Consider the following 1,153,433-nt stretch of genomic DNA (forward strand, 5'->3'; position numbering starts at 1 on the left):
GATAGAAGGCAAATAAGCGTTCCATGGCTTTATTTCGCTTAGTTGCTTACTCTTGAGTAGAACTGCATATTCACTCCAGGAATAAGCACCTTTGTAAAATGAGTCAAATTGAAGCAGAACACATTGTTGGAGTGTCAGAATGCATAGATAGAAGACAAATAAGCGTTCTATGGCTTTATTTCGCTTAGTTGCTTACTCTTGAGTAGAACTGCATGTTCACTCCAAAATAAGCATCTTTGTAAAATGAGCCAAATTGAAGCAGAATACATTGTTGGAGTGTCAGAATGCATAGATAGAAGGCAAATAAGCGTTCCATGGCTTTGTTTCGCTTAGTTGCTTACTCTTGAGGAGAACTGCATGTTCACTCCAGGAATAAGCACCTTTGTAAAATGAGTCAAATTGAAGCAGAACACATTGTTGGAGTGTCAGAATGCATAGATAGAAGGCAAATAAGCGTTCCATGGCTTTATTTCGCTTAGTTGCTTACTCTTGAGTAGAACTGCATGTTCACTCCAGAAATAAGCATCTTTGTAAAATGAGCCAAATTGAAGCAGAACACATTGTTGGAGTGTCAGAATGCATAGATAGGAGGCAAATAAGCGTTCTATGGCTTTATTTCGCTGACTTGCTTACTCTTGCGTAGAAATGCATCTGCCCCCCCCTCAATAAGCACCTTTGTAAAATGAGCCAAATTGAAGCAGAACACATTGTTGGAGTGTCAGAATGCATAGATAGGAGGCAAATAAGCGTTCTATGGCTTTATTTCGCTGAGTTGCTTACTCTTGAGTAGAACTGCATCTGCTCTCCAGAAATGATAACGTTTGTAAAATGAGCCAAATGGAAGCAGAACACATTGTTGGAGTGTCAGAATGCATAGATAGAAGGCAAATAAGCGTTCCATGGCTTCATTTCGTTTGTTGCTTACTCTTGAGTAGAACTGCATGTTCACTCCAGGAATAAGCACCTTTGTAAAATGAGTCAAATTGAAGCAGAACACATTGTTGGAGTCTCAGAATGCATAGATAGAAGGCAAATAAGCGTTCCATGGCTTTATTTCGCTTAGTTGCTTACTCTTGAGTAGAACTGCATGTTCACTCCAGGAATAAGCACCTTTGGAAAATGACCCACATTGAAGCAGAACACATTGTTGGAGTGTCAGAATACATAGATAGAAGGCAAATAAGCGTTCTATAGCTTTATTTCACTTAGTTGCTTACTCTTGAATAGAACTGCATATTCACTCCAGGAATAAGCACCTTTGTAAAATGAGTCAAATTGAAGGAGAACACATTGTTGGAGTGTCAGAATGCATAGATAGAAGGCAAATAAGCGTTCCATGGCTTTATTTCGCTTAGATGCTTACTCTTGAGTAGAACTGCATGTTCACTCCAGAAATAAGCATCTTTGTAAAATGAGCCAAATTGAAGCAGAACACATTATTGGAGTGTCAGTATGCATAGATAGAAGGCAAATAAGCGTTCCATGGCTTTATTTCGCTTAGTTGCTTACTCTTGAGTAGAACTGCATATTCACTCCAGGAATAAGCACCTTTGTAAAATGAGTCAAATTGAAGCAGAACACATTGTTGGAGTGTCAGAATGCATAGATAGAAGGCAAATAAGCGTTCTATGGCTTTATTTTGCTTAGTTGCTTACTCTTGAGTAGAACTGCATGTTCACTCCAGGAATAAGCACCTTTGTAAAATGAGTCAAATTGAAGCAGAAAACATTGTTGGAGTGTCAGAATGCATAGATAGAAGGCAAATAAGCATTCTATGGCTTTATTTCGCTGAGTTGCTTACTCTTGAGTAGAACTGCATATTCACTCCAGCAATAAGCACCTTTATAAAATGAGCCAAATGGAAGCAGAACACATTGTTGGAGTGTCAGAATGCATAGATAGAAGGCAAATAAGCGTTCTATGGCTTTATTTCACTGAGTTCCTTACTCTTGCGTAGAAATGCATCTGCCCCCCCCCCTCAATAAGCACCTTTGTAAAATGAGCCAAATTGAAGCAGAACACATTGTTGGAGTGTCAGAATGCATAGATAGGAGGCAAATAAGCGTTCTATGGCTTTATTTCGCTGAGTTGCTTACTCTTGAGTAGAACTGCATCTACTCTCCAGAAATGATCACGTTTGTAAAATGAGCCAAATGGAAGCAGAACACATTGTTGGAGTGTCAGAATGCATAGATAGAAGGCAAATAAGCGTTCTATGTTCTTTATTTGGCTGAGTTGCTTACTCTTGCGTAGAAATGCATCTGCTCACCAGCAATAAGCACCTTTGTAAAATGAACCAAATTGAAGCAGAACACATTGTTGGAGTGTCAGAATGCATAGATAGAAGGCAAATAAACGTTCCATGGCTTTATTTCGCTTAGTTGCTTACTCTTGAGTAGAACTGCATTTTCACTCCAGGAATAAGCACCTTTGTAAAATGAGTCAAATTGAAGCAGAACACATTGTTGGAGTGTCAGAATGCATAGATAGAATGCAAATAAGCATTCCATGGCTTTATTTCGCTTAGATGCTTACTCTTGAGTAGAACTGCATGTTCACTCCAGCAATAAGCATCTTTGTAAAATGAGCCAAATTGAAGCAGAACACATTGTTGGAGTGTCAGAATGCATAGATAGAAGGCAAATAAGCGTTCCATGGCTTTATTTCGCTTAGTTGCTTACTCTTGAGTAGAACTGCATGTTCACTCCAGGAATAAGCACCTTTGTAAAATGACCCACATTGAAGCAGAACACATTGTTGGAGTGTCAGAATACATAGATAGAAGGCAAATAAGCGTTCTATAGCTTTATTTCACTTAGTTGCTTACTCTTGAGTAGAACTGCATATTCACTCCAGGAATAAGCACCTTTGTAAAATGAGTCAAATTGAAGCAGAACACATTGTTGGAGTGTCAGAATGCATAGATAGAAGGCAAATAAGGGTTCCATGGCTTTATTTCGCTTAGTTGCTTACTCTTGAGTAGAACTGCATGTTCACTCCAGGAATAAGCACCTTTGTAAAATGAGTCAAATTGAAGCAGAAAGCATTGTTGGAGTGTCAGAATGCATAGATAGAAGGCAAATAAGCGTTCTATGGCTTTATTTCGCTGAGTTGCTTACTCTTGAGTAGAACTGCATCTGCTCTCCAGAAATGATCACGTTTGTAAAATGAGCCAAATGGAAGCAGAACACATTGTTGGAGTGTCAGAATGCATAGATAGAAGGCAAATAAGCGTTCTATGTTCTTTATTTCGCTGAGTTGCTTACTCTTGCGTAGAAATGCATCTGCTCACCAGCAATAAGCACCTTTGTAAAATGAACCAAATTGAAGCAGAACACATTGTTGGAGTGTCAGAATGCATAGATAGAAGGCAAATAAGTGTTCCATGGCTTTATTTCGCTTAGTTGCTTACTCTTCAGTAGAACTGCATGTTCACTCCAGAAATAAGCATCTTTGTAAAATGAGCCAAATTGAAGCAGAACACATTATCGGAGTGTCAGTATGCATAGATAGAAGGCAAATAAGCGTTCCATGGCTTTATTTCGCTTAGTTGCTTACTCTTGAGTAGAAATGCATATTCACTCCAGCAATAAGCACCTTTATAAAATGAGCCAAATTGAAGCAGAACACATTGTTGGAGTGTCAGAATGCATAGATAGGAGGCAAATAAGCGTTCTATGGCTTTATTTCGCTGAGTTGCTTACTCTTGACTAGAACTGCATATTCACTCCAGCAATAAGCACCTTTGTAAAATGAACCAAATTGAAGCAGAACACATTGTTGGAGTGTCAGAATGCATAGATAGAAGGCCAATAAGCGTTCTATGGCTTTATTTCGCGGAGTTGCTTAATCTGGAGTAGAACTGCATATTCACTCCAGCAATAAGTACCTTTGTAAAATGAGCCAAATTGAAGCAGTACACATTGTTGGAGTGTCAGAATGCATAGATAGGAGGCAAGTAAGCGTTCTATGGCCTTATTTCGCTTAGTTGCTTACTCTTGAGTAGAACTGCATATTCACTCCAGCAATAAGCACCTTTGTAAAATGAACCAAATTGAAGCAGAACACATTGTTGGAGTGTCAGAATGCATAGATAGAAGGCAAATAAGCGTTCCATGGCTTTATTTGGCTTAGTTGCTTCCTTTTGAGTAGAACTGCATGTTCACTACAGCAATAAGCACCTTTGTAAAATGAGTCAAATTGAAGCAGAACACATTGTTGGAGTGTCAGAATGCATAGATAGAAGGCAAATAAGCGTCCCATGGCTTTATTTCGCTTAGATGCTTACTCTTGAGTAGAACTGCATGTTCACTCCAGAAATAAGCATCTTTGTAAAATGAGCCAAATTGAAGCAGAACACATTATTGGACTGTCAGTATGCATAGATAGAAGGCAAATAAGCGTTCCATGGCTTTATTTCGCTTAGTTGCTTACTCTTGAGTAGAACTGCATATTCACTCCAGGAATAAGCACCTTTGTAAAATGAGTCAAATTGAAGCAGAACACATTGTTGGAGTGTCAGAATGCATAGATAGAAGGCAAATAAGCTTCCATGGCTTTATTTCGCTTAGTTGCTTACTCTTGAGGAGAACTGCATGTTCACTCCAGGAATAAGCACCTTTGTAAAATGAGTCAAATTGAAGCAGAACACATTGTTGGAGTGTCAGAATGCATAGATAGAAGGCAAATAAGCGTTCCATGGCTTTATTTCGCTTAGTTGCTTACTCTTGAGTAGAACTGCATGTTCACTCCAGGAATAAGCACCATTGTAAAATGAGCCAGATTGAAGCAGAACACATTGTTGGAGTGTCAGAATGCATAGATAGAAGGCAAATAAGCGTTCTATGGCTTTATTTCGCTGAGTTGCTTACTCTTGAGTAGAACTGCATCTGCTCTCCAGAAATGATCACGTTTGTAAAATGAGCCAAATGGAAGCAGAACACATTGTTGGAGTGTCAGAATGCATAGATAGAAGGCAAATAAGCGTTCTATGTTCTTTATTTGGCTGAGTTGCTTACTCTTGCGTAGAAATGCATCTGCTCACCAGCAATAAGCACCTTTGTAAAATGAACCAAATTGAAGCAGAACACATTGTTGGAGTGTCAGAATGCATAGATAGAAGGCAGATAAGCGTTCTATGGCTTTATTTCGCGGAGTTGCTTAATCTGGAGTAGAACTGCATATTGACTCCAGCAATAAGCACCTTTGTAAAATGACCCACATTGAAGCAGAACACATTGTTGGAGTGTCAGAATGCATAGATAGAAGGCAAATAAGCGTTCCATGGCTTTATTTCACTTAGTTGCTTACTCTTGAGTAGAACTGCATATTCACTCCAGGAATAAGCATCTTTGAAAAATGAGCCAAATTAAAGAAGAACACATTGTTGGAGTTTCAGAATGCATAGATAGAAGGCAAATGAGCGTTCCATGGCTTTATTTCGCTTAGTTGCTTACTCTTGAGTAGAACTGCATGTTCACTCCAGGAATAAGCATCTTTGTAAAATGAGCCAAATTGAAGCAGAACACATTATTGGAGTGTCAGTATGCATAGATAGAAGGCAAATAAGCGTTCCATGTCTTTATTTCGCTTAGTTGCTTACTCTTGTGTAGAACTGCATATTCACTCCAGGAATAAGCACCTTTGTAAAATGAGTCAAATTGAAGCAGAACACATTGTTGGAGTGTCAGAATGCATAGATAGAAGGCAAATAAGCGTTCTATGGCTTTATTTCGCTTAGTTGCTTACTCTTGAGTAGAACTGCATGTTCACTCCAGAAATAAGCATCTTTGTAAAATGAGGCAAATTGAAGCAGAACACATTATTGGAGTGTCAGTATGCATAGATAGAAGGCAAATAAGCGTTCCATGTCTTTATTTCGCTTAGTTGCTTACTCTTGAGTAGAACTGCATATTCACTCCAGGAATAAGCACCTTTGTAAAATGAGTCAAATTGAAGCAGAACACATTGTTGGAGTGTCAGAATGCATAGATAGAAGGCAAATAAGCGTTCTATGGCTTTATTTCGCTTAGTTGCTTACTCTTGAGTAGAACTGCATATTCACTCCAGGAATAAGCACCTTTGTAAAATGAGTCAAATTGAAGCAGAACACATTGTTGGAGTGTCAGAATGCATAGATAGAAGGCAAATAAGCGTTCTATGTTCTTTATTTCGCTGAGTTGCTTACTCTTGTGTAGAACTGCATAGTCACTCCAGCAATAAGCACCTTTGTAAAATGAACCAAATTGAAGCAGAACACATTGTTGGAGTGTCAGAATGCATAGATAGGAGGCAAGTAAGCGTTCTATGGCTTTATTTCGCTGAGTTGCTTACTCTTGTGTAGAACTGCATAGTCACTCCAGCAATAAGCACCTTTGGAAAATGAACCAAATTGAAGCAGAACACATTGTTGGAGTGTCAGAATGCATAGATAGAAGGCAAATAAGCGTTCTATGGCTTTATTTCGCTTAGTTGCTTACTCTTGAGTAGAACTGCATGTTCACTCCAGAAATAAGCATCTTTGTAAAATGAGGCAAATTGAAGCAGAACACATTATTGGAGTGTCAGTATGCATAGATAGAAGGCAAATAAGCGTTCCATGGCTTTATTTCGCTTAGTTGCTTACTCTTGAGTAGAACTGCATCTGCTCTCCAGAAATGATCACGTTTGTAAAATGAGTCAAATTGAAGCAGAACACATTGTTGGAGTGTCAGAATGCATAGATAGAAGGCAAATAAGCGTTCTATGGCTGTATTTCGCTTAGTTGCTTACTCTTGAGTAGAACTGCATGTTCACTCCAGGAATAAGCACCTTTGTAAAATGAGCCAAATTGAAGCAGAACACATTGTTGGAGTGTCAGAATGCATAGATAGAAAGCAAATAAGCGTTCTATGGCTTTATTTCGCTGAGTTGCTTACTCTTGCGTAGAAATGCATCTGCCCCCCCCCCCCTCAATAAGCACCTTTGTAAAATGAGCCAAATTGAAGCAAAACACATTGTTGGAGTGTCAGAATGCATAGATAGAAGGCAAATAAGCGTTCTATGGCTTTATTTCGCTGAGTTGCTTACTCTTGAGTAGAACTGCATGTTCACTCCAGGAATAAGCACCTTTGTAAAATGAGCCAAATTGAAGCAGAACACATTGTTGGAGTGTCAGAATGCATAGATAGAAAGCAAATAAGCGTTCCATGGCTTTATTTCGCTTAGATGCTTACTCTTGAGTAGAACTGCATGTTCACTCCAGAAATAAGCATCTTTGTAAAATGAGCCAAATTGAAGCAGAACACATTGTTGGAGTGTCAGAATGCATAGATAGAAGGCAAATAAGCGTTCTATGTTCTTTATTTGGCTGAGTTGCTTACTCTTGTGTAGAAATGCATCTGCTCACCAGCAATAAGCACCTTTGTAAAATGAGCCAAATTGAAGCAGAACACATTGTTGGAGTGTCAGATTGCATAGATAGGAGGCAAGTAAGCGTTCTATGGCTTTATTTCGCTTAGTTGCTTACTCTTGAGTAGAACTGCATATTCACTCCAGCAATAAGCACCTTTGTAAAATGAACCAAATTGAAGCAGAACACATTGTTGGAGTGTCCGAATGCATAGATAGAAGGCAAATAAGCGTTCCATGGCTTTTTTTCGCTTAGTTGCTTACTCTTGAGTAGAACTGCATATTCACTCCAGGAATAAGTATCTTTGAAAAATGAGCCAAATTGAAGCAGAACACATTGTTGGAGTGTCAGAATGCATAGATAGAATGCAAATAAGCGTTCCATGGCTTTATTTCGCTTAGTTGCTTACTCTTGAGTAGAACTGCATATTCACTCCAGCAATAAGCACCTTTGTAAAATGAACCAAATTGAAGCAGAACACATTGTTGGAGTGTCAGAATCCATAGATAGAAGGCAAATAAGCGTTCTATGGCTTTATTTCGCTTAGTTGCTTACTCTTGAGTAGAACTGCATATTCACTCCAGGAATAAGCATCTTTGAAAAATGAGCCAAACTGAAGCAGAACACATTGTTGGAGTTTCAGAATGCATAGATAGAAGGCAAATAAGCGTTCCATGGCTTTATTTCGCTTAGTTGCTTACTCTTGAGTAGAACTGCATGTTCACTCCAGGAATAAGCACCTTTGTAAAATGAACCAAATTGAAGCAGAACACATTGTTGGAGTGTCAGAATGCATAGATAGAAAGCAAATAAGCGTTCCATGGCTTTATTTCGCTTAGATGCTTACTCTTGAGTAGAACTGCATGTTCACTCCAGAAATAAGCATCTTTGTAAAATGAGCCAAATTGAAGCAGAACACATTGTTGGAGTGTCAGAATGCATAGATAGAAGGCAAATAAGCGTTCTATGTTCTTTATTTGGCTGAGTTGCTTACTCTTGCGTAGAAATGCATCTGCTCACCAGCAATAAGCACCTTTGTAAAATGAACCAAATTGAAGCAGAACACATTGTTGGAGTGTCAGAATGCATAGATAGAAGGCAAATAAGCGTTCTATGGCTTTATTTCGCGGAGTTGCTTAATCTGGAGTAGAACTGCATGTTCACTCCAGGAATAAGCACCTTTGTAAAATGAGCCAAATTGAAGCAGAACACATTGTTGGAGTGTCAGAATGCATAGATAGGAGGCAAGTAAGCGTTCTATGGCTTTATTTCGCTTAGTTGCTTACTCTTTAGTAGAACTGCATATTCACTCCAGCAATAAGCACCTTTGTAAAATGAACCAAATTGAAGCAGAACACATTGTTGGAGTGTCAGAATGCATAGATAGAAGGCAAATAAGCGTTCCATGGCTTTATTTCGCTTACATGCTTACTCTTGAGTAGAACTGCATGTTCACTCCAGAAATAAGCATCTTTGTAAAATGAGCCAAATTGAAGCAGAACACATTGTTGGAGTGTCAGAATGCATAGATAGAAGGCAAATAAGCGTTCCATGGCTTCATTTCGCTTAGTTGCTTACTCTTGAGTAGAACTGCATATTCACTCCAGCAATAAGGACCTTTGTAAAATGAGCCCAATCGAAGCAGAACACATTGTTGGAGTCTCAGAATGCATAGATAGAAGGCAAATAAGCGTTCCATGGCTTTATTTCGCTTAGTTGCTTACTCTTGAGTAGAACTGCATGTTCACTCCAGGAATAAGCACCTTTGTAAAATGACCCACATTGAAGCAGAACCTTTGTAAAATGAGTCAAATTGAAGCAGAACACATTGTTGGAGTGTCAGAATGCATAGATAGAAGGCAAATAAGCGTTCTATGGCTTTATTTTGCTTAGTTGCTTACTCTTGAGTAGAACTGCATGTTCACTCCAGGAATAAGCACCTTTGTAAAATGAGTCAAATTGAAGCAGAAAACATTGTTGGAGTGTCAGAATGCATAGATAGCAGGCAAATAAGCGTTCCATGGCTTTATTTCGCTTAGTTGCTTACTCTTGAGTAGAACCGCATGTTCACTCCAGGAATAAGCAGCTTTGTAAAATGACCCACATTGAAGCAGAACACATTATTGGAGTGTCAGTATGCATAGATAGAAGGCAAATAAGCGTTCCATGGCTTTATTTCGCTTAGTTGCTTACTCTTGAGTAGAACTGCATATTCACTCCAGCAATAAGCACCTTTATTAAATGAGCCAAATTGAAGCAGAACACATTGTTGGAGTATCACAATGCATAGATAGAAGGCAAATAAGCGTTCTATGTTCTTTATTTCGCTGAGTTGCTTACTCTTGCGTAGAAATGCATCTGCTCACCAGCAATAAGCACCTTTATAAAATGAGCCAAATTGAAGCAGAACACATTGTTGGAGTGTCACAATGCATAGATAGAAGGCAAATAAGCGTTCTATGGCTTTATTTCGCTGAGTTGCTTACTCTTGAGTAGAACTGCATATTCACTCCAGCAATAAGCACCTTTATTAAATGAGCCAAATTGAAGCAGAACACATTGTTGGAGTGTCAGAATGCATAGATAGGAGGCAAATAAGCGTTCCATGGCTTTATTTCGCTTAGTTGCTTACTCTTTAGTAGAACTGCCTATTCACTCCAGCAATAAGCACCTTTGTAAAATGAACCAAATTGAAGCAGAACACATTGTTGGAGTGTCAGAATGCATAGATAGAAGGCAAATAAGCGTTCCATGGCTTTATTTCGCTTAGTTGCTTACTCTTGAGTAGAACTGCATATTCACTCCAGGAATAAGCATCTTTGAAAAATGAGCCAAATTGAAGCAGAACACATTGTTGGAGTGTCAGAATGCATAGATAGAAGGCAAATAAACGTTCCATGGCTTTATTTCGCTTAGTTGCTTACTCTTGAGTAGAACTGCATGTTCACTCCAGGAATAAGCACCTTTGTAAAATGAGTCAAATTGAAGCAGAACACATTGTTGGAGTGTCAGAATTCATAGATAGAAAGCAAATAAGCGTTCCATGGCTTTATTTCGCTTAGATGCTTACTCTTGAGTAGAACTGCATGTTCACTCCAGAAATAAGCATCTTTGTAAAATGAGCCAAATTGAAGCAGAACACATTGTTGGAGTGTCAGAATGCATAGATAGAAGGCAAATAAGCGTTCCATGGCTTTATTTCGCTTAGATGCTTACTCTTGAGTAGAACTGCATGTTCACTCCAGAAATAAGCATGTTTGTAAAATGAGCCAAATTGAAGCTGAACACATTATTGGAGTGTCAGTATGCATAGATAGAAGGCAAATAAGCGTTCCATGGCTTTATTTCGCTTAGTTACTTACTCTTGAGTAGAACTGCATATTCACTCCAGGAATAAGCATCTTTGTAAAATGAGCCAAATTGAAGCAGAACACATTATTGGAGTGTCAGTATGCATAGATAGAAGGCAAATAAGCGTTCCATGGCTTTATTTCGCTTAGTTGCTTACTCTTGAGTAGAACTGCATATTCACTCCAGCAATAAGCACCTTTATTAAATGAGCCAAATTGAAGCAGAACACATTGTTGGAGTGTCACAATGCATAGATAGAAGGCAAATAAGCGTTCTATGTTCTTTATTTCGCTGAGTTGCTTACTCTTGCGTAGAAATGCATCTGCTCACCAGCAATAAGCACCTTTATAAAATGAGCCAAATTGAAGCAGAACACATTGTTGGAGTGTCACAATGCATAGATAGAAGGCAAATAAGCGTTCTATGGCTTTATTTCGCTGAGTTGCTTACTCTTGAGTAGAACTGCATATTCACTCCAGCAATAAGCACCTTTATTAAATGAGCCAAATTGAAGCAGAACACATTGTTGGAGTGTCAGAATGCATAGATAGGAGGCAAATAAGCGTTCCATGGCTTTATTTCGCTTAGTTGCTTACTCTTTAGTAGAACTGCCTATTCACTCCAGCAATAAGCACCTTTGTAAAATGAACCAAATTGAAGCAGAACACATTGTTGGAGTGTCAGAATGCATAGATAGAAGGCAAATAAGCGTTCCATGGCTTTATTTCGCTTAGTTGCTTACTCTTGAGTAGAACTGCATATTCACTCCACGAATAAGCATCTTTGAAAAATGAGCCAAATTGAAGCAGAACACATTGTTGGAGTGTCAGAATGCATAGATAGAAGGCAAATAAACGTTCCATGGCTTTATTTCGCTTAGTTGCTTACTCTTGAGTAGAACTGCATGTTCACTCCAGGAATAAGCACCTTTGTAAAATGAGTCAAATTGAAGCAGAACACATTGTTGGAGTGTCAGAATTCATAGATAGAAAGCAAATAAGCGTTCCATGGCTTTATTTCGCTTAGATGCTTACTCTTGAGTAGAACTGCATGTTCACTCCAGAAATAAGCATCTTTGTAAAATGAGCCAAATTGAAGCAGAACACATTGTTGGAGTGTCAGAATGCATAGATAGAAGGCAAATAAGCGTTCCATGGCTTTATTTCGCTTAGTTGCTTACTATTGAGTAGAACTGCATGTTCACTCCAGGAATAAGCATCTTTGAAAAATGAGCCAAATTGAAGCAGAACACATTGTTGGAGTGTCAGAATGCATAGATAGAAGGCAAATAAACGTTCCATGGCTTTATTTCGCTTAGTTGCTTACTCTTGAGTAGAACTGCATGTTCACTCCAGGAATAAGCACCTTTGTAAAATGAGTCAAATTGAAGCAGAACACATTGTTGGAGTGTCAGAATTCATAGATAGAAAGCAAATAAGCGTTCCATGGCTTTATTTCGCTTAGTTGCTTACTCTTGAGTAGAACTGCATGTTCACTCCAGGAATAAGCACCTTTGTAAAATGAGTCAAATTGAAGCAGAAAACATTGTTTGAGTCTCAGAATGCATAGATAGAAGGCAAATAAGCGTTCCATGGCTTTATTTCGCTTAGTTGCTTACTCTTGAGTAGAACTGCATGTTCACTCCACGAATAAGCACCTTTGTAAAATGACCCACATTGAAGCAGAAAACATTGTTGGAGTGTCAGAATGCATAGATAGAAGGCAAATAAGCGTTCTATGGCTTTATTTCGCTTAGTTGCTTACTCTTGAGTAGAACTGCATATTCACTCCAGCAATAAGCACCTTTATAAAATGAGCCAAATTGAAGCAGAACACATTGTTGGAGTGTCAGAATGCATAGATAGGAGGCAAATAAGCGTTCTATGTTCTTTATTTCGCTGAGTTGCTTACTCTTGCGTAGAAATGCATCTGCTCAACAGCAATAAGCACCTTTGTAAAATGAACCAAATTGAAGCAGAACACATTGTTGGAGTGTCAGAATGCATAGATAGGAGGCAAGTAAGCGTTCTATGGCTTTATTTCGCTGAGTTGCTTACTCTTGAGTAGAACTGCATATTCACTCCAGCAATAAGCACCTTCGTAAAATGAACCAAATTCAAGCAGAACACATTGTTGGAGTGTCAGAATGCATAGATAGAAGGCAAATAAGCGTTCCATGGCTTTATTTCACTTAGTTGCTTACTCTTGAGTAGAACTGCATGTTCACTCCAGAAATAAGCATGTTTGTAAAATGAGCCAAATTGAAGCTGAACACATTATTGGAGTGTCAGTATGCATAGATAGAAGGCAAATAAGCGTTCCATGGCTTTATTTCGCTTAGTTACTTACTCTTGAGTAGAACTGCATATTCACTCCAGGAATAAGCATCTTTGTAAAATGAGCCAAATTGAAGCAGAACACATTATTGGAGTGTCAGTATGCATAGATAGAAGGCAAATAAGCGTTCCATGGCTTTATTTCGCTTAGTTGCTTACTCTTGAGTAGAACTGCATATTCACTCCAGCAATAAGCACCTTTATTAAATGAGCCAAATTGAAGCAGAACACATTGTTGGAGTGTCACAATGCATAGATAGAAGGCAAATAAGCGTTCTATGTTCTTTATTTCGCTGAGTTGCTTACTCTTGCGTAGAAATGCATCTGCTCACCAGCAATAAGCACCTTTATAAAATGAGCCAAATTGAAGCAGAACACATTGTTGGAGTGTCACAATGCATAGATAGAAGGCAAATAAGCGTTCTATGGCTTTATTTCGCTGAGTTGCTTACTCTTGAGTAGAACTGCATATTCACTCCAGCAATAAGCACCTTTATTAAATGAGCCAAATTGAAGCAGAACACATTGTTGGAGTGTCAGAATGCATAGATAGGAGGCAAATAAGCGTTCCATGGCTTTATTTCGCTTAGTTGCTTACTCTTTAGTAGAACTGCCTATTCACTCCAGCAATAAGCACCTTTGTAAAATGAACCAAATTGAAGCAGAACACATTGTTGGAGTGTCAGAATGCATAGATAGAAGGCAAATAAGCGTTCCATGGCTTTATTTCGCTTAGTTGCTTACTCTTGAGTAGAACTGCATATTCACTCCAGGAATAAGCATCTTTGAAAAATGAGCCAAATTGAAGCAGAACACATTGTTGGAGTGTCAGAATGCATAGATAGAAGGCAAATAAACGTTCCATGGCTTTATTTCGCTTAGTTGCTTACTCTTGAGTAGAACTGCATGTTCACTCCAGGAATAAGCACCTTTGTAAAATGAGTCAAATTGAAGCAGAACACATTGTTGGAGTGTCAGAATTCATAGATAGAAAGCAAATAAGCGTTCCATGGCTTTATTTCGCCTAGATGCTTACTCTTGAGTAGAACTGCATGTTCACTCCAGAAATAAGCATCTTTGTAAAATGAGCCAAATTGAAGCAGAACACATTGTTGGAGTGTCAGAATGCATAGATAGAAGGCAAATAAGCGTTCCATGGCTTTATTTCGCTTAGTTGCTTACTATTGAGTAGAACTGCATGTTCACTCCAGGAATAAGCATCTTTGAAAAATGAGCCAAATTGAAGCAGAACACATTGTTGGAGTGTCAGAATGCATAGATAGAAGGCAAATAAACGTTCCATGGCTTTATTTCGCTTAGTTGCTTACTCTTGAGTAGAACTGCATGTTCACTCCAGGAATAAGCACCTTTGTAAAATGAGTCAAATTGAAGCAGAACACATTGTTGGAGTGTCAGAATTCATAGATAGAAAGCAAATAAGCGTTCCATGGCTTTATTTCGCTTAGTTGCTTACTCTTGAGTAGAACTGCATGTTCACTCCAGGAATAAGCACCTTTGTAAAATGAGTCAAATTGAAGCAGAAAACATTGTTTGAGTCTCAGAATGCATAGATAGAAGGCAAATAAGCGTTCCATGGCTTTATTTCGCTTAGTTGCTTACTCTTGAGTAGAACTGCATGTTCACTCCACGAATAAGCACCTTTGTAAAATGACCCACATTGAAGCAGAAAACATTGTTGGAGTGTCAGAATGCATAGATAGAAGGCAAATAAGCGTTCTATGGCTTTATTTCGCTTAGTTGCTTACTCTTGAGTAGAACTGCATATTCACTCCAGCAATAAGCACCTTTATAAAATGAGCCAAATTGAAGCAGAACACATTGTTGGAGTGTCAGAATGCATAGATAGGAGGCAAATAAGCGTTCTATGTTCTTTATTTCGCTGAGTTGCTTACTCTTGCGTAGAAATGCATCTGCTCAACAGCAATAAGCACCTTTGTAAAATGAACCAAATTGAAGCAGAACACATTGTTGGAGTGTCAGAATGCATAGATAGGAGGCAAGTAAGCGTTCTATGGCTTTATTTCGCTGAGTTGCTTACTCTTGAGTAGAACTGCATATTCACTCCAGCAATAAGCACCTTCGTAAAATGAACCAAATTCAAGCAGAACACATTGTTGGAGTGTCAGAATGCATAGATAGAAGGCAAATAAGCGTTCCATGGCTTTATTTCACTTAGTTGCTTACTCTTGAGTAGAACTGCATGTTCACTCCAGAAATAAGCATCTTTGTAAAATGAGCCAAATTGAAGCAGAACACATTATTGGAGTGTCAGTATGCATAGATAGAAGGCAAATAAGCGTTCCATGGCTTTATTTCGCTTAGTTGCTTACTCTTGAGTAGAACTGCATATTCACTCCAGCAATAAGCACCTTTGTAAAATGAACCAAATTGAAGCAGAACACATTGTTGGAGTGTCAGAATGCATAGATAGAAGGCAAATAAGCGTTCCATGGCTTTATTTCGCTTAGTTGCTTACTCTTGAGTAGAACTGCATATTCACTCCAGGAATAAGCACCTTTGAAAAATGAGCCAAATTAAAGAAGAACACATTGTTGGAGTGTCAGAATGCATAGATAGAAAGCAAATAAGCGTTCCATGGCTTTATTTCGCTTAGATGCTTACTCTTGAGTAGAACTGCATGTTCACTCCAGCAATAAGCACCTTTGTAAAATGAGCCAAATTGAAGCAGAACACATTGTTGGAGTGTCAGAATTCATAGATAGAAGGTAAATAAGCGTTCCATGGCTTTATTTCACTTAGATGCTTACTCTTGAGTAGAACTGCATGTTCACTCCAGAAATAAGCATCTTTGTAAAATGAGCCAAATTGAAGCAGAACACATTGTTGGAGTGTCAGTATGCATAGATAGAAGGCAAATAAGCGTTCCATGGCTTTATTTCGCTTAGTTGCTTACTCTTGAGTAGAACTGCATATTCACTCCAGGAATAAGCACTTTTGTAAAATGAGTCAAATTGAAGCAGAACACATTGTTGGAGTGTCAGAATGCATAGATAGAAGGCAAATAAGCGTTCTATGTTCTTTATTTCACTGAGTTGCTTACTCTTGCGTAGAAATGCATCTGCTCACCAGCAATAAGCACCTTTGTAAAATGAACCAAATTGAAGCAGAACACATTGTTGGAATGTCAGAATGCATAGATACCCTGTTTCTCATATTTTAAGACATACCCATAAAATAAGCCATAGCAGGATTTTTAAGCATTCAAGGAATATAAGCCATACCCCGAAAATAAGACATAGTGATAGGCACAGCAGCAATGCCGGCCGCGGCAGGAGGAGGAGGAAAAAAATAAGACATCCCTTGAAAATAAGCCATAGTGTGTTTTTTTGAGGAAAAAATAAATATAAGACATGTCTTATAATATGAGAAATACGGTAGGAGGCAAGTAAGCGTTCTATGGCTTTATTTCGCTGAGTTACTTACTCTTGAGTAGAACTGCATATTCACTCCAGCAATAAGCACCTTTGTAAAATGAACTAAATTGAAGCAGAACACATTGTTGGAGTGTCAGAATGCATAGATAGAAGGCAAATAAGCGTTCTATGGCTTTATTTCGCGGAGTTGCTTAATCTGGAGTAGAACTGCATATTCACTCCAGCAATAAGCACCTTTGTAAAATGAGCCAAATTGAAGCAGAACACATTGTTGGAGTGTCAGAATGCATAGATAGGAGGCAAGTAAGCGTTCTATGGCTTTATTTCGCTTAGGTGCTTACTCTTGAGTAGAACTGCATATTTACTCTAGCAATAAGCACCTTTGTAAAATGAACCAAATTGAAGCAGAACACATTGTTGGAGTGTCAGAATGCATAGATAGAAGGCAAATAAGCGTTCCATGGCTTTATTTCGCTTAGTTGCTTACTCTTGAGTAGAACTGCATATTCACTCCAGGAATAAGCACTTTTGTAAAATGAGTCAAATTGAAGCAGAACACATTGTTGGAGTGTCAGAATGCATAGATAGAAGGCAAATAAGCGTTCTATGTTCTTTATTTCACTGAGTTGCTTACTCTTGCGTAGAAATGCATCTGCTCACCAGCAATAAGCACCTTTGTAAAATGAACCAAATTGAAGCAGAACACATTGTTGGAATGTCAGAATGCATAGATACCGGTAGGAGGCAAGTAAGCGTTTTATGGCTTTATTTCGCTGAGTTACTTACTCTTGAGTAGAACTGCATATTCACTCCAGCAATAAGCACCTTTGTAAAATGAACCAAATTGAAGCAGAACACATTGATGGAGTGTCAGAATGCATAGATAGAAGGCAAATAAGCGTTCTATGGCTTTATTTCGCGGAGTTGCTTAATCTGGAGTAGAACTGCATATTCACTCCAGCAATAAGCACCTTTGTAAAATGAGCCAAATTGAAGCAGAACACATTGTTGGAGTGTCAGAATGCATAGATAGGAGGCAAATAAGCGTTCTATGGCTTTATTTCGCTGAGTTGCTTACTCTTGAGTAGAACTGCATATTCACTCCAGCAATAAGCACCTTTGTAAAATGAACCAAATTGAAGCAGAACACATTGTTGGAGTGTCAGAATGCATAGATAGAAGGCAAATAAGCGTTCTATGGCTTTATTTCGCGGAGTTGCTTAATCTGGAGTAGAACTGCATATTCACTCCAGCAATAAGCACCTTTGTAAAATGAACCAAATTGAAGCAGAACACATTGTTGGAGTGTCAGAATGCATAGATAGGAGGCACGTAAGCGTTCTATGGCTTTATTTCGCTTAGGTGCTTACTCTTGAGTAGAACTGCATATTTACTCTAGCAATAAGCACCTTTGTAAAATGAACCAAATTGAAGCAGAACACATTGTTGGAGTGTCAGAATGCATAGATAGAAGGCAAATAAGCGTTCTATGGCTTTATTTCGCGGAGTTGCTTAATCTGGAGTAGAACTGCATATTCACTCCAGCAATAAGCACCTTTGTAAAATGAGCCAAATTGAAGCAGAACACATTGTTGGAGTGTCAGAATGCATAGATAGGAGGCACGTAAGCGTTCCATGGCTTTATTCCGCTTAGTTGCTTACTCTTGAGTAGAACTGCATATTCACTCCAGCAATAAGCACCTTTGTAAAATGAACCAAATTGAAGCAGAACACATTGTTGGAGTGTCAGAATGCATAGATAGAAGGCAAATAAGCGTTCTATGGCTTTATTTCGCGGAGTTGCTTAATCTGGAGTAGAACTGCATATTCACTCCAGCAATAAGCACCTTTGTAAAATGAGCCAAATTGAAGCAGAACACATTGTTGGAGTGTCAGAATGCATAGATAGGAGGCAAGTAAGCGTTCTATGGCTTTATTTCGCTTAGGTGCTTACTCTTGAGTAGAACTGCATATTTACTCTAGCAATAAGCACCTTTGTAAAATGAACCAAATTGAAGCAGAACACATTGTTGGAGTGTCAGTATGCATAGATAGAAGGCAAATAAGCGTTCCATGGCTTTATTTCGCTTAGTTGCTTACTCTTGAGTAGAACTGCATATTCACTCCAGGAATAAGCACTTTTGTAAAATGAGTCAAATTGAAGCAGAACACATTGTTGGAGTGTCAGAATGCATAGATAGAAGGCAAATAAGCGTTCTATGTTCTTTATTTCACTGAGTTGCTTACTCTTGCGTAGAAATGCATCTGCTCACCAGCAATAAGCACCTTTGTAAAATGAACCAAATTGAAGCAGAACACATTGTTGGAATGTCAGAATGCATAGATACCCTGTTTCTCATATTTTAAGACATACCCATAAAATAAGCCATAGCAGGATTTTTAAGCATTCAAGGAATATAAGCCATACCCCGAAAATAAGACATAGTGATAGGCACAGCAGCAATGCCGGCCGCGGCAGGAGGAGGAGGAAAAAAATAAGACATCCCTTGAAAATAAGCCATAGTGTGTTTTTTTGAGGAAAAAATAAATATAAGACATGTCTTATAATATGAGAAACACGGTAGGAGGCAAGTAAGCGTTTTATGGCTTTATTTCGCTGAGTTACTTACTCTTGAGTAGAACTGCATATTCACTCCAGCAATAAGCACCTTTGTAAAATGAACCAAATTGAAGCAGAACACATTGTTGGAGTGTCAGAATGCATAGATAGAAGGCAAATAAGCGTTCTATGGCTTTATTTCGCGGAGTTGCTTAATCTGGAGTAGAACTGCATATTCACTCCAGCAATAAGCACCTTTGTAAAATGAGCCAAATTGAAGCAGAACACATTGTTGGAGTGTCAGAATGCATAGATAGGAGGCAAGTAAGCGTTCTATGGCTTTATTTCGCTTAGGTGCTTACTCTTGAGTAGAACTGCATATTTACTCTAGCAATAAGCACCTTTGTAAAATGAACCAAATTGAAGCAGAACACATTGTTGGAGTGTCAGAATGCATAGATAGAAGGCAAATAAGCGTTCCATGGCTTTATTCCGCTTAGTTGCTTACTCTTGAGTAGAACTGCATATTCACTCCAGCAATAAGCACCTTTGTAAAATGAACCAAATTGAAGCAGAACACATTGTTGGAGTGTCAGAATGCATAGATAGAAGGCAAATAAGCGTTCTATGGCTTTATTTCGCGGAGTTGCTTAATCTGGAGTAGAACTGCATATTCACTCCAGCAATAAGCACCTTTGTAAAATGAGCCAAATTGAAGCAGAACACATTGTTGGAGTGTCAGAATGCATAGATAGGAGGCAAGTAAGCGTTCTATGGCTTTATTTCGCTTAGGTGCTTACTCTTGAGTAGAACTGCATATTTACTCTAGCAATAAGCACCTTTGTAAAATGAACCAAATTGAAGCAGAACACATTGTTGGAGTGTCAGAATGCATAGATAGAAGGCAAATAAGCGTTCCATGGCTTTATTTCGCTTAGTTGCTTACTCTTGAGTAGAACTGCATGTTCACTCCAGGAATAAGCACCTTTGTAAAATGAGCCAAATTGAAGCAGAACACATTGTTGGAGTGTCAGAATGCATAGATAGGAGGCAAGTAAGCGTTCTATGGCTTTATTTCGCTGAGTTGCTTACTCTTGAGTAGAACTGCATATTCACTCCAGCAATAAGCACCTTTGTAAAATGAACCAAATTCAAGCAGAACACATTGTTGGAGTGTCAGAATGCATAGATAGAAGGCAAATAAGCGTTCCATGGCTTTATTTCACTTAGTTGCTTACTCTTGAGTAGAACTGCATGTTCACTCCAGAAATAAGCATCTTTGTAAAATGAGCCAAATTGAAGCAGAACACATTATTGGAGTGTCAGTATGCATAGATAGAAGGCAAATAAGCATTCCATGGCTTTATTTCGCTTAGTTGCTTACTCTTGAGTAGAACTGCATATTCACTCCAGCAATAAGCACCTTTGTAAAATGAACCAAATTGAAGCAGAACACATTGTTGGAGTGTCAGAATGCATAGATAGAAGGCAAATAAGCGTTCCATGGCTTTATTTCGCTTAGTTGCTTACTCTTGAGTAGAACTGCATATTCACTCCAGGAATAAGCATCTTTGAAAAATGAGCCAAATTAAAGAAGAACACATTGTTGGAGTGTCAGAATGCATAGATAGAAAGCAAATAAGCGTTCCATGGCTTTATTTCGCTTAGATGCTTACTCTTGAGTAGAACTGCATGTTCACTCCAGAAATAAGCACCTTTGTAAAATGAGTCAAATTGAAGCAGAAAACATTGTTGGAGTGTCAGAATGCATAGATAGAAGGCAAATAAGCGTTCCATGGGTTTATTTCGCTTAGATGCTTACTCTTGAGTAGAACTGCATATTCACTCCAGCAATAAGCACCTTTATAAAATGAGCCAAATTGAAGCAGAACACATTGTTGGAGTGTCAGAATGCATAGATAGGAGGCAAATAAGCGTTCTATGGCTTTATTTTGCTGAGTTGCTTACTCTTGAGTAGAACTGCATCTGCTCTCCAGAAATGATCACGTTTGTAAAATGAGCCAAATGAAAGCAGAACACATTGTTGGAGTGTCAGAATGCATAGATAGAAGGCAAATAAGCGTTCTATGTTCTTTATTTCACTGAGTTGCTTACTCTTGCGTAGAAATGCATCTGCTCACCAGCAATAAGCACCTTTGTAAAATGAACCAAATTGAAGCAGAACACATTGTTGGAGTGTCAGAATGCATAGATAGAAGGCAAATAAGCGTTCTATGGCTTTATTTCGCGGAGTTGCTTAATCTGGAGTAGAACTGCATATTCACTCCAGGAATAAGCACCTTTGTACAATGAACCACATTGAAGCAGAACACATTGTTGGAGTGTCAGAATGCATAGATAGAAGGCAAATAAGCGTTCCATGGCTTTATTTCGCTTAGTTGCTTACTCTTGAGTAGAACTGCATATTCACTCCAGGAATAAGCACCTCTGTAAAATGAGTCAAATTGAAGCAGAACACATTGTTGGAGTGTCAGAATTCATAGATAGAAGGTAAATAAGCGTTCCATGGCTTTATTTCACTTAGATGCTTACTCTTGAGTAGAACTGCATGTTCACGCCAGAAATAAGCATCTTTGTAAAATGAGCCAAATTGAAGCAGAACACATTGTTGGAGTGTCAGTATGCATAGATAGAAGGCAAATAAGCGTTCCATGGCTTTATTTCGCTTAGTTGCTTACTCTTGAGTAGAACTGCATATTCACTCCAGGAATAAGCACTTTTGTAAAATGAGTCAAATTGAAGCAGAACACATTGTTGGAGTGTCAGAATGCATAGATAGAAGGCAAATAAGCGTTCTATGTTCTTTATTTCACTGAGTTGCTTACTCTTGCGTAGAAATGCATCTGCTCACCAGCAATAAGCACCTTTGTAAAATGAACCAAATTGAAGCAGAACACATTGTTGGAATGTCAGAATGCATAGATACCCTGTTTCTCATATTTTAAGACATACCCATAAAATAAGCCATAGCAGGATTTTTAAGCATTCAAGGAATATAAGCCATACCCCGAAAATAAGACATAGTGATAGGCACAGCAGCAATGCCGGCCGCGGCAGGAGGAGGAGGAAAAAAATAAGACATCCCTTGAAAATAAGCCATAGTGTGTTTTTTTGAGGAAAAAATAAATATAAGACATGTCTTATAATATGAGAAACACGGTAGGAGGCAAGTAAGCGTTTTATGGCTTTATTTCGCTGAGTTACTTACTCTTGAGTAGAACTGCATATTCACTCCAGCAATAAGCACCTTTGTAAAATGAACCAAATTGAAGCAGAACACATTGTTGGAGTGTCAGAATGCATAGATAGAAGGCAAATAAGCGTTCTATGGCTTTATTTCGCGGAGTTGCTTAATCTGGAGTAGACCTGCATATTCACTCCAGAAATGATCACGTTTGTAAAATGAGCCAAATGGAAGCAGAACACATTGTTGGAGTGTCAGAATGCATAGATAGAAGGCAAATAAGCGTTCTATGTTCTTTATTTGGCTGAGTTGCTTACTCTTGCGTAGAAATGCATCTGCTCACCAGCAATAAGCACCTTTGTAAAATGAGTCAAATTGAAGCAGAACACATTGTTGGAGTGTCAGAATGCATAGATAGAAAGCAAATAAGCGTTCCATGGCTTTATTTCGCTTAGATGCTTACTCTTGAGTAGAACTACATGTTCACTCCAGAAATAAGCATCTTTGTAAAATGAGCCAAATTGAAGCAGAACACATTGTTGGAGTGTCAGAATGCAGAGATAGAAGGCAAATAAGCGTTCCATGGCTTCATTTCGTTTGTTGCTTACTCTTGAGTAGAACTGCATGTTCACTCCAGGAATAAGCACCTTTGTAAAATGAGTCAAATTGAAGCAGAACACATTGTTGGAGTGTCAGAATGCATAGATAGGAGGCAAGTAAGCGTTCTATGGCTTTATTTCGCTTAGGTGCTTACTCTTGAGTAGAACTGCATATTTACTCTAGCAATAAGCACCTTTGTAAAATGAACCAAATTGAAGCAGAACACATTGTTGGAGTGTCAGAATGCATAGATAGGAGGCAAGTAAGCGTTCTATGGCTTTATTTCGCTTAGGTGCTTACTCTTGAGTAGAACTGCATATTTACTCTAGCAATAAGCACCTTTGTAAAATGAACCAAATTGAAGCAGAACACATTGTTGGAGTGTCAGAATGCATAGATAGAAGGCAAATAAGCGTTCCATGGCTTTATTCCGCTTAGTTGCTTACTCTTGAGTAGAACTGCATATTCACTCCAGCAATAAGCACCTTTGTAAAATGAACCAAATTGAAGCAGAACACATTGTTGGAGTGTCAGAATGCATAGATAGAAGGCAAATAAGCGTTCTATGGCTTTATTTCGCGGAGTTGCTTAATCTGGAGTAGAACTGCATATTCACTCCAGCAATAAGCACCTTTGTAAAATGAGCCAAATTGAAGCAGAACACATTGTTGGAGTGTCAGAATGCATAGATAGGAGGCAAGTAAGCGTTCTATGGCTTTATTTCGCTTAGGTGCTTACTCTTGAGTAGAACTGCATATTTACTCTAGCAATAAGCACCTTTGTAAAATGAACCAAATTGAAGCAGAACACATTGTTGGAGTGTCAGAATGCATAGATAGAAGGCAAATAAGCGTTCCATGGCTTTATTCCGCTTAGTTGCTTACTCTTGAGTAGAACTGCATGTTCACTCCAGGAATAAGCACCTTTGTAAAATGACCCACATTGATGCAGAACACATTGTTGGAGTGTCAGAATACATAGATAGAAGGCAAATAAGCGTTCCATGGCTTTATTTCACTTAGATGCTTACTCTTGAGTAGAACTGCATGTTCACTCCAGAAATAAGCATCTTTGTAAAATGAGCCAAATTGAAGCAGAACACATTGTTGGAGTGTCAGTATGCATAGATAGAAGGCAAATAAGCGTTCCATGGCTTTATTTCGCTTAGTTGCTTACTCTTGAGTAGAACTGCATGTTCACTCCAGGAATAAGCACCTTTGTAAAATGAGCCAAATTGAAGCAGAACACATTGTTGGAGTGTCAGAATGCATAGATAGGAGGCAAATAAGCGTTCTATGGCTTTATTTCGCTGAGTTGCTTACTCTTGAGTAGAACTGCATCTGCTCTCCAGAAATGATCACGTTTGTAAAATGAGCCAAATGGAAGCAGAACACATTGTTGGAGTGTCAGAATGCATAGATAGAAGGCAAATAAGCGTTCTATGTTCTTTATTTGGCTGAGTTGCTTACTCTTGCGTAGAAATGCATCTGCTCACCAGCAATAAGCACCTTTGTAAAATGAGTCAAATTGAAGCAGAACACATTGTTGGAGTGTCAGAATGCATAGATAGAAAGCAAATAAGCGTTCCATGGCTTTATTTCGCTTAGATGCTTACTCTTGAGTAGAACTACATGTTCACTCCAGAAATAAGCATCTTTGTAAAATGAGCCAAATTGAAGCAGAACACATTGTTGGAGTGTCAGAATGCATAGATAGGAGGCAAGTAAGCGTTCCATGGCTTTATTTCGCTTAGTTGCTTACTCTTGAGTAGAACTGCATGTTCACTCCAGGAATAAGCACCTTTGTAAAATGAGTCAAATTGAAGCAGAACACATTGTTGGAGTGTCAGAATTCATAGATAGAAAGCAAATAAGCGTTCCATGGCTTTATTTCGCTTAGATGCTTACTCTTGAGTAGAACTGCATGTTCACTCCAGAAATAAGCATCTTTGTAAAATGAGCCAAATTGAAGCAGAACACATTGTTGGAGTGTCAGAATGCATAGATAGAAGGCAAGTAAGCGTTCCATGGCTTTATTTCGCTTAGTTGCTTACTCTTGAGTAGAACTGCATATTCACTCCAGGAATAAGCATCTTTGAAAAATGAGCCAAATTGAAGCAGAACACATTGTTGGAGTGTCAGAATGCATAGATAGAAGGCAAATAAGCGTTCCATGGCTTTATTTCGCTTAGATGCTTACTCTTGAGTAGAACTGCATGTTCACTCCAGAAATAAGCATCTTTGTAAAATGAGCCAAATTGAAGCACAACACATTGTTGGAGTGTCAGAATGCATAGATAGAAGGCAAATAAGCGTTCCATGGCTTCATTTCGTTTGTTGCTTACTCTTGAGTAGAACTGCATGTTCACTCCAGGAATAAGCACCTTTGGAAAATGACCCACATTGAAGCAGAACACATTGTTGGAGTGTCAGAATACATAGATAGAAGGCAAATAAGCGTTCTATAGCTTTATTTCACTTAGTTGCTTACTCTTGAGTAGAACTGCATATTCACTCCAGGAATAAGCACCCTTGTAAAATGAGTCAAATTGAAGCAGAACACATTGTTGGAGTGTCAGAATGCATAGATAGAAGGCAAATAAGCGTTCCATGGCTTTATTTCGCTTAGATGCTTACTGTTGAGTAGAACTGCATGTTCACTCCAGGAATAAGCACCTTCGTAAAATGAGTCAAATTGAAGCAGAACACATTGTTGGAGTGTCAGAATGCATAGATAGGAGGCAAGTAAGCGTTCCATGGCTTTATTTCGCTTAGTTGCTTACTCTTGAGTAGAACTGCATATTCACTCCAGGAATAAGCATCTTGGAAAAATGAGCCAAATTGAAGCAGAACACACTGTTGGAGTGTCAGAATGCATAGATAGAAGGCAAATAAGCGTTCTATGGCTTTATTTCGCTGAGTTGCTTACTCTTGAGTAGAACTGCATATTCACTCCAGCAATAAGCACCTTTATAAAATGAGCCAAATTGAAGCAGAACACATTGTTGGAGTGTCAGATTGCATAGATAGGAGGCAAGTAAGCGTTCTATGGCTTTATTTCGCTTAGTTGCTTACTCTTGAGTAGAACTGCATGTTCACTCCAGGAATAAGCACCTTTGTAAAATGAGTCAAATTGAAGCAGAACACATTGTTGGAGTGTCAGAATGCATAGATAGAAAGCAAATAAGCGTTCCATGGCTTTATTTCGCTTAGATGCTTACTCTTGAGTAGAACTGCATGTTCACTCCAGAAATAAGCATCTTTGTAAAATGAGCCAAATTGAAGCACAACACATTGTTGGAGTGTCAGAATGCATAGATAGAAGGCAAATAAGCGTTCCATGGCTTCATTTCGTTTGTTGCTTACTCTTGAGTAGAACTGCATGTTCACTCCAGGAATAAGCACCTTTGTAAAATGAGTCAAATTGAAGCAGAACACATTGTTGGAGTCTCAGAATGCATAGATAGAAGGCAAATAAGCGTTCCATGGCTTTATTTCGCTTAGTTGCTTACTCTTGAGTAGAACTGCATGTTCATTCCAGGAATAAGCACCTTTGGAAAATGACCCACATTGAAGCAGAACACATTGTTGGAGTGTCAGAATACATAGATAGAAGGCAAATAAGCGTTCTATAGCTTTATTTCACTTAGTTGCTTACTCTTGAGTAGAACTGCATATTCACTCCAGGAATAAGCATCTTTGAAAAATGAGCCAAATTGAAGCAGAACACATTGTTGGAGTGTCAGAATGCATAGATAGAAGGCAAATAAACGTTCCATGGCTTTATTTCGCTTAGTTGCTTACTCTTGAGTAGAACTGCATGTTCACTCCAGGAATAAGCAGCTTTGTAAAATGAGTCAAATTGAAGCAGAACACATTGTTGGAGTGTCAGAATGCATAGATAGAAAGCAAATAAGCGTTCCATGGCTTTATTTCGATTAGATGCTTACTCTTGAGTAGAACTGCATGTTCACTCCAGAAATAAGCATCTTTGTAAAATGAGCCAAATTGAAGCACAACACATTGTTGGAGTGTCAGAATGCATAGATAGAAGGCAAATAAGCGTTCCATGGCTTCATTTCGTTTGTTGCTTACTCTTGAGTAGAACTGCATGTTCACTCCAGGAATAAGCACCTTTGTAAAATGAGTCAAATTGAAGCAGAACACATTGTTGGAGTCTCAGAATGCATAGATAGAAGGCAAATAAGCGTTCCATGGCTTTATTTCGCTTAGTTGCTTACTCTTGAGTAGAACTGCATGTTCACTCCAGGAATAAGCACCTTTGGAAAATGACCCACATTGAAGCAGAACACATTGTTGGAGTGTCAGAATACATAGATAGAAGGCAAATAAGCGTTCTATAGCTTTATTTCACTTAGTTGCTTACTCTTGAGTAGAACTGCATATTCACTCCAGGAATAAGCACCTTTGTAAAATGAGTCAAATTGAAGCAGAACACATTGTTGGAGTGTCAGAATGCATAGATAGAAGGCAAATAAGCGTTCCATGGCTTTATTTCGCTTAGTTGCTTACTCTTGAGTAGAACTGCATGTTCACTCCAGGAATAAGCACCTTTGTAAAATGAGCCAAATTGAAGCAGAACACATTGTTGGAGTGTCAGAATGCATAGATAGGAGGCAAATAAGCGTTCTATGGCTTTATTTCGCTGAGTTGCTTACTCTTGAGTAGAACTGCATCTGCTCTCCAGAAATGATCACGTTTGTAAAATGAGCCAAATGGAAGCAGAACACATTGTTGGAGTGTCAGAATGCATAGATAGAAGGCAAATAAGCGTTCTATGTTCTTTATTTGGCTGAGTTGCTTACTCTTGCGTAGGAATGCATCTGCTCACCAGCAATAAGCACCTTTGTAAAATGAACCAAATTGAAGCAGAACACATTGTTGGAGTGTCAGAATGCATAGATAGAAGGCAAATAAGCGTTCCATGGCTTTATTTCGCTTAGTTGCTTACTCTTGAGTAGAACTACATGTTCACTCCAGAAATAAGCATCTTTGTAAAATGAGCCAAATTGAAGCAGAACACATTGTTGGAGTGTCAGAATGCATAGATAGAAGGCAAATAAGCGTTCCATGGCTTCATTTCGTTTGTTGCTTACTCTTGAGTAGAACTGCATGTTCACTCCAGGAATAAGCACCTTTGTAAAATGAGTCAAATTGAAGCAGAACACATTGTTGGAGTGTCAGAATGCATAGATAGGAGGCAAGTAAGCGTTCTATGGCTTTATTTCGTTTAGTTGCTTACTCTTGAGTAGAACTGCATGTTCACTCCAGGAATAAGCACCTTTGTAAAATGAGTCAAATTGAAGCAGAACACATTGTTGGAGTGTCAGAATGCATAGATAGGAGGCAAGTAAGCGTTCTATGGCTTTATTTCGCTTAGTTGCTTACTCTTTAGTAGAACTGCATATTCACTCCAGCAATAAGCACCTTTGTAAAATGAACCAAATTGAAGCAGAACACATTGTTGGAGTGTCAGAATGCATAGATAGAAGGCAAATAAGCGTTCCATGGCTTTATTTCGCTTAGTTGCTTACTCTTGAGTAGAACTGCATATTCACTCCAGGAATAAGCATCTTTGAAAAATGAGCCAAATTGAAGCAGAACACATTGTTGGAGTGTCAGAATGCATAGATAGAAGGCAAATAAGCGTTCCATGGCTTTATTTCGCTTAGTTGCTTACTCTTGAGTAGAACTGCATGTTCACTCCAGGAATAAGCACCTTTGTAAAATGAGTCAAATTGAAGCAGAACACATTGTTGGAGTGTCAGAATGCATAGATAGAAAGCAAATAAGCGTTCCATGGCTTTGTTTCGCTTAGATGCTTACTCTTGAGTAGAACTGCATGTTCACTCCAGAAATAAGCATCTTTGTAAAATGAGCCAAATTGAAGCAGAACACATTGTTGGAGTGTCAGAATGCATAGATAGAAGGCAAATAAGCGTTCCATGGCTTCATTTCGTTTGTTGCTTACTCTTGAGTAGAACTGCATGTTCACTCCAGGAATAAGCACCTTTGTAAAATGAGTCAAATTGAAGCAGAACACATTGTTGGAGTGTCAGAATGCATAGATAGGAGGCAAGTAGGCGTTCCATGGCTTTATTTCGCTTAGTTGCTTACTCTTGAGTAGAACTGCATATTCACTCCAGGAATAAGCATCTTTGAAAAATGAGCCAAATTGAAGCAGAACACATTGTTGGAGTGTCAGAATGCATAGATAGAAGGCAAATAAACGTTCCATGGCTTTATTTCGCTTAGTTGCTTACTCTTGAGTAGAACTGCATGTTCACTCCAGGAATAAGCACCTTTGTAAAATGAGTCAAATTGAAGCAGAACACATTGTTGGAGTGTCAGAATGCATAGATAGAAAGCAAATAAGCGTTCCATGGCTTTATTTCGCTTAGATGCTTACTCTTGAGTAGAACTGCATGTTCACTCCAGAAATAAGCATCTTTGTAAAATGAGCCAAATTGAAGCACAACACATTGTTGGAGTGTCAGAATGCATAGATAGAAGGCAAATAAGCGTTCCATGGCTTTATTTCGCTTAGTTGCTTACTCTTGAGTAGAACTGCATGTTCACTCCAGGAATAAGCACCTTTGGAAAATGACCCACATTGAAGCAGAACACATTGTTGGAGTGTCAGAATACATAGATAGAAGGCAAATAAGCGTTCTATAGCTTTATTTCACTTAGTTGCTTACTCTTGAGTAGAACTGCATATTCACTCCAGGAATAAGCATCTTTGAAAAATGAGCCAAATTGAAGCAGAACACATTGTTGGAGTGTAAGAATGCATAGATAGAAGGCAAATAAACGTTCCATGGCTTTATTTCGCTTAGTTGCTTACTCTTGAGTAGAACTGCATGTTCACTCCAGGAATAAGCACCTTTGTAAAATGAGTCAAATTGAAGCAGAACACATTGTTGGAGTGTCAGAATGCATAGATAGAAAGCAAATAAGCGTTCCATGGCTTTATTTCGCTTAGATGCTTACTCTTGAGTAGAACTGCATGTTCACTCCAGAAATAAGCATCTTTGTAAAATGAGCCAAATTGAAGCACAACACATTGTTGGAGTGTCAGAATGCATAGATAGAAGGCAAATAAGCGTTCCATGGCTTCATTTCGTTTGTTGCTTACTCTTGAGTAGAACTGCATGTTCACTCCAGGAATAAGCACCTTTGTAAAATGAGTCAAATTGAAGCAGAACACATTGTTGGAGTGTCAGAATACATAGATAGAAGGCAAATAAGCGTTCCATGGCTTTATTTCGCTTAGTTGCTTACTCTTGAGTAGAACTGCATGTTCACTCCAGGAATAAGCACCTTTGGAAAATGACCCACATTGAAGCAGAACACATTGTTGGAGTGTCAGAATACATAGATAGAAGGCAAATAAGCGTTCTATAGCTTTATTTCACTTAGTTGCTTACTCTTGAGTAGAACTGCATATTCACTCCAGGAATAAGCATCTTTGAAAAATGAGCCAAATTGAAGCAGAACACATTGTTGGAGTGTCAGAATGCATAGATAGAAGGCAAATAAACGTTCCATGGCTTTATTTCGCTTAGTTGCTTACTCTTGAGTAGAACTGCATGTTCACTCCAGGAATAAGCAGCTTTGTAAAATGAGTCAAATTGAAGCAGAACACATTGTTGGAGTGTCAGAATGCATAGATAGAAAGCAAATAAGCGTTCCATGGCTTTATTTCGATTAGATGCTTACTCTTGAGTAGAACTGCATGTTCACTCCAGAAATAAGCATCTTTGTAAAATGAGCCAAATTGAAGCACAACACATTGTTGGAGTGTCAGAATGCATAGATAGAAGGCAAATAAGCGTTCCATGGCTTCATTTCGTTTGTTGCTTACTCTTGAGTAGAACTGCATGTTCACTCCAGGAATAAGCACCTTTGTAAAATGAGTCAAATTGAAGCAGAACACATTGTTGGAGTCTCAGAATGCATAGATAGAAGGCAAATAAGCGTTCCATGGCTTTATTTCGCTTAGTTGCTTACTCTTGAGTAGAACTGCATGTTCACTCCAGGAATAAGCACCTTTGGAAAATGACCCACATTGAAGCAGAACACATTGTTGGAGTGTCAGAATACATAGATAGAAGGCAAATAAGCGTTCTATAGCTTTATTTCACTTAGTTGCTTACTCTTGAGTAGAACTGCATATTCACTCCAGGAATAAGCACCTTTGTAAAATGAGTCAAATTGAAGCAGAACACATTGTTGGAGTGTCAGAATGCATAGATAGAAGGCAAATAAGCGTTCCATGGCTTTATTTCGCTTAGTTGCTTACTCTTGAGTAGAACTGCATGTTCACTCCAGGAATAAGCACCTTTGTAAAATGAGCCAAATTGAAGCAGAACACATTGTTGGAGTGTCAGAATGCATAGATAGGAGGCAAATAAGCGTTCTATGGCTTTATTTCGCTGAGTTGCTTACTCTTGAGTAGAACTGCATCTGCTCTCCAGAAATGATCACGTTTGTAAAATGAGCCAAATGGAAGCAGAACACATTGTTGGAGTGTCAGAATGCATAGATAGAAGGCAAATAAGCGTTCTATGTTCTTTATTTGGCTGAGTTGCTTACTCTTGCGTAGGAATGCATCTGCTCACCAGCAATAAGCACCTTTGTAAAATGAACCAAATTGAAGCAGAACACATTGTTGGAGTGTCAGAATGCATAGATAGAAGGCAAATAAGCGTTCCATGGCTTTATTTCGCTTAGTTGCTTACTCTTGAGTAGAACTACATGTTCACTCCAGAAATAAGCATCTTTGTAAAATGAGCCAAATTGAAGCAGAACACATTGTTGGAGTGTCAGAATGCATAGATAGAAGGCAAATAAGCGTTCCATGGCTTCATTTCGTTTGTTGCTTACTCTTGAGTAGAACTGCATGTTCACTCCAGGAATAAGCACCTTTGTAAAATGAGTCAAATTGAAGCAGAACACATTGTTGGAGTGTCAGAATGCATAGATAGGAGGCAAGTAAGCGTTCTATGGCTTTATTTCGTTTAGTTGCTTACTCTTGAGTAGAACTGCATGTTCACTCCAGGAATAAGCACCTTTGTAAAATGAGTCAAATTGAAGCAGAACACATTGTTGGAGTGTCAGAATGCATAGATAGGAGGCAAGTAAGCGTTCTATGGCTTTATTTCGCTTAGTTGCTTACTCTTTAGTAGAACTGCATATTCACTCCAGCAATAAGCACCTTTGTAAAATGAACCAAATTGAAGCAGAACACATTGTTGGAGTGTCAGAATGCATAGATAGAAGGCAAATAAGCGTTCCATGGCTTTATTTCGCTTAGTTGCTTACTCTTGAGTAGAACTGCATATTCACTCCAGGAATAAGCATCTTTGAAAAATGAGCCAAATTGAAGCAGAACACATTGTTGGAGTGTCAGAATGCATAGATAGAAGGCAAATAAGCGTTCCATGGCTTTATTTCGCTTAGTTGCTTACTCTTGAGTAGAACTGCATGTTCACTCCAGGAATAAGCACCTTTGTAAAATGAGTCAAATTGAAGCAGAACACATTGTTGGAGTGTCAGAATGCATAGATAGAAAGCAAATAAGCGTTCCATGGCTTTGTTTCGCTTAGATGCTTACTCTTGAGTAGAACTGCATGTTCACTCCAGAAATAAGCATCTTTGTAAAATGAGCCAAATTGAAGCAGAACACATTGTTGGAGTGTCAGAATGCATAGATAGAAGGCAAATAAGCGTTCCATGGCTTCATTTCGTTTGTTGCTTACTCTTGAGTAGAACTGCATGTTCACTCCAGGAATAAGCACCTTTGTAAAATGAGTCAAATTGAAGCAGAACACATTGTTGGAGTGTCAGAATGCATAGATAGGAGGCAAGTAAGCGTTCTATGGCTTTATTTCGCTTAGTTGCTTACTCTTTAGTAGAACTGCATATTCACTCCAGCAATAAGCACCTTTGTAAAATGAACCAAATTGAAGCAGAACACATTGTTGGAGTGTCAGAATGCATAGATAGGAGGCAAGTAGGCGTTCCATGGCTTTATTTCGCTTAGTTGCTTACTCTTGAGTAGAACTGCATATTCACTCCAGGAATAAGCATCTTTGAAAAATGAGCCAAATTGAAGCAGAACACATTGTTGGAGTGTCAGAATGCATAGATAGAAGGCAAATAAACGTTCCATGGCTTTATTTCGCTTAGTTGCTTACTCTTGAGTAGAACTGCATGTTCACTCCAGGAATAAGCACCTTTGTAAAATGAGTCAAATTGAAGCAGAACACATTGTTGGAGTGTCAGAATGCATAGATAGAAAGCAAATAAGCGTTCCATGGCTTTATTTCGCTTAGATGCTTACTCTTGAGTAGAACTGCATGTTCACTCCAGAAATAAGCATCTTTGTAAAATGAGCCAAATTGAAGCACAACACATTGTTGGAGTGTCAGAATGCATAGATAGAAGGCAAATAACCGTTCCATGGCTTTATTTCGCTTAGTTGCTTACTCTTGAGTAGAACTGCATGTTCACTCCAGGAATAAGCACCTTTGGAAAATGACCCACATTGAAGCAGAACACATTGTTGGAGTGTCAGAATACATAGATAGAAGGCAAATAAGCGTTCTATAGCTTTATTTCACTTAGTTGCTTACTCTTGAGTAGAACTGCATATTCACTCCAGGAATAAGCATCTTTGAAAAATGAGCCAAATTGAAGCAGAACACATTGTTGGAGTGTAAGAATGCATAGATAGAAGGCAAATAAACGTTCCATGGCTTTATTTCGCTTAGTTGCTTACTCTTGAGTAGAACTGCATGTTCACTCCAGGAATAAGCACCTTTGTAAAATGAGTCAAATTGAAGCAGAACACATTGTTGGAGTGTCAGAATGCATAGATAGAAAGCAAATAAGCGTTCCATGGCTTTATTTCGCTTAGATGCTTACTCTTGAGTAGAACTGCATGTTCACTCCAGAAATAAGCATCTTTGTAAAATGAGCCAAATTGAAGCACAACACATTGTTGGAGTGTCAGAATGCATAGATAGAAGGCAAATAAGCGTTCCATGGCTTCATTTCGTTTGTTGCTTACTCTTGAGTAGAACTGCATGTTCACTCCAGGAATAAGCACCTTTGTAAAATGAGTCAAATTGAAGCAGAACACATTGTTGGAGTGTCAGAATACATAGATAGAAGGCAAATAAGCGTTCCATGGCTTTATTTCGCTTAGTTGCTTACTCTTGAGTAGAACTGCATGTTCACTCCAGGAATAAGCACCTTTGGAAAATGACCCACATTGAAGCAGAACACATTGTTGGAGTGTCAGAATACATAGATAGAAGGCAAATAAGCGTTCTATAGCTTTATTTCACTTAGTTGCTTACTCTTGAGTAGAACTGCATATTCACTCCAGGAATAAGCACCTTTGTAAAATGAGTCAAATTGAAGCAGAACACATTGTTGGAGTGTCAGAATGCATAGATAGAAGGCAAATAAGCGTTCCATGGCTTTATTTCGCTTAGATGCTTACTGTTGAGTAGAACTGCATGTTCACTCCAGGAATAAGCACCTTCGTAAAATGAGTCAAATTGAAGCAGAACACATTGTTGGAGTGTCAGAATGCATAGATAGGAGGCAAGTAAGCGTTCCATGGCTTTATTTCGCTTAGTTGCTTACTCTTGAGTAGAACTGCATATTCATTCCAGGAATAAGCATCTTGGAAAAATGAGCCAAATTGAAGCAGAACACATTGTTGGAGTGTCAGAATGCATAGATAGAAGGCAAATAAACGTTCCATGGCTTTATTTCGCTTAGTTGCTTACTCTTGAGTAGAACTGCATGTTCACTCCAGGAATAAGCACCTTTGGAAAATGACCCACATTGAAGCAGAAAACATTGTTGGAGTGTCAGAATGCATAGATAGAAGGCAAATAAGCGTTCTATGGCTTTATTTCGCTGAGTTGCTTACTCTTGAGTAGAACTGCATATTCACTCCAGCAATAAGCACCTTTATAAAATGAGCCAAATTGAAGCAGAACACATTGTTGGAGTGTCAGATTGCATAGATAGGAGGCAAGTAAGCGTTCTATGGCTTTATTTCGCTTAGTTGCTTACTCTTGAGTAGAACTGCATGTTCACTCCAGGAATAAGCACCTTTGTAAAATGAGTCAAATTGAAGCAGAACACATTGTTGGAGTGTCAGAATGCATAGATAGAAAGCAAATAAGCGTTCCATGGCTTTATTTCGCTTAGATGCTTACTCTTGAGTAGAACTGCATGTTCACTCCAGAAATAAGCATCTTTGTAAAATGAGCCAAATTGAAGCACAACACATTGTTGGAGTGTCAGAATGCATAGATAGAAGGCAAATAAACGTTCCATGGCTTCATTTCGTTTGTTGCTTACTCTTGAGTAGAACTGCATGTTCACTCCAGGAATAAGCACCTTTGTAAAATGAGTCAAATTGAAGCAGAACACATTGTTGGAGTGTCAGAATACATAGATAGAAGGCAAATAAGCGTTCTATAGCTTTATTTCACTTAGTTGCTTACTCTTGAGTAGAACTGCATATTCACTCCAGGAATAAGCACCTTTGTAAAATGAGTCAAATTGAAGCAGAACACATTGTTGGAGTGTCAGAATGCATAGATAGAAGGCAAATAAGCGTTATATGGCTTTATTTCGCTTAGATGCTTACTCTTGAGTAGAACTGCATGTTCACTCCAGAAATAAGCATCTTTGTAAAATGAGCCAAATTGAAGCAGAACACATTATTGGAGTGTCAGTATGCATAGATAGAAGGCAAATAAGCGTTCCATGGCTTTATTTCGCTTAGTTGCTTACTCTTGAGTAGAACTGCATATTCACTCCAGGAATAAGCATCTTTGAAAAATGAGCCAAATTGAAGCAGAACACATTGTTGGAGTGTCAGAATGCATAGATAGAAGGCAAATAAACGTTCCATGGCTTTATTTCGCTTAGTTGCTTACTCTTGAGTAGAACTGCATGTTCACTCCAGGAATAAGCACCTTTGTAAAATGAGTCAAATTGAAGCAGAACACATTGTTGGAGTGTCAGAATGCATAGATAGAAAGCAAATAAGCGTTCCATGGCTTTATTTCGCTTAGATGCTTACTCTTGAGTAGAACTGCATGTTCACTCCAGAAATAAGCATCTTTGTAAAATGAGCCAAATTGAAGCAGAACACATTGTTGGAGTGTCAGAATGCATAGATAGAAGGCAAATAAGCGTTCCATGGCTTCATTTCGTTTGTTGCTTACTCTTGAGTAGAACTGCATGTTCACTCCAGGAATAAGCACCTTTGTAAAATGAGTCAAATTGAAGCAGAACACATTGTTGGAGTGTCAGAATGCATAGATAGGAGGCAAGTAAGCGTTCCATGGCTTTATTTCGCTTAGTTGCTTACTCTTGAGTAGAACTGCATACTCACTCCAGCAATAAGCACCTTTGTAAAATGAACCAAATTGAAGCAGAACACATTGTTGGAGTGTCAGAATGCATAGATAGGAGGCAAGTAAGCGTTCCATGGCTTTATTTCGCTTAGTTGCTTACTCTTGAGTAGAACTGCATATTCACTCCAGGAATAAGCATCTTTGAAAAATGAGCCAAATTGAAGCAGAACACATTGTTGGAGTGTCAGAATGCATAGATAGAAGGCAAATAAACGTTCCATGGCTTTATTTCGCTTAGTTGCTTACTCTTGAGTAGAACTGCATGTTCACTCCAGGAATAAGCACCTTTGTAAAATGAGTCAAATTGAAGCAGAACACATTGTTGGAGTGTCAGAATGCATAGATAGAAAGCAAATAAGCGTTCCATGGCTTTATTTCGCTTAGATGCTTACTCTTGAGTAGAACTGCATGTTCACTCCAGAAATAAGCATCTTTGTAAAATGAGCCAAATTGAAGCACAACACATTGTTGGAGTGTCAGAATGCATAGATAGAAGGCAAATAAGCGTTCCATGGCTTTATTTCGCTTAGTTGCTTACTCTTGAGTAGAACTGCATGTTCACTCCAGGAATAAGCACCTTTGGAAAATGACCCACATTGAAGCAGAACACATTGTTGGAGTGTCAGAATACATAGATAGAAGGCAAATAAGCGTTCTATAGCTTTATTTCACTTAGTTGCTTACTCTTGAGTAGAACTGCATATTCACTCCAGGAATAAGCATCTTTGAAAAATGAGCCAAATTGAAGCAGAACACATTGTTGGAGTGTCAGAATGCATAGATAGAAGGCAAATAAACGTTCCATGGCTTTATTTCGCTTAGATGCTTACTCTTGAGTAGAACTGCATGTTCACTCCAGAAATAAGCATCTTTGTAAAATGAGCCAAATTGAAGCACAACACATTGTTGGAGTGTCAGAATGCATAGATAGAAGGCAAATAAGCGTTCCATGGCTTCATTTCGTTTGTTGCTTACTCTTGAGTAGAACTGCATGTTCACTCCAGGAATAAGCACCTTTGTAAAATGAGTCAAATTGAAGCAGAACACATTGTTGGAGTCTCAGAATGCATAGATAGAAGGCAAATAAGCGTTCCATGGCTTTATTTCGCTTAGTTGCTTACTCTTGAGTAGAACTGCATGTTCACTCCAGGAATAAGCACCTTTGGAAAATGACCCACATTGAAGCAGAACACATTGTTGGAGTGTCAGAATACATAGATAGAAGGCAAATAAGCGTTCTATAGCTTTATTTCACTTAGTTGCTTACTCTTGAGTAGAACTGCATATTCACTCCAGGAATAAGCACCTTTGTAAAATGAGTCAAATTGAAGCAGAACACATTGTTGGAGTGTCAGAATGCATAGATAGAAGGCAAATAAGCGTTCCATGGCTTTATTTCGCTTATGCTTACTGTTGAGTAGAACCGCATGTTCACTCCAGGAATAAGCACCTTCGTAAAATGAGTCAAATTGAAGCAGAACACATTGTTGGATTGTCAGAATGCATAGATAGGAGGCAAGTAAGCGTTCCATGGCTTTATTTCGCTTAGTTGCTTACTCTTGAGTAGAACTGCATATTCACTCCAGGAATAAGCATCTTGGAAAAATGAGCCAAATTGAAGCAGAACACATTGTTGGAGTGTCAGAATGCATAGATAGAAGGCAAATAAACGTTCCATGGCTTTATTTCGCTTAGTTGCTTACTCTTGAGTAGAACTGCATGTTCACTCCAGGAATAAGCACCTTTGGAAAATGACCCACATTGAAGCAGAAAACATTGTTGGAGTGTCAGAATGCATAGATAGAAGGCAAATAAGCGTTCTATGGCTTTATTTCGCTGAGTTGCTTACTCTTGAGTAGAACTGCATATTCACTCCAGCAATAAGCACCTTTATAAAATGAGCCAAATTGAAGCAGAACACATTGTTGGAGTGTCAGATTGCATAGATAGGAGGCAAGTAAGCGTTCTATGGCTTTATTTCGCTTAGTTGCTTACTCTTGAGTAGAACTGCATGTTCACTCCAGGAATAAGCACCTTTGTAAAATGAGTCAAATACAAGCAGAACACATTGTTGGAGTGTCAGAATGCATAGATAGAAAGCAAATAAGCGTTCCATGGCTTTATTTCGCTTAGATGCTTACTCTTGAGTAGAACTGCATGTTCACTCCAGAAATAAGCATCTTTGTAAAATGAGCCAAATTGAAGCACAACACATTGTTGGAGTGTCAGAATGCATAGATAGAAGGCAAATAAGCGTTCCATGGCTTCATTTCGTTTGTTGCTTACTCTTGAGTAGAACTGCATGTTCACTCCAGGAATAAGCACCTTTGTAAAATGAGTCAAATTGAAGCAGAACACATTGTTGGAGTCTCAGAATGCATAGATAGAAGGCAAATAAGCGTTCCATGGCTTTATTTCGCTTAGTTGCTTACTCTTGAGTAGAACTGCAAGTTCATTCCAGGAATAAGCACCTTTGGAAAATGACCCACATTGAAGCAGAACACATTGTTGGAGTGTCAGAATACATAGATAGAAGGCAAATAAGCGTTCTATAGCTTTATTTCACTTAGTTGCTTACTCTTGAGTAGAACTGCATATTCACTCCAGGAATAAGCATCTTTGAAAAATGAGCCAAATTGAAGCAGAACACATTGTTGGAGTGTCAGAATGCATAGATAGAAGGCAAATAAGCGTTCCATGGCTTCATTTCGTTTGTTGCTTACTCTTGAGTAGAACTGCATGTTCACTCCAGGAATAAGCACCTTTGTAAAATGAGTCAAATTGAAGCAGAACACATTGTTGGAGTGTCAGAATACATAGATAGAAGGCAAATAAGCGTTCTATAGCTTTATTTCACTTAGTTGCTTACTCTTGAGTAGAACTGCATATTCACTCCAGGAATAAGCACCTTTGTAAAATGAGTCAAATTGAAGCAGAACACATTGTTGGAGTGTCAGAATGCATAGATAGAAGGCAAATAAGCGTTATATGGCTTTATTTCGCTTAGATGCTTACTCTTGAGTAGAACTGCATGTTCACTCCAGAAATAAGCATCTTTGTAAAATGAGCCAAATTGAAGCAGAACACATTGTTGGAGTGTCAGAATGCATAGATAGAAGGCAAATAAGCGTTCTATGGCTTTATTTTAATTAGTTGCTTACTCTTGAGTAGAACTGCATGTTCACTCCAGGAATAAGCACCTTTGTAAAATGAGTCAAATTGAAGCAGAAAACATTGTTGGAGTGTCAGAATGCATAGATAGAAGGCAAATAAGCGTTCTATGGCTTTATTTCGCTGAGTTGCTTACTCTTGAGTAGAACTGCATATTCACTCCAGCAATAAGCACCTTTATAAAATGAGCCAAATTGATGCAGAACACATTGTTGGAGTGTCAGAATTCATAGATAGAAAGCAAATAAGCGTTCCATGGCTTTATTTCGCTTAGATGCTTACTCTTGAGTAGAACTGCATGTTCACTCCAGAAATAAGCATCTTTGTAAAATGAGCCAAATTGAAGCAGAACACATTGTTGGAGTGTCAGAATGCATAGAGAGAAGGCAAATAAGCGTTCCATGGCTTCATTTCGCTTAGTTGCTTACTCTTGAGTAGAAATGCATATTCACTCCAGCAATAAGCACCTTTGTAAAATGAGCCAAATTGAAGCAGAACACATTGTTGGAGTCTCAGAATGCATAGATAGAAGGCAAATAAGCGTTCTATGGCTTTATTTCGCTTAGTTGCTTACTCTTGAGTAGAACTGCATGTTCACTCCAGGAATAAGCACCTTTGTAAAATGACCCACATTGAAGCAGAACCTTTGTAAAATGAGTCAAATTGAAGCAGAACACATTGTTGGAGTGTCAGAATGCATAGATAGAAGGCAAATAAGCATTCTATGGCTTTATTTTGCTTAGTTGCTTACTCTTGAGTAGAACTGCATATTCACTCCAGGAATAAGCACCTTTGTAAAATGAGTCAAATTGAAGCAGAACACATTGTTGGAGTGTCAGAATGCATAGATAGAAGGCAAATAAGCGTTCCATGGCTTTATTTCGCTTAGTTGCTTACTCTTGAGTAGAACTGCATGTTCACTCCAGGAATAAGCACCTTTGTAAAATGACCCACATTGAAGCAGAACCTTTGTAAAATGAGTCAAATTGAAGCAGAACACATTGTTGGAGTGTCAGAATGCATAGATAGAAGGCAAATAAGCGTTCTATGGCTTTATTTTGCTTAGTTGCTTACTCTTGAGTAGAACTGCATATTCACTCCAGGAATAAGCGCCTTTGTAAAATGAGTCAAATTGAAGCAGAAAACATTGTTGGAGTGTCAGAATGCATAGATAGAAGGCAAATAAGCGTTCTATGGCTTTATTTCGCTGAGTTGCTTACTCTTGAGTAGAACTGCATGTTCACTCCAGAAATAAGCATCTTCGTAAAATGAGCCAAATTGAAGCAGAACACATTGTTGGAGTCTCAGAATGCATAGATAGAAGGCAAATAAGCGTTCCATGGCTTTATTTCGCTTAGTTGCTTACTCTTGAGTAGAACTGCATGTTCACTCCAGGAATAAGCACCTTTGTAAAATGACCCACATTGAAGCAGAACCTTTGTAAAATGAGTCAAATTGAAGCAGAACACATTGTTGGAGTGTCAGAATGCATAGATAGAAGGCAAATAAGCGTTCTATGGCTTTATTTTGCTTAGTTGCTTACTCTTGAGTAGAACTGCATGTTCACTCCAGGAATAAGCACCTTTGTAAAATGAGTCAAATTGAAGCAGAACACATTGTTGGAGTGTCAGAATGCATAGATAGAAGGCAAATAAGCGTTCTATGTTCTTTATTTCGCTGAGTTGCTTACTCTTGCGTAGAAATGCATCTGCTCAACAGCAATAAGCACCTTTGTAAAATGAACCAAATTGAAGCAGAACACATTGTTGGAGTGTCAGAATGCATAGATAGGAGGCAAATAAGCGTTCTATGGCTTTATTTCGCTGAGTTGCTTACTCTTGAGTAGAACTGCATATTCACTCCAGCAATAAGCACCTTTGTAAAATGAACCAAATTGAAGCAGAACACATTGTTGGAGTGTCAGAATGCATAGATAGGAGGCAAATAAGCGTTCTATGGCTTTATTTCGCTTAGTTGCTTACTCTTGAGTAGAACTGCATGTTCACTCCAGGAATAAGCACCTTTGTAAAATGAGTCAAATTGAAGCAGAACACATTGTTGGAGTGTCAGAATGCATAGATAGAAGGCAAATAAGCGTTCTATGTTCTTTATTTCGCTGAGTTGCTTACTCTTGCGTAGAAATGCATCTGCTCAACAGCAATAAGCACCTTTGTAAAATGAACCAAATTGAAGCAGAACACATTGTTGGAGTGTCAGAATGCATAGATAGGAGGCAAGTAAGCGTTCTATGGCTTTATTTCGCTGAGTTGCTTACTCTTGAGTAGAACTGCATATTCACTCCAGCAATAAGCACCTTTGTAAAATGAACCAAATTGAAGCAGAACACATTGTTGGAGTGTCAGAATGCATAGATAGGAGGCAAATAAGCGTTCTATGGCTTTATTTTTGCTTAGTTGCTTACTCTTGAGTAGAACTGCATGTTCACTCCAGGAATAAGCACCTTTGTAAAATGAGTCAAATTGAAGCAGAACACATTGTTGGAGTGTCAGAATGCATAGATAGAAAGCAAATAAGCGTTCCATGGCTTTATTTCGCTTAGATGCTTACTCTTGAGTAGAACTGCATGTTCACTCCAGAAATAAGCACCTTTGTAAAATGAGTCAAATTGAAGCAGAACAAATTGTTGGAGTGTCAGAATGCATAGATAGGAGGCAAGTAAGCGTTTTATGGCTTTATTTCGCTGAGTTGCTTACTCTTGAGTAGAACTGCATATTCACTCCAGCAATAAGCACCTTTATAAAATGAGCCAAATTGAAGCAGAACACATTGTTGGAGTGTCAGAATGCATAGATAGAAGGCAAATAAGCGTTCTATGTTCTTTATTTCGCTGAGTTGCTTACTCTTGCGTAGAAATGCATCTGCTCACCAGCAATAAGCACCTTTGTAAAATGAACCAAATTGAAGCAGAACACATTGTTGGAGTGTCAGAATGCATAGATAGAAGGCAAGTAAGCGTTCCATGGCTTTATTTTGCTTAGTTGCTTACTCTTGAGTAGAACTGCATGTTCACTCCAGAAATAAGCATCTTTGTAAAATGAGCCAAATTGAAGCAGAACACATTGTTGGAGTGTCAGAATGCATAGATAGAAGGCAAATAAGCGTTCCATGGCTTTATTTCGCTTAGTTGCTTACTCTTGAGTAGAACTCCATGTTCACTCCAGGAATAAGCACCTTTGTAAAATGAGCCAAATTGAAGCAGAACACATTGGTGGAGTGTCAGAATGCATAGATAGATGGCAAATAAGCGTTTTATGGCTTTATTTCGCTGAGTTGCTTACTCTTGAGTAGAACTGCATATTCACTCCAGCAATAAGCACCTTTGTAAAATGAACCAAATTGAAGCAGAACACATTGTTGGAGTGTCAGAATGCATAGATAGAAGGCAAATAAGCGTTCTATGGCTTTATTTCGCGGAGTTGCTTAATCTGGAGTAGAAGTGCATATTCACTCCAGCAATAAGCACCTTTGTAAAATGAGCCAAATTGAAGCAGAACACATTGTTGGAGTGTCAGAATGCATAGATAGGAGGCAAGTAAGCGTTCTATGGCTTTATTTCGCTTAGGTGCTTACTCTTGAGTAGAACTGCATATTTACTCTAGCAATAAGCACCTTTGTAAAATGACCCACATTGAAGCAGAACACATTGTTGGAGTGTCAGTATGCATAGATAGAAGGCAAATAAGTGTTCCATGGCTTTATTTCGCTTAGTTGCTTACTCTTGAGTAGAACTGCATGTTCACTCCAGAAATAAGCATCTTTGTAAAATGAGCCAAATTAAAGCAGAACACATTGTTGGAGTGTCAGAATGCATAGATAGAAGGCAAATAACCGTTCCATGGCTTTATTTCGCTTAGTTGCTTACTCTTGAGGAGAACTGCATGTTCACTCCAGAAATAAGCACCTTTGTAAAATGAGTCAAATTGAAGCAGAACACATTGTTGGAGTGTCAGAATGCATAGATAGAAGGCAAATATGCGTTCTATGGCTTTATTTAGCTGAGTTGCTTACTCTTGCGTAGAAATGCATGTGCTCACCAGCAATAAGCACCTTTGTAAAATGAACCAAATTGAAGCAGAACACATTGTTGGAGTGTCAGAATGCATAGATAGAAAGCAAATAAGCGTTCTATGTTCTTTATTTGGCTGAGTTGCTTACTCTTGCGTAGAAATGCATCTGCTCACCAGCAATAAGCACCTTTGTAAAATGAACCAAATTGAAGCAGAACACATTGTTGGAGTGTCAGAATGCATAGATAGAAGGCAAATAAGCGTTCCATGGCTTCATTTCGTTTGTTGCTTACTCTTGAGTAGAACTGCATGTTCACTCCAGGAATAAGCACCTTTGTAAAATGAGTCAAATTGAAGCAGAACACATTGTTGGAGTCTCAGAATGCATAGATAGAAGGCAAATAAGCGTTCCCTGGCTTTATTTCGCTTAGTTGCTTACTCTTGAGTAGAACTGCATGTTCACTCCAGGAATAAGCACCTTTGGAAAATGACCCACATTGAAGCAGAAAACATTGTTGGAGTGTCAGAATACATAGATAGAAGGCAAATAAGCGTTCTATAGCTTTATTTCACTTAGTTGCTTACTCTTGAGTAGAACTGCATATTCACTCCAGGAATAAGCACCTTTGTAAAATGAGTCAAATTGAAGCAGAACACATTGTTGGAGTGTCAGAATGCATAGATAGAAGGCAAATAAGCGTTCCATGGGTTTATTTCGCTTAGATGCTTACTCTTGAGTAGAACTGCATATTCACTCCAGGAATAAGCACCTTTGTAAAATGAGTCAAATTGAAGCAGAACACATTGTTGGAGTGTCAGAATGCATAGATAGAAGGCAAATAAGCGTTCTATGGCTTTATTTTGCTTAGTTGCTTACTCTTGAGTAGAACTGCATGTTCACTCCAGGAATAAGCACCTTTGTAAAATGAGTCAAATTGAAGCAGAAAACATTCTTGGAGTGTCAGAATGCATAGATAGAAGGCAAATAAGCGTTCTATGGCTTTATTTCGCTGAGTTGCTTACTCTTGAGTAGAACAGCATATTCACTCCAGCAATAAGCACCTTTATAAAATGAGCCAAATTGAAGCAGAACACATTGTTGGAGTGTCAGAATGCATACATAGAAGGCAAATAAGCGTTCTATGGCTTTATTTTGCTTAGTTGCTTACTCTTGAGTAGAACTGCATGTTCACTCCAGGAATAAGCACCTTTGTAAAATGAGTCAAATTGAAGCAGAAAACATTGTTGGAGTGTCAGAATGCATAGATAGGAGGCAAATAAGCGTTCTATGGCTTTATTTCGCTGAGTTGCTTACTCTTGAGTAGAACTGCATATTCACTCCAGGAATAAGCACCTTTGTAAAATGAGTCAAATTGAAGCAGAACACATTGTTGGAGTGTCAGAATGCATAGATAGAAGGCAAATAAGCGTTCTATGGCTTTATTTCGCTGAGTTGCTTACTCTTGAGTAGAACTGCATGTTCACTCCAGGAATAAGCACCTTTATAAAATGAGCCAAATTGAAGCAGAACACATTGTTGGAGTGTCAGAATGCATAGATAGGAGGCAAATAAGCGTTCTATGGCTTTATTTCACTGAGTTGCTTACTCTTGAGTAGAACTGCATCTGCTCTCCAGAAATGATCACGTCTGTAAAATGAGCCAAATGGAAGCAGAACACATTGTTGGAGTGTCAGAATGCATAGATAGAAGAAAAATAAGCGTTCTATGTTCTTTATTTCGCTGAGTTGCTTACTCTTGCGTTGAAATGCATCTGATCAACAGCAATGAGCATCTTTGTCAAATGAGCCAAATTGAAGCAGAACACATTATTGGAGTGTCAGTATGCATAGATAGAAGGCAAATAAGCGTTCCATGGCTTTATTTCGCTTAGTTGCTTACTCTTGAGTAGAACTGCATATTCACTCCAGGAATAAGCACCTTTGTAAAATGAGTCAAATTGAAGCAGAACACATTGTTGGAGTGTCAGAATGCATAGATAGATGGCAAATAAGCGTTCTATGGCTTTATTTTGCTTAGTTGCTTACTCTTGAGTAGAACTGCATGTTCACTCCAGCAATAAGCATCTTTGTCAAATGAGCCAAATTGAAGCAGAACACATTGTTGGAGTGTCAGAATGCATAGATAGATGGCAAATAAGCGTTTTATGGCTTTATTTCGCTGAGTTGCTTACTCTTGAGTAGAACTGCATATTCACTCCAGCAATAAGCACCTTTGTAAAATGAACCAAATTGAAGCAGAACACATTGTTGGAGTGTCAGAATGCATAGATAGAAGGCAAATAAGCGTTCTATGGCTTTATTTCGCGGAGTTGCTTAATCTGGAGTAGAAGTGCATATTCACTCCAGCAATAAGCACCTTTGTAAAATGAGCCAAATTGAAGCAGAACACATTGTTGGAGTGTCAGAATGCATAGATAGGAGGCAAGTAAGCGTTCTATGGCTTTATTTCGCTTAGGTGCTTACTCTTGAGTAGAACTGCATATTTACTCTAGCAATAAGCACCTTTGTAAAATGACCCACATTGAAGCAGAACACATTGTTGGAGTGTCAGTATGCATAGATAGAAGGCAAATAAGTGTTCCATGGCTTTATTTCGCTTAGTTGCTTACTCTTGAGTAGAACTGCATGTTCACTCCAGAAATAAGCATCTTTGTAAAATGAGCCAAATTGAAGCAGAACACATTGTTGGAGTGTCAGAATGCATAGATAGAAGGCAAATAACCGTTCCATGGCTTTATTTCGCTTAGTTGCTTACTCTTGAGGAGAACTGCATGTTCACTCCAGAAATAAGCACCTTTGTAAAATGAGTCAAATTGAAGCAGAACACATTGTTGGAGTGTCAGAATGCATAGATAGAAGGCAAATATGCGTTCTATGGCTTTATTTAGCTGAGTTGCTTACTCTTGCGTAGAAATGCATGTGCTCACCAGCAATAAGCACCTTTGTAAAATGAACCAAATTGAAGCAGAACACATTGTTGGAGTGTCAGAATGCATAGATAGAAAGCAAATAAGCGTTCTATGTTCTTTATTTGGCTGAGTTGCTTACTCTTGCGTAGAAATGCATCTGCTCACCAGCAATAAGCACCTTTGTAAAATGAACCAAATTGAAGCAGAACACATTGTTGGAGTGTCAGAATGCATAGATAGAAGGCAAATAAGCGTTCCATGGCTTCATTTCGTTTGTTGCTTACTCTTGAGTAGAACTGCATGTTCACTCCAGGAATAAGCACCTTTGTAAAATGAGTCAAATTGAAGCAGAACACATTGTTGGAGTCTCAGAATGCATAGATAGAAGGCAAATAAGCGTTCCCTGGCTTTATTTCGCTTAGTTGCTTACTCTTGAGTAGAACTGCATATTCACTCCAGGAATAAGCACCTTTGTAAAATGAGTCAAATCGAAGCAGAACACATTGTTGGAGTGTCAGAATGCATAGATAGATGGCAAATAAGCGTTCTATGGCTTTATTTTGCTTAGTTGCTTACTCTTGAGTAGAACTGCATGTTCACTCCAGGAATAAGCACCTTTGTAAAATGAGTCAAATTGAAGCAGAAAACATTGTTGGAGTGTCAGAATGCATAGATAGGAGGCAAATAAGCGTTCTATGGCTTTATTTTGCTTAGTTGCTTACTCTTGAGTAGAACTGCATGTTCACTCCAGGAATAAGCACCTTTGTAAAATGAGTCAAATTGAAGCAGAAAACATTGTTGGAGTGTCAGAATGCATAGATAGGAGGCAAATAAGCGTTCTATGGCTTTCTTTCGCTGAGTTGCTTACTCTTGAGTAGAACTGCATATTCACTCCAGCAATAAGCACCTTTATAATATGAGCCAAATTGAAGCAGAACACATTGTGGGAGTGTCAGAATGCATAGATAGGAGGCAAATAAGCGTTCTATGGCTTCATTTCGTTTGTTGCTTACTCTTGAGTAGAACTGCATGTTCACTCCAGGAATAAGCACCTTTGTAAAATGAGTCAAATTGAAGCAGAACACATTGTTGGAGTCTCAGAATGCATAGATAGAAGGCAAATAAGCGTTCCCTGGCTTTATTTCGCTTAGTTGCTTACTCTTGAGTAGAACTGCATGTTCACTCCAGGAATAAGCACCTTTGGAAAATGACCCACATTGAAGCAGAAAACATTGTTGGAGTGTCAGAATACATAGATAGAAGGCAAATAAGCGTTCTATAGCTTTATTTCACTTAGTTGCTTACTCTTGAGTAGAACTGCATATTCACTCCAGGAATAAGCACCTTTGTAAAATGAGTCAAATTGAAGCAGAACACATTGTTGGAGTGTCAGAATGCATAGATAGAAGGCAAATAAGCGTTCCATGGGTTTATTTCGCTTAGATGCTTACTCTTGAGTAGAACTGCATATTCACTCCAGGAATAAGCACCTTTGTAAAATGAGTCAAATTGAAGCAGAACACATTGTTGGAGTGTCAGAATGCATAGATAGAAGGCAAATAAGCGTTCTATGGCTTTATTTTGCTTAGTTGCTTACTCTTGAGTAGAACTGCATGTTCACTCCAGGAATAAGCACCTTTGTAAAATGAGTCAAATTGAAGCAGAAAACATTCTTGGAGTGTCAGAATGCATAGATAGAAGGCAAATAAGCGTTCTATGGCTTTATTTCGCTGAGTTGCTTACTCTTGAGTAGAACAGCATATTCACTCCAGCAATAAGCACCTTTATAAAATGAGCCAAATTGAAGCAGAACACATTGTTGGAGTGTCAGAATGCATACATAGAAGGCAAATAAGCGTTCTATGGCTTTATTTTGCTTAGTTGCTTACTCTTGAGTAGAACTGCATGTTCACTCCAGGAATAAGCACCTTTGTAAAATGAGTCAAATTGAAGCAGAAAACATTGTTGGAGTGTCAGAATGCATAGATAGGAGGCAAATAAGCGTTCTATGGCTTTATTTCGCTGAGTTGCTTACTCTTGAGTAGAACTGCATATTCACTCCAGGAATAAGCACCTTTGTAAAATGAGTCAAATTGAAGCAGAACACATTGTTGGAGTGTCAGAATGCATAGATAGAAGGCAAATAAGCGTTCTATGGCTTTATTTCGCTGAGTTGCTTACTCTTGAGTAGAACTGCATGTTCACTCCAGGAATAAGCACCTTTATAAAATGAGCCAAATTGAAGCAGAACACATTGTTGGAGTGTCAGAATGCATAGATAGGAGGCAAATAAGCGTTCTATGGCTTTATTTCACTGAGTTGCTTACTCTTGAGTAGAACTGCATCTGCTCTCCAGAAATGATCACGTCTGTAAAATGAGCCAAATGGAAGCAGAACACATTGTTGGAGTGTCAGAATGCATAGATAGAAGAAAAATAAGCGTTCTATGTTCTTTATTTCGCTGAGTTGCTTACTCTTGCGTTGAAATGCATCTGATCAACAGCAATGAGCATCTTTGTCAAATGAGCCAAATTGAAGCAGAACACATTATTGGAGTGTCAGTATGCATAGATAGAAGGCAAATAAGCGTTCCATGGCTTTATTTCGCTTAGTTGCTTACTCTTGAGTAGAACTGCATATTCACTCCAGGAATAAGCACCTTTGTGAAATGAGTCAAATTGAAGCAGAACACATTGTTGGAGTGTCAGAATGCATAGATAGATGGCAAATAAGCGTTCTATGGCTTTATTTTGCTTAGTTGCTTACTCTTGAGTAGAACTGCATGTTCACTCCAGGAATAAGCACCTTTGTAAAATGAGTCAAATTGAAGCAGAAAACATTGTTGGAGTGTCAGAATGCATAGATAGGAGGCAAATAAGCGTTCTATGGCTTTCTTTCGCTGAGTTGCTTACTCTTGAGTAGAACTGCATATTCACTCCAGCAATAAGCACCTTTATAATATGAGCCAAATTGAAGCAGAACACATTGTTGGAGTGTCAGAATGCATAGATAGGAGGCAAATAAGCGTTCTATGGCTTTATTTCACTGAGTTGCTTACTCTTGAGTAGAACTGCATCTGCTCTCCAGAAATGATCACGTTTGTAAAATGAGCCAAATGGAAGCAGAACACATTGTTGGAGTGTCAGAATGCATAGATAGAAGAAAAATAAGCGTTCTATGTTCTTTATTTCACTGAGTTGCTTACTCTTGCGTAGAAATGCATCTGCTCTCCAGAAATGATCACGTTTGTAAAATGAGCCAAATGGAAGCAGAACACATTGTTGGAGTGTCAGAATGCATAGATAGAAGAAAAATAAGCGTTCTATGTTCTTTATTTCGCTGAGTTGCTTACTCTTGCGTTGAAATGCATCTGCTCAACAGCAATAAGCATCTTTGTCAAATGAGCCAAATTGAAGCAGAACACATTATTGGAGTGTCAGTATGCATAGATAGAAGGCAAATAAGCGTTCCATGGCTTTATTTCGCTTAGTTGCTTACTCTTGAGTAGAACTGCATATTCACTCCAGGAATAAGCACCTTTGTAAAATGAGTCAAATTGAAGCAGAACACATTGTTGGAGTGTCAGAATGCATAGATAGATGGCAAATAAGCGTTCTATGGCTTTATTTTGCTTAGTTGCTTACTCTTGAGTAGAACTGCATGTTCACTCCAGGAATAAGCACCTTTGTAAAATGAGTCAAATTGAAGCAGAAAACATTGTTGGAGTGTCAGAATGCATAGATAGGAGGCAAATAAGCGTTCTATGGCTTTATTTTGCTTAGTTGCTTACTCTTGAGTAGAACTGCATGTTCACTCCAGGAATAAGCACCTTTGTAAAATGAGTCAAATTGAAGCAGAAAACATTGTTGGAGTGTCAGAATGCATAGATAGGAGGCAAATAAGCGTTCTATGGCTTTCTTTCGCTGAGTTGCTTACTCTTGAGTAGAACTGCATATTCACTCCAGCAATAAGCACCTTTATAATATGAGCCAAATTGAAGCAGAACACATTGTGGGAGTGTCAGAATGCATAGATAGGAGGCAAATAAGCGTTCTATGGCTTTATTTCACTGAGTTGCTTACTCTTGAGTAGAACTGCATCTGCTCTCCAGAAATGATCACGTTTGTAAAATGAGCCAAATGGAAGCAGAACACATTGTTGGAGTGTCAGAATGCATAGATAGAAGAAAAATAAGCGTTCTATGTTCTTTATTTCACTGAGTTGCTTACTCTTGCGTAGAAATGCATCTGCTCAACAGCAATAAGCACCTTTGTAAAATGAACCAAATTGAAGCAGAACACATTGTTGGAGTGTCAGAATGCATAGATAGGAGGCAAGTAAGCGTTCTATGGCTTTATTTCACTGAGTTGCTTACTCTTGAGTAGAACTGCATATTCACTCCAGCAATAAGCACCTTTGTAAAATGAACCAAATTGAAGCAGAACACATTGTTGGAGTGTCAGAATGCATAGATAGAAGGCAAATAAGCGTTCCATGGCTTTATTTCGCTTAGTTGCTTACTCTTGAGTAGAACTGCATGTTCACTCCAGAAATAAGCATCTTTGTAAAATGAGCCAAATTGAAGCAGAACACATTATTGGAGTGTCAGTATGCATAGATAGAAGGCAAATAAGCGTTCCATGGCTTTATTTCGCTTAGTTGCTTACTCTTGAGTAGAACTGCATATTCACTCCAGGAATAAGCACCTTTGTAAAATGAGTCAAATTGAAGCAGAACACATTGTTGGATTGTCAGTATGCATAGATAGAAGGCAAATAAGCGTTCCATGGCTTTATTTCGCTTAGTTGCTTACTCTTGAGTAGAACTGCATGTTCACTCCAGGAATAAGCACCTTTGTAAAATGACCCACATTGAAGCAGAACCTTTGTAAAATGAGTGAAATTGAAGCAGAACACATTGTTGGAGTGTCAGAATGCATAGATAGAAGGCAAATAAGCGTTCTATGGCTTTATTTTGCTTAGTTGCTTACTCTTGAGTAGAACTGCATGTTCACTCCAGGAATAAGCACCTTTGTAAAATGAGTCAAATTGAAGCAGAAAACATTGTTGGAGTGTCAGAATGCATAGATAGAAGGCAAATAAGCGTTCTATGGCTTTATTTCGCTGAGTTGCTTACTCTTGAGTAGAACTGCATATTCACTCCAGCAATAAGCACCTTTATAAAATGAGCCAAATTGAAGCAGAACACATTGTTGGAGTGTCAGAATGCATAGATAGGAGGCAAATAAGCGTTCTATGGCTTTATTTCGCTGAGTTGCTTACTCTTGAGTAGAACTGCATATTCACTCCAGCAATAAGCACCTTTGTAAAATGAACCAAATTGAAGCAGAACACATTGTTGGAGTGTCAGAATGCATAGATAGGAGGCAAATAAGCGTTCTATGGCTTTATTTCGCTTAGTTGCTTACTCTTGAGTAGAACTGCATGTTCACTCCAGGAATAAGCACCTTTGTAAAATGAGTCAAATTGAAGCAGAACACATTGTTGGAGTGTCAGAATGCATAGATAGAAGGCAAATAAGCGTTCTATGTTCTTTATTTCGCAGAGTTGCTTACTCTTGCGTAGAAATGCATCTGCTCAACAGCAATAAGTACCTTTGTAAAATGAACCAAATTGAAGCAGAACACATTGTTGGAGTGTCAGAATGCATAGATAGGAGGCAAATAAGCGTTCTATGGCTTTATTTCGCTGAGTTGCTTACTCTTGCGTAGAAATGCATCTGCTCACCAGCAATAAGCACCTTTGTAAAATGAACCAAATTGAAGCAGAACACATTGTTGGAGTGTCAGAATGCATAGATAGAAAGCAAATAAGCGTTCTATGTTCTTTATTTGGCTGAGTTGCTTACTCTTGCGTAGAAATGCATCTGCTCACCAGCAATAAGCACCTTTGTAAAATGAACCAAATTGAAGCAGAACACATTGTTGGAGTGTCAGAATGCATAGATAGAAGGCAAATAAGCGTTCCATGGCTTCATTTCGTTTGTTGCTTACTCTTGAGTAGAACTGCATGTTCACTCCAGGAATAAGCACCTTTGTAAAATGAGTCAAATTGAAGCAGAACACATTGTTGGAGTCTCAGAATGCATAGATAGAAGGCAAATAAGCGTTCTATAGCTTTATTTCACTTAGTTGCTTACTCTTGAGTAGAACTGCATATTCACTCCAGGAATAAGCACCTTTGTAAAATGAGTCAAATTGAAGCAGAACACATTGTTGGAGTGTCAGAATGCATAGATAGAAGGCAAATAAGCGTTCCATGGGTTTATTTCGCTTAGATGCTTACTCTTGAGTAGAACTGCATATTCACTCCAGGAATAAGCACCTTTGTAAAATGAGTCAAATTGAAGCAGAACACATTGTTGGAGTGTCAGAATGCATAGATAGAAGGCAAATAAGCGTTCTATGGCTTTATTTTGCTTAGTTGCTTACTCTTGAGTAGAACTGCATGTTCACTCCAGGAATAAGCACCTTTGTAAAATGAGTCAAATTGAAGCAGAAAACATTCTTGGAGTGTCAGAATGCATAGATAGAAGGCAAATAAGCGTTCTATGGCTTTATTTCGCTGAGTTGCTTACTCTTGAGTAGAACTGCATATTCACTCCAGCAATAAGCACCTTTATAAAATGAGCCAAATTGAAGCAGAACACATTGTTGGAGTGTCAGAATGCATACATAGAAGGCAAATAAGCGTTCTATGGCTTTATTTTGCTTAGTTGCTTACTCTTGAGTAGAACTGCATGTTCACTCCAGGAATAAGCACCTTTGTAAAATGAGTCAAATTGAAGCAGAAAACATTGTTGGAGTGTCAGAATGCATAGATAGGAGGCAAATAAGCGTTCTATGGCTTTATTTCGCTGAGTTGCTTACTCTTGAGTAGAACTGCATATTCACTCCAGGAATAAGCACCTTTGTAAAATGAGTCAAATTGAAGCAGAACACATTCTTGGAGTGTCAGAATGCATAGATAGAAGGCAAATAAGCGTTCTATGGCTTTATTTTGCTTAGTTGCTTACTCTTGAGTAGAACTGCATGTTCACTCCAGGAATAAGCACCTTTATAAAATGAGCCAAATTGAAGCAGAACACATTGTTGGAGTGTCAGAATGCATAGATAGGAGGCAAATAAGCGTTCTATGGCTTTATTTCACTGAGTTGCTTACTCTTGAGTAGAACTGCATCTGCTCTCCAGAAATGATCACGTCTGTAAAATGAGCCAAATGGAAGCAGAACACATTGTTGGAGTGTCAGAATGCATAGATAGAAGGCAAATAAGCGTTCTATGTTCTTTATTTCGCTGAGTTGCTTACTCTTGCGTTGAAATGCATCTGCTCAACAGCAATAAGCACCTTTGTAAAATGAACCAAATTGAAGCAGAACACATTGTTGGAGTGTCAGAATGCATAGATAGGAGGCAAGTAAGCGTTCTATGGCTTTATTTCGCTGAGTTGCTTACTCTTGAGTAGAACTGCATATTCACTCCAGCAATAAGCATCTTTGTCAAATGAGCCAAATTGAAGCAGAACACATTATTGGAGTGTCAGTATGCATAGATAGAAGGCAAATAAGCGTTCCATGGCTTTATTTCGCTTAGTTGCTTACTCTTGAGTAGAACTGCATATTCACTCCAGGAATAAGCACCTTTGTAAAATGAGTCAAATTGAAGCAGAACACATTGTTGGAGTGTCAGAATGCATAGATAGATGGCAAATAAGCGTTCTATGGCTTAATTTTGCTTAGTTGCTTACTCTTGAGTAGAACTGCATGTTCACTCCAGGAATAAGCACCTTTGTAAAATGAGTCAAATTGAAGCAGAAAACATTGTTGGAGTGTCAGAATGCATAGATAGAAGAAAAATAAGCGTTCTATGTTCTTTATTTCACTGAGTTGCTTACTCTTGCGTAGAAATGCATCTGCTCAACAGCAATAAGCACCTTTGTAAAATGAACCAAATTGAAGCAGAACACATTATTGGAGTGTCAGAATGCATAGATAGGAGGCAAGTAAGCGTTCTATGGCTTTATTTCACTGAGTTGCTTACTCTTGAGTAGAACTGCATATTCACTCCAGCAATAAGCACCTTTGTAAAATGAACCAAATTGAAGCAGAACACATTGTTGGAGTGTCAGAATGCATAGATAGAAGGCAAATAAGCGTTCCATGGCTTTATTTCGCTTAGTTGCTTACTCTTGAGTAGAACTGCATGTTCACTCCAGAAATAAGCATCTTTGTAAAATGAGCCAAATTGAAGCAGAACACATTATTGGAGTGTCAGTATGCATAGATAGAAGGCAAATAAGCGTTCCATGGCTTTATTTCGCTTAGTTGCTTACTCTTGAGTAGAACTGCATATTCACTCCAGGAATAAGCACCTTTGTAAAATGAGTCAAATTGAAGCAGAACACATTGTTGGATTGTCAGTATGCATAGATAGAAGGCAAATAAGCGTTCTATGGCTTTATTTCGCTTAGTTGCTTACTCTTGAGTAGAACTGCATGTTCACTCCAGAAATAAGCATCTTTGTAAAATGAGCCAAATTGAAGCAGAACACATTATTGGAGTGTCAGTATGCTTAGATAGAAGGCAAATAAGCGTTCCATGGCTTTATTTCGCTTAGTTGCTTACTCTTGAGTAGAACTGCATGTTCACTCCAGGAATAAGCACCTTTGTAAAATGACCCACATTGAAGCAGAACCTTTGTAAAATGAGTCAAATTGAAGCAGAACACATTGTTGGAGTGTCAGAATGCATAGATAGAAGGCAAATAAGCGTTCTATGGCTTTATTTTGCTTAGTTGCTTACTCTTGAGTAGAACTGCATGTTCACTCCAGGAATAAGCACCTTTGTAAAATGAGTCAAATTGAAGCAGAAAACATTGTTGGAGTGTCAGAATGCATAGATAGAAGGCAAATAAGCGTTCTATGGCTTTATTTCGCTGAGTTGCTTACTCTTGAGTAGAACTGCATATTCACTCCAGCAATAAGCACCTTTATAAAATGAGCCAAATTGAAGCAGAACACATTGTTGGAGTGTCAGAATGCATAGATAGAAGGCAAATAAGCGTTCTATGTCTTTATTTCGCTGAGTTGCTTACTCTTGAGTAGAACTGCATATTCACTCCAGCAATAAGCACCTTTATAAAATGAGCCAAATTGAAGCAGAACACATTGTTGGAGTGTCAGAATGCATAGATAGAAAGCAAATAAGCGTTCCATGGCTTTATTTCGCTTAGATGCTTACTCTTGAGTAGAACTGCATGTTCACTCCAGAAATAAGCATCTTTGTAAAATGTGCCAAATTGAAGCAGAACACATTGTTGGAGTGTCAGAATGCATAGATAGAAGGCAAATAAGCCTTCTATGTTCTTTATTTCGCTGAGTTGCTTACTCCTGCGTAGAAATGCATCTGCTCACCAGCAATAAGCACCTTTGTAAAATGAACCAAATTGAAGCAGAACAGATTGTTGGAGTGTCAGAATGCATAGATAGGAGGCAAGTAAGCGTTTTATGGCTTTATTTCGCTGAGTTGCTTACTCTTGAGTAGAACTGCATATTCACTCCAGCAATAAGCACCTTTGTAAAATGAACCAAATTGAAGCAGAACACATTGTTGGAGTGTCAGAATGCATAGATAGAAGGCAAATAAGCGTTCTATGGCTTTATTTCGCGGAGTTGCTTAATCTGGAGTAGAACTGCATATTCACTCCAGCAATAAGCACCTTTGTAAAATGAGCCAAATTGAAGCAGAACACATTGTTGGAGTGTCAGAATGCATAGATAGGAGGCAAGTAAGCGTTCTATGGCTTTATTTCGCTTAGGTGCTTACTCTTGAGTAGAACTGCATATTTACTCTAGCAATAAGCACCTTTGTAAAATGACCCACATTGAAGCAGAACACATTGTTGGAGTGTCAGTATGCATAGATAGAAGGCAAATAAGTGTTCCATGGCTTTATTTCGCTTAGTTGCTTACTCTTGAGTAGAACTGCATATTCACTCCAGGAATAAGCACCTTTGTAAAATGAGTCAAATTGAAGCAGAACACATTGTTGGAGTGTCAGAATGCATAGATAGAAGGCAAATAAGCGTTCTATGGCTTTATTTCGCTTAGTTGCTTACTCTTGAGTAGAACTGCATGTTCACTCCAGAAATAAGCATCTTTGTAAAATGAGCCAAATTGAAGCAGAACACATTGTTGGAGTGTCAGAATGCATAGATAGAAGGCAAATAAGCGTTCTATGTCTTTATTTCGCTGAGTTGCTTACTCTTGAGTAGAACTGCATATTCACTCCAGCAATAAGCACCTTTATAAAATGAGCCAAATTGAAGCAGAACACATTGTTGGAGTCTCAGAATGCATAGATAGAAGGCAAATAAGCGTTCCCTGGCTTTATTTCGCTTAGTTGCTTACTCTTGAGTAGAACTGCATGTTCACTCCAGGAATAAGCACCTTTGGAAAATGACCCACATTGAAGCAGAAAACATTGTTGGAGTGTCAGAATACATAGATAGAAGGCAAATAAGCGTTCTATAGCTTTATTTCACTTAGTTGCTTACTCTTGAGTAGAACTGCATATTCACTCCAGGAATAAGCAACTTTGTAAAATGAGTCAAATTGAAGCAGAACACATTGTTGGAGTGTCAGAATGCATAGATAGAAGGCAAATAAGCGTTCCATGGGTTTATTTCGCTTAGATGCTTACTCTTGAGTAGAACTGCATATTCACTCCAGGAATAAGCACCTTTGTAAAATGAGTCAAATTGAAGCAGAACACATTGTTGGAGTGTCAGAATGCATAGATAGACGGCAAATAAGCGTTCTATGGCTTTATTTTGCTTAGTTGCTTACTCTTGAGTAGAACTGCATGTTCACTCCAGGAATAAGCACCTTTGTAAAATGAGTCAAATTGAAGCAGAAAACATTCTTGGAGTGTCAGAATGCATAGATAGAAGGCAAATAAGCGTTCTATGGCTTTATTTCGCTGAGTTGCTTACTCTTGAGTAGAACTGCATATTCACTCCAGCAATAAGCACCTTCATAAAAAGATCCAAATTGAAGCATAACACATTGTTGGAGTGTCAGAATGCATAGATAGGAGGCAAATAAGCGTTCTATGGCTTTATTTTGCTTAGTTGCTTACTCTTGAGTAGAACTGCATGTTCACTCCAGGAATAAGCACCTTTGTAAAATGAGTCAAATTGAAGCAGAAAACATTGTTGGAGTGTCAGAATGCATAGATAGGAGGCAAATAAGCGTTCTATGGCTTTATTTCGCTGAGTTGCTTACTCTTGAGTAGAACTGCATGTTCACTCCAGGAATAAGCACCTTTGTAAAATGAGTCAAATTGAAGCAGAACACATTGTTGGAGTGTCAGAATGCATAGATAGAAGGCAAATAAGCGTTCTATGGCTTTATTTTGCTTAGTTGCTTACTCTTGAGTAGAACTGCATGTTCACTCCAGGAATAAGCACCTTTGTAAAATGAGTCAAATTGAAGCAGAAAACATTCTTGGAGTGTCAGAATGCATAGATAGAAGGCAAATAAGCGTTCTATGGCTTTATTTCGCTGAGTTGCTTACTCTCGAGTAGAACTGCATCTTCACTCCAGCAATAAGCACCTTTATAAAATGAGCCAAATTGAAGCAGAACACATTGTTGGAGTGTCAGAATGCATAGATAGAAGGCAAATAAGCGTTCTATGGCTTTATTTTGCTTAGTTGCTTACTCTTGAGTAGAACTGCATGTTCACTCCAGGAATAAGCACCTTTATAAAATGAGCCAAATTGAAGCAGAACACATTGTTGGAGTGTCAGAATGCATAGATAGGAGGCAAATAAGCGTTCTATGGCTTTATTTCACTGAGTTGCTTACTCTTGAGTAGAACTGCATCTGCTCTCCAGAAATGATCACGTCTGTAAAATGAGCCAAATGGAAGCAGAACACATTGTTGGAGTGTCAGAATGCATAGATAGAAGGCAAATAAGCGTTCTATGTTCTTTATTTCGCTGAGTTGCTTACTCTTGCGTTGAAATGCATCTGCTCAACAGCAATAAGCACCTTTGTAAAATGAACCAAATTGAAGCAGAACACATTGTTGGAGTGTCAGAATGCATAGATAGGAGGCAAATAAGCGTTCTATGGCTTTATTTCGCTGAGTTGCTTACTCTTGAGTCGAACTGCATATTCACTCCAGGAATAAGCACCTTTGTAAAATGAGTCACATTGAAGCAGAACACATTGTTGGAGTGTCAGAATGCATAGATAGATGGCAAATAAGCGTTCTATGGCTTTATTTTGCTTAGTTGCTTACTCTTGAGTAGAACTGCATGTTCACTCCAGGAATAAGCACCTTTGTAAAATGAGTCAAATTGAAGCAGAAAACATTCTTGGAGTGTCAGAATGCATAGATAGAAGGCAAATAAGCGTTCTATGGCTTTATTTCGCTGAGTTGCTTACTCTCGAGTAGAACTGCATCTTCACTCCAGCAATAAGCACCTTTATAAAATGAGCCAAATTGAAGCAGAACACATTGTTGGAGTGTCAGAATGCATAGATAGAAGGCAAATAAGCGTTCTATGGCTTTATTTTGCTTAGTTGCTTACTCTTGAGTAGAACTGCATGTTCACTCCAGGAATAAGCACCTTTGTAAAATGAGTCAAATTGAAGCAGAAAACATTCTTGGAGTGTCAGAATGCATAGATAGAAGGCAAATAAGCGTTCTATGGCTTTATTTCGCTGAGTTGCTTACTCTTGAGTAGAACTGCATATTCACTCCAGCAATAAGCACCTTTATAAAATGAGCCAAATTGAAGCAGAACACATTGTTGGAGTGTCAGAATGCATACATAGAAGGCAAATAAGCGTTCTATGGCTTTATTTTGCTTAGTTGCTTACTCTTGAGTAGAACTGCATGTTCACTCCAGGAATAAGCACCTTTGTAAAATGAGTCAAATTGAAGCAGAAAACATTGTTGGAGTGTCAGAATGCATAGATAGGAGGCAAATAAGCGTTCTATGGCTTTATTTCGCTGAGTTGCTTACTCTCGAGTAGAACTGCATCTTCACTCCAGCAATAAGCACCTTTATAAAATGAGCCAAATTGAAGCAGAACACATTGTTGGAGTGTCAGAATGCATAGATAGAAGGCAAATAAGCGTTCTATGGCTTTATTTTGCTTAGTTGCTTACTCTTGAGTAGAACTGCATGTTCACTCCAGGAATAGGCACCTTTATAAAATGAGCCAAATTGAAGCAGAACACATTGTTGGAGTGTCAGAATGCATAGATAGGAGGCAAATAAGCGTTCTATGGCTTTATTTCACTGAGTTGCTTACTCTTGAGTAGAACTGCATCTGCTCTCCAGAAATGATCACGTCTGTAAAATGAGCCAAATGGAAGCAGAACACATTGTTGGAGTGTCAGAATGCATAGATAGAAGGCAAATAAGCGTTCTATGTTCTTTATTTCGCTGAGTTGCTTACTCTTGCGTTGAAATGCATCTGCTCAACAGCAATAAGCACCTTTGTAAAATGAACCAAATTGAAGCAGAACACATTGTTGGAGTGTCAGAATGCATAGATAGGAGGCAAGTAAGCGTTCTATGGCTTTATTTCGCTGAGTTGCTTACTCTTGAGTAGAACAGAATATTCACTCCAGCAATAAGCATCTTTGTCAAATGAGCCAAATTGAAGCAGAACACATTATTGGAGTGTCAGTATGCATAGATAGAAGGCAAATAAGCGTTCCATGGCTTTATTTCGCTTAGTTGCTTACTCTTGAGTAGAACTGCATGTTCACTCCAGGAATAAGCACCTTTGTAAAATGAGTCAAATTGAAGCAGAAAACATTCTTGGAGTGTCAGAATGCATAGATAGAAGGCAAATAAGCGTTCTATGGCTTTATTTCGCTGAGTTGCTTACTCTTGAGTAGAACTGCATATTCACTCCAGCAATAAGCACCTTTATAAAATGAGCCAAATTGAAGCAGAACACATTGTTGGAGTGTCAGAATGCATAGATAGAAGGCAAATAAGCGTTCTATGGCTTTATTTTGCTTAGTTGCTTACTCTTGAGTAGAACTGCATGTTCACTCCAGGAATAAGCACCTTTGTAAAATGAGTCAAATTGAAGCAGAAAACATTGTTGGAGTGTCAGAATGCATAGATAGGAGGCAAATAAGCGTTCTATGGCTTTATTTCGCTGAGTTGCTTACTCTTGAGTAGAACTGCATATTCACTCCAGCAATAAGCACCTTTATAATATGAGCCAAATTCAAGCAGAACACATTGTTGGAGTGTCAGAATGCATAGATAGGAGGCAAATAAGCGTTCTATGGCTTTATTTCACTGAGTTGCTTACTCTTGAGTAGAACTGCATCTGCTCTCCAGAAATGATCACGTCTGTAAAATGAGCCAAATGGAAGCAGAACACATTGTTGGAGTGTCAGAATGCATAGATAGAAGGCAAATAAGCGTTCTATGTTCTTTATTTCGCTGAGTTGCTTACTCTTGCGTTGAAATGCATCTGCTCAACAGCAATAAGCACCTTTGTAAAATGAACCAAATTGAAGCAGAACACATTGTTGGAGTGTCAGAATGCATAGATAGGAGGCAAGTAAGCGTTCTATGGCTTTATTTCGCTGAGTTGCTTACTCTTGAGTAGAACTGCATATTCACTCCAGGAATAAGCACCTTTGTAAAATGAGTCAAATTGAAGCAGAACACATTGTTGGAGTGTCAGAATGCATAGATAGAAGGCAAATAAGCGTTCCAGGGGTTTATTTCGCTTAGATGCTTACTCTTGAGTAGAACTGCATATTCACTCCAGGAATAAGCACCTTTGTAAAATGAGTCAAATTGAAGCAGAACACATTGTTGGAGTGTCAGAATGCATAGATAGAAGGCAAATAAGCGTTCTATGGCTTTATTTTGCTTAGTTGCTTACTCTTGAGTAGAACTGCATGTTCACTCCAGGAATAAGCACCTTTGTAAAATGAGTCAAATTGAAGCAGAAAACATTCTTGGAGTGTCAGAATGCATAGATAGAAGGCAAATAAGCGTTCTATGGCTTTATTTCGCTGAGTTGCTTACTCTTGAGTAGAACTGCATATTCACTCCAGCAATAAGCACCTTTATAAAATGAGCCAAATTGAAGCAGAACACATTGTTGGAGTGTCAGAATGCATAGATAGAAGGCAAATAAGCGTTCTATGGCTTTATTTTGCTTAGTTGCTTACTCTTGAGTAGAACTGCATGTTCACTCCAGGAATAAGCACCTTTATAAAATGAGCCAAATTGAAGCAGAACACATTGTTGGAGTGTCAGAATGCATAGATAGGAGGCAAATAAGCGTTCTATGGCTTTATATCACTGAGTTGCTTACTCTTGAGTAGAACTGCATCTGCTCTCCAGAAATGATCACGTCTGTAAAATGAGCCAAATGGAAGCAGAACACATTGTTGGAGTGTCAGAATGCATAGATAGAAGGCAAATAAGCGTTCTATGTTCTTTATTTCGCTGAGTTGCTTACTCTTGCGTTGAAATGCATCTGCTCAACAGCAATAAGCACCTTTGTAAAATGAACCAAATTGAAGCAGAACACATTGTTGGAGTGTCAGAATGCATAGATAGGAGGCAAGTAAGCGTTCTATGGCTTTATTTCGCTGAGTTGCTTACTCTTGAGTAGAACTGAATATTCACTCCAGCAATAAGCATCTTTGTCAAATGAGCCAAATTGAAGCAGAACACATTATTGGAGTGTCAGTATGCATAGATAGAAGGCAAATAAGCGTTCCATGGCTTTATTTCGCTTAGTTGCTTACTCTTGAGTAGAACTGCATATTCACTCCAGGAATAAGCACCTTTGTAAAATGAGTCACATTGAAGCAGAACACATTGTTGGAGTGTCAGAATGCATAGATAGATGGCAAATAAGCGTTCTATGGCTTTATTTTGCTTAGTTGCTTACTCTTGAGTAGAACTGCATGTTCACTCCAGGAATAAGCACCTTTGTAAAATGAGTCAAATTGAAGCAGAAAACATTCTTGGAGTGTCAGAATGCATAGATAGAAGGCAAATAAGCGTTCTATGGCTTTATTTCGCTGAGTTGCTTACTCTCGAGTAGAACTGCATCTTCACTCCAGCAATAAGCACCTTTATAAAATGAGCCAAATTGAAGCAGAACACATTGTTGGAGTGTCAGAATGCATAGATAGAAGGCAAATAAGCGTTCTATGGCTTTATTTTGCTTAGTTGCTTACTCTTGAGTAGAACTGCATGTTCACTCCAGGAATAAGCACCTTTGTAAAATGAGTCAAATTGAAGCAGAAAACATTCTTGGAGTGTCAGAATGCATAGATAGAAGGCAAATAAGCGTTCTATGGCTTTATTTCGCTGAGTTGCTTACTCTTGAGTAGAACTGCATATTCACTCCAGCAATAAGCACCTTTATAAAATGAGCCAAATTGAAGCAGAACACATTGTTGGAGTGTCAGAATGCATACATAGAAGGCAAATAAGCGTTCTATGGCTTTATTTTGCTTAGTTGCTTACTCTTGAGTAGAACTGCATGTTCACTCCAGGAATAAGCACCTTTGTAAAATGAGTCAAATTGAAGCAGAAAACATTGTTGGAGTGTCAGAATGCATAGATAGGAGGCAAATAAGCGTTCTATGGCTTTATTTCGCTGAGTTGCTTACTCTTGAGTAGAACTGCATATTCACTCCAGGAATAAGCACCTTTGTAAAATGAGTCAAATTGAAGCAGAACACATTGTTGGAGTGTCAGAATGCATAGATAGAAGGCAAATAAGCGTTCTATGGCTTTATTTTGCTTAGTTGCTTACTCTTGAGTAGAACTGCATGTTCACTCCAGGAATAAGCACCTTTGTAAAATGAGTCAAATTGAAGCAGAAAACATTCTTGGAGTGTCAGAATGCATAGATAGAAGGCAAATAAGCGTTCTATGGCTTTATTTCGCTGAGTTGCTTACTCTCGAGTAGAACTGCATCTTCACTCCAGCAATAAGCACCTTTATAAAATGAGCCAAATTGAAGCAGAACACATTGTTGGAGTGTCAGAATGCATAGATAGAAGGCAAATAAGCGTTCTATGGCTTTATTTTGCTTAGTTGCTTACTCTTGAGTAGAACTGCATGTTCACTCCAGGAATAGGCACCTTTATAAAATGAGCCAAATTGAAGCAGAACACATTGTTGGAGTGTCAGAATGCATAGATAGGAGGCAAATAAGCGTTCTATGGCTTTATTTCACTGAGTTGCTTACTCTTGAGTAGAACTGCATCTGCTCTCCAGAAATGATCACGTCTGTAAAATGAGCCAAATGGAAGCAGAACACATTGTTGGAGTGTCAGAATGCATAGATAGAAGGCAAATAAGCGTTCTATGTTCTTTATTTCGCTGAGTTGCTTACTCTTGCGTTGAAATGCATCTGCTCAACAGCAATAAGCACCTTTGTAAAATGAACCAAATTGAAGCAGAACACATTGTTGGAGTGTCAGAATGCATAGATAGGAGGCAAGTAAGCGTTCTATGGCTTTATTTCGCTGAGTTGCTTACTCTTGAGTAGAACAGAATATTCACTCCAGCAATAAGCATCTTTGTCAAATGAGCCAAATTGAAGCAGAACACATTATTGGAGTGTCAGTATGCATAGATAGAAGGCAAATAAGCGTTCCATGGCTTTATTTCGCTTAGTTGCTTACTCTTGAGTAGAACTGCATGTTCACTCCAGGAATAAGCACCTTTGTAAAATGAGTCAAATTGAAGCAGAAAACATTCTTGGAGTGTCAGAATGCATAGATAGAAGGCAAATAAGCGTTCTATGGCTTTATTTCGCTGAGTTGCTTACTCTTGAGTAGAACTGCATATTCACTCCAGCAATAAGCACCTTTATAAAATGAGCCAAATTGAAGCAGAACACATTGTTGGAGTGTCAGAATGCATAGATAGAAGGCAAATAAGCGTTCTATGGCTTTATTTTGCTTAGTTGCTTACTCTTGAGTAGAACTGCATGTTCACTCCAGGAATAAGCACCTTTGTAAAATGAGTCAAATTGAAGCAGAAAACATTGTTGGAGTGTCAGAATGCATAGATAGGAGGCAAATAAGCGTTCTATGGCTTTATTTCGCTGAGTTGCTTACTCTTGAGTAGAACTGCATATTCACTCCAGCAATAAGCACCTTTATAATATGAGCCAAATTCAAGCAGAACACATTGTTGGAGTGTCAGAATGCATAGATAGGAGGCAAATAAGCGTTCTATGGCTTTATTTCACTGAGTTGCTTACTCTTGAGTAGAACTGCATCTGCTCTCCAGAAATGATCACGTCTGTAAAATGAGCCAAATGGAAGCAGAACACATTGTTGGAGTGTCAGAATGCATAGATAGAAGGCAAATAAGCGTTCTATGTTCTTTATTTCGCTGAGTTGCTTACTCTTGCGTTGAAATGCATCTGCTCAACAGCAATAAGCACCTTTGTAAAATGAACCAAATTGAAGCAGAACACATTGTTGGAGTGTCAGAATGCATAGATAGGAGGCAAGTAAGCGTTCTATGGCTTTATTTCGCTGAGTTGCTTACTCTTGAGTAGAACTGCATATTCACTCCAGGAATAAGCACCTTTGTAAAATGAGTCAAATTGAAGCAGAACACATTGTTGGAGTGTCAGAATGCATAGATAGAAGGCAAATAAGCGTTCCAGGGGTTTATTTCGCTTAGATGCTTACTCTTGAGTAGAACTGCATATTCACTCCAGGAATAAGCACCTTTGTAAAATGAGTCAAATTGAAGCAGAACACATTGTTGGAGTGTCAGAATGCATAGATAGAAGGCAAATAAGCGTTCTATGGCTTTATTTTGCTTAGTTGCTTACTCTTGAGTAGAACTGCATGTTCACTCCAGGAATAAGCACCTTTGTAAAATGAGTCAAATTGAAGCAGAAAACATTCTTGGAGTGTCAGAATGCATAGATAGAAGGCAAATAAGCGTTCTATGGCTTTATTTCGCTGAGTTGCTTACTCTTGAGTAGAACTGCATATTCACTCCAGCAATAAGCACCTTTATAAAATGAGCCAAATTGAAGCAGAACACATTGTTGGAGTGTCAGAATGCATAGATAGAAGGCAAATAAGCGTTCTATGGCTTTATTTTGCTTAGTTGCTTACTCTTGAGTAGAACTGCATGTTCACTCCAGGAATAAGCACCTTTATAAAATGAGCCAAATTGAAGCAGAACACATTGTTGGAGTGTCAGAATGCATAGATAGGAGGCAAATAAGCGTTCTATGGCTTTATATCACTGAGTTGCTTACTCTTGAGTAGAACTGCATCTGCTCTCCAGAAATGATCACGTCTGTAAAATGAGCCAAATGGAAGCAGAACACATTGTTGGAGTGTCAGAATGCATAGATAGAAGGCAAATAAGCGTTCTATGTTCTTTATTTCGCTGAGTTGCTTACTCTTGCGTTGAAATGCATCTGCTCAACAGCAATAAGCACCTTTGTAAAATGAACCAAATTGAAGCAGAACACATTGTTGGAGTGTCAGAATGCATAGATAGGAGGCAAGTAAGCGTTCTATGGCTTTATTTCGCTGAGTTGCTTACTCTTGAGTAGAACTGAATATTCACTCCAGCAATAAGCATCTTTGTCAAATGAGCCAAATTGAAGCAGAACACATTATTGGAGTGTCAGTATGCATAGATAGAAGGCAAATAAGCGTTCCATGGCTTTATTTCGCTTAGTTGCTTACTCTTGAGTAGAACTGCATATTCACTCCAGGAATAAGCACCTTTGTAAAATGAGTCACATTGAAGCAGAACACATTGTTGGAGTGTCAGAATGCATAGATAGATGGCAAATAAGCGTTCTATGGCTTTATTTTGCTTAGTTGCTTACTCTTGAGTAGAACTGCATGTTCACTCCAGGAATAAGCACCTTTGTAAAATGAGTCAAATTGAAGCAGAAAACATTCTTGGAGTGTCAGAATGCATAGATAGAAGGCAAATAAGCGTTCTATGGCTTTATTTCGCTGAGTTGCTTACTCTCGAGTAGAACTGCATCTTCACTCCAGCAATAAGCACCTTTATAAAATGAGCCAAATTGAAGCAGAACACATTGTTGGAGTGTCAGAATGCATAGATAGAAGGCAAATAAGCGTTCTATGGCTTTATTTTGCTTAGTTGCTTACTCTTGAGTAGAACTGCATGTTCACTCCAGGAATAAGCACCTTTGTAAAATGAGTCAAATTGAAGCAGAAAACATTCTTGGAGTGTCAGAATGCATAGATAGAAGGCAAATAAGCATTCTATGGCTTTATTTCGCTGAGTTGCTTACTCTTGAGTAGAACTGCATATTCACTCCAGCAATAAGCACCTTTATAAAATGAGCCAAATTGAAGCAGAACACATTGTTGGAGTGTCAGAATGCATACATAGAAGGCAAATAAGCGTTCTATGGCTTTATTTTGCTTAGTTGCTTACTCTTGAGTAGAACTGCATGTTCACTCCAGGAATAAGCACCTTTGTAAAATGAGTCAAATTGAAGCAGAAAACATTGTTGGAGTGTCAGAATGCATAGATAGGAGGCAAATAAGCGTTCTATGGCTTTATTTCGCTGAGTTGCTTACTCTTGAGTAGAACTGCATATTCACTCCAGGAATAAGCACCTTTGTAAAATGAGTCAAATTGAAGCAGAACACATTGTTGGAGTGTCAGAATGCATAGATAGAAGGCAAATAAGCGTTCTATGGCTTTATTTTGCTTAGTTGCTTACTCTTGAGTAGAACTGCATGTTCACTTCAGGAATAAGCACCTTTATAAAATGAGCCAAATTGAAGCAGAACACATTGTTGGAGTGTCAGAATGCATAGATAGGAGGCAAATAAGCGTTCTATGGCTTTATTTCACTGAGTTGCTTACTCTTGAGTAGAACTGCATCTGCTCTCCAGAAATGATCACGTCTGTAAAATGAGCCAAATGGAAGCAGAACACATTGTTGGAGTGTCAGAATGCATAGATAGAAGGCAAATAAGCGTTCTATGTTCTTTATTTCGCTGAGTTGCTTACTCTTGCGTTGAAATGCATCTGCTCAACAGCAATAAGCACCTTTGTAAAATGAACCAAATTGAAGCAGAACACATTGTTGGAGTGTCAGAATGCATAGATAGGAGGCAAGTAAGCGTTCTATGGCTTTATTTCGCTGAGTTGCTTACTCTTGAGTAGAACTGCATATTCACTCCAGCAATAAGCACCTTTATAAAATGAGCCAAATTGAAGCAGAACACATTGTTGGAGTGTCAGAATGCATACATAGAAGGCAAATAAGCGTTCTATGGCTTTATTTTGCTTAGTTGCTTACTCTTGAGTAGAACTGCATGTTCACTCCAGGAATAAGCACCTTTGTAAAATGAGTCAAATTGAAGCAGAAAACATTGTTGGAGTGTCAGAATGCATAGATAGAAGGCAAATAAGCGTTCTATGGCTTTATTTCGCTGAGTTGCTTACTCTCGAGTAGAACTGCATCTTCACTCCAGCAATAAGCACCTTTATAAAATGAGCCAAATTGAAGCAGAACACATTGTTGGAGTGTCAGAATGCATAGATAGAAGGCAAATAAGCGTTCTATGGCTTTATTTTGCTTAGTTGCTTACTCTTGAGTAGAACTGCATGTTCACTCCAGGAATAAGCACCTTCATAAAATGAGCCAAATTGAAGCAGAACACATTGTTGGAGTGTCAGAATGCATAGATAGGAGGCAAATAAGCGTTCTATGGCTTTATTTCACTGAGTTGCTTACTCTTGAGTAGAACTGCATCTGCTCTCCAGAAATGATCACGTCTGTAAAATGAGCCAAATGGAAGCAGAACACATTGTTGGAGTGTCAGAATGCATAGATAGAAGGCAAATAAGCGTTCTATGTTCTTTATTTCGCTGAGTTGCTTACTCTTGCGTTGAAATGCATCTGCTCAACAGCAATAAGCACCTTTGTAAAATGAACCAAATTGAAGCAGAACACATTGTTGGAGTGTCAGAATGCATAGATAGGAGGCAAGTAAGCGTTCTATGGCTTTATTTCGCTGAGTTGCTTACTCTTGAGTAGAACTGAATATTCACTCCAGCAATAAGCATCTTTGTCAAATGAGCCAAATTGAAGCAGAACACATTATTGGAGTGTCAGTATGCATAGATAGAAGGCAAATAAGCGTTCCATGGCTTTATTTCGCTTAGTTGCTTACTCTTGAGTAGAACTGCATATTCACTCCAGGAATAAGCACCTTTGTAAAATGAGTCACATTGAAGCAGAACACATTGTTGGAGTGTCAGAATGCATAGATAGATGGCAAATAAGCGTTCTATGGCTTTATTTTGCTTAGTTGCTTACTCTTGAGTAGAACTGCATGTTCACTCCAGGAATAAGCACCTTTGTAAAATGAGTCAAATTGAAGCAGAAAACATTCTTGGAGTGTCAGAATGCATAGATAGAAGGCAAATAAGCGTTCTATGGCTTTATTTCGCTGAGTTGCTTACTCTCGAGTAGAACTGCATCTTCACTCCAGCAATAAGCACCTTTATAAAATGAGCCAAATTGAAGCAGAACACATTGTTGGAGTGTCAGAATGCATAGATAGAAGGCAAATAAGCGTTCTATGGCTTTATTTTGCTTAGTTGCTTACTCTTGAGTAGAACTGCATGTTCACTCCAGGAATAAGCACCTTTGTAAAATGAGTCAAATTGAAGCAGAAAACATTCTTGGAGTGTCAGAATGCATAGATAGAAGGCAAATAAGCGTTCTATGGCTTTATTTCGCTGAGTTGCTTACTCTTGAGTAGAACTGCATATTCACTCCAGCAATAAGCACCTTTATAAAATGAGCCAAATTGAAGCAGAACACATTGTTGGAGTGTCAGAATGCATACATAGAAGGCAAATAAGCGTTCTATGGCTTTATTTTGCTTAGTTGCTTACTCTTGAGTAGAACTGCATGTTCACTCCAGGAATAAGCACCTTTGTAAAATGAGTCAAATTGAAGCAGAAAACATTGTTGGAGTGTCAGAATGCATAGATAGGAGGCAAATAAGCGTTCTATGGCTTTATTTCGCTGAGTTGCTTACTCTTGAGTAGAACTGCATATTCACTCCAGGAATAAGCACCTTTGTAAAATGAGTCAAATTGAAGCAGAACACATTGTTGGAGTGTCAGAATGCATAGATAGAAGGCAAATAAGCGTTCTATGGCTTTATTTTGCTTAGTTGCTTACTCTTGAGTAGAACTGCATGTTCACTTCAGGAATAAGCACCTTTATAAAATGAGCCAAATTGAAGCAGAACACATTGTTGGAGTGTCAGAATGCATAGATAGGAGGCAAATAAGCGTTCTATGGCTTTATTTCACTGAGTTGCTTACTCTTGAGTAGAACTGCATCTGCTCTCCAGAAATGATCACGTCTGTAAAATGAGCCAAATGGAAGCAGAACACATTGTTGGAGTGTCAGAATGCATAGATAGAAGGCAAATAAGCGTTCTATGTTCTTTATTTCGCTGAGTTGCTTACTCTTGCGTTGAAATGCATCTGCTCAACAGCAATAAGCACCTTTGTAAAATGAACCAAATTGAAGCAGAACACATTGTTGGAGTGTCAGAATGCATAGATAGGAGGCAAGTAAGCGTTCTATGGCTTTATTTCGCTGAGTTGCTTACTCTTGAGTAGAACTGAATATTCACTCCAGCAATAAGCATCTTTGTCAAATGAGCCAAATTGAAGCAGAACACATTATTGGAGTGTCAGTATGCATAGATAGAAGGCAAATAAGCGTTCCATGGCTTTATTTCGCTTAGTTGCTTACTCTTGAGTAGAACTGCATGTTCACTCCAGGAATAAGCACCTTTGTAAAATGAGTCAAATTGAAGCAGAAAACATTCTTGGAGTGTCAGAATGCATAGATAGAAGGCAAATAAGCGTTCTATGGCTTTATTTCGCTGAGTTGCTTACTCTCGAGTAGAACTGCATCTTCACTCCAGCAATAAGCACCTTTATAAAATGAGCCAAATTGAAGCAGAACACATTGTTGGAGTGTCAGAATGCATAGATAGAAGGCAAATAAGCGTTCTATGGCTTTATTTTGCTTAGTTGCTTACTCTTGAGTAGAACTGCATGTTCACTCCAGGAATAAGCACCTTTGTAAAATGAGTCAAATTGAAGCAGAAAACATTCTTGGAGTGTCAGAATGCATAGATAGAAGGCAAATAAGCGTTCTATGGCTTTATTTCGCTGAGTTGCTTACTCTTGAGTAGAACTGCATGTTCACTCCAGGAATAAGCACCTTTGTAAAATGAGTCAAATTGAAGCAGAAAACATTGTTGGAGTGTCAGAATGCATAGATAGGAGGCAAATAAGCGTTCTATGGCTTTATTTCGCTGAGTTGCTTACTCTTGAGTAGAACTGCATATTCACTCCAGGAATAAGCACCTTTGTAAAATGAGTCAAATTGAAGCAGAACACATTGTTGGAGTGTCAGAATGCATAGATAGAAGGCAAATAAGCGTTCTATGGCTTTATTTTGCTTAGTTGCTTACTCTTGAGTAGAACTGCATGTTCACTCCAGGAATAAGCACCTTTGTAAAATGAGTCAAATTGAAGCAGAAAACATTCTTGGAGTTTCAGAATGCATAGATAGAAGGCAAATAAGCGTTCTATGGCTTTATTTCGCTGAGTTGCTTACTCTCGAGTAGAACTGCATCTTCACTCCAGCAATAAGCACCTTTATAAAATGAGCCAAATGGAAGCAGAACACATTGTTGGAGTGTCAGAATGCATAGATAGAAGGCAAATAAGCGTTCTATGGCTTTATTTTGCTTAGTTGCTTACTCTTGAGTAGAACTGCATGTTCACTCCAGGAATAAGCACCTTTATAAAATGAGCCAAATTGAAGCAGAACACATTGTTGGAGTGTCAGAATGCATAGATAGGAGGCAAATAAGCGTTCTATGGCTTTATTTCACTGAGTTGCTTACTCTTGAGTAGAACTGCATCTGCTCTCCAGAAATGATCACGTCTGTAAAATGAGCCAAATGGAAGCAGAACACATTGTTGGAGTGTCAGAATGCATAGATAGAAGGCAAATAAGCGTTCTATGTTCTTTATTTCGCTGAGTTGCTTACTCTTGCGTTGAAATGCATCTGCTCAACAGCAATAAGCACCTTTGTAAAATGAACCAAATTGAAGCAGAACACATTGTTGGAGTGTCAGAATGCATAGATAGGAGGCAAGTAAGCGTTCTATGGCTTTATTTCGCTGAGTTGCTTACTCTTGAGTAGAACTGAATATTCACTCCAGCAATAAGCATCTTTGTCAAATGAGCCAAATTGAAGCAGAACACATTATTGGAGTGTCAGTATGCATAGATAGAAGGCAAATAAGCGTTCCATGGCTTTATTTCGCTTAGTTGCTTACTCTTGAGTAGAACTGCATATTAACTCCAGGAATAAGCACCTTTGTAAAATGAGTCACATTGAAGCAGAACACATTGTTGGAGTGTCAGAATGCATAGATAGATGGCAAATAAGCGTTCTATGGCTTTATTTTGCTTAGTTGCTTACTCTTGAGTAGAACTGCATGTTCACTCCAGGAATAAGCACCTTTGTAAAATGAGTCAAATTGAAGCAGAAAACATTCTTGGAGTGTCAGAATGCATAGATAGAAGGCAAATAAGCGTTCTATGGCTTTATTTCGCTGAGTTGCTTACTCTCGAGTAGAACTGCATCTTCACTCCAGCAATAAGCACCTTCATAAAATGAGCCAAATTGAAGCAGAACACATTGTTGGAGTGTCAGAATGCATAGATAGAAGGCAAATAAGCGTTCTATGGCTTTATTTTGCTTAGTTGCTTACTCTTGAGTAGAACTGCATGTTCACTCCAGGAATAAGCACCTTTGTAAAATGAGTCAAATTGAAGCAGAAAACATTCTTGTAGTGTCAGAATGCATAGATAGAAGGCAAATAAGCGTTCTATGGCTTTATTTCGCTGAGTTGCTTACTCTTGAGTAGAACTGCATATTCACTCCAGCAATAAGCACCTTTATAAAATGAGCCAAATTGAAGCAGAACACATTGTTGGAGTGTCAGAATGCATACATAGAAGGCAAATAAGCGTTCTATGGCTTTATTTTGCTTAGTTGCTTACTCTTGAGTAGAACTGCATGTTCACTCCAGGAATAAGCACCTTTGTAAAATGAGTCAAATTGAAGCAGAAAACATTGTTGGAGTGTCAGAATGCATAGATAGGAGGCAAATAAGCGTTCTAAGGCTTTATTTCGCTGAGTTGCTTACTCTTGAGTAGAACTGCATATTCACTCCAGCAATAAGCACCTTTATAAAATGAGCCAAATTGAAGCAGAACACATTGTTGGAGTGTCAGAATGCATACATAGAAGGCAAATAAGCGTTCTATGGCTTTATTTTGCTTAGTTGCTTACTCTTGAGTAGAACTGCATGTTCACTCCAGGAATAAGCACCTTTGTAAAATGAGTCAAATTGAAGCAGAAAACATTGTTGGAGTGTCAGAATGCATAGATAGGAGGCAAATAAGCGTTCTATGGCTTTATTTCGCTGAGTTGCTTACTCTTGAGTAGAACTGCATGTTCACTCCAGGAATAAGCACCTTTGTAAAATGAGTCAAATTGAAGCAGAAAACATTCTTGGAGTGTCAGAATGCATAGATAGAAGGCAAATAAGCGTTCTATGGCTTTATTTCGCTGAGTTGCTTACTCTCGAGTAGAACTACATCTTCACTCCAGCAATAAGCACCTTTATAAAATGAGCCAAATTGAAGCAGAACACATTGTTGGAGTGTCAGAATGCATAGATAGGAGGCAAATAAGCGTTCTATGGCTTTATTTCACTGAGTTGCTTACTCTTGAGTAGAACTGCATCTGCTCTCCAGAAATGATCACGTCTGTAAAATGAGCCAAATGGAAGCAGAACACATTGTTGGAGTGTCAGAATGCATAGATAGAAGAAAAATAAGCGTTCTATGTTCTTTATTTCACTGAGTTGCTTACTCTTGCGTTGAAATGCATCTGCTCAACAGCAATAAGCACCTTTGTAAAATGAACCAAATTGAAGCAGAACACATTGTTGGAGTGTCAGAATGCATAGATAGGAGGCAAGTAAGCGTTCTATGGCTTTATTTCGCTGAGTTGCTTACTCTTGAGTAGAACTGAATATTCACTCCAGCAATAAGCATCTTTGTCAAATGAGCCAAATTGAAGCAGAACACATTATTGGAGTGTCAGTATGCATAGATAGAAGGCAAATAAGCGTTCCATGGCTTTATTTCGCTTAGTTGCTTACTCTTGAGTAGAACTGCATATTCACTCCAGGAATAAGCACCTTTGTAAAATGAGTCAAATTGAAGCAGAACACATTGTTGGAGTGTCAGAATGCATAGATAGATGGCAAATAAGCGTTCTATGGCTTTATTTTGCTTAGTTGCTTACTCTTGAGTAGAACTGCATGTTCACTCCAGGAATAAGCACCTTTGTAAAATGAGTCAAATTGAAGCAGAAAACATTGTTGGAGTGTCAGAATGCATAGATAGAAGGCAAATAAGCGTTCTATGGCTTTATTTCGCTGAGTTGCTTACTCTTGAGTAGAACTGCATATTCACTCCAGCAATAAGCACCTTTATAAAATGAGCCAAATTGAAGCAGAACACATTGTTGGAGTGTCAGAATGCATAGATAGAAGGCAAATAAGCGTTCTATGGCTTTATTTCGCTGAGTTGCTTACTCTTGCGTAGAAATGCATCTGCCCCCCCCCTCAATAAGCACCTTTGTAAAATGAGTCAAATTGAAGCAGAACACATTGTTGGAGTGTCAGAATGCATAGATAGAAGGCAAATAAGCGTTCTATGGCTTTATTTTGCTTAGTTGCTTACTCTTGAGTAGAACTGCATGTTCACTCCAGGAATAAGCACCTTTGTAAAATGAGTCAAATTGAAGCAGAAAACATTGTTGGAGTGTCAGAATGCATAGATAGGAGGCAAATAAGCGTTCTATGGCTTTATTTCGCTGAGTTGCTTACTCTTGAGTAGAACTGCATATTCACTCCAGCAATAAGCACCTTTATAATATGAGCCAAATTGAAGCAGAACACATTGTTGGAGTGCCAGAATGCATAGATAGGAGGCAAATAAGCGTTCTATGGCTTTATTTCACTGAGTTGCTTACTCTTGAGTAGAACTGCATCTGCTCTCCAGAAATGATCACGTTTGTAAAATGAGCCAAATGGAAGCAGAACACATTGTTGGAGTGTCAGAATGCATAGATAGAAGAAAAATAAGCGTTCTATGTTCTTTATTTCACTGAGTTGCTTACTCTTGCGTAGAAATGCATCTGCTCAACAGCAATAAGCACCTTTGTAAAATGAACCAAATTGAAGCAGAACACATTGTTGGAGTGTCAGAATGCATAGATAGGAGGCAAGTAAGCGTTCTATGGCTTTATTTCACTGAGTTGCTTACTCTTGAGTAGAACTGCATATTCACTCCAGCAATAAGCACCTTTGTAAAATGAACCAAATTGAAGCAGAACACATTGTTGGAGTGTCAGAATGCATAGATAGAAGGCAAATGAGCGTTCCATGGCTTTATTTCGCTTAGTTGCTTACTCTTGAGTAGAACTGCATGTTCACTCCAGAAATAAGCATCTTTGTAAAATGAGCCAAATTGAAGCAGAACACATTATTGGAGTGTCAGTATGCATAGATAGAAGGCAAATAAGCGTTCCATGGCTTTATTTCGCTTAGTTGCTTACTCTTGAGTAGAACTGCATATTCACTCCAGGAATAAGCACCTTTGTAAAATGAGTCAAATTGAAGCAGAACACATTGTTGGATTGTCAGTATGCATAGATAGAAGGCAAATAAGCGTTCCATGGCTTTATTTCGCTTAGTTGCTTACTCTTGAGTAGAACTGCATGTTCACTCCAGAAATAAGCATCTTTGTAAAATGAGCCAAATTGAAGCAGAACACATTGTTGGAGTGTCAGAATGCATAGATAGAAGGCAAATAAGCGTTCTATGGCTTTATTTCACTGAGTTGCTTACTCTTGAGTAGAACTGCATCTGCTCTCCAGAAATGATCACGTTTGTAAAATGAGCCAAATGGAAGCAGAACACATTGTTGGAGTGTCAGAATGCATAGATAGAAGAAAAATAAGCGTTCTATGTTCTTTATTTCACTGAGTTGCTTACTCTTGCGTAGAAATGCATCTGCTCAACAGCAATAAGCACCTTTGTAAAATGAACCAAATTGAAGCAGAACACATTGTTGGAGTGTCAGAATGCATAGATAGAAGGCAAATAAGCGTTCCATGGCTTTATTTCGCTTAGTTGCTTACTCTTGAGTAGAACTGCATGTTCACTCCAGAAATAAGCATCTTTGTAAAATGAGCCAAATTGAAGCAGAACACATTATTGGAGTGTCAGTATGCATAGATAGAAGGCAAATAAACGTTCCATGGCTTTATTTCGCTTAGTTGCTTACTCTTGAGTAGAACTGCATATTCACTCCAGGAATAAGCACCTTTGTAAAATGAGTCAAATTGAAGCAGAACACATTATTGGATTGTCAGTATGCATAGATAGAAGGCAAATAAGCGTTCCATGGCTTTATTTCGCTTAGTTGCTTACTCTTGAGTAGAACTGCATGTTCACTCCAGAAATAAGCATCTTTGTAAAATGAGCCAAATTGAAGCAGAACACATTGTTGGAGTGTCAGAATGCATAGATAGAAGGCAAATAAGCGTTCCATGGCTTTATTTCGCTTAGTTACTTACTCTTGAGTAGAACTGCATGTTAACTCCAGGAATAAGCACCTTTGTAAAATGAGCCAAATTGAAGCAGAACACATTGTTGGAGTGTCAGAATGCATAGATAGAAGGCAAATAAGCGTTCTATGGCTTTATTTCACTGAGTTGCTTACTCTTGCGTAGAAATGCATCTGCCCCCCCCCCCTCAATAAGCACCTTTGTAAAATGAGCCAAATTGAAGCAGAACACATTGTTGGAGTGTCAGAATGCATAGATAGGAGGCAAATAAGCGTTCTATGGCTTTATTTCGCTGAGTTGCTTACTCTTGAGTAGAACTGCATCTGCTCTCCAGAAATGATCACGTTTGTAAAATGAGCCAAATGGAAGCAGAACATATTGTTGGAGTGTCAGATTGCATAGATAGGAGGCAAGTAAGCGTTCTATGGCTTTGTTTCGCTTAGTTGCTTACTCTTGAGTAGAACTGCATATTCACTCTAGCAATAAGCACCTTTGTAAAATGAACCAAATTGAAGCAGAACACATTGTTGGAGTGTCAGAATGCATAGATAGAAGGCAAATAAGCGTTCTATGGCTTTATTTCACTGAGTTGCTTACTCTTGCGTAGAAATGCATCTGCCCCCCCCCTCAATAAGCACCTTTGTAAAATGAGCCAAATTGAAGCAGAACACATTGTTGGAGTGTCAGAATGCATAGATAGAAGGCAAATAAGCATTCTATGGCTTTATTTCGCTTAGTTGCTTACTCTTGAGTAGAACTGCATATTCACTCCAGCAATAAGCACCTTTGTAAAATGAACCAAATTGAAGCAGAACACATTGTTGGAGTGTCAGAATCCAAAGATAGAAGGCAAATAAGCGTTCCATGGCTTTATTTCGCTTAGTTGCTTACTCTTGAGTAGAACTGCATATTCAGGAATAAGCATCTTTGAAAAATGAGCCAAATTGAAGCAGAACACATTGTTGGAGTGTCAGAATGCATAGATAGAAGGCTAATAAGGGTTCCATGGCTTTATTTCACTTAGTTGCTTACTCTTGAGTAGAACTGCATATTCACTCCAGAAATAAGCATCTTTGTAAAATGAGCCAAATTGAAGCAGAACACATTGTTGGAGTGTCAGAATGCATAGATAGAAAGCAAATAAGCGTTCCATGGCTTTATTTCGCTTAGATGCTTACTCTTGAGTAGAACTGCATGTTCACTCCAGAAATAAGCATCTTTGTAAAATGAGCCAAATTGAAGCAGAACACATTGTTGGAGTGTCTGAATGCATAGATAGAAGGCAAATAAGCGTTCTATGTTCTTTATTTGGCTGAGTTGCTTACTCTTGCGTAGAAATGCATCTGCTCACCAGCAATAAGCACCTTTGTAAAATGAACCAAATTGAAGCAGAACACATTGTTGGAGTGTCAGAATGCATAGATAGAAGGCACATAAGCGTTCTATGTTCTTTATTTGGCTGAGTTGCTTACTCTTGCGTAGAAATACATCTGCTCACCAGCAATAAGCACCTTTGTAAAATGAGCCAAATTGAAGCAGAACACATTGTTGGAGTGTCAGAATGCATAGATAGAAGGCAAATAAGCGTTCTATGGCTTTATTTCACTGAGTTGCTTACTCTTGCGTAGAAATGCATCTGCCCCCCCCCTCAATAAGCACCTTTGTAAAATGAGCCAAATTGAAGCAGAACACATTGTTGGAGTGTCAGAATGCATAGATAGGAGGCAAATAAGCGTTCTATGGCTTTATTTCGCTGAGTTGCTTACTCTTGAGTAGAACTGCATCTGCTCTCCAGAAATGATCACGTTTGTAAAATGAGCCAAATGGAAGCAGAACACATTGTTGGAGTGTCAGAATGCATAGATAGAAGGCAAATAAGCGTTCTATGTTCTTTATTTGGCTGAGTTGCTTACTCTTGCGTAGAAATGCATCTGCTCACCAGCAATAAGCACCTTTGTAAAATGAGCCAAATTGAAGCAGAACATATTGTTGGAGTGTCAGAATGCATAGATAGAAGGCAAGTAAGCGTTCTATGGCTTTATTTCGCGGAGTTGCTTAATCTGGAGTAGAACTGCATATTCACTCCAGCAATAAGCACCTTTGAAAAATGAGCCAAATTGAAGCAGAACACATTGTTGGAGTGTCAGAATGCATAGATAGAAGGCAAATAAGCATTCTATGGCTTTATTTCGCTTAGTTGCTTACTCTTGAGTAGAACTGCATATTCACTCCAGCAATAAGCACCTTTGTAAAATGAACCAAATTGAAGCAGAACACATTGTTGGAGTGTCAGAATCCATAGATAGAAGGCAAATAAGCGTTCCATGGCTTTATTTCGCTTAGTTGCTTACTCTTGAGTAGAACTGCATATTCAGGAATAAGCATCTTTGAAAAATGAGCCAAATTGAAGCAGAACACATTGTTGGAGTGTCAGAATGCATAGATAGAAGGCTAATAAGGGTTCCATGGCTTTATTTCGCTTAGTTGCTTACTCTTGAGTAGAACTGCATGTTCACTCCAGGAATAAGAACCTTTGTAAAATGAATCAAATTGAAGCAGAACACATTGTTGGAGTGTCAGAATGCATAGATAGAAAGCAAATCAGCGTTCCATGGCTTTATTTCGCTTAGATGCTTACTCTTGAGTAGAACTGCATATTCACTCCAGAAATAAGCATCTTTGTAAAATGAGCCAAATTGAAGCAGAACACATTGTTGGAGTGTCAGAATGCATAGATAGAAAGCAAATAAGCGTTCCATGGCTTTATTTCGCTTAGATGCTTACTCTTGAGTAGAACTGCATGTTCACTCCAGAAATAAGCATCTTTGTAAAATGAGCCAAATTGAAGCATAACACATTGTTGGAGTGTCTGAATGCATAGATAGAAGGCAAATAAGCGTTCTATGTTCTTTATTTGGCTGAGTTGCTTACTCTTGCGTAGAAATGCATCTGCTCACCAGCAATAAGCACCTTTGTAAAATGAACCAAATTGAAGCAGAACACATTGTTGGAGTGTCAGAATGCATAGATAGAAGGCACATAAGCGTTCTATGTTCTTTATTTGGCTGAGTTGCTTACTCTTGCGTAGAAATACATCTGCTCACCAGCAATAAGCACCTTTGTAAAATGAACCAAATTGAAGCAGAACACATTGTTGGAGTGTCAGAATGCATAGATAGAAGGCAAATAAGCGTTCTATGGCTTTATTTTGCTTAGTTGCTTACTCTTGAATAGAACTGCATATTCACTCCAGGAATAAGCATCTTTGAAAAATGAGCCAAATTGAAGCAGAACACATTGTTGGAGTGTCAGAATGCATAGATAGAAGGCAAATAAGCGTTCCATGGCTTTATTTCGCTTAGTTGCTTACTCTTGAGTAGAACTGCATGTTCACTACAGAAATAAGCATCTTTGTAAAATGAGCCAAATTGAAGCAGAACACATTGTTGGAGTGTCAGAATGCATAGATAGAAGGCAAATAAGCGTTCCATGGCTTCATTTCGCTTAGTTGCTTACTCTTGAGTAGAACTGCATGTTCACTCCAGGAATAAGCACCTTTGTAAAATGAGTCAAATTGAAGCAGAACACATTGTTGGAGTCTCAGAATGCATAGATAGAAGGCAAATAGGCGTTCCATGGCTTTATTTCGCTTAGTTGCTTACTCTTGAGTAGAACTGCATGTTCACTCCAGGAATAAGCACCTTTGGAAAATGACCCACATTGAAGCAGAACACATTGTTGGAGTGTCAGAATACATAGATAGAAGGCAAATAAGCGTTCTATAGCTTTATTTCACTTAGTTGCTTACTCTTGAGTAGAACTGCATATTCACTCCAGGAATAAGCACCTTTGTAAAATGAGTCAAATTGAAGCAGAACACATTGTTGGAGTGTCAGAATGCATAGATAGAAGGCAAATAAGCGTTCCATGGCTTTATTTCGCTTAGATGCTTACTCTTGAGTAGAACTGCATGTTCACTCCAGAAATAAGCATCTTTGTAAAATGAGCCAAATTGAAGCAGAACACATTATTGGAGTGTCAGTATGCATAGATAGAAGGCAAATAAGCGTTCCATGGCTTTATTTCGCTTAGTTGCTTACTCTTGAGTAGAACTGCATATTCACTCCAGGAATAAGCACCTTTGTAAAATGAGTCAAATTGAAGCAGAACACATTGTTGGAGTGTCAGAATGCATAGATAGAAGGCAAATAAGCGTTCTATGGCTTTATTTTGCTTAGTTGCTTACTCTTGAGTAGAACTGCATGTTCACTCCAGGAATAAGCACCTTTGTAAAATGAGTCAAATTGAAGCAGAAAACATTGTTGGAGTGTCAGAATGCATAGATAGAAGGCAAAAAAGCGTTCCATGGCTTTATTTCGCTGAGTTGTTTACTCTTGAGTAGAACTGCATATTCACTCCAGCAATAAGCACCTTTGTAAAATGAGTCAAATTGAAGCAGAACACATTGTTGGAGTGTCAGAATGCATAGATAGAAGGCAAATAAGCGTTCTATGGCTTTATTTCGCTGAGTTGCTTACTCTTGCGTAGAAATGCATCTGCCCCCCCCCTCAATAAGCATCTTTGTAAAATGAGTCAAATTGAAGCAGAACACATTGTTGGAGTGTCAGAATGCATAGATAGGAGGCAAATAAGCGTTCTATGGCTTTATTTCGCTGAGTTGCTTACTCTTGAGTAGAACTGCATCTGCTCTCCAGAAATGATCACGTTTGTAAAATGAGCCAAATGGAAGCAGAACACATTGTTGGAGTGTCAGAATGCATAGATAGAAGGCAAATAAGCGTTCTATGGCTTTTTTTCGCGGAGTTGCTTAATCTGGAGTAGAACTGCATATTCACTCCAGCAATAAGCACCCTTGTAAAATGAGCCAAATTGAAGCAGAACACATTGTTGGAGTGTCAGAATGCATAGATAGAAGGCAAATAAGCGTTCCATGGCTTTATTTCGCTTAGTTGCTTACTCTTGAGTAGAACTGCATGTTCACTCCAGAAATAAGCATCTTTGTAAAATGAGCCAAATTGAAGCAGAACACATTGTTGGAGTGTCAGAATGCATAGATAGAAGGCAAATAGGCGTTCCATGGCTTTATTTCGCTTAGTTGCTTACTCTTGAGTAGAACTGCATGTTCACTCCAGGAATAAGCACCTTTGTAAAATGAGTCAAATTGGAGCAGAACACATTGTTGGAGTGTCAGAACGCATAGATAGAAGGCAAATAAGCGTTCCATGGCTTTATTTCGCTTAGTTGCTTACTCTTGAGTAGAACTGCATATTCACTCCAGGAATAAGCACCTTTGTAAAATGAGTCAAATTGAAGCAGAACACATTGTTGGAGTGTCAGAATGCATAGATAGAAGGCAAATAAGCGTTCTATGGCTTTATTTTGCTTAGTTGCTTACTCTTGAGTAGAACTGCATGTTCACTCCAGGAATAAGCACCTTTGTAAAATGAGTCAAATTGAAGCAGAAAACATTGTTGGAGTGTCAGAATGCATAGATAGAAGGCAAATAAGCGTTCTATGGCTTTATTTCGCTGAGTTGCTTACTCTTGCGTAGAAATGCCTCTGCTCACCAGCAATAAGCACCTTTGTAAAATGAGCCAAATTGAAGCAGAACACATTGTTGGAGTGTCAGAATGCATAGATAGGAGGCAAGTAAGCGTTCTATGGCTTTATTTCGCTGAGTTGCTTACTCTTGAGTAGAACTGCATATTCACTCCAGCAATAAGCACCTTTGTAAAATGAACCAAATTGAAGCAGAACACATTGTTGGAGTGTCAGAATGCATAGATAGAAGGCAAATAAGCGTTCCATGGCTTTATTTCGCTTAGTTGCTTACTCTTGAGTAGAACTGCATGTTCACTCCAGAAATAAGCATCTTTGTAAAATGAGCCAAATTGAAGCAGAACACATTATTGGAGTGTCAGTATGCATAGATAGAAGGCAAATAAGCGTTCCATGGCTTTATTTCGCTTAGTTGCTTACTCTTGAGTAGAACTGCATATTCACTCTAGGAATAAGCACCTTTGTAAAATGAGTCAAATTGAAGCAGAACACATTGTTGGAGTGTCAGAATGCATAGATAGAAGGCAAATAAGCGTTCTATGGCTTTATTTCGCGGAGTTGCTTAATCTGGAGTAGAACTGCATATTCACTCCAGCAATAAGCACCTTTGTAAAATGAGCCAAATCGAAGCAGAACACATTGTTGGAGTGTCAGAATGCATAGATAGAAGGCAAATAAGCGTTCCATGGCTTTATTTCGCTTAGTTGCTTACTCTTGAGTAGAACTGCATGTTCACTCCAGAAATAAGCACCTTTGTAAAATGAGCCAAATCGAAGCAGAACACATTGTTGGAGTGTCAGAATGCATAGATAGAAGGCAAGTAAGCGTTCTATGGCTTTATTTCGCTTAGTTGCTTACTCTTGAGTAGAACTGCATATTCACTCCAGGAATAAGCACCTTTGTAAAATGAGTCAAATTGAAGCAGAACACATTGTTGGAGTGTCAGAATGCATAGATAGAAGGCAAATTAGCGTTCTATGGCTTTATTTTGCTTAGTTGCTTACTCTTGAGTAGAACTGCATATTCACTCTAGGAATAAGCACCTTTGTAAAATGAGTCAAATTGAAGCAGAACACATTGTTGGAGTGTCAGAATGCATAGATAGAAGGCAAATAAGCGTTCTATGGCTTTATTTCGCGGAGTTGCTTAATCTGGAGTAGAACTGCATATTCACTCCAGCAATAAGCACCTTTGTAAAATGAGCCAAATCGAAGCAGAACACATTGTTGGAGTGTCAGAATGCATAGATAGGAGGCAAGTAAGCGTTCTATGGCTTTATTTCGCTTAGTTGCTTACTCTTGAGTAGAACTGCATATTCACTCCAGCAATAAGCACCTTTGTAAAATGAGCCAAATCGAAGCAGAACACATTGTTGGAGTGTCAGAATGCATAGATAGGAGGCAAGTAAGCGTTCTATGGCTTTATTTCGCTTAGTTGCTTACTCTTGAGTAGAACTGCATATTCACTCCAGGAATAAGCATCTTTGAAAAATGAGCCAAATTGAAGCAGAACACATTGTTGGAGTGTCAGAATGCATAGATAGAAGGCAAATAAACGTTCCATGGCTTTATTTCGCTTAGTTGCTTACTCTTGAGTAGAACTGCATGTTCACTCCAGGAATAAGCACCTTTGTAAAATGAGTCAAACTGAAGCAGAACACATTGTTGGAGTGTCAGAATGCATAGATAGAAAGCAAATAAGCGTTCCATGGCTTTATTTCGCTTAGTTGCTTACTCTTGAGTAGAACTGCATGTTCACTCCAGGAATAAGCACCTTTGTAAAATGAGTCAAACTGAAGCAGAACACATTGTTGGAGTGTCAGAATGCATAGATAGAAAGCAAATAAGCGTTCCATGGCTTTATTTCGCTTAGTTGCTTACTCTTGAGTAGAACTGCATGTTCACTCCAGGAATAAGCACCTTTGTAAAATGAGCCAAATTGAAGCAGAACACATTGTTGGAGTGTCAGAATGCATAGATAGAAGGCAAATAAGCGTTCCATGGCTTTATTTCGCTTAGTTGCTTACTCTTGAGTAGAACTGCATATTCACTCCAGCAATAAGCACCTTTGTAAAATGAGCCAAATGGAAGCAGAACACATTGTTGGAGTGTCAGAATGCATAGATAGAAGGCAAGTAAGCGTTCTATGGCTTTATTTCGCTTAGTTGCTTACTCTTGAGTAGAACTGCATATTCACTCCAGCAATAAGCACCTTTGTAAAATGAACCAAATTGAAGCAGAACACATTGTTGGAGTGTCAGAATGCATAGATAGAAGGCAAATAAGCGTTCCATGGCTTCATTTCGCTTAGTTGCTTACTCTTGAGTAGAACTGAATGTTCACTCCAGAAATAAGCATCTTTGTAAAATGAGCCAAATTGAAGCAGAACACATTGTTGGAGTGTCAGAATGCATAGATAGAAGGCAAATAAGCGTTCTATGGCTTTATTTCGCTGAGTTGCTTACTCTTGCGTAGAAATGCATCTGCCCCCCCCCTCAATAAGCACCTTTGTAAAATGAGCCAAATTGAAGCAGAACACATTGTTGGAGTGTCAGAATGCATAGATAGGAGGCAAATAAGCGTTCTATGGCTTTATTTCGCTGAGTTGCTTACTCTTGAGTAGAACTGCATCTGCTCTCCAGAAATGATCACGTTTGTAAAATGAGCCAAATGGAAGCAGAACACATTGTTGGAGTGTCAGAATGCATAGATAGAAGGCAAATAAGCGTTCTATGTTCTTTATTTGGCTGAGTTGCTTACTCTTGCGTAGAAATGCCTCTGCTCACCAGCAATAAGCACCTTTGTAAAATGAGCCAAATTGAAGCAGAACACATTGTTGGAGTGTCAGATTGCATAGATAGGAGGCAAGTAAGCGTTCTATGGCTTTATTTCGCTTAGTTGCTTACTCTTGAGTAGAACTGCATATTCACTCCAGGAATAAGCACCTTTGTAAAATGAGTCAAATTGAAGCAGAACACATTGTTGGAGTGTCAGAATGCATAGATAGAAGGCAAATAAGCGTTCCATGGCTTTATTTCGCTTAGTTGCTTACTTTTGAGTAGAACTGCATGTTCACTGCAGGAATAAGCACCTTTGTAAAATGAGCCAAATTGAAGCAGAACACATTGTTGGAGTGTCAGAATGCATAGATAGAAGGCAAATAAGCGTTCTATGGCTTTATTTCGCTGAGTTGCTTACTCTTGCGTAGAAATGCATCTGCCCCCCCCCTCAATAAGCACCTTTGTAAAATGAGCCAAATTGAAGCAGAACACATTGTTGGAGTGTCAGAATGCATAGATAGGAGGCAAATAAGCGTTCTATGGCTTTATTTCGCTGAGTTGCTTACTCTTGAGTAGAACTGCATCTGCTCTCCAGAAATGATCACGTTTGTAAAATGAGCCAAATGGAAGCAGAACACATTGTTGGAGTGTCAGAATGCATAGATAGAAGGCAAATAAGCGTTCTATGTTCTTTATTTGGCTGAGTTGCTTACTCTTGCGTAGAAATGCCTCTGCTCACCAGCAATAAGCACCTTTGTAAAATGAGCCAAATTGAAGCAGAACACATTGTTGGAGTGTCAGAATGCATAGATAGAAGGCAAATAAGCGTTCTATGGCTTTTTTTCGCGGAGTTGCTTAATCTGGAGTAGAACTGCATATTCACTCCAGCAATAAGCACCTTTGTAAAATGAGCCAAATTGAAGCAGAACACATTGTTGGAGTGTCAGAATGCATAGATAGAAGGCAAATAAGCGTTCCATGGCTTTATTTCGCTTAGTTGCTTACTCTTGAGTAGAACTGCACATTCACTCCAGCAATAAGCACCTTCGTAAAATGAACCAAATTGAAGCAGAACACATTGTTGGAGTGTCAGAATGCATAGATAGAAGGCAAATAAGCGTTCCATGGCTTTATTTCGCTTAGTTGCTTACTCTTGAGTAGAACTGCATATTCACTTCAGGAATAAGCATCTTTGAAAAATGAGCCAAATTGAAGCAGAACACATTGTTGGAGTGTCAGAATGCATAGATAGAAGGCAAATAAGCGTTCCATGGCTTTATTTCGCTTAGTTGCTTACTCTTGAGTAGAACTGCATATTCACTCCAGGAATAAGCATCTTTGAAAAATGAGCCAAATTGAAGCAGAACACATTGTTGGAGTTTCAGAATGCATAGATAGAAGGCAAATAAGCGTTCCATGGCTTTATTTCGCTTAGTTGCTTACTCTTGAGTAGAACTGCATGTTCACTCCAGAAATAAGCATCTTTGTAAAATGAGCCAAATTGAAGCAGAACACATTGTTGGAGTGTCAGAATGCATAGATAGAAGGCAAATAAGCGTTCCATGGCTTCATTTCGCTTAGTTGCTTACTCTTGAGTAGAACTGCATGTTCACTCCAGGAATAAGCACCTTTGTAAAATGAGTCAAATTGAAGCAGAACACATTGTTGGAGTGTCAGTATGCATAGATAGAAGGCAAATAAGCGTTCTATGGCTTTATTTTGCTTAGTTGCTTACTCTTGAGAAGAACTGCATGTTCACTCCAGGAATAAGCACCTTTGTAAAATGAGTCAAATTGAAGCAGAACACATTGTTGGAGTGTCAGAATGCATAGATAGAAGGCAAATAAGCGTTCTATGGCTTTATTTTGCTTAGTTGCTTACTCTTGAGTAGAACTGCATGTTCACTCCAGGAATAAGCACCTTTGTAAAATGAGTCAAATTGAAGCAGAAAACATTGTTGGAGTGTCAGAATGCATAGATAGAAGGCAAATAAGCGTTCTATGGCTTTATTTCGCTGAGTTGCTTACTCTTGAGTAGAACTGCATATTCACTCCAGCAATAAGCACCTTTATAAAATGAGCCAAATTGAAGCAGAACACATTGTTGGAGTGTCAGAATGCATAGATAGGAGGCAAATAAGCGTTCTATGGCTTTATTTCACTGAGTTGCTTACTCTTGAGTAGAACTGCATCTGCTCTCCAGAAATGATCACGTTTGTAAAATGAGCCAAATGGAAGCAGAACACATTGTTGGAGTGTCAGAATGCATAGATAGAAGGCAAATAAGCGTTCTATGGCTTTATTTTGCTTAGTTGCTTACTCTTGAGTAGAACTGCATGTTCACTCCAGGAATAAGCACCTTTGTAAAATGAGTCAAATTGAAGCAGAAAACATTGTTGGAGTGTCAGAATGCATAGATAGAAGGCAAATAAGCGTTCTATGGCTTTATTTCGCTGAGTTGCTTACTCTTGAGTAGAACTGCATATTCACTCCAGCAATAAGCACCTTTATAAAATGGGCCAAATTGAAGCAGAACACATTGTTGGAGTGTCAGAATGCATAGATAGGAGGCAAATAAGCGTTCTATGGCTTTATTTCACTGAGTTGCTTACTCTTGAGTAGAACTGCATCTGCTCTCCAGAAATGATCACGTTTGTAAAATGAGCCAAATGGAAGCAGAACACATTGTTGGAGTGTCAGAATGCATAGATAGAAGGCAAATAAGCGTTCTATGTTCTTTATTTCGCTGAGTTGCTTACTCTTGCGTAGAAATGCCTCTGCTCACCAGCAATAAGCACCTTTGTAAAATGAGCCAAATTGAAGCAGAACACATTGTTGGAGTGTCAGAATGCATAGATAGGAGGCAAGTAAGCATTCTATGGCTTTATTTCGCTGAGTTGCTTACTCTTGAGTAGAACTGCATATTCACTCCAGCAATAAGCACCTTTGTAAAATGAACCAAATTGAAGCAGAACACATTGTTGGAGTGTCAGAATGCATAGATAGAAGGCAAATAAGCGTTCCATGGCTTTATTTCGCTTAGTTGCTTACTCTTGAGTAGAACTGCATGTTCACTCCAGAAATAAGCATCTTTGTAAAATGAGCCAAATTGAAGCAGAACACATTATTGGAGTGTCAGTATGCATAGATAGAAGGCAAATAAGCGTTCCATGGCTTTATTTCGCTTAGTTGCTTACTCTTGAGTAGAACTGCATATTCACTCTAGGAATAAGCACCTTTGTAAAATGAGTCAAATTGAAGCAGAACACATTGTTGGAGTGTCAGAATGCATAGATAGAAGGCAAATAAGCGTTCTATGGCTTTATTTCGCGGAGTTGCTTAATCTGGAGTAGAACTGCATATTCACTCCAGCAATAAGCACCTTTGTAAAATGAGCCAAATCGAAGCAGAACACATTGTTGGAGTGTCAGAATGCATAGATAGGAGGCAAGTAAGCGTTCTATGGCTTTATTTCGCTTAGTTGCTTACTCTTGAGTAGAACTGCATATTCACTCCAGCAATAAGCACCTTTGTAAAATGAGCCAAATCGAAGCAGAACACATTGTTGGAGTGTCAGAATGCATAGATAGGAGGCAAGTAAGCGTTCTATGGCTTTATTTCGCTTAGTTGCTTACTCTTGAGTAGAACTGCATATTCACTCCAGGAATAAGCATCTTTGAAAAATGAGCCAAATTGAAGCAGAACACATTGTTGGAGTGTCAGAATGCATAGATAGAAGGCAAATAAACGTTCCATGGCTTTATTTCGCTTAGTTGCTTACTCTTGAGTAGAACTGCATGTTCACTCCAGGAATAAGCACCTTTGTAAAATGAGTCAAACTGAAGCAGAACACATTGTTGGAGTGTCAGAATGCATAGATAGAAAGCAAATAAGCGTTCCATGGCTTTATTTCGCTTAGTTGCTTACTCTTGAGTAGAACTGCATGTTCACTCCAGGAATAAGCACCTTTGTAAAATGAGTCAAACTGAAGCAGAACACATTGTTGGAGTGTCAGAATGCATAGATAGAAAGCAAATAAGCGTTCCATGGCTTTATTTCGCTTAGTTGCTTACTCTTGAGTAGAACTGCATGTTCACTCCAGGAATAAGCACCTTTGTAAAATGAGCCAAATTGAAGCAGAACACATTGTTGGAGTGTCAGAATGCATAGATAGAAGGCAAATAAGCGTTCCATGGCTTTATTTCGCTTAGTTGCTTACTCTTGAGTAGAACTGCATATTCACTCCAGCAATAAGCACCTTTGTAAAATGAGCCAAATGGAAGCAGAACACATTGTTGGAGTGTCAGAATGCATAGATAGAAGGCAAGTAAGCGTTCTATGGCTTTATTTCGCTTAGTTGCTTACTCTTGAGTAGAACTGCATATTCACTCCAGCAATAAGCACCTTTGTAAAATGAACCAAATTGAAGCAGAACACATTGTTGGAGTGTCAGAATGCATAGATAGAAGGCAAATAAGCGTTCCATGGCTTCATTTCGCTTAGTTGCTTACTCTTGAGTAGAACTGAATGTTCACTCCAGAAATAAGCATCTTTGTAAAATGAGCCAAATTGAAGCAGAACACATTGTTGGAGTGTCAGAATGCATAGATAGAAGGCAAATAAGCGTTCTATGGCTTTGTTTCGCTGAGTTGCTTACTCTTGCGTAGAAATGCATCTGCCCCCCCCCTCAATAAGCACCTTTGTAAAATGAGCCAAATTGAAGCAGAACACATTGTTGGAGTGTCAGAATGCATAGATAGGAGGCAAATAAGCGTTCTATGGCTTTATTTCGCTGAGTTGCTTACTCTTGAGTAGAACTGCATCTGCTCTCCAGAAATGATCACGTTTGTAAAATGAGCCAAATGGAAGCAGAACACATTGTTGGAGTGTCAGAATGCATAGATAGAAGGCAAATAAGCGTTCTATGTTCTTTATTTGGCTGAGTTGCTTACTCTTGCGTAGAAATGCCTCTGCTCACCAGCAATAAGCACCTTTGTAAAATGAGCCAAATTGAAGCAGAACACATTGTTGGAGTGTCAGATTGCATAGATAGGAGGCAAGTAAGCGTTCTATGGCTTTATTTCGCTTAGTTGCTTACTCTTGAGTAGAACTGCATATTCACTCCAGGAATAAGCACCTTTGTAAAATGAGTCAAATTGAAGCAGAACACATTGTTGGAGTGTCAGAATGCATAGATAGAAGGCAAATAAGCGTTCCATGGCTTTATTTCGCTTAGTTGCTTACTTTTGAGTAGAACTGCATGTTCACTGCAGGAATAAGCACCTTTGTAAAATGAGCCAAATTGAAGCAGAACACATTGTTGGAGTGTCAGAATGCATAGATAGAAGGCAAATAAGCGTTCTATGGCTTTATTTCGCTGAGTTGCTTACTCTTGCGTAGAAATGCATCTGCCCCCCCCCTCAATAAGCACCTTTGTAAAATGAGCCAAATTGAAGCAGAACACATTGTTGGAGTGTCAGAATGCATAGATAGGAGGCAAATAAGCGTTCTATGGCTTTATTTCGCTGAGTTGCTTACTCTTGAGTAGAACTGCATCTGCTCTCCAGAAATGATCACGTTTGTAAAATGAGCCAAATGGAAGCAGAACACATTGTTGGAGTGTCAGAATGCATAGATAGAAGGCAAATAAGCGTTCTATGTTCTTTATTTGGCTGAGTTGCTTACTCTTGCGTAGAAATGCCTCTGCTCACCAGCAATAAGCACCTTTGTAAAATGAGCCAAATTGAAGCAGAACACATTGTTGGAGTGTCAGAATGCATAGATAGAAGGCAAATAAGCGTTCTATGGCTTTTTTTCGCGGAGTTGCTTAATCTGGAGTAGAACTGCATATTCACTCCAGCAATAAGCACCTTTGTAAAATGAGCCAAATTGAAGCAGAACACATTGTTGGAGTGTCAGAATGCATAGATAGAAGGCAAATAAGCGTTCCATGGCTTTATTTCGCTTAGTTGCTTACTCTTGAGTAGAACTGCACATTCACTCCAGCAATAAGCACCTTCGTAAAATGAACCAAATTGAAGCAGAACACATTGTTGGAGTGTCAGAATGCATAGATAGAAGGCAAATAAGCGTTCCATGGCTTTATTTCGCTTAGTTGCTTACTCTTGAGTAGAACTGCATATTCACTTCAGGAATAAGCATCTTTGAAAAATGAGCCAAATTGAAGCAGAACACATTGTTGGAGTGTCAGAATGCATAGATAGAAGGCAAATAAGCGTTCCATGGCTTTATTTCGCTTGGTTGCTTACTCTTGAGTAGAACTGCATATTCACTCCAGGAATAAGCATCTTTGAAAAATGAGCCAAATTGAAGCAGAACACATTGTTGGAGTGTCAGAATGCATAGATAGAAGGCAAATAAGCGTTCCATGGCTTTATTTCGCTTAGTTGCTTACTCTTGAGTAGAACTGCATGTTCACTCCAGAAATAAGCATCTTTGTAAAATGAGCCAAATTGAAGCAGAACACATTGTTGGAGTGTCAGAATGCATAGATAGAAGGCAAATAAGCGTTCCATGGCTTCATTTCGCTTAGTTGCTTACTCTTGAGTAGAACTGCATGTTCACTCCAGGAATAAGCACCTTTGTAAAATGAGTCAAATTGAAGCAGAACACATTGTTGGAGTGTCAGTATGCATAGATAGAAGGCAAATAAGCGTTCTATGGCTTTATTTTGCTTAGTTGCTTACTCTTGAGAAGAACTGCATGTTCACTCCAGGAATAAGCACCTTTGTAAAATGAGTCAAATTGAAGCAGAACACATTGTTGGAGTGTCAGAATGCATAGATAGAAGGCAAATAAGCGTTCTATGGCTTTATTTTGCTTAGTTGCTTACTCTTGAGTAGAACTGCATGTTCACTCCAGGAATAAGCACCTTTGTAAAATGAGTCAAATTGAAGCAGAAAACATTGTTGGAGTGTCAGAATGCATAGATAGAAGGCAAATAAGCGTTCTATGGCTTTATTTCGCTGAGTTGCTTACTCTTGAGTAGAACTGCATATTCACTCCAGCAATAAGCACCTTTATAAAATGAGCCAAATTGAAGCAGAACACATTGTTGGAGTGTCAGAATGCATAGATAGGAGGCAAATAAGCGTTCTATGGCTTTATTTCACTGAGTTGCTTACTCTTGAGTAGAACTGCATCTGCTCTCCAGAAATGATCACGTTTGTAAAATGAGCCAAATGGAAGCAGAACACATTGTTGGAGTGTCAGAATGCATAGATAGAAGGCAAATAAGCGTTCTATGTTCTTTATTTCGCTGAGTTCCTTACTCTTGCGTAGAAATGCATCTGCTCAACAGCAATAAGCACCTTTGTAAAATGAACCAAATTGAAGCAGAACACATTGTTGGAGTGTCAGAATGCATAGATAGGAGGCAAGTAAGCGTTCTATGGCTTTATTTCGCTGAGTTGCTTACTCTTGAGTAGAACTGCATATTCACTCCAGCAATAAGCACGTTTGTAAAATGAACCAAATTGAAGCAGAACACATTGTTGGAGTGTCAGAATGCATAGATAGAAGGCAAATAAGCGTTCCATGGCTTTATTTCGCTTAGTTGCTTACTCTTGAGTAGAACTGCATGTTCACTCCAGAAATAAGCATCTTTGTAAAATGAGCCAAATTGAAGCAGAACACATTATTGGAGTGTCAGTATGCATAGATAGAAGGCAAATAAGCGTTCCATGGCTTTATTTCGCTTAGTTGCTTACTCTTGAGTAGAACTGCATATTCACTCCAGGAATAAGCACCTTTGTAAAATGAGTCAAATTGAAGCAGAACACATTGTTGGAGTGTCAGAATGCATAGATAGAAGGCAAATAAGCGTTCTATGGCTTTATTTTGCTTAGTTGCTTACTCTTGAGTAGAACTGCATGTTCACTCCAGAAATAAGCATCTTTGTAAAATGAGCCAAATTGAAGCAGAACACATTGTTGGAGTGTCAGAATGCATAGATAGAAGGCAAATAAGCGTTCCATGGCTTTATTTTGCTTAGTTGCTTACTCTTGAGTAGAACTGCATGTTCACTCCAGAAATAAGCATCTTAGTAAAATGAGCCAAATTGAAGCAGAACACATTGTTGGAGTGTCAGAATGCATAGATAGAAGGCAAATAAGCGTTCCATGGCTTTATTTCGCTTAGTTGCTTACTCTTGAGTAGAACTCCATGTTCACTCCAGGAATAAGCACCTTTGTAAAATGAGCCAAATTGAAGCAGAACACATTGTTGGAGTGTCAGAATGCATAGATAGGAGGCAAATAAGCGTTCTATGGCTTTATTTCGCTGAGTTGCTAACTCTTGCGTAGAAATGCATCTGCTCACCAGCAATAAGCACCTTTGTAAAATGAACCAAATTGAAGCAGAACACATTGTTGGAGTGTCAGAATGCATAGATAGAAGGCAAATAAGCGTTCTATGGCTTTATTTCGCGGAGTTGCTTAATCTGGAGTAGAACTGCATATTCACTCCAGCAATAAGCACCTTTGTAAAATGAGCCAAATTGAAGCAGAACACATTGTTGGAGTGTCAGAATGCATAGATAGGAGGCAAGTAAGCGTTCTATGGCTTTATTTCGCTTAGTTGCTTACTCTTTAGTAGAACTGCATATTCACTCCAGCAATAAGCACCTTTGTAAAATGAACCAAATTGAAGCAGAACACATTGTTGGAGTGTCAGAATGCATAGATAGAAGGCAAATAAACGTTCCATGGCTTTATTTCGCTTAGTTGCTTACTCTTGAGTAGAACTGCATGTTCACTCCAGGAATAAGCACCTTTGTAAAATGAGTCAAATTGAAGCAGAACACATTGTTGGAGTGTCAGAATGCATAGATAGAAAGCAAATAAGCGTTCCATGGCTTTATTTCGCTTAGTTGCTTACTCTTGAGTAGAACTGCATGTTCACTCCAGGAATAAGCACCTTTGTAAAATGAGCCAAATTGAAGCAGAACACATTGTTGGAGTGTCAGAATGCATAGATAGAAGGCAAATAAGCGTTCCATGGCTTCATTTCGCTTAGTTTCTTACTCTTGAGTAGAACTGCATGTTCACTTCAGGAATAAGCACCTTTGTAAAATGACCCACATTGAAGCAGAACACATTGTTGGAGTGTCAGAATACATAGATAGAAGGCAAATAAGCGTTCTATAGCTTTATTTCACGTAGTTGCTTACTCTTGAGTAGAACTGCATATTCACTCCAGGAATAAGCACCTTTGTAAAATGAGTCAAATTGAAGCAGAACACATTGTTGGAGTGTCAGAATGCATAGATAGAAGGCAAATAAGCGTTCCATGGCTTTATTTCGCTTAGATGCTTACTCTTGAGTAGAACTGCATGTTCACTCCAGAAATAAGCATCTTTGTAAAATGAGCCAAATTGAAGCAGAACACATTATTGGAGTGTCAGTATGCATAGATAGAAGGCAAATAAGCGTTCCATGGCTTTATTTCGCTTAGTTGCTTACTCTTGAGTAGAACTGCATATTCACTCCAGGAATAAGCACCTTTGTAAAATGAGTCAAATTGAAGCAGAACACATTGTTGGAGTGTCAGAATGCATAGATAGAAGGCAAATAAGCGTTCTATGGCTTTATTTTGCTTAGTTGCTTACTCTTGAGTAGAACTGCATGTTCACTCCAGGAATAAGCACCTTTGTAAAATGAGTCAAATTGAAGCAGAAAACATTGTTGGAGTGTCAGAATGCATAGATAGAAGGCAAATAAGCGTTCTATGGCTTTATTTCGCTGAGTTGCTTACTCTTGAGTAGAACTGCATATTCACTCCAGCAATAAGCACCTTTATAAAATGATCCAAATTGAAGCATAACACTTTGTTGGAGTGTCAGAATGCATAGATAGGAGGCAAATAAGCGTTCTATGGCTTTATTTCGCTGAGTTGCTTACTCTTGAGTAGAACTGCATCTGCTCTCCAGAAATGATCACGTTTGTAAAATGAGCCAAATGGAAGCAGAACACATTGTTGGAGTGTCAGAATGCATAGATAGAAGGCAAATAAGCGTTCTATGTTCTTTATTTCGCTGAGTTGCTTACTCTTGCGTAGAAATGCATCTGCACACCAGCAATAAGCACCTTTGTAAAATGAACCAAATTGAAGCAGAACACATTGTTGGAGTGTCAGAATGCATAGATAGGAGGCAAGTAAGCGTTCTATGGCTTTATTTCGCTTAGTTGCTTACTCTTGAGTAGAACTGCATATTCACTCCAGGAATAAGCATCTTTGAAAAATGAGCCAAATTGAAGCAGAACACATTGTTGGAGTGTCAGAATGCATAGATAGAAGGCAAATAAACGTTCCATGGCTTTATTTCGCTTAGTTGCTTACTCTTGAGTAGAACTGCATGTTCACTCCAGGAATAAGCACCTTTGTAAAATGAGTCAAACTGAAGCAGAACACATTGTTGGAGTGTCAGAATGCATAGATAGAAAGCAAATAAGCGTTCCATGGCTTTATTTCGCTTAGTTGCTTACTCTTGAGTAGAACTGCATGTTCACTCCAGGAATAAGCACCTTTGTAAAATGAGTCAAACTGAAGCAGAACACATTGTTGGAGTGTCAGAATGCATAGATAGAAAGCAAATAAGCGTTCCATGGCTTTATTTCGCTTAGTTGCTTACTCTTGAGTAGAACTCCATGTTCACTCCAGGAATAAGCACCTTTGTAAAATGAGCCAAATTGAAGCAGAACACATTGTTGGAGTGTCAGAATGCATAGATAGGAGGCAAATAAGCGTTCTATGGCTTTATTTCGCTGAGTTGCTAACTCTTGCGTAGAAATGCATCTGCTCACCAGCAATAAGCACCTTTGTAAAATGAACCAAATTGAAGCAGAACACATTGTTGGAGTGTCAGAATGCATAGATAGAAGGCAAATAAGCGTTCTATGGCTTTATTTCGCGGAGTTGCTTAATCTGGAGTAGAACTGCATATTCACTCCAGCAATAAGCACCTTTGTAAAATGAGCCAAATTGAAGCAGAACACATTGTTGGAGTGTCAGAATGCATAGATAGGAGGCAAGTAAGCGTTCTATGGCTTTATTTCGCTTAGTTGCTTACTCTTTAGTAGAACTGCATATTCACTCCAGCAATAAGCACCTTTGTAAAATGAACCAAATTGAAGCAGAACACATTGTTGGAGTGTCAGAATGCATAGATAGAAGGCAAATAAACGTTCCATGGCTTTATTTCGCTTAGTTGCTTACTCTTGAGTAGAACTGCATGTTCACTCCAGGAATAAGCACCTTTGTAAAATGAGTCAAATTGAAGCAGAACACATTGTTGGAGTGTCAGAATGCATAGATAGAAAGCAAATAAGCGTTCCATGGCTTTATTTCGCTTAGTTGCTTACTCTTGAGTAGAACTGCATGTTCACTTCAGGAATAAGCACCTTTGTAAAATGAGTCAAATTGAAGCAGAAAACATTGTTGGAGTGTCAGAATGCATAGATAGAAGGCAAATAAGCGTTCTATGGCTTTATTTCGCTGAGTTGCTTACTCTTGAGTAGAACTGCATATTCACTCCAGGAATAAGCACCTTTGTAAAATGAGTCAAATTGAAGCAGAACACATTGTTGGAGTGTCAGAATGCATAGATAGAAGGCAAATAAGCGTTCTATGGCTTTATTTTGCTTAGTTGCTTACTCTTGAGTAGAACTGCATGTTCACTCCAGGAATAAGCACCTTTGTAAAATGAGTCAAATTGAAGCAGAAAACATTGTTGGAGTGTCAGAATGCATAGATAGAAGGCAAATAAGCGTTCTATGGCTTTATTTCGCTGAGTTGCTTACTCTTGAGTAGAACTGCATATTCACTCCAGCAATAAGCACCTTTATAAAATGATCCAAATTGAAGCATAACACTTTGTTGGAGTGTCAGAATGCATAGATAGGAGGCAAATAAGCGTTCTATGGCTTTATTTCGCTGAGTTGCTTACTCTTGAGTAGAACTGCATCTGCTCTCCAGAAATGATCACGTTTGTAAAATGAGCCAAATGGAAGCAGAACACATTGTTGGAGTGTCAGAATGCATAGATAGAAGGCAAATAAGCGTTCTATGTTCTTTATTTCGCTGAGTTGCTTACTCTTGCGTAGAAATGCATCTGCACACCAGCAATAAGCACCTTTGTAAAATGAACCAAATTGAAGCAGAACACATTGTTGGAGTGTCAGAATGCATAGATAGGAGGCAAGTAAGCGTTCTATGGCTTTATTTCGCTTAGTTGCTTACTCTTGAGTAGAACTGCATATTCACTCCAGGAATAAGCATCTTTGAAAAATGAGCCAAATTGAAGCAGAACACATTGTTGGAGTGTCAGAATGCATAGATAGAAGGCAAATAAACGTTCCATGGCTTTATTTCGCTTAGTTGCTTACTCTTGAGTAGAACTGCATGTTCACTCCAGGAATAAGCACCTTTGTAAAATGAGTCAAACTGAAGCAGAACACATTGTTGGAGTGTCAGAATGCATAGATAGAAAGCAAATAAGCGTTCCATGGCTTTATTTCGCTTAGTTGCTTACTCTTGAGTAGAACTGCATGTTCACTCCAGGAATAAGCACCTTTGTAAAATGAGTCAAACTGAAGCAGAACACATTGTTGGAGTGTCAGAATGCATAGATAGAAAGCAAATAAGCGTTCCATGGCTTTATTTCGCTTAGTTGCTTACTCTTGAGTAGAACTCCATGTTCACTCCAGGAATAAGCACCTTTGTAAAATGAGCCAAATTGAAGCAGAACACATTGTTGGAGTGTCAGAATGCATAGATAGGAGGCAAATAAGCGTTCTATGGCTTTATTTCGCTGAGTTGCTAACTCTTGCGTAGAAATGCATCTGCTCACCAGCAATAAGCACCTTTGTAAAATGAACCAAATTGAAGCAGAACACATTGTTGGAGTGTCAGAATGCATAGATAGAAGGCAAATAAGCGTTCTATGGCTTTATTTCGCGGAGTTGCTTAATCTGGAGTAGAACTGCATATTCACTCCAGCAATAAGCACCTTTGTAAAATGAGCCAAATTGAAGCAGAACACATTGTTGGAGTGTCAGAATGCATAGATAGGAGGCAAGTAAGCGTTCTATGGCTTTATTTCGCTTAGTTGCTTACTCTTTAGTAGAACTGCATATTCACTCCAGCAATAAGCACCTTTGTAAAATGAACCAAATTGAAGCAGAACACATTGTTGGAGTGTCAGAATGCATAGATAGAAGGCAAATAAACGTTCCATGGCTTTATTTCGCTTAGTTGCTTACTCTTGAGTAGAACTGCATGTTCACTCCAGGAATAAGCACCTTTGTAAAATGAGTCAAATTGAAGCAGAACACATTGTTGGAGTGTCAGAATGCATAGATAGAAAGCAAATAAGCGTTCCATGGCTTTATTTCGCTTAGTTGCTTACTCTTGAGTAGAACTGCATGTTCACTCCAGGAATAAGCACCTTTGTAAAATGAGCCAAATTGAAGCAGAACACATTGTTGGAGTGTCAGAATGCATAGATAGAAGGCAAATAAGCGTTCCATGGCTTCATTTCGCTTAGTTTCTTACTCTTGAGTAGAACTGCATGTTCACTTCAGGAATAAGCACCTTTGTAAAATGACCCACATTGAAGCAGAACACATTGTTGGAGTGTCAGAATACATAGATAGAAGGCAAATAAGCGTTCTATAGCTTTATTTCACGTAGTTGCTTACTCTTGAGTAGAACTGCATATTCACTCCAGGAATAAGCACCTTTGTAAAATGAGTCAAATTGAAGCAGAACACATTGTTGGAGTGTCAGAATGCATAGATAGAAGGCAAATAAGCGTTCCATGGCTTTATTTCGCTTAGATGCTTACTCTTGAGTAGAACTGCATGTTCACTCCAGAAATAAGCATCTTTGTAAAATGAGCCAAATTGAAGCAGAACACATTATTGGAGTGTCAGTATGCATAGATAGAAGGCAAATAAGCGTTCCATGGCTTTATTTCGCTTAGTTGCTTACTCTTGAGTAGAACTGCATATTCACTCCAGGAATAAGCACCTTTGTAAAATGAGTCAAATTGAAGCAGAACACATTGTTGGAGTGTCAGAATGCATAGATAGAAGGCAAATAAGCGTTCTATGGCTTTATTTTGCTTAGTTGCTTACTCTTGAGTAGAACTGCATGTTCACTCCAGGAATAAGCACCTTTGTAAAATGAGTCAAATTGAAGCAGAAAACATTGTTGGAGTGTCAGAATGCATAGATAGAAGGCAAATAAGCGTTCTATGGCTTTATTTCGCTGAGTTGCTTACTCTTGAGTAGAACTGCATATTCACTCCAGCAATAAGCACCTTTATAAAATGATCCAAATTGAAGCATAACACTTTGTTGGAGTGTCAGAATGCATAGATAGGAGGCAAATAAGCGTTCTATGGCTTTATTTCGCTGAGTTGCTTACTCTTGAGTAGAACTGCATCTGCTCTCCAGAAATGATCACGTTTGTAAAATGAGCCAAATGGAAGCAGAACACATTGTTGGAGTGTCAGAATGCATAGATAGAAGGCAAATAAGCGTTCTATGTTCTTTATTTCGCTGAGTTGCTTACTCTTGCGTAGAAATGCATCTGCACACCAGCAATAAGCACCTTTGTAAAATGAACCAAATTGAAGCAGAACACATTGTTGGAGTGTCAGAATGCATAGATAGGAGGCAAGTAAGCGTTCTATGGCTTTATTTCGCTTAGTTGCTTACTCTTGAGTAGAACTGCATATTCACTCCAGGAATAAGCATCTTTGAAAAATGAGCCAAATTGAAGCAGAACACATTGTTGGAGTGTCAGAATGCATAGATAGAAGGCAAATAAACGTTCCATGGCTTTATTTCGCTTAGTTGCTTACTCTTGAGTAGAACTGCATGTTCACTCCAGGAATAAGCACCTTTGTAAAATGAGTCAAACTGAAGCAGAACACATTGTTGGAGTGTCAGAATGCATAGATAGAAAGCAAATAAGCGTTCCATGGCTTTATTTCGCTTAGTTGCTTACTCTTGAGTAGAACTGCATGTTCACTCCAGGAATAAGCACCTTTGTAAAATGAGCCAAATTGAAGCAGAACACATTGTTGGAGTGTCAGAATGCATAGATAGAAGGCAAATAAGCGTTCCATGGCTTTATTTCGCTTAGTTGCTTACTCTTGAGTAGAACTGCATATTCACTCCAGCAATAAGCACCTTTGTAAAATGAGCCAAATGGAAGCAGAACACATTGTTGGAGTGTCAGAATGCATAGATAGAAGGCAAGTAAGCGTTCTATGGCTTTATTTCGCTTAGTTGCTTACTCTTGAGTAGAACTGCATATTCACTCCAGCAATAAGCACCTTTGTAAAATGAACCAAATTGAAGCAGAACACATTGTTGGAGTGTCAGAATGCATAGATAGAAGGCAAATAAGCGTTCCATGGCTTCATTTCGCTTAGTTGCTTACTCTTGAGTAGAACTGAATGTTCACTCCAGAAATAAGCATCTTTGTAAAATGAGCCAAATTGAAGCAGAACACATTGTTGGAGTGTCAGAATGCATAGATAGAAGGCAAATAAGCGTTCTATGGCTTTATTTCGCTGAGTTGCTTACTCTTGCGTAGAAATGCATCTGCCCCCCCCCCCTCAATAAGCACCTTTGTAAAATGAGCCAAATTGAAGCAGAACACATTGTTGGAGTGTCAGAATGCATAGATAGAAGGCAAATAAGCGTTCTATGGCTTTATTTTGCTTAGTTGCTTACTCTTGAGTAGAACTGCATGTTCACTCCAGGAATAAGCACCTTTGTAAAATGAGTCAAATTGAAGCAGAAAACATTGTTGGAGTGTCAGAATGCATAGATAGAAGGCAAATAAGCGTTCTAAGGCTTTATTTCGCTGAGTTGCTTACTCTTGAGTAGAACTGCATATTCACTCCAGCAATAAGCACCTTTGTAAAATGAACCAAATTGAAGCAGAACACATTGTTGGAGTGTCAGTATGCATAGATAGAAGGCAAATAAGCGTTCTAAGGCTTTATTTCGCTGAGTTGCTTACTCTTGAGTAGAACTGCATATTCACTCCAGCAATAAGCACCTTTGTAAAATGAGTCAAATTGAAGCAGAACACATTGTTGGAGTGTCAGTATGCATAGATAGAAGGCAAATAAGCGTTCCATGGCTTTATTTCGCTTAGTTGCTTACTCTTGAGTAGAACTGCATATTCACTCCAGGAATAAGCACCTTTGTAAAATGAGTCAAATTGAAGCAGAACACATTGTTGGAGTGTCAGAATGCATAGATAGAAAGCAAATAAGCGTTCCATGGCTTTATTTCGCTTAGTTGCTTACTCTTGAGTAGAACTGCATGTTCACTCCAGGAATAAGCACCTTTGTAAAATGAGCCAAATTGAAGCAGAACACATTGTTGGAGTGTCAGAATGCATAGATAGAAGGCAAATAAGCGTTCCATGGCTTCATTTCGCTTAGTTTCTTACTCTTGAGTAGAACTGCATGTTCACTTCAGGAATAAGCACCTTTGTAAAATGACCCACATTGAAGCAGAACACATTGTTGGAGTGTCAGAATACATAGATAGAAGGCAAATAAGCGTTCTATAGCTTTATTTCACGTAGTTGCTTACTCTTGAGTAGAACTGCATATTCACTCCAGGAATAAGCACCTTTGTAAAATGAGTCAAATTGAAGCAGAACACATTGTTGGAGTGTCAGAATGCATAGATAGAAGGCAAATAAGCGTTCCATGGCTTTATTTCGCTTAGATGCTTACTCTTGAGTAGAACTGCATGTTCACTCCAGAAATAAGCATCTTTGTAAAATGAGCCAAATTGAAGCAGAACACATTATTGGAGTGTCAGTATGCATAGATAGAAGGCAAATAAGCGTTCCATGGCTTTATTTCGCTTAGTTGCTTACTCTTGAGTAGAACTGCATATTCACTCCAGGAATAAGCACCTTTGTAAAATGAGTCAAATTGAAGCAGAACACATTGTTGGAGTGTCAGAATGCATAGATAGAAGGCAAATAAGCGTTCTATGGCTTTATTTCGCTGAGTTGCTTACTCTTGAGTAGAACTGCATATTCACTCCAGCAATAAGCACCTTTATAAAATGATCCAAATTGAAGCATAACACTTTGTTGGAGTGTCAGAATGCATAGATAGGAGGCAAATAAGCGTTCTATGGCTTTATTTCGCTGAGTTGCTTACTCTTGAGTAGAACTGCATCTGCTCTCCAGAAATGATCACGTTTGTAAAATGAGCCAAATGGAAGCAGAACACATTGTTGGAGTGTCAGAATGCATAGATAGAAGGCAAATAAGCGTTCTATGTTCTTTATTTCGCTGAGTTGCTTACTCTTGCGTAGAAATGCATCTGCACACCAGCAATAAGCACCTTTGTAAAATGAACCAAATTGAAGCAGAACACATTGTTGGAGTGTCAGAATGCATAGATAGAAGGCAAATAAGCGTTCCATGGCTTTGTTTCGCTTAGTTGCTTACTCATGAGGAGAACTGCATGTTCACTCCAGGAATAAGCACCTTTGTAAAATGAGTCAAATTGAAGCAGAACACATTGTTGGAGTGTCAGTATGCATAGATAGAAGGCAAATAAGCGTTCCATGGCTTTATTTCGCTTACTTGCTTACTCTTGAGTAGAACTGCATATTCACTCCAGGAATAAGCACCTTTGTAAAATGAGTCAAATTGAAGCAGAACACATTGTTGGAGTGTCAGAATGCATAGATAGAAGGCAAATAAGCGTTCTATGGCTTTATTTTGCTTAGTTGCTTACTCTTGAGTAGAACTGCATGTTCACTCCAGGAATAAGCACCTTTGTAAAATGAGTCAAATTGAAGCAGAAAACATTGTTGGAGTGTCAGAATGCATAGATAGAAGGCAAATAAGCGTTCTATGGCTTTATTTCGCTGAGTTGCTTACTCTTGAGTAGAACTGCATATTCACTCCAGCAATAAGCACCTTTATAAAATGAGCCAAATTGAAGCAGAACACATTGTTGGAGTGTCAGAATGCATAGATAGGAGGCAAATAAGCGTTCTATGGCTTTATTTCACTGAGTTGCTTACTCTTGAGTAGAACTGCATCTGCTCTCCAGAAATGATCACGTTTGTAAAATGAGCCAAATGGAAGCAGAACACATTGTTGGAGTGTCAGAATGCATAGATAGAAGGCAAATAAGCGTTCTATGTTCTTTATTTCGCTGAGTTCCTTACTCTTGCGTAGAAATGCATCTGCTCAACAGCAATAAGCACCTTTGTAAAATGAACCAAATTGAAGCAGAACACATTGTTGGAGTGTCAGAATGCATAGATAGGAGGCAAGTAAGCGTTCTAAGGCTTTATTTCGCTGAGTTGCTTACTCTTGAGTAGAACTGCATATTCACTCCAGCAATAAGCACCTTTGTAAAATGAAACAAATTGAAGCAGAACACATTGTTGGAGTGTCAGAATGCATAGATAGAAGGCAAATAAGCGTTCCATGGCTTTGTTTCGCTTAGTTGCTTACTCTTGAGGAGAACTGCATGTTCACTCCAGGAATAAGCACCTTTGTAAAATGAGTCAAATTGAAGCAGAAAACATTGTTGGAGTGTCAGAATGCATAGATAGAAGGCAAATAAGCGTTCTAAGGCTTTATTTCGCTGAGTTGCTTACTCTTGAGTAGAACTGCATATTCACTCCAGCAATAAGCACCTTTGTAAAATGAACCAAATTGAAGCAGAACACATTGTTGGAGTGTCAGTATGCATAGATAGAAGGCAAATAAGCGTTCTAAGGCTTTATTTCGCTGAGTTGCTTACTCTTGAGTAGAACTGCATATTCACTCCAGCAATAAGCACCTTTGTAAAATGAGTCAAATTGAAGCAGAACACATTGTTGGAGTGTCAGTATGCATAGATAGAAGGCAAATAAGCGTTCCATGGCTTTATTTCGCTTAGTTGCTTACTCTTGAGTAGAACTGCATATTCACTCCAGGAATAAGCACCTTTGTAAAATGAGTCAAATTGAAGCAGAACACATTGTTGGAGTGTCAGAATGCATAGATAGAAGGCAAATAAGCGTTCCATGGCTTTATTTCGCTTAGTTTCTTACTCTTGAGTAGAACTGCATGTTCACTTCAGGAATAAGCACCTTTGTAAAATGACCCACATTGAAGCAGAACACATTGTTGGAGTGTCAGAATACATAGATAGAAGGCAAATAAGCGTTCTATAGCTTTATTTCACGTAGTTGCTTACTCTTGAGTAGAACTGCATATTCACTCCAGGAATAAGCACCTTTGTAAAATGAGTCAAATTGAAGCAGAACACATTGTTGGAGTGTCAGAATGCATAGATAGAAGGCAAATAAGCGTTCCATGGCTTTATTTCGCTTAGATGCTTACTCTTGAGTAGAACTGCATGTTCACTCCAGAAATAAGCATCTTTGTAAAATGAGCCAAATTGAAGCAGAACACATTATTGGAGTGTCAGTATGCATAGATAGAAGGCAAATAAGCGTTCCATGGCTTTATTTCGCTTAGTTGCTTACTCTTGAGTAGAACTGCATATTCACTCCAGGAATAAGCACCTTTGTAAAATGAGTCAAATTGAAGCAGAACACATTGTTGGAGTGTCAGAATGCATAGATAGAAGGCAAATAAGCGTTCTATGGCTTTATTTCGCTGAGTTGCTTACTCTTGAGTAGAACTGCATATTCACTCCAGCAATAAGCACCTTTATAAAATGATCCAAATTGAAGCATAACACTTTGTTGGAGTGTCAGAATGCATAGATAGGAGGCAAATAAGCGTTCTATGGCTTTATTTCGCTGAGTTGCTTACTCTTGAGTAGAACTGCATCTGCTCTCCAGAAATGATCACGTTTGTAAAATGAGCCAAATGGAAGCAGAACACATTGTTGGAGTGTCAGAATGCATAGATAGAAGGCAGATAAGCGTTCTATGTTCTTTATTTCGCTGAGTTGCTTACTCTTGCGTAGAAATGCATCTGCACACCAGCAATAAGCACCTTTGTAAAATGAACCAAATTGAAGCAGAACACATTGTTGGAGTGTCAGAATGCATAGATAGAAGGCAAATAAGCGTTCCATGGCTTTGTTTCGCTTAGTTGCTTACTCTTGAGGAGAACTGCATGTTCACTCCAGGAATAAGCACCTTTGTAAAATGAGTCAAATTGAAGCAGAAAACATTGTTGGAGTGTCAGAATGCATAGATAGAAGGCAAATAAGCGTTCTAAGGCTTTATTTCGCTGAGTTGCTTACTCTTGAGTAGAACTGCATATTCACTCCAGCAATAAGCACCTTTGTAAAATGAACCAAATTGAAGCAGAACACATTGTTGGAGTGTCAGTATGCATAGATAGAAGGCAAATAAGCGTTCTAAGGCTTTATTTCGCTGAGTTGCTTACTCTTGAGTAGAACTGCATATTCACTCCAGCAATAAGCACCTTTGTAAAATGAGTCAAATTGAAGCAGAACACATTGTTGGAGTGTCAGTATGCATAGATAGAAGGCAAATAAGCGTTCCATGGCTTTATTTCGCTTAGTTGCTTACTCTTGAGTAGAACTGCATATTCACTCCAGGAATAAGCACCTTTGTAAAATGAGTCAAATTGAAGCAGAACACATTGTTGGAGTGTCAGAATGCATAGATAGAAGGCAAATAAGCGTTCCATGGCTTTATTTCGCTTAGTTTCTTACTCTTGAGTAGAACTGCATGTTCACTTCAGGAATAAGCACCTTTGTAAAATGACCCACATTGAAGCAGAACACATTGTTGGAGTGTCAGAATACATAGATAGAAGGCAAATAAGCGTTCTATAGCTTTATTTCACGTAGTTGCTTACTCTTGAGTAGAACTGCATATTCACTCCAGGAATAAGCACCTTTGTAAAATGAGTCAAATTGAAGCAGAACACATTGTTGGAGTGTCAGAATGCATAGATAGAAGGCAAATAAGCGTTCCATGGCTTTATTTCGCTTAGATGCTTACTCTTGAGTAGAACTGCATGTTCACTCCAGAAATAAGCATCTTTGTAAAATGAGCCAAATTGAAGCAGAACACATTATTGGAGTGTCAGTATGCATAGATAGAAGGCAAATAAGCGTTCCATGGCTTTATTTCGCTTAGTTGCTTACTCTTGAGTAGAACTGCATATTCACTCCAGGAATAAGCACCTTTGTAAAATGAGTCAAATTGAAGCAGAACACATTGTTGGAGTGTCAGAATGCATAGATAGAAGGCAAATAAGCGTTCTATGGCTTTATTTCGCTGAGTTGCTTACTCTTGAGTAGAACTGCATATTCACTCCAGCAATAAGCACCTTTATAAAATGATCCAAATTGAAGCATAACACTTTGTTGGAGTGTCAGAATGCATAGATAGGAGGCAAATAAGCGTTCTATGGCTTTATTTCGCTGAGTTGCTTACTCTTGAGTAGAACTGCATCTGCTCTCCAGAAATGATCACGTTTGTAAAATGAGCCAAATGGAAGCAGAACACATTGTTGGAGTGTCAGAATGCATAGATAGAAGGCAGATAAGCGTTCTATGTTCTTTATTTCGCTGAGTTGCTTACTCTTGCGTAGAAATGCATCTGCACACCAGCAATAAGCACCTTTGTAAAATGAACCAAATTGAAGCAGAACACATTGTTGGAGTGTCAGAATGCATAGATAGAAGGCAAATAAGCGTTCCATGGCTTTGTTTCGCTTAGTTGCTTACTCATGAGGAGAACTGCATGTTCACTCCAGGAATAAGCACCTTTGTAAAATGAGTCAAATTGAAGCAGAACACATTGTTGGAGTGTCAGTATGCATAGATAGAAGGCAAATAAGCGTTCCATGGCTTTATTTCGCTTAGTTGCTTACTCTTGAGTAGAACTGCATATTCACTCCAGGAATAAGCACCTTTGTAAAATGAGTCAAATTGAAGCAGAACACATTGTTGGAGTGTCAGAATGCATAGATAGAAGGCAAATAAGCGTTCTATGGCTTTATTTTGCTTAGTTGCTTACTCTTGAGTAGAACTGCATGTTCACTCCAGGAATAAGCACCTTTGTAAAATGAGTCAAATTGAAGCAGAAAACATTGTTGGAGTGTCAGAATGCATAGATAGAAGGCAAATAAGCGTTCTATGGCTTTATTTCGCTGAGTTGCTTACTCTTGAGTAGAACTGCATATTCACTCCAGCAATAAGCACCTTTATAAAATGAGCCAAATTGAAGCAGAACACATTGTTGGAGTGTCAGAATGCATAGATAGGAGGCAAATAAGCGTTCTATGGCTTTATTTCACTGAGTTGCTTACTCTTGAGTAGAACTGCATCTGCTCTCCAGAAATGATCACGTTTGTAAAATGAGCCAAATGGAAGCAGAACACATTGTTGGAGTGTCAGAATGCATAGATAGAAGGCAAATAAGCGTTCTATGTTCTTTATTTCGCTGAGTTCCTTACTCTTGCGTAGAAATGCATCTGCTCAACAGCAATAAGCACCTTTGTAAAATGAACCAAATTGAAGCAGAACACATTGTTGGAGTGTCAGAATGCATAGATAGGAGGCAAGTAAGCGTTCTAAGGCTTTATTTCGCTGAGTTGCTTACTCTTGAGTAGAACTGCATATTCACTCCAGCAATAAGCACCTTTGTAAAATGAACCAAATTGAAGCAGAACACATTGTTGGAGTGTCAGAATGCATAGATAGAAGGCAAATAAGCGTTCCATGGCTTTGTTTCGCTTAGTTGCTTACTCTTGAGGAGAACTGCATGTTCACTCCAGGAATAAGCACCTTTGTAAAATGAGTCAAATTGAAGCAGAACACATTGTTGGAGTGTCAGTATGCATAGATAGAAGGCAAATAAGCGTTCCATGGCTTTATTTCGCTTAGTTGCTTACTCTTGAGTAGAACTGCATATTCACTCCAGGAATAAGCACCTTTGTAAAATGAGTCAAATTGAAGCAGAACACATTGTTGGAGTGTCAGAATGCATAGATAGAAAGCAAATAAGCGTTCCATGGCTTTATTTCGCTTAGTTGCTTACTCTTGAGTAGAACTGCATGTTCACTCCAGGAATAAGCACCTTTGTAAAATGAGCCAAATTGAAGCAGAACACATTGTTGGAGTGTCAGAATGCATAGATAGAAGGCAAATAAGCGTTCCATGGCTTCATTTCGCTTAGTTTCTTACTCTTGAGTAGAACTGCATGTTCACTTCAGGAATAAGCACCTTTGTAAAATGACCCACATTGAAGCAGAACACATTGTTGGAGTGTCAGAATACATAGATAGAAGGCAAATAAGCGTTCTATAGCTTTATTTCACGTAGTTGCTTACTCTTGAGTAGAACTGCATATTCACTCCAGGAATAAGCACCTTTGTAAAATGAGTCAAATTGAAGCAGAACACATTGTTGGAGTGTCAGAATGCATAGATAGAAGGCAAATAAGCGTTCCATGGCTTTATTTCGCTTAGATGCTTACTCTTGAGTAGAACTGCATGTTCACTCCAGAAATAAGCATCTTTGTAAAATGAGCCAAATTGAAGCAGAACACATTATTGGAGTGTCAGTATGCATAGATAGAAGGCAAATAAGCGTTCCATGGCTTTATTTCGCTTAGTTGCTTACTCTTGAGTAGAACTGCATATTCACTCCAGGAATAAGCACCTTTGTAAAATGAGTCAAATTGAAGCAGAACACATTGTTGGAGTGTCAGAATGCATAGATAGAAGGCAAATAAGCGTTCTATGGCTTTATTTTGCTTAGTTGCTTACTCTTGAGAAGAACTGCATGTTCACTCCAGGAATAAGCACCTTTGTAAAATGAGTCAAATTGAAGCAGAAAACATTGTTGGAGTGTCAGAATGCATAGATAGAAGGCAAATAAGCGTTCTATGGCTTTATTTCGCTGAGTTGCTTACTCTTGAGTAGAACTGCATATTCACTCCAGCAATAAGCACCTTTATAAAATGATCCAAATTGAAGCATAACACTTTGTTGGAGTGTCAGAATGCATAGATAGGAGGCAAATAAGCGTTCTATGGCTTTATTTCGCTGAGTTGCTTACTCTTGAGTAGAACTGCATATTCACTCCAGCAATAAGCACCTTTATAAAATGATCCAAATTGAAGCATAACACTTTGTTGGAGTGTCAGAATGCATAGATAGGAGGCAAATAAGCGTTCTATGGCTTTATTTCGCTGAGTTGCTTACTCTTGAGTAGAACTGCATCTGCTCTCCAGAAATGATCACGTTTGTAAAATGAGCCAAATGGAAGCAGAACACATTGTTGGAGTGTCAGAATGCATAGATAGAAGGCAAATAAGCGTTCTATGTTCTTTATTTCGCTGAGTTGCTTACTCTTGCGTAGAAATGCATCTGCACACCAGCAATAAGCACCTTTGTAAAATGAACCAAATTGAAGCAGAACACATTGTTGGAGTGTCAGAATGCATAGATAGAAGGCAAATAAGCGTTCCATGGCTTTGTTTCGCTTAGTTGCTTACTCATGAGGAGAACTGCATGTTCACTCCAGGAATAAGCACCTTTGTAAAATGAGTCAAATTGAAGCAGAACACATTGTTGGAGTGTCAGTATGCATAGATAGAAGGCAAATAAGCGTTCCATGGCTTTATTTCGCTTAGTTGCTTACTCTTGAGTAGAACTGCATATTCACTCCAGGAATAAGCACCTTTGTAAAATGAGTCAAATTGAAGCAGAAAACATTGTTGGAGTGTCAGAATGCATAGATAGAAGGCAAATAAGCGTTCTATGGCTTTATTTCGCTGAGTTGCTTACTCTTGAGTAGAACTGCATATTCACTCCAGCAATAAGCACCTTTATAAAATGATCCAAATTGAAGCATAACACTTTGTTGGAGTGTCAGAATGCATAGATAGGAGGCAAATAAGCGTTCTATGGCTTTATTTCGCTGAGTTGCTTACTCTTGAGTAGAACTGCATATTCACTCCAGCAATAAGCACCTTTATAAAATGATCCAAATTGAAGCATAACACTTTGTTGGAGTGTCAGAATGCATAGATAGGAGGCAAATAAGCGTTCTATGGCTTTATTTCGCTGAGTTGCTTACTCTTGAGTAGAACTGCATCTGCTCTCCAGAAATGATCACGTTTGTAAAATGAGCCAAATGGAAGCAGAACACATTGTTGGAGTGTCAGAATGCATAGATAGAAGGCAAATAAGCGTTCTATGTTCTTTATTTCGCTGAGTTGCTTACTCTTGCGTAGAAATGCATCTGCACACCAGCAATAAGCACCTTTGTAAAATGAACCAAATTGAAGCAGAACACATTGTTGGAGTGTCAGAATGCATAGATAGAAGGCAAATAAGCGTTCCATGGCTTTGTTTCGCTTAGTTGCTTACTCATGAGGAGAACTGCATGTTCACTCCAGGAATAAGCACCTTTGTAAAATGAGTCAAATTGAAGCAGAACACATTGTTGGAGTGTCAGTATGCATAGATAGAAGGCAAATAAGCGTTCCATGGCTTTATTTCGCTTAGTTGCTTACTCTTGAGTAGAACTGCATATTCACTCCAGGAATAAGCACCTTTGTAAAATGAGTCAAATTGAAGCAGAACACATTGTTGGAGTGTCAGAATGCATAGATAGAAGGCAAATAAGCGTTCTATGGCTTTATTTTGCTTAGTTGCTTACTCTTGAGTAGAACTGCATGTTCACTCCAGGAATAAGCACCTTTGTAAAATGAGTCAAATTGAAGCAGAAAACATTGTTGGAGTGTCAGAATGCATAGATAGAAGGCAAATAAGCGTTCTATGGCTTTATTTCGCTGAGTTGCTTACTCTTGAGTAGAACTGCATATTCACTCCAGCAATAAGCACCTTTATAAAATGAGCCAAATTGAAGCAGAACACATTGTTGGAGTGTCAGAATGCATAGATAGGAGGCAAATAAGCGTTCTATGGCTTTATTTCACTGAGTTGCTTACTCTTGAGTAGAACTGCATCTGCTCTCCAGAAATGATCACGTTTGTAAAATGAGCCAAATGGAAGCAGAACACATTGTTGGAGTGTCAGAATGCATAGATAGAAGGCAAATAAGCGTTCTATGTTCTTTATTTCGCTGAGTTCCTTACTCTTGCGTAGAAATGCATCTGCTCAACAGCAATAAGCACCTTTGTAAAATGAACCAAATTGAAGCAGAACACATTGTTGGAGTGTCAGAATGCATAGATAGGAGGCAAGTAAGCGTTCTAAGGCTTTATTTCGCTGAGTTGCTTACTCTTGAGTAGAACTGCATATTCACTCCAGCAATAAGCACCTTTGTAAAATGAACCAAATTGAAGCAGAACACATTGTTGGAGTGTCAGAATGCATAGATAGAAGGCAAATAAGCGTTCCATGGCTTTATTTCGCTTAGTTGCTTACTCTTGAGTAGAACTGCATGTTCACTCCAGAAATAAGCATCTTTGTAAAATGAGCCAAATTGAAGCAGAACACATTATTGGAGTGTCAGTATGCATAGATAGAAGGCAAATAAGCGTTCCATGGCTTTATTTCGCATAGTTGCTTACTCTTGAGTAGAACTGCATGTTCACTCCAGGAATAAGCACCTTTGTAAAATGAGTCAAATTGAAGCAGAACACATTGTTGGAGTGTCAGAATGCATAGATAGAAGGCAAATAAGCGTTCTATTGCTTTATTTCGCTTAGTTGCTTACTCTTGAGTAGAACTGCATGTTCACTCCAGAAATAAGCATCTTTGTAAAATGAGCCAAATTGAAGCAGAACACATTGTTGGAGTGTCAGAATGCATAGTTAGAAGGCAAATAAGCGTTCCATGGCTTTATTTCGCTTAGTTGCTTACTCTTGAGTAGAACTCCATGTTCACTCCAGGAATAAGCACCTTTGTAAAATGAGCCAAATTGAAGCAGAACACATTGTTGGAGTGTCAGAATGCATAGATAGGAGGCAAATAAGCGTTCTATGGCTTTATTTCGCTGAGTTGCTTACTCTTGAGTAGAACTGCATCTGCTCTCCAGAAATGATCACGTTTGAAAATTAGCCAAATGGAAGCAGAACACATTGTTGGAGTGTCAGAATGCATAGATAGAAGGCAAATAAGTGTTCTATGTTCTTTATTTGGCTGAGTTGCTTACTCTTGCGTAGAAATGCATCTGCTCACCAGCAATAAGCACCTTTGTAAAATGAACCAAATTGAAGCAGAACACATTGTTGGAGTGTCAGAATGCATAGATAGAAGGCAAATAAGCGTTCTATAGCTTTATTTCACTTAGTTGTTTACTCTTGAGTAGAACTGCATATTCACTCCAGGAATAAGCACCTTTGTAAAATGAGTCAAATTGAAGCAGAACACATTGTTGGAGTGTCAGAATGCATAGATAGAAGGCAAATAAGCGTTCCATGGCTTTATTTCGCTTAGATGCTTACTCTTGAGTAGAACTGCATGTTCACTCCAGAAATAAGCATCTTTGTAAAATGAGCCTAATTGAAGCAGAACACATTATTGGAGTGTCAGTATGCATAGATAGAAGGCAAATAAGCGTTCCATGGCTTTATTTCGCTTAGTTGCTTACTCTTGAGTAGAACTGCATATTCACTCCAGGAATAAGCACCTTTGTAAAATGAGTCAAATTGAAGCAGAACACATTGTTGGAGTGTCAGAATGCATAGATAGAAGGCAAATAAGCGTTCTATGGCTTTATTTTGCTTAGTTGCTTACTCTTGAGTAGAACTGCATGTTCACTCCAGGAATAAGCACCTTTGTAAAATGAGTCAAATTGAAGCAGAAAACATTGTTGGAGTGTCAGAATGCATAGATAGAAGGCAAATAAGCGTTCTATGGCTTTATTTCGCTGAGTTGCTTACTCTTGAGTAGAACTGCATATTCACTCCAGCAATAAGCACCTTTATAAAATGATCCAAATTGAAGCATAACACTTTGTTGGAGTGTCAGAATGCATAGATAGGAGGCAAATAAGCGTTCTATGGCTTTATTTTGCTGAGTTGCTTACTCTTGAGTAGAACTGCATCTGCTCTCCAGAAATGATCACGTTTGTAAAATGAGCCAAATGGAAGCAGAACACATTGTTGGAGTGTCAGAATGCATAGATAGAAGGCAAATAAGCGTTCTATGTTCTTTATTTCGCTGAGTTCCTTACTCTTGCGTAGAAATGCATCTGCACACCAGCAATAAGCACCTTTGTAAAATGAACCAAATTGAAGCAGAACACATTGTTGGAGTGTCAGAATGCATAGATAGAAGGCAAATAAGCGTTCCATGGCTTTGTTTCGCTTAGTTGCTTACTCTTGAGGAGAACTGCATGTTCACTCCAGGAATAAGCACCTTTGTAAAATGAGTCAAATTGAAGCAGAACACATTGTTGGAGTGTCAGTATGCATAGATAGAAGGCAAATAAGCGTTCCATGGCTTTATTTCGCTTAGTTGCTTACTCTTGAGTAGAACTGCATATTCACTCCAGGAATAAGCACCTTTGTAAAATGAGTCAAATTGAAGCAGAACACATTGTTGGAGTGTCAGAATGCATAGATAGAAGGCAAATAAGCGTTCTATGGCTTTATTTTGCTTAGTTGCTTACTCTTGAGAAGAACTGCATGTTCACTCCAGGAATAAGCACCTTTGTAAAATGAGTCAAATTGAAGCAGAAAACATTGTTGGAGTGTCAGAATGCATAGATAGAAGGCAAATAAGCGTTCTATGGCTTTATTTCGCTGAGTTGCTTAATCTGGAGTAGAACTGCATATTCACTCCAGCAATAAGCACCTTTATAAAATGAGCCAAATTGAAGCAGAACACATTGTTGGAGTGTCAGAATGCATAGATAGAAGGCAAATAAGCGTTCTATGTTCTTTATTTCGCTGAGTTGCTTACTCTTGCGTAGAAATGCATCTGCACACCAGCAATAAGCACCTTTGTAAAATGAACCAAATTGAAGCAGAACACATTGTTGGAGTGTCAGAATGCATAGATAGAAGGCAAATAAGCGTTCCATGGCTTTGTTTCGCTTAGTTGCTTACTCTTGAGTAGAACTGCATATTCACTCCAGGAATAAGCACCTTTGTAAAATGAGTCAAATTGAAGCAGAACACATTGTTGGAGTGTCAGAATGCATAGATAGAAAGCAAATAAGCGTTCCATGGCTTTATTTCGCTTAGTTGCTTACTCTTGAGTAGAACTGCATGTTCACTCCAGGAATAAGCACCTTTGTAAAATGAGCCAAATTGAAGCAGAACACATTGTTGGAGTGTCAGAATGCATAGATAGAAGGCAAATAAGCGTTCCATGGCTTCATTTCGCTTAGTTTCTTACTCTTGAGTAGAACTGCATGTTCACTTCAGGAATAAGCACCTTTGTAAAATGACCCACATTGAAGCAGAACACATTGTTGGAGTGTCAGAATACATAGATAGAAGGCAAATAAGCGTTCTATAGCTTTATTTCACGTAGTTGCTTACTCTTGAGTAGAACTGCATATTAACTCCAGGAATAAGCACCTTTGTAAAATGAGTCAAATTGAAGCAGAACACATTGTTGGAGTGTCAGAATGCATAGATAGAAGGCAAATAAGCGTTCCATGGCTTTATTTCGCTTAGATGCTTACTCTTGAGTAGAACTGCATGTTCACTCCAGAAATAAGCATCTTCGTAAAATGAGCCAAATTGAAGCAGAACACATTATTGGAGTGTCAGTATGCATAGATAGAAGGCAAATAAGCGTTCCATGGCTTTATTTCGCTTAGTTGCTTACTCTTGAGTAGAACTGCATATTCACTCCAGGAATAAGCACCTTTGTAAAATGAGTCAAATTGAAGCAGAACACATTGTTGGAGTGTCAGAATGCATAGATAGAAGGCAAATAAGCGTTCTATGGCTTTATTTTGCTTAGTTGCTTACTCTTGAGTAGAACTGCATGTTCACTCCAGGAATAAGCACCTTTGTAAAATGAGTCAAATTGAAGCAGAAAACATTGTTGGAGTGTCAGAATGCATAGATAGAAGGCAAATAAGCGTTCTATGGCTTTATTTCGCTGAGTTGCTTACTCTTGAGTAGAACTGCATATTCACTCCAGCAATAAGCACCTTTATAAAATGATCCAAATTGAAGCATAACACTTTGTTGGAGTGTCAGAATGCATAGATAGGAGGCAAATAAGCGTTCTATGGCTTTATTTCGCTGAGTTGCTTACTCTTGAGTAGAACTGCATCTGCTCTCCAGAAATGATCACGTTTGTAAAATGAGCCAAATGGAAGCAGAACACATTGTTGGAGTGTCAGAATGCATAGATAGAAGGCAAATAAGCGTTCTATGTTCTTTATTTCGCTGAGTTGCTTACTCTTGCGTAGAAATGCATCTGCACACCAGCACTAAGCACCTTTGTAAAATGAACCAAATTGAAGCAGAACACATTGTTGGAGTGTCAGAATGCATAGATAGAAGGCAAATAAGCGTTCCATGGCTTTGTTTCGCTTAGTTGCTTACTCATGAGGAGAACTGCATGTTCACTCCAGGAATAAGCACCTTTGTAAAATGAGTCAAATTGAAGCAGAACACATTGTTGGAGTGTCAGTATGCATAGATAGAAGGCAAATAAGCGTTCCATGGCTTTATTTCGCTTAGTTGCTTACTCTTGAGTAGAACTGCATATTCACTCCAGGAATAAGCACCTTTGTAAAATGAGTCAAATTGAAGCAGAACACATTGTTGGAGTGTCAGAATGCATAGATAGAAGGCAAATAAGCGTTCTATGGCTTTATTTTGCTTAGTTGCTTACTCTTGAGTAGAACTGCATGTTCACTCCAGGAATAAGCACCTTTGTAAAATGAGTCAAATTGAAGCAGAAAACATTGTTGGAGTGTCAGAATGCATAGATAGAAGGCAAATAAGCGTTCTATGGCTTTATTTCGCTGAGTTGCTTACTCTTGAGTAGAACTGCATATTCACTCCAGCAATAAGCACCTTTATAAAATGAGCCAAATTGAAGCAGAACACATTGTTGGAGTGTCAGAATGCATAGATAGGAGGCAAATAAGCGTTCTATGGCTTTATTTCACTGAGTTGCTTACTCTTGAGTAGAACTGCATCTGCTCTCCAGAAATGATCACGTTTGTAAAATGAGCCAAATGGAAGCAGAACACATTGTTGGAGTGTCAGAATGCATAGATAGAAGGCAAATAAGCGTTCTATGTTCTTTATTTCGCTGAGTTCCTTACTCTTGCGTAGAAATGCATCTGCTCAACAGCAATAAGCACCTTTGTAAAATGAACCAAATTGAAGCAGAACACATTGTTGGAGTGTCAGAATGCATAGATAGAAGGCAAATAAGCGTTCCATGGCTTTATTTCGCTTAGTTGCTTACTCTTGAGTAGAACTGCATGTTCACTCCAGAAATAAGCATCTTTGTAAAATGAGCCAAATTGAAGCAGAACACATTATTGGAGTGTCAGTATGCATAGATAGAAGGCAAATAAGCGTTCCATGGCTTTATTTCGCATAGTTGCTTACTCTTGAGTAGAACTCCATGTTCACTCCAGGAATAAGCACCTTTGTAAAATGAGTCAAATTGAAGCAGAACACATTGTTGGAGTGTCAGAATGCATAGATAGGAGGCAAATAAGCGTTCTATGGCTTTATTTCGCTGAGTTGCTTACTCTTGAGTAGAACTGCATATTCACTCCAGCAATAAGCACCTTTATAAAATGATCCAAATTGAAGCATAACACTTTGTTGGAGTGTCAGAATGCATAGATAGGAGGCAAATAAGCGTTCTATGGCTTTATTTTGCTGAGTTGCTTACTCTTGAGTAGAACTGCATCTGCTCTCCAGAAATGATCACGTTTGTAAAATGAGCCAAATGGAAGCAGAACACATTGTTGGAGTGTCAGAATGCATAGATAGAAGGCAAATAAGCGTTCTATGTTCTTTATTTCGCTGAGTTCCTTACTCTTGCGTAGAAATGCATCTGCACACCAGCAATAAGCACCTTTGTAAAATGAACCAAATTGAAGCAGAACACATTGTTGGAGTGTCAGAATGCATAGATAGAAGGCAAATAAGCGTTCCATGGCTTTGTTTCGCTTAGTTGCTTACTCTTGAGGAGAACTGCATGTTCACTCCAGGAATAAGCACCTTTGTAAAATGAGTCAAATTGAAGCAGAACACATTGTTGGAGTGTCAGTATGCATAGATAGAAGGCAAATAAGCGTTCCATGGCTTTATTTCGCTTAGTTGCTTACTCTTGAGTAGAACTGCATATTCACTCCAGGAATAAGCACCTTTGTAAAATGAGTCAAATTGAAGCAGAACACATTGTTGGAGTGTCAGAATGCATAGATAGAAGGCAAATAAGCGTTCTATGGCTTTATTTTGCTTAGTTGCTTACTCTTGAGAAGAACTGCATGTTCACTCCAGGAATAAGCACCTTTGTAAAATGAGTCAAATTGAAGCAGAAAACATTGTTGGAGTGTCAGAATGCATAGATAGAAGGCAAATAAGCGTTCTATGGCTTTATTTCGCTGAGTTGCTTAATCTGGAGTAGAACTGCATATTCACTCCAGCAATAAGCACCTTTATAAAATGAGCCAAATTGAAGCAGAACACATTGTTGGAGTGTCAGAATGCATAGATAGAAGGCAAATAAGCGTTCTATGTTCTTTATTTCGCTGAGTTGCTTACTCTTGCGTAGAAATGCATCTGCACACCAGCAATAAGCACCTTTGTAAAATGAACCAAATTGAAGCAGAACACATTGTTGGAGTGTCAGAATGCATAGATAGAAGGCAAATAAGCGTTCCATGGCTTTGTTTCGCTTAGTTGCTTACTCTTGAGGAGAACTGCATGTTCACTCCAGGAATAAGCACCTTTGTAAAATGAGTCAAATTGAAGCAGAACACATTGTTGGAGTGTCAGTATGCATAGATAGAAGGCAAATAAGCGTTCCATGGCTTTATTTCGCTTAGTTGCTTACTCTTGAGTAGAACTGCATATTCACTCCAGGAATAAGCACCTTTGTAAAATGAGTCAAATTGAAGCAGAACACATTGTTGGAGTGTCAGAATGCATAGATAGAAAGCAAATAAGCGTTCCATGGCTTTATTTCGCTTAGTTGCTTACTCTTGAGTAGAACTGCATGTTCACTCCAGGAATAAGCACCTTTGTAAAATGAGCCAAATTGAAGCAGAACACATTGTTGGAGTGTCAGAATGCATAGATAGAAGGCAAATAAGCGTTCCATGGCTTCATTTCGCTTAGTTTCTTACTCTTGAGTAGAACTGCATGTTCACTTCAGGAATAAGCACCTTTGTAAAATGACCCACATTGAAGCAGAACACATTGTTGGAGTGTCAGAATACATAGATAGAAGGCAAATAAGCGTTCTATAGCTTTATTTCACGTAGTTGCTTACTCTTGAGTAGAACTGCATATTCACTCCAGGAATAAGCACCTTTGTAAAATGAGTCAAATTGAAGCAGAACACATTGTTGGAGTGTCAGAATGCATAGATAGAAGGCAAATAAGCGTTCCATGGCTTTATTTCGCTTAGATGCTTACTCTTGAGTAGAACTGCATGTTCACTCCAGAAATAAGCATCTTTGTAAAATGAGCCAAATTGAAGCAGAACACATTATTGGAGTGTCAGTATGCATAGATAGAAGGCAAATAAGCGTTCCATGGCTTTATTTCGCTTAGTTGCTTACTCTTGAGTAGAACTGCATATTCACTCCAGGAATAAGCACCTTTGTAAAATGAGTCAAATTGAAGCAGAACACATTGTTGGAGTGTCAGAATGCATAGATAGAAGGCAAATAAGCGTTCTATGGCTTTATTTTGCTTAGTTGCTTACTCTTGAGTAGAACTGCATGTTCACTCCAGGAATAAGCACCTTTGTAAAATGAGTCAAATTGAAGCAGAAAACATTGTTGGAGTGTCAGAATGCATAGATAGAAGGCAAATAAGCGTTCTATGGCTTTATTTCGCTGAGTTGCTTACTCTTGAGTAGAACTGCATATTCACTCCAGCAATAAGCACCTTTATAAAATGATCCAAATTGAAGCATAACACTTTGTTGGAGTGTCAGAATGCATAGATAGGAGGCAAATAAGCGTTCCATGGCTTTGTTTCGCTTAGTTGCTTACTCATGAGCAGAACTGCATGTTCACTCCAGGAATAAGCACCTTTGTAAAATGAGTCAAATTGAAGCAGAACACATTGTTGGAGTGTCAGTATGCATAGATAGAAGGCAAATAAGCGTTCCATGGCTTTATTTCGCTTAGTTGCTTACTCTTGAGTAGAACTGCATATTCACTCCAGGAATAAGCACCTTTGTAAAATGAGTCAAATTGAAGCAGAACACATTGATGGAGTGTCAGAATGCATAGATAGAAGGCAAATAAACGTTCTATGGCTTTATTTTGCTTAGTTGCTTACTCTTGAGTAGAACTGCATGTTCACTCCAGGAATAAGCACCTTTGTAAAATGAGTCAAATTGAAGCAGAAAACATTGTTGGAGTGTCAGAATGCATAGATAGAAGGCAAATAAGCGTTCTATGGCTTTATTTCGCTGAGTTGCTTACTCTTGAGTAGAACTGCATATTCACTCCAGCAATAAGCACCTTTATAAAATGAGCCAAATTGAAGCAGAACACATTGTTGGAGTGTCAGAATGCATAGATAGGAGGCAAATAAGCGTTCTATGGCTTTATTTCACTGAGTTGCTTACTCTTGAGTAGAACTGCATCTGCTCTCCAGAAATGATCACGTTTGTAAAATGAGCCAAATGGAAGCAGAACACATTGTTGGAGTGTCAGAATGCATAGATAGAAGGCAAATAAGCGTTCTATGTTCTTTATTTCGCTGAGTTCCTTACTCTTGCGTAGAAATGCATCTGCTCAACAGCAATAAGCACCTTTGTAAAATGAACCAAATTGAAGCAGAACACATTGTTGGAGTGTCAGAATGCATAGATAGGAGGCAAGTAAGCGTTCTAAGGCTTTATTTCGCTGAGTTGCTTACTCTTGAGTAGAACTGCATATTCACTCCAGCAATAAGCACCTTTGTAAAATGAACCAAATTGAAGCAGAACACATTGTTGGAGTGTCAGAATGCATAGATAGAAGGCAAATAAGCGTTCCATGGCTTTATTTCGCTTAGTTGCTTACTCTTGAGTAGAACTGCATGTTCACTCCAGAAATAAGCATCTTTGTAAAATGAGCCAAATTGAAGCAGAACACATTATTGGAGTGTCAGTATGCATAGATAGAAGGCAAATAAGCGTTCCATGGCTTTATTTCGCATAGTTGCTTACTCTTGAGTAGAACTCCATGTTCACTCCAGGAATAAGCACCTTTGTAAAATGAGCCAAATTGAAGCAGAACACATTGTTGGAGTGTCAGAATGCATAGATAGGAGGCAAATAAGCGTTCTATGGCTTTATTTCGCTGAGTTGCTTACTCTTGAGTAGAACTGCATCTGCTCTCCAGAAATGATCACGTTTGTAAAATGAGCCAAATGGAAGCAGAACACATTGTTGGAGTGTCAGAATGCATAGATAGAAGGCAAATAAGTGTTCTATGTTCTTTATTTGGCTGAGTTGCTTACTCTTGCGTAGAAATGCATCTGCTCACCAGCAATAAGCACCTTTGTAAAATGAACCAAATTGAAGCAGAACACATTGTTGGAGTGTCAGAATGCATAGATAGAAGGCAAATAAGCGTTCTATAGCTTTATTTCACTTAGTTGCTTACTCTTGAGTAGAACTGCATATTCACTCCAGGAATAAGCACCTTTGTAAAATGAGTCAAATTGAAGCAGAACACATTGTTGGAGTGTCAGAATGCATAGATAGAAGGCAAATAAGCGTTCCATGGCTTTATTTCGCTTAGATGCTTACTCTTGAGTAGAACTGCATGTTCACTCCAGAAATAAGCATCTTTGTAAAATGAGCCTAATTGAAGCAGAACACATTATTGGAGTGTCAGTATGCATAGATAGAAGGCAAATAAGCGTTCCATGGCTTTATTTCGCTTAGTTGCTTACTCTTGAGTAGAACTGCATATTCACTCCAGGAATAAGCACCTTTGTAAAATGAGTCAAATTGAAGCAGAACACATTGTTGGAGTGTCAGAATGCATAGATAGAAGGCAAATAAGCGTTCTATGGCTTTATTTTGCTTAGTTGCTTACTCTTGAGTAGAACTGCATGTTCACTCCAGGAATAAGCACCTTTGTAAAATGAGTCAAATTGAAGCAGAAAACATTGTTGGAGTGTCAGAATGCATAGATAGAAGGCAAATAAGCGTTCTATGGCTTTATTTCGCTGAGTTGCTTACTCTTGAGTAGAACTGCATATTCACTCCAGCAATAAGCACCTTTATAAAATGATCCAAATTGAAGCATAACACTTTGTTGGAGTGTCAGAATGCATAGATAGGAGGCAAATAAGCGTTCTATGGCTTTATTTCGCTGAGTTGCTTACTCTTGAGTAGAACTGCATCTGCTCTCCAGAAATGATCACGTTTGTAAAATGAGCCAAATTGAAGCAGAACACATTGTTGGAGTGTCAGAATGCATAGATAGAAGGCAAATAAGCGTTCTATGTTCTTTATTTCGCTGAGTTGCTTACTCTTGCGTAGAAATGCATCTGCACACCAGCAATAAGCACCTTTGTAAAATGAACCAAATTGAAGCAGAACACATTGTTGGAGTGTCAGAATGCATAGATAGAAGGCAAATAAGCGTTCCATGGCTTTGTTTCGCTTAGTTGCTTACTCTTGAGGAGAACTGCATGTTCACTCCAGGAATAAGCACCTTTGTAAAATGAGTCAAATTGAAGCAGAACACATTGTTGGAGTGTCAGTATGCATAGATAGAAGGCAAATAAGCGTTCCATGGCTTTATTTCGCTTAGTTGCTTACTCTTGAGTAGAACTGCATATTCACTCCAGGAATAAGCACCTTTGTAAAATGAGTCAAATTGAAGCAGAACACATTGTTGGAGTGTCAGAATGCATAGATAGAAGGCAAATAAGCGTTCTATGGCTTTATTTTGCTTAGTTGCTTACTCTTGAGAAGAACTGCATGTTCACTCCAGGAATAAGCACCTTTGTAAAATGAGTCAAATTGAAGCAGAAAACATTGTTGGAGTGTCAGAATGCATAGATAGAAGGCAAATAAGCGTTCTATGGCTTTATTTCGCTGAGTTGCTTAATCTGGAGTAGAACTGCATATTCACTCCAGCAATAAGCACCTTTATAAAATGAGCCAAATTGAAGCAGAACACATTGTTGGAGTGTCAGAATGCATAGATAGAAGGCAAATAAGCGTTCTATGTTCTTTATTTCGCTGAGTTGCTTACTCTTGCGTAGAAATGCATCTGCACACCAGCAATAAGCACCTTTGTAAAATGAACCAAATTGAAGCAGAACACATTGTTGGAGTGTCAGAATGCATAGATAGAAGGCAAATAAGCGTTCCATGGCTTTGTTTCGCTTAGTTGCTTACTCTTGAGGAGAACTGCATGTTCACTCCAGGAATAAGCACCTTTGTAAAATGAGTCAAATTGAAGCAGAACACATTGTTGGAGTGTCAGTATGCATAGATAGAAGGCAAATAAGCGTTCCATGGCTTTATTTCGCTTAGTTGCTTACTCTTGAGTAGAACTGCATATTCACTCCAGGAATAAGCACCTTTGTAAAATGAGTCAAATTGAAGCAGAACACATTGTTGGAGTGTCAGAATGCATAGATAGAAGGCAAATAAGCGTTCTATGGCTTTATTTTGCTTAGTTGCTTACTCTTGAGAAGAACTGCATGTTCACTCCAGGAATAAGCACCTTTGTAAAATGAGTCAAATTGAAGCAGAAAACATTGTTGGAGTGTCAGAATGCATAGATAGGAGGCAAATAAGCGTTCTATGGCTTTATTTCACTGAGTTGCTTACTCTTGAGTAGAACTGCATCTGCTCTCCAGAAATGATCACGTTTGTAAAATGAGCCAAATGGAAGCAGAACACATTGTTGGAGTGTCAGAATGCATAGATAGAAGGCAAATAAGCGTTCTATGTTCTTTATTTCGCTGAGTTCCTTACTCTTGCGTAGAAATGCATCTGCTCAACAGCAATAAGCACCTTTGTAAAATGAACCAAATTGAAGCAGAACACATTGTTGGAGTGTCAGAATGCATAGATAGGAGGCAAGTAAGCGTTCTATGGCTTTATTTCGCTGAGTTGCTTACTCTTGAGTAGAACTGCATATTCACTCCAGCAATAAGCACCTTTGTAAAATGAACCAAATTGAAGCAGAACACATTGTTGGAGTGTCAGAATGCATAGCTAGAAGGCAAATAAGCGTTCCATGGCTTTATTTCGCTTAGTTGCTTACTCTTGAGTAGAACTGCATGTTCACTCCAGAAATAAGCATCTTTGTAAAATGAGCCAAATTGAAGCAGAACACATTATTGGAGTGTCAGTATGCATAGATAGAAGGCAAATAAGCGTTCCATGGCTTTATTTCGCTTAGTTGCTTACTCTTGAGTAGAACTGCATCTGCTCTCCAGAAATGATCACGTTTGTAAAATGAGCCAAATGGAAGCAGAACACATTGTTGGAGTGTCAGAATGCATAGATAGAAAGCAAATAAGCGTTCCATGGCTTTATTTCGCTTAGTTGCTTACTCTTGAGTAGAACTGCATGTTCACTCCAGGAATAAGCACCTTTGTAAAATGAGCCAAATTGAAGCAGAACACATTGTTGGAGTGTCAGAATGCATAGATAGAAGGCAAATAAGCGTTCCATGGCTTCATTTCGCTTAGTTTCTTACTCTTGAGTAGAACTGCATGTTCACTCCAGGAATAAGCACCTTTGTAAAATGACCCACATTGAAGCAGAACACATTGTTGGAGTGTCAGAATACATAGATAGAAGGCAAATAAGCGTTCTATAGCTTTATTTCACTTAGTTGCTTACTCTTGAGTAGAACTGCATATTCACTCCAGGAATAAGCACCTTTGTAAAATGAGTCAAATTGAAGCAGAACACATTGTTGGAGTGTCAGAATGCATAGATAGAAGGCAAATAAGCGTTCCATGGCTTTATTTCGCTTAGTTGCTTACTCTTGAGTAGAACTGCATGTTCACTCCAGAAATAAGCATCTTTGTAAAATGAGCCAAATTGAAGCAGAACACATTATTGGAGTGTCAGTATGCATAGATAGAAGGCAAATAAGCGTTCCATGGCTTTATTTCGCTTAGTTGCTTACTCTTGAGTAGAACTGCATATTCACTCCAGGAATAAGCACCTTTGTAAAATGAGTCAAATTGAAGCAGAACACATTGTTGGAGTGTCAGAATGCATAGATAGAAGGCAAATAAGCGTTCTATGGCTTTATTTTGCTTAGTTGCTTACTCTTGAGTAGAACTGCATGTTCACTCCAGGAATAAGCACCTTTGTAAAATGATCCAAATTGAAGCATAACACTTTGTTGGAGTGTCAGAATGCATAGATAGGAGGCAAATAAGCGTTCTATGGCTTTATTTCGCTGAGTTGCTTACTCTTGAGTAGAACTGCATCTGCTCTCCAGAAATGATCACGTTTGTAAAATGAGCCAAATGGAAGCAGAACACATTGTTGGAGTGTCAGAATGCATAGATAGGAGGCAAGTAAGCGTTCTATGGCTTTATTTCGCTTAGTTGCTTACTCTTTAGTAGAACTGCATATTCACTCCAGCAATAAGCACCTTTGTAAAATGAACCAAATTGAAGCAGAACACATTGTTGGAGTGTCAGAATGCATAGATAGAAGGCAAATAAGCGTTCCATGGCTTTATTTCGCTTAGTTGCTTACTCTTGAGTAGAACTGCATATTCACTCCAGGAATAAGCATCTTTGAAAAATGAGCCACATTGAAGCAGAACACATTGTTGGAGTGTCAGAATGCATAGATAGAAGGCAAATAAACGTTCCATGGCTTTATTTCGCTTAGTTGCTTACTCTTGAGTAGAACTGCATGTTCACTCCAGGAATAAGCACCTTTGTAAAATGAGTCAAATTGAAGCAGAACACATTGTTGGAGTGTCAGAATGCATAGATAGAAAGCAAATAAGCGTTCCATGGCTTTATTTCGCTTAGTTGCTTACTCTTGAGTAGAACTGCATGTTCACTCCAGGAATAAGCACCTTTGTAAAATGAGCCAAATTGAAGCAGAACACATTGTTGGAGTGTCAGAATGCATAGATTGAAGGCAAATAAGCGTTCCATGGCTTCATTTCGCTTAGTTTCTTACTCTTGAGTAGAACTGCATGTTCACTCCAGGAATAAGCACCTTTGTAAAATGACCCACATTGAAGCAGAACACATTGTTGGAGTGTCAGAATACATAGATAGAAGGCAAATAAGCGTTCTATAGCTTTATTTCACTTAGTTGCTTACTTTTGAGTAGAACTGCATATTCACTCCAGGAATAAGCACCTTTGTAAAATGAGTCAAATTGAAGCAGAACACATTGTTGGAGTGTCAGAATGCATAGATAGAAGGCAAATAAGCGTTCTATGGCTTTATTTTGCTTAGTTGCTTATTCTTGAGTAGAACTGCATGTTCACTCCAGGAATAAGCACCTTTGTAAAATGAGTCAAATTGAAGCAGAAAACATTGTTGGAGTGTCAGAATGCATAGATAGAAGGCAAATAAGCGTTCTATGGCTTTATTTCGCTGAGTTGCTTACTCTTGAGTAGAACTGCATATTCACTCCAGCAATAAGCACCTTTATAAAATGATCCAAATTGAAGCATAACACTTTGTTGGAGTGTCAGAATGCATAGATAGGAGGCAAATAAGCGTTCTATGGCTTTATTTCGCTGAGTTGCTTACTCTTGAGTAGAACTGCATCTGCTCTCCAGAAATGATCACGTTTGTAAAATGAGCCAAATGGAAGCAGAACACATTGTTGGAGTGTCAGAATGCATAGATAGAAGGCAAATAAGCGTTCTATGTTCTTTATTTCGCTGAGTTGCTTACTCTTGCGTAGAAATGCATCTGCACACCAGCAATAAGCACCTTTGTAAAATGAACCAAATTGAAGCAGAACACATTGTTGGAGTGTCAGAATGCATAGATAGAAGGCAAATAAGCGTTCCATGGCTTTGTTTCGCTTAGTTGCTTACTCATGAGGAGAACTGCATGTTCACTCCAGGAATAAGCACCTTTGTAAAATGAGTCAAATTGAAGCAGAACACATTGTTGGAGTGTCAGTATGCATAGATAGAAGGCAAATAAGCGTTCCATGGCTTTATTTCGCTTAGTTGCTTACTCTTGAGTAGAACTGCATATTCACTCCAGGAATAAGCACCTTTGTAAAATGAGTCAAATTGAAGCAGAACACATTGTTGGAGTGTCAGAATGCATAGATAGAAGGCAAATAAGCGTTCTATGGCTTTATTTTGCTTAGTTGCTTACTCTTGAGTAGAACTGCATGTTCACTCCAGGAATAAGCACCTTTGTAAAATGAGTCAAATTGAAGCAGAAAACATTGTTGGAGTGTCAGAATGCATAGATAGAAGGCAAATAAGCGTTCTATGGCTTTATTTCGCTGAGTTGCTTACTCTTGAGTAGAACTGCATATTCACTCCAGCAATAAGCACCTTTATAAAATGAGCCAAATTGAAGCAGAACACATTGTTGGAGTGTCAGAATGCATAGATAGGAGGCAAATAAGCGTTCTATGGCTTTATTTCACTGAGTTGCTTACTCTTGAGTAGAACTGCATCTGCTCTCCAGAAATGATCACGTTTGTAAAATGAGCCAAATGGAAGCAGAACACATTGTTGGAGTGTCAGAATGCATAGATAGAAGGCAAATAAGCATTCTATGTTCTTTATTTCACTGAGTTCCTTACTCTTGCGTAGAAATGCATCTGCTCAACAGCAATAAGCACCTTTGTAAAATGAACCAAATTGAAGCAGAACACATTGTTGGAGTGTCAGAATGCATAGATAGGAGGCAAGTAAGCGTTCTAAGGCTTTATTTCGCTGAGTTGCTTACTCTTGAGTAGAACTGCATATTCACTCCAGGAATAAGCACCTTTGTAAAATGAGTCAAATTGAAGCAGAACACATTGTTGGAGTGTCAGAATGCATAGATAGAAGGCAAATAAGCGTTCTATTGCTTTATTTCGCTTAGTTGCTTACTCTTGAGTAGAACTGCATGTTCACTCCAGAAATAAGCATCTTTGTAAAATGAGCCAAATTGAAGCAGAACACATTGTTGGAGTGTCAGAATGCATAGTTAGAAGGCAAATAAGCGTTCCATGGCTTTATTTCGCTTAGTTGCTTACTCTTGAGTAGAACTGCATGTTCACTCCAGGAATAAGCACCTTTGTAAAATGAGCCAAATTGAAGCAGAACACATTGTTGGAGTGTCAGAATGCATAGATAGGAGGCAAATAAGCGTTCTATGGCTTTATTTCGCTGAGTTGCTTACTCTTGAGTAGAACTGCATATTCACTCCAGCAATAAGCACCTTTATAAAATGAGCCAAATTGAAGCAGAACACATTGTTGGAGTGTCAGAATGCATAGATAGGAGGCAAATAAGCGTTCTATGGCTTTATTTCACTGAGTTGCTTACTCTTGAGTAGAACTGCATCTGCTCTCCAGAAATGATCACGTTTGTAAAATGAGCCAAATGGAAGCAGAACACATTGTTGGAGTGTCAGAATGCATAGATAGAAGGCAAATAAGCGTTCTATGTTCTTTATTTCACTGAGTTCCTTACTCTTGCGTAGAAATGCATCTGCACACCAGCAATAAGCACCTTTGTAAAATGAACCAAATTGAAGCAGAACACATTGTTGGAGTGTCAGAATGCATAGATAGAAGGCAAATAAGCGTTCCATGGCTTTGTTTCGCTTAGTTGCTTACTCTTGAGGAGAACTGCATGTTCACTCCAGGAATAAGCACCTTTGTAAAATGAGTCAAATTGAAGCAGAACACATTGTTGGAGTGTCAGTATGCATAGATAGAAGGCAAATAAGCGTTCCATGGCTTTATTTCGCTTAGTTGCTTACTCTTGAGTAGAACTGCATATTCACTCCAGGAATAAGCACCTTTGTAAAATGAGTCAAATTGAAGCAGAACACATTGTTGGAGTGTCAGAATGCATAGATAGAAGGCAAATAAGCGTTCTATGGCTTTATTTTGCTTAGTTGCTTACTCTTGAGTAGAACTGCATGTTCACTCCAGGAATAAGCACCTTTGTAAAATGAGTCAAATTGAAGCAGAAAACATTGTTGGAGTGTCAGAATGCATAGATAGAAGGCAAATAAGCGTTCTATGGCTTTATTTCGCTGAGTTGCTTACTCTTGAGTAGAACTGCATATTCACTCCAGCAATAAGCACCTTTATAAAATGAGCCAAATTGAAGCAGAACACATTGTTGGAGTGTCAGAATGCATAGATAGGAGGCAAATAAGCGTTCTATGGCTTTATTTCACTGAGTTGCTTACTCTTGAGTAGAACTGCATCTGCTCTCCAGAAATGATCACGTTTGTAAAATGAGCCAAATGGAAGCAGAACACATTGTTGGAGTGTCAGAATGCATAGATAGAAGGCAAATAAGCATTCTATGTTCTTTATTTCACTGAGTTCCTTACTCTTGCGTAGAAATGCATCTGCTCAACAGCAATAAGCACCTTTGTAAAATGAACCAAATTGAAGCAGAACACATTGTTGGAGTGTCAGAATGCATAGATAGGAGGCAAGTAAGCGTTCTAAGGCTTTATTTCGCTGAGTTGCTTACTCTTGAGTAGAACTGCATATTCACTCCAGCAATAAGCACCTTTATAAAATGAGCCAAATTGAAGCAGAACACATTGTTGGAGTGTCAGAATGCATAGATAGGAGGCAAATAAGCGTTCTATGGCTTTATTTCACTGAGTTGCTTACTCTTGAGTAGAACTGCATCTGCTCTCCAGAAATGATCACGTTTGTAAAATGAGCCAAATGGAAGCAGAACACATTGTTGGAGTGTCAGAATGCATAGATAGAAGGCAAATAAGCATTCTATGTTCTTTATTTCACTGAGTTCCTTACTCTTGCGTAGAAATGCATCTGCTCAACAGCAATAAGCACCTTTGTAAAATGAACCAAATTGAAGCAGAACACATTGTTGGAGTGTCAGAATGCATAGATAGGAGGCAAGTAAGCGTTCTAAGGCTTTATTTCGCTGAGTTGCTTACTCTTGAGTAGAACTGCATATTCACTCCAGGAATAAGCACCTTTGTAAAATGAGTCAAATTGAAGCAGAACACATTGTTGGAGTGTCAGAATGCATAGATAGAAGGCAAATAAGCGTTCTATTGCTTTATTTCGCTTAGTTGCTTACTCTTGAGTAGAACTGCATGTTCACTCCAGAAATAAGCATCTTTGTAAAATGAGCCAAATTGAAGCAGAACACATTGTTGGAGTGTCAGAATGCATAGTTAGAAGGCAAATAAGCGTTCCATGGCTTTATTTCGCTTAGTTGCTTACTCTTGAGTAGAACTGCATGTTCACTCCAGGAATAAGCACCTTTGTAAAATGAGCCAAATTGAAGCAGAACACATTGTTGGAGTGTCAGAATGCATAGATAGGAGGCAAATAAGCGTTCTATGGCTTTATTTCGCTGAGTTGCTTACTCTTGAGTAGAACTGCATATTCACTCCAGCAATAAGCACCTTTATAAAATGAGCCAAATTGAAGCAGAACACATTGTTGGAGTGTCAGAATGCATAGATAGGAGGCAAATAAGCGTTCTATGGCTTTATTTCACTGAGTTGCTTACTCTTGAGTAGAACTGCATCTGCTCTCCAGAAATGATCACGTTTGTAAAATGAGCCAAATGGAAGCAGAACACATTGTTGGAGTGTCAGAATGCATAGATAGAAGGCAAATAAGCGTTCTATGTTCTTTATTTCACTGAGTTCCTTACTCTTGCGTAGAAATGCATCTGCACACCAGCAATAAGCACCTTTGTAAAATGAACCAAATTGAAGCAGAACACATTGTTGGAGTGTCAGAATGCATAGATAGAAGGCAAATAAGCGTTCCATGGCTTTGTTTCGCTTAGTTGCTTACTCTTGAGGAGAACTGCATGTTCACTCCAGGAATAAGCACCTTTGTAAAATGAGTCAAATTGAAGCAGAACACATTGTTGGAGTGTCAGTATGCATAGATAGAAGGCAAATAAGCGTTCCATGGCTTTATTTCGCTTAGTTGCTTACTCTTGAGTAGAACTGCATATTCACTCCAGGAATAAGCACCTTTGTAAAATGAGTCAAATTGAAGCAGAACACATTGTTGGAGTGTCAGAATGCATAGATAGAAGGCAAATAAGCGTTCTATGGCTTTATTTTGCTTAGTTGCTTACTCTTGAGTAGAACTGCATGTTCACTCCAGGAATAAGCACCTTTGTAAAATGAGTCAAATTGAAGCAGAAAACATTGTTGGAGTGTCAGAATGCATAGATAGAAGGCAAATAAGCGTTCTATGGCTTTATTTCGCTGAGTTGCTTACTCTTGAGTAGAACTGCATATTCACTCCAGCAATAAGCACCTTTATAAAATGAGCCAAATTGAAGCAGAACACATTGTTGGAGTGTCAGAATGCATAGATAGGAGGCAAATAAGCGTTCTATGGCTTTATTTCACTGAGTTGCTTACTCTTGAGTAGAACTGCATCTGCTCTCCAGAAATGATCACGTTTGTAAAATGAGCCAAATGGAAGCAGAACACATTGTTGGAGTGTCAGAATGCATAGATAGAAGGCAAATAAGCGTTCTATGTTCTTTATTTCACTGAGTTCCTTACTCTTGCGTAGAAATGCATCTGCACACCAGCAATAAGCACCTTTGTAAAATGAACCAAATTGAAGCAGAACACATTGTTGGAGTGTCAGAATGCATAGATAGAAGGCAAATAAGCGTTCCATGGCTTTGTTTCGCTTAGTTGCTTACTCTTGAGGAGAACTGCATGTTCACTCCAGGAATAAGCACCTTTGTAAAATGAGTCAAATTGAAGCAGAACACATTGTTGGAGTGTCAGTATGCATAGATAGAAGGCAAATAAGCGTTCCATGGCTTTATTTCGCTTAGTTGCTTACTCTTGAGTAGAACTGCATATTCACTCCAGGAATAAGCACCTTTGTAAAATGAGTCAAATTGAAGCAGAACACATTGTTGGAGTGTCAGAATGCATAGATAGAAGGCAAATAAGCGTTCTATGGCTTTATTTTGCTTAGTTGCTTACTCTTGAGAAGAACTGCATGTTCACTCCAGGAATAAGCACCTTTGTAAAATGAGTCAAATTGAAGCAGAAAACATTGTTGGAGTGTCAGAATGCATAGATAGAAGGCAAATAAGCGTTCTATGGCTTTATTTCGCTGAGTTGCTTAATCTGGAGTAGAACTGCATATTCACTCCAGCAATAAGCACCTTTATAAAATGAGCCAAATTGAAGCAGAACACATTGTTGGAGTGTCAGAATGCATAGATAGAAGGCAAATAAGCGTTCTATGTTCTTTATTTCGCTGAGTTGCTTACTCTTGCGTAGAAATGCATCTGCACACCAGCAATAAGCACCTTTGTAAAATGAACCAAATTGAAGCAGAACACATTGTTGGAGTGTCAGAATGCATAGATAGAAGGCAAATAAGCGTTCCATGGCTTTGTTTCGCTTAGTTGCTTACTCTTGAGGAGAACTGCATGTTCACTCCAGGAATAAGCACCTTTGTAAAATGAGTCAAATTGAAGCAGAACACATTGTTGGAGTGTCAGTATGCATAGATAGAAGGCAAATAAGCGTTCCATGGCTTTATTTCGCTTAGTTGCTTACTCTTGAGTAGAACTGCATATTCACTCCAGGAATAAGCACCTTTGTAAAATGAGTCAAATTGAAGCAGAACACATTGTTGGAGTGTCAGAATGCATAGATAGAAGGCAAATAAGCGTTCTATGGCTTTATTTTGCTTAGTTGCTTACTCTTGAGAAGAACTGCATGTTCACTCCAGGAATAAGCACCTTTGTAAAATGAGTCAAATTGAAGCAGAAAACATTGTTGGAGTGTCAGAATGCATAGATAGGAGGCAAATAAGCGTTCTATGGCTTTATTTCACTGAGTTGCTTACTCTTGAGTAGAACTGCATCTGCTCTCCAGAAATGATCACGTTTGTAAAATGAGCCAAATGGAAGCAGAACACATTGTTGGAGTGTCAGAATGCATAGATAGAAGGCAAATAAGCGTTCTATGTTCTTTATTTCGCTGAGTTCCTTACTCTTGCGTAGAAATGCATCTGCTCAACAGCAATAAGCACCTTTGTAAAATGAACCAAATTGAAGCAGAACACATTGTTGGAGTGTCAGAATGCATAGATAGGAGGCAAGTAAGCGTTCTATGGCTTTATTTCGCTGAGTTGCTTACTCTTGAGTAGAACTGCATATTCACTCCAGCAATAAGCACCTTTGTAAAATGAACCAAATTGAAGCAGAACACATTGTTGGAGTGTCAGAATGCATAGCTAGAAGGCAAATAAGCGTTCCATGGCTTTATTTCGCTTAGTTGCTTACTCTTGAGTAGAACTGCATGTTCACTCCAGAAATAAGCATCTTTGTAAAATGAGCCAAATTGAAGCAGAACACATTATTGGAGTGTCAGTATGCATAGATAGAAGGCAAATAAGCGTTCCATGGCTTTATTTCGCTTAGTTGCTTACTCTTGAGTAGAACTGCATCTGCTCTCCAGAAATGATCACGTTTGTAAAATGAGCCAAATGGAAGCAGAACACATTGTTGGAGTGTCAGAATGCATAGATAGAAAGCAAATAAGCGTTCCATGGCTTTATTTCGCTTAGTTGCTTACTCTTGAGTAGAACTGCATGTTCACTCCAGGAATAAGCACCTTTGTAAAATGAGCCAAATTGAAGCAGAACACATTGTTGGAGTGTCAGAATGCATAGATAGAAGGCAAATAAGCGTTCCATGGCTTCATTTCGCTTAGTTTCTTACTCTTGAGTAGAACTGCATGTTCACTCCAGGAATAAGCACCTTTGTAAAATGACCCACATTGAAGCAGAACACATTGTTGGAGTGTCAGAATACATAGATAGAAGGCAAATAAGCGTTCTATAGCTTTATTTCACTTAGTTGCTTACTCTTGAGTAGAACTGCATATTCACTCCAGGAATAAGCACCTTTGTAAAATGAGTCAAATTGAAGCAGAACACATTGTTGGAGTGTCAGAATGCATAGATAGAAGGCAAATAAGCGTTCCATGGCTTTATTTCGCTTAGTTGCTTACTCTTGAGTAGAACTGCATGTTCACTCCAGAAATAAGCATCTTTGTAAAATGAGCCAAATTGAAGCAGAACACATTATTGGAGTGTCAGTATGCATAGATAGAAGGCAAATAAGCGTTCCATGGCTTTATTTCGCTTAGTTGCTTACTCTTGAGTAGAACTGCATATTCACTCCAGGAATAAGCACCTTTGTAAAATGAGTCAAATTGAAGCAGAACACATTGTTGGAGTGTCAGAATGCATAGATAGAAGGCAAATAAGCGTTCTATGGCTTTATTTTGCTTAGTTGCTTACTCTTGAGTAGAACTGCATGTTCACTCCAGGAATAAGCACCTTTGTAAAATGATCCAAATTGAAGCATAACACTTTGTTGGAGTGTCAGAATGCATAGATAGGAGGCAAATAAGCGTTCTATGGCTTTATTTCGCTGAGTTGCTTACTCTTGAGTAGAACTGCATCTGCTCTCCAGAAATGATCACGTTTGTAAAATGAGCCAAATGGAAGCAGAACACATTGTTGGAGTGTCAGAATGCATAGATAGGAGGCAAGTAAGCGTTCTATGGCTTTATTTCGCTTAGTTGCTTACTCTTTAGTAGAACTGCATATTCACTCCAGCAATAAGCACCTTTGTAAAATGAACCAAATTGAAGCAGAACACATTGTTGGAGTGTCAGAATGCATAGATAGAAGGCAAATAAGCGTTCCATGGCTTTATTTCGCTTAGTTGCTTACTCTTGAGTAGAACTGCATATTCACTCCAGGAATAAGCATCTTTGAAAAATGAGCCACATTGAAGCAGAACACATTGTTGGAGTGTCAGAATGCATAGATAGAAGGCAAATAAACGTTCCATGGCTTTATTTCGCTTAGTTGCTTACTCTTGAGTAGAACTGCATGTTCACTCCAGGAATAAGCACCTTTGTAAAATGAGTCAAATTGAAGCAGAACACATTGTTGGAGTGTCAGAATGCATAGATAGAAAGCAAATAAGCGTTCCATGGCTTTATTTCGCTTAGTTGCTTACTCTTGAGTAGAACTGCATGTTCACTCCAGGAATAAGCACCTTTGTAAAATGAGCCAAATTGAAGCAGAACACATTGTTGGAGTGTCAGAATGCATAGATTGAAGGCAAATAAGCGTTCCATGGCTTCATTTCGCTTAGTTTCTTACTCTTGAGTAGAACTGCATGTTCACTCCAGGAATAAGCACCTTTGTAAAATGACCCACATTGAAGCAGAACACATTGTTGGAGTGTCAGAATACATAGATAGAAGGCAAATAAGCGTTCTATAGCTTTATTTCACTTAGTTGCTTACTTTTGAGTAGAACTGCATATTCACTCCAGGAATAAGCACCTTTGTAAAATGAGTCAAATTGAAGCAGAACACATTGTTGGAGTGTCAGAATGCATAGATAGAAGGCAAATAAGCGTTCTATGGCTTTATTTTGCTTAGTTGCTTATTCTTGAGTAGAACTGCATGTTCACTCCAGGAATAAGCACCTTTGTAAAATGAGTCAAATTGAAGCAGAACACATTGTTGGAGTGTCAGAATGCATAGATAGAAGGCAAATAAGCGTTCTATGGCTTTATTTCGCTGAGTTGCTTACTCTTGAGTAGAACTGCATATTCACTCCAGCAATAAGCACCTTTATAAAATGATCCAAATTGAAGCATAACACTTTGTTGGAGTGTCAGAATGCATAGATAGGAGGCAAATAAGCGTTCTATGGCTTTATTTCGCTGAGTTGCTTACTCTTGAGTAGAACTGCATCTGCTCTCCAGAAATGATCACGTTTGTAAAATGAGCCAAATGGAAGCAGAACACATTGTTGGAGTGTCAGAATGCATAGATAGAAGGCAAATAAGCGTTCTATGTTCTTTATTTCGCTGAGTTGCTTACTCTTGCGTAGAAATGCATCTGCACACCAGCAATAAGCACCTTTGTAAAATGAACCAAATTGAAGCAGAACACATTGTTGGAGTGTCAGAATGCATAGATAGAAGGCAAATAAGCGTTCCATGGCTTTGTTTCGCTTAGTTGCTTACTCATGAGGAGAACTGCATGTTCACTCCAGGAATAAGCACCTTTGTAAAATGAGTCAAATTGAAGCAGAACACATTGTTGGAGTGTCAGTATGCATAGATAGAAGGCAAATAAGCGTTCCATGGCTTTATTTCGCTTAGTTGCTTACTCTTGAGTAGAACTGCATATTCACTCCAGGAATAAGCACCTTTGTAAAATGAGTCAAATTGAAGCAGAACACATTGTTGGAGTGTCAGAATGCATAGATAGAAGGCAAATAAGCGTTCTATGGCTTTATTTTGCTTAGTTGCTTACTCTTGAGTAGAACTGCATGTTCACTCCAGGAATAAGCACCTTTGTAAAATGAGTCAAATTGAAGCAGAAAACATTGTTGGAGTGTCAGAATGCATAGATAGAAGGCAAATAAGCGTTCTATGGCTTTATTTCGCTGAGTTGCTTACTCTTGAGTAGAACTGCATATTCACTCCAGCAATAAGCACCTTTATAAAATGAGCCAAATTGAAGCAGAACACATTGTTGGAGTGTCAGAATGCATAGATAGGAGGCAAATAAGCGTTCTATGGCTTTATTTCACTGAGTTGCTTACTCTTGAGTAGAACTGCATCTGCTCTCCAGAAATGATCACGTTTGTAAAATGAGCCAAATGGAAGCAGAACACATTGTTGGAGTGTCAGAATGCATAGATAGAAGGCAAATAAGCATTCTATGTTCTTTATTTCACTGAGTTCCTTACTCTTGCGTAGAAATGCATCTGCTCAACAGCAATAAGCACCTTTGTAAAATGAACCAAATTGAAGCAGAACACATTGTTGGAGTGTCAGAATGCATAGATAGAAAGCAAATAAGCGTTCCATGGCTTTATTTCGCTTAGATGCTTACTCTTGAGTAGAACTGCATGTTCACTCCAGAAATAAGCATCTTAGTAAAATGAGCCAAATTGAAGCAGAACACATTGTTGGAGTATCAGAATGCATAGATAGAAGGCAAATAAGCGTTCTATGTTCTTTATTTGGCTGAGTTGCTTACTCTTGCGTAGAAATGCATCTGCTCACCAGCAATAAGCACCTTTGTAAAATGAACCAAATTGAAGCAGAACACATTGTTGGAGTGTCAGAATGCATAGATAGAAGGCAAATAAGCGTTCTATTGCTTTATTTCGCTTAGTTGCTTACTCTTGAGTAGAACTGCATGTTCACTCCAGAAATAAGCATCTTTGTAAAATGAGCCAAATTGAAGCAGAACACATTGTTGGAGTGTCAGAATGCATAGTTAGAAGGCAAATAAGCGTTCCATGGCTTTATTTCGCTTAGTTGCTTACTCTTGAGTAGAACTCCATGTTCACTCCAGGAATAAGCACCTTTGTAAAATGAGCCAAATTGAAGCAGAACACATTGTTGGAGTGTCAGAATGCATAGATAGGAGGCAAATAAGCGTTCTATGGCTTTATTTCGCTGAGTTGCTTACTCTTGAGTAGAACTGCATCTGCTCTCCAGAAATGATCACGTTTGTAAAATGAGCCAAATGGAAGCAGAACACATTGTTGGAGTGTCAGAATGCATAGATAGAAGGCAAATAAGTGTTCTATGTTCTTTATTTGGCTGAGTTGCTTACTCTTGCGTAGAAATGCATCTGCTCACCAGCAATAAGCACCTTTGTAAAATGAACCAAATTGAAGCAGAACACATTGTTGGAGTGTCAGAATGCATAGATAGAAGGCAAATAAGCGTTCTATGGCTTTATTTTGCTTAGTTGCTTACTCTTGAGTAGAACTGCATGTTCACTCCAGGAATAAGCACCTTTGTAAAATGAGTCAAATTGAAGCAGAAAACATTGTTGGAGTGTCAGAATGCATAGATAGAAGGCAAATAAGCGTTCTATGGCTTTATTTCGCTGAGTTGCTTACTCTTGAGTAGAACTGCATATTCACTCCAGCAATAAGCACCTTTATAAAATGAGCCAAATTGAAGCAGAACACATTGTTGGAGTGTCAGAATGCATAGATAGGAGGCAAATAAGCGTTCTATGGCTTTATTTCACTGAGTTGCTTACTCTTGAGTAGAACTGCATCTGCTCTCCAGAAATGATCACGTTTGTAAAATGAGCCAAATGGAAGCAGAACACATTGTTGGAGTGTCAGAATGCATAGATAGAAGGCAAATAAGCGTTCTATGTTCTTTATTTCACTGAGTTCCTTACTCTTGCGTAGAAATGCATCTGCTCAACAGCAATAAGCACCTTTGTAAAATGAACCAAATTGAAGCAGAACACATTGTTGGAGTGTCAGAATGCATAGATAGGAGGCAAGTAAGCGTTCTAAGGCTTTATTTCGCTGAGTTGCTTACTCTTGAGTAGAACTGCATATTCACTCCAGCAATAAGCACCTTTGTAAAATGAACCAAATTGAAGCAGAACACATTGTTGGAGTGTCAGAATGCATAGATAGAAGGCAAATAAGCGTTCCATGGCTTTATTTCGCTTAGTTGCTTACTCTTGAGTAGAACTGCATGTTCACTCCAGAAATAAGCATCTTTGTAAAATGAGCCAAATTGAAGCAGAACACATTATTGGAGTGTCAGTATGCATAGATAGAAGGCAAATAAGCGTTCCATGGCTTTATTTCGCATAGTTGCTTACTCTTGAGTAGAACTGCATATTCACTCCAGGAATAAGCACCTTTGTAAAATGAGTCAAATTGAAGCAGAACACATTGTTGGAGTGTCAGAATGCATAGATAGAAGGCAAATAAGCGTTCTATTGCTTTATTTCGCTTAGTTGCTTACTCTTGAGTAGAACTGCATGTTCACTCCAGAAATAAGCATCTTTGTAAAATGAGCCAAATTGAAGCAGAACACATTGTTGGAGTGTCAGAATGCATAGTTAGAAGGCAAATAAGCGTTCCATGGCTTTATTTCGCTTAGTTGCTTACTCTTGAGTAGAACTCCATGTTCACTCCAGGAATAAGCACCTTTGTAAAATGAGCCAAATTGAAGCAGAACACATTGTTGGAGTGTCAGAATGCATAGATAGGAGGCAAATAAGCGTTCTATGGCTTTATTTCGCTGAGTTGCTTACTCTTGAGTAGAACTGCATCTACTCTCCAGAAATGATCACGTTTGTAAAATGAGCCAAATGGAAGCAGAACACATTGTTGGAGTGTCAGAATGCATAGATAGAAGGCAAATAAGTGTTCTATGTTCTTTATTTGGCTGAGTTGCTTACTCTTGCGTAGAAATGCATCTGCTCACCAGCAATAAGCACCTTTGTAAAATGAACCAAATTGAAGCAGAACACATTGTTGGAGTGTCAGAATGCATAGATAGAAGGCAAATAAGCGTTCTATAGCTTTATTTCACTTAGTTGCTTACTCTTGAGTAGAACTGCATATTCACTCCAGGAATAAGCACCTTTGTAAAATGAGTCAAATTGAAGTAGAACACATTGTTGGAGTGTCAGAATGCATAGATAGAAGGCAAATAAGCGTTCCATGGCTTTATTTCGCTTAGATGCTTACTCTTGAGTAGAACTGCATGTTCACTCCAGAAATAAGCATCTTTGTAAAATGAGCCTAATTGAAGCAGAACACATTATTGGAGTGTCAGTATGCATAGATAGAAGGCAAATAAGCGTTCCATGGCTTTATTTCGCTTAGTTGCTTACTCTTGAGTAGAACTGCATATTCACTCCAGGAATAAGCACCTTTGTAAAATGAGTCAAATTGAAGCAGAACACATTGTTGGAGTGTCAGAATGCATAGATAGAAGGCAAATAAGCGTTCTATGGCTTTATTTTGCTTAGTTGCTTACTCTTGAGTAGAACTGCATGTTCACTCCAGGAATAAGCACCTTTGTAAAATGAGTCAAATTGAAGCAGAAAACATTGTTGGAGTGTCAGAATGCATAGATAGAAGGCAAATAAGCGTTCTATGGCTTTATTTCGCTGAGTTGCTTACTCTTGAGTAGAACTGCATATTCACTCCAGCAATAAGCACCTTTATAAAATGATCCAAATTGAAGCATAACACTTTGTTGGAGTGTCAGAATGCATAGATAGGAGGCAAATAAGCGTTCTATGGCTTTATTTCGCTGAGTTGCTTACTCTTGAGTAGAACTGCATCTGCTCTCCAGAAATGATCACGTTTGTAAAATGAGCCAAATGGAAGCAGAACACATTGTTGGAGTGTCAGAATGCATAGATAGAAGGCAAATAAGCGTTCTATGTTCTTTATTTCGCTGAGTTGCTTACTCTTGCGTAGAAATGCATCTGCACACCAGCAATAAGCACCTTTGTAAAATGAACCAAATTGAAGCAGAACACATTGTTGGAGTGTCAGAATGCATAGATAGAAGGCAAATAAGCGTTCCATGGCTTTGTTTCGCTTAGTTGCTTACTCTTGAGGAGAACTGCATGTTCACTCCAGGAATAAGCACCTTTGTAAAATGAGTCAAATTGAAGCAGAACACATTGTTGGAGTGTCAGTATGCATAGATAGAAGGCAAATAAGCGTTCCATGGCTTTATTTCGCTTAGTTGCTTACTCTTGAGTAGAACTGCATGTTCACTCCAGAAATAAGCATCTTTGTAAAATGAGCCAAATTGAAGCAGAACACATTGTTGGAGTGTCAGAATGCATAGTTAGAAGGCAAATAAGCGTTCCATGGCTTTATTTCGCTTAGTTGCTTACTCTTGAGTAGAACTCCATGTTCACTCCAGGAATAAGCACCTTTGTAAAATTAGCCAAATTGAAGCAGAACACATTGTTGGAGTGTCAGAATGCATAGATAGGAGGCAAATAAGCGTTCTATGGCTTTATTTCGCTGAGTTGCTTACTCTTGAGTAGAACTGCATCTGCTCTCCAGAAATGATCACGTTTGTAAAATGAGCCAAATGGAAGCAGAACACATTGTTGGAGTGTCAGAATGCATAGATAGAAGGCAAATAAGTGTTCTATGTTCTTTATTTGGCTGAGTTGCTTACTCTTGCGTAGAAATGCATCTGCTCACCAGCAATAAGCACCTTTGTAAAATGAACCAAATTGAAGCAGAACACATTGTTGGAGTGTCAGAATGCATAGATAGAAGGCAAATAAGCGTTCTATAGCTTTATTTCACTTAGTTGCTTACTCTTGAGTAGAACTGCATATTCACTCCAGGAATAAGCACCTTTGTAAAATGAGTCAAATTGAAGTAGAACACATTGTTGGAGTGTCAGAATGCATAGATAGAAGGCAAATAAGCGTTCCATGGCTTTATTTCGCTTAGATGCTTACTCTTGAGTAGAACTGCATGTTCACTCCAGAAATAAGCATCTTTGTAAAATGAGCCTAATTGAAGCAGAACACATTATTGGAGTGTCAGTATGCATAGATAGAAGGCAAATAAGCGTTCCATGGCTTTATTTCGCTTAGTTGCTTACTCTTGAGTAGAACTGCATATTCACTCCAGGAATAAGCACCTTTGTAAAATGAGTCAAATTGAAGCAGAAAACATTGTTGGAGTGTCAGAATGCATAGATAGAAGGCAAATAAGCGTTCTATGGCTTTATTTCGCTGAGTTGCTTACTCTTGAGTAGAACTGCATATTCACTCCAGCAATAAGCACCTTTATAAAATGATCCAAATTGAAGCATAACACTTTGTTGGAGTGTCAGAATGCATAGATAGGAGGCAAATAAGCGTTCTATGGCTTTATTTCGCTGAGTTGCTTACTCTTGAGTAGAACTGCATCTGCTCTCCAGAAATGATCACGTTTGTAAAATGAGCCAAATGGAAGCAGAACACATTGTTGGAGTGTCAGAATGCATAGATAGAAGGCAAATAAGCGTTCTATGTTCTTTATTTCGCTGAGTTGCTTACTCTTGCGTAGAAATGCATCTGCACACCAGCAATAAGCACCTTTGTAAAATGAACCAAATTGAAGCAGAACACATTGTTGGAGTGTCAGAATGCATAGATAGAAGGCAAATAAGCGTTCCATGGCTTTGTTTCGCTTAGTTGCTTACTCTTGAGGAGAACTGCATGTTCACTCCAGGAATAAGCACCTTTGTAAAATGAGTCAAATTGAAGCAGAACACATTGTTGGAGTGTCAGTATGCATAGATAGAAGGCAAATAAGCGTTCCATGGCTTTATTTCGCTTAGTTGCTTACTCTTGAGAAGAACTGCATGTTCACTCCAGGAATAAGCACCTTTGTAAAATGAGTCAAATTGAAGCAGAAAACATTGTTGGAGTGTCAGAATGCATAGATAGAAGGCAAATAAGCGTTCTATGGCTTTATTTTGCTTAGTTGCTTACTCTTGAGAAGAACTGCATGTTCACTCCAGGAATAAGCACCTTTGTAAAATGAGTCAAATTGAAGCAGAAAACATTGTTGGAGTGTCAGAATGCATAGATAGAAGGCAAATAAGCGTTCTATGGCTTTATTTCGCTGAGTTGCTTACTCTTGAGTAGAACTGCATATTCACTCCAGCAATAAGCACCTTCATAAAATGAGCCAAATTGAAGCATAACACTTTGTTGGAGTGTCAGAATGCATAGATAGGAGGCAAATAAGCGTTCTATGGCTTTATTTCGCTGAGTTGCTTACTCTTGAGTAGAACTGCATCTGCTCTCCAGAAATGATCACGTTTGTAAAATGAGCCAAATGGAAGCAGAACACATTGTTGGAGTGTCAGAATGCATAGATAGAAGGCAAATAAGCGTTCTATGTTCTTTATTTCGCTGAGTTGCTTACTCTTGCGTAGAAATGCATCTGCACACCAGCAATAAGCACCTTTGTAAAATGAACCAAATTGAAGCAGAACACATTGTTGGAGTGTCAGAATGCATAGATAGAAGGCAAATAAGCGTTCCATGGCTTTGTTTCGCTTAGTTGCTTACTCTTGAGGAGAACTGCATGTTCACTCCAGGAATAAGCATCTTTGTAAAATGAGCCAAATTGAAGCAGAACACATTGTTGGAGTGTCAGTATGCATAGATAGAAGGCAAATAAGCGTTCCATGGCTTTATTTCGCTTAGTTGCTTACTCTTGAGTAGAACTTCATGTTCACTCCAGAAATAAGCATCTTTGTAAAATGAGCCAAATTGAAGCAGAACACATTATTGGAGTGTCAGTATGCATAGAGCATAAAATGCATCTGCTCACCAGCAATAAGCACCTTTGTAAAATGAGCCAAATTGAAGCAGAACACTTTGTTGGAGTGTCAGAATGCATAGATAGAAGGCAAATAAGCGTTCTATGGCTTTATTTCGCGGAGTTGCTTAATCTGGAGTAGAACTGCATATTCACTACAGCAATAAGCACCTTTGTAAAATGAGCCAAATTGAAGCAGAACACATTGTTGGAGTGTCAGAATGCATAGATAGAAGGCAAATAAGCGTTCCATGGCTTTATTTCGCTTAGTTGCTTACTCTTGAGTAGAACTGCATATTCACTCCAGCAATAAGCACCTTTGTAAAATGAACCAAATTGAAGCAGAACACATTGTTGGAGTGTCAGATTGCATAGATAGGAGGCAAGTAAGCGTTCTATCTGCTCTCCAGAAATGATCACGTTTGTAAAATGAGCCAAATGGAAGCAGAACACATTGTTGGAGTGTCAGAATGCATAGATAGAAGGCAAATAAGCGTTCTATGTTCTTTATTTGGCTGAGTTACTTACTCTTGCGTAGAAATGCATCTGCTCACCAGCAATAAGCACCTTTGTAAAATGAGCCAAATTGAAGCAGAACACATTGTTGGAGTGTCAGATTGCATAGATAGGAGGCAAGTAAGCGTTCTATGGCTTTATTTCGCTTAGTTGCTTACTCTTGAGTAGAACTGCATATTCACTCCAGCAATAAGCACCTTTGTAAAATGAACCAAATTGAAGCAGAACACATTGTTGGAGTGTCAGAATCCATAGATAGAAGGCAAATAAGCGTTCCATGGCTTTATTTCGCTTAGTTGCTTACTCTTGAGTAGAACTGCATATTCACTCCAGGAATAAGCATCTTTGAAAAATGAGCCAAATTGAAGCAGAACACATTGTTGGAGTGTCAGAATGCATAGATAGAAGGCAAATAAGCGTTCTATGGCTTTATTTCGCTGAGTTGCTTACTCTTGCGTAGTAATGCATCTGCCCCCCCCCCTCAATAAGCACCTTTGTAAAATGAGCCAAATTGAAGCAGAACACATTGTTGGAGTGTCAGAATGCATAGATAGGAGGCAAATAAGCGTTCTATGGCTTTATTTCGCTGAGTTGCTTACTCTTGAGTAGAACTGCATCTGCTCTCCAGAAATGATCACGTTTGTAAAATGAGCCAAATAGAAGCAGAACACATTGTTGGAGTGTCAGAATGCATAGATAGAAGGCAAATAAGCGTTCTATGGCTTTATTTCGCTGAGTTGCTTACTCTTGCGTAGAAATGCATCTGCCCCCCCCCCTCAATAAGCACCTTTGTAAAATGAGCCAAATTGAAGCAGAACACATTGTTGGAGTGTCAGAATCCATAGATAGAAGGCAAATAAGCGTTCCATGGCTTTATTTCGCTTAGTTGCTTACTCTTGAGTAGAACTGCATATTCACTCCAGGAATAAGCATCTTTGAAAAATGAGCCAAATTGAAGCAGAACACATTGTTGGAGTGTCAGAATGCATAGATAGAAGGCAAATAAGCGTTCTATGGCTTTATTTGGCTGAGTTGCTTACTCTTGCGTAGAAATGCATCTGCTCACCAGCAATAAGCACCTTTGTAAAATGAGCCAAATTGAAGCAGAACACATTGTTGGAGTGTCAGATTGCATAGATAGGAGGCAAGTAAGCGTTCTATGGCTTTATTTCGCTTAGTTGCTTACTCTTGAGTAGAACTGCATATTCACTCCAGCAATAAGCACCTTTGTAAAATGAACCAAATTGAAGCAGAACACATTGTTGGAGTGTCAGAATCCATAGATAGAAGGCAAATAAGCGTTCCATGGCTTTATTTCGCTTAGTTGCTTACTCTTGAGTAGAACTGCATATTCACTCCAGGAATAAGCATCTTTGAAAAATGAGCCAAATTGAAGCAGAACACATTGTTGGAGTGTCAGAATGCATAGATAGAAGGCAAATAAGCGTTCTATGGCTTTATTTCGCTGAGTTGCTTACTCTTGCGTAGAAATGCATCTGCCCCCCCCCTCAATAAGCACCTTTGTAAAATGAGCCAAATTGAAGCAGAACACATTGTTGGAGTGTCAGAATGCATAGATAGGAGGCAAATGAGCGTTCTATGGCTTTATTTCGCTGAGTTGCTTACTCTTGAGTAGAACTGCATCTGCTCTCCAGAAATGATCACGTTTGTAAAATGAGCCAAATGGAAGCAGAACACATTGTTGGAGTGTCAGAATCCATAGATAGAAGGCAAATAAGCGTTCCATGGCTTTATTTCGCTTAGTTGCTTACTCTTGAGTAGAACTGCATATTCACTCCAGGAATAAGCATCTTTGAAAAATGAGCCAAATTGAAGCAGAACACATTGTTGGAGTGTCAGAATGCATAGATAGAAGGCAAATAAGGGTTCCATGGCTTTATTTCGCTTAGTTGCTTACTCTTGAGTAGAACTGCATGTTCACTCCAGGAATAAGCACCTTTGTAGAATGAATCAAATTGAAGCAGAACACATTGTTGGAGTGTCAGAATGCATAGATAGAAGGCAAATAAGGGTTCCATGGCTTTATTTCGCTTAGTTGCTTACTCTTGAGTAGAACTGCATGTTCACTCCAGGAATAAGCACCTTTGTAAAATGAATCAAATTGAAGCAGAACACATTGTTGGAGTGTCAGAATGCATAGATAGAAAGCAAATAAGCGTTCCATGGCTTTATTTCGCTTAGATGCTTACTCTTGAGTAGAACTGCATGTTCACTCCAGAAATAAGCATCTTTGTAAAATGAGCCAAATTGAAGCAGAACACATAGTTGGAGTGTCAGAATGCATAGATAGAAGGCAAATAAGCGTTCTATGTTCTTTATTTGGCTGAGTTGCTTACTCTTGCGTAGAAATGCATCTGCTCACCAGCAATAAGCACCTTTGTAAAATGAACCAAATTGAAGCAGAACACATTGTTGAAGTGTCAGAATGCATAGATAGAAGGCAAATAAGCGTTCTATGGCTTTATTTCGCGGAGTTGCTTAATCTGGAGTAGAACTGCATATTCACTCCAGCAATAAGCACCTTTGTAAAATGAGCCAAATTGAAGCAGAACACATTGTTGGAGTGTCAGAATGCATAGATAGGAGGCAAGTAAGCGTTCTATGGCTTTATTTCGCTTAGTTGCTTACTCTTGAGTAGAACTGCATATTCACTCCAGCAATAAGCACCTTTGTAAAATGAACCAAATTGAAGCAGAACACATTGTTGGAGTGTCAGAATGCATAGATAGAAGGCAAATAAACGTTCCATGGCTTTATTTCGCTTAGTTGCTTACTCTTGAGTAGAACTGCATGTTCACTCCAGGAATAAGCACCTTTGTAAAATGAGTCAAATTGAAGCAGAACACATTGTTGGAGTGTCAGAATGCATAGATAGGAGGCAAATAAGCGTTCTATGGCTTTATTTCGCTGAGTTGCTTACTCTTGAGTAGAACTGCATCTGCTCTCCAGAAATGATCACGTTTGTAAAATGAGCCAAATGGAAGCAGAACACATTGTTGGAGTGTCAGAATGCATAGATAGAAGGCAAATAAGCGTTCTATGTTCTTTATTTCGCTTAGTTGCTTACTCTTGCGTAGAAATGCATCTGCTCACCAGCAATAAGCACCTTTGTAAAATGAACCAAATTGAAGCAGAACACATTGTTGGAGTGTCAGAATGCATAGATAGAAGGCAAATAAGCGTTCCATGGCTTTATTTCGCTTAGTTGCTTACTCTTGAGTAGAACTGCATATTCACTCCAGGAATAAGCATCTTTGAAAAATGAGCCACATTGAAGCAGAACACATTGTTGGAGTGTCAGAATGCATAGATAGAAGGCAAATAAACGTTCCATGGCTTTATTTCGCTTAGTTGCTTACTCTTGAGTAGAACTGCATGTTCACTCCAGGAATAAGCACCTTTGTAAAATGAGTCAAATTGAAGCAGAACACATTGTTGGAGTGTCAGAATGCATAGATAGAAAGCAAATAAGCGTTCCATGGCTTTATTTCGCTTAGTTGCTTACTCTTGAGTAGAACTGCATGTTCACTCCAGGAATAAGCACCTTTGTAAAATGAGCCAAATTGAAGCAGAACACATTGTTGGAGTGTCAGAATGCATAGATAGAAGGCAAATAAGCGTTCCATGGCTTCATTTCGCTTAGTTTCTTACTCTTGAGTAGAACTGCATGTTCACTCCAGGAATAAGCACCTTTGTAAAATGACCCACATTGAAGCAGAACACATTGTTGGAGTGTCAGAATACATAGATAGAAGGCAAATAAGCGTTCTATAGCTTTATTTCACTTAGTTGCTTACTCTTGAGTAGAACTGCATATTCACTCCAGGAATAAGCACCTTTGTAAAATGAGTCAAATTGAAGCTGAACACATTGTTGGAGTGTCAGTATGCATAGATAGAAGGCAAATAAGCGTTCCATGGCTTTATTTCGCTTAGATGCTTACTCTTGAGTAGAACTGCATGTTCACTCCAGAAATAAGCATCTTTGTAAAATGAGCCAAATTGAAGCAGAACACATTATTGGAGTGTCAGTATGCATAGATAGAAGGCAAATAAGCGTTCCATGGCTTTATTTCGCTTAGTTGCTTACTCTTGAGTAGAACTGCATATTCACTCCAGGAATAAGCACCTTTGTAAAATGAGTCAAATTGAAGCAGAACACATTGTTGGAGTGTCAGAATGCATAGATAGAAGGCAAATAAGCGTTCTATGGCTTTATTTTGCTTAGTTGCTTACTCTTGAGTAGAACTGCATGTTCACTCCAGGAATAAGCACCTTTGTAAAATGAGTCAAATTGAAGCAGAAAACATTGTTGGAGTGTCAGAATGCATAGATAGAAGGCAAATAAGCGTTCTATGGCTTTATTTCGCTGAGTTGCTTACTCTTGAGTAGAACTGCATATTCACTCCAGCAATAAGCACCTTTATAAAATGATCCAAATTGAAGCATAACACTTTGTTGGAGTGTCAGAATGCATAGATAGGAGGCAAATAAGCGTTCTATGGCTTTATTTCGCTGAGTTGCTTACTCTTGAGTAGAACTGCATCTGCTCTCCAGAAATGATCACGTTTGTAAAATGAGCCAAATGGAAGCAGAACACATTGTTGGAGTGTCAGAATGCATAGATAGAAGGCAAATAAGCGTTCTATGTTCTTTATTTCGCTGAGTTGCTTACTCTTGCGTAGAAATGCATCTGCACACCAGCAATAAGCACCTTTGTAAAATGAACCAAATTGAAGCAGAACACATTGTTGGAGTGTCAGAATGCATAGATAGAAGGCAAATAAGCGTTCCATTGCTTTGTTTCGCTTAGTTGCTTACTCTTGAGGAGAACTGCATGTTCACTCCAGGAATAAGCACCTTTGTAAAATGAGTCAAATTGAAGCAGAACACATTGTTGGAGTGTCAGAATGCATAGATAGAAGGCAAATAAGCGTTCCATGGCTTTATTTCGCTTAGTTGCTTACTCTTGAGTAGAACTGCATGTTCACTCCAGAAATAAGCATCTTTGTAAAATGAGCCAAATTGAAGCAGAACACATTGTTGGAGTGTCAGAATGCATAGATAGGAGGCAAATAAGCGTTCTATGTTCTTTATTTGGCTGAGTTGCTTACTCTTGCGTAGAAATGCATCTGCTCACCAGCAATAAGCACCTTTGTAAAATGAGCCAAATTGAAGCAGAACACATTGTTGGAGTGTCAGATTGCATAGATAGAAGGCAAATAAGCGTTCTATGGCTTTATTTCGCGGAGTTGCTTACTCTTGAGTAGAACTGCATGTTCACTCCAGAAATAAGCATCTTTGTAAAATGAGCCAAATTGAAGCAGAACACATTGTTGGAGTGTCAGAATGCATAGATAGGAGGCAAATAAGCGTTCTATGTTCTTTATTTGGCTGAGTTGCTTACTCTTGCGTAGAAATGCATCTGCTCACCAGCAATAAGCACCTTTGTAAAATGAGCCAAATTGAAGCAGAACACATTGTTGGAGTGTCAGATTGCATAGATAGAAGGCAAATAAGCGTTCTATGGCTTTATTTCGCGGAGTTGCTTAATCTGGAGTAGAACTGCATATTCACTACAGCAATAAGCACCTTTGTAAAATGAACCAAATTGAAGCAGAACACTTTGTTGGAGTGTCAGAATGCATAGATAGAAGGCAAATAAGCGTTCTATGGCTTTATTTCGCGGAGTTGCTTAATCTGGAGTAGAACTGCATATTCACTACAGCAATAAGCACCTTTGTAAAATGAGCCAAATTGAAGCAGAACACATTGTTGGAGTGTCAGAATGCATAGATAGAAGGCAAATAAGCGTTCCATGGCTTTATTTCGCTTAGTTGCTTACTCTTGAGTAGAAGTGCATATTCACTCCAGCAATAAGCACCTTTGTAAAATGAGCCAAATTGAAGCAGAACACATTGTTGGAGTGTCAGAATGCATAGATAGGAGGCAAGTAAGCGTTCTATGGCTTTATTTCGCTTAGTTGCTTACTCTTTAGTAGAACTGCATATTCACTCCAGCAATAAGCACCTTTGTAAAATGAACCAAATTGAAGCAGAACACATTGTTGGAGTGTCAGAATGCATAGATAGAAGGCAAATAAGCGTTCTATGTTCTTTATTTGGCTGAGTTGCTTACTCTTGCGTAGAAATGCATCTGCTCACCAGCAATAAGCACCTTTGTAAAATGAACCAAATTGAAGCAGAACACATTGTTGGAGTGTCAGAATGCATAGATAGAAAGCAAATAAGCGTTCCATGACTTTATTTCGCTTAGATGCTTACTCTTGAGTAGAACTGCATGTTCACTCCAGGAATAAGCACCTTTGTAAAATGACCCACATTGAAGCAGAACACATTGTTGGAGTGTCAGAATACATAGATAGAAGGCAAATAAGCGTTCTATAGCTTTATTTCACTTAGTTGCTTACTCTTGAGTAGAACTGCATATTCACTCCAGGAATAAGCACCTTTGTAAAATGAGTCAAATTGAAGCAGAACACATTGTTGGAGTGTCCGAATGCATAGATAGAAGGCAAATAAGCATTTAAGGCTTTATTTCGCTTAGATGCTTACTCTTGAGTAGAACTGCATGTTCACTCCAGAAATAAGCATCTTTGTAAAATGAGCCAAATTGAAGCAGAACACATTATTGGAGTGTCAGTATGCATAGATAGAAGGCAAATAAGCGTTCCATGGCTTTATTTCGCTTAGTTGCTTACTCTTGAGTAGAACTGCATATTCACTCCAGGAATAAGCACCTTTGTAAAATGAGTCAAATTGAAGCAGAACACATTGTTGGAGTGTCAGAATGCATAGATAGAAGGCAAATAAGCGTTCTATGGCTTTATTTTGCTTAGTTGCTTACTCTTGAGTAGAACTGCATGTTCACTCCAGGAATAAGCACCTTTGTAAAATGAGTCAAATTGAAGCAGAAAACATTGTTGGAGTGTCAGAATGCATAGATAGAAGGCAAATAAGCGTTCTATGGCTTTATTTCGCTGAGTTGCTTACTCTTGAGTAGAACTGCATATTCACTCCAGCAATAAGCACCTTTATAAAATGATCCAAATTGAAGCATAACACTTTGTTGGAGTGTCAGAATGCATAGATAGGAGGCAAATAAGCGTTCTATGGCTTTATTTCGCTGAGTTGCTTACTCTTGAGTAGAACTGCATCTGCTCTCCAGAAATGATCACGTTTGTAAAATGAGCCAAATGGAAGCAGAACACATTGTTGGAGTGTCAGAATGCATAGATAGAAGGCAAATAAGCGTTCTATGTTCTTTATTTCGCTGAGTTGCTTACTCTTGCGTAGAAATGCATCTGCACACCAGCAATAAGCACCTTTGTAAAATGAACCAAATTGAAGCAGAACACATTGTTGGAGTGTCAGAATGCATAGATAGAAGGCAAATAAGCGTTCCATGGCTTTGTTTCGCTTAGTTGCTTACTCTTGAGGAGAACTGCATGTTCACTCCAGGAATAAGCACCTTTGTAAAATGAGTCAAATTGAAGCAGAACACATTGTTGGAGTGTCAGAATGCATAGATAGAAGGCAAATAAGCGTTCCATGGCTTTATTTCGCATAGTTGCTTACTCTTGAGTAGAACTGCATGTTCACTCCAGGAATAAGCACCTTTGTAAAATGAGCCAAATTGAAGCAGAACACATTGTTGGAGTGTCAGAATGCATAGATAGGAGGCAAATAAGCGTTCTATGGCTTTATTTCGCTGAGTTGCTTACTCTTGAGTAGAACTGCATCTGCTCTCCAGAAATGATCACGTTTGTAAAATTAGCCAAATGGAAGCAGAACACATTGTTGGAGTGTCAGAATGCATAGATAGAAAGCAAATAAGCGTTCCATGGCTTTATTTCGCTTAGATGCTTACTCTTGAGTAGAACTGCATGTTCACTCCAGAAATAAGCATCTTTGTAAAATGAGCCAAATTGAAGCAGAACACATTGTTGGAGTGTCAGAATGCATAGATAGGAGGCAAATAAGCGTTCTATGTTCTTTATTTGGCTGAGTTGCTTACTCTTGCGTAGAAATGCATCTGCTCACCAGCAATAAGCACCTTTGTAAAATGAGCCAAATTGAAGCAGAACACATTGTTGGAGTGTCAGATTGCATAGATAGGAGGCAAGTAAGCGTTCTATGGCTTTATTTCGCTTAGTTGCTTACTCTTGAGTAGAACTGCATATTCACTCCAGCAATAAGCACCTTTGTAAAATGAACCAAATTGAAGCAGAACACTTTGTTGGAGTTTCAGAATGCATAGATAGAAGGCAAATAAGCGTTCTATGGCTTTATTTCGCGGAGTTGCTTAATCTGGAGTAGAACTGCATATTCACTACAGCAATAAGCACCTTTGTAAAATGAGCCAAATTGAAGCAGAACACATTGTTGGAGTGTCAGAATGCATAGATAGGAGGCAAGTAAGCGTTCTATGGCTTTATTTCGCTTAGTTGCTTACTCTTGAGTAGAACTGCATATTCACTCCAGCAATAAGCACCTTTGTAAAATGAACCAAATTGAAGCAGAACACATTGTTGGAGTGTCAGAATGCATAGATAGAAGGCAAATAAGCGTTCTATGTTCTTTATTTGGCTGAGTTGCTTACTCTTGCGTAGAAATGCATCTGCTCACCAGCAATAAGCACCTTTGTAAAATGAGCCAAATTGAAGCAGAACACATTGTTGGAGTGTCAGAATGCATAGATAGAAGGCAAATAAGCGTTCTATGGCTTTATTTCGCTGAGTTGCTTACTCTTGCGTAGAAATGCATCTGCCCCCCCCCCTCAATAAGCACCTTTGTAAAATGAGCCAAATTGAAGCAGAACACATTGTTGGAGTGTCAGAATGCATAGATAGGAGGCAAATAAGCGTTCTATGGCTTTATTTCGCTGAGTTCCTTACTCTTGAGTAGAACTGCATCTGCTCTCCAGAAATGATCACGTTTGTAAAATGAGCCAAATGGAAGCAGAACACATTGTTGGAGTGTCAGAATGCATAGATAGAAGGCAAATAAGCGTTCTATGTTCTTTATTTGGCTGAGTTGCTTACTCTTGCGTAGAAATGCATCTGCTCACCAGCAATAAGCACCTTTGTAAAATGAGCCAAATTGAAGCAGAACACATTGTTGGAGTGTCAGATTGCATAGATAGGAGGCAAGTAAGCGTTCTATGGCTTTATTTCGCTTAGTTGCTTACTCTTGAGTAGAACTGCATATTCACTCCAGCAATAAGCACCTTTGTAAAATGAACCAAATTGAAGCAGAACACATTGTTGGAGTGTCAGAATCCATAGATAGAAGGCAAATAAGCGTTCCATGGCTTTATTTCGCTTAGTTGCTTACTCTTGAGTAGAACTGCATATTCACTCCAGGAATAAGCACCTTTGTAAAATGAGCCAAATTGAAGCAGAACACATTGTTGGAGTGTCAGAATGCATAGATAGAAGGCAAATAAGCGTTCTATGGCTTTATTTCGCTGAGTTGCTTACTCTTGAGTAGAACTGCATCTGCTCTCCAGAAATGATCACGTTTGTAAAATTAGCCAAATGGAAGCAGAACACATTGTTGGAGTGTCAGAATGCATAGATAGAAAGCAAATAAGCGTTCCATGGCTTTATTTCGCTTAGATGCTTACTCTTGAGTAGAACTGCATGTTCACTCCAGAAATAAGCATCTTTGTAAAATGAGCCAAATTGAAGCAGAACACATTGTTGGAGTGTCAGAATGCATAGATAGGAGGCAAATAAGCGTTCTATGTTCTTTATTTGGCTGAGTTGCTTACTCTTGCGTAGAAATGCATCTGCTCACCAGCAATAAGCACCTTTGTAAAATGAGCCAAATTGAAGCAGAACACATTGTTGGAGTGTCAGATTGCATAGATAGGAGGCAAGTAAGCGTTCTATGGCTTTATTTCGCTTAGTTGCTTACTCTTGAGTAGAACTGCATATTCACTCCAGCAATAAGCACCTTTGTAAAATGAGCCAAATTGAAGCAGAACACATTGTTGGAGTGTCAGAATGCATAGATAGAAGGCAAATAAGCGTTCTATGGCTTTATTTCGCTGAGTTGCTTACTCTTGAGTAGAACTGCATCTGCTCTCCAGAAATGATCACGTTTGTAAAATGAGCCAAATGGAAGCAGAACACATTGTTGGAGTGTCAGAATCCATAGATAGAAGGCAAATAAGCGTTCCATGGCTTTATTTCGCTTAGTTGCTTACTCTTGAGTAGAACTGCATATTCACTCCAGGAATAAGCATCTTTGAAAAATGAGCCAAATTGAAGCAGAACACATTGTTGGAGTGTCAGAATGCATAGATAGAAGGCAAATAAGGGTTCCATGGCTTTATTTCGCTTAGTTGCTTACTCTTGAGTAGAACTGCATGTTCACTCCAGGAATAAGCACCTTTGTAAAATGAATCAAATTGAAGCAGAACACATTGTTGGAGTGTCAGAATGCATAGATAGAAGGCAAATAAGGGTTCCATGGCTTTATTTCGCTTAGTTGCTTACTCTTGAGTAGAACTGCATGTTCACTCCAGGAATAAGCACCTTTGTAAAATGAATCAAATTGAAGCAGAACACATTGTTGGAGTGTCAGAATGCATAGATAGAAAGCAAATAAGCGTTCCATGGCTTTATTTCGCTTAGATGCTTACTCTTGAGTAGAACTGCATGTTCACTCCAGAAATAAGCATCTTTGTAAAATGAGCCAAATTGAAGCAGAACACATGGTTGGAGTGTCAGAATGCATAGATAGAAGGCAAATAAGCGTTCTATGTTCTTTATTTGGCTGAGTTGCTTACTCTTGCGTAGAAATGCATCTGCTCACCAGCAATAAGCACCTTTGTAAAATGAACCAAATTGAAGCAGAACACATTGTTGAAGTGTCAGAATGCATAGATAGAAGGCAAATAAGCGTTCTATGGCTTTATTTCGCGGAGTTGCTTAATCTGGAGTAGAACTGCATATTCACTCCAGCAATAAGCACCTTTGTAAAATGAGCCAAATTGAAGCAGAACACATTGTTGGAGTGTCAGAATGCATAGATAGGAGGCAAGTAAGCGTTCTATGGCTTTATTTCGCTTAGTTGCTTACTCTTTAGTAGAACTGCATATTCACTCCAGCAATAAGCACCTTTGTAAAATGAACCAAATTGAAGCAGAACACATTGTTGGAGTGTCAGAATGCATAGATAGAAGGCAAATAAACGTTCCATGGCTTTATTTCGCTTAGTTGCTTACTCTTGAGTAGAACTGCATGTTCACTCCAGGAATAAGCACCTTTGTAAAATGAGTCAAATTGAAGCAGAACACATTGTTGGAGTGTCAGAATGCATAGATAGGAGGCAAATAAGCGTTCTATGGCTTTATTTCGCTGAGTTGCTTACTCTTGAGTAGAACTGCATCTGCTCTCCAGAAATGATCACGTTTGTAAAATGAGCCAAATGGAAGCAGAACACATTGTTGGAGTGTCAGAATGCATAGATAGAAGGCAAATAAGCGTTCTATGTTCTTTATTTCGCTTAGTTGCTTACTCTTGCGTAGAAATGCATCTGCTCACCAGCAATAAGCACCTTTGTAAAATGAGCCAAATTGAAGCAGAACCCATTGTTGGAGTGTCAGAATGCATAGATAGAAGGCAAATAAGCGTTCTATGGCTTTATTTCGCGGAGTTGCTTAATCTGGAGTAGAACTGCATATTCACTCCAGCAATAAGCACCTTTGTAAAATGAGCCAAATTGAAGCAGAACACATTGTTGGAGTGTCAGAATGCATAGATAGGAGGCAAATAAGCGTTCTATGGCTTTATTTCGCGGAGTTGCTTAATCTGGAGTAGAACTGCATATTCACTACAGCAATAAGCACCTTTGTAAAATGAGCCAAATTGAAGCAGAACACATTGTTGGAGTGTCAGAATGCATAGATAGGAGGCAAGTAAGCGTTCTATGGCTTTATTTCGCTTAGTTGCTTACTCTTGAGTAGAACTGCATATTCACTCCAGCAATAAGCACCTTTGTAAAATGAACCAAATTGAAGCAGAACACATTGTTGGAGTGTCCGAATGCATAGATAGAAGGCAAATAAGCGTTCCATGGCTTTATTTCGATTAGTTGCTTACTCTTGAGTAGAACTGCATATTCACTCCAGGAATAAGCATCTTTGAAAAATGAGCCAAATTGAAGCAGAACACATTGTTGGAGTGTCAGAATGCATAGATAGAAGGCAAATAAGCATTCCATGGCTTTATTTCGCTTAGTTGCTTACTCTTGAGTAGAACTGCATATTCACTCCAGCAATAAGCACCTTTGTAAAATGAACCAAATTGAAGCAGAACACATTGTTGGAGTGTCAGAATGCATAGATAGGAGGCAAATAAGCGTTCCATGGCTTTATTTCGCTTAGTTGCTTACTCTTGAGTAGAACTGCATATTCACTCCAGGAATAAGCATCTTTGAAAAATGAGCCAAATTGAAGCAGAACACATTGTTGGAGTGTCAGAATGCATAGATAGAAGGCAAATAAGGGTTCCATGGCTTTATTTCGCTTAGTTGCTTACTCTTGAGTAGAACTGCATGTTCACTCCAGGAATAAGCACCTTTGTAAAATGAATCAAATTGAAGCAGAACACATTGTTGGAGTGTCCGAATGCATAGATAGAAAGCAAATAAGCGTTCCATGGCTTTATTTCGCTTAGATGCTTACTCTTGAGTAGAACTGCATGTTCACTCCAGAAATAAGCATCTTTGTAAAATGAGCCAAATTGAAGCAGAACACATTGTTGGAGTATCAGAATGCATAGATAGAAGGCAAATAAGCGTTCTATGTTCTTTATTTGGCTGAGTTGCTTACTCTTGCGTAGAAATGCATCTGCTCACCAGCAATAAGCACCTTTGTAAAATGAACCAAATTGAAGCAGAACACATTGTTGGAGTGTCAGAATGCATAGATAGAAGGCAAATAAGCGTTCTATGGCTTTATTTCGCGGAGTTGCTTAATCTGGAGTAGAACTGCAAATTCACTCCAGCAATAAGCACCTTTGTAAAATGAGCCAAATTGAAGCAGAACACATTGTTGGAGTGTCAGAATGCATAGATAGGAGGCAAATAAGCGTTCTATGTTCTTTATTTGGCTGAGTTGCTTACTCTTGCGTAGAAATGCATCTGCTCACCAGCAATAAGCACCTTTGTAAAATGAACCAAATTGAAGCAGAACACATTGTTGGAGTGTCAGAATGCATAGATAGAAAGCAAATAAGCCTTCCATGACTTTATTTCGCTTAGATGCTTACTCTTGAGTAGAACTGCATGTTCACTCCAGAAATAAGCATCTTTGTAAAATGAGCCAAATTGAAGCAGAACACATGGTTGGAGTGTCAGAATGCATAGATAGAAGGCAAATAAGCGTTCTATGTTCTTTATTTGGCTGAGTTGCTTACTCTTGCGTAGAAATGCATCTGCTCACCAGCAATAAGCACCTTTGTAAAATGAACCAAATTGAAGCAGAACACATTGTTGGAGTGTCAGAATGCATAGATAGAAAGCAAATAAGCGTTCCATGGCTTTATTTTGCTTAGATGCTTACTCTTGAGTAGAACTGCATTTTCACTCCAGAAATAAGCATCTTTGTAAAATGAGCCAAATTGAAGCAGAACACATTGTTGGAGTGTCAGAATGCATAGATAGAAGGCAAATAAGCGTTCTATGTTCTTTATTTGGCTGAGTTGCTTACTCTTGCGTAGAAATGCATCTGCTCACCAGCAATAAGCACCTTTGTAAAATGAACCAAATTGAAGCAGAACACATTGTTGGAGTGTCAGAATGCATAGATAGAAGGCAAATAAGCGTTCTATGGCTTTATTTCGCGGAGTTGCTTAATCTGGAGTAGAACTGCATATTCACTCCAGCAATAAGCACCTTTGTAAAATGAGCCAAATTGAAGCAGAACACATTGTTGGAGTGTCAGAATGCATAGATAGGAGGCAAGTAAGCGTTCTATGGCTTTATTTCGCTTAGTTGCTTACTCTTTAGTAGAACTGCATATTCACTCCAGCAATAAGCACCTTTGTAAAATGAACCAAATTGAAGCAGAACACATTGTTGGAGTGTCAGAATGCATAGATAGAAGGCAAATAAGCGTTCCATGGCTTTATTTCGCTTAGTTGCTTACTCTTGAGTAGAACTGCATGTTCACTCCAGGAATAAGCACCTTTGTAAAATGAGTCAAATTGAAGCAGAACACATTGTTGGAGTGTCAGAATGCATAGATAGCAGGCAAATAAGCGTTCTATGGCTTTATTTCGCTGAGTTGCTTACTCTTGAGCAGAACTGCATCTGCTCTCCAGAAATGATCACGTTTGTAAAATGAGCCAAATGGAAGCAGAACACATTGTTGGAGTGTCAGAATGCATAGATAGAAGGCAAATAAGCGTTCTATGTTCTTTATTTGGCTGAGTTGCTTACTCTTGCGTAGAAATGCAACTGCTCACCAGCAATAAGCACCTTTGTAAAATGAGCCAAATTGAAGCAGAACCCATTGTTGGAGTGTCAGATTGCATAGATAGGAGGCAAGTAAGCGTTCTATGGCTTTATTTCGCTTAGTTGCTTACTCTTGAGTAGAACTGCATATTCACTCCAGCAATAAGCACCTTTGTAAAATGAACCAAATTGAAGCAGAACACATTGTTGGAGTGTCAGAATGCATAGATAGAAGGCAAATAAGCGTTCTATGGCTTTATTTCGCGGAGTTGCTTAATCTGGAGTAGAACTGCATATTCACTCCAGCAATAAGACCTTTGTAAAATGAGCCAAATTGAAGCAGAACACATTGTTGGAGTGTCAGAATGCATAGATAGGAGGCAAGTAAGCGTTCTATGGCTTTATTTCGCTTAGTTGCTTACTCTTGAGTAGAACTGCATATTCACTCCAGCAATAAGCACCTTTGTAAAATGAACCAAATTGAAGCAGAACACATTGTTGGAGTGTCAGAATCCATAGATAGAAGGCAAATAAGCGTTCCATGGCTTTATTTCGCTTAGTTGCTTACTCTTGAGTAGAACTGCATATTCACTCCAGGAATAAGCATCTTTGAAAAATGAGCCAAATTGAAGCAGAACACATTGTTGGAGTGTCAGAATGCATAGATAGAAGGCAAATAAGGGTTCCATGGCTTTATTTCGCTTAGTTGCTTACTCTTGAGTAGAACTGCATATTCACTCCAGGAATAAGCATCTTTGAAAAATGAGCCAAATTGAAGCAGAACACATTGTTGGAGTGTCAGAATGCATAGATAGAAGGCAAATAAGCATTCCATGGCTTTATTTCGCTTAGTTGCTTACTCTTGAGTAGAACTGCATATTCACTCCAGCAATAAGCACCTTTGTAAAATGAACCAAATTGAAGCAGAACACATTGTTGGAGTGTCAGAATCCATAGATAGAAGGCAAATAAGCGTTCCATGGCTTTATTTCGCTTAGTTGCTTACTCTTGAGTAGAACTGCATATTCACTCCAGGAATAAGCATCTTTGAAAAATGAGCCAAATTGAAGCAGAACACATTGTTGGAGTGTCAGAATGCATAGATAGAAGGCAAATAAGGGTTCCATGGCTTTATTTCGCTTAGTTGCTTACTCTTGAGTAGAACTGCATGTTCACTCCAGGAATAAGCACCTTTGTAAAATGAATCAAATTGAAGCAGAACACATTGTTGGAGTGTCCGAATGCATAGATAGAAAGCAAATAAGCGTTCCATGGCTTTATTTCGCTTAGATGCTTACTCTTGAGTAGAACTGCATGTTCACTCCAGAAATAAGCATCTTTGTAAAATGAGCCAAATTGAAGCAGAACACATTGTTGGAGTATCAGAATGCATAGATAGAAGGCAAATAAGCGTTCTATGTTCTTTATTTGGCTGAGTTGCTTACTCTTGCGTAGAAATGCATCTGCTCACCAGCAATAAGCACCTTTGTAAAATGAACCAAATTGAAGCAGAACACATTGTTGGAGTGTCAGAATGCATAGATAGAAGGCAAATAAGCGTTCTATGTTCTTTATTTGGCTGAGTTGCTTACTCTTGCGTAGAAATGCATCTGCTCACCAGCAATAAGCACCTTTGTAAAATGAACCAAATTGAAGCAGAACACATTGTTGGAGTGTCAGAATGCATAGATAGAAAGCAAATAAGCGTTCCATGGCTTTATTTCGCTTAGATGCTTACTCTTGAGTAGAACTGCATGTTCATTCCAGGAATAAGCACCTTTGTAAAATGAATCAAATTGAAGCAGAAGACATTGTTGGAGTGTCCGAATGCATAGATAGAAAGCAAATAAGCGTTCCATGGCTTTATTTCGCTTAGATGCTTACTCTTGAGTAGAACTGCATGTTCACTCCAGAAATAAGCACCTTTGTAAAATGAGTCAAATTGAAGCAGAACACATTGTTGGAGTATCAGAATGCATAGATAGAAGGCAAATAAGCGTTCTATGTTCTTTATTTGGCTGAGTTGCTTACTCTTGCGTAGAAATGCATCTGCTCACCAGCAATAAGCACCTTTGTAAAATGAACCAAATTGAAGCAGAACACATTGTTGGAGTGTCAGAATGCATAGATAGAAGGCAAATAAGCGTTCTATGTTCTTTATTTGGCTGAGTTGCTTACTCTTGCGTAGAAATGCATCTGCTCACCAGCAATAAGCACCTTTGTAAAATGAACCAAATTGAAGCAGAACACATTGTTGGAGTGTCAGAATGCATAGATAGAAAGCAAATAAGCGTTCCATGGCTTTATTTCGCTTAGATGCTTACTCTTGAGTAGAACTGCATGTTCACTCCAGAAATAAGCATCTTTGTAAAATGAGCCAAATTGAAGCAGAACACATTGTTGGAGTATCAGAATGCATAGATAGAAGGCAAATAAGCGTTCTATGTTCTTTATTTGGCTGAGTTGCTTACTCTTGCGTAGAAATGCATCTGCTCACCAGCAATAAGCACCTTTGTAAAATGAACCAAATTGAAGCAGAACACATTGTTGGAGTGTCAGAATGCATAGATAGAAAGCAAATAAGCGTTCCATGGCTTTATTTCGCTTAGATGCTTACTCTTGAGTAGAACTGCATGTTCACTCCAGAAATAAGCATCTTTGTAAAATGAGCCAAATTGAAGCAGAACACATTGTTGGAGTGTCAGAATGCATAGATAGAAGGCAAATATGCGTTCTATGTTCTTTATTTGGCTGAGTTGCTTACTCTTGCGTAGAAATGCATCTGCTCACCAAGCAATAAGCACCTTTGTAAAATGAACCAAATTGAAGCAGAACACATTGTTGGAGTGTCAGAATGCATAGATAGAAGGCACATAAGCGTTCTATGGCTTTATTTCGCTTAGTTGCTTACTCTTTAGTAGAACTGCATATTCACTCCAGCAATAAGCACCTTTGTAAAATGAACCAAATTGAAGCAGAACACATTGTTGGAGTGTCAGAATGCATAGATAGGAGGCAAATAAGCGTTCCATGGCTTTATTTCGCTTAGTTGCTTACTCTTGAGTAGAACTGCATATTCACTCCAGGAATAAGCATCTTTGAAAAATGAGCCAAATTGAAGCAGAACACATTGTTGGAGTGTCAGAATGCATACATAGAAGGCAAATAAACGTTCCATGGCTTTATTTCGCTTAGTTGCTTACTCTTGAGTAGAACTGCATGTTCACTCCAGGAATAAGCACCTTTGTAAAATGAGTCAAATTGAAGCAGAACACATTGTTGGAGTGTCAGAATGCATAGATAGGAGGCAAATAAGCGTTCTATGGCTTTATTTCGCTGAGTTGCTTACTCTTGAGTAGAACTGCATCTGCTCTCCAGAAATGATCACGTTTGTAAAATGAGCCAAATGGAAGCAGAACACATTGTTGGAGTGTCAGAATGCATAGATAGAAGGCAAATAAGCGTTCTATGTTCTTTATTTGGCTGAGTTGCTTACTCTTGCGTAGAAATGCATCTGCTCACCAGCAATAAGCACCTTTGTAAAATGAGCCAAATTGAAGCAGAACCCATTGTTGGAGTGTCAGATTGCATAGATAGGAGGCAAGTAAGCGTTCTATGGCTTTATTTCGCTTAGTTGCTTACTCTTGAGTAGAACTGCATATTCACTCCAGCAATAAGCACCTTTGTAAAATGAACCAAATTGAAGCAGAACACATTGTTGGAGTGTCAGAATGCATAGATAGAAGGCAAATAAGCGTTTTATGGCTTTATTTCGCGGAGTTGCTTAATCTGGAGTAGAACTGCATATTCACTCCAGCAATAAGCACCTTTGTAAAATGAGCCAAATTGAAGCAGAACACATTGTTGGAGTGTCAGAATGCATAGATAGGAGGCAAGTAAGCGTTCTATGGCTTTATTTCGCTTAGTTGCTTACTCTTGAGTAGAACTGCATATTCACTCCAGCAATAAGCACCTTTGTAAAATGAACCAAATTGAAGCAGAACACATTGTTGGAGTGTCAGAATCCATAGATAGAAGGCAAATAAGCGTTCCATGGCTTTATTTCGCTTAGTTGCTTACTCTTGAGTAGAACTGCATATTCACTCCAGGAATAAGCATCTTTGAAAAATGAGCCAAATTGAAGCAGAACACATTGTTGGAGTGTCAGAATGCATAGATAGAAGGCAAATAAGGGTTCCATGGCTTTATTTCGCTTAGTTGCTTACTCTTGAGTAGAACTGCATATTCACTCCAGGAATAAGCATCTTTGAAAAATGAGCCAAATTGAAGCAGAACACATTGTTGGAGTATCCGAATGCATAGATAGAAGGCAAATAAGCGTTCCATGGCTTTATTTCGATTAGTTGCTTACTCTTGAGTAGAACTGCATATTCACTCCAGGAATAAGCATCTTTGAAAAATGAGCCAAATTGAAGCAGAACACATTGTTGGAGTGTCAGAATGCATAGATAGAAGGCAAATAAGCATTCCATGGCTTTATTTCGCTTAGTTGCTTACTCTTGAGTAGAACTGCATATTCACTCCAGCAATAAGCACCTTTGTAAAATGAACCAAATTGAAGCAGAACACATTGTTGGAGTGTCAGAATCCATAGATAGAAGGCAAATAAGCGTTCCATGGCTTTATTTCGCTTAGTTGCTTACTCTTGAGTAGAACTGCATATTCACTCCAGGAATAAGCATCTTTGAAAAATGAGCCAAATTGAAGCAGAACACATTGTTGGAGTGTCAGAATGCATAGATAGAAGGCAAATAAGGGTTCCATGGCTTTATTTCGATTAGTTGCTTACTCTTGAGTAGAACTGCATGTTCACTCCAGGAATAAGCACCTTTGTAAAATGAATCAAATTGAAGCAGAACACATTGTTGGAGTGTCCGAATGCATAGATAGAAAGCAAATAAGCGTTCCATGGCTTTATTTCGCTTAGATGCTTACTCTTGAGTAGAACTGCATGTTCACTCCAGAAATAAGCATCTTTGTAAAATGAGCCAAATTGAAGCAGAACACATTGTTGGAGTATCAGAATGCATAGATAGAAGGCAAATAAGCGTTCTATGTTCTTTATTTGGCTGAGTTGCTTACTCTTGCGTAGAAATGCATCTGCTCACCAGCAATAAGCACCTTTGTAAAATGAACCAAATTGAAGCAGAACACATTGTTGGAGTGTCAGAATGCATAGATAGAAGGCAAATAAGCGTTCTATGTTCTTTATTTGGCTGAGTTGCTTACTCTTGCGTAGAAATGCATCTGCTCACCAGCAATAAGCACCTTTGTAAAATGAACCAAATTGAAGCAGAACACATTGTTGGAGTGTCAGAATGCATAGATAGAAAGCAAATAAGCGTTCCATGGCTTTATTTCGCTTAGATGCTTACTCTTGAGTAGAACTGCATGTTCACTCCAGGAATAAGCACCTTTGTAAAATGAATCAAATTGAAGCAGAACACATTGTTGGAGTGTTCGAATGCATAGATAGAAAGCAAATAAGCGTTCCATGGCTTTATTTCGCTTAGATGCTTACTCTTGAGTAGAACTGCATGTTCACTCCAGAAATAAGCATCTTTGTAAAATGAGCCAAATTGAAGCAGAACACATTGTTGGAGTATCAGAATGCATAGATAGAAGGCAAATAAGCGTTCTATGTTCTTTATTTGGCTGAGTTGCTTACTCTTGCGTAGAAATGCATCTGCTCACCAGCAATAAGCACCTTTGTAAAATGAACCAAATTGAAGCAGAACACATTGTTGGAGTGTCAGAATGCATAGATAGAAGGCAAATAAGCGTTCTATGTTCTTTATTTGGCTGAGTTGCTTACTCTTGCGTAGAAATGCATCTGCTCACCAGCAATAAGCACCTTTGTAAAATGAACCAAATTGAAGCAGAACACATTGTTGGAGTGTCAGAATGCATAGATAGAAAGCAAATAAGCGTTCCATGGCTTTATTTCGCTTAGATGCTTACTCTTGAGTAGAACTGCATGTTCACTCCAGAAATAAGCATCTTAGTAAAATGAGCCAAATTGAAGCAGAACACATTGTTGGAGTATCAGAATGCATAGATAGAAGGCAAATAAGCGTTCTATGTTCTTTATTTGGCTGAGTTGCTTACTCTTGCGTAGAAATGCATCTGCTCACCAGCAATAAGCACCTTTGTAAAATGAACCAAATTGAAGCAGAACACATTGTTGGAGTGTCAGAATGCATAGATAGAAATCAAATAAGCGTTCCATGGCTTTATTTCGCTTAGATGCTTACTCTTGAGTAGAACTGCATGTTCACTCCAGAAATAAGCATCTTTGTAAAATGAGCCAAATTGAAGCAGAACACATTGTTGGAGTGTCAGAATGCATAGATAGAAGGCAAATAAGCGTTCTATGTTCTTTATTTGGCTGAGTTGCTTACTCTTGCGTAGAAATGCATCTGCTCACCAAGCAATAAGCACCTTTGTAAAATGAACCAAATTGAAGCAGAACACATTGTTGCAGTGTCAGAATGCATAGATAGAAGGCAAATAAGCGTTCTATGGCTTTATTTCGCTTAGTTGCTTACTCTTTAGTAGAACTGCATATTCACTCCAGCAATAAGCACCTTTGTAAAATGAACCAAATTGAAGCAGAACACATTGTTGGAGTGTCAGAATGCATAGATAGGAGGCAAATAAGCGTTCCATGGCTTTATTTCGCTTAGTTGCTTACTCTTGAGTAGAACTGCATATTCACTCCAGGAATAAGCATCTTTGAAAAATGAGCCAAATTGAAGCAGAACACATTGTTGGAGTGTCAGAATGCATAGATAGAAGGCAAATAAACGTTCCATGGCTTTATTTCGCTTAGTTGCTTACTCTTGAGTAGAACTGCATGTTCACTCCAGGAATAAGCACCTTTGTAAAATGAGTCAAATTGAAGCAGAACACATTGTTGGAGTGTCAGAATGCATAGATAGAAGGCAAATAAGCGTTCTATGGCTTTATTTCGCTGAGTTGCTTACTCTTGCGTAGAAATTCATCTGCCCCCCCCTCAATAAGCACCTTTGTAAAATGAGCCAAATTGAAGCAGAACACATTGTTGGAGTGTCAGAATGCATAGATAGGAGGCAAATAAGCGTTCTATGGCTTTATTTCGCTGAGTTGCTTACTCTTGAGTAGAACTGCATCTGCTCTCCAGAAATGATCACGTTTGTAAAATGAGCCAAATGGAAGCAGAACACATTGTTGGAGTGTCAGAAGTCATAGATAGAAGGCAAATAAGCGTTCTATGTTCTTTATTTGGCTGAGTTGCTTACTCTTGCGTAGAAATGCATCTGCTCACCAGCAATAAGCACCTTTGTAAAATGAGCCAAATTAAAGCAGAACACATTGTTGGAGTGTCAGAATGCATAGATAGAAGGCAAATAAGCGTTCTATGGCTTTATTTCGCGGAGTTGCTTACTCTTGCGTAGAAATGCATCTGCTCACCAAGCAATAAGCACCTTTGTAAAATGAGCCAAATTGAAGCAGAACACATTGTTGGAGTGTCAGAATGCATAGATAGGAGGCAAGTAAGCGTTCTATGGCTTTATTTCGCTTAGTTGCTTACTCTTGAGTAGAACTGCATATTCACTCCAGCAATAAGCATCTTTGTAAAATGAGCCAAATTGAAGCAGAACACATTGTTGGAGTGTCAGAATGCATAGATAGAAGGCAAATAAGCGTTCTGTGTTCTTTATTTGGCTGAGTTGCTTACTCTTGCGTAGAAATGCATCTGCTCACCAGCAATAAGCACCTTTGTAAAATGAACCAAATTGAAGCAGAACACATTGTTGGAGTGTCAGAATGCATAGATAGAAAGCAAATAAGCGTTCCATGGCTTTATTTCGCTTAGATGCTTACTCTTGAGTAGAACTGCATGTTCACTCCAGAAATAAGCATCTTTGTAAAATGAGCCAAATTGAAGCAGAACACATGGTTGGAGTGTCAGAATGCATAGATAGAAGGCAAATAAGCGTTCTATGTTCTTTATTTGGCTGAGTTGCTTACTCTTGCGTAGAAATGCATCTGCTCACCAGCAATAAGCACCTTTGTAAAATGAACCAAATTGAAGCAGAACACATTGTTGGAGTGTCAGAATGCATAGATAGAAAGCAAAAAAGCGTTCCATGGCTTTATTTCGCTTAGATGCTTACTCTTGAGTAGAACTGCATTTTCACTCCAGAAATAAGCATCTTTGTAAAATGAGCCAAATTGAAGCAGAACACATTGTTGGAGTGTCAGAATGCATAGATAGAAGGCAAATAAGCGTTCTATGGCTTTATTTCGCGGAGTTGCTTACTCTTGCGTAGAAATGCATCTGCTCACCAAGCAATAAGCACCTTTGTAAAATGAGCCAAATTGAAGCAGAACACATTGTTGGAGTGTCAGAATGCATAGATAGGAGGCAAGTAAGCGTTCTATGGCTTTATTTCGCTTAGTTGCTTACTCTTGAGTAGAACTGCATATTCACTCCAGCAATAAGCATCTTTGTAAAATGAGCCAAATTGAAGCAGAACACATTGTTGGAGTGTCAGAATGCATAGATAGAAGGCAAATAAGCGTTCTGTGTTCTTTATTTGGCTGAGTTGCTTACTCTTGCGTAGAAATGCATCTGCTCACCAGCAATAAGCACCTTTGTAAAATGAACCAAATTGAAGCAGAACACATTGTTGGAGTGTCAGAATGCATAGATAGAAAGCAAATAAGCGTTCCATGGCTTTATTTCGCTTAGATGCTTACTCTTGAGTAGAACTGCATGTTCACTCCAGAAATAAGCATCTTTGTAAAATGAGCCAAATTGAAGCAGAACACATGGTTGGAGTGTCAGAATGCATAGATAGAAGGCAAATAAGCGTTCTATGTTCTTTATTTGGCTGAGTTGCTTACTCTTGCGTAGAAATGCATCTGCTCACCAGCAATAAGCACCTTTGTAAAATGAACCAAATTGAAGCAGAACACATTGTTGGAGTGTCAGAATGCATAGATAGAAAGCAAAAAAGCGTTCCATGGCTTTATTTCGCTTAGATGCTTACTCTTGAGTAGAACTGCATTTTCACTCCAGAAATAAGCATCTTTGTAAAATGAGCCAAATTGAAGCAGAACACATTGTTGGAGTGTCAGAATGCATAGATAGGAGGCAAGTAAGCGTTCTATGGCTTTATTTCGCTTAGTTGCTTACTCTTGAGTAGAACTGCATATTCACTCCAGCAATAAGCATCTTTGTAAAATGAGCCAAATTGAAGCAGAACACATTGTTGGAGTGTCAGAATGCATAGATAGAAGGCAAATAAGCGTTCTGTGTTCTTTATTTGGCTGAGTTGCTTACTCTTGCGTAGAAATGCATCTGCTCACCAGCAATAAGCACCTTTGTAAAATGAACCAAATTGAAGCAGAACACATTGTTGGAGTGTCAGAATGCATAGATAGAAAGCAAATAAGCGTTCCATGGCTTTATTTCGCTTAGATGCTTACTCTTGAGTAGAACTGCATGTTCACTCCAGGAATAAGCACCTTTGTAAAATGAATCAAATTGAAGCAGAACACATTGTTGGAGTGTTCGAATGCATAGATAGAAAGCAAATAAGCGTTCCATGGCTTTATTTCGCTTAGATGCTTACTCTTGAGTAGAACTGCATGTTCACTCCAGAAATAAGCATCTTTGTAAAATGAGCCAAATTGAAGCAGAACACATTGTTGGAGTATCAGAATGCATAGATAGAAGGCAAATAAGCGTTCTATGTTCTTTATTTGGCTGAGTTGCTTACTCTTGCGTAGAAATGCATCTGCTCACCAGCAATAAGCACCTTTGTAAAATGAACCAAATTGAAGCAGAACACATTGTTGGAGTGTCAGAATGCATAGATAGAAGGCAAATAAGCGTTCTATGTTCTTTATTTGGCTGAGTTGCTTACTCTTGCGTAGAAATGCATCTGCTCACCAGCAATAAGCACCTTTGTAAAATGAACCAAATTGAAGCAGAACACATTGTTGGAGTGTCAGAATGCATAGATAGAAAGCAAATAAGCGTTCCATGGCTTTATTTCGCTTAGATGCTTACTCTTGAGTAGAACTGCATGTTCACTCCAGAAATAAGCATCTTAGTAAAATGAGCCAAATTGAAGCAGAACACATTGTTGGAGTATCAGAATGCATAGATAGAAGGCAAATAAGCGTTCTATGTTCTTTATTTGGCTGAGTTGCTTACTCTTGCGTAGAAATGCATCTGCTCACCAGCAATAAGCACCTTTGTAAAATGAACCAAATTGAAGCAGAACACATTGTTGGAGTGTCAGAATGCATAGATAGAAATCAAATAAGCGTTCCATGGCTTTATTTCGCTTAGATGCTTACTCTTGAGTAGAACTGCATGTTCACTCCAGAAATAAGCATCTTTGTAAAATGAGCCAAATTGAAGCAGAACACATTGTTGGAGTGTCAGAATGCATAGATAGAAGGCAAATAAGCGTTCTATGTTCTTTATTTGGCTGAGTTGCTTACTCTTGCGTAGAAATGCATCTGCTCACCAAGCAATAAGCACCTTTGTAAAATGAACCAAATTGAAGCAGAACACATTGTTGCAGTGTCAGAATGCATAGATAGAAGGCAAATAAGCGTTCTATGGCTTTATTTCGCTTAGTTGCTTACTCTTTAGTAGAACTGCATATTCACTCCAGCAATAAGCACCTTTGTAAAATGAACCAAATTGAAGCAGAACACATTGTTGGAGTGTCAGAATGCATAGATAGGAGGCAAATAAGCGTTCCATGGCTTTATTTCGCTTAGTTGCTTACTCTTGAGTAGAACTGCATATTCACTCCAGGAATAAGCATCTTTGAAAAATGAGCCAAATTGAAGCAGAACACATTGTTGGAGTGTCAGAATGCATAGATAGAAGGCAAATAAACGTTCCATGGCTTTATTTCGCTTAGTTGCTTACTCTTGAGTAGAACTGCATGTTCACTCCAGGAATAAGCACCTTTGTAAAATGAGTCAAATTGAAGCAGAACACATTGTTGGAGTGTCAGAATGCATAGATAGAAGGCAAATAAGCGTTCTATGGCTTTATTTCGCTGAGTTGCTTACTCTTGCGTAGAAATTCATCTGCCCCCCCCTCAATAAGCACCTTTGTAAAATGAGCCAAATTGAAGCAGAACACATTGTTGGAGTGTCAGAATGCATAGATAGGAGGCAAATAAGCGTTCTATGGCTTTATTTCGCTGAGTTGCTTACTCTTGAGTAGAACTGCATCTGCTCTCCAGAAATGATCACGTTTGTAAAATGAGCCAAATGGAAGCAGAACACATTGTTGGAGTGTCAGAAGTCATAGATAGAAGGCAAATAAGCGTTCTATGTTCTTTATTTGGCTGAGTTGCTTACTCTTGCGTAGAAATGCATCTGCTCACCAGCAATAAGCACCTTTGTAAAATGAGCCAAATTAAAGCAGAACACATTGTTGGAGTGTCAGAATGCATAGATAGAAGGCAAATAAGCGTTCTATGGCTTTATTTCGCGGAGTTGCTTACTCTTGCGTAGAAATGCATCTGCTCACCAAGCAATAAGCACCTTTGTAAAATGAGCCAAATTGAAGCAGAACACATTGTTGGAGTGTCAGAATGCATAGATAGGAGGCAAGTAAGCGTTCTATGGCTTTATTTCGCTTAGTTGCTTACTCTTGAGTAGAACTGCATATTCACTCCAGCAATAAGCATCTTTGTAAAATGAGCCAAATTGAAGCAGAACACATTGTTGGAGTGTCAGAATGCATAGATAGAAGGCAAATAAGCGTTCTGTGTTCTTTATTTGGCTGAGTTGCTTACTCTTGCGTAGAAATGCATCTGCTCACCAGCAATAAGCACCTTTGTAAAATGAACCAAATTGAAGCAGAACACATTGTTGGAGTGTCAGAATGCATAGATAGAAAGCAAATAAGCGTTCCATGGCTTTATTTCGCTTAGATGCTTACTCTTGAGTAGAACTGCATGTTCACTCCAGAAATAAGCATCTTTGTAAAATGAGCCAAATTGAAGCAGAACACATGGTTGGAGTGTCAGAATGCATAGATAGAAGGCAAATAAGCGTTCTATGTTCTTTATTTGGCTGAGTTGCTTACTCTTGCGTAGAAATGCATCTGCTCACCAGCAATAAGCACCTTTGTAAAATGAACCAAATTGAAGCAGAACACATTGTTGGAGTGTCAGAATGCATAGATAGAAAGCAAAAAAGCGTTCCATGGCTTTATTTCGCTTAGATGCTTACTCTTGAGTAGAACTGCATTTTCACTCCAGAAATAAGCATCTTTGTAAAATGAGCCAAATTGAAGCAGAACACATTGTTGGAGTGTCAGAATGCATAGATAGGAGGCAAGTAAGCGTTCTATGGCTTTATTTCGCTTAGTTGCTTACTCTTGAGTAGAACTGCATATTCACTCCAGCAATAAGCATCTTTGTAAAATGAGCCAAATTGAAGCAGAACACATTGTTGGAGTGTCAGAATGCATAGATAGAAGGCAAATAAGCGTTCTGTGTTCTTTATTTGGCTGAGTTGCTTACTCTTGCGTAGAAATGCATCTGCTCACCAGCAATAAGCACCTTTGTAAAATGAACCAAATTGAAGCAGAACACATTGTTGGAGTGTCAGAATGCATAGATAGAAAGCAAATAAGCGTTCCATGGCTTTATTTCGCTTAGATGCTTACTCTTGAGTAGAACTGCATGTTCACTCCAGAAATAAGCATCTTTGTAAAATGAGCCAAATTGAAGCAGAACACATGGTTGGAGTGTCAGAATGCATAGATAGAAGGCAAATAAGCGTTCTATGTTCTTTATTTGGCTGAGTTGCTTACTCTTGCGTAGAAATGCATCTGCTCACCAGCAATAAGCACCTTTGTAAAATGAACCAAATTGAAGCAGAACACATTGTTGGAGTGTCAGAATGCATAGATAGAAGGCAAATAAGCGTTCTATGGCTTTATTTCGCGGAGTTGCTTAATCTGGAGTAGAACTGCATGTTCACTCCAGAAATAAGCATCTTTGTAAAATGAGCCAAATTGAAGCAGAACACATTGTTGGAGTGTCAGAATGCATAGATAGGAGGCAAGTAAGCGTTCTATGGCTTTATTTCGCTTAGTTGCTTACTCTTGAGTAGAACTGCATATTCACTCCAGCAATAAGCATCTTTGTAAAATGAGCCAAATTGAAGCAGAACACATTGTTGGAGTGTCAGAATGCATAGATAGAAGGCAAATAAGCGTTCTGTGTTCTTTATTTGGCTGAGTTGCTTACTCTTGCGTAGAAATGCATCTGCTCACCAGCAATAAGCACCTTTGTAAAATGAACCAAATTGAAGCAGAACACATTGTTGGAGTGTCAGAATGCATAGATAGAAAGCAAATAAGCGTTCCATGGCTTTATTTCGCTTAGATGCTTACTCTTGAGTAGAACTGCATGTTCACTCCAGAAATAAGCATCTTTGTAAAATGAGCCAAATTGAAGCAGAACACATGGTTGGAGTGTCAGAATGCATAGATAGAAGGCAAATAAGCGTTCTATGTTCTTTATTTGGCTGAGTTGCTTACTCTTGCGTAGAAATGCATCTGCTCACCAGCAATAAGCACCTTTGTAAAATGAACCAAATTGAAGCAGAACACATTGTTGGAGTGTCAGAATGCATAGATAGAAGGCAAATAAGCGTTCTATGGCTTTATTTCGCGGAGTTGCTTAATCTGGAGTAGAACTGCATGTTCACTCCAGAAATAAGCATCTTTGTAAAATGAGCCAAATTGAAGCAGAACACATTGTTGGAGTGTCAGAATGCATAGATAGAAGGCAAATAAACGTTCCATGGCTTTATTTCGCTTAGTTGCTTACTCTTGAGTAGAACTGCATGTTCACTCCAGGAATAAGCACCTTTGTAAAATGAGTCAAATTGAAGCAGAACACATTGTTGGAGTGTCAGAATGCATAGATAGGAGGCAAATAAGCGTTCTATGGCTTTATTTCGCTGAGTTGCTTACTCTTGAGTAGAACTGCATCTGCTCTCCAGAAATGATCACGTTTGTGTTAAATGAGCCAAATGGAAGCAGAACACATTGTTGGAGTGTCAGAATGCATAGATAGAAGGCAAATAAGCGTTCTATGTTCTTTATTTGGCTGAGTTGCTTACTCTTGCGTAGAAATGCATCTGCTCACCAGCAATAAGCACCTTTGTAAAATGAGCCAAATTGAAGCAGAACACATTGTTGGAGTGTCAGATTGCATAGATAGGAGGCAAGTAAGCGTTCTATGGCTTTATTTCGCTTAGTTGCTTACTCTTGAGTAGAACTGCATATTCACTCCAGCAATAAGCACCTTTGTAAAATGAACCAAATTGAAGCAGAACACATTGTTGGAGTGTCAGAATGCATAGATAGAAGGCAAATAAGCGTTCTATGGCTTTATTTCGCGGAGTTGCTTAATCTGGAGTAGAACTGCATATTCACTCCAGCAATAAGCACCTTTGTAAAATGAGCCAAATTGAAGCAGAACACATTGTTGGAGTGTCAGAATGCATAGATAGGAGGCAAGTAAGCGTTCTATGGCTTTATTTCGCTTAGTTGCTTACTCTTGAGTAGAACTGCATATTCACTCCAGCAATAAGCACCTTTGTAAAATGAACCAAATTGAAGCAGAACACATTGTTGGAGTGTCAGAATCCATAGATAGAAGGCAAATAAGCGTTCCATGGCTTTATTTCGCTTAGTTGCTTACTCTTGAGTAGAACTGCATATTCACTCCAGGAATAAGCATCTTTGAAAAATGAGCCAAATTGAAGCAGAACACATTGTTGGAGTGTCAGAATGCATAGATAGAAGGCAAATAAGGGTTCCATGGCTTTATTTCGCTTAGTTGCTTACTCTTGAGTAGAACTGCATATTCACTCCAGGAATAAGCATCTTTGAAAAATTAGCCAAATTGAAGCAGAACACATTGTTGGAGTGTCCGAATGCATAGATAGAAGGCAAATAAGCGTTCCATGGCTTTATTTCGATTAGTTGCTTACTCTTGAGTAGAACTGCATATTCACTCCAGGAATAAGCATCTTTGAAAAATGAGCCAAATTGAAGCAGAACACATTGTATGAGTGTCAGAATGCATAGATAGAAGGCAAATAAGCATTCCATGGCTTTATTTCGCTTAGTTGCTTACTCTTGAGTAGAACTGCATATTCACTCCAGCAATAAGCACCTTTGTAAAATGAACCAAATTGAAGCAGAACACATTGTTGGAGTGTCAGAATCCATAGATAGAAGGCAAATAAGCGTTCCATGGCTTTATTTCGCTTAGTTGCTTACTCTTGAGTAGAACTGCATATTCACTCCAGGAATAAGCATCTTTGAAAAATGAGCCAAATTGAAGCAGAACACATTGTTGGAGTGTCAGAATGCATAGATAGAAGGCAAACAAGGGTTCCATGGCTTTATTTCGCTTAGTTGCTTACTCTTGAGTAGAACTGCATGTTCACTCCAGGAATAAGCACCTTTGGAAAATGAATCAAATTGAAGCAGAACACATTGTTGGAGTGTCCGAATGCATAGATAGAAAGCAAATAAGCGTTCCATGGCTTTATTTCGCTTAGATGCTTACTCTTGAGTAGAACTGCATGTTCACTCCAGAAATAAGCATCTTTGTAAAATGAGCCAAATTGAAGCAGAACACATTGTTGGAGTATCAGAATGCATAGATAGAAGGCAAATAAGCGTTCTATGTTCTTTATTTGGCTGAGTTGCTTACTCTTGCGTAGAAATGCATCTGCTCACCAGCAATAAGCACCTTTGTAAAATGAACCAAATTGAAGCAGAACACATTGTTGGAGTGTCAGAATGCATAGATAGAAGGCAAATAAGCGTTCTATGTTCTTTATTTGGCTGAGTTGCTTACTCTTGCGTAGAAATGCATCTGCTCACCAGCAATAAGCACCTTTGTAAAATGAACCAAATTGAAGCAGAACACATTGTTGGAGTGTCAGAATGCATAGATAGAAAGCAAATAAGCGTTCCATGGCTTTATTTCGCTTAGATGCTTACTCTTGAGTAGAACTGCATGTTCACTCCAGAAATAAGCATCTTTGTAAAATGAGCCAAATTGAAGCAGAACACATTGTTGGAGTGTCAGAATGCATAGATAGAAGGCAAATAAGCGTTCTATGTTCTTTATTTGGCTGAGTTGCTTACTCTTGCGTAGAAATGCATCTGCTCACCAAGCAATAAGCACCTTTGTAAAATGAACCAAATTGAAGCAGAACACATTGTTGGAGTGTCAGAATGCATAGATAGGAGGCAAATAAGCGTTCCATGGCTTTATTTCGCTTAGTTGCTTACTCTTGAGTAGAACTGCATATTCACTCCAGGAATAAGGATCTTTGAAAAATGAGCCAAATTGAAGCAGAACACATTGTTGGAGTGTCAGAATGCATAGATAGAAGGCAAATAAGCGTTCTATGGCTTTATTTCGCTGAGTTGCTTACTCTTGCGTAGAAATGCATCTGCCCCCCCTCAATAAGCACCTTTGTAAAATGAGCCAAATTGAAGCAGAACACATTGTTGGAGTGTCAGAATGCATAGATAGGAGGCAAATAAGCGTTCTATGGCGTTATTTCGCTGAGTTGCTTACTCTTGAGTAGAACTGCATCTGCTCTCCAGAAATGATCACGTTTGTAAAATGAGCCAAATGGAAGCAGAACACATTGTTGGAGTGTCAGAATGCATAGATAGAAGGCAAATAAGCGTTCTATGTTCTTTATTTGGCTGAGTTGCTTACTCTTGCGTAGAAATGCATCTGCTCACCAGCAATAAGCACCTTTGTAAAATGAGCTAAATTGAAGCAGAACCCATTGTTGGAGTGTCAGATTGCATAGATAGGAGGCAAGTAAGCGTTCTATGGCTTTATTTCGCTTAGTTGCTTACTCTTGAGTAGAACTGCATATTCACTCCAGCAATAAGCACCTTTGTAAAATGAACCAAATTGAAGCAGAACACATTGTTGGAGTGTCAGAATGCATAGATAGAAAGCAAATAAGTGTTCCATGGCTTTATTTCGCTTAGATGCTTACTCTTGAGTAGAACTGCATGTTCACTCCAGGAATAAGCATCTTTGTAAAATGAGCCAAATTGAAGCAGAACACATTGTTGGAGTATCAGAATGCATAGATAGAAGGCAAATAAGCGTTCTATGTTCTTTATTTGGCTGAGTTGCTTACTCTTGCGTAGAAATGCATCTGCTCACCAGCAATAAGCACCTTTGTAAAATGAACCAAATTGAAGCAGAACACATTGTTGGAGTGTCAGAATGCATAGATAGAAAGCAAATAAGCGTTCCATGGCTTTATTTCGCTTAGATGCTTACTCTTGAGTAGAACTGCATGTTCACTCCAGAAATAAGCATCTTTGTAAAATGAGCCAAATTGAAGCAGAACAGATTGTTGGAGTGTCAGAATGCATAGATAGAAGGCAAATAAGCGTTCTATGGCTTTATTTCGCTGAGTTGCTTACTCTTGCGTAGAAATGCATCTGCCCCCCCTCAATAAGCACCTTTGTAAAATGAGCCAAATTGAAGCAGAACACATTGTTGGAGTGTCAGAATGCATAGATAGGAGGCAAATAAGCGTTCTATGGCTTTATTTCGCTGAGTTGCTTACTCTTGAGTAGAACTGCATCTGCTCTCCAGAAATGATCACGTTTGTAAAATGAGCCAAATGGAAGCAGAACACATTGTTGGAGTGTCAGAATGCATAGATAGAAGGCAAATAAGCGTTCTATGTTCTTTATTTGGCTGAGTTGCTTACTCTTGCGTAGAAATGCATCTGCTCACCAGCAATAAGCACCTTTGTAAAATGAGCCAAATTGAAGCAGAACCCATTGTTGGAGTGTCAGATTGCATAGATAGGAGGCAAGTAAGCGTTCTATGGCTTTATTTCGCTTAGTTGCTTACTCTTGAGTAGAACTGCATATTCACTCCAGCAATAAGCACCTTTGTAAAATGAACCAAATTGAAGCAGAACACATTGTTGGAGTGTCCGAATGCATAGATAGAAGGCAAATAAGCGTTCCATGGCTTTATTTCGCTTAGATGCTTACTCTTGAGTAAAACTGCATGTTCACTCCAGAAATAAGCATCTTTGTAAAATGAGCCAAATTGAAGCAGAACACATTGTTGGAGTGTCAGAATGCATAGATAGAAGGCAAATAAGCGTTCTATGTTCTTTATTTGGCTGAGTTGCTTACTCTTGCGTAGAAATGCATCTGCTCACCAGCAATAAGCACCTTTGTAAAGTGAACCAAATTGAAGCAGAACACATTGTTGGAGTGTCAGAATGCATAGATAGAAGGCAAATAAGCGTTCTATGGCTTTATTTCGCGGAGTTGCTTAATCTGGAGTAGAACTGCATATTCACTCCAGCAATAAGCACCTTTGTAAAATGAACCAAATTGAAGCAGAACACATTGTTGGAGTGTCAGAATGCATAGATAGGAGGCAAATAATCGTTCTATGGCTTTATTTTGCTTAGTTGCTTACTCTTGAGTAGAACTGCATGTTCACTCCAGGAATAAGCACCTTTGTAAAATGAGTCAAATTGAAGCAGAAAACATTGTTGGAGTGTCAGAATGCATAGATAGGAGGCAAATAAGCGTTCTATGGCTTTATTTCGCTGAGTTGCTTACTCTTGAGTAGAACTGCATATTCACTCCAGCAATAAGCACCTTTATAAAAAGATCCAAATTGAAGCATAACACATTGTTGGAGTGTCAGAATGCATAGATAGGAGGCAAATAAGCGTTCTATGGCTTTATTTCGCTGAGTTGCTTACTCTTGAGTAGAACTGCATCTGCTCCGCAGAAATGATCACGTTTGTAAAATGAGCCAAATGGAAGCAGAACACATTGTTGGAGTGTCAGAATGCATAGATAGGAGGCAAGTAAGCGTTCCATGGCTTTATTTCGCTTAGTTGCTTACTCTTGAGTAGAACTGCATGTTCACTCCAGAAATAAGCATCTTTGTAAAATGAACCAAATTGAAGCAGAACACATTGTTGGAGTGTCAGAATGCATAGATAGAAGGCAAATAAGCGTTCTATGGCTTTATTTCGCTTAGTTGCTTACTCTTGAGTAGAACTGCATGTTCACTCCAGAAATAAGCATCTTTGTAAAATGAGCCAAATTGAAGCAGAACACATTGTTGGAGTGTCAGAATGCATAGATAGAAGGCAAATAAGCGTTCCATGGCTTTATTTCGCTTAGTTGCTTACTCTTGAGGAGAACTGCATGTTCACTCCAGGAATAAGCACCTTTGTAAAATGAGTCAAATTGAAGCAGAACACATTGTTGGAGTGTCAGAATGCATAGATAGAAGGCAAATAACCGTTCCATGGCTTTATTTCGCTTAGTTGCTTACTCTTGAGTAGAACTGCATGTTCACTCCAGGAATAAGCACCTTTGTAAAATGAGCCAAATTGAAGCAGAACACATTGTTGGAGTGTCAGAATCCATAGATAGAAGGCAAATAAGCGTTCTATGGCTTTATTTCGCGGAGTTGCTTAATCTGGAGTAGAACTGCATATTCACTCCAGCAATAAGCACCTTTGTAAAATGAGCCAAATTGAAGCAGAACACATTGTTGGAGTGTCAGAATGCATAGATAGGAGGCAAGTAAGCGTTCTATGGCTTTATTTCGCTTAGTTGCTTACTCTTTAGTAGAACTGCATATTCACTCCAGCAATAAGCACCTTTGTAAAATGAACCAAATTGAAGCAGAACACATTGTTGGAGTGTCAGAATGCATAGATAGAAGGCAAATAAACGTTCCATGGCTTTATTTCGCTTAGTTGCTTACTCTTGAGTAGAACTGCATGTTCACTCCAGGAATAAGCACCTTTGTAAAATGAGTCAAATTGAAGCAGAACACATTGTTGGAGTGTCAGAATGCATAGATAGGAGGCAAATAAGCGTTCTATGGCTTTATTTCGCTGAGTTGCTTACTCTTGAGTAGAACTGCATCTGCTCTCCAGAAATGATCACGTTTGTAAAATGAGCCAAATGGAAGCAGAACACATTGTTGGAGTGTCAGAATGCATAGATAGAAGGCAAATAAGCGTTCTATGTTCTTTATTTGGCTGAGTTGCTTACTCTTGCGTAGAAATGCATCTGCTCACCAGCAATAAGCACCTTTGTAAAATGAGCCAAATTGAAGCAGAACCCATTGTTGGAGTGTCAGATTGCATAGATAGGAGGCAAGTAAGCGTTCTATGGCTTTATTTCGCTTAGTTGCTTACTCTTGAGTAGAACTGCGTATTCACTCCAGCAATAAGCACCTTTGTAAAATGAACCAAATTGAAGCAGAACACATTGTTGGAGTGTCAGAATGCATAGATAGAAGGCAAATAAGCGTTCTATGGCTTTATTTCGCGGAGTTGCTTAATCTGGAGTAGAACTGCATATTCACTCCAGCAATAAGCACCTTTGTAAAATGAGCCAAATTGAAGCAGAACACATTGTTGGAGTGTCAGAATGCATAGATAGGAGGCAAGTAAGCGTTCTATGGCTTTATTTCGCTTAGTTGCTTACTCTTGAGTAGAACTGCATATTCACTCCAGCAATAAGCACCTTTGTAAAATGAACCAAATTGAAGCAGAACACATTGTTGGAGTGTCCGAATGCATAGATAGAAGGCAAATAAGCATTCCATGGCTTTATTTCGATTAGTTGCTTACTCTTGAGTAGAACTGCATATTCACTCCAGGAATAAGCATCTTTGAAAAATGAGCCAAATTGAAGCAGAACACATAGTTGGAGTGTCAGAATGCATAGATAGAAGGCAAATAAGCATTCCATGGCTTTATTTCGCTTAGTTGCTTACTCTTGAGTAGAACTGCATATTCACTCCAGCAATAAGCACCTTTGTAAAATGAACCAAATTGAAGCAGAACACATTGTTGGAGTGTCAGAATCCATAGATAGAAGGCAAATAAGCGTTCCATGGCTTTATTTCGCTTAGTTGCTTACTCTTGAGTAGAACTGCATATTCACTCCAGGAATAAGCATCTTTGAAAAATGAGCCAAATTGAAGCAGAACACATTGTTGGAGTGTCAGAATGCATAGATAGAAGGCAAATAAGGGTTCCATGGCTTTATTTCGCTTAGTTGCTTACTCTTGAGTAGAACTGCATGTTCACTCCAGGAATAAGCACCTTTGTAAAATGAATCAAATTGAAGCAGAACACATTGTTGGAGTGTCCGAATGCATAGATAGAAAGCAAATAAGCGTTCCATGGCTTTATTTCGCTTAGATGCTTACTCTTGAGTAGAACTGCATGTTCACTCCAGAAATAAGCATCTTTGTAAAATGAGCCAAATTGAAGCAGAACACATTGTTGGAGTATCAGAATGCATAGATAGAAGGCAAATAAGCGTTCTATGTTCTTTATTTGGCTGAGTTGCTTACTCTTGCGTAGAAATGCATCTGCTCACCAGCAATAAGCACCTTTGTAAAATGAACCAAATTGAAGCAGAACACATTGTTGGAGTGTCAGAATGCATAGATAGAAGGCAAATAAGCGTTCTATGTTCTTTATTTGGCTGAGTTGCTTACTCTTGCGTAGAAATGCATCTGCTCACCAGCAATAAGCACCTTTGTAAAATGAACCAAATTGAAGCAGAACACATTGTTGGAGTGTCAGAATGCATAGATAGAAAGCAAATAAGCGTTCCATGGCTTTATTTCGCTTAGATGCTTACCCTTGAGTAGAACTGCATGTTCACTCCAGAAATAAGCATCTTTGTAAAATGAGCCAAATTGAAGCAGAACACATTGTTGGAGTGTCAGAATGCATAGATAGAAGGCAAATAAGCGTTCTATGTTCTTTATTTGGCTGAGTTGCTTACTCTTGCGTAGAAATGCATCTGCTCACCAAGCAATAAGCACCTTTGTAAAATGAACCAAATTGAAGCAGAACACATTGTTGGAGTGTCAGAATGCATAGATAGAAGGCAAATAAGCGTTCTATGGCTTTATTTCGCTTAGTTGCTTACTCTTTAGTAGAAGTGCATATTCACTCCAGCAATAAGCACCTTTGTAAAATGAACCAAATTGAAGCAGAACACATTGTTGGAGTGTCAGAATTTATAGATAGGAGGCAAATAAGCGTTCCATGGCTTTATTTCGCTTAGTTGCTTACTCTTGAGTAGAACTGCATATTCACTCCAGGAATAAGCATCTTTGAAAAATGAGCCAAATTGAAGCAGAACACATTGTTGGAGTGTCAGAATGCATAGATAGAAGGCAAATAAACGTTCCATGGCTTTATTTCGCTTAGTTGCTTACTCTTGAGTAGAACTGCATATTCACTCCAGGAATAAGCATCTTTGAAAAATGAACCAAATTGAAGCAGAACACATTGTTGGAGTGTCAAAATCCATAGATAGAAGGCAAATAAACGTTCCATGGCTTTATTTCGCTTAGTTGCTTACTCTTGAGTAGAACTGCATGTTCACTCCAGGAATAAGCACCTTTGTAAAATGAGTCAAATTGAAGCAGAACACATTGTTGGAGTGTCAGAATGCATAGATAGAAGGCAAATAAGCGTTCTATGGCTTTATTTCGCTGAGTTGCTTACTCTTGCGTAGAAATGCATCTGCCCCCCCTCAATAAGCACCTTTGTAAAATGAGCCAAATTGAAGCAGAACACATTGTTGGAGTGTCAGAATGCATAGATAGGAGGCAAATAAGCGTTCTATGGCTTTATTTCGCTGAGTTGCTTACTCTTGAGTAGAACTGCATCTGCTCTCCAGAAATGATCACGTTTGTAAAATGAGCCAAATGGAAGCAGAACACATTGTTGGAGTGTCAGAATGCATAGATAGAAGGCAAATAAGCGTTCTATGTTCTTTATTTGGCTGAGTTGCTTACTCTTGCGTAGAAATGCATCTGCTCACCAGCAATAAGCACCTTTGTAAAATGAGCCAAATTGAAGCAGAACCCATTGTTGGAGTGTCAGATTGCATAGATAGGAGGCAAGTAAGCGTTCTATGGCTTTATTTCGCTTAGTTGCTTACTCTTGAGTAGAACTGCATATTCACTCCAGCAATAAGCACCTTTGTAAAATGAACCAAATTGAAGCAGAACACATTGTTGGAGTGTCAGAATGCATAGATAGAAGGCAAATAAGCGTTCTATGGCTTTATTTCGCGGAGTTGCTTAATCTGGAGTAGAACTGCATATTCACTCCAGCAATAAGCACCTTTGTAAAATGAGCCAAATTGAAGCAGAACACATTGTTGGAGTGTCAGAATGCATAGATAGGAGGCAAGTAAGCGTTCTATGGCTTTATTTCGCTTAGTTGCTTACTCTTGAGTAGAACTGCATATTCACTCCAGCAATAAGCACCTTTGTAAAATGAACCAAATTGAAGCAGAACACATTGTTGGAGTGTCCGAATGCATAGATAGAAGGCAAATAAGCGTTCCATGGCTTTATTTCGCTTAGATGCTTACTCTTGAGTAGAACTGCATGTTCACTCCAGAAATAAGCATCTTTGTAAAATGAGCCAAATTGAAGCAGAACACATTGTTGGAGTGTCAGAATGCATAGATAGAAGGCAAATAAGCGTTCTATGTTCTTTATTTGGCTGAGTTGCTTACTCTTGCTTAGAAATGCATCTGCTCACCAGCAATAAGCACCTTTGTAAAATGAACCAAATTGAAGCAGAACACATTGTTGGAGTGTCAGAATGCATAGATAGAAAGCAAATAAGCGTTCCATGGCTTTATTTCGCTTAGATGCTTACTCTTGAGTAGAACTGCATGTTCACTCTAGAAATAAACATCTTTGTAAAATGAGCCAAATTGAAGCAGAACACATTGTTGGAGTGTCAGAATGCATAGATAGAAGGCAAATAAGCGTTCTATGTTCTTTATTTGGCTGAGTTGCTTACTCTTGCGTAGAAATGCATCTGCTCACCAGCAATAAGCACCTTTGTAAAATGAACCAAATTGAAGCAGAACACATTGTTGGAGTGTCAGAATGCATAGATAGAAGGCAAATAAGCGTTCTATGGCTTTATTTCGCGGAGTTGCTTAATCTGGAGTAGAACTGCATATTCACTCCAGCAATAAGCACCTTTGTAAAATGAGCCAAATTGAAGCAGAACACATTGTTGGAGTGTCAGAATGCATAGATAGGAGGCAAATAAGCGTTCTATGGCTTTATTTTGCTTAGTTGCTTACTCTTGAGTAGAACTGCATGTTCACTCCAGGAATAAGCACCTTTGTAAAATGAGTCAAATTGAAGCAGAAAACATTGTTGGAGTGTCAGAATGCATAGATAGAAGGCAAATAAGCGTTCTATGGCTTTATTTCGCTGAGTTGCTTACTCTTGAGTAGAACTGCATGTTCACTCCAGCAATAAGCACCTTTATAAAAAGATCCAAATTGAAGCATAACACATTGTTGGAGTGTCAGAATGCATAGATAGGAGGCAAATAAGCGTTCTATGGCTTTATTTCGCTGAGTTGCTTACTCTTGAGTAGAACTGCATCTGCTCCCCAGAAATGATCACGTTTGTAAAATGAGCCAAATGGAAGCAGAACACATTGTTGGAGTGTCAGAATGCATAGATAGGAGGCAAGTAAGCGTTCCGTGGCTTTATTTCGCTTAGTTGCTTACTCTTGAGTAGAACTGCATGTTCACTCCAGAAATAAGCATCTTTGTAAAATGAGCCAAATTGAAGCAGAACACATTATTGGAGTGTCAGTATGCATAGATAGAAGGCAAATAAGCGTTCCATGGCTTTATTTCGCTTAGTTGCTTACTCTTGAGTAGAACTGCATATTCACTCCAGGAATAAGCACCTTTGTAAAATGAGTCAAATTGAAGCAGAACACATTGTTGGAGTGTCAGAATGCATAGATAGAAGGCAAATAAGCGTTCTATGGCTTTATTTCGCTTAGTTGCTTACTCTTGAGTAGAACTGCATGTTCACTCCAGGAATAAGCACCTTTGTAAAATGAGCCAAATTGAAGCAGAACACATTGTTGGAGTGTCAGAATGCATAGATAGAAGGCAAATAAGCGTTCTATGGCTTTATTTCGCTGAGTTGCTTACTCTTGCGTAGAAATGCATCTGCCCCCCCCCTCAATAAGCACCTTTGTAAAATGAGCCAAATTGAAGCAGAACACATTGTTGGAGTGTCAGAATGCATAGATAGGAGGCAAATAAGCGTTCTATGGCTTTATTTCGCTGAGTTGCTTACTCTTGAGTAGAACTGCATCTGCTCTCCAGAAATGATCACGTTTGTAAAATGAGCCAAATGGAAGCAGAACACTTTGTTGGAGTGTCAGAATGCATAGATAGAAGGCAAATAAGCGTTCTATGTTCTTTATTTGGCTGAGTTGCTTACTCTTGCGTAGAAATGCATCTGCTCACCAGCAATAAGCACCTTTGTAAAATGAGCCAAATTGAAGCAGAACCCATTGTTGGAGTGTCAGAATGCATAGATAGAAGGCAAATAAGCGTTCTATGGCTTTATTTCGCGGAGTTGCTTAATCTGGAGTAGAACTGCATATTCACTCCAGCAATAAGCACCTTTGTAAAATGAGCCAAATTGAAGCAGAACACATTGTTGGAGTGTCAGAATGCATAGATAGGAGGCAAGTAAGCGTTCTATGGCTTTATTTCGCTTAGTTGCTTACTCTTGAGTAGAACTGCATATTCACTCCAGCAATAAGCACCTTTGTAAAATGAACCAAATTGAAGCAGAACACATTGTTGGAGTGTCCGAATGCATAGATAGAAGGCAAATAAGCGTTCCATGGCTTTATTTCGCTGAGTTGCTTACTCTTGAGTAGAACTGCATATTCACTCCAGGAATAAGCATCTTTGAAAAATGAGCCAAATTGAAGCAGAACACATTGTTGGAGTGTCCGAATGCATAGATAGAAGGCAAATAAGCGTTCCATGGCTTTATTTCGCTTAGTTGCTTACTCTTGAGTAGAACTGCATATTCACTCCATCAATAAGCACCTTTGTAAAATGAACCAAATTGAAGCAGAACACATTGTTGGAGTGTCAGAATGCATAGATAGAAGGCAAATAAGGGTTCCATGGCTTTATTTCGCTTAGTTGCTTACTCTTGAGTAGAACTGCATGTTCACTCCAGGAATAAGCACCTTTGTAAAATGAATCAAATTGAAGCAGAACACATTGTTGGAGTGTCAGAATGCATAGATAGAAAGCAAATAAGCGTTCCATGGCTTTATTTCGCTTAGATGCTTACTCTTGAGTAGAACTGCATGTTCACTCCAGAAATAAGCATCTTTGTGAAATGAGCCAAATTGAAGCAGAACACATTGTTGGAGTGTCAGAATGCATAGATAGAAGGCAAATAAGCGTTCTATGTTCTTTATTTGGCTGAGTTGCTTACTCTTGCGTAGAAATGCATCTGCTCACCAGCAATAAGCACCTTTGTAAAATGAACCAAATTGAAGCAGAACACATTGTTGGAGTGTCAGAATGCATAGATAGAAAGCAAATAAGCCTTCCATGGCTTTATTTCGCTTAGATGCTTACTCTTGAGTAGAACTGCATGTTCACTCCAGAAATAAGCATCTTTGTAAAATGAGCCAAATTGAAGCAGAACACATTGTTGGAGTGTCAGAATGCATAGATAGAAGGCAAATAAGCGTTCTATGTTCTTTATTTGGCTGAGTTGCTTACTCTTGCGTAGAAATGCATCTGCTCACCAGCAATAAGCACCTTTGTAAAATGAACCAAATTGAAGCAGAACACATTGTTGGAGTGTCAGAATGCATAGATAGAAGGCAAATAAGCGTTCTATGGCTTTATTTCGCGGAGTTGCTTAATCTGGAGTAGAACTGCATATTCACTCCAGCAATAAGCACCTTTGTAAAATGAGCCAAATTGAAGCAGAACACATTGTTGGAGTGTCAGAATGCATAGATAGGAGGCAAGTAAGCGTTCTATGGCTTTATTTCGCTTAGTTGCTTACTCTTTAGTAGAACTGCATATTCACTCCAGCAATAAGCACCTTTGTAAAATGAACCAAATTGAAGCAGAACACATTGTTGGAGTGTCCGAATGCATAGATAGAAGGCAAATAAGCGTTCCATGGCTTTATTTCGCTGAGTTGCTTACTCTTGAGTAGAACTGCATATTCACTCCAGGAATAAGCATCTTTGAAAAATGAGCCAAATTGAAGCAGAACACATTGTTGGAGTGTCCGAATGCATAGATAGAAGGCAAATAAGCATTCCATGGCTTTATTTCGCTTAGTTGCTTACTCTTGAGTAGAACTGCATATTCACTCCATCAATAAGCACCTTTGTAAAATGAACCAAATTGAAGCAGAACACATTGTTGGAGTGTCAGAATGCATAGATAGAAGGCAAATAAGGGTTCCATGGCTTTATTTCGCTTAGTTGCTTACTCTTGAGTAGAACTGCATGTTCACTCCAGGAATAAGCACCTTTGTAAAATGAATCAAATTGAAGCAGAACACATTGTTGGAGTGTCAGAATGCATAGATAGAAAGCAAATAAGCGTTCCATGGCTTTATTTCGCTTAGATGCTTACTCTTGAGTAGAACTGCATGTTCACTCCAGAAATAAGCATCTTTGTGAAATGAGCCAAATTGAAGCAGAACACATTGTTGGAGTGTCAGAATGCATAGATAGAAGGCAAATAAGCGTTCTATGTTCTTTATTTGGCTGAGTTGCTTACTCTTGCGTAGAAATGCATCTGCTCACCAGCAATAAGCACCTTTGTAAAATGAACCAAATTGAAGCAGAACACATTGTTGGAGTGTCAGAATGCATAGATAGAAAGCAAATAAGCCTTCCATGGCTTTATTTCGCTTAGATGCTTACTCTTGAGTAGAACTGCATGTTCACTCCAGAAATAAGCATCTTTGTAAAATGAGCCAAATTGAAGCAGAACACATTGTTGGAGTGTCAGAATGCATAGATAGAAGGCAAATAAGCGTTCTATGTTCTTTATTTGGCTGAGTTGCTTACTCTTGCGTAGAAATGCATCTGCTCACCAGCAATAAGCACCTTTGTAAAATGAACCAAATTGAAGCAGAACACATTGTTGGAGTGTCAGAATGCATAGATAGAAGGCAAATAAGCGTTCTATGGCTTTATTTCGCGGAGTTGCTTAATCTGGAGTAGAACTGCATATTCACTCCAGCAATAAGCACCTTTGTAAAATGAGCCAAATTGAAGCAGAACACATTGTTGGAGTGTCAGAATGCATAGATAGAAGGCAAATAAGCGTTCTATGGCTTTATTTCGCGGAGTTGCTTAATCTGGAGTAGAACTGCATATTAACTCCAGGAATAAGCATCTTTGAAAAATGAGTCAAATTGAAGCAGAACACATTGTTGGAGTGTCAGAATGCATAGATAGAAGGCAAATAAGCGTTCTATGGCTTTATTTCGCTGAGTTGCTTACTCTTGCGTAGAAATGCATCTGCCCCCCCCTCAAAAAGCACCTTTGTAAAATGAGCCAAATTGAAGCAGAACACATTGTTGGAGTGTCAGAATGCATAGATAGGAGGCAAATAAGCGTTCTATGGCTTTATTTCGCTGAGTTGCTTACTCTTGAGTAGAACTGCATCTGCTCTCCAGAAATGATCACGTTTGTAAAATGAGCCAAATGGAAGCAGAACACATTGTTGGAGTGTCAGAATGCATAGATAGAAGGCAAATAAGCGTTCTATGTTCTTTATTTGGCTGAGTTGCTTACTCTTGCGTAGAAATGCATCTGCTCACCAGCAATAAGCACCTTTGTAAAATGAGCCAAATTGAAGCAGAACACATTGTTGGAGTATCAGATTGCATAGATAGGAGGCAAGTAAGCGTTCTATGGCTTTATTTCGCTTAGTTGCTTACTCTTGAGTAGAACTGCATATTCACTCCAGCAATAAGCACCTTTGTAAAATGAACCAAATTGAAGCAGAACACATTGTTGGAGTGTCAGAATGCATAGATAGAAGGCAAATAAGCGTTCTATGGCTTTATTTCGCGGAGTTGCTTAATCTGGAGTAGAACTGCATATTCACTCCAGCAATAAGCACCTTTGTAAAATGAGCCAAATTGAAGCAGAACACATTGTTGGAGTGTCAGAATGCATAGATAGGAGGCAAGTAAGCGTTCTATGGCTTTATTTCGCTTAGTTGCTTACTCTTGAGTAGAACTGCATATTCACTCCAGCAATAAGCACCTTTGTAAAATGAACCAAATTGAAGCAGAACACATTGTTGGAGTGTCCGAATGCATAGATAGAAGGAAAATAAGCGTTCCATGGCTTTATTTCGCTTAGTTGCTTACTCTTGAGTAGAACTGCATATTCACTCCAGGAATAAGCATCTTTGAAAAATGAGCCAAATTGAAGCAGAACACATTGTTGGAGTGTCAGAATGCATAGATAGAAGGCAAATAAGCATTCCATGGCTTTATTTCGCTTAGTTGCTTACTCTTGAGTAGAACTGCATACTCACTCCAGCAATAAGCACCTTTGTAAAATGAACCAAATTGAAGCAGAACACATTGTTGGAGTGTCAGAATCCATAGATAGAAGGCAAATAAGCGTTCCATGGCTTTATTTCGCTTAGTTGCTTACTCTTGAGTAGAACTGCATATTCACTCCAGGAATAAGCATCTTTGAAAAATGAGCCAAATTGAAGCAGAACACATTGTTGGAGTGTCAGAATGCATAGATAGAAGGCAAATAAGGGTTCCATGGCTTTATTTCGCTTAGTTGCTTACTCTTGAGTAGAACTGCATGTTCACTCCAGAAATAAGCATCTTTGTGAAATGAGCCAAATTGAAGCAGAACACATTGTTGGAGTGTCAGAATGCATAGATAGAAGGCAAATAAGCGTTCTATGTTCTTTATTTGGCTGAGTTGCTTACTCTTGCGTAGAAATGCATCTGCTCACCAGCAATAAGCACCTTTGTAAAATGAACCAAATTGAAGCAGAACACATTGTTGGAGTGTCAGAATGCATAGATAGAAAGCAAATAAGCGTTCCATGGCTTTATTTCGCTTAGATGCTTACTCTTGAGTAGAACTGCATGTTCACTCCAGAAATAAGCATCTTTGTAAAATGAGCCAAATTGAAGCAGAACACATTGTTGGAGTGTCAGAATGCATAGATAGAAGGCAAATAAGCGTTCTATGTTCTTTATTTGGCTGAGTTGCTTACTCTTGCGTAGAAATGCACCTGCTCACCAGCAATAAGCACCTTTGTAAAATGAACCAAATTGAAGCAGAACACATTGTTGGAGTGTCAGAATGCATAGATAGAAGGCAAATAAGCGTTCTATGGCTTTATTTCGCGGAGTTGCTTAATCTGGAGTAGAACTGCATATTCACTCCAGCAATAAGCACCTTTGTAAAATGAGCCAAATTGAAGCAGAACACATTGTTGGAGTTTCAGAATGCATAGATAGGAGGCAAGTAAGCGTTCTATGGCTTTATTTCGCTTAGTTGCTTACTCTTGAGTAGAACTGCATATTCACTCCAGCAATAAGCACCTTTGTAAAATGAACCAAATTGAAGCAGAACACATTGTTGGAGTGTCAGAATCCATAGATAGAAGGCAAATAAGCGTTCCATGGCTTTATTTCGCTTAGTTGCTTACTCTTGAGTAGAACTGCATATTCACTCCAGGAATAAGCATCTTTGAAAAATGAGCCAAATTGAAGCAGAACACATTGTTGGAGTGTCAGAATGCATAGATAGAAGGCAAATAAGCGTTCCATGGCTTTATTTCGCTTACTTGCTTACTCTTGAGTAGAACTGCATGTTCACTCCAGAAAAAAGCATCTTTGTAAAATGAGCCAAATTGAAGCAGAACACATTGTTGGAGTGTCAGAATGCATAGATAGAAGGCAAATAAGGGTTCCATGGCTTTATTTCGCTTAGTTGCTTACTCTTGAGTAGAACTGCATGTTCACTCCAGAAATAAGCATCTTTGTAAAATGAGCCAAATTGAAGCAGAACACATTGTTGGAGTGTCAGAATGCATAGATAGGAGGCAAATAAGCGTTCTATGGCTTTATTTCGCGGAGTTGCTTAATCTGGAGTAGAACTGCATATTCACTCCAGCAATAAGCACCTTTGTAAAATGAGCCAAATTGAAGCAGAACACATTGTTGGAGTGTCAGAATGCATAGATAGGAGGCAAGTAAGCGTTCTATGGCTTTATTTCGCTTAGTTGCTTACTCTTCAGTAGAACTGCATATTCACTCCAGCAATAAGCACCTTTGTAAAATGAACCAAATTGAAGCAGAATACATTGTTGGAGTGTCAGAATGCATAGATAGAAGGCAAATAAGCGTTCCATGGCTTTATTTCGCTTAGTTGCTTACTCTTGAGTAGAACTGCATATTCACTCCAGGAATAAGCATCTTTGAAAAATGAGCCAAATTGAAGCAGAACACATTGTTGGAGTGTCAGAATGCATAGATAGAAGGCAAATAAACGTTCCATGGCTTTATTTCGCTTAGTTGCTTACTCTTGAGTAGAGCTGCATGTTCACTCCAGGAATAAGCACCTTTGTAAAATGAGTCAAATTGAAGCAGAACACATTGTTGGAGTGTCAGAATGCATAGATAGAAGGCAAATAAGCGTTCTATGGCTTTATTTCGCTGAGTTGCTTACTCTTGCGTAGAAATGCATCTGCCCCCCCCTCAATAAGCACCTTTGTAAAATGAGCCAAATTGAAGCAGAACACATTGTTGGAGTGTCAGAATGCATAGATAGGAGGCAAATAAGCGTTCTATGGCTTTATTTCGCTGAGTTGCTTACTCTTGAGTAGAACTGCATCTGCTCTCCAGAAATGATCACGTTTGTAAAATGAGCCAAATGGAAGCAGAACACATTGTTGGAGTGTCAGAATGCATAGATAGGAGGCAAATAAGCGTTCTATGTTCTTTATTTGGCTGAGTTGCTTACTCTTGCGTAGAAATGCATCTGCTCACCAGCAATAAGCACCTTTGTAAAATGAGCCAAATTGAAGCAGAACACATTGTTGGAGTATCAGATTGCATAGATAGGAGGCAAGTAAGCGTTCTATGGCTTTATTTCACGGAGTTGCTTAATCTGGAGTAGAACTGCATATTCACTCCAGCAATAAGCACCTTTGTAAAATGAGCCAAATTGAAGCAGAACACATTGTTGGAGTGTCAGAATGCATAGATAGAAGGCAAGTAAGCGTTCTATGGCTTTATTTCGCTTAGTTGCTTACTCTTGAGTAGAACTGCATATTCACTCCAGCAATAAGCACCTTTGTAAAATGAGCCAAATTGAAGCAGAACACATTGTTGGAGTGTCAGAATGCATAGATAGGAGGCAAGTAAGCGTTCTATGGCTTTATTTCGCTTAGTTGCTTACTCTTGAGTAGAACTGCATATTCACTCCAGCAATAAGCACCTTTGTAAAATGAACCAAATTGAAGCAGAACACATTGTTGGAGTGTCCGAATGCATAGATAGAAGGCAAATAAGCGTTCCATGGCTTTATTTCGCTTAGTTGCTTACTCTTGAGTAGAACTGCATATTCACTCCAGGAATAAGCATCTTTGAAAAATGAGCCAAATTGAAGCAGAACACATTGTTGGAGTGTCAGAATGCATAGATAGAAGGCAAATAAGCATTCCATGGCTTTATTTCGCTTAGTTGCTTACTCTTGAGTAGAACTGCATATTCACTCCAGCAATAAGCACCTTTGTAAAATGAACCAAATTGAAGCAGAACACATTGTTGGAGTGTCAGAATCCATAGATAGAAGGCAAATAAGCGTTCCATGGCTTTATTTCGCTTAGTTGCTTACTCTTGAGTAGAACTGCATATTCACTCCAGGAATAAGCATCTTTGAAAAATGAGCCAAATTGAAGCAGAACACATTGTTGGAGTGTCAGAATGCATAGATAGAAGGCAAATAAGGGTTCCATGGCTTTATTTCGCTTAGTTGCTTACTCTTGAGTAGAACTGCATGTTCACTCCAGGAATAAGCACCTTTGTAAAATGAATCAAATTGAAGCAGAACACATTGTTGGAGTGTCAGAATGCATAGATAGAAAGCAAATAAGCGTTCCATGGCTTTATTTCGCTTAGACGCTTACTCTTGAGTAGAACTGCATGTTCACTCCAGAAATAAGCATCTTTGTAAAATGAGCCAAATTGAAGCAGAACACATTGTTGGAGTGTCAGAATGCATAGATAGAAGGCAAATAAGCGTTCTATGTTCTTTATTTGGCTGAGTTGCTTACTCTTGCGTAGAAATGCATCTGCTCACCATCAATAAGCACCTTTGTAAAATGAACCAAATTGAAGCAGAACACATTGTTGGAGTGTCAGAATGCATAGATAGAAGGCAAATAAGCGTTCCATGGCTTTATTTCGCGGAGTTGCTTAATCTGGAGTAGAACTGCATATTCACTCCAGCAATAAGCACCTTTGTAAAATGAGCCAAATTGAAGCAGAACACATTGTTGGAGTGTCAGAATGCATAGATAGGAGGCAAGTAAGCGTTCTATGGCTTTATTTCGCTTAGTTGCTTACTCTTTAGTAGAACTGCATATTCACTCCAGGAATAAGCATCTTTGAAAAATGAGCCAAATTGAAGCAGAACACATTGTTGGAGTGTCAGAATGCATAGATAGAAGGCAAATAAACGTTCCATGGCTTTATTTCGCTTAGTTGCTTACTCTTGAGTAGAACTGCATATTCACTCCAGGAATAAGCATCTTTGAAAAATGAGCCAAATTGAAGCAGAACACATTGTTGGAGTGTCAGAATGCATAGATAGAAGGCAAATAAACGTTCCATGGCTTTATTTCGCTTAGTTGCTTACTCTTGAGTAGAACTGCGTGTTCACTCCAGGAATAAGCACCTTTGTAAAATGAGTCAAATTGAAGCAGAACACATTGTTGGAGTGTCAGAATGCATAGATAGAAGGCAAATAAGCGTTCTATGGCTTTATTTCGCTGAGTTGCTTACTCTTGCGTAGAAATGCATCTGCCCCCCCCCTCAATAAGCACCTTTGTAAAATGAGCCAAATTGAAGCAGAACACATTGTTGGAGTGTCAGAATGCATAGATAGAAGGCAAATAAGCGTTCTATGGCTTTATTTCGCTGAGTTGCTTACTCTTGCGTAGAAATGCATCTGCCCCCCCCCTCAATAAGCATCTTTGTAAAATGAGCCAAATTGGAGCAGAACACATTGTTAGAGTGTCAGAATGCATAGATAGGAGGCAAATAAGCGTTCTATGTTCTTTATTTGGCTGAGTTGCTTACTCTTGCGTAGAAATGCATCTGCTCACCAGCAATAAGCACCTTTGTAAAATGAGCCAAATTGAAGCAGAACACATTGTTGGAGTGTCAGATTGCATAGATAGGAGGCAAGTAAGCGTTCTATGGCTTTATTTCGCTTAGTTGCTTACTCTTGAGTAGAACTGCATATTCACTCCAGCAATAAGCACCTTTGTAAAATGAACCAAATTGAAGCAGAACACATTGTTGGAGTGTCAGAATGCATAGATAGAAGGCAAATAAGCGTTCTATGGCTTTATTTCGCGGAGTTGCTTAATCTGGAGTAGAACTGCATATTCACTCCAGCAATAAGCACCTTTGTAAAATGAGCCAAATTGAAGCAGAACACATTGTTGGAGTGTCAGAATGCATAGATAGGAGGCAAGTAAGCGTTCTATGGCTTTATTTCGCTTAGTTGCTTACTCTTGAGTAGAACTGCATATTCACTCCAGCAATAAGCACCTTTGTAAAATGAACCAAATTGAAGCAGAACACATTGTTGGAGTGTCCGAATGCATAGATAGAAGGCAAATAAGCGTTCCATGGCTTTATTTCGCTTAGTTGCTTACTCTTGAGTAGAACTGCATATTCACTCCAGGAATAAGCATCTTTGAAAAATGAGCCAAATTGAAGCAGAACACATTGTTGGAGTGTCAGAATGCATAGATAGAAGGCAAATAAGCATTCCATGGCTTTATTTCGCTTAGTTGCTTACTCTTGAGTAGAACTGCATATTCACTCCAGCAATAAGCACCTTTGTAAAATGAACCAAATTGAAGCAGAACACATTGTTGGAGTGTCAGAATCCATAGATAGAAGGCAAATAAGCGTTCCATGGCTTTATTTCGCTTAGTTGCTTACTCTTGAGTAGAACTGCATATTCACTCCAGGAATAAGCATCTTTGAAAAATGAGCCAAATTGAAGCAGAACACATTGTTGGAGTGTCAGAATGCATAGATAGGAGGCAAATAAGCGTTCTATGGCTTTATTTCGCTTAGTTGCTTACTCTTGAGTAGAACTGCATGTTCACTCCAGGAATAAGCACCTTTGTAAAATGAATCAAATTGAAGCAGAACACATTGTTGGAGTGTCAGAATGCATAGATAGAAAGCAAATAAGCGTTCCATGGCTTTATTTCGCTTAGATGCTTACTCTTGAGTAGAACTGCATGTTCACTCCAGAAATAAGCATCTTTGTAAAATGAGCCAAATTGAAGCAGAACACATTGTTGGAGTGTCAGAATGCATAGATAGAAGGCAAATAAGCGTTCTATGTTCTTTATTTGGCTGAGTTGCTTACTCTTGCGTAGAAATGCATCTGCTCACCAGCAATAAGCACCTTTGTAAAATGAACCAAATTGAAGCAGAACACATTGTTGGAGTGTCAGAATGCATAGATAGAAAGCAAATAAGCGTTCCATGGCTTTATTTCGCTTAGATGCTTACTCTTGAGTAGAACTGCATGTTCACTCCACAAATAAGCATCTTTGTAAAATGAGCCAAATTGAAGCAGAACACATTGTTGGAGTGTCAGAATGCATAGATAGAAGGCAAATAAGCGTTCTATGGCTTTATTTCGCTTAGATGCTTACTCTTGAGTAGAACTGCATATTCACTCCAGGAATAAGCACCTTTATAAAATGAGCCAAATTGAAGCAGAACACATTGTTGGAGTGTCAGAATGCATAGATAGGAGGCAAATAAGCGTTCTATGGCTTTATTTCGCTTAGATGCTTACTCTTGAGTAGAACTGCATATTCACTCCAGGAATAAGCACCTTTATAAAATGAGCCAAATTGAAGCAGAACACATTGTTGGAGTGTCAGAATGCATAGATAGGAGGCAAATAAGCGTTCTATGGCTTTATTTCGCTTAGTTGCTTACTCTTGAGTAGAACTGCATATTCACTCCAGCAATAAGCACCTTTGTAAAATGAACCAAATTGAAGCAGAACACATTGTTGGAGTGTCAGAATCCATAGATAGAAGGCAAATAAGCGTTCCATGGCTTTATTTCGCTGAGTTGCTTACTCTTGAGTAGAACTGTATCTGCTCTCCAGAAATGATCCCGTTTGTAAAATGAGCCAAATGGAAGCAGAACACATTGTTGGAGTGTCAGAATGCATAGATAGAAGGCAAATAAGCGTTCTATGTTCTTTATTTCGCTGAGTTGCTTACTCTTGCGTAGAAATGCATCTGCTCACCAGCAATAAGCACCTTTGTAAAATGAACCAAATTGAAGCAGAACACATTGTTGGAGTGTCAGAATGCATAGATAGGAGGCAAGTAAGCGTTCTATGGCTTTATTTCGCTGAGTTGCTTACTCTTGAGTAGAACTGCATATTCACTCCAGCAATAAGCACCTTTGTAAAATGAACCAAATTGAAGCAGAACACATTGTTGGAGTGTCAGAATGCATAGATAGAAGGCAAATAAGCGTTCCATGGCTTTATTTCGCTTAGTTGCTTACTCTTGAGTAGAACTGCATGTTCACTCCAGAAATAAGCATCTTTGTAAAATGAGCCAAATTGAAGCAGAACACATTGTTGGAGTGTCAGAATGCATAGATAGAAGGCAAATAAGCGTTCCATGGCTTTATTTCGCTTAGTTGCTTACTCTTGAGGAGAACTGCATGTTCACTCCAGGAATAAGCACCTTTGTAAAATGAGCCAAATTGAAGCAGAACACATTGTTGGAGTGTCAGAATGCATAGATAGAAGGCAAATAAGCGTTCTATGGCTTTATTTCGCTGAGTTGCTTACTCTTGCGTAGAAATGCATCTGCCCCCCCCTCAATAAGCACCTTTGTAAAATGAGCCAAATTGAAGCAGAACACATTGTTGGAGTGTCAGAATGCATAGATAGGAGACAAATAAGCGTTCCATGGCTTTATTTCGCTGAGTTGCTTACTCTTGAGTAGAACTGCATCTGCTCTCCAGAAATGATCACGTTTGTAAAATAAGCCAAATGGAAGCAGAACACATTGTTGGAGTGTCAGATTGCATAGATAGGAGGCAAGTAAGCGTTCTATGGCTTTATTTCGCTTAGTTGCTTACTCTTGAGTAGAACTGCATATTCACTCCAGTAATAAGCACCTTTGTAAAATGAACCAAATTGAAGCAGAACACATTGTTGGAGTGTCAGAATGCATGGATAGAAGGCAAATAAGCGTTCCATGGCTTTATTTCGCTTAGTTGCTTACTCTTGAGTAGAACTGCATGTTCACTCCAGGAATAAGCACCTTTGTAAAATGACCCACATTGAAGCAGAACACATTGTTGGAGTGTCAGAATACATAGATAGAAGGCAAATAAGCGTTCTATAGCTTTATTTCACTTAGTTGCTTACTCTTGAGTAGAACTGCATGTTCACTCCAGGAATAAGCACCTTTGTAAAATGAGTCAAATTGAAGCAGAACACATTGTTGGAGTGTCAGAATGCATAGATAGAAAGCAAATAAGCGTTCCATGGCTTTATTTCGCTTAGATGCTTACTCTTGAGTAGAACTGCATGTTCACTCCAGAAATAAGCATCTTTGTAAAATGAGCCAAATTGAAGCAGAAGACATTGTTGGAGTGTCAGAATGCATAGAAAGAAGGCAAATAAGCGTTCTATGTTCTTTATTTGGCTGAGTTGCTTACTCTTGCGTAGAAATGCATCTGCTTACCAGCAATAAGCACCTTTGTAAAATGAACCAAATTGAAGCAGAACACATTGTTGGAGTGTCAGAATGCATAGATAGAAGGCAAATAAGCGTTCTATTGCTTTATTTCGCGGAGTTGCTTAATCTGGAGTAGAACTGCATATTCACTCCAGCAATAAGCACCTTTGTAAAATGAGCCAAATTGAAGCAGAACACATTGTTGGAGTGTCAGAATGCATAGATAGGAGGCAAGTAAGCGTTCTATGGCTTTATTTCGCTTAGTTGCTTACTCTTTAGTAGAACTGCATATTCACTCCAGCAATAAGCACCTTTGTAAAATAAACCAAATTGAAGCAGAACACATTGTTGGAGTGTCAGAATGCATAGATAGAAGGCAAATAAGCGTTCCATGGCTTTATTTCGCTTAGTTGCTTACTCTTGAGTAGAACTGCATATTCACTCCAGGAATAAGCATCTTTGAAAAATGAGCCAAATTGAAGCAGAACACATTGTTGGAGTGTCAGAATGCATAGATAGAAGACAAATAAACGTTCCATGGCTTTATTTCGCATAGTTGCTTACTCCTGAGTAGAACTGCATGTTCACTCCAGGAATAAGCACCTTTGTCAAATTGAAGCAGAACACATTGTTGGAGTGTCAGAATGCATAGATAGAAAGCAAATAAGCGTTCCATGGCTTTATTTCGCTTAGATGCTTACTCTTGAGTAGAACTGCATGTTCACTCCAGGAATAAGCAGCTTTGTAAAATGAGCCAAATTGAAGCAGAACACATTGTTGGAGTGTCAGAATGCATAGATAGAAGGCAAATAAGCGTTCCATGGCTTTATTTCGCTTAGTTGCTTACTCTTGAGTAGAACTGCATATTCACTCCAGGAATAAGCATCTTTGAAAAATGAGCCAAATTGAAGCAGAACACATTGTTGGAGTGTCAGAATGCATAGATAGAAGGCAAATAAGGGTTCCATGGCTTTATTTCGCTTAGTTGCTTACTCTTGAGTAGAACTGCATGTTCACTCCAGAAATAAGCATCTTTGTAAAATGAGCCAAATTGAAGCAGAACACATTGTTGGAGTGTCAGAATGCATAGATAGAAGGCAAATAAGCGTTCCATGGCTTTATTTCGCTTAGTTGCTTGCTCTTGAGGAGAACTGCATGTTCACTCCAGGAATAAGCACCTTTGTAAAATGAGTCAAATTGAAGCAGAACACATTGTTGGAGTGTCAGAATGCATAGATAGAAGGCAAATAAGCGTTCTATGTTCTTTATTTGGCTGAGTTGCTTACTCTTGCGTAGAAATGCATCTGCTCACCAGCAATAAGCACCTTTGTAAAATGAGCCAAATTGAAGCAGAACACATTGTTGGAGTGTCAGAATGCATGGATAGAAGGCAAATAAGCGTTCCATGGCTTTATTTCGCTTAGTTGCTTACTCTTGAGTAGAACTGCATGTTCACTCCAGGAATAAGCACCTTTGTAAAATGACCCACATTGAAGCAGAACACATTGTTGGAGTGTCAGAATGCATAGATAGAAGGCAAATAAGCGTTCTATGGCTTTATTTCGCTGAGTTGCTTACTCTTGCGTAGAAATGCATCTGCCCCCCCCTCAATAAGCACCTTTGTAAAATGAGCCAAATTGAAGCAGAACACATTGTTGGAGTGTCAGAATGCATAGATAGGAGGCAAATAAGCGTTCTATGGCTTTATTTCGCTGAGTTGCTTACTCTTGAGTAGAACTGCATCTGCTCTCCAGAAATGATCACGTTTGTAAAATGAGCCAAATGGAAGCAGAACACATTGTTGGAGTGTCAGAATGCATAGATAGGAGGCAAATAAGCGTTCTATGTTCTTTATTTGGCTGAGTTGCTTACTCTTGCGTAGAAATGCATGTTCACTCCAGGAATAAGCACCTTTGTAAAATGAGTCAAATTGAAGCAGAACACATTGTTGGAGTGTCAGAATGCATAGATAGAAAGCAAATAAGCGTTCCATGGCTTTATTTCGCGGAGTTGCTTAATCTGGAGTAGAACTGCATATTCACTCCAGCAATAAGCACCTTTGTAAAATGAGCCAAATTGAAGCAGAACACATTGTTGGAGTGTCAGAATGCATAGATAGAAGGCAAGTAAGCGTTCTATGGCTTTATTTCGCTTACTTGCTTACTCTTGAGTAGAACTGCATGTTCACTCCAGAAATAAGCACCTTTGTAAAATGAACCAAATTGAAGCAGAACACATTGTTGGAGTGTCAGAATGCATAGATAGAAGGCAAATAAGCGTTCTATGGCTTTATTTCGCGGAGTTGCTTAATCTGGAGTAGAACTGCATATTCACTCCAGCAATAAGCACCTTTGTAAAATGAGCCAAATTGAAGCAGAACACATTGTTGGAGTGTCAGAATGCATAGATAGGAGGCAAGTAAGCGTTCTATGGCTTTATTTCGCTTAGTTGCTTACTCTTGAGTAGAACTGCATATTCACTCCAGCAATAAGCACCTTTGTAAAATGAACCAAATTGAAGCAGAACACATTGTTGGAGTGTCCGAATGCATAGATAGAAGGCAAATAAGCGTTCCATGGCTTTATTTCGCTTAGTTGCTTACTCTTGAGTAGAACTGCATATTCACTCCAGGAATAAGCATCTTTGAAAAATGAGCCAAATTGAAGCAGAACACATTGTTGGAGTGTCAGAATGCATAGATAGAAGGCAAATAAGCATTCCATGGCTTTATTTCGCTTAGTTGCTTACTCTTGAGTAGAACTGCATATTCACTCCAGCAATAAGCACCTTTGTAAAATGAACCAAATTGAAGCAGAACACTTTGTTGGAGTGTCAGAATGCATAGATAGAAGGCAAATAAGCGTTCCATGGCTTTATTTCGCTTAGACGCTTACTCTTGAGTAGAACTGCATGTTCACTCCAGAAATAAGCATCTTTGTAAAATGAGCCAAATTGAAGCAGAACACATTGTTGGAGTGTCAGAATGCATAGATAGAAGGCAAATAAGCGTTCTATGTTCTTTATTTGGCTGAGTTGCTTACTCTTGCGTAGAAATGCATCTGCTCACCATCAATAAGCACCTTTGTAAAATGAACCAAATTGAAGCAGAAAACATTGTTGGAGTGTCAGAATGCATAGATAGGAGGCAAGTAAGCGTTCTATGGCTTTATTTCGCTTAGTTGCTTACTCTTGAGTAGAACTGCATATTCACTCCAGCAATAAGCACCTTTGTAAAATGAACCAAATTGAAGCAGAACACATTGTTGGAGTGTCCGAATGCATAGATAGAAGGCAAATAAGCGTTCCATGGCTTTATTTCGCTTAGTTGCTTACTCTTGAGTAGAACTGCATATTCACTCCAGGAATAAGCATCTTTGAAAAATGAGCCAAATTGAAGCAGAACACATTGTTGGAGTGTCAGAATGCATAGATAGAAGGCAAATAAGCATTCCATGGCTTTATTTCGCTTAGTTGCTTACTCTTGAGTAGAACTGCATATTCACTCCAGCAATAAGCACCTTTGTAAAATGAACCAAATTGAAGCAGAACACATTGTTGGAGTGTCAGAATGCATAGATAGAAGGCAAATAAGCGTTCCATGGCTTTATTTCGCTTAGACGCTTACTCTTGAGTAGAACTGCATGTTCACTCCAGAAATAAGCATCTTTGTAAAATGAGCCAAATTGAAGCAGAACACATTGTTGGAGTGTCAGAATGCATAGATAGAAGGCAAATAAGCGTTCTATGTTCTTTATTTGGCTGAGTTGCTTACTCTTGCGTAGAAATGCATCTGCTCACCATCAATAAGCACCTTTGTAAAATGAACCAAATTGAAGCAGAACACATTGTTGGAGTGTCAGAATGCATAGATAGAAGGCAAATAAGCGTTCCATGGCTTTATTTCGCGGAGTTGCTTAATCTGGAGTAGAACTGCATATTCACTCCAGCAATAAGCACCTTTGTAAAATGAGCCAAATTGAAGCAGAACACATTGTTGGAGTGTCAGAATGCATAGATAGGAGGCAAGTAAGCGTTCTATGGCTTTATTTCGCTTAGTTGCTTACTCTTTAGTAGAACTGCATATTCACTCCAGGAATAAGCATCTTTGAAAAATGAGCCAAATTGAAGCAGAACACATTGTTGGAGTGTCAGAATGCATAGATAGAAGGCAAATAAACGTTCCATGGCTTTATTTCGCTTAGTTGCTTACTCTTGAGTAGAACTGCATATTCACTCCAGGAATAAGCATCTTTGAAAAATGAGCCAAATTGAAGCAGAACACATTGTTGGAGTGTCAGAATGCATAGATAGAAGGCAAATAAACGTTCCATGGTGTCACAGTGGCCGGAGTGGACTACTTCAGAGTAACGACGCTACGCAGCTCTGCATTTTATTCTTTTATTGGTGCTGCGTATTTACAGTGCTCAAGTCATTGCTATTTACACGGAGCGATGTTGTCAGTCGGTTTCAGAACCTCCTAATGGCTTTTGGCGCGTCTTTCTCCAACACAAAAGCTTTGGCAGACCCATCCTCTTGCCCCTCCTCTTCCTGCGTAATTCTGGAGTTGGGGGGATGGGTCTTCCCCCCTTACTTGCCCCTTCCTGTCCCACCTGGGACCCTGGCTCCTCTACCTTGCCTGAGCCTCGGACACGACTTCCTGCTTCCCCACTGGAATCGGAACTCTCCCTGCTTTCCCCTTTGCTCGGGGACGGGCTTGAACTCAGGAGGGGAGGGACTTCGCGATATCCCCTGTCCCTCACATCCACCCCCCTCCCAAGCTCTCCTTCACCCCTCCCCAGGCCCCCCCCATGTGTCGGTGACGACTGGAAGCCTAAAAACTCGGTGCTCTCCGAGCCCGTTGGTGTGAACACCTCCCCCCAGTCCTGCGAGCCCCCCCCTTCCGCCTGGGAGGACGGGAATCCCAAAAAGTCCGTGGCGTCAGAGCTGGTGGGGGTAAAAATGTTTTGCCAATCTGCTCCTTCCTCTGACTGGGTGGATCTTGGCGACACCCATACCTCATCCTCTGGTTCCTCAAACTCCGCTTCCCAGCGCCATGGTGAGCTGTTCTCCCGTGCCTCCTCCTCCTCCCCCTCCCTTTCCATGTGCCAGGGCTTGGGTCTGTGGGGAAAGAGGGCGTGAAATTCTTCCACCAAGAATTCCTCCTGTATCTGAGTGGCGGGAACCCATTCATTCTGGGACGGTGGAGCATCCTCCCATGCCATGAGGTACTCCAGGCCCCCCACCCCCCACCTTGAATCCAGGATGGCCGTGGCCTCATTGAGTTGCTCCCTGCTTTCCCTCTCCCCCCCTCCCTCGGGGGTTTGTTCGCTGTCTCTGAGCCTGCTGCTTTCCCTGTACGGCGACAGCAGCGATCTATGAAACACTGGATGCACCCTCATGTCCTCTGGCAGTGCCAGCCTGTATGCCACCGGGTTGACCTGTTGCGTGACCGTGAAGGGGCCCAGCCATTTGGGTGCCAGCTTTTTGCACCTCCCTCTGGTGGGAAGGCCCTCCGAGGACAACCACACCTTGTCCCCCACCCTGATGACCTCCCCTTGTCGCCTGTGGCGATCTGCCCCCTTTTTGTACGCTTCCTTGGCCCTCTCCAAGTGTTCTCTGAGCTGCTGGTGCACCGTCTCCAGTTCCTCTGCCCAATCCTCAGCCTGTGGGCCCTCCTCCTCCTCCTCCCTCTCCCTCTCTGGGAAAGATCTGAGGTCGCGCCCGTAATTGGCCTTAAAGGGCGACACCCCTGTGGAGACGTGCACTGCATTGTTGTAGGCAAATTCTGCTAGTGGCAAGCGATCCACCCAGTCCGTTTGCCGCTGGCTGACGTAGCATCTCAGGTACTGCTGCAGAATGGCGTTGACCCTCTCCGCTTGTCCGTTGGTCTGCGGGTGTCTAGCCGTCGACAAGCTGACCTCCACCTGCAGGAGGTTCATGAGCCGCCGCCAGAACCTGGAAACAAATTGGCGGCCACGATCCGAAATAACCCTTAAAGGTAATCCATGCAGTCTGAAAATGTGATCAACAAACAGTTTGGCTGTCTCTTCTGCCGAGACTGCCCTGGCACACGGTATAAAGTGACACATTTTGGACATGAGGTCCACCACCACCAACACTGCAGTCTTACCCCTGGACGAAGGCAGATCTGTGATGAAGTCCATGGACACCACTTCCCACGGCCTGTGTGGTGTGGCTAAGGGCTCCAGCAACCCTGGTGGCGCTGCTCTGACCACCTTCGCCCGCTGGCAGGTGGTACAGCCCCTTACATAGTCTCGAACATCTTCCCTCACCCCTGGCCACCAGAAGTGTCTCATGACTAGGTGAGTGGTCTTGTCCCTTCCAAAATGCCCCGCTGTAGGGTTGTCGTGCATCTGCTTGAGGACCGTACGTCGAAGCTGGGTGGTGGGTAGGTACAGCGCACCCTTGTAGAAAAGCAGCCCTCTGCGTTCTGCAAAGTCTTTTGCCTGCTCCCTCCCCCCTCTCAGTTCTCTGAAGATGCGGTTGGCAAATTCATCCGCTGCCGTCAGTGCTGTGAGTTCTGCCTCGCTCACCACTGCTGCTCCGCAGGACCATGCCGACGGGGGGAAAATGTGCCTTGGGGCTGGTGGCGCCTCCTCCTCCATGTACTCTGGCTTGCGGGAGAGGGCATCCGCCCTGACATTCTGCTCTCCTGGGATGTAGTGTATGGAGAAGTTGAAGTTCGAGAAGAACTCCGCCCACCGTATCTGCCGCTGGTTGAGCACCCTGGCAGTTCTCCAGAACTCCAGGTTCTTGTGGTCTGTGCACACCTGGATGGGGTGCTTGGCGCCCACCAGGAAGTGTCTCCAGTGCTGGAACGCCGCGTGGATCGCAAGAAGTTCCCGATCAAAAACTGTGTAGTTTCGCTCGGGCTGGGTCAACTTCCTGGAGAAGAAGGCACAGGGTCTCCACTCTCTGTTGGCGTCCAGTTGCAACAAAATGGCGCCCACAGCCTTATCAGAAGCATCTGTTTCAATGCGTAGGGGCGCGTCCTGAACCACGTGGAACAGGTTCTGGTCTGAGGCGAACACCCTCTTGAGGCTTTCGAACGCTGCTTGCGCCTCTGGTGTCCACCTGAACTTCTGCTTGCCTCTCAGGCAGTCAGTGATGGGAGCCGTAACTCGAGAGAAGTTCTTGATGAACTTCCTGTAGAAGTTGGCAAAGCCTAGTAGGCGTTGGGCATCTTTGCGCGTCCTGGGGCTGTGCCAGTCCAGGATGGTCTGCACCTTGTCCTTGTCCATTGCCAGCCCCTTGTCTGACAGCTTGTAGCCCAGGAAGTCCACCTCCTTGGTGTGAAACTTGCACTTCTCCAGCTTCACATACAGGTGGTTCTCCTTCAGGCGCTGTAACACCTCCCTGACGTCCTTCACGTGCTGCACTGGGTCGTTGGAGTAAATAAGGATGTCATCCAGAAAGACCAAGCATTTCCTGAAGAGTAGGGACCCCAGGACGTGGTGCATGAAGGCCTGGAAGCATGCTGAGCCCCCTTGCAACCCGAAGGGCATCACCAGATATTCAAAAGAGCCCAGAGGCGTGAACATCGTGGTTTTCCACTCATCGCCTTCCCGGATCCTGATCAAGTTGTACGCCCCCCTCAGGTCTAGCTTGGTGAAAATCTTGCCTCTGCGTGCCGCTGTCAGGAGATCATCCACTCTGGGCATGGGGAAAGCCACTGGCTCTGTCACCGAATTCAGCCGTCTAAAATCCACCACAAGACGGCGCTGTTGCGTGTCTTTCTTGTCCACCCAGAAGACCGGGCTGCCCCCTGCTGCCTTGCTTTCTCTGATGAACCCCCGCTTGAGGTTCTTGTCGATAAAAGCGCGCAGATCCTCCAGTTCCTGGTCTGACATGGCGTACAGCTTGGCTGGGGGTATAGTTGCCCCAGGCACCAGGTTGATCTGGCAGTCAAAAGGCCTGTGTGGGGGCAGGTGGTCGGACTCCGCTTCACTGAAGACCTCCTGCAGGTCCCAGTATGGTTTGGGTATCGCCTCACCCCCTTTGACGTGCATGGTGGCCACCGTGGCTATCGGAGGCCCCTCCCCTGGTTGGTGCTGCATGCAATGTTCCAGGCAAAAGTCCGATCCAAAAGTGATGCATCTCTGATGCCAACTTATGGAGGGGTCGTGGCGCGCCAGCCAGCTCATGCCCAAAACGATTGGGGGGTCTGAGATGGTGGTGACGTTGAATGCCAGTGTCTCTGAGTGCCTTCCAACCGTCATTCTCATGGGGGGGGTTTGATGAGTGATGGCCCCTCCCAGCAGCTCTCTGCCGTCAATGGTTGCCACGTGCAGAGGAAAATCCAGCTGCAGAAGCTGGATCTGGTGCTCTTCTGCAAAGTTTCTCGAGAAGAAGTTGGCTGAGGCACCACTGTCAATTAGGGCGAGGACCGTCAATGGATAGCCATTTGGGAGCGTGAGCGTCACTTCTAGAACCACTCCTGCTCTGGGAGGGGTGGGCTGGCTCTGCTCCTCTCTGTGCGGGTGGGTGGGCTGGGGCTGTTGTCTGCTGACTGTGCCTGGCTGCCGCCCCTTGTCTCCTGCAGCCAGGCTTTCCCGTTTCCCTGCTGTGGTGCTGCGTCAGTGGGGGAGGGCACAACCGTTCCCGCCTTTCCTTGCCACTCCCTGCGATGTGGGCAGTCTCTGACGAGATGCTGGGGGGAGTTGCAGAGAAAGCAATTCCCACCCCTTCCCTCCTTGCGTCTTGGCGCCGCTGGGGTTTGAAAAGCCCGCGCGCGCGCGCTATCAATCTGCATGGGTTCCTGGTCCTGACTGGCCCCAGGCGTGGCTTGAAAGGGTTGTTGAGGGAGTGGCTTCTCCTGCGACCGTGGGAACCAAGCCCGCTTTGCGCGCGTTGCTTGCTTGTCGCTCCATCTGGATTCCTGCCTCACCCCCACCGCCAGAGCCGCTTTGCTCAGTTGATCCATATTACTGGGCTTTGGACCTCTCGAGAGCTCATCCTTCACCTCCTCATGCAACCCCAAGTAAAACGCCGCTTGCATTGGGGCAGACTCCAGATCCCACCCCAATCTGTGCACCAGCATGGTGAATTTCGCCCAATACGCGCGAACTGTCATATTTCCTTGGCGTAAATTATGAAGTTCCTCCTTAGTCTGGTCCATATGACTATCGGACGAATACATCGTTTTCAAACCTTCTAGAAATAGTTTGACATTCTTCATGCAAGGATTCCTTGTTGCAATTAACGGTCTTAGCCACTCCCTGGCCGCCCCTGTAAGGTGCTCCACAATAAACGCTACTCTGTGCTCATCATCAGGGAACTCATCGTGGTGCAGCTCAAGAGCATACACAATCTCAGTCTCAAAGCCCTGAAACTCCTTCGGGTCTCCATTGAACTTGCTTACTAGGGTCCCGGCTCTCCTTCCTGGCAGCACTTGGACTTGGGGTGCCCCTCCCGCCTTGTTTTTCTCTGCATCCAGCTTGTTTTGGAGGTCTACCGCCACCGCCCTTAAATGCTGCTCTTTTTCCTGGAGCTCTCTCACCTGTTCCGCAAGTTGTAGCCGGTCGTCCTGGACCTTCTTAGTCTCCTCTTTAGCTGCCTTCAATTCTCCCTGCGCCTGCAGCGACAGCTGTTGCAGTTCTAGCTGGGCTTGCTCAGCGATCTGCCGCCACTTCTCCGCCTCTGACACGCTCATCCCGGCAACTCCAAAGTAGCCCAAAAATGATTAGGAGGTTGCTGTCACAGTGGCCGGAGTGGACTACTTCAGAGTAACGACGCTACGCAGCTCTGCATTTTATTCTTTTATTGGTGCTGCGTATTTACAGTGCTCAAGTCATTGCTATTTACACGGAGCGATGTTGTCAGTCGGTTTCAGAACCTCCTAATGGCTTTTGGCGCGTCTTTCTCCAACACAAAAGCTTTGGCAGACCCATCCTCTTGCCCCTCCTCTTCCTGCGTAATTCTGGAGTTGGGGGGATGGGTCTTCCCCCCTTACTTGCCCCTTCCTGTCCCACCTGGGACCCTGGCTCCTCTACCTTGCCTGAGCCTCGGACACGACTTCCTGCTTCCCCACTGGAATCGGAACTCTCCCTGCTTTCCCCTTTGCTCGGGGACGGGCTTGAACTCAGGAGGGGAGGGACTTCGCGATATCCCCTGTCCCTCACACATGGCTTTATTTCGCTTAGTTGCTTACTCTTGAGTAGAACTGCGTATTCACTCCAGGAATAAGCACCTTTGTAAAATGAGTCAAATTGAAGCAGAACACATTGTTGGAGTGTCAGAATGCATAGATAGAAGGCAAATAAGCGTTCTATGGCTTTATTTCGCTGAGTTGCTTACTCTTGCGTAGAAATGCATCTGCCCCCCCCCCTCAATAAGCACCTTTGTAAAATGAGCCAAATTGAAGCAGAACACATTGTTGGAGTGTCAGAATGCATAGATAGAAGGCAAATAAGCGTTCTATGGCTTTATTTCGCTGAGTTGCTTACTCTTGCGTAGAAATGCATCTGCCCCCCCCTCAATAAGCATCTTTGTAAAATGAGCCAAATTGGAGCAGAACACATTGTTAGAGTGTCAGAATGCATAGATAGGAGGCAAATAAGCGTTCTATGTTCTTTATTTGGCTGAGTTGCTTACTCTTGCGTAGAAATGCATCTGCTCACCAGCAATAAGCACCTTTGTAAAATGAGCCAAATTGAAGCAGAACACATTGTTGGAGTGTCAGATTGCATAGATAGGAGGCAAGTAAGCGTTCTATGGCTTTATTTCGCTTAGTTGCTTACTCTTGAGTAGAACTGCATATTCACTCCAGCAATAAGCACCTTTGTAAAATGAACCAAATTGAAGCAGAACACATTGTTGGAGTGTCAGAATGCATAGATAGAAGGCAAATAAGCGTTCTATGGCTTTATTTCGCGGAGTTGCTTAATCTGGAGTAGAACTGCATATTCACTCCAGCAATAAGCACCTTTGTAAAATGAGCCAAATTGAAGCAGAACACATTGTTGGAGTGTCAGAATGCATAGATAGGAGGCAAGTAAGCGTTCTATGGCTTTATTTCGCTTAGTTGCTTACTCTTGAGTAGAACTGCATATTCACTCCAGCAATAAGCACCTTTGTAAAATGAACCAAATTGAAGCAGAACACATTGTTGGAGTGTCCGAATGCATAGATAGAAGGCAAATAAGCGTTCCATGGCTTTATTTCGCTTAGTTGCTTACTCTTGAGTAGAACTGCATATTCACTCCAGGAATAAGCATCTTTGAAAAATGAGCCAAATTGAAGCAGAACACATTGTTGGAGTGTCAGAATGCATAGATAGAAGGCAAATAAGCATTCCATGGCTTTATTTCGCTTAGTTGCTTACTCTTGAGTAGAACTGCATATTCACTCCAGCAATAAGCACCTTTGTAAAATGAACCAAATTGAAGCAGAACACATTGTTGGAGTGTCAGAATCCATAGATAGAAGGCAAATAAGCGTTCCATGGCTTTATTTCGCTTAGTTGCTTACTCTTGAGTAGAACTGCATATTCACTCCAGGAATAAGCATCTTTGAAAAATGAGCCAAATTGAAGCAGAACACATTGTTGGAGTGTCAGAATGCATAGATAGAAGGCAAATAAGGGTTCCATGGCTTTATTTCGCTTAGTTGCTTACTCTTGAGTAGAACTGCATGTTCACTCCAGGAATAAGCACCTTTGTAAAATGAATCAAATTGAAGCAGAACACATTGTTGGAGTGTCAGAATGCATAGATAGAAAGCAAATAAGCGTTCCATGGCTTTATTTCGCTTAGATGCTTACTCTTGAGTAGAACTGCATGTTCACTCCAGAAATAAGCATCTTTGTAAAATGAGCCAAATTGAAGCAGAACACATTGTTGGAGTGTCAGAATGCATAGATAGAAGGCAAATAAGCGTTCTATTGCTTTATTTCGCTTAGATGCTTACTCTTGAGTAGAACTGCATATTCACTCCAGGAATAAGCACCTTTATAAAATGAGCCAAATTGAAGCAGAACACATTGTTGGAGTGTCAGAATGCATAGATAGGAGGCAAATAAGCGTTCTATGGCTTTATTTCGCTTAGATGCTTACTCTTGAGTAGAACTGCATATTCACTCCAGGAATAAGCACCTTTATAAAATGAGCCAAATTGAAGCAGAACACATTGTTGGAGTGTCAGAATGCATAGATAGGAGGCAAATAAGCGTTCTATGGCTTTATTTCGCTTAGTTGCTTACTCTTGAGTAGAACTGCATATTCACTCCAGCAATAAGCACCTTTGTAAAATGAACCAAATTGAAGCAGAACACATTGTTGGAGTGTCAGAATCCATAGATAGAAGGCAAATAAGCGTTCCATGGCTTTATTTCGCTGAGTTGCTTACTCTTGAGTAGAACTGTATCTGCTCTCCAGAAATGATCCCGTTTGTAAAATGAGCCAAATGGAAGCAGAACACATTGTTGGAGTGTCAGAATGCATAGATAGAAGGCAAATAAGCGTTCTATGTTCTTTATTTCGCTGAGTTGCTTACTCTTGCGTAGAAATGCATCTGCTCACCAGCAATAAGCACCTTTGTAAAATGAACCAAATTGAAGCAGAACACATTGTTGGAGTGTCAGAATGCATAGATAGGAGGCAAGTAAGCGTTCTATGGCTTTATTTCGCTGAGTTGCTTACTCTTGAGTAGAACTGCATATTCACTCCAGCAATAAGCACCTTTGTAAAATGAACCAAATTGAAGCAGAACACATTGTTGGAGTGTCAGAATGCATAGATAGAAGGCAAATAAGCGTTCCATGGCTTTATTTCGCTTAGTTGCTTACTCTTGAGTAGAACTGCATATTCACTCCAGGAATAAGCACCTTTGTAAAATGAGTCAAATTGAAGCAGAACACATTGTTGGAGTGTCAGAATGCATAGATAGAAGGCAAATAAGCGTTCTATGGCTTTATTTCGCTTAGTTGCTTACTCTTGAGTAGAACTGCATGTTCACTCCAGAAATAAGCATCTTTGTAAAATGAGCCAAATTGAAGCAGAACACATTGTTGGAGTGTCAGAATGCATAGATAGAAGGCAAATAAGCGTTCCATGGCTTTATTTCGCTTAGTTGCTTACTCTTGAGGAGAACTGCATGTTCACTCCAGGAATAAGCACCTTTGTAAAATGAGCCAAATTGAAGCAGAACACATTGTTGGAGTGTCAGAATGCATAGATAGAAGGCAAATAAGCGTTCTATGGCTTTATTTCGCTGAGTTGCTTACTCTTGCGTAGAAATGCATCTGCCCCCCCCTCAATAAGCACCTTTGTAAAATGAGCCAAATTGAAGCAGAACACATTGTTGGAGTGTCAGAATGCATAGATAGGAGACAAATAAGCGTTCCATGGCTTTATTTCGCTGAGTTGCTTACTCTTGAGTAGAACTGCATCTGCTCTCCAGAAATGATCACGTTTGTAAAATAAGCCAAATGGAAGCAGAACACATTGTTGGAGTGTCAGATTGCATAGATAGGAGGCAAGTAAGCGTTCTATGGCTTTATTTCGCTTAGTTGCTTACTCTTGAGTAGAACTGCATATTCACTCCAGTAATAAGCACCTTTGTAAAATGAACCAAATTGAAGCAGAACACATTGTTGGAGTGTCAGAATGCATGGATAGAAGGCAAATAAGCGTTCCATGGCTTTATTTCGCTTAGTTGCTTACTCTTGAGTAGAACTGCATGTTCACTCCAGGAATAAGCACCTTTGTAAAATGACCCACATTGAAGCAGAACACATTGTTGGAGTGTCAGAATACATAGATAGAAGGCAAATAAGCGTTCTATAGCTTTATTTCACTTAGTTGCTTACTCTTGAGTAGAACTGCATGTTCACTCCAGGAATAAGCACCTTTGTAAAATGAGTCAAATTGAAGCAGAACACATTGTTGGAGTGTCAGAATGCATAGATAGAAAGCAAATAAGCGTTCCATGGCTTTATTTCGCTTAGATGCTTACTCTTGAGTAGAACTGCATGTTCACTCCAGAAATAAGCATCTTTGTAAAATGAGCCAAATTGAAGAAGAAGACATTGTTGGAGTGTCATAATGCATAGAAAGAAGGCAAATAAGCGTTCTATGTTCTTTATTTGGCTGAGTTGCTTACTCTTGCGTAGAAATGCATCTGCTTACCAGCAATAAGCACCTTTGTAAAATGAACCAAATTGAAGCAGAACACATTGTTGGAGTGTCAGAATGCATAGATAGAAGGCAAATAAGCGTTCTATTGCTTTATTTCGCGGAGTTGCTTAATCTGGAGTAGAACTGCATATTCACTCCAGCAATAAGCACCTTTGTAAAATGAGCCAAATTGAAGCAGAACACATTGTTGGAGTGTCAGAATGCATAGATAGGAGGCAAGTAAGCGTTCTATGGCTTTATTTCGCTTAGTTGCTTACTCTTTAGTAGAACTGCATATTCACTCCAGCAATAAGCACCTTTGTAAAATGAACCAAATTGAAGCAGAACACATTGTTGGAGTGTCAGAATGCATAGATAGAAGGCAAATAAGCGTTCCATGGCTTTATTTCGCTTAGTTGCTTACTCTTGAGTAGAACTGCATATTCACTCCAGGAATAAGCATCTTTGAAAAATGAGCCAAATTGAAGCAGAACACATTGTTGGAGTGTCAGAATGCATAGATAGAAGACAAATAAACGTTCCATGGCTTTATTTCGCATAGTTGCTTACTCCTGAGTAGAACTGCATGTTCACTCCAGGAATAAGCACCTTTGTCAAATTGAAGCAGAACACATTGTTGGAGTGTCAGAATGCATAGATAGAAAGCAAATAAGCGTTCCATGGCTTTATTTCGCTTAGATGCTTACTCTTGAGTAGAACTGCATGTTCACTCCAGGAATAAGCAGCTTTGTAAAATGAGCCAAATTGAAGCAGAACACATTGTTGGAGTGTCAGAATGCATAGATAGAAGGCAAATAAGCGTTCCATGGCTTCATTTCGCTTAGTTCCTTACTCTTGAGTAGAACTGCATGTTCACTCCAGGAATAAGCACCTTTGTAAAATGACCCACATTGAAGCAGAACACATTGTTGGAGTGTCAGAATACATAGATAGAAGGCAAATAAGCGTTCTATAGTTTTATTTCACTTAGTTGCTTACTCTTGAGTAGAACTGCATATTCACTCCAGGAATAAGCACCTTTGTAAAATGAGTCAAATTGAAGCAGAACACATTGTTGGAGTGTCAGAATGCATAGATAGAAGGCAAATAAGCGTTCTATGGCTTTATTTTGCTTAGTTGCTTACTCTTGAGTAGAACTGCATGTTCACTCCAGGAATAAGCACCTTTGTAAAATGAGTCAAATTGAAGCAGAACACATTGTTGGATTGTCAGAATGCATAGATAGAAGGCAAATAAGCGTTCTATGGCTTTATTTCGCTGAGTTGCTTACTCTTGAGTAGAACTGCATCTGCTCTCCAGAAATGATCACGTTTGTAAAATGAGCCAAATGGAAGCAGAACACATTGTTGGAGTGTCAGAATGCATAGATAGAAGGCAAATAAGCGTTCTATGTTCTTTATTTCGCTGAGTTGCTTACTCTTGCGTAGAAATGCATCTGCTCACCAGCAATAAGCACCTTTGTAAAATGAACCAAATTGAAGCAGAACACATTGTTGGAGTGTCAGAATGCATAGATAGGAGGCAAGTAAGCGTTCTATGGCTTTATTTCGCTGAGTTGCTTACTCTTGAGTAGAACTGCATATTCACTCCAGCAATAAGCACCTTTGTAAAATGAACCAAATTGAAGCAGAACACATTGTTGGAGTGTCAGAATGCATAGATAGAAGGCAAATAAACGTTCCATGGCTTTATTTCGCTTAGTTGCTTACTCTTGAGTAGAACTGCATGTTCACTCCAGAAATAAGCATCATTGTAAAATGAGCCAAATTGAAGCAGAACACATTATTGGAGTGTCAGTATGCATAGATAGAAGGCAAATAAGCGTTCCATGGCTTTATTTCGCTTAGTTGCTTACTCTTGAGTAGAACTGCATATTCACTCCAGGAATAAGCACCTTTGTAAAATGAACCAAATTGAAGCAGAACACATTGTTGGAGTGTCAGAATCCATAGATAGAAGGCAAATAAGCGTTCCATGGCTTTATTTCGCTTAGTTGCTTACTCTTGAGTAGAACTGCATATTCACTCCAGGAATAAGCATCTTTGAAAAATGAGCCAAATTGAAGCAGAACACATTGTTGGAGTGTCAGAATGCATAGATAGAAGGCAAATAAGGGTTCCATGGCTTTATTTCGCTTAGTTGCTTACTCTTGAGTAGAACTGCATGTTCACTCCAGGAATAAGCACCTTTGTAAAATGAATCAAATTGAAGCAGAACACATTGTTGGAGTGTCAGAATGCATAGATAGAAAGCAAATAAGCGTTCCATGGCTTTATTTCGCTTAGATGCTTACTCTTGAGTAGAAGTGCATGTTCACTCCAGAAATAAGCATCTTTGTAAAATGAGCCAAATTGAAGCAGAACACATTGTTGGAGTGTCAGAATGCATAGATAGAAGGCAAATAAGCGTTCTATGTTCTTTATTTGGCTGAGTTGCTTACTCTTGCGTAGAAATGCATCTGCTCACCAGCAATAAGCACCTTTGTAAAATGAGCCAAATTGAAGCAGAACACATTGTTGGAGTGTCAGAATGCATAGATAGAAGGCAAATAAGCGTTCTATGGCTTTATTTCGCGGAGTTGCTTAATCTGGAGTAGAACTGCATATTCACTCCAGCAATAAGCACCTTTGTAAAATGAGCCAAATTGAAGCAGAACACATTGTTGGAGTGTCAGAATGCATAGATAGGAGGCAAGTAAGCGTTCTATGGCTTTATTTCGCTTAGTTGCTTACTCTTCAGTAGAACTGCATATTCACTCCAGCAATAAGCACCTTTGTAAAATGAACCAAATTGAAGCAGAATACATTGTTGGAGTGTCAGAATGCATAGATAGAAGGCAAATAAGCGTTCCATGGCTTTATTTCGCTTAGTTGCTTACTCTTGAGTAGAACTGCATATTCACTCCAGGAATAAGCATCTTTGTAAAATGAGTCAAATTGAAGCAGAACACATTGTTGGAGTGTCAGAATGCATAGATAGAAGGCAAATAAGCGTTCTATGGCTTTATTTCGCTGAGTTGCTTACTCTTGCGTAGAAATGCATCTGCCCCCCCCTCAATAAGCACCTTTGTAAAATGAGCCAAATTGAAGCAGAACACATTGTTGGAGTGTCAGAATGCATAGATAGGAGGCAAATAAGCGTTCTATGGCTTTATTTCGCTTAGATGCTTACTCTTGCGTAGAAATGCATCTGCTCACCAGCAATAAGCACCTTTGTAAAATGAACCAAATTGAAGCAGAACACATTGTTGGAGTGTCAGAATGCATAGATAGAAAGCAAATAAGCGTTCCATGGCTTTATTTCGCTTAGATGCTTACTCTTGCGTAGAAATGCATCTGCTCACCAGCAATAAGCACCTTTGTAAAATGAACCAAATTGAAGCAGAACACATTGTTGGAGTGTCAGAATGCATAGATAGAAGGCAAATAAGCGTTCTATGGCTTTATTTCGCGGAGTTGCTTAATCTGGAGTAGAACTGCATATTCACTCCAGCAATAAGCACCTTTGTAAAATGAGCCAAATTGAAGCAGAACACATTGTTGGAGTGTCAGAATGCATAGATAGGAGGCAAGTAAGCGTTCTATGGCTTTATTTCGCTTAGTTGCTTACTCTTCAGTAGAACTGCATATTCACTCCAGCAATAAGCACCTTTGTAAAATGAACCAAATTGAAGCAGAATACATTGTTGGAGTGTCAGAATGCATAGATAGAAGGCAAATAAGCGTTCCATGGCTTTATTTCGCTTAGTTGCTTACTCTTGAGTAGAACTGCATATTCACTCCAGGAATAAGCATCTTTGTAAAATGAGTCAAATTGAAGCAGAACACATTGTTGGAGTGTCAGAATGCATAGATAGAAGGCAAATAAGCGTTCTATGGCTTTATTTCGCTGAGTTGCTTACTCTTGCGTAGAAATGCATCTGCCCCCCCCTCAATAAGCACCTTTGTAAAATGAGCCAAATTGAAGCAGAACACATTGTTGGAGTGTCAGAATGCATAGATAGGAGGCAAATAAGCGTTCTATGGCTTTATTTCGCTGAGTTGCTTACTCTTGAGTAGAACTGCATCTGCTCTCCAGAAATGATCACGTTTGTAAAATGAGCCAAATGGAAGCAGAACACATTGTTGGAGTGTCAGAATGCATAGATAGGAGGCAAGTAAGCGTTCTATGGCTTTATTTCGCTTACTTGCTTACTCTTGAGTAGAACTGCATGTTCACTCCAGAAATAAGCACCTTTGTAAAATGAACCAAATTGAAGCAGAACACATTGTTGGAGTGTCAGAATGCATAGATAGAAGGCAAATAAGCGTTCTATGGCTTTATTTCGCGGAGTTGCTTAATCTGGAGTAGAACTGCATATTCACTCCAGCAATAAGCACCTTTGTAAAATGAGCCAAATTGAAGCAGAACACATTGTTGGAGTGTCAGAATGCATAGATAGGAGGCAAGTAAGCGTTCTATGGCTTTATTTCGCTTAGTTGCTTACTCTTGAGTAGAACTGCATATTCACTCCAGCAATAAGCACCTTTGTAAAATGAACCAAATTGAAGCAGAACACATTGTTGGAGTGTCCGAATGCATAGATAGAAGGCAAATAAGCGTTCCATGGCTTTATTTCGCTTAGTTGCTTACTCTTGAGTAGAACTGCATATTCACTCCAGGAATAAGCATCTTTGAAAAATGAGCCAAATTGAAGCAGAACACATTGTTGGAGTGTCAGAATGCATAGATAGAAGGCAAATAAGCATTCCATGGCTTTATTTCGCTTAGTTGCTTACTCTTGAGTAGAACTGCATATTCACTCCAGCAATAAGCACCTTTGTAAAATGAACCAAATTGAAGCAGAACACATTGTTGGAGTGTCAGAATGCATAGATAGAAGGCAAATAAGCGTTCCATGGCTTTATTTCGCTTAGTTGCTTACTCTTGAGTAGAACTGCATATTCACTCCAGGAATAAGCATCTTTGAAAAATGAGCCAAATTGAAGCAGAACACATTGTTGGAGTGTCAGAATGCATAGATAGAAGGCAAATAAGGGTTCCATGGCTTTATTTCGCTTAGTTGCTTACTCTTGAGTAGAACTGCATGTTCACTCCAGGAATAAGCACCTTTGTAAAATGAATCAAATTGAAGCAGAACACATTGTTGGAGTGTCAGAATGCATAGATAGAAAGCAAATACGCGTTCCATGGCTTTATTTCGCTTAGACGCTTACTCTTGAGTAGAACTGCATGTTCACTCCAGAAATAAGCATCTTTGTAAAATGAGCCAAATTGAAGCAGAACACATTGTTGGAGTGTCAGAATGCATAGATAGAAGGCAAATAAGCGTTCTATGTTCTTTATTTGGCTGAGTTGCTTACTCTTGCGTAGAAATGCATCTGCTCACCATCAATAAGCACCTTTGTAAAATGAACCAAATTGAAGCAGAACACATTGTTGGAGTGTCAGAATGCATAGATAGAAGGCAAATAAGCGTTCCATGGCTTTATTTCGCGGAGTTGCTTAATCTGGAGTAGAACTGCATATTCACTCCAGCAATAAGCACCTTTGTAAAATGAGCCAAATTGAAGCAGAACACATTGTTGGAGTGTCAGAATGCATAGATAGGAGGCAAGTAAGCGTTCTATGGCTTTATTTCGCTTAGTTGCTTACTCTTTAGTAGAACTGCATATTCACTCCAGGAATAAGCATCTTTGAAAAATGAGCCAAATTGAAGCAGAACACATTGTTGGAGTGTCAGAATGCATAGATAGAAGGCAAATAAACGTTCCATGGCTTTATTTCGCTTAGTTGCTTACTCTTGAGTAGAACTGCATATTCACTCCAGGAATAAGCATCTTTGAAAAATGAGCCAAATTGAAGCAGAACACATTGTTGGAGTGTCAGAATGCATAGATAGAAGGCAAATAAGCGTTCCATGGCTTTATTTCGCTTAGTTGCTTACTCTTGAGTAGAACTGCGTATTCACTCCAGGAATAAGCACCTTTGTAAAATGAGTCAAATTGAAGCAGAACACATTGTTGGAGTGTCAGAATGCATAGATAGAAGGCAAATAAGCGTTCTATGGCTTTATTTCGCTGAGTTGCTTACTCTTGCGTAGAAATGCATCTGCCCCCCCCCCTCAATAAGCACCTTTGTAAAATGAGCCAAATTGAAGCAGAACACATTGTTGGAGTGTCAGAATGCATAGATAGAAGGCAAATAAGCGTTCTATGGCTTTATTTCGCTGAGTTGCTTACTCTTGCGTAGAAATGCATCTGCCCCCCCCTCAATAAGCATCTTTGTAAAATGAGCCAAATTGGAGCAGAACACATTGTTAGAGTGTCAGAATGCATAGATAGGAGGCAAATAAGCGTTCTATGTTCTTTATTTGGCTGAGTTGCTTACTCTTGCGTAGAAATGCATCTGCTCACCAGCAATAAGCACCTTTGTAAAATGAGCCAAATTGAAGCAGAACACATTGTTGGAGTGTCAGATTGCATAGATAGGAGGCAAGTAAGCGTTCTATGGCTTTATTTCGCTTAGTTGCTTACTCTTGAGTAGAACTGCATATTCACTCCAGCAATAAGCACCTTTGTAAAATGAACCAAATTGAAGCAGAACACATTGTTGGAGTGTCAGAATGCATAGATAGAAGGCAAATAAGCGTTCTATGGCTTTATTTCGCGGAGTTGCTTAATCTGGAGTAGAACTGCATATTCACTCCAGCAATAAGCACCTTTGTAAAATGAGCCAAATTGAAGCAGAACACATTGTTGGAGTGTCAGAATGCATAGATAGGAGGCAAGTAAGCGTTCTATGGCTTTATTTCGCTTAGTTGCTTACTCTTGAGTAGAACTGCATATTCACTCCAGCAATAAGCACCTTTGTAAAATGAACCAAATTGAAGCAGAACACATTGTTGGAGTGTCCGAATGCATAGATAGAAGGCAAATAAGCGTTCCATGGCTTTATTTCGCTTAGTTGCTTACTCTTGAGTAGAACTGCATATTCACTCCAGGAATAAGCATCTTTGAAAAATGAGCCAAATTGAAGCAGAACACATTGTTGGAGTGTCAGAATGCATAGATAGAAGGCAAATAAGCATTCCATGGCTTTATTTCGCTTAGTTGCTTACTCTTGAGTAGAACTGCATATTCACTCCAGCAATAAGCACCTTTGTAAAATGAACCAAATTGAAGCAGAACACATTGTTGGAGTGTCAGAATCCATAGATAGAAGGCAAATAAGCGTTCCATGGCTTTATTTCGCTTAGTTGCTTACTCTTGAGTAGAACTGCATATTCACTCCAGGAATAAGCATCTTTGAAAAATGAGCCAAATTGAAGCAGAACACATTGTTGGAGTGTCAGAATGCATAGATAGAAGGCAAATAAGGGTTCCATGGCTTTATTTCGCTTAGTTGCTTACTCTTGAGTAGAACTGCATGTTCACTCCAGGAATAAGCACCTTTGTAAAATGAATCAAATTGAAGCAGAACACATTGTTGGAGTGTCAGAATGCATAGATAGAAAGCAAATAAGCGTTCCATGGCTTTATTTCGCTTAGATGCTTACTCTTGAGTAGAACTGCATGTTCACTCCAGAAATAAGCATCTTTGTAAAATGAGCCAAATTGAAGCAGAACACATTGTTGGAGTGTCAGAATGCATAGATAGAAGGCAAATAAGCGTTCTATGTTCTTTATTTGGCTGAGTTGCTTACTCTTGCGTAGAAATGCATCTGCTCACCAGCAATAAGCACCTTTGTAAAATGAACCAAATTGAAGCAGAACACATTGTTGGAGTGTCAGAATGCATAGATAGAAAGCAAATAAGCGTTCCATGGCTTTATTTCGCTTAGATGCTTACTCTTGAGTAGAACTGCATGTTCACTCCAGAAATAAGCATCTTTGTAAAATGAGCCAAATTGAAGCAGAACACATTGTTGGAGTGTCAGAATGCATAGATAGAAGGCAAATAAGCGTTCTATGGCTTTATTTCGCTTAGATGCTTACTCTTGAGTAGAACTGCATATTCACTCCAGGAATAAGCACCTTTATAAAATGAGCCAAATTGAAGCAGAACACATTGTTGGAGTGTCAGAATGCATAGATAGGAGGCAAATAAGCGTTCTATGGCTTTATTTCGCTTAGATGCTTACTCTTGAGTAGAACTGCATATTCACTCCAGGAATAAGCACCTTTATAAAATGAGCCAAATTGAAGCAGAACACATTGTTGGAGTGTCAGAATGCATAGATAGGAGGCAAATAAGCGTTCTATGGCTTTATTTCGCTTAGTTGCTTACTCTTGAGTAGAACTGCATATTCACTCCAGCAATAAGCACCTTTGTAAAATGAACCAAATTGAAGCAGAACACATTGTTGGAGTGTCAGAATCCATAGATAGAAGGCAAATAAGCGTTCCATGGCTTTATTTCGCTGAGTTGCTTACTCTTGAGTAGAACTGTATCTGCTCTCCAGAAATGATCCCGTTTGTAAAATGAGCCAAATGGAAGCAGAACACATTGTTGGAGTGTCAGAATGCATAGATAGAAGGCAAATAAGCGTTCTATGTTCTTTATTTCGCTGAGTTGCTTACTCTTGCGTAGAAATGCATCTGCTCACCAGCAATAAGCACCTTTGTAAAATGAACCAAATTGAAGCAGAACACATTGTTGGAGTGTCAGAATGCATAGATAGGAGGCAAGTAAGCGTTCTATGGCTTTATTTCGCTGAGTTGCTTACTCTTGAGTAGAACTGCATATTCACTCCAGCAATAAGCACCTTTGTAAAATGAACCAAATTGAAGCAGAACACATTGTTGGAGTGTCAGAATGCATAGATAGAAGGCAAATAAGCGTTCCATGGCTTTATTTCGCTTAGTTGCTTACTCTTGAGTAGAACTGCATATTCACTCCAGGAATAAGCACCTTTGTAAAATGAGTCAAATTGAAGCAGAACACATTGTTGGAGTGTCAGAATGCATAGATAGAAGGCAAATAAGCGTTCTATGGCTTTATTTCGCTTAGTTGCTTACTCTTGAGTAGAACTGCATGTTCACTCCAGAAATAAGCATCTTTGTAAAATGAGCCAAATTGAAGCAGAACACATTGTTGGAGTGTCAGAATGCATAGATAGAAGGCAAATAAGCGTTCCATGGCTTTATTTCGCTAAGTTGCTTACTCTTGAGGAGAACTGCATGTTCACTCCAGGAATAAGCACCTTTGTAAAATGAGCCAAATTGAAGCAGAACACATTGTTGGAGTGTCAGAATGCATAGATAGAAGGCAAATAAGCGTTCTATGGCTTTATTTCGCTGAGTTGCTTACTCTTGCGTAGAAATGCATCTGCCCCCCCCTCAATAAGCACCTTTGTAAAATGAGCCAAATTGAAGCAGAACACATTGTTGGAGTGTCAGAATGCATAGATAGGAGACAAATAAGCGTTCCATGGCTTTATTTCGCTGAGTTGCTTACTCTTGAGTAGAACTGCATCTGCTCTCCAGAAATGATCACGTTTGTAAAATAAGCCAAATGGAAGCAGAACACATTGTTGGAGTGTCAGATTGCATAGATAGGAGGCAAGTAAGCGTTCTATGGCTTTATTTCGCTTAGTTGCTTACTCTTGAGTAGAACTGCATATTCACTCCAGTAATAAGCACCTTTGTAAAATGAACCAAATTGAAGCAGAACACATTGTTGGAGTGTCAGAATGCATGGATAGAAGGCAAATAAGCGTTCCATGGCTTTATTTCGCTTAGTTGCTTACTCTTGAGTAGAACTGCATGTTCACTCCAGGAATAAGCACCTTTGGAAAATGACCCACATTGAAGCAGAACACATTGTTGGAGTGTCAGAATACATAGATAGAAGGCAAATAAGCGTTCTATAGCTTTATTTCACTTAGTTGCTTACTCTTGAGTAGAACTGCATGTTCACTCCAGGAATAAGCACCTTTGTAAAATGAGTCAAATTGAAGCAGAACACATTGTTGGAGTGTCAGAATGCATAGATAGAAAGCAAATAAGCGTTCCATGGCTTTATTTCGCTTAGATGCTTACTCTTGAGTAGAACTGCATGTTCACTCCAGAAATAAGCATCTTTGTAAAATGAGCCAAATTGAAGCAGAAGACATTGTTGGAGTGTCAGAATGCATAGAAAGAAGGCAAATAAGCGTTCTATGTTCTTTATTTGGCTGAGTTGCTTACTCTTGCGTAGAAATGCATCTGCTTACCAGCAATAAGCACCTTTGTAAAATGAACCAAATTGAAGCAGAACACATTGTTGGAGTGTCAGAATGCATAGATAGAAGGCAAATAAGCGTTCTATTGCTTTATTTCGCGGAGTTGCTTAATCTGGAGTAGAACTGCATATTCACTCCAGCAATAAGCACCTTTGTAAAATGAGCCAAATTGAAGCAGAACACATTGTTGGAGTGTCAGAATGCATAGATAGGAGGCAAGTAAGCGTTCTATGGCTTTATTTCGCTTAGTTGCTTACTCTTTAGTAGAACTGCATATTCACTCCAGCAATAAGCACCTTTGTAAAATGAACCAAATTGAAGCAGAACACATTGTTGGAGTGTCAGAATGCATAGATAGAAGGCAAATAAGCGTTCCATGGCTTTATTTCGCTTAGTTGCTTACTCTTGAGTAGAACTGCATATTCACTCCAGGAATAAGCATCTTTGAAAAATGAGCCAAATTGAAGCAGAACACATTGTTGGAGTGTCAGAATGCATAGATAGAAGACAAATAAACGTTCCATGGCTTTATTTCGCATAGTTGCTTACTCCTGAGTAGAACTGCATGTTCACTCCAGGAATAAGCACCTTTGTCAAATTGAAGCAGAACACATTGTTGGAGTGTCAGAATGCATAGATAGAAAGCAAATAAGCGTTCCATGGCTTTATTTCGCTTAGATGCTTACTCTTGAGTAGAACTGCATGTTCACTCCAGGAATAAGCAGCTTTGTAAAATGAGCCAAATTGAAGCAGAACACATTGTTGGAGTGTCAGAATGCATAGATAGAAGGCAAATAAGCGTTCCATGGCTTCATTTCGCTTAGTTGCTTACTCTTGAGTAGAACTGCATGTTCACTCCAGGAATAAGCACCTTTGTAAAATGACCCACATTGAAGCAGAACACATTGTTGGAGTGTCAGAATACATAGATAGAAGGCAAATAAGCGTTCTATAGTTTTATTTCACTTAGTTGCTTACTCTTGAGTAGAACTGCATATTCACTCCAGGAATAAGCACCTTTGTAAAATGAGTCAAATTGAAGCAGAACACATTGTTGGAGTGTCAGAATGCATAGATAGAAGGCAAATAAGCGTTCTATGGCTTTATTTTGCTTAGTTGCTTACTCTTGAGTAGAACTGCATGTTCACTCCAGGAATAAGCACCTTTGTAAAATGAGTCAAATTGAAGCAGAACACATTGTTGGATTGTCAGAATGCATAGATAGAAGGCAAATAAGCGTTCTATGGCTTTATTTCGCTGAGTTGCTTACTCTTGAGTAGAACTGCATCTGCTCTCCAGAAATGATCACGTTTGTAAAATGAGCCAAATGGAAGCAGAACACATTGTTGGAGTGTCAGAATACATAGATAGAAGGCAAATAAGCGTTCTATGTTCTTTATTTCGCTGAGTTGCTTACTCTTGCGTAGAAATGCATCTGCTCACCAGCAATAAGCACCTTTGTAAAATGAACCAAATTGAAGCAGAACACATTGTTGGAGTGTCAGAATGCATAGATAGGAGGCAAGTAAGCGTTCTATGGCTTTATTTCGCTGAGTTGCTTACTCTTGAGTAGAACTGCATATTCACTCCAGCAATAAGCACCTTTGTAAAATGAACCAAATTGAAGCAGAACACATTGTTGGAGTGTCAGAATGCATAGATAGAAGGCAAATAAGCGTTCCATGGCTTTATTTCGCTTAGTTGCTTACTCTTGAGTAGAACTGCATGTTCACTCCAGAAATAAGCATCATTGTAAAATGAGCCAAATTGAAGCAGAACACATTATTGGAGTGTCAGTATGCATAGATAGAAGGCAAATAAGCGTTCCATGGCTTTATTTCGCTTAGTTACTTACTCTTGAGTAGAACTGCATATTCACTCCAGGAATAAGCACCTTTGTAAAATGAACCAAATTGAAGCAGAACACATTGTTGGAGTGTCAGAATCCATAGATAGAAGGCAAATAAGCGTTCCATGGCTTTATTTCGCTTAGTTGCTTACTCTTGAGTAGAACTGCATATTCACTCCAGGAATAAGCATCTTTGAAAAATGAGCCAAATTGAAGCAGAACACATTGTTGGAGTGTCAGAATGCATAGATAGAAGGCAAATAAGGGTTCCATGGCTTTATTTCGCTTAGTTGCTTACTCTTGAGTAGAACTGCATGTTCACTCCAGGAATAAGCACCTTTGTAAAATGAATCAAATTGAAGCAGAACACATTGTTGGAGTGTCAGAATGCATAGATAGAAAGCAAATAAGCGTTCCATGGCTTTATTTCGCTTAGATGCTTACTCTTGAGTAGAAGTGCATGTTCACTCCAGAAATAAGCATCTTTGTAAAATGAGCCAAATTGAAGCAGAACACATTGTTGGAGTGTCAGAATGCATAGATAGAAGGCAAATAAGCGTTCTATGTTCTTTATTTGGCTGAGTTGCTTACTCTTGCGTAGAAATGCATCTGCTCACCAGCAATAAGCACCTTTGTAAAATGAACCAAATTGAAGCAGAACACATTGTTGGAGTGTCAGAATGCATAGATAGAAAGCAAATAAGCGTTCCATGGCTTTATTTCGCTTAGATGCTTACTCTTGAGTAGAACGGCATGTTCACTCCAGAAATAAGCATCTTTGTAAAATGAGCCAAATTGAAGCAGAATACATTGTTGGAGTGTCAGAATGCATAGATAGAAGGCAAATAAGCGTTCCATGGCTTTATTTCGCTTAGTTGCTTACTCTTGAGTAGAACTGCATATTCACTCCAGGAATAAGCACCTTTGTAAAATGAGTCAAATTGAAGCAGAACACATTGTTGGAGTGTCAGAATGCATAGATAGGAGGCAAATAAGCGTTCTATGGCTTTATTTCGCTGAGTTGCTTACTCTTGAGTAGAACTGCATATTCACTCCAGCAATAAGCACCTTTATAAAATGAGCCAAATTGAAGCAGAACACATTGTTGGAGTGTCAGAATGCATAGATAGGAGGCAAATAAGCGTTCTATGGCTTTATTTCGCTGAGTTGCTTACTCTTGAGTAGAACTGCATATTCACTCCAGCAATAAGCACCTTAATAAAATGAGCCAAATTGAAGCAGAACACATTGTTGGAGTGTCAGAATGCATAGATAGGAGGCAAATAAGCGTTCTATGGCTTTATTTCGCTGAGTTGCTTACTCTTGAGTAGAACTGTATCTGCTCTCCAGAAATGATCACGTTTGTAAAATGAGCCAAATGGAAGCAGAACACATTGTTGGAGTGTCAGAATGCATAGATAGAAAGCAAATAAGCGTTCCATGGCTTTATTTCGCTTAGATGCTTACTCTTGAGTAGAACTGCATGTTCACTCCAGAAATAAGCATCTTTGTAAAATGAGCCAAATTGAAGCAGAACACATTGTTGGAGTGTCAGAATGCATAGATAGAAGGCAAATAAGCGTTCTATGGCTTTATTTCGCTTAGATGCTTACTCTTGAGTAGAACTGCATATTCACTCCAGGAATAAGCACCTTTATAAAATGAGCCAAATTGAAGCAGAACACATTGTTGGAGTGTCAGAATGCATAGATAGGAGGCAAATAAGCGTTCTATGGCTTTATTTCGCTGAGTTGCTTACTCTTGAGTAGAACTGCATATTCACTCCAGGAATAAGCACCTTCATAAAATGAGCCAAATTGAAAACAGCCCCCTTGACAGCGGAAGGCCACCGGAACCGCAGCCGCTGCAGCGCGGGAGCCCAGTGGTCCCGAAGGATCACCCGGAGAGCCGCCGACACCCCTCCCCGGCGACCACGCCGGATCGGCGCTGGGGAAACCCGACCATCGGCGGAGCAAAGCTCCGCGAAGCTCCGTGGCCCTGAGACTTAAGGAGGGCTGCCCTGCGAAGCGCCGACGCTCTGGCAGAGACGAAGAGCCCCCAAGCGCGCTGAAGCCTGCGTCTCGGAGCGCCGACGCTCCGGTGACGGGAGAGAGCCCCCGAGCGCGCAGCCGTTGCCGCCACCACTCTCTCCCCCCTGGGACATAGGGAGGAGAGAGAACGTGACAAAGGAGAGGGGGAGCCGAGCCCCCGAGTGCGCTGCCGCGGCCGCGGCTGCAGCCGCTCTCTCCCCCACTGAGAGGAAGAAAAAAGAGGGGGGAAAGAGAAAGAACCCGCTGAGGGAGAAAGAACCCCATCGTCCCCACCATCGCAACCGAGCCTAGCAGCCCTGCCGAAGGACCACCGTCATTAACGAGGCTGAAGAGGCGAGGTAGGAGGACAAAGGCCGTGGGGGAAACACGAGGCCAAAACCAGGCCCAAGCCCACCTCTCAACCCCACCAACGAGGCCCGTTGAAAAAGACATCGCTTTCACAATTTTTTGAAATTTTTAAAATAATTTTCATCTAATTTTTTTTTAATATTATTATTATTGCTATTATTTTATTTTTTCTATTTTTTCTATATATATATTTTTTTCTCTTTCTATTTCCCCCTTTCTTATTTTCATTTTTTTGTTTTTGTTTCTTTCTCTTTTTCTTTCTTTCTTTTTTTTTTACATATATACATATACTGTACTACTTGCTGCTCTGAACGGGCGAGATCCAGAGAGAGGCAACGCGAGGGAGGACTCCTGACGCTGCTTGAGATCACCTAAAGGAGATCTCTGTTTATTTTTTGACTTTGTTTTTGTCTTGTATTGCTTCTCCTATTTTTATCTTTTCATCCCTTCAATTTTTATATTACTTTCATTTTTCAATCCCTATTGTTATTATTAGGCCCCCCCCCCGCACCCTCCAGTCCTTCTAATTTGGAAAACAAAATAAAAACAGGAAAGGCCTCCCCCCCCAATTTCCCCCTTCCTTTTTCTTTCCTTTTTTCCTTTTTTTTTTTCCTTCTCTTTTTCTTCTTTTTTCTTTTTGAACATCTCCCTTTTTAAGGGGGGGCGCTGCCATTGTAGCCACCTCCTCCACACAATTTTGCTTTTTACACCTCATTTTTGACTCTATCTCGTGTGTGTGTGTGTGTGTGTGTGTGTGTGTGTGTGTATGCGTATACACATATATCAATCACCTATACCTCTATCCCCATATCCCCATCTTACTTTTTAAGCCCCCTTTGCTCTTCTCCCCCCCACCAGCATCTTTACACCACCAATAACATCCCACTCCCACCCTTAACATACAGAACCCCCCTTAGTTACTAACACCCAACCCCCCTTTTTTACGCATCTCCCTCTCACTACCCTACCCACCCCATTTCCCGCCCCCCATGCTTGTTTGACCACCTTACTTTATTCTATTTCTTAAATCCACCACATACCTAATCCCAGCATCTCTCTGTCCAAAAGGGGACCACTGTTGCTGCAGTCATCCCTACTTTGATTTACTGCTAATACCCCCATCCCTCACTGTTCCAAATACACTGTTCTCCACCCCAGCCCCAGCCCCCAATTTATACCTCACTTTAAGTTTGTCAGTTCCCTGCTCCCTCCCCCCCTTAACCCCTAAAACTACATACCTATACCCCCCACTTTCATCAACAACCCCCCCACATCAAACTTAAAAGCACCAATACAATATACCATCACTGCTGCTACTTTCCTTCCTTCCTTCCTTCCTTCCTTCCTTCCTTCCTTCCTTCCTTCCTTCCTTCCTTCCTTCCTTCCTTCCTTCCTTCCTTCCCCCCTTCCTCCCTTCCTTCCTCTCTCTCTCTCTATCTCCCTCTCTCTCTACCTCCCTTTCACTCCTTCCTTCCCCCCTCTCCCCCCTCACTCCCCTCCTTCCCTCCAACTCCCATTTACTTTCCAATCTCCCATCCTTCCCTCCTCCCCCCTTTTCCCCCTCCTCCTAACCCCCCTCTCCCCCCTCTTTCCCACCCTCTGACACTATACAGTTCTGCTTAAATCTACCTGAAAACAACCCTGCCAAACTTAAATCCTTTTACTACCTGTTGTGGATCCACAACCCCACCTTCCACCCCCAACTGGACCCTAACACACACACCCTGAACGCACTGAGGAGAACGCGAGAATTCCAGAAAAGCCTGCAAAGCACAACTCAGAGGGCACATAAATGACCGCCTAATTCAAACGCTCTGAATAGCCACCAATCAACAAAGCCTGATCTACCCAACAACCTAACAACACGACTTCCAACCACACACTCTACTCCAAGAAGTCACCAAACAGACCCCAAACCAAAAACCCCAGGGAAATCACGACAACACCAACCAGGAAAATGGCACACAGTGCTGAGAACGCAACGCCTCTTCAAGAAGACGACTACCCGATGACCAAAAGAGATCAGAGGGACCTGGAAACAAGACTAATAGAGAAAATAACAAAAGAACTAACAAGACAATTCACAAAACAACTGGAGGACACAGTAGCCCCCCTACAGGCACAAATCAATGAACTAACATCCAAACTGGTAACTCTGGAGAATGAAAACCAAACACAAAAAAGGACAATAGAGCAACACCAGGAGGAAAACACACATATAAGAAAGAAACTGAACGAATTGGAAACAGAGAATGAAGAACTGAAAATCAAGCAAGCGGACCTAGAAGATCGGAACAGACGTTGCAACATCCGCTTCCGCAACTTTCCGGAAAAAGCGGAAGAGAAAAGCCCAGCAAACCTAATAGTAAGCTGGCTAAGGGACACAGTGCCAAACCTGAAAATCGAGATAGACGACCTGGAGCGGGCGCACAGAGCTCTAAGACCCATGCCAAAACCCGGCGACCCCCCAAGGGACATCATCGTGTGCTTCGCACGCTACAAAAAGAAAGAAGAAATTTGGAACTACCTTAGAAATTCGACCAACCTTCAATACAAAAACAACCACATACTGGCCTTACAAGATCTGTCCCAAGATACCCTAAACCGGAGGAAAATCTTACGCCCATGCACCCGAAGTCTCCAAGAAACAGGGATCAATTACCGATGGGGCTTCCCCTTCCGCCTCATTGCAACAAATAACGCAAAACAATACACAGCTACCAACAAAACGGAAGCCAAGCAACTACTGAAGGACCTTGGACTCAGCATCCCACCGGAATGGCTTCAAGACGACCCACCAAGCAACAGCCAAGACCAAGACAACGAAACAGAAACAACAGCAAATGGCTGGACGAAAGTCCAGAACAACAAGAAGAAAAAGGCAAAGAATCAAGAGAAACACAAAGCACGCCAATACAACCAGACAACACCATCACACACGAAACCATCCGGCCGACCATACGACACAAGAAGCCTGACCAAGACCGACGAAACCAACACAGCACAGAGGAACGACCTTACTGCAACAACAACCACAGCAAAATGAAGCAGCCGGGAAACATCGCAAGCTGAAGGACTGGTGACTCTCCCCCCTCCCCCCTCCCCTCTCCCCCCTAGGCTATGAACAAAACTAACACCAGCAACATCCCCCCCCCGCCCCACATCCCCACAGAAACCGCCACTCCAACACCAGTCCAAACAACCACATCCCACATCCCCCATAACCCAACAACTCACAACACACACCCTCAACACACACACACCCCGAATCCACTCTAAGGAAAAATAACAAACGCAACCCACACACCCCAACCTACGATCAGGCTAAAAGATATTACCTAATTAGCACAATGGTGGCACCAGAGAGCGCACCAACACTCACACCTACACCCCAACACAAAAATGATGTTGCTATTAATACTGGCAACATTGTTCCCAAACCTTAAACCCGACATCCATGTCGCAAGGACGCTTTACATTGTCTCGCTGATCACCCCCCATCGTAAACGACAAGGGGGAAGGCCTGTCCCTGAACACGGCTCTCCACATCAGCTGAGACCCAGGGCCAACCGGCCAAGGGCCGGACGGCCCAAAATACCCCAAATGAACACCTATAAGACTACACATAGGAAACTCTATACAACTTACTCCCTACTCTCTAACCCAAATCTAACTCTAACCCCACTAGCCCCCTACCCACCACACCCTAGGTCAGCGAAACCCCAATGGTTCAGTAAACAACACATAGTGAGAGACACAGGACAACCTGGACGGGTTGGCAAGGAATCGCCTTACACAACAGATAGACGTGATGGCTAGCTTAAAAGCGATTACACTAAATGTGAGGGGGTTGGGAAACCCCATTAAAAGAAAACGCATTACCTCATACATAAACACCATGAAACCACACATCACCTTCCTACAAGAAGTACACAACCCCCCCAAAGGGAACAAACTTCTGAGCGACCCCCGCTTCAGTCAACAATGGGTGGCACAAGGCTCAGGAAAGGCCCGCGGAGTAGCTGTAATACTTAATAAAGACCTAAACTTCAAAGCCACAACAGTCCTGAAGGACAAAAAGGGCAGATTCATTTTCATCAAAGGAACACTAGATGGCAAAATTAAACTGACAATCGGCTCTATATATGCCCCAAATTCAAAACAACTAGAATTCTTCCAGAAGACACTGAACAAACTTCTCTCCTTCATGGAAGGGGAAGCAATCCTAGGAGGCGACCTCAACCTAAACATGAAAGGCATATCCCTAAAAAACATCCAATCTACAACCCCATGGGCAACTTTCCTTCGTGGAAAACCCCCAATAACTAGGGACTCTTACAAGTTAATAAAACTGCTAAAAGACAGGGGTCTCTACGACATTTGGAGTGAACAAAACCCGGGAGACACTACCCACACATTCCAATCTGGACGGCATGGCACAACGTCCAGATTGGACAGCATTCTGCTCACACAGAGTCTAATCCCTTGGGTAGAATCATCAAACATAGGCAACATTAAAATCACAGACCATGCCCCAGTAGAAGTCACTATTAAAATAGGAGAGAGAACACATAATACCCCATCATGGTCCTTTAACCCCATCCTAACCACAAACAAACAAATTAGAGAAAGCCTCACAAAAACCCTCCAAAATTACTTCAAAGAAAATGATGTAGACAACATAACAACCCCCCTCCTATGGGACGCAATGAAAGCAGTCACCAGAGGAGCTTGCATAAAAGAGAAAACACTCCTTAAAAAACAAACCACCACAAAGATTAGTAAACTGGAACAAGAAATTACAACCCTCTCATCACGCTACAAACAAACAGGATCCAAAAAACTTCTTAAACTTATAGAACAAAAGAGAAGAGAAATAGATTCCCTAGAAATTAATAAAACAATGATCAACATTCTATATTCTAAACAACGCTTCTACGAATATGGAGGGAAGAACTCCAGACTATTAGCGAATAGATGCAGGAAAAGAACACTCAAAACAAGAATACACTGTATCACCAAAAAAGACGGCAACACAACATTCTCCCCCAAAGAAATAACTTCAGAATTTGCAGAATTTTACTCTAGTCTATACACATCCCACAACCCACCTGAGAAGGGAATAAAAGAATTCATAGCAGGACTGACCATGCCTACCTTAACAGATGAAGAACAGGAATACATGGACAGGCCCATCACCCCAGAGGAAATAGACATGGTCCTAAAAAACCTGAAACCACACAAAGCCCCAGGCCCAGACGGCTTCACAGCAGAATTCTATAAGAAATTCAAAGAACCCCTAATGCCACACATGACTCGCCTATTTAACGACATCATGAAAGGGGGGCCCATCCCCCAAACCTGGACCCACTCCAAAATAGTCTCCATCCCAAAACCACTGAAGGACAATCTCAAAGTCGAATCATATCGCCCAATCTCATTAATAAACCAAGACTACAAGATATTCACATCAATCCTGGCCAACCGCTTAAAAAACTTCTTATGCAATTTAGTAGCCCCAGATCAGACTGGCTTCGTCCCTGGTCGCAATATCACAGACCCCATCAGGAAACTGCTGAACCTAATCGAACACAGCAAGGCAACCAAAACCCCACTGACAATCATGTCTCTAGACATCCTCAAGGCCTTTGATTGCCTAGAATGGAAATACCTGTTAGCAGTATTAACTAGCATGAAATTTGGCCCAAACTTTCTACAAGTCCTCAAACAAATATACTCCCAAGCCTCAGCAAAATGCAGAATCAACAACATAGACTCCAATAGCATAAAAATCCAAAGGGGCACAAAACAAGGATGCCCACTATCCCCCTTCCTATTTATACTGGCCCTAGAACCACTAGCAATCCGAATCCGTGCAGCCACAGACATCAGAGGAGTGGAAATAAAAGGCAGAACATATAAAATAGGGCTCTTTGCAGATGACCTAATGGTCACAACATCAGACCCCTTAAACACAGCAATCTCCCTAACCAGAGAACTCAACACATTCGCAACGGTGTCAGGCCTGCGAGTAAACTTTGCAAAATCAGAAGCCATGTGCTTCAACACTCCTCCCCACACCCAGAAAGAACTCACTAATATCACCAAAATAAAACTCTGCCACACCAAGTTCAGATACCTAGGGGTACAAATAACCAAAAATCTCAACAAATTATACCTACACAACTATAAACCCTTGTGGCGACAAATAAACAAAGACCTGAAGAGATGGGACAACATGAATTTCACCCTCTCAGATAAAATGGCAATGATCAAAATGATCATCCTCCCAAAATTAACCTACTTATTCCAAACCCTCCCAGTCTGGATCCCCCCAATTCAACTCCGCAGATGGCAGAGAAAACTGCACTCCTTCATCTTCTCACATAAAAAACCAAGAATAAGCACCAAATACCTGCACCTCCCCACCTCACAAGGAGGATGGGGAATCCCTAACATAGAAACATATTACAGGGCCAATCAAATACGACATATAATCCCGTATATACTGGAAGATGAGACAAAACAATGGATACACTTAGAGAGAGACACAATTGAGAATATCAGCACCACAGCATACCCATTCCTCCCAAACAAACTAAGAAGGATCCCCACAACACTTAATAGGTACACACAAACCATGTTCAAAGCATGGAAAACAGAAACGGACAAACTAACCCCAACCACATCCCCACTACTCCCCCTGGTCTACCATCCATTATTCCACCAGGCAGCACAAAACATCCAAACTAAAACTTGGCAAACCAAAGGCCTATATCGCCTAACAGACTTCTATAAAAATAACATACCTCTGACAACACGAGAAATACAGGATAAACTAGAAGACACCCAAATACCCTGGTTAGCACAACACCAATTACATGCCCTCTTAAACAAGCCAGTAATAAAATCAGCAGCAACAAGACCCCTGACACCTTTTGAAAACCTCCTTCTAACGACAAAGGGTCACGGCAAAGGGATGGTATCTGCAATATATAAAATACTGCTCCAAAATTCCACAAACTCCCCAGACGCAATAAAAAAACAATGGGAAGAAGATATAGGCTATGAAATCAACCCCACTCAATGGACCAGAATGTGGTCTAAACCCCCATTTAAATCCATATCAGCAAAAAGGAAAGAACTCACTCTGAAAACCATCTACAGGTGGTACCTAACACCACGGAAACTAGCACTAATACGCCCAGGAACCTCATCAAAATGCTGGAGAGGATGCACATCAACAGGCACATATTTCCACATGTGGTGGGAATGCCCCAAAGCCCAACAATTCTGGAGAACAACCGTAAGAGAAGTAGGTAAAATAACCCAACAAACATTAGAACTTACCCCAGAACTGGCCTTGCTAAACATCTTCCAGGACAATAATGCCCACCTACATCACAAAGAACTCATAACCCACTTACTCTCAGCTACCAGAAACACCATAACCAGACACTGGAAAGACCTGGCAGGAGTAAACATGGACCAATGGTACCAGACGGTATGGGAAATAGCCCTATTAGAAAAATTAACCAATAAGTTGAAATTGACACGGGGTCAAATAGAAGAAGACGGCTTCACCCCAGTATGGTTCCCCTTTATCACATACACAGCGCAACAAGACAACGACAGAAATCCACCAACAGCATACAAATCAATATGGCTAACCTGACCCGCCCACCCTACTCACATAAAACAGACCACCACAGCCAACCACAAAAGAAAACTATATCCTAGGCCAACCCCAACAACTCTCACCATCGAAGGAAAACAAATGCACAACAAAGAACCTGCACAACCGATGCTGACAACCCCCCCCCCCAACACACTTTAAGTAAACTAGAAACATTGTCACACTACCCCCACCCCCTTCCCTTACCTACCGCTCTCCCCCTTTTCCTCCCCAATGTCTCAACAATTGAAACTGATCTGTAAAAATGCTATGAGAGACACTGCCCATGTCTTTGTAAACTGAGAAAACCTTTAATAAAAATAATTTTAAAAAAATAAATAAAATGAGCCAAATTGAAACAGAACACATTGTTGGAGTGTCAGAATGCATAGATAGGAGGCAAATAAGCGTTCTATGGCTTTATTTCGCTGAGTTGCTTACTCTTGAGTAGAACTGTATCTGCTCTCCAGAAATGATCCCGTTTGTAAAATGAGCCAAATGGAAGCAGAACACATTGTTGGAGTGTCAGAATGCATAGATAGAAGGCAAATAAGCGTTCTATGTTCTTTATTTCGCTGAGTTGCTTACTCTTGCGTAGAAATGCATCTGCTCACCAGCAATAAGCACCTTTGTAAAATGAACCAAATGGAAGCAGAACACATTGTTGGAGTGTCAGAATGCATAGATAGAAGGCAAATAAGCGTTCCATGGCTTTATTTCGCTTAGTTGCTTACTCTTGAGGAGAACTGCATGTTCACTCCAGGAATAAGCACCTTTGTAAAATGAGTCAAATTGAAGCAGAACACATTGTTGGAGTGTCAGAATGCATAGATAGAAGGCAAATAAGCGTTCCATGGCTTTATTTCGCTTAGTTGCTTACTCTTGAGTAGAACTGCATGTTCACTCCAGGAATAAGCACCTTTGTAAAATGAGCCAAATTGAAGCAGAACACATTGTTGGAGTGTCAGAATGCATAGATAGAAGGCAAATAAGCGTTCTATGGCTTTATTTCGCTGAGTTGCTTACTCTTGCGTAGAAATGCATCTGCCCCCCCCCTCAATAAGCACCTTTGTAAAATGAGCCAAATTGAAGCAGAACACATTGTTGGAGTGTCAGAATGCATAGATAGGAGGCAAATAAGCGTTCTATGGCTTTATTTCGCTGAGTTGCTTACTCTTGAGTAGAACTGCATCTGCTCTCCAGAAATGATCACGTTTGTAAAATAAGCCAAATGGAAGCAGAACACATTGTTGGAGTGTCAGATTGCATAGATAGGAGGCAAGTAAGCGTTCTATGGCTTTATTTCGCTTAGTTGCTTACTCTTGAGTAGAACTGCATATTCACTCCAGTAATAAGCACCTTTGTAAAATGAACCAAATTGAAGCAGAACACATTGTTGGAGTGTCAGAATGCATAGATAGAAGGCAAATAAGCGTTCTATGGCTTTATTTCGCTTAGTTGCTTACTCTTGAGTAGAACTGCATGTTCACTCCAGAAATAAGCATCTTTGTAAAATGAGCCAAATTGAAGCAGAACACATTGTTGGAGTGTCAGAATGCATAGATAGAAGGCAAATAAGCGTTCCATGGCTTTATTTCGCTTAGTTGCTTACTCTTGAGGAGAACTGCATGTTCACTCCAGGAATAAGCACCTTTGTAAAATGAGTCAAATTGAAGCAGAACACATTGTTGGAGTGTCAGAATGGATAGATAGAAGGCAAATAAACGTTCCATGGCTTTATTTCGCTTAGTTGCTTACTCTTGAGTAGAACTGCATATTCACTCCAGCAATAAGCACCTTTATAAAATGAGCCAAATTGAAGCAGAACACATTGTTGGAGTGTCAGAATGCATAGATAGGAGGCAAATAAGCGTTCTATGGCTTTATTTCACAGAGTTGCTTACTCTTGAGTAGAACTGCATCTGCTCTCCAGAAATGATCACGTTTGTAAAATGAGCCAAATGGAAGCAGAACACATTGTTGGGTTGTCAGAATGCATAGATAGAAGGTAAATAAGCGTTCTATGTTCTTTATTTCGCTGAGTTGCTTACTCTTGCGTAGAAATGCATCTGCTCAACTGCAATAAGCACCTTTGTAAAATGAACCAAATTGAAGCAGAACACATTGTTGGAGTGTCAGAATGCATAGATAGGAGGCAAGTAAGCGTTCTATGGCTTTATTTCGCTTAGTTGCTTACTCTTGAGTAGAACTGCATATTCACTCCAGCAATAAGCACCTTTGTAAAATGAATCAAATTGAAGCAGAACACATTGTTGGAGTGTCAGAATGCATAGATAGAAGGCAAATAAGCGTTCCATGGCTTTATTTCGCTTAGTTGCTTACTCTTTAGTAGAACTGCATATTCACTCCAGCAATAAGCACCTTTGTAAAATGAACCAAATTGAAGCAGAACACATTGTTGGAGTGTCAGAATGCATAGATAGAAGGCAAATAAGCGTTCCATGGCTTTATTTCGCTTAGTTGCTTACTCTTGAGTAGAACTGCATATTCACTCCAGGAATAAGCATCTTTGAAAAATGAGCCAAATTGAAGCAGAACACATTGTTGGAGTGTCAGAATGGATAGATAGAAGGCAAATAAACGTTCCATGGCTTTATTTCGCTTAGTTGCTTACTCTTGAGTAGAACTGCATATTCACTCCAGCAATAAGCACCTTTATAAAATGAGCCAAATTGAAGCAGAACACATTGTTGAAGTGTCAGAATGCATAGATAGGAGGCAAATAAGCGTTCTATGGCTTTATTTCACTGAGTTGCTTACTCTTGAGTAGAACTGCATCTGCTCTCCAGAAATGATCACGTTTGTAAAATGAGCCAAATGGAAGCAGAACACATTGTTGGAGTGTCAGAATGCATAGATAGAAGGCAAATAAGCGTTCTATGTTCTTTATTTCGCTGAGTTGCTTACTCTTGCGTAGAAATGCATCTGCTCAACTGCAATAAGCACCTTTGTAAAATGAACCAAATTGAAGCAGAACACATTGTTGGAGTGTCAGAATGCATAGATAGGAGGCAAATAAGCGTTCCATGGCTTTATTTCGCTTAGTTGCTTACTCTTGAGTAGAACTGCATGTTCACTCCAGAAATAAGCATCTTTGTAAAATGAGGCAAATTGAAGCAGAACACATTGTTGGAGTGTCAGAATGCATAGATAGAAGGCAAATAAGCGTTCCATAGCTTTATTTCGCTTAGTTGCTTACTCTTGAGGAGAACTGCATGTTCACTCCAGGAATAAGCACCTTTGTAAAATGAGTCAAATTGAAGCAGAACACATTGTTGGAGTGTCAGAATGCATACATAGAAGGCAAATAAACGTTCCATGGCTTTATTTCGCTTAGTTGCTTACTCTTGAGTAGAACTGCATGTTCACTCCAGGAATAAGCACCTTTGTAAAATGAGCCAAATTGAAGCAGAACACATTGTTGGAGTGTCAGAATGCATAGATAGAAGGCAAATAAGCGTTCTATGGCTTTATTTCGCTGAGTTGCTTACTCTTGAGTAGAAATGCATCTGCCCCCCCCCTCAATAAGCACCTTTGTAAAATGAGCCAAATTGAAGCAGAACACATTGTTGGAGTGTCAGAATGCATAGATAGAAGGCAAATAAGCGTTCCATAGCTTTATTTCGCTTAGTTGCTTACTCTTGAGGAGAACTGCATGTTCACTCCAGGAATAAGCACCTTTGTAAAATGAGTCAAATTGAAGCAGAACACATTGTTGGAGTGTCAGAATGCATACATAGAAGGCAAATAAACGTTCCATGGCTTTATTTCGCTTAGTTGCTTACTCTTGAGTAGAACTGCATGTTCACTCCAGGAATAAGCACCTTTGTAAAATGAGCCAAATTGAAGCAGAACACATTGTTGGAGTGTCAGAATGCATAGATAGAAGGCAAATAAGCGTTCTATGGCTTTATTTCGCTGAGTTGCTTACTCTTGCGTAGAAATGCATCTGCCCCCCCCTCAATAAGCACCTTTGTAAAATGAGCCAAATTGAAGCAGAACACATTGTTGGAGTGTCAGAATGCATAGATAGGAGGCAAATAAGCGTTCTATGGCTTTATTTCGCTGAGTTGCTTACTCTTGAGTAGAACTGCATCGGCTCTCCAGAAATGATCACGTTTGTAAAATGAGCCAAATGGAAGCAGAACACATTGTTGGAGTGTCAGAATGCATAGATAGAAGGCAAATAAGCGTTCTATGTTCTTTATTTGGCTGAGTTGCTTACTCTTGCGTAGAAATGCATCTGCTCACCAGCAATAAGCACCTTTGTAAAATGAGCCAAATTGAAGCAGAACACATTGTTGGAGTGTCAGATTGCATAGATAGGAGGCAAGTAAGCCTTCTATGGCTTTATTTCGCGTAGTTGCTTACTCTTGAGTAGAACTGCATATTCACTCCAGCAATAAGCACCTTTGTAAAATGAACCAAATTGAAGCAGAACACATTGTTGGAGTGTCAGAATGCATAGATAGAAGGCAAATAAGCGTTCTATGGCTTTATTTCGCGGAGTTGCTTAATCTGGAGTAGAACTGCATTTTCACTCCAGCAATAAGCACCTTTGTAAAATGAGCCAAATTGAAGCAGAACACATTGTTGGAGTGTCAGAATGCATAGATAGGAGGCAAGTAAGCGTTCTATGGCTTTATTTCGCTTAGTTGCTTACTCTTGAGTAGAACTGCATATTCACTCCAGCAATAAGCACCTTTGTAAAATGAACCAAATTGAAGCAGAACACATTGTTGGAGTGTCCGAATGCATAGATAGAAGGCAAATAAGCGTTCCATGGCTTTATTTCGCTTAGTTGCTTACTCTTGAGTAGAACTGCATATTCACTCCAGGAATAAGCATCTTTGAAAAATGAGCCAAATTGAAGCAGAACACATTGTTGGAGTGTCAGAATGCATAGATAGAAGGCAAATAAGCGTTCCATGGCTTTATTTCGCTTAGTTGCTTACTCCTGAGTAGAACTGCATATTCACTCCAGCAATAAGCACCTTGGTAAAATGAACCAAATTGAAGCAGAACACATTGTTGGAGTGTCAGAATGCATAGATAGAAGGCAAATAAGCGTTCTATGGCTTTATTTCGCGGAGTTGCTTAATCTGGAGTAGAACTGCATATTCACTCCAGCAATAAGCACCTTTGTAAAATGAGCCAAATTGAAGCAGAACACATTGTTGGAGTGTCAGAATGCATAGATAGGAGGCAAGTAAGCGTTCTATGGCTTTATTTCGCTTAGTTGCTTACTCTTGAGTAGAACTGCATATTCACTCCAGCAATAAGCACCTTTGTAAAATGAACCAAATTGAAGCAGAACACATTGTTGGAGTGTCCGAATGCATAGATAGAAGGCAAATAAGCGTTCCATGGCTTTATTTCGCTTAGATGCTTACTCTTGAGTAGAACTGCATGTTCACTCCAGAAATAAGCATCTTTGTAAAATGAACCAAATTGAAGCAGAACACATTGTTGGAGTGTCAGAATGCATAGATAGAAGGCAAATAAGCGTTCTATGTTCTTTATTTGCCTGAGTTGCTTACTCTTGCGTAGAAATGCATCTGCTCACCAGCAATAAGCACCTTTGTAAAATGAACCAAATTGAAGCAGAACACATTGTTGGAGTGTCAGAATGCATAGATAGAAAGCAAATAAGCGTTCCATGGCTTTATTTCGCTTAGATGCTTACTCTTGAGTAGAACTGCATGTTCACTCCAGGAATAAGCACCTTTGTAAAATGAATCAAATTGAAGCAGAACACATTGTTGTAGTGTCAGAATGCATAGATAGAAAGCAAATAAGCGTTCCATGGCTTTATTTCGCTTAGATGCTTACTCTTGAGTAGAACTGCATGTTCACTCCAGAAATAAGCATCTTTGTAAAATGAGCCAAATTGAAGCAGAACACATTGTTGGAGTGTCAGAATGCATAGATAGAAGGCAAATAAGCGTTCTATGGCTTTATTTCGCGGAGTTGCTTAATCTGGAGTAGAACTGCATATTCACTCCAGCAATAAGCACCTTTGTAAAATGAGCCAAATTGAAGCAAAACACATTGTTGGAGTGTCAGAATGCATAGATAGGAGGCAAATAAGCGTTCTATGGCTTTATTTCGCTTAGTTGCTTACTCTTGAGTAGAACTGCATATTCACTCCAGCAATAAGCACCTTTGTAAAATGAACCAAATTGAAGCAGAACACATTGTTGGAGTGTCCGAATGCATAGATAGAAGGCAAATAAGCGTTCTATGTTCTTTATTTGGCTGAGTTGCTTACTCTTGCGTCGAAATGCATCTGCTCACCAGCAATAAGCACCTTTGTAAAATGAACCAAATTGAAGCAGAACACATTGTTGGAGTGTCAGAATGCATAGATAGAAGACAAATAAGCGATCTATAGGTTTTTTTCGCTTAGTTGCTTACTCTTGAGTAGAACTGCATGTTCACTCCAGGAATAAGCACCTTTGTAAAATGAGTCAAATTGAAGCAGAAAACATTGTTGGAGTGTCAGAATGCATAGATAGAAGGCAAATAAGCGTTCTATGGCTTTATTTCGCTGAGTTGCTTACTCTTGAGTAGAACTGCATATTCACTCCAGCAATAAGCACCTTTATAAAAAGATCCAAATTGAAGCATAACACATTGTTGGAGTGTCAGAATGCATAGATAGGAGGCAAATAAGCGTTCTATGGCTTTATTTCGCTGAGTTGCTTACTCTTGAGTAGAACTGCATCTGCTCTCCAGAAATGATCACGTTTGTAAAATGAGCCAAATGGAAGCAGAACACATTGTTGGAGTGTCAGAATGCATAGATAGAAGGCAAATAAGCGTTCTATGTTCTTTATTTAGCTGAGTTGCTTACTCTTGCGTAGAAATGCATCTGCTCACCAGCAATAAGCACCTTTGTAAAATGAGCCAAATTGAAGCAGAACACATTGTTGGAGTGTCAGATTGCATAGATAGGAGGCAAATAAGCGTTCTATGTTCTTTATTTCGCTTAGTTGCTTACTCTTGAGTAGAACTGCATATTCACTCCAGCAATAAGCACCTTTATAAAATGAACCAAATTGAAGCAGAACACATTGTTGGAGTGTCAGAATGCATAGACAGAAGGCAAATAAGCGTTCTATGGCTTTATTTCGCGGAGTTGCTTAATCTGGAGTAGAACTGCATATTCACTCCAGCAATAAGCACCTTTGTAAAATGAGCCAAATTGAAGCAGAACACATTGTTGGAGTGTCAGAATGCATAGATAGAAGGCAAATAAGCGTTCCATGGCTTTATTTCGCTTAGTTGCTTACTCTTGAGTAGAACTGCATATTCACTCCAGCAATAAGCACCTTTGTAAAATGAACCAAATTGAAGCAGAACACATTGTTGGAGTGTCCGAATGCATAGATAAAAGGCAAATAAGCGTTCCATGGCTTTATTTCGCTTAGTTGCTTACTCGTGAGTAGAACTGCATATTCACTCCAGGAATAAGCATCTTTGAAAAATGAGCCAAATTGAAGCAGAACACATTGTTGGAGTGTCAGAATGCATAGATAGAAGGCAAATAAGCGTTCTATGTTCTTTATTTGGCTGAGTTGCTTACTCTTGCGTAGAACTGCATGTTCACTCCAGAAATAAGCATCTTTGTAAAATGAGCCAAATTGAAGCAGAACACATTGTTGGAGTGTCAGAATGCATAGATAGAAGGCAAATAAGCGTTCCATAGCTTTATTTCGCTTAGTTGCTTACTCTTGAGGAGAACTGCATGTTCACTCCAGGAATAAGCACCTTTGTAAAATGAGTCAAATTGAAGCAGAACACATTGTTGGAGTGTCAGAATGCATACATAGAAGGCAAATAAACGTTCCATGGCTTTATTTCGCTTAGTTGCTTACTCTTGAGTAGAACTGCATGTTCACTCCAGGAATAAGCACCTTTGTAAAATGAGCCAAATTGAAGCAGAACACATTGTTGGAGTGTCAGAATGCATAGATAGAAGGCAAATAAGCGTTCTATGGCTTTATTTCGCTGAGTTGCTTACTCTTGCGTAGAAATGCATCTGCCCCCCCCCTCAATAAGCACCTTTGTAAAATGAGCCAAATTGAAGCAGAACACATTGTTGGAGTGTCAGAATGCATAGATAGGAGGCAAATAAGCGTTCTATGGCTTTATTTCGCTGAGTTGCTTACTCTTGAGTAGAACTGCATCGGCTCTCCAGAAATGATCACGTTTGTAAAATGAGCCAAATGGAAGCAGAACACATTGTTGGAGTGTCAGAATGCATAGATAGAAGGCAAATAAGCGTTCCATGGCTTTATTTCGCTTAGTTGCTTACTCTTGAGTAGAACTGCATGTTCACTCCAGAAATAAGCATCTTTGTAAAATGAGCCAAATTGAAGCAGAACACATTGTTGGAGTGTCAGAATGCATAGATAGGAGGCAAATAAGCGTTCTATGTTCTTTATTTGGCTGAGTTGCTTACTCTTGCGTAGAAATGCATCTGCTCACCAGCAATAAGCACCTTTGTAAAATGAGCCAAATTGAAGCAGAACACATTGTTGGAGTGTCAGATTGCATAGATAGGAGGCAAGTAAGCCTTCTATGGCTTTATTTCGCGTAGTTGCTTACTCTTGAGTAGAACTGCATATTCACTCCAGCAATAAGCACCTTTGTAAAATGAACCAAATTGAAGCAGAACACATTGTTGGAGTGTCAGAATGCATAGATAGAAGGCAAATAAGCGTTCTATGGCTTTATTTCGCGGAGTTGCTTAATCTGGAGTAGAACTGCATTTTCACTCCAGCAATAAGCACCTTTGTAAAATGAGCCAAATTGAAGCAGAACACATTGTTGGAGTGTCAGAATGCATAGATAGGAGGCAAGTAAGCGTTCTATGGCTTTATTTCGCTTAGTTGCTTACTCTTGAGTAGAACTGCATATTCACTCCAGCAATAAGCACCTTTGTAAAATGAACCAAATTGAAGCAGAACACATTGTTGGAGTGTCCGAATGCATAGATAGAAGGCAAATAAGCGTTCCATGGCTTTATTTCGCTTAGTTGCTTACTCTTGAGTAGAACTGCATATTCACTCCAGGAATAAGCATCTTTGAAAAATGAGCCAAATTGAAGCAGAACACATTGTTGGAGTGTCAGAATGCATAGATAGAAGGCAAATAAGCGTTCCATGGCTTTATTTCGCTTAGTTGCTTACTCCTGAGTAGAACTGCATATTCACTCCAGCAATAAGCACCTTGGTAAAATGAACCAAATTGAAGCAGAACACATTGTTGGAGTGTCAGAATGCATAGATAGAAGGCAAATAAGCGTTCTATGGCTTTATTTCACGGAGTTGCTTAATCTGGAGTAGAACTGCATATTCACTCCAGCAATAAGCACCTTTGTAAAATGAGCCAAATTGAAGCAGAACACATTGTTGGAGTGTCAGAATGCATAGATAGGAGGCAAGTAAGCGTTCCATGGCTTTATTTCGCTTAGTTGCTTACTCTTGAGTAGAACTGCATATTCACTCCAGCAATAAGCACCTTTGTAAAATGAACCAAATTGAAGCAGAACACATTGTTGGAGTGTCAGAATGCATAGATAGAAGGCAAATAAGCGTTCCATGGCTTTATTTCGCTTAGTTGCTTACTCTTGAGTAGAACTGCATATTCACTCCAGCAATAAGCACCTTTGTAAAATGAACCAAATTGAAGCAGAACACATTGTTGGAGTGTCAGAATGCATAGATAGAAGGCAAATAAGCGTTCTATGGCTTTATTTCGCGGAGTTGCTTAATCTGGAGTAGAACTGCATATTCACTCCAGCAATAAGCACCTTTGTAAAATGAGCCAAATTGAAGCAGAACACATTGTTGGAGTGTCAGAATGCATAGATAGGAGGCAAGTAAGCGTTCTATGGCTTTATTTCGCTTAGATGCTTACTCTTGAGTAGAACTGCATGTTCACTCCAGAAATAAGCATCTTTGTAAAATGAACCAAATTGAAGCAGAACACATTGTTGGAGTGTCAGAATGCATAGATAGAAGGCAAATAAGCGTTCTATGTTCTTTATTTGCCTGAGTTGCTTACTCTTGCGTAGAAATGCATCTGCTCACCAGCAATAAGCACCTTTGTAAAATGAACCAAATTGAAGCAGAACACATTGTTGGAGTGTCAGAATGCATAGATAGAAAGCAAATAAGCGTTCCATGGCTTTATTTCGCTTAGATGCTTACTCTTGAGTAGAACTGCATGTTCACTCCAGGAATAAGCACCTTTGTAAAATGAATCAAATTGAAGCAGAACACATTGTTGTAGTGTCAGAATGCATAGATAGAAAGCAAATAAGCGTTCCATGGCTTTATTTCGCTTAGATGCTTACTCTTGAGTAGAACTGCATGTTCACTCCAGAAATAAGCATCTTTGTAAAATGAGCCAAATTGAAGCAGAACACATTGTTGGAGTGTCAGAATGCATAGATAGAAGGCAAATAAGCGTTCTATGGCTTTATTTCGCGGAGTTGCTTAATCTGGAGTAGAACTGCATATTCACTCCAGCAATAAGCACCTTTGTAAAATGAGCCAAATTGAAGCAAAACACATTGTTGGAGTGTCAGAATGCATAGATAGGAGGCAAATAAGCGTTCTATGGCTTTATTTCGCTTAGTTGCTTACTCTTGAGTAGAACTGCATATTCACTCCAGCAATAAGCACCTTTGTAAAATGAACCAAATTGAAGCAGAACACATTGTTGGAGTGTCCGAATGCATAGATAGAAGGCAAATAAGCGTTCTATGTTCTTTATTTGGCTGAGTTGCTTACTCTTGCGTCGAAATGCATCTGCTCACCAGCAATAAGCACCTTTGTAAAATGAACCAAATTGAAGCAGAACACATTGTTGGAGTGTCAGAATGCATAGATAGAAGACAAATAAGCGATCTATAGGTTTTTTTCGCTTAGTTGCTTACTCTTGAGTAGAACTGCATGTTCACTCCAGGAATAAGCACCTTTGTAAAATGAGTCAAATTGAAGCAGAAAACATTGTTGGAGTGTCAGAATGCATAGATAGAAGGCAAATAAGCGTTCTATGGCTTTATTTCGCTGAGTTGCTTACTCTTGAGTAGAACTGCATATTCACTCCAGCAATAAGCACCTTTATAAAAAGATCCAAATTGAAGCATAACACATTGTTGGAGTGTCAGAATGCATAGATAGGAGGCAAATAAGCGTTCTATGGCTTTATTTCGCTGAGTTGCTTACTCTTGAGTAGAACTGCATCTGCTCTCCAGAAATGATCACGTTTGTAAAATGAGCCAAATGGAAGCAGAACACATTGTTGGAGTGTCAGAATGCATAGATAGAAGGCAAATAAGCGTTCTATGTTCTTTATTTAGCTGAGTTGCTTACTCTTGCGTAGAAATGCATCTGCTCACCAGCAATAAGCACCTTTGTAAAATGAGCCAAATTGAAGCAGAACACATTGTTGGAGTGTCAGATTGCATAGATAGGAGGCAAGTAAGCGTTCTATGGCTTTATTTCGCTTAGTTGCTTACTCTTGAGTAGAACTGCATATTCACTCCAGCAATAAGCACCTTTATAAAATGAACCAAATTGAAGCAGAACACATTGTTGGAGTGTCAGAATGCATAGATAGAAGGCAAATAAGCGTTCCATAGCTTTATTTCGCTTAGTTGCTTACTCTTGAGGAGAACTGCATGTTCACTCCAGGAATAAGCACCTTTGTAAAATGAGTCAAATTGAAGCAGAACACATTGTTGGAGTGTCAGAATGCATACATAGAAGGCAAATAAACGTTCCATGGCTTTATTTCGCTTAGTTGCTTACTCTTGAGTAGAACTGCATGTTCACTCCAGGAATAAGCACCTTTGTAAAATGAGCCAAATTGAAGCAGAACACATTGTTGGAGTGTCAGAATGCATAGATAGAAGGCAAATAAGCGTTCTATGGCTTTATTTCGCTGAGTTGCTTACTCTTGCGTAGAAATGCATCTGCCCCCCCCCCCTCAATAAGCACCTTTGTAAAATGAGCCAAATTGAAGCAGAACACATTGTTGGAGTGTCAGAATGCATAGATAGGAGGCAAATAAGCGTTCTATGGCTTTATTTCGCTGAGTTGCTTACTCTTGAGTAGAACTGCATCGGCTCTCCAGAAATGATCACGTTTGTAAAATGAGCCAAATGGAAGCAGAACACATTGTTGGAGTGTCAGAATGCATAGATAGAAGGCAAATAAGCGTTCCATGGCTTTATTTCGCTTAGTTGCTTACTCTTGAGTAGAACTGCATGTTCACTCCAGAAATAAGCATCTTTGTAAAATGAGCCAAATTGAAGCAGAACACATTGTTGGAGTGTCAGAATGCATAGATAGGAGGCAAATAAGCGTTCTATGTTCTTTATTTGGCTGAGTTGCTTACTCTTGCGTAGAAATGCATCTGCTCACCAGCAATAAGCACCTTTGTAAAATGAGCCAAATTGAAGCAGAACACATTGTTGGAGTGTCAGATTGCATAGATAGGAGGCAAGTAAGCCTTCTATGGCTTTATTTCGCGTAGTTGCTTACTCTTGAGTAGAACTGCATATTCACTCCAGCAATAAGCACCTTTGTAAAATGAACCAAATTGAAGCAGAACACATTGTTGGAGTGTCAGAATGCATAGATAGAAGGCAAATAAGCGTTCTATGGCTTTATTTCGCGGAGTTGCTTAATCTGGAGTAGAACTGCATTTTCACTCCAGCAATAAGCACCTTTGTAAAATGAGCCAAATTGAAGCAGAACACATTGTTGGAGTGTCAGAATGCATAGATAGGAGGCAAGTAAGCGTTCTATGGCTTTATTTCGCTTAGTTGCTTACTCTTGAGTAGAACTGCATATTCACTCCAGCAATAAGCACCTTTGTAAAATGAACCAAATTGAAGCAGAACACATTGTTGGAGTGTCCGAATGCATAGATAGAAGGCAAATAAGCGTTCCATGGCTTTATTTCGCTTAGTTGCTTACTCTTGAGTAGAACTGCATATTCACTCCAGGAATAAGCATCTTTGAAAAATGAGCCAAATTGAAGCAGAACACATTGTTGGAGTGTCAGAATGCATAGATAGAAGGCAAATAAGCGTTCCATGGCTTTATTTCGCTTAGTTGCTTACTCCTGAGTAGAACTGCATATTCACTCCAGCAATAAGCACCTTGGTAAAATGAACCAAATTGAAGCAGAACACATTGTTGGAGTGTCAGAATGCATAGATAGAAGGCAAATAAGCGTTCTATGGCTTTATTTCGCGGAGTTGCTTAATCTGGAGTAGAACTGCATATTCACTCCAGCAATAAGCACCTTTGTAAAATGAGCCAAATTGAAGCAGAACACATTGTTGGAGTGTCAGAATGCATAGATAGGAGGCAAGTAAGCGTTCCATGGCTTTATTTCGCTTAGTTGCTTACTCTTGAGTAGAACTGCATATTCACTCCAGCAATAAGCACCTTTGTAAAATGAACCAAATTGAAGCAGAACACATTGTTGGAGTGTCAGAATGCATAGATAGAAGGCAAATAAGCGTTCCATGGCTTTATTTCGCTTAGTTGCTTACTCTTGAGTAGAACTGCATATTCACTCCAGCAATAAGCACCTTGGTAAAATGAACCAAATTGAAGCAGAACACATTGTTGGAGTGTCAGAATGCATAGATAGAAGGCAAATAAGCGTTCTATGGCTTTATTTCGCGGAGTTGCTTAATCTGGAGTAGAACTGCATATTCACTCCAGCAATAAGCACCTTTGTAAAATGAGCCAAATTGAAGCAGAACACATTGTTGGAGTGTCAGAATGCATAGATAGGAGGCAAGTAAGCGTTCTATGGCTTTATTTCGCTTAGATGCTTACTCTTGAGTAGAACTGCATGTTCACTCCAGAAATAAGCATCTTTGTAAAATGAACCAAATTGAAGCAGAACACATTGTTGGAGTGTCAGAATGCATAGATAGAAGGCAAATAAGCGTTCTATGTTCTTTATTTGCCTGAGTTGCTTACTCTTGCGTAGAAATGCATCTGCTCACCAGCAATAAGCACCTTTGTAAAATGAACCAAATTGAAGCAGAACACATTGTTGGAGTGTCAGAATGCATAGATAGAAAGCAAATAAGCGTTCCATGGCTTTATTTCGCTTAGATGCTTACTCTTGAGTAGAACTGCATGTTCACTCCAGGAATAAGCACCTTTGTAAAATGAATCAAATTGAAGCAGAACACATTGTTGTAGTGTCAGAATGCATAGATAGAAAGCAAATAAGCGTTCCATGGCTTTATTTCGCTTAGATGCTTACTCTTGAGTAGAACTGCATGTTCACTCCAGAAATAAGCATCTTTGTAAAATGAGCCAAATTGAAGCAGAACACATTGTTGGAGTGTCAGAATGCATAGATAGAAGGCAAATAAGCGTTCTATGGCTTTATTTCGCGGAGTTGCTTAATCTGGAGTAGAACTGCATATTCACTCCAGCAATAAGCACCTTTGTAAAATGAGCCAAATTGAAGCAAAACACATTGTTGGAGTGTCAGAATGCATAGATAGGAGGCAAATAAGCGTTCTATGGCTTTATTTCGCTTAGTTGCTTACTCTTGAGTAGAACTGCATATTCACTCCAGCAATAAGCACCTTTGTAAAATGAACCAAATTGAAGCAGAACACATTGTTGGAGTGTCCGAATGCATAGATAGAAGGCAAATAAGCGTTCTATGTTCTTTATTTGGCTGAGTTGCTTACTCTTGCGTCGAAATGCATCTGCTCACCAGCAATAAGCACCTTTGTAAAATGAACCAAATTGAAGCAGAACACATTGTTGGAGTGTCAGAATGCATAGATAGAAGACAAATAAGCGATCTATAGGTTTTTTTCGCTTAGTTGCTTACTCTTGAGTAGAACTGCATGTTCACTCCAGGAATAAGCACCTTTGTAAAATGAGTCAAATTGAAGCAGAAAACATTGTTGGAGTGTCAGAATGCATAGATAGAAGGCAAATAAGCGTTCTATGGCTTTATTTCGCTGAGTTGCTTACTCTTGAGTAGAACTGCATATTCACTCCAGCAATAAGCACCTTTATAAAAAGATCCAAATTGAAGCATAACACATTGTTGGAGTGTCAGAATGCATAGATAGGAGGCAAATAAGCGTTCTATGGCTTTATTTCGCTGAGTTGCTTACTCTTGAGTAGAACTGCATCTGCTCTCCAGAAATGATCACGTTTGTAAAATGAGCCAAATGGAAGCAGAACACATTGTTGGAGTGTCAGAATGCATAGATAGAAGGCAAATAAGCGTTCTATGTTCTTTATTTAGCTGAGTTGCTTACTCTTGAGTAGAACTGCATATTCACTCCAGCAATAAGCACCTTTATAAAATGAACCAAATTGAAGCAGAACACATTGTTGGAGTGTCAGAATGCATAGACAGAAGGCAAATAAGCGTTCTATGGCTTTATTTCGCGGAGTTGCTTAATCTGGAGTAGAACTGCATATTCACTCCAGCAATAAGCACCTTTGTAAAATGAGCCAAATTGAAGCAGAACACATTGTTGGAGTGTCAGAATGCATAGATAGAAGGCAAATAAGCGTTCCATGGCTTTATTTCGCTTAGTTGCTCACTCTTGAGTAGAACTGCATATTCACTCCAGCAATAAGCACCTTTGTAAAATGAACCAAATTGAAGCAGAACACATTGTTGGAGTGTCCGAATGCATAGATAAAAGGCAAATAAGCGTTCCATGGCTTTATTTCGCTTAGTTGCTTACTCGTGAGTAGAACTGCATATTCACTCCAGGAATAAGCATCTTTGAAAAATGAGCCAAATTGAAGCAGAACACATTGTTGGAGTGTCAGAATGCATAGATAGAAGGCAAATAAGCGTTCTATGTTCTTTATTTGGCTGAGTTGCTTACTCTTGCGTAGAAATGCATCTGCTCACCAGCAATAAGCACCTTTGTAAAATGAACCAAATTGAAGCAGAACACATTGTTGGAGTGTCAGAATGCATAGATAGAAAGCAAATAAGCGTTCCATGGCTTTATTTCGCTTAGATGCTTACTCTTGAGTAGAACTGCATGTTCACTCCAGGAATAAGCACCTTTGTAAAATGTATCAAATTGAAGCAGAACACATTGTTGGAGTGTCAGAATGCATAGATAGAAAGCAAATAAGCGTTCCATTTCTTTATTTCGCTTAGATGCTTACTCTTGAGTAGAACTGCATGTTCACTCCAGAAATAAGCATCTTTGTAAAATGAGCCAAATTGAAGCAGAACACATTGTTGGAGTGTCAGAATGCATAGATAGAAGGCAAATAAGCGTTCTATGTTCTTTATTTGGCTGAGTTGCTTACTCTTGCGTAGAAATGCATCTGCTCACCAGCAATAAGCACCTTTGTAAAATGAGCCAAATTGAAGCAGAACCCATTGTTGGAGTGTCAGAATGCATAGATAGAAGGCAAATAAGCGTTCTATGGCTTTATTTCACGGAGTTGCTTAATCTGGAGTAGAACTGCATATTCACTCCAGCAATAAGCACCTTTGTAAAATGAGCCAAATTGAAGCAAAACACATTGTTGGAGTGTCAGAATGCATAGATAGGAGGCAAGTAAGCGTTCTATGGCTTTATTTCGCTTAGTTGCTTACTCTTGAGTAGAACTGCATATTCACTCCAGCAATAAGCACCTTTGTAAAATGAACCAAATTGAAGCAGAACACATTGTTGGAGTGTCCGAATGCATAGATAGAAGGCAAATAAGCGTTCTATGTTCTTTATTTGGCTGAGTTGCTTACTCTTGCGTAGAAATGCATCTGCTCACCAGCAATAAGCACCTTTGTAAAATGAACCAAATTGAAGCAGAACACATTGTTGGAGTGTCAGAATGCATAGATAGGAGGCAAATAAGCGTTCTATGGCTTTATTTTCCTTAGTTGCTTACTCTTGAGTAGAACTGCATGTTCACTCCAGGAATAAGCACCTTTGTAAAATGAGTCAAATTGAAGCAGAAAACATTGTTGGAGTGTCAGAATGCATAGATAGAAGGCAAATAAGCGTTCTATGGCTTTATTTCGCTGAGTTGCTTACTCTTGAGTAGAACTGCATATTCACTCCAGCAATAAGCACCTTTATAAAAAGATCCAAATTGAAGCATAACACATTGTTGGAGTGTCAGAATGCATAGATTGGAGGCAAATAAGCGTTCTATGGCTTTATTTCGCTGAGTTGCTTACACTTGAGTAGAACTGCATCTGCTCCCCAGAAATGATCACGTTTGTAAAATGAGCCAAATGGAAGCAGAACACATTGTTGGAGTGTCAGAATGCATAGATAGAAGGCAAGTAAGCGTTCCATGGCTTTATTTCGCTTAGTTGCTTACTCTTGAGTAGAACTGCATGTTCACTCCAGAAATAAGCATCTTTGTAAAATGAGCCAAATTGAAGCAGAACACATTATTGGAGTGTCAGTATGCATAGATAGAAGGCAAATAAGCGTTCCATGGCTTTATTTCGCTTAGTTGCTTACTCTTGAGTAGAACTGCATATTCACTCCAGGAATAAGCACCTTTGTAAAATGAGTCAAATTGAAGCAGAACACATTGTTGGAGTGTCAGAATGCATAGATAGAAGGCAAATAAGCGTTCCATGGCTTTATTTCGCTTAGTTGCTTACTCTTGAGTAGAACTGCATATTCACTCCAGGAATAAGCATCTTTGAAAAATGAGCCAAATTGAAGCAGAACACATTGTTGGAGTGTCAGAATGCATAGATAGAAGGCAAATAAGCGTTCCATGGCTTTATTTCGCTTAGTTGCTTACTCTTGAGTAGAACTGCATATTCACTCCAGCAATAAGCACCTTGGTAAAATGAACCAAATTGAAGCAGAACACATTGTTGGAGTGTCCGAATGCATAGATAGAAGGCAAATAAGCGTTCCATGGCTTTATTTCGCTTAGATGCTTACTCTTGAGTAGAACTGCATGTTCACTCCAGAAATAAGCATCTTTGTAAAATGAACCAAATTGAAGCAGAACACATTGTTGGAGTGTCAGAATGCATAGATAGAAGGCAAATAAGCGTTCTATGTTCTTTATTTGGCTGAGTTGCTTACTCTTGCGTAGAAATGCATCTGCTCACCAGCAATAAGCACCTTTGTAAAATGAACCAAATTGAAGCAGAACACATTGTTGGAGTGTCAGAATGCATAGATAGAAAGCAAATAAGCGTTCCATGGCTTTATTTCGCTTAGATGCTTACTCTTGAGTAGAACTGCATGTTCACTCCAGGAATAAGCACCTTTGTAAAATGAATCAAATTGAAGCAGAACACATTGTTGGAGTGTCAGAATGCATAGATAGAAAGCAAATAAGCGTTCCATGGCTTTATTTCGCTTAGATGCTTACTCTTGAGTAGAACTGCATGTTCACTCCAGAAATAAGCATCTTTGTAAAATGAGCCAAATTGAAGCAGAACACATTGTTGGAGTGTCAGAATGCATTGATAGAAGGCAAATAAGCGTTCTATGTTCTTTATTTGGCTGAGTTGCTTACTCTTGCGTAGAAATGCATCTGCTCACCAGCAATAAGCACCTTTGTAAAATGAGCCAAATTGAAGCAGAACCCATTGTTGGAGTGTCAGAATGCATAGATAGAAGGCAAATAAGCGTTCTATGGCTTTATTTCGCGGAGTTGCTTAATCTGGAGTAGAACTGCATATTCACTCCAGCAATAAGCACCTTTGTAAAATGAGCCAAATTGAAGCAAAACACATTGTTGGAGTGTCAGAATGCATAGATAGGAGGCAAGTAAGCGTTCTATGGCTTTATTTCGCTTAGTTGCTTACTCTTGAGTAGAACTGCATATTCACTCCAGCAATAAGCACCTTTGTAAAATGAACCAAATTGAAGCAGAACACATTGTTGGAGTGTCCGAATGCATAGATAGAAGGCAAATAAGCGTTCTATGTTCTTTATTTGGCTGAGTTGCTTACTCTTGCGTAGAAATGCATCTGCTCACCAGCAATAAGCACCTTTGTAAAATGAACCAAATTGAAGCAGAACACATTGTTGGAGTGTCAGAATGCATAGATAGAAGGCAAATAAGCATTCTATGGCTTTATTTCGCGGATTTGCTTAATCTGGAGTAGAACTGCATATTCACTCCAGCAATAAGCACCTTTGTAAAATGAGCCAAATTGAAGCAGAACACATTGTTGGAGTGTCAGAATGCATAGATAGGAGGCAAATAAGCGTTCTATGGCTTTATTTTGCTTAGTTGCTTACTCTTGAGTAGAACTGCATGTTCACTCCAGGAATAAGCACCTTTGTAAAATGAGTCAAATTGAAGCAGAAAACATTGTTGGAGTGTCAGAATGCATAGATAGAAGGCAAATAAGCGTTCTATGGCTTTATTTCGCTGAGTTGCTTACTCTTGAGTAGAACTGCATATTCACTCCAGCAATAAGCACCTTTATAAAAAGATCCAAATTGAAGCATAACACATTGTTGGAGTGTCAGAATGCATAGATAGGAGGCAAATAAGCGTTCTATGGCTTTATTTCGCTGAGTTGCTTACACTTGAGTAGAACTGCATCTGCTCCCCAGAAATGATCACGTTTGTAAAATGAGCCAAATGGAAGCAGAACACATTGTTGGAGTGTCAGTATGCATAGATAGAAGGCAAATAAGCGTTCCATGGCTTTATTTCGCTTAGTTGCTTACTCTTGAGTAGAACTGCATATTCACTCCAGGAATAAGCACCTTTATAAAATGAGCCAAATTGAAGCAGAACACATTGTTGGAGTGTCAGAATGCATAGATAGAAGGCAAATAAGCGTTCCATGGCTTTATTTCGCTTAGTTGCTTACTCTTGAGGAGAACTGCATGTTCACTCCAGGAATAAGCACCTTTGTAAAATGAGTCAAATTGAAGCAGAACACATTGTTGGAGTGTCAGAATGCATAGATAGAAGGCAAATAACCGTTCCATGGCTTTATTTCGCTTAGTTGCTTACTCTTGAGTAGAACTGCATGTTCACTCCAGGAATAAGCACCTTTGTAAAATGAGCCAAATTGAAGCAGAACACATTGTTGGAGTGTCAGAATCCATAGATAGAAGGCAAATAAGCGTTCTATGGCTTTATTTCGCTGAGTTGCTTACTCTTGCGTAGAAATGCATCTGCCCCCCCCCCTCAATAAGTACCTTTGTAATATGAGCCAAATTGAAGCAGAACACATTGTTGGAGTGTCAGAATGCATAGATAGGAGGCAAATAAGCGTTCTATGGCTTTATTTCGCTGAGTTGCTTACTCTTGCGTAGAAATGCATCTGCCCCCCCCCTCAATAAGCACCTTTGTAAAATGAGCCAAATTGAAGCAGAACACATTGTTGGAGTGTCAGAATGCATAGATAGGAGGCAAATAAGCGTTCTATGGCTTTATTTCGCTGAGTTGCTTACTCTTGAGTAGAACTGCATCTGCTCTCCAGAAATGATCACGTTTGTAAAATGAGCCAAATGGAAGCAGAACACATTGTTGGAGTGTCAGAATGCATAGATAGAAGGCAAATAAGCGTTCTATGTTCTTTATTTGGCTGAGTTGCTTACTCTTGCGTAGAAATGCATCTGCTCACCAGCAATAAGCACCTTTGTAAAATGAGCCAAATTGAAGCAGAACCCATTGTTGGAGTGTCAGAATGCATAGATAGAAGGCAAATAAGCGTTCTATGGCTTTATTTCGCGGAGTTGCTTAATCTGGAGTAGAACTGCATATTCACTCCAGCAATAAGCACCTTTGTAAAATGAGCCAAATTGAAGCAGAACACATTGTTGGAGTGTCAGAATGCATAGATAGGAGGCAAGTAAGCGTTCTATGGCTTTATTTCGCTTAGTTGCTTACTCTTGAGTAGAACTGCATATTCACTCCAGGAATAAGCATCTTTGAAAAATGAGCCAAATTGAAGCAGAACACATTGTTGGAGTGTCAGAATGCATAGATAGGAGGCAAGTAAGCGTTCTATGGCTTTATTTCGCTTAGTTGCTTACTCTTGAGTAGAACTGCATATTCACTCCAGGAATAAGCATCTTTGAAAAATGAGCCAAATTGAAGCAGAACACATTGTTGGAGTGTCAGAATGCATAGATAGAAAGCAAATAAGCGTTCCATGGCTTTATTTCGCTTAGATGCTTACTCTTGAGTAGAACTGCATATTCACTCCAGCAATAAGCACCTTTATAAAAAGATCCAAATTGAAGCATAACACATTGTTGGAGTGTCAGAATGCATAGATAGGAGGCAAATAAGCGTTCTATGGCTTTATTTCGCTGAGTTGCTTACACTTGAGTAGAACTGCATCTGCTCCCCAGAAATGATCACGTTTGTAAAATGAGCCAAATGGAAGCAGAACACATTGTTGGAGTGTCAGAATGCATAGATAGGAGGCAAGTAAGCGTTCCATGGCTTTATTTCGCTTAGTTGCTTACTCTTGAGTAGAACTGCATGTTCACTCCAGAAATAAGCATCTTTGTAAAATGAGCCAAATTGAAGCAGAACACATTATTGGAGTGTCAGTATGCATAGATAGAAGGCAAATAAGCGTTCCATGGCTTTATTTCGCTTAGTTGCTTACTCTTGAGTAGAACTGCATATTCACTCCAGGAATAAGCACCTTTGTAAAATGAGTCAAATTGAAGCAGAACACATTGTTGGAGTGTCAGAATGCATAGATAGAAGGCAAATAAGCGTTCCATGGCTTTATTTCGCTTAGTTGCTTACTCTTGAGTAGAACTGCATATTCACTCCAGGAATAAGCATCTTTGAAAAATGAGCCAAATTGAAGCAGAACACATTGTTGGAGTGTCAGAATGCATAGATAGAAGGCAAATAAGCGTTCCATGGCTTTATTTCGCTTAGTTGCTTACTCTTGAGTAGAACTGCATATTCACTCCAGCAATAAGCACCTTGGTAAAATGAACCAAATTGAAGCAGAACACATTGTTGGAGTGTCCGAATGCATAGATAGAAGGCAAATAAGCGTTCCATGGCTTTATTTCGCTTAGATGCTTACTCTTGAGTAGAACTGCATGTTCACTCCAGAAATAAGCATCTTTGTAAAATGAACCAAATTGAAGCAGAACACATTGTTGGAGTGTCAGAATGCATAGATAGAAGGCAAATAAGCGTTCTATGTTCTTTATTTGGCTGAGTTGCTTACTCTTGCGTAGAAATGCATCTGCTCACCAGCAATAAGCACCTTTGTAAAATGAACCAAATTGAAGCAGAACACATTGTTGGAGTGTCAGAATGCATAGATAGAAAGCAAATAAGCGTTCCATGGCTTTATTTCGCTTAGATGCTTACTCTTGAGTAGAACTGCATGTTCACTCCAGGAATAAGCACCTTTGTAAAATGAATCAAATTGAAGCAGAACACATTGTTGGAGTGTCAGAATGCATAGATAGAAAGCAAATAAGCGTTCCATGGCTTTATTTCGCTTAGATGCTTACTCTTGAGTAGAACTGCATGTTCACTCCAGAAATAAGCATCTTTGTAAAATGAGCCAAATTGAAGCAGAACACATTGTTGGAGTGTCAGAATGCATTGATAGAAGGCAAATAAGCGTTCTATGTTCTTTATTTGGCTGAGTTGCTTACTCTTGCGTAGAAATGCATCTGCTCACCAGCAATAAGCACCTTTGTAAAATGAGCCAAATTGAAGCAGAACCCATTGTTGGAGTGTCAGAATGCATAGATAGAAGGCAAATAAGCGTTCTATGGCTTTATTTCGCTGAGTTGCTTACTCTTGCGTAGAAATGCATCTGCCCCCCCCCTCAATAAGCACCTTTGTAAAATGAGCCAAATTGAAGCAGAACACATTGTTGGAGTGTCAGAATGCATAGATAGGAGGCAAATAAGCGTTCTATGGCTTTATTTCGCTGAGTTGCTTACTCTTGAGTAGAACTGCATCTGCTCTCCAGAAATGATCACGTTTGTAAAATGAGCCAAATGGAAGCAGAACACATTGTTGGAGTGTCAGAATGCATAGATAGAAGGCAAATAAGCGTTCTATGTTCTTTATTTGGCTGAGTTGCTTACTCTTGCGTAGAAATGCATCTGCTCACCAGCAATAAGCACCTTTGTAAAATGAGCCAAATTGAAGCAGAACCCATTGTTGGAGTGTCAGAATGCATAGATAGAAGGCAAATAAGCGTTCTATGGCTTTATTTCGCGGAGTTGCTTAATCTGGAGTAGAACTGCATATTCACTCCAGCAATAAGCACCTTTGTAAAATGAGCCAAATTGAAGCAGAACACATTGTTGGAGTGTCAGAATGCATAGATAGGAGGCAAGTAAGCGTTCTATGGCTTTATTTCGCTTAGTTGCTTACTCTTGAGTAGAACTGCATATTCACTCCAGGAATAAGCATCTTTGAAAAATGAGCCAAATTGAAGCAGAACACATTGTTGGAGTGTCAGAATGCATAGATAGGAGGCAAGTAAGCGTTCTATGGCTTTATTTCGCTTAGTTGCTTACTCTTGAGTAGAACTGCATATTCACTCCAGGAATAAGCATCTTTGAAAAATGAGCCAAATTGAAGCAGAACACATTGTTGGAGTGTCAGAATGCATAGATAGAAAGCAAATAAGCGTTCCATGGCTTTATTTCGCTTAGATGCTTACTCTTGAGTAGAACTGCATATTCACTCCAGCAATAAGCACCTTTATAAAAAGATCCAAATTGAAGCATAACACATTGTTGGAGTGTCAGAATGCATAGATAGGAGGCAAATAAGCGTTCTATGGCTTTATTTCGCTGAGTTGCTTACACTTGAGTAGAACTGCATCTGCTCCCCAGAAATGATCACGTTTGTAAAATGAGCCAAATGGAAGCAGAACACATTGTTGGAGTGTCAGAATGCATAGATAGGAGGCAAGTAAGCGTTCCATGGCTTTATTTCGCTTAGTTGCTTACTCTTGAGTAGAACTGCATGTTCACTCCAGAAATAAGCATCTTTGTAAAATGAGCCAAATTGAAGCAGAACACATTATTGGAGTGTCAGTATGCATAGATAGAAGGCAAATAAGCGTTCCATGGCTTTATTTCGCTTAGTTGCTTACTCTTGAGTAGAACTGCATATTCACTCCAGGAATAAGCACCTTTGTAAAATGAGTCAAATTGAAGCAGAACACATTGTTGGAGTGTCAGAATGCATAGATAGAAGGCAAATAAGCGTTCCATGGCTTTATTTCGCTTAGTTGCTTACTCTTGAGTAGAACTGCATATTCACTCCAGGAATAAGCATCTTTGAAAAATGAGCCAAATTGAAGCAGAACACATTGTTGGAGTGTCAGAATGCATAGATAGAAGGCAAATAAGCGTTCCATGGCTTTATTTCGCTTAGTTGCTTACTCTTGAGTAGAACTGCATATTCACTCCAGCAATAAGCACCTTGGTAAAATGAACCAAATTGAAGCAGAACACATTGTTGGAGTGTCCGAATGCATAGATAGAAGGCAAATAAGCGTTCCATGGCTTTATTTCGCTTAGATGCTTACTCTTGAGTAGAACTGCATGTTCACTCCAGAAATAAGCATCTTTGTAAAATGAACCAAATTGAAGCAGAACACATTGTTGGAGTGTCAGAATGCATAGATAGAAGGCAAATAAGCGTTCTATGTTCTTTATTTGGCTGAGTTGCTTACTCTTGCGTAGAAATGCATCTGCTCACCAGCAATAAGCACCTTTGTAAAATGAACCAAATTGAAGCAGAACACATTGTTGGAGTGTCAGAATGCATAGATAGAAAGCAAATAAGCGTTCCATGGCTTTATTTCGCTTAGATGCTTACTCTTGAGTAGAACTGCATGTTCACTCCAGGAATAAGCACCTTTGTAAAATGAATCAAATTGAAGCAGAACACATTGTTGGAGTGTCAGAATGCATAGATAGAAAGCAAATAAGCGTTCCATGGCTTTATTTCGCTTAGATGCTTACTCTTGAGTAGAACTGCATGTTCACTCCAGAAATAAGCATCTTTGTAAAATGAGCCAAATTGAAGCAGAACACATTGTTGGAGTGTCAGAATGCATTGATAGAAGGCAAATAAGCGTTCTATGTTCTTTATTTGGCTGAGTTGCTTACTCTTGCGTAGAAATGCATCTGCTCACCAGCAATAAGCACCTTTGTAAAATGAGCCAAATTGAAGCAGAACCCATTGTTGGAGTGTCAGAATGCATAGATAGAAGGCAAATAAGCGTTCTATGGCTTTATTTCGCGGAGTTGCTTAATCTGGAGTAGAACTGCATATTCACTCCAGCAATAAGCACCTTTGTAAAATGAGCCAAATTGAAGCAAAACACATTGTTGGAGTGTCAGAATGCATAGATAGGAGGCAAGTAAGCGTTCTATGGCTTTATTTCGCTTAGTTGCTTACTCTTGAGTAGAACTGCATATTCACTCCAGCAATAAGCACCTTTGTAAAATGAACCAAATTGAAGCAGAACACATTGTTGGAGTGTCCGAATGCATAGATAGAAGGCAAATAAGCGTTCTATGTTCTTTATTTGGCTGAGTTGCTTACTCTTGCGTAGAAATGCATCTGCTCACCAGCAATAAGCACCTTTGTAAAATGAACCAAATTGAAGCAGAACACATTGTTGGAGTGTCAGAATGCATAGATAGAAGGCAAATAAGCATTCTATGGCTTTATTTCGCGGATTTGCTTAATCTGGAGTAGAACTGCATATTCACTCCAGCAATAAGCACCTTTGTAAAATGAGCCAAATTGAAGCAGAACACATTGTTGGAGTGTCAGAATGCATAGATAGGAGGCAAATAAGCGTTCTATGGCTTTATTTTGCTTAGTTGCTTACTCTTGAGTAGAACTGCATGTTCACTCCAGGAATAAGCACCTTTGTAAAATGAGTCAAATTGAAGCAGAAAACATTGTTGGAGTGTCAGAATGCATAGATAGAAGGCAAATAAGCGTTCTATGGCTTTATTTCGCTGAGTTGCTTACTCTTGAGTAGAACTGCATATTCACTCCAGCAATAAGCACCTTTATAAAAAGATCCAAATTGAAGCATAACACATTGTTGGAGTGTCAGAATGCATAGATAGGAGGCAAATAAGCGTTCTATGGCTTTATTTCGCTGAGTTGCTTACACTTGAGTAGAACTGCATCTGCTCCCCAGAAATGATCACGTTTGTAAAATGAGCCAAATGGAAGCAGAACACATTGTTGGAGTGTCAGAATGCATAGATAGGAGGCAAGTAAGCGTTCCATGGCTTTATTTCGCTTAGTTGCTTACTCTTGAGTAGAACTGCATGTTCACTCCAGAAATAAGCATCTTTGTAAAATGAGCCAAATTGAAGCAGAACACATTATTGGAGTGTCAGTATGCATAGATAGAAGGCAAATAAGCGTTCCATGGCTTTATTTCGCTTAGTTGCTTACTCTTGAGTAGAACTGCATATTCACTCCAGGAATAAGCACCTTTGTAAAATGAGTCAAATTGAAGCAGAACACATTGTTGGAGTGTCAGAATGCATAGATAGAAGGCAAATAAGCGTTCTATGGCTTTATTTCGCTTAGTTGCTTACTCTTGAGTAGAACTGCATATTCACTCCAGGAATAAGCACCTTTATAAAATGAGCCAAATTGAAGCAGAACACATTGTTGGAGTGTCAGAATGCATAGATAGAAGGCAAATAAGCGTTCCATGGCTTTATTTCGCTTAGTTGCTTACTCTTGAGGAGAACTGCATGTTCACTCCAGGAATAAGCACCTTTGTAAAATGAGTCAAATTGAAGCAGAACACATTGTTGGAGTGTCAGAATGCATAGATAGAAGGCAAATAACCGTTCCATGGCTTTATTTCGCTTAGTTGCTTACTCTTGAGTAGAACTGCATGTTCACTCCAGGAATAAGCACCTTTGTAAAATGAGCCAAATTGAAGCAGAACACATTGTTGGAGTGTCAGAATCCATAGATAGAAGGCAAATAAGCGTTCTATGGCTTTATTTCGCTGAGTTGCTTACTCTTGCGTAGAAATGCATCTGCCCCCCCCCTCAATAAGCACCTTTGTAATATGAGCCAAATTGAAGCAGAACACATTGTTGGAGTGTCAGAATGCATAGATAGGAGGCAAATAAGCGTTCTATGGCTTTATTTCGCTGAGTTGCTTACTCTTGCGTAGAAATGCATCTGCCCCCCCCCCTCAATAAGCACCTTTGTAAAATGAGCCAAATTGAAGCAGAACACATTGTTGGAGTGTCAGAATGCATAGATAGGAGGCAAATAAGCGTTCTATGGCTTTATTTCGCTGAGTTGCTTACTCTTGAGTAGAACTGCATCTGCTCTCCAGAAATGATCACGTTTGTAAAATGAGCCAAATGGAAGCAGAACACATTGTTGGAGTGTCAGAATGCATAGATAGAAGGCAAATAAGCGTTCTATGTTCTTTATTTGGCTGAGTTGCTTACTCTTGCGTAGAAATGCATCTGCTCACCAGCAATAAGCACCTTTGTAAAATGAGCCAAATTGAAGCAGAACCCATTGTTGGAGTGTCAGAATGCATAGATAGAAGGCAAATAAGCGTTCTATGGCTTTATTTCGCGGAGTTGCTTAATCTGGAGTAGAACTGCATATTCACTCCAGCAATAAGCACCTTTGTAAAATGAGCCAAATTGAAGCAGAACACATTGTTGGAGTGTCAGAATGCATAGATAGGAGGCAAGTAAGCGTTCTATGGCTTTATTTCGCTTAGTTGCTTACTCTTGAGTAGAACTGCATATTCACTCCAGGAATAAGCATCTTTGAAAAATGAGCCAAATTGAAGCAGAACACATTGTTGGAGTGTCAGAATGCATAGATAGGAGGCAAGTAAGCGTTCTATGGCTTTATTTCGCTTAGTTGCTTACTCTTGAGTAGAACTGCATATTCACTCCAGGAATAAGCATCTTTGAAAAATGAGCCAAATTGAAGCAGAACACATTGTTGGAGTGTCAGAATGCATAGATAGAAAGCAAATAAGCGTTCCATGGCTTTATTTCGCTTAGATGCTTACTCTTGAGTAGAACTGCATGTTCACTCCAGAAATAAGCATCTTTGTGAAATGAGCCAAATTGAAGCAGAACACATTGTTGGAGTGTCAGAATGCATAGATAGGAGGCAAATAAGCGTTCTATGGCTTTATTTCGCGGAGTTGCTTAATCTGGAGTAGAACTGCATATTCACTCCAGCAATAAGCACCTTTGTAAAATGAGCCAAATTGAAGCAGAACACATTGTTGGAGTGTCAGAATGCATAGATAGGAGGCAAGTAAGCGTTCTATGGCTTTATTTCGCTTAGTTGCTTACTCTTTAGTAGAACTGCATATTCACTCCAGCAATAAGCACCTTTGTAAAATGAACCAAATTGAAGCAGAACACATTGTTGGAGTGTCAGAATGCATAGATAGAAGGCAAATAAGCGTTCCATGGCTTTATTTCGCTTAGTTGCTTACTCTTGAGTAGAACTGCATATTCACTCCAGGAATAAGCATCTTTGAAAAATGAGCCAAATTGAAGCAGAACACATTGTTGGAGTGTCAGAATGCACAGATAGAAGGCAAATAAACGTTCCATGGCTTTATTTCGCTTAGTTGCTTACTCTTGAGTAGAACTGCATGTTCACTCCAGGAATAAGCACCTTTGTAAAATGAGCCAAATTGAAGCAGAACACATTGTTGGAGTGTCAGAATGCATAGATAGGAGGCAAATAAGCGTTCTATGGCTTTATTTCGCTGAGTTGCTTACTCTTGAGTAGAACTGCATCTGCTCTCCAGAAATGATCACGTTCGTAAAATGAGCCAAATGGAAGCAGAACACATTGTTGGAGTGTCAGAATGCATAGATAGAAGGCAAATAAGCGTTCTATGTTCTTTATTTGGCTGAGTTGCTTACTCTTGCGTAGAAATGCATCTGCTCACCAGCAATAAGCACCTTTGTAAAATGAGCCAAATTGAAGCAGAACACATTGTTGGAGTATCAGATTGCATAGATAGGAGGCAAGTAAGCGTTCTATGGCTTTATTTCTATCTATGCATTCTGACACTCCAACAATGTGTTCTGCTTCAATTTGGTTCATTTTACAAAGGTGCTTATTGCTTGGTGAGCAGATGCATTTCTACGCAAGAGTAAGCAACTCAGCCAAATAAAGAACATAGAACGCTTATTTGCCTTCTATCTATGCATTCTGACACTCCAACAATGTGTTCTGTTTCAATGTGGGTCATTTTACAAAGGTGCTTATTCCTGGAGTGAACATGCAGTTCTACTCAAGAGTAAGCAACTAAGCGAAATAAAGCCATGGAACGCTCATTTGCCTTCTATCTATGTATTCTGACACTCCAACAATGTGTTCTGCTTCAATTTGACTCATTTTACAAAGATGCTTATTCCTGGAGTGAATATGCAGTTCTACTCAAGAGTAAGCAACTAAGCGAAATAAAGCCATGGAACGCTTATTTGCCTTCTATCTATGCATTCTGACACTCCAACAATGTGTTCTGCTTCAATTTGGTTCATTTTACAAAGGTGCTTATTGCTGGAGTGAATATGCAGTTCTACTAAAGAGTAAGCAACTAAGCGAAATAAAGCCATAGAACGCTTACTTGCCTCCTATCTATGCATTCTGACACTCCAACAATGTGTTCTGCTTCAATTTGGCTCATTTTACAAAGGTGCTTATTGCTGGAGTGAATATGCAGTTCTACTCCAGATTAAGCAACTCCGCGAAATAAAGCCATAGAACGCTTATTTGCCTTCTATCTATGCATTCTGACACTCCAACAATGTGTTCTGCTTCAATTTGGTTCATTTTACAAAGGTGCTTATTGCTGGTGAGCAGATGCATTTCTACGCAAGAGTAAGCAACTCAGCCAAATAAAGAACATAGAACGCTTATTTGCCTCCTATCTATGCATTCTGACACTCCAACAATGTGTTCTGCTTCAATTTGGCTCATTTTACAAAGATGCTTATTTCTGGAGTGAACATGCAGTTCTACTCAAGAGTAAGCATCTAAGCGAAATAAAGCCATGGAACGCTTATTTGCTTTCTATCTATGCATTCTGACACTCCAACAATGTGTTCTGCTTCAATTTGGTTCATTTTACAAAGGTGCTTATTGCTGGTGAGCAGATGCATTTCTACGCAAGAGTAAGCAACTCAGTCAAATAAAGAACATAGAACGCTTATTTGCTTTCAATCTATGCATTCTGACACTCCAACAATGTGTTCTGCTTCAATTTGATTCATTTTACAAAGGTGCTTATTCCTGGAGTGAACATGCAGTTCTACTCAAGAGTAAGCAACTAAGCGAAATAAAGCCATGGAACCTTTATTTGCCTTCTATCTATGCATTCTGACACTCCAACAATGTGTTCTGCTTCAATTTGGCTCATTTTTCAAAGATGCTTATTCCTGGAGTGAATATGCAGTTCTACTCAAGAGTAAGCAACTAAGCGAAATAAAGCCATGGAACGCTTATTTGCCTTCTATCTATGCATTCTGACACTCCAACAATGTGTTCTGCTTCAATTTGGTTCATTTTACCAAGGTGCTTATTGCTGGAGTGAATATGCAGTTCTACTCAAGAGTAAGCAACTAAGCGAAATAAAGCCATGGAACGCTTATTTGCCTTCTATCTATGCATTCTGACACTCCAACAATGTGTTTTGCTTCAATTTGGCTCATTTTTCAAAGATGCTTATTGCTGGAGTGAATATGCAGTTCTACTCAAGAGTAAGCAACTAAGCGAAATAAAGCCATGGAACGCTTATTTGCCTCCTATCTATGCATTCTGACACTCCAACAATGTGTTCTGCTTCAATTTGGCTCATTTTACAAAGGTGCTTATTGCTGGAGTGAATATGCAGTTCTACTCCAGATTAAGCAACTCCGCGAAATAAAGCCATAGAACGCTTATTTGCCTTCTATCTATGCATTCTGACACTCCAACAATGTGTTCTGCTTCAATTTGGTTCATTTTACAAAGGTGCTTATTGCTGGAGTGAATATGCAGTTCTACTCAAGAGTAAGCAACTAAGCGAAATAAAGCCATAGAACGCTTACTTGCCTCCTATCTATGCAATCTGACACTCCAACAATGTGTTCTGCTTCAATTTGGCTCATTTTATAAAGGTGCTTATTGCTGGTGAGCAGATGCATTTCTACGCAAGAGTAAGCAACTCAGCCAAATAAAGAACATAGAACGCTTATTTGCCTTCTATCTATGCATTCTGACACTCCAACAATGTGTTCTGCTTCCATTTGGCTCATTTTACAAACGTGATCATTTCTGGAGAGCAGATGCAGTTCTACTCAAGAGTAAGCAACTCAGCGAAATAAAGCCATAGAACGCTTATTTGCCTCCTATCTATGCATTCTGACACTCCAACAATGTGTTCTGCTTCAATTTGGCTCATTTTACAAAGGTGCTTATTGAGGGGGGGGGCAGATGCATTTCTACGCAAGAGTAAGCAACTCAGCGAAATAAAGCCATAGAACGCTTATTTGCCTTCTATCTATGCATTCTGACACTCCAACAATGTGTTCTGCTTCAATTTGGCTCATTTTACAAAGGTGCTTATTCCTGGAGTGAACATGCAGTTCTACTCAAGAGTAAGCAACTAAGCGAAATAAAGCCATGGAACGTTTATTTGCCTTCTATCTATGCATTCTGACACTCCAACAATGTGTTCTGCTTCCATTTGCCTCATTTTACAAAGGTGCTTATTCCTGGAGTGAACATGCAGTTCTCCTCAAGAGTAAGCAACTAAGCGAAATAAAGCCATGGGACGCTTATTTGCCTTCTAGCTATGCATTCTGACACTCCAACAATGTGTTCTGCTTCAATTTGCCTCATTTTACAAAGATGCTTATTTCTGGAGTGAACATGCAGTTCTACTCAAGAGTAAGCAACTAAGCGAAATAAAGCCATGGAACGCTTATTTGCCTTCTATCTATGCATTCTGACACTCCAACAATGTGTTCTGCTTCCATTTGGCTCATTTTACAAACGTGATCATTTCTGGAGAGCAGATGCAGTTCTACTCAAGAGTAAGCAACTCAGTGAAATAAAGCCATAGAACGCTTATTTGCCTCCTATCTATGCATTCTGACACTCCAACAATGTGTTCTGCTTCAATTTGGCTCATTTTATAAAGGTGCTTATTGCTGGAGTGAATATGCAGTTCTACTCAAGAGTAAGCAACTAAGCGAAATAAAGCCATGGAACGTTTATTTGCCTTCTATCTATCCATTCTGACACTCCAACAATGTGTTCTGCTTCAATTTGGCTCATTTTTCAAAGATGCTTATTCCTGGAGTGAATATGCAGTTCTACTCAAGAGTAAGCAACTAAGCGAAATAAAGCCATGGAACGCTTATTTGCCTTCTATCTATGCATTCTGACACTCCAACAATGTGTTCTGCTTCAATTTGGTTCATTTTACAAAGGTGCTTATTGCTGGAGTGAATATGCAGTTCTACTAAAGAGTAAGCAACTAAGCGAAATAAAGCCATGGAACGCTTATTTGCCTTCTATCTATGCATTCTGACACTCCAACAATGTGTTCTGCTTCAATTTGATTCATTTTACAAAGGTGCTTATTGCTGGAGTGAATATGCAGTTCTACTCAAGAGTAAGCAACTCAGCGAAATAAAGCCATAGAACGCTTACTTGCCTCCTATCTATGCATTCTGACACTCCAACAATGTGTTCTGCTTCAATTTGGTTCATTTTACAAAGGTGCTTATTGCAGTTGAGCAGATGCATTTCTACGCAAGAGTAAGCAACTCAGCGAAATAAAGAACATAGAACGCTTATTTGCCTTCTATCTATGCATTCTGACACTCCAACAATGTGTTCTGCTTCCATTTGCCTCATTTTACAAACGTGATCATTTCTGGAGAGCAGATGCAGTTCTACTCAAGAGTAAGCAACTAAGCGAAATAAAGCCATGGAACGTTTATTTGCCTTCTATCTATCCATTCTGACACTCCAACAATGTGTTCTGCTTCAATTTGGCTCATTTTTCAAAGATGCTTATTCCTGGAGTGAATATGCAGTCCTACTCAAGAGTAAGCAACTAAGCGAAATAAAGCCATGGAACGCTTATTTGCCTTCTATCTATGCATTCTGACACTCCAACAATGTGTTCTGCTTCAATTTGGTTCATTTTACAAAGGTGCTTATTGCTGGAGTGAATATGCAGTTCTACTAAAGAGTAAGCAACTAAGCGAAATAAAGCCATAGAACGCTTACTTGCCTTCTATCTATGCATTCTGACACTCCAACAATGTGTTCTGCTTCAATTTGGCTCATTTTACAAAGGTGCTTATTGAGGGGGGGGGCAGATGCATTTCTACGCAAGAGTAAGCAACTCAGCGAAATAAAGCCATAGAACGCTTATTTGCCTTCTATCTATGCATTCTGACACTCCAACAATGTGTTCTGCTTCAATTTGACTCATTTTACAAAGGTGCTTATTCCTGGAGTGAACATGCAGTTCTCCTCAAGAGTAAGCAACTAAGCGAAATAAAGCCATGGAACGTTTATTTGCCTTCTATCTATGCATTCTGACACTCCAACAATGTGTTCTGCTTCAATTTGACTCATTTTACAAAGGTGCTTATTCCTGGAGTGAACATGCAGTTCTCCTCAAGAGTAAGCAACTAAGCGAAATAAAGCCATGGGACGCTTATTTGCCTTCTATCTATGCATTCTGACACTCCAACAATGTGTTCTGCTTCAATTTGATTCATTTTACAAAGGTGCTTATTGCTGGAGTGAATATGCAGTTCTACTCAAGAGTAAGCAACTAAGCGAAATAAAGCCATGGAACGCTTATTTGCCTTCTATCTATGCATTCTGACACTCCAACAATGTGTTCTGCTTCAATTTGATTCATTTTACAAAGGTGCTTATTGCTGGAGTGAATATGCAGTTCTACTCAAGAGTAAGCAACTAAGCGAAATAAAGCCATGGAACGCTTATTTGCCTTCTATCTATGCATTCTGACACTCCAACAATGTGTTCTGCTTCAATTTGCCTCACTTTACAAAGGTGCTTATTTCTGGAGTGAACATGCAGTTCTACTCAAGAGTAAGCAACTAAGCGAAATAAAGCCATGGAACGCTTATTTGCCTCCTATCTATGCATTCTGACACTCCAACAATGTGTTCTGCTTCAATTTGGCTCATTTTATAAAGGTGCTTATTGCTGGAGTGAATATGCAGTTCTACTGAAGAGTAAGCAACTAAGCGAAATAAAGCCATGGAACGCTTATTTGCCTTCTATCTATGCATTCTGACACTCCAACAATGTGTTCTGCTTCAATTTGGCTCATTTTAAAAAGATGCGTATTCCTGGAGTGAATATGCAGTTCTACTCAAGAGTAAGCAACTAAGGGAAATAAAGCCATGGAACGCTTATTTGCCTTCTATCTATTGCATTCTGACACTCCAACAATGTGTTCTGCTTCAATTTGGCTCATTTTACAAAGGTGCTTATTGCTGGAGTGAATATGCAGTTCTACTCCAGATTAAGCAAATCCGCGAAATAAAGCCATAGAACGCTTATTTGCCTTCTATCTATGCATTCTGACACTCCAACAATGTGTTCTGCTTCAATTTGGTTCATTTTACAAAGGTGCTTATTGCTGGAGTGAATATGCAGTTCTACTAAAGAGTAAGCAACTAAGCGAAATAAAGCCATGGAACGCTTATTTGCCTTCTATCTATGCATTCTGACACTCCAACAATGTGTTCTGCTTCAATTTGATTCATTTTACAAAGGTGCTTATTGCTGGAGTGAACATGCAGTTCTACTCAAGAGTAAGCAACTCAGCGAAATAAAGCCATAGAACGCTTATTTGCCTTCTATCTATGCATTCTGACACTCCAAAAATGTGTTCTGCTTCAATTTGACTCATTTTACAAAGGTGCTTATTCCTGGAGTGAACATGCAGTTCTACTCAAGAGTAAGCAACTCAGCGAAATAAAGCCAGGGAACGCTTATTTGCCTTCCAACTATGCATTCTGACACTCCAAAAATGTGTTCTGCTTCAATTTGACTCATTTTACAAAGGTGCTTATTCCTGGAGTGAACATGCAGTTCTACTCAAGAGTAAGCAACTAAGCGAAATAAAGCCAGGGAACGCTTATTTGCCTTCCAACTATGCATTCTGACACTCCAACAATGTGTTCTGCTTCAATTTGGTTCATTTGACAAAGGTGCTTATTGCAGTTGAGCAGATGCATTTCTACGCAAGAGTAAGCAACTCAGCGAAATAAAGAACATAGAACGCTTATTTGCCTTCTGTCTATGCATTCTGACACTCCAACAATGTGTTCTGCTTCCATTTGGCTCATTTTACAAACGTGATCATTTCTGGAGAGCAGATGCAGTTCTACTCAAGAGTAAGCAACTCAGTGAAATAAAGCCATAGAACGCTTATTTGCCTCCTATCTATGCATTCTGACACTCCAACAATGTGTTCTGCTTCAATTTGGCTCATTTTATAAAGGTGCTTATTGCTGGAGTGAATATGCAGTTCTACTCAAGAGTAAGCAACTAAGCGAAATAAAGCCATGGAACGTTTATTTGCCTTCTATCTATCCATTCTGACACTCCAACAATGTGTTCTGCTTCAATTTGGCTCATTTTTCAAAGATGCTTATTCCTGGAGTGAATATGCAGTTCTACTCAAGAGTAAGCAACTAAGCGAAATAAAGCCATGGAACGCTTATTTGCCTTCTATCTATGCATTCTGACACTCCAACAATGTGTTCTGCTTCAATTTGGTTCATTTTACAAAGGTGCTTATTGCTGGAGTGAATATGCAGTTCTACTAAAGAGTAAGCAACTAAGCGAAATAAAGCCATGGAACGCTTATTTGCCTTCTATCTATGCATTCTGACACTCCAACAATGTGTTCTGCTTCAATTTGATTCATTTTACAAAGGTGCTTATTGCTGGAGTGAATATGCAGTTCTACTCAAGAGTAAGCAACTCAGCGAAATAAAGCCATGGAACGCTTATTTGCCTTCTATCTATGCATTCTGACACTCCAACAATGTGTTCTGCTTCAATTTGATTCATTTTACAAAGGTGCTTATTGCTGGAGTGAATATGCAGTTCTACTCAAGAGTAAGCAACTCAGCGAAATAAAGCCATAGAACGCTTACTTGCCTCCTATCTATGCATTCTGACACTCCAACAATGTGTTCTGCTTCAATTTGGTTCATTTTACAAAGGTGCTTATTGCAGTTGAGCAGATGCATTTCTACGCAAGAGTAAGCAACTCAGCGAAATAAAGAACATAGAACGCTTATTTGCCTTCTATCTATGCATTCTGACACTCCAACAATGTGTTCTGCTTCCATTTGCCTCATTTTACAAACGTGATCATTTCTGGAGAGCAGATGCAGTTCTACTCAAGAGTAAGCAACTCAGTGAAATAAAGCCATAGAACGCTTATTTGCCTCCTATCTATGCATTCTGACACTCCAACAATGTGTTCTGCTTCAATTTGGCTCATTTTATAAAGGTGCTTATTGCTGGAGTGAATATGCAGTTCTACTCAAGAGTAAGCAACTAAGCGAAATAAAGCCATGGAACGTTTATTTGCCTTCTATCTATCCATTCTGACACTCCAACAATGTGTTCTGCTTCAATTTGGCTCATTTTTCAAAGATGCTTATTCCTGGAGTGAATATGCAGTTCTACTCAAGAGTAAGCAACTAAGCGAAATAAAGCCATGGAACGCTTATTTGCCTTCTATCTATGCATTCTGACACTCCAACAATGTGTTCTGCTTCAATTTGGTTCATTTTACAAAGGTGCTTATTGCTGGAGTGAATATGCAGTTCTACTAAAGAGTAAGCAACTAAGCGAAATAAAGCCATAGAACGCTTACTTGCCTCCTATCTATGCATTCTGACACTCCAACAATGTGTTCTGCTTCAATTTGGCTCATTTTACAAAGGTGCTTATTGCTGGAGTGAATAAGCAACTCCGCGAAATAAAGCCATAGAACGCTTATTTGCCTTCTATCTATGCATTCTGACACTCCAACAATGTGTTCTGCTTCAATTTGGCTCATTTTACAAAGATGCTTATTTCTGGAGTGAACATGCAGTTCTACTCAAGAGTAAGCATCTACGCGAAATAAAGCCATGGAACGCTTATTTGCTTTCTATCTATGCATTCTGACACTCCAACAATGTGTTCTGCTTCAATTTGGTTCATTTTACAAAGGTGCTTATTGCTGGTGAGCAGATGCATTTCTACGCAAGAGTAAGCAACTCAGTCAAATAAAGAACATAGAACGCTTATTTGCCTTCTATCTATGCATTCTGACACTCCAACAATGTGTTCTGCTTCAATTTGGTTCATTTTACAAAGGTGCTTATTGCTGGTGAGCAGATGCATTTCTACGCAAGAGTAAGCAACTCAGTCAAATAAAGAACATAGAACGCTTATTTGCTTTCTATCTATGCATTCTGACTCTCCAACAATGTGTTCTGCTTCAATTTGATTCATTTTACAAAGGTGCTTATTCCTGGAGTGAACATGCAGTTCTACTCAAGAGTAAGCAACTAAGCGAAATAAAGAACATAGAACGCTTATTTGCCTTCTATCTATGCATTCTGACACTCCAACAATGTGTTCTGCTTCAATTTTGCTCATTTTTCAAAGATGCTTATTCCTGGAGTGAATATGCAGTTCTACGCAAGAGTAAGCAACTCAGTCAAATAAAGAACATAGAACGCTTATTTGCTTTCTATCTATGCATTCTGACACTCCAACAATGTGTTCTGCTTCAATTTGGCTCATTTTTCAAAGATGCTTATTCCTGGAGTGAATATGCAGTTCTACTCAAGAGTAAGCAACTAAGCGAAATAAAGCCATGGAACGCTTATTTGCCTTCTATCTATGCATTAGGACACTCCAACAATGTGTTCTGCTTCAATTTGGTTAATTTTACAAAGGTGCTTATTGCTGGAGTGAATATGCAGTTCTACTCAAGAGTAAGCAACTAAGCGAAATAAAGCCATAGAACGCTTACTTGCCTCCTATCTATGCATTCTGACACTCCAACAATGTGTTCTGCTTCAATTTGGCTCATTTTACAAAGGTGCTTATTGCTGGAGTGAATATGCAGTTCTATTCCAGATTAAGCAACTCCGTGAAATAAAGCCATAGAACGCTTATTTGCCTTCTATCTATGCATTCTGACTTTCCAACAATGTGTTCTGCTTCAATTTGGTTCATTTTACAAAGGTGCTTATTGCTGGAGTGAATATGCAGTTCTACTCAAGAGTAAGCAACTAAGCGAAATAAAGCCATAGAACGCTTACTTGCCTCCTATCTATGCAATCTGACACTCCAACAATGTGTTCTGCTTCAATTTGGCTCATTTTACAAAGGTGCTGATTGCTGGTGAGCAGATGCATTTCTACGCAAGAGTAAGCAACTCAGCCAAATAAAGAACATAGAACGCTTATTTGCCTTTTATCTATGCATACTGACACTCCAACAATGTGTTCTGCTTCCATTTGGCTCATTTTACAAACGTGATCATTTCTGGAGAGCAGATGCAGTTCTACGCAAGAGTAAGCAACTCAGCGAAATAAAGCCATAGAACGCTTATTTGCCTCCTATCTATGCATTCTGACACTCCAACAATGTGTTCTGCTCCAATTTGGCTCATTTTACAAAGGTGCTTATTGAGGGGGGGGGCAGATGCATTTCTAAACAAGAGTAAGCAACTCAGCGAAATAAAGCCATAGAACGCTTATTTGCCTTCTATCTATGCATTCTGACACTCCAACAATGTGTTCTGCTTCAATTTGACTCATTTTACAAAGGTGCTTATTCCTGGAGTGAACATGCAGTTCTACTCAAGAGTAAGCAACTCAGCGAAATAAAGCCATAGAACGCTTATTTGCCTCCTATCTATGCATTCTGACACTCCAACAATGTTTTCTGCTTCAATTTGGCTCATTTTACAAAGATGCTTATTTCTGGCGTGAACATGCAATTCTACTCAAGAGTAAGCAACTAAGCGAAATAAAGCCATGGAACGCTTATTTGCCTTCTATCTATGCATTCTGACACTCCAACAATGTGTTCTGCTTCAATTTGGCTCATTTTACAAAGATTCTTATTTCTGGAGTGAACATGCAGTTCTACTCAAGAGTAAGCATCTAAGCGAAATAAAGCCATGGAACGCTTATTTGCTTTCTATCTATGCATTCTGACACTCCAACAATGTGTTCTGCTTCAATTTGGTTCATTTTACAAAGGTGCTTATTGCTGGTGAGCAGATGCATTTCTACGCAAGAGTAAGCAACTCAGCCAAATAAAGAACATAGAACGCTTATTTGCCTTCTATCTATGCATTCTGACACTCCAACAATGTGTTCTGCTTCAATTTGGCTCATTTTACAAAGATGCTTATTTCTGGAGTGAACATGCAGTTCTACTCAAGAGTAAGCATCTAAGCGAAATAAAGCCATGGAACGCTTATTTGCTTTCTATCTATGCATTCTGACACTCCAACAATGTGTTCTGCTTCAATTTGATTCATTTTACAAAGGTGCTTATTCCTGGAGTGAACATGCAGTTCTACTCAAGAGTAAGCAACTAAGCGAAATAAAGCCATGGAACCCTTATTTGCCTTCTATCTAGGCATTCTGACAGTCCAACAATGTGTTCTGCTTCAATTTGGCTCATTTTTCAAAGATGCTTATTCCTGGAGTGAATATGCAGTTCTACTCAAGAGTAAGCAATTAAGCGAAATAAAGCCATGGAACGCTTATTTGCCTTCTATCTATGGATTCTGACACTCCAACAATGTGTTCTGCTTCAATTTGGTTCATTTTACAAAGGTGCTTATTGCTGGAGTGAATATGCAGTTCTACTCAAGAGTAAGCAATTAAGCGAAATAAAGCCATGGAACGCTTATTTGCCTTCTATCTATGGATTCTGACACTCCAACAATGTGTTCTGCTTCAATTTGGTTCATTTTACAAAGGTGCTTATTGCTGGAGTGAATATGCAGTTCTACTCAAGAGTAAGCAACTAAGCGAAATAAAGCCATGGAACGCTTATTTGCTTTCTATCTATGCATTCTGACACTCCAACAATGTGTTCTGCTTCAATTTGACTCATTTTACAAAGGTGCTTATTCCTGGAGTGAACATGCAGTTCTACTCAAGAGTAAGCAACTAAGTGAAATAAAGCTATAGAACGCTTATTTGCCTTCTATCTATGTATTCTGACACTCCAACAATGTGTTCTGCTTCAATGTGGGTCATTTTACAAAGGTGCTTATTCCTGGAGTGAACATGCAGTTCTACTCAAGAGTAAGCAACTAAGCGAAATAAAGCCATGGAACGCTTATTTGCCTTCTATCTATGCATTCTGACACTCCAACAATGTGTTCTGCTTCAATTTGGCTCATTTTACAAAGATGCTTATTTCTGGAGTGAACATGCAGTTCTACTCAAGAGTAAGCATCTTAGCGAAATAAAGCCATGGAACGCTTATTTGCTTCCTATCTATGCATTCTGACACTCCAACAATGTGTTCTGCTTCAATTTGATTCATTTTACCAACGTGATCATTTCTGGAGAGCAGATGCAGTTCTACTCAAGAGTAAGCAACTCAGCGAAATAAAGCCATAGAACGCTTATTTGCCTCCTATCTATGCATTCTGACACTCCAACAATGTGTTCTGCTTCAATTTGGCTCATTTTACAAAGGTGCTTATTGAGGGGGGGGGCAGATGCATTTCTACGCAAGAGTAAGCAACTCAGCGAAATAAAGCCATAGAACGCTTATTTGCCTTCTATCTATGCATTCTGACACTCCAACAATGTGTTCTGCTTCAATTTGGCTCATTTTACAAAGGTGCTTATTCCTGGAGTGAACATGCAGTTCTACTCAAGAGTAAGCAACTAAGCGAAATAAAGCCATAGAACGCTTATTTGCCTTCTATCTATGCATTCTGACACTCCAACAATGTGTTCTGCTTCAATTTGACTCATTTTACAAAGGTGCTTATTCCTGGAGTGAATATGCAGTTCTACTCAAGAGTAAGCAACTAAGCGAAATAAAGCCATGGAACGCTTATTTGCCTTCTATCTATGCATTCTGACACTCCAACAATGTGTTCTGCTTCCATTTGGCTCATTTTACAAACGTGATCATTTCTGGAGAGCAGATACAGTTCTACTCAAGAGTAAGCAACTCAGCGAAATAAAGCCATAGAACGCTTATTTGCCTCCTATCTATGCATTCTGACACTCCAACAATGTGTTCTGCTTCAATTTGGCTCATTTTATAAAGGTGCTTATTGCTGGAGTGAATATGCAGTTCTACTCAAGAGTAAGCAACTCAGCGAAATAAAGCCATAGAACGCTTATTTGCCTTCTATCTATGCATTCTGACACTCCAACAATGTTTTCTGCTTCAATTTGACTCATTTTACAAAGGTGCTTATTGCTGGAGTGAATATGCAGTTCTACTCCAGATTAAGCAACTCCGCGAAATAAAGCCATAGAATGCTTATTTGCCTTCTATCTATGCATTCTGACACTCCAACAATGTGTTCTGCTTCAATTTGACTCATTTTACAAAGGTGCTTATTCCTGGAGTGAATATGCAGTTCTACTCAAGAGTAAGCAACTAAGCGAAATAAAGCCATGGAACGCTTATTTGCCTTCTATCTATGCATACTGACACTCCAATAATGTGTTCTGCTTCAATTTGGCTCATTTTACAAAGATGCTTATTTCTGGAGTGAACATGCTGTTCTACTCAAGAGTAAGCATCTAAGCGAAATAAAGCCATGGAACGCTTATTTGCTTTCTATCTATGCATTCTGACACTCCAACAATGTGTTCTGCTTCAATTTGGTTCATTTTACAAAGGTGCTTATTGCTGGTGAGCAGATGCATTTCTACGCAAGAGTAAGCAACTCAGCCAAATAAAGAACATAGAACGCTTATTTGCCTTCTATCTATGCATTCTGACAGTCCAACAATGTGTTCTGCTTCAATTTGGCTCATTTTTCAAAGATGCTTATTCCTGGAGTGAATATGGAGTTCTACTCAAGAGTAAGCAACTAAGCGAAATAAAGCCATGGAACGCTTATTTGCCTTCTATCTATGCATTCGGACACTCCAACAATGTGTTCTGCTTCAATTTGGTTCATTTTACAAAAGTGCTTATTGCTGGAGTGAATATGCAGTTCTACTCAAGAGTAAGCAACTAAGCGAAATAAAGCCATAGAACGCTTACTTGCCTCCTATCTATGCATTCTGACACTCCAACAATGTGTTCTGCTTCAATTTGGCTCATTTTACAAAGGTGCTTATTGCTGGAGTGAATATGCAGTTCTATTCCAGATTAAGCAACTCCGTGAAATAAAGCCATAGAACGCTTATTTGCCTTCTATCTATGCATTCTGACTTTCCAACAATGTGTTCTGCTTCAATTTGGTTCATTTTACAAAGGTGCTTATTGCTGGAGTGAATATGCAGTTCTACTCAAGAGTAAGCAACTAAGCGAAATAAAGCCATAGAACGCTTACTTGCCTCCTATCTATGCAATCTGACACTCCAACAATGTGTTCTGCTTCGATTTGGCTCATTTTACAAAGGTGCTTATTGCTGGTGAGCAGATGCATTTCTACGCAAGAGTAAGCAACTCAGCCAAATAAAGAACATAGAACGCTTATTTGCCTTTTATCTATGCATTCTGACACTCCAACAATGTGTTCTGCTTCCATTTGGCTCATTTTACAAACGTGATCATTTCTGGAGAGCAGATGCAGTTCTATGCAAGAGTAAGCAACTAAGCGAAATAAAGCCATGGAACGCTTATTTGCCTCCTATCTATGCATTCTGACACTCCAACAATGTGTTCTGCTTCAATTTGGCTCATTTTATAAAGGTGCTTATTGCTGGAGTGAATATGCAGTTCTACTCAAGAGTAAGCAACTCAGCGAAATAAAGCCATAGAACGCTTATTTGCCTTCTATCTATGCATTCTGACACTCCAACAATGTTTTCTGCTTCAATTTGACTCATTTTACAAAGGTGCTTATTGCTGGAGTGAATATGCAGTTCTACTCCAGATTAAGCAACTCCGCGAAATAAAGCCATAGAATGCTTATTTGCCTTCTATCTATGCATTCTGACACTCCAACAATGTGTTCTGCTTCAATTTGACTCATTTTACAAAGGTGCTTATTCCTGGAGTGAATATGCAGTTCTACTCAAGAGTAAGCAACTAAGCGAAATAAAGCCATGGAACGCTTATTTGCCTTCTATCTATGCATACTGACACTCCAATAATGTGTTCTGCTTCAATTTGGCTCATTTTACAAAGATGCTTATTTCCGGAGTGAACATGCAGTTCTACTCAAGAGTAAGCATCTAAGCGAAATAAAGCCATGGAACGCTTATTTGCTTTCTATCTATGCATTCTGACACTCCAACAATGTGTTCTGCTTCAATTTGGTTCATTTTACAAAGGTGCTTATTGCTGGTGAGCAGATGCATTTCTACGCAAGAGTAAGCAACTCAGCCAAATAAAGAACATAGAACGCTTATTTGCCTTCTATCTATGCATTCTGACACTCCAACAATGTGTTCTGCTTCAATTTGGCTCATTTTACAAAGATGCTTATTTCTGGAGTGAACATGCAGTTCTACTCAAGAGTAAGCATCTGAGCGAAATAAAGCCATGGAACGCTTATTTGCTTCCTATCTATGCATTCTGACACTCCAACAATGTGTTCTGCTTCAATTTGATTAATTTTACAAAGGTGCTTATTCCTGGAGTGAACATGCAGTTCTACTCAAGTGTAAGCAACTAAGCGAAATAAAGCCATGGAACCCTTATTTGCCTTCTATCTATGCATTCTGACAGTCCAACAATGTGTTCTGCTTCAATTTGGCTCATTTTTCAAAGATGCTTATTCCTGGAGTGAATATGGAGTTCTACTCAAGAGTAAGCAACTAAGCGAAATAAAGCCATGGAACGCTTATTTGCCTTCTATCTATGCATTCGGACACTCCAACAATGTGTTCTGCTTCAATTTGGTTCATTTTACAAAAGTGCTTATTGCTGGAGTGAATATGCAGTTCTACTCAAGAGTAAGCAACTAAGCGAAATAAAGCCATAGAACGCTTACTTGCCTCCTATCTATGCATTCTGACACTCCAACAATGTGTTCTGCTTCAATTTGGCTCATTTTACAAAGGTGCTTATTGCTGGAGTGAATATGCAGTTCTATTCCAGATTAAGCAACTCCGTGAAATAAAGCCATAGAACGCTTATTTGCCTTCTATCTATGCATTCTGACTTTCCAACAATGTGTTCTGCTTCAATTTGGTTCATTTTACAAAGGTGCTTATTGCTGGAGTGAATATGCAGTTCTACTCAAGAGTAAGCAACTAAGCGAAATAAAGCCATAGAACGCTTACTTGCCTCCTATCTATGCAATCTGACACTCCAACAATGTGTTCTGCTTCAATTTGGCTCATTTTACAAAGGTGCTTATTGCTGGTGAGCAGATGCATTTCTACGCAAGAGTAAGCAACTCAGCCAAATAAAGAACATAGAACGCTTATTTGCCTTTTATCTATGCATTCTGACACTCCAACAATGTGTTCTGCTTCCATTTGGCTCATTTTACAAACGTGATCATTTCTGGAGAGCAGATGCAGTTCTACGCAAGAGTAAGCAACTCAGCGAAATAAAGCCATAGAACGCTTATTTGCCTCCTATCTATGCATTCTGACACTCCAACAATGTGTTCTGCTCCAATTTGGCTCATTTTATAAAGGTGCTTATTGCTGGAGTGAATATGCAGTTCTACTCAAGAGTAAGCAACTCAGCGAAATAAAGCCATAGAACGCTTATTTGCCTTCTATCTATGCATTCTGACAATCCAACAATGTTTTCTGCTTCAATTTGACTCATATTACAAAGGTGCTTATTCCTGGAGTGAACATGCAGTTCTACTCAAGAGTAAGCAACTAAGCAAAATAAAGCCATAGAACGCTTATTTGCCTTCTATCTATGCATTCTGACACTCCAACAATGTGTTCTGCTTCAATTTGGCTCATTTTACAAAGATGCTTATTTCTGGAGTGAACATGCAGTTCTACTCAAGAGTAAGCATCTAAGCGAAATAAAGCCATGGAACGCTTATTTGCCTTCTATCTATGCATTCTGACACTCCTACAATGTGTTCTGCTTCAATTTGACTCATTTTACAAAGGTGCTTATTCCTGGAGTGAATATGCAGTTCTACTCAAGAGTAAGCAACTAAGTGAAATAAAGCTATAGAACGCTTATTTGCCTTCTATCTATGTATTCTGACACTCCAACAATGTGTTCTGCTTCAATTTGACTCATTTTACAAAGGTGCTTATTCCTGGAGTGAACATGCAGTTCTACTCAAGAGTAAGCAACTAAGCGAAATGAAGCCATGGAACGCTTATTTGCCTTCTATCTATGCATTCTGACACTCCAACAATGTGTTCTGCTTCAATTTGGCTCATTTTACAAAGCTGCTTATTCCTGGAGTGAACATGCAGTTCTACTCAAGAGTAAGCATCTAAGCGAAATAAAGCCATGGAATGCTTATTTGCTTTCTATCTATGCATTCTGACACTCCAACAATGTGTTCTGCTTCAATTTGACTCATTTTACAAAGGTGCTTATTCCTGGAGTGAACATGCAGTTCTACTCAAGAGTAAGCAACTAAGCGAAATAAAGCCATGGAACGTTTATTTGCCTTCTATCTATGCATTCTGACACTCCAACAATGTGTTCTGCTTCAATTTGGCTCATTTTACAAAGCTGCTTATTCCTGGAGTGAACATGCAGTTCTACTCAAGAGTAAGCATCTAAGCGAAATAAAGCCATGGAACGCTTATTTGCTTTCTATCTATGCATTCTGACACTCCAACAATGTGTTCTGCTTCAATTTGGCTCATTTTACGAAGGTGCTTATTGCTGGAGTGAATATGCAGTTCTACTCCAGATTAAGCAACTCCGCGAAATAAAGCCATAGAACGCTTACTTGCCTCCTATCTATGCATTCTGACACTCCAACAATGTGTTCTGCTTCAATTTGGCTCATTTTACGAAGGTGCTTATTGCTGGAGTGAATATGCAGTTCTACTCCAGATTAAGCAACTCCGCGAAATAAAGCCATAGAACGCTTACTTGCCTCCTATCTATGCATTCTGACACTCCAACAATGTTTTCTGCTTCAATTTGACTCATTTTACAAAGGTGCTTATTGCTGGAGTGAATATGCAGTTCTACTCCAGATTAAGCAACTCCGCGAAATAAAGCCATAGAATGCTTATTTGCCTTCTATCTATGCATTCTGACACTCCAACAATGTGTTCTGCTTCAATTTGACTCATTTTACAAAGGTGCTTATTCCTGGAGTGAATATGCAGTTCTACTCAAGAGTAAGCAACTAAGCGAAATAAAGCCATGGAACGCTTATTTGCCTTCTATCTATGCATACTGACACTCCAATAATGTGTTCTGCTTCAATTTGGCTCATTTTACAAAGATGCTTATTTCTGGAGTGAACATGCAGTTCTACTCAAGAGTAAGCATCTAAGCGAAATAAAGCCATGGAACGCTTATTTGCTTTCTATCTATGCATTCTGACACTCCAACAATGTGTTCTGCTTCAATTTGGTTCATTTTACAAAGGTGCTTATTGCTGGTGAGCAGATGCATTTCTACGCAAGAGTAAGCAACTCAGCCAAATAAAGAACATAGAACGCTTATTTGCCTTCTATCTATGCATTCTGACACTCCAACAATGTGTTCTGCTTCAATTTGGCTCATTTTACAAAGATGCTTATTTCTGGAGTGAACATGCAGTTCTACTCAAGAGTAAGCATCTAAGCGAAATAAAGACATGGAACGCTTATTTGCTTTCTATCTATGCATTCTGACACTCCAACAATGTGTTCTGCTTCAATTTGGTTCATTTTACAAAGATGCTTATTTCTGGAGTGAACATGCAGTTCTACGCAAGAGTAAGCAACTCAGCCAAATAAAGAACATAGAACGCTTATTTGCTTTCTATCTATGCATTCTGACACTCCAACAATGTGTTCTGCTTCCATTTGGCTCATTTTACAAACGTGATCATTTCTGGAGAGCAGATGCAGTTCTACGCAAGAGTAAGCAACTCAGCGAAATAAAGCCATAGAACGCTTATTTGCCTCCTATCTATGCATTCTGACACTCCAACAATGTGTTCTGCTCCAATTTGGCTCATTTTATAAAGGTGCTTATTGCTGGAGTGAATATGCAGTTCTACTCAAGAGTAAGCAACTCAGCGAAATAAAGCCATAGAACGCTTATTTGCCTTCTATCTATGCATTCTGACAATCCAACAATGTTTTCTGCTTCAATTTGACTCATTTTACAAAGGTGCTTATTCCTGGAGTGAACATGCAGTTCTACTCAAGAGTAAGCAACTAAGCAAAATAAAGCCATAGAACGCTTATTTGCCTTCTATCTATGCATTCTGACACTCCAACAATGTGTTCTGCTTCAATTTGGCTCATTTTACAAAGATGCTTATTTCTGGAGTGAACATGCAGTTCTACTCAAGAGTAAGCATCTAAGCGAAATAAAGCCATGGAACGCTTATTTGCCTTCTATCTATGCATTCTGACACTCCAACAATGTGTTCTGCTTCAATTTGACTCATTTTACAAAGGTGCTTATTCCTGGAGTGAATATGCAGTTCTACTCAAGAGTAAGCAACTAAGTGAAATAAAGCTATAGAACGCTTATTTGCCTTCTATCTATGTATTCTGACACTCCAACAATGTGTTCTGCTTCAATTTGACTCATTTTACAAAGGTGCTTATTCCTGGAGTGAACATGCAGTTCTACTCAAGAGTAAGCAACTAAGCGAAATGAAGCCATGGAACGCTTATTTGCCTTCTATCTATGCATTCTGACACTCCAACAATGTGTTCTGCTTCAATTTGGCTCATTTTACAAAGCTGCTTATTCCTGGAGTGAACATGCAGTTCTACTCAAGAGTAAGCATCTAAGCGAAATAAAGCCATGGAACGCTTATTTGCTTTCTATCTATGCATTCTGACACTCCAACAATGTGTTCTGCTTCAATTTGACTCATTTTACAAAGGTGCTTATTCCTGGAGTGAACATGCAGTTCTACTCAAGAGTAAGCAACTAAGCGAAATAAAGCCATGGAACGTTTATTTGCCTTCTATCTATGCATTCTGACACTCCAACAATGTGTTCTGCTTCAATTTGGCTCATTTTTCAAAGATGCTTATTCCTGGAGTGAATATGCAGTTCTACTCAAGAGTAAGCAACTAAGCGAAATAAAGCCATGGAACGCTTATTTGCCTTCTATCTATGCATTCTGACACTCCAACAATGTGTTCTGCTTCAATTTGGTTCATTTTACAAAGGTGCTTATTGCTGGAGTGAATATGCAGTTCTACTAAAGAGTAAGCAACTAAGCGAAATAAAGCCATAGAACGCTTACTTGCCTCCTATCTATGCATTCTGACACTCCAACAATGTGTTCTGCTTCAATTTGGCTCATTTTACGAAGGTGCTTATTGCTGGAGTGAATATGCAGTTCTACTCCAGATTAAGCAACTCCGCGAAATAAAGCCATAGAACGCTTACTTGCCTCCTATCTATGCATTCTGACACTCCAACAATGTGTTCTGCTTCAATTTGGCTCATTTTACGAAGGTGCTTATTGCTGGAGTGAATATGCAGTTCTACTCCAGATTAAGCAACTCCGCGAAATAAAGCCATAGAACGCTTACTTGCCTCCTATCTATGCATTCTGACACTCCAACAATGTTTTCTGCTTCAATTTGACTCATTTTACAAAGGTGCTTATTGCTGGAGTGAATATGCAGTTCTACTCCAGATTAAGCAACTCCGCGAAATAAAGCCATAGAATGCTTATTTGCCTTCTATCTATGCATTCTGACACTCCAACAATGTGTTCTGCTTCAATTTGACTCATTTTACAAAGGTGCTTATTCCTGGAGTGAATATGCAGTTCTACTCAAGAGTAAGCAACTAAGCGAAATAAAGCCATGGAACGCTTATTTGCCTTCTATCTATGCATACTGACACTCCAATAATGTGTTCTGCTTCAATTTGGCTCATTTTACAAAGATGCTTATTTCTGGAGTGAACATGCAGTTCTACTCAAGAGTAAGCATCTAAGCGAAATAAAGCCATGGAACGCTTATTTGCTTTCTATCTATGCATTCTGACACTCCAACAATGTGTTCTGCTTCAATTTGGTTCATTTTACAAAGGTGCTTATTGCTGGTGAGCAGATGCATTTCTACGCAAGAGTAAGCAACTCAGCCAAATAAAGAACATAGAACGCTTATTTGCCTTCTATCTATGCATTCTGACACTCCAACAATGTGTTCTGCTTCAATTTGGCTCATTTTACAAAGATGCTTATTTCTGGAGTGAACATGCAGTTCTACTCAAGAGTAAGCATCTAAGCGAAATAAAGACATGGAACGCTTATTTGCTTTCTATCTATGCATTCTGACACTCCAACAATGTGTTCTGCTTCAATTTGGTTCATTTTACAAAGATGCTTATTTCTGGAGTGAACATGCAGTTCTACTCAAGAGTAAGCATCTAAGCGAAATAAAGCCATGGAACGCTTATTTGCTTTCTATCTATGCATTCTGACACTCCAACAATGTGTTCTGCTTCAATTTGATTCATTTTACAAAGGTGCTTATTCCTGGAGTGAACATGCAGTTCTACTCAAGAGTAAGCAACTAAGCGAAATAAAGCCATAGAACGCTTACTTGCCTCCTATCTATGCAATCTGACACTCCAACAATGTGTTCTGCTTCAATTTGGCTCATTTTACAAAGGTGCTTATTGCTGGTGAGCAGATGCATTTCTACGCAAGAGTAAGCAACTCATCCAAATAAAGAACATAGAACGCTTATTTGCCTTCTATCTATGCATTCTGACACTCCAACAATGTGTTCTGCTTCCATTTGGCTTATTTTACAAACATGATCATTTCTGGAGAGCAGATGCAGTTCTACTCAAGAGTAAGCAACTAAGCGAAATAAAGCCATAGAACGCTTATTTGCCTTCTATCTATGCATTCTGACACTCCAACAATGTGTTCTGCTTCATTTTGGCTCATTTTACAAAGATGCTTATTTCTGGAGTGAACATGCAGTTCTACTCAAGAGTAAGCAACTAAGCGAAATAAAGCCATAGAACGCTTATTTGCCTTCTATCTATGCATTCTGACACTCCAACAATGTGTTCTGCTTCAATTTGACTCATTTTACAAAGGTGCTTATTCCTGGAGTGAATATGCAGTTCTACTCAAGAGTAAGCAACTAAGCGAAATAAAGCCATGGAACGCTTATTTGCCTTCTATCTATGCATACTGACACTCCAATAATGTGTTCTGCTTCAATTTGGCTCATTTTACAATGATGCTTATTCCTGGAGTGAATATGCAGTTCTACTCAAGAGTAAGCAACTAAGCGAAATAAAGCCATGGAACGCTTATTTGCCTTCTATCTATGCATTCTGACACTCCAACAATGTGTTCTGCTTCAATTTGGTTCATTTTACAAAGGTGCTTATTGCTGGAGTGAATATGCAGTTCTACTAAAGAGTAAGCAACTAAGCGAAATAAAGCCATAGAACGCTTACTTGCCTCCTATCTATGCATTCTGACACTCCAACAATGTGTTCTGCTTCAATTTGGCTCATTTTACGAAGGTGCTTATTGCTGGAGTGAATATGCAGTTCTACTCCAGATTAAGCAACTCCGCGAAATAAAGCCATAGAACGCTTACTTGCCTCCTATCTATGCATTCTGACACTCCAACAATGTGTTCTGCTTCAATTTGGCTCATTTTACGAAGGTGCTTATTGCTGGAGTGAATATGCAGTTCTACTCCAGATTAAGCAACTCCGCGAAATAAAGCCATAGAACGCTTACTTGCCTCCTATCTATGCATTCTGACACTCCAACAATGTTTTCTGCTTCAATTTGACTCATTTTACAAAGGTGCTTATTGCTGGAGTGAATATGCAGTTCTACTCCAGATTAAGCAACTCCGCGAAATAAAGCCATAGAATGCTTATTTGCCTTCTATCTATGCATTCTGACACTCCAACAATGTGTTCTGCTTCAATTTGACTCATTTTACAAAGGTGCTTATTCCTGGAGTGAATATGCAGTTCTACTCAAGAGTAAGCAACTAAGCGAAATAAAGCCATGGAACGCTTATTTGCCTTCTATCTATGCATACTGACACTCCAATAATGTGTTCTGCTTCAATTTGGCTCATTTTACAAAGATGCTTATTTCTGGAGTGAACATGCAGTTCTACTCAAGAGTAAGCATCTAAGCGAAATAAAGCCATGGAACGCTTATTTGCTTTCTATCTATGCATTCTGACACTCCAACAATGTGTTCTGCTTCAATTTGGTTCATTTTACAAAGGTGCTTATTGCTGGTGAGCAGATGCATTTCTACGCAAGAGTAAGCAACTCAGCCAAATAAAGAACATAGAACGCTTATTTGCCTTCTATCTATGCATTCTGACACTCCAACAATGTGTTCTGCTTCAATTTGGCTCATTTTACAAAGATGCTTATTTCTGGAGTGAACATGCAGTTCTACTCAAGAGTAAGCATCTAAGCGAAATAAAGACATGGAACGCTTATTTGCTTTCTATCTATGCATTCTGACACTCCAACAATGTGTTCTGCTTCAATTTGGTTCATTTTACAAAGATGCTTATTTCTGGAGTGAACATGCAGTTCTACTCAAGAGTAAGCATCTAAGCGAAATAAAGCCATGGAACGCTTATTTGCTTTCTATCTATGCATTCTGACACTCCAACAATGTGTTCTGCTTCAATTTGATTCATTTTACAAAGGTGCTTATTCCTGGAGTGAACATGCAGTTCTACTCAAGAGTAAGCAACTAAGCGAAATAAAGCCATGGAACGCTTATTTGCCTTCTATCTATGCATTCTGACACTCCAACAATGTGTTCTGCTTCAATTTGGTTCATTTTACAAAGGTGCTTATTGCTGGAGTGAATATGCAGTTCTACTCAAGAGTAAGCAACTCAGCGAAATAAAGCCATAGAACGCTTACTTGCCTCCTATCTATGCAATCTGACACTCCAACAATGTGTTCTGCTTCAATTTGGCTCATTTTACAAAGGTGCTTATTGCTGGTGAGCAGATGCATTTCTACGCAAGAGTAAGCAACTCATCCAAATAAAGAACATAGAACGCTTATTTGCCTTCTATCTATGCATTCTGACACTCCAACAATGTGTTCTGCTTCCATTTGGCTTATTTTACAAACGTGATCATTTCTGGAGAGCAGATGCAGTTCTACTCAAGAGTAAGCAACTAAGCGAAATAAAGCCATAGAACGCTTATTTGCCTTCTATCTATGCATTCTGACACTCCAACAATGTGTTCTGCTTCATTTTGGCTCATTTTACAAAGATGCTTATTTCTGGAGTGAACATGCAGTTCTACTCAAGAGTAAGCAACTAAGCGAAATAAAGCCATAGAACGCTTATTTGCCTTCTATCTATGCATTCTGACACTCCAACAATGTGTTCTGCTTCAATTTGACTCATTTTACAAAGGTGCTTATTCCTGGAGTGAATATGCAGTTCTACTCAAGAGTAAGCAACTAAGCGAAATAAAGCCATGGAACGCTTATTTGCCTTCTATCTATGCATACTGACACTCCAATAATGTGTTCTGCTTCAATTTGGCTCATTTTACAATGATGCTTATTTCTGGAGTGAACATGCAGTTCTACTCAATAGTAAGCAACTAAGCGAAATAAAGCCATGGAACGCTTATTTGCCTTCTATCTATGCATTCTGACACTCCAACAATGTGTTCTGCTTCAATTTGGTTCATTTTACAAAGGTGCTTATTGCTGGAGTGAATATGCAGTTCTACTCAAGAGTAAGCAACTCAGCGAAATAAAGCCATAGAACGCTTACTTGCCTCCTATCTATGCATTCTGACACTCCAACAATGTGTTCTGCTTCAATTTGACTCATTTTACAAAGGTGCTTATTCCTGGAGTGAATATGCAGTTCTACTCAAGACTAAGCAACTAAGCGAAATAAAGCCATGGAATGCTTATTTGCCTTCTATCTATGCATACTGACACTCCAATAATGTGTTCTGCTTCAATTTGACTCATTTTACAAAGGTGCTTATTCCTGGAGTGAATATGCAGTTCTACTCAAGAGTAAGCAACTAAGTGAAATAAAGCTATAGAACGCTTATTTGCCTTCTATCTATGTATTCTGACACTCCAACAATGTGTTCTGCTTCAATTTGGCTCATTTTACAAAGATGCTTATTTCTGGAGTGAACATGCAGTTCTACTCAAGAGTAAGCATCTAAGCGAAATAAAGCCATGGAACGCTTATTTGCTTTCTATCTATGCATTCTGACACTCCAACAATGTGTTCTGCTTCAATTTGATTCATTTTACAAAGGTGCTTATTCCTGGAGTGAACATGCAGTTCTACTCAAGAGTAAGCAACTAAGCGAAATAAAGCCATGGAACGCTTATTTGCCTTCTATCTATGCATTCTGACACTCCAACAATGTGTTCTGCTTCAATTTGGTTCATTTTACAAAGGTGCTTATTGCTGGAGTGAATATGCAGTTCTACTCAAGAGTAAGCAACTCAGCGAAATAAAGCCATAGAACGCTTACTTGCCTCCTATCTATGCAATCTGACACTCCAACAATGTGTTCTGCTTCAATTTGGCTCATTTTACAAAAGTGCTTATTGCTGGTGAGCAGATGCATTTCTACGCAAGAGTAAGCAACTCAGCCAAATAAAGAACATAGAACGCTTATTTGCCTTCTATCTATGCATTCTGACACTCCAACAATGTGTTCTGCTTCCATTTGGCTCATTTTACAAACGTGATCATTTCTGGAGAGCAGATGCAGTTCTACTCAAGAGTAAGCAACTCAGCGAAATAAAGCCATAGAACGCTTATTTGCCTTCTATCTATGCATTCTGACACTCCAACAATGTGTTCTGCTTCAATTTGGCTCATTTTACAAAGGTGCTTATTCCTGGAGTGAACATGCAGTTCTACTCAAGAGTAAGCAACTAAGCGAAATAAAGCCATGGAACGCTTATTTGCCTTCTATCTATGCATTCTGACACTCCAACAATGTGTTCTGCTTCAATTTGACTCATTTTACAAAGGTGCTTATTCCTGGAGTGAACATGCAGTTCTCCTCAAGAGCAAGCAACTAAGCGAAATAAAGCCATAGAACGCTTATTTGCCTTCTATCTATGCATTCTGACACTCCAACAATGTGTTCTGCTTCAATTTGGCTCATTTTACAAAGATGCTTATTTCTGGAGTGAACATGCAGTTCTACTCAAGAGTAAGCAACTAAGCGAAATAAAGCCATAGAACGCTTATTTGCCTTCTATCTATGCATTCTGACACTCCAACAATGTGTTCTGCTTCAATTTGACTCATTTTACAAAGGTGCTTATTCCTGGAGTGAATATGCAGTTCTACTCAAGAGTAAGCAACTAAGCGAAATAAAGCCATGGAACGCTTATTTGCCTTCTATCTATGCATACTGACACTCCAATAATGTGTTCTGCTTCAATTTGGCTCATTTTACAATGATGCTTATTTCTGGAGTGAACATGCAGTTCTACTCAATAGTAAGCAACTAAGCGAAATAAAGCCATGGAACGCTTATTTGCCTTCTATCTATGCATTCTGACACTCCAACAATGTGTTCTGCTTCAATTTGGTTCATTTTACAAAGGTGCTTATTGCTGGTGAGCAGATGCATTTCTACGCAAGTGTAAGCAACTCAGCCAAATAAAGAACATAGAACGCTTATTTGCCTTCTATCTATGCATTCTGACACTCCAACAATGTGTTCTGCTTCCATTTGGCTCATTTTACAAACGTGATCATTTCTGGAGAGCAGATGCAGTTCTACTCAAGAGTAAGCAACTCAGCGAAATAAAGCCATAGAACGCTTATTTGCCTCCTATCTATGCATTCTGACACTCCAACAATGTGTTCTGCTTCAATTTGGCTCATTTTATAAAGGTGCTTATTGCTGGAGTGAATATGCAGTTCTACTCAAGAGTAAGCAACTCAGCGAAATAAAGCCATAGAACCCTTATTTGCCTTCTATCTATGCATTCTGACAATCCAACAATGTGTTCTGCTTCAATTTGACTCATTTTACAAAGGTGCTTATTCCTGGAGTGAACATGCAGTTCTACTCAAGAGTAAGCAACTAAGCAAAATAAAGCCATAGAACGCTCATTTGCCTTCTATCTATGCATTCTGACACTCCAACAATGTGTTCTGCTTCAATTTGACTCATTTTACAAAGGTGCTTATTCCTGGAGTGAATATGCAGTTCTACTCAAGAGTAAGCAACTAAGCGAAATAAAGCCATGGAATGCTTATTTGCCTTCTATCTATGCATACTGACACTCCAATAATGTGTTCTGCTTTAATTTGACTCATTTTACAAAGGTGCTTATTCCTGGAGTGAATATGCAGTTCTACTCAAGAGTAAGCAACTAAGTGAAATAAAGCTATAGAACGCTTATTTGCCTTCTATCTATGTATTCTGACACTCCAACAATGTGTTCTGCTTCAATGTGGGTCATTTTACAAAGGTGCTTATTCCTGGAGTGAACATACAGTTCTACTCAAGAGTAAGCAACTAAGCGAAATGAAGCCATGGAACGCTTATTTGCCTTCTATCTATGCATTCTGACACTCCAACAATGTGTTCTGCTTCAATTTGGTTCATTTTACAAAGGTGCTTATTGCTGGAGTGAATATGCAGTTCTACTAAAGAGTAAGCAACTAAGCGAAATAAAGCCATAGAACGCTTACTTGCCTCCTATCTATGCATTCTGACACTCCAACAATGTGTTCTGCTTCAATTTGGCTCATTTTACAAAGGTGCTTATTGCTGGAGTGAATATGCAGTTCTACTCCAGATTAAGCAACTCCGCGAAATAAAGCCATAGAACGCTTATTTGCCTTCTATCTATGCATTCTGACACTCCAACAATGTGTTCTGCTTCAATGTGGGTCATTTTACAAAGGTGCTTATTCCTGGAGTGAACATGCAGTTCTACTCAAGAGTAAGCAACTAAGCGAAATAAAGCCATGGAACGCTTATTTGCCTTCTATCTATGCATTCTGACACTCCAACAATGTGTTCTGCTTCAATTTGGCTCATTTTACAAAGATGCTTATTTCTGGAGTGAACATGCAGTTCTACTCAAGAGTAAGCATCTAAGCGAAATAAAGCCATGGAACGCTTATTTGCTTCCTATCTATGCATTCTGACACTCCAACAATGTGTTCTGCTTCAATTTGACTCATTTTACAAAGGTGCTTATTCCTGGAGTGAACATGCAGTTCTACTCAAGAGTAAGCAACTAAGCGAAATGAAGCCATGGAACGCTTATTTGCCTTCTATCTATGCATTCTGACACTCCAACAATGTGTTCTGCTTCAATTTGGCTCATTTTACAAAGATGCTTATTTCTGGAGTGAACATGCAGTTCTACTCAAGAGTAAGCAACTAAGCGAAATAAAGCCATGGAACGCTTATTTGCCTTCTATCTATGCATTCGGACACTCCAACAATGTGTTCTGCTTCAATTTGGTTCATTTTACAAAGGTGCTTATTGCTGGAGAGCAGATGCAGTTCTACTCAAGAGTAAGCAACTCAGCGAAATAAAGCCATGGAACGCTTATTTGCCTCCTATCTATGCATTCTGACACTCCAACAATGTGTTCTGCTTCAATTTGGCTCATTTTACAAAGGTGCTTATTGAGGGGGGGGGCAGATGCATTTCTACGCAAGAGTAAGCAACTCAGCGAAATAAAGCCATAGAACGCTTATTTGCCTTCTATCTATGCATTCTGACACTCCAACAATGTGTTCTGCTTCAATTTGGCTCATTTTACAAAGGTGCTTATTCCTGGAGTGAACATGCAGTTCTACTCAAGAGTAAGCAACTAAGCGAAATAAAGCCATAGAACGCTTATTTGCCTTCTATCTATGCATTCTGACACTCCAACAATGTGTTCTGCTTCAATTTGACTCATTTTACAAAGGTGCTTATTCCTGGAGTGAATATGCAGTTCTACTCAAGAGTAAGCAACTAAGCGAAATAAAGCCATGGAACGCTTATTTGCCTTCTATCTATGCATACTGACACTCCAATAATGTGTTCTGCTTCAATTTGGCTTATTTTACAAAGATGCTTATTTCTGGAGTGAACATGCAGTTCTACTCAAGAGTAAGCAACTAAGCGAAATAAAGCCATGGAACGCTTATTTGCCTTCTATCTATGCATTCTGACACTCCAACAATGTGTTCTGCTTCAATTTGGTTCATTTTACAAAGGTGCTTATTGCTGGTGAGCAGATGCATTTCTACGCAAGAGTAAGCAACTCAGCGAAATAAAGAACATAGAACGCTTATTTGCCTTCTATCTATGCATTCTGACACTCCAACAATGTGTTCTGCTTCCATTTGGCTCATTTTACAAACGTGATCATTTCTGGAGAGCAGATACAGTTCTACTCAAGAGTAAGCAACTCAGCGAAATAAAGCCATAGAACGCTTATTTGCCTCCTATCTATGCATTCTGACATTACAACAATGTGTTCTGCTTCAATTTGGTTCATTTTACAAAGGTGCTTATTGCTGGAGTGAATATGCAGTTCTACTAAAGAGTAAGCAACTAAGCGAAATAAAGCCATAGAACGCTTACTTGCCTCCTATCTATGCATTCTGACACTCCAACAATGTGTTCTGCTTCAATTTGGCTCATTTTACAAAGGTGCTTATTCCTGGAGTGAATATGCAGTTCTACTCAAGAGTAAGCAACTAAGCGAAATAAAGCCATGGAACGCTTATTTGCCTTCTATCTATGCATTCTGACACTCCAACAATGTGTTCTGCTTCAATTTGGTTCATTTTACAAAGGTGCTTATTGCTGGAGTGAATATGCAGTTCTACTCAAGAGTAAGCAACTAAGCGAAATAAAGCCATAGAACGCTTACTTGCCTCCTATCTATGCAATCTGACACTCCAACAATGTGTTCTGCTTCAATTTGGCTCATTTTACAAAGGTGCTTATTGCTGGTGAGCAGATGCATTTCTACGAAAGAGTAAGCAACTCAGCGAAATAAAGCCATAGAACGCTTATTTGCCTTCTATCTATGCATTCTGACACTCCAACAATGTGTTCTGCTTCAATTTGACTCATTTTACAAAGGTGCTTATTCCTGGAGTGAACATGCAGTTCTACTCAAGAGTAAGCAACTAAGCGAAATAAAGCCATGGAACGTTTATTTGCCTTCTATCTATGCATTCTGACACTCCAACAATGTGTTCTGCTTCAATTTGGTTCATTTTACAAAGGTGCTTATTGCTGGAGTGAATATGCAGTTCTACTAAAGAGTAAGCAACTAAGCGAAATAAAGCCATAGAACGCTTACTTGCCTCCTATCTATGCATTCTGACACTCCAACAATGTGTTCTGCTTCAATTTGGCTCATTTTACAAAGGTGCTTATTGCTGGAGTGAACATGCAGTTCTACTCCAGATTAAGCAACTCCGCGAAATAAAGCCATAGAACGCTTATTTGCCTTCTATCTATGCATTCTGACACTCCAACAATGTGTTCTGCTTCAATTTGGTTCATTTTACAAAGGTGCTTATTGCTGGTGAGCAGATGCATTTCTACTCAAGAGTAAGCAACTCAGCCAAATAAAGAACATAGAACGCTTATTTGCCTTCTATCTATGCATTCTGACACTCCAACAATGTGTTCTGCTTCAATTTGGCTCATTTCACAAAGATGCTTATTTCTGGAGTGAACATGCAGTTCTACTCAAGAGTAAGCATCTAAGCGAAATAAAGCCATGGAACGCTTATTTGCTTTCTATCTATGCATTCTGACACTCCAACAATGTGTTCTGCTTCAATTTGATTCATTTTACAAAGGTGCTTATTCCTGGAGTGAACATGCAGTTCTACTCAAGAGTAAGCAACTAAGCGAAATAAAGCCATGGAACGCTTATTTGCCTTCTATCTATGCATTCTGACACTCCAACAATGTGTTCTGCTTCAATTTGGTTCATTTTACAAAGGTGCTTATTGCTGGAGTGAATATGCAGTTCTACTCAAGAGTAAGCAACTAAGCGAAATAAAGCCATGGAACGCTTATTTGCCTTCTATCTATGCATTCTGACACTCCAACAATGTGTTCTGCTTCAATTTGGCTCATTTTTCAAAGATGCTTATTCATGGAGTGAATATGCAGTTCTACTCAAGAGTAAGCAACTCAGCGAAATAATGCCATGGAACGCTTATTTGCCTTCTATCTATGCATTCGGACACTCCAACAATGTGTTCTGCTTCAATTTGGTTCATTTTACAAAGGTGCTTATTGCTGGAGTGAATATGCAGTTCTACTCAAGAGTAAGCAACTCAGCGAAATAAAGCCATAGAACGCTTATTTGCCTTCTATCTATGCATTCTGACACTCCAACAATGTGTTCTGCTTCAATTTGCCTCATTTTACAAAGATGCTTATTTCTGGAGTGAACATGCAGTTCTACTCAAGAGTAAGCAACTCAGCCAAATAAAGAACATAGAACGCTTATTTGCCTTCTATCTATGCATTCTGACACTCCAACAATGTGTTCTGCTTCCATTTGGCTCATTTTACAAACGTGATCATTTCTGGAGAGCAGATGCAGTTCTACTCAAGAGTAAGCAACTCAGCGAAATAAAGCCATAGAACGCTTATTTGCCTCCTATCTATGCATTCTGACACTCCAACAATGTGTTCTGCTTCAATTTGGCTAATTTTACAAAGGTGCTTATTGAGGGGGGGGGGCAGATGCTTTTCTACGCAAGAGTAAGCAACTCAGCGAAATAAAGCCATAGAACGCTTATTTGCCTTCTATCTATGGATTCTGACACTCCAACAATGTGTTCTGCTTCAATTTGGCTCATTTTACAAAGGTGTTTATTCCTGGAGTGAACATGCAGTTCTACTCAAGAGTAAGCAACTAAGCGAAATAAAGCCATGGAACGGTTATTTGCCTTCTATCTATGCATTCTGACACTCCAACAATGTGTTCTGCTTCAATTTGACTCATTTTACAAAGGTGCTTATTCCTGGAGTGAACATGCAGTTCTCCTCAAGAGTAAGCAACTAAGCGAAATAAAGCCATGGAACGCTTATTTGCCTTCTATCTATGCATTCTGACACTCCAACAATGTGTTCTGCTTCAATTTGGCTCATTTTACAAAGATGCTTATTTCTGGAGTGAACATGCAGTTCTACTCAAGAGTAAGCAACTAAGCGAAATAAAGCCATAGAACGCTTATTTGCCTTCTATCTATGCATTCTGACACTCCAACAATGTGTTCTGCTTCCATTTGGCTCATTTTACAAAGGTGATTATTTCTGGAGTGAACATGCAGTTCTACTCAAGAGTAAGCAACTAAGCGAAATAAAGCCATAGAACGCTTCCTTGCCTTCTATCTATGCATTCTGACACTCCAACAATGTGTTCTGCTTCAATTTGGATCATTTTACAAAGATGCTTATTGCTGGAGTGAATATGCAGTTCTACTCAAGAGTAAGCAACTAAGCGAAATAAAGCCATGGAACGCTTACTTGCCTTCTATCTATGCATACTGACACTCCAATAATGTGTTCTGCTTCAATTTGGCTCATTTTACAAAGATGCTTATTTCTGGAGTGAACATGCAGTTCTACTCAAGAGTAAGCAACTAAGCGAAATAAAGCCATGGAACGCTTACTTGCCTCCTATCTATGCATTCTGACACTCCAACAATGTGTTCTGCTTCCATTTGGCTCATTTTACAAACGTGATCATTTCTGGGGAGCAGATGCAGTTCTACTCAAGAGTAAGCAACTCAGCGAAATAAAGCCATAGAACGCTTATTTGCCTCCTATCTATGCATTCTGACACTCCAACAATGTGTTATGCTTCAATTTGGATCTTTTTATAAAGGTGCTTATTGCTGGAGTGAATATGCAGTTCTACTCAAGAGTAAGCAACTCAGCGAAATAAAGCCATAGAACGCTTATTTGCCTTCTATCTATGCATTCTGACACTCCAACAATGTTTTCTGCTTCAATTTGACTCATTTTACAAAGGTGCTTATTCCTGGAGTGAACATGCAGTTCTACTCAAGAGTAAGCAACTAAGCAAAATAAAGCCATAGAACGCTTATTTGCCTCCTATCTATGCATTCTGACACTCCAACAATGTGTTCTGCTTCAATTTGGCTCATTTTACAAAGGTGCTTATTGCTGGAGTGAATATGCAGTTCTACTCCAGATTAAGCAAATCCGCGAAATAAAGCCATAGAACGCTTATTTGCCTTCTATCTATGCATTCTGACACTCCAACAATGTGTTCTGCTTCAATTTGGTTCATTTTACAAAGGTGCTTATTGCTGTTGAGCAGATGCATTTCTACGCAAGAGTAAGCAACTCAGCCAAATAAAGAACATAGAACGCTTATTTGCCTTCTATCTATGCATTCGGACACTCCAACAATGTGTTCTGCTTCAATTTGGTTCATTTTACAAAGGTGCTTATTGCTGGAGTGAATATGCAGTTCTACTCAAGAGTAAGCAACTAAGCGAAATAAAGCCATAGAACGCTTACTTGCCTCCTATCTATGCATTCTGACACTCCAACAATGTGTTCTGCTTCAATTTGGCTCATTTTACAAAGGTGCTTATTGAGGGGGGGGGCAGATGCATTTCTACGCAAGAGTAAGCAACTCAGCCAAATAAAGAACATAGAACGCTTATTTGCCTTCTATCTATGCATTCTGACACTCCAACAATGTGTTCTGCTTCAATTTGGCTCATTTTACAAAGATGCTTATTTCAGGAGTGAACATGCAGTTCTACTCAAGAGTAAGCATCTAAGCGAAATAAAGCCATGGAACGCTTATTTGCTTTCTATCTATGCATTCTGACACTCCAACAATGTGTTCTGCTTCAATTTGGTTCATTTTACAAAGGTGCTTATTGCTGGAGTGAATATGCAGTTCTACTCAAGAGTAAGCAACTCAGCGAAATAATGCCATGGAACGCTTATTTGCCTTCTATCTATGCATTCGGACACTCCAACAATGTGTTCTGCTTCAATTTGGCTCATTTTTCAAAGATGCTTATTCCTTGAGTGAATATGCAGTTCTACTCAAGAGTAAGCAACTCAGCGAAATAAAGCCATAGAACGCTTATTTGCCTTCTATCTATGCATTCTGACACTCCAACAATGTGTTCTGCTTCAATTTGCCTCATTTTACAAAGATGCTTATTTCTGGAGTGAACATGCAGTTCTACTCAAGAGTAAGCAACTCAGCGAAATAAAGCCATAGAACGCTTATTTGCCTCCTATCTATGCATTCTGACACTCCAACAATGTGTTATGCTTCAATTTGGATCTTTTTATAAAGGTGCTTATTGCTGGAGTGAATATGCAGTTCTACTCAAGAGTAAGCAACTCAGCGAAATAAAGCCATAGAACGCTTATTTGCCTTCTATCTATGCATTCTGACACTCCAACAATGTTTTCTGCTTCAAATTGACTCATTTTACAAAGGTGCTTATTCCTGGAGTGAACATGCAGTTCTACTCAAGAGTAAGCAACTAAGCAAAATAAAGCCATAGAACGCTTATTTGCCTCCTATCTATGCATTCTGACACTCCAACAATGTGTTCTGCTTCAATTTGGCTCATTTTACAAAGGTGCTTATTGCTGGAGTGAATATGCAGTTCTACTCCAGATTAAGCAAATCCGCGAAATAAAGCCATAGAACGCTTATTTGCCTTCTATCTATGCATTCTGACACTCCAACAATGTGTTCTGCTTCAATTTGGTTCATTTTACAAAGGTGCTTATTGCTGGTGAGCAGATGCATTTCTACGCAAGAGTAAGCAACTCAGCCAAATAAAGAACATAGAACGCTTATTTGCCTTCTATCTATGCATTCGGACATTCCAACAATGTGTTCTGCTTCAATTTGGTTCATTTTACAAAGGTGCTTATTGCTGGAGTGAATATGCAGTTCTACTCAAGAGTAAGCAACTAAGCGAAATAAAGCCATAGAACGCTTACTTGCCTCCTATCTATGCATTCTGACACTCCAACAATGTGTTCTGCTTCAATTTGGCTCATTTTACAAAGGTGCTTATTGAGGGGGGGGGGCAGATGCATTTCTACGCAAGAGTAAGCAACTCAGCCAAATAAAGAACATAGAACGCTTATTTGCCTTCTATCTATGCATTCTGACACTCCAACAATGTGTTCTGCTTCAATTTGGCTCATTTTACAAAGATGCTTATTTCTGGAGTGAATATGCAGTTCTACTCAAGAGTAAGCATCTAAGCGAAATAAAGCCATGGAACGCTTATTTGCTTTCTATCTATGCATTCTGACACTCCAACAATGTGTTCTGCTTCAATTTGGCTCATTTTTCAAAGATGCTTATTCATGGAGTGAATATGCAGTTCTACTCAAGAGTAAGCAACTCAGCGAAATAATGCCATGGAACGCTTATTTGCCTTCTATCTATGCATTCGGACACTCCAACAATGTGTTCTGCTTCAATTTGGTTCATTTTACAAAGGTGCTTATTGCTGGAGTGAATATGCAGTTCTACTCAAGAGTAAGCAACTCAGCGAAATAAAGCCATAGAACGCTTATTTGCCTTCTATCTATGCATTCTGACACTCCAACAATGTGTTCTGCTTCAATTTGCCTCATTTTACAAAGATGCTTATTTCTGGAGTGAACATGCAGTTCTACTCAAGAGTAAGCAACTCAGCCAAATAAAGAACATAGAACGCTTATTTGCCTTCTATCTATGCATTCTGACACTCCAACAATGTGTTCTGCTTCCATTTGGCTCATTTTACAAACGTGATCATTTCTGGAGAGCAGATGCAGTTCTACTCAAGAGTAAGCAACTCAGCGAAATAAAGCCATAGAACGCTTATTTGCCTCCTATCTATGCATTCTGACACTCCAACAATGTGTTCTGCTTCAATTTGGCTAATTTTACAAAGGTGCTTATTGAGGGGGGGGGCAGATGCTTTTCTACGCAAGAGTAAGCAACTCAGCGAAATAAAGCCATAGAACGCTTATTTGCCTTCTATCTATGGATTCTGACACTCCAACAATGTGTTCTGCTTCAATTTGGCTCATTTTACAAAGGTGTTTATTCCTGGAGTGAACATGCAGTTCTACTCAAGAGTAAGCAACTAAGCGAAATAAAGCCATGGAACGGTTATTTGCCTTCTATCTATGCATTCTGACACTCCAACAATGTGTTCTGCTTCAATTTGACTCATTTTACAAAGGTGCTTATTCCTGGAGTGAACATGCAGTTCTCCTCAAGAGTAAGCAACTAAGCGAAATAAAGCCATGGAACGCTTATTTGCCTTCTATCTATGCATTCTGACACTCCAACAATGTGTTCTGCTTCAATTTGGCTCATTTTACAAAGATGCTTATTTCTGGAGTGAACATGCCGTTCTACTCAAGAGTAAGCAACTAAGCGAAATAAAGCCATAGAACGCTTATTTGCCTTCTATCTATGCATTCTGACACTCCAACAATGTGTTCTGCTTCCATTTGGCTCATTTTACAAAGGTGATTATTTCTGGAGTGAACATGCAGTTCTACTCAAGAGTAAGCAACTAAGCGAAATAAAGCCATAGAACGCTTCCTTGCCTTCTATCTATGCATTCTGACACTCCAACAATGTGTTCTGCTTCAATTTGGATCATTTTACAAAGATGCTTATTGCTGGAGTGAATATGCAGTTCTACTCAAGAGTAAGCAACTAAGCGAAATAAAGCCATGGAACGCTTACTTGCCTTCTATCTATGCATACTGACACTCCAATAATGTGTTCTGCTTCAATTTGGCTCATTTTACAAAGATGCTTATTTCTGGAGTGAACATGCAGTTCTACTCAAGAGTAAGCAACTAAGCGAAATAAAGCCATGGAACGCTTACTTGCCTCCTATCTATGCATTCTGACACTCCAACAATGTGTTCTGCTTCCATTTGGCTCATTTTACAAACGTGATCATTTCTGGGGAGCAGATGCAGTTCTACTCAAGAGTAAGCAACTCAGCGAAATAAAGCCATAGAACGCTTATTTGCCTCCTATCTATGCATTCTGACACTCCAACAATGTGTTATGCTTCAATTTGGATCTTTTTATAAAGGTGCTTATTGCTGGAGTGAATATGCAGTTCTACTCAAGAGTAAGCAACTCAGCGAAATAAAGCCATAGAACGCTTATTTGCCTTCTATCTATGCATTCTGACACTCCAACAATGTTTTCTGCTTCAATTTGACTCATTTTACAAAGGTGCTTATTCCTGGAGTGAACATGCAGTTCTACTCAAGAGTAAGCAACTAAGCAAAATAAAGCCATAGAACGCTTATTTGCCTCCTATCTATGCATTCTGACACTCCAACAATGTGTTCTGCTTCAATTTGGCTCATTTTACAAAGGTGCTTATTGCTGGAGTGAATATGCAGTTCTACTCCAGATTAAGCAAATCCGCGAAATAAAGCCATAGAACGCTTATTTGCCTTCTATCTATGCATTCTGACACTCCAACAATGTGTTCTGCTTCAATTTGGTTCATTTTACAAAGGTGCTTATTGCTGGTGAGCAGATGCATTTCTACGCAAGAGTAAGCAACTCAGCCAAATAAAGAACATAGAACGCTTATTTGCCTTCTATCTATGCATTCGGACACTCCAACAATGTGTTCTGCTTCAATTTGGTTCATTTTACAAAGGTGCTTATTGCTGGAGTGAATATGCAGTTCTACTCAAGAGTAAGCAACTAAGCGAAATAAAGCCATAGAACGCTTACTTGCCTCCTATCTATGCATTCTGACACTCCAACAATGTGTTCTGCTTCAATTTGGCTCATTTTACAAAGGTGCTTATTGAGGGGGGGGGCAGATGCATTTCTACGCAAGAGTAAGCAACTCAGCCAAATAAAGAACATAGAACGCTTATTTGCCTTCTATCTATGCATTCTGACACTCCAACAATGTGTTCTGCTTCAATTTGGCTCATTTTACAAAGATGCTTATTTCTGGAGTGAACATGCAGTTCTACTCAAGAGTAAGCATCTAAGCGAAATAAAGCCATGGAACGCTTATTTGCTTTCTATCTATGCATTCTGACACTCCAACAATGTGTTCTGCTTCAATTTGGTTCATTTTACAAAGGTGCTTATTGCTGGAGTGAATATGCAGTTCTACTCAAGAGTAAGCAACTCAGCGAAATAATGCCATGGAACGCTTATTTGCCTTCTATCTATGCATTCGGACACTCCAACAATGTGTTCTGCTTCAATTTGGCTCATTTTTCAAAGATGCTTATTCCTTGAGTGAATATGCAGTTCTACTCAAGAGTAAGCAACTCAGCGAAATAAAGCCATAGAACGCTTATTTGCCTTCTATCTATGCATTCTGACACTCCAACAATGTGTTCTGCTTCAATTTGCCTCATTTTACAAAGATGCTTATTTCTGGAGTGAACATGCAGTTCTACTCAAGAGTAAGCAACTCAGCGAAATAAAGCCATAGAACGCTTATTTGCCTCCTATCTATGCATTCTGACACTCCAACAATGTGTTATGCTTCAATTTGGATCTTTTTATAAAGGTGCTTATTGCTGGAGTGAATATGCAGTTCTACTCAAGAGTAAGCAACTCAGCGAAATAAAGCCATAGAACGCTTATTTGCCTTCTATCTATGCATTCTGACACTCCAACAATGTTTTCTGCTTCAATTTGACTCATTTTACAAAGGTGCTTATTCCTGGAGTGAACATGCAGTTCTACTCAAGAGTAAGCAACTAAGCAAAATAAAGCCATAGAACGCTTATTTGCCTCCTATCTATGCATTCTGACACTCCAACAATGTGTTCTGCTTCAATTTGGCTCATTTTACAAAGGTGCTTATTGCTGGAGTGAATATGCAGTTCTACTCCAGATTAAGCAAATCCGCGAAATAAAGCCATAGAACGCTTATTTGCCTTCTATCTATGCATTCTGACACTCCAACAATGTGTTCTGCTTCAATTTGGTTCATTTTACAAAGGTGCTTATTGCTGGTGAGCAGATGCATTTCTACGCAAGAGTAAGCAACTCAGCCAAATAAAGAACATAGAACGCTTATTTGCCTTCTATCTATGCATTCGGACACTCCAACAATGTGTTCTGCTTCAATTTGGTTCATTTTACAAAGGTGCTTATTGCTGGAGTGAATCTGCAGTTCTACTCAAGAGTAAGCAACTAAGCGAAATAAAGCCATAGAACGCTTACTTGCCTCCTATCTATGCATTCTGACACTCCAACAATGTGTTCTGCTTCAATTTGGCTCATTTTACAAAGGTGCTTATTGAGGGGGGGGGGGCAGATGCATTTCTACGCAAGAGTAAGCAACTCAGCCAAATAAAGAACATAGAACGCTTATTTGCCTTCTATCTATGCATTCTGACACTCCAACAATGTGTTCTGCTTCAATTTGGCTCATTTTACAAAGATGCTTATTTCTGGAGTGAACATGCAGTTCTACTCAAGAGTAAGCATCTAAGCGAAATAAAGCCATGGAACGCTTATTTGCTTTCTATCTATGCATTCTGACACTCCAACAATGTGTTCTGCTTCAATTTGGTTCATTTTACAAAGGTGCTTATTGCTGGAGTGAATATGCAGTTCTACTCAAGAGTAAGCAACTCAGCGAAATAATGCCATGGAACGCTTATTTGCCTTCTATCTATGCATTCTGACACTCCAACAATGTGTTCTGCTTCAATTTGCCTCATTTTACAAAGATGCTTATTTCTGGAGTGAACATGCAGTTCTACTCAAGAGTAAGCAACTCAGCCAAATAAAGAACATAGAACGCTTATTTGCCTTCTATCTATGCATTCTGACACTCCAACAATGCGTTCTGCTTCCATTTGGCTCATTTTACAAACGTGATCATTTCTCGAGAGCAGATGCAGTTCTACTCAAGAGTAAGCAACTCAGCGAAATAAAGCCATAGAACGCTTATTTGCCTCCTATCTATGCATTCTGACACTCCAACAATGTGTTCTGCTTCAATTTGGCTAATTTTACAAAGGTGCTTATTGAGGGGGGGGGCAGATGCATTTCTACGCAAGAGTAAGCAACTCAGCGAAATAAAGCCATAGAACGCTTATTTGCCTTCTATCTATGGATTCTGACACTCCAACAATGTGTTCTGCTTCAATTTGGCTCATTTTACAAAGGTGCTTATTCCTGGAGTGAACATGCAGTTCTACTCAAGAGTAAGCAACTAAGCGAAATAAAGCCATGGAACGGTTATTTGCCTTCTATCTATGCATTCTGACACTCCAACAATGTGTTCTGCTTCAATTTGACTCATTTTACAAAGGTGCTTATTCCTGGAGTGAACATGCAGTTCTCCTCAAGAGTAAGCAACTAAGCGAAATAAAGCCATGGAACGCTTATTTGCCTTCTATCTATGCATTCTGACACTCCAACAATGTGTTCTGCTTCAATTTGGCTCATTTTACAAAGATGCTTATTTCTGGAGTGAACATGCAGTTCTACTCAAGAGTAAGCAACTAAGTGAAATAAAGCCATGGAACGCTTATTTGCCTTCTATCTATGCATTCTGACACTCCAACAATGTGTTCTGCTTCAATTTGACTCATTTTACAAAGGTGCTTATTCCTGGAGTGAATATGCAGTTCTACTCAAGAGTAAGCATCTAAGCGAAATAAAGCCATGGAACGCTTATTTGCCTTCTATCTATGCATACTGACACTCCAATAATGTGTTCTGCTTCAATTTGGCTCATTTTACAAAGATGCTTATTTCTGGAGTGAACATGCAGTTCTACTCAAGAGTAAGCAACTAAGCGAAATAAAGCCATGGAACGCTTACTTGCCTCCTATCTATGCATTCTGACACTCCAACAATGTGTTCTGCTTCCATTTGGCTCATTTTACAAACGTGATCATTTCTGGGGAGCAGATGCAGTTCTACTCAAGAGTAAGCAACTCAGCGAAATAAAGCCATAGAACGCTTATTTGCCTCCTATCTATGCATTCTGACACTCCAACAATGTGTTATGCTTCAATTTGGATCTTTTTATAAAGGTGCTTATTGCTGGAGTGAATATGCAGTTCTACTCAAGAGTAAGCAACTCAGCGAAATAAAGCCATAGAACGCTTATTTGCCTTCTATCTATGCATTCTGACACTCCAACAATGTTTTCTGCTTCAATTTGACTCATTTTACAAAGGTGCTTATTCCTGGAGTGAACATGCAGTTCTACTCAAGAGTAAGCAACTAAGCAAAATAAAGCCATAGAACGCTTATTGGCCTCCTATCTATGCATTCTGACACTCCAACAATGTGTTCTGCTTCAATTTGGCTCATTTTACAAAGGTGCTTATTGCTGGAGTGAATATGCAGTTCTACTCCAGATTAAGCAAATCCGCGAAATAAAGCCATAGAACGCTTATTTGCCTTCTATCTATGCATTCTGACACTCCAACAATGTGTTCTGCTTCAATTTGGTTCATTTTACAAAGGTGCTTATTGCTGGTGAGCAGATGCATTTCTACGCAAGAGTAAGCAACTCAGCCAAATAAAGAACATAGAACGCTTATTTGCCTTCTATCTATGCATTCGGACACTCCAACAATGTGTTCTGCTTCAATTTGGTTCATTTTACAAAGGTGCTTATTGCTGGAGTGAATATGCAGTTCTACTCAAGAGTAAGCAACTAAGCGAAATAAAGCCATAGAACGCTTACTTGCCTCCTATCTATGCATTCTGACACTCCAACAATGTGTTCTGCTTCAATTTGGCTCATTTTACAAAGGTGCTTATTGAGGGGGGGGCAGATGCATTTCTACGCAAGAGTAAGCAACTCAGCCAAATAAAGAACATAGAACGCTTATTTGCCTTCTATCTATGCATTCTGACACTCCAACAATGTGTTCTGCTTCAATTTGGCTCATTTTACAAAGGTGCTTATTGAGGGGGGGCAGATGCATTTCTACTCAAGAGTAAGCAACTCAGCGAAATAAAGCCATAGAACGCTTATTTGCCTCCTATCTATGCATTCTGACACTCCAACAATGTGTTCTGCTTCAATTTGGCTCATTTTACAAAGGTGCTTATTGAGGGGGGGCAGATGCATTTCTACGCAAGAGTAAGCAACTCAGCGAAATAAAGCCATAGAACGCTTATTTGCCTTCTATCTATGCATTCTGACACTCCAACAATGTGTTCTGCTTCAATTTGACTCATTTTACAAAGGTGCTTATTCCTGGAGTGAACATGCAGTTCTACTCAAGAGTAAGCAACTAAGCGAAATAAAGCCATGGAACGTTTATTTGCCTTCTATCTATGCATTCTGACACTCCAACAATGTGTTCTGCTTCAATTTGGCTCATTTTTCAAAGATGCTTATTCCTGGAGTGAATATGCAGTTCTACTCAAGAGTAAGCAACTAAGCGAAATAAAGCCATGGAACGCTTATTTGCCTCCTATCTATGCATTCTGACACTCCAACAATGTGTTCTGCTTCAATTTGGTTCATTTTACAAAGGTGCTTATTGCTGGAGTGAATATGCAGTTCTACTAAAGAGTAAGCAACTAAGCGAAATAAAGCCATAGAACGCTTATTTGCCTTCTATCTATGCATTCTGACACTCCAACAATGTGTTCTGCTTCAATTTGTTTCATTTTACAAAGGTGCTTATTGCTGGTGAGCAGATGCATTTCTACGCAAGAGTAAGCAACTCAGCCAAATAAAGAACATAGAACGCTTATTTGCCTTCTATCTATGCATTCTGACACTCCAACAATGTGTTCTGCTTCAATTTGGCTCATTTTACAAAGATGCTTATTTCTGGAGTGAACATGCAGTTCTACTCAAGAGTAAGCATCTAAGCGAAATAAAGCCATGGAACGCGTATTTGCTTTCTATCTATGCATTCCAAAAACTCCAACAATGTGTTCTGCTTCAATTTGGTTCATTTTACAAAGGTGCTTATTGCTGGTGAGCAAATGCATTTCTACGCAAGAGTAAGCAACTCAGCCAAATAAAGAACATAGAACGCTTATTTGCCTTCTATCTATGCATTCTGATACTCCAACAATGTGTTCTGCTTCAATTTGGCTCATTTTACAAAGATGCTTATTTCTGGAGTGAACATGCAGTTCTACTCAAGAGTAAGCATCTAAGCGAAATAAAGCCATGGAACGCTTATTTGCTTTCTATCTATGCATTCTGACACTCCAACAATGTGTTCTGCTTCAATTTGGTTCATTTTACAAAGGTGCTTATTGCTGGTGAGCAGATGCATTTCTACGCAAGAGTAAGCAACTCAGCCAAATAAAGAACATAGAACGCTTATTTGCCTTCTATCTATGCATTCTGACACTCCAACAATGTGTTCTGCTTCAATTTGGCTCATTTTACAAACGTGATTATTTCTGGAGAGCAGATGCATTTCTACTCAAGAGTAAGCAACTAAGCGAAATAAAGCCATAGAACGCTTATTGGCCTCCTATCTATGCATTCTGACACTCCAACAATGTGTTCTGCTTCAATTTGGCTCATTTTACAAAGGTGCTTATTGCTGGAGTGAATATGCAGTTCTACTCCAGATTAAGCAAATCCGCGAAATAAAGCCATAGAACGCTTATTTGCCTTCTATCTATGCATTCTGACACTCCAACAATGTGTTCTGCTTCAATTTGGTTCATTTTACAAAGGTGCTTATTGCTGGTGAGCAGATGCATTTCTACGCAAGAGTAAGCAACTCAGCCAAATAAAGAACATAGAACGCTTATTTGCCTTCTATCTATGCATTCGGACACTCCAACAATGTGTTCTGCTTCAATTTGGTTCATTTTACAAAGGTGCTTATTGCTGGAGTGAATATGCAGTTCTACTCAAGAGTAAGCAACTAAGCGAAATAAAGCCATAGAACGCTTACTTGCCTCCTATCTATGCATTCTGACACTCCAACAATGTGTTCTGCTTCAATTTGGCTCATTTTACAAAGGTGCTTATTGAGGGGGGGGCAGATGCATTTCTACGCAAGAGTAAGCAACTCAGCCAAATAAAGAACATAGAACGCTTATTTGCCTTCTATCTATGCATTCTGACACTCCAACAATGTGTTCTGCTTCAATTTGGCTCATTTTACAAAGGTGCTTATTGAGGGGGGGCAGATGCATTTCTACTCAAGAGTAAGCAACTCAGCGAAATAAAGCCATAGAACGCTTATTTGCCTCCTATCTATGCATTCTGACACTCCAACAATGTGTTCTGCTTCAATTTGGCTCATTTTACAAAGGTGCTTATTGAGGGGGGGCAGATGCATTTCTACGCAAGAGTAAGCAACTCAGCGAAATAAAGCCATAGAACGCTTATTTGCCTTCTATCTATGCATTCTGACACTCCAACAATGTGTTCTGCTTCAATTTGACTCATTTTACAAAGGTGCTTATTCCTGGAGTGAACATGCAGTTCTACTCAAGAGTAAGCAACTAAGCGAAATAAAGCCATGGAACGTTTATTTGCCTTCTATCTATGCATTCTGACACTCCAACAATGTGTTCTGCTTCAATTTGGCTCATTTTTCAAAGATGCTTATTCCTGGAGTGAATATGCAGTTCTACTCAAGAGTAAGCAACTAAGCGAAATAAAGCCATGGAACGCTTATTTGCCTCCTATCTATGCATTCTGACACTCCAACAATGTGTTCTGCTTCAATTTGGTTCATTTTACAAAGGTGCTTATTGCTGGAGTGAATATGCAGTTCTACTAAAGAGTAAGCAACTAAGCGAAATAAAGCCATAGAACGCTTATTTGCCTTCTATCTATGCATTCTGACACTCCAACAATGTGTTCTGCTTCAATTTGTTTCATTTTACAAAGGTGCTTATTGCTGGTGAGCAGATGCATTTCTACGCAAGAGTAAGCAACTCAGCCAAATAAAGAACATAGAACGCTTATTTGCCTTCTATCTATGCATTCTGACACTCCAACAATGTGTTCTGCTTCAATTTGGCTCATTTTACAAAGATGCTTATTTCTGGAGTGAACATGCAGTTCTACTCAAGAGTAAGCATCTAAGCGAAATAAAGCCATGGAACGCGTATTTGCTTTCTATCTATGCATTCCAAAAACTCCAACAATGTGTTCTGCTTCAATTTGGTTCATTTTACAAAGGTGCTTATTGCTGGTGAGCAAATGCATTTCTACGCAAGAGTAAGCAACTCAGCCAAATAAAGAACATAGAACGCTTATTTGCCTTCTATCTATGCATTCTGATACTCCAACAATGTGTTCTGCTTCAATTTGGCTCATTTTACAAAGATGCTTATTTCTGGAGTGAACATGCAGTTCTACTCAAGAGTAAGCATCTAAGCGAAATAAAGCCATGGAACGCTTATTTGCTTTCTATCTATGCATTCTGACACTCCAACAATGTGTTCTGCTTCAATTTGGTTCATTTTACAAAGGTGCTTATTGCTGGTGAGCAGATGCATTTCTACGCAAGAGTAAGCAACTCAGCCAAATAAAGAACATAGAACGCTTATTTGCCTTCTATCTATGCATTCTGACACTCCAACAATGTGTTCTGCTTCAATTTGGCTCATTTTACAAACGTGATTATTTCTGGAGAGCAGATGCATTTCTACTCAAGAGTAAGCAACTAAGCGAAATAAAGCCATAGAACGCTTATTTGCCTTCTATCTATGCATTCTGACACTCCAACAATGTGTTCTGCTTCCATTTGGCTCATTTTACAAAGGTGATTATTTCTGGAGTGAACATGCAGTTCTACTCAAGAGTAAGCAACTAAGCGAAATAAAGCCATAGAACGCTTCCTTGCCTTCTATCTATGCATTCTGACACTCCAACAATGTGTTCTGCTTCAATTTGGATCATTTTACAAAGATGCTTATTGCTGGAGTGAATATGCAGTTCTACTCAAGAGTAAGCAACTAAGCGAAATAAAGCCATAGAACGCTTATTTGCCTTCTATCTATGCATTCTGACACTCCAACAATGTGTTCTGCTTCAATTTGGGTCATTTTACAAAGGTGCTTATTGCTGGAGTGAATATGCAGTTCTACTCAAGAGTAAGCAACTAAGCGAAATAAAGCCATAGAACGCTTATTTGCCTTCTATCTATGCATTCTGACACTCCAACAATGTGTTCTGCTTCAATTTGTTTCATTTTACAAAGGTGCTTATTGCTGGTGAGCAGATGCATTTCTACGCAAGAGTAAGCAACTCAGCCAAATAAAGAACATAGAACGCTTATTTGCCTTCTATCTATGCATTCTGACACTCCAACAATGTGTTCTGCTTCAATTTGGCTCATTTTACAAAGATGCTTATTGCTGGTGAGCAAATGCATTTCTACGCATGAGTAAGCAACTCAGCCAAATAAAGAACATAGAACGCTTATTTGCCTTCTATCTATGCATTCTGATACTCCAACAATGTGTTCTGCTTCAATTTGGCTCATTTTACAAAGATGCTTATTTCTGGAGTGAACATGCAGTTCTACTCAAGAGTAAGCATCTAAGCGAAATAAAGCCATGGAACGCTTATTTGCTTTCTATCTATGCATTCTGACACTCCAACAATGTGTTCTGCTTCAATTTGGTTCATTTTACAAAGGTGCTTATTGCTGGTGAGCAAATGCATTTCTACGCATGAGTAAGCAACTCAGCCAAATAAAGAACATAGAACGCTTATTTGCCTTCTATCTATGCATTCTGATACTCCAACAATGTGTTCTGCTTCAATTTGGCTCATTTTACAAAGATGCTTATTTCTGGAGTGAACATGCAGTTCTACTCAAGAGTAAGCATCTAAGCGAAATAAAGCCATGGAACGCTTATTTGCTTTCTATCTATGCATTCTGACACTCCAACAATGTGTTCTGCTTCAATTTGGTTCATTTTACAAAGGTGCTTATTGCTGGTGAGCAGATGCATTTCTACGCAAGAGTAAGCAACTCAGCCAAATAAAGAACATAGAACGCTTATTTGCCTTCTATCTATGCATTCTGACACTCCAACAATGTGTTCTGCTTCAATTTGGCTCATTTTACAAACGTGATTATTTCTGGAGAGCAGATGCATTTCTACTCAAGAGTAAGCAACTAAGCGAAATAAAGCCATAGAACGCTTATTTGCCTTCTATCTATGCATTCTGACACTCCAGCAATGTGTTCTGCTTCCATTTGGCTCATTTTACAAAGGTGATTATTTCTGGAGTGAACATGCAGTTCTACTCAAGAGTAAGCAAGTAAGCGAAATAAAGCCATAGAACGCTTATTTGCCTTCTATCTATGCATTCTGACACTCCAACAATGTGTTCTGCTTCAATTTGGCTCATTTTACAAAGGTGATTATTTCTGGAAATGAGCATATGGCTCATTTTACAAAGGTGCTTATTGCTGGTGTGAATATGCAGTTCTACTCAAGAGTAAGCAACTCAGCGAAATAAAGCCATAGAACGCTTATTTGCCTTCTATCTATGCATTCTGACACTCCAACAATGTGTTCTGCTTCAATTTGACTCATTTTACAAAGGTGCTTATTGCTGGAGTGAACATGCAGTTCTACTCAAGAGTAAGCAACTCAGCGAAATAAAGCCATAGAACGCTTATTTGCCTTCTATCTATGCATTCTGACACTCCAACAATGTGTTCTGCTTCAATTTGGCTCATTTTACAAAGGTGCTTATTGCTGGAATGAATATGCAGTTCTACTCAAGAGTAAGCAACTAAGCGAAATAAAGCCATAGAACGCTTATTTGCCTTCTATCTATGCATTCTGACACTCCAACAATGTGTTCTGCTTCAATTTGGCTCATTTTACAAAGGTGCTTATTTCTGGAGAGCAGATGCATTTCTACTCAAGAGTAAGCAACTAAGCGAAATAAAGCCATAGAACGCTTATTTGCCTTCTATCTATGCATTCTGACACTCCAACAATGTGTTCTGCTTCAATTTGGCTCATTTTACAAAGGTGCTTATTGCTGGAGTGAATATGCAGTTCTACTCAAGAGTAAGCAACTCAGCGAAATAAAGCCATAGAACGCTTATTTGCCTTCTATCTATGCATTCTGACACTCCAACAATGTGTTCTGCTTCCATTTGGCTCATTTTACAAACGTGATCATTTCTGGAGAGCAGATGCAGTTCTACTCAAGAGTAAGCAACTAAGCGAAATAAAGCCATAGAACGCTTACTTGCCTTCTATCTATGCATTCTGACACTCCAACAATGTGTTCTGCTTCAATTTGGCTTATTTTACAAAGGTGCTTATTGCTGGAGTGAATATGCAGTTCTACTCAAGAGTAAGCAACTAAGCGAAATAAAGCCATAGAACGCTTATTTGCCTTCTATCTATGCATTCTGACACTCCAACAATGTGTTCTGCTTCAATTTGACTCATTTTACAAAGGTGCTTATTGCTGGAGTGAACATGCAGTTCTACTCAAGAGTAAGCAACTAAGCGAAATAAAGCCATAGAACGCTTATTTGCCTTCTATCTATGCATTCTGACACTCCAACAATGTGTTCTGCTTCAATTTGGCTCATTTTATAAAGGTGCTCATTGCTGGAGTTCACATGCATATCTACTCAAGAGTAACCAACTAAGCGAAATAAAGCCATAGAACGCTTATTTGCCTTCTATCTATGCATTCTGACACTCCAACAATGTGTTCTGCTTCAATTTGGCTCATTTTACAAAGGTGCTTATTTCTGGAGAGCAGATGCAGTTCTACCCAAGAGTAAGCAAATAAGCGAAATAAAGCCATAGAACGCTTACTTGCCTTCTATCTATGCATTCTGACACTCCAACAATGTGTTCTGCTTCAATTTGGCTCATTTTATAAAGGTGCTCTTTGCTGGAGTTCACATGCATATCTACTCAAGAGTAAGCAACTAAGCGAAATAAAGCCATAGAACGCTTATTTGCCTTCTATCTATGCATTCTGACACTCCAACAATGTGTTCTGCTTCAATTTGGCTCATTTTACAAAGGTGCTTATTTCTGGAGAGCAGATGCAGTTCTACTCAAGAGTAAGCAAATAAGCGAAATAAAGCCATAGAACGCTTACTTGCCTTCTATCTATGCATTCTGACACTCCAACAATGTGTTCTGCTTCAATTTGGGTCATTTTACAAAGGTGCTTATTGCTGGAGTGAATATGCAGTTCTACTCAAGAGTAAGCAACTAAGCGAAATAAAGCCATAGAACGCTTATTTGCCTTCTATCTATGCATTCTGACACTCCAACAATGTGTTCTGCTTCAATTTGTTTCATTTTACAAAGGTGCTTATTGCTGGTGAGCAGATGCATTTCTACGCAAGAGTAAGCAACTCAGCCAAATAAAGAACATAGAACGCTTATTTGCCTTCTATCTATGCATTCTGACACTCCAACAATGTGTTCTGCTTCAATTTGGCTCATTTTACAAAGATGCTTATTTCTGGAGTGAACATGCAGTTCTACTCAAGAGTAAGCATCTAAGCGAAATAAAGCCATGGAACGCTTATTTGCTTTCTATCTATGCATTCTGACACTCCAACAATGTGTTCTGCTTCAATTTGGTTCATTTTACAAAGGTGCTTATTGCTGGTGAGCAAATGCATTTCTACGCATGAGTAAGCAACTCAGCCAAATAAAGAACATAGAACGCTTATTTGCCTTCTATCTATGCATTCTGATACTCCAACAATGTGTTCTGCTTCAATTTGGCTCATTTTACAAAGATGCTTATTTCTGGAGTGAACATGCAGTTCTACTCAAGAGTAAGCATCTAAGCGAAATAAAGCCATGGAACGCTTATTTGCTTTCTATCTATGCATTCTGACACTCCAACAATGTGTTCTGCTTCAATTTGGTTCATTTTACAAAGGTGCTTATTGCTGGTGAGCAGATGCATTTCTACGCAAGAGTAAGCAACTCAGCCAAATAAAGAACATAGAACGCTTATTTGCCTTCTATCTATGCATTCTGACACTCCAACAATGTGTTCTGCTTCAATTTGGCTCATTTTACAAACGTGATTATTTCTGGAGAGCAGATGCATTTCTACTCAAGAGTAAGCAACTAAGCGAAATAAAGCCATAGAACGCTTATTTGCCTTCTATCTATGCATTCTGACACTCCAGCAATGTGTTCTGCTTCCATTTGGCTCATTTTACAAAGGTGATTATTTCTGGAGTGAACATGCAGTTCTACTCAAGAGTAAGCAAGTAAGCGAAATAAAGCCATAGAACGCTTATTTGCCTTCTATCTATGCATTCTGACACTCCAACAATGTGTTCTGCTTCCATTTGGCTCATTTTACAAAGGTGATTATTTCTGGAGTGAACATGCAGTTCTACTCAAGAGTAAGCAAGTAAGCGAAATAAAGCCATAGAACGCTTATTTGCCTTCTATCTATGCATTCTGACACTCCAACAATGTGTTCTGCTTCAATTTGGCTCATTTTACAAAGGTGATTATTTCTGGAAATGAGCATATGGCTCATTTTACAAAGGTGCTTATTGCTGGTGTGAATATGCAGTTCTACTCAAGAGTAAGCAACTCAGCGAAATAAAGCCATAGAACGCTTATTTGCCTTCTATCTATGCATTCTGACACTCCAACAATGTGTTCTGCTTCAATTTGACTCATTTTACAAAGGTGCTTATTGCTGGAGTGAACATGCAGTTCTACTCAAGAGTAAGCAACTCAGCGAAATAAAGCCATAGAACGCTTATTTGCCTTCTATCTATGCATTCTGACACTCCAACAATGTGTTCTGCTTCAATTTGGCTCATTTTACAAAGGTGCTTATTGCTGGAATGAATATGCAGTTCTACTCAAGAGTAAGCAACTAAGCGAAATAAAGCCATAGAACGCTTATTTGCCTTCTATCTATGCATTCTGACACTCCAACAATGTGTTCTGCTTCAATTTGGCTCATTTTACAAAGGTGCTTATTTCTGGAGAGCAGATGCATTTCTACTCAAGAGTAAGCAACTAAGCGAAATAAAGCCATAGAACGCTTATTTGCCTTCTATCTATGCATTCTGACACTCCAACAATGTGTTCTGCTTCAATTTGGCTCATTTTACAAAGGTGCTTATTGCTGGAGTGAATATGCAGTTCTACTCAAGAGTAAGCAACTCAGCGAAATAAAGCCATAGAACGCTTATTTGCCTTCTATCTATGCATTCTGACACTCCAACAATGTGTTCTGCTTCCATTTGGCTCATTTTACAAACGTGATCATTTCTGGAGAGCAGATGCAGTTCTACTCAAGAGTAAGCAACTAAGCGAAATAAAGCCATAGAACGCTTACTTGCCTTCTATCTATGCATTCTGACACTCCAACAATGTGTTCTGCTTCAATTTGGCTTATTTTACAAAGGTGCTTATTGCTGGAGTGAATATGCAGTTCTACTCAAGAGTAAGCAACTAAGCGAAATAAAGCCATAGAACGCTTATTTGCCTTCTATCTATGCATTCTGACACTCCAACAATGTGTTCTGCTTCAATTTGACTCATTTTACAAAGGTGCTTATTGCTGGAGTGAACATGCAGTTCTACTCAAGAGTAAGCAACTAAGCGAAATAAAGCCATAGAACGCTTATTTGCCTTCTATCTATGCATTCTGACACTCCAACAATGTGTTCTGCTTCAATTTGGCTCATTTTATAAAGGTGCTCATTGCTGGAGTTCACATGCATATCTACTCAAGAGTAACCAACTAAGCGAAATAAAGCCATAGAACGCTTATTTGCCTTCTATCTATGCATTCTGACACTCCAACAATGTGTTCTGCTTCAATTTGGCTCATTTTACAAAGGTGCTTATTTCTGGAGAGCAGATGCAGTTCTACCCAAGAGTAAGCAAATAAGCGAAATAAAGCCATAGAACGCTTACTTGCCTTCTATCTATGCATTCTGACACTCCAACAATGTGTTCTGCTTCAATTTGGCTCATTTTATAAAGGTGCTCTTTGCTGGAGTTCACATGCATATCTACTCAAGAGTAAGCAACTAAGCGAAATAAAGCCATAGAACGCTTATTTGCCTTCTATCTATGCATTCTGACACTCCAACAATGTGTTCTGCTTCAATTTGGCTCATTTTACAAAGGTGCTTATTTCTGGAGAGCAGATGCAGTTCTACTCAAGAGTAAGCAAATAAGCGAAATAAAGCCATAGAACGCTTACTTGCCTTCTATCTATGCATTCTGACACTCCAACAATGTGTTCTGTTTCAATTTGGCTCATTTTACAAAGGTGCTTATTGCTGGAGTGAATATGCAGTTCTACTCCAGAGTAAGCAACTCAGCGAAATAAAGCCATAGAACGCTTATTTGCCTTCTATCTATGCATTCTGACACTCCAACAATGCGTTCTGCTTCAATTTGGCTCATTTTACAAACGTGATTATTTCTGGAGAGCAGATGCATTTCTACTCAAGAGTAAGCAACTAAGCGAAATAAAGCCATAGAACGCTTACTTGCCTTCTATCTATGCATTCTGACACTCCAACAATGTGTTCTGCTTCAATTTGGCTCATTTTACAAAGGTGCTTATTGCTGGAGTGAATATGCAGTTCTACTCAAGAGTAAGCAACTAAGCGAAATAAAGCCATAGAACGCTTATTTGCCTTCTATCTATGCATTCTGACACTCCAACAATGTGTTCTGCTTCAATTTGGGTCATTTTACAAAGGTGCTTATTGCTGGAGTGAATATGCAGTTCTACTCAAGAGTAAGCAACTAAGCGAAATAAAGCCATAGTACGCTTATTTGCCTTCTATCTATGCATTCTGACACTCCAACAATGTGTTCTGCTTCAATTTGACTCATTTTACAAAGGTGCTTATTGCTGGAGTGAACATGCAGTTCTACTCAAGAGTAAGCAACTAAGCGAAATAAAGCCATAGAACGCTTATTTGCCTTCTATCTATGCATTCTGACACTCCAACAATGTGTTCTGCTTCAATTTGGCTCATTTTATAAAGGTGCTCATTGCTGGAGTTCACATGCATATCTACTCAAGAGTAACCAACTAAGCGAAATAAAGCCATAGAACGCTTATTTGCCTTCTATCTATGCATTCTGACACTCCAACAATGTGTTCTGCTTCAATTTGGCTCATTTTACAAAGGTGCTTATTTCTGGAGAGCAGATGCAGTTCTACTCAAGAGTAAGCAAATAAGCGAAATAAAGCCATAGAACGCTTACTTGCCTTCTATCTATGCATTCTGACACTCCAACAATGTGTTCTGTTTCAATTTGGCTCATTTTACAAAGGTGCTTATTGCTGGAGTGAATATGCAGTTCTACTCAAGAGTAAGCAACTAAGCGAAATAAAGCCATAGAACGCTTATTTGCCTTCTTTCTATGCATTCTGACACTCCAACAATGTGTTCTGCTTCAATTTGGGTCATTTTACAAAGGTGCTTATTGCTGGAGTGAATATGCAGTTCTACTCAAGAGTAAGCAACTAAGCGAAATAAAGCCATAGAACGCTTATTTGCCTTCTATCTATGCATTCTGACACTCCACCAATGTGTTCTGCTTCAATTTGACTCATTTTACAAAGGTGCTTATTGCTGGAGTGAACATGCAGTTCTACTCAAGAGTAAGCAACTAAGCGAAATAAAGCCATAGAACGCTTATTTGCCTTCTATCTATGCATTCTGACACTCCAACAATGTGTTCTGCTTCAATTTGGCTCATTTTATAAAGGTGCTCATTGCTGGAGTTCACATGCATATCTACTCAAGAGTAACCAACTAAGCGAAATAAAGCCATAGAACGCTTATTTGCCTTCTATCTATGCATTCTGACACTCCAACAATGTGTTCTGCTTCAATTTGGCTCATTTTCCAAAGGTGCTTATTTCTGGAGAGCAGATGCATTTCTACTCAAGAGTAAGCAACTAAGCGAAATAAAGCCATAGAACGCTTATTTGCCTTCTATCTATGCATTCTGACACTCCAGCAATGTGTTCTGCTTCAATTGGGCTCATTTTACAAAGGTGCTTATTTCTGGAGAGCAGATGCAGTTCTACTCAAGAGTAAGCAGATAAGCGAAATAAAGCCATAGAACGCTTACTTGCCTTCTATCTATGCATTCTGACACTCCAACAATGTGTTCTGCTTCAATTTGGCTCATTTTACAAAGGTGCTTATTTCTGGAGAGCAGATGCAGTTCTACTCAAGAGTAAGCAAATAAGCGAAATAAAGCCATAGAACGCTTACTTGCCTTCTATCTATGCATTCTGACACTCCAACAATGTGTTCTGTTTCAATTTGGCTCATTTTACAAAGGTGCTTATTGCTGGAGTGAATATGCAGTTCTACTCAAGAGTAAGCAACTAAGCGAAATAAAGCCATAGAACGCTTATTTGCCTTCTATCTATGCATTCTGACACTCCAACAATGTGTTCTGCTTCAATTTGGGTCATTTTACAAAGGTGCTTATTGCTGGAGTGAATATGCAGTTCTACTCAAGAGTAAGCAACTAAGCGAAATAAAGCCATAGTACGCTTATTTGCCTTCTATCTATGCATTCTGACACTCCAACAATGTGTTCTGCTTCAATTTGACTCATTTTACAAAGGTGCTTATTGCTGGAGTGAACATGCAGTTCTACTCAAGAGTAAGCAACTAAGCGAAATAAAGCCATAGAACGCTTATTTGCCTTCTATCTATGCATTCTGACACTCCAACAATGTGTTCTGCTTCAATTTGGCTCATTTTATAAAGGTGCTCATTGCTGGAGTTCACATGCATATCTACTCAAGAGTAACCAACTAAGCGAAATAAAGCCATAGAACGCTTATTTGCCTTCTATCTATGCATTCTGACACTCCAACAATGTGTTCTGCTTCAATTTGGCTCATTTTACAAAGGTGCTTATTTCTGGAGAGCAGATGCAGTTCTACTCAAGAGTAAGCAAATAAGCGAAATAAAGCCATAGAACGCTTACTTGCCTTCTATCTATGCATTCTGACACTCCAACAATGTGTTCTGCTTCAATTTGGCTCATTTTACAAAGGTGCTTATTTCTGGAGAGCAGATGCAGTTCTACTCAAGAGTAAGCAAATGAGCGAAATAAAGCCATAGAACGCTTACTTGCCTTCTATCTATGCATTCTGACACTCCAACAATGTGTTCTGTTTCAATTTGGCTCATTTTACAAAGGTGCTTATTGCTGGAGTGAATATGCAGTTCTACTCCAGAGTAAGCAACTCAGCGAAATATAGCCATAGAACGCTTATTTGCCTTCTATCTATGCATTCTGACACTCCAACAATGTGTTCTGCTTCAATTTGGCTCATTTTACAAAGGTGCTTATTGCTGGAGTGAATATGCAGTTCTACTCAAGAGTAAGCAACTCAGCGAAATAAAGCCATAGAACGCTTATTTGCCTTCTATCTATGCATTCTGATACTCCAAATATGTGTTCTGCTTCAATTTGGCTCATTTTACAAAGGTGCTTATTTCTGGAGAGCAGATGCAGTTCTACTCAAGAGTAAGCAACTCAGCGAAATAAAGCCATAGAACGCTTATTTGCCTTCTATCTATGCATTCTGACACTCCAACAATGTGTTCTTCTTCAATTTGGCTCATTTTACAAAGGTGCTTATTGCTGGAGTGAATGTGCAGTTCTACTCAAGAGTAAGCAACTAAGCGAAATAAAGCCATGGAACGCTTATTTGCCTTCTATCTATGCATTCTGACACTCCAACTATGTGTTCTGCTTCCATTTGGCTCATTTTACAAAGGTGATTATTTCTGGAGTGAACATGCAGTTCTACTCAAGAGTAAGCAAGTAAGCGAAATAAAGCCATAGAACGCTTATTTGCCTTCTATCTATGCATTCTGACACTCCAACAATGTGTTCTGCTTCAATTTGGCTCATTTTACAAAGGTGCTTATTGCTGGAGTGAATATGCAGTTCTACTCAAGAGTAAGCAACTCAGCGAAATAAAGCCATAGAACGCTTATTTGCCTTCTATCTATGCATTCTGACACTCCAACAATGTGTTCTGCTTCAATTTGGCTCATTTTACAAAGGTGATTATTTCTGGAGAGAATATGCAGTTCTACTCAAGAGTAAGCAACTAAGCGAAATAAAGCCATAGAACGCTTATTTGCCTTCTATCTATGCATTCTGACACTCCAACAATGTGTTCTGCTTCAATTTGGCTCATTTTACAAAGGTGATTATTTCTGGAGTGAACATGCAGTTCTACTCAAGAGTAAGCAAGTAAGCGAAATAAAGCCATAGAACGCTTATTTGCCTTCTATCTATGCATACTGACACTCCAACAATGTGTTCTGCTTCAATTTGGCTGATTTTACAAAGGTGCTTATTGCTGGAGTGAATATGCAGTTCTACTCAAGAGTAAGCAAGTAAGCGAAATAAAGCCATAGAACGCTTACTTGCCTTCTATCTATGCATTCTGACACTCCAACAATGTGTTCTGCTTCAATTTGGCTCATTTTACAAAGGTGCTTATTGGTGGAGTGAATATGCAGTTCTACTCCAGATTAAGCAACTCAGCGAAATAAAGCCATAGAACGCTTATTTGCCTTCTATCTATGCATTCTGACACTCCAACAATGTGTTCTGCTTCAATTTGGCTCATTTTACAAAGGTGCTTATTGCTGGAGTGAATATGCAGTTCTACTCAAGAGTAAGCAACTAAGCGAAATAAAGCCATGGAACGCTTATTTGCCTTCTATCTATGCATTCTGACACTCCACCAATGTGTTCTGCTTCAATTTGACTCATTTTACAAAGGTGCTTATTGCTGGAGTGAACATGCAGTTCTACTCAAGAGTAAGCAAGTAAGCGAAATAAAGCCATGGAACGCTTATTTGCCTTCTATCTATGCATTCTGACACTCCAACAATGTTTTCTGCTTCAATTTGGGTCATTTCACAAAGGTGCTCATTTCTTGAGTGAATATGCAGTTCTACTCAAGAGTAAGCAACTAAGCGAAATAAAGCCATGGAACGCTTATTTGCCTTCTATCTATGCATTCTGACACTCCACCAATGTTTTCTGCTTCAATTTGGCTCATTTTACAAAGATGCTTATTTCTGGCGTGAATATGCAGTTCTACTCAAGAGTAAGCAACTAAGCGAAATAAAGCCATGGAACGCTTATTTGCCTTCTATCTATGCATTCTGACACTCCAACAATGTTTTCTGCTTCAATTTGGCTCATTTAACAAAGGTGCTCATTTCTTGAGTGAATATGCAGTTCTACTCAAGAGTAAGCAACTAAGCAAAATAAAGCCATAGAACGCTTATTTGCCTTCTATCTATGCATTCTGACACTCCAACAATGTGTTCTGCTTCAATTTGACTCATTTTACAAAGATGCTTATTTCTGGAGTGAACATGCAGTTCTACTCAAGAGTAAGCAAGTAAGCGAAATAAAGCCATGGAACGCTTATTTGCCTTCTATCTATGCATTCTGACACTCCAACAATGTTTTCTGCTTCAATTTGGGTCATTTCACAAAGGTGCTCATTTCTTGAGTGAATATGCAGTTCTACTCAAGAGTAAGCAACTAAGCGAAATAAAGCCATGGAACGCTTATTTGCCTTCTATCTATGCATTCTGACACACCACCAATGTTTTCTGCTTCATTTTGGCTAATTTTACAAAGATGCTTATTTCTGGCATGAACATGCAGTTCTACTCAAGAGTAAGCAACTAAGCGAAATAAAGCCATAGAACGTTTTTTTGCCTTCTATCTATGCATTCTGACACTCCAACAATGTTTTCTGCTTCATTCTGGCTCATTTTACAAAGATGCTTATTTCTGGCGTGAACATGCAGTTCTACTCAAGAGTAAGCAACTAAGCGAAATAAAGCCATAGAACGCTTATTTGCCTTCTATCTATGCATTATGACACTCCACCAATGTGTTCTGCTTCCATTTGACTCATTTTACAAAGATGCTTTTTTCTGGAGTGAACATGCAGTTCTACTCAAGAGTAAGCAACTAAGCGAAATAAAGCCATGGAACGCTTATTTGCCTTCTATCTATGCATTCCGACACTCCAACAATGTTTTCTGCTTCAATTTGGGTCATTTCACAAAGGTGCTCATTTCTTGAGTGAATATGCAGTTCTACTCAAGAGTAAGCAACTAAGCGAAATAAAGCCATGGAACGCTTATTTGCCTTCTATCTATGCATTCTGACACTCCAACAATGTTTTCTGCTTCAATTTGGGTCATTTCACAAAGGTGCTCATTTCTTGAGTGAATATGCAGTTCTACTCAAGAGTAAGCAACTAAGCGAAATAAAGCCATGGAACGCTTATTTGCCTTCTATCTATGCATTCTGACACTCCACCAATGTTTTCTGCTTCAATTTGGCTCATTTTACAAAGATGCTTATTTCTGGCATGAACATGCAGTTCTACTCAAGAGTAAGCAACTAAGCGAAATAAAGCCATAGAACGCTTATTTGCCTTCTATCTATGCATTCTGACACTCCAACAATGTTGTATGCTTCAATTTGGGTCATTTCACAAAGGTGCTCATTTCTTGAGTGAATATGCAGTTCTACTCAAGAATAAGCAACTAAGCGAAATAAAGCCATGGAACGCTTATTTGCCTTCGATCTATGCATTCTGACACTCCAACAATGTGTTCTGCTTCAATTTGACTCATTTTACAAAGATGCTCATTTCTTGAGTGAATATGCAGTTCTACTCAAGAGTAAGCAACTAAGCGAAATAAAGCCATGGAACGCTTATTTGCCTTCTATCTATGCATTCTGACACTCCAACAATGTTTTCTGCTTCATTTTGGCTCATTTTACAAAGATACTTATTTCTGGCGTGAACATCCAGTTCTACTCAAGAGTAAGCAACTAAGCGAAATAAAGCCACAGAACGCTTATTTGCCTTCTATCTATGCATTCTGACACACCACCAATGTTTTCTGCTTCATTTTGGCTAATTTTACAAAGATGCTTATTTCTGGCGTGAACATGCAGTTCTACTCAAGAGTAAGCAACTAAGCGAAATAAAGCCATAGAACGTTTTTTTGCCTTCTATCTATGCATTCTGACACTCCAACAATGTTTTCTGCTTCAATTTGGCTCATTTTACAAAGATGCTTATTTCTGGCGTGAACATGCAGTTCTACTCAAGAGTAAGCAACTAAGCGAAATAAAGCCATGGAATGCTTATTTGCCTTCGATCAATGCATTCTGACACTCCAACAATGTGTTCTGCTTCAATTTGACTCATTTTACAAAGATGCTTATTTCTGGAGTGAACATGCAGTTCTACTCAAGAGTAAGCAACTAAGCGAAATAAAGCCATGGAATGCTTATTTGCCTTCTATCTATGCATTCTGACACTCCACCAAGGTGTTCTGCTTCCATTTGACTCATTTTACAAAGATGCTCATTTCTTGAGTGAATATGCAGTTCTACTCAAGAGTAAGCAACTAAGCGAAATAAAGCCATGGAACGTTTATTTGCCTTCTATCTATGCATTCTGACACTCCAACAATGTTTTCTGCTTCAATTTGGCTCATTTCACAAAGGTGCTCATTTCTGGCGTGAACATGCAGTTCTACTCAAGAGTAAGCAACTAAGCGAAATAAAGCCATAGAACGCTTATTTGCCTTCTATCTATGCATTCTGACACTCCAACAATGTGTTCTGCTTCAATTTGACTCATTTTACAAAGATGCTTATTTCTGGGGTGAACATGCAGTTCTACTCAGGAGTAAGCAACTAAGCGAAATAAAGCCATGGAACGCTTATTTGCCTTCTATCTATGCATTCTGACCCTCCACCAATGTGTTCTGCTTCCATTTGACTCATTTTACAAAGATGCTTTTTTCTTGAGTGTACATGCAGTTCTACTCAAGAGTAAGCAAGTAAGCGAAATAAAGCCATGGAACGCTTATTTGCCTTCTATCTATGCATTCTGACACTCCAACAATGTTTTCTGCTTCATTCTGGTTCATTTTACAAAGATGCTTATTTCTGGCGTGAACATGCAGTTCTACTCAAGAGTAAGCAACTAGGCGAAATAAAGCCATAGAACGCTTATTTGCCTTCTATCTATGCATTCTGACACTCCAACAATGTTTTATGCTTCAATTTGGCTCATTTTACAAAGATGCTTATTTCTGGAGTGAACATGCAGTTCTACTCAAGAGTAAGCAACTAAGCGAAATAAAGCCATGGAAGGCTTATTTGCCTTCTATCTATGCATTCTGACACTCCAACAATGTTTTCTGCTCCAATTTGGCTCATTTCACAAAGGTGCTCATTTCTTGAGTGAATATGCAGTTCTACTCAAGAGTAAGCAACTAAGCGAAATAAAGCCATGGAACGCTTATTTGCCTTCTAGCTATGCATTTTGACACACCACCAATGTTTTCTGCTTCATTTTGGCTAATTTTACAAAGATGCTTATTTCTGGCGTGAACATGCAGTTCTACTCAAGAGTAAGCAACTAAGCGAAATAAAGCCATAGAACGTTTTTTTGCCTTCTATCTATGCATTCTGACACTCCAACAATGTTTTCTGCTTCATTCTGGCTCATTTTACAAAGATGCTTATTTCTGGCGTGAACATGCAGTTCTACTCAAGAGTAAGCAACTAAGCGAAATAAAGCCATGGAACGCTTATTTGCCTTCTATCTATGCATTCTGACCCTCCACCAATGTGTTCTGCTTCCATTTGACTCATTTTACAAAGATGCTCATTTCTTGAGTGAATATGCAGTTCTACTCAAGAGTAAGCAACTAAGCGAAATAATGCCATGGAACGTTTATTTGCCTTCTATCTATGCATTCTGACACTCCAACAATGTTTTCTGCTTCAATTTGGCTCATTTCACAAAGGTGCTCATTTCTGGCGTGAACATGCAGTTCTACTCAAGAGTAAGCAACTAAGCGAAATAAAGCCATAGAACGCTTATTTGCCTTCTATCTATGCATTCTGACACTCCAACAATGTGTTCTGCTTCAATTTGACTCATTTTACAAAGATGCTTATTTCTGGGGTGAACATGCAGTTCTACTCAGGAGTAAGCAACTAAGCGAAATAAAGCCATGGAACGCTTATTTGCCTTCTATCTATGAATTCTGACACTCCACCAATGTGTTCTGCTTCAATTTGACTCATTTTACAAAGATGCTTATTTCTGGAGTGAACATGCATTTCTTCTCAAGAGTAAGCAACTAAGCGAAATAAAGCCATGGAACGCTTATTTGCCTTCTATCTATGCATTCTGACACTCCAACAATGTTTTATGCTTCAATTTGGGTCATTTCACAAAGGTGCTCATTTCTTGAGTGAATATGCAGTTCTACTCAAGAGTAAGCAACTAAGCGAAATAAAGCCATGGAACGCTTATTTGCCTTCTATCTATGCATTCTGACACTCCAACAATGTTTTCTGCTTCAATTTGGGTCATTTCACAAAGGTGCTCATTTCTTGAGTGAATATGCAGTTCTACTCAAGAGTAAGCAACTAAGCGAAATAAAGCCATGGAACGCTTATTTGCCTTCTATCTATGCATTCTGACACACCACCAATGTTTTCTGCTTCATTTTGGCTAATTTTACAAAGATGCTTATTTCTGGCGTGAACATGCAGTTCTACTCAAGAGTAAGCAACTAAGCGAAATAAAGCCATAGAACGTTTTTTTGCCTTCTATCTATGCATTCTGACACTCCAACAATGTTTTCTGCTTCATTCTGGCTCATTTTACAAAGATGCTTATTTCTGGCGTGAACATGCAGTTCTACTCAAGAGTAAGCAACTAAGCGAAATAAAGCCATGGAACGCTTATTTGCCTTCTATCTATGCATTCTGACCCTCCACCAATGTGTTCTGCTTCCATTTGACTCATTTTACAAAGATCCTTTTTTCTGGAGTGAACATGCAGTTCTACTCAAGAGTAAGCAACTAAGCGAAATAAAGCCATGGAACGCTTATTTGCCTTCTATCTATGCATTCTGACACTCCAACAATGTTTTCTGCTTCAATTTGGGTCATTTCACAAAGGTGCTCATTTCTTGAGTGAATATGCAGTTCTACTCAAGAGTAAGCAACTCAGCGAAATAAAGCCATAGAACGCTTATTTGCCTTCTATCTATGCATTCTGACACACCACCAATGTTTTCTGCTTCATTTTGGCTAATTTTACAAAGATGCTCATTTCTTGAGTGAACATGCAGTTCTACTCAAGAGTAAGCAACTAAGCGAAATAAAGCCATAGAACGTTTTTTTGCCTTCTATCTATGCATTCTGACACTCCAACAATGTTTTCTGCTTCAATTTGGCTCATTTCACAAAGGTACTCATTTCTGGCGTGAACATGCAGTTCTACTCAAGAGTAAGCAACTAAGCGAAATAAAGCCATAGAACGCTTATTTGCCTTCTATCTATGCATTCTGACACTCCAACAATGTGTTCTGCTTCAATTTGACTCATTTTACAAAGATGCTTATTTCTGGGGTGAACATGCAGTTCTACTCAGGAGTAAGCAACTAAGCGAAATAAAGCCATGGAACGCTTATTTGCCTTCTATCTATGAATTCTGACACTCCACCAATGTGTTCTGCTTCAATTTGACTCATTTTACAAAGATGCTTATTTCTGGAGTGAACATGCAGTTCTACTCAAGAGTAAGCAACTAAGCGAAATAAAGCCATGGAACGCTTATTTGCCTTCTATCTATGCATTCTGACACTCCAACAATGTTTTATGCTTCAATTTGGGTCATTTCACAAAGGTGCTCATTTCTGGCGTGAACATGCAGTTCTACTCAAGAGTAAGCAACTAAGCGAAATAAAGCCATAGAACGCTTATTTGCCTTCTATCTATGCATTCTGACACTCCAACAATGTGTTCTGCTTCAATTTGACTCATTTTACAAAGATGCTTATTTCTGGGGTGAACATGCAGTTCTACTCAAGAGTAAGCAACTAAGCGAAATAAAGCCATAGAACGTTTTTTTGCCTTCTATCTATGCATTCTGACACTCCAACAATGTTTTCTGCTTCAATTTGGCTCATTTTACAAAGATGCTTATTTCTGGCGTGAACATGCAGTTCTACTCAAGAGTAAGCAACTAAGCGAAATAAAGCCATGGAATGCTTATTTGCCTTCGATCAATGCATTCTGACACTCCAACAATGTGTTCTGCTTCAATTTGACTCATTTTACAAAGATGCTTATTTCTGGAGTGAACATGCAGTTCTACTCAAGAGTAAGCAACTAAGCGAAATAAAGCCATGGAACGCTTATTTGCCTTCTATCTATGCATTCTGACACTCCAACAATGTTTTCTGCTTCAATTTGGCTCATTTCACAAAGGTGCTCATTTCTGGCGTGAACATGCAGTTCTACTCAAGAGTAAGCAACTAAGCGAAATAAAGCCATAGAACGCTTTTTTGCCTTCTATCTATGCATTCTGACACTCCAACAATGTGTTCTGCTTCAATTTGACTCATTTTACAAAGATGCTTATTTCTGGGGTGAACATGCAGTTCTACTCAGGAGTAAGCAACTAAGCGAAATAAAGCCATGGAATGCTTATTTGCCTTCGATCAATGCATTCTGACACTCCACCAATGTGTTCTGCTTCCATTTGACTCATTTTACAAAGATGCTCATTTCTTGAGTGAATATGCAGTTCTACTCAAGAGTAAGCAACTAAGCGAAATAAAGCCATGGAACGTTTATTTGCCTTCTATCTATGCATTCTGACACTCCAACAATGTTTTCTGCTTCAATTTGGCTCATTTCACAAAGGTGCTCATTTCTGGCGTGAACATGCAGTTCTACTCAAGAGTAAGCAAGTAAGCGAAATAAAGCCATGGAACGCTTATTTGCCTTCTATCTATGCATTCTGACACTCCAACAATGTTTTCTGCTTCATTCTGGTTCATTTTACAAAGATGCTTATTTCTGGCGTGAACATGCAGTTCTACTCAAGAGTAAGCAACTAGGCGAAATAAAGCCATAGAACGCTTATTTGCCTTCTATCTATGCATTCTGACACTCCAACAATGTTTTATGCTTCAATTTGGCTCATTTTACAAAGATGCTTATTTCTGGAGTGAACATGCAGTTCTACTCAAGAGTAAGCAACTAAGCGAAATAAAGCCATGGAAGGCTTATTTGCCTTCTATCTATGCATTCTGACACTCCAACAATGTTTTCTGCTCCAATTTGGCTCATTTCACAAAGGTGCTCATTTCTTGAGTGAATATGCAGTTCTACTCAAGAGTAAGCAACTAAGCGAAATAAAGCCATGGAACGCTTATTTGCCTTCTAGCTATGCATTCTGACACACCACCAATGTTTTCTGCTTCATTTTGGCTAATTTTACAAAGATGCTTATTTCTGGCGTGAACATGCAGTTCTACTCAAGAGTAAGCAACTAAGCGAAATAAAGCCATAGAACGTTTTTTTGCCTTCTATCTATGCATTCTGACACTCCAACAATGTTTTCTGCTTCAATTTGGCTCATTTTACAAAGATGCTTATTTCTGGCGTGAACATGCAGTTCTACTCAAGAGTAAGCAACTAAGCGAAATAAAGCCATAGAACGCTTATTTGCCTTCTATCTATGCATTCTGACCCTCCACCAATGTGTTCTGCTTCCATTTGACTCATTTTACAAAGATGCTCATTTCTTGAGTGAATATGCAGTTCTACTCAAGAGTAAGCAACTAAGCGAAATAATGCCATGGAAGGCTTATTTGCCTTCTATCTATGCATTCTGACACTCCAACAATGTTTTATGCTTCAATTTGGGTCATTTCACAAAGGTGCTCATTTCTGGCGTGAACATGCAGTTCTACTCAAGAGTAAGCAACTAAGCGAAATAAAGCCATAGAACGCTTATTTGCCTTCTATCTATGCATTCTGACACTCCAACAATGTGTTCTGCTTCAATTTGACTCATTTTACAAAGATGCTTATTTCTGGGGTGAACATGCAGTTCTACTCAAGAGTAAGCAACTAAGCGAAATAAAGCCATAGAACGTTTTTTTGCCTTCTATCTATGCATTCTGACACTCCAACAATGTTTTCTGCTTCAATTTGGCTCATTTTACAAAGATGCTTATTTCTGGCGTGAACATGCAGTTCTACTCAAGAGTAAGCAACTAAGCGAAATAAAGCCATAGAACGCTTATTTGCCTTCTATCTATGCATTCTGACACTCCAACAATGTTTTATGCTTCAATTTGGCTCATTTTACAAAGATGCTTATTTCTGGAGTGAACATGCAGTTCTACTCAAGAGTAAGCAACTAAGCGAAATAAAGCCATGGAAGGCTTATTTGCCTTCTATCTATGCATTCTGACACTCCAACAATGTTTTCTGCTCCAATTTGGCTCATTTCACAAAGGTGCTCATTTCTTGAGTGAATATGCAGTTCTACTCAAGAGTAAGCAACTAAGCGAAATAAAGCCATGGAACGCTTATTTGCCTTCTAGCTATGCATTCTGACACACCACCAATGTTTTCTGCTTCATTTTGGCTAATTTTACAAAGATGCTTATTTCTGGCGTGAACATGCAGTTCTACTCAAGAGTAAGCAACTAAGCGAAATAAAGCCATAGAACGTTTTTTTGCCTTCTATCTATGCATTCTGACACTCCAACAATGTTTTCTGCTTCATTCTGGCTCATTTTACAAAGATGCTTATTTCTGGCGTGAACATGCAGTTCTACTCAAGAGTAAGCAACTAAGCGAAATAAAGCCATGGAACGCTTATTTGCCTTCTATCTATGCATTCTGACCCTCCACCAATGTGTTCTGCTTCCATTTGACTCATTTTACAAAGATGCTTATTTCTGGAGTGAACATGCAGTTCTACTCAAGAGTAAGCAACTAAGCGAAATAAAGCCATGGAACGCTTATTTGCCTTCTATCTATGCATTCTGACACTCCAACAATGTTTTCTGCTTCAATTTGGCTCATTTCACAAAGGTGCTCATTTCTGGCGTGAACATGCAGTTCTACTCAAGAGTAAGCAAGTAAGCGAAATAAAGCCATGGAACGCTTATTTGCCTTCTATCTATGCATTCTGACACTCCAACAATGTTTTCTGCTTCATTCTGGTTCATTTTACAAAGATGCTTATTTCTGGCGTGAACATGCAGTTCTACTCAAGAGTAAGCAACTAGGCGAAATAAAGCCATAGAACGCTTATTTGCCTTCTATCTATGCATTCTGACACTCCAACAATGTTTTATGCTTCAATTTGGCTCATTTTACAAAGATGCTTATTTCTGGAGTGAACATGCAGTTCTACTCAAGAGTAAGCAACTAAGCGAAATAAAGCCATGGAAGGCTTATTTGCCTTCTATCTATGCATTCTGACACTCCAACAATGTTTTCTGCTCCAATTTGGCTCATTTCACAAAGGTGCTCATTTCTTGAGTGAATATGCAGTTCTACTCAAGAGTAAGCAACTAAGCGAAATAAAGCCATGGAACGCTTATTTGCCTTCTAGCTATGCATTCTGACACACCACCAATGTTTTCTGCTTCATTTTGGCTAATTTTACAAAGATGCTTATTTCTGGCGTGAACATGCAGTTCTACTCAAGAGTAAGCAACTAAGCGAAATAAAGCCATAGAACGTTTTTTTGCCTTCTATCTATGCATTCTGACACTCCAACAATGTTTTCTGCTTCATTCTGGCTCATTTTACAAAGATGCTTATTTCTGGCGTGAACATGCAGTTCTACTCAAGAGTAAGCAACTAAGCGAAATAAAGCCATGGAACGCTTATTTGCCTTCTATCTATGCATTCTGACCCTCCACCAATGTGTTCTGCTTCCATTTGACTCATTTTACAAAGATGCTCATTTCTTGAGTGAATATGCAGTTCTACTCAAGAGTAAGCAACTAAGCGAAATAATGCCATGGAAGGCTTATTTGCCTTCTATCTATGCATTCTGACACTCCAACAATGTTTTATGCTTCAATTTGGGTCATTTCACAAAGGTGCTCATTTCTGGCGTGAACATGCAGTTCTACTCAAGAGTAAGCAACTAAGCGAAATAAAGCCATAGAACGCTTATTTGCCTTCTATCTATGCATTCTGACACTCCAACAATGTGTTCTGCTTCAATTTGACTCATTTTACAAAGATGCTTATTTCTGGGGTGAACATGCAGTTCTACTCAAGAGTAAGCAACTAAGCGAAATAAAGCCGTAGAACGTTTTTTTGCCTTCTATCTATGCATTCTGACACTCCAACAATGTTTTCTGCTTCAATTTGGCTCATTTTACAAAGATGCTTATTTCTGGCGTGAACATGCAGTTCTACTCAAGAGTAAGCAACTAAGCGAAATAAAGCCATGGAATGCTTATTTGCCTTCGATCAATGCATTCTGACACTCCAACAATGTGTTCTGCTTCAATTTGACTCATTTTACAAAGATGCTTATTTCTGGAGTGAACATGCAGTTCTACTCAAGAGTAAGCAACTAAGCGAAATAAAGCCATGGAACGCTTATTTGCCTTCTATCTATGCATTCTGACACTCCACCAATGTGTTCTGCTTCCATTTGACTCATTTTACAAAGATGCTCATTTCTTGAGTGAATATGCAGTTCTACTCAAGAGTAAGCAACTAAGCGAAATAAAGCCATGGAACGTTTATTTGCCTTCTATCTATGCATTCTGACACTCCAACAATGTTTTCTGCTTCAATTTGGCTCATTTCACAAAGGTGCTCATTTCTGGCGTGAACATGCAGTTCTACTCAAGAGTAAGCAACTAAGCGAAATAAAGCCATAGAACGCTTATTTGCCTTCTATCTATGCATTCTGACACTCCAACAATGTGTTCTGCTTCAATTTGACTCATTTTACAAAGATGCTTATTTCTGGGGTGAACATGCAGTTCTACTCAGGAGTAAGCAACTAAGCGAAATAAAGCCATGGAACGCTTATTTGCCTTCTATCTATGCATTCTGACCCTCCACCAATGTGTTCTGCTTCCATTTGACTCATTTTACAAAGATGCTTTTTTCTTGAGTGTACATGCAGTTCTACTCAAGAGTAAGCAAGTAAGCGAAATAAAGCCATGGAACGCTTATTTGCCTTCTATCTATGCATTCTGACACTCCAACAATGTTTTATGCTTCAATTTGGCTCATTTTACAAAGATGCTTATTTCTGGAGTGAACATGCAGTTCTACTCAAGAGTAAGCAACTAAGCGAAATAAAGCCATGGAAGGCTTATTTGCCTTCTATCTATGCATTCTGACACTCCAACAATGTTTTCTGCTCCAATTTGGCTCATTTCACAAAGGTGCTCATTTCTTGAGTGAATATGCAGTTCTACTCAAGAGTAAGCAACTAAGCGAAATAAAGCCATGGAACGCTTATTTGCCTTCTAGCTATGCATTTTGACACACCACCAATGTTTTCTGCTTCATTTTGGCTAATTTTACAAAGATGCTTATTTCTGGCGTGAACATGCAGTTCTACTCAAGAGTAAGCAACTAAGCGAAATAAAGCCATAGAACGTTTTTTTGCCTTCTATCTATGCATTCTGACACTCCAACAATGTTTTCTGCTTCATTCTGGCTCATTTTACAAAGATGCTTATTTCTGGCGTGAACATGCAGTTCTACTCAAGAGTAAGCAACTAAGCGAAATAAAGCCATGGAACGCTTATTTGCCTTCTATCTATGCATTCTGACCCTCCACCAATGTGTTCTGCTTCCATTTGACTCATTTTACAAAGATGCTCATTTCTTGAGTGAATATGCAGTTCTACTCAAGAGTAAGCAACTAAGCGAAATAATGCCATGGAACGTTTATTTGCCTTCTATCTATGCATTCTGACACTCCAACAATGTTTTCTGCTTCAATTTGGCTCATTTCACAAAGGTGCTCATTTCTGGCGTGAACATGCAGTTCTACTCAAGAGTAAGCAACTAAGCGAAATAAAGCCATAGAACGCTTATTTGCCTTCTATCTATGCATTCTGACACTCCAACAATGTGTTCTGCTTCAATTTGACTCATTTTACAAAGATGCTTATTTCTGGGGTGAACATGCAGTTCTACTCAGGAGTAAGCAACTAAGCGAAATAAAGCCATGGAACGCTTATTTGCCTTCTATCTATGAATTCTGACACTCCACCAATGTGTTCTGCTTCAATTTGACTCATTTTACAAAGATGCTTATTTCTGGAGTGAACATGCATTTCTTCTCAAGAGTAAGCAACTAAGCGAAATAAAGCCATGGAACGCTTATTTGCCTTCTATCTATGCATTCTGACACTCCAACAATGTTTTATGCTTCAATTTGGGTCATTTCACAAAGGTGCTCATTTCTTGAGTGAATATGCAGTTCTACTCAAGAGTAAGCAACTAAGCGAAATAAAGCCATGGAACGCTTATTTGCCTTCTATCTATGCATTCTGACACTCCAACAATGTTTTCTGCTTCAATTTGGGTCATTTCACAAAGGTGCTCATTTCTTGAGTGAATATGCAGTTCTACTCAAGAGTAAGCAACTAAGCGAAATAAAGCCATGGAACGCTTATTTGCCTTCTATCTATGCATTCTGACACACCACCAATGTTTTCTGCTTCATTTTGGCTAATTTTACAAAGATGCTTATTTCTGGCGTGAACATGCAGTTCTACTCAAGAGTAAGCAACTAAGCGAAATAAAGCCATAGAACGTTTTTTTGCCTTCTATCTATGCATTCTGACACTCCAACAATGTTTTCTGCTTCATTCTGGCTCATTTTACAAAGATGCTTATTTCTGGCGTGAACATGCAGTTCTACTCAAGAGTAAGCAACTAAGCGAAATAAAGCCATGGAACGCTTATTTGCCTTCTATCTATGCATTCTGACCCTCCACCAATGTGTTCTGCTTCCATTTGACTCATTTTACAAAGATGCTTTTTTCTGGAGTGAACATGCAGTTCTACTCAAGAGTAAGCAACTAAGCGAAATAAAGCCATGGAACGCTTATTTGCCTTCTATCTATGCATTCTGACACTCCAACAATGTTTTCTGCTTCAATTTGGGTCATTTCACAAAGGTGCTCATTTCTTGAGTGAATATGCAGTTCTACTCAAGAGTAAGCAACTCAGCGAAATAAAGCCATAGAACGCTTATTTGCCTTCTATCTATGCATTCTGACACACCACCAATGTTTTCTGCTTCATTTTGGCTAATTTTACAAAGATGCTCATTTCTTGCGTGAACATGCAGTTCTACTCAAGAGTAAGCAACTAAGCGAAATAAAGCCATAGAACGCTTATTTGCCTTCTATCTATGCATTCTGACACTCCAACAATGTGTTCTGCTTCAATTTGACTCATTTTACAAAGATGCTTATTTCTGGGGTGAACATGCAGTTCTACTCAGGAGTAAGCAACTAAGCGAAATAAAGCCATGGAACGCTTATTTGCCTTCTATCTATGAATTCTGACACTCCACCAATGTGTTCTGCTTCAATTTGACTCATTTTACAAAGATGCTTATTTCTGGAGTGAACATGCAGTTCTACTCAAGAGTAAGCAACTAAGCGAAATAAAGCCATGGAACGCTTATTTGCCTTCTATCTATGCATTCTGACACTCCAACAATGTTTTATGCTTCAATTTGGGTCATTTCACAAAGGTGCTCATTTCTGGCGTGAACATGCAGTTCTACTCAAGAGTAAGCAACTAAGCGAAATAAAGCCATAGAACGCTTATTTGCCTTCTATCTATGCATTCTGACACTCCAACAATGTGTTCTGCTTCAATTTGACTCATTTTACAAAGATGCTTATTTCTGGGGTGAACATGCAGTTCTACTCAAGAGTAAGCAACTAAGCGAAATAAAGCCATAGAACGTTTTTTTGCCTTCTATCTATGCATTCTGACACTCCAACAATGTTTTCTGCTTCAATTTGGCTCATTTTACAAAGATGCTTATTTCTGGCGTGAACATGCAGTTCTACTCAAGAGTAAGCAACTAAGCGAAATAAAGCCATGGAATGCTTATTTGCCTTCGATCAATGCATTCTGACACTCCAACAATGTGTTCTGCTTCAATTTGACTCATTTTACAAAGATGCTTATTTCTGGAGTGAACATGCAGTTCTACTCAAGAGTAAGCAACTAAGCGAAATAAAGCCATGGAACGCTTATTTGCCTTCTATCTATGCATTCTGACACTCCAACAATGTTTTCTGCTTCAATTTGGCTCATTTCACAAAGGTGCTCATTTCTGGCGTGAACATGCAGTTCTACTCAAGAGTAAGCAACTAAGCGAAATAAAGCCATAGAACGCTTATTTGCCTTCTATCTATGCATTCTGACACTCCAACAATGTGTTCTGCTTCAATTTGACTCATTTTACAAAGATGCTTATTTCTGGGGTGAACATGCAGTTCTACTCAGGAGTAAGCAACTAAGCGAAATAAAGCCATGGAATGCTTATTTGCCTTCGATCAATGCATTCTGACACTCCACCAATGTGTTCTGCTTCCATTTGACTCATTTTACAAAGATGCTCATTTCTTGAGTGAATATGCAGTTCTACTCAAGAGTAAGCAACTAAGCGAAATAAAGCCATGGAACGTTTATTTGCCTTCTATCTATGCATTCTGACACTCCAACAATGTTTTCTGCTTCAATTTGGCTCATTTCACAAAGGTGCTCATTTCTGGCGTGAACATGCAGTTCTACTCAAGAGTAAGCAAGTAAGCGAAATAAAGCCATGGAACGCTTATTTGCCTTCTATCTATGCATTCTGACACTCCAACAATGTTTTCTGCTTCATTCTGGTTCATTTTACAAAGATGCTTATTTCTGGCGTGAACATGCAGTTCTACTCAAGAGTAAGCAACTAGGCGAAATAAAGCCATAGAACGCTTATTTGCCTTCTATCTATGCATTCTGACACTCCAACAATGTTTTATGCTTCAATTTGGCTCATTTTACAAAGATGCTTATTTCTGGAGTGAACATGCAGTTCTACTCAAGAGTAAGCAACTAAGCGAAATAAAGCCATGGAAGGCTTATTTGCCTTCTATCTATGCATTCTGACACTCCAACAATGTTTTCTGCTCCAATTTGGCTCATTTCACAAAGGTGCTCATTTCTTGAGTGAATATGCAGTTCTACTCAAGAGTAAGCAACTAAGCGAAATAAAGCCATGGAACGCTTATTTGCCTTCTAGCTATGCATTCTGACACACCACCAATGTTTTCTGCTTCATTTTGGCTAATTTTACAAAGATGCTTATTTCTGGCGTGAACATGCAGTTCTACTCAAGAGTAAGCAACTAAGCGAAATAAAGCCATAGAACGTTTTTTTGCCTTCTATCTATGCATTCTGACACTCCAACAATGTTTTCTGCTTCATTCTGGCTCATTTTACAAAGATGCTTATTTCTGGCGTGAACATGCAGTTCTACTCAAGAGTAAGCAACTAAGCGAAATAAAGCCATGGAACGCTTATTTGCCTTCTATCTATGCATTCTGACCCTCCACCAATGTGTTCTGCTTCCATTTGACTCATTTTACAAAGATGCTCATTTCTTGAGTGAATATGCAGTTCTACTCAAGAGTAAGCAACTAAGCGAAATAATGCCATGGAAGGCTTATTTGCCTTCTATCTATGCATTCTGACACTCCAACAATGTTTTATGCTTCAATTTGGGTCATTTCACAAAGGTGCTCATTTCTGGCGTGAACATGCAGTTCTACTCAAGAGTAAGCAACTAAGCGAAATAAAGCCATAGAACGCTTATTTGCCTTCTATCTATGCATTCTGACACTCCAACAATGTGTTCTGCTTCAATTTGACTCATTTTACAAAGATGCTTATTTCTGGGGTGAACATGCAGTTCTACTCAAGAGTAAGCAACTAAGCGAAATAAAGCCATAGAACGTTTTTTTGCCTTCTATCTATGCATTCTGACACTCCAACAATGTTTTCTGCTTCAATTTGGCTCATTTTACAAAGATGCTTATTTCTGGCGTGAACATGCAGTTCTACTCAAGAGTAAGCAACTAAGCGAAATAAAGCCATGGAATGCTTATTTGCCTTCGATCAATGCATTCTGACACTCCAACAATGTGTTCTGCTTCAATTTGACTCATTTTACAAAGATGCTTATTTCTGGAGTGAACATGCAGTTCTACTCAAGAGTAAGCAACTAAGCGAAATAAAGCCATGGAACGCTTATTTGCCTTCTATCTATGCATTCTGACACTCCACCAATGTGTTCTGCTTCCATTTGACTCATTTTACAAAGATGCTCATTTCTTGAGTGAATATGCAGTTCTACTCAAGAGTAAGCAACTAAGCGAAATAAAGCCATGGAACGTTTATTTGCCTTCTATCTATGCATTCTGACACTCCAACAATGTTTTCTGCTTCAATTTGGCTCATTTCACAAAGGTGCTCATTTCTGGCGTGAACATGCAGTTCTACTCAAGAGTAAGCAACTAAGCGAAATAAAGCCATGGAATGCTTATTTGCCTTCGATCAATGCATTCTGACACTCCAACAATGTGTTCTGCTTCAATTTGACTCATTTTACAAAGATGCTTATTTCTGGAGTGAACATGCAGTTCTACTCAAGAGTAAGCAACTAAGCGAAATAAAGCCATGGAACGCTTATTTGCCTTCTATCTATGCATTCTGACACTCCACCAATGTGTTCTGCTTCCATTTGACTCATTTTACAAAGATGCTCATTTCTTGAGTGAATATGCAGTTCTACTCAAGAGTAAGCAACTAAGCGAAATAAAGCCATGGAACGTTTATTTGCCTTCTATCTATGCATTCTGACACTCCAACAATGTTTTCTGCTTCAATTTGGCTCATTTCACAAAGGTGCTCATTTCTGGCGTGAACATGCAGTTCTACTCAAGAGTAAGCAACTAAGCGAAATAAAGCCATAGAACGCTTATTTGCCTTCTATCTATGCATTCTGACACTCCAACAATGTGTTCTGCTTCAATTTGACTCATTTTACAAAGATGCTTATTTCTGGGGTGAACATGCAGTTCTACTCAGGAGTAAGCAACTAAGCGAAATAAAGCCATGGAACGCTTATTTGCCTTCTATCTATGCATTCTGACCCTCCACCAATGTGTTCTGCTTCCATTTGACTCATTTTACAAAGATGCTTTTTTCTTGAGTGTACATGCAGTTCTACTCAAGAGTAAGCAAGTAAGCGAAATAAAGCCATGGAACGCTTATTTGCCTTCTATCTATGCATTCTGACACTCCAACAATGTTTTCTGCTTCAATTTGACTCATTTTACAAAGATGCTTATTTCTGGGGTGAACATGCAGTTCTACTCAGGAGTAAGCAACTAAGCGAAATAAAGCCATGGAACGCTTATTTGCCTTCTATCTATGAATTCTGACACTCCACCAATGTGTTCTGCTTCAATTTGACTCATTTTACAAAGATGCTTATTTCTGGAGTGAACATGCAGTTCTACTCAAGAGTAAGCAACTAAGCGAAATAAAGCCATGGAACGCTTATTTGCCTTCTATCTATGCATTCTGACACTCCAACAATGTTTTATGCTTCAATTTGGGTCATTTCACAAAGGTGCTCATTTCTGGCGTGAACATGCAGTTCTACTCAAGAGTAAGCAACTAAGCGAAATAAAGCCATAGAACGCTTATTTGCCTTCTATCTATGCATTCTGACACTCCAACAATGTGTTCTGCTTCAATTTGACTCATTTTACAAAGATGCTTATTTCTGGGGTGAACATGCAGTTCTACTCAAGAGTAAGCAACTAAGCGAAATAAAGCCATAGAACGTTTTTTTGCCTTCTATCTATGCATTCTGACACTCCAACAATGTTTTCTGCTTCAATTTGGCTCATTTTACAAAGATGCTTATTTCTGGCGTGAACATGCAGTTCTACTCAAGAGTAAGCAACTAAGCGAAATAAAGCCATGGAATGCTTATTTGCCTTCGATCAATGCATTCTGACACTCCAACAATGTGTTCTGCTTCAATTTGACTCATTTTACAAAGATGCTTATTTCTGGAGTGAACATGCAGTTCTACTCAAGAGTAAGTAACTAAGCGAAATAAAGCCATGGAACGCTTATTTGCCTTCTATCTATGCATTCTGACACTCCAACAATGTTTTCTGCTTCAATTTGGCTCATTTCACAAAGGTGCTCATTTCTGGCGTGAACATGCAGTTCTACTCAAGAGTAAGCAACTAAGCGAAATAAAGCCATAGAACGCTTATTTGCCTTCTATCTATGCATTCTGACACTCCAACAATGTGTTCTGCTTCAATTTGGCTCATTTTACAAAGATGCTTATTTCTGGGGTGAACATGCAGTTCTACTCAGGAGTAAGCAACTAAGCGAAATAAAGCCATGGAATGCTTATTTGCCTTCGATCAATGCATTCTGACACTCCACCAATGTGTTCTGCTTCCATTTGACTCATTTTACAAAGATGCTCATTTCTTGAGTGAATATGCAGTTCTACTCAAGAGTAAGCAACTAAGCGAAATAAAGCCATGGAACGTTTATTTGCCTTCTATCTATGCATTCTGACACTCCAACAATGTTTTCTGCTTCAATTTGGCTCATTTCACAAAAGTGCTCATTTCTGGCGTGAACATGCAGTTCTACTCAAGAGTAAGCAACTAAGCGAAATAAAGCCATAGAACGCTTATTTGCCTTCTATCTATGCATTCTGACACTCCAACAATGTGTTCTGCTTCAATTTGACTCATTTTACAAAGATGCTTATTTCTGGGGTGAACATGCAGTTCTACTCAGGAGTAAGCAACTAAGCGAAATAAAGCCATGGAACGCTTATTTGCCTTCTATCTATGCATTCTGACCCTCCACCAATGTGTTCTGCTTCCATTTGACTCATTTTACAAAGATGCTTATTTCTGGGGTGAACATGCAGTTCTACTCAGGAGTAAGCAACTAAGCGAAATAAAGCCATGGAATGCTTATTTGCCTTCGATCAATGCATTCTGACACTCCAACAATGTGTTCTGCTTCAATTTGACTCATTTTACAAAGATGCTTATTTCTGGAGTGAACATGCAGTTCTACTCAAGAGTAAGCAACTAAGCGAAATAAAGCCATGGAACGCTTATTTGCCTTCTATCTATGCATTCTGACACTCCAACAATGTTTTCTGCTTCAATTTGGCTCATTTCACAAAGGTGCTCATTTCTGGCGTGAACATGCAGTTCTACTCAAGAGTAAGCAACTAAGCGAAATAAAGCCATAGAACGCTTATTTGCCTTCTATCTATGCATTCTGACACTCCAACAATGTGTTCTGCTTCAATTTGGCTCATTTTACAAAGATGCTTATTTCTGGGGTGAACATGCAGTTCTACTCAGGAGTAAGCAACTAAGCGAAATAAAGCCATGGAATGCTTATTTGCCTTCGATCAATGCATTCTGACACTCCACCAATGTGTTCTGCTTCCATTTGACTCATTTTACAAAGATGCTCATTTCTTGAGTGAATATGCAGTTCTACTCAAGAGTAAGCAACTAAGCGAAATAAAGCCATGGAACGTTTATTTGCCTTCTATCTATGCATTCTGACCCTCCACCAATGTGTTCTGCTTCCATTTGACTCATTTTACAAAGATGCTTTTTTCTTGAGTGTACATGCAGTTCTACTCAAGAGTAAGCAAGTAAGCGAAATAAAGCCATGGAACGCTTATTTGCCTTCTATCTATGCATTCTGACACTCCAACAATGTTTTCTGCTTCAATTTGGCTCATTTCACAAAGGTGCTCATTTCTGGCGTGAACATGCAGTTCTACTCAAGAGTAAGCAACTAAGCGAAATAAAGCCATGGAACGCTTATTTGCCTTCTATCTATGCATTCTGACCCTCCACCAATGTGTTCTGCTTCCATTTGACTCATTTTACAAAGATGCTTTTTTCTTGAGTGTACATGCAGTTCTACTCAAGAGTAAGCAAGTAAGCGAAATAAAGCCATGGAACGCTTATTTGCCTTCTATCTATGCATTCTGACACTCCAACAATGTTTTCTGCTTCATTCTGGTTCATTTTACAAAGATGCTTATTTCTGGCGTAAACATGCAGTTCTACTCAAGAGTAAGCAACTAGGCGAAATAAAGCCATAGAACGCTTATTTGCCTTCTATCTATGCATTCTGACACTCCAACAATGTTTTATGCTTCAATTTGGCTCATTTTACAAAGATGCTTATTTCTGGAGTGAACATGCAGTTCTACTCAAGAGTAAGCAACTAAGCGAAATAAAGCCATGGAAGGCTTATTTGCCTTCTATCTATGCATTCTGACACTCCAACAATGTTTTCTGCTCCAATTTGGCTCATTTCACAAAGGTGCTCATTTCTTGAGTGAATATGCAGTTCTACTCAAGAGTAAGCAACTAAGCGAAATAAAGCCATGGAACGCTTATTTGCCTTCTAGCTATGCATTCTGACACACCACCAATGTTTTCTGCTTCATTTTGGCTAATTTTACAAAGATGCTTATTTCTGGCGTGAACATGCAGTTCTACTCAAGAGTAAGCAACTAAGCGAAATAAAGCCATAGAACGTTTTTTTGCCTTCTATCTATGCATTCTGACACTCCAACAATGTTTTCTGCTTCATTCTGGCTCATTTTACAAAGATGCTTATTTCTGGCGTGAACATGCAGTTCTACTCAAGAGTAAGCAACTAAGCGAAATAAAGCCATGGAACGCTTATTTGCCTTCTATCTATGCATTCTGACCCTCCACCAATGTGTTCTGCTTCCATTTGACTCATTTTACAAAGATGCTCATTTCTTGAGTGAATATGCAGTTCTACTCAAGAGTAAGCAACTAAGCGAAATAATGCAATGGAAGGCTTATTTGCCTTCTATCTATGCATTCTGACACTCCAACAATGTTTTATGCTTCAATTTGGGTCATTTCACAAAGGTGCTCATTTCTGGCGTGAACATGCAGTTCTACTCAAGAGTAAGCAACTAAGCGAAATAAAGCCATAGAACGCTTATTTGCCTTCTATCTATGCATTCTGACACTCCAACAATGTGTTCTGCTTCAATTTGACTCATTTTACAAAGATGCTTATTTCTGGGGTGAACATGCAGTTCTACTCAAGAGTAAGCAACTAAGCGAAATAAAGCCATAGAACGTTTTTTTGCCTTCTATCTATGCATTCTGACACTCCAACAATGTTTTCTGCTTCAATTTGGCTCATTTCACAAAGGTGCTCATTTCTGGCGTGAACATGCAGTTCTACTCAAGAGTAAGCAACTAAGCGAAATAAAGCCATGGAACGCTTATTTGCCTTCTATCTATGCATTCTGACACTCCAACAATGTTTTCTGCTTCAATTTGGGTCATTTCACAAAGGTGCTCATTTCTTGAGTGAATATGCAGTTCTACTCAAGAGTAAGCAACTAAGCGAAATAATGCCATGGAACGTTTATTTGCCTTCTATCTATGCATTCTGACACTCCAACAATGTTTTATGCTTCAATTTGGGTCATTTCACAAAGGTGCTCATTTCTTGAGTGAATATGCAGTTCTACTCAAGAGTAAGCAACTAAGCGAAATAAAGCCATGGAACGCTTATTTGCCTTCTATCTATGCATTCTGACACTCCAACAATGTTTTCTGCTTCAATTTGGGTCATTTCACAAAGGTGCTCATTTCTTGAGTGAATATGCAGTTCTACTCAAGAGTAAGCAACTAAGCGAAATAAAGCCATGGAACGCTTATTTGCCTTCTATCTATGCATTCTGACACACCACCAATGTTTTCTGCTTCATTTTGGCTAATTTTACAAAGATGCTTATTTCTGGAGTGAACATGCAGTTCTACTCAAGAGTAAGCAAGTAAGCGAAATAAAGCCATGGAACGCTTATTTGCCTTCTATCTATGCATTCTGACACTCCAACAATGTTTTCTGCTTCATTCTGGTTCATTTTACAAAGATGCTTATTTCTGGCGTGAACATGCAGTTCTACTCAAGAGTAAGCAACTAGGCGAAATAAAGCCATAGAACGCTTATTTGCCTTCTATCTATGCATTCTGACACTCCACCAATGTTTTCTGCTTCAATTTGGCTCATTTTACAAAGATGCTTATTTCTGGAGTGAACATGCAGTTCTACTCAAGAGTAAGCAACTAAGCGACATAAAGCCATAGAACGTTTTTTTGCCTTCTATCTATGCATTCTGACACTCCAACAATGTTTTCTGCTTCATTCTGGCTCATTTTACAAAGATGCTTATTTCTGGCGTGAACATGCAGTTCTACTCAAGAGTAAGCAACTAAGCGAAATAAAGCCATGGAACGCTTATTTGCCTTCTATCTATGCATTCTGACACTCCAACAATGTTTTCTGCTTCAATTTGGGTCATTTCACAAAGGTGCTCATTCCTTGAGTGAATATGCAGTTCTACTCAAGAGTAAGCAACTAAGCAAAATAAAGCCATGGAACGCTTATTTGCCTTCTATCTATGCATTCTGACACACCACCAATGTTTTCTGCTTCATTTTGGCTAATTTTACAAAGATGCTTATTTCTGGCGTGAACATGCAGTTCTACTCAAGAGTAAGCAACTAAGCAAAATAAAGCCATGGAACGCTTATTTGCCTTCTATCTATGCATTCTGACACTCCACCAATGTGTTCTGCTTCATTTTGGCTAATTTTACAAAGATGCTTATTTCTGGCGTGAACATGCAGTTCTACTCAGGAGTAAGCAACTAAGCGAAATAAAGCCATGGAACGCTTATTTGCCTTCTATCTATGAATTCTGACACTCCACCAATGTGTTCTGCTTCAATTTGACTCATTTTACAAAGATGCTTATTTCTGGAGTGAACATGCAGTTCTACTCAAGAGTAAGCAACTAAGCGAAATAAAGCCATGGAACGCTTATTTGCCTTCTATCTATGCATTCTGACACTCCAACAATGTTTTATGCTTCAATTTGGGTCATTTCACAAAGGTGCTCATTTCTTGAGTGAATATGCAGTTCTACTCAAGAGTAAGCAACTAAGCGAAATAAAGCCATGGAACGCTTATTTGCCTTCTATCTATGCATTCTGACACTCCAACAATGTTTTCTGCTTCAATTTGGGTCATTTCACAAAGGTGCTCATTTCTTGAGTGAATATGCAGTTCTACTCAAGAGTAAGCAACTAAGCGAAATAAAGCCATGGAACGCTTATTTGCCTTCTATCTATGCATTCTGACACACCACCAATGTTTTCTGCTTCATTTTGGCTAATTTTACAAAGATGCTTATTTCTGGCGTGAACATGCAGTTCTACTCAAGAGTAAGCAACTAAGTGAAATAAAGCCATGGAACGCTTATTTGCCTTCTATCTATGCATTCTGACACACCACCAATGTGTTCTGCTTCCATTTGACTCATTTTACAAAGATGCTTTTTTCTGGAGTGAACATGCAGTTCTACTCAAGAGTAAGCAACTAAGCGAAATAAAGCCATGGAACGCTTATTTGCCTTCTATCTATGCATTCTGACACTCCAACAATGTTTTCTGCTTCATTCTGGTTCATTTTACAAAGATGCTTATTTCTGGCGTGAACATGCAGTTCTACTCAAGAGTAAGCAACTAGGCGAAATAAAGCCATAGAACGCTTATTTGCCTTCTATCTATGCATACTGACACTCCACCAATGTTTTCTGCTTCAATATGGCTCATTTTACAAAGATGCTTATTTCTGGAGTGAACATGCAGTTCTACTCAAGAGTAAGCAACTAAGCGACATAAAGCCATAGAACGCTTATTTGCCTTCTATCTATGCATTCTGACACTCCAACAATGTTTTCTGCTTCATTCTGGCTCATTTTACAAAGATGCTCATTCCTTGAGTGAATATGCAGTTCTACTCAAGAGTAAGCAACTAAGCAAAATAAAGCCATGGAACGCTTATTTGCCTTCTATCTATGCATTCTGACACACCACCAATGTTTTCTGCTTCATTTTGGCTAATTTTACAAAGATTCTTATTTCTGGCGTGAACATGCAGTTCTACTCAAGAGTAAGCAACTAAGCGAAATAAAGCCATAGAACGTTTTTTTGCCTTCTATCTATGCATTCTGACACTCCAACAATGTTTTCTGCTTCATTCTGGCTCATTTTACAAAGATGCTTATTTCTGGCGTGAACATGCAGTTCTACTCAAGAGTAAGCAACTAAGCGAAATAAAGCCATGGAACGCTTATTTGCCTTCTATCTATGCATTCTGACACTCCAACAATGTTTTCTGCTTCATTCTGGTTCATTTTACAAAGATGCTTATTTCTGGCGTGAACATGCAGTTCTACTCAAGAGTAAGCAACTAGGCGAAATAAAGCCATAGAACGCTTATTTGCCTTCTATCTATGCATACTGACACTCCACCAATGTTTTCTGCTTCAATATGGCTCATTTTACAAAGATGCTTATTTCTGGAGTGAACATGCAGTTCTACTCAAGAGTAAGCAACTAAGCGACATAAAGCCATGGAACGCTTATTTGCCTTCTATCTATGCATTCTGACACTCCACCAATGTGTTCTGCTTCCATTTGACTCATTTTACAAAGATGCTTTTTTCTGGAGTGAACATGCAGTTCTACTCAAGAGTTAGCAAGTAAGCGAAATAAAGCCATAGAACGCTTATTTGCCTTCTATCTATGCATTCTGACACTCCAACAATGTTTTCTGCTTCATTCTGGTTCATTTTACAAAGATGCTTATTTCTGGCGTGAACATGCAGTTCTACTCAAGAGTAAGCAACTAGGCGAAATAAAGCCATAGAAAGCATATTTGCCTTCTATCTATGCATTCTGACACTCCACCAATGTTTTCTGCTTCAATTTGGGTCATTTCACAAAGGTGCTCATTCCTTGAGTGAATATGCAGTTCTACTCAAGAGTAAGCAACTAAGCAAAATAAAGCCATGGAACGCTTATTTGCCTTCTATCTATGCATTCTGACACACCACCAATGTTTTCTGCTTCATTTTGGCTAATTTTACAAAGATGCTTATTTCTGGCGTGAACATGCAGTTCTACTCAAGAGTAAGCAACTAAGCGAAATAAAGCCATAGAACGTTTTTTTGCCTTCTATCTATGCATTCTGACACTCCAACAATGTTTTCTGCTTCATTCTGGCTCATTTTACAAAGATGCTTATTTCTGGCGTGAACATGCAGTTCTACTCAAGAGTAAGCAACTAAGCGAAATAAAGCCATGGAACGCTTATTTGCCTTCTATCTATGCATTCTGACACTCCAACAATGTTTTCTGCTTCATTCTGGTTCATTTTACAAAGATGCTTATTTCTGGCGTGAACATGCAGTTCTACTCAAGAGTAAGCAACTAGGCGAAATCAAGCCATAGAACGCTTATTTGCCTTCTATCTATGCATTCTGACACTCCGCCAATGTTTTCTGCTTCAATTTGGCTCATTTTACAAAGATGCTTATTTCTGGCGTGAACATGCAGTTCTACTCAAGAGTAAGCAACTAAGCGAAATAAAGCCATGGAACGCTTATTTGCCTTCTATCTATGCATTCTGACACTCCAACAATGTTTTCTGCTTCATTCTGGTTCATTTTACAAAGATGCTTATTTCTGGCGTGAACATGCAGTTCTACTCAAGAGTAAGCAACTAGGCGAAATAAAGCCATGGAACGCTTATTTGCCTTCTATCTATGCATTCTGACACTCCAACAATGTTTTCTGCTTCAATTTGGCTCATTTTACAAAGATGCTTATTTCTGGAGTGAACATGCAGTTCTACTCAAGAGTAAGCAACTAAGCGAAATAAAGCCATGGAACGCTTATTTGCCTTCTATCTATGCATTCTGACACTCCAACAATGTTTTCTGCTTCAATTTGGCTCATTTTACAAAGGTGCTTATTCCTGGAGTGAATATGCAGTTCTACTCTAGAATAAGCAACTAAGCGAAATAAAGCCATGGAACGCTTATTTGCCTTCTATCTATGCATTCTGACACTCCAACAATGTTTTCTGCTTCTATTTGGGTCATTTCACAAAGGTGCTCATTTCTTGAGTGAATATGCAGTTCTACTCAAGAGTAAGCAACTAAGCGAAATAAAGCCATGGAACGCTTATTTGCCTTCTATCTATGCATTCTGAAACACCACCAATGTTTTCTGCTTCATTTTGGCTAATTTTACAAAGATGCTTATTTCTGGCGTGAACATGCAGTTCTACTCAAGAGTAAGCAACTAAGCAAAATAAAGCCATAGAACGTTTTTTTGCCTTCGATCTATGCATTATGACACTCCAACAATGTTTTCTGCTTCATTCTGGCTCATTTTACAAAGATGCTTATTTCTGGCGTGAACATGCAGTTCTACTCAAGAGTAAGGTACTAAGCGAAATAAAGCCATGGAACTCTTATTTGCCTTCTATCTATGCATTCTGACACTCCACCAATGTGTTCTGCTTCCATTTGACTCATTTTACAAAGATGCTTATTTCTGGAGTGAACATGCAGTTCTACTCAAGAGTAAGCAACTAAGCGAAATAAAGCCATGGAACGCTTATTTGCCTTCCATCTATGCATTCTGACACTCCACCAATGTTTTCTGCTTCAATTTGGCTCATTTTACAAAGATGCTTATTTCTGGAGTGAACATGCAGTTCTACTCAAGGGTAAGCAACTAAGCGAAATAAAGCCATAGAACGTTTTTTTGCCTTCTATCTATGCATTCTGACACTCCAACAATGTTTTCTGCTTCATTCTGGCTCATTTTACAAAGATGCTTATTTCTGGCGTGAACATGCAGTTCTACTCAAGAGTAAGCAACTAAGCGAAATAAAGCCATGGAACGCTTATTTGCCTTCTATCTATGCATTCTGACACTCCACCAATGTTTTCTGCTTCATTTTGGCTAATATACAAAGATGCTTATTTCTGGCGTGAACATGCAGTTCTACTCAAGAGTAAGCAACTAAGCGAAATAAAGCCATGGAACTCTTATTTGCCTTCTATCTATGCATTCTGACACTCCACCAATGTGTTCTGCTTCCATTTGACTCATTTTACAAAGATGCTTATTTCTGGAGTGAACATGCAGTTCTACTCAAGAGTAAGCAACTAAGCGAAATAAAGCCATGGAACGCTTATTTGCCTTCCATCTATGCATTCTGACACTCCACCAATGTTTTCTGCTTCAATTTGGCTCATTTTACAAAGATGCTTATTTCTGGAGTGAACATGCAGTTCTACTCAAGGGTAAGCAACTAAGCGAAATAAAGCCATAGAACGTTTTTTTGCCTTCTATCTATGCATTCTGACACTCCAACAATGTTTTCTGCTTCATTCTGGCTCATTTTACAAAGATGCTTATTTCTGGCGTGAACATGCAGTTCTACTCAAGAGTAAGCAACTAAGCGAAATAAAGCCATGGAACGCTTATTTGCCTTCTATCTATGCATTCTGACACTCCACCAATGTTTTCTGCTTCATTTTGGCTAATATACAAAGATGCTTATTTCTGGCGTGAACATGCAGTTCTACTCAAGAGTAAGCAACTAAGCGAAATAAAGCCATAGAACGTTTTTTTGCCTTCTATCTATGCATTCTGACACTCCAACAATGTTTTCTGCTTCATTCTGGCTCATTTTACAAAGATGCTTATTTCTGGCGTGAACATGCAGTTCTACTCAAGAGTAAGGTACTAAGCGAAATAAAGCCATGGAACTCTTATTTGCCTTCTATCTATGCATTCTGACACTCCACCAATGTGTTCTGCTTCCATTTGACTCATTTTACAAAGATGCTTTTTTCTGGAGTGAACATGCAGTTCTACTCAACAGTTAGCAAGTAAGCGAAATAAAGCCATGGAACGCTTATTTGCCTTCTATCTATGCATTCTGACACTCCAACAATGTTTTCTGCTTCATTCTGGTTCATTTTACAAAGATGCTTATTTCTGGCGTGAACATGCAGTTCTACTCAAGAGTAAGCAACTAGGCGAAATAAAGCCATAGAACGCTTATTTGCCTTCTATCTATGCATTCTGACACTCCACCAATGTTTTCTGCTTCAATTTGGCTCATTTTACAAAGATGCTTATTTCTGGAGTGAACATGCAGTTCTACTCAAGAGTAAGCAACTAAGCGAAATAAAGCCATGGAACGCTTATTTGCCTTCTATCTATGCATTCTGACACTCCAACAATGTTTTCTGCTTCATTCTGGTTCATTTTACAAAGATGCTTATTTCTGGCGTGAACATGCAGTTCTACTCAAGAGTAAGCAACTAGGCGAAATAAAGCCATAGAACGCTTATTTGCCTTCTATCTATGCATTCTGACACTCCACCAATGTTTTTTGCTTCAATTTGGCTCATTTTACAAAGATGCTTATTTCTGGAGTGAACATGCAGTTCTACTCAAGAGTAAGCAACTAAGCGAAATAAAGCCATGGAACGCTTATTTGCCTTCTATCTATGCATTCTGACACTCCAACAATGTTTTCTGCTTCAATTTGGCTCATTTTACAAAGGTGCTTATTCCTGGAGTGAATATGCAGTTCTACTCTAGAATAAGCAACTAAGCGAAATAAAGCCATGGAACGCTTATTTGCCTTCTATCTATGCATTCTGACACTCCAACAATGTTTTCTGCTTCTATTTGGGTCATTTCACAAAGGTGCTCATTTCTTGAGTGAATATGCAGTTCTACTCAAGAGTAAGCAACTAAGCGAAATAAAGCCATGGAACGCTTATTTGCCTTCTATCTATGCATTCTGAAACACCACCAATGTTTTCTGCTTCATTTTGGCTAATTTTACAAAGATGCTTATTTCTGGCGTGAACATGCAGTTCTACTCAAGAGTAAGCAACTAAGCAAAATAAAGCCATAGAACGTTTTTTTGCCTTCGATCTATGCATTATGACACTCCAACAATGTTTTCTGCTTCATTCTGGCTCATTTTACAAAGATGCTTATTTCTGGCGTGAACATGCAGTTCTACTCAAGAGTAAGGTACTAAGCGAAATAAAGCCATGGAACTCTTATTTGCCTTCTATCTATGCATTCTGACACTCCACCAATGTGTTCTGCTTCCATTTGACTCATTTTACAAAGATGCTTATTTCTGGAGTGAACATGCAGTTCTACTCAAGAGTAAGCAACTAAGCGAAATAAAGCCATGGAACGCTTATTTGCCTTCCATCTATGCATTCTGACACTCCACCAATGTTTTCTGCTTCAATTTGGCTCATTTTACAAAGATGCTTATTTCTGGAGTGAACATGCAGTTCTACTCAAGGGTAAGCAACTAAGCGAAATAAAGCCATAGAACGTTTTTTTGCCTTCTATCTATGCATTCTGACACTCCAACAATGTTTTCTGCTTCATTCTGGCTCATTTTACAAAGATGCTTATTTCTGGCGTGAACATGCAGTTCTACTCAAGAGTAAGCAACTAAGCGAAATAAAGCCATGGAACGCTTATTTGCCTTCTATCTATGCATTCTGACACTCCACCAATGTTTTCTGCTTCATTTTGGCTAATATACAAAGATGCTTATTTCTGGCGTGAACATGCAGTTCTACTCAAGAGTAAGCAACTAAGCGAAATAAAGCCATAGAACGTTTTTTTGCCTTCTATCTATGCATTCTGACACTCCAACAATGTTTTCTGCTTCATTCTGGCTCATTTTACAAAGATGCTTATTTCTGGCGTGAACATGCAGTTCTACTCAAGAGTAAGGTACTAAGCGAAATAAAGCCATGGAACTCTTATTTGCCTTCTATCTATGCATTCTGACACTCCACCAATGTGTTCTGCTTCCATTTGACTCATTTTACAAAGATGCTTTTTTCTGGAGTGAACATGCAGTTCTACTCAACAGTTAGCAAGTAAGCGAAATAAAGCCATGGAACGCTTATTTGCCTTCTATCTATGCATTCTGACACTCCAACAATGTTTTCTGCTTCATTCTGGTTCATTTTACAAAGATGCTTATTTCTGGCGTGAACATGCAGTTCTACTCAAGAGTAAGCAACTAGGCGAAATAAAGCCATAGAACGCTTATTTGCCTTCTATCTATGCATTCTGACACTCCACCAATGTTTTCTGCTTCAATTTGGCTCATTTTACAAAGATGCTTATTTCTGGAGTGAACATGCAGTTCTACTCAAGAGTAAGCAACTAAGCGAAATAAAGCCATGGAACGCTTATTTGCCTTCTATCTATGCATTCTGACACTCCAACAATGTTTTCTGCTTCATTCTGGTTCATTTTACAAAGATGCTTATTTCTGGCGTGAACATGCAGTTCTACTCAAGAGTAAGCAACTAGGCGAAATAAAGCCATAGAACGCTTATTTGCCTTCTATCTATGCATTCTGACACTCCACCAATGTTTTTTGCTTCAATTTGGCTCATTTTACAAAGATGCTTATTTCTGGCGTGAACATGCAGTTCTACTCAAGAGTAAGCAACTAAGCGAAATAAAGCCATGGAACGCTTATTTGCCTTCTATCTATGCATTCTGACACTCCACCAATGTTTTCTGCTTCATTTTGGCTAATATACAAAGATGCTTATTTCTGGCGTGAACATGCAGTTCTACTCAAGAGTAAGCAACTAAGCGAAATAAAGCCATAGAACGTTTTTTTGCCTTCTATCTATGCATTCTGACACTCCAACAATGTTTTCTGCTTCATTCTGGCTCATTTTACAAAGATGCTTATTTCTGGCGTGAACATGCAGTTCTACTCAAGAGTAAGGTACTAAGCGAAATAAAGCCATGGAACTCTTATTTGCCTTCTATCTATGCATTCTGACACTCCACCAATGTGTTCTGCTTCCATTTGACTCATTTTACAAAGATGCTTTTTTCTGGAGTGAACATGCAGTTCTACTCAACAGTTAGCAAGTAAGCGAAATAAAGCCATGGAACGCTTATTTGCCTTCTATCTATGCATTCTGACACTCCAACAATGTTTTCTGCTTCATTCTGGTTCATTTTACAAAGATGCTTATTTCTGGCGTGAACATGCAGTTCTACTCAAGAGTAAGCAACTAGGCGAAATAAAGCCATAGAACGCTTATTTGCCTTCTATCTATGCATTCTGACACTCCACCAATGTTTTCTGCTTCAATTTGGCTCATTTTACAAAGATGCTTATTTCTGGAGTGAACATGCAGTTCTACTCAAGAGTAAGCAACTAAGCGAAATAAAGCCATGGAACGCTTATTTGCCTTCTATCTATGCATTCTGACACTCCAACAATGTTTTCTGCTTCATTCTGGTTCATTTTACAAAGATGCTTATTTCTGGCGTGAACATGCAGTTCTACTCAAGAGTAAGCAACTAGGCGAAATAAAGCCATAGAACGCTTATTTGCCTTCTATCTATGCATTCTGACACTCCACCAATGTTTTTTGCTTCAATTTGGCTCATTTTACAAAGATGCTTATTTCTGGAGTGAACATGCAGTTCTACTCAAGAGTAAGCAACTAAGCGAAATAAAGCCATGGAACGCTTATTTGCCTTCTATCTATGCATTCTGACACTCCAACAATGTTTTCTGCTTCAATTTGGCTCATTTTACAAAGGTGCTTATTCCTGGAGTGAATATGCAGTTCTACTCTAGAATAAGCAACTAAGCGAAATAAAGCCATGGAACGCTTATTTGCCTTCTATCTATGCATTCTGACACTCCAACAATGTTTTCTGCTTCTATTTGGGTCATTTCACAAAGGTGCTCATTTCTTGAGTGAATATGCAGTTCTACTCAAGAGTAAGCAACTAAGCGAAATAAAGCCATGGAACGCTTATTTGCCTTCTATCTATGCATTCTGAAACACCACCAATGTTTTCTGCTTCATTTTGGCTAATTTTACAAAGATGCTTATTTCTGGCGTGAACATGCAGTTCTACTCAAGAGTAAGCAACTAAGCAAAATAAAGCCATAGAACGTTTTTTTGCCTTCGATCTATGCATTATGACACTCCAACAATGTTTTCTGCTTCATTCTGGCTCATTTTACAAAGATGCTTATTTCTGGCGTGATCATGCAGTTCTACTCAAGAGTAAGCAACTAAGCGAAATAAAGCCATGGAACGCTTATTTGCCTTCCATCTATGCATTCTGACACTCCACCAATGTTTTCTGCTTCAATTTGGCTCATTTTACAAAGATGCTTATTTCTGGAGTGAACATGCAGTTCTACTCAAGGGTAAGCAACTAAGCGAAATAAAGCCATAGAACGTTTTTTTGCCTTCTATCTATGCATTCTGACACTCCAACAATGTTTTCTGCTTCATTCTGGCTCATTTTACAAAGATGCTTATTTCTGGCGTGAACATGCAGTTCTACTCAAGAGTAAGGTACTAAGCGAAATAAAGCCATGGAACTCTTATTTGCCTTCTATCTATGCATTCTGACACTCCACCAATGTGTTCTGCTTCCATTTGACTCATTTTACAAAGATGCTTTTTTCTGGAGTGAACATGCAGTTCTACTCAACAGTTAGCAAGTAAGCGAAATAAAGCCATGGAACGCTTATTTGCCTTCTATCTATGCATTATGACACTCCAACAATGTTTTCTGCTTCATTCTGGTTCATTTTACAAATATGCTTATTTCTGGCGTGAACATGCAGTTCTACTCAAGAGTAAGCAACTAGGCGAAATAAAGCCATAGAACGCTTATTTGCCTTCTATCTATGCATTCTGACACTCCACCAATGTTTTCTGCTTCAATTTGGCTCATTTTACAAAGATGCTTATTTCTGGAGTGAACATGCAGTTCTACTCAAGAGTAAGCAAGTAAGCGAAATAAAGCCATGGAACGCTTATTTGCCTTCCATCTATGCATTCTGACACTCCAACAATGTGTTCTGCTTCAATTTGGCTCATTTTACAAAGGTGCTTATTGCTGGAGTGAATATGCAGTTCTACTCAAGAGTAAGCAACTAAGCGAAATAAAGCCATGGAACGCTTATTTGCCTTCTATCTATGCATTCTGACACTCCACCAATGTGTTCTGCTTCAATTTGACTCATTTTACAAAGATGCTTATTTCTGGAGTGAACATGCAGTTCTACTCAAGAGTAAGCAAGTAAGCGAAATAAAGCCATGGAACGCTTATTTGCCTTCTATCTATGCATTCTGACACTCCAACAATGTTTTCTGCTTCAATTTGGGTCATTTCACAAAGGTGCTCATTTCTTGAGTGAATATGCAGTTCTACTCAAGAGTAAGCAACTAAGCGAAAAAAAGCCATGGAACGCTTATTTGCCTTCTATCTATGCATTCTGACACTCCAACAATGTTTTCTGCTTCAATTTGGCTCATTTCACAAAGGTGCTCATTTCTTGAATGAATATGCAGTTCTACTCAAGAGTAAGCAACTAAGCAAAATAAAGCCATGGAACGCTTATTTGCCTTCTATCTATGCATTCTGACACACCACCAATGTTTTCTGCTTCATTTTGGCTAATTTTACAAAGATGCTTATTTCTGGCGTGAACATACAGTTCTACTCAAGAGTAAGCAACTAAGCGAAATAAAGCCATAGAACGTTTTTTTGCCTTCTATCTATGCATTCTGACACTCCAACAATGTTTTCTGCTTCATTCTGGCTCATTTTACAAAGATGCTTATTTCTGGCGTGAACATGCAGTTCTACTCAAGAGTAAGCAACTAAGCGAAATAAAGCCATGGAACGCTTATTTGCCTTCTATCTATGCATTCTGACACTCCACCAATGTGTTCTGCTTCCATTTGACTCATTTTACAAAGATGCTTTTTTCTGGAGTGAACATGCAGTTCTACTCAAGAGTTAGCAAGTAAGCGAAATAAAGCCATGGAACGCTTATTTGCCTTCTATCTATGCATTCTGACACTCCAACAATGTTTTCTGCTTCATTCTGGTTCATTTTACAAAGATGCTTATTTCTGGCGTGAACATGCAGTTCTACTCAAGAGTAAGCAACTAGGCGAAATAAAGCCATAGAACGCTTACTTGCCTTCTATCTATGCATTCTGACACTGCACCAATGTTTTCTGCTTCAATTTGGCTCATTTTACAAAGATGCTTATTTCTGGAGTGAACATGCAGTTCTACTCAAGAGTAAGCAACTAAGCGAAATAAAGCCATGGAACGCTTATTTGCCTTCTATCTATGCATTCTGACACTCCAACAATGTTTTCTGCTTCAATTTGGGTCATTTCACAAAGGTGCTCATTCCTTGAGTGAATATGCAGTTCTACTCAAGAGTAAGCAACTAAGCAAAATAAAGCCATGGAACGCTTATTTGCCTTCTATCTATGCATTCTGACACACCACCAATGTTTTCTGCTTCATTTTGGCTAATTTTACAAAGATGCTTATTTCTGGCGTGAACATGCAGTTCTACTCAAGAGTAAGCAACTAAGCGAAATAAAGCCATGGAACGCTTATTTGCCTTCTATCTATGCATTCTGAAACACCACCAATGTTTTCTGCTTCATTTTGGCTAATTTTACAAAGATGCTTATTTCTGGCGTGAACATGCAGTTCTACTCAAGAGTAAGCAACTAAGCAAAATAAAGCCATAGAACGTTTTTTTGCCTTCGATCTATGCATTATGACACTCCAACAATGTTTTCTGCTTCATTCTGGCTCATTTTACAAAGATGCTTATTTCTGGCGTGAACATGCAGTTCTACTCAAGAGTAAGGTACTAAGCGAAATAAAGCCATGGAACTCTTATTTGCCTTCTATCTATGCATTCTGACACTCCACCAATGTGTTCTGCTTCCATTTGACTCATTTTACAAAGATGCTTATTTCTGGAGTGAACATGCAGTTCTACTCAAGAGTAAGCAACTAAGCGAAATAAAGCCATGGAACGCTTATTTGCCTTCCATCTATGCATTCTGACACTCCACCAATGTTTTCTGCTTCAATTTGGCTCATTTTACAAAGATGCTTATTTCTGGAGTGAACATGCAGTTCTACTCAAGGGTAAGCAACTAAGCGAAATAAAGCCATAGAACGTTTTTTTGCCTTCTATCTATGCATTCTGACACTCCAACAATGTTTTCTGCTTCATTCTGGCTCATTTTACAAAGATGCTTATTTCTGGCGTGAACATGCAGTTCTACTCAAGAGTAAGCAACTAAGCGAAATAAAGCCATGGAACGCTTATTTGCCTTCTATCTATGCATTCTGACACTCCACCAATGTTTTCTGCTTCATTTTGGCTAATATACAAAGATGCTTATTTCTGGCGTGAACATGCAGTTCTACTCAAGAGTAAGCAACTAAGCGAAATAAAGCCATAGAACGTTTTTTTGCCTTCTATCTATGCATTCTGACACTCCAACAATGTTTTCTGCTTCATTCTGGCTCATTTTACAAAGATGCTTATTTCTGGCGTGAACATGCAGTTCTACTCAAGAGTAAGGTACTAAGCGAAATAAAGCCATGGAACTCTTATTTGCCTTCTATCTATGCATTCTGACACTCCACCAATGTGTTCTGCTTCCATTTGACTCATTTTACAAAGATGCTTTTTTCTGGAGTGAACATGCAGTTCTACTCAACAGTTAGCAAGTAAGCGAAATAAAGCCATGGAACGCTTATTTGCCTTCTATCTATGCATTCTGACACTCCAACAATGTTTTCTGCTTCATTCTGGTTCATTTTACAAAGATGCTTATTTCTGGCGTGAACATGCAGTTCTACTCAAGAGTAAGCAACTAGGCGAAATAAAGCCATAGAACGCTTATTTGCCTTCTATCTATGCATTCTGACACTCCACCAATGTTTTCTGCTTCAATTTGGCTCATTTTACAAAGATGCTTATTTCTGGAGTGAACATGCAGTTCTACTCAAGAGTAAGCAACTAAGCGAAATAAAGCCATGGAACGCTTATTTGCCTTCTATCTATGCATTCTGACACTCCAACAATGTTTTCTGCTTCATTCTGGTTCATTTTACAAAGATGCTTATTTCTGGCGTGAACATGCAGTTCTACTCAAGAGTAAGCAACTAGGCGAAATAAAGCCATAGAACGCTTATTTGCCTTCTATCTATGCATTCTGACACTCCACCAATGTTTTTTGCTTCAATTTGGCTCATTTTACAAAGATGCTTATTTCTGGCGTGAACATGCAGTTCTACTCAAGAGTAAGCAACTAAGCGAAATAAAGCCATGGAACGCTTATTTGCCTTCTATCTATGCATTCTGACACTCCACCAATGTTTTCTGCTTCATTTTGGCTAATATACAAAGATGCTTATTTCTGGCGTGAACATGCAGTTCTACTCAAGAGTAAGCAACTAAGCGAAATAAAGCCATAGAACGTTTTTTTGCCTTCTATCTATGCATTCTGACACTCCAACAATGTTTTCTGCTTCATTCTGGCTCATTTTACAAAGATGCTTATTTCTGGCGTGAACATGCAGTTCTACTCAAGAGTAAGGTACTAAGCGAAATAAAGCCATGGAACTCTTATTTGCCTTCTATCTATGCATTCTGACACTCCACCAATGTGTTCTGCTTCCATTTGACTCATTTTACAAAGATGCTTTTTTCTGGAGTGAACATGCAGTTCTACTCAACAGTTAGCAAGTAAGCGAAATAAAGCCATGGAACGCTTATTTGCCTTCTATCTATGCATTCTGACACTCCAACAATGTTTTCTGCTTCATTCTGGTTCATTTTACAAAGATGCTTATTTCTGGCGTGAACATGCAGTTCTACTCAAGAGTAAGCAACTAGGCGAAATAAAGCCATAGAACGCTTATTTGCCTTCTATCTATGCATTCTGACACTCCACCAATGTTTTCTGCTTCAATTTGGCTCATTTTACAAAGATGCTTATTTCTGGAGTGAACATGCAGTTCTACTCAAGAGTAAGCAACTAAGCGAAATAAAGCCATGGAACGCTTATTTGCCTTCTATCTATGCATTCTGACACTCCAACAATGTTTTCTGCTTCATTCTGGTTCATTTTACAAAGATGCTTATTTCTGGCGTGAACATGCAGTTCTACTCAAGAGTAAGCAACTAGGCGAAATAAAGCCATAGAACGCTTATTTGCCTTCTATCTATGCATTCTGACACTCCACCAATGTTTTTTGCTTCAATTTGGCTCATTTTACAAAGATGCTTATTTCTGGAGTGAACATGCAGTTCTACTCAAGAGTAAGCAACTAAGCGAAATAAAGCCATGGAACGCTTATTTGCCTTCTATCTATGCATTCTGACACTCCAACAATGTTTTCTGCTTCAATTTGGCTCATTTTACAAAGGTGCTTATTCCTGGAGTGAATATGCAGTTCTACTCTAGAATAAGCAACTAAGCGAAATAAAGCCATGGAACGCTTATTTGCCTTCTATCTATGCATTCTGACACTCCAACAATGTTTTCTGCTTCTATTTGGGTCATTTCACAAAGGTGCTCATTTCTTGAGTGAATATGCAGTTCTACTCAAGAGTAAGCAACTAAGCGAAATAAAGCCATGGAACGCTTATTTGCCTTCTATCTATGCATTCTGAAACACCACCAATGTTTTCTGCTTCATTTTGGCTAATTTTACAAAGATGCTTATTTCTGGCGTGAACATGCAGTTCTACTCAAGAGTAAGCAACTAAGCAAAATAAAGCCATAGAACGTTTTTTTGCCTTCGATCTATGCATTATGACACTCCAACAATGTTTTCTGCTTCATTCTGGCTCATTTTACAAAGATGCTTATTTCTGGCGTGATCATGCAGTTCTACTCAAGAGTAAGCAACTAAGCGAAATAAAGCCATGGAACGCTTATTTGCCTTCCATCTATGCATTCTGACACTCCACCAATGTTTTCTGCTTCAATTTGGCTCATTTTACAAAGATGCTTATTTCTGGAGTGAACATGCAGTTCTACTCAAGGGTAAGCAACTAAGCGAAATAAAGCCATAGAACGTTTTTTTGCCTTCTATCTATGCATTCTGACACTCCAACAATGTTTTCTGCTTCATTCTGGCTCATTTTACAAAGATGCTTATTTCTGGCGTGAACATGCAGTTCTACTCAAGAGTAAGGTACTAAGCGAAATAAAGCCATGGAACTCTTATTTGCCTTCTATCTATGCATTCTGACACTCCACCAATGTGTTCTGCTTCCATTTGACTCATTTTACAAAGATGCTTTTTTCTGGAGTGAACATGCAGTTCTACTCAACAGTTAGCAAGTAAGCGAAATAAAGCCATGGAACGCTTATTTGCCTTCTATCTATGCATTATGACACTCCAACAATGTTTTCTGCTTCATTCTGGTTCATTTTACAAATATGCTTATTTCTGGCGTGAACATGCAGTTCTACTCAAGAGTAAGCAACTAGGCGAAATAAAGCCATAGAACGCTTATTTGCCTTCTATCTATGCATTCTGACACTCCACCAATGTTTTCTGCTTCAATTTGGCTCATTTTACAAAGATGCTTATTTCTGGAGTGAACATGCAGTTCTACTCAAGAGTAAGCAAGTAAGCGAAATAAAGCCATGGAACGCTTATTTGCCTTCTATCTATGCATTCTGACACTCCAACAATGTGTTCTGCTTCAATTTGGCTCATTTTACAAAGGTGCTTATTGCTGGAGTGAATATGCAGTTCTACTCAAGAGTAAGCAACTAAGCGAAATAAAGCCATGGAACGCTTATTTGCCTTCTATCTATGCATTCTGACACTCCACCAATGTGTTCTGCTTCAATTTGACTCATTTTACAAAGATGCTTATTTCTGGAGTGAACATGCAGTTCTACTCAAGAGTAAGCAAGTAAGCGAAATAAAGCCATGGAACGCTTATTTGCCTTCTATCTATGCATTCTGACACTCCAACAATGTTTTCTGCTTCAATTTGGGTCATTTCACAAAGGTGCTCATTTCTTGAGTGAATATGCAGTTCTACTCAAGAGTAAGCAACTAAGCGAAAAAAAGCCATGGAACGCTTATTTGCCTTCTATCTATGCATTCTGACACTCCAACAATGTTTTCTGCTTCAATTTGGCTCATTTCACAAAGGTGCTCATTTCTTGAATGAATATGCAGTTCTACTCAAGAGTAAGCAACTAAGCAAAATAAAGCCATGGAACGCTTATTTGCCTTCTATCTATGCATTCTGACACACCACCAATGTTTTCTGCTTCATTTTGGCTAATTTTACAAAGATGCTTATTTCTGGCGTGAACATACAGTTCTACTCAAGAGTAAGCAACTAAGCGAAATAAAGCCATAGAACGTTTTTTTGCCTTCTATCTATGCATTCTGACACTCCAACAATGTTTTCTGCTTCATTCTGGCTCATTTTACAAAGATGCTTATTTCTGGCGTGAACATGCAGTTCTACTCAAGAGTAAGCAACTAAGCGAAATAAAGCCATGGAACGCTTATTTGCCTTCTATCTATGCATTCTGACACTCCACCAATGTGTTCTGCTTCCATTTGACTCATTTTACAAAGATGCTTTTTTCTGGAGTGAACATGCAGTTCTACTCAAGAGTTAGCAAGTAAGCGAAATAAAGCCATGGAACGCTTATTTGCCTTCTATCTATGCATTCTGACACTCCAACAATGTTTTCTGCTTCATTCTGGTTCATTTTACAAAGATGCTTATTTCTGGTGTGAACATGCAGTTCTACTCAAGAGTAAGCAACTAGGCGAAATAAAGCCATAGAACGCTTACTTGCCTTCTATCTATGCATTCTGACACTGCACCAATGTTTTCTGCTTCAATTTGGCTCATTTTACAAAGATGCTTATTTCTGGAGTGAACATGCAGTTCTACTCAAGAGTAAGCAACTAAGCGAAATAAAGCCATGGAACGCTTATTTGCCTTCTATCTATGCATTCTGACACTCCAACAATGTTTTCTGCTTCAATTTGGGTCATTTCACAAAGGTGCTCATTCCTTGAGTGAATATGCAGTTCTACTCAAGAGTAAGCAACTAAGCAAAATAAAGCCATGGAACGCTTATTTGCCTTCTATCTATGCATTCTGACACACCACCAATGTTTTCTGCTTCATTTTGGCTAATTTTACAAAGATGCTTATTTCTGGCGTGAACATGCAGTTCTACTCAAGAGTAAGCAACTAAGCGAAATAAAGCCATAGAACGTTTTTTTGCCTTCTATCTATGCATTCTGACACTCCAACAATGTTTTCTGCTTCATTCTGGCTCATTTTACAAAGATGCTTATTTCTGGCGTGAACATGCAGTTCTACTCAAGAGTAACCAACTAAGCGAAATAAAGCCATGGAACGCTTATTTGCCTTCTATCTATGCATTCTGACACTCCACCAATGTGTTCTGCTTCCATTTGACTCATTTTACAAAGATGCTTTTTTCTGGAGTGAACATGCAGTTCTACTCAAGAGTAAGCAAGTAAGCGAAATAAAGCCATGGAACGCTTATTTGCCTTCTATCTATGCATTCCGACACTCCACCAATGTTTTTTGCTTCAATTTGGCTCATTTTACAAAGATGCTTATTTCTGGAGTGAACATGCAGTTCTACTCAAGAGTAAGCAACTAAGCGAAATAAAGCCATGGAACGCTTATTTGCCTTCTATCTATGCATTCTGACACTCCAACAATGTTTTCTGCTTCAATTTGGGTCATTTCACAAAGGTGCTCATTTCTTGAGTGAATATGCAGTTCTACTCAAGAGTAAGCAACTAAGCGAAATAAAGCCATGGAACGCTTATTTGCCTTCTATCTATGCATTCTGACACACCACCAATGTTTTCTGCTTCATTTTGGCTAATTTTACAAAGATGCTTATTTCTGGCGTGAACATGCAGTTCTACTCAAGAGTAAGCAACTAAGCGAAATAAAGCCATAGAACGTTTTTTTGCCTTCTATCTATGCATTCTGACACTCCAACAATGTTTTCTGCTTCATTCTGGCTCATTTTACAAAGATGCTTATTTCTGGCGTGAACATGCAGTTCTACTCAAGAGTAAGCAACTAAGCGAAATAAAGCCATGGAACGCTTATTTGCCTTCTATCTATGCATTCTGACCCTCCACCAATGTGTTCTGCTTCCATTTGACTCATTTTACAAAGATGCTTTTTTCTGGAGTGAACATGCAGTTCTACTCAAGAGTAAGCAACTAAGCGAAATAAAGCCATGGAACGCTTATTTGCCTTCTATCTATGCATTCTGACACTCCAACAATGTTTTCTGCTTCAATTTGGGTCATTTCACAAAGGTGCTCATTTCTTGAGTGAATATGCAGTTCTACTCAAGAGTAAGCAACGAAGCAAAATAAAGCCATGGAACGCTTATTTGCCTTCTATCTATGCATTCTGACACACCACCAATGTTTTCTGCTTCATTTTGGCTAATTTTACAAAGATGCTCATTTCTTGAGTGAACATGCAGTTCTACTCAAGAGTAAGCAACTAAGCGAAATAAAGCCATAGAACGTTTTTTTGCCTTCTATCTATGCATTCTGACACTCCAACAATGTTTTCTGCTTCAATTTGGCTCATTTCACAAAGGTGCTCATTTCTGGCGTGAACATGCAGTTCTACTCAAGAGTAAGCAACTAAGCGAAATAAAGCCATAGAACGCTTATTTGCCTTCTATCTATGCATTCTGACACTCCAACAATGTGTTCTGCTTCAATTTGACTCATTTTACAAAGATGCTTATTTCTGGGGTGAACATGCAGTTCTACTCAGGAGTAAGCAACTAAGCGAAATAAAGCCATGGAACGCTTATTTGCCTTCTATCTATGAATTCTGACACTCCACCAATGTGTTCTGCTTCAATTTGACTCATTTTACAAAGATGCTTATTTCTGGAGTGAACATGCAGTTCTACTCAAGAGTAAGCAACTAAGCGAAATAAAGCCATGGAACGCTTATTTGCCTTCTATCTATGCATTCTGACACTCCAACAATGTTTTATGCTTCAATTTGGGTCATTTCACAAAGGTGCTCATTTCTTGAGTGAATATGCAGTTCTACTCAAGAGTAAGCAACTAAGCGAAATAAAGCCATGGAACGCTTATTTGCCTTCTATCTATGCATTCTGACACACCACCAATGTTTTCTGCTTTATTTTGGCTAATTTTACAAAGATGCTAATTTCTGGCGTGAACATGCAGTTCTACTCAAGAGTAAGCAACTAAGCGAAATAAAGCCATAGAACGTTTTTTGCCTTCTATCTATGCATTCTGACACTCCAACAATGTTTTCTGCTTCATTCTGGCTCATTTTACAAAGATGCTTATTTCTGGCGTGAACATGCAGTTCTACTCAAGAGTAAGCAACTAAGCGAAATAAAGCCATGGAACGCTTATTTGCCTTCTATCTATGCATTCTGACCCTCCACCAATGTGTTCTGCTTCCATTTGACTCATTTTACAAGGATGCTTTTTTCTGGAGTGAACATGCAGTTCTACTCAAGAGTAAGCAAGTAAGCGAAATAAAGCCATGGAACGCTTATTTGCCTTCTATCTATGCATTCTGACACTCCAACAATGTTTTCTGCTTCATTCTGGTTCATTTTACAAAGATGCTTATTTCTGGCGTGAACATGCAGTTCTACTCAAGAGTAAGCAACTAGGCGAAATAAAGCCATAGAACGCTTATTTGCCTTCTATCTATGCATTCTGACACTCCACCAATGTTTTCTGCTTCATTCTGGTTCATTTTACAAAGATGCTTATTTCTGGCGTGAACATGCAGTTCTACTCAAGAGTAAGCAACTAGGCGAAATAAAGCCATAGAACGCTTATTTGCCTTCTATCTATGCATTCTGACACTCCACCAATGTTTTCTGCTTCAATTTGGCTCATTTTACAAAGATGCTTATTTCTGGCGTGAACATGCAGTTCTACTCAAGAGTAAGCAACTAAGCGAAATAAAGCCATAGAACGTTTTTTTGCCTTCTATCTATGCATTCTGACACTCCAACAATGTTTTCTGCTTCATTCTGGCTCATTTTACAAAGATGCTTATTTCTGGCGTGAACATGCAGTTCTACTCAAGAGTAAGCAACTAAGCGAAATAAAGCCATGGAACGCTTATTTGCCTTCTATCTATGCATTCTGACACTCCACCAATGTGTTCTGCTTCCATTTGACTCATTTTACAAAGATGCTTTTTTCTGGAGTGAACATGCAGTTCTACTCAAGAGTAAGCAAGTAAGCGAAATAAAGCCATGGAACGCTTATTTGCCTTCTATCTATGCATTCTGACACTCCAACAATGTTTTCTGCTTCATTCTGGTTCATTTTACAAAGATGCTTATTTCTGGCGTGAACATGCAGTTCTACTCAAGAGTAAGCAACTAGGCGAAATAAAGCCATGGAACGCTTATTTGCCTTCTATCTATGCATTCTGACCCTCCACCAATGTGTTCTGCTTCCATTTGACTCATTTTACAAAGATGCTTTTTTCTGGAGTGAACATGCAGTTCTACTCAAGAGTAAGCAAGTAAGCGAAATAAAGCCATAGAACGTTTTTTGCCTTCTATCTATGCATTCTGACACTCCAACAATGTTTTCTGCTTGATTCTGGCTCATTTTACAAAGATGCTTATTTCTGGCGTGAACATGCAGTTCTACTCAAGAGTAAGCAACTAAGCGAAATAAAGCCATGGAACGCTTATTTGCCTTCTATCTATGCATTCTGACCCTCCACCAATGTGTTCTGCTTCCATTTGACTCATTTTACAAAGATGCTTTTTTCTGGAGTGAACATGCAGTTCTACTCAAGAGTAAGCAAGTAAGCGAAATAAAGCCATGGAACGCTTATTTGCCTTCTATCTATGCATTCTGACACTCCAACAATGTTTTCTGCTTCATTCTGGTTCATTTTACAAAGATGCTTATTTCTGGCGTGAACATGCAGTTCTACTCAAGAGTAAGCAACTAGGCGAAATAAAGCCATAGAACGCTTATTTGCCTTCTATCTATGCATTCTGACACTCCAACAATGTTTTCTGCTTCATTCTGGTTCATTTTACAAAGATGCTTATTTCTGGCGTGAACATGCAGTTCTACTCAAGAGTAAGCAACTAGGCGAAATAAAGCCATAGAACGCTTATTTGCCTTCTATCTATGCATTCTGACACTCCACCAATGTTTTCTGCTTCAATTTGGCTCATTTTACAAAGATGCTTATTTCTGGCGTGAACATGCAGTTCTACTCAAGAGTAAGCAACTAAGCGAAATAAAGCCATAGAACGTTTTTTTGCCTTCTATCTGTGCATTCTGACACTCCAACAATGTTTTCTGCTTCATTCTGGCTCATTTTACAAAGATGCTTATTTCTGGCGTGAACATGCAGTTCTACTCAAGAGTAAGCAACTAAGCGAAATAAAGCCATGGAACGCTTATTTGCCTTCTATATATGCATTCTGACACTCCACCAATGTGTTCTGCTTCCATTTGACTCATTTTACAAAGATGCTTTTTTCTGGAGTGAACATGCAGTTCTACTCAAGAGTAAGCAAGTAAGCGAAATAAAGCCATGGAACGCTTATTTGCCTTCTATCTATGCATTCCGACACTCCACCAATGTTTTTTGCTTCAATTTGGCTCATTTTACAAAGATGCTTATTTCTGGAGTGAACATGCAGTTCTACTCAAGAGTAAGCAACTAAGCGAAATAAAGCCATGGAACGCTTATTTGCCTTCTATCTATGCATTCTGACACTCCAACAATGTTTTCTGCTTCAATTTGGGTCATTTCACAAAGGTGCTCATTTCTTGAGTGAATATGCAGTTCTACTCAAGAGTAAGCAACTAAGCGAAATAAAGCCATGGAACGCTTATTTGCCTTCTATCTATGCATTCTGACACACCACCAATGTTTTCTGCTTCATTTTGGCTAATTTTACAAAGATGCTTATTTCTGGCGTGAACATGCAGTTCTACTCAAGAGTAAGCAACTAAGCGAAATAAAGCCATAGAACGTTTTTTTGCCTTCTATCTATGCATTCTGACACTCCAACAATGTTTTCTGCTTCATTCTGGCTCATTTTACAAAGATGCTTATTTCTGGCGTGAACATGCAGTTCTACTCAAGAGTAAGCAACTAAGCGAAATAAAGCCATGGAACGCTTATTTGCCTTCTATCTATGCATTCTGACCCTCCACCAATGTGTTCTGCTTCCATTTGACTCATTTTACAAAGATGCTTTTTTCTGGAGTGAACATGCAGTTCTACTCAAGAGTAAGCAACTAAGCGAAATAAAGCCATGGAACGCTTATTTGCCTTCTATCTATGCATTCTGACACTCCAACAATGTTTTCTGCTTCAATTTGGGTCATTTCACAAAGGTGCTCATTTCTTGAGTGAATATGCAGTTCTACTCAAGAGTAAGCAACGAAGCAAAATAAAGCCATGGAACGCTTATTTGCCTTCTATCTATGCATTCTGACACACCACCAATGTTTTCTGCTTCATTTTGGCTAATTTTACAAAGATGCTCATTTCTTGAGTGAACATGCAGTTCTACTCAAGAGTAAGCAACTAAGCGAAATAAAGCCATAGAACGTTTTTTTGCCTTCTATCTATGCATTCTGACACTCCAACAATGTTTTCTGCTTCAATTTGGCTCATTTCACAAAGGTGCTCATTTCTGGCGTGAACATGCAGTTCTACTCAAGAGTAAGCAACTAAGCGAAATAAAGCCATAGAACGCTTATTTGCCTTCTATCTATGCATTCTGACACTCCAACAATGTGTTCTGCTTCAATTTGACTCATTTTACAAAGATGCTTATTTCTGGGGTGAACATGCAGTTCTACTCAGGAGTAAGCAACTAAGCGAAATAAAGCCATGGAACGCTTATTTGCCTTCTATCTATGAATTCTGACACTCCACCAATGTGTTCTGCTTCAATTTGACTCATTTTACAAAGATGCTTATTTCTGGAGTGAAAATGCAGTTCTACTCAAGAGTAAGCAACTAAGCGAAATAAAGCCATGGAACGCTTATTTGCCTTCTATCTATGCATTCTGACACTCCAACAATGTTTTATGCTTCAATTTGGGTCATTTCACAAAGGTGCTCATTTCTTGAGTGAATATGCAGTTCTACTCAAGAGTAAGCAACTAAGCGAAATAAAGCCATGGAACGCTTATTTGCCTTCTATCTATGCATTCTGACACACCACCAATGTTTTCTGCTTTATTTTGGCTAATTTTACAAAGATGCTAATTTCTGGCGTGAACATGCAGTTCTACTCAAGAGTAAGCAACTAGGCGAAATAAAGCCATAGAACGCTTATTTGCCTTCTATCTATGCATTCTGACACTCCACCAATGTTTTCTGCTTCATTCTGGTTCATTTTACAAAGATGCTTATTTCTGGCGTGAACATGCAGTTCTACTCAAGAGTAAGCAACTAGGCGAAATAAAGCCATAGAACGCTTATTTGCCTTCTATCTATGCATTCTGACACTCCACCAATGTTTTCTGCTTCAATTTGGCTCATTTTACAAAGATGCTTATTTCTGGCGTGAACATGCAGTTCTACTCAAGAGTAAGCAACTAAGCGAAATAAAGCCATAGAACGTTTTTTTGCCTTCTATCTATGCATTCTGACACTCCAACAATGTTTTCTGCTTCATTCTGGCTCATTTTACAAAGATGCTTATTTCTGGCGTGAACATGCAGTTCTACTCAAGAGTAAGCAACTAAGCGAAATAAAGCCATGGAACGCTTATTTGCCTTCTATCTATGCATTCTGACCCTCCACCAATGTGTTCTGCTTCCATTTGACTCATTTTACAAAGATGCTTTTTTCTGGAGTGAACATGCAGTTCTACTCAAGAGTAAGCAAGTAAGCGAAATAAAGCCATGGAACGCTTATTTGCCTTCTATCTATGCATTCTGACACTCCAACAATGTTTTCTGCTTCATTCTGGTTCATTTTACAAAGATGCTTATTTCTGGCGTGAACATGCAGTTCTACTCAAGAGTAAGCAACTAGGCGAAATAAAGCCATGGAACGCTTATTTGCCTTCTATCTATGCATTCTGACCCTCCACCAATGTGTTCTGCTTCCATTTGACTCATTTTACAAAGATGCTTTTTTCTGGAGTGAACATGCAGTTCTACTCAAGAGTAAGCAAGTAAGCGAAATAAAGCCATAGAACGTTTTTTGCCTTCTATCTATGCATTCTGACACTCCAACAATGTTTTCTGCTTGATTCTGGCTCATTTTACAAAGATGCTTATTTCTGGCGTGAACATGCAGTTCTACTCAAGAGTAAGCAACTAAGCGAAATAAAGCCATGGAACGCTTATTTGCCTTCTATCTATGCATTCTGACCCTCCACCAATGTGTTCTGCTTCCATTTGACTCATTTTACAAAGATGCTTTTTTCTGGAGTGAACATGCAGTTCTACTCAAGAGTAAGCAAGTAAGCGAAATAAAGCCATGGAACGCTTATTTGCCTTCTATCTATGCATTCTGACACTCCAACAATGTTTTCTGCTTCATTCTGGTTCATTTTACAAAGATGCTTATTTCTGGCGTGAACATGCAGTTCTACTCAAGAGTAAGCAACTAGGCGAAATAAAGCCATAGAACGCTTATTTGCCTTCTATCTATGCATTCTGACACTCCAACAATGTTTTCTGCTTCATTCTGGTTCATTTTACAAAGATGCTTATTTCTGGCGTGAACATGCAGTTCTACTCAAGAGTAAGCAACTAGGCGAAATAAAGCCATAGAACGCTTATTTGCCTTCTATCTATGCATTCTGACACTCCACCAATGTTTTCTGCTTCAATTTGGCTCATTTTACAAAGATGCTTATTTCTGGCGTGAACATGCAGTTCTACTCAAGAGTAAGCAACTAAGCGAAATAAAGCCATAGAACGTTTTTTTGCCTTCTATCTGTGCATTCTGACACTCCAACAATGTTTTCTGCTTCATTCTGGCTCATTTTACAAAGATGCTTATTTCTGGCGTGAACATGCAGTTCTACTCAAGAGTAAGCAACTAAGCGAAATAAAGCCATGGAACGCTTATTTGCCTTCTATCTATGCATTCTGACACTCCACCAATGTGTTCTGCTTCCATTTGACTCATTTTACAAAGATGCTTTTTTCTGGAGTGAACATGCAGTTCTACTCAAGAGTAAGCAAGTAAGCGAAATAAAGCCATGGAACGCTTATTTGCCTTCTATCTATGCATTCCGACACTCCACCAATGTTTTTTGCTTCAATTTGGCTCATTTTACAAAGATGCTTATTTCTGGAGTGAACATGCAGTTCTACTCAAGAGTAAGCAACTAAGCGAAATAAAGCCATGGAACGCTTATTTGCCTTCTATCTATGCATTCTGACACTCCAACAATGTTTTCTGCTTCAATTTGGGTCATTTCACAAAGGTGCTCATTTCTTGAGTGAATATGCAGTTCTACTCAAGAGTAAGCAACTAAGCGAAATAAAGCCATGGAACGCTTATTTGCCTTCTATCTATGCATTCTGACACACCACCAATGTTTTCTGCTTCATTTTGGCTAATTTTACAAAGATGCTTATTTCTGGCGTGAACATGCAGTTCTACTCAAGAGTAAGCAACTAAGCGAAATAAAGCCATAGAACGTTTTTTTGCCTTCTATCTATGCATTCTGACACTCCAACAATGTTTTCTGCTTGATTCTGGCTCATTTTACAAAGATGCTTATTTCTGGCGTGAACATGCAGTTCTACTCAAGAGTAAGCAACTAAGCGAAATAAAGCCATGGAACGCTTATTTGCCTTCTATCTATGCATTCTGACCCTCCACCAATGTGTTCTGCTTCCATTTGACTCATTTTACAAAGATGCTTTTTTCTGGAGTGAACATGCAGTTCTACTCAAGAGTAAGCAACTAAGCGAAATAAAGCCATGGAACGCTTATTTGCCTTCTATCTATGCATTCTGACACTCCAACAATGTTTTCTGCTTCAATTTGGGTCATTTCACAAAGGTGCTCATTTCTTGAGTGAATATGCAGTTCTACTCAAGAGTAAGCAACGAAGCAAAATAAAGCCATGGAACGCTTATTTGCCTTCTATCTATGCATTCTGACACACCACCAATGTTTTCTGCTTCATTTTGGCTAATTTTACAAAGATGCTCATTTCTTGAGTGAACATGCAGTTCTACTCAAGAGTAAGCAACTAAGCGAAATAAAGCCATAGAACGTTTTTTTGCCTTCTATCTATGCATTCTGACACACCAACAATGTTTTCTGCTTCAATTTGGCTCATTTCACAAAGGTGCTCATTTCTGGCGTGAACATGCAGTTCTACTCAAGAGTAAGCAACTAAGCGAAATAAAGCCATAGAACGCTTATTTGCCTTCTATCTATGCATTCTGACACTCCAACAATGTGTTCTGCTTCAATTTGACTCATTTTACAAAGATGCTTATTTCTGGGGTGAACATGCAGTTCTACTCAGGAGTAAGCAACTAAGCGAAATAAAGCCATGGAAAGCTTATTTGCCTTCTATCTATGAATTCTGACACTCCACCAATGTGTTCTGCTTCAAATTGACTCATTTTACAAAGATGCTTATTTCTGGCGTGAACATGCAGTTCTACTCAAGAGTAAGCAACTAAGCGAAATAAAGCCATGGAACGCTTATTTGCCTTCTATCTATGCATTCTGACACTCCAACAATGTTTTATGCTTCAATTTGGGTCATTTCACAAAGGTGCTCATTTCTTGAGTGAATATGCAGTTCTACTCAAGAGTAAGCAACTAAGCGAAATAAAGCCATGGAACGCTTATTTGCCTTCTATCTATGCATTCTGACACACCACCAATGTTTTCTGCTTTATTTTGGCTAATTTTACAAAGATGCTAATTTCTGGCGTGAACATGCAGTTCTACTCAAGAGTAAGCAACTAAGCGAAATAAAGCCATAGAACGTTTTTTGCCTTCTATCTATGCATTCTGACACTCCAACAATGTTTTCTGCTTCATTCTGGCTCATTTTACAAAGATGCTTATTTCTGGCGTGAACATGCAGTTCTACTCAAGAGTAAGCAACTAAGCGAAATAAAGCCATGGAACGCTTATTTGCCTTCTATCTATGCATTCTGACCCTCCACCAATGTGTTCTGCTTCCATTTGACTCATTTTACAAAGATGCTTTTTTCTGGAGTGAACATGCAGTTCTACTCAAGAGTAAGCAAGTAAGCGAAATAAAGCCATGGAACACTTATTTGCCTTCTATCTATGCATTCTGACACTCCAACAATGTTTTCTGCTTCATTCTGGTTCATTTTACAAAGATGCTTATTTCTGGCGTGAACATGCAGTTCTACTCAAGAGTAAGCAACTAGGCGAAATAAAGCCATAGAACGCTTATTTGCCTTCTATCTATGCATTCTGACACTCCACCAATGTTTTCTGCTTCAATTTGGCTCATTTTACAAAGATGCTTATTTCTGGAGTGAACATGCAGTTCTACTCAAGAGTAAGCAACTAAGCGAAATAAAGCCATGGAACGCTTATTTGCCTTCTTTCTATGCATTCTGACACTCCACCAATGTGTTCTGCTTCCATTTGACTCATTTTACAAAGATGCTTTTTTCTGGAGTGAACATGCAGTTCTACTCAACAGTTAGCAAGTAAGCGAAATAAAGCCATGGAACGCTTATTTGCCTTCTATCTATGCATTCTGACACTCCAACAATGTTTTCTGCTTCATTCTGGTTCATTTTACAAAGATGCTTATTTCTGGCGTGAACATGCAGTTCTACTCAAGAGTAAGCAACTAGGCGAAATAAAGCCATAGAACGCTTATTTGCCTTCTATCTATGCATTCTGACACTCCACCAATGTTTTCTGCTTCAATTTGGCTCATTTTACAAAGATGCTTATTTCTGGAGTGAACATGCAGTTCTACTCAAGAGTAAGCAACTAAGCGAAATAAAGCCATGGAACGCTTATTTGCCTTCTAGCTATGCATTCTGACACTCCACCAATGTTTTCTGCTTCAATTTGGCTCATTTTACAAAGATGCTTATTTCTGGAGTGAACATGCAGTTCTACTCAAGAGTAAGCAACTAAGCGAAAAAAAGCCATGGAACGCTTATTTGCCTTCTATCTATGCATTCTGACACTCCAACAATGTTTTCTGCTTCAATTTGGCTCATTTCACAAAGGTGCTCATTTCTTGAGTGAATATGCAGTTCTACTCAAGAGTAAGCAACTAAGCGAAATAAAGCCATGGAACGCTTATTTGCCTTCTATCTATGCATTCTGACACACCACCAATGTTTTCTGCTTCATTTTGGCTAATTTTACAAAGATGCTTATTTCTGGCGTGAACATGCAGTTCTACTCAAGAGTAAGCAACTAAGCGAAATAAAGCCATAGAACGTTTTTTTGCCTTCTATCTATGCATTCTGACACTCCAACAATGTTTTCTGCTTCATTCTGGCTCATTTTACAAAGATGCTTATTTCTGGCGTGAACATGCAGTTCTACTCAAGAGTAAGCAACTAAGCGAAATAAAGCCATGGAACGCTTATTTGCCTTCTATCTATGCATTCTGACACTCCAACAATGTTTTCTGCTTCATTCTGGTTCATTTTACAAAGATGCTTATTTCTGGTGTGAACATGCAGTTCTACTCAAGAGTAAGCAACTAGGCGAAATAAAGCCATAGAACGCTTACTTGCCTTCTATCTATGCATTCTGACACTGCACCAATGTTTTCTGCTTCAATTTGGCTCATTTTACAAAGATGCTTATTTCTGGAGTGAACATGCAGTTCTACTCAAGAGTAAGCAACTAAGCGAAATAAAGCCATGGAACGCTTATTTGCCTTCTATCTATGCATTCTGACACTCCAACAATGTTTTCTGCTTCAATTTGGGTCATTTCACAAAGGTGCTCATTCCTTGAGTGAATATGCAGTTCTACTCAAGAGTAAGCAACTAAGCAAAATAAAGCCATGGAACGCTTATTTGCCTTCTATCTATGCATTCTGACACACCACCAATGTTTTCTGCTTCATTTTGGCTAATTTTACAAAGATGCTTATTTCTGGCGTGAACATGCAGTTCTACTCAAGAGTAAGCAACTAAGCGAAATAAAGCCATAGAACGTTTTTTTGCCTTCTATCTATGCATTCTGACACTCCAACAATGTTTTCTGCTTCATTCAGGCTCATTTTACAAAGATGCTTATTTCTGGCGTGAACATGCAGTTCTACTCAAGAGTAACCAACTAAGCGAAATAAAGCCATGGAACGCTTATTTGCCTTCTATCTATGCATTCTGACACTCCACCAATGTGTTCTGCTTCCATTTGACTCATTTTACAAAGATGCTTTTTTCTGGAGTGAACATGCAGTTCTACTCAAGAGTAAGCAAGTAAGCGAAATAAAGCCATGGAACGCGTATTTGCCTTCTATCTATGCATTCTGACACTCCAACAATGTTTTCTGCTTCATTCTGGTTCATTTTACAAAGATGCTTATTTCTGGCGTGAACATGCAGTTCTACTCAAGAGTAAGCAACTAGGCGAAATAAAGCCATAGAACGCTTATTTGCCTTCTATCTATGCATTCTGACACTCCACCAATGTTTTCTGCTTCAATTTGGCTCATTTTACAAAGATGCTTATTTCTGGCGTGAACATGCAGTTCTACTCAAGAGTAAGCAACTAAGCGAAATAAAGCCATAGAACGTTTTTTTGCCTTCTATCTATGCATTCTGACACTCCAACAATGTTTTCTGCTTCATTCTGGCTCATTTTACAAAGATGCTTATTTCTGGCGTGAACATGCAGTTCTACTCAAGAGTAAGCAACTAAGCGAAATAAAGCCATGGAACGCTTATTTGCCTTCTATCTATGCATTCTGACACTCCACCAATGTGTTCTGCTTCCATTTGACTCATTTTACAAAGATGCTTTTTTCTGGAGTGAACATGCAGTTCTACTCAAGAGTAAGCAAGTAAGCGAAATAAAGCCATGGAACGCTTATTTGCCTTCTATCTATGCATTCTGACACTCCACCAATGTTTTCTGCTTCAATTTGGCTCATTTTACAAAGATGCTTATTTCTGGAGTGAACATGCAGTTCTACTCAAGAGTAAGCAACTAAGCGAAATAAAGCCATGGAACGCTTATTTGCCTTCTTTCTATGCATTCTGACACTCCACCAATGTGTTCTGCTTCCATTTGACTCATTTTACAAAGATGCTTTTTTCTGGAGTGAACATGCAGTTCTACTCAAGAGTAAGCAAGTAAGCGAAATAAAGCCATGGAACGCTTATTTGCCTTCTATCTATGCATTGTGACACTCCAACAATGTTTTCCGCTTCATTCTGGTTCATTTTACAAAGATGCTTATTTCTGGCGTGAACATGCAGTTCTACTCAGGAGTAAGCAACTAGGCGAAATAAAGCCATAGAACGCTTATTTGCCTTCTATCTATGCATTCTGACACTCCACCAATGTTGTCTGCTTCAATTTGGCTCATTTTACAAAGATGCTTATTTCTGGCGTGAACATGCAGTTCTACTCAAGAGTAAGCAACTAAGCGAAATAAAGCCATAGAACGTTTTTTTGCCTTCTATCTATGCATTCTGACACTCCAACAATGTTTTCTGCTTCATTCTGGCTCATTTTACAAAGATGCTTATTTCTGGCGTGAACATGCAGTTCTACTCAAGAGTAAGCAACTAAGCGAAATAAAGCCATGGAACGCTTATTTGCCTTCTATCTATGCATTCTGACACTCCAACAATGTTTTCTGCTTCATTCTGGTTCATTTTACAAAGATGCTTATTTCTGGCGTGAACATGCAGTTCTACTCAAGAGTAAGCAACTAGGCGAAATAAAGCCATAGAACGCTTATTTGCCTTCTATCTATGCATTCTGACACTCCAACAATGTTTTCTGCTTCATTCTGGTTCATTTTACAAAGATGCTTATTTCTGGCGTGAACATGCAGTTCTACTCAAGAGTAAGCAACTAGGCGAAATAAAGCCATAGAACGCTTATTTGCCTTCTATCTATGCATTCTGACACACCACCAATGTTTTCTGCTTCATTTTGGCTAATTTTACAAAGATGCTTATTTCTGGCGTGAACATGCAGTTCTACTCAAGAGTAAGCAACTAAGCGAAATAAAGCCATAGAACGTTTTTTTGCCTTCTATCTATGCATTCTGACACTCCAACAATGTTTTCTGCTTCACTCTGGCTCATTTTACAAAGATGCTTATTTCTGGCGTGAACATGCAGTTCTACTCAAGAGTAAGCAACTAAGCGAAATAAAGCCATGGAACGCTTATTTGCCTTCTATCTATGCATTCTGACACTCCACCAATGTGTTCTGCTTCCATTTGACTCATTTTACAAAGATGCTTTTTTCTGGAGTGAACATGCAGTTCTACTCAAGAGTAAGCAAGTAAGCGAAATAAAGCCATGGAACGCTTATTTGCCTTCTATCTATGCATTCTGACACTCCAACAATGTTTTCTGCTTCATTCTGGTTCATTTTACAAAGATGCTTATTTCTGGCGTGAACATGCAGTTCTACTCAAGAGTAAGCAACTAGGCGAAATAAAGCCATAGAACGCTTATTTGCCTTCTATCTATGCATTCTGACACTCCACCAATGTTTTCTGCTTCAATTTGGCTCATTTTACAAAGATGCTTATTTCTGGCGTGAACATGCAGTTCTACTCAAGAGTAAGCAACTAAGCGAAATAAAGCCATAGAACGTTTTTTTGCCTTCTATCTATGCATTCTGACACTCCAACAATGTTTTCTGCTTCATTCTGGCTCATTTTACAAAGATGCTTATTTCTGGCGTGAACATGCAGTTCTACTCAAGAGTAAGCAACTAAGCGAAATAAAGCCATGGAACGCTTATTTGCCTTCTATCTATGCATTCTGACACTCCACCAATGTGTTCTGCTTCCATTTGACTCATTTTACAAAGATGCTTTTTTCTGGAGTGAACATGCAGTTCTACTCAAGAGTAAGCAAGTAAGCGAAATACAGCCATGGAACGCTTATTTGCCTTCTATCTATGCATTCTGACACTCCAACAATGTTTTCTGCTTCATTCTGGTTCATTTTACAAAGATGCTTATTTCTGGCGTGAACATGCAGTTCTACTCAAGAGTAAGCAACTAGGCGAAATAAAGCCATAGAACGCTTATTTGCCTTCTATCTATGCATTCTGACACACCACCAATGTTTTCTGCTTCATTTTGGCTAATTTTACAAAGATGCTTATTTCTGGCGTGAACATGCAGTTCTACTCAAGAGTAAGCAACTAAGCGAAATAAAGCCATAGAACGTTTTTTTGCCTTCTATCTATGCATTCTGACACTCCAACAATGTTTTCTGCTTCATTTTGGCTAATTTTACAAAGATGCTTATTTCTGGCGTGAACATGCAGTTCTACTCAAGAGTAAGCAACTAAGCGAAATAAAGCCATAGAACGCTTATTTGCCTTCTATCTATGCATTCTGACCCTCCACCAATGTGTTCTGCTTCAATTTGACTCATTTTACAAAGATGCTTTTTTCTGGAGTGAACATGCAGTTCTACTCAAGAGTAAGCAAGTAAGCGAAATAAAGCCATGGAACGCTTATTTGCCTTCTATCTATGCATTCTGACACTCCAACAATGTTTTCTGCTTCTTTCTGGTTCATTTTACAAAGATGCTTATTTCTGGCGTGAACATGCAGTTCTACTCAAGAGTAAGCAACTAGGCGAAATAAAGCCATAGAACGCTTATTTGCCTTCTATCTATGCATTCTGACACTCCACCAATGTTTTCTGCTTCAATTTGGCTCATTTTACAAAGATGCTTATTTCTGGAGTGAACATGCAGTTCTACTCAAGAGTAAGCAACTAAGCGAAATAAAGCCATAGAACGTTTTTTTGCCTTCTATCTATGCATTCTGACACTCCAACAATGTTTTCTGCTTCATTCTGGCTCATTTTACAAAGATGCTTATTTCTGGCGTGAACATGCAGTTCTACTCAAGAGTAAGCAACTAAGCGAAATAAAGCCATGGAACGCTTATTTGCCTTCTATCTATGCATTCTGACACTCCACCAATGTGTTCTGCTTCCATTTGACTCATTTTACAAAGATGCTTTTTTCTGGAGTGAACATGCAGTTCTACTCAAGAGTTAGCAAGTAAGCGAAATAAAGCCATGGAACGCTTATTTGCCTTCTATCTATGCATTCTGACACTCCAACAATGTTTTATGCTTCAATTTGGGTCATTTCACAAAGGTGCTCATTTCTTGAGTGAATATGCAGTTCTACTCAAGAGTAAGCAAGTAAGCGAAATAAAGCCATGGAACGCTTATTTGCCTTCTATCTATGCATTCTGACACTCCACCAATGTTTTCTGCTTCAATTTGGCTCATTTTACAAAGATGCTTATTTCTGGAGTGAACATGCAGTTCTACTCAAGAGTAAGCAACTAAGCGAAATAAAGCCATAGAACGTTTTTTTGCCTTCTATCTATGCATTCTGACACTCCAACAATGTTTTCTGCTTCATTCTGGCTCATTTTACAAAGATGCTTATTTCTGGCGTGAACATGCAGTTCTACTCAAGAGTAAGCAACTAAGCGAAATAAAGCCATGGAACGCTTATTTGCCTTCTATCTATGCATTCTGACACTCCACCAATGTGTTCTGCTTCCATTTGACTCATTTTACAAAGATGCTTTTTTCTGGAGTGAACATGCAGTTCTACTCAAGAGTTAGCAAGTAAGCGAAATAAAGCCATGGAACGCTTATTTGCCTTCTATCTATGCATTCTGACACTCCAACAATGTTTTCTGCTTCAATTTGGCTCATTTCACAAAGGTGCTCATTTCTGGCGTGAACATGCAGTTCTACTCAAGAGTAAGCAACTAAGCGAAATAAAGCCATAGAACGCTTATTTGCCTTCTATCTATGCATTCTGACACTGCAACAATGTGTTCTGCTTCAATTTGACTCATTTTACAAAGATGCTTATTTCTGGGGTGAACATGCAGTTCTACTCAGGAGTAAGCAACTAAGCGAAATAAAGCCATGGAACGCTTATTTGCCTTCTATCTATGAATTCTGACACTCCACCAATGTGTTCTGCTTCAATTTGACTCATTTTACAAAGATGCTTATTTCTGGAGTGAACATGCAGTTCTACTCAAGAGTAAGCAACTAAGCGAAATAAAGCCATGGAACGCTTATTTGCCTTCTATCTATGCATTCTGACACTCCAACAATGTTTTATGCTTCAATTTGGGTCATTTCACAAAGGTGCTCATTTCTTGAGTGAACATGCAGTTCTACTCAAGAGTAAGCAACTAAGCGAAATAAAGCCATGGAACGCTTATTTGCCTTCTATCTATGCATTCTGACACTCCAACAATGTTTTCTGCTTCAATTTGGGTCATTTCACAAAGGTGCTCATTTCTGGCGTGAACATGCAGTTCTACTCAAGAGTAAGCAACTAGGCGAAATAAAGCCATAGAACGCTTATTTGCCTTCTATCTATGCATTCTGACACTCCACCAATGTTTTCTGCTTCAATTTGGGTCATTTTACAAAGATGCTTATTTCTGGAGTGAACATGCAGTTCTACTCAAGAGTAAGCAACTAAGCGAAATAAAGCCATAGAACGTTTTTTTGCCTTCTATCTATGCATTCTGACACTCCAACAATGTTTTCTGCTTCATTCTGGCTCATTTTACAAAGATGCTTATTTCTGGCGTGAACATGCAGTTCTACTCAAGAGTAAGCAACTAAGCGAAATAAAGCCATGGAACGCTTATTTGCCTTCTATCTATGCATTCTGACACTCCACCAATGTGTTCTACTTCCATTTGACTCATTTTACAAAGATGCTTTTTTCTGGAGTGAACATGCAGTTCTACTCAAGAGTTAGCAAGTAAGCGAAATAAAGCCATGGAACGCTTATTTGCCTTCTATCTATGCATTCTGACACACCACCAATGTTTTCTGCTTCATTTTGGCTAATTTTACAAAGATGCTTATTTCTGGAGTGAACATGCAGTTCTACTCAAGAGTAAGCAACTAAGCGAAATAAAGCCATAGAACGTTTTTTTGCCTTCTATCTATGCATTCTGACACTCCAACAATGTTTTCTGCTTCATTCTGGCTCATTTTACAAAGATGCTTATTTCTGGCGTGAACATGCAGTTCTACTCAAGAGTAAGCAACTAAGCGAAATAAAGCCATGGAACGCTTATTTGCCTTCTATCTATGCATTCTGACCCTCCACCAATGTGTTCTGCTTCCATTTGACTCATTTTACAAAGATGCTTTTTTCTGGAGTGAACATGCAGTTCTACTCAAGAGTAAGCAAGTAAGCGAAATAAAGCCATGGAACGCTTATTTGCCTTCTATCTATGCATTCTGACACTCCAACAATGTTTTCTGCTTCTTTCTGGTTCATTTTACAAAGATGCTTATTTCTGGCGTGAACATGCAGTTCTACTCAAGAGTAGGCAACTAGGCGAAATAAAGCCATAGAACGCTTATTTGCCTTCTATCTATGCATTCTGACACTCCACCAATGTTTTCTGCTTCAATTTGGCTCATTTTACAAAGATGCTTATTTCTGGAGTGAACATGCAGTTCTACTCAAGAGTAAGCAACTAAGCGAAATAAAGCCATAGAACGTTTTTTTGCCTTCTATCTATGCATTCTGACACTCCAACAATGTTTTCTGCTTCATTCTGGCTCATTTTACAAAGATGCTTATTTCTGGCGTGAACATGCAGTTCTACTCAAGAGTAAGCAACTAAGCGAAATAAAGCCATGGAACGCTTATTTGCCTTCTATCTATGCATTCTGACACTCCACCAATGTGTTCTGCTTCCATTTGACTCATTTTACAAAGATGCTTTTTTCTTGAGTGAACATGCAGTTCTACTCAAGAGTTAGCAAGTAAGCGAAATAAAGCCATGGAACGCTTATTTGCCTTCTATCTATGCATTCTGACACTCCAACAATGTTTTATGCTTCAATTTGGGTCATTTCACAAAGGTGCTCATTTCTTGAGTGAATATGCAGTTCTACTCAAGAGTAAGCAAGTAAGCGAAATAAAGCCATGGAACGCTTATTTGCCTTCTATCTATGCATTCTGACACTCCACCAATGTTTTCTGCTTCAATTTGGCTCATTTTACAAAGATGCTTATTTCTGGAGTGAACATGCAGTTCTACTCAAGAGTAAGCAACTAAGCGAAATAAAGCCATAGAACGTTTTTTTGCCTTCTATCTATGCATTCTGACACTCCAACAATGTTTTCTGCTTCATTCTGGCTCATTTTACAAAGATGCTTATTTCTGGCGTGAACATGCAGTTCTACTCAAGAGTAAGCAACTAAGCGAAATAAAGCCATGGAACGCTTATTTGCCTTCTATCTATGCATTCTGACACTCCACCAATGTGTTCTGCTTCCATTTGACTCATTTTACAAAGATGCTTTTTTCTGGAGTGAACATGCAGTTCTACTCAAGAGTTAGCAAGTAAGCGAAATAAAGCCATGGAACGCTTATTTGCCTTCTATCTATGCATTCTGACACTCCAACAATGTTTTCTGCTTCAATTTGGCTCATTTCACAAAGGTGCTCATTTCGGGCGTGAACATGCAGTTCTACTCAAGAGTAAGCAACTAAGCGAAATAAAGCCATGGAACGCTTATTTGCCTTCTATCTATGCATTCTGACACTCCACCAATGTGTTCTGCTTCCATTTGACTCATTTTACAAAGATGCTTTTTTCTGGAGTGAACATGCAGTTCTACTCAAGAGTTAGCAAGTAAGCGAAATAAAGCCATGGAACGCTTATTTGCCTTCTATCTATGCATTCTGACACTCCAACAATGTTTTCTGCTTCAATTTGGCTCATTTCACAAAGGTGCTCATTTCGGGCGTGAACATGCAGTTCTACTCAAGAGTAAGCAACTAAGCGAAATAAAGCCATGGAACGCTTATTTGCCTTCTATCTATGAATTCTGACACTCCACCAATGTGTTCTGCTTCAATTTGACTCATTTTACAAAGATGCTTATTTCTGGAGTGAACATGCAGTTCTACTCAAGAGTAAGCAACTAAGCGAAATAAAGCCATGGAACGCTTATTTGCCTTCTATCTATGCATTCTGACACTCCAACAATGTTTTATGCTTCAATTTGGGTCATTTCACAAAGGTGCTCATTTCTTGAGTGAATATGCAGTTCTACTCAAGAGTAAGCAACTAAGCGAAATAAAGCCATGGAACGCTTATTTGCCTTCTATCTATGCATTCTGACACTCCAACAATGTTTTCTGCTTCAATTTGGGTCATTTCACAAAGGTGCTCATTTCTTGAGTGAATATGCAGTTCTACTCAAGAGTAAGCAACTAAGCGAAATAAAGCCATGGAACGCTTATTTGCCTTCTATCTATGCATTCTGACACACCACCAATTTTTTCTGCTTCATTTTGGCTAATTTTACAAAGATGCTCATTTCTTGAGTGAACATGCAGTTCTACTCAAGAGTAAGCAACTAAGCGAAATAAAGCCATAGAACGTTTTTTTGCCTTCTATCTATGCATTCTGACACTCCAACAATGTTTTCTGCTTCAATTTGGCTCATTTCACAAAGGTGCTCATTTCTGGCGTGAACATGCAGTTCTACTCAAGAGTAAGCAACTAAGCGAAATAAAGCCATAGAACGCTTATTTGCCTTCTATCTATGCATTCTGACACTCCAACAATGTGTTCTGCTTCAATTTGACTCATTTTACAAAGATGCTTATTTCTGGAGTGAACATGCAGTTCTACTCAAGAGTAAGCAACTAAGCGAAATAAAGCCATGGAACGCTTATTTGCCTTCTATCTATGAATTCTGACGCTCCACCAATGTGTTCTGCTTCAATTTGACTCATTTTACAAAGATGCTTATTTCTGGAGTGAACATGCAGTTCTACTCAAGAGTAAGCAACTAAGCGAAATAAAGCCATGGAACGCTTATTTGCCTTCTATCTATGCATTCTGACACTCCAACAATGTTTTATGCTTCAATTTGGGTCATTTCACAAAGGTGCTCATTTCTAGAGTGAATATGCAGTTCTACTCAAGAGTAAGCAACTAAGCGAAATAAAGCCATGGAACGCTTATTTGCCTTCTATCTATGCATTCTGACACTCCAACAATGTTTTCTGCTTCAATTTGGGTCATTTCACAAAGGTGCTCATTTCTTGAGTGAATATGCAGTTCTACTCAAGAGTAAGAAACTAAGCGAAATAAAGCCATGGAACGCTTATTTGCCTTCTATCTATGCATTCTGACACACCACCAATGTTTTCTGCTTCATTTTGGCTAATTTTACAAAGATGCTTATTTCTGGCGTGAACATGCAGTTCTACACAAGAGTAAGCAACTAAGCGAAATAAAGCCATAAAACGTTTTTTTGCCTTCTATCTATGCATTCTGACACTCCAACAATGTTTTCTGCTTCATTCTGGCTCATTTTACAAAGATGCTTATTTCTGGCGTGAACATGCAGTTCTACTCAAGAGTAAGCAACTAAGCGAAATAAAGCCATGGAACGCTTATTTGCCTTCTATCTATGCATTCTGACCCTCCACCAATGTGTTCTGCTTCCATTTGACTCATTTTACAAATATGCTTTTTTCTGGAGTGAACATGCAGTTCTACTCAAGAGTAAGCAAGTAAGCGAAATAAAGCCATGGAACGCTTATTTGCCTTCTATCTATGCATTCTGACACTCCAACAATGTTTTCTGCTTCAATTCGGCTCATTTTACAAAGATGCTTATTTCTGGAGTGAACATGCAGTTCTACTCAAGAGTAAGCAACTAAGCGAAATAAAGCCATAGAACGTTTTTTTTGCCTTCTATCTATGCATTCTGACACTCCAACAATGTTTTCTGCTTCATTCTGGCTCATTTTACAAAGATGCTTATTTCTGGCGTGAACATGCAGTTCTACTCAAGAGTAAGCAACTAAGCGAAATAAAGCCATGGAACGCTTATTTGCCTTCTATCTATGCATTCTGACACTCCAACAATGTTTTCTGCTTCATTCTGGCTCATTTTACAAAGATGCTTATTTCTGGCGTGAACATGCAGTTCTACTCAAGAGTAAGCAACTAGGCGAAATAAAGCCATAGAACGCTTATTTGCCTTCTATCTATGCATTCTGACACTCCACCAATGTTTTCTGCTTCAATTTGGGTCATTTTACAAAGATGCTTTTTTCTGGAGTGAACATGCAGTTCTACTCAAGAGTTAGCAAGTAAGCGAAATAAAGCCATGGAACGCTTATTTGCCTTCTATCTATGCATTCTGACACACCACCAATGTTTTCTGCTTCATTTTGGCTAATTTTACAAAGATGCTAATTTCTGGCGTGAACATGCAGTTCTACTCAAGAGTAAGCAACTAAGCGAAATAAAGCCATAGAACGTTTTTTTGCCTTCTATCTATGCATTCTGACACTCCAACAATGTTTTCTGCTTGATTCTGGCTCATTTTACAAAGATGCTTATTTCTGGCGTGAACATGCAGTTCTACTCAAGAGTAAGCAACTAAGCGAAATAAAGCCATGGAACGCTTATTTGCCTTCTATCTATGCATTCTGACCCTCCACCAATGTGTTCTGCTTCCATTTGACTCATTTTACAAAGATGCTTTTTTCTGGAGTGAACATGCAGTTCTACTCAAGAGTAAGCAAGTAAGCGAAATAAAGCCATGGAACGCTTATTTGCCTTCTATCTATGCATTCTGACACTCCAACAATGTTTTCTGCTTCTTTCTGGTTCATTTTACAAAGATGCTTATTTCTGGCGTGAACATGCAGTTCTACTCAAGAGTAAGCAACTAGGCGAAATAAAGCCATAGAACGCTTATTTGCCTTCTATCTATGCATTCTGACACTCCACCAATGTTTTCTGCTTCAATTTGGCTCATTTTACAAAGATGCTTATTTCTGGAGTGAACATGCAGTTCTACTCAAGAGTAAGCAACTAAGCGAAATAAAGCCATAGAACGTTTTTTTGCCTTCTATCTATGCATTCTGACACTCCAACAATGTTCTCTGCTTCATTCTGGCTCATTTTACAAAGATGCTTATTTCTGGCGTGAACATGCAGTTCTACTCAAGAGTAAGCAACTAAGCGAAATAAAGCCATGGAACGCTTATTTGCCTTCTATCTATGCATTCTGACACTCCACCAATGTGTTCTGCTTCCATTTGACTCATTTTACAAAGATGCTTTTTTCTGGAGTGAACATGCAGTTCTACTCAAGAGTTAGCAAGTAAGCGAAATAAAGCCATGGAACGCTTATTTGCCTTCTATCTATGCATTCTGACACTCCAACAATGTTTTATGCTTCAATTTGGGTCATTTCACAAAGGTGCTCATTTCTTGAGTGAATATGCAGTTCTACTCAAGAGTAAGCAAGTAAGCGAAATAAAGCCATGGAACGCTTATTTGCCTTCTATCTATGCATTCTGACACTCCACCAATGTTTTCTGCTTCAATTTGGCTCATTTTACAAAGATGCTTATTTCTGGAGTGAACATGCAGTTCTACTCAAGAGTAAGCAACTAAGCGAAATAAAGCCATAGAACGTTTTTTTGCCTTCTATCTATGCATTCTGACACTCCAACAATGTTTTCTGCTTCATTCTGGCTCATTTTACAAAGATGCTTATCTCTGGCGTGAACATGCAGTTCTACTCAAGAGTAAGCAACTAAGCGAAATAAAGCCATGGAACGCTTATTTGCCTTCTATCTATGCATTCTGACACTCCAACAATGTTTTCTGCTTCATTCTGGCTCATTTTACAAAGATGCTTATTTCTGGCGTGAACATGCAGTTCTACTCAAGAGTAAGCAACTAGGCGAAATAAAGCCATAGAACGCTTATTTGCCTTCTATCTATGCATTCTGACACTCCACCAATGTTTTCTGCTTCAATTTGGGTCATTTTACAAAGATGCTTTTTTCTGGAGTGAACATGCAGTTCTACTCAAGAGTTAGCAAGTAAGCGAAATAAAGCCATGGAACGCTTATTTGCCTTCTATCTATGCATTCTGACACACCACCAATGTTTTCTGCTTCATTTTGGCTAATTTTACAAAGATGCTAATTTCTGGCGTGAACATGCAGTTCTACTCAAGAGTAAGCAACTAAGCGAAATAAAGCCATAGAACGTTTTTTTGCCTTCTATCTATGCATTCTGACACTCCAACAATGTTTTCTGCTTGATTCTGGCTCATTTTACAAAGATGCTTATTTCTGGCGTGAACATGCAGTTCTACTCAAGAGTAAGCAACTAAGCGAAATAAAGCCATGGAACGCTTATTTGCCTTCTATCTATGCATTCTGACCCTCCACCAATGTGTTCTGCTTCCATTTGACTCATTTTACAAAGATGCTTTTTTCTGGAGTGAACATGCAGTTCTACTCAAGAGTAAGCAAGTAAGCGAAATAAAGCCATGGAACGCTTATTTGCCTTCTATCTATGCATTCTGACACTCCAACAATGTTTTCTGCTTCTTTCTGGTTCATTTTACAAAGATGCTTATTTCTGGCGTGAACATGCAGTTCTACTCAAGAGTAAGCAACTAGGCGAAATAAAGCCATAGAACGCTTATTTGCCTTCTATCTATGCATTCTGACACTCCACCAATGTTTTCTGCTTCAATTTGGCTCATTTTACAAAGATGCTTATTTCTGGAGTGAACATGCAGTTCTACTCAAGAGTAAGCAACTAAGCGAAATAAAGCCATAGAACGTTTTTTTGCCTTCTATCTATGCATTCTGACACTCCAACAATGTTCTCTGCTTCATTCTGGCTCATTTTACAAAGATGCTTATTTCTGGCGTGAACATGCAGTTCTACTCAAGAGTAAGCAACTAAGCGAAATAAAGCCATGGAACGCTTATTTGCCTTCTATCTATGCATTCTGACACTCCACCAATGTGTTCTGCTTCCATTTGACTCATTTTACAAAGATGCTTTTTTCTGGAGTGAACATGCAGTTCTACTCAAGAGTTAGCAAGTAAGCGAAATAAAGCCATGGAACGCTTATTTGCCTTCTATCTATGCATTCTGACACTCCAACAATGTTTTATGCTTCAATTTGGGTCATTTCACAAAGGTGCTCATTTCTTGAGTGAATATGCAGTTCTACTCAAGAGTAAGCAAGTAAGCGAAATAAAGCCATGGAACGCTTATTTGCCTTCTATCTATGCATTCTGACACTCCACCAATGTTTTCTGCTTCAATTTGGCTCATTTTACAAAGATGCTTATTTCTGGAGTGAACATGCAGTTCTACTCAAGAGTAAGCAACTAAGCGAAATAAAGCCATAGAACGTTTTTTTGCCTTCTATCTATGCATTCTGACACTCCAACAATGTTTTCTGCTTCATTCTGGTTCATTTTACAAAGATGCTTATTTCTGGCGTGAACATGCAGTTCTACTCAAGAGTAAGCAACTAAGCGAAATAAAGCCATGGAACGCTTATTTGCCTTCTATCTATGCATTCTGACACTCCACCAATGTGTTCTGCTTCCATTTGACTCATTTTACAAAGATGCTTTTTTCTGGAGTGAACATGCAGTTCTACTCAAGAGTTAGCAAGTAAGCGAAATAAAGCCATGGAACGCTTATTTGCCTTCTATCTATGCATTCTGACACTCCAACAATGTTTTCTGCTTCAATTTGGCTCATTTCACAAAGGTGCTCATTTCTGGCGTGAACATGCAGTTCTACTCAAGAGTAAGCAACTAAGCGAAATAAAGCCATAGAACGCTTATTTTCCTTCTATCTATGCATTCTGACACTCCAACAATGTGTTCTGCTTCAATTTGACTCATTTTACAAAGATGCTTATTTCTGGGGTGAACATGCAGTTCTACTCAGGAGTAAGCAACTAAGCGAAATAAAGCCATGGAACGCTTATTTGCCTTCTATCTATGAATTCTGACACTCCACCAATGTGTTCTGCTTCAATTTGACTCATTTTACAAAGATGCTTATTTCTGGAGTGAACATGCAGTTCTACTCAAGAGTAAGCAACTAAGCGAAATAAAGCCATGGAACGCTTATTTGCCTTCTATCTATGCATTCTGACACTCCCACAATGTTTTATGCTTCAATTTGGGTCATTTCACAAAGGTGCTCATTTCTTGAGTGAATATGCAGTTCTACTCAAGAGTAAGCAACTAAGCGAAATAAAGCCATGGAACGCTTATTTGCCTTCTATCTATGCATTCTGACACTCCAACAATGTTTTCTGCTTCAATTTGGGTCATTTCACAAAGGTGCTCATTTCTTGAGTGAATATGCAGTTCTACTCAAGAGTAAGCAACTAAGCGAAATAAAGCCATGGAACGCTTATTTGCCTTCTATCTATGCATTCTGACACACCACCAATGTTTTCTGCTTCATTTTGGCTAATTTTACAAAGATGCTCATTTCTTGAGTGAACATGCAGTTCTACTCAAGAGTAAGCAACTAAGCGAAATAAAGCCATAGAACGTTTTTTTGCCTTCTATCTATGCATTCTGACACTCCAACAATGTTTTCTGCTTCAATTTGGCTCATTTCACAAAGGTGCTCATTTCTGGCGTGAACATGCAGTTCTACTCAAGAGTAAGCAACTAAGCGAAATAAAGCCATAGAACGCTTATTTGCCTTCTATCTATGCATTCTGACACTCCAACAATGTGTTCTGCTTCAATTTGACTCATTTTACAAAGATGCTTATTTCTGGAGTGAACATGCAGTTCTACTCAAGAGTAAGCAACTAAGCGAAATAAAGCCATGGAACGCTTATTTGCCTTCTATCTATGAATTCTGACACTCCACCAATGTGTTCTGCTTCAATTTGACTCATTTTACAAAGATGCTTATTTCTGGAGTGAACATGCAGTTCTACTCAAGAGTAAGCAACTAAGCGAAATAAAGCCATGGAACGCTTATTTGCCTTCTATCTATGCATTCTGACACTCCACCAATGTTTTATGCTTCAATTTGGGTCATTTCACAAAGGTGCTCATTTCTAGAGTGAATATGCAGTTCTACTCAAGAGAAAGCAACTAAGCGAAATAAAGCCATGGAACGCTTATTTGCCTTCTATCTATGCATTCTGACACTCCAACAATGTTTTCTGCTTCAATTTGGGCCATTTCACAAAGGTGCTCATTTCTTGAGTGAATATGCAGTTCTACTCAAGAGTAAGCAACTAAGCGAAATAAAGCCATGGAACGCTTATTTGCCTTCTATCTATGCATTCTGACACACCACCAATGTTTTCTGCTTCATTTTGGCTAATTTTACAAAGATGCTTATTTCTGGCGTGAACATGCAGTTCTACTCAAGAGTAAGCAACTAAGCGAAATAAAGCCATGGAACGCTTATTTGCCTTCTATCTATGCATTCTGACCCTCCACCAATGTGTTCTGCTTCCATTTGACTCATTTTACAAATATGCTTTTTTCTGGAGTGAACATGCAGTTCTACTCAAGAGTAAGCAAGTAAGCGAAATAAAGCCATGGAACGCTTATTTGCCTTCTATCTATGCATTCTGACACTCCAACAATGTTTTCTGCTTCATTCTGGTTCATTTTACAAAGATGCTTATTTCTGGCGTGAACATGCAGTTCTACTCAAGAGTAAGCAACTAGGCGAAATAAAGCCATAGAACGCTTATTTGCCTTCTATCTATGCATTCTGACACTCCACCAATGTTTTCTGCTTCAATTTGGCTCATTTTACAAAGATGCTTATTTCTGGCGTGAACATGCAGTTCTACTCAAGAGTAAGAAAGTAAGCGAAATAAAGCCATGGAACGCTTATTTGCCTTCTATCTATGCATTCTGACACACCACCAATGTTTTCTGCTTCATTTTGGCTAATTTTACAAAGATGCTAATTTCTGGCGTGAACATGCAGTTCTACTAAAGAGTAAGCAACTAAGCGAAATAAAGCCATAGAACGTTTTTTTGCCTTCTATCTATGCATTCTGACACTCCAACAATGTTTTCTGCTTCATTCTGGCTCATTTTACAAAGATGCTTATTTCTGGCGTGAACATGCAGTTCTACTCAAGAGTAAGCAACTAAGCGAAATAAAGCCATGGAACGCTTATTTGCCTTCTATCTATGCATTCTGACCCTCCACCAATGTGTTCTGCTTCCATTTGACTCATTTTACAAAGATGCTTTTTTCTGGAGTGAACATGCAGTTCTACTCAAGAGTAAGCAAGTAAGCGAAATAAAGCCATGGAACGCTTATTTGCCTTCTATCTATGCATTCTGACACTCCAACAATGTTTTCTGCTTCATTCTGGTTCATTTTACAAAGATGCTTATTTCTGGCGTGAACATGCAGTTCTACTCAAGAGTAAGCAACTAGGCGAAATAAAGCCATAGAACGCTTATTTGCCTTCTATCTATGCATTCTGACACTCCACCAATGTTTTCTGCTTCAATTTGGCTCATTTTACAAAGATGCTTATTTCTGGAGTGAACATGCAGTTCTACTCAAGAGTAAGCAACTAAGCGAAATAAAGCCATAGAACGTTTTTTTTGCCTTCTATCTATGCATTCTGACACTCCAACAATGTTTTCTGCTTCATTCTGGCTCATTTTACAAAGATGCTTATTTCTGGCGTGAACATGCAGTTCTACTCAAGAGTAAGCAACTAAGCGAAATAAAGCCATGGAACGCTTATTTGCCTTCTATCTATGCATTCTGACACTCCACCAATGTGTTCTGCTTCCATTTGACTCATTTTACAAAGATGCTTTTTTCTGGAGTGAACATGCAGTTCTACTCAAGAGTTAGCAAGTAAGCAAAATAAAGCCATGGAACGCTTATTTGCCTTCTATCTATGCATTCTGACACTCCAACAATGTTTTCTGCTTCAATTTGGGTCATTTCACAAAGGTGCTCATTCCTTGAGTGAATATGCAGTTCTACTCAAGAGTAAGCAACTAAGCAAAATAAAGCCATGGAACGCTTATTTGCCTTCTATCTATGCATTCTGACACACCACCAATGTTTTCTGCTTCATTCTGGTTCATTTTACAAAGATGCTTATTTCTGGCGTGAACATGCAGTTCTACTCAAGAGTAAGCAACTAGGCGAAATAAAGCCATAGAACGCTTATTTGCCTTCTATCTATGCATTCTGACACTCCACCAATGTTTTCTGCTTCAATTTGGCTCATTTTACAAAGATGCTTATTTCTGGAGTGAACATGCAGTTCTACTCAAGAGTAAGCAACTAAGCGAAATAAAGCCATGGAACGCTTATTTGCCTTCTATCTATGCATTCTGACACTCCAACAATGTTTTCTGCTTCAATTTGGGTCATTTCACAAAGGTGCTCATTCCTTGAGTGAATATGCAGTTCTACTCAAGAGTAAGCAACTAAGCAAAATAAAGCCATGGAACGCTTATTTGCCTTCTATCTATGCATTCTGACACACCACCAATGTTTTCTGCTTCATTTTGGCTAATTTTACAAAGATGCTTATTTCTGGCGTGAACATGCAGTTCTACTCAAGAGTAAGCAACTAAGCGAAATAAAGCCATAGAACGTTTTTTTGCCTTCTATCTATGCATTCTGACACTCCAACAATGTTTTCTGCTTCATTCTGGCTCATTTTACAAAGATGCTTATTTCTGGCGTGAACATGCATTTCTGCTCAAGAGTAAGCAAATAAGCGAAATAAAGGCATGGAACGCTTATTTGCCTTCTATCTATGCATTCTGAAACTCCACCAATGTGTTCTGCTTCCATTTGATTCATTTTACAAAGATGCTTTTTTCTGGAGTGAACATGCAGTTCTACTCAAGAGTAAGCAAGTAAGCGAAATAAAGCCATGGAACGCTTATTTGCCTTCTATCTATGCATTCTGACACTCCAACAATGTTTTCTGCTTCATTCTGGTTCATTTTACAAAGATGCTTATTTCTGGCGTGAACATGCAATTCTACTCAAGAGTAAGCAACTAGGCGAAATAAAGCCATAGAACGCTTATTTGCCTTCTATCTATGCATTCTGACACTCCACCAATGTTTTCTGCTTCAATTTGGCTCATTTTACAAAGATGCTTATTTCTGGCGTGAACATGCAGTTCTACTCAAGAGTAAGCAACTAAGCGAAATAAAGCCATAGAACGCTTATTTGCCTTCTATCTATGCATTCCGACACTCCAACAATGTTTTCTGCTTCATTCTGGTTCATTTTACAAAGATGCTTATTTCTGGCGTGAACATGCAGTTCTAATCAAGAGTAAGCAACTAGGCGAAATAAAGCCATAGAACGCTTATTTGCCTTCTATCTATGCATTCTGACACACCACCAATGTTTTCTGCTTCATTTTGGCTAATTTTACAAAGATGCTTATTTCTGGCGTGAACATGCAGTTCTACTCAAGAGTAAGCAACTAAGCGAAATAAAGCCATAGAACGTTTTTTTGCCTTCTATCTATGCATTCTGACACTCCAACAATGTTTTCTGCTTCATTCTGGCTCATTTTACAAAGATGCTTATTTCTGGCGTGAACATGCAGTTCTACTCAAGAGTAAGCAACTAAGCGAAATAAAGCCATGGAACGCTTATTTGCCTTCTATATATGCATTCTGACCCTCCACCAATGTGTTCTGCTTCCATTTGACTCATTTTACAAATATGCTTTTTTCTGGAGTGAACATGCAGTTCTACTCAAGAGTAAGCAAGTAAGCGAAATAAAGCCATGGAACGCTTATTTGCCTTCTATCTATGCATTCTGACACTCCAACAATGTTTTCTGCTTCATTCTGGTTCATTTTACAAAGATGCTTATTTCTGGCGTGAACATGCAGTTCTACTCAAGAGTAAGCAACTAGGCGAAATAAAGCCATAGAACTCTTATTTGCCTTCTATCTATGCATTCTGACACTCCACCAATGTTTTCTGCTTCAATTTGGCTCATTTTACAAAGATGCTTATTTCTGGCGTGAACATGCAGTTCTACTCAAGAGTAAGCAAGTAAGCGAAATAAAGCCATGGAACGCTTATTTGCCTTCTATCTATGCATTCTGACACACCACCAATGTTTTCTGCTTCATTTTGGCTAATTTTACAAAGATGCTTATTTCTGGCGTGAACATGCAGTTCTACTCAAGAGTAAGCAAATAAGCGAAATAAAGCCATGGAACGCTTATTTGCCTTCTATCTATGCATTCTGACACTCCACCAATGTTTTCTGCTTCATTCTGGTTCATTTTACAAAGATGCTTATTTCTGGCGTGAACATGCAGTTCTACTCAAGAGTAAGCAACTAGGCGAAATAAAGCCATAGAACGCTTATTTGCCTTCTATCTATGCATTCTGACACTCCACCAATGTTTTCTGCTTCAATTTGGCTCATTTTACAAAGATGCTTATTTCTGGCGTGAACATGCAGTTCTACTCAAGAGTAAGCAACTAAGCGAAATAAAGCCATAGAACGTTTTTTTGCCTTCTATCTATGCATTCTGACACTCCAACAATGTTTTCTGCTTCATTCTGGCTCATTTTACAAAGATGCTTATTTCTGGCGTGAACATGCAGTTCTACTCAAGAGTAAGCAAGTAAGCGAAATAAAGCCATGGAACGCTTATTTGCCTTCTATCTATGCATTCTGACACTCCACCAATGTGTTCTGCTTCCATTTGACTCATTTTACAAAGATGCTTTTTTCTGGAGTGAACATGCAGTTCTACTCAAGAGTAAGCAAGTAAGCGAAATAAAGCCATGGAACGCTTATTTGCCTTCTATCTATGCATTCTGACACTCCAACAATGTTTTCTGCTTCATTCTGGTTCATTTTACAAAGATGCTTATTTCTGGCGTGAACATGCAGTTCTACTCAAGAGTAAGCAACTAGGCGAAATAAAGCCATAGAACGCTTATTTGCCTTCTATCTATTCATTCTGACACTCCACCAATGTTTTTTGCTTCAATTTGGCTCATTTTACAAAGATGCTTATTTCTGGAGTGAACATGCAGTTCTACTCAAGAGTAAGCAACTAAGCGAAATAAAGCCATGGAACGCTTATTTGCCTTCTATCTATGCATTCTGACCCTCCACCAATGTGTTCTGCTTCCATTTGACTCATTTTACAAAGATGCTTTTTTCTGGAGTGAACATGCAGTTCTACTCAAGAGTAAGCAACTAGGCGAAATAAAGCCATAGAACGCTTATTTGCCTTCTATCTATGCATTCTGACACTCCAACAATGTTTTCTGCTTCATTCTGGTTCATTTTACAAAGATGCTTATTTCTGGCGTGAACATGCAGTTCTACTCAAGAGTAAGCAACTAGGCGAAATAAAGCCATAGAACGCTTATTTGCCTTCTATCTATGCATTCTGACACACCACCAATGTTTTCTGCTTCATTTTGGCTAATTTTACAAAGATGCTTATTTCTGGCGTGAACATGCAGTTCTACTCAAGAGTAAGCAACTAAGCGAAATAAAGCCATAGAACGTTTTTTTGCCTTCTATCTATGCATTCTGACACTCCAACAATGTTTTCTGCTTCATTCTGGCTCATTTTACAAAGATGCTTATTTCTGGCGTGAACATGCAGTTCTACTCAAGAGTAAGCAACTAAGCGAAATAAAGCCATGGAACGCTTATTTGCCTTCTATCTATGCATTCTGACACTCCAACAATGTTTTCTGCTTCATTCTGGTTCATTTTACAAAGATGCTTATTTCTGGCGTGAACATGCAGTTCTACTCAAGAGTAAGCAACTAGGCGAAATAAAGCCATAGAACGCTTATTTGCCTTCTATCTATGCATTCTGACACTCCACCAATGTGTTCTGCTTCCATTTGACTCATTTTACAAAGATGCTTTTTTCTGGAGTGAACATGCAGTTCTACTCAAGAGTAAGCAAGTAAGCGAAATAAAGCCATGGAACGCTTATTTGCCTTCTAGCTATGCATTCTGACTCTCCAACAATGTTTTCTGCTTCATTCTGGTTTATTTTACAAAGATGCTTATTTCTGGCGTGAACATGCAGTTCTACTCAAGAGTAAGCAACTAGGCGAAATAAAGCCATAGAACGCTTATTTGCCTTCTATCTATGCATTCTGACACTCCACCAATGTTTTCTGCTTCAATTTGGCTCATTTTACAAAGATGCTTATTTCTGGCGTGAACATGCAGTTCTACTCAAGAGTAAGCAACTAAGCGAAATAAAGCCATAGAACGCTTATTTGCCTTCTATCTGTGCATTCTGACACTCCAACAATGTTTTCTGCTTCATTCTGGTTCATTTTACAAAGATGCTTATTTCTGGCGTGAACATGCAGTTCTACTCAAGAGTAAGCAACTAGGCGAAATAAAGCCATAGAACGCTTATTTGCCTTCTATCTATGCATTCTGACACACCACCAATGTTTTCTGCTTCAATTTGGCTCATTTTACATAGATGCTTATTTCTGAAGTGAACATGCAGTTCTACTCAAGAGTAAGCAACTAAGCGAAATAAACCCATAGAACGTTTTTTTGCCTTCTATCTATGCATTCTGACACTCCAACAATGTTTTCTGCTTCATTCTGGCTCATTTTACAAAGATGCTTATTTCTGGCGTGAACATGCAGTTCTACTCAAGAGTAAGCAACTAAGCGAAATAAAGCCATGGAACGCTTATTTGCCTTCTATCTATGCATTCTGACACTCCACTAATGTTTTCTGCTTCAATTTGGCTCATTTTACAAAGATGCTTATTTCTGGAGTGAACATGCAGTTCTACTCAAGAGTAAACAACTAAGCGAAATAAAGCCATGGAACGCTTTTTTGCCTTCTATCTATGCATTCTGACACTCCAACAATGTTTTCTGCTTCAATTTGGGTCATTTCACAAAGGTGCTCATTCCTTGAGTGAATATGCAGTTCTACTCAAGAGTAAGCAACTAAGCAAAATAAAGCCATGGAACGCTTATTTGCCTTCTATCTATGCATTCTGACACACCACCAATGTTTTCTGCTTCATTTTGGCTAATTTTACAAAGATGCTTATTTCTGGCGTGAACATGCAGTTCTACTCAAGAGTAAGCAACTAAGCGAAATAAAGCCATAGAACGTTTTTTTGCCTTCTATCTATGCATTCTGACACTCCAACAATGTTTTCTGCTTCATTCTGGCTCATTTTACAAAGATGCTTATTTCTGGCGTGAAGATGCAGTTCTACTCAAGAGTAAGCAACTAAGCGAAATAAAGCCATGGAACGCTTATTTGCCTTCTATCTATGCATTCTGACACTCCACCAATGTGTTCTGCTTCCATTTGACTCATTTTACAAAGATGCTTTTTTCTGGAGTGAACATGCAGTTCTACTCAAGAGTAAGCAAGTAAGCGAAATAAAGCCATGGAACGCTTATTTGCCTTCTATCTATGCATTCTGACACTCCAACAATGTTTTCTGCTTCATTCTGGTTCATTTTACAAAGATGCTTATTTCTGGCGTGAACATGCAGTTCTACTCAAGAGTAAGCAACTAGGCGAAATAAAGCCATAGAACGCTTATTTGCCTTCTATCTATGCATTCTGACACTCCACCAATGTTTTCTGCTTCAATTTGGCTCATTTTACAAAGATGCTTATTTCTGGCGTGAACATGCAGTTCTACTCAAGAGTAAGCAACTAAGCGAAATAAAGCCATAGAACGTTTTTTTGCCTTCTATCTATGCATTCTGACACTCCAACAATGTTTTCTGCTTCATTCTGGCTCATTTTACAAAGATGCTTATTTCTGGCGTGAACATGCAGTTCTACTCAAGAGTAAGCAACTAAGCGAAATAAAGCCATGGAACGCTTATTTGCCTTCTATCTATGCACTCTGACACTCCAACAATGTTTTCTGCTTCATTCTGGTTCATTTTACAAAGATGCTTATTTCTGGCGTGAACATGCAGTTCTACTCAAGAGTAAGCAACTAGGCGAAATAAAGCCATAGAACGCTTATTTGCCTTCTATCTATGCATTCTGACACTCCACCAATGTTTTTTGCTTCAATTTGGCTCATTTTACAAAGATGCTTATTTCTGGAGTGAACATGCAGTTCTACTCAAGAGTAAGCAACTAAGCGAAATAAAGCCATGGAACGCTTATTTGCCTTCTATCTATGCATTCTGACACTCCAACAATGTTTTCTGCTTCAATTTGGCTCATTTCACAAAGGTGCTCATTTCTTGAGTGAATATGCAGTTCTACTCAAGAGTAAGCAACTAAGCGAAATAAAGCCATGGAACGCTTATTTGCCTTCTATCTATGCATTCTGACCCTCCACCAATGTGTTCTGCTTCCATTTGACTCATTTTACAAAGATGCTTTTTTCTGGAGTGAACATGCAGTTCTACTCAAGAGTTAGCAAGTAAGCGAAATAAAGCCATGGAACGCTTATTTGCCTTCTATCTATGCATTCTGACACTCCAACAATGTTTTCTGCTTCAATTTGGGTCATTTCACAAAGGTGCTCATTCCTTGAGTGAATATGCAGTTCTACTCAAGAGTAAGCAACTAAGCAAAATAAAGCCATGGAACGCTTATTTGCCTTCTATCTATGCATTCTGACACACCACCAATGTTTTCTGCTTCATTTTGGCTAATTTTACAAAGATGCTTATTTCTGGCGTGAACATGCAGTTCTACTCAAGAGTAGGCAACTAAGCGAAATAAAGCCATGGAACGCTAATTTGCCTTCTATCTATGCATTCTGACACTCCACCAATGTTTTCTGCTTCAATTTGGGTCATTTTACAAAGATGCTTATTTCTGGAGTGAACATGCAGTTCTACTCAAGAGTAAGCAACTAAGCGAAATAAAGCCATGGAACGCTTATTTGCCTTCTATCTATGCACTCTGACACTCCAACAATGTTTTCTGCTTCATTCTGGTTCATTTTACAAAGATGCTTATTTCTGGCGTGAACATGCAGTTCTACTCAAGAGTAAGCAACTAAGCGAAATAAAGCCATGGAACGCTTATTTGCCTTCTATCTATGCATTCTGACACTCCAACAATGTTTTCTGCTTCAATTTGGCTCATTTCACAAAGGTGCTCATTTCTTGAGTGAATATGCAGTTCTACTCAAGAGTAAGCAACTAAGCGAAATAAAGCCATGGAACGCTTATTTGCCTTCTATCTATGCATTCTGACCCTCCACCAATGTGTTCTGCTTCCATTTGACTCATTTTACAAAGATGCTTTTTTCTGGAGTGAACATGCAGTTCTACTCAAGAGTTAGCAAGTAAGCGAAATAAAGCCATGGAACGCTTATTTGCCTTCTATCTATGCATTCTGACACTCCAACAATGTTTTCTGCTTCAATTTGGGTCATTTCACAAAGGTGCTCATTCCTTGAGTGAATATGCAGTTCTACTCAAGAGTAAGCAACTAAGCAAAATAAAGCCATGGAACGCTTATTTGCCTTCTATCTATGCATTCTGACACACCACCAATGTTTTCTGCTTCATTTTGGCTAATTTTACAAAGATGCTTATTTCTGGCGTGAACATGCAGTTCTACTCAAGAGTAGGCAACTAAGCGAAATAAAGCCATGGAACGCTAATTTGCCTTCTATCTATGCATTCTGACACTCCACCAATGTTTTCTGCTTCAATTTGGGTCATTTTACAAAGATGCTTATTTCTGGAGTGAACATGCAGTTCTACTCAAGAGTAAGCAACTAAGCGAAATAAAGCCATGGAACGCTTATTTGCCTTCTATCTATGCATTCTGACACTCCAACAATGTTTTCTGCTTCAATTTGGGTCATTTTACAAAGATGCTTATTTCTGGAGTGAACATGCAGTTCTACTCAAGAGTAAGCAACTAAGCGAAATAAAGCCATGGAACGCTTATTTGCCTTCTATCTATGCATTCTGACACTCCACCAATGTTTTCTGCTTCAATTTGGGTCATTTTACAAAGATGCTTATTTCTGGAGTGAACATGCAGTTCTACTCAAGAGTAAGCAACTAAGCGAAATAAAGCCATGGAACGCTTATTTGCCTTCTATCTATGCATTCTGACACTCCAACAATGTTTTCTGCTTCAATTTGGGTCATTTCACAAAGGTGCTCATTCCTTGAGTGAATATGCAGTTCTACTCAAGAGTAAGCAACTAAGCAAAATAAAGCCATGGAACGCTTATTTGCCTTCTATCTATGCATTCTGACACTCCACCAATGTTTTCTGCTTCATTTTGGCTAATTTTACAAAGATGCTTATTTCTGGCGTGAACATGCAGTTCTACTCAAGAGTAGGCAACTAAGCGAAATAAAGCCATAGAACGTTTTTTTGCCTTCTATCTATGCATTCTGACACTCCAACAATGTTTTCTGCTTCATTCTGGCTCATTTTACAAAGATGCTTATTTCTGGCGTGAACATGCAGTTCTACTCAAGAGTAAGCAACTAAGCGAAATAAAGCCATGGAACGCTTATTTGCCTTCTATCTATGCATTCTGACACTCCACCAATGTGTTCTGCTTCCATTTGACTCATTTTACAAAGATGCTTTTTTCTGGAGTGAACATGCAGTTCTACTCAAGAGTAAGCAAGTAAGCAAAATAAAGCCATGGAACGCTTATTTGCCTTTTATCTATGCATTCTGACACTCCAACAATGTTTTCTGCTTCATTCTGGTTCATTTTACAAAGATGCTTATTTCTGGCGTGAACATGCAGTTCTACTCAAGAGTAAGCAACTAGGCGAAATAAAGCCATAGAACGCTTATTTGCCTTCTATCTATGCATTCTGACACTCCGCCAATGTTTTCTGCTTCAATTTGGCTCATTTCACAAAGGTGCTCATTTCTGGCGTGAACATGCAGTTCTACTCAAGAGTAAGCAACTAAGCGAAATAAAGCCATAGAACGCTTATTTGCCTTCTATCTATGCATTCTGACACTCCAACAATGTGTTCTGCTTCAATTTGACTCATTTTACAAAGATGCTTATTTCTGGGGTGAACATGCAGTTCTACTCAGGAGTAAGCAACTAAGCGAAATAAAGCCATGGAACGCTTATTTGCCTTCTATCTATGAATTCTGACACTCCACCAATGTGTTCTGCTTCAATTTGACTCATTTTACAAAGATGCTTATTTCTGGAGTGAACATGCAGTTCTACTCAAGAGTAAGCAACTAAGCGAAATAAAGCCATGGAACGCTTATTTGCCTTCTATCTATGCATTCTAACACTCCAACAATGTTTTATGCTTCAATTTGGGTCATTTCACAAAGGTGCTCATTTCTTGAGTGAATATGCAGTTCTACTCAAGAGTAAGCAACTAAGCGAAATAAAGCCATGGAACGCTTATTTGCCTTCTATCTATGCATTCTGACACTCCAACAATGTTTTCTGCTTCAATTTGGGTCATTTCACAAAGGTGCTCATTTCTTGAGTGAATATGCAGTTCTACTCAAGAGTAAGCAACTAAGCGAAATAAAGCCATGGAACGCTTATTTGCCTTCTATCTATGCATTCTGACACACCACCAATGTTTTCTGCTTCATTTTGGCTAATTTTACAAAGATGCTCATTTCTTGAGTGAACATGCAGTTCTACTCAAGAGTAAGCAACTAAGCGAAATAAAGCCATAGAACGTTTTTTTGCCTTCTATCTATGCATTCTGACACTCCAACAATGTTTTCTGCTTCAATTTGGCTCATTTCACAAAGGTGCTCATTTCTGGCGTGAACATGCAGTTCTACTCAAGAGTAAGCAACTAAGCGAAATAAAGCCATAGAACGCTTATTTGCCTTCTATCTATGCATTCTGACACTCCAACAATGTGTTCTGCTTCAATTTGACTCATTTTACAAAGATGCTTATTTCTGGAGTGAACATGCAGTTCTACTCAAGAGTAAGCAAGTAAGCGAAATAAAGCCATGGAACGCTTATTTGCCTTCTATCTATGAATTCTGACACTCCACCAATGTTTTCTGCTTCAATTTGGGTCATTTCACAAAGGTGCTCATTTCTTGAGTGAATATGCAGTTCTACTCAAGAGTAAGCAACTAAGCGAAATAAAGCCATGGAACGCTTATTTGCCTTCTATCTATGCATTCTGACACTCCAACAATGTTTTATGCTTCAATTTGGGTCATTTCACAAAGGTGCTCATTTCTTGAGTGAACATGCAGTTCTACTCAAGAGTAAGCAACTAAGCGAAATAAAGCCATAGAACGCTTATTTGCCTTCTATCTATGCATTCTGACACTCCAACAATGTGTTCTGCTTCAATTTGACTCATTTTACAAAGATGCTTATTTCTGGGGTGAACATGCAGTTCTACTCAGGAGTAAGCAACTAAGCGAAATAAAGCCATGGAACGCTTATTTGCCTTCTATCTATGAATTCTGACACTCCACCAATGTGTTCTGCTTCAATTTGACTCATTTTACAAAGATGCTTATTTCTGGAGTGAACATGCAGTTCTACTCAAGAGTAAGCAACTAAGCGAAATAAAGCCATGGAACGCTTATTTGCCTTCTATCTATGCATTCTAACACTCCAACAATGTTTTATGCTTCAATTTGGGTCATTTCACAAAGGTGCTCATTTCTTGAGTGAATATGCAGTTCTACTCAAGAGTAAGCAACTAAGCGAAATAAAGCCATGGAACGCTTATTTGCCTTCTATCTATGCATTCTGACACTCCAACAATGTTTTCTGCTTCAATTTGGGTCATTTCACAAAGGTGCTCATTTCTTGAGTGAATATGCAGTTCTACTCAAGAGTAAGCAACTAAGCGAAATAAAGCCATGGAACGCTTATTTGCCTTCTATCTATGCATTCTGACACACCACCAATGTTTTCTGCTTCATTTTGGCTAATTTTACAAAGATGCTCATTTCTTGAGTGAACATGCAGTTCTACTCAAGAGTAAGCAACTAAGCGAAATAAAGCCATAGAACGTTTTTTTGCCTTCTATCTATGCATTCTGACACTCCAACAATGTTTTCTGCTTCAATTTGGCTCATTTCACAAAGGTGCTTATTTCTGGGGTGAACATGCAGTTCTACTCAGGAGTAAGCAACTAAGCGAAATAAAGCCATGGAACGCTTATTTGCCTTCTATCTATGAATTCTGACACTCCACCAATGTGTTCTGCTTCAATTTGACTCATTTTACAAAGATGCTTATTTCTGGAGTGAACATGCAGTTCTACTCAAGAGTAAGCAACTAAGCGAAATAAAGCCATGGAACGCTTATTTGCCTTCTATCTATGCATTCTAACACTCCAACAATGTTTTATGCTTCAATTTGGGTCATTTCACAAAGGTGCTCATTTCTTGAGTGAATATGCAGTTCTACTCAAGAGTAAGCAACTAAGTGAAATAAAGCCATGGAACGCTTATTTGCCTTCTATCTATGCATTCTGACACTCCAACAATGTTTTCTGCTTCAATTTGGGTCATTTCACAAAGGTGCTCATTTCTTGAGTGAATATGCAGTTCTACTCAAGAGTAAGCAACTAAGCGAAATAAAGCCATGGAACGCTTATTTGCCTTCTATCTATGCATTCTGACACACCACCAATGTTTTCTGCTTCATTTTGGCTAATTTTACAAAGATGCTCATTTCTTGAGTGAACATGCAGTTCTACTCAAGAGTAAGCAACTAAGCGAAATAAAGCCATAGAACGTTTTTTTGCCTTCTATCTATGCATTCTGACACTCCAACAATGTTTTCTGCTTCAATTTGGCTCATTTCACAAAGGTGCTCATTTCTGGCGTGAACATGCAGTTCTACTCAAGAGTAAGCAACTAAGCGAAATAAAGCCATAGAACGCTTATTTGCCTTCTATCTATGCATTCTGACACTCCAACAATGTGTTCTGCTTCAATTTGACTCATTTTACAAAGATGCTTATTTCTGGAGTGAACATGCAGTTCTACTCAAGAGTAAGCAAGTAAGCGAAATAAAGCCATGGAACGCTTATTTGCCTTCTATCTATGAATTCTGACACTCCACCAATGTTTTCTGCTTCAATTTGGGTCATTTCACAAAGGTGCTCATTTCTTGAGTGAATATGCAGTTCTACTCAAGAGTAAGCAACTAAGCGAAATAAAGCCATGGAACGCTTATTTGCCTTCTATCTATGCATTCTGACACTCCAACAATGTTTTATGCTTCAATTTGGGTCATTTCACAAAGGTGCTCATTTCTTGAGTGAACATGCAGTTCTACTCAAGAGTAAGCAACTAAGCGAAATAAAGCCATAGAACGTTTTTTTGCCTTCTATCTATGCATTCTGACACTCCAACAATGTTTTCTGCTTCAATTTGGCTCATTTCACAAAGGTGCTCATTTCTGGCGTGAACATGCAGTTCTACTCAAGAGTAAGCAACTAAGCGAAATAAAGCCATGGAACGCTTATTTGCCTTCTATCTATGCATTCTGACACACCACCAATGTTTTCTGCTTCATTTTGGCTATTTTTACAAAGATGCTTATTTCTGGCGTGAACATGCAGTTCTACTCTAGAGTAAGCAACTAAGCGAAATAAAGCCATAGAACGTTTTTTTGCCTTCTATCTAAGCATTCTGACACTCCAACAATGTTTTCTGCTTCATTCTGGCTCATTTTACAAAGATGCTTATTTCTGGCGTGAACATGCAGTTCTACTCAAGAGTAAACAACTAAGCGAAATAAAGCCATGGAACGCTTATTTGCCTTCTATCTATGCATTCTGACCCTCCACCAATGTGTTCTGCTTCCATTTGACTCATTTTACAAAGATGCTTTTTTCTGGAGTGAACATGCAGTTCTACTCAAGAGTAAGCAACTAAGCGAAATAAAGCCATAGAACGTTTTTTTGCCTTCTATCTATGCATTCTGACACTCCAACAATGTTTTCTGCTTCATTCTGGCTCATTTTACAAAGATGCTTATTTCTGGCGTGAACATGCAGTTCTACTCAAGAGTAAGCAACTAAGCGAAATAAAGCCATGGAACGCTTATTTGCCTTCTATCTATGCATTCTGACACTCCACCAATGTTTTCTGCTTCAATTTGGCTCATTTTACAAAGATGCTTATTTCTGGAGTGAACATGCAGTTCTACTCAAGAGTAAACAACTAAGCGAAATAAAGCCATGGAACGCTTATTTGCCTTCTATCTATGCATTCTGACACTCCAACAATGTTTTCTGCTTCAATTTGGGTCATTTCACAAAGGTGCTCATTCCTTGAGTGAATATGCAGTTCTACTCAAGAGTAAGCAACTAAGCAAAATAAAGCCATGGAACGCTTATTTGCCTTCTATCTATGCATTCTGACACACCACCAATGTTTTCTGCTTCATTTTGGCTAATTTTACAAAGATGCTTATTTCTGGCGTGAACATGCAGTTCTACTCAAGAGTAAGCAACTAAGCGAAATAAAGCCATAGAACGTTTTTTTGCCTTCTATCTATGCATTCTGACACTCCAACAATGTTTTCTGCTTCATTCTGGCTCATTTTACAAAGATGCTTATTTCTGGCGTGAAGATGCAGTTCTACTCAAGAGTAAGCAACTAAGCGAAATAAAGCCATGGAACGCTTATTTGCCTTCTATCTATGCATTCTGACACTCCACCAATGTGTTCTGCTTCCATTTGACTCATTTTACAAAGATGCTTTTTTCTGGAGTGAACATGCAGTTCTACTCAAGAGTAAGCAACTAAGCGAAATAAAGCCATGGAACGCTTATTTGCCTTCTATCTATGCACTCTGACACTCCACCAATGTTTTTTGCTTCAATTTGGCTCATTTTACAAAGATGCTTATTTCTGGAGTGAACATGCAGTTCTACTCAAGAGTAAGCAACTAAGCGAAATAAAGCCATGGAACGCTTATTTGCCTTCTATCTATGCATTCTGACACTCCAACAATGTTTTCTGCTTCAATTTGGCTCATTTCACAAAGGTGCTCATTTCTTGAGTGAATATGCAGTTCTACTCAAGAATAAGCAACTAAGCGAAATAAAGCCATGGAACGCTTATTTGCCTTCTATCTATGCATTCTGACACTCCAACAATGTTTTCTGCTTCAATTTGGGTCATTTCACAAAGGTGCTCATTTCTTGAGTGAATATGCAGTTCTACTCAAGAGTAAGCAACTAAGCGAAATAAAGCCATGGAACGCTTATTTGCCTTCTATCTATGCATTCTGACCCTCCACCAATGTGTTCTGCTTCCATTTGACTCATTTTACAAAGATGCTTTTTTCTGGAGTGAACATGCAGTTCTACTCAAGAGTAAGCAAGTAAGCGAAATAAAGCCATGGAACGCTTATTTGCCTTCTATCTATGCATTCTGACACTCCAACAATGTTTTCTGCTTCATTCTGGTTCATTTTACAAAGATGCTTATTTCTGGCGTGAACATGCAGTTCTACTCAAGAGTAAGCAACTAGGCGAAATAAAGCCATAGAACGCTTATTTGCCTTCTATCTATGCATTCTGACACTCCACCAATGTTTTCTGCTTCAATTTGGCTCATTTTACAAAGATGCTTATTTCTGGAGTGAACATGCAGTTCTACTCAAGAGTAAGCAACTAAGCGAAATAAAGCCATAGAACGTTTTTTTGCCTTCTATCTATGCATTCTGACACTCCAACAATGTTTTCTGCTTCATTCTGGCTCATTTTACAAAGATGCTTATTTCTGGCGTGAACATGCAGTTCTACTCAAGAGTAAGCAACTAAGCGAAATAAAGCCATGGAACGCTTATTTGCCTTCTATCTATGCATTCTGACACTCCACCAATGTGTTCTGCTTCCATTTGACTCATTTTACAAAGATTCTTTTTTCTGGAGTGAACATGCAGTTCTACTCAAGAGTTAGCAAGTAAGCGAAATAAAGCCATGGAACGCTTATTTGCCTTCTATCTATGCATTCTGACACTCCAACAATGTTTTCTGCTTCATTCTGGTTCATTTTACAAAGATGCTTATTTCTGGCGTGAACATGCAGTTCTACTCAAGAGTAAGCAACTAAGCGAAATAAAGCCATGGAACGCTTATTTGCCTTCTATCTATGCATTCTGACACTCCACCAATGTGTTCTGCTTCCATTTGGCTCATTTTACAAAGATGCTTATTTCTGGAGTGAACATGCAGTTCTACTCAAGAGTAAGCAACTAAGCGAAATAAAGCCATAGAACGTTTTTTTGCCTTCTATCTATGCATTCTGACACTCCAACAATGTTTTCTGCTTCATTCTGGCTCATTTTACAAAGATGCTTATTTCTGGAGTGAACATGCAGTTCTACTCAAGAGTAAACAACTAAGCGAAATAAAGCCATGGAACGCTTATTTGCCTTCTATCTATGCATTCTGACACTCCAACAATGTTTTCTGCTTCAATTTGGGTCATTTCACAAAGGTGCTCATTCCTTGAGTGAATATGCAGTTCTACTCAAGAGTAAGCAACTAAGCAAAATAAAGCCATGGAACGCTTATTTGCCTTCTATCTATGCATTCTGACACACCACCAATGTTTTCTGCTTCATTTTGGCTAATTTTACAAAGATGCTTATTTCTGGCATGAACATGCAGTTCTACTCAAGAGTAAGCAACTAAGCGAAATAAAGCCATAGAACGTTTTTTTGCCTTCTATCTATGCATTCTGACACTCCAACAATGTTTTCTGCTTCATTCTGGCTCATTTTACAAAGATGCTTATTTCTGGCGTGAAGATGCAGTTCTACTCAAGAGTAAGCAACTAAGCGAAATAAAGCCATGGAACGCTTATTTGCCTTCTATCTATGCATTCTGACACTCCACCAATGTGTTCTGCTTCCATTTGACTCATTTTACAAAGATGCTTTTTTCTGGAGTGAACATGCAGTTCTACTCAAGAGTAAACAACTAAGCGAAATAAAGCCATGGAACGCTTATTTGCCTTCTATCTATGCATTCTGACACTCCAACAATGTTTTCTGCTTCAATTTGGGTCATTTCACAAAGGTGCTCATTCCTTGAGTGAATATGCAGTTCTACTCAAGAGTAAGCAACTAAGCAAAATAAAGCCATGGAACGCTTATTTGCCTTCTATCTATGCATTCTGACACACCACCAATGTTTTCTGCTTCATTTTGGCTAATTTTACAAAGATGCTTATTTCTGGCATGAACATGCAGTTCTACTCAAGAGTAAGCAACTAAGCGAAATAAAGCCATAGAACGTTTTTTTGCCTTCTATCTATGCATTCTGACACTCCAACAATGTTTTCTGCTTCATTCTGGCTCATTTTACAAAGATGCTTATTTCTGGCGTGAAGATGCAGTTCTATTCAAGAGTAAGCAACTAAGCGAAATAAAGGCATGGAACGCTTATTTGCCTTCTATCTATGCATTCTGACACTCCACCAATGTGTTCTGCTTCCATTTGACTCATTTTACAAAGATGCTTTTTTCTGGAGTGAACATGCAGTTCTACTCAAGAGTAAACAACTAAGCGAAATAAAGCCATGGAACGCTTATTTCCTTCTATCTATGCATTCTGACACTCCACCAATGTTTTTTGCTTCAATTTGGCTCATTTTACAAAGATGCTTATTTCTGGAGTGAACATGCAGTTCTACTCAAGAGTAAGCAACTAAGCGAAATAAAGCCATGGAACGCTTATTTGCCTTCTATCTATGCATTCTGACACTCCAACAATGTTTTCTGCTTCAATTTGGCTCATTTCACAAAGGTGCTCATTTCTTGAGTGAATATGCAGTTCTACTCAAGAATAAGCAACTAAGCGAAATAAAGCCATGGAACGCTTATTTGCCTTCTATCTATGCATTCTGACACTCCAACAATGTTTTCTGCTTCAATTTGGGTCATTTCACAAAGGTGCTCATTTCTTGAGTGAATATGCAGTTCTACTCAAGAGTAAGCAACTAAGCGAAATAAAGCCATGGAACGCTTATTTGCCTTCTATCTATGCATTCTGACCCTCCACCAATGTGTTCTGCTTCCATTTGACTCATTTTACAAAGATGCTTTTTTCTGGAGTGAACATGCAGTTCTACTCAAGAGTAAGCAAGTAAGCGAAATAAAGCCATGGAACGCTTATTTGCCTTCTATCTATGCATTCTGACACTCCAACAATGTTTTCTGCTTCATTCTGGTTCATTTTACAAAGATGCTTATTTCTGGCGTGAACATGCAGTTCTACTCAAGAGTAAGCAACTAGGCGAAATAAAGCCATAGAACGCTTATTTGCCTTCTATCTATGCATTCTGACACTCCACCAATGTTTTCTGCTTCAATTTGGCTCATTTTACAAAGATGCTTATTTCTGGAGTGAACATGCAGTTCTACTCAAGAGTAAGCAACTAAGCGAAATAAAGCCATAGAACGTTTTTTTGCCTTCTATCTATGCATTCTGACACTCCAACAATGTTTTCTGCTTCATTCTGGCTCATTTTACAAAGATGCTTATTTCTGGCGTGAACATGCAGTTCTACTCAAGAGTAAGCAACTAAGCGAAATAAAGCCATGGAACGCTTATTTGCCTTCTATCTATGCATTCTGACACTCCACCAATGTGTTCTGCTTCCATTTGACTCATTTTACAAAGATGCTTTTTTCTGGAGTGAACATGCAGTTCTACTCAAGAGTAAGCAAGTAAGCGAAATAAAGCCATGGAACGCTTATTTGCCTTCTATCTATGCATTCTGACACTCCAACAATGTTTTCTGCTTCATTCTGGTTCATTTTACAAAGATGCTTATTTCTGGCGTGAACATGCAGTTCTACTCAAGAGTAAGCAACTCGGCGAAATAAAGCCATAGAACGCTTATTTGCCTTCTATCTATGCATTCTGACACTCCACCAATGTTTTCTGCTTCAATTTGGCTCATTTTACAAAGATGCTTATTTCTGGAGTGAACATGCAGTTCTACTCAAGAGTAAGCAACTAAGCGAAATAAAGCCATAGAACGTTTTTTTGCCTTCTATCTATGCATTCTGACACTCCAACAATGTTTTCTGCTTCATTCTGGCTCATTTTACAAAGATGCTTATTTCTGGAGTGAACATGCAGTTCTACTCAAGAGTAAACAACTAAGCGAAATAAAGCCATGGAACGCTTATTTGCCTTCTATCTATGCATTCTGACACTCCAACAATGTTTTCTGCTTCAATTTGGGTCATTTCACAAAGGTGCTCATTCCTTGAGTGAATATGCAGTTCTACTCAAGAGTAAGCAACTAAGCAAAATAAAGCCATGGAACGCTTATTTGCCTTCTATCTATGCATTCTGACACACCACCAATGTTTTCTGCTTCATTTTGGCTAATTTTACAAAGATGCTTATTTCTGGCATGAACATGCAGTTCTACTCAAGAGTAAGCAACTAAGCGAAATAAAGCCATAGAACGTTTTTTTGCCTTCTATCTATGCATTCTGACACTCCAACAATGTTTTCTGCTTCATTCTGGCTCATTTTACAAAGATGCTTATTTCTGGAGTGAACATGCAGTTCTACTCAAGAGTAAACAACTAAGCGAAATAAAGCCATGGAACGCTTATTTGCCTTCTATCTATGCATTCTGACACTCCAACAATGTTTTCTGCTTCAATTTGGGTCATTTCACAAAGGTGCTCATTCCTTGAGTGAATATGCAGTTCTACTCAAGAGTAAGCAACTAAGCAAAATAAAGCCATGGAACGCTTATTTGCCTTCTATCTATGCATTCTGACACACCACCAATGTTTTCTGCTTCATTTTGGCTAATTTTACAAAGATGCTTATTTCTGGCATGAACATGCAGTTCTACTCAAGAGTAAGCAACTAAGCGAAATAAAGCCATAGAACGTTTTTTTGCCTTCTATCTATGCATTCTGACACTCCAACAATGTTTTCTGCTTCATTCTGGCTCATTTTACAAAGATGCTTATTTCTGGCGTGAAGATGCAGTTCTACTCAAGAGTAAGCAACTAAGCGAAATAAAGCCATGGAACGCTTATTTGCCTTCTATCTATGCATTCTGACACTCCACCAATGTGTTCTGCTTCCATTTGACTCATTTTACAAAGATGCTTTTTTCTGGAGTGAACATGCAGTTCTACTCAAGAGTAAGCAAGTAAGCGAAATAAAGCCATGGAACGCTTATTTGCCTTCTATCTATGCATTCTGACACTCCAACAATGTTTTCTGCTTCATTCTGGTTCATTTTACAAAGATGCTTATTCCTGGCGTGAACATGCAGTTCTACTCAAGAGTAAGCAACTAGGCGAAATAAAGCCATAGAACGCTTATTTGCCTTCTATCTATGCATTCTGACACTCCACCAATGTTTTCTGCTTCAATTTGGCTCATTTTACAAAGATGCTTATTTCTGGCGTGAACATGCAGTTCTACTCAAGAGTAAGCAACTAAGCGAAATAAAGCCATAGAACGTTTTTTTGCCTTCTATCTATGCATTCTGACACTCCAACAATGTTTTCTGCTTCATTCTGGCTCATTTTACAAAGATGCTTATTTCTGGCGTGAACATGCAGTTCTACTCAAGAGTAAGCAACTAAGCGAAATAAAGCCATGGAACGCTTATTTGCCTTCTATCTATGCACTCTGACACTCCAACAATGTTTTCTGCTTCATTCTGGTTCATTTTACAAAGATGCTTATTTCTGGCGTGAACATGCAGTTCTACTCAAGAGTAAGCAACTAGGCGAAATAAAGCCATAGAACGCTTATTTGCCTTCTATCTATGCATTCTGACACTCCACCAATGTTTTCTGCTTCATTCTGGTTCATTTTACAAAGATGCTTATTTCTGGCGTGAACATGCAGTTCTACTCAAGAGTAAGCAACTAGGCGAAATAAAGCCATAGAACGTTTTTTTGCCTTCTATCTATGCATTCTGACACTCCAACAATGTTTTCTGCTTCATTCTGGTTCATTTTACAAAGATGCTTATTTCTGGCGTGAACATGCAATTCTACTCAAGAGTAAGCAACTAGGCGAAATAAAGCCATAGAACGCTTATTTGCCTTCTATCTATGCATTCTGACACTCCACCAATTTTTTCTGCTTCAATTTGGCTCATTTTACAAAGATGCTTATTTCTGGAGTGAACATGCAGTTCTACTCAAGAGTAAGCAAATAAGCGAAATAAAGCCATGGAACGCTTATTTGCCTTCTATCTATGCATTCTGACACTCCACCAATGTATTCTGCTTCCATTTGACTCATTTTACAAAGATGCTTTTTTCTGGAGTGAACATGCAGTTCTACTCAAGAGTAAGCAAGTAAGCGATATAAAGCCATGGAACGCTTATTTGCCTTCTATCTATGCATTCTGACACTCCAACAATGTTTTCTGCTTCATTCTGGTTCATTTTACAAAGATGCTTATTTCTGGCGTGAACATGCAGTTCTACTCAAGAGTAAGCAACTCGGCGAAATAAAGCCATAGAACGCTTATTTGCCTTCTATCTATGCATTCTGACACTCCACCAATGTTTTCTGCTTCAATTTGGCTCATTTTACAAAGATGCTTATTTCTGGAGTGAACATGCAGTTCTACTCAAGAGTAAGCAACTAAGCGAAATAAAGCCATAGAACGTTTTTTTGCCTTCTATCTATGCATTCTGACACTCCAACAATGTTTTCTGCTTCATTCTGGCTCATTTTACAAAGATGCTTATTTCTGGAGTGAACATGCAGTTCTACTCAAGAGTAAACAACTAAGCGAAATAAAGCCATGGAACGCTTATTTGCCTTCTATCTATGCATTCTGACACACCACCAATGTTTTCTGCTTCATTCTGGCTCATTTTACAAAGATGCTTATTTCTGGCGTGAAGATGCAGTTCTACTCAAGAGTAAGCAACTAAGCGAAATAAAGCCATGGAACGCTTATTTGCCTTCTATCTATGCATTCTGACACTCCACCAATGTGTTCTGCTTCCATTTGACTCATTTTACCAAGATGCTCATTTCTGGAGTGAATATGCAGTTCTACTCAAGAGTAAGCAAGTAAGCGAAATAAAGCCATGGAACGCTTATTTGCCTTCTATCTATGCATTCTGACACTCCAACAATGTTTTCTGCTTCATTCTGGTTCATTTTACAAACATGCTTTTTTCTGGAGTGAACATGCAGTTCTACTCAAGAGTAAGCAACTAGGCGAAATAAAGCCATAGAACGCTTATTTGCCTTCTATCTATGCATTCTGACACTCCACCAATGTTTTCTGCTTCAATTTGGCTCATTTTAAAAAGATGCTTATTTCTGGCGTGAACATGCAGTTCTACTCAAGAGTAAGCAACTAGGCGAAATAAAGCCATAGAACGCTTATTTGCCTTCTATCTATGCATTCTGACACTCCACCAATGTTTTCTGCTTCAATTTGGCTCATTTTACAAAGATGCTTATTTCTGGAGTGAACATGCAGTTCTACTCAAGAGTAAGCAACTAAGCGAAATAAAGCCATAGAACGTTTTTTTGCCTTCTATCTATGCATTCTGACACTCCACCAATGTGTTCTGCTTCCATTTGACTCATTTTACAAAGATGCTTTTTTCTGGAGTGAACATGCAGTTCTACTCAAGAGTAAGCAAGTAAGCGAAATAAAGCCATGGAACGCTTATTTGCCTTCTATCTATGCATTCTGACACTCCAACAATGTTTTCTGCTTCATTCTGGTTCATTTTACAAAGATGCTTATTCCTGGCGTGAACATGCAGTTCTACTCAAGAGTAAGCAACTAGGCGAAATAAAGCCATAGAATGCTTATTTGCCTTCTATCTATGCATTCTGACACTCCACCAATGTTTTCTGCTTCAATTTGGCTCATTTTAAAAAGATGCTTATTTCTGGCGTGAACATGCAGTTCTACTCAAGAGTAAGCAACTAAGCGAAATAAAGCCATAGAACGTTTTTTTGCCTTCTATCTATGCATTCTGACACTCCAACAATGTTTTCTGCTTCATTCTGGCTCATTTTACAAAGATGCTTATTTCTGGCGTGAACATGCAGTTCTACTCAAGAGTAAGCAACTAACCGAAATAAAGCCATGGAACGCTTATTTGCCTTCTATCTATTCACTCTGACACTCCAACAATGTTTTCTGCTTCATTCTGGTTCATTTTACAAAGATGCTTATTTCTGGCGTGAACATGCAGTTCTACTCAAGAGTAAGCAACTAGGCGAAATAAAGCCATAGAACGCTTATTTGCCTTCTATCTATGCATTCTGACACTCCACCAATGTTTTCTGCTTCATTCTGGTTCATTTTACAAAGATGCTTATTTCTGGCGTGAACATGCAGTTCTACTCAAGAGTAAGCAACTAGGCGAAATAAAGCCATAGAACGCTTATTTGCCTTCTATCTATGCATTCTGACACTCCACCAATGTTTTCTGCTTCAATTTGGCTCATTTTACAAAGATGCTTATTTCTGGAGTGAACATGCAGTTCTACTCAAGAGTAAGCAACTAAGCGAAATAAAGCCATAGAACGTTTTTTTGCCTTCTATCTATGCATTCTGACACTCCAACAATGTTTTCTGCTTCATTCTGGCTCATTTTACAAAGATGCTTATTTCTGGCGTGAACATGCAGTTCTACTCAAGAGTAAGCAACTAAGCGAAATAAAGCCATGGAACGCTTATTTGCCTTCTATCTATGCATTCTGACACTCCACCAATGTGTTCTGCTTCCATTTGACTCATTTTACAAAGATGCTTTTTTCTGGAGTGAACATGCAGTTCTACTCAAGAGTTAGCAAGTAAGCGAAATAAAGCCATGGAACGCTTATTTGCCTTCTATCTATGCATTCTGACACTCCAACAATGTTTTCTGCTTCATTCTGGTTCATTTTACAAAGATGCTTATTTCTGGCGTGAACATGCAGTTCTACTCAAGAGTAAGCAACTAAGCGAAATAAAGCCATGGAACGCTTATTTGCCTTCTATCTATGCATTCTGACACTCCACCAATGTGTTCTGCTTCCATTTGACTCATTTTACAAAGATGCTTTTTTCTGGAGTGAACATGCAGTTCTACTCAAGAGTAAGCAAGTAAGCGAAATAAAGCCATGGAACGCTTATTTGCCTTCTATCTATGCATTCTGACACTCCAACAATGTTTTCTGCTTCATTCTGGTTCATTTTACAAAGATGCTTATTTCTGGCGTGAACATGCAGTTCTACTCAAGAGTAAGCAACTCGGCGAAATAAAGCCATAGAACGCTTATTTGCCTTCTATCTATGCATTCTGACACTCCACCAATGTTTTCTGCTTCAATTTGGCTCATTTTACAAAGATGCTTATTTCTGGAGTGAACATGCAGTTCTACTCAAGAGTAAGCAACTAAGCGAAATAAAGCCATAGAACGTTTTTTTGCCTTCTATCTATGCATTCTGACACTCCAACAATGTTTTCTGCTTCATTCTGGCTCATTTTACAAAGATGCTTATTTCTGGAGTGAACATGCAGTTCTACTCAAGAGTAAACAACTAAGCGAAATAAAGCCATGGAACGCTTATTTGCCTTCTATCTATGCATTCTGACACTCCAACAATGTTTTCTGCTTCAATTTGGGTCATTTCACAAAGGTGCTCATTCCTTGAGTGAATATGCAGTTCTACTCAAGAGTAAGCAACTAAGCAAAATAAAGCCATGGAACGCTTATTTGCCTTCTATCTATGCATTCTGACACACCACCAATGTTTTCTGCTTCATTTTGGCTAATTTTACAAAGATGCTTATTTCTGGCATGAACATGCAGTTCTACTCAAGAGTAAGCAACTAAGCGAAATAAAGCCATAGAACGTTTTTTTGCCTTCTATCTATGCATTCTGACACTCCAACAATGTTTTCTGCTTCATTCTGGCTCATTTTACAAAGATGCTTATTTCTGGAGTGAACATGCAGTTCTACTCAAGAGTAAACAACTAAGCGAAATAAAGCCATGGAACGCTTATTTGCCTTCTATCTATGCATTCTGACACTCCAGCAATGTTTTCTGCTTCAATTTGGGTCATTTCACAAAGGTGCTCATTCCTTGAGTGAATATGCAGTTCTACTCAAGAGTAAGCAACTAAGCAAAATAAAGCCATGGAACGCTTATTTGCCTTCTATCTATGCATTCTGACACACCACCAATGTTTTCTGCTTCATTCTGGCTCATTTTACAAAGATGCTTATTTCTGGCGTGAAGATGCAGTTCTACTCAAGAGTAAGCAACTAAGCGAAATAAAGCCATGGAACGCTTATTTGCCTTCTATCTATGCATTCTGACACTCCACCAATGTGTTCTGCTTCCATTTGACTCATTTTACAAAGATGCTTTTTTCTGGAGTGAACATGCAGTTCTACTCAAGAGTAAGCAAGTAAGCGAAATAAAGCCATAGAACGTTTTTTTGCCTTCTATCTATGCATTCTGACACTCCAACAATGTTTTCTGCTTCATTCTGGTTCATTTTACAAAGATGCTTATTCCTGGCGTGAACATGCAGTTCTACTCAAGAGTAAGCAACTAGGCGAAATAAAGCCATAGAACGCTTATTTGCCTTCTATCTATGCATTCTGACACTCCACCAATGTTTTCTGCTTCAATTTGGCTCATTTTACAAAGATGCTTATTTCTGGCGTGAACATGCAGTTCTACTCAAGAGTAAGCAACTAAGCGAAATAAAGCCATAGAACGTTTTTTTGCCTTCTATCTATGCATTCTGACACTCCAACAATGTTTTCTGCTTCATTCTGGCTCATTTTACAAAGATGCTTATTTCTGGCGTGAACATGCAGTTCTACTCAAGAGTAAGCAACTAAGCGAAATAAAGCCATGGAACGCTTATTTGCCTTCTATCTATGCACTCTGACACTCCAACAATGTTTTCTGCTTCATTCTGGTTCATTTTACAAAGATGCTTATTTCTGGCGTGAACATGCAGTTCTACTCAAGAGTAAGCAACTAGGCGAAATAAAGCCATAGAACGCTTATTTGCCTTCTATCTATGCATTCTGACACTCCACCAATGTTTCCTGCTTCATTCTGGTTCATTTTACAAAGATGCTTATTTCTGGCGTGAACATGCAGTTCTACTCAAGAGTAAGCAACTAGGCGAAATAAAGCCATAGAACGTTTTTTTGCCTTCTATCTATGCATTCTGACACTCCAACAATGTTTTCTGCTTCATTCTGGTTCATTTTACAAAGATGCTTATTTCTGGCGTGAACATGCAATTCTACTCAAGAGTAAGCAACTAGGCGAAATAAAGCCATAGAACGCTTATTTGCCTTCTACCTATGCATTCTGACACTCCACCAATGTTTTCTGCTTCAATTTGGCTCATTTTACAAAGATGCTTATTTCTGGAGTGAACATGCAGTTCTACTCAAGAGTAAGCAAATAAGCGAAATAAAGCCATGGAACGCTTATTTGCCTTCTATCTATGCATTCTGACACTCCACCAATGTATTCTGCTTCCATTTGACTCATTTTACAAAGATGCTTTTTTCTGGAGTGAACATGCAGTTCTACTCAAGAGTAAGCAAGTAAGCGATATAAAGCCATGGAACGCTTATTTGCCTTCTATCTATGCATTCTGACACTCCAACAATGTTTTCTGCTTCATTCTGGTTCATTTTACAAAGATGCTTATTTCTGGCGTGAACATGCAGTTCTACTCAAGAGTAAGCAACTCGGCGAAATAAAGCCATAGAACGCTTATTTGCCTTCTATCTATGCATTCTGACACTCCACCAATGTTTTCTGCTTCAATTTGGCTCATTTTACAAAGATGCTTATTTCTGGAGTGAACATGCAGTTCTACTCAAGAGTAAGCAACTAAGCGAAATAAAGCCATAGAACGTTTTTTTGCCTTCTATCTATGCATTCTGACACTCCAACAATGTTTTCTGCTTCATTCTGGCTCATTTTACAAAGATGCTTATTTCTGGAGTGAACATGCAGTTCTACTCAAGAGTAAACAACTAAGCGAAATAAAGCCATGGAACGCTTATTTGCCTTCTATCTATGCATTCTGACACTCCAACAATGTTTTCTGCTTCAATTTGGGTCATTTCACAAAGGTGCTCATTCCTTGAGTGAATATGCAGTTCTACTCAAGAGTAAGCAACTAAGCAAAATAAAGCCATGGAACGCTTATTTGCCTTCTATCTATGCATTCTGACACACCACCAATGTTTTCTGCTTCATTTTGGCTAATTTTACAAAGATGCTTATTTCTGGCATGAACATGCAGTTCTACTCAAGAGTAAGCAACTAAGCGAAATAAAGCCATAGAACGTTTTTTTGCCTTCTATCTATGCATTCTGACACTCCAACAATGTTTTCTGCTTCATTCTGGCTCATTTTACAAAGATGCTTATTTCTGGCGTGAAGATGCAGTTCTACTCAAGAGTAAGCAACTAAGCGAAATAAAGCCATGGAACGCTTATTTGCCTTCTATCTATGCATTCTGACACTCCACCAATGTGTTCTGCTTCCATTTGACTCATTTTACAAAGATGCTTTTTTCTGGAGTGAACATGCAGTTCTACTCAAGAGTAAGCAAGTAAGCGAAATAAAGCCATGGAACGCTTATTTGCCTTCTATCTATGCATTCTGACACTCCAACAATGTTTTCTGCTTCATTCTGGTTCATTTTACAAAGATGCTTATTCCTGGCGTGAACATGCAGTTCTACTCAAGAGTAAGCAACTAGGCGAAATAAAGCCATAGAACGCTTATTTGCCTTCTATCTATGCATTCTGACACTCCACCAATGTTTTCTGCTTCAATTTGGCTCATTTTACAAAGATGCTTATTTCTGGCGTGAACATGCAGTTCTACTCAAGAGTAAGCAACTAAGCGAAATAAAGCCATAGAACGTTTTTTTGCCTTCTATCTATGCATTCTGACACTCCAACAATGTTTTCTGCTTCATTCTGGCTCATTTTACAAAGATGCTTATTTCTGGCGTGAACATGCAGTTCTACTCAAGAGTAAGCAACTAAGCGAAATAAAGCCATGGAACGCTTATTTGCCTTCTATCTATGCACTCTGACACTCCAACAATGTTTTCTGCTTCATTCTGGTTCATTTTACAAAGATGCTTATTTCTGGCGTGAACATGCAGTTCTACTCAAGAGTAAGCAACTAGGCGAAATAAAGCCATAGAACGCTTATTTGCCTTCTATCTATGCATTCTGACACTCCACCAATGTTTTCTGCTTCATTCTGGTTCATTTTACAAAGATGCTTATTTCTGGCGTGAACATGCAGTTCTACTCAAGAGTAAGCAACTAGGCGAAATAAAGCCATAGAACGTTTTTTTGCCTTCTATCTATGCATTCTGACACTCCAACAATGTTTTCTGCTTCATTCTGGTTCATTTTACAAAGATGCTTATTTCTGGCGTGAACATGCAATTCTACTCAAGAGTAAGCAACTAGGCGAAATAAAGCCATAGAACGCTTATTTGCCTTCTATCTATGCATTCTGACACTCCACCAATGTTTTCTGCTTCATTTTGGCTCATTTTACAAAGATGCTTATTTCTGGAGTGAACATGCAGTTCTACTCAAGAGTAAGCAAATAAGCGAAATAAAGCCATGGAACGCTTATTTGCCTTCTATCTATGCATTCTGACACTCCAACAATGTGTTCTGCTTCCATTTGACTCATTTTACAAAGATGCTTATTTCTGGCGTGAACATGCAGTTCTACTCAAGAGTAAGCAACTAGGCGAAATAAAGCCATAGAACGCTTATTTGCCTTCTATCTATGCATTCTGACACTCCACCAATGTTTTCTGCTTCAATTTGGCTCATTTTACAAAGATGCTTATTTCTGGCGTGAACATGCAGTTCTACTCAAGAGTAAGCAACTAAGCGAAATAAAGCCATAGAACGTTTTTTTGCCTTCTATCTATGCATTCTGACACTCCAACAATGTTTTCTGCTTCATTCTGGCTCATTTTACAAAGATGCTTATTTCTGGCGTGAACATGCAGTTCTACTCAAGAGTAAGCAACTAAGCGAAATAAAGCCATGGAACGCTTATTTGCCTTCTATCTATGCATTCTGACACTCCACCAATGTGTTCTGCTTCCATTTGACTCATTTTACAAAGATGCTTTTTTCTGGAGTGAACATGCAGTTCTACTCAAGAGTAAGCAAGTAAGCGAAATAAAGCCATGGAACGCTTATTTGCCTTCTATCTATGCATTCTGACACTCCAACAATGTTTTCTGCTTCATTCTGGTTCATTTTACAAAGATGCTTATTTCTGGCGTGAACATGCAGTTCTACTCAAGAGTAAGCAACTAGGCGAAATAAAGCCATAGAACGCTTATTTGCCTTCTATCTATTCATTCTGACACTCCACCAATGTTTTTTGCTTCAATTTGGCTCATTTTACAAAGATGCTTATTTCTGGAGTGAACATGCAGTTCTACTCAAGAGTAAGCAACTAAGCGAAATAAAGCCATGGAACGCTTATTTGCCTTCTATCTATGCATTCTGACACTCCAACAATGTTTTCTGCTTCATTCTGGTTCATTTTACAAAGATGCTTATTTCTGGCGTGAACATGCAGTTCTACTCAAGAGTAAGCAACTAGGCGAAATAAAGCCATAGAACGCTTATTTGCCTTCTATCTATGCATTCTGACACTCCAACAATGTTTTCTGCTTCATTGTGGTTCATTTTACAAAGATGCTTATTTCTGGCCTGAACATGCAGTTCTACTCAAGAGTAAGCAACTAGGCGAAATAAAGCCATAGAACGCTTATTTGCCTTCTATCTATGCATTCTGACACACCACCAATGTTTTCTGCTTCATTTTGGCTAATTTTACAAAGATGCTTATTTCTGGCGTGAACATGCAGTTCTACTCAAGAGTAAGCAACTAAGCGAAATAAAGCCATAGAACGTTTTTTTGCCTTCTATCTATGCATTCTGACACTCCAACAATGTTTTCTGCTTCATTCTGGCTCATTTTACAAAGATGCTTATTTCTGGCGTGAACATGCAGTTCTACTCAAGAGTAAGCAACTAAGCGAAATAAAGCCATGGAACGCTTATTTGCCTTCTATCTATGCATTCTGACACTCCAACAATGTTTTCTGCTTCATTCTGGTTCATTTTACAAAGATGCTTATTTCTGGCGTGAACATGCATTTCTACTCAAGAGTAAGCAACTAGGCGAAATAAAGCCATAGAACGCTTATTTGCCTTCTATCTATGCATTCTGACACTCCACCAATGTGTTCTGCTTCCATTTGACTCATTTTACAAAGATGCTTATTTCTGGCGTGAACATGCATTTCTACTCAAGAGTAAGCAACTAGGCGAAATAAAGCCATAGAACGCTTATTTGCCTTCTATCTATGCATTCTGACACTCCAACAATGTGTTCTGCTTCCATTTGACTCATTTTACAAAGATGCTTATTTCTGGCGTGAACATGCAGTTCTACTCAAGAGTAAGCAACTAGGCGAAATAAAGCCATAGAACGCTTATTTGCCTTCTATCTATGCATTCTGACACTCCACCAATGTTTTCTGCTTCAATTTGGCTCATTTTACAAAGATGCTTATTTCTGGCGTGAACATGCAGTTCTACTCAAGAGTAAGCAACTAAGCGAAATAAAGCCATAGAACGTTTTTTTGCCTTCTATCTATGCATTCTGACACTCCAACAATGTTTTCTGCTTCATTCTGGCTCATTTTACAAAGATGCTTATTTCTGGCGTGAACATGCAGTTCTACTCAAGAGTAAGCAACTAAGCGAAATAAAGCCATGGAACGCTTATTTGCCTTCTATCTATGCATTCTGACACTCCACCAATGTGTTCTGCTTCCATTTGACTCATTTTACAAAGATGCTTTTTTCTGGAGTGAACATGCAGTTCTACTCAAGAGTAAGCAAGTAAGCGAAATAAAGCCATGGAACGCTTATTTGCCTTCTATCTATGCATTCTGACACTCCAACAATGTTTTCTGCTTCATTCTGGTTCATTTTACAAAGATGCTTATTTCTGGCGTGAACATGCAGTTCTACTCAAGAGTAAGCAACTAGGCGAAATAAAGCCATAGAACGCTTATTTGCCTTCTATCTATTCATTCTGACACTCCACCAATGTTTTTTGCTTCAATTTGGCTCATTTTACAAAGATGCTTATTTCTGGAGTGAACATGCAGTTCTACTCAAGAGTAAGCAACTAAGCGAAATAAAGCCATGGAACGCTTATTTGCCTTCTATCTATGCATTCTGACACTCCAACAATGTTTTCTGCTTCATTCTGGTTCATTTTACAAAGATGCTTATTTCTGGCGTGAACATGCAGTTCTACTCAAGAGTAAGCAACTAGGCGAAATAAAGCCATAGAACGCTTATTTGCCTTCTATCTATGCATTCTGACACTCCAACAATGTTTTCTGCTTCATTGTGGTTCATTTTACAAAGATGCTTATTTCTGGCCTGAACATGCAGTTCTACTCAAGAGTAAGCAACTAGGCGAAATAAAGCCATAGAACGCTTATTTGCCTTCTATCTATGCATTCTGACACACCACCAATGTTTTCTGCTTCATTTTGGCTAATTTTACAAAGATGCTTATTTCTGGCGTGAACATGCAGTTCTACTCAAGAGTAAGCAACTAAGCGAAATAAAGCCATAGAACGTTTTTTTGCCTTCTATCTATGCATTCTGACACTCCAACAATGTTTTCTGCTTCATTCTGGCTCATTTTACAAAGATGCTTATTTCTGGCGTGAACATGCAGTTCTACTCAAGAGTAAGCAACTAAGCGAAATAAAGCCATGGAACGCTTATTTGCCTTCTATCTATGCATTCTGACACTCCAACAATGTTTTCTGCTTCATTCTGGTTCATTTTACAAAGATGCTTATTTCTGGCGTGAACATGCATTTCTACTCAAGAGTAAGCAACTAGGCGAAATAAAGCCATAGAACGCTTATTTGCCTTCTATCTATGCATTCTGACACTCCACCAATGTGTTCTGCTTCCATTTGACTCATTTTACAAAGATGCTTTTTTCTGGAGTGAACATGCAGTTCTACTCAAGAGTAAGCAAGTAAGCGAAATAAAGCCATGGAACGCTTATTTGCCTTCTAGCTATGCATTCTGACACTCCAACAATGTTTTCTGCTTCATTCTGGTTCATTTTACAAAGATGCTTATTTCTGGCGTGAACATGCAGTTCTACTCAAGAGTAAGCAACTAGGCGAAATAAAGCCATAGAACGCTTATTTGCCTTCTATCTATGCATTCTGACACTCCACCAATGTTTTCTGCTTCAATTTGGCTCATTTTACAAAGATGCTTATTTCTGGCGTGAACATGCAGTTCTACTCAAGAGTAAGCAACTAAGCGAAATAAAGCCATAGAACGCTTATTTGCCTTCTATCTATGCATTCTGACACTCCAACAATGTTTTCTGCTTCATTCTGGTTCATTTTACAAAGATGCTTATTTCTGGCGTGAACATGCAGTTCTACTCAAGAGTAAGCAACTAAGCGAAATAAAGCCATGGAACGCTTATTTGCCTTCTATCTATGCATTCTGACACTCCACCAATGTGTTCTGCTTCCATTTGACTCATTTTACAAAGATGCTTATTTCTGGAGTGAACATGCAGTTCTACTCAAGAGTAAGCAACTAAGCGAAATAAAGCCATGGAACGCTTATTTGCCTTCTATCTATGCATTCTGACCCTCCACCAATGTGTTCTGCTTCCATTTGACTCATTTTACAAAGATGCTTTTTTCTGGAGTGAACATGCAGTTCTACTCAAGAGTAAGCAAGTAAGCGAAATAAAGCCATGGAACGCTTATTTGCCTTCTATCTATGCATTCTGACACTCCAACAATGTTTTCTGCTTCATTCTGGTTCATTTTACAAGGATGCTTATTTCTGGCGTGAACATGCAGTTCTACTCAAGAGTAAGCAACTAGGCGAAATAAAGCCATAGAACGCTTATTTGCCTTCTATCTATGCATTCTGACACTCCACCAATGTTTTCTGGTTCAATTTGGCTCCTTTTACAAAGATGCTTATTTCTGGAGTGAACATGCAGTTCTACTCAAGAGTAAGCAACTAAGCGAAATAAAGCCATAGAACGTTTTTTTGCCTTCTATCTATGCATTCTGACACTCCAACAATGTTTTCTGCTTCATTCTGGCTCATTTTACAAAGATGCTTATTTCTGGCGTGAACATGCAGTTCTACTCAAGAGTAAGCAACTAAGCGAAATAAAGCCATGGAACGCTTATTTGCCTTCTATCTATGCATTCTGACACTCCACCAATGTGTTCTGCTTCCATTTGACTCATTTTACAAAGATGCTTTTTTCTGGAGTGAACATGCAGTTCTACTCAAGAGTTAGCAAGTAAGCGAAATAAAGCCATGGAACGCTTATTTGCCTTCTATCTATGCATTCTGACACTCCAACAATGTTTTCTGCTTCATTCTGGTTCATCTTACAAAGATGCTTATTTCTGGCGTGAACATGCAGTTCTACTCAAGAGTAAGCAACTAAGCGAAATAAAGCCATGGAACGCTTATTTGCCTTCTATCTATGCATTCTGACACTCCACCAATGTGTTCTGCTTCCATTTGACTCATTTTACAAAGATGCTTTTTTCTGGAGTGAACATGCAGTTCTACTCAAGAGTAAGCAAGTAAGCGAAATAAAGCCATGGAACGCTTATTTGCCTTCTATCTATGCATTCTGACACTCCAACAATGTTTTCTGCTTCATTCTGGTTCATTTTACAAAGATGCTTATTTCTGGCGTGAACATGCAGTTCTACTCAAGAGTAAGCAACTCGGCGAAATAAAGCCATAGAACGCTTATTTGCCTTCTATCTATGCATTCTGACACTCCACCAATGTTTTCTGCTTCAATTTGGCTCATTTTACAAAGATGCTTATTTCTGGAGTGAACATGCAGTTCTACTCAAGAGTAAGCAACTAAGCGAAATAAAGCCATGGAACGCTTATTTGCCTTCTATCTATGCATTCTGACACTCCAACAATGTTTTCTGCTTCATTCTGGCTCATTTTACAGAGATGCTTATTTCTGGAGTGAACATGCAGTTCTACTCAAGAGTAAACAACTAAGCGAAATAAAGCCATGGAACGCTTATTTGCCTTCTATCTATGCATTCTGACACACCACCAATGTTTTCTGCTTCATTTTGGCTAATTTTACAAAGATGCTTATTTCTGGCATGAACATGCAGTTCTACTCAAGAGTAAGCAACTAAGCGAAATAAAGCCATAGAACGTTTTTTTGCCTTCTATCTATGCATTCTGACACTCCAACAATGTTTTCTGCTTCATTCTGGCTCATTTTACAAAGATGCTTATTTCTGGCGTGAAGATGCAGTTCTACTCAAGAGTAAGCAACAAAGCGAAATAAAGCCATGGAACGCTTATTTGCCTTCTATCTATGCATTCTGACACTCCACCAATGTGTTCTGCTTCCATTTGACTCATTTTACAAAGATGCTTTTTTCTGGAGTGAACATGCAGTTCTACTCAAGAGTAAGCAAGTAAGCGAAATAAAGCCATGGAACGCTTATTTGCCTTCTATCTATGCATTCTGACACTCCAACAATTTTTTCTGCTTCATTCTGGTTCATTTTACAAAGATGCTTATTCCTGGCGTGAACATGCAGTTCTACTCAAGAGTAAGCAACTAGGCGAAATAAAGCCATAGAACGCTTATTTGCCTTCTATCTATGCATTCTGACACTCCACCAATGTTTTCTGCTTCAATTTGGCTCATTTTACAAAGATGCTTATTTCTGGCGTGAACATGCAGTTCTACTCAAGAGTAAGCAACTAAGCGAAATAAAGCCATAGAACGTTTTTTTGCCTTCTATCTATGCATTCTGACACTCCAACAATGTTTTCTGCTTCATTCTGGCTCATTTTACAAAGATGCTTATTTCTGGCGTGAACATGCAGTTCTACTCAAGAGTAAGCAACTAAGCGAAATAAAGCCATGGAACGCTTATTTGCCTTCTATCTATGCACTCTGACACTCCAACAATGTTTTCTGCTTCATTCTGGTTCATTTTACAAAGATGCTTATTTCTGGCGTGAACATGCAGTTCTACTCAAGAGTAAGCAACTAGGCGAAATAAAGCCATAGAACGCTTATTTGCCTTCTATCTATGCATTCTGACACTCCACCAATGTTTTCTGCTTCATTCTGTTTCATTTTACAAAGATGCTTATTTCTGGCGTGAACATGCAGTTCTACTCAAGAGTAAGCAACTAGGCGAAATAAAGCCATAGAACGTTTTTTTGCCTTCTATCTATGCATTCTGACACTCCAACAATGTTTTCTGCTTCATTCTGGTTCATTTTACAAAGATGCTTATTTCTGGCGTGAACATGCAATTCTACTCAAGAGTAAGCAACTAGGCGAAATAAAGCCATAGAACGCTTATTTGCCTTCTATCTATGCATTCTGACACTCCACCAATGTTTTCTGCTTCAATTTGGCTCATTTTACAAAGATGCTTATTTCTGGAGTGAACATGCAGTTCTACTCAAGAGTAAGCAAATAAGCGAAATAAAGCCATGGAACGCTTATTTGCCTTCTATCTATGCATTCTGACACTCCACCAATGTATTCTGCTTCCATTTGACTCATTTTACAAAGATGCTTATTTCTGGCGTGAACATGCAGTTCTACTCAAGAGTAAGCAACTCAGCGAAATAAAGCCATAGAACGCTTATTTGCCTTCTATCTATGCATTCTGACACTCCACCAATGTTTTCTGCTTCAATTTGGCTCATTTTACAAAGATGCTTATTTCTGGAGTGAACATGCAGTTCTACTCAAGAGTAAGCAACTAAGCGAAATAAAGCCATGGAACGCTTATTTGCCTTCTATCTATGCATTCTGACACTCCAACAATGTTTTCTGCTTCATTCTGGCTCATTTTACAAAGATGCTTATTTCTGGAGTGAACATGCAGTTCTACTCAAGAGTAAACAACTAAGCGAAATAAAGCCATGGAACGCTTATTTGCCTTCTATCTATGCATTCTGACACTCCAACAATGTTTTCTGCTTCAATTTGGGTCATTTCACAAAGGTGCTCATTCCTTGAGTGAATATGCAGTTCTACTCAAGAGTAAGCAACTAAGCAAAATAAAGCCATGGAACGCTTATTTGCCTTCTATCTATGCATTCTGACACACCACCAATGTTTTCTGCTTCATTTTGGCTAATTTTACAAAGATGCTTATTTCTGGCATGAACATGCAGTTCTACTCAAGAGTAAGCAACTAAGCGAAATAAAGCCATAGAACGTTTTTTTGCCTTCTATCTATGCATTCTGACACTCCAACAATGTTTTCTGCTTCATTCTGGCTCATTTTACAAAGATGCTTATTTCTGGCGTGAAGATGCAGTTCTACTCAAGAGTAAGCAACTAAGCGAAATAAAGCCATGGAACGCTTATTTGCCTTCTATCTATGCATTCTGACACTCCACCAATGTGTTCTGCTTCCATTTGACTCATTTTACAAAGATGCTTTTTTCTGGAGTGAACATGCAGTTCTACTCAAGAGTAAGCAAGTAAGCGAAATAAAGCCATGGAACGCTTATTTGCCTTCTATCTATGCATTCTGACACTCCAACAATGTTTTCTGCTTCATTCTGGTTCATTTTACAAAGATGCTTATTCCTGGCGTGAACATGCAGTTCTACTCAAGAGTAAGCAACTAGGCGAAATAAAGCCATAGAACGCTTATTTGCCTTCTATCTATGCATTCTGACACTCCACCAATGTTTTCTGCTTCAATTTGGCTCATTTTACAAAGATGCTTATTTCTGGCGTGAACATGCAGTTCTACTCAAGAGTAAGCAACTAAGCGAAATAAAGCCATAGAACGTTTTTTTGCCTTCTATCTATGCATTCTGACACTCCAACAATGTTTTCTGCTTCATTCTGGCTCATTTTACAAAGATGCTTATTTCTGGCGTGAACATGCAGTTCTACTCAAGAGTAAGCAACTAAGCGAAATAAAGCCATGGAACGCTTATTTGCCTTCTATCTATGCACTCTGACACTCCAACAATGTTTTCTGCTTCATTCTGGTTCATTTTACAAAGATGCTTATTTCTGGCGTGAACATGCAGTTCTACTCAAGAGTAAGCAACTAGGCGAAATAAAGCCATAGAACGTTTTTTTGCCTTCTATCTATGCATTCTGACACTCCACCAATGTTTTCTGCTTCATTCTGGTTCATTTTACAAAGATGCTTATTTCTGGCGTGAACATGCAATTCTACTCAAGAGTAAGCAACTAGGCGAAATAAAGCCATAGAACGCTTATTTGCCTTCTATCTATGCATTCTGACACTCCACCAATGTTTTCTGCTTCAATTTGGCTCATTTTACAAAGATGCTTATTTCTGGAGTGAACATGCAGTTCTACTCAAGAGTAAGCAAATAAGCGAAATAAAGCCATGGAACGCTTATTTGCCTTCTATCTATGCATTCTGACACTCCACCAATGTATTCTGCTTCCATTTGACTCATTTTACAAAGATGCTTTTTTCTGGAGTGAACATGCAGTTCTACTCAAGAGTAAGCAAGTAAGCGAAATAAAGCCATGGAACGCTTATTTGCCTTCTATCTATGCATTCTGACACTCCAACAATGTTTTCTGCTTCATTCTGGTTCATTTTACAAAGATGCTTATTTCTGGCGTGAACATGCAGTTCTACTCAAGAGTAAGCAACTAGGCGAAATAAAGCCATAGAACGCTTATTTGCCTTCTATCTATGCATTCTGACACTCCACCAATGTTTTCTGCTTCAATTTGGCTCATTTTACAAAGATGCTTATTTCTGGCGTGAACATGCAGTTCTACTCAAGAGTAAGCAACTAAGCGAAATAAAGCCATAGAACGTTTTTTTGCCTTCTATCTATGCATTCTGACACTCCAACAATGTTTTCTGCTTCATTCTGGCTCATTTTACAAAGATGCTTATTTCTGGCGTGAACATGCAGTTCTACTCAAGAGTAAGCAACTAAGCGAAATAAAGCCATGGAACGCTTATTTGCCTTCTATCTATGCATTCTGACACTCCACCAATGTGTTCTGCTTCCATTTGACTCATTTTACAAAGATGCTTTTTTCTGGAGTGAACATGCCGTTCTACTCAAGAGTAAGCAAGTAAGCGAAATAAAGCCATGGAACGCTTATTTGCCTTCTATCTATGCATTCTGACACTCCAACAATGTTTTCTGCTTCATTCTGGTTCATTTTACAAAGATGCTTATTTCTGGCGTGAACATGCAGTTCTACTCAAGAGTAAGCAACTAGGCGAAATAAAGCCATAGAACGCTTATTTGCCTTCTATCTATTCATTCTGACACTCCACCAATGTTTTTTGCTTCAATTTGGCTCATTTTACAAAGATGCTTATTTCTGGAGTGAACATGCAGTTCTACTCAAGAGTAAGCAACTAAGCGAAATAAAGCCATGGAACGCTTATTTGCCTTCTATCTATGCATTCTGACACTCCAACAATGTTTTCTGCTTCATTCTGGTTCATTTTACAAAGATGCTTATTTCTGGCGTGAACATGCAGTTCAACTCAAGAGTAAGCAACTAGGCGAAATAAAGCCATAGAACGCTTATTTGCCTTCTATCTATGCATTCTGACACACCACCAATGTTTTCTGCTTCATTTTGGCTAATTTTACAAAGATGCTTATTTCTGGCGTGAACATGCAGTTCTACTCAAGAGTAAGCAACTAAGCGAAATAAAGCCATAGAACGTTTTTTTGCCTTCTATCTATGCATTCTGACACTCCAACAATGTTTTCTGCTTCATTCTGGCTCATTTTACAAAGATGCTTATTTCTGGCGTGAACATGCAGTTCTACTCAAGAGTAAGCAACTAAGCGAAATAAAGCCATGGAACGCTTATTTGCCTTCTATCTATGCATTCTGACACTCCAACAATGTTTTCTGCTTCATTCAGGTTCATTTTACAAAGATGCTTATTTCTGGCGTGAACATGCAGTTCTACTCAAGAGTAAGCAACTAGGCGAAATAAAGCCATAGAACGCTTATTTGCCTTCTATCTATGCATTCTGACACTCCACCAATGTGTTCTGCTTCCATTTGACTCATTTTACAAAGATGCTTTTTTCTGGAGTGAACATGCAGTTCTACTCAAGAGTAAGCAAGTAAGCGAAATAAAGCCATGGAACGCTTATTTGCCTTCTAGCTATGCATTCTGACACTCCAACAATGTTTTCTGCTTCATTCTGGTTCATTTTACAAAGATGCTTATTTCTGACGTGAACATGCAGTTCTACTCAAGAGTAAGCAACTAGGCGAAATAAAGCCATAGAACGCTTATTTGCCTTCTATCTATGCATTCTGACACTCCACCAATGTTTTCTGCTTCAATTTGGCTCATTTTACAAAGATGCTTATTTCTGGCGTGAACATGCAGTTCTACTCAAGAGTAAGCAACTAAGCGAAATAAAGCCATAGAACGCTTATTTGCCTTCTATCTATGCATTCTGACACTCCAACAATGTTTTCTGCTTCATTCTGGTTCATTTTACAAAGATGCTTATTTCTGGCGTGAACATGCAGTTCTACTCAAGAGTAAGCAACTAGGCGAAATAAAGCCATAGAACGCTTATTTGCCTTCTATCTATGCATTCTGACACACCACCAATGTTTTCTGCTTCATTTTGGCTAATTTTACAAAGATGCTTATTTCTGGCGTGAACATGCAGTTCTACTCAAGAGTAAGCAACTAAGCGAAATAAAGCCATAGAACGTTTTTTTGCCTTCTATCTATGCATTCTGACACTCCAACAATGTTTTCTGCTTCATTCTGGCTCATTTTACAAAGATGCTTATTTCTGGCGTGAACATGCAGTTCTACTCAAGAGTAAGCAACTAGGCGAAATAAAGCCATTGAACGCTTATTTGCCTTCTATCTATGCATTCTGACACTCCAACAATGTTTTCTGCTTCATTCTGGCTCATTTTACAAAGATGCTTATTTCTGGCGTGAACATGCAGTTCTACTCAAGAGTAAGCAACTAAGCGATATAAAGCCATGGAACGCTTATTTGCCTTCTATCTATGCATTCTGACCCTCCACCAATGTGTTCTGCTTCCTTTTGACTCATTTTACAAATATGCTTTTTTCTGGAGTGAACATGCAGTTCTACTCAAGAGTAAGCAAGTAAGCGAAATAAAGCCATGGAACGCTTATTTGCCTTCTATCTATGCATTCTGACACTCCAACAATGTTTTCTGCTTCATTCTGGTTCATTTTACAAAGATGCTTATTTCTGGCGTGAACATGCAGTTCTACTCAAGAGTAAGCAACTAGGCGAAATAAAGCCATTGAACGCTTATTTGCCTTCTATCTATGCATTCTGACACTCCACCAATGTTTTCTGCTTCAATTTGGCTCATTTTACAAAGATGCTTATTTCTGGAGTGAACATGCAGTTCTACTCAAGAGTAAGCAAGTAAGCGAAATAAAGCCATGGAACGCTTATTTGCCTTCTATCTATGCATTCTGACACTCCAACAATGTTTTCTGCTTCATTTTGGCTAATTTTACAAAGATGCTTATTTCTGGCGTGAACATGCAGTTCTACTCAAGAGTAAGCAAATAAGCGAAATAAAGCCATGGAACGCTTATTTGCCTTCTATCTATGCATTCTGACACTCCACCAATGTGTTCTGCTTCCATTTGACTCATTTTACAAAGATGCTTTTTTCTGGAGTGAACATGCAGTTCTACTCAAGAGTAAGCAAGTAAGCGAAATAAAGCCATGGAACGCTTATTTGCCTTCTATCTATGCATTCTGACACTCCAACAATGTTTTCTGCTTCATTCTGGTTCATTTTACAAAGATGCTTATTTCTGGCGTGAACATGCAGTTCTACTCAAGAGTAAGCAACTAGGCGAAATAAAGCCATAGAACGTTTTTTTGCCTTCTATCTATGCATTCTGACACTCCAACAATGTTTTCTGCTTCATTCTGGTTCATTTTACAAAGATGCTTATTTCTGGCGTGAACATGCAGTTCTACTCAAGAGTAAGCAACTAAGCGATATAAAGCCATGGAACGCTTATTTGCCTTCTATCTATGCATTCTGACACTCCACCAATGTGTTCTGCTTCATTTTGGCTCATTTTACAAAGATGCTTATTTCTGGCGTGAACATGCAGTTCTACTCAAGAGTAAGCAACTAAGCGAAATAAAGCCATAGAACGCTTATTTGCCTTCTATCTATGCATTCTGACACTCCAACAATGTTTTCTGCTTCATTCTGGTTCATTTTACAAAGATGCTTATTTCTGGCGTGAACATGCAGTTCTACTCAAGAGTAAGCAACTAGGCGAAATAAAGCCATAGAACGCTTATTTGCCTTCTATCTATGCATTCTGACACACCACCAATGTTTTCTGCTTCATTTTGGCTAATTTTACAAAGATGCTTATTTCTGGCGTGAACATGCAGTTCTACTCAAGAGTAAGCAACTAAGCGAAATAAAGCCATAGAACGTTTTTTTGCCTTCTATCTATGCATTCTGACACTCCAACAATGTTTTCTGCTTCATTCTGGCTCATTTTACAAAGATGCTTATTTCTGGCGTGAACATGCAGTTCTACTCAAGAGTAAGCAACTAAGCGATATAAAGCCATGGAACGCTTATTTGCCTTCTATCTATGCATTCTGACCCTCCACCAATGTGTTCTGCTTCCTTTTGACTCATTTTACAAATATGCTTTTTTCTGGAGTGAACATGCAGTTCTACTCAAGAGTAAGCAAGTAAGCGAAATAAAGCCATGGAACGCTTATTTGCCTTCTATCTATGCATTCTGACACTCCAACAATGTTTTCTGCTTCATTCTGGTTCATTTTACAAAGATGCTTATTTCTGGCGTGAACATGCAGTTCTACTCAAGAGTAAGCAACTAGGCGAAATAAAGCCATTGAACGCTTATTTGCCTTCTATCTATGCATTCTGACACTCCACCAATGTTTTCTGCTTCAATTTGGCTCATTTTACAAAGATGCTTATTTCTGGAGTGAACATGCAGTTCTACTCAAGAGTAAGCAAGTAAGCGAAATAAAGCCATGGAACGCTTATTTGCCTTCTATCTATGCATTCTGACACTCCAACAATGTTTTCTGCTTCATTTTGGCTAATTTTACAAAGATGCTTATTTCTGGCGTGAACATGCAGTTCTACTCAAGAGTAAGCAAATAAGCGAAATAAAGCCATGGAACGCTTATTTGCCTTCTATCTATGCATTCTGACACTCCACCAATGTGTTCTGCTTCCATTTGACTCATTTTACAAAGATGCTTTTTTCTGGAGTGAACATGCAGTTCTACTCAAGAGTAAGCAAGTAAGCGAAATAAAGCCATGGAACGCTTATTTGCCTTCTATCTATGCATTCTGACACTCCAACAATGTTTTCTGCTTCATTCTGGTTCATTTTACAAAGATGCTTATTTCTGGCGTGAACATGCAGTTCTACTCAAGAGTAAGCAACTAGGCGAAATAAAGCCATAGAACGTTTTTTTGCCTTCTATCTATGCATTCTGACACTCCAACAATGTTTTCTGCTTCATTCTGGTTCATTTTACAAAGATGCTTATTTCTGGCGTGAACATGCAGTTCTACTCAAGAGTAAGCAACTAAGCGATATAAAGCCATGGAACGCTTATTTGCCTTCTATCTATGCATTCTGACACTCCACCAATGTGTTCTGCTTCCATTTGACTCATTTTACAAAGATGCTTATTTCTGGCGTGAACATGCAGTTCTACTCAAGAGTAAGCAAGTAAGCGAAATAAAGCCATGGAACGCTTATTTGCCTTCTATCTATGCATTCTGACACTCCACCAATGTTTTCTGCTTCAATTTGGCTCATTTTACAAAGATGCTTATTTCTGGCGTGAACATGCAGTTCTACTCAAGAGTAAGCAACTAAGCGAAATAAAGCCATAGAACGTTTTTTTGCCTTCTATCTATGCATTCTGACACTCCAACAATGTTTTCTGCTTCATTCTGGCTCATTTTACAAAGATGCTTATTTCTGGCGTGAACATGCAGTTCTACTCAAGAGTAAGCAACTAAGCGAAATAAAGCCATGGAACGCTTATTTGCCTTCTATCTATGCATTCTGACACTCCACCAATGTGTTCTGCTTCCATTTGACTCATTTTACAAAGATGCTTTTTTCTGGAGTGAACATGCAGTTCTACTCAAGAGTAAGCAAGTAAGCGAAATAAAGCCATGGAACGCTTATTTGCCTTCTATCTATGCATTCTGACACTCCAACAATGTTTTCTGCTTCATTCTGGTTCATTTTACAAAGATGCTTATTTCTGGCGTGAACATGCAGTTCTACTCAAGAGTAAGCAACTAAGCGAAATAAAGCCATAGAACGTTTTTTTGCCTTCTATCTATGCATTCTGACACTCCAACAATGTTTTCTGCTTCATTCTGGCTCATTTTACAAAGATGCTTATTTCTGGCGTGAACATGCAGTTCTACTCAAGAGTAAGCAACTAGGCGAAATAAAGCCATAGAACGCTTATTTGCCTTCTATCTATGCATTCTGACACTCCACCAATGTTTTCTGCTTCATTCTGTTTCATTTTACAAAGATGCTTATTTCTGGCGTGAACATGCAGTTCTACTCAAGAGTAAGCAACTAGGCGAAATAAAGCCATGGAACGCTTATTTGCCTTCTATCTATGCACTCTGACACTCCACCAATGTTTTTTGCTTCAATTTGGCTCATTTTACAAAGATGCTTATTTCTGGAGTGAACATGCAGTTCTACTCAAGAGTAAGCAACTAAGCGAAATAAAGCCATGGAACGCTTATTTGCCTTCTATCTATTGCATTCTGACACTCCAACAATGTTTTCTGCTTCAATTTGGGTCATTTCACAAAGGTGCTCATTTCTTGAGTGAATATGCAGTTCTACTCAAGAGTAAGCAACTAAGCGAAATAAAGCCATGGAACGCTTATTTGCCTTCTATCTATGCACTCTGACACTCCACCAATGTTTTTTGCTTCAATTTGGCTCATTTTACAAAGATGCTTATTTCTGGAGTGAACATGCAGTTCTACTCAAGAGTAAGCAACTAAGCGAAATAAAGCCATGGAACGCTTATTTGCCTTCTATCTATTGCATTCTGACACTCCAACAATGTTTTCTGCTTCAATTTGGGTCATTTCACAAAGGTGCTCATTTCTTGAGTGAATATGCAGTTCTACTCAAGAGTAAGCAACTAAGCGAAATAAAGCCATGGAACGCTTATTTGCCTTCTATCTATGCATTCTGACACTCCAACAATGTTTTATGCTTCAATTTGGGTCATTTCACAAAGGTGCTCATTTCTTGAGTGAATATGCAGTTCTACTCAAGAGTAAGCAACTAAGCGAAATAAAGCCATGGAACGCTTATTTGCCTTCTATCTATGCATTCTGACACTCCAACAATGTTTTCTGCTTCAATTTGGGTCATTTCACAAAGGTGCTCATTTCTTGAGTGAATATGCAGTTCTACTCAAGAGTAAGCAACTAAGCGAAATAAAGCCATGGAACGCTTATTTGCCTTCTATCTATGCATTCTGACACACCACCAATGTTTTCTGCTTCATTTTGGCTAATTTTACAAAGATGCTTATTTCTGGCGTGAACATGCAGTTCTACTCTAGAGTAAGCAACTAAGCGAAATAAAGCCATAGAACGTTTTTTTGCCTTCTATCTAAGCATTCTGACACTCCAACAATGTTTTCTGCTTCATTCTGGCTCATTTTACAAAGATGCTTATTTCTGGCGTGAACATGCAGTTCTACTCAAGAGTAAACAACTAAGCGAAATAAAGCCATGGAACGCTTATTTGCCTTCTATCTATGCATTCTGACCCTCCACCAATGTGTTCTGCTTCCATTTGACTCATTTTACAAAGATGCTTTTTTCTGGAGTGAACATGCAGTTCTACTCAAGAGTAAGCAAGTAAGCGAAATAAAGCCATGGAACGCTTATTTGCCTTCTATCTATGCATTCTGACACTCCAACAATGTTTTCTGCTTCATTCTGGTTCATTTTACAAAGATGCTTATTTCTGGCGTGAACATGCAGTTCTACTCAAGAGTAAGCAACTCGGCGAAATAAAGCCATAGAACGCTTATTTGCCTTCTATCTATGCATTCTGACACTCCACCAATGTTTTCTGCTTCAATTTGGCTCATTTTACAAAGATGCTTATTTCTGGAGTGAACATGCAGTTCTACTCAAGAGTAAGCAACTAAGCGAAATAAACCCATAGAACGTTTTTTTGCCTTCTATCTATGCATTCTGACACTCCAACAATGTTTTCTGCTTCATTCTGGCTCATTTTACAAAGATGCTTATTTCTGGCGTGAACATGCAGTTCTACTCAAGAGTAAGCAACTAAGCGAAATAAAGCCATGGAACGCTTATTTGCCTTCTATCTATGCATTCTGACACTCCACTAATGTTTTCTGCTTCAATTTGGCTCATTTTACAAAGATGCTTATTTCTGGAGTGAACATGCAGTTCTACTCAAGAGTAAACAACTAAGCGAAATAAAGCCATGGAACGCTTATTTGCCTTCTATCTATGCATTCTGACACTCCAACAATGTTTTCTGCTTCAATTTGGGTCATTTCACAAAGGTGCTCATTCCTTGAGTGAATATGCAGTTCTACTCAAGAGTAAGCAACTAAGCAAAATAAAGCCATGGAACGCTTATTTGCCTTCTATCTATGCATTCTGACACACCACCAATGTTTTCTGCTTCATTTTGGCTAATTTTACAAAGATGCTTATTTCTGGCGTGAACATGCAGTTCTACTCAAGAGTAAGCAACTAAGCGAAATAAAGCCATAGAACGTTTTTTTGCCTTCTATCTATGCATTCTGACACTCCAACAATGTTTTCTGCTTCATTCTGGCTCATTTTACAAAGGTGCTCATTTCTTGAGTGAATATGCAGTTCTACTCAAGAGTAAGCAACTAAGCGAAATAAAGCCATGGAACGCTTATTTGCCTTCTATCTATGCATTCTGACACTCCACCAATGTGTTCTGCTTCCATTTGACTCATTTTACAAAGATGCTTTTTTCTGGAGTGAACATGCAGTTCTACTCAAGAGTAAGCAAGTAAGCGAAATAAAGCCATGGAACGCTTATTTGCCTTCTATCTATGCATTCTGACACTCCAACAATGTTTTCTGCTTCATTCTGGTTCATTTTACAAAGATGCTTATTTCTGGCGTGAACATGCAGTTCTACTCAAGAGTAAGCAACTAGGCGAAATAAAGCCATAGAACGCTTATTTGCCTTCTATCTATGCATTCTGACACTCCACCAATGTTTTCTGCTTCAATTTGGCTCATTTTACAAAGATGCTTATTTCTGGCGTGAACATGCAGTTCTACTCAAGAGTAAGCAACTAAGCGAAATAAAGCCATAGAACGTTTTTTTGCCTTCTATCTATGCATTCTGACACTCCAACAATGTTTTCTGCTTCATTCTGGCTCATTTTACAAAGAGGCTTATTTCTGGCGTGAACATGCAGTTCTACTCAAGAGTAAGCAACTAAGCGAAATAAAGCCATGGAACGCTTATTTGCCTTCTATCTATGCACTCTGACACTCCAACAATGTTTTCTGCTTCATTCTGGTTCATTTTACAAAGATGCTTATTTCTGGCGTGAACATGCAGTTCTACTCAAGAGTAAGCAACTAGGCGAAATAAAGCCATGGAACGCTTATTTGCCTTCTATCTATGCATTCTGACACTCCAACAATGTTTTCTGCTTCAATTTGGCTCATTTCACAAAGGTGCTCATTTCTTGAGTGAATATGCAGTTCTACTCAAGAATAAGCAACTAAGCGAAATAAAGCCATGGAACGCTTATTTGCCTTCTATCTATGCATTCTGACACTCCAACAATGTTTTCTGCTTCAATTTGGGTCATTTCACAAAGGTGCTCATTTCTTGAGTGAATATGCAGTTCTACTCAAGAGTAAGCAACTAAGCGAAATAAAGCCATGGAACGCTTATTTGCCTTCTATCTATGCATTCTGACCCTCCACCAATGTGTTCTGCTTCCATTTGACTCATTTTACAAAGATGCTTTTTTCTGGAGTGAACATGCAATTCTACTCAAGAGTAAGCAAGTAAGCGAAATAAAGCCATGGAACGCTTATTTGCCTTCTATCTATGCATTCTGACACTCCAACAATGTTTTCTGCTTCATTCTGGTTCATTTTACAAAGATGCTTATTTCTGGCGTGAACATGCAGTTCTACTCAAGAGTAAGCAACTAGGCGAAATAAAGCCATAGAACGCTTATTTGCCTTCTATCTATGCATTCTGACACTCCACCAATGTTTTCTGCTTCCATTTGACTCATTTTACAAAGATGCTTATTTCTGGGGTGAACATGCAGTTCTACTCAGGAGTAAGCAACTAAGCGAAATAAAGCCATGGAACGCTTATTTGCCTTCTATCTATGAATTCTGACACTCCACCAATGTGTTCTGCTTCAATTTGACTCATTTTACAAAGATGCTTATTTCTGGAGTGAACATGCAGTTCTACTCAAGAGTAAGCAACTAAGCGAAATAAAGCCATGGAACGCTTATTTGCCTTCTATCTATGCATTCTGACACTCCAACAATGTTTTCTGCTTCATTCTGGTTCATTTTACAAAGATGCTTATTTCTGGCGTGAACATGCAGTTCTACTCAAGAGTAAGCAACTAGGCGAAATAAAGCCATAGAACGCTTATTTGCCTTCTATCTATGCATTCTGACACTCCACCAATGTTTTCTGCTTCCATTTGACTCATTTTACAAAGATGCTTTTTTCTGGAGTGAACATGCAGTTCTACTCAAGAGTTAGCAAGTAAGCGAAATAAAACCATGGAACGCTTATTTGCCTTCTATCTATGCATTCTGACACTCCAACAATGTTTTCTGCTTCATTCTGGTTCATTTTACAAAGATGCTTATTTCTGGCGTGAACATGCAATTCTACTCAAGAGTAAGCAACTAAGCGAAATAAAGCCATGGAACGCTTATTTGCCTTCTATCTATGCATTCTGACACTCCACCAATGTGTTCTGCTTCCATTTGACTCATTTTACAAAAATGCTTTTTTCTGGAGTGAACATGCAGTTCTACTCAAGAGTTAGCAAGTAAGCGAAATAAAGCCATGGAACGCTAATTTGCCTTCTATCTATGCATTCTGACACTCCACCAATGTTTTCTGCTTCAATTTGGGTCATTTTACAAAGATGCTTATTTCTGGAGTGAACATGCAGTTCTACTCAAGAGTAAGCAACTAAGCGAAATAAAGCCATGGAACGCTTATTTGCCTTCTATCTATGCATTCTGACACTCCAACAATGTTTTCTGCTTCAATTTGGGTCATTTCACAAAGGTGCTCATTCCTTGAGTGAATATGCAGTTCTACTCAAGAGTAAGCAACTAAGCGAAATAAAGCCATGGAACGCTTATTTGCCTTCTATCTATGCATTCTGACACTCCACCAATGTTTTCTGCTTCAATTTGGCTCATTTTACAAAGATGCTTATTTCTGGAGTGAACATGCAGTTCTACTCAAGAGTAAGCAACTAAGCGAAATAAAGCCATAGAACGTTTTTTTGCCTTCTATCTATGCATTCTGACACTCCAACAATGTTTTCTGCTTCATTCTGGCTCATTTTACAAAGATGCTTATTTCTGGCGTGAACATGCAGTTCTACTCAAGAGTAAGCAACTAAGCGAAATAAAGCCATGGAACGCTTATTTGCCTTCTATCTATGCATTCTGACACTCCACCAATGTGTTCTGCTTCCATTTGACTCATTTTACAAAGATGCTTTTTTCTGGAGTGAACATGCAGTTCTACTCAAGAGTAAGCAAGTAAGCAAAATAAAGCCATGGAACGCTTATTTGCCTTCTATCTATGCATTCTGACACTCCAACAATGTTTTCTGCTTCATTCTGGTTCATTTTACAAAGATGCTTATTTCTGGCGTGAACATGCAGTTCTACTCAAGAGTAAGCAACTAGGCGAAATAAAGCCATAGAACGCTTATTTGCCTTCTATCTATGCATTCTGACACTCCGCCAATGTTTTCTGCTTCAATTTGGCTCATTTTACAAAGATGCTTATTTCTGGCGTGAACATTCAGTTCTACTCAAGAGTAAGCAACTAAGCGAAATAAAGCCATAGAACGCTTATTTGCCTTCTATCTATGCATTCTGACACTCCAACAATGTGTTCTGCTTCAATTTGACTCATTTTACAAAGATGCTTATTTCTGGGGTGAACATGCAGTTCTACTCAGGAGTAACCAACTAAGCGAAATAAAGCCATGGAACGCTTATTTGCCTTCTATCTATGAATTCGGACACTCCACCAATGTGTTCTGCTTCAATTTGACTCATTTTACAAAGATGCTTATTTCTGGAGTGAATATGCAGTTCTACTCAAGAGTAAGCAACTAAGCGAAATAAAGCCATAGAACGTTTTTTTGCCTTCTATCTATGCATTCTGACACTCCAACAATGTTTTCTGCTTCAATTTGGCTCATTTCACAAAGGTGCTCATTTCTGGCGTGAACATGCAGTTCTACTCAAGAGTAAGCAACTAAGCGAAATAAAGCCATAGAACGCTTATTTGCCTTCTATCTATGCATTCTGACACTCCAACAATGTGTTCTGCTTCAATTTGACTCATTTTACAAAGATGCTTATTTCTGGGGTGAACATGCAGTTCTACTCAGGAGTAAGCAACTAAGCGAAATAAAGCCATGGAACGCTTATTTGCCTTCTATCTATGAATTCTGACACTCCACCAATGTGTTCTGCTTCAATTTGACTCATTTTACAAAGATGCTTATTTCTGGAGTGAACATGCAGTTCTACTCAAGAGTAAGCAACTAAGCGAAATAAAGCCATGGAACGCTTATTTGCCTTCTATCTATGCATTCTAACACTCCAACAATGTTTTATGCTTCAATTTGGGTCATTTCACAAAGGTGCTCATTTCTTGAGTGAATATGCAGTTCTACTCAAGAGTAAGCAACTAAGCGAAATAAAGCCATGGAACGCTTATTTGCCTTCTATCTATGCATTCTGACACTCCAACAATGTTTTCTGCTTCAATTTGGGTCATTTCACAAAGGTGCTCATTTCTTGAGTGAATATGCAGTTCTACTCAAGAGTAAGCAACTAAGCGAAATAAAGCCATGGAACGCTTATTTGCCTTCTATCTATGCATTCTGACACACCACCAATGTTTTCTGCTTCATTTTGGCTAATTTTACAAAGATGCTCATTTCTTGAGTGAACATGCAGTTCTACTCAAGAGTAAGCAACTAAGCGAAATAAAGCCATAGAACGTTTTTTTGCCTTCTATCTATGCATTCTGACACTCCAACAATGTTTTCTGCTTCAATTTGGCTCATTTCACAAAGGTGCTCATTTCTGGCGTGAACATGCAGTTCTACTCAAGAGTAAGCAACTAAGCGAAATAAAGCCATAGAACGCTTATTTGCCTTCTATCTATGCATTCTGACACTCCAACAATGTGTTCTGCTTCAATTTGACTCATTTTACAAAGATGCTTATTTCTTGAGTGAATATGCAGTTCTACTCAAGAGTAAGCAAGTAAGCGAAATAAAGCCATGGAACGCTTATTTGCCTTCTATCTATGAATTCTGACACTCCACCAATGTTTTCTGCTTCAATTTGGGTCATTTCACAAAGGTGCTCATTTCTTGAGTGAATATGCAGTTCTACTCAAGAGTAAGCAACTAAGCGAAATAAAGCCATGGAACGCTTATTTGCCTTCTATCTATGCATTCTGACACTCCAACAATGTTTTATGCTTCAATTTGGGTCATTTCACAAAGGTGCTCATTTCTTGAGTGAACATGCAGTTCTACTCAAGAGTAAGCAACTAAGCGAAATAAAGCCATAGAACGTTTTTTTGCCTTCTATCTATGCATTCTGACACTCCAACAATGTTTTCTGCTTCAATTTGGCTCATTTCACAAAGGTGCTCATTTCTGGCGTGAACATGCAGTTCTACTCAAGAGTAAGCAACTAAGCGAAATAAAGCCATGGAACGCTTATTTGCCTTCTATCTATGCATTCTGACACACCACCAATGTTTTCTGCTTCATTTTGGCTAATTTTACAAAGATGCTTATTTCTGGCGTGAACATGCAGTTCTACTCTAGAGTAAGCAACTAAGCGAAATAAAGCCATAGAACGTTTTTTTGCCTTCTATCTAAGCATTCTGACACTCCAACAATGTTTTCTGCTTCATTCTGGCTCATTTTACAAAGATGCTTATTTCTGGCGTGAACATGCAGTTCTACTCAAGAGTAAACAACTAAGCGAAATAAAGCCATGGAACGCTTATTTGCCTTCTATCTATGCATTCTGACCCTCCACCAATGTGTTCTGCTTCCATTTGACTCATTTTACAAAGATGCTTTTTTCTGGAGTGAACATGCAGTTCTACTCAAGAGTAAGCAAGTAAGCGAAATAAAGCCATGGAACGCTTATTTGCCTTCTATCTATGCATTCTGACACTCCAACAATGTTTTCTGCTTCATTCTGGTTCATTTTACAAAGATGCTTATTTCTGGCGTGAACATGCAGTTCTACTCAAGAGTAAGCAACTAAGCGAAATAAAGCCATGGAACGCTTATTTGCCTTCTATCTATGCATTCTGACACTCCACCAATGTGTTCTGCTTCCATTTGACTCATTTTACAAAGATGCTTTTTTCTGGAGTGAACATGCAGTTCTACTCAAGAGTAAGCAACTAAGCGAAATAAAGCCATGGAACGCTTATTTGCCTTCTATCTATGCACTCTGACACTCCACCAATGTTTTTTGCTTCAATTTGGCTCATTTTACAAAGATGCTTATTTCTGGAGTGAACATGCAGTTCTACTCAAGAGTAAGCAACTAAGCGAAATAAAGCCATGGAACGCTTATTTGCCTTCTATCTAGGCACTCTGACACTCCAACAATGTTTTCTGCTTCATTCTGGTTCATTTTACAAAGATGCTTATTTCTGGTGCTTTTTTCTGGAGTGAACATGCAGTTCTACTCAAGAGTAAGCAAGTAAGCGAAATAAAGCCATGGAACGCTTATTTGCCTTCTATCTAGGCACTCTGACACTCCAACAATGTTTTCTGCTTCATTCTGGTTCATTTTACAAAGATGCTTATTTCTGGCGTGAATATGCAGTTCTACTCAAGAGTAAGCAACTAGGCGAAATAAAGCCATAGAACGCTTATTTGCCTTCTATCTATGCATTCTGACACTCCACCAATGTTTTCTGCTTCAATTTGGCTCATTTTACAAAGATGCTTATTTCTGGAGTGAACATGCAGTTCTACTCAAGAGTAAGCAACTAAGCGAAATAAAGCCATAGAACGTTTTTTTGCCTTCTATCTATGCATTCTGACACTCCAACAATGTTTTCTGCTTCATTCTGGCTCATTTTACAAAGATGCTTATTTCTGGCGTGAACATGCAGTTCTACTCAAGAGTAAGCAACTAAGCGAAATAAAGCCATGGAACGCTTATTTGCCTTCTATCTATGCATTCTGACACTCCACCAATGTGTTCTGCTTCCATTTGACTCATTTTACAAAGATGCTTTTTTCTGGAGTGAACATGCAGTTCTACTCAAGAGTTAGCAAGTAAGCGAAATAAAGCCATGGAACGCTTATTTGCCTTCTATCTATGCATTCTGACACTCCAACAATGTTTTCTGCTTCATTCTGGTTCATTTTACAAAGATGCTTATTTCTGGCGTGAACATGCAGTTCTACTCAAGAGTAAGCAACTAAGCGAAATAAAGCCATGGAACGCTTATTTGCCTTCTATCTATGCATTCTGACACTCCACCAATGTGTTCTGCTTCCATTTGACTCATTTTACAAAGATGCTTTTTTCTGGAGTGAACATGCAGTTCTACTCAAGAGTAAGCAAGTAAGCGAAATAAAGCCATGGAACGCTTATTTGCCTTCTATCTATGCATTCTGACACTCCAACAATGTTTTCTGCTTCATTCTGGTTCATTTTACAAAGATGCTTATTTCTGGCGTGAACATGCAGTTCTACTCAAGAGTAAGCAACTCGGCGAAATAAAGCCATAGAACGCTTATTTGCCTTCTATCTATGCATTCTGACACTCCACCAATGTTTTCTGCTTTAATTTGGCTCATTTTACAAAGATGCTTATTTCTGGAGTGAACATGCAGTTCTACTCAAGAGTAAGCAACTAAGCGAAATAAAGCCATAGAACGTTTTTTTGCCTTCTATCTATGCATTCTGACACTCCAACAATGTTTTCTGCTTCATTCTGGCTCATTTTACAAAGATGCTTATTTCTGGCGTGAACATGCAGTTCTACTCAAGAGTAAGCAACTAAGCGAAATAAAGCCATGGAACGCTTATTTGCCTTCTATCTATGCATTCTGACACTCCACCAATGTTTTCTGCTTCAATTTGGCTCATTTTACAAAGATGCTTATTTCTGGAGTGAACATGCAGTTCTACTCAAGAGTAAACAACTAAGCGAAATAAAGCCATGGAACGCTTATTTGCCTTCTATCTATGCATTCTGACACTCCAACAATGTTTTCTGCTTCAATTTGGGTCATTTCACAAAGGTGCTCATTCCTTGAGTGAATATGCAGTTCTACTCAAGAGTAAGCAACTAAGCAAAATAAAGCCATGGAACGCTTATTTGCCTTCTATCTATGCATTCTGACACACCACCAATGTTTTCTGCTTCATTTTGGCTAATTTTACAAAGATGCTTATTTCTGGCGTGAACATGCAGTTCTACTCAAGAGTAAGCAACTAAGCGAAATAAAGCCATAGAACGTTTTTTTGCCTTCTATCTATGCATTCTGACACTCCAACAATGTTTTCTGCTTCATTCTGGCTCATTTTACAAAGATGCTTATTTCTGGCGTGAAGATGCAGTTCTACTCAAGAGTAAGCAACTAAGCGAAATAAAGCCATGGAACGCTTATTTGCCTTCTATCTATGCATTCTGACACTCCACCAATGTGTTCTGCTTCCATTTGACTCATTTTACAAAGATGCTTTTTTCTGGAGTGAACATGCAGTTCTACTCAAGAGTAAGCAAGTAAGCGAAATAAAGCCATGGAACGCTTATTTGCCTTCTATCTATGCATTCTGACACTCCAACAATGTTTTCTGCTTCATTCTGGTTCATTTTACAAAGATGCTTATTCCTGGCGTGAACATGCAGTTCTACTCAAGAGTAAGCAACTAGGCGAAATAAAGCCATAGAACGCTTATTTGCCTTCTATCTATGCATTCTGACACTCCACCAATGTTTTCTGCTTCAATTTGGCTCATTTTACAAAGATGCTTATTTCTGGCGTGAACATGCAGTTCTACTCAAGAGTAAGCAACTAAGCGAAATAAAGCCATAGAACGTTTTTTTGCCTTCTATCTATGCATTCTGACACTCCAACAATGTTTTCTGCTTCATTCTGGCTCATTTTACAAAGATGCTTATTTCTGGCGTGAACATGCAGTTCTACTCAAGAGTAAGCAACTAAGCGAAATAAAGCCATGGAACGCTTATTTGCCTTCTATCTATGCACTCTGACACTCCAACAATGTTTTCTGCTTCATTCTGGTTCATTTTACAAAGATGCTTATTTCTGGCGTGAACATGCAGTTCTACTCAAGAGTAAGCAACTAGGCGAAATAAAGCCATAGAACGCTTATTTGCCTTCTATCTATGCATTCTGACACTCCACCAATGTTTTTTGCTTCAATTTGGCTCATTTTACAAAGATGCTTATTTCTGGAGTGAACATGCAGTTCTACTCAAGAGTAAGCAACTAAGCGAAATAAAGCCATGGAACGCTTATTTGCCTTCTATCTATGCATTCTGACACTCCAACAATGTTTTCTGCTTCAATTTGGCTCATTTCACAAAGGTGCTCATTTCTTGAGTGAATATGCAGTTCTACTCAAGAATAAGCAACTAAGCGAAATAAAGCCATGGAACGCTTATTTGCCTTCTATCTATGCATTCTGACACTCCAACAATGTTTTCTGCTTCAATTTGGGTCATTTCACAAAGGTGCTCATTTCTTGAGTGAATATGCAGTTCTACTCAAGAGTAAGCAACTAAGCGAAATAAAGCCATGGAACGCTTATTTGCCTTCTATCTATGCATTCTGACCCTCCACCAATGTGTTCTGCTTCCATTTGACTCATTTTACAAAGATGCTTTTTTCTGGAGTGAACATGCAGTTCTACTCAAGAGTAAGCAAGTAAGCGAAATAAAGCCATGGAACGCTTATTTGCCTTCTATCTATGCATTCTGACACTCCAACAATGTTTTCTGCTTCATTCTGGTTCATTTTACAAAGATGCTTATTTCTGGCGTGAACATGCAGTTCTACTCAAGAGTAAGCAACTAGGCGAAATAAAGCCATAGAACGCTTATTTGCCTTCTATCTATGCATTCTGACACTCCACCAATGTTTTCTGCTTCAATTTGGCTCATTTTACAAAGATGCTTATTTCTGGAGTGAACATGCAGTTCTACTCAAGAGTAAGCAACTAAGCGAAATATAGCCATAGAACGTTTTTTTGCCTTCTATCTATGCATTCTGACACTCCAACAATGTTTTCTGCTTCATTCTGGCTCATTTTACAAAGATGCTTATTTCTGGCGTGAACATGCAGTTCTACTCAAGAGTAAGCAACTAAGCGAAATAAAGCCATGGAACGCTTATTTGCCTTCTATCTATGCATTCTGACACTCCACCAATGTGTTCTGCTTCCATTTGACTCATTTTACAAAGATGCTTTTTTCTGGAGTGAACATGCAGTTCTACTCAAGAGTTAGCAAGTAAGCGAAATAAAGCCATGGAACGCTTATTTGCCTTCTATCTATGCATTCTGACACTCCAACAATGTTTTCTGCTTCATTCTGGTTCATTTTACAAAGATGCTTATTTCTGGCGTGAACATGCAGTTCTACTCAAGAGTAAGCAACTAAGCGAAATAAAGCCATGGAACGCTTATTTGCCTTCTATCTATGCATTCTGACACTCCACCAATGTGTTCTGCTTCCATTTGACTCATTTTACAAAGATGCTTTTTTCTGGAGTGAACATGCAGTTCTACTCAAGAGTTAGCAAGTAAGCGAAATAAAGCCATGGAACGCTAATTTGCCTTCTATCTATGCATTCTGACACTCCAACAATGTTTTCTGCTTCAATTTGGCTCATTTTACAAAGATGCTTATTTCTGGAGTGAACATGCAGTTCTACTCAAGAGTAAGCAACTAAGCGAAATAAAGCCATGGAACGCTTATTTGCCTTCTATCTATGCATTCTGACACTCCAACAATGTTTTCTGCTTCAATTTGGCTCATTTCACAAAGGTGCTCATTTCTGGCGTGAACATGCAGTTCTACTCAAGAGTAAGCAACTAAGCGAAATAAAGCCATGGAACGCTTATTTGCCTTCTATCTATGCATTCTGACACACCACCAATGTTTTCTGCTTCATTTTGGCTAATTTTACAAAGATGCTTATTTCTGGCGTGAACATGCAGTTCTACTCTAGAGTAAGCAACTAAGCGAAATAAAGCCATAGAACGTTTTTTTGCCTTCTATCTAAGCATTCTGACACTCCAACAATGTTTTCTGCTTCATTCTGGCTCATTTTACAAAGATGCTTATTTCTGGCGTGAACATGCAGTTCTACTCAAGAGTAAACAACTAAGCGAAATAAAGCCATGGAACGCTTATTTGCCTTCTATCTATGCATTCTGACCCTCCACCAATGTGTTCTGCTTCCATTTGACTCATTTTACAAAGATGCTTTTTTCTGGAGTGAACATGCAGTTCTACTCAAGAGTAAGCAAGTAAGCGAAATAAAGCCATGGAACGCTTATTTGCCTTCTATCTATGCATTCTGACACTCCAACAATGTTTTCTGCTTCATTCTGGTTCATTTTACAAAGATGCTTATTTCTGGCGTGAACATGCAGTTCTACTCAAGAGTAAGCAACTAAGCGAAATAAAGCCATGGAACGCTTATTTGCCTTCTATCTATGCATTCTGACACTCCACCAATGTGTTCTGCTTCCATTTGACTCATTTTACAAAGATGCTTTTTTCTGGAGTGAACATGCAGTTCTACTCAAGAGTAAGCAACTAAGCGAAATAAAGCCATGGAACGCTTATTTGCCTTCTATCTATGCACTCTGACACTCCACCAATGTTTTTTGCTTCAATTTGGCTCATTTTACAAAGATGCTTATTTCTGGAGTGAACATGCAGTTCTACTCAAGAGTAAGCAACTAAGCGAAATAAAGCCATGGAACGCTTATTTGCCTTCTATCTAGGCACTCTGACACTCCAACAATGTTTTCTGCTTCATTCTGGTTCATTTTACAAAGATGCTTATTTCTGGTGCTTTTTTCTGGAGTGAACATGCAGTTCTACTCAAGAGTAAGCAAGTAAGCGAAATAAAGCCATGGACCGCTTATTTGCCTTCTATCTATGCATTCTGACACTCCAACAATGTTTTCTGCTTCATTCTGGTTCATTTTACAAAGATGCTTATTTCTGGCGTGAATATGCAGTTCTACTCAAGAGTAAGCAACTAGGCGAAATAAAGCCATAGAACGCTTATTTGCCTTCTATCTATGCATTCTGACACTCCACCAATGTTTTCTGCTTCAATTTGGCTCATTTTACAAAGATGCTTATTTCTGGAGTGAACATGCAGTTCTACTCAAGAGTAAGCAACTAAGCGAAATAAAGCCATAGAACGTTTTTTTGCCTTCTATCTATGCATTCTGACACTCCAACAATGTTTTCTGCTTCATTCTGGCTCATTTTACAAAGATGCTTATTTCTGGCGTGAACATGCAGTTCTACTCAAGAGTAAGCAACTAAGCGAAATAAAGCCATGGAACGCTTATTTGCCTTCTATCTATGCATTCTGACACTCCACCAATGTGTTCTGCTTCCATTTGACTCATTTTACAAAGATGCTTTTTTCTGGAGTGAACATGCAGTTCTACTCAAGAGTTAGCAAGTAAGCGAAATAAAGCCATGGAACGCTTATTTGCCTTCTATCTATGCATTCTGACACTCCAACAATGTTTTCTGCTTCATTCTGGTTCATTTTACAAAGATGCTTATTTCTGGCGTGAACATGCAGTTCTACTCAAGAGTAAGCAACTAAGCGAAATAAAGCCATGGAACGCTTATTTGCCTTCTATCTATGCATTCTGACACTCCACCAATGTGTTCTGCTTCCATTTGACTCATTTTACAAAGATGCTTTTTTCTGGAGTGAACATGCAGTTCTACTCAAGAGTAAGCAAGTAAGCGAAATAAAGCCATGGAACGCTTATTTGCCTTCTATCTATGCATTCTGACACTCCAACAATGTTTTCTGCTTCATTCTGGTTCATTTTACAAAGATGCTTATTTCTGGCGTGAACATGCAGTTCTACTCAAGAGTAAGCAACTCGGCGAAATAAAGCCATAGAACGCTTATTTGCCTTCTATCTATGCATTCTGACACTCCACCAATGTTTTCTGCTTCAATTTGGCTCATTTTACAAAGATGCTTATTTCTGGAGTGAACATGCAGTTCTACTCAAGAGTAAGCAACTAAGCGAAATAAAGCCATAGAACGTTTTTTTGCCTTCTATCTATGCATTCTGACACTCCAACAATGTTTTCTGCTTCATTCTGGCTCATTTTACAAAGATGCTTATTTCTGGCGTGAACATGCAGTTCTACTCAAGAGTAAGCAACTAAGCGAAATAAAGCCATGGAACGCTTATTTGCCTTCTATCTATGCATTCTGACACTCCACCAATGTTTTCTGCTTCAATTTGGCTCATTTTACAAAGATGCTTATTTCTGGAGTGAACATGCAGTTCTACTCAAGAGTAAACAACTAAGCGAAATAAAGCCATGGAACGCTTATTTGCCTTCTATCTATGCATTCTGACACTCCAACAATGTTTTCTGCTTCAATTTGGGTCATTTCACAAAGGTGCTCATTCCTTGAGTGAATATGCAGTTCTACTCAAGAGTAAGCAACTAAGCAAAATAAAGCCATGGAACGCTTATTTGCCTTCTATCTATGCATTCTGACACACCACCAATGTTTTCTGCTTCATTTTGGCTAATTTTACAAAGATGCTTATTTCTGGCGTGAACATGCAGTTCTACTCAAGAGTAAGCAACTAAGCGAAATAAAGCCATAGAACGTTTTTTTGCCTTCTATCTATGCATTCTGACACTCCAACAATGTTTTCTGCTTCATTCTGGCTCATTTTACAAAGATGCTTATTTCTGGCGTGAAGATGCAGTTCTACTCAAGAGTAAGCAACTAAGCGAAATAAAGCCATGGAACGCTTATTTGCCTTCTATCTATGCATTCTGACACTCCACCAATGTGTTCTGCTTCCATTTGACTCATTTTACAAAGATGCTTTTTTCTGGAGTGAACATGCAGTTCTACTCAAGAGTAAGCAAGTAAGCGAAATAAAGCCATGGAACGCTTATTTGCCTTCTATCTATGCATTCTGACACTCCAACAATGTTTTCTGCTTCATTCTGGTTCATTTTACAAAGATGCTTATTCCTGGCGTGAACATGCAGTTCTACTCAAGAGTAAGCAACTAGGCGAAATAAAGCCATAGAACGCTTATTTGCCTTCTATCTATGCATTTTGACACTCCACCAATGTTTTCTGCTTCAATTTGGCTCATTTTACAAAGATGCTTATTTCTGGCGTGAACATGCAGTTCTACTCAAGAGTAAGCAACTAAGCGAAATAAAGCCATAGAACGTTTTTTTGCCTTCTATCTATGCATTCTGACACTCCAACAATGTTTTCTGCTTCATTCTGGCTCATTTTACAAAGATGCTTATTTCTGGCGTGAACATGCAGTTCTACTCAAGAGTAAGCAACTAAGCGAAATAAAGCCATGGAACGCTTATTTGCCTTCTATCTATGCACTCTGACACTCCAACAATGTTTTCTGCTTCATTCTGGTTCATTTTACAAAGATGCTTATTTCTGGCGTGAACATGCAGTTCTACTCAAGAGTAAGCAACTAGGCGAAATAAAGCCATAGAACGCTTATTTGCCTTCTATCTATGCATTCTGACACTCCACCAATGTTTTTTGCTTCAATTTGGCTCATTTTACAAAGATGCTTATTTCTGGAGTGAACATGCAGTTCTACTCAAGAGTAAGCAACTAAGCGAAATAAAGCCATGGAACGCTTATTTGCCTTCTATCTATGCATTCTGACACTCCAACAATGTTTTCTGCTTCAATTTGGCTCATTTCACAAAGGTGCTCATTTCTTGAGTGAATATGCAGTTCTACTCAAGAATAAGCAACTAAGCGAAATAAAGCCATGGAACGCTTATTTGCCTTCTATCTATGCATTCTGACACTCCAACAATGTTTTCTGCTTCAATTTGGGTCATTTCACAAAGGTGCTCATTTCTTGAGTGAATATGCAGTTCTACTCAAGAGTAAGCAACTAAGCGAAATAAAGCCATGGAACGCTTATTTGCCTTCTATCTATGCATTCTGACCCTCCACCAATGTGTTCTGCTTCCATTTGACTCATTTTACAAAGATGCTTTTTTCTGGAGTGAACATGCAGTTCTACTCAAGAGTAAGCAAGTAAGCGAAATAAAGCCATGGAACGCTTATTTGCCTTCTATCTATGCATTCTGACACTCCAACAATGTTTTCTGCTTCATTCTGGTTCATTTTACAAAGATGCTTATTTCTGGCGTGAACATGCAGTTCTACTCAAGAGTAAGCAACTAGGCGAAATAAAGCCATAGAACGCTTATTTGCCTTCTATCTATGCATTCTGACACTCCACCAATGTTTTCTGCTTCAATTTGGCTCATTTTACAAAGATGCTTATTTCTGGAGTGAACATGCAGTTCTACTCAAGAGTAAGCAACTAAGCGAAATAAAGCCATAGAACGTTTTTTTGCCTTCTATCTATGCATTCTGACACTCCAACAATGTTTTCTGCTTCATTCTGGCTCATTTTACAAAGATGCTTATTTCTGGCGTGAACATGCAGTTCTACTCAAGAGTAAGCAACTAAGCGAAATAAAGCCATGGAACGCTTATTTGCCTTCTATCTATGCATTCTGACACTCCACCAATGTGTTCTGCTTCCATTTGACTCATTTTACAAAGATGCTTTTTTCTGGAGTGAACATGCAGTTCTACTCAAGAGTTAGCAAGTAAGCGAAATAAAGCCATGGAACGCTTATTTGCCTTCTATCTATGCATTCTGACACTCCAACAATGTTTTCTGCTTCATTCTGGTTCATTTTACAAAGATGCTTATTTCTGGCGTGAACATGCAGTTCTACTCAAGAGTAAGCAACTAAGCGAAATAAAGCCATGGAACGCTTATTTGCCTTCTATCTATGCATTCTGACACTCCACCAATGTGTTCTGCTTCCATTTGACTCATTTTACAAAGATGCTTTTTTCTGGAGTGAACATGCAGTTCTACTCAAGAGTTAGCAAGTAAGCGAAATAAAGCCATGGAACGCTAATTTGCCTTCTATCTATGCATTCTGACACTCCAACAATGTTTTCTGCTTCAATTTGGCTCATTTCACAAAGGTGCTCATTTCTTGAGTGAATATGCAGTTCTACTCAAGAATAAGCAACTAAGCGAAATAAAGCCATGGAACGCTTATTTGCCTTCTATCTATGCATTCTGACACTCCAACAATGTGTTCTGCTTCAATTTGGTTCATTTTACAAAGGTGCTCATTCCTTGAGTGAATATGCAGTTCTACTCAAGAGTAAGCAACTAAGCAAAATAAAGCCATGGAACACTTATTTGCCTTCTATCTATGCATTCTGACACACCACCAATGTTTTCTGCTTCATTTTGGCTAATTTTACAAAGATGCTTATTTCTGGCGTGAACATGCAGTTCTACTCAAGAGTAGGCAACTAAGCGAAATAAAGCCATAGAACGTTTTTTTGCCTTCTATCTATGCATTCTGACACTCCAACAATGTTTTCTGCTTCATTCTGGCTCATTTTACAAAGATGCTTATTTCTGGCGTGAACATGCAGTTCTACTCAAGAGTAAGCAACTAGGCGAAATAAAGCCATAGAACGCTTATTTGCCTTCTATCTATGCATTCTGACACTCCGCCAATGTTTTCTGCTTCAATTTGGCTCATTTTACAAAGATGCTTATTTCTGGCGTGAACATGCAGTTCTACTCAAGAGTAAACAACTAAGCGAAATAAAGCCATAGAACGCTTATTTGCCTTCTATCTATGCATTCTGACACTCCAACAATGTGTTCTGCTTCAATTTGACTCATTTTACAAAGATGCTTATTTCTGGGGTGAACATGCAGTTCTACTCAGGAGTAAGCAACTAAGCGAAATAAAGCCATGGAACGCTTATTTGCCTTCTATCTATGAATTCGGACACTCCACCAATGTGTTCTGCTTCAATTTGACTCATTTTACAAAGATGCTTATTTCTGGAGTGAACATGCAGTTCTACTCAAGAGTAAGCAACTAAGCGAAATAAAGCCATGGAACGCTTATTTGCCTTCTATCTATGCATTCTGACACTCCAACAATGTTTTCTGCTTCAACTTGGGTCATTTCACAAAGGTGCTCATTTCTTCAGTGAATATGCAGTTCTACTCAAGAGTAAGCAACTAAGCGAAATAAAGCCATGGAACGCTTATTTGCCTTCTATCTATGCATTTTGACACACCACCAATGTTTTCTGCTTCATTTTGGCTAATTTTACAAAGATGCTTATTTCTGGCGTGAACATGCAGTTCTACTCAAGAGTAAGCAACTAAGCGAAATAAAGCCATAGAACGTTTTTTTTGCCTTCTATCTATGCATTCTGACACTCCAACAATGTTTTCTGCTTCAATTTGGGTCATTTCACAAAGGTGCTCATTTCTTGAGTGAATATGCAGTTCTACTCAAGAGTAAGCAACTAAGCGAAATAAAGCCATGGAACGCTTATTTGCCTTCTATCTATGCATTCTGACACACCACCAATGTTTTCTGCTTCATTTTGGCTAATTTTACAAAGATGCTTATTTCTGGAGTGAACATGCAGTTCTACTCAAGAGTAAGCAACTAAGCGAAATAAAGCCATGGAACGCTTATTTGCCTTCTATCTATGCATTCTGACACTCCACCAATGTGTTCTGCTTCCATTTGAATCATTTTACAAAGATGCTTTTTTCTGGAGTGAACATGCAGTTCTACTCAAGAGTTAGCAAGTAAGCGAAATAAAGCCATGGAACGCTTATTTGCCTTCTATCTATGCATTCTGACACTCCACCAATGTTTTCTGCTTCAATTTGGCTCATTTTACAAAGATGCTTATTTCTGGAGTGAACATGCAGTTCTACTCAAGAGTAAGCAAGTAAGCGAAATAAAGCCATGGAACGCTTATTTGCCTTCTATCTATGCATTCTGACACTCCAACAATGTTTTCTGCTTCATTCTGGTTCATTTTACAAAGATGCTTATTTCTGGCGTGAACATGCAGTTCTACTCAAGAGTAAGCAACTAGGCGAAATAAAGCCATAGAACGCTTATTTGCCTTCTATCTATGCATTCTGACACACCACCAATGTTTTCTGCTTCATTTTGGCTAATTTTACAAAGATGCTTATTTCTGTCGTGAACATGCAGTTCTACTCAAGAGTAGGCAACTAAGCGAAATAAAGCCATAGAACGTTTTTTTGCCTTCTATCTATGCATTCTGACACTCCAACAATGTTTTCTGCTTCATTCTGGCTCATTTTACAAAGATGCTTATTTCTGGCGTGAACATGCAGTTCTACTCAAGAGTAAGCAACTAAGCGAAATAAAGCCATGGATCGCTTATTTGCCTTCTATCTATGCATTCTGACACTCCACCAATGTGTTCTGCTTCCATTTGACTCATTTTACAAAGATGCTTTTTTCTGGAGTGAACATGCAGTTCTACTCAAGAGTAAGCAAGTAAGCGAAATAAAGCCATGGAACGCTTATTTGCCTTCTATCTATGCATTCTGACACTCCAACAATGTTTTCTGCTTCATTCTGGTTCATTTTACAAAGATGCTTATTTCTGGCGTGAACATGCAGTTCTACTCAAGAGTAAGCAACTAGGCGAAATAAAGCCATAGAACGCTTATTTGCCTTCTATCTATGCATTCTGACACACCACCAATGTTTTCTGCTTCATTTTGGCTAATTTTACAAAGATGCTTATTTCTGTCGTGAACATGCAGTTCTACTCAAGAGTAGGCAACTAAGCGAAATAAAGCCATAGAACGTTTTTTTGCCTTCTATCTATGCATTCTGACACTCCAACAATGTTTTCTGCTTCATTCTGGCTCATTTTACAAAGATGCTTATTTCTGGCGTGAACATGCAGTTCTACTCAAGAGTAAGCAACTAAGCGAAATAAAGCCATGGATCGCTTATTTGCCTTCTATCTATGCATTCTGACACTCCACCAATGTGTTCTGCTTCCATTTGACTCATTTTACAAAGATGCTTTTTTCTGGAGTGAACATGCAGTTCTACTCAAGAGTAAGCAAGTAAGCGAAATAAAGCCATGGAACGCTTATTTGCCTTCTATCTATGCATTCTGACACTCCAACAATGTTTTCTGCTTCATTCTGGTTCATTTTACAAAGATGCTTATTTCTGGCGTGAACATGCAGTTCTACTCAAGAGTAAGCAACTAGGCGAAATAAAGCCATAGAACGCTTATTTGCCTTCTATCTATGCATTCTGACACTCCGCCAATGTTTTCTGCTTCAATTTGGCTCATTTTACAAAGATGCTTATTTCTGGCGTGAACATGCAGTTCTACTCAAGAGTAAGCAACTAAGCAAAATAAAGCCATAGAACGCTTATTTGCCTTCTATCTATGCATTCTGACACTCCAACAATGTGTTCTGCTTCAATTTGACTCATTTTACAAAGATGCTTATTTCTGGGGTGAACATGCAGTTCTACTCAAGAGTAAGCAACTAAGCGAAATAAAGCCATGGAACGCTTATTTGCCTTCTATCTATGCATTCTGACACTCCAACAATGTTTTATGCTTCAATTTGGGTCATTTCACAAAGGTGCTCATTTCTTGAGTGAATATGCAGTTCTACTCAAGAGTAAGCAACTAAGCGAAATAAAGCCATGGAACGCTTATTTGCCTTCTATCTATGCATTCTGACACTCCAACAATGTTTTCTGCTTCAACTTGGGTCATTTCACAAAGGTGCTCATTTCTTGAGTGAATATGCAGTTCTACTCAAGAGTAAGCAACTAAGCGAAATAAAGCCATGGAACGCTTATTTGCCTTCTATCTATGCATTCTGACCCTCCACCAATGTTTTCTGCTTCATTTTGGCTAATTTTACAAAGATGCTTATTTCTGGCGTGAACATGCAGTTCTACTCAAGAGTAAGCAAGTAAGCGAAATAAAGCCATGGAACGCTTATTTGCCTTCTATCTATGCATTCTGACACTCCAACAATGTTTTCTGCTTCATTCTGGTTCATTTTACAAAGATGCTTATTTCTGGCGTGAACATGCAGTTCTACTCAAGAGTAAGCAACTAGGCGAAATAAAGCCATAGAACGCTTATTTGCCTTCTATCTATGCATTCTGACACTCCACCAATGTTTTCTGCTTCAATTTGGCTCATTTTACAAAGATGCTTATTTCTGGCGTGAACATGCAGTTCTACTCAAGAGTAAGCAACTAAGCGAAATAAAGCCATGGAACGCTTATTTGCCTTCTATCTATGCATTCTGACACTCCACCAATGTGTTCTGCTTCCATTTGACTCATTTTACAAAGATGCTTTTTTCTGGAGTGAACATGCAGTTCTACTCAAGAGTTAGCAAGTAAGCGAAATAAAGCCATGGAACGCTTATTTGCCTTCTATCTATGCATTCTGACACTCCAACAATGTTTTCTGCTTCATTCTGGTTCATTTTACAAAGATGCTTATTTCTGGCGTGAACATGCAGTTCTACTCAAGAGTAAGCAACTAGGCGAAATAAAGCCATAGAACGCTTATTTGCCTTCTATCTATGCATTCTGACACTCCGCCAATGTTTTCTGCTTCAATTTGGCTCATTTTACAAAGATGCTTATTTCTGGCGTGAACATGCAGTTCTACTCAAGAGTAAGCAACTAAGCGAAATAAAGCCATAGAACGCTTATTTGCCTTCTATCTATGCATTCTGACACTCCAACAATGTGTTCTGCTTCAATTTGACTCATTTTACAAAGATGCTTCTTTCTGGGGTGAACATGCAGTTCTACTCAGGAGTAAGCAACTAAGCGAAATAAAGCCATGGAACGCTTATTTGCCTTCTATCTATGAATTCGGACACTCCACCAATGTGTTCTGCTTCAATTTGACTCATTTTACAAAGATGCTTATTTCTGGAGTGAACATGCAGTTCTACTCAAGAGTAAGCAACTAAGCGAAATAAAGCCATGGAACGCTTATTTGCCTTCTATCTATGCATTCTGACACTCCAACAATGTTTTATGCTTCAATTTGGGTCATTTCACAAAGGTGCTCATTTCTTGAGTGAATATGCAGTTCTACTCAAGAGTAAGCAACTAAGCGAAATAAAGCCATGGAACGCTTATTTGCCTTCTATCTATGCATTCTGACACTCCAACAATGTTTTCTGCTTCAACTTGGGACATTTCACAAAGGTGCTCATTTCTTGAGTGAATATGCAGTTCTACTCAAGAGTAAGCAACTAAGCGAAATAAAGCCATGGAACGCTTATTTGCCTTCTATCTATGCATTCTGACACACCACCAATGTTTTCTGCTTCATTTTGGCTAATTTTACAAAGATGCTTATTTCTGGCGTGAACATGCAGTTCTACTCAAGAGTAAGCAACTAAGCGAAATAAAGCCATAGAACGTTTTTTTGCCTTCTATCTATGCATTCTGACACTCCAACAATGTTTTCTGCTTCAATTTGGGTCATTTCACAAAGGTGCTCATTTCTTGAGTGAATATGCAGTTCTACTCAAGAGTAAGCAACTAAGCGAAATAAAGCCATAGAACGTTTTTTTGCCTTCTATCTATGCATTCTGACACTCCAACAATGTTTTCTGCTTCATTCTGGCTCATTTTACAAAGATGCTTATTTCTGGAGTGAACATGCAGTTCTACTCAAGAGTAAGCAACTAAGCGAAATAAAGCCATAGAACGCTTATTTGCCTTCTATCTATGCATTCTGACACTCCAACAATGTTTTCTGCTTCATTCTGGTTCATTTTACAAAGATGCTTATTTCTGGCGTGAACATGCAGTTCTACTCAAGAGTAAGCAACTAGGCGAAATAAAGCCATAGAACGCTTATTTGCCTTCTATCTATGCATTCTGACACTCCGCCAATGTTTTCTGCTTCAATTTGGCTCATTTTACAAAGATGCTTATTTCTGGCGTGAACATGCAGTTCTACTCAAGAGTAAGCAACTAAGCAAAATAAAGCCATAGAACGCTTATTTGCCTTCTATCTATGCATTCTGACACTCCAACAATGTGTTCTGCTTCAATTTGACTCATTTTACAAAGATGCTTATTTCTGGGGTGAACATGCAGTTCTACTCAAGAGTAAGCAACTAAGCGAAATAAAGCCATGGAACGCTTATTTGCCTTCTATCTATGCATTCTGACACTCCAACAATGTTTTATGCTTCAATTTGGGTCATTTCACAAAGGTGCTCATTTCTTGAGTGAATATGCAGTTCTACTCAAGAGTAAGCAACTAAGCGAAATAAAGCCATGGAACGCTTATTTGCCTTCTATCTATGCATTCTGACACTCCAACAATGTTTTCTGCTTCAACTTGGGTCATTTCACAAAGGTGCTCATTTCTTGAGTGAATATGCAGTTCTACTCAAGAGTAAGCAACTAAGCGAAATAAAGCCATGGAACGCTTATTTGCCTTCTATCTATGCATTCTGACCCTCCACCAATGTTTTCTGCTTCATTTTGGCTAATTTTACAAAGATGCTTATTTCTGGCGTGAACATGCAGTTCTACTCAAGAGTAAGCAAGTAAGCGAAATAAAGCCATGGAACGCTTATTTGCCTTCTATCTATGCATTCTGACACTCCAACAATGTTTTCTGCTTCATTCTGGTTCATTTTACAAAGATGCTTATTTCTGGCGTGAACATGCAGTTCTACTCAAGAGTAAGCAACTAGGCGAAATAAAGCCATAGAACGCTTATTTGCCTTCTATCTATGCATTCTGACACTCCACCAATGTTTTCTGCTTCAATTTGGCTCATTTTACAAAGATGCTTATTTCTGGCGTGAACATGCAGTTCTACTCAAGAGTAAGCAACTAAGCGAAATAAAGCCATGGAACGCTTATTTGCCTTCTATCTATGCATTCTGACACTCCACCAATGTGTTCTGCTTCCATTTGACTCATTTTACAAAGATGCTTTTTTCTGGAGTGAACATGCAGTTCTACTCAAGAGTTAGCAAGTAAGCGAAATAAAGCCATGGAACGCTTATTTGCCTTCTATCTATGCATTCTGACACTCCAACAATGTTTTCTGCTTCATTCTGGTTCATTTTACAAAGATGCTTATTTCTGGCGTGAACATGCAGTTCTACTCAAGAGTAAGCAACTAGGCGAAATAAAGCCATAGAACGCTTATTTGCCTTCTATCTATGCATTCTGACACTCCGCCAATGTTTTCTGCTTCAATTTGGCTCATTTTACAAAGATGCTTATTTCTGGCGTGAACATGCAGTTCTACTCAAGAGTAAGCAACTAAGCGAAATAAAGCCATAGAACGCTTATTTGCCTTCTATCTATGCATTCTGACACTCCAACAATGTGTTCTGCTTCAATTTGACTCATTTTACAAAGATGCTTCTTTCTGGGGTGAACATGCAGTTCTACTCAGGAGTAAGCAACTAAGCGAAATAAAGCCATGGAACGCTTATTTGCCTTCTATCTATGAATTCGGACACTCCACCAATGTGTTCTGCTTCAATTTGACTCATTTTACAAAGATGCTTATTTCTGGAGTGAACATGCAGTTCTACTCAAGAGTAAGCAACTAAGCGAAATAAAGCCATGGAACGCTTATTTGCCTTCTATCTATGCATTCTGACACTCCAACAATGTTTTATGCTTCAATTTGGGTCATTTCACAAAGGTGCTCATTTCTTGAGTGAATATGCAGTTCTACTCAAGAGTAAGCAACTAAGCGAAATAAAGCCATGGAACGCTTATTTGCCTTCTATCTATGCATTCTGACACTCCAACAATGTTTTCTGCTTCAACTTGGGACATTTCACAAAGGTGCTCATTTCTTGAGTGAATATGCAGTTCTACTCAAGAGTAAGCAACTAAGCGAAATAAAGCCATGGAACGCTTATTTGCCTTCTATCTATGCATTCTGACACACCACCAATGTTTTCTGCTTCATTTTGGCTAATTTTACAAAGATGCTTATTTCTGGCGTGAACATGCAGTTCTACTCAAGAGTAAGCAACTAAGCGAAATAAAGCCATAGAACGTTTTTTTGCCTTCTATCTATGCATTCTGACACTCCAACAATGTTTTCTGCTTCAATTTGGGTCATTTCACAAAGGTGCTCATTTCTTGAGTGAATATGCAGTTCTACTCAAGAGTAAGCAACTAAGCGAAATAAAGCCATAGAACGTTTTTTTGCCTTCTATCTATGCATTCTGACACTCCAACAATGTTTTCTGCTTCATTCTGGCTCATTTTACAAAGATGCTTATTTCTGGAGTGAACATGCAGTTCTACTCAAGAGTAAGCAACTAAGCGAAATAAAGCCATAGAACGTTTTTTTGCCTTCTATCTATGCATTCTGACACTCCAACAATGTTTTCTGCTTCATTCTGGCTCATTTTACAAAGATGCTTATTTCTGGCGTGAACATGCATTTCTACTCAAGAGTAAGCAACTAAGCGAAATAAAGCCATGGAACGCTTATTTGCCTTCTATCTATGCATTCTGACACTCCACCAATGTGTTCTGCTTCCATTTGACTGATTTTACAAAGATGCTTTTTTCTGGAGTGAACATGCAGTTCTACTCAAGAGTTAGCAAGTAAGCGAAATAAAGCCATGGAACGCTTATTTGCCTTCTATCTATGCATTCTGACACTCCAACAATGTTTTCTGCTTCATTCTGGTTCATTTTGCAAAGATGCTTATTTCTGGCGTGAACATGCAGTTCTACTCAAGAGTAAGCAACTAGGCGAAATAAAGCCATAGAACGCTTATTTGCCTTCTATCTATGCATTCTGACACTCCACCAATGTTTTCTGCTTCAATTTGGCTCATTTTACAAAGATGCTTATTTCTGGAGTGAACATGCAGTTCTACTCAAGAGTAAGCAACTAAGCGAAATAAAGCCATGGAACGCTTATTTGCCTTCTATCTATGCATTCTGACACTCCAACAATGTTTTCTGCTTCAATTTGGGTCATTTCACAAAGGTGCTCATTAGTTGAGTGAATATGCAGTTCTACTCAAGAGTAAGCAACTAAGCAAAATAAAGCCATGGAACGCTTATTTGCCTTCTATCTATGCATTCTGACACACCACCAATGTTTTCTGCTTCATTTTGGCTAATTTTACAAAGATGCTTATTTCTGGCGTGAACATGCAGTTCTACTCAAGAGTAAGCAACTAAGCGAAATAAAGCCATAGAACGTTTTTTTGCCTTCTATCTATGCATTCTGACACTCCAACAATGTTTTCTGCTTCATTCTGGCTAATTTTACAAAGATGCTTATTTCTGGCGTGAACATGCAGTTCTACTCAAGAGTAAGCAACTAGGCGAAATAAAGCCATAGAACGCTTATTTGCCTTCTATCTATGCATTCTGACACTCCGCCAATGTTTTCTGCTTCAATTTGGCTCATTTTACAAAGATGCTTATTTCTGGCGTGAACATGCAGTTCTACTCAAGAGTAAGCAACTAAGCGAAATAAAGCCATAGAACGCTTATTTGCCTTCTATCTATGCATTCTGACACTCCAACAATGTGTTCTGCTTCAATTTGACTCATTTTACAAAGATGCTTATTTCTGGCGTGAACATGCAGTTCTACTCAAGAGTAAGCAAGTAAGCGAAATAAAGCCATGGAACGCTTATTTGCCTTCTATCTATGCATTCTGACACTCCAACAATGTTTTCTGCTTCATTCTGGTTCATTTTACAAAGATGCTTATTTCTTGCGTGAACATGCAGTTCTACTCAAGAGTAAGCAACTAGGCGAAATAAAGCCATAGAACGCTTATTTGCCTTCTATCTATGCATTCTGACCCTCCACCAATGTTTTCTGCTTCATTTTGGCTAATTTTACAAAGATGCTTATTTCTGGCGTGAACATGCAGTTCTACTCAAGAGTAAGCAAGTAAGCGAAATAAAGCCATGGAACGCTTATTTGCCTTCTATCTATGCATTCTGACACTCCAACAATGTTTTCTGCTTCATTCTGGTTCATTTTACAAAGATGCTTATTTCTGGCGTGAACATGCAGTTCTACTCAAGAGTAAGCAACTAGGCGAAATAAAGCCATAGAACGCTTATTTGCCTTCTATCTATGCATTCTGACACTCCACCAATGTTTTCTGCTTCAATTTGGCTCATTTTACAAAGATGCTTATTTCTGGCGTGAACATGCAGTTCTACTCAAGAGTAAGCAACTAAGCGAAATAAAGCCATGGAACGCTTATTTGCCTTCTATCTATGCATTCTGACACTCCACCAATGTGTTCTGCTTCCATTTGACTCATTTTACAAAGATGCTTTTTTCTGGAGTGAACATGCAGTTCTACTCAAGAGTTAGCAAGTAAGCGAAATAAAGCCATGGAACGCTTATTTGCCTTCTATCTATGCATTCTGACACTCCAACAATGTTTTCTGCTTCATTCTGGTTCATTTTACAAAGATGCTTATTTCTGGCGTGAACATGCAGTTCTACTCAAGAGTAAGCAACTAGGCGAAATAAAGCCATAGAACGCTTATTTGCCTTCTATCTATGCATTCTGACACTCCGCCAATGTTTTCTGCTTCAATTTGGCTCATTTTACAAAGATGCTTATTTCTGGCGTGAACATGCAGTTCTACTCAAGAGTAAGCAACTAAGCGAAATAAAGCCATAGAACGCTTATTTGCCTTCTATCTATGCATTCTGACACTCCAACAATGTGTTCTGCTTCAATTTGACTCATTTTACAAAGATGCTTCTTTCTGGGGTGAACATGCAGTTCTACTCAGGAGTAAGCAACTAAGCGAAATAAAGCCATGGAACGCTTATTTGCCTTCTATCTATGAATTCGGACACTCCACCAATGTGTTCTGCTTCAATTTGACTCATTTTACAAAGATGCTTATTTCTGGAGTGAACATGCAGTTCTACTCAAGAGTAAGCAACTAAGCGAAATAAAGCCATGGAACGCTTATTTGCCTTCTATCTATGCATTCTGACACTCCAACAATGTTTTATGCTTCAATTTGGGTCATTTCACAAAGGTGCTCATTTCTTGAGTGAATATGCAGTTCTACTCAAGAGTAAGCAACTAAGCGAAATAAAGCCATGGAACGCTTATTTGCCTTCTATCTATGCATTCTGACACTCCAACAATGTTTTCTGCTTCAACTTGGGACATTTCACAAAGGTGCTCATTTCTTGAGTGAATATGCAGTTCTACTCAAGAGTAAGCAACTAAGCGAAATAAAGCCATGGAACGCTTATTTGCCTTCTATCTATGCATTCTGACACACCACCAATGTTTTCTGCTTCATTTTGGCTAATTTTACAAAGATGCTTATTTCTGGCGTGAACATGCAGTTCTACTCAAGAGTAAGCAACTAAGCGAAATAAAGCCATAGAACGTTTTTTTGCCTTCTATCTATGCATTCTGACACTCCAACAATGTTTTCTGCTTCAATTTGGGTCATTTCACAAAGGTGCTCATTTCATGAGTGAATATGCAGTTCTACTCAAGAGTAAGCAACTAAGCGAAATAAAGCCATAGAACGTTTTTTTGCCTTCTATCTATGCATTCTGACACTCCAACAATGTTTTCTGCTTCATTCTGGCTCATTTTACAAAGATGCTTATTTCTGGAGTGAACATGCAGTTCTACTCAAGAGTAAGCAACTAAGCGAAATAAAGCCATAGAACGTTTTTTTGCCTTCTATCTATGCATTCTGACACTCCAACAATGTTTTCTGCTTCATTCTGGCTCATTTTACAAAGATGCTTATTTCTGGCGTGAACATGCATTTCTACTCAAGAGTAAGCAACTAAGCGAAATAAAGCCATGGAACGCTTATTTGCCTTCTATCTATGCATTCTGACACTCCACCAATGTGTTCTGCTTCCATTTGACTCATTTTACAAAGATGCTTTTTTCTGGAGTGAACATGCAGTTCTACTCAAGAGTTAGCAAGTAAGCGAAATAAAGCCATGGAACGCTTATTTGCCTTCTATCTATGCATTCTGACACTCCAACAATGTTTTCTGCTTCATTCTGGTTCATTTTGCAAAGATGCTTATTTCTGGCGTGAACATGCAGTTCTACTCAAGAGTAAGCAACTAGGCGAAATAAAGCCATAGAACGCTTATTTGCCTTCTATCTATGCATTCTGACACTCCACCAATGTTTTCTGCTTCAATTTGGCTCATTTTACAAAGATGCTTATTTCTGGAGTGAACATGCAGTTCTACTCAAGAGTAAGCAACTAAGCGAAATAAAGCCATGGAACGCTTATTTGCCTTCTATCTATGCATTCTGACACTCCAACAATGTTTTCTGCTTCAATTTGGGTCATTTCACAAAGGTGCTCATTAGTTGAGTGAATATGCAGTTCTACTCAAGAGTAAGCAACTAAGCAAAATAAAGCCATGGAACGCTTATTTGCCTTCTATCTATGCATTCTGACACACCACCAATGTTTTCTGCTTCATTTTGGCTAATTTTACAAAGATGCTTATTTCTGGCGTGAACATGCAGTTCTACTCAAGAGTAAGCAACTAGGCGAAATAAAGCCATAGAACGCTTATTTGCCTTCTATCTATGCATTCTGACACTCCGCCAATGTTTTCTGCTTCAATTTGGCTCATTTTACAAAGATGCTTATTTCTGGCGTGAACATGCAGTTCTACTCAAGAGTAAGCAACTAAGCGAAATAAAGCCATAGAACGCTTATTTGCCTTCTATCTATGCATTCTGACACTCCAACAATGTGTTCTGCTTCAATTTGACTCATTTTACAAAGATGCTTATTTCTGGCGTGAACATGCAGTTCTACTCAAGAGTAAGCAAGTAAGCGAAATAAAGCCATGGAACGCTTATTTGCCTTCTATCTATGCATTCTGACACTCCAACAATGTTTTCTGCTTCATTCTGGTTCATTTTACAAAGATGCTTATTTCTTGCGTGAACATGCAGTTCTACTCAAGAGTAAGCAACTAGGCGAAATAAAGCCATAGAACGCTTATTTGCCTTCTATCTATGCATTCTGACACTCCGCCAATGTTTTCTGCTTCAATTTGGCTCATTTTACAAAGATGCTTATTTCTGGCGTGAACATGCAGTTCTACTCAAGAGTAAGCAACTAAGCGAAATAAAGCCATAGAACGCTTATTTGCCTTCTATCTATGCATTCTGACACTCCAACAATGTGTTCTGCTTCAATTTGACTCATTTTACAAAGATGCTTATTTCTGGGGTGAACATGCAGTTCTACTCAGGAGTAAGCAACTAAGCGAAATAAAGCCATGGAACGCTTATTTGCCTTCTATCTATGCATTCTGACACTCCAACAATGTTTTCTGCTTCAATTTGGGTCATTTCACAAAGGTGCTCATTTCTTGAGTGAATATGCAGTTCTACTCAAGAGTAAGCAACTAAGCGAAATAAAGCCATGGAACGCTTATTTGCCTTCTATCTATGCATTCTGACACACCACCAATGTTTTCTGCTTCATTTTGGCTAATTTTACAAAGATGCTTATTTCTGGCGTGAACATGCAGTTCTACTCAAGAGTAAGCAAGTAAGCGAAATAAAGCCATGGAACGCTTATTTGCCTTCTATCTATGCATTCTGACACTCCAACAATGTTTTCTGCTTCATTCTGGTTCATTTTACAAAGATGCTTATTTCTGGCGTGAACATGCAGTTCTACTCAAGAGTAAGCAACTAGGCGAAATAAAGCCATAGAACGCTTATTTGCCTTCTATCTATGCATTCTGACACTCCGCCAATGTTTTCTGCTTCAATTTGGCTCATTTTACAAAGATGCTTATTTCTGGCGTGAACATGCAGTTCTACTCAAGAGTAAGCAACTAAGCGAAATAAAGCCATAGAACGCTTATTTGCCTTCTATCTATGCATTCTGACACTCCAACAATGTGTTCTGCTTCAATTTGACTCATTTTACAAAGATGCTTATTTCTGGGGTGAACATGCAGTTCTACTCAGGAGTAAGCAACTAAGCGAAATAAAGCCATGGAACGCTTATTTGCCTTCTATCTATGCATTCTGACACTCCAACAATGTTTTATGCTTCAATTTGGGTCATTTCACAAAGGTGCTCATTTCTTGAGTGAATATGCAGTTCTACTCAAGAGTAAGCAACTAAGCGAAATAAAGCCATGGAACGCTTATTTGCCTTCTATCTATGCATTCTGACACTCCAACAATGTTTTCTGCTTCAATTTGGGTCATTTCACAAAGGTGCTCATTTCTTGAGTGAATATGCAGTTCTACTCAAGAGTAAGCAACTAAGCGAAATAAAGCCATGGAACGCTTATTTGCCTTCTATCTATGCATTCTGACACACCACCAATGTTTTCTGCTTCATTTTGGCTAATTTTACAAAGATGCTTATTTCTGGTGTGAACATGCAGTTCTACTCAAGAGTAAGCAACTAAGCGAAATAAAGCCATAGAACGTTTTTTTGCCTTCTATCTATGCATTCTGACACTCCAACAATGTTTTCTGCTTCATTCTGGCTCATTTTACAAAGATGCTTATTTCTGGCGTGAACATGCAGTTCTACTCAAGAGTAAGCAACTAGGCGAAATAAAGCCATAGAACGCTTATTTGCCTTCTATCTATGCATTCTGACACTCCACCAATGTTTTCTGCTTCAATTTGGCTCATTTTACAAAGATGCTTATTTCTGGCGTGAACATGCAGTTCTACTCAAGAGTAAGCAACTAAGCGAAATAAAGCCATGGAACGCTTATTTGCCTTCTATCTATGCATTCTGACACTCCAACAATGTTTTCTTCTTCAATTTGGGTCATTTCACAAAGGTGCTCATTTCTTGAGTGAATATGCAGTTCTACTCAAGAGTAAGCAACTAAGCAAAATAAAGCCATAGAACGCTTATTCGCCTTCTATCTATGCATTCTGACACTCCAACAATGTTTTCTGCTTCATTCTGGTTCATTTTACAAAGATGCTTATTTCTGGCGTGAACATGCAGTTCTACTCAAGAGTAAGCAACTAGGCGAAATAAAGCCATAGAACGCTTATTTGCCTTCTATCTATGCATTCTGACACTCCGCCAATGTTTTCTGCTTCAATTTGGCTCATTTTACAAAGATGCTTATTTCTGGCGTGAACATGCAGTTCTACTCAAGAGTAAGCAACTAAGCGAAATAAAGCCATAGAACGCTTATTTGCCTTCTATCTATGCATTCTGACACTCCAACAATGTGTTCTGCTTCAATTTGACTCATTTTACAAAGATGCTTATTTCTGGGGTGAACATGCAGTTCTACTCAGGAGTAAGCAACTAAGCGAAATAAAGCCATGGAACGCTTATTTGCCTTCTATCTATGCTTTCTGACACTCCAACAATGTTTTATGCTTCAATTTGGGTCATTTCACAAAGGTGCTCATTTCTTGAGTGAATATGCAGTTCTACTCAAGAGTAAGCAACTAAGCGAAATAAAGCCATGGAACACTTATTTGCCTTCTATCTATGCATTCTGACACACCACCAATGTTTTCTGCTTCATTTTGGCTAATTTTACAAAGATGCTTATTTCTGGCGTGAACATGCAGTTCTACTCAAGAGTAAGCAACTAAGCGAAATAAAGCCATAGAACGTTTTTTTGCCTTCTATCTATGCATTCTGACACTCCAACAATGTTTTCTGCTTCATTCTGGCTCATTTTACAAAGATGCTTATTTCTGGCGTGAACATGCAGTTCTACTCAAGAGTAAGCAACTAAGCGAAATAAAGCCATGGAACGCTTATTTGCCTTCTATCTATGCATTCTGACCCTCCACCAATGTGTTCTGCTTCCATTTGACTCATTTTACAAAGATGCTTATTTCTGGAGTGAACATGCAGTTCTACTCAAGAGTAAGCAACTAAGCGAAATAAAGCCATGGAACGCTTATTTGCCTTCTATCTATGCATTCTGACACTCCAACAATGTTTTCTTCTTCAATTTGGGTCATTTCACAAAGGTGCTCATTACTTGAGTGAATATGCAGTTCTACTCAAGAGTAAGCAACTAAGCAAAATAAAGCCATGGAACGCTTATTTGCCTTCTATCTATGCATTCTGACACACCACCAATGTTTTCTGCTTCATTTTGGCTAATTTTACAAAGATGCTTATTTCTGGCGTGAACATGCAGTTCTACTCAAGAGTAAGCAACTAAGCGAAATAAAGCCATAGAACGTTTTTTTGCCTTCTATCTATGCATTCTGACACTCCAACAATGTTTTCTGCTTCATTCTGGCTCATTTTACAAAGATGCTTATTTCTGGCGTGAACATGCAGTTCTACTCAAGAGTAAGCAACTAAGCGAAATAAAGCCATGGAACGCTTATTTGCCTTCTATCTATGCATTCTGACACTCCACCAATGTGTTCTGCTTCCATTTGACTCATTTTACAAAGATGCTTTTTTCTGGAGTGAACATGCAGTTCTACTCAAGAGTAAGCAAGTAAGCGAAATAAAGCCATGGAACGCTTATTTGCCTTCTATCTATGCATTCTGACACTCCAACAATGTTTTCTCCTTCATTCTGGTTCATTACTCCACCAATGTGTTCTGCTTCCATTTGACTCATTTTACAAAGATGCTTTTTTCTGGAGTGAACATGCAGTTCTACTCAAGAGTAAGCAAGTAAGCGAAATAAAGCCATGGAACGCTTATTTGCCTTCTATCTATGCATTCTGACACTCCAACAATGTTTTCTGCTTCATTCTGGTTCATTTTACAAAGATGCTTATTTCTGGCGTGAACATGCAGTTCTACTCAAGAGTAAGCAACTAGGCGAAATAAAGCCATAGAACGCTTATTTGCCTTCTATCTATGCATTCTGACACTCCAACAATGTTTTCTTCTTCAATTTGGGTCATTTCACAAAGGTGCTCATTTCTTGAGTGAATATGCAGTTCTACTCAAGAGTAAGCAACTAAGCGAAATAAAGCCATGGAACGCTTATTTGCCTTCTATCTATGCATTCTGACACAACACCAATGTTTTCTGCTTCATTTTGGCTAATTTTACAAAGATGCTTATTTCTGGCGTGAACATGCAGGTCTACTCAAGAGTAAGCAACTAAGCGAAATAAAGCCATGGAACGATTATTTGCCTTCTATCTATGCATTCTGACCCTCCACCAATGTGTTCTGCTTCCATTTGACTCATTTTACAAAGATGCTTATTTCTGGCGTGAACATGCAGTTCTACTCAAGAGTAAGCAACTAAGCGAAATAAAGCCATGGAACGATTATTTGCCTTCTATCTATGCATTCTGACCCTCCACCAATGTGTTCTGCTTCCATTTGACTCATTTTACAAAGATGCTTTTTTCTGGAGTGAACATGCAGTTCTACTCAAGAGTAAGCAAGTAAGCGAAATAAAGCCATGGAACGCTTATTTGCCTTCTATCTATGCATTCTGACACTCCAACAATGTTTTCTGCTTCAATTTGGGTCATTTCACAAAGGTGCTCATTTCTTGAGTGAACATGCAGTTCTACTCAAGAGTAAGCAAGTAAGCGAAATAAAGCCATAGAACGTTTTCTTGCCTTCTATCTATGCATTCTGACACTCCAACAATGTTTTCTGCTTCAATTTGGCTCATTTCACAAAGGTGCTCATTTCTGGCGTGAACATGCAGTTCTACTCAAGAGTAAGCAACTAAGCGAAATAAAGCCATAGAACGCTTATTTGCCTTCTATCTATGCATTCTGACACTCCAACAATGTGTTCTGCTTCAATTTGACTCATTTTACAAAGATGCTTATTTCTGGGGTGAACATGCAGTTCTACTCAGGAGTAAGCAACTAAGCGAAATAAAGCCATGGAACGCTTATTTGCCTTCTATCTATGAATTCTGACACGCCACCAATGTGTTCTGCTTCAATTTGACTCATTTTACAAAGATGCTTATTTCTGGAGTGAACATGCAGTTCTACTCAAGAGTAAGCAACTAAGCGAAATAAAGCCATGGAACGCTTATTTGCCTTCTATCTATGCATTCTGACACTCCAACAATGTTTTATGCTTCAATTTGGGTCATTTCACAAAGGTGCTCATTTCTTGAGTGAATATGCAGTTCTACTCAAGAGTAAGCAACTAAGCGAAATAAAGCCATGGAACGCTTACTTGCCTTCTATCTATGCATTCTGACACTCCAACAATGTTTTCTGCTTCAATTTGGGTCATTTCACAAAGGTGCTCATTTCTTGAGTGAATATGCAGTTCTACTCAAGAGTAAGCAACTAAGCGAAATAAAGCCATGGAACGCTTATTTGCCTTCTATCTATGCATTCTGACACACCACCAATGTTTTCTGCTTCATTTTGGCTAATTTTACAAAGATGCTTATTTCTGGCGTGAACATGCAGTTCTACTCAAGAGTAAGCAACTAAGCGAAATAAAGCCATAGAACGTTTTTTTGCCTTCTATCTATGCATTCTGACACTCCAACAATGTTTTCTGCTTCATTCTGGTTCATTTTACAAAGATGCTTATTTCTGGCGTGAACATGCAGTTCTACTCAAGAGTAAGCAACTAGGCGAAATAAAGCCATAGAACGCTTATTTGCCTTCTTTCTATTCATTCTGACACTCCACCAATGTTTTTTGCTTCAATTTGGCTCATTTTACAAAGATGCTTATTTCTGGAGTGAATATGCAGTTCTACTCAAGAGTAAGCAACTAAGCGAAATAAAGCCATGGAACGCTTATTTGCCTTCTATCTATGCATTCTGACACTCCAACAATGTTTTCTGCTTCAATTTGGGTCATTTCACAAAGGTGCTCATTTCTTGAGTGAATATGCAGTTCTACTCAAGAGTAAGCAACTAAGCGAAATAAAGCCATGGAACGCTTATTTGCCTTCTATCTATGCATTCTGACACAACACCAATGTTTTCTGCTTCATTTTGGCTAATTTTACAAAGATGCTTATTTCTGGCGTGAACATGCAGTTCTACTCAAGAGTAAGCAACTAAGCGAAATAAAGCCATGGAACGATTATTTGCCTTCTATCTATGCATTCTGACCCTCCACCAATGTGTTCTGCTTCCATTTGACTCATTTTACAAAGATGCTTATTTCTGGCGTGAACATGCAGTTCTACTCAAGAGTAAGCAACTAAGCGAAATAAAGCCATGGAACGATTATTTGCCTTCTATCTATGCATTCTGACCCTCCACCAATGTGTTCTGCTTCCATTTGACTCATTTTACAAAGATGCTTTTTTCTGGAGTGAACATGCAGTTCTACTCAAGAGTAAGCAAGTAAGCGAAATAAAGCCATGGAACGCTTATTTGCCTTCTATCTATGCATTCTGACACTCCAACAATGTTTTCTGCTTCAATTTGGGTCATTTCACAAAGGTGCTCATTTCTTGAGTGAACATGCAGTTCTACTCAAGAGTAAGCAACTAAGCGAAATAAAGCCATAGAACGTTTTTTTGCCTTCTATCTATGCATTCTGACACTCCAACAATGTTTTCTGCTTCAATTTGGCTCATTTCACAAAGGTGCTCATTTCTGGCGTGAATATGCAGTTCTACTCAAGAGTAAGCAACTAAGCGAAATAAAGCCATGGAACGCTTATTTGCCTTCTATCTATGCATTCTGACACTCCACCAATGTGTTCTGCTTCCATTTGACTCATTTTACAAAGATGCTTTTTTCTGGAGTGAACATGCAGTTCTACTCAAGAGTAAGCAAGTAAGCGAAATAAAGCCATGGAACGCTTATTTGCCTTCTATCTATGCATTCTGACACTCCAACAATGTTTTCTGCTTCATTCTGGTTCATTACTCCACCAATGTGTTCTGCTTCCATTTGACTCATTTTACAAAGATGCTTTTTTCTGGAGTGAACATGCAGTTCTACTCAAGAGTAAGCAAGTAAGCGAAATAAAGCCATGGAACGCTTATTTGCCTTCTATCTATGCATTCTGACACTCCAACAATGTTTTCTGCTTCATTCTGGTTCATTTTACAAAGATGCTTATTTCTGGCGTGAACATGCAGTTCTACTCAAGAGTAAGCAACTAGGCGAAATAAAGCCATAGAACGCTTATTTGCCTTCTATCTATGCATTCTGACACTCCAACAATGTGTTCTGCTTCAATTTGACTCATTTTACAAAGATGCTTATTTCTGGGGTGAACATGCAGTTCTACTCAGGAGTAAGCAACTAAGCGAAATAAAGCCATGGAACGCTTATTTGCCTTCTATCTATGAATTCTGACACGCCACCAATGTGTTCTGCTTCAATTTGACTCATTTTACAAAGATGCTTATTTCTGGAGTGAACATGCAGTTCTACTCAAGAGTAAGCAACTAAGCGAAATAAAGCCATGGAACGCTTATTTGCCTTCTATCTATGCATTCTGACACTCCAACAATGTTTTATGCTTCAATTTGGGTCATTTCACAAAGGTGCTCATTTCTTGAGTGAATATGCAGTTCTACTCAAGAGTAAGCAACTAAGCGAAATAAAGCCATGGAACGCTTACTTGCCTTCTATCTATGCATTCTGACACTCCAACAATGTTTTCTGCTTCAATTTGGGTCATTTCACAAAGGTGCTCAATTCTTGAGTGAATATGCAGTTCTACTCAAGAGTAAGCAACTAAGCGAAATAAAGCCATGGAACGCTTATTTGCCTTCTATCTATGCATTCTGACACACCACCAATGTTTTCTGCTTCATTTTGGCTAATTTTACAAAGATGCTTATTTCTGGCGTGAACATGCAGTTCTACTCAAGAGTAAGCAACTAAGCGAAATAAAGCCATAGAACGTTTTTTTGCCTTCTATCTATGCATTCTGACACTCCAACAATGTTTTCTGCTTCATTCTGGTTCATTTTACAAAGATGCTTTTTTCTGGAGTGAACATGCAGTTCTACTCAAGAGTAAGCAAGTAAGCGAAATAAAGCCATGGAACGCTTATTTGCCTTCTATCTATGCATTCTGACACTCCAACAATGTTTTCTGCTTCATTCTGGTTCATTACTCCACCAATGTGTTCTGCTTCCATTTGACTCATTTTACAAAGATGCTTTTTTCTGGAGTGAACATGCAGTTCTACTCAAGAGTAAGCAAGTAAGCGAAATAAAGCCATGGAACGCTTATTTGCCTTCTATCTATGCATTCTGACACTCCAACAATGTTTTCTGCTTCATTCTGGTTCATTTTACAAAGATGCTTATTTCTGGCGTGAACATGCAGTTCTACTCAAGAGTAAGCAACTAGGCGAAATAAAGCCATAGAACGCTTATTTGCCTTCTATCTATGCATTCTGACACTCCAACAATGTGTTCTGCTTCAATTTGACTCATTTTACAAAGATGCTTATTTCTGGGGTGAACATGCAGTTCTACTCAGGAGTAAGCAACTAAGCGAAATAAAGCCATGGAACGCTTATTTGCCTTCTATCTATGAATTCTGACACGCCACCAATGTGTTCTGCTTCAATTTGGCTCATTTTACAAAGATGCTTATTTCTGGAGTGAACATGCAGTTCTACTCAAGAGTAAGCAACTAAGCGAAATAAAGCCATGTAACGCTTATTTGCCTTCTATCTATGCATTCTGACCCTCCAACAATGTTTTCTGCTTCAATTTGGGTCATTTCACAAAGGTGCTCATTTCTTGAGTGAATATGCAGTTCTACTCAAGAGTAAGCAACTAAGCGAAATAAAGCCATGGAACGCTTATTTGCCTTCTATCTATGCATTCTGACACAACACCAATGTTTTCTGCTTCATTTTGGCTAATTTTACAAAGATGCTTATTTCTGGCGTGAACATGCAGTTCTACTCAAGAGTAAGCAACTAAGCGAAATAAAGCCATGGAACGATTATTTGCCTTCTATCTATGCATTCTGACTTTCCACCAATGTGTTCTGCTTCCATTTGACTCATTTTACAAAGATGCTTATTTCTGGCGTGAACATGCAGTTCTACTCAAGAGTAAGCAACTAAGCGAAATAAAGCCATGGAACGATTATTTGCCTTCTATCTATGCATTCTGACCCTCCACCAATGTGTTCTGCTTCCATTTGACTCATTTTACAAAGATGCTTTTTTCTGGAGTGAACATGCAGTTCTACTCAAGAGTAAGCAAGTAAGCGAAATAAAGCCATGGAACGCTTATTTGCCTTCTATCTATGCATTCTGACACTCCAACAATGTTTTCTGCTTCAATTTGGCTCATTTTACAAAGATGCTTATTTCTGGAGTGAACATGCAGTTCTACTCAAGAGTAAGCAACTAAGCGAAATAAAGCCATAGAATGTTTTTTTGCCTTCTATCTATGCATTCTGACACTCCAACAATGTTTTCTGCTTCAATTTGGCTCATTTCACAAAGGTGCTCATTTCTGGCGTGAACATGCAGTTCTACTCAAGAGTAAGCAACTAAGCGAAATAAAGCCATAGAACGCTTATTTGCCTTCTATCTATGCATTCTGACACTCCAACAATGTGTTCTGCTTCAATTTGACTCATTTTACAAAGATGCTTATTTCTGGGGTGAACATGCAGTTCTACTCAGGAGTAAGCAACTAAGCGAAATAAAGCCATGGAACGCTTATTTGCCTTCTATCTATGAATTCTGACACGCCACCAATGTGTTCTGCTTCAATTTGACTCATTTTACAAAGATGCTTATTTCTGGAGTGAACATGCAGTTCTACTCAAGAGTAAGCAACTAAGCGAAATAAAGCCATGGAACGCTTATTTGCCTTCTATCTATGCATTCTGACACTCCAACAATGTTTTATGCTTCAATTTGGGTCATTTCACAAAGGTGCTCATTTCTTGAGTGAATATGCAGTTCTACTCAAGAGTAAGCAACTAAGCGAAATAAAGCCATGGAACGCTTACTTGCCTTCTATCTATGCATTCTGACACTCCAACAATGTTTTCTGCTTCAATTTGGGTCATTTCACAAAGGTGCTCATTTCTTGAGTGAATATGCAGTTCTACTCAAGAGTAAGCAACTAAGCGAAATAAAGCCATGGAACGCTTATTTGCCTTCTATCTATGCATTCTGACACACCACCAATGTTTTCTGCTTCATTTTGGCTAATTTTACAAAGATGCTTATTTCTGGCGTGAACATGCAGTTCTACTCAAGAGTAAGCAACTAAGCGAAATAAAGCCATAGAACGTTTTTTTGCCTTCTATCTATGCATTCTGACAATCCAACAATGTTTTCTGCTTCATTCTGGCTCATTTTACAAAGATGCTTATTTCTGGCGTGAACATGCAGTTCTACTCAAGAGTAAGCAACTAAGCGAAATAAAGCCATGGAACGCTTATTTGCCTTCTATCTATGCATTCTGACCCTCCACCAATGTGTTCTGCTTCCATTTGACTCATTTTACAAAGATGCTTTTTTCTGGAGTGAACATGCAGTTCTACTCAAGAGTAAGCAAGTAAGCGAAATAAAGCCATGGAACGCTTATTTGCCTTCTATCTATGCATTCTGACACTCCAACAATGTTTTCTGCTTCAATTTGGGTCATTTCACAAAGGTGCTCATTTCTTGAGTGAACATGCAGTTCTACTCAAGAGTAAGCAACTAAGCGAAATAAAGCCATAGAACGTTTTTTTGCCTTCTATCTATGCATTCTGACACTCCAACAATGTTTTCTGCTTCAATTTGGCTCATTTCACAAAGGTGCTCATTTCTGGCGTGAACATGCAGTTCTACTCAAGAGTAAGCAACTAAGCGAAATAAAGCGATAGAACGCTTATTTGCCTTCTATCTATGCATTCTGACACTCCAACAATGTGTTCTGCTTCAATTTGACTCATTTTACAAAGATGCTTATTTCTGGGGTGAACATGCAGTTCTACTCAGGAGTAAGCAACTAAGCGAAATAAAGCCATGGAACGCTTATTTGCCTTGTATCTATGCATTCTGACCCTCCACCAATGTGTTCTGCTTCCATTTGACTCATTTTACAAAGATGCTTTTTTCTGGAGTGAACATGCAGTTCTACTCAAGAGTAAGCAAGTAAGCGAAATAAAGCCATGGAACGCTTATTTGCCTTCTATCTATGCATTCTGACACTCCAACAATGTTTTCTGCTTCATTCTGATTCATTTTACAAAGATGCTTATTTCTGGCGTGAACATGCAGTTCTACTCAAGAGTAAGCAACTAGGCGAAATAAAGCCATAGAACGCTTATTTGCCTTCTATCTATGCATTCTGACACTCCACCAATGTTTTCTGCTTCAATTTGGCTCATTTTACAAAGATGCTTATTTCTGGAGTGAACATGCAGTTCTACTCAAGAGTAAGCAACTAAGCGAAATAAAGCCATAGAACGCTTATTTGCCTTCTATCTATGCATTCTGACACTCCAACAATGTTTTCTGCTTCATTCTGGCTCATTTTACAAAGATGCTTATTTCTGGCGTGAACATGCAGTTCTACTCAAGAGTAAGCAACTAAGCGAAATACAGCCATGGAACGCTTATTTGCCTTCTATCTATGCATTCTGACACTCCACCAATGTGTTCTGCTTCCATTTGACTCATTTTACAAAGATGCTTTTTTCTGGAGTGAACATGCAGTTCTACTCAAGAGTTAGCAAGTAAGCGAAATAAAGCCATGGAACGCTTATTTGCCTTCTATCTATGCATTCTGACACTCCAACAATGTTTTCTGCTTCATTCTGGTTCATTTTACAAAGATGCTTATTTCTGGCGTGAACATGCAGTTCTACTCAAGAGTAAGCAACTAGGCGAAATAAAGCCATAGAACGCTTATTTGCCTTCTATCTATGCATTCTGACACTCCACCAATGTTTTCTGCTTCAATTTGGCTCATTTTACAAAGATGCTTATTTCTGGCGTGAACATGCAGTTCTACTCAAGAGTAAGCAACTAAGCGAAATAAAGCCATGGAACGCTTATTTGCCTTCTATCTATGCATTCTGACACACCACCAATGTATTCTGCTTCATTTTGGCTAATTTTACAAAGATGCTCATTCCTTGAGTGAATATGCAGTTCTACTCAAGAGTAAGCAACTAAGCAAAATAAAGCCATGGAACGCTTATTTGCCTTCTATCTATGCATTCTGACACACCACCAATGTTTTCTGCTTCATTTTGGCTAATTTTACAAAGATGCTTATTTCTGGCGTGAACATGCAGTTCTACTCAAGAGTAAGCAACTAAGCGAAATAAAGCCATAGAACGTTTTTTTGCCTTCTATCTATGCATTGTGACACTCCAACAATGTTTTCTGCTTCATTCTGGCTCATTTTACAAAGATGCTTATTTCTGGCGTGAACATGCAGTTCTACTCAAGAGTAAGCAACTAAGCGAAATAAGGCCATGGAACGTTTTTTTGCCTTCTATCTATGCATTCTGACACTCCAACAATGTTTTCTGCTTCATTCTGGTTCATTTTACAAAGATGCTTATTTCTGGCGTGAACATGCAGTTCTACTCAAGAGTAAGCAACTAGGCGAAATAAAGCCATAGAACGCTTATTTGCCTTCTATCTATTCATTCTGACACTCCACCAATGTTTTTTGCTTCAATTTGGCTCATTTTACAAAGATGCTTATTTCTGGAGTGAACATGCAGTTCTACTCAAGAGTAAGCAACTAAGCGAAATAAAGCCATGTAACGCTTATTTGCCTTCTATCTATGCATTCTGACCCTCCAACAATGTTTTCTGCTTCAATTTGGGTCATTTCACAAAGGTGCTCATTTCTTGAGTGAATATGCAGTTCTACTCAAGAGTAAGCAACTAAGCGAAATAAAGCCATGGAACGCTTATTTGCCTTCTATCTATGCATTCTGACACAACACCAATGTTTTCTGCTTCATTTTGGCTAATTTTACAAAGATGCTTATTTCTGGCGTGAACATGCAGTTCTACTCAAGAGTAAGCAACTAAGCGAAATAAAGCCATGGAACGATTATTTGCCTTCTATCTATGCATTCTGACTTTCCACCAATGTGTTCTGCTTCCATTTGACTCATTTTACAAAGATGCTTATTTCTGGCGTGAACATGCAGTTCTACTCAAGAGTAAGCAACTAAGCGAAATAAAGCCATGGAACGATTATTTGCCTTCTATCTATGCATTCTGACCCTCCACCAATGTGTTCTGCTTCCATTTGACTCATTTTACAAAGATGCTTTTTTCTGGAGTGAACATGCAGTTCTACTCAAGAGTAAGCAAGTAAGCGAAATAAAGCCATGGAACGCTTATTTGCCTTCTATCTATGCATTCTGACACTCCAACAATGTTTTCTGCTTCAATTTGGCTCATTTTACAAAGATGCTTATTTCTGGAGTGAACATGCAGTTCTACTCAAGAGTAAGCAACTAAGCGAAATAAAGCCATAGAACGTTTTTTTGCCTTCTATCTATGCATTCTGACACTCCAACAATGTTTTCTGCTTCAATTTGGCTCATTTCACAAAGGTGCTCATTTCTGGCGTGAACATGCAGTTCTACTCAAGAGTAAGCAACTAAGCGAAATAAAGCCATAGAACGCTTATTTGCCTTCTATCTATGCATTCTGACACTCCAACAATGTGTTCTGCTTCAATTTGACTCATTTTACAAAGATGCTTATTTCTGGGGTGAACATGCAGTTCTACTCAGGAGTAAGCAACTAAGCGAAATAAAGCCATGGAACGCTTATTTGCCTTCTATCTATGAATTCTGACACGCCACCAATGTGTTCTGCTTCAATTTGACTCATTTTACAAAGATGCTTATTTCTGGAGTGAACATGCAGTTCTACTCAAGAGTAAGCAACTAAGCGAAATAAAGCCATGGAACGCTTATTTGCCTTCTATCTATGCATTCTGACACTCCAACAATGTTTTATGCTTCAATTTGGGTCATTTCACAAAGGTGCTCATTTCTTGAGTGAATATGCAGTTCTACTCAAGAGTAAGCAACTAAGCGAAATAAAGCCATGGAACGCTTACTTGCCTTCTATCTATGCATTCTGACACTCCAACAATGTTTTCTGCTTCAATTTGGGTCATTTCACAAAGGTGCTCATTTCTTGAGTGAATATGCAGTTCTACTCAAGAGTAAGCAACTAAGCGAAATAAAGCCATGGAACGCTTATTTGCCTTCTATCTATGCATTCTGACACACCACCAATGTTTTCTGCTTCATTTTGGCTAATTTTACAAAGATGCTTATTTCTGGCGTGAACATGCAGTTCTACTCAAGAGTAAGCAACTAAGCGAAATAAAGCCATAGAACGTTTTTTTGCCTTCTATCTATGCATTCTGACAATCCAACAATGTTTTCTGCTTCATTCTGGCTCATTTTACAAAGATGCTTATTTCTGGCGTGAACATGCAGTTCTACTCAAGAGTAAGCAACTAAGCGAAATAAAGCCATGGAACGCTTATTTGCCTTCTATCTATGCATTCTGACCCTCCACCAATGTGTTCTGCTTCCATTTGACTCATTTTACAAAGATGCTTTTTTCTGGAGTGAACATGCAGTTCTACTCAAGAGTAAGCAAGTAAGCGAAATAAAGCCATGGAACGCTTATTTGCCTTCTATCTATGCATTCTGACACTCCAACAATGTTTTCTGCTTCAATTTGGGTCATTTCACAAAGGTGCTCATTTCTTGAGTGAACATGCAGTTCTACTCAAGAGTAAGCAACTAAGCGAAATAAAGCCATGGAACGCTTATTTGCCTTCTATCTATGCATTCTGACACTCCAACAATGTTTTCTGCTTCATTCTGGTTCATTTTACAAAGATGCTTATTTCTGGCGTGAACATGCAGTTCTACTCAAGAGTAAGCAACTAGGCGAAATAAAGCCATAGAACGCTTATTTGCCTTCTATCTATGCATTCTGACACTCCAACAATGTGTTCTGCTTCAATTTGACTCATTTTACAAAGATGCTTATTTCTGGGGTGAACATGCAGTTCTACTCAGGAGTAAGCAACTAAGCGAAATAAAGCCATGGAACGCTTATTTGCCTTCTATCTATGAATTCTGACACGCCACCAATGTGTTCTGCTTCAATTTGACTCATTTTACAAAGATGCTTATTTCTGGAGTGAACATGCAGTTCTACTCAAGAGTAAGCAACTAAGCGAAATAAAGCCATGGAACGCTTATTTGCCTTCTATCTATGCATTCTGACACTCCAACAATGTTTTATGCTTCAATTTGGGTCATTTCACAAAGGTGCTCATTTCTTGAGTGAATATGCAGTTCTACTCAAGAGTAAGCAACTAAGCGAAATAAAGCCATGGAACGCTTACTTGCCTTCTATCTATGCATTCTGACACTCCAACAATGTTTTCTGCTTCAATTTGGGTCATTTCACAAAGGTGCTCATTTCTTGAGTGAATATGCAGTTCTACTCAAGAGTAAGCAACTAAGCGAAATAAAGCCATGGAACGCTTATTTGCCTTCTATCTATGCATTCTGACACACCACCAATGTTTTCTGCTTCATTTTGGCTAATTTTACAAAGATGCTTATTTCTGGCGTGAACATGCAGTTCTACTCAAGAGTAAGCAACTAAGCGAAATAAAGCCATAGAACGTTTTTTTGCCTTCTATCTATGCATTCTGACACTCCAACAATGTTTTCTGCTTCATTCTGGTTCATTTTACAAAGATGCTTTTTTCTGGAGTGAACATGCAGTTCTACTCAAGAGTAAGCAAGTAAGCGAAATAAAGCCATGGAACGCTTATTTGCCTTCTATCTATGCATTCTGACACTCCAACAATGTTTTCTGCTTCATTCTGGTTCATTACTCCACCAATGTGTTCTGCTTCCATTTGACTCATTTTACAAAGATGCTTTTTTCTGGAGTGAACATGCAGTTCTACTCAAGAGTAAGCAAGTAAGCGAAATAAAGCCATGGAACGCTTATTTGCCTTCTATCTATGCATTCTGACACTCCAACAATGTTTTCTGCTTCATTCTGGTTCATTTTACAAAGATGCTTATTTCTGGCGTGAACATGCAGTTCTACTCAAGAGTAAGCAACTAGGCGAAATAAAGCCATAGAACGCTTATTTGCCTTCTATCTATGCATTCTGACACTCCAACAATGTGTTCTGCTTCAATTTGACTCATTTTACAAAGATGCTTATTTCTGGGGTGAACATGCAGTTCTACTCAGGAGTAAGCAACTAAGCGAAATAAAGCCATGGAACGCTTATTTGCCTTCTATCTATGAATTCTGACACGCCACCAATGTGTTCTGCTTCAATTTGGCTCATTTTACAAAGATGCTTATTTCTGGAGTGAACATGCAGTTCTACTCAAGAGTAAGCAACTAAGCGAAATAAAGCCATGTAACGCTTATTTGCCTTCTATCTATGCATTCTGACCCTCCAACAATGTTTTCTGCTTCAATTTGGGTCATTTCACAAAGGTGCTCATTTCTTGAGTGAATATGCAGTTCTACTCAAGAGTAAGCAACTAAGCGAAATAAAGCCATGGAACGCTTATTTGCCTTCTATCTATGCATTCTGACACAACACCAATGTTTTCTGCTTCATTTTGGCTAATTTTACAAAGATGCTTATTTCTGGCGTGAACATGCAGTTCTACTCAAGAGTAAGCAACTAAGCGAAATAAAGCCATGGAACGATTATTTGCCTTCTATCTATGCATTCTGACTTTCCACCAATGTGTTCTGCTTCCATTTGACTCATTTTACAAAGATGCTTATTTCTGGCGTGAACATGCAGTTCTACTCAAGAGTAAGCAACTAAGCGAAATAAAGCCATGGAACGATTATTTGCCTTCTATCTATGCATTCTGACCCTCCACCAATGTGTTCTGCTTCCATTTGACTCATTTTACAAAGATGCTTTTTTCTGGAGTGAACATGCAGTTCTACTCAAGAGTAAGCAAGTAAGCGAAATAAAGCCATGGAACGCTTATTTGCCTTCTATCTATGCATTCTGACACTCCAACAATGTTTTCTGCTTCAATTTGGCTCATTTTACAAAGATGCTTATTTCTGGAGTGAACATGCAGTTCTACTCAAGAGTAAGCAACTAAGCGAAATAAAGCCATAGAACGTTTTTTTGCCTTCTATCTATGCATTCTGACACTCCAACAATGTTTTCTGCTTCAATTTGGCTCATTTCACAAAGGTGCTCATTTCTGGCGTGAACATGCAGTTCTACTCAAGAGTAAGCAACTAAGCGAAATAAAGCCATAGAACGCTTATTTGCCTTCTATCTATGCATTCTGACACTCCAACAATGTGTTCTGCTTCAATTTGACTCATTTTACAAAGATGCTTATTTCTGGGGTGAACATGCAGTTCTACTCAGGAGTAAGCAACTAAGCGAAATAAAGCCATGGAACGCTTATTTGCCTTCTATCTATGAATTCTGACACGCCACCAATGTGTTCTGCTTCAATTTGACTCATTTTACAAAGATGCTTATTTCTGGAGTGAACATGCAGTTCTACTCAAGAGTAAGCAACTAAGCGAAATAAAGCCATGGAACGCTTATTTGCCTTCTATCTATGCATTCTGACACTCCAACAATGTTTTATGCTTCAATTTGGGTCATTTCACAAAGGTGCTCATTTCTTGAGTGAATATGCAGTTCTACTCAAGAGTAAGCAACTAAGCGAAATAAAGCCATGGAACGCTTACTTGCCTTCTATCTATGCATTCTGACACTCCAACAATGTTTTCTGCTTCAATTTGGGTCATTTCACAAAGGTGCTCATTTCTTGAGTGAATATGCAGTTCTACTCAAGAGTAAGCAACTAAGCGAAATAAAGCCATGGAACGCTTATTTGCCTTCTATCTATGCATTCTGACACACCACCAATGTTTTCTGCTTCATTTTGGCTAATTTTACAAAGATGCTTATTTCTGGCGTGAACATGCAGTTCTACTCAAGAGTAAGCAACTAAGCGAAATAAAGCCATAGAACGTTTTTTTGCCTTCTATCTATGCATTCTGACAATCCAACAATGTTTTCTGCTTCATTCTGGCTCATTTTACAAAGATGCTTATTTCTGGCGTGAACATGCAGTTCTACTCAAGAGTAAGCAACTAAGCGAAATAAAGCCATGGAACGCTTATTTGCCTTCTATCTATGCATTCTGACCCTCCACCAATGTGTTCTGCTTCCATTTGACTCATTTTACAAAGATGCTTTTTTCTGGAGTGAACATGCAGTTCTACTCAAGAGTAAGCAAGTAAGCGAAATAAAGCCATGGAACGCTTATTTGCCTTCTATCTATGCATTCTGACACTCCAACAATGTTTTCTGCTTCAATTTGGGTCATTTCACAAAGGTGCTCATTTCTTGAGTGAACATGCAGTTCTACTCAAGAGTAAGCAACTAAGCGAAATAAAGCCATAGAACGTTTTTTTGCCTTCTATCTATGCATTCTGACACTCCAACAATGTTTTCTGCTTCAATTTGGCTCATTTCACAAAGGTGCTCATTTCTGGCGTGAACATGCAGTTCTACTCAAGAGTAAGCAACTAAGCGAAATAAAGCGATAGAACGCTTATTTGCCTTCTATCTATGCATTCTGACACTCCAACAATGTGTTCTGCTTCAATTTGACTCATTTTACAAAGATGCTTATTTCTGGGGTGAACATGCAGTTCTACTCAGGAGTAAGCAACTAAGCGAAATAAAGCCATGGAACGCTTATTTGCCTTGTATCTATGCATTCTGACCCTCCACCAATGTGTTCTGCTTCCATTTGACTCATTTTACAAAGATGCTTTTTTCTGGAGTGAACATGCAGTTCTACTCAAGAGTAAGCAAGTAAGCGAAATAAAGCCATGGAACGCTTATTTGCCTTCTATCTATGCATTCTGACACTCCAACAATGTTTTCTGCTTCATTCTGATTCATTTTACAAAGATGCTTATTTCTGGCGTGAACATGCAGTTCTACTCAAGAGTAAGCAACTAGGCGAAATAAAGCCATAGAACGCTTATTTGCCTTCTATCTATGCATTCTGACACTCCACCAATGTTTTCTGCTTCAATTTGGCTCATTTTACAAAGATGCTTATTTCTGGAGTGAACATGCAGTTCTACTCAAGAGTAAGCAACTAAGCGAAATAAAGCCATAGAACGCTTATTTGCCTTCTATCTATGCATTCTGACACTCCAACAATGTTTTCTGCTTCATTCTGGCTCATTTTACAAAGATGCTTATTTCTGGCGTGAACATGCAGTTCTACTCAAGAGTAAGCAACTAAGCGAAATACAGCCATGGAACGCTTATTTGCCTTCTATCTATGCATTCTGACACTCCACCAATGTGTTCTGCTTCCATTTGACTCATTTTACAAAGATGCTTTTTTCTGGAGTGAACATGCAGTTCTACTCAAGAGTTAGCAAGTAAGCGAAATAAAGCCATGGAACGCTTATTTGCCTTCTATCTATGCATTCTGACACTCCAACAATGTTTTCTGCTTCATTCTGGTTCATTTTACAAAGATGCTTATTTCTGGCGTGAACATGCAGTTCTACTCAAGAGTAAGCAACTAGGCGAAATAAAGCCATAGAACGCTTATTTGCCTTCTATCTATGCATTCTGACACTCCACCAATGTTTTCTGCTTCAATTTGGCTCATTTTACAAAGATGCTTATTTCTGGCGTGAACATGCAGTTCTACTCAAGAGTAAGCAACTAAGCGAAATAAAGCCATGGAACGCTTATTTGCCTTCTATCTATGCATTCTGACACACCACCAATGTATTCTGCTTCATTTTGGCTAATTTTACAAAGATGCTCATTCCTTGAGTGAATATGCAGTTCTACTCAAGAGTAAGCAACTAAGCAAAATAAAGCCATGGAACGCTTATTTGCCTTCTATCTATGCATTCTGACACACCACCAATGTTTTCTGCTTCATTTTGGCTAATTTTACAAAGATGCTTATTTCTGGCGTGAACATGCAGTTCTACTCAAGAGTAAGCAACTAAGCGAAATAAAGCCATAGAACGTTTTTTTGCCTTCTATCTATGCATTGTGACACTCCAACAATGTTTTCTGCTTCATTCTGGCTCATTTTACAAAGATGCTTATTTCTGGCGTGAACATGCAGTTCTACTCAAGAGTAAGCAACTAAGCGAAATAAGGCCATGGAACGTTTTTTTGCCTTCTATCTATGCATTCTGACACTCCAACAATGTTTTCTGCTTCATTCTGGTTCATTTTACAAAGATGCTTATTTCTGGCGTGAACATGCAGTTCTACTCAAGAGTAAGCAACTAGGCGAAATAAAGCCATAGAACGCTTATTTGCCTTCTATCTATTCATTCTGACACTCCACCAATGTTTTTTGCTTCAATTTGGCTCATTTTACAAAGATGCTTATTTCTGGAGTGAACATGCAGTTCTACTCAAGAGTAAGCAACTAAGCGAAATAAAGCCATGTAACGCTTATTTGCCTTCTATCTATGCATTCTGACCCTCCAACAATGTTTTCTGCTTCAATTTGGGTCATTTCACAAAGGTGCTCATTTCTTGAGTGAATATGCAGTTCTACTCAAGAGTAAGCAACTAAGCGAAATAAAGCCATGGAACGCTTATTTGCCTTCTATCTATGCATTCTGACACAACACCAATGTTTTCTGCTTCATTTTGGCTAATTTTACAAAGATGCTTATTTCTGGCGTGAACATGCAGTTCTACTCAAGAGTAAGCAACTAAGCGAAATAAAGCCATGGAACGATTATTTGCCTTCTATCTATGCATTCTGACTTTCCACCAATGTGTTCTGCTTCCATTTGACTCATTTTACAAAGATGCTTATTTCTGGCGTGAACATGCAGTTCTACTCAAGAGTAAGCAACTAAGCGAAATAAAGCCATGGAACGATTATTTGCCTTCTATCTATGCATTCTGACCCTCCACCAATGTGTTCTGCTTCCATTTGACTCATTTTACAAAGATGCTTTTTTCTGGAGTGAACATGCAGTTCTACTCAAGAGTAAGCAAGTAAGCGAAATAAAGCCATGGAACGCTTATTTGCCTTCTATCTATGCATTCTGACACTCCAACAATGTTTTCTGCTTCAATTTGGCTCATTTTACAAAGATGCTTATTTCTGGAGTGAACATGTAGTTCTACTCAAGAGTAAGCAACTAAGCGAAATAAAGCCATAGAACGTTTTTTTGCCTTCTATCTATGCATTCTGACACTCCAACAATGTTTTCTGCTTCAATTTGGCTCATTTCACAAAGGTGCTCATTTCTGGCGTGAACATGCAGTTCTACTCAAGAGTAAGCAACTAAGCGAAATAAAGCCATAGAACGCTTATTTGCCTTCTATCTATGCATTCTGACACTCCAACAATGTGTTCTGCTTCAATTTGACTCATTTTACAAAGATGCTTATTTCTGGGGTGAACATGCAGTTCTACTCAGGAGTAAGCAACTAAGCGAAATAAAGCCATGGAACGCTTATTTGCCTTCTATCTATGAATTCTGACACGCCACCAATGTGTTCTGCTTCAATTTGACTCATTTTACAAAGATGCTTATTTCTGGAGTGAACATGCAGTTCTACTCAAGAGTAAGCAACTAAGCGAAATAAAGCCATGGAACGCTTATTTGCCTTCTATCTATGCATTCTGACACTCCAACAATGTTTTATGCTTCAATTTGGGTCATTTCACAAAGGTGCTCATTTCTTGAGTGAATATGCAGTTCTACTCAAGAGTAAGCAACTAAGCGAAATAAAGCCATGGAACGCTTACTTGCCTTCTATCTATGCATTCTGACACTCCAACAATGTTTTCTGCTTCAATTTGGGTCATTTCACAAAGGTGCTCATTTCTTGAGTGAATATGCAGTTCTACTCAAGAGTAAGCAACTAAGCGAAATAAAGCCATGGAACGCTTATTTGCCTTCTATCTATGCATTCTGACACACCACCAATGTTTTCTGCTTCATTTTGGCTAATTTTACAAAGATGCTTATTTCTGGCGTGAACATGCAGTTCTACTCAAGAGTAAGCAACTAAGCGAAATAAAGCCATAGAACGTTTTTTTGCCTTCTATCTATGCATTCTGACAATCCAACAATGTTTTCTGCTTCATTCTGGCTCATTTTACAAAGATGCTTATTTCTGGCGTGAACATGCAGTTCTACTCAAGAGTAAGCAACTAAGCGAAATAAAGCCATGGAACGCTTATTTGCCTTCTATCTATGCATTCTGACCCTCCACCAATGTGTTCTGCTTCCATTTGACTCATTTTACAAAGATGCTTTTTTCTGGAGTGAACATGCAGTTCTACTCAAGAGTAAGCAAGTAAGCGAAATAAAGCCATGGAACGCTTATTTGCCTTCTATCTATGCATTCTGACACTCCAACAATGTTTTCTGCTTCAATTTGGGTCATTTCACAAAGGTGCTCATTTCTTGAGTGAACATGCAGTTCTACTCAAGAGTAAGCAACTAAGCGAAATAAAGCCATAGAACGTTTTTTTGCCTTCTATCTATGCATTCTGACACTCCAACAATGTTTTCTGCTTCAATTTGGCTCATTTCACAAAGGTGCTCATTTCTGGCGTGAACATGCAGTTCTACTCAAGAGTAAGCAACTAAGCGAAATAAAGCGATAGAACGCTTATTTGCCTTCTATCTATGCATTCTGACACTCCAACAATGTGTTCTGCTTCAATTTGACTCATTTTACAAAGATGCTTATTTCTGGGGTGAACATGCAGTTCTACTCAGGAGTAAGCAACTAAGCGAAATAAAGCCATGGAACGCTTATTTGCCTTGTATCTATGCATTCTGACACTCCAACAATGTTTTCTGCTTCATTCTGATTCATTTTACAAAGATGCTTATTTCTGGCGTGAACATGCAGTTCTACTCAAGAGTAAGCAACTAGGCGAAATAAAGCCATAGAACGCTTATTTGCCTTCTATCTATGCATTCTGACACTCCACCAATGTTTTCTGCTTCAATTTGGCTCATTTTACAAAGATGCTTATTTCTGGAGTGAACATGCAGTTCTACTCAAGAGTAAGCAACTAAGCGAAATAAAGCCATAGAACGCTTATTTGCCTTCTATCTATGCATTCTGACACTCCAACAATGTTTTCTGCTTCATTCTGGCTCATTTTACAAAGATGCTTATTTCTGGCGTGAACATGCAGTTCTACTCAAGAGTAAGCAACTAAGCGAAATACAGCCATGGAACGCTTATTTGCCTTCTATCTATGCATTCTGACACTCCACCAATGTGTTCTGCTTCCATTTGACTCATTTTACAAAGATGCTTTTTTCTGGAGTGAACATGCAGTTCTACTCAAGAGTTAGCAAGTAAGCGAAATAAAGCCATGGAACGCTTATTTGCCTTCTATCTATGCATTCTGACACTCCAACAATGTTTTCTGCTTCATTCTGGTTCATTTTACAAAGATGCTTATTTCTGGCGTGAACATGCAGTTCTACTCAAGAGTAAGCAACTAGGCGAAATAAAGCCATAGAACGCTTATTTGCCTTCTATCTATGCATTCTGACACTCCACCAATGTTTTCTGCTTCAATTTGGCTCATTTTACAAAGATGCTTATTTCTGGCGTGAACATGCAGTTCTACTCAAGAGTAAGCAACTAAGCGAAATAAAGCCATGGAACGCTTATTTGCCTTCTATCTATGCATTCTGACACACCACCAATGTATTCTGCTTCATTTTGGCTAATTTTACAAAGATGCTCATTCCTTGAGTGAATATGCAGTTCTACTCAAGAGTAAGCAACTAAGCAAAATAAAGCCATGGAACGCTTATTTGCCTTCTATCTATGCATTCTGACACACCACCAATGTTTTCTGCTTCATTTTGGCTAATTTTACAAAGATGCTTATTTCTGGCGTGAACATGCAGTTCTACTCAAGAGTAAGCAACTAAGCGAAATAAAGCCATAGAACGTTTTTTTGCCTTCTATCTATGCATTGTGACACTCCAACAATGTTTTCTGCTTCATTCTGGCTCATTTTACAAAGATGCTTATTTCTGGCGTGAACATGCAGTTCTACTCAAGAGTAAGCAACTAAGCGAAATAAGGCCATGGAACGCTTATTTGCCTTCTATCTATGGACTCTGACACTCCAACAATGTTTTCTGCTTCATTCTGGTTCATTTTACAAAGATGCTTATTTCTGGCGTGAACATGCAGTTCTACTCAAGAGTAAGCAACTAAGCGAAATAAAGCCATGGAACGCTTATTTGCCTTCTATCTATGCATTCTGACACTCCAACAATGTTTTCTGCTTCAATTTGGCTCATTTCACAAAGGTGCTCATTTCTTGAGTGAATATGCAGTTCTACTCAAGAATAAGCAACTAAGCGAAATAAAGCCATGGAACGCTTATTTGCCTTCTATCTATGCATTCTGACACTCCAACAATGTTTTCTGCTTCAATTTGGCTCATTTCACAAAGGTGCTCATTTCTTGAGTGAATATGCAGTTCTACTCAAGAATAAGCAACTAAGCGAAATAAAGCCATGGAACGCTTATTTGCCTTCTATCTATGCATTCTGACACACCACCAATGTTTTCTGCTTCATTTTGGCTAATTTTACAAAGATGCTTATTTCTGGCGTGAACATGCAGTTCTACTCAAAAGTAAGCAACTAAGCGAAATAAAGCCATAGAACGTTTTTTTGCCTTCTATCTATGCATTCTGACACTCCAACAATGTTTTCTGCTTCATTCTGGCTCATTTTACAAAGATGCTTATTTCTGGCGTGAACATGCAGTTCTACTCAAGAGTAAGCAACTAAGCGAAATAAAGCCATGGAACGCTTATTTGCCTTCTATCTATGCATTCTGACCCTCCACCAATGTGTTCTGCTTCCATTTGACTCATTTTACAAAGATGCTTTTTTCTGGAGTGAACATGCAGTTCTACTCAAGAGTAAGCAAGTAAGCGAAATAAAGCCATGGAACGCTTATTTGCCTTCTATCTATGCATTCTGACACTCCAACAATGTTTTCTGCTTCAATTTGGGTCATTTCACAAAGGTGCTCATTTCTTGAGTGAACATGCAGTTCTACTCAAGAGTAAGCAACTAAGCGAAATAAAGCCATAGAACGTTTTTTTGCCTTCTATCTATGCATTCTGACACTCCAACAATGTTTTCTGCTTCAATTTGGCTCATTTCACAAAGGTGCTCATTTCTGGCGTGAACATGCAGTTCTACTCAAGAGTAAGCAACTAAGCGAAATAAAGCGATAGAACGCTTATTTGCCTTCTATCTATGCATTCTGACACTCCAACAATGTGTTCTGCTTCAATTTGACTCATTTTACAAAGATGCTTATTTCTGGGGTGAACATGCAGTTCTACTCAGGAGTAAGCAACTAAGCGAAATAAAGCCATGGAACGCTTATTTGCCTTCTATCTATGCATTCTGACCCTCCACCAATGTGTTCTGCTTCCATTTGACTCATTTTACAAAGATGCTTTTTTATGGAGTGAACATGCAGTTCTACTCAAGAGTAAGCAAGTAAGCGAAATAAAGCCATGGAACGCTTATTTGCCTTCTATCTATGCACTCTGACACTCCAACAATGTTTTCTGCTTCATTCTGGTTCATTTTACAAAGATGCTTATTTCTGGCGTGAACATGCAGTTCTACTCAAGAGTAAGCAACTAGGCGAAATAAAGCCATAGAACGCTTATTTGCCTTCTATCTATGCATTCTGACACTCCACCAATGTTTTTTGCTTCAATTTGGCTCATTTTACAAAGATGCTTATTTCTGGAGTGAACATGCAGTTCTACTCAAGAGTAAGCAACTAAGCGAAATAAAGCCATGGAACGCTTATTTGCCTTCTATCTATGCATTCTGACCCTCCACCAATGTGTTCTGCTTCCATTTGACTCATTTTACAAAGATGCTTTTTTATGGAGTGAACATGCAGTTCTACTCAAGAGTAAGCAAGTAAGCGAAATAAAGCCATGGAACGCTTATTTGCCTTCTATCTATGCACTCTGACACTCCAACAATGTTTTCTGCTTCATTCTGGTTCATTTTACAAAGATGCTTATTTCTGGCGTGAACATGCAGTTCTACTCAAGAGTAAGCAACTAGGCGAAATAAAGCCATAGAACGCTTATTTGCCTTCTATCTATGCATTCTGACACTCCACCAATGTTTTTTGCTTCAATTTGGCTCATTTTACAAAGATGCTTATTTCTGGAGTGAACATGCAGTTCTACTCAAGAGTAAGCAACTAAGCGAAATAAAGCCATGGAACGCTTATTTGCCTTCTATCTATGCATTCTGACACTCCAACAATGTTTTCTGCTTCAATTTGGGTCATTTCACAAAGGTGCTTATTTCTGGAGTGAACATGCAGTTCTACTCAAGAGTAAGCAACTAAGCGAAATAAAGCCATGGAACGCTTATTTGCCTTCTATCTATGCATTCTGACACTCCAACAATGTTTTCTGCTTCAATTTGGGTCATTTCACAAAGGTGCTCATTCCTTGAGTGAATATGCAGTTCTACTCAAGAGTAAGCAACTAAGCAAAATAAAGCCATGGAACGCTTATTTGCCTTCTATCTATGCATTCTGACACACCACCAATGTTTTCTGCTTCATTTTGGCTAATTTTACAAAGATGCTTATTTCTGGCGTGAACATGTAGTTCTACTCAAGAGTAAGCAACTAAGCGAAATAAAGCCATAGAACGTTTTTTTGCCTTCTATCTATGCATTCTGACACTCCAACAATGTTTTCTGCTTCATTCTGGCTCATTTTACAAAGATGCTTATTTCTGGCGTGAACATGCAGTTCTACTCAAGAGTAAGCAACTAAGCGAAATAAAGCCATGGAACGCTTATTTGCCTTCTATCTATGCATTCTGACACTCCACCAATGTGTTCTGCTTCCATTTGACTCATTTTACAAAGATGCTTTTTTCTGGAGTGAACATGCAGTTCTACTCAAGAGTCAGCAAGTAAGCGAAATAAAGCCATGGAACGCTTATTTGCCTTCTATCTATGCATTCTGACACTCCAACAATGTTTTCTGCTTCATTCTGGTTCATTTTACAAAGATGCTTATTTCTGGCGTGAACATGCAGTTCTACTCAAGAGTAAGCAACTAGGCGAAATAAAGCCATAGAACGCTTATTTGCCTTCTATCTATTCATTCTGACACTCCACCAATGTTTTTTGCTTCAATTTGGCTCATTTTACAAAGATGCTTATTTCTGGAGTGAACATGCAGTTCTACTCAAGAGTAAGCAACTAAGCGAAATAAAGCCATGGAACGCTTATTTGCCTTCTATCTATGCATTCTGACACTCCAACAATGTTTTCTGCTTCAATTTGGGTCATTTCACAAAGGTGCTCATTTCTTGAGTGAATATGCAGTTCTACTCAAGAATAAGCAACTAAGCGAAATAAAGCCATGGAACGCTTATTTGCCTTCTATCTATGCATTCTGACACTCCAACAATGTTTTCTGCTTCAATTTGACTCATTTTACAAAGATGCTTTTTTCTGGAGTGAACATGCAGTTCTACTCAAGAGTAAGCAAGTAAGCGAAATAAAGCCATGGAACGCTTATTTGCCTTCTATCTATGCATTCTGACACTCCAACAATGTTTTCTGCTTCAATTTGGGTCATTTCACAAAGGTGCTCATTTCTTGAGTGAACATGCAGTTCTACTCAAAAGTAAGCAACTAAGCGAAATAAAGCCATAGAACGTTTTTTTGCCTTCTATCTATGCATTCTGACACTCCAACAATGTTTTCTGCTTCAATTTGGCTCATTTCACAAAGGTGCTCATTTCTGGCGTGAACATGCAGTTCTACTCAAGAGTAAGCAACTAAGCGAAATAAAGCGATAGAACGCTTATTTGCCTTCTATCTATGCATTCTGACACTCCAACAATGTGTTCTGCTTCAATTTGACTCATTTTACAAAGATGCTTATTTCTGGGGTGAACATGCAGTTCTACTCAGGAGTAAGCAACTAAGCGAAATAAAGCCATGGAACGCTTATTTGCCTTCTATCTATGCATTCTGACCCTCCACCAATGTGTTCTGCTTCCATTTGACTCATTTTACAAAGATGCTTTTTTATGGAGTGAACATGCAGTTCTACTCAAGAGTAAGCAAGTAAGCGAAATAAAGCCATGGAACGCTTATTTGCCTTCTATCTATGCACTCTGACACTCCAACAATGTTTTCTGCTTCATTCTGGTTCATTTTACAAAGATGCTTATTTCTGGCGTGAACATGCAGTTCTACTCAAGAGTAAGCAACTAGGCGAAATAAAGCCATAGAACGCTTATTTGCCTTCTATCTATGCATTCTGACACTCCACCAATGTTTTTTGCTTCAATTTGGCTCATTTTACAAAGATGCTTATTTCTGGAGTGAACATGCAGTTCTACTCAAGAGTAAGCAACTAAGCGAAATAAAGCCATGGAACGCTTATTTGCCTTCTATCTATGCATTCTGACACTCCAACAATGTTTTCTGCTTCAATTTGGGTCATTTCACAAAGGTGCTTATTTCTGGAGTGAACATGCAGTTCTACTCAAGAGTAAGCAACTAAGCGAAATAAAGCCATGGAACGCTTATTTGCCTTCTATCTATGCATTCTGACACTCCAACAATGTTTTCTGCTTCAATTTGGGTCATTTCACAAAGGTGCTCATTCCTTGAGTGAATATGCAGTTCTACTCAAGAGTAAGCAACTAAGCAAAATAAAGCCATGGAACGCTTATTTGCCTTCTATCTATGCATTCTGACACACCACCAATGTTTTCTGCTTCATTTTGGCTAATTTTACTAAGATGCTTATTTCTGGCGTGAACATGTAGTTCTACTCAAGAGTAAGCAACTAAGCGAAATAAAGCCATAGAACGTTTTTTTGCCTTCTATCTATGCATTCTGACACTCCAACAATGTTTTCTGCTTCATTCTGGCTCATTTTACAAAGATGCTTATTTCTGGAGTGAACATGCAGTTCTACTCAAGAGTAAGCAACTAAGCGAAATAAAGCCATGGAACGCTTATTTGCCTTCTATCTATGCATTCTGACCCTCCACCAATGTGTTCTGCTTCCATTTGACTCATTTTACAAAGATGCTTTTTTATGGAGTGAACATGCAGTTCTACTCAAGAGTAAGCAAGTAAGCGAAATAAAGCCATGGAACGCTTATTTGCCTTCTATCTATGCACTCTGACACTCCAACAATGTTTTCTGCTTCATTCTGGTTCATTTTACAAAGATGCTTATTTCTGGCGTGAACATGCAGTTCTACTCAAGAGTAAGCAACTAGGCGAAATAAAGCCATAGAACGCTTATTTGCCTTCTATCTATGCATTCTGACACTCCACCAATGTTTTTTGCTTCAATTTGGCTCATTTTACAAAGATGCTTATTTCTGGAGTGAACATGCAGTTCTACTCAAGAGTAAGCAACTAAGCGAAATAAAGCCATGGAACGCTTATTTGCCTTCTATCTATGCATTCTGACACTCCAACAATGTTTTCTGCTTCAATTTGGGTCATTTCACAAAGGTGCTTATTTCTGGAGTGAACATGCAGTTCTACTCAAGAGTAAGCTACTAAGCGAAATAAAGCCATGGAACGCTTATTTGCCTTCTATCTATGCATTCTGACACTCCAACAATGTTTTCTGCTTCAATTTGGGTCATTTCACAAAGGTGCTCATTCCTTGAGTGAATATGCAGTTCTACTCAAGAGTAAGCAACTAAGCAAAATAAAGCCATGGAACGCTTATTTGCCTTCTATCTATGCATTCTGACACACCACCAATGTTTTCTGCTTCATTTTGGCTAATTTTACAAAGATGCTTATTTCTGGCGTGAACATGTAGTTCTACTCAAGAGTAAGCAACTAAGCGAAATAAAGCCATAGAACGTTTTTTTGCCTTCTATCTATGCATTCTGACACTCCAACAATGTTTTCTGCTTCATTCTGGCTCATTTTACAAAGATGCTTATTTCTGGCGTGAACATGCAGTTCTACTCAAGAGTAAGCAACTAAGCGAAATAAAGCCATGGAACGCTTATTTGCCTTCTATCTATGCATTCTGACACTCCACCAATGTGTTCTGCTTCCATTTGACTCATTTTACAAAGATGCTTTTTTCTGGAGTGAACATGCAGTTCTACTCAAGAGTCAGCAAGTAAGCGAAATAAAGCCATGGAACGCTTATTTGCCTTCTATCTATGCATTCTGACACTCCAACAATGTTTTCTGCTTCATTCTGGTTCATTTTACAAAGATGCTTATTTCTGGCGTGAACATGCAGTTCTACTCAAGAGTAAGCAACTAGGCGAAATAAAGCCATAGAACGCTTATTTGCCTTCTATCTATTCATTCTGACACTCCACCAATGTTTTTTGCTTCAATTTGGCTCATTTTACAAAGATGCTTATTTCTGGAGTGAACATGCAGTTCTACTCAAGAGTAAGCAACTAAGCGAAATAAAGCCATGGAACGCTTATTTGCCTTCTATCTATGCATTCTGACACTCCAACAATGTTTTCTGCTTCAATTTGGGTCATTTCACAAAGGTGCTCATTTCTTGAGTGAATATGCAGTTCTACTCAAGAATAAGCAACTAAGCGAAATAAAGCCATGGAACGCTTATTTGCCTTCTATCTATGCATTCTGACACTCCAACAATGTTTTCTGCTTCAATTTGACTCATTTTACAAAGATGCTTTTTTCTGGAGTGAACATGCAGTTCTACTCAAGAGTAAGCAAGTAAGCGAAATAAAGCCATGGAACGCTTATTTGCCTTCTATCTATGCATTCTGACACTCCAACAATGTTTTCTGCTTCAATTTGGGTCATTTCACAAAGGTGCTCATTTCTTGAGTGAACATGCAGTTCTACTCAAAAGTAAGCAACTAAGCGAAATAAAGCCATAGAACGTTTTTTTGCCTTCTATCTATGCATTCTGACACTCCAACAATGTTTTCTGCTTCAATTTGGCTCATTTCACAAAGGTGCTCATTTCTGGCGTGAACATGCAGTTCTACTCAAGAGTAAGCAACTAAGCGAAATAAAGCGATAGAACGCTTATTTGCCTTCTATCTATGCATTCTGACACTCCAACAATGTGTTCTGCTTCAATTTGACTCATTTTACAAAGATGCTTATTTCTGGGGTGAACATGCAGTTCTACTCAGGAGTAAGCAACTAAGCGAAATAAAGCCATGGAACGCTTATTTGCCTTCTATCTATGCATTCTGACCCTCCACCAATGTGTTCTGCTTCCATTTGACTCATTTTACAAAGATGCTTTTTTATGGAGTGAACATGCAGTTCTACTCAAGAGTAAGCAAGTAAGCGAAATAAAGCCATGGAACGCTTATTTGCCTTCTATCTATGCACTCTGACACTCCAACAATGTTTTCTGCTTCATTCTGGTTCATTTTACAAAGATGCTTATTTCTGGCGTGAACATGCAGTTCTACTCAAGAGTAAGCAACTAGGCGAAATAAAGCCATAGAACGCTTATTTGCCTTCTATCTATGCATTCTGACACTCCACCAATGTTTTTTGCTTCAATTTGGCTCATTTTACAAAGATGCTTATTTCTGGAGTGAACATGCAGTTCTACTCAAGAGTAAGCAACTAAGCGAAATAAAGCCATGGAACGCTTATTTGCCTTCTATCTATGCATTCTGACACTCCAACAATGTTTTCTGCTTCAATTTGGGTCATTTCACAAAGGTGCTTATTTCTGGAGTGAACATGCAGTTCTACTCAAGAGTAAGCAACTAAGCGAAATAAAGCCATGGAACGCTTATTTGCCTTCTATCTATGCATTCTGACACTCCAACAATGTTTTCTGCTTCAATTTGGGTCATTTCACAAAGGTGCTCATTCCTTGAGTGAATATGCAGTTCTACTCAAGAGTAAGCAACTAAGCAAAATAAAGCCATGGAACGCTTATTTGCCTTCTATCTATGCATTCTGACACACCACCAATGTTTTCTGCTTCATTTAGGCTAATTTTACTAAGATGCTTATTTCTGGCGTGAACATGTAGTTCTACTCAAGAGTAAGCAACTAAGCGAAATAAAGCCATAGAACGTTTTTTTGCCTTCTATCTATGCATTCTGACACTCCAACAATGTTTTCTGCTTCATTCTGGCTCATTTTACAAAGATGCTTATTTCTGGAGTGAACATGCAGTTCTACTCAAGAGTAAGCAACTAAGCGAAATAAAGCCATGGAACGCTTATTTGCCTTTTATCTATGAATTCTGACACTCCAACAATGTTTTCTGCTTCAATTTGGGTCATTTCACAAAGGTGCTTATTTCTGGAGTGAACATGCAGTTCTACTCAAGAGTAAGCAACTAAGCGAAATAAAGCCATGGAACGCTTATTTGCCTTCTATCTATGCATTCTGACACTCCAACAATGTTTTCTGCTTCAATTTGGGTCATTTCACAAACGTGCTCATTCCTTGAGTGAATATGCAGTTCTACTCAAGAGTAAGCAACTAAGCAAAATAAAGCCATGGAACGCTTATTTGCCTTCTATCTATGCATTCTGACACACCACCAATGTTTTCTGCTTCATTTTGGCTAATTTTACAAAGATGCTAATTTCTGGCGTGAACATGTAGTTCTACTCAAGAGTAAGCAACTAAGCGAAATAAAGCCATAGAACGTTTTTTTGCCTTCTATCTATGCATTCTGACACTCCAACAATGTTTTCTGCTTCATTCTGTCTCATTTTACAAAGATGCTTATTTCTGGCGTGAACATGCAGTTCTACTCAAGAGTAAGCAACTAAGCGAAATAAAGCCATGGAAGGCTTATTTGCCTTCTATCTATGCATTCTGACACTCCACCAATGTGTTCTGCTTCCATTTGACTCATTTTACAAAGATGCTTTTTTCTGGAGTGAACATGCAGTTCTACTCAAGAGTAAGCAAGTAAGCGAAATAAAGCCATGGAACGCTTATTTGCCTTCTATCTATGCATTCTGACACTCCAACAATGTTTTCTGCTTCATTCTGGTTCATTTTACAAAGATGCTTATTTCTGGCGTGAACATGCAGTTCTACTCAAGAGTAAGCAACTAGGCGAAATAAAGCCATAGAACGCTTAATTGCCTTCTATCTATTCATTCTGACACTCCACCAATGTTTTTTGCTTCAATTTGGCTCATTTTACAAAGATGCTTATTTCTGGAGTGAACATGCAGTTCTACTCAAGAGTAAGCAACTAAGCGAAATAAAGCCATGGAACGCTTATTTGCCTTCTATCTATGCATTCTGACACTCCAACAATGTTTTCTGCTTCAATTTGGGTCATTTCACAAAGGTGCTCATTTCTTGAGTGAATATGCAGTACTACTCAAGAGTAAGCAACTAAGCGAAATAAAGCCATGGAACGCTTATTTGCCTTCTATCTATGCATTCTGACACACCACCAATGTTTTCTGCTTCATTTTGGCTAATTTTACAAAGATGCTTATTTCTGGCGTGAACATGCAGTTCTACTCAAGAGTAAGCAAGTAAGCGAAATAAAGCCATAGAACGTTTTTTTGCCTTCTATCTATGCATTCTGACACTCCAACAATGTTTTCTGCTTCATTCTGGCTCATTTTACAAAGATGCTTATTTCTGGCGTGAACATGCAGTTCTACTCAAGAGTAAGCAACTAAGCGAAATAAAGCCATGGAACGATTATTTGCCTTCTATCTATGCATTCTGAACCTCCACCAATGTGTTCTGCTTCCATTTGACTCATTTTACAAAGATGCTTTTTTCTGGAGTGAACATGCAGTTCTACTCAAGAGTAAGCAACTAAGCGAAATAAAGCCATGGAACGCTTATTTGCCTTCTATCTATGCATTCTGACACTCCAACAATGTTTTCTGCTTCAATTTGGGTCATTTCACAAAGATGCTTATTTCTGGGGTGAACATGCAGTTCTACTCAGGAGTAAGCAACTAAGCGAAATAAAGCCATGGAACGTTTTTTTGCCTTCTATCTATGCATTCTGACACTCCAACAATGTTTTCTGCTTCATTCTGGTTCATTTTACAAAGATGCTTATTTCTGGCGTGAACATGCAGTTCTACTCAAGAGTAAGCAACTAGGCGAAATAAAGCCATAGAACGCTTATTTGCCTTCTATCTATTCATTCTGACACTCCACCAATGTTTTTTGCTTCAATTTGGCTCATTTTACAAAGATGCTTATTTCTGGAGTGAACATGCAGTTCTACTCAAGAGTAAGCAACTAAGCGAAATAAAGCCATGGAACGCTTATTTGCCTTCTATCTATGCATTCTGACACTCCAACAATGTTTTCTGCTTCAATTTGGGTCATTTCACAAAGGTGCTCATTTCATGAGTGAATATGCAGTTCTACTCAAGAGTAAGCAACTAAGCGAAATAAAGCCATGGAACGCTTATTTGCCTTCTATCTATGCATTCTGACACACCACCAATGTTTTCTGCTTCATTTTGGCTAATTTTACAAAGATGCTTATTTCTGGCGTGAACATGCAGTTCTACTCAAGAGTAAGCAACTAAGCGAAATAAAGCCATAGAACGTTTTTTTGCCTTCTATCTATGCATTCTGACACTCCAACAATGTTTTCTGCTTCATTCTGGCTCATTTTACAAAGATGCTTATTTCTGGCGTGAACATGCAGTTCTACTCAAGAGTAAGCAACTAAGCGAAATAAAGCCATGGAACGATTATTTGCCTTCTATCTATGCATTCTGAACCTCCACCAATGTGTTCTGCTTCCATTTGACTCATTTTACAAAGATGCTTTTTTCTGGAGTGAACATGCAGCTCTACTCAAGAGTAAGCAACTAAGCGAAATAAAGCCATAGAACGTTTTTTTGCCTTCTATCTATGCATTCTGACACTCCAACAATGTTTTCTGCTTCATTCTGGCTCATTTTTTTTTTTAACATAATTTTTATTGATTTTTACAAATTACAAAAGATGGTACATACATAAACACCTTTTCCACCTTCTTCCCACCCCCCTCCATGGGTCCTCCCCTGCCACAGAAGTATCCCACGCAGGTGATCAGTCAGAAGTGGTCCATTTTATGATTGGGTTTCTGTCCTCCTCCCCCTCCCCTGCCCCCCAAGCCCCCCCCCTGCCACCAGGGAGCTCCAGTGAGCCAGGGCAGTACGCAGGAGTTCATCCATCCAACCATCTATTGTCATACCAGAAAAAAAGAAAATACAAAAAGAGAAAAAGAGAAAAAAGAGAAGAGGAAAAAAAAGACAAAAAGGAAAAAAGACAAAAAAAAATTCATCATAATTGTTAAATTCATAATTGTTAAACCATATTTTGTGGGCTTCCCCACCCTCCCACCCTTCCCCGGTTTTCCTCCCTTATTTATCATCTTCAACAGTTTCATAGTTCATATTTTATAACATACACCTTTATATCTTGTACCACTTTTAAACTATTATCATTTTCGCCTATTGTCCAATCACTGAGAAATCAAACTCCCATTTTTTCTTCCCGTGCCTAATTTTTACCCCTCTATAGGCCTCCATATTTTCACCTTTTTCCAGAATCAATTCACTTTTTAAACCTATAACTATTCCCAAACTAACCTTACACCCCCCGAGTACCGGCTCCACCCCACCAATCCAGCAAGTTCCATAGTCAGCAGTCCAGTTATAGTCCTATTAACCCATCCTTACAATCACCACTTCACTTTCCCTTCACCCCACCCCCTGTTTGCAGTCTTTTGCCATCCAGGCCTCCATATCAGACCCCTGAGCTTCTTCTCTTCTCTGCTTAATTTTTCCTTCTTCCCTGTGGTCATTCTGGAGTTCCAGTAAGTCCAGTCGTGCCCCCCTCGAAGGGGAGGCACTCCATCCAACTTTTTGTAGAGTAAAATCATCATTTTTTTCGTGATGGGCTTCATTTTGTGTTAAATCATCACAGTCGTCATCATTGTCATTCTCACATTCATCTTCTTCAGTTTCAAAAGCTTCATCTTCTAGGAAATCATATTCTGTCATCACAATCTGGAATTGTTGCTGTAACACTAGCCGTTGTGTCTCCTCTTGACATAGTTCTATTCTTGCTTCCCACATTAAGGTCAAAACAGTCCGCTGAAACTCAGGCGGGTACCTTTTTGTTGACATAGTTCAGTCCTGTCAAGGTCAGAACTTGTCACATGGGGTGGAATATGATCGCAGTCTATTTTCTCGACTCCATTTTAACAAGCTGGCTGCATTCTTAAAAATAAAGTTCGAACTCACATTTCAAAAGCATATAAACCAAAAAAGAATTTCCAAAAAGTCCAGAGATAAAGATAGAAATAAAATTTAACTATAAATCCTGGTCAGCTCACTGGGTTTTCTGGGCTGCCGGCTCCCGAGAAAAAGAAAGGTCTTTCTTAGTCTTAACTTCATTCTGCAGGGCAATCACAACAGTCTCTCTCCCCTTTTACCCTGCATTTAGGGGAGATTCTCTTTGATGCCTTTGAGGAATCCTTTTAAGTTAAAATCTTCTGTTTACGGCTTCGGGTTTCTGTTTACTGTCTCTTATGTTACCGTGGGGGGGGTGGCTTCCTCTTTTCCCCTCTCTCCCAGGTCCAAATTGTTGCCTTAATTTACATTCCAAAGAATCCAAATTACTCACAGTCTATTCATTTGCTGAATGTTCTTTGAAGAATTGGCCACCTCCACTTCCCAGACTCGCAGCTTCGCACTCTCAGAGCAGCAATGTCAGCCTGTCCGCCGCGGTTCACCTCCTCGCTCTCGGGGGCTTAAACAAAGCCGATCCGGGGAGGAGAGAGCCCGCTTTTGGCGCCGCCAGGCAAAATCTGTCCCCAAAAAGCACGATTTGGGGCTTTTAAGGAGGTTTCGTTTCGCTGGAACGATTCCCTCCACCTCTGAAGCGCCGAGGTCCGCTCCGCTGTGCGGACCCCCGTCTGAGCAAGATGGCGTGGTCAACCGGAAGCCCATTCTGGCTCATTTTACAAAGATGCTTATTTCTGGCGTGAACATGCAGTTCTACTCAAGAGTAAGCAACTAAGCGAAATAAAGCCATAGAACGTTTTTTTTGCCTTCTATCTATGCATTCGGACACTCCAACAATGTTTTCTGCTTCAATTTGGGTCATTTCACAAAGGTGCTCATTTCTTGAGTGAACATGCAGTTCTACTCAAGAGTAAGCAACTAAGCGAAATAAAGCCATAGAACGTTTTTTTTGCCTTCTATCTATGCATTCTGACACTCCAACAATGTTTTCTGCTTCAATTTGGCTCATTTTACAAAGATGCTTATTTCTGGGGTGAACATGCAGTTCTACTCAGGAGTAAGCAACTAAGCGAAATAAAGCCATGGAACGCTTATTTGCCTTCTATCTATGAATTCTGACACGCCACCAATGTGTTCTGCTTCAATTTGACTCATTTTACAAAGATGCTTATTTCTGGAGTGAACATGCAGTTCTACTCAAGAGTAAGCAACTAAGCGAAATAAAGCCATGGAACGCTAATTTGCCTTCTATCTATGCATTCTGACACTCCAACAATGTATTATGCTTCAATTTGGGTCATTTCACAAAGGTGCTCATTTCTTGAGTGAATATGCAGTTCTACTCAAGAGTAAGCAACTAAGCGAAATAAAGCCATGGAACGCTTATTTGCCTTCTATCTATGCATTCTGACACTGCAACAATGTTTTCTGCTTCAATTTGGCTCATTTCACAAAGGTGCTCATTTCTTGAGTGAATATGCAGTTCTACTCAAGAATAAGCAACTAAGCGAAATAAAGCCATGGAACGCGTATTTGCCTTCTATCTATGCATTCTGACACTCCAACAATGTTTTCTGCTTCAATTTGGCTCATTTCACAAAGGTGCTCATTTCTTGAGTGAATATGCAGTTCTACTCAAGAATAAGCAACTAAGCGAAATAAAGCCATGGAACGCTTATTTGCCTTCTATCCATGCATTCTGACACACCACCAATGTTTTCTGCTTCATTTTGGCTAATTTTACAAAGATGCTTATTTCTGGAGTGAACATGCAGTTCTACTCAAGAGTAAGCAACTAAGCGAAATAAAGCCATGGAACGCTTATTTGCCTTCTATCTATGCATTCTGACACTCCAACAATGTTTTCTGCTTCAATTTGGGTCATTTCACAAAGGTGCTCATTCCTTGAGTGAATATGCAGTTCTACTCAAGAGTAAGCAACTAAGCAAAATAAAGCCATGGAACGCTTATTTGCCTTCTATCTATGCATTCTGACACACCACCAATGTTTTCTGCTTCATTTTGGCTAATTTTACAAAGATGCTTATTTCTGGCGTGAACATGCAGTTCTACTCAAGAGTAAGCAACTAAGCGAAATAAAGCCATAGAACGTTTTTTTGCCTTCTATCTATGCATTCTGACACTCCAACAATGTTTTCTGCTTCATTCTGGCTCATTTTACAAAGATGCTTATTTCTGGCGTGAACATGCAGTTCTACTCAAGAGTAAGCAACTAAGCGAAATAAAGCCATGGAACGCTTATTTGCCTTCTATCTATGCATTCTGACACTCCACCAATGTGTTCTGCTTCCATTTGACTCATTTTACAAAGATGCTTTTTTCTGGAGTGAACATGCAGTTCTACTCAAGAGTAAGCAAGTAAGCGAAATAAAGCCATGGAACGCTTATTTGCCTTCTATCTATGCATTCTGACACTCCAACAATGTTTTCTGCTTCATTCTGGTTCATTTTACAAAGATGCTTATTTCTGGCGTGAACATGCAGTTCTACTCAAGAGTAAGCAACTAGGCGAAATAAAGCCATAGAACGCTTATTTGCCTTCTATCTATTCATTCTGACACTCCACCAATGTTTTTTGCTTCAATTTGGCTCATTTTACAAAGATGCTTATTTCTGGAGTGAATATGCAGTTCTACTCAAGAGTAAGCAACTAAGCGAAATAAAGCCATGGAACGCTTATTTGCCTTCTATCTATGCATTCTGACACTCCAACAATGTTTTCTGCTTCAATTTGGGTCATTTCACAAAGGTGCTCATTTCTTGAGTGAACATGCAGTTCTACTCAAGAGTAAGCAACTAAGCGAAATAAAGCCATGGAACGCTTATTTGCCTTCTATCTATGCATTCTGACACTCCAACAATGTTTTCTGCTTCAATTTGGGTCATTTCACAAAGGTGCTCATTTCTTGAGTGAACATGCAGTTCTACTCAAGAGTAAGCAACTAAGCGAAATAAAGCCATAGAACGTTTTTTTGCCTTCTATCTATGCATTCTGACACTCCAACAATGTTTTCTGCTTCAATTTGGTTCATTTCACAAAGGTGCTCATTTCTGGCGTGAACATGCAGTTCTACTCAAGAGTAAGCAACTAAGCGAAATAAAGCCATAGAACGCTTATTTGCCTTCTATCTATGCATTCTGACACTCCAACAATGTGTTCTGCTTCAATTTGACTCATTTTACAAAGATGCTTATTTCTGGGGTGAACATGCAGTTCTACTCAGGAGTAAGCAACTAAGCGAAATAAAGCCATGGAACGCTTATTTGCCTTCTATCTATGAATTCTGAAACGCCACCAATGTGTTCTGCTTCAATTTGACTCATTTTACAAAGATGCTTATTTCTGGAGTGAACATGCAGTTCTACTCAAGAGTAAGCAACTAAGCGAAATAAAGCCATGGAACGCTTATTTGCCTTCTATCTATGCATTCTGACACTCCAACAATGTATTATGCTTCAATTTGGGTCATTTCACAAAGGTGCTCAATTCTTGAGTCAATATGCAGTTCTACTCAAGAGTAAGCAACTAAGCGAAATAAAGCCATGGAACGCTTATTTGCCTTCTATCTATGCATTCTGACACTCCAACAATGTTTTCTGCTTCATTCTGGCTCATTTTACAAAGATGCTTATTTCTGGCGTGAACATGCAGTTCTACTCAAGAGTAAGCAACTAAGCGAAATAAAGCCATGGAACGCTTATTTGCCTTCTATCTATGCATTCTGACACTCCACCAATGTGTTCTGCTTCATTCTGGCTCATTTTACAAAGATGCTTATTTCTGGCGTGAACATGCAGTTCTACTCAAGAGTAAGCAACTAAGCGAAATAAAGCCATGGAACGCTTATTTGCCTTCTATCTATGCATTCTGACACTCCACCAATGTGTTCTGCTTCCATTTGACTCATTTTACAAAGATGCTTTTTTCTGGAGTGAACATGCAGTTCTACTCAAGAGTAAGCAAGTAAGCGAAATAAAGCCATGGAACGCTTATTTGCCTTCTATCTATGTATTCTGACACTGCAACAATGTTTTCTGCTTCATTCTGGTTCATTTTACAAAGATGCTTATTTCTGGCGTGAACATGCAGTTCTACTCAAGAGTAAGCAATTAGGCGAAATAAAGCCACAGAACGCTTATTTGCCTTCTATCTATGCATTCTGACACTCCGCCAATGTTTTCTGCTTCAATTTGGCTCATTTTACAAAGATGCTTATTTCTGGCGTGAACATGCAGTTCTACTCAAGAGTAAGCAACTAAGCGAAATAAAGCCATAGAACGTTTTTTTGCCTTCTATCTATGCATTCTGACACTCCAACAATGTTTTCTGCTTCATTCTGGCTCATTTTACAAAGATGCTTATTTCTGGCGTGAACATGCAGTTCTACTCAAGAGTAAGCAACTAAGCGAAATAAAGCCATGGAACGCTTATTTGCCTTCTATCTATGCATTCTGACACTCCAACAATGTTTTCTGCTTCATTCTGGTTCATTTTACAAAGATGCTTATTTCTGGCGTGAACATGCAGTTCTACTCAAGAGTAAGCAACTAGGCGAAATAAAGCCATAGAACGCTTATTTGCCTTCTATCTATGCATTCTGACACTCCACCAATGTTTTTTGCTTCAATTTGGCTCATTTTACAAAGATGCTTATTTCTGGAGTGAACATGCAGTTCTACTCAAGAGTAAGCAACTAAGCGAAATAAAGCCATGGAAAGCTTATTTGCCTTCTATCTATGCATTCTGACACTCCAACAATGTTTTCTGCTTCAATTTGGGTCATTTCACAAAGATGCTTATTTCTGGGGTGAACATGCAGTTCTACTCAGGAGTAAGCAACTAAGCGAAATAAAGCCATGGAACGTTTTTTTGCCTTCTATCTATGCATTCTGACACTCCAACAATGTTTTCTGCTTCATTCTGGTTCATTTTACAAAGATGCTTATTTCTGGCGTGAACATGCAGTTCTACTCAAGAGTAAGCAACTAGGCGAAATAAAGCCATAGAACGCTTATTTGCCTTCTATCTATTCATTCTGACACTCCACCAATGTTTTTTGCTTCAATTTGGCTCATTTTACAAAGATGCTTATTTCTGGAGTGAACATGCAGTTCTACTCAAGAGTAAGCAACTAAGCGAAATAAAGCCATGGAACGCTTATTTGCCTTCTATCTATGCATTCTGACACTCCAACAATGTTTTCTGCTTCAATTTGGGTCATTTCACAAAGGTGCTCATTTCATGAGTGAATATGCAGTTCTACTCAAGAGTAAGCAACTAAGCGAAATAAAGCCATGGAACGCTTATTTGCCTTCTATCTATGCATTCTGACACACCACCAATGTTTTCTGCTTCATTTTGGCTAATTTTACAAAGATGCTTATTTCTGGCGTGAACATGCAGTTCTACTCAAGAGTAAGCAACTAAGCGAAATAAAGCCATAGAACGTTTTTTTGCCTTCTATCTATGCATTCTGACACTCCAACAATGTTTTCTGCTTCATTCTGGCTCATTTTACAAAGATGCTTATTTCTGGCGTGAACATGCAGTTCTACTCAAGAGTAAGCAACTAAGCGAAATAAAGCCATGGAACGATTATTTGCCTTCTATCTATGCATTCTGAACCTCCACCAATGTGTTCTGCTTCCATTTGACTCATTTTACAAAGATGCTTTTTTCTGGAGTGAACATGCAGTTCTACTCAAGAGTAAGCAACTAAGCGAAATAAAGCCATAGAACGTTTTTTTGCCTTCTATCTATGCATTCTGACACTCCAACAATGTTTTCTGCTTCATTCTGGCTCATTTTTTTTTTAACATAATTTTTATTGATTTTTACAAATTACAAAAGATGGTACATACATAAACACCTTTTCCACCTTCTTCCCACCCCCCTCCATGGGTCCTCCCCTGCCACAGAAGTATCCCACGCAGGTGATCAGTCAGAAGTGGTCCATTTTATGATTGGGTTTCTGTCCTCCTCCCCCTCCCCTGCCCCCCAAGCCCCCCCCTGCCACCAGGGAGCTCCAGTGAGCCAGGGCAGTACGCAGGAGTTCATCCATCCAACCATCTATTGTCATACCAGAAAAAAAGAAAATACAAAAAGAGAAAAAGAGAAAAAAGAGAAGAGGAAAAAAAAAGACAAAAAGGAAAAAAGACAAAAAAAAATTCATCATAATTGTTAAATTCATAATTGTTAAACCATATTTTGTGGGCTTCCCCACCCTCCCACCCTTCCCCGGTTTTCCTCCCTTATTTATCATCTTCAACAGTTTCATAGTTCATATTTTATAACATAGACCTTTATATCTTGTACCACTTTTAAACTATTATCATTTTCGCCTATTGTCCAATCACTGAGAAATCAAACTCCCATTTTTTCTTCCCGTGCCTAATTTTTACCCCTCTATAGGCCTCCATATTTTCACCTTTTTCCAGAATCAATTCACTTTTTAAACCTATAACTATTCCCAAACTAACCTTACACCCCCCGAGTACCGGCTCCACCCCACCAATCCAGCAAGTTCCATAGTCAGCAGTCCAGTTATAGTCCTATTAACCCATCCTTACAATCACCACTTCACTTTCCCTTCACCCCACCCCCTGTTTGCAGTCTTTTGCCATCCAGGCCTCCATATCAGACCCCTGAGCTTCTTCTCTTCTCTGCTTAATTTTTCCTTCTTCCCTGTGGTCATTCTGGAGTTCCAGTAAGTCCAGTCGTGCCCCCCTCGAAGGGGAGGCACTCCATCCAACTTTTTGTAGAGTAAAATCATCATTTTTTTCGTGATGGGCTTCATTTTGTGTTAAATCATCACAGTCGTCATCATTGTCATTCTCACATTCATCTTCTTCAGTTTCAAAAGCTTCATCTTCTAGGAAATCATATTCTGTCATCACAATCTGGAATTGTTGCTGTAACACTAGCCGTTGTGTCTCCTCTTGACATAGTTCTATTCTTGCTTCCCACATTAAGGTCAAAACAGTCCGCTGAAACTCAGGCGGGTACCTTTTTGTTGACATAGTTCAGTCCTGTCAAGGTCAGAACTTGTCACATGGGGTGGAATATGATCGCAGTCTATTTTCTCGACTCCATTTTAACAAGCTGGCTGCATTCTTAAAAATAAAGTTCGAACTCACATTTCAAAAGCATATAAACCAAAAAAGAATTTCCAAAAAGTCCAGAGATAAAGATAGAAATAAAATTTAACTATAAATCCTGGTCAGCTCACTGGGTTTTCTGGGCTGCCGGCTCCCGAGAAAAAGAAAGGTCTTTCTTAGTCTTAACTTCATTCTGCAGGGCAATCACAACAGTCTCTCTCCCCTTTTACCCTGCATTTAGGGGAGATTCTCTTTGATGCCTTTGAGGAATCCTTTTAAGTTAAAATCTTCTGTTTACGGCTTCGGGTTTCTGTTTACTGTCTCTTATGTTACCGTGGGGGGGGGTGGCTTCCTCTTTTCCCCTCTCTCCCAGGTCCAAATTGTTGCCTTAATTTACATTCCAAAGAATCCAAATTACTCACAGTCTATTCATTTGCTGAATGTTCTTTGAAGAATTGGCCACCTCCACTTCCCAGACTCGCAGCTTCGCACTCTCAGAGCAGCAATGTCAGCCTGTCCGCCGCGGTTCACCTCCTCGCTCTCGGGGGCTTAAACAAAGCCGATCCGGGGAGGAGAGAGCCCGCTTTTGGCGCCGCCAGGCAAAATCTGTCCCCAAAAAGCACGATTTGGGGCTTTTAAGGAGGTTTCGTTTCGCTGGAACGATTCCCTCCACCTCTGAAGCGCCGAGGTCCGCTCCGCTGTGCGGACCCCCGTCTGAGCAAGATGGCGTGGTCAACCGGAAGCCCATTCTGGCTCATTTTACAAAGATGCTTATTTCTGGCGTGAACATGCAGTTCTACTCAAGAGTAAGCAACTAAGCGAAATAAAGCCATAGAACGTTTTTTTTGCCTTCTATCTATGCATTCGGACACTCCAACAATGTTTTCTGCTTCAATTTGGGTCATTTCACAAAGGTGCTCATTTCTTGAGTGAACATGCAGTTCTACTCAAGAGTAAGCAACTAAGCGAAATAAAGCCATAGAACGTTTTTTTTGCCTTCTATCTATGCATTCTGACACTCCAACAATGTTTTCTGCTTCAATTTGGCTCATTTTACAAAGATGCTTATTTCTGGGGTGAACATGCAGTTCTACTCAGGAGTAAGCAACTAAGCGAAATAAAGCCATGGAACGCTTATTTGCCTTCTATCTATGAATTCTGACACGCCACCAATGTGTTCTGCTTCAATTTGACTCATTTTACAAAGATGCTTATTTCTGGAGTGAACATGCAGTTCTACTCAAGAGTAAGCAACTAAGCGAAATAAAGCCATGGAACGCTAATTTGCCTTCTATCTATGCATTCTGACACTCCAACAATGTATTATGCTTCAATTTGGGTCATTTCACAAAGGTGCTCATTTCTTGAGTGAATATGCAGTTCTACTCAAGAGTAAGCAACTAAGCGAAATAAAGCCATGGAACGCTTATTTGCCTTCTATCTATGCATTCTGACACTGCAACAATGTTTTCTGCTTCAATTTGGCTCATTTCACAAAGGTGCTCATTTCTTGAGTGAATATGCAGTTCTACTCAAGAATAAGCAACTAAGCGAAATAAAGCCATGGAACGCGTATTTGCCTTCTATCTATGCATTCTGACACTCCAACAATGTTTTCTGCTTCAATTTGGCTCATTTCACAAAGGTGCTCATTTCTTGAGTGAATATGCAGTTCTACTCAAGAATAAGCAACTAAGCGAAATAAAGCCATGGAACGCTTATTTGCCTTCTATCCATGCATTCTGACACACCACCAATGTTTTCTGCTTCATTTTGGCTAATTTTACAAAGATGCTTATTTCTGGAGTGAACATGCAGTTCTACTCAAGAGTAAGCAACTAAGCGAAATAAAGCCATGGAACGCTTATTTGCCTTCTATCTATGCATTCTGACACTCCAACAATGTTTTCTGCTTCAATTTGGGTCATTTCACAAAGGTGCTCATTCCTTGAGTGAATATGCAGTTCTACTCAAGAGTAAGCAACTAAGCAAAATAAAGCCATGGAACGCTTATTTGCCTTCTATCTATGCATTCTGACACACCACCAATGTTTTCTGCTTCATTTTGGCTAATTTTACAAAGATGCTTATTTCTGGCGTGAACATGCAGTTCTACTCAAGAGTAAGCAACTAAGCGAAATAAAGCCATAGAACGTTTTTTTGCCTTCTATCTATGCATTCTGACACTCCAACAATGTTTTCTGCTTCATTCTGGCTCATTTTACAAAGATGCTTATTTCTGGCGTGAACATGCAGTTCTACTCAAGAGTAAGCAACTAAGCGAAATAAAGCCATGGAACGCTTATTTGCCTTCTATCTATGCATTCTGACACTCCACCAATGTGTTCTGCTTCCATTTGACTCATTTTACAAAGATGCTTTTTTCTGGAGTGAACATGCAGTTCTACTCAAGAGTAAGCAAGTAAGCGAAATAAAGCCATGGAACGCTTATTTGCCTTCTATCTATGCATTCTGACACTCCAACAATGTTTTCTGCTTCATTCTGGTTCATTTTACAAAGATGCTTATTTCTGGCGTGAACATGCAGTTCTACTCAAGAGTAAGCAACTAGGCGAAATAAAGCCATAGAACGCTTATTTGCCTTCTATCTATTCATTCTGACACTCCACCAATGTTTTTTGCTTCAATTTGGCTCATTTTACAAAGATGCTTATTTCTGGAGTGAATATGCAGTTCTACTCAAGAGTAAGCAACTAAGCGAAATAAAGCCATGGAACGCTTATTTGCCTTCTATCTATGCATTCTGACACTCCAACAATGTTTTCTGCTTCAATTTGGGTCATTTCACAAAGGTGCTCATTTCTTGAGTGAACATGCAGTTCTACTCAAGAGTAAGCAACTAAGCGAAATAAAGCCATGGAACGCTTATTTGCCTTCTATCTATGCATTCTGACACTCCAACAATGTTTTCTGCTTCAATTTGGGTCATTTCACAAAGGTGCTCATTTCTTGAGTGAACATGCAGTTCTACTCAAGAGTAAGCAACTAAGCGAAATAAAGCCATAGAACGTTTTTTTGCCTTCTATCTATGCATTCTGACACTCCAACAATGTTTTCTGCTTCAATTTGGCTCATTTCACAAAGGTGCTCATTTCTGGCATGAACATGCAGTTCTACTCAAGAGTAAGCAACTAAGCGAAATAAAGCCATAGAACGCTTATTTGCCTTCTATCTATGCATTCTGACACTCCAACAATGTGTTCTGCTTCAATTTGACTCATTTTACAAAGATGCTTATTTCTGGGGTGAACATGCAGTTCTACTCAGGAGTAAGCAACTAAGCGAAATAAAGCCATGGAACGCTTATTTGCCTTCTATCTATGAATTCTGACACGCCACCAATGTGTTCTGCTTCAATTTGACTCATTTTACAAAGATGCTTATTTCTGGAGTGAACATGCAGTTCTACTCAAGAGTAAGCAACTAAGCGAAATAAAGCCATGGAACGCTTATTTGCCTTCTATCTATGCATTCTGACACTCCAACAATGTATTATGCTTCAATTTGGGTCATTTCACAAAGGTGCTCAATTCTTGAGTCAATATGCAGTTCTACTCAAGAGTAAGCAACTAAGCGAAATAAAGCCATGGAACGCTTATTTGCCTTCTATCTATGCATTCTGACACTCCAACAATGTTTTCTGCTTCATTCTGGCTCATTTTACAAAGATGCTTATTTCTGGCGTGAACATGCAGTTCTACTCAAGAGTAAGCAACTAAGCGAAATAAAGCCATGGAACGCTTATTTGCCTTCTATCTATGCATTCTGACACTCCACCAATGTGTTCTGCTTCATTCTGGCTCATTTTACAAAGATGCTTATTTCTGGCGTGAACATGCAGTTCTACTCAAGAGTAAGCAACTAAGCGAAATAAAGCCATGGAACGCTTATTTGCCTTCTATCTATGCATTCTGACACTCCACCAATGTGTTCTGCTTCCATTTGACTCATTTTACAAAGATGCTTTTTTCTGGAGTGAACATGCAGTTCTACTCAAGAGTAAGCAAGTAAGCGAAATAAAGCCATGGAACGCTTATTTGCCTTCTATCTATGTATTCTGACACTGCAACAATGTTTTCTGCTTCATTCTGGTTCATTTTACAAAGATGCTTATTTCTGGCGTGAACATGCAGTTCTACTCAAGAGTAAGCAATTAGGCGAAATAAAGCCATAGAACGCTTATTTGCCTTCTATCTATGCATTCTGACACTCCGCCAATGTTTTCTGCTTCAATTTGGCTCATTTTACAAAGATGCTTATTTCTGGCGTGAACATGCAGTTCTACTCAAGAGTAAGCAACTAAGCGAAATAAAGCCATAGAACGTTTTTTTGCCTTCTATCTATGCATTCTGACACTCCAACAATGTTTTCTGCTTCATTCTGGCTCATTTTACAAAGATGCTTATTTCTGGCGTGAACATGCAGTTCTACTCAAGAGTAAGCAACTAAGCGAAATAAAGCCATGGAACGCTTATTTGCCTTCTATCTATGCATTCTGACACTCCAACAATGTTTTCTGCTTCATTCTGGTTCATTTTACAAAGATGCTTATTTCTGGCGTGAACATGCAGTTCTACTCAAGAGTAAGCAACTAGGCGAAATAAAGCCATAGAACGCTTATTTGCCTTCTATCTATGCATTCTGACACTCCACCAATGTTTTTTGCTTCAATTTGGCTCATTTTACAAAGATGCTTATTTCTGGAGTGAACATGCAGTTCTACTCAAGAGTAAGCAACTAAGCGAAATAAAGCCATGGAACGCTTATTTGCCTTCTATCTATGCATTCTGACACTCCAACAATGTTTTCTGCTTCAATTTGGCTCATTTCACAAAGGTGCTCATTTCTTGAGTGAATATGCAGTTCTACTCAAGAATAAGCAACTAAGCGAAATAAAGCCATGGAACGCTTATTTGCCTTCTATCTATGCATTCTGACACTCCAACAATGTTTTCTGCTTCATTCTGGTTCATTTTACAAAGATGCTTATTTCTGGCGTGAACATGCAGTTCTACTCAAGAGTAAGCAACTAGGCGAAATAAAGCCATAGAACGCTTATTTGCCTTCTATCTATGCATTCTGACACTCCGCCAATGTTTTCTGCTTCAATTTGGCTCATTTTACAAAGATGCTTATTTCTGGCGTGAACATGCAGTTCTACTCAAGAGTAAGCAAGTAAGCGAAATAAAGCCATGGAACGCTTATTTGCCTTCTATCTATGTATTCTGACACTGCAACAATGTTTTCTGCTTCATTCTGGTTCATTTTACAAAGATGCTTATTTCTGGCGTGAACATGCAGTTCTACTCAAGAGTAAGCAATTAGGCGAAATAAAGCCATAGAACGCTTATTTGCCTTCTATCTATGCATTCTGACACTCCGCCAATGTTTTCTGCTTCAATTTGGCTCATTTTACAAAGATGCTTATTTCTGGCGTGAACATGCAGTTCTACTCAAGAGTAAGCAACTAAGCGAAATAAAGCCATAGAACGTTTTTTTGCCTTCTATCTATGCATTCTGACACTCCAACAATGTTTTCTGCTTCATTCTGGCTCATTTTACAAAGATGCTTATTTTTGGCGTGAACATGCAGTTCTACTCAAGAGTAAGCAACTAAGCGAAATAAAGCCATAGAACGTTTTTTTGCCTTCTATCTATGCATTCTGACACTCCAACAATGTTTTCTGCTTCATTCTGGCTCATTTTACAAAGATGCTTATTTCTGGCGTGAACATGCAGTTCTACTCAAGAGTAAGCAACTAAGCGAAATAAAGCCATAGAACGTTTTTTTGCCTTCTATCTATGCATTCTGACACTCCAACAATGTTTTCTGCTTCATTCTGGCTCATTTTACAAAGATGCTTATTTCTGGCGTGAACATGCAGTTCTACTCAAGAGTAAGCAACTAAGCGAAATAAAGCCATGGAACGCTTATTTGCCTTCTATCTATGCATTCTGACACTCCAACAATGTTTTCTGCTTCATTCTGGTTCATTTTACAAAGATGCTTATTTCTGGCGTGAACATGCAGTTCTACTCAAGAGTAAGCAACTAGGCGAAATAAAGCCATAGAACGCTTATTTGCCTTCTATCTATGCATTCTGACACTCCACCAATGTTTTTTGCTTCAATTTGGCTCATTTTACAAAGATGCTTATTTCTGGAGTGAACATGCAGTTCTACTCAAGAGTAAGCAACTAAGCGAAATAAAGCCATGGAACGCTTATTTGCCTTCTATCTATGCATTCTGACACTCCAACAATGTTTTCTGCTTCAATTTGGCTCATTTCACAAAGGTGCTCATTTCTTGAGTGAATATGCAGTTCTACTCAAGAATAAGCTACTAAGCGAAATAAAGCCATGGAACGCTTATTTGCCTTCTATCTATGCATTCTGACACTCCAACAATGTTTTCTTCTTCATTCTGGCTCATTTTACAAAGATGCTTATTTCTGGCGTGAACATGCAGTTCTACTCAAGAGTAAGCAACTAAGCGAAATAAAGCCATGGAACGCTTATTTGCCTTCTATCTATGCATTCTGACACTCCACCAATGTGTTCTGCTTCCATTTGACTCATTTTACAAAGATGCTTTTTTCTGGAGTGAACATGCAGTTCTACTCAAGAGTAAGCAAGTAAGCGAAATAAAGCCATGGAACGCTTATTTGCCTTCTATCTATGTATTCTGACACTGCAACAATGTTTTCTGCTTCATTCTGGTTCATTTTACAAAGATGCTTATTTCTGGCGTGAACATGCAGTTCTACTCAAGAGTAAGCAATTAGGCGAAATAAAGCCATAGAACGCTTATTTGCCTTCTATCTATGCATTCTGACACTCCGCCAATGTTTTCTGCTTCAATTTGGCTCATTTTACAAAGATGCTTATTTCTGGCGTGAACATGCAGTTCTACTCAAGAGTAAGCAACTAAGCGAAATAAAGCCATAGAACGTTTTTTTGCCTTCTATCTATGCATTCTGACACTCCAACAATGTTTTCTGCTTCATTCTGGCTCATTTTACAAAGATGCTTATTTCTGGCGTGAACATGCAGTTCTACTCAAGAGTAAGCAACTAAGCGAAATAAAGCCATGGAACGCTTATTTGCCTTCTATCTATGCATTCTGACACTCCAACAATGTTTTCTGCTTCATTCTGGTTCATTTTACAAAGATGCTTATTTCTGGCGTGAACATGCAGTTCTACTCAAGAGTAAGCAACTAGGCGAAATAAAGCCATAGAACGCTTATTTGCCTTCTATCTATGCATTCTGACACTCCGCCAATGTTTTCTGCTTCAATTTGGCTCATTTTACAAAGATGCTTATTTCTGGCGTGAACATGCAGTTCTACTCAAGAGTAAGCAACTAAGCGAAATAAAGCCATATAACGTTTTTTTGCCTTCTATCTATGCATTCTGACACTCCAACAATGTTTTCTGCTTCATTCTGGCTCATTTTACAAAGATGCTTATTTCTGGCGTGAACATGCAGTTCTACTCAAGAGTAAGCAACTAAGCGAAATAAAGCCATAGAACGTTTTTTTGCCTTCTATCTATGCATTCTGACACTCCAACAATGTTTTCTGCTTCATTCTGGCTCATTTTACAAAGATGCTTATTTCTGGCGTGAACATGCAGTTCTACTCAAGAGTAAGCAACTAAGCGAAATAAAGCCATAGAACGTTTATTTGCCTTCTATCTATGCATTCTGACACTCCACCAATGTTTTTTGCTTCAATTTGGCTCATTTTACAAAGATGCTTATTTCTGGAGTGAACATGCAGTTCTACTCAAGAGTAAGCAACTAAGCGAAATAAAGCCATGGAACGCTTATTTGCCTTCTATCTATGCATTCTGACACTCCAACAATGTTTTCTGCTTCAATTTGGCTCATTTCACAAAGGTGCTCATTTCTTGAGTGAATATGCAGTTCTACTCAAGAATAAGCAACTAAGCGAAATAAAGCCATGGAACGCTTATTTGCCTTCTATCTATGCATTCTGACACTCCAACAATGTTTTCTGCTTCATTCTGGTTCATTTTACAAAGATGCTTATTTCTGGCGTGAACATGCAGTTCTACTCAAGAGTAAGCAACTAGGCGAAATAAAGCCATAGAACGCTTATTTGCCTTCTATCTATGCATTCTGACACTCCAACAATGTTTTCTGCTTCATTCTGGCTCATTTTACAAAGATGCTTATTTCTGGCGTGAACATGCAGTTCTACTCAAGAGTAAGCAACTAAGCGAAATAAAGCCATGGAACGCTTATTTGCCTTCTATCTATGCATTCTGACCCTCCACCAATGTGTTCTGCTTCCATTTGACTCATTTTACAAAGATGCTTTTTTCTGGAGTGAACATGCAGTTCTACTCAAGAGTAAGCAAGTAAGCGAAATAAAGCCATGGAACGCTTATTTGCCTTCTATCTATGCATTCTGACACTCCAACAATGTTTTCTGCTTCATTCTGGTTCATTTTACAAAGATGCTTATTTCTGGCGTGAACATGCAGTTCTACTCAAGAGTAAGCAACTAGGCGAAAAAAAGCCATAGAACGCTTATTTGCCTTCTATCTATGCATTCTGACACTCCGCCAATGTTTTCTGCTTCATTTTGGCTCATTTTACAAAGATGCTTATTTCTGGCGTGAACATGCAGTTCTACTCAAGAGTAAGCAACTAAGCGAAATAAAGCCATAGAACGCTTATTTGCCTTCTATCTATGCATTCTGACACTCCAACAATGTGTTCTCCTTCAATTTGACTCATTTTACAAAGATGCTTATTTCTGGGGTGAACATGCAGTTCTACTCAGGAGTAAGCAACTAAGCGAAATAAAGCCATGGAACGCTTATTTGCCTTCTATCTATGAATTCTGACACTCCACCAATGTGTTCTGCTTCAATTTGACTCATTTTACAAAGATGCTTATTTCTGGAGTGAACATGCAGTTCTACTCAAGAGTAAGCAACTAAGCGAAATAAAGCCATGGAACGCTTATTTGCCTTCTATCTATGCATTCTGACACTCCAACAATGTTTTATGCTTCAATTTGGGTCATTTCACAAAGGTGCTCATTTCTTGAGTGAATATGCAGTTCTACTCAAGAGTAAGCAACTAAGCGAAATAAAGCCATGGAACGCTTATTTGCCTACTATCTATGCATTCTGACACTCCAACAATGTTTTCTGCTTCAATTTGGGTCATTTCACAAAGGTGCTCATTTCTTGAGTGAATATGCAGTTCTACTCAAGAGTAAGGAACTAAGCGAAATAAAGCCATGGAACGCTTATTTGCCTTCTATCTATGCATTGTGATACACCACCAGTGTTTTCTGCTTCATTTTGGCTAATTTTACAAAGATGCTTTTTTATGGAGTGAACATGCAGTTCTACTCAAGAGTAAGCAAGTAAGCGAAATAAAGCCATGGAACGCTTATTTGCCTTCTATCTATGCACTCTGACACTCCAACAATGTTTTCTGCTTCATTCTGGTTCATTTTACAAAGATGCTTATTTCTGGCGTGAACATGCAGTTCTACTCAAGAGTAAGCAACTAGGCGAAATAAAGCCATAGAACGCTTATTTGCCTTCTATCTATGCATTCTGACACTCCACCAATGTTTTTTGCTTCAATTTGGCTCATTTTACAAAGATGCTTATTTCTGGAGTGAACATGCAGTTCTACTCAAGAGTAAGCAACTAAGCGAAATAAAGCCATGGAACGCTTATTTGCCTTCTATCTATGCATTCTGACGCTCCAACAATGTTTTCTGCTTCAATTTGGGTCATTTCACAATGGTGCTTATTTCTGGAGTGAACATGCAGTTCTACTCAAGAGTAAGCAACTAAGCGAAATAAAGCCATGGAACGCTTATTTGCCTTCTATCTATGCATTCTGACACTCCAACAATGTTTTCTGCTTCAATTTGGGTCATTTCACAAAGGTGCTCATTCCTTGAGTGAATATGCAGTTCTACTCAAGAGTAAGCAACTAAGCAAAATAAAGCCATGGAACGCTTATTTGCCTTCTATCTATGCATTCTGACACACCACCAATGTTTTCTGCTTCATTCTGGCTAATTTTACAAAGATGCTTATTTCTGGCGTGAACATGTAGTTCTACTCAAGAGTAAGCAACTAAGCGAAATAAAGCCATAGAACGTTTTTTTGCCTTCTATCTATGCATTCTGACACTCCAACAATGTTTTCTGCTTCATTCTGGCTCATTTTACAAAGATGCTTATTTCTGGCGTGAACATGCAGTTCTACTCAAGAGTAAGCAACTAAGCGAAATAAAGCCATGGAACGCTTATTTGCCTTCTATCTATGCATTCTGACACTCCACCAATGTGTTCTGCTTCCATTTGACTCATTTTACAAAGATGCTTTTTTCTGGAGTGAACATGCAGTTCTACTCAAGAGTCAGCAAGTAAGCGAAATAAAGCCATGGAACGCTTATTTGCCTTCTATCTATGCATTCTGACACTCCAACAATGTTTTCTGCTTCATTCTGGTTCATTTTACAAAGATGCTTATTTCTGGCGTGAACATGCAGTTCTACTCAAGAGTAAGCAACTAGGCGAAATAAAGCCATAGAACGCTTATTTGCCTTCTATCTATTCATTCTGACACTCCACCAATGTTTTTTGCTTCAATTTGGCTCATTTTACAAAGATGCTTATTTCTGGAGTGAACATGCAGTTCTACTCAAGAGTAAGCAACTAAGCGAAATAAAGCCATGGAACGCTTATTTGCCTTCTATCTATGCATTCTGACACTCCAACAATGTTTTCTGCTTCAATTTGGGTCATTTCACAAAGGTGCTCATTTCTTGAGTGAATATGCAGTTCTACTCAAGAATAAGCAACTAAGCGAAATAAAGCCATGGAACGCTTATTTGCCTTCTATCTATGCATTCTGACACTCCAACAATGTTTTCTGCTTCAATTTGACTCATTTTACAAAGATGCTTATTTCTGGAGTGAACATGCAGTTCTACTCAAGAGTAAGCAAGTAAGCGAAATAAAGCCATGGAACGCTTATTTGCCTTCTATCTATGCATTCTGACACTCCAACAATGTTTTCTGCTTCAATTTGGGTCATTTCACAAAGGTGCTCATTTCTTGAGTGAACATGCAGTTCTACTCAAAAGTAAGCAACTAAGCGAAATAAAGCCATAGAACGTTTTTTTGCCTTCTATCTATGCATTCTGACACTCCAACAATGTTTTCTGCTTCAATTTGGCTCATTTCACAAAGGTGCTCATTTCTGGCGTGAACATGCAGTTCTACTCAAGAGTAAGCAACTAAGCGAAATAAAGCGATAGAACGCTTATTTGCCTTCTATCTATGCATTCTGACACTCCAACAATGTGTTCTGCTTCAATTTGACTCATTTTACAAAGATGCTTATTTCTGGGGTGAACATGCAGTTCTACTCAGGAGTAAGCAACTAAGCGAAATAAAGCCATGGAACGCTTATTTGCCTTCTATCTATGCATTCTGACCCTCCACCAATGTGTTCTGCTTCCATTTGACTCATTTTACAAAGATGCTTTTTTATGGAGTGAACATGCAGTTCTACTCAAGAGTAAGCAAGTAAGCGAAATAAAGCCATGGAACGCTTATTTGCCTTCTATCTATGCACTCTGACACTCCAACAATGTTTTCTGCTTCATTCTGGTTCATTTTACAAAGATGCTTATTTCTGGCGTGAACATGCAGTTCTACTCAAGAGTAAGCAACTAGGCGAAATAAAGCCATAGAACGCTTATTTGCCTTCTATCTATGCATTCTGACACTCCACCAATGTTTTTTGCTTCAATTTGGCTCATTTTACAAAGATGCTTATTTCTGGAGTGAACATGCAGTTCTACTCAAGAGTAAGCAACTAAGCGAAATAAAGCCATGGAACGCTTATTTGCCTTCTATCTATGCATTCTGACACTCCAACAATGTTTTCTGCTTCAATTTGGGTCATTTCACAATGTGCTTATTTCTGGAGTGAACATGCAGTTCTACTCAAGAGTAAGCAACTAAGCGAAATAAAGCCATGGAACGCTTATTTGCCTTCTATCTATGCATTCTGACACTCCAACAATGTTTTCTGCTTCAATTTGGGTCATTTCACAAAGGTGCTCATTCCTTGAGTGAATATGCAGTTCTACTCAAGAGTAAGCAACTAAGCAAAATAAAGCCATGGAACGCTTATTTGCCTTCTATCTATGCATTCTGACACACCACCAATGTTTTCTGCTTCATTTTGGCTAATTTTACTAAGATGCTTATTTCTGGCGTGAACATGTAGTTCTACTCAAGAGTAAGCAACTAAGCGAAATAAAGCCATAGAACGTTTTTTTGCCTTCTATCTATGCATTCTGACACTCCAACAATGTTTTCTGCTTCATTCTGGCTCATTTTACAAAGATGCTTATTTCTGGAGTGAACATGCAGTTCTACTCAAGAGTAAGCAACTAAGCGAAATAAAGCCATGGAACGCTTATTTGCCTTTTATCTATGAATTCTGACACTCCAACAATGTTTTCTGCTTCAATTTGGGTCATTTCACAAAGGTGCTTATTTCTGGAGTGAACATGCAGTTCTACTCAAGAGTAAGCAACTAAGCGAAATAAAGCCATGGAACGCTTATTTGCCTTCTATCTATGCATTCTGACACTCCAACAATGTTTTCTGCTTCAATTTGGGTCATTTCACAAACGTGCTCATTCCTTGAGTGAATATGCAGTTCTACTCAAGAGTAAGCAACTAAGCAAAATAAAGCCATGGAACGCTTATTTGCCTTCTATCTATGCATTCTGACACACCACCAATGTTTTCTGCTTCATTTTGGCTAATTTTACAAAGATGCTTATTTCTGGCGTGAACATGTAGTTCTACTCAAGAGTAAGCAACTAAGCGAAATAAAGCCATAGAACGTTTTTTTGCCTTCTATCTATGCATTCTGACACTCCAACAATGTTTTCTGCTTCATTCTGGCTCATTTTACAAAGATGCTTATTTCTGGCGTGAACATGCAGTTCTACTCAAGAGTAAGCAACTAAGCGAAATAAAGCCATGGAACGCTTATTTGCCTTCTATCTATGCATTCTGACACTCCACCAATGTGTTCTGCTTCCATTTGACTCATTTTACAAAGATGCTTTTTTCTGGAGTGAACATGCAGTTCTACTCAAGAGTAAGCAAGTAAGCGAAATAAAGCCATGGAACGCTTATTTGCCTTCTATCTATGCATTCTGACACTCCAACAATGTTTTCTGCTTCATTCTGGTTCATTTTACAAAGATGCTTATTTCTGGCGTGAACATGCAGTTCTACTCAAGAGTAAGCAACTAGGCGAAATAAAGCCATAGAACGCTTAATTGCCTTCTATCTATGCATTCTGACACTCCACCAATGTTTTTTGCTTCAATTTGGCTCATTTTACAAAGATGCTTATTTCTGGAGTGAACATGCAGTTCTACTCAAGAGTAAGCAACTAAGCGAAATAAAGCCATGGAACGCTTATTTGCCTTCTATCTATGCATTCTGACACTCCAACAATGTTTTCTGCTTCAATTTGGGTCATTTCACAAAGGTGCTCATTTCTTGAGTGAATATGCAGTTCTACTCAAGAGTAAGCAACTAAGCGAAATAAAGCCATGGAACGCTTATTTGCCTTCTATCTATGCATTCTGACACACCACCAATGTTTTCTGCTTCATTTTGGCTAATTTTACAAAGATGCTTATTTCTGGCGTGAACATGCAGTTCTACTCAAGAGTAAGCAACTAAGCGAAATAAAGCCATAGAACGTTTTTTTGCCTTCTATCTATGCATTCTGACACTCCAACAATGTTTTCTGCTTCATTCTGGCTCATTTTACAAAGATGCTTATTTCTGGCGTGAACATGCAGTTCTACTCAAGAGTAAGCAACTAAGCGAAATAAAGCCATGGAACGATTATTTGCCTTCTATCTATGCATTCTGAACCTCCACCAATGTGTTCTGCTTCCATTTGACTCATTTTACAAAGATGCTTTTTTCTGGAGTGAACATGCAGTTCTACTCAAGAGTAAGCAACTAAGCGAAATAAAGCCATGGAACGCTTATTTGCCTTCTATCTATGCATTCTGACACTCCAACAATGTTTTCTGCTTCAATTTGGGTCATTTCACAAAGATGCTTATTTCTGGGGTGAACATGCAGTTCTACTCAGGAGTAAGCAACTAAGCGAAATAAAGCCATGGAACGTTTTTTTGCCTTCTATCTATGCATTCTGACACTCCAACAATGTTTTCTGCTTCATTCTGGTTCATTTTACAAAGATGCTTATTTCTGGCGTGAACATGCAGTTCTACTCAAGAGTAAGCAACTAGGCGAAATAAAGCCATAGAACGCTTATTTGCCTTCTATCTATTCATTCTGACACTCCACCAATGTTTTTTGCTTCAATTTGGCTCATTTTACAAAGATGCTTATTTCTGGAGTGAACATGCAGTTCTACTCAAGAGTAAGCAACTAAGCGAAATAAAGCCATGGAACGCTTATTTGCCTTCTATCTATGCATTCTGACACTCCAACAATGTTTTCTGCTTCAATTTGGGTCATTTCACAAAGGTGCTCATTTCTTGAGTGAATATGCAGTTCTACTCAAGAGTAAGCAACTAAGCGAAATAAAGCCATGGAACGCTTATTTGCCTTCTATCTATGCATTCTGACACACCACCAATGTTTTCTGCTTCATTTTGGCTAATTTTACAAAGATGCTTATTTCTGGCGTGAACATGCAGTTCTACTCAAGAGTAAGCAACTAAGCGAAATAAAGCCATAGAACGTTTTTTTGCCTTCTATCTATGCATTCTGACACTCCAACAATGTTTTCTGCTTCATTCTGGCTCATTTTACAAAGATGCTTATTTCTGGCGTGAACATGCAGTTCTACTCAAGAGTAAGCAACTAAGCGAAATAAAGCCATGGAACGATTATTTGCCTTCTATCTATGCATTCTGAACCTCCACCAATGTGTTCTGCTTCCATTTGACTCATTTTACAAAGATGCTTTTTTCTGGAGTGAACATGCAGTTCTACTCAAGAGTAAGCAACTAAGCGAAATAAAGCCATAGAACGTTTTTTTGCCTTCTATCTATGCATTCTGACACTCCAACAATGTTTTCTGCTTCATTCTGGCTCATTTTACAAAGATGCTTATTTCTGGCGTGAACATGCAGTTCTACTCAAGAGTAAGCAACTAAGCGAAATAAAGCCATAGAACGTTTTTTTGCCTTCTATCTATGCATTCTGACACTCCAACAATGTTTTCTGCTTCAATTTGGGTCATTTCACAAAGGTGCTCATTTCTTGAGTGAACATGCAGTTCTACTCAAGAGTAAGCAACTAAGCGAAATAAAGCCATAGAACGTTTTTTTGCCTTCTATCTATGCATTCTGACACTCCAACAATGTTTTCTGCTTCAATTTGGCTCATTTTACAAAGATGCTTATTTCTGGGGTGAACATGCAGTTCTACTCAGGAGTAAGCAACTAAGCGAAATAAAGCCATGGAACGCTTATTTGCCTTCTATCTATGAATTCTGACACGCCACCAATGTGTTCTGCTTCAATTTGACTCATTTTACAAAGATGCTTATTTCTGGAGTGAACATGCAGTTCTACTCAAGAGTAAGCAACTAAGCGAAATAAAGCCATGGAACGCTAATTTGCCTTCTATCTATGCATTCTGACACTCCAACAATGTATTATGCTTCAATTTGGGTCATTTCACAAAGGTGCTCATTTCTTGAGTGAATATGCAGTTCTACTCAAGAGTAAGCAACTAAGCGAAATAAAGCCATGGAACGCTTATTTGCCTTCTATCTATGCATTCTGACACTCCAACAATGTTTTCTGCTTCAATTTGGCTCATTTCACAAAGGTGCTCATTTCTTGAGTGAATATGCAGTTCTACTCAAGAATAAGCAACTAAGCGAAATAAAGCCATGGAACGCGTATTTGCCTTCTATCTATGCATTCTGACACTCCAACAATGTTTTCTGCTTCAATTTGGCTCATTTCACAAAGGTGCTCATTTCTTGAGTGAATATGCAGTTCTACTCAAGAATAAGCAACTAAGCGAAATAAAGCCATGGAACGCTTATTTGCCTTCTATCCATGCATTCTGACACACCACCAATGTTTTCTGCTTCATTTTGGCTAATTTTACAAAGATGCTTATTTCTGGAGTGAACATGCAGTTCTACTCAAGAGTAAGCAACTAAGCGAAATAAAGCCATGGAACGCTTATTTGCCTTCTATCTATGCATTCTGACACTCCAACAATGTTTTCTGCTTCAATTTGGGTCATTTCACAAAGGTGCTCATTCCTTGAGTGAATATGCAGTTCTACTCAAGAGTAAGCAACTAAGCAAAATAAAGCCATGGAACGCTTATTTGCCTTCTATCTATGCATTCTGACACACCACCAATGTTTTCTGCTTCATTTTGGCTAATTTTACAAAGATGCTTATTTCTGGCGTGAACATGCAGTTCTACTCAAGAGTAAGCAACTAAGCGAAATAAAGCCATAGAACGTTTTTTTGCCTTCTATCTATGCATTCTGACACTCCAACAATGTTTTCTGCTTCATTCTGGCTCATTTTACAAAGATGCTTATTTCTGGCGTGAACATGCAGTTCTACTCAAGAGTAAGCAACTAAGCGAAATAAAGCCATGGAACGCTTATTTGCCTTCTATCTATGCATTCTGACACTCCACCAATGTGTTCTGCTTCCATTTGACTCATTTTACAAAGATGCTTTTTTCTGGAGTGAACATGCAGTTCTACTCAAGAGTAAGCAAGTAAGCGAAATAAAGCCATGGAACGCTTATTTGCCTTCTATCTATGCATTCTGACACTCCAACAATGTTTTCTGCTTCATTCTGGTTCATTTTACAAAGATGCTTATTTCTGGCGTGAACATGCAGTTCTACTCAAGAGTAAGCAACTAGGCGAAATAAAGCCATAGAACGCTTATTTGCCTTCTATCTATTCATTCTGACACTCCACCAATGTTTTTTGCTTCAATTTGGCTCATTTTACAAAGATGCTTATTTCTGGAGTGAACATGCAGTTCTACTCAAGAGTAAGCAACTAAGCGAAATAAAGCCATGGAACGCTTATTTGCCTTCTATCTATGCATTCTGACACTCCAACAATGTTTTCTGCTTCAATTTGGGTCATTTCACAAAGGTGCTCATTTCTTGAGTGAACATGCAGTTCTACTCAAGAGTAAGCAACTAAGCGAAATAAAGCCATGGAACGCTTATTTGCCTTCTATCTATGCATTCTGACACTCCAACAATGTTTTCTGCTTCAATTTGGGTCATTTCACAAAGGTGCTCATTTCTTGAGTGAACATGCAGTTCTACTCAAGAGTAAGCAACTAAGCGAAATAAAGCCATAGAACGTTTTTTTGCCTTCTATCTATGCATTCTGACACTCCAACAATGTTTTCTGCTTCAATTTGGCTCATTTCACAAAGGTGCTCATTTCTGGCGTGAACATGCAGTTCTACTCAAGAGTAAGCAACTAAGCGAAATAAAGCCATAGAACGCTTATTTGCCTTCTATCTATGCATTCTGACACTCCAACAATGTGTTCTGCTTCAATTTGACTCATTTTACAAAGATGCTTATTTCTGGGGTGAACATGCAGTTCTACTCAGGAGTAAGCAACTAAGCGAAATAAAGCCATGGAACGCTTATTTGCCTTCTATCTATGAATTCTGACACGCCACCAATGTGTTCTGCTTCAATTTGACTCATTTTACAAAGATGCTTATTTCTGGAGTGAACATGCAGTTCTACTCAAGAGTAAGCAACTAAGCGAAATAAAGCCATGGAACGCTTATTTGCCTTCTATCTATGCATTCTGACACTCCAACAATGTATTATGCTTCAATTTGGGTCATTTCACAAAGGTGCTCATTTCTTGAGTCAATATGCAGTTCTACTCAAGAGTAAGCAACTAAGCGAAATAAAGCCATAGAATTTGCCTTCTATCTATGCATTCTGACACTCCAACAATGTTTTCTGCTTCAATTTGGCTCATTTTACAAAGATGCTCATTTCTTGAGTGAATATGCAGTTCTACTCAACAATAAGCAACTAAGCGAAATAAAGCCATGGAACGCTTATTTGCCTTCTATCTATGCATTCTGACACTCCAACAATGTTTTCTGCTTCATTCTGGCTCATTTTACAAAGATGCTTATTTCTGGCGTGAACATGCAGTTCTACTCAAGAGTAAGCAACTAAGCGAAATAAAGCCATGGAACGCTTATTTGCCTTCTATCTATGCATTCTGACACTCCACCAATGTGTTCTGCTTCCATTTGACTCATTTTACAAAGATGCTTTTTTCTGGAGTGAACATGCAGTTCTACTCAAGAGTAAGCAAGTAAGCGAAATAAAGCCATGGAACGCTTATTTGCCTTCTATCTATGTATTCTGACACTGCAACAATGTTTTCTGCTTCATTCTGGTTCATTTTACAAAGATGCTTATTTCTGGCGTGAACATGCAGTTCTACTCAAGAGTAAGCAATTAGGCGAAATAAAGCCATAGAACGCTTATTTGCCTTCTATCTATGCATTCTGACACCGCCAATGTTTTCTGCTTCAATTTGGCTTATTTTACAAAGATGCTTATTTCTGGCGTGAACATGCAGTTCTACTCAAGAGTAAGCAACTAAGCGAAATAAAGCCATAGAACGTTTTTTTGCCTTCTATCTATGCATTCTGACACTCCAACAATGTTTTCTGCTTCATTCTGGCTCATTTTACAAAGATGCTTATTTCTGGCGTGAACATGCAGTTCTACTCAAGAGTAAGCAACTAAGCGAAATAAAGCCATGGAACGCTTATTTGCCTTCTATCTATGCATTCTGACACTCCAACAATGTTTTCTGCTTCATTCTGGTTCATTTTACAAAGATGCTTATTTCTGGCGTGAACATGCAGTTCTACTCAAGAGTAAGCAAGTAAGCGAAATAAAGCCATGGAACGCTTATTTGCCTTCTATCTATGCATTCTGACACTCCAACAATGTTTTCTGCTTCATTCTGGTTCATTTTACAAAGATGCTTATTTCTGGCGTGAACATGCAGTTCTACTCAAGAGTAAGCAACTAGGCGAAATAAAGCCATAGAACGCTTATTTGCCTTCTATCTATTCATTCTGACACTCCACCAATGTTTTTTGCTTCAATTTGGCTCATTTTACAAAGATGCTTATTTCTGGAGTGAACATGCAGTTCTACTCAAGAGTAAGCAACTAAGCGAAATAAAGCCATGGAACGCTTATTTGCCTTCTATCTATGCATTCTGACACTCCAACAATGTTTTCTGCTTCAATTTGGGTCATTTCACAAAGGTGCTCATTTCTTGAGTGAACATGCAGTTCTACTCAAGAGTAAGCAACTAAGCGAAATAAAGCCATGGAACGCTTATTTGCCTTCTATCTATGCATTCTGACACTCCAACAATGTTTTCTGCTTCAATTTGGCTCATTTCACAAAGGTGCTCATTTCTGGCGTGAACATGCAGTTCTACTCAAGAGTAAGCAACTAAGCGAAATAAAGCCATAGAACGCTTATTTGCCTTCTATCTATGCATTCTGACACTCCAACAATGTGTTCTGCTTCAATTTGACTCATTTTACAAAGATGCTTATTTCTGGGGTGAACATGCAGTTCTACTCAGGAGTAAGCAACTAAGCGAAATAAAGCCATGGAACGCTTATTTGCCTTCTATCTATGAATTCTGACACGCCACCAATGTGTTCTGCTTCAATTTGACTCATTTTACAAAGATGCTTATTTCTGGAGTGAACATGCAGTTCTACTCAAGAGTAAGCAACTAAGCGAAATAAAGCCATGGAACGCTTATTTGCCTTCTATCTATGCATTCTGACACTCCAACAATGTATTATGCTTCAATTTGGGTCATTTCACAAAGGTGCTCATTTCTTGAGTCAATATGCAGTTCTACTCAAGAGTAAGCAACTAAGCGAAATAAAGCCATAGAACGCTTATTTGCCTTCTATCTATGCATTCTGACACTCCAACAATGTTTTCTGCTTCAATTTGGCTCATTTTACAAAGATGCTCATTTCTTGAGTGAATATGCAGTTCTACTCAAGAATAAGCAACTAAGCGAAATAAATCCATGGAACGCTTATTTGCCTTCTATCTATGCATTCTGACACTCCAACAATGTTTTCTGCTTCATTCTGGCTCATTTTACAAAGATGCTTATTTCTGGCGTGAACATGCAGTTCTACTCAAGAGTAAGCAACTAAGCGAAATAAAGCCATGGAACGCTTATTTGCCTTCTATCTATGCATTCTGACACTCCACCAATGTGTTCTGCTTCCATTTGACTCATTTTACAAAGATGCTTTTTTCTGGAGTGAACATGCAGTTCTACTCAAGAGTAAGCAAGTAAGCGAAATAAAGCCATGGAACGCTTATTTGCCTTCTATCTATGTATTCTGACACTGCAACAATGTTTTCTGCTTCATTCTGGTTCATTTTACAAAGATGCTTATTTCTGGCGTGAACATGCAGTTCTACTCAAGAGTAAGCAATTAGGCGAAATAAAGCCATAGAACGCTTATTTGCCTTCTATCTATGCATTCTGACACCGCCAATGTTTTCTGCTTCAATTTGGCTCATTTTACAAAGATGCTTATTTCTGGCGTGAACATGCAGTTCTACTCAAGAGTAAGCAACTAAGCGAAATAAAGCCATAGAACGTTTTTTTGCCTTCTATCTATGCATTCTGACACTCCAACAATGTTTTCTGCTTCATTCTGGCTCATTTTACAAAGATGCTTATTTCTGGCGTGAACATGCAGTTCTACTCAAGAGTAAGCAACTAAGCGAAATAAAGCCATGGAACGCTTATTTGCCTTCTATCTATGCATTCTGACACTCCAACAATGTTTTCTGCTTCATTCTGGTTCATTTTACAAAGATGCTTATTTCTGGCGTGAACATGCAGTTCTACTCAAGAGTAAGCAACTAGGCGAAATAAAGCCATAGAACGCTTATTTGCCTTCTATCTATGCATTCTGACACTCCACCAATGTTTTTTGCTTCAATTTGGCTCATTTTACAAAGATGCTTATTTCTGGAGTGAACATGCAGTTCTACTCAAGAGTAAGCAACTAAGCGAAATAAAGCCATGGAACGCTTATTTGCCTTCTATCTATGCATTCTGACACTCCAACAATGTTTTCTGCTTCAATTTGGCTCATTTCACAAAGGTGCTCATTTCTTGAGTGAATATGCAGTTCTACTCAAGAATAAGCAACTAAGCGAAATAAAGCCATGGAACGCTTATTTGCCTTCTATCTATGCATTCTGACACTCCAACAATGTTTTCTGCTTCATTCTGGTTCATTTTACAAAGATGCTTATTTCTGGCGTGAACATGCAGTTCTACTCAAGAGTAAGCAACTAGGCGAAATAAAGCCATAGAACGCTTATTTGCCTTCTATCTATGCATTCTGACACTCCGCCAATGTTTTCTGCTTCAATTTGGCTCATTTTACAAAGATGCTTATTTCTGGCTTGAACATGCAGTTCTACTCAAGAGTAAGCAAGTAAGCGAAATAAAGCCATGGAACGCTTATTTGCCTTCTATGTATTCTGACACTGCAACAATGTTTTCTGCTTCATTCTGGTTCATTTTACAAAGATGCTTATTTCTGGCGTGAACATGCAGTTCTACTCAAGAGTAAGCAATTAGGCGAAATAAAGCCATAGAACGCTTATTTGCCTTCTATCTATGCATTCTGACACTCCGCCAATGTTTTCTGCTTCATTCTGGTTCATTTTACAAAGATGCTTATTTCTGGCGTGAACATGCAGTTCTACTCAAGAGTAAGCAACTAGGCGAAATAAAGCCATAGAACGCTTATTTGCCTTCTATCTATGCATTCTGACACTCCGCCAATGTTTTCTGCTTCAATTTGGCTCATTTTACAAAGATGCTTATTTCTGGCGTGAACATGCAGTTCTACTCAAGAGTAAGCAACTAAGCGAAATAAAGCCATAGAACGTTTTTTTGCCTTCTATCTATGCATTCTGACACTCCAACAATGTTTTCTGCTTCATTCTGGCTCATTTTACAAAGATGCTTATTTCTGGCGTGAACATGCAGTTCTACTCAAGAGTAAGCAACTAAGCGAAATAAAGCCATAGAACGTTTTTTTGCCTTCTATCTATGCATTCTGACACTCCAACAATGTTTTCTGCTTCATTCTGGCTCATTTTACAAAGATGCTTATTTCTGGAGTGAACATGCAGTTCTACTCAAGAGTAAGCAACTAAGCGAAATAAAGCCATGGAACGCTTATTTGCCTTCTATCTATGCATTCTGACACTCCAACAATGTTTTCTGCTTCAATTTGGGTCATTTCACAAAGGTGCTCATTTCTTGAGTGAACATGCAGTTCTACTCAAGAGTAAGCAACTAAGCGAAATAAAGCCATGGAACGCTTATTTGCCTTCTATCTATGCATTCTGACACTCCAACAATGTTTTCTGCTTCAATTTGGGTCATTTCACAAAGGTGCTCATTTCTTGAGTGAACATGCAGTTCTACTCAAGAGTAAGCAACTAAGCGAAATAAAGCCATAGAACGTTTTTTTGCCTTCTATCTATGCATTCTGACACTCCAACAATGTTTTCTGCTTCAATTTGGCTCATTTCACAAAGGTGCTCATTTCTGGCGTGAACATGCAGTTCTACTCAAGAGTAAGCAACTAAGCGAAATAAAGCCATAGAACGCTTATTTGCCTTCTATCTATGCATTCTGACACTCCAACAATGTGTTCTGCTTCAATTTGACTCATTTTACAAAGATGCTTATTTCTGGGGTGAACATGCAGTTCTACTCAGGAGTAAGCAACTAAGCGAAATAAAGCCATGGAACGCTTATTTGCCTTCTATCTATGAATTCTGACACGCCACCAATGTGTTCTGCTTCAATTTGACTCATTTTACAAAGATGCTTATTTCTGGAGTGAACATGCAGTTCTACTCAAGAGTAAGCAACTAAGCGAAATAAAGCCATGGAACGCTTATTTGCCTTCTATCTATGCATTCTGACACTCCAACAATGTATTATGCTTCAATTTGGGTCATTTCACAAAGGTGCTCATTTCTTGAGTCAATATGCAGTTCTACTCAAGAGTAAGCAACTAAGCGAAATAAAGCCATAGAACGCTTATTTGCCTTCTATCTATGCATTCTGACACTCCAACAATGTTTTCTGCTTCAATTTGGCTCATTTTACAAAGATGCTCATTTCTTGAGTGAATATGCAGTTCTACTCAACAATAAGCAACTAAGCGAAATAAAGCCATGGAACGCTTATTTGCCTTCTATCTATGCATTCTGACACTCCAACAATGTTTTCTGCTTCATTCTGGCTCATTTTACAAAGATGCTTATTTCTGGCGTGAACATGCAGTTCTACTCAAGAGTAAGCAACTAAGCGAAATAAAGCCATGGAACGCTTATTTGCCTTCTATCTATGCATTCTGACACTCCACCAATGTGTTCTGCTTCCATTTGACTCATTTTACAAAGATGCTTTTTTCTGGAGTGAACATGCAGTTCTACTCAAGAGTAAGCAAGTAAGCGAAATAAAGCCATGGAACGCTTATTTGCCTTCTATCTATGTATTCTGACACTGCAACAATGTTTTCTGCTTCATTCTGGTTCATTTTACAAAGATGCTTATTTCTGGCGTGAACATGCAGTTCTACTCAAGAGTAAGCAATTAGGCGAAATAAAGCCATAGAACGCTTATTTGCCTTCTATCTATGCATTCTGACACCGCCAATGTTTTCTGCTTCAATTTGGCTTATTTTACAAAGATGCTTATTTCTGGCGTGAACATGCAGTTCTACTCAAGAGTAAGCAACTAAGCGAAATAAAGCCATAGAACGTTTTTTTGCCTTCTATCTATGCATTCTGACACTCCAACAATGTTTTCTGCTTCATTCTGGCTCATTTTACAAAGATGCTTATTTCTGGCGTGAACATGCAGTTCTACTCAGGAGTAAGCAACTAAGCGAAATAAAGCCATGGAACGCTTATTTGCCTTCTATCTATGCATTCTGACACTCCAACAATGTTTTCTGCTTCATTCTGGTTCATTTTACAAAGATGCTTATTTCTGGCGTGAACATGCAGTTCTACTCAAGAGTAAGCAAGTAAGCGAAATAAAGCCATGGAACGCTTATTTGCCTTCTATCTATGCATTCTGACACTCCAACAATGTTTTCTGCTTCATTCTGGTTCATTTTACAAAGATGCTTATTTCTGGCGTGAACATGCAGTTCTACTCAAGAGTAAGCAACTAGGCGAAATAAAGCCATAGAACGCTTATTTGCCTTCTATCTATTCATTCTGACACTCCACCAATGTTTTTTGCTTCAATTTGGCTCATTTTACAAAGATGCTTATTTCTGGAGTGAACATGCAGTTCTACTCAAGAGTAAGCAACTAAGCGAAATAAAGCCATGGAACGCTTATTTGCCTTCTATCTATGCATTCTGACACTCCAACAATGTTTTCTGCTTCAATTTGGGTCATTTCACAAAGGTGCTCATTTCTTGAGTGAACATGCAGTTCTACTCAAGAGTAAGCAACTAAGCGAAATAAAGCCATGGAACGCTTATTTGCCTTCTATCTATGCATTCTGACACTCCAACAATGTTTTCTGCTTCAATTTGGCTCATTTCACAAAGGTGCTCATTTCTGGCGTGAACATGCAGTTCTACTCAAGAGTAAGCAACTAAGCGAAATAAAGCCATAGAACGCTTATTTGCCTTCTATCTATGCATTCTGACACTCCAACAATGTGTTCTGCTTCAATTTGACTCATTTTACAAAGATGCTTATTTCTGGGGTGAACATGCAGTTCTACTCAGGAGTAAGCAACTAAGCGAAATAAAGCCATGGAACGCTTATTTGCCTTCTATCTATGAATTCTGACACGCCACCAATGTGTTCTGCTTCAATTTGACTCATTTTACAAAGATGCTTATTTCTGGAGTGAACATGCAGTTCTACTCAAGAGTAAGCAACTAAGCGAAATAAAGCCATGGAACGCTTATTTGCCTTCTATCTATGCATTCTGACACTCCAACAATGTATTATGCTTCAATTTGGGTCATTTCACAAAGGTGCTCATTTCTTGAGTCAATATGCAGTTCTACTCAAGAGTAAGCAACTAAGCGAAATAAAGCCATAGAACGCTTATTTGCCTTCTATCTATGCATTCTGACACTCCAACAATGTTTTCTGCTTCAATTTGGCTCATTTTACAAAGATGCTCATTTCTTGAGTGAATATGCAGTTCTACTCAAGAATAAGCAACTAAGCGAAATAAAGCCATGGAACGCTTATTTGCCTTCTATCTATGCATTCTGACACTCCAACAATGTTTTCTGCTTCATTCTGGCTCATTTTACAAAGATGCTTATTTCTGGCGTGAACATGCAGTTCTACTCAAGAGTAAGCAACTAAGCGAAATAAAGCCATGGAACGCTTATTTGCCTTCTATCTATGCATTCTGACACTCCACCAATGTGTTCTGCTTCCATTTGACTCATTTTACAAAGATGCTTTTTTCTGGAGTGAACATGCAGTTCTACTCAAGAGTAAGCAAGTAAGCGAAATAAAGCCATGGAACGCTTATTTGCCTTCTATCTATGTATTCTGACACTGCAACAATGTTTTCTGCTTCATTCTGGTTCATTTTACAAAGATGCTTATTTCTGGCGTGAACATGCAGTTCTACTCAAGAGTAAGCAATTAGGCGAAATAAAGCCATAGAACGCTTATTTGCCTTCTATCTATGCATTCTGACACCGCCAATGTTTTCTGCTTCAATTTGGCTCATTTTACAAAGATGCTTATTTCTGGCGTGAACATGCAGTTCTACTCAAGAGTAAGCAACTAAGCGAAATAAAGCCATAGAACGTTTTTTTGCCTTCTATCTATGCATTCTGACACTCCAACAATGTTTTCTGCTTCATTCTGGCTCATTTTACAAAGATGCTTATTTCTGGCGTGAACATGCAGTTCTACTCAAGAGTAAGCAACTAAGCGAAATAAAGCCATGAAACGCTTATTTGCCTTCTATCTATGCATTCTGACACTCCAACAATGTTTTCTGCTTCATTCTGGTTCATTTTACAAAGATGCTTATTTCTGGCGTGAACATGCAGTTCTACTCAAGAGTAAGCAACTAGGCGAAATAAAGCCATAGAACGCTTATTTGCCTTCTATCTATGCATTCTGACACTCCACCAATGTTTTTTGCTTCAATTTGGCTCATTTTACAAAGATGCTTATTTCTGGAGTGAACATGCAGTTCTACTCAAGAGTAAGCAACTAAGCGAAATAAAGCCATGGAACGCTTATTTGCCTTCTATCTATGCATTCTGACACTCCAACAATGTTTTCTGCTTCAATTTGGCTCATTTCACAAAGGTGCTCATTTCTTGAGTGAATATGCAGTTCTACTCAAGAATAAGCAACTAAGCGAAATAAAGCCATGGAACGCTTATTTGCCTTCTATCTATGCATTCTGACACTCCAACAATGTTTTCTGCTTCATTCTGGTTCATTTTACAAAGATGCTTATTTCTGGCGTGAACATGCAGTTCTACTCAAGAGTAAGCAACTAGGCGAAATAAAGCCATAGAACGCTTATTTGCCTTCTATCTATGCATTCTGACACTCCGCCAATGTTTTCTGCTTCAATTTGGCTCATTTTACAAAGATGCTTATTTCTGGCTTGAACATGCAGTTCTACTCAAGAGTAAGCAAGTAAGCGAAATAAAGCCATGGAACGCTTATTTGCCTTCTATCTATGTATTCTGACACTGCAACAATGTTTTCTGCTTCATTCTGGTTCATTTTACAAAGATGCTTATTTCTGGCGTGAACATGCAGTTCTACTCAAGAGTAAGCAATTAGGCGAAATAAAGCCATAGAACGCTTATTTGCCTTCTATCTATGCATTCTGACACTCCGCCAATGTTTTCTGCTTCAATTTGGCTCATTTTACAAAGATGCTTATTTCTGGCGTGAACATGCAGTTCTACTCAAGAGTAAGCAACTAAGCGAAATAAAGCCATAGAACGTTTTTTTGCCTTCTATCTATGCATTCTGACACTCCAACAATGTTTTCTGCTTCATTCTGGCTCATTTTACAAAGATGCTTATTTCTGGCGTGAACATGCAGTTCTACTCAAGAGTAAGCAACTAAGCGAAATAAAGCCATGGAACGCTTATTTGCCTTCTATCTATGCATTCTGACACTCCAACAATGTTTTCTGCTTCATTCTGGTTCATTTTACAAAGATGCTTATTTCTGGCGTGAACATGCAGTTCTACTCAAGAGTAAGCAACTAGGCGAAATAAAGCCATAGAACGCTTATTTGCCTTCTATCTATGCATTCTGACACTCCGCCAATGTTTTCTGCTTCAATTTGGCTCATTTTACAAAGATGCTTATTTCTGGCGTGAACATGCAGTTCTACTCAAGAGTAAGCAACTAAGCGAAATAAAGCCATAGAACGTTTTTTTGCCTTCTATCTATGCATTCTGACACTCCAACAATGTTTTCTGCTTCATTCTGGCTCATTTTACAAAGATGCTTATTTCTGGCGTGAACATGCAGTTCTACTCAAGAGTAAGCAACTAAGCGAAATAAAGCCATAGAACGTTTTTTTGCCTTCTATCTATGCATTCTGACACTCCAACAATGTTTTCTGCTTCATTCTGGCTCATTTTACAAAGATGCTTATTTCTGGCGTGAACATGCAGTTCTACTCAAGAGTAAGCAACTAAGCGAAATAAAGCCATGGGACGCTTATTTGCCTTCTATCTATGCATTCTGACACTCCAACAATGTTTTCTGCTTCATTCTGGTTCATTTTACAAAGATGCTTATTTCTGGCGTGAACATGCAGTTCTACTCAAGAGTAAGCAACTAGGCGAAATAAAGCCATAGAACGCTTATTTGCCTTCTATCTATGCATTCTGACACTCCACCAATGTTTTTTGCTTCAATTTGGCTCATTTTACAAAGATGCTTATTTCTGGAGTGAACATGCAGTTCTACTCAAGAGTAAGCAACTAAGCGAAATAAAGCCATGGAATGCTTATTTGCCTTCTATCTATGCATTCTGACACTCCAACAATGTTTTCTGCTTCAATTTGGCTCATTTCACAAAGGTGCTCATTTCTTGAGTGAATATGCAGTTCTACTCAAGAATAAGCAACTAAGCGAAATAAAGCCATGGAACGCTTATTTGCCTTGTATCTATGCATTCTGACACTCCAACAATGTTTTCTGCTTCATTCTGGCTCATTTTACAAAGATGCTTATTTCTGGCGTGAACATGCAGTTCTACTCAAGAGTAAGCAACTAAGCGAAATAAAGCCATGGAACGCTTATTTGCCTTCTATCTATGCATTCTGACACTCCACCAATGTGTTCTGCTTCCATTTGACTCATTTTACAAAGATGATTTTTTCTGGAGTGAACATGCAGTTCTACTCAAGAGTAAGCAAGTAAGCGAAATAAAGCCATGGAACGCTTATTTGCCTTCTATCTATGTATTCTGACACTGCAACAATGTTTTCTGCTTCATTCTGGTTCATTTTACAAAGATGCTTATTTCTGGCGTGAACATGCAGTTCTACTCAAGAGTAAGCAATTAGGCGAAATAAAGCCATAGAACGCTTATTTGCCTTCTATCTATGCATTCTGACACTCCGCCAATGTTTTCTGCTTCAATTTGGCTCATTTTACAAAGATGCTTATTTCTGGCGTGAACATGCAGTTCTACTCAAGAGTAAGCAACTAAGCGAAATAAAGCCATAGAACGTTTTTTTGCCTTCTATCTATGCATTCTGACACTCCAACAATGTTTTCTGCTTCATTCTGGCTCATTTTACAAAGATGCTTATTTCTGGGGTGAACATGCAGTTCTACTCAAGAGTAAGCAACTAAGCGAAATAAAGCCATGGAACGCTTATTTGCCATCTATCTATGCATTCTGACACTCCAACAATGTTTTCTGCTTCATTCTGGTTCATTTTACAAAGATGCTTATTTCTGGCGTGAACATGCAGTTCTACTCAAGAGTAAGCAACTAGGCGAAATAAAGCCATAGAACGCTTATTTGCCTTCTATCTATGCATTCTGACACTCCGCCAATGTTTTCTGCTTCAATTTGGCTCATTTTACAAAGATGCTTATTTCTGGCGTGAACATGCAGTTCTACTCAAGAGTAAGCAACTAAGCGAAATAAAGCCATAGAACGTTTTTTTGCCTTCTATCTATGCATTCTGACACTCCAACAATGTTTTCTGCTTCATTCTGGCTCATTTTACAAAGATGCTTATTTCTGGCGTGAACATGCAGTTCTACTCAAGAGTAAGCAACTAAGCGAAATAAAGCCATGGAACGCTTATTTGCCTTCTATCTATGCATTCTGACACTCCAACAATGTTTTCTGCTTCATTCTGGTTCATTTTACAAAGATGCTTATTTCTGGCGTGAACATGCAGTTCTACTCAAGAGTAAGCAACTAGGCGAAATAAAGCCATAGAACGCTTATTTGCCTTCTATCTATGCATTCTGACACTCCGCCAATGTTTTCTGCTTCAATTTGGCTCATTTTACAAAGATGCTTATTTCTGGCGTGAACATGCAGTTCTACTCAAGAGTAAGCAACTAAGCGAAATAAAGCCATAGAACGTTTTTTTGCCTTCTATCTATGCATTCTGACACTCCAACAATGTTTTCTGCTTCATTCTGGCTCATTTTACAAAGATGCTTATTTCTGGCGTGAACATGCAGTTCTACTCAAGAGTAAGCAACTAAGCGAAATAAAGCCATAGAACGTTTTTTTGCCTTCTATCTATGCATTCTGACACTCCAACAATGTTTTCTGCTTCATTCTGGCTCATTTTACAAAGATGCTTATTTCTGGCGTGAACATGCAGTTCTACTCAAGAGTAAGCAACTAAGCGAAATAAAGCCATGGGACGCTTATTTGCCTTCTATCTATGCATTCTGACACTCCAACAATGTTTTCTGCTTCATTCTGGTTCATTTTACAAAGATGCTTATTTCTGGCGTGAACATGCAGTTCTACTCAAGAGTAAGCAACTAGGCGAAATAAAGCCATAGAACGCTTATTTGCCTTCTATCTATGCATTCTGACACTCCACCAATGTTTTTTGCTTCAATTTGGCTCATTTTACAAAGATGCTTATTTCTGGAGTGAACATGCAGTTCTACTCAAGAGTAAGCAACTAAGCGAAATAAAGCCATGGAATGCTTATTTGCCTTCTATCTATGCATTCTGACACTCCAACAATGTTTTCTGCTTCAATTTGGCTCATTTCACAAAGGTGCTCATTTCTTGAGTGAATATGCAGTTCTACTCAAGAATAAGCAACTAAGCGAAATAAAGCCATGGAACGCTTATTTGCCTTGTATCTATGCATTCTGACACTCCAACAATGTTTTCTGCTTCATTCTGGCTCATTTTACAAAGATGCTTATTTCTGGCGTGAACATGCAGTTCTACTCAAGAGTAAGCAACTAAGCGAAATAAAGCCATGGAACGCTTATTTGCCTTCTATCTATGCATTCTGACACTCCAACAATGTTTTCTGCTTCAATTTGGCTCATTTTACAAAGATGCTCATTTCTTGAGTGAATATGCAGTTCTACTCAAGAATAAGCAACTAAGCGAAATAAAGCCATGGAACGCTTATTTGCCTTCTATCTATGCATTCTGACACTCCAACAATGTTTTCTGCTTCATTCTGGCTCATTTTACAAAGATGCTTATTTCTGGCGTGAACATGCAGTTCTACTCAAGAGTAAGCAACTAAGCGAAATAAAGCCATGGAACGCTTATTTGCCTTCTATCTATGCATTCTGACACTCCACCAATGTGTTCTGCTTCCATTTGACTCATTTTACAAAGATGCTTTTTTCTGGAGTGAACATGCAGTTCTACTCAAGAGTAAGCAAGTAAGCGAAATAAAGCCATGGAACGCTTATTTGCCTTCTATCTATGTATTCTGACACTGCAACAATGTTTTCTGCTTCATTCTGGTTCATTTTACAAAGATGCTTATTTCTGGCGTGAACATGCAGTTCTACTCAAGAGTAAGCAATTAGGCGAAATAAAGCCATAGAACGCTTATTTGCCTTCTATCTATGCATTCTGACACCGCCAATGTTTTCTGCTTCAATTTGGCTCATTTTACAAAGATGCTTATTTCTGGCGTGAACATGCAGTTCTACTCAAGAGTAAGCAACTAAGCGAAATAAAGCCATAGAACGTTTTTTTGCCTTCTATCTATGCATTCTGACACTCCAACAATGTTTTCTGCTTCATTCTGGCTCATTTTACAAAGATGCTTATTTCTGGCGTGAACATGCAGTTCTACTCAAGAGTAAGCAACTAAGCGAAATAAAGCCATGAAACGCTTATTTGCCTTCTATCTATGCATTCTGACACTCCAACAATGTTTTCTGCTTCATTCTGGTTCATTTTACAAAGATGCTTATTTCTGGCGTGAACATGCAGTTCTACTCAAGAGTAAGCAACTAGGCGAAATAAAGCCATAGAACGCTTATTTGCCTTCTATCTATGCATTCTGACACTCCACCAATGTTTTTTGCTTCAATTTGGCTCATTTTACAAAGATGCTTATTTCTGGAGTGAACATGCAGTTCTACTCAAGAGTAAGCAACTAAGCGAAATAAAGCCATGGAACGCTTATTTGCCTTCTATCTATGCATTCTGACACTCCAACAATGTTTTCTGCTTCAATTTGGCTCATTTCACAAAGGTGCTCATTTCTTGAGTGAATATGCAGTTCTACTCAAGAATAAGCAACTAAGCGAAATAAAGCCATGGAACGCTTATTTGCCTTCTATCTATGCATTCTGACACTCCAACAATGTTTTCTGCTTCATTCTGGTTCATTTTACAAAGATGCTTATTTCTGGCGTGAACATGCAGTTCTACTCAAGAGTAAGCAACTAGGCGAAATAAAGCCATAGAACGCTTATTTGCCTTCTATCTATGCATTCTGACACTCCGCCAATGTTTTCTGCTTCAATTTGGCTCATTTTACAAAGATGCTTATTTCTGGCTTGAACATGCAGTTCTACTCAAGAGTAAGCAAGTAAGCGAAATAAAGCCATGGAACGCTTATTTGCCTTCTATCTATGTATTCTGACACTGCAACAATGTTTTCTGCTTCATTCTGGTTCATTTTACAAAGATGCTTATTTCTGGCGTGAACATGCAGTTCTACTCAAGAGTAAGCAATTAGGCGAAATAAAGCCATAGAACGCTTATTTGCCTTCTATCTATGCATTCTGACACTCCGCCAATGTTTTCTGCTTCAATTTGGCTCATTTTACAAAGATGCTTATTTCTGGCGTGAACATGCAGTTCTACTCAAGAGTAAGCAACTAAGCGAAATAAAGCCATAGAACGTTTTTTTGCCTTCTATCTATGCATTCTGACACTCCAACAATGTTTTCTGCTTCATTCTGGCTCATTTTACAAAGATGCTTATTTCTGGCGTGAACATGCAGTTCTACTCAAGAGTAAGCAACTAAGCGAAATAAAGCCATGGAACGCTTATTTGCCTTCTATCTATGCATTCTGACACTCCAACAATGTTTTCTGCTTCATTCTGGTTCATTTTACAAAGATGCTTATTTCTGGCGTGAACATGCAGTTCTACTCAAGAGTAAGCAACTAGGCGAAATAAAGCCATAGAACGCTTATTTGCCTTCTATCTATGCATTCTGACACTCCGCCAATGTTTTCTGCTTCAATTTGGCTCATTTTACAAAGATGCTTATTTCTGGCGTGAACATGCAGTTCTACTCAAGAGTAAGCAACTAAGCGAAATAAAGCCATAGAACGTTTTTTTGCCTTCTATCTATGCATTCTGACACTCCAACAATGTTTTCTGCTTCATTCTGGCTCATTTTACAAAGATGCTTATTTCTGGCGTGAACATGCAGTTCTACTCAAGAGTAAGCAACTAAGCGAAATAAAGCCATAGAACGTTTTTTTGCCTTCTATCTATGCATTCTGACACTCCAACAATGTTTTCTGCTTCATTCTGGCTCATTTTACAAAGATGCTTATTTCTGGCGTGAACATGCAGTTCTACTCAAGAGTAAGCAACTAAGCGAAATAAAGCCATGGGACGCTTATTTGCCTTCTATCTATGCATTCTGACACTCCAACAATGTTTTCTGCTTCATTCTGGTTCATTTTACAAAGATGCTTATTTCTGGCGTGAACATGCAGTTCTACTCAAGAGTAAGCAACTAGGCGAAATAAAGCCATAGAACGCTTATTTGCCTTCTATCTATGCATTCTGACACTCCACCAATGTTTTTTGCTTCAATTTGGCTCATTTTACAAAGATGCTTATTTCTGGAGTGAACATGCAGTTCTACTCAAGAGTAAGCAACTAAGCGAAATAAAGCCATGGAATGCTTATTTGCCTTCTATCTATGCATTCTGACACTCCAACAATGTTTTCTGCTTCAATTTGGCTCATTTCACAAAGGTGCTCATTTCTTGAGTGAATATGCAGTTCTACTCAAGAATAAGCAACTAAGCGAAATAAAGCCATGGAACGCTTATTTGCCTTGTATCTATGCATTCTGACACTCCAACAATGTTTTCTGCTTCATTCTGGCTCATTTTACAAAGATGCTTATTTCTGGCGTGAACATGCAGTTCTACTCAAGAGTAAGCAACTAAGCGAAATAAAGCCATGGAACGCTTATTTGCCTTCTATCTATGCATTCTGACACTCCACCAATGTGTTCTGCTTCCATTTGACTCATTTTACAAAGATGATTTTTTCTGGAGTGAACATGCAGTTCTACTCAAGAGTAAGCAAGTAAGCGAAATAAAGCCATGGAACGCTTATTTGCCTTCTATCTATGTATTCTGACACTGCAACAATGTTTTCTGCTTCATTCTGGTTCATTTTACAAAGATGCTTATTTCTGGCGTGAACATGCAGTTCTACTCAAGAGTAAGCAATTAGGCGAAATAAAGCCATAGAACGCTTATTTGCCTTCTATCTATGCATTCTGACACTCCGCCAATGTTTTCTGCTTCAATTTGGCTCATTTTACAAAGATGCTTATTTCTGGCGTGAACATGCAGTTCTACTCAAGAGTAAGCAACTAAGCGAAATAAAGCCATAGAACGTTTTTTTGCCTTCTATCTATGCATTCTGACACTCCAACAATGTTTTCTGCTTCATTCTGGCTCATTTTACAAAGATGCTTATTTCTGGGGTGAACATGCAGTTCTACTCAAGAGTAAGCAACTAAGCGAAATAAAGCCATGGAACGCTTATTTGCCTTCTATCTATGCATTCTGACACTCCAACAATGTTTTCTGCTTCATTCTGGTTCATTTTACAAAGATGCTTATTTCTGGCGTGAACATGCAGTTCTACTCAAGAGTAAGCAACTAGGCGAAATAAAGCCATAGAACGCTTATTTGCCTTCTATCTATGCATTCTGACACTCCGCCAATGTTTTCTGCTTCAATTTGGCTCATTTTACAAAGATGCTTATTTCTGGCGTGAACATGCAGTTCTACTCAAGAGTAAGCAACTAAGCGAAATAAAGCCATAGAACGTTTTTTTGCCTTCTATCTATGCATTCTGACACTCCAACAATGTTTTCTGCTTCATTCTGGCTCATTTTACAAAGATGCTTATTTCTGGCGTGAACATGCAGTTCTACTCAAGAGTAAGCAACTAAGCGAAATAAAGCCATGGAACGCTTATTTGCCTTCTATCTATGCATTCTGACACTCCAACAATGTTTTCTGCTTCATTCTGGTTCATTTTACAAAGATGCTTATTTCTGGCGTGAACATGCAGTTCTACTCAAGAGTAAGCAACTAGGCGAAATAAAGCCATAGAACGCTTATTTGCCTTCTATCTATGCATTCTGACACTCCGCCAATGTTTTCTGCTTCAATTTGGCTCATTTTACAAAGATGCTTATTTCTGGCGTGAACATGCAGTTCTACTCAAGAGTAAGCAACTAAGCGAAATAAAGCCATAGAACGTTTTTTTGCCTTCTATCTATGCATTCTGACACTCCAACAATGTTTTCTGCTTCATTCTGGCTCATTTTACAAAGATGCTTATTTCTGGCGTGAACATGCAGTTCTACTCAAGAGTAAGCAACTAAGCGAAATAAAGCCATAGAACGTTTTTTTGCCTTCTATCTATGCATTCTGACACTCCAACAATGTTTTCTGCTTCATTCTGGCTCATTTTACAAAGATGCTTATTTCTGGCGTGAACATGCAGTTCTACTCAAGAGTAAGCAACTAAGCGAAATAAAGCCATGGGACGCTTATTTGCCTTCTATCTATGCATTCTGACACTCCAACAATGTTTTCTGCTTCATTCTGGTTCATTTTACAAAGATGCTTATTTCTGGCGTGAACATGCAGTTCTACTCAAGAGTAAGCAACTAGGCGAAATAAAGCCATAGAACGCTTATTTGCCTTCTATCTATGCATTCTGACACTCCACCAATGTTTTTTGCTTCAATTTGGCTCATTTTACAAAGATGCTTATTTCTGGAGTGAACATGCAGTTCTACTCAAGAGTAAGCAACTAAGCGAAATAAAGCCATGGAATGCTTATTTGCCTTCTATCTATGCATTCTGACACTCCAACAATGTTTTCTGCTTCAATTTGGCTCATTTCACAAAGGTGCTCATTTCTTGAGTGAATATGCAGTTCTACTCAAGAATAAGCAACTAAGCGAAATAAAGCCATGGAACGCTTATTTGCCTTGTATCTATGCATTCTGACACTCCAACAATGTTTTCTGCTTCATTCTGGCTCATTTTACAAAGATGCTTATTTCTGGCGTGAACATGCAGTTCTACTCAAGAGTAAGCAACTAAGCGAAATAAAGCCATGGAACGCTTATTTGCCTTCTATCTATGCATTCTGACACTCCACCAATGTGTTCTGCTTCCATTTGACTCATTTTACAAAGATGCTTTTTTCTGGAGTGAACATGCAGTTCTACTCAAGAGTAAGCAAGTAAGCGAAATAAAGCCATGGAACGCTTATTTGCCTTCTATCTATGTATTCTGACACTGCAACAATGTTTTCTGCTTCATTCTGGTTCATTTTACAAAGATGCTTATTTCTGGCGTGAACATGCAGTTCTACTCAAGAGTAAGCAATTAGGCGAAATAAAGCCATAGAACGCTTATTTGCCTTCTATCTATGCATTCTGACACTCCGCCAATGTTTTCTGCTTCAATTTGGCTCATTTTACAAAGATGCTTATTTCTGGCGTGAACATGCAGTTCTACTCAAGAGTAAGCAACTAAGCGAAATAAAGCCATAGAACGTTTTTTTGCCTTCTATCTATGCATTCTGACACTCCAACAATGTTTTCTGCTTCATTCTGGCTCATTTTACAAAGATGCTTATTTCTGGGGTGAACATGCAGTTCTACTCAAGAGTAAGCAACTAAGCGAAATAAAGCCATGGAACGCTTATTTGCCTTCTATCTATGCATTCTGACACTCCAACAATGTTTTCTGCTTCATTCTGGTTCATTTTACAAAGATGCTTATTTCTGGCGTGAACATGCAGTTCTACTCAAGAGTAAGCAACTAGGCGAAATAAAGCCATAGAACGCTTATTTGCCTTCTATCTATGCATTCTGACACTCCGCCAATGTTTTCTGCTTCAATTTGGCTCATTTTACAAAGATGCTTATTTCTGGCGTGAACATGCAGTTCTACTCAAGAGTAAGCAACTAAGCGAAATAAAGCCATATAACGTTTTTTTGCCTTCTATCTATGCATTCTGACACTCCAACGTTTTCTGCTTCATTCTGGCTCATTTTACAAAGATGCTTATTTCTGGCGTGAACATGCAGTTCTACTCAAGAGTAAGCAACTAAGCGAAATAAAGCCATAGAACGTTTTTTTGCCTTCTATCTATGCATTCTGACACTCCAACAATGTTTTCTGCTTCATTCTGGCTCATTTTACAAAGATGCTTATTTCTGGCGTGAACATGCAGTTCTACTCAAGAGTAAGCAACTAAGCGAAATAAAGCCATGGAACGCTTATTTGCCTTCTATCTATGCATTCTGACACTCCAACAATGTTTTCTGCTTCATTCTGGTTCATTTTACAAAGATGCTTATTTCTGGCGTGAACATGCAGTTCTACTCAAGAGTAAGCAACTAGGCGAAATAAAGCCATAGAACGCTTATTTGCCTTCTATCTATGCATTCTGACACTCCACCAATGTTTTTTGCTTCAATTTGGCTCATTTTACAAAGATGCTTATTTCTGGAGTGAACATGCAGTTCTACTCAAGAGTAAGCAACTAAGCGAAATAAAGCCATGGAACGCTTATTTGCCTTCTATCTATGCATTCTGACACTCCAACAATGTTTTCTGCTTCAATTTGGCTCATTTCACAAAGGTGCTCATTTCTTGAGTGAATATGCAGTTCTACTCAAGAATAAGCAACTAAGCGAAATAAAGCCATGGAACGCTTATTTGCCTTCTATCTATGCATTCTGACACTCCAACAATGTTTTCTGCTTCATTCTGGCTCATTTTACAAAGATGCTTATTTCTGGCGTGAACATGCAGTTCTACTCAAGAGTAAGCAACTAAGCGAAATAAAGCCATGGAACGCTTATTTGCCTTCTATCTATGCATTCTGACACTCCACCAATGTGTTCTGCTTCCATTTGACTCATTTTACAAAGATGCTTTTTTCTGGAGTGAACATGCAGTTCTACTCAAGAGTAAGCAAGTAAGCGAAATAAAGCCATGGAACGCTTATTTGCCTTCTATCTATGTATTCTGACACTGCAACAATGTTTTCTGCTTCATTCTGGTTCATTTTACAAAGATGCTTATTTCTGGCGTGAACATGCAGTTCTACTCAAGAGTAAGCAACTAAGCGAAATAAAGCCATAGAACGTTTTTTTGCCTTCTATCTATGCATTCTGACACTCCAACAATGTTTTCTGCTTCATTCTGGCTCATTTTACAAAGATGCTTATTTCTGGCGTGAACATGCAGTTCTACTCAAGAGTAAGCAACTAAGCGAAATAAAGCCATGGAACGCTTATTTGCCTTCTATCTATGCATTCTGACACTCCAACAATGTTTTCTGCTTCATTCTGGTTCATTTTACAAAGATGCTTATTTCTGGCGTGAACATGCAGTTCTACTCAAGAGTAAGCAACTAGGCGAAATAAAGCCATAGAACGCTTATTTGCCTTCTATCTATGCATTCTGACACTCCACCAATGTTTTTTGCTTCAATTTGGCTCATTTTACAAAGATGCTTATTTCTGGAGTGAACATGCAGTTCTACTCAAGAGTAAGCAACTAAGCGAAATAAAGCCATGGAACGCTTATTTGCCTTCTATCTATGCATTCTGACACTCCAACAATGTTTTCTGCTTCATTCTGGTTCATTTTACAAAGATGCTTATTTCTGGCGTGAACATGCAGTTCTACTCAAGAGTAAGCAACTAGGCGAAATAATGCCATAGAACGCTTATTTGCCTTCTATCTATGCATTCTGACACTCCAACAATGTTTTCTGCTTCATTCTGGCTCATTTTACAAAGATGCTTATTTCTGGCGTGAACATGCAGTTCTACTCAAGAGTAAGCAACTAAGCGAAATAAAGCCATGGAACGCTTATTTGCCTTCTATCTATGCATTCTGACCCTCCACCAATGTGTTCTGCTTCCATTTGACTCATTTTACAAAGATGCTTTTTTCTGGAGTGAACATGCAGTTCTACTCAAGAGTAAGCAAGTAAGCGAAATAAAGCCATGGAACGCTTATTTGCCTTCTATCTATGCATTCTGACACTCCAACAATGTTTTCTGCTTCATTCTGGTTCATTTTACAAAGATGCTTATTTCTGGCGTGAACATGCAGTTCTACTCAAGAGTAAGCAACTAGGCGAAAAAAAGCCATAGAACGCTTATTTGCCTTCTATCTATGCATTCTGACACTCCACCAATGTGTTCTGCTTCCATTTGACTCATTTTACAAAGATGCTTTTTTCTGGAGTGAACATGCAGTTCTACTCAAGAGTAAGCAAGTAAGCGAAATAAAGCCATGGAACGCTTATTTGCCTTCTATCTATGTATTCTGACACTGCAACAATGTTTTCTGCTTCATTCTGGTTCATTTTACAAAGATGCTTATTTCTGGCGTGAACATGCAGTTCTACTCAAGAGTAAGCAACTAAGCGAAATAAAGCCATAGAACGTTTTTTTGCCTTCTATCTATGCATTCTGACACTCCAACAATGTTTTCTGCTTCATTCTGGCTCATTTTACAAAGATGCTTATTTCTGGCGTGAACATGCAGTTCTACTCAAGAGTAAGCAACTAAGCGAAATAAAGCCATGGAACGCTTATTTGCCTTCTATCTATGCATTCTGACACTCCAACAATGTTTTCTGCTTCATTCTGGTTCATTTTACAAAGATGCTTATTTCTGGCGTGAACATGCAGTTCTACTCAAGAGTAAGCAACTAGGCGAAATAAAGCCATAGAACGCTTATTTGCCTTCTATCTATGCATTCTGACACTCCACCAATGTTTTTTGCTTCAATTTGGCTCATTTTACAAAGATGCTTATTTCTGGAGTGAACATGCAGTTCTACTCAAGAGTAAGCAACTAAGCGAAATAAAGCCATGGAACGCTTATTTGCCTTCTATCTATGCATTCTGACACTCCAACAATGTTTTCTGCTTCATTCTGGTTCATTTTACAAAGATGCTTATTTCTGGCGTGAACATGCAGTTCTACTCAAGAGTAAGCAACTAGGCGAAAAAAAGCCATAGAACGCTTATTTGCCTTCTATCTATGCATTCTGACACTCCGCCAATGTTTTCTGCTTCAATTTGGCTCATTTTACAAAGGTGCTTATTTCTGGCGTGAACATGCAGTTCTACTCAAGAGTAAGCAACTAAGCGAAATAAAGCCATAGAACGCTTATTTGCCTTCTATCTATGCATTCTGACACTCCAACAATGTGTTCTGCTTCAATTTGACTCATTTTACAAAGATGCTTATTTCTGGGGTGAACATGCAGTTCTACTCAGGAGTAAGCAACTAAGCGAAATAAAGCCATGGAACGCTTATTTGCCTTCTATCTATGAATTCTGACACTCCACCAATGTGTTCTGCTTCAATTTGACTCATTTTACAAAGATGCTTATTTCTGGCGTGAACATGCAGTTCTACTCAAGAGTAAGCAACTAAGCGAAATAAAGCCATGGAACGCTTATTTGCCTTCTATCTATGCATTCTGACACTCCAACAATGTTTTATGCTTCAATTTGGGTCATTTCAAAAAGGTGCTCATTTCTTGAGTGAATATGCAGTTCTACTCAAGAGTAAGCAACTAAGCGAAATAAAGCCATGGAACGCTTATTTGCCTACTATCTATGCATTCTGACACTCCAACAATGTTTTCTGCTTCAATTTGGGTCATTTCACAAAGGTGCTCATTTCTTGAGTGAATATGCAGTTCTACTCAAGAGTAAGCAACTAAGCGAAATAAAGCCATGGAACGCTTATTTGCCTTCTATCTATGCATTGTGACACACCACCAGTGTTTTCTGCTTCATTTTGGCTAATTTTACAAAGATGCTTATTTCTGGCGTGAACATGCAGTTCTACTCAAGAGTAAGCAACTAAGCGAAATAAAGCCATAGAACGTTTTTTTGCCTTCTATCTATGCATTCTGACACTCCAACAATGTTTTCTGCTTCATTCTGGTTCATTTTACAAAGATGCTTATTTCTGGCGTGAACATGCAGTTCTACTCAAGAGTAAGCAACTAAGCGAAATAAAGCCATGGAACGCTTATTTGCCTTCTATCTATGCATTCTGACACTCCACCAATGTGTTCTGCTTCCATTTGACTCATTTTACAAAGATGCTTTTTTCTGGAGTGAACATGCAGTTCTACTCAAGAGTAAGCAAGTAAGCGAAATAAAGCCATGGAACGCTTATTTGCCTTCTATCTATGCATTCTGACACTCCAACAATGTTTTCTGCTTCATTCTGGTTCATTTTACAAAGATGCTTATTTCTGGCGTGAACATGCAGTTCTACTCAAGAGTAAGCAACTAGGCGAAATAAAGCCATAGAACGCTTATTTGCCTTCTATCTATGCATTCTGACACTCCGCCAATGTTTTCTGCTTCAATTTGGCTCATTTTACAAAGATGCTTATTTCTGGCGTGAACATGCAGTTCTACTCAAGAGTAAGCAACTAAGCGAAATAAAGCCATAGAACGTTTTTTTGCCTTCTATCTATGCATTCTGACACTCCAACAATGTTTTCTGCTTCATTCTGGCTCATTTTACAAAGATGCTTATTTCTGGCGTGAACATGCAGTTCTACTCAAGAGTAAGCAACTAAGCGAAATAAAGCCATAGAACGTTTTTTTGCCTTCTATCTATGCATTCTGACACTCCAACAATGTTTTCTGCTTCATTCTGGCTCATTTTACAAAGATGCTTATTTCTGGCGTGAACATGCAGTTCTACTCAAGAGTAAGCAACTAAGCGAAATAAAGCCATGGAACGCTTATTTGCCTTCTATCTATGCATTCTGACACTCCAACAATGTTTTCTGCTTCATTCTGGTTCATTTTACAAAGATGCTTATTTCTGGCGTGAACATGCAGTTCTACTCAAGAGTAAGCAACTAGGCGAAATAAAGCCATAGAACGCTTATTTGCCTTCTATCTATGCATTCTGACACTCCACCAATGTTTTTTGCTTCAATTTGGCTCATTTTACAAAGATGCTTATTTCTGGAGTGAACATGCAGTTCTACTCAAGAGTAAGCAACTAAGCGAAATAAAGCCATGGAATGCTTATTTGCCTTCTATCTATGCATTCTGACACTCCAACAATGTTTTCTGCTTCAATTTGGCTCATTTCACAAAGGTGCTCATTTCTTGAGTGAATATGCAGTTCTACTCAAGAATAAGCAACTAAGCGAAATAAAGCCATGGAACGCTTATTTGCCTTCTATCTATGCATTCTGACACTCCAACAATGTTTTCTGCTTCATTCTGGCTCATTTTACAAAGATGCTTATTTCTGGCGTGAACAGGCAGTTCTACTCAAGAGTAAGCAACTAAGCGAAATAAAGCCATGGAACGCTTATTTGCCTTCTATCTATGCATTCTGACACTCCGCCAATGTTTTCTGCTTCAATTTGGCTCATTTTACAAAGATGCTTATTTCTGGCGTGAACATGCAGTTCTACTCAAGAGTAAGCAACTAAGCGAAATAAAGCCATAGAACGTTTTTTTGCCTTCTATCTATGCATTCTGACACTCCAACAATGTTTTCTGCTTCATTCTGGCTCATTTTACAAAGATGCTTATTTCTGGCGTGAACATGCAGTTCTACTCAAGAGTAAGCAACTAAGCGAAATAAAGCCATAGAACGTTTTTTTGCCTTCTATCTATGCATTCTGACACTCCAACAATGTTTTCTGCTTCATTCTGGCTCATTTTACAAAGATGCTTATTTCTGGCGTGAACATGCAGTTCTACTCAAGAGTAAGCAACTAAGCGAAATAAAGCCATGGAACGCTTATTTGCCTTCTATCTATGCATTCTGACACTCCAACAATGTTTTCTGCTTCATTCTGGTTCATTTTACAAAGATGCTTATTTCTGGCGTGAACATGCAGTTCTACTCAAGAGTAAGCAACTAGGCGAAATAAAGCCATAGAACGCTTATTTGCCTTCTATCTATGCATTCTGACACTCCACCAATGTTTTTTGCTTCAATTTGGCTCATTTTACAAAGATGCTTATTTCTGGAGTGAACATGCAGTTCTACTCAAGAGTAAGCAACTAAGCGAAATAAAGCCATGGAATGCTTATTTGCCTTCTATCTATGCATTCTGACACTCCAACAATGTTTTCTGCTTCAATTTGGCTCATTTCACAAAGGTGCTCATTTCTTGAGTGAATATGCAGTTCTACTCAAGAATAAGCAACTAAGCGAAATAAAGCCATGGAACGCTTATTTGCCTTCTATCTATGCATTCTGACACTCCAACAATGTTTTCTGCTTCATTCTGGCTCATTTTACAAAGATGCTTATTTCTGGCGTGAACATGCAGTTCTACTCAAGAGTAAGCAACTAAGCGAAATAAAGCCATGGAACGCTTATTTGCCTTCTATCTATGCATTCTGACACTCCACCAATGTGTTCTGCTTCCATTTGACTCATTTTACAAAGATGCTTTTTTCTGGAGTGAACATGCAGTTCTACTCAAGAGTAAGCAAGTAAGCGAAATAAAGCCATGGAACGCTTATTTGCCTTCTATCTATGTATTCTGACACTGCAACAATGTTTTCTGCTTCATTCTGGTTCATTTTACAAAGATGCTTATTTCTGGCGTGAACATGCAGTTCTACTCAAGAGTAAGCAATTAGGCGAAATAAAGCCATAGAACGCTTATTTGCCTTCTATCTATGCATTCTGACACTCCGCCAATGTTTTCTGCTTCAATTTGGCTCATTTTACAAAGATGCTTATTTCTGGCGTGAACATGCAGTTCTACTCAAGAGTAAGCAACTAAGCGAAATAAAGCCATAGAACGTTTTTTTGCCTTCTATCTATGCATTCTGACACTCCAACAATGTTTTCTGCTTCATTCTGGCTCATTTTACAAAGATGCTTATTTCTGGCGTGAACATGCAGTTCTACTCAAGAGTAAGCAACTAAGCGAAATAAAGCCATGGAACGCTTATTTGCCTTCTATCTATGCATTCTGACACTCCAACAATGTTTTCTGCTTCATTCTGGTTCATTTTACAAAGATGCTTATTTCTGGCGTGAACATGCAGTTCTACTCAAGAGTAAGCAACTAGGCGAAATAAAGCCATAGAACGCTTATTTGCCTTCTATCTATGCATTCTGACACTCCGCCAATGTTTTCTGCTTCAATTTGGCTCATTTTACAAAGATGCTTATTTCTGGCGTGAACATGCAGTTCTACTCAAGAGTAAGCAACTAAGCGAAATAAAGCCATATAACGTTTTTTTGCCTTCTATCTATGCATTCTGACACTCCAACAATGTTTTCTGCTTCATTCTGGCTCATTTTACAAAGATGCTTATTTCTGGCGTGAACATGCAGTTCTACTCAAGAGTAAGCAACTAAGCGAAATAAAGCCATAGAACGCTTATTCGCCTTCTATCTATGCATTCTGACACTCCAACAATGTTTTCTGCTTCATTCTGGTTCATTTTACAAAGATGCTTATTTCTGGCGTGAACATGCAGTTCTACTCAAGAGTAAGCAACTAGGCGAAATAAAGCCATAGAACGCTTATTTGCCTTCTATCTATGCATTCTGACACTCCGCCAATGTTTTCTGCTTCAATTTGGCTCATTTTACAAAGATGCTTATTTCTGGCGTGAACATGCAGTTCTACTCAAGAGTAAGCAACTAGGCGAAATAAAGCCATAGAACGCTTATTTGCCTTCTATCTATGCATTCTGACACTCCACCAATGTTTTTTGCTTCAATTTGGCTCATTTTACAAAGATGCTTATTTCTGGAGTGAACATGCAGTTCTACTCAAGAGTAAGCAACTAAGCGAAATAAAGCCATGGAACGCTTATTTGCCTTCTATCTATGCATTCTGACACTCCAACAATGTTTTCTGCTTCAATTTGGCTCATTTCACAAAGGTGCTCATTTCTTGAGTGAATATACAGTTCTACTCAGGAATAAGCAACTAAGCGAAATAAAGCCATGGAACGCTTATTTGCCTTCTATCTATGCATTCTGACACTCCAACAATGTTTTCTGCTTCATTCTGGCTCATTTTACAAAGATGCTTATTTCTGGCGTGAACATGCAGTTCTACTCAAGAGTAAGCAACTAAGCGAAATAAAGCCATGGAACGCTTATTTGCCTTCTATCTATGCATTCTGACACTCCACCAATGTGTTCTGCTTCCATTTGACTCATTTTACAAAGATGCTTTTTTCTGGAGTGAACATGCAGTTCTACTCAAGAGTAAGCAAGTAAGCGAAATAAAGCCATGGAACGCTTATTTGCCTTCTATCTATGTATTCTGACACTGCAACAATGTTTTCTGCTTCATTCTGGTTCATTTTACAAAGATGCTTATTTCTGGCGTGAACATGCAGTTCTACTCAAGAGTAAGCAACTAAGCGAAATAAAGCCATAGAACGTTTTTTTGCCTTCTATCTATGCATTCTGACACTCCAACAATGTTTTCTGCTTCATTCTGGCTCATTTTACAAAGATGCTTATTTCTGGCGTGAACATGCAGTTCTACTCAAGAGTAAGCAACTAAGCGAAATAAAGCCATGGAACGCTTATTTGCCTTCTATCTATGCATTCTGACACTCCAACAATGTTTTCTGCTTCATTCTGGTTCATTTTACAAAGATGCTTATTTCTGGCGTGAACATGCAGTTCTACTCAAGAGTAAGCAACTAGGCGAAATAAAGCCATAGAACGCTTATTTGCCTTCTATCTATGCATTCTGACACTCCACCAATGTTTTTTGCTTCAATTTGGCTCATTTTACAAAGATGCTTATTTCTGGAGTGAACATGCAGTTCTACTCAAGAGTAAGCAACTAAGCGAAATAAAGCCATGGAACGCTTATTTGCCTTCTATCTATGCATTCTGACACTCCAACAATGTTTTCTGCTTCAATTTGGCTCATTTCACAAAGGTGCTCATTTCTTGAGTGAATATGCAGTTCTACTCAAGAATAAGCAACTAAGCGAAATAAAGCCATGGAACGCTTATTTGCCTTCTATCTATGCATTCTGACACTCCAACAATGTTTTCTGCTTCATTCTGGTTCATTTTACAAAGATGCTTATTTCTGGCGTGAACATGCAGTTCTACTCAAGAGTAAGCAACTAGGCGAAATAAAGCCATAGAACGCTTATTTGCCTTCTATCTATGCATTCTGACACTCCAACAATGTTTTCTGCTTCATTCTGGCTCATTTTACAAAGATGCTTATTTCTGGCGTGAACATGCAGTTCTACTCAAGAGTAAGCAACTAAGCGAAATAAAGCCATGGAACGCTTATTTGCCTTCTATCTATGCATTCTGACCCTCCACCAATGTGTTCTGCTTCCATTTGACTCATTTTACAAAGATGCTTTTTTCTGGAGTGAACATGCAGTTCTACTCAAGAGTAAGCAAGTAAGCGAAATAAAGCCATGGAACGCTTATTTGCCTTCTATCTATGCATTCTGACACTCCAACAATGTTTTCTGCTTCATTCTGGTTCATTTTACAAAGATGCTTATTTCTGGCGTGAACATGCAGTTCTACTCAAGAGTAAGCAACTAGGCGAAAAAAAGCCATAGAACGCTTATTTGCCTTCTATCTATGCATTCTGACACTCCGCCAATGTTTTCTGCTTCATTTTGGCTCATTTTACAAAGATGCTTATTTCTGGCGTGAACATGCAGTTCTACTCAAGAGTAAGCAACTAAGCGAAATAAAGCCATAGAACGCTTATTTGCCTTCTATCTATGCATTCTGACACTCCAACAATGTGTTCTGCTTCAATTTGACTCATTTTACAAAGATGCTTATTTCTGGGGTGAACATGCAGTTCTACTCAGGAGTAAGCAACTAAGCGAAATAAAGCCATGGAACGCTTATTTGCCTTCTATCTATGAATTCTGACACTCCACCAATGTGTTCTGCTTCAATTTGACTCATTTTACAAAGATGCTTATTTCTGGAGTGAACATGCAGTTCTACTCAAGAGTAAGCAACTAAGCGAAATAAAGCCATGGAACGCTTATTTGCCTTCTATCTATGCATTCTGACACTCCAACAATGTTTTATGCTTCAATTTGGGTCATTTCACAAAGGTGCTCATTTCTTGAGTGAATATGCAGTTCTACTCAAGAGTAAGCAACTAAGCGAAATAAAGCCATGGAACGCTTATTTGCCTACTATCTATGCATTCTGACACTCCAACAATGTTTTCTGCTTCAATTTGGGTCATTTCACAAAGGTGCTCATTTCTTGAGTGAATATGCAGTTCTACTCAAGAGTAAGCAACTAAGCGAAATAAAGCCATGGAACGCTTATTTGCCTTCTATCTATGCATTGTGATACACCACCAGTGTTTTCTGCTTCATTTTGGCTAATTTTACAAAGATGCTTATTTCTGGCGTGAACATGCAGTTCTACTCAAGAGTAAGCAACTAAGCGAAATAAAGCCATAGAACGTTTTTTTGCCTTCTATCTATGCATTCTGACACTCCAACAATGTTTTCTGCTTCATTCTGGTTCATTTTACAAAGATGCTTATTTCTGGCGTGAACATGCAGTTCTACTCAAGAGTAAGCAACTAAGCGAAATTTAGCCATGGAACGCTTATTTGCCTTCTATCTATGCATTCTGACACTCCACCAATGTGTTCTGCTTCCATTTGACTCATTTTACAAAGATGCTTTTTTCTGGAGTGAACATGCAGTTCTACTCAAGAGTAAGCAAGTAAGCGAAATAAAGCCATGGAACGCTTATTTGCCTTCTATCTATGCATTCTGACACTCCAACAATGTTTTCTGCTTCATTCTGGTTCATTTTACAAAGATGCTTATTTCTGGAGTGAACATGCAGTTCTACTCAAGAGTAAGCAACTAAGCGAAATAAAGCCATAGAACGTTTTTTTGCCTTCTATCTATGCATTCTGACACTCCAACAATGTTTTCTGCTTCATTCTGGCTCATTTTACAAAGATGCTTATTTCTGGCGTGAACATGCAGTTCTACTCAAGAGTAAGCAACTAAGCGAAATAAAGCCATGGAACGCTTATTTGCCTTCTATCTATGCATTCTGACCCTCCACCAATGTGTTCTGCTTCCATTTGACTCATTTTACAAAGATGCTTTTTTCTGGAGTGAACATGCAGTTCTACTCAAGAGTAAGCAAGTAAGCGAAATAAAGCCATGGAACGCTTATTTGCCTTCTATCTATGTATTCTGACACTCCAACAATGTTTTCTGCTTCATTCTGGTTCATTTTACAAAGATGCTTATTTCTGGCGTGAACATGCAGTTCTACTCAAGAGTAAGCAACTAGGCGAAAAAAAGCCATAGAACGCTTATTTGCCTTCTATCTATGCATTCTGACACTCCGCCAATGTTTTCTGCTTCAATTTGGCTCATTTTACAAAGGTGCTTATTTCTGGCGTGAACATGCAGTTCTACTCAAGAGTAAGCAACTAAGCGAAATAAAGCCATAGAACGCTTATTTGCCTTCTATCTATGCATTCTGACACTCCAACAATGTGTTCTGCTTCAATTTGACTCATTTTACAAAGATGCTTATTTCTGGGGTGAACATGCAGTTCTACTCAGGAGTAAGCAACTAAGCGAAATAAAGCCATGGAACGCTTATTTGCCTTCTATCTATGAATTCTGACACTCCACCAATGTGTTCTGCTTCAATTTGACTCATTTTACAAAGATGCTTATTTCTGGCGTGAACATGCAGTTCTACTCAAGAGTAAGCAACTAAGCGAAACAAAGCCATGGAACGCTTATTTGCCTTCTATCTATGCATTCTGACACTCCAACAATGTTTTATGCTTCAATTTGGGTCATTTCACAAAGGTGCTCATTTCTTGAGTGAATATGCAGTTCTACTCAAGAGTAAGCAACTAAGCGAAATAAAGCCATGGAACGCTTATTTGCCTACTATCTATGCATTCTGACACTCCAACAATGTTTTCTGCTTCAATTTGGGTCATTTCACAAAGGTGCTCATTTCTTGAGTGAATATGCAGTTCTACTCAAGAGTAAGCAACTAAGCGAAATAAAGCCATGGAACGCTTATTTGCCTTCTATCTATGCATTGTGACACACCACCAGTGTTTTCTGCTTCATTTTGGCTAATTTTACAAAGATGCTTATTTCTGGCGTGAACATGCAGTTCTACTCAAGAGTAAGCAACTAAGCGAAATAAAGCCATAGAACGTTTTTTTGCCTTCTATCTATGCATTCTGACACTCCAACAATGTTTTCTGCTTCATTCTGGTTCATTTTACAAAGATGCTTATTTCTGGCGTGAACATGCAGTTCTACTCAAGAGTAAGCAACTAAGCGAAATAAAGCCATGGAACGCTTATTTGCCTTCTATCTATGCATTCTGACACTCCACCAATGTGTTCTGCTTCCATTTGACTCATTTTACAAAGATGCTTTTTTCTGGAGTGAACATGCAGTTCTACTCAAGAGTAAGCAAGTAAGCGAAATAAAGCCATGGAACGCTTATTTGCCTTCTATCTATGCATTCTGACACTCCAACAATGTTTTCTGCTTCATTCTGGTTCATTTTACAAAGATGCTTATTTCTGGCGTGAACATGCAGTTCTACTCAAGAGTAAGCAACTAGGCGAAATAAAGCCATAGAACGCTTATTTGCCTTCTATCTATGCATTCTGACACTCCGCCAATGTTTTCTGCTTCAATTTGGCTCATTTTACAAAGATGCTTATTTCTGGCGTGAACATGCAGTTCTACTCAAGAGTAAGCAACTAAGCGAAATAAAGCCATAGAACGCTTATTTGCCTTCTATCTATGCATTCTGACACTCCAACAATATGTTCTGCTTCAATTTGACTCATTTTACAAAGATGCTTATTTCTGGGGTGAACATGCAGTTCTACTCAGGAGTAAGCAACTAAGCGAAATAAAGCCATGGAACGCTTATTTGCCTTCTATCTATGCATTCTGACACTCCAACAATGTGTTCTGCTTCAATTTGACTCATTTTACAAAGATGCTTATTTCTGGAGTGAACATGCAGTTCTACTCAAGAGTAAGCAACTAAGCGAAATAAAGCCATGGAACGCTTATTTGCCTTCTATCTATGCATTCTGACACTCCAACAATGTTTTATGCTTCAATTTGGGTCATTTCACAAAGGTGCTCATTTCTTGAGTGAATATGCAGTTCTACTCAAGAGTAAGCAACTAAGCGAAATAAAGCCATGGAACGCTTATTTGCCTACTATCTATGCATTCTGAGACTCCAACAATGTTTTCTGCTTCAATTTGGGTCATTTCACAAAGGTGCTCATTTCTTGAGTGAATATGCAGTTCTACTCAAGAGTAAGCAACTAAGCGAAATAAAGCCATGGAACGCTTATTTGCCTTCTATCTATGCATTGTGACACACCACCAGTGTTTTCTGCTTCATTTTGGCTAATTTTACAAAGATGCTTATTTCTGGCGTGAACATGCAGTTCTACTCAAGAGTAAGCAACTAAGCGAAATAAAGCCATAGAACGTTTTTTTGCCTTCTATCTATGCATTCTGACACTCCAACAATGTTTTCTGCTTCATTCTGGCTCATTTTACAAAGATGCTTATTTCTGGCGTGAACATGCAGTTCTACTCAAGAGTAAGCAACTAAGCGAAATAAAGCCATAGAACGCTTATTTGCCTTCTATCTATGCATTCTTACACTCCAACAATGTGTTCTGCTTCAATTTGACTCATTTTACAAAGATGCTTATTTCTGGGGTGAACATGCAGTTCTACTCAGGAGTAAGCAACTAAGCGAAATAAAGCCATGGAACGCTTATTTGCCTTCTATCTATGAATTCTGACACTCCACCAATGTGTTCTGCTTCAATTTGACTCATTTTACAAAGATGCTTATTTCTGGAGTGAACATGCAGTTCTACTCAAGAGTAAGCAACTAAGCGAAATAAAGCCATGGAACGCTTATTTGCCTTCTATCTATGCATTCTGACACTCCAACAATGTTTTATGCTTCAATTTGGGTCATTTCACAAAGGTGCTCATTTCTTGAGTGAATATGCAGTTCTACTCAAGAGTAAGCAACTAAGCGAAATAAAGCCATGGAACGCTTATTTGCCTACTATCTATGCATTCTGACACTCCAACAATGTTTTCTGCTTCAATTTGGGTCATTTCACAAAGGTGCTCATTTCTTGAGTGAATATGCAGTTCTACTCAAGAGTAAGCAACTAAGCGAAATAAAGCCATGGAACGCTTATTTGCCTTCTATCTATGCATTGTGATACACCACCAGTGTTTTCTGCTTCATTTTGGCTAATTTTACAAAGATGCTTATTTCTGGCGTGAACATGCAGTTCTACTCAAGAGTAAGCAACTAAGCGAAATAAAGCCATAGAACGTTTTTTTGCCTTCTATCTATGCATTCTGACACTCCAACAATGTTTTCTGCTTCATTCTGGTTCATTTTACAAAGATGCTTATTTCTGGCGTGAACATGCAGTTCTACTCAAGAGTAAGCAACTAAGCGAAATTTAGCCATGGAACGCTTATTTGCCTTCTATCTATGCATTCTGACACTCCACCAATGTGTTCTGCTTCCATTTGACTCATTTTACAAAGATGCTTATTTCTGGAGTGAACATGCAGTTCTACTCAAGAGTAAGCAACTAAGCGAAATAAAGCCATAGAACGTTTTTTTGCCTTCTATCTATGCATTCTGACACTCCAACAATGTTTTCTGCTTCATTCTGGCTCATTTTACAAAGATGCTTATTTCTGGCGTGAACATGCAGTTCTACTCAAGAGTAAGCAACTAAGCGAAATAAAGCCATGGAACGCTTATTTGCCTTCTATCTATGCATTCTGACCCTCCACCAATGTGTTCTGCTTCCATTTGACTCATTTTACAAAGATGCTTTTTTCTGGAGTGAACATGCAGTTCTACTCAAGAGTAAGCAAGTAAGCGAAATAAAGCCATGGAACGCTTATTTGCCTTCTATCTATGTATTCTGACACTCCAACAATGTTTTCTGCTTCATTCTGGTTCATTTTACAAAGATGCTTATTTCTGGCGTGAACATGCAGTTCTACTCAAGAGTAAGCAACTAGGCGAAAAAAAGCCATAGAACGCTTATTTGCCTTCTATCTATGCATTCTGACACTCCGCCAATGTTTTCTGCTTCAATTTGGCTCATTTTACAAAGGTGCTTATTTCTGGCGTGAACATGCAGTTCTACTCAAGAGTAAGCAACTAAGCGAAATAAAGCCATAGAACGCTTATTTGCCTTCTATCTATGCATTCTGACACTCCAACAATGTGTTCTGCTTCAATTTGACTCATTTTACAAAGATGCTTATTTCTGGGGTGAACATGCAGTTCTACTCAGGAGTAAGCAACTAAGCGAAATAAAGCCATGGAACGCTTATTTGCCTTCTATCTATGAATTCTGACACTCCACCAATGTGTTCTGCTTCAATTTGACTCATTTTACAAAGATGCTTATTTCTGGCGTGAACATGCAGTTCTACTCAAGAGTAAGCAACTAAGCGAAATAAAGCCATGGAACGCTTATTTGCCTTCTATCTATGCATTCTGACACTCCAACAATGTTTTATGCTTCAATTTGGGTCATTTCACAAAGGTGCTCATTTCTTGAGTGAATATGCAGTTCTACTCAAGAGTAAGCAACTAAGCGAAATAAAGCCATGGAACGCTTATTTGCCTACTATCTATGCATTCTGACACTCCAACAATGTTTTCTGCTTCAATTTGGGTCATTTCACAAAGGTGCTCATTTCTTGAGTGAATATGCAGTTCTACTCAAGAGTAAGCAACTAAGCGAAATAAAGCCATGGAACGCTTATTTGCCTTCTATCTATGCATTGTGACACACCACCAGTGTTTTCTGCTTCATTTTGGCTAATTTTACAAAGATGCTTATTTCTGGCGTGAACATGCAGTTCTACTCAAGAGTAAGCAACTAAGCGAAATAAAGCCATAGAACGTTTTTTTGCCTTCTATCTATGCATTCTGACACTCCAACAATGTTTTCTGCTTCATTCTGGTTCATTTTACAAAGATGCTTATTTCTGGCGTGAACATGCAGTTCTACTCAAGAGTAAGCAACTAAGCGAAATAAAGCCATGGAACGCTTATTTGCCTTCTATCTATGCATTCTGACCCTCCACCAATGTGTTCTGCTTCCATTTGACTCATTTTACAAAGATGCTTTTTTCTGGAGTGAACATGCAGTTCTACTCAAGAGTAAGCAAGTAAGCGAAATAAAGCCATGGAACGCTTATTTGCCTTCTATCTATGCATTCTGACACTCCAACAATGTTTTCTGCTTCATTCTGGTTCATTTTACAAAGATGCTTATTTCTGGCGTGAACATGCAGTTCTACTCAAGAGTAAGCAACTAGGCGAAATAAAGCCATAGAACGCTTATTTGCCTTCTATCTATGCATTCTGACACTCCGCCAATGTTTTCTGCTTCAATTTGGCTCATTTTACAAAGATGCTTATTTCTGGCGTGAACATGCAGTTCTACTCAAGAGTAAGCAACTAAGCGAAATAAAGCCATAGAACGCTTATTTGCCTTCTATCTATGCATTCTGACACTCCAACAATATGTTCTGCTTCAATTTGACTCATTTTACAAAGATGCTTATTTCTGGGGTGAACATGCAGTTCTACTCAGGAGTAAGCAACTAAGCGAAATAAAGCCATGGAACGCTTATTTGCCTTCTATCTATGCATTCTGACACTCCAACAATGTGTTCTGCTTCAATTTGACTCATTTTACAAAGATGCTTATTTCTGGAGTGAACATGCAGTTCTACTCAAGAGTAAGCAACTAAGCGAAATAAAGCCATGGAACGCTTATTTGCCTTCTATCTATGCATTCTGACACTCCAACAATGTTTTATGCTTCAATTTGGGTCATTTCACAAAGGTGCTCATTTCTTGAGTGAATATGCAGTTCTACTCAAGAGTAAGCAACTAAGCGAAATAAAGCCATGGAACGCTTATTTGCCTACTATCTATGCATTCTGAGACTCCAACAATGTTTTCTGCTTCAATTTGGGTCATTTCACAAAGGTGCTCATTTCTTGAGTGAATATGCAGTTCTACTCAAGAGTAAGCAACTAAGCGAAATAAAGCCATGGAACGCTTATTTGCCTTCTATCTATGCATTGTGACACACCACCAGTGTTTTCTGCTTCATTTTGGCTAATTTTACAAAGATGCTTATTTCTGGCGTGAACATGCAGTTCTACTCAAGAGTAAGCAACTAAGCGAAATAAAGCCATAGAACGTTTTTTTGCCTTCTATCTATGCATTCTGACACTCCAACAATGTTTTCTGCTTCATTCTGGCTCATTTTACAAAGATGCTTATTTCTGGCGTGAACATGCAGTTCTACTCAAGAGTAAGCAACTAGGCGAAATAAAGCCATAGAACGCTTATTTGCCTTCTATCTATGCATTCTGACACTCCAACAATGTTTTCTGCTTCAATTTGGGTCATTTCACAAAGGTGCTCATTTCTTGAGTGAATATGCAGTTCTACTCAAGAGTAAGCAACTAAGCAAAATAAAGCCATGGAACGCTTATTTGCCTTCTATCTATGCATTCTGACACACCACCAATGTTTTCTGCTTCATTTTGGCTAATTTTACAAAGATGCTTATTTCTGGCGTGAACATGCAGTTCTACTCAAGAGTAAGCAACTAAGCGAAATAAAGCCATAGAACGTTTTTTTGCCTTCTATCTATGCATTCTGACACTCCAACAATGTTTTCTGCTTCATTCTGGCTCATTTTACAAAGATGCTTATTTCTGGCGTGAACATGCAGTTCTACTCAAGAGTAAGCAACTAAGCGAAATAAAGCCATGGAACGCTTATTTGCCTTCTACCTATGCATTCTGACACTCCACCAATGTGTTCCGCTTCCATTTGACTCATTTTACAAAGATGCTTTTTTCTGGAGTGAACATGCAGTTCTACTCAAGAGTAAGCAAGTAAGCGAAATAAAGCCATGGAACGCTTATTTGCCTTCTATCTATGTATTCTGACACTCCAACAATGTTTTCTGCTTCATTCTGGTTCATTTTACAAAGATGCTTATTTCTGGCGTGAAAATGCAGTTCTACTCAAGAGTAAGCAACTAGGCGAAATAAAGCCATAGAACGCTTATTTGCCTTCTATCTATGCATTCTGACACTCCAACAATGTTTTATGCTTCAATTTGGGTCATTTCACAAAGGTGCTCATTTCTTGAGTGAATATGCAGTTCTACTCAAGAGTAAGCAACTAAGCGAAATAAAGCCATGGAACGCTTATTTGCCTACTATCTATGCATTCTGACACTCCAACAATGTTTTCTGCTTCAATTTGGGTCATTTCACAAAGGTGCTCATTTCTTGAGTGAATATGCAGTTCTACTCAAGAGTAAGCAACTAAGCGAAATAAAGCCATGGAACGCTTATTTGCCTTCTATGCATTGTGACACACCACCAGTGTTTTCTGCTTCATTTTGGCTAATTTTACAAAGATGCTTATTTCTGGCGTGAACATGCAGTTCTACTCAAGAGTAAGCAACTAAGCGAAATAAAGCCATGGAACGCTTATTTGCCTTCTATCTATGCATTCTGACACTCCAACAATGTTTTCTGCTTCATTCTGGTTCATTTTACAAAGATGCTTATTTCTGGCGTGAACATGCAGTTCTACTCAAGAGTAAGCAACTAGGCGAAAAAAAGCCATAGAACGCTTATTTGCCTTCTATCTATGCATTCTGACACTCCGCCAATGTTTTCTGCTTCAATTTGGCTCATTTTACAAAGGTGCTTATTTCTGGCGTGAACATGCAGTTCTACTCAAGAGTAAGCAACTAAGCGAAATAAAGCCATAGAACGCTTATTTGCCTTCTATCTATGCATTCTGACACTCCAACAATGTGTTCTGCTTCAATTTGACTCATTTTACAAAGATGCTTATTTCTGGGGTGAACATGCAGTTCTACTCAGGAGTAAGCAACTAAGCGAAATAAAGCCATGGAACGCTTATTTGCCTTCTATCTATGAATTCTGACACTCCACCAATGTGTTCTGCTTCAATTTGACTCATTTTACAAAGATGCTTATTTCTGGCGTGAACATGCAGTTCTACTCAAGAGTAAGCAACTAAGCGAGATAAAGCCATGGAACGCTTATTTGCCTTCTATCTATGCATTCTGACACTCCAACAATGTTTTATGCTTCAATTTGGGTCATTTCACAAAGGTGCTCATTTCTTGAGTGAATATGCAGTTCTACTCAAGAGTAAGCAACTAAGCGAAATAAAGCCATGGAACGCTTATTTGCCTACTATCTATGCATTCTGACACTCCAACAATGTTTTCTGCTTCAATTTGGGTCATTTCACAAAGGTGCTCATTTCTTGACTGAATATGCAGTTCTACTCAAGAGTAAGCAACTAAGCGAAATAAAGCCATGGAACGCTTATTTGCCTTCTATCTATGCATTGTGACACACCACCAGTGTTTTCTGCTTCATTTTGGCTAATTTTACAAAGATGCTTATTTCTGGCGTGAACATGCAGTTCTACTCAAGAGTAAGCAACTAAGCGAAATAAAGCCATAGAACGTTTTTTTGCCTTCTATCTATGCATTCTGACACTCCAACAATGTTTTCTGCTTCATTCTGGTTCATTTTACAAAGATGCTTATTTCTGGCGTGAACATGCAGTTCTACTCAAGAGTAAGCAACTAAGCGAAATAAAGCCATGGAACGCTTATTTGCCTTCTATCTATGCATTCTGACACTCCACCAATGTGTTCTGCTTCCATTTGACTCATTTTACAAAGATGCTTTTTTCTGGAGTGAACATGCAGTTCTACTCAAGAGTAAGCAAGTAAGCGAAATAAAGCCATGGAACGCTTATTTGCCTTCTATCTATGCATTCTGACACTCCAACAATATGTTCTGCTTCAATTTGACTCATTTTACAAAGATGCTTATTTCTGGGGTGAACATGCAGTTCTACTCAGGAGTAAGCAACTAAGCGAAATAAAGCCATGGAACGCTTATTTGCCTTCTATCTATGCATTCTGACACTCCAACAATGTGTTCTGCTTCAATTTGACTCATTTTACAAAGATGCTTATTTCTGGAGTGAACATGCAGTTCTACTCAAGAGTAAGCAACTAAGCGAAATAAAGCCATGGAACGCTTATTTGCCTTCTATCTATGCATTCTGACACTCCAACAATGTTTTATGCTTCAATTTGGGTCATTTCACAAAGGTGCTCATTTCTTGAGTGAATATGCAGTTCTACTCAAGAGTAAGCAACTAAGCGAAATAAAGCCATGGAACGCTTATTTGCCTACTACCTATGCATTCTGACACTCCAACAATGTTTTCTGCTTCAATTTGGGTCATTTCACAAAGGTGCTCATTTCTTGAGTGAATATGCAGTTCTACTCAAGAGTAAGCAACTAAGCGAAATAAAGCCATGGAACGCTTATTTGCCTTCTATCTATGCATTGTGACACACCACCAGTGTTTTCTGCTTCATTTTGGCTAATTTTACAAAGATGCTTATTTCTGGCGTGAACATGCAGTTCTACTCAAGAGTAAGCAACTAAGCGAAATAAAGCCATAGAACGTTTTTTTGCCTTCTATCTATGCATTCTGACACTCCAACAATGTTTTCTGCTTCATTCTGGCTCATTTTACAAAGATGCTTATTTCTGGCGTGAACATGCAGTTCTACTCAAGAGTAAGCAACTAGGCGAAATAAAGCCATAGAACGCTTATTTGCCTTCTATCTATGCATTCTGACACTCCAACAATGTTTTCTGCTTCAATTTGGGTCATTTCACAAAGGTGCTCATTTCTTGAGTGAATATGCAGTTCTACTCAAGAGTAAGCAACTAAGCAAAATAAAGCCATGGAACGCTTATTTGCCTTCTATGCATTCTGACACACCACCAATGTTTTCTGCTTCATTTTGGCTAATTTTACAAAGATGCTTATTTCTGGCGTGAACATGCAGTTCTACTCAAGAGTAAGCAACTAAGCGAAATAAAGCCATAGAACGTTTTTTTGCCTTCTATCTATGCATTCTGACACTCCAACAATGTTTTCTGCTTCATTCTGGCTCATTTTACAAAGATGCTTATTTCTGGCGTGAACATGCAGTTCTACTCAAGAGTAAGCAACTAAGCGAAATAAAGCCATGGAACGCTTATTTGCCTTCTACCTATGCATTCTGACACTCCACCAATGTGTTCCGCTTCCATTTGACTCATTTTACAAAGATGCTTTTTTCTGGAGTGAACATGCAGTTCTACTCAAGAGTAAGCAAGTAAGCGAAATAAAGCCATGGAACGCTTATTTGCCTTCTATCTATGTATTCTGACACTCCAACAATGTTTTCTGCTTCATTCTGGTTCATTTTACAAAGATGCTTATTTCTGGCGTGAAAATGCAGTTCTACTCAAGAGTAAGCAACTAGGCGAAATAAAGCCATAGAACGCTTATTTGCCTTCTATCTATGCATTCTGACACTCCGCCAATGTTTTCTGCTTCAATTTGGCTCATTTTACAAAGATGCTTATTTCTGGCGTGAACATGCAGTTCTACTCAAGAGTAAGCAACTAAGCGAAATAAAGCCATAGAACGTTTTTTTGCCTTCTATCTATGCATTCTGACACTCCAACAATGTTTTCTGCTTCATTCTGGCTCATTTTACAAAGATGCTTATTTCTGGCGTGAACATGCAGTTCTACTCAAGAGTAAGCAACTAAGCGAAATAAAGCCATGGAACGCTTATTTGCCTTCTATCTATGCATTCTGACACTCCAACAATGTTTTCTGCTTCATTCTGGTTCATTTTACAAAGATGCTTATTTCTGGCGTGAACATGCAGTTCTACTCAAGAGTAAGCAACTAGGCGAAATAAAGCCATAGAACGCTTATTTGCCTTCTATCTATGCATTCTGACACTCCACCAATGTTTTTTGCTTCAATTTGGCTCATTTTACAAAGATGCTTATTTCTGGAGTGAACATGCAGTTCTACTCAAGAGTAAGCAACTAAGCGAAATAAAGCCATGGAACGCTAATTTGCCTTCTATCTATGCATTCTGACACTCCAACAATGTTTTCTGCTTCAATTTGGCTCATTTCACAAAGGTGCTCATTTCTTGAGTGAATATGCAGTTCTACTCAAGAATAAGCAACTAAGCGAAATAAAGCCATGGAACGCTTATTTGCCTTCTATCTATGCATTCTGACACTCCAACAATGTTTTCTGCTTCATTCTGGCTCATTTTACAAAGATGCTTATTTCTGGCGTGAACATGCAGTTCTACTCAAGAGTAAGCAACTAAGCGAAATAAAGCCATGGAACGCTTATTTGCCTTCTATCTATGCATTCTGACACTCCACCAATGTGTTCTGCTTCCATTTGACTCATTTTACAAAGATGCTTTTTTCTGGAGTGAACATGCAGTTCTACTCAAGAGTAAGCAAGTAAGCGAAATAAAGCCATGGAACGCTTATTTGCCTTCTATCTATGTATTCTAACACTGCAACAATGTTTTCTGCTTCATTCTGGTTCATTTTACAAAGATGCTTATTTCTGGCGTGAACATGCAGTTCTACTCAAGAGTAAGCAATTAGGCGAAATAAAGCCATAGAACGCTTATTTGCCTTCTATCTATGCATTCTGACACTCCGCCAATGTTTTCTGCTTCAATTTGGCTCATTTTACAAAGATGCTTATTTCTGGCGTGAACATGCAGTTCTACTCAAGAGTAAGCAACTAAGCGAAATAAAGCCATAGAACGTTTTTTTGCCTTCTATCTATGCATTCTGACACTCCAACAATGTTTTCTGCTTCATTCTGGCTCATTTTACAAAGATGCTTATTTCTGGCGTGAACATGCAGTTCTACTCAAGAGTAAGCAACTAAGCGAAATAAAGCCATGGAACGCTTATTTGCCTTCTATCTATGCATTCTGACACTCCAACAATGTTTTCTGCTTCATTCTGGTTCATTTTACAAAGATGCTTATTTCTGGCGTGAACATGCAGTTCTACTCAAGAGTAAGCAACTAGGCGAAATAAAGCCATAGAACGCTTATTTGCCTTCTATCTATGCATTCTGACACTCCGCCAATGTTTTCTGCTTCATTCTGGTTCATTTTACAAAGATGCTTATTTCTGGCGTGAACATGCAGTTCTACTCAAGAGTAAGCAACTAAGCGAAATAAAGCCATAGAACGTTTTTTTGCCTTCTATCTATGCATTCTGACACTCCAACAATGTTTTCTGCTTCATTCTGGCTCATTTTACAAAGATGCTTATTTCTGGCGTGAACATGCAGTTCTACTCAAGAGTAAGCAACTAAGCGAAATAAAGCCATGGAACGCTTATTTGCCTTCTATCTATGCATTCTGACACTCCAACAATGTTTTCTGCTTCATTCTGGTTCATTTTACAAAGATGCTTATTTCTGGCGTGAACATGCAGTTCTACTCAAGAGTAAGCAACTAGGCGAAATAAAGCCATAGAACGCTTATTTGCCTTCTATCTATGCATTCTGACACTCCACCAATGTTTTTTGCTTCAATTTGGCTCATTTTACAAAGATGCTTATTTCTGGAGTGAACATGCAGTTCTACTCAAGAGTAAGCAACTAAGCGAAATAAAGCCATGGAACGCTTATTTGCCTTCTATCTATGCATTCTGACACTCCAACAATGTTTTCTGCTTCAATTTGGCTCATTTCACAAAGGTGCTCATTTCTTGAGTGAATATGCAGTTCTACTCAAGAATAAGCAACTAAGCGAAATAAAGCCATGGAACGCTTATTTGCCTTCTATCTATGCATTCTGACACTCCAACAATGTTTTCTGCTTCATTCTGGCTCATTTTACAAAGATGCTTATTTCTGGCGTGAACATGCAGTTCTACTCAAGAGTAAGCAACTAAGCGAAATAAAGCCATGGAACGCTTATTTGCCTTCTATCTATGCATTCTGACACTCCACCAATGTGTTCTGCTTCCATTTGACTCATTTTACAAAGATGCTTTTTTCTGGAGTGAACATGCAGTTCTACTCAAGAGTAAGCAAGTAAGCGAAATAAAGCCATGGAACGCTTATTTGCCTTCTATCTATGTATTCTGACACTGCAACAATGTTTTCTGCTTCATTCTGGTTCATTTTACAAAGATGCTTATTTCTGGCGTGAACATGCAGTTCTACTCAAGAGTAAGCAATTAGGCGATATAAAGCCATAGAACGCTTATTTGCCTTCTATCTATGCATTCTGACACTCCGCCAATGTTTTCTGCTTCAATTTGGCTCATTTTACAAAGATGCTTATTTCTGGCGTGAACATGCAGTTCTACTCAAGAGTAAGCAACTAAGCGAAAAAAAGCCATAGAACGTTTTTTTGCCTTCTATCTATGCATTCTGACACTCCAACAATGTTTTCTGCTTCATTCTGGCTCATTTTACAAAGATGCTTATTTCTGGCGTGAACATGCAGTTCTACTCAAGAGTAAGCAACTAAGCGAAATAAAGCCATGGAACGCTTATTTGCCTTCTATCTATGCATTCTGACACTCCAACAATGTTTTCTGCTTCATTCTGGTTCATTTTACAAAGATGCTTATTTCTGGCGTGAACATGCAGTTCTACTCAAGAGTAAGCAACTAGGCGAAATAAAGCCATAGAACGCTTATTTGCCTTCTATCTATGCATTCTGACACTCCACCAATGTTTTTTGCTTCAATTTGGCTCATTTTACAAAGATGCTTATTTCTGGAGTGAACATGCAGTTCTACTCAAGAGTAAGCAACTAAGCGAAATAAAGCCATGGAACGCTTATTTGCCTTCTATCTATGCATTCTGACACTCCAACAATGTTTTCTGCTTCAATTTGGCTCATTTCACAAAGGTGCTCATTTCTTGAGTGAATATGCAGTTCTACTCAAGAATAAGCAACTAAGCGAAATAAAGCCATGGAACGCTTATTTGCCTTCTATCTATGCATTCTGACACTCCAACAATGTTTTCTGCTTCATTCTGGCTCATTTTACAAAGATGCTTATTTCTGGCGTGAACATGCAGTTCTACTCAAGAGTAAGCAACTAAGCGAAATAAAGCCATGGAACGCTTATTTGCCTTCTATCTATGCATTCTGACACTCCACCAATGTGTTCTGCTTCCATTTGACTCATTTTACAAAGATGCTTTTTTCTGGAGTGAACATGCAGTTCTACTCAAGAGTAAGCAAGTAAGCGAAATAAAGCCATGGAACGCTTATTTGCCTTCTATCTATGTATTCTGACACTGCAACAATGTTTTCTGCTTCATTCTGGTTCATTTTACAAAGATGCTTATTTCTGGCGTGAACATGCAGTTCTACTCAAGAGTAAGCAATTAGGCGAAATAAAGCCATAGAACGCTTATTTGCCTTCTATCTATGCATTCTGACACTCCGCCAATGTTTTCTGCTTCAATTTGGCTCATTTTACAAAGATGCTTATTTCTGGCGTGAACATGCAGTTCTACTCAAGAGTAAGCAACTAAGCGAAATAAAGCCATAGAACGTTTTTTTGCCTTCTATCTATGCATTCTGACACTCCAACAATGTTTTCTGCTTCATTCTGGCTCATTTTACAAAGATGCTTATTTCTGGCGTGAACATGCAGTTCTACTCAAGAGTAAGCAAGTAAGCGAAATAAAGCCATGGAACGCTTATTTGCCTTCTATCTATGTATTCTGACACTGCAACAATGTTTTCTGCTTCATTCTGGTTCATTTTACAAAGATGCTTATTTCTGGCGTGAACATGCAGTTCTACTCAAGAGTAAGCAACTAGGCGAAATAAAGCCATAGAACGCTTATTTGCCTTCTATCTATGCATTCTGACACTCCGCCAATGTTTTCTGCTTCATTCTGGTTCATTTTACAAAGATGCTTATTTCTGGCGTGAACATGCAGTTCTACTCAAGAGTAAGCAACTAAGCGAAATAAAGCCATAGAACGTTTTTTTGCCTTCTATCTATGCATTCTGACACTCCAACAATGTTTTCTGCTTCATTCTGGCTCATTTTACAAAGATGCTTATTTCTGGCGTGAACATGCAGTTCTACTCAAGAGTAAGCAACTAAGCGAAATAAAGCCATGGAACGCTTATTTGCCTTCTATCTATGCATTCTGACACTCCAACAATGTTTTCTGCTTCATTCTGGTTCATTTTACAAAGATGCTTATTTCTGGCGTGAACATGCAGTTCTACTCAAGAGTAAGCAACTAGGCGAAATAAAGCCATAGAACGCTTATTTGCCTTCTATCTATGCATTCTGACACTCCACCAATGTTTTTTGCTTCAATTTGGCTCATTTTACAAAGATGCTTATTTCTGGAGTGAACATGCAGTTCTACTCAAGAGTAAGCAACTAAGCGAAATAAAGCCATGGAACGCTTATTTGCCTTCTATCTATGCATTCTGACACTCCAACAATGTTTTCTGCTTCAATTTGGCTCATTTCACAAAGGTGCTCATTTCTTGAGTGAATATGCAGTTCTACTCAAGAATAAGCAACTAAGCGAAATAAAGCCATGGAACGCTTATTTGCCTTCTATCTATGCATTCTGACACTCCACCAATGTGTTCTGCTTCCATTTGACTCATTTTACAAAGATGCTTTTTTCTGGAGTGAACATGCAGTTCTACTCAAGAGTAAGCAAGTAAGCGAAATAAAGCCATGGAACGCTTATTTGCCTTCTATCTATGTATTCTGACACTGCAACAATGTTTTCTGCTTCATTCTGGTTCATTTTACAAAGATGCTTATTTCTGGCGTGAACATGCAGTTCTACTCAAGAGTAAGCAATTAGGCGAAATAAAGCCATAGAACGCTTATTTGCCTTCTATCTATGCATTCTGACACTCCGCCAATGTTTTCTGCTTCAATTTGGCTCATTTTACAAAGATGCTTATTTCTGGCGTGAACATGCAGTTCTACTCAAGAGTAAGCAACTAAGCGAAATAAAGCCATAGAACGTTTTTTTGCCTTCTATCTATGCATTCTGACACTCCAACAATGTTTTCTGCTTCATTCTGGCTCATTTTACAAAGATGCTTATTTCTGGCGTGAACATGCAGTTCTACTCAAGAGTAAGCAAGTAAGCGAAATAAAGCCATGGAACGCTTATTTGCCTTCTATCTATGTATTCTGACACTGCAACAATGTTTTCTGCTTCATTCTGGTTCATTTTACAAAGATGCTTATTTCTGGCGTGAACATGCAGTTCTACTCAAGAGTAAGCAACTAGGCGAAATAAAGCCATAGAACGCTTATTTGCCTTCTATCTATGCATTCTGACACTCCGCCAATGTTTTCTGCTTCATTCTGGTTCATTTTACAAAGATGCTTATTTCTGGCGTGAACATGCAGTTCTACTCAAGAGTAAGCAACTAAGCGAAATAAAGCCATAGAACGTTTTTTTGCCTTCTATCTATGCATTCTGACACTCCAACAATGTTTTCTGCTTCATTCTGGCTCATTTTACAAAGATGCTTATTTCTGGCGTGAACATGCAGTTCTACTCAAGAGTAAGCAACTAAGCGAAATAAAGCCATGGAACGCTTATTTGCCTTCTATCTATGCATTCTGACACTCCAACAATGTTTTCTGCTTCATTCTGGTTCATTTTACAAAGATGCTTATTTCTGGCGTGAACATGCAGTTCTACTCAAGAGTAAGCAACTAGGCGAAATAAAGCCATAGAACGCTTATTTGCCTTCTATCTATGCATTCTGACACTCCACCAATGTTTTTTGCTTCAATTTGGCTCATTTTACAAAGATGCTTATTTCTGGAGTGAACATGCAGTTCTACTCAAGAGTAAGCAACTAAGCGAAATAAAGCCATGGAACGCTTATTTGCCTTCTATCTATGCATTCTGACACTCCAACAATGTTTTCTGCTTCAATTTGGCTCATTTCACAAAGGTGCTCATTTCTTGAGTGAATATGCAGTTCTACTCAAGAATAAGCAACTAAGCGAAATAAAGCCATGGAACGCTTATTTGCCTTCTATCTATGCATTCTGACACTCCAACAATGTTTTCTGCTTCATTCTGGCTCATTTTACAAAGATGCTTATTTCTGGCGTGAACATGCAGTTCTACTCAAGAGTAAGCAACTAAGCGAAATAAAGCCATGGAACGCTTATTTGCCTTCTATCTATGCATTCTGACACTCCACCAATGTGTTCTGCTTCCATTTGACTCATTTTACAAAGATGCTTTTTTCTGGAGTGAACATGCAGTTCTACTCAAGAGTAAGCAAGTAAGCGAAATAAAGCCATGGAACGCTTATTTGCCTTCTATCTATGTATTCTGACACTGCAACAATGTTTTCTGCTTCATTCTGGTTCATTTTACAAAGATGCTTATTTCTGGCGTGAACATGCAGTTCTACTCAAGAGTAAGCAATTAGGCGAAATAAAGCCATAGAACGCTTATTTGCCTTCTATCTATGCATTCTGACACTCCGCCAATGTTTTCTGCTTCAATTTGGCTCATTTTACAAAGATGCTTATTTCTGGCGTGAACATGCAGTTCTACTCAAGAGTAAGCAACTAAGCGAAATAAAGCCATAGAACGTTTTTTTGCCTTCTATCTATGCATTCTGACACTCCAACAATGTTTTCTGCTTCATTCTGGCTCATTTTACAAAGATGCTTATTTCTGGCGTGAACATGCAGTTCTACTCAAGAGTAAGCAACTAAGCGAAATAAAGCCATGGAACGCTTATTTGCCTTCTATCTATGCATTCTGACACTCCAACAATGTTTTCTGCTTCATTCTGGTTCATTTTACAAAGATGCTTATTTCTGGCGTGAACATGCAGTTCTACTCAAGAGTAAGCAACTAGGCGAAATAAAGCCATAGAACGCTTATTTGCCTTCTATCTATGCATTCTGACACTCCGCCAATGTTTTCTGCTTCAATTTGGCTCATTTTACAAAGATGCTTATTTCTGGCGTGAACATGCAGTTCTACTCAAGAGTAAGCAACTAAGCGAAATAAAGCCATAGAACGTTTTTTTGCCTTCTATCTATGCATTCTGACTCCAACAATGTTTTCTGCTTCATTCTGGCTCATTTTACAAAGATGCTTATTTCTGGCGTGAACATGCAGTTCTACTCAAGAGTAAGCAACTAAGCGAAATAAAGCCATAGAACGTTTTTTTGCCTTCTATCTATGCATTCTGACACTCCAACAATGTTTTCTGCTTCATTCTGGCTCATTTTACAAAGATGCTTATTTCTGGCGTGAACATGCAGTTCTACTCAAGAGTAAGCAACTAAGCGAAATAAAGCCATGGAACGCTTATTTGCCTTCTATCTATGCATTCTGACACTCCAACAATGTTTTCTGCTTCATTCTGGTTCATTTTACAAAGATGCTTATTTCTGGCGTGAACATGCAGTTCTACTCAAGAGTAAGCAACTAGGCGAAATAAAGCCATAGAACGCTTATTTGCCTTCTATCTATGCATTCTGACACTCCACCAATGTTTTTTGCTTCAATTTGGCTCATTTTACAAAGATGCTTATTTCTGGAGTGAACATGCAGTTCTACTCAAGAGTAAGCAAGTAAGCGAAATAAAGCCATGGAACGCTTATTTGCCTTCTATCTATGCATTCTGACACTCCAACAATGTTTTCTGCTTCATTCTGGTTCATTTTACAAAGATGCTTATTTCTGGAGTGAACATGCAGTTCTACTCAAGAGTAAGCAACTAAGCGAAATAAAGCCATAGAACGTTTTTTTGCCTTCTATCTATGCATTCTGACACTCCAACAATGTTTTCTGCTTCATTCTGGCTCATTTTACAAAGATGCTTATTTCTGGCGTGAACATGCAGTTCTACTCAAGAGTAAGCAACTAAGCGAAATAAAGCCATGGAACGCTTATTTGCCTTCTATCTATGCATTCTGACCCTCCACCAATGTGTTCTGCTTCCATTTGACTCATTTTACAAAGATGCTTTTTTCTGGAGTGAACATGCAGTTCTACTCAAGAGTAAGCAAGTAAGCGAAATAAAGCCATGGAACGCTTATTTGCCTTCTATCTATGCATTCTGACACTCCAACAATGTTTTCTGCTTCATTCTGGTTCATTTTACAAAGATGCTTATTTCTGGCGTGAACATGCAGTTCTACTCAAGAGTAAGCAACTAGGCGAAATAAAGCCATGGAACGCTTATTTGCCTTCTATCTATGCATTCTGACACTCCACCAATGTGTTCTGCTTCAATTTGACTCATTTTACAAAGATGCTTATTTCTGGAGTGAACATGCAGTTCTACTCAAGAGTAAGCAACTAAGCGAAATAAAGCCATGGAACGCTTATTTTCCTTCTATCTATGCATTCTGACACTCCAACAATGTTTTATGCTTCAATTTGGGTCATTTCACAAAGGTGCTCATTTCTTGAGTGAATATGCAGTTCTACTCAAGAGTAAGCAACTAAGCGAAATAAAGCCATGGAACGCTTATTTGCCTACTATCTATGCATTCTGACACTCCAACAATGTTTTCTGCTTCAATTTGGGTCATTTCACAAAGGTGCTCATTTCTTGAGTGAATATGCAGTTCTACTCAAGAGTAAGCAACTAAGCGAAATAAAGCCATGGAACGCTTATTTGCCTTCTATCTATGCATTGTGATACACCACCAGTGTTTTCTGCTTCATTTTGGCTAATTTTACAAAGATGCTTATTTCTGGCGTGAACATGCAGTTCTACTCAAGAGTAAGCAACTAAGCGAAATAAAGCCATAGAACGTTTTTTTGCCTTCTATCTATGCATTCTGACACTCCAACAATGTTTTCTGCTTCATTCTGGTTCATTTTACAAAGATGCTTATTTCTGGCGTGAACATGCAGTTCTACTCAAGAGTAAGCAACTAAGCGAAATAAAGCCATGGAACGCTTATTTGCCTTCTATCTATGCATTCTGACACTCCACCAATGTGTTCTGCTTCCATTTGACTCATTTTACAAAGATGCTTTTTTGTGGAGTGAACATGCAGTTCTACTCAAGAGTAAGCAAGTAAGCGAAATAAAGCCATGGAACGCTTATTTGCCTTCTATCTATGCATTCTGACACTCCAACAATGTTTTCTGCTTCATTCTGGTTCATTTTACAAAGATGCTTATTTCTGGAGTGAACATGCAGTTCTACTCAAGAGTAAGCAACTAAGCGAAATAAAGCCATAGAACGTTTTTTTGCCTTCTATCTATGCATTCTGACACTCCAACAATGTTTTCTGCTTCATTCTGGCTCATTTTACAAAGATGCTTATTTCTGGCGTGAACATGCAGTTCTACTCAAGAGTAAGCAACTAAGCGAAATAAAGCCATGGAACGCTTATTTGCCTTCTATCTATGCATTCTGACCCTCCACCAATGTGTTCTGCTTCCATTTGACTCATTTTACAAAGATGCTTTTTTCTGGAGTGAACATGCAGTTCTACTCAAGAGTAAGCAAGTAAGCGAAATAAAGCCATGGAACGCTTATTTGCCTTCTATCTATGCATTCTGACACTCCAACAATGTTTTCTGCTTCATTCTGGTTCATTTTACAAAGATGCTTATTTCTGGCGTGAACATGCAGTTCTACTCAAGAGTAAGCAACTAGGCGAAAAAAAGCCATAGAACGCTTATTTGCCTTCTATCTATGCATTCTGACACTCCGCCAATGTTTTCTGCTTCAATTTGGCTCATTTTACAAAGGTGCTTATTTCTGGCGTGAACATGCAGTTCTACTCAAGAGTAAGCAACTAAGCGAAATAAAGCCATAGAACGCTTATTTGCCTTCTATCTATGCATTCTGACACTCCAACAATGTGTTCTGCTTCAATTTGACTCATTTTACAAAGATGCTTATTTCTGGGGTGAACATGCAGTTCTACTCAGGAGTAAGCAACTGAGCGAAATAAAGCCATGGAACGCTTATTTGCCTTCTATCTATGAATTCTGACACTCCACCAATGTGTTCTGCTTCAATTTGACTCATTTTACAAAGATGCTTATTTCTGGAGTGAACATGCAGTTCTACTCAAGAGTAAGCAACTAAGCGAAATAAAGCCATGGAACGCTTATTTGCCTTCTATCTATGCATTCTGACACTCCAACAATGTTTTATGCTTCAATTTGGGTCATTTCACAAAGGTGCTCATTTCTTGAGTGAATATGCAGTTCTACTCAAGAGTAAGCAACTAAGCGAAATAAAGCCATGGAACGCTTATGTGCCTACTATCTATGCATTCTGACACTCCAACAATGTTTTCTGCTTCAATTTGGGTCATTTCACAAAGGTGCTCATTTCTTGAGTGAATATGCAGTTCTACTCAAGAGTAAGCAACTAAGCGAAATAAAGCCATGGAACGCTTATTTGCCTTCTATCTATGCATTGTGACACACCACCAGTGTTTTCTGCTTCATTTTGGCTAATTTTACAAAGATGCTTATTTCTGGCGTGAACATGCAGTTCTACTCAAGAGTAAGCAACTAAGCGAAATAAAGCCATAGAACGTTTTTTTGCCTTCTATCTATGCATTCTGACACTCCAACAATGTTTTCTGCTTCATTCTGGTTCATTTTACAAAGATGCTTATTTCTGGCGTGAACATGCAGTTCTACTCAAGAGTAAGCAACTAAGCGAAATAAAGCCATGGAACGCTTATTTGCCTTCTATCTATGCATTCTGACACTCCGCCAATGTTTTCTGCTTCAATTTGGCTCATTTTACAAAGATGCTTATTTCTGGCGTGAACATGCAGTTCTACTCAAGAGTAAGCAACTAAGCGAAATAAAGCCATAGAACGCTTATTTGCCTTCTATCTATGCATTCTGACACTCCAACAATGTGTTCTGCTTCAATTTGACTCATTTTACAAAGATGCTTATTTCTGGGGTGAACATGCAGTTCTACTCAGGAGTAAGCAACTAAGCGAAATAAAGCCATGGAACGCTTATTTGCCTTCTATCTATGCATTCTGACACTCCAACAATGTGTTCTGCTTCAATTTGACTCAGTTTTACAAAGATGCTTATTTCTGGAGTGAACATGCAGTTCTACTCAAGAGTAAGCAACTAAGCGAAATAAAGCCATGGAACGCTTATTTGCCTTCTATCTATGCATTCTGACACTCCAACAATGTTTTATGCTTCAATTTGGGTCATTTCACAAAGGTGCTCATTTCTTGAGTGAATATGCAGTTCTACTCAAGAGTAAGCAACTAAGCGAAATAAAGCCATGGAACGCTTATTTGCCTACTATCTATGCATTCTGACACTCCAACAATGTTTTCTGCTTCAATTTGGGTCATTTCACAAAGGTGCTCATTTCTTGAGTGAATATGCAGTTCTACTCAAGAGTAAGCAACTAAGCGAAATAAAACCATGGAACGCTTATTTGCCTTCTATCTATGCATTGTGACACACCACCAGTGTTTTCTGCTTCATTTTGGCTAATTTTACAAAGATGCTTATTTCTGGCGTGAACATGCAGTTCTACTCAAGAGTAAGCAACTAAGCGAAATAAAGCCATAGAACGTTTTTTTGCCTTCTATCTATGCATTCTGACACTCCAACAATGTTTTCTGCTTCATTCTGGCTCATTTTACAAAGATGCTTATTTCTGGCGTGAACATGCAGTTCTACTCAAGAGTAAGCAACTAGGCGAAATAAAGCCATAGAACGCTTATTTGCCTTCTATCTATGCATTCTGACACTCCAACAATGTTTTCTGCTTCAATTTGGGTCATTTCACAAAGGTGCTCATTTCTTGAGTGAATATGCAGTTCTACTCAAGAGTAAGCAACTAAGCAAAATAAAGCCATGGAACGCTTATTTGCCTTCTATCTATGCATTCTGACACACCACCAATGTTTTCTGCTTCATTTTGGCTAATTTTACAAAGATGCTTATTTCTGGCGTGAACATGCAGTTCTACTCAAGAGTAAGCAACTAAGCGAAATAAAGCCATAGAACGTTTTTTTGCCTTCTATCTATGCATTCTGACACTCCAACAATGTTTTCTGCTTCATTCTGGCTCATTTTACAAAGATGCTTATTTCTGGCGTGAACATGCAGTTCTACTCAAGAGTAAGCAACTAAGCGAAATAAAGCCATGGAACGCTTATTTGCCTTCTACCTATGCATTCTGACACTCCACCAATGTGTTCCGCTTCCATTTGACTCATTTTACAAAGATGCTTTTTTCTGGAGTGAACATGCAGTTCTACTCAAGAGTAAGCAAGTAAGCGAAATAAAGCCATGGAACGCTTATTTGCCTTCTATCTATGTATTCTGACACTCCAACAATGTTTTCTGCTTCATTCTGGTTCATTTTACAAAGATGCTTATTTCTGGCGTGAAAATGCAGTTCTACTCAAGAGTAAGCAACTAGGCGAAATAAAGCCATAGAACGCTTATTTGCCTTCTATCTATGCATTCTGACACTCCGCCAATGTTTTCTGCTTCAATTTGGCTCATTTTACAAAGATGCTTATTTCTGGCGTGAACATGCAGTTCTACTCAAGAGTAAGCAACTAAGCGAAATAAAGCCATAGAACGTTTTTTTGCCTTCTATCTATGCATTCTGACACTCCAACAATGTTTTCTGCTTCATTCTGGCTCATTTTACAAAGATGCTTATTTCTGGCGTGAACATGCAGTTCTACTCAAGAGTAAGCAACTAGGCGAAATAAAGCCATAGAACGCTTATTTGCCTTCTATCTATGCATTCTGACACTCCACCAATGTTTTTTGCTTCAATTTGGCTCATTTTACAAAGATGCTTATTTCTGGAGTGAACATGCAGTTCTACTCAAGAGTAAGCAACTAAGCGAAATAAAGCCATGGAACGCTTATTTGCCTTCTATCTATGCATTCTGACACTCCAACAATGTTTTCTGCTTCAATTTGGCTCATTTCACAAAGGTGCTCATTTCTTGAGTGAATATGCAGTTCTACTCAAGAATAAGCAACTAAGCAAAATAAAGCCATGGAACGCTTATTTGCCTTCTATCTATGCATTCTGACACTCCAACAATGTGTTCTGCTTCATTCTGGCTCATTTTACAAAGATGCTTATTTCTGGCGTGAACATGCAGTTCTACTCAAGAGTAAGCAACTAAGCGAAATAAAGCCATGGAACGCTTATTTGCCTTCTATCTATGCATTCTGACACTCCAACAATGTGTTCTGCTTCATTCTGGCTCATTTTACAAAGATGCTTATTTCTGGCGTGAACATGCAGTTCTACTCAAGAGTAAGCAAGTAAGCGAAATAAAGCCATGGAACGCTTATTTGCCTTCTATCTATGTATTCTGACACTGCAACAATGTTTTCTGCTTCATTCTGGTTCATTTTACAAAGATGCTTATTTCTGGCGTGAACATGCAGTTCTACTCAAGAGTAAGCAATTAGGCGAAATAAAGCCATAGAACGCTTATTTGCCTTCTATCTATGCATTCTGACACTCCGCCAATGTTTTCTGCTTCAATTTGGCTCATTTTACAAAGATGCTTATTTCTGGCGTGAACATGCAGTTCTACTCAAGAGTAAGCAACTAAGCGAAATAAAGCCATAGAACGTTTTTTTGCCTTCTATCTATGCATTCTGACACTCCAACAATGTTTTCTGCTTCATTCTGGCTCATTTTACAAAGATGCTTATTTCTGGCGTGAACATGCAGTTCTACTCAAGAGTAAGCAACTAAGCGAAATAAAGCCATGGAACGCTTATTTGCCTTCTATCTATGCATTCTGACACTCCAACAATGTTTTCTGCTTCATTCTGGTTCATTTTACAAAGATGCTTATTTCTGGCGTGAACATGCAGTTCTACTCAAGAGTAAGCAACTAGGCGAAATAAAGCCATAGAACGCTTATTTGCCTTCTATCTATGCATTCTGACACTCCGCCAATGTTTTCTGCTTCAATTTGGCTCATTTTACAAAGATGCTTATTTCTGGCGTGAACATGCAGTTCTACTCAAGAGTAAGCAACTAAGCGAAATAAAGCCATAGAACGTTTTTTTGCCTTCTATCTATGCATTCTGACACTCCAACAATGTTTTCTGCTTCATTCTGGCTCATTTTACAAAGATGCTTATTTCTGGCGTGAACATGCAGTTCTACTCAAGAGTAAGCAACTAAGCGAAATAAAGCCATAGAACGTTTTTTTGCCTTCTATCTATGCATTCTGACACTCCAACAATGTTTTCTGCTTCATTCTGGCTCATTTTACAAAGATGCTTATTTCTGGCGTGAACATGCAGTTCTACTCAAGAGTAAGCAACTAAGCGAAATAAAGCCATGGAACGCTTATTTGCCTTCTATCTATGCATTCTGACACTCCAACAATGTTTTCTGCTTCATTCTGGTTCATTTTACAAATATGCTTATTTCTGGCGTGAACATGCAGTTCTACTCAAGAGTAAGCAACTAGGCGAAATAAAGCCATAGAACGCTTATTTGCCTTCTATCTATGCATTCTGACACTCCACCAATGTTTTTTGCTTCAATTTGGCTCATTTTACAAAGATGCTTATTTCTGGAGTGAACATGCAGTTCTACTCAAGAGTAAGCAACTAAGCGAAATAAAGCCATGGAACGCTTATTTGCCTTCTATCTATGTATTCTGACACTGCAACAATGTTTTCTGCTTCATTCTGGTTCATTTTACAAAGATGCTTATTTCTGGCGTGAACATGCAGTTCTACTCAAGAGTAAGCAATTAGGCGAAATAAAGCCATAGAACGCTTATTTGCCTTCTATCTATGCATTCTGACACTCCGCCAATGTTTTCTGCTTCAATTTGGCTCATTTTACAAAGATGCTTATTTCTGGCGTGAACATGCAGTTCTACTCAAGAGTAAGCAACTAAGCGAAATAAAGCCATAGAACGTTTTTTTGCCTTCTATCTATGCATTCTGACACTCCGCCAATGTTTTCTGCTTCAATTTGGCTCATTTTACAAAGATGCTTATTTCTGGCGTGAACATGCAGTTCTACTCAAGAGTAAGCAACTAAGCGAAATAAAGCCATGGAACGCTTATTTGCCTTCTATCTATGCATTCTGACACTCCAACAATGTTTTCTGCTTCATTCTGGTTCATTTTACAAAGATGCTTATTTCTGGCGTGAACATGCAGTTCTACTCAAGAGTAAGCAACTAGGCGAAATAAAGCCATAGAACGCTTATTTGCCTTCTATCTATGCATTCTGACACTCCGCCAATGTTTTCTGCTTCAATTTGGCTCATTTTACAAAGATGCTTATTTCTGGCGTGAACATGCAGTTCTACTCAAGAGTAAGCAACTAAGCGAAATAAAGCCATATAACGTTTTTTTGCCTTCTATCTATGCATTCTGACACTCCAACAATGTTTTCTGCTTCATTCTGGCTCATTTTACAAAGATGCTTATTTCTGGCGTGAACATGCAGTTCTACTCAAGAGTAAGCAACTAAGCGAAATAAAGCCATAGAACGCTTATTTGCCTTCTATCTATGCATTCTGACACTCCAACAATGTTTTCTGCTTCATTCTGGCTCATTTTACAAAGATGCTTATTTCTGGCGTGAACATGCAGTTCTACTCAAGAGTAAGCAACTAAGCGAAATAAAGCCATGGAACGCTTATTTGCCTTCTATCTATGCATTCTGACCCTCCACCAATGTGTTCTGCTTCCATTTGACTCATTTTACAAAGATGCTTTTTTCTGGAGTGAACATGCAGTTCTACTCAAGAGTAAGCAAGTAAGCGAAATAAAGCCATGGAACGCTTATTTGCCTTCTATCTATGCATTCTGACACTCCAACAATGTTTTCTGCTTCATTCTGGTTCATTTTACAAAGATGCTTATTTCTGGCGTGAACATGCAGTTCTACTCAAGAGTAAGCAACTAGGCGAAAAAAAGCCATAGAACGCTTATTTGCCTTCTATCTATGCATTCTGACACTCCGCCAATGTTTTCTGCTTCAATTTGGCTCATTTTACAAAGATGCTTATTTCTGGCGTGAACATGCAGTTCTACTCAAGAGTAAGCAACTAAGCGAAATAAAGCCATAGAACGCTTATTTGCCTTCTATCTATGCATTCTGACACTCCAACAATGTGTTCTGCTTCAATTTGACTCATTTTACAAAGATGCTTATTTCTGGGGTGAACATGCAGTTCTACTCAGGAGTAAGCAACTAAGCGAAATAAAGCCATGGAACGCTTATTTGCCTTCTATCTATGAATTCTGACACTCCACCAATGTGTTCTGCTTCAATTTGACTCATTTTACAAAGATGCTTATTTCTGGAGTGAACATGCAGTTCTACTCAAGAGTAAGCAACTAAGCGAAATAAAGCCATGGAACGCTTATTTGCCTTCTATCTATGCATTCTGACACTCCAACAATGTTTTATGCTTCAATTTGGGTCATTTCACAAAGGTGCTCATTTCTTGAGTGAATATGCAGTTCTACTCAAGAGTAAGCAACTAAGCGAAATAAAGCCATGGAACGCTTATTTGCCTACTATCTATGCATTCTGACACTCCAACAATGTTTTCTGCTTCAATTTGGGTCATTTCACAAAGGTGCTCATTTCTTGAGTGAATATGCAGTTCTACTCAAGAGTAAGCAACTAAGCGAAATAAAGCCATGGAACGCTTATTTGCCTTCTATCTATGCATTGTGACACACCACCAGTGTTTTCTGCTTCATTTTGGCTAATTTTACAAAGATGCTTATTTCTGGCGTGAACATGCAGTTCTACTCAAGAGTAAGCAACTAAGCGAAATAAAGCCATAGAACGTTTTTTTGCCTTCTATCTATGCATTCTGACACTCCAACAATGTTTTCTGCTTCATTCTGGTTCATTTTACAAAGATGCTTATTTCTGGCGTGAACATGCAGTTCTACTCAAGAGTAAGCAACTAAGCGAAATAAAGCCATGGAACGCTTATTTGCCTTCTATCTATGCATTCTGACACTCCACCAATGTGTTCTGCTTCCATTTGACTCATTTTACAAAGATGCTTTTTTCTGGAGTGAACATGCAGTTCTACTCAAGAGTAAGCAAGTAAGCGAAATAAAGCCATGGAACGCTTATTTGCCTTCTATCTATGCATTCTGACACTCCAACAATGTTTTCTGCTTCATTCTGGTTCATTTTACAAAGATGCTTATTTCTGGCGTGAACATGCAGTTCTACTCAAGAGTAAGCAACTAAGCGAAATAAAGCCATAGAACGCTTATTTGCCTTCTATCTATGCATTCTGACACTCCAACAATGTGTTCTGCTTCAATTTGACTCATTTTACAAAGATGCTTATTTCTGGGGTGAACATGCAGTTCTACTCAGGAGTAAGCAACTAAGCGAAATAAAGCCATGGAACGCTTATTTGCCTTCTATCTATGCATTCTGACACTCCAACAATGTGTTCTGCTTCAATTTGACTCATTTTACAAAGATGCTTATTTCTGGAGTGAACATGCAGTTCTACTCAAGAGTAAGCAACTAAGCGAAATAAAGCCATGGAACGCTTATTTGCCTTCTATCTATGCATTCTGACACTCCAACAATGTTTTATGCTTCAATTTGGGTCATTTCACAAAGGTGCTCATTTCTTGAGTGAATATGCAGTTCTACTCAAGAGTAAGCAACTAAGCGAAATAAAGCCATGGAACGCTTATTTGCCTACTATCTATGCATTCTGACACTCCAACAATGTTTTCTGCTTCAATTTGGGTCATTTCACAAAGGTGCTCATTTCTTGAGTGAATATGCAGTTCTACTCAAGAGTAAGCAACTAAGCGAAATAAAGCCATGGAACGCTTATTTGCCTTCTATCTATGCATTGTGACACACCACCAGTGTTTTCTGCTTCATTTTGGCTAATTTTACAAAGATGCTTATTTCTGGCGTGAACATGCAGTTCTACTCAAGAGTAAGCAACTAAGCGAAATAAAGCCATAGAACGTTTTTTTGCCTTCTATCTATGCATTCTGACACTCCAACAATGTTTTCTGCTTCATTCTGGTTCATTTTACAAAGATGCTTATTTCTGGCGTGAACATGCAGTTCTACTCAAGAGTAAGCAACTAAGCGAAATAAAGCCATGGAACGCTTATTTGCCTTCTATCTATGCATTCTGACACTCCACCAATGTGTTCTGCTTCCATTTGACTCATTTTACAAAGATGCTTTTTTCTGGAGTGAACATGCAGTTCTACTCAAGAGTAAGCAAGTAAGCGAAATAAAGCCATGGAACGCTTATTTGCCTTCTATCTATGCATTCTGACACTCCAACAATGTTTTCTGCTTCATTCTGGTTCATTTTACAAAGATGCTTATTTCTGGCGTGAACATGCAGTTCTACTCAAGAGTAAGCAACTAAGCGAAATAAAGCCATAGAACGCTTATTTGCCTTCTATCTATGCATTCTGACACTCCAACAATGTGTTCTGCTTCAATTTGACTCATTTTACAAAGATGCTTATTTCTGGGGTGAACATGCAGTTCTACTCAGGAGTAAGCAACTAAGCGAAATAAAGCCATGGAACGCTTATTTGCCTTCTATCTATGCATTCTGACACTCCAACAATGTGTTCTGCTTCAATTTGACTCATTTTACAAAGATGCTTATTTCTGGAGTGAACATGCAGTTCTACTCAAGAGTAAGCAACTAAGCGAAATAAAGCCATGGAACGCTTATTTGCCTTCTATCTATGCATTCTGACACTCCAACAATGTTTTATGCTTCAATTTGGGTCATTTCACAAAGGTGCTCATTTCTTGAGTGAATATGCAGTTCTACTCAAGAGTAAGCAACTAAGCGAAATAAAGCCATGGAACGCTTATTTGCCTACTATCTATGCATTCTGACACTCCAACAATGTTTTCTGCTTCAATTTGGGTCATTTCACAAAGGTGCTCATTTCTTGAGTGAATATGCAGTTCTACTCAAGAGTAAGCAACTAAGCGAAATAAAGCCATGGAACGCTTATTTGCCTTCTATCTATGCATTGTGACACACCACCAGTGTTTTCTGCTTCATTTTGGCTAATTTTACAAAGATGCTTATTTCTGGCGTGAACATGCAGTTCTACTCAAGAGTAAGCAACTAAGCGAAATAAAGCCATAGAACGTTTTTTTGCCTTCTATCTATGCATTCTGACACTCCAACAATGTTTTCTGCTTCATTCTGGCTCATTTTACAAAGATGCTTATTTCTGGCGTGAACATGCAGTTCTACTCAAGAGTAAGCAACTAGGCGAAATAAAGCCATAGAACGCTTATTTGCCTTCTATCTATGCATTCTGACACTCCAACAATGTTTTCTGCTTCAATTTGGGTCATTTCACAAAGGTGCTCATTTCTTGAGTGAATATGCAGTTCTACTCAAGAGTAAGCAACTAAGCAAAATAAAGCCATGGAACGCTTATTTGCCTTCTATCTATGCATTCTGACACACCACCAATGTTTTCTGCTTCATTTTGGCTAATTTTACAAAGATGCTTATTTCTGGCGTGAACATGCAGTTCTACTCAAGAGTAAGCAACTAAGCGAAATAAAGCCATAGAACGTTTTTTTGCCTTCTATCTATGCATTCTGACACTCCAACAATGTTTTCTGCTTCATTCTGGCTCATTTTACAAAGATGCTTATTTCTGGCGTGAACATGCAGTTCTACTCAAGAGTAAGCAACTAAGCGAAATAAAGCCATGGAACGCTTATTTGCCTTCTACCTATGCATTCTGACACTCCACCAATGTGTTCCGCTTCCATTTGACTCATTTTACAAAGATGCTTTTTTCTGGAGTGAACATGCAGTTCTACTCAAGAGTAAGCAAGTAAGCGAAATAAAGCCATGGAACGCTTATTTGCCTTCTATCTATGTATTCTGACACTCCAACAATGTTTTCTGCTTCATTCTGGTTCATTTTACAAAGATGCTTATTTCTGGCGTGAAAATGCAGTTCTACTCAAGAGTAAGCAACTAGGCGAAATAAAGCCATAGAACGCTTATTTGCCTTCTATCTATGCATTCTGACACTCCGCCAATGTTTTCTGCTTCAATTTGGCTCATTTTACAAAGATGCTTATTTCTGGCGTGAACATGCAGTTCTACTCAAGAGTAAGCAACTAAGCGAAATAAAGCCATAGAACGTTTTTTTGCCTTCTATCTATGCATTCTGACACTCCAACAATGTTTTCTGCTTCATTCTGGCTCATTTTACAAAGATGCTTATTTCTGGCGTGAACATGCAGTTCTACTCAAGAGTAAGCAACTAAGCGAAATAAAGCCATGGAACGCTTATTTCCCTTCTATCTATGCATTCTGACACTCCAACAATGTTTTCTGCTTCATTCTGGTTCATTTTACAAAGATGCTTATTTCTGGCGTGAACATGCAGTTCTACTCAAGAGTAAGCAACTAGGCGAAATAAAGCCATAGAACGCTTATTTGCCTTCTATCTATGCATTCTGACACTCCACCAATGTTTTTTGCTTCAATTTGGCTCATTTTACAAAGATGCTTATTTCTGGCGTGAACATGCAGTTCTACTCAAGAGTAAGCAACTAAGCGAAATAAAGCCATGGAACGCTTATTTCCCTTCTATCTATGCATTCTGACACTCCAACAATGTTTTCTGCTTCAATTTGGCTCATTTCACAAAGGTGCTCATTTCTTGAGTGAATATGCAGTTCTACTCAAGAATAAGCAACTAAGCGAAATAAAGCCATGGAACGCTTATTTGCCTTCTATCTATGCATTCTGACACTCCAACAATGTTTTCTGCTTCATTCTGGTTCATTTTACAAAGATGCTTATTTCTGGCGTGAACATGAAGTTCTACTCAAGAGTAAGCAACTAGGCGAAATAAAGCCATAGAACGCTTATTTGCCTTCTATCTATGCATTCTGACACTCCACCAATGTTTTCTGCTTCAATTTGGCTCATTTTACAAAGATGCTTATTTCTGGAGTGAACATGCAGTTCTACTCAAGAGTAAGCAACTAAGTGAAATAAAGCCATAGAACGTTTTTTTGCCTTCTATCTATGCATTCTGACACTCCAACAATGTTTTCTGCTTCATTCTGGCTCATTTTACAAAGATGCTTATTTCTGGCGTGAACATGCAGTTCTACTCAAGAGTAAGCAACTAAGCGAAATAAAGCCATGGAACGCTTATTTGCCTTCTATCTATGCATTCTGACACTCCACCAATGTGTTCTGCTTCATTCTGGTTCATTTTACAAAGATGCTTATTTCTGGCGTGAACATGCAGTTCTACTCAAGAGTAAGCAACTAGGCGAAATAAAGCCATAGAACGCTTATTTGCCTTCTATCTATGCATTCTGACACTCCGCCAATGTTTTCTGCTTCAATTTGGCTCATTTTACAAAGATGCTTATTTCTGGCGTGAACATGCAGTTCTACTCAAGAGTAAGCAACTAAGCGAAATAAAGCCATAGAACGCTTATTTGCCTTCTATCTATGCATTCTGACACTCCAACAATGTGTTCTGCTTCAATTTGACTCATTTTACAAAGATGCTTATTTCTGGGGTGAACATGCAGTTCTACTCAGGAGTAAGCAACTAAGCGAAATAAAGCCATGGAACGCTTATTTGCCTTCTATCTATGAATTCTGACACTCCACCAATGTGTTCTGCTTCAATTTGACTCATTTTACAAAGATGCTTATTTCTGGAGTGAACATGCAGTTCTACTCAAGAGTAAGCAACTAAGCGAAATAAAGCCATGGAACGCTTATTTGCCTTCTATCTATGCATTCTGACACTCCAACAATGTTTTCTGCTTCAATTTGGGTCATTTCACAAAGGTGCTCATTCCTTGAGTGAATATGCAGTTCTACTCAAGAGTAAGCAACTAAGCAAAATAAAGCCATGGAACGCTTATTTGCCTTCTATCTATGCATTCTGACACACCACCAATGTGTTCTGCTTCCATTTGACTCATTTTACAAAGATGCTTTTTTCTGGAGTGAACATGCAGTTCTACTCAAGAGTAAGCAAGTAAGCGAAATAAAGCCATGGAACGCTTATTTGCCTTCTATCTATGCATTCTGACACTCCAACAATGTTTTCTGCTTCATTCTGGTTCATTTTACAAAGATGCTTATTTCTGGCGTGAACATGCAGTTCTACTCAAGGGTAAGCAACTAGGCGAAATAAAGCCATAGAACGCTTATTTGCCTTCTATCTATGCATTCTGACACTCCCCCAATGTTTTCTGCTTCAATTTGGCTCATTTTACAAAGATGCTTATTTCTGGCGGGAACATGCAGTTCTACTCAAGAGTAAGCAAGTAAGCGAAATAAAGCCATGGAACGCTTATTTGCCTTCTATCTATGCATTCTGACACTCCAACAATGTGTTCTGCTTCAATTTGACTCATTTTACAAAGATGCTTATTTCTGGGGTGAACATGCAGTTCTACTCAGGAGTAAGCAACTAAGCGAAATAAAGCCATGGAACGCTTATTTGCCTTCTATCTATGCATTCTGACACTCCAACAATGTTTTATGCTTCAATTTGGGTCATTTCACAAAGGTGCTCATTTCTTGAGTGAATATGCAGTTCTACTCAAGAGTAAGCAACTAAGCGAAATAAAGCCATGGAACGCTTATTTGCCTACTATCTATGCATTCTGACACTCCAACAATGTTTTCTGCTTCAATTTGGGTCATTTCACAAAGGTGCTCATTTCTTGAGTGAATATGCAGTTCTACTCAAGAGTAAGCAACTAAGCGAAATAAAGCCATGGAACGCTTATTTGCCTTCTATCTATGCATTGTGATACACCACCAGTGTTTTCTGCTTCATTTTGGCTCATTTTACAAAGATGCTTATTTCTGGCGTGAACATGCAGTTCTACTCAAGAGTAAGCAACTAGGCGAAATAAAGCCATAGAACGCTTATTTGCCTTCTATCTATGCATTCTGACACTCCAACAATGTGTTCTGCTTCAATTTGACTCATTTTACAAAGATGCTTATTTCTGGGGTGAACATGCAGTTCTACTCAGGAGTAAGCAACTAAGCGAAATAAAGCCATGGAACGCTTATTTGCCTTCTATCTATGAATTCTGACACTCCACCAATGTGTTCTGCTTCAATTTGACTCATTTTACAAAGATGCTTATTTCTGGAGTGAACATGCAGTTCTACTCAAGAGTAAGCAACTAAGCGAAATAAAGCCATGGAACGCTTATTTGCCTTCTATCTATGCATTCTGACACTCCAACAATGTTTTCTGCTTCAATTTGGGTCATTTCACAAAGGTGCTCATTCCTTGAGTGAATATGCAGTTCTACTCAAGAGTAAGCAACTAAGCAAAATAAAGCCATGGAACGCTTATTTGCCTTCTATCTATGCATTCTGACACACCACCAATGTGTTCTGCTTCCATTTGACTCATTTTACAAAGATGCTTTTTTCTGGAGTGAACATGCAGTTCTACTCAAGAGTAAGCAAGTAAGCGAAATAAAGCCATGGAACGCTTATTTGCCTTCTATCTATGCATTCTGACACTCCAACAATGTTTTCTGCTTCATTCTGGTTCATTTTACAAAGATGCTTATTTCTGGCGTGAACATGCAGTTCTACTCAAGGGTAAGCAACTAGGCGAAATAAAGCCATAGAACGCTTATTTGCCTTCTATCTATGCATTCTGACACTCCCCCAATGTTTTCTGCTTCAATTTGGCTCATTTTACAAAGATGCTTATTTCTGGCGGGAACATGCAGTTCTACTCAAGAGTAAGCAACTAAGCGAAATAAAGCCATAGAACGCTTATTTGCCTTCTATCTATGCATTCTGACACTCCAACAATGTTTTATGCTTCAATTTGGGTCATTTCACAAAGGTGCTCATTTCTTGAGTGAATATGCAGTTCTACTCAAGAGTAAGCAACTAAGCGAAATAAAGCCATGGAACGCTTATTTGCCTACTATCTATGCATTCTGACACTCCAACAATGTTTTCTGCTTCAATTTGGGTCATTTCACAAAGGTGCTCATTTCTTGAGTGAATATGCAGTTCTACTCAAGAGTAAGCAACTAAGCGAAATAAAGCCATGGAACGCTTATTTGCCTTCTATCTATGCATTGTGATACACCACCAGTGTTTTCTGCTTCATTTTGGCTAATTTTACAAAGATGCTTATTTCTGGCGTGAACATGCAGTTCTACTCAAGAGTAAGCAACTAAGCGAAATAAAGCCATAGAACGTTTTTTTGCCTTCTATCTATGCATTCTGACACTCCAACAATGTTTTCTGCTTCATTCTGGTTCATTTTACAAAGATGCTTATTTCTGGCGTGAACATGCAGTTCTACTCAAGAGTAAGCAACTAAGCGAAATAAAGCCATGGAACGCTTATTTGCCTTCTATCTATGCATTCTGACACTCCACCAATGTGTTCTGCTTCCATTTGACTCATTTTACAAAGATGCTTTTTTCTGGAGTGAACATGCAGTTCTACTCAAGAGTAAGCAAGTAAGCGAAATAAAGCCATGGAACGCTTATTTGCCTTCTATCTATGCATTCTGACACTCCAACAATGTTTTCTGCTTCATTCTGGTTCATTTTACAAAGATGCTTATTTCTGGAGTGAACATGCAGTTCTACTCAAGAGTAAGCAACTAAGCGAAATAAAGCCATAGAACGTTTTTTTGCCTTCTATCTATGCATTCTGACACTCCAACAATGTTTTCTGCTTCATTCTGGCTCATTTTACAAAGATGCTTATTTCTGGCGTGAACATGCAGTTCTACTCAAGAGTAAGCAACTAAGCGAAATAAAGCCATGGAACGCTTATTTGCCTTCTATCTATGCATTCTGACCCTCCACCAATGTGTTCTGCTTCCATTTGACTCATTTTACAAAGATGCTTTTTTCTGGAGTGAACATGCAGTTCTACTCAAGAGTAAGCAAGTAAGCGAAATAAAGCCATGGAACGCTTATTTGCCTTCTATCTATGCATTCTGACACTCCAACAATGTTTTCTGCTTCATTCTGGTTCATTTTACAAAGATGCTTATTTCTGGCGTGAACATGCAGTTCTACTCAAGAGTAAGCAACTAAGCGAAATAAAGCCATAGAACTTTTTTTGCCTTCTATCTATGCATTCTGACACTCCAACAATGTTTTCTGCTTCATTCTGGCTCATTTTACAAAGATGCTTATTTCTGGCGTGAACATGCAGTTCTACTCAAGAGTAAGCAACTAAGCGAAATAAAGCCATGGAACGCTTATTTGCCTTCTATCTATGCATTCTGACCCTCCACCAATGTGTTCTGCTTCCATTTGACTCATTTTACAAAGATGCTTTTTTCTGGAGTGAACATGCAGTTCTACTCAAGAGTAAGCAAGTAAGCGAAATAAAGCCATGGAACGCTTATTTGCCTTCTATCTATGCATTCTGACACTCCAACAATGTTTTCTGCTTCATTCTGGTTCATTTTACAAAGATGCTTATTTCTGGCGTGAACATGCAGTTCTACTCAAGAGTAAGCAACTAGGCGAAAAAAAGCCATAGAACGCTTATTTGCCTTCTATCTATGCATTCTGACACTCCAACAATGTTTTCTGCTTCATTCTGGCTCATTTTACAAAGATGCTTATTTCTGGCGTGAACATGCAGTTCTACTCAAGAGTAAGCAACTAAGCGAAATAAAGCCATGGAACGCTTATTTGCCTTCTACCTATGCATTCTGACACTCCACCAATGTGTTCCGCTTCCATTTGACTCATTTTACAAAGATGCTTTTTTCTGGAGTGAACATGCAGTTCTACTCAAGAGTAAGCAAGTAAGCGAAATAAAGCCATGGAACGCTTATTTGCCTTCTATCTATGTATTCTGACACTCCAACAATGTTTTCTGCTTCATTCTGGTTCATTTTACAAAGATGCTTATTTCTGGCGTGAAAATGCAGTTCTACTCAAGAGTAAGCAACTAGGCGAAATAAAGCCATAGAACGCTTATTTGCCTTCTATCTATGCATTCTGACACTCCGCCAATGTTTTCTGCTTCAATTTGGCTCATTTTACAAAGATGCTTATTTCTGGCGTGAACATGCAGTTCTACTCAAGAGTAAGCAACTAAGCGAAATAAAGCCATAGAACGTTTTTTTGCCTTCTATCTATGCATTCTGACACTCCAACAATGTTTTCTGCTTCATTCTGGCTCATTTTACAAAGATGCTTATTTCTGGCGTGAACATGCAGTTCTACTCAAGAGTAAGCAACTAAGCGAAATAAAGCCATGGAACGCTTATTTCCCTTCTATCTATGCATTCTGACACTCCAACAATGTTTTCTGCTTCATTCTGGTTCATTTTACAAAGATGCTTATTTCTGGCGTGAACATGCAGTTCTACTCAAGAGTAAGCAACTAGGCGAAATAAAGCCATAGAACGCTTATTTGCCTTCTATCTATGCATTCTGACACTCCACCAATGTTTTTTGCTTCAATTTGGCTCATTTTACAAAGATGCTTATTTCTGGCGTGAACATGCAGTTCTACTCAAGAGTAAGCAACTAAGCGAAATAAAGCCATGGAACGCTTATTTCCCTTCTATCTATGCATTCTGACACTCCAACAATGTTTTCTGCTTCAATTTGGCTCATTTCACAAAGGTGCTCATTTCTTGAGTGAATATGCAGTTCTACTCAAGAATAAGCAACTAAGCGAAATAAAGCCATGGAACGCTTATTTGCCTTCTATCTATGCATTCTGACACTCCAACAATGTTTTCTGCTTCATTCTGGTTCATTTTACAAAGATGCTTATTTCTGGCGTGAACATGAAGTTCTACTCAAGAGTAAGCAACTAGGCGAAATAAAGCCATAGAACGCTTATTTGCCTTCTATCTATGCATTCTGACACTCCACCAATGTTTTCTGCTTCAATTTGGCTCATTTTACAAAGATGCTTATTTCTGGAGTGAACATGCAGTTCTACTCAAGAGTAAGCAACTAAGTGAAATAAAGCCATAGAACGTTTTTTTGCCTTCTATCTATGCATTCTGACACTCCAACAATGTTTTCTGCTTCATTCTGGCTCATTTTACAAAGATGCTTATTTCTGGCGTGAACATGCAGTTCTACTCAAGAGTAAGCAACTAAGCGAAATAAAGCCATGGAACGCTTATTTGCCTTCTATCTATGCATTCTGACACTCCACCAATGTGTTCTGCTTCATTCTGGTTCATTTTACAAAGATGCTTATTTCTGGCGTGAACATGCAGTTCTACTCAAGAGTAAGCAACTAGGCGAAATAAAGCCATAGAACGCTTATTTGCCTTCTATCTATGCATTCTGACACTCCGCCAATGTTTTCTGCTTCAATTTGGCTCATTTTACAAAGATGCTTATTTCTGGCGTGAACATGCAGTTCTACTCAAGAGTAAGCAACTAAGCGAAATAAAGCCATAGAACGCTTATTTGCCTTCTATCTATGCATTCTGACACTCCAACAATGTGTTCTGCTTCAATTTGACTCATTTTACAAAGATGCTTATTTCTGGGGTGAACATGCAGTTCTACTCAGGAGTAAGCAACTAAGCGAAATAAAGCCATGGAACGCTTATTTGCCTTCTATCTATGAATTCTGACACTCCACCAATGTGTTCTGCTTCAATTTGACTCATTTTACAAAGATGCTTATTTCTGGAGTGAACATGCAGTTCTACTCAAGAGTAAGCAACTAAGCGAAATAAAGCCATGGAACGCTTATTTGCCTTCTATCTATGCATTCTGACACTCCAACAATGTTTTCTGCTTCAATTTGGGTCATTTCACAAAGGTGCTCATTCCTTGAGTGAATATGCAGTTCTACTCAAGAGTAAGCAACTAAGCAAAATAAAGCCATGGAACGCTTATTTGCCTTCTATCTATGCATTCTGACACACCACCAATGTGTTCTGCTTCCATTTGACTCATTTTACAAAGATGCTTTTTTCTGGAGTGAACATGCAGTTCTACTCAAGAGTAAGCAAGTAAGCGAAATAAAGCCATGGAACGCTTATTTGCCTTCTATCTATGCATTCTGACACTCCAACAATGTTTTCTGCTTCATTCTGGTTCATTTTACAAAGATGCTTATTTCTGGCGTGAACATGCAGTTCTACTCAAGGGTAAGCAACTAGGCGAAATAAAGCCATAGAACGCTTATTTGCCTTCTATCTATGCATTCTGACACTCCCCCAATGTTTTCTGCTTCAATTTGGCTCATTTTACAAAGATGCTTATTTCTGGCGGGAACATGCAGTTCTACTCAAGAGTAAGCAAGTAAGCGAAATAAAGCCATGGAACGCTTATTTGCCTTCTATCTATGCATTCTGACACTCCAACAATGTGTTCTGCTTCAATTTGACTCATTTTACAAAGATGCTTATTTCTGGGGTGAACATGCAGTTCTACTCAGGAGTAAGCAACTAAGCGAAATAAAGCCATGGAACGCTTATTTGCCTTCTATCTATGCATTCTGACACTCCAACAATGTTTTATGCTTCAATTTGGGTCATTTCACAAAGGTGCTCATTTCTTGAGTGAATATGCAGTTCTACTCAAGAGTAAGCAACTAAGCGAAATAAAGCCATGGAACGCTTATTTGCCTACTATCTATGCATTCTGACACTCCAACAATGTTTTCTGCTTCAATTTGGGTCATTTCACAAAGGTGCTCATTTCTTGAGTGAATATGCAGTTCTACTCAAGAGTAAGCAACTAAGCGAAATAAAGCCATGGAACGCTTATTTGCCTTCTATCTATGCATTGTGATACACCACCAGTGTTTTCTGCTTCATTTTGGCTCATTTTACAAAGATGCTTATTTCTGGCGTGAACATGCAGTTCTACTCAAGAGTAAGCAACTAGGCGAAATAAAGCCATAGAACGCTTATTTGCCTTCTATCTATGCATTCTGACACTCCAACAATGTGTTCTGCTTCAATTTGACTCATTTTACAAAGATGCTTATTTCTGGGGTGAACATGCAGTTCTACTCAGGAGTAAGCAACTAAGCGAAATAAAGCCATGGAACGCTTATTTGCCTTCTATCTATGAATTCTGACACTCCACCAATGTGTTCTGCTTCAATTTGACTCATTTTACAAAGATGCTTATTTCTGGAGTGAACATGCAGTTCTACTCAAGAGTAAGCAACTAAGCGAAATAAAGCCATGGAACGCTTATTTGCCTTCTATCTATGCATTCTGACACTCCAACAATGTTTTCTGCTTCAATTTGGGTCATTTCACAAAGGTGCTCATTCCTTGAGTGAATATGCAGTTCTACTCAAGAGTAAGCAACTAAGCAAAATAAAGCCATGGAACGCTTATTTGCCTTCTATCTATGCATTCTGACACACCACCAATGTGTTCTGCTTCCATTTGACTCATTTTACAAAGATGCTTTTTTCTGGAGTGAACATGCAGTTCTACTCAAGAGTAAGCAAGTAAGCGAAATAAAGCCATGGAACGCTTATTTGCCTTCTATCTATGCATTCTGACACTCCAACAATGTTTTCTGCTTCATTCTGGTTCATTTTACAAAGATGCTTATTTCTGGCGTGAACATGCAGTTCTACTCAAGGGTAAGCAACTAGGCGAAATAAAGCCATAGAACGCTTATTTGCCTTCTATCTATGCATTCTGACACTCCCCCAATGTTTTCTGCTTCAATTTGGCTCATTTTACAAAGATGCTTATTTCTGGCGGGAACATGCAGTTCTACTCAAGAGTAAGCAACTAAGCGAAATAAAGCCATAGAACGCTTATTTGCCTTCTATCTATGCATTCTGACACTCCAACAATGTTTTATGCTTCAATTTGGGTCATTTCACAAAGGTGCTCATTTCTTGAGTGAATATGCAGTTCTACTCAAGAGTAAGCAACTAAGCGAAATAAAGCCATGGAACGCTTATTTGCCTACTATCTATGCATTCTGACACTCCAACAATGTTTTCTGCTTCAATTTGGGTCATTTCACAAAGGTGCTCATTTCTTGAGTGAATATGCAGTTCTACTCAAGAGTAAGCAACTAAGCGAAATAAAGCCATGGAACGCTTATTTGCCTTCTATCTATGCATTGTGATACACCACCAGTGTTTTCTGCTTCATTTTGGCTAATTTTACAAAGATGCTTATTTCTGGCGTGAACATGCAGTTCTACTCAAGAGTAAGCAACTAAGCGAAATAAAGCCATAGAACGTTTTTTTGCCTTCTATCTATGCATTCTGACACTCCAACAATGTTTTCTGCTTCATTCTGGTTCATTTTACAAAGATGCTTATTTCTGGCGTGAACATGCAGTTCTACTCAAGAGTAAGCAACTAAGCGAAATAAAGCCATGGAACGCTTATTTGCCTTCTATCTATGCATTCTGACACTCCACCAATGTGTTCTGCTTCCATTTGACTCATTTTACAAAGATGCTTTTTTCTGGAGTGAACATGCAGTTCTACTCAAGAGTAAGCAAGTAAGCGAAATAAAGCCATGGAACGCTTATTTGCCTTCTATCTATGCATTCTGACACTCCAACAATGTTTTCTGCTTCATTCTGGTTCATTTTACAAAGATGCTTATTTCTGGAGTGAACATGCAGTTCTACTCAAGAGTAAGCAACTAAGCGAAATAAAGCCATAGAACGTTTTTTTGCCTTCTATCTATGCATTCTGACACTCCAACAATGTTTTCTGCTTCATTCTGGCTCATTTTACAAAGATGCTTATTTCTGGCGTGAACATGCAGTTCTACTCAAGAGTAAGCAACTAAGCGAAATAAAGCCATGGAACGCTTATTTGCCTTCTATCTATGCATTCTGACCCTCCACCAATGTGTTCTGCTTCCATTTGACTCATTTTACAAAGATGCTTTTTTCTGGAGTGAACATGCAGTTCTACTCAAGAGTAAGCAAGTAAGCGAAATAAAGCCATGGAACGCTTATTTGCCTTCTATCTATGCATTCTGACACTCCAACAATGTTTTCTGCTTCATTCTGGTTCATTTTACAAAGATGCTTATTTCTGGCGTGAACATGCAGTTCTACTCAAGAGTAAGCAACTAAGCGAAATAAAGCCATAGAACTTTTTTTGCCTTCTATCTATGCATTCTGACACTCCAACAATGTTTTCTGCTTCATTCTGGCTCATTTTACAAAGATGCTTATTTCTGGCGTGAACATGCAGTTCTACTCAAGAGTAAGCAACTAAGCGAAATAAAGCCATGGAACGCTTATTTGCCTTCTATCTATGCATTCTGACCCTCCACCAATGTGTTCTGCTTCCATTTGACTCATTTTACAAAGATGCTTTTTTCTGGAGTGAACATGCAGTTCTACTCAAGAGTAAGCAAGTAAGCGAAATAAAGCCATGGAACGCTTATTTGCCTTCTATCTATGCATTCTGACACTCCAACAATGTTTTCTGCTTCATTCTGGTTCATTTTACAAAGATGCTTATTTCTGGCGTGAACATGCAGTTCTACTCAAGAGTAAGCAACTAGGCGAAAAAAAGCCATAGAACGCTTATTTGCCTTCTATCTATGCATTCTGACACTCCGCCAATGTTTTCTGCTTCAATTTGGCTCATTTTACAAAGGTGCTTATTTCTGGCGTGAACATGCAGTTCTACTCAAGAGTAAGCAACTAAGCGAAATAAAGCCATAGAACGCTTATTTGCCTTCTATCTATGCATTCTGACACTCCAACAATGTGTTCTGCTTCAATTTGACTCATTTTACAAAGATGCTTATTTCTGGGGTGAACATGCAGTTCTACTCAGGAGTAAGCAACTAAGCGAAATAAAGCCATGGAACGCTTATTTGCCTTCTATCTATGAATTCTGACACTCCACCAATGTGTTCTGCTTCAATTTGACTCATTTTACAAAGATGCTTATTTCTGGAGTGAACATGCAGTTCTACTCAAGAGTAAGCAACTAAGCGAAATAAAGCCATGGAACGGTTATTTGCCTTCTATCTATGCATTCTGACACTCCAACAATGTTTTATGCTTCAATTTGGGTCATTTCACAAAGGTGCTCATTTCTTGAGTGAATATGCAGTTCTACTCAAGAGTAAGCAACTAAGCGAAATAAAGCCATGGAACGCTTATTTGCCTACTATCTATGCATTCTGACACTCCAACAATGTTTTCTGCTTCAATTTGGGTCATTTCACAAAGGTGCTCATTTCTTGAGTGAATATGCAGTTCTACTCAAGAGTAAGCAACTAAGCGAAATAAAGCCATGGAACGCTTATTTGCCTTCTATCTATGCATTGTGACACACCACCAGTGTTTTCTGCTTCATTTTGGCTAATTTTACAAAGATGCTTATTTCTGGCGTGAACATGCAGTTCTACTCAAGAGTAAGCAACTAAGCGAAATAAAGCCATAGAACGTTTTTTTGCCTTCTATCTATGCATTCTGACACTCCAACAATGTTTTCTGCTTCATTCTGGTTCATTTTACAAAGATGCTTATTTCTGGCGTGAACATGCAGTTCTACTCAAGAGTAAGCAACTAAGCGAAATAAAGCCATGGAACGCTTATTTGCCTTCTATCTATGCATTCTGACACTCCACCAATGTGTTCTGCTTCCATTTGACTCATTTTACAAAGATGCTTTTTTCTGGAGTGAACATGCAGTTCTACTCAAGAGTAAGCAAGTAAGCGAAATAAAGCCATGGAACGCTTATTTGCCTTCTATCTATGCATTCTGACACTCCAACAATGTTTTCTGCTTCATTCTGGTTCATTTTACAAAGATGCTTATTTCTGGCGTGAACATGCAGTTCTACTCAAGAGTAAGCAACTAGGCGAAAAAAAGCCATAGAACGCTTATTTGCCTTCTATCTATGCATTCTGACACTCCGCCAATGTTTTCTGCTTCAATTTGGCTCATTTTACAAAGGTGCTTATTTCTGGCGTGAACATGCAGTTCTACTCAAGAGTAAGCAACTAAGCGAAATAAAGCCATAGAACGCTTATTTGCCTTCTATCTATGCATTCTGACACTCCAACAATGTGTTCTGCTTCAATTTGACTCATTTTACAAAGATGCTTATTTCTGGGGTGAACATGCAGTTCTACTCAGGAGTAAGCAACTAAGCGAAATAAAGCCATGGAACGCTTATTTGCCTTCTATCTATGAATTCTGACAATCCACCAATGTGTTCTGCTTCAATTTGACTCATTTTACAAAGATGCTTATTTCTGGAGTGAACATGCAGTTCTACTCAAGAGTAAGCAACTAAGCGAAATAAAGCCATGGAACGGTTATTTGCCTTCTATCTATGCATTCTGACACTCCAACAATGTTTTATGCTTCAATTTGGGTCATTTCACAAAGGTGCTCATTTCTTGAGTGAATATGCAGTTCTACTCAAGAGTAAGCAACTAAGCGAAATAAAGCCATGGAACGCTTATTTGCCTACTATCTATGCATTCTGACACTCCAACAATGTTTTCTGCTTCAATTTGGGTCATTTCACAAAGGTGCTCATTTCTTGAGTGAATATGCAGTTCTACTCAAGAGTAAGCAACTTAGCGAAATAAAGCCATGGAACGCTTATTTGCCTTCTATCTATGCATTGTGACACACCACCAGTGTTTTCTGCTTCATTTTGGCTAATTTTACAAAGATGCTTATTTCTGGCGTGAACATGCAGTTCTACTCAAGAGTAAGCAACTAAGCGAAATAAAGCCATAGAACGTTTTTTTGCCTTCTATCTATGCATTCTGACACTCCAACAATGTTTTGTGCTTCATTCTGGTTCATTTTACAAAGATGCTTATTTCTGGCGTGAACATGCAGTTCTACTCAAGAGTAAGCAACTAAGCGAAATAAAGCCATGGAACGCTTATTTGCCTTCTATCTATGCATTCTGACACTCCACCAATGTGTTCTGCTTCCATTTGACTCATTTTACAAAGATGCTTTTTTCTGGAGTGAACATGCAGTTCTACTCAAGAGTAAGCAAGTAAGCGAAATAAAGCCATGGAACGCTTATTTGCCTTCTATCTATGCATTCTGACACTCCAACAATGTTTTCTGCTTCATTCTGGTTCATTTTACAAAGATGCTTATTTCTGGCGTGAACATGCAGTTCTACTCAAGAGTAAGCAACTAGGCGAAATAAAGCCATAGAACGCTTATTTGCCTTCTATCTATGCATTCTGACACTCCGCCAATGTTTTCTGCTTCAATTTGGCTCATTTTACAAAGATGCTTATTTCTGGCGTGAACATGCAGTTCTACTCAAGAGTAAGCAACTAAGCGAAATAAAGCCATCGAACGCTTATTTGCCTTCTATCTATGCATTCTGACACTCCAACAATGTGTTCTGCTTCAATTTGACTCATTTTACAAAGATGCTTATTTCTGGGGTGAACATGCAGTTCTACTCAGGAGTAAGCAACTAAGCGAAATAAAGCCATGGAACGCTTATTTGCCTTCTATCTATGCATTCTGACACTCCAACAATGTGTTCTGCTTCAATTTGACTCATTTTACAAAGATGCTTATTTCTGGAGTGAACATGCAGTTCTACTCAAGAGTAAGCAACTAAGCGAAATAAAGCCATGGAACGCTTATTTGCCTTCTATCTATGCATTCTGACACTCCAACAATGTTTTATGCTTCAATTTGGGTCATTTCACAAAGGTGCTCATTTCTTGAGTGAATATGCAGTTCTACTCAAGAGTAAGCAACTAAGCGAAATAAAGCCATGGAACGCTTATTTGCCTACTATCTATGCATTCTGACACTCCAACAATGTTTTCTGCTTCAATTTGGGTCATTTCACAAAGGTGCTCATTTCTTGAGTGAATATGCAGTTCTACTCAAGAGTAAGCAACTAAGCGAAATAAAGCCATGGAACGCTTATTTGCCTTCTATCTATGCATTGTGACACACCACCAGTGTTTTCTGCTTCATTTTGGCTAATTTTACAAAGATGCTTATTTCTGGCGTGAACATGCAGTTCTACTCAAGAGTAAGCAACTAAGCGAAATAAAGCCATAGAACGTTTTTTTGCCTTCTATCTATGCATTCTGACACTCCAACAATGTTTTCTGCTTCATTCTGGCTCATTTTACAAAGATGCTTATTTCTGGCGTGAACATGCAGTTCTACTCAAGAGTAAGCAACTAGGCGAAATAAAGCCATAGAACGCTTATTTGCCTTCTATCTATGCATTCTGACACTCCAACAATGTTTTCTGCTTCAATTTGGGTCATTTCACAAAGGTGCTCATTTCTTGAGTGAATATGCAGTTCTACTCAAGAGTAAGCAACTAAGCAAAATAAAGCCATGGAACGCTTATTTGCCTTCTATCTATGCATTCTGACACACCACCAATGTTTTCTGCTTCATTTTGGCTAATTTTACAAAGATGCTTATTTCTGGCGTGAACATGCAGTTCTACTCAAGAGTAAGCAACTAAGCGAAATAAAGCCATAGAACGTTTTTTTGCCTTCTATCTATGCATTCTGACACTCCAACAATGTTTTCTGCTTCATTCTGGCTCATTTTACAAAGATGCTTATTTCTGGCGTGAACATGCAGTTCTACTCAAGAGTAAGCAACTAAGCGAAATAAAGCCATGGAACGCTTATTTGCCTTCTACCTATGGATTCTGACACTCCACCAATGTGTTCCGCTTCCATTTGACTCATTTTACAAAGATGCTTTTTTCTGGAGTGAACATGCAGTTCTACTCAAGAGTAAGCAAGTAAGCGAAATAAAGCCATGGAACGCTTATTTGCCTTCTATCTATGTATTCTGACACTCCAACAATGTTTTCTGCTTCATTCTGGTTCATTTTACAAAGATGCTTATTTCTGGCGTGAAAATGCAGTTCTACTCAAGAGTAAGCAACTAGGCGAAATAAAGCCATAGAACGCTTATTTGCCTTCTATCTATGCATTCTGACACTCCGCCAATGTTTTCTGCTTCAATTTGGCTCATTTTACAAAGATGCTTATTTCTGGCGTGAACATGCAGTTCTACTCAAGAGTAAGCAACTAAGCGAAATAAAGCCATAGAACGTTTTTTTGCCTTCTATCTATGCATTCTGACACTCCAACAATGTTTTCTGCTTCATTCTGGCTCATTTTACAAAGATGCTTATTTCTGGCGTGAACATGCAGTTCTACTCAAGAGTAAGCAACTAAGCGAAATAAAGCCATGGAACGCTTATTTGCCTTCTATCTATGCATTCTGACACTCCAACAATGTTTTCTGCTTCATTCTGGTTCATTTTACAAAGATGCTTATTTCTGGCGTGAACATGCAGTTCTACTCAAGAGTAAGCAACTAGGCGAAATAAAGCCATAGAACGCTTATTTGCCTTCTATCTATGCATTCTGACACTCCACCAATGTTTTTTGCATCAATTTGGCTCATTTTACAAAGATGCTTATTTCTGGAGTGAACATGCAGTTCTACTCAAGAGTAAGCAACTAAGCGAAATAAAGCCATGGAACGCTTATTTGCCTTCTTTCTATGCATTCTGACACTCCAACAATGTTTTCTGCTTCAATTTGGCTCATTTCACAAAGGTGCTCATTTCTTGAGTGAATATGCAGTTCTACTCAAGAATAAGCAACTAAGCGAAATAAAGCCATGGAACGCTTATTTGCCTTCTATCTATGCATTCTGACACTCCAACAATGTTTTCTGCTTCATTCTGGTTCATTTTACAAAGATGCTTATTTCTGGCGTGAACATGCAGTTCTACTCAAGAGTAAGCAACTAGGCGAAATAAAGCCATAGAACGCTTATTTGCCTTCTATCTATGCATTCTGACACTCCACCAATGTTTTCTGCTTCAATTTGGCTCATTTTACAAAGATGCTTATTTCTGGAGTGAACATGCAGTTCTACTCAAGAGTAAGCAACTAAGTGAAATAAAGCCATAGAACGTTTTTTTGCCTTCTATCTATGCATTCTGACACTCCAACAATGTTTTCTGCTTCATTCTGGCTCATTTTACAAAGATGCTTATTTCTGGCGTGAACATGCAGTTCTACTCAAGAGTAGGCAACTAAGCGAAATAAAGCCATGGAACGCTTATTTGCCTTCTATCTATGCATTCTGACACTCCACCAATGTGTTCTGCTTCATTCTGGTTCATTTTACAAAGAAGCTTATTTCTGGCGTGAACATGCAGTTCTACTCAAGAGTAAGCAACTAGGCGAAATAAAGCCATAGAACGCTTATTTGCCTTCTATCTATGCATTCTGACACTCCGCCAATGTTTTCTGCTTCAATTTGGTTCATTTTACAAAGATGCTTATTTCTGGCGTGAACATGCAGTTCTACTCAAGAGTAAGCAACTAAGCGAAATAAAGCCATAGAACGCTTATTTGCCTTCTATCTATGCATTCTGACACTCCAACAATGTGTTCTGCTTCAATTTGACTCATTTTACAAAGATGCTTATTTCTGGGGTGAACATGCAGTTCTACTCAGGAGTAAGCAACTAAGCGAAATAAAGCCATGGAACGCTTATTTGCCTTCTATCTATGAATTCTGACACTCCACCAATGTGTTCTGCTTCAATTTGACTCATTTTACAAAGATGCTTATTTCTGGAGTGAACATGCAGTTCTACTCAAGAGTAAGCAACTAAGCGAAATAAAGCCATGGAACGCTTATTTGCCTTCTATCTATGCATTCTGACACTCCAACAATGTTTTCTGCTTCAATTTGGGTCATTTCACAAAGGTGCTCATTCCTTGAGTGAATATGCAGTTCTACTCAAGAGTAAGCAACTAAGCAAAATAAAGCCATGGAACGCTTATTTGCCTTCTATCTATGCATTCTGACACACCACCAATGTGTTCTGCTTCCATTTGACTCATTTTACAAAGATGCTTTTTTCTGGAGTGAACATGCAGTTCTACTCAAGAGTAAGCAAGTAAGCGAAATAAAGCCATGGAACGCTTATTTGCCTTCTATCTATGCATTCTGACACTCCAACAATGTTTTCTGCTTCATTCTGGTTCATTTTACAAAGATGCTTATTTCTGGCGTGAACATGCAGTTCTACTCAAGGGTAAGCAACTAGGCGAAATAAAGCCATAGAACGCTTATTTGCCTTCTATCTATGCATTCTGACACTCCCCCAATGTTTTCTGCTTCAATTTGGCTCATTTTACAAAGATGCTTATTTCTGGCGTGAACATGCAGTTCTACTCAAGAGTAAGCAACTAAGCGAAATAAAGCCATAGAACGCTTATTTGCCTTCTATCTATGCATTCTGACACTCCAACAATGTGTTCTGCTTCAATTTGACTCATTTTACAAAGATGCTTATTTCTGGGGTGAACATGCAGTTCTACTCAGGAGTAAGCAACTAAGCGAAATAAAGCCATGGAACGCTTTTTTGCCTTCTATCTATGAATTCTGACACTCCACCAATGTGTTCTGCTTCAATTTGACTCATTTTACAAAGATGCTTATTTCTGGAGTGAACATGCAGTTCTACTCAAGAGTAAGCAACTAAGCGAAATAAAGCCATGGAACGCTTATTTGCCTTCTATCTATGCATTCTGACACTCCAACAATGTTTTATGCTTCAATTTGGGTCATTTCACAAAGGTGCTCATTTCTTGAGTGAATATGCAGTTCTACTCAAGAGTAAGCAACTAAGCGAAATAAAGCCATGGAACGCTTATTTGCCTTCTATCTATGCATTCTGACACTCCAACAATGTTTTCTGCTTCAATTTGGGTCATTTCACAAAGGTGCTCATTTCTTGAGTGAATATGCAGTTCTATTCAAGAGTAAGCAACTAAGCGAAATAAAGCCATGGAACGCTTATTTGCCTTCTATCTATGCATTGTGACACACCACCAATGTTTTCTGCTTCATTCTGGCTCATTTTACAAAGATGCTTATTTCTGGCGTGAACATGCAGTTCTACTCAAGAGTAAGCAACTAAGCGAAATAAAGCCATGGAACGCTTATTTGCCTTCTACCTATGGATTCTGACACTGCAACAATGTGTTCCGCTTCCATTTGACTCATTTTACAAAGATGCTTTTTTCTGGAGTGAACATGCAGTTCTACTCAAGAGTAAGCAAGTAAGCGAAATAAAGCCATGGAACGCTTATTTGCCTTCTATCTATGTATTCTGACACTCCAACAATGTTTTCTGCTTCATTCTGGTTCATTTTACAAAGATGCTTATTTCTGGCGTGAAAATGCAGTTCTACTCAAGAGTAAGCAACTAGGCGAAATAAAGCCATAGAACGCTTATTTGCCTTCTATCTATGCATTCTGACACTCCGCCAATGTTTTCTGCTTCAATTTGGCTCATTTTACAAAGATGCTTATTTCTGGCGTGAACATGCAGTTCTACTCAAGAGTAAGCAACTAAGCGAAATAAAGCCATAGAACGTTTTTTTGCCTTCTATCTATGCATTCTGACACTCCAACAATGTTTTCTGCTTCATTCTGGCTCATTTTACAAAGATGCTTATTTCTGGCGTGAACATGCAGTTCTACTCAAGAGTAAGCAACTAAGCGAAATAAAGCCATGGAACGCTTATTTGCCTTCTATCTATGCATTCTGACACTCCAACAATGTTTTCTGCTTCATTCTGGTTCATTTTACAAAGATGCTTATTTCTGGCGTGAACATGCAGTTCTACTCAAGAGTAAGCAACTAGGCGAAATAAAGCCATAGAACGCTTATTTGCCTTCTATCTATGCATTCTGACACTCCACCAATGTTTTTTGCATCAATTTGGCTCATTTTACAAAGATGCTTATTTCTGGAGTGAACATGCAGTTCTACTCAAGAGTAAGCAACTAAGCGAAATAAAGCCATGGAACGCTTATTTGCCTTCTTTCTATGCATTCTGACACTCCAACAATGTTTTCTGCTTCAATTTGGCTCATTTCACAAAGGTGCTCATTTCTTGAGTGAATATGCAGTTCTACTCAAGAATAAGCAACTAAGCGAAATAAAGCCATGGAACGCTTATTTGCCTTCTATCTATGCATTCTGACACTCCAACAATGTTTTCTGCTTCATTCTGGTTCATTTTACAAAGATGCTTATTTCTGGCGTGAACATGCAGTTCTACTCAAGAGTAAGCAACTAGGCGAAATAAAGCCATAGAACGCTTATTTGCCTTCTATCTATGCATTCTGACACTCCACCAATGTTTTCTGCTTCAATTTGGCTCATTTTACAAAGATGCTTATTTCTGGAGTGAACATGCAGTTCTACTCAAGAGTAAGCAACTAAGTGAAATAAAGCCATAGAACGTTTTTTTGCCTTCTATCTATGCATTCTGACACTCCAACAATGTTTTCTGCTTCATTCTGGCTCATTTTACAAAGATGCTTATTTCTGGCGTGAACATGCAGTTCTACTCAAGAGTAGGCAACTAAGCGAAATAAAGCCATGGAACGCTTATTTGCCTTCTATCTATGCATTCTGACACTCCACCAATGTGTTCTGCTTCATTCTGGTTCATTTTACAAAGAAGCTTATTTCTGGCGTGAACATGCAGTTCTACTCAAGAGTAAGCAACTAGGCGAAATAAAGCCATAGAACGCTTATTTGCCTTCTATCTATGCATTCTGACACTCCGCCAATGTTTTCTGCTTCAATTTGGTTCATTTTACAAAGATGCTTATTTCTGGCGTGAACATGCAGTTCTACTCAAGAGTAAGCAACTAAGCGAAATAAAGCCATAGAACGCTTATTTGCCTTCTATCTATGCATTCTGACACTCCAACAATGTGTTCTGCTTCAATTTGACTCATTTTACAAAGATGCTTATTTCTGGGGTGAACATGCAGTTCTACTCAGGAGTAAGCAACTAAGCGAAATAAAGCCATGGAACGCTTATTTGCCTTCTATCTATGAATTCTGACACTCCACCAATGTGTTCTGCTTCAATTTGACTCATTTTACAAAGATGCTTATTTCTGGAGTGAACATGCAGTTCTACTCAAGAGTAAGCAACTAAGCGAAATAAAGCCATGGAACGCTTATTTGCCTTCTATCTATGCATTCTGACACTCCAACAATGTTTTCTGCTTCAATTTGGGTCATTTCACAAAGGTGCTCATTCCTTGAGTGAATATGCAGTTCTACTCAAGAGTAAGCAACTAAGCAAAATAAAGCCATGGAACGCTTATTTGCCTTCTATCTATGCATTCTGACACACCACCAATGTGTTCTGCTTCCATTTGACTCATTTTACAAAGATGCTTTTTTCTGGAGTGAACATGCAGTTCTACTCAAGAGTAAGCAAGTAAGCGAAATAAAGCCATGGAACGCTTATTTGCCTTCTATCTATGCATTCTGACACTCCAACAATGTTTTCTGCTTCATTCTGGTTCATTTTACAAAGATGCTTATTTCTGGCGTGAACATGCAGTTCTACTCAAGGGTAAGCAACTAGGCGAAATAAAGCCATAGAACGCTTATTTGCCTTCTATCTATGCATTCTGACACTCCCCCAATGTTTTCTGCTTCAATTTGGCTCATTTTACAAAGATGCTTATTTCTGGCGTGAACATGCAGTTCTACTCAAGAGTAAGCAACTAAGCGAAATAAAGCCATAGAACGCTTATTTGCCTTCTATCTATGCATTCTGACACTCCAACAATGTGTTCTGCTTCAATTTGACTCATTTTACAAAGATGCTTATTTCTGGGGTGAACATGCAGTTCTACTCAGGAGTAAGCAACTAAGCGAAATAAAGCCACGGAACGCTTTTTTGCCTTCTATCTATGAATTCTGACACTCCACCAATGTGTTCTGCTTCAATTTGACTCATTTTACAAAGATGCTTATTTCTGGAGTGAACATGCAGTTCTACTCAAGAGTAAGCAACTAAGCGAAATAAAGCCATGGAACGCTTATTTGCCTTCTATCTATGCATTCTGACACTCCAACAATGTTTTATGCTTCAATTTGGGTCATTTCACAAAGGTGCTCATTTCTTGAGTGAATATGCAGTTCTACTCAAGAGTAAGCAACTAAGCGAAATAAAGCCATGGAACGCTTATTTGCCTTCTATCTATGCATTCTGACACTCCAACAATGTTTTCTGCTTCAATTTGGGTCATTTCACAAAGGTGCTCATTTCTTGAGTGAATATGCAGTTCTATTCAAGAGTAAGCAACTAAGCGAAATAAAGCCATGGAACGCTTATTTGCCTTCTATCTATGCATTCTGACACACCACCAATGTTTTCTGCTTCATTCTGGCTCATTTTACAAAGATGCTTATTTCTGGAGTGAACATGCAGTTCTACTCAAGAGTAAGCAACTAGGCGAAATAAAGCCATAGAACGCTTATTTGCCTTCTATCTATGCATTCTGACACTCCAACAATGTTTTCTGCTTCAATTTGGGTCATTTCACAAAGGTGCTCATTCCTTGAGTGAATATGCAGTTCTACTCAAGAGTAAGCAACTAAGCAAAATAAAGCCATGGAACGCTTATTTGCCTTCTATCTATGCATTCTGACACACCACCAATGTTTTCTGCTTCATTTTGGCTAATTTTACAAAGATGCTTATTTCTGGCGTGAACATGCAGTTCTACTCAAGAGTAAGCAACTAAGCGAAATAAAGCCATAGAACGTTTTTTTGCCTTCTATCTATGCATTCTGACACTCCGCCAATGTTTTCTGCTTCATTCTGGCTCATTTTACAAAGATGCTTATTTCTGGCGTGAACATGCAGTTCTACTCAAGAGTAAGCAACTAAGCGAAATAAAGCCATGGAACGCTTATTTGCCTGCTATCTATGCATTCTGACACTCCACCAATGTGTTCTGCTTCCATTTGACTCATTTTACAAAGATGCTTTTTTCTGGAGTGAACATGCAGTTCTACTCAAGAGTAAGCAACTAAGCGAAATAAAGCCATGGAACGCTTATTTGCCTTCTATCTATGTATTCTGACACTCCGCCAATGTTTTCTGCTTCAATTTGGCTCATTTTACAAAGATGCTTATTTCTGGCGTGAACATGCAGTTCTACTCAAGAGTAAGCAACTAAGCGAAATAAAGCCATGGAACGCTTATTTGCCTTCTATCTATGCATTCTGACACTCCACCAATGTGTTCTGCTTCCATTTGACTCATTTTACAAAGATGCTTTTTTCTGGAGTGAACATGCAGTTCTACTCAAGAGTAAGCAAGTAAGCGAAATAAAGCCATGGAACGCTTATTTGCCTTCTATCTATGTATTCTGACACTCCAACAATGTTTTCTGCTTCATTCTGGTTCATTTTACAAAGATGCTTATTTCTGGCGTGAACATGCAGTTCTACTCAAGAGTAAGCAACTAGGCGAAATAAAGCCATAGAACGCTTATTTGCCTTCTATCTATGCATTCTGACACTCCGCCAATGTTATCTGCTTCAATTTGGCTCATTTTAGAAAGATGCTTATTTCTGGCGTGAACATGCAGTTCTACTCAAGAGTAAGCAACTAAGCGAAATAAAGCCATAGAACGTTTTTTTGCCTTCTTTCTATGCATTCTGACACTCCAACAATGTTTTCTGCTTCATTCTGGCTCATTTTACAAAGATGCTTATTTCTGGCGTGAACATGCAGTTCTACTCAAGAGTAAGCAACTAAGCGAAATAAAGCCATGGAACGTTTTTTTGCCTTCTTTCTATGCATTCTGACACTCCAACAATGTTTTCTGCTTCATTCTGGCTCATTTTACAAAGATGCTTATTTCTGGCGTGAACATGCAATTCTACTCAAGAGTAAGCAACTAAGCGAAATAAAGCCATAGAACGTTTATTTGCCTTCTATCTATGCATTCTGACACTCCACCAATGTTTTTTGCTTCAATTTGGCTCATTTTACAAAGATGCTTATTTCTGGAGTGAACATGCAGTTCTACTCAAGAGTAAGCAACTAAGCGAAATAAAGCCATGGAACGCTTATTTGCCTTCTACCTATGCATTCTGACACTCCACCAATGTGTTCCGCTTCCATTTGACTCATTTTACAAAGATGATTTTTTCTGGAGTGAACATGCAGTTCTACTCAAGAGTAAGCAAGTAAGCGAAATAAAGCCATGGAACGCTTATTTGCCTTCTATCTATGTATTCTGACACTCCAACAATGTTTTCTGCTTCATTCTGGTTCATTTTACAAAGATGCTTATTTCTGGCGTGAAAATGCAGTTCTACTCAAGAGTAAGCAACTAGGCGAAATAAAGCCATAGAACGCTTATTTGCCTTCTATCTATGCATTCTGACACTCCGCCAATGTTTTCTGCTTCAATTTGGCTCATTTTACAAAGATGCTTATTTCTGGCGTGAACATGCAGTTCTACTCAAGAGTAAGCAACTAAGCGAAATAAAGCCATAGAACGTTTTTTTGCCTTCTATCTACGCATTCTGACACTCCAACAATGTTTTCTGCTTCATTCTGGCTCATTTTACAAAGATGCTTATTTCTGGCGTGAACATGCAGTTCTACTCAAGAGTAAGCAACTAAGCGAAATAAAGCCATGGAACGTTTTTTTGCCTTCTATGCATTCTGACACTCCAACAATGTTTTCTGCTTCATTCTGGCTCATTTTACAAAGATGCTTATTTCTGGCGTGAACATGCAGTTCTACTCAAGAGTAAGCAACTAAGCGAAATAAAGCCATAGAACGTTTATTTGCCTTCTATCTATGCATTCTGACACTCCACCAATGTTTTTTGCTTCAATTTGGCTCATTTTACAAAGATGCTTATTTCTGGAGTGAACATGCAGTTCTACTCAAGAGTAAGCAACTAAGCGAAATAAAGCCATGGAACGCTTATTTGCCTTCTACCTATGCATTCTGACACTCCACCAATGTGTTCCGCTTCCATTTGACTCATTTTACAAAGATGCTTTTTTCTGGAGTGAACATGCAGTTCTACTCAAGAGTAAGCAAGTAAGCGAAATAAAGCCATGGAACGCTTATTTGCCTTCTATCTATGTATTCTGACAATCCAACAATGTTTTCTGCTTCATTCTGGTTCATTTTACAAAGATGCTTATTTCTGGCGTGAAAATGCAGTTCTACTCAAGAGTAAGCAACTAGGCGAAATAAAGAAATAGAATGCTTATTTGCCTTCTATCTATGCATTCTGACACTCCGCCAATGTTTTCTGCTTCAATTTGGCTCATTTTACAAAGATGCTTATTTCTGGAGTGAACATGCAGTTCTACTCAAGAGTAAGCAACTAAGCGAAATAAAGCCATGGAACGCTTATTTGCCTTCTACCTATGCATTCTGACACTCCACCAATGTGTTCCGCTTCCATTTGACTCATTTTACAAAGATGCTTTTTTCTGGAGTGAACATGCAGTTCTACTCAAGAGTAAGCAAGTAAGCGAAATAAAGCCATGGAACGCTTATTTGCCTTCTATCTATGTATTCTGACACTCCAACAATGTTTTCTGCTTCATTCTGGTTCATTTTACAAAGATGCTTATTTCTGGCGTGAACATGCAGTTCTACTCAAGAGTAAGCAACTAGGCGAAATAAAGCCATAGAACGCTTATTTGCCTTCTATCTATGCATTCTGACACTCCGCCAATGTTTTCTGCTTCAATTTGGCTCATTTTACAAAGATGCTTATTTCTGGCGTGAACATGCAGTTCTACTCAAGAGTAAGCAACTAAGCGAAATAAAGCCATAGAACGTTTTTTTGCCTTCTATCTATGCATTCTGACACTCCAACAATGTTTTCTGCTTCATTCTGGCTCATTTTACAAAGATGCTTATTTCTGGCGTGAACATGCAGTTCTACTCAAGAGTAAGCAACTAAGCGAAATAAAGCCATGGAACGTTTTTTTGCCTTCTATCTATGCATTCTGACACTCCAACAATGTTTTATGCTTCAATTTGGGTCATTTCACAAAGGTGCTCATTTCTTGAGTGAATATGCAGTTCTACTCAAGAGTAAGCAACTAAGCGAAATAAAGCCATGGAACGCTTATTTGCCTTCTATCTATGCATTCTGACACTCCAACAATGTTTTCTGCTTCAATTTGGGTCATTTCACAAAGGTGCTCATTTCTTGAGTGAATATGCAGTTCTATTCAAGAGTAAGCAACTAAGCGAAATAAAGCCATGGAACGCTTATTTGCCTTCTATCTATGCATTGTGACACACCACCAATGTTTTCTGCTTCATTCTGGCTCATTTTACAAAGATGCTTATTTCTGGAGTGAACATGCAGTTCTACTCAAGAGTAAGCAACTAAGCGAAATAAAGCCATGGAACGCTTATTTGCCTTCTATCTATGCATTCTGACCCTCCAACAATGTTTTCTGCTTCATTCTGGTTCATTTTACAAAGATGCTTATTTCTGGCGTGAACATGCAGTTCTACTCAAGAGTAAGCAACTAGGCGAAATAAAGCCATAGAACGCTTATTTGCCTTCTATCTATGCATTCTGACACTCCAACAATGTTTTCTGCTTCAATTTGGGTCATTTCACAAAGGTGCTCATTCCTTGAGTGAATATGCAGTTCTACTCAAGAGTAAGCAACTAAGCAAAATAAAGCCATGGAACGCTTATTTGCCTTCTATCTATGCATTCTGACACACCACCAATGTTTTCTGCTTCATTTTGGCTAATTTTACAAAGATGCTTATTTCTGGCGTGAACATGCAGTTCTACTCAAGAGTAAGCAACTAAGCGAAATAAAGCCATAGAACGTTTTTTTGCCTTCTATCTATGCATTCTGACACTCCGCCAATGTTTTCTGCTTCATTCTGGCTCATTTTACAAAGATGCTTATTTCTGGCGTGAACATGCAGTTCTACTCAAGAGTAAGCAACTAAGCGAAATAAAGCCATGGAACGCTTATTTGCCTGCTATCTATGCATTCTGACACTCCACCAATGTGTTCTGCTTCCATTTGACTCATTTTACAAAGATGCTTTTTTCTGGAGTGAACATGCAGTTCTACTCAAGAGTAAGCAACTAAGCGAAATAAAGCCATGGAACGCTTATTTGCCTTCTATCTATGCATTCTGACACTCCACCAATGTGTTCTGCTTCCATTTGACTCATTTTACAAAGATGCTTTTTTCTGGAGTGAACATGCAGTTCTACTCAAGAGTAAGCAAGTAAGCGAAATAAAGCCATGGAACGCTTATTTGCCTTCTATCTATGTATTCTGACACTCCAACAATGTTTTCTGCTTCATTCTGGTTCATTTTACAAAGATGCTTATTTCTGGCGTGAACATGCAGTTCTACTCAAGAGTAAGCAACTAGGCGAAATAAAGCCATAGAACGCTTATTTGCCTTCTATCTATGCATTCTGACACTCCGCCAATGTTATCTGCTTCAATTTGGCTCATTTTAGAAAGTTGCTTATTTCTGGCGTGAACATGCAGTTCTACTCAAGAGTAAGCAACTAAGCGAAATAAAGCCATAGAACGTTTTTTTGCCTTCTTTCTATGCATTCTGACACTCCAACAATGTTTTCTGCTTCATTCTGGCTCATTTTACAAAGATGCTTATTTCTGGCGTGAACATGCAGTTCTACTCAAGAGTAAGCAACTAAGCGAAATAAAGCCATGGAACGTTTTTTTGCCTTCTTTCTATGCATTCTGACACTCCAACAATGTTTTCTGCTTCATTCTGGCTCATTTTACAAAGATGCTTATTTCTGGCGTGAACATGCAATTCTACTCAAGAGTAAGCAACTAAGCGAAATAAAGCCATAGAACGTTTATTTGCCTTCTATCTATGCATTCTGACACTCCACCAATGTTTTTTGCTTCAATTTGGCTCATTTTACAAAGATGCTTATTTCTGGAGTGAACATGCAGTTCTACTCAAGAGTAAGCAACTAAGCGAAATAAAGCCATGGAACGCTTATTTGCCTTCTACCTATGCATTCTGACACTCCACCAATGTGTTCCGCTTCCATTTGACTCATTTTACAAAGATGCTTTTTTCTGGAGTGAACATGCAGTTCTACTCAAGAGTAAGCAAGTAAGCGAAATAAAGCCATGGAACGCTTATTTGCCTTCTATCTATGTATTCTGACACTCCAACAATGTTTTCTGCTTCATTCTGGTTCATTTTACAAAGATGCTTATTTCTGGCGTGAAAATGCAGTTCTACTCAAGAGTAAGCAACTAGGCGAAATAAAGCCATAGAACGCTTATTTGCCTTCTATCTATGCATTCTGACACTCCGCCAATGTTTTCTGCTTCAATTTGGCTCATTTTACAAAGATGCTTATTTCTGGCGTGAACATGCAGTTCTACTCAAGAGTAAGCAACTAAGCGAAATAAAGCCATAGAACGTTTTTTTGCCTTCTATCTACGCATTCTGACACTCCAACAATGTTTTCTGCTTCATTCTGGCTCATTTTACAAAGATGCTTATTTCTGGCGTGAACATGCAGTTCTACTCAAGAGTAAGCAACTAAGCGAAATAAAGCCATGGAACGTTTTTTTGCCTTCTATGCATTCTGACACTCCAACAATGTTTTCTGCTTCATTCTGGCTCATTTTACAAAGATGCTTATTTCTGGCGTGAACATGCAGTTCTACTCAAGAGTAAGCAACTAAGCGAAATAAAGCCATAGAACGTTTATTTGCCTTCTATCTATGCATTCTGACACTCCACCAATGTTTTTTGCTTCAATTTGGCTCATTTTACAAAGATGCTTATTTCTGGAGTGAACATGCAGTTCTACTCAAGAGTAAGCAACTAAGCGAAATAAAGCCATGGAACGCTTATTTGCCTTCTACCTATGCATTCTGACACTCCACCAATGTGTTCCGCTTCCATTTGACTCATTTTACAAAGATGCTTTTTTCTGGAGTGAACATGCAGTTCTACTCAAGAGTAAGCAAGTAAGCGAAATAAAGCCATGGAACGCTTATTTGCCTTCTATCTATGTATTCTGACAATCCAACAATGTTTTCTGCTTCATTCTGGTTCATTTTACAAAGATGCTTATTTCTGGCGTGAAAATGCAGTTCTACTCAAGAGTAAGCAACTAGGCGAAATAAAGAAATAGAATGCTTATTTGCCTTCTATCTATGCATTCTGACACTCCGCCAATGTTTTCTGCTTCAATTTGGCTCATTTTACAAAGATGCTTATTTCTGGAGTGAACATGCAGTTCTACTCAAGAGTAAGCAACTAAGCGAAATAAAGCCATGGAACGCTTATTTGCCTTCTACCTATGCATTCTGACACTCCACCAATGTGTTCCGCTTCCATTTGACTCATTTTACAAAGATGCTTTTTTCTGGAGTGAACATGCAGTTCTACTCAAGAGTAAGCAAGTAAGCGAAATAAAGCCATGGAACGCTTATTTGCCTTCTATCTATGTATTCTGACACTCCAACAATGTTTTCTGCTTCATTCTGGTTCATTTTACAAAGATGCTTATTTCTGGCGTGAAAATGCAGTTCTACTCAAGAGTAAGCAACTAGGCGAAATAAAGCCATAGAACGCTTATTTGCCTTCTATCTATGCATTCTGACACTCCGCCAATGTTTTCTGCTTCAATTTGGCTCATTTTACAAAGATGCTTATTTCTGGCGTGAACATGCAGTTCTACTCAAGAGTAAGCAACTAAGCGAAATAAAGCCATAGAACGTTTTTTTGCCTTCTATCTATGCATTCTGACACTCCAACAATGTTTTCTGCTTCATTCTGGCTCATTTTACAAAGATGCTTATTTCTGGCGTGAACATGCAGTTCTACTCAAGAGTAAGCAACTAAGCGAAATAAAGCCATGGAACGTTTTTTTGCCTTCTTTCTATGCATTCTGACACTCCAACAATGTTTTCTGCTTCATTCTGGCTCATTTTACAAAGATGCTTATTTCTGGCGTGAACATGCAGTTCTACTCAAGAGTAAGCAACTAAGCGAAATAAAGCCATAAAACGTTTATTTGCCTTCTATCTATGCATTCTGACACTCCACCAATGTGTTTTGCTTCAATTTGGCTCATTTTACAAAGATGCTTATTTCTGGAGTGAACATGCAGTTCTACTCAAGAGTAAGCAACTAAGCGAAATAAAGCCATGGAACGCTTATTTGCCTTCTACCTATGCATTCTGACACTCCACCAATGTGTTCCGCTTCCATTTGACTCATTTTACAAAGATGCTTTTTTCTGGAGTGAACATGCAGTTCTACTCAAGAGTAAGCAAGTAAGCGAAATAAAGCCATGGAACGCTTATTTGCCTTCTATCTATGTATTCTGACACTCCAACAATGTTTTCTGCTTCATTCTGGTTCATTTTACAAAGATGCTTATTTCTGGCGTGAAAATGCAGTTCTACTCAAGAGTAAGCAACTAGGCGAAATAAAGCCATAGAATGCTTATTTGCCTTCTATCTATGCATTCTGACACACCACCAATGTTTTCTGCTTCATTTTGGCTAATTTTATAAAGATGCTTATTTCTGGCGTGAACATGCAGTTCTACTCAAGAGTAAGCAACTAAGCGAAATAAAGCCATAGAACGTTTTTTTGCCTTCTATCTATGCATTCTGACACTCCGCCAATGTTTTCTGCTTCATTCTGGCTCATTTTACAAAGATGCTTATTTCTGGCGTGAACATGCAGTTCTACTCAAGAGTAAGCAACTAAGCGAAATAAAGCCATGGAACGCTTATTTGCCTTCTATCTATGCATTCTGACACTCCACCAATGTGTTCTGCTTCCATTTGACTCATTTTACAAAGATGCTTTTTTCTGGAGTGAACATGCAGTTCTACTCAAGAGTAAGCAAGTAAGCGAAATAAAGCCATGGAACGCTTATTTGCCTTCTATCTATGTATTCTGACACTCCAACAATGTTTTCTGCTTCATTCTGGTTCATTTTACAAAGATGCTTATTTCTGGCGTGAACATGCAGTTCTACTCAAGAGTAAGCAACTAGGCGAAATAAAGCCATAGAACGCTTATTTGCCTTCTATCTATGCATTCTGACACTCCGCCAATGTTATCTGCTTCAATTTGGCTCATTTTAGAAAGATGCTTATTTCTGGCGTGAACATGCAGTTCTACTCAAGAGTAAGCAACTAAGCGAAATAAAGCCATAGAACGTTTTTTTGCCTTCTTTCTATGCATTCTGACACTCCAACAATGTTTTCTGCTTCATTCTGGCTCATTTTACAAAGATGCTTATTTCTGGCGTGAACATGCAGTTCTACTCAAGAGTAAGCAACTAAGCGAAATAAAGCCATGGAACGTTTTTTTGCCTTCTTTCTATGCATTCTGACACTCCAACAATGTTTTCTGCTTCATTCTGGCTCATTTTACAAAGATGCTTATTTCTGGCGTGAACATGCAATTCTACTCAAGAGTAAGCAACTAAGCGAAATAAAGCCATAGAACGTTTATTTGCCTTCTATCTATGCATTCTGACACTCCACCAATGTTTTTTGCTTCAATTTGGCTCATTTTACAAATGCTTATTTCTGGAGTGAACATGCAGTTCTACTCAAGAGTAAGCAACTAAGCGAAATAAAGCCATGGAACGCTTATTTGCCTTCTACCTATGCATTCTGACACTCCACCAATGTGTTCCGCTTCCATTTGACTCATTTTACAAAGATGCTTTTTTCTGGAGTGAACATGCAGTTCTACTCAAGAGTAAGCAAGTAAGCGAAATAAAGCCATGGAACGCTTATTTGCCTTCTATCTATGTATTCTGACACTCCAACAATGTTTTCTGCTTCATTCTGGTTCATTTTACAAAGATGCTTATTTCTGGCGTGAAAATGCAGTTCTACTCAAGAGTAAGCAACTAGGCGAAATAAAGCCATAGAACGCTTATTTGCCTTCTATCTATGCATTCTGACACTCCGCCAATGTTTTCTGCTTCAATTTGGCTCATTTTACAAAGATGCTTATTTCTGGCGTGAACATGCAGTTCTACTCAAGAGTAAGCAACTAAGCGAAATAAAGCCATAGAACGTTTTTTTGCCTTCTATCTATGCATTCTGACACTCCAACAATGTTTTCTGCTTCATTCTGGCTCATTTTACAAAGATGCTTATTTCTGGCGTGAACATGCAGTTCTACTCAAGAGTAAGCAACTAAGCGAAATAAAGCCATGGAACGTTTTTTTGCCTTCTTTCTATGCATTCTGACACTCCAACAATGTTTTCTGCTTCATTCTGGCTCATTTTACAAAGATGCTTATTTCTGGCGTGAACATGCAGTTCTACTCAAGAGTAAGCAACTAAGCGAAATAAAGCCATAGAACGTTTATTTGCCTTCTATCTATGCATTCTGACACTCCACCAATGTGTTTTGCTTCAATTTGGCTCATTTTACAAAGATGCTTATTTCTGGAGTGAACATGCAGTTCTACTCAAGAGTAAGCAACTAAGCGAAATAAAGCCATGGAACGCTTATTTGCCTTCTACCTATGCATTCTGACACTCCACCAATGTGTTCCGCTTCCATTTGACTCATTTTACAAAGATGCTTTTTTCTGGAGTGAACATGCAGTTCTACTCAAGAGTAAGCAAGTAAGCGAAATAAAGCCATGGAACGCTTATTTGCCTTCTATCTATGTATTCTGACACTCCAACAATGTTTTCTGCTTCATTCTGGTTCATTTTACAAAGATGCTTATTTCTGGCGTGAAAATGCAGTTCTACTCAAGAGTAAGCAACTAGGCGAAATAAAGCCATAGAATGCTTATTTGCCTTCTATCTATGCATTCTGACACACCACCAATGTTTTCTGCTTCATTTTGGCTAATTTTACAAAGATGCTTATTTCTGGCGTGAACATGCAGTTCTACTCAAGAGTAAGCAACTAAGCGAAATAAAGCCATAGAACGTTTTTTTGCCTTCTATCTATGCATTCTGACACTCCGCCAATGTTTTCTGCTTCATTCTGGCTCATTTTACAAAGATGCTTATTTCTGGCGTGAACATGCAGTTCTACTCAAGAGTAAGCAACTAAGCGAAATAAAGCCATGGAACGCTTATTTGCCTTCTATCCATGCATTCTGACACTCCACCAATATGTTCTGCTTCCATTTGACTCATTTTACAAAGATGCTTTTTTCTGGAGTGAACATGCAGTTCTACTCAAGAGTAAGCAAGTAAGCGAAATAAAGCCATGGAACGCTTATTTGCCTTCTATCTATGTATTCTGACACTCCAACAATGTTTTCTGCTTCATTCTGGTTCATTTTACAAAGATGCTTATTTCTGGCGTGAACATGCAGTTCTACTCAAGAGTAAGCAACTAGGCGAAATAAAGCCATAGAACGCTTATTTGCCTTCTATCTATGCATTCTGACACTCCGCCAATGTTATCTGCTTCAATTTGGCTCATTTTAGAAAGATGCTTATTTCTGGCGTGAACATGCAGTTCTACTCAAGAGTAAGCAACTAAGCGAAATAAAGCCATAGAACGTTTTTTTGCCTTCTTTCTATGCATTCTGACACTCCAACAATGTTTTCTGCTTCATTCTGGCTCATTTTACAAAGATGCTTATTTCTGGCGTGAACATGCAGTTCTACTCAAGAGTAAGCAACTAAGCGAAATAAAGCCATGGAACGCTTATTTGCCTTCTTTCTATGCATTCTGACACTCCAACAATGTTTTCTGCTTCATTCTGGCTCATTTTACAAAGATGCTTATTTCTGGCGTGAACATGCAATTCTACTCAAGAGTAAGCAACTAAGCGAAATAAAGCCATAGAACGTTTATTTGCCTTCTATCTATGCATTCTGACACTCCACCAATGTTTTTTGCTTCAATTTGGCTCATTTTACAAAGATGCTTATTTCTGGAGTGAACATGCAGTTCTACTCAAGAGTAAGCAACTAAGCGAAATAAAGCCATGGAACGCTTATTTGCCTTCTATCTATGTATTCTGACACTCCAACAATGTTTTCTGCTTCATTCTGGTTCATTTTACAAAGATGCTTATTTCTGGCGTGAAAATGCAGTTCTACTCAAGAGTAAGCAACTAGGCGAAATAAAGCCATAGAACGCTTATTTGCCTTCTATCTATGCATTCTGACACTCCGCCAATGTTTTCTGCTTCAATTTGGCTCATTTTACAAAGATGCTTATTTCTGGCGTGAACATGCAGTTCTACTCAAGAGTAAGCAACTAAGCGAAATAAAGCCATAGAACGTTTTTTTGCCTTCTATCTATGCATTCTGACACTCCACCAATGTTTTTTGCTTCAATTTGGCTCATTTTACAAAGATGCTTATTTCTGGAGTGAACATGCAGTTCTACTCAAGAGTAAGCAACTAAGCGAAATAAAGCCATGGAACGCTTATTTGCCTTCTATCTATGCATTCTGACACTCCAACAATGTTTTCTGCTTCAATTTGGCTCATTTCACAAAGGTGCTCATTTCTTGAGTGAATATGCAGTTCTACTCAAGAATAAGCAACTAAGCGAAATAAAGCCATGGAACGCTTATTTGCCTTCTATCTATGCATTCTGACACTCCAACAATGTTTTCTGCTTCATTCTGGTTCATTTTACAAAGATGCTTATTTCTGGCGTGAACATGCAGTTCTACTCAAGAGTAAGCAACTAGGCGAAATAAAGCCATAGAACGCTTATTTGCCTTCTATCTATGCATTCTGACACTCCACCAATGTTTTCTGCTTCAATTTGGCTCATTTTACAAAGATGCTTATTTCTGGAGTGAACATGCAGTTCTACTCAAGAGTAAGCAACTAAGTGAAATAAAGCCATAGAACGTTTTTTTGCCTTCTATCTATGCATTCTGACACTCCAACAATGTTTTCTGCTTCATTCTGGCTCATTTTACAAAGATGCTTATTTCTGGCGTGAACATGCAGTTCTACTCAAGAGTAAGCAACTAAGCGAAATAAAGCCATGGAACGCTTATTTGCCTTCTATCTATGCATTCTGACACTCCGCCAATGTGTTCTGCTTCATTCTGGTTCATTTTACAAAGATGCTTATTTCTGGCGTGAACATGCAGTTCTACTCAAGAGTAAGCAACTAGGCGAAATAAAGCCATAGAACGCTTATTTGCCTTCTATCTATGCATTCTGACACTCCGCCAATGTTTTCTGCTTCAATTTGGCTCATTTTACAAAGATGCTTATTTCTGGCGTGAACATGCAGTTCTACTCAAGAGTAAGCAACTAAGCGAAATAAAGCCATAGAACGCTTATTTGCCTTCTATCTATGCATTCTGACACTCCAACAATGTGTTCTGCTTCAATTTGACTCATTTTACAAAGATGCTTATTTCTGGGGTGAACATGCAGTTCTACTCAGGAGTAAGCAACTAAGCGAAATAAAGCCATGGAACGCTTATTTGCCTTCTATCTATGAATTCTGACACTCCACCAATGTGTTCTGCTTCAATTTGACTCATTTTACAAAGATGCTTATTTCTGGAGTGAACATGCAGTTCTACTCAAGAGTAAGCAACTAAGCGAAATAAAGCCATGGAACGCTTATTTGCCTTCTATCTATGCATTCTGACACTCCAACAATGTTTTCTGCTTCAATTTGGGTCATTTCACAAAGGTGCTCATTCCTTGAGTGAATATGCAGTTCTACTCAAGAGTAAGCAACTAAGCAAAATAAAGCCATGGAACGCTTATTTGCCTTCTATCTATGCATTCTGACACACCACCAATGTGTTCTGCTTCCATTTGACTCATTTTACAAAGATGCTTTTTTCTGGAGTGAACATGCAGTTCTACTCAAGAGTAAGCAAGTAAGCGAAATAAAGCCATGGAACGCTTATTTGCCTTCTATCTATGCATTCTGACACTCCAACAATGTTTTCTGCTTCATTCTGGTTCATTTTACAAAGATGCTTATTTCTGGCGTGAACATGCAGTTCTACTCAAGAGTAAGCAACTAGGCGAAATAAAGCCATAGAACGCTTATTTGCCTTCTATCTATGCATTCTGACACTCCCCCAATGTTTTCTGCTTCAATTTGGCTCATTTTACAAAGATGCTTATTTCTGGCGTGAACATGCAGTTCTACTCAAGAGTAAGCAACTAAGCGAAATAAAGCCATAGAACGTTTATTTGCCTTCTATCTATGCATTCTGACACTCCACCAATGTTTTTTGCTTCAATTTGGCTCATTTTACAAAGATGCTTATTTCTGGAGTGAACATGCAGTTCTACTCAAGAGTAAGCAACTAAGCGAAATAAAGCCATGGAACGCTTATTTGCCTTCTACCTATGCATTCTGACACTCCACCAATGTGTTCCGCTTCCATTTGACTCATTTTACAAAGATGCTTTTTTCTGGAGTGAACATGCAGTTCTACTCAAGAGTAAGCAAGTAAGCGAAATAAAGCCATGGAACGCTTATTTGCCTTCTATCTATGTATTCTGACAATCCAACAATGTTTTCTGCTTCATTCTGGTTCATTTTACAAAGATGCTTATTTCTGGCGTGAAAATGCAGTTCTACTCAAGAGTAAGCAACTAGGCGAAATAAAGCCATAGAATGCTTATTTGCCTTCTATCTATGCATTCTGACACTCCGCCAATGTTTTCTCCTTCAATTTGGCTCATTTTACAAAGATGCTTATTTCTGGCGTGAACATGCAGTTCTACTCAAGAGTAAGCAACTAAGCGAAATAAAGCCATAGAACGTTTTTTTGCCTTCTATCTATGCATTCTGACACTCCAACAATGTTTTCTGCTTCATTCTGGCTCATTTTACAAAGATGCTTATTTCTGGCGTGAACATGCAGTTCTACTCAAGAGTAAGCAACTAGGCGAAATAAAGCCATGGAACGTTTTTTTGCCTTCTATGCATTCTGACACTCCAACAATGTTTTCTGCTTCATTCTGGCTCATTTTACAAAGATGCTTATTTCTGGCGTGGACATGCAGTTCTACTCAAGAGTAAGCAACTAAGCGAAATAAAGCCATAGAACGTTTTTTTGCCTTCTATCTATGCATTCTGACACTCCACCAATGTTTTTTGCTTCAATTTGGCTCATTTTACAAAGATGCTTATTTCTGGAGTGAACATGCAGTTCTACTCAAGAGTAAGCAACTAAGCGAAATAAAGCCATGGAACGCTTATTTGCCTTCTACCTATGCATTCTGACACTCCACCAATGTGTTCCGCTTCCATTTGACTCATTTTACAAAGATGCTTTTTTCTGGAGTGAACATGCAGTTCTACTCAAGAGTAAGCAAGTAAGCGAAATAAAGCCATGGAACGCTTATTTGCCTTCTATCTATGTATTCTGACAATCCAACAATGTTTTCTGCTTCATTCTGGTTCATTTTACAAAGATGCTTATTTCTGGCGTGAAAATGCAGTTCTACTCAAGAGTAAGCAACTAGGCGAAATAAAGCCATAGAATGCTTATTTGCCTTCTATCTATGCATTCTGACACTCCGCCAATGTTTTCTGCTTCAATTTGGCTCATTTTACAAAGATGCTTATTTCTGGCGTGAACATGCAGTTCTACTCAAGAGTAAGCAACTAAGCGAAATAAAGCCATAGAACGTTTTTTTTGCCTTCTATCTATGCATTCTGACACTCCAACAATGTTTTCTGCTTCATTCTGGCTCATTTTACAAAGATGCTTATTTCTGGCGTGAACATGCAGTTCTACTCAAGAGTAAGCAACTAAGCGAAATAAAGCCATGGAACGCTTATTTGCCTTCTATCTATGCATTCTGACACTCCAACAATGTTTTCTGCTTCATTCTGGTTCATTTTACAAAGATGCTTATTTCTGGCGTGAACATGCAGTTCTACTCAAGAGTAAGCAACTAGGCGAAATAAAGCCATAGAACGCTTATTTGCCTTCTATCTATGCATTCGGACACTCCACCAATGTTTTTTGCTTCAATTTGGCTCATTTTACAAAGATGCTTATTTCTGGAGTGAACATGCAGTTCTACTCAAGAGTAAGCAACTAAGCGAAATAAAGCCATGGAACGCTTATTTGCCTTCTATCTATGCATTCTGACACTCCAACAATGTTTTCTGCTTCAATTTGGCTCATTTCACAAAGGTGCTCATTTCTTGAGTGAATATGCAGTTCTACTCAAGAATAAGCAACTAAGCGAAATAAAGCCATGGAACGCTTATTTGCCTTCTATCTATGCATTCTGACACTCCAACAATGTTTTCTGCTTCATTCTGGTTCATTTTACAAAGATGCTTATTTCTGGCGTGAACATGCAGTTTTACTCAAGAGTAAGCAACTAGGCGAAATAAAGCCATAGAACGCTTATTTGCCTTCTATCTATGCATTCTGACACTCCACCAATGTTTTCTGCTTCAATTTGGCTCATTTTACAAAGATGCTTATTTCTGGAGTGAACATGCAGTTCTACTCAAGAGTAAGCAACTAAGTGAAATAAAGCCATGGAACGCTTATTTGCCTTCTATCTATGTATTCTGACACTCCAACAATGTTTTCTGCTTCATTCTGGTTCATTTTACAAAGATGCTTATTTCTGGCGTGAAAATGCAGTTCTACTCAAGAGTAAGCAACTAGGCGAAATAAAGCCATAGAATGCTTATTTGCCTTCTATCTATGCATTCTGACACACCACCAATGTTTTCTGCTTCATTTTGGCTAATTTTACAAAGATGCTTATTTCTGGCGTGAACATGCAGTTCTACTCAAGAGTAAGCAACTAAGCGAAATAAAGCCATAGAACGTTTTTTTGCCTTCTATCTATGCATTCTGACACTCCGCCAATGTTTTCTGCTTCATTCTGGCTCATTTTACAAAGATGCTTATTTCTGGCGTGAACATGCAGTTCTACTCAAGAGTAAGCAACTAAGCGAAATAAAGCCATGGAACGCTTATTTGCCTTCTATCTATGCATTCTGACACTCCACCAATATGTTCTGCTTCCATTTGACTCATTTTACAAAGATGCTTTTTTCTGGAGTGAACATGCAGTTCTACTCAAGAGTAAGCAAGTAAGCGAAATAAAGCCATGGAACGCTTATTTGCCTTCTATCTATGTATTCTGACACTCCAACAATGTTTTCTGCTTCATTCTGGTTCATTTTACAAAGATGCTTATTTCTGGCGTGAACATGCAGTTCTACTCAAGAGTAAGCAACTAGGCGAAATAAAGCCATAGAACGCTTATTTGCCTTCTATCTATGCATTCTGACACTCCGCCAATGTTATCTGCTTCAATTTGGCTCATTTTAGAAAGATGCTTATTTCTGGCGTGAACATGCAGTTCTACTCAAGAGTAAGCAACTAAGCGAAATAAAGCCATAGAACGTTTTTTTGCCTTCTTTCTATGCATTCTGACACTCCAACAATGTTTTCTGCTTCATTCTGGCTCATTTTACAAAGATGCTTATTTCTGGCGTGAACATGCAGTTCTACTCAAGAGTAAGCAACTAAGCGAAATAAAGCCATGGAACGTTTTTTTGCCTTCTTTCTATGCATTCTGACACTCCACCAATGTTTTCTGCTTCAATTTGGCTCATTTTACAAAGATGCTTATTTCTGGAGTGAACATGCAGTTCTACTCAAGAGTAAGCAACTAAGTGAAATAAAGCCATGGAACGCTTATTTGCCTTCTATCTATGTATTCTGACACTCCAACAATGTTTTCTGCTTCATTCTGGTTCATTTTACAAAGATGCTTATTTCTGGCGTGAAAATGCAGTTCTACTCAAGAGTAAGCAACTAGGCGAAATAAAGCCATAGAATGCTTATTTGCCTTCTATCTATGCATTCTGACACACCACCAATGTTTTCTGCTTCATTTTGGCTAATTTTACAAAGATGCTTATTTCTGGCGTGAACATGCAGTTCTACTCAAGAGTAAGCAACTAAGCGAAATAAAGCCATAGAACGTTTTTTTGCCTTCTATCTATGCATTCTGACACTCCGCCAATGTTTTCTGCTTCATTCTGGCTCATTTTACAAAGATGCTTATTTCTGGCGTGAACATGCAGTTCTACTCAAGAGTAAGCAACTAAGCGAAATAAAGCCATGGAACGCTTATTTGCCTTCTATCTATGCATTCTGACACTCCACCAATATGTTCTGCTTCCATTTGACTCATTTTACAAAGATGCTTTTTTCTGGAGTGAACATGCAGTTCTACTCAAGAGTAAGCAAGTAAGCGAAATAAAGCCATGGAATGCTTATTTGCCTTCTATCTATGTATTCTGACACTCCAACAATGTTTTCTGCTTCATTCTGGTTCATTTTACAAAGATGCTTATTTCTGGCGTGAACATGCAGTTCTACTCAAGAGTAAGCAACTAGGCGAAATAAAGCCATAGAACGCTTATTTGCCTTCTATCTATGCATTCTGACACTCCGCCAATGTTATCTGCTTCAATTTGGCTCATTTTAGAAAGATGCTTATTTCTGGCGTGAACATGCAGTTCTACTCAAGAGTAAGCAACTAAGCGAAATAAAGCCATAGAACGTTTTTTTGCCTTCTTTCTATGCATTCTGACACTCCAACAATGTTTTCTGCTTCATTCTGGCTCATTTTACAAAGATTCTTATTTCTGGCGTGAACATGCAGTTCTACTCAAGAGTAAGCAACTAAGCGAAATAAAGCCATGGAACGTTTTTTTGCCTTCTTTCTATGCATTCTGACACTCCAACAATGTTTTCTGCTTCATTCTGGCTCATTTTACAAAGATGCTTATTTCTGGCGTGAACATGCAATTCTACTCAAGAGTAAGCAACTAAGCGAAATAAAGCCATAGAACGTTTATTTGCCTTCTATCTATGCATTCTGACACTCCACCAATGTTTTTTGCTTCAATTTGGCTCATTTTACAAAGATGCTTATTTCTGGAGTGAACATGCAGTTCTACTCAAGAGTAAGCAACTAAGCGAAATAAAGCCATGGAACGCTTATTTGCCTTCTATCTATGTATTCTGACACTCCAACAATGTTTTCTGCTTCATTCTGGTTCATTTTACAAAGATGCTTATTTCTGGCGTGAAAATGCAGTTCTACTCAAGAGTAAGCAACTAGGCGAAATAAAGCCATAGAACGCTTATTTGCCTTCTATCTATGCATTCTGACACTCCGCCAATGTTTTCTGCTTCAATTTGGCTCATTTTACAAAGATGCTTATTTCTGGCGTGAACATGCAGTTCTACTCAAGAGTAAGCAACTAAGCGAAATAAAGCCATAGAACGTTTTTTTGCCTTCTATCTATGCATTCTGACACTCCACCAATGTTTTTTGCTTCAATTTGGCTCATTTTACAAAGATGCTTATTTCTGGAGTGAACATGCAGTTCTACTCAAGAGTAAGCAACTAAGCGAAATAAAGCCATGGAACGCTTATTTGCCTTCTATCTATGCATTCTGACACTCCAACAATGTTTTCTGCTTCAATTTGGCTCATTTCACAAAGGTGCTCATTTCTTGAGTGAATATGCAGTTCTACTCAAGAATAAGCAACTAAGCGAAATAAAGCCATGGAACGCTTATTTGCCTTCTTTCTATGCATTCTGACACTCCAACAATGTTTTCTGCTTCATTCTGGTTCATTTTACAAAGATGCTTATTTCTGGCGTGAACATGCAGTTCTACTCAAGAGTAAGCAACTAGGCGAAATAAAGCCATAGAACGCTTATTTGCCTTCTATCTATGCATTCTGACACTCCACCAATGTTTTCTGCTTCAATTTGGCTCATTTTACAAAGATGCTTATTTCTGGAGTGAACATGCAGTTCTACTCAAGAGTAAGCAACTAAGTGAAATAAAGCCATAGAACGTTTTTTTGCCTTCTATCTATGCATTCTGACACTCCAACAATGTTTTCTGCTTCATTCTGGCTCATTTTACAAAGATGCTTATTTCTGGCGTGAACATGCAGTTCTACTCAAGAGTAAGCAACTAAGCGAAATAAAGCCATGGAACGCTTATTTGCCTTCTATCTATGCATTCTGACACTCCGCCAATGTGTTCTGCTTCATTCTGGTTCATTTTACAAAGATGCTTATTTCTGGCGTGAACATGCAGTTCTACTCAAGAGTAAGCAACTAGGCGAAATAAAGCCATAGAACGCTTATTTGCCTTCTATCTATGCATTCTGACACTCCGCCAATGTTTTCTGCTTCAATTTGGCTCATTTTACAAAGATGCTTATTTCTGGCGTGAACATGCAGTTCTACTCAAGAGTAAGCAACTAAGCGAAATAAAGCCATAGAACGCTTATTTGCCTTCTATCTATGCATTCTGACACTCCAACAATGTGTTCTGCTTCAATTTGACTCATTTTACAAAGATGCTTATTTCTGGGGTGAACATGCAGTTCTACTCAGGAGTAAGCAACTAAGCGAAATAAAGCCATGGAACGCTTATTTGCCTTCTATCTATGAATTCTGACACTCCACCAATGTGTTCTGCTTCAATTTGACTCATTTTACAAAGATGCTTATTTCTGGAGTGAACATGCAGTTCTACTCAAGAGTAAGCAACTAAGCGAAATAAAGCCATGGAACGCTTATTTGCCTTCTATCTATGCATTCTGACACTCCAACAATGTTTTCTGCTTCAATTTGGGTCATTTCACAAAGGTGTTCATTCCTTGAGTGAATATGCAGTTCTACTCAAGAGTAAGCAACTAAGCAAAATAAAGCCATGGAACGCTTATTTGCCTTCTATCTATGCATTCTGACACACCACCAATGTGTTCTGCTTCCATTTGACTCATTTTACAAAGATGCTTTTTTCTGGAGTGAACATGCAGTTCTACTCAAGAGTAAGCAAGTAAGCGAAATAAAGCCATGGAACGCTTATTTGCCTTCTATCTATGCATTCTGACACTCCAACAATGTTTTCTGCTTCATTCTGGTTCATTTTACAAAGATGCTTATTTCTGGCGTGAACATGCAGTTCTACTCAAGAGTAAGCAACTAGGCGAAATAAAGCCATAGAACGCTTATTTGCCTTCTATCTATGCATTCTGACACTCCCCCAATGTTTTCTGCTTCAATTTGGCTCATTTTACAAAGATGCTTATTTCTGGCGTGAACATGCAGTTCTACTCAAGAGTAAGCAACTAAGCGAAATAAAGCCATAGAACGTTTATTTGCCTTCTATCTATGCATTCTGACACTCCACCAATGTTTTTTGCTTCAATTTGGCTCATTTTACAAAGATGCTTATTTCTGGAGTGAACATGCAGTTCTACTCAAGAGTAAGCAACTAAGCGAAATAAAGCCATGGAACGCTTATTTGCCTTCTACCTATGCATTCTGACACTCCACCAATGTGTTCCGCTTCCATTTGACTCATTTTACAAAGATGCTTTTTTCTGGAGTGAACATGCAGTTCTACTCAAGAGTAAGCAAGTAAGCGAAATAAAGCCATGGAACGCTTATTTGCCTTCTATCTATGTATTCTGACAATCCAACAATGTTTTCTGCTTCATTCTGGTTCATTTTACAAAGATGCTTATTTCTGGCGTGAAAATGCAGTTCTACTCAAGAGTAAGCAACTAGGCGAAATAAAGCCATAGAATGCTTATTTGCCTTCTATCTATGCATTCTGACACTCCGCCAATGTTTTCTGCTTCAATTTGGCTCATTTTACAAAGATGCTTATTTCTGGCGTGAACATGCAGTTCTACTCAAGAATAAGCAACTAAGCGAAATAAAGCCATAGAACGTTTTTTTGCCTTCTATCTATGCATTCTGACACTCCAACAATGTTTTCTGCTTCATTCTGGCTCATTTTACAAAGATGCTTATTTCTGGCGTGAACATGCAGTTCTACTCAAGAGTAAGCAACTAAGCGAAATAAAGCCATGGAACGCTTATTTGCCTTCTATCTATGCATTCTGACACTCCAACAATGTTTTCTGCTTCATTCTGGTTCATTTTACAAAGATGCTTATTTCTGGCGTGAACATGCAGTTCTACTCAAGAGTAAGCAACTAGGCGAAATAAAGCCATGGAACGTTTTTTTGCCTTCTATGCATTCTGACACTCCAACAATGTTTTCTGCTTCATTCTGGCTCATTTTACAAAGATGCTTATTTCTGGCGTGAACATGCAGTTCTACTCAAGAGTAAGCAACTAAGCGAAATAAAGCCATAGAACGTTTTTTTGCCTTCTATCTATGCATTCTGACACTCCACCAATGTTTTTTGCTTCAATTTGGCTCATTTTACAAAGATGCTTATTTCTGGAGTGAACATGCAGTTCTACTCAAGAGTAAGCAACTAAGCGAAATAAAGCCATGGAACGCTTATTTGCCTTCTACCTATGCATTCTGACACTCCACCAATGTGTTCCGCTTCCATTTGACTCATTTTACAAAGATGCTTTTTTCTGGAGTGAACATGCAGTTCTACTCAAGAGTAAGCAAGTAAGCGAAATAAAGCCATGGAACGCTTATTTGCCTTCTATCTATGTATTCTGACAATCCAACAATGTTTTCTGCTTCATTCTGGTTCATTTTACAAAGATGCTTATTTCTGGCGTGAAAATGCAGTTCTACTCAAGAGTAAGCAACTAGGCGAAATAAAGCCATAGAATGCTTATTTGCCTTCTATCTATGCATTCTGACACTCCGCCAATGTTTTCTGCTTCAATTTGGCTCATTTTACAAAGATGCTTATTTCTGGCGTGAACATGCAGTTCTACTCAAGAGTAAGCAACTAAGCGAAATAAAGCCATAGAACGTTTTTTTGCCTTCTATCTATGCATTCTGACACTCCAACAATGTTTTCTGCTTCATTCTGGCTCATTTTACAAAGATGCTTATTTCTGGCGTGAACATGCAGTTCTACTCAAGAGTAAGCAACTAAGCGAAATAAAGCCATGGAACGCTTATTTGCCTTCTATCTATGCATTCTGACACTCCAACAATGTTTTCTGCTTCATTCTGGTTCATTTTACAAAGATGCTTATTTCTGGCGTGAACATGCAGTTCTACTCAAGAGTAAGCAACTAGGCGAAATAAAGCCATAGAACGCTTATTTGCCTTCTATCTATGCATTGGGACACTCCACCAATGTTTTTTGCTTCAATTTGGCTCATTTTACAAAGATGCTTATTTCTGGAGTGAACATGCAGTTCTACTCAAGAGTAAGCAACTAAGCGAAATAAAGCCATGGAACGCTTATTTGCCTTCTATCTATGCATTCTGACACTCCAACAATGTTTTCTGCTTCAATTTGGCTCATTTCACAAAGGTGCTCATTTCTTGAGTGAATATGCAGTTCTACTCAAGAATAAGCAACTAAGCGAAATAAAGCCATGGAACGCTTATTTGCCTTCTATCTATGCATTCTGACACTCCAACAATGTTTTCTGCTTCATTCTGGTTCATTTTACAAAGATGCTTATTTCTGGCGTGAACATGCAGTTTTACTCAAGAGTAAGCAACTAGGCGAAATAAAGCCATAGAACGCTTATTTGCCTTCTATCTATGCATTCTGACACTCCACCAATGTTTTTTGCTTCAATTTGGCTCATTTTACAAAGATGCTTATTTCTGGAGTGAACATGCAGTTCTACTCAAGAGTAAGCAACTAAGCGAAATAAAGCCATGGAACGCTTATTTGCCTTCTATCTATGCATTCTGACACTCCAACAATGTTTTCTGCTTCAATTTGGCTCATTTCACAAAGGTGCTCATTTCTTGAGTGAATATGCAGTTCTACTCAAGAATAAGCAACTAAGCGAAATAAAGCCATGGAACGCTTATTTGCCTTCTATCTATGCATTCTGACACTCCAACAATGTTTTCTGCTTCATTCTGGTTCATTTTACAAAGATGCTTATTTCTGGCGTGAACATGCAGTTTTACTCAAGAGTAAGCAACTAGGCGAAATAAAGCCATAGAACGCTTATTTGCCTTCTATCTATGCATTCTGACACTCCACCAATGTTTTCTGCTTCAATTTGGCTCATTTTACAAAGATGCTTATTTCTGGAGTGAACATGCAGTTCTACTCAAGAGTAAGCAACTAAGTGAAATAAAGCCATAGAACGTTTTTTTGCCTTCTATCTATGCATTCTGACACTCCAACAATGTGTTCTGCTTCAATTTGACTCATTTTACAAAGATGCTTATTTCTGGGGTGAACATGCAGTTCTACTCAGGAGTAAGCAACTAAGCGAAATAAAGCCATGGAGCGCTTATTTGCCTTCTATCTATGAATTCTGACACTCCACCAATGTGTTCTGCTTCAATTTGACTCATTTTACAAAGATGCTTATTTCTGGAGTGAACATGCAGTTCTACTCAAGAGTAAGCAACTAAGCGAAATAAAGCCATGGAACGCTTATTTGCCTTCTATCTATGCATTCTGACACTCCAACAATGTTTTCTGCTTCAATTTGGGTCATTTTACAAAGGTGCTTATTGCTGGAGTGAATATGCAGTTCTACTCAAGAGTAAGCAACTCAGCGAAATAAAGCCATGGAACGCTTATTTGCCTTCTATCTATGCATTCTGACACTCCAACAATGTTTTCTGCTTCATTCTGGTTCATTTTACAAAGATGCTTATTTCTGGCGTGAACATGCAGTTTTACTCAAGAGTAAGCAACTAGGCGAAATAAAGCCATAGAACGCTTATTTGCCTTCTATCTATGCATTCTGACACTCCACCAATGTTTTCTGCTTCAATTTGGCTCATTTTACAAAGATGCTTATTTCTGGAGTGAACATGCAGTTCTACTCAAGAGTAAGCAACTAAGTGAAATAAAGCCATAGAACGTTTTTTTGCCTTCTATCTATGCATTCTGACACTCCAACAATGTGTTCTGCTTCAATTTGACTCATTTTACAAAGATGCTTATTTCTGGGGTGAACATGCAGTTCTACTCAGGAGTAAGCAACTAAGCGAAATAAAGCCATGGAACGCTTATTTGCCTTCTATCTATGAATTCTGACACTCCACCAATGTGTTCTGCTTCAATTTGACTCATTTTACAAAGATGCTTATTTCTGGAGTGAACATGCAGTTCTACTCAAGAGTAAGCAACTAAGCGAAATAAAGCCATGGAACGCTTATTTGCCTTCTATCTATGCATTCTGACACTCCAACAATGTTTTCTGCTTCAATTTGGGTCATTTCACAAAGGTGCTCATTCCTTGAGTGAATATGCAGTTCTACTCAAGAGTAAGCAACTAAGCAAAATAAAGCCATGGAACGCATATTTGCCTTCTATCTATGCATTCTGACACACCACCAATGTGTTCTGCTTCCATTTGACTCATTTTACAAAGATGCTTTTTTCTGGAGTGAACATGCAGTTCTACTCAAGAGTAAGCAAGTAAGCGAAATAAAGCCATGGAACGCTTATTTGCCTTCTATCTATGCATTCTGACACTCCAACAATGTTTTCTGCTTCATTCTGGTTCATTTTACAAAGATGCTTATTTCTGGCGTGAACATGCAGTTCTACTCAAGAGTAAGCAACTAGGCGAAATAAAGCCATAGAACGCTTATTTGCCTTCTATCTATGCATTCTGACACTCCCCCAATGTTTTCTGCTTCAATTTGGCTCATTTTACAAAGATGCTTATTTCTGGCGTGAACATGCAGTTCTACTCAAGAGTAAGCAACTAAGCGAAATAAAGCCATAGAACGCTTATTTGCCTTCTATCTATGCATTCTGACACTCCAACAATGTGTTCTGCTCAATTTGACTCATTTTACAAAGATGCTTATTTCTGGGGTGAACATGCAGTTCTACTCAGGAGTAAGCAACTAAGCGAAATAAAGCCATGGAACGCTTATTTGCCTTCTATCTATGAATTCTGACACTCCACCAATGTGTTCTGCTTCAATTTGACTCATTTTACAAAGATGCTTATTTCTGGAGTGAACATGCAGTTCTACTCAAGAGTAAGCAACTAAGCGAAATAAAGCCATGGAACGCTTATTTGCCTTCTATCTATGCATTCTGACACTCCAACAATGTTTTATGCTTCAATTTGGGTCATTTCACAAAGGTGCTCATTTCTTGAGTGAATATGCAGTTCTACTCAAGAGTAAGCAACTAAGCGAAATAAAGCCATGGAACGCTTATTTGCCTTCTATCTATGCATTCTGACACTCCAACAATGTTTTCTGCTTCAATTTGGGTCATTTCACAAAGGTGCTCATTTCTTGAGAGAATATGCAGTTCTATTCAAGAGTAAGCAACTAAGCGAAATAAAGCCATGGAACGCTTATTTGCCTTCTATCTATGCATTGTGACACACCACCAATGTTTTCTGCTTCATTCTGGCTCATTTTACAAAGATGCTTATTTCTGGCGTGAACATGCAGTTCTACTCAAGAGTAAGCAACTAAGCGAAATAAAGCCATGGAACGCTTATTTGCCTTCTATCTATGCATTCTGACCCTCCAACAATGTTTTCTGCTTCATTCTGGTTCATTTTACAAAGATGCTTATTTCTGGCGTGAACATGCAGTTCTACTCAAGAGTAAGCAACTAGGCGAAATAAAGCCATAGAACGCTTATTTGCCTTCTATCTATGCATTCTGACACTCCAACAATGTTTTCTGCTTCAATTTGGGTCATTTCACAAAGGTGCTCATTCCTTGAGTGAATATGCAGTTCTACTCAAGAGTAAGCAACTAAGCAAAATAAAGCCATGGAACGCTTATTTGCCTTCTATCTATGCATTCTGACACACCACCAATGTTTTCTGCTTCATTTTGGCTAATTTTACAAAGATGCTTATTTCTGGCGTGAACATGCAGTTCTACTCAAGAGTAAGCAACTAAGCGAAATAAAGCCATAGAACGTTTTTTTGCCTTCTATCTATGCATTCTGACACTCCGCCAATGTTTTCTGCTTCATTCTGGCTCATTTTACAAAGATGCTTATTTCTGGCGTGAACATGCAGTTCTACTCAAGAGTAAGCAACTAAGCGAAATAAAGCCATGGAACGCTTATTTGCCTTCTATCTATGCATTCTGACACTCCACCAATGTGTTCTGCTTCCATTTGACTCATTTTACAAAGATGCTTTTTTCTGGAGTGAACATGCAGTTCTACTCAAGAGTAAGCAAGTAAGCGAAATAAAGCCATGGAACGCTTATTTGCCTTCTATCTATGCATTCTGACACTCCAACAATGTTTTCTGCTTCATTCTGGCTCATTTTACAAAGATGCTTATTTCTGGCGTGAACATGCAGTTCTACTCAAGAGTAAGCAACTAAGCGAAATAAAGCCATAGAACGTTTTTTTGCCTTCTATCTATGCATTCTGACACTCCAACAATGTTTTCTGCTTCATTCTGGCTCATTTTACAAAGATGCTTATTTCTGGCGTGAACATGCAGTTCTACTCAAGAGTAACCAACTAAGCGAAATAAAGCCATGGAACGCTTATTTGCCTTCTATCTATGCATTCTGACACTCCAACAATGTTTTCTGCTTCATTCTGGTTCATTTTACAAAGATGCTTATTTCTGGCGTGAACATGCAGTTCTACTCAAGAGTAAGCAACTAGGCGAAATAAAGCCATAGAACGCTTATTTGCCTTCTATCTATGCATTCTGACACTCCACCAATGTTTTTTGCTTCAATTTGGGTCATTTCACAAAGGTGCTCATTCCTTGAGTGAATATGCAGTTCTACTCAAGAGTAAGCAACTAAGCGAAATAAAGCCATGGAACGCTTATTTGCCTTCTATCTATGCATTCTGACACACCACCAATGTTTTCTGCTTCATTTTGGCTAATTTTACAAAGATGCTTATTTCTGGCGTGAACATGCAGTTCTACTCAAGAGTAAGCAACTAAGCGAAATAAAGCCATAGAACGTTTTTTTGCCTTCTATCTATGCATTCTGACACTCCGCCAATGTTTTCTGCTTCATTCTGGCTCATTTTACAAAGATGCTTATTTCTGGCGTGAACATGCAGTTCTACTCAAGAGTAAGCAACTAAGCGAAATAAAGCCATGGAATGCTTATTTGCCTTCTATCTATGCATTCTGACACTCCACCAATGTGTTCTGCTTCCATTTGACTCATTTTACAAAGATGCTTTTTTCTGGAGTGAACATGCAGTTCTACTCAAGAGTAAGCAAGTAAGCGAAATAAAGCCATGGAACGCTTATTTGCCTTCTATCTATGCATTCTGACACTCCAACAATGTTTTCTGCTTCATTCTGGTTCATTTTACAAAGATGCTTATTTCTGGCGTGAACATGCAGTTCTACTCAAGAGTAAGCAACTAGGCGAAATAAAGCCATAGAACGTTTATTTGCCTTCTATCTATGCATTCTGACACTCCACCAATGTTTTTTGCTTCAATTGGGCTCATTTTACAAAGATGCTTTTTTCTGGAGTGAACATGCAGTTCTACTCAAGAGTAAGCAAGTAAGCGAAATAAAGCCATGGAACGCTTATTTGCCTTCTATCTATGTATTCTGACACTCCAACAATGTTTTCTGCTTCATTCTGGTTCATTTTACAAAGATGCTTATTTCTGGCGTGAACATGCAGTTCTACTCAAGAGTAAGCAACTAGGCGAAATAAAGCCATGGAACGTTTTTTTGCCTTCTATGCATTCTGACACTCCAACAATGTTTTCTGCTTCATTCTGGCTCATTTTACAAAGATGCTTATTTCTGGCGTGAACATGCAGTTCTACTCAAGAGTAAGCAACTAAGCGAAATAAAGCCATAGAACGTTTTTTTGCCTTCTATCTATGCATTCTGACACTCCACCAATGTTTTTTGCTTCAATTTGGCTCATTTTACAAAGATGCTTATTTCTGGAGTGAACATGCAGTTCTACTCAAGAGTAAGCAACTAAGCGAAATAAAGCCATGGAACGCTTATTTGCCTTCTACCTATGCATTCTGACACTCCACCAATGTGTTCCGCTTCCATTTGACTCATTTTACAAAGATGCTTTTTTCTGGAGTGAACATGCAGTTCTACTCAAGAGTAAGCAAGTAAGCGAAATAAAGCCATGGAACGCTTATTTGCCTTCTATCTATGTATTCTGACAATCCAACAATGTTTTCTTCTTCATTCTGGTTCATTTTACAAAGATGCTTATTTCTGGCGTGAAAATGCAGTTCTACTCAAGAGTAAGCAACTAGGCGAAATAAAGCCATAGAACGCTTATTTGCCTTCTATCTATGCATTCTGACACTCCACCAATGTTTTTTGCTTCAATTTGGCTCATTTTACAAAGATGCTTATTTCTGGAGTGAACATGCAGTTCTACTCAAGAGTAAGCAACTAAGCGAAATAAAGCCATGGAACGCTTATTTGCCTTCTATCTATGCATTCTGACACTCCAACAATGTTTTCTGCTTCAATTTGGCTCATTTCACAAAGGTGCTCATTTCTTGAGTGAATATGCAGTTCTACTCAAGAATAAGCAACTAAGCGAAATAAAGCCATGGAACGCTTATTTGCCTTCTATCTATGCATTCTGACACTCCAACAATGTTTTCTGCTTCATTCTGGTTCATTTTACAAAGATGCTTATTTCTGGCGTGAACATGCAGTTCTACTCAAGAGTAAGCAACTAGGCGAAATAAAGCCATAGAACGCTTATTTGCCTTCTATCTATGCATTCTGACACTCCACCAATGTTTTCTGCTTCAATTTGGCTCATTTTACAAAGATGCTTATTTCTGGAGTGAACATGCAGTTCTACTCAAGAGTAAGCAACTAAGTGAAATAAAGCCATAGAACGTTTTTTTGCCTTCTATCTATGCATTCTGACACTCCAACAATGTTTTCTGCTTCATTCTGGCTCATTTTACAAAGATGCTTATTTCTGGCGTGAACATGCAGTTCTACTCAAGAGTAAGCAACTAAGCGAAATAAAGCCATGGAACGCTTATTTGCCTTCTATCTATGCATTCTGACACTCCGCCAATGTGTTCTGCTTCATTCTGGTTCATTTTACAAAGATGCTTATTTCTGGCGTGAACATGCAGTTCTACTCAAGAGTAAGCAACTAGGCGAAATAAAGCCATAGAACGCTTATTTGCCTTCTATCTATGCATTCTGACACTCCGCCAATGTTTTCTGCTTCAATTTGGCTCATTTTACAAAGATGCTTATTTCTGGCGTGAACATGCAGTTCTACTCAAGAGTAAGCAACTAAGCGAAATAAAGCCATAGAACGCTTATTTGCCTTCTATCTATGCATTCTGACACTCCAACAATGTGTTCTGCTTCAATTTGACTCATTTTACAAAGATGCTTATTTCTGGGGTGAACATGCAGTTCTACTCAGGAGTAAGCAACTAAGCGAAATAAAGCCATGGAACGCTTATTTGCCTTCTATCTATGAATTCTGACACTCCACCAATGTGTTCTGCTTCAATTTGACTCATTTTACAAAGATGCTTATTTCTGGAGTGAACATGCAGTTCTACTCAAGAGTAAGCAACTAAGCGAAATAAAGCCATGGAACGCTTATTTGCCTTCTATCTATGCATTCTGACACTCCAACAATGTTTTCTGCTTCAATTTGGGTCATTTCACAAAGGTGCTCATTCCTTGAGTGAATATGCAGTTCTACTCAAGAGTAAGCAACTAAGCAAAATAAAGCCATGGAACGCTTATTTGCCTTCTATCTATGCATTCTGACACACCACCAATGTGTTCTGCTTCCATTTGACTCATTTTACAAAGATGCTTTTTTCTGGAGTGAACATGCAGTTCTACTCAAGAGTAAGCAAGTAAGCGAAATAAAGCCATGGAACGCTTATTTGCCTTCTATCTATGCATTCTGACACTCCAACAATGTTTTCTGCTTCATTCTGGTTCATTTTACAAAGATGCTTATTTCTGGCGTGAACATGCAGTTCTACTCAAGAGTAAGCAACTAGGCGAAATAAAGCCATAGAACGCTTATTTGCCTTCTATCTATGCATTCTGACACTCCCCCAATGTTTTCTGCTTCAATTTGGCTCATTTTACAAAGATGCTTATTTCTGGCGTGAACATGCAGTTCTACTCAAGAGTAAGCAACTAAGCGAAATAAAGCCATAGAACGTTTATTTGCCTTCTATCTATGCATTCTGACACTCCACCAATGTTTTTTGCTTCAATTTGGCTCATTTTACAAAGATGCTTATTTCTGGAGTGAACATGCAGTTCTACTCAAGAGTAAGCAACTAAGCGAAATAAAGCCATGGAACGCTTATTTGCCTTCTACCTATGCATTCTGACACTCCACCAATGTGTTCCGCTTCCATTTGACTCATTTTACAAAGATGCTTTTTTCTGGAGTGAACATGCAGTTCTACTCAAGAGTAAGCAAGTAAGCGAAATAAAGCCATGGAACGCTTATTTGCCTTCTATCTATGTATTCTGACAATCCAACAATGTTTTCTGCTTCATTCTGGTTCATTTTACAAAGATGCTTATTTCTGGCGTGAAAATGCAGTTCTACTCAAGAGTAAGCAACTAGGCGAAATAAAGCCATAGAATGCTTATTTGCCTTCTATCTATGCATTCTGACACTCCGCCAATGTTTTCTCCTTCAATTTGGCTCATTTTACAAAGATGCTTATTTCTGGCGTGAACATGCAGTTCTACTCAAGAGTAAGCAACTAAGCGAAATAAAGCCATAGAACGTTTTTTTGCCTTCTATCTATGCATTCTGACACTCCAACAATGTTTTCTGCTTCATTCTGGCTCATTTTACAAAGATGCTTATTTCTGGCGTGAAAATGCAGTTCTACTCAAGAGTAAGCAACTAAGCGAAATAAAGCCATGGAACGCTTATTTGCCTTCTATCTATGCATTCTGACACTCCAACAATGTTTTCTGCTTCATTCTGGTTCATTTTACAAAGATGCTTATTTCTGGCGTGAACATGCAGTTCTACTCAAGAGTAAGCAACTAGGCGAAATAAAGCCATGGAACGTTTTTTTGCCTTCTATGCATTCTGACACTCCAACAATGTTTTCTGCTTCATTCTGGCTCATTTTACAAAGATGCTTATTTCTGGCGTGAACATGCAGTTCTACTCAAGAGTAAGCAACTAAGCGAAATAAAGCCATAGAACGTTTTTTTGCCTTCTATCTATGCATTCTGACACTCCACCAATGTTTTTTGCTTCAATTTGGCTCATTTTACAAAGATGCTTATTTCTGGAGTGAACATGCAGTTCTACTCAAGAGTAAGCAACTAAGCGAAATAAAGCCATGGAACGCTTATTTGCCTTCTACCTATGCATTCTGACACTCCACCAATGTGTTCCGCTTCCATTTGACTCATTTTACAAAGATGCTTTTTTCTGGAGTGAACATGCAGTTCTACTCAAGAGTAAGCAAGTAAGCGAAATAAAGCCATGGAACGCTTATTTGCCTTCTATCTATGTATTCTGACAATCCAACAATGTTTTCTGCTTCATTCTGGTTCATTTTACAAAGATGCTTATTTCTGGCGTGAAAATGCAGTTCTACTCAAGAGTAAGCAACTAGGCGAAATAAAGCCATAGAATGCTTATTTGCCTTCTATCTATGCATTCTGACACTCCGCCAATGTTTTCTGCTTCAATTTGGCTCATTTTACAAAGATGCTTATTTCTGGCGTGAACATGCAGTTCTACTCAAGAGTAAGCAACTAAGCGAAATAAAGCCATAGAACGTTTTTTTGCCTTCTATCTATGCATTCTGACACTCCAACAATGTTTTCTGCTTCATTCTGGCTCATTTTACAAAGATGCTTATTTCTGGCGTGAACATGCAGTTCTACTCAAGAGTAAGCAACTAAGCGAAATAAAGCCATGGAACGCTTATTTGCCTTCTATCTATGCATTCTGACACTCCAACAATGTTTTCTGCTTCATTCTGGTTCATTTTACAAAGATGCTTATTTCTGGCGTGAACATGCAGTTCTACTCAAGAGTAAGCAACTAGGCGAAATAAAGCCATAGAACGCTTATTTGCCTTCTATCTATGCATTCGGACACTCCACCAATGTTTTTTGCTTCAATTTGGCTCATTTTACAAAGATGCTTATTTCTGGAGTGAACATGCAGTTCTACTCAAGAGTAAGCAACTAAGCGAAATAAAGCCATGGAACGCTTATTTGCCTTCTATCTATGCATTCTGACACTCCAACAATGTTTTCTGCTTCAATTTGGCTCATTTCACAAAGGTGCTCATTTCTTGAGTGAATATGCAGTTCTACTCAAGAATAAGCAACTAAGCGAAATAAAGCCATGGAACGCTTATTTGCCTTCTATCTATGCATTCTGACACTCCAACAATGTTTTCTGCTTCATTCTGGTTCATTTTACAAAGATGCTTATTTCTGGCGTGAACATGCAGTTTTACTCAAGAGTAAGCAACTAGGCGAAATAAAGCCATAGAACGCTTATTTGCCTTCTATCTATGCATTCTGACACTCCACCAATGTTTTCTGCTTCAATTTGGCTCATTTTACAAAGATGCTTATTTCTGGAGTGAACATGCAGTTCTACTCAAGAGTAAGCAACTAAGTGAAATAAAGCCATGGAACGCTTATTTGCCTTCTATCTATGTATTCTGACACTCCAACAATGTTTTCTGCTTCATTCTGGTTCATTTTACAAAGATGCTTATTTCTGGCGTGAAAATGCAGTTCTACTCAAGAGTAAGCAACTAGGCGAAATAAAGCCATAGAATGCTTATTTGCCTTCTATCTATGCATTCTGACACACCACCAATGTTTTCTGCTTCATTTTGGCTAATTTTACAAAGATGCTTATTTCTGGCGTGAACATGCAGTTCTACTCAAGAGTAAGCAACTAAGCGAAATAAAGCCATAGAACGTTTTTTTGCCTTCTATCTATGCATTCTGACACTCCGCCAATGTTTTCTGCTTCATTCTGGCTCATTTTACAAAGATGCTTATTTCTGGCGTGAACATGCAGTTCTACTCAAGAGTAAGCAACTAAGCGAAATAAAGCCATGGAACGCTTATTTGCCTTCTATCTATGCATTCTGACACTCCACCAATATGTTCTGCTTCCATTTGACTCATTTTACAAAGATGCTTTTTTCTGGAGTGAACATGCAGTTCTACTCAAGAGTAAGCAAGTAAGCGAAATAAAGCCATGGAACGCTTATTTGCCTTCTATCTATGTATTCTGACACTCCAACAATGTTTTCTGCTTCATTCTGGTTCATTTTACAAAGATGCTTATTTCTGGCGTGAACATGCAGTTCTACTCAAGAGTAAGCAACTAGGCGAAATAAAGCCATAGAACGCTTATTTGCCTTCTATCTATGCATTCTCACACTCCGCCAATGTTATCTGCTTCAATTTGGCTCATTTTAGAAAGATGCTTATTTCTGGCGTGAACATGCAGTTCTACTCAAGAGTAAGCAACTAAGCGAAATAAAGCCATAGAACGTTTTTTTGCCTTCTTTCTATGCATTCTGACACTCCAACAATGTTTTCTGCTTCATTCTGGCTCATTTTACAAAGATGCTTATTTCTGGCGTGAACATGCAGTTCTACTCAAGAGTAAGCAACTAAGCGAAATAAAGCCATGGAACGTTTTTTTGCCTTCTTTCTATGCATTCTGACACTCCAACAATGTTTTCTGCTTCATTCTGGCTCATTTTACAAAGATGCTTATTTCTGGCGTGAACATGCAATTCTACTCAAGAGTAAGCAACTAAGCGAAATAAAGCCATAGAACGTTTATTTGCCTTCTATCTATGCATTCTGACACTCCACCAATGTTTTTTGCTTCAATTTGGCTCATTTTACAAAGATGCTTATTTCTGGAGTGAACATGCAGTTCTACTCAAGAGTAAGCAACTAAGCGAAATAAAGCCATAGAACGCTTATTTGCCTTCTATCTATGTATTCTGACACTCCAACAATGTTTTCTGCTTCATTCTGGTTCATTTTACAAAGATGCTTATTTCTGGCGTGAAAATGCAGTTCTACTCAAGAGTAAGCAACTAGGCGAAATAAAGCCATAGAACGCTTATTTGCCTTCTATCTATGCATTCTGACACTCCGCCAATGTTTTCTGCTTCAATTTGGCTCATTTTACAAAGATGCTTATTTCTGGCGTGAACATGCAGTTCTACTCAAGAGTAAGCAACTAAGCGAAATAAAGCCATAGAACGTTTTTTTGCCTTCTATCTATGCATTCTGACACTCCACCAATGTTTTTTGCTTCAATTTGGCTCATTTTACAAAGATGCTTATTTCTGGAGTGAACATGCAGTTCTACTCAAGAGTAAGCAACTAAGCGAAATAAAGCCATGGAACGCTTATTTGCCTTCTATCTATGCATTCTGACACTCCAACAATGTTTTCTGCTTCAATTTGGCTCATTTCACAAAGGTGCTCATTTCTTGAGTGAATATGCAGTTCTACTCAAGAATAAGCAACTAAGCGAAATAAAGCCATGGAACGCTTATTTGCCTTCTTTCTATGCATTCTGACACTCCAACAATGTTTTCTGCTTCATTCTGGTTCATTTTACAAAGATGCTTATTTCTGGCGTGAACATGCAGTTCTACTCAAGAGTAAGCAACTAGGCGAAATAAAGCCATAGAACGCTTATTTGCCTTCTATCTATGCATTCTGACACTCCACCAATGTTTTCTGCTTCAATTTGGCTCATTTTACAAAGATGCTTATTTCTGGAGTGAACATGCAGTTCTACTCAAGAGTAAGCAACTAAGTGAAATAAAGCCATAGAACGTTTTTTTGCCTTCTATCTATGCATTCTGACACTCCAACAATGTTTTCTGCTTCATTCTGGCTCATTTTACAAAGATGCTTATTTCTGGCGTGAACATGCAGTTCTACTCAAGAGTAAGCAACTAAGCGAAATAAAGCCATGGAACGCTTATTTGCCTTCTATCTATGCATTCTGACACTCCGCCAATGTGTTCTGCTTCATTCTGGTTCATTTTACAAAGATGCTTATTTCTGGCGTGAACATGCAGTTCTACTCAAGAGTAAGCAACTAGGCGAAATAAAGCCATAGAACGCTTATTTGCCTTCTATCTATGCATTCTGACACTCCGCCAATGTTTTCTGCTTCAATTTGGCTCATTTTACAAAGATGCTTATTTCTGGCGTGAACATGCAGTTCTACTCAAGAGTAAGCAACTAAGCGAAATAAAGCCATAGAACGCTTATTTGCCTTCTATCTATGCATTCTGACACTCCAACAATGTGTTCTGCTTCAATTTGACTCATTTTACAAAGATGCTTATTTCTGGGGTGAACATGCAGTTCTACTCAGGAGTAAGCAACTAAGCGAAATAAAGCCATGGAACGCTTATTTGCCTTCTATCTATGAATTCTGACACTCCACCAATGTGTTCTGCTTCAATTTGACTCATTTTACAAAGATGCTTATTTCTGGAGTGAACATGCAGTTCTACTCAAGAGTAAGCAACTAAGCGAAATAAAGCCATGGAACGCTTATTTGCCTTCTATCTATGCATTCTGACACTCCAACAATGTTTTCTGCTTCAATTTGGGTCATTTCACAAAGGTGCTCATTCCTTGAGTGAATATGCAGTTCTACTCAAGAGTAAGCAACTAAGCAAAATAAAGCCATGGAACGCTTATTTGCCTTCTATCTATGCATTCTGACACACCACCAATGTGTTCTGCTTCCATTTGACTCATTTTACAAAGATGCTTTTTTCTGGAGTGAACATGCAGTTCTACTCAAGAGTAAGCAAGTAAGCGAAATAAAGCCATGGAACGCTTATTTGCCTTCTATCTATGCATTCTGACACTCCAACAATGTTTTCTGCTTCATTCTGGTTCATTTTACAAAGATGCTTATTTCTGGCGTGAACATGCAGTTCTACTCAAGAGTAAGCAACTAGGCGAAATAAAGCCATAGAACGCTTATTTGCCTTCTATCTATGCATTCTGACACTCCCCCAATGTTTTCTGCTTCAATTTGGCTCATTTTACAAAGATGCTTATTTCTGGCGTGAACATGCAGTTCTACTCAAGAGTAAGCAACTAAGCGAAATAAAGCCATAGAACGTTTATTTGCCTTCTATCTATGCATTCTGACACTCCACCAATGTTTTTTGCTTCAATTTGGCTCATTTTACAAAGATGCTTATTTCTGGAGTGAACATGCAGTTCTACTCAAGAGTAAGCAACTAAGCGAAATAAAGCCATGGAACGCTTATTTGCCTTCTACCTATGCATTCTGACACTCCACCAATGTGTTCCGCTTCCATTTGACTCATTTTACAAAGATGCTTTTTTCTGGAGTGAACATGCAGTTCTACTCAAGAGTAAGCAAGTAAGCGAAATAAAGCCATGGAACGCTTATTTGCCTTCTATCTATGTATTCTGACAATCCAACAATGTTTTCTGCTTCATTCTGGTTCATTTTACAAAGATGCTTATTTCTGGCGTGAAAATGCAGTTCTACTCAAGAGTAAGCAACTAGGCGAAATAAAGCCATAGAATGCTTATTTGCCTTCTATCTATGCATTCTGACACTCCGCCAATGTTTTCTGCTTCAATTTGGCTCATTTTACAAAGATGCTTATTTCTGGCGTGAACATGCAGTTCTACTCAAGAGTAAGCAACTAAGCGAAATAAAGCCATAGAACGTTTTTTTGCCTTCTATCTATGCATTCTGACACTCCAACAATGTTTTCTGCTTCATTCTGGCTCATTTTACAAAGATGCTTATTTCTGGCGTGAACATGCAGTTCTACTCAAGAGTAAGCAACTAAGCGAAATAAAGCCATGGAACGCTTATTTGCCTTCTATCTATGCATTCTGACACTCCAACAATGTTTTCTGCTTCATTCTGGTTCATTTTACAAAGATGCTTATTTCTGGCGTGAACATGCAGTTCTACTCAAGAGTAAGCAACTAGGCGAAATAAAGCCATGGAACGTTTTTTTGCCTTCTATGCATTCTGACACTCCAACAATGTTTTCTGCTTCATTCTGGCTCATTTTACAAAGATGCTTATTTCTGGCGTGAACATGCAGTTCTACTCAAGAGTAAGCAACTAAGCGAAATAAAGCCATAGAACGTTTTTTTGCCTTCTATCTATGCATTCTGACACTCCACCAATGTTTTTTGCTTCAATTTGGCTCATTTTACAAAGATGCTTATTTCTGGAGTGAACATGCAGTTCTACTCAAGAGTAAGCAACTAAGCGAAATAAAGCCATGGAACGCTTATTTGCCTTCTACCTATGCATTCTGACACTCCACCAATGTGTTCCGCTTCCATTTGACTCATTTTACAAAGATGCTTTTTTCTGGAGTGAACATGCAGTTCTACTCAAGAGTAAGCAAGTAAGCGAAATAAAGCCATGGAACGCTTATTTGCCTTCTATCTATGTATTCTGACAATCCAACAATGTTTTCTGCTTCATTCTGGTTCATTTTACAAAGATGCTTATTTCTGGCGTGAAAATGCAGTTCTACTCAAGAGTAAGCAACTAGGCGAAATAAAGCCATAGAATGCTTATTTGCCTTCTATCTATGCATTCTGACACTCCGCCAATGTTTTCTGCTTCAATTTGGCTCATTTTACAAAGATGCTTATTTCTGGCGTGAACATGCAGTTCTACTCAAGAGTAAGCAACTAAGCGAAATAAAGCCATAGAACGTTTTTTTGCCTTCTATCTATGCATTCTGACACTCCAACAATGTTTTCTGCTTCATTCTGGCTCATTTTACAAAGATGCTTATTTCTGGCGTGAACATGCAGTTCTACTCAAGAGTAAGCAACTAAGCGAAATAAAGCCATGGAACGCTTATTTGCCTTCTATCTATGCATTCTGACACTCCAACAATGTTTTCTGCTTCATTCTGGTTCATTTTACAAAGATGCTTATTTCTGGCGTGAACATGCAGTTCTACTCAAGAGTAAGCAACTAGGCGAAATAAAGCCATAGAACGCTTATTTGCCTTCTATCTATGCATTCGGACACTCCACCAATGTTTTTTGCTTCAATTTGGCTCATTTTACAAAGATGCTTATTTCTGGAGTGAACATGCAGTTCTACTCAAGAGTAAGCAACTAAGCGAAATAAAGCCATGGAACGCTTATTTGCCTTCTATCTATGCATTCTGACACTCCAACAATGTTTTCTGCTTCAATTTGGCTCATTTCACAAAGGTGCTCATTTCTTGAGTGAATATGCAGTTCTACTCAAGAATAAGCAACTAAGCGAAATAAAGCCATGGAACGCTTATTTGCCTTCTATCTATGCATTCTGACACTCCAACAATGTTTTCTTCTTCATTCTGGTTCATTTTACAAAGATGCTTATTTCTGGCGTGAACATGCAGTTTTACTCAAGAGTAAGCAACTAGGCGAAATAAAGCCATAGAACGCTTATTTGCCTTCTATCTATGCATTCTGACACTCCACCAATGTTTTTTGCTTCAATTTGGCTCATTTTACAAAGATGCTTATTTCTGGAGTGAACATGCAGTTCTACTCAAGAGTAAGCAACTAAGCGAAATAAAGCCATGGAACGCTTATTTGCCTTCTATCTATGCATTCTGACACTCCAACAATGTTTTCTGCTTCAATTTGGCTCATTTCACAAAGGTGCTCATTTCTTGAGTGAATATGCAGTTCTACTCAAGAATAAGCAACTAAGCGAAATAAAGCCATGGAACGCTTATTTGCCTTCTATCTATGCATTCTGACACTCCAACAATGTTTTCTGCTTCATTCTGGTTCATTTTACAAAGATGCTTATTTCTGGCGTGAACATGCAGTTCTACTCAAGAGTAAGCAACTAGGCGAAATAAAGCCATAGAACGCTTATTTGCCTTCTATCTATGCATTCTGACACTCCACCAATGTTTTCTGCTTCAATTTGGCTCATTTTACAAAGATGCTTATTTCTGGAGTGAACATGCAGTTCTACTCAAGAGTAAGCAACTAAGTGAAATAAAGCCATAGAACGTTTTTTTGCCTTCTATCTATGCATTCTGACACTCCAACAATGTTTTCTGCTTCATTCTGGCTCATTTTACAAAGATGCTTATTTCTGGCGTGAACATGCAGTTCTACTCAAGAGTAAGCAACTAAGCGAAATAAAGCCATGGAACGCTTATTTGCCTTCTATCTATGCATTCTGACACTCCGCCAATGTGTTCTGCTTCATTCTGGTTCATTTTACAAAGATGCTTATTTCTGGCGTGAACATGCAGTTCTACTCAAGAGTAAGCAACTAGGCGAAATAAAGCCATAGAACGCTTATTTGCCTTCTATCTATGCATTCTGACACTCCGCCAATGTTTTCTGCTTCAATTTGGCTCATTTTACAAAGATGCTTATTTCTGGCGTGAACATGCAGTTCTACTCAAGAGTAAGCAACTAAGCGAAATAAAGCCATAGAACGCTTATTTGCCTTCTATCTATGCATTCTGACACTCCAACAATGTGTTCTGCTTCAATTTGACTCATTTTACAAAGATGCTTATTTCTGGGGTGAACATGCAGTTCTACTCAGGAGTAAGCAACTAAGCGAAATAAAGCCATGGAACGCTTATTTGCCTTCTATCTATGAATTCTGACACTCCACCAATGTGTTCTGCTTCAATTTGACTCATTTTACAAAGATGCTTATTTCTGGAGTGAACATGCAGTTCTACTCAAGAGTAAGCAACTAAGCGAAATAAAGCCATGGAACGCTTATTTGCCTTCTATCTATGCATTCTGACACTCCAACAATGTTTTCTGCTTCAATTTGGGTCATTTCACAAAGGTGCTCATTCCTTGAGTGAATATGCAGTTCTACTCAAGAGTAAGCAACTAAGCAAAATAAAGCCATGGAACGCTTATTTGCCTTCTATCTATGCATTCTGACACACCACCAATGTGTTCTGCTTCCATTTGACTCATTTTACAAAGATGCTTTTTTCTGGAGTGAACATGCAGTTCTACTCAAGAGTAAGCAAGTAAGCGAAATAAAGCCATGGAACGCTTATTTGCCTTCTATCTATGCATTCTGACACTCCAACAATGTTTTCTGCTTCATTCTGGTTCATTTTACAAAGATGCTTATTTCTGGCGTGAACATGCAGTTCTACTCAAGAGTAAGCAACTAGGCGAAATAAAGCCATAGAACGCTTATTTGCCTTCTATCTATGCATTCTGACACTCCCCCAATGTTTTCTGCTTCAATTTGGCTCATTTTACAAAGATGCTTATTTCTGGCGTGAACATGCAGTTCTACTCAAGAGTAAGCAACTAAGCGAAATAAAGCCATAGAACGTTTATTTGCCTTCTATCTATGCATTCTGACACTCCACCAATGTTTTTTGCTTCAATTTGGCTCATTTTACAAAGATGCTTATTTCTGGAGTGAACATGCAGTTCTACTCAAGAGTAAGCAACTAAGCGAAATAAAGCCATGGAACGCTTATTTGCCTTCTACCTATGCATTCTGACACTCCACCAATGTGTTCCGCTTCCATTTGACTCATTTTACAAAGATGCTTTTTTCTGGAGTGAACATGCAGTTCTACTCAAGAGTAAGCAAGTAAGCGAAATAAAGCCATGGAACGCTTATTTGCCTTCTATCTATGTATTCTGACAATCCAACAATGTTTTCTGCTTCATTCTGGTTCATTTTACAAAGATGCTTATTTCTGGCGTGAAAATGCAGTTCTACTCAAGAGTAAGCAACTAGGCGAAATAAAGCCATAGAATGCTTATTTGCCTTCTATCTATGCATTCTGACACTCCGCCAATGTTTTCTGCTTCAATTTGGCTCATTTTACAAAGATGCTTATTTCTGGCGTGAACATGCAGTTCTACTCAAGAGTAAGCAACTAAGCGAAATAAAGCCATAGAACGTTTTTTTGCCTTCTATCTATGCATTCTGACACTCCAACAATGTTTTCTGCTTCATTCTGGCTCATTTTACAAAGATGCTTATTTCTGGCGTGAACATGCAGTTCTACTCAAGAGTAAGCAACTAAGCGAAATAAAGCCATGGAACGCTTATTTGCCTTCTATCTATGCATTCTGACACTCCAACAATGTTTTCTGCTTCATTCTGGTTCATTTTACAAAGATGCTTATTTCTGGCGTGAACATGCAGTTCTACTCAAGAGTAAGCAACTAGGCGAAATAAAGCCATGGAACGTTTTTTTGCCTTCTATGCATTCTGACACTCCAACAATGTTTTCTGCTTCATTCTGGCTCATTTTACAAAGATGCTTATTTCTGGCGTGAACATGCAGTTCTACTCAAGAGTAAGCAACTAAGCGAAATAAAGCCATAGAACGTTTTTTTGCCTTCTATCTATGCATTCTGACACTCCACCAATGTTTTTTGCTTCAATTTGGCTCATTTTACAAAGATGCTTATTTCTGGAGTGAACATGCAGTTCTACTCAAGAGTAAGCAACTAAGCGAAATAAAGCCATGGAACGCTTATTTGCCTTCTACCTATGCATTCTGACACTCCACCAATGTGTTCCGCTTCCATTTGACTCATTTTACAAAGATGCTTTTTTCTGGAGTGAACATGCAGTTCTACTCAAGAGTAAGCAAGTAAGCGAAATAAAGCCATGGAACGCTTATATACCTTCTATCTATGTATTCTGACAATCCAACAATGTTTTCTGCTTCATTCTGGTTCATTTTACAAAGATGCTTATTTCTGGCGTGAAAATGCAGTTCTACTCAAGAGTAAGCAACTAGGCGAAATAAAGCCATAGAATGCTTATTTGCCTTCTATCTATGCATTCTGACACTCCGCCAATGTTTTCTGCTTCAATTTGGCTCATTTTACAAAGATGCTTATTTCTGGCGTGAACATGCAGTTCTACTCAAGAGTAAGCAACTAAGCGAAATAAAGCCATAGAACGTTTTTTTGCCTTCTATCTATGCATTCTGACACTCCAACAATGTTTTCTGCTTCATTCTGGCTCATTTTACAAAGATGCTTATTTCTGGCGTGAACATGCAGTTCTACTCAAGAGTAAGCAACTAAGCGAAATAAAGCCATGGAACGCTTATTTGCCTTCTATCTATGCATTCTGACACTCCAACAATGTTTTCTGCTTCATTCTGGTTCATTTTACAAAGATGCTTATTTCTGGCGTGAACATGCAGTTCTACTCAAGAGTAAGCAACTAGGCGAAATAAAGCCATAGAACGCTTATTTGCCTTCTATCTATGCATTCGGACACTCCACCAATGTTTTTTGCTTCAATTTGGCTCATTTTACAAAGATGCTTATTTCTGGAGTGAACATGCAGTTCTACTCAAGAGTAAGCAACTAAGCGAAATAAAGCCATGGAACGCTTATTTGCCTTCTATCTATGCATTCTGACACTCCAACAATGTTTTCTGCTTCAATTTGGCTCATTTCACAAAGGTGCTCATTTCTTGAGTGAATATGCAGTTCTACTCAAGAATAAGCAACTAAGCGAAATAAAGCCATGTAACGCTTATTTGCCTTCTATCTATGCATTCTGACACTCCAACAATGTTTTCTGCTTCATTCTGGTTCATTTTACAAAGATGCTTATTTCTGGCGTGAACATGCAGTTTTACTCAAGAGTAAGCAACTAGGCGAAATAAAGCCATAGAACGCTTATTTGCCTTCTATCTATGCATTCTGACACTCCACCAATGTTTTCTGCTTCAATTTGGCGCATTTTACAAAGATGCTTATTTCTGGAGTGAACATGCAGTTCTACTCAAGAGTAAGCAACTAAGTGAAATAAAGCCATAGAACGTTTTTTTGCCTTCTATCTATGCATTCTGACACTCCAACAATGTTTTCTGCTTCATTCTGGCTCATTTTACAAAGATGCTTATTTCTGGCGTGAACATGCAGTTCTACTCAAGAGTAAGCAACTAAGCGAAATAAAGCCATGGAACGCTTATTTGCCTTCTATCTATGCATTCTGACACTCCACCAATGTGTTCTGCTTCATTCTGGTTCATTTTACAAAGATGCTTATTTCTGGCGTGAACATGCAGTTCTACTCAAGAGTAAGCAACTAAGCGAAATAAAGCCATAGAACGCTTATTTGCCTTCTATCTATGCATTCTGACACTCCAACAATGTGTTCTGCTTCAATTTGACTCATTTTACAAAGATGCTTATTTCTGGGGTGAACATGCAGTTCTACTCAGGAGTAAGCAACTAAGCGAAATAAAGCCATGGAACGCTTATTTGCCTTCTATCTATGAATTCTGACACTCCACCAATGTGTTCTGCTTCAATTTGACTCATTTTACAAAGATGCTTATTTCTGGAGTGAACATGCAGTTCTACTCAAGAGTAAGCAACTAAGCGAAATAAAGCCATGGAACGCTTATTTGCCTTCTATCTATGCATTCTGACACTCCAACAATGTTTTCTGCTTCAATTTGGGTCATTTCACAAAGGTGCTCATTCCTTGAGTGAATATGCAGTTCTACTCAAGAGTAAGCAACTAAGCAAAATAAAGCCATGGAACGCTTATTTGCCTTCTATCTATGCATTCTGACACACCACCAATGTGTTCTGCTTCCATTTGACTCATTTTACAAAGATGCTTATTTCTGGCGTGAACATGCAGTTCTACTCAAGAGTAAGCAAGTAAGCGAAATAAAGCCATGGAACGCTTATTTGCCTTCTATCTATGCATTCTGACACTCCAACAATGTTTTCTGCTTCATTCTGGTTCATTTTACAAAGATGCTTATTTCTGGCGTGAACATGCAGTTCTACTCAAGAGTAAGCAACTAGGCGAAATAAAGCCATAGAACGCTTATTTGCCTTCTATCTATGCATTCTGACACTCCCCCAATGTTTTCTGCTTCAATTTGGCTCATTTTACAAAGATGCTTATTTCTGGCGTGAACATGCAGTTCTACTCAAGAGTAAGCAACTAAGCGAAATAAAGCCATAGAACGCTTATTTGCCTTCTATCTATGCATTCTGACACTCCAACAATGTGTTCTGCTCAATCTGACTCATTTTACAAAGATGCTTATTTCTGGGGTGAACATGCAGTTCTACTCAGGAGTAAGCAACTAAGCGAAATAAAGCCATGGAACGCTTATTTGCCTTCTATCTATGAATTCTGACACTCCACCAATGTGTTCTGCTTCAATTTGACTCATTTTACAAAGATGCTTATTTCTGGAGTGAACATGCAGTTCTACTCAAGAGTAAGCAACTAAGCGAAATAAAGCCATGGAACGCTTATTTGCCTTCTATCTATGCATTCTGACACTCCAACAATGTTTTATGCTTCAATTTGGGTCATTTCACAAAGGTGCTCATTTCTTGAGTGAATATGCAGTTCTACTCAAGAGTAAGCAACTAAGCGAAATAAAGCCATGGAACGCTTATTTGCCTTCTATCTATGCATTCTGACACTCCAACAATGTTTTCTGCTTCAATTTGGGTCATTTCACAAAGGTGCTCATTTCTTGAGTGAATATGCAGTTCTATTCAAGAGTAAGCAACTAAGCGAAATAAAGCCATGGAACGCTTATTTGCCTTCTATCTATGCATTGTGACACACCACCAATGTTTTCTGCTTCATTCTGGCTCATTTTACAAAGATGCTTATTTCTGGCGTGAACATGCAGTTCTACTCAAGAGTAAGCAACTAAGCGAAATAAAGCCATGGAACGCTTATTTGCCTTCTATCTATGCATTCTGACCCTCCAACAATGTTTTCTGCTTCATTCTGGTTCATTTTACAAAGATGCTTATTTCTGGCGTGAACATGCAGTTCTACTCAAGAGTAAGCAACTAGGCGAAATAAAGCCATAGAACGCTTATTTGCCTTCTATCTATGCATTCTGACACTCCAACAATGTTTTCTGCTTCAATTTGGGTCATTTCACAAAGGTGCTCATTCCTTGAGTGAATATGCAGTTCTACTCAAGAGTAAGCAACTAAGCAAAATAAAGCCATGGAACGCTTATTTGCCTTCTATCTATGCATTCTGACACACCACCAATGTTTTCTGCTTCATTTTGGCTAATTTTACAAAGATGCTTATTTCTGGCGTGAACATGCAGTTCTACTCAAGAGTAAGCAACTAAGCGAAATAAAGCCATAGAACGTTTTTTTGCCTTCTATCTATGCATTCTGACACTCCGCCAATGTTTTCTGCTTCATTCTGGCTCATTTTACAAAGATGCTTATTTCTGGCGTGAACATGCAGTTCTACTCAAGAGTAAGCAACTAAGCGAAATAAAGCCATGGAACGCTTATTTGCCTTCTATCTATGCATTCTGACACTCCACCAATGTGTTCTGCTTCCATTTGACTCATTTTACAAAGATGCTTTTTTCTGGAGTGAACATGCAGTTCTACTCAAGAGTAAGCAAGTAAGCGAAATAAAGCCATGGAACGCTTATTTGCCTTCTATCTATGCATTCTGACACTCCAACAATGTTTTCTGCTTCATTCTGGCTCATTTTACAAAGATGCTTATTTCTGGCGTGAACATGCAGTTCTACTCAAGAGTAAGCAACTAAGCGAAATAAAGCCATAGAACGTTTTTTTGCCTTCTATCTATGCATTCTGACACTCCAACAATGTTTTCTGCTTCATTCTGGCTCATTTTACAAAGATGCTTATTTCTGGCGTGAACATGCAGTTCTACTCAAGAGTAACCAACTAAGCGAAATAAAGCCATGGAACGCTTATTTGCCTTCTATCTATGCATTCTGACACTCCAACAATGTTTTCTGCTTCATTCTGGTTCATTTTACAAAGATGCTTATTTCTGGCGTGAACATGCAGTTCTACTCAAGAGTAAGCAACTAGGCGAAATAAAGCCATAGAACGCTTATTTGCCTTCTATCTATGCATTCTGACACTCCACCAATGTTTTTTGCTTCAATTTGGGTCATTTCACAAAGGTGCTCATTCCTTGAGTGAATATGCAGTTCTACTCAAGAGTAAGCAACTAAGCGAAATAAAGCCATGGAACGCTTATTTGCCTTCTATCTATGCATTCTGACACACCACCAATGTTTTCTGCTTCATTTTGGCTAATTTTACAAAGATGCTTATTTCTGGCGTGAACATGCAGTTCTACTCAAGAGTAAGCAACTAAGCGAAATAAAGCCATAGAACGTTTTTTTGCCTTCTATCTATGCATTCTGACACTCCGCCAATGTTTTCTGCTTCATTCTGGCTCATTTTACAAAGATGCTTATTTCTGGCGTGAACATGCAGTTCTACTCAAGAGTAAGCAACTAAGCGAAATAAAGCCATGGAACGCTTATTTGCCTTCTATCTATGCATTCTGACACTCCACCAATGTGTTCTGCTTCCATTTGACTCATTTTACAAAGATGCTTTTTTCTGGAGTGAACATGCAGTTCTACTCAAGAGTAAGCAAGTAAGCGAAATAAAGCCATGGAACGCTTATTTGCCTTCTATCTATGCATTCTGACACTCCAACAATGTTTTCTGCTTCATTCTGGTTCATTTTACAAAGATGCTTATTTCTGGCGTGAACATGCAGTTCTACTCAAGAGTAAGCAACTAGGCGAAATAAAGCCATAGAACGTTTTTTTGCCTTCTATCTATGCATTCTGACACTCCACCAATGTTTTTTGCTTCAATTTGGCTCATTTTACAAAGATGCTTTTTTCTGGAGTGAACATGCAGTTCTACTCAAGAGTAAGCAAGTAAGCGAAATAAAGCCATGGAACGCTTATTTGCCTTCTATCTATGTATTCTGACACTCCAACAATGTTTTCTGCTTCATTCTGGTTCATTTTACAAAGATGCTTATTTCTGGCGTGAACATGCAGTTCTACTCAAGAGTAAGCAACTAGGCGAAATAAAGCCATGGAACGTTTTTTTGCCTTCTATGCATTCTGACACTCCAACAATGTTTTCTGCTTCATTCTGGCTCATTTTACAAAGATGCTTATTTCTGGCGTGAACATGCAGTTCTACTCAAGAGTAAGCAACTAAGCGAAATAAAGCCATAGAACGTTTTTTTGCCTTCTATCTATGCATTCTGACACTCCACCAATGTTTTTTGCTTCAATTTGGCTCATTTTACAAAGATGCTTATTTCTGGAGTGAACATGCAGTTCTACTCAAGAGTAAGCAACTAAGCGAAATAAAGCCATGGAACGCTTATTTGCCTTCTACCTATGCATTCTGACACTCCACCAATGTGTTCCGCTTCCATTTGACTCATTTTACAAAGATGCTTTTTTCTGGAGTGAACATGCAGTTCTACTCAAGAGTAAGCAAGTAAGCGAAATAAAGCCATGGAACGCTTATTTGCCTTCTATCTATGTATTCTGACAATCCAACAATGTTTTCTGCTTCATTCTGGTTCATTTTACAAAGATGCTTATTTCTGGCGTGAAAATGCAGTTCTACTCAAGAGTAAGCAACTAGGCGAAATAAAGCCATAGAACGCTTATTTGCCTTCTATCTATGCATTCTGACACTCCACCAATGTTTTTTGCTTCAATTTGGCTCATTTTACAAAGATGCTTATTTCTGGAGTGAACATGCAGTTCTACTCAAGAGTAAGCAACTAAGCGAAATAAAGCCATGGAACGCTTATTTGCCTTCTATCTATGCATTCTGACACTCCAACAATGTTTTCTGCTTCAATTTGGCTCATTTCACAAAGGTGCTCATTTCTTGAGTGAATATGCAGTTCTACTCAAGAATAAGCAACTAAGCGAAATAAAGCCATGGAACGCTTATTTGCCTTCTATCTATGCATTCTGACACTCCAACAATGTTTTCTGCTTCATTCTGGTTCATTTTACAAAGATGCTTATTTCTGGCGTGAACATGCAGTTCTACTCAAGAGTAAGCAACTAGGCGAAATAAAGCCATAGAACGCTTATTTGCCTTCTATCTATGCATTCTGACACTCCACCAATGTTTTCTGCTTCAATTTGGCTCATTTTACAAAGATGCTTATTTCTGGAGTGAACATGCAGTTCTACTCAAGAGTAAGCAACTAAGTGAAATAAAGCCATAGAACGTTTTTTTGCCTTCTATCTATGCATTCTGACACTCCAACAATGTTTTCTGCTTCATTCTGGCTCATTTTACAAAGATGCTTATTTCTGGCGTGAACATGCAGTTCTACTCAAGAGTAAGCAACTAAGCGAAATAAAGCCATGGAACGCTTATTTGCCTTCTATCTATGCATTCTGACACTCCACCAATGTGTTCTGCTTCATTCTGGTTCATTTTACAAAGATGCTTATTTCTGGCGTGAACATGCAGTTCTACTCAAGAGTAAGCAACTAGGCGAAATAAAGCCATAGAACGCTTATTTGCCTTCTATCTATGCATTCTGACACTCCGCCAATGTTTTCTGCTTCAATTTGGCTCATTTTACAAAGATGCTTATTTCTGGCGTGAACATGCAGTTCTACTCAAGAGTAAGCAACTAAGCGAAATAAAGCCATAGAACGCTTATTTGCCTTCTATCTATGCATTCTGACACTCCAACAATGTGTTCTGCTTCAATTTGACTCATTTTACAAATATGCTTATTTCTGGGGTGAACATGCAGTTCTACTCAGGAGTAAGCAACTAAGCGAAATAAAGCCATGGAACGCTTATTTGCCTTCTATCTATGAATTCTGACACTCCACCAATGTGTTCTGCTTCAATTTGACTCATTTTACAAAGATGCTTATTTCTGGAGTGAACATGCAGTTCTACTCAAGAGTAAGCAACTAAGCGAAATAAAGCCATGGAACGCTTATTTGCCTTCTATCTATGCATTCTGACACTCCAACAATGTTTTCTGCTTCAATTTGGGTCATTTCACAAAGGTGCTCATTCCTTGAGTGAATATGCAGTTCTACTCAAGAGTAAGCAACTAAGCAAAATAAAGCCATGGAACGCTTATTTGCCTTCTATCTATGCATTCTGACACACCACCAATGTGTTCTGCTTCCATTTGACTCATTTTACAAAGATGCTTTTTTCTGGAGTGAACATGCAGTTCTACTCAAGAGTAAGCAAGTAAGCGAAATAAAGCCATGGAACGCTTATTTGCCTTCTATCTATGCATTCTGACACTCCAACAATGTTTTCTGCTTCATTCTGGTTCATTTTACAAAGATGCTTATTTCTGGCGTGAACATGCAGTTCTACTCAAGAGTAAGCAACTAGGCGAAATAAAGCCATAGAACGCTTATTTGCCTTCTATCTATGCATTCTGACACTCCCCCAATGTTTTCTGCTTCAATTTGGCTCATTTTACAAAGATGCTTATTTCTGGCGTGAACATGCAGTTCTACTCAAGAGTAAGCAACTAAGCGAAATAAAGCCATAGAACGCTTATTTGCCTTCTATCTATGCATTCTGACACTCCAACAATGTGTTCTGCTCAATTTGACTCATTTTACAAAGATGCTTATTTCTGGGGTGAACATGCAGTTCTACTTAGGAGTAAGCAACTAAGCGAAATAAAGCCATGGAACGCTTATTTGCCTTCTATCTATGAATTCTGACACTCCACCAATGTGTTCTGCTTCAATTTGACTCATTTTACAAAGATGCTTATTTCTGGAGTGAACATGCAGTTCTACTCAAGAGTAAGCAACTAAGCGAAATAAAGCCATGGAACGCTTATTTGCCTTCTATCTATGCATTCTGACACTCCAACAATGTTTTATGCTTCAATTTGGGTCATTTCACAAAGGTGCTCATTTCTTGAGTGAATATGCAGTTCTACTCAAGAGTAAGCAACTAAGCGAAATAAAGCCATGGAACGCTTATTTGCCTTCTATCTATGCATTCTGACACTCCAACAATGTTTTCTGCTTCAATTTGGGTCATTTCACAAAGGTGCTCATTTCTTGAGTGAATATGCAGTTCTATTCAAGAGTAAGCAACTAAGCGAAATAAAGCCATGGAACGCTTATTTGCCTTCTATCTATGCATTGTGACACACCACCAATGTTTTCTGCTTCATTCTGGCTCATTTTACAAAGATGCTTATTTCTGGCGTGAACATGCAGTTCTACTCAAGAGTAAGCAACTAAGCGAAATAAAGCCATGGAACGCTTATTTGCCTTCTATCTATGCATTCTGACCCTCCAACAATGTTTTCTGCTTCATTCTGGTTCATTTTACAAAGATGCTTATTTCTGGCGTGAACATGCAGTTCTACTCAAGAGTAAGCAACTAGGCGAAATAAAGCCATAGAACGCTTATTTGCCTTCTATCTATGCATTCTGACACTCCAACAATGTTTTCTGCTTCAATTTGGGTCATTTCACAAAGGTGCTCATTCCTTGAGTGAATATGCAGTTCTACTCAAGAGTAAGCAACTAAGCAAAATAAAGCCATGGAACGCTTATTTGCCTTCTATCTATACATTCTGACACACCACCAATGTTTTCTGCTTCATTTTGGCTAATTTTACAAAGATGCTTATTTCTGGCGTGAACATGCAGTTCTACTCAAGAGTAAGCAACTAAGCGAAATAAAGCCATAGAACGTTTTTTTGCCTTCTATCTATGCATTCTGACACTCCGCCAATGTTTTCTGCTTCATTCTGGCTCATTTTACAAAGATGCTTATTTCTGGCGTGAACATGCAGTTCTACTCAAGAGTAAGCAACTAAGCGAAATAAAGCCATGGAACGCTTATTTGCCTTCTATCTATGCATTCTGACACTCCACCAATGTGTTCTGCTTCCATTTGACTCATTTTACAAAGATGCTTTTTTCTGGAGTGAACATGCAGTTCTACTCAAGAGTAAGCAAGTAAGCGAAATAAAGCCATGGAACGCTTATTTGCCTTCTATCTATGCATTCTGACACTCCAACAATGTTTTCTGCTTCATTCTGGCTCATTTTACAAAGATGCTTATTTCTGGCGTGAACATGCAGTTCTACTCAAGAGTAAGCAACTAAGCGAAATAAAGCCATAGAACGTTTTTTTGCCTTCTATCTATGCATTCTGACACTCCAACAATGTTTTCTGCTTCATTCTGGCTCATTTTACAAAGATGCTTATTTCTGGCGTGAACATGCAGTTCTACTCAAGAGTAACCAACTAAGCGAAATAAAGCCATGGAACGCTTATTTGCCTTCTATCTATGCATTCTGACACTCCAACAATGTTTTCTGCTTCATTCTGGTTCATTTTACAAAGATGCTTATTTCTGGCGTGAACATGCAGTTCTACTCAAGAGTAAGCAACTAGGCGAAATAAAGCCATAGAACGCTTATTTGCCTTCTATCTATGCATTCTGACACTCCACCAATGTTTTTTGCTTCAATTTGGGTCATTTCACAAAGGTGCTCAGTCCTTGAGTGAATATGCAGTTCTACTCAAGAGTAAGCAACTAAGCAAAATAAAGCCATGGAACGCTTATTTGCCTTCTATCTATGCATTCTGACACACCACCAATGTTTTCTGCTTCATTTTGGCTAATTTTACAAAGATGCTTATTTCTGGCGTGAACATGCAGTTCTACTCAAGAGTAACCAACTAAGCGAAATAAAGCCATAGAACGCTTATTTGCCTTCTATCTATGCATTCTGACACTCCACCAATGTTTTATGCTTCAATTTGGGTCATTTCACAAAGGTGCTCATTTCTTGAGTGAATATGCAGTTCTACTCAAGAGTAAGCAACTAAGCGAAATAAAGCCATGGAACGCTTATTTGCCTTCTATCTATGCATTCTGACACTCCAACAATGTTTTCTGCTTCAATTTGGGTCATTTCACAAAGGTGCTCATTTCTTGAGTGAATATGCAGTTCTATTCAAGAGTAAGCAACTAAGCGAAATAAAGCCATGGAACGCTTATTTGCCTTCTATCTATGCATTGTGACACACCACCAATGTTTTCTGCTTCATTCTGGCTCATTTTACAAAGATGCTTATTTCTGGCGTGAACATGCAGTTCTACTCAAGAGTAAGCAACTAAGCGAAATAAAGCCATGGAACGCTTATTTGCCTTCTATCTATGCATTCTGACCCTCCAACAATGTTTTCTGCTTCATTCTGGTTCATTTTACAAAGATGCTTATTTCTGGCGTGAACATGCAGTTCTACTCAAGAGTAAGCAACTAGGCGAAATAAAGCCATAGAACGCTTATTTGCCTTCTATCTATGCATTCTGACACTCCAACAATGTTTTCTGCTTCAATTTGGGTCATTTCACAAAGGTGCTCATTCCTTGAGTGAATATGCAGTTCTACTCAAGAGTAAGCAACTAAGCAAAATAAAGCCATGGAACGCTTATTTGCCTTCTATCTATACATTCTGACACACCACCAATGTTTTCTGCTTCATTTTGGCTAATTTTACAAAGATGCTTATTTCTGGCGTGAACATGCAGTTCTACTCAAGAGTAAGCAACTAAGCGAAATAAAGCCATAGAACGTTTTTTTGCCTTCTATCTATGCATTCTGACACTCCGCCAATGTTTTCTGCTTCATTCTGGCTCATTTTACAAAGATGCTTATTTCTGGCGTGAACATGCAGTTCTACTCAAGAGTAAGCAACTAAGCGAAATAAAGCCATGGAACGCTTATTTGCCTTCTATCTATGCATTCTGACACTCCACCAATGTGTTCTGCTTCCATTTGACTCATTTTACAAAGATGCTTTTTTCTGGAGTGAACATGCAGTTCTACTCAAGAGTAAGCAAGTAAGCGAAATAAAGCCATGGAACGCTTATTTGCCTTCTATCTATGCATTCTGACACTCCAACAATGTTTTCTGCTTCATTCTGGCTCATTTTACAAAGATGCTTATTTCTGGCGTGAACATGCAGTTCTACTCAAGAGTAAGCAACTAAGCGAAATAAAGCCATAGAACGTTTTTTTGCCTTCTATCTATGCATTCTGACACTCCAACAATGTTTTCTGCTTCATTCTGGCTCATTTTACAAAGATGCTTATTTCTGGCGTGAACATGCAGTTCTACTCAAGAGTAACCAACTAAGCGAAATAAAGCCATGGAACGCTTATTTGCCTTCTATCTATGCATTCTGACACTCCAACAATGTTTTCTGCTTCATTCTGGTTCATTTTACAAAGATGCTTATTTCTGGCGTGAACATGCAGTTCTACTCAAGAGTAAGCAACTAGGCGAAATAAAGCCATAGAACGCTTATTTGCCTTCTATCTATGCATTCTGACACTCCACCAATGTTTTTTGCTTCAATTTGGGTCATTTCACAAAGGTGCTCAGTCCTTGAGTGAATATGCAGTTCTACTCAAGAGTAAGCAACTAAGCAAAATAAAGCCATGGAACGCTTATTTGCCTTCTATCTATGCATTCTGACACACCACCAATGTTTTCTGCTTCATTTTGGCTAATTTTACAAAGATGCTTATTTCTGGCGTGAACATGCAGTTCTACTCAAGAGTAACCAACTAAGCGAAATAAAGCCATAGAACGCTTATTTGCCTTCTATCTATGCATTCTGACACTCCACCAATGTGTTCTGCTTCCATTTGACTCATTTTACAAAGATGCTTTTTTCTGGAGTGAACATGCAGTTCTACTCAAGAGTAAGCAAGTAAGCGAAATAAAGCCATGGAACGCTTATTTGCCTTCTATCTATGCATTCTGACACTCCAACAATGTTTTCTGCTTCATTCTGGCTCATTTTACAAAGATGCTTATTTCTGGCGTGAACATGCAGTTCTACTCAAGAGTAAGCAACTAGGCGAAATAAAGCCATAGAACGCTTATTTGCCTTCTATCTATGCATTCTGACACTCCACCAATGTTTTTTGCTTCAATTTGGCTCATTTTACAAAGATGCTTATTTCTGGAGTGAACATGCAGTTCTACTCAAGAGTAAGCAACTAAGCGAAATAAAGCCATGGAACGCTTATTTGCCTTCTATCTATGCATTCTGACACTCCAACAATGTTTTCTGCTTCAATTTGGCTCATTTCACAAAGGTGCTCATTTCTTGAGTGAATATGCAGTTCTACTCAAGAATAAGCAACTAAGCGAAATAAAGCCATGGAACGCTTATTTGCCTTCTATCTATGCATTCTGACACTCCAACAATGTTTTCTGCTTCATTCTGGTTCATTTTACAAAGATGCTTATTTCTGGCGTGAACATGCAGTTCTACTCAAGAGTAAGCAACTAGGCGAAATAAAGCCATAGAACGCTTATTTGCCTTCTATCTATGCATTCTGACACTCCGCCAATGTTTTCTGCTTCAATTTGGCTCATTTTACAAAGATGCTTATTTCTGGAGTGAACATGCAGTTCTACTCAAGAGTAAGCAACTAAGCGAAATAAAGCCATAGAACGTTTTTTTGCCTTCTATCTATGCATTCTGACACTCCAACAATGTTTTCTGCTTCATTCTGGTTCATTTTACAAAGATGCTTATTTCTGGCGTGAACATGCAGTTCTACTCAAGAGTAAGCAACTAGGCGAAAAAAAGCCATAGAACGCTTATTTGCCTTCTATCTATGCATTCTGACACTCCGCCAATGTTTTCTGCTTCAATTTGGCTCATTTTACAAAGATGCTTATTTCTGGCGTGAACATGCAGTTCTACTCAAGAGTAAGCAACTAAGCGAAATAAAGCCATGGAACGCTTATTTGCCTTCTATCTATGCATTCTGACCCTCCACCAATGTGTTCTGCTTCCATTTGACTCATTTTACAAAGATGCTTTTTTCTGGAGTGAACATGCAGTTCTACTCAAGAGTAAGCAAGTAAGCGAAATAAAGCCATGGAACGCTTATTTGCCTTCTATCTATGCATTCTGACACTCCAACAATGTTTTCTGCTTCATTCTGGTTCATTTTACAAAGATGCTTATTTCTGGCGTGAACATGCAGTTCTACTCAAGAGTAAGCAACTAGGCGAAAAAAAGCCATAGAACGCTTATTTGCCTTCTATCTATGCATTCTGACACTCCAACAATGTGTTCTGCTTCAATTTGACTCATTTTACAAAGATGCTTATTTCTGGGGTGAACATGCAGTTCTACTCAGGAGTAAGCAACTAAGCGAAATAAAGCCATGGAACGCTTATTTGCCTTCTATCTATGAATTCTGACACTCCACCAATGTGTTCTGCTTCAATTTGACTCATTTTACAAAGATGCTTATTTCTGGAGTGAACATGCAGTTCTACTCAAGAGTAAGCAACTAAGCGAAATAAAGCCATGGAACGCTTATTTGCCTTCTATCTATGCATTCTGACACTCCAACAATGTTTTATGCTTCAATTTGGGTCATTTCACAAAGGTGCTCATTTCTTGAGTGAATATGCAGTTCTACTCAAGAGTAAGCAACTAAGCGAAATAAAGCCATGGAACGCTTATTTGCCTACTATCTATGCATTCTGACACTCCAACAATGTTTTCTGCTTCAATTTGGGTCATTTCACAAAGGTGCTCATTTCTTGAGTGAATATGCAGTTCTACTCAAGAGTAAGCAACTAAGCGAAATAAAGCCATGGAACGCTTATTTGCCTTCTATCTCTGCATTGTGACACACCACCAGTGTTTTCTGCTTCATTTTGGCTAATTTTACAAAGATGCTTATTTCTGGCGTGAACATGCAGTTCTACTCAAGAGTAAGCAACTAAGCGAAATAAAGCCATAGAACGTTTTTTTGCCTTCTATCTATGCATTCTGACACTCCAACAATGTTTTCTGCTTCATTCTGGTTCATTTTACAAAGATGCTTATTTCTGGCGTGAACATGCCGTTCTACTCAAGAGTAAGCAACTAAGCGAAATAAAGCCATGGAACGCTTATTTGCCTTCTATCTATGCATTCTGACACTCCACCAATGTGTTCTGCTTCCATTTGACTCATTTTACAAAGATGCTTTTTTCTGGAGTGAACATGCAGTTCTACTCAAGAGTAAGCAAGTAAGCGAAATAAAGCCATGGAACGCTTATTTGCCTTCTATCTATGCATTCTGACACTCCAACAATGTTTTCTGCTTCAATTTGGCTCATTTTACAAAGATGCTTATTTCTGGCGTGAACATGCAGTTCTACTCAAGAGTAAGCAACTAAGCGAAATAAAGCCATAGAACGCTTATTTGCCTTCTATCTATGCATTCTGACACTCCAACAATGTGTTCTGCTTCAATTTGACTCATTTTACAAAGATGCTTATTTCTGGGGTGAACATGCAGTTCTACTCAGGAGTAAGCAACTAAGCGAAATAAAGCCATGGAACGCTTATTTGCCTTCTATCTATGAATTCTGACACTCCACCAATGTGTTCTGCTTCAATTTGACTCATTTTACAAAGATGCTTATTTCTGGAGTGAACATGCAGTTCTACTCAAGAGTAAGCAACTAAGCGAAATAAAGCCATGGAACGCTTATTTGCCTTCTATCTATGCATTCTGACACTCCAACAATTTTTTATGCTTCAATTTGGGTCATTTCACAAAGGTGCTCATTTCTTGAGTGAATATGCAGTTCTACTCAAGAGTAAGCAACTAAGCGAAATAAAGCCATGGAACGCTTATTTGCCTACTATCTATGCATTCTGACACTCCAACAATGTTTTCTGCTTCAATTTGGGTCATTTCACAAAGGTGCTCATTTCTTGAGTGAATATGCAGTTCTACTCAAGAGTAAGCAACTAAGCGAAATAAAGCCATGGAACGCTTATTTGCCTTCTATCTATGCATTGTGACACACCACCAGTGTTTTCTGCTTCATTTTGGCTAATTTTACAAAGATGCTTATTTCTGGCGTGAACATGCAGTTCTACTCAAGAGTAAGCAACTAAGCGAAATAAAGCCATAGAACGTTTTTTTGCCTTCTATCTATGCATTCTGACACTCCAACAATGTTTTCTGCTTCATTCTGGTTCATTTTACAAAGATGCTTATTTCTGGCGTGAACATGCAGTTCTACTCAAGAGTAAGCAACTAAGCGAAATAAAGCCATGGAACGCTTATTTGCCTTCTATCTATGCATTCTGACACTCCACCAATGTGTTCTGCTTCCATTTGACTCATTTTACAAAGATGCTTTTTTCTGGAGTGAACATGCAGTTCTACTCAAGAGTAAGCAAGTAAGCGAAATAAAGCCATGGAACGCTTATTTGCCTTCTATCTATGCATTCTGACACTCCAACAATGTTTTCTGCTTCATTCTGGTTCATTTTACAAAGATGCTTATTTCTGGCGTGAACATGCAGTTCTACTCAAGAGTAAGCAACTAGGCGAAATAAAGCCATAGAACGCTTATTTGCCTTCTATCTATGCATTCTGACACTCCGCCAATGTTTTCTGCTTCAATTTGGCTCATTTTACAAAGATGCTTATTTCTGGCGTGAACATGCAGTTCTACTCAAGAGTAAGCAACTAAGCGAAATAAAGCCATAGAACGCTTATTTGCCTTCTATCTCTGCATTCTGACACTCCAACAATGTGTTCTGCTTCAATTTGACTCATTTTACAAAGATGCTTATTTCTGGGGTGAACATGCAGTTCTACTCAGGAGTAAGCAACTAAGCGAAATAAAGCCATGGAACGCTTATTTGCCTTCTATCTATGCATTCCGACACTCCAACAATGTGTTCTGCTTCAATTTGACTCATTTTACAAAGATGCTTATTTCTGGAGTGAACATGCAGTTCTACTCAAGAGTAAGCAACTAAGCGAAATAAAGCCATGGAACGCTTATTTGCCTTCTATCTATGCATTCTGACACTCCAACAATGTTTTTTGCTTCAATTTGGGTCATTTCACAAAGGTGCTCATTTCTTGAGTGAATATGCAGTTCTACTCAAGAGTAAGCAACTAAGCGAAATAAAGCCATGGAACGCTTATTTGCCTACTATCTATGCATTCTGACACTCCAACAATGTTTTCTGCTTCAATTTGGGTCATTTCACAAAGGTGCTCATTTCTTGAGTGAATATGCAGTTCTACTCAAGAGTAAGCAACTAAGCGAAATAAAGCCATGGAACGCTTATTTGCCTTCTATCTATGCATTGTGACACACCACCAGTGTTTTCTGCTTCATTTTGGCTAATTTTACAAAGATGCTTATTTCTGGCGTGAACATGCAGTTCTACTCAAGAGTAAGCAACTAAGCGAAATAAAGCCATAGAACGTTTTTTTGCCTTCTATCTATGCATTCTGACACTCCAACAATGTTTTCTGCTTCATTCTGGCTCATTTCACAAAGATGCTTATTTCTGGCGTGAACATGCAGTTCTACTCAAGAGTAAGCAACTAAGCGAAATAAAGCCATGGAACGCTTATTTGCCTTCTATCTATGCATTCTGACCCTCCACCAATGTGTTCTGCTTCCATTTGACTCATTTTACAAAGATGCTTTTTTCTGGAGTGAACATGCAGTTCTACTCAAGAGTAAGCAAGTAAGCGAAATAAAGCCATGGAACGCTTAATTGCCTTCTATCTATGCATTCTGACACTCCAACAATGTTTTCTGCTTCATTCTGGTTCATTTTACAAAGATGCTTATTTCTGGCGTGAACATGCAGTTCTACTCAAGAGTAAGCAACTAGGCGAAAAAAAGCCATAGAACGCTTATTTGCCTTCTATCTATGCATTCTGACACTCCGCCAATGTTTTCTGCTTCAATTTGGCTCATTTTACAAAGATGCTTATTTCTGGCGTGAACATGCAGTTCTACTCAAGAGTAAGCAACTAAGCGAAATAAAGCCATAGAACGCTTATTTGCCTTCTATCTGTGCATTCTGACACTCCAACAATGTGTTCTGCTTCAATTTGACTCATTTTACAAAGATGCTTATTTCTGGGGTGAACATGCAGTTCTACTCAGGATTAAGCAACTAAGCGAAATAAAGCCATGGAACGCTTATTTGCCTTCTATCTATGAATTCTGACACTCCACCAATGTGTTCTGCTTCAATTTGACTCATTTTACAAAGATGCTTATTTCTGGAGTGAACATGCAGTTCTACTCAAGAGTAAGCAAGTAAGCGAAATAAAGCCATGGAACGCTTATTTGCCTTCTATCTATGCATTCTGACACTCCAACAATGTTTTATGCTTCAAATTGGGTCATTTCACAAAGGTGCTCATTTCTTGAGTGAATATGCAGTTCTACTCAAGAGTAAGCAACTAAGCGAAATAAAGCCATGGAACGCTTATTTGCCTACTATCTATGCATTCTGACACTCCAACAATGTTTTCTGCTTCAATTTGGGTCATTTCACAAAGGTGCTCATTTCTTGAGTGAATATGCAGTTCTACTCAAGAGTAAGCAACTAAGCGAAATAAAGCCATGGAACGCTTATTTGCCTTCTATCTATGCATTGTGACACACCACCAGTGTTTTCTGCTTCATTTTGGCTAATTTTACAAAGATGCTTATTTCTGGCGTGAACATGCAGTTCTACTCAAGAGTAAGCAACTAAGCGAAATAAAGCCATAGAACGTTTTTTTGCCTTCTATCTATGCATTCTGACACTCCAACAATGTTTTCTGCTTCATTCTGGTTCATTTTACAAAGATGCTTATTTCTGGCGTGAACATGCAGTTCTACTCAAGAGTAAGCAACTAAGCGAAATAAAGCCATGGAACGCTTATTTGCCTTCTATCTATGCATTCTGACACTCCACCAATGTGTTCTGCTTCCATTTGACTCATTTTACAAAGATGCTTTTTTCTGGAGTGAACATGCAGTTCTACTCAAGAGTAAGCAAGTAAGCGAAATAAAGCCATGGAACGCTTATTTGCCTTCTATCTATGCATTCTGACACTCCAACAATGTTTTCTGCTTCATTCTGGTTCATTTTACAAAGATGCTTATTTCTGGCGTGAACATGCAGTTCTACTCAAGAGTAAGCAACTAGGCGAAATAAAGCCATAGAACGCTTATTTGCCTTCTATCTATGCATTCTGACACTCCGCCAATGTTTTCTGCTTCAATTTGGCTCATTTTACAAAGATGCTTATTTCTGGCGTGAACATGCAGTTCTACTCAAGAGTAAGCAACTAAGCGAAATAAAGCCATAGAACGCTTATTTGCCTTCTATCTCTGCATTCTGACACTCCAACAATGTGTTCTGCTTCAATTTGACTCATTTTACAAAGATGCTTATTTCTGGGGTGAACATGCAGTTCTACTCAGGAGTAAGCAACTAAGCGAAATAAAGCCATGGAACGCTTATTTGCCTTCTATCTATGCATTCTGACACTCCAACAATGTGTTCTGCTTCAATTTGACTCATTTTACAAAGATGCTTATTTCTGGAGTGAACATGCAGTTCTACTCAAGAGTAAGCAACTAAGCGAAATAAAGCCATGGAACGCTTATTTGCCTTCTATCTATGCATTCTGACACTCCAACAATGTTTTTTGCTTCAATTTGGGTCATTTCACAAAGGTGCTCATTTCTTGAGTGAATATGCAGTTCTACTCAAGAGTAAGCAACTAAGCGAAATAAAGCCATGGAACGCTTATTTGCCTACTATCTATGCATTCTGACACTCCAACAATGTTTTCTGCTTCAATTTGGGTCATTTCACAAAGGTGCTCATTTCTTGAGTGAATATGCAGTTCTACTCAAGAGTAAGCAACTAAGCGAAATAAAGCCATGGAACGCTTATTTGCCTTCTATCTATGCATTGTGACACACCACGAGTGTTTTCTGCTTCATTTTGGCTAATTTTACAAAGATGCTTATTTCTGGCGTGAACATGCAGTTCTACTCAAGAGTAAGCAACTAAGCGAAATAAAGCCATAGAACGTTTTTTTGCCTTCTATCTATGCATTCTGACACTCCAACAATGTTTTCTGCTTCATTCTGGCTCATTTCACAAAGATGCTTATTTCTGGCGTGAACATGCAGTTCTACTCAAGAGTAAGCAACTAAGCGAAATAAAGCCATGGAACGCTTATTTGCCTTCTACCTATGCATTCTGACCCTCCACCAATGTGTTCTGCTTCCATTTGACTCATTTTACAAAGATGCTTTTTTCTGGAGTGAACATGCAGTTCTACTCAAGAGTAAGCAAGTAAGCGAAATAAAGCCATGGAACGCTTAATTGCCTTCTATCTATGCATTCTGACACTCCAACAATGTTTTCTGCTTCATTCTGGTTCATTTTACAAAGATGCTTATTTCTGGCGTGAACATGCAGTTCTACTCAAGAGTAAGCAACTAGGCGAAAAAAAGCCATAGAACGCTTATTTGCCTTCTATCTATGCATTCTGACACTCCGCCAATGTTTTCTGCTTCAATTTGGCTCATTTTACAAAGATGCTTATTTCTGGCGTGAACATGCAGTTCTACTCAAGAGTAAGCAACTAAGCGAAATAAAGCCATAGAACGCTTATTTGCCTTCTATCTGTGCATTCTGACACTCCAACAATGTGTTCTGCTTCAATTTGACTCATTTTACAAAGATGCTTATTTCTGGGGTGAACATGCAGTTCTACTCAGGATTAAGCAACTAAGCGAAATAAAGCCATGGAACGCTTATTTGCCTTCTATCTATGAATTCTGACACTCCACCAATGTGTTCTGCTTCAATTTGACTCATTTTACAAAGATGCTTATTTCTGGAGTGAACATGCAGTTCTACTCAAGAGTAAGCAACTAAGCGAAATAAAGCCATGGAACGCTTATTTGCCTTCTATCTATGCATTCTGACACTCCAACAATGTTTTATGCTTCAATTTGGGTCATTTCACAAAGGTGCTCATTTCTTGAGTGAATATGCAGTTCTACTCAAGAGTAAGCAACTAAGCGAAATAAAGCCATGGAACGCTTATTTGCCTACTATCTATGCATTCTGACACTCCAACAATGTTTTCTGCTTCAATTTGGGTCATTTCACAAAGGTGCTCATTTCTTGAGTGAAAATGCAGTTCTACTCAAGAGTAAGCAACTAAGCGAAATAAAGCCATGGAACGCTTATTTGCCTTCTATCTATGCATTGTGACACACCACCAGTGTTTTCTGCTTCATTTTGGCTAATTTTACAAAGATGCTTATTTCTGGCGTGAACATGCAGTTCTACTCAAGAGTAAGCAACTAAGCGAAATAAAGCCATAGAACGTTTTTTTGCCTTCTATCTATGCATTCTGACACTCCAACAATGTTTTCTGCTTCATTCTGGTTCATTTTACAAAGATGCTTATTTCTGGCGTGAACATGCAGTTCTACTCAAGAGTAAGCAACTAAGCGAAATAAAGCCATGGAACGCTTATTTGCCTTCTATCTATGCATTCTGACACTCCACCAATGTGTTCTGCTTCCATTTGACTCATTTTACAAAGATGCTTTTTTCTGGAGTGAACATGCAGTTCTACTCAAGAGTAAGCAAGTAAGCGAAATAAAGCCATGGAACGCTTATTTGCCTTCTATCTATGCATTCTGACACTCCAACAATGTTTTCTGCTTCATTCTGGTTCATTTTACAAAGATGCTTATTTCTGGCGTGAACATGCAGTTCTACTCAAGAGTAAGCAACTAGGCGAAATAAAGCCATAGAACGCTTATTTGCCTTCTATCTATGCATTCTGACACTCCGCCAATGTTTTCTGCTTCAATTTGGCTCATTTTACAAAGATGCTTATTTCTGGCGTGAACATGCAGTTCTACTCAAGAGTAAGCAACTAAGCGAAATAAAGCCATGGAACGCTTATTTGCCTTCTATCTATGCATTCTGACACTCCACCAATGTGTTCTGCTTCCATTTGACTCATTTTACAAAGATGCTTTTTTCTGGAGTGAACATGCAGTTCTACTCAAGAGTAAGCAAGTAAGCGAAATAAAGCCATGGAACGCTTATTTGCCTTCTATCTATGCATTCTGACACTCCAACAATGTTTTATGCTTCAATTTGGGTCATTTCACAAAGGTGCTCATTTCTTGAGTGAATATGCAGTTCTACTCAAGAGTAAGCAACTAAGCGAAATAAAGCCATGGAACGCTTATTTGCCTTCTATCTATGCATTCTGACACTCCAACAATGTTTTATGCTTCAATTTGGGTCATTTCACAAAGGTGCTCATTTCTTGAGTGAATATGCAGTTCTACTCAAGAGTAAGCAACTAAGCGAAATAAAGCCATGGAACGCTTATTTTCCTACTATCTATGCATTCTGACACTCCAACAATGTTTTCTGCTTCAATTTGGGTCATTTCACAAAGGTGCTCATTTCTTGAGTGAATATGCAGTTCTACTCAAGAGTAAGCAACTAAGCGAAATAAAGCCATGGAACGCTTATTTGCCTTCTATCTATGCATTGTGACACACCACCAGTGTTTTCTGCTTCATTTTGGCTAATTTTACAAAGATGCTTATTTCTGGCGTGAACATGCAGTTCTACTCAAGAGTAAGCAACTAAGCGAAATAAAGCCATAGAACGTTTTTTTGCCTTCTATCTATGCATTCTGACACTCCACCAATGTGTTCTGCTTCCATTTGACTCATTTTACAAAGATGCTTTTTTCTGCAGTGAACATGCAGTTCTACTCAAGAGTAAGCAAGTAAGCGAAATAAAGCCATGGAACGCTTATTTGCCTTCTATCTATGCATTCTGACACTCCAACAATGTTTTCTGCTTCATTCTGGTTCATTTTACAAAGATGCTTATTTCTGGCGTGAACATGCAGTTCTACTCAAGAGTAAGCAACTAGGCGAAATAAAGCCATAGAACGCTTATTTGCCTTCCATCTATGCATTCTGACACTCCGCCAATGTTTTCTGCTTCAATTTGGCTCATTTTACAAAGATGCTTATTTCTGGCGTGAACATGCAGTTCTACTCAAGAGTAAGCAACTAAGCGAAATAAAGCCATAGAACGCTTATTTGCCTTCTATCTGTGCATTCTGACACTCCAACAATGTGTTCTGCTTCAATTTGACTCATTTTACAAACATGCTTATTTCTGGGGTGAACATGCAGTTCTACTCAGGATTAAGCAACTAAGCGAAATAAAGCCATGGAACGCTTATTTGCCTTCTATCTATGAATTCTGACACTCCACCAATGTGTTCTGCTTCAATTTGACTCATTTTACAAAGATGCTTATTTCTGGAGTGAACATGCAGTTCTACTCAAGAGTAAGCAACTAAGCGAAATAAAGCCATGGAACGCTTATTTGCCTTCTATCTATGCATTCTGACACTCCAACAATGTTTTCTGCTTCAATTTGGGTCATTTCACAAAGGTGCTCATTTCTTGAGTGAAAATGCAGTTCTACTCAAGAGTAAGCAACTAAGCGAAATAAAGCCATGGAACGCTTATTTGCCTTCTATCTATGCATTGTGACACACCACCAGTGTTTTCTGCTTCATTTTGGCTAATTTTACAAAGATGCTTATTTCTGGCGTGAACATGCAGTTCTACTCAAGAGTAAGCAACTAAGCGAAATAAAGCCATAGAACGTTTTTTTGCCTTCTATCTATGCATTCTGACACTCCAACAATGTTTTCTGCTTCATTCTGGTTCATTTTACAAAGATGCTTATTTCTGGCTTGAACATGCAGTTCTACTCAAGAGTAAGCAACTAAGCGAAATAAAGCCATGGAACGCTTATTTGCCTTCTATCTATGCATTCTGACACTCCACCAATGTGTTCTGCTTCCATTTGACTCATTTTACAAAGATGCTTATTTCTGGAGTGAACATGCAGTTCTACTCAAGAGTAAGCAACTAAGCGAAATAAAGCCATGGAACGCTTATTTGCCTTCTATCTATGCATTCTGACACTCCACCAATGTGTTCTGCTTCCATTTGACTCATTTTACAAAGATGCTTATTTCTGGAGTGAACATGCAGTTCTACTCAAGAGTAAGCAACTAGGCGAAATAAAGCCATAGAACGCTTATTTGCCTTCCATCTATGCATTCTGACACTCCGCCAATGTTTTCTGCTTCAATTTGGCTCATTTTACAAAGATGCTTATTTCTGGCGTGAACATGCAGTTCTACTCAAGAGTAAGCAACTAAGCGAAATAAAGCCATAGAACGCTTATTTGCCTTCTATCTGTGCATTCTGACACTCCAACAATGTGTTCTGCTTCAATTTGACTCATTTTACAAACATGCTTATTTCTGGGGTGAACATGCAGTTCTACTCAGGATTAAGCAACTAAGCGAAATAAAGCCATGGAACGCTTATTTGCCTTCTATCTATGAATTCTGACACTCCACCAATGTGTTCTGCTTCAATTTGACTCATTTTACAAAGATGCTTATTTCTGGAGTGAACATGCAGTTCTACTCAAGAGTAAGCAACTAAGCGAAATAAAGCCATGGAACGCTTATTTGCCTTCTATCTATGCATTCTGACACTCCAACAATGTTTTCTGCTTCAATTTGGGTCATTTCACAAAGGTGCTCATTTCTTGAGTGAAAATGCAGTTCTACTCAAGAGTAAGCAACTAAGCGAAATAAAGCCATGGAACGCTTATTTGCCTTCTATCTATGCATTGTGACACACCACCAGTGTTTTCTGCTTCATTTTGGCTAATTTTACAAAGATGCTTATTTCTGGCGTGAACATGCAGTTCTACTCAAGAGTAAGCAACTAAGCGAAATAAAGCCATAGAACGTTTTTTTGCCTTCTATCTATGCATTCTGACACTCCAACAATGTTTTCTGCTTCATTCTGGTTCATTTTACAAAGATGCTTATTTCTGGCGTGAACATGCAGTTCTACTCAAGAGTAAGCAACTAAGCGAAATAAAGCCATGGAACGCTTATTTGCCTTCTATCTATGCATTCTGACACTCCACCAATGTGTTCTGCTTCCATTTGACTCATTTTACAAAGATGCTTATTTCTGGAGTGAACATGCAGTTCTACTCAAGAGTAAGCAACTAAGCGAAATAAAGCCATGGAACGCTTATTTGCCTTCTATCTATGCATTCTGACACTCCACCAATGTGTTCTGCTTCCATTTGACTCATTTTACAAAGATGCTTATTTCTGGAGTGAACATGCAGTTCTACTCAAGAGTAAGCAACTAAGCGAAATAAAGCCATGGAACGCTTATTTGCCTTCTATCTATGCATTCTGACACTCCAACAATGTTTTATGCTTCAATTTGGGTCATTTCACAAAGGTGCTCATTTCTTGAGTGAATATGCAGTTCTACTCAAGAGTAAGCAACTAAGCGAAATAAAGCCATGGAACGCTTATTTGCCTACTATCTATGCATTCTGACACTCCAACAATGTTTTCTGCTTCAATTTGGGTCATTTCACAAAGGTGCTCATTTCTTGAGTGAATATGCAGTTCTACTCAAGAGTAAGCAACTAAGCGAAATAAAGCCATGGAACGCTTATTTGCCTTCTATCTATGCATTGTGACACACCACCAGTGTTTTCTGCTTCATTTTGGCTAATTTTACAAAGATGCTTATTTCTGGCGTGAACATGCAGTTCTACTCAAGAGTAAGCAACTAAGCGAAATAAAGCCATAGAACGTTTTTTTGCCTTCTATCTATGCATTCTGACACTCCAACAATGTTTTCTGCTTCATTCTGGTTCATTTTACAAAGATGCTTATTTCTGGCGTGAACATGCAGTTCTACTCAAGAGTAAGCAACTAAGCGAAATAAAGCCATGGAACGCTTATTTGCCTTCTATCTATGAATTCTGACACTCCACCAATGTGTTCTGCTTCAATTTGACTCATTTTACAAAGATGCTTATTTCTGGAGTGAACATGCAGTTCTACTCAAGAGTAAGCAACTAAGCGAAATAAAGCCATGGAACGCTTATTTGCCTTCTATCTATGCATTCTGACACTCCAACAATGTTTTATGCTTCAATTTGGGTCATTTCACAAAGGTGCTCATTTCTTGAGTGAATATGCAGTTCTACTCAAGAGTAAGCAACTAAGCGAAATAAAGCCATGGAACGCTTATTTGCCTACTATCTATGCATTCTGACACTCCAACAATGTTTTCTGCTTCAATTTGGGTCATTTCACAAAGGTGCTCATTTCTTGAGTGAATATGCAGTTCTACTCAAGAGTAAGCAACTAAGCGAAATAAAGCCATGGAACGCTTATTTGCCTTCTATCTATGCATTGTGACACACCACCAGTGTTTTCTGCTTCATTTTGGCTAATTTTACAAAGATGCTTATTTCTGGCGTGAACATGCAGTTCTACTCAAGAGTAAGCAACTAAGCGAAATAAAGCCATAGAACGTTTTTTTGCCTTCTATCTATGCATTCTGACACTCCAACAATGTTTTCTGCTTCATTCTGGTTCATTTTACAAAGATGCTTATTTCTGGCGTGAACATGCAGTTCTACTCAAGAGTAAGCAACTAAGCGAAATAAAGCCATAGAACGCTTATTTGCCTTCTATCTCTGCATTCTGACACTCCAACAATGTGTTCTGCTTCAATTTGACTCATTTTACAAAGATGCTTTTTTCTGTTGTGAACATGCAGTTCTACTCAGGAGTAAGCAACTAAGCGAAATAAAGCCATGGAACGCTTATTTGCCTTCTATCTATGCATTCCGACACTCCAACAATGTGTTCTGCTTCAATTTGACTCATTTTACAAAGATGCTTATTTCTGGAGTGAACATGCAGTTCTACTCAAGAGTAAGCAACTAAGCGAAATAAAGCCATGGAACGCTTATTTGCCTTCTATCTATGCATTCTGACACTCCAACAATGTTTTTTGCTTCAATTTGGGTCATTTCACAAAGGTGCTCATTTCTTGAGTGAATATGCAGTTCTACTCAAGAGTAAGCAACTAAGCGAAATAAAGCCATGGAACGCTTATTTGCCTACTATCTATGCATTCTGACACTCCAACAATGTTTTCTGCTTCAATTTGGGTCATTTCACAAAGGTGCTCATTTCTTGAGTGAATATGCAGTTCTACTCAAGAGTAAGCAACTAAGCGAAATAAAGCCATGGAACGCTTATTTGCCTTCTATCTATGCATTGTGACACACCACCAGTGTTTTCTGCTTCATTTTGGCTAATTTTACAAAGATGCTTATTTCTGGCGTGAACATGCAGTTCTACTCAAGAGTAAGCAACTAAGCGAAATAAAGCCATAGAACGTTTTTTTGCCTTCTATCTATGCATTCTGACACTCCAACAATGTTTTCTGCTTCATTCTGGCTCATTTCACAAAGATGCTTATTTCTGGCGTGAACATGCAGTTCTACTCAAGAGTAAGCAACTAAGCGAAATAAAGCCATGGAACGCTTATTTGCCTTCTATCTATGCATTCTGACCCTCCACCAATGTGTTCTGCTTCCATTTGACTCATTTTACAAAGATGCTTTTTTCTGGAGTGAACATGCAGTTCTACTCAAGAGTAAGCAAGTAAGCGAAATAAAGCCATGGAACGCTTAATTGCCTTCTATCTATGCATTCTGACACTCCAACAATGTTTTCTGCTTCATTCTGGTTCATTTTACAAAGATGCTTATTTCTGGCGTGAACATGCAGTTCTACTCAAGAGTAAGCAACTAGGCGAAAAAAAGCCATAGAACGCTTATTTGCCTTCTATCTATGCATTCTGACACTCCGCCAATGTTTTCTGCTTCAATTTGGCTCATTTTACAAAGATGCTTATTTCTGGCGTGAACATGCAGTTCTACTCAAGAGTAAGCAACTAAGCGAAATAAAGCCATAGAACGCTTATTTGCCTTCTATCTGTGCATTCTGACACTCCAACAATGTGTTCTGCTTCAATTTGACTCATTTTACAAAGATGCTTATTTCTGGGGTGAACATGCAGTTCTACTCAGGATTAAGCAACTAAGCGAAATAAAGCCATGGAACGCTTATTTGCCTTCTATCTATGAATTCTGACACTCCACCAATGTGTTCTGCTTCAATTTGACTCATTTTACAAAGATGCTTATTTCTGGAGTGAACATGCAGTTCTACTCAAGAGTAAGCAAGTAAGCGAAATAAAGCCATGGAACGCTTATTTGCCTTCTATCTATGCATTCTGACACTCCAACAATGTTTTATGCTTCAAATTGGGTCATTTCACAAAGGTGCTCATTTCTTGAGTGAATATGCAGTTCTACTCAAGAGTAAGCAACTAAGCGAAATAAAGCCATGGAACGCTTATTTGCCTACTATCTATGCATTCTGACACTCCAACAATGTTTTCTGCTTCAATTTGACTCATTTTACAAAGATGCTTATTTCTGGAGTGAACATGCAGTTCTACTCAAGAGTAAGCAACTAAGCGAAATAAAGCCATGGAACGCTTATTTGCCTTCTATCTATGCATTCTGACACTCCAACAATGTGTTCTGCTTCAATTTGACTCATTTTACAAAGATGCTTATTTCTGGAGTGAACATGCAGTTCTACTCAAGAGTAAGCAACTAAGCGAAATAAAGCCATGGAACGCTTATTTGCCTTCTATCTATGCATTCTGACACTCCAACAATGTTTTTTGCTTCAATTTGGGTCATTTCACAAAGGTGCTCATTTCTTGAGTGAATATGCAGTTCTACTCAAGAGTAAGCAACTAAGCGAAATAAAGCCATGGAACGCTTATTTGCCTACTATCTATGCATTCTGACACTCCAACAATGTTTTCTGCTTCAATTTGGGTCATTTCACAAAGGTGCTCATTTCTTGAGTGAATATGCAGTTCTACTCAAGAGTAAGCAACTAAGCGAAATAAAGCCATGGAACGCTTATTTGCCTTCTATCTATGCATTGTGACACACCACGAGTGTTTTCTGCTTCATTTTGGCTAATTTTACAAAGATGCTTATTTCTGGCGTGAACATGCAGTTCTACTCAAGAGTAAGCAACTAAGCGAAATAAAGCCATAGAACGTTTTTTTGCCTTCTATCTATGCATTCTGACACTCCAACAATGTTTTCTGCTTCATTCTGGCTCATTTCACAAAGATGCTTATTTCTGGCGTGAACATGCAGTTCTACTCAAGAGTAAGCAACTAAGCGAAATAAAGCCATGGAACGCTTATTTGCCTTCTACCTATGCATTCTGACCCTCCACCAATGTGTTCTGCTTCCATTTGACTCATTTTACAAAGATGCTTTTTTCTGGAGTGAACATGCAGTTCTACTCAAGAGTAAGCAAGTAAGCGAAATAAAGCCATGGAACGCTTAATTGCCTTCTATCTATGCATTCTGACACTCCAACAATGTTTTCTGCTTCATTCTGGTTCATTTTACAAAGATGCTTATTTCTGGCGTGAACATGCAGTTCTACTCAAGAGTAAGCAACTAGGCGAAAAAAAGCCATAGAACGCTTATTTGCCTTCTATCTATGCATTCTGACACTCCGCCAATGTTTTCTGCTTCAATTTGGCTCATTTTACAAAGATGCTTATTTCTGGCGTGAACATGCAGTTCTACTCAAGAGTAAGCAACTAAGCGAAATAAAGCCATAGAACGCTTATTTGCCTTCTATCTGTGCATTCTGACACTCCAACAATGTGTTCTGCTTCAATTTGACTCATTTTACAAAGATGCTTATTTCTGGGGTGAACATGCAGTTCTACTCAGGATTAAGCAACTAAGCGAAATAAAGCCATGGAACGCTTATTTGCCTTCTATCTATGAATTCTGACACTCCACCAATGTGTTCTGCTTCAATTTGACTCATTTTACAAAGATGCTTATTTCTGGAGTGAACATGCAGTTCTACTCAAGAGTAAGCAACTAAGCGAAATAAAGCCATGGAACGCTTATTTGCCTTCTATCTATGCATTCTGACACTCCAACAATGTTTTATGCTTCAATTTGGGTCATTTCACAAAGGTGCTCATTTCTTGAGTGAATATGCAGTTCTACTCAAGAGTAAGCAACTAAGCGAAATAAAGCCATGGAACGCTTATTTGCCTACTATCTATGCATTCTGACACTCCAACAATGTTTTCTGCTTCAATTTGGGTCATTTCACAAAGGTGCTCATTTCTTGAGTGAAAATGCAGTTCTACTCAAGAGTAAGCAACTAAGCGAAATAAAGCCATGGAACGCTTATTTGCCTTCTATCTATGCATTGTGACACACCACCAGTGTTTTCTGCTTCATTTTGGCTAATTTTACAAAGATGCTTATTTCTGGCGTGAACATGCAGTTCTACTCAAGAGTAAGCAACTAAGCGAAATAAAGCCATAGAACGTTTTTTTGCCTTCTATCTATGCATTCTGACACTCCAACAATGTTTTCTGCTTCATTCTGGTTCATTTTACAAAGATGCTTATTTCTGGCGTGAACATGCAGTTCTACTCAAGAGTAAGCAACTAAGCGAAATAAAGCCATGGAACGCTTATTTGCCTTCTATCTATGCATTCTGACACTCCACCAATGTGTTCTGCTTCCATTTGACTCATTTTACAAAGATGCTTTTTTCTGGAGTGAACATGCAGTTCTACTCAAGAGTAAGCAAGTAAGCGAAATAAAGCCATGGAACGCTTATTTGCCTTCTATCTATGCATTCTGACACTCCAACAATGTTTTCTGCTTCATTCTGGTTCATTTTACAAAGATGCTTATTTCTGGCGTGAACATGCAGTTCTACTCAAGAGTAAGCAACTAGGCGAAATAAAGCCATAGAACGCTTATTTGCCTTCTATCTATGCATTCTGACACTCCGCCAATGTTTTCTGCTTCAATTTGGCTCATTTTACAAAGATGCTTATTTCTGGCGTGAACATGCAGTTCTACTCAAGAGTAAGCAACTAAGCGAAATAAAGCCATGGAACGCTTATTTGCCTTCTATCTATGCATTCTGACACTCCACCAATGTGTTCTGCTTCCATTTGACTCATTTTACAAAGATGCTTTTTTCTGGAGTGAACATGCAGTTCTACTCAAGAGTAAGCAAGTAAGCGAAATAAAGCCATGGAACGCTTATTTGCCTTCTATCTATGCATTCTGACACTCCAACAATGTTTTATGCTTCAATTTGGGTCATTTCACAAAGGTGCTCATTTCTTGAGTGAATATGCAGTTCTACTCAAGAGTAAGCAACTAAGCGAAATAAAGCCATGGAACGCTTATTTGCCTTCTATCTATGCATTCTGACACTCCAACAATGTTTTATGCTTCAATTTGGGTCATTTCACAAAGGTGCTCATTTCTTGAGTGAATATGCAGTTCTACTCAAGAGTAAGCAACTAAGCGAAATAAAGCCATGGAACGCTTATTTTCCTACTATCTATGCATTCTGACACTCCAACAATGTTTTCTGCTTCAATTTGGGTCATTTCACAAAGGTGCTCATTTCTTGAGTGAATATGCAGTTCTACTCAAGAGTAAGCAACTAAGCGAAATAAAGCCATGGAACGCTTATTTGCCTTCTATCTATGCATTGTGACACACCACCAGTGTTTTCTGCTTCATTTTGGCTAATTTTACAAAGATGCTTATTTCTGGCGTGAACATGCAGTTCTACTCAAGAGTAAGCAACTAAGCGAAATAAAGCCATAGAACGTTTTTTTGCCTTCTATCTATGCATTCTGACACTCCACCAATGTGTTCTGCTTCCATTTGACTCATTTTACAAAGATGCTTTTTTCTGCAGTGAACATGCAGTTCTACTCAAGAGTAAGCAAGTAAGCGAAATAAAGCCATGGAACGCTTATTTGCCTTCTATCTATGCATTCTGACACTCCAACAATGTTTTCTGCTTCATTCTGGTTCATTTTACAAAGATGCTTATTTCTGGCGTGAACATGCAGTTCTACTCAAGAGTAAGCAACTAGGCGAAATAAAGCCATAGAACGCTTATTTGCCTTCCATCTATGCATTCTGACACTCCGCCAATGTTTTCTGCTTCAATTTGGCTCATTTTACAAAGATGCTTATTTCTGGCGTGAACATGCAGTTCTACTCAAGAGTAAGCAACTAAGCGAAATAAAGCCATAGAACGCTTATTTGCCTTCTATCTGTGCATTCTGACACTCCAACAATGTGTTCTGCTTCAATTTGACTCATTTTACAAACATGCTTATTTCTGGGGTGAACATGCAGTTCTACTCAGGATTAAGCAACTAAGCGAAATAAAGCCATGGAACGCTTATTTGCCTTCTATCTATGAATTCTGACACTCCACCAATGTGTTCTGCTTCAATTTGACTCATTTTACAAAGATGCTTATTTCTGGAGTGAACATGCAGTTCTACTCAAGAGTAAGCAACTAAGCGAAATAAAGCCATGGAACGCTTATTTGCCTTCTATCTATGCATTCTGACACTCCAACAATGTTTTCTGCTTCAATTTGGGTCATTTCACAAAGGTGCTCATTTCTTGAGTGAAAATGCAGTTCTACTCAAGAGTAAGCAACTAAGCGAAATAAAGCCATGGAACGCTTATTTGCCTTCTATCTATGCATTGTGACACACCACCAGTGTTTTCTGCTTCATTTTGGCTAATTTTACAAAGATGCTTATTTCTGGCGTGAACATGCAGTTCTACTCAAGAGTAAGCAACTAAGCGAAATAAAGCCATAGAACGTTTTTTTGCCTTCTATCTATGCATTCTGACACTCCAACAATGTTTTCTGCTTCATTCTGGTTCATTTTACAAAGATGCTTATTTCTGGCTTGAACATGCAGTTCTACTCAAGAGTAAGCAACTAAGCGAAATAAAGCCATGGAACGCTTATTTGCCTTCTATCTATGCATTCTGACACTCCACCAATGTGTTCTGCTTCCATTTGACTCATTTTACAAAGATGCTTATTTCTGGAGTGAACATGCAGTTCTACTCAAGAGTAAGCAACTAAGCGAAATAAAGCCATGGAACGCTTATTTGCCTTCTATCTATGCATTCTGACACTCCACCAATGTGTTCTGCTTCCATTTGACTCATTTTACAAAGATGCTTATTTCTGGAGTGAACATGCAGTTCTACTCAAGAGTAAGCAACTAGGCGAAATAAAGCCATAGAACGCTTATTTGCCTTCCATCTATGCATTCTGACACTCCGCCAATGTTTTCTGCTTCAATTTGGCTCATTTTACAAAGATGCTTATTTCTGGCGTGAACATGCAGTTCTACTCAAGAGTAAGCAACTAAGCGAAATAAAGCCATAGAACGCTTATTTGCCTTCTATCTGTGCATTCTGACACTCCAACAATGTGTTCTGCTTCAATTTGACTCATTTTACAAACATGCTTATTTCTGGGGTGAACATGCAGTTCTACTCAGGATTAAGCAACTAAGCGAAATAAAGCCATGGAACGCTTATTTGCCTTCTATCTATGAATTCTGACACTCCACCAATGTGTTCTGCTTCAATTTGACTCATTTTACAAAGATGCTTATTTCTGGAGTGAACATGCAGTTCTACTCAAGAGTAAGCAACTAAGCGAAATAAAGCCATGGAACGCTTATTTGCCTTCTATCTATGCATTCTGACACTCCAACAATGTTTTCTGCTTCAATTTGGGTCATTTCACAAAGGTGCTCATTTCTTGAGTGAAAATGCAGTTCTACTCAAGAGTAAGCAACTAAGCGAAATAAAGCCATGGAACGCTTATTTGCCTTCTATCTATGCATTGTGACACACCACCAGTGTTTTCTGCTTCATTTTGGCTAATTTTACAAAGATGCTTATTTCTGGCGTGAACATGCAGTTCTACTCAAGAGTAAGCAACTAAGCGAAATAAAGCCATAGAACGTTTTTTTGCCTTCTATCTATGCATTCTGACACTCCAACAATGTTTTCTGCTTCATTCTGGTTCATTTTACAAAGATGCTTATTTCTGGCGTGAACATGCAGTTCTACTCAAGAGTAAGCAACTAAGCGAAATAAAGCCATGGAACGCTTATTTGCCTTCTATCTATGCATTCTGACACTCCACCAATGTGTTCTGCTTCCATTTGACTCATTTTACAAAGATGCTTATTTCTGGAGTGAACATGCAGTTCTACTCAAGAGTAAGCAACTAAGCGAAATAAAGCCATGGAACGCTTATTTGCCTTCTATCTATGCATTCTGACACTCCACCAATGTGTTCTGCTTCCATTTGACTCATTTTACAAAGATGCTTATTTCTGGAGTGAACATGCAGTTCTACTCAAGAGTAAGCAACTAAGCGAAATAAAGCCATGGAACGCTTATTTGCCTTCTATCTATGCATTCTGACACTCCAACAATGTTTTATGCTTCAATTTGGGTCATTTCACAAAGGTGCTCATTTCTTGAGTGAATATGCAGTTCTACTCAAGAGTAAGCAACTAAGCGAAATAAAGCCATGGAACGCTTATTTGCCTACTATCTATGCATTCTGACACTCCAACAATGTTTTCTGCTTCAATTTGGGTCATTTCACAAAGGTGCTCATTTCTTGAGTGAATATGCAGTTCTACTCAAGAGTAAGCAACTAAGCGAAATAAAGCCATGGAACGCTTATTTGCCTTCTATCTATGCATTGTGACACACCACCAGTGTTTTCTGCTTCATTTTGGCTAATTTTACAAAGATGCTTATTTCTGGCGTGAACATGCAGTTCTACTCAAGAGTAAGCAACTAAGCGAAATAAAGCCATAGAACGTTTTTTTGCCTTCTATCTATGCATTCTGACACTCCAACAATGTTTTCTGCTTCATTCTGGTTCATTTTACAAAGATGCTTATTTCTGGCGTGAACATGCAGTTCTACTCAAGAGTAAGCAACTAAGCGAAATAAAGCCATGGAACGCTTATTTGCCTTCTATCTATGAATTCTGACACTCCACCAATGTGTTCTGCTTCAATTTGACTCATTTTACAAAGATGCTTATTTCTGGAGTGAACATGCAGTTCTACTCAAGAGTAAGCAACTAAGCGAAATAAAGCCATGGAACGCTTATTTGCCTTCTATCTATGCATTCTGACACTCCAACAATGTTTTATGCTTCAATTTGGGTCATTTCACAAAGGTGCTCATTTCTTGAGTGAATATGCAGTTCTACTCAAGAGTAAGCAACTAAGCGAAATAAAGCCATGGAACGCTTATTTGCCTACTATCTATGCATTCTGACACTCCAACAATGTTTTCTGCTTCAATTTGGGTCATTTCACAAAGGTGCTCATTTCTTGAGTGAATATGCAGTTCTACTCAAGAGTAAGCAACTAAGCGAAATAAAGCCATGGAACGCTTATTTGCCTTCTATCTATGCATTGTGACACACCACCAGTGTTTTCTGCTTCATTTTGGCTAATTTTACAAAGATGCTTATTTCTGGCGTGAACATGCAGTTCTACTCAAGAGTAAGCAACTAAGCGAAATAAAGCCATAGAACGTTTTTTTGCCTTCTATCTATGCATTCTGACACTCCAACAATGTTTTCTGCTTCATTCTGGTTCATTTTACAAAGATGCTTATTTCTGGCGTGAACATGCAGTTCTACTCAAGAGTAAGCAACTAAGCGAAATAAAGCCATAGAACGCTTATTTGCCTTCTATCTCTGCATTCTGACACTCCAACAATGTGTTCTGCTTCAATTTGACTCATTTTACAAAGATGCTTTTTTCTGTTGTGAACATGCAGTTCTACTCAGGAGTAAGCAACTAAGCGAAATAAAGCCATGGAACGCTTATTTGCCTTCTATCTATGCATTCCGACACTCCAACAATGTGTTCTGCTTCAATTTGACTCATTTTACAAAGATGCTTATTTCTGGAGTGAACATGCAGTTCTACTCAAGAGTAAGCAACTAAGCGAAATAAAGCCATGGAACGCTTATTTGCCTTCTATCTATGCATTCTGACACTCCAACAATGTTTTTTGCTTCAATTTGGGTCATTTCACAAAGGTGCTCATTTCTTGAGTGAATATGCAGTTCTACTCAAGAGTAAGCAACTAAGCGAAATAAAGCCATGGAACGCTTATTTGCCTACTATCTATGCATTCTGACACTCCAACAATGTTTTCTGCTTCAATTTGGGTCATTTCACAAAGGTGCTCATTTCTTGAGTGAATATGCAGTTCTACTCAAGAGTAAGCAACTAAGCGAAATAAAGCCATGGAACGCTTATTTGCCTTCTATCTATGCATTGTGACACACCACCAGTGTTTTCTGCTTCATTTTGGCTAATTTTACAAAGATGCTTATTTCTGGCGTGAACATGCAGTTCTACTCAAGAGTAAGCAACTAAGCGAAATAAAGCCATAGAACGTTTTTTTGCCTTCTATCTATGCATTCTGACACTCCAACAATGTTTTCTGCTTCATTCTGGCTCATTTCACAAAGATGCTTATTTCTGGCGTGAACATGCAGTTCTACTCAAGAGTAAGCAACTAAGCGAAATAAAGCCATGGAACGCTTATTTGCCTTCTATCTATGCATTCTGACCCTCCACCAATGTGTTCTGCTTCCATTTGACTCATTTTACAAAGATGCTTTTTTCTGGAGTGAACATGCAGTTCTACTCAAGAGTAAGCAAGTAAGCGAAATAAAGCCATGGAACGCTTAATTGCCTTCTATCTATGCATTCTGACACTCCAACAATGTTTTCTGCTTCATTCTGGTTCATTTTACAAAGATGCTTATTTCTGGCGTGAACATGCAGTTCTACTCAAGAGTAAGCAACTAGGCGAAAAAAAGCCATAGAACGCTTATTTGCCTTCTATCTATGCATTCTGACACTCCGCCAATGTTTTCTGCTTCAATTTGGCTCATTTTACAAAGATGCTTATTTCTGGCGTGAACATGCAGTTCTACTCAAGAGTAAGCAACTAAGCGAAATAAAGCCATAGAACGCTTATTTGCCTTCTATCTGTGCATTCTGACACTCCAACAATGTGTTCTGCTTCAATTTGACTCATTTTACAAAGATGCTTATTTCTGGGGTGAACATGCAGTTCTACTCAGGATTAAGCAACTAAGCGAAATAAAGCCATGGAACGCTTATTTGCCTTCTATCTATGAATTCTGACACTCCACCAATGTGTTCTGCTTCAATTTGACTCATTTTACAAAGATGCTTATTTCTGGAGTGAACATGCAGTTCTACTCAAGAGTAAGCAAGTAAGCGAAATAAAGCCATGGAACGCTTATTTGCCTTCTATCTATGCATTCTGACACTCCAACAATGTTTTATGCTTCAAATTGGGTCATTTCACAAAGGTGCTCATTTCTTGAGTGAATATGCAGTTCTACTCAAGAGTAAGCAACTAAGCGAAATAAAGCCATGGAACGCTTATTTGCCTACTATCTATGCATTCTGACACTCCAACAATGTTTTCTGCTTCAATTTGGGTCATTTCACAAAGGTGCTCATTTCTTGAGTGAATATGCAGTTCTACTCAAGAGTAAGCAACTAAGCGAAATAAAGCCATGGAACGCTTATTTGCCTTCTATCTATGCATTGTGACACACCACCAGTGTTTTCTGCTTCATTTTGGCTAATTTTACAAAGATGCTTATTTCTGGCGTGAACATGCAGTTCTACTCAAGAGTAAGCAACTAAGCGAAATAAAGCCATAGAACGTTTTTTTGCCTTCTATCTATGCATTCTGACACTCCAACAATGTTTTCTGCTTCATTCTGGTTCATTTTACAAAGATGCTTATTTCTGGCGTGAACATGCAGTTCTACTCAAGAGTAAGCAACTAAGCGAAATAAAGCCATGGAACGCTTATTTGCCTTCTATCTATGCATTCTGACACTCCACCAATGTGTTCTGCTTCCATTTGACTCATTTTACAAAGATGCTTTTTTCTGGAGTGAACATGCAGTTCTACTCAAGAGTAAGCAAGTAAGCGAAATAAAGCCATGGAACGCTTATTTGCCTTCTATCTATGCATTCTGACACTCCAACAATGTTTTCTGCTTCATTCTGGTTCATTTTACAAAGATGCTTATTTCTGGCGTGAACATGCAGTTCTACTCAAGAGTAAGCAACTAGGCGAAATAAAGCCATAGAACGCTTATTTGCCTTCTATCTATGCATTCTGACACTCCGCCAATGTTTTCTGCTTCAATTTGGCTCATTTTACAAAGATGCTTATTTCTGGCGTGAACATGCAGTTCTACTCAAGAGTAAGCAACTAAGCGAAATAAAGCCATAGAACGCTTATTTGCCTTCTATCTCTGCATTCTGACACTCCAACAATGTGTTCTGCTTCAATTTGACTCATTTTACAAAGATGCTTATTTCTGGGGTGAACATGCAGTTCTACTCAGGAGTAAGCAACTAAGCGAAATAAAGCCATGGAACGCTTATTTGCCTTCTATCTATGCATTCTGACACTCCAACAATGTGTTCTGCTTCAATTTGACTCATTTTACAAAGATGCTTATTTCTGGAGTGAACATGCAGTTCTACTCAAGAGTAAGCAACTAAGCGAAATAAAGCCATGGAACGCTTATTTGCCTTCTCTCTATGCATTCTGACACTCCAACAATGTTTTTTGCTTCAATTTGGGTCATTTCACAAAGGTGCTCATTTCTTGAGTGAATATGCAGTTCTACTCAAGAGTAAGCAACTAAGCGAAATAAAGCCATGGAACGCTTATTTGCCTACTATCTATGCATTCTGACACTCCAACAATGTTTTCTGCTTCAATTTGGGTCATTTCACAAAGGTGCTCATTTCTTGAGTGAATATGCAGTTCTACTCAAGAGTAAGCAACTAAGCGAAATAAAGCCATGGAACGCTTATTTGCCTTCTATCTATGCATTGTGACACACCACGAGTGTTTTCTGCTTCATTTTGGCTAATTTTACAAAGATGCTTATTTCTGGCGTGAACATGCAGTTCTACTCAAGAGTAAGCAACTAAGCGAAATAAAGCCATAGAACGTTTTTTTGCCTTCTATCTATGCATTCTGACACTCCAACAATGTTTTCTGCTTCATTCTGGCTCATTTCACAAAGATGCTTATTTCTGGCGTGAACATGCAGTTCTACTCAAGAGTAAGCAACTAAGCGAAATAAAGCCATGGAACGCTTATTTGCCTTCTATCTATGCATTCTGACCCTCCACCAATGTGTTCTGCTTCCATTTGACTCATTTTACAAAGATGCTTTTTTCTGGAGTGAACATGCAGTTCTACTCAAGAGTAAGCAAGTAAGCGAAATAAAGCCATGGAACGCTTAATTGCCTTCTATCTATGCATTCTGACACTCCAACAATGTTTTCTGCTTCATTCTGGTTCATTTTACAAAGATGCTTATTTCTGGCATGAACATGCAGTTCTACTCAAGAGTAAGCAACTAGGCGAAAAAAAGCCATAGAACGCTTATTTGCCTTCTATCTATGCATTCTGACACTCCGCCAATGTTTTCTGCTTCAATTTGGCTCATTTTACAAAGATGCTTATTTCTGGCGTGAACATGCAGTTCTACTCAAGAGTAAGCAACTAAGCGAAATAAAGCCATAGAACGCTTATTTGCCTTCTATCTGTGCATTCTGACACTCCAACAATGTGTTCTGCTTCAATTTGACTCATTTTACAAAGATGCTTATTTCTGGGGTGAACATGCAGTTCTACTCAGGATTAAGCAACTAAGCGAAATAAAGCCATGGAACGCTTATTTGCCTTCTATCTATGAATTCTGACACTCCACCAATGTGTTCTGCTTCAATTTGACTCATTTTACAAAGATGCTTATTTCTGGAGTGAACATGCAGTTCTACTCAAGAGTAAGCAAGTAAGCGAAATAAAGCCATGGAACGCTTATTTGCCTTCTATCTATGCATTCTGACACTCCAACAATGTTTTATGCTTCAAATTGGGTCATTTCACAAAGGTGCTCATTTCTTGAGTGAATATGCAGTTCTACTCAAGAGTAAGCAACTAAGCGAAATAAAGCCATGGAACGCTTATTTGCCTACTATCTATGCATTCTGACACTCCAACAATGTTTTCTGCTTCAATTTGGGTCATTTCACAAAGGTGCTCATTTCTTGAGTGAATATGCAGTTCTACTCAAGAGTAAGCAACTAAGCGAAATAAAGCCATGGAACGCTTATTTGCCTTCTATCTATGCATTGTGACACACCACCAGTGTTTTCTGCTTCATTTTGGCTAATTTTACAAAGATGCTTATTTCTGGCGTGAACATGCAGTTCTACTCAAGAGTAAGCAACTAAGCGAAATAAAGCCATAGAACGTTTTTTTGCCTTCTATCTATGCATTCTGACACTCCAACAATGTTTTCTGCTTCATTCTGGTTCATTTTACAAAGATGCTTATTTCTGGCGTGAACATGCAGTTCTACTCAAGAGTAAGCAACTAAGCGAAATAAAGCCATGGAACGCTTATTTGCCTTCTATCTATGCATTCTGACACTCCACCAATGTGTTCTGCTTCCATTTGACTCATTTTACAAAGATGCTTTTTTCTGGAGTGAACATGCAGTTCTACTCAAGAGTAAGCAAGTAAGCGAAATAAAGCCATGGAACGCTTATTTGCCTTCTATCTATGCATTCTGACACTCCAACAATGTTTTCTGCTTCATTCTGGTTCATTTTACAAAGATGCTTATTTCTGGCGTGAACATGCAGTTCTACTCAAGAGTAAGCAACTAGGCGAAATAAAGCCATAGAACGCTTATTTGCCTTCTATCTATGCATTCTGACACTCCGCCAATGTTTTCTGCTTCAATTTGGCTCATTTTACAAAGATGCTTATTTCTGGCGTGAACATGCAGTTCTACTCAAGAGTAAGCAACTAAGCGAAATAAAGCCATAGAACGCTTATTTGCCTTCTATCTCTGCATTCTGACACTCCAACAATGTGTTCTGCTTCAATTTGACTCATTTTACAAAGATGCTTATTTCTGGGGTGAACATGCAGTTCTACTCAGGAGTAAGCAACTAAGCGAAATAAAGCCATGGAACGCTTATTTGCCTTCTATCTATGCATTCTGACACTCCAACAATGTGTTCTGCTTCAATTTGACTCATTTTACAAAGATGCTTATTTCTGGAGTGAACATGCAGTTCTACTCAAGAGTAAGCAACTAAGCGAAATAAAGCCATGGAACGCTTATTTGCCTTCTCTCTATGCATTCTGACACTCCAACAATGTTTTTTGCTTCAATTTGGGTCATTTCACAAAGGTGCTCATTTCTTGAGTGAATATGCAGTTCTACTCAAGAGTAAGCAACTAAGCGAAATAAAGCCATGGAACGCTTATTTGCCTACTATCTATGCATTCTGACACTCCAACAATGTTTTCTGCTTCAATTTGGGTCATTTCACAAAGGTGCTCATTTCTTGAGTGAATATGCAGTTCTACTCAAGAGTAAGCAACTAAGCGAAATAAAGCCATGGAACGCTTATTTGCCTTCTATCTATGCATTGTGACACACCACGAGTGTTTTCTGCTTCATTTTGGCTAATTTTACAAAGATGCTTATTTCTGGCGTGAACATGCAGTTCTACTCAAGAGTAAGCAACTAAGCGAAATAAAGCCATAGAACGTTTTTTTGCCTTCTATCTATGCATTCTGACACTCCAACAATGTTTTCTGCTTCATTCTGGCTCATTTCACAAAGATGCTTATTTCTGGCGTGAACATGCAGTTCTACTCAAGAGTAAGCAACTAAGCGAAATAAAGCCATGGAACGCTTATTTGCCTTCTATCTATGCATTCTGACCCTCCACCAATGTGTTCTGCTTCCATTTGACTCATTTTACAAAGATGCTTTTTTCTGGAGTGAACATGCAGTTCTACTCAAGAGTAAGCAAGTAAGCGAAATAAAGCCATGGAACGCTTAATTGCCTTCTATCTATGCATTCTGACACTCCAACAATGTTTTCTGCTTCATTCTGGTTCATTTTACAAAGATGCTTATTTCTGGCATGAACATGCAGTTCTACTCAAGAGTAAGCAACTAGGCGAAAAAAAGCCATAGAACGCTTATTTGCCTTCTATCTATGCATTCTGACACTCCGCCAATGTTTTCTGCTTCAATTTGGCTCATTTTACAAAGATGCTTATTTCTGGCGTGAACATGCAGTTCTACTCAAGAGTAAGCAACTAAGCGAAATAAAGCCATAGAACGCTTATTTGCCTTCTATCTGTGCATTCTGACACTCCAACAATGTGTTCTGCTTCAATTTGACTCATTTTACAAAGATGCTTATTTCTGGGGTGAACATGCAGTTCTACTCAGGATTAAGCAACTAAGCGAAATAAAGCCATGGAACGCTTATTTGCCTTCTATCTATGAATTCTGACACTCCACCAATGTGTTCTGCTTCAATTTGACTCATTTTACAAAGATGCTTATTTCTGGAGTGAACATGCAGTTCTACTCAAGAGTAAGCAACTAAGCGAAATAAAGCCATGGAACGCTTATTTGCCTTCTATCTATGCATTCTGACACTCCAACAATGTTTTATGCTTCAATTTGGGTCATTTCACAAAGGTGCTCATTTCTTGAGTGAATATGCAGTTCTACTCAAGAGTAAGCAACTAAGCGAAATAAAGCCATGGAACGCTTATTTGCCTACTATCTATGCATTCTGACACTCCAACAATGTTTTCTGCTTCAATTTGGGTCATTTCACAAAGGTGCTCATTTCTTGAGTGAAAATGCAGTTCTACTCAAGAGTAAGCAACTAAGCGAAATAAAGCCATGGAACGCTTATTTGCCTTCTATCTATGCATTGTGACACACCACCAGTGTTTTCTGCTTCATTTTGGCTAATTTTACAAAGATGCTTATTTCTGGCGTGAACATGCAGTTCTACTCAAGAGTAAGCAACTAAGCGAAATAAAGCCATAGAACGTTTTTTTGCCTTCTATCTATGCATTCTGACACTCCAACAATGTTTTCTGCTTCATTCTGGTTCATTTTACAAAGATGCTTATTTCTGGCGTGAACATGCAGTTCTACTCAAGAGTAAGCAACTAAGCGAAATAAAGCCATGGAACGCTTATTTGCCTTCTATCTATGCATTCTGACACTCCACCAATGTGTTCTGCTTCCATTTGACTCATTTTACAAAGATGCTTTTTTCTGGAGTGAACATGCAGTTCTACTCAAGAGTAAGCAAGTAAGCGAAATAAAGCCATGGAACGCTTATTTGCCTTCTATCTATGCATTCTGACACTCCAACAATGTTTTCTGCTTCATTCTGGTTCATTTTACAAAGATGCTTATTTCTGGCGTGAACATGCAGTTCTACTCAAGAGTAAGCAACTAGGCGAAATAAAGCCATAGAACGCTTATTTGCCTTCTATCTATGCATTCTGACACTCCGCCAATGTTTTCTGCTTCAATTTGGCTCATTTTACAAAGATGCTTATTTCTGGCGTGAACATGCAGTTCTACTCAAGAGTAAGCAACTAAGCGAAATAAAGCCATAGAACGCTTATTTGCCTTCTATCTATGCATTCTGACACTCCAACAATGTGTTCTGCTTCAATTTGACTCATTTTACAAAGATGCTTATTTCTGGAGTGAACATGCAGTTCTACTCAAGAGTAAGCAACTAAGCGAAATAAAGCCATGGAACGCTTATTTGCCTTCTATCTATGCATTCTGACACTCCAACAATGTTTTATGCTTCAATTTGGGTCATTTCACAAAGGTGCTCATTTCTTGAGTGAATATGCAGTTCTACTCAAGAGTAAGCAACTAAGCGAAATAAAGCCATGGAACGCTTATTTGCCTTCTATCTATGCATTCTGACACTCCAACAATGTTTTATGCTTCAATTTGGGTCATTTCACAAAGGTGCTCATTTCTTGAGTGAATATGCAGTTCTACTCAAGAGTAAGCAACTAAGCGAAATAAAGCCATGGAACGCTTATTTTCCTACTATCTATGCATTCTGACACTCCAACAATGTTTTCTGCTTCAATTTGGGTCATTTCACAAAGGTGCTCATTTCTTGAGTGAATATGCAGTTCTACTCAAGAGTAAGCAACTAAGCGAAATAAAGCCATGGAACGCTTATTTGCCTTCTATCTATGCATTGTGACACACCACCAGTGTTTTCTGCTTCATTTTGGCTAATTTTACAAAGATGCTTATTTCTGGCGTGAACATGCAGTTCTACTCAAGAGTAAGCAACTAAGCGAAATAAAGCCATAGAACGTTTTTTTGCCTTCTATCTATGCATTCTGACACTCCACCAATGTGTTCTGCTTCCATTTGACTCATTTTACAAAGATGCTTTTTTCTGCAGTGAACATGCAGTTCTACTCAAGAGTAAGCAAGTAAGCGAAATAAAGCCATGGAACGCTTATTTGCCTTCTATCTATGCATTCTGACACTCCAACAATGTTTTCTGCTTCATTCTGGTTCATTTTACAAAGATGCTTATTTCTGGCGTGAACATGCAGTTCTACTCAAGAGTAAGCAACTAGGCGAAATAAAGCCATAGAACGCTTATTTGCCTTCCATCTATGCATTCTGACACTCCGCCAATGTTTTCTGCTTCAATTTGGCTCATTTTACAAAGATGCTTATTTCTGGCGTGAACATGCAGTTCTACTCAAGAGTAAGCAACTAAGCGAAATAAAGCCATAGAACGCTTATTTGCCTTCTATCTGTGCATTCTGACACTCCAACAATGTGTTCTGCTTCAATTTGACTCATTTTACAAACATGCTTATTTCTGGGGTGAACATGCAGTTCTACTCAGGATTAAGCAACTAAGCGAAATAAAGCCATGGAACGCTTATTTGCCTTCTATCTATGAATTCTGACACTCCACCAATGTGTTCTGCTTCAATTTGACTCATTTTACAAAGATGCTTATTTCTGGAGTGAACATGCAGTTCTACTCAAGAGTAAGCAACTAAGCGAAATAAAGCCATGGAACGCTTATTTGCCTTCTATCTATGCATTCTGACACTCCAACAATGTTTTCTGCTTCAATTTGGGTCATTTCACAAAGGTGCTCATTTCTTGAGTGAAAATGCAGTTCTACTCAAGAGTAAGCAACTAAGCGAAATAAAGCCATGGAACGCTTATTTGCCTTCTATCTATGCATTGTGACACACCACCAGTGTTTTCTGCTTCATTTTGGCTAATTTTACAAAGATGCTTATTTCTGGCGTGAACATGCAGTTCTACTCAAGAGTAAGCAACTAAGCGAAATAAAGCCATAGAACGTTTTTTTGCCTTCTATCTATGCATTCTGACACTCCAACAATGTTTTCTGCTTCATTCTGGTTCATTTTACAAAGATGCTTATTTCTGGCGTGAACATGCAGTTCTACTCAAGAGTAAGCAACTAAGCGAAATAAAGCCATGGAACGCTTATTTGCCTTCTATCTATGCATTCTGACACTCCACCAATGTGTTCTGCTTCCATTTGACTCATTTTACAAAGATGCTTATTTCTGGAGTGAACATGCAGTTCTACTCAAGAGTAAGCAACTAAGCGAAATAAAGCCATGGAACGCTTATTTGCCTTCTATCTATGCATTCTGACACTCCAACAATGTTTTATGCTTCAATTTGGGTCATTTCACAAAGGTGCTCATTTCTTGAGTGAATATGCAGTTCTACTCAAGAGTAAGCAACTAAGCGAAATAAAGCCATGGAACGCTTATTTGCCTACTATCTATGCATTCTGACACTCCAACAATGTTTTCTGCTTCAATTTGGGTCATTTCACAAAGGTGCTCATTTCTTGAGTGAATATGCAGTTCTACTCAAGAGTAAGCAACTAAGCGAAATAAAGCCATGGAACGCTTATTTGCCTTCTATCTATGCATTGTGACACACCACCAGTGTTTTCTGCTTCATTTTGGCTAATTTTACAAAGATGCTTATTTCTGGCGTGAACATGCAGTTCTACTCAAGAGTAAGCAACTAAGCGAAATAAAGCCATAGAACGTTTTTTTGCCTTCTATCTATGCATTCTGACACTCCAACAATGTTTTCTGCTTCATTCTGGTTCATTTTACAAAGATGCTTATTTCTGGCGTGAACATGCAGTTCTACTCAAGAGTAAGCAACTAAGCGAAATAAAGCCATGGAACGCTTATTTGCCTTCTATCTATGAATTCTGACACTCCACCAATGTGTTCTGCTTCAATTTGACTCATTTTACAAAGATGCTTATTTCTGGAGTGAACATGCAGTTCTACTCAAGAGTAAGCAACTAAGCGAAATAAAGCCATGGAACGCTTATTTGCCTTCTATCTATGCATTCTGACACTCCAACAATGTTTTATGCTTCAATTTGGGTCATTTCACAAAGGTGCTCATTTCTTGAGTGAATATGCAGTTCTACTCAAGAGTAAGCAACTAAGCGAAATAAAGCCATGGAACGCTTATTTGCCTACTATCTATGCATTCTGACACTCCAACAATGTTTTCTGCTTCAATTTGGGTCATTTCACAAAGGTGCTCATTTCTTGAGTGAATATGCAGTTCTACTCAAGAGTAAGCAACTAAGCGAAATAAAGCCATGGAACGCTTATTTGCCTTCTATCTATGCATTGTGACACACCACCAGTGTTTTCTGCTTCATTTTGGCTAATTTTACAAAGATGCTTATTTCTGGCGTGAACATGCAGTTCTACTCAAGAGTAAGCAACTAAGCGAAATAAAGCCATAGAACGTTTTTTTGCCTTCTATCTATGCATTCTGACACTCCAACAATGTTTTCTGCTTCATTCTGGTTCATTTTACAAAGATGCTTATTTCTGGCGTGAACATGCAGTTCTACTCAAGAGTAAGCAACTAAGCGAAATAAAGCCATGGAACGCTTATTTGCCTTCTATCTATGCATTCTGACACTCCACCAATGTGTTCTGCTTCCATTTGACTCATTTTACAAAGATGCTTTTTTCTGGAGTGAACATGCAGTTCTACTCAAGAGTAAGCAAGTAAGCGAAATAAAGCCATGGAACGCTTATTTGCCTTCTATCTATGCATTCTGACACTCCAACAATGTTTTCTGCTTCATTCTGGTTCATTTTACAAAGATGCTTATTTCTGGCGTGAACATGCAGTTCTACTCAAGAGTAAGCAACTAGGCGAAATAAAGCCATAGAACGCTTATTTGCCTTCTATCTATGCATTCTGACACTCCGCCAATGTTTTCTGCTTCAATTTGGCTCATTTTACAAAGATGCTTATTTCTGGCGTGAACATGCAGTTCTACTCAAGAGTAAGCAACTAAGCGAAATAAAGCCATAGAACGCTTATTTGCCTTCTATCTCTGCATTCTGACACTCCAACAATGTGTTCTGCTTCAATTTGACTCATTTTACAAAGATGCTTATTTCTGGGGTGAACATGCAGTTCTACTCAGGAGTAAGCAACTAAGCGAAATAAAGCCATGGAACGCTTATTTGCCTTCTATCTATGCATTCCGACACTCCAACAATGTGTTCTGCTTCAATTTGACTCATTTTACAAAGATGCTTATTTCTGGAGTGAACATGCAGTTCTACTCAAGAGTAAGCAACTAAGCGAAATAAAGCCATGGAACGCTTATTTGCCTTCTATCTATGCATTCTGACACTCCAACAATGTTTTTTGCTTCAATTTGGGTCATTTCACAAAGGTGCTCATTTCTTGAGTGAATATGCAGTTCTACTCAAGAGTAAGCAACTAAGCGAAATAAAGCCATGGAACGCTTATTTGCCTACTATCTATGCATTCTGACACTCCAACAATGTTTTCTGCTTCAATTTGGGTCATTTCACAAAGGTGCTCATTTCTTGAGTGAATATGCAGTTCTACTCAAGAGTAAGCAACTAAGCGAAATAAAGCCATGGAACGCTTATTTGCCTTCTATCTATGCATTGTGACACACCACCAGTGTTTTCTGCTTCATTTTGGCTAATTTTACAAAGATGCTTATTTCTGGCGTGAACATGCAGTTCTACTCAAGAGTAAGCAACTAAGCGAAATAAAGCCATAGAACGTTTTTTTGCCTTCTATCTATGCATTCTGACACTCCAACAATGTTTTCTGCTTCATTCTGGCTCATTTCACAAAGATGCTTATTTCTGGCGTGAACATGCAGTTCTACTCAAGAGTAAGCAACTAAGCGAAATAAAGCCATGGAACGCTTAATTGCCTTCTATCTATGCATTCTGACACTCCAACAATGTTTTCTGCTTCATTCTGGTTCATTTTACAAAGATGCTTATTTCTGGCGTGAACATGCAGTTCTACTCAAGAGTAAGCAACTAGGCGAAAAAAAGCCATAGAACGCTTATTTGCCTTCTATCTATGCATTCTGACACTCCGCCAATGTTTTCTGCTTCAATTTGGCTCATTTTACAAAGATGCTTATTTCTGGCGTGAACATGCAGTTCTACTCAAGAGTAAGCAACTAAGCGAAATAAAGCCATAGAACGCATATTTGCCTTCTATCTGTGCATTCTGACACTCCAACAATGTGTTCTGCTTCAATTTGACTCATTTTACAAAGATGCTTATTTCTGGGGTGAACATGCAGTTCTACTCAGGATTAAGCAACTAAGCGAAATAAAGCCATGGAACGCTTATTTGCCTTCTATCTATGAATTCTGACACTCCACCAATGTGTTCTGCTTCAATTTGACTCATTTTACAAAGATGCTTATTTCTGGCGTGAACATGCAGTTCTACTCAAGAGTAAGCAACTAAGCGAAATAAAGCCATGGAACGCTTATTTGCCTTCTATCTATGCATTCTGACACTCCAACAATGTTTTATGCTTCAAATTGGGTCATTTCACAAAGGTGCTCATTTCTTGAGTGAATATGCAGTTCTACTCAAGAGTAAGCAACTAAGCGAAATAAAGCCATGGAACGCTTATTTGCCTACTATCTATGCATTCTGACACTCCAACAATGTTTTCTGCTTCAATTTGGGTCATTTCACAAAGGTGCTCATTTCTTGAGTGAATATGCAGTTCTACTCAAGAGTAAGCAACTAAGCGAAATAAAGCCATGGAACGCTTATTTGCCTTCTATCTATGCATTGTGACACACCACCAGTGTTTTCTGCTTCATTTTGGCTAATTTTACAAAGATGCTTATTTCTGGCGTGAACATGCAGTTCTACTCAAGAGTAAGCAACTAAGCGAAATAAAGCCATAGAACGTTTTTTTGCCTTCTATCTATGCATTCTGACACTCCAACAATGTTTTCTGCTTCATTCTGGTTCATTTTACAAAGATGCTTATTTCTGGCGTGAACATGCAGTTCTACTCAAGAGTAAGCAACTAAGCGAAATAAAGCCATGGAACGCTTATTTGCCTTCTATCTATGCATTCTGACACTCCACCAATGTGTTCTGCTTCCATTTGACTCATTTTACAAAGATGCTTTTTTCTGGAGTGAACATGCAGTTCTACTCAAGAGTAAGCAAGTAAGCGAAATAAAGCCATGGAACGCTTATTTGCCTTCTATCTATGCATTCTGACACTCCAACAATGTTTTCTGCTTCATTCTGGTTCATTTTACAAAGATGCTTATTTCTGGCGTGAACATGCAGTTCTACTCAAGAGTAAGCAACTAGGCGAAATAAAGCCATAGAACGCTTATTTGCCTTCTATCTATGCATTCTGACACTCCGCCAATGTTTTCTGCTTCAATTTGGCTCATTTTACAAAGATGCTTATTTCTGGCGTGAACATGCAGTTCTACTCAAGAGTAAGCAACTAAGCGAAATAAAGCCATAGAACGCTTATTTGCCTTCTATCTATGCATTCTGACACTCCAACAATGTGTTCTGCTTCAATTTGACTCATTTTACAAAGATGCTTATTTCTGGAGTGAACATGCAGTTCTACTCAAGAGTAAGCAACTAAGCGAAATAAAGCCATGGAACGCTTATTTGCCTTCTATCTATGCATTCTGACACTCCAACAATGTTTTATGCTTCAATTTGGGTCATTTCACAAAGGTGCTCATTTCTTGAGTGAATATGCAGTTCTACTCAAGAGTAAGCAACTAAGCGAAATAAAGCCATGGAACGCTTATTTTCCTACTATCTATGCATTCTGACACTCCAACAATGTTTTCTGCTTCAATTTGGGTCATTTCACAAAGGTGCTCATTTCTTGAGTGAATATGCAGTTCTACTCAAGAGTAAGCAACTAAGCGAAATAAAGCCATGGAACGCTTATTTGCCTTCTATCTATGCATTGTGACACACCACCAGTGTTTTCTGCTTCATTTTGGCTAATTTTACAAAGATGCTTATTTCTGGCGTGAACATGCAGTTCTACTCAAGAGTAAGCAACTAAGCGAAATAAAGCCATAGAACGTTTTTTTGCCTTCTATCTATGCATTCTGACACTCCACCAATGTGTTCTGCTTCCATTTGACTCATTTTACAAAGATGCTTTTTTCTGGAGTGAACATGCAGTTCTACTCAAGAGTAAGCAAGTAAGCGAAATAAAGCCATGGAACGCTTATTTGCCTTCTATCTATGCATTCTGACACTCCAACAATGTTTTCTGCTTCATTCTGGTTCATTTTACAAAGATGCTTATTTCTGGCGTGAACATGCAGTTCTACTCAAGAGTAAGCAACTAGGCGAAATAAAGCCATAGAACGCTTATTTGCCTTCCATCTATGCATTCTGACACTCCGCCAATGTTTTCTGCTTCAATTTGGCTCATTTTACAAAGATGCTTATTTCTGGCGTGAACATGCAGTTCTACTCAAGAGTAAGCAACTAAGCGAAATAAAGCCATAGAACGCTTATTTGCCTTCTATCTGTGCATTCTGACACTCCAACAATGTGTTCTGCTTCAATTTGACTCATTTTACAAACATGCTTATTTCTGGGGTGAACATGCAGTTCTACTCAAGAGTAAGCAACTAAGCGAAATAAAGCCATAGAACGTTTTTTTGCCTTCTATCTATGCATTCTGACACTCCAACAATGTTTTCTGCTTCATTCTGGTTCATTTTACAAAGATGCTTATTTCTGGCGTGAACATGCAGTTCTACCCAAGAGTAAGCAACTAGGCGAAAAAAAGCCATAGAACGCTTATTTGCCTTCTATCTATGCATTCTGACACTCCGCCAATGTTTTCTGCTTCAATTTGGCTCATTTTACAAAGATGCTTATTTCTGGCGTGAACATGCAGTTCTACTCAAGAGTAAGCAACTAAGCGAAATAAAGCCATAGAACGCATATTTGCCTTCTATCTGTGCATTCTGACACTCCAACAATGTGTTCTGCTTCAATTTGACTCATTTTACAAAGATGCTTATTTCTGGGGTGAACATGCAGTTCTACTCAGGATTAAGCAACTAAGCGAAATAAAGCCATGGAACGCTTATTTGCCTTCTATCTATGAATTCTGACACTCCACCAATGTGTTCTGCTTCAATTTGACTCATTTTACAAAGATGCTTATTTCTGGCGTGAACATGCAGTTCTACTCAAGAGTAAGCAACTAAGCGAAATAAAGCCATGGAACGCTTATTTGCCTTCTATCTATGCATTCTGACACTCCAACAATGTTTTATGCTTCAAATTGGGTCATTTCACAAAGGTGCTCATTTCTTGAGTGAATATGCAGTTCTACTCAAGAGTAAGCAACTAAGCGAAATAAAGCCATGGAACGCTTATTTGCCTACTATCTATGCATTCTGACACTCCAACAATGTTTTCTGCTTCAATTTGGGTCATTTCACAAAGGTGCTCATTTCTTGAGTGAATATGCAGTTCTACTCAAGAGTAAGCAACTAAGCGAAATAAAGCCATGGAACGCTTATTTGCCTTCTATCTATGCATTGTGACACACCACCAGTGTTTTCTGCTTCATTTTGGCTAATTTTACAAAGATGCTTATTTCTGGCGTGAACATGCAGTTCTACTCAAGAGTAAGCAACTAAGCGAAATAAAGCCATAGAACGTTTTTTTGCCTTCTATCTATGCATTCTGACACTCCAACAATGTTTTCTGCTTCATTCTGGTTCATTTTACAAAGATGCTTATTTCTGGCGTGAACATGCAGTTCTACTCAAGAGTAAGCAACTAAGCGAAATAAAGCCATGGAACGCTTATTTGCCTTCTATCTATGCATTCTGACACTCCACCAATGTGTTCTGCTTCCATTTGACTCATTTTACAAAGATGCTTTTTTCTGGAGTGAACATGCAGTTCTACTCAAGAGTAAGCAAGTAAGCGAAATAAAGCCATGGAACGCTTATTTGCCTTCTATCTATGCATTCTGACACTCCAACAATGTTTTCTGCTTCATTCTGGTTCATTTTACAAAGATGCTTATTTCTGGCGTGAACATGCAGTTCTACTCAAGAGTAAGCAACTAGGCGAAATAAAGCCATAGAACGCTTATTTGCCTTCTATCTATGCATTCTGACACTCCGCCAATGTTTTCTGCTTCAATTTGGCTCATTTTACAAAGATGCTTATTTCTGGCGTGAACATGCAGTTCTACTCAAGAGTAAGCAACTAAGCGAAATAAAGCCATAGAACGCTTATTTGCCTTCTATCTATGCATTCTGACACTCCAACAATGTGTTCTGCTTCAATTTGACTCATTTTACAAAGATGCTTATTTCTGGGGTGAACATGCAGTTCTACTCAGGAGTAAGCAACTAAGCGAAATAAAGCCATGGAACGCTTATTTGCCTTCTATCTATGCATTCTGACACTCCAACAATGTGTTCTGCTTCAATTTGACTCATTTTACAAAGATGCTTATTTCTGGAGTGAACATGCAGTTCTACTCAAGAGTAAGCAACTAAGCGAAATAAAGCCATGGAACGCTTATTTGCCTTCTATCTATGCATTCTGACACTCCAACAATGTTTTATGCTTCAATTTGGGTCATTTCACAAAGGTGCTCATTTCTTGAGTGAATATGCAGTTCTACTCAAGAGTAAGCAACTAAGCGAAATAAAGCCATGGAACGCTTATTTTCCTACTATCTATGCATTCTGACACTCCAACAATGTTTTCTGCTTCAATTTGGGTCATTTCACAAAGGTGCTCATTTCTTGAGTGAATATGCAGTTCTACTCAAGAGTAAGCAACTAAGCGAAATAAAGCCATGGAACGCTTATTTGCCTTCTATCTATGCATTGTGACACACCACCAGTGTTTTCTGCTTCATTTTGGCTAATTTTACAAAGATGCTTATTTCTGGCGTGAACATGCAGTTCTACTCAAGAGTAAGCAACTAAGCGAAATAAAGCCATAGAACGTTTTTTTGCCTTCTATCTATGCATTCTGACACTCCACCAATGTGTTCTGCTTCCATTTGACTCATTTTACAAAGATGCTTTTTTCTGGAGTGAACATGCAGTTCTACTCAAGAGTAAGCAAGTAAGCGAAATAAAGCCATGGAACGCTTATTTGCCTTCTATCTATGCATTCTGACACTCCAACAATGTTTTCTGCTTCATTCTGGTTCATTTTACAAAGATGCTTATTTCTGGCGTGAACATGCAGTTCTACTCAAGAGTAAGCAACTAGGCGAAATAAAGCCATAGAACGCTTATTTGCCTTCCATCTATGCATTCTGACACTCCGCCAATGTTTTCTGCTTCAATTTGGCTCATTTTACAAAGATGCTTATTTCTGGCGTGAACATGCAGTTCTACTCAAGAGTAAGCAACTAAGCGAAATAAAGCCATAGAACGCTTATTTGCCTTCTATCTGTGCATTCTGACACTCCAACAATGTGTTCTGCTTCAATTTGACTCATTTTACAAACATGCTTATTTCTGGGGTGAACATGCAGTTCTACTCAGGATTAAGCAACTAAGCGAAATAAAGCCATGGAACGCTTATTTGCCTTCTATCTATGAATTCTGACACTCCACCAATGTGTTCTGCTTCAATTTGACTCATTTTACAAAGATGCTTATTTCTGGAGTGAACATGCAGTTCTACTCAAGAGTAAGCAACTAAGCGAAATAAAGCCATGGAACGCTTATTTGCCTTCTATCTATGCATTCTGACACTCCAACAATGTTTTCTGCTTCAATTTGGGTCATTTCACAAAGGTGCTCATTTCTTGAGTGAAAATGCAGTTCTACTCAAGAGTAAGCAACTAAGCGAAATAAAGCCATGGAACGCTTATTTGCCTTCTATCTATGCATTGTGACACACCACCAGTGTTTTCTGCTTCATTTTGGCTAATTTTACAAAGATGCTTATTTCTGGCGTGAACATGCAGTTCTACTCAAGAGTAAGCAACTAAGCGAAATAAAGCCATAGAACGTTTTTTTGCCTTCTATCTATGCATTCTGACACTCCAACAATGTTTTCTGCTTCATTCTGGTTCATTTTACAAAGATGCTTATTTCTGGCGTGAACATGCAGTTCTACTCAAGAGTAAGCAACTAAGCGAAATAAAGCCATGGAACGCTTATTTGCCTTCTATCTATGCATTCTGACACTCCACCAATGTGTTCTGCTTCCATTTGACTCATTTTACAAAGATGCTTATTTCTGGAGTGAACATGCAGTTCTACTCAAGAGTAAGCAACTAAGCGAAATAAAGCCATGGAACGCTTATTTGCCTTCTATCTATGCATTCTGACACTCCAACAATGTTTTATGCTTCAATTTGGGTCATTTCACAAAGGTGCTCATTTCTTGAGTGAATATGCAGTTCTACTCAAGAGTAAGCAACTAAGCGAAATAAAGCCATGGAACGCTTATTTGCCTACTATCTATGCATTCTGACACTCCAACAATGTTTTCTGCTTCAATTTGGGTCATTTCACAAAGGTGCTCATTTCTTGAGTGAATATGCAGTTCTACTCAAGAGTAAGCAACTAAGCGAAATAAAGCCATGGAACGCTTATTTGCCTTCTATCTATGCATTGTGACACACCACCAGTGTTTTCTGCTTCATTTTGGCTAATTTTACAAAGATGCTTATTTCTGGCGTGAACATGCAGTTCTACTCAAGAGTAAGCAACTAAGCGAAATAAAGCCATAGAACGTTTTTTTGCCTTCTATCTATGCATTCTGACACTCCACCAATGTGTTCTGCTTCAATTTGACTCATTTTACAAAGATGCTTATTTCTGGGGTGAACATGCAGTTCTACTCAGGAGTAAGCAACTAAGCGAAATAAAGCCATGGAACGCTTATTTGCCTTCTATCTATGCATTCCGACACTCCAACAATGTGTTCTGCTTCAATTTGACTCATTTTACAAAGATGCTTATTTCTGGAGTGAACATGCAGTTCTACTCAAGAGTAAGCAACTAAGCGAAATAAAGCCATGGAACGCTTATTTGCCTTCTATCTATGCATTCTGACACTCCAACAATGTTTTTTGCTTCAATTTGGGTCATTTCACAAAGGTGCTCATTTCTTGAGTGAATATGCAGTTCTACTCAAGAGTAAGCAACTAAGCGAAATAAAGCCATGGAACGCTTATTTGCCTACTATCTATGCATTCTGACACTCCAACAATGTTTTCTGCTTCAATTTGGGTCATTTCACAAAGGTGCTCATTTCTTGAGTGAATATGCAGTTCTACTCAAGAGTAAGCAACTAAGCGAAATAAAGCCATGGAACGCTTATTTGCCTTCTATCTATGCATTGTGACACACCACCAGTGTTTTCTGCTTCATTTTGGCTAATTTTACAAAGATGCTTATTTCTGGCGTGAACATGCAGTTCTACTCAAGAGTAAGCAACTAAGCGAAATAAAGCCATAGAACGTTTTTTTGCCTTCTATCTATGCATTCTGACACTCCAACAATGTTTTCTGCTTCATTCTGGCTCATTTCACAAAGATGCTTATTTCTGGCGTGAACATGCAGTTCTACTCAAGAGTAAGCAACTAAGCGAAATAAAGCCATGGAACGCTTATTTGCCTTCTATCTATGCATTCTGACCCTCCGCCAATGTTTTCTGCTTCAATTTGGCTCATTTTACAAAGATGCTTATTTCTGGCGTGAACATGCAGTTCTACTCAAGAGTAAGCAACTAAGCGAAATAAAGCCATAGAACGCTTATTTGCCTTCTATCTGTGCATTCTGACACTCCAACAATGTGTTCTGCTTCAATTTGACTCATTTTACAAAGATGCTTATTTCTGGGGTGAACATGCAGTTCTACTCAGGATTAAGCAACTAAGCGAAATAAAGCCATGGAACGCTTATTTGCCTTCTATCTATGAATTCTGACACTCCACCAATGTGTTCTGCTTCAATTTGACTCATTTTACAAAGATGCTTATTTCTGGCGTGAACATGCAGTTCTACTCAAGAGTAAGCAACTAAGCGAAATAAAGCCATGGAACGCTTATTTGCCTTCTATCTATGCATTCTGACACTCCAACAATGTTTTATGCTTCAAATTGGGTCATTTCACAAAGGTGCTCATTTCTTGAGTGAATATGCAGTTCTACTCAAGAGTAAGCAACTAAGCGAAATAAAGCCATGGAACGCTTATTTGCCTACTATCTATGCATTCTGACACTCCAACAATGTTTTCTGCTTCAATTTGGGTCATTTCACAAAGGTGCTCATTTCTTGAGTGAATATGCAGTTCTACTCAAGAGTAAGCAACTAAGCGAAATAAAGCCATGGAACGCTTATTTGCCTTCTATCTATGCATTGTGACACACCACCAGTGTTTTCTGCTTCATTTTGGCTAATTTTACAAAGATGCTTATTTCTGGCGTGAACATGCAGTTCTACTCAAGAGTAAGCAACTAAGCGAAATAAAGCCATAGAACGTTTTTTTGCCTTCTATCTATGCATTCTGACACTCCAACAATGTTTTCTGCTTCATTCTGGTTCATTTTACAAAGATGCTTATTTCTGGCGTGAACATGCAGTTCTACTCAAGAGTAAGCAACTAAGCGAAATAAAGCCATGGAACGCTTATTTGCCTTCTATCTATGCATTCTGACACTCCACCAATGTGTTCTGCTTCCATTTGACTCATTTTACAAAGATGCTTTTTTCTGGAGTGAACATGCAGTTCTACTCAAGAGTAAGCAAGTAAGCGAAATAAAGCCATGGAACGCTTATTTGCCTTCTATCTATGCATTCTGACACTCCAACAATGTTTTCTGCTTCATTCTGGTTCATTTTACAAAGATGCTTATTTCTGGCGTGAACATGCAGTTCTACTCAAGAGTAAGCAACTAGGCGAAATAAAGCCATAGAACGCTTATTTGCCTTCTATCTATGCATTCTGACACTCCGCCAATGTTTTCTGCTTCAATTTGGCTCATTTTACAAAGATGCTTATTTCTGGCGTGAACATGCAGTTCTACTCAAGAGTAAGCAACTAAGCGAAATAAAGCCATAGAACGCTTATTTGCCTTCTATCTCTGCATTCTGACACTCCAACAATGTGTTCTGCTTCAATTTGACTCATTTTACAAAGATGCTTATTTCTGGGGTGAACATGCAGTTCTACTCAGGAGTAAGCAACTAAGCGAAATAAAGCCATGGAACGCTTATTTGCCTTCTATCTATGCATTCTGACACTCCAACAATGTGTTCTGCTTCAATTTGACTCATTTTACAAAGATGCTTATTTCTGGAGTGAACATGCAGTTCTACTCAAGAGTAAGCAACTAAGCGAAATAAAGCCATGGAACGCTTATTTGCCTTCTATCTATGCATTGTGACACACCACCAGTGTTTTCTGCTTCATTTTGGCTAATTTTACAAAGATGCTTATTTCTGGCGTGAACATGCAGTTCTACTCAAGAGTAAGCAACTAAGCGAAATAAAGCCATAGAACGTTTTTTTGCCTTCTATCTATGCATTCTGACACTCCAACAATGTTTTCTGCTTCATTCTGGTTCATTTTACAAAGATGCTTATTTCTGGCGTGAACATGCAGTTCTACTCAAGAGTAAGCAACTAAGCGAAATAAAGCCATGGAACGCTTATTTGCCTTCTATCTATGCATTCTGACACTCCACCAATGTGTTCTGCTTCCATTTGACTCATTTTACAAAGATGCTTATTTCTGGAGTGAACATGCAGTTCTACTCAAGAGTAAGCAACTAAGCGAAATAAAGCCATGGAACGCTTATTTGCCTTCTATCTATGCATTCTGACACTCCAACAATGTTTTATGCTTCAATTTGGGTCATTTCACAAAGGTGCTCATTTCTTGAGTGAATATGCAGTTCTACTCAAGAGTAAGCAACTAAGCGAAATAAAGCCATGGAACGCTTATTTGCCTACTATCTATGCATTCTGACACTCCAACAATGTTTTCTGCTTCAATTTGGGTCATTTCACAAAGGTGCTCATTTCTTGAGTGAATATGCAGTTCTACTCAAGAGTAAGCAACTAAGCGAAATAAAGCCATGGAACGCTTATTTGCCTTCTATCTATGCATTGTGACACACCACCAGTGTTTTCTGCTTCATTTTGGCTAATTTTACAAAGATGCTTATTTCTGGCGTGAACATGCAGTTCTACTCAAGAGTAAGCAACTAAGCGAAATAAAGCCATAGAACGTTTTTTTGCCTTCTATCTATGCATTCTGACACTCCACCAATGTGTTCTGCTTCAATTTGACTCATTTTACAAAGATGCTTATTTCTGGAGTGAACATGCAGTTCTACTCAAGAGTAAGCAACTAAGCGAAATAAAGCCATGGAACGCTTATTTGCCTTCTATCTATGCATTCTGACACTCCAACAATGTTTTATGCTTCAATTTGGGTCATTTCACAAAGGTGCTCATTTCTTGAGTGAATATGCAGTTCTACTCAAGAGTAAGCAACTAAGCGAAATAAAGCCATGGAACGCTTATTTGCCTACTATCTATGCATTCTGACACTCCAACAATGTTTTCTGCTTCAATTTGGGTCATTTCACAAAGGTGCTCATTTCTTGAGTGAATATGCAGTTCTACTCAAGAGTAAGCAACTAAGCGAAATAAAGCCATGGAACGCTTATTTGCCTTCTATCTATGCATTGTGACACACCACCAGTGTTTTCTGCTTCATTTTGGCTAATTTTACAAAGATGCTTATTTCTGGCGTGAACATGCAGTTCTACTCAAGAGTAAGCAACTAAGCGAAATAAAGCCATAGAACGTTTTTTTGCCTTCTATCTATGCATTCTGACACTCCAACAATGTTTTCTGCTTCATTCTGGTTCATTTTACAAAGATGCTTATTTCTGGCGTGAACATGCAGTTCTACTCAAGAGTAAGCAACTAAGCGAAATAAAGCCATGGAACGCTTATTTGCCTTCTATCTATGCATTCTGACACTCCACCAATGTGTTCTGCTTCCATTTGACTCATTTTACAAAGATGCTTTTTTCTGGAGTGAACATGCAGTTCTACTCAAGAGTAAGCAAGTAAGCGAAATAAAGCCATGGAACGCTTATTTGCCTTCTATCTATGCATTCTGACACTCCAACAATGTTTTCTGCTTCATTCTGGTTCATTTTACAAAGATGCTTATTTCTGGCGTGAACATGCAGTTCTACTCAAGAGTAAGCAACTAGGCGAAATAAAGCCATAGAACGCTTATTTGCCTTCTATCTATGCATTCTGACACTCCGCCAATGTTTTCTGCTTCAATTTGGCTCATTTTACAAAGATGCTTATTTCTGGCGTGAACATGCAGTTCTACTCAAGAGTAAGCAACTAAGCGAAATAAAGCCATAGAACGCTTATTTGCCTTCTATCTCTGCATTCTGACACTCCAACAATGTGTTCTGCTTCAATTTGACTCATTTTACAAAGATGCTTATTTCTGGGGTGAACATGCAGTTCTACTCAGGAGTAAGCAACTAAGCGAAATAAAGCCATGGAACGCTTATTTGCCTTCTATCTATGCATTCCGACACTCCAACAATGTGTTCTGCTTCAATTTGACTCATTTTACAAAGATGCTTATTTCTGGAGTGAACATGCAGTTCTACTCAAGAGTAAGCAACTAAGCGAAATAAAGCCATGGAACGCTTATTTGCCTTCTATCTATGCATTCTGACACTCCAACAATGTTTTTTGCTTCAATTTGGGTCATTTCACAAAGGTGCTCATTTCTTGAGTGAATATGCAGTTCTACTCAAGAGTAAGCAACTAAGCGAAATAAAGCCATGGAACGCTTATTTGCCTACTATCTATGCATTCTGACACTCCAACAATGTTTTCTGCTTCAATTTGGGTCATTTCACAAAGGTGCTCATTTCTTGAGTGAATATGCAGTTCTACTCAAGAGTAAGCAACTAAGCGAAATAAAGCCATGGAACGCTTATTTGCCTTCTATCTATGCATTGTGACACACCACCAGTGTTTTCTGCTTCATTTTGGCTAATTTTACAAAGATGCTTATTTCTGGCGTGAACATGCAGTTCTACTCAAGAGTAAGCAACTAAGCGAAATAAAGCCATAGAACGTTTTTTTGCCTTCTATCTATGCATTCTGACACTCCAACAATGTTTTCTGCTTCATTCTGGCTCATTTCACAAAGATGCTTATTTCTGGCGTGAACATGCAGTTCTACTCAAGAGTAAGCAACTAAGCGAAATAAAGCCATGGAACGCTTATTTGCCTTCTATCTATGCATTCTGACCCTCCGCCAATGTTTTCTGCTTCAATTTGGCTCATTTTACAAAGATGCTTATTTCTGGCGTGAACATGCAGTTCTACTCAAGAGTAAGCAACTAAGCGAAATAAAGCCATAGAACGCTTATTTGCCTTCTATCTGTGCATTCTGACACTCCAACAATGTGTTCTGCTTCAATTTGACTCATTTTACAAAGATGCTTATTTCTGGGGTGAACATGCAGTTCTACTCAGGATTAAGCAACTAAGCGAAATAAAGCCATGGAACGCTTATTTGCCTTCTATCTATGAATTCTGACACTCCACCAATGTGTTCTGCTTCAATTTGACTCATTTTACAAAGATGCTTATTTCTGGCGTGAACATGCAGTTCTACTCAAGAGTAAGCAACTAAGCGAAATAAAGCCATGGAACGCTTATTTGCCTTCTATCTATGCATTCTGACACTCCAACAATGTTTTATGCTTCAAATTGGGTCATTTCACAAAGGTGCTCATTTCTTGAGTGAATATGCAGTTCTACTCAAGAGTAAGCAACTAAGCGAAATAAAGCCATGGAACGCTTATTTGCCTACTATCTATGCATTCTGACACTCCAACAATGTTTTCTGCTTCAATTTGGGTCATTTCACAAAGGTGCTCATTTCTTGAGTGAATATGCAGTTCTACTCAAGAGTAAGCAACTAAGCGAAATAAAGCCATGGAACGCTTATTTGCCTTCTATCTATGCATTGTGACACACCACCAGTGTTTTCTGCTTCATTTTGGCTAATTTTACAAAGATGCTTATTTCTGGCGTGAACATGCAGTTCTACTCAAGAGTAAGCAACTAAGCGAAATAAAGCCATAGAACGTTTTTTTGCCTTCTATCTATGCATTCTGACACTCCAACAATGTTTTCTGCTTCATTCTGGTTCATTTTACAAAGATGCTTATTTCTGGCGTGAACATGCAGTTCTACTCAAGAGTAAGCAACTAAGCGAAATAAAGCCATGGAACGCTTATTTGCCTTCTATCTATGCATTCTGACACTCCACCAATGTGTTCTGCTTCCATTTGACTCATTTTACAAAGATGCTTTTTTCTGGAGTGAACATGCAGTTCTACTCAAGAGTAAGCAAGTAAGCGAAATAAAGCCATGGAACGCTTATTTGCCTTCTATCTATGCATTCTGACACTCCAACAATGTTTTCTGCTTCATTCTGGTTCATTTTACAAAGATGCTTATTTCTGGCGTGAACATGCAGTTCTACTCAAGAGTAAGCAACTAGGCGAAATAAAGCCATAGAACGCTTATTTGCCTTCTATCTATGCATTCTGACACTCCGCCAATGTTTTCTGCTTCAATTTGGCTCATTTTACAAAGATGCTTATTTCTGGCGTGAACATGCAGTTCTACTCAAGAGTAAGCAACTAAGCGAAATAAAGCCATAGAACGCTTATTTGCCTTCTATCTCTGCATTCTGACACTCCAACAATGTGTTCTGCTTCAATTTGACTCATTTTACAAAGATGCTTATTTCTGGGGTGAACATGCAGTTCTACTCAGGAGTAAGCAACTAAGCGAAATAAAGCCATGGAACGCTTATTTGCCTTCTATCTATGCATTCTGACACTCCAACAATGTGTTCTGCTTCAATTTGACTCATTTTACAAAGATGCTTATTTCTGGAGTGAACATGCAGTTCTACTCAAGAGTAAGCAACTAAGCGAAATAAAGCCATGGAACGCTTATTTGCCTTCTATCTATGCATTCTGACACTCCAACAATGTTTTTTGCTTCAATTTGGGTCATTTCACAAAGGTGCTCATTTCTTGAGTGAATATGCAGTTCTACTCAAGAGTAAGCAACTAAGCGAAATAAAGCCATGGAACGCTTATTTGCCTACTATCTATGCATTCTGACACTCCAACAATGTTTTCTGCTTCAATTTGGGTCATTTCACAAAGGTGCTCATTTCTTGAGTGAATATGCAGTTCTACTCAAGAGTAAGCAACTAAGCGAAATAAAGCCATGGAACGCTTATTTGCCTTCTATCTATGCATTGTGACACACCACGAGTGTTTTCTGCTTCATTTTGGCTAATTTTACAAAGATGCTTATTTCTGGCGTGAACATGCAGTTCTACTCAAGAGTAAGCAACTAAGCGAAATAAAGCCATAGAACGTTTTTTTGCCTTCTATCTATGCATTCTGACACTCCAACAATGTTTTCTGCTTCATTCTGGCTCATTTCACAAAGATGCTTATTTCTGGCGTGAACATGCAGTTCTACTCAAGAGTAAGCAACTAAGCGAAATAAAGCCATGGAACGCTTATTTGCCTTCTATCTATGCATTCTGACCCTCCACCAATGTGTTCTGCTTCCATTTGACTCATTTTACAAAGATGCTTTTTTCTGGAGTGAACATGCAGTTCTACTCAAGAGTAAGCAAGTAAGCGAAATAAAGCCATGGAACGCTTAATTGCCTTCTATCTATGCATTCTGACACTCCAACAATGTTTTCTGCTTCATTCTGGTTCATTTTACAAAGATGCTTATTTCTGGCGTGAACATGCAGTTCTACTCAAGAGTAAGCAACTAGGCGAAAAAAAGCCATAGAACGCTTATTTGCCTTCTATCTATGCATTCTGACACTCCGCCAATGTTTTCTGCTTCAATTTGGCTCATTTTACAAAGATGCTTATTTCTGGCGTGAAAATGCAGTTCTACTCAAGAGTAAGCAACTAAGCGAAATAAAGCCATGGAACGCTTATTTGCCTTCTATCTATGCATTCTGACACTCCACCAATGTGTTCTGCTTCCATTTGACTCATTTTACAAAGATGCTTTTTTCTGGAGTGAACATGCAGTTCTACTCAAGAGTAAGCAAGTAAGCGAAATAAAGCCATGGAACGCTTATTTGCCTTCTATCTATGCATTCTGACACTCCAACAATGTTTTCTGCTTCATTCTGGTTCATTTTACAAAGATGCTTATTTCTGGCGTGAACATGCAGTTCTACTCAAGAGTAAGCAACTAGGCGAAATAAAGCCATAGAACGCTTATTTGCCTTCTATCTATGCATTCTGACACTCCGCCAATGTTTTCTGCTTCAATTTGGCTCATTTTACAAAGATGCTTATTTCTGGCGTGAACATGCAGTTCTACTCAAGAGTAAGCAACTAAGCGAAATAAAGCCATAGAACGCTTATTTGCCTTCTATCTATGCATTCTGACACTCCAACAATGTGTTCTGCTTCAATTTGACTCATTTTACAAAGATGCTTATTTCTGGGGTGAACATGCAGTTCTACTCAGGAGTAAGCAACTAAGCGAAATAAAGCCATGGAACGATTATTTGCCTTCTATCTATGCATTCTGACACTCCAACAATGTGTTCTGCTTCAATTTGACTCATTTTACAAAGATGCTTATTTCTGGAGTGAATATGCAGTTCTACTCAAGAGTAAGCAAGTAAGCGAAATAAAGCCATGGAACGCTTATTTTCCTACTATCTATGCATTCTGACACTCCAACAATGTTTTCTGCTTCAATTTGGGTCATTTCACAAAGGTGCTCATTTCTTGAGTGAATATGCAGTTCTACTCAAGAGTAAGCAACTAAGCGAAATAAAGCCATAGAACGCTTATTTGCCTTCTATCTATGCATTGTGACACACCACCAGTGTTTTCTGCTTCATTTTGGCTAATTTTACAAAGATGCTTATTTCTGGCGTGAACATGCAGTTCTACTCAAGAGTAAGCAACTAAGCGAAATAAAGCCATAGAACGTTTTTTTGCCTTCTATCTATGCATTCTGACACTCCACCAATGTGTTCTGCTTCCATTTGACTCATTTTACAAAGATGCTTTTTTCTGGAGTGAACATGCAGTTCTACTCAAGAGTAAGCAAGTAAGCGAAATAAAGCCATGGAACGCTTATTTGCCTTCTATCTATGCATTCTGACACTCCAACAATGTTTTCTGCTTCATTCTGGTTCATTTTACAAAGATGCTTATTTCTGGCGTGAACATGCAGTTCTACTCAAGAGTAAGCAACTAGGCGAAATAAAGCCATAGAACGCTTATTTGCCTTCCATCTATGCATTCTGACACTCCGCCAATGTTTTCTGCTTCAATTTGGCTCATTTTACAAAGATGCTTATTTCTGGCGTGAACATGCAGTTCTACTCAGGATTAAGCAACTAAGCGAAATAAAGCCATGGAACGCTTATTTGCCTTCTATCTATGAATTCTGACACTCCACCAATGTGTTCTGCTTCAATTTGACTCATTTTACAAAGATGCTTATTTCTGGAGTGAACATGCAGTTCTACTCAAGAGTAAGCAACTAAGCGAAATAAAGCCATGGAACGCTTATTTGCCTTCTATCTATGCATTCTGACACTCCAACAATGTTTTCTGCTTCAATTTGGGTCATTTCACAAAGGTGCTCATTTCTTGAGTGAAAATGCAGTTCTACTCAAGAGTAAGCAACTAAGCGAAATAAAGCCATGGAACGCTTATTTGCCTTCTATCTATGCATTGTGACACACCACCAGTGTTTTCTGCTTCATTTTGGCTAATTTTACAAAGATGCTTATTTCTGGCGTGAACATGCAGTTCTACTCAAGAGTAAGCAACTAAGCGAAATAAAGCCATAGAACGTTTTTTTGCCTTCTATCTATGCATTCTGACACTCCACCAATGTGTTATGCTTCCATTTGACTCATTTTACAAAGATGCTTTTTTCTGGAGTGAACATGCAGTTCTACTCAAGAGTAAGCAAGTAAGCGAAATAAAGCCATGGAACGCTTATTTGCCTTCTATCTATGCATTCTGACACTCCAACAATGTTTTCTGCTTCATTCTGGTTCATTTTACAAAGATGCTTATTTCTGGCGTGAACATGCAGTTCTACTCAAGAGTAAGCAACTAGGCGAAATAAAGCCATAGAACGCTTATTTGCCTTCTATCTATGCATTCTGACACTCCGCCAATGTTTTCTGCTTCAATTTGGCTCATTTTACAAAGATGCTTATTTCTGGCGTGAACATGCAGTTCTACTCAAGAGTAAGCAACTAAGCGAAATAAAGCCATAGAACGCTTATTTGCCTTCTATCTATGCATTCTGACACTCCAACAATGTGTTCTGCTTCAATTTGACTCATTTTACAAAGATGCTTATTTCTGGGGTGAACATGCAGTTCTACTCAGGAGTAAGCAACTAAGCGAAATAAAGCCATGGAACGCTTATTTGCCTTCTATCTATGCATTCTGACACTCCAACAATGTGTTCTGCTTCAATTTGACTCATTTTACAAAGATGCTTATTTCTGGAGTGAATATGCAGTTCTACTCAAGAGTAAGCAAGTAAGCGAAATAAAGCCATGGAACGCTTATTTTCCTACTATCTATGCATTCTGACACTCCAACAATGTTTTCTGCTTCAATTTGGGTCATTTCACAAAGGTGCTCATTTCTTGAGTGAATATGCAGTTCTACTCAAGAGTAAGCAACTAAGCGAAATAAAGCCATAGAACGCTTATTTGCCTTCTATCTATGCATTGTGACACACCACCAGTGTTTTCTGCTTCATTTTGGCTAATTTTACAAAGATGCTTATTTCTGGCGTGAACATGCAGTTCTACTCAAGAGTAAGCAACTAAGCGAAATAAAGCCATAGAACGTTTTTTTGCCTTCTATCTATGCATTCTGACACTCCACCAATGTGTTCTGCTTCCATTTGACTCATTTTACAAAGATGCTTTTTTCTGGAGTGAACATGCAGTTCTACTCAAGAGTAAGCAAGTAAGCGAAATAAAGCCATGGAACGCTTATTTGCCTTCTATCTATGCATTCTGACACTCCAACAATGTTTTCTGCTTCATTCTGGTTCATTTTACAAAGATGCTTATTTCTGGCGTGAACATGCAGTTCTACTCAAGAGTAAGCAACTAGGCGAAATAAAGCCATAGAACGCTTATTTGCCTTCCATCTATGCATTCTGACACTCCGCCAATGTTTTCTGCTTCAATTTGGCTCATTTTACAAAGATGCTTATTTCTGGCGTGAACATGCAGTTCTACTCAGGATTAAGCAACTAAGCGAAATAAAGCCATGGAACGCTTATTTGCCTTCTATCTATGAATTCTGACACTCCACCAATGTGTTCTGCTTCAATTTGACTCATTTTACAAAGATGCTTATTTCTGGAGTGAACATGCAGTTCTACTCAAGAGTAAGCAACTAAGCGAAATAAAGCCATGGAACGCTTATTTGCCTTCTATCTATGCATTCTGACACTCCAACAATGTTTTCTGCTTCAATTTGGGTCATTTCACAAAGGTGCTCATTTCTTGAGTGAAAATGCAGTTCTACTCAAGAGTAAGCAACTAAGCGAAATAAAGCCATGGAACGCTTATTTGCCTTCTATCTATGCATTGTGACACACCACCAGTGTTTTCTGCTTCATTTTGGCTAATTTTACAAAGATGCTTATTTCTGGCGTGAACATGCAGTTCTACTCAAGAGTAAGCAACTAAGCGAAATAAAGCCATAGAACGTTTTTTTGCCTTCTATCTATGCATTCTGACACTCCACCAATGTGTTATGCTTCCATTTGACTCATTTTACAAAGATGCTTTTTTCTGGAGTGAACATGCAGTTCTACTCAAGAGTAAGCAAGTAAGCGAAATAAAGCCATGGAACGCTTATTTGCCTTCTATCTATGCATTCTGACACTCCAACAATGTTTTCTGCTTCATTCTGGTTCATTTTACAAAGATGCTTATTTCTGGCGTGAACATGCAGTTCTACTCAAGAGTAAGCAACTAGGCGAAATAAAGCCATAGAACGCTTATTTGCCTTCCATCTATGCATTCTGACACTCCGCCAATGTTTTCTGCTTCAATTTGGCTCATTTTACAAAGATGCTTATTTCTGGCGTGAACATGCAGTTCTACTCAAGAGTAAGCAACTAAGCGAAATAAAGCCATAGAACGCTTATTTGCCTTCTATCTGTGCATTCTGACACTCCAACAATGTGTTCTGCTTCAATTTGACTCATTTTACAAACATGCTTATTTCTGGGGTGAACATGCAGTTCTACTCAGGATTAAGCAACTAAGCGAAATAAAGCCATGGAACGCTTATTTGCCTTCTATCTATGAATTCTGACACTCCACCAATGTGTTCTGCTTCAATTTGACTCATTTTACAAAGATGCTTATTTCTGGAGTGAACATGCAGTTCTACTCAAGAGTAAGCAACTAAGCGAAATAAAGCCATGGAACGCTTATTTGCCTTCTATCTATGCATTCTGACACTCCAACAATGTTTTCTGCTTCAATTTGGGTCATTTCACAAAGGTGCTCATTTCTTGAGTGAAAATGCAGTTCTACTCAAGAGTAAGCAACTAAGCGAAATAAAGCCATGGAACGCTTATTTGCCTTCTATCTATGCATTGTGACACACCACCAGTGTTTTCTGCTTCATTTTGGCTAATTTTACAAAGATGCTTATTTCTGGCGTGAACATGCAGTTCTACTCAAGAGTAAGCAACTAAGCGAAATAAAGCCATAGAACGTTTTTTTGCCTTCTATCTATGCATTCTGACACTCCAACAATGTTTTCTGCTTCATTCTGGTTCATTTTACAAAGATGCTTATTTCTGGCGTGAACATGCAGTTCTACTCAAGAGTAAGCAACTAAGCGAAATAAAGCCATGGAACGCTTATTTGCCTTCTATCTATGCATTCTGACACTCCACCAATGTGTTCTGCTTCCATTTGACTCATTTTACAAAGATGCTTTTTTCTGGAGTGAACATGCAGTTCTACTCAAGAGTAAGCAAGTAAGCGAAATAAAGCCATGGAACGCTTATTTGCCTTCTATCTATGCATTCTGACACTCCAACAATGTTTTCTGCTTCATTCTGGTTCATTTTACAAAGATGCTTATTTCTGGCGTGAACATGCAGTTCTACTCAAGAGTAAGCAACTAGGCGAAATAAAGCCATAGAACGCTTATTTGCCTTCTATCTATGCATTCTGACACTCCGCCAATGTTTTCTGCTTCAATTTGGCTCATTTTACAAAGATGCTTATTTCTGGCGTGAACATGCAGTTCTACTCAAGAGTAAGCAACTAAGCGAAATAAAGCCATAGAACGCTTATTTGCCTTCTATCTCTGCATTCTGACACTCCAACAATGTGTTCTGCTTCAATTTGACTCATTTTACAAAGATGCTTATTTCTGGCGTGAACATGCAGTTCTACTCAGGAGTAAGCAACTAAGCGAAATAAAGCCATGGAACGCTTATTTGCCTTCTATCTATGCATTCTGACACTCCAACAATGTTTTTTGCTTCAATTTGGGTCATTTCACAAAGGTGCTCATTTCTTGAGTGAATATGCAGTTCTACTCAAGAGTAAGCAACTAAGCGAAATAAAGCCATGGAACGCTTATTTGCCTTCTATCTATGCATTGTGACACACCACGAGTGTTTTCTGCTTCATTTTGGCTAATTTTACAAAGATGCTTATTTCTGGCGTGAACATGCAGTTCTACTCAAGAGTAAGCAACTAAGCGAAATAAAGCCATAGAACGTTTTTTTGCCTTCTATCTATGCATTCTGACACTCCAACAATGTTTTCTGCTTCATTCTGGCTCATTTCACAAAGATGCTTATTTCTGGCGTGAACATGCAGTTCTACTCAAGAGTAAGCAACTAAGCGAAATAAAGCCATGGAACGCTTATTTGCCTTCTATCTATGCATTCTGACCCTCCACCAATGTGTTCTGCTTCCATTTGACTCATTTTACAAAGATGCTTTTTTCTGGAGTGAACATGCAGTTCTACTCAAGAGTAAGCAAGTAAGCGAAATAAAGCCATGGAACGCTTAATTGCCTTCTATCTATGCATTCTGACACTCCAACAATGTTTTCTGCTTCATTCTGGTTCATTTTACAAAGATGCTTATTTCTGGCGTGAACATGCAGTTCTACTCAAGAGTAAGCAACTAGGCGAAAAAAAGCCATAGAACGCTTATTTGCCTTCTATCTATGCATTCTGACACTCCGCCAATGTTTTCTGCTTCAATTTGGCTCATTTTACAAAGATGCTTATTTCTGGCGTGAAAATGCAGTTCTACTCAAGAGTAAGCAACTAAGCGAAATAAAGCCATGGAACGCTTATTTGCCTTCTATCTATGCATTCTGACACTCCACCAATGTGTTCTGCTTCCATTTGACTCATTTTACAAAGATGCTTTTTTCTGGAGTGAACATGCAGTTCTACTCAAGAGTAAGCAAGTAAGCGAAATAAAGCCATGGAACGCTTATTTGCCTTCTATCTATGCATTCTGACACTCCAACAATGTTTTCTGCTTCATTCTGGTTCATTTTACAAAGATGCTTATTTCTGGCGTGAACATGCAGTTCTACTCAAGAGTAAGCAACTAGGCGAAATAAAGCCATAGAACGCTTATTTGCCTTCTATCTATGCATTCTGACACTCTGCCAATGTTTTCTGCTTCAATTTGGCTCATTTTACAAAGATGCTTATTTCTGGCGTGAACATGCAGTTCTACTCAAGAGTAAGCAACTAAGCGAAATAAAGCCATAGAACGCTTATTTGCCTTCTATCTATGCATTCTGACACTCCAACAATGTGTTCTGCTTCAATTTGACTCATTTTACAAAGATGCTTATTTCTGGGGTGAACATGCAGTTCTACTCAGGAGTAAGCAACTAAGCGAAATAAAGCCATGGAACGCTTATTTGCCTTCTATCTATGCATTCTGACACTCCAACAATGTGTTCTGCTTCAATTTGACTCATTTTACAAAGATGCTTATTTCTGGAGTGAACATGCAGTTCTACTCAAGAGTAAGCAACTAAGCGAAATAAAGCCATGGAACGCTTATTTGCCTTCTATCTATGCATTCTGACACTCCAACAATGTTTTATGCTTCAATTTGGGTCATTTCACAAAGGTGCTCATTTCTTGAGTGAATATGCAGTTCTACTCAAGAGTAAGCAACTAAGCGAAATAAAGCCATGGAACGCTTATTTTCCTACTATCTATGCATTCTGACACTCCAACAATGTTTTCTGCTTCAATTTGGGTCATTTCACAAAGGTGCTCATTTCTTGAGTGAATATGCAGTTCTACTCAAGAGTAAGCAACTAAGCGAAATAAAGCCATAGAACGCTTATTTGCCTTCTATCTATGCATTGTGACACACCACCAGTGTTTTCTGCTTCATTTTGGCTAATTTTACAAAGATGCTTATTTCTGGCGTGAACATGCAGTTCTACTCAAGAGTAAGCAACTAAGCGAAATAAAGCCATAGAACGTTTTTTTGCCTTCTATCTATGCATTCTGACACTCCACCAATGTGTTCTGCTTCCATTTGACTCATTTTACAAAGATGCTTTTTTCTGGAGTGAACATGCAGTTCTACTCAAGAGTAAGCAAGTAAGCGAAATAAAGCCATGGAACGCTTATTTGCCTTCTATCTATGCATTCTGACACTCCAACAATGTTTTCTGCTTCATTCTGGTTCATTTTACAAAGATGCTTATTTCTGGCGTGAACATGCAGTTCTACTCAAGAGTAAGCAACTAGGCGAAATAAAGCCATAGAACGCTTATTTGCCTTCCATCTATGCATTCTGACACTCCGCCAATGTTTTCTGCTTCAATTTGGCTCATTTTACAAAGATGCTTATTTCTGGCGTGAACATGCAGTTCTACTCAGGATTAAGCAACTAAGCGAAATAAAGCCATGGAACGCTTATTTGCCTTCTATCTATGAATTCTGACACTCCACCAATGTGTTCTGCTTCAATTTGACTCATTTTACAAAGATGCTTATTTCTGGAGTGAACATGCAGTTCTACTCAAGAGTAAGCAACTAAGCGAAATAAAGCCATGGAACGCTTATTTGCCTTCTATCTATGCATTCTGACACTCCAACAATGTTTTCTGCTTCAATTTGGGTCATTTCACAAAGGTGCTCATTTCTTGAGTGAAAATGCAGTTCTACTCAAGAGTAAGCAACTAAGCGAAATAAAGCCATGGAACGCTTATTTGCCTTCTATCTATGCATTGTGACACACCACCAGTGTTTTCTGCTTCATTTTGGCTAATTTTACAAAGATGCTTATTTCTGGCGTGAACATGCAGTTCTACTCAAGAGTAAGCAACTAAGCGAAATAAAGCCATAGAACGTTTTTTTGCCTTCTATCTATGCATTCTGACACTCCACCAATGTGTTCTGCTTCCATTTGACTCATTTTACAAAGATGCTTTTTTCTGGAGTGAACATGCAGTTCTACTCAAGAGTAAGCAAGTAAGCGAAATAAAGCCATGGAACGCTTATTTGCCTTCTATCTATGCATTCTGACACTCCAACAATGTTTTCTGCTTCATTCTGGTTCATTTTACAAAGATGCTTATTTCTGGCGTGAACATGCAGTTCTACTCAAGAGTAAGCAACTAGGCGAAATAAAGCCATAGAACGCTTATTTGCCTTCCATCTATGCATTCTGACACTCCGCCAATGTTTTCTGCTTCAATTTGGCTCATTTTACAAAGATGCTTATTTCTGGCGTGAACATGCAGTTCTACTCAAGAGTAAGCAACTAAGCGAAATAAAGCCATAGAACGCTTATTTGCCTTCTATCTGTGCATTCTGACACTCCAACAATGTGTTCTGCTTCAATTTGACTCATTTTACAAACATGCTTATTTCTGGGGTGAACATGCAGTTCTACTCAGGATTAAGCAACTAAGCGAAATAAAGCCATGGAACGCTTATTTGCCTTCTATCTATGAATTCTGACACTCCACCAATGTGTTCTGCTTCAATTTGACTCATTTTACAAAGATGCTTATTTCTGGAGTGAACATGCAGTTCTACTCAAGAGTAAGCAACTAAGCGAAATAAAGCCATGGAACGCTTATTTGCCTTCTATCTATGCATTCTGACACTCCAACAATGTTTTCTGCTTCAATTTGGGTCATTTCACAAAGGTGCTCATTTCTTGAGTGAAAATGCAGTTCTACTCAAGAGTAAGCAACTAAGCGAAATAAAGCCATGGAACGCTTATTTGCCTTCTATCTATGCATTGTGACACACCACCAGTGTTTTCTGCTTCATTTTGGCTAATTTTACAAAGATGCTTATTTCTGGCGTGAACATGCAGTTCTACTCAAGAGTAAGCAACTAAGCGAAATAAAGCCATAGAACGTTTTTTTGCCTTCTATCTATGCATTCTGACACTCCAACAATGTTTTCTGCTTCATTCTGGTTCATTTTACAAAGATGCTTATTTCTGGCGTGAACATGCAGTTCTACTCAAGAGTAAGCAACTAAGCGAAATAAAGCCATGGAACGCTTATTTGCCTTCTATCTATGCATTCTGACACTCCACCAATGTGTTCTGCTTCCATTTGACTCATTTTACAAAGATGCTTTTTTCTGGAGTGAACATGCAGTTCTACTCAAGAGTAAGCAAGTAAGCGAAATAAAGCCATGGAACGCTTATTTGCCTTCTATCTATGCATTCTGACACTCCAACAATGTTTTCTGCTTCATTCTGGTTCATTTTACAAAGATGCTTATTTCTGGCGTGAACATGCAGTTCTACTCAAGAGTAAGCAACTAGGCGAAATAAAGCCATAGAACGCTTATTTGCCTTCTATCTATGCATTCTGACACTCCGCCAATGTTTTCTGCTTCAATTTGGCTCATTTTACAAAGATGCTTATTTCTGGCGTGAACATGCAGTTCTACTCAAGAGTAAGCAACTAAGCGAAATAAAGCCATAGAACGCTTATTTGCCTTCTATCTCTGCATTCTGACACTCCAACAATGTGTTCTGCTTCAATTTGACTCATTTTACAAAGATGCTTATTTCTGGGGTGAACATGCAGTTCTACTCAGGAGTAAGCAACTAAGCGAAATAAAGCCATGGAACGCTTATTTGCCTTCTATCTATGCATTCTGACACTCCAACAATGTGTTCTGCTTCAATTTGACTCATTTTACAAAGATGCTTATTTCTGGAGTGAACATGCAGTTCTACTCAAGAGTAAGCAACTAAGCGAAATAAAGCCATGGAACGCTTATTTGCCTTCTATCTATGCATTCTGACACTCCAACAATGTTTTTTGCTTCAATTTGGGTCATTTCACAAAGGTGCTCATTTCTTGAGTGAATATGCAGTTCTACTCAAGAGTAAGCAACTAAGCGAAATAAAGCCATGGAACGCTTATTTGCCTACTATCTATGCATTCTGACACTCCAACAATGTTTTCTGCTTCAATTTGGGTCATTTCACAAAGGTGCTCATTTCTTGAGTGAATATGCAGTTCTACTCAAGAGTAAGCAACTAAGCGAAATAAAGCCATGGAACGCTTATTTGCCTTCTATCTGTGCATTGTGACACACCACCAGTGTTTTCTGCTTCATTTTGGCTAATTTTACAAAGATGCTTATTTCTGGCGTGAACATGCAGTTCTACTCAAGAGTAAGCAACTAAGCGAAATAAAGCCATAGAACGTTTTTTTGCCTTCTATCTATGCATTCTGACACTCCAACAATGTTTTCTGCTTCATTCTGGCTCATTTCACAAAGATGCTTATTTCTGGCGTGAACATGCAGTTCTACTCAAGAGTAAGCAACTAAGCGAAATAAAGCCATGGAACGCTTATTTGCCTTCTATCTATGCATTCTGACCCTCCACCAATGTGTTCTGCTTCCATTTGACTCATTTTACAAAGATGCTTTTTTCTGGAGTGAACATGCAGTTCTACTCAAGAGTAAGCAAGTAAGCGAAATAAAGCCATGGAACGCTTAATTGCCTTCTATCTATGCATTCTGACACTCCAACAATGTTTTCTGCTTCATTCTGGTTCATTTTACAAAGATGCTTATTTCTGGCGTGAACATGCAGTTCTACTCAAGAGTAAGCAACTAGGCGAAAAAAAGCCATAGAACGCTTATTTGCCTTCTATCTATGCATTCTGACACTCCGCCAATGTTTTCTGCTTCAATTTGGCTCATTTTACAAAGATGCTTATTTCTGGCGTGAACATGCAGTTCTACTCAAGAGTAAGCAACTAAGCGAAATAAAGCCATAGAACGCTTATTTGCCTTCTATCTGTGCATTCTGACACTCCAACAATGTGTTCTGCTTCAATTTGACTCATTTTACAAAGATGCTTATTTCTGGCGTGAACATGCAGTTCTACTCAGGATTAAGCAACTAAGCGAAATAAAGCCATGGAACGCTTATTTGCCTTCTATCTATGAATTCTGACACTCCACCAATGTGTTCTGCTTCAATTTGACTCATTTTACAAAGATGCTTATTTCTGGAGTGAACATGCAGTTCTACTCAAGAGTAAGCAACTAAGCGAAATAAAGCCATGGAACGCTTATTTGCCTTCTATCTATGCATTCTGACACTCCAACAATGTTTTATGCTTCAATTTGGGTCATTTCACAAAGGTGCTCATTTCTTGAGTGAATATGCAGTTCTACTCAAGAGTAAGCAACTAAGCGAAATAAAGCCATGGAACGCTTATTTGCCTACTATCTATGCATTCTGACACTCCAACAATGTTTTCTGCTTCAATTTGGGTCATTTCACAAAGGTGCTCATTTCTTGAGTGAATATGCAGTTCTACTCAAGAGTAAGCAACTAAGCGAAATAAAGCCATGGAACGCTTATTTGCCTTCTATCTATGCATTGTGACACACCACCAGTGTTTTCTGCTTCATTTTGGCTAATTTTACAAAGATGCTTATTTCTGGCGTGAACATGCAGTTCTACTCAAGAGTAAGCAACTAAGCGAAATAAAGCCATAGAACGTTTTTTTGCCTTCTATCTATGCATTCTGACACTCCAACAATGTTTTCTGCTTCATTCTGGTTCATTTTACAAAGATGCTTATTTCTGGCGTGAACATGCAGTTCTACTCAAGAGTAAGCAACTAAGCGAAATAAAGCCATGGAACGCTTATTTGCCTTCTATCTATGCATTCTGACACTCCACCAATGTGTTCTGCTTCCATTTGACTCATTTTACAAAGATGCTTTTTTCTGGAGTGAACATGCAGTTCTACTCAAGAGTAAGCAAGTAAGCGAAATAAAGCCATGGAACGCTTATTTGCCTTCTATCTATGCATTCTGACACTCCAACAATGTTTTCTGCTTCATTCTGGTTCATTTTACAAAGATGCTTATTTCTGGCGTGAACATGCAGTTCTACTCAAGAGTAAGCAACTAGGCGAAATAAAGCCATAGAACGCTTATTTGCCTTCTATCTATGCATTCTGACACTCCGCCAATGTTTTCTGCTTCAATTTGGCTCATTTTACAAAGATGCTTATTTCTGGCGTGAACATGCAGTTCTACTCAAGAGTAAGCAACTAAGCGAAATAAAGCCATAGAACGCTTATTTGCCTTCTATCTCTGCATTCTGACACTCCAACAATGTGTTCTGCTTCAATTTGACTCATTTTACAAAGATGCTTATTTCTGGGGTGAACATGCAGTTCTACTCAGGAGTAAGCAACTAAGCGAAATAAAGCCATGGAACGCTTATTTGCCTTCTATCTATGCATTCTGACACTCCAACAATGTGTTCTGCTTCAATTTGACTCATTTTACAAAGATGCTTATTTCTGGAGTGAACATGCAGTTCTACTCAAGAGTAAGCAACTAAGCGAAATAAAGCCATGGAACGCTTATTTGCCTTCTATCTATGCATTCTGACACTCCAACAATGTTTTTTGCTTCAATTTGGGTCATTTCACAAAGGTGCTCATTTCTTGAGTGAATATGCAGTTCTACTCAAGAGTAAGCAACTAAGCGAAATAAAGCCATGGAACGCTTATTTGCCTACTATCTATGCATTCTGACACTCCAACAATGTTTTCTGCTTCAATTTGGGTCATTTCACAAAGGTGCTCATTTCTTGAGTGAATATGCAGTTCTACTCAAGAGTAAGCAACTAAGCGAAATAAAGCCATGGAACGCTTATTTGCCTTCTATCTATGCATTGTGACACACCACCAGTGTTTTCTGCTTCATTTTGGCTAATTTTACAAAGATGCTTATTTCTGGCGTGAACATGCAGTTCTACTCAAGAGTAAGCAACTAAGCGAAATAAAGCCATAGAACGTTTTTTTGCCTTCTATCTATGCATTCTGACACTCCAACAATGTTTTCTGCTTCATTCTGGCTCATTTCACAAAGATGCTTATTTCTGGCGTGAACATGCAGTTCTACTCAAGAGTAAGCAACTAAGCGAAATAAAGCCATGGAACGCTTATTTGCCTTCTATCTATGCATTCTGACCCTCCACCAATGTGTTCTGCTTCCATTTGACTCATTTTACAAAGATGCTTTTTTCTGGAGTGAACATGCAGTTCTACTCAAGAGTAAGCAAGTAAGCGAAATAAAGCCATGGAACGCTTAATTGCCTTTTATCTATGCATTCTGACACTCCAACAATGTTTTCTGCTTCATTCTGGTTCATTTTACAAAGATGCTTATTTCTGGCGTGAACATGCAGTTCTACTCAAGAGTAAGCAACTAGGCGAAAAAAAGCCATAGAACGCTTATTTGCCTTCTATCTATGCATTCTGACACTCCGCCAATGTTTTCTGCTTCAATTTGGCTCATTTTACAAAGATGCTTATTTCTGGCGTGAACATGCAGTTCTACTCAAGAGTAAGCAACTAAGCGAAATAAAGCCATAGAACGCTTATTTGCCTTCTATCTGTGCATTCTGACACTCCAACAATGTGTTCTGCTTCAATTTGACTCATTTTACAAAGATGCTTATTTCTGGGGTGAACATGCAGTTCTACTCAGGATTAAGCAACTAAGCGAAATAAAGCCATGGAACGCTTATTTGCCTTCTATCTATGAATTCTGACACTCCACCAATGTGTTCTGCTTCAATTTGACTCATTTTACAAAGATGCTTATTTCTGGAATGAACATGCAGTTCTACTCAAGAGTAAGCAACTAAGCGAAATAAAGCCATGGAACGCTTATTTGCCTTCTATCTATGCATTCTGACACTCCAACAATGTTTTATGCTTCAATTTGGGTCATTTCACAAAGGTGCTCATTTCTTGAGTGAATATGCAGTTCTACTCAAGAGTAAGCAACTAAGCGAAATAAAGCCATGGAACGCTTATTTGCCTACTATCTATGCATTCTGACACTCCAACAATGTTTTCTGCTTCAATTTGGGTCATTTCACAAAGGTGCTCATTTCTTGAGTGAAAATGCAGTTCTACTCAAGAGTAAGCAACTAAGCGAAATAAAGCCATGGAACGCTTATTTGCCTTCTATCTATGCATTGTGACACACCACCAGTGTTTTCTGCTTCATTTTGGCTAATTTTACAAAGATGCTTATTTCTGGCGTGAACATGCAGTTCTACTCAAGAGTAAGCAACTAAGCGAAATAAAGCCATAGAACGTTTTTTTGCCTTCTATCTATGCATTCTGACACTCCAACAATGTTTTCTGCTTCATTCTGGTTCATTTTACAAAGATGCTTATTTCTGGCGTGAACATGCAGTTCTACTCAAGAGTAAGCAACTAAGCGAAATAAAGCCATGGAACGCTTATTTGCCTCCTATCTATGCATTCTGACACTCCACCAATGTGTTCTGCTTCCATTTGACTCATTTTACAAAGATGCTTTTTTCTGGAGTGAACATGCAGTTCTACTCAAGAGTAAGCAAGTAAGCGAAATAAAGCCATGGAACGCTTATTTGCCTTCTATCTATGCATTCTGACACTCCAACAATGTTTTCTGCTTCATTCTGGTTCATTTTACAAAGATGCTTATTTCTGGCGTGAACATGCAGTTCTACTCAAGAGTAAGCAACTAGGCGAAATAAAGCCATAGAACGCTTATTTGCCTTCTATCTATGCATTCTGACACTCCGCCAATGTTTTCTGCTTCAATTTGGCTCATTTTACAAAGATGCTTATTTCTGGCGTGAACATGCAGTTCTACTCAAGAGTAAGCAACTAAGCGAAATAAAGCCATAGAACGCTTATTTGCCTTCTATCTATGCATTCTGACACTCCAACAATGTGTTCTGCTTCAATTTGACTCATTTTACAAAGATGCTTATTTCTGGAGTGAACATGCAGTTCTACTCAAGAGTAAGCAACTAAGCGAAATAAAGCCATGGAACGCTTATTTGCCTTCTATCTATGCATTCTGACACTCCAACAATGTTTTATGCTTCAATTTGGGTCATTTCACAAAGGTGCTCATTTCTTGAGTGAATATGCAGTTCTACTCAAGAGTAAGCAACTAAGCGAAATAAAGCCATGGAACGCTTATTTTCCTACTATCTATGCATTCTGACACTCCAACAATGTTTTCTGCTTCAATTTGGGTCATTTCACAAAGGTGCTCATTTCTTGAGTGAATATGCAGTTCTACTCAAGAGTAAGCAACTAAGCGAAATAAAGCCATGGAACGCTTATTTGCCTTCTATCTATGCATTGTGACACACCACCAGTGTTTTCTGCTTCATTTTGGCTAATTTTACAAAGATGCTTATTTCTGGCGTGAACATGCAGTTCTACTCAAGAGTAAGCAACTAAGCGAAATAAAGCCATAGAACGTTTTTTTGCCTTCTATCTATGCATTCTGACACTCCACCAATGTGTTCTGCTTCCATTTGACTCATTTTACAAAGATGCTTTTTTCTGGAGTGAACATGCAGTTCTACTCAAGAGTAAGCAAGTAAGCGAAATAAAGCCATGGAACGCTTATTTGCCTTCTATCTATGCATTCTGACACTCCAACAATGTTTTATGCTTCAATTTGGGTCATTTCACAAAGGTGCTCATTTCTTGAGTGAATATGCAGTTCTACTCAAGAGTAAGCAACTAAGCGAAATAAAGCCATGGAACGCTTATTTTCCTACTATCTATGCATTCTGACACTCCAACAATGTTTTCTGCTTCAATTTGGGTCATTTCACAAAGGTGCTCATTTCTTGAGTGAATATGCAGTTCTACTCAAGAGTAAGCAACTAAGCGAAATAAAGCCATGGAACGCTTATTTGCCTTCTATCTATGCATTGTGACACACCACCAGTGTTTTCTGCTTCATTTTGGCTAATTTTACAAAGATGCTTATTTCTGGCGTGAACATGCAGTTCTACTCAAGAGTAAGCAACTAAGCGAAATAAAGCCATAGAACGTTTTTTTGCCTTCTATCTATGCATTCTGACACTCCACCAATGTGTTCTGCTTCCATTTGACTCATTTTACAAAGATGCTTTTTTCTGGAGTGAACATGCAGTTCTACTCAAGAGTAAGCAAGTAAGCGAAATAAAGCCATGGAACGCTTATTTGCCTTCTATCTATGCATTCTGACACTCCAACAATGTTTTCTGCTTCATTCTGGTTCATTTTACAAAGATGCTTATTTCTGGCGTGAACATGCAGTTCTACTCAAGAGTAAGCAACTAGGCGAAATAAAGCCATAGAACGCTTATTTGCCTTCCATCTATGCATTCTGACACTCCGCCAATGTTTTCTGCTTCAATTTGGCTCATTTTACAAAGATGCTTATTTCTGGCGTGAACATGCAGTTCTACTCAAGAGTAAGCAACTAAGCGAAATAAAGCCATAGAACGCTTATTTGCCTTCTATCTATGCATTCTGACACTCCAACAATGTGTTCTGCTTCAATTTGACTCATTTTACAAAGATGCTTATTTCTGGGGTGAACATGCAGTTCTACTCAGGAGTAAGCAACTAAGCGAAATAAAGCCATGGAACGCCTATTTGCCTTCTATCTATGCATTCTGACACTCCAACAATGTTTTATGCTTCAATTTGGGTCATTTCACAAAGGTGCTCATTTCTTGAGTGAATATGCAGTTCTACTCAATAGTAAGCAACTAAGCGAAATAAAGCCATGGAACGCTTATTTGCCTACTATCTATGCATTCTGACACTCCAACAATGTTTTCTGCTTCAATTTGGGTCATTTCACAAAGGTGCTCATTTCTTGAGTGAATATGCAGTTCTACTCAAGAGTAAGCAACTAAGCGAAATAAAGCCATGGAACGCTTATTTGCCTTCTATCTATGCATTGTGACACACCACCAGTGTTTTCTGCTTCATTTTGGCTAATTTTACAAAGATGCTTATTTCTGGCGTGAACATGCAGTTCTACTCAAGAGTAAGCAACTAAGCGAAATAAAGCCATAGAACGTTTTTTTGCCTTCTATCTATGCATTCTGACACTCCAACAATGTTTTCTGCTTCATTCTGGCTCATTTTACAAAGATGCTTATTTCTGGCGTGAACATGCAGTTCTACTCAAGAGTAAGCAACTAAGCGAAATAAAGCCATGGAACGCTTATTTGCCTTCTATCTATGCATTCTGACCCTCCAACAATGTTTTCTGCTTCATTCTGGTTCATTTTACAAAGATGCTTATTTCTGGCGTGAACATGCAGTTCTACTCAAGAGTAAGCAACTAGGCGAAATAAAGCCATAGAACGCTTATTTGCCTTCTATCTATGCATTCTGACACTCCAACAATGTTTTCTGCTTCAATTTGGGTCATTTCACAAAGGTGCTCATTTCTTGAGTGAATATGCAGTTCTACTCAAGAGTAAGCAACTAAGCAAAATAAAGCCATGGAACGCTTATTTGCCTTCTATCTATGCATTCTGACACACCACCACTGTTTTCTGCTTCATTTTGGCTAATTTTACAAAGATGCTTATTTCTGGCCTGAACATGCAGTTCTACTCAAGAGTAAGCAACTAAGCGAAATAAAGCCATAGAACGTTTTTTTGCCTTCTATCTATGCATTCTGACACTCCAACAATGTTTTCTGCTTCATTCTGGCTCATTTTACAAAGATGCTTATTTCTGGCGTGAACATGCAGTTCTACTCAAGAGTAAGCAACGAAGCGACATAAAGCCATGGAACGCTTATTTGCCTTCTACCTATGCATTCTGACACTCCACCAATGTGTTCCGCTTCCATTTGACTCATTTTACAAAGATGCTTTTTTCTGGAGTGAACATGCAGTTCTACTCAAGAGTAAGCAAGTAAGCGAAATAAAGCCATGGAACGCTTAATTGCCTTCTATCTATGTATTCTGACACTCCAACAATGTTTTCTGCTTCATTCTGGTTCATTTTACAAAGATGCTTATTTCTGGCGTGAAAATGCAGTTCTACTCAAGAGTAAGCAACTAGGCGAAATAAAGCCATAGAACGCTTATTTGCCTTCTATCTATGCATTCTGACACTCCGCCAATGTTTTCTGCTTCAATTTGGCTCATTTTACAAAGATGCTTATTTCTGGCGTGAACATGCAGTTCTACTCAAGAGTAAGCAACTAAGCGAAATAAAGCCATGGAACGCTTATTTGCCTTCTATCTATGCATTCTGACACTCCAACAATGTTTTCTGCTTCAATTTGGGTCATTTCACAAAGGTGCTCATTCCTTGAGTGAATATGCAGTTCTACTCAAGAGTAAGCAACTAAGCAAAATAAAGCCATGGAACGCTTATTTGCCTTCTATCTATGCATTCTGACACACCACCAATGTGTTCTGCTTCCATTTGACTCATTTTACAAAGATGCTTTTTTCTGGAGTGAACATGCAGTTCTACTCAAGAGTAAGCAACTAAGCGAAATAAAGCCATGGAACGCTTATTTGCCTTCTTCCTATGCATTCTGACACTCCAACAATGTTTTCTGCTTCAATTTGGCTCATTTCACAAAGGTGCTCATTTCTTGAGTGAATATGCAGTTCTACTCAAGAATAAGCAACTAAGCGAAATAAAGCCATGGAACGCTTATTTGCCTTCTATCTATGCATTCTGACACTCCAACAATGTTTTCTGCTTCATTCTGGTTCATTTTACAAAGATGCTTATTTCTGGCGTGAACATGCAGTTCTACTCAAGAGTAAGCAACTAGGCGAAATAAAGCCATAGAACGCTTATTTGCCTTCTATCTATGCATTCTGACACTCCACCAATGTTTTCTGCTTCAATTTGGCTCATTTTACAAAGATGCTTATTTCTGGAGTGAACATGCAGTTCTACTCAAGAGTAAGCAACTAAGTGAAATAAAGCCATAGAACGTTTTTTTGCCTTCTATCTATGCATTCTGACACTCCAACAATGTTTTCTGCTTCATTCTGGCTCATTTTACAAAGATGCTTATTTCTGGCGTGAACATGCAGTTCTACTCAAGAGTAAGCAACTAAGCGAAATAAAGCCATGGAACGCTTATTTGCCTTCTATCTATGCATTCTGACACTCCACCAATGTGTTCTGCTTCATTCTGGTTCATTTTACAAAGATGCTTATTTCTGGCGTGAACATGCAGTTCTACTCAAGAGTAAGCAACTAGGCGAAATAAAGCCATAGAACGCTTATTTGCCTTCTATCTATGCATTCTGACACTCCGCCAATGTTTTCTGCTTCAATTTGGCTCATTTTACAAAGATGCTTATTTCTGGCGTGAACATGCAGTTCTACTCAAGAGTAAGCAACTAAGCGAAATAAAGCCATTGAACGCTTATTTGCCTTCTATCTATGCATTCTGACACTCCAACAATGTGTTCTGCTTCAATTTGACTCATTTTACAAAGATGCTTATTTCTGGGGTGAACATGCAGTTCTACTCAGGAGTAAGCAACTAAGCGAAATAAAGCCATGGAACGCTTATTTGCCTTCTATCTATGAATTCTGACACTCCACCAATGTGTTCTGCTTCAATTTGACTCATTTTACAAAGATGCTTATTTCTGGAGTGAACATGCAGTTCTACTCAAGAGTAAGCAACTAAGCGAAATAAAGCCATGGAACGCTTATTTGCCTTCTATCTATGCATTCTGACACTCCAACAATGTTTTCTGCTTCAATTTGGGTCATTTCACAAAGGTGCTCATTCCTTGAGTGAATATGCAGTTCTACTCAAGAGTAAGCAACTAAGCAAAATAAAGCCATGGAACGCTTATTTGCCTTCTATCTATGCATTCTGACACACCACCAATGTGTTCTGCTTCCATTTGACTCATTTTACAAAGATGCTTTTTTCTGGAGTGAACATGCAGTTCTACTCAAGAGTAAGCAAGTAAGCGAAATAAAGCCATGGAACGCTTAATTGCCTTCTATCTATGCATTCTGACACTCCAACAATGTTTTCTGCTTCATTCTGGTTCATTTTACAAAGATGCTTATTTCTGGCGTGAACATGCAGTTCTACTCAAGAGTAAGCAACTAGGCCAAATAAAGCCATAGAACGCTTATTTGCCTTCTATCTATGCATTCTGACACTCCCCCAATGTTTTCTGCTTCAATTTGGCTCATTTTACAAAGATGCTTATTTCTGGCGTGAACATGCAGTTCTACTCAAGAGTAAGCAACTAAGCGAAATAAAGCCATAGAACGCTTATTTGCCTTCTATCTATGCATTCTGACACTCCAACAATGTGTTCTGCTTCAATTTGACTCATTTTACAAAGATGCTTATTTCTGGGGTGAACATGCAGTTCTACTCAGGAGTAAGCAACTAAGCGAAATAAAGCCATGGAACGCTTATTTGCCTTCTATCTATGAATTCTGACACTCCACCAATGTGTTCTGCTTCAATTTGACTCATTTTACAAAGATGCTTATTTCTGGAGTGAACATGCAGTTCTACTCAAGAGTAAGCAACTAAGCGAAATAAAGCCATGGAACGCTTATTTGCCTTCTATCTATGCATTCTGACACTCCAACAATGTTTTATGCTTCAATTTGGGTCATTTCACAAAGGTGCTCATTTCTTGAGTGAATATGCAGTTCTACTCAAGAGTAAGCAACTAAGCGAAATAAAGCCATGGAACGCTTATATGCCTTCTATCTATGCATTCTGACACTCCAACAATGTTTTCTGCTTCAATTTGGGTCATTTCACAAAGGTGCTCATTTCTTGAGTGAATATGCAGTTCTATTCAAGAGTAAGCAACTAAGCGAAATAAAGCCATGGAACGCTTATTTGCCTTCTATCTATGCATTGTGACACACCACCAATGTTTTCTGCTTCATTCTGGCTCATTTTACAAAGATGCTTATTTCTGGCGTGAACATGCAGTTCTACTCAAGAGTAAGCAACTAGGCGAAATAAAGCCATAGAACGCTTATTTGCCTTCTATCTATGCATTCTGACACTCCGCCAATGTTTTCTGCTTCATTCTGGCTCATTTTACAAAGATGCTTATTTCTGGCGTGAACATGCAGTTCTACTCAAGAGTAAGCAACTAAGCGAAATAAAGCCATGGAACGCTTATTTGCCTTCTATCTATGCATTCTGACACTCCACCAATGTGTTCTGCTTCCATTTGACTCATTTTACAAAGATGCTTTTTTCTGGAGTGAACATGCAGTTCTACTCAAGAGTAAGCAAGTAAGCGAAATAAAGCCATGGAACGCTTATTTGCCTTCTATCTATGTATTCTGACACTCCAACAATGTTTTCTGCTTCATTCTGGTTCATTTTACAAAGATGCTTATTTCTGGCGTGAACATGCAGTTCTACTCAAGAGTAAGCAACTAGGCGAAATAAAGCCATAGAACGCTTATTTGCCTTCTATCTATGCATTCTGACACTCCAACAATGTTTTCTGCTTCATTCTGGTTCATTTTACAAAGATGCTTATTTCTGGCGTGAACATGCAGTTCTACTCAAGAGTAAGCAACTAGGCGAAATAAAGCCATAGAACGCTTATTTGCCTTCTATCTATGCATTCTGACACTCCGCCAATGTTTTCTGCTTCAATTTGGCTCATTTTAGAAAGATGCTTATTTCTGGCGTGAACATGCAGTTCTACTCAAGAGTAAGCAACTAAGCGAAATAAAGCCATAGAACGTTTTTTTGCCTTCTTTCTATGCATTCTGACACTCCAACAATGTTTTCTGCTTCATTCTGGCTCATTTTACAAAGATGCTTATTTCTGGCGTGAACATGCAGTTCTACTCAAGAGTAAGCAACTAAGCGAAATAAAGCCATAGAACGCTTATTTGCCTTCTATCTATGCATTCTGACACTCCAACAATGTGTTCTGCTTCAATTTGACTCATTTTACAAAGATGCTTATTTCTGGGGTGAACATGCAGTTCTACTCAGGAGTAAGCAACTAAGCGAAATAAAGCCATGGAACGCTTATTTGCCTTCTATCTATGAATTCTGACACTCCACCAATGTGTTCTGCTTCAATTTGACTCATTTTACAAAGATGCTTATTTCTGGAGTGAACATGCAGTTCTACTCAAGAGTAAGCAACAAAGCGAAATAAAGCCATGGAACGCTTATTTGCCTTCTATCTATGCATTCTGACACTCCAACAATGTTTTCTGCTTCAATTTGGCTCATTTCACAAAGGTGCTCATTTCTTGAGTGAATATGCAGTTCTACTCAAGAATAAGCAACTAAGCGAAATAAAGCCATTGAACGCTTATTTGCCTTCTATCTATGCATTCTGACACTCCAACAATGTGTTCTGCTTCAATTTGACTCATTTTACAAAGATGCTTATTTCTGGGGTGAACATGCAGTTCTACTCAGGAGTAAGCAACTAAGCGAAATAAAGCCATGGAACGCTTATTTGCCTTCTATCTATGAATTCTGACACTCCACCAATGTGTTCTGCTTCAATTTGACTCATTTTACAAAGATGCTTATTTCTGGAGTGAACATGCAGTTCTACTCAAGAGTAAGCAACTAAGCGAAATAAAGCCATGGAACGCTTATTTGCCTTCTATCTATGCATTCTGACACTCCAACAATGTTTTCTGCTTCAATTTGGGTCATTTCACAAAGGTGCTCATTCCTTGAGTGAATATGCAGTTCTACTCAAGAGTAAGCAACTAAGCAAAATAAAGCCATGGAACGCTTATTTGCCTTCTATCTATGCATTCTGACACACCACCAATGTGTTCTGCTTCCATTTGACTCATTTTACAAAGATGCTTTTTTCTGGAGTGAACATGCAGTTCTACTCAAGAGTAAGCAAGTAAGCGAAATAAAGCCATGGAACGCTTATTTGCCTTCTATCTATGCATTCTGACACTCCAACAATGTTTTCTGCTTCATTCTGGTTCATTTTACAAAGATGCTTATTTCTGGCGTGAACATGCAGTTCTACTCAAGGGTAAGCAACTAGGCGAAATAAAGCCATAGAACGCTTATTTGCCTTCTATCTATGCATTCTGACACTCCCCCAATGTTTTCTGCTTCAATTTGGCTCATTTTACAAAGATGCTTATTTCTGGCGTGAACATGCAGTTCTACTCAAGAGTAAGCAACTAAGCGAAATAAAGCCATAGAACGCTTATTTGCCTTCTATCTATGCATTCTGACACTCCAACAATGTGTTCTGCTTCAATTTGACTCATTTTACAAAGATGCTTATTTCTGGGGTGAACATGCAGTTCTACTCAGGAGTAAGCAACTAAGCGAAATAAAGCCATGGAACGCTTATTTGCCTTCTATCTATGAATTCTGACACTCCACCAATGTGTTCTGCTTCAATTTGACTTATTTTACAAAGATGCTTATTTCTGGAGTGAACATGCAGTTCTACTCAAGAGTAAGCAACTAAGCGAAATAAAGCCATGGAACGCTTATTTGCCTTCTATCTATGCATTCTGACACTCCAACAATGTTTTATGCTTCAATTTGGGTCATTTCACAAAGGTGCTCATTTCTTGAGTGAATATGCAGTTCTACTCAAGAGTAAGCAACTAAGCGAAATAAAGCCATGGAACGCTTATATGCCTTCTATCTATGCATTCTGACACTCCAACAATGTTTTCTGCTTCAATTTGGGTCATTTCACAAAGGTGCTCATTTCTTGAGTGAATATGCAGTTCTATTCAAGAGTAAGCAACTAAGCGAAATAAAGCCATGGAACGCTTATTTGCCTTCTATCTATGCATTGTGACACACCACCAATGTTTTCTGCTTCATTCTGGCTCATTTTACAAAGATGCTTATTTCTGGCGTGAACATGCAGTTCTACTCAAGAGTAAGCAACTAAGCGAAATAAAGCCATGGAACGCTTATTTGCCTTCTATCTATGCATTCTGACCCTCCAACAATGTTTTCTGCTTCATTCTGGTTCATTTTACAAAGATGCTTATTTCTGGCGTGAACATGCAGTTCTACTCAAGAGTAAGCAACTAGGCGAAATAAAGCCATAGAACGCTTATTTGCCTTCTATCTATGCATTCTGACACTCCAACAATGTTTTCTGCTTCAATTTGGGTCATTTCACAAAGGTGCTCATTCCTTGAGTGAATATGCAGTTCTACTCAAGAGTAAGCAACTAAGCAAAATAAAGCCATGGAACGCTTATTTGCCTTCTATCTATGCATTCTGACACACCACCAATGTTTTCTGCTTCATTTTGGCTAATTTTACAAAGATGCTTATTTCTGGCGTGAACATGCAGTTCTACTCAAGAGTAAGCAACTAAGCGAAATAAAGCCATGGAACGCTTATTTGCCTTCTATCTATGAATTCTGACACTCCACCAATGTGTTCTGCTTCCATTTGACTCATTTTACAAAGATGCTTTTTTCTGGAGTGAACATGCAGTTCTACTCAAGAGTAAGCAAGTAAGCGAAATAAAGCCATGGAACGCTTATTTGCCTTCTATCTATGTATTCTGACACTCCAACAATGTTTTCTGCTTCATTCTGGTTCATTTTACAAAGATGCTTATTTCTGGCGTGAACATGCAGTTCTACTCAAGAGTAAGCAACTAGGCGAAATAAAGCCATAGAACGCTTATTTGCCTTCTATCTATGCATTCTGACACTCCAACAATGTTTTCTGCTTCATTCTGGTTCATTTTACAAAGATGCTTATTTCTGGCGTGAACATGCAGTTCTACGCAAGAGTAAGCAACTAGGCGAAATAAAGCCATAGAACGCTTATTTGCCTTCTATCTATGCATTCTGACACTCCGCCAATGTTTTCTGCTTCAATTTGGCTCATTTTAGAAAGATGCTTATTTCTGGCGTGAACATGCAGTTCTACTCAAGAGTAAGCAACTAAGCGAAATAAAGCCATAGAACGTTTTTTTGCCTTCTTTCTATGCATTCTGACACTCCAACAATGTTTTCTGCTTCATTCTGGCTCATTTTACAAAGATGCTTATTTCTGGCGTGAACATGCAGTTCTACTCAAGAGTAAGCAACTAAGCGAAATAAAGCCATGGAACGTTTTTTTGCCTTCTTTCTATGCATTCTGACACTCCAACAATGTTTTCTGCTTCATTCTGGCTCATTTTACAAAGATGCTTATTTTTGGCGTGAACATGCAGTTCTACTCAAGAGTAAGCAACTAAGCGAAATAAAGCCATAGAACGTTTATTTGCCTTCTATCTATGCATTCTGACACTCCACCAATGTTTTTTGCTTCAATTTGGCTCATTTTACAAAGATGCTTATTTCTGGAGTGAACATGCAGTTCTACTCAAGAGTAAGCAACTAAGCGAAATAAAGCCATGGAACGCTTATTTGCCTTCTACCTATGCATTCTGACACTCCACCAATGTGTTCCGCTTCCATTTGACTCATTTTACAAAGATGCTTTTTTCTGGAGTGAACATGCAGTTCTACTCAAGAGTAAGCAAGTAAGCGAAATAAAGCCATGGAACGCTTATTTGCCTTCTATCTATGTATTCTGACACTCCAACAATGTTTTCTGCTTCATTCTGGTTCATTTTACAAAGATGCTTATTTCTGGCGTGAACATGCAGTTCTACTCAAGAGTAAGCAACTAGGCGAAATAAAGCCATAGAACGCTTATTTGCCTTCTATCTATGCATTCTGACAATCCGCCAATGTTTTCTGCTTCAATTTGGCTCATTTTACAAAGATGCTTATTTCTGGCGTGAACATGCAGTTCTACTCAAGAGTAAGCAACTAAGCGAAATAAAGCCATAGAACGTTTTTTTGCCTTCTATCTATGCATTCTGACACTCCAACAATGTTTTCTGCTTCATTCTGGCTCATTTTACAAAGATGCTTATTTCTGGCGTGAACATGCAGTTCTACTCAAGAGTAAGCAACTAAGCGAAATAAAGCCATGGAACGTTTTTTTGCCTTCTTTCTATGCATTCTGACACTCCAACAATGTTTTCTGCTTCATTCTGGCTCATTTTACAAAGATGCTTATTTCTGGCGTGAACATGCAGTTCTACTCAAGAGTAAGCAACTAAGCGAAATAAAGCCATAGAACGTTTATTTGCCTTCTATCTATGCATTCTGACACTCCACCAATGTTTTTTGCTTCAATTTGGCTCATTTTACAAAGATGCTTATTTCTGGAGTGAACATGCAGTTCTACTCAAGAGTAAGCAACTAAGCGAAATAAAGCCATGGAACGCTTATTTGCCTTCTACCTATGCATTCTGACACTCCACCAATGTGTTCCGCTTCCATTTGACTCATTTTACAAAGATGCTTTTTTCTGGAGTGAACATGCAGTTCTACTCAAGAGTAAGCAAGTAAGCGAAATAAAGCCATGGAACGCTTATTTGCCTTCTATCTATGTATTCTGACACTCCAACAATGTTTTCTGCTTCATTCTGGTTCATTTTACAAAGATGCTTATTTCTGGCGTGAACATGCAGTTCTACTCAAGAGTAAGCAACTAGGCGAAATAAAGCCATAGAACGCTTATTTGCCTTCTATCTATGCATTCTGACACTCCACCAATGTTTTTTGCTTCAATTTGGCTCATTTTACAAAGATGCTTATTTCTGGAGTGAACATGCAGTTCTACTCAAGAGTAAGCAACTAAGCGAAATAAAGCCATGGAACGCTTATTTGCCTTCTATCTATGCATTCTGACACTCCACCAATGTTTTCTGCTTCAATTTGGCTCATTTTACAAAGATGCTTATTTCTGGAGTGAACATGCAGTTCTACTCAAGAGTAAGCAACTAAGTGAAATAAAGCCATAGAACGTTTTTTTGCCTTCTATCTATGCATTCTGACACTCCAACAATGTTTTCTGCTTCATTCTGGCTCATTTTACAAAGATGCTTATTTCTGGCGTGAACATGCAGTTCTACTCAAGAGTAAGCAACTAAGCGAAATAAAGCCATGGAACGCTTATTTGCCTTCTATCTATGCATTCTGACACTCCACCAATGTGTTCTGCTTCATTCTGGTTCATTTTACAAAGATGCTTATTTCTGGCGTGAACATGCAGTTCTACTCAAGAGTAAGCAACTAGGCGAAATAAAGCCATAGAACGCTTATTTGCCTTCTATCTATGCATTCTGACACTCCGCCAATGTTTTCTGCTTCAATTTGGCTCATTTTACAAAGATGCTTATTTCTGGCGTGAACATGCAGTTCTACTCAAGAGTAAGCAACTAAGCGAAATAAAGCCATAGAACGCTTATTTGCCTTCTATCTATGCATTCTGACACTCCAACAATGTGTTCTGCTTCAATTTGACTCATTTTACAAAGATGCTTATTTCTGGGGTGAACATGCAGTTCTACTCAGGAGTAAGCAACTAAGCGAAATAAAGCCATGGAACGCTTATTTGCCTTCTATCTATGCATTCTGACACTCCAACAATGTTTTCTGCTTCAATTTGGCTCATTTCACAAAGGTGCTCATTTCTTGAGTGAATATGCAGTTCTACTCAAGAATAAGCAACTAAGCGAAATAAAGCCATAGAACGTTTTTTTGCCTTCTATCTATGCATTCTGACACTCCAACAATGTTTTCTGCTTCATTCTGGTTCATTTTACAAAGATGCTTATTTCTGGCGTGAACATGCAGTTCTACTCAAGAGTAAGCAACTAGGCGAAATAAAGCCATAGAACGCTTATTTGCCTTCTATCTATGCATTCTGACACTCCACCAATGTTTTCTGCTTCAATTTGGCTCATTTTACAAAGATGCTTATTTCTGGAGTGAACATGCAGTTCTACTCAAGAGTAAGCAACTAAGTGAAATAAAGCCATAGAACGTTTTTTTGCCTTCTATCTATGCATTCTGACACTCCAACAATGTTTTCTGCTTCATTCTGGCTCATTTTACAAAGATGCTTATTTCTGGCGTGAACATGCAGTTCTACTCAAGAGTAAGCAACTAAGCGAAATAAAGCCATGGAACGCTTATTTGCCTTCTATCTATGCATTCTGACACTCCACCAATGTGTTCTGCTTCATTCTGGTTCATTTTACAAAGATGCTTATTTCTGGCGTGAACATGCAGTTCTACTCAAGAGTAAGCAACTAGGCGAAATAAAGCCATAGAACGCTTATTTGCCTTCTATCTATGCATTCTGACACTCCGCCAATGTTTTCTGCTTCAATTTGGCTCATTTTACAAAGATGCTTATTTCTGGCGTGAACATGCAGTTCTACTCAAGAGTAAGCAACTAAGCGAAATAAAGCCATAGAACGCTTATTTGCCTTCTATCTATGCATTCTGACACTCCAACAATGTGTTCTGCTTCAATTTGACTCATTTTACAAAGATGCTTATTTCTGGGGTGAACATGCAGTTCTACTCAGGAGTAAGCAACTAAGCGAAATAAAGCCATGGAACGCTTATTTGCCTTCTATCTATGAATTCTGACACTCCACCAATGTGTTCTGCTTCAATTTGACTCATTTTACAAAGATGCTTATTTCTGGAGTGAACATGCAGTTCTACTCAAGAGTAAGCAACAAAGCGAAATAAAGCCATGGAACGCTTATTTGCCTTCTATCTATGCATTCTGACACTCCAACAATGTTTTCTGCTTCAATTTGGATCATTTCACAAAGGTGCTCATTTCTTGAGTGAATATGCAGTTCTACTCAAGAATAAGCAACTAAGCGAAATAAAGCCATGGAACGCTTATTTGCCTTCTATCTATGCATTCTGACACTCCAACAATGTTTTCTGCTTCATTCTGGTTCATTTTACAAAGATGCTTATTTCTGGCGTGAACATGCAGTTCTACTCAAGAGTAAGCAAGTAAGCGAAATAAAGCCATGGAACGCTTATTTGCCTTCTATCTATGTATTCTGACACTCCAACAATGTTTTCTGCTTCATTCTGGTTCATTTTACAAAGATGCTTATTTCTGGCGTGAACATGCAGTTCTACTCAAGAGTAAGCAACTAGGCGAAATAAAGCCATAGAACGCTTATTTGCCTTCTATCTATGCATTCTGACACTCCAACAATGTTTTCTGCTTCATTCTGGTTCATTTTACAAAGATGCTTATTTCTGGCGTGAACATGCAGTTCTACTCAAGAGTAAGCAACTAGGCGAAATAAAGCCATAGAACGCTTATTTGCCTTCTATCTATGCATTCTGACACTCCGCCAATGTTTTCTGCTTCAATTTGGCTCATTTTAGAAAGATGCTTATTTCTGGCGTGAACATGCAGTTCTACTCAAGAGTAAGCAACTAAGCGAAATAAAGCCATAGAACGTTTTTTTGCCTTCTTTCTATGCATTCTGACACTCCAACAATGTTTTCTGCTTCATTCTGGCTCATTTTACAAAGATGCTTATTTCTGGCGTGAACATGCAGTTCTACTCAAGAGTAAGCAACTAAGCGAAATAAAGCCATGGAACGTTTTTTTGCCTTCTTTCTATGCATTCTGACACTCCAACAATGTTTTCTGCTTCATTCTGGCTCATTTTACAAAGATGCTTATTTCTGGCGTGAACATGCAGTTCTACTCAAGAGTAAGCAACTAAGCGAAATAAAGCCATAGAACGTTTATTTGCCTTCTATCTATGCATTCTGACACTCCACCAATGTTTTTTGCTTCAATTTGGCTCATTTTACAAAGATGCTTATTTCTGGAGTGAACATGCAGTTCTACTCAAGAGTAAGCAACTAAGCGAAATAAAGCCATGGAACGCTTATTTGCCTTCTACCTATGCATTCTGACACTCCACCAATGTGTTCCGCTTCCATTTGACTCATTTTACAAAGATGCTTTTTTCTGGAGTGAACATGCAGTTCTACTCAAGAGTAAGCAAGTAAGCGAAATAAAGCCATGGAACGCTTATTTGCCTTCTATCTATGTATTCTGACACTCCAACAATGTTTTCTGCTTCATTCTGGTTCATTTTACAAAGATGCTTATTTCTGGCGTGAAAATGCAGTTCTACTCAAGAGTAAGCAACTAGGCGAAATAAAGCCATAGAACGCTTATTTGCCTTCTATCTATGCATTCTGACAATCCGCCAATGTTTTCTGCTTCAATTTGGCTCATTTTACAAAGATGCTTATTTCTGGCGTGAACATGCAGTTCTACTCAAGAGTAAGCAACTAAGCGAAATAAAGCCATAGAACGTTTTTTTGCCTTCTATCTATGCATTCTGACACTCCAACAATGTTTTCTGCTTCATTCTGGCTCATTTTACAAAGATGCTTATTTCTGGCGTGAACATGCAGTTCTACTCAAGAGTAAGCAACTAAGCGAAATAAAGCCATGGAACGTTTTTTTGCCTTCTTTCTATGCATTCTGACACTCCAACAATGTTTTCTGCTTCATTCTGGCTCATTTTACAAAGATGCTTATTTCTGGCGTGAACATGCAGTTCTACTCAAGAGTAAGCAACTAAGCGAAATAAAGCCATAGAACGTTTATTTGCCTTCTATCTATGCATTCTGACACTCCACCAATGTTTTTTGCTTCAATTTGGCTCATTTTACAAAGATGCTTATTTCTGAACATGCAGTTCTACTCAAGAGTAAGCAACTAAGCGAAATAAAGCCATGGAACGCTTATTTGCCTTCTACCTATGCATTCTGACACTCCACCAATGTGTTCCGCTTCCATTTGACTCATTTTACAAAGATGCTTTTTTCTGGAGTGAACATGCAGTTCTACTCAAGAGTAAGCAAGTAAGCGAAATAAAGCCATGGAACGCTTATTTGCCTTCTATCTATGTATTCTGACACTCCAACAATGTTTTCTGCTTCATTCTGGTTCATTTTACAAAGATGCTTATTTCTGGCGTGAAAATGCAGTTCTACTCAAGAGTAAGCAACTAGGCGAAATAAAGCCATAGAATGCTTATTTGCCTTCTATCTATGCATTCTGACACTCCGCCAATGGTTTCTGCTTCAATTTGGCTCATTTTACAAAGATGCTTATTTCTGGCGTGAACATGCAGTTCTACTCAAGAGTAAGCAACTAAGCGAAATAAAGCCATAGAACGTTTTTTTGCCTTCTATCTATGCATTCTGACACTCCAACAATGTTTTCTGCTTCATTCTGGCTCATTTTACAAAGATGCTTATTTCTGGCGTGAACATGCAGTTCTACTCAAGAGTAAGCAACTAAGCGAAATAAAGCCATGGAACGCTTATTTGCCTTCTATCTATGCATTCTGACACTCCAACAATGTTTTCTGCTTCATTCTGGTTCATTTTACAAAGATGCTTATTTCTGGCGTGAACATGCAGTTCTACTCAAGAGTAAGCAACTAGGCGAAATAAAGCCATAGAACGCTTATTTGCCTTCTATCTATGCATTCTGACACTCCACCAATGTTTTTTGCTTCAATTTGGCTCATTTTACAAATATGCTTATTTCTGGAGTGAACATGCAGTTCTACTCAAGAGTAAGCAACTAAGCGAAATAAAGCCATGGAACGCTTATTTGCCTTCTATCTATGCATTCTGACACTCCAACAATGTTTTCTGCTTCAATTTGGCTCATTTCACAAAGGTGCTCATTTCTTGAGTGAATATGCAGTTCTACTCAAGAATAAGCAACTAAGCGAAATAAAGCCATAGAACGTTTTTTTGCCTTCTATCTATGTATTCTGACACTCCAACAATGTTTTCTGCTTCATTCTGGTTCATTTTACAAAGATGCTTATTTCTGGCGTGAACATGCAGTTCTACTCAAGAGTAAGCAACTAGGCGAAATAAAGCCATAGAACGCTTATTTGCCTTCTATCTATGCATTCTGACACTCCACCAATGTTTTCTGCTTCAATTTGGCTCATTTTACAAAGATGCTTATTTCTGGAGTGAACATGCAGTTCTACTCAAGAGTAAGCAACTAAGTGAAATAAAGCCATAGAACGTTTTTTTGCCTTCTATCTATGCATTCTGACACTCCAACAATGTTTTCTGCTTCATTCTGGCTCATTTTACAAAGATGCTTATTTCTGGCGTGAACATGCAGTTCTACTCAAGAGTAAGCAACTAAGCGAAATAAAGCCATGGAACGCTTATTTGCCTTCTATCTATGCATTCTGACACTCCACCAATGTGTTCTGCTTCATTCTGGTTCATTTTACAAAGATGCTTATTTCTGGCGTGAACATGCAGTTCTACTCAAGAGTAAGCAACTAGGCGAAATAAAGCCATAGAACGCTTATTTGCCTTCTATCTATGCATTCTGACACTCCGCCAATGTTTTCTGCTTCAATTTGGCTCATTTTACAAAGATGCTTATTTCTGGCGTGAACATGCAGTTCTACTCAAGAGTAAGCAACTAAGCGAAATAAAGCCATAGAACGCTTATTTGCCTTCTATCTATGCATTCTGACACTCCAACAATGTGTTCTGCTTCAATTTGACTCATTTTACAAAGATGCTTATTTCTGGGGTGAACATGCAGTTCTACTCAGGAGTAAGCAACTAAGCGAAATAAAGCCATGGAACGCTTATTTGCCTTCTATCTATGAATTCTGACACTCCACCAATGTGTTCTGCTTCAATTTGACTCATTTTACAAAGATGCTTATTTCTGGAGTGAACATGCAGTTCTACTCAAGAGTAAGCAACAAAGCGAAATAAAGCCATGGAACGCTTATTTGCCTTCTATCTATGCATTCTGACACTCCAACAATGTTTTCTGCTTCAATTTGGATCATTTCACAAAGGTGCTCATTTCTTGAGTGAATATGCAGTTCTACTCAAGAATAAGCAACTAAGCGAAATAAAGCCATGGAACGCTTATTTGCCTTCTATCTATGCATTCTGACACTCCAACAATGTTTTCTGCTTCATTCTGGTTCATTTTACAAAGATGCTTATTTCTGGCGTGAACATGCAGTTCTACTCAAGAGTAAGCAACTAGGCGAAATAAAGCCATAGAACGCTTATTTGCCTTCTATCTATGCATTCTGACACTCCACCAATGTTTTCTGCTTCAATTTGGCTCATTTTACAAAGATGCTTATTTCTGGAGTGAACATGCAGTTCTACTCAAGAGTAAGCAACTAAGTGAAATAAAGCCATAGAACGTTTTTTTGCCTTCTATCTATGCATTCTGACACTCCAACAATGTTTTCTGCTTCATTCTGGCTCATTTTACAAAGATGCTTATTTCTGGCGTGAACATGCAGTTCTACTCAAGAGTAAGCAACTAGGCGAAATAAAGCCATAGAATGCTTATTTGCCTTCTATCTATGCATTCTGACACTCCGCCAATGTTTTCTGCTTCAATTTGGCTCATTTTACAAAGATGCTTATTTCTGGCGTGAACATGCAGTTCTACTCAAGAGTAAGCAACTAAGCGAAATAAAGCCATAGAACGCTTATTTGCCTTCTATCTATGCATTCTGACACTCCAACAATGTGTTCTGCTTCAATTTGACTCATTTTACAAAGATGCTTATTTCTGGGGTGAACATGCAGTTCTACTCAGGAGTAAGCAACTAAGCGAAATAAAGCCATGGAACGCTTATTTGCCTTCTATCTATGAATTCTGACACTCCACCAATGTGTTCTGCTTCAATTTGACTCATTTTACAAAGATGCTTATTTCTGGAGTGAACATGCAGTTCTACTCAAGAGTAAGCAACAAAGCGAAATAAAGCCATGGAACGCTTATTTGCCTTCTATCTATGCATTCTGACACTCCAACAATGTTTTCTGCTTCAATTTGGGTCATTTCACAAAGGTGCTCATTCCTTGAGTGAATATGCAGTTCTACTCAAGAGTAAGCAACTAAGCAAAATAAAGCCATGGAACGCTTATTTGCCTTCTATCTATGCATTCTGACACACCACCAATGTGTTCTGCTTCCATTTGACTCATTTTACAAAGATGCTTATTTCTGGCGTGAACATGCAGTTCTACTCAAGAGTAAGCAACTAAGCGAAATAAAGCCATGGAACGTTTTTTTGCCTTCTTTCTATGCATTCTGACACTCCAACAATGTTTTCTGCTTCATTCTGGTTCATTTTACAAAGATGCTTATTTCTGGCGTGAACATGCAGTTCTACTCAAGGGTAAGCAACTAGGCGAAATAAAGCCATAGAACGCTTATTTGCCTTCTATCTATGCATTCTGACACTCCCCCAATGTTTTCTGCTTCAATTTGGCTCATTTTACAAAGATGCTTATTTCTGGCGTGAACATGCAGTTCTACTCAAGAGTAAGCAACTAAGCGAAATAAAGCCATAGAACGCTTATTTGCCTTCTATCTATGCATTCTGACACTCCAACAATGTGTTCTGCTTCAATTTGACTCATTTTACAAAGATGCTTATTTCTGGGGTGAACATGCAGTTCTACTCAGGAGTAAGCAACTAAGCGAAATAAAGCCATGGAACGCTTATTTGCCTTCTATCTATGCATTCTGACACTCCACCAATGTGTTCTGCTTCAATTTGACTCATTTTACAAAGATGCTTATTTCTGGAGTGAACATGCAGTTCTACTCAAGAGTAAGCAACTAAGCGAAATAAAGCCATGGAACGCTTATTTGCCTTCTATCTATGCATTCTGACACTCCAACAATGTTTTATGCTTCAATTTGGGTCATTTCACAAAGGTGCTCATTTCTTGAGTGAATATGCAGTTCTACTCAAGAGTAAGCAACTAAGCGAAATAAAGCCATGGAACGCTTATATGCCTTCTATCTATGCATTCTGACACTCCAACAATGTTTTCTGCTTCAATTTGGGTCATTTCACAAAGGTGCTCATTTCTTGAGTGAATATGCAGTTCTATTCAAGAGTAAGCAACTAAGCGAAATAAAGCCATGGAACGCTTATTTGCCTTCTATCTATGCATTGTGACACACCACCAATGTTTTCTGCTTCATTCTGGCTCATTTTACAAAGATGCTTATTTCTGGCGTGAACATGCAGTTCTACTCAAGAGTAAGCAACTAAGCGAAATAAAGCCATGGAACGCTTATTTGCCTTCTATCTATGCATTCAGACACTCCAACAATGTTTTCTGCTTCATTCTGGTTCATTTTACAAAGATGCTTATTTCTGGCGTGAACATGCAGTTCTACTCAAGAGTAAGCAACTAGGCGAAATAAAGCCATGGAACGCTTATTTGCCTTCTATCTATGCATTCTGACACTCCGCCAATGTTTTCTGCTTCAATTTGGCTCATTTTAGAAAGATGCTTATTTCTGGCGTGAACATGCAGTTCTACTCAAGAGTAAGCAACTAAGCGAAATAAAGCCATAGAACGTTTTTTTGCCTTCTTTCTATGCATTCTGACACTCCAACAATGTTTTCTGCTTCATTCTGGCTCATTTTACAAAGATGCTTATTTCTGGCGTGAACATGCAGTTCTTCTCAAGAGTAAGCAACTAAGCGAAATAAAGCCATAGAACGTTTTTTTGCCTTCTATCTATGCATTCTGACACTCCGCCAATGTTTTCTGCTTCATTCTGGCTCATTTTACAAAGATGCTTATTTCTGGCGTGAACATGCAGTTCTACTCAAGAGTAAGCAACTAAGCGAAATAAAGCCATGGAACGCTTATTTGCCTTCTATCTATGCATTCTGACACTCCACCAATGTGTTCTGCTTCCATTTGACTCATTTTACAAAGATGCTTTTTTCTGGAGTGAACATGCAGTTCTACTCAAGAGTAAGCAAGTAAGCGAAATAAAGCCATGGAACGCTTATTTGCCTTCTATCTATGCATTCTGACACTCCGCCAATGTTTTCTGCTTCAATTTGGCTCATTTTAGAAAGATGCTTATTTCTGGCGTGAACATGCAGTTCTACTCAAGAGTAAGCAACTAAGCGAAATAAAGCCATAGAACGTTTTTTTGCCTTCTTTCTATGCATTCTGACACTCCAACAATGTTTTCTGCTTCATTCTGGCTCATTTTACAAAGATGCTTATTTCTGGCGTGAACATGCAGTTCTACTCAAGAGTAAGCAACTAAGCGAAATAAAGCCATGGAACGTTTTTTTGCCTTCTTTCTATGCATTCTGACACTCCAACAATGTTTTCTGCTTCATTCTGGCTCATTTTACAAAGATGCTTATTTCTGGCGTGAACATGCAGTTCTACTCAAGAGTAAGCAACTAAGCGAAATAAAGCCATAGAACGTTTATTTGCCTTCTATCTATGCATTCTGACACTCCACCAATGTTTTTTGCTTCAATTTGGCTCATTTTACAAAGATGCTTATTTCTGGAGTGAACATGCAGTTCTACTCAAGAGTAAGCAACTAAGCGAAATAAAGCCATGGAACGCTTATTTGCCTTCTATCTATGCATTCTGACACTCCAACAATGTTTTCTGCTTCAATTTGGCTCATTTCACAAAGGTGCTCATTTCTTGAGTGAATATGCAGTTCTACTCAAGAATAAGCAACTAAGCGAAATAAAGCCATGGAACGCTTATTTGCCTTCTATCTATGCATTCTGACACTCCAACAATGTTTTCTGCTTCATTCTGGTTCATTTTACAAAGATGCTTATTTCTGGCGTGAACATGCAGTTCTACTCAAGAGTAAGCAACTAGGCGAAATAAAGCCATAGAACGCTTATTTGCGTTCTATCTATGCATTCTGACACTCCACCAATGTTTTCTGCTTCAATTTGGCTCATTTTACAAAGATGCTTATTTCTGGAGTGAACATGCAGTTCTACTCAAGAGTAAGCAACTAAGTGAAATAAAGCCATAGAACGTTTTTTTGCCTTCTATCTATGCATTCTGACACTCCAACAATGTTTTCTGCTTCATTCTGGCTCATTTTACAAAGATGCTTATTTCTGGCGTGAACATGCAGTTCTACTCAAGAGTAAGCAACTAAGCGAAATAAAGCCATGGAACGCTTATTTGCCTTCTATCTATGCATTCTGACACTCCACCAATGTGTTCTGCTTCATTCTGGTTCATTTTACAAAGATGCTTATTTCTGGCGTGAACATGCAGTTCTACTCAAGAGTAAGCAACTAGGCGAAATAAAGCCATAGAACGCTTATTTGCCTTCTATCTATGCATTCTGACACTCCGCCAATGTTTTCTGCTTCAATTTGGCTCATTTTACAAAGATGCTTATTTCTGGCGTGAACATGCAGTTCTACTCAAGAGTAAGCAACTAAGCGAAATAAAGCCATAGAACGCTTATTTGCCTTCTATCTATGCATTCTGACACTCCAACAATGTGTTCTGCTTCAATTTGACTCATTTTACAAAGATGCTTATTTCTGGGGTGAACATGCAGTTCTACTCAGGAGTAAGCAACTAAGCGAAATAAAGCCATGGAACGCTTATTTGCCTTCTATCTATGAATTCTGACACTCCACCAATGTGTTCTGCTTCAATTTGACTCATTTTACAAAGATGCTTATTTCTGGAGTGAACATGCAGTTCTACTCAAGAGTAAGCAACAAAGCGAAATAAAACCATGGAACGCTTATTTGCCTTCTATCTATGCATTCTGACACTCCAACAATGTTTTCTGCTTCAATTTGGGACATTTCACAAAGGTGCTCATTCCTTGAGTGAATATGCAGTTCTACTCAAGAGTAAGCAACTAAGCAAAATAAAGCCATGGAACGCTTATTTGCCTTCTATCTATGCATTCTGACACACCACCAATGTGTTCTGCTTCCATTTGACTCATTTTACAAAGATGCTTATTTCTGGCGTGAACATGCAGTTCTACTCAAGAGTAAGCAACTAAGCGAAATAAAGCCATGGAACGTTTTTTTGCCTTCTTTCTATGCATTCTGACACTCCAACAATGTTTTCTGCTTCATTCTGGTTCATTTTACAAAGATGCTTATTTCTGGCGTGAACATGCAGTTCTACTCAAGGGTAAGCAACTAGGCGAAATAAAGCCATAGAACGCTTATTTGCCTTCTATCTATGCATTCTGACACTCCCCCAATGTTTTCTGCTTCAATTTGGCTCATTTTACAAAGATGCTTATTTCTGGCGTGAACATGCAGTTCTACTCAAGAGTAAGCAACTAAGCGAAATAAAGCCATAGAACGCTTATTTGCCTTCTATCTATGCATTCTGACACTCCAACAATGTGTTCTGCTTCAATTTGACTCATTTTACAAAGATGCTTATTTCTGGGGTGAACATGCAGTTCTACTCAGGAGTAAGCAACTAAGCGAAATAAAGCCATGGAACGCTTATTTGCCTTCTATCTATGCATTCTGACACTCCACCAATGTGTTCTGCTTCAATTTGACTCATTTTACAAAGATGCTTATTTCTGGAGTGAACATGCAGTTCTACTCAAGAGTAAGCAACTAAGCGAAATAAAGCCATGGAACGCTTATTTGCCTTCTATCTATGCATTCTGACACTCCAACAATGTTTTATGCTTCAATTTGGGTCATTTCACAAAGGTGCTCATTTCTTGAGTGAATATGCAGTTCTACTCAAGAGTAAGCAACTAAGCGAAATAAAGCCATGGAACGCTTATATGCCTTCTATCTATGCATTCTGACACTCCAACAATGTTTTCTGCTTCAATTTGGGTCATTTCACAAAGGTGCTCATTTCTTGAGTGAATATGCAGTTCTATTCAAGAGTAAGCAACTAAGCGAAATAAAGCCATGGAACGCTTATTTGCCTTCTATCTATGCATTGTGACACACCACCAATGTTTTCTGCTTCATTCTGGCTCATTTTACAAAGATGCTTATTTCTGGCGTGAACATGCAGTTCTACTCAAGAGTAAGCAACTAAGCGAAATAAAGCCATGGAACGCTTATTTGCCTTCTATCTATGCATTCAGACCCTCCAACAATGTTTTCTGCTTCATTCTGGTTCATTTTACAAAGATGCTTATTTCTGGCGTGAACATGCAGTTCTACTCAAGAGTAAGCAACTAGGCGAAATAAAGCCATGGAACGCTTATTTGCCTTCTATCTATGCATTCTGACACTCCGCCAATGTTTTCTGCTTCAATTTGGCTCATTTTAGAAAGATGCTTATTTCTGGCGTGAACATGCAGTTCTACTCAAGAGTAAGCAACTAAGCGAAATAAAGCCATAGAACGTTTTTTTGCCTTCTTTCTATGCATTCTGACACTCCAACAATGTTTTCTGCTTCATTCTGGCTCATTTTACAAAGATGCTTATTTCTGGCGTGAACATGCAGTTCTACTCAAGAGTAAGCAACTAAGCGAAATAAAGCCATAGAACGTTTTTTTGCCTTCTATCTATGCATTCTGACACTCCGCCAATGTTTTCTGCTTCATTCTGGCTCATTTTACAAAGATGCTTATTTCTGGCGTGAACATGCAGTTCTACTCAAGAGTAAGCAACTAAGCGAAATAAAGCCATGGAACGCTTATTTGCCTTCTATCTATGCATTCTGACACTCCACCAATGTGTTCTGCTTCCATTTGACTCATTTTACAAAGATGCTTTTTTCTGGAGTGAACATGCAGTTCTACTCAAGAGTAAGCAACTAAGCGAAATAAAGCCATAGAACGTTTATTTGCCTTCTATCTATGCATTCTGACACTCCACCAATGTTTTTTGCTTCAATTTGGCTCATTTTACAAAGATGCTTATTTCTGGAGTGAACATGCAGTTCTACTCAAGAGTAAGCAACTAAGCGAAATAAAGCCATGGAACGCTTATTTGCCTTCTATCTATGCATTCTGACACTCCAACAATGTTTTCTGCTTCAATTTGGCTCATTTCACAAAGGTGCTCATTTCTTGAGTGAATATGCAGTTCTACTCAAGAATAAGCAACTTAGCGAAATAAAGCCATGGAACGCTTATTTGCCTTCTATCTATGCATTCTGACACTCCAACAATGTTTTCTGCTTCATTCTGGTTCATTTTACAAAGATGCTTATTTCTGGCGTGAACATGCAGTTCTACTCAAGAGTAAGCAACTAAGCGAAATAAAGCCATAGAACGTTTTTTTGCCTTCTATCTATGCATTCTGACACTCCAACAATGTTTTCTGCTTCATTCTGGCTCATTTTACAAAGATGCTTATTTCTGGCGTGAACATGCAGTTCTACTCAAGAGTAAGCAACTAAGCGAAATAAAGCCATGGAACGCTTATTTGCCTTCTATCTCTGCATTCTGACACTCCACCAATGTGTTCTGCTTCCATTTGACTCATTTTACAAAGATGCTTTTTTCTGGAGTGAACATGCAGTTCTACTCAAGAGTAAGCAACTAAGCGAAATAAAGCCATGGAACGCTTATTTGCCTTCTATCTATGCATTCTGACACTCCACCAATGTGTTCTGCTTCATTCTGGTTCATTTTACAAAGATGCTTATTTCTGGCGTGAACATGCAGTTCTACTCAAGAGTAAGCAACTAGGCGAAATAAAGCCATAGAACGCTTATTTGCCTTCTATCTATGCATTCTGACACTCCGCCAATGTTTTCTGCTTCAATTTGGCTCATTTTACAAAGATGCTTATTTCTGGCGTGAACATGCAGTTCTACTCAAGAGTAAGCAACTAAGCGAAATAAAGCCATAGAACGCTTATTTGCCTTCTATCTATGCATTCTGACACTCCAACAATGTGTTCTGCTTCAATTTGACTCATTTTACAAAGATGCTTATTTCTGGGGTGAACATGCAGTTCTACTCAGGAGTAAGCAACTAAGCGAAATAAAGCCATGTAACGCTTATTTGCCTTCTATCTATGAATTCTGACACTCCACCAATGTGTTCTGCTTCAATTTGACTCATTTTACAAAGATGCTTATTTCTGGAGTGAACATGCAGTTCTACTCAAGAGTAAGCAACTAAGCGAAATAAAGCCATGGAACGCTTATTTGCCTTCTATCTATGCATTCTGACACTCCAACAATGTTTTCTGCTTCAATTTGGGTCATTTCACAAAGGTGCTCATTCCTTGAGTGAATATGCAGTTCTACTCAAGAGTAAGCAACTAAGCAAAATAAAGCCATGGAACGCTTATTTGCCTTCTATCTATGCATTCTGACACACCACCAATGTGTTCTGCTTCCATTTGACTCATTTTACAAAGATGCTTTTTTCTGGAGTGAACATGCAGTTCTACTCAAGAGTAAGCAAGTAAGCGAAATAAAGCCATGGAACGCTTATTTGCCTTCTATCTATGCATTCTGACACTCCAACAATGTTTTCTGCTTCATTCTGGTTCATTTTACAAAGATGCTTATTTCTGGCGTGAACATGCAGTTCTACTCAAGGGTAAGCAACTAGGCGAAATAAAGCCATAGAACGCTTATTTGCCTTCTATCTATGCATTCTGACACTCCCCCAATGTTTTCTGCTTCAATTTGGCTCATTTTACAAAGATGCTTATTTCTGGGGTGAACATGCAGTTCTACTCAAGAGTAAGCAACTAAGCGAAATAAAGCCATAGAACGCTTATTTGCCTTCTATCTATGCATTCTGACACTCCAACAATGTGTTCTGCTTCAATTTGACTCATTTTACAAAGATGCTTATTTCTGGCGTGAACATGCAGTTCTACTCAAGAGTAAGCAACTAAGCGAAATAAAGCCATGGAACGCTTATATGCCTTCTATCTATGCATTCTGACACTCCAACAATGTTTTCTGCTTCAATTTGGTCATTTCACAAAGGTGCTCATTTCTTGAGTGAATATGCAGTTCTATTCAAGAGTAAGCAACTAAGCGAAATAAAGCCATGGAACGCTTATTTGCCTTCTATCTATGCATTGTGACACACCACCAATGTTTTCTGCTTCATTCTGGCTCATTTTACAAAGATGCTTATTTCTGGCGTGAACATGCAGTTCTACTCAAGAGTAAGCAACTAAGCGAAATAAAGCCATGGAACGCTTATTTGCCTTCTATCTATGCATTCTGACCCTCCAACAATGTTTTCTGCTTCATTCTGGTTCATTTTACAAAGATGCTTATTTCTGGCGTGAACATGCAGTTCTACTCAAGAGTAAGCAACTAGGCGAAATAAAGCCATAGAACGCTTATTTGCCTTCTATCTATGCATTCTGACACTCCAACAATGTTTTCTGCTTCAATTTGGGTCATTTCACAAAGGTGCTCATTCCTTGAGTGAATATGCAGTTCTACTCAAGAGTAAGCAACTAAGCAAAATAAAGCCATGGAACGCTTATTTGCCTTCTATCTATGCATTCTGACACACCACCAATGTTTTCTGCTTCATTTTGGCTAATTTTACAAAGATGCTTATTTCTGGCGTGAACATGCAGTTCTACTCAAGAGTAAGCAACTAAGCGAAATAAAGCCATAGAACGTTTTTTTGCCTTCTATCTATGCATTCTGACACTCCGCCAATGTTTTCTGCTTCCATTTGATTCATTTTACAAAGATGCTTTTTTCTGGAGTGAACATGCAGTTCTACTCAAGAGTAAGCAAGTAAGCGAAATAAAGCCATGGAACGCTTATTTGCCTTCTATCTATGTATTCTGACACTCCAACAATGTTTTCTGCTTCATTCTGGTTCATTTTACAAAGATGCTTATTTCTGGCGTGAACATGCAGTTCTACTCAAGAGTAAGCAACTAGGCGAAATAAAGCCATAGAACGCTTATTTGCCTTCTATCTATGCATTCTGACACTCCAACAATGTTTTCTGCTTCATTCTGGCTCATTTTACAAAGATGCTTATTTCTGGCGTGAACATGCAGTTCTACTCAAGAGTAAGCAACTAAGCGAAATAAAGCCATAGAACGTTTATTTGCCTTCTATCTATGCATTCTGACACTCCACCAATGTTTTTTGCTTCAATTTGGCTCATTTTACAAAGATGCTTATTTCTGGAGTGAACATGCAGTTCTACTCAAGAGTAAGCAACTAAGCGAAATAAAGCCATGGAACGCTTATTTGTCTTCTACCTATGCATTCTGACACTCCACCAATGTGTTCCGCTTCCATTTGACTCATTTTACAAAGATGCTTTTTTCTGGAGTGAACATGCAGTTCTACTCAAGAGTAAGCAAGTAAGCGAAATAAAGCCATGGAACGCTTATTTGCCTTCTATCTATGTATTCTGACACTCCAACAATGTTTTCTGCTTCATTCTGGTTCATTTTACAAAGATGCTTATTTCTGGCGTGAAAATGCAGTTCTACTCAAGAGTAAGCAACTAGGCGAAATAAAGCCATAGAACGCTTATTTGCCTTCTATCTATGCATTCTGACACTCCGCCAATGTTTTCTGCTTCAATTTGGCTCATTTTACAAAGATGCTTATTTCTGGCGTGAACATGCAGTTCTACTCAAGAGTAAGCAACTAAGCGAAATAAAGCCATGGAACGTTTTTTTGCCTTCTTTCTATGCATTCTGACACTCCAACAATGTTTTCTGCTTCATTCTGGCTCATTTTACAAAGATGCTTATTTCTGGCGTGAACATGCAGTTCTACTCAAGAGTAAGCAACTAAGCGAAATAAAGCCATAGAATGTTTATTTGCCTTCTATCTATGCATTCTGACACTCCACCAATGTTTTTTGCTTCAATTTGGCTCATTTTACAAAGATGCTTATTTCTGGAGTGAACATGCAGTTCTACTCAAGAGTAAGCAACTAAGCGAAATAAAGCCATGGAACGCTTATTTGCCTTCTACCTATGCATTCTGACACTCCACCAATGTGTTCCGCTTCCATTTGACTCATTTTACAAAGATGCTTTTTTCTGGAGTGAACATGCAGTTCTACTCAAGAGTAAGCAAGTAAGCGAAATAAAGCCATGGAACGCTTATTTGCCTTCTATCTATGTATTCTGACACTCCAACAATGTTTTCTGCTTCATTCTGGTTCATTTTACAAAGATGCTTATTTCTGGCGTGAAAATGCAGTTCTACTCAAGAGTAAGCAAATAGGCGAAATAAAGCCATAGAATGCTTATTTGCCTTCTATCTATGCATTCTGACACTCCGCCAATGTTTTCTGCTTCAATTTGGCTCATTTTACAAAGATGCTTATTTCTGGCGTGAACATGCAGTTCTACTCAAGAGTAAGCAACTAAGCGAAATAAAGCCATAGAACGTTTTTTTGCCTTCTATCTATGCATTCTGACACTCCAACAATGTTTTCTGCTTCATTCTGGCTCATTTTACAAAGATGCTTATTTCTGGCGTGAACATGCAGTTCTACTCAAGAGTAAGCAACTAAGCGAAATAAAGCCATGGAACGCTTATTTGCCTTCTATCTATGCATTCTGACACTCCAACAATGTTTTCTGCTTCATTCTGGTTCATTTTACAAAGATGCTTATTTCTGGCGTGAACATGCAGTTCTACTCAAGAGTAAGCAACTAGGCGAAATAAAGCCATAGAACGCTTATTTGCCTTCTATCTATGCATTCTGACACTCCACCAATGTTTTTTGCTTCAATTTGGCTCATTTTACAAAGATGCTTATTTCTGGAGTGAACATGCAGTTCTACTCAAGAGTAAGCAACTTAGCGAAATAAAGCCATGGAACGCTTATTTGCCTTCTATCTATGCATTCTGACACTCCAACAATGTTTTCTGCTTCAATTTGGCTCATTTCACAAAGGTGCTCATTTCTTGAGTGAATATGCAGTTCTACTCAAGAATAAGCAACTAAGCGAAATAAAGCCATGGAACGCTTATTTGCCTTCTATCTATGCATTCTGACACTCCAACAATGTTTTCTGCTTCATTCTGGTTCATTTTACAAAGATGCTTATTTCTGGCGTGTACATGCAGTTCTACTCAAGAGTAAGCAACTAGGCGAAATAAAGCCATAGAACGCTTATTTGCCTTCTATCTATGCATTCTGACACTCCACCAATGTTTTCTGCTTCAATTTGGCTCATTTTACAAAGATGCTTATTTCTGGAGTGAACATGCAGTTCTACTCAAGAGTAAGCAACTAAGTGAAATAAAGCCATAGAACGTTTTTTTGCCTTCTATCTATGCATTCTGACACTCCAACAATGTTTTCTGCTTCATTCTGGCTCATTTTACAAAGATGCTTATTTCTGGCGTGAACATGCAGTTCTACTCAAGAGTAAGCAACTAAGCGAAATAAAGCCATGGAACGCTTATTTGCCTTCTATCTATGCATTCTGACACTCCACCAATGTGTTCCGCTTCCATTTGACTCATTTTACAAAGATGCTTTTTTCTGGAGTGAACATGCAGTTCTACTCAAGAGTAAGCAAGTAAGCGAAATAAAGCCATGGAACGCTTATTTGCCTTCTATCTATGTATTCTGACACTCCAACAATGTTTTCTGCTTCATTCTGGTTCATTTTACAAAGATGCTTATTTCTGGCGTGAAAATGCAGTTCTACTCAAGAGTAAGCAAATAGGCGAAATAAAGCCATAGAATGCTTATTTGCCTTCTATCTATGCATTCTGACACTCCGCCAATGTTTTCTGCTTCAATTTGGCTCATTTTACAAAGATGCTTATTTCTGGCGTGAACATGCAGTTCTACTCAAGAGTAAGCAACTAAGCGAAATAAAGCCATAGAACGTTTTTTTGCCTTCTATCTATGCATTCTGACACTCCAACAATGTTTTCTGCTTCATTCTGGCTCATTTTACAAAGATGCTTATTTCTGGCGTGAACATGCAGTTCTACTCAAGAGTAAGCAACTAAGCGAAATAAAGCCATGGAACGCTTATTTGCCTTCTATCTATGCATTCTGACACTCCAACAATGTTTTCTGCTTCATTCTGGTTCATTTTACAAAGATGCTTATTTCTGGCGTGAACATGCAGTTCTACTCAAGAGTAAGCAACTAGGCGAAATAAAGCCATAGAACGCTTATTTGCCTTCTATCTATGCATTCTGACACTCCACCAATGTTTTTTGCTTCAATTTGGCTCATTTTACAAAGATGCTTATTTCTGGAGTGAACATGCAGTTCTACTCAAGAGTAAGCAACTTAGCGAAATAAAGCCATGGAACGCTTATTTGCCTTCTATCTATGCATTCTGACACTCCAACAATGTTTTCTGCTTCAATTTGGCTCATTTCACAAAGGTGCTCATTTCTTGAGTGAATATGCAGTTCTACTCAAGAATAAGCAACTAAGCGAAATAAAGCCATGGAACGCTTATTTGCCTTCTATCTATGCATTCTGACACTCCAACAATGTTTTCTGCTTCATTCTGGTTCATTTTACAAAGATGCTTATTTCTGGCGTGTACATGCAGTTCTACTCAAGAGTAAGCAACTAGGCGAAATAAAGCCATAGAACGCTTATTTGCCTTCTATCTATGCATTCTGACACTCCACCAATGTTTTCTGCTTCAATTTGGCTCATTTTACAAAGATGCTTATTTCTGGAGTGAACATGCAGTTCTACTCAAGAGTAAGCAACTAAGTGAAATAAAGCCATAGAACGTTTTTTTGCCTTCTATCTATGCATTCTGACACTCCAACAATGTTTTCTGCTTCATTCTGGCTCATTTTACAAAGATGCTTATTTCTGGCGTGAACATGCAGTTCTACTCAAGAGTAAGCAACTAAGCGAAATAAAGCCATGGAACGCTTATTTGCCTTCTATCTATGCATTCTGACACTCCACCAATGTGTTCTGCTTCATTCTGGTTCATTTTACAAAGATGCTTATTTCTGGCGTGAACATGCAGTTCTACTCAAGAGTAAGCAACTAGGCGAAATAAAGCCATAGAACGCTTATTTGCCTGCTATCTATGCATTCTGACACTCCGCCAATGTTTTCTGCTTCAATTTGGCTCATTTTACAAAGATGCTTATTTCTGGCGTGAACATGCAGTTCTACTCAAGAGTAAGCAACTAAGCGAAATAAAGCCATAGAACGCTTATTTGCCTTCTATCTATGCATTCTGACACTCCAACAATGTGTTCTGCTTCAATTTGACTCATTTTACAAAGATGCTTATTTCTGGGGTGAACATGCAGTTCTACTCAGGAGTAAGCAACTAAGCGAAATAAAGCCATGGAACGCTTATTTGCCTTCTATCTATGAATTCTGACACTCCACCAATGTGTTCTGCTTCAATTTGACTCATTTTACAAAGATGCTTATTTCTGGCGTGAACATGCCGTTCTACTCAAGAGTAAGCAACAAAGCGAAATAAAGCCATGGAACGCTTATTTGCCTTCTATCTATGCATTCTGACACTCCAACAATGTTTTCTGCTTCAATTTGGGTCATTTCACAAAGGTGCTCATTCCTTGAGTGAATATGCAGTTCTACTCAAGAGTAAGCAACTAAGCAAAATAAAGCCATGGAACGCTTATTTGCCTTCTATCTATGCATTCTGACACTCCAACAATGTGTTCTGCTTCAATTTGACTCATTTCACAAAGGTGCTCATTTCTTGAGTGAATATGCAGTTCTACTCAAGAATAAGCAACTAAGCGAAATAAAGCCATGGAACGCTTATTTGCCTTCTATCTATGCATTCTGACACTCCAACAATGTTTTCTGCTTCATTCTGGTTCATTTTACAAAGATGCTTATTTCTGGCGTGAACATGCAGTTCTACTCAAGAGTAAGCAACTAGGCGAAATAAAGCCATAGAACGCTTATTTGCCTTCTATCTATGCATTCTGACACTCCACCAATGTTTTTTGCTTCAATTTGGCTCATTTTACAAAGATGCTTATTTCTGGAGTGAACATGCAGTTCTACTCAAGAGTAAGCAACTTAGCGAAATAAAGCCATGGAACGCTTATTTGCCTTCTATCTATGCATTCTGACACTCCAACAATGTTTTCTGCTTCAATTTGGCTCATTTCACAAAGGTGCTCATTTCTTGAGTGAATATGCAGTTCTACTCAAGAATAAGCAACTAAGCGAAATAAAGCCATGGAACGCTTATTTGCCTTCTATCTATGCATTCTGACACTCCAACAATGTTTTCTGCTTCATTCTGGTTCATTTTACAAAGATGCTTATTTCTGGCGTGTACATGCAGTTCTACTCAAGAGTAAGCAACTAGGCGAAATAAAGCCATAGAACGCTTATTTGCCTTCTATCTATGCATTCTGACACTCCACCAATGTTTTCTGCTTCAATTTGGCTCATTTTACAAAGATGCTTATTTCTGGAGTGAACATGCAGTTCTACTCAAGAGTAAGCAACTAAGTGAAATAAAGCCATAGAACGTTTTTTTGCCTTCTATCTATGCATTCTGACACTCCAACAATGTTTTCTGCTTCATTCTGGCTCATTTTACAAAGATGCTTATTTCTGGCGTGAACATGCAGTTCTACTCAAGAGTAAGCAACTAAGCGAAATAAAGCCATGGAACGCTTATTTGCCTTCTATCTATGCATTCTGACACTCCACCAATGTGTTCTGCTTCATTCTGGTTCATTTTACAAAGATGCTTATTTCTGGCGTGAACATGCAGTTATACTCAAGAGTAAGCAACTAGGCGAAATAAAGCCATAGAACGCTTATTTGCCTTCTATCTATGCATTCTGACACTCCGCCAATGTTTTCTGCTTCAATTTGGCTCATTTTACAAAGATGCTTATTTCTGGCGTGAACATGCAGTTCTACTCAAGAGTAAGCAACTAAGCGAAATAAAGCCATAGAACGCTTATTTGCCTTCTATCTATGCATTCTGACACTCCAACAATGTGTTCTGCTTCAATTTGACTCATTTTACAAAGATGCTTATTTCTGGGGTGAACATGCAGTTCTACTCAGGAGTAAGCAACTAAGCGAAATAAAGCCATGGAACGCTTATTTGCCTTCTATCTATGAATTCTGACACTCCACCAATGTGTTCTGCTTCAATTTGACTCATTTTACAAAGATGCTTATTTCTGGCGTGAACATGCAGTTCTACTCAAGAGTAAGCAACAAAGCGAAATAAAGCCATGGAACGCTTATTTGCCTTCTATCTATGCATTCTGACACTCCAACAATGTTTTCTGCTTCAATTTGGGTCATTTCACAAAGGTGCTCATTCCTTGAGTGAATATGCAGTTCTACTCAAGAGTAAGCAACTAAGCAAAATAAAGCCATGGAACGCTTATTTGCCTTCTATCTATGCATTCTGACACTCCAACAATGTGTTCTGCTTCAATTTGACTCATTTCACAAAGGTGCTCATTTCTTGAGTGAATATGCAGTTCTACTCAAGAATAAGCAACTAAGCGAAATAAAGCCATGGAACGCTTATTTGCCTTCTATCTATGCATTCTGACACTCCAACAATGTTTTCTGCTTCATTCTGGTTCATTTTACAAAGATGCTTATTTCTGGCGTGAACATGCAGTTCTACTCAAGAGTAAGCAACTAGGCGAAATAAAGCCATAGAACGCTTATTTGCCTTCTATCTATGCATTCTGACACTCCACCAATGTTTTCTGCTTCAATTTGGCTCATTTTACAAAGATGCTTATTTCTGGAGTGAACATGCAGTTCTACTCAAGAGTAAGCAACTAAGTGAAATAAAGCCATAGAACGTTTTTTTGCCTTCTATCTATGCATTCTGACACTCCAACAATGTTTTCTGCTTCATTCTGGCTCATTTTACAAAGATGCTTATTTCTGGCGTGAACATGCAGTTCTACTCAAGAGTAAGCAACTAGGCGAAATAAAGCCATAGAACGCTTATTTGCCTTCTATCTATGCATTCTGACACTCCGCCAATGTTTTCTGCTTCAATTTGGCTCATTTTAGAAAGATGCTTATTTCTGGCGTGAACATGCAGTTCTACTCAAGAGTAAGCAACTAAGCGAAATAAAGCCATAGAACGTTTTTTTGCCTTCTTTCTATGCATTCTGACACTCCAACAATGTTTTCTGCTTCATTCTGGCTCATTTTACAAAGATGCTTATTTCTGGCGTGAACATGCAGTTCTACTCAAGAGTAAGCAACTAAGCGAAATAAAGCCATGGAACGTTTTTTTGCCTTCTTTCTATGCATTCTGACACTCCAACAATGTTTTCTGCTTCATTCTGGCTCATTTTACAAAGATGCTTATTTCTGGCGTGAACATGCAGTTCTACTCAAGAGTAAGCAACTAAGCGAAATAAAGCCATAGAACGTTTATTTGCCTTCTATCTATGCATTCTGACACTCCACCAATGTTTTTTGCTTCAATTTGGCTCATTTTACAAAGATGCTTATTTCTGGAGTGAACATGCAGTTCTACTCAAGAGTAAGCAACTAAGCGAAATAAAGCCATGGAACGCTTATTTGCCTTCTACCTATGCATTCTGACACTCCACCAATGTGTTCCGCTTCCATTTGACTCATTTTACAAAGATGCTTTTTTCTGGAGTGAACATGCAGTTCTACTCAAGAGTAAGCAAGTAAGCGAAATAAAGCCATGGAACGCTTATTTGCCTTCTATCTATGTATTCTGACACTCCAACAATGTTTTCTGCTTCATTCTGGTTCATTTTACAAAGATGCTTATTTCTGGCGTGAAAATGCAGTTCTACTCAAGAGTAAGCAACTAGGCGAAATAAAGCCATAGAACGCTTATTTGCCTTCTATCTATGCATTCTGACACTCCACCAATGTTTTCTGCTTCAATTTGGCTCATTTTACAAAGATGCTTATTTCTGGAGTGAACATGCAGTTCTACTCAAGAGTAAGCAACTAAGTGAAATAAAGCCATAGAACGTTTTTTTGCCTTCTATCTATGCATTCTGACACTCCAACAATGTTTTCTGCTTCATTCTGGCTCATTTTACAAAGATGCTTATTTCTGGCGTGAACATGCAGTTCTACTCAAGAGTAAGCAACTAAGCGAAATAAAGCCATGGAACGCTTATTTGCCTTCTATCTATGCATTCTGACACTCCACCAATGTGTTCTGCATCATTCTGGTTCATTTTACAAAGATGCTTATTTCTGGCGTGAACATGCAGTTCTACTCAAGAGTAAGCAACTAGGCGAAATAAAGCCATAGAACGCTTATTTGCCTTCTATCTATGCATTCTGACACTCCAACAATGTTTTCTGCTTCAATTTGGGTCATTTCACAAAGGTGCTCATTCCTTGAGTGAATATGCAGTTCTACTCAAGAGTAAGCAACTAAGCAAAATAAAGCCATGGAACGCTTATTTGCCTTCTATCTATGCATTCTGACACTCCAACAATGTGTTCTGCTTCAATTTGACTCATTTCACAAAGGTGCTCATTTCTTGAGTGAATATGCAGTTCTACTCAAGAATAAGCAACTAAGCGAAATAAAGCCATGGAACGCTTATTTGCCTTCTATCTATGCATTCTGACACTCCAACAATGTTTTCTGCTTCATTCTGGTTCATTTTACAAAGATGCTTATTTCTGGCGTGAACATGCAGTTCTACTCAAGAGTAAGCAACTAGGCGAAATAAAGCCATAGAACGCTTATTTGCCTTCTATCTATGCATTCTGACACTCCACCAATGTTTTCTGCTTCAATTTGGCTCATTTTACAAAGATGCTTATTTCTGGAGTGAACATGCAGTTCTACTCAAGAGTAAGCAACTAAGTGAAATAAAGCCATAGAACGTTTTTTTGCCTTCTATCTATGCATTCTGACACTCCAACAATGTTTTCTGCTTCATTCTGGCTCATTTTACAAAGATGCTTATTTCTGGCGTGAACATGCAGTTCTACTCAAGAGTAAGCAACTAGGCGAAATAAAGCCATAGAACGCTTATTTGCCTTCTATCTATGCATTCTGACACTCCGCCAATGTTTTCTGCTTCAATTTGGCTCATTTTAGAAAGATGCTTATTTCTGGCGTGAACATGCAGTTCTACTCAAGAGTAAGCAACTAAGCGAAATAAAGCCATAGAACGTTTTTTTGCCTTCTTTCTATGCATTCTGACACTCCAACAATGTTTTCTGCTTCATTCTGGCTCATTTTACAAAGATGCTTATTTCTGGCGTGAACATGCAGTTCTACTCAAGAGTAAGCAACTAAGCGAAATAAAGCCATGGAACGTTTTTTTGCCTTCTTTCTATGCATTCTGACACTCCAACAATGTTTTCTGCTTCATTCTGGCTCATTTTACAAAGATGCTTATTTCTGGCGTGAACATGCAGTTCTACTCAAGAGTAAGCAACTAAGCGAAATAAAGCCATAGAACGTTTATTTGCCTTCTATCTATGCATTCTGACACTCCACCAATGTTTTTTGCTTCAATTTGGCTCATTTTACAAAGATGCTTATTTCTGGAGTGAACATGCAGTTCTACTCAAGAGTAAGCAACTAAGCGAAATAAAGCCATGGAACGCTTATTTGCCTTCTACCTATGCATTCTGACACTCCACCAATGTGTTCCGCTTCCATTTGACTCATTTTACAAAGATGCTTTTTTCTGGAGTGAACATGCAGTTCTACTCAAGAGTAAGCAAGTAAGCGAAATAAAGCCATGGAACGCTTATTTGCCTTCTATCTATGTATTCTGACACTCCAACAATGTTTTCTGCTTCATTCTGGTTCATTTTACAAAGATGCTTATTTCTGGCGTGAAAATGCAGTTCTACTCAAGAGTAAGCAACTAGGCGAAATAAAGCCATAGAACGTTTTTTTGCCTTCTATCTATGCATTCTGACACTCCAACAATGTTTTCTGCTTCATTCTGGCTCATTTTACAAAGATGCTTATTTCTGGCGTGAACATGCAGTTCTACTCAAGAGTAAGCAACTAAGCGAAATAAAGCCATGGAACGCTTATTTGCCTTCTATCTATGCATTCTGACACTCCACCAATGTGTTCTGCATCATTCTGGTTCATTTTACAAAGATGCTTATTTCTGGCGTGAACATGCAGTTCTACTCAAGAGTAAGCAACTAGGCGAAATAAAGCCATAGAACGCTTATTTGCCTTCTATCTATGCATTCTGACACTCCGCCAATGTTTTCTGCTTCAATTTGGCTCATTTTACAAAGATGCTTATTTCTGGCGTGAACATGCAGTTCTACTCAAGAGTAAGCAACTAAGCGAAATAAAGCCATAGAACGCTTATTTGCCTTCTATCTATGCATTCTGACACTCCAACAATGTGTTCTGCTTCAATTTGACTCATTTTACAAAGATGCTTATTTCTGGGGTGAACATGCAGTTCTACTCAGGAGTAAGCAACAAAGCGAAATAAAGCCATGGAACGCTTATTTGCCTTCTATCTATGCATTCTGACACTCCAACAATGTTTTCTGCTTCAATTTGGATCATTTCACAAAGGTGCTCATTTCTTGAGTGAATATGCAGTTCTACTCAAGAATAAGCAACTAAGCGAAATAAAGCCATGGAACGCTTATTTGCCTTCTATCTATGCATTCTGACACTCCAACAATGTTTTCTGCTTCATTCTGGTTCATTTTACAAAGATGCTTATTTCTGGCGTGAACATGCAGTTCTACTCAAGAGTAAGCAAGTAAGCGAAATAAAGCCATGGAACGCTTATTTGCCTTCTATCTATGTATTCTGACACTCCAACAATGTTTTCTGCTTCATTCTGGTTCATTTTACAAAGATGCTTATTTCTGGCGTGAACATGCAGTTCTACTCAAGAGTAAGCAACTAGGCGAAATAAAGCCATAGAACGCTTATTTGCCTTCTATCTATGCATTCTGACACTCCAACAATGTTTTCTGCTTCATTCTGGTTCATTTTACAAAGATGCTTATTTCTGGCGTGAACATGCAGTTCTACTCAAGAGTAAGCAACTAGGCGAAATAAAGCCATAGAACGCTTATTTGCCTTCTATCTATGCATTCTGACACTCCGCCAATGTTTTCTGCTTCAATTTGGCTCATTTTAGAAAGATTCTTATTTCTGGCGTGAACATGCAGTTCTACTCAAGAGTAAGCAACTAAGCGAAATAAAGCCATAGAACGTTTTTTTGCCTTCTTTCTATGCATTCTGACACTCCAACAATGTTTTCTGCTTCATTCTGGCTCATTTTACAAAGATGCTTATTTCTGGCGTGAACATGCAGTTCTACTCAAGAGTAAGCAACTAAGCGAAATAAAGCCATGGAACGTTTTTTTGCCTTCTTTCTATGCATTCTGACACTCCAAACAATGTTTTCTGCTTCATTCTGGCTCATTTTACAAAGATGCTTATTTCTGGAGTGAACATGCAGTTCTACTCAAGAGTAAGCAACTAAGTGAAATAAAGCCATAGAACGTTTTTTTGCCTTCTATCTATGCATTCTGACACTCCAACAATGTTTTCTGCTTCATTCTGGCTCATTTTACAAAGATGCTTATTTCTGGCGTGAACATGCAGTTCTACTCAAGAGTAAGCAACTAAGCGAAATAAAGCCATGGAACGCTTATTTGCCTTCTATCTATGCATTCTGACACTCCACCAATGTGTTCTGCTTCATTCTGGTTCATTTTACAAAGATGCTTATTTCTGGCGTGAACATGCAGTTCTACTCAAGAGTAAGCAACTAGGCGAAATAAAGCCATAGAACGCTTATTTGCCTTCTATCTATGCATTCTGACACTCCGCCAATGTTTTCTGCTTCAATTTGGCTCATTTTACAAAGATGCTTATTTCTGGCGTGAACATGCAGTTCTACTCAAGAGTAAGCAACTAAGCGAAATAAAGCCATAGAACGCTTATTTGCCTTCTATCTATGCATTCTGACACTCCAACAATGTGTTCTGCTTCAATTTGACTCATTTTACAAAGATGCTTATTTCTGGGGTGAACATGCAGTTCTACTCAGGAGTAAGCAACTAAGCGAAATAAAGCCATGGAACGCTTATTTGCCTTCTATCTATGAATTCTGACACTCCAACAATGTTTTCTGCTTCAATTTGGGTCATTTCACAAAGGTGCTCATTCCTTGAGTGAATATGCAGTTCTACTCAAGAGTAAGCAACTAAGCAAAATAAAGCCATGGAACGCTTATTTGCCTTCTATCTATGCATTCTGACACTCCAACAATGTGTTCTGCTTCAATTTGACTCATTTCACAAAGGTGCTCATTTCTTGAGTGAATATGCAGTTCTACTCAAGAATAAGCAACTAAGCGAAATAAAGCCATGGAACGCTTATTTGCCTTCTATCTATGCATTCTGACACTCCAACAATGTTTTCTGCTTCATTCTGGTTCATTTTACAAAGATGCTTATTTCTGGCGTGAACATGCAGTTCTACTCAAGAGTAAGCAACTAGGCGAAATAAAGCCATAGAACGCTTATTTGCCTTCTATCTATGCATTCTGACACTCCACCAATGTTTTCTGCTTCAATTTGGCTCATTTTACAAAGATGCTTATTTCTGGAGTGAACATGCAGTTCTACTCAAGAGTAAGCAACTAAGTGAAATAAAGCCATAGAACGTTTTTTTGCCTTCTATCTATGCATTCTGACACTCCAACAATGTTTTCTGCTTCATTCTGGCTCATTTTACAAAGATGCTTATTTCTGGCGTGAACATGCAGTTCTACTCAAGAGTAAGCAACTAGGCGAAATAAAGCCATAGAACGCTTATTTGCCTTCTATCTATGCATTCTGACACTCCGCCAATGTTTTCTGCTTCAATTTGGCTCATTTTAGAAAGATGCTTATTTCTGGCGTGAACATGCAGTTCTACTCAAGAGTAAGCAACTAAGCGAAATAAAGCCATAGAACGTTTTTTTGCCTTCTTTCTATGCATTCTGACACTCCAACAATGTTTTCTGCTTCATTCTGGCTCATTTTACAAAGATGCTTATTTCTGGCGTGAACATGCAGTTCTACTCAAGAGTAAGCAACTAAGCGAAATAAAGCCATGGAACGTTTTTTTGCCTTCTTTCTATGCATTCTGACACTCCAACAATGTTTTCTGCTTCATTCTGGCTCATTTTACAAAGATGCTTATTTCTGGCGTGAACATGCAGTTCTACTCAAGAGTAAGCAACTAAGCGAAATAAAGCCATAGAACGTTTATTTGCCTTCTATCTATGCATTCTGACACTCCACCAATGTTTTTTGCTTCAATTTGGCTCATTTTACAAAGATGCTTATTTCTGGAGTGAACATGCAGTTCTACTCAAGAGTAAGCAACTAAGCGAAATAAAGCCATGGAACGCTTATTTGCCTTCTACCTATGCATTCTGACACTCCACCAATGTGTTCCGCTTCCATTTGACTCATTTTACAAAGATGCTTTTTTCTGGAGTGAACATGCAGTTCTACTCAAGAGTAAGCAAGTAAGCGAAATAAAGCCATGGAACGCTTATTTGCCTTCTATCTATGTATTCTGACACTCCAACAATGTTTTCTGCTTCATTCTGGTTCATTTTACAAAGATGCTTATTTCTGGCGTGAAAATGCAGTTCTACTCAAGAGTAAGCAACTAGGCGAAATAAAGCCATAGAACGCTTATTTGCCTTCTATCTATGCATTCTGACACTCCACCAATGTTTTCTGCTTCAATTTGGCTCATTTTACAAAGATGCTTATTTCTGGAGTGAACATGCAGTTCTACTCAAGAGTAAGCAACTAAGTGAAATAAAGCCATAGAACGTTTTTTTGCCTTCTATCTATGCATTCTGACACTCCAACAATGTTTTCTGCTTCATTCTGGCTCATTTTACAAAGATGCTTATTTCTGGCGTGAACATGCAGTTCTACTCAAGAGTAAGCAACTAAGCGAAATAAAGCCATGGAACGCTTATTTGCCTTCTATCTATGCATTCTGACACTCCACCAATGTGTTCTGCTTCATTCTGGTTCATTTTACAAAGATGCTTATTTCTGGCGTGAACATGCAGTTCTACTCAAGAGTAAGCAACTAGGCGAAATAAAGCCATAGAACGCTTATTTGCCTTCTATCTATGCATTCCGACACTCCGCCAATGTTTTCTGCTTCAATTTGGCTCATTTTACAAAGATGCTTATTTCTGGCGTGAACATGCAGTTCTACTCAAGAGTAAGCAACTAAGCGAAATAAAGCCATAGAACGCTTATTTGCCTTCTATCTATGCATTCTGACACTCCAACAATGTGTTCTGCTTCAATTTGACTCATTTTACAAAGATGCTTATTTCTGGGGTGAACATGCAGTTCTACTCAGGAGTAAGCAACTAAGCGAAATAAAGCCATGGAACGCTTATTTGCCTTCTATCTATGAATTCTGACACTCCACCAATGTGTTCTGCTTCAATTTGACTCATTTTACAAAGATGCTTATTTCTGGAGTGAACATGCAGTTCTACTCAAGAGTAAGCAACAAAGCGAAATAAAGCCATGGAACGCTTATTTGCCTTCTATCTATGCATTCTGACACTCCAACAATGTTTTCTGCTTCAATTTGGATCATTTCACAAAGGTGCTCATTTCTTGAGTGAATATGCAGTTCTACTCAAGAATAAGCAACTAAGCGAAATAAAGCCATGGAACGCTTATTTGCCTTCTATCTATGCATTCTGACACTCCAACAATGTTTTCTGCTTCATTCTGGTTCATTTTACAAAGATGCTTATTTCTGGCGTGAACATGCAGTTCTACTCAAGAGTAAGCAAGTAAGCGAAATAAAGCCATGGAACGCTTATTTGCCTTCTATCTATGTATTCTGACACTCCAACAATGTTTTCTGCTTCATTCTGGTTCATTTTACAAAGATGCTTATTTCTGGCGTGAACATGCAGTTCTACTCAAGAGTAAGCAACTAGGCGAAATAAAGCCATAGAACGCTTATTTGCCTTCTATCTATGCATTCTGACACTCCAACAATGTTTTCTGCTTCATTCTGGTTCATTTTACAAAGATGCTTATTTCTGGCGTGAACATGCAGTTCTACTCAAGAGTAAGCAACTAGGCGAAATAAAGCCATAGAACGCTTATTTGCCTTCTATCTATGCATTCTGACACTCCGCCAATGTTTTCTGCTTCAATTTGGCTCATTTTAGAAAGATGCTTATTTCTGGCGTGAACATGCAGTTCTACTCAAGAGTAAGCAACTAAGCGAAATAAAGCCATAGAACGTTTTTTTGCCTTCTTTCTATGCATTCTGACACTCCAACAATGTTTTCTGCTTCATTCTGGCTCATTTTACAAAGATGCTTATTTCTGGCGTGAACATGCAGTTCTACTCAAGAGTAAGCAACTAAGCGAAATAAAGCCATGGAACGTTTTTTTGCCTTCTTTCTATGCATTCTGACACTCCAACAATGTTTTCTGCTTCATTCTGGCTCATTTTACAAAGATGCTTATTTCTGGCGTGAACATGCAGTTCTACTCAAGAGTAAGCAACTAAGCGAAATAAAGCCATAGAACGTTTATTTGCCTTCTATCTATGCATTCTGACACTCCACCAATGTTTTTTGCTTCAATTTGGCTCATTTTACAAAGATGCTTATTTCTGGAGTGAACATGCAGTTCTACTCAAGAGTAAGCAACTAAGCGAAATAAAGCCATGGAACGCTTATTTGCCTTCTACCTATGCATTCTGACACTCCACCAATGTGTTCCGCTTCCATTTGACTCATTTTACAAAGATGCTTTTTTCTGGAGTGAACATGCAGTTCTACTCAAGAGTAAGCAAGTAAGCGAAATAAAGCCATGGAACGCTTATTTGCCTTCTATCTATGTATTCTGACACTCCAACAATGTTTTCTGCTTCATTCTGGTTCATTTTACAAAGATGCTTATTTCTGGCGTGAAAATGCAGTTCTACTCAAGAGTAAGCAACTAGGCGAAATAAAGCCATAGAACGCTTATTTGCCTTCTATCTATGCATTCTGACAATCCGCCAATGTTTTCTGCTTCAATTTGGCTCATTTTACAAAGATGCTTATTTCTGGCGTGAACATGCAGTTCTACTCAAGAGTAAGCAACTAGGCGAAATAAAGCCATAGAATGCTTATTTGCCTTCTATCTATGCATTCTGACACTCCGCCAATGGTTTCTGCTTCAATTTGGCTCATTTTACAAAGATGCTTATTTCTGGCGTGAACATGCAGTTCTACTCAAGAGTAAGCAACTAAGCGAAATAAAGCCATAGAACGTTTTTTTGCCTTCTATCTATGCATTCTGACACTCCAACAATGTTTTCTGCTTCATTCTGGCTCATTTTACAAAGATGCTTATTTCTGGCGTGAACATGCAGTTCTACTCAAGAGTAAGCAACTAAGCGAAATAAAGCCATGGAACGTTTTTTTGCCTTCTTTCTATGCATTCTGACACTCCAACAATGTTTTCTGCTTCATTCTGGCTCATTTTACAAAGATGCTTATTTCTGGCGTGAACATGCAGTTCTACTCAAGAGTAAGCAACTAAGCGAAATAAAGCCATAGAACGTTTATTTGCCTTCTATCTATGCATTCTGACACTCCACCAATGTTTTTTGCTTCAATTTGGCTCATTTTACAAAGATGCTTATTTCTGGAGTGAACATGCAGTTCTACTCAAGAGTAAGCAACTAAGCGAAATAAAGCCATGGAACGCTTATTTGCCTTCTACCTATGCATTCTGACACTCCACCAATGTGTTCCGCTTCCATTTGACTCATTTTACAAAGATGCTTTTTTCTGGAGTGAACATGCAGTTCTACTCAAGAGTAAGCAAGTAAGCGAAATAAAGCCATGGAACGCTTATTTGCCTTCTATCTATGTATTCTGACACTCCAACAATGTTTTCTGCTTCATTCTGGTTCATTTTACAAAGATGCTTATTTCTGGCGTGAAAATGCAGTTCTACTCAAGAGTAAGCAACTAGGCGAAATAAAGCCATAGAATGCTTATTTGCCTTCTATCTATGCATTCTGACACTCCGCCAATGGTTTCTGCTTCAATTTGGCTCATTTTACAAAGATGCTTATTTCTGGCGTGAACATGCAGTTCTACTCAAGAGTAAGCAACTAAGCGAAATAAAGCCATAGAACGTTTTTTTGCCTTCTATCTATGCATTCTGACACTCCAACAATGTTTTCTGCTTCATTCTGGCTCATTTTACAAAGATGCTTATTTCTGGCGTGAACATGCAGTTCTACTCAAGAGTAAGCAACTAAGCGAAATAAAGCCATGGAACGTTTTTTTGCCTTCTATCTATGCATTCTGACACTCCAACAATGTTTTCTGCTTCATTCTAGTTAATTTTACAAAGATGCTTATTTCTGGCGTGAACATGCAGTTCTACTCAAGAGTAAGCAACTAGGCGAAATAAAGCCATAGAACGCTTATTTGCCTTCTATCTATGCATTCTGACACTCCACCAATGTTTTTTGCTTCAATTTGGCTCATTTTACAAATATGCTTATTTCTGGAGTGAACATGCAGTTCTACTCAAGAGTAAGCAACTAAGCGAAATAAAGCCATGGAACGCTTATTTGCCTTCTATCTATGCATTCTGACACTCCAACAATGTTTTCTGCTTCAATTTGGCTCATTTCACAAAGGTGCTCATTTCTTGAGTGAATATGCAGTTCTACTCAAGAATAAGCAACTAAGCGAAATAAAGCCATAGAACGTTTTTTTGCCTTCTATCTATGTATTCTGACACTCCAACAATGTTTTCTGCTTCATTCTGGTTCATTTTACAAAGATGCTTATTTCTGGCGTGAACATGCAGTTCTACTCAAGAGTAAGCAACTAGGCGAAATAAAGCCATAGAACGCTTATTTGCCTTCTATCTATGCATTCTGACACTCCACCAATGTTTTCTGCTTCAATTTGGCTCATTTTACAAAGATGCTTATTTCTGGAGTGAACATGCAGTTCTACTCAAGAGTAAGCAACTAAGTGAAATAAAGCCATAGAACGTTTTTTTGCCTTCTATCTATGCATTCTGACACTCCAACAATGTTTTCTGCTTCATTCTGGCTCATTTTACAAAGATGCTTATTTCTGGCGTGAACATGCAGTTCTACTCAAGAGTAAGCAACTAAGCGAAATAAAGCCATGGAACGCTTATTTGCCTTCTATCTATGCATTCTGACACTCCACCAATGTGTTCTGCTTCATTCTGGTTCATTTTACAAAGATGCTTATTTCTGGCGTGAACATGCAGTTCTACTCAAGAGTAAGCAACTAGGCGAAATAAAGCCATAGAACGCTTATTTGCCTTCTATCTATGCATTCTGACACTCCGTCAATGTTTTCTGCTTCAATTTGGCTCATTTTACAAAGATGCTTATTTCTGGCGTGAACATGCAGTTCTACTCAAGAGTAAGCAACTAAGCGAAATAAAGCCATAGAACGCTTATTTGCCTTCTATCTATGCATTCTGACACTCCAACAATGTGTTCTGCTTCAATTTGACTCATTTTACAAAGATGCTTATTTCTGGGGTGAACATGCAGTTCTACTCAGGAGTAAGCAACTAAGCGAAATAAAGCCATGGAACGCTTATTTGCCTTCTTTCTATGAATTCTGACACTCCACCAATGTGTTCTGCTTCAATTTGACTCATTTTACAAAGATGCTTATTTCTGGAGTGAACATGCAGTTCTACTCAAGAGTAAGCAACAAAGCGAAATAAAGCCATGGAACGCTTATTTGCCTTCTATCTATGCATTCTGACACTCCAACAATGTTTTCTGCTTCAATTTGGATCATTTCACAAAGGTGCTCATTTCTTGAGTGAATATGCAGTTCTACTCAAGAATAAGCAACTAAGCGAAATAAAGCCATGGAACGCTTATTTGCCTTCTATCTATGCATTCTGACACTCCAACAATGTTTTCTGCTTCATTCTGGTTCATTTTACAAAGATGCTTATTTCTGGCGTGAACATGCAGTTCTACTCAAGAGTAAGCAACTAGGCGAAATAAAGCCATAGAACGCTTATTTGCCTTCTATCTATGCATTCTGACACTCCACCAATGTTTTCTGCTTCAATTTGGCTCATTTTACAAAGATGCTTATTTCTGGAGTGAACATGCAGTTCTACTCAAGAGTAAGCAACTAAGTGAAATAAAGCCATAGAACGTTTTTTTGCCTTCTATCTATGCATTCTGACACTCCAACAATGTTTTCTGCTTCATTCTGGCTCATTTTACAAAGATGCTTATTTCTGGCGTGAACATGCAGTTCTACTCAAGAGTAAGCAACTAAGCGAAATAAAGCCATGGAACGCTTATTTCCCTTCTATCTATGCATTCTGACACTCCACCAATGTGTTCTGCTTCATTCTGGTTCATTTTACAAAGATGCTTATTTCTGGCGTGAACATGCAGTTCTACTCAAGAGTAAGCAACTAGGCGAAATAAAGCCATAGAACGCTTATTTGCCTTCTATCTATGCATTCTGACACTCCGCCAATGTTTTCTGCTTCAATTTGGCTCATTTTACAAAGATGCTTATTTCTGGCGTGAACATGCAGTTCTACTCAAGAGTAAGCAACTAAGCGAAATAAAGCCATAGAACGCTTATTTGCCTTCTATCTATGCATTCTGACACTCCAACAATGTGTTCTGCTTCAATTTGACTCATTTTACAAAGATGCTTATTTCTGGGGTGAACATGCAGTTCTACTCACGAGTAAGCAACTAAGCGAAATAAAGCCATAGAACGCTTATTTGCCTTCTATCTATGAATTCTGACACTCCACCAATGTGTTCTGCTTCAATTTGACTCATTTTACAAAGATGCTTATTTCTGGAGTGAACATGCAGTTCTACTCAAGAGTAAGCAACTAAGCGAAATAAAGCCATAGAACGCTTATTTGCCTTCTATCTATGCATTCTGACACTCCAACAATGTGTTCTGCTTCAATTTGACTCATTTTACAAAGATGCTTATTTCTGGGGTGAACATGCAGTTCTACTCAGGAGTAAGCAACTAAGCGAAATAAAGCCATGGAACGCTTATTTGCCTTCTATCTATGAATTCTGACACTCCACCAATGTGTTCTGCTTCAATTTGACTCATTTTACAAAGATGCTTATTTCTGGAGTGAACATGCAGTTCTACTCAAGAGTAAGCAACAAAGCGAAATAAAGCCATGGAACGCTTATTTGCCTTCTATCTATGCATTCTGACACTCCAACAATGTTTTCTGCTTCAATTTGGATCATTTCACAAAGGTGCTCATTTCTTGAGTGAATATGCAGTTCTACTCAAGAATAAGCAACTAAGCGAAATAAAGCCATGGAACGCTTATTTGCCTTCTATCTATGCATTCTGACACTCCAACAATGTTTTCTGCTTCAATTTGGATCATTTCACAAAGGTGCTCATTTCTTGAGTGAATATGCAGTTCTACTCAAGAGTAAGCAACTAAGCGAAATAAAGCCATAGAACGTTTATTTGCCTTCTATCTATGCATTCTGACACTCCACCAATGTTTTTTGCTTCAATTTGGCTCATTTTACAAAGATGCTTATTTCTGGAGTGAACATGCAGTTCTACTCAAGAGTAAGCAACTAAGCGAAATAAAGCCATGGAACGCTTATTTGCCTTCTACCTATGCATTCTGACACTCCACCAATGTGTTCCGCTTCCATTTGACTCATTTTACAAAGATGCTTTTTTCTGGAGTGAACATGCAGTTCTACTCAAGAGTAAGCAAGTAAGCGAAATAAAGCCATGGAACGCTTATTTGCCTTCTATCTATGTATTCTGACACTCCAACAATGTTTTCTGCTTCATTCTGGTTCATTTTACAAAGATGCTTATTTCTGGCGTGAAAATGCAGTTCTACTCAAGAGTAAGCAACTAGGCGAAATAAAGCCATAGAATGCTTATTTGCCTTCTATCTATGCATTCTGACACTCCGCCAATGGTTTCTGCTTCAATTTGGCTCATTTTACAAAGATGCTTATTTCTGGCGTGAACATGCAGTTCTACTCAAGAGTAAGCAACTAAGCGAAATAAAGCCATAGAACGTTTTTTTGCCTTCTATCGATGCATTCTGACACTCCAACAATGTTTTCTGCTTCATTCTGGCTCATTTTACAAAGATGCTTATTTCTGGCGTGAACATGCAGTTCTACTCAAGAGTAAGCAACTAAGCGAAATAAAGCCATGGAACGTTTTTTTGCCTTCTATCTATGCATTCTGACACTCCAACAATGTTTTCTGCTTCATTCTGGTTCATTTTACAAAGATGCTTATTTCTGGCGTGAACATGCAGTTCTACTCAAGAGTAAGCAACTAGGCGAAATAAAGCCATAGAACGCTTATTTGCCTTCTATCTATGCATTCTGACACTCCACCAATGTTTTTTGCTTCAATTTGGCTGATTTTACAAATATGCTTATTTCTGGAGTGAACATGCAGTTCTACTCAAGAGTAAGCAACTAAGCGAAATAAAGCCATGGAACGCTTATTTGCCTTCTATCTATGCATTCTGACACTCCAACAATGTTTTCTGCTTCAATTTGGCTCATTTCACAAAGGTGCTCATTTCTTGAGTGAATATGCAGTTCTACTCAAGAATAAGCAACTAAGCGAAATAAAGCCATAGAACGTTTTTTTGCCTTCTATCTATGTATTCTGACACTCCAACAATGTTTTCTGCTTCATTCTGGTTCATTTTACAAAGATGCTTATTTCTGGCGTGAACATGCAGTTCTACTCAAGAGTAAGCAACTAGGCGAAATAAAGCCATAGAACGCTTATTTGCCTTCTATCTATGCATTCTGACACTCCACCAATGTTTTCTGCTTCAATTTGGCTCATTTTACAAAGATGCTTATTTCTGGAGTGAACATGCAGTTCTACTCAAGAGTAAGCAACTAAGTGAAATAAAGCCATAGAACGTTTTTTTGCCTTCTATCTATGCATTCTGACACTCCAACAATGTTTTCTGCTTCATTCTGGCTCATTTTACAAAGATGCTTATTTCTGGCGTGAACATGCAGTTCTACTCAAGAGTAAGCAACTAAGCGAAATAAAGCCATGGAACGCTTATTTGCCTTCTATCTATGCATTCTGACACTCCACCAATGTGTTCTGCTTCATTCTGGTTCATTTTACAAAGATGCTTATTTCTGGCGTGAACATGCAGTTCTACTCAAGAGTAAGCAACTAGGCGAAATAAAGCCATAGAACGCTTATTTGCCTTCTATCTATGCATTCTGACACTCCGTCAATGTTTTCTGCTTCAATTTGGCTCATTTTACAAAGATGCTTATTTCTGGCGTGAACATGCAGTTCTACTCAAGAGTAAGCAACTAAGCGAAATAAAGCCATAGAACGCTTATTTGCCTTCTATCTATGCATTCTGACACTCCAACAATGTGTTCTGCTTCAATTTGACTCATTTTACAAAGATGCTTATTTCTGGGGTGAACATGCAGTTCTACTCAGGAGTAAGCAACTAAGCGAAATAAAGCCATGGAACGCTTATTTGCCTTCTTTCTATGAATTCTGACACTCCACCAATGTGTTCTGCTTCAATTTGACTCATTTTACAAAGATGCTTATTTCTGGAGTGAACATGCAGTTCTACTCAAGAGTAAGCAACAAAGCGAAATAAAGCCATGGAACGCTTATTTGCCTTCTATCTATGCATTCTGACACTCCAACAATGTTTTCTGCTTCAATTTGGATCATTTCACAAAGGTGCTCATTTCTTGAGTGAATATGCAGTTCTACTCAAGAATAAGCAACTAAGCGAAATAAAGCCATGGAACGCTTATTTGCCTTCTATCTATGCATTCTGACACTCCAACAATGTTTTCTGCTTCATTCTGGTTCATTTTACAAAGATGCTTATTTCTGGCGTGAACATGCAGTTCTACTCAAGAGTAAGCAACTAGGCGAAATAAAGCCATAGAACGCTTATTTGCCTTCTATCTATGCATTCTGACACTCCACCAATGTTTTCTGCTTCAATTTGGCTCATTTTACAAAGATGCTTATTTCTGGAGTGAACATGCAGTTCTACTCAAGAGTAAGCAACTAAGTGAAATAAAGCCATAGAACGTTTTTTTGCCTTCTATCTATGCATTCTGACACTCCAACAATGTTTTCTGCTTCATTCTGGCTCATTTTACAAAGATGCTTATTTCTGGCGTGAACATGCAGTTCTACTCAAGAGTAAGCAACTAAGCGAAATAAAGCCATGGAACGCTTATTTCCCTTCTATCTATGCATTCTGACACTCCACCAATGTGTTCTGCTTCATTCTGGTTCATTTTACAAAGATGCTTATTTCTGGCGTGAACATGCAGTTCTACTCAAGAGTAAGCAACTAGGCGAAATAAAGCCATAGAACGCTTATTTGCCTTCTATCTATGCATTCTGACACTCCGCCAATGTTTTCTGCTTCAATTTGGCTCATTTTACAAAGATGCTTATTTCTGGCGTGAACATGCAGTTCTACTCAAGAGTAAGCAACTAAGCGAAATAAAGCCATAGAACGCTTATTTGCCTTCTATCTATGCATTCTGACACTCCAACAATGTGTTCTGCTTCAATTTGACTCATTTTACAAAGATGCTTATTTCTGGGGTGAACATGCAGTTCTACTCAGGAGTAAGCAACTAAGCGAAATAAAGCCATAGAACGCTTATTTGCCTTCTATCTATGAATTCTGACACTCCACCAATGTGTTCTGCTTCAATTTGACTCATTTTACAAAGATGCTTATTTCTGGAGTGAACATGCAGTTCTACTCAAGAGTAAGCAACTAAGCGAAATAAAGCCATAGAACGCTTATTTGCCTTCTATCTATGCATTCTGACACTCCAACAATGTGTTCTGCTTCAATTTGACTCATTTTACAAAGATGCTTATTTCTGGGGTGAACATGCAGTTCTACTCAGGAGTAAGCAACTAAGCGAAATAAAGCCATGGAACGCTTATTTGCCTTCTATCTATGAATTCTGACACTCCACCAATGTGTTCTGCTTCAATTTGACTCATTTTACAAAGATGCTTATTTCTGGAGTGAACATGCAGTTCTACTCAAGAGTAAGCAACAAAGCGAAATAAAGCCATGGAACGCTTATTTGCCTTCTATCTATGCATTCTGACACTCCAACAATGTTTTCTGCTTCAATTTGGATCATTTCACAAAGGTGCTCATTTCTTGAGTGAATATGCAGTTCTACTCAAGAATAAGCAACTAAGCGAAATAAAGCCATGGAACGCTTATTTGCCTTCTATCTATGCATTCTGACACTCCAACAATGTTTTCTGCTTCATTCTGGTTCATTTTACAAAGATGCTTATTTCTGGCGTGAACATGCAGTTCTACTCAAGAGTAAGCAACTAGGCGAAATAAAGCCATAGAACGCTTATTTGCCTTCTATCTATGCATTCTGACACTCCACCAATGTTTTCTGCTTCAATTTGGCTCATTTTACAAAGATGCTTATTTCTGGAGTGAACATGCAGTTCTACTCAAGAGTAAGCAACTAAGTGAAATAAAGCCATAGAACGTTTTTTTGCCTTCTATCTATGCATTCTGACACTCCAACAATGTTTTCTGCTTCATTCTGGCTCATTTTACAAAGATGCTTATTTCTGGCGTGAACATGCAGTTCTACTCAAGAGTAAGCAACTAAGCGAAATAAAGCCATGGAACGCTTATTTCCCTTCTATCTATGCATTCTGACACTCCACCAATGTGTTCTGCTTCATTCTGGTTCATTTTACAAAGATGCTTATTTCTGGCGTGAACATGCAGTTCTACTCAAGAGTAAGCAACTAGGCGAAATAAAGCCATAGAACGCTTATTTGCCTTCTATCTATGCATTCTGACACTCCGCCAATGTTTTCTGCTTCAATTTGGCTCATTTTACAAAGATGCTTATTTCTGGCGTGAACATGCAGTTCTACTCAAGAGTAAGCAACTAAGCGAAATAAAGCCATAGAACGCTTATTTGCCTTCTATCTATGCATTCTGACACTCCAACAATGTGTTCTGCTTCAATTTGACTCATTTTACAAAGATGCTTATTTCTGGGGTGAACATGCAGTTCTACTCAGGAGTAAGCAACTAAGCGAAATAAAGCCATGGAACGCTTATTTGCCTTCTATCTATGAATTCTGACACTCCACCAATGTGTTCTGCTTCAATTTGACTCATTTTACAAAGATGCTTATTTCTGGAGTGAACATGCAGTTCTACTCAAGAGTAAGCAACAAAGCGAAATAAAGCCATGGAACGCTTATTTGCCTTCTATCTATGCATTCTGACACTCCAACAATGTTTTCTGCTTCAATTTGGGTCATTTCACAAAGGTGCTCATTCCTTGAGTGAATATGCAGTTCTACTCAAGAGTAAGCAACTAAGCAAAATAAAGCCATGGAACGCTTATTTGCCTTCTATCTATGCATTCTGACACACCACCAATGTGTTCTGCTTCCATTTGACTCATTTTACAAAGATGCTTATTTCTGGCGTGAACATGCAGTTCTACTCAAGAGTAAGCAACTAAGCGAAATAAAGCCATGGAACGTTTTTTTGCCTTCTTTCTATGCATTCTGACACTCCAACAATGTTTTCTGCTTCATTCTGGTTCATTTTACAAAGATGCTTATTTCTGGCGTGAACATGCAGTTCTACTCAAGGGTAAGCAACTAGGCGAAATAAAGCCATAGAACGCTTATTTGCCTTCTATCTATGCATTCTGACACTCCCCCAATGTTTTCTGCTTCAATTTGGCTCATTTTACAAAGATGCTTATTTCTGGCGTGAACATGCAGTTCTACTCAAGAGTAAGCAACTAAGCGAAATAAAGCCATAGAACGCTTATTTGCCTTCTATCTATGCATTCTGACACTCCAACAATGTGTTCTGCTTCAATTTGACTCATTTTACAAAGATGCTTATTTCTGGGGTGAACATGCAGTTCTACTCAGGAGTAAGCAACTAAGCGAAATAAAGCCATGGAACGCTTATTTGCCTTCTATCTATGCATTCTGACACTCCAACAATGTTTTATGCTTCAATTTGGGTCATTTCACAAAGGTGCTCATTTCTTGAGTGAATATGCAGTTCTACTCAAGAGTAAGCAACTAAGCGAAATAAAGCCATGGAACGCTTATATGCCTTCTATCTATGCATTCTGACACTCCAACAATGTTTTCTGCTTCAATTTGGGTCATTTCACAAAGGTGCTCATTTCTTGAGTGAATATGCAGTTCTATTCAAGAGTAAGCAACTAAGCGAAATAAAGCCATGGAACGCTTATTTGCCTTCTATCTATGCATTGTGACACACCACCAATGTTTTCTGCTTCATTCCGGCTCATTTTACAAAGATGCTTATTTCTGGCGTGAACATGCAGTTCTACTCAAGAGTAAGCAACTAAGCGAAATAAAGCCATGGAACGCTTATTTGCCTTCTATCTATGCATTCAGACCCTCCAACAATGTTTTCTGCTTCATTCTGGTTCATTTTACAAAGATGCTTATTTCTGGCGTGAACATGCAGTTCTACTCAAGAGTAAGCAACTAGGCGAAATAAAGCCATGGAACGCTTATTTGCCTTCTATCTATGCATTCTGACACTCCGCCAATGTTTTCTGCTTCAATTTGGCTCATTTTAGAAAGATGCTTATTTCTGGCGTGAACATGCAGTTCTACTCAAGAGTAAGCAACTAAGCGAAATAAAGCCATAGAACGTTTTTTTGCCTTCTTTCTATGCATTCTGACACTCCAACAATGTTTTCTGCTTCATTCTGGCTCATTTTACAAAGATGCTTATTTCTGGCGTGAACATGCAGTTCTACTCAAGAGTAAGCAACTAAGCGAAATAAAGCCATAGAACGTTTTTTTGCCTTCTATCTATGCATTCTGACACTCCGCCAATGTTTTCTGCTTCATTCTGGCTCATTTTACAAAGATGCTTATTTCTGGCGTGAACATGCAGTTCTACTCAAGAGTAAGCAACTAAGCGAAATAAAGCCATGGAACGCTTATTTGCCTTCTATCTATGCATTCTGACACTCCACCAATGTGTTCTGCTTCCATTTGACTCATTTTACAAAGATGCTTTTTTCTGGAGTGAACATGCAGTTCTACTCAAGAGTAAGCAAGTAAGCGAAATAAAGCCATGGAACGCTTATTTGCCTTCTATCTATGCATTCTGACACTCCGCCAATGTTTTCTGCTTCAATTTGGCTCATTTTAGAAAGATGCTTATTTCTGGCGTGAACATGCAGTTCTACTCAAGAGTAAGCAACTAAGCGAAATAAAGCCATAGAACGTTTTTTTGCCTTCTTTCTATGCATTCTGACACTCCAACAATGTTTTCTGCTTCATTCTGGCTCATTTTACAAAGATGCTTATTTCTGGCGTGAACATGCAGTTCTACTCAAGAGTAAGCAACTAAGCGAAATAAAGCCATGGAACGTTTTTTTGCCTTCTTTCTATGCATTCTGACACTCCAACAATGTTTTCTGCTTCATTCTGGCTCATTTTACAAAGATGCTTATTTCTGGCGTGAACATGCAGTTCTACTCAAGAGTAAGCAACTAAGCGAAATAAAGCCATAGAACGTTTATTTGCCTTCTATCTATGCATTCTGACACTCCACCAATGTTTTTTGCTTCAATTTGGCTCATTTTACAAAGATGCTTATTTCTGGAGTGAACATGCAGTTCTACTCAAGAGTAAGCAACTAAGCGAAATAAAGCCATGGAACGCTTATTTGCCTTCTATCTATGCATTCTGACACTCCAACAATGTTTTCTGCTTCAATTTGGCTCATTTCACAAAGGTGCTCATTTCTTGAGTGAATATGCAGTTCTACTCAAGAATAAGCAACTAAGCGAAATAAAGCCATGGAACGCTTATTTGCCTTCTATCTATGCATTCTGACACTCCAACAATGTTTTCTGCTTCATTCTGGTTCATTTTACAAAGATGCTTATTTCTGGCGTGAACATGCAGTTCTACTCAAGAGTAAGCAACTAGGCGAAATAAAGCCATAGAACGCTTATTTGCCTTCTATCTATGCATTCTGACACTCCACCAATGTTTTCTGCTTCAATTTGGCTCATTTTACAAAGATGCTTATTTCTGGAGTGAACATGCAGTTCTACTCAAGAGTAAGCAACTAAGTGAAATAAAGCCATAGAACGTTTTTTTGCCTTCTATCTATGCATTCTGACACTCCAACAATGTTTTCTGCTTCATTCTGGCTCATTTTACAAAGATGCTTATTTCTGGCGTGAACATGCAGTTCTACTCAAGAGTAAGCAACTAAGCGAAATAAAGCCATGGAACGCTTATTTGCCTTCTATCTATGCATTCTGACACTCCACCAATGTGTTCTGCTTCATTCTGGTTCATTTTACAAAGATGCTTATTTCTGGCGTGAACATGCAGTTCTACTCAAGAGTAAGCAACTAGGCGAAATAAAGCCATAGAACGCTTATTTGCCTTCTATCTATGCATTCTGACACTCCGCCAATGTTTTCTGCTTCAATTTGGCTCATTTTACAAAGATGCTTATTTCTGGCGTGAACATGCAGTTCTACTCAAGAGTAAGCAACTAAGCGAAATAAAGCCATAGAACGCTTATTTGCCTTCTATCTATGCATTCTGACACTCCAACAATGTGTTCTGCTTCAATTTGACTCATTTTACAAAGATGCTTATTTCTGGGGTGAACATGCAGTTCTACTCAGGAGTAAGCAACTAAGCGAAATAAAGCCATGGAACGCTTATTTGCCTTCTATCTATGAATTCTGACACTCCACCAATGTGTTCTGCTTCAATTTGACTCATTTTACAAAGATGCTTATTTCTGGAGTGAACATGCAGTTCTACTCAAGAGTAAGCAACAAAGCGAAATAAAACCATGGAACGCTTATTTGCCTTCTATCTATGCATTCTGACACTCCAACAATGTTTTCTGCTTCAATTTGGGTCATTTCACAAAGGTGCTCATTCCTTGAGTGAATATGCAGTTCTACTCAAGAGTAAGCAACTAAGCAAAATAAAGCCATGGAACGCTTATTTGCCTTCTATCTATGCATTCTGACACACCACCAATGTGTTCTGCTTCCATTTGACTCATTTTACAAAGATGCTTATTTCTGGCGTGAACATGCAGTTCTACTCAAGAGTAAGCAACTAAGCGAAATAAAGCCATGGAACGTTTTTTTGCCTTCTTTCTATGCATTCTGACACTCCAACAATGTTTTCTGCTTCATTCTGGTTCATTTTACAAAGATGCTTATTTCTGGCGTGAACATGCAGTTCTACTCAAGGGTAAGCAACTAGGCGAAATAAAGCCATAGAACGCTTATTTGCCTTCTATCTATGCATTCTGACACTCCCCCAATGTTTTCTGCTTCAATTTGGCTCATTTTACAAAGATGCTTATTTCTGGCGTGAACATGCAGTTCTACTCAAGAGTAAGCAACTAAGCGAAATAAAGCCATAGAACGCTTATTTGCCTTCTATCTATGCATTCTGACACTCCAACAATGTGTTCTGCTTCAATTTGACTCATTTTACAAAGATGCTTATTTCTGGGGTGAACATGCAGTTCTACTCAGGAGTAAGCAACTAAGCGAAATAAAGCCATGGAACGCTTATTTGCCTTCTATCTATGCATTCTGACACTCCACCAATGTGTTCTGCTTCAATTTGACTCATTTTACAAAGATGCTTATTTCTGGAGTGAACATGCAGTTCTACTCAAGAGTAAGCAACTAAGCGAAATAAAGCCATGGAACGCTTATTTGCCTTCTATCTATGCATTCTGACACTCCAACAATGTTTTATGCTTCAATTTGGGTCATTTCACAAAGGTGCTCATTTCTTGAGTGAATATGCAGTTCTACTCAAGAGTAAGCAACTAAGCGAAATAAAGCCATGGAACGCTTATATGCCTTCTATCTATGCATTCTGACACTCCAACAATGTTTTCTGCTTCAATTTGGGTCATTTCACAAAGGTGCTCATTTCTTGAGTGAATATGCAGTTCTATTCAAGAGTAAGCAACTAAGCGAAATAAAGCCATGGAACGCTTATTTGCCTTCTATCTATGCATTGTGACACACCACCAATGTTTTCTGCTTCATTCTGGCTCATTTTACAAAGATGCTTATTTCTGGCGTGAACATGCAGTTCTACTCAAGAGTAAGCAACTAAGCGAAATAAAGCCATGGAACGCTTATTTGCCTTCTATCTATGCATTCAGACCCTCCAACAATGTTTTCTGCTTCATTCTGGTTCATTTTACAAAGATGCTTATTTCTGGCGTGAACATGCAGTTCTACTCAAGAGTAAGCAACTAGGCGAAATAAAGCCATGGAACGCTTATTTGCCTTCTATCTATGCATTCTGACACTCCGCCAATGTTTTCTGCTTCAATTTGGCTCATTTTAGAAAGATGCTTATTTCTGGCGTGAACATGCAGTTCTACTCAAGAGTAGGCAACTAAGCGAAATAAAGCCATAGAACGTTTTTTTGCCTTCTTTCTATGCATTCTGACACTCCAACAATGTTTTCTGCTTCATTCTGGCTCATTTTACAAAGATGCTTATTTCTGGCGTGAACATGCAGTTCTACTCAAGAGTAAGCAACTAAGCGAAATAAAGCCATAGAACGTTTTTTTGCCTTCTATCTATGCATTCTGACACTCCGCCAATGTTTTCTGCTTCATTCTGGCTCATTTTACAAAGATGCTTATTTCTGGCGTGAACATGCAGTTCTACTCAAGAGTAAGCAACTAAGCGAAATAAAGCCATGGAACGCTTATTTGCCTTCTATCTATGCATTCTGACACTCCACCAATGTGTTCTGCTTCCATTTGACTCATTTTACAAAGATGCTTTTTTCTGGAGTGAACATGCAGTTCTACTCAAGAGTAAGCAAGTAAGCGAAATAAAGCCATGGAACGCTTATTTGCCTTCTATCTATGCATTCTGACACTCCGCCAATGTTTTCTGCTTCAATTTGGCTCATTTTAGAAAGATGCTTATTTCTGGCGTGAACATGCAGTTCTACTCAAGAGTAAGCAACTAAGCGAAATAAAGCCATAGAACGTTTTTTTGCCTTCTTTCTATGCATTCTGACACTCCAACAATGTTTTCTGCTTCATTCTGGCTCATTTTACAAAGATGCTTATTTCTGGCGTGAACATGCAGTTCTACTCAAGAGTAAGCAACTAAGCGAAATAAAGCCATGGAACGTTTTTTTGCCTTCTTTCTATGCATTCTGACACTCCAACAATGTTTTCTGCTTCATTCTGGCTCATTTTACAAAGATGCTTATTTCTGGCGTGAACATGCAGTTCTACTCAAGAGTAAGCAACTAAGCGAAATAAAGCCATAGAACGTTTATTTGCCTTCTATCTATGCATTCTGACACTCCACCAATGTTTTTTGCTTCAATTTGGCTCATTTTACAAAGATGCTTATTTCTGGAGTGAACATGCAGTTCTACTCAAGAGTAAGCAACTAAGCGAAATAAAGCCATGGAACGCTTATTTGCCTTCTATCTATGCATTCTGACACTCCAACAATGTTTTCTGCTTCAATTTGGCTCATTTCACAAAGGTGCTCATTTCTTGAGTGAATATGCAGTTCTACTCAAGAATAAGCAACTAAGCGAAATAAAGCCATGGAACGCTTATTTGCCTTCTATCTATGCATTCTGACACTCCAACAATGTTTTCTGCTTCATTCTGGTTCATTTTACAAAGATGCTTATTTCTGGCGTGAACATGCAGTTCTACTCAAGAGTAAGCAACTAAGCGAAATAAAGCCATAGAACGTTTTTTTGCCTTCTATCTATGCATTCTGACACTCCAACAATGTTTTCTGCTTCATTCTGGCTCATTTTACAAAGATGCTTATTTCTGGCGTGAACATGCAGTTCTACTCAAGAGTAAGCAACTAAGCGAAATAAAGCCATGGAACGCTTATTTGCCTTCTATCTCTGCATTCTGACACTCCACCAATGTGTTCTGCTTCCATTTGACTCATTTTACAAAGATGCTTTTTTCTGGAGTGAACATGCAGTTCTACTCAAGAGTAAGCAACTAAGCGAAATAAAGCCATGGAACGCTTATTTGCCTTCTATCTATGCATTCTGACACTCCACCAATGTGTTCTGCTTCATTCTGGTTCATTTTACAAAGATGCTTATTTCTGGCGTGAACATGCAGTTCTACTCAAGAGTAAGCAACTAGGCGAAATAAAGCCATAGAACGCTTATTTGCCTTCTATCTATGCATTCTGACACTCCGCCAATGTTTTCTGCTTCAATTTGGCTCATTTTACAAAGATGCTTATTTCTGGCGTGAACATGCAGTTCTACTCAAGAGTAAGCAACTAAGCGAAATAAAGCCATAGAACGCTTATTTGCCTTCTATCTATGCATTCTGACACTCCAACAATGTGTTCTGCTTCAATTTGACTCATTTTACAAAGATGCTTATTTCTGGGGTGAACATGCAGTTCTACTCAGGAGTAAGCAACTAAGCGAAATAAAGCCATGTAATGCTTATTTGCCTTCTATCTATGAATTCTGACACTCCACCAATGTGTTCTGCTTCAATTTGACTCATTTTACAAAGATGCTTATTTCTGGAGTGAACATGCAGTTCTACTCAAGAGTAAGCAACTAAGCGAAATAAAGCCATGGAACGCTTATTTGCCTTCTATCTATGCATTCTGACACTCCAACAATGTTTTCTGCTTCAATTTGGGTCATTTCACAAAGGTGCTCATTCCTTGAGTGAATATGCAGTTCTACTCAAGAGTAAGCAACTAAGCAAAATAAAGCCATGGAACGCTTATTTGCCTTCTATCTATGCATTCTGACACACCACCAATGTGTTCTGCTTCCATTTGACTCATTTTACAAAGATGCTTTTTTCTGGAGTGAACATGCAGTTCTACTCAAGAGTAAGCAAGTAAGCGAAATAAAGCCATGGAACGCTTATTTGCCTTCTATCTATGCATTCTGACACTCCAACAATGTTTTCTGCTTCATTCTGGTTCATTTTACAAAGATGCTTATTTCTGGCGTGAACATGCAGTTCTACTCAAGGGTAAGCAACTAGGCGAAATAAAGACATAGAACGCTTATTTGCCTTCTATCTATGCATTCTGACACTCCCCCAATGTTTTCTGCTTCAATTTGGCTCATTTTACAAAGATGCTTATTTCTGGCGTGAACATGCAGTTCTACTCAAGAGTAAGCAACTAAGCGAAATAAAGCCATAGAACGCTTATTTGCCTTCTATCTATGCATTCTGACACTCCAACAATGTGTTCTGCTTCAATTTGACTCATTTTACAAAGATGCTTATTTCTGGCGTGAACATGCAGTTCTACTCAAGAGTAAGCAACTAAGCGAAATAAAGCCATGGAACGCTTATATGCCTTCTATCTATGCATTCTGACACTCCAACAATGTTTTCTGCTTCAATTTGGTCATTTCACAAAGGTGCTCATTTCTTGAGTGAATATGCAGTTCTATTCAAGAGTAAGCAACTAAGCGAAATAAAGCCATGGAACGCTTATTTGCCTTCTATCTATGCATTGTGACACACCACCAATGTTTTCTGCTTCATTCTGGCTCATTTTACAAAGATGCTTATTTCTGGCGTGAACATGCAGTTCTACTCAAGAGTAAGCAACTAAGCGAAATAAAGCCATGGAACGCTTATTTGCCTTCTATCTATGCATTCTGACCCTCCAACAATGTTTTCTGCTTCATTCTGGTTCATTTTACAAAGATGCTTATTTCTGGCGTGAACATGCAGTTCTACTCAAGAGTAAGCAACTAGGCGAAATAAAGCCATAGAACGCTTATTTGCCTTCTATCTATGCATTCTGACACTCCAACAATGTTTTCTGCTTCAATTTGGGTCATTTCACAAAGGTGCTCATTCCTTGAGTGAATATGCAGTTCTACTCAAGAGTAAGCAACTAAGCAAAATAAAGCCATGGAACGCTTATTTGCCTTCTATCTATGCATTCTGACACACCACCAATGTTTTCTGCTTCATTTTGGCTAATTTTACAAAGATGCTTATTTCTGGCGTGAACATGCAGTTCTACTCAAGAGTAAGCAACTAAGCGAAATAAAGCCATAGAACGTTTTTTTGCCTTCTATCTATGCATTCTGACACTCCGCCAATGTTTTCTGCTTCCATTTGATTCATTTTACAAAGATGCTTTTTTCTGGAGTGAACATGCAGTTCTACTCAAGAGTAAGCAAGTAAGCGAAATAAAGCCATGGAACGCTTATTTGCCTTCTATCTATGTATTCTGACACTCCAACAATGTTTTCTGCTTCATTCTGGTTCATTTTACAAAGATGCTTATTTCTGGCGTGAACATGCAGTTCTACTCAAGAGTAAGCAACTAGGCGAAATAAAGCCATAGAACGCTTATTTGCCTTCTATCTATGCATTCTGACACTCCAACAATGTTTTCTGCTTCATTCTGGTTCATTTTACAAAGATGCTTATTTCTGGCGTGAACATGCAGTTCTACTCAAGAGTAAGCAACTAGGCGAAATAAAGCCATAGAACGCTTATTTGCCTTCTATCTATGCATTGTGACACTCCGCCAATGTTTTCTGCTTCAATTTGGCTCATTTTAGAAAGATGCTTATTTCTGGCGTGAACATGCAGTTCTACTCAAGAGTAAGCAACTAAGCGAAATAAAGCCATAGAACGTTTTTTTGCCTTCTTTCTATGCATTCTGACACTCCAACAATGTTTTCTGCTTCATTCTGGCTCATTTTACAAAGATGCTTATTTCTGGCGTGAACATGCAGTTCTACTCAAGAGTAAGCAACTAAGCGAAATAAAGCCATGGAACGTTTTTTTTGCCTTCTTTCTATGCATTCTGACACTCCAACAATGTTTTCTGCTTCATTCTGGCTCATTTTACAAAGATGCTTATTTCTGGCGTGAACATGCAGTTCTACTCAAGAGTAAGCAACTAAGCGAAATAAAGCCATAGAACGTTTATTTGCCTTCTATCTATGCATTCTGACACTCCACCAATGTTTTTTGCTTCAATTTGGCTCATTTTACAAAGATGCTTATTTCTGGAGTGAACATGCAGTTCTACTCAAGAGTAAGCAACTAAGCGAAATAAAGCCATGGAACGCTTATTTGCCTTCTACCTATGCATTCTGACACTCCACCAATGTGTTCCGCTTCCATTTGACTCATTTTACAAAGATGCTTTTTTCTGGAGTGAACATGCAGTTCTACTCAAGAGTAAGCAAGTAAGCGAAATAAAGCCATGGAACGCTTATTTGCCTTCTATCTATGTATTCTGACACTCCAACAATGTTTTCTGCTTCATTCTGGTTCATTTTACAAAGATGCTTATTTCTGGCGTGAACATGCAGTTCTACTCAAGAGTAAGCAACTAAGCGAAATAAAGCCATAGAATGTTTATTTGCCTTCTATCTATGCATTCTGACACTCCACCAATGTTTTTTGCTTCAATTTGGCTCATTTTACAAAGATGCTTATTTCTGGAGTGAACATGCAGTTCTACTCAAGAGTAAGCAACTAAGCGAAATAAAGCCATGGAACGCTTATTTGCCTTCTACCTATGCATTCTGACACTCCACCAATGTGTTCCGCTTCCATTTGACTCATTTTACAAAGATGCTTTTTTCTGGAGTGAACATGCAGTTCTACTCAAGAGTAAGCAAGTAAGCGAAATAAAGCCATGGAACGCTTATTTGCCTTCTATCTATGTATTCTGACACTCCAACAATGTTTTCTGCTTCATTCTGGTTCATTTTACAAAGATGCTTATTTCTGGCGTGAAAATGCAGTTCTACTCAAGAGTAAGCAAATAGGCGAAATAAAGCCATAGAATGCTTATTTGCCTTCTATCTATGCATTCTGACACTCCGCCAATGTTTTCTGCTTCAATTTGGCTCATTTTACAAAGATGCTTATTTCTGGCGTGAACATGCAGTTCTACTCAAGAGTAAGCAACTAAGCGAAATAAAGCCATAGAACGTTTTTTTGCCTTCTATCTATGCATTCTGACACTCCAACAATGTTTTCTGCTTCATTCTGGCTCATTTTACAAAGATGCTTATTTCTGGCGTGAACATGCAGTTCTACTCAAGAGTAAGCAACTAAGCGAAATAAAGCCATGGAACGCTTATTTGCCTTCTATCTATGCATTCTGACACTCCAACAATGTTTTCTGCTTCATTCTGGTTCATTTTACAAAGATGCTTATTTCTGGCGTGAACATGCAGTTCTACTCAAGAGTAAGCAACTAGGCGAAATAAAGCCATAGAACGCTTATTTGCCTTCTATCTATGCATTCTGACACTCCACCAATGTTTTTTGCTTCAATTTGGCTCATTTTACAAAGATGCTTATTTCTGGAGTGAACATGCAGTTCTACTCAAGAGTAAGCAACTTAGCGAAATAAAGCCATGGAACGCTTATTTGCCTTCTATCTATGCATTCTGACACTCCAACAATGTTTTCTGCTTCAATTTGGCTCATTTCACAAAGGTGCTCATTTCTTGAGTGAATATGCAGTTCTACTCAAGAATAAGCAACTAAGCGAAATAAAGCCATGGAACGCTTATTTGCCTTCTATCTATGCATTCTGACACTCCAACAATGTTTTCTGCTTCATTCTGGTTCATTTTACAAAGATGCTTATTTCTGGCGTGTACATGCAGTTCTACTCAAGAGTAAGCAACTAGGCGAAATAAAGCCATAGAACGCTTATTTGCCTTCTATCTATGCATTCTGACACTCCACCAATGTTTTCTGCTTCAATTTGGCTCATTTTACAAAGATGCTTATTTCTGGAGTGAACATGCAGTTCTACTCAAGAGTAAGCAACTAAGTGAAATAAAGCCATAGAACGTTTTTTTGCCTTCTATCTATGCATTCTGACACTCCAACAATGTTTTCTGCTTCATTCTGGCTCATTTTACAAAGATGCTTATTTCTGGCGTGAACATGCAGTTCTACTCAAGAGTAAGCAACTAAGCGAAATAAAGCCATGGAACGCTTATTTGCCTTCTATCTATGCATTCTGACACTCCACCAATGTGTTCTGCTTCATTCTGGTTCATTTTACAAAGATGCTTATTTCTGGCGTGAACATGCAGTTCTACTCAAGAGTAAGCAACTAGGCGAAATAAAGCCATAGAACGCTTATTTGCCTTCTATCTATGCATTCTGACACTCCGCCAATGTTTTCTGCTTCAATTTGGCTCATTTTACAAAGATGCTTATTTCTGGCGTGAACATGCAGTTCTACTCAAGAGTAAGCAACTAAGCGAAATAAAGCCATAGAACGCTTATTTGCCTTCTATCTATGCATTCTGACACTCCAACAATGTGTTCTGCTTCAATTTGACTCATTTTACAAAGATGCTTATTTCTGGGGTGAACATGCAGTTCTACTCAGGAGTAAGCAACTAAGCGAAATAAAGCCATGGAACGCTTATTTGCCTTCTATCTATGAATTCTGACACTCCACCAATGTGTTCTGCTTCAATTTGACTCATTTTACAAAGATGCTTATTTCTGGCGTGAACATGCAGTTCTACTCAAGAGTAAGCAACAAAGCGAAATAAAGCCATGGAACGCTTATTTGCCTTCTATCTATGCATTCTGACACTCCAACAATGTTTTCTGCTTCAATTTGGGTCATTTCACAAAGGTGCTCATTCCTTGAGTGAATATGCAGTTCTACTCAAGAGTAAGCAACTAAGCAAAATAAAGCCATGGAACGCTTATTTGCCTTCTATCTATGCATTCTGACACTCCAACAATGTGTTCTGCTTCAATTTGACTCATTTCACAAAGGTGCTCATTTCTTGAGTGAATATGCAGTTCTACTCAAGAATAAGCAACTAAGCGAAATAAAGCCATGGAACGCTTATTTGCCTTCTATCTATGCATTCTGACACTCCAACAATGTTTTCTGCTTCATTCTGGTTCATTTTACAAAGATGCTTATTTCTGGCGTGAACATGCAGTTCTACTCAAGAGTAAGCAACTAGGCGAAATAAAGCCATAGAACGCTTATTTGCCTTCTATCTATGCATTCTGACACTCCACCAATGTTTTCTGCTTCAATTTGGCTCATTTTACAAAGATGCTTATTTCTGGAGTGAACATGCAGTTCTACTCAAGAGTAAGCAACTAAGTGAAATAAAGCCATAGAACGTTTTTTTGCCTTCTATCTATGCATTCTGACACTCCAACAATGTTTTCTGCTTCATTCTGGCTCATTTTACAAAGATGCTTATTTCTGGCGTGAACATGCAGTTCTACTCAAGAGTAAGCAACTAGGCGAAATAAAGCCATAGAACGCTTATTTGCCTTCTATCTATGCATTCTGACACTCCGCCAATGTTTTCTGCTTCAATTTGGCTCATTTTAGAAAGATGCTTATTTCTGGCGTGAACATGCAGTTCTACTCAAGAGTAAGCAACTAAGCGAAATAAAGCCATAGAACGTTTTTTTGCCTTCTTTCTATGCATTCTGACACTCCAACAATGTTTTCTGCTTCATTCTGGCTCATTTTACAAAGATGCTTATTTCTGGCGTGAACATGCAGTTCTACTCAAGAGTAAGCAACTAAGCGAAATAAAGCCATGGAACGTTTTTTTGCCTTCTTTCTATGCATTCTGACACTCCAACAATGTTTTCTGCTTCATTCTGGCTCATTTTACAAAGATGCTTATTTCTGGCGTGAACATGCAGTTCTACTCAAGAGTAAGCAACTAAGCGAAATAAAGCCATAGAACGTTTATTTGCCTTCTATCTATGCATTCTGACACTCCACCAATGTTTTTTGCTTCAATTTGGCTCATTTTACAAAGATGCTTATTTCTGGAGTGAACATGCAGTTCTACTCAAGAGTAAGCAACTAAGCGAAATAAAGCCATGGAACGCTTATTTGCCTTCTACCTATGCATTCTGACACTCCACCAATGTGTTCCGCTTCCATTTGACTCATTTTACAAAGATGCTTTTTTCTGGAGTGAACATGCAGTTCTACTCAAGAGTAAGCAAGTAAGCGAAATAAAGCCATGGAACGCTTATTTGCCTTCTATCTATGTATTCTGACACTCCAACAATGTTTTCTGCTTCATTCTGGTTCATTTTACAAAGATGCTTATTTCTGGCGTGAAAATGCAGTTCTACTCAAGAGTAAGCAACTAGGCGAAATAAAGCCATAGAACGCTTATTTGCCTTCTATCTATGCATTCTGACACTCCGCCAATGTTTTCTGCTTCAATTTGGCTCATTTTACAAAGATGCTTATTTCTGGCGTGAACATGCAGTTCTACTCAAGAGTAAGCAACTAAGCGAAATAAAGCCATGGAACGTTTTTTTGCCTTCTTTCTATGCATTCTGACACTAAAACAATGTTTTCTGCTTCATTCTGGCTCATTTTACAAAGATGCTTATTTCTGGCGTGAACATGCAGCTCTACTCAAGAGTAAGCAACTAAGCGAAATAAAGCCATAGAATGTTTATTTGCCTTCTATCTATGCATTCTGACACTCCACCAATGTTTTTTGCTTCAATTTGGCTCATTTTACAAAGATGCTTATTTCTGGAGTGAACATGCAGTTCTACTCAAGAGTAAGCAACTAAGCGAAATAAAGCCATGGAACGCTTATTTGCCTTCTACCTATGCATTCTGACACTCCACCAATGTGTTCCGCTTCCATTTGACTCATTTTACAAAGATGCTTTTTTCTGGAGTGAACATGCAGTTCTACTCAAGAGTAAGCAAGTAAGCGAAATAAAGCCATGGAACGCTTATTTGCCTTCTATCTATGTATTCTGACACTCCAACAATGTTTTCTGCTTCATTCTGGTTCATTTTACAAAGATGCTTATTTCTGGCGTGAAAATGCAGTTCTACTCAAGAGTAAGCAAATAGGCGAAATAAAGCCATAGAATGCTTATTTGCCTTCTATCTATGCATTCTGACACTCCGCCAATGTTTTCTGCTTCAATTTGGCTCATTTTACAAAGATGCTTATTTCTGGCGTGAACATGCAGTTCTACTCAAGAGTAAGCAACTAAGCGAAATAAAGCCATAGAACGTTTTTTTGCCTTCTATCTATGCATTCTGACACTCCAACAATGTTTTCTGCTTCATTCTGGCTCATTTTACAAAGATGCTTATTTCTGGCGTGAACATGCAGTTCTACTCAAGAGTAAGCAACTAAGCGAAATAAAGCCATGGAACGCTTATTTGCCTTCTATCTATGCATTCTGACACTCCAACAATGTTTTCTGCTTCATTCTGGTTCATTTTACAAAGATGCTTATTTCTGGCGTGAACATGCAGTTCTACTCAAGAGTAAGCAACTAGGCGAAATAAAGCCATAGAACGCTTATTTGCCTTCTATCTATGCATTCTGACACTCCACCAATGTTTTTTGCTTCAATTTGGCTCATTTTACAAAGATGCTTATTTCTGGAGTGAACATGCAGTTCTACTCAAGAGTAAGCAACTTAGCGAAATAAAGCCATGGAACGCTTATTTGCCTTCTATCTATGCATTCTGACACTCCAACAATGTTTTCTGCTTCAATTTGGCTCATTTCACAAAGGTGCTCATTTCTTGAGTGAATATGCAGTTCTACTCAAGAATAAGCAACTAAGCGAAATAAAGCCATGGAACGCTTATTTGCCTTCTATCTATGCATTCTGACACTCCAACAATGTTTTCTGCTTCATTCTGGTTCATTTTACAAAGATGCTTATTTCTGGCGTGAACATGCAGTTCTACTCAAGAGTAAGCAACTAGGCGAAATAAAGCCATAGAACGCTTATTTGCCTTCTATCTATGCATTCTGACACTCCACCAATGTTTTCTGCTTCAATTTGGCTCATTTTACAAAGATGCTTATTTCTGGAGTGAACATGCAGTTCTACTCAAGAGTAAGCAACTAAGTGAAATAAAGCCATAGAACGTTTTTTTGCCTTCTATCTATGCATTCTGACACTCCAACAATGTTTTCTGCTTCATTCTGGCTCATTTTACAAAGATGCTTATTTCTGGCGTGAACATGCAGTTCTACTCAAGAGTAAGCAACTAAGCGAAATAAAGCCATGGAACGCTTATTTGCCTTCTATCTATGCATTCTGACACTCCACCAATGTGTTCTGCTTCATTCTGGTTCATTTTACAAAGATGCTTATTTCTGGCGTGAACATGCAGTTCTACTCAAGAGTAAGCAACTAGGCGAAATAAAGCCATAGAACGCTTATTTGCCTTCTATCTATGCATTCTGACACTCCGCCAATGTTTTCTGCTTCAATTTGGCTCATTTTACAAAGATGCTTATTTCTGGCGTGAACATGCAGTTCTACTCAAGAGTAAGCAACTAAGCGAAATAAAGCCATAGAACGCTTATTTGCCTTCTATCTATGCATTCTGACACTCCAACAATGTGTTCTGCTTCAATTTGACTCATTTTACAAAGATGCTTATTTCTGGGGTGAACATGCAGTTCTACTCAGGAGTAAGCAACTAAGCGAAATAAAGCCATGGAACGCTTATTTGCCTTCTATCTATGAATTCTGACACTCCACCAATGTGTTCTGCTTCAATTTGACTCATTTTACAAAGATGCTTATTTCTGGAGTGAACATGCAGTTCTACTCAAGAGTCAGCAACAAAGCGAAATAAAGCCATGGAACGCTTATTTGCCTTCTATCTATGCATTCTGACACTCCAACAATGTTTTCTGCTTCAATTTGGGTCATTTCACAAAGGTGCTCATTCCTTGAGTGAATATGCAGTTCTACTCAAGAGTAAGCAACTAAGCAAAATAAAGCCATGGAACGCTTATTTGCCTTCTATCTATGCATTCTGACACTCCAACAATGTGTTCTGCTTCAATTTGACTCATTTCACAAAGGTGCTCATTTCTTGAGTGAATATGCAGTTCTACTCAAGAATAAGCAACTAAGCGAAATAAAGCCATGGAACGCTTATTTGCCTTCTATCTATGCATTCTGACACTCCAACAATGTTTTCTGCTTCATTCTGGTTCATTTTACAAAGATGCTTATTTCTGGCGTGAACATGCAGTTCTACTCACGAGTAAGCAACTAGGCGAAATAAAGCCATAGAACGCTTATTTGCCTTCTATCTATGCATTCTGACACTCCACCAATGTTTTCTGCTTCAATTTGGCTCATTTTACAAAGATGCTTATTTCTGGAGTGAACATGCAGTTCTACTCAAGAGTAAGCAACTAAGTGAAATAAAGCCATAGAACGTTTTTTTGCCTTCTATCTATGCATTCTGACACTCCAACAATGTTTTCTGCTTCATTCTGGCTCATTTTACAAAGATGCTTATTTCTGGCGTGAACATGCAGTTCTACTCAAGAGTAAGCAACTAAGCGAAATAAAGCCATGGAACGCTTATTTGCCTTCTATCTATGCATTCTGACACTCCACCAATGTGTTCTGCTTCATTCTGGTTCATTTTACAAAGATGCTTATTTCTGGCGTGAACATGCAGTTCTACTCAAGAGTAAGCAACTAGGCGAAATAAAGCCATAGAACGCTTATTTGCCTTCTATCTATGCATTCTGAAACTCCGCCAATGTTTTCTGCTTCAATTTGGCTCATTTTACAAAGATGCTTATTTCTGGCGTGAACATGCAGTTCTACTCAAGAGTAAGCAACTAAGCGAAATAAAGCCATAGAACGCTTATTTGCCTTCTATCTATGCATTCTGACACTCCAACAATGTGTTCTGCTTCAATTTGACTCATTTTACAAAGATGCTTATTTCTGGGGTGAACATGCAGTTCTACTCAGGAGTAAGCAACTAAGCGAAATAAAGCCATGGAACGCTTATTTGCCTTCTATCTATGAATTCTGACACTCCACCAATGTGTTCTGCTTCAATTTGACTCATTTTACAAAGATGCTTATTTCTGGAGTGAACATGCAGTTCTACTCAAGAGTAAGCAACAAAGCGAAATAAAGCCATGGAACGCTTATTTGCCTTCTATCTATGCATTCTGACACTCCAACAATGTTTTCTGCTTCAATTTGGCTCATTTCACAAAGGTGCTCATTTCTTGAGTGAATATGCAGTTCTACTCAAGAATAAGCAACTAAGCGAAATAAAGCCATGGAACGCTTATTTGCCTTCTATCTATGCATTCTGACACTCCAACAATGTTTTCTGCTTCATTCTGGTTCATTTTACAAAGATGCTTATTTCTGGCGTGAACATGCAGTTCTACTCAAGAGTAAGCAACTAGGCGAAATAAAGCCATAGAACGCTTATTTGCCTTCTATCTATGCATTCTGACACTCCAACAATGTTTTCTGCTTCAATTTGGGTCATTTCACAAAGGTGCTCATTCCTTGAGTGAATATGCAGTTCTACTCAAGAGTAAGCAACTAAGCAAAATAAAGCCATGGAACGCTTATTTGCCTTCTATCTATGCATTCTGACACTCCAACAATGTATTCTGCTTCAATTTGACTCATTTCACAAAGGTGCTCATTTCTTGAGTGAATATGCAGTTCTACTCAAGAATAAGCAACTAAGCGAAATAAAGCCATGGAACGCTTATTTGCCTTCTATCTATGCATTCTGACACTCCAACAATGTTTTCTGCTTCATTCTGGTTCATTTTACAAAGATGCTTATTTCTGGCGTGAACATGCAGTTCTACTCAAGAGTAAGCAACTAGGCGAAATAAAGCCATAGAACGCTTATTTGCCTTCTATCTATGCATTCTGACACTCCACCAATGTTTTCTGCTTCAATTTGGCTCATTTTACAAAGATGCTTATTTCTGGAGTGAACATGCAGTTCTACTCAAGAGTAAGCAACTAAGTGAAATAAAGCCATAGAACGTTTTTTTGCCTTCTATCTATGCATTCTGACACTCCAACAATGTTTTCTGCTTCATTCTGGCTCATTTTACAAAGATGCTTATTTCTGGCGTGAACATGCAGTTCTACTCAAGAGTAAGCAACTAAGCGAAATAAAGCCATGGAACGCTTATTTGCCTTCTATCTATGCATTCTGACACTCCACCAATGTGTTCTGCTTCATTCTGGTTCATTTTACAAAGATGCTTATTTCTGGCGTGAACATGCAGTTCTACTCAAGAGTAAGCAACTAGGCGAAATAAAGCCATAGAACGCTTATTTGCCTTCTATCTATGCATTCTGACACTCCGCCAATGTTTTCTGCTTCAATTTGGCTCATTTTACAGATGCTTATTTCTGGCGTGAACATGCAGTTCTACTCAAGAGTAAGCAACTAAGCGAAATAAAGCCATAGAACGCTTATTTGCCTTCTATCTATGCATTCTGACACTCCAACAATGTGTTCTGCTTCAATTTGACTCATTTTACAAAGATGCTTATTTCTGGGGTGAACATGCAGTTCTACTCAGGAGTAAGCAACTAAGCGAAATAAAGCCATGGAACGCTTATTTGCCTTCTATCTATGAATTCTGACACTCCACCAATGTGTTCTGCTTCAATTTGACTCATTTTACAAAGATGCTTATTTCTGGAGTGAACATGCAGTTCTACTCAAGAGTAAGCAACAAAGCGAAATAAAGCCATGGAACGCTTATTTGCCTTCTATCTATGCATTCTGACACTCCAACAATGTTTTCTGCTTCAATTTGGCTCATTTCACAAAGGTGCTCATTTCTTGAGTGAATATGCAGTTCTACTCAAGAATAAGCAACTAAGCGAAATAAAGCCATGGAACGCTTATTTGCCTTCTATCTATGCATTCTGACACTCCAACAATGTTTTCTGCTTCATTCTGGTTCATTTTACAAAGATGCTTATTTCTGGCGTGAACATGCAGTTCTACTCAAGAGTAAGCAACTAGGCGAAATAAAGCCATAGAACGCTTATTTGCCTTCTATCTATGCATTCTGACACTCCAACAATGTTTTCTGCTTCAATTTGGGTCATTTCACAAAGGTGCTCATTCCTTGAGTGAATATGCAGTTCTACTCAAGAGTAAGCAACTAAGCAAAATAAAGCCATGGAACGCTTATTTGCCTTCTATCTATGCATTCTGACACTCCAACAATGTATTCTGCTTCAATTTGACTCATTTCACAAAGGTGCTCATTTCTTGAGTGAATATGCAGTTCTACTCAAGAATAAGCAACTAAGCGAAATAAAGCCATGGAACGCTTATTTGCCTTCTATCTATGCATTCTGACACTCCAACAATGTTTTCTGCTTCATTCTGGTTCATTTTACAAAGATGCTTATTTCTGGCGTGAACATGCAGTTCTACTCAAGAGTAAGCAACTAGGCGAAATAAAGCCATAGAACGCTTATTTGCCTTCTATCTATGCATTCTGACACTCCACCAATGTTTTCTGCTTCAATTTGGCTCATTTTACAAAGATGCTTATTTCTGGAGTGAACATGCAGTTCTACTCAAGAGTAAGCAACTAAGTGAAATAAAGCCATAGAACGTTTTTTTGCCTTCTATCTATGCATTCTGACACTCCAACAATGTTTTCTGCTTCATTCTGGCTCATTTTACAAAGATGCTTATTTCTGGCGTGAACATGCAGTTCTACTCAAGAGTAAGCAACTAAGCGAAATAAAGCCATGGAACGCTTATTTGCCTTCTATCTATGCATTCTGACACTCCACCAATGTGTTCTGCTTCATTCTGGTTCATTTTACAAAGATGCTTATTTCTGGCGTGAACATGCAGTTCTACTCAAGAGTAAGCAACTAGGCGAAATAAAGCCATAGAACGCTTATTTGCCTTCTATCTATGCATTCTGACACTCCGCCAATGTTTTCTGCTTCAATTTGGCTCATTTTACAGATGCTTATTTCTGGCGTGAACATGCAGTTCTACTCAAGAGTAAGCAACTAAGCGAAATAAAGCCATAGAACGCTTATTTGCCTTCTATCTATGCATTCTGACACTCCAACAATGTGTTCTGCTTCAATTTGACTCATTTTACAAAGATGCTTATTTCTGGGGTGAACATGCAGTTCTACTCAGGAGTAAGCAACTAAGCGAAATAAAGCCATGGAACGCTTATTTGCCTTCTATCTATGAATTCTGACACTCCACCAATGTGTTCTGATTCAATTTGACTCATTTTACAAAGATGCTTATTTCTGGAGTGAACATGCAGTTCTACTCAAGAGTAAGCAACAAAGCGAAATAAAGCCATGGAACGCTTATTTGCCTTCTATCTATGCATTCTGACACTCCAACAATGTTTTCTGCTTCAATTTGGCTCATTTCACAAAGGTGCTCATTTCTTGAGTGAATATGCAGTTCTACTCAAGAATAAGCAACTAAGCGAAATAAAGCCATGGAACGCTTATTTGCCTTCTATCTATGCATTCTGACACTCCAACAATGTTTTCTGCTTCATTCTGGTTCATTTTACAAAGATGCTTATTTCTGGCGTGAACATGCAGTTCTACTCAAGAGTAAGCAACTAGGCGAAATAAAGCCATAGAACGCTTATTTGCCTTCTATCTATGCATTCTGACACTCCACCAATGTTTTCTGCTTCAATTTGGCTCATTTTACAAAGATGCTTATTTCTGGAGTGAACATGCAGTTCTACTCAAGAGTAAGCAACTAAGTGAAATAAAGCCATAGAACGTTTTTTTGCCTTCTATCTATGCATTCTGACACTCCAACAATGTTTTCTGCTTCATTCTGGCTCATTTTACAAAGATGCTTATTTCTGGCGTGAACATGCAGTTCTACTCAAGAGTAAGCAACTAAGCGAAATAAAGCCATGGAACGCTTATTTGCCTTCTATCTATGCATTCTGACACTCCACCAATGTGTTCTGCTTCATTCTGGTTCATTTTACAAAGATGCTTATTTCTGGCGTGAACATGCAGTTCTACTCAAGAGTAAGCAACTAGGCGAAATAAAGCCATAGAACGCTTATTTGCCTTCTATCTATGCATTCTGACACTCCGCCAATGTTTTCTGCTTCAATTTGGCTCATTTTACAAAGATGCTTATTTCTGGCGTGAACATGCAGTTCTACTCAAGAGTAAGCAACTAAGCGAAATAAAGCCATAGAACGCTTATTTGCCTTCTATCTATGCATTCTGACACTCCAACAATGTGTTCTGCTTCAATTTGACTCATTTTACAAAGATGCTTATTTCTGGGGTGAACATGCAGTTCTACTCAGGAGTAAGCAACTAAGCGAAATAAAGCCATGGAACGCTTATTTGCCTTCTATCTATGAATTCTGACACTCCACCAATGTGTTCTGATTCAATTTGACTCATTTTACAAAGATGCTTATTTCTGGAGTGAACATGCAGTTCTACTCAAGAGTAAGCAACAAAGCGAAATAAAGCCATGGAACGCTTATTTGCCTTCTATCTATGCATTCTGACACTCCAACAATGTTTTCTGCTTCAATTTGGCTCATTTCACAAAGGTGCTCATTTCTTGAGTGAATATGCAGTTCTACTCAAGAATAAGCAACTAAGCGAAATAAAGCCATGGAACGCTTATTTGCCTTCTATCTATGCATTCTGACACTCCAACAATGTTTTCTGCTTCATTCTGGTTCATTTTACAAAGATGCTTATTTCTGGCGTGAACATGCAGTTCTACTCAAGAGTAAGCAACTAGGCGAAATAAAGCCATAGAACGCTTATTTGCCTTCTATCTATGCATTCTGACACTCCACCAATGTTTTCTGCTTCAATTTGGCTCATTTTACAAAGATGCTTATTTCTGGAGTGAACATGCAGTTCTACTCAAGAGTAAGCAACTAAGTGAAATAAAGCCATAGAACGTTTTTTTGCCTTCTATCTATGCATTCTGACACTCCAACAATGTTTTCTGCTTCATTCTGGCTCATTTTACAAAGATGCTTATTTCTGGCGTGAACATGCAGTTCTACTCAAGAGTAAGCAACTAAGCGAAATAAAGCCATGGAACGCTTATTTGCCTTCTATCTATGCATTCTGACACTCCACCAATGTGTTCTGCTTCATTCTGGTTCATTTTACAAAGATGCTTATTTCTGGCGTGAACATGCAGTTCTACTCAAGAGTAAGCAACTAGGCGAAATAAAGCCATAGAACGCTTATTTGCCTTCTATCTATGCATTCTGACACTCCGCCAATGTTTTCTGCTTCAATTTGGCTCATTTTACAAAGATGCTTATTTCTGGCGTGAACATGCAGTTCTACTCAAGAGTAAGCAACTAAGCGAAATAAAGCCATAGAACGCTTATTTGCCTTCTATCTATGCATTCTGACACTCCAACAATGTGTTCTGCTTCAATTTGACTCATTTTACAAAGATGCTTATTTCTGGGGTGAACATGCAGTTCTACTCAGGAGTAAGCAACTAAGCGAAATAAAGCCATGGAACGCTTATTTGCCTTCTATCTATGAATTCTGACACTCCACCAATGTGTTCTGCTTCAATTTGACTCATTTTACAAAGATGCTTATTTCTGGAGTGAACATGCAGTTCTACTCAAGAGTAAGCAACAAAGCGAAATAAAGCCATGGAACGCTTATTTGCCTTCTATCTATGCATTCTGACACTCCAACAATGTTTTCTGCTTCAATTTGGGTCATTTCACAAAGGTGCTCATTCCTTGAGTGAATATGCAGTTCTACTCAAGAGTAAGCAACTAAGCAAAATAAAGCCATGGAACGCTTATTTGCCTTCTATCTATGCATTCTGACACACCACCAATGTGTTCTGCTTCCATTTGACTCATTTTACAAAGATGCTTTTTTCTGGAGTGAACATGCAGTTCTACTCAAGAGTAAGCAAGTAAGCGAAATAAAGCCATGGAACGCTTATTTGCCTTCTATCTATGCATTCTGACACTCCAACAATGTTTTCTGCTTCATTCTGGTTCATTTTACAAAGATGCTTATTTCTGGCGTGAACATGCAGTTCTACTCAAGAGTAAGCAACTAGGCGAAATAAAGCCATAGAACGCTTATTTGCCTTCTATCTATGCATTCTGACACTCCCCCAATGTTTTCTGCTTCAATTTGCCTCATTTTACAAAGATGCTTATTTCTGGCGTGAACATGCAGTTCTACTCAAGAGTAAGCAACTAAGCGAAATAAAGCCATAGAACGCTTATTTGCCTTCTATCTATGCATTCTGACACTCCAACAATGTGTTCTGCTCAATTTGACTCATTTTACAAAGAAGCTTATTTCTGGGGTGAACATGCAGTTCTACTCAGGAGTAAGCAACTAAGCGAAATAAAGCCATGGAACGCTTATTTGCCTTCTATCTATGAATTTTGACACTCCACCAATGTGTTCTGCTTCAATTTGACTCATTTTACAAAGATGCTTATTTCTGGAGTGAACATGCAGTTCTACTCAAGAGTAAGCAACTAAGCGAAATAAAGCCATGGAATGCTTATTTGCCTTCTATCTATGCATTCTGACACTCCAACAATGTTTTATGCTTCAATTTGGGTCATTTCACAAAGGTGCTCATTTCTTGAGTGAATATGCAGTTCTACTCAAGAGTAAGCAACTAAGCGAAATAAAGCCATGGAACGCTTATTTGCCTTCTATCTATGCATTCTGACACTCCAACAATGTTTTCTGCTTCAATTTGGGTCATTTCACAAAGGTGCTCATTTCTTGAGTGAATATGCAGTTCTATTCAAGAGTAAGCAACTAAGCGAAATAAAGCCATGGAACGCTTATTTGCCTTCTATCTATGCATTGTGACACACCACCAATGTTTTCTGCTTCATTCTGGCTCATTTTACAAAGATGCTTATTTCTGGCGTGAACATGCAGTTCTACTCAAGAGTAAGCAACTAAGCGAAATAAAGCCATAGAACGCTTATTTGCCTTCTATCTATGCATTCTGACACTCCAACAATGTGTTCTGCTTCAATTTGACTCATTTTACAAAGATGCTTATTTCTGGGGTGAACATGCAGTTCTACTCAGGAGTAAGCAACTAAGCGAAATAAAGCCATGGAACGCTTATTTGCCTTCTATCTATGAATTCTGACACTCCACCAATGTGTTCTGCTTCAATTTGACTCATTTTACAAAGATGCTTATTTCTGGAGTGAACATGCAGTTCTACTCAAGAGTAAGCAACAAAGCGAAATAAAGCCATGGAACGCTTATTTGCCTTCTATCTATGCATTCTGACACTCCAACAATGTTTTCTGCTTCAATTTGGGTCATTTCACAAAGGTGCTCATTCCTTGAGTGAATATGCAGTTCTACTCAAGAGTAAGCAACTAAGCAAAATAAAGCCATGGAACGCTTATTTGCCTTCTATCTATGCATTCTGACACACCACCAATGTGTTCTGCTTCCATTTGACTCATTTTACAAAGATGCTTTTTTCTGGAGTGAACATGCAGTTCTACTCAAGAGTAAGCAAGTAAGCGAAATAAAGCCATAGAACGTTTTTTTGCCTTCTATCTATGCATTCTGACACTCCGCCAATGTTTTCTGCTTCATTCTGGCTCATTTTACAAAGATGCTTATTTCTGGCGTGAGCATGCAGTTCTACTCAAGAGTAAGCAACTAAGCGAAATAAAGCCATGGAACGCTTATTTGCCTTCTATCTATGCATTCTGACACTCCACCAATGTGTTCTGCTTCCATTTGACTCATTTTACAAAGATGCTTTTTTCTGGAGTGAACATGCAGTTCTACTCAAGAGTAAGCAAGTAAGCGAAATAAAGCCATGGAACGCTTATTTGCCTTCTATCTATGTATTCTGACACTCCAACAATGTTTTCTGCTTCATTCTGGTTCATTTTACAAAGATGCTTATTTCTGGCGTGAACATGCAGTTCTACTCAAGAGTAAGCAAATAGGCGAAATAAAGCCATAGAACGCTTATTTGCCTTCTATCTATGCATTCTGACACTCCAACAATGTTTTCTGCTTCATTCTGGTTCATTTTACAAAGATGCTTATTTCTGGCGTGAACATGCAGTTCTACTCAAGAGTAAGCAACTAGGCGAAATAAAGCCATAGAACGCTTATTTGCCTTCTATCTATGCATTCTGACACTCCGCCAATGTTTTCTGCTTCAATTTGGCTCATTTTAGAAAGATGCTTATTTCTGGCGTGAACATGCAGTTCTACTCAAGAGTAAGCAACTAAGCGAAATAAAGCCATAGAACGTTTTTTTGCCTTCTTTCTATGCATTCTGACACTCCAACAATGTTTTCTGCTTCATTCTGGCTCATTTTACAAAGATGCTTATTTCTGGCGTGAACATGCAGTTCTACTCAAGAGTAAGCAACTAAGCGAAATAAAGCCATGGAACGTTTTTTTGCCTTCTTTCTATGCATTCTGACACTCCAACAATGTTTTCTGCTTCATTCTGGCTCATTTTACAAAGATGCTTATTTCTGGCGTGAACATGCAGTTCTACTCAAGAGTAAGCAACTAAGCGAAATAAAGCCATAGAACGTTTATTTGCCTTCTATCTATGCATTCTGACACTCCACCAATGTTTTTTGCTTCAATTTGGCTCATTTTACAAAGATGCTTATTTCTGGAGTGAACATGCAGTTCTACTCAAGAGTAAGCAACTAAGCGAAATAAAGCCATGGAACGCTTATTTGCCTTGTATCTATGCATTCTGACACTCCAACAATGTTTTCTGCTTCAATTTGGCTCATTTCACAAAGGTGCTCATTTCTTGAGTGAATATGCAGTTCTACTCAAGAATAAGCAACTAAGCGAAATAAAGCCATGGAACGCTTATTTGCCTTCTATCTATGAATTCTGACACTCCACCAATGTGTTCTGCTTCAATTTGACTCATTTTACAAAGATGCTTATTTCTGGAGTGAACATGCAGTTCTACTCAAGAGTAAGCAACAAAGCGAAATAAAGCCATGGAACGCTTATTTGCCTTCTATCTATGCATTCTGACACTCCAACAATGTTTTCTGCTTCAATTTGGGTCATTTCACAAAGGTGCTCATTCCTTGAGTGAATATGCAGTTCTACTCAAGAGTAAGCAACTAAGCAAAATAAAGCCATGGAACGCTTATTTGCCTTCTATCTATGCATTCTGACACACCACCAATGTGTTCTGCTTCCATTTGACTCATTTTACAAAGATGCTTTTTTCTGGAGTGAACATGCAGTTCTACTCAAGAGTAAGCAAGTAAGCGAAATAAAGCCATGGAACGCTTATTTGCCTTCTATCTATGCATTCTGACACTCCAACAATGTTTTCTGCTTCATTCTGGTTCATTTTACAAAGATGCTTATTTCTGGCGTGAACATGCAGTTCTACTCAAGAGTAAGCAACTAGGCGAAATAAAGCCATAGAACGCTTATTTGCCTTCTATCTATGCATTCTGACACTCCAACAATGTTTTATGCTTCAATTTGGGTCATTTCACAAAGGTGCTCATTTCTTGAGTGAATATGCAGTTCTACTCAAGAGTAAGCAACTAAGCGAAATAAAGCCATGGAACGCTTATTTGCCTTCTATCTATGCATTCTGACACTCCAACAATGTTTTCTGCTTCAATTTGGGTCATTTCACAAAGGTGCTCATTTCTTGAGTGAATATGCAGTTCTATTCAAGAGTAAGCAACTAAGCGAAATAAAGCCATGGAACGCTTATTTGCCTTCTATCTATGCATTGTGACACACCACCAATGTTTTCTGCTTCATTCTGGCTCATTTTACAAAGATGCTTATTTCTGGCGTGAACATGCAGTTCTACTCAAGAGTAAGCAACTAAGCGAAATAAAGCCATAGAACGCTTATTTGCCTTCTATCTATGCATTCTGACACTCCAACAATGTGTTCTGCTTCAATTTGACTCATTTTACAAAGATGCTTATTTCTGGGGTGAACATGCAGTTCTACTCAGGAGTAAGCAACTAAGCGAAATAAAGCCATGGAACGCTTATTTGCCTTCTATCTATGAATTCTGACACTCCACCAATGTGTTCTGCTTCAATTTGACTCATTTTACAAAGATGCTTATTTCTGGAGTGAACATGCAGTTCTACTCAAGAGTAAGCAACAAAGCGAAATAAAGCCATGGAACGCTTATTTGCCTTCTATCTATGCATTCTGACACTCCAACAATGTTTTCTGCTTCAATTTGGGTCATTTCACAAAGGTGCTCATTCCTTGAGTGAATATGCAGTTCTACTCAAGAGTAAGCAACTAAGCAAAATAAAGCCATGGAACGCTTATTTGCCTTCTATCTATGCATTCTGACACACCACCAATGTGTTCTGCTTCCATTTGACTCATTTTACAAAGATGCTTTTTTCTGGAGTGAACATGCAGTTCTACTCAAGAGTAAGCAAGTAAGCGAAATAAAGCCATAGAACGTTTTTTTGCCTTCTATCTATGCATTCTGACACTCCGCCAATGTTTTCTGCTTCATTCTGGCTCATTTTACAAAGATGCTTATTTCTGGCGTGAGCATGCAGTTCTACTCAAGAGTAAGCAACTAAGCGAAATAAAGCCATGGAACGCTTATTTGCCTTCTATCTATGCATTCTGACACTCCACCAATGTGTTCTGCTTCCATTTGACTCATTTTACAAAGATGCTTTTTTCTGGAGTGAACATGCAGTTCTACTCAAGAGTAAGCAAGTAAGCGAAATAAAGCCATGGAACGCTTATTTGCCTTCTATCTATGTATTCTGACACTCCAACAATGTTTTCTGCTTCATTCTGGTTCATTTTACAAAGATGCTTATTTCTGGCGTGAACATGCAGTTCTACTCAAGAGTAAGCAAATAGGCGAAATAAAGCCATAGAACGCTTATTTGCCTTCTATCTATGCATTCTGACACTCCAACAATGTTTTCTGCTTCATTCTGGTTCATTTTACAAAGATGCTTATTTCTGGCGTGAACATGCAGTTCTACTCAAGAGTAAGCAACTAGGCGAAATAAAGCCATAGAACGCTTATTTGCCTTCTATCTATGCATTCTGACACTCCGCCAATGTTTTCTGCTTCAATTTGGCTCATTTTAGAAAGATGCTTATTTCTGGCGTGAACATGCAGTTCTACTCAAGAGTAAGCAACTAAGCGAAATAAAGCCATAGAACGTTTTTTTGCCTTCTTTCTATGCATTCTGACACTCCAACAATGTTTTCTGCTTCATTCTGGCTCATTTTACAAAGATGCTTATTTCTGGCGTGAACATGCAGTTCTACTCAAGAGTAAGCAACTAAGCGAAATAAAGCCATGGAACGTTTTTTTGCCTTCTTTCTATGCATTCTGACACTCCAACAATGTTTTCTGCTTCATTCTGGCTCATTTTACAAAGATGCTTATTTCTGGCGTGAACATGCAGTTCTACTCAAGAGTAAGCAACTAAGCGAAATAAAGCCATAGAACGTTTATTTGCCTTCTATCTATGCATTCTGACACTCCACCAATGTTTTTTGCTTCAATTTGGCTCATTTTACAAAGATGCTTATTTCTGGAGTGAACATGCAGTTCTACTCAAGAGTAAGCAACTAAGCGAAATAAAGCCATGGAACGCTTATTTGCCTTGTATCTATGCATTCTGACACTCCAACAATGTTTTCTGCTTCAATTTGGCTCATTTCACAAAGGTGCTCATTTCTTGAGTGAATATGCAGTTCTACTCAAGAATAAGCAACTAAGCGAAATAAAGCCATGGAACGCTTATTTGCCTTCTATCTATGAATTCTGACACTCCACCAATGTGTTCTGCTTCAATTTGACTCATTTTACAAAGATGCTTATTTCTGGAGTGAACATGCAGTTCTACTCAAGAGTAAGCAACAAAGCGAAATAAAGCCATGGAACGCTTATTTGCCTTCTATCTATGCATTCTGACACTCCAACAATGTTTTCTGCTTCAATTTGGGTCATTTCACAAAGGTGCTCATTCCTTGAGTGAATATGCAGTTCTACTCAAGAGTAAGCAACTAAGCAAAATAAAGCCATGGAACGCTTATTTGCCTTCTATCTATGCATTCTGACACTCCAACAATGTGTTCTGCTTCAATTTGACTCATTTTACAAAGATGCTTTTTTCTGGAGTGAACATGCAGTTCTACTCAAGAGTAAGCAAGTAAGCGAAATAAAGCCATGGAACGCTTATTTGCCTTCTATCTATGCATTCTGACACTCCAACAATGTTTTCTGCTTCATTCTGGTTCATTTTACAAAGATGCTTATTTCTGGCGTGAACATGCAGTTCTACTCAAGAGTAAGCAACTAGGCGAAATAAAGCCATAGAACGCTTATTTGCCTTCTATCTATGCATTCTGACACTCCCCCAATGTTTTCTGCTTCAATTTGCCTCATTTTACAAAGATGCTTATTTCTGGCGTGAACATGCAGTTCTACTCAAGAGTAAGCAACTAAGCGAAATAAAGCCATAGAACGCTTATTTGCCTTCTATCTATGCATTCTGACACTCCAACAATGTGTTCTGCTCAATTTGACTCATTTTACAAAGAAGCTTATTTCTGGGGTGAACATGCAGTTCTACTCAGGAGTAAGCAACTAAGCGAAATAAAGCCATGGAACGCTTATTTGCCTTCTATCTATGAATTTTGACACTCCACCAATGTGTTCTGCTTCAATTTGACTCATTTTACAAAGATGCTTATTTCTGGAGTGAACATGCAGTTCTACTCAAGAGTAAGCAACTAAGCGAAATAAAGCCATGGAATGCTTATTTGCCTTCTATCTATGCATTCTGACACTCCAACAATGTTTTATGCTTCAATTTGGGTCATTTCACAAAGGTGCTCATTTCTTGAGTGAATATGCAGTTCTACTCAAGAGTAAGCAACTAAGCGAAATAAAGCCATGGAACGCTTATTTGCCTTCTATCTATGCATTCTGACACTCCAACAATGTTTTCTGCTTCAATTTGGGTCATTTCACAAAGGTGCTCATTTCTTGAGTGAATATGCAGTTCTATTCAAGAGTAAGCAACTAAGCGAAATAAAGCCATGGAACGCTTATTTGCCTTCTATCTATGCATTGTGACACACCACCAATGTTTTCTGCTTCATTCTGGCTCATTTTACAAAGATGCTTATTTCTGGCGTGAACATGCAGTTCTACTCAAGAGTAAGCAACTAAGCGAAATAAAGCCATGGAACGCTTATTTGCCTTCTATCTATGCATTCTGACCCTCCAACAATGTTTTCTGCTTCATTCTGGTTCATTTTACAAAGATGCTTATTTCTGGCGTGAACATGCAGTTCTACTCAAGAGTAAGCAACTAGGCGAAATAAAGCCATAGAACGCTTATTTGCCTTCTATCTATGCATTCTGACACTCCAACAATGTTTTCTGCTTCAATTTGGGTCATTTCACAAAGGTGCTCATTCCTTGAGTGAATATGCAGTTCTACTCAAGAGTAAGCAACTAAGCAAAATAAAGCCATGGAACGCTTATTTGCCTTCTATCTATGCATTCTGACACACCACCAATGTTTTCTGCTTCATTTTGGCTAATTTTACAAAGATGCTTATTTCTGGCGTGAACATGCAGTTCTACTCAAGAGTAAGCAACTAAGCGAAATAAAGCCATAGAACGTTTTTTTGCCTTCTATCTATGCATTCTGACACTCCGCCAATGTTTTCTGCTTCATTCTGGCTCATTTTACAAAGATGCTTATTTCTGGCGTGAGCATGCAGTTCTACTCAAGAGTAAGCAACTAAGCGAAATAAAGCCATGGAACGCTTATTTGCCTTCTATCTATGCATTCTGACACTCCACCAATGTGTTCTGCTTCCATTTGACTCATTTTACAAAGATGCTTTTTTCTGGAGTGAACATGCAGTTCTACTCAAGAGTAAGCAAGTAAGCGAAATAAAGCCATGGAACGCTTATTTGCCTTCTATCTATGTATTCTGACACTCCAACAATGTTTTCTGCTTCATTCTGGTTCATTTTACAAAGATGCTTATTTCTGGCGTGAACATGCAGTTCTACTCAAGAGTAAGCAAATAGGCGAAATAAAGCCATAGAACGCTTATTTGCCTTCTATCTATGCATTCTGACACTCCAACAATGTTTTCTGCTTCATTCTGGTTCATTTTACAAAGATGCTTATTTCTGGCGTGAACATGCAGTTCTACTCAAGAGTAAGCAACTAGGCGAAATAAAGCCATAGAACGCTTATTTGCCTTCTATCTATGCATTCTGACACTCCGCCAATGTTTTCTGCTTCAATTTGGCTCATTTTAGAAAGATGCTTATTTCTGGCGTGAACATGCAGTTCTACTCAAGAGTAAGCAACTAAGCGAAATAAAGCCATAGAACGTTTTTTTGCCTTCTTTCTATGCATTCTGACACTCCAACAATGTTTTCTGCTTCATTCTGGCTCATTTTACAAAGATGCTTATTTCTGGCGTGAACATGCAGTTCTACTCAAGAGTAAGCAACTAAGCGAAATAAAGCCATGGAACGTTTTTTTGCCTTCTTTCTATGCATTCTGACACTCCAACAATGTTTTCTGCTTCATTCTGGCTCATTTTACAAAGATGCTTATTTCTGGCGTGAACATGCAGTTCTACTCAAGAGTAAGCAACTAAGCGAAATAAAGCCATAGAACGTTTATTTGCCTTCTATCTATGCATTCTGACACTCCACCAATGTTTTTTGCTTCAATTTGGCTCATTTTACAAAGATGCTTATTTCTGGAGTGAACATGCAGTTCTACTCAAGAGTAAGCAACTAAGCGAAATAAAGCCATGGAACGCTTATTTGCCTTGTATCTATGCATTCTGACACTCCAACAATGTTTTCTGCTTCAATTTGGCTCATTTCACAAAGGTGCTCATTTCTTGAGTGAATATGCAGTTCTACTCAAGAATAAGCAACTAAGCGAAATAAAGCCATGGAACGCTTATTTGCCTTCTATCTATGCATTCTGACACTCCAACAATGTTTTCTGCTTCATTCTGGTTCATTTTACAAAGATGCTTATTTCTGGCGTGAACATGCAGTTCTACTCAAGAGTAAGCAACTAAGCGAAATAAAGCCATAGAACGTTTTTTTGCCTTCTATCTATGCATTCTGACACTCCAACAATGTTTTCTGCTTCATTCTGGCTCATTTTACAAAGATGCTTATTTCTGGCGTGAACATGCAGTTCTACTCAAGAGTAAGCAACTAAGCGAAATAAAGCCATGGAACGCTTATTTGCCTTCTATCTCTGCATTCTGACACTCCACCAATGTGTTCTGCTTCCATTTGACTCATTTTACAAAGATGCTTTTTTCTGGAGTGAACATGCAGTTCTACTCAAGAGTAAGCAAGTAAGCGAAATAAAGCCATGAAACGCTTATTTGCCTTCTATCTATGCATTCTGACACTCCAACAATGTTTTCTGCTTCATTCTGGTTCATTTTACAAAGATGCTTATTTCTGGCGTGAACATGCAGTTCTACTCAAGAGTAAGCAACTAGGCGAAATAAAGCCATAGAACGCTTATTTGCCTTCTATCTATGCATTCTGACACTCCACCAATGTTTTCTGCTTCAATTTGGCTCATTTTACAAAGATGCTTATTTCTGGCGTGAACATGCAGTTCTACTCAAGAGTAAGCAACTAAGCGAAATAAAGCCATGGAACGCTTATTTGCCTTCTATCTATGCATTCTGACTCTCCAACAATGTTTTCTGCTTCATTCTGGTTCATTTTACAAAGATGCTTATTTCTGGCGTGAACATGCAGTTCTACTCAAGAGTAAGCAACTAGGCGAAATAAAGCCATAGAACGTTTATTTGCCTTCTATCTATGCATTCTGACACTCCACCAATGTTTTTTGCTTCAATTTGGCTCATTTTACAAAGATGCTTATTTCTGGAGTGAACATGCAGTTCTACTCAAGAGTAAGCAACTAAGCGAAATAAAGCCATGGAACGCTTATTTGCCTTCTATCTATGCATTCTGACACTCCAACAATGTTTTCTGCTTCAATTTGGCTCATTTCACAAAGGTGCTCATTTCTTGAGTGAATATGCAGTTCTACTCAAGAATAAGCAACTAAGCGAAATAAAGCCATGGAACCCTTATTTGCCTTCTATCTATGCATTCTGACACTCCAACAATGTTTTCTGCTTCATTCTGGTTCATTTTACAAAGATGCTTATTTCTGACCTGAACATGCAGTTCTACTCAAGAGTAAGCAACTAGGCGAAATAAAGCCATAGAACGCTTATTTGCCTTCTATCTATGCATTCTGACACACCACCAATGTTTTCTGCTTCATTTTGGCTAATTTTACAAAGATGCTTATTTCTGGCGTGAACATGCAGTTCTACTCAAGAGTAAGCAACTAAGCGAAATAAAGCCATAGAACGTTTTTTTGCCTTCTATCTATGCATTCTGACACTCCAACAATGTTTTCTGCTTCATTCTGGCTCATTTTACAAAGATGCTTATTTCTGGCGTGAACATGCAGTTCTACTCAAGAGTAAGCAACTAAGCGAAATAAAGCCATGGAACGCTTATTTGCCTTCTATCTCTGCATTCTGACACTCCACCAATGTGTTCTGCTTCAATTTGGCTCATTTCACAAAGGTGCTCATTTCTTGAGTGAATATGCAGTTCTACTCAAGAGTAAGCAACTAAGCGAAATAAAGCCATGGAACGCTTATTTGCCTTCTATCTATGCATTCTGACACTCCACCAATGTGTTCTGCTTCATTCTGGTTCATTTTACAAAGATGCTTATTTCTGGCGTGAACATGCAGTTCTACTCAAGAGTAAGCAACTAGGCGAAATAAAGCCATAGAACGCTTATTTGCCTTCTATCTATGCATTCTGACACTCCGCCAATGTTTTCTGCTTCAATTTGGCTCATTTTACAAAGATGCTTATTTCTGGCGTGAACATGCAGTTCTACTCAAGAGTAAGCAACTAAGCGAAATAAAGCCATAGAACGCTTATTTGCCTTCTATCTATGCATTCTGACACTCCAACAATGTGTTCTGCTTCAATTTGACTCATTTTACAAAGATGCTTATTTCTGGGGTGAACATGCAGTTCTACTCAGGAGTAAGCAACTAAGCGAAATAAAGCCATGGAACGCTTATTTGCCTTCTATCTATGAATTCTGACACTCCACCAATGTGTTCTGCTTCAATTTGACTCATTTTACAAAGATGCTTATTTCTGGAGTGAACATGCAGTTCTACTCAAGAGTAAGCAACTAAGCGAAATAAAGCCATGGAACGCTTATTTGCCTTCTATCTATGCATTCTGACACTCCAACAATGTTTTCTGCTTCAATTTGGGTCATTTCACAAAGGTGCTCATTCCTTGAGTGAATATGCAGTTCTACTCAAGAGTAAGCAACTAAGCAAAATAAAGCCATGGAACGCTTATTTGCCTTCTATCTATGCATTCTGACACACCACCAATGTGTTCTGCTTCCATTTGACTCATTTTACAAAGATGCTTTTTTCTGGAGTGAACATGCAGTTCTACTCAAGAGTAAGCAAGTAAGCGAAATAAAGCCATGGAACGCTTATTTGCCTTCTATCTATGCATTCTGACACTCCAACAATGTTTTCTGCTTCATTCTGGTTCATTTTACAAAGATGCTTATTTCTGGCGTGAACATGCAGTTCTACTCAAGAGTAAGCAACTAGGCGAAATAAAGCCATAGAACGCTTATTTGCCTTCTATCTATGCATTCTGACACTCCCCCAATGTTTTCTGCTTCAATTTGCCTCATTTTACAAAGATGCTTATTTCTGGCGTGAACATGCAGTTCTACTCAAGAGTAAGCAACTAAGCGAAATAAAGCCATAGAACGCTTATTTGCCTTCTATCTATGCATTCTGACACTCCAACAATGTGTTCTGCTCAATTTGACTCATTTTACAAAGAAGCTTATTTCTGGGGTGAACATGCAGTTCTACTCAGGAGTAAGCAACTAAGCGAAATAAAGCCATGGAACGCTTATTTGCCTTCTATCTATGAATTCTGACACTCCACCAATGTGTTCTGCTTCAATTTGACTCATTTTACAAAGATGCTTATTTCTGGAGTGAACATGCAGTTCTACTCAAGAGTAAGCAACTAAGCGAAATAAAGCCATGGAACGCTTATTTGCCTTCTATCTATGCATTCTGACACTCCAACAATGTTTTATGCTTCAATTTGTGTCATTTCACAAAGGTGCTCATTTCTTGAGTGAATATGCAGTTCTACTCAAGAGTAAGCAACTAAGCGAAATAAAGCCATGGAACGCTTATTTGCCTTCTATCTATGCATTCTGACACTCCAACAATGTTTTCTGCTTCAATTTGGGTCATTTCACAAAGGTGCTCATTTCTTGAGTGAATATGCAGTTCTATTCAAGAGTAAGCAACTAAGCGAAATAAAGCCATGGAACGCTTATTTGCCTTCTATCTATGCATTGTGACACACCACCAATGTGTTCTGCTTCCATTTGACTCATTTTACAAAGATGCTTTTTTCTGGAGTGAACATGCAGTTCTACTCAAGAGTAAGCAACTAAGCGAAATAAAGCCATGGAACGCTTATTTGCCTTCTATCTATGTATTCTGACACTCCAACAATGTTTTCTGCTTCATTCTGGTTCATTTTACAAAGATGCTTATTTCTGGCGTGAACATGCAGTTCTACTCAAGAGTAAGCAACTAGGCGAAATAAAGCCATAGAACGCTTATTTGCCTTCTATCTATGCATTCTGACACTCCAACAATGTTTTCTGCTTCATTCTGGTTCATTTTACAAAGATGCTTATTTCTGGCGTGAACATGCAGTTCTACTCAAGAGTAAGCAACTAGGCGAAATAAAGCCATAGAACGCTTATTTGCCTTCTATCTATGCATTCTGACACTCCGCCAATGTTTTCTGCTTCAATTTGGCTCATTTTAGAAAGATGCTTATTTCTGGCGTGAACATGCAGTTCTACTCAAGAGTAAGCAACTAAGCGAAATAAAGCCATAGAACGTTTTTTTGCCTTCTTTCTATGCATTCTGACACTCCAACAATGTTTTCTGCTTCATTCTGGCTCATTTTACAAAGATGCTTATTTCTGGCGTGAACATGCAGTTCTACTCAAGAGTAAGCAACTAAGCGAAATAAAGCCATGGAACGTTTTTTTGCCTTCTTTCTATGCATTCTGACACTCCAACAATGTTTTCTGCTTCATTCTGGCTCATTTTACAAAGATGCTTATTTCTGGCGTGAACATGCAGTTCTACTCAAGAGTAAGCAACTAAGCGAAATAAAGCCATAGAACGTTTATTTGCCTTCTATCTATGCATTCTGACACTCCACCAATGTTTTTTGCTTCAATTTGGCTCATTTTAAAAAGATGCTTATTTCTGGAGTGAACATGCAGTTCTACTCAAGAGTAAGCAACTAAGCGAAATAAAGCCATGGAACGCTTATTTGCCTTCTATCTATGCATTCTGACACTCCAACAATGTTTTCTGCTTCAATTTGGCTCATTTCACAAAGGTGCTCATTTCTTGAGTGAATATGCAGTTTTACTCAAGAATAAGCAACTAAGCGAAATAAAGCCATGGAACGCTTATTTGCCTTCTATCTATGCATTCTGACACTCCAACAATGTTTTCTGCTTCATTCTGGTTCATTTTACAAAGATGCTTATTTCTGGCGTGAACATGCAGTTCTACTCAAGAGTAAGCAACTAAGCGAAATAAAGCCATAGAACGTTTTTTTGCCTTCTATCTATGCATTCTGACACTCCAACAATGTTTTCTGCTTCATTCTGGCTCATTTTACAAAGATGCTTATTTCTGGCGTGAACATGCAGTTCTACTCAAGAGTAAGCAACTAAGCGAAATAAAGCCATGGAACGCTTATTTGCCTTCTATCTCTGCATTCTGACACTCCACCAATGTGTTCTGCTTCCATTTGACTCATTTTACAAAGATGCTTTTTTCTGGAGTGAACATGCAGTTCTACTCAAGAGTAAGCAAGTAAGCGAAATAAAGCCATGGAACGCTTATTTGCCTTCTATCTATGCATTCTGACACTCCAACAATGTTTTCTGCTTCCATTTGACTCATTTTACAAAGATGCTTTTTTCTGGAGTGAACATGCAGTTCTACTCAAGAGTGAGCAAGTAAGCGAAATAAAGCCATGGAACGCTTATTTGCCTTCTATCTATGCATTCTGACACTCCAACAATGTTTTCTGCTTCATTCTGGTTCATTTTACAAAGATGCTTATTTCTGGCGTGAACATGCAGTTCTACTCAAGAGTAAGCAACTAGGCGAAATAAAGCCATAGAACGCTTATTTGCCTTCTATCTATGCATTCTGACACTCCAACAATGTTTTCTGCTTCATTCTGGTTCATTTTACAAAGATGCTTTTTTCTGGAGTGAACATGCAGTTCTACTCAAGAGTAAGCAAGTAAGCGAAATAAAGCCATGGAACGCTTATTTGCCTTCTATCTATGCATTCTGACACTCCAACAATGTTTTCTGCTTCATTCTGGTTCATTTTACAAAGATGCTTATTTCTGGCGTGAACATGCAGTTCTACTCAAGAGTAAGCAACTAGGCGAAATAAAGCCATAGAACGCTTATTTGCCTTCTATCTATGCATTCTGACACTCCCCCAATGTTTTCTGCTTCAATTTGCCTCATTTTACAAAGATGCTTATTTCTGGCGTGAACATGCAGTTCTACTCAAGAGTAAGCAACTAAGCGAAATAAAGCCATAGAACGCTTATTTGCCTTCTATCTATGCATTCTGACACTCCAACAATGTGTTCTGCTCAATTTGACTCATTTTACAAAGAAGCTTATTTCTGGGGTGAACATGCAGTTCTACTCAGGAGTAAGCAACTAAGCGAAATAAACCATGGAACGCTTATTTGCCTTCTATCTATGAATTCTGACACTCCACCAATGTGTTCTGCTTCAATTTGACTCATTTTACAAAGATGCTTATTTCTGGAGTGAACATGCAGTTCTACTCAAGAGTAAGCAACTAAGCGAAATAAAGCCATGGAACGCTTATTTGCCTTCTATCTATGCATTCTGACACTCCAACAATGTTTTATGCTTCAATTTGGGTCATTTCACAAAGGTGCTCATTTCTTGAGTGAATATGCAGTTCTACTCAAGAGTAAGCAACTAAGCGAAATAAAGCCATGGAACGCTTATTTGCCTTCTATCTATGCATTCTGACACTCCAACAATGTTTTCTGCTTCAATTTGGGTCATTTCACAAAGGTGCTCATTTCTTGAGTGAATATGCAGTTCTATTCAAGAGTAAGCAACTAAGCGAAATAAAGCCATGGAACGCTTATTTGCCTTCTATCTATGCATTGTGACACACCACCAATGTTTTCTGCTTCATTCTGGCTCATTTTACAAAGATGCTTATTTCTGGCGTGAACATGCAGTTCTACTCAAGAGTAAGCAACTAAGCGAAATAAAGCCATGGAACGCTTATTTGCCTTCTATCTATGCATTCTGACCCTCCAACAATGTTTTCTGCTTCATTCTGGTTCATTTTACAAAGATGCTTATTTCTGGCGTGAACATGCAGTTCTACTCAAGAGTAAGCAACTAGGCGAAATAAAGCCATAGAACGCTTATTTGCCTTCTATCTATGCATTCTGACACTCCAACAATGTTTTCTGCTTCAATTTGGGTCATTTCACAAAGGTGCTCATTCCTTGAGTGAATATGCAATTCTACTCAAGAGTAAGCAACTAAGCAAAATAAAGCCATGGAACGCTTATTTGCCTTCTATCTATGCATTCTGACACACCACCAATGTTTTCTGCTTCATTCTGGTTCATTTTACAAAGATGCTTATTTCTGGCGTGAACATGCAGTTCTACTCAAGAGTAAGCAACTAGGCGAAATAAAGCCATAGAACGCTTATTTGCCTTCTATCTATGCATTCTGACACTCCACCAATGTTTTCTGCTTCAATTTGTCTCATTTTACAAAGATGCTTATTTCTGGCGTGAACATGCAGTTCTACTCAAGAGTAAGCAACTAGGCGAAATAAAGCCATAGAACGCTTATTTGCCTTCTATCTATGCATTCTGACACTCCGCCAATGTTTTCTGCTTCAATTTGGCTCATTTTAGAAAGATGCTTATTTCTGGCGTGAACATGCAGTTCTACTCAAGAGTAAGCAACTAAGCGAAATAAAGCCATAGAACGTTTTTTTGCCTTCTATCTATGCATTCCGACACTCCAACAATGTTTTCTGCTTCATTCTGGCTCATTTTACAAAGATGCTTATTTCTGGCGTGAACATGCAGTTCTACTCAAGAGTAAGCAACTGAGCGAAATAAAGCCATGGAACGCTTATTTGCCTTCTATCTATGCATTCTGACTCTCCAACAATGTTTTCTGCTTCATTCTGGTTCATTTTACAAAGATGCTTATTTCTGGCGTGAACATGCAGTTCTACTCAAGAGTAAGCAACTAGGCGAAATAAAGCCATAGAACGTTTATTTGCCTTCTATCTATGCATTCTGACACTCCACCAATGTTTTTTGCTTCAATTTGGCTCATTTTACAAAGATGCTTATTTCTGGAGTGAACATGCAGTTCTACTCAAGAGTAAGCAACTAAGCGAAATAAAGCCATGGAACGCTTATTTGCCTTCTATCTATGCATTCTGACACTCCAACAATGTTTTCTGCTTCAATTTGGCTCATTTCACAAAGGTGCTCATTTCTTGAGTGAATATGCAGTTCTACTCAAGAATAAGCAACTAAGCGAAATAAAGCCATGGAACGCTTATTTGCCTTCTATCTATGCATTCTGACACTCCAACAATGTTTTCTGCTTCATTCTGGTTCATTTTACAAAGATGCTTATTTCTGACCTGAACATGTAGTTCTACTCAAGAGTAAGCAACTAGGCGAAATAAAGCCATAGAACGCTTATTTGCCTTCTATCTATGCATTGTGACACACCACCAATGTTTTCTGCTTCATTTTGGCTAATTTTACAAAGATGCTTATTTCTGGCGTGAACATGCAGTTCTACTCAAGAGTAAGCAACTAAGCGAAATAAAGCCATAGAACGTTTTTTTGCCTTCTATCTATGCATTCTGACACTCCAACAATGTTTTCTGCTTCATTCTGGCTCATTTTACAAAGATGCTTATTTCTGGCGTGAACATGCAGTTCTACTCAAGAGTAAGCAACTAAGCGAAATAAAGCCATGGAACGCTTATTTGCCTTCTATCTCTGCATTCTGACACTCCACCAATGTGTTCTGCTTCAATTTGGCTCATTTCACAAAGGTGCTCATTTCTTGAGTGAATATGCAGTTCTACTCAAGAATAAGCAACTAAGCGAAATAAAGCCATGGAACGCTTATTTGCCTTCTATCTATGCATTCTGACACTCCAACAATGTTTTCTGCTTCATTCTGGTTCATTTTACAAAGATGCTTATTTCTGGCGTGAACATGCAGTTCTACTCAAGAGTAAGCAACTTGGCGAAATAAAGCCATAGAACGCTTATTTGCCTTCTATCTATGCATTCTGACACTCCGCCAATGTTTTCTGCTTCAATTTGGCTCATTTTACAAAGATGCTTATTTCTGGAGTGAACATGCAGTTCTACTCAAGAGTAAGCAACTAAGCGAAATAAAGCCATAGAACGTTTTTTTGCCTTCTATCTATGCATTCTGACACTCCAACAATGTTTTCTGCTTCATTCTGGCTCATTTTACAAAGATGCTTATTTCTGGCGTGAACATGCAGTTCTACTCAAGAGTAAGCAACTAAGCGAAATAAAGCCATGGAACGCTTATTTGCCTTCTATCTATGCATTCTGACCCTCCACCAATGTGTTCTGCTTCCATTTGACTCATTTTACAAAGATGCTTATTTCTGGCGTGAACATGCAGTTCTACTCAAGAGTAAGCAACTAAGCGAAATAAAGCCATGGAACGCTTATTTGCCTTCTATCTATGCATTCTGACCCTCCAACAATGTTTTCTGCTTCATTCTGGTTCATTTTACAAAGATGCTTATTTCTGGCGTGAACATGCAGTTCTACTCAAGAGTAAGCAACTAGGCGAAATAAAGCCATAGAACGCTTATTTGCCTTCTATCTATGCATTCTGACACTCCAACAATGTTTTCTGCTTCAATTTGGGTCATTTCACAAAGGTGCTCATTCCTTGAGTGAATATGCAGTTCTACTCAAGAGTAAGCAACTAAGCAAAATAAAGCCATGGAACGCTTATTTGCCTTCTATCTATGCATTCTGACACACCACCAATGTTTTCTGCTTCATTTTGGCTAATTTTACAAAGATGCTTATTTCTGGCGTGAACATGCAGTTCTACTCAAGAGTAAGCAACTAAGCGAAATAAAGCCATAGAACGTTTTTTTGCTTTCTATCTATGCATTCTGACACTCCGCCAATGTTTTCTGCTTCATTCTGGCTCATTTTACAAAGATGCTTATTTCTGGCGTGAACATGCAGTTCTACTCAAGAGTAAGCAACTAAGCGAAATAAAGCCATGGAACGCTTATTTGCCTTCTATCTATGCATTCTGACACTCCACCAATGTGTTCTGCTTCCATTTGACTCATTTTACAAAGATGCTTTTTTCTGGAGTGAACATGCAGTTCTACTCAAGAGTAAGCAAGTAAGCGAAATAAAGCCATGGAACGCTTATTTGCCTTCTATCTATGTATTCTGACACTCCAACAATGTTTTCTGCTTCATTCTGGTTCATTTTACAAAGATGCTTATTTCTGGCGTGAACATGCAGTTCTACTCAAGAGTAAGCAACTAGGCGAAATAAAGCCATAGAAGGCTTATTTGCCTTCTATCTATGCATTCTGACACTCCAACAATGTTTTCTGCTTCATTCTGGTTCATTTTACAAAGATGCTTATTTCTGGCGTGAACATGCAGTTCTACTCAAGAGTAAGCAACTAGGCGAAATAAAGCCATAGAACGCTTATTTGCCTTCTATCTATGCATTCTGACACTCCGCCAATGTTTTCTGCTTCAATTTGGCTCATTTTAGAAAGATGCTTATTTCTGGCGTGAACATGCAGTTCTACTCAAGAGTAAGCAACTAAGCGAAATAAAGCCATAGAACGTTTTTTTGCCTTCTTTCTATGCATTCTGACACTCCAACAATGTTTTCTGCTTCATTCTGGCTCATTTTACAAAGATGCTTATTTCTGGCGTGAACATGCAGTTCTACTCAAGAGTAAGCAACTAAGCGAAATAAAGCCATGGAACGTTTTTTTGCCTTCTTTCTATGCATTCTGACACTCCAACAATGTTTTCTGCTTCATTCTGGCTCATTTTACAAAGATGCTTATTTCTGGCGTGAACATGCAGTTCTACTCAAGAGTAAGCAACTAAGCGAAATAAAGCCATAGAACGTTTATTTGCCTTCTATCTATGCATTCTGACACTCCACCAATGTTTTTTGCTTCAATTTGGCTCATTTTACAAAGATGCTTATTTCTGGAGTGAACATGCAGTTCTACTCAAGAGTAAGCAACTAAGCGAAATAAAGCCATGGAACGCTTATTTGCCTTCTATCTATGCATTCTGACACTCCAACAATGTTTTCTGCTTCAATTTGGCTCATTTCACAAAGGTGCTCATTTCTTGAGTGAATATGCAGTTCTACTCAAGAATAAGCAACTAAGCGAAATAAAGCCATGGAACGCTTATTTGCCTTCTATCTATGCATTCTGACACTCCAACAATGTTTTCTGCTTCATTCTGGTTCATTTTACAAAGATGCTTATTTCTGGCGTGAACATGCAGTTCTACTCAAGAGTAAGCAACTAAGCGAAATAAAGCCATAGAACGTTTTTTTGCCTTCTATCTATGCATTCTGACACTCCAACAATGTTTTCTGCTTCATTCTGGCTCATTTTACAAAGATGCTTATTTCTGGCGTGAACATGCAGTTCTACTCAAGAGTAAGCAACTAAGCGAAATAAAGCCATGGAACGCTTATTTGCCTTCTATCTCTGCATTCTGACACTCCACCAATGTGTTCTGCTTCCATTTGACTCATTTTACAAAGATGCTTTTTTCTGGAGTGAACATGCAGTTCTACTCAAGAGTAAGCAAGTAAGCGAAATAAAGCCATGAAACGCTTATTTGCCTTCTATCTATGCATTCTGACACTCCAACAATGTTTTCTGCTTCATTCTGGTTCATTTTACAAAGATGCTTATTTCTGGCGTGAACATGCAGTTCTACTCAAGAGTAAGCAACTAGGCGAAATAAAGCCATAGAACGCTTATTTGCCTTCTATCTATGCATTCTGACACTCCACCAATGTTTTCTGCTTCAATTTGGCTCATTTTACAAAGATGCTTATTTCTGGCGTGAACATGCAGTTCTACTCAAGAGTAAGCAACTAGGCGAAATAAAGCCATAGAACGCTTATTTGCCTTCTATCTATGCATTCTGACACTCCAACAATGTTTTCTGCTTCATTCTGGCTCATTTTACAAAGATGCTTATTTCTGGCGTGAACATGCAGTTCTACTCAAGAGTAAGCAACTAAGCGAAATAAAGCCATGGAACGCTTATTTGCCTTCTATCTATGCATTCTGACTCTCCAACAATGTTTTCTGCTTCATTCTGGTTCATTTTACAAAGATGCTTATTTCTGGCGTGAACATGCAGTTCTACTCAAGAGTAAGCAACTAGGCGAAATAAAGCCATAGAACGTTTATTTGCCTTCTATCTATGCATTCTGACACTCCACCAATGTTTTTTGCTTCAATTTGGCTCATTTTACAAAGATGCTCATTTCTTGAGTGAATATGCAGTTCTACTCAAGAATAAGCAACTAAGCGAAATACAGCCATGGAACGCTTATTTGCCTTCTATCTATGCATTCTGACACTCCAACAATGTTTTCTGCTTCATTCTGGTTCATTTTACAAAGATGCTTATTTCTGACCTGAACATGCAGTTCTACTCAAGAGTAAGCAACTAGGCGAAATAAAGCCATAGAACGCTTATTTGCCTTCTATCTATGCATTCTGACACACCACCAATGTTTTCTGCTTCATTTTGGCTAATTTTACAAAGATGCTTATTTCTGGCGTGAACATGCAGTTCTACTCAAGAGTAAGCAACTAAGCGAAATAAAGCCATAGAACGTTTTTTTGCCTTCTATCTATGCATTCTGACACTCCAACAATGTTTTCTGCTTCATTCTGGCTCATTTTACAAAGATGCTTATTTCTGGCGTGAACATGCAGTTCTACTCAAGAGTAAGCAACTAAGCGAAATAAAGCCATGGAACGCTTATTTGCCTTCTATCTCTGCATTCTGACACTCCACCAATGTGTTCTGCTTCAATTTGGCTCATTTCACAAAGGTGCTCATTTCTTGAGTGAATATGCAGTTCTACTCAAGAATAAGCAACTAAGCGAAATAAAGCCATGGAACGCTTATTTGCCTTCTATCTATGCATTCTGACACTCCAACAATGTTTTCTGCTTCATTCTGGTTCATTTTACAAAGATGCTTATTTCTGGCGTGAACATGCAGTTCTACTCAAGAGTAAGCAACTAGGCGAAATAAAGCCATAGAACGCTTATTTGCCTTCTATCTATGCATTCTGACACTCCGCCAATGTTTTCTGCTTCAATTTGGCTCATTTTACAAAGATGCTTATTTCTGGAGTGAACATGCAGTTCTACTCAAGAGTAAGCAACTAAGCGAAATAAAGCCATAGAACGTTTTTTTGCCTTCTATCTATGCATTCTGACACTCCAACAATGTTTTCTGCTTCATTCTGGCTCATTTTACAAAGATGCTTATTTCTGGCGTGAACATGCAGTTCTACTCAAGAGTAAGCAACTAAGCGAAATAAAGCCATGGAACGCTTATTTGCCTTCTATCTATGCATTCTGACCCTCCACCAATGTGTTCTGCTTCCATTTGACTCATTTTACAAAGATGCTTTTTTCTGGAGTGAACATGCAGTTCTACTCAAGAGTAAGCAAGTAAGCGAAATAAAGCCATGGAACGCTTATTTGCCTTCTATCTATGCATTCTGATACTCCAACAAAGTTTTCTGCTTCATTCTGGTTCATTTTACAAAGATGCTTATTTCTGGCGTGAACATGCAGTTCTACTCAAGAGTAAGCAACTAGGCGAAATAAAGCCATAGAACGCTTATTTGCCTTCTATCTATGCATTCTGACACTCCACCAATGTTTTCTGCTTCAATTTGGCTCATTTTACAAAGATGCTTATTTCTGGCGTGAACATGCAGTTCTACTCAAGAGTAAGCAACTAGGCGAAATAAAGCCATAGAACGCTTATTTGCCTTCTATCTATGCATTCTGACACTCCGCCAATGTTTTCTGCTTCAATTTGGCTCATTTTAGAAAGATGCTTATTTCTGGCGTGAACATGCAGTTCTACTCAAGAGTAAGCAACTAAGCGAAATAAAGCCATAGAACGTTTTTTTGCCTTCTATCTATGCATTCTGACACTCCAACAATGTTTTCTGCTTCATTCTGGCTCATTTTACAAAGATGCTTATTTCTGGCGTGAACATGCAGTTCTACTCAAGAGTAAGCAACTAAGCGAAATAAAGCCATGGAACGCTTATTTGCCTTCTATCTATGCATTCTGACTCTCCAACAATGTTTTCTGCTTCATTCTGGTTCATTTTACAAAGATGCTTATTTCTGGCGTGAACATGCAGTTCTACTCAAGAGTAAGCAACTAGGCGAAATAAAGCCATAGAACGTTTATTTGCCTTCTATCTATGCATTCTGACACTCCACCAATGTTTTTTGCTTCAATTTGGCTCATTTTACAAAGATGCTTATTTCTGGAGTGAACATGCAGTTCTACTCAAGAGTAAGCAACTAAGCGAAATAAAGCCATGGAACGCTTATTTGCCTTCTATCTATGCATTCTGACACTCCAACAATGTTTTCTGCTTCAATTTGGCTCATTTCACAAAGGTGCTCATTTCTTGAGTGAATATGCAGTTCTACTCAAGAATAAGCAACTAAGCGAAATAAAGCCATGGAACGCTTATTTGCCTTCTATCTATGCATTCTGACACTCCAACAATGTTTTCTGCTTCATTCTGGTTCATTTTACAAAGATGCTTATTTCTGACCTGAACATGCAGTTCTACTCAAGAGTAAGCAACTAGGCGAAATAAAGCCATAGAACGCTTATTTGCCTACTATCTATGCATTCTGACACACCACCAATGTTTTCTGCTTCATTTTGGCTAATTTTACAAAGATGCTTATTTCTGGCGTGAACATGCAGTTCTACTCAAGAGTAAGCAACTAAGCGAAATAAAGCCATAGAACGTTTTTTTGCCTTCTATCTATGCATTCTGACACTCCAACAATGTTTTCTGCTTCATTCTGGCTCATTTTACAAAGATGCTTATTTCTGGCGTGAACATGCAGTTCTACTCAAGAGTAAGCAACTAAGCGAAATAAAGCCATGGAACGCTTATTTGCCTTCTATCTCTGCATTCTGACACTCCACCAATGTGTTCTGCTTCAATTTGGCTCATTTCACAAAGGTGCTCATTTCTTGAGTGAATATGCAGTTCTACTCAAGAATAAGCAACTAAGCGAAATAAAGCCATGGAACGCTTATTTGCCTTCTATCTATGCATTCTGACACTCCAACAATGTTTTCTGCTTCATTCTGGTTCATTTTACAAAGATGCTTATTTCTGGCGTGAACATGCAGTTCTACTCAAGAGTAAGCAACTAGGCGAAATAAAGCCATAGAACGCTTATTTGCCTTCTATCTATGCATTCTGACACTCCGCCAATGTTTTCTGCTTCAATTTGGCTCATTTTACAAAGATGCTTATTTCTGGAGTGAACATGCAGTTCTACTCAAGAGTAAGCAACTAAGCGAAATAAAGCCATAGAACGTTTTTTTGCCTTCTATCTATGCATTCTGACACTCCAACAATGTTTTCTGCTTCATTCTGGCTCATTTTACAAAGATGCTTATTTCTGGCGTGAACATGCAGTTCTACTCAAGAGTAAGCAACTAAGCGAAATAAAGCCATGGAACGCTTATTTGCCTTCTATCTATGCATTCTGACCCTCCACCAATGTGTTCTGCTTCCATTTGACTCATTTTACAAAGATGCTTTTTTCTGGAGTGAACATGCAGTTCTACTCAAGAGTAAGCAAGTAAGCGAAATAAAGCCATGGAACGCTTATTTGCCTTCTATCTATGCATTCTGACACTCCAACAATGTTTTCTGCTTCATTCTGGTTCATTTTACAAAGATGCTTATTTCTGGCGTGAACATGCAGTTCTACTCAAGAGTAAGCAACTAGGCGAAATAAAGCCATAGAACGCTTATTTGCCTTCTATCTATGCATTCTGACACTCCGCCAATGTTTTCTGCTTCAATTTGGCTCATTTTACAAAGATGCTTATTTCTGGCGTGAACATGCAGTTCTACTCAAGAGTAAGCAACTAAGCGAAATAAAGCCATAGAACGCTTATTCGCCTTCTATCTATGCATTCTGACACTCCAACAATGTGTTCTGCTTCAATTTGGGTCATTTCACAAAGGTGCTCATTTCTTGAGTGAATATGCAGTTCTACTCAAGAGTAAGCAACTAAGCGAAATAAAGCCATGGAACGCTTATTTGCGTACTATCTATGCATTCTGACACTCCAACAATGTTTTCTGCTTCAATTTGGGTCATTTCACAAAGGTGCTCATTGCTTGAGTGAATATGCAGTTCTACTCAAGAGTAAGCAACTAAGCGAAATAAAGCCATGGAACGCTTATTTGCCTTCTATCTATGCATTGTGACACACCACCAGTGTTTTCTGCTTCATTTTGGCTAATTTTACAAAGATGCTTATTTCTGGCGTGAACATGCAGTTCTACTCAAGAGTAAGCAACTAAGCGAAATAAAGCCATAGAACGTTTTTTTGCCTTCTATCTATGCATTCTGACACTCCAACAATGTTTTCTGCTTCATTCTGGTTCATTTTACAAAGATGCTTATTTCTGGCGTGAACATGCAGTTCTACTCAAGAGTAAGCAACTAAGCGAAATAAAGCCATGGAACGCTTATTTGCCTTCTATCTATGCATTCTGACACTCCACCAATGTGTTCTGCTTCCATTTGACTCATTTTACAAAGATGCTTTTTTCTGGAGTGAACATGCAGTTCTACTCAAGAGTAAGCAAGTAAGCGAAATAAAGCCATGGAACGCTTATTTGCCTTCTATCTATGCATTCTGACACTCCAACAATGTTTTCTGCTTCATTCTGGTTCATTTTACAAAGATGCTTATTTCTGGCGTGAACATGCAGTTCTACTCAAGAGTAAGCAACTAGGCGAAATAAAGCCATAGAACGTTTTTTTGCCTTCTATCTATGCATTCTGACACTCCGCCAATGTTTTCTGCTTCAATTTGGCTCATTTTACAAAGATGCTTATTTCTGGCGTGAACATGCAGTTCTACTCAAGAGTAAGCAACTAAGCGAAATAAAGCCATAGAACGCTTACTTGCCTTCTATCTATGCATTCTGACACTCCAACAATGTGTTCTGCTTCAATTTGACTCATTTTACAAAGATGCTTATTTCTGGGGTGAACATGCAGTTCTACTCAGGAGTAAGCAACTAAGCGAAATAAAGCCATGGAACGCTTATTTGCCTTCTATCTATGAATTCTGACACTCCACCAATGTGTTCTGCTTCAATTTGACTCATTTTACAAAGATGCTTATTTCTGGAGTGAACATGCAGTTCTACTCAAGAGTAAGCAACTAAGCGAAATAAAGCCATGGAACGCTTATTTGCCTTCTATCTATGCATTCTGACACTCCAACAATGTTTTATGCTTCAATTTGGGTCATTTCACAAAGGTGCTCATTTCTTGAGTGAATATGCAGTTCTACTCAAGAGTAAGCAACTAATCGAAATAAAGCCATGGAACGCTTATTTGCCTACTATCTATGCATTCTGACACTCCAACAATGTTTTCTGCTTCAATTTGGGTCATTTCACAAAGGTGCTCATTTCTTGAGTGAATATGCAGTTCTACTCAAGAGTAAGCAACTAAGCGAAATAAAGCCATGGAACGCTTATTTGCCTTCTATCTATGCATTGTGACACACCACCAGTGTTTTCTGCTTCATTTTGGCTAATTTTACAAAGATGCTTATTTCTGGCGTGAACATGCAGTTCTACTCAAGAGTAAGCAACTAAGCGAAATAAAGCCATAGAACGTTTTTTTGCCTTCTATCTATGCATTCTGACACTCCGCCAATGTTTTCTGCTTCATTCTGGCTCATTTTACAAAGATGCTTATTTCTGGCGTGAACATGCAGTTCTACTCAAGAGTAAGCAACTAAGCGAAATAAAGCCATGGAACGCTTATTTGCCTTCTATCTATGCATTCTGACCCTCCAACAATGTTTTCTGCTTCATTCTGGTTCATTTTACAAAGATGCTTATTTCTGGCGTGAACATGCAGTTCTACTCAAGAGTAAGCAACTAGGCGAAATAAAGCCATAGAACGCTTATTTGCCTTCTATCTATGCATTCTGACACTCCAACAATGTTTTCTGCTTCAATTTGGGTCATTTCACAAAGGTGCTCATTCCTTGAGTGAATATGCAGTTCTACTCAAGAGTAAGCAACTAAGCGAAATAAAGCCATAGAACGCTTATTTGCCTTCTATCTATGCATTCTGACACTCCAACAATGTTTTCTGCTTCAATTTGGGTCATTTCACAAAGGTGCTCATTCCTTGAGTGAATATGCAGTTCTACTCAAGAGTAAGCAACTAAGCAAAATAAAGCCATGGAACGCTTATTTGCCTTCTATCTATGCATTCTGACACACCACCAATGTTTTCTGCTTCATTTTGGCTAATTTTACAAAGATGCTTATTTCTGGCGTGAACATGCAGTTCTACTCAAGAGTAAGCAACTAAGCGAAATAAAGCCATAGAACGTTTTTTTGCCTTCTATCTATGCATTCTGACACTCCAACAATGTTTTCTGCTTCATTCTGGCTCATTTTACAAAGATGCTTATTTCTGGCGTGAACATGCAGTTCTACTCAAGAGTAAGCAACTAAGCGAAATAAAGCCATGGAACGCTTATTTGACTTCTACCTATGCATTCTGACACTCCACCAATGTGTTCCGCTTCCATTTGACTCATTTTACAAAGATGCTTTTTTCTGGAGTGAACATGCAGTTCTACTCAAGAGTAAGCAAGTAAGCGAAATAAAGCCATGGAACGCTTATTTGCCTTCTATCTATGTATTCTGACACTCCAACAATGTTTTCTGCTTCATTCTGGTTCATTTTACAAAGATGCTTATTTCTGGCGTGAAAATGCAGTTCTACTCAAGAGTAAGCAACTAGGCGAAATAAAGCCATAGAACGCTTATTTGCCTTCTATCTATGCATTCTGACACTCCGCCAATGTTTTCTGCTTCAATTTGGCTCATTTTACAAAGATGCTTATTTCTGGCGTGAACATGCAGTTCTACTCAAGAGTAAGCAACTAAGCGAAATAAAGCCATAGAACGTTTTTTTGCCTTCTATCTATGCATTCTGACACTCCAACAATGTTTTCTGCTTCATTCTGGCTCATTTTACAAAGATGCTTATTTCTGGCGTGAACATGCAGTTCTACACAAGAGTAAGCAACTAAGCGAAATAAAGCCATGGAACGCTTATTTGCCTTCTATCTATGCATTCTGACACTCCAACAATGTTTTCTGCTTCATTCTGGTTCATTTTACAAAGATGCTTATTTCTGGCGTGAACATGCAGTTCTACTCAAGAGTAAGCAACTAGGCGAAATAAAGCCATAGAACGCTTATTTGCCTTCTATCTATGCATTCTGACACTCCACCAATGTTTTTTGCTTCAATTTGGCTCATTTTACAAAGATGCTTATTTCTGGAGTGAACATGCAGTTCTACTCAAGAGTAAGCAACTAAGCGAAATAAAGCCATGGAACGCTTATTTGCCTTCTATCTATGCATTCTGACACTCCAACAATGTTTTCTGCTTCAATTTGGCTCATTTCACAAAGGTGCTCATTTCTTGAGTGAATATGCAGTTCTACTCAAGAATAAGCAACTAAACGAAATAAAGCCATGGAACGCTTATTTGCCTTCTATCTATGCATTCTGACACTCCAACAATGTTTTCTGCTTCATTCTGGTTCATTTTACAAAGATGCTTATTTCTGGCGTGAACATGCAGTTCTACTCAAGAGTAAGCAACTAGGCGAAATAAAGCCATAGAACGCTTATTTGCCTTCTATCTATGCATTCTGACACTCCACCAATGTTTTCTGCTTCAATTTGGCTCATTTTACAAAGATGCTTATTTCTGGAGTGAACATGCAGTTCTACTCAAGAGTAAGCAACTAAGTGAAATAAAGCCATAGAACGTTTTTTTGCCTTCTATCTATGCATTCTGACACTCCAACAATGTTTTCTGCTTCATTCTGGCTCATTTTACAAAGATGCTTATTTCTGGCGTGAACATGCAGTTCTACTCAAGAGTAAGCAACTAAGCGAAATAAAGCCATGGAACGCTTATTTGCCTTCTATCTATGCACTCTGACACTCCACCAATGTGTTCTGCTTCATTCTGGTTCATTTTACAAAGATGCTTATTTCTGGCGTGAACATGCAGTTCTACTCAAGAGTAAGCAACTAGGCGAAATAAAGCCATAGAACGCTTATTTGCCTTCTATCTATGCATTCTGACACTCCGCCAATGTTTTCTGCTTCAATTTGGCTCATTTTACAAAGATGCTTATTTCTGGCGTGAACATGCAGTTCTACTCAAGAGTAAGCAACTAAGCGAAATAAAGCCATAGAACGCTTATTTGCCTTCTATCTATGCATTCTGACACTCCAACAATGTGTTCTGCTTCAATTTGACTCATTTTACAAAGATGCTTATTTCTGGGGTGAACATGCAGTTCTACTCAGGAGTAAGCAACTAAGCGAAATAAAGCCATGGAACGCTTATTTGCCTTCTATCTATGAATTCTGACACTCCACCAATGTGTTCTGCTTCAATTTGACTCATTTTACAAAGATGCTTATTTCTGGAGTGAACATGCAGTTCTACTCAAGAGTAAGCAACTAAACGAAATAAAGCCATGGAACGCTTATTTGCCTTCTATCTATGCATTCTGACACTCCAACAATGTTTTCTGCTTCAATTTGGGTCATTTTACAAAGATGCTTATTTCTGGCGTGAACATGCAGTTCTACTCAAGAGTAAGCAACTAAGCGAAATAAAGCCATAGAACGCTTATTTGCCTTCTATCTATGCATTCTGACACTCCAACAATGTGTTCTGCTTCAATTTGACTCATTTTACAAAGATGCTTATTTCTGGGGTGAACATGCAGTTCTACTCAGGAGTAAGCAACTAAGCGAAATAAAGCCATGGAACGCTTATTTGCCTTCTATCTATGAATTCTGACACTCCACCAATGTGTTCTGCTTCAATTTGACTCATTTTACAAAGATGCTTATTTCTGGAGTGAACATGCAGTTCTACTCAAGAGTAAGCAACTAAGCGAAATAAAGCCATGGAACGCTTATTTGCCTTCTATCTATGCATTCTGACACTCCAACAATGTTTTATGCTTCAATTTGGGTCATTTCACAAAGGTGCTCATTTCTTGAGTGAATATGCAGTTCTACTCAAGAGTAAGCAACTAAGCGAAATAAAGCCATGGAACGCTTATTTGCCTTCTATCTATGCATTCTGACACTCCAACAATGTTTTCTGCTTCAATTTGGGTCATTTCACAAAGGTGCTCATTTCTTGAGTGAATATGCAGTTCTATTCAAGAGTAAGCAACTAAGCGAAATAAAGCCATGGAACGCTTATTTGCCTTCTATCTATGCATTCTGACCCTCCAACAATGTTTTCTGCTTCATTCTGGTTCATTTTACAAAGATGCTTATTTCTGGCGTGAACATGCAGTTCTACTCAAGAGTAAGCAACTAGGCGAAATAAAGCCATAGAACGCTTATTTGCCTTCTATCTATGCATTCTGACACTCCAACAATGTTTTCTGCTTCAATTTGGGTCATTTCACAAAGGTGCTCATTCCTTGAGTGAATATGCAGTTCTACTCAAGAGTAAGCAACTAAGCAAAATAAAGCCATGGAACGCTTATTTGCCTTCTATCTATGCATTCTGACACACCACCAATGTTTTCTGCTTCATTTTGGCTAATTTTACAAAGATGCTTATTTCTGGCGTGAACATGCAGTTCTACTCAAGAGTAAGCAACTAAGCGAAATAAAGCCATAGAACGTTTTTTTGCCTTCTATCTATGCATTCTGACACTCCGCCAATGTTTTCTGCTTCATTCTGGCTCATTTTACAAAGATGCTTATTTCTGGCGTGAACATGCAGTTCTACTCAAGAGTAAGCAACTAAGCGAAATAAAGCCATGGAACGCTTATTTGCCTTCTATCTATGCATTCTGACACTCGACCAATGTGTTCTGCTTCCATTTGACTCATTTTACAAAGATGCTTTTTTCTGGAGTGAACATGCAGTTCTACTCAAGAGTAAGCAAGTAAGCGAAATAAAGCCATGGAACGCTTATTTGCCTTCTATCTATGTATTCTGACACTCCAACAATGTTTTCTGCTTCATTCTGGTTCATTTTACAAAGATGCTTATTTCTGGCGTGAACATGCAGTTCTACTCAAGAGTAAGCAACTAGGCGAAATAAAGCCATAGAACGCTTATTTGCCTTCTATCTATGCATTCTGACACTCCAACAATGTTTTCTGCTTCATTCTGGTTCATCTTACAAAGATGCTTATTTCTGGCGTGAACATGCAGTTCTACTCAAGAGTAAGCAACTAGGCGAAATAAAGCCATAGAACGCTTATTTGCCTTCTATCTATGCATTCTGACACTCCGCCAATGTTTTCTGCTTCAATTTGGCTCATTTTAGAAAGATGCTTATTTCTGGCGTGAACATGCAGTTCTACTCAAGAGTAAGCAACTAAGCGAAATAAAGCCATAGAACGCTTATTTGCCTTCTATCTATGCATTCTGACACTCCAACAATGTTTTATGCTTCAATTTGGGTCATTTCACAAAGGTGCTCATTTCTTGAGTGAATATGCAGTTCTACTCAAGAGTAAGCAACTAAGCGAAATAAAGCCATGGAACGCTTATTTGCCTTCTATCTATGCATTCTGACACTCCAACAATGTTTTCTGCTTCATTCTGGTTCATTTTACGAAGATGCTTATTTCTGGCGTGAACATGCAGTTCTACTCAAGAGTAAGCAACTAGGCGAAATAAAGCCATAGAACGTTTTTTTTGCCTTCTATCTATGCATTCTGACACTCCACCAATGTTTTTTGCTTCAATTTGGCTCATTTTACAAAGATGCTTATTTCTGGAGTGAACATGCAGTTCTACTCAAGAGTAAGCAACTAAGCGAAATAAAGCCATGGAACGCTTATTTGCCTTCTATCTATGCATTCTGACACTCCAACAATGTTTTCTGCTTCAATTTGGCTCATTTCACAAAGGTGCTCATTTCTTGAGTGAATATGCAGTTCTACTCAAGAATAAGCAACTAAGCGAAATAAAGCCATGGAACGCTTATTTGCCTTCTATCTATGCATTCTGACACACCACCAATGTTTTCTGCTTCATTTTGGCTAATTTTACAAAGATGCTTATTTCTGGCGTGAACATGCAGTTCTACTCAAGAGTAAGCAACTAAGCGAAATAAAGCCATAGAACGTTTTTTTGCCTTCTATCTATGCATTCTGACACTCCAACAATGTTTTCTGCTTCATTCTGGCTCATTTTACAAAGATGCTTATTTCTGGCGTGAACATGCAGTTCTACTCAAGAGTAAGCAACTAAGCGAAATAAAGCCATGGAACGCTTATTTGCCTTCTATCTCTGCATTCTGACACTCCACCAATGTGTTCTGCTTCCATTTGACTCATTTTACAAAGATGCTTTTTTCTGGAGTGAACATGCAGTTCTACTCAAGAGTAAGCAAGTAAGCGAAATAAAGCCATGAAACGCTTATTTGCCTTCTATCTATGCATTCTGACACTCCAACAATGTTTTCTGCTTCATTCTGGTTCATTTTACAAAGATGCTTATTTCTGGCGTGAACATGCAGTTCTACTCAAGAGTAAGCAACTAGGCGAAATAAAGCCATAGAACGCTTATTTGCCTTCTATCTATGCATTCTGACACTCCACCAATGTTTTCTGCTTCAATTTGGCTCATTTTACAAAGATGCTTATTTCTGGCGTGAACATGCAGTTCTACTCAAGAGTAAGCAACTAGGCGAAATAAAGCCATAGAACGCTTATTTGCCTTCTATCTATGCATTCTGACACTCCGCCAATGTTTTCTGCTTCAATTTGGCTCATTTTAGAAAGATGCTTATTTCTGGCGTGAACATGCAGTTCTACTCAAGAGTAAGCAACTAAGCGAAATAAAGCCATAGAACGTTTTTTTGCCTTCTATCTATGCATTCTGACACTCCAACAATGTTTTCTGCTTCATTCTGGCTCATTTTACAAAGATGCTTATTTCTGGCGTGAACATGCAGTTCTACTCAAGAGTAAGCAACTAGGCGAAATAAAGCCATAGAACGTTTATTTGCCTTCTATCTATGCATTCTGACACTCCACCAATGTTTTTTGCTTCAATTTGGCTCATTTTACAAAGATGCTTATTTCTGGAGTGAACATGCAGTTCTACTCAAGAGTAAGCAACTAAGCGAAATAAAGCCATGGAACGCTTATTTGCCTTCTATCTATGCATTCTGACACTCCAACAATGTTTTCTGCTTCAATTTGGCTCATTTCACAAAGGTGCTCATTTCTTGAGTGAATATGCAGTTCTACTCAAGAATAAGCAACTAAGCGAAATAAAGCCATGGAACGCTTATTTGCCTTCTATCTATGCATTCTGACACTCCAACAATGTTTTCTGCTTCATTCTGGTTCATTTTACAAAGATGCTTATTTCTGACCTGAACATGCAGTTCTACTCAAGAGTAAGCAACTAGGCGAAATAAAGCCATAGAACGCTTATTTGCCTTCTATCTATGCATTCTGACACACCACCAATGTTTTCTGCTTCATTTTGGCTAATTTTACAAAGATGCTTATTTCTGGCGTGAACATGCAGTTCTACTCAAGAGTAAGCAACTAAGCGAAATAAAGCCATAGAACGTTTTTTTGCCTTCTATCTATGCATTCTGACACTCCAACAATGTTTTCTGCTTCATTCTGGCTCATTTTACAAAGATGCTTATTTCTGGCGTGAACATGCAGTTCTACTCAAGAGTAAGCAAGTAAGTGAAATAAAGCCATGGAACGCTTATTTGCCTTCTATCTATGCATTCTGACACTCCACCAATGTTTTCTGCTTCATTCTGGTTCATTTTACAAAGATGCTTATTTCTGGCGTGAACATGCAGTTCTACTCAAGAGTAAGCAACTAAGCGAAATAAAGCCATAGAACGTTTTTTTGCCTTCTATCTATGCATTCTGACACTCCACCAATGTGTTCTGCTTCCATTTGACTCATTTTACAAAGATGCTTTTTTCTGGAGTGAACATGCAGTTCTACTCAAGAGTAAGCAAGTAAGCGAAATAAAGCCATGGAACGCTTATTTGCCTTCTATCTATGCATTCTGACACTCCAACAATGTTTTCTGCTTCATTCTGGTTCATTTTACAAAGATGCTTATTTCTGGCGTGAACATGCAGTTCTACTCAAGAGTAAGCAACTAGGCGAAATAAAGCCATAGAACGCTTATTTGCCTTCTATCTATGCATTCTGACACTCCACCAATGTTTTTTGCTTCAATTTGGCTCATTTTACAAAGATGCTTATTTCTGGAGTGAACATGCAGTTCTACTCAAGAGTAAGCAACTAAGCGAAATAAAGCCATGGAACGCTTATTTGCCTTCTATCTATGCATTCTGACACTCCAACAATGTTTTCTGCTTCAATTTGGGTCATTTCACAAAGGTGCTCATTTCTTGAGTGAATATGCAGTTCTACTCAAGAGTAAGCAACTAAGCGAAATAAAGCCATGGAACGCTTATTTGCCTTCTATCTATGCATTCTGACACTCCAACAATGTTTTCTGCTTCAATTTGGGTCATTTCACAAAGGTGCTCATTTCTTGAGTGAATATGCAGTTCTATTCAAGAGTAAGCAACTAAGCGAAATAAAGCCATGGAACGCTTATTTGCCTTCTATCTATGCATTCTGACCCTCCAACAATGTTTTCTGCTTCATTCTGGTTCATTTTACAAAGATGCTTATTTCTGGCGTGAACATGCAGTTCTACTCAAGAGTAAGCAACTAGGCGAAATAAAGCCATAGAACGCTTATTTGCCTTCTATCTATGCATTCTGACAGTCCAACAATGTTTTCTGCTTCAATTTGGGTCATTTCACAAAGGTGCTCATTCCTTGAGTGAATATGCAGTTCTACTCAAGAGTAAGCAACTAAGCAAAATAAAGCCATGGAACGCTTATTTGCCTTCTATCTATGCATTCTGACACACCACCAATGTTTTCTGCTTCATTTTGGCTAATTTTACAAAGATGCTTATTTCTGGCGTGAACATGCAGTTCTACTCAAGAGTAAGCAACTAAGCGAAATAAAGCCATAGAACGTTTTTTTGCCTTCTATCTATGCATTCTGACACTCCGCCAATGTTTTCTGCTTCATTCTGGCTCATTTTACAAAGATGCTTATTTCTGGCGTGAACATGCAGTTCTACTCAAGAGTAAGCAACTAAGCGAAATAAAGCCATGGAACGCTTATTTGCCTTCTATCTATGCATTCTGACACTCCACCAATGTGTTCTGCTTCCATTTGACTCATTTTACAAAGATGCTTTTTTCTGGAGTGAACATGCAGTTCTACTCAAGAGTAAGCAAGTAAGCGAAATAAAGCCATGGAACGCTTATTTGCCTTCTATCTATGTATTCTGACACTCCAACAATGTTTTCTGCTTCATTCTGGTTCATTTTACAAAGATGCTTATTTCTGGCGTGAACATGCAGTTCTACTCAAGAGTAAGCAACTAGGCGAAATAAAGCCATAGAACGCTTATTTGCCTTCTATCTATGCATTCTGACACTCCAACAATGTTTTCTGCTTCATTCTGGTTCATTTTACAAAGATGCTTATTTCTGGCGTGAACATGCAGTTCTACTCAAGAGTAAGCAACTAGGCGAAATAAAGCCATAGAACGCTTATTTGCCTTCTATCTATGCATTCTGACACTCCGCCAATGTTTTCTGCTTCAATTTGGCTCATTTTAGAAAGATGCTTATTTCTGGCGTGAACATGCAGTTCTACTCAAGAGTAAGCAACTAAGCGAAATAAAGCCATAGAACGTTTTTTTGCCTTCTATCTATGCATTCTGACACCCCAACGTTTTCTGCTTCATTCTGGCTCATTTTACAAAGATGCTTATTTCTGGCGTGAACATGCAGTTCTACTCAAGAGTAAGCAACTAAGCGAAATAAAGCCATGGAACGCTTATTTGCCTTCTATCTATGCATTCTGACACTCCAACAATGTTTTCTGCTTCATTCTGGTTCATTTTACAAAGATGCTTATTTCTGGCGTGAACATGCAGTTCTACTCAAGAGTAAGCAACTAGGCGAAATAAAGCCATAGAACGTTTATTTTCCTTCTATCTATGCATTCTGACACTCCACCAATGTTTTTTGCTTCAATTTGGCTCATTTTACAAAGATGCTTATTTCTGGAGTGAACATGCAGTTCTACTCAAGAGTAAGCAACTAAGCGAAATAAAGCCATGGAACGCTTATTTGCCTTCTATCTATGCATTCTGACACTCCAGCAATGTTTTCTGCTTCAATTTGGCTCATTTCACAAAGGTGCTCATTTCTTGAGTGAATATGCAGTTCTACTCAAGAATAAGCAACTAAGCGAAATAAAGCCATGGAACGCTTATTTGCCTTCTATCTATGCATTCTGACACTCCAACAATGTTTTCTGCTTCATTCTGGTTCATTTTACAAAGATGCTTATTTCTGACCTGAACATGCAGTTCTACTCAAGAGTAAGCAACTAGGCGAAATAAAGCCATAGAACGCTTATTTGCCTTCTATCTATGCATTCTGACACACCACCAATGTTTTCTGCTTCATTTTGGCTAATTTTACAAAGATGCTTATTTCTGGCGTGAACATGCAGTTCTACTCAAGAGTAAGCAACTAAGCGAAATAAAGCCATAGAACGTTTTTTTGCCTTCTATCTATGCATTCTGACACTCCAACAATGTTTTCTGCTTCATTCTGGCTCATTTTACAAAGATGCTTATTTCTGGCGTGAACATGCAGTTCTACTCAAGAGTAAGCAACTAAGCGAAATAAAGCCATGGGACGCTTATTTGCCTTCTATCTCTGCATTCTGACACTCCACCAATGTGTTCTGCTTCCATTTGACTCATTTTACAAAGATGCTTTTTTCTGGAGTGAACATGCAGTTCTACTCAAGAGTAAGCAAGTAAGCGAAATAAAGCCATGAAACGCTTATTTGCCTTCTATCTATGCATTCTGACACTCCAACAATGTTTTCTGCTTCATTCTGGTTCATTTTACAAAGATGCTTATTTCTGGCGTGAACATGCAGTTCTACTCAAGAGTAAGCAACTAGGCGAAATAAAGCCATAGAACGCTTATTTGCCTTCTATCTATGCATTCTGACACTCCACCAATGTTTTCTGCTTCAATTTGGCTCATTTTACAAAGATGCTTATTTCTGGCGTGAACATGCAGTTCTACTCTAGAGTAAGCAACTAGGCGAAATAAAGCAATAGAACGCTTATTTGCCTTCTATCTATGCATTCTGACAGTCCAACAATGTTTTCTGCTTCAATTTGGGTCATTTCACAAAGGTGCTCATTCCTTGAGTGAATATGCAGTTCTACTCAAGAGTAAGCAACTAAGCAAAATAAAGCCATGGAACGCTTATTTGCCTTCTATCTATGCATTCTGACACACCACCAATGTTTTCTGCTTCATTTTGGCTAATTTTACAAAGATGCTTATTTCTGGCGTGAACATGCAGTTCTACTCAAGAGTAAGCAACTAAGCGAAATAAAGCCATAGAACGTTTTTTTGCCTTCTATCTATGCATTCTGACACTCCGCCAATGTTTTCTGCTTCATTCTGGCTCATTTTACAAAGATGCTTATTTCTGGCGTGAACATGCAGTTCTACTCAAGAGTAAGCAACTAAGCGAAATAAAGCCATGGAACGCTTATTTGCCTTCTATCTATGCATTCTGACACTCCACCAATGTGTTCTGCTTCCATTTGACTCATTTTACAAAGATGCTTTTTTCTGGAGTGAACATGCAGTTCTACTCAAGAGTAAGCAAGTAAGCGAAATAAAGCCATGGAACGCTTATTTGCCTTCTATCTATGTATTCTGACACTCCAACAATGTTTTCTGCTTCATTCTGGTTCATTTTACAAAGATGCTTATTTCTGGCGTGAACATGCAGTTCTACTCAAGAGTAAGCAACTAGGCGAAATAAAGCCATAGAACGCTTATTTGCCTTCTATCTATGCATTCTGACACTCCAACAATGTTTTCTGCTTCATTCTGGTTCATTTTACAAAGATGCTTATTTCTGGCGTGAACATGCAGTTCTACTCAAGAGTAAGCAACTAGGCGAAATAAAGCCATAGAACGCTTATTTGCCTTCTATCTATGCATTCTGACACTCCGCCAATGTTTTCTGCTTCAATTTGGCTCATTTTAGAAAGATGCTTATTTCTGGCGTGAACATGCAGTTCTACTCAAGAGTAAGCAACTAAGCGAAATAAAGCCATAGAACGTTTTTTTGCCTTCTATCTATGCATTCTGACACTCCAACGTTTTCTGCTTCATTCTGGCTCATTTTACAAAGATGCTTATTTCTGGCGTGAACATGCAGTTCTACTCAAGAGTAAGCAACTAAGCGAAATAAAGCCATGGAACGCTTATTTGCCTTCTATCTATGCATTCTGACACTCCAACAATGTTTTCTGCTTCATTCTGGTTCATTTTACAAAGATGCTTATTTCTGGCGTGAACATGCAGTTCTACTCAAGAGTAAGCAACTAGGCGAAATAAAGCCATAGAACGTTTATTTGCCTTCTATCTATGCATTCTGACACTCCACCAATGTTTTTTGCTTCAATCTGGCTCATTTTACAAAGATGCTTATTTCTGGAGTGAACATGAAGTTCTACTCAAGAGTAAGCAACTAAGCGAAATAAAGCCATGGAACGCTTATTTGCCTTCTATCTATGCATTCTGACACTCCAACAATGTTTTCTGCTTCAATTTGGCTCATTTCACAAAGGTGCTCATTTCTTGAGTGAATATGCAGTTCTACTCAAGAATAAGCAACTAAGCGAAATAAAGCCATGGAACGCTTATTTGCCTTCTATCTATGCATTCTGACACTCCAACAATGTTTTCTGCTTCATTCTGGTTCATTTTACAAAGATGCTTATTTCTGACCTGAACATGCAGTTCTACTCAAGAGTAAGCAACTAGGCGAAATAAAGCCATAGAACGCTTATTTGCCTTCTATCTATGCATTCTGACACTCCAACAATGTTTTCTGCTTCATTCTGGCTCATTTTACAAAGATGCTTATTTCTGGCGTGAACATGCAGTTCTACTCAAGAGTAAGCAACTAAGCGAAATAAAGCCATGGAACGCTTATTTGCCTTCTATCTCTGCATTCTGACACTCCACCAATGTGTTCTGCTTCCATTTGACTCATTTTACAAAGATGCTTTTTTCTGGAGTGAACATGCAGTTCTACTCAAGAGTAAGCAAGTAAGCGAAATAAAGCCATGAAACGCTTATTTGCCTTCTATCTATGCATTCTGACACTCCAACAATGTTTTCTGCTTCATTCTGGTTCATTTTACAAAGATGCTTATTTCTGGCGTGAACATGCAGTTCTACTCAAGAGTAAGCAACTAGGCGAAATAAAGCCATAGAACGCTTATTTGCCTTCTATCTATGCATTCTGACACTCCACCAATGTTTTCTGCTTCAATTTGGCTCATTTTACAAAGATGCTTATTTCTGGCGTGAACATGCAGTTCTACTCTAGAGTAAGCAACTAGGCGAAATAAAGCCATAGAACGCTTATTTGCCTTCTATCTATGCATTCTGACACTCCGCCAATGTTTTCTGCTTCAATTTGGCTCATTTTAGAAAGATGCTTATTTCTGGCGTGAACATGCAGTTCTACTCAAGAGTAAGCAACTAAGCGAAATAAAGCCATAGAACGTTTTTTTGCCTTCTATCTATGCATTCTGACACTCCAACAATGTTTTCTGCTTCATTCTGGCTCATTTTACAAAGATGCTTATTTCTGGCGTGAACATGCAGTTCTACTCAAGAGTAAGCAACTAAGCGAAATAAAGCCATGGAACGCTTATTTGCCTTCTATCTATGCATTCTGACTCTCCAACAATGTTTTCTGCTTCATTCTGGTTCATTTTACAAAGATGCTTATTTCTGGCGTGAACATGCAGTTCTACTCAAGAGTAAGCAACTAGGCGAAATAAAGCCATAGAACGTTTATTTGCCTTCTATCTATGCATTCTGACACTCCACCAATGTTTTTTGCTTCAATTTGGCTCATTTTACAAAGATGCTTATTTCTGGAGTGAACATGCAGTTCTACTCAAGAGTAAGCAACTAAGCGAAATAAAGCCATGGAACGCTTATTTGCCTTCTATCTATGCATTCTGACACTCCAACAATGTTTTCTGCTTCAATTTGGCTCATTTCACAAAGGTGCTCATTTCTTGAGTGAATATGCAGTTCTACTCAAGAATAAGCAACTAAGCGAAATAAAGCCATGGAACGCTTATTTGCCTTCTATCTATGCATTCTGACACTCCAACAATGTTTTCTGCTTCATTCTGGTTCATTTTACAAAGATGCTTATTTCTGACCTGAACATGCAGTTCTACTCAAGAGTAAGCAACTTGGCGAAATAAAGCCATAGAACGCTTATTTGCCTTCTATCTATGCATTCTGACACACCACCAATGTTTTCTGCTTCATTTTGGCTAATTTTACAAAGATGCTTATTTCTGGCGTGAACATGCAGTTCTACTCAAGAGTAAGCAACTAAGCGAAATAAAGCCATAGAACGTTTTTTTGCCTTCTATCTATGCATTCTGACACTCCAACAATGTTTTCTGCTTCATTCTGGCTCATTTTACAAAGATGCTTATTTCTGGCGTGAACATGCAGTTCTACTCAAGAGTAAGCAACTAAGCGAAATAAAACCATGGAACGCTTATTTGCCTTCTATCTATGCATTCTGACACTCCACCAATGTGTTCTTCTTCCATTTGACTCATTTTACAAAGATGCTTATTTCTGGCGTGAACATGCAGTTCTACTCAAGAGTAAGCAAGTAAGCGAAATAAAGCCATGAAACGCTTATTTGCCTTCTATCTATGCATTCTGACACTCCAACAATGTTTTCTGCTTCATTCTGGTTCATTTTACAAAGATGCTTATTTCTGGCGTGAACATGCAGTTCTACTCAAGAGTAAGCAACTAGGCGAAATAAAGCCATGGAACGCTTATTTGCCTTCTATCTATGCATTCTGACACTCCACCAATGTTTTCTGCTTCAATTTGGCTCATTTTACAAAGATGCTTATTTCTGGCGTGAACATGCAGTTCTACTCAAGAGTAAGCAACTAAGCGAAATAAAGCCATAGAACGTTTTTTTGCCTTCTATCTATGCATTCTGACACTCCACCAATGTGTTCTGCTTCCATTTGACTCATTTTACAAAGATGCTTTTTTCTGGAGTGAACATGCAGTTCTACTCAAGAGTAAGCAACTAAGCGAAATAAAGCCATGGAACGCTTATTTGCCTTCTATCTATGCATTCTGACACTCCAACAATGTTTTCTGCTTCAATTTGGGTCATTTCACAAAGGTGCTCATTTCTTGAGTGAATATGCAGTTCTACTCAAGAGTAAGCAACTAAGCGAAATAAAGCCATAGAACGTTTTTTGCCTTCTATCTATGCATTCTGACACTCCAACAATGTTTTCTGCTTCATTCTGGCTCATTTTACAAAGATGCTTTTTTCTGGAGTGAACATGCAGTTCTACTCAAGAGTAAGCAACTAAGCGAAATAAAGCCATGGAACGCTTATTTGCCTTCTATCTATGCATTCTGACACTCCAACAATGTTTTCTGCTTCATTTTGGCTAATTTTACAAAGATGCTTATTTCTGGCGTGAACATGCAGTTCTACTCAAGAGTAAGCAACTAAGCGAAATAAAGCCATAGAACGTTTTTTGCCTTCTATCTATGCATTCTGACACTCCAACAATGTTTTCTGCTTCATTCTGGCTCATTTTACAAAGATGCTTATTTCTGGCGTGAACATGCAGTTCTACTCAAGAGTAAGCAACTAAGCGAAATAAAGCCATGGAACGCTTATTTGCCTTCTATCTATGCATTCTGACCCTCCACCAATGTGTTCTGCTTCCATTTGACTCATTTTACAAAGATGCTTTTTTCTGGAGTGAACATGCAGTTCTACTCAAGAGTAAGCAACTAAGCGAAATAAAGCCATGGAACGCTTATTTGCCTTCTATCTATGCATTCTGACACTCCAACAATGTTTTCTGCTTCAATTTGGGTCATTTCACAAAGGTGCTCATTTCTTGAGTGAATATGCAGTTCTACTCAAGAGTAAGCAACTAAGCGAAATAAAGCCATGGAACGCTTATTTGCCTTCTATCTATGCATTCTGACACTCCAACAATGTTTTCTGCTTCATTCTGGTTCATTTTACAAAGATGCTTATTTCTGACCTGAACATGCAGTTCTACTCAAGAGTAAGCAACTAGGCGAAATAAAGCCATAGAACGCTTATTTGCCTTCTATCTATGCATTCTGACACACCACCAATGTTTTCTGCTTCATTTTGGCTAATTTTACAAAGATGCTTATTTCTGGCGTGAACATGCAGTTCTACTCAAGAGTAAGCAACTAAGCGAAATAAAGCCATAGAACGTTTTTTTGCCTTCTATCTATGCATTCTGACACTCCAACAATGTTTTCTGCTTCATTCTGGCTCATTTTACAAAGATGCTTATTTCTGGCGTGAACATGCAGTTCTACTCAAGAGTAAGCAACTAAGCGAAATAAAGCCATGGAACGCTTATTTGCCTTCTATCTATGCATTCTGACACTCCACCAATGTGTTCTTCTTCCATTTGACTCATTTTACAAAGATCCTTTTTTCTGGAGTGAACATGCAGTTCTACTCAAGAGTAAGCAAGTAAGCGAAATAAAGCCATGAAACGCTTATTTGCCTTCTATCTATGCATTCTGACACTCCAACAATGTTTTCTGCTTCATTCTGGTTCATTTTACAAAGATGCTTATTTCTGGCGTGAACATGCAGTTCTACTCAAGAGTAAGCAACTAGGCGAAATAAAGCCATAGAACGCTTATTTGCCTTCTATCTATGCATTCTGACACTCCACCAATGTTTTCTGCTTCAATTTGGCTCATTTTACAAAGATGCTTATTTCTGGCGTGAACATGCAGTTCTACTCAAGAGTAAGCAACTAAGCGAAATAAAGCCATAGAACGTTTTTTTGCCTTCTATCTATGCATTCTGACACTCCACCAATGTGTTCTGCTTCCATTTGACTCATTTTACAAAGATGCTTTTTTCTGGAGTGAACATGCAGTTCTACTCAAGAGTAAGCAACTAAGCGAAATAAAGCCATGGAACGCTTATTTGCCTTCTATCTATGCATTCTGACACTCCAACAATGTTTTCTGCTTCAATTTGGGTCATTTCACAAAGGTGCTCATTTCTTGAGTGAATATGCAGTTCTACTCAAGAGTAAGGAACTAAGCGAAATAAAGCCATGGAACGCTTATTTGCCTTCTATCTATGCATTCTGACACACCACCAATGTTTTCTGCTTCATTTTGGCTAATTTTACAAAGATGCTCATTTCTTGAGTGAACATGCAGTTCTACTCAAGAGTAAGCAACTAAGCGAAATAAAGCCATAGAACGTTTTCTTGCCTTCTATCTATGCATTCTGACACTCCAACAATGTTTTCTGCTTCAATTTGGCTCATTTCACAAAGGTGCTCATTTCTGGCGTGAACATGCAGTTCTACTCAAGAGTAAGCAACTAAGCGAAATAAAGCCATAGAACGCTTATTTGCCTTCTATCTATGCATTCTGACACTCCAACAATGTGTTCTGCTTCAATTTGACTCATTTTACAAAGATGCTTATTTCTGGGGTGAACATGCAGTTCTACTCAGGAGTAAGCAACTAAGCGAAATAAAGCCATGGAACGCTTATTTGCCTTCTATCTATGAATTCTGACACTCCACCAATGTGTTCTGCTTCAATGTGACTCATTTTACAAAGATGCTTATTTCTGGAGTGAACATGCAGTTCTACTCAAGAGTAAGCAACTAAGCGAAATAAAGCCATGGAACGCTTATTTGCCTTCTATCTATGCATTCTGACACTCCAACAATGTTTTCTGCTTCATTCTGGTTCATTTTACAAAGATGCTTATTTCTGGCGTGAACATGCAGTTCTCCTCAAGAGTAAGCAACTAGGCGAAATAAAGCCATAGAACGCTTATTTGCCTTCTATCTATGCATTCTGACACTCCGCCAATGTTTTCTGCTTCAATTTGGCTCATTTTACAAAGATGCTTATTTCTGGCGTGAACATGCAGTTCTACTCAAGAGTAAGCAACTAAGCGAAATAAAGCCATAGAACGCTTATTTGCCTTCTATCTATGCATTCTGACACTCCAACAATGTGTTCTGCTTCAATTTGACTCATTTTACAAAGATGCTTATTTCTGGGGTGAACATGCAGTTCTACTCAGGAGTAAGCAACTAAGCGAAATAAAGCCATGGAACGCTTATTTGCCTTCTATCTATGAATTCTGACACTCCACCAATGTGTTCTGCTTCAATTTGACTCATTTTACAAAGATGCTTATTTCTGGAGTGAACATGCAGTTCTACTCAAGAGTAAGCAACTAAGCGAAATAAAGCCATGGAACGCTTATTTGCCTTCTATCTATGCATTCTGACACTCCAACAATGTTTTATGCTTCAATTTGGGTCATTTCACAAAGGTGCTCATTTCTTGAGTGAATATGCAGTTCTACTCAAGAGTAAGCAACTAAGCGAAATAAAGCCATGGAACGCTTATTTGCCTTCTATCTATGCATTCTGACACTCCAACAATGTTTTCTGCTTCAATTTGGGTCATTTCACAAAGGTGCTCATTTCTTGAGTGAATATGCAGTTCTACTCAAGAGTAAGCAACTAAGCGAAATAAAGCCATGGAACGCTTATTTGCCTTCTATCTATGCATTGTGACACACCACCAATGTTTTCTGCTTCATTTTGGCTAATTTTACAAAGATGCTTATTTCTGGCGTGAACATGCCGTTCTACTCAAGAGTAAGCAACTAAGCGAAATAAAGCCATAGAACGTTTTTTTGCCTTCTATCTATGCATTCTGACACTCCAACAATGTTTTCTGCTTCATTCTGGCTCATTTTACAAAGATGCTTATTTCTGGCGTGAACATGCCGTTCTACTCAAGAGTAAGCAACTAAGCGAAATAAAGCCATGGAACGCTTATTTGCCTTCTATCTATGCATTCTGACCCTCCACCAATGTGTTCTGCTTCCATTTGACTCATTTTACAAAGATGCTTTTTTCTGGAGTGAACATGCAGTTCTACTCAAGAGTTAGCAAGTAAGCGAAATAAAGCCATGGAACGCTTATTTGCCTTCTATCTATGCATTCTGACACTCCAACAATGTTTTCTGCTTCATTCTGGTTCATTTTACAAAGATGCTTATTTCTGGCGTAAACATGCAGTTCTACTCAAGAGTAAGCAACTAGGCGAAATAAAGCCATAGAACGCTTATTTGCCTTCTATCTATGCATTCTGACACTCCACCAATGTTTTCTGCTTCAATTTGGCTCATTTTACAAAGATGCTTATTTCTGGAGTGAACATGCAGTTCTACTCAAGAGTAAGCAACTAAGCGAAATAAAGCCATGGAACGCTTATTTGCCTTCTATCTATGCATTCTGACACTCCAACAATGTTTTCTGCTTCAATTTGGGTCATTTCACAAAGGTGCTCATTCCTTGAGTGAATATGCAGTTCTACTCAAGAGTAAGCAACTAAGCAAAATAAAGCCATGGAACGCTTATTTGCCTTCTATCTATGCATTCTGACACACCACCAATGTTTTCTGCTTCATTTTGGCTAATTTTACAAAGATGCTTATTTCTGGCGTGAACATGCAGTTCTACTCAAGAGTAAGCAACTAAGCGAAATAAAGCCATGGAACGCTTATTTGCCTTCTATCTATGCATTCTGACACTCCACCAATGTGTTCTGCTTCATTCTGGCTCATTTTACAAAGATGCTTATTTCTGGCGTGAACATGCAGTTCTACTCAGGAGTAAGCAACTAAGCGAAATAAAGCCATGGAACGCTTATTTGCCTTCTATCTATGAATTCTGACACTCCACCAATGTGTTCTGCTTCAATTTGGGTCATTTCACAAAGGTGCTCATTTCTTGAGTGAATATGCAGTTCTACTCAAGAGTAAGCAACTAAGCGAAATAAAGCCATGGAACGCTTATTTGCCTTCTATCTATGCATTGTGACACACCACCAATGTTTTCTGCTTCATTTTGGCTAATTTTACAAAGATGCTTATTTCTTGAGTGAATATGCAGTTCTACTCAAGAGTAAGCAACTAAGCGAAATAAAGCCATGGAACGCTTATTTGCCTTCTATCCATGCATTGTGACACACCACCAATGTTTTCTGCTTCATTTTGGCTAATTTTACAAAGATGCTTATTTCTGGCGTGAACATGCAGTTCTACTCAAGAGTAAGCAACTAAGCGAAATAAAGCCATAGAACGTTTTTTTGCCTTCTATCTATGCATTCTGACACTCCAACAATGTTTTTTGCTTCATTCTGGCTCATTTTACAAAGATGCTTATTTCTGGCGTGAACATGCAGTTCTACTCAAGAGTAAGCAACTAAGCGAAATAAAGCCATGGAACGCTTATTTGCCTTCTATCTATGCATTCTGACCCTCCACCAATGTGTTCTGCTTCCATTTGACTCATTTTACAAAGATGCTTTTTTCTGAAGTGAACATGCAGTTCTACTCAAGAGTTAGCAAGTAAGCGAAATAAAGCCATGGAACGCTTATTTGCCTTCTATCTATGCATTCTGACACTCCAACAATGTTTTCTGCTTCATTCTGGTTCATTTTACAAAGATGCTTATTTCTGGCGTAAACATGCAGTTCTACTCAAGAGTAAGCAACTAGGCGAAATAAAGCCATAGAACGCTTATTTGCCTTCTATCTATGCATTCTGACACTCCACCAATGTTTTCTGCTTCAATTTGGCTCATTTTACAAAGATGCTTATTTCTGGAGTGAACATGCAGTTCTACTCACGAGTAAGCAACTAAGCGAAATAAAGCCATGGAACGCTTATTTGCCTTCTATCTATGCATTCTGACACTCCAACAATGTTTTCTGCTTCAATTTGGGTCATTTCACAAAGGTGCTCATTCCTTGAGTGAATATGCAGTTCTACTCAAGAGTAAGCAACTAAGCAAAATAAAGCCATGGAACGCTTATTTGCCTTCTATCTATGCATTCTGACACTCCACCAATGTGTTCTGCTTCATTCTGGCTCATTTTACAAAGATGCTTATTTCTGGCGTGAACATGCAGTTCTACTCAGGAGTAAGCAACTAAGCGAAATAAAGCCATGGAACGCTTATTTGCCTTCTATCTATGAATTCTGACACTCCACCAATGTGTTCTGCTTCAATTTGGGTCATTTCACAAAGGTGCTCATTTCTTGAGTGAATATGCAGTTCTACTCAAGAGTAAGCAACTAAGCGAAATAAAGCCATGGAACGCTTATTTGCCTTCTATCTATGCATTGTGACACACCACCAATGTTTTCTGCTTCATTTTGGCTAATTTTACAAAGATGCTTATTTCTTGAGTGAATATGCAGTTCTACTCAAGAGTAAGCAACTAAGCGAAATAAAGCCATGGAACGCTTATTTGCCTTCTATCCATGCATTGTGACACACCACCAATGTTTTCTGCTTCATTTTGGCTAATTTTACAAAGATGCTTATTTCTGGCGTGAACATGCAGTTCTACTCAAGAGTAAGCAACTAAGCGAAATAAAGCCATAGAACGTTTTTTTGCCTTCTATCTATGCATTCTGACACCCCAACAATGTTTTTTGCTTCATTCTGGCTCATTTTACAAAGATGCTTATTTCTGGCGTGAACATGCAGTTCTACTCAAGAGTAAGCAACTAAGCGAAATAAAGCCATGGAACGCTTATTTGCCTTCTATCTATGCATTCTGACCCTCCACCAATGTGTTCTGCTTCCATTTGACTCATTTTACAAAGATGCTTTTTTCTGGAGTGAACATGCAGTTCTACTCAAGAGTTAGCAAGTAAGCGAAATAAAGCCATGGAACGCTTATTTGCCTTCTATCTATGCATTCTGACACTCCAACAATGTTTTCTGCTTCATTCTGGTTCATTTTACAAAGATGCTTATTTCTGGCGTAAACATGCAGTTCTACTCAAGAGTAAGCAACTAGGCGAAATAAAGCCATAGAACGCTTATTTGCCTTCTATCTATGCATTCTGACACTCCACCAATGTTTTCTGCTTCAATTTGGCTCATTTTACAAAGATGCTTATTTCTGGAGTGAACATGCAGTTCTACTCACGAGTAAGCAACTAAGCGAAATAAAGCCATGGAACGCTTATTTGCCTTCTATCTATGCATTCTGACACTCCAACAATGTTTTCTGCTTCAATTTGGGTCATTTCACAAAGGTGCTCATTCCTTGAGTGAATATGCAGTTCTACTCAAGAGTAAGCAACTAAGCAAAATAAAGCCATGGAACGCTTATTTGCCTTCTATCTATGCATTCTGACACTCCACCAATGTGTTCTGCTTCCATTTGACTCATTTTACAAAGATGCTTTTTTCTGGAGTGAACATGCAGTTCTACTCAAGAGTAAGCAAGTAAGCGAAATAAAGCCATGGAACGCTTATTTGCCTTCTATCTATGCATTCTGACACTCCATCAATGTTTTCTGCTTCAATTTGGCTCATTTCACAAAGGTGCTCATTTCTTGAGTGAATATGCAGTGCTACTCAAGTATAAGAAACTAAGCGAAATAAAGCCATGGAACGCTTATTTGCCTTCTATCTATGAATTCTGACACTCCACCAATGTGTTCTGCTTCAATTTGACTCATTTTACAAAGATGCTTATTTCTGGAGTGAACATGCAGTTCTACTCACGAGTAAGCAACTAAGCGAAATAAAGCCATGGAACGCTTATTTGCCTTCTATCTATGCATTCTGACACTCCACCAATGTTTTCTGCTTCAATTTGGCTCATTTTACAAAGATGCTTATTTCTGGCGTGAACATGCAGTTCTACTCAAGAGTAAGCAACTAAGCGAAATAAAGCCATAGAACGTTTTTTTTGCCTTCTATCTATGCATTCTGACACTCCACCAATGTGTTCTGCTTCCATTTGACTCATTTTACAAAGATGCTTTTTTCTGGAGTGAACATGCAGTTCTACTCAAGAGTAAGCAACTAAGCGAAATAAAGCCATGGAACGCTTATTTGCCTTCTATCTATGCATTCTGACACTCCAACAATGTTTTCTGCTTCAATTTGGGTCATTTCACAAAGGTGCTCATTTCTTGAGTGAATATGCAGTTCTACTCAAGAGTAAGGAACTAAGCGAAATAAAGCCATGGAACGCTTATTTGCCTTCTATCTATGCATTCTGACACACCACCAATGTTTTCTGCTTCATTTTGGCTAATTTTACAAAGATGCTTATTTCTGGCGTGAACATGCAGTTCTACTCAAGAGTAAGCAACTAAGCGAAATAAAGCCATAGAACGTTTTTTTGCCTTCTATCTATGCATTCTGACACTCCAACAATGTTTTCTGCTTCATTCTGGCTCATTTTACAAAGATGCTTATTTCTGGCGTGAACATGCAGTTCTACTCAAGAGTAAGCAACTAAGCGAAATAAAGCCATGGAACGCTTATTTGCCTTCTATCTATGCATTCTGACCCTCCACCAATGTGTTCTGCTTCCATTTGACTCATTTTACAAAGATGCTTTTTTCTGGAGTGAACATGCAGTTCTACTCAAGAGTAAGCAACTAAGCGAAATAAAGCCATGGAACGCTTATTTGCCTTCTATCTATGCATTCTGACACTCCAACAATGTTTTCTGCTTCAATTTGGGTCATTTCACAAAGGTGCTCATTTCTTGAGTGAATATGCAGTTCTACTCAAGAGTAAGCAACTAAGCGAAATAAAGCCATGGAACGCTTATTTGCCTTCTATCTATGCATTCTGACACTCCAACAATGTTTTCTGCTTCATTCTGGTTCATTTTACAAAGATGCTTATTTCTGACCTGAACATGCAGTTCTACTCAAGAGTAAGCAACTAGGCGAAATAAAGCCATAGAACGCTTATTTGCCTTCTATCTATGCATTCTGACACACCACCAATGTTTTCTGCTTCATTTTGGCTAATTTTACAAAGATGCTTATTTCTGGCGTGAACATGCAGTTCTACTCAAGAGTAAGCAACTAAGCGAAATAAAGCCATAGAACGTTTTTTTGCCTTCTATCTATGCATTCTGACACTCCAACAATGTTTTCTGCTTCATTCTGGCTCATTTTACAAAGATGCTTATTTCTGGCGTGAACATGCAGTTCTACTCAAGAGTAAGCAACTAAGCGAAATAAAGCCATGGAACGCTTATTTGCCTTCTATCTATGCATTCTGACACTCCACCAATGTGTTCTTCTTCCATTTGACTCATTTTACAAAGATCCTTTTTTCTGGAGTGAACATGCAGTTCTACTCAAGAGTAAGCAAGTAAGCGAAATAAAGCCATGAAACGCTTATTTGCCTTCTATCTATGCATTCTGACACTCCAACAATGTTTTCTGCTTCATTCTGGTTCATTTTACAAAGATGCTTATTTCTGGCGTGAACATGCAGTTCTACTCAAGAGTAAGCAACTAGGCGAAATAAAGCCATAGAACGCTTATTTGCCTTCTATCTATGCATTCTGACACTCCACCAATGTTTTCTGCTTCAATTTGGCTCATTTTACAAAGATGCTTATTTCTGGCGTGAACATGCAGTTCTACTCAAGAGTAAGCAACTAAGCGAAATAAAGCCATAGAACGTTTTTTTGCCTTCTATCTATGCATTCTGACACTCCACCAATGTGTTCTGCTTCCATTTGACTCATTTTACAAAGATGCTTTTTTCTGGAGTGAACATGCAGTTCTACTCAAGAGTAAGCAACTAAGCGAAATAAAGCCATGGAACGCTTATTTGCCTTCTATCTATGCATTCTGACACTCCAACAATGTTTTCTGCTTCAATTTGGGTCATTTCACAAAGGTGCTCATTTCTTGAGTGAATATGCAGTTCTACTCAAGAGTAAGGAACTAAGCGAAATAAAGCCATGGAACGCTTATTTGCCTTCTATCTATGCATTCTGACACACCACCAATGTTTTCTGCTTCATTTTGGCTAATTTTACAAAGATGCTCATTTCTTGAGTGAACATGCAGTTCTACTCAAGAGTAAGCAACTAAGCGAAATAAAGCCATAGAACGTTTTTTTGCCTTCTATCTATGCATTCTGACACTCCAACAATGTTTTCTGCTTCAATTTGGCTCATTTCACAAAGGTGCTCATTTCTGGCGTGAACATGCAGTTCTACTCAAGAGTAAGCAACTAAGCGAAATAAAGCCATAGAACGCTTATTTGCCTTCTATCTATGCATTCTGACACTCCAACAATGTGTTCTGCTTCAATTTGACTCATTTTACAAATATGCTTATTTCTGGGGTGAACATGCAGTTCTACTCAGGAGTAAGCAACTAAGCGAAATAAAGCCATGGAACGCTTATTTGCCTTCTATCTATGAATTCTGACACTCCACCAATGTGTTCTGCTTCAATGTGACTCATTTTACAAAGATGCTTATTTCTGGAGTGAACATGCAGTTCTACTCAAGAGTAAGCAACTAAGCGAAATAAAGCCATGGAACGCTTATTTGCCTTCTATCTATGCATTCTGACACTCCAACAATGTTTTCTGCTTCATTCTGGTTCATTTTACAAAGATGCTTATTTCTGGCGTGAACATGCAGTTCTACTCAAGAGTAAGCAACTAGGCGAAATAAAGCCATAGAAGGCTTATTTGCCTTCTATCTATGCATTCTGACACTCCGCCAATGTTTTCTGCTTCAATTTGGCTCATTTTACAAAGATGCTTATTTCTGGCGTGAACATGCAGTTCTACTCAAGAGTAAGCAACTAAGCGAAATAAAGCCATAGAACGCTTATTTGCCTTCTATCTATGCATTCTGACACTCCAACAATGTGTTCTGCTTCAATTTGACTCATTTTACAAAGATGCTTATTTCTGGGGTGAACATGCAGTTCTACTCAGGAGTAAGCAACTAAGCGAAATAAAGCCATGGAACGCTTATTTGCCTTCTATCTATGAATTCTGACACTCCACCAATGTGTTCTGCTTCAATTTGACTCATTTTACAAAGATGCTTATTTCTGGAGTGAACATGCAGTTCTACTCAAGAGTAAGCAACTAAGCGAAATAAAGCCATGGAACGCTTATTTGCCTTCTATCTATGCATTCTGACACTCCAACAATGTTTTATGCTTCAATTTGGGTCATTTCACAAAGGTGCTCATTTCTTGAGTGAATATGCAGTTCTACTCAAGAGTAAGCAACTAAGCGAAATAAAGCCATGGAACGCTTATTTGCCTTCTATCTATGCATTCTGACACTCCAACAATGTTTTCTGCTTCAATTTGGGTCATTTCACAAAGGTGCTCATTTCTTGAGTGAATATGCAGTTCTACTCAAGAGTAAGCAACTAAGCGAAATAAAGCCATGGAACGCTTATTTGCCTTCTATCTATGCATTGTGACACACCACCAATGTTTTCTGCTTCATTTTGGCTAATTTTACAAAGATGCTTATTTCTGGCGTGAACATGCCGTTCTACTCAAGAGTAAGCAACTAAGCGAAATAAAGCCATAGAACGTTTTTTTGCCTTCTATCTATGCATTCTGACACTCCAACAATGTTTTCTGCTTCATTCTGGCTCATTTTACAAAGATGCTTATTTCTGGCGTGAACATGCAGTTCTACTCAAGAGTAAGCAACTAAGCGAAATAAAGCCATAGAACGTTTTTTTGCCTTCTATCTATGCATTCTGACACTCCAACAATGTTTTCTGCTTCATTCTGGCTCATTTTACAAAGATGCTTATTTCTGGCGTGAACATGCAGTTCTACTCAAGAGTAAGCAACTAGGCGAAATAAAGCCATAGAACGCTTATTTGCCTTCTATCTATGCATTCTGACACACCACCAATGTTTTCTGCTTCATTTTGGCTAATTTTACCAAGATGCTTATTTCTGGCGTGAACATGCAGTTCTACTCAAGAGTAAGCAACTAAGCGAGATAAAGCCATAGAACGTTTTTTTGCCTTCTATCTATGCATTCTGACACTCCAACAATGTTTTCTGCTTCATTCTGGCTCATTTTACAAAGATGCTTATTTCTGGCGTGAACATGCAGTTCTACTCAAGAGTAAGCAACTAAGCGAAATAAAGCCATGGAACGCTTATTTGCCTTCTATCTATGCATTCTGACACTCCACCAATGTGTTCTTCTTCCATTTGACTCATTTTACAAAGATCCTTTTTTCTGGAGTGAACATGCAGTTCTACTCAAGAGTAAGCAAGTAAGCGAAATAAAGCCATGAAACGCTTATTTGCCTTCTATCTATGCATTCTGACACTCCAACAATGTTTTCTGCTTCATTCTGGTTCATTTTACAAAGATGCTTATTTCTGGCGTGAACATGCAGTTCTACTCAAGAGTAAGCAACTAGGCGAAATAAAGCCATAGAACGCTTATTTGCCTTCTATCTATGCATTCTGACACTCCACCAATGTTTTCTGCTTCAATTTGGCTCATTTTACAAAGATGCTTATTTCTGGCGTGAACATGCAGTTCTACTCAAGAGTAAGCAACTAAGCGAAATAAAGCCATAGAACGTTTTTTTGCCTTCTATCTATGCATTCTGACACTCCACCAATGTGTTCTGCTTCCATTTGACTCATTTTACAAAGATGCTTTTTTCTGGAGTGAACATGCAGTTCTACTCAAGAGTAAGCAACTAAGCGAAATAAAGCCATGGAACGCTTATTTGCCTTCTATCTATGCATTCTGACACTCCAACAATGTTTTCTGCTTCAATTTGGGTCATTTCACAAAGGTGCTCATTTCTTGAGTGAATATGCAGTTCTACTCAAGAGTAAGGAACTAAGCGAAATAAAGCCATGGAACGCTTATTTGCCTTCTATCTATGCATTCTGACACACCACCAATGTTTTCTGCTTCATTTTGGCTAATTTTACAAAGATGCTCATTTCTTGAGTGAACATGCAGTTCTACTCAAGAGTAAGCAACTAAGCGAAATAAAGCCATAGAACGTTTTTTTGCCTTCTATCTATGCATTCTGACACTCCAACAATGTTTTCTGCTTCAATTTGGCTCATTTCACAAAGGTGCTCATTTCTGGCGTGAACATGCAGTTCTACTCAAGAGTAAGCAACTAAGCGAAATAAAGCCATAGAACGCTTATTTGCCTTCTATCTATGCATTCTGACACTCCAACAATGTGTTCTGCTTCAATTTGACTCATTTTACAAATATGCTTATTTCTGGGGTGAACATGCAGTTCTACTCAGGAGTAAGCAACTAAGCGAAATAAAGCCATGGAACGCTTATTTGCCTTCTATCTATGAATTCTGACACTCCACCAATGTGTTCTGCTTCAATGTGACTCATTTTACAAAGATGCTTATTTCTGGAGTGAACATGCAGTTCTACTCAAGAGTAAGCAACTAAGCGAAATAAAGCCATGGAACGCTTATTTGCCTTCTATCTATGCATTCTGACACTCCAACAATGTTTTCTGCTTCATTCTGGTTCATTTTACAAAGATGCTTATTTCTGGCGTGAACATGCAGTTCTACTCAAGAGTAAGCAACTAGGCGAAATAAAGCCATAGAAGGCTTATTTGCCTTCTATCTATGCATTCTGACACTCCGCCAATGTTTTCTGCTTCAATTTGGCTCATTTTACAAAGATGCTTATTTCTGGCGTGAACATGCAGTTCTACTCAAGAGTAAGCAACTAAGCGAAATAAAGCCATAGAACGCTTATTTGCCTTCTATCTATGCATTCTGACACTCCAACAATGTGTTCTGCTTCAATTTGACTCATTTTACAAAGATGCTTATTTCTGGGGTGAACATGCAGTTCTACTCAGGAGTAAGCAACTAAGCGAAATAAAGCCATGGAACGCTTATTTGCCTTCTATCTATGAATTCTGACACTCCACCAATGTGTTCTGCTTCAATTTGACTCATTTTACAAAGATGCTTATTTCTGGAGTGAACATGCAGTTCTACTCAAGAGTAAGCAACTAAGCGAAATAAAGCCATGGAACGCTTATTTGCCTTCTATCTATGCATTCTGACACTCCAACAATGTTTTATGCTTCAATTTGGGTCATTTCACAAAGGTGCTCATTTCTTGAGTGAATATGCAGTTCTACTCAAGAGTAAGCAACTAAGCGAAATAAAGCCATGGAACGCTTATTTGCCTTCTATCTATGCATTCTGACACTCCAACAATGTTTTCTGCTTCAATTTGGGTCATTTCACAAAGGTGCTCATTTCTTGAGTGAATATGCAGTTCTACTCAAGAGTAAGCAACTAAGCGAAATAAAGCCATGGAACGCTTATTTGCCTTCTATCTATGCATTGTGACACACCACCAATGTTTTCTGCTTCATTTTGGCTAATTTTACAAAGATGCTTATTTCTGGCGTGAACATGCCGTTCTACTCAAGAGTAAGCAACTAAGCGAAATAAAGCCATAGAACGTTTTTTTGCCTTCTATCTATGCATTCTGACACTCCAACAATGTTTTCTGCTTCATTCTGGCTCATTTTACAAATATGCTTATTTCTGGCGTGAACATGCCGTTCTACTCAAGAGTAAGCAACTAAGCGAAATAAAGCCATGGAACGCTTATTTGCCTTCTATCTATGCATTCTGACCCTCCACCAATGTGTTCTGCTTCCATTTGACTCATTTTACAAAGATGCTTTTTTCTGGAGTGAACATGCAGTTCTACTCAAGAGTTAGCAAGTAAGCGAAATAAAGCCATGGAACGCTTATTTGCCTTCTATCTATGCATTCTGACACTCCAACAATGTTTTCTGCTTCATTCTGGTTCATTTTACAAAGATGCTTATTTCTGGCGTAAACATGCAGTTCTACTCAAGAGTAAGCAACTAGGCGAAATAAAGCCATAGAACGCTTATTTGCCTTCTATCTATGCATTCTGACACTCCACCAATGTTTTCTGCTTCAATTTGGCTCATTTTACAAAGATGCTTATTTCTGGAGTGAACATGCAGTTCTACTCAAGAGTAAGCAACTAAGCGAAATAAAGCCATGGAACGCTTATTTGCCTTCTATCTATGCATTCTGACACTCCAACAATGTTTTCTGCTTCAATTTGGGTCATTTCACAAAGGTGCTCATTCCTTGAGTGAATATGCAGTTCTACTCAAGAGTAAGCAACTAAGCAAAATAAAGCCATGGAACGCTTATTTGCCTTCTATCTATGCATTCTGACACACCACCAATGTTTTCTGCTTCATTTTGGCTAATTTTACAAAGATGCTTATTTCTGGCGTGAACATGCAGTTCTACTCAAGAGTAAGCAACTAAGCGAAATAAAGCCATGGAACGCTTATTTGCCTTCTATCTATGCATTCTGACACTCCACCAATGTGTTCTGCTTCATTCTGGCTCATTTTACAAAGATGCTTATTTCTGGCGTGAACATGCAGTTCTACTCAGGAGTAAGCAACTAAGCGAAATAAAGCCATGGAACGCTTATTTGCCTTCTATCTATGAATTCTGACACTCCACCAATGTGTTCTGCTTCAATTTGGGTCATTTCACAAAGGTGCTCATTTCTTGAGTGAATATGCAGTTCTACTCAAGAGTAAGCAACTAAGCGAAATAAAGCCATGGAACGCTTATTTGCCTTCTATCTATGCATTGTGACACACCACCAATGTTTTCTGCTTCATTTTGGCTAATTTTACAAAGATGCTTATTTCTTGAGTGAATATGCAGTTCTACTCAAGAGTAAGCAACTAAGCGAAATAAAGCCATGGAACGCTTATTTGCCTTCTATCCATGCATTGTGACACACCACCAATGTTTTCTGCTTCATTTTGGCTAATTTTACAAAGATGCTTATTTCTGGCGTGAACATGCAGTTCTACTCAAGAGTAAGCAACTAAGCGAAATAAAGCCATAGAACGTTTTTTTGCCTTCTATCTATGCATTCTGACACTCCAACAATGTTTTTTGCTTCATTCTGGCTCATTTTACAAAGATGCTTATTTCTGGCGTGAACATGCAGTTCTACTCAAGAGTAAGCAACTAAGCGAAATAAAGCCATGGAACGCTTATTTGCCTTCTATCTATGCATTCTGACCCTCCACCAATGTGTTCTGCTTCCATTTGACTCATTTTACAAAGATGCTTTTTTCTGGAGTGAACATGCAGTTCTACTCAAGAGTTAGCAAGTAAGCGAAATAAAGCCATGGAACGCTTATTTGCCTTCTATCTATGCATTCTGACACTCCAACAATGTTTTCTGCTTCATTCTGGTTCATTTTACAAAGATGCTTATTTCTGGCGTAAACATGCAGTTCTACTCAAGAGTAAGCAACTAGGCGAAATAAAGCCATAGAACGCTTATTTGCCTTCTATCTATGCATTCTGACACTCCACCAATGTTTTCTGCTTCAATTTGGCTCATTTTACAAAGATGCTCATTCCTTGAGTGAATATGCAGTTCTACTCAAGAGTAAGCAACTAAGCAAAATAAAGCCATGGAACGCTTATTTGCCTTCTATCTATGCATTCTGACACTCCACCAATGTGTTCTGCTTCCATTTGACTCATTTTACAAAGATGCTTTTTTCTGGAGTGAACATGCAGTTCTACTCAAGAGTAAGCAAGTAAGCGAAATAAAGCCATGGAACGCTTATTTGCCTTCTATCTATGCATTCTGACACTCCATCAATGTTTTCTGCTTCAATTTGGCTCATTTCACAAAGGTGCTCATTTCTTGAGTGAATATGCAGTGCTACTCAAGTATAAGAAACTAAGCGAAATAAAGCCATGGAACGCTTATTTGCCTTCTATCTATGCATTCTGACACTCCAACAATGTGTTCTGCTTCAATTTGACTCATTTTACAAAGATGCTTATTTCTGGGGTGAACATGCAGTTCTACTCAGGAGTAAGCAACTAAGCGAAATAAAGCCATGGAACGCTTATTTGCCTTCTATCTATGAATTCTGACACTCCACCAATGTGTTCTGCTTCAATTTGACTCATTTTACAAAGATGCTTATTTCTGGAGTGAACATGCAGTTCTACTCAAAAGTAAGCAACTAAGCGAAATAAAGCCATGGAACGCTTATTTGCCTTCTATCTATGCATTCTGACACTCCAACAATGTTTTATGCTTCAATTTGGGTCATTTCACAAAGGTGCTCATTTCTTGAGTGAATATGCAGTTCTACTCAAGAGTAAGCAACTAAGCGAAATAAAGCCATGGAACGCTTATTTGCCTTCTATCTATGCATTCTGACACTCCAACAATGTTTTCTGCTTCAATTTGGGTCATTTCACAAAGGTGCTCATTTCTTGAGTGAATATGCAGTTCTACTCAAGAGTAAGCAACTAAGCGAAATAAAGCCATGGAACGCTTATTTGCCTTCTATCTATGCATTGTGACACACCACCAATGTTTTCTGCTTCATTTTGGCTAATTTTACAAAGATGCTTATTTCTGGCGTGAACATGCCGTTCTACTCAAGAGTAAGCAACTAAGCGAAATAAAGCCATAGAACGTTTTTTTGCCTTCTATCTATGCATTCTGACACTCCAACAATGTTTTCTGCTTCATTCTGGCTCATTTTACAAAGATGCTTATTTCTGGCGTGAACATGCCGTTCTACTCAAGAGTAAGCAACTAAGCGAAATAAAGCCATGGAACGCTTATTTGCCTTCTATCTATGCATTCTGACCCTCCACCAATGTGTTCTGCTTCCATTTGACTCATTTTACAAAGATGCTTTTTTCTGGAGTGAACATGCAGTTCTACTCAAGAGTTAGCAAGTAAGCGAAATAAAGCCATGGAACGCTTATTTGCCTTCTATCTATGCATTCTGACACTCCAACAATGTTTTCTGCTTCATTCTGGTTCATTTTACAAAGATGCTTATTTCTGGCGTAAACATGCAGTTCTACTCAAGAGTAAGCAACTAGGCGAAATAAAGCCATAGAACGCTTATTTGCCTTCTATCTATGCATTCTGACACTCCACCAATGTTTTCTGCTTCAATTTGGCTCATTTTACAAAGATGCTTATTTCTGGAGTGAACATGCAGTTCTACTCAAGAGTAAGCAACTAAGCGAAATAAAGCCATGGAACGCTTATTTGCCTTCTATCTATGCATTCTGACACTCCAACAATGTTTTCTGCTTCAATTTGGGTCATTTCACAAAGGTGCTCATTCCTTGAGTGAATATGCAGTTCTACTCAAGAGTAAGCAACTAAGCAAAATAAAGCCATGGAACGCTTATTTGCCTTCTATCTATGCATTCTGACACACCACCAATGTTTTCTGCTTCATTTTGGCTAATTTTACAAAGATGCTTATTTCTGGCGTGAACATGCAGTTCTACTCAAGAGTAAGCAACTAAGCGAAATAAAGCCATGGAACGCTTATTTGCCTTCTATCTATGCATTCTGACACTCCACCAATGTGTTCTGCTTCATTCTGGCTCATTTTACAAAGATGCTTATTTCTGGCGTGAACATGCAGTTCTACTCAGGAGTAAGCAACTAAGCGAAATAAAGCCATGGAACGCTTATTTGCCTTCTATCTATGAATTCTGACACTCCACCAATGTGTTCTGCTTCAATTTGGGTCATTTCACAAAGGTGCTCATTTCTTGAGTGAATATGCAGTTCTACTCAAGAGTAAGCAACTAAGCGAAATAAAGCCATGGAACGCTTATTTGCCTTCTATCTATGCATTGTGACACACCACCAATGTTTTCTGCTTCATTTTGGCTAATTTTACAAAGATGCTTATTTCTTGAGTGAATATGCAGTTCTACTCAAGAGTAAGCAACTAAGCGAAATAAAGCCATGGAACGCTTATTTGCCTTCTATCCATGCATTGTGACACACCACCAATGTTTTCTGCTTCATTTTGGCTAATTTTACAAAGATGCTTATTTCTGGCGTGAACATGCAGTTCTACTCAAGAGTAAGCAACTAAGCGAAATAAAGCCATAGAACGTTTTTTTGCCTTCTATCTATGCATTCTGACACTCCAACAATGTTTTTTGCTTCATTCTGGCTCATTTTACAAAGATGCTTATTTCTGGCGTGAACATGCAGTTCTACTCAAGAGTAAGCAACTAAGCGAAATAAAGCCATGGAACGCTTATTTGCCTTCTATCTATGCATTCTGACCCTCCACCAATGTGTTCTGCTTCCATTTGACTCATTTTACAAAGATGCTTTTTTCTGGAGTGAACATGCAGTTCTACTCAAGAGTTAGCAAGTAAGCGAAATAAAGCCATGGAACGCTTATTTGCCTTCTATCTATGCATTCTGACACTCCAACAATGTTTTCTGCTTCATTCTGGTTCATTTTACAAAGATGCTTATTTCTGGCGTAAACATGCAGTTCTACTCAAGAGTAAGCAACTAGGCGAAATAAAGCCATAGAACGCTTATTTGCCTTCTATCTATGCATTCTGACACTCCACCAATGTTTTCTGCTTCAATTTGGCTCATTTTACAAAGATGCTCATTTCTGGAGTGAACATGCAGTTCTACTCACGAGTAAGCAACTAAGCGAAATAAAGCCATGGAACGCTTATTTGCCTTCTATCTATGCATTCTGACACTCCAACAATGTTTTCTGCTTCAATTTGGGTCATTTCACAAAGGTGCTCATTCCTTGAGTGAATATGCAGTTCTACTCAAGAGTAAGCAACTAAGCAAAATAAAGCCATGGAACGCTTATTTGCCTTCTATCTATGCATTCTGACACTCCACCAATGTGTTCTGCTTCCATTTGACTCATTTTACAAAGATGCTTTTTTCTGGAGTGAACATGCAGTTCTACTCAAGAGTAAGCAAGTAAGCGAAATAAAGCCATGGAACGCTTATTTGCCTTCTATCTATGCATTCTGACACTCCATCAATGTTTTCTGCTTCAATTTGGCTCATTTCACAAAGGTGCTCATTTCTTGAGTGAATATGCAGTGCTACTCAAGTATAAGAAACTAAGCGAAATAAAGCCATGGAACGCTTATTTGCCTTCTATCTATGAATTCTGACACTCCACCAATGTGTTCTGCTTCAATTTGACTCATTTTACAAAGATGCTTATTTCTGGAGTGAACATGCAGTTCTACTCACGAGTAAGCAACTAAGCGAAATAAAGCCATGGAACGCTTATTTGCCTTCTATCTATGCATTCTGACACTCCACCAATGTTTTCTGCTTCAATTTGGCTCATTTTACAAAGATGCTCATTTCTGGCGTGAACATGCAGTTCTACTCAAGAGTAAGCAACTAAGCGAAATAAAGCCATAGAACGTTTTTTTGCCTTCTATCTATGCATTCTGACACTCCACCAATGTGTTCTGCTTCCATTTGACTCATTTTACAAAGATGCTTTTTTCTGGAGTGAACATGCAGTTCTACTCAAGAGTAAGCAACTAAGCGAAATAAAGCCATGGAACGCTTATTTGCCTTCTATCTATGCATTCTGACACTCCAACAATGTTTTCTGCTTCAATTTGGGTCATTTCACAAAGGTGCTCATTTCTTGAGTGAATATGCAGTTCTACTCAAGAGTAAGGAACTAAGCGAAATAAAGCCATGGAACGCTTATTTGCCTTCTATCTATGCATTCTGACACACCACCAATGTTTTCTGCTTCATTTTGGCTAATTTTACAAAGATGCTTATTTCTGGCGTGAACATGCAGTTCTACTCAAGAGTAAGCAACTAAGCGAAATAAAGCCATAGAACGTTTTTTTGCCTTCTATCTATGCATTCTGACACTCCAACAATGTTTTCTGCTTCATTCTGGTTCATTTTACAAAGATGCTTATTTCTGACCTGAACATGCAGTTCTACTCAAGAGTAAGCAACTAGGCGAAATAAAGCCATAGAACGCTTATTTGCCTTCTATCTATGCATTCTGACACACCACCAATGTTTTCTGCTTCATTTTGGCTAATTTTACAAAGATGCTTATTTCTGGCGTGAACATGCAGTTCTACTCAAGAGTAAGCAACTAAGCGAAATAAAGCCATAGAACGTTTTTTTGCCTTCTATCTATGCATTCTGACACTCCAACAATGTTTTCTGCTTCATTCTGGCTCATTTTACAAAGATGCTTATTTCTGGCGTGAACATGCAGTTCTACTCAAGAGTAAGCAACTAAGCGAAATAAAGCCATGGAACGCTTATTTGCCTTCTATCTATGCATTCTGACACTCCACCAATGTGTTCTTCTTCCATTTGACTCATTTTACAAAGATCCTTTTTTCTGGAGTGAACATGCAGTTCTACTCAAGAGTAAGCAAGTAAGCGAAATAAAGCCATGAAACGCTTATTTGCCTTCTATCTATGCATTCTGACACTCCAACAATGTTTTCTGCTTCATTCTGGTTCATTTTACAAAGATGCTTATTTCTGGCGTGAACATGCAGTTCTACTCAAGAGTAAGCAACTAGGCGAAATAAAGCCATAGAACGCTTATTTGCCTTCTATCTATGCATTCTGACACTCCACCAATGTTTTCTGCTTCAATTTGGCTCATTTTACAAAGATGCTTATTTCTGGCGTGAACATGCAGTTCTACTCAAGAGTAAGCAACTAAGCGAAATAAAGCCATAGAACGTTTTTTTGCCTTCTATCTATGCATTCTGACACTCCACCAATGTGTTCTGCTTCCATTTGACTCATTTTACAAAGATGCTTTTTTCTGGAGTGAACATGCAGTTCTACTCAAGAGTAAGCAACTAAGCGAAATAAAGCCATGGAACGCTTATTTGCCTTCTATCTATGCATTCTGACACTCCAACAATGTTTTCTGCTTCAATTTGGGTCATTTCACAAAGGTGCTCATTTCTTGAGTGAATATGCAGTTCTACTCAAGAGTAAGGAACTAAGCGAAATAAAGCCATGGAACGCTTATTTGCCTTCTATCTATGCATTCTGACACACCACCAATGTTTTCTGCTTCATTTTGGCTAATTTTACAAAGATGCTCATTTCTTGAGTGAACATGCAGTTCTACTCAAGAGTAAGCAACTAAGCGAAATAAAGCCATAGAACGTTTTTTTGCCTTCTATCTATGCATTCTGACACTCCAACAATGTTTTCTGCTTCAATTTGGCTCATTTCACAAAGGTGCTCATTTCTGGCGTGAACATGCAGTTCTACTCAAGAGTAAGCAACTAAGCGAAATAAAGCCATAGAACGCTTATTTGCCTTCTATCTATGCATTCTGACACTCCAACAATGTGTTCTGCTTCAATTTGACTCATTTTACAAATATGCTTATTTCTGGGGTGAACATGCAGTTCTACTCAGGAGTAAGCAACTAAGCGAAATAAAGCCATGGAACGCTTATTTGCCTTCTATCTATGAATTCTGACACTCCACCAATGTGTTCTGCTTCAATGTGACTCATTTTACAAAGATGCTTATTTCTGGAGTGAACATGCAGTTCTACTCAAGAGTAAGCAACTAAGCGAAATAAAGCCATGGAACGCTTATTTGCCTTCTATCTATGCATTCTGACACTCCAACAATGTTTTCTGCTTCATTCTGGTTCATTTTACAAAGATGCTTATTTCTGGCGTGAACATGCAGTTCTACTCAAGAGTAAGCAACTAGGCGAAATAAAGCCATAGAAGGCTTATTTGCCTTCTATCTATGCATTCTGACACTCCGCCAATGTTTTCTGCTTCAATTTGGCTCATTTTACAAAGATGCTTATTTCTGGCGTGAACATGCAGTTCTACTCAAGAGTAAGCAACTAAGCGAAATAAAGCCATAGAACGCTTATTTGCCTTCTATCTATGCATTCTGACACTCCAACAATGTGTTCTGCTTCAATTTGACTCATTTTACAAAGATGTTTATTTCTGGGGTGAACATGCAGTTCTACTCAGGAGTAAGCAACTAAGCGAAATAAAGCCATGGAACGCTTATTTGCCTTCTATCTATGAATTCTGACACTCCACCAATGTGTTCTGCTTCAATTTGACTCATTTTACAAAGATGCTTATTTCTGGAGTGAACATGCAGTTCTACTCAAGAGTAAGCAACTAAGCGAAATAAAGCCATGGAACGCTTATTTGCCTTCTATCTATGCATTCTGACACTCCAACAATGTTTTATGCTTCAATTTGGGTCATTTCACAAAGGTGCTCATTTCTTGAGTGAATATGCAGTTCTACTCAAGAGTAAGCAACTAAGCGAAATAAAGCCATGGAACGCTTATTTGCCTTCTATCTATGCATTCTGACACTCCAACAATGTTTTCTGCTTCAATTTGGGTCATTTCACAAAGGTGCTCATTTCTTGAGTGAATATGCAGTTCTACTCAAGAGTAAGCAACTAAGCGAAATAAAGCCATGGAACGCTTATTTGCCTTCTATCTATGCATTGTGACACACCACCAATGTTTTCTGCTTCATTTTGGCTAATTTTACAAAGATGCTTATTTCTGGGGTGAACATGCAGTTCTACTCAGGAGTAAGCAACTAAGCGAAATAAAGCCATGGAACGCTTATTTGCCTTCTATCTATGAATTCTGACACTCCACCAATGTGTTCTGCTTCAATTTGACTCATTTTACAAAGATGCTTATTTCTGGAGTGAACATGCAGTTCTACTCAAGAGTAAGCAACTAAGCGAAATAAAGCCATGGAACGCTTATTTGCCTTCTATCTATGCATTCTGACACTCCAACAATGTTTTATGCTTCAATTTGGGTCATTTCACAAAGGTGCTCATTTCTTGAGTGAATATGCAGTTCTACTCAAGAGTAAGCAACTAAGCGAAATAAAGCCATGGAACGCTTATTTGCCTTCTATCTATGCATTCTGACACTCCAACAATGTTTTCTGCTTCATTCTGGTTCATTTTACAAAGATGCTTATTTCTGGCGTAAACATGCAGTTCTACTCAAGAGTAAGCAACTAGGCGAAATAAAGCCATAGAACGCTTATTTGCCTTCTATCTATGCATTCTGACACTCCACCAATGTTTTCTGCTTCAATTTGGCTCATTTTACAAAGATGCTTATTTCTGGAGTGAACATGCAGTTCTACTCAAGAGTAAGCAACTAAGCGAAATAAAGCCATGGAACGCTTATTTGCCTTCTATCTATGCATTCTGACACTCCAACAATGTTTTCTGCTTCAATTTGGGTCATTTCACAAAGGTGCTCATTCCTTGAGTGAATATGCAGTTCTACTCAAGAGTAAGCAACTAAGCAAAATAAAGCCATGGAACGCTTATTTGCCTTCTATCTATGCATTCTGACACACCACCAATGTTTTCTGCTTCATTTTGGCTAATTTTACAAAGATGCTTATTTCTGGCGTGAACATGCAGTTCTACTCAAGAGTAAGCAACTAAGCGAAATAAAGCCATGGAACGCTTATTTGCCTTCTATCTATGCATTCTGACACTCCACCAATGTGTTCTGCTTCATTCTGGCTCATTTTACAAAGATGCTTATTTCTGGCGTGAACATGCAGTTCTACTCAGGAGTAAGCAACTAAGCGAAATAAAGCCATGGAACGCTTATTTGCCTTCTATCTATGAATTCTGACACTCCACCAATGTGTTCTGCTTCAATTTGGGTCATTTCACAAAGGTGCTCATTTCTTGAGTGAATATGCAGTTCTACTCAAGAGTAAGCAACTAAGCGAAATAAAGCCATGGAACGCTTATTTGCCTTCTATCTATGCATTGTGACACACCACCAATGTTTTCTGCTTCATTTTGGCTAATTTTACAAAGATGCTTATTTCTTGAGTGAATATGCAGTTCTACTCAAGAGTAAGCAACTAAGCGAAATAAAGCCATGGAACGCTTATTTGCCTTCTATCCATGCATTGTGACACACCACCAATGTTTTCTGCTTCATTTTGGCTAATTTTACAAAGATGCTTATTTCTGGCGTGAACATGCAGTTCTACTCAAGAGTAAGCAACTAAGCGAAATAAAGCCATAGAACGTTTTTTTGCCTTCTATCTATGCATTCTGACACTCCAACAATGTTTTTTGCTTCATTCTGGCTCATTTTACAAAGATGCTTATTTCTGGCGTGAACATGCAGTTCTACTCAAGAGTAAGCAACTAAGCGAAATAAAGCCATGGAACGCTTATTTGCCTTCTATCTATGCATTCTGACCCTCCACCAATGTGTTCTGCTTCCATTTGACTCATTTTACAAAGATGCTTTTTTCTGGAGTGAACATGCAGTTCTACTCAAGAGTTAGCAAGTAAGCGAAATAAAGCCATGGAACGCTTATTTGCCTTCTATCTATGCATTCTGACACTCCAACAATGTTTTCTGCTTCATTCTGGTTCATTTTACAAAGATGCTTATTTCTGGCGTAAACATGCAGTTCTACTCAAGAGTAAGCAACTAGGCGAAATAAAGCCATAGAACGCTTATTTGCCTTCTATCTATGCATTCTGACACTCCACCAATGTTTTCTGCTTCAATTTGGCTCATTTTACAAAGATGCTCATTCCTTGAGTGAATATGCAGTTCTACTCAAGAGTAAGCAACTAAGCAAAATAAAGCCATGGAACGCTTATTTGCCTTCTATCTATGCATTCTGACACTCCACCAATGTGTTCTGCTTCCATTTGACTCATTTTACAAAGATGCTTTTTTCTGGAGTGAACATGCAGTTCTACTCAAGAGTAAGCAAGTAAGCGAAATAAAGCCATGGAACGCTTATTTGCCTTCTATCTATGCATTCTGACACTCCATCAATGTTTTCTGCTTCAATTTGGCTCATTTCACAAAGGTGCTCATTTCTTGAGTGAATATGCAGTGCTACTCAAGTATAAGAAACTAAGCGAAATAAAGCCATGGAACGCTTATTTGCCTTCTATCTATGCATTCTGACACTCCAACAATGTGTTCTGCTTCAATTTGACTCATTTTACAAAGATGCTTATTTCTGGGGTGAACATGCAGTTCTACTCAGGAGTAAGCAACTAAGCGAAATAAAGCCATGGAACGCTTATTTGCCTTCTATCTATGAATTCTGACACTCCACCAATGTGTTCTGCTTCAATTTGACTCATTTTACAAAGATGCTTATTTCTGGAGTGAACATGCAGTTCTACTCAAGAGTAAGCAACTAAGCGAAATAAAGCCATGGAACGCTTATTTGCCTTCTATCTATGCATTCTGACACTCCAACAATGTTTTATGCTTCAATTTGGGTCATTTCACAAAGGTGCTCATTTCTTGAGTGAATATGCAGTTCTACTCAAGAGTAAGCAACTAAGCGAAATAAAGCCATGGAACGCTTATTTGCCTTCTATCTATGCATTCTGACACTCCAACAATGTTTTCTGCTTCAATTTGGGTCATTTCACAAAGGTGCTCATTTCTTGAGTGAATATGCAGTTCTACTCAAGAGTAAGCAACTAAGCGAAATAAAGCCATGGAACGCTTATTTGCCTTCTATCTATGCATTGTGACACACCACCAATGTTTTCTGCTTCATTTTGGCTAATTTTACAAAGATGCTTATTTCTGGCGTGAACATGCCGTTCTACTCAAGAGTAAGCAACTAAGCGAAATAAAGCCATAGAACGTTTTTTTGCCTTCTATCTATGCATTCTGACACTCCAACAATGTTTTCTGCTTCATTCTGGCTCATTTTACAAATATGCTTATTTCTGGCGTGAACATGCCGTTCTACTCAAGAGTAAGCAACTAAGCGAAATAAAGCCATGGAACGCTTATTTGCCTTCTATCTATGCATTCTGACCCTCCACCAATGTGTTCTGCTTCCATTTGACTCATTTTACAAAGATGCTTTTTTCTGGAGTGAACATGCAGTTCTACTCAAGAGTTAGCAAGTAAGCGAAATAAAGCCATGGAACGCTTATTTGCCTTCTATCTATGCATTCTGACACTCCAACAATGTTTTCTGCTTCATTCTGGTTCATTTTACAAAGATGCTTATTTCTGGCGTAAACATACAGTTCTACTCAAGAGTAAGCAACTAGGCGAAATAAAGCCATAGAACGCTTATTTGCCTTCTATCTATGCATTCTGACACTCCACCAATGTTTTCTGCTTCAATTTGGCTCATTTTACAAAGATGCTTATTTCTGGAGTGAACATGCAGTTCTACTCAAGAGTAAGCAACTAAGCGAAATAAAGCCATGGAACGCTTATTTGCCTTCTATCTATGCATTCTGACACTCCAACAATGTTTTCTGCTTCAATTTGGGTCATTTCACAAAGGTGCTCATTCCTTGAGTGAATATGCAGTTCTACTCAAGAGTAAGCAACTAAGCAAAATAAAGCCATGGAACGCTTATTTGCCTTCTATCTATGCATTCTGACACACCACCAATGTTTTCTGCTTCATTTTGGCTAATTTTACAAAGATGCTTATTTCTGGCGTGAACATGCAGTTCTACTCAAGAGTAAGCAACTAAGCGAAATAAAGCCATGGAACGCTTATTTGCCTTCTATCTATGCATTCTGACACTCCACCAATGTGTTCTGCTTCATTCTGGCTCATTTTACAAAGATGCTTATTTCTGGCGTGAACATGCAGTTCTACTCAGGAGTAAGCAACTAAGCGAAATAAAGCCATGGAACGCTTATTTGCCTTCTATCTATGAATTCTGACACTCCACCAATGTGTTCTGCTTCAATTTGGGTCATTTCACAAAGGTGCTCATTTCTTGAGTGAATATGCAGTTCTACTCAAGAGTAAGCAACTAAGCGAAATAAAGCCATGGAACGCTTATTTGCCTTCTATCTATGCATTGTGACACACCACCAACGTTTTCTGCTTCATTTTGGCTAATTTTACAAAGATGCTTATTTCTTGAGTGAATATGCAGTTCTACTCAAGAGTAAGCAACTAAGCGAAATAAAGCCATGGAACGCTTATTTGCCTTCTATCCATGCATTGTGACACACCACCAATGTTTTCTGCTTCATTTTGGTTAATTTTACAAAGATGCTTATTTCTGGCGTGAACATGCAGTTCTACTCAAGAGTAAGCAACTAAGCGAAATAAAGCCATAGAACGTTTTTTTGCCTTCTATCTATGCATTCTGACACTCCAACAATGTTTTTTGCTTCATTCTGGCTCATTTTACAAAGATGCTTATTTCTGGCGTGAACATGCAGTTCTACTCAAGAGTAAGCAACTAAGCGAAATAAAGCCATGGAACGCTTATTTGCCTTCTATCTATGCATTCTGACCCTCCACCAATGTGTTCTGCTTCCATTTGACTCATTTTACAAAGATGCTTTTTTCTGGAGTGAACATGCAGTTCTACTCAAGAGTTAGCAAGTAAGCGAAATAAAGCCATGGAACGCTTATTTGCCTTCTATCTATGCATTCTGACACTCCAACAATGTTTTCTGCTTCATTCTGGTTCATTTTACAAAGATGCTTATTTCTGGCGTAAACATGCAGTTCTACTCAAGAGTAAGCAACTAGGCGAAATAAAGCCATAGAACGCTTATTTGCCTTCTATCTATGCATTCTGACACTCCACCAATGTTTTCTGCTTCAATTTGGCTCATTTTACAAAGATGCTCATTCCTTGAGTGAATATGCAGTTCTACTCAAGAGTAAGCAACTAAGCAAAATAAAGCCATGGAACGCTTATTTGCCTTCTATCTATGCATTCTGACACTCCACCAATGTGTTCTGCTTCCATTTGACTCATTTTACAAAGATGCTTTTTTCTGGAGTGAACATGCAGTTCTACTCAAGAGTAAGCAAGTAAGCGAAATAAAGCCATGGAACGCTTATTTGCCTTCTATCTATGCATTCTGACACTCCATCAATGTTTTCTGCTTCAATTTGGCTCATTTCACAAAGGTGCTCATTTCTTGAGTGAATATGCAGTGCTACTCAAGTATAAGAAACTAAGCGAAATAAAGCCATGGAACGCTTATTTGCCTTCTATCTATGCATTCTGACACTCCAACAATGTTTTCTGCTTCATTCTGGTTCATTTTACAAAGATGCTTATTTCTGGCGTGAACATGCAGTTCTACTCAAGAGTAAGCAACTAGGCGAAATAAAGCCATAGAACGCTTATTTGCCTTCTATCTATGCATTCTGACACTCCACCAATGTTTTCTGCTTCAATTTGGCTCATTTTACAAAGATGCTTATTTCTGGAGTGAACATGCAGTTCTACTCAAGAGTAAGCAACTAAGCGAAATAAAGCCATAGAACGTTTTTTTGCCTTCTATCTATGCATTCTGACACTCCACCAATGTGTTCTGCTTCCATTTGACTCATTTTACAAAGATGCTTTTTTCTGGAGTGAACATGCAGTTCTACTCAAGAGTAAGCAACTAAGCGAAATAAAGCCATGGAACGCTTATTTGCCTTCTATCTATGCATTGTGACACACCACCAATGTGTTCTGCTTCCATTTGACTCATTTTACAAAGATGCTTTTTTCTGGAGTGAACATGCATTTCTACTCAAGAGTTAGCAAGTAAGCGAAATAAAGCCATGGAACGCTTATTTGCCTTCTATCTATGCATTCTGACACTCCAACAATGTTTTCTGCTTCATTCTTGTTCATTTTACAAAGATGCTTATTTCTGGCGTAAACATGCAGTTCTACTCAAGAGTAAGCAACTAGGCGAAATAAAGCCATAGAACGCTTATTTGCCTTCTATCTATGCATTCTGACACTCCACCAATGTTTTCTGCTTCAATTTGGCTCATTTTACAAAGATGCTTATTTCTGGAGTGAACATGCAGTTCTACTCAAGAGTAAGCAACTAAGCGAAATAAAGCCATGGAACGCTTATTTGCCTTCTATCTATGCATTCTGACACTCCAACAATGTTTTCTGCTTCAATTTGGGTCATTTCACAAAGGTGCTCATTTCTTGAGTGAATATGCAGTTCTACTCAAGAGTAAGCAACTAAGCAAAATAAAGCCATGGAACGCTTATTTGCCTTCTATCTATGCATTCTGACACACCACCAATGTTTTCTGCTTCATTTTGGCTAATTTTACAAAGATGCTTATTTCTGGCGTGAACATGCAGTTCTACTCAAGAGTAAGCAACTAAGCGAAATAAAGCCATGGAACGCTTATTTGCCTTCTATCTATGCATTCTGACACTCCACCAATGTGTTCTGCTTCATTCTGGCTCATTTTACAAAGATGCTTATTTCTGGCGTGAACATGCAGTTCTACTCAGGAGTAAGCAACTAAGCGAAATAAAGCCATGGAACGCTTATTTGCCTTCTATCTATGAATTCTGACACTCCACCAATGTGTTCTGCTTCAATTTGGGTCATTTCACAAAGGTGCTCATTTCTTGAGTGAATATGCAGTTCTACTCAAGAGTAAGCAACTAAGCGAAATAAAGCCATGGAACGCTTATTTGCCTTCTATCTATGCATTCTGACACTCCACCAATGTGTTCTGCTTCAATTTGGGTCATTTCACAAAGGTGCTCATTTCTTGAGTGAATATGCAGTTCTACTCAAGAGTAAGCAACTAAGCGAAATAAAGCCATGGAACGCTTATTTGCCTTCTATCTATGCATTGTGACACACCACCAATGTTTTCTGCTTCATTTTGGCTAATTTTACAAAGATGCTTATTTCTTGAGTGAATATGCAGTTCTACTCAAGAGTAAGCAACTAAGCGAAATAAAGCCATGGAACGCTTATTTGCCTTCTATCCATGCATTGTGACACACCACCAATGTTTTCTGCTTCATTTTGGCTAATTTTACAAAGATGCTTATTTCTGGCGTGAACATGCAGTTCTACTCAAGAGTAAGCAACTAAGCGAAATAAAGCCATAGAACGTTTTTTTGCCTTCTATCTATGCATTCTGACACTCCAACAATGTTTTTTGCTTCATTCTGGCTCATTTTACAAAGATGCTTATTTCTGGCGTGAACATGCAGTTCTACTCAAGAGTAAGCAACTAAGCGAAATAAAGCCATGGAACGCTTATTTGCCTTCTATCTATGCATTCTGACCCTCCACCAATGTGTTCTGCTTCCATTTGACTCATTTTACAAAGATGCTTTTTTCTGGAGTGAACATGCAGTTCTACTCAAGAGTTAGCAAGTAAGCGAAATAAAGCCATGGAACGCTTATTTGCCTTCTATCTATGCATTCTGACACTCCAACAATGTTTTCTGCTTCATTCTGGTTCATTTTACAAAGATGCTTATTTCTGGCGTAAACATGCAGTTCTACTCAAGAGTAAGCAACTAGGCGAAATAAAGCCATAGAACGCTTATTTGCCTTCTATCTATGCATTCTGACACTCCACCAATGTTTTCTGCTTCAATTTGGCTCATTTTACAAAGATGCTTATTTCTGGAGTGAACATGCAGTTCTACTCACGAGTAAGCAACTAAGCGAAATAAAGCCATGGAACGCTTATTTGCCTTCTATCTATGCATTCTGACACTCCAACAATGTTTTCTGCTTCAATTTGGGTCATTTCACAAAGGTGCTTATTCCTTGAGTGAATATGCAGTTCTACTCAAGAGTAAGCAACTAAGCAAAATAAAGCCATGGAACGCTTATTTGCCTTCTATCTATGCATTCTGACACTCCACCAATGTGTTCTGCTTCCATTTGACTCATTTTACAAAGATGCTTTTTTCTGGAGTGAACATGCAGTTCTACTCAAGAGTAAGCAAGTAAGCGAAATAAAGCCATGGAACGCTTATTTGCCTTCTATCTATGCATTCTGACACTCCATCAATGTTTTCTGCTTCAATTTGGCTCATTTCACAAAGGTGCTCATTTCTTGAGTGAATATGCAGTGCTACTCAAGTATAAGAAACTAAGCGAAATAAAGCCATGGAACGCTTATTTGCCTTCTATCTATGCATTCTGACACTCCAACAATGTTTTCTGCTTCATTCTGGTTCATTTTACAAAGATGCTTATTTCTGGCGTGAACATGCAGTTCTACTCAAGAGTAAGCAACTAGGCGAAATAAAGCCATAGAACGCTTATTTGCCTTCTATCTATGCATTCTGACACTCCACCAATGTTTTCTGCTTCAATTTGGCTCATTTTACAAAGATGCTTATTTCTGGAGTGAACATGCAGTTCTACTCAAGAGTAAGCAACTAAGCGAAATAAAGCCATAGAACGTTTTTTTGCCTTCTATCTATGCATTCTGACACTCCACCAATGTGTTCTGCTTCCATTTGACTCATTTTACAAAGATGCTTTTTTCTGGAGTGAACATGCAGTTCTACTCAAGAGTAAGCAACTAAGCGAAATAAAGCCATGGAACGCTTATTTGCCTTCTATCTATGCATTGTGACACACCACCAATGTGTTCTGCTTCCATTTGACTCATTTTACAAAGATGCTTTTTTCTGGAGTGAACATGCATTTCTACTCAAGAGTTAGCAAGTAAGCGAAATAAAGCCATGGAACGCTTATTTGCCTTCTATCTATGCATTCTGACACTCCAACAATGTTTTCTGCTTCATTCTGGTTCATTTTACAAAGATGCTTATTTCTGGCGTAAACATGCAGTTCTACTCAAGAGTAAGCAACTAGGCGAAATAAAGCCATAGAACGCTTATTTGCCTTCTATCTATGCATTCTGACACTCCACCAATGTTTTCTGCTTCAATTTGGCTCATTTTACAAAGATGCTTATTTCTGGAGTGAACATGCAGTTCTACTCAAGAGTAAGCAACTAAGCGAAATAAAGCCATGGAACGCTTATTTGCCTTCTATCTATGCATTCTGACACTCCAACAATGTTTTCTGCTTCAATTTGGGTCATTTCACAAAGGTGCTCATTTCTTGAGTGAACATGCAGTTCTACTCAAGAGTAAGCAACTAAGCAAAAAAAAGCCATGGAACGCTTATTTGCCTTCTATCTATGCATTCTGACACACCACCAATGTTTTCTGCTTCATTTTGGCTAATTTTACAAAGATGCTTATTTCTGGCGTGAACATGCAGTTCTACTCAAGAGTAAGCAACTAAGCGAAATAAAGCCATGGAACGCTTATTTGCCTTCTATCTATGCATTCTGACAATCCACCAATGTGTTCTGCTTCATTCTGGCTCATTTTACAAAGATGCTTATTTCTGGCGTGAACATGCAGTTCTACTCAGGAGTAAGCAACTAAGCGAAATAAAGCCATGGAACGCTTATTTGCCTTCTATCTATGAATTCTGACACTCCACCAATGTGTTCTGCTTCAATTTGGGTCATTTCACAAAGGTGCTCATTTCTTGAGTGAATATGCAGTTCTACTCAAGAGTAAGCAACTAAGCGAAATAAAGCCATGGAACGCTTATTTGCCTTCTATCTATGCATTCTGACACTCCACCAATGTGTTCTGCTTCAATTTGGGTCATTTCACAAAGGTGCTCATTTCTTGAGTGAATATGCAGTTCTACTCAAGAGTAAGCAACTAAGCGAAATAAAGCCATGGAACGCTTATTTGCCTTCTATCTATGCATTGTGACACACCACCAATGTTTTCTGCTTCATTTTGGCTAATTTTACAAAGATGCTTATTTCTTGAGTGAATATGCAGTTCTACTCAAGAGTAAGCAACTAAGCGAAATAAAGCCATGGAACCCTTATTTGCCTTCTATCCATGCATTGTGACACACCACCAATGTTTTCTGCTTCATTTTGGCTAATTTTACAAAGATGCTTATTTCTGGCGTGAACATGCAGTTCTACTCAAGAGTAAGCAACTAAGCGAAATAAAGCCATAGAACGTTTTTTTGCCTTCTATCTATGCATTCTGACACTCCAACAATGTTTTTTGCTTCATTCTGGCTCATTTTACAAAGATGCTTATTTCTGGCGTGAACATGCAGTTCTACTCAAGAGTAAGCAACTAAGCGAAATAAAGCCATGGAACGCTTATTTGCCTTCTATCTATGCATTCTGACCCTCCACCAATGTGTTCTGCTTCCATTTGACTCATTTTACAAAGATGCTTTTTTCTGGAGTGAACATGCAGTTCTACTCAAGAGTTAGCAAGTAAGCGAAATAAAGCCATGGAACGCTTATTTGCCTTCTATCTATGCATTCTGACACTCCAACAATGTTTTCTGCTTCATTCTGGTTCATTTTACAAAGATGCTTATTTCTGGCGTAAACATGCAGTTCTACTCAAGAGTAAGCAACTAGGCGAAATAAAGCCATAGAACGCTTATTTGCCTTCTATCTATGCATTCTGACACTCCACCAATGTTTTCTGCTTCAATTTGGCTCATTTTACAAAGATGCTTATTTCTGGAGTGAACATGCAGTTCTACTCACGAGTAAGCAACTAAGCGAAATAAAGCCATGGAACGCTTATTTGCCTTCTATCTATGCATTCTGACACTCCAACAATGTTTTCTGCTTCAATTTGGGTCATTTCACAAAGGTGCTCATTCCTTGAGTGAATATGCAGTTCTACTCAAGAGTAAGCAACTAAGCAAAATAAAGCCATGGAACGCTTATTTGCCTTCTATCTATGCATTCTGACACTCCACCAATGTGTTCTGCTTCCATTTGACTCATTTTACAAAGAGGCTTTTTTCTGGAGTGAACATGCAGTTCTACTCAAGAGTAAGCAAGTAAGCGAAATAAAGCCATGGAACGCTTATTTGCCTTCTATCTATGCATTCTGACACTCCAACAATGTTTTCTGCTTCATTCTGGCTCATTTTACAAAGATGCTTATTTCTGGCGTGAACATGCAGTTCTACTCAAGAGTAAGCAACTAAGCGAAATAAAGCCATGGAACGCTTATTTGCCTTCTATCTATGCATTCTGACACTCCACCAATGTGTTCTGCTTCCATTTGACTCATTTTACAAAGATGCTTATTTCTGGCGTGAACATGCAGTTCTACTCAAGAGTAAGCAACTAGGCGAAATAAAGCCATAGAACGCTTATTTGCCTTCTATCTATGCATTCTGACACTCCGCCAATGTTTTCTGCTTCAATTTGGCTCATTTTACAAAGATGCTTATTTCTGGCGTGAACATGCAGTTCTACTCAAGAGTAAGCAACTAAGCGAAATAAAGCCATAGAACGCTTATTTGCCTTCTATCTATGCATTCTGACACTCCAACAATGTGTTCTGCTTCAATTTGACTCATTTTACAAAGATGCTTATTTCTGGGGTGAACATGCAGTTCTACTCAGGAGTAAGCAACTAAGCGAAATAAAGCCATGGAACGCTTATTTGCCTTCTATCTATGAATTCTGACACTCCACCAATGTGTTCTGCTTCAATTTGACTCATTTTACAAAGATGCTTATTTCTGGAGTGAACATGCAGTTCTACTCAAGAGTAAGCAACTAAGCGAAATAAAGCCATGGAACGCTTATTTGCCTTCTATCTATGCATTCTGACACTCCAACAATGTTTTATGCTTCAATTTGGCTCATTTTACAAAGATGCTTATTTCTGGCATGAATATGCAGTTCTACTCAAGAGTAGGCAACTAAGCGAAATAAAGCCATGGAACGCTTATTTGCCTACTATCTATGCATTCTGACACTCCAACAATGTTTTCTGCTTCAATTTGGGTCATTTCACAAAGGTGCTCATTTCTTGAGTGAATATGCAGTTCTACTCAAGAGTAAGCAACTAAGCGAAATAAAGCCATGGAACGCTTATTTGCCTTCTATCTATGCATTGTGACACACCACCAGTGTTTTCTGCTTCATTTTGGCTAATTTTACAAAGATGCTTATTTCTGGCGTGAACATGCAGTTCTACTCAAGAGTAAGCAACTAAGCGAAATAAAGCCATAGAACGTTTTTTTGCCTTCTATCTATGCATTCTGACACTCCAACAATGTTTTCTGCTTCATTCTGGCTCATTTTACAAAGATGCTTATTTCTGGCGTGAACATGCAGTTCTACTCAAGAGTAAGCAACTAAGCGAAATAAAGCCATGGAACGCTTATTTGCCTTCTATCTATGCATTCTGACCCTCCAACAATGTTTTCTGCTTCATTCTGGTTCATTTTACAAAGATGCTTATTTCTGGCGTGAACATGCAGTTCTACTCAAGAGTAAGCAACTAGGCGAAATAAAGCCATAGAACGCTTATTTGCCTTCTATCTATGCATTCTGACACTCCAACAATGTTTTCTGCTTCAATTTGGGTCATTTCACAAAGGTGCTCATTCCTTGAGTGAATATGCAGTTCTACTCAAGAGTAAGCAACTAAGCAAAATAAAGCCATGGAACGCTTATTTGCCTTTTATTTATGCATTCTGACACACCACCAATGTTTTCTGCTTCATTTTGGCTAATTTTACAAAGATGCTTATTTCTGGCGTGAACATGCAGTTCTACTCAAGAGTAAGCAACTAAGCGAAATAAAGCCATAGAACGTTTTTTTGCCTTCTATCTATGCATTCTGACACTCCAACAATGTTTTCTGCTTCATTCTGGCTCATTTTACAAAGATGCTTATTTCTGGCGTGAACATGCAGTTCTACTCAAGAGTAAGCAACTAAGCGAAATAAAGCCATGGAACGCTTATTTGCCTTCTACCTATGCATTCTGACACTCCACCAATGTGTTCCGCTTCCATTTGACTCATTTTACAAAGATGCTTTTTTCTGGAGTGAACATGCAGTTCTACTCAAGAGTAAGCAAGTAAGCGAAATAAAGCCATGGAACGCTTATTTGCCTTCTATCTATGTATTCTGACACTCCAACAATGTTTTCTGCTTCATTCTGGTTCATTTTACAAAGATGCTTATTTCTGGCGTGAACATGCAGTTCTACTCAAGAGTAAGCAACTAGGCGAAATAAAGCCATAGAACGCTTATTTGCCTTCTATCTATGCATTCTGACACTCCGCCAATGTTTTCTGCTTCAATTTGGCTCATTTTACAAAGATGCTTATTTCTGGCGTGAACATGCAGTTCTACTCAAGAGTAAGCAACTAAGCGAAATAAAGCCATAGAACGTTTTTTGCCTTCTATCTATGCATTCTGACACTCCAACAATGTTTTCTGCTTCATTCTGGCTCATTTTACAAAGATGCTTATTTCTGGCGTGAACATGCAGTTCTACTCAAGAGTAAGCAACTAAGCGAAATAAAGCCATGGAACGCTTATTTGCCTTCTATCTATGCATTCTGACACTCCAACAATGTTTTCTGCTTAATTCTGGTTCATTTTACAAAGATGCTTATTTCTGGCGTGAACATGCAGTTCTACTCAAGAGTAAGCAACTAGGCGAAATAAAGCCATAGAACGCTTATTTGCCTTCTATCTATGCATTCTGACACTCCACCAATGTTTTTTGCTTCAATTTGGCTCATTTTACAAAGATGCTTATTTCTGGAGTGAACATGCAGTTCTACTCAAGAGTAAGCAACTAAGCGAAATAAAGCCATGGAACGCTTATTTGCCTTCTATCTATGCATTCTGACACTCCAACAATGTTTTCTGCTTCAATTTGGCTCATTTCACAAAGGTGCTTATTTCTGGCGTGAACATGCAGTTCTACTCAAGAGTAAGCAACTAAGCGAAATAAAGCCATGGAACGCTTATTTGCCTTCTATCTATGCATTCTGACACTCCACCAATGTGTTCTGCTTCATTCTGGTTCATTTTACAAAGATGCTTATTTCTGGCGTGAACATGCAGTTCTACTCAAGAGTAAGCAACTAGGCGAAATAAAGCCATAGAACGCTTATTTGCCTTCTATCTATGCATTCTGACACTCCGCCAATGTTTTCTGCTTAAATTTGGCTCATTTTACAAAGATGCTTATTTCTGGCGTGAACATGCAGTTCTACTCAAGAGTAAGCAACTAAGCGAAATAAAGCCATGGAACGCTTATTTGCCTTCTATCTATGCATTCTGACACTCCAAATATGTTTTCTGCTTCAATTTGGGTCATTTTATAAAGATGCTTATTTCTGGCGTGAACATGCAGTTCTACTCAAGAGTAAGCAACTAAGCGAAATAAAGCCATGGAACGCTTATTTGCCTTCTATCTATGCATTCTGACACTCCAACAATGTTTTCTGCTTCATTCTGGTTCATTTTACAAAGATGCTTATTTCTGGCGTGAACATGCAGTTCTACTCAAGAGTAAGCAACTAGGCGAAATAAAGCCATAGAACGCTTATTTGCCTTCTATCTATGCATTCTGACACTCCGCCAATGTTTTCTGCTTCAATTTGGCTCATTTTACAAAGATGCTTATTTCTGGCGTGAACATGCAGTTCTACTCAAGAGTAAGCAACTAAGCGAAATAAAGCCATAGAACGCTTATTTGCCTTCTATCTATGCATTCTGACACTCCAACAATGTGTTCTGCTTCAATTTGACTCATTTTACAAAGATGCTTATTTCTGGAGTGAACATGCAGTTCTACTCAAGAGTAAGCAACTAAGCGAAATAAAGCCATGGAACGCTTATTTGCCTTCTATCTATGCATTCTGACACTCCAACAATGTTTTATGCTTCAATTTGGGTCATTTCACAAAGGTGCTCATTTCTTGAGTGAATATGCAGTTCTACTCAAGAGTAAGCAACTAGGCGAAATAAAGCCATGGAACGCTTATTTGCCTTCTATCTATGCATTCTGACACTCCAACAATGTTTTCTGCTTCAATTTGGGTCATTTCACAAAGGTGCTCATTTCTTGAGTGAATATGCAGTTCTATTCAAGAGTAAGCAACTAAGCGAAATAAAGCCATGGAACGCTTATTTGCCTTCTATCTATGCATTGTGACACACCACCAATGTTTTCGGCTTCATTCTGGCTCATTTTACAAAGATGCTTATTTCTGGCGTGAACATGCAGTTCTACTCAAGAGTAAGCAACTAAGCGAAATAAAGCCATGGAACGCTTATTTGCCTTCTATCTATGCATTCTGACCCTCCAACAATGTTTTCTGCTTCATTCTGGTTCATTTTACAAAGATGCTTATTTCTGGCGTGAACATGCAGTTCTACTCAAGAGTAAGCAACTAGGCGAAATAAAGCCATAGAACGCTTATTTGCCTTCTATCTATGCATTCTGACACTCCAACAATGTTTTCTGCTTCAATTTGGGTCATTTCACAAAGGTGCTCATTCCTTGAGTGAATATGCAGTTCTACTCAAGAGTAAGCAACTAAGCAAAATAAAGCCATGGAACGCTTATTTGCCTTCTATCTATGCATTCTGACGCACCACCAATGTTTTCTGCTTCATTTTGGCTAATTTTACAAAGATGCTTATTTCTGGCGTGAACATGCAGTTCTACTCAAGAGTAAGCAACTAAGCGAAATAAAGCCATGGAACGCTTATTTGCCTTCTATCTATGCATTCTGACACTCCAAATATGTTTTCTGCTTCAATTTGGGTCATTTTATAAAGATGCTTATTTCTGGCGTGAACATGCAGTTCTACTCAAGAGTAAGCAACTAAGCGAAATAAAGCCATGGAACGCTTATTTGCCTTCTATCTATGCATTCTGACACTCCAACAATGTTTTCTGCTTCATTCTGGTTCATTTTACAAAGATGCTTATTTCTGGCGTGAACATGCAGTTCTACTCAAGAGTAAGCAACTAGGCGAAATAAAGCCATAGAACGCTTATTTGCCTTCTATCTATGCATTCTGACACTCCGCCAATGTTTTCTGCTTCAATTTGGCTCATTTTACAAAGATGCTTATTTCTGGCGTGAACATGCAGTTCTACTCAAGAGTAAGCAACTAAGCGAAATAAAGCCATAGAACGCTTATTTGCCTTCTATCTATGCATTCTGACACTCCAACAATGTGTTCTGCTTCAATTTGACTCATTTTACAAAGATGCTTATTTCTGGAGTGAACATGCAGTTCTACTCAAGAGTAAGCAACTAAGCGAAATAAAGCCATGGAACGCTTATTTGCCTTCTATCTATGCATTCTGACACTCCAACAATGTTTTATGCTTCAATTTGGGTCATTTCACAAAGGTGCTCATTTCTTGAGTGAATATGCAGTTCTACTCAAGAGTAAGCAACTAAGCGAAATAAAGCCATGGAACGCTTATTTGCCTTCTATCTATGCATTCTGACACTCCAACAATGTTTTCTGCTTCAATTTGGGTCATTTCACAAAGGTGCTCATTTCTTGAGTGAATATGCAGTTCTATTCAAGAGTAAGCAACTAAGCGAAATAAAGCCATGGAACGCTTATTTGCCTTCTATCTATGCATTGTGACACACCACCAATGTTTTCGGCTTCATTCTGGCTCATTTTACAAAGATGCTTATTTCTGGCGTGAACATGCAGTTCTACTCAAGAGTAAGCAACTAAGCGAAATAAAGCCATGGAACGCTTATTTGCCTTCTATCTATGCATTCTGACCCTCCAACAATGTTTTCTGCTTCATTCTGGTTCATTTTACAAAGATGCTTATTTCTGGCGTGAACATGCAGTTCTACTCAAGAGTAAGCAACTAGGCGAAATAAAGCCATAGAACGCTTATTTGCCTTCTATCTATGCATTCTGACACTCCAACAATGTTTTCTGCTTCAATTTGGGTCATTTCACAAAGGTGCTCATTCCTTGAGTGAATATGCAGTTCTACTCAAGAGTAAGCAACTAAGCAAAATAAAGCCATGGAACGCTTATTTGCCTTCTATCTATGCATTCTGACGCACCACCAATGTTTTCTGCTTCATTTTGGCTAATTTTACAAAGATGCTTATTTCTGGCGTGAACATGCAGTTCTACTCAAGAGTAAGCAACTAAGCGAAATAAAGCCATGGAGCGCTTATTTGCCTTCTATCTATGCATTCTGACACTCCACCAATGTGTTCTGCTTCATTCTGGTTCATTTTACAAAGATGCTTATTTCTGGCGTGAACATGCATTTCTACTCAAGAGTAAGCAACTAGGCGAAATAAAGCCATAGAACGCTTATTTGCCTTCTATCTATGCATTCTGACACTCCACCAATGTTTTTTGCTTCAATTTGGCTCATTTTACAAAGATGCTTATTTCTGGAGTGAACATGCAGTTCTACTCAAGAGTAAGCAACTAAGCGAAATAAAGCCATGGAACGCTTATTTGCCTTCTATCTATGCATTCTGACACTCCAACAATGTTTTCTGCTTCAATTTGGCTCATTTCACAAAGGTGCTCATTTCTTGAATGAATATGCAGTTCTACTCAAGAATAAGCAACTAAGCGAAATAAAGCCATGGAACGCTTATTTGCCTTCTATCTATGCATTCTGACACTCCAACAATGTTTTCTGCTTCATTCTGGTTCATTTTACAAAGATGCTTATTTCTGGCGTGAACATGCAGTTCTACTCAAGAGTAAGCAACTAGGCGAAATAAAGCCATAGAACGCTTATTTGCCTTCTATCTATGCATTCTGACACTCCACCAATGTTTTCTGCTTCAATTTGGCTCATTTTACAAAGATGCTTATTTCTGGAGTGAACATGCAGTTCTACTCAAGAGTAAGCAACTAAGCGAAATAAAGCCATGGAACGCTTATTTGCCTTCTATCTATGCATTCTGACACTCCAACAATGTTTTCTGCTTCAATTTGGCTCATTTCACAAAGGTGCTCATTTCTTGAGTGAATATGCAGTTCTACTCAAGAATAAGCAACTAAGCGAAATAAAGCCATGGAACGCTTATTTGCCTTCTATCTATGCATTCTGACACTCCAACAATGTTTTCTGCTTCATTCTGGTTCATTTTACAAAGATGCTTATTTCTGGCGTGAACATGCAGTTCTACTCAAGAGTAAGCAACTAGGCGAAATAAAGCCATAGAACGCTTATTTGCCTTCTATCTATGCATTCTGACACTCCGCCAATGTTTTCTGCTTCAATTTGGCTCATTTTACAAAGATGCTTATTTCTGGCGTGAACATGCAGTTCTACTCAAGAGTAAGCAACTAAGCGAAATAAAGCCATAGAACGCTTATTTGCCTTCTATCTATGCATTCTGACACTCCAACAATGTGTTCTGCTTCAATTTGACTCATTTTACAAAGATGCTTATTTCTGGAGTGAACATGCAGTTCTACTCAAGAGTAAGCAACTAAGCGAAATAAAGCCATGGAACGCTTATTTGCCTTCTATCTATGCATTCTGACACTCCAACAATGTTTTATGCTTCAATTTGGGTCATTTCACAAAGGTGCTCATTTCTTGAGTGAATATGCAGTTCTACTCAAGAGTAAGCAACTAGGCGAAATAAAGCCATGGAACGCTTATTTGCCTTCTATCTATGCATTCTGACACTCCAACAATGTTTTCTGCTTCAATTTGGGTCATTTCACAAAGGTGCTCATTTCTTGAGTGAATATGCAGTTCTATTCAAGAGTAAGCAACTAAGCGAAATAAAGCCATGGAACGCTTATTTGCCTTCTATCTATGCATTGTGACACACCACCAATGTTTTCGGCTTCATTCTGGCTCATTTTACAAAGATGCTTATTTCTGGCGTGAACATGCAGTTCTACTCAAGAGTAAGCAACTAAGCGAAATAAAGCCATGGAACGCTTATTTGCCTTCTATCTATGCATTCTGACCCTCCAACAATGTTTTCTGCTTCATTCTGGTTCATTTTACAAAGATGCTTATTTCTGGCGTGAACATGCAGTTCTACTCAAGAGTAAGCAACTAGGCGAAATAAAGCCATAGAACGCTTATTTGCCTTCTATCTATGCATTCTGACACTCCAACAATGTTTTCTGCTTCAATTTGGGTCATTTCACAAAGGTGCTCATTCCTTGAGTGAATATGCAGTTCTACTCAAGAGTAAGCAACTAAGCAAAATAAAGCCATGGAACGCTTATTTGCCTTCTATCTATGCATTCTGACGCACCACCAATGTTTTCTGCTTCATTTTGGCTAATTTTACAAAGATGCTTATTTCTGGCGTGAACATGCAGTTCTACTCAAGAGTAAGCAACTAAGCGAAATAAAGCCATGGAACGCTTATTTGCCTTCTATCTATGCATTCTGACACTCCAAATATGTTTTCTGCTTCAATTTGGGTCATTTTATAAAGATGCTTATTTCTGGCGTGAACATGCAGTTCTACTCAAGAGTAAGCAACTAAGCGAAATAAAGCCATGGAACGCTTATTTGCCTTCTATCTATGCATTCTGACACTCCAACAATGTTTTCTGCTTCATTCTGGTTCATTTTACAAAGATGCTTATTTCTGGCGTGAACATGCAGTTCTACTCAAGAGTAAGCAACTAGGCGAAATAAAGCCATAGAACGCTTATTTGCCTTCTATCTATGCATTCTGACACTCCGCCAATGTTTTCTGCTTCAATTTGGCTCATTTTACAAAGATGCTTATTTCTGGCGTGAACATGCAGTTCTACTCAAGAGTAAGCAACTAAGCGAAATAAAGCCATAGAACGCTTATTTGCCTTCTATCTATGCATTCTGACACTCCAACAATGTTTTCTGCTTCATTCTGGTTCATTTTACAAAGATGCTTATTTCTGGCGTGAACATGCAGTTCTACTCAAGAGTAAGCAACTAGGCGAAATAAAGCCATAGAACGCTTATTTGCCTTCTATCTATGCATTCTGACACTCCAACAATGTTTTCTGCTTCAATTTGGGTCATTTCACAAAGGTGCTCATTCCTTGAGTGAATATGCAGTTCTACTCAAGAGTAAGCAACTAAGCAAAATAAAGCCATGGAACGCTTATTTGCCTTCTATCTATGCATTCTGACGCACCACCAATGTTTTCTGCTTCATTTTGGCTAATTTTACAAAGATGCTTATTTCTGGCGTGAACATGCAGTTCTACTCAAGAGTAAGCAACTAAGCGAAATAAAGCCATGGAGCGCTTATTTGCCTTCTATCTATGCATTCTGACACTCCACCAATGTGTTCTGCTTCATTCTGGTTCATTTTACAAAGATGCTTATTTCTGGCGTGAACATGCATTTCTACTCAAGAGTAAGCAACTAGGCGAAATAAAGCCATAGAACGCTTATTTGCCTTCTATCTATGCATTCTGACACTCCACCAATGTTTTTTGCTTCAATTTGGCTCATTTTACAAAGATGCTTATTTCTGGAGTGAACATGCAGTTCTACTCAAGAGTAAGCAACTAAGCGAAATAAAGCCATGGAACGCTTATTTGCCTTCTATCTATGCATTCTGACACTCCAACAATGTTTTCTGCTTCAATTTGGCTCATTTCACAAAGGTGCTCATTTCTTGAATGAATATGCAGTTCTACTCAAGAATAAGCAACTAAGCGAAATAAAGCCATGGAACGCTTATTTGCCTTCTATCTATGCATTCTGACACTCCAACAATGTTTTCTGCTTCATTCTGGTTCATTTTACAAAGATGCTTATTTCTGGCGTGAACATGCAGTTCTACTCAAGAGTAAGCAACTAGGCGAAATAAAGCCATAGAACGCTTATTTGCCTTCTATCTATGCATTCTGACACTCCACCAATGTTTTCTGCTTCAATTTGGCTCATTTTACAAAGATGCTTATTTCTGGAGTGAACATGCAGTTCTACTCAAGAGTAAGCAACTAAGCGAAATAAAGCCATGGAACGCTTATTTGCCTTCTATCTATGCATTCTGACACTCCAACAATGTTTTCTGCTTCAATTTGGCTCATTTCACAAAGGTGCTCATTTCTTGAGTGAATATGCAGTTCTACTCAAGAATAAGCAACTAAGCGAAATAAAGCCATGGAACGCTTATTTGCCTTCTATCTATGCATTCTGACACTCCAACAATGTTTTCTGCTTCATTCTGGTTCATTTTACAAAGATGCTTATTTCTGGCGTGAACATGCAGTTCTACTCAAGAGTAAGCAACTAGGCGAAATAAAGCCATAGAACGCTTATTTGCCTTCTATCTATGCATTCTGACACTCCACCAATGTTTTCTGCTTCAATTTGGCTCATTTTACAAAGATGCTTATTTCTGGAGTGAACATGCAGTTCTACTCAAGAGTAAGCAACTAAGTGAAATAAAGCCATAGAAGGTTTTTTTGCCTTCTATCTATGCATTCTGACACTCCAACAATGTTTTCTGCTTCATTCTGGCTCATTTTACAAAGATGCTTATTTCTGGCGTGAACATGCAGTTCTACTCAAGAGTAAGCAACTAAGCGAAATAAAGCCATGGAACGCTTATTTGCCTTCTATCTATGCATTCTGACACTCCACCAATGTGTTCTGCTTCATTCTGGTTCATTTTACAAAGATGCTTATTTCTGGCGTGAACATGCAGTTCTACTCAAGAGTAAGCAACTAGGCGAAATAAAGCCATAGAACGCTTATTTGCCTTCTATCTATGCATTCTGACACTCCGCCAATGTTTTCTGCTTCAATTTGGCTCATTTTACAAAGATGCTTATTTCTGGCGTGAACATGCAGTTCTACTCAAGAGTAAGCAACTAAGCGAAATAAAGCCATAGAACGCTTATTTGCCTTCTATCTATGCATTCTGACACTCCAACAATGTGTTCTGCTTCAATTTGACTCATTTTACAAAGATGCTTATTTCTGGGGTGAACATGCAGTTCTACTCAGGAGTAAGCAACTAAGCGAAATAAAGCCATGGAACGCTTATTTGCCTTCTATCTATGAATTCTGACACTCCACCAATGTGTTCTGCTTCATTCTGGTTCATTTTACAAAGATGCTTATTTCTGGCGTGAACATGCAGTTCTACTCAAGAGTAAGCAACTAGGCGAAATAAAGCCATAGAACGCTTATTTGCCTTCTATCTATGCATTCTGACACTCCGCCAATGTTTTCTGCTTCAATTTGGCTCATTTTACAAAGATGCTTATTTCTGGCGTGAACATGCAGTTCTACTCAAGAGTAAGCAACTAAGCGAAATAAAGCCATGGAGCGCTTATTTGCCTTCTATCTATGCATTCTGACACTCCACCAATGTGTTCTGCTTCATTCTGGTTCATTTTACAAAGATGCTTATTTCTGGCGTGAACATGCATTTCTACTCAAGAGTAAGCAACTAGGCGAAATAAAGCCATAGAACGCTTATTTGCCTTCTATCTATGCATTCTGACACTCCAACAATGTTTTATGCTTCAATTTGGCTCATTTTACAAAGATGCTTATTTCTGGAGTGAACATGCAGTTCTACTCAAGAGTAAGCAACTAAGCGAAATAAAGCCATGGAACGCTTATTTGCCTTCTATCTATGCATTCTGACACTCCAACAATGTTTTCTGCTTCAATTTGGCTCATTTCACAAAGGTGCTCATTTCTTGAATGAATATGCAGTTCTACTCAAGAATAAGCAACTAAGCGAAATAAAGCCATGGAACGCTTATTTGCCTTCTATCTATGCATTCTGACACTCCAACAATGTTTTCTGCTTCATTCTGGTTCATTTTACAAAGATGCTTATTTCTGGCGTGAACATGCAGTTCTACTCAAGAGTAAGCAACTAGGCGAAATAAAGCCATAGAACGCTTATTTGCCTTCTATCTATGCATTCTGACACTCCACCAATGTTTTCTGCTTCAATTTGGCTCATTTTACAAAGATGCTTATTTCTGGAGTGAACATGCAGTTCTACTCAAGAGTAAGCAACTAAGCGAAATAAAGCCATGGAACGCTTATTTGCCTTCTATCTATGCATTCTGACACTCCAACAATGTTTTCTGCTTCAATTTGGCTCATTTCACAAAGGTGCTCATTTCTTGAGTGAATATGCAGTTCTACTCAAGAATAAGCAACTAAGCGAAATAAAGCCATGGAACGCTTATTTGCCTTCTATCTATGCATTCTGACACTCCAACAATGTTTTCTGCTTCATTCTGGTTCATTTTACAAAGATGCTTATTTCTGGCGTGAACATGCAGTTCTACTCAAGAGTAAGCAACTAGGCGAAATAAAGCCATAGAACGCTTATTTGCCTTCTATCTATGCATTCTGACACTCCACCAATGTTTTCTGCTTCAATTTGGCTCATTTTACAAAGATGCTTATTTCTGGAGTGAACATGCAGTTCTACTCAAGAGTAAGCAACTAAGTGAAATAAAGCCATAGAAGGTTTTTTTGCCTTCTATCTATGCATTCTGACACTCCAACAATGTTTTCTGCTTCATTCTGGCTCATTTTACAAAGATGCTTATTTCTGGCGTGAACATGCAGTTCTACTCAAGAGTAAGCAACTAAGCGAAATAAAGCCATGGAACGCTTATTTGCCTTCTATCTATGCATTCTGACACTCCACCAATGTGTTCTGCTTCATTCTGGTTCATTTTACAAAGATGCTTATTTCTGGCGTGAACATGCAGTTCTACTCAAGAGTAAGCAACTAGGCGAAATAAAGCCATAGAACGCTTATTTGCCTTCTATCTATGCATTCTGACACTCCGCCAATGTTTTCTGCTTCAATTTGGCTCATTTTACAAAGATGCTTATTTCTGGCGTGAACATGCAGTTCTACTCAAGAGTAAGCAACTAAGTGAAATAAAGCCATAGAACGCTTATTTGCCTTCTATCTATGCATTCTGACACTCCAACAATGTGTTCTGCTTCAATTTGACTCATTTTACAAAGATGCTTATTTCTGGGGTGAACATGCAGTTCTACTCAGGAGTAAGCAACTAAGCGAAATAAAGCCATGGAACGCTTATTTGCCTTCTATCTATGAATTCTGACACTCCACCAATGTGTTCTGCTTCATTCTGGTTCATTTTACAAAGATGCTTATTTCTGGCGTGAACATGCAGTTCTACTCAAGAGTAAGCAACTAGGCGAAATAAAGCCATAGAACGCTTATTTGCCTTCTATCTATGCATTCTGACACTCCGCCAATGTTTTCTGCTTCAATTTGGCTCATTTTACAAAGATGCTTATTTCTGGCGTGAACATGCAGTTCTACTCAAGAGTAAGCAACTAAGCGAAATAAAGCCATAGAACGCTTATTTGCCTTCTATCTATGCATTCTGACACTCCAACAATGTGTTCTGCTTCAATTTGACTCATTTTACAAAGATGCTTATTTCTGGGGTGAACATGCAGTTCTACTCAGGAGTAAGCAACTAAGCGAAATAAAGCCATGGAACGCTTATTTGCCTTCTATCTATGAATTCTGACACTCCACCAATGTGTTCTGCTTCAATTTGACTCATTTTACAAAGATGCTTATTTCTGGAGTGAACATGCAGTTCTACTCAAGAGTAAGCAACTAAGCGAAATAAAGCCATGGAACGCTTATTTGCCTTCTATCTATGCATTCTGACACTCCAACAATGTTTTATGCTTCAATTTGGGTCATTTCACAAAGGTGCTCATTTCTTGAGTGAATATGCAGTTCTACTCAAGAGTAAGCAACTAAGCGAAATAAAGCCATGGAACGCTTATTTGCCTTCTATCTATGCATTCTGACACTCCAACAATGTTTTCTGCTTCAATTTGGGTCATTTCACAAAGGTGCTCATTTCTTGAGTGAATATGCAGTTCTATTCAAGAGTAAGCAACTAAGCGAAATAAAGCCATGGAACGCTTATTTGCCTTCTATCTATGCATTGTGACACACCACCAATGTTTTCTGCTTCATTCTGGCTCATTTTACAAAGATGCTTATTTCTGGCGTGAACATGCAGTTCTACTCAAGAGTAAGCAACTAAGCGAAATAAAGCCATGGAACGCTTATTTGCCTTCTATCTATGCATTCTGACCCTCCAACAATGTTTTCTGCTTCATTCTGGTTCATTTTACAAAGATGCTTATTTCTGGCGTGAACATGCAGTTCTACTCAAGAGTAAGCAACTAGGCGAAATGAAGCCATAGAACGCTTATTTGCCTTCTATCTATGCATTCTGACACTCCAACAATGTTTTCTGCTTCAATTTGGGTCATTTCACAAAGGTGCTCATTCCTTGAGTGAATATGCAGTTCTACTCAAGAGTAAGCAACTAAGCAAAATAAAGCCATGGAACGCTTATTTGCCTTCTATCTATGCATTCTGACACACCACCAATGTTTTCTGCTTCATCTTGGCTAATTTTACAAAGATGCTTATTTCTGGCGTGAACATGCAGTTCTACTCAAGAGTAAGCAACTAAGCGAAATAAAACCATAGAACGTTTTTTTGCCTTCTATCTATGCATACTGACACTCCGCCAATGTTTTCTGCTTCATTCTGGCTCATTTTACAAAGATGCTTATTTCTGGCGTGAACATGCAGTTCTACTCAAGAGTAAGCAACTAAGCGAAATAAAGCCATGGAACGCTTATTTGCCTTCTATCTATGCATTCTGACACTCCACCAATGTGTTCTGCTTCCATTTGACTCATTTTACAAAGATGCTTTTTTCTGGAGTGAACATGCAGTTCTACTCAAGAGTAAGCAAGTAAGCGAAATAAAGCCATGGAACGCTTATTTGCCTTCTATCTATGTATTCTGACACTCCAACAATGTTTTCTGCTTCATTCTGGTTCATTTTACAAAGATGCTTATTTCTGGCGTGAACATGCAGTTCTACTCAAGAGTAAGCAACTAGGCGAAATAAAGCCATAGAACGCTTATTTGCCTTCTATCTATGCATTCTGACACTCCGCCAATGTTTTCTGCTTCAATTTGGCTCATTTTAGAAAGATGCTTATTTCTGGCGTGAACATGCAGTTCTACTCAAGAGTAAGCAACTAAGCGAAATAAAGCCATGGAACGCTTATTTGCCTTCTATCTATGCATTCTGACACTCCAACAATGTTTTCTGCTTCATTCTGGTTCATTTTACAAAGATGCTTATTTCTGGCGTGAACATGCAGTTCTACTCAAGAGTAAGTAACTAAGCGAAATAAAGCCATGGAACGCTTATTTGCCTTCTATCTATGCATTCTGACACTCCAACAATGTTTTCTGCTTCAATTTGGGTCATTTCACAAAGGTGCTCATTCCTTGAGTGAATATGCAGTTCTACTCAAGAGTAAGCAACTAAGCAAAATAAAGCCATGGAACGCTTATTTGCCTTCTATCTTTGCATTCTGACACGCCACCAATGTGTTCTGCTTCCATTTGACTCATTTTACAAAGATGCTTTTTTCTGGAGTGAACATGCAGTTCTACTCAAGAGTAAGCAAGTAAGCGAAATAAAGCCATGGAACGCTTATTTGCCTTCTATCTATGCATTCTGACACTCCAACAATGTTTTCTGCTTCATTCTGGTTCATTTTACAAAGATGCTTATTTCTGGCGTGAACATGCAGTTCTACTCAAGAGTAAGCAACTAGGCGAAATAAAGCCATAGAACGCTTATTTGCCTTCTATCTATGCATTCTGACACTCCAACAATGTTTTCTGCTTCATTCTGGTTCATTTTACAAAGATGCTTATTTCTGGCGTGAACATGCAGTTCTACTCAAGAGTAAGCAACTAGGCGAAATAAAGCCATAGAACGCTTATTTGCCTTCTATCTATGCATTCTGACACTCCAACAATGTGTTCTGCTTCAATTTGACTCATTTTACAAAGATGCTTATTTCTGGGGTGAACATTCAGTTCTACTCAGGAGTAAGCAACTAAGCGAAATAAAGCCATGGAACGCTTATTTGCCTTCTATCTATGAATTCTGACACTCCACCAATGTGTTCTGCTTCAATTTGACTCATTTTACAAAGATGCTTATTTCTGGAGTGAACATGCAGTTCTACTCAAGAGTAAGCAACTAAGCGAAATAAAGCCATGGAACGCTTATTTGCCTTCTATCTATGCATTCTGACACTCCAACAATGTTTTATGCTTCAATTTGGGTCATTTCACAAAGGTGCTCATTTCTTGAGTGAATATGCAGTTCTACTCAAGAGTAAGCAACTAAGCGAAATAAAGCCATGGAACGCTTATTTGCCTTCTATCTATGCATTCTGACACTCCAACAATGTTTTCTGCTTCAATTTGGGTCATTTCACAAAGGTGCTCATTTCTTGAGTGAATATGCAGTTCAATTCAAGAGTAAGCAACTAAGCGAAATAAAGCCATGGAACGCTTATTTGCCTTCTATCTATGCATTGTGACACACCACCAATGTTTTCTGCTTCATTCTGGCTCATTTTACAAAGATGCTTATTTCTGGCGTGAACATGCAGTTCTACTCAAGAGTAAGCAACTAAGCGAAATAAAGCCATGGAACGCTTATTTGCCTTCTATCTATGCATTCTGACACTCCGCCAATGTTTTCTGCTTCATTCTGGCTCATTTTACAAAGATGCTTATTTCTGGCGTGAACATGCAGTTCTACTCAAGAGTAAGCAAGTAAGCGAAATAAAGCCATGGAACGCTTATTTGCCTTCTATCTATGTATTCTGACACTCCAACAATGTTTTCTGCTTCATTCTGGTTCATTTTACAAAGATGCTTATTTCTGGCGTGAACATGCAGTTCTACTCAAGAGTAAGCAACTAGGCGAAATAAAGCCATAGAACGCTTATTTGCCTTCTATCTATGCATTCTGACACTCCGCCAATGTTTTCTGCTTCAATTTGGCTCATTTTAGAAAGATGCTTATTTCTGGCGTGAACATGCAGTTCTACTCAAGAGTAAGCAACTAAGCGAAATAAAGCCATGGAACGCTTATTTGCCTTCTATCTATGCATTCTGACACTCCAACAATGTTTTCTGCTTCATTCTGGTTCATTTTACAAAGATGCTTATTTCTGGCGTGAACATGCAGTTCTACTCAAGAGTAAGCAACTAAGCGAAATAAAGCCATGGAACGCTTATTTGCCTTCTATCTATGCATTCTGACACTCCAACAATGTTTTCTGCTTCAATTTGGGTCATTTCACAAAGGTGCTCATTCCTTGAGTGAATATGCAGTTCTACTCAAGAGTAAGCAACTAAGCAAAATAAAGCCATGGAACGCTTATTTGCCTTCTATCTATGCATTCTGACACACCACCAATGTGTTCTGCTTCCATTTGACTCATTTTACAAAGATGCTTTTTTCTGGAGTGAACATGCAGTTCTACTCAAGAGTAAGCAAGTAAGCGAAATAAAGCCATAGAACGCTTATTTGCCTTCTATCTATGCATTCTGACACTCCAACAATGTTTTCTGCTTCATTCTGGTTCATTTTACAAAGATGCTTATTTCTGGCGTGAACATGCAGTTCTACTCAAGAGTAAGCAACTAGGCGAAATAAAGCCATAGAATGCTTATTTGCCTTCTATCTATGCATTCTGACACTCCAACAATGTGTTCTGCTTCAATTTGACTCATTTTACAAAGATGCTTATTTCTGGGGTGAACATTCAGTTCTACTCAGGAGTAAGCAACTAAGCGAAATAAAGCCATGGAACGCTTATTTGCCTTCTATCTATGAATTCTGACACTCCACCAATGTGTTCTGCTTCAATTTGACTCATTTTACAAAGATGCTTATTTCTGGAGTGAACATGCAGTTCTACTCAAGAGTAAGCAACTAAGCGAAATAAAGCCATGGAACGCTTATTTGCCTTCTATCTATGCATTCTGACACTCCAACAATGTTTTATGCTTCAATTTGGGTCATTTCACAAAGGTGCTCATTTCTTGAGTGAATATGCAGTTCTACTCAAGAGTAAGCAACTAAGCGAAATAAAGCCATGGAACGCTTATTTGCCTTCTATCTATGCATTCTGACACTCCAACAATGTTTTCTGCTTCAATTTGGGTCATTTCACAAAGGTGCTCATTTCTTGAGTGAATATGCAGTTCAATTCAAGAGTAAGCAACTAAGCGAAATAAAGCCATGGAACGCTTATTTGCCTTCTATCTATGCATTGTGACACACCACCAATGTTTTCTGCTTCATTCTGGCTCATTTTACAAAGATGCTTATTTCTGGCGTGAACATGCAGTTCTACTCAAGAGTAAGCAACTAAGCGAAATAAAGCCATGGAACGCTTATTTGCCTTCTATCTATGCATTCTGACACTCCGCCAATGTTTTCTGCTTCATTCTGGCTCATTTTACAAAGATGCTTATTTCTGGCGTGAACATGCAGTTCTACTCAAGAGTAAGCAACTAGGCGAAATAAAGCCATAGAACGCTTATTTGCCTTCTATCTATGCATTCTGACACTCCAACAATGTGTTCTGCTTCAATTTGACTCATTTTACAAAGATGCTTATTTCTGGGGTGAACATTCAGTTCTACTCAGGAGTAAGCAACTAAGCGAAATAAAGCCATGGAACGCTTATTTGCCTTCTATCTATGAATTCTGACACTCCACCAATGTGTTCTGCTTCAATTTGACTCATTTTACAAAGATGCTTATTTCTGGAGTGAACATGCAGTTCTACTCAAGAGTAAGCAACTAAGCGAAATAAAGCCATGGAACGCTTATTTGCCTTCTATCTATGCATTCTGACACTCCAACAATGTTTTATGCTTCAATTTGGGTCATTTCACAAAGGTGCTCATTTCTTGAGTGAATATGCAGTTCTACTCAAGAGTAAGCAACTAAGCGAAATAAAGCCATGGAACGCTTATTTGCCTTCTATCTATGCATTCTGACACTCCAACAATGTTTTCTGCTTCAATTTGGGTCATTTCACAAAGGTGCTCATTTCTTGAGTGAATATGCAGTTCAATTCAAGAGTAAGCAACTAAGCGAAATAAAGCCATGGAACGCTTATTTGCCTTCTATCTATGCATTGTGACACACCACCAATGTTTTCTGCTTCATTCTGGCTCATTTTACAAAGATGCTTATTTCTGGCGTGAACATGCAGTTCTACTCAAGAGTAAGCAACTAAGCGAAATAAAGCCATGGAACGCTTATTTGCCTTCTATCTATGCATTCTGACACTCCGCCAATGTTTTCTGCTTCATTCTGGCTCATTTTACAAAGATGCTTATTTCTGGCGTGAACATGCAGTTCTACTCAAGAGTAAGCAACTAGGCGAAATAAAGCCATAGAACGCTTATTTGCCTTCTATCTATGCATTCTGACACTCCAACAATGTGTTCTGCTTCAATTTGACTCATTTTACAAAGATGCTTATTTCTGGGGTGAACATTCAGTTCTACTCAGGAGTAAGCAACTAAGCGAAATAAAGCCATGGAACGCTTATTTGCCTTCTATCTATGAATTCTGACACTCCACCAATGTGTTCTGCTTCAATTTGACTCATTTTACAAAGATGCTTATTTCTGGAGTGAACATGCAGTTCTACTCAAGAGTAAGCAACTAAGCGAAATAAAGCCATGGAACGCTTATTTGCCTTCTATCTATGCATTCTGACACTCCAACAATGTTTTATGCTTCAATTTGGGTCATTTCACAAAGGTGCTCATTTCTTGAGTGAATATGCAGTTCTACTCAAGAGTAAGCAACTAAGCGAAATAAAGCCATGGAACGCTTATTTGCCTTCTATCTATGCATTCTGACACTCCAACAATGTTTTCTGCTTCAATTTGGGTCATTTCACAAAGGTGCTCATTTCTTGAGTGAATATGCAGTTCAATTCAAGAGTAAGCAACTAAGCGAAATAAAGCCATGGAACGCTTATTTGCCTTCTATCTATGCATTGTGACACACCACCAATGTTTTCTGCTTCATTCTGGCTCATTTTACAAAGATGCTTATTTCTGGCGTGAACATGCAGTTCTACTCAAGAGTAAGCAACTAAGCGAAATAAAGCCATGGAACGCTTATTTGCCTTCTATCTATGCATTCTGACACTCCGCCAATGTTTTCTGCTTCATTCTGGCTCATTTTACAAAGATGCTTATTTCTGGCGTGAACATGCAGTTCTACTCAAGAGTAAGCAACTAGGCGAAATAAAGCCATAGAACGCTTATTTGCCTTCTATCTATGCATTCTGACACTCCAACAATGTGTTCTGCTTCAATTTGACTCATTTTACAAAGATGCTTATTTCTGGGGTGAACATTCAGTTCTACTCAGGAGTAAGCAACTAAGCGAAATAAAGCCATGGAACGCTTATTTGCCTTCTATCTATGAATTCTGACACTCCACCAATGTGTTCTGCTTCAATTTGACTCATTTTACAAAGATGCTTATTTCTGGAGTGAACATGCAGTTCTACTCAAGAGTAAGCAACTAAGCGAAATAAAGCCATGGAACGCTTATTTGCCTTCTATCTATGCATTCTGACACTCCAACAATGTTTTATGCTTCAATTTGGGTCATTTCACAAAGGTGCTCATTTCTTGAGTGAATATGCAGTTCTACTCAAGAGTAAGCAACTAAGCGAAATAAAGCCATGGAACGCTTATTTGCCTTCTATCTATGCATTCTGACACTCCAACAATGTTTTCTGCTTCAATTTGGGTCATTTCACAAAGGTGCTCATTTCTTGAGTGAATATGCAGTTCAATTCAAGAGTAAGCAACTAAGCGAAATAAAGCCATGGAACGCTTATTTGCCTTCTATCTATGCATTGTGACACACCACCAATGTTTTCTGCTTCATTCTGGCTCATTTTACAAAGATGCTTATTTCTGGCGTGAACATGCAGTTCTACTCTAGAGTAAGCAACTAAGCGAAATAAAGCCATGGAACGCTTATTTGCCTTCTATCTATGCATTCTGACACTCCGCCAATGTTTTCTGCTTCATTCTGGCTCATTTTACAAAGATGCTTATTTCTGGCGTGAACATGCAGTTCTACTCAAGAGTAAGCAACTAGGCGAAATAAAGCCATAGAACGCTTATTTGCCTTCTATCTATGCATTCTGACACTCCAACAATGTGTTGTGCTTCAATTTGACTCATTTTACAAAGATGCTTATTTCTGGGGTGAACATTCAGTTCTACTCAGGAGTAAGCAACTAAGCGAAATAAAGCCATGGAACGCTTATTTGCCTTCTATCTATGAATTCTGACACTCCACCAATGTGTTCTGCTTCAATTTGACTCATTTTACAAAGATGCTTATTTCTGGAGTGAACATGCAGTTCTACTCAAGAGTAAGCAACTAAGCGAAATAAAGCCATGGAACGCTTATTTGCCTTCTATCTATGCATTCTGACACTCCAACAATGTTTTATGCTTCAATTTGGGTCATTTCACAAAGGTGCTCATTTCTTGAGTGAATATGCAGTTCTACTCAAGAGTAAGCAACTAAGCGAAATAAAGCCATGGAACGCTTATTTGCCTTCTATCTATGCATTCTGACACTCCAACAATGTTTTCTGCTTCAATTTGGGTCATTTCACAAAGGTGCTCATTTCTTGAGTGAATATGCAGTTCAATTCAAGAGTAAGCAACTAAGCGAAATAAAGCCATGGAACGCTTATTTGCCTTCTATCTATGCATTGTGACACACCACCAATGTTTTCTGCTTCATTCTGGCTCATTTTACAAAGATGCTTATTTCTGGCGTGAACATGCAGTTCTACTCAAGAGTAAGCAACTAAGCGAAATAAAGCCATGGAACGCTTATTTGCCTTCTATCTATGCATTCTGACACTCCGCCAATGTTTTCTGCTTCATTCTGGCTCATTTTACAAAGATGCTTATTTCTGGCGTGAACATGCAGTTCTACTCAAGAGTAAGCAAGTAAGCGAAATAAAGCCATGGAACGCTTATTTGCCTTCTATCTATGTATTCTGACACTCCAACAATGTTTTCTGCTTCATTCTGGTTCATTTTACAAAGATGCTTATTTCTGGCGTGAACATGCAGTTCTACTCAAGAGTAAGCAACTAAGCGAAATAAAGCCATAGAACGCTTATTTGCCTTCTATCTATGCATTCTGACACTCCGCCAATGTTTTCTGCTTCAATTTGGCTCATTTTAGAAAGATGCTTATTTCTGGCGTGAACATGCAGTTCTACTCAAGAGTAAGCAACTAAGCGAAATAAAGCCATGGAACGCTTATTTGCCTTCTATCTATGCATTCTGACACTCCAACAATGTTTTCTGCTTCATTCTGGTTCATTTTACAAAGATGCTTATTTCTGGCGTGAACATGCAGTTCTACTCAAGAGTAAGCAACTAAGCGAAATAAAGCCATGGAACGCTTATTTGCCTTCTATCTATGCATTCTGACACTCCAACAATGTTTTCTGCTTCAATTTGGGTCATTTCACAAAGGTGCTCATTCCTTGAGTGAATATGCAGTTCTACTCAAGAGTAAGCAACTAAGCAAAATAAAGCCATGGAACGCTTATTTGCCTTCTATCTATGCATTCTGACACACCACCAATGTGTTCTGCTTCCATTTGACTCATTTTACAAAGATGCTCATTTCTTGAGTGAATATGCAGTTCAATTCAAGAGTAAGCAACTAAGCGAAATAAAGCCATGGAACGCTTATTTGCCTTCTATCTATGCATTGTGACACACCACCAATGTTTTCTGCTTCATTCTGGCTCATTTTACAAAGATGCTTATTTCTGGCGTGAACATGCAGTTCTACTCAAGAGTAAGCAACTAAGCGAAATAAAGCCATGGAACGCTTATTTGCCTTCTATCTATGCATTCTGACACTCCGCCAATGTTTTCTGCTTCATTCTGGCTCATTTTACAAAGATGCTTATTTCTGGCGTGAACATGCAGTTCTACTCAAGAGTAAGCAACTAGGCGAAATAAAGCCATAGAACGCTTATTTGCCTTCTATCTATGCATTCTGACACTCCAACAATGTGTTCTGCTTCAATTTGACTCATTTTACAAAGATGCTTATTTCTGGGGTGAACATTCAGTTCTACTCAGGAGTAAGCAACTAAGCGAAATAAAGCCATGGAACGCTTATTTGCCTTCTATCTATGAATTCTGACACTCCACCAATGTGTTCTGCTTCAATTTGACTCATTTTACAAAGATGCTTATTTCTGGAGTGAACATGCAGTTCTACTCAAGAGTAAGCAACTAAGCGAAATAAAGCCATGGAACGCTTATTTGCCTTCTATCTATGCATTCTGACACTCCAACAATGTTTTATGCTTCAATTTGGGTCATTTCACAAAGGTGCTCATTTCTTGAGTGAATATGCAGTTCTACTCAAGAGTAAGCAACTAAGCGAAATAAAGCCATGGAACGCTTATTTGCCTTCTATCTATGCATTCTGACACTCCAACAATGTTTTCTGCTTCAATTTGGGTCATTTCACAAAGGTGCTCATTTCTTGAGTGAATATGCAGTTCTACTCAAGAGTAAGCAACTAAGCGAAATAAAGCCATGGAACGCTTATTTGCCTTCTATCTATGCATTGTGACACACCACCAATGTTTTCTGCTTCATTCTGGCTCATTTTACAAAGATGCTTATTTCTGGCGTGAACATGCAGTTCTACTCTAGAGTAAGCAACTAAGCGAAATAAAGCCATGGAACGCTTATTTGCCTTCTATCTATGCATTCTGACACTCCGCCAATGTTTTCTGCTTCATTCTGGCTCATTTTACAAAGATGCTTATTTCTGGCGTGAACATGCAGTTCTACTCAAGAGTAAGCAACTAGGCGAAATAAAGCCATAGAACGCTTATTTGCCTTCTATCTATGCATTCTGACACTCCAACAATGTGTTCTGCTTCAATTTGACTCATTTTACAAAGATGCTTATTTCTGGGGTGAACATTCAGTTCTACTCAGGAGTAAGCAACTAAGCGAAATAAAGCCATGGAACGCTTATTTGCCTTCTATCTATGAATTCTGACACTCCACCAATGTGTTCTGCTTCAATTTGACTCATTTTACAAAGATGCTTATTTCTGGAGTGAACATGCAGTTCTACTCAAGAGTAAGCAACTAAGCGAAATAAAGCCATGGAACGCTTATTTGCCTTCTATCTATGCATTCTGACACTCCAACAATGTTTTATGCTTCAATTTGGGTCATTTCACAAAGGTGCTCATTTCTTGAGTGAATATGCAGTTCTACTCAAGAGTAAGCAACTAAGCGAAATAAAGCCATGGAACGCTTATTTGCCTTCTATCTATGCATTCTGACACTCCAACAATGTTTTCTGCTTCAATTTGGGTCATTTCACAAAGGTGCTCATTTCTTGAGTGAATATGCAGTTCAATTCAAGAGTAAGCAACTAAGCGAAATAAAGCCATGGAACGCTTATTTGCCTTCTATCTATGCATTGTGACACACCACCAATGTTTTCTGCTTCATTCTGGCTCATTTTACAAAGATGCTTATTTCTGGCGTGAACATGCAGTTCTACTCAAGAGTAAGCAACTAAGCGAAATAAAGCCATGGAACGCTTATTTGCCTTCTATCTATGCATTCTGACACTCCGCCAATGTTTTCTGCTTCATTCTGGCTCATTTTACAAAGATGCTTATTTCTGGCGTGAACATGCAGTTCTACTCAAGAGTAAGCAAGTAAGCGAAATAAAGCCATGGAACGCTTATTTGCCTTCTATCTATGTATTCTGACACTCCAACAATGTTTTCTGCTTCATTCTGGTTCATTTTACAAAGATGCTTATTTCTGGCGTGAACATGCAGTTCTACTCAAGAGTAAGCAACTAGGCGAAATAAAGCCATAGAACGCTTATTTGCCTTCTATCTATGCATTCTGACACTCCGCCAATGTTTTCTGCTTCAATTTGGCTCATTTTAGAAAGATGCTTATTTCTGGCGTGAACATGCAGTTCTACTCAAGAGTAAGCAACTAAGCGAAATAAAGCCATGGAACGCTTATTTGCCTTCTATCTATGCATTCTGACACTCCAACAATGTTTTCTGCTTCATTCTGGTTCATTTTACAAAGATGCTTATTTCTGGCGTGAACATGCAGTTCTACTCAAGAGTAAGCAACTAAGCGAAATAAAGCCATGGAACGCTTATTTGCCTTCTATCTATGCATTCTGACACTCCAACAATGTTTTCTGCTTCAATTTGGGTCATTTCACAAAGGTGCTCATTCCTTGAGTGAATATGCAGTTCTACTCAAGAGTAAGCAACTAAGCAAAATAAAGCCATGGAACGCTTATTTGCCTTCTATCTATGCATTCTGACACACCACCAATGTGTTCTGCTTCCATTTGACTCATTTTACAAAGATGCTTTTTTCTGGAGTGAACATGCAGTTCTACTCAAGAGTAAGCAAGTAAGCGAAATAAAGCCATGGAACGCTTATTTGCCTTCTATCTATGCATTCTGACACTCCAACAATGTTTTCTGCTTCATTCTGGTTCATTTTACAAAGATGCTTATTTCTGGCGTGAGCATGCAGTTCTACTCAAGAGTAAGCAACTAAGCGAAATAAAGCCATGGAACGCTTATTTGCCTTCTATCTATGCATTCTGACACTCCGCCAATGTTTTCTGCTTCATTCTGGCTCATTTTACAAAGATGCTTATTTCTGGCGTGAACATGCAGTTCTACTCAAGAGTAAGCAACTAGGCGAAATAAAGCCATAGAACGCTTATTTGCCTTCTATCTATGCATTCTGACACTCCGCCAATGTTTTCTGCTTCAATTTGGCTCATTTTAGAAAGATGCTTATTTCTGGCGTGAACATGCAGTTCTACTCAAGAGTAAGCAACTAAGCGAAATAAAGCCATGGAACGCTTATTTGCCTTCTATCTATGCATTCTGACACTCCAACAATGTTTTCTGCTTCATTCTGGTTCATTTTACAAAGATGCTTATTTCTGGCGTGAACATGCAGTTCTACTCAAGAGTAAGCAACTAAGCGAAATAAAGCCATGGAACGCTTATTTGCCTTCTATCTATGCATTCTGACACTCCAACAATGTTTTCTGCTTCAATTTGGGTCATTTCACAAAGGTGCTCATTCCTTGAGTGAATATGCAGTTCTACTCAAGAGTAAGCAACTAAGCAAAATAAAGCCATGGAACGCTTATTTGCCTTCTATCTATGCATTCTGACACACCACCAATGTGTTCTGCTTCCATTTGACTCATTTTACAAAGATGCTTTTTTCTGGAGTGAACATGCAGTTCTACTCAAGAGTAAGCAAGTAAGCGAAATAAAGCCATGGAACGCTTATTTGCCTTCTATCTATGCATTCTGACACTCCAACAATGTTTTCTGCTTCATTCTGGTTCATTTTACAAAGATGCTTATTTCTGGCGTGAACATGCAGTTCTACTCAAGAGTAAGCAACTAGGCGAAATAAAGCCATAGAACGCTTATTTGCCTTCTATCTATGCATTCTGACACTCCAACAATGTTTTCTGCTTCATTCTGGTTCATTTTACAAAGATGCTTATTTCTGGCGTGAACATGCAGTTCTACTCAAGAGTAAGCAACTAGGCGAAATAAAGCCATAGAACGCTTATTTGCCTTCTATCTATGCATTCTGACACTCCAACAATGTGTTCTGCTTCAATTTGACTCATTTTACAAAGATGCTTATTTCTGGAGTGAACATGCAGTTCTACTCAAGAGTAAGCAACTAAGCGAAATAAAGCCATGGAACGCTTATTTGCCTTCTATCTATGCATTCTGACACTCCAACAATGTTTTATGCTTCAATTTGGGTCATTTCACAAAGGTGCTCATTTCTTGAGTGAATATGCAGTTCTACTCAAGAGTAAGCAACTAAGCGAAATAAAGCCATGGAACGCTTATTTGCCTTCTATCTATGCATTCTGACACTCCAACAATGTTTTCTGCTTCAATTTGGGTCATTTCACAAAGGTGCTCATTTCTTGAGTGAATATGCAGTTCAATTCAAGAGTAAGCAACTAAGCGAAATAAAGCCATGGAACGCTTATTTGCCTTCTATCTATGCATTGTGACACACCACCAATGTTTTCTGCTTCATTCTGGCTCATTTTACAAAGATGCTTATTTCTGGCGTGAGCATGCAGTTCTACTCAAGAGTAAGCAACTAAGCGAAATAAAGCCATGGAACGCTTATTTGCCTTCTATCTATGCATTCTGACACTCCGCCAATGTTTTCTGCTTCATTCTGGCTCATTTTACAAAGATGCTTATTTCTGGCGTGAACATGCAGTTCTACTCAAGAGTAAGCAACTAGGCGAAATAAAGCCATAGAACGCTTATTTGCCTTCTATCTATGCATTCTGACACTCCAACAATGTTTTCTGCTTCAATTTGGGTCATTTCACAAAGGTGCTCATTCCTTGAGTGAATATGCAGTTCTACTCAAGAGTAAGCAACTAAGCAAAATAAAGCCATGGAACGCTTATTTGCCTTCTATCTATGCATTCTGACACACCACCAATGTTTTCTGCTTCATTTTGGCTAATTTTACAAAGATGCTTATTTCTGGCGTGAACATGCAGTTCTACTCAAGAGTAAGCAACTAAGCGAAATAAAGCCATAGAACGTTTTTTTGCCTTCTATCTATGCATTCTGACACTCCGCCAATGTTTTCTGCTTCATTCTGGCTCATTTTACAAAGATGCTTATTTCTGGCGTGAACATGCAGTTCTACTCAAGAGTAAGCAACTAAGCGAAATAAAGCCATGGAACGCTTATTTGCCTTCTATCTATGCATTCTGACACTCCAACAATGTTTTCTGCTTCAATTTGGGTCATTTCACAAAGGTGCTCATTCCTTGAGTGAATATGCAGTTCTACTCAAGAGTAAGCAACTAAGCGAAATAAAGCCATGGAACGCTTATTTGCCTTCTATCTATGCATTCTGACCCTCCACCAATGTGTTCTGCTTCCATTTGACTCATTTTACAAAGATGCTTTTTTCTGGAGTGAACATGCAGTTCTACTCAAGAGTAAGCAAGTAAGCGAAATAAAGCCATGGAACGCTTATTTGCCTTCTATCTATGCATTCTGACACTCCAACAATGTTTTCTGCTTCATTCTGGTTCATTTTACAAAGATGCTTATTTCTGGCGTGAACATGCAGTTCTACTCAAGAGTAAGCAACTAGGCGAAATAAAGCCATAGAACGCTTATTTGCCTTCTATCTATGCATTCTGACACTCCAACAATGTTTTCTGCTTCATTCTGGTTCATTTTACAAAGATGCTTATTTCTGGCGTGAACATGCAGTTCTACTCAAGAGTAAGCAACTAGGCGAAATAAAGCCATAGAACGCTTATTTGCCTTCTATCTATGCATTCTGACACTCCAACAATGTGTTCTGCTTCAATTTGACTCATTTTACAAAGATGCTTATTTCTGGGGTGAACATTCAGTTCTACTCAGGAGTAAGCAACTAAGCGAAATAAAGCCATGGAACGCTTATTTGCCTTCTATCTATGAATTCTGACACTCCACCAATGTGTTCTGCTTCAATTTGACTCAATTTACAAAGATGCTTATTTCTGGAGTGAACATGCAGTTCTACTCAAGAGTAAGCAACTAAGCGAAATAAAGCCATGGAACGCTTATTTGCCTTCTATCTATGCATTCTGACACTCCAACAATGTTTTATGCTTCAATTTGGGTCATTTCACAAAGGTGCTCATTTCTTGAGTGAATATGCAGTTCTACTCAAGAGTAAGCAACTAAGCGAAATAAAGCCATGGAACGCTTATTTGCCTTCTATCTATGCATTCTGACACTCCAACAATGTATTCTGCTTCAATTTGGGTCATTTCACAAAGGTGCTCATTTCTTGAGTGAATATGCAGTTCAATTCAAGAGTAAGCAACTAAGCGAAATAAAGCCATGGAACGCTTATTTGCCTTCTATCTATGCATTGTGACACACCACCAATGTTTTCTGCTTCATTCTGGCTCATTTTACAAAGATGCTTATTTCTGGCGTGAACATGCAGTTCTACTCAAGAGTAAGCAACTAAGCGAAATAAAGCCATGGAACGCTTATTTGCCTTCTATCTATGCATTCTGACACTCCGCCAATGTTTTCTGCTTCATTCTGGCTCATTTTACAAAGATGCTTATTTCTGGCGTGAACATGCAGTTCTACTCAAGAGTAAGCAACTAGGCGAAATAAAGCCATAGAACGCTTATTTGCCTTCTATCTATGCATTCTGACACTCCAACAATGTGTTCTGCTTCAATTTGACTCATTTTACAAAGATGCTTATTTCTGGGGTGAACATTCAGTTCTACTCAGGAGTAAGCAACTAAGCGAAATAAAGCCATGGAACGCTTATTTGCCTTCTATCTATGAATTCTGACACTCCACCAATGTGTTCTGCTTCAATTTGACTCATTTTACAAAGATGCTTATTTCTGGAGTGAACATGCAGTTCTACTCAAGAGTAAGCAACTAAGCGAAATAAAGCCATGGAACGCTTATTTGCCTTCTATCTATGCATTCTGACACTCCAACAATGTTTTATGCTTCAATTTGGGTCATTTCACAAAGGTGCTCATTTCTTGAGTGAATATGCAGTTCTACTCAAGAGTAAGCAACTAAGCGAAATAAAGCCATGGAACGCTTATTTGCCTTCTATCTATGCATTCTGACACTCCAACAATGTTTTCTGCTTCAATTTGGGTCATTTCACAAAGGTGCTCATTTCTTGAGTGAATATGCAGTTCAATTCAAGAGTAAGCAACTAAGCGAAATAAAGCCATGGAACGCTTATTTGCCTTCTATCTATGCATTGTGACACACCACCAATGTTTTCTGCTTCATTCTGGCTCATTTTACAAAGATGCTTATTTCTGGCGTGAACATGCAGTTCTACTCAAGAGTAAGCAACTAAGCGAAATAAAGCCATGGAACGCTTATTTGCCTTCTATCTATGCATTCTGACACTCCGCCAATGTTTTCTGCTTCATTCTGGCTCATTTTACAAAGATGCTTATTTCTGGCGTGAACATGCAGTTCTACTCAAGAGTAAGCAAGTAAGCGAAATAAAGCCATGGAACGCTTATTTGCCTTCTATCTATGTATTCTGACACTCCAACAATGTTTTCTGCTTCATTCTGGTTCATTTTACAAAGATGCTTATTTCTGGCGTGAACATGCAGTTCTACTCAAGAGTAAGCAACTAGGCGAAATAAAGCCATAGAACGCTTATTTGCCTTCTATCTATGCATTCTGACACTCCGCCAATGTTTTCTGCTTCAATTTGGCTCATTTTAGAAAGATGCTTATTTCTGGCGTGAACATGCAGTTCTACTCAAGAGTAAGCAACTAAGCGAAATAAAGCCATGGAACGCTTATTTGCCTTCTATCTATGCATTCTGACACTCCAACAATGTTTTCTGCTTCATTCTGGTTCATTTTACAAAGATGCTTATTTCTGGCGTGAACATGCAGTTCTACTCAAGAGTAAGCAACTAAGCGAAATAAAGCCATGGAACGCTTATTTGCCTTCTATCTATGCATTCTGACACTCCAACAATGTTTTCTGCTTCAATTTGGGTCATTTCACAAAGGTGCTCATTCCTTGAGTGAATATGCAGTTCTACTCAAGAGTAAGCAACTAAGCAAAATAAAGCCATGGAACGCTTATTTGCCTTCTATCTATGCATTCTGACACTCCACCAATGTGTTCTGCTTCCATTTGACTCATTTTACAAAGATGCTTTTTTCTGGAGTGAACATGCAGTTCTACTCAAGAGTAAGCAAGTAAGCGAAATAAAGCCATGGAACGCTTAATTTGCCTTCTATCTATGTATTCTGACACTCCAACAATGTTTTCTGCTTCATTCTGGTTCATTTTACAAAGATGCTTATTTCTGGCGTGAACATGCAGTTCTACTCAAGAGTAAGCAACTAGGCGAAATAAAGCCATAGAACGCTTATTTGCCTTCTATCTATGCATTCTGACACTCCAACAATGTTTTCTGCTTCATTCTGGTTCATTTTACAAAGATGCTTATTTCTGGCGTGAACATTCAGTTCTACTCAAGAGTAAGCAACTAGGCGAAATAAAGCCATAGAACGCTTATTTGCCTTCTATCTATGCATTCTGACACTCCAACAATGTGTTCTGCTTCAATTTGACTCATTTTACAAAGATGCTTATTTCTGGGGTGAACATTCAGTTCTACTCAGGAGTAAGCAACTAAGCGAAATAAAGCCATGGAACGCTTATTTGCCTTCTATCTATGAATTCTGACACTCCACCAATGTGTTCTGCTTCAATTTGACTCATTTTACAAAGATGCTTATTTCTGGAGTGAACATGCAGTTCTACTCAAGAGTAAGCAACTAAGCGAAATAAAGCCATGGAACGCTTATTTGCCTTCTATCTATGCATTCTGACACTCCAACAATGTTTTATGCTTCAATTTGGGTCATTTCACAAAGGTGCTCATTTCTTGAGTGAATATGCAGTTCTACTCAAGAGTAAGCAACTAAGCGAAATAAAGCCATGGAACGCTTATTTGCCTTCTATCTATGCATTCTGACACTCCAACAATGTTTTCTGCTTCAATTTGGGTCATTTCACAAAGGTGCTCATTTCTTGAGTGAATATGCAGTTCAATTCAAGAGTAAGCAACTAAGCGAAATAAAGCCATGGAACGCTTATTTGCCTTCTATCTATGCATTGTGACACACCACCAATGTTTTCTGCTTCATTCTGGCTCATTTTACAAAGATGCTTATTTCTGGCGTGAACATGCAGTTCTACTCAAGAGTAAGCAACTAAGCGAAATAAAGCCATGGAACGCTTATTTGCCTTCTATCTATGCATTCTGACACTCCGCCAATGTTTTCTGCTTCATTCTGGCTCATTTTACAAAGATGCTTATTTCTGGCGTGAACATGCAGTTCTACTCAAGAGTAAGCAACTAGGCGAAATAAAGCCATAGAACGCTTATTTGCCTTCTATCTATGCATTCTGACACTCCAACAATGTTTTCTGCTTCAATTTGGGTCATTTCACAAAGGTGCTCATTCCTTGAGTGAATATGCAGTTCTACTCAAGAGTAAGCAACTAAGCAAAATAAAGCCATGGAAGGCTTATTTGCCTTCTATCTATGCATTCTGACACACCACCAATGTTTTCTGCTTCATTTTGGCTAATTTTACAAAGATGCTTATTTCTGGCGTGAACATGCAGTTCTACTCAAGAGTAAGCAACTAAGCGAAATAAAGCCATAGAACGTTTTTTTGCCTTCTATCTATGCATTCTGACACTCCGCCAATGTTTTCTGCTTCATTCTGGCTCATTTTACAAAGATGCTTATTTCTGGCGTGAACATGCAGTTCTACTCAAGAGTAAGCAACTAAGCGAAATAAAGCCATGGAACGCTTATTTGCCTTCTATCTATGCATTCTGACACTCCACCAATGTGTTCTGCTTCCATTTGACTCATTTTACAAAGATGCTTTTTTCTGGAGTGAACATGCAGTTCTACTCAAGAGTAAGCAAGTAAGCGAAATAAAGCCATGGAACGCTTAATTTGCCTTCTATCTATGTATTCTGACACTCCAACAATGTTTTCTGCTTCATTCTGGTTCATTTTACAAAGATGCTTATTTCTGGCGTGAACATGCAGTTCTACTCAAGAGTAAGCAACTAGGCGAAATAAAGCCATAGAACGCTTATTTGCCTTCTATCTATGCATTCTGACACTCCGCCAATGTTTTCTGCTTCAATTTGGCTCATTTTAGAAAGATGCTTATTTCTGGCGTGAACATGCAGTTCTACTCAAGAGTAAGCAACTAAGCGAAATAAAGCCATAGAACGTTTTTTTGCCTTCTATCTATGCATTCTGACACTCCAACAATGTTTTCTGCTTCATTCTGGCTCATTTTACAAAGATGCTTATTTCTGGCGTGAACATGCAGTTCTACTCAAGAGTAAGCAACTAAGCGAAATAAAGCCATGGAACGCTTATTTGCCTTCTATCTATGCATTCTGACACTCCAACAATGTTTTCTGCTTCATTCTGGTTCATTTTACAAAGATGCTTATTTCTGGCGTGAACATGCAGTTCTACTCAAGAGTAAGCAACTAGGCGAAATAAAGCCATGGAACGCTTATTTGCCTTCTATCTATGCATTCTGACACTCCACCAATGTTTTTTGCTTCAATTTGGCTCATTTTACAAAGATGCTAATTTCTGGAGTGAACATGCAGTTCTACTCAAGAGTAAGCAACTAAGCGAAATAAAGCCATGGAACGCTTATTTGCCTTCTATCTATGCATTCTGACACTCCAACAATGTTTTCTGCTTCAATTTGGCTCATTTCACAAAGGTGCTCATTTCTTGAGTGAATATGCAGTTCTACTCAAGAATAAGCAACTAAGCGAAATAAAGCCATGGAACGCTTATTTGCCTTCTATCTATGCATTCTGACACTCCAACAATGTTTTCTGCTTCATTCTGGTTCATTTTACAAAGATGCTTTTTTCTGGAGTGAACATGCAGTTCTACTCAAGAGTAAGCAACTAAGCAAAATAAAGCCATGGAACGCTTATTTGCCTTCTATCTATGTATTCTGACACTCCAACAATGTTTTCTGCTTCATTCTGGTTCATTTTACAAAGATGCTTATTTCTGGCGTGAACATGCAGTTCTACTCAAGAGTAAGCAACTAGGCGAAATAAAGCCATAGAACGCTTATTTGCCTTCTATCTATGCATTCTGACACTCCGCCAATGTTTTCTGCTTCAATTTGGCTCATTTTAGAAAGATGCTTATTTCTGGCGTGAACATGCAGTTCTACTCAAGAGTAAGCAACTAAGCGAAATAAAGCCATAGAACGTTTTTTTGCCTTCTATCTATGCATTCTGACACTCCAACAATGTTTTCTGCTTCATTCTGGCTCATTTTACAAAGATGCTTATTTCTGGCGTGAACATGCAGTTCTACTCAAGAGTAAGCAACTAAGCGAAATAAAGCCATGGAACGCTTATTTGCCTTCTATCTATGCATTCTGACACTCCAACAATGTTTTCTGCTTCATTCTGGTTCATTTTACAAAGATGCTTATTTCTGGCGTGAACATGCAGTTCTACTCAAGAGTAAGCAACTAAGCGAAATAAAGCCATGGAACGCTTATTTGCCTTCTATCTATGCATTCTGACACTCCACCAATGTTTTTTGCTTCAATTTGGCTCATTTTACAAAGATGCTTATTTCTGGAGTTAACATGCAGTTCTACTCAAGAGTAAGCAACTAAGCGAAATAAAGCCATGGAACGCTTATTTGCCTTCTATCTATGCATTCTGACACTCCAACAATGTTTTCTGCTTCAATTTGGCTCATTTCACAAAGGTGCTCATTTCTTGAGTGAATATGCAGTTCTACTCAAGAATAAGCAACTAAGCGAAATAAAGCCATGGAACGCTTATTTGCCTTCTATCTATGCATTCTGACACTCCAACAATGTTTTCTGCTTCATTCTGGTTCATTTTACAAAGATGCTTATTTCTGACCTGAACATGCAGTTCTACTCAAGAGTAAGCAACTAAGCGAAATAAAGCCATAGAACTTTTTTTGCCTTCTATCTATGCATTCTGACACTCCAACAATGTTTTCTGCTTCAATTTGGCTCATTTCACAAAGGTGCTCATTTCTTGAGTGAATATGCAGTTCTACTCAAGAATAAGCAACTAAGCGAAATAAAGCCATGGAACGCTTATTTGCCTTCTATCTATGCATTCTCACACACCACCAATGTTTTCTGCTTCATTTTGGCTAATTTTACAAAGATGCTTATTTCTGGCTTGAACATGCAGTTCTACTCAAGAGTAAGCAACTAAGCGAAATAAAGCCATAGAACGTTTTTTTGCCTTCTATCTATGCATTCTGACACTCCAACAATGTTTTCTGCTTCATTCTGGCTCATTTTACAAAGATGCTTATTTCTGGCGTGAACATGCAGTTCTACTCAAGAGTAAGCAACTAAGCGAAATAAAGCCATGGAACGCTTATTTGCCTTCTATCTCTGCATTCTGACACTCCACCAATGTGTTCTGCTTCCATTTGACTCATTTTACAAAGATGCTTTTTTCTGGAGTGAACATGCAGTTCTACTCAAGAGTAAGCAAGTAAGCGAAATAAAGCCATGGAACGCTTATTTGCCTTCTATCTATGCATTCTGACACTCCAACAATGTTTTCTGCTTCATTCTGGTTCATTTTACAAAGATGCTTATTTCTGACCTGAACATGCAGTTCTACTCAAGAGTAAGCAACTAAGCGAAATAAAGCCATAGAACTTTTTTTGCCTTCTATCTATGCATTCTGACACTCCAACAATGTTTTCTGCTTCAATTTGGCTCATTTCACAAAGGTGCTCATTTCTTGAGTGAATATGCAGTTCTACTCAAGAATAAGCAACTAAGCGAAATAAAGCCATGGAACGCTTATTTGCCTTCTATCTATGCATTCTCACACACCACCAATGTTTTCTGCTTCATTTTGGCTAATTTTACAAAGATGCTTATTTCTGGCTTGAACATGCAGTTCTACTCAAGAGTAAGCAACTAAGCGAAATAAAGCCATAGAACGTTTTTTTGCCTTCTATCTATGCATTCTGACACTCCAACAATGTTTTCTGCTTCATTCTGGTTCATTTTACAAAGATGCTTATTTCTGACCTGAACATGCAGTTCTACTCAAGAGTAAGCAACTAGGCGAAATAAAGCCATAGAACGCTTATTTGCCTTCTATCTATGCATTCTGACACACCACCAATGTTTTCTGCTTCATTTTGGCTAATTTTACAAAGATGCTTATTTCTGGCGTGAACATGCAGTTCTACTCAAGAGTAAGCAACTAAGCGAAATAAAGCCATAGAACGTTTTTTTGCCTTCTATCTATGCATTCTGACACTCCAACAATGTTTTCTGCTTCATTCTGGTTCATTTTACAAAGATGCTTATTTCTGACCTGAACATGCAGTTCTACTCAAGAGTAAGCAACTAGGCGAAATAAAGCCATAGAACGCTTATTTGCCTTCTATCTATGCATTCTGACACACCACCAATGTTTTCTGCTTCATTTTGGCTAATTTTACAAAGATGCTTATTTCTGGCGTGAACATGCAGTTCTACTCAAGAGTAAGCAACTAAGCGAAATAAAGCCATAGAACGTTTTTTTGCCTTCTATCTATGCATTCTGACACTCCAACAATGTTTTCTGCTTCATTCTGGCTCATTTTACAAAGATGCTTATTTCTGGCGTGAACATGCAGTTCTACTCAAGAGTAAGCAACTAAGCGAAATAAAGCCATGGAACGCTTATTTGCCTTCTATCTCTGCATTCTGACACTCCACCAATGTGTTCTGCTTCCATTTGACTCATTTTACAAAGATGCTTTTTTCTGGAGTGAACATGCAGTTCTACTCAAGAGTAAGCAAGTAAGCGAAATAAAGCCATGAAACGCTTATTTGCCTTCTATCTATGTATTCTGACACTCCAACAATGTTTTCTGCTTCATTCTGGTTCATTTTACAAAGATGCTTATTTCTGGCGTGAACATGCAGTTCTACTCAAGAGTAAGCAACTAGGCGAAATAAAGCCATAGAACGCTTATTTGCCTTCTATCTATGCATTCTGACACTCCGCCAATGTTTTCTGCTTCAATTTGGCTCATTTTAGAAAGATGCTTATTTCTGGCGTGAACATGCAGTTCTACTCAAGAGTAAGCAACTAAGCGAAATAAAGCCATAGAACGTTTTTTTGCCTTCTATCTATGCATTCTGACACTCCAACAATGTTTTCTGCTTCATTCTGGCTCATTTTACAAAGATGCTTATTTCTGGCGTGAACATGCAGTTCTACTCAAGAGTAAGCAACTAAGCGAAATAAAGCCATGGAACGCTTATTTGCCTTCTATCTATGCATTCTGACACTCCAACAATGTTTTCTGCTTCATTCTGGTTCATTTTACAAAGATGCTTATTTCTGGCGTGAACATGCAGTTCTACTCAAGAGTAAGCAACTAAGCGAAATAAAGCCATGGAACGCTTATTTGCCTTCTATCTATGCATTCTGACACTCCACCAATGTTTTTTGCTTCAATTTGGCTCATTTTACAAAGATGCTTATTTCTGGAGTTAACATGCAGTTCTACTCAAGAGTAAGCAACTAAGCGAAATAAAGCCATGGAACGCTTATTTGCCTTCTATCTATGCATTCTGACACTCCAACAATGTTTTCTGCTTCAATTTGGCTCATTTCACAAAGGTGCTCATTTCTTGAGTGAATATGCAGTTCTACTCAAGAATAAGCAACTAAGCGAAATAAAGCCATGGAACGCTTATTTGCCTTCTATCTATGCATTCTGACACTCCAACAATGTTTTCTGCTTCATTCTGGTTCATTTTACAAAGATGCTTATTTCTGACCTGAACATGCAGTTCTACTCAAGAGTAAGCAACTAAGCGAAATAAAGCCATAGAACTTTTTTTGCCTTCTATCTATGCATTCTGACACTCCAACAATGTTTTCTGCTTCAATTTGGCTCATTTCACAAAGGTGCTCATTTCTTGAGTGAATATGCAGTTCTACTCAAGAATAAGCAACTAAGCGAAATAAAGCCATGGAACGCTTATTTGCCTTCTATCTATGCATTCTCACACACCACCAATGTTTTCTGCTTCATTTTGGCTAATTTTACAAAGATGCTTATTTCTGGCTTGAACATGCAGTTCTACTCAAGAGTAAGCAACTAAGCGAAATAAAGCCATAGAACGTTTTTTTGCCTTCTATCTATGCATTCTGACACTCCAACAATGTTTTCTGCTTCATTCTGGTTCATTTTACAAAGATGCTTATTTCTGACCTGAACATGCAGTTCTACTCAAGAGTAAGCAACTAGGCGAAATAAAGCCATAGAACGCTTATTTGCCTTCTATCTATGCATTCTGACACACCACCAATGTTTTCTGCTTCATTTTGGCTAATTTTACAAAGATGCTTATTTCTGGCGTGAACATGCAGTTCTACTCAAGAGTAAGCAACTAAGCGAAATAAAGCCATAGAACGTTTTTTTGCCTTCTATCTATGCATTCTGACACTCCAACAATGTTTTCTGCTTCATTCTGGCTCATTTTACAAAGATGCTTATTTCTGGCGTGAACATGCAGTTCTACTCAAGAGTAAGCAACTAAGCGAAATAAAGCCATGGAACGCTTATTTGCCTTCTATCTCTGCATTCTGACACTCCACCAATGTGTTCTGCTTCCATTTGACTCATTTTACAAAGATGCTTTTTTCTGGAGTGAACATGCAGTTCTACTCAAGAGTAAGCAAGTAAGCGAAATAAAGCCATGAAACGCTTATTTGCCTTCTATCTATGCATTCTGACACTCCAACAATGTTTTCTGCTTCATTCTGGTTCATTTTACAAAGATGCTTATTTCTGGCGTGAACATGCAGTTCTACTCAAGAGTAAGCAACTAGGCGAAATAAAGCCATAGAACGCTTATTTGCCTTCTATCTATGCATTCTGACACTCCACCAATGTTTTCTGCTTCAATTTGGCTCATTTTACAAAGATGCTTATTTCTGGCGTGAACATGCAGTTCTACTCAAGAGTAAGCAACTAAGCGAAATAAAGCCATAGAACGTTTTTTTGCCTTCTATCTATGCATTCTGACACTCCAACAATGTTTTCTGCTTCATTCTGGCTCATTTTACAAAGATGCTTATTTCTGGCGTGAACATGCAGTTCTACTCAAGAGTAAGCAACTAAGCGAAATAAAGCCATGGAACGCTTATTTGCCTTCTATCTATGCATTCTGACACTCCACCAATGTGTTCTGCTTCCATTTGACTCATTTTACAAAGATGCTTTTTTCTGGAGTGAACATGCAGTTCTACTCAAGAGTAAGCAAGTAAGCGAAATAAAGCCATGGAACGCTTATTTGCCTTCTATCTATGCATTCTGACACTCCAACAATGTTTTCTGCTTCATTCTGGTTCATTTTACAAAGATGCTTATTTCTGGCGTGAACATGCAGTTCTCCTCAAGAGTAAGCAACTAGGCGAAATAAAGCCATAGAACGCTTATTTGCCTTCTATCTATGCATTCTGACACTCCACCAATGTTTTTTGCTTCAATTTGGCTCATTTTACAAAGATGCTTATTTCTGGAGTGAACATGCAGTTCTACTCAAGAGTAAGCAACTAAGCGAAATAAAGCCATGGAACGCTTATTTGCCTTCTATCTATGCATTCTGACACTCCAACAATGTTTTCTGCTTCAATTTGGGTCATTTCACAAAGGTGCTCATTTCTTGAGTGAATATGCAGTTCTACTCAAGAGTAAGCAACTAAGCGAAATAAAGCCATGGAACGCTTATTTGCCTTCTATCTATGCATTCTGACACTCCACCAATGTTTTTTGCTTCAATTTGGCTCATTTTACAAAGATGCTTATTTCTGGAGTTAACATGCAGTTCTACTCAAGAGTAAGCAACTAAGCGAAATAAAGCCATGGAACGCTTATTTGCCTTCTATCTATGCATTCTGACACTCCAACAATGTTTTCTGCTTCAATTTGGCTCATTTCACAAAGGTGCTCATTTCTTGAGTGAATATGCAGTTCTACTCAAGAATAAGCAACTAAGCGAAATAAAGCCATGGAACGCTTATTTGCCTTCTATCTATGCATTCTGACACTCCAACAATGTTTTCTGCTTCATTCTGGTTCATTTTACAAAGATGCTTATTTCTGGCGTGAACATGCAGTTCTACTCAAGAGTAAGCAACTAAGCGAAATAAAGCCATAGAACGTTTTTTTGCCTTCTATCTATGCATTCTGACACTCCAACAATGTTTTCTGCTTCATTCTGGCTCATTTTAGAAAGATGCTTATTTCTGGCGTGAACATGCAGTTCTACTCAAGAGTAAGCAACTAAGCGAAATAAAGCCATAGAACGTTTTTTTGCCTTCTATCTATGCATTCTGACACTCCAACAATGTTTTCTGCTTCATTCTGGCTCATTTTACAAAGATGCTTATTTCTGGCGTGAACATGCAGTTCTACTCAAGAGTAAGCAACTAAGCGAAATAAAGCCATGGAACGCTTATTTGCCTTCTATCTATGCATTCTGACACTCCAACAATGTTTTCTGCTTCATTCTGGTTCATTTTACAAAGATGCTTATTTCTGGCGTGAACATGCAGTTCTACTCAAGAGTAAGCAACTAGGCGAAATAAAGCCATGGAACGCTTATTTGCCTTCTATCTATGCATTCTGACACTCCACCAATGTTTTTTGCTTCAATTTGGCTCATTTTACAAAGATGCTTATTTCTGGAGTGAACATGCAGTTCTACTCAAGAGTAAGCAACTAAGCGAAATAAAGCCATGGAACGCTTATTTGCCTTCTATCTATGCATTCTGACACTCCAACAATGTTTTCTGCTTCAATTTGGCTCATTTCACAAAGGTGCTCATTTCTTGAGTGAATATGCAGTTCTACTCAAGAATAAGCAACTAAGCGAAATAAAGCCATGGAACGCTTATTTGCCTTCTATCTATGCATTCTGACACTCCAACAATGTTTTCTGCTTCATTCTGGTTCATTTTACAAAGATGCTTTTTTCTGGAGTGAACATGCAGTTCTACTCAAGAGTAAGCAACTAAGCGAAATAAAGCCATGGAACGCTTATTTGCCTTCTATCTATGTATTCTGACACTCCAACAATGTTTTCTGCTTCATTCTGGTTCATTTTACAAAGATGCTTATTTCTGGCGTGAACATGCAGTTCTACTCAAGAGTAAGCAACTAGGCGAAATAAAGCCATAGAACGCTTATTTGCCTTCTATCTATGCATTCTGACACTCCGCCAATGTTTTCTGCTTCAATTTGGCTCATTTTAGAAAGATGCTTATTTCTGGCGTGAACATGCAGTTCTACTCAAGAGTAAGCAACTAAGCGAAATAAAGCCATAGAACGTTTTTTTGCCTTCTATCTATGCATTCTGACACTCCAACAATGTTTTCTGCTTCATTCTGGCTCATTTTACAAAGATGCTTATTTCTGGCGTGAACATGCAGTTCTACTCAAGAGTAAGCAACTAAGCGAAATAAAGCCATGGAACGCTTATTTGCCTTCTATCTATGCATTCTGACACTCCAACAATGTTTTCTGCTTCATTCTGGTTCATTTTACAAAGATGCTTATTTCTGGCGTGAACATGCAGTTCTACTCAAGAGTAAGCAACTAAGCGAAATAAAGCCATGGAACGCTTATTTGCCTTCTATCTATGCATTCTGACACTCCACCAATGTTTTTTGCTTCAATTTGGCTCATTTTACAAAGATGCTTATTTCTGGAGTTAACATGCAGTTCTACTCAAGAGTAAGCAACTAAGCGAAATAAAGCCATGGAACGCTTATTTGCCTTCTATCTATGCATTCTGACACTCCAACAATGTTTTCTGCTTCAATTTGGCTCATTTCACAAAGGTGCTCATTTCTTGAGTGAATATGCAGTTCTACTCAAGAATAAGCAACTAAGCGAAATAAAGCCATGGAACGCTTATTTGCCTTCTATCTATGCATTCTGACACTCCAACAATGTTTTCTGCTTCATTCTGGTTCATTTTACAAAGATGCTTATTTCTGACCTGAACATGCAGTTCTACTCAAGAGTAAGCAACTAAGCGAAATAAAGCCATAGAACGTTTTTTTGCCTTCTATCTATGCATTCTGACACTCCAACAATGTTTTCTGCTTCAATTTGGCTCATTTCACAAAGGTGCTCATTTCTTGAGTGAATATGCAGTTCTACTCAAGAATAAGCAACTAAGCGAAATAAAGCCATGGAACGCTTATTTGCCTTCTATCTATGCATTCTCACACACCACCAATGTTTTCTGCTTCATTTTGGCTAATTTTACAAAGATGCTTATTTCTGGCTTGAACATGCAGTTCTACTCAAGAGTAAGCAACTAAGCGAAATAAAGCCATAGAACGTTTTTTTGCCTTCTATCTATGCATTCTGACACTCCAACAATGTTTTCTGCTTCATTCTGGTTCATTTTACAAAGATGCTTATTTCTGACCTGAACATGCAGTTCTACTCAAGAGTAAGCAACTAGGCGAAATAAAGCCATAGAACGCTTATTTGCCTTCTATCTATGCATTCTGACACACCACCAATGTTTTCTGCTTCATTTTGGCTAATTTTACAAAGATGCTTATTTCTGGCGTGAACATGCAGTTCTACTCAAGAGTAAGCAACTAAGCGAAATAAAGCCATAGAACGTTTTTTTGCCTTCTATCTATGCATTCTGACACTCCAACAATGTTTTCTGCTTCATTCTGGCTCATTTTACAAAGATGCTTATTTCTGGCGTGAACATGCAGTTCTACTCAAGAGTAAGCAACTAAGCGAAATAAAGCCATGGAACGCTTATTTGCCTTCTATCTCTGCATTCTGACACTCCACCAATGTGTTCTGCTTCCATTTGACTCATTTTACAAAGATGCTTTTTTCTGGAGTGAACATGCAGTTCTACTCAAGAGTAAGCAAGTAAGCGAAATAAAGCCATGAAACGCTTATTTGCCTTCTATCTATGCATTCTGACACTCCAACAATGTTTTCTGCTTCATTCTGGTTCATTTTACAAAGATGCTTATTTCTGGCGTGAACATGCAGTTCTACTCAAGAGTAAGCAACTAGGCGAAATAAAGCCATAGAACGCTTATTTGCCTTCTATCTATGCATTCTGACACTCCACCAATGTTTTCTGCTTCAATTTGGCTCATTTTACAAAGATGCTTATTTCTGGCGTGAACATGCAGTTCTACTCAAGAGTAAGCAACTAAGCGAAATAAAGCCATAGAACGTTTTTTTGCCTTCTATCTATGCATTCTGACACTCCAACAATGTTTTCTGCTTCATTCTGGCTCATTTTACAAAGATGCTTATTTCTGGCGTGAACATGCAGTTCTACTCAAGAGTAAGCAACTAAGCGAAATAAAGCCATGGAACGCTTATTTGCCTTCTATCTATGCATTCTGACACTCCACCAATGTGTTCTGCTTCCATTTGACTCATTTTACAAAGATGCTTTTTTCTGGAGTGAACATGCAGTTCTACTCAAGAGTAAGCAAGTAAGCGAAATAAAGCCATGGAACGCTTATTTGCCTTCTATCTATGCATTCTGACACTCCAACAATGTTTTCTGCTTCATTCTGGTTCATTTTACAAAGATGCTTATTTCTGGCGTGAACATGCAGTTCTCCTCAAGAGTAAGCAACTAGGCGAAATAAAGCCATAGAACGCTTATTTGCCTTCTATCTATGCATTCTGACACTCCACCAATGTTTTTTGCTTCAATTTGGCTCATTTTACAAAGATGCTTATTTCTGGAGTGAACATGCAGTTCTACTCAAGAGTAAGCAACTAAGCGAAATAAAGCCATGGAACGCTTATTTGCCTTCTATCTATGCATTCTGACACTCCAACAATGTTTTCTGCTTCAATTTGGGTCATTTCACAAAGGTGCTCATTTCTTGAGTGAATATGCAGTTCTACTCAAGAGTAAGCAACTAAGCGAAATAAAGCCATGGAACGCTTATTTGCCTTCTATCTATGCATTCTGACACTCCACCAATGTTTTTTGCTTCAATTTGGCTCATTTTACAAAGATGCTTATTTCTGGAGTTAACATGCAGTTCTACTCAAGAGTAAGCAACTAAGCGAAATAAAGCCATGGAACGCTTATTTGCCTTCTATCTATGCATTCTGACACACCACCAATGTTTTCTGCTTCATTTTGGCTAATTTTACAAAGATGCTTATTTCTGGCGTGAACATGCAGTTCTACTCAAGAGTAAGCAACTAAGCGAAATAAAGCCATAGAACGTTTTTTTTGCCTTCTATCTATGCATTCTGACACTCCAACAATGTTTTCTGCTTCATTCTGGCTCATTTTACAAAGATGCTTATTTCTGGCGTGAACATGCAGTTCTACTCAAGAGTAAGCAACTAAGCGAAATAAAGCCATGGAACGCTTATTTGCCTTCTATCTCTGCATTCTGACACTCCACCAATGTGTTCTGCTTCCATTTGACTCATTTTACAAAGATGCTTTTTTCTGGAGTGAACATGCAGTTCTACTCAAGAGTAAGCAAGTAAGCGAAATAAAGCCATGAAACGCTTATTTGCCTTCTATCTATGCATTCTGACACTCCAACAATGTTTTCTGCTTCATTCTGGTTCATTTTACAAAGATGCTTATTTCTGGCGTGAACATGCAGTTCTACTCAAGAGTAAGCAACTAGGCGAAATAAAGCCATAGAACGCTTATTTGCCTTCTATCTATGCATTCTGACACTCCACCAATGTTTTCTGCTTCAATTTGGCTCATTTTACAAAGATGCTTATTTCTGGCATGAACATGCAGTTCTACTCAAGAGTAAGCAACTAAGCGAAATAAAGCCATAGAACGTTTTTTTGCCTTCTATCTATGCATTCTGACACTCCAACAATGTTTTCTGCTTCATTCTGGCTCATTTTACAAAGATGCTTATTTCTGGCGTGAACATGCAGTTCTACTCAAGAGTAAGCAACTAAGCGAAATAAAGCCATGGAACGCTTATTTGCCTTCTATCTATGCATTCTGACACTCCACCAATGTGTTCTGCTTCCATTTGACTCATTTTACAAAGATGCTTTTTTCTGGAGTGAACATGCAGTTCTACTCAAGAGTAAGCAAGTAAGCGAAATAAAGCCATGGAACGCTTATTTGCCTTCTATCTATGCATTCTGACACTCCAACAATGTTTTCTGCTTCATTCTGGTTCATTTTACAAAGATGCTTATTTCTGGCGTGAACATGCAGTTCTCCTCAAGAGTAAGCAACTAGGCGAAATAAAGCCATAGAACGCTTATTTGCCTTCTATCTATGCATTCTGACACTCCACCAATGTTTTTTGCTTCAATTTGGCTCATTTTACAAAGATGCTTATTTCTGGAGTGAACATGCAGTTCTACTCAAGAGTAAGCAACTAAGCGAAATAAAGCCATGGAACGCTTATTTGCCTTCTATCTATGCATTCTGACACTCCAACAATGTTTTCTGCTTCAATTTGGGTCATTTCACAAAGGTGCTCATTTCTTGAGTGAATATGCAGTTCTACTCAAGAGTAAGCAACTAAGCGAAATAAAGCCATGGAACGCTTATTTGCCTTCTATCTATGCATTCTGACACTCCAACAATGTTTTCTGCTTCAATTTGGGTCATTTCACAAAGGTGCTCATTTCTGACCTGAACATGCAGTTCTACTCAAGAGTAAGCAACTAGGCGAAATAAAGCCATAGAACGCTTATTTGCCTTCTATCTATGCATTCTGACACACCACCAATGTTTTCTGCTTCATTTTGGCTAATTTTACAAAGATGCTTATTTCTGGCGTGAACATGCAGTTCTACTCAAGAGTAAGCAACTAAGCGAAATAAAGCCATAGAACGTTTTTTTGCCTTCTATCTATGCATTCTGACACTCCAACAATGTTTTCTGCTTCATTCTGGCTCATTTTACAAAGATGCTTATTTCTGGCGTGAACATGCAGTTCTACTCAAGAGTAAGCAACTAAGCGAAATAAAGCCATGGAACGCTTATTTGCCTTCTATCTATGCATTCTGACACTCCACCAATGTGTTCTGCTTCCATTTGACTCATTTTACAAAGATGCTTTTTTCTGGAGTGAACATGCAGTTCTACTCAAGAGTAAGCAACTAAGCGAAATAAAGCCATGGAACGCTTATTTGCCTTCTATCTCTGCATTCTGACACTCCACCAATGTGTTCTGCTTCCATTTGACTCATTTTACAAAGATGCTTTTTTCTGGAGTGAACATGCAGTTCTACTCAAGAGTAAGCAAGTAAGCGAAATAAAGCCATGAAACGCTTATTTGCCTTCTATCTATGCATTCTGACACTCCAACAATGTTTTCTGCTTCATTCTGGTTCATTTTACAAAGATGCTTATTTCTGGCGTGAACATGCAGTTCTACTCAAGAGTAAGCAACTAGGCGAAATAAAGCCATAGAACGCTTATTTGCCTTCTATCTATGCATTCTGACACTCCACCAATGTTTTCTGCTTCATTCTGGCTCATTTTACAAAGATGCTTATTTCTGGCGTGAACATGCAGTTCTACTCAAGAGTAAGCAACTAAGCGAAATAAAGCCATGGAACGCTTATTTGCCTTCCATCTATGCATTCTGACACTCCACCAATGTGTTCTGCTTCCATTTGACTCATTTTACAAAGATGCTTTTTTCTGGAGTGAACATGCAGTTCTACTCAAGAGTAAGCAAGTAAGCGAAATAAAGCCATGGAACGCTTATTTGCCTTCTATCTATGCATTCTGACACTCCAACAATGTTTTCTGCTTCATTTTGGCTAATTTTACAAAGATGCTTATTTCTGGCGTGAACATGCAGTTCTACTCAAGAGTAAGCAAGTAAGCGAAATAAAGCCATGGAACGCTTATTTGCCTTCTATCTAAGCATTCTGACACTCCAACAATGTTTTCTGCTTCATTCTGGTTCATTTTACAAAGATGCTTATTTCTGGCGTGAACATGCAGTTCTACTCAAGAGTAAGCAACTAGGTGAAATAAAGCCATAGAACGCTTATTTGCCTTCTATCTATGCATTCTGACACTCCACCAATGTTTTCTGCTTCAATTTGGCTCATTTTACAAAGATGCTTATTTCTGGAGTGAACATGCAGTTCTACTCAAGAGTAAGCAACTAAGCGAAATAAAGCCATAGAACGTTTTTTTGCCTTCTATCTATGCATTCTGACACTCCAACAATGTTTTCTGCTTCAATTTGGCTCATTTCACAAAGGTGCTCATTTCTGGCGTGAACATGCAGTTCTACTCAAGAGTAAGCAACTAAGCGAAATAAAGCCATGGAACGCTTATTTGCCTTCTATCTATGCATTCTGACACTCCACCAATGTGTTCTGCTTCCATTTGACTCATTTTACAAAGATGCTTATTTCTGGCGTGAACATGCAGTTCTACTCAAGAGTAAGCAACTAGGCGAAATAAAGCCATAGAACGCTTATTTGCCTTCTATCTATGCATTCTGACACTCCACCAATGTTTTCTGCTTCAATTTGGCTCATTTTACAAAGATGCTTATTTCTGGAGTGAACATGCAGTTCTACTCAAGAGTAAGCAACTAAGCAAAATAAAGCCATGGAACGCTTATTTGCCTTCTATCTATGCATTCTGACACTCCAACAATGTTTTCTGCTTCCATTTGACTCATTTTACAAAGATGCTTTTTTCTGGAGTGAACATGCAGTTCTACTCAAGAGTTAGCAAGTAAGCGAAATAAAGCCATGGAACGCTTATTTGCCTTCTATCTATGCATTCTGACACTCCAACAATGTTTTCTGCTTCATTCTGGTTCATTTTACAAAGATGCTTATTTCTGGCGTGAACATGCAGTTCTACTCAAGAGTAAGCAACTAGGCGAAATAAAGCCATAGAACGCTTATTTGCCTTCTATCTATGCATTCTGACACTCCAACAATGTTTTCTGCTTCATTCTGGTTCATTTTACAAAGATGCTTATTTCTGGCGTGAACATGCAGTTCTACTCAAGAGTAAGCAACTAGGCGAAATAAAGCCATAGAACGCTTATTTGCCTTCTATCTATGCATTCTGACACTCCACCAATGTTTTCTGCTTCAATTTGGGTCATTTCACAAAGGTGCTCATTCCTTGAGTGAACATGCAGTTCTACTCAAGAGTAAGCAACTAAGCGAAATAAAGCCATAGAACGTTTTTTTGCCTTCTATCTATGCATTCTGACACTCCAACAATGTTTTCTGCTTCAATTTGGCTCATTTCACAAAGGTGCTCATTTCTGGCGTGAACATACAGTTCTACTCAAGAGTAAGCAACTAAGCGAAATAAAGCCATAGAACGCTTATTTGCCTTCTATCTATGCATTCTGACACTCCAACAATGTGTTCTGCTTCAATTTGACTCATTTTACAAAGATGCTTATTTCTGGGGTGAACATGCAGTTCTACTCAGGAGTAAGCAACTAAGCGAAATAAAGCCATGGAACGCTTATTTGCCTTCTATCTATGAATTCTGACACTCCACCAATGTGTTCTGCTTCAATTTGACTCATTTTACAAAGATGCTTATTTCTGGAGTGAACATGCAGTTCTACTCAAGAGTAAGCAACTAAGCGAAATAAAGCCATGGAACGCTTATTTGCCTTCTATCTATGCATTCTGACACTCCAACAATGTTTTCTGCTTCATTCTGGCTCATTTTACAAAGATGCTTATTTCTGGCGTGAACATGCAGTTCTACTCAACAGTAAGCAACTAAGCAAAATAAAGCCATGGAACGCTTATTTGCCTTCTATCTATGCATTCTGACACTCCACCAATGTGTTCTGCTTCCATTTGACTCATTTTACAAAGATGCTTTTTTCTGGAGTGAACATGCAGTTCTACTAAAGAGTTAGCAAGTAAGCGAAATAAAGCCATGGAACGCTTATTTGCCTTCTATCTATGCATTCTGACACTCCAACAATGTTTTCTGCTTCATTCTGGTTCATTTTACAAAGATGCTTATTTCTGGCGTGAACATGCAGTTCTACTCAAGAGTAAGCAACTAAGCGAAATAAAGCCATGGAACGCTTATTTGCCTTCTATCTATGCATTCTGACACTCCAACAATGTTTTATGCTTCAATTTGGGTCATTTCACAAAGGTGCTCATTTCTTGAGTGAATATGCAGTTCTACTCAAGAGTAAGCAACTAGGCGAAATAAAGCCATAGAACGCTTATTTGCCTTCTATCTATGCATTCTGACACTCCACCAATGTTTTCTGCTTCAATTTGGGTCATTTCACAAAGGTGCTCATTCCTTGAGTGAACATGCAGTTCTACTCAAGAGTAAGCAACTAAGCGAAATAAAGCCATAGAACGTTTTTTTGCCTTCTATCTATGCATTCTGACACTCCAAAAATGTTTTCTGCTTCAATTTGGCTCATTTCACAAAGGTGCTCATTTCTGGCGTGAACATGCAGTTCTACTCAAGAGTAAGCAACTAAGCGAAATAAAGCCATAGAACGCTTATTTGCCTTCTATCTATGCATTCTGACACTCCAACAATGTGTTCTGCTTCAATTTGACTCATTTTACAAAGATGCTTATTTCTGGGGTGAACATGCAGTTCTACTCATCAGTAAGCAACTAAGCGAAATAAAGCCATGGAACGCTTATTTGCCTTCTATCTATGAATTCTGACACTCCACCAATGTGTTCTGCTTCAATTTGACTCATTTTACAAAGATGCTTATTTCTGGAGTGAACATGCAGTTCTACTCAAGAGTAAGCAACTAAGCGAAATAAAGCCATGGAACGCTTATTTGCCTTCTATCTATGCATTCTGACACTCCACCAATGTTTTCTGCTTCAATTTGGGTCATTTCACAAAGGTGCTCATTTCTTGAGTGAATATGCAGTTCTACTCAAGAGTAAGCAACTAAGCGAAATAAAGCCATGGAACGCTTATTTGCCTTCTATCTATGCATTCTGACACTCCAACAATGTTTTCTGCTTCAATTTGGCTCATTTTACAAAGATGCTTATTTCTGGCGTGAACATGCAGTTCTACTCAAGAGTAAGCAACTAAGCGAAATAAAGCCATAGAACGTTTTTTTGCCTTCTATCTATGCATTCTGACACTCCAACAATGTTTTCTGCTTCATTCTGGCTCATTTTACAAAGATGCTTATTTCTGGCGTGAACATGCAGTTCTACTCAAGAGTAAGCAACTAAGCGAAATAAAGCCATGGAACGCTTATTTGCCTTCTATCTATGCATTCTGACACTCCACCAATGTGTTCTGCTTCCATTTGACTCATTTTACAAAGATGCTTTTTTCTGGAGTGAACATGCAGTTCTACTCAAGAGTAAGCAAGTAAGCGAAATAAAGCCATGGAACGCTTATTTGCCTTCTATCTATGCATTCTGACACTCCAACAATGTTTTCTGCTTCATTCTGGTTCATTTTACAAAGATGCTTATTTCTGGCGTGAACATGCAGTTCTACTCAAGAGTAAGCAACTAGGCGAAATAAAGCCATAGAACGCTTATTTGCCTTCTATCTATGCATTCTGACACTCCACCAATGTTTTCTGCTTCATTCTGGCTCATTTTACAAAGATGCTTATTTCTGGCGTGAACATGCAGTTCTACTCAAGAGTAAGCAACTAAGCGAAATAAAGCCATGGAACGCTTATTTGCCTTCTATCTATGCATTCTGACACTCCACCAATGTGTTCTGCTTCCATTTGACTCATTTTACAAAGATGCTTTTTTCTGGAGTGAACATGCAGTTCTACTCAAGAGTAAGCAAGTAAGCGAAATAAAGCCATGGAACGCTTATTTGCCTTCTATCTATGCATTCTGACACTCCAACAATGTTTTCTGCTTCATTCTGGTTCATTTTACAAAGATGCTTATTTCTGGCGTGAACATGCAGTTCTACTCAAGAGTAAGCAACTAGGCGAAATAAAGCCATAGAACGCTTATTTGCCTTCTATCTATGCATTCTGACACTCCACCAATGTTTTCTGCTTCAATTTGGCTCATTTTACAAAGATGCTTATTTCTGGAGTGAACATGCAGTTCTACTCAAGAGTAAGCAACTAAGCGAAATAAAGCCATAGAACGTTTTTTTGCCTTCTATCTATGCATTCTGACACTCCAACAATGTTTTCTGCTTCATTCTGGCTCATTTTACAAAGATGCTTATTTCTGGCGTGAACATGCAGTTCTACTCAAGAGTAAGCAACTAAGCAAAATAAAGCCATGGAACGCTTATTTGCCTTCTATCTATGCATTCTGACACTCCACCAATGTGTTCTGCTTCCATTTGACTCATTTTCCAAAGATGCTTTTTTCTGGAGCGAACATGCAGTTCTACTCAAGAGTTAGCAAGTAAGCGAAATAAAGCCATGGAACGCTTATTTGCCTTCTATCTATGCATTCTGACACTCCAAAAATGTTTTCTGCTTCATTCTGGTTCATTTTACAAAGATGCTTATTTCTGGCGTGAACATGCAGTTCTACTCAAGAGTAAGCAACTAGGCGAAATAAAGCCATAGAACGCTTATTTGCCTTCTATCTATGCATTCTGACACTCCAACAATGTTTTCTGCTTCAATTTGGGTCATTTCACAAAGGTGCTCATTCCTTGAGTGAATATGCAGTTCTACTCAAGAGTAAGCAACTAAGCAAAATAAAGCCATGTAACGCTTATATGCCTTCTATCTATGCATTCTGACACACCACCAATGTTTTCTGCTTCATTTTGGCTAATTTTACAAAGATGCTTATTTCTGGCGTGAACATGCAGTTCTACTCAAGAGTAAGCAACTAAGCGAAATAAAGCCATAGAACGTTTTTTTGCCTTCTATCTATGCATTCTGACACTCCAACAATGTTTTCTGCTTCATTCTGGCTCATTTTACAAAGATGCTTATTTCTGGCGTGAACATGCAGTTCTACTCAAGAGTAAGCAACTAAGCGAAATAAAGCCATGGAACGCTTATTTGCCTTCTATCTATGCATTCTGACACTCCACCAATGTGTTCTGCTTCCATTTGACTCATTTTACAAAGATGCTTTTTTCTGGAGTGAACATGCAGTTCTACTCAAGAGTAAGCAAGTAAGCGAAATAAAGCCATGGAACGCTTATTTGCCTTCTATCTATGCATTCTGACACTCCAACAATGTTTTCTGCTTCATTCTGGTTCATTTTACAAAGATGCTTATTTCTGGCGTGAACATGCAGTTCTACTCAAGAGTAAGCAACTAGGCGAAATAAAGCCATAGAACGCTTATTTGCCTTCTATCTATGAATTCTGACACTCCACCAATGTTTTCTGCTTCAATTTGGCTCATTTTACAAAGATGCTTATTTCTGGCGTGAACATGCAGTTCTACTCAAGAGTAAGCAACTAAGCGAAATAAAGCCATAGAACGTTTTTTTGCCTTCTATCTATGCATTCTGACACTCCACCAATGTTTTCTGCTTCAATTTGGCTCATTTTACAAAGATGCTTATTTCTGGCGTGAACATGCAGTTCTACTCAAGAGTAAGCAACTAAGCGAAATAAAGCCATAGAACGTTTTTTTGCCTTCTATCTATGCATTCTGACACTCCAACAATGTTTTCTGCTTCATTCTGGCTCATTTTACAAAGATGCTTATTTCTGGAGTGAACATGCAGTTCTACTCAAGAGTAAGCAACTAAGCGAAATAAAGCCATGGAACGCTTATTTGCCTTCTATCTATGCATTCTGACACTCCACCAATGTGTTCTGCTTCCATTTGACTCATTTTACAAAGATGCTTTTTTCTGGAGTGAACATGCAGTTCTACTCAAGAGTAAGCAAGTAAGCGAAATAAAGCCATGGAACGCTTATTTGCCTTCTATCTATGCATTCTGACACTCCAACAATGTTTTCTGCTTCATTCTGGTTCATTTTACAAAGATGCTTATTTCTGGCGTGAACATGCAGTTCTACTCAAAAGTAAGCAACTAGGCGAAATAAAGCCATAGAACGCTTATTTGCCTTCTATCTATGCATTCTGACACTCCACCAATGTTTTCTGCTTCAATTTGGCTCATTTTACAAAGATGCTTATTTCTGGAGTGAACATGCAGTTCTACTCAAGAGTAAGCAACTAAGCGAAATAAAGCCATAGAACGTTTTTTTGCCTTCTATCTATGCATTCTGACACTCCAACAATGTTTTCTGCTTCATTCTGGCTCATTTTACAAAGATGCTTATTTCTGGCGTGAACATGCAGTTCTACTCAAGAGTAAGCAACTAAGCGAAATAAAGCCATGGAACGCTTATTTGCCTTCTATCTATGCATTCTGACACTCCACCAATGTGTTCTGCTTCCATTTGACTCATTTTACAAAGATGCTTTTTTCTGGAGTGAACATGCAGTTCTACTCAAGAGTAAGCAAGTAAGCGAAATAAAGCCATGGAACGCTTATTTGCCTTCTATCTATGCATTCTGACACTCCAACAATGTTTTCTGCTTCATTCTGGTTCATTTTACAAAGATGCTTATTTCTGGCGTGAACATGCAGTTCTACTCAAGAGTAAGCAACTAGGCGAAATAAAGCCATAGAACGCTTATTTGCCTTCTATCTATGCATTCTGACACTCCACCAATGTTTTCTGCTTCAATTTGGCTCATTTTACAAAGATGCTTATTTCTGGAGTGAACATGCAGTTCTACTCAAGAGTAAGCAACTAAGCGAAATAAAGCCATAGAACGTTTTTTTGCCTTCTATCTATGCATTCTGACACTCCAACAATGTTTTCTGCTTCATTCTGGCTCATTTTACAAAGATGCTTATTTCTGGCGTGAACATGCAGTTCTACTCAAGAGTAAGCAACTAAGCAAAATAAAGCCATGGAACGCTTATTTGCCTTCTATCTATGCATTCTGACACTCCACCAATGTGTTCTGCTTCCATTTGACTCATTTTACAAAGATGCTTTTTTCTGGAGTGAACATGCAGTTCTACTCAAGAGTTAGCAAGTAAGCGAAATAAAGCCATGGAACGCTTATTTGCCTTCTATCTATGCATTCTGACACTCCAACAATGTTTTCTGCTTCATTCTGGTTCATTTTACAAAGATGCTTATTTCTGGCGTGAACATGCAGTTCTACTCAAGAGTAAGCAACTAGGCGAAATAAAGCCATAGAACGCTTATTTGCCTTCTATCTATGCATTCTGACACTCCACCAATGTTTTCTGCTTCAATTTGGGTCATTTCACAAAGGTGCTCATTCCTTGAGTGAACATGCAGTTCTACTCAAGAGTAAGCAACTAAGCGAAATAAAGCCATAGAACGTTTTTTTGCCTTCTATCTATGCATTCTGACACTCCAACAATGTTTTCTGCTTCAATTTGGCTCATTTCACAAAGGTGCTCATTTCTGGCGTGAGCATGCAGTTCTACTCAAGAGTAAGCAACTAAGCGAAATAAAGCCATAGAACGCTTATTTGCCTTCTATCTATGCATTCTGACACTCCAACAATGTGTTCTGCTTCAATTTGACTCATTTTACAAAGATGCTTATTTCTGGGGTGAACATGCAGTTCTACTCAGGAGTAAGCAACTAAGCGAAATAAAGCCATGGAACGCTTATTTGCCTTCTATCTATGCATTCTGACACTCCACCAATGTGTTCTGCTTCCATTTGACTCATTTTACAAAGATGCTTTTTTCTGGAGTGAACATGCAGTTCTACTCAAGAGTAAGCAAGTAAGCGAAATAAAGCCATGGAACGCTTATTTGCCTTCTATCTATGCATTCTGACACTCCAACAATGTTTTCTGCTTCATTCTGGTTCATTTTACAAAGATGCTTATTTCTGGCGTGAACATGCAGTTCTACTCAAGAGTAAGCAACTAGGCGAAATAAAGCCATAGAACGCTTATTTGCCTTCTATCTATGAATTCTGACACTCCACCAATGTTTTCTGCTTCAATTTGGCTCATTTTACAAAGATGCTTATTTCTGGCGTGAACATGCAGTTCTACTCAAGAGTAAGCAACTAAGCGAAATAAAGCCATAGAACGTTTTTTTGCCTTCTATCTATGCATTCTGACACTCCACCAATGTTTTCTGCTTCAATTTGGCTCATTTTACAAAGATGCTTATTTCTGGCGTGAACATGCAGTTCTACTCAAGAGTAAGCAACTAAGCGAAATAAAGCCATAGAACGTTTTTTTGCCTTCTATCTATGCATTCTGACACTCCAACAATGTTTTCTGCTTCATTCTGGCTCATTTTACAAAGATGCTTATTTCTGGAGTGAACATGCAGTTCTACTCAAGAGTAAGCAACTAAGCGAAATAAAGCCATGGAACGCTTATTTGCCTTCTATCTATGCATTCTGACACTCCACCAATGTGTTCTGCTTCCATTTGACTCATTTTACAAAGATGCTTTTTTCTGGAGTGAACATGCAGTTCTACTCAAGAGTAAGCAAGTAAGCGAAATAAAGCCATGGAACGCTTATTTGCCTTCTATCTATGCATTCTGACACTCCAACAATGTTTTCTGCTTCATTCTGGTTCATTTTACAAAGATGCTTATTTCTGGCGTGAACATGCAGTTCTACTCAAAAGTAAGCAACTAGGCGAAATAAAGCCATAGAACGCTTATTTGCCTTCTATCTATGCATTCTGACACTCCACCAATGTTTTCTGCTTCAATTTGGCTCATTTTACAAAGATGCTTATTTCTGGAGTGAACATGCAGTTCTACTCAAGAGTAAGCAACTAAGCGAAATAAAGCCATAGAACGTTTTTTTGCCTTCTATCTATGCATTCTGACACTCCAACAATGTTTTCTGCTTCATTCTGGCTCATTTTACAAAGATGCTTATTTCTGGCGTGAACATGCAGTTCTACTCAAGAGTAAGCAACTAAGCGAAATAAAGCCATGGAACGCTTATTTGCCTTCTATCTATGCATTCTGACACTCCACCAATGTGTTCTGCTTCCATTTGACTCATTTTACAAAGATGCTTTTTTCTGGAGTGAACATGCAGTTCTACTCAAGAGTAAGCAAGTAAGCGAAATAAAGCCATGGAACGCTTATTTGCCTTCTATCTATGCATTCTGACACTCCAACAATGTTTTCTGCTTCATTCTGGTTCATTTTACAAAGATGCTTATTTCTGGCGTGAACATGCAGTTCTACTCAAGAGTAAGCAACTAGGCGAAATAAAGCCATAGAACGCTTATTTGCCTTCTATCTATGCATTCTGACACTCCACCAATGTTTTCTGCTTCAATTTGGCTCATTTTACAAAGATGCTTATTTCTGGAGTGAACATGCAGTTCTACTCAAGAGTAAGCAACTAAGCGAAATAAAGCCATAGAACGTTTTTTTGCCTTCTATCTATGCATTCTGACACTCCAACAATGTTTTCTGCTTCATTCTGGCTCATTTTACAAAGATGCTTATTTCTGGCGTGAACATGCAGTTCTACTCAAGAGTAAGCAACTAAGCAAAATAAAGCCATGGAACGCTTATTTGCCTTCTATCTATGCATTCTGACACTCCACCAATGTGTTCTGCTTCCATTTGACTCATTTTACAAAGATGCTTTTTTCTGGAGTGAACATGCAGTTCTACTCAAGAGTTAGCAAGTAAGCGAAATAAAGCCATGGAACGCTTATTTGCCTTCTATCTATGCATTCTGACACTCCAACAATGTTTTCTGCTTCATTCTGGTTCATTTTACAAAGATGCTTATTTCTGGCGTGAACATGCAGTTCTACTCAAGAGTAAGCAACTAGGCGAAATAAAGCCATAGAACGCTTATTTGCCTTCTATCTATGCATTCTGACACTCCACCAATGTTTTCTGCTTCAATTTGGGTCATTTCACAAAGGTGCTCATTCCTTGAGTGAACATGCAGTTCTACTCAAGAGTAAGCAACTAAGCGAAAGAAAGCCATAGAACGTTTTTTTGCCTTCTATCTATGCATTCTGACACTCCAACAATGTTTTCTGCTTCAATTTGGCTCATTTCACAAAGGTGCTCATTTCTGGCGTGAGCATGCAGTTCTACTCAAGAGTAAGCAACTAAGCGAAATAAAGCCATAGAACGCTTATTTGCCTTCTATCTATGCATTCTGACACTCCAACAATGTGTTCTGCTTCAATTTGACTCATTTTACAAAGATGCTTATTTCTGGGGTGAACATGCAGTTCTACTCAGGAGTAAGCAACTAAGCGAAATAAAGCCATGGAACGCTTATTTGCCTTCTATCTATGAATTCTGACACTCCACCAATGTGTTCTGCTTCAATTTGACTCATTTTACAAAGATGCTTATTTCTGGAGTGAACATGCAGTTCTACTCAAGAGTAAGCAACTAAGCGAAATAAAGCCATGGAACGCTTATTTGCCTTCTATCTATGCATTCTGACACTCCAACAATGTTTTATGCTTCAATTTGGGTCATTTCACAAAGGTGCTCATTTCTTGAGTGAATATGCAGTTCTACTCAAGAGTAAGCAACTAAGCGAAATAAAGCCATGGAACGCTTATTTGCCTTCTATCTATGCATTCTGACACTCCAACAATGTTTTCTGCTTCAATTTGGGTCATTTCACAAAGGTGCTCATTTCTTGAGTGAATATGCAGTTCTACTCAAGAGTAAGCAACTAAGCGAAATAAAGCCATGGAACGCTTATTTGCCTTCTATCTATGCATTCTGACACACCACCAATGTTTTCTGCTTCATTTTGGCTAATTTTACAAAGATGCTTATTTCTGGCGTGAACATGCAGTTCTACTCAAGAGTAAGCAACTAAGCGAAATAAAGCCATAGAACGTTTTTTTGCCTTCTATCTATGCATTCTGACACTCCAACAATGTTTTCTGCTTCATTCTGGCTCATTTTACAAAGATGCTTATTTCTGGCGTGAACATGCAGTTCTACTCAAGAGTAAGCAACTAAGCGAAATAAAGCCATGGAACGCTTATTTGCCTTCTATCTATGCATTCTGACACTCCAACAATGTTTTCTGCTTCATTCTGGCTCATTTTACAAAGATGCTTATTTCTGGCGTGAACATGCAGTTCTACTCAAGAGTAAGCAACTAAGCGAAATAAAGCCATGGAACGCTTATTTGCCTTCTATCTATGCATTCTGACACTCCACCAATGTGTTCTGCTTCCATTTGACTCATTTTACAAAGATGCTTTTTTCTGGAGTGAACATGCAGTTCTACTCAAGAGTAAGCAAGTAAGCGAAATAAAGCCATGGAACGCTTATTTGCCTTCTATCTATGCATTCTGACACTCCAACAATGTTTTCTGCTTCATTCTGGTTCATTTTACAAAGATGCTTATTTCTGGCGTGAACATGCAGTTCTACTCAAGAGTAAGCAACTAGGCGAAATAAAGCCATAGAACGCTTATTTGCCTTCTATCTATGCATTCTGACACTCCACCAATGTTTTCTGCTTCAATTTGGCTCATTTTACAAAGATGCTTATTTCTGGAGTGAACATGCAGTTCTACTCAAGAGTAAGCAACTAAGCGAAATAAAGCCATAGAACGTTTTTTTGCCTTCTATCTATGCATTCTGACACTCCAACAATGTTTTCTGCTTCATTCTGGCTCATTTTACAAAGATGCTTATTTCTGGCGTGAACATGCAGTTCTACTCAAGAGTAAGCAACTAAGCAAAATAAAGCCATGGAACGCTTATTTGCCTTCTATCTATGCATTCTGACACTCCACCAATGTGTTCTGCTTCCATTTGACTCATTTTACAAAGATGCTTTTTTCTGGAGTGAACATGCAGTTCTACTCAAGAGTTAGCAAGTAAGCAAAATAAAGCCATGGAACGCTTATTTGCCTTCTATCTATGCATTCTGACACTCCAACAATGTTTTCTGCTTCATTCTGGTTCATTTTACAAAGATGCTTATTTCTGGCGTGAACATGCAGTTCTACTCAAGAGTAAGCAACTAGGCGAAATAAAGCCATAGAACGCTTATTTGCCTTCTATCTATGCATTCTGACACTCCACCAATGTTTTCTGCTTCAATTTGGGTCATTTCACAAAGGTGCTCATTCCTTGAGTGAACATGCAGTTCTACTCAAGAGTAAGCAACTAAGCGAAATAAAGCCATAGAACGTTTTTTTGCCTTCTATCTATGCATTCTGACACTCCAACAATGTTTTCTGCTTCAATTTGGCTCATTTCACAAAGGTGCTCATTTCTGGCGTGAGCATGCAGTTCTACTCAAGAGTAAGCAACTAAGCGAAATAAAGCCATAGAACGCTTATTTGCCTTCTATCTATGCATTCTGACACTCCAACAATGTGTTCTGCTTCAATTTGACTCATTTTACAAAGATGCTTATTTCTGGGGTGAACATGCAGTTCTACTCAGGAGTAAGCAACTAAGCGAAATAAAGCCATGGAACGCTTATTTGCCTTCTATCTATGAATTCTGACACTCCACCAATGTGTTCTGCTTCAATTTGACTCATTTTACAAAGATGCTTATTTCTGGAGTGAACATGCAGTTCTACTCAAGAGTAAGCAACTAAGCGAAATAAAGCCATGGAACGCTTATTTGCCTTCTATCTATGCATTCTGACACTCCAACAATGTTTTATGCTTCAATTTGGGTCATTTCACAAAGGTGCTCATTTCTTGAGTGAATATGCAGTTCTACTCAAGAGTAAGCAACTAAGCGAAATAAAGCCATGGAACGCTTATTTGCCTTCTATCTATGCATTCTGACACTCCAACAATGTTTTCTGCTTCAATTTGGGTCATTTCACAAAGGTGCTCATTTCTTGAGTGAATATGCAGTTCTACTCAAGAGTAAGCAACTAAGCGAAATAAAGCCATGGAACGCTTATTTGCCTTCTATCTATGCATTCTGACACACCACCAATGTTTTCTGCTTCATTTTGGCTAATTTTACAAAGATGCTTATTTCTGGCGTGAACATGCAGTTCTACTCAAGAGTAAGCAACTAAGCGAAATAAAGCCATAGAACGTTTTTTTGCCTTCTATCTATGCATTCTGACACTCCAACAATGTTTTCTGCTTCATTCTGGCTCATTTTACAAAAGATGCTTATTTCTGGCGTGAATATGCAGTTCTACTCAAGAGTAAGCAACTAAGCGAAATAAAGCCATAGAACATTTATTTGCCTTCTATCTATGCATTCTGACACTCCACCAATGTTTTCTGCTTCAATTTGGGTCATTTCACAAAGGTGCTCATTCCTTGAGTGAATATGCAGTTCTACTCAAGAGTAAGCAACTAAGCAAAATAAAGCCATGGAACGCTTATTTGCCTTCAATCTATGCATTCTGACACACCACCAATGTTTTCTGCTTCATTTTGGCTAATTTTACAAAGATGCTTTTTTCTGGAGTGAACATGCAGTTCTACTCAAGAGTAAGCAAGTAAGCGAAATAAAGCCATGGAACGCTTATTTGCCTTCTATCTATGCATTCTGACACTCCAACAATGTTTTCTGCTTCATTCTGGTTCATTTTACAAAGATGCTTATTTCTGGCGTGAACATGCAGTTCTACTCAAGAGTAAGCAACTAGGCGAAATAAAGCCATAGAACGCTTATTTGCCTTCTATCTATGCATTCTGACACTCCACCAATGTTTTTTGCTTCAATTTGGCTCATTTTACAAAGATGCTTATTTCTGGAGTGAACATGCAGTTCTACTCAAGAGTAAGCAACTAAGCGAAATAAAGCCATAGAACGTTTTTTTGCCTTCTATCTATGCATTCTGACACTCCAACAATGTTTTCTGCTTCATTCTGGTTCATTTTACAAAGATGCTTATTTCTGGCGTGAACATGCAGTTCTACTCAAGAGTAAGCAACTAGGCGAAATAAAGCCATAGAACGCTTATTTGCCTTCTATCTATGCATTCTGACACTCCACCAATGTTTTCTGCTTCAATTTGGCTCATTTTACAAAGATGCTTATTTCTGGAGTGAACATGCAGTTCTACTCAAGAGTAAGCAACTAAGCGAAATAAAGCCATAGAACGTTTTTTTGCCTTCTATCTATGCATTCTGACACTCCAACAATGTTTTCTGCTTCATTCTGGCTCATTTTACAAAGATGCTTATTTCTGGCGTGAACATGCAGTTCTACTCAAGAGTAAGCAACTAAGCAAAATAAAGCCATGGAACGCTTATTTGCCTTCTATCTATGCATTCTGACACTCCACCAATGTGTTCTGCTTCCATTTGACTCATTTTACAAAGATGCTTTTTTCTGGAGTGAACATGCAGTTCTACTCAAGAGTTAGCAAGTAAGCAAAATAAAGCCATGGAACGCTTATTTGCCTTCTATCTATGCATTCTGACACTCCAACAATGTTTTCTGCTTCATTCTGGTTCATTTTACAAAGATGCTTATTTCTGGCGTGAACATGCAGTTCTACTCAAGAGTAAGCAACTAGGCGAAATAAAGCCATAGAACGCTTATTTGCCTTCTATCTATGCATTCTGACACTCCACCAATGTTTTCTGCTTCAATTTGGGTCATTTCACAAAGGTGCTCATTCCTTGAGTGAACATGCAGTTCTACTCAAGAGTAAGCAACTAAGCGAAATAAAGCCATAGAACGTTTTTTTGCCTTCTATCTATGCATTCTGACACTCCAACAATGTTTTCTGCTTCAATTTGGCTCATTTCACAAAGGTGCTCATTTCTGGCGTGAGCATGCAGTTCTACTCAAGAGTAAGCAACTAAGCGAAATAAAGCCATAGAACGCTTATTTGCCTTCTATCTATGCATTCTGACACTCCAACAATGTGTTCTGCTTCAATTTGACTCATTTTACAAAGATGCTTATTTCTGGGGTGAACATGCAGTTCTACTCAGGAGTAAGCAACTAAGCGAAATAAAGCCATGGAACGCTTATTTGCCTTCTATCTATGAATTCTGACACTCCACCAATGTGTTCTGCTTCAATTTGACTCATTTTACAAAGATGCTTATTTCTGGAGTGAACATGCAGTTCTACTCAAGAGTAAGCAACTAAGCGAAATAAAGCCATGGAACGCTTATTTGCCTTCTATCTATGCATTCTGACACTCCAACAATGTTTTATGCTTCAATTTGGGTCATTTCACAAAGGTGCTCATTTCTTGAGTGAATATGCAGTTCTACTCAAGAGTAAGCAACTAAGCGAAATAAAGCCATGGAACGCTTATTTGCCTTCTATCTATGCATTCTGACACTCCAACAATGTTTTCTGCTTCAATTTGGGTCATTTCACAAAGGTGCTCATTTCTTGAGTGAATATGCAGTTCTACTCAAGAGTAAGCAACTAAGCGAAATAAAGCCATGGAACGCTTATTTGCCTTCTATCTATGCATTCTGACACACCACCAATGTTTTCTGCTTCATTTTGGCTAATTTTACAAAGATGCTTATTTCTGGCGTGAACATGCAGTTCTACTCAAGAGTAAGCAACTAAGCGAAATAAAGCCATAGAACGTTTTTTTGCCTTCTATCTATGCATTCTGACACTCCAACAATGTTTTCTGCTTCATTCTGGCTCATTTTACAAAAGATGCTTATTTCTGGCGTGAATATGCAGTTCTACTCAAGAGTAAGCAACTAAGCGAAATAAAGCCATAGAACATTTATTTGCCTTCTATCTATGCATTCTGACACTCCACCAATGTTTTCTGCTTCAATTTGGGTCATTTCACAAAGGTGCTCATTCCTTGAGTGAATATGCAGTTCTACTCAAGAGTAAGCAACTAAGCAAAATAAAGCCATGGAACGCTTATTTGCCTTCAATCTATGCATTCTGACACACCACCAATGTTTTCTGCTTCATTTTGGCTAATTTTACAAAGATGCTTTTTTCTGGAGTGAACATGCAGTTCTACTCAAGAGTAAGCAAGTAAGCGAAATAAAGCCATGGAACGCTTATTTGCCTTCTATCTATGCATTCTGACACTCCAACAATGTTTTCTGCTTCATTCTGGTTCATTTTACAAAGATGCTTATTTCTGGCGTGAACATGCAGTTCTACTCAAGAGTAAGCAACTAGGCGAAATAAAGCCATAGAACGCTTATTTGCCTTCTATCTATGCATTCTGACACTCCACCAATGTTTTTTGCTTCAATTTGGCTCATTTTACAAAGATGCTTATTTCTGGAGTGAACATGCAGTTCTACTCAAGAGTAAGCAACTAAGCGAAATAAAGCCATAGAACGTTTTTTTGCCTTCTATCTATGCATTCTGACACTCCAACAATGTTTTCTGCTTCATTCTGGCTCATTTTACAAAGATGCTTATTTCTGGCGTGAATATGCAGTTCTACTCAAGAGTAAGCAACTAAGCGAAATAAAGCCATAGAACATTTATTTGCCTTCTATCTATGCATTCTGACACTCCACCAATGTTTTCTGCTTCAATTTGGGTCATTTCACAAAGGTGCTCATTCCTTGAGTGAATATGCAGTTCTACTCAAGAGTAAGCAACTAAGCAAAATAAAGCCATGGAACGCTTATTTGCCTTCAATCTATGCATTCTGACACACCACCAATGTTTTCTGCTTCATTTTGGCTAATTTTACAAAGATGCTTTTTTCTGGAGTGAACATGCAGTTCTACTCAAGAGTAAGCAAGTAAGCGAAATAAAGCCATGGAACGCTTATTTGCCTTCTATCTATGCATTCTGACACTCCAACAATGTTTTCTGCTTCATTCTGGCTCATTTTACAAAGATGCTTATTTCTGGCGTGAACATGCAGTTCTACTCAAGAGTAAGCAACTAAGCAAAATAAAGCCATGGAACGCTTATTTGCCTCCTATCTATGCATTCTGACACTCCACCAATGTGTTCTGCTTCCATTTGACTCATTTTACAAAGATGCTTTTTTCTGGAGTGAACATGCAGTTCTACTCAAGAGTTAGCAAGTAAGCGAAATAAAGCCATGGAACGCTTATTTGCCTTCTATCTATGCATTCTGACACTCCAACAATGTTTTCTGCTTCATTCTGCTTCATTTTACAAAGATGCTTATTTCTGGCGTGAACATGCAGTTCTACTCAAGAGTAAGCAACTAGGCGAAATAAAGCCATAGAACGCTTATTTGCCTTCTATCTATGCATTCTGACACTCCACCAATGTTTTCTGCTTCAATTTGGGTCATTTCACAAAGGTGCTCATTCCTTGAGTGAATATGCAGTTCTACTCAAGAGTAAGCAACTAAGCAAAATAAAGCCATGGAACGCTTATTTGCCTTCTATCTATGCATTCTGACACACCACCAATGTTTTCTGCTTCATTTTGGCTAATTTTACAAAGATGCTTATTTCTGGCGTGAACATGCAGTTCTACTCAAGAGTAAGCAACTAAGCGAAATAAAGCCATAGAACGTTTTTTTGCCTTCTATCTATGCATTCTGACACTCCAACAATGTTTTCTGCTTCATTCTGGCTCATTTTACAAAGATGCTTATTTCTGGCGTGAACATGCAGTTCTACTCAAGAGTAAGCAACAAAGCGAAATAAAGCCATGGAACGCTTATTTGCCTTCTATCTATGCATTCTGACACTCCACCAATGTGTTCTGCTTCCATTTGACTCATTTTACAAAGATGCTTTTTTCTGGAGTGAACATGCAGTTCTACTCAAGAGTAAGCAAGTAAGCGAAATAAAGCCATGGAACGCTTATTTGCCTTCTATCTATGCATTCTGACACTCCAACAATGTTTTCTGCTTCATTCTGGTTCATTTTACAAAGATGCTTATTTCTGGCGTGAACATGCAGTTCTACTCAAGAGTAAGCAACTAGGCGAAATAAAGCCATAGAACGCTTATTTGCCTTCTATCTATGCATTCTGACACTCCACCAATGTTTTCTGCTTCAATTTGGCTCATTTTACAAAGATGCTTATTTCTGGCGTGAACATGCAGTTCTACTCAAGAGTAAGCAACTAAGCGAAATAAAGCCATAGAACGTTTTTTTGCCTTCTATCTATGCATTCTGACACTCCAACAATGTTTTCTGCTTCATTCTGGCTCATTTTACAAAGATGCTTATTTCTGGCGTGAACATGCAGTTCTACTCAAGAGTAAGCAACTAAGCGAAATAAAGCCATGGAACGCTTATTTGCCTTCTATCTATGCACTCTGACACTCCAACAATGTTTTCTGCTTCATTCTGGTTCATTTTACAAAGATGCTTATTTCTGGCGTGAACATGCAGTTCTACTCAAGAGTAAGCAACTAAGCGAAATAAAGCCATGGAACGCTTATTTGCCTTCTATCTCTGCATTCTGACACTCCACCAATGTGTTCTGCTTCCATTTGACTCATTTTACAAAGATGCTTTTTTCTGGAGTGAACATGCAGTTCTACTCAAGAGTAAGCAAGTAAGCGAAATAAAGCCATGAAACGCTTATTTGCCTTCTATCTATGCATTCTGACACTCCAACAATGTTTTCTGCTTCATTCTGGTTCATTTTACAAAGATGCTTATTTCTGGCGTGAACATGCAGTTCTACTCAAGAGTAAGCAACTAGGCGAAATAAAGCCATAGAACGCTTATTTGCCTTCTATCTATGCATTCTGACACTCCACCAATGTTTTCTGCTTCAATTTGGCTCATTTTACAAAGATGCTTATTTCTGGCGTGAACATGCAGTTCTACTCAAGAGTAAGCAACTAAGCGAAATAAAGCCATAGAACGTTTTTTTGCCTTCTATCTATGCATTCTGACACTCCAACAATGTTTTCTGCTTCATTCTGGCTCATTTTACAAAGATGCTTATTTCTGGCGTGAACATGCAGTTCTACTCAAGAGTAAGCAACTAAGCAAAATAAAGCCATGGAACGCTTATTTGCCTTCTATCTATGCATTCTGACACTCCACCAATGTGTTCTGCTTCCATTTGACTCATTTTACAAAGATGCTTTTTTCTGGAGTGAACATGCAGTTCTACTCAAGAGTTAGCAAGTAAGCGAAATAAAGCCATGGAACGCTTATTTGCCTTCTATCTATGCATTCTGACACTCCAACAATGTTTTCTGCTTCATTCTGGTTCATTTTACAAAGATGCTTATTTCTGGCGTGAACATGCAGTTCTACTCAAGAGTAAGCAACTAGGCGAAATAAAGCCATAGAACGCTTATTTGCCTTCTATCTATGCATTCTGACACTCCACCAATGTTTTCTGCTTCAATTTGGGTCATTTCACAAAGGTGCTCATTCCTTGAGTGAACATGCAGTTCTACTCAAGAGTAAGCAACTAAGCGAAATAAAGCCATAGAACGTTTTTTTGCCTTCTATCTATGCATTCTGACACTCCAACAATGTTTTCTGCTTCAATTTGGCTCATTTCACAAAGGTGCTCATTTCTGGCGTGAGCATGCAGTTCTACTCAAGAGTAAGCAACTAAGCGAAATAAAGCCATAGAACGCTTATTTGCCTTCTATCTATGCATTCTGACACTCCAACAATGTGTTCTGCTTCAATTTGACTCATTTTACAAAGATGCTTATTTCTGGGGTGAACATGCAGTTCTACTCAGGAGTAAGCAACTAAGCGAAATAAAGCCATGGAACGCTTATTTGCCTTCTATCTATGCATTCTGACACTCCACCAATGTGTTCTGCTTCCATTTGACTCATTTTACAAAGATGCTTTTTTCTGGAGTGAACATGCAGTTCTACTCAAGAGTAAGCAAGTAAGCGAAATAAAGCCATGGAACGCTTATTTGCCTTCTATCTATGCATTCTGACACTCCAACAATGTTTTCTGCTTCATTCTGGTTCATTTTACAAAGATGCTTATTTCTGGCGTGAACATGCAGTTCTACTCAAGAGTAAGCAACTAGGCGAAATAAAGCCATAGAACGCTTATTTGCCTTCTATCTATGAATTCTGACACTCCACCAATGTTTTCTGCTTCAATTTGGCTCATTTTACAAAGATGCTTATTTCTGGCGTGAACATGCAGTTCTACTCAAGAGTAAGCAACTAAGCGAAATAAAGCCATAGAACGTTTTTTTGCCTTCTATCTATGCATTCTGACACTCCACCAATGTTTTCTGCTTCAATTTGGCTCATTTTACAAAGATGCTTATTTCTGGCGTGAACATGCAGTTCTACTCAAGAGTAAGCAACTAAGCGAAATAAAGCCATAGAACGTTTTTTTGCCTTCTATCTATGCATTCTGACACTCCAACAATGTTTTCTGCTTCATTCTGGCTCATTTTACAAAGATGCTTATTTCTGGAGTGAACATGCAGTTCTACTCAAGAGTAAGCAACTAAGCGAAATAAAGCCATGGAACGCTTATTTGCCTTCTATCTATGCATTCTGACACTCCACCAATGTGTTCTGCTTCCATTTGACTCATTTTACAAAGATGCTTTTTTCTGGAGTGAACATGCAGTTCTACTCAAGAGTAAGCAAGTAAGCGAAATAAAGCCATGGAACGCTTATTTGCCTTCTATCTATGCATTCTGACACTCCAACAATGTTTTCTGCTTCATTCTGGTTCATTTTACAAAGATGCTTATTTCTGGCGTGAACATGCAGTTCTACTCAAAAGTAAGCAACTAGGCGAAATAAAGCCATAGAACGCTTATTTGCCTTCTATCTATGCATTCTGACACTCCACCAATGTTTTCTGCTTCAATTTGGCTCATTTTACAAAGATGCTTATTTCTGGAGTGAACATGCAGTTCTACTCAAGAGTAAGCAACTAAGCGAAATAAAGCCATAGAACGTTTTTTTGCCTTCTATCTATGCATTCTGACACTCCAACAATGTTTTCTGCTTCATTCTGGCTCATTTTACAAAGATGCTTATTTCTGGCGTGAACATGCAGTTCTACTCAAGAGTAAGCAACTAAGCGAAATAAAGCCATGGAACGCTTATTTGCCTTCTATCTATGCATTCTGACACTCCACCAATGTGTTCTGCTTCCATTTGACTCATTTTACAAAGATGCTTTTTTCTGGAGTGAACATGCAGTTCTACTCAAGAGTAAGCAAGTAAGCGAAATAAAGCCATGGAACGCTTATTTGCCTTCTATCTATGCATTCTGACACTCCAACAATGTTTTCTGCTTCATTCTGGTTCATTTTACAAAGATGCTTATTTCTGGCGTGAACATGCAGTTCTACTCAAGAGTAAGCAACTAGGCGAAATAAAGCCATAGAACGCTTATTTGCCTTCTATCTATGCATTCTGACACTCCACCAATGTTTTCTGCTTCAATTTGGCTCATTTTACAAAGATGCTTATTTCTGGAGTGAACATGCAGTTCTACTCAAGAGTAAGCAACTAAGCGAAATAAAGCCATAGAACGTTTTTTTGCCTTCTATCTATGCATTCTGACACTCCAACAATGTTTTCTGCTTCATTCTGGCTCATTTTACAAAGATGCTTATTTCTGGCGTGAACATGCAGTTCTACTCAAGAGTAAGCAACTAAGCAAAATAAAGCCATGGAACGCTTATTTGCCTTCTATCTATGCATTCTGACACTCCACCAATGTGTTCTGCTTCCATTTGACTCATTTTACAAAGATGCTTTTTTCTGGAGTGAACATGCAGTTCTACTCAAGAGTTAGCAAGTAAGCGAAATAAAGCCATGGAACGCTTATTTGCCTTCTATCTATGCATTCTGACACTCCAACAATGTTTTCTGCTTCATTCTGGTTCATTTTACAAAGATGCTTATTTCTGGCGTGAACATGCAGTTCTACTCAAGAGTAAGCAACTAGGCGAAATAAAGCCATAGAACGCTTATTTGCCTTCTATCTATGCATTCTGACACTCCACCAATGTTTTCTGCTTCAATTTGGGTCATTTCACAAAGGTGCTCATTCCTTGAGTGAACATGCAGTTCTACTCAAGAGTAAGCAACTAAGCGAAATAAAGCCATAGAACGTTTTTTTGCCTTCTATCTATGCATTCTGACACTCCAACAATGTTTTCTGCTTCAATTTGGCTCATTTCACAAAGGTGCTCATTTCTGGCGTGAGCATGCAGTTCTACTCAAGAGTAAGCAACTAAGCGAAATAAAGCCATAGAACGCTTATTTGCCTTCTATCTATGCATTCTGACACTCCAACAATGTGTTCTGCTTCAATTTGACTCATTTTACAAAGATGCTTATTTCTGGGGTGAACATGCAGTTCTACTCAGGAGTAAGCAACTAAGCGAAATAAAGCCATGGAACGCTTATTTGCCTTCTATCTATGAATTCTGACACTCCACCAATGTGTTCTGCTTCAATTTGACTCATTTTACAAAGATGCTTATTTCTGGAGTGAACATGCAGTTCTACTCAAGAGTAAGCAACTAAGCGAAATAAAGCCATGGAACGCTTATTTGCCTTCTATCTATGCATTCTGACACTCCAACAATGTTTTATGCTTCAATTTGGGTCATTTCACAAAGGTGCTCATTTCTTGAGTGAATATGCAGTTCTACTCAAGAGTAAGCAACTAAGCGAAATAAAGCCATGGAACGCTTATTTGCCTTCTATCTATGCATTCTGACACTCCAACAATGTTTTCTGCTTCAATTTGGGTCATTTCACAAAGGTGCTCATTTCTTGAGTGAATATGCAGTTCTACTCAAGAGTAAGCAACTAAGCGAAATAAAGCCATGGAACGCTTATTTGCCTTCTATCTATGCATTCTGACACACCACCAATGTTTTCTGCTTCATTTTGGCTAATTTTACAAAGATGCTTATTTCTGGCGTGAACATGCAGTTCTACTCAAGAGTAAGCAACTAAGCGAAATAAAGCCATAGAACGTTTTTTTGCCTTCTATCTATGCATTCTGACACTCCAACAATGTTTTCTGCTTCATTCTGGCTCATTTTACAAAGATGCTTATTTCTGGCGTGAACATGCAGTTCTACTCAAGAGTAAGCAACTAAGCGAAATAAAGCCATGGAACGCTTATTTGCCTTCTATCTATGCATTCTGACACTCCAACAATGTTTTCTGCTTCATTCTGGCTCATTTTACAAAGATGCTTATTTCTGGCGTGAACATGCAGTTCTACTCAAGAGTAAGCAACTAAGCGAAATAAAGCCATGGAACGCTTATTTGCCTTCTATCTATGCATTCTGACACTCCACCAATGTGTTCTGCTTCCATTTGACTCATTTTACAAAGATGCTTTTTTCTGGAGTGAACATGCAGTTCTACTCAAGAGTAAGCAAGTAAGCGAAATAAAGCCATGGAACGCTTATTTGCCTTCTATCTATGCATTCTGACACTCCAACAATGTTTTCTGCTTCATTCTGGTTCATTTTACAAAGATGCTTATTTCTGGCGTGAACATGCAGTTCTACTCAAGAGTAAGCAACTAGGCGAAATAAAGCCATAGAACGCTTATTTGCCTTCTATCTATGCATTCTGACACTCCACCAATGTTTTCTGCTTCAATTTGGCTCATTTTACAAAGATGCTTATTTCTGGAGTGAACATGCAGTTCTACTCAAGAGTAAGCAACTAAGCGAAATAAAGCCATAGAACGTTTTTTTGCCTTCTATCTATGCATTCTGACACTCCAACAATGTTTTCTGCTTCATTCTGGCTCATTTTACAAAGATGCTTATTTCTGGCGTGAACATGCAGTTCTACTCAAGAGTAAGCAACTAAGCAAAATAAAGCCATGGAACGCTTATTTGCCTTCTATCTATGCATTCTGACACTCCACCAATGTGTTCTGCTTCCATTTGACTCATTTTACAAAGATGCTTTTTTCTGGAGTGAACATGCAGTTCTACTCAAGAGTTAGCAAGTAAGCAAAATAAAGCCATGGAACGCTTATTTGCCTTCTATCTATGCATTCTGACACTCCAACAATGTTTTCTGCTTCATTCTGGTTCATTTTACAAAGATGCTTATTTCTGGCGTGAACATGCAGTTCTACTCAAGAGTAAGCAACTAGGCGAAATAAAGCCATAGAACGCTTATTTGCCTTCTATCTATGCATTCTGACACTCCACCAATGTTTTCTGCTTCAATTTGGGTCATTTCACAAAGGTGCTCATTCCTTGAGTGAACATGCAGTTCTACTCAAGAGTAAGCAACTAAGCGAAATAAAGCCATAGAACGTTTTTTTGCCTTCTATCTATGCATTCTGACACTCCAACAATGTTTTCTGCTTCAATTTGGCTCATTTCACAAAGGTGCTCATTTCTGGCGTGAGCATGCAGTTCTACTCAAGAGTAAGCAACTAAGCGAAATAAAGCCATAGAACGCTTATTTGCCTTCTATCTATGCATTCTGACACTCCAACAATGTGTTCTGCTTCAATTTGACTCATTTTACAAAGATGCTTATTTCTGGGGTGAACATGCAGTTCTACTCAGGAGTAAGCAACTAAGCGAAATAAAGCCATGGAACGCTTATTTGCCTTCTATCTATGAATTCTGACACTCCACCAATGTGTTCTGCTTCAATTTGACTCATTTTACAAAGATGCTTATTTCTGGAGTGAACATGCAGTTCTACTCAAGAGTAAGCAACTAAGCGAAATAAAGCCATGGAACGCTTATTTGCCTTCTATCTATGCATTCTGACACTCCAACAATGTTTTATGCTTCAATTTGGGTCATTTCACAAAGGTGCTCATTTCTTGAGTGAATATGCAGTTCTACTCAAGAGTAAGCAACTAAGCGAAATAAAGCCATGGAACGCTTATTTGCCTTCTATCTATGCATTCTGACACTCCAACAATGTTTTCTGCTTCAATTTGGGTCATTTCACAAAGGTGCTCATTTCTTGAGTGAATATGCAGTTCTACTCAAGAGTAAGCAACTAAGCGAAATAAAGCCATGGAACGCTTATTTGCCTTCTATCTATGCATTCTGACACACCACCAATGTTTTCTGCTTCATTTTGGCTAATTTTACAAAGATGCTTATTTCTGGCGTGAACATGCAGTTCTACTCAAGAGTAAGCAACTAAGCGAAATAAAGCCATAGAACGTTTTTTTGCCTTCTATCTATGCATTCTGACACTCCAACAATGTTTTCTGCTTCATTCTGGCTCATTTTACAAAAGATGCTTATTTCTGGCGTGAATATGCAGTTCTACTCAAGAGTAAGCAACTAAGCGAAATAAAGCCATAGAACATTTATTTGCCTTCTATCTATGCATTCTGACACTCCACCAATGTTTTCTGCTTCAATTTGGGTCATTTCACAAAGGTGCTCATTCCTTGAGTGAATATGCAGTTCTACTCAAGAGTAAGCAACTAAGCAAAATAAAGCCATGGAACGCTTATTTGCCTTCAATCTATGCATTCTGACACACCACCAATGTTTTCTGCTTCATTTTGGCTAATTTTACAAAGATGCTTTTTTCTGGAGTGAACATGCAGTTCTACTCAAGAGTAAGCAAGTAAGCGAAATAAAGCCATGGAACGCTTATTTGCCTTCTATCTATGCATTCTGACACTCCAACAATGTTTTCTGCTTCATTCTGGTTCATTTTACAAAGATGCTTATTTCTGGCGTGAACATGCAGTTCTACTCAAGAGTAAGCAACTAGGCGAAATAAAGCCATAGAACGCTTATTTGCCTTCTATCTATGCATTCTGACACTCCACCAATGTTTTTTGCTTCAATTTGGCTCATTTTACAAAGATGCTTATTTCTGGAGTGAACATGCAGTTCTACTCAAGAGTAAGCAACTAAGCGAAATAAAGCCATAGAACGTTTTTTTGCCTTCTATCTATGCATTCTGACACTCCAACAATGTTTTCTGCTTCATTCTGGTTCATTTTACAAAGATGCTTATTTCTGGCGTGAACATGCAGTTCTACTCAAGAGTAAGCAACTAGGCGAAATAAAGCCATAGAACGCTTATTTGCCTTCTATCTATGCATTCTGACACTCCACCAATGTTTTCTGCTTCAATTTGGCTCATTTTACAAAGATGCTTATTTCTGGAGTGAACATGCAGTTCTACTCAAGAGTAAGCAACTAAGCGAAATAAAGCCATAGAACGTTTTTTTGCCTTCTATCTATGCATTCTGACACTCCAACAATGTTTTCTGCTTCATTCTGGCTCATTTTACAAAGATGCTTATTTCTGGCGTGAACATGCAGTTCTACTCAAGAGTAAGCAACTAAGCAAAATAAAGCCATGGAACGCTTATTTGCCTTCTATCTATGCATTCTGACACTCCACCAATGTGTTCTGCTTCCATTTGACTCATTTTACAAAGATGCTTTTTTCTGGAGTGAACATGCAGTTCTACTCAAGAGTTAGCAAGTAAGCAAAATAAAGCCATGGAACGCTTATTTGCCTTCTATCTATGCATTCTGACACTCCAACAATGTTTTCTGCTTCATTCTGGTTCATTTTACAAAGATGCTTATTTCTGGCGTGAACATGCAGTTCTACTCAAGAGTAAGCAACTAGGCGAAATAAAGCCATAGAACGCTTATTTGCCTTCTATCTATGCATTCTGACACTCCACCAATGTTTTCTGCTTCAATTTGGGTCATTTCACAAAGGTGCTCATTCCTTGAGTGAACATGCAGTTCTACTCAAGAGTAAGCAACTAAGCGAAATAAAGCCATAGAACGTTTTTTTGCCTTCTATCTATGCATTCTGACACTCCAACAATGTTTTCTGCTTCAATTTGGCTCATTTCACAAAGGTGCTCATTTCTGGCGTGAGCATGCAGTTCTACTCAAGAGTAAGCAACTAAGCGAAATAAAGCCATAGAACGCTTATTTGCCTTCTATCTATGCATTCTGACACTCCAACAATGTGTTCTGCTTCAATTTGACTCATTTTACAAAGATGCTTATTTCTGGGGTGAACATGCAGTTCTACTCAGGAGTAAGCAACTAAGCGAAATAAAGCCATGGAACGCTTATTTGCCTTCTATCTATGAATTCTGACACTCCACCAATGTGTTCTGCTTCAATTTGACTCATTTTACAAAGATGCTTATTTCTGGAGTGAACATGCAGTTCTACTCAAGAGTAAGCAACTAAGCGAAATAAAGCCATGGAACGCTTATTTGCCTTCTATCTATGCATTCTGACACTCCAACAATGTTTTATGCTTCAATTTGGGTCATTTCACAAAGGTGCTCATTTCTTGAGTGAATATGCAGTTCTACTCAAGAGTAAGCAACTAAGCGAAATAAAGCCATGGAACGCTTATTTGCCTTCTATCTATGCATTCTGACACTCCAACAATGTTTTCTGCTTCAATTTGGGTCATTTCACAAAGGTGCTCATTTCTTGAGTGAATATGCAGTTCTACTCAAGAGTAAGCAACTAAGCGAAATAAAGCCATGGAACGCTTATTTGCCTTCTATCTATGCATTCTGACACACCACCAATGTTTTCTGCTTCATTTTGGCTAATTTTACAAAGATGCTTATTTCTGGCGTGAACATGCAGTTCTACTCAAGAGTAAGCAACTAAGCGAAATAAAGCCATAGAACGTTTTTTTGCCTTCTATCTATGCATTCTGACACTCCAACAATGTTTTCTGCTTCATTCTGGCTCATTTTACAAAAGATGCTTATTTCTGGCGTGAATATGCAGTTCTACTCAAGAGTAAGCAACTAAGCGAAATAAAGCCATAGAACATTTATTTGCCTTCTATCTATGCATTCTGACACTCCACCAATGTTTTCTGCTTCAATTTGGGTCATTTCACAAAGGTGCTCATTCCTTGAGTGAATATGCAGTTCTACTCAAGAGTAAGCAACTAAGCAAAATAAAGCCATGGAACGCTTATTTGCCTTCAATCTATGCATTCTGACACACCACCAATGTTTTCTGCTTCATTTTGGCTAATTTTACAAAGATGCTTTTTTCTGGAGTGAACATGCAGTTCTACTCAAGAGTAAGCAAGTAAGCGAAATAAAGCCATGGAACGCTTATTTGCCTTCTATCTATGCATTCTGACACTCCAACAATGTTTTCTGCTTCATTCTGGTTCATTTTACAAAGATGCTTATTTCTGGCGTGAACATGCAGTTCTACTCAAGAGTAAGCAACTAGGCGAAATAAAGCCATAGAACGCTTATTTGCCTTCTATCTATGCATTCTGACACTCCACCAATGTTTTTTGCTTCAATTTGGCTCATTTTACAAAGATGCTTATTTCTGGAGTGAACATGCAGTTCTACTCAAGAGTAAGCAACTAAGCGAAATAAAGCCATAGAACGTTTTTTTGCCTTCTATCTATGCATTCTGACACTCCAACAATGTTTTCTGCTTCATTCTGGCTCATTTTACAAAGATGCTTATTTCTGGCGTGAATATGCAGTTCTACTCAAGAGTAAGCAACTAAGCGAAATAAAGCCATAGAACATTTATTTGCCTTCTATCTATGCATTCTGACACTCCACCAATGTTTTCTGCTTCAATTTGGGTCATTTCACAAAGGTGCTCATTCCTTGAGTGAATATGCAGTTCTACTCAAGAGTAAGCAACTAAGCAAAATAAAGCCATGGAACGCTTATTTGCCTTCAATCTATGCATTCTGACACACCACCAATGTTTTCTGCTTCATTTTGGCTAATTTTACAAAGATGCTTTTTTCTGGAGTGAACATGCAGTTCTACTCAAGAGTAAGCAAGTAAGCGAAATAAAGCCATGGAACGCTTATTTGCCTTCTATCTATGCATTCTGACACTCCAACAATGTTTTCTGCTTCATTCTGGCTCATTTTACAAAGATGCTTATTTCTGGCGTGAACATGCAGTTCTACTCAAGAGTAAGCAACTAAGCAAAATAAAGCCATGGAACGCTTATTTGCCTCCTATCTATGCATTCTGACACTCCACCAATGTGTTCTGCTTCCATTTGACTCATTTTACAAAGATGCTTTTTTCTGGAGTGAACATGCAGTTCTACTCAAGAGTTAGCAAGTAAGCGAAATAAAGCCATGGAACGCTTATTTGCCTTCTATCTATGCATTCTGACACTCCAACAATGTTTTCTGCTTCATTCTGCTTCATTTTACAAAGATGCTTATTTCTGGCGTGAACATGCAGTTCTACTCAAGAGTAAGCAACTAGGCGAAATAAAGCCATAGAACGCTTATTTGCCTTCTATCTATGCATTCTGACACTCCACCAATGTTTTCTGCTTCAATTTGGGTCATTTCACAAAGGTGCTCATTCCTTGAGTGAATATGCAGTTCTACTCAAGAGTAAGCAACTAAGCAAAATAAAGCCATGGAACGCTTATTTGCCTTCTATCTATGCATTCTGACACACCACCAATGTTTTCTGCTTCATTTTGGCTAATTTTACAAAGATGCTTATTTCTGGCGTGAACATGCAGTTCTACTCAAGAGTAAGCAACTAAGCGAAATAAAGCCATAGAACGTTTTTTTGCCTTCTATCTATGCATTCTGACACTCCAACAATGTTTTCTGCTTCATTCTGGCTCATTTTACAAAGATGCTTATTTCTGGCGTGAACATGCAGTTCTACTCAAGAGTAAGCAACAAAGCGAAATAAAGCCATGGAACGCTTATTTGCCTTCTATCTATGCATTCTGACACTCCACCAATGTGTTCTGCTTCCATTTGACTCATTTTACAAAGATGCTTTTTTCTGGAGTGAACATGCAGTTCTACTCAAGAGTAAGCAAGTAAGCGAAATAAAGCCATGGAACGCTTATTTGCCTTCTATCTATGCATTCTGACACTCCAACAATGTTTTCTGCTTCATTCTGGTTCATTTTACAAAGATGCTTATTTCTGGCGTGAACATGCAGTTCTACTCAAGAGTAAGCAACTAGGCGAAATAAAGCCATAGAACGCTTATTTGCCTTCTATCTATGCATTCTGACACTCCACCAATGTTTTCTGCTTCAATTTGGCTCATTTTACAAAGATGCTTATTTCTGGCGTGAACATGCAGTTCTACTCAAGAGTAAGCAACTAAGCGAAATAAAGCCATAGAACGTTTTTTTGCCTTCTATCTATGCATTCTGACACTCCAACAATGTTTTCTGCTTCATTCTGGCTCATTTTACAAAGATGCTTATTTCTGGCGTGAACATGCAGTTCTACTCAAGAGTAAGCAACTAAGCGAAATAAAGCCATGGAACGCTTATTTGCCTTCTATCTATGCACTCTGACACTCCAACAATGTTTTCTGCTTCATTCTGGTTCATTTTACAAAGATGCTTATTTCTGGCGTGAACATGCAGTTCTACTCAAGAGTAAGCAACTAAGCGAAATAAAGCCATGGAACGCTTATTTGCCTTCTATCTCTGCATTCTGACACTCCACCAATGTGTTCTGCTTCCATTTGACTCATTTTACAAAGATGCTTTTTTCTGGAGTGAACATGCAGTTCTACTCAAGAGTAAGCAAGTAAGCGAAATAAAGCCATGAAACGCTTATTTGCCTTCTATCTATGCATTCTGACACTCCAACAATGTTTTCTGCTTCATTCTGGTTCATTTTACAAAGATGCTTATTTCTGGCGTGAACATGCAGTTCTACTCAAGAGTAAGCAACTAGGCGAAATAAAGCCATAGAACGCTTATTTGCCTTCTATCTATGCATTCTGACACTCCACCAATGTTTTCTGCTTCAATTTGGCTCATTTTACAAAGATGCTTATTTCTGGCGTGAACATGCAGTTCTACTCAAGAGTAAGCAACTAAGCGAAATAAAGCCATAGAACGTTTTTTTGCCTTCTATCTATGCATTCTGACACTCCAACAATGTTTTCTGCTTCATTCTGGCTCATTTTACAAAGATGCTTATTTCCGGCTTGAACTTGCAGTTCTACTCAAGAGTAAGCAACTAGGCGAAATAAAGCCATAGAACGCTTATTTGCCTTCTATCTATGCATTCTGACACTCCACCAATGTTTTTTGCTTCAATTTGGCTCATTTTACAAAGATGCTTATTTCTGGAGTGAACATGCAGTTCTACTCAAGAGTAAGCAACTAAGCGAAATAAAGCCATGGAACGCTTATTTGCCTTCTATCTATGCATTCTGACACTCCAACAATGTTTTCTGCTTCAATTTGGGTCATTTCACAAAGGTGCTCATTTCTTGAGTGAATATGCAGTTCTACTCAAGAGTAAGCAACTAAGCAAAATAAAGCCATGGAACGCTTATTTGCCTTCTATCTATGCATTCTGACACTCCAACAATGTTTTCTGCTTCATTCTGGTTCATTTTACAAAGATGCTTATTTCTGACCTGAACATGCAGTTCTACTCAAGAGTAAGCAACTAGGCGAAATAAAGCCATAGAACGCTTATTTGCCTTCTATCTATGCATTCTGACACACCACCAATGTTTTCTGCTTCATTCTGGCTCATTTTACAAAGATGCTTATTTCTGGCGTGAACATGCAGTTCTACTCAAGAGTAAGGAACTAAGCGAAATAAAGCCATAGAACGCTTATTTGCCTTCTATCTATGCATTCTGACACTCCACCAATGTGTTCTGCTTCCATTTGACTCATTTTACAAAGATGCTTTTTTCTGGAGTGAACATGCAGTTCTACTCAAGAGTAAGCAAGTAAGCGAAATAAAGCCATGAAACGCTTATTTGCCTTCTATCTATGCATTCTGACACTCCAACAATGCTTTCTGCTTCATTCTGGTTCATTTTACAAAGATGCTTATTTCTGGCGTGAACATGCAGTTCTACTCAAGAGTAAGCAACTAGGCGAAATAAAGCCATAGAACGCTTATTTGCCTTCTATCTATGCATTCTGACACTCCACCAATGTTTTCTGCTTCAATTTGGCTCATTTTACAAAGATGCTTATTTCTGGGGTGAACATGCAGTTCTACTCAGGAGTAAGCAACTAAGCGAAATAAAGCCATGGAACGCTTATTTGCCTTCTATCTATGAATTCTGACACTCCACCAATGTGTTCTGCTTCAATTTGACTCATTTTACAAAGATGCTTATTTCTGGAGTGAACATGCAGTTCTACTCAAGAGTAAGCAACTAAGCGAAATAAAGCCATGGAACGCTTATTTGCCTTCTATCTATGCATTCTGACACTCCAACAATGTTTTATGCTTCAATTTGGGTCATTTCACAAAGGTGCTCATTTCTTGAGTGAATATGCAGTTCTACTCAAGAGTAAGCAACTAAGCGAAACAAAGCCATGGAACGCTTATTTGCCTTCTATCTATGCATTCTGACACTCCAACAATGTTTTCTGCTTCAATTTGGGTCATTTCACAAAGGTGCTCATTTCTTGAGTGAATATGCAGTTCTACTCAAGAGTAAGCAACTGAGCGAAATAAAGCCATGGAACGCTTATTTGCCTTCTATCTATGCATTCTGACACACCACCAATGTTTTCTGCTTCATTTTGGCTAATTTTACAAAGATGCTCATTTCTTGAGTGAACATGCAGTTCTACTCAAGAGTAAGCAACTAAGCGAAATAAAGCCATAGAACGTTTTGTTGCCTTCTATCTATGCATTCTGACACTCCAACAATGTTTTCTGCTTCAATTTGGCTCATTTCACAAAGGTGCTCATTTCTGGCGTGAACATGCAGTTCTACTCAAGAGTAAGCAACTAAGCGAAATAAAGCCATGGAACGCTTATTTGCCTTCTATCTATGCATTCTGACACTCCAACAATGTGTTCTGCTTCAATTTGACTCATTTTACAAAGATGCTTATTTCTGGGGTGAACATGCAGTTCTACTCTGGAGTAAGCAACTAAGCGAAATAAAGCCATGGAACGCTTATTTGCCTTCTATCTATGAATTCTGACACTCCACCAATGTGTTCTGCTTCAATTTGACTCATTTTACAAAGATGCTTATTTCTGGAGTGAACATGCAGTTCTACTCAAGAGTAAGCAACTAAGCGAAATAAAGCCATGGAACGCTTATTTGCCTTCTATCTATGCATTCTGACACTCCAACAATGTTTTATGCTTCAATTTGGGTCATTTCACAAAGGTGCTCATTTCTTGAGTGAATATGCAGTTCTACTCAAGAGTAAGCAACTAAGCGAAATAAAGCCATGGAACGCTTATTTGCCTTCTATCTATGCATTCTGACACTCCAACAATGTTTTATGCTTCAATTTGGGTCATTTCACAAAGGTGCTCATTTCTTGAGTGAATATGCAGTTCTACTCAAGAGTAAGCAACTAAGCGAAATAAAGCCATGGAACGCTTATTTGCCTTCTATCTATGCATTCTGACACACCACCAATGTTTTCTGCTTCATTTTGGCTAATTTTACAAAGATGCTTATTTCTGGCGTGAACATGCAGTTCTACTCAAGAGTAAGCAACTAAGCGAAATAACGCCATAGAACGTTTTTTTGCCTTCTATCTATGCATTCTGACACTCCAACAATGTTTTCTGCTTCATTCTGGCTCATTTTACAAAGATGCTTATTTCTGGCGTGAACATGCAGTTCTACTCAAGAGTAAGCAACTAAGCGAAATAAAGCCATGGAACGCTTATTTGCCTTCTATCTATGCATTCTGACCCTCCACCAATGTGTTCTGCTTCCATTTGACTCATTTTACAAAGATGCTTTTTTCTGGAGTGAACATGCAGTTCTACTCAAGAGTAAGCAAGTAAGCGAAATAAAGCCATGGAACGCTTATTTGCATTCTGACACTCCAACAATGTTTTCTGCTTCATTCTGGTTCATTTTACAAAGATGCTTATTTCTGGCGTGAACATGCAGTTCTACTCAAGAGTAAGCAACTAGGCGAAATAAAGCCATAGAACGCTTATTTGCCTTCTATCTATGCATTCTGACACTCCACCAATGTTTTCTGCTTCAATTTGGCTCATTTTACAAAGATGCTTATTTCTGGAGTGAACATGCAGTTCTACTCAAGAGTAAGCAACTAAGCGAAATAAAGCCATAGAACGTTTTTTTGCCTTCTATCTATGCATTCTGACACTCCAACAATGTTTTCTGCTTCATTCTGGCTCATTTTACAAAGATGCTTATTTCTGGCGTGAACATGCAGTACTACTCAAGAGTAAGCAACTAAGCAAAATAAAGCCATGGAACGCTTATTTGCCTTCTATCTATGCATTCTGACACTCCACCAATGTGTTCTGCTTCCATTTGACTCATTTTACAAAGATGCTTTTTTCTGGAGTGAACATGCAGTTCTACTCAAGAGTTAGCAAGTAAGCGAAATAAAGCCATGGAACGCTTATTTGCCTTCTATCTATGCATTCTGACACTCCAACAATGTTTTCTGCTTCATTCTGGTTCATTTTACAAAGATGCTTATTTCTGGCGTGAACATGCAGTTCTACTCAAGAGTAAGCAACTAGGCGAAATAAAGCCATAGAACGCTTATTTGCCTTCTATCTATGCATTCTGACACTCCAACAATGTTTTCTGCTTCAATTTGGGTCATTTCACAAAGGTGCTCATTCCTTGAGTGAATATGCAGTTCTACTCAAGAGTAAGCAACTAAGCGAAATAAAGCCATGGAACGCTTATTTGCCTTCTATCTATGCATTCTGACACACCACCAATGTTTTCTGCTTCATTTTGGCTAATTTTACAAAGATGCTCATTTCTTGAGTGAACATGCAGTTCTACTCAAGAGTAAGCAACTAAGCGAAATAAAGCCATAGAACGTTTTGTTGCCTTCTATCTATGCATTCTGACACTCCAACAATGTTTTCTGCTTCAATTTGGCTCATTTCACAAAGGTGCTCATTTCTGGCGTGAACATGCAGTTCTACTCAAGAGTAAGCAACTAAGCGAAATAAAGCCATGGAACGCTTATTTGCCTTCTATCTATGCATTCTGACACTCCAACAATGTGTTCTGCTTCAATTTGATTCATTTTACAAAGATGCTTATTTCTGGGGTGAACATGCAGTTCTACTCTGGAGTAAGCAACTAAGCGAAATAAAGCCATGGAACGCTTATTTGCCTTCTATCTATGAATTCTGACACTCCACCAATGTGTTCTGCTTCAATTTGACTCATTTTACAAAGATGCTTATTTCTGGAGTGAACATGCAGTTCTACTCAAGAGTAAGCAACTAAGCGTAATAAAGCCATGGAACGCTTATTTGCCTTCTATCTATGCATTCTGACACTCCAACAATGTTTTATGCTTCAATTTGGGTCATTTCACAAAGGTGCTCATTTCTTGAGTGAATATGCAGTTCTACTCAAGAGTAAGCAACTAAGCGAAATAAAGCCATGGAACGCTTATTTGCCTTCTATCTATGCATTCTGACACTCCAACAATGTTTTATGCTTCAATTTGGGTCATTTCACAAAGGTGCTCATTTCTTGAGTGAATATGCAGTTCTACTCAAGAGTAAGCAACTAAGCGAAATAAAGCCATGGAACGCTTATTTGCCTTCTATCTATGCATTCTGACACACCACCAATGTTTTCTGCTTCATTTTGGCTAATTTTACAAAGATGCTTATTTCTGGCGTGAACATGCAGTTCTACTCAAGAGTAAGCAACTAAGCGAAATAAAGCCATAGAACGTTTTTTTGCCTTCTATCTATGCATTCTGACACTCCAACAATGTTTTCTGCTTCATTCTGGCTCATTTTACAAAGATGCTTATTTCTGGCGTGAACATGCAGTTCTACTCAAGAGTAAGCAACTAAGCGAAATAAAGCCATGGAACGCTTATTTGCCTTCTATCTATGCATTCTGACCCTCCACCAATGTGTTCTGCTTCCATTTGACTCATTTTACAAAGATGCTTTTTTCTGGAGTGAACATGCAGTTCTACTCAAGAGTAAGCAAGTAAGCGAAATAAAGCCATGGAACGCTTATTTGCATTCTGACACTCCAACAATGTTTTCTGCTTCATTCTGGTTCATTTTACAAAGATGCTTATTTCTGGCGTGAACATGCAGTTCTACTCAAGAGTAAGCAACTAGGCGAAATAAAGCCATAGAACGCTTATTTGCCTTCTATCTATGCATTCTGACACTCCAACAATGTTTTATGCTTCAATTTGGGTCATTTCACAAAGGTGCTCATTTCTTGAGTGAATATGCAGTTCTACTCAAGAGTAAGCAACTAAGCGAAATAAAGCCATAGAACGCTTATTTGCCTTCTATCTATGCATTCTGACACTCCAACAATGTTTTATGCTTCAATTTGGGTCATTTCACAAAGGTGCTCATTTCTTGAGTGAATATGCAGTTCTACTCAAGAGTAAGCAACTAAGCGAAATAAAGCCATTGAACGCTTATTTGCCTTCTATCTATGCATTCTGACACTCCAACAATGTTTTCTGCTTCAATTTGGGTCATTTCACAAAGGTGCTCATTTCTTGAGTGAATATGCAGTTCTACTCAAGAGTAAGCAACTAAGCGAAATAAAGCCATAGAACGTTTTTTTGCCTTCTATCTATGCATTCTGACACTCCAACAATGTTTTCTGCTTCATTCTGGCTCATTTTACAAAGATGCTTTTTTCTGGAGTGAACATGCAGTTCTACTCAAGAGTTAGCAAGTAAGCGAAATAAAGCCATGGAACGCTTATTTGCCTTCTATCTATGCATTCTGACACTCCAACAATGTTTTCTGCTTCATTCTGGTTCATTTTACAAAGATGCTTATTTCTGGCGTGAACATGCAGTTCTACTCAAGAGTAAGCAACTAGGCGAAATAAAGCCATAGAACGCTTATTTGCCTTCTATCTATGCATTCTGACACTCCAACAATGTTTTCTGCTTCATTCTGGTTCATTTTACAAAGATGCTTATTTCTGGCGTGAACATGCAGTTCTACTCAAGAGTAAGCAACTAGGCGAAATAAAGCCATAGAACGCTTATTTGCCTTCTATCTATGCATTCTGACACTCCAACAATGTTTTATGCTTCAATTTGGGTCATTTCACAAAGGTGCTCATTTCTTGAGTGAATATGCAGTTCTACTCAAGAGTAAGCAACTAAGCGAAATAAAGCCATGGAACGCTTATTTGCCTTCTATCTATGCATTCTGACACTCCAACAATGTTTTCTGCTTCAATTTGGGTCATTTCACAAAGGTGCTCATTTCTTGAGTGAATATGCAGTTCTACTCAAGAGTAAGCAACTAAGCGAAATAAAGCCATGGAACGCTTATTTGCCTTCTATCTATGCATTCTGACACTCCAACAATGTTTTCTGCTTCATTCTGGTTCATTTTACAAAGATGCTTATTTCTGGCGTGAACATGCAGTTCTACTCAAGAGTAAGCAACTAGGCGAAATAAAGCCATAGAACGCTTATTTGCCTTCTATCTATGCATTCTGACACTCCACCAATGTTTTCTGCTTCAATTTGGCTCATTTTACAAAGATGCTTATTTCTGGAGTGAACATGCAGTTCTACTCAAGAGTAAGCAACTAAGCGAAATAAAGCCATAGAACGTTTTTTTGCCTTCTATCTATGCATTCTGACACTCCAACAATGTTTTCTGCTTCATTCTGGCTCATTTTACAAAGATGCTTATTTCTGGCGTGAACATGCAGTACTACTCAAGAGTAAGCAACTAAGCAAAATAAAGCCATGGAACGCTTATTTGCCTTCTATCTATGCATTCTGACACTCCACCAATGTGTTCTGCTTCCATTTGACTCATTTTACAAAGATGCTTTTTTCTGGAGTGAACATGCAGTTCTACTCAAGAGTTAGCAAGTAAGCGAAATAAAGCCATGGAACGCTTATTTGCCTTCTATCTATGCATTCTGACACTCCAACAATGTTTTCTGCTTCATTCTGGTTCATTTTACAAAGATGCTTATTTCTGGCGTGAACATGCAGTTCTACTCAAGAGTAAGCAACTAGGCGAAATAAAGCCATAGAACGCTTATTTGCCTTCTATCTATGCATTCTGACACTCCAACAATGTTTTCTGCTTCAATTTGGGTCATTTCACAAAGGTGCTCATTCCTTGAGTGAATATGCAGTTCTACTCAAGAGTAAGCAACTAAGCGAAATAAAGCCATGGAACGCTTATTTGCCTTCTATCTATGCATTCTGACACACCACCAATGTTTTCTGCTTCATTTTGGCTAATTTTACAAAGATGCTCATTTCTTGAGTGAACATGCAGTTCTACTCAAGAGTAAGCAACTAAGCGAAATAAAGCCATAGAACGTTTTGTTGCCTTCTATCTATGCATTCTGACACTCCAACAATGTTTTCTGCTTCAATTTGGCTCATTTCACAAAGGTGCTCATTTCTGGCGTGAACATGCAGTTCTACTCAAGAGTAAGCAACTAAGCGAAATAAAGCCATGGAACGCTTATTTGCCTTCTATCTATGCATTCTGACACTCCAACAATGTGTTCTGCTTCAATTTGATTCATTTTACAAAGATGCTTATTTCTGGGGTGAACATGCAGTTCTACTCTGGAGTAAGCAACTAAGCGAAATAAAGCCATGGAACGCTTATTTGCCTTCTATCTATGAATTCTGACACTCCACCAATGTGTTCTGCTTCAATTTGACTCATTTTACAAAGATGCTTATTTCTGGAGTGAACATGCAGTTCTACTCAAGAGTAAGCAACTAAGCGTAATAAAGCCATGGAACGCTTATTTGCCTTCTATCTATGCATTCTGACACTCCAACAATGTTTTATGCTTCAATTTGGGTCATTTCACAAAGGTGCTCATTTCTTGAGTGAATATGCAGTTCTACTCAAGAGTAAGCAACTAAGCGAAATAAAGCCATGGAACGCTTATTTGCCTTCTATCTATGCATTCTGACACTCCAACAATGTTTTATGCTTCAATTTGGGTCATTTCACAAAGGTGCTCATTTCTTGAGTGAATATGCAGTTCTACTCAAGAGTAAGCAACTAAGCGAAATAAAGCCATGGAACGCTTATTTGCCTTCTATCTATGCATTCTGACACACCACCAATGTTTTCTGCTTCATTTTGGCTAATTTTACAAAGATGCTTATTTCTGGCGTGAACATGCAGTTCTACTCAAGAGTAAGCAACTAAGCGAAATAAAGCCATAGAACGTTTTTTTGCCTTCTATCTATGCATTCTGACACTCCAACAATGTTTTCTGCTTCATTCTGGCTCATTTTACAAAGATGCTTATTTCTGGCGTGAACATGCAGTTCTACTCAAGAGTAAGCAACTAAGCGAAATAAAGCCATGGAACGCTTATTTGCCTTCTATCTATGCATTCTGACCCTCCACCAATGTGTTCTGCTTCCATTTGACTCATTTTACAAAGATGCTTTTTTCTGGAGTGAACATGCAGTTCTACTCAAGAGTAAGCAAGTAAGCGAAATAAAGCCATGGAACGCTTATTTGCATTCTGACACTCCAACAATGTTTTCTGCTTCATTCTGGTTCATTTTACAAAGATGCTTATTTCTGGCGTGAACATGCAGTTCTACTCAAGAGTAAGCAACTAGGCGAAATAAAGCCATAGAACGCTTATTTGCCTTCTATCTATGCATTCTGACACTCCAACAATGTTTTATGCTTCAATTTGGGTCATTTCACAAAGGTGCTCATTTCTTGAGTGAATATGCAGTTCTACTCAAGAGTAAGCAACTAAGCGAAATAAAGCCATAGAACGCTTATTTGCCTTCTATCTATGCATTCTGACACTCCAACAATGTTTTATGCTTCAATTTGGGTCATTTCACAAAGGTGCTCATTTCTTGAGTGAATATGCAGTTCTACTCAAGAGTAAGCAACTAAGCGAAATAAAGCCATTGAACGCTTATTTGCCTTCTATCTATGCATTCTGACACTCCAACAATGTTTTCTGCTTCAATTTGGGTCATTTCACAAAGGTGCTCATTTCTTGAGTGAATATGCAGTTCTACTCAAGAGTAAGCAACTAAGCGAAATAAAGCCATAGAACGTTTTTTTGCCTTCTATCTATGCATTCTGACACTCCAACAATGTTTTCTGCTTCATTCTGGCTCATTTTACAAAGATGCTTTTTTCTGGAGTGAACATGCAGTTCTACTCAAGAGTTAGCAAGTAAGCGAAATAAAGCCATGGAACGCTTATTTGCCTTCTATCTATGCATTCTGACACTCCAACAATGTTTTCTGCTTCATTCTGGTTCATTTTACAAAGATGCTTATTTCTGGCGTGAACATGCAGTTCTACTCAAGAGTAAGCAACTAGGCGAAATAAAGCCATAGAACGCTTATTTGCCTTCTATCTATGCATTCTGACACTCCAACAATGTTTTCTGCTTCATTCTGGTTCATTTTACAAAGATGCTTATTTCTGGCGTGAACATGCAGTTCTACTCAAGAGTAAGCAACTAGGCGAAATAAAGCCATAGAACGCTTATTTGCCTTCTATCTATGCATTCTGACACTCCAACAATGTTTTATGCTTCAATTTGGGTCATTTCACAAAGGTGCTCATTTCTTGAGTGAATATGCAGTTCTACTCAAGAGTAAGCAACTAAGCGAAATAAAGCCATGGAACGCTTATTTGCCTTCTATCTATGCATTCTGACACTCCAACAATGTTTTCTGCTTCAATTTGGGTCATTTCACAAAGGTGCTCATTTCTTGAGTGAATATGCAGTTCTACTCAAGAGTAAGCAACTAAGCGAAATAAAGCCATGGAACGCTTATTTGCCTTCTATCTATGCATTCTGACACTCCAACAATGTTTTCTGCTTCATTCTGGTTCATTTTACAAAGATGCTTATTTCTGGCGTGAACATGCAGTTCTACTCAAGAGTAAGCAACTAGGCGAAATAAAGCCATAGAACGCTTATTTGCCTTCTATCTATGCATTCTGACACTCCACCAATGTTTTCTGCTTCAATTTGGCTCATTTTACAAAGATGCTTATTTCTGGAGTGAACATGCAGTTCTACTCAAGAGTAAGCAACTAAGCGAAATAAAGCCATAGAACGTTTTTTTGCCTTCTATCTATGCATTCTGACACTCCAACAATGTTTTCTGCTTCATTCTGGCTCATTTTACAAAGATGCTTATTTCTGGCGTGAACATGCAGTTCTACTCAAGAGTAAGCAACTAAGCAAAATAAAGCCATGGAACGCTTATTTGCCTTCTATCTATGCATTCTGACACTCCACCAATGTGTTCTGCTTCCATTTGACTCATTTTACAAAGATGCTTTTTTCTGGAGTGAACATGCAGTTCTACTCAAGAGTTAGCAAGTAAGCGAAATAAAGCCATGGAACGCTTATTTGCCTTCTATCTATGCATTCTGACACTCCAACAATGTTTTCTGCTTCATTCTGGTTCATTTTACAAAGATGCTTATTTCTGGCGTGAACATGCAGTTCTACTCAAGAGTAAGCAACTAGGCGAAATAAAGCCATAGAACGCTTATTTGCCTTCTATCTATGCATTCTGACACTCCACCAATGTTTTCTGCTTCAATTTGGGTCATTTCACAAAGGTGCTCATTCCTTGAGTGAACATGCAGTTCTACTCAAGAGTAAGCAACTAAGCGAAATAAAGCCATAGAACGTTTTTTTGCCTTCTATCTATGCATTCTGACACTCCAACAATGTTTTCTGCTTCAATTTGGCTCATTTCACAAAGGTGCTCATTTCTGGCGTGAGCATGCAGTTCTACTCAAGAGTAAGCAACTAAGCGAAATAAAGCCATAGAACGCTTATTTGCCTTCTATCTATGCATTCTGACACTCCAACAATGTGTTCTGCTTCAATTTGACTCATTTTACAAAGATGCTTATTTCTGGAGTGAACATGCAGTTCTACTCAAGAGTAAGCAACTAAGCGAAATAAAGCCATGGAACGCTTATTTGCCTTCTATCTATGCATTCTGACACTCCAACAATGTTTTATGCTTCAATTTGGGTCATTTCACAAAGGTGCTCATTTCTTGAGTGAATATGCAGTTCTACTCAAGAGTAAGCAACTAAGCGAAATAAAGCCATGGAACGCTTATTTGCCTTCTATCTATGCATTCTGACACTCCAACAATGTTTTCTGCTTCAATTTGGGTCATTTCACAAAGGTGCTCATTTCTTGAGTGAATATGCAGTTCTACTCAAGAGTAAGCAAGTAAGCGAAATAAAGCCATGAAACGCTTATTTGCCTTCTATCTATGCATTCTGACACTCCAACAATGCTTTCTGCTTCATTCTGGTTCATTTTACAAAGATGCTTATTTCTGGCGTGAACATGCAGTTCTACTCAAGAGTAAGCAACTAGGCGAAATAAAGCCATAGAACGCTTATTTGCCTTCTATCTATGCATTCTGACACTCCACCAATGTTTTCTGCTTCAATTTGGCTCATTTTACAAAGATGCTTATTTCTGGGGTGAACATGCAGTTCTACTCAGGAGTAAGCAACTAAGCGAAATAAAGCCATGGAACGCTTATTTGCCTTCTATCTATGAATTCTGACACTCCACCAATGTGTTCTGCTTCAATTTGACTCATTTTACAAAGATGCTTATTTCTGGAGTGAACATGCAGTTCTACTCAAGAGTAAGCAACTAAGCGAAATAAAGCCATGGAACGCTTATTTGCCTTCTATCTATGCATTCTGACACTCCAACAATGTTTTATGCTTCAATTTGGGTCATTTCACAAAGGTGCTCATTTCTTGAGTGAATATGCAGTTCTACTCAAGAGTAAGCAACTAAGCGAAACAAAGCCATGGAACGCTTATTTGCCTTCTATCTATGCATTCTGACACTCCAACAATGTTTTCTGCTTCAATTTGGGTCATTTCACAAAGGTGCTCATTTCTTGAGTGAATATGCAGTTCTACTCAAGAGTAAGCAACTAAGCGAAATAAAGCCATGGAACGCTTATTTGCCTTCTATCTATGCATTCTGACACACCACCAATGTTTTCTGCTTCATTTTGGCTAATTTTACAAAGATGCTCATTTCTTGAGTGAACATGCAGTTCTACTCAAGAGTAAGCAACTAAGCGAAATAAAGCCATAGAACGTTTTGTTGCCTTCTATCTATGCATTCTGACACTCCAACAATGTTTTCTGCTTCAATTTGGCTCATTTCACAAAGGTGCTCATTTCTGGCGTGAACATGCAGTTCTACTCAAGAGTAAGCAACTAAGCGAAATAAAGCCATGGAACGCTTATTTGCCTTCTATCTATGCATTCTGACACTCCAACAATGTGTTCTGCTTCAATTTGACTCATTTTACAAAGATGCTTATTTCTGGGGTGAACATGCAGTTCTACTCTGGAGTAAGCAACTAAGCGAAATAAAGCCATGGAACGCTTATTTGCCTTCTATCTATGAATTCTGACACTCCACCAATGTGTTCTGCTTCAATTTGACTCATTTTACAAAGATGCTTATTTCTGGAGTGAACATGCAGTTCTACTCAAGAGTAAGCAACTAAGCGAAATAAAGCCATGGAACGCTTATTTGCCTTCTATCTATGCATTCTGACACTCCAACAATGTTTTATGCTTCAATTTGGGTCATTTCACAAAGGTGCTCATTTCTTGAGTGAATATGCAGTTCTACTCAAGAGTAAGCAACTAAGCGAAATAAAGCCATGGAACGCTTATTTGCCTTCTATCTATGCATTCTGACACTCCAACAATGTTTTATGCTTCAATTTGGGTCATTTCACAAAGGTGCTCATTTCTTGAGTGAATATGCAGTTCTACTCAAGAGTAAGCAACTAAGCGAAATAAAGCCATGGAACGCTTATTTGCCTTCTATCTATGCATTCTGACACACCACCAATGTTTTCTGCTTCATTTTGGCTAATTTTACAAAGATGCTTATTTCTGGCGTGAACATGCAGTTCTACTCAAGAGTAAGCAACTAAGCGAAATAACGCCATAGAACGTTTTTTTGCCTTCTATCTATGCATTCTGACACTCCAACAATGTTTTCTGCTTCATTCTGGCTCATTTTACAAAGATGCTTATTTCTGGCGTGAACATGCAGTTCTACTCAAGAGTAAGCAACTAAGCGAAATAAAGCCATGGAACGCTTATTTGCCTTCTATCTATGCATTCTGACCCTCCACCAATGTGTTCTGCTTCCATTTGACTCATTTTACAAAGATGCTTTTTTCTGGAGTGAACATGCAGTTCTACTCAAGAGTAAGCAACTAGGCGAAATAAAGCCATAGAACGCTTATTTGCCTTCTATCTATGCATTCTGACACTCCAACAATGTTTTCTGCTTCAATTTGGGTCATTTCACAAAGGTGCTCATTCCTTGAGTGAATATGCAGTTCTACTCAAGAGTAAGCAACTAAGCGAAATAAAGCCATGGAACGCTTATTTGCCTTCTATCTATGCATTCTGACACACCACCAATGTTTTCTGCTTCATTTTGGCTAATTTTACAAAGATGCTCATTTCTTGAGTGAACATGCAGTTCTACTCAAGAGTAAGCAACTAAGCGAAATAAAGCCATAGAACGTTTTGTTGCCTTCTATCTATGCATTCTGACACTCCAACAATGTTTTCTGCTTCAATTTGGCTCATTTCACAAAGGTGCTCATTTCTGGCGTGAACATGCAGTTCTACTCAAGAGTAAGCAACTAAGCGAAATAAAGCCATGGAACGCTTATTTGCCTTCTATCTATGCATTCTGACACTCCAACAATGTGTTCTGCTTCAATTTGATTCATTTTACAAAGATGCTTATTTCTGGGGTGAACATGCAGTTCTACTCTGGAGTAAGCAACTAAGCGAAATAAAGCCATGGAACGCTTATTTGCCTTCTATCTATGAATTCTGACACTCCACCAATGTGTTCTGCTTCAATTTGACTCATTTTACAAAGATGCTTATTTCTGGAGTGAACATGCAGTTCTACTAAAGAGTAAGCAACTAAGCGAAATAAAGCCATGGAACGCTTATTTGCCTTCTATCTATGCATTCTGACACTCCAACAATGTTTTATGCTTCAATTTGGGTCATTTCACAAAGGTGCTCATTTCTTGAGTGAATATGCAGTTCTACTCAAGAGTAAGCAACTAAGCGAAATAAAGCCATGGAACGCTTATTTGCCTTCTATCTATGCATTCTGACACTCCAACAATGTTTTATGCTTCATTCTGGCTCATTTTACAAAGATGCTTATTTCTGGCGTGAACATGCAGTTCTACTCAAGAGTAAGCAACTAAGCGAAATAAAGCCATGGAACGCTTATTTGCCTTCTATCTATGCATTCTGACCCTCCACCAATGTGTTCTGCTTCCATTTGACTCATTTTACAAAGATGCTTTTTTCTGGAGTGATCATGCAGTTCTACTCAAGAGTAAGCAAGTAAGCGAAATAAAGCCATGGAACGCTTATTTGCATTCTGACACTCCAACAATGTTTTCTGCTTCATTCTGGTTCATTTTACAAAGATGCTTATTTCTGGCGTGAACATGCAGTTCTACTCAAGAGTAAGCAACTAGGCGAAATAAAGCCATAGAACGCTTATTTGCCTTCTATCTATGCATTCTGACACTCCAACAATGTTTTATGCTTCAATTTGGGTCATTTCACAAAGGTGCTCATTTCTTGAGTGAATATGCAGTTCTACTCAAGAGTAAGCAACTAAGCGAAATAAAGCCATAGAACGCTTATTTGCCTTCTATCTATGCATTCTGACACTCCAACAATGTTTTATGCTTCAATTTGGGTCATTTCACAAAGGTGCTCATTTCTTGAGTGAATATGCAGTTCTACTCAAGAGTAAGCAACTAAGCGAAATAAAGCCATGGAACGCTTATTTGCCTTCTATCTATGCATTCTGACACTCCAACAATGTTTTCTGCTTCAATTTGGGTCATTTCACAAAGGTGCTCATTTCTTGAGTGAATATGCAGTTCTACTCAAGAGTAAGCAACTAAGCGAAATAAAGCCATAGAACGTTTTTTTGCCTTCTATCTATGCATTCTGACACTCCAACAATGTTTTCTGCTTCATTCTGGCTCATTTTACAAAGATGCTTTTTTCTGGAGTGAACATGCAGTTCTACTCAAGAGTTAGCAAGTAAGCGAAATAAAGCCATGGAACGCTTATTTGCCTTCTATCTATGCATTCTGACACTCCAACAATGTTTTCTGCTTCATTCTGGTTCATTTTACAAAGATGCTTATTTCTGGCGTGAACATGCAGTTCTACTCAAGAGTAAGCAACTAGGCGAAATAAAGCCATAGAACGCTTATTTGCCTTCTATCTATGCATTCTGACACTCCAACAATGTTTTATGCTTCAATTTGGGTCATTTCACAAAGGTGCTCATTTCTTGAGTGAATATGCAGTTCTACTCAAGAGTAAGCAACTAAGCGAAATAAAGCCATAGAACGCTTATTTGCCTTCTATCTATGCATTCTGACACTCCAACAATGTTTTATGCTTCAATTTGGGTCATTTCACAAAGGTGCTCATTTCTTGAGTGAATATGCAGTTCTACTCAAGAGTAAGCAACTAAGCGAAATAAAGCCATGGAACGCTTATTTGCCTTCTATCTATGCATTCTGACACTCCAACAATGTTTTCTGCTTCAATTTGGGTCATTTCACAAAGGTGCTCATTTCTTGAGTGAATATGCAGTTCTACTCAAGAGTAAGCAACTAAGCGAAATAAAGCCATGGAACGCTTATTTGCCTTCTATCTATGCATTCTGACACACCACCAATGTTTTCTGCTTCATTTTGGCTAATTTTACAAAGATGCTTATTTCTGGCGTGAACATGCAGTTCTACTCAAGAGTAAGCAACTAAGCGAAATAAAGCCATAGAACGTTTTTTTGCCTTCTATCTATGCATTCTGACACTCCAACAATGTTTTCTGCTTCATTCTGGCTCATTTTACAAAGATGCTTATTTCTGGCGTGAACATGCAGTTCTACTCAAGAGTAAGCAACTAAGCGAAATAAAGCCATGGAACGCTTATTTGCCTTCTATCTATGCATTCTGACCCTCCACCAATGTGTTCTGCTTCCATTTGACTCATTTTACAAAGATGCTTATTTCTGGCGTGAACATGCAGTTCTACTCAAGAGTAAGCAACTAAGCAAAATAAAGCCATGGAACGCTTATTTGCCTTCTATCTATGCATTCTGACACTCCACCAATGTGTTCTGCTTCCATTTGACTCATTTTACAAAGATGCTTTTTTCTGGAGTGAACTTGCAGTTCTACTCAAGAGTTAGCAAGTAAGCGAAATAAAGCCATGGAACGCTTATTTGCCTTCTATCTATGCATTCTGACACTCCAACAATGTTTTCTGCTTCATTCTGGTTCATTTTACAAAGATGCTTATTTCTGGCGTGAACATGCAGTTCTACTCAAGAGTAAGCAACTAGGCGAAATAAAGCCATAGAACGCTTATTTGCCTTCTATCTATGCATTCTGACACTCCAACAATGTTTTCTGCTTCAATTTGGGTCATTTCACAAAGGTGCTCATTCCTTGAGTGAATATGCAGTTCTACTCAAGAGTAAGCAACTAAGCGAAATAAAGCCATGGAACGCTTATTTGCCTTCTATCTATGCATTCTGACACACCACCAATGTTTTCTGCTTCATTTTGGCTAATTTTACAAAGATGCTCATTTCTTGAGTGAACATGCAGTTCTACTCAAGAGTAAGCAACTAAGCGAAATAAAGCCATAGAACGTTTTGTTGCCTTCTATCTATGCATTCTGACACTCCAACAATGTTTTCTGCTTCAATTTGGCTCATTTCACAAAGGTGCTCATTTCTGGCGTGAACATGCAGTTCTACTCAAGAGTAAGCAACTAAGCGAAATAAAGCCATGGAACGCTTATTTGCCTTCTATCTATGCATTCTGACACTCCAACAATGTGTTCTGCTTCAATTTGATTCATTTTACAAAGATGCTTATTTCTGGGGTGAACATGCAGTTCTACTCTGGAGTAAGCAACTAAGCGAAATAAAGCCATGGAACGCTTATTTGCCTTCTATCTATGAATTCTGACACTCCACCAATGTGTTCTGCTTCAATTTGACTCATTTTACAAAGATGCTTATTTCTGGAGTGAACATGCAGTTCTACTCAAGAGTAAGCAACTAAGCGAAATAAAGCCATGGAACGCTTATTTGCCTTCTATCTATGCATTCTGACACTCCAACAATGTTTTATGCTTCAATTTGGGTCATTTCACAAAGGTGCTCATTTCTTGAGTGAATATGCAGTTCTACTCAAGAGTAAGCAACTAAGCGAAATAAAGCCATGGAACGCTTATTTGCCTTCTATCTATGCATTCTGACACTCCAACAATGTTTTATGCTTCAATTTGGGTCATTTCACAAAGGTGCTCATTTCTTGAGTGAATATGCAGTTCTACTCAAGAGTAAGCAACTAAGCGAAATAAAGCCATGGAACGCTTATTTGCCTTCTATCTATGCATTCTGACACACCACCAATGTTTTCTGCTTCATTTTGGCTAATTTTACAAAGATGCTTATTTCTGGCGTGAACATGCAGTTCTACTCAAGAGTAAGCAACTAAGCGAAATAAAGCCATAGAACGTTTTTTTGCCTTCTATCTATGCATTCTGACACTCCAACAATGTTTTCTGCTTCATTCTGGCTCATTTTACAAAGATGCTTATTTCTGGCGTGAACATGCAGTTCTACTCAAGAGTAAGCAACTAAGCGAAATAAAGCCATGGAACGCTTATTTGCCTTCTATCTATGCATTCTGACCCTCCACCAATGTGTTCTGCTTCCATTTGACTCATTTTACAAAGATGCTTTTTTCTGGAGTGAACATGCAGTTCTACTCAAGAGTAAGCAAGTAAGCGAAATAAAGCCATGGAACGCTTATTTGCATTCTGACACTCCAACAATGTTTTCTGCTTCATTCTGGTTCATTTTACAAAGATGCTTATTTCTGGCGTGAACATGCAGTTCTACTCAAGAGTAAGCAACTAGGCGAAATAAAGCCATAGAACGCTTATTTGCCTTCTATCTATGCATTCTGACACTCCAACAATGTTTTATGCTTCAATTTGGGTCATTTCACAAAGGTGCTCATTTCTTGAGTGAATATGCAGTTCTACTCAAGAGTAAGCAACTAAGCGAAATAAAGCCATAGAACGCTTATTTGCCTTCTATCTATGCATTCTGACACTCCAACAATGTTTTATGCTTCAATTTGGGTCATTTCACAAAGGTGCTCATTTCTTGAGTGAATATGCAGTTCTACTCAAGAGTAAGCAACTAAGCGAAATAAAGCCATGGAACGCTTATTTGCCTTCTATCTATGCATTCTGACACTCCAACAATGTTTTCTGCTTCAATTTGGGTCATTTCACAAAGGTGCTCATTTCTTGAGTGAATATGCAGTTCTACTCAAGAGTAAGCAACTAAGCGAAATAAAGCCATAGAACTTTTTTTGCCTTCTATCTATGCATTCTGACACTCCAACAATGTTTTCTGCTTCATTCTGGCTCATTTTACAAAGATGCTTATTTCTGGCGTGAACATGCAGTTCTACTCAAGAGTAAGCAACTAAGCAAAATAAAGCCATGGAACGCTTATTTGCCTGCTATCTATGCATTCTGACACTCCACCAATGTGTTCTGCTTCCATTTGACTCATTTTACAAAGATGCTTTTTTCTGGAGTGAACATGCAGTTCTACTCAAGAGTTAGCAAGTAAGCGAAATAAAGCCATGGAACGCTTATTTGCCTTCTATCTATGCATTCTGACACTCCAACAATGTTTTCTGCTTCATTCTGGTTCATTTTACAAAGATGCTTATTTCTGGCGTGAACATGCAGTTCTACTCAAGAGTAAGCAACTAGGCGAAATAAAGCCATAGAACGCTTATTTGCCTTCTATCTATGCATTCTGACACTCCAACAATGTTTTATGCTTCAATTTGGGTCATTTCACAAAGGTGCTCATTTCTTGAGTGAATATGCAGTTCTACTCAAGAGTAAGCAACTAAGCGAAATAAAGCCATAGAACGCTTATTTGCCTTCTATCTATGCATTCTGACACTCCAACAATGTTTTATGCTTCAATTTGGGTCATTTCACAAAGGTGCTCATTTCTTGAGTGAATATGCAGTTCTACTCAAGAGTAAGCAACTAAGCGAAATAAAGCCATGGAACGCTTATTTGCCTTCTATCTATGCATTCTGACACTCCAACAATGTTTTCTGCTTCAATTTGGGTCATTTCACAAAGGTGCTCATTTCTTGAGTGAATATGCAGTTCTACTCAAGAGTAAGCAACTAAGCGAAATAAAGCCATGGAACGCTTATTTGCCTTCTATCTATGCATTCTGACACACCACCAATGTTTTCTGCTTCATTTTGGCTAATTTTACAAAGATGCTTATTTCTGGCGTGAACATGCAGTTCTACTCAAGAGTAAGCAACTAGGTGAAATAAAGCCATAGAACGCTTATTTGCCTTCTATCTATGCATTCTGACACTCCACCAATGTTTTCTGCTTCAATTTGGCTCATTTTACAAAGATGCTTATTTCTGGCGTGAACATGCAGTTCTACTCAAGAGTAAGCAACTAAGCGAAATAAAGCCATAGAACGTTTTTTTGCCTTCTATCTATGCATTCTGACACTCCACCAATGTTTTCTGCTTCAATTTGGCTCATTTTACAAAGATGCTTATTTCTGGCGTGAACATGCAGTTCTACTCAAGAGTAAGCAACTAAGCGAAATAAAGCCATAGAACGTTTTTTTGCCTTCTATCTATGCATTCTGACACTCCAACAATGTTTTCTGCTTCAATTTGGGTCATTTCACAAAGGTGCTCATTTCTTGAGTGAATATGCAGTTCTACTCAAGAGTAAGCAACTAAGCGAAATAAAGCCATAGAACGTTTTTTTGCCTTCTATCTATGCATTCTGACACTCCAACAATGTTTTCTGCTTCATTCTGGCTCATTTTACAAAGATGCTTATTTCTGGCGTGAACATGCAGTTCTACTCAAGAGTAAGCAAATAAGCAAAATAAAGCCATGGAACGCTTATTTGCCTTCTATCTATGCATTCTGACACTCCACCAATGTGTTCTGCTTCAATTTGACTCATTTTACAAAGATGCTTTTTTCTGGAGTGAACATGCAGTTCTACTCAAGAGTTAGCAAGTAAGCGAAATAAAGCCATGGAACCCTTATTTGCCTTCTATCTATGCATTCTGACACTCCAACAATGTTTTCTGCTTCATTCTGGTTCATTTTACAAAGATGCTTATTTCTGGCGTGAACATGCAGTTCTACTCAAGAGTAAGCAACTAGGCGAAATAAAGCCATAGAACGCTTATTTGCCTTCTATCTATGCATTCTGACACTCCACCAATGTTTTCTGCTTCAATTTGGGTCATTTCACAAAGATGCTTTTTTCTGGAGTGAACATGCAGTTCTACTCAAGAGTTAGCAAGTAAGCGAAATAAAGCCATGGAACGCTTATTTGCCTTCTATCTATGCATTGTGACACTCCAACAATGTTTTCTGCTTCATTCTGGTTCATTTTACAAAGATGCTTATTTCTGGCGTGAACATGCAGTTCTACTCAAGAGTAAGCAACTAGGCGAAATAAAGCCATAGAACGCTTATTTGCCTTCTATCTATGCATTCTGACACTCCACCAATGTTTTCTGCTTCAATTTGGGTCATTTCACAAAGGTGCTCATTCCTTGAGTGAATATGCAGTTCTACTCAAGAGTAAGCAACTAAGCAAAATAGAGCCATGGAACGCTTATTTGCCTTCTATCTATGCATTCTGACACACCACCAATGTTTTCTGCTTCATTTTGGCTAATTTTACAAAGATGCTTATTTCTGGCGTGAACATGCAGTTCTACTCAAGAGTAAGCAACTAAGCGAAATAAAGCCATAGAACGTTTTTTTGCCTTCTATCTATGCATTCTGACACTCCAACAATGTTTTCTGCTTCATTCTGGCTCATTTTACAAAGATGCTTATTTCTGGCGTGAACATGCAGTTCTACTCAAGAGTAAACAACTAAGCGAAATAAAGCCATGGAACGCTTATTTGCCTTCTATCTATGCATTCTGACACTCCACCAATGTGTTCTGCTTCCATTTGACTCATTTTACAAAGATGCTTTTTTCTGGAGTGAACATGCAGTTCTATTCAAGAGTAAGCAAGTAAGCGAAATAAAGCCATGGAACGCTTATTTGCCTTCTATCTATGCATTCTGACACTCCAACAATGTTTTCTGCTTCATTCTGGTTCATTTTACAAAGATGCTTATTTCTGGCGTGAACATGCAGTTCTACTCAAGAGTAAGCAACTAGGCGAAATAAAGCCATAGAACGCTTATTTGCCTTCTATCTATGCATTCTGACACTCCACCAATGTTTTCTGCTTCAATTAGGGTCATTTCACAAAGGTGCTCATTCCTTGAGTGAACATGCAGTTCTACTCAAGAGTAAGCAACTAAGCGAAATAAAGCCATAGAACGCTTATTTGCCTTCTATCTATGCATTCTGACACTCCAACAATGTTTTATGCTTCAATTTGGCTCATTTCACAAAGGTGCTCATTTCTGGGGTGAACATGCAGTTCTACTCAGGAGTAAGCAACTAAGCGAAATAAAGCCATGGAACGCTTATTTGCCTTCTATCTATGCATTCTGACACTCCAACAATGTTTTCTGCTTCAATTTGGGTCATTTCACAAAGGTGCTCATTTCTTGAGTGAATATGCAGTTCTACTCAAGAGTAAGCAACTAAGCGAAATAAAGCCATGGAACGCTTATTTGCCTTCTATCTATGCATTCTGACACACCACCAATGTTTTCTGCTTCATTTTGGCTAATTTTACAAAGATGCTTATTTCTGGCGTGAACATGCAGTTCTACTCAAGAGTAAGCAACTAAGCGAAATAAAGCCATAGAACGTTTTTTTGCCTTCTATCTATGCATTCTGACACTCCAACAATGTTTTCTGCTTCATTCTGGCTCATTTTACAAAGATGCTTATTTCTGGCGTGAACATGCAGTTCTACTCAAGAGTAAGCAACTAAGCGAAATAAAGCCATGGAACGCTTATTTGCCTTCTATCTATGCATTCTGACCCTCCACCAATGTGTTCTGCTTCCATTTGACTCATTTTACAAAGATGCTTTTTTCTGGAGTGAACATGCAGTTCTACTCAAGAGTAAGCAAGTAAGCGAAATAAAGCCATGGAACGCTTATTTGCCTTCTATCTATGCATTCTGACACTCCAACAATGTTTTCTGCTTCATTCTGGTTCATTTTACAAAGATGCTTATTTCTGGCGTGAACATGCAGTTCTACTCAAGAGTAAGCAACTAGGCGAAATAAAGCCATAGAACGCTTATTTGCCTTCTATCTATGCATTCTGACACTCCACCAATGTTTTCTGCTTCAATTTGGCTCATTTTACAAAGATGCTTATTTCTGGCGTGAACATGCAGTTCTACTCAAGAGTAAGCAACTAAGCGAAATAAAGCCATAGAACGTTTTTTTGCCTTCTATCTATGCATTCTGACACTCCAACAATGTTTTCTGCTTCATTCTGGCTCATTTTACAAAGATGCTTATTTCTGGCGTGAATATGCAGTTCTACTCAAGAGTAAGCAACTAAGCGAAATAAAGCCATGGAACGCTTATTTGCCTTCTATCTATGCATTCTGACACTCCAACAATGTTTTCTGCTTCAATTTGGGTCATTTCACAAAGGTGCTCATTTCTTGAGTGAATATGCAGTTCTACTCAAGAGTAAGCAACTAAGCGAAATAAAGCCATAGAACGTTTTTTTGCCTTCTATCTATGCATTCTGACACTCCAACAATGTTTTCTGCTTCATTCTGGCTCATTTTACAAAGATGCTTATTTCTGGCGTGAACATGCAGTTCTACTCAAGAGTAAGCAAATAAGCAAAATAAAGCCATGGAACGCTTATTTGCCTTCTATCTATGCATTCTGACACTCCACCAATGTGTTCTGCTTCAATTTGACTCATTTTACAAAGATGCTTTTTTCTGGAGTGAACATGCAGTTCTACTCAAGAGTTAGCAAGTAAGCGAAATAAAGCCATGGAACCCTTATTTGCCTTCTATCTATGCATTCTGACACTCCAACTATGTTTTCTGCTTCATTCTGGTTCATTTTACAAAGATGCTTATTTCTGGCGTGAACATGCAGTTCTACTCAAGAGTAAGCAACTAGGCGAAATAAAGCCATAGAACGCTTATTTGCCTTCTATCTATGCATTCTGACACTCCACCAATGTTTTCTGCTTCAATTTGGGTCATTTCACAAAGATGCTTTTTTCTGGAGTGAACATGCAGTTCTACTCAAGAGTTAGCAAGTAAGCGAAATAAAGCCATGGAACGCTTATTTGCCTTCTATCTATGCATTCTGACACTCCAACAATGTTTTCTGCTTCATTCTGGTTCATTTTACAAAGATGCTTATTTCTGGCGTGAACATGCAGTTCTACTCAAGAGTAAGCAACTAGGCGAAATAAAGCCATAGAACGCTTATTTGCCTTCTATCTATGCATTCTGACACTCCACCAATGTTTTCTGCTTCAATTTGGGTCATTTCACAAAGGTGCTCATTCCTTGAGTGAATATGCAGTTCTACTCAAGAGTAAGCAACTAAGCAAAATAGAGCCATGGAACGCTTATTTGCCTTCTATCTATGCATTCTGACACACCACCAATGTTTTCTGCTTCATTTTGGCTAATTTTACAAAGATGCTTATTTCTGGCGTGAACATGCAGTTCTACTCAAGAGTAAGCAACTAAGCGAAATAAAGCCATAGAACGTTTTTTTGCCTTCTATCTATGCATTCTGACACTCCAACAATGTTTTCTGCTTCATTCTGGCTCATTTTACAAAGATGCTTATTTCTGGCGTGAACATGCAGTTCTACTCAAGAGTAAACAACTAAGCGAAATAAAGCCATGGAACGCTTATTTGCCTTCTATCTATGCATTCTGACACTCCACCAATGTGTTCTGCTTCCATTTGACTCATTTTACAAAGATGCTTTTTTCTGGAGTGAACATGCAGTTCTATTCAAGAGTAAGCAAGTAAGCGAAATAAAGCCATGGAACGCTTATTTGCCTTCTATCTATGCATTCTGACACTCCAACAATGTTTTCTGCTTCATTCTGGTTCATTTTACAAAGATGCTTATTTCTGGCGTGAACATGCAGTTCTACTCAAGAGTAAGCAACTAGGCGAAATAAAGCCATAGAACGCTTATTTGCCTTCTATCTATGCATTCTGACACTCCACCAATGTTTTCTGCTTCAATTAGGGTCATTTCACAAAGGTGCTCATTCCTTGAGTGAACATGCAGTTCTACTCAAGAGTAAGCAACTAAGCGAAATAAAGCCATAGAACGTTTTTTTGCCTTCTATCTATGCATTCTGACACTCCAACAATGTTTTCTGCTTCAATTTGGCTCATTTCACAAAGGTGCTCATTTCTGGGGTGAACATGCAGTTCTACTCAGGAGTAAGCAACTAAGCGAAATAAAGCCATGGAACGCTTATTTGCCTTCTATCTATGAATTCTGACACTCCACCAATGTGTTCTGCTTCAATTTGACTCATTTTACAAAGATGCTTATTTCTGGAGTGAACATGCAGTTCTACTCAAGAGTAAGCAACTAAGCGAAATAAAGCCATGGAACGCTTATTTGCCTTCTATCTATGCATTCTGACACTCCAACAATGTTTTCTGCTTCAATTTGGGTCATTTCACAAAGGTGCTCATTTCTTGAGTGAATATGCAGTTCTACTCAAGAGTAAGCAACTAGGCGAAATAAAGCCATAGAATGCTTATTTGCCTTCTATCTATGCATTCTGACACTCCACCAATGTTTTCTGCTTCAATTTGGCTCATTTTACAAAGATGCTTATTTCTGGAGTGAACATGCAGTTCTACTCAAGAGTAAGCAACTAAGCGAAATAAAGCCATAGAACGTTTTTTTGCCTTCTATCTATGCATTCTGACACTCCAACAATGTTTTCTGCTTCATTCTGGCTCATTTTACAAAGATGCTTATTTCTGGCGTGAACATGCAGTTCTACTCAAGAGTAAGCAACTAAGCGAAATAAAGCCATGGAACGCTTATTTGCCTTCTATCTATGCATTCTGACACTCCACCAATGTGTTCTGCTTCCATTTGACTCATTTTACAAAGATGCTTTTTTCTGGAGTGAACATGCAGTTCTACTCAAGAGTTAGCAAGTAAGCGAAATAAAGCCATGGAACGCTTATTTGCCTTCTATCTATGCATTCTGACACTCCAACAATGTTTTCTGCTTCATTCTGGTTCATTTTACAAAGATGCTTATTTCTGGCGTGAACATGCAGTTCTACTCAAGAGTAAGCAACTAAGCGAAATAAAGCCATGGAACGCTTATTTGCCTTCTATCTATGCACTCTGACACTCCAACAATGTTTTCTGCTTCATTCTGGTTCATTTTACAAAGATGCTTATTTCTGGCGTGAACATGCAGTTCTACTCAAGAGTAAGCAACTAGGCGAAATAAAGCCATAGAACGCTTATTTGCCTTCTATCTATGCATTCTGACACTCCACCAATGTTTTCTGCTTCAATTTGGGTCATTTCACAAAGGTGCTCATTCCTTGAGTGAATATGCAGTTCTACTCAAGAGTAAGCAACTAAGCAAAATAAAGCCATGGAACGCTTATTTGCCTTCAATCTATGCATTCTGACACACCACCAATGTTTTCTGCTTCATTTTGGCTAATTTTACAAAGATGCTTTTTTCTGGAGTGAACATGCAGTTCTACTCAAGAGTAAGCAAGTAAGCGAAATAAAGCCATGGAACGCTTATTTGCCTTCTATCTATGCATTCTGACACTCCAACAATGTTTTCTGCTTCATTCTGGCTCATTTTACAAAGATGCTTATTTCTGGCGTGAACATGCAGTTCTACTCAAGAGTAAGCAACTAAGCAAAATAAAGCCATGGAACGCTTATTTGCCTCCTATCTATGCATTCTGACACTCCACCAATGTGTTCTGCTTCCATTTGACTCATTTTACAAAGATGCTTTTTTCTGGAGTGAACATGCAGTTCTACTCAAGAGTTAGCAAGTAAGAGAAATAAAGCCATGGAACGCTTATTTGCCTTCTATCTATGCATTCTGACACTCCAACAATGTTTTCTGCTTCATTCTGCTTCATTTTACAAAGATGCTTATTTCTGGCGTGAACATGCAGTTCTACTCAAGAGTAAGCAACTAGGCGAAATAAAGCCATAGAACGCTTATTTGCCTTCTATCTATGCATTCTGACACTCCACCAATGTTTTCTGCTTCAATTTGGGTCATTTCACAAAGGTGCTCATTCCTTGAGTGAATATGCAGTTCTACTCAAGAGTAAGCAACTAAGCAAAATAAAGCCATGGAACGCTTATTTGCCTTCTATCTATGCATTCTGACACACCACCAATGTTTTCTGCTTCATTTTGGCTAATTTTACAAAGATGCTTTTTTCTGGAGTGAACATGCAGTTCTACTCAAGAGTAAGCAAGTAAGCGAAATAAAGCCATGGAACGCTTATTTGCCTTCTATCTATGCATTCTGACACTCCAACAATGTTTTCTGCTTCATTCTGGCTCATTTTACAAAGATGCTTATTTCTGGCGTGAACATGCAGTTCTACTCAAGAGTAAGCAACTAAGCAAAATAAAGCCATGGAACGCTTATTTGCCTCCTATCTATGCATTCTGACACTCCACCAATGTGTTCTGCTTCCATTTGACTCATTTTACAAAGATGCTTTTTTCTGGAGTGAACATGCAGTTCTACTCAAGAGTTAGCAAGTAAGCGAAATAAAGCCATGGAACGCTTATTTGCCTTCTATCTATGCATTCTGACACTCCAACAATGTTTTCTGCTTCATTCTGCTTCATTTTACAAAGATGCTTATTTCTGGCGTGAACATGCAGTTCTACTCAAGAGTAAGCAACTAGGCGAAATAAAGCCATAGAACGCTTATTTGCCTTCTATCTATGCATTCTGACACTCCACCAATGTTTTCTGCTTCAATTTGGGTCATTTCACAAAGGTGCTCATTCCTTGAGTGAATATGCAGTTCTACTCAAGAGTAAGCAACTAAGCAAAATAAAGCCATGGAACGCTTATTTGCCTTCTATCTATGCATTCTGACACACCACCAATGTTTTCTGCTTCATTTTGGCTAATTTTACAAAGATGCTTATTTCTGGCGTGAACATGCAGTTCTACTCAAGAGTAAGCAACTAAGCGAAATAAAGCCATAGAACGTTTTTTTGCCTTCTATCTATGCATTCTGACACTCCAACAATGTTTTCTGCTTCATTCTGGCTCATTTTACAAAGATGCTTATTTCTGGCGTGAACATGCAGTTCTACTCAAGAGTAAGCAACTAAGCGAAATAAAGCCATGGAACGCTTATTTGCCTTCTATCTATGCATTCTGACACTCCACCAATGTGTTCTGCTTCCATTTGACTCATTTTACAAAGATGCTTTTTTCTGGAGTGAACATGCAGTTCTACTCAAGAGTAAGCAAGTAAGCGAAATAAAGCCATGGAACGCTTATTTGCCTTCTATCTATGCATTCTGACACTCCAACAATGTTTTCTGCTTCATTCTGGTTCATTTTACAAAGATGCTTATTTCTGGCGTGAACATGCAGTTCTACTCAAGAGTAAGCAACTAGGCGAAATAAAGCCATAGAACGCTTATTTGCCTTCTATCTATGCATTCTGACACTCCACCAATGTTTTCTGCTTCAATTTGGCTCATTTTACAAAGATGCTTATTTCTGGCGTGAACATGCAGTTCTACTCAAGAGTAAGCAACTAAGCGAAATAAAGCCATAGAACGTTTTTTTGCCTTCTATCTATGCATTCTGACACTCCAACAATGTTTTCTGCTTCATTCTGGCTCATTTTACAAAGATGCTTATTTCTGGCGTGAACATGCAGTTCTACTCAAGAGTAAGCAACTAAGCGAAATAAAGCCATGGAACGCTTATTTGCCTTCTATCTATGCACTCTGACACTCCAACAATGTTTTCTGCTTCATTCTGGTTCATTTTACAAAGATGCTTATTTCTGGCGTGAACATGCAGTTCTACTCAAGAGTAAGCAACTAAGCGAAATAAAGCCATGGAACGCTTATTTGCCTTCTATCTCTGCATTCTGACACTCCACCAATGTGTTCTGCTTCCATTTGACTCATTTTACAAAGATGCTTTTTTCTGGAGTGAGCATGCAGTTCTACTCAAGAGTAAGCAAGTAAGCGAAATAAAGCCATGAAACGCTTATTTGCCTTCTATCTATGCATTCTGACACTCCAACAATGTTTTCTGCTTCATTCTGGTTCATTTTACAAAGATGCTTATTTCTGGCGTGAACATGCAGTTCTACTCAAGAGTAAGCAACTAGGCGAAATAAAGCCATAGAACGCTTATTTGCCTTCTATCTATGCATTCTGACACTCCACCAATGTTTTCTGCTTCAATTTGGCTCATTTTACAAAGATGCTTATTTCTGGCGTGAACATGCAGTTCTACTCAAGAGTAAGCAACTAAGCGAAATAAAGCCATAGAACGTTTTTTTGCCTTCTATCTATGCATTCTGACACTCCAACAATGTTTTCTGCTTCATTCTGGCTCATTTTACAAAGATGCTTATTTCTGGCGTGAACATGCAGTTCTACTCAAGAGTAAGCAACTAAGCGAAATAAAGCCATGGAACGCTTATTTGCCTTCTATCTATGCATTCTGACACTCCACCAATGTGTTCTGCTTCCATTTGACTCATTTTACAAAGATGCTTTTTTCTGGAGTGAACATGCAGTTCTACTCAAGAGTAAGCAAGTAAGCGAAATAAAGCCATGGAACGCTTATTTGCCTTTTATCTATGCATTCTGACACTCCAACAATGTTTTCTGCTTCATTCTGGTTCATTTTACAAAGATGCTTATTTCTGGCGTGAACATGCAGTTCTACTCAAGAGTAAGCAACTAGGCGAAATAAAGCCATAGAACGCTTATTTGCCTTCTATCTATGCATTCTGACACTCCACCAATGTTTTTTGCTTCAATTTGGCTCATTTTACAAAGATGCTTATTTCTGGAGTGAACATGCAGTTCTACTCAAGAGTAAGCAACTAAGCGAAATAAAGCCATGGAACGCTTATTTGCCTTCTATCTATGCATTCTGACACTCCAACAATGTTTTCTGCTTCAATTTGGGTCATTTCACAAAGGTGCTCATTTCTTGAGTGAATATGCAGTTCTACTCAAGAGTAAGCAACTAAGCAAAATAAAGCCATGGAACGCTTATTTGCCTTCTATCTATGCATTCTGACACTCCAACAATGTTTTCTGCTTCATTCTGGTTCATTTTACAAAGATGCTTATTTCTGACCTGAACATGCAGTTCTACTCAAGAGTAAGCAACTAGGCGAAATAAAGCCATAGAACGCTTATTTGCCTTCTATCTATGCATTCTGACACACCACCAATGTTTTCTGCTTCATTCTGGCTCATTTTACAAAGATGCTTATTTCTGGCGTGAACATGCAGTTCTACTCAAGAGTAAGCAACTAAGCGAAATAAAGCCATGGAACGCTTATTTGCCTTCTATCTATGCATTCTGACACTCCACCAATGTGTTCTGCTTCCATTTGACTCATTTTACAAAGATGCTTTTTTCTGGAGTGAACATGCAGTTCTACTCAAGAGTAAGCAAGTAAGCGAAATAAAGCCATGGAACGCTTATTTGCCTTCTATCTATGCATTCTGACACTCCAACAATGTTTTCTGCTTCATTCTGGTTCATTTTACAAAGATGCTTATTTCTGGCGTGAACATGCAGTTCTACTCAAGAGTAAGCAACTAGGCGAAATAAAGCCATAGAACGCTTATTTGCCTTCTATCTATGCATTCTGACACTCCACCAATGTTTTCTGCTTCATTCTGGCTCATTTTACAAAGATGCTTATTTCTGGCGTGAACATGCAGTTCTACTCAAGAGTAAGCAACTAAGCGAAATAAAGCCATGGAACGCTTATTTCCCTTCTATCTATGCATTCTGACACTCCACCAATGTGTTCTGCTTCCATTTGACTCATTTTACAAAGATGCTTTTTTCTGGAGTGAACATGCAGTTCTACTCAAGAGTAAGCAAGTAAGCGAAATAAAGCCATAGAACGCTTATTTGCCTTCTATCTATGCATTCTGACACTCCAACAATGTTTTATGCTTCAATTTGGGTCATTTCACAAAGGTGCTCATTTCTTGAGTGAATATGCAGTTCTACTCAAGAGTAAGCAACTAAGCGAAATAAAGCCATGGAACGCTTATTTGCCTTCTATCTATGCATTCTGACACTCCAACAATGTTTTCTGCTTCAATTTGGGTCATTTCACAAAGGTGCTCATTTCTTGAGTGAATATGCAGTTCTACTCAAGAGTAAGCAACTAAGCGAAATAAAGCCATGGAACGCTTATTTGCCTTCTATCTATGCATTCTGACACACCACCAATGTTTTCTGCTTCATTTTGGCTAATTTTACAAAGATGCTTATTTCTGGCGTGAACATGCAGTTCTACTCAAGAGTAAGCAACTAAGCGAAATAAAGCCATAGAACGTTTTTTTGCCTTCTATCTATGCATTCTGACACTCCAACAATGTTTTCTGCTTCATTCTGGCTCATTTTACAAAGATGCTTATTTCTGGCGTGAACATGCAGTTCTACTCAAGAGTAAGCAACTAAGCGAAATAAAGCCATGGAACGCTTATTTGCCTTCTATCTATGCATTCTGACACTCCAACAATGTTTTCTGCTTCAATTTGGGTCATTTCACAAAGGTGCTCATTTCTTGAGTGAATATGCAGTTCTACTCAAGAGTAAGCAACTAAGCAAAATAAAGCCATGGAACGCTTATTTGCCTTCTATCTATGCATTCTGACACTCCAACAATGTTTTCTGCTTCATTCTGGTTCATTTTACAAAGATGCTTATTTCTGACCTGAACATGCAGTTCTACTCAAGAGTAAGCAACTAGGCGAAATAAAGCCATAGAACGCTTATTTGCCTTCTATCTATGCATTCTGACACACCACCAATGTTTTCTGCTTCATTCTGGCTCATTTTACAAAGATGCTTATTTCTGGCGTGAACATGCAGTTCTACTCAAGAGTAAGCAACTAAGCGAAATAAAGCCATGGAACGCTTATTTGCCTTCTATCTATGCATTCTGACACTCCACCAATGTGTTCTGCTTCCATTTGACTCATTTTACAAAGATGCTTTTTTCTGGAGTGAACATGCAGTTCTACTCAAGAGTAAGCAACTAGGCGAAATAAAGCCATAGAACGCTTATTTGCCTTCTATCTATGCATTCTGACACTCCACCAATGTTTTCTGCTTCAATTTGGGTCATTTCACAAAGGTGCTCATTCCTTGAGTGAATATGCAGTTCTACTCAAGAGTAAGCAACTAAGCAAAATAAAGCCATGGAACGCTTATTTGCCTTCAATCTATGCATTCTGACACACCACCAATGTTTTCTGCTTCATTTTGGCTAATTTTACAAAGATGCTTTTTTCTGGAGTGAACATGCAGTTCTACTCAAGAGTAAGCAAGTAAGCGAAATAAAGCCATGGAACGCTTATTTGCCTTCTATCTATGCATTCTGACACTCCAACAATGTTTTCTGCTTCATTCTGGCTCATTTTACAAAGATGCTTATTTCTGGCGTGAACATGCAGTTCTACTCAAGAGTAAGCAACTAAGCAAAATAAAGCCATGGAACGCTTATTTGCCTCCTATCTATGCATTCTGACACTCCACCAATGTGTTCTGCTTCCATTTGACTCATTTTACAAAGATGCTTTTTTCTGGAGTGAACATGCAGTTCTACTCAAGAGTTAGCAAGTAAGAGAAATAAAGCCATGGAACGCTTATTTGCCTTCTATCTATGCATTCTGACACTCCAACAATGTTTTCTGCTTCATTCTGCTTCATTTTACAAAGATGCTTATTTCTGGCGTGAACATGCAGTTCTACTCAAGAGTAAGCAACTAGGCGAAATAAAGCCATAGAACGCTTATTTGCCTTCTATCTATGCATTCTGACACTCCACCAATGTTTTCTGCTTCAATTTGGGTCATTTCACAAAGGTGCTCATTCCTTGAGTGAATATGCAGTTCTACTCAAGAGTAAGCAACTAAGCAAAATAAAGCCATGGAACGCTTATTTGCCTTCTATCTATGCATTCTGACACACCACCAATGTTTTCTGCTTCATTTTGGCTAATTTTACAAAGATGCTTTTTTCTGGAGTGAACATGCAGTTCTACTCAAGAGTAAGCAAGTAAGCGAAATAAAGCCATGGAACGCTTATTTGCCTTCTATCTATGCATTCTGACACTCCAACAATGTTTTCTGCTTCATTCTGGCTCATTTTACAAAGATGCTTATTTCTGGCGTGAACATGCAGTTCTACTCAAGAGTAAGCAACTAAGCAAAATAAAGCCATGGAACGCTTATTTGCCTCCTATCTATGCATTCTGACACTCCACCAATGTGTTCTGCTTCCATTTGACTCATTTTACAAAGATGCTTTTTTCTGGAGTGAACATGCAGTTATACTCAAGAGTTAGCAAGTAAGCGAAATAAAGCCATGGAACGCTTATTTGCCTTCTATCTATGCATTCTGACACTCCAACAATGTTTTCTGCTTCATTCTGCTTCATTTTACAAAGATGCTTATTTCTGGCGTGAACATGCAGTTCTACTCAAGAGTAAGCAACTAGGCGAAATAAAGCCATAGAACGCTTATTTGCCTTCTATCTATGCATTCTGACACTCCACCAATGTTTTCTGCTTCAATTTGGGTCATTTCACAAAGGTGCTCATTCCTTGAGTGAATATGCAGTTCTACTCAAGAGTAAGCAACTAAGCAAAATAAAGCCATGGAACGCTTATTTGCCTTCTATCTATGCATTCTGACACACCACCAATGTTTTCTGCTTCATTTTGGCTAATTTTACAAAGATGCTTATTTCTGGCGTGAACATGCAGTTCTACTCAAGAGTAAGCAACTAAGCGAAATAAAGCCATAGAACGTTTTTTTGCCTTCTATCTATGCATTCTGACACTCCAACAATGTTTTCTGCTTCATTCTGGCTCATTTTACAAAGATGCTTATTTCTGGCGTGAACATGCAGTTCTACTCAAGAGTAAGCAACTAAGCGAAATAAAGCCATGGAACGCTTATTTGCCTTCTATCTATGCATTCTGACACTCCACCAATGTGTTCTGCTTCCATTTGACTCATTTTACAAAGATGCTTTTTTCTGGAGTGAACATGCAGTTCTACTCAAGAGTAAGCAAGTAAGCGAAATAAAGCCATGGAACGCTTATTTGCCTTCTATCTATGCATTCTGACACTCCAACAATGTTTTCTGCTTCATTCTGGTTCATTTTACAAAGATGCTTATTTCTGGCGTGAACATGCAGTTCTACTCAAGAGTAAGCAACTAGGCGAAATAAAGCCATAGAACGCTTATTTGCCTTCTATCTATGCATTCTGACACTCCACCAATGTTTTCTGCTTCAATTTCGCTCATTTTACAAAGATGCTTATTTCTGGCGTGAACATGCAGTTCTACTCAAGAGTAAGCAACTAAGCGAAATAAAGCCATAGAACGTTTTTTTGCCTTCTATCTATGCATTCTGACACTCCAACAATGTTTTCTGCTTCATTCTGGCTCATTTTACAAAGATGCTTATTTCTGGCGTGAACATGCAGTTCTACTCAAGAGTAAGCAACTAAGCGAAATAAAGCCATGGAACGCTTATTTGCCTTCTATCTATGCACTCTGACACTCCAACAATGTTTTCTGCTTCATTCTGGTTCATTTTACAAAGATGCTTATTTCTGGCGTGAACATGCAGTTCTACTCAAGAGTAAGCAACTAAGCGAAATAAAGCCATGGAACGCTTATTTGCCTTCTATCTCTGCATTCTGACACTCCACCAATGTGTTCTGCTTCCATTTGACTCATTTTACAAAGATGCTTTTTTCTGGAGTGAACATGCAGTTCTACTCAAGAGTAAGCAAGTAAGCGAAATAAAGCCATGAAACGCTTATTTGCCTTCTATCTATGCATTCTGACACTCCAACAATGTTTTCTGCTTCATTCTGGTTCATTTTACAAAGATGCTTATTTCTGGCGTGAACATGCAGTTCTACTCAAGAGTAAGCAACTAGGCGAAATAAAGCCATAGAACGCTTATTTGCCTTCTATCTATGCATTCTGACACTCCACCAATGTTTTCTGCTTCAATTTGGCTCATTTTACAAAGATGCTTATTTCTGGCGTGAACATGCAGTTCTACTCAAGAGTAAGCAACTAAGCGAAATAAAGCCATAGAACGTTTTTTTGCCTTCTATCTATGCATTCTGACACTCCAACAATGTTTTCTGCTTCATTCTGGCTCATTTTACAAAGATGCTTATTTCTGGCGTGAACATGCAGTTCTACTCAAGAGTAAGCAACTAAGCGAAATAAAGCCATGGAACGCTTATTTGCCTTCTATCTATGCATTCTGACACTCCACCAATGTGTTCTGCTTCCATTTGACTCATTTTACAAAGATGCTTTTTTCTGGAGTGAACATGCAGTTCTACTCAAGAGTAAGCAAGTAAGCGAAATAAAGCCATGGAACGCTTATTTGCCTTTTATCTATGCATTCTGACACTCCAACAATGTTTTCTGCTTCATTCTGGTTCATTTTACAAAGATGCTTATTTCTGGCGTGAACATGCAGTTCTACTCAAGAGTAAGCAACTAGGCGAAATAAAGCCATAGAACGCTTATTTGCCTTCTATCTATGCATTCTGACACTCCACCAATGTTTTTTGCTTCAATTTGGCTCATTTTACAAAGATGCTTATTTCTGGAGTGAACATGCAGTTCTACTCAAGAGTAAGCAACTAAGCGAAATAAAGCCATGGAACGCTTATTTGCCTTCTATCTATGCATTCTGACACTCCAACAATGTTTTCTGCTTCAATTTGGGTCATTTCACAAAGGTGCTCATTTCTTGAGTGAATATGCAGTTCTACTCAAGAGTAAGCAACTAAGCAAAATAAAGCCATGGAACGCTTATTTGCCTTCTATCTATGCATTCTGACACTCCAACAATGTTTTCTGCTTCATTCTGGTTCATTTTACAAAGATGCTTATTTCTGACCTGAACATGCAGTTCTACTCAAGAGTAAGCAACTAGGCGAAATAAAGCCATAGAACGCTTATTTGCCTTCTATCTATGCATTCTGACACACCACCAATGTTTTCTGCTTCATTCTGGCTCATTTTACAAAGATGCTTATTTCTGGCGTGAACATGCAGTTCTACTCAAGAGTAAGCAACTAAGCGAAATAAAGCCATGGAACGCTTATTTGCCTTCTATCTATGCATTCTGACACTCCACCAATGTGTTCTGCTTCCATTTGTCTCATTTTACAAAGATGCTTTTTTCTGGAGTGAACATGCAGTTCTACTCAAGAGTAAGCAACTAGGCGAAATAAAGCCATAGAACGCTTATTTGCCTTCTATCTATGCATTCTGACACTCCAACAATGTTTTCTGCTTCAATTTGGGTCATTTCACAAAGGTGCTCATTCCTTGAGTGATTATGCAGTTCTACTCAAGAGTAAGCAACTAAGCAAAATAAAGCCATGGAACGCTTATTTGCCTTCTATCTATGCATTCTGACACACCACCAATGTTTTCTGCTTCATTTTGGCTAATTTTACAAAGATGCTTATTTCTGGCGTGAACATGCAGTTCTACTCAAGAGTAAGCAACTAAGCGAAATAAAGCCATAGAACGTTTTTTTGCCTTCTATCTATGCATTCTGACACTCCAACAATGTTTTCTGCTTCATTCTGGCTCATTTTACAAAGATGCTTATTTCTGGCGTGAACATGCAGTTCTACTCAAGAGTAAGCAACTAAGCGAAATAAAGCCATGGAACGCTTATTTGCCTTCTATCTATGCATTCTGACACTCCACCAATGTGTTCTGCTTCCATTTGACTCATTTTACAAAGATGCTTTTTTCTGGAGTGAACATGCAGTTCTACTCAAGAGTAAGCAAGTAAGCGAAATAAAGCCATGGAACGCTTATTTGCCTTCTATCTATGCATTCTGACACTCCAACAATGTTTTCTGCTTCATTCTGGTTCATTTTACAAAGATGCTTATTTCTGGCGTGAACATGCAGTTCTACTCAAGAGTAAGCAACTAGGCGAAATAAAGCCATAGAACGCTTATTTGCCTTCTATCTATGCATTCTGACACTCCACCAATGTTTTCTGCTTCATTCTGGCTCATTTTACAAAGATGCTTATTTCTGGCGTGAACATGCAGTTCTACTCAAGAGTAAGCAACTAAGCGAAATAAAGCCATGGAACGCTTATTTGCCTTCTATCTATGCATTCTGACACTCCACCAATGTGTTCTGCTTCCATTTGACTCATTTTACAAAGATGCTTTTTTCTGGAGTGAACATGCAGTTCTACTCAAGAGTAAGCAAGTAAGCGAAATAAAGCCATAGAACGCTTATTTGCCTTCTATCTATGCATTCTGACACTCCAACAATGTTTTATGCTTCAATTTGGGTCATTTCACAAAGGTGCTCATTTCTTGAGTGAATATGCAGTTCTACTCAAGAGTAAGCAACTAAGCAAAATAAAGCCATGGAACGCTTATTTGCCTTCTATCTATGCATTCTGACACTCCAACAATGTTTTCTGCTTCAATTTGGGTCATTTCACAAAGGTGCTCATTTCTTGAGTGAATATGCAGTTCTACTCAAGAGTAAGCAACTAAGCGAAATAAAGCCATGGAACGCTTATTTGCCTTCTATCTATGCATTCTGACACACCACCAATGTTTTCTGCTTCATTTTGGCTAATTTTACAAAGATGCTTATTTCTGGCGTGAACATGCAGTTCTACTCAAGAGTAAGCAACTAAGCGAAATAAAGCCATAGAACGTTTTTTTGCCTTCTATCTATGCATTCTGACACTCCAACAATGTTTTCTGCTTCATTCTGGCTCATTTTACAAAGATGCTTATTTCTGGCGTGAACATGCAGTTCTACTCAAGAGTAAGCAACTAAGCGAAATAAAGCCATGGAACGCTTATTTGCCTTCTATCTATGCATTCTGACCCTCCACCAATGTGTTCTGCTTCCATTTGACTCATTTTACAAAGATGCTTATTTCTGGCGTGAACATGCAGTTCTACTCAAGAGTAAGCAACTAAGCAAAATAAAGCCATGGAACGCTTATTTGCCTTCTATCTATGCATTCTGACACTCCACCAATGTGTTCTGCTTCCATTTGACTCATTTTACAAAGATGCTTTTTTCTGGAGTGAACATGCAGTTCTACTCAAGAGTTAGCAAGTAAGCGAAATAAAGCCATGGAACGCTTATTTGCCTTCTATCTATGCATTCTGACACTCCAACAATGTTTTCTGTTTCATTCTGGTTCATTTTACAAAGATGCTTATTTCTGGCGTGAACATGCAGTTCTACTCAAGAGTAAGCAACTAGGCGAAATAAAGCCATAGAACGCTTATTTGCCTTCTATCTATGCATTCTGACACTCCAACAATGTTTTCTGCTTCAATTTGGGTCATTTCACAAAGGTGCTCATTCCTTGAGTGAATATGCAGTTCTACTCAAGAGTAAGCAACTAAGCGAAATAAAGCCATGGAACGCTTATTTGCCTTCTATCTATGCATTCTGACACACCACCAATGTTTTCTGCTTCATTTTGGCTAATTTTACAAAGATGCTCATTTCTTGAGTGAACATGCAGTTCTACTCAAGAGTAAGCAACTAAGCGAAATAAAGCCATAGAACGTTTTGTTGCCTTCTATCTATGCATTCTGACACTCCAACAATGTTTTCTGCTTCAATTTGGCTCATTTCACAAAGGTGCTCATTTCTGGCGTGAACATGCAGTTCTACTCAAGAGTAAGCAACTAAGCGAAATAAAGCCATGGAACGCTTATTTGCCTTCTATCTATGCATTCTGACACTCCAACAATGTGTTCTGCTTCAATTTGATTCATTTTACAAAGATGCTTATTTCTGGGGTGAACATGCAGTTCTACTCTGGAGTAAGCAACTAAGCGAAATAAAGCCATGGAACGCTTATTTGCCTTCTATCTATGAATTCTGACACTCCACCAATGTGTTCTGCTTCAATTTGACTCATTTTACAAAGATGCTTATTTCTGGAGTGAACATGCAGTTCTACTCAAGAGTAAGCAACTAAGCGAAATAAAGCCATGGAACGCTTATTTGCCTTCTATCTATGCATTCTGACACTCCAACAATGTTTTATGCTTCAATTTGGGTCATTTCACAAAGGTGCTCATTTCTTGAGTGAATATGCAGTTCTACTCAAGAGTAAGCAACTAAGCGAAATAAAGCCATGGAACGCTTATTTGCCTTCTATCTATGCATTCTGACACTCCAACAATGTTTTATGCTTCAATTTGGGTCATTTCACAAAGGTGCTCATTTCTTGAGTGAATATGCAGTTCTACTCAAGAGTAAGCAACTAAGCGAAATAAAGCCATGGAACGCTTATTTGCCTTCTATCTATGCATTCTGACACACCACCAATGTTTTCTGCTTCATTTTGGCTAATTTTACAAAGATGCTTATTTCTGGCGTGAACATGCAGTTCTACTCAAGAGTAAGCAACTAAGCGAAATAAAGCCATAGAACGTTTTTTTGCCTTCTATCTATGCATTCTGACACTCCAACAATGTTTTCTGCTTCATTCTGGCTCATTTTACAAAGATGCTTATTTCTGGCGTGAACATGCAGTTCTACTCAAGAGTAAGCAACTAAGCGAAATAAAGCCATGGAACGCTTATTTGCCTTCTATCTATGCATTCTGACCCTCCACCAATGTGTTCTGCTTCCATTTGACTCATTTTACAAAGATGCTTTTTTCTGGAGTGAACATGCAGTTCTACTCAAGAGTAAGCAAGTAAGCGAAATAAAGCCATGGAACGCTTATTTGCATTCTGACACTCCAACAATGTTTTCTGCTTCATTCTGGTTCATTTTACAAAGATGCTTATTTCTGGCGTGAACATGCAGTTCTACTCAAGAGTAAGCAACTAGGCGAAATAAAGCCATAGAACGCTTATTTGCCTTCTATCTATGCATTCTGACACTCCAACAATGTTTTATGCTTCAATTTGGGTCATTTCACAAAGGTGCTCATTTCTTGAGTGAATATGCAGTTCTACTCAAGAGTAAGCAACTAAGCGAAATAAAGCCATAGAACGCTTATTTGCCTTCTATCTATGCATTCTGACACTCCAACAATGTTTTATGCTTCAATTTGGGTCATTTCACAAAGGTGCTCATTTCTTGAGTGAATATGCAGTTCTACTCAAGAGTAAGCAACTAAGCGAAATAAAGCCATGGAACGCTTATTTGCCTTCTATCTATGCATTCTGACACTCCAACAATGTTTTCTGCTTCAATTTGGGTCATTTCACAAAGGTGCTCATTTCTTGAGTGAATATGCAGTTCTACTCAAGAGTAAGCAACTAAGCGAAATAAAGCCATAGAACGTTTTTTTGCCTTCTATCTATGCATTCTGACACTCCAACAATGTTTTCTGCTTCATTCTGGCTCATTTTACAAAGATGCTTATTTCTGGCGTGAACATGCAGTTCTACTCAAGAGTAAGCAACTAAGCAAAATAAAGCCATGGAACGCTTATTTGCCTTCTATCTATGCATTCTGACACTCCACCAATGTGTTCTGCTTCCATTTGACTCATTTTACAAAGATGCTTTTTTCTGGAGTGAACATGCAGTTCTACTCAAGAGTTAGCAAGTAAGCGAAATAAAGCCATGGAACGCTTATTTGCCTTCTATCTATGCATTCTGACACTCCAACAATGTTTTCTGCTTCATTCTGGTTCATTTTACAAAGATGCTTATTTCTGGCGTGAACATGCAGTTCTACTCAAGAGTAAGCAACTAGGCGAAATAAAGCCATAGAACGCTTATTTGCCTTCTATCTATGCATTCTGACACTCCAACAATGTTTTATGCTTCAATTTGGGTCATTTCACAAAGGTGCTCATTTCTTGAGTGAATATGCAGTTCTACTCAAGAGTAAGCAACTAAGCGAAATAAAGCCATAGAACGCTTATTTGCCTTCTATCTATGCATTCTGACACTCCAACAATGTTTTATGCTTCAATTTGGGTCATTTCACAAAGGTGCTCATTTCTTGAGTGAATATGCAGTTCTACTCAAGAGTAAGCAACTAAGCGAAATAAAGCCATGGAACGCTTATTTGCCTTCTATCTATGCATTCTGACACTCCAACAATGTTTTCTGCTTCAATTTGGGTCATTTCACAAAGGTGCTCATTTCTTGAGTGAATATGCAGTTCTACTCAAGAGTAAGCAACTAAGCGAAATAAAGCCATGGAACGCTTATTTGCCTTCTATCTATGCATTCTGACACACCACCAATGTTTTCTGCTTCATTTTGGCTAATTTTACAAAGATGCTTATTTCTGGCGTGAACATGCAGTTCTACTCAAGAGTAAGCAACTAAGCGAAATAAAGCCATAGAACGTTTTTTTGCCTTCTATCTATGCATTCTGACACTCCAACAATGTTTTCTGCTTCATTCTGGCTCATTTTACAAAGATGCTTATTTCTGGCGTGAACATGCAGTTCTACTCAAGAGTAAGCAACTAAGCGAAATAAAGCCATGGAACGCTTATTTGCCTTCTATCTATGCATTCTGACCCTCCACCAATGTGTTCTGCTTCCATTTGACTCATTTTACAAAGATGCTTTTTTCTGGAGTGAACATGCAGTTCTACTCAAGAGTAAGCAAGTAAGCGAAATAAAGCCATGGAACGCTTATTTGCCTTCTATCTATGCATTCTGACACTCCAACAATGTTTTCTGCTTCATTCTGGTTCATTTTACAAAGATGCTTATTTCTGGCGTGAACATGCAGTTCTACTCAAGAGTAAGCAACTAGGCGAAATAAAGCCATAGAACGCTTATTTGCCTTCTATCTATGCATTCTGACACTCCACCAATGTTTTCTGCTTCAATTTGGCTCATTTTACAAAGATGCTTATTTCTGGCGTGAACATGCAGTTCTACTCAAGAGTAAGCAACTAAGCGAAATAAAGCCATAGAACGTTTTTTTGCCTTCTATCTATGCATTCTGACACTCCAACAATGTTTTCTGCTTCATTCTGGCTCATTTTACAAAGATGCTTATTTCTGGCGTGAATATGCAGTTCTACTCAAGAGTAAGCAACTAAGCGAAATAAAGCCATGGAACGCTTATTTGCCTTCTATCTATGCATTCTGACACTCCAACAATGTTTTCTGCTTCAATTTGGGTCATTTCACAAAGGTGCTCATTTCTTGAGTGAATATGCAGTTCTACTCAAGAGTAAGCAACTAAGCGAAATAAAGCCATAGAACGTTTTTTTGCCTTCTATCTATGCATTCTGACACTCCAACAATGTTTTCTGCTTCATTCTGGCTCATTTTACAAAGATGCTTATTTCTGGCGTGAACATGCAGTTCTACTCAAGAGTAAGCAAATAAGCAAAATAAAGCCATGGAACGCTTATTTGCCTTCTATCTATGCATTCTGACACTCCACCAATGTGTTCTGCTTCAATTTGACTCATTTTACAAAGATGCTTTTTTCTGGAGTGAACATGCAGTTCTACTCAAGAGTTAGCAAGTAAGCGAAATAAAGCCATGGAACCCTTATTTGCCTTCTATCTATGCATTCTGACACTCCAACAATGTTTTCTGCTTCATTCTGGTTCATTTTACAAAGATGCTTATTTCTGGCGTGAACATGCAGTTCTACTCAAGAGTAAGCAACTAGGCGAAATAAAGCCATAGAACGCTTATTTGCCTTCTATCTATGCATTCTGACACTCCACCAATGTTTTCTGCTTCGATTTGGGTCATTTCACAAAGATGCTTTTTTCTGGAGTGAACATGCAGTTCTACTCAAGAGTTAGCAAGTAAGCGAAATAAAGCCATGGAACGCTTATTTGCCTTCTATCTATGCATTCTGACACTCCAACAATGTTTTCTGCTTCATTCTGGTTCATTTTACAAAGATGCTTATTTCTGGCGTGAACATGCAGTTCTACTCAAGAGTAAGCAACTAGGCGAAATAAAGCCATAGAACGCTTATTTGCCTTCTATCTATGCATTCTGACACTCCACCAATGTTTTCTGCTTCAATTTGGGTCATTTCACAAAGGTGCTCATTCCTTGAGTGAATATGCAGTTCTACTCAAGAGTAAGCAACTAAGCAAAATAGAGCCATGGAACGCTTATTTGCCTTCTATCTATGCATTCTGACACACCACCAATGTTTTCTGCTTCATTTTGGCTAATTTTACAAAGATGCTTATTTCTGGCGTGAACATGCAGTTCTACTCAAGAGTAAGCAACTAAGCGAAATAAAGCCATAGAACGTTTTTTTGCCTTCTATCTATGCATTCTGACACTCCAACAATGTTTTCTGCTTCATTCTGGCTCATTTTACAAAGATGCTTATTTCTGGCGTGAACATGCAGTTCTACTCAAGAGTAAACAACTAAGCGAAATAAAGCCATGGAACGCTTATTTGCCTTCTATCTATGCATTCTGACACTCCACCAATGTGTTCTGCTTCCATTTGACTCATTTTACAAAGATGCTTTTTTCTGGAGTGAACATGCAGTTCTATTCAAGAGTAAGCAAGTAAGCGAAATAAAGCCATGGAACGCTTATTTGCCTTCTATCTATGCATTCTGACACTCCAACAATGTTTTCTGCTTCATTCTGGTTCATTTTACAAAGATGCTTATTTCTGGCGTGAACATGCAGTTCTACTCAAGAGTAAGCAACTAGGCGAAATAAAGCCATAGAACGCTTATTTGCCTTCTATCTATGCATTCTGACACTCCACCAATGTTTTCTGCTTCAATTAGGGTCATTTCACAAAGGTGCTCATTCCTTGAGTGAACATGCAGTTCTTCTCAAGAGTAAGCAACTAAGCGAAATAAAGCCATAGAACGTTTTTTTGCCTTCTATCTATGCATTCTGACACTCCAACAATGTTTTCTGCTTCAATTTGGCTCATTTCACAAAGGTGCTCATTTCTGGGGTGAACATGCAGTTCTACTCAGGAGTAAGCAACTAAGCGAAATAAAGCCATGGAACGCTTATTTGCCTTCTATCTATGCATTCTGACACTCCACCAATGTTTTCTGCTTCAATTTGGGTCATTTCACAAAGGTGCTCATTTCTTGAGTGAATATGCAGTTCTACTCAAGAGTAAGCAACTAGGCGAAATAAAGCCATAGAATGCTTATTTGCCTTCTATCTATGCATTCTGACACTCCACCAATGTTTTCTGCTTCAATTTGGCTCATTTTACAAAGATGCTTATTTCTGGAGTGAACATGCAGTTCTACTCAAGAGTAAGCAACTAAGCGAAATAAAGCCATAGAACGTTTTTTTGCCTTCTATCTATGCATTCTGACACTCCAACAATGTTTTCTGCTTCATTCTGGCTCATTTTACAAAGATGCTTATTTCTGGCGTGAACATGCAGTTCTACTCAAGAGTAAGCAACTAAGCGAAATAAAGCCATGGAACGCTTATTTGCCTTCTATCTATGCATTCTGACACTCCACCAATGTGTTCTGCTTCCATTTGACTCATTTTACAAAGATGCTTTTTTCTGGAGTGAACATGCAGTTCTACTCAAGAGTTAGCAAGTAAGCGAAATAAAGCCATGGAACGCTTATTTGCCTTCTATCTATGCATTCTGACACTCCAACAATGTTTTCTGCTTCATTCTGGTTCATTTTACAAAGATGCTTATTTCTGGCGTGAACATGCAGTTCTACTCAAGAGTAAGCAACTAAGCGAAATAAAGCCATGGAACGCTTATTTGCCTTCTATCTATGCACTCTGACACTCCAACAATGTTTTCTGCTTCATTCTGGTTCATTTTACAAAGATGCTTATTTCTGGCGTGAACATGCAGTTCTACTCAAGAGTAAGCAACTAGGCGAAATAAAGCCATAGAACGCTTATTTGCCTTCTATCTATGCATTCTGACACTCCACCAATGTTTTCTGCTTCAATTTGGGTCATTTCACAAAGGTGCTCATTCCTTGAGTGAATATGCAGTTCTACTCAAGAGTAAGCAACTAAGCAAAATAAAGCCATGGAACGCTTATTTGCCTTCAATCTATGCATTCTGACACACCACCAATGTTTTCTGCTTCATTTTGGCTAATTTTACAAAGATGCTTTTTTCTGGAGTGAACATGCAGTTCTACTCAAGAGTAAGCAAGTAAGCGAAATAAAGCCATGGAACGCTTATTTGCCTTCTATCTATGCATTCTGACACTCCAACAATGTTTTCTGCTTCATTCTGGCTCATTTTACAAAGATGCTTATTTCTGGCGTGAACATGCAGTTCTACTCAAGAGTAAGCAACTAAGCAAAATAAAGCCATGGAACGCTTATTTGCCTCCTATCTATGCATTCTGACACTCCACCAATGTGTTCTGCTTCCATTTGACTCATTTTACAAAGATGCTTTTTTCTGGAGTGAACATGCAGTTCTACTCAAGAGTTAGCAAGTAAGCGAAATAAAGCCATGGAACGCTTATTTGCCTTCTATCTATGCATTCTGACACTCCAACAATGTTTTCTGCTTCATTCTGCTTCATTTTACAAAGATGCTTATTTCTGGCGTGAACATGCAGTTCTACTCAAGAGTAAGCAACTAGGCGAAATAAAGCCATAGAACGCTTATTTGCCTTCTATCTATGCATTCTGACACTCCACCAATGTTTTCTGCTTCAATTTGGGTCATTTCACAAAGGTGCTCATTCCTTGAGTGAATATGCAGTTCTACTCAAGAGTAAGCAACTAAGCAAAATAAAGCCATGGAACGCTTATTTGCCATCTATCTATGCATTCTGACACACCACCAATGTTTTCTGCTTCATTTTGGCTAATTTTACAAAGATGCTTTTTTCTGGAGTGAACATGCAGTTCTACTCAAGAGTAAGCAAGTAAGCGAAATAAAGCCATGGAACGCTTATTTGCCTTCTATCTATGCATTCTGACACTCCAACAATGTTTTCTGCTTCATTCTGGCTCATTTTACAAAGATGCTTATTTCTGGCGTGAACATGCAGTTCTACTCAAGAGTAAGCAACTAAGCAAAATAAAGCCATGGAACGCTTATTTGCCTCCTATCTATGCATTCTGACACTCCACCAATGTGTTCTGCTTCCATTTGACTCATTTTACAAAGATGCTTTTTTCTGGAGTGAACATGCAGTTCTACTCAAGAGTTAGCAAGTAAGCGAAATAAAGCCATGGAACGCTTATTTGCCTTCTATCTATGCATTCTGACACTCCAACAATGTTTTCTGCTTCATTCTGCTTCATTTTACAAAGATGCTTATTTCTGGCGTGAACATGCAGTTCTACTCAAGAGTAAGCAACTAGGCGAAATAAAGCCATAGAACGCTTATTTGCCTTCTATCTATGCATTCTGACACTCCACCAATGTTTTCTGCTTCAATTTGGGTCATTTCACAAAGGTGCTCATTCCTTGAGTGAATATGCAGTTCTACTCAAGAGTAAGCAACTAAGCAAAATAAAGCCATGGAACGCTTATTTGCCTTCTATCTATGCATTCTGACACACCACCAATGTTTTCTGCTTCATTTTGGCTAATTTTACAAAGATGCTTATTTCTGGCGTGAACATGCAGTTCTACTCAAGAGTAAGCAACTAAGCGAAATAAAGCCATAGAACGTTTTTTTGCCTTCTATCTATGCATTCTGACACTGCAACAATGTTTTCTGCTTCATTCTGGCTCATTTTACAAAGATGCTTATTTCTGGCGTGAACATGCAGTTCTACTCAAGAGTAAGCAACTAAGCGAAATAAAGCCATGGAACGCTTATTTGCCTTCTATCTATGCATTCTGACACTCCACCAATGTGTTCTGCTTCCATTTGACTCATTTTACAAAGATGCTTTTTTCTGGAGTGAACATGCAGTTCTACTCAAGAGTAAGCAAGTAAGCGAAATAAAGCCATGGAACGCTTATTTGCCTTCTATCTATGCATTCTGACACTCCAACAATGTTTTCTGCTTCATTCTGGTTCATTTTACAAAGATGCTTATTTCTGGCGTGAACATGCAGTTCTACTCAAGAGTAAGCAACTAGGCGAAATAAAGCCATAGAACGCTTATTTGCCTTCTATCTATGCATTCTGACACTCCACCAATGTTTTCTGCTTCAATTTGGCTCATTTTACAAAGATGCTTATTTCTGGCGTGAACATGCAGTTCTACTCAAGAGTAAGCAACTAAGCGAAATAAAGCCATAGAACGTTTTTTTGCCTTCTATCTATGCATTCTGACACTCCAACAATGTTTTCTGCTTCATTCTGGCTCATTTTACAAAGATGCTTATTTCTGGCGTGAACATGCAGTTCTACTCAAGCGTAAGCAACTAAGCGAAATAAAGCCATGGAACGCTTATTTGCCTTCTATCTATGCACTCTGACACTCCAACAATGTTTTCTGCTTCATTCTGGTTCATTTTACAAAGATGCTTATTTCTGGCGTGAACATGCAGTTCTACTCAAGAGTAAGCAACTAAGCGAAATAAAGCCATGGAACGCTTATTTGCCTTCTATCTCTGCATTCTGACACTCCACCAATGTGTTCTGCTTCCATTTGACTCATTTTACAAAGATGCTTTTTTCTGGAGTGAACATGCAGTTCTACTCAAGAGTAAGCAAGTAAGCGAAATAAAGCCATGAAACGCTTATTTGCCTTCTATCTATGCATTCTGACACTCCAACAATGTTTTCTGCTTCATTCTGGTTCATTTTACAAAGATGCTTATTTCTGGCGTGAACATGCAGTTCTACTCAAGAGTAAGCAACTAGGCGAAATAAAGCCATAGAACGCTTATTTGCCTTCTATCTATGCATTCTGACACTCCACCAATGTTTTCTGCTTCAATTTGGCTCATTTTACAAAGATGCTTATTTCTGGCGTGAACATGCAGTTCTACTCAAGAGTAAGCAACTAGGCGAAATAAAGCCATAGAACGCTTATTTGCCTTCTATCTATGCATTCTGACACTCCACCAATGTTTTCTGCTTCAATTTGGGTCATTTCACAAAGGTGCTCATTCCTTGAGTGAATATGCAGTTCTACTCAAGAGTAAGCAACTAAGCAAAATAAAGCCATGGAACGCTTATTTGCCTTCTATCTATGCATTCTGACACACCACCAATGTTTTCTGCTTCATTTTGGCTAATTTTACAAAGATGCTTTTTTCTGGAGTGAACATGCAGTTCTACTCAAGAGTAAGCAAGTAAGCGAAATAAAGCCATGGAACGCTTATTTGCCTTCTATCTATGCATTCTGACACTCCAACAATGTTTTCTGCTTCATTCTGGCTCATTTTACAAAGATGCTTATTTCTGGCGTGAACATGCAGTTCTACTCAAGAGTAAGCAACTAAGCAAAATAAAGCCATGGAACACTTATTTGCCTCCTATCTATGCATTCTGACACTCCACCAATGTGTTCTGCTTCCATTTGACTCATTTTACAAAGATGCTTTTTTCTGGAGTGAACATGCAGTTCTACTCAAGAGTTAGCAAGTAAGCGAAATAAAGCCATGGAACGCTTATTTGCCTTCTATCTATGCATTCTGACACTCCAACAATGTTTTCTGCTTCATTCTGCTTCATTTTACAAAGATGCTTATTTCTGGCGTGAACATGCAGTTCTACTCAAGAGTAAGCAACTAGGCGAAATAAAGCCATAGAACGCTTATTTGCCTTCTATCTATGCATTCTGACACTCCACCAATGTTTTCTGCTTCAATTTGGGTCATTTCACAAAGGTGCTCATTCCTTGAGTGAATATGCAGTTCTACTCAAGAGTAAGCAACTAAGCAAAATAAAGCCATGGAACGCTTATTTGCCTTCTATCTATGCATTCTGACACACCACCAATGTTTTCTGCTTCATTTTGGCTAATTTTACAAAGATGCTTATTTCTGGCGTGAACATGCAGTTCTACTCAAGAGTAAGCAACTAAGCGAAATAAAGCCATAGAACGTTTTTTTGCCTTCTATCTATGCATTCTGACACTCCAACAATGTTTTCTGCTTCATTCTGGCTCATTTTACAAAGATGCTTATTTCTGGCGTGAACATGCAGTTCTACTCAAGAGTAAGCAACTAAGCGAAATAAAGCCATGGAACGCTTATTTGCCTTCTATCTATGCATTCTGACACTCCACCAATGTGTTCTGCTTCCATTTGACTCATTTTACAAAGATGCTTTTTTCTGGAGTGAACATGCAGTTCTACTCAAGAGTAAGCAAGTAAGCGAAATAAAGCCATGGAACGCTTATTTGCCTTCTATCTATGCATTCTGACACTCCAACAATGTTTTCTGCTTCATTCTGGTTCATTTTACAAAGATGCTTATTTCTGGCGTGAACATGCAGTTCTACTCAAGAGTAAGCAACTAGGCGAAATAAAGCCATAGAACGCTTATTTGCCTTCTATCTATGCATTCTGACACTCCACCAATGTTTTCTGCTTCAATTTGGCTCATTTTACAAAGATGCTTATTTCTGGCGTGAACATGCAGTTCTACTCAAGAGTAAGCAACTAAGCGAAATAAAGCCACAGAACGTTTTTTTGCCTTCTATCTATGCATTCTGACACTCCAACAATGTTTTCTGCTTCATTCTGGCTCATTTTACAAAGATGCTTATTTCTGGCGTGAACATGCAGTTCTACTCAAGCGTAAGCAACTAAGCGAAATAAAGCCATGGAACGCTTATTTGCCTTCTATCTATGCACTCTGACACTCCAACAATGTTTTCTGCTTCATTCTGGTTCATTTTACAAAGATGCTTATTTCTGGCGTGAACATGCAGTTCTACTCAAGAGTAAGCAACTAAGCGAAATAAAGCCATGGAACGCTTATTTGCCTTCTATCTCTGCATTCTGACACTCCACCAATGTGTTCTGCTTCCATTTGACTCATTTTACAAAGATGCTTTTTTCTGGAGTGAACATGCAGTTCTACTCAAGAGTAAGCAAGTAAGCGAAATAAAGCCATGAAACGCTTATTTGCCTTCTATCTATGCATTCTGACACTCCAACAATGTTTTCTGCTTCATTCTGGTTCATTTTACAAAGATGCTTATTTCTGGCGTGAACATGCAGTTCTACTCAAGAGTAAGCAACTAGGCGAAATAAAGCCATAGAACGCTTATTTGCCTTCTATCTATGCATTCTGACACTCCACCAATGTTTTCTGCTTCAATTTGGCTCATTTTACAAAGATGCTTATTTCTGGCGTGAACATGCAGTTCTACTCAAGAGTAAGCAACTAAGCGAAATAAAGCCATAGAACGTTTTTTTGCCTTCTATCTATGCATTCTGACACTCCAACAATGTTTTCTGCTTCATTCTGGCTCATTTTACAAAGATGCTTATTTCTGGCGTGAACATGCAGTTCTACTCAAGAGTAAGCAACTAAGCGAAATAAAGCCATGGAACGCTTATTTGCCTTCTATCTATGCATTCTGACACTCCACCAATGTGTTCTGCTTCCATTTGACTCATTTTACAAAGATGCTTTTTTCTGGAGTGAACATGCAGTTCTACTCAAGAGTAAGCAAGTAAGCGAAATAAAGCCATGGAACGCTTATTTGCCTTTTATCTATGCATTCTGACACTCCAACAATGTTTTCTGCTTCATTCTGGTTCATTTTACAAAGATGCTTATTTCTGGCGTGAACATGCAGTTCTACTCAAGAGTAAGCAACTAGGCGAAATAAAGCCATAGAACGCTTATTTGCCTTCTATCTATGCATTCTGACACTCCACCAATGTTTTTTGCTTCAATTTGGCTCATTTTACAAAGATGCTTATTTCTGGAGTGAACATGCAGTTCTACTCAAGAGTAAGCAACTAAGCGAAATAAAGCCATGGAACGCTTATTTGCCTTCTATCTATGCATTCTGACACTCCAACAATGTTTTCTGCTTCAATTTGGGTCATTTCACAAAGGTGCTCATTTCTTGAGTGAATATGCAGTTCTACTCAAGAGTAAGCAACTAAGCAAAATAAAGCCATGGAACGCTTATTTGCCTTCTATCTATGCATTCTGACACTCCAACAATGTTTTCTGCTTCATTCTGGTTCATTTTACAAAGATGCTTATTTCTGACCTGAACATGCAGTTCTACTCAAGAGTAAGCAACTAGGCGAAATAAAGCCATAGAACGCTTAGTTGCCTTCTATCTATGCATTCTGACACTCCACCAATGTGTTCTGCTTCCATTTGACTCATTTTACAAAGATGCTTTTTTCTGGAGTGAACATGCAGTTCTACTCAAGAGTAAGCAACTAGGCGAAATAAAGCCATAGAACGCTTATTTGCCTTCTATCTATGCATTCTGACACTCCAACAATGTTTTCTGCTTCAATTTGGGTCATTTCACAAAGGTGCTCATTCCTTGAGTGATTATGCAGTTCTACTCAAGAGTAAGCAACTAAGCAAAATAAAGCCATGGAACGCTTATTTGCCTTCTATCTATGCATTCTGACACACCACCAATGTTTTCTGCTTCATTTTGGCTAATTTTACAAAGATGCTTATTTCTGGCGTGAACATGCAGTTCTACTCAAGAGTAAGCAACTAAGCGAAATAAAGCCATAGAACGTTTTTTTGCCTTCTATCTATGCATTCTGACACTCCAACAATGTTTTCTGCTTCATTCTGGCTCATTTTACAAAGATGCTTATTTCTGGCGTGAACATGCAGTTCTACTCAAGAGTAAGCAACTAAGCGAAATAAAGCCATGGAACGCTTATTTGCCTTCTATCTATGCATTCTGACACTCCACCAATGTGTTCTGCTTCCATTTGACTCATTTTACAAAGATGCTTTTTTCTGGAGTGAACATGCAGTTCTACTCAAGAGTAAGCAAGTAAGCGAAATAAAGCCATGGAACGCTTATTTGCCTTCTATCTATGCATTCTGACACTCCAACAATGTTTTCTGCTTCATTCTGGTTCATTTTACAAAGATGCTTATTTCTGGCGTGAACATGCAGTTCTACTCAAGAGTAAGCAACTAGGCGAAATAAAGCCATAGAACGCTTATTTGCCTTCTATCTATGCATTCTGACACTCCACCAATGTTTTCTGCTTCATTCTGGCTCATTTTACAAAGATGCTTATTTCTGGCGTGAACATGCAGTTCTACTCAAGAGTAAGCAACTAAGCGAAATAAAGCCATGGAACGCTTATTTGCCTTCTATCTATGCATTCTGACACTCCACCAATGTGTTCTGCTTCCATTTGACTCATTTTACAAAGATGCTTTTTTCTGGAGTGAACATGCAGTTCTACTCAAGAGTAAGCAAGTAAGCGAAATAAAGCCATGGAACGCTTATTTGCCTTCTATCTATGCATTCTGACACTCCAACAATGTTTTCTGCTTCATTCTGGTTCATTTTACAAAGATGCTTATTTCTGGCGTGAACATGCAGTTCTACTCAAGAGTAAGCAACTAGGCGAAATAAAGCCATAGAACGCTTATTTGCCTTCTATCTATGCATTCTGACACTCCACCAATGTTTTCTGCTTCAATTTGGCTCATTTTACAAAGATGCTCATTTCTGGAGTGAACATGCAGTTCTACTCAAGAGTAAGCAACTAGGCGAAATAAAGCCATAGAACGCTTATTTGCCTTCTATCTATGCATTCTGACACTCCACCAATGTTTTCTGCTTCATTCTGGCTCATTTTACAAAGATGCTTATTTCTGGCGTGAACATGCAGTTCTACTCAAGAGTAAGCAACTAAGCGAAATAAAGCCATGGAACGCTTATTTGCCTTCTATCTATGCATTCTGACACTCCACCAATGTGTTCTGCTTCCATTTGACTCATTTTACAAAGATGCTTTTTTCTGGAGTGAACATGCAGTTCTACTCAAGAGTAAGCAAGTAAGCGAAATAAAGCCATGGAACGCTTATTTGCCTTCTATCTATGCATTCTGACACTCCAACAATGTTTTCTGCTTCATTCTGGTTCATTTTACAAAGATGCTTATTTCTGGCGTGAACATGCAGTTCTACTCAAGAGTAAGCAACTAGGCGAAATAAAGCCATAGAACGCTTATTTGCCTTCTATCTATGCATTCTGACACTCCACCAATGTTTTCTGCTTCAATTTGGCTCATTTTACAAAGATGCTCATTTCTGGAGTGAACATGCAGTTCTACTCAAGAGTAAGCAACTAAGCGAAATAAAGCCATAGAACGTTTTTTTGCCTTCTATCTATGCATTCTGACACTCCAACAATGTTTTCTGCTTCATTCTGGCTCATTTTACAAAGATGCTTATTTCTGGCGTGAACATGCAGTTCTACTCAAGAGTAAGCAACTAAGCAAAATAAAGCCATGGAACGCTTATTTGCCTTCTATCTATGCATTCTGACACTCCACCAATGTGTTCTGCTTCCATTTGACTCATTTTACAAAGATGCTTTTTTCTGGAGCGAACATGCAGTTCTACTCAAGAGTTAGCAAGTAAGCGAAATAAAGCCATGGAACGCTTATTTGCCTTCTATCTATGCATTCTGACACTCCAACAATGTTTTCTGCTTCATTCTGGTTCATTTTACAAAGATGCTTATTTCTGGCGTGAACATGCAGTTCTACTCAAGAGTAAGCAACTAGGCGAAATAAAGCCATAGAACGCTTATTTGCCTTCTATCTATGCATTCTGACACTCCAACAATGTTTTCTGCTTCAATTTGGGTCATTTCACAAAGGTGCTCATTCCTTGAGTGAATATGCAGTTCTACTCAAGAGTAAGCAACTAAGCAAAATAAAGCCATGTAACGCTTATATGCCTTCTATCTATGCATTCTGACACACCACCAATGTTTTCTGCTTCATTTTGGCTAATTTTACAAAGATGCTTATTTCTGGCGTGAACATGCAGTTCTACTCAAGAGTAAGCAACTAAGCGAAATAAAGCCATAGAACGTTTTTTTGCCTTCTATCTATGCATTCTGACACTCCAACAATGTTTTCTGCTTCATTCTGGCTCATTTTACAAAGATGCTTATTTCTGGCGTGAACATGCAGTTCTACTCAAGAGTAAGCAACTAAGCGAAATAAAGCCATGGAACGCTTATTTGCCTTCTATCTATGCATTCTGACACTCCACCAATGTGTTCTGCTTCCATTTGACTCATTTTACAAAGATGCTTTTTTCTGGAGTGAACATGCAGTTCTACTCAAGAGTAAGCAAGTAAGCGAAATAAAGCCATGGAACGCTTATTTGCCTTCTATCTATGCATTCTGACACTCCAACAATGTTTTCTGCTTCATTCTGGTTCATTTTACAAAGATGCTTATTTCTGGCGTGAACATGCAGTTCTACTCAAGAGTAAGCAACTAGGCGAAATAAAGCCATAGAACGCTTATTTGCCTTCTATCTATGCATTCTGACACTCCACCAATGTTTTCTGCTTCAATTTGGCTCATTTTACAAAGATGCTCATTTCTGGAGTGAACATGCAGTTCTACTCAAGAGTAAGCAACTAGGCGAAATAAAGCCATAGAACGCTTATTTGCCTTCTATCTATGCATTCTGACACTCCACCAATGTTTTCTGCTTCATTCTGGCTCATTTTACAAAGATGCTTATTTCTGGCGTGAACATGCAGTTCTACTCAAGAGTAAGCAACTAAGCGAAATAAAGCCATGGAACGCTTATTTGCCTTCTATCTATGCATTCTGACACTCCACCAATGTGTTCTGCTTCCATTTGACTCATTTTACAAAGATGCTTTTTTCTGGAGTGAACATGCAGTTCTACTCAAGAGTAAGCAAGTAAGCGAAATAAAGCCATGGAACGCTTATTTGCCTTCTATCTATGCATTCTGACACTCCAACAATGTTTTCTGCTTCATTCTGGTTCATTTTACAAAGATGCTTATTTCTGGCGTGAACATGCAGTTCTACTCAAGAGTAAGCAACTAGGCGAAATAAAGCCATAGAACGCTTATTTGCCTTCTATCTATGCATTCTGACACTCCACCAATGTTTTCTGCTTCAATTTGGCTCATTTTACAAAGATGCTCATTTCTGGAGTGAACATGCAGTTCTACTCAAGAGTAAGCAACTAAGCGAAATAAAGCCATAGAACGTTTTTTTGCCTTCTATCTATGCATTCTGACACTCCAACAATGTTTTCTGCTTCATTCTGGCTCATTTTACAAAGATGCTTATTTCTGGCGTGAACATGCAGTTCTACTCAAGAGTAAGCAACTAAGCAAAATAAAGCCATGGAACGCTTATTTGCCTTCTATCTATGCATTCTGACACTCCACCAATGTGTTCTGCTTCCATTTGACTCATTTTACAAAGATGCTTTTTTCTGGAGCGAACATGCAGTTCTACTCAAGAGTTAGCAAGTAAGCGAAATAAAGCCATGGAACGCTTATTTGCCTTCTATCTATGCATTCTGACACTCCAACAATGTTTTCTGCTTCATTCTGGTTCATTTTACAAAGATGCTTATTTCTGGCGTGAACATGCAGTTCTACTCAAGAGTAAGCAACTAGGCGAAATAAAGCCATAGAACGCTTATTTGCCTTCTATCTATGCATTCTGACACTCCAACAATGTTTTCTGCTTCAATTTGGGTCATTTCACAAAGGTGCTCATTCCTTGAGTGAATATGCAGTTCTACTCAAGAGTAAGCAACTAAGCAAAATAAAGCCATGTAACGCTTATATGCCTTCTATCTATGCATTCTGACACACCACCAATGTTTTCTGCTTCATTTTGGCTAATTTTACAAAGATGCTTATTTCTGGCGTGAACATGCAGTTCTACTCAAGAGTAAGCAACTAAGCGAAATAAAGCCATAGAACGTTTTTTTGCCTTCTATCTATGCATTCTGACACTCCAACAATGTTTTCTGCTTCATTCTGGCTCATTTTACAAAGATGCTTTTTTCTGGAGTGAACATGCAGTTCTACTCAAGAGTAAGCAACTAAGCGAAATAAAGCCATGGAACGCTTATTTGCCTTCTATCTATGCATTCTGACACTCCACCAATGTGTTCTGCTTCCATTTGACTCATTTTACAAAGATGCTTTTTTCTGGAGTGAACATGCAGTTCTACTCAAGAGTAAGCAAGTAAGCGAAATAAAGCCATGGAACGCTTATTTGCCTTCTATCTATGCATTCTGACACTCCAACAATGTTTTCTGCTTCATTCTGGTTCATTTTACAAAGATGCTTATTTCTGGCGTGAACATGCAGTTCTACTCAAGAGTAAGCAACTAGGTGAAATAAAGCCATAGAACGCTTATTTGCCTTCTATCTATGCATTCTGACACTCCACCAATGTTTTCTGCTTCAATTTGGCTCATTTTACAAAGATGCTTATTTCTGGCGTGAACATGCAGTTCTACTCAAGAGTAAGCAACTAAGCGAAATAAAGCCATAGAACGTTTTTTTGCCTTCTATCTATGCATTCTGACACTCCACCAATGTTTTCTGCTTCATTCTGGCTCATTTTACAAAGATGCTTATTTCTGGCGTGAACATGCAGTTCTACTCAAGAGTAAGCAACTAAGCGAAATAAAGCCATGGAACGCTTATTTGCCTTCTATCTATGCATTCTGACACTCCACCAATGTGTTCTGCTTCCATTTGACTCATTTTACAAAGATGCTTTTTTCTGGAGTGAACATGCAGTTCTACTCAAGAGTAAGCAAGTAAGCGAAATAAAGCCATGGAACGCTTATTTGCCTTCTATCTATGCATTCTGACACTCCAACAATGTTTTCTGCTTCATTCTGGTTCATTTTACAAAGATGCTTATTTCTGGCGTGAACATGCAGTTCTACTCAAGAGTAAGCAACTAGGCGAAATAAAGCCATAGAACGCTTATTTGCCTTCTATCTATGCATTCTGACACTCCACCAATGTTTTCTGCTTCAATTTGGCTCATTTTACAAAGATGCTCATTTCTGGAGTGAACATGCAGTTCTACTCAAGAGTAAGCAACTAGGCGAAATAAAGCCATAGAACGCTTATTTGCCTTCTATCTATGCATTCTGACACTCCACCAATGTTTTCTGCTTCATTCTGGCTCATTTTACAAAGATGCTTATTTCTGGCGTGAACATGCAGTTCTACTCAAGAGTAAGCAACTAAGCGAAATAAAGCCATGGAACGCTTATTTGCCTTCTATCTATGCATTCTGACACTCCACCAATGTGTTCTGCTTCCATTTGACTCATTTTACAAAGATGCTTTTTTCTGGAGTGAACATGCAGTTCTACTCAAGAGTAAGCAAGTAAGCGAAATAAAGCCATGGAACGCTTATTTGCCTTCTATCTATGCATTCTGACACTCCAACAATGTTTTCTGCTTCATTCTGGTTCATTTTACAAAGATGCTTATTTCTGGCGTGAACATGCAGTTCTACTCAAGAGTAAGCAACTAGGCGAAATAAAGCCATAGAACGCTTATTTGCCTTCTATCTATGCATTCTGACACTCCACCAATGTTTTCTGCTTCAATTTGGCTCATTTTACAAAGATGCTCATTTCTGGAGTGAACATGCAGTTCTACTCAAGAGTAAGCAACTAAGCGAAATAAAGCCATAGAACGTTTTTTTGCCTTCTATCTATGCATTCTGACACTCCAACAATGTTTTCTGCTTCATTCTGGCTCATTTTACAAAGATGCTTATTTCTGGCGTGAACATGCAGTTCTACTCAAGAGTAAGCAACTAAGCAAAATAAAGCCATGGAACGCTTATTTGCCTTCTATCTATGCATTCTGACACTCCACCAATGTGTTCTGCTTCCATTTGACTCATTTTACAAAGATGCTTTTTTCTGGAGCGAACATGCAGTTCTACTCAAGAGTTAGCAAGTAAGCGAAATAAAGCCATGGAACGCTTATTTGCCTTCTATCTATGCATTCTGACACTCCAACAATGTTTTCTGCTTCATTCTGGTTCATTTTACAAAGATGCTTATTTCTGGCGTGAACATGCAGTTCTACTCAAGAGTAAGCAACTAGGCGAAATAAAGCCATAGAACGCTTATTTGCCTTCTATCTATGCATTCTGACACTCCAACAATGTTTTCTGCTTCAATTTGGGTCATTTCACAAAGGTGCTCATTCCTTGAGTGAATATGCAGTTCTACTCAAGAGTAAGCAACTAAGCAAAATAAAGCCATGTAACGCTTATATGCCTTCTATCTATGCATTCTGACACACCACCAATGTTTTCTGCTTCATTTTGGCTAATTTTACAAAGATGCTTATTTCTGGCGTGAACATGCAGTTCTACTCAAGAGTAAGCAACTAAGCGAAATAAAGCCATAGAACGTTTTTTTGCCTTCTATCTATGCATTCTGACACTCCAACAATGTTTTCTGCTTCATTCTGGCTCATTTTACAAAGATGCTTATTTCTGGCGTGAACATGCAGTTCTACTCAAGAGTAAGCAACTAAGCGAAATAAAGCCATGGAACGCTTATTTGCCTTCTATCTATGCATTCTGACACTCCACCAATGTGTTCTGCTTCCATTTGACTCATTTTACAAAGATGCTTTTTTCTGGAGTGAACATGCAGTTCTACTCAAGAGTAAGCAAGTAAGCGAAATAAAGCCATGGAACGCTTATTTGCCTTCTATCTATGCATTCTGACACTCCAACAATGTTTTCTGCTTCATTCTGGTTCATTTTACAAAGATGCTTATTTCTGGCGTGAACATGCAGTTCTACTCAAGAGTAAGCAACTAGGCGAAATAAAGCCATAGAACGCTTATTTGCCTTCTATCTATGCATTCTGACACTCCAACAATGTTTTCTGCTTCAATTTGGGTCATTTCACAAAGGTGCTCATTCCTTGAGTGAATATGCAGTTCTACTCAAGAGTAAGCAACTAAGCAAAATAAAGCCATGTAACGCTTATATGCCTTCTATCTATGCATTCTGACACACCACCAATGTTTTCTGCTTCATTTTGGCTAATTTTACAAAGATGCTTATTTCTGGCGTGAACATGCAGTTCTACTCAAGAGTAAGCAACTAAGCGAAATAAAGCCATAGAACGTTTTTTTGCCTTCTATCTATGCATTCTGACACTCCAACAATGTTTTCTGCTTCCATTTGACTCATTTTACAAAGATGCTTTTTTCTGGAGTGAACATGCAGTTCTACTCAAGAGTAAGCAACTAAGCGAAATAAAGCCATGGAACGCTTATTTGCCTTCTATCTATGCATTCTGACACTCCACCAATGTGTTCTGCTTCCATTTGACTCATTTTACAAAGATGCTTTTTTCTGGAGTGAACATGCAGTTCTACTCAAGAGTAAGCAAGTAAGCGAAATAAAGCCATGGAACGCTTATTTGCCTTCTATCTATGCATTCTGACACTCCAACAATGTTTTCTGCTTCATTCTGGTTCATTTTACAAAGATGCTTATTTCTGGCGTGAACATGCAGTTCTACTCAAGAGTAAGCAACTAGGTGAAATAAAGCCATAGAACGCTTATTTGCCTTCTATCTATGCATTCTGACACTCCACCAATGTTTTCTGCTTCAATTTGGCTCATTTTACAAAGATGCTTATTTCTGGCGTGAACATGCAGTTCTACTCAAGAGTAAGCAACTAAGCGAAATAAAGCCATGGAACGCTTTTTTGCCTTCTATCTATGCATTCTGACACTCCAACAATGTTTTCTGCTTCATTCTGGCTCATTTTACAAAGATGCTTATTTCTGGCGTGAACATGCAGTTCTACTCAAGAGTAAGCAACTAAGCGAAATAAAGCCATGGAACGCTTATTTGCCTTCTATCTATGCATTCTGACACTCCACCAATGTGTTCTGCTTCCATTTGACTCATTTTACAAAGATGCTTTTTTCTGGAGTGAACATGCAGTTCTACTCAAGAGTAAGCAACTAAGCGAAATAAAGCCATGGAACGCTTATTTGCCTTCTATCTATGCATTCTGACACTCCACCAATGTGTTCTGCTTCCATTTGACTCATTTTACAAAGATGCTTTTTTCTGGAGTGAACATGCAGTTCTACTCAAGAGTAAGCAAGTAAGCGAAATAAAGCCATGGAACGCTTATTTGCCTTCTATCTATGCATTCTGACACTCCAACAATGTTTTCTGCTTCATTCTGGTTCATTTTACAAAGATGCTTATTTCTGGCGTGAACATGCAGTTCTACTCAAGAGTAAGCAACTAGGCGAAATAAAGCCATAGAACGCTTATTTGCCTTCTATCTATGCATTCTGACACTCCACCAATGTTTTCTGCTTCATTCTGGCTCATTTTACAAAGATGCTTATTTCTGGCGTGAACATGCAGTTCTACTCAAGAGAAAGCAACTAAGCGAAATAAAGCCATGGAACGCTTATTTGCCTTCTATCTATGCATTCTGACACTCCACCAATGTGTTCTGCTTCCATTTGACTCATTTTACAAAGATGCTTTTTTCTGGAGTGAACATGCAGTTCTACTCAAGAGTAAGCAAGTAAGCGAAATAAAGCCATGGAACGCTTATTTGCCTTCTATCTATGCATTCTGACACTCCAACAATGTTTTCTGCTTCATTCTGGTTCATTTTACAAAGATGCTTATTTCTGGCGTGAACATGCAGTTCTACTCAAGAGTAAGCAACTAGGCGAAATAAAGCCATAGAACGCTTATTTGCCTTCTATCTATGCATTCTGACACTCCACCAATGTTTTCTGCTTCAATTTGGCTCATTTTACAAAGATGCTTATTTCTGGAGTGAACATGCAGTTCTACTCAAGAGTAAGCAACTAAGCGAAATAAAGCCATAGAACGTTTTTTTGCCTTCTATCTATGCATTCTGACACTCCAACAATGTTTTCTGCTTCATTCTGGCTCATTTTACAAAGATGCTTATTTCTGGCGTGAACATGCAGTTCTACTCAAGAGTAAGCAACTAAGCAAAATAAAGCCATGGAACGCTTATTTGCCTTCTATCTATGCATTCTGACACTCCACCAATGTGTTCTGCTTCCATTTGACTCATTTTACAAAGATGCTTTTTTCTGGAGCGAACATGCAGTTCTACTCAAGAGTTAGCAAGTAAGCGAAATAAAGCCATGGAACGCTTATTTGCCTTCTATCTATGCATTCTGACACTCCAACAATGTTTTCTGCTTCATTCTGGTTCATTTTACAAAGATGCTTATTTCTGGCGTGAACATGCAGTTCTACTCAAGAGTAAGCAACTAGGCGAAATAAAGCCATAGAACGCTTATTTGCCTTCTATCTATGCATTCTGACACTCCAACAATGTTTTCTGCTTCAATTTGGGTCATTTCACAAAGGTGCTCATTCCTTGAGTGAATATGCAGTTCTACTCAAGAGTAAGCAACTAAGCAAAATAAAGCCATGTAACGCTTATATGCCTTCTATCTATGCATTCTGACACACCACCAATGTTTTCTGCTTCATTTTGGCTAATTTTACAAAGATGCTTATTTCTGGCGTGAACATGCAGTTCTACTCAAGAGTAAGCAACTAAGCGAAATAAAGCCATAGAACGTTTTTTTGCCTTCTATCTATGCATTCTGACACTCCAACAATGTTTTCTGCTTCATTCTGGCTCATTTTACAAAGATGCTTATTTCTGGCGTGAACATGCAGTTCTACTCAAGAGTAAGCAACTAAGCGAAATAAAGCCATGGAACGCTTATTTGCCTTCTATCTATGCATTCTGACACTCCACCAATGTGTTCTGCTTCCATTTGACTCATTTTACAAAGATGCTTTTTTCTGGAGTGAACATGCAGTTCTACTCAAGAGTAAGCAAGTAAGCGAAATAAAGCCATGGAACGCTTATTTGCCTTCTATCTATGCATTCTGACACTCCAACAATGTTTTCTGCTTCATTCTGGTTCATTTTACAAAGATGCTTATTTCTGGCGTGAACATGCAGTTCTACTCAAGAGTAAGCAACTAGGCGAAATAAAGCCATAGAACGCTTATTTGCCTTCTATCTATGCATTCTGACACTCCACCAATGTTTTCTGCTTCAATTTGGCTCATTTTACAAAGATGCTTATTTCTGGCGTGAACATGCAGTTCTACTCAAGAGTAAGCAACTAGGCGAAATAAAGCCATAGAACGTTTTTTTGCCTTCTATCTATGCATTCTGACACTCCAACAATGTTTTCTGCTTCATTCTGGTTCATTTTACAAAGATGCTTATTTCTGGCGTGAACATGCAGTTCTACTCAAGAGTAAGCAACTAGGCGAAATAAAGCCATAGAACGCTTATTTGCCTTCTATCTATGCATTCTGACACTCCACCAATGTTTTCTGCTTCAATTTGGCTCATTTTACAAAGATGCTTATTTCTGGCGTGAACATGCAGTTCTACTCAAGAGTAAGCAACTAAGCGAAATAAAGCCATAGAACGTTTTTTTGCCTTCTATCTATGCATTCTGACACTCCAACAATGTTTTCTGCTTCATTCTGGCTCATTTTACAAAGATGCTTATTTCTGGCGTGAACATGCAGTTCTACTCAAGAGTAAGCAACTAAGAGAAATAAAGTCATGTAACGCTTATTTGCCTTCTATCTATGCATTCTGACACTCCACCAATGTGTTCTGCTTCCATTTGACTCATTTTACAAAGATGCTTTTTTCTGGAGTGAACATGCAGTTCTACTCAAGAGTAAGCAAGTAAGCGAAATAAAGCCATGGAACGCTTATTTGCCTTCTATCTATGCATTCTGACACTCCAACAATGTTTTCTGCTTCATTCTGGTTCATTTTACAAAGATGCTTATTTCTGGCGTGAACATGCAGTTCTACTCAAAATTAAGCAACTAGGCGAAATAAAGCCATAGAACGCTTATTTGCCTTCTATCTATGCATTCTGACACTCCACCAATGTTTTCCGCTTCAATTTGGCTCATTTTACAAAGATGCTTATTTCTGGAGTGAACATGCAGTTCTACTCAAGAGTAAGCAACTAAGCGAAATAAAGCCATAGAACGTTTTTTTGCCTTCTATCTATGCATTCTGACACTCCAACAATGTTTTCTGCTTCATTCTGGCTCATTTTACAAAGATGCTTATTTCTGGCGTGAACATGCAGTTCTACTCAAGAGTAAGCAACTAAGCGAAATAAAGCCATGGAACGCTTATTTGCCTTCTATCTATGCATTCTGACACTCCACCAATGTGTTCTGCTTCCATTTGACTCATTTTACAAAGATGCTTTTTTCTGGAGTGAACATGCAGTTCTACTCAAGAGTAAGCAAGTAAGCGAAATAAAGCCATGGAACGCTTATTTGCCTTCTATCTATGCATTCTGACACTCCAACAATGTTTTCTGCTTCATTCTGGTTCATTTTACAAAGATGCTTATTTCTGGCGTGAACATGCAGTTCTACTCAAGAGTAAGCAACTAGGCGAAATAAAGCCATAGAACGCTTATTTGCCTTCTATCTATGCATTCTGACACTCCACCAATGTTTTCTGCTTCAATTTGGCTCATTTTACAAAGATGCTTATTTCTGGAGTGAACATGCAGTTCTACTCAAGAGTAAGCAACTAAGCGAAATAAAGCCATAGAACGTTTTTTTGCCTTCTATCTATGCATTCTGACACTCCAACAATGTTTTCTGCTTCATTCTGGCTCATTTTACAAAGATGCTTATTTCTGGCGTGAACATGCAGTTCTACTCAAGAGTAAGCAACTAAGCAAAATAAAGCCATGGAACGCTTATTTGCCTTCTATCTATGCATTCTGACACTCCACCAATGTGTTCTGCTTCCATTTGACTCATTGTACAAAGATGCTTTTTTCTGGAGTGAACATGCAGTTCTACTCAAGAGTTAGCAAGTAAGCGAAATAAAGCCATGGAACGCTTATTTGCCTTCTATCTATGCATTCTGACACTCCAACAATGTTTTCTGCTTCATTCTGGTTCATTTTACAAAGATGCTTATTTCTGGCGTGAACATGCAGTTCTACTCAAGAGTAAGCAACTAGGCGAAATAAAGCCATAGAACGCTTATTTGCCTTCTATCTATGCATTCTGACACTCCACCAATGTTTTCTGCTACAATTTGGGTCATTTCACAAAGGTGCTCATTCCTTGAGTGAACATGCAGTTCTACTCAAGAGTAAGCAACTAAGCGAAATAAAGCCATAGAACGTTTTTTTGCCTTCTATCTATGCATTCTGACACTCCAACAATGTTTTCTGCTTCAATTTGGCTCATTTCACAAAGGTGCTCATTTCTGGCGTGAACATGCAGTTCTACTCAAGAGTAAGCAACTAAGCGAAATAAAGCCATAGAACGCTTATTTGCCTTCTATCTATGCATTCTGACACACCACCAATGTTTTCTGCTTCATTTTGGCTAATTTTACAAAGATGCTTATTTCTGGCGTGAACATGCAGTTCTACTCAAGAGTAAGCAACTAAGCGAAATAAAGCCATAGAACGTTTTTTTGCCTTCTATCTATGCATTCTGACACTCCAACAATGTTTTCTGCTTCATTCTGGCTCATTTTACAAAGATGCTTATTTCTGGCGTGAACATGCAGTTCTACTCAAGAGTAAGCAACTAAGCGAAATAAAGCCATGGAACGCTTATTTGCCTTCTATCTATGCATTCTGACACTCCACCAATGTGTTCTGCTTCCATTTGACTCATTTTACAAAGATGCTTTTTTCTGGAGTGAACATGCAGTTCTACTCAAGAGTAAGCAAGTAAGCGAAATAAAGCCATGGAACGCTTATTTGCCTTCTATCTATGCATTCTGACACTCCAACAATGTTTTCTGCTTCATTCTGGTTCATTTTACAAAGATGCTTATTTCTGGCGTGAACATGCAGTTCTACTCAAGAGTAAGCAACTAGGTGAAATAAAGCCATAGAACGCTTATTTGCCTTCTATCTATGCATTCTGACACTCCACCAATGTTTTCTGCTTCAATTTGGCTCATTTTACAAAGATGCTTATTTCTGGCGTGAACATGCAGTTCTACTCAAGAGTAAGCAACTAAGCGAAATAAAGCCATAGAACGTTTTTTTGCCTTCTATCTATGCATTCTGACACTCCAACAATGTTTTCTGCTTCATTCTGGCTCATTTTACAAAGATGCTTATTTCTGGCGTGAACATGCAGTTCTACTCAAGAGTAAGCAACTAAGCAAAATAAAGCCATGGAACGCTTATTTGCCTTCTATCTATGCATTCTGACACTCCACCAATGTGTTCTGCTTCCATTTGACTCATTGTACAAAGATGCTTTTTTCTGGAGTGAACATGCAGTTCTACTCAAGAGTTAGCAAGTAAGCGAAATAAAGCCATGGAACGCTTATTTGCCTTCTATCTATGCATTCTGACACTCCAACAATGTTTTCTGCTTCATTCTGGTTCATTTTACAAAGATGCTTATTTCTGGCGTGAACATGCAGTTCTACTCAAGAGTAAGCAACTAGGCGAAATAAAGCCATAGAACGCTTATTTGCCTTCTATCTATGCATTCTGACACTCCACCAATGTTTTCTGCTTCAATTTGGGTCATTTCACAAAGGTGCTCATTCCTTGAGTGAACATGCAGTTCTACTCAAGAGTAAGCAACTAAGCGAAATAAAGCCATAGAACGTTTTTTTGCCTTCTATCTATGCATTCTGACACTCCAACAATGTTTTCTGCTTCAATTTGGGTCATTTCACAAAGGTGCTCATTTCTGGCGTGAACATGCAGTTCTACTCAAGAGTAAGCAACTAAGCGAAATAAAGCCATAGAACGCTTATTTGCCTTCTATCTATGCATTCTGACACACCACCAATGTTTTCTGCTTCATTTTGGCTAATTTTACAAAGATGCTTATTTCTGGCGTGAACATGCAGTTCTACTCAAGAGTAAGCAACTAAGCGAAATAAAGCCATAGAACGTTTTTTTGCCTTCTATCTATGCATTCTGACACTCCAACAATGTTTTCTGCTTCATTCTGGCTCATTTTACAAAGATGCTTATTTCTGGCGTGAACATGCAGTTCTACTCAAGAGTAAGCAACTAAGCGAAATAAAGCCATGGAACGCTTATTTGCCTTCTATCTATGCATTCTGACACTCCACCAATGTGTTCTGCTTCCATTTGACTCATTTTACAAAGATGCTTTTTTCTGGAGTGAACATGCAGTTCTACTCAAGAGTAAGCAAGTAAGCGAAATAAAGCCATGGAACGCTTATTTGCCTTCTATCTATGCATTCTGACACTCCAACAATGTTTTCTGCTTCATTCTGGTTCATTTTACAAAGATGCTTATTTCTGGCGTGAACATGCAGTTCTACTCAAGAGTAAGCAACTAGGTGAAATAAAGCCATAGAACGCTTATTTGCCTTCTATCTATGCATTCTGACACTCCACCAATGTTTTCTGCTTCAATTTGGCTCATTTTACAAAGATGCTTATTTCTGGCGTGAACATGCAGTTCTACTCAAGAGTAAGCAACTAAGCGAAATAAAGCCATAGAACGTTTTTTTGCCTTCTATCTATGCATTCTGACACTCCACCAATGTTTTCTGCTTCAATTTGGCTCATTTTACAAAGATGCTTATTTCTGGCGTGAACATGCAGTTCTACTCAAGAGTAAGCAACTAAGCGAAATAAAGCCATAGAACGTTTATTTGCCTTCTATCTATGCATTCTGACACTCCAACAATGTTTTCTGCTTCATTCTGGCTCATTTTACAAAGATGCTTATTTCTGGCGTGAACATGCAGTTCTACTCAAGAGTAAGCAACTAAGCGAAATAAAGCCATGGAACGCTTATTTGCCTTCTATCTATGCATTCTGACACTCCACCAATGTGTTCTGCTTCCATTTGACTCATTTTACAAAGATGCTTTTTTCTGGAGTGAACATGCAGTTCTACACAAGAGTAAGCAAGTAAGCGAAATAAAGCCATGGAACGCTTATTTGCCTTCTATCTATGCATTCTGACACTCCAACAATGTTTTCTGCTTCATTCTGGTTCATTTTACAAAGATGCTTATTTCTGGCGTGAACATGCAGTTCTACTCAAGAGTAAGCAACTAGGCGAAATAAAGCCATAGAACGCTTATTTGCCTTCTATCTATGCATTCTGACACTCCACCAATGTTTTCTGCTTCATTCTGGCTCATTTTACAAAGATGCTTATTTCTGGCGTGAACATGCAGTTCTACTCAAGAGTAAGCAACTAAGCGAAATAAAGCCATAGAACGTTTTTTTGCCTTCTATCTATGCATTCTGACACTCCAACAATGTTTTCTGCTTCATTCTGGCTCATTTTACAAAGATGCTTATTTCTGGCGTGAACATGCAGTTCTACTCAAGAGTAAGCAACTAAGCAAAATAAAGCCATGGAACGCTTATTTGCCTTCTATCTATGCATTCTGACACTCCACCAATGTGTTCTGCTTCCATTTGACTCATTTTACAAAGATGCTTTTTTCTGGAGCGAACATGCAGTTCTACTCAAGAGTTAGCAAGTAAGCGAAATAAAGCCATGGAACGCTTATTTGCCTTCTATCTATGCATTCTGACACTCCAACAATGTTTTCTGCTTCATTCTGGTTCATTTTACAAAGATGCTTATTTCTGGCGTGAACATGCAGTTCTACTCAAGAGTAAGCAACTAGGCGAAATAAAGCCATAGAACGCTTATTTGCCTTCTATCTATGCATTCTGACACTCCAACAATGTTTTCTGCTTCAATTTGGGTCATTTCACAAAGGTGCTCATTCCTTGAGTGAATATGCAGTTCTACTCAAGAGTAAGCAACTAAGCAAAATAAAGCCATGTAACGCTTATATGCCTTCTATCTATGCATTCTGACACACCACCAATGTTTTCTGCTTCATTTTGGCTAATTTTACAAAGATGCTTATTTCTGGCGTGAACATGCAGTTCTACTCAAGAGTAAGCAACTAAGCGAAATAAAGCCATAGAACGTTTTTTTGCCTTCTATCTATGCATTCTGACACTCCAACAATGTTTTCTGCTTCATTCTGGCTCATTTTACAAAGATGCTTATTTCTGGCGTGAACATGCAGTTCTACTCAAGAGTAAGCAACTAAGCGAAATAAAGCCATGGAACGCTTATTTGCCTTCTATCTATGCATTCTGACACTCCACCAATGTGTTCTGCTTCCATTTGACTCATTTTACAAAGATGCTTTTTTCTGGAGTGAACATGCAGTTCTACTCAAGAGTAAGCAAGTAAGCGAAATAAAGCCATGGAACGCTTATTTGCCTTCTATCTATGCATTCTGACACTCCAACAATGTTTTCTGCTTCATTCTGGTTCATTTTACAAAGATGCTTATTTCTGGCGTGAACATGCAGTTCTACTCAAGAGTAAGCAACTAGGCGAAATAAAGCCATAGAACGCTTATTTGCCTTCTATCTATGCATTCTGACACTCCACCAATGTTTTCTGCTTCCATTTGGCTCATTTTACAAAGATGCTTATTTCTGGCGTGAACATGCAGTTCTAGTCAAGAGTAAGCAACTAGGCGAAATAAAGCCATAGAACGTTTTTTTGCCTTCTATCTATGCATTCTGACACTCCACCAATGTTTTCTGCTTCAATTTGGCTCATTTTACAAAGATGCTTATTTCTGGCGTGAACATGCAGTTCTACTCAAGAGTAAGCAACTAAGCGAAATAAAGCCATAGAACGTTTTTTTGCCTTCTATCTATGCATTCTGACACTCCACCAATGTTTTCTGCTTCAATTTGGCTCATTTTACAAAGATGCTTATTTCTGGCGTGAACATGCAGTTCTACTCAAGAGTAAGCAACTAAGCGAAATAAAGCCATAGAACGTTTTTTTGCCTTCTATCTATGCATTCTGACACTCCAACAATGTTTTCTGCTTCATTCTGGCTCATTTTACAAAGATGCTTATTTCTGGCGTGAACATGCAGTTCTACTCAAAAGTAAGCAACTAGGCGAAATAAAGCCATAGAACGCTTATTTGCCTTCTATCTATGCATTCTGACACTCCACCAATGTTTTCCGCTTCAATTTGGCTCATTTTACAAAGATGCTTATTTCTGGAGTGAACATGCAGTTCTACTCAAGAGTAAGCAACTAAGCGAAATAAAGCCATAGAACGTTTTTTTGCCTTCTATCTATGCATTCTGACACTCCAACAATGTTTTCTGCTTCATTCTGGCTCATTTTACAAAGATGCTTATTTCTGGCGTGAACATGCAGTTCTACTCAAGAGTAAGCAACTAAGCAAAATAAAGCCATGGAACGCTTATTTGCCTTCTATCTATGCATTCTGACACTCCACCAATGTGTTCTGCTTCCATTTGACTCATTTTGCAAAGATGCTTTTTTCTGGAGTGAACATGCAGTTCTACTCAAGAGTAAGCAACTAAGCGAAATAAAGTCATGTAACGCTTATTTGCCTTCTATCTATGCATTCTGACACTCCACCAATGTGTTCTGCTTCCATTTGACTCATTTTACAAAGATGCTTTTTTCTGGAGTGAACATGCAGTTCTACTCAAGAGTAAGCAAGTAAGCGAAATAAAGCCATGGAACGCTTATTTGCCTTCTATCTATGCATTCTGACACTCCAAGAATGTTTTCTGCTTCATTCTGGTTCATTTTACAAAGATGCTTATTTCTGGCGTGAACATGCAGTTCTACTCAAAAGTAAGCAACTAGGCGAAATAAAGCCATAGAACGCTTATTTGCCTTCTATCTATGCATTCTGACACTCCACCAATGTTTTCCGCTTCAATTTGGCTCATTTTACAAAGATGCTTATTTCTGGAGTGAACATGCAGTTCTACTCAAGAGTAAGCAACTAAGCGAAATAAAGCCATAGAACGTTTTTTTGCCTTCTATCTATGCATTCTGACACTCCAACAATGTTTTCTGCTTCATTCTGGCTCATTTTACAAAGATGCTTATTTCTGGCGTGAACATGCAGTTCTACTCAAGAGTAAGCAACTAAGCGAAATAAAGCCATAGAACGTTTTTTTGCCTTCTATCTATGCATCCTGACACTCCACCAATGTGTTCTGCTTCCATTTGACTCATTTTACAAAGATGCTTTTTTCTGGAGTGAACATGCAGTTCTACTCAAGAGTAAGCAAGTAAGCGAAATAAAGCCATGGAACGCTTATTTGCCTTCTATCTATGCATTCTGACACTCCAACAATGTTTTCTGCTTCATTCTGGTTCATTTTACAAAGATGCTTATTTCTGGCGTGAACATGCAGTTCTACTCAAGAGTAAGCAACTAGGTGAAATAAAGCCATAGAACGCTTATTTGCCTTCTATCTATGCATTCTGACACTCCACCAATGTTTTCTGCTTCAATTTGGCTCATTTTACAAAGATGCTTATTTCTGGCGTGAACATGCAGTTCTACTCAAGAGTAAGCAACTAAGCGAAATAAAGCCATAGAACGTTTTTTTGCCTTCTATCTATGCATTCTGACACTCCACCAATGTTTTCTGCTTCAATTTGGCTCATTTTACAAAGATGCTTATTTCTGGCGTGAACATGCAGTTCTACTCAAGAGTAAGCAACTAAGCGAAATAAAGCCATAGAACGTTTATTTGCCTTCTATCTATGCATTCTGACACTCCAACAATGTTTTCTGCTTCATTCTGGCTCATTTTACAAAGATGCTTATTTCTGGCGTGAACATGCAGTTCTACTCAAGAGTAAGCAACTAAGCGAAATAAAGCCATGGAACGCTTATTTGCCTTCTATCTATGCATTCTGACACTCCACCAATGTGTTCTGCTTCCATTTGACTCATTTTACAAAGATGCTTTTTTCTGGAGTGAACATGCAGTTCTACACAAGAGTAAGCAAGTAAGCGAAATAAAGCCATGGAACGCTTATTTGCCTTCTATCTATGCATTCTGACACTCCAACAATGTTTTCTGCTTCATTCTGGTTCATTTTACAAAGATGCTTATTTCTGGCGTGAACATGCAGTTCTACTCAAGAGTAAGCAACTAGGCGAAATAAAGCCATAGAACGCTTATTTGCCTTCTATCTATGCATTCTGACACTCCACCAATGTTTTCTGCTTCATTCTGGCTCATTTTACAAAGATGCTTATTTCTGGCGTGAACATGCAGTTCTACTCAAGAGTAAGCAACTAAGCGAAATAAAGCCATAGAACGTTTTTTTGCCTTCTATCTATGCATTCTGACACTCCAACAATGTTTTCTGCTTCATTCTGGCTCATTTTACAAAGATGCTTATTTCTGGCGTGAACATGCAGTTCTACTCAAGAGTAAGCAACTAAGCAAAATAAAGCCATGGAACGCTTATTTGCCTTCTATCTATGCATTCTGACACTCCACCAATGTGTTCTGCTTCCATTTGACTCATTTTACAAAGATGCTTTTTTCTGGAGCGAACATGCAGTTCTACTCAAGAGTTAGCAAGTAAGCGAAATAAAGCCATGGAACGCTTATTTGCCTTCTATCTATGCATTCTGACACTCCAACAATGTTTTCTGCTTCATTCTGGTTCATTTTACAAAGATGCTTATTTCTGGCGTGAACATGCAGTTCTACTCAAGAGTAAGCAACTAGGCGAAATAAAGCCATAGAACGCTTATTTGCCTTCTATCTATGCATTCTGACACTCCAACAATGTTTTCTGCTTCAATTTGGGTCATTTCACAAAGGTGCTCATTCCTTGAGTGAATATGCAGTTCTACTCAAGAGTAAGCAACTAAGCAAAATAAAGCCATGTAACGCTTATATGCCTTCTATCTATGCATTCTGACACACCACCAATGTTTTCTGCTTCATTTTGGCTAATTTTACAAAGATGCTTATTTCTGGCGTGAACATGCAGTTCTACTCAAGAGTAAGCAACTAAGCGAAATAAAGCCATAGAACGTTTTTTTGCCTTCTATCTATGCATTCTGACACTCCAACAATGTTTTCTGCTTCATTCTGGCTCATTTTACAAAGATGCTTATTTCTGGCGTGAACATGCAGTTCTACTCAAGAGTAAGCAACTAAGCGAAATAAAGCCATGGAACGCTTATTTGCCTTCTATCTATGCATTCTGACACTCCACCAATGTGTTCTGCTTCCATTTGACTCATTTTACAAAGATGCTTTTTTCTGGAGTGAACATGCAGTTCTACTCAAGAGTAAGCAAGTAAGCGAAATAAAGCCATGGAACGCTTATTTGCCTTCTATCTATGCATTCTGACACTCCAACAATGTTTTCTGCTTCATTCTGGTTCATTTTACAAAGATGCTTATTTCTGGCGTGAACATGCAGTTCTACTCAAGAGTAAGCAACTAGGCGAAATAAAGCCATAGAACGCTTATTTGCCTTCTATCTATGCATTCTGACACTCCACCAATGTTTTCTGCTTCAATTTGGCTCATTTTACAAAGATGCTTATTTCTGGCGTGAACATGCAGTTCTAGTCAAGAGTAAGCAACTAGGCGAAATAAAGCCATAGAACGTTTTTTTGCCTTCTATCTATGCATTCTGACACTCCACCAATGTTTTCTGCTTCAATTTGGCTCATTTTACAAAGATGCTTATTTCTGGCGTGAACATGCAGTTCTACTCAAGAGTAAGCAACTAAGCGAAATAAAGCCATAGAACGTTTTTTTGCCTTCTATCTATGCATTCTGACACTCCACCAATGTTTTCTGCTTCAATTTGGCTCATTTTACAAAGATGCTTATTTCTGGCGTGAACATGCAGTTCTACTCAAGAGTAAGCAACTAAGCGAAATAAAGCCATAGAACGTTTTTTTGCCTTCTATCTATGCATTCTGACACTCCAACAATGTTTTCTGCTTCATTCTGGCTCATTTTACAAAGATGCTTATTTCTGGCGTGAACATGCAGTTCTACTCAAAAGTAAGCAACTAGGCGAAATAAAGCCATAGAACGCTTATTTGCCTTCTATCTATGCATTCTGACACTCCACCAATGTTTTCCGCTTCAATTTGGCTCATTTTACAAAGATGCTTATTTCTGGAGTGAACATGCAGTTCTACTCAAGAGTAAGCAACTAAGCGAAATAAAGCCATAGAACGTTTTTTTGCCTTCTATCTATGCATTCTGACACTCCAACAATGTTTTCTGCTTCATTCTGGCTCATTTTACAAAGATGCTTATTTCTGGCGTGAACATGCAGTTCTACTCAAGAGTAAGCAACTAAGCAAAATAAAGCCATGGAACGCTTATTTGCCTTCTATCTATGCATTCTGACACTCCACCAATGTGTTCTGCTTCCATTTGACTCATTTTGCAAAGATGCTTTTTTCTGGAGTGAACATGCAGTTCTACTCAAGAGTAAGCAACTAAGCGAAATAAAGTCATGTAACGCTTATTTGCCTTCTATCTATGCATTCTGACACTCCACCAATGTGTTCTGCTTCCATTTGACTCATTTTACAAAGATGCTTTTTTCTGGAGTGAACATGCAGTTCTACTCAAGAGTAAGCAAGTAAGCGAAATAAAGCCATGGAACGCTTATTTGCCTTCTATCTATGCATTCTGACACTCCAAGAATGTTTTCTGCTTCATTCTGGTTCATTTTACAAAGATGCTTATTTCTGGCGTGAACATGCAGTTCTACTCAAAAGTAAGCAACTAGGCGAAATAAAGCCATAGAACGCTTATTTGCCTTCTATCTATGCATTCTGACACTCCACCAATGTTTTCCGCTTCAATTTGGCTCATTTTACAAAGATGCTTATTTCTGGAGTGAACATGCAGTTCTACTCAAGAGTAAGCAACTAAGCGAAATAAAGCCATAGAACGTTTTTTTGCCTTCTATCTATGCATTCTGACACTCCAACAATGTTTTCTGCTTCATTCTGGCTCATTTTACAAAGATGCTTATTTCTGGCGTGAACATGCAGTTCTACTCAAGAGTAAGCAACTAAGCGAAATAAAGCCATAGAACGTTTTTTTGCCTTCTATCTATGCATCCTGACACTCCACCAATGTGTTCTGCTTCCATTTGACTCATTTTACAAAGATGCTTTTTTCTGGAGTGAACATGCAGTTCTACTCAAGAGTAAGCAAGTAAGCGAAATAAAGCCATGGAACGCTTATTTGCCTTCTATCTATGCATTCTGACACTCCAACAATGTTTTCTGCTTCATTCTGGTTCATTTTACAAAGATGCTTATTTCTGGCGTGAACATGCAGTTCTACTCAAAAGTAAGCAACTAGGCGAAATAAAGCCATAGAACGCTTATTTGCCTTCTATCTATGCATTCTGACACTCCACCAATGTTTTCCGCTTCAATTTGGCTCATTTTACAAAGATGCTTATTTCTGGAGTGAACATGCAGTTCTACTCAAGAGTAAGCAACTAAGCGAAATAAAGCCATAGAACGTTTTTTTGCCTTCTATCTATGCATTCTGACACTCCAACAATGTTTTCTGCTTCATTCTGGCTCATTTTACAAAGATGCTTATTTCTGGCGTGAACATGCAGTTCTACTCAAGAGTAAGCAACTAAGCGAAATAAAGCCATAGAACGTTTTTTTGCCTTCTATCTATGCATTCTGACACTCCACCAATGTTTTCTGCTTCAATTTGGCTCATTTTACAAAGATGCTTTTTTCTGGAGTGAACATGCAGTTCTACTCAAGAGTAAGAAAGTAAGCGAAATAAAGCCATGGAACGCTTATTTGCCTTCTATCTATGCATTCTGACACTCCAACAATGTTTTCTGCTTCATTCTGGTTCATTTTACAAAGATGCTTATTTCTGGCGTGAACATGCAGTTCTACTCAAGAGTAAGCAACTAGGCGAAATAAAGCCATAGAACGCTTATTTGCCTTCTATCTATGCATTCTGACACTCCACCAATGTTTTCTGCTTCATTCTGGCTCATTTTACAAAGATGCTTATTTCTGGCGTGAACATGCAGTTCTACTCAAGAGTAAGCAACTAGGCGAAATAAAGCCATAGAACGCTTATTTGCCTTCTATCTATGCATTCTGACACTCCACCAATGTTTTCTGCTTCAATTTGGCTCATTTTACAAAGATGCTCATTTCTGGAGTGAACATGCAGTTCTACTCAAGATTAAGCAACTAAGCGAAATAAAGCCATAGAACGTTTTTTTGCCTTCTATCTATGCATTCTGACACTCCAACAATGTTTTCTGCTTCATTCTGGCTCATTTTACAAAGATGCTTATTTCTGGCGTGAACATGCAGTTCTACTCAAGAGTAAGCAACTAAGCAAAATAAAGCCATGGAACGCTTATTTGCCTTCTATCTATGCATTCTGACACTCCACCAATGTGTTCTGCTTCCATTTGACTCATTTTACAAAGATGCTTTTTTCTGGAGCGAACATGCAGTTCTACTCAAGAGTTAGCAAGTAAGCGAAATAAAGCCATGGAACGCTTATTTGCCTTCTATCTATGCATTCTGACACTCCAACAATGTTTTCTGCTTCATTCTGGTTCATTTTACAAAGATGCTTATTTCTGGCGTGAACATGCAGTTCTACTCAAGAGTAAGCAACTAGGCGAAATAAAGCCATAGAACGCTTATTTGCCTTCTATCTATGCATTCTGACACTCCAACAATGTTTTCTGCTTCAATTTGGGTCATTTCACAAAGGTGCTCATTCCTTGAGTGAATATGCAGTTCTGCTCAAGAGTAAGCAACTAAGCAAAATAAAGCCATGTAACGCTTATATGCCTTCTATCTATGCATTCTGACACACCACCAATGTTTTCTGCTTCATTTTGGCTAATTTTACAAAGATGCTTATTTCTGGCGTGAACATGCAGTTCTACTCAAGAGTAAGCAACTAAGCGAAATAAAGCCATAGAACGTTTTTTTGCCTTCTATCTATGCATTCTGACACTCCAACAATGTTTTCTGCTTCATTCTGGCTCATTTTACAAAGATGCTTATTTCTGGCGTGAACATGCAGTTCTACTCAAGAGTAAGCAACTAGGTGAAATAAAGCCATAGAACGCTTATTTGCCTTCTATCTATGCATTCTGACACTCCACCAATGTTTTCTGCTTCAATTTGGCTCATTTTACAAAGATGCTTATTTCTGGCGTGAACATGCAGTTCTACTCAAGAGTAAGCAACTAAGCGAAATAAAGCCATAGAACGTTTTTTTGCCTTCTATCTATGCATTCTGACACTCCAACAATGTTTTCTGCTTCATTCTGGCTCATTTTACAAAGATGCTTATTTCTGGCGTGAACATGCAGTTCTACTCAAAAGTAAGCAACTAGGCGAAATAAAGCCATAGAACGCTTATTTGCCTTCTATCTATGCATTCTGACACTCCACCAATGTTTTCCGCTTCAATTTGGCTCATTTTACAAAGATGCTTATTTCTGGAGTGAACATGCAGTTCTACTCAAGAGTAAGCAACTAAGCGAAATAAAGCCATAGAACGTTTTTTTTGCCTTCTATCTATGCATTCTGACACTCCAACAATGTTTTCTGCTTCATTCTGGCTCATTTTACAAAGATGCTTATTTCTGGCGTGAACATGCAGTTCTACTCAAGAGTAAGCAACTAAGCAAAATAAAGCCATGGAACGCTTATTTGCCTTCTATCTATGCATTCTGACACTCCACCAATGTGTTCTGCTTCCATTTGACTCATTTTGCAAAGATGCTTTTTTCTGGAGTGAACATGCAGTTCTACTCAAGAGTAAGCAACTAAGCGAAATAAAGTCATGTAACGCTTATTTGCCTTCTATCTATGCATTCTGACACTCCACCAATGTGTTCTGCTTCCATTTGACTCATTTTACAAAGATGCTTTTTTCTGGAGTGAACATGCAGTTCTACTCAAGAGTAAGCAAGTAAGCGAAATAAAGCCATGGAACACTTATTTGCCTTCTATCTATGCATTCTGACACTCCAACAATGTTTTCTGCTTCATTCTGGTTCATTTTACAAAGATGCTTATTTCTGGCGTGAACATGCAGTTCTACTCAAGAGTAAGCAACTAGGCGAAATAAAGCCATAGAACGCTTATTTGCCTTCTATCTATGCATTCTGACACTCCACCAATGTTTTCTGCTTCAATTTGGCTCATTTTACAAAGATGCTTATTTCTGGAGTGAACATGCAGTTCTACTCAAGAGTAAGCAACTAAGCGAAATAAAGCCATAGAACGTTTTTTTGCCTTCTATCTATGCATTCTGACACTCCAACAATGTTTTCTGCTTCATTCTGGCTCATTTTACAAAGATGCTTATTTCTGGCGTGAACATGCAGTTCTACTCAAGAGTAAGCAACTAAGCAAAATAAAGCCATGGAACGCTTATTTGCCTTCTATCTATGCATTCTGACACTCCACCAATGTGTTCTGCTTCCATTTGACTCATTTTACAAAGATGCTTTTTTCTGGAGCGAACATGCAGTTCTACTCAAGAGTTAGCAAGTAAGCGAAATAAAGCCATGGAACGCTTATTTGCCTTCTATCTATGCATTCTGACACTCCAACAATGTTTTCTGCTTCATTCTGGTTCATTTTACAAAGATGCTTATTTCTGGCGTGAACATGCAGTTCTACTCAAGAGTAAGCAACTAGGCGAAATAAAGCCATAGAACGCTTATTTGCCTTCTATCTATGCATTCTGACACTCCAACAATGTTTTCTGCTTCAATTTGGGTCATTTCACAAAGGTGCTCATTCCTTGAGTGAATATGCAGTTCTACTCAAGAGTAAGCCACTAAGCAAAATAAAGCCATGTAACGCTTATATGCCTTCTATCTATGCATTCTGACACACCACCAATGTTTTCTGCTTCATTTTGGCTAATTTTACAAAGATGCTTATTTCTGGCGTGAACATGCAGTTCTACTCAAGAGTAAGCAACTAAGCGAAATAAAGCCATAGAACGTTTTTTTGCCTTCTATCTATGCATTCTGACACTCCAACAATGTTTTCTGCTTCATTCTGGCTCATTTTACAAAGATGCTTATTTCTGGCGTGAACATGCAGTTCTACTCAAGAGTAAGCAACTAAGCGAAATAAAGCCATGGAACGCTTATTTGCCTTCTATCTATGCATTCTGACACTCCACCAATGTGTTCTGCTTCCATTTGACTCATTTTACAAAGATGCTTTTTTCTGGAGTGAACATGCAGTTCTACTCAAGAGTAAGCAAGTAAGCGAAATAAAGCCATGGAACGCTTATTTGCCTTCTATCTATGCATTCTGACACTCCAACAATGTTTTCTGCTTCATTCTGGTTCATTTTACAAAGATGCTTATTTCTGGCGTGAACATGCAGTTCTACTCAAGAGTAAGCAACTAGGCGAAATAAAGCCATAGAACGCTTATTTGCCTTCTATCTATGCATTCTGACACTCCACCAATGTTTTCTGCTTCAATTTGGCTCATTTTACAAAGATGCTTATTTCTGGCGTGAACATGCAGTTCTACTCAAGAGTAAGCAACTAGGCGAAATAAAGCCATAGAACGTTTTTTTGCCTTCTATCTATGCATTCTGACACTCCACCAATGTTTTCTGCTTCAATTTGGCTCATTTTACAAAGATGCTTATTTCTGGCGTGAACATGCAGTTCTACTCAAGAGTAAGCAACTAAGCGAAATAAAGCCATAGAACGTTTTTTTGCCTTCTATCTATGCATTCTGACACTCCACCAATGTTTTCTGCTTCAATTTGGCTCATTTTACAAAGATGCTTATTTCTGGCGTGAACATGCAGTTCTACTCAAGAGTAAGCAACTAAGCGAAATAAAGCCATAGAACGTTTTTTTGCCTTCTATCTATGCATTCTGACACTCCAACAATGTTTTCTGCTTCATTCTGGTTCATTTTACAAAGATGCTTATTTCTGGCGTGAACATGCAGTTCTACTCAAGAGTAAGCAACTACGCGAAATAAAGCCATAGAACGCTTATTTGCCTTCTATCTATGCATTCTGACACTCCACCAATGTGTTCTGCTTCCATTTGACTCATTTTACAAAGATGCTTTTTTCTGGAGTGAACATGCAGTTCTACTCAAGAGTAAGCAAGTAAGCGAAATAAAGCCATGGAACACTTATTTGCCTTCTATCTATGCATTCTGACACTCCAACAATGTTTTCTGCTTCATTCTGGTTCATTTTACAAAGATGCTTATTTCTGGCGTGAACATGCAGTTCTACTCAAGAGTAAGCAACTAGGCGAAATAAAGCCATAGAACGCTTATTTGCCTTCTATCTATGCATTCTGACACTCCACCAATGTTTTCTGCTTCAATTTGGCTCATTTTACAAAGATGCTTATTTCTGGAGTGAACATGCAGTTCTACTCAAGAGTAAGCAACTAAGCGAAATAAAGCCATAGAACGTTTTTTTGCCTTCTATCTATGCATTCTGACACTCCAACAATGTTTTCTGCTTCATTCTGGCTCATTTTACAAAGATGCTTATTTCTGGCGTGAACATGCAGTTCTACTCAAGAGTAAGCAACTAAGCAAAATAAAGCCATGGAACGCTTATTTGCCTTCTATCTATGCATTCTGACACTCCACCAATGTGTTCTGCTTCCATTTGACTCATTTTACAAAGATGCTTTTTTCTGGAGCGAACATGCAGTTCTACTCAAGAGTTAGCAAGTAAGCGAAATAAAGCCATGGAACGCTTATTTGCCTTCTATCTATGCATTCTGACACTCCAACAATGTTTTCTGCTTCATTCTGGTTCATTTTACAAAGATGCTTATTTCTGGCGTGAACATGCAGTTCTACTCAAGAGTAAGCAACTAGGCGAAATAAAGCCATAGAACGCTTATTTGCCTTCTATCTATGCATTCTGACACTCCAACAATGTTTTCTGCTTCAATTTGGGTCATTTCACAAAGGTGCTCATTCCTTGAGTGAATATGCAGTTCTACTCAAGAGTAAGCAACTAAGCAAAATAAAGCCATGTAACGCTTATATGCCTTCTATCTATGCATTCTGACACACCACCAATGTTTTCTGCTTCATTTTGGCTAATTTTACAAAGATGCTTATTTCTGGCGTGAACATGCAGTTCTACTCAAGAGTAAGCAACTAAGCGAAATAAAGCCATAGAACGTTTTTTTGCCTTCTATCTATGCATTCTGACACTCCAACAATGTTTTCTGCTTCATTCTGGCTCATTTTACAAAGATGCTTATTTCTGGCGTGAACATGCAGTTCTACTCAAGAGTAAGCAACTAAGCGAAATAAAGCCATGGAACGCTTATTTGCCTTCTATCTATGCATTCTGACACTCCACCAATGTGTTCTGCTTCCATTTGACTCATTTTACAAAGATGCTTTTTTCTGGAGTGAACATGCAGTTCTACTCAAGAGTAAGCAAGTAAGCGAAATAAAGCCATGGAACGCTTATTTGCCTTCTATCTATGCATTCTGACACTCCAACAATGTTTTCTGCTTCATTCTGGTTCATTTTACAAAGATGCTTATTTCTGGCGTGAACATGCAGTTCTACTCAAGAGTAAGCAACTAGGCGAAATAAAGCCACAGAACGCTTATTTGCCTTCTATCTATGCATTCTGACACTCCACCAATGTTTTCTGCTTCAATTTGGCTCATTTTACAAAGATGCTTATTTCTGGCGTGAACATGCAGTTCTACTCAAGAGTAAGCAACTAGGCGAAATAAAGCCATAGAACGTTTTTTTGCCTTCTATCTATGCATTCTGACACTCCACCAATGTTTTCTGCTTCAATTTGGCTCATTTTACAAAGATGCTTATTTCTGGCGTGAACATGCAGTTCTACTCAAGAGTAAGCAACTAAGCGAAATAAAGCCATAGAACGTTTTTTTGCCTTCTATCTATGCATTCTGACACTCCACCAATGTTTTCTGCTTCAATTTGGCTCATTTTACAAAGATGCTTATTTCTGGCGTGAACATGCAGTTCTACTCAAGAGTAAGCAACTAAGCGAAATAAAGCCATAGAACGTTTTTTTGCCTTCTATCTATGCATTCTGACACTCCAACAATGTTTTCTGCTTCATTCTGGCTCATTTTACAAAGATGCTTATTTCTGGCGTGAACATGCAGTTCTACTCAAAAGTAAGCAACTAGGCGAAATAAAGCCATAGAACGCTTATTTGCCTTCTATCTATGCATTCTGACACTCCACCAATGTTTTCCGCTTCAATTTGGCTCATTTTACAAAGATGCTTATTTCTGGAGTGAACATGCAGTTCTACTCAAGAGTAAGCAACTAAGCGAAATAAAGCCATAGAACGTTTTTTTGCCTTCTATCTATGCATTCTGACACTCCAACAATGTTTTCTGCTTCATTCTGGCTCATTTTACAAAGATGCTTATTTCTGGCGTGAACATGCAGTTCTACTCAAGAGTAAGCAACTAAGCAAAATAAAGCCATGGAACGCTTATTTGCCTTCTATCTATGCATTCTGACACTCCACCAATGTGTTCTGCTTCCATTTGACTCATTTTGCAAAGATGCTTTTTTCTGGAGTGAACATGCAGTTCTACTCAAGAGTAAGCAACTAAGCGAAATAAAGTCATGTAACGCTTATTTGCCTTCTATCTATGCATTCTGACACTCCACCAATGTGTTCTGCTTCCATTTGACTCATTTTACAAAGATGCTTTTTTCTGGAGTGAACATGCAGTTCTACTCAAGAGTAAGCAAGTAAGCGAAATAAAGCCATGGAACGCTTATTTGCCTTCTATCTATGCATTCTGACACTCCAACAATGTTTTCTGCTTCATTCTGGTTCATTTTACAAAGATGCTTATTTCTGGCGTGAACATGCAGTTCTACTCAAAAGTAAGCAACTAGGCGAAATAAAGCCATAGAACGCTTATTTGCCTTCTATCTATGCATTCTGACACTCCACCAATGTTTTCCGCTTCAATTTGGCTCATTTTACAAAGATGCTTATTTCTGGAGTGAACATGCAGTTCTACTCAAGAGTAAGCAACTAAGCGAAATAAAGCCATAGAACGTTTTTTTGCCTTCTATCTATGCATTCTGACACTCCAACAATGTTTTCTGCTTCATTCTGGCTCATTTTACAAAGATGCTTATTTCTGGCGTGAACATGCAGTTCTACTCAAGAGTAAGCAACTAAGCGAAATAAAGCCATAGAACGTTTTTTTGCCTTCTATCTATGCATTCTGACACTCCACCAATGTGTTCTGCTTCCATTTGACTCATTTTACAAAGATGCTTTTTTCTGGAGTGAACATGCAGTTCTACTCAAGAGTAAGCAAGTAAGCGAAATAAAGCCATGGAACGCTTATTTGCCTTCTATCTATGCATTCTGACACTCCAACAATGTTTTCTGCTTCATTCTGGTTCATTTTACAAAGATGCTTATTTCTGGCGTGAACATGCAGTTCTACTCAAAAGTAAGCAACTAGGCGAAATAAAGCCATAGAACGCTTATTTGCCTTCTATCTATGCATTCTGACACTTCACCAATGTTTTCCGCTTCAATTTGGCTCATTTTACAAAGATGCTTATTTCTGGAGTGAACATGCAGTTCTACTCAAGAGTAAGCAACTAAGCGAAATAAAGCCATAGAACGTTTTTTTGCCTTCTATCTATGCATTCTGACACTCCAACAATGTTTTCTGCTTCATTCTGGCTCATTTTACAAAGATGCTTATTTCTGGCGTGAACATGCAGTTCTACTCAAGAGTAAGCAACTAAGCGAAATAAAGCCATACAACGTTTTTTTGCCTTCTATCTATGCATTCTGACACTCCACCAATGTTTTCTGCTTCAATTTGGCTCATTTTACAAAGATGCTTTTTTCTGGAGTGAACATGCAGTTCTACTCAAGAGTAAGAAAGTAAGCGAAATAAAGCCATGGAACGCTTATTTGCCTTCTATCTATGCATTCTGACACTCCAACAATGTTTTCTGCTTCATTCTGGTTCATTTTACAAAGATGCTTATTTCTGGCGTGAACATGCAGTTCTACTCAAGAGTAAGCAACTAGGCGAAATAAAGCCATAGAACGCTTATTTGCCTTCTATCTATGCATTCTGACACTCCACCAATGTTTTCTGCTTCATTCTGGCTCATTTTACAAAGATGCTTATTTCTGGCGTGAACATGCAGTTCTACTCAAGAGTAAGCAACTAAGCGAAATAAAGCCATGGAACGCTTATTTGCCTTCTATCTATGCATTCTGACACTCCACCAATGTGTTCTGCTTCCATTTGACTCATTTTACAAAGATGCTTTTTTCTGGAGTGAACATGCAGTTCTACTCAAGAGTAAGCAAGTAAGCGAAATAAAGCCATGGAACGCTTATTTGCCTTCTATCTATGCATTCTGACACTCCAACAATGTTTTCTGCTTCATTCTGGTTCATTTTACAAAGATGCTTATTTCTGGCGTGAACATGCAGTTCTACTCAAGAGTAAGCAACTAGGCGAAATAAAGCCATAGAACGCTTATTTGCCTTCTATCTATGCATTCTGACACTCCACCAATGTTTTCTGCTTCAATTTGGCTCATTTTACAAAGATGCTCATTTCTGGAGTGAACATGCAGTTCTACTCAAGATTAAGCAACTAAGCGAAATAAAGCCATAGAACGTTTTTTTGCCTTCTATCTATGCATTCTGACACTCCAACAATGTTTTCTGCTTCATTCTGGCTCATTTTACAAAGATGCTTATTTCTGGCGTGAACATGCAGTTCTACTCAAGAGTAAGCAACTAAGCAAAATAAAGCCATAGAACGTTTTTTTGCCTTCTATCTATGCATTCTGACACTCCAACAATGTTTTCTGCTTCATTCTGGCTCATTTTACAAAGATGCTTATTTCTGGCGTGAACATGCAGTTCTACTCAAGAGTAAGCAACTAAGCAAAATAAAGCCATGGAACGCTTATTTGCCTTCTATCTATGCATTCTGACACTCCACCAATGTGTTCTGCTTCCATTTGACTCATTTTGCAAAGATGCTTTTTTCTGGAGTGAACATGCAGTTCTACTCAAGAGTAAGCAACTAAGCGAAATAAAGTCATGTAACGCTTATTTGCCTTCTATCTATGCATTCTGACACTCCACCAATGTGTTCTGCTTCCATTTGACTCATTTTACAAAGATGCTTTTTTCTGGAGTGAACATGCAGTTCTACTCAAGAGTAAGCAAGTAAGCGAAATAAAGCCATGGAACGCTTATTTGCCTTCTATCTATGCATTCTGACACTCCAACAATGTTTTCTGCTTCATTCTGGTTCATTTTACAAAGATGCTTATTTCTGGCGTGAACATGCAGTTCTACTCAAAAGTAAGCAACTAGGCGAAATAAAGCCATAGAACGCTTATTTGCCTTCTATCTATGCATTCTGACACTCCACCAATGTTTTCCGCTTCAATTTGGCTCATTTTACAAAGATGCTTATTTCTGGAGTGAACATGCAGTTCTACTCAAGAGTAAGCAACTAAGCGAAATAAAGCCATAGAACGTTTTTTTGCCTTCTATCTATGCATTCTGACACTCCAACAATGTTTTCTGCTTCATTCTGGCTCATTTTACAAAGATGCTTATTTCTGGCGTGAACATGCAGTTCTACTCAAGAGTAAGCAACTAAGCGAAATAAAGCCATAGAACGTTTTTTTGCCTTCTATCTATGCATTCTGACACTCCACCAATGTGTTCTGCTTCCATTTGACTCATTTTACAAAGATGCTTTTTTCTGGAGTGAACATGCAGTTCTACTCAAGAGTAAGCAAGTAAGCGAAATAAAGCCATGGAACGCTTATTTGCCTTCTATCTATGCATTCTGACACTCCAACAATGTTTTCTGCTTCATTCTGGTTCATTTTACAAAGATGCTTATTTCTGGCGTGAACATGCAGTTCTACTCAAAAGTAAGCAACTAGGCGAAATAAAGCCATAGAACGCTTATTTGCCTTCTATCTATGCATTCTGACACTTCACCAATGTTTTCCGCTTCAATTTGGCTCATTTTACAAAGATGCTTATTTCTGGAGTGAACATGCAGTTCTACTCAAGAGTAAGCAACTAAGCGAAATAAAGCCATAGAACGTTTTTTTGCCTTCTATCTATGCATTCTGACACTCCAACAATGTTTTCTGCTTCATTCTGGCTCATTTTACAAAGATGCTTATTTCTGGCGTGAACATGCAGTTCTACTCAAGAGTAAGCAACTAAGCGAAATAAAGCCATACAACGTTTTTTTGCCTTCTATCTATGCATTCTGACACTCCACCAATGTTTTCTGCTTCAATTTGGCTCATTTTACAAAGATGCTTTTTTCTGGAGTGAACATGCAGTTCTACTCAAGAGTAAGAAAGTAAGCGAAATAAAGCCATGGAACGCTTATTTGCCTTCTATCTATGCATTCTGACACTCCAACAATGTTTTCTGCTTCATTCTGGTTCATTTTACAAAGATGCTTATTTCTGGCGTGAACATGCAGTTCTACTCAAGAGTAAGCAACTAGGCGAAATAAAGCCATAGAACGCTTATTTGCCTTCTATCTATGCATTCTGACACTCCACCAATGTTTTCTGCTTCATTCTGGCTCATTTTACAAAGATGCTTATTTCTGGCGTGAACATGCAGTTCTACTCAAGAGTAAGCAACTAAGCGAAATAAAGCCATGGAACGCTTATTTGCCTTCTATCTATGCATTCTGACACTCCACCAATGTGTTCTGCTTCCATTTGACTCATTTTACAAAGATGCTTTTTTCTGGAGTGAACATGCAGTTCTACTCAAGAGTAAGCAAGTAAGCGAAATAAAGCCATGGAACGCTTATTTGCCTTCTATCTATGCATTCTGACACTCCAACAATGTTTTCTGCTTCATTCTGGTTCATTTTACAAAGATGCTTATTTCTGGCGTGAACATGCAGTTCTACTCAAGAGTAAGCAACTAGGCGAAATAAAGCCATAGAACGCTTATTTGCCTTCTATCTATGCATTCTGACACTCCACCAATGTTTTCTGCTTCAATTTGGCTCATTTTACAAAGATGCTCATTTCTGGAGTGAACATGCAGTTCTACTCAAGATTAAGCAACTAAGCGAAATAAAGCCATAGAACGTTTTTTTGCCTTCTATCTATGCATTCTGACACTCCAACAATGTTTTCTGCTTCATTCTGGCTCATTTTACAAAGATGCTTATTTCTGGCGTGAACATGCAGTTCTACTCAAGAGTAAGCAACTAAGCAAAATAAAGCCATGGAACGCTTATTTGCCTTCTATCTATGCATTCTGACACTCCACCAATGTGTTCTGCTTCCATTTGACTCATTTTACAAAGATGCTTTTTTCTGGAGCGAACATGCAGTTCTACTCAAGAGTTAGCAAGTAAGCGAAATAAAGCCATGGAACGCTTATTTGCCTTCTATCTATGCATTCTGACACTCCAACAATGTTTTCTGCTTCATTCTGGTTCATTTTACAAAGATGCTTATTTCTGGCGTGAACATGCAGTTCTACTCAAGAGTAAGCAACTAGGCGAAATAAAGCCATAGAACGCTTATTTGCCTTCTATCTATGCATTCTGATACTCCAACAATGTTTTCTGCTTCAATTTGGGTCATTTCACAAAGGTGCTCATTCCTTGAGTGAATATGCAGTTCTGCTCAAGAGTAAGCAACTAAGCAAAATAAAGCCATGTAACGCTTATATGCCTTCTATCTATGCATTCTGACACACCACCAATGTTTTCTGCTTCATTTTGGCTAATTTTACAAAGATGCTTATTTCTGGCGTGAACATGCAGTTCTACTCAAGAGTAAGCAACTAAGCGAAATAAAGCCATAGAACGTTTTTTTGCCTTCTATCTATGCATTCTGACACTCCAACAATGTTTTCTGCTTCATTCTGGCTCATTTTACAAAGATGCTTATTTCTGGCGTGAACATGCAGTTCTACTCAAGAGTAAGCAACTAAGCGAAATAAAGCCATGGAACGCTTATTTGCCTTCTATCTATGCATTCTGACACTCCACCAATGTGTTCTGCTTCCATTTGACTCATTTTACAAAGATGCTTTTTTCTGGAGTGAACATGCAGTTCTACTCAAGAGTAAGCAAGTAAGCGAAATAAAGCCATGGAACGCTTATTTGCCTTCTATCTATGCATTCTGACACTCCAACAATGTTTTCTGCTTCATTCTGGTTCATTTTACAAAGATGCTTATTTCTGGCGTGAACATGCAGTTCTACTCAAGAGTAAGCAACTAGGCGAAATAAAGCCATAGAACGCTTATTTGCCTTCTATCTATGCATTCTGACACTCCACCAATGTGTTCTGCTTCCATTTGACTCATTTTACAAAGATGCTTATTTCTGGCGTGAACATGCAGTTCTACTCAAGAGTAAGCAACTAAGCGAAATAAAGCCATAGAACGTTTTTTTGCCTTCTATCTATGCATTCTGACACTCCAACAATGTTTTCTGCTTCATTCTGGCTCATTTTACAAAGATGCTTATTTCTGGCGTGAACATGCAGTTCTACTCAAGAGTAAGCAACTAAGCAAAATAAAGCCATGGAACGCTTATTTGCCTTCTATCTATGCATTCTGACACTCCACCAATGTGTTCTGCTTCCATTTGACTCATTTTACAAAGATGCTTTTTTCTGGAGCGAACATGCAGTTCTACTCAAGAGTTAGCAAGTAAGCGAAATAAAGCCATGGAACGCTTATTTGCCTTCTATCTATGCATTCTGACACTCCAACAATGTTTTCTGCTTCATTCTGGTTCATTTTACAAAGATGCTTATTTCTGGCGTGAACATGCAGTTCTACTCAAGAGTAAGCAACTAGGCGAAATAAAGCCATAGAACGCTTATTTGCCTTCTATCTATGCATTCTGACACTCCAACAATGTTTTCTGCTTCAATTTGGGTCATTTCACAAAGGTGCTCATTCCTTGAGTGAATATGCAGTTCTGCTCAAGAGTAAGCAACTAAGCAAAATAAAGCCATGTAACGCTTATATGCCTTCTATCTATGCATTCTGACACACCACCAATGTTTTCTGCTTCATTTTGGCTAATTTTACAAAGATGCTTATTTCTGGCGTGAATATGCAGTTCTACTCAAGAGTAAGCAACTAAGCGAAATAAAGCCATAGAACGTTTTTTTGCCTTCTATCTATGCATTCTGACACTCCAACAATGTTTTCTGCTTCATTCTGGCTCATTTTACAAAGATGCTTATTTCTGGCGTGAACATGCAGTTCTACTCAAGAGTAAGCAACTAAGCGAAATAAAGCCATGGAACGCTTATTTGCCTTCTATCTATGCATTCTGACACTCCACCAATGTGTTCTGCTTCCATTTGACTCATTTTACAAAGATGCTTTTTTCTGGAGTGAACATGCAGTTCTACTCAAGAGTAAGCAAGTAAGCGAAATAAAGCCATGGAACGCTTATTTGCCTTCTATCTATGCATTCTGACACTCCAACAATGTTTTCTGCTTCATTCTGGTTCATTTTACAAAGATGCTTATTTCTGGCGTGAACATGCAGTTCTACTCAAGAGTAAGCAACTAGGTGAAATAAAGCCATAGAACGCTTATTTGCCTTCTATCTATGCATTCTGACACTCCACCAATGTTTTCTGCTTCAATTTGGCTCATTTTACAAAGATGCTTATTTCTGGCGTGAACATGCAGTTCTACTCAAGAGTAAGCAACTAAGCGAAATAAAGCCATAGAACGTTTTTTTGCCTTCTATCTATGCATTCTGACACTCCACCAATGTTTTCTGCTTCAATTTGGCTCATTTTACAAAGATGCTTATTTCTGGCGTGAACATGCAGTTCTACTCAAGAGTAAGCAACTAAGCGAAATAAAGCCATAGAACGTTTTTTTGCCTTCTATCTATGCATTCTGACACTCCAACAATGTTTTCTGCTTCATTCTGGCTCATTTTACAAAGATGCTTATTTCTGGTGTGAACATGCAGTTCTACTCAAGAGTAAGCAACTAAGCGAAATAAAGCCATGGAACGCTTATTTGCCTTCTATCTATGCATTCTGACACTCCACCAATGTGTTCTGCTTCCATTTGACTCATTTTACAAAGATGCTTTTTTCTGGAGTGAACATGCAGTTCTACTCAAGAGTAAGCAAGTAAGCGAAATAAAGCCATGGAACGCTTATTTGCCTTCTATCTATGCATTCTGACACTCCAACAATGTTTTCTGCTTCATTCTGGTTCATTTTACAAAGATGCTTATTTCTGGCGTGAACATGCAGTTCTACTCAAGAGTAAGCAACTAGGCGAAATAAAGCCATAGAACGCTTATTTGCCTTCTATCTATGCATTCTGACACTCCACCAATGTTTTCTGCTTCATTCTGGCTCATTTTACAAAGATGCTTATTTCTGGCGTGAACATGCAGTTCTACTCAAGAGTAAGCAACTAAGCGAAATAAAGCCATGGAACGCTTATTTGCCTTCTATCTATGCATTCTGACCCTCCACCAATGTGTTCTGCTTCCATTTGACTCATTTTACAAAGATGCTTTTTTCTGGAGTGAACATGCAGTTCTACTCAAGAGTAAGCAAGTAAGCGAAATAAAGCCATGGAACGCTTATTTGCCTTCTATCTATGCATTCTGACACTCCAACAATGTTTTCTGCTTCATTCTGGTTCATTTTACAAAGATGCTTATTTCTGGCGTGAACATGCAGTTCTACTCAAGAGTAAGCAACTAGGCGAAATAAAGCCATAGAACGCTTATTTGCCTTCTATCTATGCATTCTGACACTCCACCAATGTTTTCTGCTTCAATTTGGCTCATTTTACAAAGATGCTTATTTCTGGAGTGAACATGCAGTTCTACTCAAGAGTAAGCAACTAAGCGAAATAAAGCCATAGAACGTTTTTTTGCCTTCTATCTATGCATTCTGACACTCCAACAATGTTTTCTGCTTCATTCTGGCTCATTTTACAAAGATGCTTATTTCTGGCGTGAACATGCAGTTCTACTCAAGAGTAAGCAACTAAGCAAAATAAAGCCATGGAACGCTTATTTGCCTTCTATCTATGCATTCTGACACTCCACCAATGTGTTCTGCTTCCATTTGACTCATTTTACAAAGATGCTTTTTTCTGGAGCGAACATGCAGTTCTACTCAAGAGTTAGCAAGTAAGCGAAATAAAGCCATGGAACGCTTATTTGCCTTCTATCTATGCATTCTGACACTCCAACAATGTTTTCTGCTTCATTCTGGTTCATTTTACAAAGATGCTTATTTCTGGCGTGAACATGCAGTTTTACTCAAGAGTAAGCAACTAGGCGAAATAAAGCCATAGAACGCTTATTTGCCTTCTATCTATGCATTCTGACACTCCAACAATGTTTTCTGCTTCAATTTGGGTCATTTCACAAAGGTGCTCATTCCTTGAGTGAATATGCAGTTCTACTCAAGAGTAAGCAACTAAGCAAAATAAAGCCATGTAACGCTTATATGCCTTCTATCTATGCATTCTGACACACCACCAATGTTTTCTGCTTCATTTTGGTTCATTTTACAAAGATGCTTATTTCTGGCGTGAACATGCAGTTCTACTCAAGAGTAAGCAACTAAGCGAAATAAAGCCATAGAACGTTTTTTTGCCTTCTATCTATGCATTCTGACACTCCAACAATGTGTTCTGCTTCCATTTGACTCATTTTACAAAGATGCTTTTTTCTGGAGCGAACATGCAGTTCTACTCAAGAGTTAGCAAGTAAGCGAAATAAAGCCATGGAACGCTTATTTGCCTTCTATCTATGCATTCTGACACTCCAACAATGTTTTCTGCTTCATTCTGGTTCATTTTACAAAGATGCTTATTTCTGGCGTGAACATGCAGTTCTACTCAAGAGTAAGCAACTAGGCGAAATAAAGCCATAGAACGCTTATTTGCCTTCTATCTATGCATTCTGACACTCCACCAATGTTTTCTGCTTCAATTTGGCTCATTTTACAAAGATGCTTATTTCTGGCGTGAACATGCAGTTCTACTCAAGAGTAAGCAACTAAGCGAAATAAAGCCATAGAACGTTTTTTTGCCTTCTATCTATGCATTCTGACACTCCACCAATGTTTTCTGCTTCAATTTGGCTCATTTTACAAAGATGCTTATTTCTGGCGTGAACATGCAGTTCTACTCAAGAGTAAGCAACTAAGCGAAATAAAGCCATAGAACGTTTTTTTGCCTTCTATCTATGCATTCTGACACTCCAACAATGTTTTCTGCTTCATTCTGGCTCATTTTACAAAGATGCTTATTTCTGGCGTGAACATGCAGTTCTACTCAAGAGTAAGCAACTAGGTGAAATAAAGCCATAGAACGCTTATTTGCCTTCTATCTATGCATTCTGACACTCCACCAATGTTTTCTGCTTCAATTTGGCTCATTTTACAAAGATGCTTATTTCTGGCGTGAACATGCAGTTCTACTCAAGAGTAAGCAACTAAGCGAAATAAAGTCATAGAACGTTTTTTTGCCTTCTATCTATGCATTCTGACACTCCACCAATGTTTTCTGCTTCAATTTGGCTCATTTTACAAAGATGCTTATTTCTGGCGTGAACATGCAGTTCTACTCAAGAGTAAGCAACTAAGCGAAATAAAGCCATAGAACGTTTTTTTGCCTTCTATCTATGCATTCTGACACTCCAACAATGTTTTCTGCTTCATTCTGGCTCATTTTACAAAGATGCTTATTTCTGGCGTGAACATGCAGTTCTACTCAAGAGTAAGCAACTAAGCGAAATAAAGCCATGGAACGCTTATTTGCCTTCTATCTATGCATTCTGACACTCCACCAATGTGTTCTGCTTCCATTTGACTCATTTTACAAAGATGCTTTTTTCTGGAGTGAACATGCAGTTCTACTCAAGAGTAAGCAAGTAAGCGAAATAAAGCCATGGAACGCTTATTTGCCTTCTATCTATGCATTCTGACACTCCACCAATGTTTTCTGCTTCAATTTGGCTCATTTTACAAAGATGCTTTTTTCTGGAGTGAACATGCAGTTCTACTCAAGAGTAAGAAAGTAAGCGAAATAAAGCCATGGAACGCTTATTTGCCTTCTATCTATGCATTCTGACACTCCAACAATGTTTTCTGCTTCATTCTGGTTCATTTTACAAAGATGCTTATTTCTGGCGTGAACATGCAGTTCTACTCAAGAGTAAGCAACTAGGCGAAATAAAGCCATAGAACGCTTATTTGCCTTCTATCTATGCATTCTGACACTCCACCAATGTTTTCTGCTTCATTCTGGCTCATTTTACAAAAATGCTTATTTCTGGCGTGAACATGCAGTTCTACTCAAGAGTAAGCAACTAAGCGAAATAAAGCCATGGAACGCTTATTTGCCTTCTATCTATGCATTCTGACACTCCACCAATGTGTTCTGCTTCCATTTGACTCATTTTACAAAGATGCTTTTTTCTGGAGTGAACATGCAGTTCTACTCAAGAGTAAGCAAGTAAGCGAAATAAAGCCATGGAACGCTTATTTGCCTTCTATCTATGCATTCTGACACTCCAACAATGTTTTCTGCTTCATTCTGGTTCATTTTACAAAGATGCTTATTTCTGGCGTGAACATGCAGTTCTACTCAAGAGTAAGCAACTAGGCGAAATAAAGCCATAGAACGCTTATTTGCCTTCTATCTATGCATTCTGACACTCCACCAATGTTTTCTGCTTCAATTTGGCTCATTTTACAAAGATGCTCATTTCTGGAGTGAACATGCAGTTCTACTCAAGATTAAGCAACTAAGCGAAATAAAGCCATAGAACGTTTTTTTGCCTTCTATCTATGCATTCTGACACTCCAACAATGTTTTCTGCTTCATTCTGGCTCATTTTACAAAGATGCTTATTTCTGGCGTGAACATGCAGTTCTACTCAAGAGTAAGCAACTAAGCAAAATAAAGCCATGGAACGCTTATTTGCCTTCTATCTATGCATTCTGACACTCCACCAATGTGTTCTGCTTCCATTTGACTCATTTTACAAAGATGCTTTTTTCTGGAGCGAACATGCAGTTCTACTCAAGAGTTAGCAAGTAAGCGAAATAAAGCCATGGAACGCTTATTTGCCTTCTATCTATGCATTCTGACACTCCAACAATGTTTTCTGCTTCATTCTGGTTCATTTTAAAAAGATGCTTATTTCTGGCGTGAACATGCAGTTCTACTCAAGAGTAAGCAACTAGGCGAAATAAAGCCATAGAACGCTTATTTGCCTTCTATCTATGCATTCTGACACTCCAACAATGTTTTCTGCTTCAATTTGGGTCATTTCACAAAGGTGCTCATTCCTTGAGTGAATATGCAGTTCTACTCAAGAGTAAGCAACTAAGCAAAATAAAGCCATGTAACGCTTATATGCCTTCTATCTATGCATTCTGACACACCACCAATGTTTTCTGCTTCATTTTGGCTAATTTTACAAAGATGCTTATTTCTGGCGTGAACATGCAGTTCTACTCAAGAGTAAGCAACTAAGCGAAATAAAGCCATGGAACGCTTATTTGCCTTCTATCTATGCATTCTGACACTCCACCAATGTGTTCTGCTTCCATTTGACTCATTTTACAAAGATGCTTTTTTCTGGAGTGAACATGCAGTTCTACTCAAGAGTAAGCAAGTAAGCGAAATAAAGCCATGGAACGCTTATTTGCCTTCTATCTATGCATTCTGACACTCCAACAATGTTTTCTGCTTCATTCTGGTTCATTTTACAAAGATGCTTATTTCTGGCGTGAACATGCAGTTCTACTCAAGAGTAAGCAACTAGGTGAAATAAAGCCATAGAACGCTTATTTGCCTTCTATCTATGCATTCTGACACTCCACCAATGTTTTCTGCTTCAATTTGGCTCATTTTACAAAGATGCTTATTTCTGGCGTGAACATGCAGTTCTACTCAAGAGTAAGCAACTAAGCGAAATAAAGCCATAGAACGTTTTTTTGCCTTCTATCTATGCATTCTGACACTCCACCAATGTTTTCTGCTTCAATTTGGCTCATTTTACAAAGATGCTTATTTCTGGCGTGAACATGCAGTTCTACTCAAGAGTAAGCAACTAAGCGAAATAAAGCCATAGAACGTTTTTTTGCCTTCTATCTATGCATTCTGACACTCCAACAATGTTTTCTGCTTCATTCTGGCTCATTTTACAAAGATGCTTATTATCTGGCGTGAACATGCAGTTCTACTCAAGAGTAAGCAACTAAGCGAAATAAAGCCATGGAACGCTTATTTGCCTTCTATCTATGCATTCTGACACTCCACCAATGTGTTCTGCTTCCATTTGACTCATTTTACAAAGATGCTTTTTTCTGGAGTGAACATGCAGTTCTACTCAAGAGTAAGCAAGTAAGCGAAATAAAGCCATGGAACGCTTATTTGCCTTCTATCTATGCATTCTGACACTCCAACAATGTTTTCTGCTTCATTCTGGTTCATTTTACAAAGATGCTTATTTCTGGCGTGAACATGCAGTTCTACTCAAGAGTAAGCAATTAGGCGAAATAAAGCCATAGAACGCTTATTTGCCTTCTATCTATGCATTCTGACACTCCACCAATGTTTTCTGCTTCATTCTGGCTCATTTTACAAAGATGCTTATTTCTGGCGTGAACATGCAGTTCTACTCAAGAGTAAGCAACTAAGCGAAATAAAGCCATGGAACGCTTATTTGCCTTCTATCTATGCATTCTGACCCTCCACCAATGTGTTCTGCTTCCATTTGACTCATTTTACAAAGATGCTTTTTTCTGGAGTGAACATGCAGTTCTACTCAAGAGTAAGCAAGTAAGCGAAATAAAGCCATGGAACGCTTATTTGCCTTCTATCTATGCATTCTGACACTCCAACAATGTTTTCTGCTTCATTCTGGTTCATTTTACAAAGATGCTTATTTCTGGCGTGAACATGCAGTTCTACTCAAGAGTAAGCAACTAGGCGAAATAAAGCCATAGAACGCTTATTTGCCTTCTATCTATGCATTCTGACACTCCACCAATGTTTTCTGCTTCAATTTGGCTCATTTTACAAAGATGCTTATTTCTGGAGTGAACATGCAGTTCTACTCAAGAGTAAGCAACTAAGCGAAATAAAGCCATAGAACGTTTTTTTGCCTTCTATCTATGCATTCTGACACTCCAACAATGTTTTCTGCTTCATTCTGGCTCATTTTACAAAGATGCTTATTTCTGGCGTGAACATGCAGTTCTACTCAAGAGTAAGCAACTAAGCAAAATAAAGCCATGGAACGCTTATTTGCCTTCTATCTATGCATTCTGACACTCCACCAATGTGTTCTGCTTCCATTTGACTCATTTTACAAAGATGCTTTTTTCTGGAGCGAACATGCAGTTCTACTCAAGAGTTAGCAAGTAAGCGAAATAAAGCCATGGAACGCTTATTTGCCTTCTATCTATGCATTCTGACACTCCAACAATGTTTTCTGCTTCATTCTGGTTCATTTTACAAAGATGCTTATTTCTGGCGTGAACATGCAGTTCTACTCAAGAGTAAGCAACTAGGCGAAATAAAGCCATAGAACGCTTATTTGCCTTCTATCTATGCATTCTGACACTCCAACAATGTTTTCTGCTTCAATTTGGGTCATTTCACAAAGGTGCTCATTCCTTGAGTGAATAGGCAGTTCTACTCAAGAGTAAGCAACTAAGCAAAATAAAGCCATGTAACGCTTATATGCCTTCTATCTATGCATTCTGACACACCACCAATGTTTTCTGCTTCATTTTGGCTAATTTTACAAAGATGCTTATTTCTGGCGTGAACATGCAGTTCTACTCAAGAGTAAGCAACTAAGCGAAATAAAGCCATAGAACGTTTTTTTGCCTTCTATCTATGCATTCTGACACTCCAACAATGTTTTCTGCTTCATTCTGGCTCATTTTACAAAGATGCTTATTTCTGGCGTGAACATGCAGTTCTACTCAAGAGTAAGCAAGTAAGCGAAATAAAGCCATGGAATGCTTATTTGCCTTCTATCTATGCATTCTGACACTCCAACAATGTTTTCTGCTTCATTCTGGTTCATTTTACAAAGATGCTTATTTCTGGCGTGAACATGCAGTTCTACTCAAGAGTAAGCAACTAGGCGAAATAAAGCCATAGAACGCTTATTTGCCTTCTATCTATGCATTCTGACACTCCACCAATGTTTTCTGCTTCAATTTGGCTCATTTTACAAAGATGCTTATTTCTGGCGTGAACATGCAGTTCTACTCAAGAGTAAGCAACTAAGCGAAATAAAGCCATAGAACGTTTTTTTGCCTTCTATCTATGCATTCTGACACTCCACCAATGTTTTCTGCTTCAATTTGGCTCATTTTACAAAGATGCTTATTTCTGGCGTGAACATGCAGTTCTACTCAAGAGTAAGCAACTAAGCGAAATAAAGCCATAGAACGTTTTTTTGCCTTCTATCTATGCATTCTGACACTCCAACAATGTTTTCTGCTTCATTCTGGCTCATTTTACAAAGATGCTTATTTCTGGCGTGAACATGCAGTTCTACTCAAGAGTAAGCAACTAAGCGAAATAAAGTCATGTAACGCTTATTTGCCTTCTATCTATGCATTCTGACACTCCACCAATGTGTTCTGCTTCCATTTGACTCATTTTACAAAGATGCTTTTTTCTGGAGTGAACATGCAGTTCTACTCAAGAGTAAGCAAGTAAGCGAAATAAAGCCATGGAACGCTTATTTGCCTTCTATCTATGCATTCTGACACTCCAACAATGTTTTCTGCTTCATTCTGGTTCATTTTACAAAGATGCTTATTTCTGGCGTGAACATGCAGTTCTACTCAAAAGTAAGCAACTAGGCGAAATAAAGCCATAGAACGCTTATTTGCCTTCTATCTATGCATTCTGACACTCCACCAATGTTTTCCGCTTCAATTTGGCTCATTTTACAAAGATGCTTATTTCTGGAGTGAACATGCAGTTCTACTCAAGAGTAAGCAACTAAGCGAAATAAAGCCATAGAACGTTTTTTTGCCTTCTATCTATGCATTCTGACACTCCAACAATGTTTTCTGCTTCATTCTGGCTCATTTTACAAAGATGCTTATTTCTGGCGTGAACATGCAGTTCTACTCAAGAGTAAGCAACTAAGCGAAATAAAGCCATGGAACGCTTATTTGCCTTCTATCTATGCATTCTGACACTCCACCAATGTGTTCTGCTTCCATTTGACTCATTTTACAAAGATGCTTTTTTCTGGAGTGAACATGCAGTTCTACTCAAGAGTAAGCAAGTAAGCGAAATAAAGCCATGGAACGCTTATTTGCCTTCTATCTATGCATTCTGACACTCCAACAATGTTTTCTGCTTCATTCTGGCTCATTTTACAAAGATGCTTATTTCTGGCGTGAACATGCAGTTCTACTCAAGAGTAAGCAACTAGGCGAAATAAAGCCATAGAACGCTTATTTGCCTTCTATCTATGCATTCTGACACTCCACCAATGTTTTCTGCTTCAATTTGGCTCATTTTACAAAGATGCTTATTTCTGGCGTGAACATGCAGTTCTACTCAAGAGTAAGCAACTAAGCGAAATAAAGCCATAGAACGTTTTTTTGCCTTCTATCTATGCATTCTGACACTCCACCAATGTTTTCTGCTTCAATTTGGCTCATTTTACAAAGATGCTTATTTCTGGCGTGAACATGCAGTTCTACTCAAGAGTAAGCAACTAAGCGAAATAAAGCCATAGAACGTTTTTTTGCCTTCTATCTATGCATTCTGACACTCCAACAATGTTTTCTGCTTCATTCTGGCTCATTTTACAAAGATGCTTATTTCTGGCGTGAACATGCAGTTCTACTCAAGAGTAAGCAACTAGGTGAAATAAAGCCATAGAACGCTTATTTGCCTTCTATCTATGCATTCTGACACTCCACCAATGTTTTCTGCTTCAATTTGGCTCATTTTACAAAGATGCTTATTTCTGGCGTGAACATGCAGTTCTACTCAAGAGTAAGCAACTAAGCGAAATAAAGTCATAGAACGTTTTTTTGCCTTCTATCTATGCATTCTGACACTCCACCAATGTTTTCTGCTTCAATTTGGCTCATTTTACAAAGATGCTTATTTCTGGCGTGAACATGCAGTTCTACTCAAGAGTAAGCAACTAAGCGAAATAAAGCCATAGAACGTTTTTTTGCCTTCTATCTATGCATTCTGACACTCCAACAATGTTTTCTGCTTCATTCTGGCTCATTTTACAAAGATGCTTATTTCTGGCGTGAACATGCAGTTCTACTCAAGAGTAAGCAACTAAGCGAAATAAAGCCATGGAACGCTTATTTGCCTTCTATCTATGCATTCTGACACTCCACCAATGTGTTCTGCTTCCATTTGACTCATTTTACAAAGATGCTTTTTTCTGGAGTGAACATGCAGTTCTACTCAAGAGTAAGCAAGTAAGCGAAATAAAGCCATGGAACGCTTATTTGCCTTCTATCTATGCATTCTGACACTCCACCAATGTTTTCTGCTTCAATTTGGCTCATTTTACAAAGATGCTTTTTTCTGGAGTGAACATGCAGTTCTACTCAAGAGTAAGAAAGTAAGCGAAATAAAGCCATGGAACGCTTATTTGCCTTCTATCTATGCATTCTGACACTCCAACAATGTTTTCTGCTTCATTCTGGTTCATTTTACAAAGATGCTTATTTCTGGCGTGAACATGCAGTTCTACTCAAGAGTAAGCAACTAGGCGAAATAAAGCCATAGAACGCTTATTTGCCTTCTATCTATGCATTCTGACACTCCACCAATGTTTTCTGCTTCATTCTGGCTCATTTTACAAAAATGCTTATTTCTGGCGTGAACATGCAGTTCTACTCAAGAGTAAGCAACTAAGCGAAATAAAGCCATGGAACGCTTATTTGCCTTCTATCTATGCATTCTGACACTCCACCAATGTGTTCTGCTTCCATTTGACTCATTTTACAAAGATGCTTTTTTCTGGAGTGAACATGCAGTTCTACTCAAGAGTAAGCAAGTAAGCGAAATAAAGCCATGGAACGCTTATTTGCCTTCTATCTATGCATTCTGACACTCCAACAATGTTTTCTGCTTCATTCTGGTTCATTTTACAAAGATGCTTATTTCTGGCGTGAACATGCAGTTCTACTCAAGAGTAAGCAACTAGGCGAAATAAAGCCATAGAACGCTTATTTGCCTTCTATCTATGCATTCTGACACTCCACCAATGTTTTCTGCTTCAATTTGGCTCATTTTACAAAGATGCTCATTTCTGGAGTGAACATGCAGTTCTACTCAAGATTAAGCAACTAAGCGAAATAAAGCCATAGAACGTTTTTTTGCCTTCTATCTATGCATTCTGACACTCCAACAATGTTTTCTGCTTCATTCTGGCTCATTTTACAAAGATGCTTATTTCTGGCGTGAACATGCAGTTCTACTCAAGAGTAAGCAACTAAGCAAAATAAAGCCATGGAACGCTTATTTGCCTTCTATCTATGCATTCTGACACTCCACCAATGTGTTCTGCTTCCATTTGACTCATTTTACAAAGATGCTTTTTTCTGGAGCGAACATGCAGTTCTACTCAAGAGTTAGCAAGTAAGCGAAATAAAGCCATGGAACGCTTATTTGCCTTCTATCTATGCATTCTGACACTCCAACAATGTTTTCTGCTTCATTCTGGTTCATTTTACAAAGATGCTTATTTCTGGCGTGAACATGCAGTTCTACTCAAGAGTAAGCAACTAGGCGAAATAAAGCCATAGAACGCTTATTTGCCTTCTATCTATGCATTCTGACACTCCAACAATGTTTTCTGCTTCAATTTGGGTCATTTCACAAAGGTGCTCATTCCTTGAGTGAATATGCAGTTCTACTCAAGAGTAAGCAACTAAGCAAAATAAAGCCATGTAACGCTTATATGCCTTCTATCTATGCATTCTGACACACCACCAATGTTTTCTGCTTCATTTTGGCTAATTTTACAAAGATGCTTATTTCTGGCGTGAACATGCAGTTCTACTCAAGAGTAAGCAACTAAGCGAAATAAAGCCATGGAACGCTTATTTGCCTTCTATCTATGCATTCTGACACTCCACCAATGTGTTCTGCTTCCATTTGACTCATTTTACAAAGATGCTTTTTTCTGGAGTGAACATGCAGTTCTACTCAAGAGTAAGCAAGTAAGCGAAATAAAGCCATGGAACGCTTATTTGCCTTCTATCTATGCATTCTGACACTCCAACAATGTTTTCTGCTTCATTCTGGTTCATTTTACAAAGATGCTTATTTCTGGCGTGAACATGCAGTTCTACTCAAGAGTAAGCAACTAGGTGAAATAAAGCCATAGAACGCTTATTTGCCTTCTATCTATGCATTCTGACACTCCACCAATGTTTTCTGCTTCAATTTGGCTCATTTTACAAAGATGCTTATTTCTGGCGTGAACATGCAGTTCTACTCAAGAGTAAGCAACTAAGCGAAATAAAGCCATAGAACGTTTTTTTGCCTTCTATCTATGCATTCTGACACTCCACCAATGTTTTCTGCTTCAATTTGGCTCATTTTACAAAGATGCTTATTTCTGGCGTGAACATGCAGTTCTACTCAAGAGTAAGCAACTAAGCGAAATAAAGCCATAGAACGTTTTTTTGCCTTCTATCTATGCATTCTGACACTCCAACAATGTTTTCTGCTTCATTCTGGCTCATTTTACAAAGATGCTTATTATCTGGCGTGAACATGCAGTTCTACTCAAGAGTAAGCAACTAAGCGAAATAAAGCCATGGAACGCTTATTTGCCTTCTATCTATGCATTCTGACACTCCACCAATGTGTTCTGCTTCCATTTGACTCATTTTACAAAGATGCTTTTTTCTGGAGTGAACATGCAGTTCTACTCAAGAGTAAGCAAGTAAGCGAAATAAAGCCATGGAACGCTTATTTGCCTTCTATCTATGCATTCTGACACTCCAACAATGTTTTCTGCTTCATTCTGGTTCATTTTACAAAGATGCTTATTTCTGGCGTGAACATGCAGTTCTACTCAAGAGTAAGCAATTAGGCGAAATAAAGCCATAGAACGCTTATTTGCCTTCTATCTATGCATTCTGACACTCCACCAATGTTTTCTGCTTCATTCTGGCTCATTTTACAAAGATGCTTATTTCTGGCGTGAACATGCAGTTCTACTCAAGAGTAAGCAACTAAGCGAAATAAAGCCATGGAACGCTTATTTGCCTTCTATCTATGCATTCTGACACTCCACCAATGTGTTCTGCTTCCATTTGACTCATTTTACAAAGATGCTTTTTTCTGGAGTGAACATGCAGTTCTACTCAAGAGTAAGCAAGTAAGCGAAATAAAGCCATGGAACGCTTATTTGCCTTCTATCTATGCATTCTGACACTCCACCAATGTTTTCTGCTTCAATTTGGCTCATTTTACAAAGATGCTTTTTTCTGGAGTGAACATGCAGTTCTACTCAAGAGTAAGAAAGTAAGCGAAATAAAGCCATGGAACGCTTATTTGCCTTCTATCTATGCATTCTGACACTCCAACAATGTTTTCTGCTTCATTCTGGTTCATTTTACAAAGATGCTTATTTCTGGCGTGAACATGCAGTTCTACTCAAGAGTAAGCAACTAGGCGAAATAAAGCCATAGAACGCTTATTTGCCTTCTATCTATGCATTCTGACACTCCACCAATGTTTTCTGCTTCATTCTGGCTCATTTTACAAAAATGCTTATTTCTGGCGTGAACATGCAGTTCTACTCAAGAGTAAGCAACTAAGCGAAATAAAGCCATGGAACGCTTATTTGCCTTCTATCTATGCATTCTGACACTCCACCAATGTGTTCTGCTTCCATTTGACTCATTTTACAAAGATGCTTTTTTCTGGAGTGAACATGCAGTTCTACTCAAGAGTAAGCAAGTAAGCGAAATAAAGCCATGGAACGCTTATTTGCCTTCTATCTATGCATTCTGACACTCCAACAATGTTTTCTGCTTCATTCTGGTTCATTTTACAAAGATGCTTATTTCTGGCGTGAACATGCAGTTCTACTCAAGAGTAAGCAACTAGGCGAAATAAAGCCATAGAACGCTTATTTGCCTTCTATCTATGCATTCTGACACTCCACCAATGTTTTCTGCTTCAATTTGGCTCATTTTACAAAGATGCTCATTTCTGGAGTGAACATGCAGTTCTACTCAAGATTAAGCAACTAAGCGAAATAAAGCCATAGAACGTTTTTTTGCCTTCTATCTATGCATTCTGACACTCCAACAATGTTTTCTGCTTCATTCTGGCTCATTTTACAAAGATGCTTATTTCTGGCGTGAACATGCAGTTCTACTCAAGAGTAAGCAACTAAGCAAAATAAAGCCATGGAACGCTTATTTGCCTTCTATCTATGCATTCTGACACTCCACCAATGTGTTCTGCTTCCATTTGACTCATTTTACAAAGATGCTTTTTTCTGGAGCGAACATGCAGTTCTACTCAAGAGTTAGCAAGTAAGCGAAATAAAGCCATGGAACGCTTATTTGCCTTCTATCTATGCATTCTGACACTCCAACAATGTTTTCTGCTTCATTCTGGTTCATTTTACAAAGATGCTTATTTCTGGCGTGAACATGCAGTTCTACTCAAGAGTAAGCAACTAGGCGAAATAAAGCCATAGAACGCTTATTTGCCTTCTATCTATGCATTCTGACACTCCAACAATGTTTTCTGCTTCAATTTGGGTCATTTCACAAAGGTGCTCATTCCTTGAGTGAATATGCAGTTCTACTCAAGAGTAAGCAACTAAGCAAAATAAAGCCATGTAACGCTTATATGCCTTCTATCTATGCATTCTGACACACCACCAATGTTTTCTGCTTCATTTTGGCTAATTTTACAAAGATGCTTATTTCTGGCGTGAACATGCAGTTCTACTCAAGAGTAAGCAACTAAGCGAAATAAAGCCATGGAACGCTTATTTGCCTTCTATCTATGCATTCTGACACTCCACCAATGTGTTCTGCTTCCATTTGACTCATTTTACAAAGATGCTTTTTTCTGGAGTGAACATGCAGTTCTACTCAAGAGTAAGCAAGTAAGCGAAATAAAGCCATGGAACGCTTATTTGCCTTCTATCTATGCATTCTGACACTCCAACAATGTTTTCTGCTTCATTCTGGTTCATTTTACAAAGATGCTTATTTCTGGCGTGAACATGCAGTTCTACTCAAGAGTAAGCAACTAGGTGAAATAAAGCCATAGAACGCTTATTTGCCTTCTATCTATGCATTCTGACACTCCACCAATGTTTTCTGCTTCAATTTGGCTCATTTTACAAAGATGCTTATTTCTGGCGTGAACATGCAGTTCTACTCAAGAGTAAGCAACTAAGCGAAATAAAGCCATAGAACGTTTTTTTGCCTTCTATCTATGCATTCTGACACTCCACCAATGTTTTCTGCTTCAATTTGGCTCATTTTACAAAGATGCTTATTTCTGGCGTGAACATGCAGTTCTACTCAAGAGTAAGCAACTAAGCGAAATAAAGCCATAGAACGTTTTTTTGCCTTCTATCTATGCATTCTGACACTCCAACAATGTTTTCTGCTTCATTCTGGCTCATTTTACAAAGATGCTTATTATCTGGCGTGAACATGCAGTTCTACTCAAGAGTAAGCAACTAAGCGAAATAAAGCCATGGAACGCTTATTTGCCTTCTATCTATGCATTCTGACACTCCACCAATGTGTTCTGCTTCCATTTGACTCATTTTACAAAGATGCTTTTTTCTGGAGTGAACATGCAGTTCTACTCAAGAGTAAGCAAGTAAGCGAAATAAAGCCATGGAACGCTTATTTGCCTTCTATCTATGCATTCTGACACTCCAACAATGTTTTCTGCTTCATTCTGGTTCATTTTACAAAGATGCTTATTTCTGGCGTGAACATGCAGTTCTACTCAAGAGTAAGCAATTAGGCGAAATAAAGCCATAGAACGCTTATTTGCCTTCTATCTATGCATTCTGACACTCCACCAATGTTTTCTGCTTCATTCTGGCTCATTTTACAAAGATGCTTATTTCTGGCGTGAACATGCAGTTCTACTCAAGAGTAAGCAACTAAGCGAAATAAAGCCATGGAACGCTTATTTGCCTTCTATCTATGCATTCTGACCCTCCACCAATGTGTTCTGCTTCCATTTGACTCATTTTACAAAGATGCTTTTTTCTGGAGTGAACATGCAGTTCTACTCAAGAGTAAGCAAGTAAGCGAAATAAAGCCATGGAACGCTTATTTGCCTTCTATCTATGCATTCTGACACTCCAACAATGTTTTCTGCTTCATTCTGGTTCATTTTACAAAGATGCTTATTTCTGGCGTGAACATGCAGTTCTACTCAAGAGTAAGCAACTAGGCGAAATAAAGCCATAGAACGCTTATTTGCCTTCTATCTATGCATTCTGACACTCCACCAATGTTTTCTGCTTCAATTTGGCTCATTTTACAAAGATGCTTATTTCTGGAGTGAACATGCAGTTCTACTCAAGAGTAAGCAACTAAGCGAAATAAAGCCATAGAACGTTTTTTTGCCTTCTATCTATGCATTCTGACACTCCAACAATGTTTTCTGCTTCATTCTGGCTCATTTTACAAAGATGCTTATTTCTGGCGTGAACATGCAGTTCTACTCAAGAGTAAGCAACTAAGCAAAATAAAGCCATGGAACGCTTATTTGCCTTCTATCTATGCATTCTGACACTCCACCAATGTGTTCTGCTTCCATTTGACTCATTTTACAAAGATGCTTTTTTCTGGAGCGAACATGCAGTTCTACTCAAGAGTTAGCAAGTAAGCGAAATAAAGCCATGGAACGCTTATTTGCCTTCTATCTATGCATTCTGACACTCCAACAATGTTTTCTGCTTCATTCTGGTTCATTTTACAAAGATGCTTATTTCTGGCGTGAACATGCAGTTCTACTCAAGAGTAAGCAACTAGGCGAAATAAAGCCATAGAACGCTTATTTGCCTTCTATCTATGCATTCTGACACTCCAACAATGTTTTCTGCTTCAATTTGGGTCATTTCACAAAGGTGCTCATTCCTTGAGTGAATAGGCAGTTCTACTCAAGAGTAAGCAACTAAGCAAAATAAAGCCATGTAACGCTTATATGCCTTCTATCTATGCATTCTGACACACCACCAATGTTTTCTGCTTCATTTTGGCTAATTTTACAAAGATGCTTATTTCTGGCGTGAACATGCAGTTCTACTCAAGAGTAAGCAACTAAGCGAAATAAAGCCATAGAACGTTTTTTTGCCTTCTATCTATGCATTCTGACACTCCAACAATGTTTTCTGCTTCATTCTGGCTCATTTTACAAAGATGCTTATTTCTGGCGTGAACATGCAGTTCTACTCAAGAGTAAGCAAGTAAGCGAAATAAAGCCATGGAACGCTTATTTGCCTTCTATCTATGCATTCTGACACTCCAACAATGTTTTCTGCTTCATTCTGGTTCATTTTACAAAGATGCTTATTTCTGGCGTGAACATGCAGTTCTACTCAAGAGTAAGCAACTAGGCGAAATAAAGCCATAGAACGCTTATTTGCCTTCTATCTATGCATTCTGACACTCCACCAATGTTTTCTGCTTCAATTTGGCTCATTTTACAAAGATGCTTATTTCTGGCGTGAACATGCAGTTCTACTCAAGAGTAAGCAACTAAGCGAAATAAAGCCATAGAACGTTTTTTTGCCTTCTATCTATGCATTCTGACACTCCACCAATGTTTTCTGCTTCAATTTGGCTCATTTTACAAAGATGCTTATTTCTGGCGTGAACATGCAGTTCTACTCAAGAGTAAGCAACTAAGCGAAATAAAGCCATAGAACGTTTTTTTGCCTTCTATCTATGCATTCTGACACTCCAACAATGTTTTCTGCTTCATTCTGGCTCATTTTACAAAGATGCTTATTTCTGGCGTGAACATGCAGTTCTACTCAAGAGTAAGCAACTAAGCGAAATAAAGTCATGTAACGCTTATTTGCCTTCTATCTATGCATTCTGACACTCCACCAATGTGTTCTGCTTCCATTTGACTCATTTTACAAAGATGCTTTTTTCTGGAGTGAACATGCAGTTCTACTCAAGAGTAAGCAAGTAAGCGAAATAAAGCCATGGAACGCTTATTTGCCTTCTATCTATGCATTCTGACACTCCAACAATGTTTTCTGCTTCATTCTGGTTCATTTTACAAAGATGCTTATTTCTGGCGTGAACATGCAGTTCTACTCAAAAGTAAGCAACTAGGCGAAATAAAGCCATAGAACGCTTATTTGCCTTCTATCTATGCATTCTGACACTCCACCAATGTTTTCCGCTTCAATTTGGCTCATTTTACAAAGATGCTTATTTCTGGAGTGAACATGCAGTTCTACTCAAGAGTAAGCAACTAAGCGAAATAAAGCCATAGAACGTTTTTTTGCCTTCTATCTATGCATTCTGACACTCCAACAATGTTTTCTGCTTCATTCTGGCTCATTTTACAAAGATGCTTATTTCTGGCGTGAACATGCAGTTCTACTCAAGAGTAAGCAACTAAGCGAAATAAAGCCATGGAACGCTTATTTGCCTTCTATCTATGCATTCTGACACTCCACCAATGTGTTCTGCTTCCATTTGACTCATTTTACAAAGATGCTTTTTTCTGGAGTGAACATGCAGTTCTACTCAAGAGTAAGCAAGTAAGCGAAATAAAGCCATGGAACGCTTATTTGCCTTCTATCTATGCATTCTGACACTCCAACAATGTTTTCTGCTTCATTCTGGTTCATTTTACAAAGATGCTTATTTCTGGCGTGAACATGCAGTTCTACTCAAGAGTAAGCAACTAGGCGAAATAAAGCCATAGAACGCTTATTTGCCTTCTATCTATGCATTCTGACACTCCACCAATGTTTTCTGCTTCAATTTGGCTCATTTTACAAAGATGCTTATTTCTGGAGTGAACATGCAGTTCTACTCAAGAGTAAGCAACTAAGCGAAATAAAGCCATAGAACGTTTTTTTGCCTTCTATCTATGCATTCTGACACTCCAACAATGTTTTCTGCTTCATTCTGGCTCATTTTACAAAGATGCTTATTTCTGGCGTGAACATGCAGTTCTACTCAAGAGTAAGCAACTAAGCAAAATAAAGCCATGGAACGCTTATTTGCCTTCTATCTATGCATTCTGACACTCCACCAATGTGTTCTGCTTCCATTTGACTCATTGTACAAAGATGCTTTTTTCTGGAGTGAACATGCAGTTCTACTCAAGAGTTAGCAAGTAAGCGAAATAAAGCCATGGAATGCTTATTTGCCTTCTATCTATGCATTCTGACACTCCAACAATGTTTTCTGCTTCATTCTGGTTCATTTTACAAAGATGCTTATTTCTGGCGTGAACATGCAGTTCTACTCAAGAGTAAGCAACTAGGCGAAATAAAGCCATAGAACGCTTATTTGCCTTCTATCTATGCATTCTGACACTCCACCAATGTTTTCTGCTTCAATTTGGGTCATTTCACAAAGGTGCTCATTCCTTGAGTGAACATGCAGTTCTACTCAAGAGTAAGCAACTAAGCGAAATAAAGCCATAGAACTTTTTTTGCCTTCTATCTATGCATTCTGACACTCCAACAATGTTTTCTGCTTCAATTTGGCTCATTTCACAAAGGTGCTCATTTCTGGCGTGAACATGCAGTTCTACTCAAGAGTAAGCAACTAAGCGAAATAAAGCCATAGAACGCTTATTTGCCTTCTATCTATGCATTCTGACACTCCAACAATGTGTTCTGCTTCAATTTGACTCATTTTACAAAGATGCTTATTTCTGGGGTGAACATGCAGTTCTACTCAGGAGTAAGCAACTAAGCGAAATAAAGCCATGGAACGCTTATTTGCCTTCTATCTATGAATTCTGACACTCCACCAATGTGTTCTGCTTCAATTTGACTCATTTTACAAAGATGCTTATTTCTGGAGTGAACATGCAGTTCTACTCAAGAGTAAGCAACTAAGCGAAATAAAGCCATGGAACGCTTATTTGCCTTCTATCTATGCATTCTGACACTCCAACAATGTTTTATGCTTCAATTTGGGTCATTTCACAAAGGTGCTCATTTCTTGAGTGAATATGCAGTTCTACTCAAGAGTAAGCAACTAAGCGAAATAAAGCCATGGAACGCTTATTTGCCTTCTATCTATGCATTCTGACACTCCAACAATGTTTTCTGCTTCAATTTGGGTCATTTCACAAAGGTGCTCATTTCTTGAGTGAATATGCAGTTCTACTCAAGAGTAAGCAACTAAGCGAAATAAAGCCATGGAACGCTTATTTGCCTTCTATCTATGCATTCTGACACACCACCAATGTTTTCTGCTTCATTTTGGCTAATTTTACAAAGATGCTTATTTCTGGCGTGAACATGCAGTTCTACTCAAGAGTAAGCAACTAAGCGAAATAAAGCCATAGAACGTTTTTTTGCCTTCTATCTATGCATTCTGACACTCCAACAATGTTTTCTGCTTCATTCTGGCTCATTTTACAAAGATGCTTATTTCTGGCGTGAACATGCAGTTCTACTCAAGAGTAAGCAACTAAGCGAAATAAAGCCATGGAACGCTTATTTGCCTTCTATCTATGCATTCTGACCCTCCACCAATGTGTTCTGCTTCCATTTGACTCATTTTACAAAGATGCTTTTTTCTGGAGTGAACATGCAGTTCTACTCAAGAGTAAGCAAGTAAGCGAAATAAAGCCATGGAACGCTTATTTGCCTTCTATCTATGCATTCTGACACTCCACCAATGTTTTCTGCTTCAATTTGGCTCATTTTACAAAGATGCTTATTTCTGGCGTGAACATGCAGTTCTACTCAAGAGTAAGCAACTAAGCGAAATAAAGCCATAGAACATTTTTTTGCCTTCTATCTATGCATTCTGACACTCCAACAATGTTTTCTGCTTCATTCTGGCTCATTTTACAAAGATGCTTATTTCTGGCGTGAATATGCAGTTCTACTCAAGAGTAAGCAACTAAGCGAAATAAAGCCATAGAACGTTTATTTGCCTTCTATCTATGCATTCTGACACTCCACCAATGTTTTCTGCTTCAATTTGGGTCATTTCACAAAGGTGCTCATTCCTTGAGTGAATATGCAGTTCTACTCAAGAGTAAGCAACTAAGCAAAATAAAGCCATGGAACGCTTATTTGCCTTCAATCTATGCATTCTGACACACCACCAATGTTTTCTGCTTCATTTTGGCTAATTTTACAAAGATGCTTTTTTCTGGAGTGAACATGCAGTTCTACTCAAGAGTAAGCAAGTAAGCGAAATAAAGCCATGGAACGCTTATTTGCCTTCTATCTATGCATTCTGACACTCCAACAATGTTTTCTGCTTCATTCTGGCTCATTTTACAAAGATGCTTATTTCTGGCGTGAACATGCAGTTCTACTCAAGAGTAAGCAACTAGGCGAAATAAAGCCATAGAACGCTTATTTGCCTTCTATCTATGCATTCTGACACTCCACCAATGTTTTCTGCTTCAATTTGGGTCATTTCACAAAGGTGCTCATTCCTTGAGTGAATATGCAGTTCTACTCAAGAGTAAGCAACTAAGCAAAATAAAGCCATGGAACGCTTATTTGCCTTCTATCTATGCATTCTGACACACCACCAATGTTTTCTGCTTCATTTTGGCTAATTTTACAAAGATGCTTATTTCTGGCGTGAACATGCAGTTCTACTCAAGAGTAAGCAACTAAGCGAAATAAAGCCATAGAACGTTTTTTTGCCTTCTATCTATGCATTCTGACACTCCAACAATGTTTTCTGCTTCATTCTGGCTCATTTTACAAAGATGCTTATTTCTGGCGTGAACATGCAGTTCTACTCAAGAGTAAGCAACTAAGCGAAATAAAGCCATGGAACGCTTATTTGCCTTCTATCTATGCATTCTGACACTCCACCAATGTGTTCTGCTTCCATTTGACTCATTTTACAAAGATGCTTTTTTCTGGAGTGAACATGCAGTTCTACTCAAGAGTAAGCAAGTAAGCGAAATAAAGCCATGGAACGCTTATTTGCCTTCTATCTATGCATTCTGACACTCCAACAATGTTTTCTGCTTCATTCTGGTTCATTTTACAAAGATGCTTATTTCTGGCGTGAACATGCAGTTCTACTCAAGAGTAAGCAACTAGGCGAAATAAAGCCATAGAACGCTTATTTGCCTTCTATCTATGCATTCTGACACTCCACCAATGTTTTCTGCTTCAATTTGGCTCATTTTACAAAGATGCTTATTTCTGGCGTGAACATGCAGTTCTACTCAAGAGTAAGCAACTAAGCGAAATAAAGCCATAGAACGTTTTTTTGCCTTCTATCTATGCATTCTGACACTCCAACAATGTTTTCTGCTTCATTCTGGTTCATTTTACAAAGATGCTTATTTCTGGTGTGAACATGCAGTTCTACTCAAGAGTAAGCAACTAGGTGAAATAAAGCCATAGAACGCTTATTTGCCTTCTATCTATGCATTCTGACACTCCACCAATGTTTTCTGCTTCAATTTGGCTCATTTTACAAAGATGCTTATTTCTGGCGTGAACATGCAGTTCTACTCAAGAGTAAGCAACTAAGCGAAATAAAGCCATAGAACGTTTTTTTGCCTTCTATCTATGCATTCTGACACTCCACCAATGTTTTCTGCTTCAATTTGGCTCATTTTACAAAGATGCTTATTTCTGGCGTGAACATGCAGTTCTACTCAAGAGTAAGCAACTAAGCGAAATAAAGCCATAGAACGTTTTTTTGCCTTCTATCTATGCATTCTGACACTCCAACAATGTTTTCTGCTTCATTCTGGCTCATTTTACAAAGATGCTTATTTCTGGCGTGAACATGCAGTTCTACTCAAGAGTAAGCAACTAAGCGAAATAAAGCCATGGAACGCTTATTTGCCTTCTATCTATGCATTCTGACACTCCACCAATGTGTTCTGCTTCCATTTGACTCATTTTACAAAGATGCTTTTTTCTGGAGTGAACATGCAGTTCTACTCAAGAGTAAGCAAGTAAGCGAAATAAAGCCATGGAACGCTTATTTGCCTTCTATCTATGCATTCTGACACTCCAACAATGTTTTCTGCTTCATTCTGGTTCATTTTACAAAGATGCTTATTTCTGGCGTGAACATGCAGTTCTACTCAAGAGTAAGCAACTAGGCGAAATAAAGCCATAGAACGCTTATTTGCCTTCTATCTATGCATTCTGACACTCCACCAATGTTTTCTGCTTCATTCTGGCTCATTTTACAAAGATGCTTATTTCTGGCGTGAACATGCAGTTCTACTCAAGAGTAAGCAACTAAGCGAAATAAAGCCATGGAACGCTTATTTGCCTTCTATCTATGCATTCTGACCCTCCACCAATGTGTTCTGCTTCCATTTGACTCATTTTACAAAGATGCTTTTTTCTGGAGTGAACATGCAGTTCTACTCAAGAGTAAGCAAGTAAGCGAAATAAAGCCATGGAACGCTTATTTGCCTTCTATCTATGCATTCTGACACTCCAACAATGTTTTCTGCTTCATTCTGGTTCATTTTACAAAGATGCTTATTTCTGGCGTGAACATGCAGTTCTACTCAAGAGTAAGCAACTAGGCGAAATAAAGCCATAGAACGCTTATTTGCCTTCTATCTATGCATTCTGACACTCCACCAATGTTTTCTGCTTCAATTTGGCTCATTTTACAAAGATGCTTATTTCTGGAGTGAACATGCAGTTCTACTCAAGAGTAAGCAACTAAGCGAAATAAAGCCATAGAACGTTTTTTTGCCTTCTATCTATGCATTCTGACACTCCAACAAGGTTTTCTGCTTCATTCTGGCTCATTTTACAAAGATGCTTATTTCTGGCGTGAACATGCAGTTCTACTCAAGAGTAAGCAACTAAGCAAAATAAAGCCATGGAACGCTTATTTGCCTTCTATCTATGCATTCTGACAATCCACCAATGTGTTCTGCTTCCATTTGACTCATTTTACAAAGATGCTTATTTCTGGCGTGAACATGCAGTTCTACTCAAGAGTAAGCAACTAGGCGAAATAAAGCCATGGAACGCTTATTTGCCTTCTATCTATGCATTCTGACACTCCAACAATGTTTTCTGCTTCAATTTGGGTCATTTCACAAAGGTGCTCATTCCTTGAGTGAATATGCAGTTCTACTCAAGAGTAAGCAACTAAGCAAAATAAAGCCATGTAACGCTTATATGCCTTCTATCTATGCATTCTGACACACCACCAATGTTTTCTGCTTCATTTTGGCTAATTTTACAAAGATGCTTATTTCTGGCGTGAACATGCAGTTCTACTCAAGAGTAAGCAACTAAGCGAAATAAAGCCATAGAACGTTTTTTTGCCTTCTATCTATGCATTCTGACACTCCAACAATGTTTTCTGCTTCATTCTGGCTCATTTTACAAAGATGCTTATTTCTGGCGTGAACATGCAGTTCTACTCAAGAGTAAGCAACTAAGCGAAATAAAGCCATGGAACGCTTATTTGCCTTCTATCTATGCATTCTGACACTCCACCAATGTGTTCTGCGTCCATTTGACTCATTTTACAAAGATGCTTTTTTCTGGAGTGAACATGCAGTTCTACTCAAGAGTAAGCAAGTAAGCGAAATAAAGCCATGGAACGCTTATTTGCCTTCTATCTATGCATTCTGACACTCCAACAATGTTTTCTGCTTCATTCTGGTTCATTTTACAAAGATGCTTATTTCTGGCGTGAACATGCAGTTCTACTCAAGAGTAAGCAACTAGGCGAAATAAAGCCATAGAACGCTTATTTGCCTTCTATCTATGCATTCTGACACTCCACCAATGTTTTCTGCTTCAATTTGGCTCATTTTACAAAGATGCTTATTTCTGGCGTGAACATGCAGTTCTACTCAAGAGTAAGCAACTAAGCGAAATAAAGCCATAGAACGTTTTTTTGCCTTCTATCTATGCATTCTGACACTCCACCAATGTTTTCTGCTTCAATTTGGCTCATTTTACAAAGATGCTTATTTCTGGCGTGAACATGCAGTTCTACTCAAGAGTAAGCAACTAAGCGAAATAAAGCCATAGAACGTTTTTTTGCCTTCTATCTATGCATTCTGACACTCCAACAATGTTTTCTGCTTCTTTCTGGCTCATTTTACAAAGATGCTTATTTCTGGCGTGAACATGCAGTTCTACTCAAGAGTAAGCAACTAAGCGAAATAAAGTCATGTAACGCTTATTTGCCTTCTATCTATGCATTCTGACACTCCACCAATGTGTTCTGCTTCCATTTGACTCATTTTACAAAGATGCTTTTTTCTGGAGTGAACATGCAGTTCTACTCAAGAGTAAGCAAGTAAGCGAAATAAAGCCATGGAACGCTTATTTGCCTTCTATCTATGCATTCTGACACTCCAACAATGTTTTCTGCTTCATTCTGGTTCATTTTACAAAGATGCTTATTTCTGGCGTGAACATGCAGTTCTACTCAAAAGTAAGCAACTAGGCGAAATAAAGCCATAGAACGCTTATTTGCCTTCTATCTATGCATTCTGACACTCCACCAATGTTTTCCGCTTCAATTTGGCTCATTTTACAAAGATGCTTATTTCTGGAGTGAACATGCAGTTCTACTCAAGAGTAAGCAACTAAGCGAAATAAAGCCATAGAACGTTTTTTTGCCTTCTATCTATGCATTCTGACACTCCAACAATGTTTTCTGCTTCATTCTGGCTCATTTTACAAAGATGCTTATTTCTGGCGTGAACATGCAGTTCTACTCAAGAGTAAGCAACTAAGCGAAATAAAGCCATGGAACGCTTATTTGCCTTCTATCTATGCATTCTGACACTCCACCAATGTGTTCTGCTTCCATTTGACTCATTTTACAAAGATGCTTTTTTCTGGAGTGAACATGCAGTTCTACTCAAGAGTAAGCAACTAAGCGAAATAAAGCCATGGAACGCTTATTTGCATTCTGACACTCCAACAATGTTTTCTGCTTCATTCTGGTTCATTTTACAAAGATGCTTATTTCTGGCGTGAACATGCAGTTCTACTCAAGAGTAAGCAACTAGGCGAAATAAAGCCATAGAACGCTTATTTGCCTTCTATCTATGCATTCTGACACTCCACCAATGTTTTCTGCTTCAATTTGGCTCATTTTACAAAGATGCTTATTTCTGGAGTGAACATGCAGTTCTACTCAAGAGTAAGCAACTAAGCGAAATAAAGCCATAGAACGTTTTTTTGCCTTCTATCTATGCATTCTGACACTCCAACAATGTGTTCTGCTTCCATTTGACTCATTGTACAAAGATGCTTTTTTCTGGAGTGAACATGCAGTTCTACTCAAGAGTTAGCAAGTAAGCGAAATAAAGCCATGGAACGCTTATTTGCCTTCTATCTATGCATTCTGACACTCCAACAATGTTTTCTGCTTCATTCTGGTTCATTTTACAAAGATGCTTATTTCTGGCGTGAACATGCAGTTCTACTCAAGAGTAAGCAACTAGGCGAAATAAAGCCATAGAACGCTTATTTGCCTTCTATCTATGCATTCTGACACTCCACCAATGTTTTCTGCTTCAATTTGGGTCATTTCACAAAGGTGCTCATTCCTTGAGTGAACATGCAGTTCTACTCAAGAGTAAGCAACTAAGCGAAATAAAGCCATAGAACGCTTATTTGCCTTCTATCTATGCATTCTGACACTCCACCAATGTTTTCTGCTTCAATTTGGCTCATTTTACAAAGATGCTTATTTCTGGCGTGAACATGCAGTTCTACTCAAGAGTAAGCAACTAAGCAAAATAAAGCCATGGAACGCTTATTTGCCTTCTATCTATGCATTCTGACACTCCACCAATGTGTTCTGCTTCCATTTGACTCATTGTACAAAGATGCTTTTTTCTGGAGTGAACATGCAGTTCTACTCAAGAGTTAGCAAGTAAGCGAAATAAAGCCATGGAACGCTTATTTGCCTTCTATCTATGCATTCTGACACTCCAACAATGTTTTCTGCTTCATTCTGGTTCATTTTACAAAGATGCTTATTTCTGGCGTGAACATGCAGTTCTACTCAAGAGTAAGCAACTAGGCGAAATAAAGCCATAGAACGCTTATTTGCCTTCTATCTATGCATTCTGACACTCCACCAATGTTTTCTGCTTCAATTTGGGTCATTTCACAAAGGTGCTCATTCCTTGAGTGAACATGCAGTTCTACTCAAGAGTAAGCAACTAAGCGAAATAAAGCCATAGAACGTTTTTTTGCCTTCTATCTATGCATTCTGACACTCCAACAATGTTTTCTGCTTCAATTTGGCTCATTTCACAAAGGTGCTCATTTCTGGCGTGAACATGCAGTTCTACTCAAGAGTAAGCAACTAAGCGAAATAAAGCCATAGAACGCTTATTTGCCTTCTATCTATGCATTCTGACACTCCAACAATGTGTTCTGCTTCAATTTGACTCATTTTACAAAGATGCTTATTTCTGGGGTGAACATGCAGTTCTACTCAGGAGTAAGCAACTAAGCGAAATAAAGCCATGGAACGCTTATTTGCCTTCTATCTATGAATTCTGACACTCCACCAATGTGTTCTGCTTCAATTTGACTCATTTTACAAAGATGCTTATTTCTGGAGTGAACATGCAGTTCTACTCAAGAGTAAGCAACTAAGCGAAATAAAGCCATGGAACGCTTATTTGCCTTCTATCTATGCATTCTGACACTCCAACAATGTTTTATGCTTCAATTTGGGTCATTTCACAAAGGTGCTCATTTCTTGAGTGAATATGCAGTTCTACTCAAGAGTAAGCAACTAAGCGAAATAAAGCCATGGAACGCTTATTTGCCTTCTATCTATGCATTCTGACACTCCAACAATGTTTTCTGCTTCAATTTGGGTCATTTCACAAAGGTGCTCATTTCTTGAGTGAATATGCAGTTCTACTCAAGAGTAAGCAACTAAGCGAAATAAAGCCATGGAACGCTTATTTGCCTTCTATCTATGCATTCTGACACACCACCAATGTTTTCTGCTTCATTTTGGCTAATTTTACAAAGATGCTTATTTCTGGCGTGAACATGCAGTTCTACTCAAGAGTAAGCAACTAAGCGAAATAAAGCCATAGAACGTTTTTTTGCCTTCTATCTATGCATTCTGACACTCCAACAATGTTTTCTGCTTCATTCTGGCTCATTTTACAAAGATGCTTATTTCTGGCGTGAACATGCAGTTCTACTCAAGAGTAAGCAACTAAGCGAAATAAAGCCATGGAACGCTTATTTGCCTTCTATCTATGCATTCTGACCCTCCACCAATGTGTTCTGCTTCCATTTGACTCATTTTACAAAGATGCTTTTTTCTGGAGTGAACATGCAGTTCTACTCAAGAGTAAGCAAGTAAGCGAAATAAAGCCATGGAACGCTTATTTGCCTTCTATCTATGCATTCTGACACTCCACCAATGTTTTCTGCTTCAATTTGGCTCATTTTACAAAGATGCTTATTTCTGGCGTGAACATGCAGTTCTACTCAAGAGTAAGCAACTAAGCGAAATAAAGCCATAGAACGTTTTTTTGCCTTCTATCTATGCATTCTGACACTCCAACAATGTTTTCTGCTTCATTCTGGCTCATTTTACAAAGATGCTTATTTCTGGCGTGAATATGCAGTTCTACTCAAGAGTAAGCAACTAAGCGAAATAAAGCCATAGAACGTTTATTTGCCTTCTATCTATGCATTCTGACACTCCACCAATGTTTTCTGCTTCAATTTGGGTCATTTCACAAAGGTGCTCATTCCTTGAGTGAATATGCAGTTCTACTCAAGAGTAAGCAACTAAGCAAAATAAAGCCATGGAACGCTTATTTGCCTTCAATCTATGCATTCTGACACACCACCAATGTTTTCTGCTTCATTTTGGCTAATTTTACAAAGATGCTTTTTTCTGGAGTGAACATGCAGTTCTACTCAAGAGTAAGCAAGTAAGCGAAATAAAGCCATGGAACGCTTATTTGCCTTCTATCTATGCATTCTGACACTCCAACAATGTTTTCTGCTTCATTCTGGCTCATTTTACAAAGATGCTTATTTCTGGCGTGAACATGCAGTTCTACTCAAGAGTAAGCAACTAAGCAAAATAAAGCCATGGAACGCTTATTTGCCTCCTATCTATGCATTCTGACACTCCACCAATGTGTTCTGCTTCCATTTGACTCATTTTACAAAGATGCTTTTTTCTGGAGTGAACATGCAGTTCTACTCAAGAGTTAGCAAGTAAGCGAAATAAAGCCATGGAATGCTTATTTGCCTTCTATCTATGCATTCTGACACTCCAACAATGTTTTCTGCTTCATTCTGCTTCATTTTACAAAGATGCTTATTTCTGGCGTGAACATGCAGTTCTACTCAAGAGTAAGCAACTAGGCGAAATAAAGCCATAGAACGCTTATTTGCCTTCTATCTATGCATTCTGACACTCCACCAATGTTTTCTGCTTCAATTTGGGTCATTTCACAAAGGTGCTCATTCCTTGAGTGAATATGCAGTTCTACTCAAGAGTAAGCAACTAAGCAAAATAAAGCCATGGAACGCTTATATGCCTTCTATCTATGCATTCTGACACACCACCAATGTTTTCTGCTTCATTTTGGCTAATTTTACAAAGATGCTTATTTCTGGCGTGAACATGCAGTTCTACTCAAGAGTAAGCAACTAAGCGAAATAAAGCCATAGAACGTTTTTTTGCCTTCTATCTATGCATTCTGACACTCCAACAATGTTTTCTGCTTCATTCTGGCTCATTTTACAAAGATGCTTATTTCTGGCGTGAACATGCAGTTCTACTCAAGAGTAAGCAACTAAGCGAAATAAAGCCATGGAACGCTTATTTGCCTTCTATCTATGCATTCTGACACTCCACCAATGTGTTCTGCTTCCATTTGACTCATTTTACAAAGATGCTTTTTTCTGGAGTGAACATGCAGTTCTACTCAAGAGTAAGCAAGTAAGCGAAATAAAGCCATGGAACGCTTATTTGCCTTCTATCTATGCATTCTGACACTCCAACAATGTTTTCTGCTTCATTCTGGTTCATTTTACAAAGATGCTTATTTCTGGCGTGAACATGCAGTTCTACTCAAGAGTAAGCAACTAGGCGAAATAAAGCCATAGAACGCTTATTTGCCTTCTATCTATGCATTCTGACACTCCACCAATGTTTTCTGCTTCAATTTGGCTCATTTTACAAAGATGCTTATTTCTGGCGTGAACATGCAGTTCTACTCAAGAGTAAGCAACTAAGCGAAATAAAGCCATAGAACGTTTTTTTGCCTTCTATCTATGCATTCTGACACTCCAACAATGTTTTCTGCTTCATTCTGGCTCATTTTACAAAGATGCTTATTTCTGGCGTGAACATGCAGTTCTACTCAAGAGTAAGCAACTAAGCGAAATAAAGCCATGGAACGCTTATTTGCCTTCTATCTATGCACTCTGACACTCCAACAATGTTTTCTGCTTCATTCTGGTTCATTTTACAAAGATGCTTATTTCTGGCGTGAACATGCAGTTCTACTCAAGAGTAAGCAACTAAGCGAAATAAAGCCATGGAACGCTTATTTGCCTTCTATCTCTGCATTCTGACACTCCACCAATGTGTTCTGCTTCCATTTGACTCATTTTACAAAGATGCTTTTTTCTGGAGTGAACATGCAGTTCTACTCAAGAGTAAGCAAGTAAGCGAAATAAAGCCATGAAACGCTTATTTGCCTTCTATCTATGCATTCTGACACTCCAACAATGTTTTCTGCTTCATTCTGGTTCATTTTACAAAGATGCTTATTTCTGGCGTGAACATGCAGTTCTACTCAAGCGTAAGCAACTAGGCGAAATAAAGCCATAGAACGCTTATTTGCCTCCTATCTATGCATTCTGACACTCCACCAATGTTTTCTGCTTCAATTTGGCTCATTTTACAAAGATGCTTATTTCTGGCGTGAACATGCAGTTCTACTCAAGAGTAAGCAACTAAGCGAAATAAAGCCATAGAACGTTTTTTTGCCTTCTATCTATGCATTCTGACACTCCAACAATGTTTTCTGCTTCATTCTGGCTCATTTTACAAAGATGCTTATTTCTGGCGTGAACATGCAGTTCTACTCAAGAGTAAGCAACTAGGCGAAATAAAGCCATAGAACGCTTATTTGCCTTCTATCTATGCATTCTGACACTCCACCAATGTTTTTTGCTTCAATTTGGCTCATTTTACAAAGGTGCTCATTTCTTGAGTGAATATGCAGTTCTACTCAAGAGTAAGCAACTAAGCAAAATAAAGCCATGGAACGCTTATTTGCCTTCTATCTATGCATTCTGACACTCCAACAATGTTTTCTGCTTCATTCTGGTTCATTTTACAAAGATGCTTATTTCTGACCTGAACATGCAGTTCTACTCAAGAGTAAGCAACTAGGCGAAATAAAGCCATAGAACGCTTATTTGCCTTCTATCTATGCATTCTGACACACCACCAATGTTTTCTGTTTCATTCTGGCTCATTTTACAAAGATGCTTATTTCTGGCGTGAACATGCAGTTCTACTCAAGAGTAAGCAACTAAGCGAAATAAAGCCATAGAATGCTTATTTGCCTTCTATCTATGCATTCTGACACTCCACCAATGTGTTCTGCTTCCATTTGACTCATTTTACAAAGATGCTTTTTTCTGGAGTGAACATGCAGTTCTACTCAAGAGTAAGCAAGTAAGCGAAATAAAGCCATGAAACGCTTATTTGCCTTCTATCTATGCATTCTGACACTCCAACAATGCTTTCTGCTTCATTCTGGTTCATTTTACAAAGATGCTTATTTCTGGCGTGAACATGCAGTTCTACTCAAGAGTAAGCAACTAGGCGAAATAAAGCCATAGAACGCTTATTTGCCTTCTATCTATGCATTCTGACACTCCACCAATGTTTTCTGCTTCAATTTGGCTCATTTTACAAAGATGCTTATTTCTGGGGTGAACATGCAGTTCTACTCAGGAGTAAGCAACTAAGCGAAATAAAGCCATGGAACGCTTATTTACCTTCTATCTATGAATTCTGACACTCCACCAATGTGTTCTGCTTCAATTTGACTCATTTTACAAAGATGCTTATTTCTGGAGTGAACATGCAGTTCTACTCAAGAGTAAGCAACTAAGCGAAATAAAGCCATGGAACGCTTATTTGCCTTCTATCTATGCATTCTGACACTCCAACAATGTTTTATGCTTCAATTTGGGTCATTTCACAAAGGTGCTCATTTCTTGAGTGAATATGCAGTTCTACTCAAGAGTAAGCAACTAAGCGAAATAAAGCCATGGAACGCTTATTTGCCTTCTATCTATGCATTCTGACACTCCAACAATGTTTTCTGCTTCAATTTGGGTCATTTCACAAAGGTGCTCATTTCTTGAGTGAATATGCAGTTCTACTCAAGAGTAAGCAACTAAGCGAAATAAAGCCATGGAACGCTTATTTGCCTTCTATCTATGCATTCTGACACACCACCAATGTTTTCTGCTTCATTTTGGCTAATTTTACAAAGATGCTCATTTCTTGAGTGAACATGCAGTTCTACTCAAGAGTAAGCAACTAAGCGAAATAAAGCCATAGAACGTTTTGTTGCCTTCTATCTATGCATTCTGACACTCCAACAATGTTTTCTGCTTCAATTTGGCTCATTTCACAAAGGTGCTCATTTCTGGCGTGAACATGCAGTTCTACTCAAGAGTAAGCAACTAAGCGAAATAAAGCCATGGAACGCTTATTTGCCTTCTATCTATGCATTCTGAAACTCCAACAATGTGTTCTGCTTCAATTTGACTCATTTTACAAAGATGCTTATTTCTGGGGTGAACATGCAGTTCTACTCTGGAGTAAGCAACTAAGCGAAATAAAGCCATGGAACGCTTATTTGCCTTCTATCTATGAATTCTGACACTCCACCAATGTGTTCTGCTTCAATTTGACTCATTTTACAAAGATGCTTATTTCTGGAGTGAACATGCAGTTCTACTCAAGAGTAAGCAACTAAGCGAAATAAAGCCATGGAACGCTTATTTGCCTTCTATCTATGCATTCTGACACTCCAACAATGTTTTATGCTTCAATTTGGGTCATTTCACAAAGGTGCTCATTTCTTGAGTGAATATGCAGTTCTACTCAAGAGTAAGCAACTAAGCGAAATAAAGCCATGGAACGCTTATTTGCCTTCTATCTATGCATTCTGACACTCCAACAATGTTTTATGCTTCAATTTGGGTCATTTCACAAAGGTGCTCATTTCTTGAGTGAATATGCAGTTCTACTCAAGAGTAAGCAACTAAGCGAAATAAAGCCATGGAACGCTTATTTGCCTTCTATCTATGCATTCTGACACACCACCAATGTTTTCTGCTTCATTTTGGCTAATTTTACAAAGATGCTTATTTCTGGCGTGAACATGCAGTTCTACTCAAGAGTAAGCAACTAAGCGAAATAAAGCCATAGAACGTTTTTTTGCCTTCTATCTATGCATTCTGACACTCCAACAATGTTTTCTGCTTCATTCTGGCTCATTTTACAAAGATGCTTATTTCTGGCGTGAACATGCAGTTCTACTCAAGAGTAAGCAACTAAGCGAAATAAAGCCATGGAACGCTTATTTGCCTTCTATCTATGCATTCTGACCCTCCACCAATGTGTTCTGCTTCCATTTGACTCATTTTACAAAGATGCTTTTTTCTGGAGTGAACATGCAGTTCTACTCAAGAGTAAGCAAGTAAGCGAAATAAAGCCATGGAACGCTTATTTGCATTCTGACACTCCAACAATGTTTTCTGCTTCATTCTGGTTCATTTTACAAAGATGCTTATTTCTGGCGTGAACATGCAGTTCTACTCAAGAGTAAGCAACTAGGCGAAATAAAGCCATAGAACGCTTATTTGCCTTCTATCTATGCATTCTGACACTCCACCAATGTTTTCTGCTTCAATTTGGCTCATTTTACAAAGATGCTTATTTCTGGAGTGAACATGCAGTTCTACTCAAGAGTAAGCAACTAAGCGAAATAAAGCCATAGAACGTTTTTTTGCCTTCTATCTATGCATTCTGACACTCCAACAATGTTTTCTGCTTCATTCTGGCTCATTTTACAAAGATGCTTATTTCTGGCGTGAACATGCAGTTCTACTCAAGAGTAAGCAACTAAGCAAAATAAAGCCATGGAACGCTTATTTGCCTTCTATCTATGCATTCTGACACTCCACCAATGTGTTCTGCTTCCATTTGACTCATTTTACAAAGATGCTTTTTTCTGGAGTGAACATGCAGTTCTACTCAAGAGTTAGCAAGGAAGCGAAATAAAGCCATGGAACGCTTATTTGCCTTCTATCTATGCATTCTGACACTCCAACAATGTTTTCTGCTTCATTCTGGTTCATTTTACAAAGATGCTTATTTCTGGCGTGAACATGCAGTTCTACTCAAGAGTAAGCAACTAGGCGAAATAAAGCCATAGAACGCTTATTTGCCTTCTATCTATGCATTCTGACACTCCAACAATGTTTTCTGCTTCATTCTGGTTCATTTTACAAAGATGCTTATTTCTGACCTGAACATGCAGTTCTACTCAAGAGTAAGCAACTAGGCGAAATAAAGCCATAGAACGCTTATTTGCCTTCTATCTATGCATTCTGACACACCACCAATGTTTTCTGCTTCATTCTGGCTCATTTTACAAAGATGCTTATTTCTGGCGTGAACATGCAGTTCTACTCAAGAGTAAGCAACTAAGCGAAATAAAGCCATAGAACGCTTATTTGCCTTCTATCTATGCATTCTGACACTCCACCAATGTGTTCTGCTTCCATTTGACTCATTTTACAAAGATGCTTTTTTCTGGAGTGAACATGCAGTTCTACTCAAGAGTAAGCAAGTAAGCGAAATGAAGCCATGAAACGCTTATTTGCCTTCTATCTATGCATTCTGACACTCCAACAATGCTATCTGCTTCATTCTGGTTCATTTTACAAAGATGCTTATTTCTGGCGTGAACATGCAGTTCTACTCAAGAGTAAGCAACTAGGCGAAATAAAGCCATAGAACGCTTATTTGCCTTCTATCTATGCATTCTGACACTCCACCAATGTTTTCTGCTTCAATTTGGCTCATTTTACAAAGATGCTTATTTCTGGGGTGAACATGCAGTTCTACTCAGGAGTAAGCAACTAAGCGAAATAAAGCCATGGAACGCTTATTTGCCTTCTATCTATGAATTCTGACACTCCACCAATGTGTTCTGCTTCAATTTGACTCATTTTACAAAGATGCTTATTTCTGGAGTGAACATGCAGTTCTACTCAAGAGTAAGCAACTAAGCGAAATAAAGCCATGGAACGCTTATTTGCCTTCTATCTATGCATTCTGACACTCCAACAATGTTTTATGCTTCAATTTGGGTCATTTCACAAAGGTGCTCATTTCTTGAGTGAATATGCAGTTCTACTCAAGAGTAAGCAACTAAGCGAAATAAAGCCATGGAACGCTTATTTGCCTTCTATCTATGCATTCTGACACTCCAACAATGTTTTCTGCTTCAATTTGGGTCATTTCACAAAGGTGCTCATTTCTTGAGTGAATATGCAGTTCTACTCAAGAGTAAGCAACTAAGCGAAATAAAGCCATGGAACGCTTATTTGCCTTCTATCTATGCATTCTGACACACCACCAATGTTTTCTGCTTCATTTTGGCTAATTTTACAAAGATGCTCATTTCTTGAGTGAACATGCAGTTCTACTCAAGAGTAAGCAACTAAGCGAAATAAAGCCATAGAACGTTTTGTTGCCTTCTATCTATGCATTCTGACACTCCAACAATGTTTTCTGCTTCAATTTGGCTCATTTCACAAAGGTGCTCATTTCTGGCGTGAACATGCAGTTCTACTCAAGAGTAAGCAACTAAGTGAAATAAAGCCATGGAACGCTTATTTGCCTTCTATCTATGCATTCTGACACTCCAACAATGTGTTCTGCTTCAATTTGACTCATTTTACAAAGATGCTTATTTCTGGGGTGAACATGCAGTTCTACTCTGGAGTAAGCAACTAAGCGAAATAAAGCCATGGAACGCTTATTTGCCTTCTATCTATGAATTCTGACACTCCACCAATGTGTTCTGCTTCAATTTGACTCATTTTACAAAGATGCTTATTTCTGGAGTGAACATGCAGTTCTACTCAAGAGTAAGCAACTAAGCGAAATAAAGCCATGGAACGCTTATTTGCCTTCTATCTATGCATTCTGACACTCCAACAATGTTTTATGCTTCAATTTGGGTCATTTCACAAAGGTGCTCATTTCTTGAGTGAATATGCAGTTCTACTCAAGAGTAAGCAACTAAGCGAAATAAAGCCATGGAACGCTTATTTGCCTTCTATCTATGCATTCTGACACTCCAACAATGTTTTATGCTTCAATTTGGGTCATTTCACAAAGGTGCTCATTTCTTGAGTGAATATGCAGTTCTACTCAAGAGTAAGCAACTAAGCGAAATAAAGCCATGGAACGCTTATTTGCCTTCTATCTATGCATTCTGACACACCACCAATGTTTTCTGCTTCATTTTGGCTAATTTTACAAAGATGCTTATTTCTGGCGTGAACATGCAGTTCTACTCAAGAGTAAGCAACTAAGCGAAATAAAGCCATAGAACGTTTTTTTGCCTTCTATCTATGCATTCTGACACTCCAACAATGTTTTCTGCTTCATTCTGGCTCATTTTACAAAGATGCTTATTTCTGGCGTGAACATGCAGTTCTACTCAAGAGTAAGCAACTAAGCGAAATAAAGCCATGGAACGCTTATTTGCCTTCTATCTATGCATTCTGACCCTCCACCAATGTGTTCTGCTTCCATTTGACTCATTTTACAAAGATGCTTTTTTCTGGAGTGAACATGCAGTTCTACTCAAGAGTAAGCAAGTAAGCGAAATAAAGCCATGGAACGCTTATTTGCATTCTGACACTCCAACAATGTTTTCTGCTTCATTCTGGTTCATTTTACAAAGATGCTTATTTCTGGCGTGAACATGCAGTTCTACTCAAGAGTAAGCAACTAGGCGAAATAAAGCCATAGAACGCTTATTTGCCTTCTATCTATGCATTCTGACACTCCACCAATGTTTTCTGCTTCAATTTGGCTCATTTTACAAAGATGCTTATTTCTGGAGTGAACATGCAGTTCTACTCAAGAGTAAGCAACTAAGCGAAATAAAGCCATAGAACGTTTTTTTGCCTTCTATCTATGCATTCTGACACTCCAACAATGTTTTCTGCTTCATTCTGGCTCATTTTACAAAGATGCTTATTTCTGGCGTGAACATGCAGTTCTACTCAAGAGTAAGCAACTAAGCAAAATAAAGCCATGGAACGCTTATTTGCCTTCTATCTATGCATTCTGACACTCCACCAATGTGTTCTGCTTCCATTTGACTCATTTTACAAAGATGCTTTTTTCTGGAGTGAACATGCAGTTCTACTCAAGAGTTAGCAAGGAAGCGAAATAAAGCCATGGAACGCTTATTTGCCTTCTATCTATGCATTCTGACACTCCAACAATGTTTTCTGCTTCATTCTGGTTCATTTTACAAAGATGCTTATTTCTGGCGTGAACATGCAGTTCTACTCAAGAGTAAGCAACTAGGCGAAATAAAGCCATAGAACGCTTATTTGCCTTCTATCTATGCATTCTGACACTCCAACAATGTTTTCTGCTTCAATTTGGGTCATTTCACAAAGGTGCTCATTCCTTGAGTGAATATGCAGTTCTACTCAAGAGTAAGCAACTAAGCGAAATAAAGCCATGGAACGCTTATTTGCCTTCTATCTATGCATTCTGACACACCACCAATGTTTTCTGCTTCATTTTGGCTAATTTTACAAAGATGCTCATTTCTTGAGTGAACATGCAGTTCTACTCAAGAGTAAGCAACTAAGCGAAATAAAGCCATAGAACGTTTTGTTGCCTTCTATCTATGCATTCTGACACTCCAACAATGTTTTCTGCTTCAATTTGGCTCATTTCACAAAGGTGCTCATTTCTGGCGTGAACATGCAGTTCTACTCAAGAGTAAGCAACTAAGCGAAATAAAGCCATGGAACGCTTATTTGCCTTCTATCTATGCATTCTGACACTCCAACAATGTGTTCTGCTTCAATTTGACTCATTTTACAAAGATGCTTATTTCTGGGGTGAACATGCAGTTCTACTCTGGAGTAAGCAACTAAGCGAAATAAAGCCATGGAACGCTTATTTGCCTTCTATCTATGAATTCTGACACTCCACCAATGTGTTCTGCTTCAATTTGACTCATTTTACAAAGATGCTTATTTCTGGAGTGAACATGCAGTTCTACTCAAGAGTAAGCAACTAAGCGAAATAAAGCCATGGAACGCTTATTTGCCTTCTATCTATGCATTCTGACACTCCAACAATGTTTTATGCTTCAATTTGGGTCATTTCACAAAGGTGCTCATTTCTTGAGTGAATATGCAGTTCTACTCAAGAGTAAGCAACTAAGCGAAATAAAGCCATGGAACGCTTATTTGCCTTCTATCTATGCATTCTGACACTCCAACAATGTTTTATGCTTCAATTTGGGTCATTTCACAAAGGTGCTCATTTCTTGAGTGAATATGCAGTTCTACTCAAGAGTAAGCAACTAAGCGAAATAAAGCCATGGAACGCTTATTTGCCTTCTATCTATGCATTCTGACACACCACCAATGTTTTCTGCTTCATTTTGGCTAATTTTACAAAGATGCTTATTTCTGGCGTGAACATGCAGTTCTACTCAAGAGTAAGCAACTAAGCGAAATAAAGCCATGGAACGCTTATTTGCCTTCTATCTATGCATTCTGACCCTCCACCAATGTGTTCTGCTTCCATTTGACTCATTTTACAAAGATGCTTTTTTCTGGAGTGAACATGCAGTTCTACTCAAGAGTAAGCAAGTAAGCGAAATAAAGCCATGGAACGCTTATTTGCATTCTGACACTCCAACAATGTTTTCTGCTTCATTCTGGTTCATTTTACAAAGATGCTTATTTCTGGCGTGAACATGCAGTTCTACTCAAGAGTAAGCAACTAGGCGAAATAAAGCCATAGAACGCTTATTTGCCTTCTATCTATGCATTCTGACACTCCACCAATGTTTTCTGCTTCAATTTGGCTCATTTTACAAAGATGCTTATTTCTGGAGTGAACATGCAGTTCTACTCAAGAGTAAGCAACTAAGCGAAATAAAGCCATAGAACGTTTTTTTGCCTTCTATCTATGCATTCTGACACTCCAACAATGTTTTCTGCTTCATTCTGGCTCATTTTACAAAGATGCTTATTTCTGGCGTGAACATGCAGTTCTACTCAAGAGTAAGCAACTAAGCAAAATAAAGCCATGGAACGCTTATTTGCCTTCTATCTATGCATTCTGACACTCCACCAATGTGTTCTGCTTCCATTTGACTCATTTTACAAAGATGCTTTTTTCTGGAGTGAACATGCAGTTCTACTCAAGAGTTAGCAAGTAAGCGAAATAAAGCCATGGAACGCTTATTTGCCTTCTATCTATGCATTCTGACACTCCAACAATGTTTTCTGCTTCATTCTGGTTCATTTTACAAAGATGCTTATTTCTGGCGTGAACATGCAGTTCTACTCAAGAGTAAGCAACTAGGCGAAATAAAGCCATAGAACGCTTATTTGCCTTCTATCTATGCATTCTGACACTCCAACAATGTTTTCTGCTTCAATTTGGGTCATTTCACAAAGGTGCTCATTCCTTGAGTGAATATGCAGTTCTACTCAAGAGTAAGCAACTAAGCAAAATAAAGCCATGGAACGCTTATTTGCCTTCTATCTATGCATTCTGACACACCACCAATGTTTTCTGCTTCATTTTGGCTAATTTTACAAAGATGCTTATTTCTGGCGTGAACATGCAGTTCTACTCAAGAGTAAGCAACTAAGCGAAATAAAGCCATAGAACGTTTTTTTGCCTTCTATCTATGCATTCTGACACTCCAACAATGTTTTCTGCTTCATTCTGGCTAATTTTACAAAGATGCTCATTTCTTGAGTGAACATGCAGTTCTACTCAAGAGTAAGCAACTAAGCGAAATAAAGCCATAGAACGTTTTGTTGCCTTCTATCTATGCATTCTGACACTCCAACAATGTTTTCTGCTTCAATTTGGCTCATTTCACAAAGGTGCTCATTTCTGGCGTGAACATGCAGTTCTACTCAAGAGTAAGCAACTAAGCGAAATAAAGCCATGGAACGCTTATTTGCCTTCTATCTATGCATTCTGACACTCCAACAATGTGTTCTGCTTCAATTTGACTCATTTTACAAAGATGCTTATTTCTGGGGTGAACATGCAGTTCTACTCTGGAGTAAGCAACTAAGCGAAATAAAGCCATGGAACGCTTATTTGCCTTCTATCTATGAATTCTGACACTCCACCAATGTGTTCTGCTTCAATTTGACTCATTTTACAAAGATGCTTATTTCTGGAGTGAACATGCAGTTCTACTCAAGAGTAAGCAACTAAGCGAAATAAAGCCATGGAACGCTTATTTGCCTTCTATCTATGCATTCTGACACTCCAACAATGTTTTATGCTTCAATTTGGGTCATTTCACAAAGGTGCTCATTTCTTGAGTGAATATGCAGTTCTACTCAAGAGTAAGCAACTAAGCGAAATAAAGCCATGGAACGCTTATTTGCCTTCTATCTATGCATTCTGACACTCCAACAATGTTTTATGCTTCAATTTCGGTCATTTCACAAAGGTGCTCATTTCTTGAGTGAATATGCAGTTCTACTCAAGAGTAAGCAACTAAGCGAAATAAAGCCATGGAACGCTTATTTGCCTTCTATCTATGCATTCTGACACACCACCAATGTTTTCTGCTTCATTTTGGCTAATTTTACAAAGATGCTTATTTCTGGCGTGAACATGCAGTTCTACTCAAGAGTAAGCAACTAAGCGAAATAAAGCCATAGAACGTTTTTTTGCCTTCTATCTATGCATTCTGACACTCCAACAATGTTTTCTGCTTCATTCTGGCTCATTTTACAAAGATGCTTATTTCTGGCGTGAACATGCAGTTCTACTCAAGAGTAAGCAACTAAGCGAAATAAAGCCATGGAACGCTTATTTGCCTTCTATCTATGCATTCTGATCCTCCACCATTGTGTTCTGCTTCCATTTGACTCATTTTACAAAGATGCTTTTTTCTGGAGTGAACATGCAGTTCTACTCAAGAGTAAGCAAGTAAGCGAAATAAAGCCATGGAACGCTTATTTGCATTCTGACACTCCAACAATGTTTTCTGCTTCATTCTGGTTCATTTTACAAAGATGCTTATTTCTGGCGTGAACATGCAGTTCTACTCAAGAGTAAGCAACTAGGCGAAATAAAGCCATAGAACGCTTATTTGCCTTCTATCTATGCATTCTGACACTCCACCAATGTTTTCTGCTTCAATTTGGCTCATTTTACAAAGATGCTTATTTCTGGAGTGAACATGCAGTTCTACTCAAGAGTAAGCAACTAAGCGAAATAAAGCCATAGAACGTTTTTTTGCCTTCTATCTATGCATTCTGACACTCCAACAATGTTTTCTGCTTCATTCTGGCTCATTTTACAAAGATGCTTATTTCTGGCGTGAACATGCAGTTCTACTCAAGAGTAAGCAACTAAGCAAAATAAAGCCATGGAACGCTTATTTGCCTTCTATCTATGCATTCTGACACTCCACCAATGTGTTCTGCTTCCATTTGACTCATTTTACAAAGATGCTTTTTTCTGGAGTGAACATGCAGTTCTACTCAAGAGTTAGCAAGTAAGCGAAATAAAGCCATGGAACGCTTATTTGCCTTCTATCTATGCATTCTGACACTCCACCAATGTGTTCTGCTTCCATTTGACTCATTTTACAAAGATGCTTTTTTCTGGAGTGAACATGCAGTTCTACTCAAGAGTAAGCAAGTAAGCGAAATAAAGCCATGGAACGCTTATTTGCCTTCTATCTATGCATTCTGACACTCCAACAATGTTTTCTGCTTCATTCTGGTTCATTTTACAAAGATGCTTATTTCTGGCGTGAACATGCAGTTCTACTCAAGAGTAAGCAACTAGGCGAAATAAAGCCATAGAACGCTTATTTGCCTTCTATCTATGCATTCTGACACACCACCAATGTTTTCTGCTTCATTTTGGCTAATTTTACAAAGATGCTTATTTCTGGCGTGAACATGCAGTTCTACTCAAGAGTAAGCAACTAAGTGAAATAAAGCCATAGAACGTTTTTTTGCCTTCTATCTATGCATTCTGACACTCCAACAATGTTTTCTGCTTCATTCTGGCTCATTTTACAAAGATGCTTATTTCTGGCGTGAACATGCAGTTCTACTCAAGAGTAAGCAACTAAGCGAAATAAAGCCATGGAACGCTTATTTGCCTTCTATCTATGCATTCTGACACTCCACCAATGTGTTCTGCTTCCATTTGACTCATTTTACAAAGATGCTTTTTTCTGGAGTGAACATGCAGTTCTACTCAAGAGTAAGCAAGTAAGCGAAATAAAGCCATGGAACGCTTATTTGCCTTCTATCTATGCATTCTGACACTCCAACAATGTTTTCTGCTTCATTCTGGTTCATTTTACAAAGATGCTTATTTCTGGCGTGAACATGCAGTTCTACTCAAGAGTAAGCAACTAGGTGAAATAAAGCCATAGAACGCTTATTTGCCTTCTATCTATGCATTCTGACACTCCACCAATGTTTTCTGCTTCAATTTGGTTCATTTTACAAAGATGCTTATTTCTGGCGTGAACATGCAGTTCTACTCAAGAGTAAGCAACTAAGCGAAATAAAGCCATAGAACGTTTTTTTGCCTTCTATCTATGCATTCTGACACTCCAACAATGTTTTCTGCTTCATTCTGGCTCATTTTACAAAGATGCTTATTTCTGGCGTGAACATGCAGTTCTACTCAAGAGTAAGCAACTAAGCAAAATAAAGCCATGGAACGCTTATTTGCCTTCTATCTATGCATTCTGACACTCCACCAATGTGTTCTGCTTCCATTTGACTCATTTTACAAAGATGCTTTTTTCTGGAGTGAACATGCAGTTCTACTCAAGAGTTAGCAAGTAAGCGAAATAAAGCCATGGAACGCTTATTTGCCTTCTATCTATGCATTCTGACACTCCAACAATGTTTTCTGCTTCATTCTGGTTCATTTTACAAAGATGCTTATTTCTGGCGTGAACATGCAGTTCTACTCAAGAGTAAGCAACTAGGCGAAATAAAGCCATAGAACGCTTATTTGCCTTCTATCTATGCATTCTGACACTCCACCAATGTTTTCTGCTTCAATTTGGGTCATTTCACAAAGGTGCTCATTCCTTGAGTGAACATGCAGTTCTACTCAAGAGTAAGCAACTAAGCGAAATAAAGCCATAGAACGTTTTTTTGCCTTCTATCTATGCATTCTGACACTCCAACAATGTTTTCTGCTTCAATTTGGCTCATTTCACAAAGGTGCTCATTTCTGGCGTGAACATGCAGTTCTACTCAAGAGTAAGCAACTAAGCGAAATAAAGCCATGGAACGCTTATTTGCCTTCTATCTATGAATTCTGACACTCCACCAATGTGTTCTGCTTCAATTTGACTCATTTTACAAAGATGCTTATTTCTGGAGTGAACATGCAGTTCTACTCAAGAGTAAGCAACTAAGCGAAATAAAGCCATGGAACGCTTATTTGCCTTCTATCTATGCATTCTGACACTCCAACAATGTTTTATGCTTCAATTTGGGTCATTTCACAAAGGTGCTAATTTCTTGAGTGAATATGCAGTTCTACTCAAGAGTAAGCAACTAAGCGAAATAAAGCCATGGAACGCTTATTTGCCTTCTATCTATGCATTCTGACACTCCAACAATCTTTTCTGCTTCAATTTGGGTCATTTCACAAAGGTGCTCATTTCTTGAGTGAATATGCAGTTCTACTCAAGAGTAAGCAACTAAGCGAAATAAAGCCATGGAACGCTTATTTGCTTCTATCTATGCATTCTGACACACCACCAATGTTTTCTGCTTCATTTTGGCTAATTTTACAAAGATGCTCATTCCTTGAGTGAACATGCAGTTCTACTCAAGAGTAAGCAACTAAGCGAAATAAAGCCATAGAACGTTTTGTTGCCTTCTATCTATGCATTCTGACACTCCAACAATGTTTTCTGCTTCAATTTGGCTCATTTCACAAAGGTGCTCATTTCTGGCGTGAACATGCAGTTCTACTCAAGAGTAAGCAACTAAGCGAAATAAAGCCATGGAACGCTTATTTGCCTTCTATCTATGCATTCTGACACTCCAACAATGTGTTCTGCTTCAATTTGACTCATTTTACAAAGATGCTTATTTCTGGGGTGAACATGCAGTTCTACTCTGGAGTAAGCAACTAAGCGAAATAAAGCCATGGAACGCTTATTTGCCTTCTATCTATGAATTCTGACACTCCACCAATGTGTTCTGCTTCAATTTGACTCATTTTACAAAGATGCTTATTTCTGGAGTGAACATGCAGTTCTACTCAAGAGTAAGCAACTAAGCGAAATAAAGCCATGGAACGCTTATTTGCCTTCTATCTATGCATTCTGACACTCCAACAATGTTTTATGCTTCAATTTGGGTCATTTCACAAAGGTGCTCATTTCTTGAGTGAATATGCAGTTCTACTCAAGAGTAAGCAACTAAGCGAAATAAAGCCATGGAACGCTTATTTGCCTTCTATCTATGCATTCTGACACTCCAACAATGTTTTATGCTTCAATTTGGGTCATTTCACAAAGGTGCTCATTTCTTGAGTGAATATGCAGTTCTACTCAAGAGTAAGCAACTAAGCGAAATAAAGCCATGGAACGCTTATTTGCCTTCTATCTATGCATTCTGACACACCACCAATGTTTTCTGCTTCATTTTGGCTAATTTTACAAAGATGCTTATTTCTGGCGTGAACATGCAGTTCTACTCAAGAGTAAGCAACTAAGCGAAATAAAGCCATAGAACGTTTTTTTGCCTTCTATCTATGCATTCTGACACTCCAACAATGTTTTCTGCTTCATTCTGGCTCATTTTACAAAGATGCTTATTTCTGGCGTGAACATGCAGTTCTACTCAAGAGTAAGCAACTAAGCGAAATAAAGCCATGGAACGCTTATTTGCCTTCTATCTATGCATTCTGACCCTCCACCAATGTGTTCTGCTTCCATTTGACTCATTTTACAAAGATGCTTTTTTCTGGAGTGAACATGCAGTTCTACTCAAGAGTAAGCAAGTAAGCGAAATAAAGCCATGGAACGCTTATTTGCATTCTGACACTCCAACAATGTTTTCTGCTTCATTCTGGTTCATTTTACAAAGATGCTTATTTCTGGCGTGAACATGCAGTTCTACTCAAGAGTAAGCAACTAGGCGAAATAAAGCCATAGAACGCTTATTTGCCTTCTATCTATGCATTCTGACACTCCACCAATGTTTTCTGCTTCAATTTGGCTCATTTTACAAAGATGCTTATTTCTGGAGTGAACATGCAGTTCTACTCAAGAGTAAGCAACTAAGCGAAATAAAGCCATAGAACGTTTTTTTGCCTTCTATCTATGCATTCTGACACTCCAACAATGTTTTCTGCTTCATTCTGGCTCATTTTACAAAGTTGCTTATTTCTGGCGTGAACATGCAGTTCTACTCAAGAGTAAGCAACTAAGCAAAATAAAGCCATGGAACGCTTATTTGCCTTCTATCTATGCATTCTGACACTCCACCAATGTGTTCTGCTTCCATTTGACTCATTTTACAAAGATGCTTTTTTCTGGAGTGAACATGCAGTTCTACTCAAGAGTTAGCAAGTAAGCGAAATAAAGCCATGGAACGCTTATTTGCCTTCTATCTATGCATTCTGACACTCCAACAATGTTTTCTGCTTCATTCTGGTTCATTTTACAAAGATGCTTATTTCTGGCGTGAACATGCAGTTCTACTCAAGAGTAAGCAACTAGGCGAAATAAAGCCATAGAACGCTTATTTGCCTTCTATCTATGCATTCTGACACTCCAACAATGTTTTCTGCTTCAATTTGGGTCATTTTACAAAGGTGCTCATTCCTTGAGTGAATATGCAGTTCTACTCAAGAGTAAGCAACTAAGCAAAATAAAGCCATGGAACGCTTATTTGCCTTCTATCTATGCATTCTGACACACCACCAATGTTTTCTGCTTCATTTTGGCTAATTTTACAAAGATGCTTATTTCTGGCGTGAACATGCAGTTCTACTCAAGAGTAAGCAACTAAGCGAAATAAAGCCATAGAACGTTTTTTTGCCTTCTATCTATGCATTCTGACACTCCAACAATGTTTTCTGCTTCATTCTGGCTCATTTTACAAAGATGCTTATTTCTGGCGTGAACATGCAGTTCTACTCAAGAGTAAGCAACTAAGCGAAATAAAGCCATGGAACGCTTATTTGCCTTCTATCTATGCATTCTGACACTCCACCAATGTGTTCTGCTTCCATTTGACTCATTTTACAAAGATGCTTTTTTCTGGAGTGAACATGCAGTTCTACTCAAGAGTAAGCAAGTAAGCGAAATAAAGCCATGGAACGCTTATTTGCCTTCTATCTATGCATTCTGACACTCCAACAATGTTTTCTGCTTCATTCTGGTTCATTTTACAAAGATGCTTATTTCTGGCGTGAACATGCAGTTCTACTCAAGAGTAAGCAACTAGGTGAAATAAAGCCATAGAACGCTTATTTGCCTTCTATCTATGCATTCTGACACTCCACCAATGTTTTCTGCTTCAATTTGGTTCATTTTACAAAGATGCTTATTTCTGGCGTGAACATGCAGTTCTACTCAAGAGTAAGCAACTAAGCGAAATAAAGCCATAGAACGTTTTTTTGCCTTCTATCTATGCATTCTGACACTCCAACAATGTTTTCTGCTTCATTCTGGCTCATTTTACAAAGATGCTTATTTCTGGCGTGAACATGCAGTTCTACTCAAGAGTAAGCAACTAAGCAAAATAAAGCCATGGAACGCTTATTTGCCTTCTATCTATGCATTCTGACACTCCACCAATGTGTTCTGCTTCCATTTGACTCATTTTACAAAGATGCTTTTTTCTGGAGTGAACATGCAGTTCTACTCAAGAGTTAGCAAGTAAGCGAAATAAAGCCATGGAACGCTTATTTGCCTTCTATCTATGCATTCTGACACTCCAACAATGTTTTCTGCTTCATTCTGGTTCATTTTACAAAGATGCTTTTTTCTGGCGTGAACATGCAGTTCTACTCAAGAGTAAGCAACTAGGCGAAATAAAGCCATAGAACGCTTATTTGCCTTCTATCTATGCATTCTGACACTCCACCAATGTTTTCTGCTTCAATTTGGGTCATTTCACAAAGGTGCTCATTCCTTGAGTGAACATGCAGTTCTACTCAAGAGTAAGCAACTAAGCGAAATAAAGCCATAGAACGTTTTTTTGCCTTCTATCTATGCATTCTGACACTCCAACAATGTTTTCTGCTTCAATTTGGCTCATTTCACAAAGGTGCTCATTTCTGGCGTGAACATGCAATTCTACTCAAGAGTAAGCAACTAAGCGAAATAAAGCCATAGAACGCTTATTTGCCTTCTATCTATGCATTCTGACACTCCACCAATGTGTTCTGCTTCAATTTGACTCATTTTACAAAGATGCTTATTTCTGGGGTGAACATGCAGTTCTACTCAGGAGTAAGCAACTAAGCGAAATAAAGCCATGGAACGCTTATTTGCCTTCTATCTATGAATTCTGACACTCCACCAATGTGTTCTGCTTCAATTTGACTCATTTTACAAAGATGCTTATTTCTGGAGTGAACATGCAGTTCTACTCAAGAGTAAGCAACTAAGCGAAATAAAGCCATGGAACGCTTATTTGCCTTCTATCTATGCATTCTGACACTCCAACAATGTTTTATGCTTCAATTTGGGTCATTTCACAAAGGTGCTCATTTCTTGAGTGAATATGCAGTTCTACTCAAGAGTAAGCAACTAAGCGAAATAAAGCCATGGAACGCTTATTTGCCTTCTATCTATGCATTCTGACACTCCAACAATGTTTTCTGCTTCAATTTGGGTCATTTCACAAAGGTGCTCATTTCTTGAGTGAATATGCAGTTCTACTCAAGAGTAAGCAACTAAGCGAAATAAAGCCATGGAACGCTTATTTGCCTTCTATCTATGCATTCTGACACACCACCAATGTTTTCTGCTTCATTTTGGCTAATTTTAGAAAGATGCTTATTTCTGGCGTGAACATGCAGTTCTACTCAAGAGTAAGCAACTAAGCGAAATAAAGCCATAGAACGTTTTTTTGCCTTCTATCTATGCATTCTGACACTCCAACAATGTTTTCTGCTTCATTCTGGCTCATTTTACAAAGATGCTTATTTCTGGCGTGAACATGCAGTTCTACTCAAGAGTAAGCAACTAAGCGAAATAAAGCCATGGAACGCTTATTTGCCTTCTATCTATGCATTCTGACCCTCCACCAATGTGTTCTGCTTCCATTTGACTCATTTTACAAAGATGCTTTTTTCTGGAGTGAACATGCAGTTCTACTCAAGAGTAAGCAAGTAAGCGAAATAAAGCCATGGAACGCTTATTTGCCTTCTATCTATGCATTCTGACACTCCAACAATGTTTTCTGCTTCATTCTGGTTCATTTTACAAAGATGCTTATTTCTGGCGTGAACATGCAGTTCTACTCAAGAGTAAGCAACTAGGCGAAATAAAGCCATAGAACGCTTATTTGCCTTCTATCTATGCATTCTGACACTCCACCAATGTTTTCTGCTTCAATTTGGCTCATTTTACAAAGATGCTTATTTCTGGCGTGAACATGCAGTTCTACTCAAGAGTAAGCAACTAAGCGAAATAAAGCCATAGAACGTTTTTTTGCCTTCTATCTATGCATTCTGACACTCCAACAATGTTTTCTGCTTCATTCTGGCTCATTTTACAAAGATGCTTATTTCTGGCGTGAACATGCAGTTCTACTCAAGAGTAAGCAACTAAGCGAAATAAAGCCATGGAACGCTTATTTGCCTTCTATCTATGCATTCTGACACTCCACCAATGTGTTCTGCTTCCATTTGACTCATTTTACAAAGATGCTTTTTTCTGGAGTGAACATGCAGTTCTACTCAAGAGTAAGCAAGTAAGCGAGATAAAGCCATGGAACGCTTATTTGCCTTCTATCTATGCATTCTGACACTCCAACAATGTTTTCTGCTTCATTCTGGTTCATTTTACAAAGATGCTTATTTCTGGCGTGAACATGCAGTTCTACTCAAGAGTAAGCAACTAGGCGAAATAAAGCCATAGAACGCTTATTTGCCTTCTATCTATGCATTCTGACACTCCACCAATGTTTTCTGCTTCAATTTGGCTCATTTTACAAAGATGCTTATTTCTGGAGTGAACATGCAGTTCTACTCAAGAGTAAGCAACTAAGCGAAATAAAGCCATAGAACGTTTTTTTGCCTTCTATCTATGCATTCTGACACTCCAACAATGTTTTCTGCTTCATTCTGGCTCATTTTACAAAGATGCTTATTTCTGGCGTGAACATGCAGTTCTACTCAAGAGTAAGCAACTAAGCAAAATAAAGCCATGGAACGCTTATTTGCCTTCTATCTATGCATTCTGACACTCCACCAATGTGTTCTGCTTCCATTTGACTCATTTTACAAAGATGCTTTTTTCTGGAGTGAACATGCAGTTCTACTCAAGAGTTAGCAAGTAAGCGAAATAAAGCCATGGAACGCTTATTTGCCTTCTATCTATGCATTCTGACACTCCAACAATGTTTTCTGCTTCATTCTGGTTCATTTTACAAAGATGCTTATTTCTGGCGTGAACATGCAGTTCTACTCAAGAGTAAGCAACTAGGCGAAATAAAGCCATAGAACGCTTATTTGCCTTCTATCTATGCATTCTGACACTCCACCAATGTTTTCTGCTTCAATTTGGGTCATTTCACAAAGGTGCTCATTCCTTGAGTGAACATGCAGTTCTACTCAAGAGTAAGCAACTAAGCGAAATAAAGCCATAGAACGTTTTTTTGCCTTCTATCTATGCATTCTGACACTCCAACAATGTTTTCTGCTTCAATTTGGCTCATTTCACAAAGGTGCTCATTTCTGGCGTGAACATGCAGTTCTACTCAAGAGTAAGCAACTAAGCGAAATAAAGCCATAGAACGCTTATTTGCCTTCTATCTATGCATTCTGACACTCCAACAATGTGTTCTGCTTCAATTTGACTCATTTTACAAAGATGCTTATTTCTGGGGTGAACATGCAGTTCTACTCAGGAGTAAGCAACTAAGCGAAATAAAGCCATGGAACGCTTATTTGCCTTCTATCTATGAATTCTGACACTCCACCAATGTGTTCTGCTTCAATTTGACTCATTTTACAAAGATGCTTATTTCTGGAGTGAACATGCAGTTCTACTCAAGAGTAAGCAACTAAGCGAAATAAAGCCATGGAACGCTTATTTGCCTTCTATCTATGCATTCATACACTCCAACAATGTTTTATGCTTCAATTTGGGTCATTTCACAAAGGTGCTCATTTCTTGAGTGAATATGCAGTTCTACTCAAGAGTAAGCAACTAACCGAAATAAAGCCATGGAACGCTTATTTGCCTTCTATCTATGCATTCTGACACTCCAACAATGTTTTCTGCTTCAATTTGGGTCATTTCACAAAGGTGCTCATTTTTTGAGTGAATATGCAGTTCTACTCAAGAGTAAGCAACTAAGCGAAATAAAGCCATGGAACGCTTATTTGCCTTCTATCTATGCATTCTGACACACCACCAATGTTTTCTGCTTCATTCTGGCTCATTTTACAAAGATGCTTATTTCTGGCGTGAACATGCAGTTCTACTCAAGAGTAAGCAACTAAGCGAAATAAAGCCATAGAACGTTTTTTTGCCTTCTATCTATGCATTCTGACACTCCAACAATGTTTTCTGCTTCATTCTGGCTCATTTTACAAAGATGCTTATTTCTGGCGTGAACATGCAGTTCTACTCAAGAGTAAGCAACTAAGCGAAATAAAGCCATGGAACGCTTATTTGCCTTCTATCTATGCATTCTGACCCTCCACCAATGTGTTCTGCTTCCATTTGACTCATTTTACAAAGATGCTTTTTTCTGGAGTGAACATGCAGTTCTACTCAAGAGTAAGCAAGTAAGCGAAATAAAGCCATGGAACGCTTATTTGCCTTCTATCTATGCATTCTGACACTCCAACAATGTTTTCTGCTTCATTCTGGTTCATTTTACAAAGATGCTTATTTCTGGCGTGAACATGCAGTTCTACTCAAGAGTAAGCAACTAGGCGAAATAAAGCCATAGAACGCTTATTTGCCTTCTATCTATGCATTCTGACACTCCACCAATGTTTTCTGCTTCAATTTGGCTCATTTTACAAAGATGCTTATTTCTGGAGTGAACATGCAGTTCTACTCAAGAGTAAGCAACTAAGCGAAATAAAGCCATAGAACGTTTTTTTGCCTTCTATCTATGCATTCTGACACTCCAACAATGTTTTCTGCTTCATTCTGGCTCATTTTACAAAGATGCTTATTTCTGGCGTGAACATGCAGTTCTACTCAAGAGTAAGCAACTAAGCGAAATAAAGCCATGGAACGCTTATTTGCCTTCTATCTATGCATTCTGACCCTCCACCAATGTGTTCTGCTTCCATTTGACTCATTTTACAAAGATGCTTTTTTCTGGAGTGAACATGCAGTTCTACTCAAGAGTTAGCAAGTAAGCGAAATAAAGCCATGGAACGCTTATTTGCCTTCTATCTATGCATTCTGACACTCCAACAATGTTTTCTGCTTCATTCTGGTTCATTTTACAAAGATGCTTATTTCTGGCGTGAACATGCAGTTCTACTCAAGAGTAAGCAACTAGGCGAAATAAAGCCATAGAACGCTTATTTGCCTTCTATCTATGCATTCTGACACTCCACCAATGTTTTCTGCTTCAATTTGGGTCATTTCACAAAGGTGCTCATTCCTTGAGTGAATATGCAGTTCTACTCAAGAGTAAGCAACTAAGCAAAATAGAGCCATGGAACGCTTATTTGCCTTCTATCTATGCATTCTGACACACCACCAATGTTTTCTGCTTCATTTTGGCTAATTTTACAAAGATGCTTATTTCTGGCGTGAACATGCAGTTCTACTCAAGAGTAAGCAACTAAGCGAAATAAAGCCATAGAACGTTTTTTTGCCTTCTATCTATGCATTCTCACACTCCAACAATGTTTTCTGCTTCATTCTGGCTCATTTTACAAAGATGCTTATTTCTGGCGTGAACATGCAGTTCTACTCAAGAGTAAGCAACTAGGCGAAATAAAGCCATAGAACGCTTATTTGCCTTCTATCTATGCATTCTGACACTCCACCAATGTTTTCTGCTTCAATTTGGGTCATTTCACAAAGGTGCTCATTCCTTGAGTGAACATGCAGTTCTACTCAAGAGTAAGCAACTAAGCGAAATAAAGCCACAGAACGTTTTTTTGCCTTCTATCTATGCATTCTGACACTCCAACAATGTTTTCTGCTTCAATTTGGCTCATTTCACAAAGGTGCTCATTTCTGGCGTGAACATGCAGTTCTACTCAAGAGTAAGCAACTAAGCGAAATAAAGCCATGGAACGCTTATTTGCCTTCTATCTATGCATTCTGACACTCCAACAATGTTTTCTGCTTCATTCTGGTTCATTTTACAAAGATGCTTTTTTCTGGCGTGAACATGCAGTTCTACTCAAGAGTAAGCAACTAGGCGAAATAAAGCCATAGAACGCTTATTTGCCTTCTATCTATGCATTCTGACACTCCACCAATGTTTTCTGCTTCAATTTGGGTCATTTCACAAAGGTGCTCATTCCTTGAGTGAACATGCAGTTCTACTCAAGAGTAAGCAACTAAGCGAAATAAAGCCATAGAACGTTTTTTTGCCTTCTATCTATGCATTCTGACACTCCAACAATGTTTTCTGCTTCAATTTGGCTCATTTCACAAAGGTGCTCATTTCTGGCGTGAACATGCAATTCTACTCAAGAGTAAGCAACTAAGCGAAATAAAGCCATAGACCGCTTATTTGCCTTCTATCTATGCATTCTGACACTCCACCAATGTGTTCTGCTTCAATTTGACTCATTTTACAAAGATGCTTATTTCTGGGGTGAACATGCAGTTCTACTCAGGAGTAAGCAACTAAGCGAAATAAAGCCATGGAACGCTTATTTGCCTTCTATCTATGAATTCTGACACTCCACCAATGTGTTCTGCTTCAATTTGACTCATTTTACAAAGATGCTTATTTCTGGAGTGAACATGCAGTTCTACTCAAGAGTAAGCAACTAAGCGAAATAAAGCCATGGAACGCTTATTTGCCTTCTATCTATGCATTCTGACACTCCAACAATGTTTTATGCTTCAATTTGGGTCATTTCACAAAGGTGCTCATTTCTTGAGTGAATATGCAGTTCTACTCAAGAGTAAGCAACTAAGCGAAATAAAGCCATGGAACGCTTATTTGCCTTCTATCTATGCATTCTGACACTCCAACAATGTTTTCTGCTTCAATTTGGGTCATTTCACAAAGGTGCTCATTTCTTGAGTGAATATGCAGTTCTACTCAAGAGTAAGCAACTAAGCGAAATAAAGCCATGGAACGCTTATTTGCCTTCTATCTATGCATTCTGACACACCACCAATGTTTTCTGCTTCATTTTGGCTAATTTTAGAAAGATGCTTATTTCTGGCGTGAACATGCAGTTCTACTCAAGAGTAAGCAACTAAGCGAAATAAAGCCATAGAACGTTTTTTTGCCTTCTATCTATGCATTCTGACACTCCAACAATGTTTTCTGCTTCATTCTGGCTCATTTTACAAAGATGCTTATTTCTGGCGTGAACATGCAGTTCTACTCAAGAGTAAGCAACTAAGCGAAATAAAGCCATGGAACGCTTATTTGCCTTCTATCTATGCATTCTGACCCTCCACCAATGTGTTCTGCTTCCATTTGACTCATTTTACAAAGATGCTTTTTTCTGGAGTGAACATGCAGTTCTACTCAAGAGTAAGCAAGTAAGCGAAATAAAGCCATGGAACGCTTATTTGCCTTCTATCTATGCATTCTGACACTCCAACAATGTTTTCTGCTTCATTCTGGTTCATTTTACAAAGATGCTTATTTCTGGCGTGAACATGCAGTTCTACTCAAGAGTAAGCAACTAGGCGAAATAAAGCCATAGAACGCTTATTTGCCTTCTATCTATGCATTCTGACACTCCACCAATGTTTTCTGCTTCAATTTGGCTCATTTTACAAAGATGCTTAATTCTGGCGTGAACATGCAGTTCTACTCAAGAGTAAGCAACTAAGCGAAATAAAGCCATAGAACGTTTTTTTGCCTTCTATCTATGCATTCTGACACTCCAACAATGTTTTCTGCTTCATTCTGGCTCATTTTACAAAGATGCTTATTTCTGGCGTGAACATGCAGTTCTACTCAAGAGTAAGCAACTAAGCGAAATAAAGCCATGGAACGCTTATTTGCCTTCTATCTATGCATTCTGACACTCCACCAATGTGTTCTGCTTCCATTTGACTCATTTTACAAAGATGCTTTTTTCTGGAGTGAACATGCAGTTCTACTCAAGAGTAAGCAAGTAAGCGAGATAAAGCCATGGAACGCTTATTTGCCTTCTATCTATGCATTCTGACACTCCAACAATGTTTTCTGCTTCATTCTGGTTCATTTTACAAAGATGCTTATTTCTGGCGTGAACATGCAGTTCTACTCAAGAGTAAGCAACTAGGCGAAATAAAGCCATAGAACGCTTATTTGCCTTCTATCTATGCATTCTGACACTCCACCAATGTTTTCTGCTTCAATTTGGCTCATTTTACAAAGATGCTTATTTCTGGAGTGAACATGCAGTTCTACTCAAGAGTAAGCAACTAAGCGAAATAAAGCCATAGAACGTTTTTTTGCCTTCTATCTATGCATTCTGACACTCCAACAATGTTTTCTGCTTCATTCTGGCTCATTTTACAAAGATGCTTATCTCTGGCGTGAACATGCAGTTCTACTCAAGAGTAAGCAACTAAGCAAAATAAAGCCATGGAACGCTTATTTGCCTTCTATCTATGCATTCTGACACTCCACCAATGTGTTCTGCTTCCATTTGACTCATTTTACAAAGATGCTTTTTTCTGGAGTGAACATGCAGTTCTACTCAAGAGTTAGCAAGTAAGCGAAATAAAGCCATGGAACGCTTATTTGCCTTCTATCTATGCATTCTGACACTCCAACAATGTTTTCTGCTTCATTCTGGTTCATTTTACAAAGATGCTTATTTCTGGCGTGAACATGCAGTTCTACTCAAGAGTAAGCAACTAGGCGAAATAAAGCCATAGAACGCTTATTTGCCTTCTATCTATGCATTCTGACACTCCACCAATGTTTTCTGCTTCAATTTGGGTCATTTCACAAAGGTGCTCATTCCTTGAGTGAACATGCAGTTCTACTCAAGAGTAAGCAACTAAGCGAAATAAAGCCATAGAACGTTTTTTTGCCTTCTATCTATGCATTCTGACACTCCAACAATGTTTTCTGCTTCAATTTGGCTCATTTCACAAAGGTGCTCATTTCTGGCGTGAACATGCAGTTCTACTCAAGAGTAAGCAACTAAGCGAAATAAAGCCATAGAACGCTTATTTGCCTTCTATCTATGAATTCTGACACTCCACCAATGTGTTCTGCTTCAATTTGACTCATTTTACAAAGATGCTTATTTCTGGAGTGAACATGCAGTTCTACTCAAGAGTAAGCAACTAAGCGAAATAAAGCCATGGAACGCTTATTTGCCTTCTATCTATGCATTCTGACACTCCAACAATGTTTTATGCTTCAATTTGGGTCATTTCACAAAGGTGCTCATTTCTTGAGTGAATATGCAGTTCTACTCAAGAGTAAGCAACTAACCGAAATAAAGCCATGGAACGCTTATTTGCCTTCTATCTATGCATTCTGACACTCCAACAATGTTTTCTGCTTCAATTTGGGTCATTTCACAAAGGTGCTCATTTCTTGAGTGAATATGCAGTTCTACTCAAGAGTAAGCAACTAAGCGAAATAAAGCCATGGAACGCTTATTTGCCTTCTATCTATGCATTCTGACACACCACCAATGTTTTCTGCTTCATTCTGGCTCATTTTACAAAGATGCTTATTTCTGGCGTGAACATGCAGTTCTACTCAAGAGTAAGCAACTAAGCGAAATAAAGCCATAGAACGTTTTTTTGCCTTCTATCTATGCATTCTGACACTCCAACAATGTTTTCTGCTTCATTCTGGCTCATTTTACAAAGATGCTTATTTCTGGCGTGAACATGCAGTTCTACTCAAGAGTAAGCAACTAAGCGAAATAAAGCCATGGAACGCTTATTTGCCTTCTATCTATGCATTCTGACCCTCCACCAATGTGTTCTGCTTCCATTTGACTCATTTTACAAAGATGCTTTTTTCTGGAGTGAACATGCAGTTCTACTCAAGAGTAAGCAAGTAAGCGAAATAAAGCCATGGAACGCTTATTTGCCTTCTATCTATGCATTCTGACACTCCAACAATGTTTTCTGCTTCATTCTGGTTCATTTTACAAAGATGCTTATTTCTGGCGTGAACATGCAGTTCTACTCAAGAGTAAGCAACTAGGCGAAATAAAGCCATAGAACGCTTATTTGCCTTCTATCTATGCATTCTGACACTCCACCAATGTTTTCTGCTTCAATTTGGCTCATTTTACAAAGATGCTTATTTCTGGAGTGAACATGCAGTTCTACTCAAGAGTAAGCAACTAAGCGAAATAAAGCCATAGAACGTTTTTTTGCCTTCTATCTATGCATTCTGACACTCCAACAATGTTTTCTGCTTCATTCTGGCTCATTTTACAAAGATGCTTATTTCTGGCGTGAACATGCAGTTCTACTCAAGAGTAAGCAACTAAGCGAAATAAAGCCATGGAACGCTTATTTGCCTTCTATCTATGCATTCTGACCCTCCACCAATGTGTTCTGCTTCCATTTGACTCATTTTACAAAGATGCTTTTTTCTGGAGTGAACATGCAGTTCTACTCAAGAGTTAGCAAGTAAGCGAAATAAAGCCATGGAACGCTTATTTGCCTTCTATCTATGCATTCTGACACTCCAACAATGTTTTCTGCTTCATTCTGGTTCATTTTACAAAGATGCTTATTTCTGGCGTGAACATGCAGTTCTACTCAAGAGTAAGCAACTAGGCGAAATAAAGCCATAGAACGCTTATTTGCCTTCTATCTATGCATTCTGACACTCCACCAATGTTTTCTGCTTCAATTTGGGTCATTTCACAAAGGTGCTCATTCCTTGAGTGAATATGCAGTTCTACTCAAGAGTAAGCAACTAAGCAAAATAGAGCCATGGAACGCTTATTTGCCTTCTATCTATGCATTCTGACACACCACCAATGTTTTCTACTTCATTTTGGCTAATTTTACAAAGATGCTTATTTCTGGCGTGAACATGCAGTTCTACTCAAGAGTAAGCAACTAAGCGAAATAAAGCCATAGAACGTTTTTTTGCCTTCTATCTATGCATTCTCACACTCCAACAATGTTTTCTGCTTCATTCTGGCTCATTTTACAAAGATGCTTATTTCTGGCGTGAACATGCAGTTCTACTCAAGAGTAAGCAACTAGGCGAAATAAAGCCATAGAACGCTTATTTGCCTTCTATCTATGCATTCTGACACTCCACCAATGTTTTCTGCTTCAATTTGGGTCATTTCACAAAGGTGCTCATTCCTTGAGTGAACATGCAGTTCTACTCAAGAGTAAGCAACTAAGCGAAATAAAGCCACAGAACGTTTTTTTGCCTTCTATCTATGCATTCTGACACTCCAACAATGTTTTCTGCTTCAATTTGGCTCATTTCACAAAGGTGCTCATTTCTGGCGTGAACATGCAGTTCTACTCAAGAGTAAGCAACTAAGCGAAATAAAGCCATAGAACGCTTATTTGCCTTCTATCTATGCATTCTGACACTCCAACAATGTGTTCTGCTTCAATTTGACTCATTTTACGAAGATGCTTATTTCTGGGGTGAACATGCAGTTCTACTCAGGAGTAAGCAACTAAGCGAAATAAAGCCATGGAACGCTATTTGCCTTCTATCTATGAATTCTGACACTACACCAATGTGTTCTGCTTCAATTTGACTCATTTTACAAAGATGCTTATTTCTGGAGTAAACATGCAGTTCTACTCAAGAGTAAGCAACTAAGCGAAATAAAGCCATGGAACGCTTATTTGCCTTCTATCTATGCATTCTGACACTCCAACAATGTTTTATGCTTCAATTTGGGTCATTTCACAAAGGTGCTCATTTCTTGAGTGAATATGCAGTTCTACTCAAGAGTAAGCAACTAAGCGAAATAAAGCCATGGAACGCTTATTTGCCTTCTATCTATGCATTCTGACACTCCAACAATGTTTTCTGCTTCAATTTGGGTCATTTCACAAAGGTGCTCATTTCTTGAGTGAATATGCAGTTCTACTCAAGAGTAAGCAACTAAGCGAAATAAAGCCATGGAACGCTTATTTGCCTTCTATCTATGCATTCTGACACACCACCAATGTTTTCTGTTTCATTTTGGCTAATTTTACAAAGATGCTTATTTCTGGCGTGAACATGCAGTTCTACTCAAGAGTAAGCAACTAAGCGAAATAAAGCCATAGAACGTTTTTTTGCCTTCTATCTATGCATTCTGACACTCCAACAATGTTTTCTGCTTCATTCTGGCTCATTTTACAAAGATGCTTATTTCTGGCGTGAACATGCAGTTCTACTCAAGAGTAAGCAACTAAGCGAAATAAAGCCATGGAACGCTTATTTGCCTTCTATCTATGCATTCTGACCCTCCACCAATGTGTTCTGCTTCCATTTGACTCATTTTACAAAGATGCTTTTTTCTGGAGTGAAAATGCAGTTCTACTCAAGAGTAAGCAAGTAAGCGAAATAAAGCCATGGAACGCTTATTTGCCTTCTATCTATGCATTCTGACACTCCAACAATGTTTTCTGCTTCATTCTGGTTCATTTTTCAAAGATGCTTATTTCTGGCGTGAACATGCAGTTCTACTCAAGAGTAAGCAACTAGGCGAAATAAAGCCATAGAACGCTTATTTGCCTTCTATCTATGCATTCTGACCCTCCACCAATGTGTTCTGCTTCCATTTGACTCATTTTACAAAGATGCTTTTTTCTGGAGTGAACATGCAGTTCTACTCAAGAGTAAGCAAGTAAGCGAAATAAAGCCATGGAACGCTTATTTGCCTTCTATCTATGCATTCTGACACTCCAACAATGTTTTCTGGTTCATTCTGGTTCATTTTACAAAGATGCTTATTTCTGGCGTGAACATGCAGTTCTACTCAAGAGTAAGCAACTAGGCGAAATAAAGCCATAGAACGCTTATTTGCCTTCTATCTATGCATTCTGACACTCCACCAATGTTTTCTGCTTCAATTTGGCTCATTTTACAAAGATGCTTATTTCTGGAGTGAACATGCCGTTCTACTCAAGAGTAAGCAACTAAGCGAAATAAAGCCATAGAACGTTTTTTTGCCTTCTATCTATGCATTCTGACACTCCAACAATGTTTTCTGCTTCATTCTGGCTCATTTTACAAAGATGCTTATTTCTGGCGTGAACATGCAGATCTAATCAAGAGTAAGCAACTAAGCAAAATAAAGCCATGGAACGCTTATTTGCCTTCTATCTATGCATTCTGACACTCCACCAATGTGTTCTGCTTCCATTTGACTCATTTTACAAAGATGCTTTTTTCTGGAGTGAACATGCAGTTCTACTCAAGAGTTAGCAAGTAAGCGAAATAAAGCCATGGAACGCTTATTTGCCTTCTATCTATGCATTCTGACACTCCAACAATGTTTTCTGCTTCATTCTGGTTCATTTTACAAAGATGCTTATTTCTGGCGTGAACATGCAGTTCTACTCAAGAGTAAGCAACTAGGCGAAATAAAGCCATAGAACGCTTATTTGCCTTCTATCTATGCATTCTGACACTCCACCAATGTTTTCTGCTTCAATTTGGGTCATTTCACAAAGGTGCTCATTCCTTGAGTGAATATGCAGTTCTACTCAAGAGTAAGCAACTAAGCAAAATAAAGCCATGGAACGCTTATTTGCCTTCTATCTATGCATTCTGACACACCACCAATGTTTTCTGCTTCATTTTGGCTAATTTTACAAAGATGCTTTTTTCTGGAGTGAACATGCAGTTCTACTCAAGAGTAAGCAAGTAAGCGAAATAAAGCCATGGAACGCTTATTTGCCTTCTATCTATGCATTCTGACACTCCAACAATGTTTTCTGCTTCATTCTGGCTCATTTTACAAAGATGCTTATTTCTGGCGTGAACATGCAGTTCTACTCAAGAGTAAGCAACTAAGCAAAATAAAGCCATGGAACGCTTATTTGCCTTCTATCTATGCATTCTGACACTCCACCAATGTGTTCTGCTTCCATTTGACTCATTTTACAAAGATGCTTTTTTCTGGAGTGAACATGCAGTTCTACTCAAGAGTTAGCAAGTAAGCGAAATAAAGCCATGGAACGCTTATTTGCCTTCTATCTATGCATTCTGACACTCCAACAACGTTTTCTGCTTCATTCTGGTTCATTTTACAAAGATGCTTATTTCTGGCGTGAACATGCAGTTCTACTCAAGAGTAAGCAACTAGGCGAAATAAAGCCATAGAACGCTTATTTGCCTTCTATCTATGCATTCTGACACTCCACCAATGTTTTCTGCTTCAATTCGGGTCATTTCACAAAGGTGCTCATTCCTTGAGTGAATATGCAGTTCTACTCAAGAGTAAGCAACTAAGCAAAATAAAGCCATGGAACGCTTATTTGCCTTCTATCTATGCATTCTGACACACCACCAATGTTTTCTGCTTCATTTTGGCTAATTTTACAAAGATGCTTATTTCTGGCGTGAACATGCAGTTCTACTCAAGAGTAAGCAACTAAGCGAAATAAAGCCATAGAACGTTTTTTTGCCTTCTATCTATGCATTCTGACACTCCAACAATGTTTTCTGCTTCATTCTGGCTCATTTTACAAAGATGCTTATTTCTGGCGTGAACATGCAGTTCTACTCAAGAGTAAGCAACTAAGCGAAATAAAGCCATGGAACGCTTATTTGCCTTCTATCTATGCATTCTGACACTCCACCAATGTGTTCTGCTTCCATTTGACTCATTTTACAAAGATGCTTTTTTCTGGAGTGAACATGCAGTTCTACTCAAGAGTAAGCAAGTAAGCGAAATAAAGCCATGGAACGCTTATTTGCCTTCTATCTATGCATTCTGACACTCCAACAATGTTTTCTGCTTCATTCTGGTTCATTTTACAAAGATGCTTATTTCTGGCGTGAACATGCAGTTCTACTCAAGAGTAAGCAACTAGGCGAAATAAAGCCATAGAACGCTTATTTGCCTTCTATCTATGCATTCTGACACTCCACCAATGTTTTCTGCTTCAATTTGGCTCATTTTACAAAGATGCTTATTTCTGGCGTGAACATGCAGTTCTACTCAAGAGTAAGCAACTAAGCGAAATAAAGCCATAGAACGTTTTTTTGCCTTCTATCTATGCATTCTGACACTCCAACAATGTTTTCTGCTTCATTCTGGCTCATTTTACAAAGATGCTTATTTCTGGCGTGAACATGCAGTTCTACTCAAGAGTAAGCAACTAAGCGAAATAAAGCCATGGAACGCTTATTTGCCTTCTATCTATGCACTCTGACACTCCAACAATGTTTTCTGCTTCATTCTGGTTCATTTTACAAAGATGCTTATTTCTGGCGTGAACATGCAGTTCTACTCAAGAGTAAGCAACTAGGCGAAATAAAGCCATAGAACGCTTATTTGCCTTCTATCTATGCATTCTGACACTCCACCAATGTTTTTTGCTTCAATTTGGCTCATTTTACAAAGATGCTTTTTTCTGGAGTGAACATGCAGTTCTACTCAAGAGTTAGCAAGTAAGCGAAATAAAGCCATGGAACGCTTATTTGCCTTCTATCTATGCATTCTGACACTCCACCAATGTTTTCTGCTTCAATTTGGCTCATTTTACAAAGATGCTTATTTCTGGCGTGAACATGCAGTTCTACTCAAGAGTAAGCAACTAGGCGAAATAAAGCCATAGAACGTTTTTTTGCCTTCTATCTATGCATTCTGACACTCCAACAATGTTTTCTGCTTCATTCTGGCTCATTTTACAAAAATGCTTATTTCTGGCGTGAACATGCAGTTCTACTCAAGAGTAAGCAACTAAGCAAAATAAAGCCATGGAACGCTTATTTGCCTTCTATCTATGCATTCTGACACTCCACCAATCTGTTCTGCTTCATTCTGGTTCATTTTACAAAGATGCTTATTTCTGGCGTGAACATGCAGTTCTACTCAAGAGTAAGCAAGTAAGCGAAATAAAGCCATGGAACGCTTATTTGCCTTCTATCTATGCATTCTGACACTCCACCAATGTTTTCTGCTTCATTCTGGTTCATTTTACAAAGATGCTTATTTCTGGCGTGAACATGCAGTTCTACTGAAGAGTAAGCAACTAGGCGAAATAAAGCCATAGAACGCTTATTTGCCTTCTATCTATGCATTCTGACACTCCACCAATGTTTTCTGCTTCAATTTGGGTCATTTCACAAAGGTGCTCATTCCTTGAGTGAATATGCAGTTCTACTCAAGAGTAAGCAACTAAGCAAAATAAAGCCATGGAACGCTTATTTGCCTTCTATCTATGCATTCTGACACACCACCAATGTTTTCTGCTTCATTTTGGCTAATTTTACAAAGATGCTTATTTCTGGCGTGAACATGCAGTTCTACTCAAGAGTAAGCAACTAAGCGAAATAAAGCCATAGAACGTTTTTTTGCCTTCTATCTATGCATTCTGACACTCCAACAATGTTTTCTGGTTCATTCTGGCTCATTTTACAAAGATGCTTATTTCTGGCGTGAACATGCAGTTCTACTCAAGAGTAAGCAACTAAGCGAAATAAAGCCATGGAACGCTTATTTGCCTTCTATCTATGCATTCTGACACTCCACCAATGTGTTCTGCTTCCATTTGACTCATTTTACAAAGATGCTTTTTTCTGGAGTGAACATGCAGTTCTACTCAAGAGTAAGCAAGTAAGCGAAATAAAGCCATGGAACGCTTATTTGCCTTCTATCTATGCATTCTGACACTCCACCAATGTTTTCTGCTTCAATTTGGCTCATTTTACAAAGATGCTTATTTCTGGCGTGAACATGCAGTTCTACTCAAGAGTAAGCAACTAAGCGAAATAAAGCCATAGAACGTTTTTTTGCCTTCTATCTATGCATTCTGACACTCCAACAATGTTTTCTGCTTCCATTTGACTCATTTTACAAAGATGCTTATTTCTGGCGTGAACATGCAGTTCTACTCAAGAGTAAGCAACTAAGCGAAATAAAGCCATGGAACGCTTATTTGCCTTCTATCTATGCACTCTGACACTCCAACAATGTTTTCTTCTTCATTCTGGTTCATTTTACAAAGATGCTTATTTCTGGCGTGAACATGCAGTTCTACTCAAGAGTAAGCAACTAGGCGAAATAAAGCCATAGAACGCTTATTTGCCTTCTATCTATGCATTCTGACACTCCACCAATGTTTTTTGCTTCAATTTGGCTCATTTTACAAAGATGCTTTTTTCTGGAGTGAACATGCAGTTCTACTCAAGAGTTAGCAAGTAAGCGAAATAAAGCCATGGAACGCTTATTTGCCTTCTATCTATGCATTCTGACACTCCAACAATGTTTTCTGCTTCAATTTGGGTCATTTCACAAAGGTGCTCATTCCTTGAGTGAATATACAGTTCTACTCAAGAGTAAGCAACTAAGCAAAATAAAGCCATGGAACGCTTATTTGCCTTCTATCTATGCATTCTGACACACCACCAATGTTTTCTGCTTCATTTTGGCTAATTTTACAAAGATGCTTATTTCTGGCGTGAACATGCAGTTCTACTCAAGAGTAAGCAACTAAGCGAAATAAAGCCATAGAACGTTTTTTTGCCTTCTATCTATGCATTCTGACACTCCAACAATGTTTTCTGCTTCATTCTGGCTCATTTTACAAAGATGCTTATTTCTGGCGTGAACATGCAGTTCTACTCAAGAGTAAGCAACTAAGCGAAATAAAGCCATGGAACGCTTATTTGCCTTCTATCTATGCATTCTGACACTCCACCAATGTGTTCTGCTTCCATTTGACTCATTTTACAAAGATGCTTTTTTCTGGAGTGAACATGCAGTTCTACTCAAGAGTTAGCAAGTAAGCGAAATAAAGCCATGGAACGCTTATTTGCCTTCTATCTATGCATTCTGACACTCCAACAATGTTTTCTGCTTCATTCTGGTTCATTTTACAAAGATGCTTATTTCTGGCGTGAACATGCAGTTCTACTCAAGAGTAAGCAACTAGGCGAAATAAAGCCATAGAACGCTTATTTGCCTTCTATCTATGCATTCTGACACTCCGCCAATGTTTTCTGCTTCAATTTGGCTCATTTTACAAAGATGCTTATTTCTGGCGTGAACATGCAGTTCTACTCAAGAGTAAGCAACTAAGCGAAATAAAGCCATAGAACGCTTATTTGCCTTCTATCTATGCATTCTGACACTCCAACAATGTGTTCTGCTTCAATTTGACTCATTTTACAAAGATGCTTATTTCTGGGGTGAACATGCAGTTCTACTCAGGAGTAAGCAACTAAGCGGAATAAAGCCATGGAACGCTTATTTGCCTTCTATCTATGAATTCTGACACTCCACCAATGTGTTCTGCTTCAATTTGACTCATTTTACAAAGATGCTTATTTCTGGAGTGAACATGCAGTTCTACTCAAGAGTAAGCAACTAAGCGAAATAAAGCCATGGAACGCTTATTTGCCTTCTATCTATGCATTCTGACACTCCAACAATGTTTTCTGCTTCAATTTGGCTCATTTTACAAAGATGCTTATTTCTGGCGTGAACATGCAGTTCTACTCAAGAGTAAGCAACTAAGCGAAATAAAGCCATAGAACGTTTTTTTGCCTTCTATCTATGCATTCTGACACTCCAACAATGTTTTCTGCTTCCATTTGACTCATTTTACAAAGATGCTTATTTCTGGCGTGAACATGCAGTTCTACTCAAGAGTAAGCAACTAAGCGAAATAAAGCCATGGAACGCTTATTTGCCTTCTATCTATGCACTCTGACACTCCAACAATGTTTTCTTCTTCATTCTGGTTCATTTTACAAAGATGCTTATTTCTGGCGTGAACATGCAGTTCTACTCAAGAGTAAGCAACTAGGCGAAATAAAGCCATAGAACGCTTATTTGCCTTCTATCTATGCATTCTGACACTCCACCAATGTTTTTTGCTTCAATTTGGCTCATTTTACAAAGATGCTTTTTTCTGGAGTGAACATGCAGTTCTACTCAAGAGTTAGCAAGTAAGCGAAATAAAGCCATGGAACGCTTATTTGCCTTCTATCTATGCATTCTGACACTCCAACAATGTTTTCTGCTTCAATTTGGGTCATTTCACAAAGGTGCTCATTCCTTGAGTGAATATACAGTTCTACTCAAGAGTAAGCAACTAAGCAAAATAAAGCCATGGAACGCTTATTTGCCTTCTATCTATGCATTCTGACACACCACCAATGTTTTCTGCTTCATTTTGGCTAATTTTACAAAGATGCTTATTTCTGGCGTGAACATGCAGTTCTACTCAAGAGTAAGCAACTAAGCGAAATAAAGCCATAGAACGTTTTTTTGCCTTCTATCTATGCATTCTGACACTCCAACAATGTTTTCTGCTTCATTCTGGCTCATTTTACAAAGATGCTTATTTCTGGCGTGAACATGCAGTTCTACTCAAGAGTAAGCAACTAAGCGAAATAAAGCCATGGAACGCTTATTTGCCTTCTATCTATGCATTCTGACACTCCACCAATGTGTTCTGCTTCCATTTGACTCATTTTACAAAGATGCTTTTTTCTGGAGTGAACATGCAGTTCTACTCAAGAGTTAGCAAGTAAGCGAAATAAAGCCATGGAACGCTTATTTGCCTTCTATCTATGCATTCTGACACTCCAACAATGTTTTCTGCTTCATTCTGGTTCATTTTACAAAGATGCTTATTTCTGGCGTGAACATGCAGTTCTACTCAAGAGTAAGCAACTAGGCGAAATAAAGCCATAGAACGCTTATTTGCCTTCTATCTATGCATTCTGACACTCCGCCAATGTTTTCTGCTTCAATTTGGCTCATTTTACAAAGATGCTTATTTCTGGCGTGAACATGCAGTTCTACTCAAGAGTAAGCAACTAAGCGAAATAAAGCCATAGAACGCTTATTTGCCTTCTATCTATGCATTCTGACACTCCAACAATGTGTTCTGCTTCAATTTGACTCATTTTACAAAGATGCTTATTTCTGGGGTGAACATGCAGTTCTACTCAGGAGTAAGCAACTAAGCGGAATAAAGCCATGGAACGCTTATTTGCCTTCTATCTATGAATTCTGACACTCCACCAATGTGTTCTGCTTCAATTTGACTCATTTTACAAAGATGCTTATTTCTGGAGTGAACATGCAGTTCTACTCAAGAGTAAGCAACTAAGCGAAATAAAGCCATGGAACGCTTATTTGCCTTCTATCTATGCATTCTGACACTCCAACAATGTTTTATGCTTCAATTTGGGTCATTTCACAAAGGTGCTCATTTCTTGAGTGAATATGCAGTTCTACTCAAGAGTAAGCAACTAAGCGAAATAAAGCCATGGAACGCTTATTTGCCTTCTATCTATGCATTCTGACACTCCAACAATGTTTTCTGCTTCAATTTGGGTCATTTCACAAAGGTGCTCATTTCTTGAGTGAATATGCAGTTCTACTCAAGAGTAAGCAACTAAGCGAAATAAAGCCATGGAACGCTTATTTGCCTTCTATCTATGCATTCTGACACACCACCAATGTTTTCTGCTTCATTTTGGCTAATTTTACAAAGATGCTTATTTCTGGCGTGAACATGCAGTTCTACTCAAGAGTAAGCAACTAGGCGAAATAAAGCCATAGAACGCTTATTTGCCTTCTATCTATGCATTCTGACACTCCACCAATGTTTCCTGCTTCAATTTGGCTCATTTTACAAAGATGCTTATTTCTGGAGTGAACATGCAGTTCTACTCAAGAGTAAGCAACTAAGCGAAATAAAGCCATAGAACGTTTTTTTGCCTTCTATCTATGCATTCTGACACTCCAACAATGTTTTCTGCTTCATTCTGGCTCATTTTACAAAGATGCTTATTTCTGGCGTGAACATGCAGTTCTACTCAAGAGTAAGCAACTAAGCGAAATAAAGCCATGGAACGCTTATTTGCCTTCTATCTATGCATTCTGACACTCCACCAATGTGTTCTGCTTCCATTTGACTCATTTTACAAAGATGCTTTTTTCTGGAGTGAACATGCAGTTCTACTCAAGAGTTAGCAAGTAAGCAAAATAAAGCCATGGAACGCTTATTTGCCTTCTATCTATGCATTCTGACACTCCAACAATGTTTTCTGCTTCATTCTGGTTCATTTTACAAAGATGCTTATTTCTGGCGTGAACATGCAGTTCTACTCAAGAGTAAGCAACTAGGCGAAATAAAGCCATAGAACGCTTATTTGCCTTCTATCTATGCATTCTGACACTCCACCAATGTTTTCTGCTTCAATTTGGCTCATTTTACAAAGATGCTTATTTCTGGAGTGAACATGCAGTTCTACTCAAGAGTAAGCAACTAAGCGAAATAAAGCCATGGAACGCTTATTTGCCTTCTATCTATGCATTCTGACACTCCAACAATGTTTTCTGCTTCAATTTGGGTCATTTCACAAAGGTGCTCATTCCTTGAGTGAATATGCAGTTCTACTCAAGAGTAAGCAACTAAGCAAAATAAAGCCATGGAACGCTTATTTGCCTTCTATCTATGCATTCTGACACACCACCAATGTTTTCTGCTTCATTTTGGCTAATTTTACAAAGATGCTTATTTCTGGCGTGAACATGCAGTTCTACTCAAGAGTAAGCAACTAAGCGAAATAAAGCCATAGAACGTTTTTTTGCCTTCTATCTATGCATTCTGACACTCCAACAATGTTTTCTGCTTCCATTTGACTCATTTTACAAAGATGCTTATTTCTGGCGTGAACATGCAGTTCTACTCAAGAGTAAGCAACTAAGCGAAATAAAGCCATGGAACGCTTATTTGCCTTCTATCTATGCATTCTGACACTCCACCAATGTGTTCTGCTTCCATTTGACTCATTTTACAAAGATGCTTTTTTCTGGAGTGAACATGCAGTTCTACTCAAGAGTTAGCAAGTAAGCGAAATAAAGCCATGGAACGTTTTTTTGCCTTCTATCTATGCATTCTGACACTCCAACAATGTTTTCTGCTTCAATTTGGCTCATTTCACAAAGGTGCTCATTTCTTGAGTGAATATGCAGTTCTACTCAAGAATAAGCAACTAAGCGAAATAAAGCCATGGAACGCTTATTTGCCTTCTATCTATGCATTCTGACACTCCAACAATGTTTTCTGCTTCATTCTGGTTCATTTTACAAAGATGCTTATTTCTGGCGTGAACATGCAGTTCTACTCAAGAGTAAGCAACTAGGCGAAATAAAGCCATAGAACGTTTTTTTGCCTTCTATCTATGCATTCTGACACTCCAACAATGTTTTCTGCTTCATTCTGGCTCATTTTACAAAGATGCTTATTTCTGGCGTGAACATGCAGTTCTACTCAAGAGTAAGCAACTAAGCGAAATAAAGCCATGGAACGCTTATTTGCCTTCTATCTATGCATTCTGACACTCCACCAATGTGTTCTGCTTCCATTTGACTCATTTTACAAAGATGCTTTTTTTGGAGTGAACATGCAGTTCTACTCAAGAGTAAGCAAGTAAGCGAAATAAAGCCATGGAAGGCTTATTTGCCTTCTATCTATGCATTCTGACACTCCAACAATGTTTTCTGCTTCATTCTGGTTCATTTTACAAAGATGCTTATTTCTGGCGTGAACATGCAGTTCTACTCAAGAGTAAGCAACTAGGCGAAATAAAGCCATAGAACGCTTATTTGCCTTCTATCTATGCATTCTGACACTCCACCAATGTTTTCTGCTTCAATTTGGCTCATTTTACAAAGATGCTTATTTCTGGAGTGAACATGCAGTTCTACTCAAGAGTAAGCAACTAAGCGAAATAAAGCCATGGAACGCTTATTTGCCTTCTATCTATGCATTCTGACACTCCACCAATGTGTTCTGCTTCCATTTGACTCATTTTACAAAGATGCTTTTTTCTGGAGTGAACATGCAGTTCTACTCAAGAGTTAGCAAGTAAGCGAAATAAAGCCATGGAACGTTTTTTTGCCTTCTATCTATGCATTCTGACACTCCAACAATGTTTTCTGCTTCAATTTGGCTCATTTCACAAAGGTGCTCATTTCTTGAGTGAATATGCAGTTCTACTCAAGAATAAGCAACTAAGCGAAATAAAGCCATGGAACGCTTATTTGCCTTCTATCTATGCATTCTGACACTCCAACAATGTTTTCTGCTTCATTCTGGTTCATTTTACAAAGATGCTTATTTCTGGCGTGAACATGCAGTTCTACTCAAGAGTAAGCAACTAGGCGAAATAAAGCCATAGAACGTTTTTTTGCCTTCTATCTATGCATTCTGACACTCCAACAATGTTTTCTGCTTCATTCTGGCTCATTTTACAAAGATGCTTATTTCTGGCGTGAACATGCAGTTCTACTCAAGAGTAAGCAACTAAGCAAAAAAAACCATGGAAGGCTTATTTGCCTTCTATCTATGCATTCTGACACTCCACCAATGTGTTCTGCTTCCATTTGACTCATTTTACAAAGATGCTTTTTTCTGGAGTGAACATGCAGTTCTACTCAAGAGTTAGCAAGTAAGCGAAATAAAGCCATGGAACGCTTATTTGCCTTCTATCTATGCATTCTGACACTCCAACAATGTTTTCTGCTTCATTCTGGTTCATTTTACAAAGATGCTTATTTCTGGCGTGAACATGCAGTTCTACTCAAGAGTAAGCAACTAGGCGAAATAAAGCCATGGAACGCTTATTTGCCTTCTATCTATGCATTCTGACACTCCAACAATGTTTTCTGCTTCATTCTGGTTCATTTTACAAAGATGCTTATTTCTGGCGTGAACATGCAGTTCTACTCAAGAGTAAGCAACTAGGCGAAATAAAGCCATGGAACGCTTATTTGCCTTCTATCTATGCATTCTGACACACCACCAATGTTTTCTGCTTCATTTTGGCTAATTTTACAAAGATGCTTATTTCTGGCGTGAACATGCAGTTCTACTCAAGAGTAAGCAACTAAGCGAAATAAAGCCATAGAACGTTTTTTTGCCTTCTATCTATGCATTCTGACACTCCAACAATGTTTTCTGCTTCATTCTGGCTCATTTTACAAAGATGCTTATTTCTGGCGTGAACATGCAGTTCTACTCAAGAGTAAGCAACTAAGCGAAATAAAGCCATGGAACGCTTATTTGCCTTCTATCTATGCATTCTGACACTCCACCAATGTGTTCTGCTTCCATTTGACTCATTTTACAAAGATGCTTTTTTCTGGAGTGAACATGCAGTTCTACTCAAGAGTAAGCAAGTAAGCGAAATAAAGCCATGGAACGCTTATTTGCCTTCTATCTATGCATTCTGACACTCCAACAATGTTTTCTGCTTCATTCTGGTTCATTTTACAAAGATGCTTATTTCTGGCGTGAACATGCAGTTCTACTCAAGAGTAAGCAACTAGGCGAAATAAAGCCATAGAACGCTTATTTGCCTTCTATCTATGCATTCTGACACTCCACCAATGTTTTCTGCTTCAATTTGGCTCATTTTACAAAGATGCTTATTTCTGGCGTGAACATGCAGTTCTACTCAAGAGTAAGCAACTAAGCGAAATAAAGCCATAGAACGTTTTTTTGCCTTCTATCTATGCATTCTGACACTCCAACAATGTTTTCTGCTTCATTCTGGCTCATTTTACAAAGATGCTTATTTCTGGCGTGAACTTGCAGTTCTACTCAAGAGTAAGCAACTAAGCGAAATAAAGCCATGGAACGCTTATTTGCCTTCTATCTATGCACTCTGACACTCCAACAATGTTTTCTGCTTCATTCTGGTTCATTTTACAAAGATGCTTATTTCTGGCGTGAACATGCAGTTCTACTCAAGAGTAAGCAACTAGGCGAAATAAAGCCATAGAACGCTTATTTGCCTTCTATCTATGCATTCTGACACTCCACCAATGTTTTTTGCTTCAATTTGGCTCATTTTACAAAGATGCTTTTTTCTGGAGTGAACATGCAGTTCTACTCAAGAGTTAGCAAGTAAGCGAAATAAAGCCATGGAACGCTTATTTGCCTTCTATCTATGCATTCTGACACTCCAACAATGTTTTCTGATTCAATTTGGGTCATTTCACAAAGGTGCTCATTCCTTGAGTGAATATGCAGTTCTACTCAAGAGTAAGCAACTAAGCAAAATAAAGCCATGGAACGCTTATTTGCCTTCTATCTATGCATTCTGACACACCACCAATGTTTTCTGCTTCATTTTGGCTAATTTTACAAAGATGCTTATTTCTGGCGTGAACATGCAGTTCTACTCAAGAGTAAGCAACTAAGCGAAATAAAGCCATAGAACTTTTTTTGCCTTCTATCTATGCATTCTGACACTCCAACAATGTTTTCTGCTTCATTCTGGCTCATTTTACAAAGATGCTTATTTCTGGCGTGAACATGCAGTTCTACTCAAGAGTAAGCAACTAAGCGAAATAAAGCCATGGAACGCTTATTTGCCTTCTATCTATGCATTCTGACACTCCAACAATGTGTTCTGCTTCCATTTGACTCATTTTACAAAGATGCTTTTTTCTGGAGTGAACATGCAGTTCTACTCAAGAGTAAGCAAGTAAGCGAAATAAAGCCATGGAAGGCTTATTTGCCTTCTATCTATGCATTCTGACACTCCAACAATGTTTTCTGCTTCATTCTGGTTCATTTTACAAAGATGCTTATTTCTGGCGCGAACATGCAGTTCTACTCAAGAGTAAGCAACTAGGCGAAATAAAGCCATAGAACGCTTATTTGCCTTCTATCTATGCATTCTGACACTCCACCAATGTTTTCTGCTTCAATTTGGCTCATTTTACAAAGATGCTTATTTCTGGAGTGAACATGCAGTTCTACTCAAGAGTAATCAACTAAGCGAAATAAAGCCATAGAACGTTTTTTTGCCTTCTATCTATGCATTCTGACACTCCAACAATGTTTTCTGCTTCATTCTGGCTCATTTTACAAAGATGCTTATTTCTGGCGTGAACATGCAGTTCTACTCAAGAGTAAGCAACTAAGCAAAAAAAACCATGGAAGGCTTATTTGCCTTCTATCTATGCATTCTGACACTCCACCAATGTGTTCTGCTTCCATTTGACTCATTTTACAAAGATGCTTTTTTCTGGAGTGAACATGCAGTTCTACTCAAGAGTTAGCAAGTAAGCGAAATAAAGCCATGGAACGCTTATTTGCCTTCTATCTATGCATTCTGACACTCCAACAATGTTTTCTGCTTCATTCTGGTTCATTTTACAAAGATGCTTATTTCTGGCGTGAACATGCAGTTCTACTCAAGAGTAAGCAACTAGGCGAAATAAAGCCATAGAACGCTTATTTGCCTTCTATCTATGCATTCTGACACTCCACCAATGTTTTCTGCTTCAATTTGGGTCATTTCACAAAGGTGCTCATTCCTTGAGTGAATATGCAGTTCTACTCAAGAGTAAGCAACTAAGCAAAATAAAGCCATGGAACGCTTATTTGCCTTCTATCTATGCATTCTGACACACCACCAATGTTTTCTGCTTCATTTTGGCTAATTTTACAAAGATGCTTATTTCTGGCGTGAACATGCAGTTCTACTCAAGAGTAAGCAACTAAGCGAAATAAAGCCATAGAACGTTTTTTTGCCTTCTATCTATGCATTCTGACACTCCAACAATGTTTTCTGCTTCATTCTGGCTCATTTTACAAAGATGCTTATTTCTGGCGTGAACATGCAGTTCTACTCAAGAGTAAGCAACTAAGCGAAATAAAGCCATGGAACGCTTATTTGCCTTCTATCTATGCATTCTGACACTCCACCAATGTGTTCTGCTTCCATTTGACTCATTTTACAAAGATGCTTTTTTCTGGAGTGAACATGCAGTTCTGCTCAAGAGTAAGCAACTAAGCAAAATAAAGCCATGGAACGCTTATTTGCCTTCTATCTATGCATTCTGACACTCCAACAATGTTTTCTGCTTCATTCTGGTTCATTTTACAAAGATGCTTATTTCTGGCGTGAACATGCAGTTCTACTCAAGAGTAAGCAACTAGGCGAAATAAAGCCATAGAACGCTTATTTGCCTTCTATCTATGCATTCTGACACTCCACCAATGTTTTCTGCTTCAATTTGGCTCATTTTACAAAGATGCTTATTTCTGGCGTGAACATGCAGTTCTACTCAAGAGTAAGCAACTAAGCGAAATAAAGCCATAGAACGTTTTTTTGCCTTCTATCTATGCATTCTGACACTCCAACAATGTTTTCTGCTTCATTCTGGCTCATTTTACAAAGATGCTTATTTCTGGCGTGAACTTGCAGTTCTACTCAAGAGTAAGCAACTAAGCGAAATAAAGCCATGGAACGCTTATTTGCCTTCTATCTATGCACTCTGACACTCCAACAATGTTTTCTGCTTCATTCTGGTTCATTTTACAAAGATGCTTATTTCTGGCGTGAACATGCAGTTCTACTCAAGAGTAAGCAACTAGGCGAAATAAAGCCATAGAACGCTTATTTGCCTTCTATCTATGCATTCTGACACTCCACCAATGTTTTTTGCTTCAATTTGGCTCATTTTACAAAGATGCTTTTTTCTGGAGTGAACATGCAGTTCTACTCAAGAGTTAGCAAGTAAGCGAAATAAAGCCATGGAACGCTTATTTGCCTTCTATCTATGCATTCTGACACTCCAACAATGTTTTCTGATTCAATTTGGGTCATTTCACAAAGGTGCTCATTCCTTGAGTGAATATGCAGTTCTACTCAAGAGTAAGCAACTAAGCAAAATAAAGCCATGGAACGCTTATTTGCCTTCTATCTATGCATTCTGACACACCACCAATGTTTTCTGCTTCATTTTGGCTAATTTTACAAAGATGCTTATTTCTGGCGTGAACATGCAGTTCTACTCAAGAGTAAGCAACTAAGCGAAATAAAGCCATAGAACGTTTTTTTGCCTTCTATCTATGCATTCTGACACTCCAACAATGTTTTCTGCTTCATTCTGGCTCATTTTACAAAGATGCTTATTTCTGGCGTGAACATGCAGTTCTACTCAAGAGTAAGCAACTAAGCGAAATAAAGCCATGGAACGCTTATTTGCCTTCTATCTATGCATTCTGACACTCCACCAATGTGTTCTGCTTCCATTTGACTCATTTTACAAAGATGCTTTTTTCTGGAGTGAACATGCAGTTCTACTCAAGAGTAAGCAAGTAAGCGAAATAAAGCCATGGAACGCTTATTTGCCTTCTATCTATGCATTCTGACACTCCAACAATGTTTTCTGCTTCATTCTGGTTCATTTTACAAAGATGCTTATTTCTGGCGTGAACATGCAGTTCTACTCAAGAGTAAGCAACTAGGCGAAATAAAGCCATAGAACGCTTATTTGCCTTCTATCTATGCATTCTGACACTCCGCCAATGTTTTCTGCTTCAATTTGGCTCATTTTACAAAGATGCTTATTTCTGGCGTGAACATGCAGTTCTACTCAAGAGTAAGCAACTAAGCGAAATAAAGCCATAGAACGCTTATTTGCCTTCTATCTATGCATTCTGACACTCCAACAATGTGTTCTGCTTCAATTTGACTCATTTTACAAAGATGCTTATTTCTGGGGTGAACATGCAGTTCTACTCAGGAGTAAGCAACTAAGCGAAATAAAGCCATGGAACGCTTATTTGCCTTCTATCTATGAATTCTGACACTCCACCAATGTGTTCTGCTTCAATTTGACTCATTTTACAAAGATGCTTATTTCTGGAGTGAACATGCAGTTCTACTCAAGAGTAAGCAACTAAGCGAAATAAAGCCATGGAACGCTTATTTGCCTTCTATCTATTCATTCTGACACTCCAACAATGTTTTATGCTTCAATTTGGGTCATTTCACAAAGGTGCTCATTTCTTGAGTGAATATGCAGTTCTACTCAAGAGTAAGCAACTAAGCGAAATAAAGCCATGGAACGCTTATTTGCCTTCTATCTATGCATTCTGACACTCCAACAATGTTTTCTGCTTCAATTTGGGTCATTTCACAAAGGTGCTCATTTCTTGAGTGAACATGCAGTTCTACTCAAGAGTAAGCAACTAAGCGAAATAAAGCCATGGAACGCTTATTTGCCTTCTATCTATGCATTCTGACCCTCCACCAATGTGTTCTGCTTCCATTTGACTCATTTTACAAAGATGCTTTTTTCTGGAGTGAACATGCAGTTCTACTCAAGAGTAAGCAAGTAAGCGAAATAAAGCCATGGAACGCTTATTTGCCTTCTATCTATGCATTCTGACACTCCAACAATGTTTTCTGCTTCATTCTGGTTCATTTTACAAAGATGCTTATTTCTGGCGTGAACATGCAGTTCTACTCAAGAGTAAGCAACTAGGCGAAATAAAGCCATAGAACGCTTATTTGCCTTCTATCTATGCATTCTGACACTCCACCAATGTTTTCTGCTTCAATTTGGCTCATTTTACAAAGATGCTTATTTCTGGAGTGAACATGCAGTTCTACTCAAGAGTAAGCAACTAAGCGAAATAAAGCCATAGAACGTTTTTTTGCCTTCTATCTATGCATTCTGACACTCCAACAATGTTTTCTGCTTCATTCTGGCTCATTTTACAAAGATGCTTATTTCTGGCGTGAACATGCAGTTCTACTCAAGAGTAAGCAACTAAGCGAAATAAAGCCATGGAACGCTTATTTGCCTTCTATCTATGCATTCTGACACTCCACCAATGTGTTCTGCTTCCATTTGACTCATTTTACAAAGATGCTTTTTTCTGGAGTGAACATGCAGTTCTACTCAAGAGTTAGCAAGTAAGCGAAATAAAGCCATGGAACGCTTATTTGCCTTCTATCTATGCATTCTGACACTCCAACAATGTTTTCTGCTTCATTCTGGTTCATTTTACAAAGATGCTTATTTCTGGCGTGAACATGCAGTTCTACTCAAGAGTAAGCAACTAGGCGAAATAAAGCCATAGAACGCTTATTTGCCTTCTATCTATGCATTCTGACACTCCACCAATGTTTTCTGCTTCAATTTGGCTCATTTTACAAAGATGCTTATTTCTGGAGTGAACATGCAGTTCTACTCAAGAGTAAGCAACTAAGCGAAATAAAGCCATGGAACGCTTATTTGCCTTCTATCTATGCATTCTGACACTCCAACAATGTTTTCTGCTTCAATTTGTGTCATTTCACAAAGGTGCTCATTCCTTGAGTGAATATGCAGTTCTACTCAAGAGTAAGCACCTAAACAAAATAAAGCCATGGAACGCTTATTTGCCTTCTATCTATGCATTCTGACACACCACCAATGTTTTCTGCTTCATTTTGGCTAATTTTACAAAGATGCTTATTTCTGGCGTGAACATGCAGTTCTACTCAAGAGTAAGCAACTAAGCGAAATAAAGCCATAGAACGTTTTTTTGCCTTCTATCTATGCATTCTGACACTCCAACAATGTTTTCTGCTTCATTCTGGCTCATTTTACAAAGATGCTTATTTCTGGCGTGAACATGCAGTTCTACTCAAGAGTAAGCAACTAAGCGAAATAAAGCCATGGAACGCTTATTTGCCTTCTATCTATGCATTCTGACACTCCACCAATGTGTTCTGCTTCCATTTGACTCATTTTACAAAGATGCTTTTTTCTGGCGTGAACATGCAGTTCTACTCAAGAGTAAGCAAGTAAGCGAAATAAAGCCATGGAACGCTTATTTGCCTTCTATCTATGCATTCTGACACTCCAACAATGTTTTCTGCTTCATTCTGGTTCATTTTACAAAGATGCTTATTTCTGGCGTGAACATGCAGTTCTACTCAAGAGTAAGCAACTAGGCGAAATAAAGCCATAGAACGCTTATTTGCCTTCTATCTATGCATTCTGACACTCCGCCAATGTTTTCTGCTTCATTTTGGCTAATTTTAGAAAGATACTTATTTCTGGCGTGAACATGCAGTTCTACTCAAGAGTAAGCAACTAAGCGAAATAAAGCCATAGAACGTTTTTTTGCCTTCTATCTATGCATTCTGACACTCCAACAATGTTTTCTGCTTCATTCTGGCTCATTTTACAAAGATGCTTATTTCTGGCGTGAACATGCAGTTCTACTCAAGAGTAAGCAACTAAGCGAAATAAAGCCATGGAACGCTTATTTGCCTTCTATCTATGCATTCTGACACTCCAACAATGTTTTCTGCTTCATTCTGGTTCATTTTACAAAGATGCTTATTTCTGGCGTGAACATGCAGTTCTACTCAAGAGTAAGCAACTAGGCGAAATAAAGCCATAGAACGCTTATTTGCCTTCTATCTATGCATTCTGACACTCCACCAATGTTTTTTGCTTCAATTTGGCTCATTTTACAAAGATGCTTATTTCTGGAGTGAACATGCAGTTCTACTCAAGAGTAAGCAACTAAGCGAAATAAAGCCATGGAACGCTTATTTGCCTTCTATCTATGCATTCTGACACACCACCAATGTTTTCTGCTTCATTTTGGCTAATTTTACAAAGATGCTCATTTCTTGAGTGAACATGCAGTTCTACTCAAGAGTAAGCAACTAAGCGAAATAAAGCCATAGAACGTTTTTTTGCCTTCTATCTATGCATTCTGACACTCCAACAATGTTTTCTGCTTCAATTTGGCTCATTTCACAAAGGTGCTCATTTCTGGCGTGAACATGCAGTTCTACTCAAGAGTAAGCAACTAAGCGAAATAAAGCCATAGAACGCTTATTTGCCTTCTATCTATGCATTCTGACACTCCAACAATGTGTTCTGCTTCAATTTGACTCATTTTACAAAGATGCTTATTTCTGGGGTGAACATGCAGTTCTACTCAGGAGTAAGCAACTAAGCGAAATAAAGCCATGGAACGCTTATTTGCCTTCTATCTATGAATTCTGACACTCCACCAATGTGTTCTGCTTCAATTTGACTCATTTTACAAAGATGCTTATTTCTGGAGTGAACATGCAGTTCTACTCAAGAGTAAGCAACTAAGCGAAATAAAGCCATGGAACGCTTATTTGCCTTCTATCTATGCATTCTGACACTCCAACAATGTTTTATGCTTCAATTTGGGTCATTTCACAAAGGTGCTCATTTCTTGAGTGAATATGCAGTTCTACTCAAGAGTAAGCAACTAAGCGAAATAAAGCCATGGAACGCTTATTTGCCTTCTATCTATGCATTCTGACACTCCAACAATGTTTTCTGCTTCAATTTGGGTCATTTCACAAAGGTGCTCATTTCTTGAGTGAATATGCAGTTATACTCAAGAGTAAGCAACTAAGCGAAATAAAGCCATGGAACGCTTATTTGCCTTCTATCTATGCATTCTGACACACCACCAATGTTTTCTGCTTCATTTTGGCTAATTTTACAAAGATGCTTATTTCTGGCGTGAACATGCAGTTCTACTCAAGAGTAAGCAACTAAGCGAAATAAAGCCATAGAACGTTTTTTTGCCTTCTATCTATGCATTCTGACACTCCAACAATGTTTTCTGCTTCATTCTGGCTCATTTTACAAAGATGCTTATTTCTGGCGTGAACATGCAGTTCTACTCAAGAGTAAGCAACTAAGCGAAATAAAGCCATGGAACGCTTATTTGCCTTCTATCTATGCATTCTGACCCTCCACCAATGTGTTCTGCTTCCATTTGACTCATTTTACAAAGATGCTTTTTTCTGGAGTGAACATGCAGTTCTACTCAAGAGTAAGCAAGTAAGCGAAATAAAGCCATGGAACGCTTATTTGCCTTCTATCTATGCATTCTGACCCTCCAACAATGTTTTCTGCTTCATTCTGGTTCATTTTACAAAGATGCTTATTTCTGGCGTGAACATGCAGTTCTACTCAAGAGTAAGCAACTAGGCGAAATAAAGCCATAGAACGCTTATTTGCCTTCTATCTATGCATTCTGACACTCCACCAATGTTTTCTGCTTCAATTTGGCTCATTTTACAAAGATGCTTATTTCTGGAGTGAACATGCAGTTCTACTCAAGAGTAAGCAACTAAGCGAAATAAAGCCATAGAACGTTTTTTTGCCTTCTATCTATGCATTCTGACACTCCAACAATCTTTTCTGCTTCATTCTGGCTCATTTTACAAAGATGCTTATTTCTGGCGTGAACATGCAGTTCTACTCAAGAGTAAGCAACTAAGCGAAATAAAGCCATGGAAGGCTTATTTGCCTTCTATCTATGCATTCTGACACTCCAACAATGTGTTCTGGTTCCATTTGGGTCATTTCACAAAGGTGCTCATTTCTTGAGTGAATATGCAGTTCTACTCAAGAGTTAGCAAGTAAGCGAAATAAAGCCATGGAACGCTTATTTGCCTTCTATCTATGCATTCTGACACTCCAACAATGTTTTCTGCTTCATTCTGGTTCATTTTACAAAGATGCTTATTTCTGGCGTGAACATGCAGTTCTACTCAAGAGTAAGCAACTAGGCGAAATAAAGCCATAGAACGCTTATTTGCCTTCTATCTATGCATTCTGACACTCCACCAATGTTTTCTGCTTCAATTTGGCTCATTTTACAAAGATGCTTATTTCTGGAGTGAACATGCAGTTCTACTCAAGAGTAAGCAACTAAGCGAAATAAAGCCATGGAACGCTTATTTGCCTTCTATCTATGCATTCTGACACTCCAACAATATTTTCTGCTTCAATTTGGGTCATTTCACAAAGGTGCTCATTCCTTGAGTGAATATGCAGTTCTACTCAAGAGTAAGCAACTAAGCAAAATAAAGCCATGGAACGCTTATTTGCCTTCTATCTATGCATTCTGACACACCACCAATGTTTTCTGCTTCATTTTGGCTAATTTTACAAAGATGCTTATTTCTGGCGTGAACATGCAGTTCTACTCAAGAGTAAGCAACTAAGCGAAATAAAGCCATAGAACGTTTTTTTGCCTTCTATCTATGCATTCTGACACTCCAACAATGTTTTCTGCTTCAATTTGGCTCATTTCACAAAGGTGCTCATTTCTGGCGTGAACATGCAGTTCTACTCAAGAGTAAGCAACTAAGCGAAATAAAGCCATAGAACGCTTATTTGCCTTCTATCTATGCATTCTGACACTCCAACAATGTGTTCTGCTTCAATTTGACTCATTTTACAAAGATGCTTATTTCCGGGGTGAACATGCAGTTCTACTCAGGGGTATGCAACTAAGCGAAATAAAGCCATGGAACGCTTATTTGCCTTCTATCTATGCATTCTGACACTCCACCAATGTTTTCTGCTTCAATTTGGCTCATTTTACAAAGATGCTTATTTCTGGAGTGAACATGCAGTTCTACTCAAGAGTAAGCAACTAAGCGAAATAAAGCCATAGAACCTATTTTTGCCTTCTATCTATGCATTCTGACACTCCAACAATGTTTTCTGCTTCATTCTGGCTCATTTTACAAAGATGCTTATTTCTGGCGTGAACATGCAGTTCTACTCAAGAGTAAGCAACTAAGCGAAATAAAGCCATGGAAGGCTTATTTGCCTTCTATCTATGCATTCTGACACTCCACCAATGTGTTCTGCTTCCATTTGACTCATTTTACAAAGATGCTTTTTTCTGGAGTGAACATGCAGTTCTACTCAAGAGTTAGCAAGTAAGCGAAATAAAGCCATGGAACGCTTATTTGCCTTCTATCTATGCATTCTGACACTCCAACAATGTGTTCTGCTTCAATTTGACTCATTTTACAAAGGTGCTTTTTTACTGGAGTGAACATGCAGTTCTACTCAAGAGTAAGCAACTAAGCGAAATAAAGCCATGGAACGCTTATTTGCCTTCTATCTATGCATTCTGACACTCCAACAATGTGTTCTGCTTCAATTTGACTCATTTTACAAAGGTGCTTATTCCTGGAGTGAACATGCAGTTCTACTCAAGAGTAAGCAAGTAAGCGAAAATGAACCTAGAAACGCTTATTTGCCTTCTATCTATGCATTCTGACACTCCAACAATGTGTTCTGCTTCAATTTGACTCATTTTACAAAGGTGCTTATTCCTGGAGTGAATATGCAGTTCTACTCAAGAGTAAGCAAGTAAGCGAAATAAAGCCATGGAACGCTTACTTACCTTCGATCTATACATTCTGACACTCCAACAATGTGTTCTGCTTCAATTTGACTCATTTTACAAAGGTGCTTTTTTACTGGAGTGAACATGCAGTTCTACTCAAGAGTAAGCAACTAAGCGAAATAAAGCCATAGAACGCCTATGTGCCTTCTATCTATGCATTCTGACACTCCAACAATGTGTTCTGCTTCAATTTGACTCATTTTACAAAGGTGCTTATTCCTGGAGTGAATATGCAGTTCTACTCAAGAGTAAGCAAGTAAGCGAAATAAAGCCATAGAACGCTTATTTGCCTTCTATCTATGCATTCTGACACTCCAACAATGTGTTCGGCTTCAATTTGGCTCATTTTACAAAGGTGATTATTTCTGGAGTGAACATGCAGTTCTACTCAAGAGTAAGCAACTAAGCGAAATAAAACCATAGAACGCTTATTTGCCTTCTATCTATGCATTCTGACACTCCAACAATGTGTTTTGCTTCAATTTGGCTCATTTTACAAAGGTGCTTATTTCTGGAGTGCATATGCAGTTCTACTCAAGAGTAAGCAACTAAGCGAAATAAAGCCATAGAATGCCTATGTGCCTTCTATCTATGCATTCCGACACTCCAACAATGTGTTCTGCTTCAATTTGGCTCATTTTACAAAGGTGCTTATTGCTGGAGTGAATATGGAGTTCTACTCAAGAGTAAGCAACTCAGCGAAATAAAGCCATAGAACGCCTATGTGCCTTCTATCTATGCATTCTGACACTCCAACAATGTGTTCTGCTTCTATTTGGCTCATTTTACAAAGGTGCTTATTGCTGGAGTGATGCAGTTCTTCTCAAGAGTAAGCAACTCAGCGAAATAAAGCCATAGAACGCTTATTTGCCTTCTATCTATGCATTCTGGCACTCCAACAATGTGTTCTGCTTCTATTTGGCTCATTTTAAAAAGGTGCTTATTGCTGGAGTGAAGATGCAGTTCTACTCAAGAGTAAGCAACTAAGCGAAATAAAGCCATAGAACGCCTATGTGCCTTCTATCTATGCATTCTGACACTCCAACAATGTGTTCTGCTTCTATTTCGCTCATTTTACAAAGGTGCTTATTGCTGGAGTGAATATGCAGTTCTACTCAAGAGTAAGCAACTAAGCAAAATAAAGCCATAGAACGCTTATTTGCCTTCTATCTATGCATTCTGACACTCCAACAATGTGTTCTGCTTCTATTTCGCTCATTTTAAAAAGGTGCTTATTTCTGGAGTGAATATGCAGTTCTACTCAAGAGTAAGCAACTAAGCCAAATAAAGGCATAGAACGCTTATTTGCCTTCTATCTATGCATTCTGACACTCCAACAATGTGTTCTGCTTCTATTTCGCTCATTTTACAAAGGTGCTTATTCCTGGAGTGAATATGCAGTTCTACTCAAGAGTAAGCAACTAAGCGAAATAAAGCCATGGAACGCTTATTTGCCTTCGATCTATGCATTCTGACACTCCAACAATGTGTTCTGCTTCAATTTGACTCATTTTACAAAGGTGCTTTTTTCCTGGAGTGAACATGCAGTTCTACTCAAGAGTAAGCAACTAAGCCAAATAAAGCCATGGAACGCTTATTTGCCTTCTATCTATGCATTCTGACACTCCAACAATGTGTTCTGCTTCAATTTGACTCATTTTACAAAGGTGCTTATTCCTGGAGTGAATATGCAGTTCTACTCAAGAGTAAGCAACTAAGTGAAATAAAGCCATGGAACGCTTATTTGCCTTCTATCTATGCATTCTGACACTCCAACAATGTGTTCTGCTTCAATTTGACTCATTTTACAAAGGTGCTTTTTTCCTGGAGTGAACATGCAGTTCTACTCAAGAGTAAGCTACTAAGCGAAATAAAGCCATGGAACGCTTATTTGCCTTCTATCTATGCATTCTGACAATCCAACAATGTGTTCTGCTTCAATTTGACTCATTTTACAAAGGTGCTTTTTTACTGGAGTGAACATGCAGTTCTACTCAAGAGTAAGCAACTAAGCGAAATAAAGCCATGGAACGCTTATTTGCCTTCTATCTATGCATTCTGACACTCCAACAATGTGTTCTGCTTCAATTTGACTCATTTTACAAAGGTGCTTATTCCTGGAGTGAACATGCAGTTCTACTCAAGAGTAAGCAAGTAAGCGAAATAAACCTAGGAACGCTTATTTGCCTTCTATCTATGCATTCTGACACTCCAACAATGTGTTCTGCTTCAATTTGACTCATTTTACAAAGGTGCTTATTCCTGGAGTGAATATGCAGTTCTACTCAAGAGTAAGCAACTAAGCGAAATAAAGCCATGGAACGCTTATTTGCCTTCTATCTATGCATTCTGACACTCCAACAATGTGTTCTGCTTCAATTTGACTCATTTTACAAAGGTGCTTATTCCTGGAGTGAATATGCAGTTCTACTCAAGAGTAAGCAACTAAGCGAAATAAAGCCATGGAACGCTTACTTACCTTCGATCTATACATTCTGACACTCCAACAATGTGTTCTGCTTCAATTTGACTCATTTTACAAAGGTGCTTTTTTACTGGAGTGAACATGCAGTTCTACTCAAGAGTAAGCAACTAAGCGAAATAAAGCCATAGAACGCCTATGTGCCTTCTATCTATGCATTCTGACACTCCAACAATGTGTTCTGCTTCAATTTGACTCATTTTACAAAGGTGCTTATTCCTGGAGTGAATATGCAGTTCTACTCAAGAGTAAGCAAGTAAGCGAAATAAAGCCATAGAACGCTTATTTGCCTTCTATCTATGCATTCTGACACTCCAACAATGTGTTCGGCTTCAATTTGGCTCATTTTACAAAGGTGATTATTTCTGGAGTGAACATGCAGTTCTACTCAAGAGTAAGCAACTAAGCGAAATAAAACCATAGAACGCTTATTTGCCTTCTATCTATGCATTCTGACACTCCAACAATGTGTTTTGCTTCAATTTGGCTCATTTTACAAAGGTGCTTATTTCTGGAGTGCATATGCAGTTCTACTCAAGAGTAAGCAACTAAGCGAAATAAAGCCATAGAACACCTATGTGCCTTCTATCTATGCATTCCGACACTCCAACAATGTGTTCTGCTTCAATTTGGCTCATTTTACAAAGGTGCTTATTGCTGGAGTGAATATGGAGTTCTACTCAAGAGTAAGCAACTCAGCGAAATAAAGCCATAGAACGCCTATGTGCCTTCTATCTATGCATTCTGACACTCCAACAATGTGTTCTGCTTCTATTTCGCTCATTTTACAAAGGTTCTTATTGCTGGAGTGATACAGTTCTTCTCAAGAGTAAGCAACTCAGCGAAATAAAGCCATAGAACGCTTATTTGCCTTCTATCTATGCATTCTGGCACTCCAACAATGTGTTCTGCTTCTATTTGGCTCATTTTAAAAAGGTGCTTATTGCTGGAGTGAAGATGCAGTTCTACTCAAGAGTAAGCAACTAAGTGAAATAAAGCCATAGAACACCTATGTGCCTTCTATCTATGCATTCTGACACTCCAACAATATGTTCTGCTTCTATTTCGCTCATTTTACAAAGGTGCTTATTGCTGGAGTGAATATGCAGTTCTACTCTAGAGTAAGCAACTCAGCGAAATAAAGCCATAGAATGCCTATGTGCCTTCTATCTATGCATTCTGACACTCCAACAATGTGTTCTGCTTCTATTTCGCTCATTTTAAAAAGGTGCTTATTGCTGGAGTGAATATGCAGTTCTACTCAAGAGTAAGCAACTAAGCGAAATAAAGCCATAGAACGCTTATTTGCCTTCTATCTATGCATTCTGACACTCCAACAATGTGTTCTGCTTCAATTTGACTCATTTTACAAAGGTGCTTTTTTCCTGGAGTGAACATGCAGTTCTACTCAAGAGTAAGCAACTAAGCCAAATAAAGCCATGGAACGCTTATTTGCCTTCTATCTATGCATTCTGACACTCCAACAATGTGTTCTGCTTCAATTTGACTCATTTTACAAAGGTGCTTATTCCTGGAGTGAATAGGCAGTTCTACTCAAGAGTAAGCAACTAAGCGAAATAAAGCCATGGAACGCTTATTTGCCTTCGATCTATGCATTCTGACACTCCAACAATGTGTTCTGCTTCAATTTGACTCATTTTACAAAGGTGCTTTTTTCCTGGAGTGAACATGCAGTTCTACTCAAGAGTAAGCAACTAAGCCAAATAAAGCCATGGAACGCTTATTTGCCTTCTATCTATGCATTCTGACACTCCAACAACGTGTTCTGCTTCAATTTGACTCATTTTACAAAGGTGCTTATTCCTGGAGTGAATATGCAGTTCTACTCAAGAGTAAGCAACTAAGCGAAATAAAGCCATGGAACGCTTATTTGCCTTCTATCTATGCATTCTGACACTCCAACAATGTGTTCTGCTTCAATTTGACTCATTTTACAAAGGTGCTTTTTTCCTGTAGTGAACATGCAGTTCTACTCAAGAGTAAGCTACTAAGCGAAATAAAGCCATGGAACGCTTATTTGCCTTCTATCTATGCATTCTGACAATCCAACAATGTGTTCTGCTTCAATTTGACTCATTTTACAAAGGTGCTTTTTTACTGGAGTGAACATGCAGTTCTACTCAAGAGTAAGCAACTAAGCGAAATAAAGCCATGGAACGCTTATTTGCCTTCTATCTATGCATTCTGACACTCCAACAATGTGTTCTGCTTCAAATTGACTCATTTTACAAAGGTGCTTATTCCTGGAGTGAACATGCAGTTCTACTCAAGAGTAAGCAAGTAAGTGAAATGAACCTAGGAACGCTTATTTGCCTTCTATCTATGCATTCTGACACTCCAACAATGTGTTCTGCTTCAATTTGACTCATTTTACAAAGGTGCTTATTCCTGGAGTGAATATGCAGTTCTACTCAAGAGTAAGCAACTAAGCGAAATAAAGCCATGGAACGCTTATTTGCCTTCTATCTATGCATTCTGACACTCCAACAATGTGTTCTGCTTCAATTTGACTCATTTTACAAAGGTGCTTATTCCTGGAGTGAATATGCAGTTCTACTCAAGAGTAAGCAACTAAGCGAAATAAAGCCATGGAACGCTTATTTGCCTTCGATCTATGCATTCTGACACTCCAACAATGTGTTCTGCTTCAATTTGACTCATTTTACAAAGGTGCTTATTCCTGGAGTGAATATGCAGTTCTACTCAAGAGTAAGCAACTCAGCGAAATAAAGCCATGGAACGCTTACTTACCTTCGATCTATACATTCTGACACTCCAACAATGTGTTCTGCTTCAATTTGACTCATTTTACAAAGGTGCTTTTTTACTGGAGTGAACATGCAGTTCTACTCAAGAGTAAGCAACTAAGCGAAATAAAGCCATAGAACGCCTATGTGCCTTCTATCTATGCATTCTGACACTCCAACAATGTGTTCTGCTTCAATTTGACTCATTTTACAAAGGTGCTTATTCCTGGAGTGAATATGCAGTTCTACTCAAGAGTAAGCAAGTAAGCGAAATAAAGCCATAGAACGTTTTGTTGCCTTCTATCTATGCATTCTGACACTCCAACAATGTGTTCGGCTTCAATTTGGCTCATTTTACAAAGGTGATTATTTCTGGAGTGAACATGCAGTTCTACTCAAGAGTAAGCAACTAAGCGAAATAAAACCATAGAACGCTTATTAGCCTTCTATCTATGCATTCTGACACTCCAACAATGTGTTTTGCTTCAATTTGGCTCATTTTACAAAGGTGCTTATTTCTGGAGTGCATATGCAGTTCTACTCAAGAGTAAGCAACTAAGCGAAATAAAGCCATAGAATGCCTATGTGCCTTCTATCTATGCATTCCGACACTCCAACAATGTGTTCTGCTTCAATTTGGCTCATTTTACAAAGGTGCTTATTGCTGGAGTGAATATGGAGTTCTACTCAAGAGTAAGCAACTCAGCGAAATAAAGCCATAGAACGCCTATGTGCCTTCTATCTATGCATTCTGACACTCCAACAATGTGTTCTGTTTCTATTTGGCTCATTTTACAAAGGTGCTTATTGCTGGAGTGAATATGCAGTTCTACTCAAGAGTAAGCAACTCAGCGAAATAAAGCCATAGAACGCTTATTTGCCTTCTATCTATGCATTCTGACACTCCAACAATGTGTTCTGCTTCTATTTGGCTCATTTTAAAAAGGTGCTTATTGCTGGAGTGAATATGCAGTTCTACTCAAGAGTAAGCAACTAAGCGAAATAAAGCCATAGAACGCCTATGTGCCTTCTATCTATGCATTCTGACACTCCAACAATGTGTTCTGCTTCTATTTCGCTCATTTTACAAAGGTGCTTATTGCTGGAGTGAATATGCAGTTCTACTCTAGAGTAAGCAACTCAGCGAAATAAAGCCATAGAATGCCTATGTGCCTTCTATCTATGCATTCTGACACTCCAACAATGTGTTCTGCTACTATTTCACTCATTTTAAAAAGGTGCTTATTGCTGGAGTGAATATGCAGTTCTACTCAAGAGTAAGCAACTAAGCGAAATAAAGCCATAGAACGCTTATTTGCCTTCTATCTATGCATTCTGACACTCCAACAATGTGTTCTGCTTCAATTTGACTCATTTTACAAAGGTGCTTTTTTCCTGGGGTGAACATGCAGTTCTACTCAAGAGTAAGCAACTAAGCCAAATAAAGCCATGGAACGCTTATTTGCCTTCTATCTATGCATTCTGACACTCCAACAATGTGTTCTGCTTCAATTTGACTCATTTTACAAAGGTGCTTATTCCTGGAGTGAATATGCAGTTCTACTCAAGAGTAAGCAACTAAGCGAAATAAAGCCATGAAACGCTTATTTGCCTTCTATCTATGCATTCTGACACTCCAACAATGTGTTCTGCTTCAATTTGACTCATTTTACAAAGGTGCTTATTCCTGGAGTGAATATGCAGTTCTACTCAAGTGTAAGCAACTAAGCGAAATAAAGCCATGGAATGCTTATTTGCCTTCGATCTATGCATTCTGACACTCCAACAATGTGTTCTGCTTCAATTTGACTCATTTTACAAAGGTGCTTATTCCTGGAGTGAACATGCAGTTCTACTCAAGAGTAAGCAACTAAGCGAAATAAAGCCATAGAACGCCTATGTGCCTTCTATCTATGCATTCTGACACTCCAACAATGTGTTCTGCTTCAATTTGACTCATTTTACAAAGGTGCTTATTCCTGGAGTGAATATGCAGTTCTACTCAAGAGTAAGCAACTAAGCGAAATAAAGCCATGGAACGCTTATTTACCTTCGATCTATACATTCTGACACTCCAACAATGTGTTCTGCTTCAATTTGACTCATTTTACAAAGGTGCTTTTTTTCTGGAGTGAACATGCAGTTCTACTCAAGAGTAAGCAACTAAGCGAAATAAAGCCATAGAATGCCTATGTGCCTTCTATCTATGCATTCTGACACTCCAACAATGTGTTCTGCTTCAATTTGACTCATTTTACAAAGGTGCTTATTCCTGGAGTGAATATGCAGTTCTACTCAAGAGTAAGCAACTAAGCGAAATAAAGCCATAGAACGCCTATGTGCCTTCTATCTATGCATTCTGACACTCCAACAATGTGTTCTGCTTCTATTTCGCTCATTTTACAAAGGTGCTTATTGCTGGAGTGAATATGCAGTTCTACTCTAGAGTAAGCAACTCAGCGAAATAAAGCCATAGAATGCCTATGTGCCTTCTATCTATGCATTCTGACACTCCAACAATGTGTTCTGCTACTATTTCACTCATTTTAAAAAGGTGCTTATTGCTGGAGTGAATATGCAGTTCTACTCAAGAGTAAGCAACTAAGCGAAATAATGCCATAGAACGCTTATTTGCCTTCTATCTATGCATTCTGACACTCCAACAATGTGTTCTGCTTCAATTTGACTCATTTTACAAAGGTGCTTTTTTCCTGGGGTGAACATGCAGTTCTACTCAAGAGTAAGCAACTAAGCCAAATAAAGCCATGGAACGCTTATTTGCCTTCTATCTATGCATTCTGACACTCCAACAATGTGTTCTGCTTCAATTTGACTCATTTTACAAAGGTGCTTATTCCTGGAGTGAATATGCAGTTCTACTCAAGAGTAAGCAACTAAGCGAAATAAAGCCATGAAACGCTTATTTGCCTTCTATCTATGCATTCTGACACTCCAACAATGTGTTCTGCTTCAATTTGACTCATTTTACAAAGGTGCTTATTTCTGGAGTGCATATGCAGTTCTACTCAAGAGTAAGCAACTAAGCGAAAAAAAGCCATAGAACGCCTATGTGCCTTCTATCTATGCATTCCGACACTCCAACAATGTGTTCTGCTTCAATTTGGCTCATTTTACAAAGGTGCTTATTGCTGGAGTGAATATGGAGTTCTACTCAAGAGTAAGCAACTCAGCGAAATAAAGCCATAGAACGCCTATGTGCCTTCTATCTATGCATTCTGACACTCCAACAATGTGTTCTGTTTCTATTTGGCTCATTTTACAAAGGTGCTTATTGCTGGAGTGAATATGCAGTTCTACTCAAGAGTAAGCAACTCAGCGAAATAAAGCCATAGAACGCTTATTTGCCTTCTATCTATGCATTCTGACACTCCAACAATGTGTTCTGCTTCTATTTGGCTCATTTTAAAAAGGTGCTTATTGCTGGAGTGAATATGCAGTTCTACTCAAGAGTAAGCAACTAAGCGAAATAAAGCCATGGAACGCTTATTTACCTTCGATCTATACATTCTGACACTCCAACAATGTGTTCTGCTTCAATTTGACTCATTTTACAAAGGTGCTTTTTTTCTGGAGTGAACATGCAGTTCTACTCAAGAGTAAGCAACTAAGCGAAATAAAGCCATAGAATGCCTATGAGCCTTCTATCTATGCATTCTGACACTCCAACAATGTGTTCTGCTTCAATTTGACTCATTTTACAAAGGTGCTTATTCCTGGAGTGAATATGCAGTTCTACTCAAGAGTAAGCAAGTAAGCGAAATAAAGCCATAGAACGCTTATTTGCCTTCTATCTATGCATTCTGACACTCCAACAATGTGTTCTGCTTCAATTTGGCTCATTTTACAAAGGTGCTTATTGCTGGAGTGAATATGGAGTTCTACTTAAGAGTAAGCAACTAAGCGAAATAAAGCCATGGAACGCTTATTTCCCTTCTATCTATGCATTCTGACACTCCAACAATGTGTTCTGCTTCAATTTGACTCATTTTACAAAGGTGCTTTTTCCTGGAGTGAATATGCAGTTCTACTCAAGAGTAAGCAACTAAGCGAAATAAAGCTATAGAACGCCTATATGCCTTCTATCTATGAATTCTGACACTCCAACAATGTGTTCTGCTTCTATTTGGCTCATTTTACAAAGGTGCTTATTGCTGGAGTGAATATGCAGTTCTACTCAAGAGTAAGCAGCTAAGCGAAATAAAGCCATAGAACGCCTATGTGCCTTCTATCTATGCATTCTGACACTCCAACAATATGTTCTGCTTCTATTTCGCTCATTTTACAAAGGTGATTATTCCTGGAGTGAATATGCAGTTCTACTCAAGAGTAAGCAACTAAGCGAAATAAAGCCATGGAAGGCTTATTTGCCTTCGATCTATGCATTCTGACACTCCAACAATGTGTTCTGCTTCAATTTGACTCATTTTACAAAGGTGCTTATTGCTGGAGTGAATATGCAGTTCTACTCAAGAGTAAGCAGCTAAGCGAAATAAAGCCATAGAACGCCTATGTGCCTTCTATCTATGCATTCTGACACTCCAACAATGTGTTCTGCTTCTATTTCGCTCATTTTACAAAGGTGCTTATTCCTGGAGTGAATATGCAGTTCTACTCAAGAGTAAGCAACTAAGCGAAATAAAGCCATGGAACGCTTATTTGCCTTCGATCTATGCATTCTGACACTCCAACAATGTGTTCTGCTTCAATTTGACTCATTTTACAAAGGTGCTTATTCCTGGAGTGAATATGCAGTTCTACTCAAGAGTAAGCAACTAAGCGAAATAAAGCCATAGAACGCCTATGTGCCTTCTATCTATGCATTCTGACACTCCAACAATGTGTTCTGCTTCTATTTCGCTCATTTTACAAAGGTGCTTATTGCTGGAGTGAATATGCAGTTCTACTCTAGAGTAAGCAACTCAGCGAAATAAAGCCATAGAATGCCTATGTGCCTTCTATCTATGCATTCTGACACTCCAACAATGTGTTCTGCTACTATTTCACTCATTTTAAAAAGGTGCTTATTGCTGGAGTGAATATGCAGTTCTACTCAAGAGTAAGCAACTAAGCGAAATAATGCCATAGAACGCTTATTTGCCTTCTATCTATGCATTCTGACACTCCAACAATGTGTTCTGCTTCAATTTGACTCATTTTACAAAGGTGCTTTTTTCCTGGGGTGAACATGCAGTTCTACTCAAGAGTAAGCAACTAAGCCAAATAAAGCCATGGAACGCTTATTTGCCTTCTATCTATGCATTCTGACACTCCAACAATGTGTTCTGCTTCAATTTGACTCATTTTACAAAGGTGCTTATTCCTGGAGTGAATATGCAGTTCTACTCAAGAGTAAGCAACTAAGCGAAATAAAGCCATGAAACGCTTATTTGCCTTCTATCTATGCATTCTGACACTCCAACAATGTGTTCTGCTTCAATTTGACTCATTTTACAAAGGTGCTTATTTCTGGAGTGCATATGCAGTTCTACTCAAGAGTAAGCAACTAAGCGAAATAAAGCCATAGAACGCCTATGTGCCTTCTATCTATGCATTCCGACACTCCAACAATGTGTTCTGCTTCAATTTGGCTCATTTTACAAAGGTGCTTATTGCTGGAGTGAATATGGAGTTCTACTCAAGAGTAAGCAACTCAGCGAAATAAAGCCATAGAACGCCTATGTGCCTTCTATCTATGCATTCTGACACTCCAACAATGTGTTCTGTTTCTATTTGGCTCATTTTACAAAGGTGCTTATTGCTGGAGTGAATATGCAGTTCTACTCAAGAGTAAGCAACTCAGCGAAATAAAGCCATAGAACGCTTATTTGCCTTCTATCTATGCATTCTGACACTCCAACAATGTGTTCTGCTTCTATTTGGCTCATTTTAAAAAGGTGCTTATTGCTGGAGTGAATATGCAGTTCTACTCAAGAGTAAGCAACTAAGCGAAATAAAGCCATGGAACGCTTATTTACCTTCGATCTATACATTCTGACACTCCAACAATGTGTTCTGCTTCAATTTGACTCATTTTACAAAGGTGCTTTTTTTCTGGAGTGAACATGCAGTTCTACTCAAGAGTAAGCAACTAAGCGAAATAAAGCCATAGAATGCCTATGAGCCTTCTATCTATGCATTCTGACACTCCAACAATGTGTTCTGCTTCAATTTGACTCATTTTACAAAGGTGCTTATTCCTGGAGTGAATATGCAGTTCTACTCAAGAGTAAGCAAGTAAGCGAAATAAAGCCATAGAACGCTTATTTGCCTTCTATCTATGCATTCTGACACTCCAACAATGTGTTCTGCTTCAATTTGGCTCATTTTACAAAGGTGCTTATTGCTGGAGTGAATATGGAGTTCTACTTAAGAGTAAGCAACTAAGCGAAATAAAGCCATGGAACGCTTATTTCCCTTCTATCTATGCATTCTGACACTCCAACAATGTGTTCTGCTTCAATTTGACTCATTTTACAAAGGTGCTTTTTCCTGGAGTGAATATGCAGTTCTACTCAAGAGTAAGCAACTAAGCGAAATAAAGCTATAGAACGCCTATATGCCTTCTATCTATGAATTCTGACACTCCAACAATGTGTTCTGCTTCTATTTGGCTCATTTTACAAAGGTGCTTATTGCTGGAGTGAATATGCAGTTCTACTCAAGAGTAAGCAGCTAAGCGAAATAAAGCCATAGAACGCCTATGTGCCTTCTATCTATGCATTCTGACACTCCAACAATATGTTCTGCTTCTATTTCGCTCATTTTACAAAGGTGATTATTCCTGGAGTGAATATGCAGTTCTACTCAAGAGTAAGCAACTAAGCGAAATAAAGCCATGGAAGGCTTATTTGCCTTCGATCTATGCATTCTGACACTCCAACAATGTGTTCTGCTTCAATTTGACTCATTTTACAAAGGTGCTTATTGCTGGAGTGAATATGCAGTTCTACTCAAGAGTAAGCAGCTAAGCGAAATAAAGCCATAGAACGCCTATGTGCCTTCTATCTATGCATTCTGACACTCCAACAATGTGTTCTGCTTCTATTTCGCTCATTTTACAAAGGTGCTTATTCCTGGAGTGAATATGCAGTTCTACTCAAGAGTAAGCAACTAAGCGAAATAAAGCCATGGAACGCTTATTTGCCTTCGATCTATGCATTCTGACACTCCAACAATGTGTTCTGCTTCAATTTGACTCATTTTACAAAGGTGCTTATTCCTGGAGTGAATATGCAGTTCTACTCAAGAGTAAGCAACTAAGCGAAATAAAGCCATAGAACGCCTATGTGCCTTCTATCTATGCATTCTGACACTCCAACAATGTGTTCTGCTTCTATTTCGCTCATTTTACAAAGGTGCTTATTGCTGGAGTGAATATGCAGTTCTACTCTAGAGTAAGCAACTCAGCGAAATAAAGCCATAGAATGCCTATGTGCCTTCTATCTATGCATTCTGACACTCCAACAATGTGTTCTGCTACTATTTCACTCATTTTAAAAAGGTGCTTATTGCTGGAGTGAATATGCAGTTCTACTCAAGAGTAAGCAACTAAGCGAAATAATGCCATAGAACGCTTATTTGCCTTCTATCTATGCATTCTGACACTCCAACAATGTGTTCTGCTTCAATTTGACTCATTTTACAAAGGTGCTTTTTTCCTGGGGTGAACATGCAGTTCTACTCAAGAGTAAGCAACTAAGCCAAATAAAGCCATGGAACGCTTATTTGCCTTCTATCTATGCATTCTGACACTCCAACAATGTGTTCTGCTTCAATTTGACTCATTTTACAAAGGTGCTTATTCCTGGAGTGAATATGCAGTTCTACTCAAGAGTAAGCAACTAAGCGAAATAAAGCCATGAAACGCTTATTTGCCTTCTATCTATGCATTCTGACACTCCAACAATGTGTTCTGCTTCAATTTGACTCATTTTACAAAGGTGCTTATTTCTGGAGTGCATATGCAGTTCTACTCAAGAGTAAGCAACTAAGCGAAATAAAGCCATAGAACGCCTATGTGCCTTCTATCTATGCATTCCGACACTCCAACAATGTGTTCTGCTTCAATTTGGCTCATTTTACAAAGGTGCTTATTGCTGGAGTGAATATGGAGTTCTACTCAAGAGTAAGCAACTCAGCGAAATAAAGCCATAGAACGCCTATGTGCCTTCTATCTATGCATTCTGACACTCCAACAATGTGTTCTGTTTCTATTTGGCTCATTTTACAAAGGTGCTTATTGCTGGAGTGAATATGCAGTTCTACTCAAGAGTAAGCAACTCAGCGAAATAAAGCCATAGAACGCTTATTTGCCTTCTATCTATGCATTCTGACACTCCAACAATGTGTTCTGCTTCTATTTGGCTCATTTTAAAAAGGTGCTTATTGCTGGAGTGAATATGCAGTTCTACTCAAGAGTAAGCAACTAAGCGAAATAAAGCCATAGAACGCCTATGTGCCTTCTATCTATGCATTCTGACACTCCAACAATGTGTTCTGCTTCTATTTCGCTCATTTTACAAAGGTGCTTATTGCTGGAGTGAATATGCAGTTCTACTCTAGAGTAAGCAACTCAGCGAAATAAAGCCATAGAATGCCTATGTGCCTTCTATCTATGCATTCTGACACTCCAACAATGTGTTCTGCTACTATTTCACTCATTTTAAAAAGGTGCTTATTGCTGGAGTGAATATGCAGTTCTACTCAAGAGTAAGCAACTAAGCGAAATAAAGCCATAGAACGCTTATTTGCCTTCTATCTATGCATTCTGACACTCCAACAATGTGTTCTGCTTCAATTTGACTCATTTTACAAAGGTGCTTTTTTCCTGGGGTGAACATGCAGTTCTACTCAAGAGTAAGCAACTAAGCCAAATAAAGCCATGGAACGCTTATTTGCCTTCTATCTATGCATTCTGACACTCCAACAATGTGTTCTGCTTCAATTTGACTCATTTTACAAAGGTGCTTATTCCTGGAGTGAATATGCAGTTCTACTCAAGAGTAAGCAACTAAGCGAAATAAAGCCATGAAACGCTTATTTGCCTTCTATCTATGCATTCTGACACTCCAACAATGTGTTCTGCTTCAATTTGACTCATTTTACAAAGGTGCTTATTCCTGGAGTGAATATGCAGTTCTACTCAAGTGTAAGCAACTAAGCGAAATAAAGCCATGGAATGCTTATTTGCCTTCGATCTATGCATTCTGACACTCCAACAATGTGTTCTGCTTCAATTTGACTCATTTTACAAAGGTGCTTATTCCTGGAGTGAACATGCAGTTCTACTCAAGAGTAAGCAACTAAGCGAAATAAAGCCATAGAACGCCTATGTGCCTTCTATCTATGCATTCTGACACTCCAACAATGTGTTCTGCTTCAATTTGACTCATTTTACAAAGGTGCTTATTCCTGGAGTGAATATGCAGTTCTACTCAAGAGTAAGCAACTAAGCGAAATAAAGCCATGGAACGCTTATTTACCTTCGATCTATACATTCTGACACTCCAACAATGTGTTCTGCTTCAATTTGACTCATTTTACAAAGGTGCTTTTTTACTGGAGTGAACATGCAGTTCTACTCAAGAGTAAGCAACTAAGCGAAATAAAGCCATAGAATGCCTATGTGCCTTCTATCTATGCATTCTGACACTCCAACAATGTGTTCTGCTTCAATTTGACTCATTTTACAAAGGTGCTTATTCCTGGAGTGAATATGCAGTTCTACTCAAGAGTAAGCAAGTAAGCGAAATAAAGCCATAGAACGCTTATTTGCCTTCTATCTATGCATTCTGACACTCCAACAATGTGTTCTGCTTCAATTTGGCTCATTTTACAAAGGTGCTTATTGCTGGAGTGAATATGGAGTTCTACTCAAGAGTAAGCAACTAAGCGAAATAAAGCCATGGAACGCTTATTTCCCTTCTATCTATGCACTCTGACACTCCAACAATGTGTTCTGCTTCAATTTGACTCATTTTACAAAGGTGCTTTTTCCTGGAGTGAATATGCAGTTCTACTCAAGAGTAAGCAACTAAGCGAAATAAAGCTATAGAACGCCTATATGCCTTCTATCTATGAATTCTGACACTCCAACAATGTGTTCTGCTTCTATTTGGCTCATTTTACAAAGGTGCTTATTGCTGGAGTGAATATGCAGTTCTACTCAAGAGTAAGCAGCTAAGCGAAATAAAGCCATAGAACGCCTATGTGCCTTCTATCTATGCATTCTGACACTCCAACAATATGTTCTGCTTCTATTTCGCTCATTTTACAAAGGTGATTATTCCTGGAGTGAATATGCAGTTCTACTCAAGAGTAAGCAACTAAGCGAAATAAAGCCATGGAAGGCTTATTTGCCTTCGATCTATGCATTCTGACACTCCAACAATGTGTTCTGCTTCAATTTGACTCATTTTACAAAGGTGCTTATTGCTGGAGTGAATATGCAGTTCTACTCAAGAGTAAGCAGCTAAGCGAAATAAAGCCATAGAACGCCTATGTGCCTTCTATCTATGCATTCTGACACTCCAACAATGTGTTCTGCTTCTATTTCGCTCATTTTACAAAGGTGCTTATTCCTGGAGTGAATATGCAGTTCTACTCAAGAGTAAGCAACTAAGCGAAATAAAGCCATGGAACGCTTATTTGCCTTCGATCTATGCATTCTGACACTCCAACAATGTGTTCTGCTTCAATTTGACTCATTTTACAAAGGTGCTTATTCCTGGAGTGAATATGCAGTTCTACTCAAGAGTAAGCAACTAAGCGAAATAAAGCCATAGAACGCCTATGTGCCTTCTATCTATGCATTCTGACACTCCAACAATGTGTTCTGCTTCTATTTCGCTCATTTTACAAAGGTGCTTATTGCTGGAGTGAATATGCAGTTCTACTCTAGAGTAAGCAACTCAGCGAAATAAAGCCATAGAATGCCTATGTGCCTTCTATCTATGCATTCTGACACTCCAACAATGTGTTCTGCTACTATTTCACTCATTTTAAAAAGGTGCTTATTGCTGGAGTGAATATGCAGTTCTACTCAAGAGTAAGCAACTAAGCGAAATAATGCCATAGAACGCTTATTTGCCTTCTATCTATGCATTCTGACACTCCAACAATGTGTTCTGCTTCAATTTGACTCATTTTACAAAGGTGCTTTTTTCCTGGGGTGAACATGCAGTTCTACTCAAGAGTAAGCAACTAAGCCAAATAAAGCCATGGAACGCTTATTTGCCTTCTATCTATGCATTCTGACACTCCAACAATGTGTTCTGCTTCAATTTGACTCATTTTACAAAGGTGCTTATTCCTGGAGTGAATATGCAGTTCTACTCAAGAGTAAGCAACTAAGCGAAATAAAGCCATGAAACGCTTATTTGCCTTCTATCTATGCATTCTGACACTCCAACAATGTGTTCTGCTTCAATTTGACTCATTTTACAAAGGTGCTTTTTTACTGGAGTGAACATGCAGTTCTACTCAAGAGTAAGCAACTAAGCGAAATAAAGCCATAGAATGCCTATGTGCCTTCTATCTATGCATTCTGACACTCCAACAATGTGTTCTGCTTCAATTTGACTCATTTTACAAAGGTGCTTATTCCTGGAGTGAATATGCAGTTCTACTCAAGAGTAAGCAAGTAAGCGAAATAAAGCCATAGAACGCTTATTTGCCTTCTATCTATGCATTCTGACACTCCAACAATGTGTTCTGCTTCAATTTGGCTCATTTTACAAAGGTGCTTATTGCTGGAGTGAATATGGAGTTCTACTCAAGAGTAAGCAACTAAGCGAAATAAAGCCATGGAACGCTTATTTGCCTTCTATCTATGCATTCTGACACTCCAACAATGTGTTCTGCTTCAATTTGACTCATTTTACAAAGGTGCTTTTTCCTGGAGTGAATATGCAGTTCTACTCAAGAGTAAGCAACTAAGCGAAATAAAGCTATAGAACGCCTATATGCCTTCTATCTATGCATTCTGACACTCCAACAATGTGTTCTGCTTCTATTTGGCTCATTTTACAAAGGTGCTTTTTCCTGGAGTGAACATGCAGTTCTACTCAAGAGTAAGCAACTAAGCGAAATAAAGCCATAGAACGCCTATGTGCCTTCTATCTATGCATTCTGACACTCCAACAATGTGTTCTGCTTCAATTTGACTCATTTTACAAAGGTGCTTATTCCTGGAGTGAATATGCAGTTCTACTCAAGAGTAAGCAACTAAGCGAAATAAAGCCATGGAACGCTTATTTACCTTCGATCTATACATTCTGACACTCCAACAATGTGTTCTGCTTCAATTTGACTCATTTTACAAAGGTGCTTTTTTACTGGAGTGAACATGCAGTTCTACTCAAGAGTAAGCAACTAAGCGAAATAAAGCCATAGAATGCCTATGTGCCTTCTATCTATGCATTCTGACACTCCAACAATGTGTTCTGCTTCAATGTGACTCATTTTACAAAGGTGCTTATTCCTGGAGTGAATATGCAGTTCTACTCAAGAGTAAGCAAGTAAGCGAAATAAAGCCATAGAACGCTTATTTGCCTTCTATCTATGCATTCTGACACTCCAACAATGTGTTCTGCTTCAATTTGGCTCATTTTACAAAGGTGCTTATTGCTGGAGTGAATATGGAGTTCTACTCAAGAGTAAGCAACTAAGCGAAATAAAGCCATGGAACGCTTATTTGCCTTCTATCTATGCATTCTGACACTCCAACAATGTGTTCTGCTTCAATTTGACTCATTTTACAAAGGTGCTTTTTCCTGGAGTGAATATGCAGTTCTACTCAAGAGTAAGCAACTAAGCGAAATAAAGCTATAGAACGCCTATATGCCTTCTATCTATGCATTCTGACACTCCAACAATGTGTTCTGCTTCTATTTGGCTCATTTTACAAAGGTGCTTATTGCTGGAGTGAATATGCAGTTCTACTCAAGAGTAAGCAGCTAAGCGAAATAAAGCCATAGAACGCCTATGTGCCTTCTATCTATGCATTCTGACACTCCAACAATATGTTCTGCTTCTATTTCGCTCATTTTACAAAGGTGATTATTCCTGGAGTGAATATGCAGTTCTACTCAAGAGTAAGCAACTAAGCGAAATAAAGCCATGGAAGGCTTATTTGCCTTCGATCTATGCATTCTGACACTCCAACAATGTGTTCTGCTTCAATTTGACTCATTTTACAAAGGTGCTTATTGCTGGAGTGAATATGCAGTTCTACTCAAGAGTAAGCAGCTAAGCGAAATAAAGCCATAGAACGCCTATGTGCCTTCTATCTATGCATTCTGACACTCCAACAATGTGTTCTGCTTCTATTTCGCTCATTTTACAAAGGTGCTTATTCCTGGAGTGAATATGCAGTTCTACTCAAGAGTAAGCAACTAAGCGAAATAAAGCCATGGAACGCTTATTTGCCTTCGATCTATGCATTCTGACACTCCAACAATGTGTTCTGCTTCAATTTGACTCATTTTACAAAGGTGCTTATTCCTGGAGTGAATATGCAGTTCTACTCAAGAGTAAGCAACTAAGCGAAATAAAGCCATGGAACGCTTATTTGCCTTCTATCTATGCATTCTGACACTCCAACAATGTGTTCTGCTTCAATTTGACTCATTTTACAAAGGTGCTTTTTTCCTGGAGTGAACATGCAGTTCTACTCAAGAGTAAGCAACTAAGCGAAATAAAGCCATGTAACGCTTATTTGCCTTCTATCTATGCATTCTGACAATCCAACAATGTGTTCTGCTTCAATTTGACTCATTTTACAAAGGTGCTTATTCCTGGAGTGAACATGCAGTTCTACTCAAGAGTAAGCAACTAAGCGAAATAAAGCCATGGAACGCCTATGTGCCTTCTATCTATGCATTCTGACACTCCAACAATGTGTTCTGCTTCAATTTGACTCATTTTACAAAGGTGCTTATTCCTGGAGTGAACATGCAGTTCTACTCAAGAGTAAGCAACTAAGCGAAATAAAGCCATAGAACGCCTATGTGCCTTCTATCTATGCATTCTGACACTCCAACAATGTGTTCTGCTTCAATTTGACTCATTTTACAAAGGTGCTTATTCCTGGAGTGAATATGCAGTTCTACTCAAGAGTAAGCAACTAAGCGAAATAAAGCCATGGAACGCTTATTTACCTTCGATCTATACATTCTGACACTCCAAAAATGTGTTCTGCTTCAATTTGACTCATTTTACAAAGGTGCTTTTTTACTGGAGTGAACATGCAGTTCTACTCAAGAGTAAGCAACTAAGCGAAATAAAGCCATAGAATGCCTATGTGCCTTCTATCTATGCATTCTGACACTCCAACAATGTGTTCTGCTTCAATTTGACTCATTTTACAAAGGTGCTTATTCCTGGAGTGAATATGCAGTTCTACTCAAGAGTAAGCAAGTAAGCGAAATAAAGCCATAGAACGCTTATTTGCCTTCTATCTATGCATTCTGACACTCCAACAATGTGTTCTGCTTCAATTTGGCTCATTTTACAAAGGTGCTTATTGCTGGAGTGAATATGGAGTTCTACTCAAGAGTAAGCAACTAAGCGAAATAAAGCCATGGAACGCTTATTTGCCTTCTATCTATGCATTCTGACACTCCAACAATGTGTTCTGCTTCAATTTGACTCATTTTACAAAGGTGCTTTTTCCTGGAGTGAATATGCAGTTCTACTCAAGAGTAAGCAACTAAGCGAAATAAAGCTATAGAACGCCTATATGCCTTCTATCTATGCATTCTGACACTCCAACAATGTGTTCTGCTTCTATTTGGCTCATTTTACAAAGGTGCTTATTGCTGGAGTGAATATGCAGTTCTACTCAAGAGTAAGCAGCTAAGCGAAATAAAGCCATAGAACGCCTATGTGCCTTCTATCTATGCATTCTGACACTCCAACAATATGTTCTGCTTCTATTTCGCTCATTTTACAAAGGTGATTATTCCTGGAGTGAATATGCAGTTCTACTCAAGAGTAAGCAACTAAGCGAAATAAAGCCATGGAAGGCTTATTTGCCTTCGATCTATGCATTCTGACACTCCAACAATGTGTTCTGCTTCAATTTGACTCATTTTACAAAGGTGCTTATTGCTGGAGTGAATATGCAGTTCTACTCAAGAGTAAGCAGCTAAGCGAAATAAAGCCATAGAACGCCTATGTGCCTTCTATCTATGCATTCTGACACTCCAACAATGTGTTCTGCTTCTATTTCGCTCATTTTACAAAGGTGCTTATTCCTGGAGTGAATATGCAGTTCTACTCAAGAGTAAGCAACTAAGCGAAATAAAGCCATGGAACGCTTATTTGCCTTCGATCTATGCATTCTGACACTCCAACAATGTGTTCTGCTTCAATTTGACTCATTTTACAAAGGTGCTTATTCCTGGAGTGAATATGCAGTTCTACTCAAGAGTAAGCAACTAAGCGAAATAAAGCCATGGAACGCTTATTTGCCTTCTATCTATGCATTCTGACACTCCAACAATGTGTTCTGCTTCAATTTGACTCATTTTACAAAGGTGCTTTTTTCCTGGAGTGAACATGCAGTTCTACTCAAGAGTAAGCAACTAAGCGAAATAAAGCCATGTAACGCTTATTTGCCTTCTATCTATGCATTCTGACAATCCAACAATGTGTTCTGCTTCAATTTGACTCATTTTACAAAGGTGCTTATTCCTGGAGTGAACATGCAGTTCTACTAAAGAGTAAGCAACTAAGCGAAATAAAGCCATGGAACGCCTATGTGCCTTCTATCTATGCATTCTGACACTCCAACAATGTGTTCTGCTTCAATTTGACTCATTTTACAAAGGTGCTTATTCCTGGAGTGAACATGCAGTTCTACTCAAGAGTAAGCAACTAAGCGAAATAAAACCATAGAACGCTTATTTGCCTTCTATCTATGCATTCTGACACTCCAACAATGTGTTCGGCTTCAATTTGGCTCATTTTACGAAGGTGATTATTTCTGGCGTGAACATGCAGTTCTACTCAAGAGTAAGCAACTAAGCGAAATAAAGCCATGGAACGCTTATTTACCTTCGATCTATACATTCTGACACTCCAACAATGTGTTCTGCTTTAATTTGACTCATTTTACAAAGGTGCTTTTTACTGGAGTGAACATGCAGTTCTACTCAAGAGTAAGCAACTAAGCGAAATAAAGCCATAGAACGCCTATGTGCCTTCTATCTATGCATTCTGACACTCCAACAATGTGTTCTGCTTCAATTTGACTCATTTTACAAAGGTGCTTATTCCTGGAGTGAATATGCAGTTCTACTCAAGAGTAAGCAAGTAAGCGAATTAAAGCCATAGAACGCTTATTTGCCTTCTATCTATGCATTCTGACACTCAAACAATGTGTTCGGCTTCAATTTGGCTCATTTTACAAAGGTGATTATTTCTGGAGTGAACATGCAGTTCTACTCAAGAGTAAGCAACTAAGCGAAATAAAACCATAGAACGCTTATTTGCCTTCTATCTATGCATTCTGACACTCCAACAATGTGTTCTGCTTCAATTTGGCTCATTTTACAAAGGTGCTTATTGCTGGAGTGAATATGCAGTTCTACTCAAGAGTAAGCAACTCAGCGAAATAAAGCCATAGAACGCCTATTTGGCTTCTATCTATGCATTCCGACACTCCAACAATGTGTTCTGCTTCAATTTGGCTCATTTTACAAAGGTGCTTATTGCTGGAGTGAATATGCAGTTCTACTCTAGAGTAAGCAACTCAGCGAAATAAAGCCATAGAACGCCTATGTGCCTTCTATCTATGCATTCCGACACTCCAAGAATGTGTTCTGCTTCAATTTGGCTCATTTTACAAAGGTGCTTATTGCTGGAGTGAATATGGAGTTCTACTCAAGAGTAAGCAACTCAGCGAAATAAAGCCATAGAACGCCTATGTGCCTTCTATCTATGCATTCTGACACTCCAACAATGTGTTCTGCTTCTATTTGGCTCATTTTACAAAGGTGCTTATTCCTGGAGTGAATATGCAGTTCTACTCAAGTGTAAGCAACTAAGCGAAATAAAGCCATGGAATGCTTATTTGCCTTCGATCTATGCATTCTGACACTCCAACAATGTGTTCTGCTTCAATTTGACTCATTTTACAAAGGTGCTTATTCCTGGAGTGAATATGCAGTTCTACTCAAGTGTAAGCAACTAAGCGAAATAAAGCCATGGAATGCTTATTTGCCTTCGATCTATGCATTCTGACACTCCAACAATGTGTTCTGCTTCAATTTGACTCATTTTACAAAGGTGCTTATTCCTGGAGTGAATATGCAGTTCTACTCAAGAGTAAGCAACTAAGCGAAATAAAGCCATGGAACGCTTATTTGCCTTCTATCTATGCATTCTGACACTCCAACAATGTGTTCTGCTTCAATTTGACTCATTTTACAAAGGTGCTTATTCCTGGAGTGAATATGCAGTTCTACTCAAGAGTAAGCAACTAAGCGAAATAAAGCCATGGAACGCTTATTTGCCTTCTATCTATGCATTCTGACACTCCAACAATGTGTTCTGCTTCAATTTGACTCATTTTACAAAGGTGCTTTTTTCCTGGAGTGAACATGCAGTTCTACTCAAGAGTAAGCAACTAAGCGAAATAAAGCCATGTAACGCTTATTTGCCTTCTATCTATGCATTCTGACAATCCAACAATGTGTTCTGCTTCAATTTGACTCATTTTACAAAGGTGCTTATTCCTGGAGTGAACATGCAGTTCTACTCAAGAGTAAGCAACTAAGCGAAATAAAGCCATGGAACGCCTATGTGCCTTCTATCTATGCATTCTGACACTCCAACAATGTGTTCTGCTTCAATTTGACTCATTTTACAAAGGTGCTTATTCCTGGAGTGAACATGCAGTTCTACTCAAGAGTAAGCAACTAAGCGAAATAAAACCATAGAACGCTTATTTGCCTTCTATCTATGCATTCTGACACTCCAACAATGTGTTCGGCTTCAATTTGGCTCATTTTACGAAGGTGATTATTTCTGGCGTGAACATGCAGTTCTACTCAAGAGTAAGCAACTAAGCGAAATAAAGCCATGGAACGCTTATTTACCTTCGATCTATACATTCTGACACTCCAACAATGTGTTCTGCTTTAATTTGACTCATTTTACAAAGGTGCTTTTTACTGGAGTGAACATGCAGTTCTACTCAAGAGTAAGCAACTAAGCGAAATAAAGCCATAGAACGCCTATGTGCCTTCTATCTATGCATTCTGACACTCCAACAATGTGTTCGGCTTCAATTTGGCTCATTTTACAAAGGTGATTATTTCTGGAGTGAACATGCAGTTCTACTCAAGAGTAAGCAACTAAGCGAAATAAAACCATAGAACGCTTATTTGCCTTCTATCTATGCATTCTGACACTCCAACAATGTGTTTTGCTTCAATTTGGCTCATTTTACAAAGGTGCTTATTTCTGGAGTGCATATGCAGTTCTACTCAAGAGTAAGTAACTCAGCAAAATAAAGCCATAGAACGCTTATTTACCTTCGATCTATACATTCTGACACTCCAACAATGTGTTCTGCTTTAATTTGACTCATTTTACAAAGGTGCTTTTTACTGGAGTGAACATGCAGTTCTACTCAAGAGTAAGCAACTAAGCGAAATAAAGCCATAGAACGCCTATGTGCCTTCTATCTATGCATTCTGACACTCCAACAATGTGTTCTGCTTCAATTTGACTCATTTTACAAAGGTGCTTATTCCTGGAGTGAATATGCAGTTCTACTCAAGAGTAAGCAAGTAAGCGAATTAAAGCCATAGAACGCTTATTTGCCTTCTATCTATGCATTCTGACACTCAAACAATGTGTTCGGCTTCAATTTGGCTCATTTTACAAAGGTGATTATTTCTGGAGTGAACATGCAGTTCTACTCAAGAGTAAGCAACTAAGCGAAATAAAACCATAGAACGCTTATTTGCCTTCTATCTATGCATTCTGACACTCCAACAATGTGTTCTGCTTCAATTTGGCTCATTTTACAAAGGTGCTTATTGCTGGAGTGAATATGCAGTTCTACTCAAGAGTAAGCAACTCAGCGAAATAAAGCCATAGAACGCCTATTTGGCTTCTATCTATGCATTCCGACACTCCAACAATGTGTTCTGCTTCAATTTGGCTCATTTTACAAAGGTGCTTATTGCTGGAGTGAATATGCAGTTCTACTCTAGAGTAAGCAACTCAGCGAAATAAAGCCATAGAACGCCTATGTGCCTTCTATCTATGCATTCCGACACTCCAAGAATGTGTTCTGCTTCAATTTGGCTCATTTTACAAAGGTGCTTATTGCTGGAGTGAATATGGAGTTCTACTCAAGAGTAAGCAACTCAGCGAAATAAAGCCATAGAACGCCTATGTGCCTTCTATCTATGCATTCTGACACTCCAACAATGTGTTCTGCTTCTATTTGGCTCATTTTACAAAGGTGCTTATTCCTGGAGTGAATATGCAGTTCTACTCAAGTGTAAGCAACTAAGCGAAATAAAGCCATGGAATGCTTATTTGCCTTCGATCTATGCATTCTGACACTCCAACAATGTGTTCTGCTTCAATTTGACTCATTTTACAAAGGTGCTTATTCCTGGAGTGAATATGCAGTTCTACTCAAGAGTAAGCAACTAAGCGAAATAAAGCCATGGAACGCTTATTTGCCTTCTATCTATGCATTCTGACACTCCAACAATGTGTTCTGCTTCAATTTGACTCATTTTACAAAGGTGCTTATTCCTGGAGTGAATATGCAGTTCTACTCAAGAGTAAGCAACTAAGCGAAATAAAGCCATGGAACGCTTATTTGCCTTCTATCTATGCATTCTGACACTCCAACAATGTGTTCTGCTTCAATTTGACTCATTTTACAAAGGTGCTTTTTTCCTGGAGTGAACATGCAGTTCTACTCAAGAGTAAGCAACTAAGCGAAATAAAGCCATGTAACGCTTATTTGCCTTCTATCTATGCATTCTGACAATCCAACAATGTGTTCTGCTTCAATTTGACTCATTTTACAAAGGTGCTTATTCCTGGAGTGAACATGCAGTTCTACTCAAGAGTAAGCAACTAAGCGAAATAAAGCCATGGAACGCCTATGTGCCTTCTATCTATGCATTCTGACACTCCAACAATGTGTTCTGCTTCAATTTGACTCATTTTACAAAGGTGCTTATTCCTGGAGTGAACATGCAGTTCTACTCAAGAGTAAGCAACTAAGCGAAATAAAACCATAGAACGCTTATTTGCCTTCTATCTATGCATTCTGACACTCCAACAATGTGTTCGGCTTCAATTTGGCTCATTTTACGAAGGTGATTATTTCTGGCGTGAACATGCAGTTCTACTCAAGAGTAAGCAACTAAGCGAAATAAAGCCATGGAACGCTTATTTACCTTCGATCTATACATTCTGACACTCCAACAATGTGTTCTGCTTTAATTTGACTCATTTTACAAAGGTGCTTTTTACTGGAGTGAACATGCAGTTCTACTCAAGAGTAAGCAACTAAGCGAAATAAAGCCATAGAACGCCTATGTGCCTTCTATCTATGCATTCTGACACTCCAACAATGTGTTCTGCTTCAATTTGACTCATTTTACAAAGGTGCTTATTCCTGGAGTGAATATGCAGTTCTACTCAAGAGTAAGCAAGTAAGCGAATTAAAGCCATAGAACGCTTATTTGCCTTCTATCTATGCATTCTGACACTCAAACAATGTGTTCGGCTTCAATTTGGCTCATTTTACAAAGGTGATTATTTCTGGAGTGAACATGCAGTTCTACTCAAGAGTAAGCAACTAAGCGAAATAAAGCCATAGAACGCCTATGTGCCTTCTATCTATGCATTCCGACACTCCAAGAATGTGTTCTGCTTCAATTTGGCTCATTTTACAAAGGTGCTTATTGCTGGAGTGAATATGGAGTTCTACTCAAGAGTAAGCAACTCAGTGAAATAAAGCTATAGAACGCCTATGTGCCTTCTATCTATGCATTCTGACACTCCAACAATGTGTTCTGCTTCTATTTGGCTCATTTTACAAAGGTGCTTATTCCTGGAGTGAATATGCAGTTCTACTCAAGTGTAAGCAACTAAGCGAAATAAAGCCATGGAATGCTTATTTGCCTTCGATCTATGCATTCTGACACTCCAACAATGTGTTCTGCTTCAATTTGACTCATTTTACAAAGGTGCTTATTCCTGGAGTGAACATGCAGTTCTACTCAAGAGTAAGCAACTAAGCGAAATAAAGCCATAGAACGCCTATGTGCCTTCTATCTATGCATTCTGACACTCCAACAATGTGTTCTGCTTCAATTTGACTCATTTTACAAAGGTGCTTATTCCTGGAGTGAATATGCAGTTCTACTCAAGAGTAAGCAACTAAGCGAAATAAAGCCATGGAACGCTTATTTACCTTCGATCTATACATTCTGACACTCCAACAATGTGTTCTGCTTCAATTTGACTCATTTTACAAAGGTGCTTTTTTACTGGAGTGAACATGCAGTTCTACTCAAGAGTAAGCAACTAAGCGAAATAAAGCCATAGAATGCCTATGTGCCTTCTATCTATGCATTCTGACACTCCAACAATGTGTTCTGCTTCAATTTGACTCATTTTACAAAGGTGCTTATTCCTGGAGTGAATATGCAGTTCTACTCAAGAGTAAGCAAGTAAGCGAAATAAAGCCATGGAACGCTTATTTGCCTTCTATCTATGCATTCTGACACTCCAACAATGTGTTCTGCTTCAATTTGACTCATTTTACAAAGGTGCTTTTTTACTGGAGTGAACATGCAGTTCTACTCAAGAGTAAGCAACTAAGCGAAATAAAGCCATGGAACGCTTATTTGCCTTCTATCTATGCATTCTGACACTCCAACAATGTGTTCTGCTTCAATTTGACTCATTTTACAAAGGTGCTTATTCCTGGAGTGAATATGCAGTTCTACTCAAGAGTAAGCAACTAAGCGAAATAAAGCCATGGAACGCTTATTTGCCTTCGAGCTATGCATTCTGACACTCCAACAATGTGTTCTGCTTCAATTTGACTCATTGTACAAAGGTGCTTATTCCTGGAGTGAATATGCAGTTCTACTCAAGAGTAAGCAACTAAGCGAAATAAAGCCATGGAACGCTTATTTGCCTTCTATCTACGCATTCTGACACTCCAACAATGTGTTCTGCTTCAATTTGACTCATTTTAGAAAGGTGCTTTTTCCTGGAGTGAATATGCAGTTCTACTCAAGAGTAAGCAACTAAGCGAAATAAAGCCATGGAACGCTTATTTGCCTTCGATATATGCATTCTGACACTCCAACAATGTGTTCTGCTTCAATTTGACTCATTTTACAAAGGTGCTTTTTTCCTGGAGTGAACATGCAGTTCTACTCAAGAGTAAGCAACTAAGCCAAATAAAGCCATGGAACGCTTATTTGCCTTCTCTCTATGCATTCTGACACTCCAACAATGTGTTCTGCTTCAATTTGACTCATTTTACAAAGGTGCTTATTCCTGGAGTGAATATGCAGTTCTACTCAAGAGTAAGCAACTAAGCGAAGTAAAGCCATGGAACGCTTATTTGCCTTCTATCTATGCATTCTGACACTCCAACAATGTGTTCTGCTTCAATTTGACTCATTTTACAAAGGTGCTTATTCCTGGAGTGAATATGCAGTGCTACTCAAGAGTAAGCAACTAAGCGAAATAAAGCCATGGAACGCCTATGTGCCTTCTATCTATGCATTCTGACACTCCAACAATGTGTTCTGCTTCAATTTGACTCATTTTACAAAGGTGCTTATTCCTGGAGTGAATATGCAGTTCTACTCAAGAGTAAGCAAGTAAGCAAAATAAAGCCATAGAACGCTTATTTGCCTTCTATCTATGCATTCTGACACTCCAACAATGTGTTCGGCTTCAATTTGGCTCATTTTACAAAGGTGATTATTTCTGGAGTGAACATGCAGTTCTACTCAAGAGTAAGCAACTAAGCGAAATAAAACCATAGAACGCTTATTTGCCTTCTATCTATGCATTCTGACACTCCAACAATGTGTGCGGCTTCAATTTGGCTCATTTTACAAAGGTGATTATTTCTGGCGTGAACTTGCAGTTCTACTCAAGAGTAAGCAACTAAGCGAAATAAAGCCATGGAACGCTTATTTACCTTCGATCTATACATTCTGACACTCCAACAATGTGTTCTGCTTCAATTTGACTCATTTTACAAAGGTGCTTTTTTACTGGAGTGAACATGCAGTTCTACTCAAGAGTAAGCAACTAAGCGAAATAAAGCCATAGAACGCCTATGTGCCTTCTATCTATGCATTCTGACACTCCAACAATGTGTTCTGCTTCAATTTGGCTCATTTTACAAAGGTGCTTATTGCTGGAGTGAATATGGAGTTCTACTCAAGAGTAAGCAACTAAGCGAAATAAAGCCATGGAACGCTTATTTGCCTTCTATCTATGCATTCTGACACTCCAACAATGTGTTCTGCTTCAATTTGACTCATTTTACAAAGGTGCTTTTTCCTGGAGTGAATATGCAGTTCTACTCAAGAGTAAGCAACTAAGCGAAATAAAGCTATAGAACCCCTATGTGCCTTCTATCTATGCATGCTGACACTCCAACAATGTGTACTGCTTCTATTTGGCTCATTTTACAAAGGTGCTTATTGCTGGAGTGAATATGCAGTTCTACTCAAGAGTAAGCAGCTTAGCGAAATAAAGCCATGGAACGCCTATGTGCCTTCTATCTATGCATTCTGACACTCCAACAATGTGTTCTGCTTCTATTTCGCTCATTTTACAAAGGTGCTTATTCCTGGAGTGAATATGCAGTTCTACTCAAGAGTAAGCAACTAAGCGAAATAAAGCCATGGAACGCTTATTTGCCTTCGATCTATGCATTCTGAC

Source organism: Zootoca vivipara, chromosome 14, assembly GCF_965207765.1.
Source record: "Zootoca vivipara chromosome 14, rZooViv2.hap1.1, whole genome shotgun sequence".
Lineage (NCBI taxonomy): Eukaryota > Metazoa > Chordata > Lepidosauria > Squamata > Lacertidae > Zootoca > Zootoca vivipara.